This window comes from Anabrus simplex, chromosome 5, assembly GCF_040414725.1.
Source record: "Anabrus simplex isolate iqAnaSimp1 chromosome 5, ASM4041472v1, whole genome shotgun sequence".
In the NCBI taxonomy this organism is placed as follows: Eukaryota; Metazoa; Arthropoda; class Insecta; order Orthoptera; family Tettigoniidae; genus Anabrus; species Anabrus simplex.
Window position 1 is genome coordinate 156,860,009 of NC_090269.1, and position 1,079,503 is coordinate 157,939,511.

The 1,079,503-nt window shown below is 41.1% G+C and overlaps 1 protein-coding gene across 1 annotated transcript; it reads right to left on the reverse strand.

Moving 5' to 3' along the window:
• Nucleotides 1–127,201: 127,201 nt before the first annotated feature.
• On the reverse strand, nucleotides 127,202–954,047 carry Nmdar2 (NMDA receptor 2). Its single transcript, XM_067148050.2, has 17 exons — nucleotides 953,841–954,047; nucleotides 765,800–765,987; nucleotides 758,475–758,701; nucleotides 701,842–702,025; nucleotides 535,991–536,129; nucleotides 446,162–446,391; nucleotides 282,454–282,604; nucleotides 262,110–262,293; nucleotides 223,047–223,156; nucleotides 215,817–215,825; nucleotides 189,057–189,172; nucleotides 186,482–186,605; nucleotides 155,945–156,105; nucleotides 154,159–154,340; nucleotides 149,352–149,587; nucleotides 128,557–128,747; nucleotides 127,202–127,208 (listed from the first exon to the last, which is right to left on the reverse strand). The coding sequence occupies exons 1-17, from the start codon at nucleotides 954,045–954,047 to the stop codon at nucleotides 127,202–127,204; spliced, it is 2,646 nt and encodes an 881-aa protein (XP_067004151.1).
• Nucleotides 954,048–1,079,503: the final 125,456 nt, after the last annotated feature.

Consider the following 1,079,503-nt stretch of genomic DNA (forward strand, 5'->3'; position numbering starts at 1 on the left):
TCCTCACTTACGATGTTTACAACAGTGGCCTGGTCGGTTTTGGGGGTAGCTGCCCCAATCAACAATTGATTTTCTTGGACATTTTTGATTGATGATCAATTAAATTACTCGCCTCCTTAGCATGCCCTTCCTTTAATTTTAGGGACAATAGATCGTTCACCCTGTTATAAAGGTGGAACAGTCTTGCCTGCACTCTCTTAAGTTGGTTAGCAGAAGGATCACTCACTTAAAAAAAACTTACTACAGAAGTTAGCTCGGTGGCGTTGTCCGTGATAGTGGAGAGAGCCTCATCAATATTCTTCTCTCCCAAAGTTGGGAGACTAATGGACAATTCAAGGGATTCCTTAAGCTTGGTGGTATCTGCCGCAACCGTGCCTCCAGATTGAACATTTCTAATAAGTAATTCATAAATTAATTCCTCCTTGCGCAAGTGGCCGGGGGGGGGGGGAGGACTTCGCGAGGGCCGGACATGATGACAGAAATTTATAATTTTAGAAAATTTCCAGTGACCGAGAGTTCGGTGTGGACACTATATTTAGCCGTCAAAAGGGGCTTAATAAGGACCTATTCAACCACGCTCTGCTACTACTTTGTATTGTATTAATGAACATAACAGGCTTTCCGCCCCGAGTACATGTTCACAATAATAATAAATAAATAAATACTAAATACTGCTACTGTACACCTTGGCCGTGCCATGAAGCCTGTCAGATACTCCGGAAACGTGACCTCAAAAGTTAGGTCACCACGGTAGTCATCCTCCGTCTCTTCATGCCACGTCCAGCTACTCCCCTGTCTACTTCTAAATTCACACTTAAAACATCAATAACTAATAAAATTAATAAACGTAGTCCAACCTAAGCCACCCCTCTCCACCATATACAAAATAAAATGAACAATAAAACAAAAAGACCTAACGCTACAGTTATAGACCAGACCTCCTCAGCCGGGTCTATATTTACATTCTACTGCTGGTGTTGCAACTTTCTGCTTGTTGTCACTCACACATACCCACTCATCATGCAACCTTCTTGCTTCAGCATTTTCATCACCTTTATTGTTCCCTGACCTACTCCAAAATAAGCTACAACAGCAACATTACACGATTGCATACCAAACCAGCCATCTTTCAGATTGCACTTCCTATAGTAGAAGGCTAAATACTAACAACAATATTCCGTCATTGCATTCCAATCCACCATACCACAACTTATACCAATCCGCGTTAACATTGCTTCATTTCATTTCATTTCGTCATACCACTCCATAATAAAATTACCTCTCCATCTCCAAAAATTTCGGCAATGAATAACAAATACCAATCACGCACATACCAACACCTCTCCACCATCACATTTCTTCGTCCTCTCCATACCAGACACCAATACAATAATACCACCTCCCAACTCCCACGAATTCAGCCGTAAATAAACCATCTCAATACCAAACCATACATCTGCCTTCCACTATCTTATATCACCACTTCTCCCACCACACATAACACCTCATAAAGTAATCATAACACATAATCATAAATACTAAGCCTTCAATACTTCCAACACCACATTTCAGCAATACAACACCAACTCCACATCATTCCAACGATATAACACCTCATAAATTAATCATAACACATAATCATAAATACTAAGCCTTCAATACTTCCAACACCACATTTCAGCAATACAACACCAACTCCACATCATATACCACCTCTACTTATATCACCACTTCTCCCACACCACATTCCAACGATATAACACCACCTAAATTAATCATAACACATAATCATAAATACCAAGCCCTCAATATTTTCCAACACCACATTTCAGCAATACAACACCAACTCCACCTCATATACCACCTCTACTTCTACAAATACACTCACCTTTTGCCATCCACCATCTTAATCATAAATACTGAGCCTTCAATACTTCCAACACCACATTTCAGCAATAGAACACCAACTCCACATCATATACCACCTCTACTTATATCACCACTTCTCCCACACCACATTCCAACGATATAACACCTCCTAAATTAATCATAACACATAGTCAAAAATACCAAGCCCTCAATATTTTCCAACACCACATTTCAGCAATACAACACCAACTCTACCTCATATACCACCTCTACTTCTTCTACCATTACACTCACCTTCTGCCATCCACCATCTTATACCACCACTTCTCCAACACCACATTTCGACCCTATAACATATCATAACTTATATACCATTTCTCCATCACAACATTTCAACCTCCACAAATAAATACCATTCTCGCTTCTCAACTCTACTTTCAGTAACCGAACCACCTACTACTGTTTTTTACTTCTAGTAGCTACCCCCCTCTCATGTCCACTTTGTACCCCATATTTCTTTAGCTCCCCTCATGTCCGTATAGTTTCTATTTCTCCCTCCGCTCAAACTCTGATTTTGCTCGAAAAACTCACGGGTTAACTCTGACCTTACTTTTTTACCCTGATCTTGCCTTACTACACCACTACACTCGGCTCTCTCAGCTTCTTGTTGCTCACTCTCCTTGCGCCCGTCCCCCATTTGTTCTTTGGCCTCTCCACTGCACTGAACGTCCACTGCTCTTTCCTTGCCGTTATTCCTACTTCCACTTAGCACTTCTCTCTGTCTCCCTTGACACCTTTCAGTAATACTTCCGATAATTACACTTCTACCCTCGTTATCTTTCACTTGCCTATTATCTTCCACTCGTTTGTCTTCCCCATTATTCACTACACTTCTCTTAGCCTCCTCATCTTGTTTCATCCTCCGTTCTAGATCCATCAGTCTATTCACCGACCATATTCTCCTCCAGTTGTTGCCTGTCACCACTAATTCCTGTCCTCTGATGACTGCATTCAACCCCTGCTGCCTGGCTCGTATCATGTGTTTTTTAACGATCCTTTCATTCCTCCACGCTTCCGTTCCCATGTCCCTTCTTATCCATATTTTTTCCCCTTGCACGTTACCTGCATTACGCACCACTATATCAGCCATCAATGTAGAAAATAATTGCACTTTGATAGGCCTATTACCTCTAAATCTTCCCACTCTTGTCACATCATCAATGTCCACTTCACTGAAATTTATTTTCATTTTACCCTGAATTATGTCCACTACTTTATAAATTATACTCGTCTTATCTTCCTTCTTCCCCTCTTGCACTCCATATATAAATAAGCATTTATTTCTGCGACTTCGGGTGTTAGCAACTACGTCGGCTTTCAATTTCGACATCTCCTCTTCCAATCTCCCTATCTCATCTCTTAATGCTGAAACTTCTGCACCATTTCTTCTCACCTGTGACGCTGTGTCTTCTACCTTTTCTTGAAACAACCCCTTCATTTTTTCAAACTCCCTCGTTTGTTCCTTGATCATGTTTTTGACTTGTTCAAAGGGACATGTCTCCGCGACCACCTCTTTTACGATTTTTCTGATTGTTTCCATGTCCTCCAAGCTCATATTTCCCCTGGAAGTCGGACCTGGGTTCAGTTCTACTCCCCCGATCCAAAGCAGTATCAAACTCACCGCTGCAGAAAGCATAAATTCTCCTATTTTGTCCAGTTCTATTTTACATCCTCTTGTCTTCAATTCTTCTTTCTTTTTTCTTCCCTCCCAACCACCTATGCTCGCCCTGTACTGCTCTACACCAATCATTGCCTATAAGCACCTCGCTGACTTCCAACACTCCGCACTTACACTACCTTCTCCCACTCAAGGGACGCTCCACTCCGTACGTCTGCACTCGCCGGTGGCTCTAGGTGAACTGGCTCGGCTACTACTTGTTACGGGGTTACCCGTGGAATGCAGAGGTGAAAGAAGGTACAGGGGTGAATGGGTCTAACTACAATGTCAAGAGAGAATTTAAAACTGAAATGGAAGGTTATATTTTTGAAAAGCAACAAGTTAACAAATTCTCACTTAGTGAGATAACAATGACAACAATAGAAAAATCCACGATTACAGTACTTTAACTCTCTTGGGCTACAAGTCCCTAGTTTTACAATTTTTGAGTTCCCAGCTCAAATTTACAAAGAGCACAAATTTTCACAAGGGCAGAAATCCCTCAATACATGGAGCACTTGCTCCCAACACACAATATCAAGCCTCCCAGAGGCACTTTTACAACACTAGAAAAGAGCTGACGTGCTCTCAGTTTTCCAAGCCTATTTTAGGCGATATCAGAAAATTACAATCACTCGCCATCAAGGCACAACTTGCAAATTCGAAACAGAGGTATCTAGTACCCAACCTATTGGGCCGTTACGGAAAAGAACAGGTTAAGTAAATGGCTCGAAACACAAATTGAATGGAGGCGAGAACTTGCACTCCTAAATATGCATTCTTAAAACCTAAGGGGCACTAGGCCGATGAAACCGGGGCTATTCCCAAACTATGGAGGTGACTCGTATAAGAAAGTAATTTGCCACATTACACAATGAAAAACAGCAATAAACGGTCACCTGAAACCAAGATAAAGGCGAGCTCGAGAGGGTACATCACACTCTATCCCTGATTTACAGTTAAATATTTATGAACTTTTTACATGAGCCGAAAGGAGATTTACATTTTCGAGAAGTTGGTTACATAGTTAAAGCTTCGAACCTTTCCCTCGTGTTAAACTGCGGAGCTAGCAAAGAAGTAAGATGTTATATGGCCATTACTTTGTTGAAGAACTGCTGCCTGATGAGACACACACACTAAGTGAGATGACGATCAAATGGCCAAGAGACGTGAAAATCCGCAGTTTATAAACCCTCGAGGAAAGTTTGGGTAAGTCCGGCTAGTGACAAGACCATTGTGATAGTCACAAGTAAATGGGGTCTGGGGGCGCATGCGGCCAGCAGGCCTGTAGCATCCCCTGGACAGTATTGGCGTGTGACAAAACCATTGTATTCTACCGAAAACCAACGATAGTGACAGGTTAGGTTGTAATCCACCGAAAACAAATTATAATGACCGGTTAGGTTGTGATCCACTGAAAACCACTGATTGTCGCAGGGTTAGGTTCGATAGGATTGGTACCTGACCGACTGTTGTCATTGAAACCACTGTCGTGACGACTGAATGCAATAAACATAAAATTGAATCAATTGGTCTTTCATCCAGTAGACGCGCCAGGAACTGGCGAATCAGAACCGTACACACAAAGTTTACAGGAATCACAAAACAGGATATTACTTCATAGTACTCGATGTTATTTAAAGAGAAGAAATAACCAGTCAACAATAGCTGCAGTAAACTTGGTTTTTCACTATTATTGTCCTGCTCCATGGCTAAATGGTTAGCATACTGGCCTTTGCTCACAGAATCCCGGTTTCGATTCCCGGCAGGGTCGGGAATTTTAACCACCCTTAGTTAATTTCTCTGGCACGGGGCTGGGTGTATGTGTCGTCTTTATCATCATTTCACTATTATTGTGTAAAATAGCAACTTACTAGTCTTGACAAGCACAGTGTCCCATCATACACATACACACAGACAGCATGTTCAACAGCGACTCATACACGATGACGGGTAGGATGTTCAACCTCATTAATCTATGTTCCGGACTATTTCGACTTAAAAATCGTATTTATCCTCTACTGACTGTGATTTTGCAATTTTTTCTGAATGCGGCTGATATGAAGGTGGATGAGCTACATGGTCTCCTTTTTATTGGAAGAATGTATCATGGAAATGAAACTCATAATTTGGGTTTCATGTACTTTATAGTTTCTCTAAGACATGTTGATATGTTGTGTACGGGTCGTTCCAAAGTAAGCTTCACCTGTATAAATTAATTCCAAGTATTGTGAATACTGCGTTATGATTTAAAAGACATGCATACGTAGTTTAACTGGCATAGAATGTTTACATGGTGCATTGCCGTCACAGTGCTCTCTCCCACACTCTCCCTCGCCCGCTTCTCCTTACATCGCGTCACAGCAGTTCAAAATAACTTCCACTCTCTGTAACTCGTAGATACATTCAGGACAGGATGTAATACACGAGGGTTTTACATACTTCAGTGTGCTCTTTCGGATGGTGTATACATTGATTTCAGTTTTCTTAACATTGATTGATCGTCCCTTGTTAGTACACCCAGACTGCGGTACCAGCATAAAATAGCTATGTTTAGAAAAAAAGGAGCATTTCCCCTTAATATTCAAATATAACTTCGTTATATCCGAAGCGACAGGGCAGTCAGTAATGTATTATTTCCCAGCAAAGTTATAAAGCACTTAATCTCATGGAATGGCTCTTGCAATGGTACAGCTAACTCCACAGTTTCTCCTCTTTTTTCTTCTTCCTCTTCTTCTTCCTCCTCTGATTCACTGCTTCCTTGATCAATGACTAGTTCCTCCACTTCAAGAACACCTCTCACCTCATTATTGTAGAACTCAACAATCTTCTCAGTGCGTTGCACTTCATTTCTACACATCTCTGTTGTCACCTGTAGGATATGTTGAAGTATCAAAACCTGATAAATATATGCTAAACTCCACCTGCCTATAACTAATAAATAACATTTCAACTTGGCCTACCTGATCAAGAGATTCTTTCCACACAACTTTAGCTCGTTCCAGTGTATGGTCAGGTCTTGAAGCTACTGTTTTGTTATAATACTGCTTTGTCACAGACCATACTAATTCGATGGCATTGAAAAATGAGTGGTGTGGAGGAAGTCGTAGTACAGTATGGCCTTCATTGTGCAGCATCTCGTCAACATTGTACCTGGTTTTAAAAAACAGAGAAATATTGTTATGTCCACATGAAAGTAAAGAACATTATCTAAATTTATGTTTAGATGCTTAGTACCTTAGAACAAATGAAATTGTTGCGAACACTGAACCTATATCAGGCACTTGGAAGGTGTTCAACAGTCAGGTATCATGCATTGATTCAGGTGGAAATTATCGAATCCAGAACAAACGTAATAAATAGGTCTACAATACAAGTAATTTACTGATACAAATATCCAGTAATATTATATGAAAATACACTGGAGAAGTTTTGAATGAAGTAGCTCTCTAAAGTTAATCGTTGACCTAAAGTGAATACCTGCAGGTCTTTTAAATAGCCAGGAGATCACTTAACAGTGGAGAGTCAAAACCAAGAACCCCATATAGAACACAGTGAGCTGTAAGTTTAATGCCACTTCCGATATAGTGCCAGTCAGTCTGCACTTAGGACAGTCGCCCGGGTGGCAGATGTAGTTTACCTAGTCTTTTCTCAATAATTGCAAAGAATTTTGAAATTTATTGAACATCTCCCTTGGTAAATTATTCCAATCCCTAACTCTCTTCTTAAGAACAAATATTTGCCCCAATTTTCATCCTTAACTTTATCATTTTACGGTGATCTTACCTACCATTGAAACACCACTAACAATATCATTCCACACCATCTCTCCACCGACAGCTCGGAACATACCACTTAATAAGGCAACTCGTCTCCTTTCTCCCAAGTCTTCCCAGCCCAAACTCAACAGCATTTTTGTAACGGTGCTCTGTTGTCAGAAATCACTCAGAACAAATCGTGCTTCTTTCTTTTGAACATTTCCAGTTCTATAATTAAGTAATCTAAGTGAGGGTCGTTTACACTGGAAGTATACCCAAGTTGAGGTCTTACCAGAGACGTATGTGCCCTCCCCTTGACATCCGTACCACAACCCGAAAATACACTAATAACTATGTAAAGAGAGGTTAGTTCAGAATAATAAAATCAAGTAAAATAAATTAAGACCATACCAGGTACAAAGTCATAGTAGTGGAGCATTGAGAGTTCTAACCATAGCGTCAGCATTTTCTCTGCTGCATCAACACCTGAGGTCACCGACTCCGGCGATTGACCCCGGTCACGTGACCGTGACGTCACGACCACGTGCTATTGTTTGTAAACAAAGCCACGTGCTTCGCCGCGTGCTTTTTTGACAGCTGTCATCTTGACGGACCTTAACCTGACTTTTATAGACAACAGAGCATTGCTAACCTCAGTGCTGCCATCTTGATGGGGCTAAACCTCACTGTTGCCACCTTATGCATGTGGTGGCGTGGAATTTTAAATTCACGTGCTTCTTGACGTCTGTTAAGATGATAGCTGCCACCTTTATCCACGTGGATTTTAAACATGTGAACGTGGGCTAACCTCAGTGTTGCTATCTTGACCTCACTGTTGCCACCTTATGCACGTCGTGGCGGCAATTTAAAAACCACATGCTTTTTTTGACATCTGTTAAGATGACAGTTGCCATCTTTAATTACGTGGGCATAGTTCTTAAGCAGGTTATTTATTTATATCGTGTCAGAAGCATACATAAGTTTAAAATTAAAGATAAGGAAAAACATAAAACATAATATAAATACTCCAATGGCGAAGAGCCACATTAAACTATGTGAGCCCAAAACCTTGCAACATCAAGTGCATTTGGCTTCGCTTTAACCAGGTCTTCTGTTGTGCAGCTGAATGGGCATGAACTGCATTGCAGCAAATGGGCTGTGGTCTGCTCTTCTCCACATACACACAAGGTACTGTCCACTTCGAAACCCCATTTCTTCTGGTTTACCCTGCACCGCGTAACACCAGAGCGCAGTCTGTTCAGTGCTCTCCAATTCACCCAATCTGTGACATGGCCAGGAGGGAGTTCCTCTTTTGGGGTCATCCATTGACTGATCCTCGTATGTTGACTCCTGACGCGCCATTCTTGAATTCTTGCTTGCTGCGCTGTTCCTGCAAGTGTTTCGGTTACTCTCAAGAAGCTTTTCCTAGACTTAAGCCGCTGGCGTGGTGGCTCATATCCGAACAAAGGGTGGGCTTCCGATGTCAACACCTTTCTCTTTTCTTTCTTGGCTGCCACTTCACGGCGAATATCGGGAGGAGCTATCCCTGCAAGGCAATACACTTTTTCCAAAGGTGTAGGTCTCAAACATCCAGTAATAATGCGGCAGGTTTCGTTGAGTGCTACATCAACTGCTTTGGTATGGCAAGATTTGTACCACACCGGGCATGCGTATTCAGCTGCGGAATAGCAGAGCGAAAGGGCAGATGTCCTCACTGTGTCTGGTTGTGCTCCCCCAAGATGTTCCAGTTAGCTTCCGCACAATATTGTTTCTAGCAGCCACTTTCTGCTTTCTGTTTTCTGTAGGTTAAGGCACGATCCAGAGTGACTCCGAGGTACTTCGGCGTAGGATTGTGTTGTAATGCTATGCCTTGCCAAGTGACCTTCAGAGTTCGGGAAGCTTCTCTGTTGTTTAGATGGAAAACACAGGTTTGCGTCTTAGTTGGGTTTGGTGTTAGTTGATTCTTCATGTAATAGCCAGCAAGAGTGTCTAGAGCTGTGGACAATGTTTGTTCAATCGCCTCGAAGTTATCCCCCTGAGATATGATGACACAATCATCAGCATAGATGAAACTATTCGTCCCGGCAGGAAGAGGCTGATCATTTGTGTAAATATTGAAAAGCATTGGTGCCAACACGCTTCCCTGAGGTAGTCCATTCTTCTGTATCCTCCACCTGCTTCTTTTTCCCTGGAACTCAACGAAGAAACTTCGATTTTGAAGTAGGTTTCTAATGGCACAAGTCAGATGGAAGTCCTTTGTCATGCTGTATACCTTTCTAAGGAGAATTCAGTGATTAACAGTATCATATGCTGCCGAGAGATCTACAAATGCAGCTCCTGTGATTTTCCGGCTTTCAAAGCCATCTTCTATGTGTTGACTTAATTTCAACACCTGCGATGTGCAGCTTTTCCCTCTCCTGAATCCAGCTTGCTGTGGAATCAGAAGTGGCTCGATTTTATCAATCAACCTATTGAGGATTATTCTCTCCAGAATCTTAAAAAGATGGGATAATAAGGAGATTGGCCTGTAGCTCCTAGGGTCATTTTTATCTTTGCCTGGTTTTAAAATGGATATGACCCTAGCCTTCCTCCATATTTTAGGTATCATGGAAGACTGAATGCAGTTATTCATGAGTTCCAGCAACCAGCACTTCGCAGTAGGACCAAAGTTCTTAATTTGTTCCATTCGAAGGTCATCGAGTCCTGCTGACTTCCCAATCTTACACTTACTGAGAGCTAATTCCAGTTCAGTTAGTGTGAAATGCTTAGATAACTCATTGCTCTCGTCTGGTTGTCTGACTATAGGATTCTTCCCTACTTTCATGGAAAGCTTTGGTTTTCCATTAAGCAAAAGTTGGTGTGCTATTTGATCTGCACTCACATTGACATGTGTGTTACCTTGCGTAGGATCATTGCTCAAGTGTTTTAAAAGTCTCCAAGCTTCTTGACTGCTCCTACCCATATCGACTTCAGACATCAACTTCATCCATGTCTCCTTCTTTGCCTGGGAGATAGAGGAAAGAACACTTTGTGCTGCTTGAATCGTTTCCTCACTAAATGGGTCTTCTTCGTGAAGCCTGTAGTAATCATGCAGCAGAGCAGTTGTTTCATGAGTTATACCTTGAAGGTAGCGTGTCCTGCAGCCTCTGGGAATTGATGCCCGTGAACAGAACTTCACGACATCAATGAATTTGTCATAATCTTGGTGTATAGGAGAGACAGTTTTTATCCTCTCATCCAACATACTGGAAAACCTTTTCCAGTCAGCCTTTCGAAAGTTATATCTCCGTCTGAACCGAACTTCGTGTGGTCTTATGGGTGAAGAGAGGTGACATATTAGTGGCCGGTGTTAAGTTCTTGGGATTGGTGTACCCATTTCTTTAGAACATTGCTGCACAAAGCAGTTGCTCACAAAGAGAAGATCTGGGTTATACCCTCGGTGCCATCTTCCACTGTTTAAGGAGGAGGGAAGCTTACTGTCATGAATAAGGGAAAGCTCCTGAGTTTCAGCCCATGCAATTACGATCTCTCCATTCTCATCTTCTTGAGCATATCCCCAGACGTGACTACGGCTGTTAAAGTCACCGATTACTATTGACTTTGTTTGATTACCAAAATTTGCAGGTGGTGAGAAAGAGAACTTTTCATTTGGAGGCTTGTACACAGATGTAATGGTCATGTTGCTTAACTCCACGGTGATTATTTCGATGTCGTTATCTTCAGTATGATGAGTACTGATGATCTGGATGTCTGGCTTTACAAATACAGCACTACCATATTTCGCAGGAGGCCTTTCTGCAACTAAAATCATTCCTAAAATCTTTGGACGTTTCTGATGTTCATCCCTATGCGTTTCCTGAATGCACAAGACGTCACATTTCTGATCTTGGCATAGTTTTGTCAAGAGTTCCTCTTTGGCAGCTGACAGGCCTTCAATATTTATGGATATTATTGTCATGGATGGCTCCGAAAAGAGTCGTTTCTTAAAATACATTTTAAGATTGATTAGTTCTGCTTCTGGTGTGAGAGAATCAGCCGTCTAGGAAGAGTCCTAGTCCGTTGCCCACGAGACACCCGGATGTATAACAATATCACATGCAAATACACCCTACTGGGAGGTTTCTCTCGTGTCCCCCCTTAAGCAGGTGAACAAGGCCTACGTTAGTGCTGCTACCTTGACGGAGCTAAACCTCATTGCTGCCACCTTATGCACGAAATAGCGCGGAATTTAAATTTATCCTCACGGGACTTACCCACGCCGCGGAATTTGAGGACATAGCTATAGGGCCTAACCACGGGTAAGCTGCCCTTCTCGACATACCTCTATCTTATAGCAAGCTGCCCTTCTCGACATACTCACCATCTTAAAGCAAACTGCCCTTCTCTACATACTTTGAATCTTATAGCAAGCTGCCCTTCTCAACACACTCAGACCTTAACCTTACTGCTGTTATCTTAACTACGTTTTCTACGGAATTTGAAAATGAACAGCCTCCTTCTCCTCCTAACGACATAGTTCCTTCCCGACTATCCGTATAGCAAAATGGTTCTTCCTTGCAAAAGGGCACCTCCTCCTTATCTGTTTAACAAAAGGGCAAAAGAGCTCCTTCTACTCCTTCTGCTGGCAAAAGGGCACTTCCTCCTAACAAAAGCACACTCCTTCTAGCGAAAGGGCATAAAGACTCTTCTTCGTGGCAAAAGGGCAACTCCTCCTTACAGTTACTGAGGTTAGCACAATTTCTCCTGCTACGGACATATGCCTTCCTGAATTAATCGAAAATTAGTGCAGATATACTTACGTTATGTAGCGTTGTTCTCGTCGCATATGTTTTTCGATTGGGGAGGGAACGGTAGGAGGAGGAGGCGGTAAGGAGAAGGTAATACTTTTTAAATTACAATCAGCATGAAAAAATTGTACCGGGCGGTACACCTCCACGCCGCTAATTCAAACATTGCGCCAGTTGAAACTCCTCTACTGGAGGAAGCCTGAACTTTAACAACCATGTTAATTCTAAAGTTTCTCAGAAGATGTCGCTATTGTAAATTTTGAAGAGTTTTGAACTGTGTCTTTTCGATTTATATTTGTTTTCTCTGTAGTGAGAAGTGTGAACATTCTCTTCCAGATGGCACTACTGAAGAACTACAATTGTGCACCCTGGTGCGAAGTGAAGGAACTGTTTTTGAGAAATTTTGTGTTCACAAGTTTGTTCTTTGTTAAATTTCTTTCAGTCATTTTTTGGGTTGGCAATATAACACTTCTCTCTCCGCTTGTTTTGAATGTAGCCAATCCCGAATTTCTTTAATTAATTTTTAACCAATAATGTGTGTCTTCTCCGATATGGATATGTTGCTTGACCCTAGCCAATAAAGTTGAGGGGGTGTGGGTTCTCATTCATGAAACATCTCGAATTTTCCGCGAGGATATATAAACTGCTGATTTTCTTGTCTCCTGGCCACTTCAGTAACATCTTTCCTAGTGTGATTATGTAGCAGGGGGCGGGAGGAGCCTCTTTCTTCGGGCGGCAGTTCATCCATCAAGTAATGGCCTTTTAATAACTTCTTTGCTTGCTAGCTCAGCAGTTTAACCCTCGGGGCAGGTTCGAAACTTTTATCATGTAACCTTCCTTTAAAATGTAAAAGACACTTGGTATAAAATTCCGTCTCTTTAACTACAAATCGGGATAGAGAGTGCCTAACCCTCTCGAGCTTCCTCTCATATTGTTTTTGAGGTGACTACGTTTTCACAACCGTTTTTCTTCGTTTCATAATGTAATAAAGTTTTCCTATCGTGTCACCTACGTAGTATGGGATTAGCCGTTGCATAAGCGGCCTAGAGCCAAATAGGTTTTAAAAAAAAGGTATATTAGGAGTGCAAGTTACGCCTCCACTCAAGTTGGTATTTTGGGGGCCATGTAATTATCCTGTTTCTTTACTTAATAGGCCTCAGCAGGTAGGGTGCTTTTACCCCTGTTCTGGAAGGCAGCTTGAAAGTCGAGTTTGGTGTGGCCTTTGCGTTGGCTTGAACATTGAGAGCGGGCTGCTCTTTCTTAAATTTGGTTTGTGTGTGCCTCGAGCAGGCTTAACTGGTAATTGGGAGCTAGTGCCCCTTGGCATGATTGGGGTTTTCTGCCCCTTTGTTGAACTTTCTTCATAAGTAAAGTCGAGCTCATTGCTCAGGGATTGTGAATCTGGGGCTCGAAGCCCAAAATACATTAATAGACTGTAATTGTACATTCTTAACTTGTTGATATACAACTGTGTTCCTGTTATACTTGTTATTTCTTGATCTCGAAAAGAAAATATAACCTTTGTTAAATTTTAAATTAATTTTAATTTCGTAAGTTGAGACCTATTCATCCCAGCACCTTCTTTCACCTCTAACTACCACGGATAACTCCGTAACAAAAATATTGTAGGATAAGCAAATTCGACAAGACAAAACAGGTTCAATCAGATTACAGAATGCAATCAGCAAAAATGTAGAATTTACATGCTAATGCTGCATGTCTTCATCCGAAAAGACAAAACATGTTTACTATTAAACAGAAACACTTTTAACGCTACTGTGCTGTATGACTCGATTCGAGAAGACAAATTGAATCCTGTTACAACTAGCACACACTAGAATTGATTGTAGAACAAGCTAATGCTGTATGTCTTTATCCGACAAGGCAAAATATGTTTACTGTTAAACAGAAAAACTTTTAACGCTACTGTGCTGTATGTCTCTGTTCGATAAGACAAGTTACAATTAGCACTAGAATTGATTGCAGAACAGCTAAAAACATGTTAGCTATTAGTGTTTGGAACAGAAAAACTTAACTAAGGTTAAGTTATAAGTAGGTTCCCACCTTCCAATACTTATCAATTTCTATATAGTAGTTTTAATACTTACATAATATAAACAAGCTTAATCTCTAGGACATGTATCGTTCCGATTATGCAACATCTTCAGTTAAAAGGATTTGACAAAATGGCAAGACAATTAAAACACATTGATAGTTATGTTGGTACAATAGCTAAAAGATATGACAAAACGGCACGAAAATTAAAACACATATGGTAGTGACGATGATAAAATAAAATGTTCATTCATGTTGGTTAAAAATTTCAACGAGTCAGTGTCCAAGTGACGAAGTAAAATCGGCGATAAGGTTCTTCTTTATTTTGGAGACCTGTACATATGTTAATCTTTAAGATAAAATTAGAGATAAACAAAAATTTCTTAACGTATAGTTATTGGGGGAACTCTTGATAAAACAGCCGTAGTTGAAGTTGAGTTGCGGTTGGACTATTAAAATGAGTCTGAAACGAGAAAAGAATGAGTAAAAAGGAGGATATTCTAAGGAGAAAACCTTGCAATAATGTATGTTGGCGAGAATAAAGGATAATGGAGTTGATTACCTTATAGCCGATCGTCTCGTATTTGACGTCCTCCCTTATGTCGTGTCGTTAACTGACATAGTCCTGTGTACGTATGTGAGGCACTTGCGATGGGCGGGGAATATCGGAAGGAGAGGTAGGTGAAGTGAGAAAAGCGGGTGAAATGTTGTGTACGGTGGAGCTAACTGAGCAGTGGCGCTGTGATAGGCTAGGTGAAACGGAAGGAAAAGTAGGGGGAATATTGTGTAGGGTGGAACTAATCGGAAGGAGGTGTGTTGGTTGTTTTCTGGGATCTTTTTGATGGTTTTTCTAGATGAGTCTAATTTGGTAGCCTCTTCTAATAATATATTGATATTTTCCGTGATTTCGTTAATATTCTGGCTGGGATTTCGTTTCTGATCAATCTCAGTATAGATATTTTCAAGAATATTCATTAAATTGCCTTTGTTTAAGGTTCGTAGAATGGTCAAGTCCCTTTCTATCGATGTAAAACTGTGTTTTTATTCGGTCATATGAAGAATCATGGCCGAGTACTTCCTATGTTTTTCAGCATTAATATGTTCTTGATATCTTACTAAGAAATTACGGCCTGTTTGTCCGATATAAGAATTTGCACGATTTGAGCATTTAAGCCTATATATATCTCCGAATTAAAATATTTGTTATTACTTGCAATGCTTTGATGATTGAAAATTAAACGTTGATTGTTGTTATTGGTGCGAAAAACATTTTTAAAATTGAGTTTTTTTAAAAAATCAGGTAAATATTCCCATTATTATAAGTAAAAGTGGCGAAGTTTTTATTTTTATCTTCTTTTACCAGCTGCTTTTGAGGTTTATTCTTTATTTTATTCATTAATCTATCTATGTAGTGTTTTTTTGCATCCATTGCTTATCGCTATTTTGTAAATGAGATTAATTTCTTTTTGGAGATCGTTTTTGGACAAGGAAATGTTAAAGGCTCCATTTAACATGCTTAAAAAGGAACTCCTTTTATGTGCCTCGGGATGGTGCGAATATTTTCGTATGGTATTTATAGTTTGAGTCGATTTTCTAAAGATTTTAAAGGACAACTTTTCTTCTTTCCTTTCGACTGTTAAATCAAGGAGATTTAGTTTTTTATTGTTCTCGGTTTCTAACGTAAATTTTATAAAAGTGTCTAAACTCTTGATTTGGTCTAATAAATTAGTGCTACTATTGGTTTGTTCATCTATAATTGCAAATATGTCATCGACAAACCTTAGCCAGATAATGATACTTTTTTATCATTAAAAATTTTATGTTTTTCTAAGTGATCCATGTATATTTCAGAAAGGACACCTGACGCTGGGGATCCCATAGGGAGACCACTTTGTTGATGTACTGTGTTATTGAAGGAAAAGTAATTATTGTTAAGTGTAAATTCTAGGAGTAACATAAATTCTTCTATTTCATGGTTACTAAGTTTCCTGTGTGTCCTTAAGTTGTTCTTAATAATAGACTTTCTTTCGTGGGGATCGTAGAATACATATTAGTAACGTCGAATGAGTTCAAGGTGAAAGATGCTTTTAATTTAGTGTTCTTATTAATTTTACAAAATTCTATTGAATTACTGAATTTGGTTCTGCTTTGAAAAGTATAGTACTTTTTTAGAAAGCTATTGATAAATTTAGAGGTTTTGTAGGTTTGGCTGTTTTTGAAGTTAATGATTGGTCTTATGGGTATGTCAGGTTTGTGTATCTTAGGCAAAGCTCTTGATGTTGGTAGTCTTGGATTCATATTAATTAGGCTTGATATTTCATTCTCATTAAGGATGAACTTAATGTTTTTTAGTATTTGTTTTAGTTTTCTTTGGACAGAGTTAGTTGGGTCTTTTTTAATTTTTGTGAAAGTATTATCTGAGAAAAAATGCTTCGGTTTTTTCCATGTATTCTTTTTTATGCATAATAACTGACACATTACCTTTATCCACCTTTGTGATTATAAAGTCATTATCTTCTATATGATTTAAGCCTTGGATGTCTGTAGAACTTAAATGGGGTGTGTTGACTGTCTGATCTTTAAATAATTCTTGAAGATTCTTTTTGACTTCGAATTTAGTTTCAAGTTGTTGATCTAGATAGATAAACAAATCAATTGTAGCACTAATTTTTAGACCAAATTAACAGTTTAGAACATTTTGTAAAATTTACGTTATAACCGAGAATAATACAAAACTAAATTTCCTTGATTTAACAGTAGAAAGGAAAGAAGAAAAGTTGTCCTTTAAAATCTTTAGAAAACCGACTCAAACTATAAACACCATACGAAAAGATTCGCGCCATCCCGAGGCACATAAAAGGAGTTCCTTTTTAAGCACGTTAAATAGAGCCTTTAACATTCCCTTGTCAAAAAAAAGATCTCCAAAAGAAATTAATCTCATTTACAAAATGGCGATAAGCAATGGATGCACAAAACACTACATAGATTAATGAATAAAATAAAGAATAAACCTCAAAAGCAGCTGGTAAAAGAACATAAAAATAAAAACTTCGCCACTTTTACTTATAATAATGGGAATATTTACCTGATTTTTTAAAAAAACTCAATTTTAAAAATGTTTTTCGCACCAATAACAACAATCAACGTTTAATTTTCAATCATCAAAGCATTGTAAGTAATAAAAAATATTTAAATTCGGGTATATATAGGCTTAAATGCTCAAATCATGCAAATTCTTATATCGAGCAAACAGGCCGTAATTTCTTAGTAAGATAATAAGAACATATTAATGCTGAAAAACATAGGAAGTACTCGGCCATGAGTCTTCATATGACCGAATATAAACACAGTTTTACATCGATAGAAAGGGACTTGACCATTCTACGAACCTTAAACAAAGGCAATTTAATGAATATTCTTGAAAATATCTATATTGAGATTGATCAGAAACGAAATCCCAGCCAGAATATTAACGAAATCACGGAAAATATCAATATATTATTACAAGAGGCTACCAAATTAGGCTCATCTAGATAAACCAACAAAAAGGATCCCAAAAAACAACCAACACACCTCCTTCCGATTAGTTCCACCCTACACAATATCCCCCCTACTTTTCCTTCCGTTTCCCCTAGCCTATCACAGCGCCACTCCTCAGTTAGCTCCACCCTACACAACATTTTACCCGATTTCCTCACTTCACCTACCTCTCCTTCCGATACACCCCACTCACCGCAAATACCTCACATACGTACACAGGACTATGTCAGTTAACGACACGACATAAGGGAGGACGTCAAATACGACACGATCGACTATAAGGTAATCAACTCCATTATCCTTTATTCTCGCCAATATACATTATTGCAAGGTTTTCTCCTTAGAATATCCTCCTTTTTACTCATTCTTTTCTCGTTTCAGACTCATTTTAATAGTCCAACCGCAACTCAACTTCAACTACGGCTGTTTTATCAAGAGTTCCCCCGCTAACTATACGTTAAGAAATTCTTGTTTATCTCTAATTTTATCTTCAAGATTAACATATGTACAGGTCTCCAACATAAAGAAGAACCTTATCGCCAATTTTACTTCGTCACTTGGACACTGACTCGTTGAAATTTTTAACCAACATGAATGAACATTTTATTTTATCATCGTAACTCTCAATGTGTTTTAATTTTCGTGCCATTTTGTCAAATCTTTTAGCTGAAGATGTTCCATAGTCGGAACGAAACATCTCCTAGTGATTAAGCTGGTTTTATATTATGTAATTAATAAAACTATGATATGGAAATTGATAAGTATTGGAAGGTGGGAATCTACTTATAACTTAACCTAAGTTGTGTTGAGCCAATACGGGATAAAATATGAGATTTATAAGCTGTAACAAGAAATTATAACGCAAAACATTATGAGATTAATCTCTCTGTTGATTTGAACGCACTTCTATGCAATCAGCTTGCGCACATAGAATTGCAAATATTGCATATCTCTATCCGACGTACTTCTTCGTAATCACTCCAGAAAAAATGAATACTACTTAGCAGGGAATAAGGAGTTGGATTTTGCGGGATTTGAACACATGCAACATCTGTATAGTGATTTAGCTGCAAAATAAAAAATCATACTACTGTACAGATAAAATGATTTTACTACTTTGTCCTACATCATATTGTGTTAAGGAGAAAATTGTGGATTCAACCCTGTTCTAACACAATAAAAAAGGAATCATGGGATTCAAATTTTGTTTACAAGGGAGAGGAATAGAAGTGTACTTCTTCTTTAATCAATAATTACTACTATCATGCTGATAAAATATGCTGTGAGAGGGATCGGAAATGTATATCGTTAACTTACCTTGATTTTTAGGGACGGCTTCTCACGTGACACTCTTTTTTAGTCGACAGGTGTTTTGAATGGATGTAACCTCGAAGGATTTACTTCTACGAACCGAACCCTCAGCCTCATAAACTAGGACTGAATGCTGACACAACAGCTGTTCTATGTTTAGAACACTGAATGTCTGGTTGAAACATTTTGTGAGTATAAATTTAAACAGTTGAGTGATTGTATTACATGCTGTAATGTTTACATGACTAGAATCGAACAAGAGGTAGCCACATGCCCTAACTACGAAGCCAATACGCTCGGTGTTGCAGTAGGAACGCTACTTTACAAAATATGCCCAGCTGGCAGATGTAGTTTACCTAGTTTTTTCAATAATTGCGAAGAATTTTGAAATTTATTGAACATTTTCCTTGGTAAATTGTTCCAATCCCTAACTCCCTTCTTAAAAACCAATATTTACCCCAATTTTCATCCTTAACGAAATGTGATGATAGGTTACAACCACCAAGTTAACGTTTTTTCTTGCGGTGCAGGCAGTGTGCGCCGCGGCGATAGTTAAGAGCCTCTCGAAGGGCCACTGTTCTCATGAAGAAGCTTTGCCTGGATTTGCAAAGATAGGTGACAGCTACTGAATTACATTTTTCCTTGCCGAGCCTTTTCCCGTGTATTCATTTTGCGCGTGTTGGTGACAGAAGCAGCGAGTTAGGAATTGTGGTAATGACGTAATGTCGGCCAATGGGTGTGCTCGTAAATGGCCGGCTAATGGTCTATGGCGGGAAGGGTAGGTCCGTGGAATTGATAATGGACACACTCTTCTGTAAGGATTTAAGGTATGATTCATATATATTCCTTCGCGAAGTAGTGTGTTATAAGCTGGAGTGAGTACACTAGGATTGTACTGTCCATTGTCTTTCGGGGAACGTTGTGGATCAAACGCTTGTGTGGTGTAGAGGTCAAGTCTTGAATGGTGATGACTGTGGGTTATTGTACCTCATATTAAGTAACATTGTCGAGGCGACTTCAGGAATGTGACCTCTACGATGTTTCTTCGGTTTAGCTTGTGATGTGATTTAGTGAAATAAATTATTTTTGGTGTCAATATGTCGTGTTTGACATGTCGCCAACTTGTAAATTTTCTTGTTTCCGACTTCGCCTTCTGCCATTCATGGTATTTTGAATTTGTTGGTTGAGATGTTCCACCTTTCCGTCCGGTTTATTTTCTTGATTTTATTTCTTGTGTGACCTCTAAATGGAGTTGTTATTATTATGCACTTCAATATTCTAGTAGAAAATTTTGTCCACTAAAAGGGGTACCCATTCTTCTTTGAGAGCTTTCAAATTGGTATAGACGTATGACCATCGATTTAAAGTTTTTAAATGAACTGCAGTTCGTGTGCAAATATTTTTAAAATATATAAAACGATTTGTGATTTAAAGTTGTTACAGTGAAGGAACTGATTTCTTCTAATTCTTTATTTAATTTATTTAAATTTCGTTGTTTTTCTAATTGAATGAATTATTTACGGGTGTTGCTCTCTTTGTTAAGTGTTCCTATTTATTAAATTTTTATGTGGTTAAAACTATTTAGTGTTTTATGACATTTCACATGAATACCTCTATCCTATTGAGGCGCTTTTAACCTTTGGTTCTGCCCAGATTCCATTGCTTGCCAGTCCTGTGTCTTGTGTTTTGATCGAGGCCTACCTTAAGTAGTTGGCGTTATTTCGCGCTGGTATAGCCATCTTGTCTCTCTTGTGGTAGTACTGACAATCGAAACCGAGTGTTTGCGGTGTTGTTTTGGTGTCCTAGTGTACGTCACAAGAGCATTGGAGGCCTAGATAGTATTTTATTTTGACGGCCTTCATGGCCCTTGTCTTTCTTTGGCCGGCATCTTCACTTTTCGAATTGTCGGACCCCTTCCATTTTTCTCTCTTATTAGCGTTATATAGAGGATGGTTGCCTAGTTGTCAAAAAATAATCAGCAGCACTGCCTTCTGGGAACTAAAACATTGTTTTTATTTGAATCTGGAGGCAGTCTCCACTTGGTATCAACTCTCGTTAAGACCGCTGCATTCTAAGTGCTGCTTTTTATTACAAACATCGCATTCGGTAGCTTTTTCGTTGCGCTGATTAGTATCTTGTTCCTTTGCTATCCTTGCTGCTGTTTGAATTATACAGACGAATGGTGTCTTACTAAGCCCAGTCGCTGCCAACACTCCAGTAGCACACAGACGACATAGCCTTAGGTGTCCAGATTAGAGGATTGGGCTAAAGAGAACGACGGTACAGATGTTACTTGGTAAAGATAGATCTACATATATAATAAAAGAGTTTTGTCTGTACATTGCTCAGAATTTAAAAAGGATGGTATTTCTGTATCAGTCGTGTCCGCAGTAACAAGGAAATGCATGTTTTCATTTTCCGCAATGTCTGTCTGTCTGTCTGTCTGTCTGTCTGTCTGTCTGTCTGTCTGTCTGTCTGTCTGTCTGTCTGTCTGTCTGTCTGTCTGTCTGTCTGTCTGTCTGTACACGCATCACGAGAAAACGGCTGAAGAGAATTGAATGAAAATCGGTATGCATAGTCGGGGCATAAGCCGCTACAATCTGGGCCATAACTAATTTTATTTTCGCTGAGTGAAATGGTAGTTTAGGGGAAGGCCTAAAATTTAATTCTCAAATATTTATGTTATTATTGGTCGTACCTTAATGAAAATCGGTATGCAAAGTCGGGGAATAAGTTGGTATAATCTAGGCTATAAATAATTGTATTCACGCTGAATAAAATGGTAGCTTATGGGAAGGCCTAAATTTAATTCTCAAATATTTATATTAGTGGTCATATCTCAAAGAAAATCGGTAGGCGAAGTCAGGGTAAAAGTCGCTACAATATAGGACATAAATAATTTTATTCATACTGAGAAAAATGGTAGTTTAGGCGAAGGTCTAAAATTTCATTCCCCAATATTCATATTACTGGCCTTATCTTAATAAAAATCGGTAACCAAAGTCGGGGAATAAATCGCTATAATCTAGGCCATAAATACTTTTATTCACGCTGAGATTCATTGTAGTTTAGGGGAAGGCCTACAATTTAATTCTCAAATATTTATTTATTAGTGGTTGTATCGATAAATTTAACATAACTACAGTTATATAGTTTTAAATTTCCGATCATTTATGTCTTGTACATTTTACCGTACCGGCTATGATCACAGAGATATTCATGAATGTGGAGAGCGCCGAGTCACGAGAAAATGGGTAAATAGAATTTAATGAAAATCGGTATGTGAAGTCGGAGAATAAGGAACTACAGTCTATGCTATAAATAATTTTATAAGACGACCTGATATCACAGAGTCGAAAGAAAACTAAATGTGAAGACCTACAATATAGGAAGCTCATAAAATTGATCAACAGTAGCATTACATTGACCATTGTTTGTGATGATGTGCTTTGTGTCTTCTGTTGCCACTCATTTACGATAGACAGGATTACTGCTGCTTACCGAGTATATTTTTATTTGCCTTACGTCGCACCGACACAGATAGGTCTTATGGCGACGATGGAATGGGATAGGGCGAGGAGTGTGAAGTAAGTGGCCCTGGCCTTAATTTAGGTACAGCGCCAGCATTTGCTGGTGTGAAAATGGGAAACCACGGAATACCATCATCAGGGCTGCCGACAGTGGGGTTCGAATCCATTATCTCCCAGATGTAAGCTCACAGCTGCGGGCCTCTAACCACATGGCCAACTCGCCCGGTTGTACCGAGTGTAACAGCCTGCCTGGATATTGGTGGGAAGTAGCTGGAGAGTTTCTTCTTTAGCATGCCATTCCACTGGTTCATAAATTTTCTGCTACTACTGGTACGTAACACACTGGATCATTCATAATAGAATTCGAGCTATTCAACCCCTACTCTGAGGCACTGATTGGAATGAGCAGAGTGCATATTTAACGGAATAACGTCAGAGAAGTTTTCGCCACTGTCTGCGGCTTGATCATTCCCAGCTCTGGAACTTTGGACTGTTAGATCGGCACCGTAGTACTATTCGTTAAGGTGAGAAAATTGCGTTTTTTTTATTTGATCGAGTATTTTATATGATATTGCTTTTAATCGCTACTTTCCTACTGCCGTTTGTGCAATGACCTATGTTGACTTCACAGTCTAACTCAAACTACCGAAGGAAGCGGATGTGCTGAGTGGAGTGTGCAGAATAATGGTGTGGAGCAGTACCGAGTAGCGATAGGAAGGTAGCTACGGAGAATGAAATGGAAAAAAACTGAGAAGAGAATGCATAAGAGTGACTTATGGAAGATAGGACAGATGGTGCTGGCGGCTGTGGTGGTTACGACGCTGTTAGTTATTGGGGGCGTGGAACTTAATCCCGGCCCGAATGCCTACAGCAATATGAGTTGGGACGACATAGTGGTTATCAAAGGAATAGTCAGAGAAGGGGTGAAGGATATCTGTACATCAGAACAACTAAAGCAGATGTTCCAGAATCAGTCAAGTAAATTCGAAGAGCTTGAGAGATGGATGAAGGACAAAACTGAAGAGGTAGCTGCACAGACGGGAAATAATGAAGAAGAAATCAGGAAACTGAAGGAAAAAGTCAAAAACCTGGAAGAAGAAGTAATGAAATTGAAGAAACTAGAGGCGAATATTGGACAGGAACGCGTAAAGAAATGTATTTTTATATACGGAGTGAAGGAAGAGGTAAAAGAAGCTAAAGTTGAACTCATATCAAGGTGGTCGATGTAATTCAGGCTAAGATTATCAACTTCAGCGAAGCAGATATCGACGATGTGGAAAGGGTTGGAAAAGTGAGAGGTAACAGGCCTATCAGAGTGAAGTTGATATCAACTATCATGGCCGAAATTATCGTAAGAAATGCGAACAATCTTCAAGGCGAGAAATTATGGGTAAGAAGAGGCATGGGAACTGAAGGCAGCAAGTGTTTAAATACTCTAAGAGCCCATTTATTTAGAGCAAGAAGTCAAGGGCTCAAAGCACATATCAGGGGACAGCAGTTGATAGTTTCAAACGGAAAGTGGATAAGGCGATGGACGGTGGAAAAGCTGCAGATGATTGACGAAAACCTAAAACGAGAAGAAAACAGGCCAGCAGACAGGAAGACAGAAGAGGAAACAGCGTGGGACAGCGAAGCAAGTAAGGAACGCACGTCAGGGGTCAGTGTACCGAGCATTCCAGTAAGCAGTGCAGAAGCCGAAATGGGGAGTCAATAAAGAACAAGAAGCACGCGAGGAATCAAAAGGTCGAGATGCCCTGAATAGAGGGATAAGTTTAAGCCTAAAAGATTTATGGGGTAAGAAATGTAGACTTGCGGAAGAGAAAGATGACAGGCTGCGCTCCAAAGGGCAAAAGAAAGATGGAATGGGAATAGAAGAGAAAAGGGCCATAATAACAAGAAGCAAAAATAAGGGAGATAACCGGGAGGGACGGGAGGGGAAGTCATAGCTAGATTGGAAGATAGAGTTTATAAATATTGAAGGGCTACTAAATAAATTCGGTTCTGAGGCAGTTATTAAAACAATAGAAAGCTTTGACATTGTGACGCTACTAGAGACCTGGCTTGAATTTGGGAAAGAGATAAAATGGAAAGGGTATGAAGTAAGGTATAAATCTAGGATAAAAAAGGGCGGAAAAGGGAGAGTTCCGGGAGGAGTAGCACTATTGATAAAGGAAGAGATTAGTGAGCTAGTAGAAGTGATTGACAACCAGATGGAAGAAGTAATTTTTGCCAGGTTTAGCAGGGGGAGGGAAAAAGGGAGGGAAAGGAAGATATGTTTGGCCTTTGCTTAATGCCACCCACAGAACTCTGCCTACGCGAACGAAAATGTCTATGAAGAATTAGTTGTAGAAGTGAGTACCATAAGAGGGAAATTTGATGAAGATGGATTGTTAATCGGGAATTGGAATGCCAGAATAGGAGTATTGTGCCCTGTTTATATTAAAGAAGACGAGATGACGATGGGAGTAAGAAGGCGAAGTGCAGATAAAGAAAGGAATGGATATGGATTAAAACTGTTGGAGCTATGTGCTACAGGCCAATTTTATATTTTAAATGGATGGTAGGAAGGAGATTAGGGGTGGGGGATAGGCTAACTTTCGTTACGGAACAGGTGGGAGTGTGATTGGTTTAATATTGTGTACAGAGGACATGCTAGAGCATATCAAAAAGATGCAGGTTGGAGACTGGGCTCAGTCCCATCATGCACCAGTATGGGTAATGTTAGAGAGAAGCGAGGGGAAAACAGGGGGGAGGAGGTAAAGGGATGTATGGGGAAGGGCACTAATTACATTAAGTACAGGTGGACGGAAAAGACAACACAGGAGTTAAATGCCCTTTTAGAGAAGGAGCTGGATATAATTTGGTGTGGATGGGAAGAGGCCTTGAGAGGAGGTAAGACTGATAAAGCACTTGAGTTATACGAATACCCAATTAAAAGGGTGGCAAAGGCTAATAGAGTACCTAGCAGGTCGAAAAAGAGTGAAGAGTGCTGGTACAACAACGAATGTAAAGAAAAAAAGATAATCAGTTATGGTGGCGCTAAAATAGTTTAGGAAGAAGGGAGGATGCCAAGAAAGAATAGCGTTCTGTAACCTCAGAAAAGAATACAAATTAAAAATCGCAGAGAGACAGAGAATATGGATGAAAGAACAAACAGAGCTAATAAACATGGAGTGTAAAATGAAACAAGTGGATCGAGTATGGGACAGAATTAATAAAATTAACAAGGGAGGGAAAAGGGTTGGCAAACCGAATATATCGGATGACCAATGGTTTGATTATTTTCTGGAGCTGTTAGGAGGTGAAGACAAATGGAAGAAGGTAGAAATGGAAATGACAGGAGGGAAAAATCTAGAGATTCACATTCAGGAACTGGATAAAGAGATCTCGAGGGATGAAGTGATGAGGGTACTGAGCAATCATAAGAATAAATCAGTGGGAGGATGTAATGGTATAAGTAATGTTTTTTTGGAAGGAAACAGGTAAACACGATCAGATAGTAGAAGGTATAGTTAAACTTTTCAACAGGATTTTCGAAGGAGGGAACTACCCAGAAGAATGGGAAGTTGGTGTTGTATGTCCTATTTACAAAAAGAAAGGCCACAGAAATCTACCAAATAATTATAGAGGAATAACACTTCTTGACACGCTGAGTAAGGTTTACACAGGGGTACTGGCGAATAGGCTAAGTGATTGGGCTGAGAGACAGTCGATATTGTCAATCTATCAAGGGGGATTCAGGAGACGACGCAGAACAACAGATTGCATAATGACCGTCATGATGATCATATAAAAATATCTGAATAGGAAAGGGGGTAAAGTGTACCTAGCTGCAATAGACTTTGAGAAAGAATTTGATACGGTAAGTAGAAGAGCTTTATTAAAAAAATCTAGAAAAATGATCAAAGCGATTGAAGCTATATATAGGAAGGTATATTGTAGTGTTAGATTGGACGATAATCGGCTGAGCAGACAAATATAATGTAAGGTAGGTCTGAAACAGGGCTGTAAGTTCTCGCCCATATTATTTCTCCTGTTTATTAACGACATCCTCCAGGGCCACGGTAGAGATAGCTGGGCGGTACCAGCGGTAAATGGGTTAGAGGTACCAGGCTTAATATTTACTGATGATGATGTGATCCTACTAGCCCTGACAGGGGGAGGTTTACAGAAAAGCCTAAACAGGGTTGAGGAGTTTGCGAGGAAATGGTCCCTGAGAATCAATGGAAGTAAGTCGAAGGTGATGGTAGTAAGTAAAACTAAGAGAAGGAAGAATGAAAGGATATGGGAGTGAAGATTGAAGAGGTAAGTAAACTAGAATATCTGGGGGTAATTATAAACAGGAGACGAGACTGGAATGACCAAGTGAGGACAGCAAAATGGAAGGGGACTGCAGCACTTTCGGTGGTCAACATCCTAGAATCAAAATTCCCTGGCATAAATTACAGCCTGCAGAGACTGGTTTATAAAACGCTGGTGCTAGGTAGAGTACTGTACGGGGCGGAACTATGGGGTTTAGAGGACAAAAACGACATGTTGAAACAGATTATATCAAGATTCAGCAAAATAATAATGCAATTACCACAATGCACCTTCCCGAGACTCAGCCCGTGGTAAACCCAGTAAAAGTTCTGGTAAGGGTGAAGTTATTTCCATGGTATCATTTGAAGACCCCAGAGAATGCCTCAGAATTGCGGCAGAGACTACCGCATTTGTGCTATTTCTTAAAATTGAAGTGAACAGTGAACCCATCACTGCTCTATTATACTCAGGGAGTGTGATTTCTAATATTTCGGAAGAATGGTACTCTAAATTAAAAACTGTTTGTAAGTTTCCGGACTATAGTCCCTCTTCTGTCAAATGTGTTTCGGCTAACTCATCTCCATTAGCAATTTTAGGTTTCACTTTTGCTAAAATTCATATTTCGAAGTTTACCTGGAAAGTGAAGTTATTTGTTGCTAAACACTTGCCTTGCCCTGTAATATTGGGGGCTGATTTCATATCTTCTACCGGTCTTGTGTTCGAAATTCAGAGCAAGTCGTGCACCTTCAAATTTGCTAATAATTGTAAGATTCTCCTTTTGAGGTGTAATTCTGTGTCATGTTCATCCGTTTCGCCTACCCAGGGTGAAATGTTGTTAGATCTTGGACATCTACGTGAGGAGCAGGCTGAAATTATTCGTAAGTTGTGTCAGTCCTTTCCTGATGTATTTTCGGATACTCTTGGCGTTACTGACCTTGTCAAATATAAGATTGAGTTAAAAGATTCGATTCCAGTTAGGCTTTCGCCTTATAGGCTATCTCCACCTAAAATGTGGGCTCTTAAGGAAATCATCGACCAGATGTTAAAGGGTGGTATCATTCGACCTTCTAGGTCGGCGTATTTATCGCCCATTTTTCTTGTGCCGAAGCCGCAAAATGGCTTCAGGCCTGTGATTGACTACAGGGCTTTGAACCGTAAGGTGGTGTTACAATCGGTGCCGCTTCCTGATCTTCACTCTTGTCTTTTATGGTTTCAAAAATCCAAATTCTTTACCATCCTTTATCTTAATCAGACATATAACCAGATCCCTCTAGCTGAAGAATCGAAACATCTAACAGCTTTTGCCACGGATTAGAACTTGTATGAGTACAACCACGTGCCTTTCGGGCTCCCCACGGGGGCAGCTGTTCTTACTAGACTGCTAGATAGGGTCTTCTCGGACGTCAAATTTGAATATATGTATCACTACCTCGATGATGTATTTTCTGAAACCTGAGAAGGTAGCTTTCGGTAAACCTTCCATGTCGTTCTTAGGGCATATTGTGTCGCCCGATGGTGTTTCCATTGATCAGTCTAGAAAAGAGACAATCCGTGATTTCAAGCCTACTAAGGACTTCAGAGGCATTGCCAGGTTTATAGGCATGGTGAATTTCTTCAGGAAATTTATTCCTAACTTCGCTAACAGAGCGGCGCCCTGGAACTTACTTCGTAGGAAAGGCGTCAAATTGGAAGGGGGGCCGTCTCAGCAAGCCGCTTTTGAGGATCTGAAACTAGCTTTTTGTAACGCCCCTGTATTAGCCATGCTAGATTTCTCTAAGAAATTCATCGTTCAAACTGACGCCTCGTCATCGGCGGTTGCACCTGTCCTTCTTCAGGAAACGGAACTCGGAAGGCGATGCATCGCCTATGCTTCTACGACCTTGAATCTATGAACTTGAGGGTTTGGCAGTTTTGTTTGCTCTTGAGCAGTTCCGCCTTTATTCCGGAACGTGTCAAATTTTTACTTAGAAACGGATAACCAAGCCTTAAGTTGGGTGTTAGATAGGCCTCGTCGTACTGGACGTAACACCCGCTGGGCCATCAAGATATCTGCTTTCCAATTTGATGTGAGACACATTAGAGGATCTGAAAGTGTAGTCGCTGATGGATTAAGCTCTATGTTTTCACATAAATTGGAGACCACTAAAGTGGAAGATGGTTCTCTTCCCACGCCCATACCTGCGGGGATTATTGCCATCCTGACGGATACCCGTATGTTATTTCAGGATATTGAGAAGTATCAACGTGAAGATCCTGTTCTGGCTCCTATAATGGAAACCCTTTCTTCTGGGAAGCATGTCGTCCCGTATGTATTGAAGAACGGGGTTTTGTGTTGCCCTTCGAGGCATGATCAAAAGATGAAAGTAGTGGTGCCAGCTGTGCTTGTGCCTATGATCTTCAAATACTACCATGAGACCTCATTAGTGGGCATTTAGGTATCTTCAAACTCGGGAAAAGATCAAAGAGATGTCCATTTGGAATGGTATGGTCGGTGAAATTAGAGAAATGGTGTAAGCTTGTAAATCTTGCTTGCTTAGTAAGCCCACGTTTTCCACTAAATTAGGGATCTTGTCATCGCATCAAGCGGCTCGCCCCATGGAACGTCTATATATAGACTACCTTGGATCTTTCCCACAATCCAAGGGGAACGCAAATAAATTTATTGTGGTATGTGTAGACGGTTTCACGAGATTTTCTTGGTTATTTCCGATTTAGCTGGCTACCGCTCAGTCTACTATTTCTTGTTTAAATACTATATTTGCTTCTTTTGGCCCCTGTCAATCCATAGTTCCTGATAATGCTGAGGCATTCACATCTAACGTATTCTGCAAGTTCTGTTTTGACCTGTCTGTCTCACACGTAACCACTTCAGCTTATTACTCTTAACCGTCTCTGGCTGAGCGGGTCAATCGTAACCTCCGATCTGCTTTAATTGCGTTTCATCATGAAGATCATTCCAGGTGGGATAATTCCCTACATTGATTAGCTTTTGCTCTAAATTCGGCGGTTAATGAGCCACACAAGTTCACGCCAGCATCTCTCATGTTTAAGTTTGTCCCTAACACGCTGCTCTCTAATCATTAATCACCGACACCTTAGCAGAGACAATAGATCCCGATAATATTAGAGATCTATGGAAGAAGGCTAAAAGCAACCTAACAGTTTCCCATGTAAAAGTTAGAGAAAGATACGATCGTGGACGGAGGCCCACCAATTTATAAGTCGGAGATCAGGTCATGGTTAAAAATTTTGTTCCTGCGGGCAAGCTTGCCCCCAGATTCAATGGGCTGTGTATCATTTTAGAGTTTCTAATACTGGTTACATTATTGGTCAGTAACCCAGCCACGGAGAGCATATTTAGGTTTCACCTCTCTCAGGTGAAACCAGTGTAAATTCATTGTTGTTTTACATTTGCCACTAAATTTTGGCAGGAGTCGAAGGGTATTTTTCTTTTAAGAAGGGGTTTAGATCTTAAAATTAATTTAATGTTAATAGGGCAGCCTTCTATATGTAAATTCTGTATGTAAATTTGTGTATAATCTGAAGTGTACAATCTTCCCCTCTGATTGGTCCTGTTGTCCATTCCCTGGTGGCCATTACCTAGCTCCCGTCTCCTTCATCCCTGCACTGCTCACACATACCCACCATCAATGCCGCCCATCCCTCTGCCTCCTACAAATAAAGGTTGTACTATCTCACCCTAGCAAAACAATCTCTGTCGCCAAAATATTATTGTTTCAGTACCCTCTCAGCAGTCGTTGGCCGTGTTTCAACATCTGGCGAGCGATACCGGAGTGGGGATTGTGCTCACTCCACTCTAGGGATGCTTCCTTCTGAACGGCGTGCAGGAGCTCCATCTTTCCGGCAAGGGCTGAAGTGCGGTAACTGTACCACCAACCCATCTGGGTACTGCATATCTACATCTGATCTGCGGCGACCATCAACATGACAACCCCTCTCATAGTAGCGGGAGAGGTGTATCTGAGGGTAATTCGGGGTCCGGGGGAGCACACCTACGTATCGGCGGCGGCGGCCGGTCTTGCCGTCAAACTCAATCGGCATATCATAAACTTCTACGATGACCAAAAGACTTCAAATCTTGTTTTCATAATTACTTTTCTAAAAAAAGACTTTCATCAAGATATCTTTCATCATCTATAAAACTTCATCGTGAAAATTTTCTTACTTCAAACTTCTTCTGTGTCACCCCAAGGAAGGACTTTTGGGTGGAGGGGGGTAGGTCTGTATCGCGAGGTACACCTCAAGCCCGCACATTTAAAAGAAGCGCCTCAAGGAACTCTGTCTATCAAACTAAACTTGAAACCACTAATGCATGAAATTTGGGACATTGACCAGAAGAGGTCACCACTGAGTAATCGAGTAATGTGTTATTTTGTAGTTGCCTAAACTGACTGGATTTATTTGTTTTGCTTTACATCAAACAGTTGGAACTTTTCTCCATAGATGCCCTTACAAGAAACTGGGGTAATGCAGTCTGCTGCAAGGTAGAAGAATTATTGATTCAAAGAAGTTTTATGTTTATAACTTCCATTTATTTCAATATTTCAAGGTTTGCAACAATTCCTTCGCATTCTGCCAGCTTTTGAATCCGGACAATCAGAAATTTTCTGTAATTATTTTTCAGTCAATAACAGGCTCCCTGTACCTTTTGGATTATCCAATAAAAATGAGAGGGTGTGTCCGGATTCAGACCAGAGCCTTCTCGAACCATCCCCTGTGGTATATGAGCTGCGGCTTTTCAAGCTACCTTGCCTTATTGATCGCCGAATTACTGAGTGTGTGTGTTGGGGCAGGAGGAGGGGCACCTCATTCTTCGGCAGGCAGAGCAGCAGTCCAGTTAATGACCACCAGTTTTCTATCTCTGTAGATATCTCCGCCAACATATCCGAGCGGAAGTTTCCAAACACTATATATTCGTTTGTTTTCTAAAATAAAAACATCTTCCTTTTCATGTAAAATTTCATAAAGTCTTAAACTGTAAATCGGAAATAGAGAGTGCGTTGCCCTCTTGAGTACACCTTCATTTATGTTTAGGCGGCTACGTTTTTTTAACCGTTTTTCTCATGAAATTACCAAGTAACTTGCTCTTCTAGTCACCTCAGTAGTGTGGGATTAGCCTCTGCATCATCGGGCCACAAGCCCAAGTAGGGTTTTAAAACCGAGTTTTCAAGGAGCGTTAGTGTACGCCTCCATCCATTTTGAGTCTGGGCCAGTAAATTAACCTGTTCTGTAGTATCGGTACTAGATACCCCTGTGTACAAAATTGTAAGTTGTAGGTTGGACCTAGAGAGGCCAGAAATTGTAAGATTTTTTTATGAAATGTTGCCTTGAGTAAGCTGTAAGAAATTGGGAGCACAGCCTCCTAGGTTGAGTTTGGAGAGCATGTAAACTCTTTTCTGAGAGTGTTAATGTTATTGTAACATTGAGGGGTGCCTCTGGAAGGCTGTAAAATTTGTGTAGGTTGGAGCATGGTGCTTTGTCTTGGGAGATTTCTCTCCTTGTCTATGTAAACGCCACATTGGAGTTATTGTAAATTTGGAAATTAGGGGCTTGAAGCCCAAATTTGTTAAATTCCCTTTTCTTGGGTTTTCTATCTTTATAACAAAATTGTTATTGTACCTGATATACTGTGTTAAGTTTGTTTTTCTGAAAAGAAATATAACCTTCACTTCAAAGTTTTAAAAGAATCTTTGATATTCAAGCCCACACCTTCTTTCACCTCTCTCTGAACCACGGAAACTCCGTAACATGTTCCGTCACCGAATATGGAAAACTAAGACATTTTGCTCACCGTATTACAAGTGCATTTGTGAGCCCTGTTACAATAAGTACCGTATGGCAAATATCATCCCCTGAAAGAACTATATTTCTTGTGAATTATAGTAGGGAAAATTAAATTGTCTCAGCGCTTTTAAATTGGCCATTGGCTGCAATAAATCTATTATTATTAAAATCAACTTTCGGGACTTAGTTTTATTTTCAGTTGTTCAGATGCCCGACGTGCTGCACGCGAGTCAGTAGGACGACCATCTGGAGATATGCTGCAAGGTGTGGAAAAGCAGGATGATTGATTGTAGGCCACATCTTAGCGTCGACCCACGAGTGAGATGTGGGAAGTTCATTGTTCGATGTGCTTCTGCATTATCATAGTTATAAAGTAGTTCCATTTGAAATAGTTTAATTTTGTGTGTGCGTGATCCATTTAGTGCTAATTATATATTAGTATTAAGTGCTCGTTTGTAGAAATTGTGAGTAGTGATATTTATTTGAATTTTATTATTTATTTATTGTCTTGTTTTATATGGCGGGACTCAGACTATGAAGCCTGCTATTCTGTCCGACTATACATACACCTACAGGAAGAGTTAAATATACACTAAATTATCTACAGTTTAATATCTTAAGGGATCAATTAAATGTTTTAATTAACCTAATAATTCAGCTATGATCTATCAAATAATTCAGTTGGTGTTCAGTAGATAACGTTTTCTAGGTTAAGTAAGCTAGCTAGGTATACTTTGTTTCGCATTTAGGTTTAGGAAATTATTTAGACATTTTAAATTCTTTTTGAACCTTTAAATATCTGTAGGTGCGTTAGTATAATACTTACAAAGGCAGCTTTTACATTCGAGTAGACAATAGACGCGGTATTTCGTATAGATATCCGTTCAAACTATAAATGATTCGACTAAATTTTTTAGATAAATTATTGTAGTCAACCTCATATTTTTCAGCACTTAAAGGTACTTTAACTCTCCGTCCCGCGTAGTAAGGAAAATAATAGCAATCCACCAGCTGTAAAAATAACATAACTGCATTTCAGTTAAGAACTGTAGTGTAGACACGGTGTATTATATACTATATTGCCAGATATATTCGTGTGTGTATTTGTGTACGGTAGCCCTCTCGCACCTTCAGCATTTAACCAAGTGGCAGTTTGCATTTCTATTAGAGCATAGTAGGATAAAATAGTAGGCCTACTAATAATAATCTGTCTACACATTTAGCTTCGTTGTTAATCCTTGAGTAGTTCTTGCGAATTTCAAGTTATAATTGCAATTTCCATTTATGTTTGTGCTTAAACCTGTTGTAATTGGGATACGTCTGAACGTAGTTTAAAATTAGTGTAGAGTATTGTAATATCCTATTAGAAATTAGTGGGCTTATTCTATTACTGTGAAATATTTGTGTAGTATAGTAGAAGTAACTGTAGTAACTCTCTTAGTAGAATTCTCTTGTAATTAGTGTAGACTTAACTGCAGTTTAAAATGGTGTAATTATTATGTATTCCTTTCGTTTTTCAGTAATTAACAGCAGTTTTCATCCTGTTAGGCTGTTGTAGGGTTTAGTGCAACTAAATAGTATTGTAATGTAGTAGTAGCCTATATTAATTACATTACTGTCGTGAGATATTTGTGTACATTTTTTTGCTAGTTGCTTTACGTTGCACCGACACAGATAGGTCTTATGGCGACGATGGGGCAGGGAAGGGCTAGGAGTGGGAAGGAAGCGGCCGTGGCCTTAATTAATGTATAGCCCCAGCATTTGCCTGGTGTGAAAATGGGAAACCACGGAAAACCATTTTCAGGGCTGCCGACAGTGGGGTTCGAACCTACTATCTCCCGAATACTGGATACTGGCCGCACTTAAGCGACTGCAGCTTTCGAGCTCGGTTATTTGTGTACTAACCTAGAAAATATTTCTTTCCGCTCACTTTTATTTATCACAGAACAAGTTATTTTAATCTTCATTTTCATTATTCCATAAAGAATGGCTAAGGAGTGCAAGTGTAGGAACTGTGGGTGTGGCCATGCATTAAGGAGTATGTGGGAGAGGAGCTGAAGAGTTTGAGGGAGATAATTAGGATTCTCTCAGAGGAGAGGAAGGAAAGTAGGCCTCCCTCAAACAATGTGTAGGATGCAGTAGGTGTAACAGAGGGAATTGTAGAAGACAGATGGTATAATGTTTTAAGGGGAATGAGATTGCAGGATTAGAATGCAGGACAGATGTCTGTCAGAAATCAGCACGAGTCACTGCCAGTAGATCAACAGAGGGAAGGTGAGGAACAGGGAACTGTTACTGAGAAATATAGAAGTAGGAGGAAAGTAATAGTTAGAAAGGGGAAATGTAGAACAGAGGATAGGAAAAGGCAGGTGGAACAGGATCATGCGAGGGAGAAAAGGGAGGAGGAAGTAGCTTCTGCAGCAGTGAGGAAGGATAGGTCTGACCAGGACTGGAGGAGATCAAATGAAGTGGGTAGGGTTGAGGCTCTGGTCATGGGTGATTCCATTGTTAGACATGTGGGGAAAGTGTGTGGAGGAAAGGGAAACAAGGTAGAGGGTTATCCACGAATTAGGTTAAGGCAGATGTTGAAGAAAGTGGAAGAGAAGGAGGAGGGAAAGGAGAAGGTGGTAGTGTTTCATCTGGTACTGACAACATAAGGCAAGCAGTTATAAGTTCCAACATAGTTGGGGATGTGTGGGATCTGATAAATGCAGCACGGATGTTTAAGGAAGCGGAGATCGTTATCAGTGGAATACTGTGTAGGAGGGATACCGACTGGAAGGTGATTGGGGATTTAAGTGAGATTATGGAGTGGGTATGTGGGAAAATGGGAGTGAGATTTCTAGGTCGTAATGGATGGTTAGGAGATAGGGATCTGCGCTCAGATGGCCTTCACTTAAACCTCAGTGGTACATATGTTAGGAAATTTGTTTGGAAGGGTAATAGGGAGGTATATTCAGGGAAACGGAGTGGTCTAGGGAGCGGTGAAAAGGGTACAGGTATCTGGAATCAAGTAGGGATGACATAAAAATGTTAGTGCTCAACTGTAGAAGTATTGTAAAGAAGGGAATAGAATTAGGTAATTTAATAGATATATACTTACCAGATATTGTTATAGGGATTGAATCATAGCTGAGAAATGATATAATGGGTAGCAGAAATATTCTCATGGAACTGGAATGTGAGACAGGTTAGGAATGGTAGGAGGGGGAGTGTTCATTCTGGTGAAAGAAGAATTTGTAAGCTACAAAACAGTTAAAGATGACAAACTTGAAATTCTAGGTGTAAGGCTCATCTCAAAAGTTAATACGCAACTTGATGCTTTTGGAGTGTACAGAACGGGAAAGGGTAGCACTGACTCTGAAACAGGATTATTTGATAAAATAATCAGCTATGTGGGAAACGATATGGAAAGAAACGTGATTGTAGCGAGTGATCTCAATTTGCCAAATGTCAATTGAGAAGGTAATGCGAACGAAAGGAAGCATGACCAACAAATGGCAAATACGTTTATATGGGAAGGGCAGATGATTCGGAATGTGGTGGAACCAACTAGAGGGAAGAATATTCTTGATGTGGTGCTAGTTAGACCAGGTCAGCTCCATAGAGAAACTGAAGTAATAGATGGTATTAGTGATGCGGAGCTGCTTTTGTCATAGTTAAAAATAATTGTGATATGAAGGAACGTATTAAAATTAGGACAGTTAGGCAGTACCATACGGCTGATAAAACACGCATGAGGGTGTTTTCAAAAAGGAACTATGATCGGTTGAAAACTGTAAATAAAAGTGTAAACAGACTCTGGGATGGGTTTAAAGCAGTTGTTCAGGAATGTGAAAACAGGTTTGTACCTATAAAAGTGGTAAGGAATGGTAAAGATCCACTATATTATAACAGAGAAGTAAAGAGACTGAGAAATAGTTGCAGGTTGGAAAGAAATAGAGTCAGAAATGGCTGTGAAAGTAAGGAGAAATTGAAGGAACTTACTAGGAAATTGAATCTAGCAAAGAAGTCACCTATGGATAACATAATGGCAAGCATAATTGGTGGTCATACAAATTTTAGTGAAAAGTGGAAGGATATGTATAGGTACATTGAGGCAGAAACAGGTTCCATGAAGGCCATTCCAGGAATCATTAATGAACAAGGGGAGTGTGTATGCGAGGATCTACAAAAGGCAGAAATGAGCAGTATGTAAAGTTTGTTGGTTACAAGGATAATGTCCAGATAGAGGAGGTGACTAATATTTCAGAAGTATTAAAGTTTACCTATGATAACAATGATATTTACAGTAAGAAACAAAAGTTGAAAATTAGGAGAGCAGCTGGAATTGATAAGGTTTTGGGGGATATAATAAAGACAATGGGTTGGGATATAGTACCATATCTGAAGTATTTATTTGATATTTGTTTGCATGGAGGAGGTATACCAAATGAATGGAGAGTTGCTATAGTAGCCTTTGTTTATAAAGAAAAGGGTGATATACATAAAGCTGAAAATTACACGCCAGTCAATTTGCCATGCATTGCATGTAAACTTTGGGAAGGCATTCTTTCAGATTATATTAGACATGTTTGTCAAATCAATAACTGGTTCGATGGAAGAGAGTTCAGGTTTATGAAAGGTTATTCCACTGAAGCTGTATTTGTAGGATTCCAGAAAAATATAGCAGACATCCTGGACTCAGGAGATCAAATGGACTGTATCGCAATTGACCTATCTAAGGCATTAGATAGGGTAGATTGTGGGAGACTAGTGTCAAAAATGAGTGCAATTGGAGTAGACAAAAGAGTGACTGAATGGGTGGCTATCTTTCTAGAAAATACAACTCATGGAATTAGAGTAAGCGAATCTTTATCTACCCGGTAACAATATTAAGAGTGGAATTCCTCAAGGCAAATGATATGAGTAAAGAAATGGAATCAGAGATAAGGCTTTTGCAGATGATGTTATTCTGTACAGAGTAATAAATAAGTTAAAAAATTGTGAGCAACTGCAAAATGACCTCGATAATGTTGCGAGAAGGACAGAAGGCAATATTAAAGACAATAGGTTGGGATATAGTACCATATCTGAATTACTTATTTGATTATTGTTTTCATGAAGAAGCTATACCAAATGAAGAGAGATTTGCTATAGTAGCCCCCGTTTATAAAGGAAAGGGTGATAGACATAAAGCTGAAAATAGGGACTGCCACCTGGGCGACTGCAGATCTGTAGTGATTGAGTCTACCGAAGTGTTACTCCACAGGTGTTCCTATATTTTACCGCATTGTGAAGATTTTTGGTAATGGTATCTGGTGGGATGATCTGCAGCAAGGTCTGACACCGGCTAGCCTGTTCGAGTCTCGTGGGTCGAAAAACATTACTCCATCAGAATGTTGGCCGGCAACCACTAGACTGCATGCTCAAAGTCTTGATTCATTTGCAAACCTCTCTGCAGTGTTCGTATGTAGTGATGTGAATTCATCCGCCTTGAACAGACCCCGTGGTGCTATTCGGCACCGGGTTTCACCCTGTCCCTTGCTACCATGATATGTCACGGAAGTAATCCAATTACTTGTAACTATTACTTTTCAGTAATTTTTACTTGAAATCGTTAATTTTCACAAAATGTAATTTTTAAAGTCAAAGAATAATACTAGATTATAAATTCAACCTGTTCAATACATAAGAGAATTTTTATTTAAATTTAAATAGATCTGAACATATTAGATACAAGGATATGTTTCGCCCTCATTGAGAATGAAAAATCAGAATCCTGATTGTTCTTCGTAGTTTTAAACGAAGGTCTAAAAGTATATAAGAAGATACTGTTGTAGGTACAAATGTCTAAAAAAAACACTAGCAAGTGGAAGTAGTTATAAGTACTCTTATGACAATGTCTTATAATCATATAGATTTTTACGAATGTCCTGATTTTAAATGTGGTAACAAGTAGTGAGTTAAAAATTCCAAATAAATACATAAATTACTGCGTAGAAATAAAATCTGGTTAATATGGTGCCTTATTCTGGTGATTGCGTAAGGAGCTTAATATTTAGGATAAAAGTCACTCTTAATAGTGGTTAAATTAAAATACAAAGTTATATGTCTGTTAAAGTTGTTAAATTTAAATAAAATCCCTTATGCACTGAATAGGTGGAATTTACAATCTAGTGTTATTCTTCGACTTGAAGTACATTTCATCACGGACCATAACATGAGATTTATAACAAGTAATGCAATTTTTACTCTTAATTTAATCCTTGAAATAAATTTTTAATCGTTACAACATATCGCGTCGAGAATTTACCAAGGCGTCGTGCGTACTATCTAGTTGAGTACGGAATCGGAATAAACAAGAACGTGACATGTAAATCGTTCGTCTTACTCCATGTCTCTCTACTAAAAAATAAATGGGCTAATATCTTGCAGTGATTTTCTAATGACTCGTGTTCCATTCTACTGGTTAGTAACTAGTATTGGTAATTTAGCCCATCGCTGAGGGCAACGTCAGGAAGGCCATCCAGTCGTAAAACTTGACATGAAGGTACCCGATCCCGTAGAGTGAATCAGTCGTGGAAATACTTTAAATCACATGTATTTTTTCAGGCAACAGTGGAAGAGGTTCATTCCATGACAAGACCTGCCATAAGGCGGAATACCTAGATGATGATGATGATGATGATGATGGTGTAAGTACTAGTCTCATGTGCGTTGATAAAGTCAGTAACGTAAATTTCATCTGCCTAACAGAGTTGAATGGCTGTAAACAACCTTAAGTTAAATAGGCATAAAATAAGCAATAATAATAAGTCTAATGATTCCCCTCTTAAAATATTGTCCCCTTCAAATTTGGCCTACAATAAACATTTGTTGTGTATTCAAGTAAGAGACTATTAATTCATTAGCACGGGTGATATATTTCCAGCCCTGGGTTACAGAGAAGTGTTCGCATGTATGGAACCGCTTTTCACCAGCCGAGAGCGAAGTATTGATTTTCTGATCGACCAGCCAGCTGTGTCACATGACCCAGTGGAAACTTTCAAGGCCAGCGCAAGGTGAATTGCGCGTGCCAGAATCTTCGAGTGAGAGTACTATCGAGAATTGTAATGACCTATCAGGTGTAAGACAACGGCCAATTACGAGTCGATATGGAGACACCCCCACCTTGAGAAATGCTTAAATACTCAAGTTTTCAGAAGAAATGCTCTCTTAATTATTCGCTCTCCTACTTATCTGCTCTTAATTATTTGCCTCGACTTACTTGCTCTTACTTGCATTCTACAGGAATTTTTCGACGCAGGCACTCTGTCATTGGACTCTGCAATGTTTCTACTCGACGGCATTGCAAATTAATTACTCTCTTATAGTACAATAATCAACGAGTATGGCAGAATTTTGCAGGCTATGTTACGTGTTTTTTATCTCTAAAACTCGACGTATTTGTGTGTGGAATATCTCCTAAAAATTTGTGTCAGTTTCAGCCTTCACTGTACTAGAAGAAAGAAGAGGACCGCCACGTGGTTATTGGAGTTCGTCAAGATGTTTCAACGATCTGAAGGGGGACACGAGAGAAACCTCCCAGTAGGGTGTATTTGCATGTGATATTGTTATACATCCGGGTGTCTCTTGGGCAACGGACTAGGACTCTTCCTAGACGGCTGATTCTCTCACACCAGAAGCAGAACTAATCAATCTTAAAATGTATTTTAAGAAACGGCTCTTTTCGGAGCCATCCATGACAATAATATTCATAAATATTGAAGGCCTGTCAGCTGCCAAAGAGGAACTCTTGAAAAAACTATGCCAAGATCAGAAATGTGACGTCTTGTGCATTCAGGAAATGCATAGGGATGAACATCAGAAACGTCCAAAGATTTTAGGAATGATTTTAGTTGCAGAAAGGCCTCCTGCGAAATATGGTAGTGCTGTATTTGTAAAGCCAGACATCCAGATCATCAGTACTCATCATACTGAAGATAACGACATCGAAATAATTACCGTGGAGCTAAGCAACATGACCATTACATCTGTGTACAAGCCTCCAAATGAAAAGTTCTCTTTCTCACCACCTGCAAATTTTGGTAATCAAACAAAGTCAATAGTAATCGGTGACTTTAACAGCTGTAGTCACGTCTGGGGATATGCTCAAGAAGATGAGAATGGAGAGATCGTAATTGCATGGGCTGAAACTCAGGAGCTTTCGATTATTCACGACAGTAAGCTTCCCTCCTCCTTCAACAGTGGAAGATGGCACCGAGGGTATAACCCAGATCTTCTCTTTGTGAGCAACTGCTTTTTGCAGCAATGTTCTAAAGAAATGGGTTCACCAATCTAAAGAACACAACACCGGCCACTAATGTCACCTCTCTTCAACCATAAGACCACACGAAGTTCGGTTCAGACGGAGATATAACTTTCGAAAGGCTGACTGGAAAAGGTTTTCCAGTATATTGGATGAGAGGATAAAAACTGTCTCTCCTATACCCCAAGATTATGACAAATTCATTGATATCGTGTTCTGTTCACGGGCATCAATTCCCAGAGGCTGCAGGACACGCTACCTTCAAGGTATAACTCGTGAAACAACTGCTCTGCTGCATGATTACTACAGGCTTCACTAAGAAGACCCATTTAGTGAGCAAACGATTCAAGCAGCACAAAGTGTTCTTTCCTCTATCTCCCAGGCAAAGAAGGAGACATGGATGAAGTTGATGTCTGAAGTCGATATGGGTAGGAGCAGTCAAGAAGCTTGGAGACTTTTAAAACGTTTGAGCAATGATCCTACGCAAGGTAACACACATGCCAATGTGAGTGCAGATCAAATAGCACACCAACTTTTGCTTAATGAAAAATCAAAGCTTTCCATGAAAGTAGGGAAGAATCCTATATTCAGACAACCGGACGAGAGCAATGAGTTATCTAAGCATTTCACACTAACTGAACTGGAATTAGCTCTCAGTAAGTGTAAGATTGAGAAGTCAGCAGGACTCGATGACCTTCGAATGGAACAAATTAAGAACTTTGGTCCTACTGCGAAGTGCTGGTTGTTAGAACTCATGAATCATTGCGTTCAGTCTTCCATGATACCTAAAATATGGAGGAAGGCTAGGGTCATAGCCATTCTAAAACCAGACAAAGATAAAAATGACCCTAGGAGCTACAGGCCAATCTCCTTATTATGCCATCCTTTTAAGATTCTGGAGAGACTAATGCTCAATAGGTTGACTGATAAAATCGAGCCACTTCTGATTCCACAGCAAGCTGGATTCAGGAGAGGGAAAAGCTGCACATTGCAGGTGTTGAAATTAAGTCAACACATAGAAGATGGCTTTGAAAGCCGGAAAATTACAGGAGCTGCATTCATAGATCTCTCGGCAGCATATGATACTGTCAATCACCGAATTCTCCTTGGAAACGTATACAGCATGACAAAGGACTTACATCTGACTTGTGCCATTAGAAACCTACTTCAAAATCGAAATTTCTTCGTTGAGTTCCAAGGAAAAAGAAGCAGGTGGAGGATACAGAAGAACGGACTACCTCAGGGAAGCGTGTTGGCGCCAATGCTTTTCAATATTTACGCAAATGATCAGCCTCTTCCTGCCGGGACGAATAGTTTCATCTATGCTGATGATTGTGTCATCACATCTCAGGGGGATAACTTCGAGGCGATTGAACAAACATTGTCCACAGCTCTAGACACTCTTGCTGGCTATTACATGAAGAATCAACTAACACCAAACCCAACTAAGACGCAAACCTGTGTTTTCCATCTAAACAACAGAGAAGCTTCCCGAACTCTGAAGGTCACTTGGCAAGGCATAGCATTACAACACAATCCTACCCCGAAGTACCTCGGAGTCACTCTGGATCGTGCCTTAACCTACAGAAAACATTGTTTGAACATCAAGCAGAAAGTGGCTGCTAGAAATAATATTGTGCGGAAGCTAACTGGAACATCTTGGGGGAGCACAACCAGACACAGTGAGGACATCTGCCCTTTCGCTCTGCTATTCCGCAGCTGAATACGCATGCCCGGTGTGGTACAAATCTTGCCATACCAAAGCAGTTGATGTAGCACTCAACGAAACCTGCCGCATTATTACTGGATGTTTGAGACCTACACCTTTGGAAAAAGTGTATTGCCTTGCAGGGATAGCTCCTCCCGATATTCGCCGTGAAGTGGCAGCCAAGAAAGAAAAGAGAAAGGTGTTGACATCGGAAGCCCACCCTTTGTTCGGATATGAGCCACCACGCCAGCGGTTTAAGTCTAGGAAAAGCTTCTTGAGAGTAACCGAAACACTTGCAGGAACAGCGCAGCAAGCAAGAATTCAAGAATGGCGCGTCAGGAGTCAACATACGAGGATCAGTCAATGGATGACCCCAAAAGAGGAACTCCCTCCTGGCCATGTCACAGATTGGGTGAATTGGAGAGCACTGAACAGACTGCGCTCTGGTGTTACGCGGTGCAGGGTAAACCAGAAGAAATGGGGTTTCGAAGTGGACAGTACCTTGTGTGTATGTGGAGAAGAGCAGACCACAGCCCATTTGCTGCAATGCAGTTCATGCCCATTCAGCTGCACAACAGAAGACCTGGTTAAAGCGAAGCCAAATGCACTTGATGTTGCAAGGTTTTGGGCTCACATAGTTTAATGTAGCTCTTCAGCATTGTAGTATTTATATTATGTTTTATGTTTTTCTTTAACTTTAATTTTAAACTTATGTATGCTTCTGACACGATATAAATAATTAAATAAACGATCTGAAGAAGAAACCTGCATTGGACTTCGCTGCTGCGATGGTGTACTAAAATGTAGGTGACATCTAACATGGGGAGATAAAGACGGAAGCAGATAACCAACAACATGTGATCCAGTAATTCCAGACCATCGGCAGAGATCCAGTTTCTTCATACATTTAAGTACGTTTTTCTAATGTTTTATCTGTTCATCTTTGTATAGTGGTAGTATTTCTTCTATATTTGCAGAAGTAGTTAATATTTTCGTCCTTCTTTCACTTGGGAAATTGTAGTGTTGTCACGTTGTGTGTGAGTGATTATTGGATTCTATTAGAGTAGCTAGGATGTGCGCGTGTCTTCTGTGATTACTCTAAATGTCCCATTTATTAGTCCAGTGTTACTTAAAAATCATTGTCCTCATCGATAAATAATAATTTAATTCTGAAAATACTTTCAATGTGGAAACCATGTGGGACAGATTTACGGGATGTTTGTTACGCCGAATTTCAATGTAAATTTTCTTCTTTTTGGATTTCACGTGTGTTAGTGTCACCTGGCTTATTGTCGAACTCTGGTCTAGCACATCTAATAATAATAATAATAATAATTGTACCGGGCGGTACACCTCTACACCGTTTATTTAAAAGTTGCGCCGGTTGAAACTCCTCTTCTGGAGGAAGGTTGAACTTTATCTACTCTATTAATTCTCTACCTTCTCAGAAGATGTCACCACGTGGAAAATTTTGAGTTTTTGAACTGTGTCACTTTTGATGTGTTTTTGTTTCGCTTGAAGTAAGAAGTGTGAACATTCTCTTCTAGAGGACACTACTGAAGATCAACAATAGTGCACCCTAGTGCGGAGTCAAAGAACTATTTTGTTGGAGAAATTTTTATTTCAAAAGTTTGTGTTTTGTTAAATTTCTTTCTGTTATTGTTTAAGTTGGCTGTATACCCCTCTTTTTCCCCTTGTTTTAGATTTATCCAATCCCGAAATTCTTTTAGTAATTTCTGACCAATCTAGTATATCTTCCCCCAACTTGTATCTGTTGCGGGGTCCTATCCAATAAAAACATTGTGGGCGGGTGTTTTCGTTCCCCTAACGCCTAGAAACTTCCGCGAGAGTATATAAACTGCTGATTTTAGGGTCTCGGGGCCACTTCTGTTCCATCTTTCAGTGAATTAAGTACATAGCAGGAGGCGGGAAGCGCCTCTTTCCTCGGCGGCGGTCAACAATAAGGTAATGGCCGATTAATAAATTCTTTCTTTTCTTGCTCAGCAGTTTAACTTTCGGGGCGGGTTCTAAGCGTTCAACCATGTAACCTTTTCCTAAAATGTAAAAACAACTGGTATCTATTCTATTTTAAAACGACATATCGGGATAGAGAGTGCTTAACCCTCTCGAGCTCCCACTCACATTGTCTTGAGGTGAACTTATTCTCTCAACCAAATCTTCCGTAATGTAATGTAAATTGCTATTAAGTCACCTCTGTAGTATGGGATTAGCCCTTGTAATAACGGCCTAGTGCCAAAGTAGGTTTTAAAATCAAAGTGTATTAGGAGTGCAAGTTCGCCTCCTCTCAAATTGTTTTAGAGGTCATTCAATTAACCTGCTTTTCATTTAATAGACCTCAGTAGATTGGGTATTTTACCCCTGTGTATATGTCCTTGGAGGACAGCTTAAAGGTAGAATTCTGAGTGGCCTGTGATAGGCTTGTATTTTAAGGGGAAGTAACCCTTTCTTGAAAGTTGTGGTTTCTGCCTCAAGGAGGCTTTTTCGATGCAATTGGAAACTGGTGTTTCTGGCATGATTGGGGGTTTTCGGCCCCTTTGTTGAATGGTTTATATTGTAAAGTTGGGCTCATTGCTCAAGACTTATGTATCTGATTCTTGAAGCCCCGAAGGGGGTAACCGTGTAAGTTGTATATTTCAAATCGTGTTTCTGCTACTAAGTACCTGTTCTATTTGTTGTTACTTAATTTTGAAAAGAAAATATAACCTGGTTAAATTTTACTTAGTTTCTCTTCCGTAGCTTGAGACCCGTTCACGCCCGCACCTTCTTTCTCCTCTACCTACCACTAAAACACGGTAACAATAATAATAATAATAATAATAATAATAATAATAATAATTCCAGCTCGGGTTAAATGAATGAATAAGGTTCATGACTTTAAACATTGCTTGATCTTGTTGTAAGATGTTAATGTGTGCTCAATTAGGATGAATATGAGCCTGGAATATGGCAGAATCCCGGCGGATCGTTAATTGTATTTATTGAATTTATTTGAAGGGTACGTGTGTGGTGAATCGTAATTTCTTCAAATCTGGAGCACGTGTTGATTGATAAATGTAGATTTAAGTAATAACAATGTCGTGACTCATGAACCATGAATGCGAATGGTAATGTTTGACCTGTACTATGTGCGTGTCTGTAGACGACAATTCTTCCAGATATCAACCGCTGATGTCATTATGACCAACGTTGTGGAATTTTCGTCATCTTTGACTAAGTAATCACTCAGATTTCATCACATTTCTTAGAGTCGTAAATGGATTTTTAACTGATACCGCATTCGTGATATTTCATGTGCCTAGGGTTAAAAATCAAAATATAAAATTCAAAGTCTTGAATTCGTTGTAAATAATGTAAATAATTCTCGTGTGTCTTTGTGTGAATGTTGTGTGTGTGTTGTAGCAATTTCAGTGACTTGTGATATTTTCTTGAAATGTGGTTTTGACCTGGCCACGTATTCATCATGTTGGGCCCAGGTTATCAACACCGTTGTTGGAATTGATTTGATTTATTGGAAGTTAAACCTTTAGTAAACTTTATTTTAAAATTAAGATAAGGTCAAAGTATCCGACACCAATGAATAAGGAGGGATTATTTCATGCGTCTGGAGAAAGTTCACTGTTATTTTATAGCTTGTAATGTTAATTTTTCTCAAGGCGTCAGATGCTAAAGGTTAACTTCACGTGTTGTTCAGTCAAATATTGAAGGGAGTTTCGTGGAAATTATTATTGTGCGAGTACAATTTGATGGAAGTAAGTCTGATAGAGACATCTTTAACTAATGTTTCTTCCGAATTAAATTTTAAGACTAGTTCAATGATCTCATGTTTGATTAATGAGGCGATGTACTGTAATATTATCCACGAGTAGAACAACGTGATTAAATATTTAGTTTTCTTAGAACATTTTCTAAAATCCTGACGCCATAATTTATTTCAGTTATTTAAAGAATTTAAAATTTCATTTTGAAGGATTGGATGTAGCTATGAATGGATCTGATAATTTAAATGCTTAAGATCATTTATGAGTCAGATAGCTCATTGAGATTTTTTCAACTTGTAAATAATTACGGTATTATCAGGAGGAGGTTTTCCCAATATATTTTTTTTTGTTTCGTTGAGCCAAAAGTAGGCTAATATAAATTTGTATGCTCACAGCGAAATTCAACTTCAAAAGGTCGGAGAAATTAAATGCTGTATCTAAGGGAACTGGCTGAGAAGATTTTTAATTTTAAATTACCAACAAGATGTTAATTTGTTAAAAACCTGTTGTTTAAATCTTTTTGTATTATTGTCGCTAGTCCTTGTCTCTTTCCCTGGCTTCAAAAATAAGCGAAGCCAGTCAGCGAACGGTTCACCCTTGGGACTCTTGCTCTCCAGCTGAGCATGTCAGGAATAACGGAGGCAATATTTAAGCTTAAGTCCAATAATATTCAGATGTGTGACAGATAGAGCTACAACCAGTTTGTAAGTTGTTTCCTCTAAAGCCTAATTTTCATTTTTATTGTTCTATCTGATTTTAGGAGTGTCTGTAAGGATAATCTCCAATGTTTAATTTTTCAGTTGCAGCGAGGCAATGTGTTCTGATAGGAAGTGAAGTTTTTGCAGTTTTTATTATGGCATTATCAGATCATGTATAAGTCCTATGTTCCCTGTGGTTGGTTATTGAATTTGGACTTCTCATAAAGTACTCTAACAGCAAGGGACATTATAGTAAGCGTCTCTGTTAAATGAGATTCTATCAATCGAAGAAATTACTGAGTGATATTGAACTGTGACCATCATCTGGAATGTCTTAGTTGAGGCAAGCCAATCTTTCTATTTTCATTACAGTACCTGCTCCGTATGATGCTGCTTATATATAGGAAATTTTAGAATGTTTCATGTCAAGTAAGCTAGGTGTATGTATTTTATGTAAGGGATCTTTAGACTGACTTTTATATTTAAGTAGGAAATACTTGTCGTACTTAGAGGATCGGAAAACAATATTGCATACGTAATGATCTGTGCAATACACTTTTCAGGTGTCATGGATGAGATTCCATCTTGTCCAGTTTCCTATTCCAACTCAGATATTATTTATTTTGTTTCGCTACAGGTATCGTGGGTCAGATTTCAAGTTATCTCTTTTTCTGTGGGAAGTTATGACTTTATTCTATTTGCCGTAGTGAGGGTTATGTTGTAAATTCTGCTCGTGAACCTAGGTTTGAAGATAATAAGCACAATGGAGCTTGCCATAATACTGGAAATAGTTGAAAGTGTTATTTTCAGATCAGCGTGTGTTATTGTACCTACATTCAGTTGCTGATGTGTTTTTTTTCCACTTGGTGTATTGATATTTTATATTTGTGTGTTGTTGCTTTCATACCATCATCAGTGTGTTATGAATCCACATAAATTCAGGTAAAACGGTGCAAAATGATTGGTGTGTTACTGTAGTGAACTGCACAGTATTTTCGATAGACAAATAAGTGATGAACGGTATGCACTAGACATGCGTCTTGGTAGATGTGCTCAGGTACCAACTGATGAGCCCAGCCTAGCACACGGGGGAAAAACGCTGGCAACCAGGAATGAGTTAGCTGGAAAATTTATAATATTTATATTGGTATTATGGTAAGACAAATAAGTAGCAAGATAGTTTATTACAACCCTCCCGAAGGTATCACCACCTTGACGAAGGCAAAATATATTTTGCCGGGTGTTTATTGGAGGCTTGCGTGGTCAAATGATCCTTAGAGCTATGCCGGCGGGAGCATCTGCTCCTGGTAGGGCCACCCAAGCCGGACAGGTCTAAGGTGATGATCCAGACTAAGAGTGATACCCTGGTCCTCCAGGTTGGGGGTTGAGCGTAGGGTTAACTCCCCTACCTCGTAAAAAAACCAACTGTTACGGATACCTTAAGAATGAATAATGCAGAACTGGAAAACTTGGTGACGAACCGGCGAGAAAAACGGCTAAAGAGAAGGAAAAATGATATTATATTAGCAACGTGGAATGTTAAGACATTGAAGAGACCTGGCAAGTTAAAAGTATTAAGGAATGAAATGGATAAGTATGGAGTGAAAATAGCAGCTCTACAGGAACTAAGATGGAAAGGGCAAGGGATGATGATGTCTGGACAACATATTTTGATGTACAGTGGAGAAAAAGCAGGCAGTAATGGCACAGGATTCCTCATACATAAGTCAGTAAAGCAAAGCGTGATCAACTTTACTCCAATCGATGATAGGATGTGCTCTGTGAGAATTAGGGCAAAATTCTTCAACGTAACTGTGTTTTGTGTGTACGCCCCTACTGAGGAGGCAGAAGATGAGAAGAAAGATGCATTTTATACCAAATTGGAGGAAGAAATTAATAAAGTTCAAAGGCATGATGTGAAAATTATCCTTGGAGATTTAAATGCAAAAATTGGAAGAGAAGAAGTGTACAAACACTTAGTAGGGAAAGAAAGCCTGCATGAAGTAAGTAATGATAACGGATTGAGATTGATTGATTTTGTGAGTGGAAAGCAGATGATAATTAAAAGTACTTGGCATCCTAGGAAAAACATTCACAAGGAGACCTGGATTTCACCAGATGGTGTGACAAGAAATGAAATAGACCATGTTATCATAGACAGGCGACATGCATCAGATATTATGGATGTTAGAAGCTGCAGAGGTGCTGATGCAGATACAGACCACTATCTTGTTAGAGTCAAGTACAGACAAAAAATAGATTTGGCAAGAACGGAAAAAGTAACAAGAAAGGCAAAGCACAATATTGAAGGACTAAAAAATGAGGAATTGCAAGAGAAATACAAAAAGAAAATAGCTGAATCCTTGGCAATAAAAAGGGAATTATGGGAGAAAGGAGAAGTGGAAGATAAATGGGAGATACTGAAAACAACTATCAGTGAAGTTGCAGATAGTACCCTGGGAAAGAAGAAATTGGTAAAGAGAGCAGAATGGTTTGATGAGGAATGTTCAACATTAATCCAAGAGAGGAATGATGCTAGAAACAGAATGCTTCAAAGGAGAACAAGACAAACAGTAGAAGAGTATAGAGAGAAACGAAGAAGAGCAGATAAGATATGTAGATATAAGAAAAGAGCTTTTGAAAGAAAGAGAATCGAAGAACTGGATGAAATGAAGGATAGAAACGAGGTACGAAAGTTCTATGAAAGAACAAAAGACATTAAGAGAGGGTTTCAACCAAGAGCTGTTTTCTTCAAGGATAAAGATGGAAACCTTCTGGGTGATAAAAGCAAAGTGCTTGGAAGATGGCAGGAGTATTTTTACGAGTTACTCAATGGAAATAATGAAGATGATAGAGAGGAGGAAAATATAAATGTTGATGGGGAAGAAAGAGAATTGGAAGAGGAATCAGTAAAAGAGCCAGACTTAGAAGAGGTCAAAGCTGCAATTAATGCATTAAAGAATAATAGAGCCCCAGGTGAAGATGGAATGGAGTCAGAGCTGTTGAGATATGGGGGAGAGGGAATAGAAATGGCTGTTTATGAATTGATTAAGGAGGTTTGGACAAAGGAGGAAATACCCAAGGATTGGACATTGGGTATAATTTACCCATTACATAAAAAGGGAGATAAGGCAGTATGTGGAAATTATCGAGGGATCACCTTGCTGGATGGAACGTACAAGGTTTTTGGTAAGGTACTAGCCTTAAGATTGGAATTATGGATGGAAAGAATATTAGGGGATTACCAAGCAGGTTTTAGAAAACATCGCTCTACTCTGGATCAGATATTTATATTACGACAAGTGCTAGAGAAATTTTATGAATATGACAAACAGCTACATCAGCTGTATGTTGATTTTAAACAGGCATATGACAGTCTAGATAGGGGTAAAATTTACAAGATTATGAAAGAATTTGGAATCCCAAGGAAATTGATTAGATTAACAGAAATGACTTTGAAAACAACGGTATGCAAGGTGAGAGTGGAGCAAGATCTGTCAGAGGAGTTTTTAGTGGAGAGAGGACTAAGACAGGGAGATGTACTTTCCACACTTCTTTTTAACCTAGCATTGGAAAAAGTAATCCGTGAATTGCCCATCAACCCAGGGGGAACCATTTTGAACAGATTAGTACAAGTGATAGCATATGCTGATGATGTAGCAATAATTGCAAGAAATGAAAGAGCTCTTGAAGAGAGCTACTCAGTATTAGAAGGGAAAGCACGGGACCTAGGACTAGAAGTGAATATAAACAAAACAAAATATATGAAGATGGGAGATACAGAGGGAGTAAGAGGAAGGACCCCAGTAAGATTAAATGGGAAGGAATATCAAAGAGTCACATCTTTCAAATATCTAGGCTCTATAATAACAGAGGACAATAAAACCTCCGTGGAAATACAGGAGAGGATAACAAGTGGAAACCGATGCTTTTACGCCTTGCAAAATATGTTTAAATCCAGGAATGTCAGCAGGAATACAAAAATTAAAATATACACAACAGTACTAAGACCAATAGTTATGTATGGCTCAGAATGCTGGGTGATGACCTCCAGAGAAGAACAGTGGCTGTTACGGTGGGAAAGGAAGATATTGAGAAAGATATTCGGTGCAGTAAGAGAGCAGGATGGGTGGAGAATGAGGACAAATGTAGAGCTGCAAGGACTGTTTGGCCAGCCAGATATTGTTGCTAAAATTAAGCAGGGAAGAATTAGGTGGGCCGGTCATGTTCAGAGAATGGCAGAAACCTGCACCGTAAAAAAGGTGTTTATAGGGAAACTTGATGGAAGGAGGAGGAGAGGAAGACCCAGGAAAAGGTGGATTGATGATGTTGAGGATGACCTTAGAAAGTTAGGAGTTAAACGTTGGAGAAGAAAAGCTGAGGACCGAGATGAATGGAGGCAGGTGATAAAGGAGGCCAAGGACCTACAAGGACTGTAGCGCCGACCAGTAAGTAAGTAAGTTTATTACAACAACTTGTTAAGAAACTTTCTGGCAAGTGTTGAAAATATTTTGCTATTTTAAAGTTTGCTATGGCATAGATACATAATAGAAATACAGTGAATTAGGTAAGTTGTAACGGTTATAAATCTCAATGAAATAAATCCGTAATTCATGTACTTTCTAAATCTTAATCTATACAGGAGAGTGGAGTGGAAGACAACAGGTTGCAAGCAAACCATAATAACGCTACTATAAAAATATAGTATATCAATATGTGTTTGTTTCCTCGTCACTGGATATTTGAATCTCTTTATTTTCTTCGACCATTGAATTTTAATCATAATACATTTATTTAAAATTGAAAATCACGCTAGTTTTCTTGTGAACTATAATGTTCTTCCTTATGCTCTCAACAAGATACTAGAGTAAGCAGTCAAGAGCTAGTAAGTTAGCAGCATGGCAAGACTAGCTGCGGCTCTTCAGCTTACCCCCTGTGGTTGGCGGTGGTAGAATAACACCCACGGTATTCCCTGCCTGTCGTAAGAGGTGACTAATAGGGGCCCCAGGGCCTCTGAATTTTTTGAGTGTGGGCTGGCGACCATGGGACCCTTCGCTGAGTCCTGACATTGCTTCCACTTGTGCCAGGATCCTTACTTTTGTCTATCCTATACTACCTCCCTTGGTCAGCTCTTGTTCTTTTCTGACCATGACGCTGTTAGGTTTGCGAGGGCTAGGAAGACTTTCATTTTCTCGCTCTTCGCGGCCCTTGTCTTTCTTTGTCCAATACCTTCATTTTTCAAAATGTTGGATCCCTTCCATTTTTCTCTCTGATTAGTATTATATAAAGGATGGTTGCCTAGTTGTACTTCCTCTTAAAACAATAATCACCACCACAACCTCTTCAGCTACCTTGGTCTTCTAGGCCTCATGCTGCAGCTGAACTATTCATGTGAAATCACCGCATCGCTCACGCTTCATATTACTCGCGAACATCGGCCATGTGATTTACGTAGACAATTTCGGTCAACAGTTACATAGGTTCTGAAAGCCTTGTACTTGCTGACAAATTAGAACATGTACAGTTCTTTCCTGATCAGCATCATTGAATCCACCAACGTGTTTTGTCTTCCAAGAAGCTATTCAGAATCACCAATTTAGGACAGAAATACGGCTATGACGCTACCATCTTTGAAGAAAGTTGAACTGGCAACCGCCATGTCTTAAATGTATCTCAGAAGGTGGAGCGCTGTGTAAGCGAGTGCAGAATATTTTCACACAGATCTTATTCATTAGGTATAACAGCTGGATATTATTTGAATCGATGATGAAAATATCGGATACGTGTAAGTTTTCTTTCCCTACAGCATCGCAATATATTGTAAGTTAAAATAGAAGAATTTGTTTCTTCCTGAAACAACATATTGTTGAAAGTGAAATGAAAATCCACAGCCTGTTTCCAGTCATTTGACCGGGTCAGGAATGGAATGAATGAAGCCCCAGTTTAGCGGTGAGGATAGGAATTGTGCCGGCTGCCGAAGCCTGTCGCACACTTCTGGGGCAATGATTTTTGAATGACGGATGAAATGATATTGCAGAGTGTTACTGGAATGAAATATGACAGCGTAAAACCGGTTTATCCAGAGAAAAACCTGTCCACCCTCTGCTTTGTCCAGCACAAATCTCACACGGAGTGACCAGGATATGAGCCAGAGAACCCAGCGGTGAGAGGCCGGTGCGCTTCCACCTGAGCCACGGAGGCTCTATTGTTGAAAATAATTTAATGAATAATTGTTTTATCACAGTAGTCTACGTGGCTCAGGCGGCAGGGGCAGGCCTCTCACCGCTGGGTTCCATGGTTCAAATCCCGGTCACTCCATGTGAGATTTGTGCTGGACAAAGCAGAGGCGGGACAGGTTTCTCTCTAGGTACTCCGGTTTTCCCCTGTCATATTTCATTCCAGCAACACTCTGCAATATCATTTCATTTCATCTGTCATTCATAAATCATTGCCCCAGAGGAGTGCGACAGGCTTCAGCAGCCGGCACAGTTCCTATCCTCGCCGCTAGATGCGGGTTTCATTCATTCCATTCCTGACCCGGTCGGATGACTGGAAACAGGCTGTGGATTTTCATTTCACTTTCAAATAATATCCATACGTCTCCAATTCATCAACATGCAGAAGAGTGCAAGTCTAGTGTAGAAGATAATGGATTAGGGTGCGTATCTGAACAGCTAAGAATATTAAACTCCCTTTAATGAATTATCATGCATTTCAAATGTAGAAACATTTTTATAACAGTCACTGGAAATAAAATGTACAATAAACAAGTTTAATTTTATGTTGATATATTAATAGTCACAGTTCTAAATTCGAAACAGCTCTCTCATTCACATGAACCGATACGCATTTCCTTAGTCTAATTCATTGTCCCATGAAAAGTATAAATTTTGTGTTTGGTTTCTCCTTTCAGTTCATGCGTCATATATCTATATCTGTGGTGCAGTCTAATACTGAGAAGTTTTGCTGTGCTGGCATAGTGGGCTTTTTCACTGAACTGGGTAGCAGCTAATAAATGATCGTCAACTGTCGAGAGAACATTAGTCTTTAAGGTTTATGTTTGATCTTCCCGACGGTGACAATTTTGCTGAACTCTTTTTTAACCACGTGAAAATTTTACATCATGGGTTGGATAAAGAGACTAAATTTTATATCTTTCTACATGCAGTAACTCCTTTCTTCCCTTCTGAATACTGAGCAAACAACCGTCAGACATTTGTGGCACTAAATTTCTTTCCCACCTCACGGATGACATTTTCTTCTATGTACTCAAGAACATTTTCAGAGTACTTGATTGATTCATAATTTGTAGCACAGCAATCATGATAATTAGAAGGAACCGTAGTAAATAGATAAGAGAAGCATCACTTCCTGTCGATAGTTGAATCTTCCTGTATGCTGATCTGAATTTCTCTGCATTAGGATTATTTCTGCCCCCCCCCCCCTCCTGTTACCGTGTGGATGAGAAGAGCAATTTTAAATTGTCGGTAGTGCCTTGGGCAGCAAACGTCTCCTGTCATTAACTACATACTCGACAAGGGTTGGGCATACACATAGTGCTCTTCAATGTTCTGAAGAGAGTGTACTTTACTACTTGGGATACCACTTGTCTCTCTTCATGTTGTTCACCCACTGCTTAGTCAGAACGTGCGACGAGAATTTGTGCTATATTATTAAGATGATCCTATAACTGAAAATATGTTAACTTGGCTGAAATACGATACACAGATTAACATATTCACGCTTCAATAAATAAAGCCAAAATACAAATAAGTTCTATTAACGCTGAACTTGACACACGTGAGAGATTATTCAAAGAGCTCCAGACAGCTGCTGTCGTTATCTGGTACATGAATATCATGGCGGCCGTAGTGTTACTTTCCTCCGCCCGGAGTGCTAATCTAGCCGTTATAGCCTCCAATTCCAAACTCATTGCTCTCACGGTCCAGGGCCAGCCATAATTTTTGAATACGTAGTAGGCGTATCAGTAATTGAAAATCTCAACACTGTTAAGCAAAGATTGCGCTGCTGTCAATCTTGTCATAATTTATAACTTTTTGCCTGGTGGCCATGATCATTAAGTCGTTGAAGTCTAAGTGGTCTGGCACCGTGGTTAGCTGGTTCGAGTCCCATTGGTCAAAAAATTTTCACCTTCAGAATGTTGGCTGGCAGGGTAGGGAAGGTTGTGGTATACAATTTATAATCTCTAGATTGCGTGGCAAGAGCCTTGATTCAAATCCAAACTTTTCTAGTGTTCATATGGGGTGAGGGCTTATGATGTTGTTGTTGATGGTGATTCGTCCGTCGGATGGCGCCGTTAAGCCTTGAGCAGACCCCTTGGTGCTGTTCGACAGGAGTAGGCTATATGCTGGCACCAGATTTCACCCTCTCCGTTCCTACTATAATATATCACGTCATTGATGAGGAAGAGTCATGAAGTCAGGAAGAGCATCCGGTCATAAAAACCCCGCCACGACTCACCTCATAGCCGACCCCGTAGTAGAGAAACAGGAGAAGGGTTGGACAAAGGGTGAAATACCAAAGATCTTATGCACAGATAAAGTATTCTTACTTAAATAACGAAGAATAGGAACACTGTAAATTATAGATTGCGACGTTGTTGTCACTGCTAAAATGGAACATTGTTCAGAGGAGGCAGATTTAATTAGAAATTTTGACACTGTGAAACATAGATTGCGCTGCTCTCACTTCTCCTACAATTGGTACAGGACTAGCCATAATTTGTTAAATAAGTCCCGTAATTGGTCCACCAGTACATCATTTAATGGAGCGGAATTCCCTGTTGCTTGGTTATTAGGCCGTGATTAATGTAACACGTCAATAAACTTTGTAGTCATGTTTCAAGCTATTAAATCATTAATCATTACCAACTAGCGATTTGTTTATTGACATAGCAACGAATCAATTAAAAAGCGCGCCCAGTCAGTTGGTAGGAACAATGTACGAGTCTAGCAACAAATGAACATCAAACAAGAGTTTGAAAAAGATTTACCGAATTTCTCAACGAATCGTCTGCACACTAGTGAGTAGACCGTGTAACTCCATTGCTGCCTAATTCAGTCACATGTTCCAAAATAGTAAATACAAACGGGAAGCTCTAGTATTACTAGTATGTGCCTACAGAACTTCAAAATACCTATTAGTTACTGGTGTAATAGACTGTGTAATATTGTTTACTAGTAAGATACTACCAGTGAGAGTGTATCGTAAATATTCTAGGTTAGAAATGGATTGTCTCACACATTACAGGGAGACGACATTGCAGTATATGCAGACCATCCCAAATCAAACTTCTGGATGGTCAATCAAACAGGATTATCAAAATCTGAATGAACAAATGCCCTGAAAATGACCTGCAACATTCCAGTAGTTCCAGGCTGTAGTGAGGACGTGTGCCTACGCCACCGCAAAGCGAGAACATTAACGTTATTCTCAAATCAAGAGTCCACCGTTTTCAATACTAGGATGTAAAACATAACATTTTACACGGACCAGCAGGGAAACTCATCGATAAATATTTCAGAAAATCTTCAAGCTTTACCGGCCAAATCATCCATCCATACTGCAATAAAAGAATATAGGGAGGAGTTTTCCTTGCTAAGCTAATGACAACAAATTAATTACCTTATAAGGAGAGATTTTAACTAATATACTTTTAAATGTTAAATGAAGAAGCCCCCAGCGAGGGACCAAACACCTTATTTTGTTATAGAATTTTCAAAAGTGTATTTAAATATATATTACAATATTGAAGATCTATTTGATTTGATGCGGGAACCAGGTTGGCAAGTCCACTTGTTTTATTTATCGTACTGGGAGTGTCCGAGGACATGGTGCACGTCTTACTTCTTGACATAGGCGACCTGCGTGTCTGGATGTGGGATGATGATTATGGGGTAAGGAGAGACTGAAACCGGGTGTCGGTTCTTAGCCTACTCCTGTAGAATAATACCAAGTGGTCTGCTCAAAGTTTAACGACCCCTACCCTGCCCGCCAATATTCTGATGGTGAAATATTTTCGACCGACGGTACTGGCTGTGTAAGAAGAGCGATCCGCTGTCATCCATCATCACTGCTATTACACATTTTGCAGATTCTGATTTGTGCTATCCACAACGTTATTGTGGGTTATTTTGTTCGTCCTTGTGGTCACTCACAATTTGTGAACCGATGAATATATATAACTTGCAAGTATTTGTGTGTAGTGATTCTGATCTAGATAGTTCAGGCATCTGGAGTTATCCGACATCTCCCTTGTTAAATTAATCCCGATGCTTTCATAGTTTGCAGGTTATTAAATGCAAGAAGAAACGGCCGAGAGGGTACGTCACCTCGTAATCTGATTGCCCAAGGTCCGTGTGTTTGTTTGAGTGATCATTGTATTTCTTTGTTATTTTGACTGTGAGTTGTTTCGCCCCAGTGCAGCAGTCTCCTGTGTAGGACAATGAGTCTCTGGGTCACAGGCCCGCTAAACATTTAGCCATCGAGCCGGACTATGAACAGTTATGTGGACAATCCAACGTGTGGCACACATAATTACTGAGCACGCTGATGCGGCGTAAGCAAACAACATTTCGATAGGCATGGCTACAGTTCCAATGTGGTAATTTTGAGAAGCTTATCCGCTTCTCTAGTGTGGAATAAACGTTCATGAAACAACTTCTGAAGTAGTAAACTACTTGTTCGCTGGAACAATGCAGGGCCCGGACCTATAAAATGTCCTCAACATTCGCAAATAATGTCCGAAAACTAAGAAAAATGAGCTAAAACACAACTGTTTATTGTTAAAAGGTAAATGATATATATATATGTATATTTCTAGGTCTGTACACTAGTGCACCTTTGATTCGACAACTTCCTATTTCTAAGATCTGTAAGACCAGGGGAACATCTCTCTCGTTGTATTCTCTGGGTTCTCGTATAGCTGTGGGACGTGCACTCACCAATATATTTGAAATGTGGTGCTACGTGTGTCTTGGACCAGGTGCTGAAGATTTTAAAACACATTTCTTCTCGTGTCAGTGAAAGAATACTGCATGGCGGGATGACCTGGAGAGCATGGAGGGGAAGGATGGCACAAGTTTTTTTTTTTAATGCTATTTATTCGGGACGTTGACCTAAGAATATCTTTTGCCCTTACTTTTCACCATATGTTGTGAACCTGCGTGTAACTGGAAATGGCGGAAGTGTAAAGTGTTGAATGTGAGGAAAGGAAAATTAAGGATACAAAAACACCCATTCCCCAGGCCAGCGATATTAATCATTTACAATTAAAAAACCCCTGACCAGGCCGAGAATCGTACCCGGGGCCACCGGGTGACAGGCTGACAGGCTGACGCGTTGCCCCCTACACCGCGGGGCTGGACATGGCGCAAGGTCCGGGACCTGGAGTCACGACGCTCGGTAATGAGAAAACTTCTCTTGGAATCTGGGTTATCCTTAGAAAAAATGAGAGATGATCTTGAGGTCGTAATTGTTTTGACATTCTGTTCAGAGAAATGATCTGAAAAGGAAAATAATTTTCCTCTAAAGATAATCGTGATGCAGAGTTCCGAATATGAATATAGTACGTAGGTAAAGAAACTGGTTGTATGACATACAATTAAAAAATCACCAATAAGAAAATAAAATTAAAAATCACTATTAAGAAAAACAAACAATTAATTGATAACACAATGACACAGAAAACGAAGAATGATGTAAAAATAAAATATTTACAAAATTTACATAATACCTAGTCGACGTGAACAGGGCTGTACTGATCGTAGGACATGTCCAACTTACCTTCACACTTACCTGCCTAGTCAGTTAAAAAGATTTATATTACAGCTGTGTTACTGATGTTTACTTCCTATTTCTAATCTACATATTGTTCTTCTTCTTGTGTTGGTTAAATAATAATTGCAGTTTAATTTTTAAAGATTAAAAACAAGACTAACTATTAAGTTAGCTTCTGCTATAGAACAAGTTCCTCCTTTAAAATCATTTATTAAATGAACTTACATGTATATTGCATCAAACTCTCAGTTAGGTTTTATATATTACTTTAGTTTCAATAAAATACATTTTATTGTATTCTACAGTTTAATTCAATCTTTTTTTAGTGTCTTATATACTTTTAAAGACATCAAATTAAGGTATCATTACACATTGGTATATCTACAATACTAGTTATATGTGTATTTACAAACGTTTTAGTGTTCCCTCATGGATAACTTTCACTTTACAATTCTCCCGTAAGTCAGAATGCATCGTCCGGATATCAGATTGTTCTTGTTTTGTCGTGTTTATGTTTATTTCCTGTGTCCTTTGTTATTAAACAGTGTTTTTTCTGTGTTAGGAACATTTATTTCACAAAACAAATTTTAATATTTATCTACATTACGTAAAAGTAACGTTAGTTCATCTGACACTTACACCGTAAATAACTCAGAATTTATGAGAAAATTAGGAAACAAATTTTATGAACGTTATAAAGAATAAGAACACATGTATGCGGCCTCGAAAATATGTTCCTTATCTCTTCTGGTAGTGCCCACAATACATAAACTATATTTATATACAATATTGGTATGTTTCAATATCGCCTTCCATTAGTGACCATATTTTAGTGCAATGTATATATTTAAATATTCAACGAGCAAAGATACAAGTTGTTTTCTAATTATAATAAATATATCAATATGTTAACAACAAGAAATGTATAGATAACGCTATTTTGCGCACGTATGACGTCATTGTTTTATTCAGACAAATGTCATCCAGCAACAAAACATGACATCACTGTTGAGACATTTTGTGTTCTGACAGAAACGTCATCCAGCAACAAAACACTGCATTTTGTATCTGACAGAAATGTCATCCAGCAACAAAGAGTGACATCACTGTTAAGACATTTTGTGTTCTGACAGAAACGTCATCCAGCAACAAAACACTGCATTTTGTATCTGACAGAAATGTCATCCAGCAACAAAGAGTGACATCACTGTTAAGACATTTTGTGTTCTGACAGAAACGTCATCCAGCAACAAAACATTACATTTTGTATCTGACAGAAATATCATCCAGCAACAAAGAGTGACATCACTGTTGAGACATTTTGTATCTGACAGAAACATAATCCAGCAACAAAACATGACATCACTGTGGAGACATTGTGTTCTGAGAGAAACATCATCCAGCAACAAAACATGCCATCGCTGTTAAGACATTTTGTGTTCTGTCATCCAAGAACAAAACATTACTGTTGAGTCATTCTGCAACTAGACATTCTGTAACGTGTCAGTCAAAAACAAAATGTGACATCAGTGTTGTAACGTTTTGTAACTTGTCATTCAATAACAAAACGTTTAAAGACTTATTTTGAGGTGGAAACTTCACCAGCAAAAAATGTATACTGCCTCGAAAATATGTTCTTAACCTTCTGCATGCTCTTTTTTCTCAAGAAAAATGAAACATAGGGTTTATTCTAAAAAATGAACACCGATATATATGAGGACAAAATGATGTGATAACACATTTGATTCTGTGAAACTTGTGATTAATAGTAAATATTAATTGTATGGACTCAGCTACCCTATGCAAGCATTTTAATTTGATGCTATCTAGAATTTCGACGTTCCGTTTTAGTCTAGGCCTCTAGATACTCTCTTGAGCTTCTTTGCCTGAGTTTTAATGAATTTTGTCAGGTGAACACTAAACATGTTTTACGTTCCAACATCGTACAACATGGAGTGTCATATCAACCCTTCTCCTCTGATCCACAGTGGGAGGTACTTCAGATCTTCGAATCCATCCAGTTATAAGAACTAATGTACTCTTGCGCAAAACTTAATCCTCACTTTTGTCGGACTACATTACTTTACATTAAAAATAGTAGTAAGAGCATTCCCAAGGTTTGCTCTAGGGCAGGGCCTCTCAGGGTGCATGCACTGTGCACGATGCAAAAGACGACTGCGCTTGGTTGACCAGAGTGCAGCCCCCCACTCCTCGATTTGGAGCAATAGCGCTGTCTCTCTTTCCTCACGCATGTCTCGCTCGCTCTCCCTGTCTCCCTCTTCCTCACTTGCTCCGTAGCGTTCGAAATCCGAGCCGATTTGAGACGAGTTGAGCCGAGCTTAGCCGCGTAGCCCAGAGACGAAGCGTTGGTCCAAGTCGAGCCGAGCGGGAGCGATGCACAGTGCACGGAGCTCTTGCGCCTCCATTTGCACGCGTGAGATTTTGGGCGTTTGAGAGGCCCTGCTCTAGGGGATCTCAATTGTAAGTGGCTGAAATACTTATGCCAGACTAACTTCTTTTCATTCTTTGATTAACTTTTGAATTCCTCGAACCACCACGGTTACAGCTTTGCGAGCCCCAAACCTTCATAATGTTTTCCTTTCTTTGAAGGGTTGAACTTCTTTCCTGACCACACTTCCTCTAAGAACAAGCTGCCTCCTCCTGCAACTGCCCTTTTCGTTGATCAGGTCGCCCTTTTACTGATGAGTACACCTGGGCCCATTTTGCTCTTTATAAGAAGGCGTGGAGTCAAAGCTTCCAATATTATAACAAAAAGAAGATCCTGTGGAATGAGACATCAACCATGCCCCATGCTTAAAAGTTTTGAACAAAGTTCAACAAATAAAAACCAAATATTAAATAAAAAGGCAGAGATTATAAGACATTACCTTTGTCATTTATAGCAGTAGAATTCGGCCAGGTATTATTTATTATATGATTACTCCGAAATGCTATCTATTTATATAGAGTAATTTTCCATGCACACTGATATGAAATTATTAATCTCAAAATTTTGAACCTAAATATATGTTCTGCGTTCAATATATAAAATATCTCTAGCAAAATAAAGACTAGTTTATTCTTTTGAAATTACTGCATGGTGTTTATCGTATAAAAATATCTTCCTTATAAAATTTTACATTGTGGTTTTTAATAAACTTATAATTAAATTAATGATTTTCCTTTAGTAATGTCGTAGAGCCTCAACATATATATCAGTGTTCATGAGACAACAACAATTAAAACATCAACGGTATCAACAATAACAGACACTCGATCGATTGATACAATGCCAGCATTTTAGGTATTCTCACTTCTGCTTCTTCTCTGTGGTTGTAGTTTATATCTCGTTAGCACCATTTTGATTTCTTGAGCACTTTAAGAATTCCCACAATTTTGTATATCACTCATCGGTTATGTCTTCTCTTTACATCGCCTTCACTTTTACACTTTGGTAGTTTCTCTCTATTTCTCATTACGAATGTTCAAGGAATAAAACTATACATTTGCTCGAGGTTCATCAGGATGGATATTACATGTTGAAAGATAATTTCAGGTATTTGGCAGGTTCAGATTTATGTCTACGTGTTGAAAGGAAAGAATTAATAGGGTGGTCGACCCAGTTAATGTTATCTTCAGAATTTTGTATTGTATATAAAGCAACGTTTTTACCAGTACCTCGATACATTTTGCAACCTAAGTTCACTTGTTTCATGTTGAAAACATGTGACTTTACCTTTATCAGTTTCACTTCACAATTTACCCTTTAAACATATATTTTATCCGTTCTAATAGCATTGCGACACGTCAGACTCGCGTTTCACACTTGTTTCGAAGTTACGGAAACTGTTTCACTTATAGTGTATCTATCTTTCAGTGCTATGTTTCAGATCGAAGAAGATGCGAGCGAACGGGAACTTGGCTTGGAAATGATTTACCAACCTTTTCAGCTTTCACAACTTCACAATTAAATCCATCCACAAACCATTCATATATATGGTCACTTTATGCATGGAGGGAGCTTCTACTTGCAACATTATGATGTACTTTGTGAAAATTGGGAGTGTGTTCTTTAGAAATAGCAAGTAAAGTTTAGTGGCATCATTTTCATCGCTCTTTTCAGTAGCAATGTCTTTAAACTGTTGAAAATTATAATTGTCTCCACTGCATATGTTTGTAGATGTCACGTATATCACGTAACTGGTCCCGCGGTGTAGGGGTAGTGGAGTTCTCGGGTCCAATTTCCGGCCATATCAAGGATTTTTACCTCCATCTGAGGGCTGGTTGGAGTTCCACTCAGCCTACGTGAGGAGCTATCTAATGGTGGGATAGCGACCCTGATCTAGAAAGCAAAGAATAACGGCCAAAAGGATTCGTCGTGCTGACCACACGACACCACGTAATCTGCAGGCCTTCGGGCTGAGCAGCGGTCGCTTGGTTGGCCATAGCCTTTGGGGGCTCTTGCGGCATGGGATTTGGTTTGGTTTTTATGTTTGTTACTTATTGCCCCCTCTCTGAGATGTGTTTGTAGATGTCTTTTACTGTTCCCTCTCTGACATGTGTTTGTGGATGTAACTTACTGTTCCCTCTCTGACATGTGTTTGCAGACATATGTTTGCAGATGCCGCTTTCTGTTCCCTCTCTGACGTGTATTTGTAGATACCACTTACTGTTCCCTCTCTGACATGTTTCTTTTTTTTGTAGATGTCACTTCCTGTTCCCTATCTGACATGTGTTTGTAGATGTCACTTACTATTCTCTCTCTGACATGTGCTCGTACATGTCACTTACAGTTCCCTCTCTGAGACGTGTTTGTAGACGTCACATATTGTTCCCTCTCTGACATGTGTTTGTAGATATCACTTACTGTTCCGTTTCTGACATGTGTTTGTAGATGTCACTTATTGTTCATCCTCTGACATAAATATTTGTAGATGCCACTGTTCTTTCTCTGACATGTGTTTGCAGATGTCGCTTACTGTTCCCTCTCTGACATGTGTTTGTAGATGTTACTTACTGTTCCCTCTCTAAGATGTGTTTGTAGAGTCACTTTTGTTTCCTTTCTGCCATGTGTTTGTACATGCCACTTACTATTCCCTCTCTGACATGTGTTTGTAGATGTCACTTACTGTTCATCCTCTGACACGTGTTTGTAGATGTCACTTACTGTTCCTTCTCTGACATGTGTTTGCGAGTTGGCCGTGCGTGTAGAGGCGCGCGGCTGTGAGCTTGCATCCGGGAGATAGTAGGTTTGAATCCCACTATCGGCAGCCCTGAAGATGGTTTTCCGTGGTTTCCCATTTTCACACCAGGCAAATGCTGGGGCTGTACCTTAATTAAGGCCACGGCCGCTTCCTTCCAACTCCTAGGCCTTTCCTATCCCATCGTCGCCATAAGACCTATCTGTGTCGGTGCGACGTAAAGCCCCTAGCAAAAAAAAAGTTTGCAGATGTCACTGTTCCCGCTCTGAAATGTGTTTGTAGATGTCATTTAGTGTTCCCTCTCTGACATATGTTTGTAGATGTCACCACATACAATACGCGACACTCAACGAGATATCGAGGGACAGCTATTAGAGCTCTCTCTAGCGGATGGACCTGAGAACTACTGATTCTGTCATAAGAGCACGTGTATTTGTGTGTGAAATTTTTGGTGTTATTTATGCGTTTTTAGTGAGTTGATGTAATTAAATAGTAGCGTGTGTCATTCCTTGATATCTCCTCTCAACGTGAGGGGAAGGGTATGTGCTGTGTTTGGCTGCAGTAACTATGAAGTAGAGAATAATGCCTGGTCTTTCTTTCGTTTACCTCGTGACAAGAAAATGTAAGTAATATTGTGTTTGCATATATATTCTTCCAGTGACAAAGAGATTTTTACAGTACTTCATAATCTTCTGACCTGGTCAACCCATATTTTAACGGGCTTAACCCTATAATGCCCGGCGTGACTAATTTGTCACACGACTTTCAGATGCTATCAGAAGCTATAATACATCTCTTTTATTCTTAATGCCCAGTGTAGCACATTTGTCACACAGTCGTGAACACACTCTGGTGGATATTTTCTTCAACTGTGGTCCAGGAAGAATAAAAGAGATGTATTATAGCTTCTGATAGCATCTGAAAGTCGTGTGACAAATTTGTCACGCCGAGCAGTATAGGGTTAAAATATAATACGCATATTTTATTGTACAGAGAAGCAGTTATCCTTCAATACCGATGTGTTGTAGGTGTGATCTGTGGGTTTTGAAATGTCACAGAAGTGATTTGGATAAGGTGTGCAAGAAAGAAGGGACGTTACGCTTATATAAGAATTAAGAGGAAAATTGTCCTGCTTTTAAAAGTTAATTCATTGCATCATGTGTGTAAGGAATGCGCCGATATTTTTATTGACAAGTGTCTTAATGTGGTGATAAAATGTTTTTTAAATGAGAAAAAAGACAAATCTAACTATAAAAGTTCAGACAGGAATGCTCAAGCAAAAAAAAAAAAAAAGTAATGCATAAATGAAAGATCAAGCCATTTCACATCTTGTTTATATGGCTAATTTCAGTCTTTAAATAATAACATTTTAAATAATTCTTCATTTATTTATCCAGAATTGCTTTAGCAACTTCGAAGTTAATATCTCAATAACACTTTCTTTCTAGACGTAATTTATTTATCCAGTTTCGTATATGCATTTCCATTGATATTTGAATTTAGCGCGACTTTTCAGGTCAATTCACTAGGAGCGCCACCATCGAATTGTCTCCCCTTTTTAACAAGTGTCGTAAGTGTCGCATATTCTCTCTAGTGTATTTGATGTCACTTACTGTTCTCTCTCTGACATGTGTTTGTAGTTGTCACTGACTGTTCCTTCTCTGACATGTGTATGTAGATGTCACATGTTTTGGTATATGTCATGTATAATATGTCACCTACTGCTCCCTTTTTGACATGTGTTTGTAAATGTCATGTCACCGCCGGTCTCTATAACTTCCTTTCGTATGTAAGAAGGGAGGAAGCATACTCTTATGATATTTTCTTTAGGCACGTTGTCACCTAATGACATACCGTGCTCATGAATGCACCTCACCGTCCTATTCTTGAATATCACGAGGAAGCGCCAATGAACAGTCAGCACGAAAGGAACAGAGTGAGACAAGCAGAGTAGTGTACATGTCAAAATGCTAGAATGGAACATGGTTCACATTGAAGGATCTAGTAGAAATAATGTGCGTCAGAGCTGAGTTTTGGTATTTGATATTCAGGACGCTCACCCGCGAGTGATTTAACTGTCCTGCTTTATTGTTGAGACTAGTTGGGAGAAAGAATGGGGTGAAGTGAAGGTATGTGTGACCATACTTCACAGATTCCATGTACAGACTTTGGTAGTTCATGAGAGATGTGATGCAAACGACTGTTAGGGGGCCTTGTTGAATATTTAAACTTACATTATTTGAATTTCATTTAAATAGCTCCCTGAATTATTATTTCAGAGACAGCATAGACAGCGAGCATATTCTCCAAATGAAATATCCATCTTGAAATACAACGAACAAAGTGAGTGTAACAGTTCGTCTATTGACGTCTTTTCTTCGTTGATGACAGATAGATCGTGATATTATTGTACAGTGTAAAAAATTGACAATCCTACCATCACAGAACAGTTTCGATCTCCGCTATTTCAATTTCTGTTCTGCAGGGCCTGAAACAAGAGAGAAAATACTTCTGTCAATCAACAGTATCAGTAAAACACCAACTAACCGCCTTTCCTTGTTACGAGAGTAGGCGCGCCACATTTTCTCCCCGAAATGTAGTCAGAAGCTCTTTTATTGCTTCCACACAAACGCTTACAAATGATTTACACATAATGAAAGCAAGTTATGAACAATATGATTGGTTTTTGCATTTGTAATATCTAATGGGTACACAAACTCTTAAAAAATATTTGCAAAACAACGCTAGTAATGACACAATTAGAATCTGCGTCTTTGAACAACCTCTGCTTGTACACAACCCATCAGAATCAATATAAGAACTATTGCAGGAAATAACCATACCACATTCACACTGAACGCCCATTGAGATGAAGACTTGGTGCGACTGTGGTCATCTGGTGGACGACACTAAGCCACCAACTATAACAACACGTTATGAAAACGATGCAGGGGTGTAGCCAAGCGATGGTTGCTCGAATTGCAAAACCAACAAATCTGTTGAATCTATTTCCTAGGACGCCTCGAGATTGTAAACTGAACACAATGTGTACTGCAATCTGAATTCATTTGTGTTAGTGTCATTATAATGACCAGTCTTGCATGCGCACACCGCACATCTGCATTTGTAACTCCCCATCCCCCCATGGGCCAATCTTGGCTACACTACTGACATGATGACGCTGTTGCACGCCTGCCGGAATGTGAATTTTTCATTCAAAATACTTCTGGTAGCATGCACAAAACTACCTGTGCAGCGCAGAACTGACTTCCTTGCAAAGGAGTTGTATGTGTACTACCGGCTCAGGAAACATGTAAGAGGTATTGGCAAAATAAAGGGCAGGCCAAGGGAGGAGCCTGGCACAAGTAAGTTACGATGCGAAATGTATTCTACCCACAGGAGGTTATGGCACGCTGCAACGGGGAAAAATGATAGAGTCAACAAAAATGTCGCGGCTTAGGCCTCACGAAAGCCAAATTGGAAGCCTGCTTACAGCACTTCAACAGTCAAAGGTGTCCACCTCCATTCTATCCGAGATGTGGAGCGTGAGAAACCAGCCGTGACCCAGACAACAACCACTGGACAGGTTTGGCGAGCATTTCACACCTGCTACTCTCACAAATTAAGGGAAAAATGCATTGCAGTATATGCAGACTATCTCAAAGTGACCTTCTGGGTGAGAAATCGCACAGGATGATCAAACTCTGAATGGACAAACGCCCTGAAAATGATCTCCAACGTTTCGGCGGTTCAAGAAATTTCCAACAGATGCGCAGACCGCGGTGAGGTCGAAACTATAGGACATGTGCCTGAATTCCGCCATAATGGAGAAACGCCACCACAAAGTGAGAACAGCTTTGGCCTCTACAGTGTGGAAATCGCGTTGACAAGTCCGTGAAGAAGTTGTACTGGATTTGTAAGAAGAGCAGACATCGTCGTGACACATTATCAGTCACATCGACCAAACTGAGTTAGATGTTAAACAGGCCAGTAGACAGGTGGTCTCTAGTAGGCTTGTTGGAGTTTGTTTATTCATCACCCTGCGTTACAAGACTTAGTCGATATCCTAGATCACCATGACGCAGATTCTGACTTGTGCTGTTCATAATATTGTTGTGAGTAGTTGTGGTCGCCTACAGCTGATGTTACCTAAAGCAACAGAGTTCATGGAAAGTTATCAAACCCCAGTAGCACGGTGTGGTGCTCCTGGCCAAAGAAAGGGCGTTATCCTCAGAGAGGGAATGAACACTCAATTTGCCAATGCAGTATTTTTTCAAATAGTTGGCTATTTCCCTTCCTCTTCAAATGACATCCGGTTAAAACAGTACTTACGAGTGTACTTCCTGGAAGGTAGAAGTTAGTTACCTGAAAAGTTGTCCCCCTCCTTGGAAATGGCCGGAGAATTCTGTTGAACTGACGTGATTCCTCGTCATATCCCGCGTTTTGAGTACGTCTGAAGAGTCCACAAACCTTTAAGAACATCAGGATAAATTACACATTTGAAGTACAGTACACATCCAGGATACCGTACAAAAATTGACTGACGGAATACAAGGAAGAGCAGGCCTCTACAAGTAAAACTCTATGGATGGGGGCTAATTTTAAATGTAAGTATGCATCTTTGTGATCCTTCTTACCTTGCATAGATTAAACATTACACACTAAACACCAACTACGACTACAGTGGGAGACCAGGCAGAGTGCGTCTGATAGGAACAAAGAGATTATTTTACATTTACTCTTAATGCCGGTGCAGGTGCCTTGTTTCCCTTGGTGGGAACTACATCTCGTTGCTACAGTGACATTCACCCTTATGATGCAAAATATTCGTCTTGTTATTTACAGGCCACGATGGCTGTACGTGAATCACGATGTTTTCGTTCTTGCCAATATCGAGAAACCGGGTCTCATTTCTCTTTTTTCCAGCACATGCTGCATTTTAAAACTCTGCTTTAAAAGTAGACAGTACAGTTTTTAATGATTTAGTAACAAGAGGTGCGAGCACTCCTTTATCCTACAAAAAGTGTGAAATTTTGCAGAATAAGGGTGAACGAGATGCCAAACAGCTGCGACGTTTACTTCTAACACCAGCATCTGCTACATTCATTCAGTACGGTAGGTAACAACAACTAACATCTAGTTCCCTAGTCACCAATGTAACAAACTATTATATATTACAAACTATTAGAGAGATACATATATCGAACCACCATTCACATATGGAACGTTCAGACTTTGTATTTGGAGAAGAGTTTACCTAACTGTTAATATTATGTACGAACAGAAAGCTGAGCAAAGCCAGGCCAAGCGGAAACAAGGTGAAGGAACGCAACCTTTCCCAGCCAATTAATACTTGAGGCTTCTTCAGTACCGAACACTTAGATATGAACACTGAACATTATAATGAAAAGCCGTGAATCAAATTAAATTTTCAATGAGAATCTATTCTAAATTACAAGTTGTTAAGTTAGATTAAAATTGAAATTTAATTTAAAATCGAAAGTAGGGAAATGAAGGACTATAAGAACTATAAGACACGCCATACCCTTTAACTCAATATATACTGTATTTAGTATGGGACCGTGTGCAGCACACTTGTCAACCATTACTGAGCAAGTAAATCACAGTACAAGAAAAACAGTCTGTAATAGCTCGTGACATTCTAAGTGCCCATATTGTCACCGCAGAATGCTTCTCTGCAAGTGTTCAATGTCTTTCGCAAATGTGTATTCATCCAATTATTCAGAGATTTGACACCAAATATAAAGTAGTGATATTAACGCATTTGGTTCTTTGTCTTCTCTACTATCCATCTCATTATACGGATCTAAAAAATCCAGTGCCTAAACCATTTATCAGATTATTATGAAGAAGTACAGGCAGATGTGCATTACCCGTAAGATCTCCTTACGATTAATTATCGGTCCTTCACAGGAACACCACTGATATTCCCTTACTTTTTACTTCGGAATGAAATCACAGTGTTATTTTAAAACACTCATTTTAAGAGTTTAAATACATTTTGTCATGCCCAAGTTTCCCATAAGAAAGGTACAATTATTTTGAATGGTATATAGCTAAGATCCTGTTGGCCCTTACCCTAAACTTAGAGAAAAAATTAATGAAAATACCCGTGACCTTCGAAGATACCAGGTGTAAGAACCAAGTAGGAATAATCTTCAAAATGTACATATTTATATATATATTTAGTAGATTTTTTGACAGTGGTACGGAATTTCTCAATATTTTTCAAAAGTAACATGCGTACATCTGTTGAATCTAATATGTTCATTTGTGTGAGTGAACGCAACAGTCACTTACTGTATACTGAAATAAATCTTGTTCATAAACAGAACCTTGGATTCTACATTAATATAAATTTCTGATTTAAATATTACTGTACCGCGAGGGTACACCCGCCCCGTTCATTTAAATCAAGCGCCTTGTGAAATGACATCTTACACTTAAAACCTGAAACAACTAGAGCAAGAAGTTTGGACTTTGATCAACAGATGTCCCTACTACAGTGATAAAGTAAACTTGTTATTTTAAGGTTTCCTAAACTGAGTTGATTTCCCTTTGTTTTTTGGTGTATCGCAGTTGTCAACACCTCGATCTCTTTCCGCCTGCTTCAAAATTAACCAATAAGAAATTTTGTATGTGTATTTTTCCATCAATCAGCGTTTTCTTCTACATATTTAATTGGCCAATAAAAATTAAGGGTGTGACGGGCCTTAGTCCAGATCTCTCTCGAACCTTCCTCTCGGGTATAAAAGCTGGCAATTTTTCGAGTTACCTTGTCTTCTTGATCGTCCTGTTTAGTGAGTGTGTGCTAAGAGTGGAGGTGGTGGCGTCTCGCCCTTCATCGAGCAGTCCAGCGCAGTAAGGTAATGGCAGCCATTTAATAACTAGGTGATAGCTTCTGAAAGCTAGTTCGAGGGGAAGGTTTCTATCTCCAGTAATTTAACCTTAAATTTCCTACCTTCTAAAATGTAACTTTCTACAGCTACTTTCAAACAAACTTAAAAGCACTTAGCTGAAATTCGAGAGTAGAGAGTTTGGCACCCTCTCGAGCCCCCCATCAACTTGAATTTGAGGTGATTATGTGTTTAACCGTTTTCTGATTGTAGCATTATAACGTAAATCTTCTCTATCTAGTCACCTCAGTAGCATAGGATTAGCCTTTGTAACGTCGGGCAGTGCGCCCAACTAGGTTTTTAAACTTCTGGGTGTCAGTTTCAAGGAGTGCAAGTGTCTGCCTCCGCATCATTTTAATTTTTGGGCCAGTAACTTTAACCTGTATTTTTTTCTTCCCAGTAGGATGAGTGTTCGATACCCCTGTAAAACTTTGTCATTTCTGTTAAGTGGTTAAACTGTTAAGAATATAAGACAGTGAATTATTTTGAATTGTAAAATGTAGGCTGTGCCTCGAGAGGCATGGAAAGTGTAAATTTCAGTAAGCAAAGATGCTCTGGTTGTTGAAGGTTGCCTCGATAAGTCAGTAATTATATTTGGTTCGGAACTCAGTATTCTAAACAATTAATAGAGCATAGATCCTCTTTCTATTCTAGTAGATGAACTCTGTAAAGGAAAGTGGGAGACTTGTCTCCTTGACTCTTGGGTGTACGGAGCAATGATGCTCAAGTAACATTTGTAAAATCGGGAGCTTCAAGCTCAGATAATTAATTGACCAATTTAGTTGATTTTCTGATTTCCCCTGCTTTGTATGTAAACTAGTATACCTGAAACCTCGTTCCGTCGCTTGGCGACTTGCCTTGTTAACATTTTGCATTTAAAAGATGAAAAGAGGAGAAAAGAAATATAACTTTAATTTTAAAGCTTTTAATTAATCTTTTGATTGTAGTAGATATAACCAATCTGCCCGCACCTTCTTTCACCTCTGTGATCCACAAAAGCACGGTAACAATTATAATTAACGATGAGTGTGCTACACTGAAATTACCAAATACCAATAATATATTGCATACTACCAATAACAGCTTCCTTAAAAATATTTATTGTATTTAAAATTCAAGTTATTAAAATACAATTTCCAGAAAATACAACGTCGTGTCTTATGGAAGAAAACTTCAACCAGCTCTTTACTAGGTGGCAATGTCCCGAGAATGGATGTGATATTCCCAAGCATCAGAGCTATGCTGATGTGCTGAATAAGAAAGGCAGTTGATCACATAGGGCCGGAAATCCGAACAATATTTTGACCAACCTCTTTGATAAAATTCAGACCATAATTACCCCAGGTAACACTTGATTCAATGGGTACTGGCGTGAAAAAGAATTTGCAAAAAAGAATAGCTATTTTCTTCTTTTGGCATTTTCCATATTCGTGGCCACACCTCCAGGACTTATTGACGAAAGGGGTCGAATGTATCAGCTCAGGTAAAATCCCACTGGAGAGACTTTTCCCAAGGCACAAGTGTCATTCCCCCTGGCCTTTACTGTTTGAACGTCTTTGATTAAACCAGATGAAGTAATTCAATATAACTATCAATAAAAGGCTGAATCACTTAAAATTTACACCCCTACCATTGCTAAGATGCAAGGTGCTGTTGATGTGAAGAGCAATCAAAGCCCATACAGAAACTTAAATAATTATTAGAATGTGGGTTTATTTTCGAAAGTTACATTTTTTGAATGGAACAGTGCATACTGACAATGAAAGAATAATTACGGCTTATAAATTTAGTTCTTGTTCCATATTGACAATGTAGGTGTTTCCTGGCTGAGGCGGTAAAGGCGTCCTAGGTTCACCCGGAAGGCCATGGGTTCAATTCCCTGTCAGGAAGTCTTAACATTTAAGAAACGAGACTTCCACTTACGGAGGTGCACTCAGCCTGCACCAAAAATGTGCACCTGATTAATTCCTGGGGGCAAAGCGCCGGGCGTAGAGCTAATCACTCTACTCCATCAAGTGCTGAGGTTACAAATAGTGGAAGCTTTTCCCTTCAACCCGTCCAGGGGCCTTCTTGGCCTGTATGGAGATGACTTTGACTTTCGATTGACAATGTAACATATAAACAGTCAATTCCAATAAAATAATTTAGTAAAAGGTCTACCAAATCAATACGTGTAGGCTAATAAATACCAGAACATGTTTTAGTCTATATTTGCCATTTTCAGTTCTGACACAAGATTAAGCTAAACAGTTATTAAAAGTAAATTGTCAATGCGAAGATGGAAGTTAAAAACAGAGAAACTGCATATAACTGACGATAAAATTGTCCAACTGATGACCATTGTGTTGCTGATTTTGAGGAGAATTTTCTTGTCATAATGAGTGACCTACTCCAATGGGATGCTGGTTTGCAGTTGTATGCCAGTGACAATGGAGCAGGAAGTGTTTGATTGTATGGACCCATGAGCTAGAATAACATAGAGAGGCGGAAGCGCTGCCTGGGTGAAGGTAATAGAACGAACGTCCGCCATGTTTCTTCTGGTCACACAAGCAAGGTTGCGTGGCTCTTGAATGACGAAAAGTGTAGAAAATAAGCATTTTTAGAATCACTGGGGCAGAATTAAAGACCGTTAGCCGAAAGTTTAAATTATTAAAAATCGTAGACTGCGAATATCGCCACTTCATGTTGCGGCACGAGGCCAACATCACGATCAACTGATTGTAGGGTAGTTCGAAATCGTCACACGGTGACAAACGAATAGGCCTCGAAATCGGAACAAGAGCGTCACTCTGCTTGGCTGTTGTAGTTAAGCGTAAATTACAATGAAAAGCGTGGACATAAGTATTTATGACAGAAATCCTTACAATTGTAGGGACCTACAATAGGTTACACCCTCATTCTGATCATACTTTTAAAAGTATTGCATCCCCATGGGTACCGTCTTTCTTTCTTAATCTCTTTACCCCCCAGGGTTAGTTTGTTTTACACGGACTCAACGAGGGATCCCACCTCTACCGCCTCAAGGGCAGTGTCCTGGAGCGTGAGACTTTGGGTCGGGAGATACAACTTGAAAGGACCAGTACCTCTTCCAGGCGGCCTAACCTGCTATGCTGAACAAAGCCCTTGTGGAGGGATGGGAAGATTGGAAGGGATAGACAACGAAGAGTGAAAGAAGCGGCCGTGGCCTTAAGTTACGTAGCATCCCGGCATTTGCCTGGAGGAGAAGTGGGAAATCACGGAAAACCACTTCGAGAATGGCTGATGCGGGAGGCGAACCCACTTCTACTCAGTTGACCTCCCAAGGATGAGTGAACCCCGTTACTGCCCTCGTACAACTTTTCAAATTTCGTGGCAGAGCCGGGAATCGAACCAGGGCCTCCGGTGATGGGTTTGACGTTGTTGTTTGTAGGAAGCTCTTCTTCGATTTCAATCTTGATAGGTGGGCTAGATAACCCTTCTATCACGCTGTGTGACAGTTGCCATTGCATTTGCTCGCATCGACTATTTATGGACAATGTCTACTTGGGAATATGAAAATGGTATTGGCCACACCGCATTCATCATTGCTGTACTAAGTTTGTCGACGACATTGACTCTGTGTGGTTGCCATAACATCGTAAAGATAAAAGACAGTGATAACCTCCATCTTCATGTGTATTTGCCTTGCGACACTTTGAATTTAAAAAAAAATGTCCAACTGATGACCATTGTGTTGCTGATTTTGAGGAGAATTTTCTTGTCATAATGAGTGACCCACTCCAATGGGACGCTGGTTTGCAGTTGTATGCCAGTGACAATGGAGCTGGAAGTGTTTGATTGTATGGACCAACGAGCTAGAATAACATAGAGAAGCGGAAGCGCTGCCTGGGTGAAGCTAATAGAATGAACGTCCGCCATGTTTCCTCTGGTCACGCAAGCAAGTTTGCGTGGCTCTTGAATGACGAAAAGTGTAGAAAATACGCATTTTTAGAATCACTGCGGCAGAAGTAAAGACCGTTAGCCGAAAGTTTAAATTATTAGAAATCGTAGACAACGAATGTCGCCACTTCATGTTGCGGCACGATCAGCTGATTTTAGGGTAGTTCGAAATCGTCACACGGTGACAAACGAATTAGTCTCGACGATGTTTGTGAACTGTCATGCTTCGCCATCACTAACTGAATTATCGCAATACCATGGTGTTTTCCTTAGGAGGGTGAGACTATGGCGGTATAATTTAAAGGGCACTGGTATAACTACTGCTATCTATATTTGTCAGTACGTGTGGAATTTGTAATGTATCATTTAACAATGCCCCATGAACTGCTAGACTGCAATTGGCTGCAATTTGTTAATTGTGGTACATCTAATAATTTGATTGGACGATGTGGAGTAATTTCTGCAGCTTTTATTCCTCGACTCCGCGGGGTATGAGTCAATTGTCAACGTGCGTTGATTTGTGCTCCTAACTCTGTTGGCACCTTACAGTCTCCTAGATGGCTGTGTTTGGAGAGACAATCCTTCTAGCCATTAAGGCTACGGGAATTGATAACCGTCCACCCTAGTTATGGGACGGAAGCAGCTGTGGAGCCATTATTTATCTGAACTAACCTTGCTAAGTCATCTGCATGTTTTAGTTTATTAATTTACTTTTGAAGTGGCTGGTTAGTGTTGTGTAATATTAATTCTTTCTGCAACTGACAGTGTGTGGTAAGAGTATCTTATTATATGTGCCGAAAAGGATTATTTATGGACCTCTTCGTCGGTAAGTTTTGAAAACATATTTTGTGTGAAAGATACCTCGACTACCGTGAACAGTAGAAGTTTCCACGAATTTAAACTAGTCTGACTGAAATATATTTGTTACACAATGCAAAGGCGATGTATGGATAATTCCTAGGGTATTGTGTGAAAATGCCTCAAGTTTAGTATTCATCGGCTGAAATAATTTTCGAACCAGTTTAAAAGTGCCCCCCTCTAAATTTAAAGGTGATATCCGGTATGTACCTGACGGCCTTAAAACCGAAACAACAACTATGGAATCCGTAATTAAGTGGTCTTTCGGTATTATATTTCAAAATTATTTTAGGCTCTGCTAAGGCCTAGTAGCGTGTTATTAGCGTCGTTAGTATTTAAATTTGTCGTTCTCAGATGTGTTCTATTTAATATAATTTTCCTGGGTTAATATTATTATTAATTATTATTATTATTATTATTATTATTATTATTATTATTATTATTATTATTATTATTATTATTATTATTATTATTATTATTATTATTATTAGGTTTTCTTGGAACTCATTTACTTTCTATAAGTAGTATAATACAGGGATTCTGCGGCCATCACCGCCACCGGGCTCCCAGGGGCCTCCTCCACCACCACCACCCGGGAGGCCTTCCCAGGGGCCCGCTCCACCTCCTCCTCCCGGGAGGCCTTCCAAGGGGCCCGCTGCACCGCCACCACCCGGGAGGCTTTTCCAGGGGCCTGCTCCTCCTCCCGCGGGAAACTTGAATTGGTCAACAAAGCCACGTGCTTTTTTTACGGCTATCATCGACAACAACGCATCGCTAACATCACTACTGCCAACTTCACAGGCCTAAACCTTAGTGGTACCAACTTAACCTCACTAGCGCGAGATTTGAATCGGTAAACAAATCCACGTGCTTTTTGACAGCCACGTGCTTTTTGACAGACAACAACGTATCGCAAACCTCAGTGCTGCTTATCTTGACGGGCCTAAACCTTAGTGCTGCCAACTTAACCTTACTAGCGCGAGATTTGAATCGGTAAACAAATCCACGTGCTTTTTTGATAGCTGTCATCCGCCATCTTTAATCAAGAGAGCACCGTGCTGCCCTCTTGCAGGTAATTTCGTCAGCTGTCATCCGCCATCTTTAATCTACAGAGCACCGGGATGCCCTCTTTATGACCAGTAGCGGGCAATTTGCAAAGTTCCGTTAGCTGTCATCAACCATCTTTAATCAAGAGAGCACAGCGCTGCACTCTTTAGCTACCTACCTTTGAAATGTGGTGGTGGCAAATTCCACGCGCTCTTGTTTGGAAACAAACCCACGTGCTTTTTTGGCAGCTGTCATCCGCCATCTTTAATCAAGAGAGCACCGTGCTGCACGCTTCAGCTACTTAACTTTGAAATGTGGTGGCGGCAATTTGAAAAATTCCACGTGCTCTTGTTTGGAAACAAATCCACGTGCTCTTTTGGCAGCTGTCATCCGCCATCTTTAGTCAAGAGAGCACAGTGCTGCAATCTTTAGTTGAAATGTGGTGGTGGAAAATTCCACATTCTCTTGTTTGGACACAAACTCACGTGCCTTTTGTCATCCACCACCTTTATTCAAGAGAGCGCCGTATTGCACCCTTTAGTTGAAATGTGGCGGCGGCAAATTCGAAGTGGTTTACAAACTCACGTGCTTTTTGACAGCTAGCATCCGCCATCGTTAATCAAGAGAGGACCGATCTGCCCACTTTAGCTACATACCTTTAATATGTGGTGGCGGCAAATTCGAAGTGCTTTACAAACTCACGTGCTTTTTTGACAGCTGTCATCCGCCATCTTAGGCCAAGGGAGCACAATGCTGCAATCTTTAGTTGAAATATGGTGGTGGCAAATTCCACATTCTCTTGTTTGGAAACAAACTCACGTACTTTTTGTCATCCGCCAACTTTATTCAAGAGAGCGCTCTGCTGCACTCTTTAGTTGAAATGTGGTGGCGGCAAATTCGAAGTGCTTTACAAACTCACGTGCTCTTTCGACAGCTGCCATCCGCCATCTTTAAACAAGAGAGCACAGTGCTGCACTCTTTATCCTAGTAGTAGACAATTTCTACGTCACAGCTGTCATCCGCCATCTTGCATCGCAAACCTTAGTGCTGCCCTCTTTAGCTACTTACCTTTGGGGCGGACTATTTGGGAAATTCTATTTGACAAGCTGTTATCCGCCATCTTGCATCGCAAACCTCAGTGATGCACTCTTTAGTTGAAATGTGGTGGCTGACAATTTGACAGCAGCCATCTTTAATCAATAGAGCATCGTGCTGCACTCTTTAGCTGAAATGTGGTGGCAGGCAATTCCACGTGACAGCTGTCATCCGCCATCTTGCATCGCTAACCTTAGTGATGCCCTCTTTACGACACTGCTGATAATTTAAAATCCACGTGACCTTTTTCAACAGCTGTCATCCTCCTTCTTGCATCGCAAACCTTAGTGCTACCCTCTTTAGTTTAAATGTTGTGGCGGATAATTTGAAAAATTCTATTTGACAAGCTGCCATCTGTAATCAACACAGCTACCGCTATCTTACATCGCTTACATCGGTGCTGCACTCTTTAGTTGAAATGTGGTGGCGGACAATTCTCTTCGACAGCAGCCATCTTTATTCAACAGAGTACTGTGCTGCTATCTTTAGGGCTACTACATCGCTAATTAGCACTTAGAGCCTACTACACAGGATGGCGGTGGCTGTTATAGCCTCTTCCTCTGTTAAGGCATAGCTTTATCGAACATGTTTAGACATGCATCGGGAAAGCTACAGTAAGCACGTGCTGCAGTGATGACGTCATTGTGCATGTTTAGACCTGATCGTTTTCTTATGATTAAGTAGGTGAAAGGAATGCAATAAGTATGCATCATAAAAGCAAGAGTGTGCATGTGCTGCAGCGATGACGTTATTGTAGATGTACATGTTTAAACCTGTTCGTTGACTAAAAGCTTTAGTCTTCGAGAAACAGTGATAGAGAGTGGAGCGCAAATATGACGAAAACATTAATAGTTGATGTGCAAGTCTTTAAAGTAAACGGCAACAATAACGTGTTTAAAGAGGTGGCTGTGTGTTGTATGCAGTATGTTATGGGCACCAAAACTTGTTAGTTTAGTATTTAGCCCACCGTTCCCTTACTGTTTGCAAACAGATGAAGATAAAAAGCAGACTCAATGGATCGAAAACAATTTAGGTTTGAAGTGGGAAGAAAAAGTAATACCTTATGGTTTTCTACCTTTAATGATGAATGCACATTTGTCAAAAGCAGATCTTGTTCTTTTAAAGGGTTGTGAAAAGTAAGAATGGTGGCGTGATTATGTACCATCATCGTGTGAAAATATCGACATGCATGAATTGGGGTGTCCATCATTTAAAACTCTTCCGAAAGAGCATAGTAGAGAAACAAGTAAACAGTCTTTACAACATGTGTGCATGCTCTTTGCTTGGTTGTGTTGAAGTGCATGCCGGGAAGTGAACAACATATGTAAACTGCAGTGTTAACGTTAGTGTGTTAGTGTTAGTGTTAACGAAACATTTGTAGAGTAAAGACATCATGTCATTTCTAACATATACTAAGTGTAACGCAGTTGAAAAAGCGATCGTAAACATTTATGCATGCAAAAAGAAACTAAACACATTTACTGAAGAAGAGTTAAATGCATTAACAAAGGCATTTTTGGTTAATGTAGCTGCGAATGCTGTAAAGAAGATTTGGGATAAGGTGCCTCGTGAGTGGACTCAATATCCTGTTTTGTCAGAGCTTCAAACGTGTAGTTTACATCATGAACACGTGAGTTTATGTAGAAGACCTTATGTGAGACACTGCCGTACATGTCAACTAATTAAACTGTATCACGGACCTTAAATTAACGAGTTGTCTTCGCTTATAAACACTTATCATGGTTGCGGAGAGAGTAAACAAGGAAAATGTGAAGAAACGTGCTGCGAAAAAGATGCGAAGGCATGTTGGGCGTGGACTCATCAATAAAGTGATTGATCTTCTTTTCTTCGAGCTTCATCTCCCCTGCGGCCCTAGAACACGTTCGCCTGACACGTAGTTACATGCTGCCTGCACAGAGTATGTCGTGTAGCTGTTAAAATCTGCTTCGTAAAGTTATGCTGTGTGTGTTATTACCTAGTGCTTCATCTGCTCAGAAGAACATGGCAGCACTTGTCGTTGTTGGTGCAATAAAACGAAAAATGAGTGACAAGGACCGTAAAATAAACAAAGGATAAAATATATGTATATTCTAAAATAAATATGAATTGTCAAAACATATTACAGGTGGTGATTAATCCTACAGCATGTCCTAGTGACTTAGAAGAAAGGAGAGGTAGAGGATTAAAAGAAAACACACATAAGATTAAAAGTACATCCTCTTTATTAATCCATGAATTAAAGCTGTTATTAAAACCAAGCCATTTATCATACAGTTTATTCCCACGACGTCGAATAACACGTTCAACTAAATAGTGATCAGGATATTTTTTTCTGCAGTTCTTCGATCTAGAATCCTCTTTCAATAGGCTGTCCTCTGAGATCGCGAAGTAAATACGTAATTGGATTAGTTCTGATTTGAAAAATTTCAGTGCTCCAGTTAGGTGTGTATTCTTTTGCAAAGATAGACTTGTATTTGCTGATGCGAACAAAATCACCTTCTTTAAAGCAATAGCGACGTGGATCAGCTGTTTTATTTACAAGATGAATAGCATCTATACGAGGTGTATTCCTTGTAACAAGACGTGGCTTTGTTCCGATAGTGCGATGAGGTGTATCGTTGTAAGTAGATAAAAGTCTAGGTAGCACATCAATCCAACGATATGAATCTTGTGCTGTAAATTCTCGCCACATCATTGTTTTGAGTATACGATTAAAGCGTTCTACAACACTTGCCTTGAGATTGGTGAACGTAGAGTAGTGTTGAATGCCAAGAAACTTGAGGTAAGAAGAAAAATCCTTGTTGTAAAACTCTTTACCTTGATCAGTTTGAAGAAGCCTTGGGCAGCGATTCGATTCTTCAACAATATGTTTAAATGCTTCTTTAACTTCAGCTGCTGTTTTAGAACGCACGGGTTGTGCAAAAGCAAACTTCGAGTACACATCGATAACAGTAAGTACAGTAGATACTTATACCCCTTATTACTAGAGGCATATGAAATCATTTCTACTAAGTCTGCTTGCCAGAGATCATATTTTCCTCGTGTAGAAACGCGTCTGCGACAGTAGGTGCGACGTGCTGGTTTATGTAACTCATGTGCAATGTTTACCTTTACAGGTGAGATATTCTACGAGTTCTACGAGTCCTTTCGTAGGTTTATAGGTAACACCTTTTACAATGAGTTTGTTGTTATTAATCTTAACATTTGAATTTCCTATCCATAAACAGTCATCCTCGTAGCGAATACCGTAGGTAGTGTCAGTTTGTCCTCTAAAAAGTTTTTCTCTATAAGGTGCAAAGAGGGATCCATAGGTATTTGGAATAAAAGTTCTAAACTGATTGCGATACTTTGGTGTTATCATAACCTCAGACAAAGGTGGTAGATTTTGCGTCGATGTAGTAGGTGTTTCAGCAATAACATCTTTAGTTAAAAACTCAACATGCTCAGATGGTGATGTATCATTAAGTTCTTCTTCTTCCTTATCTTCCTCTTCCTCTTCTTGATCTTCATTCTGCTTCTTCTCTTCCTTATCTTGTTCATGCTTTTCTTCTTCTTCATACTTCTCTTTATGATATGATAGATCGTTATCATTTACATTAGCGTGTGCTTCGACATCGTACGCTATGGAACAAAACTGTAAATGTGCGTGCTGTTTGTATGCTCATACGCAACATCTTATTTATCTTACACGAGTGAGTTAGGCTATTAATAAGATCTTCTATAAACATATAACGTCGATGCCGAAACATCTTATTCAATACTTACCGCCAGGATTTTTATCTACGTACGCTGCCTCTTACGTACATAATTTTTGGGACATCCTTCCTCTACACAGTAAGATGTCGATCGAAGTAGCGTTATGCAGAACTTGTCAACGACATTACAAGCATCGAGGAGAAAATGGTGATGATGATGATTGGGATGGACCAAATCCGAGGATTGAATACTTTACACAGTGTATAAATGAACTTTCTCTAGTACCTCATGATGATGATGATGATGATTCAGAAAAGGAATAACAACAAGGAAAGAAGTGTATGATCTTCTCTGTAAAGCATAACATACTTAGTATAATATATTTCGAAATGTTTTTGTTTAATTTGAATGTTGCAGGAGGCATACTGAAAAACGTTGTTAAGAAGCATACCAACCTTGTCAGCAGCAAAACGAACACTGTTGTAGTACATTGTAAATAATATTTGATCGCATTCAAAATGATGTACTTATTGCATTCCTTTCACCTACCCACTTTTAAGAAAACGATCATGTCTAAACATGCACAATGACGTCATCATTGCAGCACACGCTTACTGTAGCTTTCCCGATGCATGTTTAAACTTTTTCGATAAAGCTTTTCCTTAACAGAGGAAGAGGCTATAATAGCCACCGCCATCCTGTGTAGTAGGCTCTAAGTGCTAATTAGCGATGTAGTAGCCGTAAAGATAGCAGCACGGTACTCTGTTGAATAAAGATGGCTGCTGTCGAATAGAATTGTCCGCCACCACATTTCAGCTAAAGAGTGCAGCACCGAGGTAAGCGATGTAAGATAGCGGTAGCTGTGTTGATTACAGATGGCAGCTTGTCAAATAGAATTTTTCAAATTATTCGCCACTACATTTCAACTAAAGAGGGTAGCACTGAGGTTTGCGATGCAAGAAGGAGGATGACAGCTGTTGAAAAAGTCACGTGGATTTTAAATTACTAGCAGTGTCGTAAAGAGGGCATCACTAAGGTTAGCGATGCAAGATGGCGGATGATAGCTTTCACGTGGAATTGCCCGCCACCACATTTCTGCTAAAGAGTGCAGCACGATGCTCTATTGATTAAAGATGGCTGCTGTCAAATTGTCCGCCAACACATTTCAACTAAAGAGTGCAACACTGAGGTTTGCGATGCAAGATGGCGGATGACACTTGTCAAATAGAATTTTCCAAATAGTCCGCCTCAAAGGTAAGTAGCTAAAGAGGGCAGCACTAAGGTTTGCGATGCAAGATGGCGGATGACAGCTGTGACGTAGAAATTGTCTACTACTACGATAAAGAGTGCAGCACGGTGCTCTCTCGATTAAAGATGGCTGCTTTTCAAATTGTCCGCCACCACATTTCAACTAAAGAGTGGAGCACGGTGCTCTCTTGATTAAAGATGGCTGCTGTAGAATTTTTTCAAATTGTGCGCCTCAAAGGTAAGTAGCTAAAGAGTGCAGCACTGTGCTCTCTTGTTTAAAGATGGAGGATGGCAGCTGTCGAAAAAGCACGTGAGTTTGTAAAGCACTTCGAATTTTCCGCCACTGCATCTCAACTAAAGAGTGCAGCACCATGCTCTCTTGATTAAAGACGGCGGATGACAGCTGTCAAGAAAGCACGTGAGTTTGTAAAGCACTTCGAATTTGCCGCCACCACATGTTAAAAGTATGTAGCTAATGAAGGCAGGACGGTCCTCTCTTGATTAAAGATGGCGGATGGTAGCTGTCAAAAAAGCACATGAGTTTGTAAAGCACTTCTAATTTTCCGCCAACACATTTCAACTAAAGAGTGCAGCACGGCGCTCTCTTGAATAAAAATGGTGGATGACAAAAAGCACGTGAGTTTGTTTCCAAACAAGAGAATGTGGAATTTGCCACCACCACATTTCAACTAAAGATTGCAGCACTGTGCTCTCTTGACCAAAGATGGCGGATGACAGCTGCCAAAAGAGCAGGTGGATTTGTTTCCAAACAAGAGCACGTTAAATTTTTCAAATTGCCGCCACCACATTTCATAGGTAAGTAGCTGAAGCGTGCAGCACGGTGCTCTCTTGTTTAAAGATGGCGGATGACAGCTGCCAAAAAATCGCGTGGGTTTGTTTCCAAACAAGAGCGCGTGGAATTTGCCACCACCACATTCCAAAGGTAAGTAGCTAAAGAGTGCAGCACTGTGCTCTCTTGATTAAAGATGGTTGATGACAGCTAACGGAACTTTGCAAATTGCCCGCTACTACGTGCCATAAAGAGGGCATCCCGGTGCTCTGTAGATTAAAGATGGCGGATGACAGCTGACGAAATTACCTGCAAGAAGGCAGCACGGTGCTCTCTTGATTAAAGATGGCGGATGACAGCTATCAAAAAAGCACGTGGATTTGTTTACCGATTCAAATCTCGCGCTAGTAAGGTCGAGTTGGCCGCACTAAGGTTTAGGCCCGTCAAGATGGCAGCCCTGATGTTTGCGATACGTTGTTGTCTGTCAAAAAGCACGTGGATTTGTTTATCGATTCAAATCTTGCGCTACTTAGGTTAAGTTGGTATCACTAAGGTTTAGGCCCGTCAAGTTGTCAGTACTGAGGTTAGCGATGCGTTGTTGTCGATGATAGCTGTCAAAAAGCACGTGGCTTTGTTGACCAATTCAAATTTCCCGCGGAAGGCGGAGCAGGCCCCTGGAAAAGCCTCCCGTGTGGTGGCGGTGGAGCGGGCCCCTGGGAATGCCTTCCGGGAGGAGGAGGTGGAGCGGGCCCCTGGGAAGGCCTCCCGGGTGGTGGTGTTGGAGGAGGCCCCTGGGAGCCCTGTGGCGGTGGTGGCCGCTGAATCCCTGTATTATACTACTTCTCTATAATATTGATGGTGCTATTATCCTTTTGGAGTCTTAACTTGCTTTAACGTTGCGGATTTATTCTAAGTCCGGTAACCTTAATTCTTGCTATTGTTGTTATTGTTCCATCTTACAACGGTTATGTCATTGTTATGTCAAGATAGTGGGCATTGATTAGATATGAGAGTTTGATAAGTATTACATCACCGTTAAGAGATGATTGTCTTTCGAGTAGCGTTGTGGAGCAGAAGCTTGTGTGAAGTAGTGGTCAAGCAAGACCTGATTGATGACGACTGTGGTTATTGTACCTCATATTAAATAGCATTGGCGATGTGAGTTAAGGAACGTGTGGGCCACGGCATTTCTACCGTTTAATGTGTGATGTGATTTCGTGAGTATAGGGCCATCTTGACGGGTCTAAATCTCAGTGCTGCCAACTTACCTAACTAGCGCGAGATTTGAATGTGTATACTTGGGTGGGCAATAAAGATATGTTCTGTTCTATTCTATTCTATTCTATTCTATTCTATTCTATTCTATTCTATTCTATTCTATTCTATTCTATTCTATTCTATTCTATTCTATTGTTTTACGGTCGGTTGCCCTTCCTGACGTCAAAGAACTGGGATTAAGTACATGTTTTACAACTAGATGCCCTTTATAACACGAGAATCGGGGTTTTAGAGCTGGATGCTCTTCTTGGATTTTAAAACGCAGTATCTAGCGTCCTGCACCATCAGCCGTTGTTTTACGGCTGGTTACCCTTCCTGACGTCAAAGGACCGGGATCAAGAATCTGTTTTACACCCAAATACCCTTTTTAATACGACAATCGGGGTTTTGCAGCTAGATGCTCTTCTTGGATTTTAAATCGCAATACCTAGTGTCTCACATCACGAACCATTGTTCTACGGCTGGTTGCCCTTCTTGACGCAAAACTAGGATTTTAAATAGAAGTATTTAGCCTCTTAAATGATACACTGTTTTTACGGCAGGTTGCCCTTCCTGACGTCAAAGGACCGGGATCAAGAATTTGTTTAACAACCAGATGCCCTTTTTAACACGAGAATCGGGGTTTTACAGCTAGATGCTCTTTTTAACGCAAGAACTAAGATTTTAAATGGAAGTATCTAGTGTCTCACATCACGAACTATTGTTTTACAGCTAGATGCTCTTTTTGACGCGAGGACTGGGGTCAAGAATCTGCTTTACAGACGGATGCTCTTTTTGATGCGAGAAATAAGATTATTAATTGCAGTGTCTTGTGTCTCACATCACGAACCAATGTTTAACGGCTAGATACCCTCCTTGACGCAATATTTTAAGTCGCAAAAATCTGTTTTACAGCTAGATGCTTTTCTTGATGCATAAACTATGATTTACGCCGCAGTATCTAGCCTCTTACATCATACACCATAGTTTTATGGCCGGTTGCCCTTCGTAACTTAAATGACTAGGATTTTAAATCGCAGTATACGCGATATGAAGTAAGACAAATCTGTTGTAGCAGGTTTTATAACTAGATGCCCCGGTGCCGGCACATAGCCTACTCCTGTCGAAAGAGCCTGCACAAGGCTTATCGCCTCCATCCGAGAAATGAATCACCATCAACATATTGTACCCGCAATCATTCTCGCTACTTCGGGAGGTAGCGGGTTCGAGCCCCTACTGTCGGTAGCCCTGAAGATAGCAAATGCTAGGCGGGGTAGCTAGCCCTTTCCTGCGTGATCGTCACAACGTGTATAAGCACCTAGCCGGATGCCCTTCTTGACGGCATAAGTTGCCAGGATTTGATTCGCGGTATCAATCATTGTATCTGACTTGCGTCATGCGTATTTTGTGCTGAGATAAAATGCTACTTCCGTTCGCTAGCTATAGGAGAAACTCACAGTACTGCGTCTATTTCGTCTTAAAACTTGGAGGAGATAACATGCGTACATATAATTTATGATTTTTCATCCCTCTATTTTTTTAAACATGCAAGTATGTAGTATCTCGCAACATTCTCGTCCGTGTGTGTGTTTCGAAAAAAGAAGTAACGCGTATCAGTGTTCTAGTCGTGTTGCAATTACTAAGCGAGTGACCGAGTGAGTTTGCTACGCAGTGTGCTTTCTTGATTTTAGCATGACATATATCAGTGTATTTGCAATTACCGAGCGTCTTAACAGTGCGGTGAGCGAGTTAGCTACGCAGTATGGTTTTTGATTTTCGCACTAGGCAAATCTTTTAAGTTATATCGTTTACTGAGCGAGTTAGCAACGCGATATGTGCACTGTGTGTTTTTTATTTTTGTACTAGGCAAGGCAAATCATTTGATGTTATATCGTTTACTGAGCGAGTTAGCTACGCGATATGTGCATAGTGTGCTTTTGATTTTCGCATTAGGCAAATCATTGAAGTGTTGTTATATTGTTCACTAAGCGAGTTAGCTACGCAGTATGGTTTTTGATTTTCGCACAAGACAAGGCAAATCATTTGAAGTGTTGCTATATCGTTTACTGAGCGAGTTAGCTACGCAATATGGTTTTTCGATTTTCGCACTAACCAAGTCATTGAAGTGTGGCTATATCGTTTACTGAGCAAGTTAGCTACGTGATATGTGCACTGTGTGTTTTTGATTTTCGTACTAGGCAAGGCAAATCATTTAAGGTGTTGCTATATCGTTTACTGAGCGAATTGGCTACGCAGTATGTGCAGAGTGTGTTTTTGATTTTCGCATTAGGCAAATCATTTGAGGTGTTGCTATATCGTTTACTGAGCGAATTATCTACAAAGTATGCTTTTTTATTTTCCTACATGCCAAATCATTTTGAAGTGTTGCTATATCGTTTACTGAGCGAGTTAGCTAGGCCATATGAGCATAGTGTGTTTCTTATCTCGTACTAGGCAAATAATTGAAGTGTTGCTACATCGTTTACTAAGCGAGTTAGCTACACAGTATGTTTTTTTTTAATTTTCGCACTAGGTAAAATCACTGAAGTTATATATCGTTTACTGAGCGAGTTAGCTACGTGATATGCATTAGATCGCGTCGTATGTTCGATAAAGCTATGCCTTGACAGAACAGGAAGAGGAAAAGGAGGTTATAACAATCGCTATCTTACGCAAGCTCTTCAGAACTGCAGTCTTATTATTTTTCTCTTAGAACAAAGGTATACCCCAGACATGTTGTAAACAAATCAATCGATGTTCTGATCATATGTTGTATCGAGTACAGTGTTCGATTCTATTCTTGTATGCTTCAATCTGATCTTCTTAGAACAAAGGTATCCCCTGACATGTTCTAAACACATGTTGTACTGTGTTTGGTTCTAGTTAGTGATCTAAACACATCAATCAATGTTCTAGTCACATGTTGAAGTTAACAAAATCGATTTTAGTCTTGTTATGTTTCTTTTGTATTCCGCAAGTCTAAACATGCACAATAACGTTATCGCTGCACACTCTTGCCTTCGCGATGCGTGTTCGATAATGCTATGCCTTGACAGAGGAGGAGGTAGGGGAGGAGGAGGAGGTGGTAGAGGAGGTAGCCATAACAGCCACAACAGCCACCGCCATTTTGTGTAGTAACCTCTAAGTAGTAATTAGAGTCAGGAGGGGCATCTTGTTGTATGGTCTCATTCAGGATGGTAGATGAGATGTTAGGTTCGCAAATGCATTAAAGTTGATGATAGCTAACGGAATTTCAAATTATCCGTCACCACAATTCAAAGGATGCTCTGTTGATTAAAGATGGCATCCGGATAGAATTTCAAATTGCCGCCACCACATGTTAAATTATGTAGCTAAAGGTAGCAGCACGATGCTCTGTTGATTAAAGATGGCGGATGATAGCTAACGGAAGTTTTTCAAATTATCCGCCACCACATGTTAAATGTATGTAGCTAAAGATAGCAGCACGATGCTCTGTTGATTAAATATGGCGGATGACAGCGGACGGAATTACCCGCAAGAAAGCAGCACTGTGCTCTCTGATTAAAGATGGTGGATGAAAACTGTCAAAAAAATGTCGATTTTAAATTTACCACCACCACAACGATAATGTTTAGTACCGTAAGGAAAACAGCACTGAGGTAAGCGATGCAAGATAACGGATAACAGCTGACGGAATTTTTCATATTATCCACCACCACATGTTAAATGTATGTACCTAAAGTGTGCAGCACGATGTTTTAGTTGATTAAAGATGACAGCTTGTCAAATATAATTTTTCAAATATTCCGCCACCACATTTCAAAGGTATGTAGCTAAAGAGGGCAGCACTATGGTTAGCGATGCAAGATGGTAGATGACAGTTGTTACGTAGAAACAGCCCACTACTACGATAAGATAGCACCACGGTGCTCAGTAGATTAAAAATGGTAGCTTGTCAAATATAAGTTTTTAAATGCCCGCCCCAAAGGTAAATAGCTAAAGAGGGCAGCACGATGCTCTGTTGATTAAAGATGACGGATAACAGCTGTCAAAAAAGCATGTGGATTTGTTTCCAAACAAGAGCACTTGGAATTTTCCGTCACCACATTTCAAAGGTAAGTAGCTAAAGAGTGCAGCACGGTGCGGATGACAGCTGTCAAAACAAAACACGTGGATTTGTTTTCAAACAAGAGCACGTGGAATTTTCCGCCACCACATTTCAAAGGTAAGTAGCTAAAGTGTGCAGCACGATGCTTTGTTGATTAAAGATGACAGCTTGTCAAATAGAATTTTTCAAATTGTCCGCCACCACATTTCAAAGGTATGTAGCTAAAGAGGACGGCACGGTGCTCTCTTGATTAAAGATGGCTGCTGTCAAATATAATTTTTTAAATTGCCCTCCTCAAAGGTAAGTAGCTAAAGAGTGCAACACTGAGGTTTGCGATGAAAGATGGTGGATGACAGCTGACGGATTTTTTTTTTAAATTACCAGCAGTGTCGTAAAGAGTGCAGCTCGGTGCTCTCTTGATTAAGGATGGCGGATAACAGCTGTCAAAAACACGTGGCTTTGTTTACCTTTTCAAATCTCGCGCTAGTGAGGTTACGTTGGTACCACTAAAGTTTAGGCCCGTCAAATTAGCAGCAGTGAGGTTAGCGATGCGTTGTTGTCGATGACAGCTGTCAAAGAGCACGTGGCTGTTAAAAAAGCACGTGGCTTTGTTTTCCTATTCAAATCTCGCGCTAGTAAGTTTTAGATGGCAGCACTGAGATTTATCCCCGTCAAGATGGCAGCAGTGAGGTTAGCGATGCGTTGTTGTCTATGACAGCTGTCAAAAAGCACGTGGCTTTGTTTACCAATTCAAATCTCGCGCTAGTTAGGTAAGTTGGCAGCACTGAGGTTTAGGCCCGTCAAGATGGCAGCAGTGAGGTTAGCGATGCGTTGTTGTCGACGGGCGGAGGAGCGGGCCCCTGGGAAGGCCCCGTGCTGAGGCGGAGGAGGAGACCCTTGGGAGCCTGCGGAGGCGGAGGCCGCCCAACCCCCCAGTTTACCTACTGCTAATGATAATATATTGTTTTTATACGCCTCTTTCTTCAGCGCTACCCCCGATTTGTAAACTTTGGGGCTTAAATGCAAAATATTAAATATCTCAAAAATGGTGCGTCCTAGAGCAAAACGGAGAAAATTTTTCCGTTAAGCACCCAGGAGCGCTATGTCTGGAACATCACAACATAAGAAAAAGTGGTCTAATGATGAGATCAATGGTTCGGTTCCTATTTAGACCGTTTGATATTTCGTCTACTTTAGCCTGTTATGTTGTGTCTTAGGCCAATTTTTTATAACTTGATCTGTTCTTGCTATGGCATAGGTCATATCGTGCTAAGCACAACGGTTCGATTAGGGCTTAAATTCAAAATGTTAAACATCTCGAAAACGGTGCGTCGCAGAGCAAGGGAGAATAAGGGGCGAAGCAAATTCTTGCAAATTTCAAACATGCAATTTTCATTTCTGTTTGTGCTTAGTAGTGACATGATGTCCCCGTTAAAATTCGCGATATTGTGCATATTTTCAACAAGTGGAAATTAAAAGTGTTATTGTCTGCTTGGAACTGCAATGTATCTTTGGGGAAGTAGTGGCGAGCTTCAGAGGGGTGATACATGGCCCGGACCGTGCCAAGGTCGAGGCAAATCACGTGACTACCGCCGCACGCGCGCAACTCACATTCTGAATCTGGAATAGTCTTAGCCAATTAAATGTGACCCATCAGCCAATTATCGTTCTCGTTGAAGATCACACCTCCCAGGCCGATAATATAAAAAGGCCTTGTTACGAGTAAATTGCTCTCTCTGAATATCCTTCGCTGTATTGCTCTCTCTCTCTGAATATTCTTCGCTGTGCTGCTATTCTGAACTCTAGACTTGGATGTGCGACGCTACGTTATCCGACCACGTGGAGAAATGATTTCCAGTTCAGTAGACGCCCGTTCTGCCAGAATTTAGCGAGATAATTACCGAATTCCTATGGAGTAAAACACGCATTAAGAACTAAGTTAAGTGTGACTGTGTAGACGAGTTATTAACATTCGACGTGTTACAGCTTGTGACCGGAATTCTACAGAAGTCGTCTTAGAAGCTGAACACCTCAAGATGGACAATTCCGCAACCATCTATAACACAACTTCATCGAGGGACACCTGCTACAAAGTCTCCATGGAGCTGAAAAATGTGAGGCGTATCTGGTAATTGGAAGGAGACTGACCGGAGGAAAATGCTGGAATAATTGACTGTCAACGGGGACCGAACTCCATCTTAATCTTCAGTACCTTTTAATTTAATTTATCTGTCTCACCTTTTGTACAACTGGAGGTCTTTCTTCTTTAAGTTGTAGATCTATTAGTTTGTTGTAGTTAGAAACATTTCATTTTTCCTCTTCTTAAGGTGTCGTGGTAGACTAGGTACGTGTGAATGAAATTTTGAATCTGTTGGAGTAGACATGTAGGTTGTCTTGGAATGATTTCCCATGCTTAGGAGCTTAATATTTAAAAATCACTGACCACGAGATAAGTCTACTTTCCTTGTAATGTTGAAAGTTATTGGACTGAAATTTACGTGTACATTTTGAGTGAATAGGGTCGAACCTAGTGTCTTTCAAGATCACTTGCTGTATTTATGATGAAGTCATCTAATTTTATGATATTCCACGAGGATCAGTGAAGATTGAATATGCTCTGTTCATGAAGGGTCTGGAATATGACCAATCCTGAGGGATATTTGTTGTATAATTGAGCGATTGATGATTTAATGATGATATTTGACTTATTCTTGTGCATTGGGAGCGCAAGACAGATTATAATTATTGGAGTACGTGTTGCAAGTGTATTTCACAGGTAGGGAATAAAAATAATACGATTAAGGCTCACGCTCGCGATAGTTTCAAGCGATGGTAGTGCTTATGGATTTTACTACAATCTTCCATTATAATTTCAAGAGTTAGATAAACTCACATCGATATGTGAAATGTGTTTCTACCAAGTGCTACCCATGACTTCGATCACTAGTCACCATTAATGAAGAATAATTTCAGTACACAGATTATTTCTGCTAGATATTACGTGACCTGACCACTCGTAAAAATCATGAATAAACTTGCCAAAACAGGATTCGATGTAAATAACGTACATAAAATACGTGTTTCCTAGTGTGAATGTGTGTGTATATGTAAATACGTATATTTCTCTTGTATCATGTTGGTCCAATTTAATTTGATCTGGTCGTGCACTTGCTGCGACGCAGATTACATTCATCGTTGTGTGCTGCCTTAAGAAGTAATTTTCATGCCCTTAAGGAAAAATTTGATCAACGTAAGTCAAGGAAGACTAGAAAAGGATGAATTTTTTCATTAGCGAGATTTAAAAGGAAAGATCATCTCGTTATCTTACGAAGGCACTCGATTTGTAAATAAAATGCATTTAACTAGCTCACACGTGGATAACATAAATTTCTGACACATTTATAGTTGAACTTTGAAAGATTTTAAGATTAATTTGAATGGAAATGCAATACAAAGATCAGAAGTAGAAGTTCATTAGCGGCATAATTACTTTGAGTTATGGTGAAAATAAGTCATAATAATTAATTGGAAAATAATTATTCTGGAATGCTAATGACGATCGTTAGGTAAATGATGCAATGGAAAATTAATGAGAACATGATCGTGTGACAGTGAAGCATAGGTTAATTAAATGATGAGAGATTAATAATAACAATTAACTTATCAATACAGAACAGCAGATGTCTTTGTTTTGGCTGTAGAGATTGCCGGCATCACTATAGTAAATATTTATAAACCTCCACAAGTCAGCTGGCCAAATCCTCCTGTAAGGTCCTTCAGTCACCCAGTAGTGTATGTCGGTGATTACAACAGCCACAGTTATGTATGGGGATATCTGAATGAAGACGACAGTGGGGCAGTTCTACATGAATGGATGGATCTGTACAATCTTCAGCTTGTGTACAATGCTAAAGATCCAGGAACTTTCCGATCTGGTAGGTGTTTAAAGGATTATTCCCCTGATCTGTGCATCGTATCTAAATCTGGAAATAACGATATGACACAACGAAAAGTCATCAAGTCTTTCCCACACAGCCAACATAGGCCAGTCATTATTTATTATGGTTACGAAATTCCACTAGCAACCTCCATCCCACAACCTCGATGGAATTTTCAACTTGCGAACTGGGAACTGTTTCAGAAAGGTTTTGATAACACCGTTCAGTGGATTCCTCCAATTCCATCCAATTATGAACGATTTGTGCGTGCTATTACAGTTAATGCCAAAAACTATATTCCACGTGGGTTTCGGAAGGAAAACATCCCCGGATGGTTTCAAGAATGCAATGATTTGTATGTTAAATATCAAGAATCTCACGATGACACAACAGCTGATAACCTTTTGAGAGCTCTCAATAAGAACAGAAGAGAAAAATGGCATAAAACAGTGGCAGAACTTAACTTTACACATTCTAGTCGCAAAGCCTGGAACCTTATAAGAAAACTTGGTACAGATCCAAGGCTGTCAAGCACAGTCCCACGTGTGAATGCCAATGTTGTTGCATCCAAACTAATGAAGAATTCGAAAGCTAAAATTGACAAGGCACATACACGAATCGTGAGAAATGAATTGTACATAAAGAGATCCAATCTAACACCACATCCTGACTACTCAGGTGACTTCAGCATTGAGGAACTTGATATAGCCTTGAATATGCTGAAGGTAAATAAAGCTGTTGGCTTTGATGGCGTATATCCAGAGTTTCTTAAAGCCATATGACCTAAAACAAAATTGTGGCTCATTGAATTCTTCAATGAAATTCTACGAACTGGAAGATTACCAAAGCTTTTCAAGCAGGCTAAGATAATTGCCATCCTGAAACCAGGCAAAGACGGAATGGATGCTTCTCACTACCGGCCAGTATCGCTATAAGCTACTAGAAAGGCTTATTCTAAATCGCATTCAAGAGGCCATTGATCAGACCATCCCTGTTGAACAAGGTGGCTTTAGGAAACATCGGAGCTGCTGCGACCAGGTTTTAACATTGACAACTCTAGTTGAAGCTGGATTTCAACGAGGTCTCCGATCAGCTGCAGTTTTTGTGGACCTTACAGCAGCTTATGACACTGTGTGGAGGGATGGCTTGATGTCGAAGTTTATTAAAATCATCCCATGTCAAGAGCTGGCGTTTCTAGTGAACAACATGCTCTCTGACAGACGCTTTAAGGTGTTTCTGAACGGACAGTCTAGCAGATGGAGGACTCTAAACAATGGCCTACTTTAGGGATCAGTTCTGGCCCCCATTCTGTTCAACTTGTATATTCATGATATGCCAGACACTGACTCATTGAAAATCCAGTATGCAGATGACCTAGCGTAAGTCTTCCAGAGTAAAGGTCTTATGCACTGTGAGAATGTACTGACAAGTGATCTGACGAAATTGAATGACTACTTCCATAAATGGAGACTTCAACCTAACCCAAATAAAACTGAGGTTACTGCATTCCATCTAAATAATAAAGAAGCCCATAGGAAGCTACATGTGACTTTCGACGGAACCGAAGTACCGCATAACTACAATCCCAAATATCTAGGAATCACTCTGGATCGGTTCTTGACATTCAAACAACAGTGCATCACGTTATCGAAAAAACTTGGCTCCAGAGTGAATCTACTCCGCAAGATTGCCGGAAGTAGCTGGGGTGCGGACGCCAATACCCTATGCACTGCTGCACTCGCTCTTGTGTATTCTGCTGGTGAATACTGTGCTCCTGTATGGCAAAACAGCATTCACACAACAAAGATTGATGTCCAGCTTAATGAAGCCATGAGAGTGATCACTGGTACTGTCAGATCTACTCCCATTCAGTGGTTACCTGTCTTAGCTAATATTGCCCCGCCAGATCTAAGGAGGAAAGCAGCTAGGGTAAACTTGCTCAAGAAGATCTCTTCTCATAAGAACTCTCCCGTGTACGATGCCCTACAACACCCACCAACAACTCGTCTGAAATCACGCAAACCACCCTGGACTGATTTTAAAAGTATCAGCTCTTTCGACATGACCTCTGAGTGGCGACAGAGTTGGCATGAACATCCACCCAACAACGCTCAATTGGTTCAAGATCCAACAAAGAAGGTTGAAGGATTCCAACTGCCGCGTCAAACCTGGTCGAAGCTGAACCGAATTAGGACGGGTCAAGGGAGGTGTGGCTACATGTTGAAAAAATGGGGTTTCCGTTCGTCTGCTGACTGCGACTGTGGAGCGGAGGAGCAAACAATGGAACACATCGTTAAGGAGTGCCCACTTCGAGCATTTAATGGTGATCTGAGGCTTCGACATAAAGTGACTCCGAGTGCTCTGGACTGGTTGTCAAATTTGGACATTTCCATTTGATATTTTTTTGTGTACTTGTAAAGCCATACGATATATATATATATATAATAATAACAATAATCAGAATAATAATTAATTAATTTTGAGAATTTTGAAATCAATTTTCATTTTCTACTGAAGTTCATGTTGGTGTCATTGACTAATATTAAATACTGTAAATGATAAATTTAGTTGAGTTCATCTTAAAACCACGTGTTGAGACTACTCTGAATTGGTAAAGCTTTAAACACATTTATTGTAAAACCCTCGTTAGCAAGACAGTTGTTTAATTATTTTATGAACCTCTATGTTAATTTTTTTAAATTCTTTCAATCAAATATTTTGATTTGGAAAGCCAAGAGGCCTAATTCTTCTTTGATTTTCATTACAGCACAGTAAGGCTGGAGATTAAGAACACGTGTCACTCAAAACCGAGGAAGAAATAAAATATTAAGGAAGTTCAATGTAAAAAAGAATATCATCAAGAATATTTTCATTTATTATTTGCTTATGTGAATAAATGTCAGAGCGTTGTTTTAACATTTCTTTCTATCCTGCTTGGTCATCAACCCTTAACTTCCCTTAAATGCCTCTAGAAAGTGATAGCCAACGATCGAACGGTCCACCTCGGGATCTCTCGCTCGCTGGCTGGGCTTAGCTCTGGAATAAAGGGGGCATTTAAGATGGCTTAACCCTAACGTGGGGCTCGAGATTGGCTTTTCCAGGCTCGAAAATGATCTTGTACTGTCCAGTGTTTATGACATTGACAAGATCAGATGACCAATTAAATTAGGCTGACTCTGATACATTTATTCGCCCAAATTCTTGTGGCTAACATAAGCACATGTTAAATGTAACTTATATGAATCTGGTTTACGAAAAAAGTTCTTGCTGGTAATTAGAAACCCGAATTTGCTGCGATGATAATTAACGAAAGTTAGATTAATAATTGGGACCCATATTGGTAAAAATTCGGAACTTTCATAATATCGACAAATCGTTGCCTCCGTGAATTAGATGAGTTCGATCCCTAACATTCCAGCATCCCGATCAGAATCCTTTCAGTACCAGAATAGCCATTTAATGAATAATTGTAACTTAGGAGGACTTAAGGCAGATGTTGTTGGGTATGGAGTAGAGGATCAATGCCAACTTGAATACTAGTCAAACTAACTTAGAACAAAAACTTAGTGAAACTCAGTTACACTTAGAGAAAACTTAGAGAGAAAACTTAATGATCTTAGTGAAAATCAGGCACACTTAGAGAAAAACTTAAAGAGAAAACTTAGTGACACTCAGGTACACTTAGAGAAAGGACTCTCTGAACTCAACAATAGCCAGGTGAACTTAGAGAAAGGACTCAGTGATCTCAGTGACGCGCAAATAAATCTCGAAAAATCTCTCGGGGAAGCCATTGAAGAAAAATTGACGGACATTAAAAATCAAACTGAAGAAGGTTTAGGGAAGATATGTTCTGACATTAAACTTTTTAACGGCAAGCTAGCCTCAATGCAGAGCGAGCTCGTGATAGTTAAAAATGATTTCGCTACCATGAAGAAGGAAGTGAACGAAAATATTGCCAAATCTATGGCGGGCATGTCCAATGAATTCAGTGAACGATTGGCGAACGTTCAGCAGGACATCTTAACCGGAATTGACAAATATAAGGGCGAAGTCGAACAATCATTCCTGAATATTGAGGGAAAGGTTGACACGAACGCAGAGGACCTTAAAGTTACTAAAACGGCTTGGGCAAAGAAATTCCTTGGATTGAACGAAAAGTTACAACAAGTCAAAAAGGGCATTCCCGACAAAATCGAGATATCCCAAGTTGATAATTCAGAGCGGATGGATTATATCCACGAGTCACTTGAGGATAGTTGGGGTGAAATAAAAACAATTAAAACCACCTTGATGAATGCTATACACAAAGTCACTGCCGAGTCTAAAACTGAAACTGAAGGGATACGAAAGGAGTACACGGATGAAATCAAGGAGCTTGTGCATGAAATGCACCTCCTAAAGGTCCAGAATGAGAACACTAGCAAGGTCACTAACTCATTGCTAGAAAAGCAGGCGTTACTGGAGCAACGTGTAACCGGCACGGGTCAGACGTAAACTCCACTGGCAACTGTAGGAACATGCGCTGTGAATACGATTGACATTTCTTCAGAGCCGACAGTAAATACGTCTCAAGTAAATACAACCGGCCAGACGCAGATAGTCAATATAATTCGTCTCCACGAAGACCAGCCCAAGAAATTTAATAACATCAGAGGAAAAGGGACTCCGAAAGGCTTCATTCGGGAACTGCAAGATTACTTTCGCGATGCGAAAATTCCACCAGAAAGGCAGTTAAGGGGCACCGAAAAATTCCTGGAAGATTCAGTACATACCTTGTTCGTTGCGTTTCGATTTTCGTTTGACGATTTCGAAAGTTTCAAGAAAGCATTCCTGGAGAAGTACTGGAATAGCGACGTCCAATACAACCTCAGGACGGAGCTATATGCCAGGAAATATGCATCTTCCACGCCCAGGAGATACGCAGACTTTCTTTCCAGTCAATTACGGAAATTACGAGAGCTAGACTCACCCCCATCAGAACCTGAGTTGGTCAAATTGATCATACGTCAATTACCACCAGATGTGCAGAGGATCATGATAGCCTCGAATACACAAACTGCAATCCAGGCTGAGGCGTTATTAAGGCAATTAGATATGACGTCCAAGGAACCAGTTCATCAGGGACGAAACCCGGAACCTCAGGTCCATCAGGTGACAACAAATAAGGAGGAGGAATCGAAACCAGTCAACCAAGGGAGGACGTGGAAACGTAACCCTGGAGGGCAAGATTCACCTCGTGATCGATCGCCTGTACGCAGAAATAGACCCACCAGAAACTGGGAATATTCCAGACGTGACGAGAGAAAGCGACCATACTCGGACTACCGAAGGAGCTGGAAACGAAACCAGGACTTCCGCCAATCAACAGGAAGGAGAGACTGGCGAGAAGAAGAAAAAGAAAAATACCTAAAGGACCTGCAGAACACGACACAGGAAAGCGAACAATGGCGAAGAGCAATCCAAACCCTGGATACCAACCCTAATATCGTGGGGGCGGAAAGCCTTCAATATCAAGAGGCCAAGGCTCGGGGAAGCCAACAGAGTAACTCGAGTCAGGAGCACAGCCAAGGTGCTGTTAAAAAAACTCCATCTCCAGTGAAAAAAGATAGCCTGAATCCTGAAAGCATGGTCAGTAAACATCAAGAATGGATTGTGGTACAGGTCGACTCATGGACTACCAAGCCCGAAGATTTATTGGACGAAGTTGGTCAGCGTAACAGTGAAATACCATCAACTTTACCTATTATTTCAGCACGGATCTGTAATGTTCATGTCAAATGTCTTATAGATACTGGGTCGACGATTAGCGTCATTTCTACGGCATTTTTGAGAGATCTCAGGGACAAAAATGATATACCTGTCATACCGGTATCTCATGTGAAAATTAAGGGCTTAATACCGGACAAGTCTGTCATGTGTAAACAACAGACATTGTTGGATGTCGAGATTGGACGGACAATATTTCCTCAAGTATCCCTAGCCATGTCCAACATTAAATTTAACATTATTCTAGGTGCAGACTTCATAATGTCTTACCAAGCTATGATTGACATGCAGTCAAACTCCATTCAATGCAGGAAGGCGGATTTTTCTGAGACTGCTATGTTAAATCCTTCAAATGTAAACGATCCATATGCTTATTGTGGGGAGATAAACGCCTTATCTCCGAGGGAAACCGAAGGGTTCAAGGGAGAAAATTTCACCGGCCTCTCCGATTACCATGAAAATGAAGCACTGATGGAATTTGGAAGGTTGCTTCGTGAACAGTGCCATTAGAACACTCCATGATAATTGGAAGTACGTCTACCCATTTCCAATGAGCATTCCCACAAAATATTCTACAGAACTTCTGAGGAACTTTTAATGGCCATGGATAAAGTATTAGAAGAAGGCGATAACGACGTACACCCCTTCGATCTTATCAGAGTCAAGGCAAGCCATGGGTACGGAAGAGGAACAGATCCAGCTTCGGAATTTACTGCTGAAATATAAGAACTTGTTCGATTCCAAATCAGGTCTTATTCCTTACTTTCAGTACTCACTTCTTGTGACAGACTGGCTACCCTTCAAGAAGAAGCTATATCCGATACCGGAAAAATTTCACTCCAGATTCGGCAAGATTAATGAAGAGATGGAGAGGGATGGAATCGTCATGAAAGCTAGCAGTCCATTTATTAACCCTTTAGTAGTAGTTTCTAAGTCAGACGGATCACTGCGCGTATGTTTGGATGCTCGTTCTGTAAATGAAAAGCTAATCCCGGAGAATGATCAGCCTCCGACGATTAAAGACATTATTAGAAAATTTAAGGGTATGAGATACTTCTCTTCTGTTGACTTAACGTCATCCTACTTCCATATCCTGCTCGAAGAAAAATCCAGGTTATTGACAGGGTTCATATACGACCAACAAACCTATGTTTTCTGCAGGTTTCCATTCGGTGTCCGTAACGCTGGCGCCGCACTTATCCGAGCACTCGACAGATGCCTAACTGACGAGGTAAAAGCCTTTACAACGAGATATTAGACGACCTACTCCCAGCGACTGAGACCTTAGATGAACACTTGGTTAAATTGGAGAAACTCCTCAAGAATTTATCCGACGCTGGCTTCCATGTGAACCAGAAGAAATCCCACTTTTGCAAGTCCGAGATCCTATTCCTAGGACATGTCATAGACGGCGATGGCGTGAAACCCAACCCAGTCAAGATCGAAGCCATTAACAATTTTCCTAAGCCAGTGAGAGTGAAACAAGTCAGACAATTCTTGGGAATGGCCCAGTTCTTTTCGAACCACTGTCCAAACTACACTCAGACAGTAGCTCCGTTGCAGGATCTCTTAAAAAAGGGCAACAGATGGAAGTGGAGCACCGAATGTGACAAGGCCTTCGCTAAAACGAAAGAAATGCTTATAAACAATGTTAAGTTGGGATACCCTGATTTTACTAGGCCCTTCATTCTACAAACAGATGCCTCAAACATTGGGATAGGAGCCGTTCTTTTCCAAGAAGATATGGAGAACCCTGAAAATAGGACGTATTTGGCTTTCGTCAGCAGGAAGATTAGGAAGCACGAAAAACATTACTCCGCAACTGAACTAGAAATGTTATCCATAGTCTACGCTCTTAAATATTGGCAGAAATTAATATATGGATTTCCCATTGTTGTTAGAACTGAGCATCGTGCATTAACCTTCATGTAAAAAACAACTATGGCTTCCGAACAAGTCTTCAGATGGACACTCTTTGTACAACAATGTAATCTTTAGTTAGAACATTGCTCTGGGAGAAACAACTTGTTGGCCGACTGCTTAAGTCGATATCCTAACTCTGAAGTCACAGAGATACATCAGATAGCATTAATACAGGAAGAACACGAGTTCCGACCCAAACTTGGTTACCATCGACAGGCACAGAAACGGGACCTTAAGTTACGGCCTATCATTGACTGTATTGAAGACGAGCTTACTCCAGACGAGCCAGGAGTTAGGAAAATAAGGAGGCAAGCTAAAAATTTCCGCTATGTCAACGGAATCCTGCATAAGTTTATTGACCCCGCCAAGACGAAATTACGAGCCGTTATTCCACCGAAGCTACGGGAACTTCTTACTTGGCAAGTCCATAGGATTACTGGTCATGATGGAGTGGATAAGACTTGCCACGATATTGGAATCATTCACATGGGAAGGATTGAGAACTTTTGTGAATGTCAACAGGACGTGTGACTCTTGTCAGAGAGTCAAACCAAGTTCTCATTTGTTACAGCAAAGTCCCATTCCTATTTTGCCATCTGCTAGGAAAGAACTCCTAGGAAAGAACCTGTTCGGTCAAATTCCAACTTCTAAGAGAGGAAATCGTCATGTTGTTGTGACCATCGATGTATTCTCCAAGTACGTAACGTTGTATCCAATCCAGCAGGCCACTACTAAAGCCGTTCTATGGAGAATCACCCGGAATATAATTCCTGACATGGGAAAGCCTCAGGCCATACTAACAGATCACGGACCACAATTCACCTCGGGCGAATTCAAGCAAGCCATGACCCAACTGGGCATCAAACATGTCCTAAATTCCGTGAGACATCCGTCCAGTAATCCAGCGGAACGTGTAATGCAAGAGCTGGCCAAGTTCTGTAGAATATTTTGTGGGAATGCTCATTGGAAATGGGTAGACGTACTTCCAATTATCATGGAGTGTTCTAATGGCACTGTTCACGAAGCAACCTTCCAAATTCCATCAGTGCTTCATTTTCATAACTACCCTGTGAGATCTTGGGACCACATCATTCAATGTCCTGGTACCGTGAGACCTACTCCCCAGGAAAACATTGAAAAGGCAACGGAATCATTGAAACGCCACGCTGAGAGGCGTAACCGAAGGGTTCAAGGGAGAAAATTTCACCGGCCTCTCCGATTAAATGAATATGTATTATTAAGGAGACCTGCTGTGTCCGAGCCTACGAGCAAATTTTTATGCGAAATTTGCACCATTGTTTGTGGACCCTACAAGATTATTAAAGTATTTGGCAATAATTCTTATAAAATACGGAGTCTGGACAAATCTTACGAAGCTGTCCACAACGCCGCTAATTTAAGACTATACCGGACACCTACACCATTAACTGACACCGTGTAACCATCTACTAAAAGGGAAAATTAGTTATTGAAGATGGAGATAAAACTAGTGGAACACCCTGTATGGAGAGATTAGGCTACTGGATGCAAGGAGCGGAACGAAGAACTCCGAGTGTCGAGGAGGACGGACAGCTGTCGCGAAATCAACTACGTTACTACCATGTGATTTATCAGCCAATTTTCCGGAACAATAGAAATGGACACTGTTATGTTATAATTTCATCTGCTAACGAAATTATACTCCAACCAAGGGAGAGATGTCCCCGTTAAAATTGGCGATATTGTGCATATTTTCAACAAGTGGAAATTAAAAGTTTTATTGTCTGCTTGGAACTGCAATGTGTCATTGGGGAAGTAGTGGCGAGCTAAGAACGAGTTTCTTTCGTCATTCAGAGGGGTGATACATGGCCCGGACCGTGCCAAGGTCGAGGCAAATCACGTGACTACCGCCGCACGCGCCCAACTCACATTCTGAATCTGGAATAGTCTGAACCAATTAAATGAGACCCATCAGTCAATTATGGTTCTCGTTGAAGATCACACCTCCCAGGCCGATAATATAAAAAGGCCTTGTTACGACTAAATTGCTCTCTCTGAATATCATTCGCTGTATTGCTCTCTCTCTGAATATCCTTCGCTGTATTGCTCTCTCTCTCTCTGAATATTCTTCGCTGTGCTGCTATTCTGAACTCTAGACTTGGATGTGCGACGGTACGTTATCCGACCACGTGGAGAAATGATTTCCCGTTCTGCCAGAATTTAGCGAGATAATTACCGAATTCCTATGGAGTAAAACACGCATTAAGAACTAAGTTAAGTGTGACTGTGTAGACGAGTTATTAACATTCGACGTGTGCTTGTGCAAATACTTGTCCTCTCAGTTACAGCTTGTGACCGGAATTCTACAGAAGTCGTCTTAGAAGCTGAACACCTCAAGATGTACAATTCCACAACCATCTATAGCACAACTTCATCGAGGGACACCTGCTACAAAGTCTCCATGGAGCTGTAAAATGTGAGGCGTATCTGGTAATTGGAAGGAGACTGACCGGAGGAAAATGCTGGAATAATTGACTGTCGACGGGGACCGAACTCCATCTAAAACTTGAGTACCTTTTAATTTAATTTATCTGTCTCACCTTTTGTACAACTAGAGGTCTTTCTTCTTTAAGTCGTAGATCTATTAGTTTGTTGTAGTTAGAAACATTTCATTTTTCCACTTCTTAAGGTGTCGTGGTAGACAAGGTACGTGTGAATGAAATTTTGAATCTGTTAGAGTAGACATGTAGGTTGTCTTTGAATGATTTCCCATGCTTAGGAGCTTAATATTTAAAAATCACTGACCACACGATAAATCTACTTCCCTTGTAATGTTGAAAGTTATTGGACTGAAATTTTCGTGTACATTTTGAGTGAATAGGGTCGAACCTAGTGTCTTTCAAGATCACTTGCTGTATTTATGATGAAGTCATCTAATTTTATGATATTCCACGAGGATCAGTGAAGATTGAATGTGCTCTGTTCATGAAGGGTCTGGAATATGACCAATCCTGAGGGATATTTGTTGTATAATTGAGCGATTGATGATTTAATGATGATATTTGACTTATTCTTGTGTATTGGGAGCGCAAGACAGATTATAATTATTGGAGTACGTGTTGCAAGTGTATTTCACAGGTAGGGAATAAAAATAATACGATTAAGGCTCACGCTCGCGATAGTTTCAAGCGATGGTAGTGCTTATGGATTTTACTACAATCTTCCATTATAATTTCAAGAGTTAGATAAACTCACATCGATATGTGAAATGTGTTTCTACCAAGTGCTACCCATGACTTCGATCACTAGTCACCATTAATGAAGAATAATTTCAGTACACAGATTATTTCTGCTAGATATTACGTGACCTGACCACTCGTAAAAATCATGAATAAACTTGCCAAAACAGGATTCGATGTAAATAACGTACATAAAATACGTGTTTCCTAGTGTGAATGTGTGTGTATATGTAAATACGTATATTTCTCTTGTATCATGTTGGTCCAATTTAATTTGATCTGGTCGTGCACTTGCTGCGACGCAGATTACATTCATCGTTGTGTGCTGCCTTAAGAAGTAATTTTCATGCCCTTAAGGAAAAATTTGATCAACTTAAGTCGAGGAAGACTAGAAAAGGATTAATTTTTTTCATTAGCGAGATTTAAAAGGAAAGATCATCTCGTTATCTTACGAAGGCACTCGATTTGTAAATAAGATGTATTTAACTAGCTCACACGTGGATAACATAAATTTCTGACACATTCATAGTTGAACTTTGAAAGATTTTAAGATTAATTTGAATGGAAATGCAATACAAAGATCAGAAGTAGAAAATCATTAGCGGCATAATTACTTTGAGTTATGGTGAAAATAAGTCATAATAATTAATTGGAAAATAATTATTCTGGAATGCTAATGACGATCGTTAGGTAAATGATGCAGTGGAAAATTAATGAGAACATGATCGTGTGACAGTGAAGCATAGGTTAATTAAATGATGAGAGATTAATAATAATAATAATCATAATAATAAATAATTAATTTTGAGAATTTTGTAATCAATTTTCATTTTCTACTGTAGTTCATGTTGGTGTCATTGACTAATATTAAATACTGTAAATGATAAATTTAGTTGAGTTCATCTTAAAACCACGTGTTGAGACTACTCTGAATTGGTAAAGCTTTAAACACATTTATTGTAAAACCCTCGTTAGCAAGACAGTTGTTTAATTATTTTATGAACCTCTATGTTAATTTTTTTAAATTCTTTCAATCAAATATTTTGATTTGGAAAGCCAAGAGGCCTAATTCTTCTTTGATTTTCATTACAGCACAGTAAGGCTGGAGATTAAGAACACGTGTCACTCAAAACCGAGGAAGAAATAAAATATTAAGGAAGTTCAATGTAAAAAAGAATATCATCAAGAATATTTTCATTTATTATTTGCTTATGTGAATAAATGTCAGCGTGTTGTTTTAACATTTCTTTTTATCCTGCTTGGTCATCAACCCTTAACTTCCCTTAAATGCCTCTAGAAAGTGATAGCCAACGATCGAACGGTCCACCTCGGGATCTCTCGCTCGCTGCCTGGGCTTAGCTCGGGAATAATGGGGGCAATACGGTACCGGTATTATAATTCTGGTACGTCTGAATGTAGTTTAAACTTATTGTAGTGTTCTGTACAATAGTATACGAGTAATATCTTATTATAATTTAGCGTGCTTATTTTATTATTGTAAAATATTTGTGTAGTACCGGTATATTAGAGGTATCTGTAGAAACTCTCTTACTGAAATTCTGTTGTTGTAATTAGGATAGGCTTAATAAGCAGGTTAGATTTGTATAATTCTTCTGTATTATTTTTCGGTATTTAGTAATTAAGGGGAGTTGTAGGATAAAAAGAGTGTTCGACTAAGTAGTAATGTAATGACTGCAATAATGTATGTACAGATATACCTAATACAGGTAATAATGTTTTAAAATTCACGAAATATGACAAGCAGATGTGGATGCCTTTCGTGATTTACGCAAACTTTGAAGCCATCCTCAAGCCATGCAGCACATGCTCGCCTAATCCTGACAACTCTTTCACTAATACTACACATAGGCATGTCCCGTATAGGTTCGCGTAGTACATCAAGTGTAGTTATGATAGAACGCTTAACAAGTTAGAGCTGTATCGAGGACCTGATGCTGCTAAAGTATTTTTAGAAAGACTTGAAAGTGATGCAGTACGTCTTGGCAGTATTCTAAATACTAATGCTCCTATGAAACCGCTCACCGAAATTCAGTTATATGAACACGAACTTGCTACAAAATGTAGTATTTGTGATGGTGATTTTTCCGAAAATGACCCTAAAGTTATCGATCATGATCATTTAACTGGCTTGTACAGATGTCCTGCTCATAATAGCTGTAATCTTGAGTACAGAGTTCCAAAATTTATGCCTGTAATTTTTCATAACTTATCTGGTTACGACTCACATCTTATCGTTTCACAATTTTCAGATGAAAAAGTAGACATAATACCTCAGAACAAAGAGCGGTACATTGCAATTACAAATTGTGTAAAAGTAGATGAGGAGCATTCTATAAAACTGAGATTCCTTGATTCGTTTCGCTTTATAGCGAGTAGCCTCGATAAACTTTCTAGTAATTTGAAGTCAGAATAATTTACGGAATTTCGACGCGTTTTCCTTAAGAAGCGCAGTTTAATTTTCTTCCGCGTAAGGGTGTCTTTTGTTATGAATATCTTGTCTGCTTAGAACGCCTCGAAGAACGTGCTTTACCATCCAAACAATCATTTTGCAGCTCGCTGAATTCAGCGGATATTAGTGATGATGACTATGCACAAGCGCAACGTATCTGGGAGCAGTTCCACATTCAAACGCTAGGTGAATATTCTGGCTTATATTTAAAGAAGGATGTACTTTTGTTAGCTGATGTTTTCGAAAATTTTCTCTGTGTTTACAAAAATCCAACAGCCTTGATCCATGTCAGTATTTTACAGCACCTGGGTTAAGTTGGTATGCCATGTTAAAATACACGCAGGTGAATTTGGAACTGCTAACCGATATTGATATGGTGCACTTTATAAAATCGTCTATTCGAGGTGGTCTAAGTCAGTGCAGTGGGCGGTATTCTTATGCAAATAATAAGTACATGCCGAGTTTTGACTTTAGTCAGCAATCTCAGTATATTGTTTATCTCGATGCTAATAATCAGTATGGGTGGGCGATGAGTCATCATCTACTGGTAAGTGGTTTCCGCTGGCTAACGCAGTGTGAAATTAATAATTTACAACAGCACGCCCTAGACGATGAAGCCAATAAAGGTTGTTGCCTCGAAGTTGACTTACAGTATCCTAAAAAGTTACACACTTCTCATAATGACTTACCGTTCTGCCCTGAAAATATGAAGTCCCCGTACATCACATCAACGACAAAAATGCGAATTGCTAATTTGTGTGATAAATCTAAGTATGTCATTCATTATCGAAATTTAAAACAGTGTTTGGAGCATGGTTTGAAGTTATTCAAAATTCATCGCGTACTAGAATTTAATCAGTCACCGTGGCTAAACCCATATATCGATCTCAACAATAATTTAAGAACAAATGCGGTTAACGAGTTTGAGAAAGATTTTTACAAGCTCATGAATAACAGTGTGTTTGGTAAGACTATGGAAAATGTCGACAAACGCGTTGATGTAAAATTGATTACAAACTGGGAAAATATTAAGAAAAGGTATGGTGCTAACTATTTAATAAGTAAACCAAATTTTCACAGCTGTACTATCATACATGAAAATTTAGTGATTACACAGATGAATCGCGTTAAGGTTATGTACGACATACCTACGTCGGCTTTGCAGTACTTGAATTAGCTAAAACTCTCATGTATTAATTCCATTACGATTACATGATGAAGAACTACGCTCATAATGCGCAATTGCTCTACACAGATACCGATTCGTTTATTTATCAAATCAAAACTGATGACTGTTACAATGATATAAAGCCAGAGTTGGGTAGGTTTGATACTAATAACTACCATGAAAATAATCAATGTCATCTACCGCTAGTGAACAAAAAGGTTCTAGGTAAAATGAAAGATGAATGTGCTGGAAATATTATCGATTCATTTGTAGGTACTAAATCCAAGTCATATTGCATAAAACTCTCAAAAGAACTACAAATAAATAGGTTGAAGGGAAGTAAAAAGAATGTAGTTCAGAATCAGCTAAGTTTAGAAAATTATAAAAATTGTATTAAATGTAATCCACCTATTTTACATAAGCAAATGTCTGTCATTAGAAGCAAGAAGCATCATTTGTTCACTCATTTAATTAGTAAGGTAGCCCTTAATAATGATGATTGCAAACGGTTTGTCATTCCAAATTCTACCAACACTCTAGCCTGGGGGCATAGTAGTATTGATAGGTACTACTTCACATAAAGCCGGTGTGTGTGTGTATGTATAAACATTATGCTAGAGGTGTATACTTTGTAATATATACGTTAAGCTGTCTTACATCACAATTCACTATACATATTGTATAAAGATAGTAGAGTGTAGTACAGCAAATGATTCGAGTTTAAATTTGTAAGATAAAGCATGTATATACGAGAATTGCGTCGAGAATAAGAGAAGTACGCAAACATTACCACGGTAAAGAATTCGAGATAAAACTTGTACATTCAAGAGATAAATAAATAATGTAGAATTGGCATATTCTTTTATTTTAGATTAGGTATTACCTTCTCCTCTTCCTCCCGCTCCTTATTTGCAAGATAGAGTTTTATTCAATACTACATCACTCAAGGAAGAAGAGTAAATATATCAAGAAAGAAGGTGTTGAGCAGATTCGTAAGAATGTTATCGTCTAGCTTAGTAAGTATGTTGAGAAGAGAATTTTTTCTAAACAGTGTTTGATTCTAGTCTTGCAATGCTGTGTACAACAACATCGAACTATAGTATGTATATGTTTTTGAACGGTAGTATGTGTTTAAATCTAGACTTGCACACTCTTGCTTTTGCGATGCATGTTCGATAGAGATGTACCTTGACAGAGGAGGAAGAAAAAGAGCACCTTAGTACGTATGTTGAGAAGGATTTTTTTCTTTCTTGCAATGCAGTGTTCTACAACATCGAACTATGAACAGCAGTATGTGTTCAAGTCTAAACATGCATCACTGCAGGTACGCGATATGTGCGCTGTCTTATACATAAGATCGCGTTATATGTTCGACAAAGCTATGACTTGACAGAGCAGGAAAAGGAGGTTATAACAATCACTACCTTACGCAAGCTGTTTAGAACTGAAGTCTTATTTTTTCTCTTAGAGCAAAGGTATTCCCCAGACATGTTCTAAACACATCAATCGATGTTCTGATCATATGTTGTATCGAGTACAGTGTTCGATTATATTCTTGATCACTTCTTTTGTAATATAATCTTCATGTATTCCTGTGACATGTCCTTTTAAATTATCTGCTACTACGATAAAGAGCGCAACACGGTGCTCTCTTGATTAAATATGGCTGCTAAGCACATTGCCTACCACCACATGTCAAAGAATAAAGTTTAGTGTTATAAAAATTCCAGCATGATGCTCTCTTGATTAAAGATGGCAGCTCGTCAAATTGTCCACCACCACATTTCAACTAAAGAGGGCAGCACGGTGCTCTGTTGATTAAAGATGGCGGATGACAGCTGACGAAATTGCCTGCAAGAGGGCAGCACGGTGCTCTGTTGATTAAAGATGGTTTATGACAGCTGTCAGAAAAGCACGTGGCTTTGTTTACCGATTCAAATCTCGCGCTAGTGAGGTTAAGTTGGCATCACTAATGTTTAGGCCCGTCAAGATGGTAGCACTGAGGTTTGCGATACGTTGTTGTCTGTCAAAAAGCACGTGGCTGTCAGAAAACACGTGGATTTGTTTACCAAATCAAATCTCGCGATAGTGAGGATAAGTTGGTAGCACTGAGGTTTAGGCCCGTCAAGATGGCAGCAGTGAGGGTAGCGATGCGTTGTTGTCTATGGCAGCTGTCAAAAAGCACGTGGCTTTGTTTACCAATTCAAATTTCCCGCGGGAGAAGGAGCGGGCCCGTGGGAAGGCCCCTGGGAGCCGGAGGAGGAGGAGGCGCCCGAACCATCCAATTATACTACTGTTTCTGAACAGATATTTCATTTTACATGTTTATGCGAATGTAAAGCAATGCATTTCTTATGTCGGTACACGAACAGTTTAATTTCGCTTCTGCATGAGGTACAAGCTAGTGCCTTGGGTAACATCGTCCTGAAGGATCGCATAAGTACCCCGGCTTATTCAAGACATTTCATGTATGCTTTCTGCACAGAGTTCATTATATACTCTAGTTTTATAGCAATGCTTGAATCAGTAGCGTATTCAGACTTTTATCGAAGTGTGTGTAAATTACCTGAATATTGATATTAAGCTCATATTGCATTTAAATGAATATCATCCCTGACATCTGATCGTGCGTAGCTTGGGTGCGCCGTATTTACACCTTTAAGAAAGAACAATACTTCATTTACGGTTTCCTGGCAGTGTTCAAGACAATATAATGTGTATTGAAGGCGTGTTAATGTTATCTTGTAAATCTATCATCGTTTAATAGTGCTTTAGGCACAAAAATTGCACCACTTTTGTGTCATAACTGGCAGCCATTTTGTTTTAACTGAAAATTGATTCATAGATAACAGTCCGATTAAAGGCACTTGATGCAATCTTTACATAAAGTGTCAGCCATATTAATCGATTTGTTGAGACTGCCATGGACCATGAAGAAGACAGGCACATTGTATGTTCTTCACGGCGTTGCCTAGGACACAGAGGTTACATAATTTATCCCCGAAAAGTGGAAACGGGTTGGCGACAGGAAGAGCATTCGGCTTTAAAAGCAAATGGACAAAACCGTACAAATAGGACAAGTTCTGCAAGATTAGACTCGGAAACTGCTAGGGCGTGCCCCAGAAGCGACGCGCAAGGATTCCGCCTGCCCCTTGTGAGAAATGAGCGAAGGTCACCGGATCATGGGCGGGCCTGGCTAAAGAACCAAGTTCAAGTGAGAATTGGAGCCCTGAATGTTGGATCTATGACGGGGAAGGGTAGAGAGTTTGTGGATCTAATGATGAGGAGAAGGATTGGAATTCTGTGTATTCAAGAAACTAGATGGAAGGGTAATAAAGCAAGAGTGCTTGGCTGTGGTTTTAAGTTGCTGTGCAGTGGAGCAAGCAGTGCAGGATTTATCCTTTCAAATGACTTTTCAACCTGCCTGGTCAGTGTAAACAGAAGAAATGATAGAATAATGAGTGTGAAGCTGTGCCTTGGGGAAGAGTTCACAATTATAACTGCTTGTGCTCCACAAGTTGGTTGTGAAGAGGAAGAAAAGATGATTTTTGGAGGGACCTGGAAGAAGAACTTTCCAGCATACGAGCAAATGAAAAAGTATTCTTGGGTGGAGATCTGAATAGTCATGTGGGAACCAGTACGGAAGGAGAAGCATTGAGAAGAGTGCATGGAGATTGGGGATTTGATACAAGAAATGAAGAGGGTGAGAGAGTGATAGATTTTGCCTTGGCTTCAGATCTGGTGAATTGCAGCACCGTATTCCAGAAAAGCGAGCGGCATCTATGGACATAAAATGTGGAGGACTGGAAAGCCGAATTGATTTCCTCATGTGTAGAAGAATGTATCTGAAGGAAGTAAATAACTGCAAAGTCATACTAGGGGAAGACGTGGCTCCACAACACAGAGTGCTATTGCTTGACTATGAGTGCCCAGGGATGAAGAAAAGAACAGTAAGGAAAATGACTCCAAGAATCAAATGGTGGAGGTTAAATGATCCAATTTTGGGAAATGAATTCAAGGAAAAGGTGATCCAAGAAACACGGTTAGTGAAAGGTGTTCAGAAATGGTGGACAGTAAACGCCGAATTATCAGGAAGGTTGGTATGGAAGTGCTGAGTACGACATCTGGGAAAGGTGCTCCACTTGATAAAGAAACATGGTGGTGGAACGATGAGGTCCAGAATGCTATCAAGATGAAGAAACAAGCCAAGAAAGCCTGGGAAGAATCTGGAAAGGCCAAAGATAGAGAACGCTACAGACAAACAAATAAAACTGCGAAAAGAGCTGTTGGTAGAGGAAAGGCAATGGCATGGAATGAAGACTAAGAAAGTTTAGAGACCAAAGAGGGCGAGGCAAAGCTCTTCAGAATTGATAAGGAAAGGGACAGAGCAGCAAAAGATCTTACATCAAGCAAGTGAAGAATTAACAAGGAATGGTAATTCAGGATGAGAACCTAATTAAGAAGAGATGGGAAGAGTATTTTAAAAAGTTGCTTATTGAGAAGAATGAACGGCTTGTGTTTGAAGATGGTATTCCAAATTATAATGTAACAACTGACATATGCAGGATAAAAGTTGTAACTGCTATGAAGATAATGAAATGTGGGAAAGCAACGGGCCCCGATGAAATTCCTGTAGAGGCTTGGAAATGCCTGGGAGAAGAGGGAATAGATATGTTGCTAAACCTATTCCAAGAAATATTCCAAGAGGAAATAATGCCCAATGAATGGCGGAAGAGTACCATAATTCCCATTTTTAAAGAAAAGGGGGACATTCAGGATTGTGCAAATTAAAGAGGAATAAAACTCATGTCGCACACTATGAGGATCTGGGAAAAAGTCATTGAAAGTAGGCTTAGGCAGGAGACAATAGTAGGTGAAGAACAGTTTGGATTTATGCCAGAGAAAGGAACCACAGATACCGTTTTCTCTCTAAGACACCCTATGGAAAGACACAGAGAAAAGAAGAAAGAATTACATATGGTGGTCATTGATCTAGAAAAGGCTTATGATCGTGTGCCCCGCCAAGAAGTATGGAGATGCATGAGATCCAAGAGTACCAGGATACGTACCATGGGCCAAAGACGCAAGTTGGAAGCAGTGTATGGCTAACAGAAACCATACCAGTTGATGTTGGTCTCTACAAAGGATCTGCACTGAGTCCTTATATCCTTGATATGATAATGGATGTTCTCTCTGAAAGCCTTAGAGAACCAGCTCCTTGGTGGATGCTATTTGCAGATGACATCGCACTATGCAGCACTAATAGAGAACAACTTGAACTTAAACTAGAACGCTGGAGAAAAGCACTGGAGGTTTGGGGTCTTAAAATCAGTCTGAATAAAACAGAATACTTGTGTCTCGGTGGAAAGGAAAATTATAGTGTGAAAAAGGATGGAAATGAACTCCACGCATGTAATAGTTTCAAGTAACTTGGATCAACTGTATCTGATAACGGCAATCTAGATGTGGAAATTACACACCGAATTGAGGCTGCCTGGTTAAATTGGAAAAGGCTGTGTGGTGTCCTCTGTGACAGGAGACTAAATGTCCAAGTTTAGTGAAGGGGAGAGCCTAAGAAAGCGTGGTGAGACCTGCCATGATATACGGAGCAGAAACTTGGTCAATAGTACAATCACAAAATAAACGGCTGGATGTAGCCGAAATGAAAATGCTGCGATGGATGTGTGGTCTTACTAGGAAAGACCACATCAAGAACAGCTTCATACGAGGCAGTGTTAAAGTAACTCAAGCATCACAGAAAGTTCAAGAAAGGCGGTTGCTCTGGTATGGTTACATTAAGCGTAGGGATGAGAACTATGTAGCAAGAAGATTGCTTGGCTTGGAGGTGAAGGGCAGGAGGGAGAGAGGCAGACCTAGAAGAAGATGGATGGATTGCGTGCGGGAAGACTTCGCAGAAAAACAGTTAACTTAAAACATCATTTGGGACCGAGGGAAAAAACGTCGACTCCGCGTGAGTGGGAAAAGACGAAGAAGAATTGCATTTAACTCCCTAACTTAAAAAATCCATATCTCTGCAACCATAAACGATAGATAATCGGTCTTTTCGCTAAAAATAACTTAAGCCCTGTCAAACAACTAGTGATAGGGGTGGTTAGGAGCTTTATTTCGGCCACTCCCCAGAAATAACACAAAATCAGGTGTTTTACCTCAGAAATAGGTGTGAACCATTAAAATTATGTTGATGATTTTAAGCCCATTTTGTATTTCAACCCCTAATTTCAAAATTCTATATCTCTGCAACTATAAACGATAGAGATTCAGTCTCTTCGCCAAAAATGACTTGTACTTAAGCCCTAACGAACGAGTAGTACTAGGTGTAGTTAGGAATGCATTTTGGTCTATAGCCAGAAAAATCCCAGAATGAGTTGTTTTCCCATCAGAAATGGATCTGGGACATTGTTTTGATGATTTTAAGCCTATTTTCTATTTCAACCTCTTAAACTTTGAAATTCCATATCTCTGCAGCCGTAAACGATAGAGCTTCAGTCTCTTCGCTAAAGATAACTTATTATTAAGCCCTAAGGAACAAGTAGTGCTAGGGTTGGTTACGGGGTGTATTTCGACCTGTAGCAAGAAATAACACAAATCAGGTGTTTTCACTTCAAAAATGAGTCTGTTGATTTTGAGTTGAGTGGTATTTTCTCATTCGAAATGTCCACTGCTATTATGATGGTTATTTAATGTGATCAGTACATTTCTCATAAAAGTATCCCGTTACCAATATCGCTCTAAAATGATTCATGCTTAGTTCGTAAACATTACAGCGTTACGGCTTTATTTCAGTCTACCCACGTGTTTGACAGCGTCGCTGGTGAGTATACATGTGTTAATTGTTCTCCAAAGAAAGAAACAAGACTTTTCAAAATGCAACTTCGTTTTCATAATATAAATCTTAACTATACTCTGTGGTGCCCTTTACGACGGGAGAGTTGACCCCTGAGACATACTTATATTCCGAGCTTGTAAACCTCGTCGGTATGTTAATGATGGGAGTTTATGTACAGCAGTATAGTTAACTTAGTGCAGCTTGTCTTCAATATGCATTTTGTTTGATATATTGGCTTTAACTAGTTGATGCTGGAGCCCTCAATGAGGGTTATTTCTAGTGTCCCGGTTGCCCTACGCTGATGTGTTAATATCAATATCTCATCTTTTCAGTAGGTGGACGAAGAAAGGAGAAGAAGAAGAAAATGAAGAACACTACAGAAGAGCTGAAGTAGTATACTTGTGAGAAGTGTAGCAAAATCTTCTTCCGGAACTACGACAAGAAATGGCATGTGATGTCATGTGGTGTGGCATACAAGTGTAGAACCTATTGCCTGTTGCACTAGGTGTTCTAGCTCCAGCTTGCGCCGGGTAGTTCCATAAGCGGCTATGTATAGCGGCCATCTTGCGCATTAGACCCTGGCCCAGCTTCACCCCTTTTCTCCCTTGCTCTACGACGCACCGTTTTCGAGATATGTAACTTTCTGCATTTAAGTCTCAATCGAACCGTTGTGTTTAGCACGTTATGACCTATGCCATAGCAAGAACAGATCAAGTTATAAAAAATTGTTCCAAGACACAACATAACAGGCTAAAGTAGACGAAATATCAAACGGTATAAGTAGGAACCGAACCATTGATCTCATCATTAGACCACTTTTTCTTATGCTGTGATGTTCCAAACATAGCGCTCCTGAGTACCAGACGGAAACATTTTGTCCGTTTTGCTCTAGGACGCACCGTTTTTGAGATATTTCACATTTTATATTTAAGCCCCAAATTTTACAAATCGGGGGTAGCGCTGAAGAAACAGGCGTATAAAAACAATATATTATCATTAGCTCCTGGTCCATCTCCTTAGCCTCATATAACCAATGTATAGCAACCATCTTGCCTCGTGGGGAGGCCCGAGCACTAGGAAGTTGTACGCGGCCACCATCTTACTCAATCCTTAAGCCCTATGTCTCCCCTAGCCCAGCCTATGTATAGCCGCCATCTTGCGCGGGAGCCCCTGGGCTAGCTTTCTCTCTAAGGGCCTGTGTATAGCAGGCAACCTGCGCAATCGCCCCTAGGCCGTCTCCCTAAGTAATAAATTTCCCCTGAGCCAGCTTTCTGCCCCAGGGTCTCTGAACTTTGGAGCCTAGGTTGGCGATCACGGGGCCCTTGCTCCTCACTTTCATCTACCCCATCCGATCTCACTTGGTCAGCTCTTGTTCTTTTCAGACCCCGACGGTATTACGTTTGGAGGCCTTGGGAGTCTTTCATTTTCATGCTCTTCGTCGCCCTTGTCTTCCTTTGGCCGACACCTTCATTTTTCTAAGTGTTGGACACCTTTCTTCTCTCTGATTAGTGTTATATAGAGCATGGCTGCCTAGTTGTACTTTCTCTTAAAACAATAACCACCACCACAGCCAGCTTTCTCCATCTTGCGGGCCGAGCGCTTGGCGCCTTGGCAGGAAACCAACAGCCAACGCCCTAGCAACAGCCCTCACCCTGTCTTCGGTATGGTGAGAACACCGAACCACGCACCCAGCTTCAGCATTCCTTGCTGCGCTGCTCTCCCATTGGCCAAAAGCAGTCATGTGACCCGCTACTGGGCCTCTCATTGGCTCGGGAGAGCGGATGACCTTGAAATTGATCTCAAATCACCCTAGCCCTATTACTTTGGTGAAATTAATTATTTTTGGTGTGAATATATCATATTTGGGTATGTTGCCGACTTGTGCATTTTTCTAGTTCCCTTCTTCGCCTTCTACCGCTCGTGGTATTTTGAAGTAGTTGATTGGGATGTGTGTTCTTCCCTTCTGGTTTAAATTCTTAATTTTTTTCCTTGTGTGAACTTTAAATGGTGTTTTTTTAATGCTCTTCAATATTGTAGTAGAAAAATTATGTCTGCTAAAATAGGTTTACTGGGAGCTCTCAACGCAATATAGTCATATGACCATTGATCTAAAGGTTTTCTTAAAAAAATAACTGCAGTTCGTGAGTAAAATATATACATATAATATTTTTTGTTATTACACGATTTGTGATATAATATGGTTCCAGTGAATGAATTAATTTCTTCCTGTTCTTATATAATTTTATTTAGTTAAATTTTGTTGTTTCTTTTAACATTTTATGGATTATTTATTGGTGTTATTCTCTTTTAAAAGATATTCTTATTTATTCAATGCTGATGTGGTTAAAACTATTTTAGTATTGTGGGTGTTTCACATAAATTGCTTTATCATATTCCCCTGGATCCACCCTCTGTTGAAGTTCCTTTTTGACCTTTTGTTCTGCCCAGTTTTCATCGCTTCCCAGTCCTCTGTCTGTGTTTTCATCGAGGCCTACCCTAAGTAGTTGGCGTGATTTGGCGCTGGGATGGCCTCTTTTCTCTTTGGTGGTTCGGCTGTGGTGTTGCGCCTTCAGTTGTTTGATTGTCCTTTTCTTTGGTTGTTGGTACCCCACACCTTTCTTGCCGTTCCAAAAACTACTTCATTCCTTAATTTGTCGTGCCAGTTGATTTTCCCCATTTTTCACCATACCACATTTCAAAAGCTGTAAATCTTCTTTCTTTTCAATGTCAAAGGCACCGACCCGTTAAGAACAACACTCTATATAAACCTCTTCTCTAATCTCTTCTTAAGGTCCGTAATCAGTGGCCCACTTATTAGTAACCTTTGCTTCCTTGGCCATTGCGATCCTGTCTTCACCTCATCCATTCGTGATTGTGCTCCCCTAATATTTGAATGCAGATACTTGTTCTATTTCTTCACCTGAGAGAACTATCCTTGCTATTACATCCTTCTTCTTACTCATGATCATTGCCTTAGTCTTCTGTTAATTTTCATACCAAAGTTTTGATATGATCTGCTCAATTTTTCCAGCGTGATATTCATCATATTCGGTGCAATCAAGAAGTTAGTAAAATAACCACCTAATCGATACTTTATTATTGCCTCAAGCAAAATTGGATATAAATTAGCACTTACAGGACATGTTTCGACAACTTAGTGGTCCTCTTCAACTGTATAAAGAAAGAATTGAGAAGAAAAAACATTAGGACGATAAGCACAAAACTCTACTTCCCTTCTCTCCAGAGCTTTGCAATAACTGTCAGACTGTGTCACATCGTTACTTCACCAGGTCGCACTCAAAGACAAACCCTCTAGACAGCGCAGAATAAACATCTTTTCCAAACAAGAACGAGAAGCAAGATGTCCTGTCCTGATGACCTCCATTTTTTTTAACAAAGGAGTCTCCAAAGAACTTTTATTATTTGTGCTTATTGTCCTAATGTTTCTTCTTCTCAATTCTTTCTTTGTACAGCTGAAGAGGACCACTAAGTGATCGAAACATGTCCTGTAAGTGCTCGTTTATATTCAATTTTGCCTGAGGCAATAGTAAAGTATCGATTAGGTGGTAGTTTACTAACTTCTTGATTATATTCATCGATACGGTCATGAAATGGACAACTTGTAATATTTGATGCATTCAATTTTCTTTCCTCCCACGTTAATACCTTGCATACTTTGATGGCAACTTAGAATTATTTCCTCAAGGTATATATTAAAGAATGTTGTGAAAGACAACAGCCTCGTCTAACACCTTTACTAATTTTGATTTCTTCCGTCAAATCTGTCCTACTCTTACTAATATGTTTAATTTATGTCAGTCTTCTTTCCCATCTACTCCTCTTTTCTTTAATATGTCCATTAATTTATCCCATTGTACCCTGTCAAATATTTTTCAAGACCAATAAAAAGCGTAAACACCAATCTACCTTTTTCAATATACCTTTCTCGAATGGTTCTTAATAACCCTATAGCATCCCTTGTCCTTTTTCCTTTCCTAAATCTATACTGCTTTTCCACAGTGAATTCATCTAATTTATTGTATAGTCTCCGATTTAGAACTCTAAGCAGTGCATTTGCTGTACGGGAAATGAGTCCTGTGATCTTGAAATTTAACTGAATTACTCTTCCTTGCTATAGGGGCTATAGTTGTAGTGAGAAAGTCCTAAGGCCACTGTTCTGCCTCGTATATTCTGACACCTCATATACAGGGTTATTCACCTAAGATGTTACACGGAAATAACTTCTAAACCATTAAAGATATCGGCATTTTGTTTTCATATTCGTAAATGGTACACAGGGTCTTGTAAAATAACGTGCAACTTATTCTCATGGGGTGATTAATAACCGAGATATTGATACTAACTCCATATTCTTAAATGGAATGGCAGGAATTCATACAGATGGCCTAAAAGTTTAACTGCGTACATGTTCAAATAAGGTATCTAAGTATTTTCAAAATCGGGCAGTTACTTTTTGAGATACCAATAAGAACGCATTTGGGCTTTTGCGTGCCACATCAGACCCGCGTACGGTCGACCAAGGGAGTATTGGCACGCAAAGCTGTTTCTTGGCATTGATTCCAGCCACAGAACGGATACCAGGCATGTACTATAACCCCTTCTTGACCATTGGGACTTACAAGTTCCGCCCTTATAAAAGTGCATTCACATTTTATTCGCAGAGTTTGGATGGCACTTCACTATTGGGACTTGCTAGTCCCACTTCTGCGCAGGAAGCAATATATTTGTAGTGTTATTACTGGTCAACAGATGGCAGGTAAACGGTTATATCTTAGCTGTGTTATCTAGGCAACCGTAGAGAAAAGTGTTATCAGTTTTCAAATTATTTACAGCCTTGTGTGACAGTATAAATAAACTTATGAGATTATATTTATGAAGTATGCATATTTTGGAATATATTTCTATTACTGCACAAGGATTCTAGTATGTAATATCGTAAATATTCACACACTTCTAAAAGGGACTTGCAAGTCCCGATGGGCAGCTAGTGACGCTCGTGTCGTGAGTGTTTTGTTCGATGCCTTAGTGTTGTTGGAGGGCGGTAAGAATTATACACGTTGTGTTAGTTAGAATTCGAGTGAAATGTTGAAAATGTTTAGGCCTAAGACAAAAGGACTAAGTGAAGATGAACTTATTTCTGTCTTATGTGAAGATATTCCAGTGGATGAAGGAAACTTAACCGATTTGGAAGACAGTGACAAAGAAGAAAGAGCTGATAATTTTACCAGTGTATTTGATGCAGAATTGGAAGCTGCTGACTATTTATTTATTTTCCCATCAATGGCCTAACAGTAATACAAATACATGTAATACAAATGCAAATAAATAAAAATATACAATGATATTTGAATGGTATTTTGCTCAAATATAATTTTCATTACTTTTATGGGGTTATGTTAATCACTGACAATGTTACAGAACATATACTAGGATTGATTGATTGATTGATTGATTGATTGATTGATTGATTGATTGATTGATTGATTGATTGATTGATTGATTGATTGATTGATTGATTGATTGATTGATTGATTGATTGATTGATTGATTGATTGATTGATTGATTGATTGATTGATTGATTGATTGATTGATTGATTGATCGATCTCCCCTATTAATGTCAACAGACAAATACACAGTGATGTCTGAATAGTTCTATTCCTGAGTAGGACTACTCTTCATTTGTAGTGTTAGGCCTAATAATTATAAGATAGCAACTAGAACGATTTGGAGGCTGTTATAAATAGCATATTTGTTTCATTTCTTAGGTGTTAATCCTGAAAATGGTGATGACTATGATGAACTGTGCAATGTTTTTGAAGCAAATGCTGAAGATGGTCCATCAATTGAAAGTAAGACTGCAAGAAAGTAAGCCCAACAGAGGATGGAGAAGAAAGCCCCCTTCGACGGTAATATCTGTATATGAACATCTGTTGTACAAAGAACAAGAAATGATTGCACTAAAATAGAGGTAAAGTGCCCCATTGTAGTAAAAGACTACAATGCAGATATGGGAGGTGGTGACAAAGGCTGTAAGGCTAGGAAATAGGGGGTGTCATTGGCCTGCATTTTCACTGAATAGAGGAAGATGTGAAGTGTACAGCCTACAGAAAGTTGAGTCTAGGCCTTACTCAATTTGTAAGATTTGTAAAGTTCATTTGTGCTGCAATGACAGGTAAAACTGCGTGTCCTCTACTGTGTTGATAGAAAGTCAAGAAAGTGGTGGCAAAGGTGGTTTTGGGGAATCTTTGACATAATTCTTATCAATGCCTTCATCATACATAAGCAGATGTACCCAAAGATAACAGTCCCGCAATTCAGAAGAGCTGTTGCCCAAGGACTGGTGACAAAAAAGAATGTAGGAAGGAAGAGATCCAGCCAATGACCCATGCCAACTGAAGCACCCCAACCTAAAAGAGGGAAAAGTGCCTATTCAGTGTCCAATGATGTAAGGCTAGGAAATAGGGGGTGTCATTGGCCTGCATTTTCACTGAATAGAGGAAGATGTGAAGTGTACAGCCTACAGAAAGTTGAGTCTAGGCCTTACTCAATTTGTAAGGTTTGTAAAGTTCATTTGTGCTGCAATGACAGGTAAAACTGCTTTTCCCTGTACCATGAAGCAGAGGGACAGTGCATACTTGTATTTTTCAGTTGTAAATGTGTCCTGTACTTTGATGTCATAAGTTAGAATGCACAAATTTTTACAGGGAGCCTATTTCAAATTTTGTATTTTCAGTTGTAAATATTAGTTAAATAGTTACTTTATACTTATTTAATAATTCACCACATATCATGTGCTTCATATTTAAATAATAATTGTAAATAATTAATGTATTTCTTGTCTCAACATATACATCTATGTTGTGGTCAATACTGGGTTTTGTGACTGTTTACTGCCCAACGGGACTTCTGAGTCCCATTCTTTTTTGTTATCATGTATTTATCCTTTTTGTAAAATGCTATGTAGTATGTTTCATTTAGAGTGTATTAACCTTAAATTTAACAATATTCAACAAAAAATATTATATATATATAGTGGTCAAGAAAGGGTATCGTACACATAATGAGACGTACCGTAACATACCCTGGGTGTGTAACGTTATTGTATGACTGGCGAACTCACAACGGGGAAAGGAAATTATTCAGACATTATTCACTTTCTTTTCTAGAAGGAGCTCTTCCGGTGGCCTGTATTATGTTTATTTCTTAATTCATACAGTAGTATGTACTGTACACTCAATCCAATGACAATTATAGCTCTCGTTATGCTTCTTTGAAGTCGAAGTAATTATTCTATTCCTTTTAAAAACATCACACCTCCCTGTCCTGTCATGAGTTCGCCTGTCATTCACACTTTACAAAACCATCACAAGTGCACCATATGCTTACATTCCTGGTATCCATTCTGTGGCTGGAATCACACCCAAGAACCTACTTGCGCGTCAACATGTCCTTGCCTGATTTCACGTTGCCTGATGTGGCATGCAAAACAGCGCATTCTGTTCTTATCGATATCTCAAAACCTAACTGTCCGATTTTGAAAATATTTACTTATTTGAACTTGTGCATAGTTGAACATTTAGACCAGCCGTATGAATATGTTCCATTCTATTTAAAAATATGGAGTTACTATCAATATCTCGGTTATTAATCATCCCAAGAGAATACGTAGCACATTATTTTACAAGCTCCTGGGTACCATTTACGAGTATGAAAATAGAATGCCGATATATTTAATGGTTTAGAAGTTATTTCTAGTAACATCTTAGGTGAATAACCCTGTATATTGATACCCTTATTTCCTAAAAATTTTAAAATTTCCACTGGCAATGTTCTACTTCTCCTTCAAGTATACGTTAGCCACATCCATCGCCCCTTCCACTGTTTCACTTCTTGCATATTTTTCTACAATTGTTTTCTTAAACACCATTTTCCGTATTTTGCAAAACCGTCTATTACGAAAAGTACTTTTCAAAATTAATACATATTCCAACAATTATTAAAATTTGTGCATGGGCTAAAATTATGAGCCCTCAATTACACGTAAGTTCTGTGATAACAGAAGATCTATAGCAGAAATATTCTGGGTGGAAGTTTTATGTAATTCACGCAGCATACTACATGCTTACAATCTGGAACGAGAAACTAAAGTACAAAAAATTCTTCAATTTTAGTTTCGATTTACCAACTAATTAGATTAGATACGCTTCTCATTACAAATTAAATTTCAATGTTTTATTAGAATATACTGCATTTATGTCTAAGATTGTTATTTTATTTATGGCGATGGATCTCTGGAAGACTAGTTCTTCAGAGTCCCCAGGTTCGACTGTAAAAGCCTGAAGAGCTTCAATCTGAAATCTACCTCGATAGACAAGCATCAGAGAAAGACAAATCTCAAAGAAAAACTCTGTATTTTTGTGTTTCAACTGATGAGTTTAACAATGGTCAGAATCGGCATTGCGATGTGTTGACGGGAACGTCTGAAGTGGCAGTCTGTCTGACGTAAGGTCATTCTAGCACTGGTGTGGTCCAGAGACTTCGCATTAGACACTGGTATGATGGGCTAACATAAAGCAGAGCTGCAATTGTGGGTCTATTGTTCAACTGAATAGCAGGCAGACCTGAGAGCACCACAGGACTTGGACGTACAGAAGATTATTGCTGTTTCTTTAGCCTATGAGATGCAGTTCCATGTCGGAAAAGGTCCATCCGACTGGATTCTAAGAGCGGCAGAAGAGAGAAAGGAATCGATACGAAGATTTTTAGGCCTATCAAAGACAAAGGCAGAGGAGAGGACACAGTGTGGGATCAAAACATCTTGAGAAGCAGATGGATCATGTGGCTAATAAAGAGAAAATCTCGACCCTGTGGTAACTTGGGCAGAGTGATGCGAGTTACAAGAAGCTAGGACATGCCGACACCCATGCAGTGCACTTACTCGGCAGACGGCGCTCTCCGTGTCAAGCAGGTAGCCCAACAGGATGGGTTGCTCTTCTTCTTCCTGCGCGTCACAGGCGACGCCACATGCACATCATAGCTTATGAGTCGTTCAATTCGGCATGAGGCTCCACCGGGTTCCTCGGGGGCCTTCTTACCTAGCCTACCAAACGAATTACATCTTTCACTTCCATGTTTCATTTCCGTTGACAACGGGAGACGATGGATGACATTTTTGTTAACACTGTAACACTCCATACACTTTTTCCTCACACCACGCAGCTACATTTTTAAAATGGAGAGAATGTGATGGCATCAGAACCTTCATCAGCTGAATGTTTCTTTACATTTTAATTAGAATATTTTAAAAATTAATGTTCATTTTTATCATAAAAATCTCACTTCATGAGACTCCAGTTACCAACATAACAGACATATCAAGGAAAATCAACATTACGTAATGCAAGAAATGGGTGTTCGAGGAAAATGTACTTATTGTATTAAAACTGTAAAACTTTCTCAAACAAGAAGGAAGAGAATGAGATGTATTCAAACTTACCTCCCCACAAACTATCACATTGCTTTACCAAGATAAGTAAACAGAGCGGCCCCCTTATATCTGCTACATGCCAGCAAAAAACTCTTCTCAATGATTAATAGAGAACAGCGGGCGTCGCTCTTGCAAGAGCTCGAATTTTAGATTACAGTTTTTTGAATATGTTCTTTCTTGTAAGTGTATTTTAAGTGATACTTTTTTCGAAAATGTTATGCCATCATCTCCTCTTAATAGGCTGTGGCTAGGATGAAGTAGGATAGGAAATCCTTATGCCTATAAGAAATGAAACATGGTAGGAAATAACATTTCATCGTTAGCTTAGCATCCACCAAGAAATGACTGACATTCATTTGATGTATTTAATAGTGCTCTCCGTAATTGTTTGGTAGAATAGATAACCGATACTGGAACTCAGGGAGCCTGCTAGAACTACTATATACATCGCTACGATCATGTGCAAATGAATATTTACAAATAATCAACAATACACTTATATTTCCGCTATTTGTGTCGCGTGTTCATTACCCATTATTAACACTAGTGTTCAATCAATGGAAATGAATTATGTAAATCTACGCCTACTGTCCTTCATTTGACTCTGTTACTCACTATGAGTATGTTATAGAGAAGAAATTTGGGGAAGTTATATATTCTCGAATGCACGTACAAGTCAGCTATGTAATCACCCAATATTTGCAAAGAGACAAATTGGCGAGAAGAAGATTATTCTCGAATATTTTCCATATATGTCAAGCGAGATATGAACCCTCTTATACGGGTGTTATGTCTCTTATTTCTTATCAGATATCAGCAACATCCTCCAGTTCGCTGTATAATTCATGAGGAGAGCAGTGTTCGCCCAGTGTGTTTACCTCGCAGTGCTGTGAAGAGAAGCAGGCAAGTCATAGTGTCCCTGTACCATGCGGTGCCCCGTGATCTATTTACGTCTTCTACTTGTAGCTTCAATTAAGGTGACAGCAACATTATTACTTCTACAGCTTGCACACACCGAGCTCAAGGTGTACCCGTCAGTCACTTGAACATGAGAAATACACACTTCCACTGATTATGATGAACAAACATTGTGACGTACCAACTGATGGAGAACTTAGAGACAGGAATGGTGCATGCAATTTGATAAAGCTTATTGTAGATGCAGGGGAAAGTGAAGGTTTCATTGCTTCTAAATTACAGTTAGGGTGTGAAAAAACAACAACACTCTTTTTCTCTGTTGTGTCCCGGTTGTTTACATTCTAGTGTGCTACAACGAATGCCACTATACTTGTTTTGCTACCCGACTTGGTGTGTGCAAAGCCCTTTTAACCTCATAGTTATAACATTATAACAGCAGTGTTTGAACTTTCACTACGGAGTGTTCTGACTAACGGTACTGGTTAGTAAGTTATCGTCCCATAGCAAGGGAGCAGGCTCAGAACAGAACAAGTCTTCCCGCAACTACACACTAGGGCCGTAGACTGATCACTAGCTCCGAAACTTTGATCTTGAGCACCATACACCCGCGTTCAACCCTTAGATGTTCTTAAACCATTTAAAAGCAAAATAAAAATATTAACACACATCATTTTTACATAAACTTGCATGAAACATGTTTTCTTTTTAATTATATTGTTACTTTTAATGCTTCAGAGACCGGGAGAAGCACCGTTTCCGAAGATGGAGTCCTACAAATCTAAGCGATTTTCCTTGTGTCTTATTGAAGCACATAGCTAAAATCAAACAATCGGGGGACTACAGATGTCTAAATTGAAACGATATATCCGAAGGGATGATTTAAATCTGAGGAATGAATACCACTTCACCCGCGGCATGTACAGTGATCAGTTTCTTTGCTGAGTGTCGTGTTCCGGTGCGGAAAGAAGGGGATTCATGTTTCTGAAAAGGATAATTGGTGCCAAAATAGGATCCAAGATGTTCGGGGGTTTTCCAGGTGACTGCAAGTTGTTCAAACGGTCCATCGTGCAGATGACAGCCTCATGTGTATTACATGTCTTGTCTATGTACTTGTAACTGCAATTGCTTTCAACACTTTTACGAGCCTCTGATACAAACAAAGAACTCAGAGCAGACAACAACACCCACAGACCCACGTCAGGTACGATGGCTTACAGCCTGATGATAGGCCAAGCCTTACGATTGTGCAACAATCCCGGAGAAGACAACATACTCGAATAGGAACAAACGATGTACTAAATTTGACTGGGAAATATGAAGAGTTAGTGGATATCATAGAAAGAAGGAAAATATCAATCCCAGGGCTGAGTGAAACTAAATGGAAAGGTAAAGGGAAGAAAGAATTGAGGAAAAACGATACCCTCTACTGGAATGGTAACAACAGAGAGATGAGAAATGGAGTAGGATTGATATTATCTAAAGAGTTAGATGGTTTTACAGAGATCCAGTACCTCAAGATTATAATGGCAGCAGTCCACCTTGGGAAAGAGAAGCTGACACTGTTGCAAGTGCATGCCTCTCAGACGGGTTGCAGTCAAGATGAAAAGAACAAGTTTCTCGAGGACCTAGAAGAGACCGTCAGTGAAGAGAGGGCAATCATCATCGGAGATTTCAACGCACAGCTCGAGATTGACAGGAATGGCTATGAGAAGGCGGTGGGATTACATGGCTATGGGAGAAGGAATTCAGAAGGGGAACATCTAGACTTCTGCACAAGAAACTGTTTGGTAGTAAAAATCATTTGGTTCAACATAAGAGTCGGTCACAAGATTACCCGTTACAGCTGGGATATAAAGAGCAAGACAGTCATTCACTATGTCGTTACAGATACAAATAAATAAGTAGACTTGTGACTGATGTCAAGGTGATTTCCAGTGAGAACCTCAGTAGCGACCACCGGTTGCTAGCAGCAGATCTGAAAGACATTAATATACCAAAGATTAACGACTGCGAACTACAGCAGACTGGAAAAAGGACCGACTATCAGGACCGTGTAAGAGGACAACTGCCTGCCTACAGAAGAGGTGAGGCAGAGTGGACAAGATTTAAAAACACCTTGATAAAAGAAGCAATAGAGTTTCGCGGGAAGACAAGTGCGAGAGTAAGGGAAAAGGATGCACCCTGGTCGAATGAAAGAGCAAGATCCTCAATAAAGGAAAGGAACATAGCACAAAAGAACAAGACGGAGAGAAATCCAAGCCAGAACAAGTAAGGGGCGAGGGGAAAATCAGAGACCTCGAGCAAGTTTACCGGGACAAGAAATTGAGAATTAAAAGTGTAGTAGAAGAGGAGAAGGTATAGTGCTGGGAGAAATTTACTCAAAACCTGAAGGAAGACAGCAGAGGAAATATGAAACTCCTGTTCAGAGCGATCAAAAACAAAAGGAATTCAGTTGAAACCATTAAAGCAATTGAGGATCCTAATGGAAACCTGTCCAGGAAAGAAGACATCAGAGAGGTTCTGAGGAATCATTTTGATCACCTATTGAACAGGACGGAAGCAGATCAGAGAATAAAAGAACCAGCTGTTGAAACGAGCACAGAGGAACCTCCCATTACATGGGCAGAAACAGAAGCAGCCCTTAAGAAGATGCTACAAGGGAAATCCTCAGGAATCGATGAAATCAGCACGGACATGATTAAAGAAGCAGTAGTCCAGGGTTTACAGTGGCTACAGAGAGTGCTCAATGCAGTTTCGAAAGATGGGAAGATACGTACTGATTGGAGCAAGGTTGTCATTATTCCCCTGTTTAAGAAAGGTAATGGCTGAAAAAAAATCCACCTACCGGGATATAACACTCCTTTCTCAAGGGCTTAAGATTCTTGAGAAAATCTTAGAGAGAAAATTGTGAGTCATCTTAGAGCCACAGTTTGACGAAGAACAGTATAGCTTCAGGCCTAACAGGTCCACAACAGACCTAATCTTCAGTGTCCGTATGTTAATGGGCATCGCATAGCCGCTCATTACATTTTATCTTGTTGCCCTTTTCAAAATGTTATGTCATTATTTTGTCATTTTCAGCAAAATTGTTGCATTAAATTCTTGTTTATTAACTTGGAATAAATGAATATACTCGGAATAAAACTCTAGAGGGTGACAATACTTGCAGCAGGAATTGCTACAAATTCACATTTAAGCCAGGCTGTTGAGGTGCTTGTTAGTTCCGCTTTTTACAGTCAAGTTTGATTTACTCCAAGTTTTAGAATGTCCGTTAAGGAAATATTTGGCGACATCCACAGATGGTCAGATACTTTCCCGAGGAACATGCCGAGTAAAGGGCATCAATATGTGATGTCCCTGAATTTTGCTTGCATTGTAAATAAGAGCGGGGTTTATGTATGGTATTCATTATGAGGTACAAATAATGTGGATAATGCGCATATTTACTCTTTCGTACTACTTATTAGGTGATCAAAATCCGGGCCCCAGCTCAGTTCTTATATTTTCGTATTTCGCTTCTTTTTAAGCTTAATTCTTGCATGAAAAATGTGCGACTAGTGCCTACTAAATCGACTTTGCAGAGAAACGTACGTTAATATCAGTATTATCACCATAGCAAGCGAGGGGAGGGGGGTAAGCACGGCCCACCTCGAGGCTTCACTGTCGTGCACTGCTGTTACAGTGTTTAGTGATTTGCAACAAAAACTTCACATAATAATCTCTTCACACTCACCTACGACTGGGCTTGATGCCGTGACTCTCCAGCTCCTTCTGAAGCTGGCGGATCTTCATTCGAGCGAGATCCAGCTCGTGCTTCACCTTCCAGAGGTGCGTGTCGCAGATGGGATCCGTACATCTGTGATGGCGGAGAATGTCCTGAGCCTCGAACACAGCGCCGCGGAAAGTCAGCGACTTGCCCATGCTCTGGAAATGATCAACTGCTCTTTTGATTCTCCCATAATATATTGATAATAATAATAATAATGATATTATTCCTGAAAATTTACCAAGCAATTCCATAAGACACAGGGAATTAATAACGTAATATAAAGCAAGGTTCGAATTTCTATCACTGTACCTTGAATTGTTCCATATAGATTAATTAATTTCTCATAATATATATGAAAAATGAACCAACTATTGTCAATGTCAGTCATGCTATATCGATTAATGTAGCACCATTCCAGAACCTTATTTCCCCATGAATGAATATAGTTATAATTTTTGAAGACGGATCATTAACAATACAGGAGCAATTTTTTCTTCCTTTACCAGCTTCAATTTGGCAAACAGAAGAACTTTCGGTCTGAACATTTAAAAATTATTTTCAACCAAACTGACGAAGAAATTGTGAAAGTAATAACTGAACTCCTAGATGGGGTACAGAACAGAGCCTGAAAATGTAGACGAGAGAAAATAGCATGCACGTTCATTAGAGCATATCTAACACCTACTTTAATCTGCCGTCCAGATGCTCTTTCTTCTCCTCAATGTCGCAGAGTTTCACACTTTCTGCGACTATCACACCTTTAAAGCAGCTGCGACGGAGACTGTACTGCATTGCACAATCTTTATTCAAAAGGAAACGTTTTTGGGAGGTACACCTCAACTCCGCTCATTCAAAATGAGCGCCTTATTGAACTCCTCTATCGACCAAACGTCGAAACTGATACTACATGAATGTGGAAATTTAATCAGAAGATATCACTAATGAAATATTAAGTAATTGTGATATTATGATGTTTCCTAAACTGATTGAATTTCTCCTTGTTTTCTTTGGAGTAAGGCCTACATCAAGAAGTTTGGACATTTTCCCACAGATGACACTACCAAAAACTCTGCTCATGCAATCTGGTGCAAGGTGAAAGAACGTATAACTTAAAGAAACTTCGTATTTCTAGGTTTTCATAACTGAATCTATGTTCATTTATTTTTTGGTTTGCAACACTTCTTTTTCTTTCCCCCAGATTTGAATCCAGCCAATCAAGAATTTTTATAATTAATTTTCAATCAATCCCGCATTTCTTGTTCAGTTTGCCTTAACCAATAAATATTGAGAGGGCGTGTCTGGATTAGTCCTGAATTCTCTCGAACCATCCCTGAGGGTATATAAGTTGTGGCTTTTTGAGTTTCCTTGTCAATTGATTATCGTCCTTCTAAGTGTGAGTGTTAAGGCAGGAGGCGGGGCGCTTCTTTTTTCGGCCGGCAGAACATCTACCAGGTAATGGCCACGTAAATTCTATCTTTCTTGCTGTCTCCGCAAATTTATCTGAGGGGAAGATCCGAATCTTAACTACGTAACATACTTTTCTAAAATGTAAATTTTCTTTCGGCTAATGTAAAACTTAACAGAATCTTAGTGTAAACCGGGGATAGAGAGTGAGTTACCCTCTCGAGCTCCCCTTCATCTTGGTATGAGGTGACTACATTTTTGCAACCTTTCGTTCCTGTAATATGTTAAAGTTATTTCCATACGAGTCACCTCAGTAGTTTACGATTAGCCCCAGTTTCATTGGCCGAGAGCTAAGTAGGGTTTTAATATTTTTTTCATTATCTGGGAGCGCAGTGTACGCCTCCATTCAGTTTGTGTTTGCGCCGTTTATTTAACCTGTTTTTTTCGCTAAGGCCCTGTACGTTGGGTACTAGATACACCAGTATAAAATTATTTCTATTTGTAATTCGTGCCTTGTGAGTCCAGAGAGTTTAACATTTTGATCGAATATTGGCTTGAGTGGGCTGTAAGAAACTGAGAGCCTGTTAGCCCTTTTTCAAAGTTTTGTAATAGTAAACAGTGCCTCTGGAAGGCTAGATATTGTATTTAGGCAGCAAGTGCTCTTGAATTAGGGGATTTCTGCCCTTCACTAAATTGTTCATCATTTTGAATTGAAATTTGTAAAGTTGAGCTCGTAGCTCAGGAATTGTAAAACTAGGCGCTTGAAGCCCAAAATTGTTAAGGTTCTGAATCTTGGATTTTCCAAATCTCTTTTCAAGATTGGCATTGTACCTGTTTTTTCATTGTCACTCCACAATTGTGGAAATTTGTTAAATTTGTTTTTAATATCGAAAGAAATATAACCTTTGTTAAAATTTTAATTCAATTCTTGGTATTATAGTTAGACCCATTCAAACCCGCATCTTCTTTCACCATCTCTGCGTTCCACAGATACCCCGAAACACGTGGTAGCAGAGCGTGGTTGAATGGGTCAAAATTAAGCCCCTTTTCGCGGCTAAACATAGGACCCGCGCCGAACTCTAAGATTTTGTTCGGTCGCTGGGAAATCTTCGAAATTTGAAAGTTTGCTTTCATCATGTCTGGCCCTCGCGAAGTCCTCCATCCCGAGTACTTGCGCAAGGAGGAATTTATCTATGAGTTGCTCATTAGAAATGTTCATTCTGGAGGCACGGTTGCGGCAGATACCACCAAACTTAAAGATTCATTAGAATTACCAATTTGTATCCCAATTTTTGGGGAGAAGGGAATTGATGGAAATAACTGACAATACCACTGAACTAGCGTCTATAGTGAGTTTTTGAAGTGAGCGATCCATCTCCTAACCAACTTGAAAGAATACAGGCTAGATTGTTCCATTTTTATCATAGGGCTAGGGACCTATTTTCTCTAAAGTTTAATTGACCATCTATCAGTAATGTCAAATAGAGTCACTCAATTGTTGACTGGAGCAGTTGCTCCCAAAACCGACCAAACTCTGTGATAAACATTGTAGGTGAGGAGGATTCTTCCAAAAGGGTAAAAAGTATAAAATTTGTGGCAATTCAAAAAACAGCAGCCCCATTGGAAACTGAGTCTGGTCATCCGAAATAAATTCCACACTTCTTTCTGAACAATGTTTTGTTTGAAGCCTCTAAACCCTCTAGGCCGTCACCAATTATGCCACCCTGTTTCAGTAGTTTGCCCTATCCATTAGCTATGCTGCTTAGGGGAATTTCTAAATTTTCAGTAAACTCCACTAATGACGTCATATCATTCGTCAGATTCCTTGCTGAATTTCAAGATCACGCTCTAGTGTTTTCTCTTTCTCATTCCCAAATTCTTCAAATCATGTATCCATATTTTGCAGGCGTCTTATCTGACAAGATAGTCAAAGCTATAGCTGATAGATCATCCATAGAAGATTTCCACGCCCACCTTTTATCAAATTTCAATCCGGCTAGGGCAATGTCCTCTTTAATACAGAAGTTCTATTTAGGGTACAACGTCTGGACGAAAATCTTGAGAACTTCATCCAAGATATCAAATTTTCGCCCTGCATTTTTATGAAAATCAAATAGTGCAAACTATTGTTGAAGGTATCTCTCCACCTTATAGATCTTACTTATGTTTTGAGTCTCGTCCCCAAACGTTTGCCGAGTTAGAGGATATGGCGGTGTGAGCAGAAGGAGTAAGATATGCCGACACCTTAATAGTTGCAAGAGAGCCCCCTCTATCTTCTAGTAGTTTTCGGCCTCCACCTCGCCGAACTCTCACCACCCGCAAATGCTATGCTTGTAGGTCTACCGAACATCTGCGTAACAAGTGCCCAGTGATAAAATCGAGTGGGACAAAGATTGGAGCAGGGTCATCAAAAGGATGTTTCAAATGCGGCTCGTTTACTCACATAGCCAAGAATTGCCCTAATGTAAATAGCACCCCCTCCTGTTCAACGTCTGGTGCAACCTCCGCGAACCCCAGTAATAGAAAGTGACTACTGTCATCGGCTGAGTCGGCATGTTCATCTTCCCGAGGCTCAGCCCCTTCTAAACACAGCGAAAGCTCTGGTAAGGATAAACGTTCTTCTAATCTATCGTTGGAAGGCCCGAAAGAATGCCTCAGAATTGCATCGGAGTCCCCTGCACTTGTACCAGTTCTTAAAATTGAATTGAATAGTGAGCCTATCACTGCTCTATCAGACTCAGGGAGTGTTTGTTCTATTATTTCGGCTGAATGGTATTCTAAATTAAAGGGTATTTTTTAAGTTTCCCGACTATTGTTCATCTTCTGTCCAATGCGTTTCGGCTAACTCTTCTCCATTACAAATTTTGGGATGCATCCTTGCTAAAATTCGTACTTCTAATTTCACCTGTAAAGTAAAATTATTAGTGGCTAAACACTTGCCTTGCCCTGTAATATTGGGGGCTGATTTAATGTCTTCTACTGGTCTGGTGCTCGACATTCAAAGCAAGTCGTCCACCTTCAAATTTGCTGATAATGGTAAAATTCCTTTGCTAAAATGTAACTCTGTGTCATGTTCATCTATTTCGCCTACCCAGGATCAGATGTTGTTAGACCTTAGACATCTACCTGAGGAGCAGGCTGAAAGTATTCATAAATTGTGTCAGTCGTTTCCAGATGTATTTTCTGATACTCTTGGTGTTAATGACCTTATCGATTACAAGATTGAGGTTACGGAATCGATCCCAGTTAGGTTTCCACCTTATAGGCTGTCTCCACCTAAAATGAAGGCTCTGCAAGAGATCATTGATCAGATGTTAAAAGATGGTATTATTCGACCCTCTAAGTCGGCGTATTCATCGCCCATTTTTCTGGTGCCGAAACCCCAAGGTGGCTTCAGGCCTGTGATTGATTATAGGGCTTTAAATTGTTACAATATGTGCCCCTTCCTGATCTTCATTCTCGTTTTTCATGCTCTCGGAAAGCCAAGTTCTTTACCTCCCTAGACCTTAACCAGGCGTACAACCGGATCCCTCTAGTTGAAGAATCTAAACATCTAACTGCTTTTGCTACGTATTGCAACTTGTATGAGTACAACCCCGTGCTTACTGGCTCCCCACGGGGGTAGCTGTTCTCACTAGAATGCTAGATAGGGTCTTCTCTGACATCAAATTTGAATATTTTTATCACTATCTTGATGACGTCCTTGTATTTTTGAGACCTTCGAAGAACACCTAGATCATCTAAAGGAAGTACTCAGTCCACTTCGTAAGGCCGCGTTGACTGTCAATTTATCTAAGGTAACTTTCGCTAAGCCTTCTATGTCGTTCCTAGGGCATATTGTGTCGCCCGATGGTGTTTCTATTGATCATTTCAGAACACAGGCCATCCGTGATTTCAAACCCCCTAAGGGCGTCAAAGGTATTGCCAGGTTCATCGGCATGGTGAATTTCTTCAGGAAATTTATTCCTAACTTCGCTAACAGAGCGGCGCCCTTGAACTTACTCCGTAGGAAAGGCATAAAATTCGAACGTGGTCCGTCTCAACAAGACGCTTTTTAAGATCTGAAATTTGCTCTTTGCAACCGCCCCCCTGTTCTTGCAATGCCAGACTTTTCGAAGAAATTCATTCTTCAAACCGACGCCTCTTCATTGGCGGTGGCTGCTGTCCTTCTTCAGGAAACAGAACTCGGAAGGTGACCCATCGCCTATGCTTCTAGGACATTATCGGCTCAAGAGGCCAAATATTCCATCTATGAACTTGAGGGTTTGGCAGTTTTATTTGCACTAGAGAAGTTCCGACTCTATTTGGAGCTTGTCAAGTTCGACCTAGAAACAGATAGCCAAGCCTTAAGTTGGGTATTAGCTAGGCGGCGTCGTATTGGTCGTATAGCCCGTTGGGCTATCAGGATTCTTGCCTTCCAGGTTAATGTGATGCATATCAGAGGATCTGAAAATGTTGTTGCGGATTGACTAAGCCGCATGTTTTCTCATGACTTGGAGACAACTGAACAGGAAGATAGTTCTTCTCTTCCAACGTCCATACTTTCGGGCATTAATGCCATTCTAACTGATGCCCCCATGCTGTTTCGGGATATTGAAAAATACCAACGTGAAGATCCTGTGCTGGCTCCTATTATGGAAACCCTTTTTCTGGGGAACATGTCGTCCCTTATGTAGTGAGAAACGGGGTATTGTGTTGCCTGTCGAGGCATGATCAAAAAATGAAAGTTGTAGTTCCAGCTGTTCTTGTGCCTATGATCTTCAAATGCTATCATGGGACCCAATTAGAGGGGCATTAAGGCATCTTGAAAACTCGGGAAATGATCCGAGTGATGTTCATTTGGAAAGGTATGTATGGCGAAATCCGTGAATTGGTAAAAGCTTGTAAATCTTGCTTGCTTTGTAAGCCAACCTTGTGCACAAAGCTAGGTCTATTATCGTCTCATCAAGCGTCGTGCCCCATGGAGCGCCTCTCTATTGACTACGTCGGACCCTCCCCCCAATCAGATGGTTTCACTAGATTTTCCTGGTTATTTCCGACTAAGCTGGCAAACGCCCAGTCCAAAATTTATTGTTTAAATACCATATTTGCTTTCTTGGCCCCTGTCAATATATAGTTTCCGATAATGCTAAGGCATTCACATCCAACTTATTCCGTAAATTCTGCTGGCTGAGCGGGTCAATCATAAAACTAGATCTGCTCTAATTGCATTTCATCTTGAAGGTCATTCCAGGTGGGATACTTCCCTGCATTGGCTGGCTTTCTCTCTAAATTTGGCGGTTCATCAGTCCCATAAGTCTATTCCAGCTTCTCTGATGTTAAAATTTGTTCCTAACACGCCGCTCTCTAACCTTTGGTCACTTAATGATATATTACCAGAGACAATAGATCCCGATAATATTAGAGATCTATGGAAGAAGGCTAAAGCCAATCTTAAAATTTCCCATGAAAAGGTTAGGGAAAGATATGATCGAGGACGGAGGCCCACCAATTTAAAAGTTGGAGATCAAGTCATGGTTAGGAATTTTCTTCCTGCGGGCAAGCTTGCCCCCAGATTTCAAGGGCCGTGCGTTATTTTAGACTTTTCGACACCAGTTACATTATTCGTAAGCAATCAAGCCACAGAGAGGATCTTTAGAGTTCACATCTTACCTGTGTAATTTCATCGGCGTTTATGTAGCCGTTAACATCTACCCCAATTGTTTTATTACATTTTGTATATGACCTGTTATGTACGATCTTCTCCTCTGTTTTCCTGCTGTAAATTCCATCGTGGCCATTACCACGCCCCCGTCCCTTGCATCTCCGCACTTTCAACACACACTCACCTTTCACGCCGCCCGCCCTTCTGCCTCACCCATAAAGATGGTACTCTCCAATTTCAAGCAAAAAGCACTTCTCTGTCGCCAAGATCTTACTGTTTCATTGCCCTCTCAGCCGTCAGCCGCCGTACTGGAACATCCAGCGAGAGACACCGGAGGGGGGACTGGGCCCACTCCACTCTAGTGAGACCTCCTTCCGTACGGCGCGCCGGAGTCCATCTTCCAGGCAAAGGCTGGAGTGCGGTAACCCTACCGCCAACACATCTGGGGACTGCACATATACATCTAAACTGCGGTAATCATCACCACAACTACCCCTCTCATAGTAGCAGGAGTGGTATATCTGAGGGTACTGGGGGGGGGGGGAGTCCGGGCGAAATCACCTGTGTATCGGCAGCGGCGGCAGATCTTGCCGTCAAAACTATCAGCATGTATTTAACTTTCTACGACCACAAGGACACTTTAAATCTGGATTTACGAATTTTTCTACAAATCCACTTCCGAAAAAAGACTAATAAATATTTTATCAACTGGAAAAGTTTTCTCAAAATTCTTCTGTGTCACCCCAAGGAAGGACATTTGGGGGAGGGGGTGAGGTTTGTACCGGGAGGTACACCTCAACTCCGCTCATTCAAAATATGCGCCTTAATGAACTCCTCTATCGACCAAAATTCGAAACTGATACTACATGAATTTGGAACTTTAATCAGAAGATGTCACAACAGAAATATTAAGTAATTGTATTATTGTGAAGTTTCCTAAACTGATTGAATTTCTCCTTGTTTTCTTTGGAGTACATCAAGAATTTTGGACATTCTTTCACAGATGACACTACCAAAAACTCTGATCATTCACTCTGGTGCAAGGTGAAAGAACTTATGACTTAAAGAAGTTTCGTATTTGTAGGTTTTCATAACTGAATCTATGTTCATTTACTTTGGGTTGGGAACACTTCTTTTTCTTTCCGTCAGTTTTGAATCTAACCAATCAAGAATTTTTCTAATTAATTTTCAACCAATCCAGTATTCCTTGTTCACTTTGTGAACCAATAATTATTGAGAGGGCGTGTCTTGATTAGTCCTGAATTCTCTCAAACCTTCCCTGAGGGTTCATAACTTGCGGGTTTTCGAGTTTCCTTGTCAATTGATCATCGTCCTTCTGTGTGTGTGTTAAGGCAGGAGGCGGGGCGCCTCTTTCTTCGGCCGGCAGAACATCTACCATGTAATGGCCGCGCAAATTCTATCCTTCTTGCTGGCTCCGCAAATTTATCTGTAGGGAAGATCCGAATCTTAACTATGTAAATGACAAGGAAACTCGAAAAGCCGCAAGTTATGAACCCTCAGGGAAGGTTTGAGAGAATTCAGGACTAATCAAGACACGCCCTCTCAATAATTATTGGTTCACTTTGGGTTGGGAACACTTCTTTTTCTTTCCGTCAGTTTTGAATCTAACCAATCAAGAATTTTTGTAATTAATTTTCAACCAATCCAGTATTCCTTGTTCACTTTGTGAACCAATAATTATTGAGAGGGCGTGTCTTGATTAGTCCTGAATTCTCTCAAACCTTCCCTGAGGGTTCATAACTTGCGGCTTTTCGAGTTTCCTTGTCAATTGATCATCGTCCTTCTGTGTGTGTGTTACGGCAGGAGGCGGGGCGCCTCTTTCTTCGGCCGGCAGAACATCTACCATGTAATGGCCGCGCAAATTCTATCCTTCTTGCTGGCTCCGCAAATTTATCTGTGGGGAAGATCCGAATCTTAACTATGTAACATACTTTTCTAAAATGTAAATTTTCTTTCGGCTAATGTAAAACTTCACAGAATCTTTAACTGTAAATCAGGGATAGAGAGTGAGTTACCCTCTCGAGTTCCCCTTCATCTTGGTTTGAGGTGACTACGTTTTTGAAACCTTTCGTTCCTGTAAAATGTTAAAGTTATTTCCATACGAGCCACCTCAGTAGTTTGGGATTAGCCCCAGTTTCATCGTGTGAGAGCCCTGTAGGGTTTTAATATATTTTCATTAACTGGAAGCGCAGTGTATACCTCTATTCAGTTTATGTTCGGGCCGTTTATTTAACCTGTTCTTTTCGCAAAGACTCTGTACGTTGGGTACTAGATACCCCTGTATAAAACTATTTATATTTGTAATATTCGTGCCTTGTGAGGCCAGAGAATGTAACATTTTGATGTAATATTGCCTTGAGCGGGCTGTAAGAAACTGAGAGCCTGTTAGCTCTTTTCCAAAGTTTTGTAATAGTAAAGAGTGCCTCTGGAAGGCTAGATACATATTTAGGCAGCAAGTGCTCTTGAATTAGGGGATTTCTGCCCTTGACTAAATTGTTCCTCATTTTGAATTGAAATTTTGTAAAGTTGAGGTCGTAGCTCAGACATTGTAAAACTAGGGGCTTGAAGCCCAAAATTATTAAGGTATTGAATCTTGTATTTTCCAAATCTCTTTTCAAGATTGGCATTGTACCTGTTTTTTTTTTTCATTGTGATTACACCTAGTGGAAATTTATTAAATTTGTTTTTTTCATATTGTAAGAAATATAACCTTTGTTAAAATTTTAATTCAATTCTTGGTATTGTAGTTAGACCCATTCAAACCCACACCTTCTTTGACCATCTCTGAATTCAACATATACCCCGGAACAGATAGTTTCTCCAGAGTTCGGAATGCAGGCACTCATCCTCACTATGTGGTATTTTGCCTCCAGCAATGCTTCAGTTGTAGAAGCCCTAGGAATCGTTTCCTCGAGGATATTTCCTATGTTAACTGTCGACAAAGTATAATATAGATTGCATTTTTTATGTTTCCAACTTAAGGAATATTCTCAGTATCGCTTTTCTCTAATAATTGCTTAATTTCGTAATTGCAGCATTGCATTCTGAACTCCAAGTTGAACACCCTTGTTTTTTCAAGTCTGGACCATACTTCGCACACCTGTTCCGAGTCTCCATACATTCCTCAGTACTGTACCTTCTCACTGAATTTCACCATCTGAAAGTACAGTACTGTAGCGTACTGAAATTTCTGCTGCAAACATTTCCATGACAACAGAACTACCCTCACATTTCTGTCCACATTCTCCACTTTTCTTGCGAGTCTCTTGCTACAATTAGTTCAACAGAAGTGATGACATATATTGGACATAGTCTATAACTATACCTATATGATAAACAGAAGTGTGACCATGTTTGTACCAAACTGAAATGTCAGTTATCTCCTCCACTACTCTCCCCGGTTTGGTAAGTTGGCTGAGGGACTTGGAATGAACTCTCTTTAGTGAAGTATTGTAACAGTTAGAGTTTGGCACTCACTAGTTTGTCTTCTGTTTCTAAGGGAGCAAATTAAGTCAAGCTATCATCGCCCAGCTCATCCTTATAAATAAGAGCGATTTTGGACCTTATCTTGACCAGTGCGACGGCCGGTGAGGTTCTCCTCACATAAGCCTACAGGCGAGTGGGGGCAACATTTTAAGGTAGACGTGTGGCGACCAGTGTTCCTTACTTAAGGTTGAGCCGCGGTTTTAATTGTGCTCTAAATGATATGGTAATGCTGGTGACCCCGACGTGGTCAGTGAGAATTATGAGATTGTGATTGTGAATTCATCAGTTCCAGCTTGTGCACCACATCACGTCTCAAGCTAATGAGAACAATAATGCCGGTGTAAGTAATAAAGGAAGATAGGAAAGAAGGTGAGTGTGAAAATACCTCCATTTTGGTTAGAACGTCCAGATGCTTAGTTCCACCAAGCTGAGGCGCAGTTCAATCTTAGTCAGATTAAAAGAGAATGCACGGTGTATGATTATTTAGTTTCTCAGCTTGAATGTAAATATGTGGCTGTCATTTTTGATACATTGCAATCGGATGATGAAAACGAGTACAGTACACACCGCGAAACAAGACTTTTGGGATTACATCGCGGAAGTGACGATAGCACCTTAAAGATTGCTTGCAAGGCTTGAATTGGGTGATAAGCTCTTACGAAAAATGCAGCCATTGGCTTTAACAGTTCTTTCAACCAAAGTACTTCGAACATCATGAGTTCATAAATTACCTGAGTCAATAAGAAATATTTTAGTTTCAGAAGAAAGCCTCGGTAAATTAGCCATCGTGGCAGATAAAATCACGAACGTGTCAATCACCACGATGTTTATGGTGTTAGGAAATCTGAAGCTACTAATGATACGCCCAAAAACAGCTCGGAATCACTACTTAAAAATGTAGTTGCCAAAGTACAATCTTTTGAACTATAACTGGCGTTCGTTTCCCAAAGATCTCGTACTTGAAACCGTGTTATGTTGTCAGTACTTTGTCAAACAACGTAAATTTTTTTGACATTTTAAATAAATATCCTAATATCACCAGCATTACTATTAATTCTAGACCACAACCACTGACTCCAGTTTTTAAATCAGCGACTTTGTTTCTCTAAAAGGAAGACTGTTACAACAAGTCGTTTCCATGGCAAGAGAGCAAATAAAATATCATCTCTCCGTGTCAGCATGGAACCGCTACACATTACTTAAGTTAGTTTGCTCTGGCTATGATAAACCACTTTATTTACGAACAAGTAGTATCAGAAAATTTATGAACCTGAGGACTGGCGTGCTAAAGAAGAGAGAGATCCAACTCTCCAGCTACCTCCCGCCAATAGTCAGGCAGGCTGTTATACTCGGTACGCACCAGTAATCCCATTATCAGTGATGATAGGCAGCAGAAGACACAAAGCACAATGGTCAATATAATGTTATTGTTGATCAGTTTTAGGAGCTTTCTGTGCTGTAAGCCTTCATATTTAGTTTTCTTCTAACTCTGTGATACTAGGGTATCTAATGTAAAGTGAATCCTTTCTTTCAGGACTCCCTATTCTCTACCAGTCGTTCCTTTAGAGTATTTTCTCATTTTTATAAACATCTTCACAATTTCCCTTGTCCATTGCTTCCACTTACTTGTGCCAGGTTACTCACTTCCATCTATCATATCCGATCTCCCTTGGTCAACTCTTGTCCTTTTCTGACCGCGACAGTACTACGTGTGGAGACCTAGGGAGTCCTTCATTTTCATGCCCTTCGTGGCCCTTTCCTTCCTTAGGTCGATACCATCGTTCTTCGAAGTGTCGGACATCTTCCATTTTCGCTCTCTGATTAGTGTTATATAGAGGATTCTCTAAAACTATTGTTATGTAGAACTTTTCAATAGGCCAATAAAATAGACAATCAAAAATTAAATTTTAGGCACCTTCCTCTAACCTACCATTTCAACCATGCTGAATAAAATTATTTATAGCCTAGACTGTAGTTCCTTATTCCCCGACTTTACATACCGATTTTCATTAAATTCTGTTACCCATTTTCTCATAGCTCGGCACTGATATGGACTTAGCAAAAAAATTCAAATTTAATGAATCTCTCTTATCATAGCCGGTACGATAAAAATGTATAAAACATAAATGACCGGAAATTTAATACTACAGTATATAACTTTAGTTATGTAGTATTTATCGATAGGACTACTAATGACATAAGTATTTGAGAACTACATTTTTGGCCTTCCCTTAAACTACCATTTCACTCAGCATGACCAAAATTATTAATAGCCTACACTGTAGAGACTTATTCCGCAACTTTACATACCAATTCTCATTAAATTCTCTCGAGCCGTTTTATCGTGATGCGTGTACATACATACAGACAGAGGGACAGAAATTACGGAAAATTAAAAAGTGTACTTCTTTATTACTGTGGACACAACCGATGCAGAAACACCATTTCCTTCCAATTCTGAGCAATGTGCAGACAAAACTCTTATTATGTATATATATATAAGTAATTCTACTATTTCTTAAAAGATGTCACTACGGTAAATGGTGTAATTTTGAAGTGTTCTGAACTGTGTCTATTTCGATTTGTGTTTGTTTATTCCGTATCAAGAAGTGTGGACATTCTCTTCTAGATTTTGGTAATAACATCCGAAATCTTGTAATTTCTTTGTACCTGATTTTTGCTTGTTGCTGACTTGTTATTTGTTGAGTTTTGAAAGTCTATATGAAAATTGTTAAACCTTGTAGTCTGTTGAAAATATAACCTTTGTCAAAGTTTTAAATTAACTTTAATTCTGTAGTTGAGACCTATTCCAGCCAGCACCTTCTTTCACCTCTGCAAATCCACAAAACATCGTAACAAGTGGTAGCAGAGCGTAGTTGAATGGATCTCAATTTAGCCCCTTTTGACGGCTAAACATTGCTTTTCATTCGAACTCTAACCATATTCTCAGTCGCTGGGATTTTTTTTATTTTTCAAAATTTTTCTGCCATCATGTCCGGCTCTCGCGAGGTCCTCCATCCTTTCTATTTGCGTAAGGAGGAATTACTTTATGAACTATCTATTAGAAACGTTCAATCTGGCGGCACGGTTGCGTTGGATGCCAATAAACTTAAAGATTCCCTTGATTTGCCTATTACCACCCCAACGTTGGGAGAGAAAGAAATTGACGACGCTCTCTCCGCGATCAATGACAATACTACTGAGCTATCATCTGTAGTTAGTTTTTATGAAGAAGGGAATCCATCCCCTGATCAACTTAAACGTGTGCAAGCTCGACTATTTCATTTTAAAATAGGCTTAATGATCTATTGTCTCTCAAGTTGAGTGACATTCAGGGAAAGGAGGCTAGTGCCCTCATTGAAAACAATTCTAAATTGTCCAGTACTGTCGGTCAATTGCTATCGGGGGTAACGACTCACAAAACTGACCTGCCCATGGCGGTAAACACTGTCAGCGAGGAAACTTCTTCCAGAGGGGAAGAAAATAGAACAGCTGGGGTTACTCAAAAGACCCCTGCCCATCTAGAAACCGGCCCTGATCGTCGGCCCTCAATTCCGCCCTTCTTTTTGAATAATGCTCCCTCCGAGCCTCCGTCAACCCCTAGGCAGGTACTTACTATGTCACCTGGGTTCAGTAGTTTGCCTCATCCGTTAGCCATGTTACTTAGGGGTATTTCTAAGTTTTCGGTCAACTCTACCAGTGATGTAATTTCTTTTTTGAGATTTTTGGTCGAATTCCAGGATCATGCTCTAGTGTTTTCCCTCTCTGCTTCGCAAATTCTTCAAATTATATATCCACATGCCATAGGGGTCCTCTCGGACAAGATTGTTAGGGCAATAGCAGAAGAGTCATCGATTGAACTTTCATGCACACCTCCTCGCAAATTTCATTCCTGCTCGTGCGAGGTCATCTCTGATTCAGAAATACTATTATCGAGTACAGAGACTGGATGAAAATCTTGCGGATTTCATACAAGACATCAAATTCTATACCAGGGTGTTTGCTCTTCATTTTCCAGAAGATCAAATTGTTCATGCTATTGTGGAAGGAATATCACCATCCTATAGGTCATATCTGTGTTTTGCGGCGCGCCCACAAACCTTTTCCGAGCTAGAAGCATTGGCTGTGTCAGCCAAAGGGGACACTACGTGTCGCGAGGGAGCCCCCTCCGTCATCAAGTAACCTTCGGCCTACACTCGCCGAACCATCACTGCCCGTAAATGTTACGCTTGTGGGTCGCCTGACCATCTTCGGAACAAGTGTCCATCAATTAAATCTAGTGGGACAAGGAATGGAGCAGGGTCATCCCAAGGCTGTTTTATTGCCAAGAACTGCCCTAATGCTAACAGCACCTCCTCCTGCTCAACTTCGGGTGCAACTTCCACCAACAAGCATAAGTGACTAGTGGCTCCGGCTGAGTCGGCAGATTCATCTTTCCTAGGCTCAGCCCAGGTTAAATCCGGCGAAAGATCGGGGAAATGTCAGTCTTCTAATTTATCATTTGAAGGCCCTAAGGAATGTCTAAGGATTGCGGCGGATTCCCCCGCACCTGTACCTTTCCTTAAAATCGAGGTTAATAATGAGCCTGTAACTGTTCTGGCAGTGTTTCTTCTATTATTTCGGCTGAATGGTATTCGAAATTTTAAACTGTTTGTAAACTTCCTGACTATTGCTCGTCTTCGGTTCAATATGTTTCAGCTAATTCTTCTCCATTAGAAATTTTAGGCTCCTTAAATGCCGAAATTCGTATTTCTAAATTTACTTGGAAAGTTAAATTGTTTGTGGCAAAGCACTTGTCTTGCCCCATTATATTGGGAGCCGACTTCATGTCCCATACTGGTCTAGTGCTCGATCTTCAGAGCAAGTCGTGCACTTTCAAATTTTCTTCTAATTGTAAAACCCCTTTACTTAAGTGTAGTTCTGTGTCATGCTCATCTGTTTCGCCTACCCAGGATGAGATGCTGTTAGATCATAGACATCTACCTGAGGAACAGGCTGATAGTATTCGTAAGTTGTGTCAGTCATTTCCAGAGGTGGTTTCTGATAATCTTGGTGTTACTGACCTTATTGAATACAAGATAGAGGTTACGGATGCGATTCCAGTCCGATTTCCGCCTTATAGGCTGTCTCCTCCTAAAATGAAAGCTTTGAAGGAAATCATAGATCAGATGCTGAAGGATGGTATTATTCGGCCCTCCAAGTCGGCGTATTCTTCGCCTATTTTTCTAGTCCCGAAACCCCAAGGTGGCTTCAGGCCTGTGATTGATTATATGGCTCTCAATCGGAAGGTGGTGTTACAATCTGTGCCCCTTCCTGACCTTCATTCTTGATTTTCCTGGTTTCGTAAAGCTAAGTTCTTCACCATCTTGGACCTCAACCAGGCTTATAACCAGATACCATCAGCAGAAGAATCCAAGCACCTGACAGCATTTACCACGGATTGGAATTTGTATGAATACAACCGCGTGCCTTTCGGGCTCCCCACGGGAGCAGCTGTGCTTACGAGACTGCTAGACAAGGTATTCTCCGACATAAAATTTGAGTACTTGTACCACTATCTCGATGATGTCGTCGTATTTTCGGAGACCTTCGAAGAACATTTAGATCATCTGAAAGAAGTTCTCAATCGCCTTCGTAAGGCTGGGTTAAGGGTGAAGTTGTCCAAAGTCGCCTTCGATAAACCTTCCATGTCATTCCTAGGGCATATTGTATCGCCCGATGGTGTCGCAGTGGATCATTCCAGAACAACCTCAAACCTCCCAAGGACATCAAAGATATTGCCAGGTTCATTGGTATGGTGAATTTCTTCAGGAAATTTATTCCAAATTTCGCCAATAGAGCGGCGCCCTTGAACTTACTTCGTAGGAAAGGCGTCAATTTTGAGTGGGGACCTTCTCAACAAGCCGCTTTTGAAGATCTCAAACTAGCTCTGTGTAATGCCCCTGTTCTTGCAATGCCGGATTTCTCGAAGAAATTCATCGTCCAAACCGATGCGTCGTCGTCGGCAGTGGCTGCGGTCCTTCTTCAAGAGACCGAACTAGGGAGGCGACCCATCGCCTATGCATCTAGGACTCTTTCGGCTCAAGAAGCCAAGTATTCCATCTGTGAACGTGAGGGTTTGGCTGTCTTGTTTGCGCTAGAAAATTTCCGCCTTTATCTGGAACATGTCAAGTTCGACTTGGAGACTGATAACCAAACCTTAACTTGGGTCTTAGGTAGGCCGCGTCGTACTGGTCGAATAGCCCGGTGGACCATTCGAATTTCTGCCTTCCAATTTGATGTTAGGCATATAAGAGGTACTGAAAATGTTGTGGCAGATGGACTAAGCCGTATGTTTTCGAATGATGTAGAGCCCCTTGAACAGGTTCATGGTTCTTCACCTCCCGAGTCCATACTACCTGAGGTTAATGCCATTCTGACTGATGCTCCCATGTTATTTAGGGATATTGAAAAATATCAACGTGAAGATCCAGTGCTGGCTCCCATTATGGAAACCCTTTCTTCTGTTGAACATGTTGTCCCTTATGTATTGAGGAATGGTGTTCTATATTCGATGATGAAGGTAGTGGTTACAGCTGTTCTTGTGCCCATGATCTTTAAGTACTATCATGAGACTCCATTGGGGGGGCATTTAGGCATCTTCAAAACTCGTGAAAAGATCCTTGAAAGGTCCATCTGGAAAGGTATGGACGGTGAAATTCGTGAACTAGTGAAGGCTTGTAAATCTTGGTTGCTTAGTAAACCCACCATGTCCACCAAGATAGGCCTATTGTCTTCTCATCAAGCATCGCGCCCAATGGAAAATCTGTATATCGACTACGTCGGACCCTTTCCCCAGTCAAAGGGGAATGCCAATAAATTCATCCTTGTGTGTGTAGATGGCTTCACTCGATTTTCTTGGTTATTTCCTACTAAGCTGGCTACCGCTCAGTCCACTATTTCTTGTTTAAATTCCAATTTTGCTTCTTTTGGTCCGTGTCAATATATTGTGTCCGACAATGCTAAAGCATTCACTTCCAATCTTTTCCGTAAATTCTGTTTTGATCTAGCCATCTCGCACGTAACAACCTCTGCATACTATCCTCAACCATCTCTGGCTGAACGGGTCAATTGTAACCTGAGGTCGGCTCTTATTGCCTATCATCATGAAGATCATTCTAGGTGGGACACGTCCCTGCATTGGTTAGCTTTTGTTTTGAATTCGGTGGTTCATGAATCCCATAAATTTACTCCAGCTTCTTTGATGTTCAAGTTTGTTCCAAACACGCCGCTCTCTAACCTTTGGTCTCTGAGTGATATTCTACCTGAGACAATAGATCCTGATAACATTAAATATCTTTAGAAGAAGGCTAAGGCCAATCTTAAAGTGTCTCATGAAAAAGTTAGGGAAAGATATGATCGTGGACGGAGACCCACCCATTTGAAGGTAGGCGACCAGGTTATGGTCAAGAATTTTGTTCCTGCAGGCAAGCTTGCCCCCAGATTTCATGGGCCGTGTATTATTCTCGATTTCCTCACACCCGTTACCTTATTACTGAGCAATCCAGCCACCGAGAGGATATTTAGTTTTCACCTGTCGCAGGTGAAACCTGTGTAATTTCTGTGCTAACTTGCTCCGTATAATTTTGAAAGACATCTGAAGGTTATATTTTTTGTTTCATTTTGAGGCCTTCTGCCCTTTGAATCATGTTCTTTGTATTTAAATATTCATTGTACAACCTCCCCTGTCAGTTAAACTGCTGTCCTGTCCACCTAGGCCATTACCAAGCTCCCGTCTCCTGCTAAACCACACCAGTGGCTAATTAAAATGAAATAAAAACTTCCACGCCGCTGGCCCCTCAGCCTCACTACATGACCGTACCCTAAATACAATGGTCCAACAAAATTCTGCCGCCGAGATCTTAATGTTTCAGTGCCCCCGCAGCCGTGCGGCGCCGTACCGCCACTGTGGTGGAGTACGGGCCCGCTCTACTCCAGTGAGGTCAACCAGTGTACGGCGAGTCGGAGCCTTCCTTCCGGCCAAGGCTGATGTGCGGCGCACCACCTGCTAACTGCCTGCGGACTGTAAACAATCGTCGCGTGTGCGGCGTGCTTCACCACCACTACCCCTCTCATAGTAGCGGGAGAGGTGTATCTCAGGGTACTTGAGGGTTCCGAGCGGCCTCCTCTGGACACAAGCAGCGGCGGCTGGTCTGGCCGTCAAAGTAATCGGCAACTAACGTACTTATGCAGCTACGTGGACATGCCATATCCACAATTACTACGTTCTTGGATTCAACATCAACATCTGGTGGACTTAGAAAAAAAAATCTCTCTTTTCTTCTTCCAAGAATTAAAGTTTTCCTTTGGAATTCAACTACTACTAACATAGAGACCTTTCATCAAAAGCTACTACTAAGAAATTCCAAAACTGGATTTTATTTAATCCCACTTATATCAAATAACTTCTGAGACCTTCGACTACTGCAAAATTAGATTTCTCTCTTCTAAATTCTGCAACTCATCAGCAAAACTTGGACCTTTTTGTAACAAAATTTTTGTGTTCTTCGGTGTCCCCCCTTGGAAGGACTTTCGGGGGGGGGGAGGGCTGTACCGGGCGGTACACCTCCATGCCGCTCATTCAAATATTGCGCCAATTTAAACTCCTCTACAGGAGAAGTTTGGAAACTTGAAAACTGAACTAATTCTACTATTTCTTAAAAGATGTCACTACGGTAAATGGTGTAATTTTGAAATGTTCTGAACTGTGTCTATTTCGATTTGTGTTCGTTTATTCCGTATCAAGAAGTCTTCTAGATGTCTCTACAGAGATAAAACTAGGATTACGCACTCTGTTGCAAAGTAATGAACCTTCTTGAAGAAGTTTTGTGTTCATAAGTTTTTGACCTTACTAAATTTTGTTCTGTGGTTTGTGGGTTTTGAATTTAGCCAATCCCGAATTTCTCTAATTAATTTTTGACCAATAACGTACGTCTTCTCCGATATGGATATGTTGCTTTAAGCTATCCAATAAAATTGAGGGGGGTGTGTGTACTCATTCTTGAAAGGTCTCGAATGTTCCACGAGGGTATTTAAACTGCTGACTTTCTTGTCTCGGGGCCACTTCATCGACATCTTGCTTAGTGTATGATTATGTAGCAGGGGGCGGGAAGCGCCTCTTTCTTCGGGCAGCAGTTCATCCACAAGGTAATGGCCGTTTAATAACTTTATTTCTTGCTAGCTCAGCAGTTTAACCCTCGGGGCAGGTTCGATACTTTTCTCATGTAACCTATCTTTAAAATGTAATAGACATTTGGTAAAAATTCCGCCTCTTTAACTATAAATTGGGATAGAGAGTGCCTAACCCTCTCGAGCTCCCACTCATATTTTTTGAGGTGACTACGTTTTCTTAACCGTTTTCCTTCTCTTCTTAATGTAATAAAGTTTTCTTATCGTGTCACCTCCTTAGTATGGGATTAGCCCTTGCGTAAGCGGCCTAGTGCCAAGTAGGTTTCAAAAGTGTATTAGGAGTGCAAGCTTCGCCTCCATTCTATTTTGTGTTATGGGCCAGTAACTTAGCCTGGTGTTTTATTTTCCTCGTGTAAAGGCCCTGTAGGTTGGGTATCAAATACCCCTGTTTCTTGGTGTGCCTTAAGGGCAGATAGAAATGAATTTTGTTGTAGCCTTTGATAGGCTTGTCAAATTGAGAGCGGGTCTGCTCTTTTTCTTAACACGGTAATTAGGAGCAAGTGCTCCTTGTAGGGGTTTTATGCCCTTCAGCAATGGTAGTTGTGAGCTGAGAGCTCAGGAATTATACTTGGGTCTTGAAGCCCAGATTTTGGTAATAACCCCCGAAATCTTGTAATTTTTTTTGTACCTGATTTTGGCTTGTTGCTGACTTGTTATTTGTTGAGTTTTGAAAGTCTATATGAAAATTGTTAAACCTTGTTGTTTGTTGAAAATATAACCAGTGTCAAAGTTTTAAATTAACTTTAATTCTGTAGTTGAGACCTATTCCAGCCAGCACCTTCTTTCACCTCTGCAAATCCACAAAACATCGTAACACTTATTATTATTATTATTATTATTATTATTATTATTATTATTATTATTATTATTATTATTATTATTATTATTATTATTATTATTATTATTATTATCAGGCAGTCCAAATTTTGTGTCTTTTATAGAATACAGAATTGAGTTTTCACAGCAGCATACTCACCAGACTAATGAGGGCGCAGCATCCTCCGCGGTCAGTCTTCGCCAAGTGCTTGCGTACGTATTTGAAGTAGAGGTGCTCCAGGAAGAGCAGGAGAGCAGCCAGCAGGATCCCTGACATGAGCAGGAGGAAGGCGGACAAGAACTGCTCCAGGGCGAGGGGATCACTCGATTTGTGTTCCTGTTTGCCTGGCTTGCATGTCCCAGTCATCCAGTATCGCCGTAAACGCTCCAAGTCACCTGCAGTGAGAAGAGCAGAAATGTGTCTCCAGTGACTCGGTATGTCTCTGTTTTAGGCATAAGTATAGTATCCGCTCCACACACCAACCACCACTATGCGGAACGGTGACTGGCCTTCATTTCTCCACCTCTCGAACCGTTAGTTGCCCTACTATTTGTTAGTTATGTTTCTGTGCAGAGGGTGTCAGAAAGACTGCAGTCCTTCGCTGCATGTCAAGTATTCCATCACGCTGCGCAAGGTCTTTCTGGTTCCGCATCGAACTGGGACAAACTCAACAACCTTTGTTCAGACCTTCACATGAACATCTCGCTACCTAAAGAATTACTTGGGCATAGATTTTAAAGATGCCGTTGAATGTAAAATATGATTCTTATTTGTTGTTGAAGCCGGAATTTTATATTAATCGACACTTTGGTGTTTTAGGCAGCAATGTCGTGTTTCAAAGTTTTAACGACCCAGATTCATCTATCTTTCACATGTTTTGTAAGATTTGTCACTGTATTCGTTTATCCTCACGTCAAGATTATAAAGAATTTTAATGCCTCAGCCTAACGCATCATGTTGTTGTTGTTTGAGTCATCAGTCCATAGACTGGTTTGATGCACCCTTCAATGCCACCCTATCCTGTGCTAACCTTTCCATTTCTACATAACTATTGCGTCGTACATCTGCTCTGATCTGCTTGTCATATTCATACCTTGGTCTACCCACACCGTTCTTACCACCTACACTTCCTTCAAAAACCAACTGAACAATTCCTGGGTGTCTTATGATGTGTCCTATCATTCTATCCCTTGTTATCGTCAAATTTATCCAAATCGATCTCCCCTCGCCAATTCGATTCAGTATCTCCTTAATTCGTGATTCGATCTATCCATCTTACCTTCAGTACTCTTCTGTAACACCACATATCAAAACTTCTATTCTCTTTCTTTCTGAGCTAGCTATCGTCCGTGTTTCACATCCATACAATGCCACGCTCCACACGAAAGTCTTCAAAAACATATTTATAATTCCTATACTAATGTTTGAAGTGAGCAAATTTCTTTTCTTAAGACAGCTCTTCTTTGCTTGTGCTTATTATTTTACTCGAGTCAGAGGCATACAATATTTATTTTTGGTTTCTTTATATTACAATTTAGTAACAGTAAAACAGAAAGAATTTTTACAAGTATATGCCAAAATGGTATTAAATAGAATTTGCTCAGAAGCGAGCAACTGCGACTGCATTTCCTTGTGCTTTGTGCAAATCCTCCTCACTGCAAGAATCAGGGCAACATGAGCACTGATATAGATGCATGGTAGTGTGCACCACTCCGCATTCACATAGTGGTGACACGTCCAAATATTCCCATTTCACTAAGTTGTCCCTAGACTTTCCAACACCTATTCTTAACCTGTTCAGAAGCTTGCTTGTGCTAGTCTGCATTTTATGTCCTCCTTACTTCTGCCATCGTTAGTTATTTTACTACCCAAGTAACAATATTCATCTACTCCCTTTAAGACTTAATTTCCTAATTTAATATTTCCTGCATCACCTGACTTCGTTCGACGCACTCCATTACTTTTGTTTTGGACTTATTTATTTTCATCTTGTACTCCTTACCCAAGACATCGTTCATACCATTGGGCAGCTTCTCGAGATCTTCTGCAGTCTCAGATAAAATAACAATATCATCGGCAAATCTCAAGGTTTTGATTACCTCTCCTTGAATTGTGATCCCCTTTCCAAATTTTCTTTGATTTCCTTTACTGCCTGTTCTATGTAAACATTGAAAAGGAGGGGGACAAATTGCAGCCTTGCCTCACTCCTTTCTGGATTGCTTCTCAATCACCTTCAGAATCTTAAATAGCTTGGTCCAATCAACATTATAGAATGCCTTTTCTAGATCTACGAATGCCATATACATGAGCTTGTCCTTCTTGATTCGATCCTCTAAGATCGGACCTAAAGTCAGAAATGCTTCACGTGCTCCTGCATTTCTTCTGAAGCCAAACTGATCTTCTCCTAACTCAGCTTCAATTTGTTTTTCCATTCTTCTGTAAATAATACGTGTTAAAATTTTGCAGGCATGAGATACTAAACTAATGGTGCGGTAATTTTCACACCTGTCAGCACCGACTTTCTTGGGAATAGGTATAACAACATTCTGCCGAAAATCGGATGGGACTTCTTCTGTCTCATACATCTTACACGCTTAATGGAATAACCTTGCCATGCTGGTTTCTCCTAAGGAAGTCGGTAATTAAGAGGGAATGTAATCAATTCCAGGTGCCTTGTTCCTATTTAGGTGGCTCACAGCTCTCTCAAACTCTGACCTCAAAATTGGGTCTCCCATTTCACCAGAATCAACAGCCTCTTCTTGTTCCAGAACCAAATTATGTACATCTTTACCTTGATGCAACTGTTGGATATGTTCCTGCCATTTTTCTGCTTTGTATTTTTTCCCTAGAAGTGGCTTTCCATCTGAGCTCTTAATATTCATACACCTAGATTTCCTTTCTCAAAGGTTTTTTTCATTGTCCGGCATTCAGAATCTACTCTTCCTAGGACCATGCAACCTTCGACATCCTTACACTTCTCCTTCAGCCACTGGATTCTTTAATCTCCTGTATTCTTTTCTGCCCTCTTCATTTCTAGCATTCTTGTATTTTCGTCGTTCGTCGATCAGGTCTAGTATCTCCTGAGTTATCCACTGATCCTTAGTTGATCTTTCCTTCCTTCCTAACATTTCTTCAGCAACCCTGCTGACTTCATTTTTAATGACTATCCACTCTTCCTATAGTGTGTTTCCTTCAGCCTTTTCATTTAGTCCTTGTGCAATATGTTCCTTGAAACAATCCCACACACTCTTTTCTTTCAACTTGTCTAGATCCCATATGTTTGCATTCCTTCCTTTCTTCAATTTCTTCACCTTCAGGTGGCATTTCTTGACCAACAAGTCCATGTCTGCTCCTGGGAAAGTTTTGTAATCCAACACCTGGTTTCTGAATCTGTGCCTAATCATAATGAACTCTATTTGATACCTTACAGTGTCTCCAGGTCTCGTCCACGCATAAAGCCGTCTTTTGTGGTGTCGGAACCAAGTATTGGCAAGGAATAAATTATGATCAGTGCTGAATTCAACCAGCCGACTTCCTCTTTCGTTTGTCCCAATCCGAACTCTCCTACTGTATTTCATTCTCCTCCTTGGCCTACCACAGCATTCCAGTCTCCCATAACAATTAAATTCTCGTCACCTTTTACATATTGTATTAAATCTTCTATCTCTTCATATATTCTTTCGATTTCCTCATCATCCGCTGAGCTAGTGGGCATATAGACCTGCACTATTGTGGTGGTCATTGGTTTGGCGACAATAATTCTTTCACTATGCTGGTCGTAGTAGCTTACCCGCTGCCCTAATTTCTTATTCATTATTAAACCAACACCTGCATTTCCCCTGTTTGATTTTGTGTTGATAATTCGGTAGTCGCCTGATCAAAAATCCTGTTCTTCCTGCCAACGTACTTCACTTATACATACTACATCTAACTTCAGTCTATCCATCTCCCTTTTCAGATTCTCTAATCTACCACAACGATTCAAACTTCTAACACATTCCACGCTCCGACTCGCAGAATGTCAGTATCCATCTTCCTGATGATCGCCCCCTCTCGTATAGTCCCCACCAGCAAATCCCATTGAGGGACTAGTTTACCTCCGGAATGTTTTACCAAGCCATCATCAATACATCATTCATATAGAGAGAGCTGCATGTCCTCGGGAGTTAGTTACGGCTGTAGTTTCCCGTTGCTTTCAGCCGTGTAGCAGTATCAACACAGCTAAGCCATGTTGAGTATTATTACAAGGCCATATCAGTCAATCATTCAGACTGCCGCCCTTGCAATTCCGAAAGGCTGCTACCCCCTTTCGATGAACCATTTCTTAGTCTGGTCTCTCAACAGATACCCATCCGATATGGTTGCACCTGCAGCTCGGCTATCTGCTTCAATGGGACACGCAAGCCTCCCACCGCGGCAAGGTCACATGGTTCACATTATACTGATATGATATACAGCTCCATGTGAACTTTCACTACAAACAAGTTGTTTTAACTGTTATTTTTTTGCCTTTTTACTTTTCGTTATATGTCTGTGCATTGATTTCGTGTTTTTTATCTTGCACTCTTTGAACTATCGGCTAATGATGACCCAGATTCATCTATCTTTCACATGTTTGGAAAGATTTATCTTTGTATTCGTTTATCCTCACATCAAGATTTTAAAGATGTTTAATGTCCCAGCCTTACGCATCATATGGAATATGGAATCGAAACCGGTACCATTTGTAAACGATATGTGACGTAACTCGCGTAAATATTCTTGTATTGAATAGGTGGAACCAGAATTTATATACGAAATTTCTTGCATAAAACTCTAGCAGCTGTATACTGTTCAGGATACTACGTCCTACTGCCCATCAAAACTCTTGAATTTAACACTGCACAGCCTTCTGTATAGCTTTATGATATTTCAAAGAAATAAATTATCTGTAATTTATGTTGAAGAGGATTAAGATATCGAGTACCGTTCTCCCTGAAGTCGAGCAGCCGCTTGTTGAACATCTGCACGTATTTTGAGTTTCTACTGAAGGCGATACCGTAACCAGTCATTGCATACCAGGAGCCGACCGTGAGCAACCGACAGTCTTCGTCCTGAGCAACCAGGTAGTCCAGTACCGTGCCGTCGTAGATGAAGGCGTCCAGCTCTCTGAAAGGACAAACAGCACCTATTAAGTTCGTTTTCTTAGCACACTGTCTTCTTCATCAAACTCCGACACTGAGTCATGGTATTTGAATGTGTCATATCTGAAAGAAACAAATAACACATTAAAGTTCCTTTATTAACGTACCGTGCATAGGATACAAATTATATTTCACAAAAATGTTCGTTAAAAGTAGGTTTGTGCCTAGTAGGAGCACAACTGGCACTCGGAGTGAAGAGGAAAACAGCTTATTTAAGAACGATAGGTACCACCTAATTGATTTTAAGGCGTGGTCAGGTCGAAGAGGACTCTCATGGCTGAATTAAATACTTATAAACTTTCCGTTCATTTGTGAGGGTCCAGTGCATTTTACATGGCGCTGTGAAATGGATAATGAAGAATAGCACCATCGAGCTTTAGATATTCTGCGGGTTTCATAGGCAGATCACATTTCTAACACACGAAAGGTCTACAAATCGTCTTCATAGATCTTGAAAACGTGTCACGTGATATTCTCAGCTGAGGGTCCGCCATCAGTATATGAAATAAAATGAAGATATCTACCAAACAATCCAGACAACTGTGAAAAGCTCGTGTGAAACTTCAGAACAGTTTGAAGATAAAGTGGGCCTTCATTAGGCGTCACAAACTACAGTACTTCAGAAGCTGGCAGGTTGTATTGCAGGACTAAAATTGGGTATCTCCAGTGTAATTTATCTATGAGTGATTTTATGGTCAGGAGGGTTTCAAAATTGGGAATGAAGATGTAGCATAAATCACCACCTTCAAATATCTTCGATCAGTGATGCAAGATAATGCAGACATCGACAGAGTCTTTTACCTATTGGATCGACAAAGGTTGGGCAGCTACCGGAGTTCTGTGACAGGAAGGTCGTTATTCATTTGAAGGGCAAAATCTACAGGATGATTGGCCGTCCAACCATTCTATAGGTTAGGAATGTGGGGCTACAAGAAAGAAAGATGTGGCTGAGTTGAAGATGCTCCAACGGGCCTGTGGAGTAACCATTCTCCAATCTCTAAGAACCTGAGATGGTTCGGTCACCTTCACACGGAGTGGAGAATAAAAGATGGAAGTTACCACCCACCCACTCAAAGAACAGCTTACCGTATACGGAGTTTCAATAAAGTAGTTTTCATGTGATGTTCACTCCCTCTAGTGGTGAGGGCTTGTGTCATCTTTTCCTTGGTCAACTCTTGTTATTATCCGATCCCGAGGCCTAGAGAGTCCCTTGTCTTTCTTTGGCAGATACATTCATCTTTGAAGTGTTGGAATCCTTCCTCTTAAAACAGTAATCACCACCACCATTATTTTCTGATGGAGCTCAAATCTGTTATCAGACCTCCTCTATGTTACTGAGGATAGGCGGTCTTTAATTCGTTGCTCACGAAATGCACTCGGTAGATGAACAGAAGATAGCAAATACAATATAATCAAGTTTTGCTCAGTTAGTAGATACATTACTGGGGCGGGGTGGGGCGAAGCCTCTAAACATCGCACAGTAAACAGTTGAATTGAGGAATATTTGCACAGGGGTTCGATTCTGTACTGAGTTACTATTAGGCTAGGGTCAAGAAATTGTCAACTTACCCGTTCAAGACAGACTCAACGCCCTCCGCCACCGTGGAACGGTTGTACGTTTTCATGTAGGCGTGCATCTCCTTGAAGTATTTCTTGAGGGTGGAGTCCGAGTGGCTCCAGGGAATTGTTCCGAACTTGAACATGGGCTTGTGGCTGAATGGCTTCGCGAGCTGCAACAATTACAGTATGACCATGTGAGTACTTCATAAAAAGAAACAATAACGTCTCTTGCGAAAATAACCAATTGAAATGCAGATAATCTGACTCATACTGTAAATAAAAATAGTCTTTTTTCTTCTCTAAAATTGTCATATTTACATCTGACTCCACCAAGCTCTCGATGACTGGCTTCAATAAATCAAGAAAAACTAAAATAAACCATTACTCACTGATGTGAAGTGAAAAGGAGTTCGAAACCATCTTTTTTAAAGATAAAATACTGGAAATTGCTTTCCTCGAAAACGCTTTTAGTGTTTCGGTAGAATGGAAATTTAATATGTCAATTGACAGATAAATGAGGAAGCTATCTGCATATACTGTACAAAACTGAAAAGTAGTTATCATGAAATGGCGCTTCACTGCGCTGTGCTCAGAGGTGAAGCAGCGAAAACAAGTCTACGAAATCCTGCAGCCGGTACACTAGTGAATTAGTTGGGGAGGAAGTAGCCGAGCTTCTGTCCCGTGTGATAAACATCTTCAGGGCTGGAATTCAAACCCACCATCTACTGAATTCCAGGAGTTGGCAGAGCTTTTAAATAGAAGAAAAGATGACTGTGTACCAGTCAACTTATTCTTCCCCTCCGGAAGAGAATATTGCACGCATTTGTATGGAAAGTTGCATTGTACGCCTTAGAAATGTTGGCACTAAGTAAAAAAGGCGTATGATGATCGAGATATAAGATGTCAAACACCAGAGTTCTTGATACTCTGATCAACAGTACTACTTGAGCAACCAGTCAGTGTGGATGTGTGGTAAGGCGAGTGCAGTATAACATGATTGGTACTGAGCAATATCGTGCGGTGATCGGCGGCTGGTAGAGCAGGCAGAAGAAAACGAAGGGACATACGGCGAACAAGGGAGAGCTGGGGAAGATTGGCGAGGCTATCTTGGCAGCGACGGTGATAACTATGCTATTAATTATAGGGGGCGTGGAGATGAATCCAGGCCCTGACATGAGCCGGGAGGACTGGGATAGAATCAGAGAGCTGATAGGAAATGCAGTAAAAACATATACTGGAGATGCACTGGTAAAGGAATTGAGAAAGGAACAAGCCAATGGTTTTGAAGATATGAAGATATGGTTCAAGGAACAGTGAGGAGTTACGGAGAAAAAGGAGAGAGGCGAATGAGAGAGAAACGGGAGTGCTAAAAGAGCAGGTAAAAATCTGGAGAAGGAAGTGGCGTCTCTGAAGAACGAGCTCGGCCTTGTCAACCAAGAAAGGACGAAGAAATGTATATATTGCACACATAAGCGAATTTGCGTAAGTAATGTATGAATTAAAAGTTGAATAATTCGCATTGGAATACAGCAGTAGGCTGTGAAAGCTGGCAGTCACAAAGCAACATTCTGGCGCCGGTCAGACTGCAAGGAGATCCGCAGAACTTTTCTTAAGGCACGAACAGCAGATAGCTGGCCTAAGTGGTACATCCAATAAAGTTTATGGTGCCGACAAGAAGTGGGAACTTTCTACTCGGTTCTCACGGGAAAATCACGCGTTGGAACTTGACCTACTTAGAAGTGCAAGAGAGAAAACAATTATACCCGTCAACCCTTGGCAGAAAATGGAAGCATCCATGCTGCGGAGAGCGCGAACGTCTCAGCCAATCACGAAATTGCACATTTAAAAGTTTTGTCATAGCGGTAATCTACAGCCAGTATTTCGCGATTTGGAGCCCGGAGTAGTTGTGGAAAACGGTGTCCTGACTTCCTAACAATATTTGAAAATTTATCGGTGCAAATGTGTGATTAATTAGTGGTTAATTAAGAAAATTTTAACTTTACATGGAAGGGTGGTATCGCCCAGGAAGCGAACTATCATGGCGGGAAGAGACCATCTTCAGGAAGAAAAAAACGCCGGTGACGCGCGCCGTCGTATGGATTACCATGTGATCGTTTCCCACGGCGCAATATAACAAGTAAGTCAGACCGAAATTAGGAAGATTTTGTACATATTTTTTAAAGCTTTAACCTACGGACGTATGATAAAGCGGTCCTAAGTGCAAGATTACTACGCCACATCCCTTCCACAGGACTATTTTCGAAGTGGGGGGAGAAATGTTTACAAAAACGACGAGCAGTTTGATGAATCTTCAGTCAGCTTTCAAATTCAGTCTTGTGCGGAGCAGTTAGTGTCTAATTCAGTCTTGTAAGGAGTTCTTGTACGAAGTCTAGTACGGAGTTAGTTCAATCAGTTGTGTGAATTCTGAGTCTGGTAGGAACGCGATCAGAGACATTTGTTGGCATCCGAGTGAGCCATGTATTCACTTGTGAGAGTAATATTTCAGGAGAAGTGAACACTTTAACAGACTTTTATTTACCTTGAATCCATGCAGAGATAATCAGGCAATAGCTACAATTTTTCAACACTTGCCTTAAATGAACTTACACAACCAATCGAGAGGGACAATGGATCACGTCGTAACATGTTACTGCATAAAAATTTTCCTAATCCACATGTAGTTTGGATATTTGTTGAAAGGTTATTTTATTTTTTATTTTGGAGGACGATTAGTATAAAAACTTCTCCACACATCATTGGAAACAGTACTTTTAGCTCGTTTTCATCACTTTCAATGAACTGTTATGGCAAGCGAGATGTTACGGTAGAAAAATTAGTTAAAGCAGTTACAGGGAGGAGAATGACTTTGTTTCACTAATGGAAGACCGCGGTGTTAAGACCTTGAGTACACTGTTATGTTCCGAAGAGGTGAACAACCGGTAAGCCTTAAACAAACAAACTGAGAGGGGTGTGTGAGTCACAGCAGGAAACTCTAGGCAGGTAGCGGAGAGAAGACTTTCGACTTCACGTCAGGTATTTAATGCAGTGTTATTGTATAATCTTCATTGAAGTGCTAGAAGTGCGAGTGTTTATGTAAATGTGAACGTGTGTAACGCCTTTATAAAAATGTATCAAGCATGTGCGTGTGATATTTCGGATTACCACATCAGCTTCAAGATGGAATTCTCATTCATCATGACCGAGCCCGGAGGGTGATCCAACCTGCCTCGAGCACTAAGGTAATGAGCAACAAAATGTATAAATAAATATGTAGGACTATGAACCAATCGATGATCAAATGTAGCTTAGACTGTTAGATAGGACTGTAAATAATTCACATAATAATAATAATAATATAATAATAATAATAATAATAATAATAATAATAATAATAAGTGTGAGCTAGTGTTATTTGCGTACTTTCTTTAAGTAAATGTGTTTTGCATATTATTTCTGGATCAGTTGTAGTAAGTCCTTTTGACAGGTTAGAATTCTGTTTTGCGAGATTTAAATAAGAGTAGTGCAGTTTGGTAATAGTAATAATAATAATAATCATGTTTTTAACGGTGGTTATGAGCGATATTTTGTTGACGTTGATCTTGTAGATGCCGCCCTGTTGATTTTTAAATCTTTACTTTTGCTACTGGCGCATTCAGTTTGTTTCATGTTATGTAATCTTTATTCAGATGACCGTTTCCGGTAGCTCTTATACCGTGTATTTTTGCGACGATTTGGTGGACACGCGAATATTTATTTCTGTGTGTAATTGCGGTTACACGTTTCAATAGCCGTGTTTTTGAGAGGCAATCTCGTCATTTTAGTAAAACAGTTAGTGACAGGAAGCCATTGATAAGTCAGCTCTGATATGTAATATGTGAAGCAGAGGATGATCAAAAGATCGAGCAATGTGAATAGTAATATCCCTGATGATCTGCGTTGATAATGGAAAGGTGATAATGGACCATGTCATGAACAGTGTCGTAAGAAATAGAGATGTCAACGACAGTTATTTCACCCGCCGGATACGAGCGAGGCCGCATTATGAGTTACTACGTCGAGAATAATGATGAATAAATAGAATTGAGAGATGAATAATTTAACCGAGTGTGTTAAATATATGACGACATGGGAAATGGTTGTAGGCAGAAGCCTGTATTGTTTCAAATAGTTTCCAGGGAAAGTAGACGCTCGGCAAATATGCGAGTTAGTGCACGAGGTAATATGTGAGCAGAGCGACGAATCAATGTGTATTTTGACAGTCATGTAGAATCATGGATGACATGTAATACCAGTAATTATTGTCCATAAAGGCTGAATAGTGTCATAGCCAGACATTTTTCGTCTGAGGTTAGAAGATTGGCATCAAATTCACAATATTTTGTTACTTGTAGCTGGGTAAATTTTCTTTAGACTCCGATATTTGCGCATTTTTTTTACTCTCAGCAGGCAGCGATGTTGGGATCTAAATTTGTTTATTATTATTCTTTCTTTGTGTATATTTTATCACCGTATTATTTTAGGATCTGATCATCCGTGAATTATTTGTATTTGATTGATGTAAATAAGTAGGTGTAGTTAGGTTAGTTTTGATTTCAGTATTTTTTTGTTGGAGCAGTGTTTCTCCATTAACAGGTTCATTTATGTAAATTAGTTCATGGTCAAAACCATAGTAGTGGTATGCTCATACCAGACATTCAGTAATTACCAAGCCACTACATTTCAATTAGGAAAATGAAGCGATCCTTAATAAACCAGTTGTATCATAAGTGCCACAAATGAATGAGGTAAATGAGATGGGATCTGCCTCCATCTAGTGGTAGTACCACAAATATGATTTCGTAATGAAAATGCAGTCAGCGGCAAATTAAGTAAAATTAATAATGTAAAGGGATCGCTTTCATTTGAGATGTAAACATGAGGCACTTGGCCTAATTATTTTAATATTTTAAGAGGTCCAGGCTATCAAAGTCATGCAAGTGAGGTTTAAATAATTAAATGAGTGATTGTAACACTCAGGTTCATGTTTCAATAATTTCTTGTTTCAACCACGAGTAGTTTAAAATGTGGCAATGGTTATGTGGTAGATGAAGTACAATGTTCATGGTTGTTTTGTTTTCTTTTCCTCTTATTTGTTATACATGGTTAGTGCAGTCCATGATTATTTTAGAGTTGGGTGTTTCCCAACTGAGTCACATGTGTTAAATATTTGATAAACACCTCTGAGTCAGTGTTGATTTGATGACTTAACCAATTAATTATTCAGCTAAGCAAGTTTATTTTGATAGACATTTTTCAATGTATTACAATTCAGTATTTCAAATGAGGTGGTATTTCTGACCAGAGTTTTGAATTTATTCACGTCATCGTCATGGAGACAGTGTTTCGACGTAATCCGGAATAATTTAAATTTGATCGACCTTTAGTCAATTTTAGGCAGATAATTGAGTTATTGTAATGTAGATCTTTTTTAATTTTTTTAAAATTTCAATTTCATTTCACTTTGTTTTATTTTTCACCAGTTTATTTTCAATTTTTGGCACTTCTGCACTTTGTTCAATAAATCAGATTATTTATTTAAATTTTAATTCAGTCTTTGGGTACCGTCATTTATAGTTTAGTTTACCCCATCTTTTAATTTCCTCATTCCCCCATCGACGTGTGGCCCATCAACCCGTGGGATATTTTTGGACGCACCACGACTGATGAAGAAGAGTCTACATGCAGCGGTGAGTATTTTAAAATGTCATTATTTACAGGAGCAGCTGGCGCACATATGAAGAAAGAAGATCACCGCATTTGGTGCCTTTGCAAGGGCACAATATATATATGGATAACAAGAAGAGCGGAATGTCGATAAAGTGAAGCTTATATATAAAGTGGTGCACCTCGTCCAAAATAAGCTGAAAGTTAACTTCAGTGAAGTATACATGGACGATGTCGAAAGAGTAGGAAAAGTGAAAGGTAGGAGACTAGTGAAAGTGAAGCTGATTTCAAGCATAATGGTGGATATAGCGATAAAAAACGCAAGGAATTTACAAGGTGAAAGGTTCTGGATAAACAAATGAGGCGTCTAGTATCAAAACCGGCCAAGTCACTCAAGGCATATTTTTCAATATGGACGAAAAACCTGTAGAGACAAAGCAATGATGGTCAGAAAATATTTTTTTTCACAGTTATATCCTTAATGGTTTAATATTTAAGTTCCGTTGTTTTGAGAAATCTAACTCATAATTAACCCATCTTTTTTGTTAATTTAAATTTTGACTTGGCCGTTTTTGTTGCAATTTTGTACAATTTCACAAGGTATGAAAGTAAATTTTTCAGTTCACCACTTGGAACAATATCCACGTTACAGCACACAATAATGACAAAATACGAGCACACCGGAAATAGGATTGCTTTGGCGCCAATAACGGTAAGAAGCCCGCGAATACGTAAATCAGTCTTGCATACGAACAAAAAACAAAATGTTATGACTTCAAAGAATATACATTACGAGGAACGATTTTGCCTACTGATATTATCACATTGTTGCTTAATGTAACAACACAAGGTTCCACACAATAATGCTGCATCATAAAGATTGTCGCTCGTTCCTTGACTTGGCCGGTTTTGAATTCACTGGCTGCATGACTTGGCCGATTCTGTTGCACGACCGAGAATTCAGTGCTCTATAACATGAAGACATGGACGATTTTAAAGCATATTCTTGTTTCACCTGATAGTGCTATACTTCTACTTCAAATTTATAACCTTAACTCATTTTCGTAAATTTTGTGACTTGGCCGGTTTTGATACTAGACGCCTCAAATACTTGGGAAGAGAAGGAGTTGAGAATAGGAAAATCTTACGAAAGCATTTAGGCCGAGCTCGACATCAAGGCCTTAAAGCATTTATTAAGGACCAAAGCCTGGTGGTAACGAACGGTATCTGGTGGCGTGTTTGGTCCGTAACAAAACTAAAAGGTATGGTGGAAGAGCTGAAACGGGAAGAGGAACGATCGAAGCGGCGAAAAGACCGACAGGAGTACGCCCAAGTGGAGGGAGGAAACGCGATAACGATGGCTGAAGCGCCGAGACAAGAAAACAGTGCAGTGCAAGATAGTGTGAGTGGAAGATCAAATGTGCAGGCTCAGGAAGTGTTATCGGATAGTGTTCCGAAAGGAAAAGAGGATTAATCGATTGCCGACCTGGGGGATGACAAGAAAGAGAGTGACCTTATGACCAAGGGAGAAGCAGGAGCATGAAGGACTTGTGGGGGAAAATGAATAAAGGTTTAGAAAATAAAGAGGGGAAGGATGACAATAAAGTGTAAAAGAATGACGGAAGGGAGGTAGAAGCTGAGAGCGAGAGGGTAAAGAGGAGTACGAATAAAGATGGTGGTTTGGAGGGTAGGTAAAAATCCGTAACTAGGCTGGAAGAGAGGCTTTGTTAATATTGAATATGCATTGAGTTAAATAGGCAATATAAAAGTGAAAATTTTAATAGAAAGCTTTGATATCTTAGCGCTTTTGGAAACATGGTTAGAAATAGGCAACGAGATAACTTGGGGAGGATATACGGTGAGGCACAAGTCAAGGAAGAGATTAAGCAAAATGGGCCGCACGTCCGGAGGAATAGCCGTGCTAGTTAAAGAAGAGTTGAACGAATGTATAGAGTATATTGAGAGTGGCATTGAATGTGTGATATATGGATAAGATTTAACATGGGGAGAGAGGCAGGAAGAGAGAAGCATGTATGCTTGGCTTTTACCTACTGTCACCCCAAGGACTCTCCATATGCAAATGAGAAGTTCTTCAAAGAATTATTATTAGAAATTAGTATCATTAAAGGTAGGTATGGGGAGGACGGAATATTGTTATTGGGAGACTGAAATGCCAGAATAGGCGAGCGAAGCCCGAGGTATAGTAAGGAAGAAGAGTTGATAGTAGGATTAGGAAGAAGTAGGAACGATAAGGTAATTATTAACCACGATAGAAAACTTTTAGAACTGTTTGAATTCGGGAATTTCTGCATTTTGAGCGGCTATCGGGAGGGGGACAGAGAAGGAAGAGTTATTGATTTAGTAATGAGTTCAGAGGACTTGCTAGATAACATCAAAAGCATACTGGTTGAGGACTGGGTCGAATCGCACCATGCTCTGGTATGGGTAAGTTTGGTGAGGAGAGAGGAAAGCAAATAGGAGGAGAGGAAAAGTACGATAGAGGGTGATAGTGGTTGTATTAATATATATGGACAGAGAATTCAAAAGGAGAGTTAGATGCATTTATGGATAAGGAGATACAATTAATTAGAAGTGGCTGGGAAAGGGCGCTGATGGAAAATAACATACACAGAGAGTGACACGAGCAGTCGAGCACAGCAGAAGGAAAAAACAGAAGGGGATGGCTGGTATGATAGGGAATGTGAAGTTTGTAGAAGAGCAGCGCTAGGAGCATTAAACGAGTACAGAACAAAAGGAAGGAACAAAGATCGTGAAGCAGTTTGTAGGCTGAGGAAATAGTATCAAAGGAAAATTGCGGAGTGGTTGAAGGACCGATCAGAGCTAATAAAAAAGAAATGCAGTAATAATCAGACTGAAAAAATATGGGAGAGACTAAATATGATCAATAAAGGAGGGAAGGGTCAGAAGAAAATGAATGTTGACTATGTAAAATGGGTGACATATTTCAGCGAGCTATTAGGAGGAAGGGACGATTGGGAGTATAAGGAAAGAAATCAGGCCATGTGGTCTAACATTGAAGTAAGTATCCACGAACTAGATAGGGATATCGCGATCGAAGACGTACAGGGGGTGATTGGGAAACTGAAGATAAAATCAGCGGTGAGGAAATAAGTAAATACGGCCAGATGGTAGAAGGAATTGTAAAGCTATTCAACAGGATTTCTAAGGTACCGAAGGTACCGAAGGAATGGGAATATGGGATAATATGCTCAATATATAAAAAGAAGGGAGTAGAAATTTACCTAATAACTACCAAGGTTAGATTCAATGAGCAAAGTTTACACAGGAGTCTTAGCTAATAGACTAAGGGATTTGGCTGAAAATAACGGCATAATCTCTAAATATCAGGGAGGATTCAGGAGGGGGAGGCAAACAATAGATAATATCAAGATTATGAAAATGCTAGCGAAGAAATACACAGAGGCAGCATATTTCTGGCAGCAGTAAATTTTGATAAAGCATTCGACACGGTGAGCAGAAAGGTGTTAGTAGAAAAATTAGGGAGGCTGGGAGTCTCTAGGAAAATGATACGTGCTTTAGAGGCGCTGTATCAAAGAACATATAGTAGTGTCAAACTAGAGAACAATGTAATAAGAAAACTGATAGAATGCAAGCAGGGCTTTAAACAAGGGTGTAAATTATCGCCCATATTATTTATAAATGATATATTGGATGAGCATGGAGAGGCTAGGTGGGCTGTACCGGTGGTGTGTAATATGGAGATCCCAGGCCTGATTTTCGCTGATGATATTCTGTTAATGACGCTGACTAGGGGAGGATTGAAGAAAAGTTTAGATAAATTAGTAGATTGTGCAAATAAGTGGTCGCTGAAAATTAACTATAATAAATCAAAGGTGATGATTGTAAGTAAGAGAAGGAGGGTAAAGAATTAAGGGAATGGTGGATACAAGGGGCAAGATTAGACGAAGTGGATAGATTAGAATATCTAGGAATGATACTGAATAGAAAAGAAGATAGGGACGACCACATAAAGAGATTCAAGCTGAGAGGCGTAGCTGCCCTAGCAGCAATAAAAAAATTCTAGTCGCGGAATACCCAGGAGCAAGCTATAAAATACTTAGGCTATTACTAAAATCTCTGGTCCTAAGCAGAGCTTTGTATGGGGTTGAATTGTGGGGATTAGAAAAGAAAAGGGGCAGTGTGAATCAAATAATATATAAATTCAGTAAGGCTGTTGTGAGACTACCGCAATATACAGCTAATATGGGGGCTCTAATCTTATGTGGAGAGTTTATCGAGTTGGACTGTGTTAAAAGGGTATTAAATTATTGGACTAGACTACGACGAGGTAGCGGCGGCATTCTGCTGCAGAAAAAAAAAATATATATATATGAACGGGAAGGAACTGGCTAGCAAAAATCAAAAGTTACGTTGAGGAATTGGGTATGGGATATATTTGGCGAGAGGGATGGAAGGGGAACAATAGCAGAATACAGCGGGCCATGACAATGAGAATTAAGGACATACAGATCCAGAATTTTTTTGAAGAATGTAGAGAAAGGCCTTCGCTCAGCCCATTCTATAAGGTATATCAGATTTGGGGATGAAAGATTAAAGGGCGGGTTACTATGGTGGCTGATGGGGTTGCGTAGAAATAAAGGATGGATCAGGAACAAAAAGAGCTCTCAGTGTATACTATGTAAGGCTGAGCATGTTGACTTACATTTACTTTGTGATTGTATTGGAACAGAGAAACTAAGGGCAAAATTCGTAAATGTTAAGCAACAAAAAATGTGTATGGATAGCAAATCAGTGGATGAATGACAGTAGCCGGAACAAGTCTCTATGCGCAGTGAAAAAACAATGTCTCAGAGAAATACGAGGTAGTATATGATGTAATGATATGGAATGTAAATAGGGAAGTAGCCAGCATAAATAGATCGGTAAGAGATTGTCACTCAGCACTTTAGGTGTTAGGATAACGTCAGCGTGTAGTAATAATTCCATTAGACATGCTGGCGGGGTAGGAGGTAGAAGTATGTTTTACACTTTGCACCATCTTTCTCTTTTATTATCTTTTGTCTTAACTTTACGCTAATTATTTTTATCCTATCCTGCAATTTTAAATTTGCCTAATTGTCATGGTTATCTCATATGCCGTTTGCTGCATTGTCATGACCATTGGACTCCGAGAAGGAGTTGTTCAAGGCCCATATAGATATAGAATTATATTTGATTTCATTTTAATTTTAACTTGATTTGAATGAGAATATTTATTTGGGCGGAATCCTGTTATGTTCAGCAATAAACACTAAATACTCTGATCAAACGGAACTAAAGCGTCCGCCCTCGCATGTTGGGGTTAATTCAGTTTAAGGGACTGTGGCAGAAGGCAATATCAACGAGGGAGAGCATTCAGGCTCAGAATTAAGAAGGAAGCGAACCGGGAATGTTTTGTGGCAACTGATCAGTCTTGGAACTGCGAACTAAGACGGAGAAAATTTAGAGTGAATCTATATATAATCTTCTTCTTCTTGTCGTTTGGGCCTACTGAGGACCACGGGGCTCGTTTCGACTCCTTGTATGGAAATTCTGTTATTTCTTCGCCCGGAAAGCTTTCATCTTCTGACTGTGTGCTTGTTTCCTTTTCTCGGTCCACTTCGGTCGGGTGGTGCCTGTATTCTGTCTCCTGGTGAGAGACTCTGGAAAGACACCTTGAAAAGTCAACTGCCGGTGTCGTAGCAGGCGGAGAGGTCATACTCCGACGTGGCGCGTCGCAAGTGGCAGATACGGGGGTCACACCGGCTTGCCGGCGGCTTGAGCGAAATAAAATAGCTCTCGCGGACCAAACACTCAATCCTCAGGGCTAAGAACCTTGAGTATACATACATACATACATTTATTGAACATAACAGGCGACTTCGCCCCTATACATGTTCACATGCAAAGTAAAATAAATAATAAAGAATGATAATAATAATAATAATACTGAGGATAATAATAATAAGAATAATATCTAGCAGTCATTAGCTGTAGCAGTCCCTCACTCAATGTTCAAACATATTCATCCAGTGTCCTTATTGTGTTCTGTACTTGCGTCACATTATTGTTCCTGACCTCAAACAACAACACTCAGCATTTCAGCACTTGCATTCCAGCTAACTTTAAAACAAACAGACCATGCAATCCTGTATCATTTCCCAACTCCGCATAACTAAGTACTCTATCCCTATATTCCCAAATCCATTAGAATTTTAACTATTCCACCCCCCTATTCCCCTGCCTACCCTCTAACTCACTCTCCTTCATTTTACTCTCGCATGCCTTTTTTATCGCACATAAATACCTGTTCAATTCACCCCCTTTCTCCCATTGTGTAATAATCCATCTCGGGATTGCGTTCTCATCCCCTCTCCCCAATATTTCCCGATGCTCGGCACTCAATAAACCATGTCTTAACCCCCTCGTTACCTCACAGTCTCTTAGCAAGTGAAAATCATCATTCCCATCTCCGCAAAGTACACATCTTGTCTTATCCCTCCCCTGTAACCACCCTGTATTCCTTTGCTGACCTAAAAGCCACCACATCATCCCATACCGTTTTGACCTATCGACGTATCTAATATTCAACCCTGCTATCTCCTCTATTTTCGTTAAAACCGTCAGCGAATTTCTTAGTCTGCTTTCCCCCAATAATTTCTGCCTATGGATATCTCTAATTCTCCTTTCCAGTATATTCATCCCTCTCACTTCTGTCTTCGACCAAACCTCCCCCCACAGGTGTCCTAATCCTATCCTCCCCAAATATCCCTTTATTTTTTCTAACCATCCACCCTTATACATGCTCTTAAATTGCTGTGCATATGCTGCCTGTAATACTCTCCCACATTCCTGTCTTTTTAAATTCATCCAGTATCTAACTATTCTTTTCACACCCTCTGATTCCAAATCCTCCCCACACATTAATTCCGCCCCTACATTTGCTGTACACCTCGGTAAGCCCATTACTAACATAGCAAAACTACTAACAATCCTTCTTAGTTCCTCTCTTTTCTCATGCAGCCCCCAAACTTCTGAGCCGTATAATACCCTCCCAACGATTACCGACCTGAACACAAGTCTCAGTGTTTTATAACTGATCCCCGGGTACTTGACTAGCAAATTTCTGACTGAGGCTAAGGCTGCCAATCCTCTATATTTCACCCTTTTGATCTGGTCACTCCAAGTTCCTTTATCATTAAAAATAACTCCTAGATATTCCAACTTCCTTACCTGTTCCAATCTTTCTCCCTGAATTACCCAATTACCTTCTATCTTTCTTCTTTTGTCCACCTGGACTACTTATATTTTAGACTTATTTCCATTAATTCTCAATCCCCATTTCCTCGCAAATAGCGTCACTGACTTTAAGGCCCTATTCATCGCCCCTGAAGTTAGCGTCATCAATAACACATCATCCGCAAATATCAGTCCTGGTACTTCTAAACCATTAATTACTGGCACAGCCCAATTTTCTGTCCCAAACCCCTCTAAAATATCGTTGATAAATAAAATAAACAGTACTGGCGATAACTTGCATCCTTGTTTTAAACCCACCTTGGACTCTAATGGTCCACTCAGTCTCCCTTCTCCCAATTTTACACAAAACCTGACAACCCTATATATTCCTTCCACTGCCCTCAACATCTTCTCCGAAATCCCTAGCCTGCCTAATTTCTCTAATAGGGCCTCTCTATTCACCTTGTCAAAAGCTTTCTCAAAATCTATTGCTGCTACATAAACCGTACTTCTAGCCATATTCTTATACTTTTCTAAAATAGTCTTTACTATTATTATATTATCCACTGTTCTTTTCTTTTTCCTAAATCCCCCTTGGTAATCTGTCAAAATTTCATTTTCTTCCGCCCACCCGCTTATTCTGTTCGCTAATACCCCAGTATATATTTTACTCAAAGAATCCAACAGAGATATACCTCTATAACTGTTCACATTGTTCCTACTACCCTTCCCCTTGTATATAGGGCATATAATTCCTGTTTCCCATTCCTTAGGGTAATTACCTCCCTCAAATATCCTATTGAATAGTTTAACCATGCCCTCTATCATTATCTCATTTTTACTTATTTCCTTCCAAAACTTGTTATTTATACCATTACACCCCCCGGCCGACTTCGCTCTGGCTCTGCTTATCACTCTCAGGATTTCCTCTCTTGTGATTTCTTTATCCAGGTCATAAATTGCCACTCTCCTATTCCTCCAAATTACTTCTTCTCCCGAACCTCTAAATCTATCATCCCCTTTTTTCCTAGTAATTCATCAAAGTGCCTGACCCATTGCACTTCCTCAATACTCGTTCTCTCTATATTCCTTCCACCCTTAATAATTTTATTAACCTTATCCCAAACTCTCTCAAAATTATTTGTCTTGTAGTCATTATTTATGGATTCCATTTGTTCCTCTAACCACGTCTTTTTTGTCTCAGAGATTTTCTTTTTATACTCCTTCCTCAATCTACAGAAAAACTCCCTTTCTTGGCTCCCACCTTTCCTTCTATATTCTCCTAACGCGTCCATCACCTTCCTCCGCATTCCTTCACACTCCCTATTAAACCATTCTTCTCCCTCTTTCTTATTTCCCTTTCTAGCTTTCGCCTTCTGCGCTATCATCTTTATTGGATGTAGCAACAATTCCAAGGCTTTATCAGTATTATTCTCTTCTAACGCCCCTTCCCACCCAAATTTCAGAAGATGTAACTCCTCTTTTACTACCCTATTCCAATCCCGGCCCACCTTCTCTGTCCATTTATACTTATTATAACCACTCCCTCGTTTATCATTTGTCTCATCTTCCTTCATTGTACACTTCTCTTCCTCCCTTTTCAGCATAACCCTCACCGGGAAATGGTGTGATTCAATCCAGTCTCCTATTTCCATTCTTACAACTTCCTCAATCATCCCTTCCGAACTTAAAACCATGTCTATCACACTACCACCCTTCTCAGTAACATATGTCAATTTCCCCATCCTGTCCCCCTCTATCCACCCATTCAGAATATACAAATTTCCCACAGCACACATCTCTAGGAGCTTCTCTCCATAACTATTTGTAATTTTGTCCTCACTCCTTCTACTTTCCAACAAACACATTCCATCCTCCCTACTATAAACTGGGCTCTGTTCCCCTATTCTCGCGTTCCAATCCCCAAATAACAACATATCCTCCTCACCTGGATACATTCCCCTTATCCTATCAATATCCACCAATAACTCTTCAAAAAAATATTTATTTGCATATGCTGAATTACTAGGGTGGCAGTAAACAAAAGCTAGATTTATTTTCTTCCTCCTTCCCTCACTCCCTCCCAAATTCAATCTCAGCCATATGGTTTCCATCATATCGGTCCCTATATCCTCTACTCTTTCACTAATTTCTTCCCTAATTAGAACTATCATCCCTCCTGGTGCTCGTCCCTTATTCCTCTCTCTTCTTCTATATTTATATTTTATCTCAAACCCCTTCCATGAAATCTCCCCCCCCTGTTTCCAACCACGTCTCCAAGAGTGCCACAACATCAAAACTTTCAATTACTTCCCGAACTTTCTTGTTTCCTAATTTGTTCCTTAGTCCCTCAATATTCACACATCCTATTTTCCAATACAGTTATAACTTTCCCTCCCTCCCTTCTAGGTCTCCCCCTCTATTCTTACTTCTAGTAGTTATCGACCTCTCGTCCTCTGTATCCTCCATCCCTTTACGAACTTTTCCCCATATGTCTTTTAAGCTCTTACTTCTGACTTTACTCAAAAAATTTTTACCTTCCTGTCGATCTGTCTCCTCTTGACCTTTCTTGTTCACTACACCACTGCACCCTGCTCTCACCGCTTCTTGCTGCTCACCCCCACTCACCCCCTCACTATTTTGGACTTCTGAATCCATCTTCCCTTGTCCATTCTTGCTCACTGCACCCTCTACTCTCCCAGTTTCTTGCTGCTCACTCTCACCGTCCACTTCACTATCTTGATCTTCTGTCTCCCGGCTGCACTGCCCATTCTCTTCTGAGATGCTCTCCTCTCCTGCCACGTCCCTCCTCCTCTTCTTTTCTTCTTTCTTCTTCCCATCTTGCCTTGTCCTCTCACCACCCTCGACCCTCTCGTTTTCGTCCATTTCCTTTAGCTTCGTCACTGAATGTACTCTAACCCATCGCCCGTTTGTCACCTCCAACCTCAGACTTCTTATTCGGGCCTTTAGCCCCTGGTTCCTCGCTCTCCATAGGTGCCTATTCAAGATCTTCATATTTTCACTTCCTTCTCTTCCCATGTCTCCTTTCACCCCTATTTTCAGTCCTTGTAAATTCTTACTGTTACCTAACACAATTTCTGCCATTAAGGTTGAGCACAATTTAACCCTAATTGGCCTCCGACCTTTGGTTTTACCAACTCTCTCTACATCATCTATGTCTATCTCACTAAAGCTTATCTTCATTGTATCACGTATAACTTCCACCACTTTAGATATCAGCTCAATCTTGCTCTCTCTCGCCCCTTCCTCAACTCCATATATAAATATGGCTTTTTTCAATCTCTCCTGCCTGTACCCCTCCACTTCTTTCTTCATCTTCATCACCTCCTCTTTCAGGTGTTTCACTTCCCCTCTCAATACCTCGATTTCTTTCTCATTATTGTCCACTCTCCTGCTCGATTCCTCTGTCTTCGTTTCCAGCCATTTCTTCATGTTCCCTATCTCCTTTCTCTGCTCCTCCATCATGTCCTTTATTTCCTGCACCTAATCCCATTGACACTTTTCCTGCATAACTTCACTTACAACCACCCTGAGTGCGGCCAAATCCTCCGTACTAAATTTTCCACTGGTATTTGGGCCTGGGTTTACTTCCACCCCCCCCCAATAACCAGTAGCACCGCTATCACTGTCACTACCAGCACCGCTTCACTCATTTTTAATCCGTCCGTACTTATCACCAATCCACTCCTGGTCTCCTTCTTCTGCCTTGCCTGCCATTTCCCAATAGCGGCCCGGTACTGTTCAATGCCGACCATGTTTACAGCACGCACTTCACTACGCAACCTCTCTCCTCGACCGCTCGAGCTAGACTGACCTTGAGTATACAAACTGTCACTCGCTAGGGTGGCCTCATCTACATACTCGTTGGACTCAACATGAAAGGAAATATTGATATATATAATCTATATATATATATATATAAATGAATGTTTGTATGTCCCGAATGGACTAAAAGCTACTGGACCGATTACGCTGAAAATTTCACAATTTGTTATAATTACTCGTGGGATGGTTTAGAAAGTGCTTTGAATGAAATCCGATGGGTAGTTTTTAATGAAGAGCAGTTGTATATAATTAACTGAATTGCAAAGCCGCACTAAGATTGGATCGGCTTGATGGATAGATTGTCGCTAACCGACAGCAACTACGCTATATCATGATAGTCCGGTAATAAATGCTGTATATAGAAGGAAGGGAACAAGTGGCCACGTTTTATAACGTACCTTTCTTATTAAGAGGTTCATGACCATGCCCGTTATTCAGAAATAACAATTCAACATGCCGTGATCAAGATGTATTTTTGTCATACAACCAACTTTGATAGGTCTGCTCAGTTTGGAGAATGTAGCTGTGTAATAGATGTAGAATATCAACAGTGCAATGACACGAGTTATCACCCACTCTTAACGAAGAGCAACTGGAGATTCCCAACGAGCAAAGAAAAGTATATACTGTGCTTTAAAGGAATTAGGGATATAGGTGAGCATGAAATCTCGGGTCGATACGGGTCGGTATGGAGCAATGAGTGAGCTGCACTCACAAAGAGAAAGTTATAGTTAAACGAGGAAAAAACAAACAAACAACATCCAAGACAAAAGACAATATTTGGAAAGTAACCTTATATCACAAATCCCTCGTGATGCCAAATACTTGTCGTAATTGTGCTGGCAAATTTAGGCAAGCACTCATCTATATATATAAAATAACTTGTCCTGACTGACTGATTCATCATCGCCGAGCCAAAACCGCTGGACATAAAGAAATGAAATTTTGGGCATAAATTCATATTACAATGTAGGTGCTCGCTAAGAGAGGATTTTTGGATATTCCATCGCTAAGGGGGTGAAAAGGGGGGTAACATTTTAAAATGAGTGTACCTATATCTCAAAACGTTGAAAGTTTACACATGTTAAAATTGGTATTTAGAATCTTCTTTATAAATAAGGAAACACGTATTTTTTTGTTTTCAGAAAATCCCAATAGGAGGGGTGAAAAAGGGTGAAAAACGGGTTGAATGCCCTTAATCAGGATACCGGTACTTATACCTCAGAAACTGATGATATTACAGACCTGAAAATTGATACTTTTGATCTCTTTTAAAAATAAAGGAACACGTACTTTTTGTTTTTGGAAAATCCAGTTAATGGGAGGGTGAAAAGGGGGGTGAAGTTTTAAAATGAGAGCATTTATATCTCAAAACTTTTAAAGTTTACAGATGTAAAAATTAGAATTTAGAATCTATATCAAAAATAAAGAAACACGTATTTCTATGTTTTCGGTAAATCCCAATATGAGGGGTGAAAAGGGGTGAAAAAGCGGTTGAAAACCTTCAATGAGGATACTTAAATCTCAGAAACTGAAGATATTACAGACCTGAAAATTGGTGTTCGTGATCTCCTTTAAAAATGAAGAAACAAGTATTCTTTTTGTTTTTGAAAAATCCAATTAATGGGGGGGGGGTGAAAAGGGGATGAATTTTTAAAATGAGTGTATCTATATCTCAAAATTTTTAAAGTTTATAGATGTAAAAATTGATATTTAGAATCTCCTTTAAAAATAAAGAAACACTAATTTTTTTGTTTTCGGAAAATCCCAATAGGAAGGGTTTAAAAGGGTGAAAAAGGGGTTGAATGCATTTAATGAGGGTACTTATATTTCAGAACCTGAAGATATTACAGACTTGAAAATTGGTGTTTTGGTTCTCCTTTAAAAATAAAGAAACACGTATTTTTTTGTCTTTGGAATACCAATTAATGTGGGGGGGGGGTTGAAAAGGGTATGATTTTTTAAAATGAGTGTATCTATATCTCAAAACTGTTAAAATGTATAGATGTAAAAATTGGTATTAGAATCTCCTTTAAAAATAAAGAAACTTTTTTGTTTTGTTTTCGGTGGAAAAGAGTGAAAAAGGGGTTGAATGCCTTTAATGAGGCTACTTATATTTCAGAACCTGAAGGTATTACAGATATGAAAATTGGTATTTGGGATCTACTTTAAAAATTAAGAAACAGGTATTTTTCCGTTTTTGGAAAATCCAAATTATGGGGGGTGAAAAGGGGGGTAATATTTTAAAATGAGTGTATCTATATCTCAAAACTTTCAAAGTTTATACATGTAAAAATTGGTATTTAGAATCTCCTTTTATAATAAAGGAGCACGTATTTATTTGTCTTCTGTAAATCCCAATACGAGGGGTGTAAAAGGGTGAATAATGGGTTGAATGTCTTTAATGAGTATCCATGTATCTCAGAAACTGAAGATATTACAGAACTGAACATTTGTATATGGGATCTCCTTTAAAAATAAAGAAACACGTATGTTTTTGCTTTTGGAAAATCCAATTAATGGCGGTTAAACATGAGTGACAAATTGGGGTGAATTTTTTGAAAGCCTGTATCTACAGAATATCTTAGAAAAGTAAAATGTTACAGACGTAAAAAGTGGGTATTTGGAATCTCCTGTAAATGTAAAGAAACATAGGTGATTTGGTTTTGGAAACTCCACTTAAGGGAAACTAAAAGGGGGCGAATTTTTAAAATGAGAATTTCTACAGTATATCTCAAAAAGCTTAACATGTTACAGAAGAGAAAATGGTATTTTTTATCTGTATTAAAACAGAAAAGTGTATTTTTAGTTTTCGGAAATACCACTTGGGAGAGGGGGGGGATTGCCTGAAAATGGTGTTGAATTCTTTTAATTAGGCTACTGATATCTCAAAAATGAAGATGTTGCAGACGTGAAATTTGATATTTGGAATCTGCTTTAAAAGTAAAGAAACACGTATTCTCGGAAAATCCAATTAAGGTGGGAAGCGGAGGTTAAAGAATTGAAAAATTAATTGACTTAATTGTATGAGAATATATTCATCTAATAACAACTAAAGTTGTTATAAACGTGAAAATTGGTATTTGGATCTCCTTTAAAAACAAAGAAAAACGCGTTTTGTGGGGGAAATCATCTTGGGGGGCGGGAGTGAAAAGAGTTGAATTCCTTTCATGAGGACACACAAATCAAAAACTGAAGTAGTTACAGTCGTGATAATTGGTACTTAGAAGATCCTTTACTATTAAAGAAAGAAGTATTTTTTGCCGGAAAATTCACAGGGAGGGGGAGAAGAGTGAAAGGATGTAAAAAATGAATTATTTTTATGCGGATACTTATATCTCAAAACTGAAGGTAATAGACGTGAACATTGGTGTGTGGAATCTTCTTTAAACATAAGGAAACACGCCTTCTTTTTTGGGGGGTGGGGGTGTGGAGTGTAAAAGGGGGTGAGACCAATTGATTTTACTGTTCATAATGTACTTATAAGGAGCCTCCGTTGCTCAGGCGGCAGCACGGCGGCCTCTCACAGCTGGGTTCCGTGGTTCAAATCCCGGTCACTCCGGATACTGCAGTTTTCCCTGTCATCATTCATTCCAGCAACACTGTCCAATATTTCATTTCATTTGTCATTCATCTATCATTGCCCCAGATGAGTGCTTCGGCAGCCGACACAATTCCTATTGTCGTCGCTAGGTGGGGGTATATTCATTCCATTCCTGACCCTGTCGAATGACTGGAAACAGGCTGTAGATTTTCGATGTACTTATTCTGATCATAAACCGATCATTTTTAATCTTTCCTGGGTTCGTTTTCAACAGCCATCTTTTCCTTAGGAGAATATTCTTAGATTACAGTAGATTCTCCTGGCATGTAAATAAAAATTTAAACACATTTGATATAAATGATAGGAATGAGATTGACCGTCAAATTGTTCACCTCTATAATAAGGTAAATAATGCACGGAAGTATGTCATTCGTATCGCCAAAAACCCGCACACTTGCCTACGCGCGACAATGGTGCTGGTCACATTGTCAACAATGACAATGGCAGCAGATGTAATTTACCCACAAGTAGCGGTCTTGCATCTTGCTGTGGGGTCCAGAACATATAATAATAATAATAATAATAATAATAATAATAATAATAATAATAATAATAATAATAATAATAATAATAATAATAATAATAATAATAATAATAATAATAATAATGTTCTGTACCGTCGTCAAATGTGCGGACCGCGCTGGAAACGGGTCCTGGACGGGTAATGACTAAGAATGCAGTCCGGCCGCGGGTTCAGTACCGCAAAGGCACCCAAGACGACACCACGCCGGATCTCCTGAAGGATTTGATCCATATTAAAATGCTTATAGGAAAAGATGGCAAAGATTTAGGGACCCAACTGACCGGGTGGAACACCTGGACCTAGCCCGGGAAGAACGAAATCGATTGCTGGAAAGACAGATTGAAAAATGGGAGGAAACTTGCCGTAATCTATTAGAAAACGAGTCAGATCGCGAAATTTGGTGGATTCTCGCAGAAAACGAGTCAGATCTCGAATTTCGGCGGATTATATACCTAAAACAATAAGCATTTAGTTATAAATTTCAATATAATATCGTAGCGAAGCACGAGTATCTTGCTAGTCAACAATAAAAATAAAACTAAGAGATTTGAAACAGAATGACTTCTCTCAGATTGTGCCTTTCCCTTCGTAGTTGGCTAGTTACACTTCCGTACTGATAAACCAAAATTGTGCTACAGCATAATCGTCACAGTAAAAATTTACCTTGCCATTGTATTTCAACTGAACAACAGAACAAGCTTTGTATTCAACTGTGGCTTCACTTCCTCTTCTACCATAATTCAGTTATTAAATTCTTCACTTTATTAACATTCATAGTCACTTGAATGTCCTTTATTGATTTAAATACCTTTTAACCATGTATTTTAGTACTTCATGGGCATCGTATGAAAATTAGGTCAAATATGCTTAAATTACAGATATCACACTCATCCAAGTGATTCATTAATTTTAAATGTTAATTAAGCAGTCCAAAATAAGCTTGCATTGAGTTACAGGTACTGTTACCGAGGTTCACCCATACTAATAAAAAAATTGTGAATCTAAACTTCCCACTCATGATAAGGGTTGAAATATGTTTTGGTAATTGCTTGAACTCGAAAATATGAATTTGATCAACACCTCCTTTTGAATTCAAAATACTCATACAAAAAAAAACCCATCCCTGTCAACATGTAAACAAATGTTATGCTGGAATTGTGGAGGTTTATTAACGACATGGTTTCACCTAAGGGAAAACAATACGTAGGAAAAACTCACAATAGATTTTCTGCCTCCGTCATGTGGTCACGACAGTCTCCACGATTGCCGTCCATTTTAAAAGTCATTTACGGCATGTGTGTTACTCTTCAGCTCCTCTTCAAGATTTAAGCTTCCATCTTGGGATTGAAGATGGTTGCTGGTTGGTTGGTTAGTTGTCATCGAACTTCTATACATACCGAATTCGGGTGAAAAGGGATGTGGACTAGAGCTGGGAGTGGAGCGAGTAATACAGATAAGTAATCCGGTTGTAGCGGTAGAGCGCACCATCAATCCCGTCCGCAAGTACTCGCGGAAGACGAGAGCACAGATTAGCGCACGACACATGTTTAACAAGGGGAGACCACGACGTTCGATCACGGATTATCGTGAAACTTTGTACACTTTTAGTAGTTCATTGGGACAAGGTAATTTGCAAATAGTAATACTGAGGCATTTCTGAGAAAATCGCAAGATAATTTTGGCGTCGAATATGTACCGGTGCGTTGCCATCGCGAGCACGAGATGGCGACGGTCAAGTGGTTATCGTTGAAGCTCCGTAATATCTGGATCACTGGTTCGAGTTCTGCTCATCGCATTTTTGTTTTTCAACACTGGTCATATTCTTTCATATATATTGCAGGTCGGGGCATCCAGGTGCTAAGCAGTTCCGGGTACCTTACCTGATTTCACTGTCAGGTATTAGGGATTTCGTAAATCACGACAGGCATACATTTTCAGGAAAACTTTATGCATTTGCTCTTGATTGAAGAGCGAAACATGTCCCTATAGTTTTAATTCTTTTTAAAAATTCTTTTTATGTATTGAAAAGGTGGAACAAATAAACTTGCATATTTATTTGACTTTATTGTACACTTCAATACGGACCAAAATATGAGAATCATAACATGTAAGGTTGAACTTGTTTTAATGTCCTGGTTGAGGTGTTATATTAAACCTTTGGGACTCAATGTCCAGTATTTATGTACTTCTTTCACAGCCTGAGGCTGTCTTGAGATTTAAACTATATTGTTCTATATTAATTGTACGTGTTAACACGCTAAGGGAAATCCACTAAGAGATATGCATTTATAATAAATGTGGTCATTTTCTGAAAGCAATGTTATCTTGAAACAGGCCCGGGGCCGTACGCTTTTCCTTCTTTCCTTCTTCTGTGGGAATGTTTGTAATCCTACGCAGGGTAACAATATCAATCAACATCTCCAAAAGGAATTCTGTAAAAATACACTTCAAAGGACTTGTTACTCGCCGAGCCTAACAACAGCAGACCAATGACCTTGTTACTTACCGGACCTAACCAGAACAGACCTATGTACTTGTTACTCGCCGGACCTAACCAGAGCAGACCAATGACCTTGTTACTTGCCGGACCTAACCACAACCGACCAATGATCTTGTTACTCGCCGGACCTAACCAGAACAGAACTATATTCTTGTTACTCACCGGGCCTAACCAGAGCAGACCAATGGTTGTTACTCGCCGGACCTGACCAGAGCAGACCAATGGTATTGTTACTCGTCGGACCAAAGCAGAACATATCAATGGACTTGTTACGCGCCGGACCTAACCACAGCAGACCAATGCTCTTGTTACTCGCCGGACCTAACCACGGCAGACCAATGGTCTTGTTACTCGCCGGACCTAACCAGAACATACCATTCCTCTTGTTACGTGCCGGACCTAACCAGAACAGATGAATGGTCTTGTTACTCGCCCAGCCTAACCGCGGCAGACCAATGCTCTTGTTACTCGCCGGGCCTAACCAGAACAGATCAAATGCTCTTGTTACTCGCCGGACCTAACCAGAATACACCAATGTTCCTGTCACTCGGCCAGCCTAACCACAGCAGACCAATGGCATTTACTCTCCGGGACTAACCACAGCGAACCAGTGCTCTTGTTACTCGCCGGACATAACCAGAACAGACCAATAGTCCTGTCACTCGCCCAGCCTAACCACAGCAGACTAATGACCTCGTTGTTCACCGGACCTAACCAGAGCGGACCAACGGTCTTGTTACTCGCCGAAGCAAACCAGAGCAGACAACGGACTTATTACTCGGCGGAACTAACGAGAGCGAACCAATGGTCCTGTTACTTGCCGGAACTAACCCCACCAGACCAACTGCCTTGTTACTCGCCGGACATAACCACAGCAGACCAATGGTCTTGTTACTCGCTACACATAACCAGACGAGACCAATTACCTTGTTACTCGCCCGACGTAACGAGAACAGGCTAATGGTCTCGTTAATCGCCGAACGTAACACAGCAGACAAACGGCCTTGTTACTCACCCAGCGTAACCACACCAGACCAACGGCCTTGTTACCCGCCGAACCTAACCACAAGAGTCCAATAGTGTCGTTATTCTCTGGATCTAACCACAGCAGACCATTGGTCTTCTTACCAGGCGGACCTAACATCACCGGAAAAACGATAGTGTTACTCGCAGGATTTAACTAGAGCAGACCAATGGTCTTGTTACTCGCCGGACCTACCAGAGGAGACCAATGGTCTTGTTACTCGCCGGACCTACCAGAGGAGACCACTGTTCCTTTTACTTGCCGGACCTAACCAGAGCAGACCAGTCGCCTTGTTACTCGCCGCACCTAACCAGAACAGGCCAATGGTGTTCTTACTTGCCGGACCTAACCAGAGCATACCAATGGCCTTGTTATTCGCCGGACCTACCAGGGGAGACCAATGTTCTTACTAGCCGGACCTAATCGGAGCAGACCAATGGCCTTGTTAGTCGGCGGACCTACCAGAGGAGACCAGTCCTTGGTATTCGCCGGAATTAACCAGAGGAGACCAGTGGCCTTGTTACTCGCAGGACCTAACCAGAACAGGCTAATGGCCTTTTTACTCGCCGAACCAAACCACAGCCGCCCAGTGGTCTTGTTTCGCCGAACATAATCAGAACCGACCAATGGTCATTTTACTCGACGTATCTAACCAGAGCAGAATAATGGTCTTGTTTCTCGCCGGATCTAACAAGAGCAGAATAATTGTCTTGTTACTCGCCGGACCTAACTAGAGCAGACTAATGGTCTTGTTACTCGTCAGACGAAGCAAAGCAGACCACTGGTCTAGTTACTCACCAGACTTAACCAAAGCAAACGGATGGTCTAGTTATTCGCCGGGTTTAATCAGAGGAGACCAATGGTCTTGTTACTCGTCGGACCTAAGCAGAGCAGACCAATATTCTTGTTATTCGTCGGATCTAATCAGAGCAGACCAATCATCTTGTAACCCGCCAGACTCATCCAGAGAATAGCAATGGTCTTGTTACTTGCCAGAACTAACCAAAGCAGACAAAAGATCTTGTTACTCGCCGGGTCTAACAAAAGCAGACCAATGGTCTTGTTACTCACCGGATGTAACGAGAGCAGGCCAAACATCGCGTTTTTCGCCGGACCTAACCGGAGCAGACCAATAGTCTAGTTACTCGCCGGACCTAACCAGAGCAGACCAATGGCCTTGTTACTCGCCGGCTCTAACCAGAGCAGAATAATTGCCTTGTTACTCGCCGGACCTAACCAGAGCAGACCAAAGGTCTAGTTTCTTGCCGAACCAAATCAGAGCAGACCAGTTTTCTTGTTATTCACCGGGCTTAACCAGAGCAGACAAGTGGTCTTGTTACTCACCGAATCAATCCAGAGCAGAAAAGTGTTCTTGTTACTCGTGGGACCTAACCAGAGCTGGCCTATGTTCTAGTTACTCGTCGAACCAAGCCAGAGCAGACAAATGTTCTTGATACTCGCCTGACTTAAGACCTAACCGGAGCACACCAATGGCCTTTTTACTCACTCGCCGAGCCAAACCAGAGTAGCCCAGTGGTCATGTTACTCGCCGGGTCTAACCAGAGCAGAATAATAGCCGTGTTACTCGCCAGACCTAACCCGAGCAAGGAATGGACTTTGTTATACGCCGTGTCTAACCAGAATAGTCGTATTGTCTTGTTACTCGCTGGGTTGAACCAGTGCAGATCAATGGTCGTGTTACTCGCCGGACCCAGTCACAGCAGACCAATGGTCTAGTTAATTGCCGAACCAAACCACAGCAGACCAATGGCCTTGTTATTCGCCGGACTTAAACGGAGCAAACTAATGGTCTTGATACTTGCCGGGTCTAACCAGAGCAGATCAATAGTCTCGTTACTCGCCGGATCTAACCAGGGCAGGCCAATGGCCTTGTTACTCGCCGAACCAAACCAGAGCAGACTAATGGCCTTGTTACTTGCCGAACATACCCAGAATAGACCAATGGTCTTGTTACTCGCCAGATTCAACCAGAGCAGATCAATGGTTTGTTACTCGCCGGACCTAAGCAGAGCATACTAATTGTCTTGTTACTCGCCGGGCCTAACCAGAGCAAACCAATGGTCTCGTTACTGCCGGATCTAACAGGAGCAGACGAATGGTCTTTTTGCTCGCCGAACATAACCAGAACAGACAAGTAGTCTTGTTTAATCGCGAGACTTAAACAGAGCAGACCAATGGTCTTGTTATACGCCGGTCCTAAACAGATCAGACAATTGGTCTTGTTACTCGCCGGAACTAACCAGAGGAGCCCTATGGCGTTTTAATTCCCCGAACCTAACCAGAACAGGCCAATGGTATTGTTATTCGCCGGACCTAACGAGAGCAGACTAATGGTCTTGAAACTCACCGGGTCTAACCGGAGCAAACCAATGGTCTCGTTACTCGCCGGATCTAACCAGATCAGACCAATGGTCTTGTTACTTGTCGGAACTAACCAGAGGAGACCAATGGTCATGTTACTCGCTAAGCCTAACAACAGCGAACCAATGGTCTTGTTACTCTCCGGCCCTAACCTCACCGGGCAAATGATCTTGTTACTCGCCGAGCCTAGGACTGACCAATGGTCTTTTTACTCGCCGGACCTAACCACAGCAGACCAATGGTCTTGTTACTTGCCGAGCCTAACCAGAGCAGACCGATGGTCTTGTTACTAGCCGATACCTACCAGAGCAGACCAATGGTCCTTTTATTCGCCGAGCCTAACTTCAGCAGACCACTGGTCTTGTTACTCGTTGAGCCTAACCAGAGCAGACCAGTGGTCTTGTTACTCTCCGGGCCTAATCCGAACCAATGGTCTTGTTATTCGCCGAACATATCCAGAACAGTCCAATGATCTATTTACTCTCCGAGCCTAGCCAGATGAGGCCAGTCGTCCTGTTACTCGCTGGACCTGACCAGAAGAGACCAATAATCTTGTTTCACGCCGAATCTAACCAGAGCAGGCCAATGGTCTTGTTTCTCGCCGAATCTAATGGAGCAGGTAAATGGTCTTATAGCTTGCTGGACCTAACCACAGCAAGCCAGTGGTCTTGTTACTGCCGGACCTAACCACAGCAGATCACTTCTTGTCAAACAGAATCACGGCCCAATCAGCATGGGAAGGAAAAAATGTAATTCAGTGTTCTTTAAAATTCGAGTTTTGTCCACCCTTGAACAAAGAATGTGCTCCGGCTGTTTCGCCAATATTCGCCATTGTCGTCGCCCTCCTTCAACTATACCCTGCGTTTTGCGAACCGGTAAGAAAAATTTACCGATGGTTGTTTGCCACTTTATTTCCAACATTTTACCTGTTTCTGGAGGTAGAGGGTTCGTTCCTCGCGCCAAACAAGCGTGCATACATTTTGCACTGGACGGATGAGGGAACACTTCGTTGGCCTGCCTTCTTTCTACTAGTTCTTTTCCCGTTCAAGCGCATCGGTGTTGACGGAGATGGTGCGTTACAAAAGAGAGCAATTCTGCCAGAGTTGCTTCTCAGAATCAAATATTACTTTGATGTTTGGTGTACTTTTCTCTGTAATAAAACGCTCTAGGTCGTCTCCTTACTTGGAATGTATGCAATTACTAACAGTCTTTCATATTCACTAGAGTCTTAGCTATTCTTTGATGGGTGGCAACACTACACTCTTTAACACTACTAATCACTGTATCGCAAACATGTTACTGGAAATTGGTTGTCATGTTTCTAAATAATGACATCCAGCTCTACGCAGTCTTCGCGATATTTAAAACGTTCCAAATATGAATGGTTTCGTTCATGTTTGGTGCATCCTTATGGGAATACATGTAGTAAATCCTTATTTGCTGGGGTTACAGGTCCACCTCCTCCAAGATTACAAGTGAGCTTATGGGCAAATCAAGCACTACACAATGAAATGCCTTGGCGAGCTTGTTTAGAATCATGAGATTGTCCCTGTACGCAATTTTGCGAGCAGAGAGCCTTCCTTCGCGAGAAAAATTCAAATGCCTTATTCTCGCCATATTACTTGTGTTAGAACAAGGATAATAACGATATAACCTCACTGGAGTTAACGCATTGCAAGTAATACTTTATTTCCCTGTTCAACCAAAGACAGCGGTAATTAATAACGGTGAACATTTTGTCGCTGTATTGGATTGTCGTTATATCCGATTTTGCGAAACCGGAAGAAACCTCACAAACAACACAATCAGTATGAACCAGCAATCAGTTTGTTCAAAGCTTGTTTTCTCGGATGATATCCGTACTACGGCTTACTCGTTTAGTATATATGTTCTATCTCAGATACTACGTGAACGCATATCTTTAATTTCATTCTTATAATGTGTAATAGTATCACTCCAGAGGCTTCTGTGACTAACTTTTTCGTATTCAGACAGCGACGCCTAAACTAACTTAAGCGTATATGTATCTCGAAACCTTTTCCAAGCTCCAGTAGAGTATGGTAATAGCCTTTCCGAAATTCAACCGGACGAGAGAAAATATGAACTAATCTGCGAGATTAGAGATGTATTACATCGTTATTTAATTGCAGTACCTAGCATCAGAATTAAACGATCGTTAATTTTAGTCTTAATTTATAAGCAAATACAACTGCTGGGTGCCACGTTTATTACGAGAGTGTTTTCTCCTCTTTCATTTGGAATTTAGTTTTCAAAAAACAAATCGACTCCGACATCGCTCTCGTATGTCGATGAGAGAGCTTCGCTAGTGCGCATAGCGCAAAAACGACACCCTAGATGATCGATTGCATTAAATATACCCGCTGGAGTGTATACATATCGATAATGAAAAATACACAGTGTAATACAGATATATCCCAAGGACAGGAACAATGTCGTTACAACGGAATTTCGCTATAACGGCCTTCAATAATTCCTGGAAGAACAGTGAAAGGGTAAGCGACCAATACCACCTCAGTTCACATTCAATCGACAAGCACATGCAGAATACGGCTAGGTGAGGTACATTAAGAATATAACCTAGTGGAATTAGGCGGGCTGATTTGAGCGCGTTTTATATCACCTGATTCGTAAATGCTCACACCAACGTGGGATATGGGAGCGAACCCATCAGCTCCTGCGATCCCTATTGGTACAATACGATATCCTTGTGACTGCTCTACTAGCGCTAATATGACGCTGATTCCAATACTTACGAGCGGACGTTGTAGTCAGCAACAAACCAGAGCAGACCGATGGTCTTGTTACTCGCCGATACCTCCCTACTACTGTTCTACAAGGAATTCCCTCCAAATTGAAAATTAACCATGTGGGGCGATTAGCTGTCCGAAAATAGTAAATATTACATTTTTTTAAATTACAGTGAAAATTAATGTAATGTATAATTTCATGTTATCCGTATGCAGGCAACCCTAGTATTAGGGCAGCTGTCTTTATCCTAACCAGTAACAAACAATAGTGGGACTCCATGAACCTCGTGGATCTCGGTGATTAACAGCAGTAGGTACCGTAGAGAAGCAGAGGACTGGGATCAAGGTACCGAGAAATGGCTAAGGCACAAGCACCACGGTCCTCAGGCGGCCCAATCGAAATCAGAAGAATAAATGTTATTAAACATGTTCTTACGTGTGGGGGCGGTAGAATAAAGCAACGGCATGTACTGCCTGTTTATAGAGGTGACTAAAAGAAAACCAGGGCTGTCATCTTGGCAGCCATGGGGCAACCACCTCGTGCCAGGCTCCTCACTTTCATCTTTCCTAGTCGAACTCCCTCGGTCAGCTCTTGTTCACGAAGGCCCTAGCCCTACGGAGTCTTTCAGTTTCACGCCCTTTGTGGCCCTTGTTTTTCTTTGGCCGATTCCTTCATGTTTGGAAGCGTCGGACCTCTCCTGTATTCCGTCTGGGTAGTGTTAATAGAGAATGGTTGTCACCCATTTGTACTTCCATCTAATACAGTAATCACCACCACCTGACCTCGTGGGAAATGAGGTCGTCAGGATCGAATCCCTGCAACTTAGCCACTGAACTAAATTTTGTCCCTTGGTAGTAATAACAAGATACATTATGTTGAAGTGTGTGAGGAGACCATGCAGTGACAGGAGGACGGGACACTAGGGCTAGAGTTACCCTGTGGTCGTCGATACCAGAGAACTCGTGGAACTCCTCCCTGGTGATCATAAAGGCGGCGAGGTTGGCAGTGTAGATGGCAAGGAAGACGACAGCGAACATAGCCCACACGTTGGTCATGAACCTGGAAACACGAAACGTTTCCTCATTACACGTTACTAAATACAAATCACGAACAGTGAATAGTTAAATAATATATACACTGTAGAATTACATGATAAGTGAAATTTCTCCAGCTGAGGTTAACAAATGCACGAACATACAGCACTATCAAGAAATTGCCCATCTCATTAAAAAGTGCCACCCATACTAGTACTACTCTTACTAGTCCCACTCCCAGCAAGTCGTCACCTCCACATTCTACGTTCATTCAGAAATTCAGTTTTAAACCCGACTTTTGAGCACGCTCATTGTCGTGGACACTTAAGCAATTCCTCTAACCAAGAACACTTACACTAAACTGATTTCAGTTTTCAATACTATATCTTTCTTGTCAGCAATTACGTTAAGTAACAATACTGGAAAATATGTGACACTGCAAATTATATCCGTTTGGTTTACATCTCAAAATTACTGCTACACACATGGTAACACTTGTGAAATGACTGGACTGTTCTAATGTTCTAATCCGCGATGCAAACTCCACCAAGCGGGTTGCTTACCACGAGGTGCAGTTCCTCTCGTAATTAACAGCGTCTCGGACACTTTGACACTACCCACTAAAAGTACTGAAATTACACTTCACATTTCGACTTTAAATTATGATACTGAAGGGCGTGAAAGGTCCTACAGTTTCCTGCTTCTGTGTTTGATGGTACCTAGTCAGCAGTGTGATAGAAATACCACAGGCAGGCGATATCGTGGGTGTCTTTCTACCAGCTCCTCCAACGGGGGTAAGAAAGAATTTCTCCCACATCTATATACATGAAGTTGTAGGGGGTCCGCTGTCTGTAATTTTGTTTGTTTTGTCAATTTTTCAGTTATATAGCCACTTTAGGCCAACTCAATACCGTATCAGTGGTTTTATTTTTCGTGTATGTTTGTCTGTTTGTTCCACCATCACGTCGAAACAGTTAAATTGATTTCGACCAAACTTCACATTTAGAGTATGCTCATCACGGGGAAGGTTTTGATATGCATATGATTTAAGAAGATTAAGAGAGGTTATAGGAAAAGCAAAACTGTTTTCTTACATGTTCTGTGATACTATTGATTCTCTGTAAAGTGCGTGGACCGTACCTGAAACGTCCCTTCATTATAAACAACATTTTTATGTTCATACTTTCGTTTACTCTTCAAATGACGAAGAAAGTTAATACTATTTTCTGCGGGCCTCGTGTTCTGCATTTAGTGACCGACAATGGACCTACAGGTTACCATGGCAACGTCTCTGACTTCTTGCCATTTTCGTCATAATTCATGTAAACTCATGGTTGTTCGTTGGGTTGAAAGAAAGACAGACGTCCATCGGCCATTCTGCGGGATATTGGCCGAATATAGTTGGAGGTTACAATATTCCTGTTGATATTTGAACGGTACTGCGGAATGTAGCCCATTATTTCACACCGCAAGATGTTTTCTGGCATTTACTATAATGTTTACTGTATTTCTATTCTACTTTTGTTTTCCGCTTTAATTTCTTGCCTCTGCCTTGCCTCTTTAGGCTTAAGTAATAACACCGTAAGTCATCTTCTTATTTGTTTACCTAAGAATCTCTCCACCTAAATGTCTCCTCTGTTACCGCCTTCCTTTATCCGTAACTTATAACTACACTTTTTAATGAGGGCGATTTTATTTCCAAATACATCCACTTGATATTTACATGTTTGTCCCATCCGGCTACCCTCAGTTATAATCCCATTTTATGTTAATTTAAACTTTCTTAACATTATTACTTTCTTCCTTAATTACTCCAAATGTATGCGAGTGCTAATCCCGAAATCTTAGAGGAAAAATTCCAAGTTGTTCAAATCGACGTTATTTTAATGACGGTGCGGACCTTCGCTTTCGAAATAATTGGTAGCTAAACGATCTCGTACCGAGCTCGATAGCTGCAGTCGCTTAAGTGCGGCCAGTATCTAGTATTCGGAAGATAGTAAGTTCGAACCCCACTGTCGGCAGCCCTGAAGATGGTTTTCCGTGGTTTCCCATTTTCACACCAGGCAAATGCTGGGGCTGTACCTTAATTAAGGCCACGGCCTCTTCCTTCCCACTCCCAGCCCTTCCCTGTCCCATCGTCGCCATAAGACCTATCTGTGTCGGAGCGACGTAAAGCAACTAGCAAAAAAAAAAAAAAAAAAAAAAAAACGATCTCGTACTGGGAGGGTCATATTGCCAGCCTTTCTGGTGAGCACTTGTGAAATCCTAAGTAAGGTAGTGTGTTTCTTTGACAGTAGTGAAGATAGCAATAATTGCTAAAATATGAGATGAAGTTGGTATGGTCATGTCAACATAGACTTCGACCGTTGCCCTAGTTCATAGTGCCTGTCTATTGAACAGTAACTGCTTAGTTCCAACTCATTTATGGACTTAGTCATAGATTCATTAAATTAACTCACGTCTGAAGAAAACTGACCTGGCGGTGAATCCCCGAGGAGAATCGACGTGTACGGCGGCTTGGAAGAGCACGGCCCACACCAACCAGTAGGTGCGGAACAGCGAGAACCTGTGGTTTGGGGACGGCGAGGTTTGCTGGAACACGCACTGAAATATGGTCACTACATATAGAGTACACTAGACATAAAGGGTACGAAATGAGTTTCAGAGGATTAGAAGGGTTAATATGACGTGACCTACTGAGCTTTCAAGAGACATTCGAGGAGTAAGTGATGCTTGTCAGATTTAGGCTACATCTCGACCAAATGAAGTGAGTGGAAGGGTACATTCCTGTAGAAACATTAACAACTGAGGAGGACCATGTTAGAGTAAAACGCACCGACTGCGCAGAGGTGCGGTGAAGCCAGTTTGGCTACTCACAACAGCACGAATGTGTGAACATTCTTTCATACAGTTATATCTCGAATACCAAAGTAGCGAACTCGATAGCTGCAGTCGCTTAAGTGCGGCCAGTATCCAGTATTCGGGAGATAGCAGGTTCGAACCCCACTGTCGGCAGCCCTGAAAATGGTTTTCCGTGGTTTCCCATTTTCACACCAGGCAAATGCTGGGGCTGTACCTTAATTAAGGCCACGACCGCTTCCTTCCCACTCCTAGCCCTTTTCTGTCCCATCGTCGCCATAAGACGAATGTGTCGGTGCGACGTAAAGCAACTAGCAAAAAAAAAAAAAAAAAAACCAAAGCGATGACCTATATTTTTCGTGTGCTTAGAAGTTTCCTGAAAGTCGAAATTAATTTTTAGCATCAAACCCCGAGAAAGTGTTGGGAGAAATTTTTGAGATATTACTGAAGGTAAATGGATGCTGAGAAGCTGATATGTCCACGATCACTGGAAAAATCAAAAACTCCATAAAATCACTGACCTGGCCGAGTTGGGTGGGAGTACTGAAGCAAAACACCAGTAAGTACGCAAGCCGTGAAGAAATTAATGAATATGCAATTACGAAACTAATGTACTAAATAGTTTTATCTCTACCGTACTCAAATTGAGAAGAAAGGCTAACAATAAACACAGAATGAAAATAACAGCAAATATTAAAACAAAATTAAAATATAACAAATTAAATTAATAAAAATAAAATTACCTGAGCATTAATTAAAAGCAGAGATACCGCCAAGATCATCTCCGTCACCGTCGTCTTCACTTCCACTTTCTTCGTCACTTTCTTGGAGAAAGGGCGCCATTGCATCATCCCTAGTGTGCCGTTCCCGCGTCCAGGTTGAGTCGCATGAGATCCAGGCTAGCTAGTATATAATTCCATTTCTCGCTATTTAAAGTTTATGGGCTATGGGTTCCACATTAGAGAAAAGATCACCGATTTATGCTAGTGGAAATGCCTAACTTACGCAGTGGATGTCTCCTACTCGTATTCTTAGTTAGTTTCCACCTCTGGCTTACGCGATTACCAAGGGGTTAGCACTTACAACTAAACATCTATTCTAGAAGTCATTAAAAGAATGGCTAAATTTTACCATGTATCATTTATTATAAATCAAGAAAGGTTAGAAGCAAAAAAAAAGGTCGTCAAAAATTCTTCTTTGAAATGGTAAGTAATAAGCATTGTTATATATCTTGAAATTCATCTTGAAATGTTAAGTTGAAAGCATTAAATTGAAATAAGATCTCAAATTGGGATTATTAAAAATGAAAACATTACATTAAAAGACATTAATTAAAAATACTAGATTGAAAATATCTGATTGAAAAGAAATAAATTAAGTCAAAAAAGACATTAGATGCATCTAAATAAATGAATGAAAATTACTTTGAATCACAATATATACACTGTCGTAGATTGAAAGTATTTAAATGTTGGACGCAGCTTCCCTACTTGGTAATGAGTAAAACTGAAAATTGGAATCACATCTTTCATTCTGTAAATTCTTGTAAAATTATTCCGAAAATCCTACTTGCTTTCATCTAATATTCGTTAATTCCTTGCAATAAGGTAACTTTGCTTGACTCAAACTATTTGTGTCCAAATACACAACCAGACTGACATGAGAAAATATCTTCAGAAATATTTAAAACAGTTAATATGTATCACACTTTTCAAACATGTTCTCAGATTTCTTGGCATTTCTTCTTGCAGAGACAAAGACAACCCCCTTTAAGTCAATATATTCTTTAAAATATTATGATCAAACATCGTATCCAGAAATTATACAAATTGTTCTCTTATTTGAGCATTCTATGTCATAACATTGTACTATCAAGTGTATCTGACCATCACTCAATCAAATCACACCGTAATTGGTTGTGAGAAGACTTTACTTACTACCAACAACTCTCAGTTGTGAAGCTAAGTCACCAGTGATATCGGATAATGCATTGGAATAAACCTCAAAGCTTCCCTAATATGTGAGAAAATTCTTACGATCAGAAGAAGTACATGGATGTAGAATCATTTGGTGATCTACAATTAAAATATCAACATACGGATGGCATTGAGAACGTATCCTACTCTATCTATGGCTTATTCAAGGATAAACGGTCGATTGAAGACAAACTATATTCATTCACCATCTCAAAAATACGTAACTTGGAATACTATCTTCATTAAAATAAACTATGGTCTTACTCACGAAGAACAATAATCATCACCAACATTAATCATCATAACCTGATATCATTATTCACATTTAAAACCATCACTTCACATTTCATATCAATATAGCACTTCCCTTCACAGTAACTGCATTAACTCATTTCAACTCGAAGTATATCTTAACAGTCATCATTGACCGTGTACCTGACTACTCTGTCACAGTCTCAATCTTTTAATAATTCCGTAAAATGTTACCATATCCTTCTATTTAGTAAACATATCCTACATACAATCTCATTTCCACTATTATTTGATGTCATAAGTTCTCACATAAGCCTAGTATTTATCGCAACGTCGTATGACGTTCACCAAGAGACAAAAATTTAACCTCCTTTCATATTACATTGACAGCATTAAGAACGGATGCCTTATTATCACTGGTTGACTATATCCTATACATGGATTTGACATTTAGGTCCGATGAATACCTATCAACCTTTAACCTAACTATGGTACTCGTCTTCTCGTATATAATCATTTCACTGACATTAATTACAATAGCACTTTAAAAAATAGATACATTTTCACTTACAGCATTGACTTAAATAAACTTATCTTTGCTCTGATTCCCCCGCTGGCATCTCATGTCCGGGTGGATGGACATGTGGGCACATATCCCGGTTTTTCCCTCAACTGTTTGGGAACATCTGGGAGTGTCTCGGCTGGTTATCGGTCCTTATGGGCTGGAAACATCATCCCGTGCCGCCATCATCTAGGTAGCCTCGCCTTCATTTTCTTAGTGCATGCTGCTGGTCTCTCGAGCAATCGGAACAAAACAAGACGTCAGTATGGTTAATGTCGTCATCTTATGGATATGCTTTTCTACAATCTGAATATGATAAAGGAATATTGTTCTTAGAAAACTGATCTTGGAAGTATTCTAAAATTTGGAATATGTAAAAATGAATATTCCAATTGAATTATGGAAATATGTGTATATATATTCTTCTTCTCTCTCTCTTTGTCGATATTACAGCTTTTTAGCCTCTCAGAATTGATGTTATCGGCTAATACGTCGTCTTGGGTGTATATCGTGACGTAGCAATACGGAAGTCTTTATATTTTAAAGTACGATTTAATTTCGCGGCGTGAAATATTCTTGTGCACTAATACTTCGTAAAACAGTTGTGAACTAAGGTTTCACTCTATTTTATGGCTATTATTCTGGTGCAATGATGTTTTTCTTCCTCTTAAGTATGACCGTGACGTTCTCCTTTTATGCGAATCGAAATTTAAGTTTTTTAAATAATAACTCTTAACAATCTTCATACGTCTTTCTTTACCACTGCCTTCTATGCTCCTTTCTCGCCGAGCGCTTGACGAAAACATTACTTCTTCGACGTTCTTATGACTTAAACTCCATTTTTGTTCCAATTGGATCTTGTTGAGAACAGTGAAATGGCACACTAGGGATCTCTCGCGCATAATTTCTCTCTTGTAATTCCTCCGCGTGCCGTACACATTTTTCCTATGCCTCAGTTGATATGCTTGCAATAGCCTCATGTGTCAGTCTGTCAACGTCGCCGATTTTAAAAGTTCTGCTTTTGTCGGCAGCATGCAATTTCATTTGGGCCCAAATTAGCTCAATAGGGATGTAGGCAGAGAAAGTTCGCGCCAGATAGCGCTCGTGTACTACTGGGTAAGCGCAAGGCGATCGTCTTATGTTTCTCCCAGTCAGCTGCGAGTAATATATAGAATGTGACCGACTTTTCTGAGCTAGAGCCGATTGTATCTTCTCTAGTTTTACTACAAGACTATATTAATGAATTGTATAGGTATATCCCCTGGTATATTATGGACGATTTTCAGCGTTTAAGCCTTGAACAGCTGCAAAATGAGCTACGGACCAGAAACGCTAAAACTAGCGGGAGGAAGGAAGAATTAGTACCGGTACAGCGGTAATTAGATAGGAGTCAGCATGCCTTTTCCTTAAGATAACAATTGCTTGAGTATTGTACATTGATAAATATATAAATATACCTCCACAAGACTTAAATCATAAATAGATATTTAAACATCCATTTGCTCCCCTTGTCTATACTTCGATTCGTGTATTTTTTAAGGTTGATGGCTTACATGAAACTGCAGATACAGCCTCTGTACACCACCAAAGGCATGTAAATATTCTTGAGTTTCCCAGTGCCGGTTCCTTTGAATATTTGACCATCAGCCTTAAGGTGAAGATCACTATCACAAATTTGCATCTGATGGATTATTTCGCATTTAGAAAATCGGAAATAGATGGAACACCTGTTTCCAACTACAAATCATTGTGTTATGTTGGATATAGACTTTTCAGTGGAATGTTTGTTTTGTTTATAAAAGGTTGAAATTCTAAAATGCAGTGCTGTGATATCCGAGTACACAAAACCTAAGACCTATGATGTGAAGTTTAATTTAGGATTACCTCGTGATATTATAGGAGGGGAATGTGAACGTTTTGCTGGAGCAGGCCCCAAGGCATGTTGTAAGCATATTGCTGCTGTAAGCTACGCATTACAGCACTTGTGCAAGACTAGCATTATTCAGTGTTCAGAAACATGCAGCCAAAATGTATAAAGTTTTCAGCATCCCCCTACCAAACGGTTGAGGCCAGTTAGCCCTATGAAAGTGGAATGTTTGCCCTTGGAACAAGTGCCGGGCTGAGTGGCTCAGACGGTAAAGGCGCTGGCCTTCTAACCCCAACTTGGCAGGTTCGATCCTGGCTCAGTCCGGTGGTATTTGAAGGTGCTCAAATATGACAGCCTCGTGTCGGTAGATTTACTGGCACGTAAAAGAACTCCTGCGGGACTAAATTCCGGCACCTCGACGTCTCCAAAGACCGTAAAAGTAGTTAGTGGGACGTAAAGCAAATAACATTATTATTATTATTACTTGGAACAAGTTTTGTTATGTATAATCTCAATTGCACCCGTTATAACTCTAGTCGAGGGGCATTTCTGTCTAAAAGCAAGGGGGCTGTTTTCAAGGATATGCTCTCTATCAGTCCAAATATTCAACTCTTTAAATTGGCAGTACACGAAATTAATCCAAACATTAAATTTCTCCCAACAGTAGTTTTATCGATTCCGAATTTAAGGCCTAGTTCTTAGTCAGATTTGTTGTCCTTAAGCTTCATAACAGTCAAGAAGAAACACAGTCTGGGTTCAGGAGGGATTATCTGTAAATTATATCTGTTTTCTCCCAGAACAGCAAACACCAAATTACGATGTTGGACGTCTACAAACCCTGTATAAAGCAATATGGCATCACGATTACGCATTGCTTGCTCAACAACCAAATTACCTGTAGAATATTTTGAGTGCTGGTGTCTTTGAAAATGGGAATCACAAATGTAACATTCACTTCGTCGGGTATATTCACAATTTCTTCCCGTACTTCAAGGGAGGTTATTTCTGCATATTCCGATATTGTAGGCTTATCGTGGTCATCAGGCAAATTTTTGGTGCATGGCCTCTTCACTGTTTTCGTTGTGTTCGTGGTCGACGGAAAAAGCGATGGAACAGCACCCGGTTTTAATCTTGCTCTCTCACCTTTAAATTCAAACGCATAAATTCGGTGGTTGTTATCAAAATGCCTAATCAGTTTATCGGTAGAAAATAGGAATTATTCCCGTTCGCAAATCGGACTTGCCCAACAAAATTTTCGTGAAGTCACCGGGTTAAAAATAATGGGAACACCCTTTAATACTTTCGGTCAGATTCTTCTCACCGAAATTTTTCCTTCTAATAGCATGTAACCATTTCTTCCTCATTTCTTTATTTTGTGGATACTGGTGAAACGAAAATGGGCTTCCCTGATATTTTCAAAGAGGAACACTGCAACAGCTCGACATAGTCACGAAAATAACAATTTAAGCAACTTAAATTCGTGGATATTTAGCGGCATGAGTACACAGGAGACAAATGGAGAGCGCATTGCGCTTACCCAGTAAAACAGCAGTGCGCTCTATCGGTGCTAGTTCTATACATCCCTATTGGATTATAATGGCAGTGGTGGGGAGGCGAACTACTTGATGGCCATGTTGTTCGGCAGTGCTTTTTATTTAGTATGGCACTGTCTTCGATTTAAATAATTTTTCCACAGCGAGAATTCTTCTCTTGTCTGGGAAGAAGTGTCAGGAATGTTGGGCCTCGAAAGCCAAGGCTTTCCGTGTATTGGTGCATGGAGCTCGATCGAGCTGGAAAGAATGAATATTGGCATTGTCCATTACCATTGTGGAATTGGGTTGCATGTTAGGCAATCATTTTTCAACAAACTGTCTCTTGAAAAGTAGTAAGTAGGGGAGCTATGACAGTTCACGGGAAATTGTTTCCTACGCCACTGCCACCTCTAGTACTGTAGCTAGGCGGGTTCTGACCCGAAGTCATTGACCTCTAATATAGTAGTATGGCTATGCCGATCCGCGAAATTGCATGAGAGAGAGATCCTAACCACACAGACGCCATCTTAGAGGGGGCCTAACCTCAGCTATAGGGACAGTTGCCCTTCTCGGCCTGGATTTTGCATGAGAGAGCAAGCCTAACCACACATTCGCCATTTCGAAGGGTCTTAACCTCAGTTTTACGGTCAGATTCGTTTCCTGACGTGGGCAGTTTTCATCATGGAGGGGCGTAACCTCAGTTTTACGGTCAGATGCCCTTCCAAACATGGACAGTCGCCATCTTGAAGGGGCCTAACCTAAGTTTTACGGCCAGATGCCGTTCCTGACGTGGACAGTTGCCAACTTGGAGGGGCGTAATCTCAGTTTTACAGGCAGATGCCCTTCCCGACGGCGTCAGTTGCTATCTGGGAGGAGCCTAACCTCCCTCCTCCTCCTTAGATGGCTGCCTTTCACTACAACAATTGCGCAAGATGGCGTTTATACATAGGCTCTTAAGGAGAAAGCTAGTCTAGGGGCTACTGCGCAAGATGGTGGCTATATATGTGCTCTTATGGAGAAAACTAGTCCAGATGCTACTGCGCAAGATGGCGGCTATACGTAGGCTCTTACGGAGAAAGCTGGCTCAAGGCAGACGTAGGATTTAAGGAGATGGCCAAGGGGAGATAGCGCAAGACGGCGGCTATACACAGGTTCTTATGGAGGAAGCTAGACCAGAGGCTATTACGCAAGATGGCGGCTATACATAGGCTCTTATGAAGAAAGGTGGTTCAGTGGAGACAGGGGATTTGAGGAGCCGGCCAAGGGGCGATTGCGTAAGATGGTGGCAATAAACGAGCTCTTATGGAGAATGCTAGTCCAGAGGCAACTGCGCAAGATGGCGGCTATACGTAGGTTCTTACGGAGAAAGCTGGCTCAAGGGAGACATAGGACTTAAGGAGCCTGCCTAGGGGCGATTGCGCAAGATGGCGACTATAGGTAGGCTCTTATGGAGAAATCTAGTCCAGAGGCTACTGCGCAAGATGGCGGGTATACGTAGGCTCTTACGGAGAAAGCTGGCTCAAGGGAGACATAGGACTTAAGGAGCCTGCCTACGGGCGATTGCGCAAGATGGCGGCTATACACGTGCTCTTATGGAGAAAGCTAGTCCAGAGGCTACTGCGCAAGATGGAGGGTATACGTAGACTCTTACGGAGAAAGCTGGCTCCGGGGAGACATGGGACTTAAGCAGCTTGCCTAGGGGAGATTGCGCAAGATGGCGGCTATACATGTGCTCTTATTGAGGAAGGTAATTCAGAAGCTACTGCGCAAGATGGCGGCTATACGTAGGTTCTTACGGAGAAATCTGGCTCAGGGAAGACATAGGACTTAAGGAGCCTGCCTAGGAGGGATTGCGCAAGTTGGCGGCTATACACGTGCTCTTATGGAGAAAGGTAGCCTAGAGGCTACTGCACAAGATGGCGGCTAAACATAGGCTCTTATGGAGGAAGCTAATCCAGAGGCTACTGCGCAATATGGCGGCTATAAACAGGCTCTTATGAAGAAAGCTGGCTCACTGGAGACATAAGATTAAAGGAGCTGACCAAGGGGCGATTGCGCAAGATGGCGGCTATACACAGGCTCTTGTGGAGGAAGCTGGCGTGGTTAGGACCTCTCATCTTGACAGCTGATAAAACACGTAGATTTTAAATTCCGCGCCCCTACGTGCTTAAGGTGGCAACAATGAGTTTAGGCCCTGTCAGGATTGCAGCATTGAGGTTAGTCACGTTTACTTGTTTAAATTCCGCACTCACTTGGTTAGTACCTAACAGCTGTCAGAAGCACGTGGAGTTTAATTCCGCGGCCCCTACGTTCTTAAGGTGGCAAGAATGAGGTTAGGCCCTGTCTGGATAGCAGCAGTGAGGTTAGTTACATTTACTTGTTTAAATTCCGCACTCACTTGGTTAGTGCCTGACAGCTGTCAAAAGCACGTAGAGTTTAATTCCGCGGCCCCTACGTTCTTAAGGTGGCAAGAATGAGGTTAGGCCCTGTCTGGATAGCAGCAGTGAGGTTAGCCACGTTCATTTGTTTAAATTCCGCGCCCTCGTAGTTACAATGTGACAGCATTCAAAAAGCACTTGGATTTTAAATCTCACGCTCCACGTAGTTACGTAAGTGCACGTGGTTAGGACATGCCAAGATAGCAGCTATCACCTTAATAGCTGTTTAAATTCCGCGCCCATGTAGTTATAATTGGAACAGTGAGGTTAGAGTCCGTGAAGATGTGCTTTTAACAGCTGACAAGATGACAGTGCCTAACGTGTCGGACCCTAACGTCACTTTCTTGGACAAGAGAATGTCGCTTACCTCACTGCTGGCATCTCAACAGGGCCAAACCTCACTGCAGCCATCTTAACGACGGAGAGGGTGCGGAATTTAGCTGGCCTCAGACCCAGATAAAGAGAGGAGAGGCACCCTAAATACTACAAAGAGTAAGCCCTTTTTCCCCTTTAGCCCTTTAGCCCTTTAGCCCATTTGACCTCCCTTTATCCCTTTAACCCATTAGCTCTTTAGCCCATTAGCCCTTTAGCCCATTAGACCTTTATCTCTAGGAAGAGGGTGCGGTGACGAGGAGGAGGAGGAAGAGTCCTTTCGTCGTTTTGGCCTTTTTATCAGACGTGACCCCTGGGTTCCATTCCGTATCATGTGTGTAGCACGAATATTTTTGGTTCAGCATTTTACAATCCTACATTCATCACTTCTAACAGCTTACAAAGGTTATAACAACATTCTATGTTTATCTACATCTCATCATTCTGATTATGCTTTGTCTGCCTCAGTTCGCAAAGGTTAGGTAAAAAAACTATTGAGTCATACGTTGCTAGTTGTGAGACCCTAAGGCAGCTCTCTAGTTATGTTTATAGAGGATGGTTGCCTAGTTGTACTTCCTCTTAAAACAATAATCACCACCACCACCTCTAGTTATGTCTATTCGAATAGAGTGTAACTTGCATAGCAGCCCTTGCCTCAGATCTCGAATGTTCGGTAGATAAATCTAATAGGTCATAAGTTACAAGTTGTAAGCCCATGCGGCAGCTCTGTAGAGATAGACTTATAAGAACAACGTATCGCCATTAGCTCCTGGTCCATCTCCTTAAAGTTAGTCTCATATTACCAATGTATAGCATCCATCTTGCCTCAGGGGCCTTAGCAATAGGAAGTTGTACGCACCCGCCATCTTGAGCAATCGCCCCTTGGCCGGCTCCTTAAATCCCATGTCCCCCCTGAGCCAGCTTTCTCCAAAAGAGCCTATGTATAGCCGCCATCTTGCGCATTAACCACTGGGGCTAGCATTCTCCATAAGAGCCCTTGTCTAGCCGCCATCTTACCCAAGCACCGTTAGTTCGTCTGTTTAAGTCCTACGTCTTCCCTAGACCAGCTTTCTCCATGAGAGCCTATAAATAGCCGCCATCTTGTTCATTAGCCACTGGGGCTACCTTTCTCCATAAGAGCCCGAGTATAGCCGCCATCTTGCCCAAGCGCCCTTAGGCCATCTCCTTAAGTCCTACGTTTCCCCTAGACCAGCTTTCTCCATAAGAGCCTATGTATAGCCACCATCTTGCGCATGAGCCATTGGGGCTAGCTTTCTCCATAAGAGCCCGTGTGTAGCCGCAATCTTGCCCAAGCGCCCTTAGGTCGTCTCCTTAAGTCCTATGTCTTTCCTAGACCATCTTTCTCCAAAAGAGCCCGTGTTTAACCGCCATCTTGTGCAATTATCGTCGGGAAGGGCAGCCTGCTGAGGAGGAGAAGGGATGTTAGTCCCCTCCAAGATAGCGACTGACGACGTCGGGAAGGGCATCATGCCGTAAAACTAGGGTTACGCTCCTCCAAGATGGCAACTGTCCACGTCGGGAAGGGCATCTGAGCGTAAAACTGAGGTTAGGCGACTGTGAGGTTAGGTTTGCTCTCTTAATAAATTCCACGTCGTGAAGGGCAACTGGCCGTAAAAATGAAGTTGGCCCCCTCCAAGATGGCGTCTGTGAGGTTGGGATCGCTCCCTTAAGCAAATTCGCGAATCTACATAGTCATTTTACTACACTCGGGGTCAATGAACTCTGGTCAGAATCCGCCTAGCTACACTATTAGAGGTGGCAGTAGCGTAGATAAAAATTGTGCGTGAACTGTCATAGTTCCCCCTCTTGAATAGTTGATATCGTTACGGTAGTCTGAATGTGTTGTGTTGGATTTCGAGCGGAATACTAATTTGCACTGTGGGATGAATCCAGTAGCATGGCGCACAATGAGGCCTCTCCCATTACCAACGGGTACCCTCAATCCTCCGGGACCATCACTCATTTTCCAACAGGCACGTTTGGTGTGATTCTGATTCATCTACGTCTCGTCTAGATATAATATTAAAGACGTCTCGGTTTCTTTTAGTTTATGAATTGTTCTCAAGAAGGTTATACTAGCTGCAACAATGTCAACCCTTTCCATCAGGAATCTCCTCCCGTCATTGCATTTCTGAAAGAAGACCCCCCCCCTTTTTTATTTTTAGAATCCGCAGTATAGAATCTTTACTGCCTTTAAATCCCACTGCTGCCTTCATTTTCCGCGCGTTCCAATGCCGTAGGATATTGGCCTTTTTTATACATATCAGATATTGTTTTACGCAGAAACATTTTTATTGACATCATCGAGATCCGTCACTGGCTTCTTCCTCTTAGAGTTCTTCCCTCGCGAGCTGAACGCTTGCTATCCTCTGTACTGTTCGCAGGCCGTGGCAACATCGCGTTCCTACCTTCCCCGCCTCTGCTGCATGCTTACACTCCAAATACACTGACTGACAGAGCAAATGCAACACCAAGAAGGAGTGGTTCGAAAGGGATGAAAGTTGGGGAAAAAACAGAGACGGCACGGACGAATAATTGATGTTTATTTCAAACCGATATGCAGGTTACACAATGCGCACGGCATCGACTCAGTGGGATGTAGGACCACCGCGAGCGGCGATGCACGCAGAAACACGTCGAGGTACAGAATCAATAAGAGTGCGGATGGTGTCCTGAGGGATGTTTCTCCATTCTCTGTCAACCATTTGCCACAGTTGGTCGTCCGTACGAGGCTGGGGCAGAGTTTGCAAACGGCGTCCAATGAGATCCCACACGTGTTCGATTGGTGAGAGATCCGGAGAGTACGCTGGCCACGGAAGCATCTGTACACCTCGTAGAGCCTGTTGGGAGATGCGAGCAGTGTGTGGGCGGGCATTATCCTGCTGAAACAGAGCATTGGGGAGCCCCTGAAGGTACGGGAGTGCCACCGGCCGCAGCACATGCTGCACGTAGCGGTGGGCATTTAACGTGCCTTGAATACGCACTAGAGGTGACGTGGAATCATACGCAATAGCGCCCCAAACCATGATGCCGCGTTGTCTAGCGGTAGGGCGCTCCACAGTTACTGCCGGATTTGACCTTTCTCCACGCCGACGCCACACTCGTCTGCGGTGACTATCACTGACAGAACAGAAGCGTGACTCATCGGAGAACACGACGTTCCGCCATTCCCTCATCCAAGTCGCTCTAGCCCGGCACCATGCCAGGCGTGCACGTCTATGCTGTGGAGTGAATGGTAGTCTTCTGAGCGGACGCCGGGAGTGCAGGCCTCCTTCAACCAATCGACGGGAAATTGTTCTGGTCGATATTGGAACAGCCAGGGTGTCTTGCACATGCTGAAGAATGGCGGTTGACGTGGCGTGCGGGGCTGCCACCGCTTGGCGGCGGATGCGCCGATCCTCGCGTGCTGACGTCACTCGGGCTGCGCTTGGACCCCTCGCACGTGCCACATGTCCCTGCGCCAACCATCTTCGCCATAGGCGCTGCACCGTGGACACATCCCTATGGGTATCGGCTGCGATTTGACGAAGCGACCAACCTGCCCTTCTCAGCCCGATCACCATACCCCTCGTAAAGTCGTCTGTCTGCTGGAAATGCCTCCGTTGACGGCGGCCTGGCATTCTTAGCTATACACGTGTCCTGTGGCACACGACAACACGTTCTACAATGACTGTCGGCTGAGAAATCACGGTACGAAGTGGGCCATTCGCCAACGCCGTGTCCCATTTATCGTTCGCTACGTGCGCAGCACATCGGCGCATTTCACATCATGAGCATACCTCAGTGACGTCAGTCTACCCTGCAATTGGCATAAAGTTCTGACCACTCCTTCTTGGTGTTGCATTTGCTCTGTCAGTCAGTGTACTATTTTCATCGCCAGTCGAAGCAATACTTGTCTCTTTGCTCTTCCTAGATCCATCTTACACACGCAAATAATCCCTAAATTCCTAGATTATGATATTTACTAATAAAACTAGAAACATTAGCTCGTGAGCCGCACAAACAGGCACATCTTACTGAAATGGCTCAGCGGAAAACACGTCATACTACAAAGTGCGCGAATGTTACTGCGCAACCATCTTCCCGGCTGCGTTCTACTCTAACAACTACAAACCATAGTTAACAGGACATTACTGTCCCATGTTAAATGAAACTGCATAAGTTGTAAGGAATCTCTTAGGATCTCTACCAACATTTATTCCAATTTCTAAAAACGTAATGTGTAATATATAACTATGAATTTTCTTGAAGAAGTCCTGACAATGGGATGCCAGTAGAGTGGACGACAAGAAGAACAAGTTGGATTGTATAATCTGTCGAACCATATAATCTGAAGGAGAGTGTGAGCAGGCAAAAGAAGTAGACTTTGAACCGACAACAGCATATTGCCCTGTCTTTGGCAGCCGAGGGACATTTCTGCAAGCTATTTTCGATTTCTAAACCAAGAAGTGGTCGTTCTCGCACTGAAAAATTTTAGTACAAATTCCGTGTAGTTGATAATTAATAGGTAGACGTTTACCATATGAACTACGTTGTATTCATTGTGCTATGGCAATGTGCAGTGGCAGAAAAAATGAAATAATAATATTATTATTGTTGTTTATTTTCCTCAGATTGTACATGTACAACCCAGGAGGGTAGATGGAGAAAGTGCCTCCATTCCCGCGTAAACTCTACTGAATATTTACATATGTATAAAGAATATTAAATTTACACTCCAAATACTGCACTCTTGGAATAATAATGATCTTAATTTATGTTACACAAGGCCCCTGTTGACATGCCCGGCCACATTCACCTGTACTTGAACAAATATTTATGTATGTGACCCGTTACGCGTAAAGGGACCGCAAAGTCTGTGGCGTTTCACTTGTTGCGCTACCTATGGGTTTTATTAACAAACTAAGTTACACAACAGTTCGCCAATGGATGTCTTGAAAACTTCGTAAGAAAATTATATAAAACTGCAATTGCAATAATTCTAAAAATTACAGTTTTGTCAATCACAGCGCACAATAATTAATATATTCTGAATTGTTACACCCAGAAATATGGACTCTTTGCTAAGTGCTCAGTATTTTATGGCAATTTTAGAACTAAAAAATCTCGAAAAAGTAATTCCGACTTGTGTGCAATTGGTCACAAATACATTTTCTTTATTGCGCGGAGGAAGTGAGGAGGGTTCCATAGCCGGGCAGTACGAGGGGGAAACCGGCACTCAGGTACTTGTTTGAAATCTTGAGCCCAACATGGATTTCAATTGCAGACACTATTCTAAGAATACAAGTTTCCTGACAACTGAATTACCATCAACAATGACTGCCCTAAAGGTTTAATTAAACTCATTTGTAAACGGGAACATGTCGTCGGCGTAGCAAGTACGACTTTTTGCTATTACTACGGACGTCTTTGAGGTTGAGGAGGTAGCTGCATGGGGTAGTTTTAGAAATATTTTGCCGTTTGTAAGAAAACAAGGCATATGTGTTAGACTGACTCTGAAGTTCAATAGACGATGGGGAAAATTCACTATTGAGCAGAAAAATAAAAGTACGAGTGTTTATAGGAAGGTTGGAACTTAAAAAGTGGCAACTATTTATTTACAACAGATACAAAAGAGTTTGACGTTAGCAACCTTTACTGTCCTTCAACGTGGTCACCAGCGTTGTGTATAACCCGTTGCCAGCGATGTGGAAGTCGTAGTATAACTTTAGCAGAGCCTGTTCTGTTGATGGTGCGAATGGAGCGATCTACTGCCTGTCGAATCTCTGCACCAGTTCTGAAGCGAATGCTCACGAATCGTCTGGTTTCGATCACTGTCCACTCTCACTCGTAGGACTACCTGCCAGATGTATGTCCGCCACAGTTTGCCGACCATCGTTGAGGCTTTTACCCAACGTGCCACTGTTCTGTAAGGCAATGCAGATTCCCCGCAAGCCTCCTGAAGACGTTGATGACACTGTGGTGCTGTACGACCTCTGGCACATTCAATCTTGATCCAACTCCGTTGTTCCTGTTTCAAAAAACATAGGGAGAACGTTACGTTAGACCGCTAGCTCACATGTGATTGTGTTTCTCTCGCTTATGGCGCACGCAGGTGATGTGGGAAGGGCGAGTCCATTTGCTCTGAGGTAAGGTAGGTATGTAACCAACGTATGCTGTCAGCGACAATGTTAGATTCTGTTGCATAGCGTCTCCACAGCAGCGTTGCCACTATTTAAATTCCAACCCTCGCATTAGCCGCATATGTCCATCAGAACAACATTCGTTGTGTTCATTTTCCCACATTGAGTTCGGCACGGTAAGATTCATTTTCCTTTACACACCAGAACAGCAAAAGACAAGGAAAATTGTTCTGGACTACATATTGCTGACGAGACCTAGTGTTATGGTGTGTGCGACAGCAGATCTGACTCAGGCTCATCCTTGGCTTTGAGAACATGAAAGTGACCGAGGTATGAATGATGCTAGTAAAGCCATTCCTTATACACCCAGTCTCTGTTATTTATGGTGTGAAAATGTTGCATATAGGGTCGGCTGGTGCATGCATTTCTGAAGGCTTGGCAGAGTGGATGTAATATCAACTTCTGTCTCAGTAAGGAACGGAACGGGTAACTACCTCACTCCTCATTTCCCTAGTACGATGAAAGAAAAACTCAGGGCACATAATTATCGTCAAAATACGATGAGGAGATTGATGAATAATAGTGGGACTCCAGCTCCGGCGGCATCTTCTCCCTCTCGCGGCTGGAGAACCGATCCTGTGAGGATAGCTTGGCTAAGTTAATCTAAGCTAACCTCACATACTGGCTAAGTTAATCTAAGCTAACCTCACATACTGGCTAAGTTAATCTAAGCTAACCTCACACCTTGGTTAAGTAAAGTTGAGGTAACCTGACATGTTAGCGAAAGTGCGAGTTTAAGGCCACGCAAAAGTGCAACATCCTCCAAGGTGTGAGGCTAAGCCCCTGCTCCCAGCAAAGGTGTGAGTTTAAGTCCCACCTAAAGTGCAACCCCATCCAAGAACCCTTCTCCTAGCCGAGATGTGAGGGTAAGGCCTCGCCAAAATGCACCCCCTCCAAGATGTGACGCTAAGCCTCTGTTCCCAGGGAAGGTGTGAATTTGAAGTCCCGCTGAAGTGTGACGCCCAGCCCCTGTTCCTAGAGAAGGTGTGAGGTTAACGCCCCGCTAAAGTGCAACCCCTCCAAGATGTGAGGCTAAGCCTCCACTCCTAGCGAAGGTGTGAGTTTAAGGCCACGCCTAACTGCAACCCCATCCATAGTGAGAGGCTATGCCCCTGCTCTTAGCGAAGGTGTGAGTTTAAGTTCCTGACAAACTGCAACACACTCAAAGTTGTGAGGGTAATCCCATGCTCTAAGCGAAGGTGTGAGGTTAAGGCCCCGCCAACGTGCAACACCCTCCAAGATGAGGGACAAAGGGCCTGCTCCTGTTAAAGATGTGAGGTTAGGGCCCCTCCAGAGTGCAACCCCATTCATAATGCGAGGCTAAGCCGTTGCTCTTAACGAAGATGTGAGTTTAAGCCCCATTCAGGGAGTGAGTCTAAGCCCGTGCTCCTAGCGAAGGTGTGAGTTTAAAGCCCCGTAGTGTGAGGGTAAGCCCCTGCTCCCAGCAAAGGTGTCAGGTTAGGCCCCTCCAAAGTGCAACCACCTCCAATGTGTGAGGCTAAGCCCCTGCTCCTAGCGAAAGTGTGAGTTTCAGGCCCCGCCAAAATGCAACACCCTCCAAGGTGTGAGGCTAAACCCGTGGTCTAAGCGAAGGTGTAAGGTTAAGGCACCTCCAATCTACAACCCCCTCTAATGTGTGAGGCTAAGCCCCTGCTCCTAGCGAAAGTGTGATGTTACGGCCCCGCCAAAGCGAAACACCCTTCAAGGTGTGAGGCAAAGACTGTGCTTTAAGCGAAGGTGTGTGATTAAGGCCCCGCCAAAGTGCAAACCTCTCCATGGTATCAAGCTAAGCCTAAGGAATTTGTGTCCTTAAGGCCTCACTAAAGTGAACTCAATCGAAGGTGTGAGGCTAAGCAGGTGCTCCTAGAGGAGGTGTGAGTTTAATACCCCGCCGGGGTGCAACACATTCCAAGTTGTGAGGCTAAGCCGCTGCTCCTAACGCAGGTGTCACTTTAATGCTTCACCAAAGTGCAACCCCATCCAAGGTGTGATGATATGCCCCTGCTCCTAGCGAAGGTGTGATGTTACAGCCCCGCCAAATTAAAACACCTCTCAAGGCGTGAGGCAAAGACTGTGCTCTAAGGGAAGGTGTGATGTTACGGCCCCACCAAGTGGAACATCTTTCAAGGTGTGAGGCAAAGACTGTGCTCTAAGCGAACGTGTGGGGCTAAGGCACCGTCAAAGTGAAACTCCCTCCAGGTGTGAGGCCCAGTCCCTAATACGAGCGAAGGTGTGTGGCTAAGGCACCGCCAACGTCCCACACCCTCCAATGTGCGAAGCTTAGCCCCTGCTCTTTGCGAAGGTGTGAGTTTAATGCCCCGCCAAATAGCAAACCCCCCATCGAGCGAAGCTAAGTCCCTGCTCATTATGAAGGTGTGAGGTTAACGCCCGCCAAATTGAAAACCCTCCATAGTGCGAAGATGTTGGGTGAAAACCCCGCCTAATTTTGCAACACTCCAAAGGTGTGATGTTAAGGCCCCCCAACGTGCAGGCATTTCCAAGGTGTGAGACTAGCTCTGCTCTTAGCGAAGGTGTGAGATGTAGGCCCCGCCAAAGTTTCAATACCCCAAGGTGTGATGTTATGGCCCCGCCAAAGAGCAACGTTTCCGAGGGGTGCGGTTAAGGCACAGCTCTTAGCGAAGGTGTGAGTTTAAGGCCCCGCCAAAGTTGCAACCCCGTTTAAGGTGTGAGGTTAAGGCCCTACCATGGAGCAACACCTTCCATGGTATGAGGGTAACCCCATGCTCCTAGCGAAGGTGTGAGGTTAAAGCCCCGCCAAATTGCAACACCCTCCAAGTTGTGAGGCTAAGGACCTGGTCCTAGCGAAGGAGTGAGTTTAAGGCCCCGTCAAAGTGCAAGCGCTGGAATGTGTGGGGCTAAGGCCCTACTCCTAGCGAAGGTGTTAGGTTAAGGCCCTGGCAAACTGCAACGCCCTCAAAAGTGTGATTCTAAATCCCTGCTCCTTGCGAAGGTGTGAGGTTAAGGCCCTGCCAAGGTACAACCTCCTCCATAGTGCGAAGCAAAGACCCTGTTCTCAGCGAAGGTGTGAGGCTAAGCCACTGCTCCTAGCTAAGGAGTGAGATTAAGGCGCCGCCAGGGTGCAACACCCTCCAAAGGTGTGAGGCTAAGCCGCTGCTCCTAACGCAGGTGTGACTTCAATGCTTCGCCAAAGTGCAACCCTCCAAGTTGCGAGGATAAGCCCCTGCTTCTTGCGAAGGTGTGAGGTTAAGGCCCCTCCATAGTGCGATGTTATTCCCCTGCTCTTAGTAAGGTATTAGGCTAAGGAGCTGCCTATGTGCAACCCCCTCGAAAGTGTGGAGCTGTGGCCCTGCTCCTAGCGAAGGTGTGACGTTAAGGCCCAGCCAATGTGCAACGCCCTCCAAGATGTGAGGCTAAGCCGCTGCTCCTAGCGATGGTGTAGTATTAACACCCCGTCAAGGTGCAAACCCTTCCCAGGAGTGAGTCTAAGCCCCTGCTCCTAGCGATGGTGTAGTATTAACGCCCCTTCAATATGCAACAAATGCCATGGTGTGGGGCTGAGTCCCTGCTCGTAGTTAAGGTGTGAGGTAAAGGCCGCTCCAAAGTGCAACCCCTTCCAAGGTGTGGAGCTGAGCCCCTGCTCCTTGCAAAGGTGTGAGGTTAAGGCCTAGCCAATGTGCAACGCCCTCCAAGGTGTGAGGCTAAGCCCCTGCTCCTAGCGATGGTGTATTATGAACGCCCCGTTAAGGTGCAAACCCTTTCCAGGAGTGAGTCTAAGCCCCTGCTCCTTGCGATGATGTGCTGTTAAGGCCCCGCCGATACGCAACAACTTCCATGGAGTGAGGATGAGCCCCTGCTCGTAGTTAAGGTGTGAGGTGAAGGCCGCTCCAAAGTGCAACCCCTTCCAAGGTGTGGGAGTGAGCCCCTGCTCTCTTGCTAAGGTGTGAGTTTAAGGCACCTGCAACCACCTCCTATGTGTGAGGATAGGCCGCTGCTCCTAGCAAATGTGTGACATTAAGGCTTCGCCAAAGTGCAACCCCCTCCAAGGTGTGAGGATAAGCCCCTGCTGCTCGCGATGGTGTGAGGTTAAGGCCCGCCAAATTGCAACCCCTCCAAGGTGTGAGGCTGACCCCCTTCTCCTAGCGAAGGTGTGAGGTTAAAACCCTGCCAAAGTGCAATTCCCTCCTATTTGTGAGGCTTAGGTCCCGCCCTCGAGCAACCATCTCCACGGTGTGAGGCTAAATCCTGCTCCTAGCAAAGGTGTGAGGCTAAGGCCCCGCCAACGAGAAACCGTCTCCATGGTGTGAAGCTAAGCACTTGCTCCTAGCGAGAGTGTAAGGTTAATTTCCCAGGCAATGTGCAACCCTTCCAGATGTGTGGCTAAGGCCTTGCTCCTAGCGAAGGTGTAAGGTTAATTACCCCGTCAATGTGCAACACCCTACATGGTATGAGGCTAAGCCTCCGCTCCTAGCGAATGTGTGAGGTTAAGTCCCCACCAAAATGCAACCCCCTCCATAGTGCGAGGATAAGACCCTGTTCTTAGCGAAGATATGAGGTCAAGTCCCAGCCAAAGTTCAATCCCCTCCAAGGTGTGAACCTAAATCACTGCTCCTAGCGCAGGTGTGAGCTTAAGGCCCCGCCAAAGGACATTCCCCTCCAAGCTGTGAGGCTAAGGCCCTGCTCCTAGCGAATGTGTAAGGTTAATTTCCCCGGCAATGTGCAACTCCTCCAAATGTGAGGCTTAGCGAAGGTGTGAAGTGAAGTCTCCGCCAAGGTGCAACCCCCTCCAAATTTGGAGGCTAAACCCCTACTCTTAGCGAAGGTGTGAGGCCAAGCCCCTACTCCTAGCCAAGGTGTGAGGTTAAGACCCTCCAAAGTGCATCATCCTTAATAGTGCGAGGATAAGATCCTGTTCTTAGCGAAGATATGATGTCAAGTCCCAGACAAGGGTCAACCCCCTCCATGGTGTGGGTCTAAATCACTGCTCCTAGCAAAGGTGTGAGTTTAAGGCCCCGCCAAAATACAATCCTCTCCAAGTTACGAGGCTAAGGCCCTGTTCCTAGCAAATGTGTAAGGTTCATTTCCCCGACAATGTGCAACTCTCCAAATGTGAGGCTAAGCCCCTACACCTAGTCAAGGTGTGAGGTTAAGGCCCCTCTAAAGTGCAACCCCCTCCAAGGTGGAGTCTAAGCCACTGCTCCTAGCCAAGGGGAGAGGTTAAGGCACCGCAAAGGTGCAACACCCTCCATGGTGTGAGGCTATGCCCCTGCTCCTAGCCAAGTTGTGGGTTTCAGGCCCCGCCCAAGTGCAACACCATCCAATGTGTGAGGATAAGACCCTATTACGAACGAAAGTGTGAGGCTAAAGCCCCGCCAAAATGCAAACCTCGTAAAGTGTGACGTTGATCCCCTTCTCCTAGCGAAGGTGTGTGGTTAAGGCCCCGCCGATGTGCGACCCCCTACATAGTACGACGTTCAGCCCCTCCTCCTATCGAAGGCGTGAGGTTAATACCCCGCAAAGTTCAACCCCCTCCGTAGTGCGTGGCTAAGCCCCTTCTCTTCTCTTTTCTTTTTCTCTATTTGTTTTACGTCGCACCGAAACAGATAAGTCTTATGGCGACGATGGGAGAGGAAAGGCCTAGGAATTGAACGGAAGCGACCGTGGCCTTAATTAAGGTACAGCCCCAGCATTTGCCTGGTGTGAAAATGGGAAACCACGGCAAACCATCTTCAGGGCTGCCGACAGTGGGGTTCGAACCCACTATCTCCCGAATACTGGATACTGGCCACACTTAAGCGACTGCAGCTATCGAGCTCGGTAAGCCCCTTCTCTTAGCGAAAGTGTGAGATTAAAGCCCCGCCAAATTGCAACCCTCTAAAAGGTGTGAGGCTAATGCCCTGCTCGCAACGAAGGTGTGAGGTTAAGGCCCGGCCAAAGTGCAACCCCCTCCGTGGTGCGAGGTTAAGGCCCTACTCTTAGCTAAAGTGTGAGGTTAGGACCCCGCCAAAGTGCAATCCCTACAAAGTGTGAGGTTAAGGCCCTGGCAGGATGTGAAGTTAGGCCCCTGTTCTTAGCTAGCGTGATGTTACGCTGCTGATCTTACCTAGAGCGTGGGGTTAATCTCCTACTCTTAGTCGAGGTGTGAGGTTAACTTGCCCCAACTTAGGCAAGGTGTGACCTATTCTTAGATTAATTTAAGCTTAACTTAGCCAAAGTGTGAGGTTATCTTAGATTAACTTAACCTAGGTGCGAGGTTAGCTTAGATTAACTTAGCCAAGGTGTAAGATTGACCTCCTCCTAGCGAAGGTGTGAGGTTAATGCCCCGCCAATGTGCAACCCCTTCCTTTGCGCGACTCTAAGCCCTGCTCTTAGCGAAGTTTTGAGTTCAAGGCTCCGTCGAAGTGCACCCCCCCCCCCTACCCCCAAGTTGTGAGGCTAAGACTGTTCTCTAAGCGAAGGTGTGTGGTTAAGGCCGCGTCAAAGTGCAACTTCTCCAAGGTGTGAAGCTAAGCTCATGCTCTTAGCAAAGGAGTGAGCTTAAGGTATCGCCAAAGTGCAAACCGCTCCAAGGTACGAAGTTTAGCACTTGCTGTGAGGTTAAGGCCCCGACAAATTTGCAACCCCCTTAAAAGTGAGAGGTTAAGTCCCCGCCAAAGTGCAACCTCTCCATAGTGCTAGGTTAAGCCCCTGATCATAGAGAAGGTGTGAGGTTAAGTCCCCGGCAAAGTGCAAATCCTCCGAAGTATGAAGTTAAGGCACTGCTTCCGGCGAAGGTATGAGGTTGAGGCCCCACCAAAGTGCAACCACCTCCATAGTGCGATGCTCACACCCTGCTTTTAGCGAAGGGGTGAGGTTAAGACACCGCCAATGTTGCAACACGCCCCTGAAAAAGTGAAACTGCATGCATAGTGCGAGGCTAAGCCCCTGCTTTTAGCGAAAGGTGTGAGGTTTAAGGCCCCGCCAAAGTGCAAAAACCTCCAAGGTGTGAGGTTAAGGCCCCGCCAAAGTGAAACTCCGTCCAGGATATGCGTTTAAACCCGTGTTACTAGCAAAGGTCTGAGGTTAAGGCACCGTCAAAGTGTAACCCCCTCCAAGGTAGAGGTTAGGCCCTGCCAAACTGCAACCCCCTCCAAGGTCCGAAGCTAAGCAACTGCTCTTAGCGAAACTGTGAGGTTCAGGCCCCACCAAAGTGCAACCTCCTCCATAGTGAGATTCTAAGCACCTGCTCTCATTTCATTGTATAATATTGTGCAAATATTAAAATATGACCATTTTTGTCATCTATCTACTGCTTAACTCATTTTAAGTAGGTGCAGTATTCGTGTCTCTATGAGAATTAGTTCACGTGTTCATGATTATCCATTTGATGTATATTCGTATTAATTATTGATAAAAGTTTTAAATTTGATTTGGAGAATAACATTGAAACAAAACATAAAACGCCGTTAAATCAAATGTTTATGCGATTGGAAGCCTGTAAACGACTGAAAACGTAACTGGTTGACAAAGTCAACCGCGCGCCCGGTAGTGTGACAGAACTTGGCGCGCCCGGTCTAGGGTTAAATGAAGGAAACTCCCCTCCACTTCCTGGAGAATGAGACAGGTAAAAATCACTTGCTGGCACTTTCACACACATTCACACATTCTTAAGAGCGCTACAAAATTAACAACAATTATAATTACTAGAAACATAGTTGTTATCATTTATCCCACTAAAACTTTATAGATTTCAAATCCGCATTCGTGGTAATAATCTTCATAGTGCCGTCTGGAAGCAGAATCACGGTACGACCATCTAGTGTTCACACATTTCTCATGCCGAATCTGTCCCGTGCAGAATTTAAAGTTGTCTTACGTGTTCTTGTCAGCGATTCAGTGATCAGGATCTTCGTGCCTTTGAGCTTGCGCTCAGCACCCCACACACGTTCACGTACCCAGTAGCGAGCGAACTTACCCACTGTCAGTACCTCTACTGCTGTCCTCTGAGTCTTTCCAATTTGGTGGATTCTATCGATCCCTTCCATCGGCACTTCCAAGGAGAATACGTCCTTCACTTTTCTATAAATGTGTTCTTTTGGCTCCTCGGCGATACTATGTACCAGCAAGCAGTTTCTTCTGCTGTACTGCTCTGCCTCATCCAGTAGCTCGTCTTGTTCCTCCAGTTTACGTTCAAGACTGATTAGTTCATCTCTAAGCAACTTAAGTTCACTGGTTATCGCGGAACTAAATTCCATGAATTTCTGCCTCAAGGAAGCTAGGGAGTTACCAGCAGGGCTGGTTGTGCTGGAGCCTTAGGAGCCATCAACGAGTTCTAGGCGTGCCTCGAACCTGTTCATAGCCGCTTCATATGTATCCAGTTTTTCGTGAACACCCTTGACTGAAAGCATCTTTCAACGTACACTAGTTACTAGTTACTACTTAACACCGCTTTTCACACAACTTACGGACTATATAATTATGCTGTTATAAATACAGTTAGCGCGGGATAAACACGGAGCACACTCACAGCGTCACCTCAAAGTCCACCATAAATAGATGTAGAAATGCTCAAAGATAAACTTTTGGGGTTTGGTTCGGACGCAGCTGCACTGTTTACTGGCCAAAATACAGGTTTTGCTGCTAGAATCAGGAGGAATATATCTCCGCACTTGATCAGCATGCATTGTGTGGCTCATAGAATGGACCTTGTTTCAGAACAAGTTTTTAGAGTTGTGAATGTTGTTCATAATTTTGAATGCGTTCTAGAAGAACTTTATAAACTTTTCAGTAGACCTTCTACAGCTGCTGAACTGAGACATATTGCGGCAGTCACAGGTGTTCCAGGGTTCTTGAAAGTCAAAAACTCTTCGAAATTCGTTGGATTTCAAGTGAGAAGGACTGTTTATTGGCAGACTTCCCTTGCATCATGAAATACTTAATCCGTGAATCTGAAAACCGTAAAGTGTTGAGTAAAGCTCGCTGTAAATTTGCAGGGCTGCACATAAAGTTGTCGCAGAGAAAAAATATTCTATTGTTGGGTTTTCTGTTAGATGTATCGTGTGTACTGTCCCTCCTAAGTACAACAATGTAAAAGGAATTGGTTTCTAATCGTGAAATCGGAAACAAGCTTAATTCTACAAGAAATACGCGTGAGAGACGATAATTATTAGACTCTTTACAAGGAAACGTATTTAACATATTGCCAATGCGATTCTGAGGAGGATGAAAAGAGAGAGTTTGACAGAGTAAGAAGACAAATAATTCAGGGTTTAGTAGATGAAGTAGAAAGATTTCCTTCAAGTGAAGTACTGAAGTGCTTTGCAGTGTTTGAAAAAGAAAGTGATTTGTATGGCAATTCTGATGTATATAAAGTAGCTGAGTTGTTTGGTTTGGATGGTGATACTGTGGTATTGCAATGGAGGGAGTGTAAGATAGGCTCTAAAACCCTAAATGATTTGGTTCATTTGAAAGGATTAATACAAAAAATTCGTTCAGTGCCTATGTCAACCGGCGCCTGTAATAAATAATGTTATTTGTTTTACGTCCCACTAACTACTCTTTTACGGTTTTCGGAAACGCCGAGGTGCCGGAATTTAGTCCCGCAGGAGTTCTTTTACGTGCCAGTAAATCTACCGACACGAGGCTGACGTATTTGAGCACCTTCAAATACCAACGGACTGAGCCAGGATCGAACCTGCCAAGTTGGGGTCAGAAGGCCAGCGCCTTAACCGTCTGAGCCACTCAGCCCAGCACTGGCGCTTGTGAACGCTGATAAATGGGTCACTTCTGCGCATCACTTGGCAGACCAACGCTACTCATTGAAGGACAGCAGCGAGGAGAAATACAACCTCAGACTTTTTCTTTGAGGCGAGTTTCGTTTTATTATCTTTCTTATCCTGAAATAATTTCCTTTACTTTAAAACAGATCTGCATTTTCATTTTAAAGATTTTAAATTACTTAAGTTTCTTCAAGATATCTTCGTGACGCAGTTGGTAGAACGTCGGGCTCCCACCGTTGCTCCGGTGGTTGAAACACTGATCACTTGATGCGAGATTAGTGCTGGACAAAGCGGAGCAGGAACAACTTCAATCAGGTTTCTCCTGTCATCTCTCATCCCGGCAACACTTCCCATAATCTCTTCTCTTTTCGTTCATTAATCATTGACCAGAGGAGTTCAATAGGCCTCACCAGCTGGCACATTTTATTTCCTCAGCGTCAGTTACGCGCTTCATTAATTCACTTTTATACTTTTTCACTTATGATTTTCCAAATTAATGCACTGGTAGTTAGCAGGATTTATTTCAGAAAAAGTCTTCTGGGAGCATATTTCGTACCTTGAGGATGTGGTACAAAGACAGGACAAAAATGATGGATTATGCAGTGTTTAGTACATTTTGTGTTTTTAAATGATATCTTTTATTTAGTTGATTATGTTAAATTTGGTTACAGTTCTACTCTCTTTGTCGCTATCGGATTCCATGGTCACAATGTGTGTGCAACGATCCAGATAAACTATTGCTCAACATTGCAACTCATAAGGTCTACCACCAGCCGTGCTCAAGGGAAAGAGGGGAGATATATATATTTCACATTGACTTTTTCCATCGAATACTCGTAGGGATTCAGTGATATTGCACCTGGTTCGAAGTGCCTACGTGTTACTAGTATTTTTACTGAACTGTGTAATGAGTAATGACTAACGGAAAAAATGTAATTGCCCACAATGAACAACTTTATAATAATTATCATACTTATTATAACAACAGAATTCAAGTAAAATATATTTAAAATGTGCATTTTCCTGTGAGAAGGGGTAATTTACTTACAGGAAATTAAATACCCCCTCCCCCACCGGACTGCCTGCATGAAATAATAAACACTAGTCGTTAAGTTCTATGATCCTTATCCCCCTCACAGTTTTTTTTCTGATTTCGAACCCTGTATTCAGTACTATGAATAAACTCACTTCAGGGTCAGATAATGGATTCTTTAACAGTGAACGCAGCTTTTTAACTCTTCCTAGTATTTCTGTCTCCGCCTGTCTCCTTCTAGAAAGGCGAATGAAGTACTGCACCCATCATATGAGCCTGACTGGGGAATTTAATAAATTTTTATTTGATATTGGATAGAAGTATTCATGTATGCTATTAAAATCATAAAATTATGGGATACTCAGGAGGCCAGTGTATATGAACAAGGAATCAGCAGAAGCCCACGCTTCCTTTCTTTTCTGGAAGAAAATGCTATCTCTGTAACGTAAACAACCAATACCGTACCCGATCTGTTGCGTGAGATCTGGAACTACCCAGTAGAAGCGGAAAATTCCATCGGAATAGTGAGACAGAAAACTACGAATCTTACTACCAGAATCCCCTTGATTTGGAATGGACTCGTCCATACAAATGATTGGCGAATATAAGTGGTCCAATCAGGTTGCACCATTCAAATAATTTTAAAATCAGCGGGACAGAATATTTAATTCATCTGCAATCAAGGCTAATAATTAATATGGATTTTATGACAGCAAGATATTAATATTGACCAAGTAATTTTTGGACGAAGTCAATGTATCAATGGTCATGGAACATAATAACTGCGCACTAAACTTTCGGGTAGCAACACAGGTGTGCGGTCCCCGCCAACATGAAGTCGGTTCGACAGTGCGTAAGAAGAACTAATCCAACTAACGCTACCAGTATTATACGAAAAGTTACGAACAATTCTGAGATCACGCTGTACGAATATAATGACATGCATTTTGTGGAATTAAGTGAGTACTGCATTTCATCTCTGAAGCATTTTATTAGGAAACGCACTCCGACGGGAGTTTTTGGGTGTCAAAAAGCATATATTCTTCCGCCGAGAAGTGACTCTACCTCCACACCGCCCCGATTCTCAACATTCAGTCATCTTCAGAAGGGTTGTGACGATTAGACGTGTGTCGGGCAGCGCTCCGTATTTGCGAATAATCACAAAAAAACAAAGTGTGTTTGTCCGTGTATTCATACGAAGTTAAGTTTCTGATACACCAAGTGCCTATGAAAGTGATTTTTAAGAATACCAGGGAACTTAATAATGATAAACATAATCTCTGAGTCAATTTTACATATTACCGACACGAGATTTTGAGTTACGTAGTTACTGAAACACAGTTGTAATACGGGCTTACTATGCTCACTAGTGCCGGGAATCAGACATTCTAGTATACGAGGAGACCACTCCAGGCTTGCGAACACTTTCCTTATTCTATTGTACTAAATCAGCTGGCTAACAGATATTTGTGGAAACCTACACTTTCCCGACTAGCTCTCTTTCAAGGCCGAGCGCAACCCTAATATTTAACTGTTCTTTTGTCAAGATCGAGGGGAAGGCTGGCTATACGAAGTATTTGACTGCGTGTGAATGTAACAAAAGGGACGTCCAAGACGACAAGCGGTAGTAATAATCTTTCGCGATTGAGCACGAGATAGGATGTGTACATTTTAAATGATTAGTGTTCTAATATTTTATATCATCGATACAGTGATAATATTGTGTGAAAGTGTATCTGTGTTAGTTATAAGTAGTTATTAAGCAATATGGATACGTCAAGAAAAATGAAGAAACTAAATCGTTGTATCCTCTAACGGGTGACGATGGGTTGCTGCATGTGAGTATTGTTCTCATATTACTATGTAAAATCTAAAACATCTCCTTAATGTAATGTAATGTAATAATGTAATATCATGTATTATAGATAGGTGCGCGAGGGCACAGTCAAATTATGTAGGGTATATTTTGTCATATTAATGTGTTTAGATTATTATTATTATTATTATTATTATTATTATTATTAAAATGCTGCTATTTTAGGTTATTCGTAACGATTTTTGCGAGTGTATGAAGCACTATTTTAGCCTACTGTGGTGTCGTAAGCATGTCTATTTTGAGATATTTATAGGATCCTCGCTGGATAATTTTTATTATTATTAATTAATTAATTCATAATATTATTTTTGTGTGTCGACCAGTATATCGAATTATGATTGTGGTAACGTAACTAAAGGCTATAATCCGAATTTATGAGAATCACTGTCATAATTTCGGTAAAGATGATGGTGATCGTTACTTACTTTTTTATTTTTAGTGAAGTCTTAGTGTGTGATTGGGTGATTAATATTATTATAAAAAACTTATATTTTCTAGCAAGAATTATTTGTCATAGAAATTAAATGCGATGTTGAGTGACGATAGCACTCAGAGATTTGGTAAGGTCCGTATGTAACAGTACAGTATGATACGCAATGTTATTCGCAAAAACCTCGAAGGTGTGAGGTTAAGGCCCCGCCAAAGTGAAACTAAGTCCATATCAACGCCGAGCCACGAGAAAATGGGTTAACAGAATTTAATGAAAACCGCTATATAGAGTCGGGGATAAGAAACTCAAGTATAGGCTGTAAATAATTTTATTTTCCCCGAGATGAAATGGTAGTTTAGGGGAAGGCTCCTAAAATTTAATTTTAAATACCGGTACCTATGTTGTTGGTGTTGTCATCGAAAAGTACTACATTACAAAAGTTATGGACAATACAATTTCCGATCATTTATGTTTCATTCAGTTTTACTGTACCGACTATGATTAGAGTGGTATTTCAGAAAGCCTGCAATATCCAAAGCGCTTAACAATGATCAACAATTACTTTACATTGACCATTGTCTGTTGTGATTTTCTTCGTTTCTTATGGTGCTGCTCAACTCCGATAGATGGGATTACTACTGCGTACCGAGTATAACAGCCTGACTGAACACTGGCGGGAAATAGCTGGGGAGTTGGGAAACTTTCTTCTTTAGCATGCCATTCCTCTGGTTCATACATTTTCTGATACTGCAGGTACGTAACACACTGGCTCATCATAGCATTCACCAGTATCCAGTAATCGGGAGATAGTGGGTTCGAGCCCCACTGTCGGCAGCTCTGAAAATGGTTTTCCGTGGTTTCCCATTTTCACACCAGGCAAATGCCGGGACTGTTCTTAATTAAGGCCACGGCCGCTTCCTTCCACTTCCTAGGCCTTTCCTAACCCATCGTTGCCATAAGGCATATCTGTGTCGGTGCGACGTAAAGCAAATAGCAAAAAAAAAATATATATATATATATAGCATCATAGCATTCGAGCTATTCAATCCCTATTCTGAGGCACTGATTGGAATGAGTAATGTGCATATTTAATGGAATAATGACAGAGAAGTGTCCATGGCAGTCTGCGACCTGGTTATTCCAGCTCTGGAACTTTGGACTGTTAGATCGGCACCGTAGTACTGTTCGTTGAAAGTGAGGAAGTGTGCGGTGTTTCATTTGATCGAGTATTTTATATGATAACATTGCTTTCAATCGCTACATTCCTACTGACGTTTTTGTAATGACCTATGTTGAATTCAGTTAGGAAAACCACCAAGTCAGTCTTTCTGAGAATCCCGTAGCGAAGCACGGGTACATCAGCTAGTAAATAATAAACGTAAGTTTGCGCTTTAGATATCATGTTCACGATTCGAACTCTCACTAATCAGGCTAGCGACTCCGAAAACTGGGGATTGAACATTTATATCGGTCGTTTTGGACATTTTTCAACCCTTCTATACCCGCACGCCGATGTACTTTAATGGTATCCAGACTGTCAGAATTAATCTCAGCGATCCAGGAAACCATGGACTCGACACTAATACCGTATATGTCGTTTCGGATTATTTGTGCATGTCACCTTAGGGATGCTCGGGGTGTTTTACCCCCAGATAGTGTACCAAGTTTGGTTGAGAGCTATGCTGCAACACACACACACACACATCCATAATGTCGGTCATTTTGGACGCCTTTTCAAACTCCATTCCAATGGGGACTGAACATGGACTTAAACGGCATCCAGAATGCCACTATAGATGTCAACAACCGAGAAAGCTGTGAATTCGATACTAATACTGTTCATTTCTATTATTTTTACAGGTCACTCTCTCCTGAAACCCACCCCTATAGGATTCGTCTTCCTTTCTTTGTCATATATTAAGTCATATGTGTACCAGGTTTGCGTGAGAGATATAGTGGAACATTCACTATATTTATTATCTCGTCAATCCAGCCCATTCTATTTGGGGCTGAACATTGGCTTAAACGGCACCCAGAGTGACCTACTCATGTCAGCAACACAGAAAACTATGGATTCTACATTCATATTGGACGTCTTGTATTATTTTTATATTTCACCCCTCCCCGGGTGCACTAGGAGTCTCTTACCCACACAGTATTGTTTCCAGATAGTAAGTGACATGTGAACCTAGTTTGCTTGAGAGCATACACAATAATCTCGTTAATTTTGGACATTGTCTCACAGTCCAATTCCGACTGGGGCTGAACTTCGATATAAACGGCATCCAGAGTAACACAATTCATCTCAGCGACCCGAAAAGCTATGTATTCGACACCAATGTTGGTCGTTTCCGAATTTTTTTTGTATTTCACCCCCTCCTCTTGGGGTGCTAGGGGTGCCTAACCATCAAAATATTTTCTCAGATAGTATCCCATATAGTACCAATTTTAGTTGAGAGCAATGCTGGAACATACACACTTACATCGATAATTTTGCACAAAAAGCAAAGCAAAATCATCTCCGTACAGGCCTTGAAGACCCCTGAAGGGGTGGAAGGTGAAGGCTTCCACCATCCGTAACCTCAGCACTGTGTGGGGTAGACGCCCGGCCGCCATTGTCCCCAGGAATTAACCTGGTACTCATTTTTGGTGTAGGATGAGCGAAGCTCAGGGCCATGTGCACCTCCGGAAATAGAAATATCGTTCCTTAAATGTTACGACTTCCTGACGGAGAATCGAACCCACGTCCTACCTGGCAAGGCAAGGCAGCGATAATTTCGGGCATTATAGACATTTTAATTTTCACCCCTTCCCACCACCCCCTCATATCATTGGAGGTGATCTTGGACTTAAACGACATCCGGAGTGTCACTATTCATCACAGCGACCCTGAAAAATATGGATTTTATATTAATATTGGAGGTTTTGCATTATTTTTATATTTCATCCGCTTTCCACTTTCGCCCCGAGAGGTGCTCGGATTCTCTTAACCCCACAGCATTTTTTTCAAATATTACTTCATATGTGTACCATCTTTGAGGGCTGTGCTGGAGCATAAACACATACACCCGTAATCTCGGTAATTGTACAGTACATCCATTATCTCGATCGTTTCAGAAATTTTCTTTTTCATCATCTCCCACCCATATGCCAAATGGGGCTGAACTTGGACGACATCCTGAATGCCACTAATCATCTCAGCGATCCCGAAAACTCTCACCCCCATCGCTAAGAGTGCTAGGGGTGTCTTACCCCCACCCATGCAGTTTCTCCCCTTATAATAAGTCGTAAGTGTAAAAGTTTGGTTGAGATCCTTTTTAGTGGTTTAGGAGGAGATGTAATACACACATACATGCATACATCTATATATAAAATAAGAGTTTTTTATGTACATTGCTCAGAATTTAAAAAGGATGGTATTTCTGTATCAGTCGTGTCCACAGTAAGAAGGAAATGCACTTTTTAATTTTCCGTAATGTCTGTCTGTCTGTCCGTCTGTCTGTCTCTCTATCTGTACACGCATCACGAGAAAACGACTGAAGGGAATTTAATGAAAATCGGTATTCAAAGTCGGGGAATAAGTCGCTATAATCGAAGTCATAAATAATTGTATTCGTGCTGCATGAAATGGTAGTTTAGGGGAAGGCCTAAAATGTAATTCTCAAATACTATGATCACAGAGATATTCATTAATTTGGATTTTTGTTACTAAGTCCATACCAGCGCCGAATTACGAGAACATGGGTAAGCGAAATTTAATGAAAATCGGTATGTAAAGTCAGAGAATACGGAACTACACTCTACGATATAAATCATTTTATAAGAGTCGAAAGAAAACCAAATGTGATGGCCTGCAATATAGAAAGCTCATAAAATTGATCAACAATAACATTACATTGACCATTGTTTGTTGTGATATGCTTTGTGTCTTCTTTTGCCACTCCCGATAGTTCGGATTACTGCTGCGTACCGAGTATTTTTTTAAACTCACTTTACGTCGCACCGACGCAGATAGGTCTTACGATAACGATGGGATAGGAAAGGGCTAGGAGTGTTAAGGAAGCGGCTTTGGCCTTAAATAAAGTACAGCCTGGTGTGGAAATGGGAAACAAAGGAATACCATCTTCAGGGCTGCCGACAGTGGAGTTCGAATCCACTATCTCCTGGATGTGACTCACGGCTACGTGTCCCTAACCACAGGGCTAACTCGCCCGGTCGTGCCGAGTGTAACAGCCTGCTTGAATATCGGCGGGAAGTAGCTCGGGAGTTAGATAACTTTCTTCTTTAGCATGCCATTCCTCTGGTACATAAATTTTCTGATACTACTGGTACGTAACACACTGGTTCATAATAGCATTCGAGCTATTAAATCCCAAATCTGAGGCACTGATTGGAATGAGCAGTTTACATATTTCCCGGAACAATAGCACAGGAGTGTTCACGGCAGTCTGCGACCTGGTCATTCCAGCTCTGGTTCCGTGGACTGTTAGATCGGCACCGTAGTACTGTTAGTTAAAAGTGAGAAAATGTGCTTTTTTCCATGTGATCGAGTATTTTATATGATAATGAAAATAATGAAAATAACGAAAATAATGAAAAACTAATATACAAATAAAAAAACATAAGCAATGCATAAACAGGACACAGTCACACGAAACAATCAGCAGGTACCTGACAGCAGCTGGAAGTCAATTCCAAAGTCGTGACCGGCCACAATGAAGGATCTGTTATACATTGAAGAGTGGTTAATGGGAACACGGAGGGAAGTGTCAGGTCTTGCGTTACAATTATGTAATGAGGATAATAAATGGAATTTCGAAGAAATGTCGGGCTTGTAGCTGTGTAGCTAGGGGCTATGTGAGCATTATAACTCAAGTTAAAAACAAGACCAGAGTTCAAAGATCGTTGAAGTTTTGTTGTTTGTTCACGGCTCGCACCAACGAGGACAATGTCACAATAGTCAAGTATTGGTAGTATCAACATTTTAAGGAAGTTTATCCTTAAGTCTTGTGGTAAAATATCCTTACGTTGTTTCACAGGGTGTAGCGTCGTCTACATTTTTCTACATGGATTTGTTACGTGTGCACATCAGTCAAGAGGATCACATGTATAATTTGTTGGGTCTAACTAATTCAATTAATAGAAGGGGTAATTAACATTACATTCCTAGCTCCCAAGAATGGCGCATTCATAAATGTGGGTTTCATTTCGATGGCCAAAAAAGGGGCAAGGAAGACAGCATCACTCACATCACTCCTGAATGTTAAATATTGCGATAAATACGGTTGTTACCTGAGTGTTAGCCTGAAGTCGATACCTAGGAGCTTACCTTCATATCGAAGCCAGAGGGACTGAGCCACTCGAACAGGAAGATGGTGAAGGTGGCAGCCTGGATCGCTACCACTCCAACCAGCATCCAAGAGGCCGTATCGAACGGTTCTGTTGAGAGATACCAGTACTTCAGTAACCAATTATTATGATAGAAACTCTTAACTGGACAAACTAGACCAGAGGCACACTGGAGGCGCTTAGCGCTGGGTAACTAACTCCAGCAAAAAATGGAGAGCCTCCAGCTACCTGCAAAGTATCCTAGTGAAAGGACGCATCAGCGAAATAGCGTTGCTTTATGCAGATAGTTCTATGTCCACGTAATGAGGCTTTCTGCTCAACATTCCTAGGTTAAAGTTATTGATAAGAAGAGCTCAACGAAACGAGGCAAACTGCAATACACAGAGACAACTCCTTTGCCCTTCCTGAGTCAACAGCAAAGTTACAATGTAAATTCATCATTTTGATATTTAAAACCACAAATAATCATAATCATATTGTTAACAAGTAAATAGTTTAGCATATATTGAAAATGGTAATCTTTGTCAGTGGGAGAATTAATTAGAATACACAATATAAAAGTTATTTAGAATTTTGCTTTTAATGAACAAAACGACAATGTTGTAATTTCTACGTAACCACTATATCTGCTCTAATCTGTTTGTCATATTCATACCCCTAACGTTCTTACCGCTTACACTTCCCTCAAAAACCAACTGTACAAGTCCTGGGTGTCTTATGATGTGCCCTACCGTTGTGCTAAATTTCGCCAAATTGTCCTTCTCTCTCCAGTTCCATTAAGTATCTATCTATCTATCTATCTATCTATCTATCTATCTATCTATCTATCTATCTATCTATCTATCTATCTATCTATCTTTCTCACCACATTTCAATAGATTATATTGTTTTCTCTCTGAACTAGTTGTTGTCCTATGTTACAATGTCATGCTCCAGACGTACTGTAAGTCTTCAAAACATCTTTCAGATTGCATTGGCAATGTTCGAAGTGAGCAAATTTCTTAACAAAGGTTTTCCTTGGTTGTACCAGGCTGTATTGGATGTCCTTCTTACTTGATCCAGGGGCTGCCTGGCCGAGGCGATTAAGACATGCACGGTTCGCCCTGAAGGACGTGGGTTCGAATCTCCGTCAGGAAGTCGTAAAATTTAAGAAACGAGATTTCCACTTCCGGAGGTGCATATGGCACTGAGGTTCACTCAGCCTACACCAAAAATGAGTACCAGGTTAATTCCTAGGGGCAAAGGCAGCCGGGCGTAGAGCTAACTACTCTACTCCATCACGTGCCGAGGTTTAAAATGGTGGAAGCCTTTACCTTCCACTCCTCCAAGGGCCTTCATGGCCTGTATGGAGGTGACTTTGCTTTGCTTACTTGCTCCATCCTAGTTACTCTCCTACCCAAGTATCTGCAGAATGCTGTGACTGGAAGGTGATCGACTTTTTTAATGACTTACTTTACTTTAGACAGAAGCCTGAACTATAAAGCTTTCTCGTGAAATTGCAGCAAGGAACAACAGCTCAGTGATACCTCCTCTGCTGACTGCCTACGTATAACTGGCATTAGTCTTGTCTGCTCGACTGCCGAGTACTGTGCAATTGTTTTAAGTCACATCCCTCCTCCACACCTAATGCGGAAACAAGCTCGTCTGAGGGAGGCTAAGGAAATCTTCGCATCGCCTTCTTTACCACTGCCATCCGCCACAGCAACGACTGCGATCAAGAAGACCAGCAAGAGTCATCGCAGAAAACTTCTTGCGGATAGATTTGATTTAAATTGTAGTTGGAAGAAGGAAGGAAGGAGTGGTTTCTTTGGTGTCGTCTCAACAGACTAACTGCTGTTACTACTTGTACTTTCTGTACAAATGGGGTTGGATAAGCTCACCAATGTGCGGATGAAGTTTAGAAGAACATCTTGTCCATCGCCGCCCTCTACATTCATACTCTGGGTTTCCTGATGACTTGTTCAGTCTCTGTCCAAATGTAATTACGTGGATGAAACCTCGGACTTTAAAGTGTAATTGTGTCAATTGAATGGATGAAAACCATAGCGGTACAAGTGACATTTTTTTAGAAAATGAGTTAAGTGCAGGATGTAAGTCCGGGAGGATGTATCTTTTCACCAGCAAAGAGATACAAGTGATAACGGTAATATTCTGCGCTCTAGTGATGGATGGTATAACTACAAATAGCATGCTTTATATGAGTGTTAAGATGTTTAAATGCCTTTTTCTCTAAATGAACAAAATGCTACTTATGCCGTTATGGTTTTCATCCATTCAATTGTGTATAGTTCGTAATCACCATATGAGTAAATAAATAAGACTTTGGAGTGGGTAGCCATAAGTAGGACGAGTGATTCGCGCAAATGGGAAGTGGTGAAACAGTACAGGAAGACATACAAATATTAGTGTTACTGTAAGTATTGTAAATAAAAGAATTAAATAGTTTAATATGCAGCGTGATTCAGTAGCGCCTTCCAGTATCGTTTGCTGCAGGGGTGCTATTCCCCTGCAGGTGTACTGTATGGTACTAATGTTCAGTGAGCACATCTTGCACATGATTCTGAACCCTAGCGAAATGTTATATAATCATTTCGCAAAACATGGCGCCTTGAAATCATGTAGCAACGTCCTTTTACCATGAAACTATGTTAATGCGTCATGTCCCGTCAGGGGAGTCAATGCATACAACAAGGTAACAGTGCAGTAATTAATGCCTTAAATACCGAACCGAATGGCGTATGTACGCTGTTCGCGCCGTACTACCAGTACGTTTCCATCAGTGTAGTGTAGTGGATGTGGTTAGGCGTTCGCCTAGCAATCGACGGAATGTGCCTGTGGTAGTTCGAATCCTTCATCGTTTAAATATGTGTGCATCGGTATGATATTTGAATACGTAAACACAGGACCCCGTTTGCTACATTCAAACAGTAGAATGCCGCTGTTATTCATCTTGAGCCCTACGCGTACTTTGCTGGTTAGGGCGTGAATGTACTGTAATCTCTGCTGTCATTCGGCATTTTTCCACAGAGGAATTCGTTGATATGCTCCTCATTTATAGGGAAGCAAGACAAAACGCGTGGGAGGCACTACGCCTGTACCAGGAACCGTGTCCCGACAGGCGACAGCCGGCTGCTACGACATTCCGCTGTGTTGAAAGGCGCCTAAGCACAACAGGCGTGACTTCCAAACAGTCACCAGCCCGCGATAGGCCCGTTACATCGGGTGAAAGAGAAGAGGCCGTTCTGGAGGCAACATCAGTATAAGGGCGATTGCATGACACCAGCCAGCCATCCGTCTGGCGAATACTGCATGAACATCAATTTCACCCATACCGACCTTGAGCTACACCAAGAGCTCCATGGATGGGATTTCGAAGCTCGAATGGAGTTCTGTCATTGACTATTAGGCAGGCTTGTCAACGGTGCAGCACTCACTGGGTGCGAAAGGCGGCCCATCAAGTACGATGGAGAGTGAATGTTTGGTGTGGAATGTTCGGAGATCGCCTGATAGCACCTTATTTCTTTGAGGGCCATTGGACGGACCGAAGCTACCTGCACTTTCTGCGTCAGGAATTCCCATTGCTGCTAAAGGATGTGCCCTTGCACTATCATTTGACGTTGTGGTTGCAACAGGATGGAGATCCACCACATTCGACTTTGCCCGTTCGTAACCATCTGGATTTTTCTTGGCCTGCCAGATCACCGGATTTAACGCCGTTATACTTCTTCTTGTGCGGACATTTGACGAATGTCGTTTACACTCAACCGCCGGGAAACCCCGACCAGCTCCGGCAGCTCATCACGGACGCCTGCCGAGCAATTATACCTAGAATGCTTCAGTGCGCAAAACGATTTATTGGACACCGGGCCCGAATGTGCATAAACCAAAACGGTCATCACATCGAGCATTTGCTGCGATAAAACAGTGTTAGGGCAGCTGTGTTCCTATCATGTCCGGCCTGCTAACTGATCGGCCCTCCTTAAGGCCACAGAGATATGCATTCACACACAATTTGCATGGAAGTGGGCATTGAACTTACATTGCGTGCGGTACGTAATTAAACAAATACAGTATTTCAAAAATTTGTAATCGCCACGGACTCGAACCTCCCACCTGACATGCAAGCCCACTCCGCCACACCTTTACCAACTACACTACGGTTCCGTACGGCGCACTGGGCAGCTCACAGCAAGTATTAGGTTTACTACGGTCACAATATCAATTTAGTGTTTCGCCGGTGTGTCAGGTTCATATGATCTAGAAGGCACACGCATGCCTTCCAGGGTTTAATACGAGTATAACATTACGGCGTCCTATCATGGTGAGGCGGTAAACAACAAGATATCCGGTTGTGTTGTATGAGCATACCGGCAGGGCAGAGGTTTTCAGGACGGAATGAGTATTGTGGGTTGCATAGAACTACATTAGAAAGGGCGGCTGAATCACGCTATGTATTGTGACTGTATGCTTCTGTCCGAATGGCTAAATATAGACCAGGGCCATCCAAACAGCGCTCCCCGAGCGCTAGCGCTCTGGCCGCGCTCCAAGCCAGTGCTCCGAGCGCTTTGAGGGAAGGTAGTTTCGGTAGTGGTGGGAGGAGCTTGGCTAGCTGAGCGAGCGGTCTGCCCGCCGGGCCGAAGAGAGCAGCCGATTTTTTAGTGTGCCACTGAGATTTTATGTTTAAAAAAACACAATTTGTAACGGCATTACAGTGCCAACCACAGGGATTATTACGGTGATTTGACAGACGCCAGTCGCTAATCGAAGTTGGAAGAATTGAAAGAAAATTTCAAGCAGCACTGTTCTGTAGATATTAGTCTTAATTTTTAAATGCTTGTTTACAAACGGGAATAAATAAATGATTGAATTATCTGAAGAACACTAAAGTTGTGACTTGCCGTATTTTTGTCTGACAGGAGATTGAGGAGAGTGAGGTTGGTGGACCCACTTTACGAACAAGCTACAAATGTTCGTCGCAAATTGCCAAAGCTGGGAAACCCTTCGCGGAAGGGAATGTAATCAAGGAGTGCCTAATGGACGCGGCGGCATGTATTTGTCCTATGGAGCTAGTTGAGAAATTTCACAAAATCTCTCTTTCTCCTCACACTGTACCTCGCAGAATAGACAATATGGCCGTTGATATGGAACAACAATTAATGGAGAATGCAGCAAATTTTGTATCCTTTTCCATCGCCCTCGATGAATCAACCTACATTGCGGACACAGCTTAGATCGTTATTTTCATTTGAGGGTTGATGACGATATTCGGCTCACCGAGGATTTCCTAGACTTGGTAGCTCTCAAAGACACCACTACCGGTTTCGATATTTTCAAAGCAGTGGAGTGTGTTTTTGAGTCAATGGGATTAAAATGGGAGCGGTTCACGAGTGTAACGACGGATGGAGCTCCTGCATTACGTAGTCTACGCACGGGGTTCCTCAGCTATGTAAAATTAAAAATGACTGAGAGCGGTACTACCCTAATGGCGGCGATCCAGTGCTTGATACACCGGGAGGCAATCTGTGCAAAAGTCGCCAAACTTAAAGACGTAATCGGAACAGTTGTGCGAGTGGTAAATTTTATTCGATCCCATGGACTCACGCACCGTCAATTCAAAGAGTACCGGGCGAGTTGGCCGTGCACTTAGGGGCGCACAGCTGTGAGCTGGCATTCGGGAGATAGTGGGTTCGAAGCCCACTGTTGGCAGCCCTGAAGATGGTTTTCCGTGGTTTCCCATTTTCACACCGGGCAAATGCTGGGGCTGAACCTTAATTAGTACCTTAAAGGCCACGGCCACTTCCTTCCCATTCCTGGGCCTTTCTTGTCCCATCGTCGCCATAAGACCTACCTGTGTCGGTTTTACGTGAAGCAAATAGCAACCAAAAAAAGTCAAAGAGTTCTTGGATGACATCGAAGTGGAGTATCCGGATATCCCGTACCATGCAGAAGTAAGATGGCTGAGCAAGGCGAAGGTGCTTCATCGAGTTTGCGGAATGCAACAGATACCTTTTATGACATGAAACGGCGGCCCGAAATTATTTTGCGTAATCCTAAGTGGGTGGCGGACTGGCCCTTTTTAAGTGACATTACTGTTCATCTGAATACCTTGAACACTTCGCTTACCGAGCTCGATAGCTGCAGTCGCTTAAGTGCGACCAGTATCCAGTATTCGGGAGATAGTAGGTTCGAACCCCTCTGTCGGTAGCCCTGAAGATTGTTTTCCGTGGTTTCCCATTTTCACACAAATGTTGGGGCTGTACCTTAATTAAGGCCACGGCCGCTTCCTTCCCAGTCCTAGCCCTTTCCTGCCCCATCGTTGCCATAAAGACATATCTGTGTCGGTGCGACGTAAAGCCAATAGCAAAAAAAAAAAAAAAAAAATCGCTTCAGGGCGAAAAGCACAATATCTGCTATTTGGTGGAAGAAATTCAAGAGTTCAAATGAAAATTGATTTTGTGAGAAAACCAGTTGCGTGCAAGGAACACAGGACATTTTCCATTGGTTGAAGCAGTGAAATAAGGTGTCGACATTGATGAGTACTTGCAGGCAATTCGCCAATTACAAGAAGAGTTTGAAAAGAGATTTTCAGAATTATCAGAACCCCAAGCGGTGTTAGATGCAATTGTTCGAACAATTTCTCTTAGTGCAGACAGTGCTCCACAGCTATTTCAATTAGAGTAGCTTGAACTGCAGTGCAATGTTCGTCTTAAAGACCGCTTTCTAATGTCACGAAGTTTGGAAGAATTTTATAGTGGCTTTCCGCAAGAAGAATACCCCCTTTTATATAAACATGCATGTAAAGTTCTATCAATGTTCGGCTCAACGTACATTTGTGAGCGTTTATTTTCGGTTATTAAGCTTACCAAAAGTAAACACCGTGCAACGATGAGCGATAGAAACTCGCGTAATTGTTTAAGAATATTGGTATAATATTGGTAAAATTTTGTTGAATTTTCCTCTCAGGTATGTTCAAATTTCAGTTTTGAATTAATCGCATTACTGTATTCTTTACTTAACACTTGATTTCGTTTCCTGCATATTCCATACATCGGAGTACCTTTCGATTTGTTTATGCGGTATATTTGTTATGGCAAAACAGCCCTATCAATATGATGTCAACAAACCCACAAAAGCCGTCGGACGCACGACTGTACGTACGTATCTAGTCAGCGCGGTCCGAACATCGTCTGTCTCAGGTCTCCTCGCTGCCACACTGTAGTGGTGGTAGGGGAAGGAGCGCTAGTCTGACAGCCCAGTGCTCCCCGAGCGCGGGCGCGCTCTCGGAGCGCAATAGCTGGATGGCCCTGATATAGACTGATATGACGAAGAACACCTGATCTCTCTTTGTCGGCATTGCACGTGTCGCGGCTAAATGTTTTCAGTCGAGTGGGGACGAACGAGCTCGATACAGAAAAAAGGAGGAGAGAATAAATAAATGAATTATGCGCCCTCACAGCGGTCACAGTGATCTACGTGAGCACGATCTACTGTAATTACAACATATTTGAAAACATGAAGAAAGGTCATACCAGTGATAACGGTGTTATACTTAAATTACAATATTAAGAATTTAATTTATATTTAAATCTTTAACTGTGTACGTGTGGCTTTAGTGCTAATAATTAATCTAAGGAGCTAACAAGAATTCAGTATCTGAATTGACTTGCACTTCCGACGACTGGTGGGGAAATTGCTCAACTTAAATGAGGCAATAGACATGTTCACTCTTATTCTGCTTTTTCTCATTAAGAAAGTCGCTTCATACCTTCTTGGAACTTCAATACGAGACGTCATTCTACTTCTGACTGTCTCAGGGGAAAGTAAGATGTGTAGTCAGGTGTTTGCCAGGAACTTAAAAATTGTGCCTGCTACAACAACTTAAACCAAATTTACTTAACCAACAGACGTCGAATGTGGTTGAATTATTAGTAATTAAAAGACTGTGCGTAGGATTATTAGTATTTATTCCGTGCAAGTTCAGCGAACTACTCTGGGAGTACGGGCGTGAAGAGGACCTCAACAGCCAGCAATACAAGAGGATGGATTTTGTGGTCGTGTTACACCTGCCCTTCACCATGAATTACTAAATCAGCAGACCATCGCCAACGGAGGTGAAATTCAAGGACATCTACCCTAAACTGATCAATTAAGGTCGCCCCATAACTCAACCTGAAGCCAACAGTTTAAGTCGACTACGTCTTATACTAAATATCATTTCTATGTAGTAGTTCATTTCCTTTTTCTTATGGTGTGGTCTCGTAGCCTATCATTTACTCAAGTTCTTATCTTTCTCCTTTTAATTTCTCCCTAAATGAATGAGTTGAAATATGGATCTTTATTCAACTATGTGAGTCACATAAAATTACAGATATTCCTGACCACGTGTTACATGCTGTTGACAGTATTGGATAATTGAAAGTTTATCCCCGTGTTATCGTGATCATCCTTCTATATTTAATGAATATTACGATATTTGTGAGTTGATATATGTCATATGGATCTAGTATGGTCATATTTTCTATTGTTTTTTTAGTCTTTCGGTAATATTTGGAGCTTACACTCATGCCTCGTGGTGATAGTATAAGATCATTGTTTAATTTGGAGTACATGAGTAAGAGTATAGGATTACAAAGGGTATATTTATTCCTCGAGACTGATTTGATAAATTTAAGGCTTGTGTAGATTGGGTCGTAAATACACATTATTTTTGTATCAACTAATTCAGTTTTCAACATTCATAAACAACTTTTATTCACAATCAAAACATGTTAACACCAGACCACAGAATACACAAAACCCAACTTTAACATCTACAAGTATCTCGACATACTCCCATCTAATTTACCATTTTCTCAAAACTGGAAATTATCAAAACATTGAGGATAACTGAACAAGGGATGCCAAGTGGATTCTTCCTCCCCTGCCTCATGAAATCAAAGATTTAGTCTTTTAGGAGGAACCACATTTTTTATTTTTTCTAGGGGCTTTACGTCGCACCGACACAGATAGGTCTTATGGCGACGATGGGATAGGAAAGACCTAGGAGTTGAAAGGAAGCGGCCGTGGCCTTAATTAAGGTACAGCCCCAGCATTTGCCTGGTGTGAAAATGGGAAACCACGGAAAACCATCTTCAGGGCTGCCGATAGTGGGATTCGAACCTACTATCACCCGGATGCAAACTCACAGCCGCGCGCCTCTACGCGCACGGCCAACTCGCCCGGTGAAACCACATTTCTTCCTGCTCTTGTTCTCAATTCTTGAGGGGATTTAGACACATCCTCTTCTTGAGCTGGGCTTTTGTTTGGCAACTCTTGATGCTAGAGTGGACCTCCAAGGGGTACACTCTCTGTAGAGGACGCACAACAGTACCACTGCTAGTCTTTAGTTGAACCACCCGGACTCTTCCATCTCGCCCTGGAATGAGATGCTCAATTTTTGCCAAAGCCAATCCATCCTCTTTCGATTGTCCGATCCTATTATTACCACCTCACCAACTATAGGCTTCCGAGTTTCACGTCGTTTTGTCCAAGTTAACTGTCCCAGGTACTTTGAACGGAAACGTCTTCTTAGCTCTTCTCTCAGTCTTTGCAGATACCGAATTTTCTGAGTGATGCTTGCAGACTCAATGCAGTCCAAGTCAGGCACTCCTGTCTCTCGTTCTTGTAATAGCATTGATTGAGTTAATGGAATAGGATCTTTAATAATCTTCAGCAGTACATGTCAATGGTCTTGCATTGATCACTGCTTCACAGTCAATAAGTACAGTCTGAAGTTCATCCCAAGACAATGCGGCCTTCCCCAGCGTCTTCCGTAAAATTTGCTTCACCAGGCTCACTAATTGTTCCCAGAAGCCTCCCCACCACGAAGCCGTAGGCGGATTGAACCTGCAAATTAAACGTTCCCCGGTGCTGTATGTTACAATTTGATCCCAATATAACTTTTCCATAGCATTGCTTGTTCCTCGAAAATTTGTGCCATTATCACAGAGGATCACTTTAGGTCGATCACGCCGTGCGATGAAACGCCTCAGTGCTCTTATGAATGCCTTGGTTGACAGAGACGGAACTAGTTCCAGATGGACAGCCCGTGAATAGGGCAACACGAAGATACAAAGGTCCTGCAAAATCTAACCCGATTACTTCGAATACGGCTGCATCCTTAACTCGAAGACCAGGCAAAGGGGGGGACTGAGTGTCAAAGGTTTTTGTTTGAGAACATCGACAAATAACACGTTTGTTGACGATTCCCCTCGCAAACTGGCGTCCTTTAATGATCCAGAATCTCTAGCGTAACAAACCTAGGAGAGTTGCTGGACCGGGATGATAAATTTTACGATGCACTACTTCCGCGTACCTTTCGACCACCGGATGTTCGGGAGGCAACAAGGCTGGTAGTCTGAAGGGGCCCTTGTCCACACGTTCGACTATCCGTGTCTGAAATCTGATTATGCCCTTTTGATCTTGATATACTTGAAAATTCTTAAGTCTCTGATCGTCTGGGAATTCGAAGGACTCTGCCTGAATGAGCAGAATAATTTTATCTTCAGCTGCAGCTACCTCGCTTGTCGATAATGGACCTCTTCTTTTAATCACAGTGCGGCGACAGTTGTTGAGAAATCTGAAGATCCATCCCACTATCCGCACAATATTTTCATATTTGCTGAACTGGTGATACAGCCACGTAGTATTATGAGTGACTGCAATAAGATTATTCGTTTGCCACTCCATACCTTATGTGAGATTCAGGCCAGTTTTCTTCTTCTTCAGCAAGCCACTTAGACCCTTTCCACCATTCGGATTCGAGCAATTGCGCCACGGTGATCCTCTTGAGGGTAGGTCTGCGGGGTTCAAATCGCTTGGTATGTGTCTCCAGCTTCGTACATCAGTGAGTTCCCTTATCTCCTTCACTCGATTCCTAACAAACACAGTCTTGTCGTCATTGCCAAGAATCCAGGCTAGCTCAGTGCTTGAATCGATCCAACAATGAACAGGGAGTTTTTTCCAATCTAGGCTTTCTGGAACTGACTTCAGTAGACGAGCTCCAATGAGAGTTCCTAATAATGCCACTTGAGGAATGGTCAGACGCTTAAGCGGTGTTACTCTTGCTTTGGCTACCGCTAACCGAATATGTACCTCTCCCTGGTAACCGCTCCTGATGAAGACAACAGCTGTATAGACATTCTGACTTCCATCACAGAATACATACAGTGAGATATCCTCCTCGCTGCCGAGGTGGATCATCATTCCGATTTCTCTTAAGTGAAGCAAGTCCTTCAACCACCTCTCAAACTGTCGTCGAGTATCTTTGTCAATAAAGTCGACCCATCCTAAATTTCAGGTCCATAACACTTGAATTAACATTTTAACCTTATCATTATCGGAACGGTTAGTTCAATCGGATCAAAAATGCGGTGAACTATTGAAAGAACAGTCCTTTTTGTCTGATTTTCCATTTCCCACGCTTTCTCCCACCAATCCATATTGATCTTCAAAGTGTCATCTCGATGATTTCACCTAATGCCAAGCAGTGCAGACTCGTGGGGAGAGTTGTCTCCGGTCCACTCCCACCCTCGAAGGTCGAACCTGGCCCTCGGCATGAAGGTCTTCGAAAGGTAAACGAATTCCTCTACTTCTTCTGCTCGGTCGAGGCTTGTCACTAGATTGTCAACATAAAAATTATTCTTCAATGATGCCGGGATTTTTGCCTCCTTTGGATCAGTTGATTCCATACATTTTTCTACGTGATACTGTGCCGTTTTCATATGTGACATATGCTACAGCGCGAACAAAACCAACTAGCACGAGGTCCGGAAACATGGCGCCGGAGCAGTTTAGGCGAGGACTGGTTTATGAATGTCGAATACGCAATGAAGTGATTGTGAAGAAAGGACTTTACTTTCATCTCTAAGCGGAGAAAACGTATATATATATATATGTGTGTGTGTGTGTAAATATTGTTAGAATTAAATCAAATGTAAAATGTAAAATGTATGAAAACAAGACGAAACCAAAGATTGAACACATAGGGTAATGTTACGGAGTACAAAATATCGATATTTGTTAATAAGAACGGTAGCGACATCTAGGTGTCAGTAGATGTAAGTAAACACCTAAGATATATTTCCACATCTAGTATCTAATTTTGTTATTCTATGACTTGTGTAAAACGTTAAAAAGTATTCTTGTTCATTGTTATTGTCAATGTGATGGTAGTATGGAAATGATACGTCAAAATTAGAAATTGTATGCAAAAGGAAGTTATTAGGGGATATGCATATGCAGTTAAGCGAATGCAAATAACCTAAAATAACGGTGATATGCTTATGATTGTATAAAGGCCAAGCCATTATAGAAGGAGCAGCACGATATATAATAGAGATTGTCCATATCGTAAATAACTTCATATAATCAGAGGTGTATGCGTAATTGATTTACTAGTGGCTCTGTGTGTTGTCAATGAACTAATATTAACCCTTTTCAGGTGTAATCTGCATGAGTCTAAAATGATGTTGTCAGAAATGCATTCAAGAAGTACTAACTCACAGGAGGATATGGAGTGCTAAATCATGTACGAGCAGGTCCAGCTGAGATGATGGAGTGGTTACCGGAATGGATAACCTAGGCTAGTGATTCCTATAACCCTGGCCATTCAAGTCAGTAACTGCTTTCCATTATAATGATGTTTTTTATTGCGAGCACTTTATTTGATGCAACATACATCTGTATTTTATTTTAGTTACTAGTTTCTTTAATGTAGGTAGTAATGTATATGTAGTACATCTCCTGAAGTAGTTCGCCAAAACGTAATAGTAATTACACATCGAGCGGCGTGACATTATGTTATTTGGTATATATGAATTCACATATGCGTTTGGCGACTCGGCATTCGAAATGCTACGATACCATGCGAGTGAATGAATGGTTATGTTAGTGGATGACTTCGACATCGCTTATATTATGTTGTAGTGCCGTAATTACTGGAAGACACGAGCCAACGTATACATATGTAACATACATTAATATAGAATCAGCATATTTATCGCGAAGCTAACCTTGATAATGCAGGTAAGTGATACAAATGTAGTAATGTTGTGAGTAATGACACTAGTGTGAATCAATGTGAGATAATAATAATAATGATAATGATGATGGTGTGAGTGTCAAATATATTAAGTACCTGCGATGATGGTGGTCATTGTGTTGATGAATAATTCAAGTGTATTAAGTGCTTGTGATGGTAATAGTTATTTTGATGATGAATAATAAGACATGGGGATGATATCGTGATATGCCACTGATGTGTGGGTTAGCTTACATAAAAATTTAGTGGTTGAAATAATGAAGAGTGCTGTGCTGTGTGGATTATTTAATAAGATGGGAGGTGACAATGAAGATTTATCTTGATGTCGCTACATAGAACGTATTATTCAATTGCGTTATGCCAGTGTGAAGTTAGATAAAGCAAGAGGAGATGTAACAGTCGTATATAAGCTAATGCTGAAATTGTAATGCCTAAGTATAAGATGATGTTAAGGTTATAATACTCTTACATGATTGAATGCTGGGATCGTAATGTTGATATGTAAGTGTAGGCTAAGATGGTAAGGCAGATAATTATTAATTGCGATGAGATGTCGGCCACAATTGTCCTATCGATTTTCGTTACGTTTCGGATGTCATATTCAAAATTTATGTCAATCATTAGGGTTTTTAGTCGGTATGACGGCGACGTGTTTGAGGCGTGCATAAGGCTTACCACGCGTACAGCTTCGAGGATATATGACATGATATTAATAAGTTATATGTTTACTTCATGGACATGGTAGTTTAGTAGATGTAGTAGAGATGTCATATGTGGTTTTATTAACATTTGAGTGTATATATTCTTGTCCTTATGTATATTATCTTTGATTATTTATTTTATGCAGTAGCATTAAAGTAACATGGTCCTCGAAGGTATGCGCGAGGATTGACGTGTAATTATTGACGCGTTAAGGCGAACCTCATCAGGACGTATGAGTTAGTTAATGTGGTGATGACTATTTATTTCAATTAGGTTAGGCATCACATATAAAAAGACATTATTATCAGCTGAATTTGACATGAACGAGATTCTCCTATTGAAAATCAAACATCAAATCAAAACTGAAGGAATAAGAGTACTTAAAACATGTGGAATAAAAGAAAGAGTACGGTCATAATGGTAATTTTCCAGGTTTAGGCACGTTAATGAATAAATATAGATTTAGGTTCGGAATTTCAAATAGCTTTTATAAAATGAGAAGTGATCAATTTGAAATCACTGCATTATATTTAATCGGGTATAAATTAATTAAATTACGACAGCCGTTTTATGTCATTACCAATTTGTTTTTCAGTAATATTTAAAATCTGGGTTATACTTTGGTTCATTTAAATTAATAAATATAATCCGATCCAGAATATCTCCATATTTTCATTATAAAATAGATATACATGGCCTTACTTATGAAATTAATTCAAATTTGAAGATCATATTTGATATAATCAATTTTAATTCAAGACAAGGTCTCGATTGTTACAAGCATGTCATAAATTATGAAAATAGGTGATGCAAACATAACAGCGATTGGCTTAAAAACCTTAATATATAAATTTGATAATAAGCCGCCCGATAGGATTCCGAATCCAATTTTCCACCATTGATGCGATTTTTATTCGCCGGAACATATTAGCTAGCTGAGGCACATACAAAGTCCTGTGACCCTGTGAAATAGCCCCACAACAATAAAAGAACCCGTCAAGACCCTGGGTGTAGAGTGCTCCCAATGCTAATCTACGGGGTAATGCCACGCGAAAGGGGCGGAGGGCGCAGTACCCAATAACTGCTCCAAGAAGAAACGGACTACTGGTAACACCGAATACCACTCCGGCATGACGAAGGACTCGTAGGTCTTTCTCATTATCTTCATACCACAAGAACTTCAAGTAGTCTCTCCCCTCTGGGTGTATTCTTATCTGCAAAAAGGCCTTTTTATATCAGCTGTGATACCTATCCTCCGTTGTCGAAACCTCAAGAGCAATTCTCGTATGATTTCAACGAGGTTTGGTCCTTCTTTAAGGCAGTCGTTCAGTGACGGGAAACCTCTCTCTTTCGCCGACGCATCGAACACGAGACGCACTTTCGTAGTTGCACTAGTTTCCTTCAATACCGGGCGGTAAGTAAGGTAGTGTCCTGTAGATAGATCCATTGCACCTTCGACAATGCCTTCTTTCACCCAGTCTTGTAAGATGGTATCATATTCTTCTTAGAATCCATGCTTTGCCTTTAATTTTCGGGTCATTCGAGGTAATCTGCCTTCTGCAGTCTTTCTATTGGTTGGAAGGTCTGGAGCATCTCTCCTCAATGGAAGACATACCTCATACCTGCAATCTACAAAATTAACCGTATTTTTGAAATATCTGAGTGCTGACATCCTCTTCTCCTTTGTTGCATTCTCTACTGGTTCGGTGATCCCAATGGTCTCCATTTTCCATAGATCAGATACAGATAGTTGAGTAATACTTAGTGCAGTGACTGTATTCGAAATACTTGCATGCTTGCATGCTTCTTCCCCGTTACCGTCCATCCTAAACGGGTTTCAGTGGCTACCAGTCCAGAAGGTAGAGTCTTCATTTTGCCCGTCCACAACTTTCCCGCGATGTCAGAACCTATAAAGATGTCAATCGGAGCCCTAGAATCTCTGTACATGGGAATGTGTTCTCTCAGTAACTCTTCCCTCACTTTCTCCCTGAATTCTACTGATGGAACCGCAGCTGTAATTGTTCTCTGGTCTAACGCTATGAAGTTGCATGCAAAGTTATTACATAAGCTGAGTATGTGCACTTTATAGCATCTGTGCTTGACTACCCCTGTTGGCTTACCACCAAAAAGAGAGTGGATAATGTTTTCTTCCCCAATTGGAAAAAAGTTCATTTCTTCGGCCAAAGTACTAGAAATGTACGAACGTTGGGATACACTGTCTATCAGTACCTGGCCTTCATGATTTTGTCACCATTCTTTACATAAACTAGCGGAGTCTGTAGATAGACCTCCGTCTGGGGGCTAATTGTCAAATTGTTATCAACAGATGAAGTATTGAACAAGGAAACCTATTCCGGTTTGTTCTCGGGATACCTACCCTCAATACATTATTTCTCTTCCACTTGGTACTTCTCAACAGAGGGGCATAATAATGGCACATGCCATCCACGACAAACAACATACAGTGCTCGATATTGCTGCGCAGAATGGCACAAGAATGGTACAAGAAAAACAGCGCTTAACTTTAAACAGAACCCCTTTCCTATCTTCAAGTGATATTTTTTGTGCACGGAGGTATTATGTTGAATAATGATTCACCCCTTTACAAAATACACACTTCTGAGAGCCAGATTCAATTGCGAGAGTAGCAAGATCGATTGCAGAGGCAAAAAGAACTTTGTCCTTATGTGATTTCCCCGAATTCTTAGCCTGGCTGTAGGAAAGGGACTGATTATTTGCCATTGCGACTCTCCCCTCCCCTTCTACTTCTCTTTTCAAAAACAACATTAAGTTATCCATTTGCTCCTGCAGTGTCCTATTGGGTTCATTGGAACGTTGCCACACCTTCACTATGTCTGTAGGCAGACACGATTCTATTAGCGGAAACAATAATGCGGCATAATTATCCGAGAAGACATTTAATGCCTCTAGTGCCCGTAACTGAGTTTCTATCATGTCATACAAAATACTGATCTTGACTGTCTTCTTTTCCAAAACCTAACTTAGTAGCTCCCGAACATAATACTCGATATGGAGGTCATTACGCCCAAATCTGTCCTTAAGTGCTTGAGTGGCCCTTCCGTAATTTTCACCTGAGGGAGGAAAACTCATAACAACTGCGCGTGCTCGTGAATTTTCTTTCGTAGCTTGAATCAAATACTGAAACTTTTCCTCCCTACTTAACGACTGACTCTCGTCAATTTGTGAGAACTGTGACCAGAATGATATCCGACCGGCTATTTCCCCGTCGTACTTATTTAATTCCAATTTCGGTAGACGAAGAGATATTTCGTTTCCCGGACGATCACCAACACAACTAGATGAAGAATGGGCAGCACTGTTCATTGTGATCAAATCAGAGGCCTTACCTTTAATGCTGTGGTAACGTAAGGTAAATTCCTCTGCTTTCTCCATTTCTGCCATCAGCACTTCTTCAATCTCCCCTTCCTTTGTTTCAGCGCAGATGTTTTCACAAATCTGACTGTCCAGTTCCGATAACTCGTTTCTTCTCTCTTCGAGCACTAGTAAACGCGCACTTATTAATTGTAACTCTGCATCCCTCTGCGTCACTAGTTCGTCTATACCATTGCAAGCTTTCGTGAACAATGTGCGTATAACAGCTCTTTTCTTAGTTACTTGTGTAGACGCCATGATTACGATGTACGAATACACAGACACAGTTATCAAATTATAATTCAACAAAGTCTACGTTATGTCCTGTCACGGTCGCCATATGTAGATTAGGTCGTAAATACACATTACTTTTGTATCAACTAATTCACTTTTCAACATTCATAAACAACTTTTAATCACAATCATAACATGCTAACACCAGACCAAAGAATACACAAAACCCAATGAGTAAAGGAACAAACATTGCCAACTTTAATATCTACAAATATCTCTTGTATAATATTTTGCGACTTTTCTGACCACATGTTTTGTGTGATATACGATTATGGATAATAATGGTCGGAGCTGTAAGTTTCTTAAATGGTACTATTGAGTTAATGGAGATTTAATGAATGTGATGATAGTCGTCGGATAGTGAATTCCGACATATTTTTCGCTGTGGTATTTTATTATTTGACATTTGAAGGTCGATGGAGGTGAATAATAGTGTCTTCCGCGATACGAGGTTGTAGTATTATTAATACAGTCTTCTAATAATAATAATAATAATTGTACCGGGCGGTACACCTCCACGCCGCTAATTCAAACTTTGCGCCAGTTGAAACTCCTCTACTGGAGGAAGCCTGAACTTTAACTACAGTGTTAATCCTCAAGTTTCTCAGAATATGTCCCTACTTGTAAATTTTGAAGTTTTTTGAACTGTGTCATTTTCGATGTATTTTTGTTTTGCCTGTAGTAAGAAGTGTGGACATTCTCTTCTAGATGGCACTACTGCCGGACTACAATTATGCACCCTAGTGCGAAGCGAAAGAACTGTGTTTTTGGAGAAATTTTGGGTTCATAAGTTTGTTCTTTGTTAAATTTCTTTCCGTCATTATTTAAGTTGGCAATATGAACCCTTTCTTTCCGTCAGTTTTGAATTTGACCAATAAGGAATTTCTGTAATTAATTTTCCCCCAATAAGGTGTTTCTTCTTCGCCTGGTGTAGTAGTTTTTGCCATTATCCAATAAAATGCTTGTGGGCGGGTGTTATCATTCCTGAAACGCCTCGAACTTTGTTGATTTTCGGGTCTCCGCGCCACTTCAGTAATATTTATCATTGTGTAAAGTATGTAGCAGGGGGCGGGAAGCGCCTCTTTCTTCGGGCAGCAGTTCAGCCACCAGGTAATGGCCTTTTAATATCTTCTTTTCTTGCTAGCTCAGCAGTTTAACTCTCGGGGCAGGTCCGAAGCCTTTAACCATGTAACTTTCCTCTAAAATGTAAAGACACTTGGTATCAATTCTATCTTTTTAAACTACAAATTGGGATAGAGAGTGCTTAACCCTCTCGAGCTCCCACTCATATTGCTTTGAGGTGAACTTATTTTCACAACCGTTTCTTCCCTTCTAATGTAATGTAAACCGTTTTCTTATATAAGTCACCTCTTTAGTATGGGATTAGCCCTTGCATTAGTGGCCTAGTGCCAAGTAGGTTTTAGTAAAGTATACTAGGAGTGCAGTTTCGCCTCCTCTCAAGTTGGTATTTTGGAGGCCACGTAATTGTCCTGTTTCTTCACTGAATAGGCCTCAGTAGGTTGGGTATTTTTACCCCTGTGTTATTTGTGTTTGGAGGTCAACTTGAAAGTGGAGTTTGGTGTGGCCTTTGATAGGCTTGAACTTAAGAGCGAGTCGCTCTTTCTTAAAATTTGTTTCTGCGTGTCTTGAGGAGGCTTTACTGTGTAATTGGGAGCAAGAGCTCCTGGGCATGATTGGGGTCTTCTGCCCCTTTGTTGAATCTTGTATATAGTAAAGTTGGGCTCATTGCTCAAGAATTATGTGTCTGGCTCTCGGAGCCCAAATCCTGTAATCACTGTAATTGTACATTTTCGAATTGTTACTAGGCTACTAAGTACCTGTTATATTTGTTCTTTCTTGATCTTAAAAAGAAAATATAACCTTGTTAAATTAACTTTAATTTCGTATTTTGAGACCTGTTCACCCCAGCACCTTCTTTCACCTCTGCACATACACAATACTCCGTAACAAGTGGTAGCAGAGCGTGGTTGAATGGGTCTCAATTTAGCCCCTTTTGACGGCTAAAGATTGCTTTGCTTTCGAACTCTAACAATTTTCTCAGTTGCTGGAATTGTTTGATTTTTCCTTTCTCAAATTGTTCTGTCATCATGTCCGGCTCTCGCGAGGTTCTTCATCCTTTCTATTTGCGTGAAGAGGAATTAATCTATGAACTATCTCTTAGAAACGTTCGATCTGGAGGCACGGTTGCAGTCGACTCCAATAAAATAAAAGATTCCCTTGATTTGCCTATTACAATCCCGACTTTGGGAGAGAAAGAGATTGAGGACGCTCTCTCCACGATCAATGATAATACTACTGAGCTGGCATCTGTAATTACCTATTTTGAAGAAAATGACCCTTCTCCTAATCAAATTAAACGTGTGCAAGCAAGGTTATTTCATTTTTCTAATAGAGTTAACGATCTATTATCTCTGAAGTTGAATGACATTCAAAGGAAGGAAGCTAGTGTTATTCTTGAAAATCTTTCCGAATTGTCTAGTAAGGTGACCCAATTGTTAACTGGGGAAGTTCCTCCCAAAACTGATCAACCCCTCTACGGCGAATGTAGGTAGCGAGGAAGAGTATCCTAAGGGAGAAGTCCACAGGAAAACTGTTGGAGCTCAACAAATCTCTGCCCCATTAGACAACGAATCTGAGCGTCGTACCTCGTTGAACAATGCACGTTCTGAATTAGCTTCTTCACCACTTGAACCTCTACCTACTATGTCACCAGGATTCAGTAGTTTGCCGCATCCATTAGCAATGTTGCTTAGAGGTATCTCTAAGTTTTCGGTTAACTCTACCAGTGACGTAATTGCATTTTTTACGGTTTTTAGTTGAGTTTCAGGATCATGCCCTTGTCTTTTCTCTTTCTCCGTGTCAAATTTTGCAGATAATTTATCCCTATGCAATTGGTGTTCTCTCGGACAAAATTGTTAGAGCAATAGCTGAACAGTCATCTATTGAAGATTTTCATGCACACCTTCTTGCAAATATCATTCCTGCTCGTGCGAAGTCATCTCTGATTCAGAAGTACTATTATCGAGTACAGACTGGATGAAAATCTTGCTGATTTCATACAAGACATTAAATTCTATACCAGGGTGTTTGCTCTTCATTTTCCTGAAGATCAAATTGTTCAGGCTATTGTAGAAGGCATTTCTCCACCTTACCGATCATACTTGTGTTTTGCGTCGCGTCCGCAAACTTTCGCTGAGCTAGAAGCTATGGCTGTATCGGCCGAAGGAGTTAGATATGCCGATTCCTTGCGTGTCGCGAAAGAACCCCCTCCTTCTTTTAGTAATTCTCGGCCTCCACCTCGCCGACCAGTCACACCCCGTAAATGTTATGCTTGCGGGTCGCCTGACCATCTTCGCAATAAATGCCCATTGATCAAATCAAGTAGGACAAATAGTGGAGCAGGTTCATCACAAGGCTGTTTTAAATGCGGCGCGTTCTCCCATATTGCCAAGAACTGCCCTAATACCAACAGCACCCCCTGTTGCTCAACTTCGGGTGCAACTTCCAACAACAATCAGAAGTGACTAGTGGCTTCGGCTGAGTCAACTAATCCATTTTTCCGAAGCTCAGCCCCTGGTAAACAGGTCGAAAATCCAGGGAAAACTCAGTCTTCAAATTTATCTCTCGAATGCCGCAGAGAATGTCTTAGGATTGCGGCGGATCCCCCCGCACCTGTGCCCTTCCTCAAAATTGAATTAAATAATGAGCCCGTAACAGCTCTATTAGTCTCTGGCAGTGTTTGTTCTATCGTTTCGGCTGAATGGTATTCGAAATTGAAATCTGTTTGTAGACTTCCGGACTATTGCTCATCTTCTGTTCAATATGTTTCGGCTAATTCTTCTCCATTAGAAGTTTTAGGCTCCTTATATGTCAAAATTCGTATTTTAAAATTTACTTGGAAAGTTAAATTGTTTGTGGCCAAGCACTTGTCATGCCACATTATATTGGGAGCTGACTTCATTTCTCACACCGGTCTAGTGCTCGACCTTCAGAGTAAGTCGTGCACATTCAAATTTGCCTCTAATTGTAAAATCCCTTTGTTAAAGTGTAGCTCTGTATCATGTACATCTATTTCGCCTCCCCAGGATGAGATGTTGTTAGATCTTAGACATCTACCTGAGGAGCAGGCTGATAGTATTCGTAAGTTGTGTCAGTCGTTTCCAGAGGTGTTCTCTGATACTCTTGGTGTTACTGACCTGATCGAATACAAAATTGAGGTCACGGATTCGATTCCTGTCCGTTTTCCACCTTATAGGCTATCTCCACCTAAAATGAAGGCTCTGAAAGAAATCATTGATCAAATGTTAAAGGATGGTATTATTCGGCCCTCTACGTCGGCGTATTCTTCACCTATGTTTCTAGTCCCGAAACGCCAAGGTGGCTTCAGGCCTGTCATTGATTATAGGGCTCTCAATCGGAAGGTGGTGTTACAATCTGTGCCCCTTCCTGACCTTCATTCTTGCTTTTCATGGTTTCGCAAAGCTAAGTTCTTCACCATCTTGGATTTGAATCAGGCCTATAATCAAATTCCCCAAGCTGAAGAGTCTAAACATCTTACAGCGTTTGCCACGGATTGAAATCTGTATGAATACAACCGCGTGCCTTTCGGGCTCCCCGCCGGAGCAGCTGTGCTTAAGAGGCTACTAGATAGGGTCTTCTCCGACATCAAATTTGAGTACTTGTACCACTATCTTGATGATGTCGTCGTATTTTCGGAGACCTTTGAAGAACATCTAGATCATGTTCTCAATCGCCTTCGTAAGGCTGGGATAACTGTGAAGTTGTCCAAGGTTGCCTTCGCTAAGCCCTCCATGTCATTCCTAGGGCATATTGTGTCGCCTGATGGTGTTGCAGTCGATCATTCTAGAACACAGGCCATCCGTGATTTTAAACCTCCCAAGGACATCAAAGGTATTGCCAGGTTCATTGGTATGGTGAATTTCTTTAGGAAGTTTATCCCTAACTTCGCTAATAGAGCGGCGCCCTTGATCCTTCTTCGTAGGAAGGCATAAAATTCGAGTGGGGACCTTCGCAACAAGCCGCTTTTGAAGACCTGAAATTAGCTCTCTGTAATGCCCCTGTCCTTGCTCTGCCAGATTTCTCGAAGAAATTCATCGTCCAAACCGACGCGTCGTCGTCGGCGGTAGCTGAAGTCCTTCTTCAAGAAACTGAACTAGGGAGGCGACCCATCGCCTATGCATCTAGGATTCTATCGGCTCAAGAAGCCAAGTATTCCATCTATGAGCTTGAAGGTTTGGCAGTCTTATTTGGCTTAGAAAATTTCCGTCTCTATCTGGAACATGTCAAATTCGACCTGGACACCGATAATCAAGCCTTAAGCTGGGTCTTAGGTAGGCCGCGTCGTACTGGTCGTATAGCCCGTTGGGCCATCCGGATTTCTGCCTTCCAATTTGACGTTAGGCATATCAGAGGTACTGAAAATGTTGTCGCAGACGGACTCAGCCGTATGTTTTCCAACGACGTCGAGACCCATGAACCGGTCGATAGTTCATCAGCTCCCGTGTCCATACTATCTGAGGTTAATGCCATCTTAACAGATGCTCCCATGCTCTTTAGGGACCTTTAGAAATATCAACGTGAAGATTCAACGCTGGCTCCGATCATGGAAACTCTTTCTTCTGGGGATCATGTTGTCCCTTATGTACTGAGGAATGGTGTTTTATGTTTCCCTTCGAGGCATGATAAAATGACGAAAGTTGTCGTTCCAGCTGTTCTTGTACCTATGATCTTCAAGTACTATCACGAGACCGCATTAGGGGGGCATCTAGGTATCTTTAAAGCTCGTGAAAAGATTCGTGAAAGGTTCATCTGGAAAGGTATGGACTGTGAAATCCGTGAACTAGTAAAGGCTTGTAAATCTTGTTTGCTTAGTAAACCAACCATGTCCACAAAGGTAGGCCATTTGTCTTCTCATCAAGCGTCGCGCCCAATGGAACGCCTTTATATTGATTATGTAGGACCCTTTCCCCAGTCGAAGGGAAATGCCAACAAATTCATCTTTGTATGTGTAGATGGTTTTACAAGATTTTCCTGGTTATTTCCGACTAAGCTGGCTTCCGCTCAGTCCACCATTACTTGTTTAAATTCAATCTTTGCTTCTTTTGTTCCGTGTTAATATATTGTGTCTGACAATGCCAAGGCTTTCACATCTAATCTATTTCGTAAATTCTGTTTTGATCTGTCCATATCTCATGTAACTACTTCTGCTTATTATCCCCAACCATCTCTTGCCGAAAGAGTCAATCGTAATCTCAGGTCGGCCCTTATTGCCTATCATCACGACGATCATTCTAGGTGGGATACGTCCTTGCACTGGTTAGCTTTTGCTTTGAATTCGGCGGTTCATGAATCCCATAAATTTACTCCAGCTTCTTTGATGTTCAAGTTTGTTCCCAACTCGCCCCTCTCTAACCTCTGGTCTCTGAGTGATATTCTACCTGAGACAATAGATCCAGATAACATTAAAGATCTTTGGAAGAAGGCGAAAGCCAATCTTAAAGTGTCTCATGAAAAAGTTAGGGAAAGATATGATCGTGGACGGAGACCCACCAATTTGAAGGTAGGTGACCAGGTGATGGTCAAAAATTTTGTTCCCGCGGGCAAGCTTGCCCCCAGATTTCATGGGCCGTGTATTGTTCTCGATTTCCTTACACCCGTTACCTTATTGTTAAGTAATCCAGCCACCGAGAGGATATTTAGGGTTCAACTGTCACAGGTGAAACCGGTGTAATTTCTGTGCTAACTTGTTTCATATAATTTTGAAAGAAATATGAAGGTTAATTTTTTTTTAGGGGTTTCACTTTTAAGGCCTTCTGCCCTTGAAATCTGTTTCCTTGTATGTAAGCTTTTTTGTAAAACCTTCCCCGAACCGTTAAACTGCCATCCTGTCTTTGCCATGGCCATTACCATGCTCCCGTCTCCTGCTAACATAAAACTGTGGCTTATGTGATTGAAATAAATATCTCCATGCCGCTGGCCCCTCACCTCGCCACAAAGACTGTACCCCAAATTAATTATGGTCCAACAAAATTCTGCCGCCGAGCTTTAATGTTTCAGTGCTCCCGCAGCAGCGCGGCGCCGTACCGCCACTGAGGTGGGGTATGGGCCCGCCCCTCACCGGTGAGGCCAACCAGGGTACGGCGAGCCGGAGTCCTCCTCCCGGCCAAGGCTGATGTGCGGCGCACAACCTGCAACTTGCCCGCGACCTGTATGTTCGCCGCGGGCGCGGCGTGTTTCAACTCCACTACTCCTCTCATAGTGCGGGCGAGCGGTATCTCAGGGTACTTGAGGGGTCCGAGCGGCCTCCTCTGAACTCAAGCAGCGGCGGCTGGTCTGACCGTCAAAGTCATCGGCAACTGATGTACTTAATCAGCTACATGGACATTTCACATCAACAATTACTACATTTTTTGGATTTTACTGCAATATTTGGTGGACTTAGAAAATTTTTCTTCCCCTTCAAGAATTAAAAGTTTCCTTCTGAATTCAACCTCTACAAGCATAAAGACTTTACATCTAAAGTAACTACAAAGTATTTTGAAACTGGATCCAATCATTTAAGAAAATTTGGTTGTAAAGACTTCTGCAATTAACTTCTATATCAACATCATAACTTGGACCTTATTTTGAAACAAAAGTTTATGTTCTTCTGTGTTACCCCTTGGAGGGACTTTTGGGGGGGGGGGGAGGTCTGTACCGGGCGGTACACCTCCACGCCGCTAATTCAAACTTTGCGCCAGTTGAAACTCCTCTACTGGAGGAAGCCTGAACTTTAACTACAGTGTTAATTCTCAAGTTTCTCAGAAGATGTCCCTACTTGTATATTTTGAAGTTTTTTGAACTGTGTCATTTTTGATGTATTTTTGTTTTGCCTGTAGTAAGAAGTGTGGACATTCTCTTCTAGATGGCACTACTGCCGGACTATAATTATGCACCCTAGTGCGAAGCGAAAGAACTGTGTTTTTGGAGAAATTTTGGGTTCATAAGTTTCTTCTTTGTTAAATTTCTTTCCGTCATTATTTAAGTTGGCAATATGAACCCTTTCTTTCCGCCAGTTTTGAATTTGACCAATAAGGAATTTCTGTAATTAATTTTCCACCAATAAGGTGTTTCTTCTTCGCCTGGTGTAGTAGTTTTTGCCATTATCCAATAAAATGCTTGTGGGCGGGTGTTATCATTCCTGAAACGCCTCGAACTTTGTTGATTTTCGGGTCTCCGCGCCACTTCTGTAATATTTATCATTGTGTAAAGTATGTAGCAGGGGGCGGGAAGCGCCTCTTTCTTCGGGCAGCAGTTCAACCACCAGGTAATGCCCTATTAATATCTTCTTTTCTTGCTAGCTCAGCAGTTTAACTCTCGGGGCAGGTCCGAAGCCTTTGACCATGTAACTTTCCTCTAAAATGTAAAGACACTTGGTATCAATTCTATCTTTTTAAACTACAAATTGGGATAGAGAGTGCTTAACCCTCTCGAGCTCCCACTCATATTGCTTTGAGGTGAACTTATTTTCACAACCGTTTCTTCCCTCCTAATGAACTGTAAATCGTTTTCTTATATTATGGAATTAGCCCTTGCATTAGTGTCCTAGTGCCAAGTAGGTTTTAGTAAAGTATACAAGAAGTGCAGTTTCGCCTCCTCTCAAGTTGGTATTTTGGAGGCCACGTAATTGTCCTGTTTCTTCACTGAATAGGCCTCAGTAGGTTGGGTATTTTTACCCCTGTGTTATTTGTGTTTGGAGGTCAACTTGAAAGTGGAGTTTGGTGTGGCCTTTGATAGGCTTGAACTTAAGAGCGGGTTGCTCTTTCTTAAAATTTGTTTCTGCGTGCCTCGAGGAGGCTTTACTGTGTAATTGCGAGCAAGAGCTCCTGGGCATGATTGGGGTCTTCTGCCCCTTTGTTGAATCTTGTATATCGTAAGGTTGGGCTTATAGTTCAAGAATTGTGTGTCTGGCTCTCGGAGCCCAAATCCTGTAACACTGTAATTGTACATTTTCGATTTGGTGTTTAGCTACTGAGTACCTGTTATATTTGTTATTTCTTGCTCTTGAAAAGAAAATATAACCTTGTTAAATTAACTTTAATTTCGTATTTTGAGACCTGTTCACCCCAGCACCTCCTTTCACCTCTGCACATCCACAATACTCCGTAACAACAACAACAATAATAATAATAATAATAATAATAATAATAATAATAAAACATCTTACCAAAGCAGTCAATACGTACGTCGTACCACTGCTCACATACTCCTTTGGTATAATAAAATGGACCCAAACAGAACTTCAGCAATAAACGAAAATAGTAGTTTCACTCACCCGGTACCATTTGCACCATCCGAAATTTGCAACCGAACGTCTTACACTCCCGAGATCAGAAGGTGGTAGAGGCTTCTTATCCATTGTCAATTTACACAGCAATCTGATATCAAGTCTAAAAGAATATTTCCACTCGAGAGCTGATACATCGTGTCTTCATCAAGCTGTTTGCAGAGCTGATATAAACTATACACCTCTCAATCTGTCGTCGCCAGAAATGCCTGTTTCTACCCCACCTACAAAAGAGATGAATATGGCCATGTGGAAGCAAAAACCTCTTCACGGGAAATACCCCCATGAACTGGATCAGCCTCATATCGATAAACCTGCGTCGCACGCTTGGCTGACCTACTCCGGTCTTTTCCCAGAAACAGAAGGATTTGTTCTGGCCATCCAAGATCAAGTAATTGCTACACGGAACTACCGTAGATTTGTCATGAATGATCCAACAGTTGTCTCAGACAGCTGCCGCCGCTGTTCCAGAACTACAGAGAGCATACAGCACGTCATCTGTGGCTGCCCACACTTGGCCAACACCGATTATAAGCACCGACATGATCAGGTAGCAAAAATCATTCACCTGAAACTTTCTGTAAAATGTAGATTTCTTCAGTCATCAACTGCATATTGGAAATATACACCTCCACCCATTCTCGAAAACTCTTCATACAAACTACTATGGGACCGAGAAGTCATAACATAACAATTCCGTTAGAATAATTAGGGCCAATAATTTGCTCGCACCATCCCATTTGTTCGGAATATTTTTATGTTACGTCAAGAGTCTTCATAAACTTATATTAACGTAGCGACCATTATCATAATCAGAGATAGTCAGGATGGGAAGACACTTATTTTCTGTGAATAAATGGTGTGTATATTTCATATGATATCGATATTTAATTATTATTTCCGATCCTACTGTTATTATCCTGCCACTTATGTTTACTCAGCCATTAACGCCAAGTCCTCACTGAGCACTCCTGGGGTATCTTTTGCTCTCTGACTTCTTTAAACGGGCGCAATATATACCAGATATTGCAACAAGAGTTGAATCTTGGCTGAGAAGTTACATTATTGTACAGACAGAGTAGCAATGGTATGAGGAGAATTCGTAAGCTATGGCTAAGTTAACGATGAGGAACATGAAATTCTAGGTGTGTGTGCTGGTGATGATTATTCTTTTAAGACGAAGTAGAGCCATTCAATGTGTAAGGCTCACATCTAAAGATAATAGGCAACTCCATGTTCTCGAGGTTAACAGATCTGGAAAGAGCGCTAACGCTGATGAGGAATCATTTGACAAGATAATCAGCTATTTGGGGCACGATGCGGAAAAGAATATGATTGTAGAGGTGATCTTAATTTACCAAATGTCAGGACAAATGGTAAGAAAGTTAATCTGTCTGGACAGCGGAATCAAAAAGTGAAGAACGTTGTACTGGTACTGTATTCTGTGCAGAGAAACTTATGTAATAGGTGTTGTCAGTAACCACGAAGCTGATCAAATTAATACAGTATAATGAAAGGCCCTAAATGTACCGTATGGCATGATGGAGTTTAAATGCAATGGTAAATAAATATGTAAAGGAACTATGGGATGGATTTAAAGGAGTTCTTGAGGAATATGAGAACAGGTATGTACCTTTGAAGGTTGTACGGGATTTTAAAGACTCTTTCTTTATAACAGAGCAGTAAAGAGCCTAAGTTTGTAACTCTTGCCCACAGATGTGTGACAAAATTTTGACGTGGCGGGTCACCTTAATTTTAATACAAATAAGGAATATCTCATTGTTTCTTCATAAATAATATCCCATGGCCGCCAGCCTTCAAGATTATGGCTGTAAAACGATAGTTGATAATTAATAATGATTATAATAATACTTAATGAGACTCTAAAAACTCCCAAGGGTGGGGTGACGGAACACTAACCATTAAGTACACTAACTTGGAAGTTAAGAATCATTAATAAGAATTTCCGAAAATGAAAGTTAAAACAACTATTTATTATGATGGAAAGCGTGACGTAACTGCGTATTAACGAAATCTGAACTCACGGAAGCAAAATAAAAATTGAATGAAATGAAATCTAAGAACATAAATTGTTACGCGTAGACTTGCAGTAATTTATGCAATTAGCTCACAATTTGTAGACTCTACTATCTGGATACGATCTATGTAGCAGCTGATGTTTGATGGACCTCTCATGCAGGCGTCGTCACATCTTGCTGTGGGTTCCAGTCCTACTTCTGCTTCGTGCATAGTACACTAGCACTACTACGACTTTGCTGACTTTAACACTTCCTACGGTACTCCTTACATAACGTCGTAATGAGTCCTAATTTTAATAGCAAAACCACCATGGGTTATGCTCGTGGAGAGAATACACTTGTATTCTTCCGTATTGGAGAGGTGTAGCGTAACTAAATACATAACAAAATCTCTCCTGCACTATACCAGTCTCCCGTTGACTTTAACTCGCGTCATTGAGATAAACATGTCTCACTGAGAGTAGATTTTGAGTAGTACACTACTCAGATGCGAAGTGAACTAAGTTAAGATCTTCTCCGATGTCAAAACGTACAGACCTCCTCCGATGTAAGATTAGAATCGTCCTTATAAGTCGTTGTAAGTAAGAGTGTCCTCTCCAGCTCTTGTCGTCGATGTAAATAGGCTGCAAAGTCTCCCTCCATCAACCATATCACATGCTCTACTAAGATCTGATGTAATATCCATTCTCCTACGTATTGATGTGAATCCATCATGTTGCTTCATTACGTCCATTCACATAGGTTGAACTTTCCCGCGGAATCAAAGAGTCAAGTAGCGAATTTCGAAAAGTAGGCGTTACCAAGGCTTTAACTGTCTCTTCAGAGTGTGGAGAGGGTAAGGTCTCTCGGAAGCTTGATGACGTACATTTCCTGGTAATGGGCTGAAATTAGCCTGCTGACTCCGGTCACCTGACTTCGGCTATTGGAAAATTTACGGCAAGCTATTAATACGAATGATGTTGAAATACTTTACACAATGATGATGTGAAATGGATAATTAAAACCCTATATGTATATACATAATAATTTAAAAATGACCTACCAGTGATTAAATATATACATATTTTCAATTAATTACACAGTTCAATAATTTAGTACCTGCTGTGATGTTCCAAACATCACAAGGTAGTGTAGGTTGGGAAGGAGTAGAGTTACAAATCGTTATGGATACGGAGAATTTGAAATAAGTTTCTAAGAAATTGAATCTGGCTAAGGTTAGCTAAGATTAACAATGATGGCAAGAATCGTTGGCAGTCATACATATTTCAGTAATATATGGTGGGATATGCATAGGTACTTTAAGGCAGCTATAGGTTGCAGGAAGGATATTCTAGAACACATTAATAAACAAGGGGAACGTGAATGGGAGGATTTACAGAAGGAAGAAGTATTCAGTCAGCAGTATGTAAAGATCGTTGGTTACAAGGATAATGTCCAGGTAGAGGAGGTGACTAATACAAAGAAAGTATTGAAGTTTACGTACATCAATAAAGACATTTATAATAGGGTACAAGAGTTGAAAACTAGAAAAGCAGTTGGAATTGATAAGATTTCTGGGGATATACTAAAGAGGATGAAATGGGATACAGTATCATATCTGAAGTCCTTATTTGCTTACGATTTGCATGAAGGAGCTATACAAAATGAATGCACAGTTGTCCGCGTATATAAAGGAAAGGGTGATAAACATAAAGTCAATAATTACAGGCCATTCAATTTGACACATGTTGAATATTAGCTTTGGGAAAGCATTATTTTTTATTATAGTACATGTTTGCAAAATTAAAAGCTGGTTCTAAAGAAGGCAGTTTGGATTCGGAAAAGTTATTCCGCTGAAGCTTAACTTGTAGGAATCCAGCAAGGTATAGCAGATATTTTAGATTAAGGACTGTATCGCAATTGAACTATTTTCGGGGTAGATCTATAGAGACTACGGAAATATGGACTAGACAAAAGATTGAGTGATTGTATGCCTATATTTCTAGAAAATAGAACTCAGAGAATTAGACTAGGTAAAGTTTTAAGAAGGAAATCACTCAAAGCAGTATTATTGAACCTTCATGGTATTTTTTAAGAATCAACGTGGTGGTACTGACCCAAACTCACAATCCCTTCTTCTCTTTCAAAAGTACTGATTTTACTACTGCCTCTTATCAAGAAATTGTCACTTCCAACTAATTCTGTTATCTAAAGTTGTAAAATCTCGGCACGCCTTACACCACCTAGCATTTTGTTTTTCAATTAAGCCACCCGCTTCAGTTTCCTGAGTTAATGTCCAACAAACTGGTCCATTATGGTCAAAATTATTTCCCACTTTAACTGCAGTAAATTTATCGGTATTAGTGATGTTTTCTTCATATTTACTTGATTCACAGGCTTAGGTGCACTGTGTATCGGTACTGTGAACTCTCTTGCATCGACAGCACTTCAAATTATTTAAAAGCAACGAAAGCAGTTAAATGTAAACATAGATTATCCCTAGACGTTAGTATTAACGGCACTTAGTGCAATACGGTTCGCTTGCTGCTCTGTTGTATTCCAGTAGCCAAAAGGATAAGGACGAGAAAGACGAACATTATATTTAACTTGGAACTGACGGCACGAAGAACAAGAATGGTAATTTTAGAGCTGCGGTTTACAGAAACTTGTGCTCGTGAACATTACGTCTATTGAAAACAAAAAGCTCGATTTTAATCCACAAGAATATTCCGGAATATTCAGGAATATCCCGCTTGCTTTTTCCGAGGAAAAGGTTCTGGGACTTTCTGCCACCACAAAAATGCAATGTATAGAGGTTGCAAATTTAATGTATATACATTTTGACAGCAGATATCTATTTAATATATTACAAGGCTGGACCGATATTCTGTAAACAGATATACTGAATTTAGGTAACTATAAGTATAGAATTCCGGTCTAGAAAGCCAAGAATAACGGCCGAGAGGATTCGTCGTGCTGACCACACGACACCTCGTAATCGGCAGGCCTTCACTTTATAGGCCAAATCCCTTCAGGTGCTGTACTGCCATGGTTTTTTTATATGACTGTATAGAATTAGGCATTTATTTCATGTCAAGTAAATTAATATGAAATTCAACTCGCACGCGGGTGTTTCCTCTGATGCATGTCGTGCGTGTGTAGTAATCTACAGTAGTAGCCGTGAGGCGCGCCAATGGTAGAAGCGCGGGCAGGTTATGGGACAGGCAACAATGAACAAGTGAAGCCAAGCTTATCGTGTGATGTTCTGTAAACAGATGTGGGTCTCATGACGTTGTGCTAACGTTGCTGCAACGAAATGGAGCAAACATATTCGCTTGAACAGCAGAAGGTAATTTTAAAGTGATGTTGGAAAACCGAGAATGTTGTTGAAGTTTAACGGCAATGAAGACGGATGTACAGAATAAAACCGCCAATGTGAGTGACAAGTGCACGCATTTGAGACTCATCGTACCTATGCTATGTTTACAAGGGTAGATCTGGAAGACCTAGCGCAGCAAAAAGCCCCGCGTCCTCAGCTATGTTTTTGGAACGCTTTGGGCACTCACCGCAGAAATCTACAAAGCAATGCGCGCGTGAGCCTGGGATTAGCAGAACCAGTGTAAGCCGTATTATTACAACAGCAAAGTTGAAAGTTTTCATCCAAAGTAGTGTGAGTGGTTTCAGAACACAGTTCAAGGGGATGAGGCCTTCGTATGGAAAGTTGTTTGGTCCTATGAGGCACAATTGTTAACCGACATAACTGGTGTGCGAACAATCCATATGTTTTCGTGTTTTGAAGGAACGGTAACTAGCCAAGTGTACCTGAACATATATTCACATCCGTCTTGCGCGCCATTCGTAGACTCTATGGTATGAGGAATTTTACTTCCAACAGCACCACAAAATTATCACCATGCGTAGCTTGGAAACTATGGATAACTCTCAAAGTTGTCGCATACCTTAGAAAACCAGCTTGTAGCGTTATTTACAAAATACGCTACTTGTGCCATATACTTGGACTATCAACTGTCAACGCGACACATTAAATTTTGTGAACTATCCGCGCAAATAACATTTTGTGGATTAAGCTTTTTTCTGTTGGACTCTGCTTTATTGATAATGTGCCCATATCATCATTCATAATATTGCCATTATCTATTTGGAACTGGAATTCAACACTATGTGATTAGTGGATGGTAATACTACTCATTGGATGTACGGCTACTGGGACACGACAGCGCGTAACGTTTCTACAAGTTATATCTAGTGGGGTCGATCGTATTGTGGATTGAAACTTGTACTCTTGCGCTATCTATGTACGAGCTGTGTTACCAGGTGCGCCTTGACGGAGTCCACCAGGGAGTGCTGCGATGTTGGACAGTGTCGCCCCTTGTGGCCTTGTGGCCTTGATCACTCTCTCTTGACTGGTTGACTTCAACGAGTGTGGACGGTTGACTGCTCAATAATGGCGTGCTTACCGGTACATAAAACTATGATTTTACCTTCGGATATTGGCTAATCCCCAGCAGGGGATTGTACTTACTTTAATATTCTTCTTTTATATTAGTATAGTTGTGTGGTGTAGCATGTAAGTTTATTACATAATTACTAGTGAGTGTATTAATGTTGGTTCGAAATACGTCGGTTACTCAGTCATATGAACTCTTTATTAGTACGCTGTTCTAATTTATTTGTGTTAATGTTGTGTTCTTGGGGGTGTATTATTTATATTATAGGTTGTGTTTTTAACTATCATTTGAATTTTATCTAAGTTTGGTGTTATTGCGTTCTAGTTTCAAGTGAACGTCATGTGTTGCTGTGGAGGTCATTATTGTCTGCGTAACTTTTGAAATCCGCCCTTGCTTTTTTTCCCTGGTATTCTTTGTTTACCTGCGTATATGTGTAAGTTTTCTGTGTTATTTCCTGGATGCGATTGCTGTTACTATTTTTAAATTTTGTATGTATCGCTGATGTTGCGGTATTAGTGCTTGCCCCGGTTTTTGGTTTTGTGATTCTCTATTTGGTTTTCGGGCATCCTTTCGTGTTTTCCGGCCTTCTTGTCCGTGTTTCCAACTAATGCTATGCTGCACTAGTTTTACATTTTAAAAAATTATAATTTTATTTATTATTATTATCAATCTTATAAATTTTTAATTTCTCATGGGTAATTATTTCTTGGATTGGGTTGCTTTTCCTTGTTTTATTTTTATTGCGGTTGTTTAAGGTGATACTTACTTAATTAGAGCTGTGTAATCCCGCGTAGTATTAACATTATATTTCAACAATTACTGTAACGTCTGCTGGTTTAAGTCAAGGGTTTTGGGCAGCCCTAGCGCGAGATGTTTGGGCTCTGGCGTTATCTCATTTCCCATTGTTGTTTTATCTTTGGTGCTTGGCCGCTATGTAACTTTTGATTATTGCGTCTGCTTTCGGCGGAGATAACTGCATCTTGTTCGTACTCCGTGTGGATGACAATGCATTGTTTTTTCTTCTCATGTCATACCTTGTTATTCGATCTCGGTGTTGTGAAGTTAACTGCCCTTTCTATTTTAGTATGTTTTGGGCGTCTTATTTATCGCCCTAGCCTTCTAATGCTTCTGCGATATATATATATATATAGTTTCAAGTGAACGTCATGTGTTGCTGTGGAGGTCATTATTGTCTGCGTAACTTTTGAAATCCGCCCTTGCTTTTTTTCCCTGGTATTCTTTGTTTACCGGCGTATATGTGTAAGTTTTCTGTGTTATTTCCTGGATGCGATTGCGATCACTGTACCGGAGTTGGACCAGCAGGCAGTCGGTGAGTCGATTGTCCTTGACTCGGATATATATATATATATATATATATATATATATATATATATATATTAAATTTAGGCTATTCTCGTTATTATGTGGATCTTGTGGGGTGACATTAGGCTGAGATTTGTGTTCCCTTGAGTTTTAACGTGATGTGTCGGGTGTCTTTATTTATATGGGCATTGTGGGGACTTAACCTCCGTTGGGTGCTGTCAGAGGCCCTTGATTTGCCATACAACCCATTTTTCTGGTGTTAATATTAAGTTTTATTTCATATAAATATTTTTATAATGTGTGCACTGGTGCACCAGTGTAGCTTGGGGGAAATGTAATGAATTTATTTACAGATTATTTATTTAATGTGAATTTATTATTCTACTATCACCTTATTATTATTTTCAGAATTTTTCTTTCTTTTCATAATTTAGTGTAATGTAAATTATTATTTATGAATTATATTTTTATTTTAAATTTTTGAAAATATTGTGTTATTTCTTTGTTGTGTCTGCTACGCAATTTCCTGAGTCACCACCTCTATTCTTTTAATGGGTGGGCTTCAGCACCCTTCCTTCCTTCCTTCATCTCGTCCGTATCCTTGAGGTGTTTTTTTCTGATTTATCATGATTTATTTGCTCTTTTGAAATTTATCTTGTACGTGCACGTCCCTATGACCCTTGTCATTTACTTCTATTATTAATGGCGTTGCAGTTGGTAGCAGAGCGTCGTTTCTTGGGTGAAGCTACACTGAATAGCTACTTGCGAAAATTGCGACGCAGACACGCAGAATGACACCAAAAATAAGTTAATATTTAACTATTTATTTGTAAGCTGAGGTGCACCCTGCTGATTCTTTTGATTTATTGTTCCAAGTACCCTCCTATGATGGCTTTACGCACCATAAGTGACCCGCGGTCCCTGCGTAGTGCTGAGTTAGCCTACGAGTTGCAGATACGAGGCCTTGAAAGTGGGGGAACCAATGCTGACAAGACAGAGAGGCTCATCGAAGGTGCCCACCTTCCCATCACTGTACCGGAGTTGGACCAGCAGGCAGTCGGTGAGTCGATTGTCCTTGACTCGGATAATGTTGATGAGTTATTTGAATTATGTTCGTCGTTTGCTGATTTTACACCATCTAAGGCTCAATTAAAAAGACTCAAAGTAAGAGTGGAACATTACTTGAATCGAATTAAGGATCTGCTTTTCTTAAATATTTCCTGATAATCGTCAAGTTGTGTCCGAATTGTTGACTAAAGCCATTTCCTTGTCTTGTGATGTTCACGCACTTGAAGTATTTATTGATGTCCAAAAGCTTACCCTTGTTGATGTTGATGACCAGGCTAGTAACGTCGAACATCTTACTGCATCCAACCCTAGTCCGACTGGTACCTTGTCTCCTCGAAATGAAAATCAATGTCGTGGATGATCACCTAGTACCTCGTTCAGTGTACCACCCCCGATCTTAGAATTATTTAAGGGTTTGGCCGATATTTCTGTTGATTCCATTGAAGAGACTCTTCGATTCTTAAGGTTCTGGGTCGAATTGCTGGAAACAGCGTATATTTTTGAGTTATCTTCTTTGAATATCTTCAGGGTCTACTTCCCTCATTGCCAGGGAATGTTAAAAGACGAATTACGGGATGCCATCTCTGAAAATGTGACCGTTGAAAAATTTCATGATAATATTTTAAACAAATATATCCCTTGGACTTCCCAGCAGTCCCTGATCCAGATTTGTTGTTTTAGGAGGCAATGCTTGAACGAAAAGTTATCTAACTATATTAAAGACATCAAGTATTATTTGCAAGGTCCTGAGACAAGCCATCCCAGAAACGAACTTAGTGATCCACTTGGTCAGGGGCATTTTGCCACAGTATCGGTCTTACATGTGTTTTACTGCGAGACCTGTAACTCTTAAGGATCTGGAGTCTGCTTGTGTCGAAGCGGAGAGTGTTCGATATGAGGACTGGTATCGTGTGGCGAACGTTCCTCCTCCGTTACCTTCTCCACCCAGTGTTTCTCAAATGTCTACCCCAGTTAGCAAACCGATAAAGAAATGTTACGCGTGTGGTGCCAGGGATCATCTTCGGGACAAGTGTCCGAGACTGAAGCAGCCCACTACACCTAAGAATTATTCTAACCCCAACTTTGCCTGTTTCGTTTGTGGGTCCAAGGAACATAGTAAGCGTTCTTGCCCGAATAATCCCAATAAAACAACTATCTGACTAACCGCCCCTAAGGATTCTGTGAATTTTTCTCCTGACTCAACTACATCTATGAAATTGGGTACCCAGCCTAATGATGTTCTGTGTCATATTGATTGCCAGCATATCTCTGCCCATGTATGTGCTAACTTACCTTTTATTCCATCTGAGATCAACGGCTAGCCCGTATCCGCTCTCGTGGATTCTGGGAGCGTGTATTCATTGGTCAACATGTCTTTGTATGAAAAGTATAAATCCCCTTGTAACCTTCCTGAGCTGCAACCGGTAACTATAAATTGTGTCACTGGTAACAGTTCTACTGCATGTGTTATTGGGTCTATTCTTATCAAAATTAGAATTGTAAACTTCACGTGGAAGTAGTTAAGGAATTATGTTTTGATCTTATTTTAGGAGCTGATTTCTTGGCCCATGTTAGTTTGGTGATTGACCTTCAGGAAAGAAAATTATTTTTCAAGTTTTCTCCTGATTCTAAAGTTCCATTAATTGGCAGGCATATTATTCCATCTAGTTTAGTTTCTTCTTCTAATGTTGAAACCGTCCAAATTAACTTGGAGCATTTACATAATGACCAAGCTATACAAATTCGTGATTTGTGTGCAAAATATCCAGATGTTTTCACCGAGAAGCTTGGGTTGACTAACGTCCTCAAGTACAAAATTGATGTGTCCGATGACATCCCTGTCAGATCCCCTCCTTATCGTTTGGATCCTCCCCGTATGAAAATTTTGAAGGACATTATCCAGGGTATGTTGAAGCTACTACATTTCTGAAAGAAATCGAAACGGCATGTGTTACAATCGCTGAGGAGACTTTAGCAAACGTTGCTCGATCAGACGTTAAACGTACTCAGAGATGCATCGACGCCGTAACTGTTGCAACTGGAAAACTGGACAACTCGAAGATATGTTAACACAGATTTTTCTTTGCTTGAACCGTGTATACATTGTATTGGCGGCCTCTCTACATATAAAAGATATGAGTAAAGAACTAGAATCAGAGATAACGCCTTTTGTGGATTATGTTATTCTGAACGGAGTGTGAGCGACTGCGACAATGTTGTGAGATGCACAAAGAGGAAAAATCCACTCACTTTCAATTACTGCGTTGATAGGGATCACTGTAAGAACCTAGGTCTTCAATGGGGTAATCACATGGTTAAGGTTTTTTCTTAGGTGTTTCAGTAAGGATGTGAAAGAGAAGGTATGTAAGACGAGAAGAGTACGGTTCCAGTGTATAGGAGGATTAATTAATACTACAACAATAAGAGATCCAAAACTCTTGGTTTATTTCTGATTAAAGAGTAGTGTTACAAATGTTTTCCAAACTGTGACCTGGGAAGCCTTGGACGAAAGCAGACGAGCTGCTCGAATAGCTGTTAGTTGAGGTTTGAAAAGTAGCTAATATAACAATATGAAGATTCAAGAGAACATACAGGAAGAGGTTTCGGGAGATGTTCGATAAATCCTTTAGTAATTGTTTGTATCACCTGAATTTGTTCGACTGCACGCCATTACATTCATCTTGTACTCCATCCACTAGACTGTGTCTAGACAATCTGTATCAATCTTCTGCAGACTCACAATCAGATGAAATAACTGGATCATCGGAAAATATCAGAGTTTCGATCTCCTCCTTAGATTGCGATTACCTTTAAAAATTCTTCTTTGATTTCCTTTACTGTCTGTTCTTCATGAACAGCGAAAAGGAGAACTGATGAACTGCAGCTTATCCGGACTTCTATCTTCATTGCACCTCTTTTCTGTAGGCCTTGAATCTTATCACTGCAGACTGATCTTTGAACAGACTTCTTCCTCGGTATATGGTCTCATTGTTCTTCAGAATAATAAATAGCTCCGGAATGACGCAATGTGTTTCACGATGAGAAATAGATTTGTGTAGTTCCCACTGACTGTAATATAGTATCCCATTCTAAACAGAAACTGACCCTTGCCATTCTATACAAAAATAATATTTTCCTTATAGTGGTGCAAGGTTTCGCAACCAATATCAACTGACAATCTTTGATCTTCTTTCATAGTATGAGGTTGTGTTGACACCATAAGTATGGCAACGAACTGATATTCAGCATCCATCGTCAAGCCCATATTTTCCAGAAGACCAAAGCTTGTCAAATTCTTCTTTGTTAGTGAATATGAAGTGTAACTCACCTAAGAAAGCTGTTGGAGATATGATCCCCGTCCTCTTGGCAACCAGGATGGCGATGCCAGTCTCCATGAACGGCACTGTGAAGTCCACCACCGCTTCTCGTTCCGAGTTGATCATCAGTGACGTCATCACCATGTCCGTCTTTCTGTTCACCAGGTCAGCTATCAAACCATTCCACTTCCCGCTCTGCAAAACAAATGAAACACAGCCATTCCAAGCTCCCAGTTTGACAACAATTGGAGAATTTCACTTAATTAAAATCTACTTGAAGTGTCAGAAATGAAATAGAAAGTTGTATTATTGTATGCAGTCGTTATGGATCGACGTGCCACGGGTTACCTCAGTACATCTACATGACCAACAATACGGTTTGCTGATTCACAGCGGCAGTATAGCCCATGTCCAACAATGTCGAAGGCAGTCGAGGAAACCTCTCTGTTCTTTCCCTTATCGTTACCTCGATTCTGAGGATCGTGATCTTCATCCTTTGAGGTCCTGGGACAGGCGAGCTGCACCCTCATGTACTCTTAACAATGCTCCACCATCGACTGTGAACTTGTCCAGAATCTCTCTTTCCGGGAACATTTACAAGAATGATTAGGCCATTCAAACGACCAAACAGTTGTAAAAGTCTTTAATGATAACCTCATTCTGAGTTTGAGCTGGTTTATAATGAAATCATTAGGGTGAAATGCTCTTCGCCGGCACCACATTTCAAATTAATCGATTTCCTTGAGTTCTGTAGCACGAAGAGTCGCGTGTTGACTCCATAGAGAAGAATTGATAATACCAGACTGGATACTACTCTCATTTACAGTGGTAACGAGGTAGAGCGATCCTTCCAATATGTTACATTACATTTTTGGCCATAGTCCTTCTTCCCTCAGTAAATAAGGTGTAGGTAGCATTTCTGAAACGTTCTCCAAGTCCTTGAAGATTTCTGAATATGTGAGAATCATAATAATAATAATAATAATTATTATTATTATTATTATTAATATTATTATTATTAAAGCGTCTTTATTGTGGCGAAGTTAGGGCTCCCGGCCCTTTCTTACACTTAACCACTTCATGTATATACAATGTAATTTTTACATAAAATTTAAACATATGAAATTTTTACAACCTAAAGTATAACTAAAGCAACTAAAGTATCACTAACTAAACTAAGGTGAGTAAAGTATAACTAAATTATATACAGGAACACATAGCAATAAACAACCATATTTATTCTCATTCATGCATCCCATTCACACTCAAGACTGGAAGTGCTTAAAATATGACGCTGGCAAAGGATTTTAAATTTTGTCTTAGATTTAGCTTCTCTGATGTCATTGGGGAGTTCATTCCACCAGCTCGTGGCGGTGATCGTGAACGATCTGTTGTAGGTTGCGGTTCGATGCACAGGAATTTCTAGCGTACAGCCTGACCGGGTATTGAACAGGTGTAGGGAACTAAGGTAGCGAAATCTGGTGGATAGGTAAGGAGGAGTGTTTTCAGAAAGCACTTGATACACCAAAGTAGTTGCATGGAGTCTACGTCTGCCATTCAGTCGTAACCAAGATAATTGTGTATAGAATGGGGATACATGGGCGTATGGTTGTATGTGGAATGCATACCTGATGCATGCATTTTGGGCACGTTGCAGTCTCATGCTTTGCTCGTTATTGATATCAATAAAAACTGTATCACAGTATTCGAGAATTGGAAACAAGAGTGATTGAATGAGCTTTATTTTCAAGGACCAAGGAAATATATTTTTAAACCGCTTCAGAGGATGCAGGCTTTGCTATACCTTTTGGCACACTTTCGTCACATGTTGCGACCAGTTCAATGTTTCGCTTATAGCCACACCAAGATTCATAACTGTTTCGCAAAATGGAATAATGGTATTGTTTAGTGCTACAGGAGGAATTTCGTATTGTTTTAAGATGTGTAAGTTTTTCGAAGTACCAATGATTATTGCTTGCGTTTTAAGAGGATAAATTTTGAGATTGTTACTCAAAGCAAAATTACTTATGAGACTTAAATCAGCATTAACTTTTTCTACAGCACTCTGAATTTTATCAGTTCTTGAGTGGTAGTAGATCTGCAGATCATCAGCATAAAGATGATACTTTCAATGTGTAATCGATTTGGCAACATCATGTAAGTAAATTGCAAACAGCAGTGGTCCAAGTACAGACCCTTGGGGGACACCGAGGGGTTTGTTAAGCCAATCAGATCTGCTATTATTTACTTTGACACACTGACGGCGATTTTTGAGGTACGAACTGAAAAAGTTTATTGCCGTCTTGCTGAAATTTAATGAATCCAATTTTGAAAGTAGCAGTTGAGGAACAACAGTATCAAAATCACTAGAAAAATCAAGTAGAACCAGTACAGTCACTTGTCGAGTGTCCATTGCCTATCGGATATCATCAGTTACTTTCAGTAGGGCAGTCGTTGTGCTGTGTCCTTTCTTGAAACCAGATTGGTAAGGGTCAAGCAATGAGAAGTTAGTCAAGTAAGTGAGGACTTGTTCGTGTACCAAGCGTTCTAGTACTTTGGAAAGGGGTGGGAGAATGGATATAGGGCGATAATCTGATGGTAAACTAGGAGAATTCTTCTTAGGAGTAGGAATGACGATACCGTGCTTCCACACAGTTGGGAATACTCCCTGTACGAGGCAATGATTAAATATATGCGTCAGAATAGGTAATATGGCACCAATAATATTTTTTATGAAAGATAATGGTATGTCGTCATTACTCGGAGCATCTGACTTGAGGGAGTAAATTACACGCTTCACATCGTTCGCACCAACTTTTTTGAAAGTGAATTTTACTTGATTTACTCGGGAATGACCATTTATGGCGTTAATATCATCATCAGTTAGGTCATCAACTGGTCGGTGATGATGATTATTATTACTATTATTATTAGTATAGTTAGCATCATAGTCATTATTGTCAGTAATATCATTATTCGTGTATTTTGCTTTCGTAAAATGAGAATTTAGATCATCAAGTGGTATACTGGGTGTCTGCATGGCCAGGCTGCGACTTATACCCATCTGATGCAAGTGTTTCCATACTAGTGCTGAATTTCGTCTGTTTGTTATCTCTTGAATATATTTATACTTGCTGTTACGAATTAATTTCTTAACTTGATTTCGAAGAATACGGTAATTTTCGAAATCACTAGTGCTTTCAGTTCGCCTAAATCGCCTATACCAAGCATCACGATTTGCCATGACCGACTTAATTTTATTTGTTAGCCAAGGAGGCGAAGGGTGAGAAACTCGAATTTGCTTCTTCGGAGCGTGTTTGTCATACAGTCCTAATATTAAAGAGTTCAGTCTGTCAACCTTATCATCAATGTCATTAGTCAGTAGAATGTCATTCCACGGCAACTGATATGCTTCATTTCGTATTATCTCAGTATTAAAATGCTTGAAGTCCCTTCGCATTATGTACCTGGTTTTGTACTTTGGTGCCTTGAGAGAGTAACATAAGTATATGAGATCGTGGGTCGAAATACCTGGTACAGCAAGCTGTCCAAGTTTTACCACTTTCTGCGGATTGTTTGTTATAATAAGGTCAATCAGTGTGTGAGACGTGTGGTTTATTCTGTGAACATGGTTAGTCGCTTCTAGTGTTAGTATATTGTAATCCATGCCATGGAATAAGTTTTGTAAGTATGTTGATTCGTTACTTGTAACTAGGAGATTAGTACTGAAGTCACCAAGAATGATTATGTTTTCGTACAGCGGAGTTAACTGCGATAATGCCACTTCTAGGTCAGATATATGTCGTATGTCCGGCGCCTTGTATACCACTCCGATCAGTAGTTTTTGATTATTAACCAAGAGTTCAAAAAACATAAATTCAGGTCGAAATGGAGTCTTAGGATCTGAGGTCATAATTATTTTACTTTTTAAGTCGCTACGGCAATATATAGCGCAACCGCCCCCTACACGATTTAAACGATCTAGGCGATGTAACGTCATGTTATTCAGCTTTACGAGATCAGATTTGAGTGACTGCTGTAACCATGTCTCTGTTACACAAATACAATGCAAATTACTGTTACTAAACAGAGCCTGTATTTCGTTGAAGTGACAAAGAAGCGATTGTGCATTGATATGACAACACTGAAAATATTGTTGGTGGGGAGCTAACCTTTCCTTAAGAATGTCACCTGCCACGGCTGGTGAAGGGGAAGGTAAGGGTGAAGGCGGACGACAATGAAGAGGGATAGGGTCAATGACATCACGGACATGCTGTTCGGTATAAGTAATTGACTCATTTACGTTAGCCATTGTCAACAGAAAAATTCAAACTACTCACCCTAGTTGTTTCATAAGCACCTCCAGAAATATTTACACAATCACTCTCGCACACACAACCACATTCAAATACACAAACATTATACGCTATTATATCACTCATTGTTTTTCCTAGTCAATCTCGTCGCTCACATAAGGCTTATTAATTGTGCCATGCTGCTAACAAACATTTTCTGTCCATTGTCTTTCAAAACAACAATGCGGCCGTCCTGTGTCCACACCCGTCGGAGTCCGAAGTGATCACGTGCCCTGTTCAGAAATAGTTTTTCTGATACCTGTCAGGGATTCAGTCAGTAGAAGGCCAGTTCCTTTTAACAGCCGCTTGGCCCTCCAAACTCTGTCCCGGTCATGATAACGTACGAATTTTATAATTATAGGGCGCTTGCCCGAAGCAACAACCTGAGCTGTGGTTCGTTTTAGCACCCCTAAACGATGGCAACGATCTATATCAGACATAGTTATATCTACATTTAACTTGCCCTTCATCGTGTTGATAACTTTATCGTAAACGTTCTCTGCCGCCTCCTCTGGAATACCATGCAGCACTAAGCAGTTCCGCCGGCTGTACTGTTCAGCTTCATCAAGCAGTTCGGCCTGTTGTTCGAGGCGCTGTTCAATAAATTCCAGTTTTTTTTTGTTATGTCTTTCAGCTCACTAGACACCTTTCCTTGGAACTGAGAGAACTCAGCCTTTAGCCGCTGCAGCTCATCCGCGCGGCAGGTGCAGCTTGTGACGTGTTCCAAGCGGCCTTGGAAGTCCTTCATAACATCTTCAATAGACGCTACACGACGAATAGCTTCTTTAGCGGACATACTGAAAGATGCTTCAGGTCAATGACAGTTTAGTTACACTGAGAAAGTCACAAATGGCACTTGTTGGCTGTTAATCTTGCTAATTAGCGAGATTTACTGGAGAGGCGTTTCACACAACAGCAGCAGTTGGCGCCATAATGATGTACAACATGACCTAGTAGGGTACAGTTTGAGCCATGCTCTGTGTTATCTCCAGTTATTTCATCGATACATGAGGATTCGTGATTCTTTAGATGTTTAATTGATTTCTGAATTTCGCTCCGGGTTCAAATGATGTATTGGAGTTGGCTCATCTAGAGAGGTGGCCTCAAACTCGTGGGACACATATTCATCATTTATCTTAATCACAAAAGGAAGACTAACTGAAAACAACACATTTTATGCTTTTATGATTTAAAAATACCCGCATACTTTTAAGTGACTAACAATGTAACAGTTTAGCTAATACGATGTTCGTACAAAACTCACTATGTTAAAAGTGGACTTAGCCGGTGATTTGAATGTTTCAGTGATATATTTAAATACAGTCTTGATAAAAAGAAAAACCTGTGCCATGGCTAATTGCGTGCGAGTTCATCGTGGCTACAAAAATTGACGAAGAAAGTGAGTTACAGAGTGAATCGACGTGATAATACAGGTTTAATCAAGTAGACTAAGTTTCAGAGATATATTAAAGTCTCTACTTACTACTAGAATAGAGAATATTCAGAGAAAATTGATATTTCAGTGTCGAAATATTCTTGTTTGTTGTAAGAAGCCATCTTGTCATAGATTTTAAACACAGTAAGGTCGCACTCACGGGTGGCCCAAATTGGCTGCGCAGTAGATGTTAGTTTTCTCTCATCCTGCGCGTGACGTCATCAAAGGAGCACCGTGACTGTGTAGCATACAACCGCACGTGTATCTTATTTCGTTGTTTATCGCTGTCTGCCTTATAAAGAAAGGATTTCCAAGTAATATCTATACTTAGTTTCTTTCCGTATATTGCTATTGGTTTATATAGTGGCCTACTGTATTTTCGTGCAGTTATTTTCTTTTCGTCAGTTGCGTGAAGAGTGTAATAGTAGCTGGAATGACATTTCTGTGTTCATAGTGTAATTGTAGTGTATATATTTGCGTGTGAAATGTGTGTTCATAGTATCATTGCAGTGTATATATTTGCGTGTGAAATAGTAGTGTACGGTATATTTTTGCGTGTCAGTTTGCGAAATCTTGAGTGTGTATAAAATTTCTTAAATTTGTTAGGCTAAAGCACATGATATCTGTTCGAAATGCCTGGATGTGCAGTGACTGGCTGTCTGTCATACAGCAGAAAGAAGAGCAGAATTACTGCATTTACCTCCCAGGAAGATTTTGAAAAAAGATGCAGTACCTACAGAGAACCTTCCCGGTAGCATTTACAGTAGTAGCCCAGTAAGTGCACAATTATTCCTGAGAAATTCGTCAGTTCCACAGTCTTCGGAGCAAAAAATGGAGAACAGATCGGAGAGGCAGTTAGCCAGAGAAACTAAGAAGAGAGCTATAGAGACTCTTGAGAATGTATCTCCGAAGAAAAGAAAAAGCTAATGAGAAATGAGAAATCATTTCATAGGTGACGGGCTGACTCTTCCAGGAAACATCCTTGTTACAAAACAAACCATTGAAAAGTTGCTCGCGTTAGACCACGGTGAGATGAAGATCTGTCCGAAACTCTCATTGCAACACATAAATGTAGAAGGAAGGGAGCGCCAGCGAGTGTACTTCGCCATCCAGCTTTTTTCTAATCATACGGCGCAAGCTATTCGCTTCCTTATACCTGGTGAGGAACATATTGCTTCCTTCTTCCAGCTTCTAAATGACTCATTTGATGTCCTCAATGCAAGAACACCTAATGATAAGAAAAAGCTCGCAACTGGGTACGGTAATGATCATCAGGTCCAAGAAGGAATTCTAAAGCAGCTGTACACATGCTGTGAACGAATGAGAGTTGGTAAATCGAGTCAATTGCTCCCATTTCAGAAAGGTTTTATGACGACCATCCGCTCATTATTTGGCCTTTTTAGTGACCTCCAATATCTCAACATAAAGTACATTTTGACTGCTCGATTAAACCAAGACTGTCTGGAAAATTTATTTTCTCAGATAAGAGGACTCGGACATTTCTATGAACATCCGCTACCAACCGAGGTGAAATTTAGATTGAGACTGTTACTTCTGGGCGCGAACTCAGAAAATATTCCGTTATCCAATAAAGCTGCAGTGATTTCAGAAACTGATAATGTGATACTGACATCTAAACTTGTAGATTTACTGCCGAATATGTCTGAAGCATTACGCATGATTGAAGGTGAGACAGAAATTCGGGACATTGCGATAGAAAATCGTGCCGTTAATGATTCACCGCTATCTACAGCGACACCTGATTGTTCAGCAGAGGGATTTCGGTACCGCGCCGGCTACATCGCCTACCGTGGAAGAAAATATGATAGGTCAATGGGAAATCCCACTGGGGAAATGCTTTCCATATCTTCTGGTACAGCCCCTGTGGGATGGATAGAAGTGTTATCTTGGGGAGGTCTACTCGTTCCATCGGAAGAATGGCTAAACCAAGTAAAGGAATTTGAGCTAATTTTCACGGACACTCACGGACGTGCTGAACTGTCACGCATACCTAATATTATACGCAAAGTGTGTCAAATAATTAGCAGTAAATTCCCCGCTGTACCACCAGAAATAGTAAAAATGTATGTAAGGACGAGAACATTTATACGCATACGACAAATGAACATTCGGGCAAGGACTGAAAAATCCATAGCAGCTCATCGGCGAAAGGCACGACAGTGGATTTTATCTTCAAAAGCAACCACTTCATGACATCTGATCTCACAGGTAGGACTGTGTTCTAATTAAGTGTTTTTCCTGTTCTTTCTTATTCTTTAATTTTAAAAAGTAGGAATATCTATGCAAGGTTTCGAATATGAACTTACTTCTGTTGCTGGTATAATATTGTGTTAAGCATTAAACTCGATACCTGCGGAAGTGAGTCATATATCTTGTGTTAACATGCGGTAGTTCCATTACGGAAGTTCTGCTGTCAACATTTAATATTACAAACATTTCGTATCTCTAAATATTTATTTTGACAGATTTGAGAGCACGTAGCCTTCCTCAAACTAAATAGAGGAACTTGGATTTGTTAATAAATTTCGAGCGTTGGTCAGTGTGCCGTCACGTTACATTTACGTCTTATTCGTAACAGAAATAATGAAACTTACTATGCTGTACTTTCTTTCAATCTTATAACAGCAGTAAACTTTATGTCTGGTCTGCATTTAGTTCTGATAAACTGTAATGTTTGCTGGTATTACGAGATTCCTACTGAACTGCGCGCTATGGGCTTGGCTGCTTTGCTCCTTCTGTGACGTCATTTCGTTAACCAATAGCAGCTCGTCTCGCGTTGGGCCCAACCTTTAGTAGTGTTTAAGAACCTTGGGTCGCACTCTAGTTCTGTGATCTAAGCGCTAACGTGTAGCGGAGAATAAAGAAAAATCAATCCGCCATATTGAGTCCAAAAGATGACGGAGAAGTCTAAGGAGCGTCTCGAGAAGGCCCTGACACAACTTGTGAATATAGCGGAAGGAGGCAGTTACCTGAAAAAAGGAAGCCAAGGAAACTCTGCACAGAATCGTAAGTAACATCCGAAACTTATTTGCAGAACTACAATCAGCCTTAGAGGCAAGTGAAAAGGCAGCAAAGAATACTCGAAATGAGGTTGGAACAGGTATAAGTACAGATATAGAAGTAGACGACAGCTACTCAATAGGACAACCAGCCACATCTAGCGACACGAAGCAAGAAACAGCATGTCGGAACAAGACGCTAGCAACTCCTGTTGGACAATGGAACATTCACAGCAGTCAGGAGGCGACACCAAGTAGCCATTCCACCGACTACTCTGGCAGGAACATAACACAGCCGATACCTAGCGGCCTCCGGGCCAACTCTTTCAGCATAGACAGTAAGAAGTTACGACACGATACTCAACAACCCGCGATAACAAGTGAGTTGGAAATAGTTGAAAATAAACTGGAAGAAGAAATTTCCCAAAAACTAACACAAAAAATGGAAGCCATGATAGAACATCTCACCAACATCTAAGAAATTTAATAGATGAGAAAATCAGAACCCAAATTACACACTTAGCTGGGTCCGTGACCACAGCAAAAACAACTGAGAATATACCAAGCGAAACTAAATCGAAAGAAATAACGCGAAAATCTCCCAACCCGCTAACTACACAAAGAACCTTAATTAACGACAAGAGAGACGAAGAGATCTCAGTAAACAACGACAAAAAGGAAGTAGACTTTGACGAATCAATCGGCGACGAAAACAACCAAACATGGACCGCAAGAAGGAAGCGCCGAGGGAATCAACAGAAGATGACCCCAATAGTAGTGGGCACGCAGCAACAACCCCAACAAGAAACGGAAGCAATAGACGGCCCACTTCAGGCAGCCGTACGCAAAGCGTGGCTCTATATAGGACGCCTCCAATATAACTCCACTCCGGAGAAACTTATCCGACACCTCCGGAAACTAAAGGTGACGGAAATAATAGAATGTGAGGAAATAAAATCCAAAGGAACTCTAAAAGCCTACAAAGTAGGCATGCCATTAAACGAGCTTCACAAAATCACAGTTCCAGAAGAATGGCCTGAAGGGGCTATAATTAGGAGGTACAGGTTTTTTCGTCCCCAAAGCAGAAGTGCAGAACTCGAATCTTAACCTACTACTATGGAACGTTGAAGGACTTAAAAGCGCCTTAGAATTAACTGAAGGCGAGCTCCTAAGTAGCCATGACATACTCATCCTGACAGAGACTTTCGCGACGGACAATATAGAAATCCCCGGTTTCTACTCAAAATATATTCCTGTAAAAAAAAAGGACCATGGGGAAGACCTACAAAAGGAATATCCTGCTTCTACAAACCAACTATAGGAAGAACATCTTGCGTCTGTGAACAAGAAGACGCCATAATAATGGAGTCCGAGAGAGTGACTTTCGTAGGCCTATACATCGAACCACTGACCCCGATTGAAGACATCATAGCAATCCTGATGACTGCTCTAGGAAAGACGCCCACGGGAAAAAGTATTATTATAGCGGGCGAGCTAAACTGTAGGCTACATAAGTATGATTGCAGAAGTAGGAAACTATTACAGATGATGGCTGAAGAGGGATTTACACTGGTTAGTAAGAGAGAAGACAACACTAACTTCGCACATAATGGTAGCAGTATCATAGACATAATCCTGTACAAAGGCAACGATCTAGAAGTAACGGACCATAAGGTGTTATATTCCGACGCGGTGACACCAATAAAGAAACATTGTCCAGTGACAACTACTTTCAAATTGAAAGAGTCTACAGGCACACGACAGGAAACAAACCATACGAAAAGAACCTCCAGAAAGATAGACGTGAATAAAATACGCGAAAATGGAGACAAGCTTACCATCTTTGAAAACAAGATTCAGGAAAAGGACCTAGATGCTGCTGCAACAGCGCTAGCCGCAACCTCCACAATAAACGAGAGAAAGGCAAAGGAATGGTTCGATCAACAATGCTATACAGAGAGAAAGAGAGTCATATCAGCCCTTCACGTGGCCAAACGCACTCAAAATCAGGACGACCTAATCACATATAGCAGACTCAGAAAAGAATATAAAAACCTTCTAAAGAAGAAACGAGACGATTTCACAGAACTCGAGGCTAGAAGAATGGTGGAAGGAGCAAACGAAAACCCCTACATTGCTCTAAAGCCACGACAGTCACAGACAATGGGAAAATAGAGATGCCAATCTGGGAGGCTCACTTCACGAACATCCTAAACCAACAAAGGGTCAACGAAGCTCATGAAATAACAAGACAATACGATGACATCAGAAGATTTACAACAGAGGAAATTAGAAACACTATATCAACATTGAAAAACAAGAAGGCAGCAGGCCCGGATGGGATATTTAACGAGCACATCAAAGCAGCCTCGGAAGTTTTAATCCCAGCAATCACAAACATGATGAACTTATGACTGTATAAAGGACAAATCCCGGTGAGCTGGAAAACCTCGAAAATTAGAATGATATACAAGGGAAAATGAGAGCCACTTGACCCAAACTCGTACCGTGGAATCGCGCTAGAAAACAACTTTCTCAAAATTCTGACGAATCTTGTGAAGATAAGACTAACAGAGGAAATCGACAACAAGATCCCAGAGGAACAATTTGGATTCAGGAAAAGTCGAAGCACCCTACATGCAGTCAAAAACCTCATAGGCGACATCGAGGAGGATATAAGATTCCCAAAAGAAAAATTCCACGCAGTATCAGTCGATTTGTACAAAAGCGTTCGACAATCTCAACAGGACCTTAACATGCGCCAAACTAGAACAGATGGTGGAACAAAACAAGGAACTAAGCGTCTTGATACACAACATCCTGAGTAGAAACACCATCATAATTTCAGACAACGTAACAACCTCGCAAGAAATTATACAGGCAAACGGAGTGTTACAAGGAGACCCCCTTAGTCCCCTTCTGTTCAACGTAGCCATACATGACGTGGTCCAAGCAATAAGAACTTCCGCTCCGTCCCTCAAGATTTATATATACGCAGACGACATGGTGATGGGTTCTCACGATACTAACGAACTCCAGAAAGGAATAAATGCTCTAGGAACATGGGCTGAATACAACGGACTGCAAATAAACGCAGAAAAGACAGTACACATGGTCTTCAGGAAAGGAGGACGCCTATCCGCAAGGGACAAAATTTACCTCAAACATGAACCTCTACAAACTACGAACAGCTTCAAATATCTGGGCGTAACGGTCCAGACAACAGCACACTCATTCAGAATTCACACAACCCAACGAGCAGCTGCCGCAACCAAAGCCATCTACGACATCATGCCATTAAGCAAACTTTCCCTGGATACCTCTACAAACTACGAACAGCTTCAAATATCTGGGCGTAACGGTCCAGACAACAGCACACTCATTCAGAATTCCCTCTTTGAAGCCAAAATCGTTCCTATTCTAACATACGGAATAGAGATAACGTGGGAAATGTTAACCTATAAAGACCTAATACGAATGGAAAAAGTGAAAGCCAGATGCTTGAAAGCAGCCCTCGGAATTTCAAAGTACACCAAGTCAAGACTAGCGTACGAACTCGCGAGAGAAACATTTCTAATAGAGGAACTGAGATGGAAATTCAATCTGCCCTGTACAGACAACTGGAAGAAACTGCGGTTAAAGAGGGAGAAGGAAGAGAAGGAGATATGGCCAGAGTTCTACTCTTCAGTGGCCATGATGAACAGAGCATGGACCGGCACAAACCAGGAGCTGAGACATTTTGTAAATTCCATGGCAGTCCATGGCTACCATCACAAAATCTGTAGGTCGAAGACATACCACGACCCGGACTCGATGTGCATATGTGAACTCTGTGATAAACATTGTGATCGATATCACGTACTGTCGTGTAAAAATCGTGTGAAATCAATCATAGACCTCTGTATTGATTAATTATCCTAATACTGCACAACTTGTGCGCAATAAAGTTTATATATGATAATGTACCTGAAGAACATTACCTAAAATTGAAAGCCTGGATGCAACAACAACGTTGCTTAGTTAATACCAATTTTTCAGGGGCCAATAGGCTATTTAAAAATTTAGAATGAGAAAGTAAAATTCTGTTTCTTGCCAATGTGACATAGATAAATGCTTTCTGATTTGTTGCTAACTTTTAAGATTTTCGTACTCATACCGTATTATTTTGGGACTACGTAGTTCTCGCGTTCAGCAAGCAGGGACTTTGACTTAATGGTAGATATTGGTGCTATTAGTATGGTGTAAAAATTAGCCTTCCCAAGACAGAAGTGATGTCAGTAGGTAAGAAATCTAAGAGATTTGAATGTCGCATTGGGGTGCAAAACAGGAGCAGGCAGATAATTGCAAGTATTTACGATGTGTGTTCTCCCAGGATGGCAATATAGTAAGCGAGATTGAATCAAGGTGCAGTAAAGGTAATGCGGTGAGCTCGCAGTTGCGATCAACAGTATTCTGTAAGAAGGAAGTCAACTCCCGGACCAAACTATCTTTACATCGGTCTGTTTTCAGAACAACTTTGACGTACAGGAAGGAAATCCGGGTGGATTCAGGATATATTATTTATAAGTTAGAAGTAACAGACATGAAAGTAGTGAGAATGATTGCTGGCACAAAGAGGTGGGAACAATGGCAGGGGTACTCGGAATGAGGAAATAACGGCTAAGTTAGGAATGAACTCGATTGATGAAGCTGTGCGCATACACCGTTTTCGGTGGTGGGGTTATGTGAGGTGAATGGAGGATGATATATTACCTAGGAGAATAATGGATTCTGTTATGGAAGGTAAGAAAAGTAGATGGGACCAAGAAGACGATGGTTTACCGGTTTAAAGTGAAGGGGTCTATTGCAGAAACGGCATTTAGACTATGTTTACTGTTAAAAAATGTCTAAGTATGGCATTGCGAAGACGTTATTTATCATGCTTAAACACTGCCGAGAACAGTGTTTAACCTGAAATTTTACAAGTGAATAACTATCAGATGTTATGATCCTTGACAGAGACAATTCCGGAAAGAAATATTAGTCTGATGGCCTCTTGCGTGTCGTCCGCTGCAGGAGTACAGTTTAAAATAAGATTTCGCTTTTGAAGCCTGACACAGGAGACTGTCAACTTGACCAAAATTCTTGGTAACCGATATATTTGGCTTAAAGGTCACACCGACTAGGCCTACATCCATATCCGATCGTCAGAGGGCTATCACATACATTCACTGCCAGGTAAGCACATACAATAGAGACACTGGAAAGTTTTCTGTTAGGATAAACGTCGCGCCAACTACGGGATAAGAAAATGCAAGGACGAGCCGTGGCCCTAAGGACAGCCCCAGTATTTGCCTTGTGTAGAAATCGGGAAACTACGGAAAACAACCTTGAGGCGTGGCGATGGTGCGTTTCGAACCTACGATCTCCATTGTGGTCCGTAAACCCATTCGGTTACACCGTAATATAATTTCATCTTCCCTATTTAGATTACACTCACCGTAATAACACTAGAGTTGGTGGCGTGTCGTTTTAGCTATTCTTATTTGTGGGCAAGTCGTGCTCATGCTTATCCATATTTGAGCAATGTGTAGGAATACGACAGCTCACTAACGTTTAGGGCGCGTAGCGACGAATTTCATTGGTTGCGACAAGCAAAGAGTTGCATGGAAGATACTACTATTTCCATTTTGGAACCAACATTGAAACTTTAAACAACGTCTAGGTAATCAATGGCTGAATATTGTTTAAGCAATAGATAATCGTGAATAACTTAGACGTTGTCTTCGTATCTGCAATCGGTTCAAGACTGATGGATGACACAGAACTAGTTATGGTGGAGGTTAGTAAATCGGCAGAACTACCAGACTGAACACTGAAAAGCGTAACAGGCTATAATGAAGCTGTTTGTATTATGTTCTGCAGTGGTACAATAAAAATGGACGTCTGCAAAAATATAATTGTAATTGATATTTAAATAGGCGTGTCACATACAGTGAATATGGAAATACTTCATCATAGGGTAGAGAAAAATAAAAACGCACGAGGGTTCATGTTCACTCGGAGATGAGGCAGTATGAGGTACCTAACATTGGCAAATCGCAGAGCTTCTGGTCGCTGTTGGAAAGTTGTTTCTCTTCTACACAAAGTCCTGATGCATTCTGTGGTACCGATATGTCGAAATGTTCGAATTTTCGGTTTCAGTGCCAATGTGGTAGATTTTGCGACGAAAGTATGATGACATAGCAGGGGGTGATTCTGGTGCCCGTACGATAAGCCGTTCCGTTATGTTCAGTAACTGGCTTCTGGCTGATTTATTCCATGAACGTACTGAATAAATAGGAATAAAACTTGTTCCCACCTTCACAAATGTTCAGTTTCGAGGTCGTCAGCTTGTAAAAGCGTCTCCTGAGAAATCAAGTTCTATGAAATATCGCGTACTGCATGAAACCACAGCGGACCGTGCTCTTTTCCCATACCATCAACAAACGCACTTTTGTACTTTAGTAAACGGTCCTTCTCTCCCGGGTTCCTTTCTCTGCAATTCCGAAACTACATGGTTGACAATTGTGATCGGCCTCTGGAGAGCAGATGCATATCCATTATACTCGGAACTGTAAACAATGGACCCGCCTGTTACTAGAACGAACAGAGAAAGAGTCGAAGCACGCTCGTATTTGAACCGTGAGGAGTGTTCGGAATTGAACTCTTGCACGATTAGACAGCGCTCAAATAATAATTCAAGGCAGAATAACGCTGTAATTGGCACAATCTGAATTCCATTTCCTACCGTGCGCAAAGGGGTGAAAGAGCTGCGAGGGGAGAAAAGAGAGAGAGAATGAGGGCGTGGGTAAAATAAAACTGTGGAACCCAGATCCCATATGCCAATGAAATGAAATGGCGTATGGCTTTTAGTGCCGGGAGTGTCCGAGGACATGTTCGGCTCGCCAGGTGCAGGTCTTTTGATTTGACACCCGTAGGTGACCTGCGCGTCGTGATGAGGATGAAATGATGATGAATACGGCACATACACCCAGCCCCCGTGTCAGTGAAATTAACCAATTATGGTTAAAATTCCCGACCCTGCCGGGAATCGAACCCGGGACCCCTGTGGCCAAAGGCCAGCACGCTAACCATTTAGCCATGGAGCCGGACATATGCCAATAATAGGCTTTCGAGATTTATTTACGTGTTTGAGTAAGAGATCACAGGCCCCACCGGGTGACTTAATGATGCATTTTCCAGACAAAATGGGTTTGCCATTCGAAGAGGGGGCGTTATCAGATTTGTTAGGCCTACTCTACCTCGAAATCTGACTTGCTGGCTGAATGGTCAGCGTACTGGCCTACAGTTCAGATGGTCCCGGGTTCGATTCCCGGCCGGGTCGGGGATTTTAACCTTCATTGGTTAATTCCAGTGGCTCGGGGGCTGGGTGTTTGTGCTGTCCCCAACATCCCTGCAACTCACACACCGCATAGAACACTATCCTCCACCACAATAACACGCAGCTACCTACACACGGCAGATGCCGCCCAACCTCATCGGAGGGTCTGCCTTACGAGGGCTGCACCAGGCTAGAAATAACCACACGAAATTATTATTATTACCTCGAAGATTTTGTGTAATCATTGAAGGATATCCTAGATATTTTAATTTTTGAATACTGTCTTGAACAGTCATTGTGCGAAGTTTAGGACGATTTTCGAAAATGTATCGTTTCGAACATAACTTAAAGTATTTTTGTTTTGTCCAAGAGCCATTGTTGACAGAATCATCAGCAAAACCAAGCGCGCTGACATCTAAACTACTGTGGTCTACAGACAGATTATATAAAACAGGTGATAATGGAGCTCACTTCTTGTAATTGTTCTGCCATCTGATTGAAGATGATCCATCCGAACACTGCGGTTTAATTTACTTATATCTAGAAACACAAATGTAACATTTTCGTTTGTTTTTCAATTTTTATGCGGCTTTTAAAGTAGCGGAATATATAGGGGCACGTTGCCGTCATGGTGGGCCATTGGTCTTCAGTTCTTGCACAGAGTATTCCTTGAGTTTTTCTGGCATCCATGCAATTTTTTATATTACTGTAGCGATGTTAGCAGCACTTTGTAAACTATGTTTTGTCACCGCTTTCATCATTGGTACTATCTCAATTTATTTTGGTCCTTGTTCAATTTTTTATTCAGTTTCGTAATTCTAGTCGAGTTCCCTCTTCTCATCATCGATGGGCATTCCTTCATATTTGTTTAATTTTCAGTTTAAATACTCGGAGTATCTTAAGACTGCCTTCCGTCTCCGATTACAGTAGAGAAACTCAGACAAATAATTCTGGCATTTTCCTCCCGACATTTCCTAATTATTTTGAAGCTTCTGTGGATTCTTTTAGGCATTAAAGATTTCAAAGAGACCTAGACAGGGTTTTTGGTTAGTTTCATCAAGACGAAAAGTCCTCTCAGTTTTTGTGCTGAAATACCTCACGGGGAACACTATAAGAACCTAGGTGTTAATTATCTTCATTGGTGAAATAACATCAACGAGTTTGTAAAGAAAGATTACAGATCTCCTTACATGGTTATTGTGTTCAAAGGACGAAATGGGGCAAATATTCGTTTATAGGAGGAGTTAGACATTGAAATAATTTAGCAAGGGACATGTTCGATATTTAGAAGTTGCAGAAACGATATAATGGATAGAGTTTGGTTCCAGTGGTTTGGAGCCTCGCCAGGATTACTTGATTCTAGAACTGAAAAAAGTTTCAAAGGAAGCCTCACTATTTGTTCTGGGTCATTTCCTATAAACAATTATTCCCACGAAAATGTTGCAATCTTTGGTCTGGGAAGTATTAGGGGGTAACGAGAGGAGCTTTCGAGTAAATGTCGAGCTGTCTGTGGAGAGATTGTGTGCAATGATGTACTTATATGAGTTTACAAATAGGAAATATGTTAAATCACTGCCTAAAAAAATTGAAAACCCAGCAGGGGAGAAAACTTCAATTGTTGAGAGGGAATGTGATGTTACTTCAGTGATTAAAAAAAATAAGTCAAATTTAAAAAGTACTTTGCAGTATGAGTATGATGTTGCACACCCTTGCAGGGGCGCCTCTCCTGAGGCAAGCGGGCCCACAACTGTTGTATCCTGGATACTGCATTGGGACAGAGTTGACGTCCGCGTTGGCCCAGACATCTTCTATCGGGGACAGATCTGGGGATCCTGATGGCCGCGGGAGTTCCTCAACATCGGGCAGACCGTTCATAGAGACACGTGCAGTGTGTGGACGAGCATTGAACACATGAGGAAACAGGATGTCCGTGACATACCGTTCTGCCCTCTGAGTCCCTTCAATAACTACCAGCCGTGACATGACATGGCTCCCCATACCATGACGCCAGGAGTAACATTGGAAGAACGGGACCTTTCCCCTGGTCACCGCCATACTCGCAGACGACGGTTATCCCAGATAGTTGAGGACAGCGATTTATCAGTGAACACATTGCGACTCCATTCATCAGCCGCCCATGTTTCTTGCTCACGGCACCACTCCAAACGCATTCGTTTGTGATGTGGCGTTAACGGTAGCCTACGTATGGGACGGTAATTCCCCAGTCCGGCTGCAGCTAGTCTCCCACCAATGGTGCGGGATGACACATTTTGCGGGATAACTCGTTCTCGGATAGCAGGCGCAGGTGGTGGTCAAACGTCGTCGACCGGGACCTTGACGAGTATATTTGCCTTCACGTCCCCATGCAGTCGACTGTCGCATCCAAACGTCCCACAAATCTGGATATTTCACCATTCTACCAGCCGGCCAAATGGAGACCCACAATGAGGCTGATAACGCTGTCTCACACGAGTACAAGGCATCTCTGTATCCTTCATAGTGATCACTCAACATATGACGGGCCTGGTATAACACTAAACACGAACAACGCCACTTACTCGCCGGTGGTGCTTAAGTGTGACATCGAGCCTTTCCTTCTGGGTGCTTCAATTATTTGTCAGGCAGTGTATAAGAGTAAAGTTGGAATTGAAAAGGATGAAATGAGGCAAATATTCGTTTACAGGAAGAGGAGTTAGAGATTACCACGGGAAATGTTCGATACATTTCCCAATTGACAGTGTTCAATAGTGATTACTTTGATAGTCGTTTTATTAATAGAAAATACAATGGGATGGATGAAGTGGACCTGACAGCATCAGAGCGACATTGATCTTGAAAGTTAGTAATTTTCCCAACATTCTTCTTACATTCTGAAATGTGAACTTTTCACTACGGTTTATGATATTGCGACTCTTACTTCAGTATAGTTAACATATCAGTGTTGCTAGGACTGCATTTGGTTAACATTAGAAAGACCGTGCGGTCATTTTGGCCAGAAACAATGTTTCCTTGCCACATAAATCTCCTGGATTTTATTTCAAGTCGGCTATATTTGAACGGTCATAAAGTGAAATTTTTGTCGTAATCTAATTAGCGGCGTACTTCAGTTATTCAGTTATTCGAGTAAGGTTTTGAAATTAATTTTTTTCCTGTGTTCTAAAGAAAATTGGCATACATGTTGTTCTTCCCTGATCCTACCACGACACGCTGCAGTGGTTTCCGACCTGCCTTACAGTTACCAAATATTCACCAATTTGAATTAATATAACCTTTAGTCAACCACAAGTTTTTATGATCAAACTTTTATCATATATAGGAAGAGTTTTCGTCTCAAAGGAACGAAGTATGTCTTAAAACTCCGCCACTTGCAAAACATGACAACACGATTTTTATAACAACAGTGCATTGTATTCGGATGTTTCATGCCACATTACATCAAAGACATGACTGGAACCACTGACATTCATGACACTTGAAAGCAAAAGAAACGCTTATTCTCTCTGAATAGACAGGATCTGGAGAACTTGCTGTCTGATGGAACACGCACAAGCTCGAAATACATCAAAACAAATGTAGGTTATGAAATCAGATGAGTGTTGAGCAAGGGAGGGCAGTAGAGGTACCGGACTCGTAAGGAATGTCAGACTCGCGTACGGTTCATTTGGACAGATGGAGCGATCATAGGTGTATATTATCTCATCTGTTATATTAATGGAACATCAGTGAATACTTGCTAACTACAAGGCACAGGCATTGTGCAGGTCGGAAACCACTTCAGCGTGTCGTCATAGGAGGTGCAGCAGGGCCTGTCATTTATCGTCTAAAGTCTGGAGGTGGATGATGTGAGTGAGACCAGAAGAACCTTCTATAGCAGGCTCAGGTGAAATTGCACAGGAAGTTCCTGCTGCTAGGCCAGATAAAACAGGAATGATTTTAAAAACCCTTAGAGAAAATCAGGATGTAGTCTGTTTTATATGTTACCGCTGGTATAATAAGATATTATACAACAATTTATTATAATTTTAATCTGAGAAAACTGGAGGAAAACACCGGCACGTTCCTTCTAGCGTTAACACTCCGTGACTTCGAAACGTATTTTGTAAGTCGGCTGATACAAAAATTAAAATCACACTTAAGTTCTTGACAAGGAATCTGAAGGACATGAATTATCTCTATAATTACCTCGAGAGTTCCCCAGCGACCATCTTCGACCCGCACGAGCTCGTACGTGAAGCCCAGCTCCTCAGCAAACTTCTCCAGAAGGTCGATACAGAACCCAGAACAGCACTGGTAGAAGCTGCCGTTCTTGTGAGCCATTGGGATGTTCTCGAGGCTGAAACAAACAATCACTTCCTCGTCTACAAACCTTTGATTGTGTCTGACGTGCACGTTTGGGTCTGCTCAAGGGTTAATGTCCCCATTCGACGGACTTAGGTCAGTCAACAATCTTCATTTGCCCCCATTCCTTATGAACACTGTGGAGAGGTTTCGCAATTACACCCAGGCTTTTGGAATGCAATCTAGTGATTAGAAATTGTATACCACTACCTCCTCAATATTGTGATCGCCGACCCAGCCAACCACGTGTCAGGCCATAAAGAGTTTATGCCCTAACTTGAGAGAATAACTTGCACGAAGTGACCAACTGAGTCGCAGATTCTACTTCAGTACACAATAACATTTTTTCACCCCCCTAAAATTGAGTTTTATAGTAAGAAATAGTCGGAAGTATGAGGATACTGGACATCACAATATTTCAGAGATTACAACAGAGCTCCATGTACACAAAGCAACATACACACAACAAAGCACATGTCAACATTATTTATAATTAAATATTAATTTAAAAGAAGTAAATTCATAAAAGTACGAAACACAATATTTTACGCAATCGTTAACATCTCACTTGAGACGAAGATCGCTTTCCTGTTTACTCAGTGGATTATTGAGGGAACTGCGCTCCCAATAGGAGTGGGACTTCCTATTCCAGTCGCGGAACAATCTGATCCAAAAAAGCAAGAAAGGAACAGGCAGGTCTTCTGATTAAATTTCCCGAAAACACGGCCGTCGTACGATTAATTACCCCCCTATCCCTGCCATAAACCCAATAGATGTTAGCCGTCACACGATTTCAGGGCCTAATTACTGAACGATAGAAGAACAACAAGTAACAATTACTTGTAACAAATACCATTTCTAGAAAATTTTACTTGTAATAGTTACTTTTTACTGAACTCATCATTCACAATCATAAAAAGGAACCCCTAAACCATAGTCGTTGGAAACAGCGCATCGGTTTCTGTATCGTTACTTGACCAACGCCCTGTGTCTTCCTCCACCCGGCGAGAGCTCTGAGGCTGGATAGCAGTTTCTTTGGGTTGTAAATGGATTTAGATTTACCAGATCCTAGGGGAGAAGTTCGGAAAGATTCTAGAAAAAGTAATTATTGAATTAATAATTGTGTTCAGGACAAATTTAGAAAAATTTCATAGGACCACGGGAAGATTTCAGAACAGAAGACGCTACGAGAATGTGTTATCAGTGGTGATTTTTTTTTTGCTATTTGTTTTACGTCGCACCGACACAGGTAGGTCTTATGGCGACGATGGGATAGGATAGGTCTAGGAATGGGAAGGAAGCGGCCGTGGCCTTAATTAACGTACAGCCCCAGCATTTGCCTGGTGTGAAAATGGGAAACCACGGAAAACCATCTTCAGGGCTGCCGACAGTGGGGTTCGAACCCACTATCTCCCGATTACTGGATACTGGCCGCACTTAAGCGACTGCAGCTATCGAGCTCGGTGGTGGTGAATTCAACCCACGCTTCAGCATTTTAGATATGTAACAGGTAAATTAAAATTATGGGACCAGGAGATTCATGACGCCTAAAATTTTGTGAATATTATGAATGCCAATTTTAAATAAGACCCATAGGATAACAGCGTTGGATAATGTGGTGTGAAAATTACATAATTTTCTCTCGCCAGAACGCACTCAAATACTAGGATAGAAGAGTGGGTGTCAGGCATTCTACAATCGGTGGCTCGTGAGTAAAGACTGTGTTTCGACTCGGTCCATGATCTATGTGCGCACCGTGTTGAATACCTCAAGATTTGATATGGTAAGAACTTGTGGGGTGTGAAATAAAATAAATACTCAATTGGTAATTGTACCGGCGGTACACATTCTCCGGCTAGTTAAACTGAGAAGGCCATCAATATAATCTAACTTGAACTGGTGTATTACTAGATACATTGATTTTCTACAGTTAGATGTTTCTTCCATCGGTCTGAGTGCCCTCTTGCGGGATAATTAGTTCGTTAGGGAAATTTATTATTACTATTGGCTAACTATAGTTTCGAATATAGCTTTCCTTGTGTATCAAAGTTGTCAAAACTTCTGCTGGTTTCTTCTTCACAGAAATCAACCTATCATAAATTTATAAATATTTTCTCTAACCGATCAAAATTGGGGCTGCATGTACAAGAATCCAGTCTATCAGTAAAACTTCTCCTCAAAAATACTACAAAACCTGCGCGCTTTAGGGCCGTATCGTTTTCATCTTGCTCCAGTTATTCCAGTGCGGCGTGTACTAAGCGCTCAGGGCTGTGGACGTTCGTTCAGAAGGCCCAGCAATGCAAGGTAATGGCAGAATTTTCATAAACATGTGACAGTTCCTGCAGATAGCTTGAGGGGAAGGTTTCAATCTCTTTTATTTCATTTAAATTTCTAAATCTGGTGGTTAAAATGTAGAATAATTTTCGGCAGTCTGACGACTCTGCTCTACTTTCTACCGGAAAATATGTAATGTAAGGTGTCGTATCCCGGCCAACAGGTGAGACGCCGAGCGGTGAGTTGAATCACCTGATGGCTAACAACAGTACTAAAAACGAAAGGGATATAACATGGTAATTTATAGGCATTAGGTAAGTTGGTTTTTAAGAGTTGAAATTCATAGGATTTCCTATATATATGCGATATTGACAGATGATGTACAAAGAATATACACGTACAATTGAAGTCGGTAACTTAGTGTGACGTACTGGAACTAGCCTTCCTCACAACGGCTACTCCAAGTAAATGCAAGTGGCCTCTAAAGCATTAGAGTACCACTGAAATGCTAAAGCGATGTAAAAACAGAGTATCGTTGAGTCTCACAGAGATTCCTTAAGCTTTAAGTTGCCAACTACGATAAAACCCAGAAGAACTAGGGCTTAAGTCGAGAATATAAGTATGAATGATGAATACCAAGTGTTAGTACCACCGTTCAATTTAATCTACTAAGAAATATTCTAAGTGGCGAGACCGCTTGGAGAATCGATCGCGATTCCCTAACGTGAGCGGAAGGCAAGGCTTCCAAGGCGAAGACTAATGCAATAAGACCCTTGTTCCTTCAATTACATACGTATTTAGAGGGTTTAGCGAGTGATATGAGGGTCTCCCGTACTCTTAGATAAAGCCTTACTGGCTTACCATTGGTCCTACCACCTCCCTCATGTATCACAAAATTCCACGCTATGCACGTGGCAATATTTATTAACATGAACTTGACTTCTCGCCCTTAACCCTATGCTCATAAAATAACTCCCCCATTTCTAATACTTGTCATCATAAACATGACTCTGCGTCCCGTTTCACTTAGTTGGGTTGCCCATTAATTTTAAGTATGGGATCCTTCAAACTACCCCCTTTTCTTGTCATCTCCAGACGACAGGACGTGACTATTTAGATTTGTCCGTATCGACTTCCTCGTAAGACCTCTTGACCACACACAACTCTGTTTTAACTACACTCTTTATCACCCCAACATATGGTTGCTCAGACAGCACAGCCAATGGATTGAGTTATCAAAGTAATCACAATATATTACCTATGCACTGCTACTTGAAGAAGGTTCGTGTCCCTGGACATGGCACCTACCCCCTTACGCAAGAAACTAATTGCCACACATACAACTGGTTTCCACCTGAGTACACGTACATACAGGGTTAATTACCGCATGTGCCTTACATGGCACATTACATTTTGACAATATTTCACTACATTTCATAGTTACACTTCAACTTATTAAATGTTCACATTAATACAATTCTCTTTACCCTTCATACAATTAAATATTCATTTGTTTCATGAATACATTTCACATTACAATTACCATATTCTTTCACAGTAAATTATATTGCATTAATACATTTCAATTCATATATTCCACAGTAAATATAGTACTTAATATAAGTCAGTTCACATTTAACATTTAATACATATCAATTTATATATTTCACAGTACATATAGCACTTTATTTTTCATTTCATAGTTCTTAATATAACTCATTTACATTTCACATTTTTCATTTCACATTTTACAGTGATTAATACATATCAATTTATATATGTCACAGTACATATAACACTTCATTTTTCATTTCACATTTCACAGTAATTAATACATATAAATTATATACTACACAGTACATATAGCATTATCTTCCAGCCTTCTCTGGTAGGTTTTTACTTCCGTAACAAACTCTTGGAATGGTCGGCTTCGAGACTGCAATTGCAACTCGGTTCCTCTGACTATACTTCTTGAGTAAGCCTTAAAAACTTGTGCAGTCACTGCTGACACATTACCCGTACCAAACTCATTATAATGTACGCTTGGATCGTGCCTCTCTCGACACGTCCGAACTGCGCCTCCTTAGGCCAGTCTCACAAATTTTTGTGCAGTTATTACTGACACATTACCCTACCAAACTCATAGGAATGGACGCTTAGGTCTTGCCTCCCTCGACAAGCCCGAACTGTACCTATTAGGCCAGTCTCATGAAATTTTACCTTAACATAAGGTTGCCTGTTCGACTCTGCCCCTTGGCAAGTCCTTTTGCTTACTTTAACAATTTTAAAGTTACATTTGTTACATGACAGCCTTAACGCTGTCTTACTAGTGATTCATTACTTATACAGTGGTCATTGAAACTTTTACTTTACTTGTGTGGTTACGCTCCCTCTTTATTGCCTTCTTGTTTCTCTGATGAGAGACCTTTCATTTAGCTCTATACTGGAAGTAGTAAGATCTGTCATAATTCTACCCCTGCGCTCATTTACGCGCTTTCCTCTTACATACCCCTGTCTATCAAAGTGCACTGTGACGTCCTCGCCTGAACAATATGAGTTAGGACCATTAATTATGGTTTGGCGCATACATACCTTTCCGCAACACTCATCTCCTAGCTCTGACAGTTTATGAGCAAGTCTAAATCTTTTGCAACATCTTTTGCAACAACAGCAGGAACATAAAAATAACAAAATAACAGCAATTGTTCCTCCGCCTATATAAGACAGATAATTCAACTTATTCAATTTATGATTTTGCTTTAATTCATCCTCCTGTTCAAGTATTAATTTTTCAACTTTCTCTACCTTATGACTTGCTAATTTTAATTCCTCTGCATGGTGAAGCACACTTACCGACGGCATCTTTCCTTCATCCTGCAATTGACTCAATTTAGTGTTAATTCCTAAATGATTGCAACAGTCATACTGTAACAATAGATCAGGTACAAACCCTTGATCTTTGGTACTATTTGTTTTAATTACATTTGAAGATTGAATTTTTGATTTTGGCCCAAAGGCCGTACATCTATTAAACATTGTTATTATTCCAGTACCTGTTAACTTAGCATGACTTGTGTGCAACTCCTGACATACTACTGTTATTTTTACCTCCTGTGGAGCGATATAAATCCATTTATTTTCTCTTAAGGGAAACCACATTACTTCTTGTACCCTAATTGCATATTTTTGACAATCTTGTGGCATTAACTGTGCCCCTGTCAACAATTTTACTACACATTCCTCATGTGAGTGAGCTAATTTGATAGCATACTCTTGTTTGCAAACCTTAAGTTTATCATTCAACCATTTACAATTATTAATTTGATTTTCAATTTACATTACATAATTTTGCCTGTTCTGATCCAAAAGTATAAATCCCTTTTCACTATTAATAAAAACAAAGTTTTATATTTCACCATTCACTCTTGTTGGAAATGGTATAACCATAATAAGATCGTATTTGACCTTATCTACCAATGGCACCTTTACAATGTAACCAAGTATCTCATAGTAATGAACACTTCAATCTCTGCTATTCTACTTATTAAATAGCCATAAGCCAGTCTCAACTCAACAGGTAATGTAATTCCTGGTAGGAAATTATTCTGTGCCTTTGAAAACGACCTTATTGTATCACTAGGACTTATAATCTGAGGTTGTAAGACTCCCTTTTGAGCCAACATTATTCCATTTAACAAGATCTCATAATGATCTTTTAATTGTGCTAAGAATCCTTGCGTGTCAATTAAATGCCTATTGACTGCGATTTCAATCTTCGTTCTCCTAAATGCGTTTTCTATTTACTCAGTCTCATCCTTCACATATCGCCGTATTGTTGCTATATTATCGCTTAATTCCTTTTTGTTCTTAGCGACGTCATACAATGAGCTGTTCATTGATTGTAACGTAATTTTTACTACAATCATCTGTTCTTTCGCGACTTTTAACATCGATAAATTCTCCGATTCAAGATCCTTTATGTGACTTTGATAATAGGCTGCATCTCGCAAATCTAAGGTTCCAAATAAAATTTTAGCAATACTTCCTACAAAATTAAGAACTCCTCGCTTCATTCTATTTTGATCTGAATTTTCTTTCTCCTCAATCTTAGTTGTTTGTCTTCTTAATTCCCGCAAATTTTGAGTTTTATTTAATTGCATAATTAAAAGTTTTACCTCATTCTCACACGTATATGTTAAATTTACTTCCAGTTCTGAACACAATCTCATGGTTTTCTGAATGTATTTCTTACCAATATTATACGCGTCATTTAACGCTTCTAAATTGACATACGTTACTACCTTCCATTCATTGTTATAGAGTGGTCGAAATAAACGCCTGGGGTTGACTCATATGGTTGGAGCTGGAAATCAACTGCCTTTCTTCCTTTCGTAAATATCGCCATCACTGCCATCGCCGCTGCTATCAGCGCATTGACCTGCAAGTAAGAGATTTGTGTTACCTTGCATTGCCTAAAATTTATTACTGGTTGTTCACAATGTATTTGCATACAATTTTCCTTCTCATTTAAATATAAAACTTTAATCTATTACTGTGTACTGTAACGAGCTTACCTCGCTTATTTGTATTCAAAACGCAGTTCACTCCTGAAACTTCCTGTACTGTGTACGGGGCAATAAAGTTTGGACTCAGCTTTTTGCTACGACCTCGCCTTACTGAATCATTTCTTAAAAGAACTTGGTCTCCTGCCTTAAACGGTACTTCGTTTACTCTTGTATCATACTGGACTTTATTTTTCAACTTGATTTCTATTATAGTTTTGTGCGCTACCTCGTGGCTTTCTTTAAGCCTTCGAGCTAATTCCTCCACATAGCTTTTGTGTTCATTATAATTCTTCTCGTTTGGTTTTCTTTGCAATGTCCCTGGTATATTCGCCTTTCTTCCAAATACTAATTCAAATGGTGTGAAATTAGTTGACGTACTTTTCGTTGTATTGTAAACAAAAGTTGCCATTGAAATGAACTTGTCCCAATCGTCTTGGGTTCCACATACATAGTGTCTCAAAAATTCTGCTAATAGTGCATGAGACCTCTCTAAACTTCCGTTTGACTTTGCCCTAAATGCGGCAGTATGAATCTTCTTAATATTTAATAATCTACATAATTTCTTCATTACTTCGCTCAAAAAGTTGTTACTTTGGTGAGTTAATATTACACTTGGTATTCCAAATGTTCGTACTGCATTGTCCATCAATGCCCTTGCAATTGTCTCTGCTTCTTGATTTTTCATTGGCACTGCTACTAAGTACTTCGATAACTGATCTTGACACGTTAAAATATTTTTTCCGTCGAGTGTAAGTGGAAGTGGTCCAACCACATCTAACGCGATTTTCTCAAACACAGTCTGCGGTGTGTCTGTGATTACCATAGGCGCCTTCGTACATGGCTTCGTAAACTTTTTAGTTTGACATGAATGACATGATCGAATGTATTGTACATCTTTCTTCATTCCTCGCCACTCAATATAATCCTTAAACCTAGCATACGTGCGTGTAATGCCTTGATGTCCTCCAACTAAAGATGCATGAAATTCTTTCATAATCTCTTACTTTTCATCCTCTGTTAATTTATCTGTGAATTTCTCATCTGTGTCCACTTCTGAAACTTCTTCTTGTTCAACCTCATCTAATTTGTCTATTCTGCTCAGTGCGTCTGCATTTGTTTTTAAATTTCCTTGTTTATAAACAACATCGAAATCGTATTCTGCTAACTTCAATCTAAATTTGAGCAATCTTGAGGTTGGATATTGCACATTAAATACCCATTTAAGTGGTTTATGATCCGTCACTACAGTGAACTTTCGCCCTAAGACATACGGTCTAAAATACTTTACTGCAAATACAATGCCTAACATTTCCTTTTCTGTTGTTGAATAACTTCTTTCTGCCTTATTCAATACTCTAGATATGTATGCTACTAGCAAATCGCTTCCTACCTTCCCTTGCGACAATACTGCGCCTAACGCTTCATTGCTTGCATAGGTTGTTACGATAAACGGCTTCTCGAAATCTGGATATTGTAAAATAGGATACGTTATTAACTTATTCTTTAAAGTGTGAAATGTTTCCTCCTGTTTAGTTTCCCATTTATAGTCTACTTCTTTCTTTAAAAGTTCATACAGTGGTTTAGTAATTTTGTTATAATCTGGTATAAAACGTCTGTAATATCCCGATAATCCCCAAAATCCCTTAAGTTGTTTCGTTGTCGTGAGTTGAGGAAAATCTCTCTTAACTTCTCAAAAACGTCGATCATATATTATTATTATTATTTTACTGAATCTCCAAAATAATTACATAATTTAATTTAGTAAACATTTAATTCAATTTACTTCCGCTAATACATTTGTCATTAATCTCATGAACGTCACTGACATACGTTTATATTCAAAATTCCGATCTAACGCTGAAAATACGGTTTCTTAATGTAATCTAATTAGTATAAACACTTAGTTCCATTTACTCCGCTAATTAATCTCATGAACGTCATTTGCGTACGCTTATATTAATTGCCGATCTAATACCGAAAATGTGATCTTTCAATATATTTTCCTCTGCTTCAACTTGATAATAGCTACTGGCTAAATCAATTGTCGACAAATAATTCGCTTTCTCTGTTGAGTTACTTAACTCCGTAGTACCTGGTATAGGGTACATGCTACCGATCGTAATCTCGTTTAATTTTCTATCTAAATAAAATATATCATTACATTCTGAACATATTTCAAATGTCCTTTCTCTATCACGTTTTAGCATATGATCTGCCCTAATTCGATTACTCTTCGAATTCTCGATTGTGTACATTTCTGTGCGTCACTTTTTTCTACGTTCATTACGTGCGCATTTTCATCTTTCCCTATGCCATACATAGTTTCCGTTCTAGAATGTATTGTTATTACTTTAGCTTCTCTAATTTCTATTTGATGTCTATCACCATTTACTTCTATGAATTCCTCCGTGAAATTAATTACAGATTCTTTCAATACATCTCTACCTTGTCACAACTGAAATTCATTACCTACTACACGCAATTTGCATTGAAATGTTCCCAAATTTACCTTCGCTGTTCCACACGTGAATAGTGTTCCTTTGCTAACTCCTAGCAATTTTAATCTATCACTTGTATCTATCTTTATTTCCTTCGGTTCGCATTTTTTCTTTATTACACTTATTCCTGAGCCTGTATCGATTACAAATCGAAAAGGTCCGTGTACATCATTTATAGATAGTAAAACTGTACCGTAATTGTTATTACACTTATTGTGTACTTGGCCTATGTGAACACTTTTAGGACCTATAACCGGCCTTGCGTCATGATCCTGTTCTAGTTTTCCGCCTGCTTGTTCTCGTAACCTTTACCCTTGTAATTAGTGAATTTTTGCGGTTTGCTACTTTTACAATTTTTCTCTACATGTCCTCTTCTCTTACAACGTTTACAAACTATTACTCTGCACTCTCGTGAATAGTGACTTTCGTTATTAAAATTGTAACACGTTATTGCCTTAACTTCTTTTGGTCACATTTTGAGAAAACATGAGGATGTCGAATGTCCTTTTTTATTTCAATTACTACAATATTTATCTCTCCTAACTGATTCGCCGTGCTTTACTTTACTTGAGAGTACGGCCGACCCTTCTTGGGCCGCTACCTCAACTGTTAAACAGAAATCATCCGTAATGTACCTATTACGGACAATCGTTTGAATGCTTTTATCAATTAATCCTTGTAAAAAACATGATATCCCTAACTCTCCTATTAAATTCGCTCTATGTACTTTTGCCTCCGATTCGACTCTTGCCGTGGCAACTTCCTTAATTTCGCTTACCATTGCATCCATTCTCGAACCCCTAATTATTACAGGTTCATCTTTATTTTGCTGTGCTTTAAACATTTTACATGCGTAATGATCAATAGTTCTACGCTCTCCATTATTTTCAAACAAAGCTGCCTTCGCTTGGCCAGCTCGTAACATCCTGTCTTACTAATACATTGCTACTAGCTTCGCCCGTTATTCTGGTAAGAACATATTTAAAAAACAGCGGATGTTCATCTGGTTGAACAAATTCTATTGCTGAATCTACATTTGCACAGAACTCTTTCAACCTATTCCGATTTTCCAGTCAAAAGGATATCCGATTAACTTGAACGCGTGATTGATATTAATATAATTGTTATCTGAATTACCACTGGCACTTCCCGCTTCAGAATTAGACATACTGATTTCGAGTTTGGCTTACCTTACAATATTTGGTCTTCTACTGCTTGTTGATAGTGAGCTGACGACGTGCAGGTACGCCGGGTCGATTGTGTCTTCCTTCCTTGGACTCCTATGAATCCTCCTGCTGCTCCGTGGGCCAGCCTTTGCGCCTTCTTGGTTCTACTCTCTGTCTGCTTACTGACTTTTCCTTCCTCCTGCCGACCGCCCCTCATTCTACTAGGATAGAAAGCCGCTGGACTTCTTCTTTCTCCTTCGGAACCCCCTCAGTCTACTAGGATAGACAGCCTCTAGACTTCTTCTTCCTTCCGACCGTCCCTCAGTCTACTAGGATAGACAGCCGCTTAGGAAACCACCAACGACTGGTCAAGAGCTAAAACGACCCTGGATGGACGTCGAACTCAGGACCAATCCCACAAAACTGACACCGGTTTCTCTTTTACTGTCGTATCCCGGACAACAGGTGAGACGCTGAGCGGTGAGTGGAATCACATGATGGCTAACAACAGTACTTAAAACGAAAGGGATATAACATGGTAATTTATAGCCATTAGGTAAGTTGGTTTTTAAGAGTTGAAACTCATAGGATTTCCTATATATGTGCGTATATTGACAGATGATGTACAAAGAATATACACGTACAATTGAAGTCGGTCACTTAGTGTAACGTACTGGAACTAGCTTTCCTCAGAACGGCTACTCCATGTAAATGCAAGTGGACTCTAAAGCATTAGAGTACCACTGAAATGCTAAAGCGATGTAAAAACAGAGTATCGTTGAGTCTCACAGAGATTCCTTAAGCTTTAAGTTGCCAACTACGATAAAACCCAGAAGAACTAGGGCTTAAGTCGAGGATAAAAGTATGAATGATGAATACCAAGTGTTAGTACCACCGTTCAATTTGATCTACTAAGAAATATTCTAAGTAGCGAGACCGCTTGGAGAATCGATCGCGATTCCCTAACGTGAGCGGAAGGCAAGGCTTCCAAGGCGAAGACTAATGCAATAAGACCCTTGTTCCTTCAATTACATACATATTTAGAGGGTTTAGCGAGTGATATGAGGGTCTCCCCTCCTCTTAGATAAAGCCTTACTGGCTTACCATTGATGCTACCACCTCCCCCATGTATCACAAAATTCCACGCTATGCACGTGACAATATTTATTAACATGAACTTGGCTTCTCGCCCTTAACCCTATGCTCATGAAATAACTCCCCCCAGTTTGTTTTGTTAGCCGTTCATCAAGAAGTTTGGACATTCTTCCACAGATGACACTACTAAGAACTATGATCATGCATCCTGGTGCGAGGTGTAATAAGTTAAAGAAAGTTTGTGTTCATAAGTTTTTCTTTACTGATCGATGTTCATTTGTTTTTGGGTTGGCAATATTTCCTTTTCCTGTCCGCCAGTTTTGAATCTAGCCTTACGTTTTAGTTAGAAACGGACAATCAGGTCGTAAGCTATGTATTAGCTAAGCCCTGTATCGAGCGTATCGCCTGATGGGCGATTAAGATTTCAGTTTTTAGTTTGACGTACGACACATTGGGGGATCTGAGAACGTGGTCGCAGATGGGTTAAGCCAATTCTTTTTCCATAATTCTAATTCTGTTGACTCGGAGGAAAGCCCTCCCGAATCTCCTTCCGCACATTCTGGTATAAGTACGATTCTGACCGATGCCACTATGCTATATCATGACATAGCTGAATACCAACCTGAAGATCCAGTGCTAACTCCCATCATGGAGTTTCTTCTGGGAAACATGTCATCCCTTATGTTTTGAGGCATTTATACAAGTGGAGGCACATGCTTCCCCTATTGCACCGTCACTGCGTTGTGCTACGTAAGAGGGTTGCTTGGTGTCCCAACGGCGAACTAATCCCAGCGTCTTCAACTGATGAGCCCACTGGGGCGAAACGCTGGCGATTTCACTATTGAAAAGGCCTAAACGCTTAATGGATTAAATGTTTTTAACATTTGCAATCGTTGAAATAAATTATGGTTTCCTTCTAGGAACCTTATTCTCTACATAGGCCCCTGGCAGGCATTTATACAAGTGGACGCACATGCTTGCTCTAGCGCACCGTCACTGCATTGTCCTACATAAGAGGCTTGCAGTGGTGTCTCAACGGCACACTAGCGCCAGCGTCTTGGAAAGATGTAGCATTCCAACCAATCAGCCCACTGCTACACTGGGGCGAAACTTTAGCAATTTCACGATTGAAAAATCCTAAATACTTGAACAATTAAATGTTTGTGTACCGGGAGGTTCACCCCAACGCCGCACATTCAAATTTAGCGCCTAAATGAACTCCTCTATTGGAAAAACAGTGAAACTGAAACTACACCAACTTAGAACTTTACTCAGAAGATGTCACCACAGAAATAGGAAGTAATTTTGTTATTGTGCAGTTGCCTAAACTGAGTGAATTTATTCTTGTTTTGTTAGCCGTTCATCAAGAAGTTTGGACATTCTTCCACAGATGACACTACTAAAAACTATGATCATGCACCTTGGTGCGAGCTGTAAGAAGTTATAAGTTAAAGAAGTTTTGTATTCATAAGTTTTTCTTTACTGATCGATGTTCATTTGTTTTTGGGTTGGAAATATTTCCTTTTCCTTTCCGCCATTTTTGAATCTAGTCAATCCCTTATTTCTGTAATTAATTTTCCACCTATTACAGGATTCTTGTTCGATTCTGAGTGTAACTTTTGAAATCAACCAATAAATTGAGAGGGTTTGGCTGGTTTAATCTTGAATGATCTCGAACCTTCCCTGAGGGTTTATAAACTGCGGCTTTTCACTTTTCTTGGCCAATTGATCGACATCTATCTGAGTGTGTGCATTAAGCAGGAGGCGGGAGGTCTTTTCGTCGGCAGCTAGAACTGCTACAAGGTATGGCCACATCATTTCATCTTTCTTGTTGTAGCTACCTCCGCGAAGGTCCGAATCTTTAACCATGTAACCTACGTTCATAAAATATAAATTTCTTCCGGCTAATGTAAACATTTCATAAATTCTTTAACTGTAAATCGTGGATAGAGAGTGATGTACCCTCTCGAGCTCCACTTCATCTTGGTTTGAGGTGACTACGTTTTGTAACTGTTTTTCCTTCTATAATATGTTAAAGTAATTTTTATACGAGTCACCTCAGTAGTTTGGGAATAGCCCCTGTTTCATCGGCCTAATGCCCTTTAGGTTTTAAGTGTTCATATCTAGGAGTGTAGTATACGCCTCCATTCATTTTGTGTTCGGGCCATTAATTTAACCTGTTGTTCTTACCTCACGAAGGCCCAGTAGGTTGGGTACTTAATACCCCGGTAATAATAAGTCCCATTTGTAAATGGTGGTTTGAAAGACCAGAGATTGATGTACTGCTATCTTGAATATACTTGAGAAAGTGAGAGCCTGTTAGCTCTTTTTCAAAATGTTGTAACGAATGCCTCGGGAAGGCTAGATGTTGTAATTTTGGGAGCAAGCGTTCTTTGAATTAGGGGATTTCTGCCCTTAAATAAATAATTCTTCTTCCATTTGTAAACTTGTAAAACTCGGGGCTTGAAGCTAAGAATGTTATGGTTCTGAATCTTGGAATTTTCCCAAACTCATTTAATGATTGCTATTTGTACCTGTAACATTATGATGAAAAACTGTTAAGTTTGAAATTCTGAAAATATAACCTTCACTTTAAGTTTTAAATTAAGTTTGATTTTGTAGTTAGACCCATTCCAGCCCGTTAATTCGTTAATCATTGAAGTAACTGATCAAAGATCTTTGATTAAAACAAAAATAAGTAATTTACAATTATGTATCGAAAAGGAGAAATTAAATATGAAATAATTCCTAGAATTCTGTGTCTGTAAATTAAAATCACATCCGTTGTTCAATTTCCTTGTGGCTTAATGAGATTACAATCCCTACAATCGTTAATGTTGTAAAATTTACAGACCTATCTTGAATCAAATATCCTAAGTTTTATGTATTCGTGCCTTCACGTCTCCATAATGTCGTTAATTAATATAATATCGACAACATCAATAACATTAACAATATTAATAATATTGAGGATATCAATAAGTTCAATAATATGGAGGATTTTGAATCACATCAGTTTTCTTATATGTGGACACGTCAAGGAAAAATATAAATGATATGTCATTTACTACATATTGTACCCATACTGGGTAATTTAGGGCAACTATTACATAATTCGGTTTCACAAACAGATGCATAAATGGAATTGGAATCCAGAAGTCACTTACCAGGCTTGAAGTCTCGTCCTCCCTACTTTCATTGCGTCACCGGCTGAACTCATAAAGCATACGGGCAATGGAATGTTCGAAAAATAAAATAGGCACGACATAAAACATGACGAAAGTAGGATTCTCTATAGTGTGAGAGGAATACACTAATATTATTAAATGAGAAGAATCTTCGTTGAAATATTATTTGCTAAACATTTTATTCTACTGATAAAATCACACGAAATGGTGCCATACTACAACATATAAACAAAGAAACAATCAAGACTAATGCAAAAATTATATATATAGTATGCCTTAACGTCCTTTTAGTTTATTCACAGTTGTAGTTGGTCCTTGGCATACATTAAATCATTTGATTAATACACACTGATACGTGGATTTATTTATCTATAACAGTGATACTAAATGGCATCCATTCTCTTGATTAATTAATCATCAATAGTCATCATTAATCATGTCTTTAGTTAATTATCATTAGTCATCATTAATCATGTCTTTAATTAATTATCATCAGTCAACATTAATCATGTCTTTAATTAATTATAATCAGTCATGTATTTAATTATCATGGTTGTGGAAAGTATCACAAGTACACCTACTTTACCCACGAGATTGCATCGCCGCATATCCAACACATGGTCTAATTGACCATGAGAATTATATATTACGCTGAACACATACGTGTATCCGGGGTTTACCTAACAAATTATATTCAAAGAAAAATCAACTAACGCTGGTATCGAACCCATCACTATAAAACACTTTGGGATAATAAAACTCGTAAACACATTACATAGAAAAAACATCAACCATATAGCACACAATACATCTTGATGATATGGCTTAATCAAGCCATAGTATCAGGTTAAATTCTTCGTTCCAACATGAGTCGAACACAGGTACTCCAGCTTCCGAGGTAACACATTTAAAACTCCTATCACGAGCTCATTTAATGCCTAAACATTGGAAGAGGTTTATCCTTCGCAAAATCAGAAAATTATCCGCGTTACTCATAACGTATCATTAGAATGGAATTGAGACTGCTCTGGCGAATGAAAGAGATCTCTCAGTGAAACTCTTGGCTCGTTGGAACAACACAATCTTCCTCAGACCCTACAAGTCCTCACGTCGTAAATCTGTCAATTATGACAATGGCTGTGTGTCCAGCTCTGTGGCTACAAAAACACACTGAACTCGTCATTTCTTTCTTTCTTTCTTTCTTTCTTTCTTTCTTTTATATATCATCTCGGCTTGTTCTCAAGTACGCATTCATTTGAGAGCCATTACTTCTTCTTATTATTCATTATTTGGCTATATATTCAGCCTAATTCAATATATCACAACAGCCATAATTATTATGATATTTTATCATTCCAACATCTCAAACATGTCACAAGCTACACCTTCCCATATCATACCACAGCATCTCAAATCCGTTCTATTAATTTGCAGAGAAGTCTCCATTCTTACAGGTTATTTAATTCTTCTCGCCTATCTATATAATTCACATAATACCTCGGCTTGGGACATCTTCAATAATCATCTATTATCATACGGGATTTATAAATACCTGAATCACCTTGAAGCAAACATACAGTTTATATTCAAACTACTATGAAAATCTTTACCAGATAGTAACATTACGAAGAAGTTATAAATTTAGCTAAATCGCTATTCTTCTCAAAATATGTGCTTCATATACACTAAGAATTATGGGATCTAATTCATGCAGATAAGCCTGCTAAATATCAATGATTATTCTTAAATCACTTGAAAACCCTAATTAAAATAATAAATAATCATTTCCCAGTCACACGCGTATAGTGTTCCCTACAGTTAATATGATTAATTATAACATTCTAATATTTACAAAATAGAAATTGCTACTGGCATGCAAATCTCGTGGTTTAATGTATTCAAATTATATGTACTTATCAAATGCTGGGCATGGTTTGCCGTCATCTCGAGGTACACCTTAAATTTTTACTCCGTCATGATGAGTGTTCTTCTCTCTGATAGTCATGGGTTCCTCTTCATCCTACCACGATCGATGTCTCGAAGTGTGGTCTTCTTAGTTGAGTCTCTGGACGTTCCCTGTAGAAATGACTGCAGGCACTTAGGCCCGATTCTCGTAGGCTCCAGATCTCGGGGTTCGACGACCACTCACGAATTTACAGGCAAAAATGGAAAATCAGTTAGTAAACACTGTTTATGTACTTTCAAAGGAATATACTAGTGAAAAGATCCACTAATAACTTTAAATAGATTAATGCAAATAGTGGAAATTTTGTAGAAATCACTGTTCATTTCCTCATTAATCACACAGTCTATCACCACGTGTGTCCATGGAGTATGCAAACGCTAATTTTATCAGAAATAGTTCTTTAATTTTACTGAACGTCACTCACTCTTAAAATGCTTTAAATCGGTCACTGTTAATTACTGAACGTAATTAGATGTCTCACTACCTCTAAACAACCTGACGCGTTTGCCCTTTCACTGATGATTGCATCATGAGCCGCAACTGACTGTCGTTAATATGTAAAATATAAAATGTTGTGATAAGACTTCTATTCATCAATACTGTACATTATCTTGTACCACACGGCTTATTTCGCGATATTTTACATCGCACTGATGTGTTTTTCTTCCTTGACACAACGCTTCATACACTGATATCCAAGTTCACTCCTATCGTGTGAGTACTGCGCCTATACAAATGACAATGAGATCCTGTATCTAGGTCCCGGTTCTACTTATAGCATCCGGACAAAATGGTCAGGGGGAGGTAAATCATGCTCCTCCTCAAAATGAAGGTCCGGTAATTGGAATCTTTCAACGACGTGAAAACAATCAATTTATAGCTCGTGACTCCTTCTTTCTTCTGATCTCATATAAACCTGAAACGATCAGTGTATCATTCACAATCTCAAAAGCATCCTTTTAGAAATTCACGCGTCATGGTTCATGATGCAAGACCTCCCACTTTTTCCACACGTTGTCAGATTTCAGCAGTCATCTTTAATCTGCATACTACTGTATGACAGGCTTCATTACCGATCCACTATTCCAGTTTTGCATTTATATGATCAACAATTGGCATTAAATACATCGGTTCGAATGAGACCTGACTCATAAATTTCCAAAAATTATTTCAGGTGGTGTTCTTCTCCTTCCTCCTTTTAGTAAATTACGGTGAAGTGGCACTAATGAATGCGGTGTTGAATTAATAAAGGACATTCATTTCTCAGGAGTAACACACCTTAATTCATCCCAGTCTCCAGCAACCTATATTTCTACGCGTAGCGTCATTTCTTCTCCTCATTTGCACGTAAAGAGAGCGCAATTTCAAGGTCCAGCGGTAATGCGCTATCCTTTTCTCGTTACAGCGCAGAAAACTGCTCCCTTCGGGCTGGGGTATCGCAAATCACACCCCCGTTCGGCATGTAGACTGCTAATTACTACATTATATGTCACAGAATGTTGCGGAAAACGGCATAATATGCACTCTTCAAAATTGTCATCATTACCAATATCTCATGTGGTTATCATCCTTCTCATAAATTTTAGGAATTAAGTTAACTGCATACATGTATCGCATGGAACATATCAACATGTCAATACAACACCTCACTTATCGTTATTTATGAAAATAAATGTGGTATGTCATTTAGGAAAACTCTAATAATCAATATCTTTAGCAGTTATGTGTGGGTAACCACACCAGTGGCATAATTGCGATTAATAAGTATGATATATTTCTATTTATCAAAGGAACATGACTGTGGTTGAAATTTGGGTTAATGTTGGTTAACATTCTACTCAACTTTCTTATATAGATTCATCTCGATGACTTACTCTATTTGTGCCTACCTCCTATATGCGAGCTATACAAATCATATTCATTGTTGGATACGGAATACCTCGGTATTATTACTTAACATGGAATTAAATATATATATATCATTATCCTCAAATTGCGTCAATCCTCTAAATATAACCATTGAAATAAATCACTTTCTTCTACATCGCCGAAATAATAACTATCACCATAATTATTCTTCTTCTTATTCACTAATTCTTCATATATATCATCTGTTTCATATCTCCTCATCATATCTCTTCTTTCATCTCAACTACCTTCCTGTACATGTTGACTTGACGCAGATAATTCCATAATCATCATCTATTTGCTTGAATACTCCATTTCTTAATTCACTTCTGTTTCATTTCCTATTACTCATATATCTTCGCATAATCCAGCTATAACCCAGCCTACACATGGCACTGTATCACCTCCACTTATAATATACCAACCATAACTTATTCTTTACATTAACCACAATGTCGACGTAACTCTTATAATTCACATATACTAACCTCATCTCTATGTTAGCCAACATTACGAACGCATTGACAGGTTACATATATATCACATTCACATCCTTGCCAAATAATTCCTATTTCGTTTAGATGACTACCTCTCATCTCTTTACACTGTCACATGTATATGATATCATAAAAATCTACTCTTTATGAGCTAATTAAGAATGTCACTGCTTCACTATTTATTTATTACACAAGGTAAATAGCATTTTATTTCAAAAGATTTTTATTTTATTACTACATCGACGTATATGGCTTATCTTTTTCCCCTCTGCTCCAATGACGTTGGAATTAGATGTACTGGGACATCTGCGATTTAGGTCTGGCTGCTACATTCCATTAGTCTCCGTCATCTCAGGTAAGCCTTCCTTGGACATCGACCATGGTCTTCTTAGCTCATTTTGACGGGCATCCCTTGAGCAAATGTAACAAAAAATGCATACAGACATAGTTTCGTCATCTTTGGGTCTTCACTGCCTTCTGACTTTAATATAGGTGTTAAGTAAAGCGTTTCTCTAAGTTTCAATTCTGATTTTCTCTTCTAGATTACCAATAAGTTTGTCTAAAATTCAATTCTATATTTTGATTTCTATATTATATGTTGATACTAATTGCCGTGACTTTAATATTCCTTGGTGGCGAGCTTTAAATTTTATGTGCTGCTGCTGTTCGGGATACGTGACGTAATCCTTTACGTAATGTTTTTCTCAATGTGCCTCTCTAATTTCTTGGCGTTTATTTATGCGTTTCACCGCAATATTCTGTAATATCGGACTTTTTCTCCCAAATATTATGATAAATCCTTTCAAATTTCGGTTAGCTGCTCGTAATATATACTTATTATTTTCACGGTCAATACGTCGCTTCTTCTTGCTTGCAGTATTTTTTGAGTAGTAGCAAGAGCGACTCCAATCCTCAGACCGTAATATATAAAAAACATGGCGGCCAAAGTAGCCGGATTGCTAGTATTGACTAAGACGAAAATATCACGTACATATTATAAAAACGGCGGTAATTTAACACGTTAAACGTAACATCATACGGAAAATCACTTTTTTCACGCACGAAAACGCTTCGCCAGCAAGTACGCACCACATATAATCAACTAGAACAGCATATACACTGACTGACAGAGCAAATGCAACTCCAAGAAGGAGTGGTCAGAACTTTATGCCAATTGCAGGGTAGACTGACGTCACTGAGGTATGCTCATGATGTGAAATGCGCCGCTGTGCTGCGCACGTAGCGAACGATAAATGGGACACGGCGTTGGCGAATGGCCCACTTCGTACCGTGATTTCTCAACCGACAGTCATTGTAGAACGTGTTGTCGTGTGCCACAGGACACGTGTATAGCTAAGAATGCCAGGCCGCCGTCAACGGAGCCATTACCAGCAGACAGACGACTTTACGAGGGGTATGGTGATCGGGCTGAGAAGGGCAGGTTGGTCGCTTCGTCAAATTGCAGCCGATACCCATAGGGATGTGTCCACGGTGCAGCGCCTATGGCGAAGATGGTTGGCGCAGGGACATGTGGCACGTGCGAGGGGTCCAGGCGCAGCCCGAGTGACGTCAGCACGCGAGGATCGGCGCATCCGCCGCCAAGCGGTGACAGCCCCGCACGCCACGTCAACCGCCATTCTTCAGCATGTGCAAGACACCCTGGCTGTTCCAATATCGACCAGAACAATTTCCCGTCGATTGGTTGAAGGAGGCCTGCACTCCCGGCGTCCGCTCAGAAGACTACCATTGACTCCACAGCATAGACGTGCATGCCTGGCATGGTGCGGGCTAGAGCGACTTGGATGAGGGAATGGCGGAACGTCGTGTTCTCCGATGAGTCACGCTTCTGTTCTGTCAGTGATAGTCACCGCAGACGAGTGTGGCGTCGGCGTGGAGAAAGGTCAAATCCGGCAGTAACTGTGGAGCGCCCTACCGCTAGACAACGCGGCATCATGGTTTGGGGCGCTATTGCGTATGATTCCACGTCACCTCTAGTGCGTATTCAAGGCACGTTAAATGTCCACCGCTACGTGCAGCATGTGCTGCGGCCGGTGGCACTCCCGTACCTTCAGGGGCTGCCCAATGCTCTGTTTCAGCAGGATAATGCCCACCCACACACTGCTCGCATCTCCCAACAGGCTCTACGAGGTGTACAGATGCTTCCGTGGCCAGCGTACTCTCCGGATCTCTCACCAATCGAACACGTGTGGGATCTCATTGGACGCCGTTTGCAAACTCTGCCCCAGCCCCGTACGGACGACCAACTGTGGCAAATGGTTGACAGAGAATGGAGAACCATCCCTCAGGACACCATCCGCACTCTTATTGACTCTGTACCTCGACGTGTTTCTGCGTGCATCGCCGCTCGCGGTGGTCCTACATCCTACTGAGTCGATGCCGTGCGCATTGTGTAACCTGCATATCGATTTGAAATAAACATCAATTATTCGTCCGTGCCGTCTCTGTTTTTTCCCCAACTTTCATCCCTTTCGAACTACTCCTTCTTGGTGTTGCATTAGCTCTGTCAGTCAGTGTATTTTACTAGAAAAGAGAAAACAAGCGTATGATTTATACATTTTGCACCAGTTGGTACATATATACGCCGCACATTTGAATTTTCCGCCTTAAAAGTACTCCTCTACAGCTGAAACTCTGAGCTTTAAAAGTGAATTAATTCAACCGTTTATCAGAAGATGTCACTATGTTAATTTCGAATGGTTTTTGTTTTCTGATTATCAAGAAGTGTGGACATTCTCTCGCAGATGTCTCTACCAAAAAACTATGATCATGCACCCTGGTGCGAAGTGATGGAACTTTTCTTGAAGAAATTTTGTATTCATAAGTTGTTGTCTTTACTAAATTTCGTTCTTTCCTTGGTGGGTTGGCAATATTAATCCTTTCTTTCCACCTGTTTTGAATTTAACCAATCAGTAATTTCTGTAATTAATTTCCTTCCAATCACAGGTTTCTTCTTCATTTTTGACTTGTAACTTTCAGCCGACCAATAAACGCGTGTGGGTGTGTCTTAATTATTCATGAAATATCTCGAATCTTCCACGAGGGTATAAAAACTGCTGATTTTCTGGTCTCTGGGCCACTCGTACAACATCTAGCTTAGTGTGTGGAAGAATAGCAGGAGGCGGGAAGCGCCTCTTTCTTCAGTCAACAGCCCTTCGAAAAGGTAATGGCCGTTTAACATCTTTATTTTCTTGCTAGCCCAGCAGTTTAATCCTGGGGGAAGGTTCGAAACCTTTTAAAAGTATCCTACCTGTTTTAGAAATGTAACTTAGTGCCGGCTTATATAAACATTTTCTTATTACTTTAACTGTAAATCGGGGATAGAGAGTGCCTTACCCTCTCGAGCTCCCCTTCAATTTGGATTTGAGGTGACTACGTTTTCCTAACCGATTTTCTTCTCTTCATTAATGTGTTAATTATTTTTCTTATACGAGTCACCTCCCTAGTGTGGGAATAACCGCTGTGTAATCGGCCTAGTGCCCCTTAGGTTTTATCAAGTTGCATGTAGGAGTGCAAGCAACGCATATTGGTATTTTGGGCCATTTCATTAACCTATTATTTTTCTTTTAAGGCCAGGTAGGCTGGGTACGAGATACCCCTGTTGATATTTATAAGTTGTGCCTTGATGGCAGATTGAAAGAGGGTCAGCTCTTTCTGGTATTTTGTAAGGTGCCTCTGGGAGGCTTGACATTACTAGTTGGGAGCAAGTGCTCCATGGAATGAGGGGTTTTCTGCTCTTTGGTAATTTGTGGTTGTGAGCTGAGAGCTCAGAAATTGTTAAAATTTGGGGCTCGTAGCAGAATTTATAAAGACCCCTTAACTTGTGCTTTCGTTTGTAAAGTTACATTGTACCTGACTTTTCTTTGTTATTTCACTAAGTGAAAATTGTTAAATCGTGTTGTCTATTGAAAATATAACCCTTATTTAAATTTTAATTAATCTTTCGGCCTTGTAGTTAGACCCATTCCAGCCCGCACCTTCTTTCACCACTGCCTTCCACGGATAACTCCGTAACACATTTCAATTAGGCAAATAACGGTTTCTCTTAAAATTCGCTTCGCTGGGAAGTAAAATATACATGATAAAACTGTTAAAATGATATTTAGCCTGTCATTTCAAATTTTTCAATATAAATTAAGGTGCGAAATCCCCCAGTTTATTCGCTCTCATGAGAAGTATGAAACGTAATTTGTAGCCTTAGTTTTGAACTGGTGAACAATTTCTTATATTCAGCACCCAAATGAAAGGGGAGTACACCCAAAATAATAATGTTATTGCCTTTACGTACAAAGAACTACATTTTTACGGTTCTCGGAGACGTCGAAGTGCCGGAATTTAGTCCTTCAATAATTCCTTTAGAGCCAGTAAGTCTACCGACACGAGGCTGACATACTTGAGCACCTTCAAATACCACCGGACTGAGCCAGGATCGAACCTGCTAACTTGGGGTCAGAAGGCCAGCGCCTTAAGCGTCTGAGTCATTCAGCCCACTACACCCGAAATGGTAGTTAGCCCAATGAATGGCCCAGGTAATATTAACATAATGTTGACATATGGCACAGCAGCACTTCACACAATGATAGTACCTTACTGTGCACCAGCCTGATGGACGTGAATGTGGAGTGAAGATCAACTTGAGCTATGCAGACAACACCCTTACTGTGCACCAGGCTGATGGATGCGAATGTGGAGTGAAGATTAACTTAAGGTGTGCAGACAATACCTTTACTGTGCACCAGGCTGGTGGACGCGAATGTGGAATGAAGATCAACTTGAGGTGTGTAGACAATACCTTTGCTGTGCACCAGGCAGATTGACGGGAATGTGGAGTGAAGGTCAACTTGAGATATGCAGACAATACCTCTTCTGAGCACCTGACAGATTGACGGGAATGTGGAGAGGAGGTCAACTTGAGGTGTGCAGACAATACCTTTATTGTGCACCAGGCTGATGGACGCGAATGTGGAGAACCGATCAACGTGAGGTATGCAGACAATACCCTTAATGAGGGCCAGAAAGATTGACGCGAATGTGGAGTGAAGAACAACTTGAGGTATGCAGACAATACCCTTACTGAGCACCAACCAGATTGACGGGAATGTGGAGTGAAGATCAACTTGAGGTATGCAGACAATACCTCTTCTTAGCACCAGACAGATTGACGGGAATGGAGAGGAGGTCAACTTGAGGTATGCAGACAGTACCCTTTCTGAGCACCAGACAGATTGACGGGAATGTGGAGTGAAGATCAACTTGAGGTATGCAGACAATACGTCTTCTGAGCACCAGACAGATTGACGGGAATGTGGAGAGGAGGTCAACTTGAGGTGTGCAGACAATACACTTTCTGAGCACCAGACAGATTGACGGAAATGTAGTGAGGAGGTCAACATGAGGTATGCAGACAATACCTCTTCTGATCACCAGACAGATTGACGGGAATGTGGAGAGGAGGTCAACTTGAGATATGCAGACAATACCCTTTCTGAGCAGCAGGCTGATGGAGGGAATGTGGAGAGGAGATTAACTTGAGGTTTGCAGACAATACCTCTACTGAGCACCAGGCAGTTGGACGAAAATATGGAGAGGAGATTAACTTCAGGTATGCAGACAATTCCCCTATTGTGCACCAGACAGATGGACTTAAATACGGAATGGAGATCAACTTGAGGTATGCAGACAACACCCTTTCTGTGCACCAGGCTGATGGACGGGAATGTGCAGTGGAGGTCAACTTGAGGTATGCAGCAATACCCTTACTGTGCACCAGGCTGATGGGCGAGAATGTGGAGAGGAGATTAACTTGAGGTATGCAGACAATACCCATACTGTGCACCAGGCTGATGGACGGGAATGTGTACAGGAGATTAACTTGAGGTATGCAGACAGTACCCATATTGTGCACCAGGCTGATGGACGGGAATGTGCAGTGGAGGTCAACTTGAGGTATGCAGCAATACCCTTACTGTACACCAGGCTGATGGACGGGAATGTGTACAGGAGATGAACATGCCAGCGCATGAGGTAACCTCATAGCAACGGGGGCTGTGTGTACGGCCGAGTTCTAACAGGCTGATGGAGGGAATGTGGAGTGAAGATCAACTTAAGGTATGCAAACAATACCCTTTCTGAGCACCAGAGAGATTGACGGGAATGTGGAATGAATATCAACTTGAAGTATGCAGACAATACCTCGTCTGAGCACCAGACAGATTGACGGGAATGTGGAGAGGAGGTCAACTTGAGGTATGCAGACAATACCTTTTCTGAGCACCAGACAGATTGACGGGAATGTGGAGAAGAAGTCAACTTGAGGTATGCAGCAATACCCTTACTGTGCACCAGGCTGATGGGCGAGAATGTGGAGAGGAGATTAACTTGAGGTATGCAGACAATACCCATACTGTGCACCAGGCTGATGGACGGCAATGTGTACAGGAGATTAACTTGAGGTATGCAGACAATACCCATATTGTGCACCAGGCTGATGGACGGGAATGTGCATAGGCCTATTTGACGTACTGTGACCAGGACTGGATGACCATGGAGTGAAAGGAACAGCTGCAGCAATGTGGATTGATCAGTCTAGTTCTCTTCACCTAGAGACGCATCTAGCACATGATGGACACAGCCTCTGACGGGTGCATGGATAAGGGAGAGAGGATTAATTATTTTTCGCGCTCTTTTATTACACATTGTCTCTGATCGGTTGAACTCTGATTCACAGTGTGTTAACACGACACTTTATTTTGTTGAAATATTTCTCCATCTTATCCAGCGGTGTGTTTCCCTACTCACCAACACAAGTAATCTGGTACTATCACAATACGGACTAATGTATAGGTTAATCCATTTTTAGAGATGCCATGAAGTTCGTACAAGCTTCATTATCCAGTACCAGAGGACTATGGTAGCTTAGTGGACTGACCACAGATTCAAATAACATTAACAGTTTCATGTTTTGTTACTACATGAACGCAGATTTCATAGCAACACACAAACAACAAGGCAAATATTTAATTCAAAATAAGTATATTGATCATAGTGTGAAGTAAAATATATCCGTGGCTGCTTTGAACACTAATATTGCAAACAGAGACTTCGGCAACCTCTGTCCTTTTCGTTGATTATGTGCGTTCTTTCACTTCTAAAATGTCTTTAATAAATGCAGTTTATACGAGGGACAATGAGCTGCGGAAGGCTGGACACACCTGTTGCCGGAGTTGATCTGGATTTAAATGCAATTTCTCGTATAAACTACTGAATTTCCCACCGTCTTGTTTATTGGTAATAATGCGATGATCACTCCACGGTTTGCATGCACAAGGTCGATCACATTTTCAAACGGAAAGTGCTATTGATATAGTGTAACACAGACTTTAATAATTATTAGAATGTGTATTTATTTTAGAAACTTACCTTGTTCGACTGGAATAATGCCTATTAACATCGACAAAACAAAAGTAGAATAAATCACAATGTCAATGGTGGGTTGATTTTTGAGCTATGGTAGCTATAATTATATATATATACCGGCAGTCATGAGCTCCATGTGTCAGAACTAACTTAAGAAAGAAGTAATCAAACAAATTCTCTGGATTAAAGAGAGAAAATATAATTGGCCTTCAAAGGTTTGCTCAAACTCAATCAATCAATCAATCAATCAATCAATCAATCAATCAATCAATCAATCAATCAATCAATCAATCAATCAATCAATCAATCAATCAATCAATCAATCAATCAATCAATCAATCAATCAATCAATCAATCAATCAATCAATCAATCAATCAATCAATCAATCGATCGATCGATCGATCGATCAACCAATCAATCAATCAATCAATAAATCAATCAACCAATCAATCAACCAATCAATCAATCAATCAATCAATCCTGATCTGCATTTAGGGCAGTCGCCCAGGTGGCAGTTTCCCTATCTGTATTTTTCCTTGCCTTTTCTTAAATGATTTCAATGACATTGGAAATTTATTGAACATCTCCCTTGGTAAGTTATTCCAATCCCTAACTCCCCTCCCCATAAATGAATATTTGCCCCAATGTTCTTCTTGTATTCCAACTTCATATTGTGATCTTTCGTACTTTTAAAGACGCCACTCAAACTTATTCGTCTATTAATGTCAATCCACGCCATTTCTCCGCTGACAGCTCGGAACATACCACTCAGTCGAGCAGTTCGTCTCCTTTCTCCCACTTCTTCCCATCCCAAACTTTGCAACATTTTTGTAACGCTACTCTTTTGTCGGAAATCACCCAGAACAAATCGAGCTGCTTTTCTTTGGATTTTTTTCAGTTTTTGAATCAAGTAATTCTGGTGAGGGTCCCATACACTGGAACCATACTCTACTCTGACGATCATCAGCTTCAATACAAACTTCCGGTCGGCCATGAAAAGATTGATGTGCAAGTTCTTGCATTCCATTAGAAATTTCAGTGCAAGCAGCAGCAATGCATCATTTCATACCTGATGTAAGCGGTATGTCCTCGAAAACTGGATCTTTTAGCTTAACCCATAAAAACCTAGAGGAGTAAAATCTGGTGAACGGCCGGCAAGGGTACAGGTTCCTTTGTTTAATCCAACGATTTGGAAACAATCGGTGAGGATAAGTTGTAGTACGTCGTGCACTCTGTGGAAGTTGGTCTTTTAGTAGGCTGAGATAATTCAGATAATGTGTTGCTCTTCCGTGGATAAATGACCTGTGAGCTGATGATTCGATCTAAACTCCACGGACGCTGAAGTTCCAGGTGACGAATCTAGTGTTGCTATATCACTAAAAGTGTGGTATACACGATTCTTTTGATGGTGGGAGACTAGCGTGCCTCGGGCCACTTCCTGAAGCTACTTGTTTGTTTATGTAACATTTCCGGTTGTCGAGATGAGTGACGTCGTTCCGCGTACACAACAACATTCTCCACACACCATCAACGTGTCGTCCTACTTCTTGAACTACCGCACGAAAGTGTATTGTAAAGAAACGAACACAACTGAACTGTCGGTATTTGAAAACTAAAATAGCTCGTAAATTGTTGACATTCTAGTTGACTCTAGTGTTAATATCAACAGGCATTGTACCATTTAATAAATGCAACTTTATAATTAATACACAATTATTAAATTTGTGTACGAGCTCACAAAGGCACATTTCATATGTGGTGCTTCACACAGTACATGTCGACACACATGTCACCCTCTTATCACTCGTCGCCGCTGATGTCTTGGCGCCTATCGCAGAGGAGGTTCAGTGAAGACTGGACTCCCATTTCCTGTTCAGTCTCCACTCAACGTCCTCGACGGCAAGGCCTACGATACTCTTGAAGATCTCTTCTTTCTTCCCAGTTGTTCTCCACTTCTGAATATGCGTTCCATTACTTACCTGATTTACTAAAAAATAAAATTTAAAAAAACATGGATTATGGGTGGAGTGTTTAACAGAGTAAATTTTAGTGAATAGAAGAAAGCATAATAGGTGCACAAACAGACGTGTATCTTAGGTCGCTATAGTAGAACCTCAGTTTGAAACAAAATACCGTTCAAACGAAGCGACCGAAAATATTATGGGTTAATTTTTTTTAAAAAAAGCGGACGAGAAACTGAATGCGGTGACCGCATCCTTCCTTTGTCCATTGCCTCCCGAGCCTACCGCTGCCGCATGCCATCAGCAGCTGTATAGCCCACTGCTTGGCTTACGTACGAGAGAATGAATACACTCGGTATGGGACAGGATCACAGAACCTACCGCTATCGAATGTCACCAGCAGCTGTATAGCCCACTGCGGCCGAGGTCACTTGCTTACGTAGGAGAGAATGAACACACTTGGCATGGGGCAGGATCACAGAGCCTACCGCTGTCGAATGTCACCAGCAGCTGTAGGGTAAAGGTAGGCAATACCGTGATAAATTTAAATAAATCATCATTTATTCTGGAAAGAAAGTCAACAATAATGCGAAATTAACAAAAAGATTCCGTGAATGTATACACGTATATAACCATAATGAAAACAGTACAAGAATAACATCAATGGCAAAAAAAGAAAAAGAAAAAATACAATCACTTACACCTGTAGACCAATACCGTGATATGTGTGGTAATACCGTGATATGGTGTCGGTAATACCGTGATAGATTTAAACTTCATATATACGTAAATACAAGCAAAAGAAAACATTTTATAACATTAATATATGGAAAATAGACAGTACGAAAAATAGTTTAATAACATGCAGGACCTATTTATAGATGTTTAATTGTCATCATCGAACGTCACAACATTGTCACATTTTCTGCACATGAATTGCGGAGATTCACCCACTTCAACACAATTTTCGTGAAACCAGTCTGAACAAAACCTACATCGAATCCATTCTGCCTTTCCTTTTCCCTCATTAAAGGGGGACACTTTCGTAGATATTTCTGTCAACTGAAATGCTAATCGCTTTATGGTGGTGAAATTCTATCCGAAACCTAACTCCTCCGTTTCTTTGACATGTTTGACCAGCTTTATTTCAACGTCTTTCGATAGAACAAAAGGCTTTCCGAGTTTTGGTACCTCATGAGGTTCTTCGTCATTATGACGACTTACGTGGTCTTTTAGGGTGCTCCGTGGTACGCCAAACTCTTTAGAAGCCTTATATAATGTCCATTCCTCACTAACAACATTTCTAACAGCACTTAAAAGCTGATTACAAGTATAGCTGCCACGCCGCAATATTTGAACTTTCACTCTCCCAGGCCCACAAACTCGAGATCTGTAAGAAAGAAGGCCGAATTCGTAATCCTCCCTAGCTCCCTCCATTGCTCGTAACTAACATCAAAGCACACGGGAAAATCGAGCCTTCTGTCTACTATATATAATGCGATTTTCGTTTGCCTACCATGTACACAGAATATACAACACAATTTACACTAACTTCAACATATTTAAGATAGTACTTACCTAGTTTCCTTCACCAATTCACAGTTTGACTTCCTGTGTCGTTGTGTCTGTGGCTTCTTGGTCGGCGAAATTACGCTCACTGCAGGATCACAGAACAAGGAAACTATTCTCCTTGAAAAGAACCCTCTGCTCCGCTAAGTATTACCGTGATAGAAGTTCAAATAAAGTATCACGATAATACCACATAACACGATAATACATAATTTTACAATATAGCCCACTGCGGCCGAGGTCGCTTGCTTACGTAGGAGAGATTGAACACACTAGGCATGGGGCAGGATCCCAGAGCCTACCGCTGTCGGATGCCATCAGCAGCTGTATAGCCCACTGCGGCCGAAGTCGCTTGCTTACGTACGAGAGGGCGAAACACTCGGCATGGGGCAGGAGCACAGAGCCTACCGCTGTCGGATGCCATCAGCAGCTCCGTAGCCCACTGCTTGGCTTACGTACGAGGAAGCAAACACATTCGCTATGGGGCAGGAGCACAGAGCCTACCGCTGTCGGATGGCATCAGCAGCTCCATAGCCCACTGCTTGGCTTACGTACGAAAGCACAAACACACTCGGTATGGGGCAGGAGCACAGAGCCTACAACTGTCGGATGCCATCAGCAGCTCCATAGCCCACTGCTTGGCTTACGTACGAGAACATGAACACACTCGGTATGGGGCAGGATCACAGAGCCTACCGATCTCGAATATCACCAGAAGCTGTATAGCCCACTGCGGCCGAGACGCTTGTTACGTACGAGAGAATGAATACACTCGGCATGGGGCAAACACACTCGCTATGGGTCAGGAGCACAGAGCCTACCGTTGTCGGACGCCATAAGCAGCTCCATAGACCACTGCCTGGCTTAATTACGAGAGAATGAACACACTCGGTATGTGGCAGGATCAAGGAGTCTACCAGTGTCGGATACCATCAGCAGCTCCGTAGCCCACTGCTTAGCTTCCCTAGGAGAGAGCAAACACACTCGGCATGGGGCAGGAGCACAGAGCCTAACGTTGTCGGATGCCATCAGCAGCTGTATAGCCCACTGCGGCCGAAGTCGCTTGCTTACGTAGGAGAGGGCGAAACACTCGGCATGGGGCAGGAGCAAAGAGCCTACAGCTGTCGGATGCCATCAGAAGCTCCGTAGCCCACTGCTTGGCTTACGTAAGAGGAAGCAAACACATTCGCTATGGGGCAGGAGTACAGAGCCTACCGCTGTCGGATGCCATCAGCAGCTCCATAGCCCACTGCTTGGCTTACGTACAAAAGCTCAAACACACTCGATATGGGGCAGGAGCACAGAGCCTACCGCTGTCGGATGCCATCAGCAGCTCCGTAGCCCACTGCTTGGCTTACGTACAAAAGCTCAAACACACTCGATTTGGGGCAGGAGCACAGAGCCTACCGCTGCCGGTGCCATCAGCAGCTCTATAGCCCACTGCTTGGCTTACGTACGAGAGAGCAAACACACTCGCTATGGGGCAGAGGCAAAGAGCCTACCGCTGTCGGATGCCAAGAGCAGCTCTATAGCCCACTGCTTGGCTTAAGTAGGAGAGAGCAAACACACTCGCTATGGGGCAGAGGGACAGAGCCTACCGCTGTCGGATGCAATCAGCAGCTCCATAGCCCACTGCTTGGCTTACGTACGAAAGCTTAAACACACTCGGTATGGGGCAGGAGCACAGAGCCTACAACTGTCGAATGCCATCAGCAGCTCCATAGCCCACTGCTTGGCTTACGTACGAGAAGATGAACACACTCGGTATGGGGCAGGATCACAGAGCCTACCGATCTCGAATGTCACCAGAAGCTGTATAGCCCACTGCGGCCGAGACGCTTTGTTACGTTCGAGAGAATGAATACACTCGGCATGGGGCAAACACATTCGGTATGTGGCAGGATCACAGAGCCTACCGCAGTCGGATGCCATCAGCAGCTCCATAGCCCACTGCTTGGCTTACGTACGAGAGAATGAACACACTCTCTATGTGGCAGGATCAAGGAGCCTACCGTTGTCGGATGCCATCAACATCTCCGTAGCCAACTGCTTAGCTTTCCTACGAGAGAGCAAACACACTCGGAATGGGGCAGGAGCACACAGCCTACCGCTGTCGGATGCAATCAGCAGCTCCGTAGCCCACTGCTTGGCTTACGTATGAGAGAGAGCAAACACACCCGGTGTGGGGCAGGATCACAGAGCCTACCGCTGTCGGATGCCACCATCACCTGTATAGCCCACTGCGGCCGAGGTCGCTTGCTTACATACGAGAGGCCGAACACACTCGGCATAGGCACGAGCACAGAGCTTATCGCTGTCGGATGCCATCAGCAGCTCCTTAGCCCACTGTTTGGCTTACGTACGGGAGAACAAACACACCCGTTGTGGGGCAGGAGCACAGAGCCTGCTGCTGTCGGGTGCCATCAGCAGCTCCGTAGCCCACTGCTTGGCTTACGTACGAGATAATGAACACACACGCTATGTGGCAGGTTCACAAAGCCTACCGCTGTCGGATGCCATCAGCAGCTGTATAGCCCACTGCGGCCGAGGTCGCTTGCTTTCGTACGAGAGGGCGGACACATTCGGCTTGGGGCTGGATCACAGAGCCTACGGCTGCCGGATGCCATCAGCAGTGTCATAGTCCACTGCTTGGCTTACGTACGAGAGAGCAAATACACTCGCTATGGGGCAGGAGTACAGAGCCTACTGCTGTCGGATGCCATCCGCAGCTCCATAGCCCACTGCTTGGCTTACGTACGAGCGAGCAAGCACACTCGCTCTGGGGCAAAGGCACTGAGCCTACCCATGTCGTATGCCATCTGCAGCTCCATAGCACACTGCTTGGCTTACGTACGAGAGGACGAAACACTCGGCATGGGGCAGGAGCACGAGCCTACCGCTGTCGGATGCCATCAGCAGCTCCATAGCCCACTGCTTGGCTTACGTACGATGAAGCAAGCACATTCGCTATGGGGCAGGAGCACAGAGCCTTCTGCTGTGGGATGCCATCAGCAGCTCCGTAGCCCACTGCTTGGCTTACGTACGAGAGAATGAACACACACGCTATGTGGCAGGATCACGGAGCCTACCGCTGTCGGATGCCATCAGCAGCTGTATAGCCCACTGCGGCCGAGGTCGCTTGCTTACGGACGAGATGGCAGACACACTCGGCATGGGGCATTATCACAGAGCCTACCGCTGGCGGATGCTATCAGCAGTTCCATGGCCAACTGCGTGGCTTACGTACGAGAGGACGAAACACTCTACATGGGGCAGGAGCACAGAGCCTACCGCTGTCCGCTGTCGGATGCCATCAGCAGCTCCGTAGCCCACTGCTTGGCTTACGTACGAAAGCTCAAACACACTCGGTATGGCGCAGGAGCACAGAGCCTACAACTGTCGGATGCCATCAGCAGCTGTATAGCCCCCTCCTTGGCTTACGTACGAGAACATGAACACACTCGGTATGGGGCAGAATCACAGAGCCTACTGCTGTTCAATGTCAGCAGCAGCTGTATAGACCACTGCGGCCCTGACGCTTGTTACGTACAAGAGAATGAACACACTCGGCATGGGGCAGGATCACAGAAGCTACCGCTGTCGGATGCCATCAGCAGATGTATAGCCCACTGCGGCCGAGGTCCCTTCCTTACGTACGAGAGAGTGAACACACTCTGTATGGGGCAGGAGCACAGGGCCTGCCGCTGTATGTATCCATCAGCTGCTCCGTAGCCCACTGCTTGGCTTACGTACGAGAGAATGAACACACTCTCTATGTGGCAGGATCACAGGGCCTACCGCTGTCGGATGCCATCGTCAGCTGTTTAGCCCACTGCGGCTGAGGTCGCTTGCTTACGTACAGGAGGGCGAACATGGGGCAGGAGCACAGAGCCTACCGCTGTCGTATGCCATCTGCAGCTCCGTAGCCCACTGCTTGGCTTACGTACGAGATAGCAAACACACTCGGTATGTGGCAGGATCACAGACCCTACCGCTGTCGGATGCCATCTTCAGCTGTATAGCCCACTGCGGCCGAGGTCGCTTGCTTACGTACGAGAGAGCAAACACACTATGTATGGGGTAGGAGCACAGAGTACAATGTAATAGTAAACCTCACAGACAAGCCACTCAGTGAACCTACTACCTCGGTCTTGAGAAAAGGACTCAACTACGCAGTAGCTCCGAATAGTATACCGGTAGAAGAAATAATTAGCAAAGTAGAAATTGCAATCCGGCACCTTCCTACCGAATCTGCAGGGGGGATCAGACAGGATATATCATGTCTACTGAGATCCGCAAAGCCGCCGCCTTCCAATTTAACTAAAGAAGAAATTCATGCCCTAAAAACACTACGTCAAGATACGGAAACAATTATCCTACCCGCAGATAAAGGCAACGCTACGGTGATAATGACACGCACAGACTACACTCGGAAAATAGAACAATTACTCACCGATTCTACATACAGGAAAATTAAGAACCCTACCAACCGCATTAAGAACAAACTCCACACAGTAGTAAAAAATTCTAGTATCCCAGCCGAAATACAGAAGAAACTGATATCCTCGGACCCGATACCTCCAAAACTGTATGGCCTGCCTAAAATCCACAAAGAAGGCATACCTCTGCGACCTATCGTGAGCGCTATAGGCTCTCCCACACACGATATCGCCCGTCACCTAGCTGGACTACTTCAGCCACATACAGGTAATACTGAAACCTACGTGAAGGACTCCCGACATTTCATCCAGCTCCTTAAGGACCAATCAATTGAAAGTACGGACCTATTAGTAAGCTTTGACGTCACGTCACTTTTCACCAAAGTGCCGCTAACAGAAGTATTTCTGCTATTAGACCAGAAACTTCCAGATGACCTGTCAACACTAGCTAAAGACTGCCTCAGCGCCACTTATTTCTATTTCAACGGGGAGTTCTACGAACAGACAGAAGGGGCCGCGTTGGGGTCGCCACGCTCTCCAATAATAGCAAACATGTATATGGAACACTTCGAACAGAAAGCCTTAGCTACATCCGCCCTGAAACCGCCCATCTCAACTCCATACACGTAAATATTCAGTTCACCATGGAAATAGAAGTAGACGGAAAACTACCGTTCCTGGATGTGCTAGTAATACGTAACCCCAATGGGACGCTGAGTCGCGCAGTATATAGAAAACCCACTCACACAGACAGGTACCTACACGCCTCGCCTCATCATCACCCATCACAAAAGCAGGCTGTCCTAACATCACTAGTGAACAGGGCCATAGCGATATCTGACGCAGAGCACCTCGAGGAAGAAAAAGAACACCTCACGGAAACCCTTAGGAAAAATGGCTACTCGCTCAATAACATCCGACGAGTCCTTAAAAAATCAGAAGAGAACAAAGAAAAGGCCGCCGCAGGAGAAAACAACGGGAAAGAAGAACTGACCCGCCAGAAAACAGCGATACTGCCATACATTAAAAACACTACAGACAGGATCGGCAAGATACTGGACAAATACAACATAAAAACTATCTATAAACCTCACCGTAAACTAGCCCGTTATCTACCACCAGTAAAGACACAATAGAATTACAGGCCCCTGGAGTGTATCACATTGAATGTAGCTGCGGAGCTTGTTATGTATGTGAGACAAAACGTCTGATCTCCACCCGCCTAAAAGAACATATCCGTCACACCAAGAACCAAAACACAGATATTTCAGCAGTAGCCAAGCATTCCTACGAAACTAGGCACGGAATATCATTTGACAAGACCAAGATCCTAGCAGCTATCCCTTGGAATCTGGAAAGGAAAATCCGCGAGGCTATCGAAATCAAGAAACATCCGAACAACATAAATTTAGAAGAAGGATACAAAATCAGTAATTCCTGGATGCCTATCATTCATAGTTTAAGACATACAGACCACAACATAAACACACGGGCCGCAACCCCATTACATAACAGCGCGGGCAAGCCCCCACTACCTGGCTGTGACAAATACTTTCGAGAAGTCTCGAGAGACAGCCAGGGCTTACGTCAGCCAGAAAGGCTAGGATATAAAAGGCCAAGATCAAGGCCACTCTAGTAGTGTAATTTCTGCCTGGGAGACTGTTTACCTCGGATCGAGTAGGGGTATTTCAGTCGCCTTGACAAAGAATACTGCAATGTATTCGAAACGTCGGCAAACTGTACGTGATATGCGTACAAGTACTACACGGTTCAACCCGGAAATTAAATTAAATAATCATCATCATCTGTTTACCTCCAGGTTCGGTTTTTCCCTCGGACTTAGCGAGGGATCCCACCTCTACCGCCTCAAGGCAGTGTCCTGGAGCTTCAGACTCTTGGTCGCGGGATACAACTGGGGAGTATGACCAGTACCTCGACCAAGCGGCCTCACCTGCTATGCTGAACAGGGGCCTTGTGGAGGGATGGGAAGATTGGAAGGGATAGACAAGGAAGAGGGAAGGAAGCGGCCGTGGCCTTAAGTGAGGTACCATCCCGGCATTTTCCTGGAGGAGAAGTGGGAAACCACGGAAAACCAGTTCCAGGATGGCTGAGGTGGGAATTGAACCCACCTCTACTCAGTTGACCTCCCGAGGCTGAGTGGACCCCGTTCCAGCCCTGATTATATAAGATATGTTTGCGAAATTAATAACTGGTTTGATAGAAGGCAGTTTGGGTTTAGGAAAGGTTACTCCACTGAAGTCCAACTTGTAGGATTCCAGCAAGATATAGCAGATATCCTGGATTCAGGAGGTCAATTGGACTGTATGGCAATTGACCTGTCTAAGGCATTTTGTAGGGTAGATCATGGAAGACTACTGGCAAGAATGAGTGCAATTCGACTTGACAAAAGCGTGACTGAATGGGTGGTTCTGTTTCTAGAAAATAGAACTCAGAGAATTAGAGTAGGCGAAGCTTTATCTCTCCCTGTAGTCATTAAGAGAGGAATTCCTCAAGGCAGTATTATTGGACCTTTAGGTTTTCTTATATATATATATCAATGATATGTGTAAAGAAGTGGAATCAGAGACAAGGCTTTACCCAGATGATGCTATTCTGAACAGAGTAATAAATAAGTTACAAGATAGGTATTAATATAAGGAAATATCTTCATTGGGGTGATCACATAAATATGATTGTAAATAAAGGGTACAGATCTCTGCGCATGGTTATGAGGGTATTTTGGGGTTGTAGTAAGGATGTAAAGAAGATAGCATATTTGCCTCTGCTGAGACCCCAACTAGAGTATGGTTCCAGTGTATGGGACCCTCACCAGGATTGCTTGATTCAGGAACTGGAAAAAAAAACAAAAACAAAGAAAAGCAGCTCGATTTGTTCTGGGCGATTTCCGACAAAAGGGTAGCGTTACAAAAATTTTGCAAAATTTGGGCTGGGAAGACGGGGATGTCTTCATCACTACCATAGGTGGACTGCAACTTCACAGACTAGCAGATCGCCTATAGGCGTCAGATCTTTCTCATTACTCCACACTTTGAGGATTTACATGTTCAGAAAGATGTCTCATCATTAGTTGTGGATGCACATTTCACGAATAAGTGCTTTCCTCAGACTTGCTTTTAACCGCGTTTTCAGTACATCAGAACCTGAACCTTTTGTACGCAACTTTTTCATCAGTTTATATACACAGTATTTTATACGAATGAAAGAGTCAGAATATTTACTAGCAAATCTCCGAACGTGTCTTATATTCCTATCTTTACATTCCATCAAATAAATTCGCTGTCCTACTGAATAGTTAATTTTCCAACCGATCGCATACACGTTGGGGTACAATTCTAACTGCTGGGATATTTTGTACGGTCGGCGCGCAGATATTTCCCGATAAAATGAGAGTCTGTGTCTTCGTGGGAGGTGGACAACATGTTGATAATAATTGATATGAAATATGAAAAAGGAACAAATGTGGCTGTAGTGCGCAGCTGCTTTACGAGCTCATGTTGTGTTGTCTAGACAGTGACCAGGACCACGCCCATCCAGCCTCCGACCACCGATCGATACAACCCAGAGTCGCTGTTCACTTCCCCTGAAGATGCAAGCCCGCACGGTAATTTATTTTTCGGGACGGATGCACGCTGCATTCCATACTGTACATTCTAACTTGTAGAAGTAGGTCAAGGCTCCAGATTAACCTCGTCCAGCCCGCTGTGCCACCTGACGTGTACATTTCACTCCACCACCAATACGCCTGTCACTTCTTTAGGTAATCTTTTCCTAAATGATTTAAATCAAGTTGGAAATACATTTATCAAACATTTCCGTTGTTAAATTATTGCACCTCCCCATAAACGTGCATTTACTCCAATTTGCCCTCTTGAATTCTAACTTTATCTTTATATTAGGATCCTTCCTATTTTTAAATACGTTATTCAGGCTTATTCGTCTACTAACGTCGTTCCGGTGACAGCTCGTACCTTTCAGCTTAGTCGAACTATTCCTCTCCTTCGCAGCACAAAGTTTACAGAATTGTTGTAAGGCTGCTGTTTTGTCGGAAATCATCCAGAACAAATCGTGCTGCTTTCCTTTGGATCTTTCCCAGTTCTTGAATCAAGTAATCCTAGTGGCGGTCCCATTCACCGGAACCACACTCTAATTGCCCTCTTACGAGACCCTTAAAATCCCCACTACAACCACTAAAAATACTCTCATACCATACGAGGAAATCTCTAACCGGTGGCGGCTCCTGGCAATCCACATACTCGCGAATTCACAACTGAATCAGTTCGCATGCAAGGAATTTCTCTTGAAGTGAAGAACACTCAAGAAAATACAGGTTTCCGGTCATATAAATTTGCGTGCACTCAATTTCCACCTGTCACGAGCAGGTTGTTTCCTGGTAGAATGGCAATATTACGGTCTTGCGAGCAGTCCGTTGTGTTTTTGGAACCAAAACAGCTGGCAGGAGCCTGTCCGTCATTCACATCGATATTGAGAAATCGGGAAGGTTTCAACAGCTAAAATTAGTACCAGTTATAGATTGTTATGTCTATTTTACATAAAAAATACGAAGAACCTCTCATGACGACGACTTTTGTACTTTTTGAAGAAAAATGCGTTTCTTTCAGCGAAGTTCTTGTCTCGTTTGCCATGACGCAGGTACACAGCTACAAGATCGTCATGAGGTCGAACTACGTACACCTTGACTTCTGTTACCTTCCACAAATATTGTATTTGGAGGAAACGAGAACGTTCCCCAGACTAGAACTCGTATCAGATATGGGTTACAGGTACAATGCAGCATACTTGAACTGCTTAGTGAAAAATACTACCTTCCATTGAAATGAATCATTCCTTTCCATTCTGGGGTAACAAAACACATTAATTTCATGAACAAATACAGTGAGTCTGGTGGTCGTCGTCAAATATTATGCTCTGGCACTTGTTCGAGTTTTCTAAGTCGAAGATTTTCTTACCATCAGAATATTGGCCGGCAGGGTAGTATATAATTTTTAATATGACGCGTATGGCGCCGTTGATGGTGATTGGTCCGTCGGATAGGGACAGTTCGGTGCTATTAAAACAGAAGTAGTCGGCAAGGGTTTCACTCTCTCCCTTCGCACTATCATATATCACTAACTACACTGATAACTCAGACGCCAGGAAAGGCATCCTGTCGTAAAAACTCGCTACGAAGATTCATCTCACTTCATACCCGACCCCATGTGGGTTGAACATACAGGTTTGAGGAATGACATCTTAACAAATGCTGATCTTCGATGCTTCGTTGTATGTGTTCCTATGGTAGAGACATGATTCTTCTGAGGTAGAATTTCGTATAATTAGTTCTTTATCGATAAAATGTCCCTCATTCAACGAGGTGACGTCATTTTGTTGCAGATAAGAACATTAAAGTCATCTATTGGCATAATATTGAACTAAGTTTTAGTCTCTGGTTTGGAACTTTGGACTTACAGTAATTCAACCGGTTATACGTCCGCAGAAATACGCCACCAGAAATCCGCTGGGAGAATATGACATCCATGAAAGCATGAGGTCTCACCTGAAAGGAATTTTCAGTCATCAAAGGTTGCGTGACTTTCGTGTGTTAAATGAACAAATTTCAAGTGCGCCGGCCATCGAACGTACTAATTCTGCACGAGGGAGACAAAAAGAGTAAAAATTGGTGAAAGTGGCAAATAAGAAATGCCCAGTAACAACTAAAGCTAAAACAATACGTTTGGAGGAAGATTAAGTGAGTCAAGTTAAGTACAGGAAAGAGAGAGTAGTGGCTCTAAATTCGCAGAGCGAACATAAGAACGTAGAGAAGACGCGAAGTAAAAAAGACAGGCTGGGAAGAGGCAACCATGGCTCCCCATCACGCTCTTTCTGCAACAGATTAGCTACTTATAGTAACAAATCACCTATCGCTAGAAAGGTGATCTTGCTTGTTATAGGTTCCCACCGTTCCTCGCAGTAATTCCTCTCTTTTAAAGAACCGGTGCTATCCAGTCAAGTTTTTTTAATATTCTACTTTCTGGCTCAAAATGAATATATAACTTCAATGAAGGCCTTATAAACTCGGAAACGGAGAACTACGCCAAATGGGATTTTAAAAACACTGGATTTCCATAAATTATATTTATTTAGCGTATGGCTTATACAGACATAATCAGCAATATACATATATACATATTTACAGCTGAGAAACAAAGCAACTTGTGCTTCACAATTGAATGTCTAATTCTTCGATCCAGCGTGCAGCATCCGGAGTTAGCAGTAGGAAGTCATCCTCATCACCGTGATAGGCTCGAATCCTACATTCTCTGACGATATGACGAACAGTCTGGTGTGGAGCTCCGCAGTCACAGTCTGGATTAGGTAGCTTTTTCCACTTATGGAGAGCGGCTCTGCACCGACCATGTCCTGTTCTGATTCTATTCAGGGCAGTCCATGTCTTGCGTGGTAGGTGGGATCCACTTGGAAGTCTGGGACCTGAGAAGAAGGTATGAAGGCGCACATCCGTTGCTGCTTCCCATCTACTTTTCCACTCATCAAGAGATTTAAAATCCTTAGCATCCATGTTAGAGGCATCACGCAGAGTTGGATGGCGTGATTTTAGTCTGTTAAGATTCAGCAGTGGCACGGGTAGACTAGAATTTCTTGAGATCTTGTGAAATTCCTTCATAAGGGCATTAGATCGACGTAGATCAGGTGGCATTATACCAGTTAGCAGTGGAAGCCAATGAACTGGAGTAGATGTGATTGCGCCAGATATGATGCGCATTGTGGTATTAAGCTGGGTGTCAACAAGCCTTGTATGATGACTGTTCATCCAAACAGGTGCACAATACTCGGCACTTGAATACACCAAACCCAGGGCTGAAGATCGCAAAGTGGTTGCTGAAGATCCCCAGGTAGTTCCACACAGTTTATGAAGGATGTTATTTCGAGACTTCAACTTTTGTGCTAAGTTCAGGAGGTGTTGTTTGAAGGATAGTGTGCGGTCCAAGATGACACCAAGGTATTTTGGGTTCCAGTTATGACGAAGAATTCTCCCTCTGAAACTAACATTCAGTTTCACGTTCGCCAAACGATTATTTAAATGAAAGCAAGACACTTCTGTTTTACTCGCACTGGGTTGGAGTCTCCAGATTTTGAAGTAATCTTCCAGTAAAGACAGGTGTTTGGTCAGAATCTCTTCAGTCGTCTCCATTACCTGATCTTGTACAGCTAGAACCAAGTCGTCGGCATAGCAGAATTTTCTTCCATAAATAATCTAGGACATACACTTCGTTCCTCTTTTCATCCAAATAAGAGTACAACATAGCAACCTTTTGCCCAAGAAACAAACTGTTAACATCATCAACCGATAGGTTCTGAATCGCTTCAAGGATGACCACATAACTCAATAGTGTGAGATGATGTATGGCACAATGAATAAGCCATCAGGACAGACTTTAAAGTAGGGATGTATCTCCCCACTCCAGTGCCAAAACACTTGTACGTACAAGAGTACTCCAGCTACAAGTGCACACAATATGGTCTATAAGGAAATACCTGTTTTCAAGTGCTATATAAAACCAGGATATATTAATAGTCCATTTAGAATTTCCAGTGACTCTCAAGATAGTAGTTTCGACTATCGAAGACAGGCATATTTTAATGCGACCACCGCAAGTCACTCGCGCTCGTCTCCTTCGTATCCAGTAATGGCTAAGGTTGTCAGGTAAAAGGACCATAGGATCGACTTTATTCATCGCCACGGGGAGTGTCGATGGTTGATGGAAGAGTAAGTCTGCTTTTCTGGTTATGTGGACCTTGGCCTGCCAAACAACCGCTGCTCAACCCTAAGGCCTGTCGTGTGGTCAAAATCATCCTGGCTTTCTACACGGGTATACATGTTGTAAACCCATTTTAGTAATGATTCCCAACCCCCCCCCACCCCCCTACAAGGTACACTGAAAGTTTATGAGATTGGGTAAATAACATGCGGCCGTGTTCTTAAGGAATACTTGGTCGGTTTGTAGAGGTTAGAATTAATTCCTGCGATATTCACTTTCTGTACTTAACTTGATTTTGGTATCTATTATGTTTTTCTTTCTCTCGCCTTGTCTAATCACGGTTTGTTCGTATGCCATTGGTCCATTTTTCCTGAGTTCGTCTCTTGACGCCATATTCTACTTTCCTTCAGTTTGGTCTACCTTTATTCTATGTGTATTTCTGATTTCTTTCATGGCTTGCTACCACATATCATGAACCTTCTGAGATATATGAAAGACATGAATCGTATTATTATTATTATTATTATTATTATTATTATTATTATTAAGAACGACCTGGACGATTATGTAGCGTAATTAACAAAATACGCTACTTGTGCCATATACTTGGACTATCAACTGTCTACGCGACACTCATTAAGTTTTGTGAACTATCCGCGCAAATAACATTTTGTGGATTAAGCATTTTACTGTTGGACTCTGCTTTATTGATAATGTGCCCATATCATCATTCATAATATTGCCATTATCTATTTGGAACTGGAATTCAATACTATGTGATTAGTGGATGGTAATACTACTCATTGGATGTACGGCTATTGGGACATGACAGCGCGTAACGTTTCTGCAAGTTATATCTAGTGGGGTCGATCGTATTGTGGATTGAAACTTGTACTCTTGCGCTATCTATGTACGAGCTGTGTTACTAGGTGCGCTTTGACGGAGTCCACCAGGGCGTGCTGCGATGTTGGACAGTGTCGCCCCTTGTGGCCTTGATCGGAGTGTCTCTCTTGATTGGTTGACTTCAACGAGTGTGGAAGGTTGACTGCTCAATAATGGCGTGATTACCGGCACATAAAACTATGATTTTACCTTCGGATATTGGCTAATCCCCAGCAGGGGTTTGTGCTTACTTTAATATGCTTCTTTTATATTAGTATAGTTGTGTGGTGTAGCATGTAAGTTTATTACATAACTAGCTTATGTACCAGTGCTTCGCTACGGGATTCTCAGAAAGACTGACTTTGTTGTTTTTCTAACTGAATTTAACATAGGTCATTACAAAAACGTCAGTAGGAATGTAGCGATTGAAAGCAATGTTATCATATAAAATACTCGATCAAATGAAAAACCGCACACTTTCTCACTTTCAACGAACAGTACTACGGTGCCTATCTAAGAGTCCGAAGTTCCAGAGCTGGAATAACCAGGTCACAGACTGCCGTGAACACTCCTCTGTCATTATTCCGTTAAATATGCACACTACTCAATCCAATCGGTGACTCAGAGTAGGGATTGTATAGCTCGAATACTATGATGAACCAGTGTGTTACGTACCAGATATATGAGAAAATGTATGAACCAGAGGAATGGCATGCTAAAGAAGAAAGTTATCTTACACCCCAGCTACTTCCCACCAATATACAGGCAGGCTGTTACAGTCGGTACGACTAGGCGAGTTGGCCGTTTGGTTAGGAGCGCGCAGCTGTGAGCTTGCATCCGGGAGATAGTGGATTCGAACCCCACTGCCGGCACCCCTGAAGATGGTATTCTGGAGATAGTGGGTTCGAGCCCCACTGTCGGCAGCCCTGACGATGGTTTTCCGTGGTTTACCATTTTCACAACAGGCAAATGCCGGGACTGTACCTTAATTAAAGCCACGGCTGCTTCCTTCCCCTTCCTAGACCTTTCCTTTCCCATCGTCGCCATAAGACATATCTGTGTCGGTGCGACGTTAAGCAAAAAAAAAAGAAAGAAGATGGTATTCCGTGGTTCCCCATTTTCACACAATTCACACCAGAATGTACTTTAAAGCCAAGGCCGTTTCCTTCACACCACTATTCCTTTCCTATCCCATCGTCGCCATAAGATCTACCTGTGTCGGTGCGACGTGAAGCAAATTACAAAAAAATCGGTACACTTCAATAATCCTATCTATCGGGGATGAGAGGAAACAGAAGACAAAAAACACATCACAACAAACAATGGTCAATGTAATGTTACTGTTGATAAATTTTATGAGCTTTCTATATTGCAGGCCTTCACATTAGTTTTCTTTCGACTCTGTGATATTAGGATGTCTTACAAAATTATTTATATCGTAGACTGTAGTTCCTTATTCTCAGACTTTACATACCGATTTTCACTAAATTCTGTTTACCCATTTTTCTCGTGACTCGGCGCTGATATGGACTTAGTAATTAAAATCGAAATTCATGAATATCTCCGACTATATGCGGTACGGTAACAATATATAAACATAAGTGATCGTAAATTTAATAACTTCTTACATAACTACTATTAACTTACGACATAACTAAAGTTATGTTAGTTATATAGTATTTATTGATACGACCACTAATAACATAAATAACTTATTTGAGAATTAGATTTCAGACCTTCCCCCAAATTACCATTTCAATCAGCGTGAATAAAATAATTTGTAGCCTAGACTGCAGTGATTCATCATCCGACATTACATACCGATTTTCATTAAATTCTCTTCAGCCGTTTTATCGTGAAGGGTGTACATACATACATACATACATACATACATACATACATACATACATACATACATACATACATACATACATACATACATAAATACAGACAGACAGACAGACAGACAGACAGACAGACAGACAGACAGACAGACAGACAGACAGACAGACAGACAGAAATTAAGGAAAAGTAAAAAATGCATTTCGTTGTTACTGCGGACATGACCGATACAGAAATACCATTTTATTCAAATTCTGAGTAATGTACAGACAAAACTCTTATTATATATATATATATATATATATATATATATATATATATATATATAGATTTATCGATACGACCACTAATAACATAAATAACTTATTTGAGAATTACATTTCAGGCCTTCCCCAAAACTACCATTTCACTCAGCGTGAATAAAATAATTTATAGCCGAACTTGTAGTGGTTCATCACCCGACATTACATACCGATTTTCGTTAAATTATCTTCAGCCGTTTTCTATTGATGCGTGTACAATCATACAGACAGGCAGACAGACAGACAGACAGACAGAAATTACGGAAAAGTAAACAATGCATTTCCTTGTTACTGTCGGCATGACGGATACAGAAATACAATTCATTTCAAATTCTGAGCAATGTACAGACAAAACACTTATTTTATATATAGATTACATTTCAGGCCTTCCCCTAAACTACCATTTCACTCAGTGTGAATAGCATTATTGATAGCCTAGATTATAGCGACCTATTCCCCGACTTTGCATACCAATTTTCGTGAAGATATGACCACTAATAAAATAAATATTTGACAATTAAATTTTAGGCCTTCCCCTAAACTACCATTTCACTCCGCGTGATTAAAATAATTTATAGCCTAGATTGTATCGGTTCATCACCCGACTTTACATTCCGATTTTCATTAAATTCTCTTCAGCCGTTTTCTCGTGATGCGTGTACATACATACAGACAGACAGACAGACAGAAATTACGGAAAAGTAAAAAAAAGCATTTTCTTGTTACTGTGGACATGGCCGATACAGAAATACCATTCTTTTCAAATTCTGAGCAATGTACAGACAAAACTCTTATTGTATATAAATAGATTACTAGTGAGTGTATTAGTGTTGGTTCGAAACACGTCGGTTACTCAGTCATATGACCTCTTTATAAGTACGCTGTTCTAATTTATTTGTGTTAATGTTGTGTTCTTGGGGTGTGTTATTTATATTATAGGTTGTGTTTTTCACTATGATCTGAATTTTATCTAAGTTTGGTGTTACTGCGTTCTAGTTTCAAGTGAACGTCATGTGTTGCTGTGAAGGTCATTATTGTCTGCGTAACTTTTGAAATCCGCCCTTGCCTTTGTGTAACATTGTTTTCCCTGGTATTCTTTGTTTACCTGCGTATATGTGTAAGTTTTCTGTGTTATTTCCTGGATGTGGGTGCGGTTGCTATTTTTTAAAATTTTGTATGTATCGCTGATGTTGCGGTATTCGTGTTTGCCCCGGTGTTTGGTGTTGTGATCTTCTGCTTGGTTTTCGGGCATCCTTTCGTGTTTTTCGGCCTTTTGGTCCGTGTTTCGAACTAATGATATGCTGCATTAGTTTTCATTTTTTTAAATTATGATTTTATTTATTATTATTATTATTATTATTATTATTATTAACCTTATAGATTTTTAATTTCTCATGGGTAATTATTTCTTGGATTGGGTTGCTATTCCTTGTTTTATTTCTGTTGCGGGTGTTTAAGGTGACACTTACTTAATTATATCTGTGTAATCCCGCGTAGTATTAACATTGTATTTCAACAATTACTGTAACGTCTGCTGGTTTAAGTCAAGGGTTTTGGGCAGCCCTAGCGCGAGATGTTTGGGCTCTGGCGTTATCTCTTTTCCCATTGTTGTTTCATCTTTGGTGCTTGGCCGTTATTAAACTTATGATTACTGCGTGTGGTATCGGCCAAGATAACAGCTTCTTGTTCGTGCTCCGTGTGGATGACAATGCATTGTTTTTCTTTTTATGTCATACCTTGTTTTTCGATCTCGGTGTTGTGAAGTTAACTGGGCCTTTCTATTTTAATATGTTTTGGGCTTCTGCGATTTATATATATATTTTTATTTAGGCTATTCTCCTTATTATGTGGATCTTGTGGGGTGACATTAGGCTGAGATTTGTGTTCCCTTGTGTTTTAAAGTGATGTGTCGGGTATCCTTATGTATGTGTGTATTGTGGGGACTTAACCTCCGTTGAGTGCTATCAGAGGCCCTTGATTTGCCATTACAACCCATTTTTCTGGTGATAATATTAAATTTTATTTCATGTAAATATTTTTATAATGTGTAACGTAAGGAACTGGTGCACCAGTGTAGCTTGGGGGAAATGTAATGAATTTATTTACTTCAGAATTTACCTTATTTACATGCAGATTATTTGTTTAATGTGAATTTATTATCCTTCTATCACCTTATTATTATTTTCAGATCTTTTCTTTCTTTTCATAATTTAGTGTAATGTAAGTTATTACTTATTAATTATATTTTTATTTTAAATTTTTGAAAATATTGCTGTTATTTCCTTGTTGTGTCTGCTACGCAATTTCCTGGGTCCCCACCTCTACTCCTTTAATGGGTGGGCTTCAGCACCCTTCCTTGCTTCCTCTCGTCCGTATCCTTGAAGTGTTTTTCTGATTATCATGATTTATTTGCTCTTTTGAAATTTATCTTGTACGTGCACGTCCCTATGACCCTTGTCATTTACTTCTATTGTTAGGGGCGTTGCAATTACGACAGACAGTAAAGCAGAAGTAAGATGAAGCACAAGATGCATTTAGCACGACATCCGTCCTGAAGTAATGCGAGAGTGGTTTCCGGGGCGAAGATAAACGTCGTGGGAAAAGGGAGTGTGGTTTTTAGTGGGTAAGAATCTCCACGCACTTGTTGAGTGCCGACCCTCACAAGCGTCTTATGAAAGATTTTCCACACTCCCTATCAAAAAAATAATAATAATAACAATAATAATAATTAAGTAACATGGAAGTTTAAGTGTATATTTAAAATATAAAAAGTTTCTTATCCTTTGCTGATTGTTGCTTCAGTTTTATTGTTTTACTTACTACCCCTCTATTTTAGGGTTTTTTATTTTTTATTTATTGTTAATGAGAGTGTCTTGGTTAAAGATGTGAGTTTGATTGATTGCTGTTATGTAACTGATTACATATTTCTGGATTTAAGGACGAATTAACGTGGAATTAACCTTGAATTGTGTTTGAGTTAATGCCAAATGCGTTGAACTTTGGTATTTAGTCTGTTAATTATTTTAAATTGAAGGTTTAGGTTTATATTATAGTTTAATTTTCATGCACTGCCTAACTTAATAAATCAATCACCAGTGATTTAGTTCAATATTGTATGTAATATCTAATTGTTTCTTAATTATTTTTTTTTTGCTAGGGGCTTTACGTCGCACCGACACAGATAGGTCTTATGGCGACGATGGGATAGGAAAGGTCTAGGAGTTGGAAGGAAGCAGCCGTGGCCTTAATTAAGGTACAGTCCCAGCATTTGCCTGGTGTGAAAATGGGAAACCACGGAAAACCATTTTCAGGGCTGCCGATAGTGGGATTCGAACCTACTATCTCCCGGATGCAAGCTCACAGCCGCGCGCCTCAACGCGCACGGCCAACTCGCCCGGTGTTTCTTAATTATTCGGGTCACCTAGCCATTTTTGTATTCAGAAGGAAAAGGTTTAAATAATTACTCCATCACTGGATTTCAGTTTTAATAAGCTATCCCAATCTCATGAATGGTTTTATTTATTTGATAGTGTTTTTCAACCAACGTAACTCTTTTAATCAACGTGATAATAGTGTATTCACTCCCCTTTTTTAATATTAATGAGCACTAGTTGTTTCTTGTGGATCGACGAGACGAAGGTATGTTCCCTTTCACTTTAAGTGCCTTTTATTGCATTCTATGCAGTACCGTAAATCTTTGCGAGCGTGAAGGTGATCGTCTTTAACACGAAAAAGCCTAACAGAGGGCCTTTGAGTGTGTTCAGTGGGAGAAAATATAGTAATTTTCTCTGAAAATTGGTGTTTGTGCACATATAGTTTGGCTGACACAAAATTTGTAAGAATGTAACTCAGATATGGTTAATATAATTGGCAATCTATCAAAATAATCGATTTTCTTCAGGTCTCTAGCGCGAAGAGTCCAGGTCAATTGAAAATACCAGACTGGATACTACTCTCTTTTTTAGTGGTAACGAGATACAGCAATCCTTCCATAAACGGGACTTAGTCCTCATTATATTTTTGCCATAGCTTTTCTTCTCTTAATATCACGAGCACAATTATCTGAAGTGGAAATGATGAGACATTCTTTAATTCCTTGAAGATGTCTGTGCTGTCTAATTTCTAGGCCCTGTGAATAATAATTATTGTTAATTTGTAACCCCATTTGAGCTCTGACATTTTCTTCTCTTCAGTAGCAGTGTGTGCAGTATCGTATGGATATTTTATTAGCATTCCTCAAGTGCAGTTCTCATGACGTACTCGCCGTAGATATTGAGAGCACATGCGACACCTTTCTGAATTTCAAAATTACCAGACAGATTGGCAATTATATTAACCATAGCTGAGTTGAATTCTTATAAATTCCGTATCAGCCAAACCAGATGTGCAGTAACACCGATTTCCAGCGAAAATTACCATATTTTCTCCCACTTAACACACTCAAAGGTCTACCGTTAGGCTTCTTCGTGTTAAAGACATGGTATCACATTCACGTTCTCAGAAATTTACGGACAGAAAGTAATGCAGATATTGATGATACTAACAATCCATCAACTGGTCGCCGAAATCATAAACTACTACGGGAACAAAGCTTCCACACTCTTTAAAAGCGAAAGGTATTGAAATTTATACCGATCACCCTAAAGCAGCAACAGTCTGGATAAGTAACCGGAAATGACTATCAGACTCTGAATGGGCAAGTATTTCTATTTCAAATTTCTTAAGATCATCTGCATTCAGGACCTTTCTCTGGTATCGCACACAATGTGATTTCTTGAATCGTAGTCACTGTCAGAACAGAAGATACTCGGCCCAATATGAAGTCCATTTGATTCTTGTAATGGTCACCAAACGAATATGATGTTGGAAAAGAGTATTCGTTACATGAGTTACATACAAAACTTGACATTACTTTCACGAATACCGTATTTGCCGATGGTTAATACTGCAATGAAATCGCCAGGAACTACTGTTATTTCCTGCTTGGTACGTTGTTCACCGAAGAGTATGCTTTCATCATTATGATACGTTAGTGCGCTATGCGGTTAGTTGAGCGCAGCTGTGAGGCAGTGGGTTCGAAGCCCACTCTCGCAGCCCTCAAGATTGTTTTCCGTTGTTTCCGATTTTTATACCAGACAAATTCTGGGACTGTACCTTTATGAAGATCAAGGACGCTCCTTTCCAACTCCTAACACTTTCCTATCCCATCTCACCATAAGAGTGTGTCAGTGCGACGTGAAGACACTTGTAAAATAATAAGATATTGGTGCATAAATCTGAGTTCTCGGCATGGTGTGGTGTTGAATGTTGATAATGTAATAACCTCGTCCCCGAAGAAGGGTCTACGGCACAAGACCGGTGTATACGAGCATCTCCCACTAGATGGCAGTTGGATCATTTCAAACAGGAAGTGCGTAGGTTTCAAAGTTGGTTTCCCTGGAATGAGGGAATGAACCCAGGAGAGGTGAGAAACTTTAATAACACGAGGAAAAGGCGCAGTAGATATATAAGTAAAGTGAAAAGAAATCATAGTTAAGAATATATTACTAGAAAAGTGTTCACAAAGCAGCAAAACAGTCACGTGGTGTATGGCAGCGAAATATGCGAGAAGTTAACGTACGATTCTGATAGGTACCTCAGTCTTCTTGACATATTTTAAAACTAGATGTAGAAGTTCTCAAGGTCATGTCTTCACTACAGGAACAGATACCCATTTTAAAGTAACGGAAGGCTCCGTGCGATATAATTTGCTGAAGAAGACACATGTGCCATTGCCATTCACAGCTGTATCATGCTGCAATCACTATAAAAGCGGAAAAAATCTCATCTTTTGAAAATGTGTGAATACCTGCCTGCAGAATACATAATTTTATTATTTATTTATTTATTTATTCCTGACTTACATTTGTGGCGAAGTTAGGGCTCACGGCCCTCTCTTACATTTAACCACTATAAACAGAATTTAAAAATGTAAACATAAAAGTAAGACATAGAAATTCTAAAAAGAAATAATACTACAAACGGATAATTCTAAGACTACCGGTAAGTTAGGCCTACATATCAGTACAGCAATTAATGTGATAATTACTAATAATAATAATAATCATAATATTAATAATAATAATAATAATAGTAAATGAAGAAAACCCATTCACACAACATACACACAATGACTCACACAACTCAATTTTATGTTACCAGGAAAAACTTTCTGCAGGCAGATTTGAATTTATGAGAGGAAGTAAGGTGCCGAATGTCCATTGGGAGTGTATTCCAGAGTCTCGATGCGGTAACTAAAAAGGATTGATTGTAGGAATTGGTTCGACTTAGTGGAATTTCAAGTAAGGAACCAGAACGGGTACTAATTTCATGGAATGAGGAAAGGAAACGAAAATTAGAAGAGAGGTAAGTAGGAGTGTTCGTCGAGAGCACTTGGTAAACAAGTGTCATTAGGTGATAATTCCTTCGTTCATTTATGCGTAGCCATTCCAATGTTTTGAAATATGGTGTAACATGAGTGTCATGTCGCAGTTGGAAGGCGTATCGTATGCATGAGTTTTGTGCTCGCTGAAGTCTCAAAGCTTGTTCAGCATTTAGATTGACTAGTACTGTATCACAGTAGTCTAAAATTGGGAATAGTAGTGCTTGGATTAATTTTAATTTAAGTTTTTGAGGAAAAGAATTCTTGTGGCGTTTCAGGGGATATAGAGCTGCATGAACCTTTCTACATACATTTGTTACGTGTTCATTCCAGGTCAGATTCTCATTGATGGAGATTCCAAGATTAGTTACATTTTTAAGGTACGGTACAGCAATGTCATTGATTATGATTGGAGGAGGATTGATATTGCTTATTACATGTAATAATTTAGAGTTTCCTATGATAATACTTTGTGTTTTACGAGGATTTAGGAGTAAGTGGTTGTTTTTAGCATAGGCGGTAAGCCTTTTAATATCCGAATTAATGTGCTGAACTGTTTCATGTAAATTGTTTGTAGTGGTGTGTTTGTATATCTGCATATCATCAGCATATAAGTGGTAGTTGCAATACTGAAGTGTGGAAGATATGTCATTAATATGCAAGACGAACAGTAAGGGCCCTAGAACAGACCCTTGAGGGACACCGGATGATTTTACAGCCCATTGGGATCTTTGATTGTTTACCACTACGCACTGGCGACGATTTGTAAGGTACGACTTAAAAAAATTAAGGGCTATCGGGCCGATATGCAGAGAGCGTAGCTTGGATAATAGTATGTCTATATTTACCGTGTCGAACGCACTACTAAAGTCAAGGAGTGTCAGTATCGTCACCTGCCGTTTGTCCATTGCTAGTCTTATGTCATCTGTTACCCGAAGAAGTGCAGTCGTAGTACTGTGTCCCTTTCTGAAGCCAGATTGCAATGGGTCAAAAAGAGAATGCCTGGTTAAGAATTCTACTAGCTGCTCGTGTACAACTCGTTCAAGAACTTTCGAGAGAGGGGGAAGAATCGAAATAGGCCGGTAATCAGATGGCGCATTTGCTGTGGTACCGGTATGCTTTAATATTGGGGTTACTAGAGCATCCTTCCATGGAGTTGGAAACGTCCCGGTGGTGAGACAATGGTTTACAATGTGGGTAATAATTGGTAGGACCGCGCCAATAATGTTTTTTATAAAGCCTATTGGGATGTTATCTGCTCCTTTAGCTTGTGACTTAACTGAATTTAAAATACGCTTTACATCATTTACACTGACAGAGTGAAAAGAGAAATTATTTTCGTTTTCTGTAAGGTCACTGATTATTTTATTTAGATTGATATGATTTTGAGGTTGAGATTCCTTTATTGGGTTAGTTACGAAGTGAGAGTTAAGTGTATCGAGAGATATAGTTGGTATATGTGGCTCTTTGCATTTTCCAACACCCATAGCTCGAAGTTCATTCCAGGTTTCACGTGCATTTAAATTCCGTGTTACATTTTTAATGTGATTAAATTTGCTATTGCGAATTAATTGCTTTGTTCTGTTACGTAAAAGACGATATTGTTCGAAATCTAATTCATTATTTGTTTCCTTGTATCGGCGGAACATTGCGTCACGGCGAGCCATTGTTGCTTTTATATCGTTTGTTAACCAAGGTGCAGGCGAGCGAGTGACTCTAGCTTGCCTAACTGGAGCATGTTTGTCATATAGTCCTATGAGTAGAGAGTTAAATCTTCTCACTTTCATGTCTGTGTCCTGCACCTGCTTTATATCTTCCCAAGGTAAACTGTACGCATCATTTTGGAGTTGTTGTAGATCGATATTTTTCAGATCCCTATAACTAATGTATTTAGCTCTGTATTTTGGTACACGTAGAGAGTAGCACAGGTAAATTAAGTCATGAGTTGATATGCCAGGTACAGGAAATTGACCGTACTTCAGAACTTTATGCGGGTTATTTGTAACTAGGAGGTCAATTCCAGTATGGCTTGTGTATTTAAGTGTATGAACATGATTCGTTGCATCAAGCGGTAAGATCGTCATGTCGACGGAGGTAAGTAGGTTGCTGATTCGTTCTGATTTGCCAGTCGGGGCTAAGATATTTGAGTTAAAGTCACTAAGAAGTAGTATATGTTCGTAGGTTGGTACTAGTTTGAGAAGGTCAGATTCAAGGTCAGAGATATTAGTAACATTCGGTGGTTTATAGACAACTCCTACCAATACTTTTTGACGGTTAATTATGGTCTCAGCAAACATATATTCTGTATGTGGAGTGATGCCAGATGATGATCTGATAATTATTCTACATTTAATATCATCTCTACAATAAACTGCTATTAGAATATGTTTAGCCGTTGAAAGTGCTGCAGTTCATTTTTCCATAATTTGTGATTTAAATATGTCCACGTCCGATTTTTGATGCTTTGTTTGTCTTCATACAGAAATACAACACTTCCTCAACTATCTTCTTCACTTTAATTTTGGTTGACGTCTAAAATGTTGACGTGTATTTCACCCAAAAGTGTTGGGAACTGAGTTACGTTGATTGTCATATGTAGAAGAACGGATCCATAAATATTTGTTTAAGGAGTGAGTTGGCTGTGCGGTTTGGGTCGAGTAGCTTTCAGCTTGCGAACCATGTGACCTTGCCGCGGTGGGGAGGCTTGCGTGTCCCAATGATGCAGATAGCCGAGCCGCAGGTTCAACCATATCGGATGGGTATCTGTTGAGAGACCAGACTAACGAATGGTTCATCGAAAGGGGGGTAGCAGCCTTTCGGTAGTTGCAAGGGCGGCAGTCTAGATGATTGACTGAAACGGCCTTGTAATAATACTCAACATGGCTTAGCTGTGTTGATACTGCTACACGGCTGAAAGCAACGGGAAACTACAGCCGTAACTACCTCCCGAGGACATGCAGCTCCCTCTGCATGAATGATGTACTGATGATGGCTTCCTCCCGGGTAAAATATTCCGGAGGTAAACTAGTCCCCCATTCGGATCTCCGGGTGGGGACTACACGAGAGGGGGCGATCATCAGGAAGATGGATACTGACGTTCTGCGAGTCGGAGTGTGGAATGTTAGAAGTTTGAATCGTTGTGGTAGGTTGGAGAATCTGAAAAGGGAGATGGATAGGCTAAAGTTAGATGTAGTTGGTATAAGTGAAGTACATTGGCAGGAAGAACAGGATTTTTGGTCAGGCGACTACCGAATTATCAACACGAAATCAAACAGGGGAAATGCAGGAGTTGGTTTAATAATGAATAAGAAAATAGGGCAGCGGATAAGCTACTACGACCAGCATAGTGAAAGAATTATTGTCATCAAGATAGACACCAAACCAATGCCAACCACAATAGTGCAGGTCTATATGCCTACTAGTTCAGCGGATGATGAAGAAATTGAAAGAATATATGAGGAGATAGAAGATTTAATACAATATGTAAAAGGTGACGAGAATCTAATTGTGATGGGTGACTGGAATGCAGTGGTAGGCCAAGGAAGAGAAGGTAGTACAGTAGGAGAATTTGGATTGGGACAAGGAACGAAAGAGGAAGTCGGCTGGTTGAATTCTGCACTGATCATAATTTAGTCCTTGCCAATACTTGGTTCAAACACCACAAATGACGGCTGTATACGTGGACGAGACCTGGAGACACTGGAAGGTATCAAATAGACTTCATTATGATTAGGCAGAGATTCAGAAACCAGGTGTCGGATTGCAAAACTTTCCCAGGAGCAGACGTGGACTCTGACCACAACTTGTTGGTCATGAAATGCCATCTGAAGTTGAAGAAATTGAAGAAAGGAAAGAATGCAAAAAGATGGGATCTAGACAAGTTGAAAGAAAAGAGTGTGAGGGATTGTTTCAAGGAACATGTTGCACAAGGACTAAATGAAAAGGCTGAAGGAAACACAATAGAGGAAGAGTGGAGAGTCATGAAAAATGAAGTCAGTAGGGCTGCTGAAGAAATGTTAGGAAGGAAGAAAAGATCAACTAAGAATCAGTGGTTAACTCAGGAGATACTAGACCTGATTGATGAACGACGAAAATACAAGAATGCTAGAAATGAAGAGGGCAGAAAAGAATACAGGCTATTAAAGAATCAAGTGGATAGAAAGTGCAAGGTAGCTAAGGAAGAATGGCTGAAGGAGAAGTGCAAGGATGTCGAAGGATGTATGGTCCTGGGAAAGGTAGATGCTGCATACAGGAAAATCAAGGAAACCTTTGGAGAAAGGAAATCTAGGTGCATGAATATTAAGAGCTCAGATGGAAAGCCACTTCTAGGAAAAGAAGACAAAGCAGAAAGATGGCAGGAGCATATCCAACAGTTGTATCAAGGTAAAAGATATTCTGGAACATGAAGAGGCTGTTGATGCTGATGAAATGGGAGACCCAATTTTGAGGTCAGATTTTGACAGAGCTGTGAGTGACTTAAATAGGAACAAGGCACCTGGAATTGATGACATTCCCTCTGAATTACTGACTGCCTTAGGAGAAACCAGCATGGTAAGGTTATTTCATTTAGTGTGCAGGATGTATGAGACAGGAGAAGTCCCATCCGATTTTCGGCAGAATGTTGTTATACCTGTTCCCAAGAAAGCCGGTGCTGACAGTTGTGAAAACTACCACACCATTAGTTTAGTATCTCATGCCTGCAAAATTTTAACACGTATTATTTACAGAAGAATGGAAAAACAAGTTGAAGCTGAGTTGGGAGAAGATCAATTTGGCTTCAGAAGAAATGTAGGAACACGTGAAGCAATCCTGACTTTACGTCTGATCTTAGAGGATCGAATCAAGAAGGACAAGCCCACGTACATGACATTCGTAGATCTAGAAAAGGCATTCGATAATGTTGATTGGAACAAGCTATTTATGATTCTGAAGATGACAGGGATCAGATACCGAGAACGAAGAATTATCTACAACCTGTATAAAAATCATTCTGCAGTGATAAGAATCGAGGGCTTTGAAAAAGAAGCAGCAATCCAGAAAGGAGTGAGGCAAGGCTGCAGTTTGTCCCCTCTCCTTTTCAATGTTTACATAGAACAGGCAGTAAAGGAAATCAAAGAGAAATTTGGAAAGGGAATCACAGTCCAAGGAGAGGAAATCAAAACCTTGAGATTTGCCGATGATATTGTTATTTTATCTGAGACTGCAGAAGATCTCGAGAAGTTGCTGAATGGTATGGATGAAGTCTTGGGTAAGGAGTACAAGATGAAAATAAATACGTCCAAAACAAAAGTAATGGAGTGCAGTCGAACGAAGGCAGGTGATGTCGGAAATATTAGATTAGGAAACGAAGTCTTAAAGGAAGTAGATGAATATTGTTACTTGTGTAGTAAAATAACTAACGATGGCAGAAGTATGGAGGACATAAAATGCAGACTAGCACAAGCAAGGAAGAGCTTTCTTAAGAAAAGGAATTTGCTCACTTCAAACATTGATATCGGAATTAGAAAGATGTTTTTGAAGACTTTCGTGTGGAGTGTGGCATTGTATGGAAGTGAAACATGGACGATAACTAGCTCAGAAAGAAAGAGAATATGAACTTTTGAAATGTGGTGTTACAGAAGAATGCTGAAGGTGAGATGGATAGATCGAATCACGAATGAAGAGAAACTGAATCGAATTGGTGAGAGGAGATCGATTTGGCTAAATTTGACGAGAAGAAGAGATAGAAAGATAGGACACATCCTAAGACACCCAGGACTTGTTCAGTTGGTTTTTGAAGGAAGTGTAGGTGGTAAGAACGGTAGGGGTAGACCAAGGTATGAATATGACAAACAGATTAGAGCAGATGTAGGATGCAATAGTTACGTAGAAATGAAAAGGTTAGCACAGGATAGGGTGGCGTGGAGAGCTGCATCAAACCAGTCTATTGACTGATGACTCAAACAACAACAGCTTACAGCTTGTATGTGGGAGATAATGGCTTCCAACCCCACTGTCGGCAGCCCTGAAGATGGTTTCCCGTGATTTTCCATTTTCACACCACGCAAATTCTCGGGTTGTACCTTAATTAAGGCCACGGTCGCTTCCGTCCCGTGCTAGCCTATTCCTACCACCTCGACATCATAAGACCTATCTGTGTCGTTGCGACGTAAAGCAAATTGTAAGAAAATTCTTTCTCACTAAGCCCTCCTTATGATATATACAAGGAGTCATTGAATCAGAAATGCTAATTTTTCCCCGAACAACAACAAATTAAGTTACGAATCAATCTACGCAAATATTATGGCATTACTTCAGGAAAGTAACAATAATTGTAGGCAAGTAAACTCTGAGCCCTGATGTAGATGTAACAACCTAGCGAAATATATTCATTTTCTTTGGTGAGTACTTTCAAGTTATTTTATCCAAATATAACACAGTTAAGCACACAACATCACAAAGAGTGTGTTTTGCACTAAAAGCAATTTACAACCAACTGCCGTACTTTCCTTAGACAGTGGGGAAATATTAAGCATTTCCTTGACATTGTAAGTGATTCAGGACATAAAAATACGTTCAGGAAAAATGTATGATTCATCGAACCAATGGTTCCATAGAAAAGGAGAAACATTAATTTATGGGGGAATGTATAAAACAAATGGACAGTAGATGTGCTGAAGTGTTCAAAGCTACATGAAATGTTAAGTTTTCATCTGAAATTTAACAGGGAGGTGCATTAGATTATTCAGAATAAAATTACAACATGAAAAACATAAACATATTTTCCTCTCATTTTTGCTGTTATGTCCATTCTCTAATTCTTTCCCTAGTTTACCTTCAAACCTGGAACATTACATCGGAGCACTTGAAAAGAAACACGTTTTTTTCAAATATCACATGAAATCACTTTAATACGTGATTAAGCCTATATATTTTAAATTTAGAACAACACTGCAATGACTGGTAATTGTGAGAAACCAGTAATATGTGTTCTTTGTGTTGTTTACTTCCTTGAACTTGGTTATGTACTCTTTGGAAATGGAGAACTCTGGGTGTGTGTAAAAAGAAAATGGTGTGATTGTATGAGGTTTGCAGATGTCTGGAGAATTAAATCTCGTGTGAAAGTATGTTCTGTGTTTAGAACTGTGTTTACATGTATAGATGACGTTCTGTAGTTTTTTAATGTTGGTGCAAGGATCTGTGACACGGGTAGTGCGCGAGTGTCTAACCCAACATTTAATTTGGTGACCCCGACGTGATAAGTGTAACTGTACGTGCCACAATGGAGAATTTGTGTAAGAAACGGAAACCTGTGAGGATATCATTCACGAAAACCTCCCGACTTTTACTAGATGAGCTAAATAAAGACGCGATAAATGACGAAGATGTTAGGTTAATGTCCGTAAAATTGGAACGGTTATTTCAAGAACTTTCGATGTTAGATGAGCAAATACTGGACTTGGTTTTGCAAGAAGAAGGCAGTGATAAGAAATATGAAGATGATTATGCTAATATTGAAGAATATAGGGATAAAATGGACGCTGTGAGATTCAAAATAGAAGCACACACTCAGAGGTTAGGTGTAACCCAGGAAAATGATAGGTTTGAGATGGCATGTTCTGTTGAGTCACATAAAAAGAAGATGAAATTACCAAAAATAGAGTTGGTTAAATTTAGCGGTGACGTAAAGGACTGGCTTTCCTTTTGGAGTCAGTTTCGCAGAATTCATCAAGATGAAGACATAGCAGCAGAAGACAAATTCCAGTACCTGATCCAGGCGACAGTTCCAGGAACAAGAGCACGAGAGATCATCGACAGCTATCCACCGACCGCAGAAAACTATCAGAAGGCAGTGGACGGACTGACTGGAAGATTTGGTAAGAAGGAGTTGCTGACAGAGTTCTACATCAGAGAGCTCCTAGGTTTAGTCATAAAAAATGTCACCAGTGTGAAAGGTAAGGAACATATTTTACAACTGTACGATAAACTTGAGTGTTACTTAAGAGCGCTGGAATCCATTGAAGTGACTTTTGACAAGCATGCGGCAATTTTGTTTCCACTTGTTGAATCAAGCATTCCAGAGGAGCTTTTGAGAATCTGGATGAGGAGTAGTTCAAGTGTGACTCAGGCAAGTGATTGCAGTGAAAAATTGAAGATGTTGCTAGAATTTCTAAAGGCTGAGGTGGAAGGAGAGGAGAGGATAATGTTAGCTAAAACTGGGTTTAAATTGACTCATAGATCAGGTAAAACCTCCAATGAAAGAAAAGATTCAGAGGATGAAAGTGTACCTACTGCATATAATCTGTTGACTAGTGAAAAACAGAATACACGATCAAATATTTGTGTATTTTGTGAGAAATTTCATGAGAGTAAGGAGTGTTTTAAAGCCCAAAGGATGTCTCTTAGGGAAAAGACAGACATGTTAAAATCTAAACGGGCTTGTTTCGCATGTTTAAAACCCGGACACAGGTCTGTAAGGTGTAAAACCTCACTAAAATGTTTGATCTGTGGGAAAAAACATTATCCGCTAATGTGTTCTGATCTGCCTAGAAATAACGAGAAACCAATATTGTCAGAAGAAAATAGGAGGGAAAACACGAGTGTCGTTGGTGCAAACCACTGTTGTTCTCCAAACGTCCTGTTGCAGACTCTAATGGTAGTTATCACAGCTAAGGCTGGTCGACGTGTGGTAAGGGCGATAATAGATACTGGATCCCAGCGTTCCTATATTCTAAAGAAGACTGCTCTGGAAATAGCTTGTTCTTGTGTTGGATCTGAGAATCTCATACAAGTTCTGTTTGGGGGAATCTCGTCGCAAAGACAAGTACACAAGAGATATCGAGTATCACTTCATAGCATGACAGGAAATTATTCATGTGAGATTGAAGCCTTAGATCAAGTTTCCATATGTGGTTCAATTCCTCGCATTAATCAAAGTGCTTGCCTGCAAGAATTAAAAGAGAAGGGCATTGTAGTCTCTGACACTGGAGCTGGTCATCCTACTATTGAAATTTTAATTGGAGCTGATTATGCAGGAAGCTTATTCACGGGAAATATGGTAGGACTACAGTGAGGCTTAGTGGCACAAGAAACTCGTCTTGGCTGGGTGATAATGGGATCAACACAAATTACAGGGCATGGTAACATGGCTAACCTGGTAACATCCTTACTAACACATAGTGAAGATCTGGCAAGACTCTGGAGGTTAGATGTGCTCGGGATTACAGATCCAGCAGACAGGAAAAACAGAGAGGAGGTGGAGTTAGCAGTTCTGAATCATTTCAAGAGAACAGTCGCTGTTAACAAAGATGGTAGATATGAAGTCTGCCTACCCTGGTGTGAAAGAAGAGAGGATCTTGAGAATAACAGAATGGTGGCAGAGAAAAGACTTGCATCGATGACTTCAAAACTTGTCTCCGAGAACAGATCCGAAGAATATCATTCAGTACTACAAGACTGGCTAAAAGAAAATATAATTGAAGAAGTTGATGATGACATTGGAAACAAGCAGGGATACTTTATGCCTCATCGTGGAGTTTTCAAGAGTGATTCAACTACGACGTGCCGACCCGTGTTTGATGCTTCCAGTGAACAAGGAGGAAAGCTGTCCCTAAATGACTGTTTGGAGAAAGGCCCCAACTTGCTGGAACTTCTACCATCCATCCTGCTGCGATTTCGAGAAAGAGAAATAGGAGTAGTGTCAGATATAAAGAAGGCATTTCTGCAAATCTCTGTGAACGAAGTGGACCGTAATTATCTGAAATTCCTTTGGTGGGATGATTGTTAAGAGAATTTTGATTTCTATCCTGTTATGTGTTTGTAGTGGTTGGTATCATGACAGCCCTCCCTTAAGTTTTGTTTCAAAACAGATGACTGTCGCAAGTGCGTGTGTTTTTCATGTTCCAGTGGAAGTGCTTTTGTCAATAATGGTGTTAGGAATTATTTCTGTACAATAAATTATTTTCCTTATAGATTAAGCTCCAAATTTATTATTACGGAACATTTTCTGGCGACCGTGACAGGACATAGTTAAGATGGAGGAGCTTAAACAGTATAATAAGGAAAGATCACAAATACGTAGACTGTTTACGAGAGCACATGGCGAGTTTCAAACAAAAATATCTGAAGCAATCGTAGATGCGGAAGAAATGTTGACATACTTCCGTATTTTAGAAGATAAGGCAATGCGGATGTTATCTTTGGATGAAAAGATTCAAGCACTTAGGAGTGTCTAAGAAACGACAGAAGAAGACGACGCCAAGGAATTCGACACGGCAGAAACGTACCGCGAGAAGTGGCTACAAGCTAAGGTTAGGTTCGAGAGTAATTTTCAAGTGAATTTATCTGTTGGCGGAGGTGAAGCCTTAGCGAGTGAGATCGAGACGACGAAGAAAAGGAATTTCAGTTTACCCAAGCTACAGCTTAAACAGTTCGACGGAGATATAAAAAACTGGATTGGTTTTTGGGGACAGTTTAAGAAAATAAACGACGATAGTGATATCGACCCAGAAGATAAATTTCAGTATCTTCTACAGGCTACTGTTCCAGGTTCCGTGGCGAGGGAGCTAGTTGAGAGTTTCCCTCCGTCCGGAGCGAACTATCAAAAAGCAATAGATCACCTGAAATCCAGGTATGCCAGGGAAGAATTACTTATAGAAGTATATGTCCGAGAACTTCTAAATCTTGTTCTGCTTCAAGCTACCGAAGGTAGTACCCTTAGTATTGGAAGCCTCTATGATACATTAGAAACACAACTGAGAGCTTTGGAATCTTTAGGAGTCACTAGTGATAAGTATGCAGCAATGCTGTATCCTTTGGTGGAGTCTGCATTACCAGAAGAGGTTATGAAGGCATGGGAAAGAGTTCGTGTATCTCATATATCAGAAAATGATCACGATCATCACCTAAACAAGTTGTTACTGTTTATAAAACAAGAAGTGGAGAGCGAAGAACGTTTGTCACTTGCTCGCTCTAGTTTTATTGTGAAGAGGGATGACGTGTTATGCAAGCCAGGTAAACAAGAGAGACTTCCCACTGCTGCTGCTTTGTACTCAGATGAGGGTCAGAAAACTGAAACAGGTTGTATCTGGTGTGACAAGAGTTCCCATAGATCTGCTGATTGTTTTAAAGTGAGGAATCTTCTGAATGGAGAGAAGAAGGATATTTTGAAGAAAAGGGGTGCTTGCTTTCGTTGTTTAAGGAAGGGGCATAACTCGAGCAAATGTAAAGCATTTGTGAAGTGTATGATTTGCTTAAAAAGGGATCATTGTGCTATCTTATGCCCTGATTTAGTTACTAAGAAAGAGGAGAGGGTGGTGGGAAAGGCTTATTGGAATGGTGAAAGAGCTACTTCGTCGTAATTTGGGCAAGGCTTCGGTTACTTGCGAAGAGTTAAGCACGATACTGTGTGACTGTGAAGCTATTATAAATTCACGGCCATTGACATATGTATCCGATGAGTTACACGATCTGAAACCATTGAAACCAGCTGATTTTCTTCATGAGATACCTAGCACTGATGTGCCAGATTTGGATGCCATCGACAGAAAAGGAATAGAATTAAGATGGCGTTATCTACAGAAACTGCGGGACGATCTTCGGCAGAGGTTCCGCAAAGAATACCTGGCTCTTCTTATTCAACAGGGAGGTAGGACATCTAACAAAGTGAACGTTGGAGACGTTGTGCTGATCGGAGCTGATGACATCAAACGAGCTGATTGGCCACTGGGTGTCGTCCAGGAGGTGTACCCTGGTAAGGATGGCGTTGTCAGGGTTGTCAAACTGAGAACGGCTGTGGGCGAGAGGGTGCGGCCAGTTCAAAGGCTTTATCCTTTAGAAGTCGCCTCATCAGATGAATCTGCAGTAGTGCAGAGCAATCGGCCAGATTCTATCCTGGAGATACATCCAGAGAAGGCTTTGCACGGATCATCGGATGCAGTGGCAAATCCACAAGTGAAGCCTACAAGAAGTGGTAGAATAGTGAAAACACCAAAACGTTTGGACTTATAAATACTCCAGAAGAGACAAGCATTGTATGAAAATCAGTGTCAAATGAAAGATTGTAATGTTTTATTGTAGAATGCTGCTGTCTATTTTCATTGTGTTGCAATTTTATCTGTGGATTAGTGTAAACAAAATTGCAAGGTGGGGAGGATGTTAAGAGAATTTTGATTTCTATCCTGTTATGTGTTTGTAGTGGTTGGTATCATGACAGCCCTCCCTTAAGTTTTGTTTCAAAACAGATGACTGTCGCAAGTGCGTGTGTTTTTCATGTTCCAGTGGAAGTGCTTTTGTCAATAATGGTGTTAGGAATTATTTCTGTACAATAAATTATTTTCCTTATAGATTAAGCTCCAAATTTATTATTACGGAACAATGATTATGCGACTAGGAAGATTAAGATTTTTCGCCACTGTCGTATGGTATTTGGTGTAAATTGCAGCCCGTTCATTCTAGGAGCTGTTATAGAGCATCATCTTGATAATTGCCCTGCTGGGTACCGTGAAACTGCAGAAAAACTCAAGCATTCATTTTATGTGGACAACTGTGTTGCTTCAGTCAGTTCGGAAGAAGAATTAAACTGTTTCATACAGGAGGCTTCTCTTTTGATGGCCACGGCAAAGTTTGAGTTAAGAGGTTGGGCGAGTACTGCACTAAATGAAAGCGATGCGATTCAAGAAACCATACCGGTACTCGGATTGCTATGGAACAGAACAACTGATAGCCTGTTTTGTGTAGGGAAAATACAAAATATAGAGCCACCTGTAACAAGAAGAAAGATTTTGTCTGTCTGTCAGGCAGTATTTGATCCTGTAGGGTATACATGTCCTGTCACTGTTGTACCGAAAAAACTATTGCAGGAAAGTTGGAAAGAGAAGACAAGCTGGGATGCTGAAGTCTCGGAAGATCTGCAAAGAAACTTCGAGAGGTGGTTAGAAGAATTGCATTGTTTAGCTGATGTTGAAATTCCTAGACGATTTACTTCAAGCAGCGATCGAACATCATACACTTTACATGTCTTCTGTGATGCTAGTGCTTCAGCCTATGCTGCTGTTGTATTTTTAAGAAGTAAAAGTAACTGTGGGATGACAGTGCAGTTGTTACTAGCGAAGTCACGAGTTGCACCGGTGAAGAAAGTAACTATGCCTAGACTAGAATTGTTATCTTGCTGCATTGGTGTCCGACTGCTAGTCACTGTCAAGAACAGTTTAGGTCTCATGGAGACTCCTCAATATTGTTGGACTGATTCGACTATTGTATTGAGTTGGATTAGGAGGGATGGAAGATGGGGAACCTTCGTAGAGAACAGAATAAAGGAGATACTAAACTTCACACAAAGGGGATGAGTGGAACCACGTTCCTGGGAAACAAAATCCTGCTGACTTCCCGTCGCGAGGATGTTCGGCTAAAGAACTCTTAGAATCTGCCTGGTGGGAGGGACCAGCATGGCTAAGGCTACCTGAGGAGGAATGGCCTAGTAATATGGCTGGGGACATAGAGTCCTCTTGTCAGAAAGAGGAGAGAGGGGTAGAGATGACAGTTGGTAGTATTGCCTCATGGTTTCTGGAGTACTTTTCAAAGTATACCAAGATAGTGAGGATGGTGGCATGGATATTCAGATTTGTGAAGAATAGTGCAAAACAAAGAAATGAAAGGTATAAAGGGAAGTTAACAGTGCAAGAGATAGAAAGGGCTGAAAAGAAGCTTATACAACTGGTACAAGAGGAAACGTTCACCAAAGAAAGGGTTTCTAGTTTGAAATCTCTATGTGTCTTCAAGGATGCAGAAGGAATCCTGCGGGTGAAGACGAAAATTGTGGAAAGGAAGGACGATGATAACTTCAAATGTCCCATTGTCTTGCCAAACAAGCATAAACTAGTTCAGCTTTTGATTCAGGAGGAACATGAAAGACTGCTTCATAGTGGAACTCATAAACTACTAGCTCACTTGCGCCGGAGATACTGGATACTGAAAGGTCGAAGAACTGTTAGAAATGTGATTGCATCGTGCAAGAAATGCAGACGACATGAAGCCAAAGGTATGGTTCCAGAAGTGCAGTGCACTCTTCCAGAAGATAGAGTGAAGGACGCATCGGTGTTTGAAGTTGTGGGAACAGACCTTGCAGGTCCACTAATCCTCAAGGGAGGACAGAAGTCGTGGATTGTGCCGTGTATAGGGCAGTTCATCTAGAACTCATAACCACTCTGTCAACAAATGGATTTATTATGAGTCTTCGTAGGTTCATTGCGCGAAGAGGAAGGCCAAAGATAATTTACAGCGACAATGGAAGCAACTTTGTTGGGAGTAATAACCTGCTCAGATCCATTGACTGGAGCAAGACAGAAGAAGATGCCTCGTTGCTACGAATCCAGTGGAAGTTCAACCCTCCAACCGCTGCCTGGTGGGGAGGTTGGTGGGAACGGATCATCCAAACAATCAAAAGAGCCCTTCGTCGTGTGCTGGGAAGAGCGTCTTTAAACTACGAAGAACTACTGAGTATAATATGTGACTGCGAGTCTCTGATTAACTCTCGACCTCTCACTTACATGTCAGAAAATCCTGAAGATTTGAGTCCAATCACGCCTAGCATGTTTCTACAAGACCTGCCTAATGTGAGTACTCCTGATTTGGACTTGATAGATGAGAAGTGTTTAACAAAAAGGATGAGATATATCCAGCAACTACGTCAGGACTTGAGGAAGCGATTCAGGGATGAATATCTGGGTCAGCTTGTACACTGTCATCAGAAGTCAAGTGGTGAAACTACAAAAATCAAGGAAGGGGACATTGTGCTCGTTGATTGCGACCAGAAAAGACGGATCGAGTGGCCTATTGCCAAGGTGCTTGAGGTATATCCTGGAAGAGATGGTGTGGTACGAGTGGTACGGTTGAAGACTTCTTCTGGTGAACTTACCCGCCCTTTACAGAGACTCTACTTGTTGGAGGGATCCTCACCTTCAGATGTTAGTCCTGTCATTGATGTTGATGACAGAGACCGACAACCTTCAATGTCTCCACTGAGGGAGACGAGAAGCGGAAGGAGAGTAAAGTTCCCTGAGAAACTGAACCTTTGAGCATAGTTGATTGTTGCTTCGTGCAACAATCAAGGGGGGAGGATGTGAGAAACCAGTAATATGTGTTCTTTGTGTTGTTTACTTTCTTGAACTTCTTTATGGAGTCTTTGGAAATGGAGAACTCTGGGTGTGTGTAAAAAGAAAATGGTGTGATTGTTTGAGGTTTGCAGATGTCTGGAGAATTAAATCTCGTGTGAAAGTATGTTCTGTGTTTAGAACTGTGTTTACATGTATAGATGACGTTCTGTAGTTTTTTAATGTTGGTGCAAGGATCTGTGACACGGGTAGTGCGCGAGTGTCTAACCCAACAGTAATGAAATAAAATCACAACGTTCCTACCTTTTGGTATTTGGTACTACTTCTTTGAGAATCACTCCAGCATGTTTTTTTGCGTTCACTGACACTGACTGGGTATACCACGCAATAGAGGCGGGTTCCTCTGCGTGTTGATGGCATTTCCTCGTCGTACCCAAGATCTCGTTAATTCTTCTGCCGATTTGATAACTATCATCTTAATCTTCTTCAACAACGTTTATTCCCGTCGTCATCTAGAGCATCCACGAAATCATCAAGGCTATTAGGCTCAGACCTAAATGGTGCTGCTAAAATAATTTTCTAAGAAATCGATTTGAAACAAAGTACAGAAGCATGAAAAGTGTGCCTACAATGAAATTAAGGTTCATTAACCGTGCTCCGGGGAACTGTATGCAGTGCACGAGACATGGAGGCTTTAGGGACTGCCCCGGTGTATTATAAAAACGAACTGCATCTGTGACTGCGAGAAAAGAATATTCATAGTTACCTCTGTTATGATACCGATTGGAATCAGTGTGAATTTTACTTTGATTGATTTCATAAAAACTATGTTTAGGCAACTGTTATCCTCCGTTCATGTGCAAAACAATGTGAAAATGCAGTGTAGTTTGATCCATTTATTATGATCTATATATCCGGGATCCGAACCGACGACGGGCGACTTGCACGCTATGTAGTAGCTTAGGTCTTAACATGTGCTAGGCCACCACAGCTCAGCTGGATAAGGCAGCGTAAGGTTGTGGTTTCGCCGGTTGTCCATTTCTGTTCTGTTCGATGAGTACTGAACACGAGTCTGATGGCCACAGTGTCAGTATCGACCGAGGAGCTCCGTGTTGGCTCAAGGCAGGTGGAGCGATAACTCATTCAGAAGATACACAAATTGTTCTGTTCTTTAAAGTGTATGCAGAGCGCTTAGATAATGGAGAACTTCACCCAAGTTAAAATCGAGCTAAAAGCTACACGATTTAAGAATTATGTTCTGAAGAACACGGAAGTTCTCGCATATCCCTTGCAGGTCCTTTCGATACTTGCAATACCAAGACACCTCACCTAATAAACTAAATTAAATTTAAACAAAAATCAACAAAGAACCACATACCGATATAACAAATCCATTTTGAAAATCATGGGGTAAAACTCCGCAAATTATATTAAAAATGCGAAATGGACGCTAATGCAGCAAAAGGGAATGCAATTTTCCTGAGTTATAGAAGACTTGAAATTTACTGTGTGTGTAATTTTATGAGTCCACTCTCTCACACAAAGTGAATGCCAACATCAAAAATATTCTCGTAGGACCAACTTCAGAAGTTTGGGACAACCGTCGCTTTAACACTTACCTGGTAATAGAACTATAGTGATAGATAACTAATTACAACCCTTACAAAGGAACCTATCTTAAACTTATACTACGTAGAACTACTGTACTACAGCTAAACACTTTTATATTGTGCCACCCGCAGGTAAACCCACAAACCCACGGAAGGTGAGCATTAACCTTACAGACCCAATGAAAACCACAAAGTATGAAGTTGATAGAGTGCTGGCTCTAGAAGGGAGTTAAAGCTAGCACGAGTGAGGTACCAAAGAAAGAAAGGGAAGAACACCAACAACACATCACAACAACAACAACAACAACAGAATGAGAGAAAAACAATACACTTACCTTGGGAAACGCGTGCAAGAGGCAAATTAAGAAAAAAACAGTGACAGTGCTGAATCGATTTAAACAAATGAAAATCAACACCCTTAATGTAACACAAGATACTTTAATTCTTAAACCAAAAGTTGATAAGAATAACTCAAAACGTAATAATAATAATAATAATAATAATAATAATAATAATAATAATAATAATAATAATAATTTAGTTGCCCTCGGACAAATAAAGGAAAGTACTCACTAAGATTCAAAACTTAATTAAAACTCAGACATCTGACCGGTCATCTAGCTTGAAATGCTTTCAATAAAAACCTCACTACTATCTAGAAATAATTACAAGACAGTTCATCCGGTAAAAGTAATTCTCCATCGAGTTCCTTTAAACTTTGTGTGACTTAGAACTCATTTTCCGCCAAGGGGTCAACGCAAGGACGCCAAATTAATTAGCAGACAAGAAAACAGAAACGCCACAAAATAACAAACACAGATGATTAATAGGCGGCGAAAAGAAATATATTAGAACACATAATGATCAGAACAAACAGAAACCCAATTAAAAATTCACCGTCTTGAAGGCAAAATTCAAAACACCCAGAGCAAAGCAATCACAATCTTAACAACAATCCCATAAACAACACGTTGCTAGGGAAACCACAAACAACACACGTGTCTAAAAACAAAAATAGAAACGGAGCCGGCACAAAATTAAATGGGCAATAAATTAAACGGAAAAGAATTACAGAGGAACCAAAATTTAAAACACGACGTGAAATTAAAAAAATAGGTAAGAGGCGAGATTAGGAGAAAACCTTGCGTAAACCTCCTTGGTTCACAAGTTAATCTTTATATTCAGTTTACATTAAGCTGGACAATAATAACAATTAAAATTTAAAATTAAAATTTTGAAGAATCGTCGACACAGTGCATTTTCCACAATTCAAGATGAAGTTTAGTTAATCGAACCCTCGTAAGATAGTAGATGAACAGTCATTTGTACCAACACAGGTATTATTATTATTATTATTATTATTATTATTATTATTATTATTATTATTATTATTATTATTATTATTATTATTATTATTATTATTATTATTATTATAGTTGAGATTTGACTCACGTGTAACAAATAATCCTTTTTTTTCCTTCTTCTAAAAACACATTCTTGAAGTTTAATACATTGGTGGAGTTAATTTCCAACAGATCTAAAAGGATTTGGCACACAGTTTCCTAGGCTTACAGGCGAAGCAACACAGCCCACAAGGACGCTACCTTCCACACGATGAAAATAGAAGAGAATGCAGGTAATTCACTAGTAGGGAGGAAAAAAACAAAAGGAGGACAACATCACAGTCTTAATGTGCGATAATGCCCGTAGAAGGTGAGGTTCACGGAGCCAAGCCATCGCGCTGCGTCCGTCCGTCCTCCGTCAATGGCTTCACCAAGCAAGCTAGGGAGCGCACAAGCCGCGCCTGAGACAATGGAAGTGAACAGCCACCAAACATTCAAGTGCTAGTTGCTAGGGCGCAGCAACGTCCAGACACGGCACCTCAATGTTTCGAGATAGACCATTTTAAATGGAATAAAGACAGAGGTCACTGGCAAGAAGTCGAGAGATACAGATGTCAAGGTTTACACATTAGTCCAAAGGCTTTAGGTAGGAGAATTGGCGAACATTACTACCGCCATAACATGAACATTTAGAAGACATAAGGGGACAGACTTGGAGCGCGGTGTTGAAGATAACACTGAAGTTGTAAAAATAGAGAATCACGAAACAAAACAGAATGTTATATGAGGTAAATGTAACTCTTATACTGTGAGTTTCCAACTGAGTTGAGAAAGGTCCAGGAGATGGATAAAGTAGAGGATTTAAAAGAGGAGGAGGAAGTAGGAAAGTGATTGTCTTGCTATTTGTGTCTTTCCATCAGATATTTCGTGCATGCACTCATGTCCCTCTAACATCTTGCGGCAGTTTGTTCCATTAACGAATTGCAGCAACTCTGAAGGAACTGGCATATATTGAGGACTTGTGATTACGTATATGCAGGTCCCGTAGTGTAGGTAGCCTGCCTTCCTCTTACCCGGAGGCCCCGGGTTCGATTCTCGGCCAGGCCAGGGATTTTTACCTGGATCTGAGGGCTGGTTCGAGGTCCACTCAGCCTGCGTGATTAGAATTCAGGAGCTATCTGACGGTGAGATAGCGGCCCCGGTCTAGAAAGCCAAGATTAACGGCCGAGAGGATTCACCGTGCTGACCACACGACACCTCGTAATCTGCAGGCCTACGGGCTAAGCAGCGGTTGTTTGGTAGGCCAAGGCCCTTCAAGGCTGTAGTGCTGTAGTTAGTTGTGATTACGTATGGTATGGTTTGTGGTGTAGAGAGACAATATAGAAGGAGAATTGAGATTGCGGCAAGGTTAGGCAGTGATTACGTCTGTCTTGTAGACGGAGGCAGCCGAGTTTGTTGTACGACGATGCGGATGAAGCTGACACATGCATTTTGTGAGCACCGTAACTTTTGTAGTGTCCACTGAATACCCCAATAAATAACATTTGGAATAACTAGCGTTTCAGTTACTTTTAGTTTAAAGGGAAATTCCTGAGGGTGTGCAGTGACTGCGCGGACCAGGATAGCTCTTCATTTACAGTGATTGTTTACAGTTTAACTGTAAGGTATCCGTATCATTGCGAGATCTGCTTCTATAAGTGCTGAGAGACAGGTGGTGGTGATTATTGTTTTAATTGGCAGGCATCCCCTATATGATACTAATAAGACAGGAAAATGAAAGGGATCTGACACTTCAAAAATGCAAGTATCAGCCAAAGGAAGACAAGGGCCAGGAAAGGCGTGAAAATGAAAGATTCCCTAGGCCTCGCAATCTAAATACCGTCGGGGTAGAAAAAGAACAAGAGTTGACCAAGGCAGGTCGGATAGAATACCTAGATGAAAGTGAGGAGTTCGGCACAAGTACGTCGAAAAAATGCCAGAACTCAGATCAGGACTCCGCTCCTTTTAGTAGCTTGTTACGACAGTCAAGAGAAACCGTGGGTATTATTCTACGGCCCCCATCCACAGGGGGAGTTGAGAGGCACTGCCAAGTCGCTTAGTCAATCGAGATCTGAATTTAATTTGTCCGTTGTTTCTCAAATGTCTACAGTGGATGTACAGTAGCACGTCGTCTGCGTATACGGAATGTCTGCAATTGGTATCCAATAAAAACAAGAAGAGGCGCTAATGTAGAACCTCGAGGAACTCTTGTTTCCACGGTCCGCCACCTTTGTTGATAACACATGTAAAAACGAGTCCATTCAGTTCAATGTAGTATTTGTTGAAAGGGTAAAGTTTTGACAGAAACAAATCATGGTGATCAGTGCTTTAACCCTCAAACTGGTAGCTGACCATAGATCGGCAGGTGTAAGCCTACCTCAACCACCGCTGACGATAGATCGTCAGGTCTACTTTACCGGTAAAGAAGAAGTTGTGAATATTTCCATTAGATGGCAACATTAATCAACCATGCGTTCTCCTTGGAACGTGGAACGTTTCGGTGTTAAATGCATCCACTTATGTGTGATATCTTTGTAACAAATGAAGGTCGCCGTTCGTATAGCTATGAAAAACGTGTCGATTTTGTTGTAACTTGCCTTCATTGTTTACTGCACACACGATGGCTACATTTTTGGATTTAAATGATGAAGATATCCTAATAGAATCACATGCATCTGCACATTCAAGGATAAGTGTTGTGCCACCTGTGGTAGGTTATTAACACCCACCTGTTAGAGCTCTATCAACTACTGTAATTTTTTATTGAATAATTTCTAAAGTATTAACACTATTTACGTAAAATTTGCATACCTGTCATCGGAATTAATTTATCTACAAAAATGTATATTTTAAAATGGTTCAAAAAATTATTAGTCATTTTTAATTGATGTGTAAATAAAAACATATATTTGATTTTTTGAGGGGTCATTTAAGGAGCGAAATTTTTTTAAATATATTACATTGAGTGTAAATAAAAGACACTTCTCGAATAGTCCAGTTCACGCTGAATGTTTCGATGTATTGTATATGCATATTCTGTGACTAATACATCTGTCAGAGTGACATAAATCAGGTACTGAAAATCTGGTTTGAGGGTTAAGAGGAATACATCCTCTATTAACACTAATCAGAGGGAAAAATGGAAAGGATCCGACACTTCGAAAAATGGCCAGAGAGAGACAAAGGCCACAAGGGCACGTCATACTGTCGGAATAGGAAAAGAACAAAATTTGATGAAGGGAGGAGGTCGATAGGATAAATGAAAGTGAGGATCCTTGCCCAAAGAAGCGGAGGCAATCTCACGACTCAGCCAAGGGCTTCGTAGTCGCCAACTACGCTCCCAAATGAATAGCCACTGCGACCTCTTACGACACGCAGGGGATCCCGTGGATGTGTATTCTACCGCCCCCACTCAAGTCGAGTGTTGTCTGTCTGACGTCATCAGTCAGTGCAAGTAATACTGAGGAAATGAGTCTCTTCGCAAATCATTACTCAGCGCTGTTTTACCTTTATGTGTTTTTATTGGCACAGGAATTCTACTAGCCATTACAATTCGACATCTTCCAAAAAATTTGTAGTATATGAAGGAAATGGACTTTCATCCCACTTTTTCACCAAGGAGGAGGAGTAAAGTCAAGAGCTATGAGTGTTGGCAGTAGTAACTACTGTTTTAGAACACGTATCCTGTCTTCACACCGTTCATGACGATAATGGAAGAGATTTGACACCATGAAAAGAAAGACACGAAGGGAGTGAAAATCTGCAGGATTCGCAAACCGAATAACGTCGGGGAAGAAAAAGGAGAAGAGTTGACCAAGAGAGGTCATGTACGGTAGATGAAAGTGAGCAACTGTAAACAATGCCAGGTTCAGCTGAGGGACCCATGGTCCCCAAGGCACGCAGCTCGTCCTCCTTTTAGTGGCCTCTTGAAGGTAGCCTTACCGCCTCTTTCTGTCATGTCCTTCAGTTCTCTCCTATGTCAGTCTGTCCACAACTCTCTTCCTCTTTCGAGGCCTTCCTGTTGGTTACTGTGTAAATATCTTCTATTCCCATTTGCATCAAGTGTCCACATCATTTCAGTTTGCTTGACGAACAGACGGATGGCAACAGCTGAAATCCGGGCAGAGGTTACAGGCAGTGACACAACGAACCGTAGGCAACAGATTACTGGAAGCTGGGTTGCTATCCCAGTTGCCACACGTTGTTAGCGCAGACACCAAACAGCAGACAACGGAGACTTGGATGATGTAGAACGAGAGTCAACTGGGACATTGAGTGGCATTCTGAGGTGCTCAGCGATGAGCCTCACGGTCAGATTGACGTGAACATGCCTGTAGACCATCCGGTGAAAGGTGACAGCAACCAGTGATTATCGAGAGGCATACCTCTCCATCTCCTGGAATCATGGTGTGGGGAGCAATTGGATATGACAAGAGGACGGATTTGGTACTTGTTGATGGGAGACTAAGTGCTCCCCAGTATGCGGCATACCCTTCATGATGAGGGCGCCAAATGGCATATTCCATCAGGATAATGCAAGAACCCACACTGCAGTTCACACCAGAAACACCTTGAGGAATGTACGTTTCGCCAGGTAAGCGTGTGACAATTCCATTTTAGATGATTGGTTTTCTATTAAATTTACAAGAATATGTGTGCGGCGCAATAAACTGCTCAATTGCAAGAAGACACCAGAGGTATCACTCTTTAGGGTTTTCGAAAGATCCTGTACAAAAAAGATTTACATTTTCGGATAATAGAACAATATTGTGAAGATTCAGGGGATAAGTACGAGTAGGTATTTCGTTTCTCCACGATGCAGGAACTCAAGTAACGTTTAAACGCAATCGCAACCACGTAGCGGTGTTTTAATTGTCGTTGTATAGAAAATTGCCTCTGTGGTGTAATGGCCACGGCCGCGTCCTTCCATCTCCCTTATCTATCCCTTCAAATCTTCCCATCCCCCACAAGGCCCCTGTTCAGCATAGCAGGTGTCGCCGCCTTCGTGAGGTACTGGTCCTCCTGCCCAGTTTTATCCACCGACCCAAAGTCTCACGCTCCAGGACACTACCCTTGTGGCAGTAGAGGTGGAAACCCCATCTCCGTCCGAGGGAGAAACCAACCCTCGAGAGTACACGGATTGAGAAAGAAAAAGAAAGAAAGAAAGAAAGAAAGAAAGAAAGAAAGAAAGAAAGAAAAGAAAATTACTTGTAGATAGTAGGGCTGATTTATTGACGAAAAGTATAAACTAACGTAAAGTTATGTTGGAATCATTTTGAAGAGAGCCAGTTTATGTCAACACGGAGGAAGAAATTTAGTGTGGAATGCAGTACAACCTGTGCAAATTTCTTCACAACGATAGTTATTGATAAGAGAAGATCAACCCATGTCAAAGGACACAGATAGGTCTTTTGGCAACGGTGGGATAGGAAAAGACTTGGAGTGGAAAGGACGCGACCGTGGCCATGATTAAGGTACAGCCTGGTGTGGCAATGGGAAACCACGGCTGCCGACAGTGGGGTTCGAACCCACTATGTCCGGAATGTGAGCTGATAGGTACGAGATCTTAACCGCGCGGCTACTTGCTCGGTTCTCAGAGGAGCAGGAATTACCTTGTAGGAAGTCGAGGAGGCAGGGGCTGTTGTTAGGAATTTCCTGTATGCTTAAGGAGAATGCTCACGAGCTTGGATGATACTGTTAATTCCCTAATCTAATCTACTTGATTTTCTACATTAATGCTGTGAAGGTAGTAAGCCATTAGATTACATGTGAAATGTTGTAATGAAATGTATTCATTCATTTAGGTTGTTGAGATCATTGGATATTATTTGATTTTTTTAGCAGTGGTGTGACCAGTTGCCAGAATTGTTTCCGACAGTTATAGCAGGACGAACAGAAATGTATATTGTGACGACTTGTGCTAGTCGATGTGTTCCTTCACTACGCGGCGTTGGTTAGATAGATAGGGATTGACTGTCTCTGAACATGTGTTTCTAAATGGGAGTTTATGTGATTTAATTCGGAATTTATACTTTAAATACATTATTTCAAACCGTGTACCGGTATTAATTACTGTGGTGCTTCAGGACTGTGCATTGTGTTTACTGACTGATGTCTGTGTTTATGTGCTATGTATGTTTGATGCAAATTAAGATATAGCATCTCATGTTTTGAAAGAAATCTGTGAACAATACGTAATAGGTATTTTACGGTTAATAATGACGTAAGGATATTACTTCAGAAATTGTTTCTTCAGGAACGAAAACAATATCTCAAACGTTTGTGTTTATTGTCTCTAAGTGTTCTTTCAGTAATTCGTCACGAAAATGGCAGCGTATGTATCAGTTGTAACCTTAAAAAGAGATGTCAACTGTTTAGTGCACATGCTGCGAAATTTATCGCAGTAAAAATATTGAACATCTGCAGGCTTGCCACATTATTCTTATAAATACGTATGTTATACACATGTAATTCTTACATAACTACTTATATGTTAGCATATTCTAACATATATATTATGTTAACATGCTCAGTTTAATCATGAATATTATTCATAACTTCTGTGGAGAAGCTTAATTCTCCATTTTAAGATGATTTCCGCTGATTATCAGCACTAATCTTGTGTTATCACCAGCACTAGGGCATACAGAACTAACACTAGAAGAGTCCAGAATGGAATCATCATGAGTGGAAGGAACATCTCATTTAGTAGATTGACGTTGTGATGTTTCAGGGTAAATATAATGGAAGATTTGGAAAAATGTATGGGATTACTTTGGGAATCAGTTTGCGACCCTGCGCCACTTTTTCACCACTAATAATGAAAGTGTCACAGTTTAGGATAAGTTCAGCGGTAAAATGCAAATCACTGATACGACTTTTATCAGCAAATCCTGTCGTGGAGTAGCCTTCGGCCACTTTCAGAACAGAATGGAATAATTTGGGGTGAAAAACAATTTTCATTCAGCTGTTCATCGGAACCCGACTTGTAACTCGAGACATAGCAACCTTGTTGGCATATTCTCATGTCGTAGTAAATTGAACCAAATGCCGAAGTATACGTCCTACTTCTAAAGCAGTTCATATTTTTCACTTGTTAGTTCACGAAAAATTAACACCACTTATTTTGCGCGTATAAACCTACCGATTAGACCAAAAACTGTTTACACACTTCCACTTTAAGCCGACAAAAAGCGCGCCTATTTGGCTTTTGTATCGACAGCAGCGCTGCAGGTGGTGGAGAACATGCACACCGAGTCTGTTAACATGTGATTCAGAGGGAGTCGTCACACTATTCATTTCTATTCGTCATGGTTATAGCTTTCTGGCCGCTGCGAGCGTGGGTATCATTCCACCTGTCAACAGGTTGCTCTTATTTTAAAAGGTTTTGAGAAGTGACGGTTCTATTCACTTCCAAGCATGCTATTCTGGAATATTACATCGCCATGGACGTAAGTTTTAAAATTTAACAATGTAAGAAGCCTCATTACCTCGGTATCGGTAAGTCCAAACTTATATATCATATTTACCGTATCAGCGAGATTGATGTGCATTGCTTCGTCAAGCCTACCGTCGTCGAAATTCAAAATGTCGGATCGGCATAATAATAATATTAGTAATAATAAGGTTTTCTTGGACCAAAGATACCATTCGCCTTTCACCTTCGATCATATTAAGTGTATGAGTGAACTTTTGTGGCTGAAAATCATTAATCCCGCAAGAAATAACTATGCCCAAGCTGTTGTGTCATTTTCGGGCAATATGTTAATTTAAAATGTAAGGACACATTTCTTCCTCACAAGACCATGTGTTTTAAAACGACCTTTTCTTTTAACAGGAACTGTGACAAGTTAAATCACTCTATCTGCTGTTAATAATTTAATATTCTTCCCGGTGGAAAAGAAAGAAACCAAATGGAGGGTATTTACTAGTCTGGTTGTATAGTTACCCTACTAAGGACGTCTGAAAATTTAATATTTATGTAACTGCTGCTGATTTTAAACCCAAGTGAATACTGAAGCGCGTTTTGGATCGAATCGAGTTTAATTTCATTTTCCTTTTAAATTAATTCTCATTATAATTATTATTATTTTATTTGAAATTCCCTTTCTTGAATTTTGAGTTATAAATTCTGTTCTGAAGCTACACTCTATTTGATTACATTGTTGGAGGTATGCTTCCATCTTTTGTTTTGTTGATAACAGTTTTGAATAGTTCGCATTATCGCGGCGTATCAGTGTCGTAACTATGCTTGAGTCGTGTGGACGTTCTTTGTTGTGCGGCGTACTTGTGCCCTTGGTGTGATGAACTGTCACGGGATGAATGTTAATTACTTCCGTATTATTGTGTTACCTTATTATTGATATCCTTTATTGTTTTTCTCTTGATGTGGGCTCCTTTTAAATTTTGCCTTCCTAATGTTACTTCTGGACATTGTCGGTCTGTTAGGCGACGCGGTTAGATGTTTTAATTTGAAACGCTTCCGTGTTCACTGAGGAAACTCCACATGTAATAATTATTTTATTAATGCCTGTCGGCTTTTAATTTTCAATAACAAGGTGGTAAACTGTTTGGGTAATTTGTAAGGACGCGCGCGGACCTAGGTGCACCTAAAATATTTATAACTTGTAGTAATAATAATAATTATTATTATTATTTCCTCACTTAAACAGAGATGGTTTCGAGCTCGAGACGGGCAAATTGTAAAGAGAAAGGGATAAATTGTAAAGCCCCTCTAAGTTAACTTGAATTTAATTCCATCCAAAGAATATTGCTGAACTCTTAATATTGGTTGAAGTAGTTGGTATTCATGCTTGGTTACCACGCTTGGTAATAATATGAAAATGAGGCTTATCATTAGTTTTTCCCTTCTTTTAAAAACTTAATTGTTTTCTGTTTAATTTATTTTAAATTGCACCACCCATCTGACTTATTTTCCTTTTTACATTATATTAAAGTTTGGTCTTAAGTGTGACGGAGAGTGTTATTATAGTGAGTTGTTCCGCCCTTACTACTTCCACCCTCTATTATGGTCTAATTTTGCAAGAACTAAATTCGCCCTTTCAGGCACTTGTCTGTTTATTCATTCTGCTTATTGAAGGCCTTATTTTGTGCCTAATCTGTTTTGATGTTCTTTGGACTTAAAATGTTCACGACATAAAAGGAAGCTGAAAATCTAAAATTTGGACTAAGAGTGGCCACCGTCGACATGATCGGTTCAAAACTTTTAAATAGCACAGTACCCGGTGAAAGAACTCTCTCTACGTATTGCGCAGTCGGATTCCTTTTTTTTTCATCCTTGTTATTTTTCATCTTCCTCCTTTCCCTCCCGTCTCTCCTCTGCTTGCATTATTAGAGTTTTGTAAAACACCCTGGAGGTGTTAGTTTTTTAAAAATCGTGGCCAATAATTATGGTTGTCATGCTAAAATGTTGCTTTATGAAAAGTTTATCCTTGTTAACTTAAAAAGGAATGTTATGAGTCTACGGTATGTGTAAATCGTTCTAAAGTTTGTGAGAAGATTTTGGGTAGCATTTTCTTCCTTTGTTTGAATTGTTCGAATTCTGTGGTCTTTAATGGAAGTGGGAAAACGCATTACTGGACTTCATCTATGTTATCACTTGGACGTTTTTCAAATCCCATGATAATCTGTGTATGCAATTACAAATTTAATTGTCTAATATATTTCATTATCCGAATTGTCGAATGATGGTCCTTTTCTCATTTCTGGTACCTACCACGTAAACCTCCTATCCCCCCACCCCCAGTGTTGCTTCCTATCACTCTGCTCGTTACTGTTTGTTTTACGCAGAATCTTGGCCTCATCAACCTCGTTAGGAGAATTGGTGACATATTCTTGCCTATGCTTTGGAATCATCTTGTTTTTCAAACAGCGCCGATGCAAATATACTATGCCAAAATAACTTATGTTGCAAAATTGCGTAACAAGGCATATCAGGAGAGATAATATTTTTGACACATAGAAATATAGCTATGATATGGATTTTGTTAGGTTATGGAGGTCCGGACAGGTGAGATTTCAGGATTTGTACAGATCGATGTGTGGTGGTGGTAACTTTTCTTTCGATGCTGTTCATAGGCAGGTCGAACTTCTTCCATATTAGGCTCATACTCATTCTTCACGTTAGCACGGAATCCCAGGAGAAGAAAGAAACAACTTACTTGCTGGAGACAAATTCAAGATAAATAAAATAAAAATTGCCTGGCCTTTGGCCTTTCGGCGAATATTTCACCCGGGGACGTGTTCCATTGTCCTTCCTTCCATCTGGATTTACTGAATTAGATTAGACGTGATCAGTAGTAGCAAGGATTGGACTTTTTCGAACAGCGATAACAGATTAACAACTGAAAACTGAGTGATTGTCGTGAAGAATTCAAGTTGATGAACGACTAGAGATAATCCTATCTCAGTAAACTCAATAAACCAGCGCAAACGGCGTACAAAACTACTACCAGGCATTCACTGGCCAACATTATGAGTTCCATAACACGTAGAATAGGTCGACAAATCCAAATTACGGATGATAATTTACGCAGATGCAGATTCCAATTATACTGGATACTCAAATACACACCATTATGGCAAGATACGCCGTAGGCTATATCTTGTGTTGTGTGCTGCCAAATTGTTGGACAGGTGGGGGTGTGCTGCCATATTGTTGGACAGCGTGCGGCTGTATTTTTGGACAGGGTGCTGCCATATTTTTGGACAGCGTGCGGCTGTGCTGCCATATTTTTGGACATGGTAAGGCTGTGCTGCCATATTGTAGGACAGCGTGCGTCTGTATTTTTTGGACAGGGTGCTGCCATATTTTTGGACAGGGTGCGGCTGTATTTTTGGACAGGGTGCTGCCATATTGTTGGACAGGGTGCGGCCGTGCTACCATATTTTTTGGACAGGGTGCGGCTGTGCTGCCATATTGTTGGACATGGTGCGGCTATGCTGCCATATTGTTGGACAGGGTGTGACATTTTTACTTTCGATTTATCGGAACTTGGTTCATAGCTCACCTCCTTTGGTCCAAGGGCTCCCGTTTTCTATTCTTGGCCGGGTTGAGGTAAATTCATCTGGCTCGGCGACTCAGTATTTGCGCCGTCTTCGACATGAAAATTCTTCTCAGGTAGCACCCCATTCCGATTAAGACACAGGTGGCCTATAGGGCGTCTACTCCCAATACCTACATCGGACCTCTCCAGCGAACCCCTGCATGCCGTAAGAGGCTACTAGTACAATATGTACTCGCTCTAGCACTTTCCAAGCCATCCCGTTTCTCTACGGGCTCGGGTATGAGGTGAGTAAATCTGTCGTGGCAGGCTTTTATGAGCGGCTGTCCTTCCTGACGTCATCCTCATTAGATGAGTCATTGAGATGTAATGAATGACCCCTGTCGAATATGGCAGGCTTAACGTCCGCTTCCGACGGGCCATCAACAGCGCCATATGAGCACTGCTGAGAGGTTTTGAACTGAACTCAATTTTTCTACACGCAACCTAGTGATTAGTAATTGTACACCACCAGCTCCCCTACCCTGCCTGCCAGTATTCTGATGGTGATGAACGAGACTCGAACTGGATAAGCACAATGACAGATCGCATGGCCACCAGCTGGTGTCATCAGTAACCATGACAAGCAGTGTTCTATACGTTGCTATAAGAACTCAAGCTTCGTGAGAACGAGTACCATTTGCTACCTGTTGTACGTCTCACCGACACAGATCAGTCTTATGGCAACGATGGGATGGGATGCGCGGTATAAGATGGGAAACCACGAGAAACCATTTTCAGGGCTGTCGACAGTGGGGTTTGAACCCACTATCTCCCGGATGCAAGCTCATAGCTCACGGTATAGTCGAGAGTTGCGTGATATACTTCCACTACCACTACACTTCTACTTCTAAACAAGTTCTTATTCCTGCCGGGCTGAGTGGTTCAGACGGTTGAGGCACTGGCCTTCTGACCCCAACTTGGCAGGTTCGATCCTGGCTCAGTCCGGGGGTATTTGAAGATAATCAAAAACGATAGCCTCGTGTCGGTAGATTTACCGGAACGTAAAAGAACTCCCGCGGGACAAAATTCTGGCACCTCGGCGTCTCCGAAAACCGAAATAGAAGTTAGTGGGACGTAAAGCCAATAATATTATTATTATTTAGTTCTTATTCCGTCCCTGAAGGGGTTGGTGCATAACGCCATCTTTCACGCCAGCTGAGGGGTTGGCGGCCGGGACCGATACTGTCCGGGAAGAAGAATCAGTGGGGAACCAGCCCCTCTCCGTCTCCCGAATGTAAAGGCGGTTGGCCACTTTAAAACCCAACATCATCTGCGCTACACGGGACTGTGCAAGACTCTCGTCTTTCCCTGCAGCGGAGAACTCCGTGTTGTGGTAGTAAATAAAGAATACTGCTACTTTTAATCTGGCTACTCGGATGTACTTTTATTCCTTAATAAAACAGGACGAACACAAAGACTTAGTTGTTACCCATTTCTTCAAGGAGGCGCACTGCCTCCTCAACTATCTCATGGTCGGTGGTGTCCCGAGGAGGGAGTTTGGCGGTGAGCATTAGGTACTGCTTAGCCAGGTGGGTCTTGTTCAGCTTCAGGTACGTCTTTCCCAGCATCAGCAGGTTGTTACCGAATGAGTGTGGGCAGAACTTCTGAGCCTTCAAGTAATAGCCGAGGGCTTCTTCGTAGGTGGACAGTGGCCTTGACGTCAGTATTATGTCCTTGTTGTAGTGATGTCGGAACAAGGGCACATTCGTTGTGCTGTAACACAGGTTCCCTGTCGACATAGTAACAGGACTTCAGTCATTCATGAAACGTTTGGCATGGAAACTAAATTATTCTGTAAACATCTGTAAAGTCAAACCAGGTACCATGTTACTCTCTGGTCAGGTGTTCTGCCCATCTGGCCTTGCTCTCGATAACTTGATCCACGTTGGCCTTTTAGGGCATCGAACCTACTGGCCTCCCAATAACTTCACACAGAGCAATTATGACAATGAGCTAGTTTTTTATCTTTCACTGATATAATTTAAACAATAAAACCATGCCCTAATCTACTTCAGAGACTATTCTGACTGAGAGTCTAATTTGGACTGAGCACATTGAAATGGTTCTGTAATGTTCGACTCAAAGTACTCCCTGGTACTATTGTGACAACATCTTGTCTGAAATAACTTACAACAGTAATAAGAAACCCGACGGGAGCCTGAATATCTGCGCAAGATATACCTGCGGTCGTTCACGCCCGCACAGAACATGGTACTTTAGGTTTCTACAGAATAATTTTGTCTGCATCGGTTTTATTAAAATATTGAATAATCATCATTTGTTTCCCTGTGCATAAAGGTACTGACGATTACTTACTAGTTCTCTTCTTTTTCCATGCAAAGCAGCGTTTCATTAACTTTAGATTAAAATGATGAACTTTCGCCTCTGTCTGAGGTCCCAGTGTCATGCGGATCATTGTTCAATTGTTGCGTATTGTACTTCCTCTTAAAACAATAATCACCACCACCACCACCACCACCACCACCACCACCACCACCACCACCACCACCTCAGAGAGGCAGGTATTCGGCACGTCCTCCCCGCCTTCCACTCATAAACGGTCAAGTGCACGGGTAGATTTATACTTTAATTAAGACTACGATTGCTTCCGTCCTAATCCTAGTCCATTATCACCATAAGACCTATTTGTGTCGCTGTCACGATCAGCTTTATTTGTCTCGACGAAATCAGACAACACAAAATTAATAGGCCTATGTGATGGTAAATAAAGAACATACTGAACGTTTGACTACTTCTCAAACAACAAGCGGAGGAAAGAGTCCTCTTCACCATTGTTCAATAAAATGTTGTAGAGTCCCGATTAACTGAGGTTCCGTGTTATCCGAACACGAAAAAAAAAAAAAAAACTAAACAGATCTTTGACTTCTTTCACAAAAAAGAAAAAAGATAAGACTAATGCCAATTGGTTTAAGGAAGTTGAGAAGGATCTGAGAGATCTTAAGATTACCAAACTCATGTTAAAGAATAGTACAGCTAAAACTGTGACCAAAGACAAAACTAAGAGGTTCCAAGTTAAGAACAACACCAGAAAACCGATTCGGATATCAGAAGAGGGAAGGAGGAGGAGATCAGTTAGAATTAAGAACTATTGGGAGAAGAAAAGAGCACAAGCATTGATCTGACGTACCCCAAAGATGGGTGATTCAAAATGAATAAATAAATAAATAAATAAATAAATAAATAAATAAATAAATAAATAAATAAATAAATAAATAAATAAATAAATAAATACATAACTAAGTAATTAACGACCGAGTTTCCATTTCTGGCAATTGAACACTTTCCCGGAAGAAGGGTCTAAGGCAGATTTTATCACACGTTGAGTTAACAATGGAAAAATACCACTAGATGGTAGGTGGGCAGGTGGAAGAGCCCTAGAAGAAGGGTCTGTTGTGTAAACACAAGATCAAGGCCAGTATGAGCCCAGGAGAGGAAATACGAGGAAAAGGCAAATAAATCTTGAACAGCAGAAAGTGAGTCGTATCGACTATCAGATTGACCTGGACCTAAATTACTCTACTTATTTATTAATCACTTTAAGTTTCCTCTCTAGTCTTTAGAGTTTTAAAAATATTAAATACTTAGCTCGGATGTCGAAGGCTTCCTTCTCTCTCTTGATTCTCGCTGGTGGGCTACCCTGGATTCTTCACTGCTGTGCTCAGGGCTCGAAGACGGAACTCTCTCCGGCCAGCGCGTTTATGGGCAACGATATCACTCTCGGGTGAACTCTCCCACTTACTCCCCAGATAAAGTCTAGAGCACTGTACTCGGATACTTGTTACGCCTGTGGACTGAGTTAAGGCCTGTTTTCACATGTAGGACTGTGCTTCGGCTGTGCTTCGACCGTGCTACGGCGGTGTCGCCTACTCTGTCTTTTCACATGTAGGACTGTGCTGCGACTGTGTTGTGGTCATGTGGTCCTTGTTCATTGCATCTGTGCTCACAGGTTGGAGACATGGATCCGAACGAAGAAGACGTACCGTAGTTATTGCCTGCGCAGCGTACATTGTTTTACAACAAAAGAAGAAGAAAAATAAGAATTATAAAGGCATTCATGTTGTTGAACTAAAATTATCACTTGTTCGTCCATGTTTAAGGAAGACAACTGCGCCACACCTACTACTGCAAACTATCACACAATGTATCTCAACCAACGAGCACAGTACTCAGACAGCGCATTGCGCACTCTATGTTATTCTGTGCTCGTTGGTCACTGGATCACGTACGACCGAGTGCTTCCGATTACCACCGAAATAAGACGGAAGTCCGGCTTGGCGACACTAGGGCGACCGTTTCTAATTTTCACATGTGGTACTGTGGTGAGGCCAGGCGACGACTGTGTGGGCCGTAATCGCTCTGCTTGGCGATCCATGACAGCACGGTACCAACACGGTAGAGACACAGTCCTACATGTGAAAATACTCAACTGCTGTTCAATGTAAATGGAATGGTTTATACTGTTTGGCGATTGCGGAAGACACAGCACGGTCGAAGCACAGTCGCAGCACAGTCTTACATGTGAAAACAGGCCTTTAGTGCTCAACCGTGCCGGTCCACCGGCCGGCGTCACCAATATCAACTCTCTGAAACTGACCGATGAAGAATCTCCCGGCGGCTTTTATTATTTTTCCCAATGTTCCTTTATTACCAAACAGTGACATAATTCACACACTGGTGAGTTCTCATTGGTTCAGACTTCTCGGTACACATGTACTTAGCTTTGAACTTCTAATATCTCCTGGATTTACTTTATTGCTCACTGATGTTATCCTAGAAAACACTTAGTTTATTCCTGATTGAGGCCCCAAAATCCGATGAACAACAAAACTCCTTATCAGTTTTATCAGTAAACATACACATAACCCGTATCTTTCATTCTGAATATATTCAAATGAATTTATGTACCTCTTATCATTATTTTCACAATCAGTGTAATCAATGCATCACTGTACTGGACTCTTGGGCTGATCTAAGTAAGCTTTTCCTGAAAGCATTTGAAGACCTGGGATCTTTACCCTGGAGGTTTCAGATCGAATCCCATTCAATCCGTTCACTCCTGTCTTATGTCGAAGGGCGCGTTGTGGTTTCTGGAATCGCGACAAGTGAAGCGAAATCGTGGAGAAGTGGTGGTGGTGGTTATTGTTTTAAGAAGAGAAGTATATATTACCAGGAAAGTGCCCACAAAGCAGCAGAACAGATACACTTAATTTATTCCTGGTTGAGGCCCCAAAATAGCAGCGAGGTTAAGTTTTGGGTACGATTCTGTTAGATACCTCAATTTTCTTGACATATTCTATATATAGATGTAGACATTCTCATACTAATTTTAAGTTACGGAAGCCATATTGTCTCAAAATTGACTGAAGAAGACAGATGTACCTTTGCTGTATCACACAGCAATCACTATAAAGGCCGAGAACTCTCATCTTTTGAAAATATGTGTGTATTTGGCTGCAGAATACAGATATTTTAATGTTACTTCGTGTCTACCTAGAAATGTGTTCAGCCAGTGATCTTGCTGAAAGTGCTCTTGACACTTTTTCCATGATTCGAGATTTAAAGTACGTGAACTTCTTATGTTGGATGCCTTATTTAGATTTATATTAGTGTAAAGTCTGTGACCGCATTTCATGAGAGTCAGAGTTGCTGGCATTCCGTTTTGCTCACAGACTCACTACTTCCGGGGGTTTCACGTGCAACGCAACGATTCCAATGTTTCATGGCTCTAGTCACTATCAAATTGCTGTTTCTCACTACTGCAATCACTACGTCAGCTGTCGATCAAATGATCATTAGCCTTCACATCAACGCGATTTGTTCATTTTATTTTAATAGATTTTGATATATTGAATTTTAACGACCGCATTGTAACCAAAACCGACTTTCAACCTATTAGGTCGTGTTACGTACATCTAGTACGTGTTGAAAAGATGTTAAGTACAGAACAGAAATGGCCAACCAGACACCAGTGGGATCCGACGCGAAATCGGGAGGTCTGTTCCGTCCGGGTTCCGAGGTAGCCTTGGGTCGCATTAACTCGGATAACCGAGACTCTACGGTAATTTAATTCTTAAAAATGGTGCAAATGAAAATAAAAATCTATTAAGACGTTGTCAACTTGTCCGTCATGTCCACTAAAATACACGGAAGATGTTTCACACTAGCGACTGTACCTCGTAGAGCCTGCCATGTTATTAGCTCTAGAAATGACGGTATTGTCTTTCTACATCAGTTTAGTTTTATTGTGTTTAGCAGATCAAGATATAGTGTAAATAATACTTCATTCACCACTGATGAATGTCGACTCCTCATTATCCGAGCAGAATTAAACGAGGTTCCGTGATACAACAACTAAATAAAAATTACATATATGAATAAATAAATAATGAAATAAATAAATAAATACATAATCTGTGCATATGTAAAAGAAATGCAGTTCAGTTCTCTACAAGTGATAGACTCTATCACTCCAGAGAACAGCTAGAAACTCAGGAAGAATGTCCCCGCACTTCCTATACTGGGACACCAGGCAAGGGCTCACTTCCCTGACTCCTGGGGTACAACAAAACACTGTTGGCTACTCGGAAAGGCTTATAGCATATCTGGGCTGCACGCACGTATGAACAGAATATTACATTCATTTTGTGTGAACTGCGATCAGTAAAACAGGGTTTCCTTCCTTATGAACGACTGTCAGTAGATCCGAATGTCCTTCCCTGCGAAAAACTGTCAGTAGAATTGAAAGACCTTCACTGCGAACTACTGTCAGTAGAACTGAGTGTTCTTCCTCGTGAACTACTGTCAGTAGAAAAGAGTGTCCTTCCTTGTGAACTACTGTCAGTCGAACTGGGTGTCCTTCCTTGGGAATTACTGTCAGTAGAACTGAGTATCCTTCCTTGTGAACCACTGTCAGTAGCAATGAGTGTCCTTCCCCATGAACTACTGTCAGTAGAACTGAGTGTCCGTCCCTGCAACTACTGTCAGTAGAACTGAGTGTCCTTTCTTGTGAACTACTGTCAGTAGAACTGAGTGTCCTTCCCTGCAACTACTGTCAGTAGCAATGAGTGTCCTTCCCCATGAACTACTGTCAGTAGAACTGAGTGTCCTTCCATGTGAACTACTGTCAGTAGGACTGGGTGTCCTTCCTTGTGAACTACTGTCAGTAGAACCGAGTCTCCTTCCTTGTGAACTACTGCCAGCAGTACTGAGTGTCCTTCCCCATGAACTACTGTCAGTAGAACCGAGTGTCGTTTGTGAACTACTGTCATTAGAACTGAGTGTCCTTCCTTGTGAACTACTGTCAGTAGGACTGAGTGGCCTTCCTTGCGAACTATTGTCAGTAGAACTGAGTGTCCTTCCTTGTGAACTAATGTCAGTTGAACTGAGTGCCCTTCCTTGTGACCTACTGTCAGAAGGACTGAGTGTCCTTCCTTGTGTACTACTGTCAGAAGAACTGAGTGTCCATCCTTGTGAACTACTGTCAGTGGACCTGAGTGTCCCATCTTATGAAATACTGTCAGTAGGACTGAGTGCCCTTCCTTGTGAATTACTGTCTTTAGAAATGAGTGCCCTTCCTTGTGAACTACTGTCAGTAGGACTGAGTGGCCTTCCTTGCGAACTATTGTCAGTAGAACTGAGTGTCCATCCTTGTGAACTACTGTCAGTGGACCTGAGTGCCCTTCCTTGTGAACTATTGTCAGTAGAACTGAGTGCCTTCCACGTAAACTACTGTCAGTAGAACTCAGCGTCCTTCCCCGTGAACTACTGTCAGTAGTAGTAAGTGCCTTTCCTCGTGAACTACTGTCAGTAGAACCGAGTGTCCTTCCCCGTGAACAGCTGTCACTAAAACTGAGATAACTTCCAGTTAACTACTGTCAGTAGAATTCAGTGACCTTCCCCGCGAACTGCTGTTAGTACGACTAAGTGTCCTTCTCTGCGATCTACTGTCAGTAAGATTGAGTGTCCTTCCTTGTGAACTACTATCAATACAACTGAGTGTCCTTCCCCTTGAACTACTGTCAGTACAACTGAGTGTCCTTCCCCTTGAACTACTGTCAGTAGAACTGAGTGTCCTTCCCTGCAAACTACTGTCAGTAGAACTGGGTGTCCGTCCATGTGAACTACTGTCGGTAGAACTGAGTGTCCTTCCTTGTGAACTAATGTCAGTTGAACTGAGTGCCCTTCCTTGTGAACTACTTTCAGAAGGACTGAGTGTAGTTCCTGGTGTACTACTGTCAGAAGAACTGATGTCCATCCTTGTGAACTACTGTCAGTGGGACTGAGTGTCCTATCTTGTGAACTACTGTCAGTAGGACTGAGTGTCCTTCCTTGTGAATTACTGTCAGTAGAAATGACTGTCCTTCCCTTGATTTACTGTCAGTAGAACTGAGTGCCCCCTCTTTTGAACTACTGTCAGTAGAACTGAGTGTCCTCCCCTGCAACTACTGTCAGTAGAACTGAGTGTCCTTCCTTGTGAACTACTGTCAGTAGAACTGAGTGTCCTTCCCTGCAAATACTGTCACTAGAAGTGAGTGCCCTTCTTTGTGAACTACTGTCAGTAGAACTGAGTGCCCTTCCCTGTGAACTACTGTCAGTAAACTGAGCGTCCTACCTTGTGAACTACTGTTAGTAGAACTGAGTGTCCTTCCTTGTGAACTACTGTTAGTAGGACTGAGTGCCCTTCCTTGTGAACTACTGTCAGTAGAACTGAGTGTCCTTCCTTGTGAACTACTGTTAGTAGGACTGAGTGTCCTTCCTTGTGAACTACTGTCAGTAGAACTGAGTGTCCTTCCTTGTGAACTACTGTCAGCAGAACTGAGTGTCCTTCCCTGCAACTACTGTCACTAGAAGTGAGTGCCCTTCTTTGTGAACTACTGTCAGTTGAACTGAGTGCCCTTCCCTGTGAACTACTGTCAGTAAACTGAGCGTCCTACCTTGTGAACTACTGTTAGTAGAACTGAGTGTCCTTCCTTGTGAACTACTGTTAGTAGGACTGAGTGCCCTTCCTTGTGAACTACTCTCAGTAGAACTGAGTGTCCTTCCTAGTGAACTTCTGTCAGTACAACGGAGTGTCCATCCTCGTAAACTACTGTCAGTGGAACAGTGTGCCCTTCCATGGGAACTGCTGTCAGTAGAACTGAGTGTACCACCTTGTGAACTACTGTGAATAGAACTGAGTGTCCCACCTTGTGAACTACTGTCAATAGAACTGAGTGTCCTTCCTTGTGAACTATTGTCAGTAGAGCTAAGTGTTCTTCCCTGCAACTACTGTCAGTAGAAGTGAGTGCCCTTCTCTGCAACTACTGTCAGTAGGACTGAGTGTCCTTCCTTGTGAACTACTGTCAGTAGAACTGAATGTCCTTCTCTGCAACTACTGTCAGTAGGACTGAGTGCCCTTCCTTGCGAACTACTGTCAGTAGGACTGAGTGTCCTTCTCTTCAACTACTGTCAGTAGGACTGAGTGTCCTTCCTTGTGAACTACTGTCAGTAGAACTGAGTGTCCTTCTCTGCAACTACTGTCAGTAGAAGTGAGTGCCCTTCTCTGCAACTACTGTCAGTAGAACTGAGTGTCCTTCGTTGTGAACTACTGTCATTAGAAATGAGTGCCCTTTCTTGTGAACAACTGTCAGTAGGACTGATTGCCCTTCCTTTCGAACTACTGTCAGTAGGACTGAGTGCCCTTCCTTGTGAACTACTGTCAGTAGGACTGAGTGTCCTTCTCTGCAACTACTGTCTGTAGGACTGATTGTCCTTCCTTGTGAACTACTGTCAGTAGAACTGAGTGTCCTTCTCTGCAACTACTGTCAGTAGGACTGAGTGCCCTTCCTTGTGAACTATTGTCAGTAGGACTGGGTGTCCTTCTCTGCAACTACTGTCAGTAGGACTGAGTGTCCTTCCTTGTGAACTACTGTCAGTAGAACTGAGTGTCCTTCTCTGCAACTACTGTCAGTAGGACTGAGTGCCCTTCCTTGTGAACTACTGTCAGTAGGACTGAGTGTCCTTCTCTGCAACTACTGTCAGTACAACTGAGTGTCCTTCCTTGTGAATTACTGTCAGCAATCTGAGTGTCCTTCCCTGGGTACCTTCAGTAGAATTGACTGACCTCCCTGCGAACTACTGTCAGTATAACTGACTGCCCTTTCTTTGAACTACTGTCAGTAGAACTGAGTGTCCTTCCCCGTGAACTACTGTCAGTAGGACTGAGTGTCCTTGCTTTTGAACAAAGGTCAGTAGAAATGAGTGTCCTTCCTTGTGGAACTACCGTCGGTAGAACTGGGTATCCTTCCTTGTGAACAACTGTCAGTTGAACTGAGTGTCTTTCCTTGTGAACAACTGTCAGTAGAAATGAGTGCCCTTCCTTGTGAACTACTGTCAGTAGGACTGAGTGCCCTTCCATGTGACTACTGTCAGAATTGAGTGTACTTCCCAGTAAAACTACTGTCAGCAGAACTGAGTGTCCTTCCCTGGGTACAGTCAGTAGAATTGGCTGACTTCCCTGCGAACTACTCTCAGTATAACTGACTGTCTTTTCTTTGAACTACTGGTAGTAGAACTAAGTGTCCTTCCCCGTGAACTAAAGTCAATGGACCTGAGTGTCCTTCCTTGTGAATTACTGTCAGTAGAGTTGAATGCTCTTCGCTGCGAACTATTGTCAGTATAACTGCGTGTCTTTCCCCGTGAACTACTGTCAGTAGAAGTAAGTGTCCTTCCCTGAGAACCATTGTCATTGTTACTGAGTGTCCTTCCTTGAGATCTATTGCCAGTAGGACTTGAGTTTCCTTTCTCGTGAACTACTTTCTGTAGAATTGAGTGCACTTTCCAGTGAACTATTGTCATTTGAACTGAGTGTCCTTCCCTGAGAACTATTGTCAGTAAGACTGAGTGTCTTTCCCTGAGAGCTATTGTCAGTAGGACCGAGTTTCCTTTCTTGTGAACTACTGTCAGTAGAAATGAGTGTACTTCCCCGTGATCCACTGTCGTTTGAACTGAGTGACCTTCCCTGCGAACTACGGTCAGTAGAATTGAGTGTCCTTTCTTTTGAACTACTGATAGTAGAACTGAGTGGATTTTCTTTTGAACTACAGGCAGTAGAACTGAGTACGCTTCTACGTGAACTACTGTCATTAGAACTGAGTGTCCTTCCCTGAGAACTATTGTCAGTAAGACTGATTGTCCTTCCCTGAGAGCAATTGTCAATAGGACTGAGTTTCCTTTCTTGTGAACTACTGTCAGTAGAATTGACTGTACTTCCCTGCGAACTACTGGCATTAGAACTGAGTGTCCTTCCCTGAGAGTTACTGTCAGTAGGACTGAGTTTCCTTTCTTGTGAACTACTTTCAGTAGCATTGAGTGTACTTCCCCGTGAACTACTGCCATTAGAACTGAGTGTCCTTCCCTGAGAACTATTGTCAGTAGGACTGAGTATCCTTTATTGTAAACTACTGTCAGTAGAAATGAGTGTCCTTCTCGGCAGAATACTGTCAGTAGAATTGAGTGTCCATCCCTGAGCTATATTCAGTAGAACTGAGTGTACTTCCCCGTGAACTACTATCATTAGAACAGAGTGTACTATCCTGAGAAGTACTGTCAGTAGAATTCAGTGTACTTTCCTGGGAACTACTCTTTGCAACAGTGGAATATACAAGAACAAGTATAACGCGTACCTAAGCTATGGAGGATTGTGGAGTAGGAGAATGTGAGGTTCCTTCTCTGTGATCTGCTGTCAGTAGAACTGAGTGTTCTTCCCTGCCAACTACTGCCAGGTGAACTGAGTGTCCTTCCCCGTGAAATACTATCAGTAGAAATGAGTGTCCTTCTGTGCGGACTCCTGTCAGTATAACTGAGTGCCCTTCCCTGCGAATTTCTGTTAGTTGAATTGAGTGTCCTTTCTTGTGAACTACTGTCAGTAGAACTGGGTGTCATTCCCTGCGAACTATTGTCAGTTGAACTGAGTGTCCTTCTCTGCGCACTACTGTCAGTAGAACTGAGTTTCCTTCCCTGTGAGCTACTGTCAGTAGAACTGAGTGTCTTTCCCTGAGAACAACTGTCAGTAGAACTGAGGGTCCTTTCCTTTGAACTACTGTCAATAGAACAGAGTGACCTTAATGCTAACTACTGTCAGTATAACTGAGTGTTTTATTTTTAAATACAGTCGGTAGAACTGTGTGTCCTTCCCCGTGAACTACTGTCCTTCCTTGTGTACTACTGACAGTAGAACGGAATGTCCTTCATTTCGAACTACTGTCAGTAGAATTCAGTGTCCTTCCCTGCGAACTACTGTCAGTAGGACTGAGTGTCCTTCCCTGTGTGCCACTGTCTCTGGAACTGAGTGTCCTTCCCTGTGAGCTACTGTCAGTAGAACTGAGTTTCCTTCCCTGCGAACTACTGTCAGTTGAACTGAGTGTCCTTTCCTGTGAGCTACTGTCAGTTGAACTGAGTGTCCTTCCCTGCGAAGTACTGTCAGTTGAACTGAAAGTCCTTCCCTGTGAGCTACTGTCTGCAGAAATGAGTGTCCTTCCCTGTGAGCTACTGTCAGTAGAACTGAGTGTCCTTCCCTTTGAGCTACTGTCAGTTGAACTGAGTGTCCTTCCCTGCGAACTACTGTCAGTTGAACTGAGTGTCCTTCCCTGTTTGCTACTGTCAGTTGAACTGAGTGTCCTTCCCTGCGCACTACTGTCAGTTGAACTGAGTGTCCTTGCCTGTGAGCTACTGTCAGTGGAACTGAGTTTCCTTCCCTGCGCGCTACTGTCAGTTGAACTGAGTGCCCTTCCTTGTGAGCTACTGTCTGTAGAACTGAGTGTCCTTCCTTGTGAACTACTGTCAGTAGGACTGATTATCCTTCACTGCGAACCACTGTCAGTATGACTGAGTGTCCTTCTCCGTGAACTACTGTCAGTAGAACTGAGTGTCCTTCCCCGTGAACTACTGTCGGTAGAACTGAGTGTCGTTCCGTGTTAACTTCTGGCTGTAACAGTGGAATTTACAAGTATCACTCGTACAAAAGCTATGCAAGATAGTGAAGTCAGAGGGAATGAATATCCTTCTTTGTGATCTGCTATCAGTAGAACTGACTCTACTCTCTTGTGAACTACTGTCTGTAACAGCGGAATGTACAAGAACATGTATCACTCGTACCTATGTTTTGCAGGATGGTGAAGTCAGAGGGACTGAGTGTCCTCCCTTGTGATCTGCTCTCAGTAGAACTGACCCGACTCTCTTGTGAACTACTGTCTGTAACAGTGGAATGTACAAGAATAAGTATCAGTCGTACCTAAGCTATGCAGAATAGTGAAGTCCGAGGGACTGAGTTCCGCTGCTCGGATCATGTGTTTCTTGACTTCCCCAAGTCTTTGACGACGAGACCCAATGCCTTCCTGACTGGCCTTGGCATCGAGGATCACAGCATACCACTTGTGCACTGAGGCGTTGTGCTCATCCAGTAGGAGGGCGCGCTCTACCAGACTGTAGGCGTAGTCTAACATGATCTGCCGCTGTACGCGATCCTTGGTGTCCTGCGAGATGTAGTAGGCCGCACAACCGAGCCGCCACAGGATCTCCGCATCGTTCTCGCCCTTCAACACAACAACAATTCATTTACATATGGCTCAAGTAAGAAAGAGAAACATCAAAATCGCTGCCCCCGTCAAAAGGATTTTTAATGATGTTTTAACATTCTTACTTCCCAACAATAAATCGGCTGAGGGCGCTTGAAGTCACGCTACAGTAAGATCTCGACTGAACTTGCTTATCCCACGCTATATTTTAATCACGGTAAGTGGAAAATCAGTCCAGGGAACCAGACAACGAGGACGAATACCAACGCGATGGATTGACATGGTGAACGGCCCCCTACAGTGTTCTCTCAGAGTAACCACATTGAAAGCGTTAGATAGGGAAGAATGGCGGAGTATGTTTCATCGGTAGAGGGCTGAATATTATGATAGTCACGACGCCTCAGTCATGAGGCAAAACGAAGAAGAAGAAGAAGTGGAAAAGAACCTATTGGGTGACAGAAGATTGGGGGGAAGGAGTACGCTACAAGTGAGCACAATTTTGGAAGACTCTGGATCTAATTACACGCGATCGATTACGTTCAATTTATCGTTCACAGAGTACGCTTTTGTTGTTTGTGACATCACAGCACCTACAGTGTCTGAGACAACACGTGGGTTTATGTTGAGGGGGATCTTAACTTTCCCCTCTGTACATATAAGCCTAGCGTCCCGTTATTTATGTGAAGAGATAGTCACGCAGTTTCTAAAAACCCACCCCTTGAAGTTATGTTTAGCGCGGAGTCGGTAGTAGTTATAATTACTACAGTGAACCCTCTGACTTTTGACACCCCTACGGCCTGGACACCCGTTTCGATTGGATATATACTGAACGCACCGTTTCCCGTGAACTCCGGATATTGTATAGCCATAACAATTTATTTTGTTTTGTAATGAGCACAATGCAGCGTGTCGAAGAGCATGTTAAGACGATTCCTGGCGATATTTTGGACGAAAGTTAAGAGAAATAAATCTGGTAAGCGTACGTCAATTAAACTATGGATTTAAATCTATCGATGTCGCACAAAATGTTTGCCTCAGTGAAGGTGTAGAGGACGGTCCACGACGCAATTCGCTGGAAAATGTGCCTGTGCTTTTTCTCTGTGGTATGTTAATGTTTTGGGACTCCATGATGGAGTGTTGAAAAACCGATTTCTGAAGAAGAAAAAGAAGCTGTGGTCAGTACTAGTAGGTCTGAATGTTATATGTTTGTGTATAACATACCAGAAATTTGGATTATGTCGAAGAATAGAATCAGAATGGGCACGTTTAAAACCGACTGTAGTGCTTTTTTTACGGCTTTAGTAGGCCTAGTTCAGAGTTTTTGCTTTCCTGCAGTATTAGCGCACTTACGAAATTCTGTACCGTGACATTGGACATATTTTTAACGAACTTTGAAATAGCGTATGGCTTTTACTGCCCGGAGTGTCCGAGGACAAGTTCGGTTCGCCAGGTGCCGGTCTTTTATTATCTGACCCCCATAGGCGACCTGCGCGTCGTGATGAGAATGAAATCATGATAAAGACGACAAATACACCCAGCCTCAGTGTCAGCGGAATTAGCCAATTACGGTTAAAATTCCCGACCCTGCCGGGAATTGAACCCAGGACCCCTGTGAACAAAGGCCAGCACCCTAACCATTTAGCCATAGAGCCGGACTTTAACGGGTTGCCATTTTGATCCACCCGTCAGAGAGGACACATATGGCCTAACCATCTTTTATTGCCAGATGCCCTTCTCGACGTCATCATTGAGGGGCCTAACTACACAGGGCGCAGTTTTATGGACAGATGCCCCTCCCAACGCCTTCTCGTCGCCATTTTGAAGGGCCTAAGTACACAACGCCCAGTATTATGGACAGATGCCCTTCCCGTCGCTATTTTTGGAGGAGCATAACTACACAGTCGCCATCTAGGGCTCAGTTTTACAGTCAGATGCCCTTCTCTCCTCCCAGACGACATTTTGGAAGGGCGTAACTACACTGTCGCGAAGTTTTACAGATAGATGACCTTCTCGTCATCATTTTTGGAGGTGCCTACCTTCAAAGTCGCCATTGATTTTCCTTTTCGGAGGCACACTGTGCACAGCGGTGAGTCGCACCACGTTCGAGCGGACTTCTCCTGAAGTCAAGGACGCCAGTCTCTCCTGAGAGTGTTTTCCACACACAGCGACCTCAGTCTTCACCAGTGAGGTCCAGGGGATCATAATACACATTTACAGTTAATGTAAAAGTCTGTTTGAAGTATGCAGTGCACTGGGAGTGGCTTGTAGGAGATTGCACGTTCCTGTCCACATTGTGGCACCGCATTTCTTCAAAGCTGTTCCTGGATCTCCCCACTCCTGTTCAGGGACTTCCACACCAGGCAGCTGCTGGCATCCAGACAGTACAACGCAGCAAGTCAGCCGTTCATGGTAAGTTCAATCATTTGTTGAAAAATATACCACCAAAGTAGAAAAGATACAAGTCAGCTGCTCTGCACCGACACAGTTAGGTTTCATGACGACAAGGAGATAAGAAAGGCCTAGCGACCGTGGCCTTGAAGGTACAGCAGCAGTATTTGCAAGGTAAGAAGATGGAAAACCATGGAAAACGACGTTCTGGACTACCGACACTACCTCCGAATTCAGGCTCACAACTACATCCACGCGCTTATGCAGGGTGTTGGGTGATTAGCTGCTGAAGTTAGCCAACCGGGCGAATTCAAATGGGCCTTGGGAGGGGATGTTGCTAAACCTCTTCTGACCGGCTTGAGATCACTACGTGCAGGTTCAGCAAAACCTCAATGCCATCTGACGCGAGATATCGAATTACATTGTTTATCAGTATGACCGACCCTCTAAAACTCATATCGAGTTTGTAACTCAGCGGTTAGAAGGCCGAGCTACGGTAAAGCTCATAGCGTGTTCGGTAGTTTCTTTTCTCTTGATATAAATGTTAGGCTTATAAAGCTGTTCAGAAATGACGATACCCAAGTAAAAATATGCATACATTTTCTACGTACAGAAACAAAACGTGTACTTCATTTCAGTTTCCATCTGCTTAGTTTTGTTGTCTTAGTTCATTTAGAAACCTTTTTATTCATTCCTTTTTGTAATCACCTTCATCCATTTGCTTTGAGCACATCAGCATATTCCCGTTTACTAAATGTAATCAGATGCAGTGCAGAGGGGAAGCGAGACCTGTTGCCATGAATACAGTTTAAACATCATATTTGGAAGAATGAAAATGTTTTTTGCCTTTGCTGGTTACTAAAAACAACATGGCTGCAAATTTCTTGCACAAATTACGTTGTTTCCAATAATGTATTTCGCTTTACGTCCCACTAACTACCTTTACGGTTTTCGGAGACGCCGAAGTGCCGGAATTTAGTCCCGCAGGAGATCTTTTACATGCCAGTAAATCTACCGATACGAGACTGACGTATTTGAGCACCTTCAAATACCACCGAACTGAGCCAGGATCGAACCTGCCAAATTACGGTGAGCCTCTACCATCTGAACCACTCAGCCCGGCGTATTGCTTCTAGCTTTCTCAGGACCGCAGCTTCAGTTTAAACCAACCCACTCAGCACAACTGCAATAATGGAACACAAGATAACCGAAGCACACGAAGTGAAATACATTCTATAAAGGAATATTTTTGTTGAAATCGGAAATCGCTACTTACATTAGGTTTAAAGGACTTTTCACCCGCTGCCATTGACATCCCCGAACACAATTCTCCAGCTAATACCCGTGCTCGTAATCACGTCGGCAACGTCAAAGCACTGACCGCTTGGAGCGCTAGTTGAAGCTGATCGCAGACTGATGGCGGTAATTATTGTTTAAAGTGAAACCGCAACTGGACAACCATCATGTTTAACACTGCTCAGAAGGAGAACGCAAGAATGATTGCACCGGGAAAGGTAGGGAAGGGCCTAGAAAATCTCCCTGTCTTGAAGACGGTAATTAATGTCGTCTCTAATATTATGTTTAACTTGTAGAAAGAACTGAAAGCATTTACGGTGAATCAGTGTTCTACTGTAGAATTATGCTGCATTCTTAGTAAATACCTTTTCACATCTACTAATGTCCTGCTATATGCCTGATGTTTGCCTATAGGTTCTATTCGCGGCCTGGTCCGAGATGTCAACCTTTAATATTTTTTTAAAAAATTTCATGTGTGAGATCTTTTAATTATAATTGTAAAGTATGATGACCGTAAGGCTGATGATATACAATGTTCTGAAAGGAAATCCCAAATAGAAAAGAGACCCAAATACCGAATTGGAATTATGAACATTCTGTCATTAACTGGAAAGTTAGAAGAACTCCTAGACATGATGGATAGAAGAAAAATATCAATATTGGGATTAAGAGAGACCAAATGGAAAGGGATTGGAAGTAAGACACTTCGTGGAGGTTATAAATTATACTGGAGTGGACAGAAGAAGGTAGCGAAAAATGGTGTTGGATTCTTAATTAACGAAAGGACTGATGCTACAGCTGAAGTTATCTGCAAAAGTGATAGAATCATTAAAATGTTCATGAAACTGGAGAACACTAAGTACACCATCATACAAGTGTATGCACCACAGACAGGCTGCAGTGAGGAAGACAAAGAGAAATTTCGGCAAGGCCTGGAAGATACAGTTAATGAGGAAAATGTTATTATTATTGGAGATCTAAATGCGCAAGTTGGGGTAGACAGACGTGGGTACGAGAACATCATTGGTCCACATGGATTTGGACAAAGGAACCCAGAAGGAGAACAACTATTAGATCTGTGCAGAAGAAATGATCTTATAATCAAAAATACATTCTTCAAAAAAAGAGACAGTCACAGAATAACAAGGTACAGTTGGGATGGCCAGTATAGAACATTGATTGACTACGTAATCACAAATAAAGATGGTGGCAGGTACATCACAGATGTAAAGGTCATCCCTAGTGAAAGCATGGACAGTGACCACAGATTGTTGGTAGTAGACTTCAAACATAAGGCAAATGAAACGCAGAAACTTATTACGAAAAAACCAAGGGTTAAAACTTGGAGGTTGCAAGAAGTCCAAATAAAGGAAGAATACAAACTAAGGATTCAACAGAGTTTGCCGAAGTGTGAAATAACCAGCGTTAATGAAGAATGGAAGGCCTTCAAAGACACATTTGTGGGAGAAGCCAAAAACCTATGTGGAGTTACAAGTTCTATCAAAAGAAAAAAGGAGACACCATGGTGGAATGATAGAGTAAAAACAGCGGTGAAAGAAAGAAACCAAATAAAGAAGGCATTGGACAAGGAAAAACAAAAACAGGGACAAGAACGAAATGAACAAGAAATACAAAGACTTCAAGGAGTATACAGGAACAAGAAACTTGCTGTAAAGAATATTGTAAGGGAAGAAAAAGAGAAGAAATGGAATGAGTTTGCAGACAAACTGGAAGAGGACAGTAGAGGAAATATGAAATTGCTATACAGAGTAGTGAAAAACCAGCAAAGGGATCAAGAGATCATAAAAGCAATAGAACGTGATGATGGAACTCTGGCACAAGAAGAGGGAGAAATTAAACAAGAACTCAAGATCTATTTCGAAAGAGGCTGAATGGAGATACAGAAAACATAACAACGGATAGAGGAGAGCCAAGTCGAGGAACCACAACTGAACCACCAATTACATGGCTTGAGGTTGAAAATGCGCTCAAGAGCATGAAGAAAGGAAAGGCAGTGGGCATAGATGAACTAAGTGCAGATATGCTGAAAGCAGCGGGAGTTCCAGGAATCCAATGGCTCTATAGACTGCTCAACAAGATATGGGAGGAAAATACTATTCCTGAGGACTGGAAGATTGGCATCATTGTACCTCTGTTTAAGAAAGGAAGCCGACGAAAATGTACTAATTACCGTGGTATCACACTACTATCTCATGTCCTGAAAATATTGGAAAAAATAATAGAGACCAGAATCAGAGGTATTGTTGAACCAATTTTGGAAGAAGAGCAGTATGGTTTCAGACCAGGAAGGTCAACTATAGACCTTATATTTGCAATTAGGATGCTAATGGAAAAATACTGGGAGATGAACAAGCCTTTATTTCTAATATTTTTGGACATTGAGAAAGCATACGATAGTGTACCAAGGGAAATAATTTGGAAATGCATGAAAGAACTTCAAGTGCGAGACAGCCTCATAGAAAAAGTGAAAATGTTGTATAGTGGGAACAGAAGCTGTATTCAAGTAGGATGTGGTTTGTCGGACTGGTTTGAAACAAAGAGAGGAGTGCAGCAGGGCAGCTCATTGCCACCACTTCTATTTATTATTGTAATGGATGTAGTAATGAAATCTATTAAAAGGAAAGAACATGGAGATATCAAAGCCTTCACATTTGCAGATGATGTTGCGATCTGGAGTGACTCAGAAGAGGAATTGGGAGAGAGAATACAAAGCTGGAATGAGGAGTTTAAGAAATATGGTTTAAACATCAGCAAGACCAAGACGGTGGTGATGAAAGTGTATGGGGAAGGAGCAGAACCAATAGTCATGTTAAATGAAGCTCAACTGGACAGCGTTCCAGTTTTCAAATACTTGGGTAGCGTTATATCAAATGACAACCTAGAAAAACATGAGGTGAACAATCGAATCAATAAGGCAACACAATTTTACCACCAGGTAAGACACCTGCTGTGGAATGAGCAAATGCCCATGAAAACAAAAATGACATTGTGCAAGTCCTATTATATACCAATTCTTACATACAGTCTCGAAACCACAACACTGACCAATAGAGATAATTCCAAACTTCAGGCAGCTGAAATGAAGTTCCTACGCACTATGATCCAGAAAACCAGGAAAGACAAGATTAGGAATGAGAAAATTAGAGAAGAAGTAGGAATAGATGATTCTCTCCTCAATAAGATTCAGATATCAAGACTGAAGTGGTTTGGTCACATGAAGAGGATGCCAGTAAACAGAACTGCAAGGAAGGAATTTGACAGAAAGGTAGAAGGAAGACGACCCGTGGGAAGGCCACGAAGGAAATGGATCGATTTAGTTAAGAGCGATGTACTGCTGAGAGGTCATGATTGGGACAAGTTGGTGGAGGAAGAATGGTACAAGGACAGGATGAGATGGAGGAGGCTCATATACCACACCCGGGAAACTGGAGATGGTTTAGGATGATGATGATGATATAGGTATGATCCCATGCTATAGATCTCTACCAGCTGATTACCTGTGCTTCTACATTGTATAGGGGAGAGTACTACAGTACCGACCACATTAACTTATTCTCCTGGCCGAGGCGGTAAAGGCATGTTCGGTTCGCCTTGAAGAACGCGGATTCGAATCCACGTCAGGAAGTCGTAAAATTTAAGAAACGAGATTTCTACCGCCGCAGGTGCATATGGCCCTGCGGTTCACTGAGCCTACACCAAAAATGAGTACCAGGTTAATTCCTGGGGGCAAAGGCGGCAGGGCGTAGAGATAACCACTCTACCCCATCACGTTCCTTTACCTTCCACTCCTCCAAGGGCCTTTATGGCCTGTACGGAGAAAATGCTGTACGGTATGAGTTCATCATACAATAATCTTGTGCTTAATTAGATGATTTTGTAATGTCAGGGTGTGATTTCCATAAAATCTTACCAAAAGTTTCTAATATTTAAATATACAACAAATCCTATTTTCCAAGGACTACAAAAATCTTCTTCCAGTACCGGCCAGTTACTGTTTACCAAGATATATACACTATATGTCGAATACATTACTACCACATCAAACAAATACAGAATGAACTCGACAACACATAATTATTGGAACTGACATCCACTAACTTCAAGTTTTGTTTAATTTTTGCAATAATTGCAAATAAAATACAAAATGTTCCCTTAGTCTACACATCCAACATGCGCCCAGTGTTGGCATTTGGTATACTCTACCCATTCTTCATCCAATGACTCACAACAAAATAATAATGCGTAACGTCTTTCCTTCCATTTCCTTAGAATTTACATAATAATCATTGTACCGGGCGGTACACCTCCATGCCGCTAATTTAAAATTTGCGCCAATTGAAACTCCTCTGCTGGAGGAAGTCTGAACTTTATCTACGGAATTAATTTTCAAGTTTCTCTGAAGATGTCACTACTGGGAAATGCTGTAGTTTCTGAACTGGGTCGTTTTCGACGCATTTTTGTTTCCCTATTGTAAGAAGTGGGAACTTTCTCTTCTAGAGGACACTACTGAAGATCAACAATAGTGCACCCTAGTGCGAAGTGAAAGAACTGTTTTTTCTTTGGAGAAAATTTTTATTTCAAAAGTTTGTTTCTTGTTAAATTTCTTTCTGTTATTGTTTAAGTTGGCTGTATACCCCTTTCTTTCCCCTTGTTTTGTATTTAGCCAATCCCGAATTTTTAAAATTAATTTCTAACCAATCAGGTGTATCTTCTCCAAAGGGGATATGTTGCTGTACCCTAGCCAATAAAGTGATTGTGGGCGGGTGTTTTCTTACCTGAAACGCCTCGAACTTTCCGCGAGAGTATATAAACTGCTGATTATAGGGTCTCTGCGCCACTTCAGTACCATCTTTCAGTGTGTAAAGTACAAAGCAGGGGGCGGGAAGCGCCTCTTTCTTCGGGGAGCAGTTCTACACCAAGGTAATGGCCTTTTAATAACTTCTTTTCTGGCTAGCTCAGCAGTTTAACTCTCGGGGCGGGTCCGAAGCGTTTCTACCATGTAACCTTGTCCTAAATGTAACTACTCTTAGCATCTATTATCTTTTAAAGCTACATATTATGATAGAGAGTGCTTAACCCTCTCGAGCTCCCACTCATTTTGTTTTGAGGTGAACTTATTTCTCACAACCGATTCTTCCTTAATGTAAAGTAAATTGTTCTTTTCTAAAGTCACCTCAGTAGTATGGGATTAGCCCTTGCATTAGTGGCCTAGAGCCAGATTAGGTTTTAAAACAAATGCATTAGGAGTGCAGATCGCCTCCTCTCAAATTGTTATTTTAGAGGTCATGTAATTAACCTTCTTCTCATTTAATAGACCTCAGTAGGTTGGGTATTTTACCCCTGTGTATATGTCCTTAGAGGACAGCTTGAAGGTGGAATTAGGTGTGGCCTTTGACAGGCCTAAAATTTGAGAGCAAGTTGCTCTTTCTTGAAAATTTTGTTTTCTGCGCGCCTCAAGGAGGCCTTACTGTGTAATTTGGAGCAAGTGCTCCTAGGCATGAATGGGGTTTTCTGCCCCTCTGTTGAAACTTGTGTTTGGGGTAAAACTGGGCTAATGGCTCAAGAATTATGAGGTTGGGGCTCGAAGCCCAAATCCTGTAAATATTGTAATTGTACTTTTATTGCCTTGCTACTCTGTACCTGTCTTTCGTGTTATTTCTGAATTTTGGAAAGAGAACATAACCTTAATAAATTTTACATTAACTTTAATTTCGTAGTTTGAGACCCGTTCACACCCGCACCATCTTTCACCTCTACCTACCACCAAAATACGGTAACAAGTGGTAGCAGAGCGTGGTTGAATGGGTCTCAATTTAGCCCCTTTTGACGGCTAAATATTGTTTTGTTCCGAACTCTAACAATTTTCTCAGTTGCTGGAATTTTCTGATTTTTTCCAAATTGTTCTGTCATCATGCCCGGCCCTCGCGATGTTCTCCATCTTAACTATTTGCGCAAGGAGGAGTTAATCTATGAATTAACTATTAGAAATGTGCAATCTGGAGGCACGGTTGCGGTAGACACAAACAAGCTTAGAGAGTCCCTTGATTTGCCCATTTCCATCCCCACTTTGGGAGAGAAAGAAATTGACGACTCTCTTTCCACGATCACCGAGAATACTACTGGGCTAGCATCGGTAGTTAGTTCTTTTGATGAAAATGATCTTTCTCCTAATCAAATTAAGCGTGTGCAAGCCAGGCTATTTCATTTTTCAAATAGAGTTAACGATCTGTTGTCTCTGAAGTTGAATGACGTTCAGAGGAAGGAAGCTAGTATGTTGCTTGAAAATATTTCTGAATTATCGAGTAAGGTTACCCAATTGTTAACTGGGGAAGTTCCTCCCAAAATCGATCAACCCACCACGATGAATGCAGGTAGCGAGGAAGAGCCTCCTAAGGGAGAAGTCAATAGGATAACCGTTGCTGCTCAAACTATCTCTGCCCCATTGGACAACGATTCTGAACGCCGTAACTCATTGAATAATGTACGTTCTGAATTAACTTCTTTGCCACTTAAACCTTTACCGACTATGTCACCTGGGTTCAGCAGTTTGCCTCATCCATTGGAAATGTTGCTCAGAAGTATCTCGAAGTTTTCTGTCAACACCACCGGTGAAGTTATTTCCTTCTTAAGGTTTTTAGTTGAATTTCAGGATCATGCCCTGGTTTTTTCTCTTTCTCCATGTCAAATTTTGCAAATCATCTATCCTTATGCAATTGGTATTCTCTTTGACAAAATAGTAAGAGCCATAGCTGAACAGTCATCTATTGAAGATTTTCATGCACACTTGCTTGCAAATTGTATTCCTGCCCGCGCGAGGTCATCTCTGATTCAGAAGTACTATTATCGAGTACAGAGATTGGATGAAAATCTGGCTGATTTCATACAAGACATTAAGTTTTATACTAGGGTGTTTGCTGTTCATTTTCCTGAAGATCAGATTGTACAGGCTATTGTAGAAGGAATTTCACCATCCTATAGGTCATATTTGTGTTTCGCGGCGTGCCCGCAAACCTTCTCTGAACTTGAAGCATTGGCCGTCTCAGCGGAAGGAGTTAGATACGCCGATTCCTTGCGTGTCGCGAAAGAACCCCCGCCTTCTTTTAGTAATACTCGGCCTCCACCTCGCCGATCAGTCACACCCCGTAAATGTTACGCTTGCGGGTCGCCTGACCATCTTCGGAACAAGTGTCCATTGATCAAATCTAGTAGGGCAAATAATGGAGCTGGCTCATCACAAGGCTGTTTTAAATGTGGGGCTTTCTCACATATCGCCAAAAATTGCCCAAATTCAAGTAGCACCCCCTCCTGCTCAACTTCTGGTGCAAATTCCACCAATGCCAATAATAAAAAATGACTAGTGTTTTCGGCTGAGTCGACTAATCCATCTTTCCGAGGCTCAGCCCCTGGTAAACAGATCGAAAATTCAGGGAACGTTCAATCTGAAAATCCATCTTTTGAATGCCCCAAAGAGTGTCTTAGGATCGCGGCGGATTCCCCCGCACCTGTTCCTTTTCTTAAGATTGAGTTAAATAACGAGCCTATAACAGCTCTATTAGATTCAGGCAGTGTTTGTTCAATTATTTCGGACCAATGGTATTCAAAATTGAAATCTGTTTGTAAACTACCTGACTATGGCTCATCTCCTGTTCAATATGTTTCGGCTAATTCATCTCCATTAGAAATTCTAGGTTCTTTACAGGTCAAAATTCGTATTTTTAAATTTACATGGAAAATCAAATTGTATGTGGCCAAGCACTTGTCTTGCCCCATTATATTGGGAGCTGACTTCATTTCCCACACTGGTCTTGTGCTCGATCTTCAGGGTAATTCGTGCACATTCAAATTTGCTTCCAATTGTAAAATCCCCTTGTTAAAATGTAATTCTGCATCATGTTCATCTATTTCGCCTACCCAGGATGAGATGTTGTTAGACCTTAGACATCTACCTGAGGAGCAGGCTGATAGTATTCGTAAGTTGTGTCAGTCGTTTCCAGAGGTGTTCTCTGATACTCTTGGTGTTACTGACCTTATTGAATACAAAATTGAGGTCACGGATTCGATTCCTGTCCGTTTTCCACCTTATAGGCTCTCTCAACCAAAAATGAAGGCTCTGAAAGAAATCATCGATCAGATGTTGAAGGGTGGTATTATTAGGCCCTCGAAGTCCGCGTATTCTTCGCCTATTTTTCTAGTCCCGAAACCCAAAGGTGGCTTCAGGCCTGTCATTGATTATAGGGCTCTCAATCGGAAGGTGGTGTTACAATCTGTGCCCCTTCCTGACCTTCATTCTTGTTTTTCATGGTTTCGTAAGGCCAAGTTCTTTACTATCTTGGACCTGAATCAGGCCTACAATCAAATTCCCCTTGCGGAAGTGTCTAAACATCTTACAGCGTTTGCCACGGACTGGAATTTATACGAATACAACCGCGTGCCTTTCGGGCTCCCCACGGGAGCAGCTGTACTCACTAGGCTGCTAGATAGGGCCTTCTCCGACATCAAATTTGAGTACTTGTATCACTACTTGGATGACGTCGTCGTATTTTCGGAGACCTTTGAAGAACATCTAGATCATCTGCGAGAAGTTCTCAATCGCCTTCGTAAGGCGGGGTTAACTGTCAAGTTGTCCAAGGTTGCCTTTGCTAAGCCCTCTATGTCATTCCTAGGGCATATTGTGTCACCTGATGGTGTTGTCGTCGATCATTCTAGAACACAGGCCATCCGTGATTTTAAACCTCCCAAGGACATTAAAGGTATCGCCAGGTTCATTGGTATGGTGAATTTCTTCAGGAAGTTTATTCCTAAGTTCGCTAATAGAACGGCGCCCTTAAACCTTCTTCGTAGGAAAGGCATCAAATTCGAGTGGGGACCTTCTCAACAAGCCGCTATTGAAGATCGTAAATTAGCTCTCTGTAATGCTCCTGTCCTTGCTATGCCTGATTTCTCAAAGAAATTCATCGTCCAAACCGACGCGTCGTCGTCAGCAGTAGCTGCAGTCCTTCTTCAAGAGACTGAACTAGGGAGGCGCCCCATCGCCTATGCATCTAGGACCTTGTCGGCTCAAGAATCCAAGTATTCCATCTATGAGCTCGAAGGTTTGGCAGTCTTATTTGCCTTAGAAAAGTTCCGTCTCTATCTGGAACATGTCAAATTCGACCTGGAGACAGATAATCAAGCCTTAAGCTGGGTCTTAGGTAGGCCGCGTCGTACTGGTCGTATAGCCCGTTGGGCCATCCGTATTTCTGCCGTCCAATTTGATGTTAGGCATATCCGAGGTACCGAAAATGTTGTCGCTGAAGGACTCAGCCGTATGTTTTCCAACGACGTCGAGACCCATGAACCGGTCGACAGTTCATCACCTCCCGAGTCCATACTACCTGATGTTAATGCCATCTTAACAGATGCTCCCATGCTCTTTAGGGATATCGAGAAATACCAACGTGAAGATCCGACGCTGGCTCCGATAATGGAAACCCTTTCTTCTGGGGAACATGTTGTCCCTTATGTTCTGAGGAATGGTGTTTTATGTTGTCCATCGAGGCATGATAAGATGATGAAAGTTGTCGTTCCAGCTGTTCTTGTACCTATGATCTTCAAGTATTATCATGAGACCCCATTAGTAGGGCATCTAGGCATCTTTAAAACTCGTGAGAAGATTCGTGAAAGGTTCATCTGGAAGGGTATGGACGGTGAAATCCGTGAACTAGTAAAAGCTTGTAAATCTTGTTTGCTTAGTAAACCCACCATGTCCACCAAGGTAGGCCTTTTGTCTTCCCATCAAGCGTCGCGCCCCATGGAACGCCTGTATATTGATTATGTAGGACCCTTCCCCCAGTCTAAGGGAAATGCTAACAAGTTCATTTTTGTATGCGTAGATGGTTTTACATGATTTTCCTGGTTATTTCCGACTAAGCTGGCTACCGCTCAGTCCACCATTACTTGCCTAAATTCTATTTTTGCGTCTTTTGGTCCGTGCCAATATATTGTGTCTGATAATGCTAAGGCGTTCACATCAAATCTTTTTCGTAAATTCTGTTTTGACTTGTCCATCTCTCATGTAACTACTTCTGCTTATTATCCTCAACCATCTCTGGCTGAACGGGTTAACCGTAATCTCAGGTCCGCGCTTATTGCCTATCATCATGAAGATCATTCCAGGTGGGACACGTCCCTGCATTGATTAGCTTTTGCTTTGAATTCGGCGGTTCATGAATCACATAAATTTACTCCAGCCTCTTTGATGTTCAAGTTTGTTCCCAACACGCCGCTCTCTAACCTCTGGTCTCTGAGTGACATTCTACCTGAGACAATAGATTCGGATAATATCAAAGTTCTTTGGAAGAAAGCTAAAGCCAATCTTAAGGTGTCTCATGAAAAGGTTAGGGAAAGATATGATCGTGAACGGAGACCCACCAATTTGAAGGTAGGTGACCAGGTGATGGTTAAGAACTTTGTTCCCGCGGGCAATCTTGCCCCCAGATTTCATGGGCCGTGTATCATTCTCGATTTCCTTACGTCGGTTACGTTGTTATTAAGTAATCCAGCCACTGAGAGGATATTTAGGGTTCACCTCTCACAGGTGAAACCGGTGTAATTTCTGTGTTAACTTGCTTCATATTATTTTGAAAGAAATCGGAAGGTTATATTTTTTTTCTCTTTCTCTGAGAGGTTTCTCTTTTAGGCCTTCTGCCCTTGCAATCTGTTTCCCTTATGCGTAATTATTTTTGTAAACCTCCCCCGATCTGTTGAACTGCCATCCTGTCCTTGCCACGGCCATTACCACGCTCCCGTCCCCTGCTCCACTATACACAGTGGCTTGCTTATATGAAATGCCATGGATATCTGCACGCCGCTGGCCCCTCAACCTCTCCACAAAGCCTGTGCCCTCAAAAAAGATGATGGTCCAACAAAATTCTGCCGCCTAGCTTTAATGTTTCAGTGCCCCCGCAGCCGCGCGGCGCCGTACCGCTACTGGAATAGAGGAAGGGCCCCCTCTCCTCCAGCGAGGTCGACCAGTGTACGGCGAGCCGGAGCCCTCCTCCCGGCCAAGGCTGATGTGCGGCGCACGACCTGCTACTTGCCCGCAGCCTGTATATGTTCACCGCGGGCGCGGCGTGCTTCAACACCACTGCTCCCCTCATAGTGCGGGCGAGCGGTATCTCAGGGTACTTGAGGGGTCCGAGCGGCCACCTTTGGACGCGAACTGCAACGGCCGATCTGGCCATCCAACTTAATCAACATCGAAATATTTAATCAACTACTTGGACATTTACTATCAGCAATTACTACACTTGGGAATTCAACAGCAATATTTGTTGGACTTTGAAAATTTTTCTTCACTTTCAAGTATTAAAAGTTTTCTTCTGAATTCAATTCCTACATAAAGACATTACTTCAACAGTTACTACAAGTATTTTGAAAATGGATCAGATCAAATTTCAACAATTTTGATAAATGCTTCTGCAATTAATCTCCATATCAACATCATAACTTGGACCTGGTTTTCAAACAAAAGGTTATGTTCTTCTGTGTTACCCCTTGGAGGAACTTTTTGGGGGGAGGTCTGTACCGGGCGGTACACCTCCACGCCGCTAATTTAAAATTTGCGCCAATTGAAACTCCTCTGCTGGAGGAAGTCTGAACTTTATCTACGGAATTAATTTTCAAGTTTCTCTGAAGATGTCACTACTGGGAAATGTTGTAGTTTCTGAACTGGGTCGTTTTCGACGCATTTTTGTTTCCCTATTGTAAGAAGTGGGAACTTTTTCTTCTAGAGGACACTACTGAAGATCAACAATAGTGCACCCTAGTGCGAAGTGAAAGAACTGGTTTTTTTTTGAGAAAATTTTTATTTCTAAAGTTTGTTTCTTGTTAAATTTCTTTCTGTTATTGTTTAAGTTGGCTGTATACCCCTTTCTTTCCCCTTGTTTTGTATTTAGCCAATCCCGAATTTTTAAAATTAATTTCTAACCAATCAGGTGTATCTTCTCCAAAGGGGATATGTTGCTGTACCCTAGCCAATAAAGTGATTGTGGGCGGGTGTTTTCTTACCTGAAACGCCTCGAACTTTCCGCGAGAGTATATAAACTGCTGATTTTAGGGTCTCTGCGCCACTTCAGTACCATCTTTCAGTGTGTAAAGTACATAGCAGGGGGCGGGAAGCGCCTCTTTCTTCGGGGAGCAGTTCTACACCAAGGTAATGGCCTTTTAATAACTTCTTTTCTGGCTAGCTCAGCAGTTTAACTCTCGGGGCGGGTCCGAAGCGTTTCTACCATGTAACCTTGTCCTAAATGTAACTACTCTTAGCATCTATTATCTTTTAAAGCTACATATTATGATAGAGAGTGCTTAACCCTCTCGAGCTCCCACTCATTTTGTTTTGAGGTGAACTTATTTCTCACAACCGATTCTTCCTTAATGTAAAGTAAATTGTTCTTTTCTAAAGTCACCTCAGTAGTATGGGATTAGCCCTTGCATTAGTGGCCTAGAGCCAGATTAGGTTTTAAAACAAATGCATTAGGAGTGCAGATCGCCTCCTCTCAAATTGTTATTTTAGAGGTCATGTAATTAACCTTCTTCTCATTTAATAGACCTCAGTAGGTTGGGTATTTTACCCCTGTGTATATGTCCTTAGAGGACAGCTTGAAGGTGGAATTAGGTGTGGCCTTTGACAGGCCTAAAATTTGAGAGCAAGTTGCTCTTTCTTGAAAATTTTGTTTTCTGCGCGCCTCAAGGAGGCCTTACTGTGTAATTTGGAGCAAGTGCTCCTAGGCATGAATGGGGTTTTCTGCCCCTCTGTTGAAACTTGTGTTTGGGGTAAAACTGGGCTAATGGCTCAAGAATTATGAGGTTGGGGCTCGAAGCCCAAATCCTGTAAATATTGTAATTGTACTTTTATTGCCTTGCTACTCTGTACCTGTCTTTCGTGTTATTTCTGAATTTCGGAAAGAGAATATAACCTTGTTAAATTTTACATTAACTTTAATTTCGTAGTTTGAGACCCGTTCACACCCGCACCTTCTTTCACCTCTACCTACCACCAAAATACGGTAACAATCATAATAAAACTGCTTTCCGGCAATTTTATTTTCCTTGATGAACTCGTGAGGTACTTTTGAATACTCGGCCAAAGCGAATGCTAATTGTAAACATTTTTTCCTGCTCAGGGACATGAAGATTATCTAGATCCTTCATATAAGAAACCAACTGATTTTACATATCGTAATCAAAGGATTCTTTAATTCTTCCCATCTGAGGAGTTAGATGCACAGCCACACCCACTCTAAGTGCTCTCGGACGATCTCCTAACGTACTTCTTGGCGTACAAAATGGCTCAAACAGCCTGCCTTGCAGTCATCTTGTTAGAAATATTTTAGTTTAGTGCTATATTCATCTCGTCCTCGGTCTACTTTCATTTTAGTTTACTCCCTTTTCTCGGTCATTTCACTCTGGAAAGTGATAAGAAGTGAATATACTTAAGTCCAATTGGCCGTTACTGGAATATGGTTGACCCGTCCTGTACGACACTCACGTGAAGGAGCTTCCCCAACTGGATATTGTTTAATAGACGATGTCCTAAAATTCTTGCCAGTTATAGAATCCTCAAAGAATGTACATGATACATAAATAAAAACAAAATCAACAGCTTATCTGGAAATGGAGTACCTGGGGCTTGAATATAACTTTTCGCGCGCGATCAAAAGCCGGCCAACGTACAATACTCACATCTCACACAAGACGTAACGCTAAACGAAACCCCCAAAGTATGACACGCGGGAATGTAGCATCCTTCATATTCCACCTGTAAGCTACTGCCATATGCAACCTAAAACGAGAACCAGCAATGGCCGGTACTGTAGGACTCTCCCTTACAGAATTCTCGTGTACACATTGTGAGTAATATTGCATTAAATTTAATAGCTCTTAACGTTACCCCAGAGACGCGACGGGGAATCACCATACGTCTTTTCTCATGTGAAGACTGTTGCCTACTATTAGTCACAATCAAGTTAGGGAGTTTTCATTATGATGGCAGGTCAACTTGCCTAATGCCAGTCAGAATCGGTTGGGCATTTTTCATTGTAATGGCAAACGCTCACCCTCCACCTGCCTTTTTACATCCTCAGAAAGACTGTCTTTGTGGTTTTCCCAACTGAAGTCAACAAAGATCATTACAATGGCTTCAGTAGGAAGGTCGCTATTTGACCAATGAAAAATTGCATGTTTTCTCACTTTTAACGAACAGTTCTACATTGCCGATCTAACAGTCCAAAATTCCAGAGATTGAATTACTAGGCCGCAGACAGCCGTAAGCACTCCTCTCCCCTTATTTCGTTAAGTGTGCACACTGCTCACTACAATCAGTGCTTCAACATAGGGATCGAATAGCTGGAATACTACGATGAAACAGCGTGTTACGTACCATTCGTTATCACCAAATTTACGAACCATAGGAATGTCATGCTAAAAAAGAGAGTTATCTAACTCCCCGGCTACATGCCGGCAATATTCAAGCAAGAGGTTATACTCGGTACGCAGCCATTCATCTATTGAAGAAGAGAGGCAGCAGAACACACAAAGCACATCACAGCAAACAATGGTCAATTTTATGTTATTATTGGCCAATTTTGTGAGCTTTCGATATTGTAGGCCTTCACATTTAGTTCTGTTCCGACTCTGTTTTATTAGGGTATCAAATGTAAAGTAAGTCCTTTTCTCTTTCGAAGTGTCGGACCCCTTCCATTTTTCCACTGTGATTAGTGTGTGCATAGTTGTATTTGCTATTAAAACAATAATCACCACCACCACCAGTCTTATCATAGTCGGTACGATAAAACAGAGTACGACATAAATGATCGGAATTTGTATCCTCTATGACTTATGTTATGTAGTACTTTTCGATAGGACCAATAGCGTAGGTAATTACAAATTTAAATTTTAGGCGCCTCCCCCTATTATTCAACCAGGATGTATAACATTATTTATAGCGCAGACTGTAGTTCCTTATTTCCCGACTTTACATACTGATTTTCAGTCAATTCTGTTTACACATTTTTCATGGCTGGGTGTTGATATGGCCTTAGCAACAAAAATCCAAATTCATGAAAATATATGTTATCATAGCCAGTACGTTCAAAATTATCGAAAATTGAATTGTGTATAACTTCAGTTATGTCGTATTTATCGATAGGAACATTGGTAACATAAATATTTGAGAATTGAATTTTATGCCTACTTCTTAAACTACCATTTCACTCAGCGTGAATAAAATTATTTGTGGCCTACATTGCAGCGACTTATTTCCCGACTTTACATACCGATTTTCATTAAATTCCTTCCAGCCCTTTTCTCGTGATGCGTGTACATACGTACAGACAGACAGACAGACAGACAGACAGACAGACAGACAGACAGACAGACAGACAGACAGACAGACAGACAGACAGACAGACAGACAGACAGACAGACAGACAGACAGACATAAAATACGGAAAATTGAAAAGTGCATTTCCTGGTTTCTGTGGATATGACCGATACAGAAATACCATTCTTTTTTTTTTAATTCTGAGCAATGTAAAGACAAAACAGATTAGGCTACGGCATTGTTGTATCTGCTACTAGGAACACACCTTGAACTTTGTCTGCGGGCTCCAGGTAACGCGTGTTCCATTTTGTTGATACTAGCGACCCGATCTGACTTCTCTAACGATCAATCAATGTACTATAATTTCGTAGCTTCACTATTTTATATATCGCAGAATACAGCAGCTAAAAATTCGTGACCGTGCAAGCTGCATACTCTATCATAACACAAAGCGAAGTGTAAGATTTGAGGCGGGAAATGAACTGTGGAACATCAAGAAAAGAGGACTATTTACAGTAAATTATAGTCAGTCGAGGTTTATGGTGGGAGCTCGACGTGCGATAACAAGGTCTTAGAAATAAGAGTGCAGTTAAGTCAATCATAATATTTGGGTACGATTTGCTGTAGCTGTATAGTCCTGCGTTGGAAAGCAGTTTTGTAAAATAAATGTCATATTTCGTATGTTTCCACAATAGTTATATTTCTCTAAGTCAGATTTGTGTTGAATGCCAATTGTGTCACAACTGTTGCTGAACAATGGGAAGTGCAGTTGAGTCGTGACGATTATAATAACAAGAGTGAGGACTCCTTGAGTTGAAGCACGCCCCGCTAGGCAGCGCTAGAGTGGGCAAGTACCAGTCAGTTGGTCTTAGGAATTATGCCAGAGGAAACGTATTACTCCATAACTGATAATTAACTGACAAATCTGGGGATTATATCCATAAATTGTTGAAGACAACAGGCAGCTACTGAATGATCAACTGAATTTTTTCTATGGAATAGATACAATCAAGAAATATTTCACCCTTCATCGATTTTGAGTTCATTTTTCCGTTAATTACTTTCTCGGCCTGGAAAAGAATACCACATACACTTTTCAAAGGACGTGTTAAGAACACTGCATTGTTGCCTGAACCATGGTCTCTTATTTCGGTGAGAACCGAAAATTTACTTTGATTATTGCCACGTAGAGAATGGGCACAGGGCGAGCATTTAATAAATTTAGAAGAGTGATTAACAACGTATCCGGCCAATTTCTCAATCAAAGAGTTTCGAACTTCGCTATCAAATTCAGGTGCAGAGCTTTCCCAGTCTTCGATATTTACTGCATCTTAAACCACAATTTTATGCTCAATGGAAGTTTCCACTGATTGCTTCACTGTCTTGTTATCCATTTCCACATTCCGGGCTAACATACACATCTGATTAACATACACGGTCAATTCGCAATTTCCTCCAACATTTAAAGCCTGCTTTATAGGGACCTAGACACATTGAAGTAGATGCAGATGACGGATATCTATTGCCTGAACTGAAGGAACCTACTCTACCACAGCCCAACTTACAGTTAGGCACAAAGCAGTACGGCATGCTGAATTATTACACAACAGATAATGAACTGAGTTTAGGAATTTCAAGCAAAGAAAATTCAACTTATTCTCTGAAATATTTCGCACAGTCCGGCTTGCCGGAACTGCAGCAGCACGTGTTGGATATAATAGTTTGCAGTCTTTGCAATGGCGGGATCATAAACTACCTGCTGAGTCCTCACACTTGGCAAGCTTAAAGGCGCTCGAAACGACAAGGTGAAAGATGGACTTTCACCTATCACAACTCACGTCTTAGTTATAGCTGGCATGTTAAACTGTGCCGACGCCTATGGCAGGGCCAACGCGATTTCCCTTCTTTATATGTATCTTACATATATCTCCCATCCTCACCCGGATTTGAACCCAGAATGTTCATCAGGCCAGTCAAAGTGTCAATCTGCTGCTGAAATATATCTAAAAATGAAATCAATCCTCCGGAAATTAAATCCTTCGAGGGACGGGAATTATGAGATATGTCTTACGATATTTGAGCTGATAAAATCACTGCTGAGCCACCTTAAAATAATGGCAGCAATATTTAATGCTGTCATGACATTTTCCGCAGCGCCTAGCACAGAACGAGAGGCTTTCATTGTAGTTGAGTAACTGCAGCCGGATCACTTGGCAACACAGCGCTCCCGCTCCACGTGCTGCGAGCTGTCAGAACACGCACGTTATTGTAAGATCCTCTTTATGAGCGTGTAGCTTAGAAAATATAAACCAATGTCGCCCAGGTGGTAGATCCCCTTCAATAATTTCAAATTTCTCTCGATAAATTATTCCAGTCTCTTATTGCTCTTCCCAATTTGTCCATTTAAATTCCAGCTTTATTTTCATATTATGATAATTACTACCTTTGAAAGTTTTAATCAAGCTTATTCGTCTACTAACGTCATTCCAACCGAGCTCGATAGCTGCAGTCGCTTAAGTGCGGCCAGTATCCAGTATTCGGGAGATAGTAGGTTCGAACCCCACTGTCGGCAGCCCTGAAGATGGTTTTCCGTGGTTTACCATTTTCACACCAGGCAAATGCTGGGGCTGTACCTTAAGGCCACGGCCGCTTCCTTCCAACTCCTAGCCCTTCCCTGTCCCATCGTCGCCATAAGACCTACCTGTGTCGGTGCGACGTAAAGCAACTAGCAAAGAAAACGTCATTCCATGCCATTGGCAGCCCAGAATATACAGCTTAATCCAGCAGCTCCTCTCCCAGTTCCCAAGTTTGCAACAATTTCATGAGACAAGTCTTTTGACAGAAATCAACCGGAACAAATGAGGAGCATATATCCAAAACGTCCTTTCTCCACATTTTGAGGAAATTGACTTATGGGTACATTTATAATGTTCATCTCTTTCTCCGTGGAATGGTGATGAGCTTTTGAGGCAGAATGTCCTCTTTATAAGCACAAACTCTGTTAAATATGAGCTGTGTTTCCAAAGATTCTCTTCTCCACAGCAATACGGCTGACTGGAGTGCATCACAATTATATTTACAAAATGTCTCTTCTTCTCTATATTGTACAACAAGGACTGCCATTATTGTTTCAAGGCTGTATCTTATCCTCCAATACAACTAGATAAAGGCAATGAAAAACGAGCATTTCATACAGTTTCTTTGCAAATACGGTGAGAAACTGACATTGTTGCATGACTATGAGATGAAGGAAAACAATTTAACTACAGGTTATATTCAAGTCCTTGGTTTTATGTGCGTTTTCTGCTAAGTGATAGTGCTTATACGTACATTGTTTGGTATATTTAATAAGATTGGACATACTTTTTGTCAGGTGTTACATTCGTTTCCACGCAAAATAATGGCAGATAAACAGTCAAATGAAGATAGTGTTAAATACGGTGTAGTAGTTCTTGCTCCCTTGAGAAAACGGAGAAAACGTACTAGAAATGAGGAGGAGTGGAGGAAAAATGTTAAGAAACGAAAACTCTATCCTCAGAAGAGACTACCACAGATGCCGAAGTGTACGCATGTCAGCAGTGGTTTGAAATGTAAAGAGTTATCTATGCACGATGTTCGCAAATTTTGTCAGCATTCAATGCTGAGAGGGGAAAAAATTTTCAAGACAATTTTGTTCTGAAATATCTCCTAGTGAGTCTCCACGAAGATGCAGAGTCGCAGGTGAAAGGAAACAAACTAATGAAAGTTGGAATCGCTATTTTGTTCGCAGCACTAGGGACAGCTAATACAGATATGCAAGAAGGCTTTCTGTAATATCCTACATAAAAATGAGAAGAGAGTACAACGAATTCGCAAGAGACATTTTCAGTCTAGATTACTCCCCAATGAAAAAAGAGGTGGTTACCATGTTTCTCACCGCTATCAATCGAGAAGGGTTGTTGTGAAAGAATTCATTGACAGCCTTGCTGAGGTTGCATTTTGGTGATGAATGTGAGTCAAATCAGGACCTCAAGTTCTATAAAGACATTGTTAATAGAAACACTAATAATGCTACTCCGTCTGAAGCCGAAGATGAAGGGGTGTTGATGGAAGACGTGGATGTTGTTTAACCACTTTCAAAAAGATGTAAAGTTTATAAATAACTTGGGACTTAACATTTCATAAATGGTATTTACTTAAGTGTTAGATGCCTTAGATTACTATGAAATTATTGAACTTATTTACATTTTAATTATGCTGGTTAATGGTACAGATCACTTTTAATCTAGTACCGTAATCAAATTTCTGCATGTTTAATAAGAAATGATTTCAAATATATTTCCAAAACGTCTCTTATCCTTTCTATATTTCCAAAATGTCCCTTCTCCAACTCATTTGTATTAATATCTAATTAACGGTATGGTATCAAATGCATACTTTGATTGTGGGGAATTATGGAATGTATAGCAATTAACTAGAAGAATGTTTGAGAGTGTCAAACTCAAAATTACATTTTCTATTTGATTTTTCTCAGTACTGTAAACTAGAAACTGCTGGAGAAAGGATGTTTTGGAAATATGCTCCTCAAATTTTGCTAATTTTCCTTGAATGAATGTAAATCAGAGCTATAAGGGATAAGAATTATAGCTAAGAACCGAATTTAGTTGAGGGGAATTCATCTTAGAGAATTAGAACCAAACGGCGCTAATCTTTCATTTTCTATGTATTAAGTATGCAACCAGAACTGAACGAATAAGAATGGAAGCCTCGAACTCAGTCAACATCAGAATGCACGCCGTTAGGGCTCGAGCAAGAAGCCACGGCCGGTGGAAACAACATGCTAGTAATAACAGAAACTTAACGGTACTTACCTCAAACTTCAAGAGGAAGTAGTAGGCGTCGTGATAGCCCCCACTGCTAAGCAGAATGTCCACATTCTTCAGGATAGTCTGGAACTCGAGACGTAGATCTTCCTCTTCTTGTTCTGCTGTGAGCAGAGGCGTACTTGACAGAATGACTGACAGTACAGGTCCAAGAGTGTACGAGTGCTTAGCACTGAACGTGCTTATGGCGGGAGTTTTCACCGTGTGAAGTGGTATGTTGTAAAGACGAGCTTTGTGGTAAATTGTTTGATATAGTCGTTTGAAGAAGAAGCTACATCTACTGAATTCAACCATATTCTAAATTGATACACAAGAACTAGGTTTAATTTTGGCATAACTACATGTTTAAGTGTTGCATGGCTACGGCCCGTAACAATGTGTCCATATTGATGAACAATAGGGTAATATTTTAACCGACATAATCAAGAAGTAGAAACGACACAGGTCTTTACGATGAATTCCTTTTGGAGCGGAGATGTCCAAGGACCACCGACCCATTTACTTTTATAACCTAATGAACAATGTCAGAATAAATACACAAGTGAATGTAAAGGAAACAATATGGTGGGTCTCGACCTGCCCAGAACTATCGAGGCGCACTGTGCTGCTATCGCCCTATCGAGAGGTGCATACTGTCCACACGGTCATTTAGCCACACGTAACCAACTGTGCTGCTATCGCCCCATCGAGAGGTGCACGGTCACTTAGCCGCACCTAACAATGTACATCTAAGTAAACAATGCACCGCGCGATCATGTCGTCCGTACGCGAGAAATAAACAAACGACGGTCATTCCGCGCAATGCGCAAGGTGAATTTTGCCTCAAACGTTGCTGTAAGGACACTAAACTGACATTATCTTCTCCCGTAATTCGAGAATCAATTCAGGAGGAAAACAGACGGAAATTGAGCAGGCTTTCTCCAAAGTGTCCTTGCAGAAGGGAAACTGATTTACTCGCGGTGTGTCGTTTGTGCACGATAAAAATCGTACAAATATCTCACGAATGGGGTGATAATGAGGTGTCCGAGGACAACACCTCTCTTGTGCTGACGGACCTTGGCAAGATCACTCCTCGTGAAGTCCAATTCCGTGCACAGTGTATTAACGCAGTTACATAGTTTTGTGATAATTAAAGATAATGGTGATACAAAAATTAAAAACAATAGTAGTTGAAGTTGATTAAAGCACACACGTTGCTGGCACTGATGGCAGAAAGTCAAGGTGCACGTATAAGGGGAGTGGCTCCCCATGCAGCATTCAGCCTTGCGGCCAAGAAATGCCGATTAAACTCAATGATGTAATTAATGAGCCAGTAAAAGTTGTAAAATTTGTCAAAGCCAATGCAACAAACTCCAGACTGTTCAAAGTAGTGAACGATTTGACTCTTTTGTACGACTCATTCGAAAAAGAGAGAGCTGGTCGTTCATATACAAGTCGACTCTTTTATGAACGAACTGTCTGCATCATTACCAAGATCCACCTCGTTTCGACTCTCGTTCATTCTAGCCAACAGCACGATTCAGGTAATCACGTGACATACTGCACATGTCCAGGGCTCCAGTGCATAATGATTTATTTTAATTCTCAAATGCGATTGCTGAATGGATTATTTTAGATGAGACCTTCGGAAATAACCCCGGCATCGAAGTCCCATCATCCCTACTTGAGTAGGATGCATGGCTAAACTCGGTAGCATACGGGTCAATGGTCTGTCAGTATAAATGGGCACTAAACTAATTCTCTATAAAGCAGGGGTATTTCATTATGAGAGGAATACAACTTCACTACTAAATGAGAAGAATGGTGTTCCATACTTTAAAACACAAGCTTTTATAAACTGAGATAACACATGTTAAATTCTATGCGAAAGATATGCCATGAAATTTAAACACAGACTGACTTGTGATGAGCATTCTCTACCTGATCTGCATTTTTCACTTCATAACTTTATGATGTTGAAAGGGCGCCCCCCTTCGGACTAATTACCTCTCGCAGACACTCAATCACTGTGACAAATTAAACAACTACAATTAATAACGATGTCGTGAACGGTTACAATACGGGTGTCGATCTTCCCGCTCTCAGTGCAGTGGCTACCTAACGAAGCAATGAAATGAAGTCAACATGTTCACTTCCTGTATGCTCTTATAATGTATGAAGCAGTGGAAATAAAGGACTCCAGGTTGAGATTAACTTTCCAAAACTAAACGCCAACAGCAGTCCCTGTCCAGACTACCAAATATATCAAAGCATAGTTTTATTTTGTCGGAAAAATTAAGAAATAGTCTGATAACTCTTTACCTATTTCTTAAAAACAGTAACAGATTGCCAAAATCACTCGATTTTACGGTTCAGTGGATAAAATGATATACTGTAGTTTTAAATCGAGATTGACGAAAATATACAATAATCCTACGTAGTTCTGGCTTTAAAATGTGAATATTTGTGTTGATAGTATTTTGCATTTCGTCAAAGATCGCATATAATTAATCACGTTTCCTACGCTGCATTCCTTAACGAAGCAATCTGTTGTTCCAACGCGAAGAATCACTCTCCAGCTCAGCAACGAAACAGGATATTCTGAATGAAATATAAACAATGTTAACGGGAGTGGAATTCCTAGAGTAGAGTGTCACTAGCGAGTGTCGCTAGCGAACTGCCATCTGTTGTGGGAAGCTTAAACTATCTCACGCTATCGTTCCTTCAGATGTGACCGATAGCTTGGAAACCGGAGGTGATGCCTTCCCACTCCCAGCTCATCACGAACGACTCTCAGTTAGGAGCGGGAGCGATTGAACTAGTTTAAAGCACTTCGCCAGGAGATGATGGTGTTCACTCCACATTTCATTTTTCGTTTTTGCCCACCGAGGTAAAGTGGAGAAGTCCTCACGCGATTACACGAACTCAGACATGAACCATAAGGTTTTTGTTTAAAAACGCCGTTAAGAAAGTTTCACGGCAGTCACTGGCTTCAGCAACTGGCTTATCTATATACCGATATATAAAATAAGAGTTTTGTCTGCACATTGCTCAGAATTTGAAAAGAATGGTATTTCTGTATCGGTCATGTCCACAGTAACAAGGAAATGCATTTTCTACTTTTCCGTAAAGTCAGTCAGTCTGTCTGTCTGTCTGTCTGTCTGTCTGTCTGTCTGTCTGTCTGTCTGTCTGTCTGTCTGTCTGTCTGTCTGTCTGTCTGTCTGTCTGTCTGTCTGTATACGCATCACGAGAAAACACCTGAAGAGAATTTAATGAAAATCGTAATGTAAAGTCGGGTGATGAACCATTACAATGTAGGCTATAAATTATTTTATTCACGCTGAGTGAAATAGTAGTTTAGGGGAAGGCCTGAAATTTAATTCACAAATATTTATATTAGTGGTCGTGTCTTAGTGAAAATCGGTATGCAAATTCAGGATAATAAGTCGATATAATCTAGGCCATAAAAAATTGTATTCACGCTGAGCGAAATGGCAGTTTAGGGGAATGCCTAAAATTTAATTTTCAAATATTTATTTTATTAGTTGTCGTATGTTAATGGAAATCGGTAGACAAAGACGGGAAATACGTCGCTACAGTATAAGCTATACATAACTGTATTCACGCTGAGAAAAATAGTAGTTTAGGGGAAGGCCTAAAATTTAATTCTCAAATATTTGTTATATTAGTGGTCGTATCTTCACGAAAATTGGTATGCAAAGTCGGGCAATAAGTCGCTATAATCTAGGTCATAAATAATTTTATTCACACAGAGTGAAATGGAAGTTTAGGGGAAGACCTGAAATGTAATTCTCAAATAAGTTATTTATGTTATTAGTGGTAGTATCGATAAATACTACATAACTTTAGATATGTTATTTATTTATTTATTTATTTATTTATTCATTAATTCATTTATTTATTTATTTATTTATTTATTTATTTATTTATTTATTTATTTATTTATTTATTTATTGACTTTAGCAGTGTCGAAGTTAGGGCTCGTGGCCCTCTCTTACACGTAACCACATAATTAATCTACAGATAATACATATATAACAGAAATGTACTATTCTATCATAAAATCAAAGATAAGCTAAAAATTACAGATTTGGACAACATATAATGAAGAAAGAAAGCGGACTTCAGCAAATAAAATAGAATAAAATTTGGAGCGTATAGATAATGAGAAAGAGACAAATTCATAATGAAAAAGTAAGATACAAACTGGAAAAATTAAGCAATGCATAAAGAGAACACAATACGTAATAAAGTAAATGGAAATATAAGTGATTTATGTACATGAGCAAGAAGCTAAATATTATGTACATTACACTATAATAATAACAATAATAATAATAATAATAATAATAATAATAATAATAATAATAATAATAATAATAATCACAATCACACAACCTATCATACGTCATCATACACACGAAACAATCACACGAAACAATAAGCAGTATTCAAGCAATCTCTACATGCAGTCTTAAATTTCGATAGTGAGTTTCAGTTCCTGACAGTAGCTGAGAGTGAATTCCATTGCCGTGACCCAGCCACAACGGAGGATCTGTTATATATTGAAGAGCGGTTGATGGGAATAGCGAGGAAAGTGCCAGATCTAGTGTTACAATTATGGAATGAGGATAATAAATGGAATTTTGAAGATATGTATTTGGGTAGATTTTCTTTCCGAGTTCGATATATCAACGTAAGTACGTGGAATTTCCGTCACCTCTCGGGTTTTAGCCAGGAAAGAAATGTGTAGCTAGGGGTTATGTGAGCATCGTAACTCAAGTTAAAAACTAATCTAAGACCAGAGTTCAATGCTCGTTGAAGTTTCATAGTTTGTTCGCGGGTTGCATCAATGAGGACAATGTCGCAGTAGTCAAGTATTGGTAGTATCGGAGTTTGGAGTAGTTTTATCTTTACGTCTTGTGGCAAAATGTCCTTATGTGGTTTCGGAGGGTGTAGCGTCGCGTACATCTTTCTACATGTATTTCTTACGTATGCAGACCAGTCAAGAGTTTCAGTCAGGGTCATACCTAGGTTCTTCACTTCCTTACTAAACGGGATTACGGTGGCATTTAATATCACCAGAGGAATAGCATTATTTTTATACATGATGTTTAATAATTTCTGAGAACCGATAATAATTGTTTGAGTTTTGGGGGGTTGAAGAGGAGAGAGTTTTCACTGGCGTACACACTGAGTTGTTGAAGATCGGAGTTAATATCTCTTATTGCATTCGATATATCATTTATATTAACGTGGGAGTAAATTTGGAGGTCGTCGGCAAAGAGGTGATATATATTATACTTTATTTTAGAGGAGATATCATTTATATAGAGGACAAACAAAAGTGGACCAAGAACAGAACCTTGGGGGTTCTGCCTTCCGGAGTCGCCACTGAGAAGCAGTATATTGTACTGTAACACGTTGCATACGATCTGTAAGATATGCGGTGAAAACTTTTAAAGCAACATTACCGAAAAACGATTCGAGCTTTATCAGCAATGTCTGGATGTTTATCGCGTCAAAAGCACTGCTGAAGTCAAGGAATGTGAGTATTATCACTTGTCTTTCGTCCATTGCTTGTCTGATGTCCTCTCTCACTTTGAGTAAGGCAGTGGCTGTGCTATGACCCTTCTAGAAGCCAGCTTGCAGGGGGTCCAGAAGAGAGTGAGTCTGAAAGTATTGCAATATTTGCGCATGTACCAACCGTTTTAACGCTTTGGAGAGAGCAGCGAGAATCGAAATGTGACGGTAATCGGAGAGTAGTTTCAAACCTGGGTTTTTAGGAAGTGGAATCACATTAGCGTACTTCCAAATTGTCCGTAATGTGCCGTTTTTGAGTCAGTTATTTAAAATATGGGTGAGAATGGGTAGAATAGCGCCAATAATATTATGTATGAAAGTAATAGGAATTTCATTGACACCGCTTGCTTTGGATTTAATAGAATACAAGACATTCTTAACTTCATTAGTGCTGACGATACGAATGGCAAAGCAGGGGCGATTTTGTGTGACAGTGTGGTCTGTTAAGCGGATTAGACTGAGCTCTCTCTTCCGTGAAATACTCATTCAAATCGTCGAGTGAAATGTCAGGTACCTGAAGCTGTTCATGGTTTTTTCCTAAGCCCATGAGATGCCTCCAGGCACTAGCCGTATTTAGGTTACTTACTGATTCGCGAACATATTTAAATTTAAGATTACGGATGATTTGTTTAGTTTTATTCCTAATTATTCTACTGTATACTGTTCATAGTCATTTGGGTCCTGAATACGTTTGTAATGTCGGTAAAGAGCATCACGTTGAGACATCAAGAAGTAAGTATAAATATCCACCTAATCGATACTTTATTAATGCCTCAGGCAAAATTGAATAAAATTAAAACTTACAGGACATGTTTCGACCACTTAGTGGTCCTCTTCAGCTGTATAAATAAAGAACTGAAAAGAAAAACATTGACAATAAGCACAAATAAACGTTCTTTGGAGACTCCCTTGATAAAAAATGGAGGTCATCAGAATAGGTCATCTTGCCTCTCGTTCTTGTTTGGAAAAGATGTTTATTCTGCGTTCTCTAGAGGGTCTGTCTTTGAGAGCGACCTGGTGAAGTAACGATGTGATACAGTTTGACAATTCATGGAAAGCTCTGGAGAGAAGGGAAGTAGAGTTTTATCGCCATCTAAAATAACATGTGAGGGAGGAGGGAGATTGGGCTGTGCTTCTGCGATGTCGTGTTTGATTATATCTCTTGTTCGTCTAGTCTGTTTCATGTCTACCCATTCTAAGTATTTGCTAATATTCTCATATAAGATGTTTTTATGCTCGTTGTTTTCGTTGAGATTCTCTTCACCGTTTTCCAATTTATCAAGAACGATGTGGATGTTTTCCAGGTTGTTCATAAGATTACCTTTATTAATCATACAGATAATTTGAAGGTCCTGTTTTATATTGGTGAATTTGTGGTTGGACTCTTTCATATGGGAATATTAGCAAATACTTAGAATGGGTAGACATGAAACAGACTAGACGAACAAGAGATATAATCAAACACGACATCGCAGAAGCACAGCCCAATCTCCCTCCTCCCTCACATGTTATTTTAGATGGCGATAAAACTCTACTTCCCTTCTCTCCAGAGCTTTCCATGAATTGTCAAACTGTATCACATCGTTACTTCACCAGGTCGCGCTCAAAGACAGACCCTCTAGAGAGCGCAGAATAAACATCTTTTCCAAACAAGAACGAGAGGCAAGATGACCTATTCTGATGACCTCCATTTTTTATCAAGGGAGTCTCCAAAGAACGTTTATTTGTGCTTATTGTCAATGTTTTTCTTTTCAGTTCTTTATTTATACAGCTGAAGAGGACCACTAAGTGGTCGAAACATGTCCTGTAAGTTTTAATTTTATTCAATTTTGCCTGAGGCATTAATAAAGTATCGATTAGGTGGATATTTATACTTACTTCTTGATTAAACATCGATACGGTCATGAAATGGACAACTTGTACCTACGTTGAGACATCATATTTTTAACTCCAGGGGTTAGCCATGGATTAGGTTTGCGGGATATTTTGATTTGTCTTTTCGGTGCATGTTTGCCGTATAGATTGTGTATTAACGAATTAATGTGTTTATTTTTTCATCAATGTCTGTCACATTTTAAATGCTATTCCATGGAAGATTGTAGGCATCGTGTCTTAATTCATAGATGCCGATATCTTTCATATTCCTGCACGTTATATACCTAGGTTTATATTTTGGAACGCGAAGTGAGTACGCAAGAAATATAAGATAGTGGGTGGACACGGCCGGTACTGAAATTTGTCCGTGGGCTACCACTTTCTGAGGGTTGTTTGTTACTTTGTCGTAAGTTATTAGTAGTTATGTAAGAAGTTATTAAATTTCCCGTCACTTATGTCTTATACATTGTTACCGCACCTCATATATACACAAAGATATGCATGAATTCGGATTTTGGTTACTAAGTCCATATCAGCGCCGAGTCACGAGAAAATGGGTAAACAGAATTTAGTGAAAATCAGTATGTATAGTCTGAGAATAAGGAACAACAGTCTACGATATAAATAATGTTGTAAGACGCCCCGATATCACCGAGTCGAAAGAAAACTAATGCGAAGGCCTGCAATATATAAAGCTCATAATCTTTATCAACAATAACATTACATTGACCATTGTTTGTTGTGATGGGCTTTTTGTCTTCTGTTTCCACTCATCTCCGATAGATAGGATTACTGCAGCGTACCGAGTTTTTTTCTAATTTGGTTTACGTCGCACCGACACAGGTAAGTCTTATGGCGACGATGGAATAGGAAAGGAATATGAGTGTGAAGGAAGCGGCCTAGGCTTTAATTAAGGTACAGCCTGGTGTGACTAGTGTGAAAATGGGAAGCCAAGGAATACCATCTTCAGGGATGCCGGCAGTGGGGTTCGAATCCACTATCTCCCAGATGCAAGCTCACAGCTGCGCGCCCCTAACCATGCGGACAACTTGCCTGGTCGTACCGAGTGTAACAGCCTGCCTGTATATTGGCGGGAAGTAGCAGGGGAGTTAGAAAACTTTCTTCTTTAGCATGCCATTCCTCTGGTTCATACATTTTCTGATATTACTAGTACGTAACACACTGGTTCATCATAGCATTCGAGCTATTCAATCCCTACTCTGAGGCACTGATTTGGATGAGTAGTGTGCATATTTAACGGAATAATGGCAGTCTGCGACCTGGTTATTCCAGGTCTGGAAATTTGGACTGTTAGATCGGCGCCGTAGTACTGTTCGTTGAAAGTGAGAAAGTGTGCGGTTTTTCATTTGATCGAGTATTTTATATGATAACATTGCTTTCAATCGCTACATTCCTACTGACATTTTTGTAATGACCTATGTTGAATTCAGTTAGGAAAACCACCAAGTCAGTCTTTCTAAGAATCTCGTAGCGAAGCACGGGTACATCAGCTAGTTGAGAGATAAATCTGTACCCGAGAGCTAGTCCATTTTTAGCCGAAAATGAGAAAACTGTGTAAAGAAGATTCCTATAGCCTCTTCCACTAGAACTAAATTAAGTCGAAAAGTTCATTTGATAAGGAAATAGGCAAGTTTAAAATGAAGTACTTGGAGCTAAGTAAACGTAAGTCACGTTATTACAAAATGGTTTTAAATATTTTGGGGATCTCTAAGCGTAAGTGCAAATGCGTTGTTTTAGCTCCAAGCAAACAATTCCTCGTTGCGGAACGCTCTTGACAACGGCATTGTTCGTGATTATTTTAAAGGGTGAGGCTGTGAAGTGCGCTGAAGGAACTAGTTTAGCAGCTGTATTTGAAAGGACGAAGCAACAACCAGCAGGAAATTCACCGTGCTCTGCTTCTTCTCTGATAGAACTTAAGGTAAATATTTAAAGTTTAGTGTTTTACTAATCTAGAGACCAGTAATTTTTACTTCGGAAGACTTCAGAATTGTCAGCTCATTGATGGACAGCCATGCCTCCCTTCAGTGGTATGCTTGGGTTCCTACTTTACAAAACAAATTTCAAGGAAGAATTTTAGTCTGTTAATATTCGGGAGTCGTTAAATATTCAACTGAGACAAAGCATAAAATAGTCAGCTAGTTGAAATATAAATATTTAATGACATTTCTGCAGTGGATTGCAGAGAAATATTATCTCTACTACACAAATCTACGTCATGAAAATGAAGTTGAAGATAATGTTTGAGAAGTTCTGTCCACCACAATGAAAATGGAAATCCACAGCCTGTTTCCAAGTCGTTAGGATTCTCACAGAAGACAGGAAGGAAGATAGGACTCCCTCAAACAATGTACAGGTTACAGTAGGTGTACAAGAGGGAGGGGAAGGAAAGGTAGGAGTTGTAGAAGACAGGTGGTGTAATGTTCTAAGGGGAAGGAGATTGCAGGCCAAGGGCTCTATTCAGGATCAGAATTCAGGACAGGTGTCTATGCGAAATCGGTACGAGTCACTCCAGGTAGAACAACAGAGGGAAGATGAGGGACAGGGAACTGTTGCTGAGATGCGTGGAAGTAGGAGGAAGGGAAAAGGTAGAAAAGGGAAATGTAGAGTAGAGGATAGGAAAAGACAGGTGGAACAGGGTCATGGGAAGGAGAAAAGGGAGGAGGAAGTAGTTTCTGCAGCTATCAGGAAAGATAGGGCTGACCAGGAGGGGAGGGGATCAAATGAGGTGGGTAGGGTTGAGGCTCTGGTCATGGGGGATTCCATCGTTAGACACGTTGGGAAAGTGTGTGGAGGAAAGGGAACCAGGGTAGAATGTTATCCAGGAATTAGGTTGAGGCAGATGTTGAGGAAAGTAGAAGAGAGGGAGGAGGGGAAGGAGAAGGTGGTAGTGTTTCACGTTGGTACCAACAACGTAAGGCAAGCTGATATAAGTACCAACATAGTTGGAGATGTGTGGGATCTGGTAAATGCAGCACGGGTGAAGTTTAAGAAAGCGGAGATTGTTATTAGTGGAATACTGTGTACGAGGGATACTGATTGGAGGGTGATTGGGGATTTAAATGAGACTATGGAGTGGGTATGTGGGAAACTGGGAGTGAAATTTCTAGATCCTAATGGGTGGGTAGGAGATAGGGATCTGCGCTCGGATGGCCTTCATTTAAACCGCAGTGGTACGTATAAGTTAGGAAATTTATTTGGAAGGGTAATAGGGAGGTACATTCAGGGAAACGGGATGGCCTAGGGAGCGGTGATAAGGGAACAGAAAACTGGAAATCAAGTAGGGATGACATAAAATTGTTAGTGTTGAACTGTAGAAGTATTGTAAAGAAAGGAATAGAATTAAGTAATTTAATAGATATATATTTACCAGCCATTGTAATAGGAGTTGAATCATGGCTGAGAAATGATATAATGGATGCAGAAATTTTCTCACGGCACTGGAGTGTGTATCGTAGAGATAGGATAGGAAAGGTGGGAGGGGGAGTTTTCATTCTGGTGAAAGAAGAATTTGTAAGCTACGAAAAAGTTAAAGATGAGGCAATGAAATTCTAGGTGTAAGGCTCATTTCTAAAGATAATAGGCAACTTGATATATTTGGAGTGTACAGATCGGGAAAGGGTAGCACTGATGCGGATTCGGAATTATTTGATAGGATAGTCAGCTATGTGGGAAACGACATGGAAAGAAATGTGATTGTAGCGGGAGATCTGAATTTGCCAAATGTCAATTGGGAAGGAAATGCGAACGACAGGAAGCATGACCAACAAATGGCAAATAAGTTAATATGGGAAGGACAGCTGATTCAGAAAGTGATGGAACCAACCAGAGGGAAAAATATTTTGGATGTGGTGCTGATAAAACCAGATGAGCTCTATAGGGAAACTGAACTAATAGATGGTATTAGTGATCATGAAGCTGTTTTTGTGGTAGTTAAAAATAAATGTGATAGAAAGGAAGGTCTTAAAAGTAGGACTGTTAGGCAGTACCATATGGCTGATAAAGCAGGTATGAGGCAGTTTCTAAAAAGTAACTATGATCGGTGGAAAACGGTAAATAAAAATGTAAACAGACTCTGGGATGGGTTTAAAGAAATTGTTGAGGAATGCGAAAACAGGTTTGTACCTTTAAGGGTGGTAAGGAATGGTAAAGACCCACCTTATTATAACAGAGAAATAAAGAGACTAAGAAGGAGGTGCAGACTGGAAAGAAATAGAGTTAGAAATGGCTGTGGAAGTAAGGAGAAATTGAAGGAACTTACTAGAAAATTGAATCTAGCAAAGAAGGAAGCTAAGGATAACATGATGGCAAGCATTATTGGCAGTCATACAAATTTTAGTGAAAAATGGAAGGGTATGTATAGGTATTTTAAGGCAGAAACAGGTTCCAAGAAGGACATTCCAGGAATAATTAATGAACAAGGGGAGTGTGTACGTGAGGATCTTCAAAAGGCAGAAGTATTCAGTCAGCAGTATGTAAAGATTGTTGGTTACAAGGATAATGTCGAGATAGAGGAAGAGACTAAGGCCAAAGAAGTAATAAAATTTACATATGATAACAATGACATTTACAATAAGATACAAAAGTTGAAAACTAGAAAAGCGGCTGGAATTGATCAGATTTCTGGGGATATACTAAAGACAATGGGTTGGGATATAGTACCATATCTGAAGTACTTATTTGATTATTGTTTGGCCGAAGGAGCTATACCAGATGAATGGAGAGTTGCTATAGTAGCCCCTGTGTATAAAGGAAAGGGTGATAGACATAAAGTTGAAAATTACAGGCCAGTAAGTTTGACATGCATTGTATGTAAGATTTGGGAAGGCATTCTTTCTGATTATATTAGACATGTTTGTGAAATTAATAACTGGTTCGATAGAAGGCAATTCGGTTTTAGGAAAGGTTATTCCACTGAAGCTCAACTTGTAGGATTCCAGCAAGATATAGCAGATATCTTGGATTCTGGAGGTCAAATGGACTGAATCGCGATTGACATGTCTAAAGCATTTGATAGGGTGGATCATGGGAGACTACTGGCAAAAATGAGTGCAATTGGACTAGACAAATGAGTGACTGAATGGGTTGCTATATTTCTAGAAAATAGATCTCAGAGAGTCAGAGTAGGTGAAGCTTTGTCTGACCCTGTAATAGTTGAGAGGGGAGTTCCTCAGGGCAGTGTTATCGGACCTTTATATTTTCTTATATATATAAATGATATGAGTAAAGGAGTGGAATCGGAGGTAAGGCTTTTTGCGGATGATGTTATTCTCTATAGAATGATAAATAAGTTACAAGATTGTGAGCAACTGCAACGTGACCTCAAAAATATTGTGGGATGGACAGCAGGCAATGGTATGTTGATAAACGGGGCTAAAAGTCAGGTTGTGAGTTTCACAAATAGGAAAAGTCCTCTCAGTTTTAATTACTGCGTTGATGGGGTGAAAGTTCCTTTTGGTGATCATTGAAAGTATCTAGGTGTTAATATAAGGAAAGATCTTCACTGGGGTAATCACATAAATGGGATTGTAAATAAAGGGTACCGATCTCTGCACATGGTTATGAGGGTGTTTAGGGGTTGTAGTAAGGATGTAAAGGAGAGTGCATATAAGTCTCTGGTAAGACCCCAACTAGAGTATGGTTCCAGTGTATGGGACCCTCACCAGGATTACCTGATTCAAGAACTGGAAAAAATCCAAAGAAAAGCAGCTCGATTTGTTCTGGGTGATTTCCGACAAAAGAGTAGCGTTACTAAAATGTTGCAATGTTTGGGTTGGGAAGAATTGAGAGAAAGAAGAAGAGCTGCTCGACTAAGTGGTATGTTCCGAGCTGTCAGCGGAGAGATGGCGTGGATTGACATTAGTAGACGAATAGGTTTGAATGGCGTCTATAAAAGTAGGAAAGATCACAATATGAAGATAAAGTTGGAATTCAAGAGGACAAACTGGGGCAAATATTCATTTATAGGAAGGGGAGTTAGGGATTGGAATAACTTACCAAGGGAGATGTTCAATAAATTTCCAATTTCTTTGAAATCATTTCGGAAAAGGCTAGGAAAGCAACAGATAGGGAATCTGCCACCTGGGCGACTGCCCTAAATGCATATCAGTATTGATTGATTGGTTGAATGAAGATATAATCACTGGGGTGACTGGTAGTGTGATGTGTTTTTTGAATATGAAGAGGAGAGTGTTAGGACATATACCCAGTTCCAAAGCCAGAAGAATTAATCAGAAGCGATTAAAATCACCGACCCGGCCGAGAATCGAACCCGGGACCCTCTGAACGGAAGGGCATTCAGCCATTGAGTCGGATTCACATTACTGGATGTGGTTTTATATTTATTCAGTGTTTCCATAATCAAGACTCCGGTACACATACCGGTAAACGTTAGATTGTAGAAATTGTGCTGAAAACTTGGATTTATTCTTTAACAGTGTATCTCTACCTACTTGATATTGCATTATGTATCGATACATTAACTCTCATCCGGAGTTATCGATCGTATAATGAGATATGTGATATCGACTGAGTTCGATAGCACTAGTCTTTGAAATGTACAGGCTTGGGAACTTCTTCGTGTGATTGTGATCAGTTTCACTTCCTATTCACTTAACTTCGTCGCTTTGTGTGCTGCGGTTGCGTCTGTTGTTCATTTCTTTCCTATGAACGTTATCAAAGATTCCCTCAGTTCTTCTCTTCCACTCAACTGTCTGAGGCTGAATCCTCCTAGCCCTTTGTTCCTGATCCCAAGATAGCGGGTTCAAACCAGGCAGAGGTACTGTAGTCTGATTTTTGAAGGACGGAAAAAAGTCCATTCCACACTCCATATCGTACGATGTCGGCAGGTGACACAGTTCGTGTCCGCGTCGCCACAGACAGTGTCGGCTTACTCTGCCATCTAGTGGGCGGAACGTCGAGCAGACATGGCCATAGGATTATTATTATTATTATTATTATTATTATTATTATTATTATTATTATTATTATTATTATTCCATCACTGCCATGAGGTCTGTCTCTGACGGTGAGACGTAAAGCCAATAATAAAAGAATATATATGTATTATATGTGAGGGCAATGCTTACTGATATTGAGGAACCGACATATCTATACATTGATATATTTCTGCCCGAGGTATTTTTCAATGTCTGATTAAAGTTTTGAATGAACTGGGCATCTCTCAAGAATTTATGCTATTTGCTTTACGTCGCACCGACACAGATAGGTCTTATGGTGACGATGGGACAGGAAAGGCCAAGGAATGGGAAAGAAGCGGCAGTCGCGTTAATTAGGGCTCAGCCCCAGCATTTGCCTGGTGTGAAAATGGGAAACTACGGAATACCATCTTCAGGACTGCCGACAGTGGAGTTCGAACCCACTATCTCCCGGATGCGAGCTCACAGCTGCGCGCTCCTAACCGCACGGCCAACTCCGCTCGGTAAGAATTTATGAAAGAGAACCTTGTCGCAGTAGCACGCTGTCATGTAAGCGATATAGGAAGGCGTAATCACTTTCGTCTTGTTGTGGCACTACACAAACCATAGACTTGGCCTCTCCCTTGGAGATGTAGTTACGAACGACCTTTATACATTATATCACCACTCACCAAAAGTTCCAGAGAACTGAGGAACATTTCTGACGATCTGTACCAGCAATGTACCACACTGGAATAATTCTAAATACTCGTTGGGTAGCTTCGAGTTACAGAAATGTTTCTTCAGTTTGGAAAAAAAATATTATTGGAACTATGGAATACTCGTGGTACATTTTGAAAGAGCGAAACGATAAGAGTTTTTTAATTTTTAATTTCGTGTGGCTATTTCTAGTCGAGTGCAGCCCTTGTAAGGCAGACCCTCCGACGAGGGTGTGCGGCATCTGCCATGTGTAGGTAACTGCGTGTTATTGTTGTGGAGGATAGTGTTGTGTGTGGTGTGTGAGTTGCAGGGATGTTGGGGACAGCACAAACACCCAGCCCCCAAGCCAATGGAATTAAGCAATGAAGGTAGAAATCCCCGAACCGGACAGGAATCGAACCCGGGACCCTCTGAACCGAAGGCCAGTACGCTGACCATTCAGCCAACGAGTCGGACAGGATAAGATTGAAGGAAAATAATTAAGAATGTTGATTTTATTCTTGATGTTGGTCTTACGTGCGATGCTCTTCAAGAATTGTCAGAACACAGCGTTGAACAACAACCACGCTTATAAAGTGATATCCAGACAGATTCTTCTGTGTCTTTAACAGAGGGTCGTGAATCTCGAAGTGCAGCTGCTGAGAATGGGGTTACTCTGGAGAAGACAGAAAATGTCGATCTGCCAATGCAAAAATCTCTCCCCGTCCTCAATTGTTCTATGACAGTTTAACACTGCGCCTGTTAACGAAAGAAGACACAGAAATACCAGAATGGACAAAAGTACCGCATCATGTATTGCGCCCTGGTGGGGGTGTGATAAGCGTCATGCATTTGTAATTATGATGAATTATTGAGGAATATATATTTCATTTTCAGAATAAATAGTATCTTACTGTACATACAGTAAGAACAGGCCAGGCCGAGATGGCAGGTTTCACCATACCACAGACTGTTGTCTCCATTGAGATTAACAAACACAATGAGTGACAGAATTAGGTTTCCCAGAAATTGTGACAACGAGGAAAGAGAGAGGATAACTTGTTGCCAAAGTTTTTATAGCCCCGGGCAGTCTTGGTAGTAGCAACAGCGCAGAGAGCCGAGTGCAAATTTCTGAGAAATGACGTAGGGGTATCTCCATGTAACTAGCGGGAGTTGAACGCGGGGTTGGCACTGGAAGAAAAAAATATGAGCCTTCCCGGTCACGTGGTTAAGGTGGACCAATGGAAAAATTCACTTGACCAAAGCAAGGCGACAACTTCGTATTGTAAGAAGCACTAGCGAGGCTAACTCCGTGGATTAAACTGATAGAAAGAAGTGAAGTATCGATTCAGAATAAAGTGGAATTTAGGAGCCTTAATATACCATAAAACTTATATAAAGTTAATAATTGCGGGAGATTGCATGGTGTAATTCTGAGAATTCACGGACGCTATTCGTTGATTGGCTGAAGGCAAAGGAAGCCACAAAAGAGCGCGAAACCCCGAGCCGCGATACGGCAGCTAATTTCGCGAATATATCCATTACCAGCGAACGATAACAGTTGAGAATTGGTATAGAGCATTTGAGAACATAATTACATCATTGGATCATATATTAAAGCCACGGGCCAAACCGCAAAGTGTCGTATGAAGATATCGGGACTGCGCGTTCGAAGATGAACTCCGTTGAACTCGGAAGAGAGGGGATACAAGTATAAATATGATGTCGTCGACAAGGACTGACAAGTACTTCTGACAAAGTGTTCGGGCGGTCACCACGCCAGTGGTGCGTAACTACTTTTGACAAAGCGTTCGAGCCGTGATTACGCCAGAGGTGCGAGTGTGTACTTACTCGTGGAGTAGAGTTCGAAGTATTATATTGTTACATAGTACAGTGATTCATGACGTGATGTAGCTCATATTACAGTCTTGAGCAGTCTGCTAGTATGAAGTGTTTCAAATAGACAGGACTCAGTAAAGCATAACTTACGGAGTGTGAGATTCTACCAACAGATTAGGAAGTGCGTTACATGAGAACGGTCACGAGTGTTTATGTCACCTAGTAAACAGTCGATTCTAAACTGATACCTGGTCAGCTACACGAACGTGAGACGGGAAATTCAAGTGCGCGCACGGGCCGTTGTAAAGGGAAACTCGAGGTATCCCATGTTCCTAGTGTCCGGGAAAGGAACGAAGAATGTATATCTACATTAAGTGGGCTAGATACAAGGCCGAGAGTGTAAAATTTGTGAATAGAATTTAGGGTGGAAATTATTCCAAAGTGCAACAGTTAATTTATTTGTTTTTATTCAAAATGTGTAAAGTTGAAAAGGGTCAAGGATTAATTCTTCAAGCTGGCATGAATACCAGTGGAATGCATTTCTAAAAACCGGAGGGGCTATGGCTTCTCGTCCGGTTTTAGCAGACTACAATGGCAGAGTTGAGTAACCTTTTAACATATTTGTAGATTGCTATCGTTAGGGGGAGGAAATCATATTAATTTATCATGGTAACTTGATTGTGAAACGAGCCCTTTTCGGCTCGTATAAATTCAAAGATAGATAGACAAAGGGACAAATTAATATGTAGATTAGATCGAGCACTCATCATAGTTTTGATTATTAAATAGAGTATAGTAGGGTTGAGTTGTTCATTCAAGTGCTTGAGTTGTTTGATATGATATGAAGCACGTTTCACATAAAGATAATGTTAATATTCATTTAGAAGTGCTTCCAAAGTGTTTTTCCGTTATCGGAACTTTTATAGATATTAAGGCATGTTGTTAAGATAATCCAGAGGTAGGATTGCCAAGTGATTTAAATTGTTGTGGGACGGAATGAAGTCCATTGATTCGTTTGTAAATATCGCGAAGTTCGCCAGTGGACAAAATAATAATAATCTGTACAAGTGTCGAAGTAGTACATTAAAATTTGGTAATGTGTAAAGGCGTGTTTACTAATAATCTTTGAGAATAAAGGCACGGGCCTAGTTGGATAGAATGATTGCAAATTAAAGTAATTTAAATGTGGAGATCACATGTGCCGTGAATAATTATAATTCGTGCAGTGAATCCGGTTTTAACACTAATTGTTGATTTAACGTTTTTGGACTCCATAATAATCATAAATAATTTTGGTAGAAACGAGATAGGCACTTTTATAATATGGTCACGCTATGTTTGATATCCAGACGGATTTGAGCCAAAAGTTGAGATTTGGAGTTTGTGGGACAGAAATCCGGCCTGAAATGAAAGTGAATTGTACTGATGTTGATGAAGAAATAGATGGATCTTAAGGCCCACATAGAGGTTGTATTTATATACCGGTGTATTGAGTGGCAGAATAGAGTCCACACACCGAGGGTTAATTAGTAAAAATGTTTTGAAGAGTTCCAATGGATAAATGGACTTCAAAATGGAAAAGGAAGGAATAATTTAACACTTGCAGAGACTGGAGGTATTTGCCCAACTGCGAGGTGTTATGGGATTTGAGAATTGTCTTAGGAGCATATGGTCTCCATGAATTGACGACAGTACGAAAATAAGGTTGCGGGTTCGAACACTATTATGTCCCGACCGATGTGAATTCGGATCTTGGTGATTTCTGTTTGGGAGAGAACGTATGTGACTAAATTATAAAGATGGGGAATAAAAATAAAGATTCTCGAAATAATAATAATAATATTCCAAGTAAATCATATCTGGATTGATTAGTGCCAAAATAAATCGGAATTGTAAAAGGGGTTATGCGTTAAACATATTAAGAGTGGACTACCGTGAAACAGGCGATATTAAATTTTTTAAAATTAATAATAATAATTGTTACGGAGTTTTCCGTGGTAGGTAGAGGTGAAAGAAGGTGCGGGTGTGAATAGGTCTCCAGCTACGAAAGCAAAATTAATTTAAAATTTAACAAGGTTATATTTTCTTTTCAAAAACAAAGAAATAACAAGCATGGCAGGTACAAAGTAGCAAATCAAAAAGGGGAGTTACAATATTTACAGGAATTGGGCTTCGCGCCCTGATTTTACACTGCTTGGGCAATCAGCTCAGTTTTACCCCAAACACGAGTTTTAACAGAGGGGCAGAAAACCCCATTCATACCTAGGAGCCCTTGCTCCAAATTACACAGAAAAGCCTCCACGAGGCATACAACACTCAATTTTCAAAAGAGCCACTCGCTCTCAAAATTTAAGCCTCTCCCAGGCCACACCAAACTCCACCTTCAAGTTGTCCTCACTGGACATAGACACAGGGGTAAAATACCCAACCTACTGAGGTCTATTAAATAAAAATGGGCAATTACATGACCTCTAAAACAACAATTTGAGAGGAGGCGATCTTGCACTCCTAATACACTTGTTTTTAAAACCCTAATCTGGCTCTAGGCCACTAATGCAAGGGCTAATCCCATACTACCGAGGTGACTTTAGAAAAGAGCAATTTGTTTTACATTAACGAAGAATAGGTTGAGAAAATAAGTTCACCTCAAGACAATGTGAGTGGGAGCTCGAGAGGGTTAGCACTCTCTATCCCAATATGCAGCTTAAAAGAGAATAGAAGAAAAGATCGTTACATTTTAGGAAAAGGTTACATGGAGGAACGCTTCGCACCCGCCCCGAGAGTTAAACTGCTGAGCTAGCAAAGAAAGAATTTATTAATCGGCCATTACCTTATTGCTGACCGCTGCCGAGGAAAGAGGCGCTTCCCGCCTCCTGCTATGTACTTTATACACTGAAAGATGGAACAGAAGTGGCCCGGAGACCCTAAAATCAGCAGTTTAAATACTCTCGCAGAAGGTTCTAGGCGTTAGGGGAATGAAAACACCCTCCCGCGATGATTTTATTGGTAGATAAATAAACCCCCTACACAATACTAAGAAGAAACACATAATTGGTGGAAAATTAATTCAAGAAATTCGGGATAGGCTAGATTTAAAACAAGTGGAAAGAAGGGGTTAATATTGCCAACTTAACCAAAGACTGAAAAAAATTTAGCAAAGAACAAACATTTGAAATAAAAATTTCTCCAACAAAATAGTTCTTTGACTCCGCACTAGGTTGCACTATTGTTGATCTACAGTAGTGTCCTCTAGAAGAGAAAGTTCACACTTCTTACTTCAAGTGAAACAAAACCACATCAAAAATGACACAGTTCAAAAACTCAAAATTTTCCACGTGGTGACATCTTCTGAGAAAGTAGAGAATTAATAGCGTAGATAAAGTTCAGACTTCCTCCAGCAGAGGAGTTTCAACTGGCGCAAATTTTAAATTAGCGGAGTGCAGGTGTACCGCCCGGTACAGACCTCCCCCCCCAAAAGTTCCCCCCGGGGTGACACATGAAATTGTTTGAAAACAAGGTCCAAGTTTTGATGTAGATATGGAGATTAATTGCCAAAAAAATTTATAAGATTTTCTTAATTTGGTTTGATTTAGTTTCAAAATTTTCTTGTTGCAGATGAAGAATAGTTTTAAGTTTGTAGAAGTAGAATTCTGAGGATAAACTTTTAATACTTAAAAGTGATGAAAAATTTTGCAATGTCCACCAAATATTGCTGTTGAATTCCCGAGTGTAGTCATTGTTTATCGTAACTCTCCATGTAGTTGAGGTTGATGAAGTTGGATGGCCAGACCGGCCGTTGCAGCTTGCGTCCAAAGGAGGCCGCTCGGACCCCTCAGGTACCCTGAGATACCGCTCGCCCGCACTATGAGGGGAGCAGAGGTGTTGAAACACGCCGCGCCCGCGGTGAAGGAATACAGGCTGCGGGCTAGTAGCAGGTCGTGCGCCGCACATCAGCCTTGGCCGGGAGGAGAGCTCCGGCTCGCCGTGCACATGTCGTCCTCGCTGGGGCCGAGGGGGCCCTTCCTCAAACCCAGTTGCGGCGCGGCGCCGCGCGGCTGCGGGGGCACTGAAACATTAAAGCTAGGCGGCAGAATTGTGTTGGACCATCATGTTTCTTTTGAGGGCACAGGCATGTAGAGAGATTGAGGGGCCAGCGGCGTGCAGATATCCATGGCATTTCATCTAAGCCAGCCACTGTGTGTAGTGGAGCAGGAGACGGGAGCGTGGTAATGGCCGTGGCAAGGACAGGATGGCAGTTTAACAAATCGGGGGAGGTTTCACAAAATGCTTACATATAAAATAAAATAGAAGGAGCAGAATGCCTTAAGAGTGGAACTCAAAAAAAATATATATATATAACCTTCATATTCCTATCAAATTATATGAAGCAAGTTGACACAAAATTTACACCGGTTTCACCTGGGACAGGTGAACCCTAAATATCCTCTCGGTGGCTGGATTGCTTACTAACAATGTGACCGGCGTAAGAAAATCGAGAATGATGCATGGCCCATGAAATCTGGGGGCAAGCTTGCCCGCGGCAACAAAATTCTTGACCATCACCTGGTCACCTACCTTCAAAGTGGTGGGTCTCCGTCCACGATCATACTTTTCCCTAACCTTTTCATGAGATACCTTAAGATTGGCTTTAGCCTTCTTCCAAAGATCTTTAATATTATCCGGATCTATTGTCTCGGGTAGAATGTCACTCAGAGACCAAAGGTTAGAGAGCGGCGTGTTGGGAACAAACTTGAACATCAAGGAAGCTGGAGTGAACTTATGAGATTCATGAACCGCCGAATTCAAAGCAAAAGCTAACCAATGCAGGGACGTGTCCCACCTGGAATGATCTTCATGATGATAGGCAATAAGTGCGGACCTGAGATTACGATTAACCCGTTCAGCCAGAGATGGTTGAGGGTAATAAGCAGAAGGAGTTACATGAGAGATGGATAAGTCATAACAGAATTTACGAAATAAGTTAGATGTAAAAGCCTTAGCATTATAAGATACAATATATTGGCACGGACCAAAAGAAGCAAAAATAGAATTTAAGCAAGTAATGGTAGACTGAGCGGTAGCCAGCTTAGTCGGAAATAACCAAGAAAATCTGGTAAAACCATCTACACACACAAGGATGAACTTGTTGGCATTACTCTTTGACTGGGGGAATGGTCCTACATAATCAATATACAGGCGTTCCATGGGGCGCGACGCTTGCTGAGAAGACAAGAGGCCTACCTTGGTGGACATGGTCGGTTTACTAAGCAAACAGGATTTACAAGCCTTTACTAGTTCACGGATTTCACCGTCCATACCTTTCCAGATGAACATTTCACGAATCTTTTCACGAGTTTTAAAGATACCAAGATGCCCTCCTAATGGGGTCTCATGATAATACTTGAAGATCATAGGTACAAGAACCGCTGGAACAACAACTTTCATCATCTTATCATGCGTCGAAGGACAACATAGAACACCATTCCTCAGAACATAAGGGACAACATGTTCCCCAGAAGAAAGGGTTTCCATTATCGGAGCCAGCGTCGGATCTTCACGTTGGTATTTCTCGATATCCCTAAAGAGCATGGGAGTATCTGTTAGGATGGCATTAACCTTAGATAGCATGGACTCGGAAGGTGATGAACTGTCGACCGGTTCGTGGGTCTCGACGTCGTTAGAAAACATACGGCTGAGTCCATCAGCAACAACATTTTCGGTACCTCTGATATGTCTAACATCAAACTGGAAGGCAGAAATACGGATGGCCCAGCGGGCTATACGACCAGTACGACGCGGCCTACCTAAGACCCAGCTTAAGGCTTGATTATCTGTCTCCAGGTCGAATTTGACATGTTCCAGATAGAGACGGAACTTCTCTAAGGCGAATAAGACTGCCAAACCTTCGAGCTCATATATGGAATACTTGGCTTCTTGAGCCGACAAGGTCCTAGATGCATAGGCGATGGGTCGCCTCCCTAGTTCAGTCTCTTGAAGAAGGACTGCAGCTACCGCTGACGACGATGCGTCGGTTTGGACAATGAATTTCTTCGAGAAATCAGGCATAGCAAGTACAGGGGCATTACAAAGAGCTAATTTAAGGTCTTCAAAAGCGGCTTGTTGAGAAGGTCCCCACTCGAATTTGATGCCTTTCCTACGAAGAAGGTTTAAGGGCGCCGCTCTATTAGCGAAGTTAGGAATAAACTTCCTGAAGAAATTCACCATACCAATGAACCTGGCGATACCTTTAATGTCCTTGGGAGGTTTAAAATCACGGATGGCCTGTGTTCTAGAATGATCGACTGCTACACCATCCGGTGACACAATATGCCCTAGGAAAGACATAGAGGGCTTAGCAAAGGCAACCTTGGACAACTTAACAGTTAACCCAGCCTTACGAAGGCGATCGAGAACTTCTCGCAGATGATCTAGATGTTCTTCAAAAGTCTCTGAAAATACGACGACATCGTCCAAGTAGTGATATAAGTACTCGAATTTGATGTCGGAGAAGACCCTATCTAGTAGCCTAGTGAGTACAGCTGCTCCCGTGGGGAGCCCGAAAGGCACGCGGTTGAATTCGTATAAATTCCAGTCCGTGGCAAACGCTGTAAGATGTTTAGACTCTTCGGCAAGGGGAATTTGATTATAGGCCTGATTCAAGTCCAAGATAGTAAAGAACTTGGCCTTACGAAACCATGAAAAACAAGAATGAAGGTCGGGAAGGGGCACAGATTGTAACACCACCTTCCGATTGAGAGCCCTGTAATCAATGACAGGCCTGAATTCTCCTTGGGGTTTCGGGACTAAAAAAATAGGCGAAGAATACGCTGACTTACAGGGCCTAATAATACCGTCCTTCAACATCTGATCGATGATTTCTTTTAGAGCCTTCATTTTAGGTGGAGATAGCCTATAAGGTGGAAAACGGACAGGAATCGAATCCGTGACCTCAATTTTGTATTCAATAAGGTCAGTAACACCAAGAGTATCAGAGAACACCTCGGGAAACGACTGACACAATTTGCGAATACTATCAGCCTGCTCCTCAGGTAGATGTCTAAGGTCTAACAACATCTCATCCTGGGTAGGCGAAATAGAAGAACATGATGCAGAATTACACTTTAATAGAGGGATATTACAATTAGAGGCAAATTTGAAAGTGCAAGACCTACTCTGAAGATCGAGCACAAGACCAGTGTGAGAAATAAAGTCCGCTCCCAATATAATGAGGCAAGACAAATGCTTGGCCACAAACAATTTAACTTTCCATGTGAATTGAAAAATACGAATTTTGACATATAAGGAACCGAGAATTTCTAATGGAGAGGAATTAGCCGAAACATATTGGATCGCCGACAAACAATAGTTAGGAAGCTTACAAACAGATTTCAATTTTGAATACCAATCAGCCGAAATAATAGAACAAACACTACCTGAATCTAAGAGAGCTGTTATAGGCTCGTTATTTAACTCAATTTTGAGAAAGGGGACCGGTGCGGGGGAATCCGCCGCAATCCTAAGACACTCTTTGGGACCTTCAAACGATGAATTTGAAAATTGCTCGTTCCCTGAATTTACAACCTGTTTACCCGGGGCTGAGTCTCGGGAAGATGGATTAGTCGACTCAGCCGAAGCCACTAGTCACTTTTTATTATTGGCATAGGTGGAATTTGCACCAGAAGTTGAGCAGGAGGGGGTGCTATTCGAATTGGGACAATTCTTGGCGATATGTGAGAAAGCCCCACATTTAAAACAGCCTTGTGATGACCCGGCTCCATTCCTTGTCCCACTTGACTTGATCAGTGGACACTTGTTGCGCAGATGGTCAGGCGACCCGCAAGCATAACATTTACGGGGATTGACTGGTCGGCGAGGTGGAGGCCGAGTATTACTAAAGGAAGGCGGGGGTTCTTTCGCGACACGCAAAGAATCGGCGTATCTAACTCCTTCCGCTGAGACGGCCAATGCTTCAAGTTCAGAGAAAGTTTGCGGGCACGCCGCGAAACACAAATATGACCTGTAGGGTGGTGAAATCCCTACCACAATAGCTTGTACAATCTGATCCTCAGGGAAATGAAGAGCAAACACCCTAGTATAAAACTTAATGTCCTGTATGAAATCAGCCAAGTTTTCATCCAAGCGTTGTACACGGTAATAGTACTTCTGAATAAGGGAGGACCTGGCCCTAGCCGGGATGAAGTTAGCTAGCAAATGGGCATGGAAATCCTCAATAGATGATTGCTCGGCAATGGCTCTTACGATTTTATCTGAGAGAATACCAATAGCATACGGATAGATAATTTGCAAAATTTGACATGGAGAAAGAGAAAACACAAGGGCATGATCCTGAAATTCAACTAGAAATCTTAAAAAAGAAATTACATCACTGGTGGTATTAACGGAAAACTTAGAGATACCTCTGAGCAACATTGCCAATGGATGAGGCAAGCTGCTAAACCCGGGTGACATAGTAGGTAAAGGTTTCAATGGCAAGGAAGTTAATTCAGAACGGATGTTACTCAATGATGCACGACGTTCAGATTCGTTGTCCAATGGGGCAGGGATAGTTTGAGCAGCAACGGTTATCCTATTAACTTCTCCCTTGGGAGGCGCTTCCTCACTACCTGCATTCACTGTGGTGGGTAGATCGCTTTTGGGAGGAACCTCCCCTGTTAACAATTGAGTGACCTTGCTAGATAATTCAGACATATTTTCAAGCAGCGTACTAGCTTCCTTCTTCTGAACGTCATTCAACTTTAGAGACAACAGATCGTTAACCCTATTCGAAAAATGATATAGCCTAGCTTGCACACGCTTAATTTGATTAGGAGAAGGACAGTTTAAAACTAAGTTCATTGCGGATGTCAACGCGGATAAAATAGATGAACTGAGGAAGGAAGTTGAACTGTTAAAAACGCACGAGGACAGGTCCGGTACTCGAGACTTTAACCTAGAGTATAGGGAGTTCGAGACCCCAGAGAACAGAGGGATGAATAGGATGAAGGAGGAAAACTTGGCAGCTGATACGACAGGTTCGAAACTCCACATGGGAGACGGATCATCGTCGGCTTCTGCGAACCATGCGACGTCTCCTATAGTTCATTTTATTAGGATGTCAGATGACAAAACTCCCAAGTTCGATTCTCGAGGGCAAATCACGCCAAAATGGTTCATCAGGGAGATCACAAATTACATCCAAGAGCACAGGATACCTGCCGAAAAACAACTGCGGACAGTGGAAAAAATTTTGGACGGAGCGCCAGCGATTTGGTTCAGGGCGTTTCTTTACACCTTCGATGACTTCATGGGGTTCCGCCAAGCCTTTTTACAGAAGTATTGGAGTATGGAGTCGCAGCAGAATCTCAGGTTAGAGTTATACTCGAGACGATACTCTACTTCTACGCCAACAAAGTACTCCGAGTACTTCACCGCACAATTTCATAAAATGCGCGAGTTGGACAATCCGGTCTGTGAGACCGAGCTCATAAGTGCTATTGCGAAGCAGTTGCCGTTCGAAATTCAGCGGATGCTTATTGCTTCTAATGTATGCACTGCAGTACAGGCGGAAAGTCTGTTAAAGCAACTTGACCAGACGACCCATCACGGAAATGGTAGGCACCAAAGATCGTCAGAGCCGCAAGTTAATAATATTGAAATGGGGACAAGCCCGAAAACAGAGTCCACTAGAGACCAGAGCACGAACACCAGTCTTGAATTAACAACTTCTGAGGGGAGAACGTATGAACAAAATTGGCAACCTAGACTATGGAACAACCGAGGGACATTTCAGGAGAAAGGAAGACCGCAGTACCGGGGAAACGTCCAGAGAGATAGGGGATACCGAGGATTTGAGGGAAGGAGGAATGACAGTCGACCTTACCCGTACCCAGGACGTGACCAAGCCCAGTACAGAGTTCGTGAGAATGCATATAATGAATCAGAAAATCGACAGCAGAAGAGTAGGAGAGATACTGATGAAATCAACAGGAAATGGAAAAATGCCATAAGGAATCAAGGCGGAAAGGAAGACAGGCCATGTAGTGTGTGGGATCGTGATAAAGAGAAACCCTACACAGAGGCGTCCATACAGAACATGGAGGAACTGGAGCAGGAATCAAAGCGGTATCTTGAAGATTATTGGAGTAAAGAGGCTAATGGCGTTCGCAAAGGGGATAGGAACGCGTTCTGCACGGACGGATCACCGATGCTTCAAAATGAAGGTGGTTGCTCGCTGAATCCAAATGAAGGAGATGAAGAAGAAGATGCCGTAGGAGAAGAAGAAGCCATGGAAGTAGATGTCCAAATGATCCGGCCTACACCAATAGCCAGACCATGTTCAGAATGTGGAAACCCAGACAGCGACGTCCTGGAGTTCATAGCAATGATTCGTCAGATAGAACAAGAGAACGAGGCACTTCGAAAGGAGAATCATCAACGACGGAACGAGATTGTTGAAGCCAAGGAACTGCTTGTGTTTAGAAGGATGTCAGAAAACAATTGATAACGCTATAGTGATTCCAAAGTTATTAAAAATTCCATGCATGCACAAAATTTTTAATTGTAGCGTGGGAAATAATGCGCCCTGGTGGGGGTGTGATAAGCGTCATGCATTTGTAATTATGATGAGTTATTGAGGAATATATATTTCATTTTCAGAATAAATAGTATCTTACTGTACATACAGTAAGAACAGGCCAGGCCGAGATGGCAGGTTACACCATACCACAGACTGTTGTCTCCATTGAAATTAACAAACACAATGAGTGACAGAATTAGGTTTCCCAGAAATTGTGACAACGAGGAAAGAGGGAGGATAACTTGTTGCCAAAGTTTTCATAGCCCCGGGCAGTCTTGGTAGTAGCAACAGCGCAGAGAGCCGAGTGCAAATTTCTGAGAAATGACGTAGGGGTATCTCCATGTAACTAGCGGGAGTTGAACGCGGGGTTGGTACTGAAAGAAAAAAAAATATGAGCCTTCCCGGTTAAGGTGGACCAATGGAAAAATTCACTTGACCAAAGCAAGGCGACAACTTCGTATTGTAAGAAGCACTAGCGAGGCTAACTCCGTGGATTAAACTGATAGAAAGAAGTGAAGTATCGATTCAGAATAAAGTGGAATTAAGAGCCTTAATATACCATAAAACTTATATAAAGTTAATAATTGCGGGAGATTGCATGGTGTAATTCTGAGAATACATGGACGCTATTCGTTGATTGGCTGAAGGCAAAGGAAGCCACAAAAGAGCGCGAAACCCCGAGCCGGGATACGGCAGCTAAATTCGCGAATATATCCATTACCAGCGAACGATAATAGTTGAGAATTGGTATAGAGCATTTGAGAACATAATTACATCATTGGATCATATATTAAAGCCACGGGCCAAACCGCAAAGTGTCGTATGAAGATATCGGGACTGCGCGTTCGAAGATGAACTCCGTTGAACTCGGAAGAGAGGGGATACAAGTATAAATATGATGTCGTCCACAAGGACTGACAAGTACTTCTGACAAAGTGTTCGGGCGGTCACCACGCCAGTGGTGCGTAACTACTTTTGACAAAGCGTTCGAGCCGTGATTACGCCAGAGGTGCGAGTGTGTACTTACTCGTGGAGTAGAGTTCGAAGTATTATATTGTTACATAGTACAGTGATTCATGACGTGATGTAGCTCATATTACAGTCTTGAGCAGTCTACTAGTATGAAGTGTTTCAAATAGACAGGACTCAGTAAAGCATAACTTACGGAGTGTGAGATTCTACCAACAGATTAGGAAGTGCGTTACATGAGAACGGTCACGAGTGTTTATGTCACCTAGTAAACAGTCGATTCTAAACTGATACCTGGTCAGCTACACGAACGTGAGACGGGAAATTCAAGTGCGCGCACGGGCCGTTGTAAAGGGAAACCCGAGGTATCCCATGTTCCTAGTGTCCGGGAAAGGAACGAAGAATGTATATCTACATTAAGTGGGCTAGATACAAGGCCGAGAGTGTAAAATTTGTGAATAGAATTTAGGGTGGAAATTATTCCAAAGTGCAACAGTTAATTTATTTGTTTTTATTCAAAATGTGTAAAGTTGAAAAGGATCAAGGATTAATTCTTCAAGCTGGCATGAATACCAGTGGAATGCATTGCTAAAAACCGGAGGGGCTATGGCTTCTCGTCCGGTTTTAGCAGACTACAATGGCAGAGTTGAGTAACCTTTTAACATATTTGTAGATTGCTATCGTTAGGGGGAGGAAATCATATTAATTTATCATGGTAACTTGATTGTGAAACGAGCCCTTTTCGGCTCGTATAAATTCAAAGATAGATAGACAAAGGGACAAATTAATATGTAGATTAGATCGAGCACTCATCATAATTTTGATTATTAAATAGAGTATAGTAGGGTTGAGTTGTTGATTCAAGTGCTTGAGTTGTTTGATATGATATGGAGCACGTTTCACGTAAAGATAATGTTAATATTCATTTAGAAGTGCTTCCAAAGTGTTTTTCCGTTATCGGAACTTTTATAGATATTAAGGCATGTTGTTAAGATAATCCAGAGGTAGGATTGCCAAGTGATTTAAATTGTTGTGGGACGGAATGAAGTCCATTGATTCGTTTGTAAATATCGCGAAGTTCGCCAGTGGACAAAATAATAATAATCTGTACAAGTGTCGAAGTAGTACATTAAAATTTGGTAATGTGTAAAGGCGTGTTTAATAATAATCTGTGAGAATAAAGGCACGGGCCTAGTTGGATAGAATGATTGCAAATTAAAGTAATTTAAATGTGGAGATCACATGTGCCGTGAATAATTATAATTCGTGCAGTGAATCCGGTTTTAACACTAATTGTTGATTTAACGTTTTTGGACTCCATAATAATCATAAATAATTTTGGTAGAAACGAGATAGGCACTTTTATAATATGGTCACGCTATGTTTGATATCCAGACGGATTTGAGCCAAAAGTTGAGATTTGGAGTTTGTGGGACAGAAATCCGGCCCGAAATGAAAGTGAATTGTACTGATGTTGATGAAGAAATAGATGGATCTTAAGGCCCACATAGAGGTTGTATTTATATACCGGTGTATTGAGTGGCAGAATAGAGTCCACACACCGAGGGTTAATTAGTAAAAATGTTTTGAAGAGTTCCAATGGATAAATGGACTTCAAAATGGAAAAGGAAGGAATAATTTAACACTTGCAGAGATTGGAGGTATTTGCCCAACTGCGAGGTGTTATGGGATTTGAGAATTGTCTTAGGAGCATATGGTCTCCATGAATTGACGACAGTACGAAAATAAGGTTGCGGGTTCGAACACTATTATGTCCCGACCGATGTGAATTCGGATCTTGGTGATTTCTGTTTGGGAGAGAACGTATGTGACTAAATTATAAAGATGGGGCATAAAATTAAAGATTCTCGAAATAATAATAATAATATTCCAAGTAAATCATATCTGGATTGATTAGTGCCAAAATAAATCGGAATTGTAAAAGGGGTTATGCGTTAAACATATTAAGAGTGGACTACCGTGAAACAGACGAAATTAAATTTTTAAAAATTAATAATAATAATAAATAAATAAATAAATAAAAACTACTTTTTTTAAAGAAGAATTTACTTTTTTTCATATTTTGGACATAATAATGATGTTGGGAGTTGAAATGAAAAATTTGAGATTTTTAACTAATAATAATAATAATAATAATGAGAATATTTGAAGAAGGAGAAGAAGAATAATCAAAGAAGCTACTTTTATTTATTTCAGATGAAAATAAAAATCGCGAAAAGTTGAAATATTATTCCGAGGATAATTACGGGTGACGATAATCATGATCTCCACAGATAATAATAATAATAATAATAATAATAATAATAATAATAATAATAATAATAATAATAATAATAATATTTAATAAAATATTTTTTATTTTATTTATTTTTCTTATTATTTCGGATGCTGATGATGGATGATACTAGGGAATTCAGCTGGCGAATTAACGTAATAATGTCAATTGGTTGTAAATAATAAGTTAAGTTAATATGTGTAAAATGAAGGCAAATCCCTACATCTGGACCATTAGGTTAGAGTCCCTTTGTCGTATTCCTTCAACTAACGATTAGCATATCTTGGTTAGGAACCCGGGGAGAGTTTGTAGTTTCCCGGGTTTGTCTCATCTCAATCAAAGTGGAGGCGATAACATGGTCCATGTGATCGCGCCTACTTAGCCAACAGGTAATTGGTCCATGATCAAATAGGGTCATGGTGTTAACGAAGGTAAATCTGATACCTTCAGATATCAACGGTTCCACCACCCAAATGGAAGGGTGGTCAAAAGTGATAAATATTATGTAATCATTTTTCAGGAATAATTTGCCAAATTACCGGCAAATCAAGGGTCAGCAGATTTTGATTGTGTGTAAAAATTCATTTGTTTACTTAAATAAAATGCTCCTTTAGCATTTGCAAGGAAACAGTTCCAGGTTCTTGTTCTTATAGAATAGTAAACCCTTGGTGACCGTTTAAATATCCGTCCCCATTCCTAGGACGGAGCCTTCATAATTTCTCTTTGATCTGAATATATATATATAATTTGTGTGTTTTATGATGAGCCTTAAAGATAAACATTAGAGTGTCCCGTTCAACCCTGTAGTACTGATTGGATGGCGCCCTTACATTTAGTTTGAGATCTTATATCTCAAAATATTTTTTTATTGTTTATGAGTTGCGATAGATTCGGACCGTAACACTCCCTGAGATAAATGCTGGTTGGGACTCAGGCTTTGAGCGGGTACAGTATATTGGCCAGATAATGTTCAGAAGAACGTCACTTTGGTGAAGTTGAAACACAGATTTTATGTAGGTTCTACGTTCTAAGAGGTTATCGTACTACTAACGTTTATAAACACCATTTCTACCTGTGAATGTGAACGTGGTTTCTCGCAAATTAACTCAATATTAGCAGCAACAAGGTCGTCTCTCCAATGAGTTCATTGATGTATATCAAGCGGGTACCTACGAGAATTTCGACCGCTAACAAATACGACTTGGGCCCGACACAAACGTTCACCAGCATAAAGGGTCCAATGTCGATATTGCTGTCATCTCGTCATTTTTACTAACATTTCAGTTAACTGCGTTGAAATCTGAAAGTTAATGTAATTATGTTAAGTTTTGTTTTTTCTATGTATGTGTTTCAAAATTAACTGCGACTCCAGTCCTCCATGTTTGGGATAGGTCAAGGGAGCACCGCTTAACACTGTCACTTCGGAATAACTCAGAGCCATATAAACTGTCATTTTATTTTTATGGCAATAAAATAACAACTGACAGTTTTAAGTGCATTTTATGAATGTGTTCAGAGATCCAAATATATCAACAACAATGATGTACATTGTCACAGTGCAGCAAAACTGCCTTACGAGTGACGTTTATCCTCTCTCCTTACGTTACTGGAGGGATATACGGTTACAGAACTGCTCAATAAGAGTTTCAAACAAAACTGAGTCCAAGTTCAAAAACTGATTTGAAGAAACGTGTGTTGGAAATAATGAAGCTGAAGTTTTTGAAACACAGTTGGCTGAACGCAGAGGCAGGGATCATGGTGATTCTCTAAAGCTGAAGACGAAGCCCGTTTAATTAAGAGATTTTCAAGACCACCAAGCTATGCGTTCATGAAAAGAAAGACATATTTTAAATTTTAACAGATTCTTCTTTAAACTAGGATTTTTAAAAATTGGAAATTTCAGTTAGAAATATGGATCTCTAAGCAAAAATTGCACGTCATATTTTAGTAACATTTAATCATACTGAACTAGTAGAGAGTATTCTTACATTAAAAGCGAATACCAGAAGACGCTCAATGGAAGCTCTGATTTACGAGTGAACATATTTAGATTTGAACCGGATTTCAAAATGTTAAGTGCGTCAAAGGAGGCTCAAGGATTTCACTAGTGATACTAAGCTCTGGACATTTCAAAAATCTCATTTTCTTCGCACAAGACGTGCCATTATTTTATTTATATTTAATAACACAACATGCGGCACCGTGAAATACAACCTATTACAATAGTTTAGTTTCCAATATAATCGATTTAAATAAAATTCAAAATAAGAATTCATAGGTAAATATTTTATTTCTATTTTCCCAAACTCTAAAAATATACTCAGGCGCATAACTCGTGAGATTGGTTCAAAGATCTGATCTGTGAGTCTTGTTTTGTTTGTGCAATGTAAATAGTAGGCTCCTACAACAAAAGTAAGTTTTATCGCAGAGCCCTGAACTAATCCCGCGAGCTCTGTATTATTTTAAAAGCCACAATTTTTAAGCGTATTTCGACATTGTTAAGAATGGTACCAGGCAAGAGACGATATATAGGGTATCCCATTAAAATATATACGCATTTGACACTTCATAATAATCACACTTTTTGTCTTTTTAGTTGCGGCTGCTTAAAATTATGGCTGGAGCGACTAAACTTTGAGGAAATAAAGTTAATTTTACCGTGCTACTGGAAGACTCAGAACATACATGAAGTGTAGAATGGAGCTTCAACGCGATGCACCAACGAGACTCACAATTACGCGTTTGCGGGATAAGTTTGAGGAAGAAAGAACTGTTAGGGATATCCATGAGAACCATTTCGGAAGACCACGATCATCCACCAGCCCCTCGAGAGAAAATTCAGACATCTAATAGCTGTTAGGCAAGGGGCTCGTGAGACAGGAGTTCCAAAATCGAGCGTCCTTCACACTTCGAAGCGTGCCCAATGGAGAAGTGTTATTCCTACTTTAGTCCACGCTCTTAATGAAGATGATAATGACAGGAGAATTAAATTTTGTGAGTGGTACCAAGCGAAATCTACAGAGGACAATCAGTTCCCATACAAGATTGTTTGGAGTGATGAGGCTACGTTCAAGTTAAATGGTTCCATTAATCCTCACAGCTAATAACCCTCATGTGACAGTGAAACACCATGTGAACTAACCTGGAGTTACAGTGTGGTGCTGTCTGTCAGCATTTGGTTTAATTGGACCTTTTTTAATAATACAGTTAATGGTGCAAATTACCTCAACTTGCTACAAGAATACGCTATGCCACGCATCCAAGGGATGTTTAGGGATGAAGAGTGGTGCTTCCAGCTGGATGGAACACCTCCCCACTACCATCGGGATGTAAGGCCACCTGCCAAACAGATGGGTAGGACGAAGAAGAAGTATTGAGTGCCCTCCACGCTCAGTGGGCTTGACCCCCATAGATTTCTTCTGTGGGGGCATGTTAAACACAATGTTTACACCCCAAAACCAGCTACAATCAATGACTTGAGTGCAGCCATTAAAATAGAATGTGCCGGAATACCATTTGAAGTACGGTAATAAGGAACGTTTTGGACTCAATCAGTCAGCGTTATCAGCTGTGGTTGGACCGCAATGGCCTACAATTTGAACACTTTCGATAATTGGCTGGTTTCTACATTTGATCACATTAATAATAATAATAATAATAATAATAATAATAATAATAATAATAATAATAATAATCGTATGGCCTCAGCTACCGTGTCCAGACATTTCAATTTGACGCCATCTGGCTGTCTGCTCGTCAATTTCGACGTTCCGTTTTACTCTAGGCCCCCACTAGATGGCAGACCGAGTAAACCGAAACTCTCTTGGGCGTCTATGGCTGAGATTTTTAATGAATTTTGTCGGGTAAACACCAAATGTGTCACCAGAGATGTTTTACATGCCGACATCGTACGACATGGAGTGTCGACTGAAATTTTTTCCGCCCTTCAAAAATCCGACTACCTCTGCCGGGTTTGAACCCGCTATCTTGGGATCCGGAGGCCGACACTCTACCGCTGATCCACAGAGGCAGCTTTGATCACATTATTTTGGTTTTTGAAACTTTTCTGTATTGTAATAATTGTTAGTGTTATTAGTCATTTGAAGAGTGTATACATTTTATTGGGACAGCCTTGATAATGCGGCTTTAATAACTTTTGTGCGGTACTTCGTTACTTTTTAAAATAGAGGACAATAACCAAATGTACATGCCTTTGTTATGTAGGCTACCGAAATTCCATCTTATTACAAATTAGATGGAGTTTAGGCGTATGTGGGGATGTGGTGAAAGTGGAGGATACTGTTTGGGGTATTACTTTAGTAAAATTGGTAGAGAGGAGTACAGGATACGAAAAAGTTTAGGAACTGCTGCTTTAAAGAGTGGTATTACAGGAGTAATGCAATGTTTTCACTGACAAGGAGAAGAAAGAGCTATATTTTCCAGACGAAAGTGGTCTGCAGCAACACTTCCAATATACTAGAGCAGGTTCATTCACCTGTATACAGTGCCATTGGCAGAAAGTCTGAGTGGAAAGGAGGGCAGTACTCGCATCTACAAACTTAAAGTTGAATTGTTACTGTACCGGGCGGTACACCTCCGCTCCGCTAATTCAAACATTGCGCCAGTTGAAACTCCTCTGCTGGAGGAAGCCTGAACTTTAACTACAGTGTTAATTCCCTAGTTTCTCAGATGTCCCTACTTGTAAATTTTGAAGTGTTCTGAACTGTGTCGTTTTCGATGTATTTTTGTTTTGCCTGTAGTAAGAAGTGTGAACATTCTCTTCTAGATGGCACTACTGAAGGACTACAATTATGCACCCTAGTGAGAAGTGAAAGAACTGTGTTTTTGGAGAAATTTAGTATTTATAAGTTTGTTCCTTATTAAATTTCTTTCAGCTCGCGTTTAAGTTGGCAACGTTAACCCTTTCTTTCCGCCAGTTTTGAATTCGACCAATGAGTAATTTTTGTAATTAATTTTCCACCAATCCTGGTTTTCTTCTTCACTTCTGACATGTAATCTTTTGGTCGTCCAGTAAAAGGCTTGTGGGCGGGTGTTCTCATTCCTGAAAGGTCTCGAATGTTCCGCGAGGGTATATAAACTGCTGATTTTCGGGTCTCTGCGCCACTTCAGTAACATCTATCAGTGTGTAAATTATGTAGTAGGGGGCGGGAAGCGCCTCTTTCTTCGGGCAGCAGTTCAACAATAAGGTAATGGCCTTTTCATAACTTCTTTCTTGCTAGCTGAGCAGTTTAACCCTCGGGGCGGGTTCGAAACTTTTATCATGTAACTTTCCTTTAAAATGTAAAAGACTCTTGATTTAAATTCTGCCTCTGTAACTACATATTGGGATAGAGAGTGCTTAGCCCTCTCGAGCTCCCACTCATATTGCTTTGAGGTGAACTTATTTTCACAACCGTTTCTTCCCTTCTAATGTAATGTAAATCGTTTTCTCATATAAGCCACCTCTTTAGGATGGGATTAGCCCTTGCATTAACGGCCTAGGGCCAAGTAGGTTTTAAACAAAATGTTTTAGGAGTGCAGTTTCGCCTCCTCTCAAGTTGGTATTTTTGGAGGCCATGTAATTGTCCTGGTTCTTCACTGAATAGGCCTCAGTATGTTGTGTATTTTTACCTCTGTGTTATTGTAATTGGAGGACAGCTTAAAGGTGGAGTTCGGTGTGGCCTTTGATAGGCTTGAATTTTGTGAGCGGGTTTGCTCCTTCTTAAAAGTTGATTTTGTGTGCCTCGAGGAGGCTTTATTAGGTAATTGGGAGCAAGTGCTCCTGGGCATGATTGGGGTTTTTTGGCCCTTTGTCGAATCTTGCTCAAGAATTGTGTGTCTGGCTCTCGGAGCCCAAATCCTGTAACACTGTAATTGAACATTCTCGATTTGTTGTTAGGCTACTGAGTACCTGTTATATTTGTTATTTCTTGATCTTGAAAAGAAAAATATAACATTGTTAAATTTTAAAATTAACTTTAATTTCGTAGATTGAGTCCTATTCATCCCAGCACCTTCTTTCACCTCTAACTACCACGGATAACTCCGTTACAAGTGGTAGCAGAGCGTGGTTAAATGGGTCTCAATTTAGCCCCTTTGACGGCTAAACATTGCCTTGTTTTCGAACTCTAACAATTTTCTCATTTGCTGGAATTTTTTGATTTTTCCGTTTGTTTTCAAAATTGCTTTGTCATCATGCCCGGCCCTCAGGATGTTCTCCATCTCAACTATTTGCGCAAGGAGGAGTTAATCTATGAATTAACAATTGGAAATGTGCAATCTCGAGGCACAGTTGCGGTATACACCAATAAGCTTAGAGAGTCCCTTGATTTGCTCATTTCCATCCCCACTTTGGGAGAGAAAGAAATTGACGACTCTCTCTCCACGATCACGGATAATACTACTGAGCTGGCATCTGTAATTACCTTTTTTGAAGAAAATGATCCTTCTCCCAATCAAATTAAACGTGTGCAAGCCAGGTTATTTCATTTTTCTAATAGAGTTAATGACTGTTGTCTCTGAAGTTGAATGACGTTCAGAGGAAGGAAGCTAGTGTGGTTCTTGAAAATCTTTCTGAATTGTCCATTAAGATTACCCAATTGTTAACCGGGGAGGTTCCTCCCAAAACCGACCAACCCACTACGGTGAACGTAGGTAGCGAGGAAGTGCCTCCTAAGGGAGAAGTCAATAGGAAAACCGTTGGAGCTCAACAAATCTCTGCCCCATTGGACAACGAGTCTGAACGCCGTACCTCGTTGAATAATGTACGTTCTGAATTAGCTTCTTTGCCACTTAAACCTTTACCTACTATGTCACCCGGGTTCAGCAGCTTGCCTCATCCATTAGCAATGTTGCTCAGAGGTATTTCTAAGTTTTCTGTTAACACTACCGGTGAAGTAATTTCATTCTTAAGGTTTTTAGTTGAGTTTCAGCACCATGCTCTTGTTTTTTCTCTTTCTCCATGTCAAATTTTGCAGATAATTTATCCTTATGCAATTGGTGTTCTCTCAGACAAAATTGTTAGGGCAATAGCGGAACAGTCATCTATTGAAGATTTTCATGCACACCTTCTTGCAAATTTCATTCCTGCTCGTGCAATTCCTCACTTATTCAGAAGTACTATTATCGTGTACAGCGGTTGGATGAAAACTTGGCAGATTTCATCCAAGATATTAAGTTCTATACTAGGGTGTTTGCTCTTCACTTCCCTGAAGATCAGATTGTACGGGCTATTGTGGAAGGTATTTCACCATCTTATAGGTCATATTTGTGTTTCGCGGCGTGCCCGCAAACCTACTCTGAACTTGAAGCATTGGCCGTCTCAGCGGAAGGAGTTAGATACGCCGATACCTTGCGTGTCGGGAAAGAACCCCCTCCTTCTTTTAGTAATCCCCATCCTCCACCTCGCCGACCAGTCACACCCCGTAAATGTTATGCTTGCGGGTCGCCTGACCATCTTCGCAATAAATGTCCATTGGTCAAATCTAGTAGGGCAAATAATGGAGCTGGTTCATCACAAGGCTGTTTTAAATGCGGGGCTTTCTCACATATCGCAAAGAATTGCCCAAATTCGAATAGCACCCCCTCCTGCTCAACTTCTGGTGCAACTTCCACCAACGCCAATAATAATAAGTGACTTGTGGCTTCAGCTGAGTCGAATAATGCATCTTCCCGAGGTTCAGCCCCTTGTAAACATGTTTAAAGATCGGGGAAATGTCAGTCTTCTAATCTATCATTTGAAGGCCCTAAGGAATATCTTACGATTGCGGCGGATTCCCCCGCACCCGTACCTTTTCTCAAAATTGAGTTAAATAATGAGCCTATAACAGCTCTATTAGATTCAGGCTGTATTTTTTTCTATTATTTCGGCTGAATGGTATTCGAAATTGAAATCTGTTTGTAAGCTTCCGGACTATTGTTCGTCTTCGGTTCAATATGTTTTGGCTAATTCATCTCCATTAGAAATTTTAGGCTCTTTAAAGGTCACAATTACTATTTCTAAATTTACTTGGAAAGTTAAATTGTTTGTGGCTAAGCATTTGCCTTGCCCCATTATATTGGGAGCCGACTTCATGTCCTATACTGGTCTTGTGCTCGATCTTCAGAGTAGGTCGTGCACTTTCAAATTTGCTTCTAATTGTAAAATCCCCTTATTGAAATGTAATTCTGCACCATGTTCATCTATTTCGCCTACCCAGGATGAGATGTTGTTAGATCTTAGACATCTTCCTGAGGAGCAGGCTGACAGTATTCGTAAGTTGTGTCAGTCGTTTCCAGAGGTGTTCTCTGTTACTCTTGTTGTTACTGACCTGATCGAATACAAAATTGAGGTTACGGATTCGATTCCTGTCCGTTTTCCACCTTATAGGCTATCTCCACCCAAAATGAAGGCATTGAAGGAAATCATCGATCAAATGTTAAAGGATGGTATTATTAGGCCATCTAAGTCGGCGTATTCTTCGCCTGTTTTTTCTAGTCCCGAAACGCCAAGGCGGCTTCAGGCCTGTCATTGATTATAGGGCTCTCAATCGGAAGGTGGTGTTACAATCTGTGCCCCTTCCTGACCTTCATTCTTGTTTTCATGGTTTCGTAAAGCTAAATTCTTTACCATCTTGGACCTGAATCAGGCCTATAATCAAATTCCACCAGCTGAAGAGTCTAAACAGCTTACAGCGTTTGCCACGGATTGGAATTTGTATGAATACAAACCGCGTGCCTTTCGGGCTCCCCACGGGAGCAGCTGTACTCACTAGACTGCTAGATAGTGTCTTCTCCGACATCAAATTCGAGTACTTGTACCACTATCTTGATGCTGTCGTCGTATTTTCGGAGACTTTTGAAGAACATCTAGATCATCGAAAGAAAGTTCTCAATCGCCTTCGTAAGGCTGGGTTAACTGTGAAATTGTCCATGGTCGCCTTCGCTAAACCCTCTATGTCATTTCTAGGGCATATTGTCTCGCCCGATGGTGTCGCAGTCGATCACTCTAGAACACAGGCCATCCGTGATTTCAAGCCTCCCAAGGACATTAAAGGTATTGCCAGGTTCATTGGTATGGTGTATTTCTTCAGGAAATTTATTCCAAATTTCGCTAATAGAGCGGCGCCCTTGAACTTACTCCGTAGGAAAGGCGTCAAATTCGAGTGGGGGCCTTCGCAACAAGCCGCTATTGAAGACCTGAAATTAGCTCTCTGTAATGCCCCTGTCCTTGCTATGCCAGATTTCTCGAAGAAATTCATCGTCCAAACCGACGCGTCGTCGTCGGCGGTAGCTGCAGTCCTTCTTCAAGAGACTGAACTAGGGAGGCGACCCAACGCCTATGCATCTAGGACTCTATCGGCTCAAGAATTCAAGTATTCCATCTATGAGCTCGAAGGTTTGGCAGTCTTATTTGCCTTAGAAAAGTTCAGTCTCTATCTGGAACATGTCAAATTCGACCTGGAGACTGATAATCAAGCCTTAAGCTGGGTCTTAGGTAGGCCGCGTCGTACTGGTCGTATAGCCCGTTGGGCCATCCGAATTTCTGCCTTCCAATTTGAAGTCAGGCATATCAGAGGTACTGATAAATGTCGCAGACGGACTCAGCCGTATGTTTTCCAATGACGTCGCGACCCATGAATCGGTCGATAGTTATCACCTCCCGAGTCCATGCTATCTGAGGTTAATGCCATCTTAACAGATGCTCCCATGCTCTTTAGGGATATTGAGAAATATCAACGTGAAGATCCAACGCTGGCTCTGATCATGGAAACCCTTTCTTCTGGGGAACATGTTGTCCCTTATGTACTGAGGAATGGTGTTTTATGTTGCCTTTCGAGGCATGATCAGATGATGAAATTTGTAGTTCCAGCCGTACTTGTGCCAATGATCCTCAAGTACTATCAAAAGACCCCATTAGGGGGGCATTTAGTCATCTTCAAAACCCGGGAAAAGATCCGTGAAATGTTTATCTGGAAGGGTATGGGCGGTGAAATCCGTGAACTAGTAAAGGCTTGTTTGCTTAGTAAACCAACCATGTCTACCAAGGTAGGCCTTTTGTCTTCTCGTCAAGCGTCGCGCCCCATGGAACGTCTCTACATCGATTACGTAGGACCCTTCCCCCAGTCAAACGGGAATGCCAACAAGTTCATTCTTTTATGTGTAGATGGTTTTACAAGATTTTCTTGGTTATTCCCGACTAAGCTGGCTACCGCTCAGTCCACCATTACTTGTTAAAATTCTATCTTTGCTTCTTTTGGTCCGTGCCAATATATTGTGTCTGACAATGCTAAGGCTTTCACATCTAATCTATTTCGTAAATTCTGTTTTGACCTGTCCATCTCGCATGTGACAACTTCTGCTTATTATCCTCAACCATCTCTGACTGAACGGGTTAATCGTAATCTGAGGTCCGCGTTGATTGCCTATCATCATGAAGATCATTCTAGGACACGTCCCTGCAATGGTTAGCTTTTGCTTTGAATTCGGCGGTTCATGAATCTCATAAGTTTACTCCAGCTTCTTTTGTTCATGTTTGTTCCCAACACGCCGCTCTCTAACCTCTGGTCCCTGAGTGACATTCTACCCGAGACAATATATCCAGATAATATTAAAGATCTTTTGAAGAGGGCTAAAGCCAATCTTAAAGTGTCTCATAAAAAAGTTAGGGAAAGATATGATCGTGGACGGAGACCCACCAATTTGAAGGTAGGCGACCAGGTGGTGGTCAAAAATTTTGTTCCCGCGGGCAAGCTAGCCCCCAGATTTCATGGGCCGTGTATTATTCTCGATTTCCTTACACCCGTTACCTTATTGCTAAGCAATCCAGCCACCGAGAGGATATTTAGGGTTCACCTGTCGCAGGCGAAACCTGTGTAACTTCCGCGCTAACGTAGCTGCATTTATAATTGTTTTAACATTTTGAAGGTATTCGGAAGGTTATATTTTTTGGGGGGGGGGTATCGTGAGGCCTTCTGCCCTTGGAATCAAGTTCTTTGTAGTTAAGCATTTATTGTAAACTTTCCCGACCTGTTAAACTGCCATCCTGTCCTTACCATGGCCATTACCACGCTTCCGTCTCCTGCTCAACCACACACAGTGGCTATATAATGAAATAAATTTCTCCACGCCACTGGCCCCTCATCCTCACCACAAGCTTGTGCCCTAAAAGAATTATGGTCCAACAAATTCTGCCGCCGAGATCTTAATGTTTCAGTGCCCCCGCAGCAGCGCGGCGCCGTACCGCCACTGAGGTGGGGTATGGGCCCGCCCCCCTTCAGTGAGGCCAACCGGTGTACGGCGAGCCGGAGCCCTCCTCCCGGCCAAGGCTGATGTGCGGCGCACAACCTGCAACTTGCCCGCGACCTGTTTGTTCGCCGCGGGCGCGGCGTGCTTCAACTCCACGGCTCCTCTCATAGTGCGGGCGAGCAGTATCTCAGGGTACTCGAGGGGTCCGAGCGGCCTCCTCTGGATACAAGCAGCGGCGGCTGGTCTGGCCGTCAAGCTTAATCAACCTTGAATGTACTCAATCAGCCACATGGACATTTAATATCAACAATTACTACATTTTTGTATTCAACTGAAATATTTGGTGGACTTAGAAAATTTTTCTGCACTTTCAAGTATTATGTTCTTTCTTCTGAATTCAACTTCTACAAGCATAAAGACATTACATCAAAAGTAACTACAAAGAATTTTGAAACTGGATCCAATCATTTAAGAAAATTTGGTTGTAAATACTTCTGCAATTAACTTCTATATCAACATCATAACTTGGACCTTATTTTAAAACAAAAGTTTATGTTCTTCTGTGTTACCCCTTGGTGGGACTTTCGGGGGGGCGGGAGGTCTGTACCGGGCGGTATACCTCCACTCCGCTAATTCAAACATTGCGCCAGTTGAAACTCCTCTACTGGAGGAAGCCTGAACTTTAACTACAGTGTTAATTCCCTAGTTTCTCAGAAGATATCCCTACTTGTAAATTTTGAAGTGTTCTGTACTGTGTCGTTTTAGATGTATTTTTGTTTTGCCTGTAGTAAGAAGTGTGAACATTCTCTTCTAGATGGCACTACTGAAGGACTACAATTATGCACCCTAGTGAGAAGTGAAAGAACTGTGTTTTTGGAGAAATTTAGTATTTATAAGTTTGTTCCTTATTAAATTTATTTCAGCTCGTGTTTAAGTTGGCAACGTTAACCCTTTCTTTCCGCCAGTTTTGAATTCGACCAATGAGAAATTTCTGTTATTAATTTTCCACCAATACTGGTTTTCTTCTTCACTTCTGACATGTAATCTTTTGGTCGTCCAATAAAAGGCTTGTGGTCGGGTGTTCTCTTCCTGAAAGGTCTCGAATGTTCCGCGAGGGTATATAAACTGCTGATTGTCGGGTCTCTGCGTCACTTCAGTAACATCTATCAGTGTGTAAATTATGTGGCAGAGGGCGGGAAGTGCCTCTTTCTTCGGGCAGCAGTTCAACCATAAGGTAATGGCCTTTTCATAACTTCTTTCTTGCTAGCTGAGCAGTTTAACCCTCGGGGCGGGTTCGAAACTTTTATCATGTAACTTTCCTTTAAAATGTAAAAGACTCTTGATTTAAATTCTGCCTCTGTAACTACATATTGGGATAGAGAGTGCTTAACCCTCTCGAGCTCCCACTCATATTGCTTTGAGGTGAACTTATTTTCACAACCGTTTCTTCCCTTCTAATGTAATGTAAATAGTTTTCTCATATAAGTCACCTCTTTAGGATGGGATTAGCCCTTGCATTAACGGCCTAGGGCCAAGTAGGTTTTAAACAAAATGTTTTAGGAGTGCAGTTTCGCCTCCTCTCAAGTTGGTATTTTTGGAGGCCATGTAATTGTCCTGGTTCTTCACTGAATAGGCCTCAGTATGTTGTGTATTTTTACCCCTGTGTTGTTGTAATTGGAGGACAGCTTAAAGGTGGAGTTCGGTGTGGCCTTTGATAGGCTTGAATTTTGAGAGCGGGTTTGCTCCTTCTTAAAAGTTGATTTTGTGTGCCTCGAGGAGGCTTTATTAGGTAATTGGGAGCAAGTGCTCCTGGGCATGATTGGGGTTTTCTGCCCCTTTGTCGAATCTTGCTCAAGAATTGTGTGTCTGGCTCTCGGAGCCCAAATCCTGTAACACTGTAATTGAACATTCTCGATTTGTTGTTAGGCTACTGAGTACCTGTTATATTTGTTATTTCTTGATCTTGAAAAAAAATATAACCTTGTTAAATTTTAAAATTAACTTTAATTTCGTAGATTGAGTCCTATTCATCCCAGCACCGTCTTTCACCTCTAACTACCACGGATTACTCCGTAACAGTTACCATAGTGATTAAGGGGATCCCTTCGTCGATGAATGACTTCAATTCCGTGCTCAACTTGTGTGACACGCACAGAAAAGTCTCCTATCCGCTCTACACAGCTGTTAGCAATGCCTCAGGCGAGCGTGTTAAGAACCATCTACGACAGGCATGTCAACGTTACCAGCTGACTGACAGCTAGAGCAAGTTGGGAAGGGTCGTTCATAACTACGACACATATTCTTTCATATAAGGACATACATAATTGAATGTGTTCAACACGACGAAACACTATTTATTAAGAATATATATAATTACTTTAAAATTTGTCATGAAGTATGAAGTTTGTTAAGAACGAAGCAATACTTTCCAGTGTCGGCTAAGATAACACACCTGTAAAAACCCATATTATTAAACAAGGAAACATACTATTAAAAGAACATCATCAGATTCCATCAAGTTATATTTTCAAATACTTATGTTTATTTCCGTCCAAACATCTACGAAGGTGATATCTGGAAGTTATCTTTATAGGTAAGGTAAGGGTTATTCTGCCCGAAAGCAGGTCCGAACCTCCGCAGACGTGTTCCTGAGCCGGAGTTTACGTACTGTAGATCTTTATACAGTCCTGCCTTATTTCAACCCAGCGTACACTGCGCGGCGTTCGAAGAACCGTTGCTCCTCAATTGGCTCGAATCCAAACGGCTGCCCTGAGATTGTGTGTCTTGTTTTGTATCTGCAATGTTTGGATTCGAGCCAGTCAAGGAGCAACGGTTTTTGAAACGGCTCCCAGTGTATCGGTTAGCACGGAGATGGTGTGGACATGTCCGACAGCAATGTCTACCGGGTTTGCTCCGCCAGGCAGAAGATGTGCAACAAAAGCTACTTTCAGAGCCGTCTGCAAGGATGGCATCTGCTGCTGAAAATGGAAAACTTCTTCAAAAGTAAAGTATGTCTGTCCCCTGACGAACATAAAGGAACGATCATTTCTCGTTTCGTTGCGCTCCACAGTGTTCATAAGTCTGACAAGTGAGCTACTTACTCGCTGATATCCGCCTCCTTGGCCACGCGACAGATGACTCCCCTGTTCATGCTGCACTTGCCGGTGATGGGGTCTGGAGGAGCCAGATTGATGTACGGTGGTTCTTCCAGGAAGGTTATCCTCAGATGGAACTTCTCAGGAACTCCCTGAGGCGGCGTGTGGCTGTTTCCAGGCCACACGATATCTTTGATGTCGAGACCCTCCTTTTCCCAGGACTTCCACACTCCAATCTGGAATAACAAAATCAGTTCCCGTAGAATTATGTTACAAAACCATATTTTGAGAGAGACAAAAAAAACACTTAGTTGTATTAGTCATTTGGACATGGCACGCAAAGGAAACGTCTATACAAATATCTGTGACTTCAATAATATAATTAACGTCCTTCTAACAACGACTCCTACTTTGCTGTAACTGGTGGCGCGTGGATAAAACATCTGGGGAAAGTAACATTGATTCAATGTCATGTTTGTCAGACTACTGTTATTTAAGTCTTCCTGTGTTTACTTTTCACTAAACACGTATTACTAAATAAAAGTTTCATTAAGTACGTAAACTTATGCTTCATACGCTTATTCATACTATAATAATCGTAGTTATCAAAATATTCCGGTTCGATGCTGTCAATTACATATCAAAACATCAAAATCGCGAAAATTAAAATTCCCTTAAAACCCATTAAATACGGCAAATTTTAACCGTGCCCTCTGACACAGTGCCTGATATAACTCGTGTCTGTCTCTCCAGCGACACCTGGGCTTGCTCCTCAAAGCCTCTCACCTTGCGTATCCTCCTTACTTCCCACAGCCTCGTGCCCTCAGTCTTCGTTGGTTACGGAGAGCAACCGAGTTTTGATGTCAAAATTATCGCTACCTGCGCGAATATACAGAGATAATTAATGGAATAAGCCCTTGATAAATAATTTCAATTGTTGAGGTTCACTGAACCATTGAACGTACAGAAGGTCCCGCGCCTGCCTATTGCTATTTTAATGTTAAACATTACCAGGAATATTAAAGTATGAAAACAAATCACTCAGTTTCGTTTTCAGTCCTATTAGTACACATTTCCGCTCACATCAATAAAACTAAATTTCGGGACCATGTTTTACAAAATACTGACTTTGTTTCATCATCACTGCTTTTTGTACCAGCTCTTCTTTCTATCTGCTCTTGAGCAAATTTGCACATTGGAGAAGAAATCGCAACCAACAACGTAACAGAAAAGAGTTGCTCTCGTGGTGGAACTGAGGTGCCGAACTGAATGCAGGCGAGAATTCACAAACTCTTGAACAATAACAGTAAATGCGGGCGCAGCCATCAGCACAACGGACGTGTGAGAAGTAACCATGTTCTAACGGTCCAATTGTATCGGGAGTGATATTCCCCTCCAACATTTAAATGGGATATTTCACCCTTGACTAGCGATTGCTTGTCAATTATAAATTTAATTGTACCGTACTCTATAATTTGTCATTTAAACAGTGTATTTTTGACTGTAATGTTGCGAATGACTAGCGCTCCTGGTCTTCAATTGTTCTGCATGGAGTTCCATAGCGACCGTAATCCAAAACTTGACTTCTGTTCCAGCGCTTGATGAGAACAGGCGTGATGTTGTGGTTCTTCCTGGCATTTGAAACCACCGTAAGGTGATAGTGAAAATAAGGCGTTTTTATACTGACATCTGTTTTTTGGTAGTGAAAAGTAGTGTTTAAATTTGAACGTGTGTCTAAGTTTGAAATGAAACTTCATGTGTGACTTCGAGTGCCTGCAGTGTTGGAAATATTTGAGTAAAATTATATGAGTGAGTACTTAGGAATTGTTCATCACCAGTTTGGTAAGTAATCGTCTGGCCCAGCAGACATTATCTACGTAAACTAAGGTACATGTTTCTGCAGGGAGGTAAACGATATGTCTACTGCCGCCGATGTTTTCACACAGACGTCTTGTGAACCGTATCTTCAACTTCACAAAATTATGTTCGCAAATGATTTTCGTGTGAACTTCCTTGAAAGTGTTATTTAAATTCGTCAAAATTAATAGTAAGAAAAACAGTGTTCCGTCGGAAGCTCATACAACCTAGCTGAGGTTCATGTACTGGTTCCACAAACATTCTTAAGGTTGTCTGACTCCCAAAACTTGTAAGTCGTAAAAATAATCGTATTGGACTCCAAGAATTATAAATATGGAACTGTTTTCAGCCTACAGCATAAGTGTCTTAGCTGCTAAGAACGCTCTCACACACTTATTTAATGTAAATATTAAATTTTAGGTAGATTTATCATTTTTCTCCCTTCTAAAGGACACCGAAGTTGCTAATTTTCTTAATATTATTTCGCCGTTTTCATTTTCATCTTGGCCTTGTATGCATTGTTACATAACTCTTGAGACCGTTAGATTGAATTATCTTGATCATGTCTTCATCTATGATATTACGTCGCATCCTTCATTTCCGATAGCAACAATGTTTGGTGTGGTCATGTTATTGTTATGTAAATACGTTCATTTTACAAACCTTTAGCTTACCATTCCATCGTCGGTCGTCTGCATCAGCTGCCTCGATAAGGCAATATCGTACCCTTGGATTTTGGGGTCATTGCTTGTTCTTTTCTGTCACTTCATCGACCAAACGATAGGATTCATATGAGAGCGTAACTAATTTATACGAGGAGCAAAAGTGTGCTTACTGAAATATGTATTCAGTTTAATTCACGATAATTCATTAATTAGGTTGCCAAGAAAAGTCACTTCAAATTTCACAACATTTAAACGCAGTGACAAAGCATAACGTGATTGGTAAAGTTTTATTGGAATATGTATTATTGTCTTTCAAAGAATGAAAACACAATAAAAATTTCGTGGACAGTAACAACCAGAAAACGAGAATAAAACCTGACAATCGGGCACCATTGATCCAAAAGGTAACTGGGAGTTAATCCACACGATCTGTGGATAATCTGACCTTCAAGAAGTAGAATTCCATATTTATATTTAATTAAGGTTATCCAACAGTCTACCATCCTATCGAATATTGGAACATCCCCCGAATGGATCCTTAATAGAACAAAATTGACAATCAGTTGCTTTGGATAGGTTGCGAAATATTACTAAAAAGCATGGTGTTCATAACAAGTTAACAGCAATTGTCAATCAAAAATTGAAATTCCACCATATATTGTCATCTCGTGACACCCTTAAGTTAAAGAGGAATCCCGATGCTGAAACATGCATCACCCCAAACAGATGTACAAAAGGAACCAACAACGCTTGATCCAAGGGGATCTTACGTTACGTCTTCCTGAAGGAAAGTAAATGTGAAATGCAGGAAATCATTAATTCATAATGCATTTAAAAGAAATGCCAAAAACTGAAGATAAAGAAAAGTGATAAATCTTTTAAAAATGTTCTTACTAAACCAACTTTCAGGTTATAAAACAGTTATGCTGTTAAGTTTGTTAAATTAAAAGTGCGCAATAAAGCACACGAAAGAAAATATTTCCAAATTTCTGTAACTACGACTACCATTATAATTCTGTCTGGATTTTTCCAGTTCTTGAATCAGATAATCCTGGTGATGGTCCCATACACTGGAACCATACTCTAGTTGGGGTCTTACCAGAAACTCATATGCCCTCTCCTTTACATCTTTACTACAACCCCTAAACACCCTCATAACCATATACAGAGATCTGTACCCTTTATTTACAGTCCCATTTATGTGAATACCCCAATGAAGATCTTTCCTTATATTAACCCCATCAACGCAGTAATTAAAACTGAGAGGAATTTTCCTATTTGTGAAACTCACAACCTGACTTTTAACCTCGTCTATCAACATACCATTGTCTGCTGTCCATCTCACAACATCATCGAGGTCACGTTATAGTTGCTCACAATCTTGTAACTTATTTATTACTCTAAACAGAATAACATCATCTACAAAAAACCTTACCTCTGATTCCACTTCTTTACTCATATAAGCAAACATAAAGGTCCAATAATACTGCCCTGAGGAATTCCCCTCTTAATTATTTCAGGGTCAGATAAAGATTCGCCTACTCTAATTCTCTGAGATCTATTTTCTAGAAATATAGCAACCCATTCAGTCACTCTTTTGTCTAGTCCAATTGCACTCATTTTTGTCAGTAGTCTCCCATGATCCACCCTGCTATATCTTGCTGGAATCCTAAAAAAAATTTCCATTACAAATTTTTAAAAAATCTATAAAATATAATTTTTACATCATCTTAAAACCGATTCAAAATATATTCGTTAAACTGTTTTTCTTTTCAATTATCTCTAAAGGTTTTATCTCTAAACATTCATTCCATAATTTAATGCTTCCTTGAAAGTTAACAACATTAACATTATGCTTAATATCTAATAAATCTGCTATCTTTGCGATAAAAGACTTATAGGGTAAAGCATTTTTCTATAAGTATCATTAAAAATTTCAAAGACTTCTTCAATTTTAATTCTATCATAATGATTATCTATTAACTCTAACAAGTATTTATGAAAACGTCTCTGTCTATAGTTAAAATTGTTATGAGGATTTACCTTTGGCGGATAACAATTATAACAACAATTATCTAATACACTGAATCTGTAACAGACCTGACAATATTCGAAATCGTTAACCATTTATTAAGAATGAGCTTCTACTTATCCTGAAATTATTTACATCCTTCCCATATGTCTCAAAATGTTTTCACGAAATTGTCTTCCCCATTCAATTTTATGTATAAAACCATTCCATATTTTAACATTCCTTTTAGTTTCCTTAATTTCAATATTATTCGTTATTTTTAAATAATCAAATATCTTTTCAATCACAAACTTATAAGGTACTGATTTTCCTTTACAATCATGAATAAACGTTGAAATTAAATTTTCAATTCTACCTTTATCATTAACATCGTCTTTTAAATTTAACCGATTTATTCTGTATGGAATTGTACTATGCTTACTATTCTTTATATCCGGATCACAGATATAACATCGCTTATTTAATTTGGTATTTTTTCCACTGATATTACATAATTCTAGAACTTCCGGATGTTCTTCTTGATCTTCTTGTTCTGTGGTGGTTCTCTCATTTGTTCTTCTGTTGCGTTAACAAGATCAGATTTTTCATATTATAGTAAATTTTTACTTTATACTGACTTCCTAAACGTCTTAATTGTCCTATCTTCTTATCACCTAATTTTTCTTCTGTTTGATTAGATTTTTGTAATATCATATTAATTAATTCATTCTCTCTCAATTTAGAATAACCTTTGTATTTTTTTCTTTACAGATTTCGTGTAATTCTAAGACTATCTTTTTCTTTAGTTCAGCTTCCATCTATATATGTTGAAAAGGCATGATGAATCGGAAAGTAATAAGGTCAGCACGGTTTATATTAAAATGACACTATTTATTACATACGCAAATCACAAGATGGATGCAGTGAAAAACAATAGACATGGAGATTACAATCCTGACGTATCAGAATGGACAAAGAAAACGTAGTGCGTAGGTGGCGCTACTTGATGGTGGCTCAGCCAGTCATATGAATATGTAAAATATTCTCAACACCCCCTCTCGAAGGCTGAACCAACTTCAACGTTTCAGTCTTCTGACACCCAGACACTCTAAACACTTCCAGAGCTTATCCTTCGGTAGTTAATACATCTGCAGGCATCTTCTCAGTTGACAAGTATTCGAGATGAATGTCCCCAGATGAAAGAACCTCTCGTACAAAGTGATGTCGCACATCAACATGCTTAGTCCGAGAGTGAAAAACAGGATTTCCAGCAAGCTTCTGAGCTCCGATGTTGTCACTAAATAGCTGTACAGTCGACACGCTGTTAATGCCTATCTTCCTTGCTAGTCGTAGTAAGTGCACTGCCTCTTTTGAAGCCTCACTCAAGGCCATATATTCAGCCTCCGTTGAGGACAATGCCACTGTCCGTTGTTTCCTCGATTCCCAAGATATGACTCCACCATACATTGTAAAGGCAAAGCCAGTGTATGATCTGCGATCGTTGATGCATGCAGCTCAATCAGCATCTACATAGCCAGTTAAATTACTGGTATCGCTTCCAAAGGTGATTCCTACATCAGAAGAACCCTTCAGGTACCTCAGTACCCTCTTTGCTGCTTGCCAGTGATCTTTGCCAAAACAATCATTGAATTGGCACTCACTGCATGAGATATGTCTGGACGCGTTGCGGTTGATAGATACATAAGAACACCTATGAGCTCTCTGTACGGGGGCCTCACGCTATCATCCTTGGACCAAGTATTTGATCTTGACAGTGAGTGTCTTAAGCCAATTCAATGATTCTTTTAGCAAAGATCACTGGCAAGCAGCAAAGATGGTACTGAGGTAACTGAAGGGTTCTTCTGACGTGGGAATCACCACTGGAAGCGATACCAGTAATTTAACTGACTATGTAGAAGCTGACTGGGCCGCATGCATCAACGATCGCAGATCACACACTGGATTTGCCTTTACAATGTATGGTGGAGTCCTCTCTTGGGAATCCAGGAAACAACGGACAGTGGCATTATCCTCAACGGAGGCTGAATATATGGATTTGAGTGAGGCTTCAAAAGAGGCAAGGGAGATAGGCATTAACAGCGTGTCGACTGTACAGCTATATAGCGACAAAATCGGAGCTCAAAAGCTTGCTGGAAATCCTGTTTTTTACTCTCGGACTAAGCACATTGATGTGTGACATCACTTTGTACGAGAGGTTCTTTCATCTGGGGACATTCATCTCGAATGCTTGTCAAATGAGAAGATGCCTGCACATGTACACTGCCTGACAGAGCAAATGCAACACCAAGAAGGAGTGGTGAGAACTTTATGCCAATTGCAGGGTAGACTGACGTCACTGAGGTATGCTCATGATGTGAAATACGCCGCTGTGCTGCGCACGTAGCGAACGACAAATGGGACACGGCGTTGGCGAATGGCCCACTTCGGACCGTGATTTCTCAGCCGACAGTCATTGTAGAACGTGTTGTCGTGTGCCACAGGACACGTGTATAGCTAAGAATGCCAGGCCGCCGTCAACGGAGGCATTTCCACCAGACAGACGACTTTACGAGGGGTATGGTGATCGGGCTGAGAAGGGCAGGTTGGTCGCTTCGTCAAATCGCAGCCGATACCCATAGGGATGTGTCCACGGTGCAGCGCCTGTGGCGAAGATGGTTGGCGCAGGGACATGTGGCACGTGCGAGGGGTCCAGGCACAGCCCGAGTGACGTCAGCACGCGAGGATCGGCGCATCCGCCGCCAAGCGGTGGCAGCCCCGCACGCCACGTCAACCGCCATTCTTCAGCATGTGCAAGACACCCTGGCTGTTCCAATATCGACCAGAACAATTTCCCGTCGATTGGTTGAAGGAGGCCTGCACTCCCGGCGTCCGCTCAGAAGACTACCATTGACTCCACAGCATAGACGTGCACGCCTGGCATGGTACCGGGCTAGAGCGACTTGGATGAGGGAATGGCGGAACGTCGTGTTCTCCGATTAGTCACGCTTCTATTCTGTCAGTGATAGTCACCGCAGACGAGTGTGGCGTCGGCGTGGAGAAAGGTCAAATCCGGCAGTAACTGTGGAGCGCCCTACCGCTAGACAACGCGGCATCATGGTTTGGGGCGCTATTGCGTATGATTCCACGTCACCTCTAGTGCGTATTCAAGGCACGTTAAATGCCCACCGCTACGTGCAGCATGTGCTGCGGCCGGTGGCACTCCCGTACCTTCAGGGGCTGCCCAATGCTCTGTTTCAGCAGGATAATGCACGCCCACACACTGCTCGCATCTCCCAACAGGCTCTACGAGGTGTACAGATGCTTCCGTGGCCAGCGTACTCTCCGGATCTCTCACCAATCGAACACGTGTGGGATCTCATTGGACGCCGTTTGCAAACTCTGCCCCAGCCTCGTACGGACGACCAACTGTGGCAAATGGTTGACAGAGAATGGAGAACCATCTCTCAGGACACCATCCGCACTCTTATTGACTCTGTACCTCGACGTGTTCCTGCGTGCATCGCCGCTCGCGGTGGTCCTACATCCTACTGAGTCGATGCCGTGCGCATTGCGTAACCTGCATATCGGTTTGAAATAAACATCAATTATTCGTCCGTGCCGTCTCTGTTTTCTCCCCAACTTTCATCCCTTTCGAACCACTCCTTCTTGGTGTTGCATTTGCTCTGTCAGTCAGTGTATTAACCAAGGGACTATCGATGGATAAGCACTGGAAGTGTTTAGAATGTTTAGAACGTTGAAGTTGGTTCAGCCTTCGAGAGGGGGTGTTGAGAATATTTATACATATTCATATGACTGGCTGAGCCACCATCAAGTAGCGCCACCTACGCACTGCGTTTTGTGTCTCCAGCAGTTATGTTTACATTGATGAAAGGATCGACCTGCTCTGGCTCTATCCTGGGATGATCTTCATCAAAGTGCTCTACATTTGGGCGCTGACTTGGAAAAATATCAAGATCGTATTTTTGCTCTTTTCTGTCTCCTTTCAAAAACTTGACATCACGTGAGATTTCCACTTTTCGTTCCTGTGGTATCCAAATTCTGAAACCTTTAGACTACTCCGCATATCCGAGGAATATGCCCCTTTTTCCCCGAGGGTCAAATTTTCCTATGTTCGGCGATCGATTTAGGCAGTAGGTTTCACATCCAAATTTTTCGAATTTACGAACATTTGGAACCTTTCCAGTTCAGGATTCGTAAGGAGTTCGTCCACCCAGTTTACTTGTAGGACATCTGTTCCTAATCTAATTCGCTGTTGAAACAGCCTCTGCCCAGAAGGAAGGAGGAAGTCCGGACTGCATTAATAAACATATGGCCATCTCCACGAGTGTACGGTTCTTCCTTTCCGCTACTCCATTTTGTTCCGGGTTACGTGGAATCGTCAGGCGTCGTAGGATCCCGCAGCTTTTCAACAATGCGCCGAATTGGGAATTCACGTATTCCGTACCATTATCAGACTGCAAAAATCTTTCAAGCCGTCGTCTCCAAACGAAGGTAGACGATCCACACGGCCAGCTCCGATCTTGACGTTGCAGCCATGCCATGTGGATTTATTGGAATATCTCTCAGGATCTTTAATTCAGTGATTTCCCGTTGCCTTCTGCATCCTAATGCCGTTGACCAAACTGGTTCCTCCGTCTTTGGGAACAATTCCTTGTCCCCAGGACAATAGAGTGCCCTTAACCATACCCGCTCATCCACTCTCAAAGAGACTGTTGGCACTTGGTATAGGGGATCTCCTTATACCGGGAGATAATGGGACCCTTCATTCGTTAGCCGCCTGCATATAAAATATTATTTTTATATGCAGTCGTTGCCCCTCTCTACCGCATTTTTCTGTGTTTCCAGACGTTTTTTGAATTCCTAAAACTTATTAACGACTTCATTATTTCTGACGAAGAAACTTCACTTCGCACCATCCAGTCGCATCATCGACGAATGTGACGAAGTAACGCGCGTTTCCGTTCGAGGAAACCCTCATTGGGCCGCAATCTATCGGAATGAATCAATTCCCCTGGTTCCATTCTCCTATCGGACTTTTTCGGTAAAGGGGTACGTGTCATCTTTCCTTGGAGACAGATCTCACATTCAAAATCCTCTTCAGTGTCGATGACTTCGATTCTCTCTATCCTTTTGTTCTTCACTGCCTGACGTAGATCCGTTATGTTTAGATGTCCCAGTCGAATGTGCCAGTCCATAAGAGACCCTTTGCGCGTATCTTCAGCTCGGGCAATTTTTCCCTGTTCCTCGGTGTACGACCCATTAACGTAATAAAGTCCGTCTCTTCTATGTGCAATGAATAAGGTACTATCGTTCGCATCTGTAACTCGAGCGGATGTTTTGTCGAACACTACGCGGTAATCCCTGTCTACGATCTTCCCAACTGAGAGTAGATTAGTACGCAGATCAGGTACGTAAAATGTATCGAATAGGTTGAAACTTTTATCACAACCATCAACGGTTATTGCCATCGTCACGACACCTTTTGCACTTATTTTCGTTGTAGAACTGTTCGCTAATTTTAAATCGTCAGAAACATTGGATTCAACTTGTGAAAAATAGTCCAGATTTTTACACATGTGCGATGTACAGCCGCTGTCGGGGCACCACACTGTATCTGCGTCGCGGTCCGTCACGAACTTGCACGAGTTAAGTTCTGATGTAATATACAGTGAGGTACATCCTTCGGCCTTGTGAGCATTGTCATGATCATTTTTACTCGATTTGCACTCCTTCGCCTTATGACCTATCTTTTTACAACGATAGCAACGAAGAGATTTGGATCCTCCTTTTTCGCCTTTTTCGACTTTGCTTGTGGGCTTTCTATAATTCTTGTTCTTGTATTTTCGTTCAACAGTCATACAGTTTAGCATCATGTTGTTTTGATCACTGCTCCTTGCGTCACTTTCTTCGACAATTTTTATGCGTAATACCTCGGGCTTTGGAAGTTCGTCGCGAGATTCTATCGCGCACCGAATGTATTCGAAACTGGCTGGCAAGCTACACAGAAGTACTATGGATAACAAATCATCGTTGATTGCCACGTCCATATCATTGAGCTTGTCCACGGCGTCGAAAAATCTCCGCAAATGATCGCGTACATCCCCATCTTCACTCATTCTTTGAAGCACGATCTGCTTAAATAATGTTGCTTTCCGCGCTGGCCCCCTCGATTGGTAAATCGACTCTAGCTTTAGCCACAGTTCGCGCGAAGTGACACAATCTTTTACCTGTTTCAATTCCGAGGGTTGAATCGCCAAGATGATATATGACATTGCTTCACTGTCACGTTCTTCCCATTCTGTAATAGCGGCTGCGTTCTCGCTGACCGTTTCAGGTTTAACCTTTATCCCAGCTACGTACGCCCACGTACGGTTTTTTACTAACACAGCCTTCATGTGAATTTTCCACGTGTCAAAATTGTCCTTTGACAACGTCTCGATGCACGCCATACTTCACATCTTCACACACTATTTCTTCGCAGAAGAAACTTGGCTAAATGTTTAACTCAACCCGCCAACCGTGCAGGACACGATATTTTCACGCGTCTATTTTTCAGTGTATTTTATCACTACACATTTAATCACTTTCCACCGCGCATTCTGGGCCCATAAACTTTTGAAAAGGCACGAGAATCGGAAAGTAATAAGGTCAGCACGGTTTATGTTAAAATGACACTATTTATTACATACGTAAATCACAAGATGGATGCAGTGAAAAACAGTAGACATGGAGATTACAATCCTGACGTGTCAGAATGGACAAATAAAACGTAGTGCGTAGGTGGCGCTACTTGATGGTGGCTCAGTTAGAGCCATATGAATATGTATAAATATTCTCAACAATATATAAACATTTTATCAACATAAATCGTAAAAGATGGAAATAAAAATACTGATAAAAATTGCATGATTTAAAAATGTTCGTTCGTAATAAATGGTAGGGTTGATTGCAAAATTAGTTAGAGCTATACCAGTAATTTATACGATGACCCACAGCTTCGAGAGGTTGTTAGAAATGAAATAAAAAGGCGCAACCACAAGTATACTTCTGGTAAAAATAAAATGTCAGAAGATTTTATGAGAGAATTTCAAGATATACTTGATTGGTGTCACATTTCAGAATATCAGAAATTATCAGATAATTTTATGCGTGAGTTCAAAGACAAGATTAGTTGGGATTATATTTCTACATATCAAAACATATCCGAAGATTTTATGCGTGAATTTAATAATAAACTTAATTGGCGTGATATTACAGAATATCAAACATTATCAGAAGATTTTATAACAAAATTTGAAGATAAAGTTAATTGGGATTGTATATCTATAGCGTATAAATTATCAGGAAATTTCATTCGTGAAAATAAAGATAAAGTTAATTGGAAGTCGATTTTGGCAAGTCAGACATTATCCAACGAGTTTATACAAGAGATAAAATCTCCTTATAACATGTTATCGTTAGATGCCACTTCAGAACTAGGTATATGTTTAATCGAGCAGTCATATGTTTGTAAAACAAAATGTGATCATGTTTTTCATAAAGAGTGCGTTGACGAATGGTTAAAAGCCCACGATTCTTGCCCAATGTGTCGACGTACTATAAAACTGATATTCGATGATATATTAACTAATAACAATAGTTATTACTACACAGATGAAGAAATAATGAATACAATTAATGCGGCGCTAATTGAGAGAGAAAGAGGGCATTAATCTTATTGAAAACATTTATCCTCATCATAATTGTTTATATAAAAGTGTATAAAATACGGTTTCATCAATTGTATCATATTTTACATTTGAAGTTTCTGATAACTTATATCTTATATTACAATTGTGTAATTCTTTTAAAATATATGAAAATGTTGGTCACACATAATATAGAAAAATTATAATACAACATTATCTTTATTTACCCAACTGTTGTGCGTATTATCAAATCCTAAACATTTAACATAAACTTTATTATCTTTCTTTTTTAAAACTCTTTCAACGTGATATATATCTGGAAATTTTCTTTTCTGCAATTCTTGTTCATAAAAATCACCTTTTATTTATATCCTTTAACTTATATGTAATTGGTTCAGAATATATAATTTATTTTATTTCAAATAATTCTCTTGACCAATTTGCCGTATATCCCTTTTCGAAAATACCTTCTAATTTACTGATTCTTACTTTATCACCAGCTTTAAATTTAGCCATTTTAGTACTCATTTCTGAGGAGAAAACTGTCTTCAACAATATATTTTTATTAACATCTTATGTTTCGTATTATTATAATTATTGACTAATTTTGGCAAATTATCAATCCACGTATAGCTGTCTTGAATATCAAACTGTTCCCACATTTTCTCTTTTAATGCTCTATTGAATCGTTCTACAAGAAAAAATTTTTAATCCCGTAAAAGCAGAATAATGATTGAAATCAAATGTAGTCATCAGTTTCGAAAATCTTTATTGTAAAATAATTTACCATTATCTGTTTAAATATTCTTTGGTTTTCTACCCTTAATTTTTTTCAAATGCTCCTGCAACATTTTGGCCTGTTTTATCTTTAATTGGTATACCCCAATAATATTTTGAAAACACGTCAATAATTATTTAAAATATTTATGACCTTTATTAATCTTAGATACATCTTTTAATTTTCCAGAATCCATTTCAACTAAATCAACCTGCCATATGTCGCCAATTTCATATGTTGTAATCTGTCTTCTTGGCAAATTTCTCCTCCATTTCTTCTCCATTTCGTTTATAATTTCTTCCCGAATTGCTTTGTACCAAATTTTTTAAAAAAGTACACTTTTTTACTTCCACATTCGCCCATTTTTAGGCTCAAGTCTATGGGGATTGTACCGGGAGGTACACCTCTAGACGCACATTTAAATATTGCGCCTAAAAGAACTCCTCTACAGGAGAAACAGAGAACTTGAAACTAGACCTACTTCAACCATTACTCAGAAGATGTCACTACAGTAACTGGACGTAATTTCATTGTTGTGAAGTTTCATGTACTGTATGAATTTCTACGTGTTTTGTTTACCAGTCATCAAGAAATTTGGACCTTTTTCAACAGATGTCACTGCTAATAAACTATGACCATGCAGCCTGGTGCGAAGTAAAAGAAACTTTTTTTGAAGAAGTTTTGTACTCATAAGTTCTTTTTACTAAATTATGTTCATTCATTTTTCGGTTGGCAATATTGATCTTTTTTCCGCCAGTTTTGAATTTAGCCAATCATGAATTTCTCTGTAATTAATTTTCAGCCTATCACAGGCTTCTTCCTCGATTCTGAGTGTCACTTCTGATATAAACCAATAAAGTGAGAGGGTGTGGCTGGTTTATTCACTAAAGGTCTCGAACGTTCCCCGAGGGTTTATAAATTGCGGATTTTCACGTCTCTTTGCCATTTGATCAACATCTAACTAAGTGTGTGTGTGTGTGTGTGTGTGTATGTGTGTGAAGCAGGAGGCGGGAGGCGCCTCTTTCATCAGGCAGCAGTTCTTCAGCAAGGTAATGGCCTATTAACATCTTTATTTCTTGCTAGCTCTGCGGTTTAGCCCAAGGGGGCGGTCCGAAACTTTAACTATGTAATGTACCTTTCTGAAAATGTAATTTCTGCCAGCTTATGTAAAAACATAATATCTTTAACTGTAAATCGGGGATAGAGATGCACCTTCTTGAGCTACCCTTCATATTGGTTTGAGGAGACTACGTTTTGTAACTGATTTTCTTCCTTTCCTTAATGTCTTAAATTTCCTTGATATACGTGTCACCACCATAGTTTGGGGATAGCCCCTCTTTCATCGGCCTAGTGCCCCTTCAGTTTCTAGAGTGCATTTTTAGAAGTGCAAGTACTCGCCTCCATTCAATTTGAGTTTCGGGTCATTTACTTAACCTGTTTCCTTCCACAACGGCCCAATAGGTTGGGTACAAGATATCCCGGTTTCAAAATTGTAAGTTGTGCCTTGATGGCAAGTGATTGTAATTTTCTGATATCGCCTTGCATTGGCTTTGAAAAACTGAGAGTACGTCTGCTCTTTTCTAGTGTTGTAAAAGTGCGTCTGGAAGGCTTGATATTATGTGTTGGGAGCAAGCGCTCCAGGTATTTAGGGGATTTCTGCCCTTTTGTAAATTTATGCCCTTCTGTAAAGTTTGAGCTGGAAGCTCAAAAATAGTAAAAAATAGGGGCTTGTGCCCCAGGGGTGTTAAAGTTTGAAATCTTGGATTGCTATGTCATGGTTATCTCACTAAGTGAAAAGTTGTTAAAGTTTTGTTTGTTGATTTTTGAAATCCTAAAGAAATATAACCTTTGTTAAAGTTTTAAATCAATTCTTGAAATTGTAGTTAGACCCATTCACCCCGGCACCTTCTTTCACCTCTGCTGGTCCACGGTTATTCCCGTAACAAGTGGTAGCAGAGCGTGGTTGAATGGGTCTCAATTAAGCCCCTTTTGGCGGCTAAAAATTGGATTTGATTTGTACTTTAACTATTTTCTCAGTCGCTGGAATTTTTCTTTTCCTATTTTCTAAATTTGTAATCTTCTGTCATCATGTCCGGCCCTAGCGAAGTCCTCCATCCCGGCTACTTGCGCAAGGAGGAATTGATTTATGAATTATCTATTATAAATGTTCAATCTGAAGGCACGGTTGCGGCAGATACCACCAAGCTTAAAGTCATTAGGGTTGCATATTACTATCCCAGCTTAGGGAGAGAAAGAAATTGATGAGCTCTCTCTACTATCACTGGCAACACTACTGAGTTAGCATCTGTAGTTAGCTTTTTTGAAGTAAGTGATCCATTTCCAAACCAACTTAAAAGAGTGCAGGCTAGATTGTTCCATTTTTAACAATAGAGTTAGCGATCTATTGTCTTTTAACTTAAAAGAAGTGCATGATAAGTAGGCGAGTAATTTAGTTGATCATCTATCAAAAATGCCCAGTAAAGTTAGTGAATTGTTAACTGGGACAGCTACTCCCAAAACCGACCAAGCCGCTGGTGTAAACATAGGTAACGGGGAAGATTCTTCCAAGGGTGACGAAGGTAGAAAATCCGTGGCAATTTAACAAATTTCTGCCCCATTAGGAAATGAACCTGCGCGTCGTGCATCCATTCCCCCTTTATTTTTAAATAATGCAGTGTCTGAGGCTTCTTCACCCGCTAGGCCGTTACTTGGTATGTCACCTGGCTTTAGTAGTTTGCCTCATCCTTTATCTATGGTGATTCGGAGAATTTCTAAATTTTCGATCAATTCTACTAATGATGTCATTTCATTTTAAAGATCTTTAGTTGAGTTTCAAGATCACGCTCTAGTGTTTTCTCTTTCCCCTTCTCAAATTCTTCAGATTATTTACCCTTTCTTCATTTGTGTCCTCTCGGATAAGATAGTCAGAGCAATAGCTGAACAAACACCTACAGAAGATTTCCACGCCCATCTGCTAGCTAATTTAATTCCGGCTCGAGCTGTCATCATTAATTCAAAGGTACTATTACAGAGTACAGCGACTGGATGAAAATCTTGCCGACTTCATCCAGGACATTAAGTTCTACACTAGGGTATTTGCTCTTCCTTTTCCCCGAAGATCAAATCGTGCAGGACACTGTGGAAGGCATTTGCCCACCCTACAGGCCATACTTGTGTTTTGCGTCGCGCCCTCAAACTTTTGCTGAGTTAGAGGCTGTGTCTGTCTCAGCAGAAGGAGTTAGGTATGCCGACACCTTACGAGTCGCTACGAATAATTTTCGGCCGCAATCTCGTCGAACTTTCACCACCCGCAAATGTTAATCTTGATCATCTCCGTAACAAGTGCCCAGTAATAAAATCCAGTGGGATAAAGAATGGAGCAGGTTCATCAGAAGGATGTTTCAAGTGTGGCTCATTGGTTACGGCGGGAGTTTACTTGTTGATTCGGTTTAATAGAGCGTTTGTTGATACTAATCACCTCGCCAAGAACTGCACTAATGCCAATAGCACCCCCTCCTGTTCAACTTCTGTTGCAACATCCACCAACTCGAATGATCGAGAGTGATTAGTGGCATCGGCTGAGTCCGCCAATTCACCTTCACATGGCTCAGCACCGGTTAAAACCACCGAAAGCTCGGAACAGGGTAGCAGTTCTTTTAACCCAGCATTTGAATGCCCCAAAGAATGTCTTAGTATTGCGGCGGAGACCACCGCATTTGTACCTTTTCTCAAAATTGAGTTAGATTCTAGAAGTGTTTGTTCTATTATTTCGGTGGACTGGTATTCTAAATTAAAGTCTGTTTGTTAATTTTCTGATTATTGTTCGTCATCGGTTCAAGGCGTGTTGGCCAATTCTTCTCCATTAGAAATCTTAGGGTTTATCTTCGCCAAAATTCGTATTTATAAATTCACCTGGAAAGTTAAGTTGTTTGTGGCTAAGCGCCTGTCTAGCCCCATAATATTAGGAACAGACTTCATGTCTTCTATTGGTCTAGTGATCGGCATTCAGAGCAAGTCGTGCACTTTTAAATTTGCTAGTAACTATAAAATTCCTTTGCTTAAGTGTAATTCGGCATCATGTTCATCTGTTTCCAATACCCAGTATGAGATGTTATTAGACCTTAGACATCTACCTGAGGAGCAGGCTGATAGTATTCGTAAGTTATGTCAGTCGTTTCCTGATGTCTTTTCTGATACTCTTCGTGTTACTGACCTTATTGAATACAAGATTGAGGTTAGGGATTCGATTCCCGTTAGGTTTCCGCCTTATAGGCTTTCTCCACCTAAAATGAAGCCCTCAAAGAGATCATCCATCAAATGCTAAAGGATGGTATCATTCGACCCTCTAAGTCGGCATATTCCTCGCCTACTTTCCTGTTTCCGAAACCCCAAGGAGGCTTCAGGCCTGTGATTGTCTATAGGGCTTTAAATCGGAAGGTGGCGTTACAATCTGTGCCTCTTCCCGACCTTCACTCTTGCTTTTCATGGTTTCGGAAAGCTAAGTTCTTCACCATCTTAGACCTTAATCAGGCGAATAATCAGATCCCTCTAGCCGAAGAATCAAAACATCTAACAGCGTTTGCCACAGATTGGAACTTGTATGAGTACAAACGCGTGCCTTTCGTGCTCCCTACGGGGGCAGCCGTGCTCACGAGACTGCTAGATAGGGTCTTCTCCGACATCAAATTCGAATAATTAAACCATTATCTTGATGATGTCGTATTTTCGGATACCTTTGAAGAACATGTAGATCATCTAAAAGAGGTCCTTAATCGCCTTCGTAAGGCAGGGTTGTGAAGTTATCTAAGGTAGCCTTTGGTAAGCCATCCATGTTTTTTCTAGGGCATATTGTGTCGCCCGATGGTGCTTCCATTGATCATTCTAAAACACAGGCCATTCGTGATTTCAAACCTCCTAAGGACATCAAAGTTATTGCCAGATTCATAGGCATGGTGAATTTCTTCAGAAAATTTATTCCTAAGTTCGCTAACAGAGCGGCGCCCTTGAACTTACTTCGTAGGAAAGGCGTCAATTTTGAGTGGGGGCCATCTCAACAAGCCGTTTTCGAGGACATGAAATTAGTTCTTTGTAATGCCCTTGTCCTTGCTATGCCTGATTTATCGAAGAAATTCATCGTTCAAATCGACGCCTCGCCGTCGGCGGTGGCTGCTGTGCTTCTTCAATAAACTGAACTCGGAAGGCGACCCATCGCCTAAACTTCTAGGACAATATCGGCTCAAGAAGCCAAGTATTCCATCTAAAACTTGAGGGTTTGGCAGTCTTATTTGCACTAGAGAAGTTCCGCCTCTATCTGGAACATGTCAAGTTCGACTTGGAAACAGATAACCAAGCCTTAAGTTGGGTCCAAGCTAGGCCGCGTCGTACGGATCGCGTATCCCATTGGGCCATCAGGATTTCTGCCTTCCAGTTTGAGATTAGGCATATAAGAGGATCTGAAAATGTTGTGGCGGACGGACTAAGCTGTATGTTTGCTAATGATGTGGAGATCTCCGAATTGGAAGATAGTTTTTCTCTTCCCGAGCCCATACCTCCTGGTGTAAATGCCATTCTAACTGATGCCCCCATGTTGTTTAGAGATACTGAAAAATATCAACGTGAAGATTCTGTGCTGGCCCCTATAATGGAAACCCTTTCTTCTGGGGAACATTTTGTCCCTTATGTGTTGAGGAATGGCGTTTTATGTTGCCCGTCGAGGCATGATCAAAAGATGAAAGTTGTGTTTCCAGCTGTTCTTTTACCTATGATCTTCAAGTACTGCCATGAGACCCCATTGGGAGGGCATTTAGGCATCTTCAAAACTCGAGAAAAGATCAGGGAGATGTTTATTTTGAAAGGTAAGGACGGTGAAGTTCGTGAATTAGTAAAAGCTTGTAAATCTTGTTGGCCTAGTAAGGCCACCTTGTCCACTATCTTCTCATCAAGCGTCGCGCCCCATGGAACGCCTCTATATCGTCTACGTAGGACCCTTCCCTCAATCTAATTGGAATGCCAACAAATCCATTCTCGCGTGTGTAGATGGTTTCACAAGATTTTCCTGGTTATTTCCGACTAAGCTAGCAACCGCTCAGTCCACTATTTCTTGTTTAAATCCCATCTTTGCTTCTTTGGGTCCGTGTCAATATGTGGTTTCTGATAAAGCTAAAGCCTTTACCTCCAATCTCTTCCGTAAGTTCTGTTTTGATCTCTCCATCTCGCATGTAACTACCTTCTCTGGCTGAGCGGGTCAATCGTAATCTGAGATCGGCACTAATGGCGTTCCATCATGATCATTCCAGATGGGATACGTCCCTGCATTGGTTGGCCTTCGCTTTGAATTCGGCAGTTCACGAGTCTCATAAGTTTACTCCTACTTCTCTGATGTTTAAATTTGTGCCTAACACGCCGCACTTTAATCTTTGGTCACTGAATGAAATTCTGCCAGAGACAATAGATCCCGATAATATTAGAGATCTATGGAAGAAGGCTAAAGCCAATCTTAAGTTTTCTCTTGAAAAGGTTAGGGGAAGATATGATCGTGGACGGAGGCCCACCAATTTAAAAGTAGGAGATCAAGTTATGGTAAAAACAACTTTGTTCCCGCGGGCAAGCTTGCCCACAGATTTCATGGGCCGTGCATCATATTCGATTTTTTGACACCGGTTACCTTATTAGTAAGCAATCCAGCCACAGAGAGGATCCTTAGAGTCTACATCTCGCAAATAAAACCTGTGTAACGTCATTGTTAACTTAGTCATCAACATTTTATATTATATATTATTATATTTCTTGGGTGGCCTTCTGCCCCAAATTATTTGATATTGTTTTATATATTGTATGTACGATCTTCCCCTCTGGTTTTCCTGCTATCTGTTCTTGAGTGGCCATTACCAAGCCCCCGTACCCTGAAAATCTACACTGTTGGCAAAAGCCTTCCACGCCGCAAGCACCTCAGCAACTCCAATAAAGATCGTACCCTCTATTCTCAAGTCACCAACAACACTTTTCTGTAGCCAATATCTTACTGTTTCTGTGTCCCCGCAGTCGTTCGTCGCCGTACCACCACTGACGTGGGTTACGGGTCCACTCCACTCCCGTGAAGTATACCTGTGTACGGCGCGCCGGAGTCCATCTCCCGGCAAAGGCTGATGTGCGGCGCCCCTACCACCAACTCATCTGGGGACTGTACATACACTTCTGATCTGCGGCGTCCTTCACCACGGCCACTCATAATAGCGGGAGAGGTGTATCTGAGGGTATTTGAGCGGTCAACTGGACATCGGCAGCGGCGGCATGACTTGCCGTCAAAAATATTCTCATATACTTTACCTTCTATGACTACAAAGACACTCTAAACCAAAAGTTTAACAAGTTTCTACACAACAAAAAACTTCGATTTTTTCTTCAAAATGAAATAATAATGTTTTCAATCACCCCTTGGCAGGACATTTGGGGGCGGGTGGGATGTCTTTACCACGAGGTACTCCTCTAAGACGCACATTAAATCTTGCGCTTAAAAGAACTCCTCTACAGGAAAAACAGTGAACTTGGAACTAGACCTACTTCAACCATTACTCAAACGATGTCACTACAGTAATTGGACGTAATTTTATTATTGTAAAGTTTCATGTACAGTATGAAATTCTACGTGTTTGTTTGCCAGTCATCAAGAAGTTTGGACCTTTTTCAACAGATGTCACTGCTGATAAACTATGATCATGCACCCTGGTGCGAAGTAGAAGAATCTTTTTTGAAGGAGTTTTGTATTCATGAGTTATTTTTTTTACTAAATTATGTTCACTCATTTTTGGGTTGGCAATATTGACCTTTTCTTTCAACCAGTTTTGAATTTAGCCATCCATGAATTTCTGTAATTAATTGTCAGCCTATCACAGGCTTCTTCCACGATTCTGAGTGTCACTTTTGATGTAAACCAATAATGTGAGAGGGTGTGGTTGGTTTATTCATGAAAGGTCACGAACCTTCCCCGAAGTTTCATAAACTGCGGATTTTGACGTCTCTTTGCCATTTGATTAACATCTATCTAAGTGTGTGTGTGTGAAGCAGGAGGCGGGAGGCGCCTCTTTCATCAGGCAGCAGTTCTTCAGCAAGGTAATGGGCTATTAACATCTTTATTTCTTGCTAGCTCTGCGGTTTAACACAAGGGGTAGGTTTGAAACTTTAACTATGTAACCTACCTTTCTGAAAATGTAATTTTTGCCGGCTTATGTAAAAACTTCATAATATCTTTAACTGCAAATCGTGAATAGAGAGTGATGCACCCTCTCGAGCTCCCCTTCATATTGGTTTGAGGTGACTACGTTTTGTAACTGATTTTCTTCCTTTCCGTAATGTCTTAAATTTCTTTCTTATACGCGTCACCTCCATAGTTTGGGAATATCCCCTGTTTCATCGCCCGAGTGTCCCTTAGGTTTCTAGAATGTATTTTTAGGAGTGCAAGTACTCGCCTCCATTCAATTTGTGTTTCGGGTCTTTTACTTAACCTTCCGCAACGGCCCAATAGGTTGGGTACTAGATACCCCTGTTTCAAAATTGTATGTTGTGCCTTGATGGCAAGTGATTGTAATTTTCTGATATCGCCTTGCATAGGCTTTGAGAAACTGAGAGTACGTCTGCTCTTTTCTAGTGTTGTAAAAGTGCGTCTGGAAGGCTTGATATTATGTGTTGGGAGCAAGCGCTCCAGGTATTTAGGGGATTTCTGCCCTTTTGTAAATTTATGCCCTTCTGTAAAGTTTGAGCTGGAAGCTCAAAAATAGTAAAAGCTAGGGGCTTGTAGCCCAAGGGTGTTAAGTTTGAAATCTTGGATTGCTATGTCATGGTTACCTCACTAAGTGAAAAGTTGTTAAAGTTTTGTTTTTGGTTTTTGAAATCCTAAAGAAATATGACCTGTGTTAAAGTTTTAAATCAATTCTTGAAATTGTAGTTAGACCCATTCTCTCCGGCACATTCTTTCACCTCTGCTGGTCCACGGTTAACCTCGTAACAGGGATGAACTGCTTTAGTATATTTTTTGCACTTCAAATACCAAATATTATCATTCATTTATCAAATAAAAGAATATAAGATAATTTTTAACTAAGCCTTCTCAGGATCAATTTTTGTATCGGATCATAAATTGTTATTTCTCCAAACATAATTATTGTCACTTTAGTAGGTGAGGTCTTAAGGCAATCACCAATTTTGAAAATTAGTTTATGTAAAGGACCAACTTCTAATGGTTTACTAAAATCTACATGCGTAACAGTGTCTTTTAATGTATCTTTTATAAGATATACAGAACATAATTCTGGAATATTATCTCCTGAATATATCATAGAAAATGAAACAAATACTTTTCTTATAGATACTTCATACAAAAATGTGTGCACCGTTTCAGTATCTTCCTTTGTTGTAAAGGTCTTATTTATTTCAATTTTATCAAACGCTTTCCTTTCTATATTATTTGTTCTTTGTGTTAGATTATGTATATCATTTGTTATGGGGGCAATATCCGATTTTATTGTATAACCCCGTAATATAATTTCAGTCTCTTCTTTTGTATTGTACCGGGCGGTACACCTCCACGCCGCTAATTCAAACTTTGCGCCAGTTGAAACTCCCCTACTGGAGGAAGTCTGAACTTTATCTACTGTGTTAATTTTCAAGTTTCTCAGAAGATGTCACTACTTGGAAATTTTGAAGTTTCTGAACTGGGTCGTTTTCGACGTAGTTTTGTTTTGCCTGTAGTAAGAAGTGTGAACGTTCTCTTCTAGAGGACACTACTGAAGAACTACAATTGTGCACCCTGGTGCGAAGTGAAAGAACTATGTTTTTGGAGAAAATTTGAATTCATAAGTTTGTTCTTTGTTAAATTCCTTGCAGTCATGTTTTAAGTTGGCAATATTAACACTTTCTTTCCCCTTGTTTTGAATTTAGCCAATCCCGAATTTCTCGAATTAATTTTCCACCAATAATGTGTTTCTTCTTCTGCTTGTGTAGGGGTTTTCTTGGTTAACCAATAAAATTCTTGTGGGAGGGTGTTCTCATTCCTGAAACGCCTCGAACTTTCCGCGAGAGTATATAAACTGCTGATTTTAGGGTCTCTGCGCCACTTCAGTAACATCTTTCAGTGTGTAAAGTACGTTGCAGGGGGCGGGAAGCGCCTCTTTCTTCGGACAGCAGTTCATCCACAAGGTAATGGCCTTTTAATAACTTCTTTTATTGCTAGCTCAGCAGTTTAACTCTCGGGGCAGGTCCGAAGCCTTTTCCATGTAACTTTCCTTTAAAAATGTAAAGACACTCGGTATCAATTCTTTCTGTTTTAACTACATATTGGGATAGAGAGTGCTTTACCCTCTCGAGCTCCCACTCATATTGAATTGAGGTGAACTTATTTTCTCAACCGGTTCTTCCTTAACGTAATGTAAATTGTTTCCTTCTAAAAGTCACCTCTTTAGTATGGGATTAGCCCTTGCATTAACGGCCTAGTGCCAAGTTGGTTTTAAACAAATGTATTAGGAGTGCAGATCACCTCCTCTCAAATTAGTATTTTAGAGGCCATGTAATTAACCTTTTCTCACTTAATAGGCCTCAGTAGGTTGGGTATTTGTACCCTTGTGTCTATGTCCTTGGAGGACAGCTTGAAGGTGGAATTTGGTGTGGCCTTTGATAGGCTAGAACTTTGAGAGCTGGTTGCTCTTTCCAAAATAAAAATTGTGTTTTCTGCGCGCCTCGAGGATGCTTTACTGTGTAATTGGGAGCAAGTGCTCCTGGGCATGATTGGGGTCTTCTGCCCCTTTGTTGAATTCTGTATATCGTAAAGTTGGGCTAATTGCTCAAGAATTGTGTGTCTGGCTCTCGGAGCCCAAATCTTGTAACTCTGTAATTGTACATTCTCGAATAGTGGCTTTGCTACTCTGTACCTGCCATTCTTGTTATTTCTTGATTTTGCAAAGAAAATATAACCTTGTTAAATTTTAAATTAACTTTAATTTCGTAGCCTGAGATCTGTTCACCCCCGCACCTTCTTTCACCACTGCTGTTCCACAGATACCTCATCTTTAGGAATATCTTCTGAACTGGTGACTTTTTCTAATGCTACATTCAACGATTTCAAATTAATTGCATCATTATCCTTTACATCATCACCAATATTTCTTAATACCTTATTCCTAAATCCTAAATATTCATCAGTACACCATATTTTAGTTTTGAATTCTTCATCAAACATTTCTTTAGATATTAAATTTTAATTTTATTATCAATATCCTTCTTTTTATAGATATTATCATCAATATTATTTTTTATTGTTTTAGTTTCTTTATCAAAATCTTCTTTAGATGTTACATTTTTTATTTTTTTATCAAGATCCTTCTTTTTATAGACATTATCATCAGTAGATTTAATTAATTTTGATACCTTTTTGGATTCATCAAAACATTTTTCTTCAGATAGCAAATGTTTAATTTTATCATCTTTATCTGCTTGTTTATAAACATTATAACTTAATTGTCCCAAGTTGACTGCATCACTACCTTCAACACCATCACCAACATTTCTTAATATCTTTTTCTTGAATCCAAAATAGTTATCAGTATACCATATTTTAGTTTTTAATTCTTCATCAGAACTTTCTTTAGATATCATATCCTAAATTTTATTATCTATATCTGTCCTTTTTACAACCATTATCATCAATATTATTTATTAATTTTGATATATTTTTGGATTCTTTCTCAAAATTTTCTTTAGATAACAAAGGCTTAATTTTATCATCTATATCTGTCTTTTTATAGACACTGTCAAATTCTTCTTTTGTTATATCATCATCGTTTTTAAATATATTTCCGAATATATCCATTTATTTCATTTCGAATGTCATTAAACTTATAACTAACGGAAAACAACTTTAAAACAAAAATACATAAATGGCCACATACATATTGATCAAAATTTTGAATTCATTGTGTATTATAAAACAAATTATTTGAGCCTAGTTAATTAACAAATTGTTTAGGTACATTACCTCCAAATGAATCAAAACATTTTTCATTATTTATTTTAGAATAACAAGTCCATTGAGTAAAAACATGATCAGAAGTATCTAAATTAACAATTCCTGATTAAAATCTTTTTGGTTCAATTGGTAATTCATCAATCATAAAGACATTTCTAAAATATTTTATTTTTAATTCTTTAACTAATTTTTCTAAATCAAAATTACTCAGCGGTTTATTATAATTTTTAATTATTTTTCAATTTCTTTCAGTTTTTCTTCTAACTCCACTACCTTTCTTTCCCATTTTCAAATTATGTATTTTATGTTCACTAGTTCAGCATAATTTTTTGTTTATTATGAACAGATGTTGCGATTCCTGCTGCTCCACCAGCTAATGCTCCAAGAGCACCTACTGCGGCAATTAAAATAGGTAAAAATCCTCCTTAGTGTATTGTTAATCCAGAAACTTCTTTCTTTTTTAGATAATCATATATTTGTTTCACAATTGGAATAGCCAATGTTAATAGCAAACTTCCTCCTTTTCTGATTTTTGTTGCTTTCTCTTTCTTTTGTGCATCTGTCAAATATTCGTTCAGAGGTGTTAGTTTACATATCTTCGTTTGAGAATTTTATTTTAACAGTTTTATGTTTTGCAGCCCCTTTTGGAGAAATATTATAATCAATACTTAATCCTTTTATTTATATAAAGAAAAAATAAATATAAATTAATTTAAAGACGCCATCCAATTTCATCAAGATCTAAACCCATTCCTAATTTTCTTTTTCCAAACATAATGCCGGTAACTGCTGTTGCTGTTAATTTTTCTTTAAAATGTGCGTCTTTACTAAACATTCTCTCTTTTTCAGCCTGTTGTAATTTTTATCAGCTTCATGCCTATGTTGTTGATCATTATAATCTCTGTAAGCAATATCATGTTGTTTACAAGCTTCGTCTAATGGCTTTATTCATTTATATCCTCTAGCTAATCTTTCATCAAGTTTTATAAATGGACCACAACAATTACATCCTGGCATATGCATCTCAGGCACTGGTAAATTATTTAAAGCCAAGTTAACTAATCCAATCCCATATTTTTCTGATTTCCAGAATGTATGTGCAAGGTTATTTAAAAATCTAATTAGATATGATATCCCTTTAGGATCGTTAAGAAACCAAATCATTAAACTTACTCATAAGCACCTCTGTTATTCCAACTTTTTCGTTGTAATGGTTGTTATTTCCAGCATTTTCTTCAACGTGAATAACCATTAATCTGTCTATTAAATCTCTAACATAATTCATCCAAACATATTCAATCGGAGCTTTGAATACATTTTCATAAAACCTAATCCTGATTTTTGCGGAAGTGGTTAGAGATGCAGATCTTTGTTGTCTACTTGCTTTCTCTGAGTGCTATATATCACTTATCAACGTATTGTACCTTTTACCCACACTACGTTTCGGTTCTGGTTTATTGGGGTCATTATTTTGATATATCGGGTTTGTTATTTTTAAAATATCCTTATAATTGTTGAAATCTTCATCACTATAATCATCAGCGTTTGGTAAATCATTTTAGGTTGAAAATCGCATTAAACTTCTTACCATTAATTATAATATCATAATTCTGAAAATTTACTTTTGAGTCGCCTATAAAATGGTTATGAAAATTCTCATCATATCTTATCCCAAACTTATGATCATTAAGTCCAGACAAATATTTTGATATCATAGGCCCCAAGTACGTTGTAGAATAATCTGTTATTACCTTTATATTGATATCTTCATATATATTTCTGCACTTTAACTTTTCAGTTTGTATTAAAATTTCTGGCTTTTCTTGCTGATTTTAGAGCTTCTTTATGCTCATCATTAACATCATATTCATCTATTGAACCCTATTGGTCATTATTATTGAGGCATGATTTTAGCCTGTGGTATCAAGTAGATTCAAGACCACCCTGAAACATCTTGGAGATCCTTGTATTCTAAGTTATTGCCTGGGAGCGGTTGAGTGGTGCAGAGCTCGTGGGAAAGAAACGGCTAAACGATTAAAGAAATCTCTGGAACCTCATAAGACAAATTTACGACCCCAAGCCAAGCGCTTTAATTTAGACGCGGGACGCGAAACCCTTGACAAAGGTAGCGTGTCAACAAAGATTTGGAGCGAAAGGGAAATTAATTTATATCTTGAAGCACAGAAGAAATGCATTCAATCTGAGAAGAATATTGCAACCTCCGTAAAATGAGTAAAATTTTGATATGCGTTATTAGCATAAGTATAAGTGCATATGCCAGATTGTTACTTAGCGCGCTTCCTGCCGCTGGAGGGAAGATCTCGCGGGGAAATCTTAGCTTGGGTACGCGTGACGGGTTATAAATATGGAGGAGTAGTGCACTCGAGACCTGACTCTCTGACTGTCTCGCGACTGCGACGGAGTGAGACTACGCCAGGAGAACATCGTGTATCGGGCCTGAGCAGCGAGCTGTTAACATCCAGTACTATCTACTTGGGAATAGAAGTAAGTGTATAATCTGCATAATCAAGTTGAATTTTTCTGACTACATGTGTTTGTTTGCCGGTCATGGAATTGTACTGCCAATATCTCCACGATCTCGCTTGTAGTTTCGTATAACTTTGAGGGCCAAGTATTAGAAACGAGGTTCGTACTCTGGTTATAGCTCAGATGATTTCTAGCCGCTTGGAATAACACTTCTATTGTAGAAAGAATGAATTTAGGCACTATTTGTGAATGTGTGTATGTTGGGTGGACTTGACGTCGCTGAGAAAGGAGCTTTAAAACGTGTGGAATGGGACGTAATTGGAGACTGACATTTAAGCAGAACTCTTGGTAACTTATGTCTCTTTTACAGTTTCCCTTCACGTATACCACGTGAAACATCACCGAGAACGGGAGAGAAGGACAGCCGGCTACAGAAACGGAACAGCTGTCAAGACAATCGAGCATCGACGCGGGGACTCCAGAAGCAGTGCTCAACGCAAGACTGGTAGAGCCACTGGACCACCTTCACGGGAGCTGTTAGAAGATCCTTCACCAGCCAACATGGACCCAGTGATCTACATCCCTTCGCAGTGGGCAGTGTCATCTGTCAGCATGGGCTAAGTTCAATGGTTCCATAGAGAGCCGCCTCACAATGTCATCGGTACTCCCAGGTCAGGCAATTCCATTTTTTTTTTAGTAGCATGGGCTAGATTGAAATTAAAATTCAAGGTGGTGTCAGCCACGATAGTCTTGTAAATAATGGTTGATATAGGATAGGGATGCACAGACCTCGAACTCTGGACGGTAGAATTTGTTATATATTTTATGTTTTCCCCTTGTATTATGTTTTGTTTCTGTTAGTGACATCTTTATTCATTGGTCACGTTAGCTAGGTCTTTTTTGTAGACACGGGAATTTCGGGAGCTGTGGACTTCTTTTTATTTCCTTGGTTTTTGTATATAAGTTTTTCAAACTGAAGACTGATCCCTTGACTTGCACAGGTTAGCATGGCTGGAAGTGTTAATCATGAGAGATAGCTAAGCGCACGCATGGAAGTTATATGAATGAGTTCTGTTGATATGAGGAAATGGCCTATGGAGGCGGATGTGAAATATGAATAATTTTGGTAGAGCCAGGGAACTGAACCCAGGTGTCATGAGGAAATAGCCTATGGAGGCAGATGTGAAATATGAATAAGTTTGGTAGTGACAGGGATTGAACCCAGGTGTCATGATGAAAAAGGCCATGGAGGCAAAGGAGGTGAAAGTAATATGTATGTCTGAGCCCTATGAAGGCAGTGATAGATGATTTCAGCACTAAATGATTAAATGCGGGTTAATATAAGGTGGTAAGAATTCCCTAGGGTTGAACAGCTGTGCATAATATAAGATGCGGGTGGAACACTCAGCCATGTGAGTTGTGTGAAGCAGGACAGTCGAGTGTGACGTCAGAGACGAGGTGTTTTGTCTCTGTTTGTGTGTTTATATTTCAAGTGCTAGGGGAAGTCGCCCTGGGTTTGTGACCTTGAGTAGAGCGGCTGGTTTGGACCGCAGTTCGTTTGTTTGACTTACATTTTTTTCCTGTCTGCATGATCTTGCTGCTTGTTTATTTCGCCATGTATTGAGGGAGCGGGGAAATCTATTGTTGTTATTGATATGTGTGGATACCTTTATTGGGTTGGACGGTGAGCATTCATCCTGTCCAGGTCTTAGACTGTATAACTTTGTTTACGGATGGGTACAAGTTCGAGGTCGTGCGAAGCAACGTTTACGCATGGGAGATTGCTTTTGATTGTTTTCCATTTGCACAGATAGGGATCTTATCTTCCTGTTTAGTCTTATTCTGTTGTTCAACCCTTGTTTCAGTCTGGCAGACCGATGGTGTTGGGAGATGGAGGCCCTCGACATGATCCATTTTGAACATATCAGATATTCGATTACTTTGTGTACATTAAGCTGATACTTACCTGATTAGTCACATATCCTATTGTTTTATCGTACTTTTGCCCTTTGTTCCCTTTGTATCCCTGAGATGTGTGCGACTGTGCGGCCGAGCGGGGATATGTGTTCAGGTAAGACTATGTGCACAAGCCCACGTTTGTGGGAGTTCTTTCACTACTGTACTCTGGGTTCGAGACCGGCATTCGCCTGGCCGGAACCATAGGGTCCTGTAGGGCACACTATAAAATGTGAGTCGTCAGAATCTGATGGGAATTCATATTTATATTCATTTTATAAGGAATTAATTGCTTCTCAACCTCTCCATTTTCTTCTATAGCTTTAATAAAATTTTATCGTATAGTATCTAACTTATCTCCTAAAACACCGACAGCATCAATAACAGGTTGATCTCCTTTTTTATATTTCTCATTGTCACGGAGATACCCGTGGAGCAGAAGGGGTGAAAGAAGGTGCCGGGATGAATGGGTCTAATTACTATGTCAAGAAGTAAATTTAAAACCTAAACTGAAGGTTATATTTTCGAAAAAACAACAAGTTAACAAAATTGTCATAACACCGAAATGTCAGGGACACTGACGAATTCTAGACAAGACAAGAAATCCAAAATTTAATGACTGTTAAAAAACTGGGCTTCAAGACCCTCGCTTTACAGTTCTTGAGCTCCTAGCTAGAATTTACAAAAGCACAAATTTACTCAAGGGCAGAAAACCCTCAATACATGGAGCACTTGCTCCCAATTTACAACTTCAAGCCTCCCACAGGCATTTTTACAACACTTGAAAAGGACTGACGTGCTCTCAGTTTCCCAAGCCTATTCAAGGCAATATCAGAAAATTACCATCACTCGCCACCAAATCACAACTTACAAAATTTGAAACAGGGGTATCTAGTACCCAACCTATTGGGCCGTTTAGGAAAAGAACAGGCTATGTAAATGGCCCGAAGCACAAACTGAATGGAGGAATGTACCTCCACTCCTAGGTATGCATTCCTAAAACCTAAAGGAACCTAGGCCGATGAAACAGGGGCTATTCCCAAACTATGGATGTGCCTCGTATAAGAATAACTTCACAGTACGGAAAGGAAGAAAACCAGTTACAAAGCGTAGTCACCTCAAACCAATATGAAGAGGAGCTCGAGCGGGTACATCACTCTCTATCCCCGATCTACAGTTAAAGTTTTATGAAGTAATTACATAAGCCGGCAGACGTTACATCTGTAGGAAAACTAGGCTACATAGTTAATGATTCAGACCTTTCCCTCAGGTTAAACGGCGGAGCTAGCAAGAAATAAAGATGTTATATGGCATTACCTTGTCGGCGTACCGCTGCTTGATGAAAGAGGTATTTCCCGCCTCCTGCTTGAGACACACACTAGGTTAGATGACGATCAATTGGCCAAGAGACGTGAAAATCCGCAGTTTATAAACCTTTGGGGAAAGTTCGAGACCTTCCACGAATAAACCAGCCACAACCTCTCAATTTATTGGTGGATTTAAAAGTTACACTCAAAATCGAAGGAGAATGCAGTGATAGGTTGAAAATTAATTACAGAAATTTGGGATTGGCTAGATTCAAAACTGGTGGAAAGAAAAAACTAATATTGCCAACCCAAAAATAAATGAGCATCAATTAGTTAAAAACTTATGAATACAAAATTTCTTTAAATCAAAATATCTTTCACTTCGCACCAGGGTGAATGATCATAGTTTTTGAGCAGTGACATCTATAGAAGAATGTCCAAATTTCTTGATGATGGGCAAAAAAGCAAGTAGACATTCACACAGTACAGGAAACTTCACAATAACAAAATAATATCAGATTTCTGTGGTGACATCTTCTGAGTAAAGTTCTAACTTGTTGTTATTGGCTTCACATTTGCTTGATAGAGGAGTACTTTTAGGCGCTCATTTTGAACGCGCGGCGTAGAGGTGTACCTCACGGTACAGACCTCCCTCCCCCAAATGTCTTTCCTAGGGCTGACTCAGGAGAATTTTGAAAAAATTTACATTTCACTTTGAAGAAAATGTTCTAAGATTTTTTGTTGAGGGGTAGAAACTTGTTAAACTCCAGCTTTAGAGTTTCTTTGTTGCAATGGAATGTGAAATACAAGTTGTAATTTTGACGGCAAGAACTGCCGCCACTGGTATTATCCAGTTGAGGTCGCCCGGACCACTCAAGTACCCTCAGATACACCCCTCCCGCTACTATGAAAGGGGTAGTCGTGGTGAAGGACGCCGCAGATTAGAAGTATATCTCCAGTCCCCAGATGAATTGGCGGTAGGGGCGCCCCACTTCAGCCTTTGGCAGGAGGACTCCGGCGCGCCGTACACAAGTATTCTTCACGGGAGTGAAGTGGGCCCGTACGTCACCTCTGTGGTAGTACGGCGGCGAACAACAGCGGAGGGACTGAAACAGTAAGATCTTGGCGACAGAAAAGTGTTGTTGGTGACTTGAGAATAGAGGGTACGATCTTTATTGGTGATGATGAGGGCCGGACGGCGTGGAAGGCTTGTTATGCCAATGATGTGGATATGCAGGAGACGGGGGCTTGGTAATGGCCACAAGGGAATGGACAGCAGGAAAACCAGAGGGGAAGATCGTACATACAGTTTATATAGATAACAAAATACAATAATTTGGGGCAGAAGGCCTCCCAAAAAATATAACCTTCAAACTGCAGCTAAACGTTGATGGCTAAGTTAACAATGACGTTACACGGGTTTAACCTGAGACAGGTGAACTCTAATGATCCTCTCTGTGGCTTCATTGCTCACTAATAAGATAACCGGTGTCAAAAAATCCATTATGAGGCATGGCCCATGAAATCTGGGGCAAGCTTGACCGCGGGAACAAAGTTTCTATCCATGAATTGATATCCTACTTTTAAATTGGTGGGCCTCCGTCCACGATCATATCTCTCCCTAACCTTTTCATGAGAAACCTTAAGATTGGCCTTAGCCCTCCTCCATAGATCTCTAATATTATCGGGATCTATTGCCTCAGGTAGAATATAATTAAGTGACCAAAAGTTAGAGTGCGGCGTGTCAGGCACAAATTTCAACATCAAAGAAGCTGTGGTGAACTTATGGGACTCATGAACTGCCGAATTCCAAGCAAAGGCCGACCAATGCAGGGACGTATCCCATCTGGAATGATCTCTATGATAAAATGCAATAAGCGCTGATCTAAGATTACGTTTGACCCGCTCAGCCAGAGATGGTTGAGGTTAATACGCCGATGTAGTTACGTGTGATATAGACAGGTCAAAACAGAATTTACGTAAGAGGTTGGATGTAAATGCCTTAGCATTATCAGGAACTATGTATTGGCACGGACCAAAAGAAGCAAAGATGGTATTAAAACAAGCAATAGTGGACTGAGCGGTTGCCAGCTTAGTCGGAAATAACCAGGAAAATCTTGTGAAACCATCTACACACACGAGAATGAATTTGTTGGCATTCCCCTTTGATTGGGGAAGGGTCCTACGTAGTCGATATAGAGGCGTTCCATGGTGCGCGACGCTTGATGAGAAAATAGCAGACCTAGCTTGGTGGACAAGGTGGGCTTACAAAGCCAACAAAATTTACAAGCTTTTACTAATTCACGAATTTCACCTTCGTTACCTTTCCAATTAAACATCTCTCGGATCTTTTCTCGATTTTTGAAGATGCCTAAATGCCCCCTAATGGGGTCTCATGGTAGTACTTGAATATCATAGGTACAAGAACAGCTGGGACCAGAACTTTCATCTTTTGATCATGCCTCGACGGGCAACATAAAACCCCGTTCCTCGACGCATAAGGGACGACATGTTCCCCAGAAGAAAGGGTTCCCATAATAGGGGCCAGCACAGGATCTTCACGTTGATATTTTTCAATATCCCTAAACAAAATGGGGGTATCAGCTAGAATGGCATTTATACCAGAAGGTATGGGCGCGGGAAGAGTAGAACTATCTTCCAGTTCGGAGGTCTCTACATCATTAACAAACATGCGGTTTAGTCCATCCGCCACAACATTTTCAGATCCTCTTATATGCCTAACGTCAAATTGGAAGGCAGAAATCCTGATGGCCCATCGGGCTATACGACCAGTACGACGCGGCCTAGCTAAGACCCTACTTAAGGCTTAGTTATCTGTTTCCAGGTCAAACTTGACGTGCTCCAGATAGAGTCCGAACATCTCTAATGCAAATAAGACTGCCAAATCCTCAAGTTCATAGAGGGAATACTTGGCTTCCTGAGCCGATAGTGTCCTAGATGCATAGGCGATGGGTCGCCTTCCGAGTTCAGTACCTTGAAGAACCACAGCAGCCACCGCTGACGACAAGACGTCGGTTTGACGATGAATTTCTTCGAGAAATCAGGCATAGCTAGTACAGAAGCGTTGCAAAGAGCTAATTGTAGATCTTCGAAAGCGGCTTGTTGAGACGGCCCCCACTCAAATTTGACGCCTTTCCTCCGAACTAAGTTCAAGGGCTCCGCTCTGTTAGCGAACTTAGGAATAAATTTTCTGAAGAAATTCACCATGCCGATGAACCTGGCAATTCCTTTGATGTCCTTGGGAGGTTTGAAACACGGATGGCCTATGTTCTAGGATGATCAATGGGCACACCATCGGGCGACAAAATATGTCCAACGAATGACATGGAAGGCTTAGCGAAAGCTACCTTAGATTACTTCACAATTAACCATGCCTTACGAAGGCGATTAAGGGCCTCTTTTAGATGATTAAGGTGTTCTTCAAGGGTCTCCGAAAATACGACGACATCATCAAGATTATGGTACACGTATTCGAATTTGATGTCGTAAAACACCCTATCAAGGAGTCTCCTGAGCACGGCTGCTCCAGTGGGGAGCCAGAATGGCACGCGGTTGTACTCATACAAGTTCCAATCCGTGGCAAAAGCTGTTAGATGTTTTGATTCTTCTGCTAGAGCGATCTGATTGTACGACTGATTAAGGTCTAAGATGGTGAAGAACATAACTTTCCGAAACCATGAAAAACAAGAGTGAAGGTCGGGAAGAGGCACAGGTTGTAACACCACCTTCCGATTAAATGCCCTATAGTCAATAACAGGCCTGAAGCCACCTTGGGGTTTCGGTACCAGGAAAGTAGGCGAGGAATATGCCGACTTAGAGGGTCGAATGATACCATCCTTTAGCATTTGATCGATGATCTCCTTGAGGACCTTCATTTTAGGTGGAAATAGCCTATAAGGCGGAAATCTAGCCTCCTTAGAATGGTCATCTTTTAGTTTAAGAGACAACAGGTCCCTTACTCTATTGTAAAAATGGCACAACCTAGCCTGTACTCTTTTAAGTTGGTTAGCAGAAGGATCACTCACTTCAAAAAACTAACTACGGATACTAGCTCAGTGGTGTTGTCAGTGATAGTGGAGAGAACCTCATCAATTTCCTTCTCTCTTTCAGTTTGGTTGTATCTGCCGCGACCGTTCCTCCAGATTGAACATTTCTAATAGATAATTCGCAAATCAATTCCTCCTTGCGCAAGTAGCCAGAATGGAGGACATGATGACAGAAGTTTACAAATTTAGAAAATAGGGAAAAAATCCAGCGACTGAGAAAATTGTTAGAGTATGAATCGAATCCTATGTTTAGCCGTCAAAAGGGGCTTAATTGAGACCCATTCAACCACGCTCTGCTACCACTTGTCACGGGGATGCCCGTAGAGCAGAAGAGGTGGAAGGAGGTGCCGGGAGGAATGGGTCTAACTACTTTGTCAAGAAGTAAACGTACATTGAAGATTTTATGTTCGAAAAACAACAAGTTAACAAAGTGTTCATAACAACGAAATGTCAGGTACACTGACAACTTCTAGACAGGACAAGAAATCCAAAATTTAGTGGCTGATTAAAAAACTTGGCTTCAAGCCCCTCGCGTTACAGTTCTTGAGCTCCTAGCTCGAATTTTCAAAAACACAAATTTACTCAAGGGCAGAAATCCCTCAATACATGGAACACTTGCTCCCAATTTACAACATCAAGCCTCCCACAGGCATTTTCACAACACTTGAAAAGAGCTGACCTGCTCTTAGTTTTCCAAGCCTATTCAAGGCAATATCAGAAAATTATCATCACTCGCCAACAAGGCACAACTTACAAAATTTGAAACAGGGGTATTTAGTACCCAACCTATTGGGCCGTTGCGGAAAAGACAACATCCACCAGCCGCCACTGATTTTGACATCAGTTTTTCCGTCTAGTACCAGAGGATCTACAATAATGAATGAGAGGTCCCTAGTCCACAGCGCGGTGGAAGTGCTGACTGCCGCATGCTATCCACGTTCTGCTGCACACTTCGTCTCAACTGTTTTATGGGAGTTACTGATCAATTCAGACTGAATTGTAAATTTAGCACCATTTTTGACTGGCCTCGTCACGAACTTACGGTGTCCAATGGTAGCTACAGGGTGATAGAAAAGTTCTCCAAACGATAGCTAAATCACGCTTTAATAAGTTATTATTATTATTATTATTATTATTATTATTATTATTATTATTCCGGGAGGTAAACATCAACTCCGCACATTCAAAAGATGAGCCTTAAAGAACTCTATATATCTAACCAAACGTGAAACTGCTACTACATGAAGTTGGAACTTTAATCAGAAGATGCAACTACTGAAGTATTAAGTAATTGTGTTATTGTGAAGTTGCCTAAACTGACTGGATTGTGTTTGTTTACTTCCAAAAGTTTATACTTTCCTCCTTAGATGTCATTTCAAAAACTCTGGTCATGCATTCTGGTGCAAGGTGGAAGAACTCATAATTTAAAGAAGTTTTTTGTTTTTAGGTTTTCCTAACTGAATCAATTTTCATTCATTTTCGGGTTGGCAACATTTCTCTTTCTTTCCGTCAGGTTTAAGTCTGACCAATTGTAATTTCCTGCAATTAATTTTCAATTTATTACAAGGCTTCTTGTCGTTTTTTGAATTGTCCGATAAAAATTGAGAGGGTGTGTCCGGATTAGTCCAGAATCCTCTTAAATCTTCCCTTCGGGTATATAAGGTGAGGCTTTTCTGTCTATCTTGTTTCACTGATCGTCGTCTTTCTGAGTGTGTTTGTTAAGGCAGGAGGCCGGGCGCCTCGTTCTTCGGCAGGCAGAACAACAGCCAGGTAAGGGCCACATAAATTCTATCTTTCTTGCTGTCTGCGCAAATTTATCCGATGGGAAGGTCCGAATTTCTAACTATGTAACCAACCTTTTCTAAAATGTAAAATTCGGCTAATATAAACATATCATAAAATTTTAACAGTGATTCGGGGATAGAGAGTGCGTTACCCTCTCGAGTTCCCCTTCAACTTGGTTCGAGGTGACTACGATGTTGTAACTGTTTTTCTTCTTTTCTGTAATGCCTTAAAGTAACTTTCATTCGAGCCATCTCAGTAGATTGCGATTAGCCCCTGTATCACTGGGTCGAGAGCCCCGTTAGGGTTTTATACTTCATTTAGGATTGCAAGTATACGCCTCCATTCATTTTGTGTTCGTACCATTAAGTTAACCTGTTACTCGTTTTCCACGAAGGCCCAGTAGTTTGGGTACTAGATACCCCTGTACACTAACTTCTGTCAACTGAAAATTGCGCCCAGAGAGGCCATATAATTTTGTGAAATGTTGCCTTGAGTAGGCTGTAAAAAATTGAGTGCATGTAAGCTCTATTCTAAGTTTTATGTTACTGAGAGGGGTGTCTCTGGAAGGCTAAATATGGTAACTTTTGGAGCAAGTGCTCTTGAATTTGGGAGATTTTATCTTTGTCTAAGCAATACCTCTTTTGAAATTGTAAATTTGTAAACCAGGGGCTTGAAGCCCAAAAAATTGTTAAAGTTCTGAATCCTGGATCTTCCAATGCTTGAACTGTCATTGTACCTGCAACCTCATTATTTCACCGAGTGCAAAATATGTTAAGTTTGTGATTTAGAGAGAAATATAACCTTTGTTAAAGTTTTAATTCAATTTTTGATATCGTAGTTAGACCTACTCAAGCCCATACCTCCTTTCACTTCTTTCTGCTCCAAAGATATCTCTGGAAAATTGATTATTACGGTATTATTATTATTGTTACGGAGTTATCCGTGGTAGTTAGAGGTGAAAGAAGGTGCTGGGATGAATAGGTCTCAACTTACGAAATTAAAGTTAATTTAAAATTAACAAAGGTTATATTTTCTTTTCGAGATCAAGAAATAACAAGTACAACAGGAACTCAGTTATATATATCAACAAGTTAAGAATGTACAAAATTACAGTTTATTAATGGCTTTTGGGCTTCGAGCCCCAGAATCACAATCCCTGAGCAATGAGCCCAACTTTACTTATACACAAGGTTCAACAAAGGGGCAGAAAACCCCAATCCAATTACCCAGTAAAGCCTGCTCGAGGCACACAGAAACCAAATTTAAGAAAGAGCAACCCGCTCTCAAAGTTCAAGCCAATTCAAAGGCCACTCCAAACTCCACGTTCAAGCTGCCCTACGGGCACACAAGAACAGAGGTAATGATACCCAACCTACTGAGGCCTATTCAATAATGAAACAGGACAATTACATGGCCCCAAAGTACCAACTTGAGTGGAGGAGTACTTGCACTCCTAATACACCATTTAAAAAAACTATTTGGCTCTAGGCTGCTTATGCAAGGGCTAATCCCATACTACGGAGGTGACACGACAGGAAAACCTTATTACATTATGAAACAAAGAAAAACGGTTGAGAAAACGTTGTCACCTCAAAAACAATATGAGAGGGAGCTCGAGAGAGTTAGGCACTCTCTATCCCGATTTCTAGTCAAATAGACAGAATTTTATACCAAGTGTCTTTTACATTTTAAAGGAAAGTTACATGATAAAAGTTTCGAACCTGCCCCGAGGGTTAAACTGCTGAGCTAGCAAGCAAAGAAGTTATTAAAAGGCCATTACCTGATGGATGAAGTGCTGCCCGAACAAAGAGGCGCTTCCCGCCCCCTGCTACATAATCACACTAGGAAAGATGTTACTGAAGTGGCCAGGAGAAAAGAAAATCAGCAGTTTATATATCCTCGCGGAAAATTCGAGACGTTTCATGAATGAGAACCCACACCCCCCTCAAATTTATTGGCTAGGGTCAAGCAACATATCCATATCGGAGAAGACACACATTATTGGTTAACAATTAACTAAAGAAATTCGGGATTGGCTAAATTCAAAACAAGCGGAAAGCGAAGGGTTATACTGCCAACCCAAAAAATGACTGAAAGTAATTTAACAAAGAACAAACTTATGAACACAAAATTTCTCAAAAAACAGTTCCTTCACCTCGCACCAGGTTGCACAATTGTAGTTCTTCAGTAGTGCCATCTAGAAGAGAATGTTCACACTTCTCACTACAGAGAAAACAAATATATATCGGAAAAGACACAGTTCAGAACTCTTCAAAATTTACAATAGCGACATCTCCTGAGAAACTTCAGAGTTAACATGGTTGTTAAAGTTCAGGCTTCCTCAAGTAGAGGAGTTCTAACTGGCGCAATGTTTGAATTAGCGGCGTGGAGGTGTACCGCCCGGTAAAATTATTATTATTGTTACGGAGTCCATGTAGCTGATTAAGTATATTACTTGATGACGAGACCAGCCGCAGCAGCTTGTGTCCAGAGGAGGCCGCTCGGACCCCTCAAGTACCCTGAGATACCGCTCTCCCGCACTATGAGAGGGGTAGTGGTGCTGAAGCACGCAGCACACGCGGCGAAAGTTTACAGACCGCGGACAAGTTGCAGGAGGTGCGCCGCACATCAGCCTTGGCCGGGAGGAGGGCTCCGGCTCGCCGTACACTGGCTGACCTCACTGAAGTAGATCGGGCCCGTGCTCTACTCCAGTAGCGGCACGGCACCGCGCGGCTGCGGGGGCACTGAAGCATTAAGATCTCGGCGGCAGAATTTTTTGGAACATAATGATTTTCGAGTACAATACTTGTGGTGGAGCAGAGGTGCCAGCGGCGTGGAAATATTTATTTCATTTTTATTAGATACTGTGTGTTTGAGCAGGAGACGGGAGCGTGGTAATGGCCATGGCAAGGACAGGATAGCAGTTTAACTGGTCGGGGGAGGTTGTACAATGAACATTAGGAAACAAAGAACATAATTCCAAGGGCAGAAGGCCTCAAAATGAAACCAAAAATATAACCTTCAGATTTCTTTCATAATGTAACAAAAAATAAATACGAGCTAAGTTAGTGCGGAAAATACACAGGTTTCACCTGGGACAGGAACACGAAATATATGGAATTTGTATGAATACAACCGCGTACCTTTCGGGCTCCCCACGGCAGCAGCTGTGCTTACGAGACTGCTAGATAGGGTCTTCTCCGACATCAAGTTTGAGTACTTGTACCACTATCTTGATGATGTCGTCGTATTTTCGGTGACCTTCGAAGAACATCTAGATCATCTGAGAGAAGTTCTCAATCGCCTTTGTAAGGCTCGGTTAACTGTGAAGTTATCCAATGTAGCCTTCGCTAAGCCTTCCATGTCATTTCTAGGGCATATTGTATCGCCCGATGGTGTTGCTGTAGATCATTCTAGAAAGACCATCCGTGATTTCAAACCTTCTAAGTACATCAAAAGTATTGCTAGGTTCATTGGCATGGTGAATTTCTTCAGGAAATTTATTCCTATCTTCGCTAACAGAGCGGCGCCCTTGAACCATCTTCGTAGGAAAGGCGTCAAATTTGAGTGGGGACCTTCTTAACAAGCCGCTTTTGAAGATCTTAAATTAGCTCCCTGTAATGCCCCTGTTCTTGCTATGCCTGATTTCTCGAAGAAATTCATCGTCCAAACCGACGCGTCGTCGTCCGCAGTAGCGGCAGTCCTTCTTCAAGAGACTGAACTAGGGAGGCGTCCCATCGCATGTGCCTCTAGGACTCTATCGGCTCAAAAAGCCAAGTATTCCATCTATGAGCTCGAAGGTTTGGCAGTCTTATTTGCTTTAGAAAAGTTCCGTCTCTATCTGGAACATGTCAAATTCGAATTGGAGACAGATAACCAAGCCTTAAGCTGGGTCTTAGCTAGGCCGCGTCGTACGGGTCGTATAGCCCGCTGGGCCATTAGAATTTCTGCCTTCCAGTCTGACGTGAGGCATATTAGAGGTACTGAAAATGTTGTGGCAGGCGGACTAAGCCGTATGTTTCCCAAGGATGTAGAGACCCATGAACTGGATGATAGTTCTTCACCTCCCGAGTCCATGCTACCTGAGGTTAATGCCATTCTAACCGATGCTCCCATGTTGTTTAGGGATCTTGAGAAATATCAACGCGAAGATCCGACGCTGGCCCCTATCTTCTGGGGAACATGTTGTCCCTTATGTGTTGAGGAATGGTGTTTTATGTTCCCCGTCGAGGCAAGATCAAAAGATGAAAGTTGTAGTTCCAGCTGTTCTTGTACCTATGATCTTCAAATACTACTATGAGATCCCAGTGGGGGGGCTTTTAGGCATCTTCAAAACCCGTGATAAGATCCGTGAAATGTTCATCTGGAAGGGTAGGACGGTGAAATTCGTGAACTAGTTAAAGCTTGTAAATCTTGTTGACTTAGTAAACCCACCGTGTCCACTAAGCAAGGGCTTTTGTCTTCTCATCAAGCGTCGCGCCCAATGGAACGCCTGTATATTGACTACGTTGGACCCTTCCCCCAGTCAAAGGGGAATGCCAATAAATTCATCCTTGTGTGTGTAGATGGTTTTACTAGATTTTCGCGGTTATTTCCGACTAAGCTGGCTACCGCTCAGTCCTCCATTTCTTCTTTGAATTCCATTTTTGCTTCTTTTGGTCCTTGTCAATATATTGTGTCCGACAATGCTAAAGTTTTCACTTCCAATCTTTTCCGTAAATTCTGTTTTGATCTAGCCATCTCGCATGTTACAACTTCTGCTTACTATCCTCAACCATCTCTGGCTGAACGGGTCAATCGTAATTTGAGGTCGGCGCTGATTGCATATCATCATGAAGTTCATTCTAGGTGGGACACGTCCCTGCATTGGTTAGCTTTTGCTTTGAATTCGGCGGTTCATGAATCCCATAAGTTTACTCCAGCTTCCTTGATGTTCAAGTTTGTTCCCAACACGCCGCTCTCTAACCTTTGGTCTCTTAGTGATATTCTACCTGAGACAATAGATCCGGATAACATTAAAGATCTTTGCAAGAAGGCTAAAGCCAATCTTAAAGTGTCTCATGAGAAAGTTAGGGAAAGATATGATCGTGGACGGAGACCCACAAATTGAAGGTAGGTGACCAGGTTACGGTCAAGAATTTCGTTCCCGCGGGCAAGCGTGCCCCCAGATTTCATGGGCCGTGTATTATTCTCGATTTCCTCACACCCGTTACGTTATTACTAAGCAATCCAGCCACCGAGAGGATATTTAGGGTTCACCTGTCGCAGGTGAAACCTGTGTAATTTCAGTGCTAACTTGCTCCGTATAATTTTGAAAGAAATCTGAAGGTTATATTTTTGGTTTCATTGTGAGGCCTTCGGCCCTTGGAATTATGTTCTTTGTTTTTAAATGTTCATTGTACAACCTCCCCCGTCAGTTAAACTGCTGTTCTGTCCACCTAGGCCATTACCAAGCTCCCGTCTCCTGCTAAACCACACCAGTGGCTAATTAAAATGAAATAAAATCTTCCACGCCGCTGGCCCCTCAGCCTTACCACAAGGACTGTACCCTAAAACATTTCGGTCCAACAAAAATTCTGCCGCCGAAATCTTAATGTTTCAGTGCCCCCGCAGCCGTGCGGCGCAGTACCGCCACTGTGGTGGAGTACGGGCCCGCTCTACTCCAGTGATGTCAACCAGTGTACGGCGAGCCGGAGCCCTCCTCCCGGCCAAGGCTGATGTGCGGCGCACCACCTGCAAACTGCCCGCGGTCTGTAAACATCGCCGCGTGTGCGGCGTGCTTCACCACCACTACCCCTCTCATAGTAGCGGGAGAGGTCTATCTCAGGGTACTTGAGGGGTCCGAGCGGCCTCCTCTGGACACTAGCAGCGGCGACTGCTCTGGCCGTCAAACTTAATCAACAACTAATGTACTTATTCAGCTACACGGACATTTCATATCAACAATTACTACGTTTGTGGATTAAAACATCAACATCTGGTGGACATAGAAAAAAAAAATTCTCTTCTTCCAAGAATTAAAGTTTTCCTTTGGAATTCAACTACTACAACCATAGAGACCTTTTCATCAAATCTACTACAAAAGTTTAAAAACTGGATTTTATTTAATCCCACTCATATCAAACTGACTTCTGTTTTTCTCTTCTAAATTCTTCAAATCCTCAACAAAAACTTGGACTTCTTTTACAATTTTTTTGTTTTCTCCTTTCTTTGTTAATTTTCTTTCAGTCATTGTTTGGGTTGGCAGTATAACCCTTCTCTTTCCGCCAGTTTTGCATTTGACCAATGGGTAATTTCTGTAATTAATTTTCCTCCAATCATAGCTTTCTTCCTCAGGTTTCCATGTGTAATTCCTTATCTACCAATAAAGTTGAAGGGGTGTGTCTTTTTCATTCTTGAAAGGTCTCGAATTTTCCACGAGGGTATAAAAACTGCTGATTTTTTGGTCTTGGGGTCACTTCAGTAACATCTTTCACAGCGTGTGAACATATATAGCAGGTGGCGGGAAGCGCCTCTTTCTCCAAGCAGCTGTTCATCTACAAGGTAATGGCCTGCTAACATCTTTATGTCTTGCTAGCTCAGCAGTTTTAACCCGCGGGGGAAGGTTCGAATCCTTTTTAATGTAAACCTTACTGCATTCATGTAAATTAGCCGCAAGTTGGGATAGAGAGTGCTTAACCCTCTCGAACTCCCCTTCATTTTGAATTTGAGGTGACTATGTTTTCGTAACCATTTTTCTCTTCCTTCTTAAAGTCTTAAACTTATTTGCCAACTAGTCACCTCCCTAGTATGGGATTAGCCCCTGTATAACTGGCCGAGTGCCACCTAGGTTTTAAGAAGTTTCATGTAGGAGTGCAAGCTACGCCTCCAGTCAATTTGTTTTTGGACCATTTAATTAACCCAGTGTTTGTTTTCTTCATGTGAAGGCCCTGTAGGTTGGGTACAAGATACCCCTGTTTCACGGTATGTGTGCCTTAAGGGCAGTTAGGAATAAAGGTTGTTTTAGCCAGGCTGGTAAAATTGAGAGCGGGTCTGCTCTTTTCATCTTAACATTGTAATTAGGAGCAAGTGCTCCTTGTACTTAGGGGTTTTCTGCCCTGTTACTATTTTGGTGGTGAGCTGAGAGCTCATAAATTAATCTTGGGGCTCTGTAAATTCTTAAATTGTTAACCTGCTACTTGGTACCTGTTACATCTTTGTTATTTGTTGTCAGTTGTTGATTTTGAAAAGAAAATATAACCTTTCTTAATGTTTTAAATTATTTTTAATTTCGTAAGTTGAGACCTATTCCCGCCCGCACCTTCTTTCACCTCTAACTACCATGGATAACTCCGTAACAATTATTATTATTATGATTATTATTATTATTATTATTATTATGATTATTATTGTTACCGAGTTTTTGTGGTAGTTAAGCATGAAAGAAGGTGCTGGGTGGTGAATAGGTCTCAAGCTACTAAAGAGAAATTAAATTTTAAAATTTAACAAGGTTATATTTTCTTTTCAAAATTAGGTAACAACAAATAGAACAGGTACTTAGTAGCCGAAATACAACTTGAAATGTACAATTACAGGGATTAAAGAATTTGGGCTTCGAGCCCTGAAAACACAATTCTTGAGCAACTAACTCAACTTTACGATATACCAATTTCAACAAAAGGGGCAGAAGACCCCACTCAAACCCTGGAGCCCTTGCTCCAAATTACACAGCAAAGCCTCCTCGAGGCATACAACTCTCAATTTTAGAAAAGAGCCACTCGCTCTTAAAGTTAAGCCTCTCCCAGGCCACACCAAACTCAACTTTCAAGTTGTCCTCAAAGGACATATACACAGGGGTAAAATACCCAACCTACTGAGGTCTATTAGGTGAGAAAAGATTAATACATGACCTCTAAAATACAACTTGAGAGGAGGCGAACTTGCACTCCTAATACACTTTGCTTAAGACCTACTTGGCACTAGGCCGTTAATACAAGGGCTAATCCCATACTACAGAGGTGACTTAAAGGCAATTTACATTACATTACGGGAGAATTGGTTGAGAAAAATAAGTTCACCTCAAGACGATGTGAGTGGGAACTCGAGAGGGTTAGCACTCTCTATCCCATAATGTAGCTTTACAAGAGAATAGAAGAAAAGAGTAGTTACATTTTAGGAAAAGGTTACATGATGGAAAACGCTTCGAACCCGCCGCGAGAGTTAAACTGCCGACCTAGCAAGAAAAGAAGATATTAATAGGCCATTACCTGGTAGTAGATCGCTGCCGAGGAAAGAGGCGCTTCCCGCCTCCTGCTATGTACTTAATACACTGAAAGATGGAACAGAAGTGGCCCGGAGACCCTAAAATCAGCAGTTTAAATCCTCTCGCGGAAGATTCTAGGCGTTAGGGGAAATAAAACACCCTCCCTCAAAGTTTTTATTGGCTAGGGAAACGAAACCCCTACATAGAGGAAGAAGAAACACATTATTGGTGGAAAATTAATTAAAGAAATTCGGGATTGGCTAGATCCAAAATAAGGGGAAAAAGAGGGGTATACAGCCAACTTAAACCATGACAGAAAGAAATTTAACAAAGAACAAACTCTTGAAATAAAAATTTCTCCAACAAAATAGTTCTTTAACTCCGCACTAGGTCGCACTATTGTTGATCTTCAGTAGTGTCCTCTAGAAGAGAAAGTTCACACTTCTTACTTCAAGCGAAACAAAAACACATCAAAAGTGACACAGTTCAAAAACTCAAAATTTTCCACGTGGTGACATCTTCTGAGAAAGTAGAGAATTAATAGAATAGATAAAGTTCAACCTTCCTCCAGAAGAGGAGTTTCAACTGGCGCAACTTTTAAATAAAGAGAGTAGAGGTGTACCGCCCGGTACAGACCTCCCCCCCCAAAAGTTCCTCCAAGGGGTAACACAGAAGAACATAAGCTTTGTTTCCAAAATAAGGTCCAAGTTTTGATGTTGATATTAAGATTAATTGCGGAAGCATTTATAAGATTTTAGTAATTTGGTTGGTTGCAATTTCAAAATTTTGTTGTTGCCGGTGCAGTAAAGTTTTTCTGTTGTAGTAGTTGAATTTCTGAAGATAAACCTTTAATGCTTAAAAGTGAAGAAAAGTTTTGCAATGTTCACCAAATATTGTTGTTAAATTCCCAAATGTAATTATTGCTTATGGTGACTGTCCATATAGTAGATGTAGATTGAGTCGAATGGCCGGACCGGCCGTTGCAGCTTGCGTCCAACGGAGGCCGCTCGGACCCCTCAAGTACCCTGAGATACCGCTCGCCCGCACTATGAGGGGAGCAGAGGTGTTGAAGTACGCCGCGCCCGCGGTGAACAGATACAGGCTGCGGGCATGTAGTAGGTCGTGCGCCGCACATCAGCCTTGGCCGGGAGGAGAGCTCCGGCTCGCCGTGCACATGTCGTCCTCGCTGGAGAGGAGGGGGCCCATCCCCCTCCCCAGTCGCTGCACGGCGCTGCGCGGCTGCGGGGGCGCTGAAACATTAAAGCTAGACGGCAGAATTGTGTTGGACAATCATTTTCTTTGAGGGCACAGGCTTGTAGAGAGAGTGAGGGGCCAGCGGCGTGCAGATATTCATGGTATTCATTAAGCCACTGTGTAGAGTGGAGCAGGAGACGGGAGCGTGGTAATGGCCGTGGCAAAGACAGGATGGCAGTTTAATGGGTCGGGGCAGGTTTCACAAACATGCTTACATAAGAAACAAAATCCTATAGAAGGGGCAGAATGCCTTAAAAGTGAAACTCAAAAAAAAAATATAACCTTCATATCCTTTCAAAATAATATGAAGCAAGTTAACACAGAAATTACACCGGTTTCACCTGGGACAGGTGAACTCTAAATATCCTCTCGGTGGCTGGATTACTTAGCAATAAGGTAACCGGCGTAAGAAAATCGAGAATGATACAAGGCCCATGAAATCTGGGGGCAAGCTTGCCCACGGGAACAAAATTTTTGACCATAACCTGGTCACCTACCTTCAAGGAGGTGGGTCTCCGTCCACGATCATACCTTTCCCTAACCTTTTCATGAGACACTTTAAGATTGGCTTTAGCCTTCTTCCAAAGATCTTTAATGTTGTCCGGATCTATTGTCTCGGGCAGAATGTCATTCAGAGACCAGAGGTTAGAGAGCGGCGTGTTGGGAACGAACTTAAACATCAAAGAAGCTGGAGTAAATTTGTGAGATTCATGAACCGCCGAATTCAAAGCAAAAGCTAACCAATGCAGGGACGTGTCCCACCTAGAATGATCTTCATGATGATAGGCAATAAGTGCGGACCTGAGATTACGGTTAACCCGTTCAGCCAGAGATGGTTGAGGGTAATAAGCAGATGTAGTTACATGAGAGATGGACAAGTCAAAACAGAATTTACGAAACAGATTAGATGTAAAAGCCTTAGCATTATCAGATACAATATATTGGCACGGACCAAAAGAAGCAAAAATAGAATTTAGGCAAGTAATGGTGGACTGAGCGGTAGCCAGCTTAGTCGGAAATAACCAGGAAAATCTTGTAAAACCATCTACACACACAAAGATGAACTTGTTAGCATTGCCCTTTGACTGGGGGAAGGGTCCCACATAATCAATATACAGGCGTTCCATGGGGCGCGACGCTTGATGAGAAGACAAAAGGCCTACTTTAGTGGACATGGTGGGTTTACTGATCAAACAAGATTTACAAGCTTTTACAAGTTCACGGATTTCACCGTCCATACCTTTCCAGATGAACATTTCACGAATCTTTTCACGAGTTTTAAAGATACCCAGGTGCCCTCCTAATGGGGTCTCATGATAATACTTGAAGATCATAGGTACAAGAACCGCTGGAACAACAACTTTCATCAACTTATCATGCCTCGAAGGGCAACATAGAACACCATTCCTCAGAACATAAGGGACAGCATGTTCCCCAGAAGAAAGGGTTTCCATTATCGGAGCCAGCGTCGGATCTTCACGTTGGTATTTCTCGATATCCCTAAAGAGCATGGGAGCATCTGTTAAGATGGCATTAACACCAGATAGTATGGACTCGGAAGGTGATGAACTGTCGACCGGTTCGTGGGTCTCTACGTCGTTATGAAACATACGGCTGAGTCCATCGGCAACAACATTTTCGGTACCTCTGATATGTCGTACATCAAATTGGAAGGCAGAAATACGGATGGCCCAACGGGCTATACGACCTGTACGACGCGGCCTACCTAAGACCCAGCTTAAGGCTTGATTATCTGTCTCCAGATCGAATTTGACGTGTTCCAGATAGAGACGGAACTTTTCTAAGGCGAATAAGACTGCCAAACCTTCAAGCTCATATATGGAGTACTTTGCTTCTTGAGCTGACAATGTTCTAGACGCATAGGCGATGGGTCGCCTCCCTAGTTCAGTCTCTTGAAGAAGAACTGCAGCCACTGCTGACGACGATGCGTCGGTTTGGACGATGAATTTCTTCGAGAAATCAGGCATAGCAAGTACAGGGGCATTACAGAGAGCTAATTTCAGATCTTCAAAAGCGGCTTGTTGAGAAGGTCCCCACTCGAATTTGATGCCTTTCCTACGAAGAAGGTTTAAGGGCGCCGCTCTATTAGCAAAATTAGGAATGAACTTCCTGAAGAAATTCACCATGCCAATGAACCTGGCGATACCTTTAATGTCCTTGGGAGGTTTAAAATCACGGATGGCCTGTGTTCTAGAATGATCGACTGCTACACCATCAGGTGACACAATATGCCCTAGGAATGACATTGAGGGCTTAGCAAAGGCAACCTTGGACAACTTAACAGTTAACCCAGCCTTACGAAGGCGATCGAGAACTTCTCGCAGATGATCTAGATGTTCTTCAAAGGTCTCGGAAAATACGACGACATCATCCAAGTAGTGATATAAGTACTCAAATTTGATGTCGGAAAAGACCCTATCTAGTAGCCTAGTGAGCACAGCTGCCCCCGTGGGGAGCCCGAAAGGCACGCGGTTGTATTCGTATAAGTTCCAGTCCGTGGCAAACGCTGTAAGATGTTTAGACTCTTCGGCAAGGGGAATTTGATTATAGGCCTGATTCAAGTCCAAGATGGTGAAGAACTTGGCCTTACGAAACCATGAAAAGCAAGAATGAAGGTCGGGAAGGGGCACAGATTGCAACACCACCTTCCGATTGAGAGCCCTGTAATCAATGACAGGCCTGAAGCCTCCTTGGGGTTTCGGGACTAGAAAAATAGGCGAAGAATACGCTGACTTAGAGGGCCTAATAATACCATCCTTCAACATCTGATCGATGATTTCTTTCAGAGCCTTCATTTTAGGTGGAGATAGCCTATACGGTGGAAAACGGACAGGAATCGAGTCCGTGACCTCAATTTTGTATTCAATAAGGTCAGTAACACCAAGAGTATCAGAGAACACCTCGGGAAACGACTGACACAGTTTGCGAATACTATCAGCCTGCTCCTCAGGTAGATGTCTAAGGTCTAACAACATCTCATCCTGGGTAGGCGAAATAGATGAACATGATACAGAATTACACTTTAATAGTGGGATTTTATAACTAGAAGCAAATTTGAATGTGCACGACCTAGACCGGAGATCGAGCACAAGACCAGTGTGAGAAATAAAGTCAGCTCCCAATATAATGGGGCAAGACAATTGCTTGGCCACAAACAATTTAACTTTCCATGTAAACTTAAAAACACGAATTTTGACCAGTAAGGAACCTAGAATTTCTAATGGAGATGAATTAGCCGAAACATATTGAACAGGAGAAGAGACATAGTCAGGGAGTTTACAAACAGATTTCAATTTAGAATACCAATCAGCCGAAATAATGGAGCAAACACTGCCTGAATCTAAGAGAGCTGTTATAGGCTCGTTATTTAACTCAATCTTAAGAAAAGGAACAGGTGCGGGGGTATCCGCCGCAATCCTAAGACACTCTCTGGGGCATTCAAAAAAAGAATTTGAAGATTGCTCATTCCCTGAATTCTCGACCCTTTTGCCCGGGGCTGAGCCTTGGAAAGCAGAATTAGTCGACTCAGCCGAAGCCGCTAGTCACTTTTTATTATTGGAATAGCTGGAATTTGCACCAGAAGTTGAGCAGGAGGGGGTGCTATTTGAGTTTGGGCAATTCTTGGCGATATGTGAGAAAGCCCCACATTTAAAGCAGCCTTGTGATGAGCCAGCTCCATTCCTAGTCCCACTTGGCTTGATCAGTGGACACTTGTTGCGCAGATGGTCAGGCGACCCGCAAGCATAACATTTACGGAGATTGACTGATCGGCGAGGTGGAGGCCGAGTGTTACTAAAGGAAGGCGGGGGTTCTTTCGCTACACGCAAAGAATCGGCGTATCTAACTCCTTCCGCTGAGACGGCCAACGCTTCAAGTTCAGAGAAAGTTTGCGGGCATGCCGCAAAACACAAGTATGATCTATAAGATGGTGATATGCCTTCCACAATAGCTTGTACAATTTGATCCTCAGGGAAGTGAAGAGCAAACACCCTAGTGTAGAATTTGATATCTTGTATGAAATCAGCCAAGTTTTCATCCAAGCGCTGTACACGGTAATAGTACTTCTGAATCAGGGAGGACCTGGCCCTAGCCGGGATGAAGTTAGCTAGCAAATGGGCATGGAAATCCTCAATAGATGATTGCTCGGCAATGGCTCTTACGATTTTATCAGAAAGAATACCAATAGCATACGGATAGATAATTTGCAAAATTTGACATGGCGAAAGAGAAAAAACCAGAGCATGATCCTGAAATTCCACTAGAAATCTTAAAAATGAAATTACATCACTGGTGGTATTAACGGAAAACTTGGATATACCTCTGAGCAACATTGCCAACGGATGAGGCAAGCTGCTGAACCCGGGCGACATAGTAGGCAAAGGTTTCAAGGGTAAGGAAGTCAACTCCGAACGGATGTTACTCAACGATGCACGGTGTTCAGATTCGTTGTTCGATGGGGCAGAGATAGTTTGAGCAGCAACGGTTATCCTATTGACTTCTCCCTGAGGAGGAGGCTCTTCATCGCTACCTACGTTCACTGTGGCGGGTTGATCAGTTTTGGGAGGAGCTTCGCCGGTTAGCAATTGAGTGACCTTATTAGACAATTCAGAAATAGTTTCAAGGAGCGTATTAGCTTGCTTCCTCTGAACGTCATTCACCTTTAGAGACAATAGATCATTAACTCTATTTGCAAAGTGATACAGCCTGCCTTGCACACGCTTAATTTGATTAGGAGATGGATCGTTTTCATCAAAAAAGCTGACTACCGATGCTAGCCCAGTAATATTCTCGACAATCGTGGAAAGAGAGTCATCAATTTCTTTCTCTCCCAAATTGGGGATGGAAATGGGCAAATCAAGGGACTCTCTAAGCTTGTTAGTATCTATTGCAACCGTGCCTCCAGATTGAACATTTCTGATAGTTAACTCATATATCAACTCCTCTTTGCGCAAGTAGTTAAGGAGGAGAACATCGCGAGGGCCGGGCATGATGACAGAACAATTTTGAAAAACTCAAAAAATTCCAGCAACTGAGAAAATTGTTAGAGTTCGAATCAAAGCAATGTTTAGCCGTCAAAAGGGGCTAAATTGAGACCCATTCAACCACGCTCTGCTACCACTTGTTACCGAGTTTTTGTGGTAGTTAAGCATGAAAGAAGGTGCTGGGTGGTGAATAGGTCTCAAGCTACTAAAGAGAAATTAAATTTTAAAATTTAACAAGGTTATATTTTCTTTTCAAAATTAGGTAACAACAAATAGAACAGGTACTTAGTAGCCGAAATACAACTTGAAATGTACAATTACAGGGATTAAAGAATTTGGGCTTCGAGCCCTGAAAACACAATTCTTGAGCAACTAACTCAACTTTACGATATACCAATTTCAACAAAAGGGGCAGAAGACCCCACTCAAACCCTGGAGCCCTTGCTCCAAATTACACAGCAAAGCCTCCTCGAGGCATACAACTCTCAATTTTAGAAAAGAGCCACTCGCTCTTAAAGTTAAGCCTCTCCCAGGCCACACCAAACTCAACTTTCAAGTTGTCCTCAAAGGACATATACACAGGGGTAAAATACCCAACCTACTGAGGTCTATTAGGTGAGAAAAGATTAATACATGACCTCTAAAATACAACTTGAGAGGAGGCGAACTTGCACTCCTAATACACTTTGCTTAAGACCTACTTGGCACTAGGCCGTTAATACAAGGGCTAATCCCATACTACAGAGGTGACTTAAAGGCAATTTACATTACATTACGGGAGAATTGGTTGAGAAAAATAAGTTCACCTCAAGACGATGTGAGTGGGAACTCGAGAGGGTTAGCACTCTCTATCCCATAATGTAGCTTTACAAGAGAATAGAAGAAAAGAGTAGTTACATTTTAGGAAAAGGTTACATGATGGAAAACGCTTCGAACCCGCCGCGAGAGTTAAACTGCCGACCTAGCAAGAAAAGAAGATATTAATAGGCCATTACCTGGTAGTAGATCGCTGCCGAGGAAAGAGGCGCTTCCCGCCTCCTGCTATGTACTTAATACACTGAAAGATGGAACAGAAGTGGCCCGGAGACCCTAAAATCAGCAGTTTAAATCCTCTCGCGGAAGATTCTAGGCGTTAGGGGAAATAAAACACCCTCCCTCAAAGTTTTTATTGGCTAGGGAAACGAAACCCCTACATAGAGGAAGAAGAAACACATTATTGGTGGAAAATTAATTAAAGAAATTCGGGATTGGCTAGATCCAAAATAAGGGGAAAAAGAGGGGTATACAGCCAACTTAAACCATGACAGAAAGAAATTTAACAAAGAACAAACTCTTGAAATAAAAATTTCTCCAACAAAATAGTTCTTTAACTCCGCACTAGGTCGCACTATTGTTGATCTTCAGTAGTGTCCTCTAGAAGAGAAAGTTCACACTTCTTACTTCAAGCGAAACAAAAACACATCAAAAGTGACACAGTTCAAAAACTCAAAATTTTCCACGTGGTGACATCTTCGGAGAAAGTAGAGAATTAATAGAATAGATAAAATTCAACCTTCCTCCAGAAGAGGAGTTTCAACTGGCGCAACTTTTAAATAAAGAGAGTAGAGGTGTACCGCCCGGTACAATTATTATTATTATTTCGTTTTCTTGCGTGTGGTGATCATTGATAATTGAGTATTGAGTTCAACAGAAGCTACCTCTGAGGTGTAATGGTTATTGTGATTAGCTGCAACTCCCGGAGGCCCGTGTTCAATTCCCGGCTCTGCCACGAAATTTGAAAAGTGGTACGAGGCTGGAATGGGGTCCACTCAGGCTCGGGTGGTCAACTGAATAGAGGGTGGGGGTCGATTCCCACCTCAGCTATCCTGGAAGTGGTTTCTTACTTCTCCTCCAGGAAAATGCTGGGATGGTACCTAACTTAAGGCCATGGCCGCTTCCTCCCCTCTTCCTTGCCTATCCCTTCAGACGTTCCCAATCCCCCACATGCTCCTGTTCAGCATAGCAGGTGAGACCGCCTGGGCGAGATACTTGTCCTCCTCCCCAGTTGTATCCACCCGACACTCCAGGACAGCGCCCCTTGAGGTGGTAGAGGTGAGATCCCTCACTGAGTCCGAGGGAAGAAACGAACCCTGGACGGTAAACGGATTAAGAAGGAAAGAAAGGAAGAAAGAGAAGTATGGAGGAAACAATTACCTTTTTCGCTAGTGGCTTTACGTCGCACCGACACAGATAGGTCTTATAGCATCTCCGAAAAAATCAAACACTAAACGTCTTTACGGCACGTTGAAGAAAACTGAGAGAAGTGAGGGATACCTCCCTAAGTGGCAGATCGAGAACAAATTGAGGGATATCCAAGCTGGTCAGGGTCATACCGTCCAGCCAACCGTCGTGTTCAATATTGTCATTGGTTTCAGGAAACATGACGCCGGGAAAAGCTTCGTTTCACTTCCACGGGCACGTGAACGCGTTGGTCCTCATGCGCTGCCCAGACATCGGTGCACGGTGTGCAGAGTCAATTTAGAGGGAGAGGAAATGACATTTCCAGGCCACTGTGGCCAGCGCGATGTCTCTCTTACACAACCCATGCTCAACATTGTGGTGAACAAGGCTACGGCACGTGTTCACGAACATGACTTGCGACATGAAGTCACGGGAAAGAGCAGTTTGTTCTCTTGATTCGTTTATTTTATCGAGTATGGAGAAAATCGTTGAAATGAAATGAAATGGCGTATGGCTTTTAGTGCCGGGAAATCCCAGGACGGGTTCGGCTCGCCAGGTGCAAGTCTTTTAATTTGACTCCCGTAGGCGACCTGCGCGTCGTGATGGGAATGAAATGATTATGAAGGCAACACATACACCCAGCCATCGTGCCAGGGAAATTAACCAATTAAGGTTAAAATTTCCGACCCTGCCGGGAATCGAACCCGAGACCCCTGTGACCAAAGCTCAGCACGCTAACCATTTAGCCATGGAGCTGGACAGAAATTCGTTGAAGCGACGTCAAGCGATGTAAACTGTCTCTATGAATAGTATATTCGTACACTATTATTTACACGTTTGTCCGCGTTACGCAGCTAACTTCAACAACTGACACATTGTTCCCTTCATGGGACTTCATCATCCCATATCAGAGTGAAGAGCAATCTGGGTCTGGAGATTATCTATGTTGAGAGGACTGGAGGGCATTACTTCGCAAGAAATCGTCTTCAACGAGAACGTCGCACTGGATGAAAACTATTTCGGTTAGTGCGCTCAAATGCCGCCCTGTAAGATTGTCCACTAAACCGCTCTTCATCCTCCCTTGAAGAGTCCTCATCACCTGTGAGCTAGCACTCGGGAGATGGAGACTTCATATCTCACTGTTTTGTGTGGTTTCTAATTTTCACACCAGGGAAATGCTGGTGCTCGGCCACAGCCGCTACCTTCCCAGTCCTACCCGTTTCCAGTGCAGGCCACTGGAGAATGAAACCAAACTTCTGTAACTCATGATTGTGCCCGTTATTTTTTGTAACAGTTAAAAATCGTTTTCGGGCATCACTACCATGATGAATGATGGTACACGAGACAAAGGAGCTTCATATCTTAAGAACGCGCCAAATCAGGGCGTGGTTGATTAAGCAAGGCACGCAAACACAGACACGCTATCTGTACTGAATATATCTTACGGTGCCTGGCTTTCATTCGATGTGCAATGTCGCCAAAATCATGGTGCCTTTCAAGTAATTAGGATGTAACGGATACTGCACGGTAATTTCTGTGACGGGACGCTTGCCATGACGTTATAAAAACTAATTCCAAGCAATACCCTGTTCCTTCAACGTTTAACGGTAACATTTAGATATCAACTAGCTGATGTACCCGTGCTTCGCTACGGAATTCTAAATTTTATACAGAATTCTAGGTTAGGTAGTGTAAACGTTGTGAGCAAGATTAAGTTGCAAAGCTCTTAAAGTTGCCCTAGAAGCACAACGGGCAAGTCACCAACGTCTTTTCTCATATGAAGACTGGATTAGGGAATTTTCATTGTAATGGTAGGCCAGCTTGCCTACCGTCAGTCACAATCAGGTCTCAACTAATGAAATTAAAGTTAATTTAAAATTTAACAAAGGTTATATTTTCTTTCCAAGGTCAAGAAATAACAAGTATAACAGGAACTCAGTTGTATATCAACAAGTTAAGAAAGTACAATTACAGTTTATTAATGGATTTTGGGCTTCGAGCCCCAGATTCACAATCCCTGAGCAATGAGCTCAACTTTACTTATACACAGGGCTTGACAAACGGCAGAAAACCACAATCATGCCCAGGAGCACTTCCTCCCAATTACCCAGTAAAGCCTGCTCGAGGCACACAGAAATCAAATTTAAGAGAGAGCAACCGCTCTCAAAGTTCAAGCCAATTCAAAGGCCACACCAAACTCCACATTCAAGCTGCCCTCCAGGCACACAATAACAGGGGTAAAAATACCCAAACTACTGAGGTCTATTCCATAAAGAAACAGGACAATTGCATGGCCCCAAAATACCAACTTGAGTGGAGGCGTAACTAGCACTCCAAATACACCTTTTTAAAACCTATTTGGCTCTTAGGCCGCTTATGCAAGGGCTAATCCCATACTACGGAGGTGACACGAAATAAAACTTTATTACATTACGAAGAGATGGGAAACTGTTATAAAAATGTAGTCACCTCAAAACAATATGAGTGGGAGCTCGGGAGGGTAAGTCACTCTCTATCCCAATTTGTAGTTAAAGAGACAGAACTTTATACCAAGTGTCTTTTACATTTTAAATGAAGGTTACATGATAAAAGTTTCGAACCTACCCCGAGGGTTAAACTGCTGAGCTAGCAAACAAAGAAGTTATTAAAAGGCCATTACCTGATGGATGAACTGCCGCCTGAAGAAAGGGGCGCTTCCCGCCCCCTGCTATATAATCACACTAGGAAAGATGTTACTGAAGTGGCCCCGAGACCAGATAACAGCAGTTTATATATCCTCGTGGAAGATTCGAGACGTTTCATGAATGATTACAACCCTCCCACAAAATTTTATTGGTTACCGAACACAGTTACAGAGCAGGTTGGGGAAGAAAGCCCCGATTGGTCGAAAATGAATTTATGAAATTCGGGATTGGCTAAATTCAAAACAAGCGGAAAGAGAAGGGTTATACTGCCAAATCAAAAACTGACTGAAAGAAATTTAACAAAGAACAAACTTATGAACACAAAATTTCTCAAAAAACAGTTCCTTCATTTCACACTAGGGTGCACAATTGTAGTTCTTAAGTGGTGCCATCTAGAAGAGAATGTTCACACTTCTTGCTACAGAGAAAACAAAAACGAATCGAAACTGACATAGTTCAGAACACTTCAAAATTTACAGTAGGGACACCTTCTGAGAAATCTTTAGAATTAACATGGTTGTTAAAGTTCAGGCTTACTCCAGAAGAGGAGTTTCAACTGGCGCGATGTTTGAATTAGCGGCGCGGAGGTGTACCGCCCGGTACAATAATGGCAGACACTCACTCTCCGCCTGCCTTTATAGATTCTCAGAAAGACTCTCTATAGTGGTTTTCCCAAATGAAATGAACATGAGTCATTACAATGACGTCAGTAGCCCGGCATTACTCGCTAGGTCTCTACGAGCGCCGTTACTCGCTAGTGAGCGCAGCGCTCACCTTCATTTTAAAAGGCCAAAATGTGCCCATATAAAGATGGAGGTATTTTTAATACATCAAATTGAGTCCAACCTCACTTCTCAAAACCATAACACCTCTGTCTAATAATAATAATAATAATAATAATAATAATAATAATAATAAGGATCGAACCTGCCAAGTTGGGGTCGGAGCGCCAGTTCCTGAACCGTCTGAGCACAGCGCTAGGAACACGAATACTTAAATTTGAACAAACAGTTATTTATTTAGAAACCCTAATAATTAAATTAAACAAATTTGACGTAGGAGGATTATGCTAGTACAAAATAAATTATTCAAACATATAAACCAACATAACAGGAAACAAATATTTTACACAGTTAGTCATCATTTCACATTTTACATTCGAACTACACTCACTCATCACTTTCGTTGATCTCAGCACCATTTTTGGAACAATGTTTGCACATTATTACAGTATATTCTTTGCAAATGGCCGCAGCACACTGCACACATCGAGCGGTCGTTTTTCTGTTCTTCTTGCGTGGACAATACATGCACTTTTGACGTTCCACCCCATGAGGACCCTGCTGTTGTTGCTGTTCCACTTCAGGCAAACCAGCTTCTCTTCTTATCTGCATTTTCAAAATTGTATCCAGATTTACAACTGATGATCGTGTAACCAAGTGTGATTTTACCAGCTCTCTGCTCAAACATTTCAGATACTCGCGCCGTGACTGGGTATGATCTGTGTTGCTGCGATAAATGATTTGGCTATTTATAGCAGCAATATTCAACAGTGAAAAGAAAATAGTGAGGGGCCACCTACAACTTACTTGAGCTACTGAATATAGACTCTTCATTTCATCGACAACATCAACTGTGCCTTTAGTAATGTTGTAAAAAGTTATCACCTCCGATTTCTCCATATCTTCAGTATCTGGATCAATTTTGTCATTATCGTGCATTGTAGAAAGCATGAGAATATTTTTGTTTCTTTTTGAAACATACGACACTAAGGGAAACTTTTCTCCATACCCAAACATGCTGCTATAAACTGGTCTCCGTCTGACATCAAGAAAGGAAGGGGGAGTCTCACGTTTATTCTTCCTGAGTGTGCCGACAATCGTCGTACTGTGATTTTCCAAAAGATCGATGGCTAAGGGCACAGAGGTAAACCAATTGTCTGTTGTGATATTACGCCCTGTGCTGGCAATTGGCTTAATTAGTAGTTACACCACTCTCCTTGCGCTATTATCCATTTTATATGGGCCATCAGGTTGCTGTCCTGCATAAATTTCCAGTTTCAGGGTATAGAATACCCTGGAATCCACCAAAGCAAACATCTTAATTCCATATTTATTAGGTTTTCTGGGCATAAATTGCTGGAAGCTACATCGCCCTCGAAAGCCCTCCAACATTTCATCTACAGTGCAATATTCACCAGCTTGGTACACATCTGAACAGCGGAAGACAAAATCATCGAACAACTTCCGGATGGGAGCAAGTTTGTCAGTTCTTTTTCTTTCTTCTCTATCATAGATACTGTCGAATCGCAGAGCACGAAGCAGTGTGCAAAACCGGTTCTTGGACATCACAGTGCGAAAGAATAATGGAGCAGTTGAATCATTTACCCAGAGATCGTTCAGGTTGACATGTGACGATTTCAACACGCCAGCCATATACAGTAAGCCTATCAAAGCCCTAATTTCGTCAATATTTGTATCCGGAACATCCCTAGTCTAGCATAATTTACCCTCATTTTAGCTAAATATGCATTCGTATATGTAACAATATTCTGCAGAGTTTCCGTAGGAAAAGACAATTGCCACGATTCAATAGGTGTTTTGACACATTGGGCTTTCCTTTTCACTCCAGGTAAATGTGACACCAAATTATGTCTCCATGTTCGAATATTTGTGGGGCACCCCCCATTTGGTAATTCCACCCCGTCCCAGAACGAATGGAATGTGGCCTTCAACCAACGAAACTGCCCCATCTTCCTCAGAACATGCAGACACTTCTGTTTCAGAGTTATGATCACTTTCGTAAACATCATCTGTTTCATTACCATCGCTTTCATTGTTCAAGTCCATTTCCTTCTCCCTTTCATTCAACCACGAAAGTATCTGATCAGTGGACGCCATTATAGCTTGTATAAATTCACCAACAACAGTTACAGTATAAATATTTCACACTAACACAAGCATAAGACAAAACTCGACTTACTACAATGCGAAAAATTTTAGTAACACTGTTACTCGCTACTGAGCGCTCCGCTCACCAGACATGCACTGTCGCATCTAATTATGGACTGAGGGTCTTTGTTTACATATATAACTGAAATAACTGGCACCTTCACTTCCTAACAAACTGTTTGAATGGTATAGGGAGTTTCAAAAGAATAGGTCGTGTATCATTCCAACAACAAGCAATATACTACGGAGGTGAGCGCCGCGCTCACCTAGCGAGTAACCGCGGGGTAGGAATGGCGCGATTAAAAGCAATGCCTTCATATGAAATACTCGATCAAATGAAAAACCACACATATTCTCACTTTTAACGAACAGTACTATGCTGCCGAAGTAACAGTCCAAAGCTGCAGAGCTGGAATGACCAAGACGCAGATATCCGTGAACAATCTTCGTCCATTTTAGGGCGGGGGGAGGGGAGGGGTATTTCAAATAGTGGGTAGTTCCAGGGCAAAAACTATGACCGTTTACTTATCTGTTTCCTGGGAGTACCCGATGAGTCGGAAAATCTCAATTCACTACACTGGCGAGGGAAAGAACTGTCTTACGTGGAGGCAATTTTTCCTCCAAGCCAGAGAAGAAACCACATCTTCGCTGCTGATTTGGAATAAAATTAATGTAGATTTAATGAAAGTGAAGAGGAAGAAGCTTTTCATAAGAAACGGCTCTTTTCAGGGTTGAATTTTGAGTTATTTAGTGAATTGTGGTACTATGATTTGGAATAGGGCTAAATTTTAATTCCAGACCAGTTCATCCTCCTTCTACTAACTGAGCCTCTGACTTAAGTGCATACACTGCTCATTCAAAACAGTGCGTCAGAGTAGGTATCGAATAGCTGGCACACTATGATGAACCAGTATGTTACATACAAGCAGTACCAGAAAATGTATGAACCAGAGGATTGGCATGCTAAAGAAGAAAGTTATCTAACTCCTCAGCTATTTCCCCCCAATATTCAGTTAGGCTGTTATACTCGGCACGCAGCAGTAATCCCATCTATCGGAGTTGAATGTCAGCATAAGTGACAAAGAACATTACAACAAACAACGGTCAGTGTAATGTTATTGTTGATCTATGTTACGTGCTTTCGATATTGTAGTCCTTCACATTATTGTCTTCCGGTTCTGAAATACCACTCTTATCCTAGTCGGTACGGTAAAACTGAATAAAACATAAATGATCGGAAATTATATTTTCTATAACATTTGTTATGTAGTACTTTTCCATAGGACCAAGAACATACTGTAGGTACTTAAAAATTAAATTTTAGGTGCCTTCCCCTAAACTACCATTTCACCCAGGGTGAATAATATTGTTTATAGCTTAAACTATAGTTTCTTATTCCCCGACTTTATATACCGATTGTCATTAAATTCTGTTTACCATTTTGTCGGGGCTCGGCATTAATATGGACTTTGCAACAAAAATCCAAATTCATGAATATCTGTGTTACCGTACCATGGCCGGTACGGTAAAATGCATAAGACGTAAATGATCAGAAATTTAGTTCTATATAACTTTAGTTAGGCTATGTAGTATTTATCGATATTACCACTAATAATAAAAATATTTGAGAATTGAATTTTAGGCCTTCCCCTAAACTACCATTTTACTCAGCGTGAATAAAATAATTTATGGCCTAGATTGTAGCGGCTTACCCCCCGACTCTACATACCGATTTTTATTAATTTCGCTTCAGCCGTTTTCTCGTGATGCGTGTATATACATACATACATACATACATACAGACAGACAGACAGACAGACAGACAGACAGACAGACAGACAGACAGACAGACAGACAGACAGACAGACAGACAGACAGACAGACAGAAATTACGGAAAAGTAAAAACTGCATGTTCTTGTTACTGTGGACATGATCGATACAGAAATACCATTCTTTTCAAATTCTGAGCAATGTACAGACAAAACTGTTATTTTATATGTATAGATGGTATACTGTGCATTGCCCTGTGGCGCTCGATATCCTAGCCAGGGGGACTAAAATGGCGCTAACACAAACTGTATGGTTTAACAGAGCTGCGACTTTGTCCGCAATATTCTTGTCAGCCAGACGATGTGACATGTGTTCAATGGAACGTGCTAAAAAAACCTCACCAACTCTACCTTGGAAGGGCCTAAAATCATCTTCACGGGCAGATGCCCTTCCCAATGGCAACAGTCACCTCCTTAGAGGGGTCTAACATCACTTTAAACGGTAGTTACCCTTCCCGAGGCCATCTTGCGTAGTGGGCAATGGGAATTCTCGCGACGCCATCTTCAGTAGTAGGCCAGACCTCATGGAGGGGCTTAACCTCACTTTTACGGCTAGATGCCCTCCCGACGCCATCTTGTGTAGTAGGGCAATGGCGATTCTCGCGCCGCATCTTAAGTAGTAGGGCAACGGGGGATTCACATAACAGAGGACACCTAACCTCATGGATGGGCATAACTACACTGGGCACAGTTTTACTGTCAGATGCCCTTCCCGCCGCCATTTTATGGGCATAACTATACAAGGCATAGTTTTATGGTCAGATAATCTTCCCGTCGTCATTTTGATCCACACCCCAAAGGCGGCACATAAGGCCTAACCTAAAGTTATGGCCAGGTGCCCTTCCCGACGTCATCTTGGAGGGGCCTAACAACACAGGGCCTAGTTTTATGGACATATGCATCTTCAGACGCCATCTTGGAGGGGCCTAACTACATAGGGCCAAGTTTAACGGTCAGATGCCCTTCCCGTCACTATTTTGGACGGGCCAAACTACACCATCACCATCTTCGCTCATTTTTACGGACAGGTGCCATTCTCGTCGCCACTGTGAAGGGCCTATCTACACAGCGCTAAGTTTTATGGACAGATGCCCATCCCGTCGCTATTTTGGAGGGGCCTAACTACAGAATCGCCATATTTGGGCCAGTTTTGCTGTCAGATACCTCTCCAGTTGCTATTTTAACGTTGGGCTCCGTTTTACGGTCAGATGCCCTTCTCTCCTCACAGACGATATTATGGAAGGGCGTAACTACACTGTCGCCATCCTAGCACAGTTTTACGGGTAGATGACCTTCCCATCACCATTTTTGGAGGGTTCTAACTACAAAGTTGCCATTTTCTGCCAGTTCTGAGGTCGGATGCCCCACCCGTTCTTATTATGATATTGGGCTCAGATTTACGGTCAGATGCCCTTTTCTCCTCACAGACGACATTTTGGAAGGGCGTAACTACACTGTCGCCACCTTGGGCACAGTTTTACGGATATATGCTTTTTCCGTCGCCATTTTTGGAGGGACATAACTACTCAGTCGCCATCTTTGGCCCCATTTCACGGTCAGATGCCCCTCCCATTGCTTTTTGGAAGGCTCTAACTACACGGACGCGATCTGCGATCTATGATTTTAAAAGAGGTCAGCTTAAGGCTTTATGTCTCCATCCAACGGACTACTTAGTTGTGCACCTGTGTTATCGAGTGGTCTGCTTATGGCTTTACGTCACCATCCGACAGACAAGAAACGTGACGTAACAGTCATATCCTTGCTTACGAAAGGAAGCCTAACCACCCACAGACGCCATTTCGATGGAGCTTATCCTTACAGTCACAATTTTGGTGGAGTCTGGCCCAGTTTTACTCTGCCTAAGGCTTTACGTCCCCATCCGATGGAAAAATAACGTGACGTTACAGCATGAATGATTTTAAACGAGCTCATAGCTCATAGCTTTATGTTTCCATCCAACTGTGGCGAACTAGTCTAAACATGCAAAACTCTGACAACATGATCGTATGCTCAAGGCTTTACACCGCCATCCGACAGACTGTCTCCGACGGGGCTGAGCACCTGCCATACTAACAGTTTTACGGACAGATGCCCTTCCACTATACTATTTTTGGAAGAAGACTAACTACACCGTCGCTAAGGCTTTATGTCGCCATCCGACGCGTGACCTTCCCTTCTGAACAACATAAAAATATTTGTTAACCAATCCTGTTACAGATGACTGGAAGAAATGCACTGTGCTGTGCCCTTCTACCGAGAGCAAAATGTTTTGTGTTTAGAGCATATATAGTCTCTTGTAATCTTACAGTAAAGGTTTGAATAGTCAGCATACATTCCCCATCATGCTCTCAACAGAAATATATACCTTGATTATAATTATATGATAGAAGAAGGGCGCAGTATATTGTTGATAAAAAAACGAGAGAAATTGACACCCAGACAGATGGTTACTGGATTTGGATACCAATATCTCTGTTGAATTTCAGATTAAAAGAGGATAATCTCTAACACATGCATCAGAAAAATATCTGTATTATAGATTCGAACTCTGATCTCTCTGATTTAGTCACGGCAACAGAATAAAAGAATCAAGTATTCAAACCCTGTTCTCACTGTTCAGAGTTAGAATTTAAAAAGTTCAAATACATGCAACACATTGAATTGAACCCTGATATCTTTGATTAATAGTAGAATAAAAATACCTTACTCCTTATTTCGTATGCTGATTACACATGATTCATGACACACAGTTTCCGTTAAAAAATACATAATAGAATCGAACACTGGAACTCTCTGATGTGTAGTAGATAACGTCGAGAAATTGTGGAATGTGGAAGATATCAACAGACTACACATATTAAAAAACGCAGTACAGCACATCTTTCTGTGTTATACGCAGACACAGACGTTTATAATTTTAAAACACTCTGTAACTTAAAAAATCGGACACAAGTTATGATATACGGAATTGAACGCCGAATCGAAAAAAATATTTTTAGATGCCAAGCAAAAAGCTGTAAGCTGCTGTTCGCACACGTATATATTTCAAACACCGTGCACAGTAGAGAAATCTTAGATATTGTATTCACACCCATACACTTCACTCACATTTTTTAAACTTATATAATCTTTATACTTACATTTGAAAAAAAAGGAAATTAACGATGTGTTAAGGTGGATTTGCACACACAGTGCAGGAAGTGCTCTATAAAGTGAACGAGTCTCGCTGCGTTTGCCTGCACGCTGCTACCTCGACCGGATGTTCTGACTCAGCATATGCAAACAAATACATCATTTCGCTGTTTCTACCTTACGTTGAGTACCGATTCCAAACAGTACAGAGAATTAGAATAAAATAAAATATCAGATATATTTTAAAATGTTGCAGTTTCCCTACCTTGAACTCAGTTTTACCCTTGTTATTCTGACTTGCAAACGTTTTACTTTGAACATCTGATTATTGTTATCTGATTGTTATGATTATCGTTGATTTACCAAGAGGTTTCAGTCCCCAGCATTTGCTTGATGCAGTCCTAGCATTTTCTTGGTAACATCGCTGTTTATTTACATTCGCAGCATTTGCTTGGGATAGTAGATGGGTAGCCAGTCTCTCTCATTAGATCCACTAAACTCTCGTAACATTGTAACTCTTGCTGTTTAATGTTAATGATATCCTACTAATTACATTCGACAGGCTGAGCGGCTTAGACGGTTAAAGCGCTGTTCTTCTGACCTTAAGTTAACAGATTCTATCCTAGCTTATTCTAATGGTATTTGGTGGTGCACAAGTATAACAGCCTTGTGACGGATGATTTACTAACACGTTAAAGAAATAATGCGGGACAAATTTTCGACACCACGACGTTATCCGGCTATAACTTAGCAGATTCGATCCTGGCTCATTCTAATGGTGCTGAAATACAACAGCTTTGTAACGGTAACTTTACTAACATGGCAGATTCGATCCTGGATCATTCTAAAGGTGCTTAAATACAGCAGCCTTGTAACGGTAAATTTATTAACACGTTAAAGAACTCTTGCGCGACAAAATTCCGTTACCTCGACGTTATCTGCCTACAACTAAACAGATTCGATCCTGGCTTATTTTAAAGGTGTTTAAATACAACAGCTTTTTAACGGTAATTTCACTAATACCTTAAAGAACTCTTGCGCGACAAAATGTCGTCACCTCGACGTTACCTGTCTACAACTTGGCAGATTCGATCCTGGCTTATTATAAAGGTGCTTAAATACAACAGCTTTGTAACGGTAATTTTACTAACACGTTAAAGAACTCTTGCGCGACAAAATTCAATTACCTCGATGTTATCTGCCTATAGCTTGGCAGATTCGATCCTGGTTTGTTCTAAAGGTGCTTAAATACAACAGCTTTGCAACGGTAAATTTTACTATCACGTTTAAGAAATCTTGCACGACAAAATTCCGTTACCTCGACGTTATCTGCCTACAACTTGGCAGATTCGATCCTGGCTTATTCTAAAGGTGCTTAAATACAACATATTTGTAGTGGTAAATTTACTAACATGTTGAAGAATTCCTGCGGAACAAAGTTCCGTTACCTCGAAGTTAACTGTTTACAACTTGATAGGAATCGAACCTACCTATACTCAGTTAACCTCCTAAGGATGAACGAACCCCGTTCCTGTCCTCGTACTACATTTCGTAGCAGAGCCGGGAATCGAACCAGGGCCTCCAGGGGTAGCAGGTAACCACTACAGAGGCGGAGAAGGTACATATTCTTTAGCTGTTCTCCCTGTTAGTAGCCTCTTACGACATGCAGACCTTTGTCTTAAGTTAGATACTATCCCCAGCATTTGCCTAGAGGAGAAGACTACTCAGAAAAATTCCTAATCAGACCATGGATTCGAACTTCCGGCTACGAACAATCCCTTTGATCCAGGTTTAAAAAGTTCTAGCCTGGCCGGAAATCGAGCGCCGAGTCCTCTAGGTAATGATCTCAGCCCCACCAGACTATATGGCCGGTGCATCATTTAAAAAAAATCTGATTGATTTTATTATTCACTTCTACTGTATGTTAGAGAATGTTACATGGTGAACAAAGCTACGGGACTGTGAACGCTGTCACCGCAGAAAACTGAATCCCTTTTACCTGTTGTAGACCGCAGAGAAACACGCGCGCAAGCATGGTGGCTACGCGCATTTACCTGATAAGACAATGCACACACACAAGACCATCTCAATGCAGAGATTACATTCATTGTTTTAAAACATGAGTAAATCCTCCTTTTATTTCTTACATGTAAGTATCACGTGTAGGAGTGAGTAATTCAGTTTTCCTTGTTATGCGCCTCTATAGCTCAGACGGCAGCGCGCCGGCATACTACCGCTGAATACCGAGGATTAAAAATCCCACACACTCTATCTTAGACATTAGTTTTAACGGCTAGATACCCATCTCGGCGTTATCTTTTATGCGAGGAATAAGGAGACAGCCTAGGGAGTAATGCGCAAGATAGTCTTCCTAGTGCTAGGAACCACGAGGCAAGATAACGGCTATAAGGTTTTATGCGTACGCTTTTAGACTTCTAGTTCGCTACACGGGCTTCAGGCTGCAGGCTGACTACGCGTTAACATGGAGGTAGAGTTGAACTTGGAACAAGATAGTGGCTATCAGGATTCATACGTTCACTTTTAGATTCGCGTTAACGTCTTAAGACTTGAAGTTGAACTTGGGAAATGATAGTGGCTGTATGGTTTCATACGTATGCAGCAGGTTAGGGGCTTCATTTTTCGCATCCCCGACCCGGTTATTGTCAGGAAAACAGGGTGTATGTTTTTCACTTTTTAAACCGTCAGCGTACAATCTCTTGTGTTTTAATCAGAAAAACTAACCTTGAGTAGTCAGATAACGTCGTGTTAACGGAATTTTGTCCCGCAGGATTTCTTTAACGTGTTAGTAAATCTTCCGTCACAAGGCTGGTATATTCGTGCACCACCAAATACCATTAGAATACTAAGATGAAGCACTACCGGACAGTCATCCGCCCTGAAGCCTTATATGCTTCAGGATGTTTAACACTCAACAGGAAGGGACTTATGGAAAAACTTGAAATCCGGGAAAGAAAGATAACGAGGAAGATACTGGGGCCAGTCAAGGAAGGTGACAGTTATAGAAGACGGCCTAACCAAGAGCTCTGCAAGTACTGTGAAAGAATAACGAATGTAGCAAGGAAGAGACGCCTAGCATTCTATGGGCACATCTATAGGATGCATCCGACCAGGTTGACCAACCGGATTCTCGGCTACTGGCAAAATAGGAAGACCAAGTCACCATGGTTGATGGAAGTGGATAAAGATTTACAGGAACTAGGAATAATAGAAGGAAACTTAAAGGATCGGACAACACTCAGGAAGATACTTAAACACAAGGAGTTCCAGGACAGACTACCAACGAAGAAGACTCGTGCCTTTGGACAAAGGAGAGGAAGGAGCAACACAGCCTGAGGATTGCCAACTACTAGGCAAACACCAAAGTCCATTCCAAAATATATTAGTTGAATGTCGTGGTACGAAACAAGAAGAAGAAGATGAGAAAGACCAGCGCTTTAACCGTCTAAGCCGCTCAGCCTGTCGAATGTAATTAGTGGGATATCAGACCAGTTAATTAACATTACACCGCAAGAGTTACAGTGTTAGGGGCTTTTAGTGGACCTAGTTAGAGAGACTGGCTACCCATCTACTATCCCAGGCAAATGCTGCGACTGTAAATAAACAGCGATGATACCACGGAAATGTTGTAGAAGGTGCATAAATTATTACCCTACTCCCTTTGCAGACGCTCAACGCTGTTACCAAGCAAATGCTAGGACTGCATCAAGCAAATTCTAGGGACTGAAACTTCTTGGTAAATCAACGGTTATCCTAACAAGCAAGATTCAGATTTTCCCCCATTGCCCTACTACTCAAGATGACTTCGCGAGAATCGCCATTGCCCTACTACTCACGATGGCCTCGGGAAAGGCATCTACCCGTTGATGTGAGGTTAGACCCCTCCAAGATGCCGACTGTGTCCGTCGCGAAGGGCATCTGCCCGTAAAAGTGAGGTTAGGCCCCTCCAAGGTAGAGCCTATGAGGTTTGGCTCGCTCTCTTATGCAAAATCCGCTTCGGAATGGGCAACTGGCCGCAAATGTGAGGTTAGATCCCTCCAAGATGGCGACTGTGTGGTTAGGCTTGCTCTCTTAGGCAAAATTCACGTCGGGAAGGTCAATCAGCCGTAAAAGTGAGGCTAAGCCCCTCCATGATGGCGTCTGTGAGAGTAGGCTCGTTTTCTTATGTAAAATCTGAGAATCAGCATTGCACTACCACTATCCTAGGGGTCAGTGACCTCGGGGTCAGAACCCGCATAGGTATACTACTAGGGGTCATTGACCTCGGGTACTGACTCAGCAGAAAAAATGCTAACGATGTGTTTTAGATCTCCCTAGCTCATACTACTAGACAGATCAGTGCTGGTGATGGCCAAATGTAAAATACTGTAATACAGTCCCGATAAGTCTCAAGTTTACTTTTCAAAATCAAAACTTAATCCCTGAAAACGACTTAGTATTTAATTCTTATTACAGCATTTCCCAAGTTTTGAAGTAAACTGTGTTGCTGATTTTGCAAGCGTATACACATGCGAAACAGTATTTATTCAAGTATTTTGCAGGTCAAGCAGGGCTACCAATTAATTAAACAGATACATCTCTTCAAAATACGCCAAACCGTAGCCTTCAGAGATATGTGTAAATCATTGCACAAAACGTGTCTTGAAATAGAAGTGCAACAATATATTAAATAAATTGTTAAAAATGTTAAAATCTAAGCATAGGAGAAGGTTTTAAGATTCCATGTAACTTGCTCACAAATCTTGTATTCAACGTCAGTAACTTAAATACCATGTTTCACACATTTCTACGGAAAAATGCTTTGTGGTGTGTAATGTCAAAAGTCCAGACATCAGACTTTTATAATTTTACGTATGCCTGTGTAAGTAGAACAAAATTTAATGTACGAGATAGTCCCGATGGATCTCTTAAGGGGAGTCGTAATGCTGTATCTCGCCAAATAGCTGAATAAATGAAGCTTTTCCTCAGTAGCCATTGAATGTAGAAAGATGATTTCAACTCATGTCTTGTCCGACTCGTTGGCTGAATGGTCAGCATACTGGCCTGCGGTTCAGAGGGTCCCGGATTCAATTTCCGGCCGGGTTGGGGATTTTAACCTTCATTGGTTAATTCCAGTGGCTCGGGGGCTGGGTGTTTGTGCTGTTCCCAACATCCCTGCAACTCGCACCCCATACATAACACTACCCTTCACCACAGTAACATGCAGTTACCCACACATGGCAGATGCCGCCCACCCTCATCGGAGGGTCTGCCTTACAAGGGTTGCACTCGGCTAGAAATAGTCACACGAAAATTGTTATTAACTCATGTCTTTAGTATGCTCTGATCTAGAGCAGTTTTAAAATATGTGCCACCAAGTATTCCCGAAGTTGAACTTTTTTTTGCAGATATCTATATAACTTATATAAAATAAGAGTTTTGTCTGTACATTGCTCAGAATTTGAGAAGAATGGTATTTCTGTATCGGTCATGTCCACAGTGACAAGGAAATTCATTTTTTACTTTTCCGTAATGTCTGTCTGTCTGTCTGTCTGTCTGTCTGTCTGTCTGTCTGTCTGTCTGTCTGTCTGTCTGTCTGTCTGTCTGTCTGTCTGTCTGTCTGTCTGTCTGTCTGTCTGTCTGTCTGTCTGTACATGCATCATGAGAAAACGGCTGAAGAGAATTTAATGAAAATCGGAATGTAAAGTCGGGTGATGAACCACTACAAACCAGGCTGTAAATTATTTTATTCACGCTGAGTGAAATGGTAGTTTAGGGGAAGGCATGAAATTTAATTCTCAAATATTTATGTTATTAGTGGTCGTGTCTTAATGAAAATCGATATGCAAAGTCGGGGTAATAATTCGATATAATCTAGGCCATAAAAAATTGTATTCACGCTGAGTGAAGTGGCAGTTTAGGGGAATGCCTAAATATTTCATTTTCAAATATTTATACTATTAGTGGTCGTATCTTAATTGAAATCGGTAGACAAAGATGGGAAATAAGTCGCTACAATATAAGCTATACATAATTGTGTTCACGCTGAGAAAAATGGTAGTTTAGGGGAAGGCCTAAATTTAATTCTCAAATATTTATTATATTAGTGGTCGTATCTTCACGAAAATTGGTATGCAAAGTCGGGGAATAAGTCGCTATAATCTAAGCCTTCAATAATTTTATTCACACTGAGTGAAATGGTAGTTTAGGGGAAGGCCTGAAATGTGTAATCTATATTATATAAAATAAGAGTTTTGTCTGTACATTGCTCAGAAATTTAAAAGAATGGTATTCCTCTATTGGTCATGTCCACAGTAACAAGGAAATGCATGCTTTACTTTTCCGTAATTTCTGTCTGTCTGTATGTATGTATGTAAACGCATCACGAGGGTAGTATAATTGGATGGTTCGGCCGCCGCCTCCTCCTCCGGGCTCCCAGGGGCCCCTCCGCCTCCCGCGGGAAATTTGAATTTTGGCGGGAGATTTGAATTTGTAAACAAAGCCACGTGCTTCTTGAAAGCTGCCATCGACAACAACACATCGCTAACTTCACTGCTGCCATCTTGACGGGCCCAAACCTCAGTAGTGCCAACTTAACCTAACTAGCGCGAAGTAAACAAAGCCACGTGTTTTTTGACAGCCACGTGCTTTTTGACAGACAACAACACATCGCTAACCTCACTGCTGCCATCTTGACGGGCCTAAACCTCAGTGGTACCAACTTAACCTCACAAGCGCGAGATAAACAAAGCCACGTGCTTTTTTGACAGCTGTCATCCGCCATCTTTAAACTACAGAGCACCGTGCTGCCCTCTCTATCGCAGTAGCTGTAAATTCGTCAACTGTCATCGGCAGTGCTGCCATCTTGGCGGGCCTAAACCTTAGTGCTACCAACTTAACCTCACTAGCGTGGGATAAACAAATCCATGTGCAGCTGCCATCCGCCATATTTAATCTATAGAGCACAGTGCTGCCCTCTTTAGCTACTTACCTTTGAAATGTGGTACGTCACAGCTGTCATCCGCCATCTTGCATCGCAAACCTCAGTGCTGCACTCTTTAGCTAGATACCTTTGAAATATAGTGGCGGCAATTTGAAAAATTCGTTATGCCCTTGTTTGGAAACAAACCTATGCGCTTTTTTGACAGCTATCACCCGCCATCTTTAATCCAGAGAGCACCGTGCTGCCCTCTTTAGCTACTTACCTTTGAAATGTGGTGGTGGTAAATTCTACACGCTCTTGTTTGGAAACAAACCCATGTGCTTTTCTGACAGCTGTCAACCGCCATCTTTAATCCAGAGAGTACCGTGCTGCCCTCTTTGTGCCGGTGGCAAATTCCACGCGCTCTTGTTTGGAAACAAACTCACGTGCTTTTTGACAGCTGTCATCCGCCATCTTGCATCACAAATCTCAGTGCTGTACTCTTTAGCTAGATACCTTTGAAATGTGGTGGCGGCAAATTCCACGTGCACTTGTTTGGAAACAAATCTACGTGCTTTTTTCGACAGCTGTCATCCGCCATCTTTAATCAATCGAGCACTGTGCTGCTATCATGCGGGTAATTTCGTCAGCTGTCATCCGCCATCTTTAATCCACAGAGCACCGTGCTGCTCTCTGTAGTAGCGGGCAATTTGAAAAGTTCTGTTAGCTGTCATCCGCCATCTTTACCTTTGAAGTGTGGTGGCGGCAAATTGAAAAATTCCACGTGCTCTTGTTTAGTAAACAAACTCACGCGCTTTTTGTCAGCTGTCATCCGCCATTTTACATCGCAAACCTCAGTGCTACACTCTTTAGTTGAAATATGGTGGCAGATAATCTAAAAAGAAAAATTCTACAGCAGCCATCTCTCGACGCTAATTGCACAAGATGGTGGCTATACATGATTCCTTAAAGGTGCTTATGCAAGATGATCGCTATACATAGGTTCTTATGAGACGCCCTTGGGATGCTTGCGCAAGTTGGCGGATATACAAGGCTCCTTATGAGACACCCTAGGGATGCTTGCGCAAGATGGTGGTTGCTCTTATGAGGCGGCTTAAGGGTCCTTGCACAAGATGGCAAGAGACGCCCCTAAGGATGCTTGCGTAAGATGGCGGACGCAAGATGGTGGCTATACACGACTCCTTATGAGACGCTTTAAGGGTGATTGCGCAAGATGCCTACCGCTCGTAGCTTAGAGGCTAACGTGTCGTGCTAGAACGATTCATCAAATTTAGGGCTTAAATGCAAAATGTTAAATATCTCGAAAACGGTGCACCGTAGAGCAAAAGGGACAAAATTGTTCTGCCTAATACGTAGGTTCGCAGTATGAGGAACAAGAAGAACATAGTCTAATGATGGTACCAACGGTTCGATTCCTACTTAAGCCCTTTGGCATTGGCAGCTATCTAATTCTACAAGATGGTGGCTGCTCTTATGAGGCACAAGATGGCTTGAGACGTCCTAGGGATGCTTACGCAAGATGGCGGACACAAAATGGTGACTATACATAGCTCCTTATGAGACAGCCTAGGGGGTGCTCGCACAAGATGGCGGCTAGTCTTATGAAGAAAGCTAGCTTAGAGGCTACTGCGCAAGATAACGGTTGCTGTTATGCATGCGGTGGAGAGCAAATTGAAATTCTATGTGCTTAATCAACAGAGCAACCTGCTACCATCCTTAGCTGGAATGTGGTGGCGGATAATTTGAAAAATTCTTTTGACAGGTGTCATCTTTAAACAATGACGACTATACATAGGCTGTTAAGACCTTATCATTCTCCTCCTCCTCCTCCTCCTCCTCCTCCTCCTCCTCCTCCTCCTCCTCCGCCTCTTATATCAAGGCATAGCTTTATATCGAACAAGTTTAAACCTGCATCGCGAAGGCAAGCGTGTGCAGCGATAACATTATTGCACATGTTTAGACTTGCGAAACATAAGAAGAGTAGAATCAAACGCTGTACTCGATACAACATGTGATCAGAACATTGATTGATGTGTTCAGAACACAAAATAAGTGATCAAGACTAGAATCGAACACTGTACTCGATACAACATGTCAGGGGATACCCTTGATCTAAGAAGATCAGATTGAAACATAACAAGACTTGAATCGAACACTGTACTCGATGTCGTTAACTTCAACATGTGATTAAAACATTGTTTGGTGTGTTCAGAACAATACATAAGTAGAATCGAACGCTGTACTTAATACTACATGTTAGGGGATACCTTTGTTCTAAGAAGATCAGATTGAAACATAACAAGACTAGAATCGAACACTGCACTCAATGTCGTTAACCTTAACATGTGATCAGAACATTAATTGATGTGTTCAGATCACTAAACAAGTAGAACCGAACACTGTACTCGATACAACATGTCAGGGGATACCTTTGTTCCAAGAAAATTAGATTGAAACATAACAAGACTAGAATCGAACACTGCACTCGATGTCGTTAACCGTAACATGTGATCAGAACATTGATTGATGTGTTCAGATCACTAAACAAGTAGAACCGAACACTGTACTCGATACAACATGTTAGGGGATACCTTTCACTTTGTTCTAAGAAAATTAGAGTGAAACATAACAAGACTAGAATCGAACACTGCACTCGATGTCGTTAACCTTAACATGTGATCAGAACATTGATTGATGTGTTCAGATCACTAAACAAGTAGAACCGAACACTGTACAACATGTCAGGGGATACCTTTGTTCTAAGAAAATTAGATTGAAACATAACAAGACTAGAACCGAAGACTGTACTCGATACAACATGATAGGGGATACCTTTCACTTTGTTCTAAGAAAATTAGATTGAAACATAACAAGACTAGAATCGAACACTGCACTCGATGTCGTTAACCTTAACATGTGATCAGAACATTGATTGATGTGTTCAGATCACTAAACAAGTAGAAGCGAACACTGTGCTCGATACAGCATGTCAGGGGATACCTTTGTTCTAAGAAAATTAGATTGAAACATAACAAGACTAGAATCGAACACTACACTCGATGTCGTTAACCTTAACATGTGATCCGGTACAACATGTTAGGGGATACCTTTGTTCTAAGAAAATTAGATTGAAACATAACAAGACTAGAATCGAACACTACACTCGATGTCGTTAACCTTAACATGTGATCCGGTACAACATGTTAGGGGATACCTTTGTTCTGAGAACATTAGATTGAAACATAGCACGACTAGAATCGAACACTGTAAGAACATTGTTTGATGTGTTCAGAGCAAAAGTACAACTTCAATGATTTACCTAGTGTAAAAATCAAAAACACACACTGTGCACATATCGCATAGCTATCTCGCCTATCACTTGCCTAGTACGAAAATCAAAAACACACTGTGCACATATCGCATAGCTAACTCGCCAACACTTCAAATGATTTGCTTAGTGCGAAAATTAAAAAATCTATACCGCGTAGCTAACTCGTTCACCGCACTGCTAAGACGCTTAGTAATTGCAAATACACTGATATATGTCATACGAAAATCAAGAAAGCACACTGCGTAGCCAACTCGCTCGGTCACTCGCTTAGTAATTGCAACACGACTAGAACACTGATACACGTTCCTCTTTTTTTTCGAAACACACACACGGATAAGAATGTTGCGACATACTTACATGTTTTTTAAAAAAATATGGGGATGAAAGATTATAAATTATATGTACACATGTTGTCTCCTCCAAGTTGTAAGACGAAATAGATGCAGTACTGCGAGTTTGCGCTATACCTGGCGAACGGAAGTAGCATGATATCTCAGCAAAAATATAATACGCGTGAGCTTGCATACACGCAAGTCAGACATAATGATGGATACCGCGATTCAAATCCTGGCAACTTATGCCGTCAGGAAGGGCATCCGCCTAGATCATGTAATTACACGTTATGACGATCGCGCAGGTCCCTCGCCTAGCATTTGCTATTTTTACGGCTTCCGACAGTAGGAGCTCGAACCTGCTATCTCCCGAAGTAACGAGAATGATTGCGTGTACAAGAGTGTTGAGGGTGATTCATTTGTCGGATAGAGGTGATAAGCCTTGTGCAGGCTTCTTCGGTAGGAGTAGGCTATGTGCCGGTACCGGGACATCTATTTATAAAACCCGCTACGACAGATTTGTCGCGTATACTGCGATTTAAAATCGTAGTCCTTTAACGTCAGGAAGGGTAACCGGTCGTAAAACTATGGTGTATGATGTAAGAGGCGGGGTGTGCAAAAAGCCAGCATTAAGTAAGGGCTGTTGATGGGGACGTTAAACCTTGTGCAGACTCCTTCGAAAATGATTGTGAGTACAAGACGTTGATGGTGATTCATCTGTCGGATGGAGGCAATAAGCTGTGTGCAGGCTACTTCAGTAGGAGTGGGCTATGTGCCGGCGCCGGGTTTTACCCTCTTCCTACGGTAGTATATTACATTCTTAGGCAGTTTCGAGGGTGTGCAAAAAGCCAGCATTAAGTAAGGGCCGTTGATGTGGGGCGTTAAACCTTGTGCAGACTCCTTCAACAGGGGTAGCCTACATGCCGGCACCGTGCAGGCTCTTTCGATAGGGGTAGGCTATGTGCTGGTACTGCGTTTTAACCTGTCCGTACAATCATAATATTTTATGTTAGGAACTTACACCAGCTAAATGCTACACGGTTAAGAAAACGTTCCGCGAGTTACAAGTAGCTTATCAGCACGCAGTGTCCTCGTTCAAGGTTAGTACAGCCGGAAGATGAGTGTACAATTTCAGTCAACACATGCATTCTACACTTCGCTCTGACTGACTGCGCCGATACAGCTTCGAAGACTGTGGAACAACAAATGTAACCCATAGCCTACAGATTGGTTTAGTGTGCTTGCCTCTCACCCGGCAGTCTCGGGTTCGATTCTCTTGGGATTAAAAATATGTTTTACAGCCGAGTGCCCCCCTCCTGACGCAAGAGTTTATTTCACAAGAATCTGTTTTACGTCTGGTTGCCCTTCCTCACACAAAACTAGCAGTATCTAGCCTCTTACATCACACACTATTGTTTTCGACCGGTTGCCCTTCCTCACGTCAAAGAACTGGGATTAAGAATCTGTTTTACAACTAGTTGATCTTTCTAACACGAGAATCGGGGTTTTACAGCTAGATGCTCTTCTTAGTGCAGGAACTAAGATTTTAAATCGCTGTATCATGAACTATTGTTTTACGGCCGGATGCCCTTCCTGAAGCAAAACTAAGATTTTAAATCGCAAGAATTTGTTTTAAGACTAGTTACCCTTCGTGATGCAAGAAGTAGGATTTTAAATCACAAGAATTAATTTTACAGCCGGGTGTTATTTTTGATGAGAGAAACAAGATTTTAAATTGTGTCCCACACCACAAACTATTGTTTAATAGATACATGCGCTTCTTGATTCATAAACTATTAGTATCTAGCCTCTTACATCATACACTATTGTTTTACGGTCGGTTGCCCTTCCTGACGTCAAAGAACTGGGATTAAGAATCTGTTTTTCAACTAGATGCTCTTTTAACACGAGAATCGTGGTTTTACAGCTAGATGCACTTCTTAGATTTTAAATCGCAGTATCTAGTGTTACACTTCACAAGAATCTGTTTTCCGACTGGTCGCCCTTCCTGACACAAAACTAACAGTATCTAGGCTCCTACATCATACACTATTGTTTTCGACCGGTTGCCCTTCCTGACGCCAAAGAACTGGGAATAAGTATCTGTTTTACAACTAGTTGCCCTTTCTAACACGAGAATCGGGTTTTTACAGCTAGATGCTCTTCTTGGTGCAGGAACTAAGATTTTAAATCTCTGTACCACGAACTATTGTTTTACGGCCGGATGCCCTTCCTAACACAAAACTAAGATTTTAAATCGCAAGAATTTGTTTAAGACTAGTTACCCTTCGTGATGCAAGAAATAAGATTTTACATTACAGTATCTAGCCTCTTACATCATACACCATAGTTTTACGGCTATTTACCCTCCTTGACGCGAGGACTAAGATTTTAACTCGCGATAATCTGTTTTACTGCTAGATACCCTTCCTAACGCGAGAACTAAGATTTTAAATCACAAGAATTAATTTTACAGCCGGGTGTTATTTTTGATGAGAGAAACAAGATTTTAAATAGTGTCCCACACCACAAACTATTGTTTAGTAGCTACATGCCCTTCTTGACGCATAAACTATTAGTATCTAGCCTCTTACATCATACACTATTGTTTTACGGTCGGTTGCCCTTCCTGGCGTCAAAGAACTGGGATTAAGAATCTGTTTTTCAACTAGATGCTTTTTAACACGAGAATCGGGGTTTTACAGCTAGATGCACTTCTTAGATTTTAAATCGCAGTATCTAGTGTTACACTTCACAAGAATCTGTTTTCCGACTGGTTGCCCTTCCTGACGCAAAACTAGCAGTATCTAGGCTCTTACATCATACACTATTGTTTTCGACCGGTTGCCCTTCCTGACGTCAAAGAACTGGGAATAAGAATCTGTTTTACAACTAGTTGCCCTTTCTAACACGAGAATCGGGTTTTTACAGCTAGATGCTCTTCTTGGTGCAGGAACTAATATTTTAAATCGCTGTATCACGAACTATTGTTTTACGGCCGGATGCCCTTACTAACACAAAACTAAGATTTTAAATCGCAAGAATTTGTTTTAAGACTAGTTACCCTTCGTGATGCAAGAGATAAGATTTTAAATTACAGTATCTAGCCTCTTACATCATACACCATGGTTTTACGGCTATTTACCCTCCTTGACGCGAGGACTAAGATTTTAACTCGCGATAATCTGTTTTACTGCTAGATACCCTTCCTAACGCGAGAACTAAGATTTTAAATCACAAGAATTAATTTTACAGCCGGGTGTTATTTTTGATTAGAGAAACAAGATTTTAAATAGTGTCCCACACCACAAACTATTGTTTAATAGCTACATGCCCTTCTTGACGCATAAACTATTAGTATCTAGCCTCTTACATCATACACTATTGTTTTACGGTCGGTTGCCTTTCCTGACGTCAAAGAACGAACTCCTACTGTCGGAAGCCGTAAAAAATAGCAAATGCCAGGCGAGGGACCTGCGCGATCGTCATAACGTGTAATTACGAGAGAAACCTCCCAGTAGGGTGTATTTGCATGTGATATTGTTATACAACCGGGTGTCTCCTGGGCAACGGACTAGGACTCTCCCTAGACGGCTAATTCTCTCACACCAGAAGCAGAACTAATCAATCTTAAAATGTATTTTAAGAAACGGCTCTTTTCAGAGCCATCCATGACAATAATATCCATAAATATTGAAGGCCTGTCAGCTGCCAAAGAGGAACTCTTGAAAAAACTATGCAAAGATCAGAAATGTGACGTCTTGTGCATTCAGGAAACGCATAGGGATGAACATCAGAAACGTCCAAAGATTTCAGGAATGATTTTAGTTGCAGAAAGGCCTCATGCGAAATATGGTAGTGCTGTATTTGTAAAGCCAGACATCCAGATCAACAGTACACATCATACTGAAGATAACGACATCGAAATAATCACCGTGGAGTTAAGCAACATGACCATTACATCTGTGTACAAGCCTCCAAATGAAAAGTTCTCTTTCTTACCACCTGCAAATTTTGGTAATCAAACAAAGTCAATAGTAATCGGTGACTTTAACGGCCGTAGTCACGTCTGGGGATATGCTCAAGAAGATGAGAATGGAGAGATCGTCATTGCATGGGCTGAAACTCAGGAGCTTTCCCTTATTCATGACAGTAAGCTTCCCTCCTCCTTCAACAGTGGAAGATGGCACCGAGGGTATAACCCAGATCTTCTCTTTGTGAGCAACTGCTTTGAGCAGCAATGTTCTAAAGAAATGGGTTCACCAATCCCAAGAACACCACACCGGCCACTAATATGTCACCTCTCTTCACCCATAAGACCACACGAAGTTCGGTTCAGACGGAGATATAACTTTCGAAAGGCTGACTGGAAAAGGTTTTCCAGTATGTTGGATGAGAGGATAAAAACTGTCTCTCCTATACCCCGAGATTATGACAAATTCATTGATATCGTGAAGTTCTGTTCACGGGCATCAATTCCCAGAGGCTGCAGGACACGCTACCTTCAAGGTATAACTCGTGAAACAACTGCTCTGCTGCATGATTACTACAGGCTTCACGAAGAAGACCCATTTAGTGAGCAAACGATTCAAGCAGCACAAAGTGTTCTTTCCTCTATCTCCCAGGCAAAGAAGGAGACATGGATGAAGTTGATGTCTGAAGTCGATATGGTAGGAGCAGTCAAGAAGCTTGGAGACTTTTAAAACACTTGAGCAATGATCCTACGCAAGGTAACACACATGTCAATGTGAGTGCAGATCAAATAGCACACCAACTTTTGCTTAATGGAAAACCAAAGCTTTCCATGAAAGTAGGGAAGAATCCTATAGTCAGACAACCAGACGAGAGCAATGAGTTATCTAAGCATTTCACACTAACTGAACTGGAATTAGCTCTCAGTAAGTGTAAGATTGGGAAGTCAGCAGGACTTGATGACCTTCGAGTGGAACAAATTAAGAACTTTGGTCCTACTGCGAAGTGCTGGTTGCTAGAACTCATGAATAACTGCATTCAGTCTTCCATGATACCTAAAATATGGAGGAAGGCCAGGGTCATAGCCATTTTAAAACCAGGTAAAGATAAAAATGACCCTAGGAGCTACAGACCAATCTCCTTATTATGCCATCTTTTTAAGATTCTGGAGAGACTAATCCTCAATAGGTTGACTGATAAAATCGAGCCACTTCTGATTCCACAGCAAGCTGGATTCAGGAGAGGGAAAAGCTGCACATCACAGGTGTTGAAATTAAGTCAACACCTAGAAGATGGCTTTGAAAGCCGGAAAATCACAGGAACTGCATTTATAGATCTCTCGGCAGCATATGATACTGTTAATCACCGAATTCTCCTTGGAAAGGTATACAGCATGACAAAGGACTTCCATCTGACTTGTGCCATTAGAAACCTACTTCAAAATCGAAGTTTCTTCGTTGAGTTCCAGGGAAAAAGAAGCAGGTGGAGGATACAGAAGAACGGACTACCTCAGGGAAGCGTGTTGGCACCAATGCTTTTCAATATTTACACAAATGATCAGCCTCTTCCTGCCGGGACGAATAGTTTCATCTATGCTGATGATTGTGTCATCACATCTCAGGGGGATAACTTCGAGGCGATTGAACAAACATTGTCCACAGCTCTAGACACTCTTGCTGGCTATTACATGAAGAATCAACTAACACCAAACCCAACTAAGTCGCAAACCTGTGTTTTCCATCTAAACAACAGAGAAGCTTCCCGAACTCTGAAGGTCACTTGGCAAGGCATAGCATTACAACACAATCCTACCCCGAAGTACCTCGGAGTCACTCTGGATCGTGCCTTAACCTACAGAAAACATTGTTTGAACATCAAACAGAAAGTGGCTGCTAGAAACAATATTGTGCGGAAGCTAACTGGAACATCTTGGGGAGCACAACCAGACACAGTGAGGACATCTGCCCTTTCGCTCTGCTATTCCGCAGCTGAATACGCATGCCCGGTGTGGTACAAATCTTTCCATACCAAAGCAGTTGATGTAGCACTCAACGAAACCTGCCGCATTATTACTGGATGTTTGAGACCTACACCTTTGGAAAAAGTGTATTGCCTTGCAGGGATAGCACCTCCCGATATTCGCCGTGAAGTGGCAGCCAAGAAAGAAAAGAGAAAGGTGTTGACATCGGAAGCCCACCCTTTGTTTGGATATGAGCCACCACGCCAGCGGCTTAAATCTAGGAAAAGCTTCTTGAGAGTAACCGAAACTCTTGCAGGAAGAGCGCAGCAAGCAAGAATTCAAGAATGGCGCGTCAGGAGTCAACATACGAGGATCAGTCAATGGATGATACCAAAAGAGGAACTCCCTCCTGGCCGTGTCACAGATTGGGTGAATTGGAGAGCACTGAACAGACTGCGCTCTGGTGTTACGCGGTGCAGGGTAAACCAGAAGAAATGGGGTTTCGAAGTGGACAGTATCTTGTGTGTATGTGGAGAAGAGCAGACCACAGACCATTTGCTGCAATGCAGTTCATGCCCATTCAGCTGCACAACAGAAGACCTGGTAAAAGCGAAGCCAAATGCACTTGATGTTGCAAGGTTTTGGGCTCACATAGTTTAATGTGGCTCTTCGCCATTGGAGTATTTATATTATGTCTTGATTTTTCCTTATCTTTAATTTTAAACTTATGTATGCTTCTGACACGATATAAATAAATAAATTACATGATCTAGCCGGATGCCCTTCCTGACGGCATAAGTTGCCAGGATTTGAATCGCGGTATCCATCATTGTCTCTGACTTGCGTGTATGCAAGCTCACGCGTATTTTCTTTTGCTGAGATACTTCCGTTCGCCAGGTATAGCGGAAACTCGCAGTACTGCGTCTATTTCGTCTTACAACTTGGAGGAGACAACATGTGTACATATAATTTATGATCTTTCATCCCCCTATTTTTTTTAAAACATGTAAGTATGTCGCAACATTCTTATCCGTGTGTGTGTGTTTCGAGAAAAAAAGAGTAACGTGTATCAGTGTTCTAGTCGTGTTGCAATTACTAAGCGAGTGACCGAGCGAGTTGGCTACGCAGTGTGCTTTCTTGATTTTCGTATGACATATATCAGTGTATTTGCAATTACTAAGCGTCTTAGCAGTGCGGTGAACGAGTTAGCTACGCGGTATAGATTTTTTAATTTTCGCACTAAGCAAATCATTTGAAATGTTGGCGAGTTAGCTATGCGATATGTGCACAGTGTATTTTTGATTTTCGTACTAGGCAAGTGATAGGCGAGATAGCTATGCGATATGTGCACAGTGTGTGTTTTTGATTTTTACACTAGGTAAATCATTGAAGTTGTACTTTTGCTCTGAACACATCAAACAATGTTCTTACAGTGTTCGATTCTAGTCTTGCTATGTTTCAATCTAATGTTCTCAGAACAAAGGTATCCCCTAACATGTTGTACCGGATCACATGTTAAGGTTAACGACATCGAGTGTAGTGTTCGATTCTAGTCTTGTTATGTTTCAATCTAATTTTCTTAGAACAAAGGTATCCCCTGACATGTTGTATCGAGTACAGTGTTGGTTCTACTTGTTTAGTGATCTGAACACATCAATCAATGTTCTGATCACATGTTAAGGTTAACGACATCGAGTGCAGTGTTCGATTCTAGTCTTGTTATGTTTCAATCTAATTTTCTTAGAAGAAAGGTATTCCCTAACATGTTGTATCGAGTACAGTGTTCGGTTCTAGTCTTGTTATGTTTCACTCTAATTTTCTTAGAACAAAGGTATCCCCTGACCTGTTGAACAGTGTTCGGTTCTACTTGTTTAGTGATCTGAACCATCAATCAATGTTCTGATCACATGTTAAGGTTAACGACATCGAGTGCAGTGTTCGATTCTAGTCTTGTTATGCTTCAATCTAATTTTCTTAGAACAAAGTGAAAGGTATTCCCTAACATGTTGTATCGAGTACTGTGTTCGGTTCTACTTGTTTAGTGATCTGAACACATCAATCAATGTTCTGATCACATGTTAAGGTTAACGACATCGAGTGCAGTGTTCGAGTCTAGTCTTGTTATGTTTCAATCTAATTTTCTTAGAACAAAGGTATCCTCTGACATGTTGTATCGAGTACAGTGTTCGGTTCTACTTGTTTAGTGATCTGAACACATCAATCAATGTTCTGATCACATGTTAAGGTTAACGACATCGAGTGCAGTGTTCGATTCTAGTCTTGTTATGTTTCAATCTAATTTTCTTAGAACAAAGGTATCCCCTAACATGTTGTATTAAGTACAGCGTTCGATTCTACTTGTGTAGTGTTCTGAACACACCAAACAATGTTTTAATCACATGTTGAAGTTAACGACATCGAGTACAGTGTTCGATTCAAGTCTTGTTATGTTTCAATCTGAGCTTCTTAGGACAAGGGTATCCCCTGACATGTTGTATCGAGTACAGTGTTCGATTCTAGTCTTGATCACTTATTTTGTGTTCTGAACACATCAATCGATGTTCTGATCACATGTTGTATCGAGTACAGCGTTTGATTCTACTCTTCTTATGTTTCGCAAGTCTAAACATGTACATCATGTTATCGCTGCACACGCTTGCCTTCGCGATGCAGGTTTAAACTTGTTCGATATAAAGCTATGCCTTGACATAAGAGGCGGAGGAGGAGGAGGAGGAGGAGCAGGATGATAAAGTCTTAACAGCCTATGTATAGTCGTCATTGTTTAAAGATGACACCTGTCAAAAGAATTTTTCAAATTATCCACCACCACATTTCAGCTAAAGAGGGTAGCAGGGTGCTCGGTTGATTAAGCACATAGAATTTCAATTTGCTCTCCACCGCATGCATAACAGCAACCGTTATCTTGCGCAGTAGCCTCTAAGCTAGCTTTCTTCATAAGACTAGCCGCCATCTTGTGCGAGCACCCCCTAGGCTGTCTCATAAGGAGCTGTGTATAGCCACCATCTTGCGTCCGCCATCTTGCGCAAGCAACCTTAGGGGTCGCCTCTAGCCATCTTGTGCAAGGATCCTTAAGCCGTCTCATACGAGCAACCACCATCTTGCGCAAGCATCCCTAGGGTGTCTCATAAGGAGCCTTGTATATCCGCCAACTTGCGCAAGCATCCCAAGGGCGTCTCATAAGAACCTATGTATAGCGATCATCTTGCATAAGCACCTGTAAGGAGTCATGTATAGCCACCATCTTGTGCAATTAGCGTCGAGGGATGGCTGCTGTAGAATTTTTCTTTTTAAATTATCCGCCACCATTTTTCAACTAAAGAGTGTAGCACTGAGGTTTGCGATGTAAAATGGCGGATGACAGCTGACAAAAAGCGCGTGAGTTTGTTTACTATACAAGAGCACGTGGAATTTTTCAATTTGCCGCCACCACATTTCAAAGGTAAAGATGGCGGATGACAGCTAACAGAACTTTTCAAATTGCCCGCTACTACAGAGAGCAGCACGGTGCTCTGTGGATTAAAGATGGCGGATGACAGCTGACGAAATTACCCGCATGATAGCAGCACAGTGCTCGATTGATTAAAGATGGCGGATGACAGCTGTCAAAAAAGCACGTGGCCTTGTTTCCAAACAAGAGCACGTGGAATTTGCCGCCACCACATTTCAAAGGTATCTAGGTAAAGAGTACAGCACTGAGGTTTGTGATGCAAGATGGCGGATGACAGCTGTCAAAAAGCACGTGAGTTTGTTTCCAAACAAGAGCGCGTGGAATTTGCCACCGGCACAAAGTGGGCAGCACGGTGCTCTCTGGATTAAAGATGGGGGTTGACAGCTGTCAGAAAAGCACATGGGTTTGTTTCCAAACAAGAGCGTGCAGAATTTACCACCACCACATTTCAAAGGTAAGTAGCTAAGGAAGGCAGCACGGTGCTCTCTGGATAAAAGATGGCGGATGATAGCTGTCAAAAAAAAAGCGCATAGGTTTGTTTCCAAACAAGAGCATAAAGAATTTTTCAAATTGCCGCCACTACATTTCAAAGGTATCTAGCTAAAGAGTGCAGCACTGAGGTTTGCGATGCAAGATGGCGGATGACAGCTGTGACGTACCACATTTTAAAGGTAAGTAGCTAAAGAGGGCAGCACGGTGCTCTCTGGATTAAAGATGACGGATGACAGCTGTCATAAAAGCACGTGGCTTTGTTTCCAAACAAGAGCATAAAGAATTTCTCAAATTGCCGCCACTACATTTCAAAGGTATCTAGCTAAAGAGTGCAGCACTGAGGTTTGCGATACAAGATGGCGGATGACAGCTGTGACGTACCACATTTCAAAGGTAAGTAGCTAAAGAGGGCAGCACTGTGCTCTATAGATTAAAGATGGCGGATGGCAGCTGCACATGGATTTGTTTATCTCACGCCAGTGAGGTTAAGTAGCACTAAGGTTTAGGCCCGCCAAGATGGCAGCACTGCCGATGACAGGTGACGAATTTGCAGCTACTGCGATAAAGAGGGCAGCACGGTGCTCTGTAGTTTAAAGATGGCGGATGACAGCTGTCAAAAAAGCACGTGGCTGTCAAAAAAGCACGTGGCTTTGTTTATCTCGCGCTTGTGAGGTTAAGTTGGAACCACTGAGGTTTAGGCGCGTCCAGATGGCAGCAGTGAGGTTAGCGATGTGTTGTTGTCTGTCAAAAAGCACGTAGCTGTCAAAAAACACGTGGCTTTGTTTACCTCGCGCTAGTTAGGTTACGTTGGCACTACTGAGGTTTAGGCCCGTCAAGATGGCAGCAGTGAGGTTAGCGGTGCGTTGTTGTCGATGACAGCTGTCAAAAAGCACCTGGCTTTGTTTACAAATTCAAATCTCCCGCCAAAATTCAAATTTCCCGCGGGAGGCGGAGGGGCCCCTGGGAGCCCGGAGGAGGAGGCGGCGGCCGAACCATGCAGTTATACTACTCATGAGAAAACGGCTGAAGAGAATTTAATGAAAATCGGTATGTAAAGTCGGGTGATGAACCACTACAATCTAAGCTAGAAATTATTTTATTCACGCTGCGTGAAATGGTAGTTTAGGGGAAGGCCAGAAATGTAATTCTCAAATAAGTTATTTATGTTATTAGTGGTCGTATCGATAAATACTACATAACTGACATAACTAATTAAATCGTAAGTTAGTAGTAGTTATATAAGAAGTTATTAAATTTACGATCACTTATGTCTTATACATTGTTACCGTACCGCATATAACCACAGAGATATTCATGAATTTGCATTTTTGTTACTAATTCCATATCAGCGCTGAGTCACGAGAAAATGGGTAAACAGAATTTAGTGAAAATAGGTATGTAAAGTCTGAGAATAAGTAACTACAGTCTGTGATATAAATAATTTTGTAAGACGCCCTAATATCACAGAGTCGAAAGAAAACTAATGTGAAGGCCTGCAATATAGAAAGCTCATAAATTTTATGAACAATAACATTACATTGACCATTGTTTGTTGTGATGTGCTTTTTGTCTTCTGTTTCCACTCATCCCCGATAGATTGGATTACCGCAGCGTACCGAGGTTTTTGTAATTTGCTTTACGTCGCACCGACACAGGTCTTATGTTGACGGTGGGATAGGAAAGGAATATTGGTGTGAAGGAAGCGGCCTAGGCTGGTGTGACTGGTGTGAAAATTGGAAACCACGGAAAACCACCTTCAGGGATGCCGGCAGTGGGGTTCGAATCCACTATCCCCCGGATGCAAGCTCACAGCTGGGCGCCACTAACCACACGGTCAACTCGCCTGGTCGTCCCGATTGTAAGAGCCTGCCTGTATACTGGCAGGAAGTAGCTGGAGAGTTAGATAACTTTCTTCTTTAGCATGCCATTCCTCTGGTTCATACACTTTCTGATATTACTGGTACGTAACACACTGGTTCATCATAGCATTCGAGCTATTCAATCCCTACTCTGAGGCACTGATTGGAATGAGTAGTGTGCATATTTCACGGAATAATGACAGAGGAGTGTTCACGGCAGTCTGCAACCTGGTTATTCCAGCTCTGGAACTTTGGAATGTTGGATCGGCACCGTAGTACTGTTCGTTGAGAGTGAGAAAGTGTGCGGTTTTTCATTTGATCGAGTAATTTATCTTACAACATTGCTTTCAATCGATACATTCCTACTGACGTTTTTGTAATGACCTATGTTGAATTCAGTTAGGTAGGGTAAGGGTTATTCTGCCCGAAGGCAGGCCCGAACCTCCGCAGAGGTGTTCTTGAGCCGGAGTTTACGTGCGATAGGGTGGCCAGTTCCTTTCCGCTCCTCCATTCCCTTACCGCCCCCCCCCCCCCACCAACAGCGCGTGGCAACCCATCGAACTCCTGTCCATGCCCAATGTTGCGAAACTTCGGAGATCTCACGAGATCCGGTGTTTCAACACGGCTACGGCCGTTGGCAGTTCAGTTAGGAAAACCACCAAATCAGTCTTTCTGAGAATCCCGTAGCGAAGCACGGGTACATCAGCTAGTTTTCTTATAAAAATAACTATTCAAGGGATGTCAACCAAAGTAGATCTATACTACCACAATAGTATCTGAAACATTTGATTAACATTTCATGGAAATGCACCCGGTAGTTTCTGAGGAAAGAAAGCATTTGTTTCAGAAAAAGTGATTCTGAGTAAATTGTATTAAAAAGTAAATGTTTCGGTAAAGCTCATCTACTGGAGAATAGAAGCTTTAAAATTCTCCGCCAAAACAACACTGCATCTTATGTTTGCATCTCAGTCAGGGTGTCTAATAAAACAGCTATTTCTCTTCAAAACATGTCAAACCGCAGCCTTCTAGAGTCTATATCATTGCACAAAACATGTCTTGAAATAGTGAATATTCGAATATTTGAATGAAACAGAATGATTCGCACGTTCATAAAATGTCAAAAAGTGCAAATGTCAAAATTTGTTGATTTGTACTTTTCGACTTCCTTTCAGTTAAATCAGGCCTCGCATTTAGCCATCACAAGCACAGATATCTGCCAGGGACATTATTTCTTAATATGTGTAGGTGTATTTTCTTTCTTACTTTCTTTCCTAATCCGTTTACTTTCCAGGGTTGGATTTTCCCTCGGACTCAGTGAGGGATCCTCTACCACATCAAGGGCTGTGTCCTGGAGCGTGAGACTTTGGGTCGGGGGATAAACTGGAGAGAAGAACCAGTAGCTCGCCCGGGTGGCCTCGCCTGAACAGGGACCTAATGGGGGGGATGGGAAGGTTGGAAGGGATAGATAAGAAAGAGGGAAGGAAGCGGCCGTGTCCTTAAGTTGGGTATAATCCCGGTATTAGCGTGGAGAAGTGGAAAAACAACGGAAAAACTTTTTGAGGACGGCTGAGGTGAGAATCGAACCCCCTTGTAGTCAGCGGACCTTCCGAGCCGGAGTGGACCCTTTTCGAGCCTTCGTACCACTTTTCAAATTTTGTGATAGATCCGGGAATCGCACACGGGCCTTCGGGAGTGGTAGCTAATCACAATGTGTAGATGTATGAAAGGTTAAGGGCAGGTTCTACCATTTACCGGTAAAGTAGCGAGTAACTTGCCCTCCGCGTAAAAGGATATTTCCGTCGGACCACAGTGCTATCGGCAGCCGGGCAAGTTTTGACAGCTGAGCATTAATTAGCTGTACAGCTTCAGTTAAAGTACAGTGATAGCAGCCTCTAGCTTTTGCAGCGTCACGAAGAAATTCTACAAGGATACGAAATCAAAACCTATTTGGAAATCACCTTATATGGGCTTCAGTTTTCCAATTTTAATTTTTCCGACACCAGCTACAAGTAATTATACGTGTATGGACCACTACAAGCGTCCTAATAGTGCAATGGCTAAGGCGCTTGGGTCGTGTTATGGGGTACGTTGGTTCGAGTCCTCATTATACTGAATATTTCCATACGTTCTTTTGTTGGTATATTTAACTGAAAATGTGTGCTGCTTATAGAAAGTGATGTGATCTTTCGCCCAGATGGCAGATTCGCTCTAGTCTTCTCGTAAATGATTTCTGTCGAGCATTTCTCTTCATGAATTATTCCATTCCATAATTCTTCTTCCCATAAATGGATATTTACTACAATATCCATCTTGGGTTACAAATTTATCTTCATGAAGTTAAATGTTGGAATGAAATAAATCACTTATCTTCATTTATCTTCATGAAGTTAAACGTTGAAATGAATTAAATGATCACTAAATGGAAGAACGTGGAAGTAAACGAGGTCACATCGCTACGTGGAGGTATTTAATTCACAGAAGCCTGCAGATAAAATTATCAAAGGCAGTAAGTCCATATAGAAGCACGTGGCAGAGCGCGAAAATACATTCTAATTTAAATTAAAAAGACAAAGAGAACCTGCGCCTTGACTACTCTACTATGATGCTTTGTGAAACGCTGCCTTGCACGAGAGCTTTAAGAAAATTTAAACGATAAAATCTCTAGATTTTAAGCCCAATTTGGTATTGATTTTGAACCTCATAAATTAACCTCACGAAAGCTTGGCATAACTTTACAGACTCGCCTTCTTAGGATTGTTGGTGATATTCAGCAGGTGCAATCACAATGGAAATGAGCTTCATATATGTAACGATAGATAGCACCTCAGTCGAAAGCGAGAAGACGCTGAAAATCAGTGTAGCCAACCCGATTCATAGGTGTGTAGTTCCGGGTAGCGCTTAGCATGCAAGCCAAAGTGCCCCGGGTAGCTATCATCCAGTTGAGCAGCAGATGGTTGAAGGGGTCCTTGCGGCCCAGGAAAATATTAAAGGCTATTTGGCAGATGACTACAAACAACTTTTCTGCACAATATTGGTTGAGTTGCTGGTTATTGATGTTTGTAGCTCTGGTAGTATTTAACTTAGGTCTTTACTTGACATACATGTCACCATTTTACAGCATGAAAACGTTCGCTTCATGTACAACTCACGCATGCATATTGCCTCCGTGGTTCAGGCAGCAGTGCGCCGGCTTCTCACCGCTGCGCTGCCTGGTCATTCCATGTGGGATGTGTGGTGGACAAAGCGGAGGCGTGACAGGTTTTTCTCCGGGTACTGCGGATTTCCCTATCATTAATCATTGCTCCAGAGAATTGTGACTGCTTCGGCAACCGGCATAATTCGTCTCCTCACCGCCAGATGGAGGATGCATTCATTCCATTCCTCACGTGGTTGATTGACTGGAACGGCGGTTGGTATAAGCCGAGAGGCAAATAAAGCTATTACCTACCTCACAAACATCGCATTCTACTTCAAGCTCGGAGAGAGTTGCTGTACACCTTGTATATGAAGTGAAACTCGTATTACTCACCTCTTCCCAGACGAGAGTCTTGCTCACACCAGGCCTCAGGTTCATGATCTTCAGCTCCGCAGCCTTGAGGACTCCATCTGCGGTGAACTCCACGTTGGGCTTTCCTTGCTCTCCCTCGACACTGACATTCCTCAGGTACCTGCAAACACGACAAGGCAAGCTGGGTCACTGTAGGGAAATCTTGGTCTCGCAAGTGGAGAACCGCTACTTCCCTCTTACTACAGACAGTGAAAATAACAACAACAATAATAATAATAATAATAATAATAATAATAATAATAATGAATTTTCTTCTCTACCTGAGCGTATCTTCGAAGGGTTAGACATAAGAGAAAGTCTATATATTTATATATAAAATAAAAATTTTGTCTGTGCATTGCTCAGAATTTAAAAAGAATGGTATTTCTGTATCGATCGTTTCCTAAGGAAATACACTTTTTAACTTTCCGTCCTCTCTGTACACACGCGCACCACGAGAAAATGGCTGACCGGGCGAGTTGGCCGTGCGTTTAGGGGCGTGCAGCTGTGATCTTGCATCCGTGAGACGGTGGGTTCGAACCCCACTGTCCGCAGCCCTGAAAATGGTTATCCGTGGTTTCCCATTTTCATACCAGTAAAATGCTGGGGCTGTACCTTAGTTCATTACCACTCCTAGGCCTTTCCTATTCCATCGTAGCTTAGTGAAATGGTAGTTTAGGGGAAGTCCTAAAATGTAATTCTCAAATATTTATGTTATTAGCGGTCCTATTGATAGATACTACATAACTTAAGTTGTATAGAATTACATTTACGATCATTTAGGTCTTAAATATTTTTAACATAATGGCTATGATAACAGAGATATTCAGCCATTTATGTTTTCGTTGCTAAGTCCACATCAACGCGAGGCCACGAGAAAATGGGTGGTCGGAATTTAATGAATATCAGTATGTAAAGTTGGGGAATAAGAAACTAGAGTCTAATCTATGAATAATATTATTGACCGCGGATGAAATGTTAGTTTAGGGGAAGGCGCCTAAAATTTAATTTTTAAATACCTATGTTTTTGGTCCTATCGAAAAGTACTATACAACGAAAATTATAGAAAATATTATTTCCAATCATTTATGTATTATTCAGTTTTACCGTACCGACTACGATACCTGTGGTATCACAGAGTCGGAAGGAAACTAAATGTTAAGGCCTGCAATATCGAAAGCTCAAAATATTATATTGACCATTGTTCATTGTGATATTCTTTCTCTCTTACGGTGCCACCCATCTCCGATAGATGGGATTACTGCTGCGTACCGAGTAAAACAGCCTGACTGAATATTGGCGGGAAGTAGCTGGGGAGTTAGATAACTCTCTTCTTTAGCATGTTATTCCTCTGGTTCATATATTTTCTGATACTACTAGTACGTAACAGACTGGTTCATCATAGTATTCCAGCTATTCGATCGCTACTCTGAGGCGCTGACAGCCGTGAACACTCCTCTGTAAGTGTGCACACTGCTCATTCCAACTCTGGAACGTTGGACTGTTACATCAGCACCGTAGTGCTGTTCGTTAAAAGCGAGAAAATGTTTTGTTTTCTGATCGATTACTGCGTACGATAACATTGCTTTTCATCGCGACATTCCTACTGACGTCATTGTAATGACCTACCAAGTGTATGCATAAGTCTTTTCCTGTTTCACTAAGAGATGGCGGCAGCGAACAGTGCGCAGCGTATAAATTGACACATACGTCAGTTTGTTCGTCTGACATTTACCTACCAACACAGAGTCCACCAATCACTAGTGACTGTGTTGTATCTTTCCGTGATCATGTCGACGTTTGTGCCTGAAGAAAGAATATTTTCATCATGCGTCGCTTTTCTCATTTAATCAAAAGAAAAAAGGCTGTGGAAAGTCATCGTTTGCTGGCAGATACAAATGGTGAACAAGCTCCATCGAGACAAAGTGAGATATCGTTTCGACAGTTAAAGGTGGTAATTTCAATGTCAAAGCCAGTGCACGCTCTGATAGACCACAAAAGTGAGAAGACACGCAGCTGCAGGTTAAATCACACATTGATCGAAAGACGACCGAAGTGGGCCAGAAGACATGGTAAAGTGATTTTGTCTCACACAGTAAAACCAGTGAAAGTTATCTTGAAATCCGCACCCGCCGTATTACCCCGACCTAGCGCCATCTGATTATCACCTCTTCGCATCAATGGGGCACGCGCTCGCAGAGCAGCACTTCGGCAATTTCGTGGAAGTTGGAAAACAGCTCGACGAACGGTTTACCCCAAAGGATAAGCAGTTTTTCTGGCAATGGTATTCACAATTTACCGGAAAGATGGGCGAAGTTTGTAGAAGCCGATGGCGAATATTTTGAATAAACAAAAAATGAATTTCCTTTGAAAATTATATGTATTCTTTACCACAAAAACTGGCAAAAACGTATGCATACACTTGCTATGTTGATTTCAGTTGGGAAATCCACTAAAGCAGTCTTTCTGGGGATGTAAAAACGCAGGTGGAGAGAGAGTGATAGTGAATAATAGTGAATAATAGTAAACATAGGAGCCTGCCATTACAATGAAAATTCCATAAACCAGACTTCACACGGGAAAAGACGTATAGTGACTTCCCGTCGCGTTACTGGGGTAACGTTAAGAGGTACCGGTATGCATTTTAATGCAATCTTACTCAGAGTGTGTACACTACATAACCTAGAATTCTGAACAAATTTTAAAATTCCATAGCGAAGCACGGTTACATCAGCTCGTTATCAGAATAAGTGTGACAGCAACAATCCTCTGATGGGGACTTAAACAGAGATGTTTCCCAAACGGTTTTCAATGCCTTACATTTGATACTTTACCGGTTGTTAGATGACAGGCTGTGTTTATTCTGTGAACCTGGTGTGAGAAACCAGTAATATGTGTTCTTTGTGTTGTTTACTTCCTTGAACTTGGTTACGTACTCATTGTAAATGGAGAAATTTGGGAGTGAGTAAAGAGGAAAATGGTGTGATTGTTTCTGGTTTATAAATGTCTGGAGAATTAAACTTTGTGTGAAAGTATATTCTGTGTTGTGAACTGTGTTCACATGTGCAGATGAAGTCCTGTAGTTATTACTGTTGGTGCAAGGATCTGTGACACGGGTAGTGTGCGAGTGTCTAACCCAACATTTAATTTGGTGACCCCAACGTATAACTGTACGTGCCACAATGTAGAATTTGTGTAGGAAACGTAAACCTGTGAGGATATCATTCACGAAAACCTCCCGACGTTTACTAGATGAGCTAAATAAATGACGAAGATGTTAGGTTAATGTCCGTGAAATTGGAACGGTTATTTCAAAAACTTTCGATGTTAGATGAGGAAATACTGGACTTGGTTTTGCAGGAAGAAGGGAGTGATAAGAAATATGAAGGTGAGTATACCAATATTGAAGAACATAGGGATAAAATGGACACTGCGAGATTCAAAATAGAATCACACACTCAGAGGTTAGGCGTAACCGAATAAAATGGTAGGTTTGAGTTGGCATGTTCTGTTGATTCACATAAAAAGAAGATTAAATTACGGAAAATAGAGTAGGTTAAATTTAGCGGTGACATAAAAGACTGGCTTTCCTTTTGGAGTCAATTTCGCAGAATTCATGAAGATGAAGACATGGCAGCAGAAGACAAATTCCAGTACATGATCCAGGCGACAGTTCCAGGAACAAGAGCACGAGAAAACATCGACAGCTATCCACCGACTGCAGAAAACTATCAGAAGGCAGTGGACGGACTGACTGAAAGATTTGGTAAGAAGGAGTTGCTGGCAGAGTTCTATATCAGAGAGCTCCTAGGTTTGGTCATAAAAATGCCACCAGAGTGAAAGGTAAGGAAAATACTTTACAACTGTACGATAAACTTGAGTGTTACGTAAGAGCGCTGGAATCCATTGAAGTGAATTTTGATAAGCATGCGGCAATTTTGTTTCCACTTGTTGAATCAAGCATTCCAGAGAAGCTTTTGAGAATCTGGATGAGGAGTAGTTCAAGTGTGACTCAGGCAAGTGATTACAGTGAAAAATTGAAGATGTTGCTAGAATTTCGAAAGGCTGAGTTGGAAGGAGAGGAGAGGATAATGTTAGCTAAAACTGGGTTTAAATTGACTCATAGATCAGGTAAAATCTCCAGTGAAAGAAGAGAAACAGAGGATGGAAGTGTACCTACTGCATGTAATCTGTTGACTGGTAAAAAACAGAATACATGATCAAATGTTTGAGTATTTTGTGAGAAGTTTCATGAGAGTAAGGAGTGTTTTAAAGCCCAAAGGATGTCTCTTAGGGAAAAGACAGACATGTTAAAATCTAAACGGGCTTGTTTCACATGTTTAAAACCCGGACACAGGTCTGTAAGGTGTAAACCCTCACTAAAATGTTTGATCTGTGGGAAAAAAGATTTTCCGCTAATGTGTTCTGATCTGCCTAGAAATAACGAGAAACCAATATTGTCAGAAGAAAATAGGAGGGAAAACACGAGTGTCGTTGGTGCAAACCACTGTTGTTCTCCAAACGTCCTGTTGCAGACTCTAATGGTAGTTATCACAGCTAAGGCTGGTCGACGTTTGGTAAGGGCGATAATAGATACTGGATCCCAGCGTTCCTATATTCTAAAGAAGACTGCTCTGGAAATAGCTTGTTCTTGTGTTGGATCTGAGAATCTCATACAAGTTCTGTTTGGGGGGATCTCGTCACAAAGACAAGTGCACAAGAGATATCGAGTACCACTTCAGAGTATAACAGGAAATTATTCATGTGAGACTGAAGCCTTAGATCAAGTTTCTATATGTGGTTCAATTCCTCGCATTAATCAAAGGGCTTGCCTGCAAGAATTAAAAGAGAAAGGCATTGTAGTCTCTGACACTGGAGCTGGTCATCCTACTATTGAAATTTTAATTGGAGCTGATTATGCAGGAAGCTTATTCACGGGAAGTATGGTAGGACTACAGTGTGGCTTAGTGGCACAAGAAACTCGTCTTGGCAGGGTGATAATGGGATCAACACGAAATACAGGGCATGGTAACACGGCTAACCTGAGGATACGAAAAATGGGATAATGGCAGCGCTGCTTGTCGCAGTGGTGGTGGCAGTGTTCCTAATGATAGGGGAGTTGAGATGAATCCAGGACCAGGCCCAGGCCCTGTGGGCGCACTTGGATGGGAAAAAATTGAGGTAATAAAGGAGCTGGTGAATGAGGCTTGTCAGGCGGAGCAAGTAAGGGAGCTGATAACGAACTAGGCTGAGGATATTAAGCAGTGCATCAAGGAGGACATGAAAGAACTAAAAGGGAAAGTGGAAAGCAATAATGAAGAGGTAGAAATACTGCGGAAGAAGATAAAAAATCTGGAAGAGGAGCTGGTAAAGGTGAAGATGGAAAGAGCTAATGGTGATCAGGACAGAAGAAGGAAAAACATTTTTATTTATGGAATACAAGAAGGTGCTAGAGAAAATAAAGTGGACCTAGTGTCTAAGGTGGTGGATATGGAGCAAAATAAAATGAAGATCAATTTTAGCAAGGTGGACATTGATGATGTATACAGAGTAGGGAGAGGAAGGGCAATAGGCCCATTAAAGTGTCGCTATTATCCACCCTGATGGCAGATATTGTGTTAAGGAATGCAGAAAATTAAAAAGGGGAGGCATTGTGGTTGAAGAAGGATATTGGTAACGAAGCAAGTAAAGAACTGAGAATTTTAAGGAAATATTTATGGGCAGCTAGAAAGCAAGGCCTGAGAGCACATATTAGAGGCCAGCAGTTGGTGTGTGGGCAGTGAACAAGCTTCAAGAAATGGATTACAAACATCAGTAGGTTGGCGAACAATCGGCGGGTGAAGGTGAAAGGATTGTCGAAGCAAGTGCAGAGTGTGTTGATGTAGTAGTGAATAACCGTGACGAAGTGACCGAAGTCCAGTGTCCTGAGGAGGAAGGGGCAACGGGAAGAACACCGAGGGAAGAGCGGTTGGTGCTGACACACGCATGTGGAGCAGTGGAAGGAGAAGAAAGAAGGCGCCGAGAAGGACCGGGTAAGGGAAGAAGCCTAAGTTTAAAAGACTTGTGGTGTAAGAAAAATAAAGGGCAGGGCGATAAGGCTAGTAAAGAGAGTGCCAAAATGATTAGAAAGGAGGAAGGGGGATCGGATAGAGAAGAAGCGAGGGTAACGAGAAGTAGAGCGACCAACACATCGAAAGGAAATAAATATAAGGGAGGAAGGGAAGAGGATGGAGAGGGGAATAAATAGCTGTGTTGGAAAATAGGATTTGTAAATATTGGAGGGGTTCTAAGTAAATTCAGTAACCATGGGGGGGGGGTTAAATGTGTTGGAGAGTTTTGATATTGTGGCCCATTTGGAGACCTGGTTAGAAGAAGGAAAGAGACTGGCGTGGAAGGGGTTTGTGGTAATGAACATCACGAAGAGAAAACTGGGGAGGAGGGGAAGAAATCCTTGCGGAATATCATTGCTAATAAAGGAAGAAATGTGCGATATGATTGATGTATTAGAAAACCAGATGGAAGAAGTTATTTGGGTCAGGTTTAAGCTCGGTGGGGAAGAGCCTGAAGAGGTATGCATGGCTTTTTATATAACCACCCTAGTGGCTCAGTATATGCAAATGATTGTTTCTTCGAGGAGCTGATAGAGTAAATTAGAGGGATCAGTGAGAAATATGCAGAAGCGAGGATGATATTTATGGGTGACTGGAATGTCAAAATAGCGAGCTTAAGTGCAATATACAATAAAGAGGGGGGAAACAAGGAGGGAAGAAAGAAGGAGTAAAGATGTAGGAATAAATGGCAATGGGCAGAAACTGTTGGAATTATGCTCGGCAGGTAATCTATACATTCTAAATGGATGGTGGACTGGGATAGCGAAGGGAAGTTGACGTACATTACGAAGCAAGGAGGGAGAGTTATCGACTTGGTAATCAGCTAGGGTGATATGTTGGTGAGAATAAATAATAATGAGGTTGTTGACTGGGTTGAATCTTATCATGGCCCGATATTTATAAAGTTAGGTGAATGGAGCACAGGAATAAGTTGGGGAAAGGAACGAGGGATGGAGAAAAGGTATGAGACTTATTAAATATAAATGGACAAAGGAGACTGAAGTGAGACCTGATAACTATTTACAAAATGAGTTCCGAACTATTAAGGTAGGGTGTGAAGTAGCATTGAGATGTAATAATGTGGACAGGGGTGTAGAGCTAGTAGAATACCCCATTAAGAGGGTAACAGAGGTCGCAAGATACAAAGGGAAAAGGGTAGAAGAGGCGGAGGGTTGGTACAATAGTGAGTGCAAGGAATTAAGGAGAGTAGTTATGAGGGCTCTGAAATACTTTAGAAAGCATGGAGGGAGATAGAGAGGGAAAGGTTTTTGTAGACTGAGGAGGGAATACAATTAAAAGATATTAGAAAGGAAAAGTTATGGAAGAAGGAACAAGCTGTGGCGATCAGTTGGGAGTGCAGAAACAAGGAAGGAGAAAAGGTACGGGAGAGACTCAATAAAATTAATAGGGGAGAGAAGAGTTACAGTAAACCTAAAATTGACTATGAAACATGGGTGGAATATTTTCGAAAACTAATAGGAGGGAAGGATAGGTGGAAGTGTGAGAGAGAGATGGAGATGATTGGGAGGCAGATAACAGCAAGGAAGTTATGAGCTGGATAAAGAAATATCAGGAGAAGAGGTAGTGTAAGTGTTAGGCAAAGCAAAAAATAGGACAGCAGGGTGTGGGAACCGAATAACAAATGGTTTTTGAAAGAAGCGACAAAAATAGTATGATGAGGGAGAGTACAGTGAAGTTATTTAATAAGGTGTTCGAAGGTACCAACTTCCCGAAGGAGTGGCAAAAAGATATTATATGCACTATTTAGGAAAGGAAAGGAGTAAGGAGCAACCCTAGTAACTACAGACGCATAACTTTATTACACGCATCGAGTAAGGTGTACACGGGCATATTAGCGAATAGGTTGAAAAAATGGGCGGAAGGGTTTTCTATGTTATCGATCTATCAGAGTGGGTTCAGAAAATAGTTGATAAGTATATGAAGAAGGAAGGAAGGAAGGAAGGAAGGAAGGAAGGAAGGAAGGAAGGAAGGAAGGAAGGTATATATAGCAGCGGTCGATTTCGAAAAGGCTTCCGACACAGTGAGTAGGAAGGCTCTGATTGAGAGATCGCGGAGGGTGGAAATTTCCAAAAAGGTGAGACGTGCGATTAAGGCTATATATGAGGAAGTGTATTGTAGCATTAGAATAGAGGAAGGGGTTGTAAGTGGTTTAATCGAATGAAATATAGGTTAAAAACAGGGTTGCAAATTATCTCCAATTCTTTTTTGTTTTTTATCAATGACATATTAGAATGGCAGGGAAAGGAGTGGGCGTGTCCTGTATTAGGAAAGCCAGAAATCCCAGGTTGAAACTATATAGTTTCTCCTGTCGTAGTTACTGTAGTTGTAATAGAAGTAGCAGAAAGAGATACGTCGGTATTCAGCAGAGAATCAAAGCCTCCCCACACTGTTGGTTAGCAGAGTGGGGGGAGGAAGTGGGTGTGTCGGAGTGGTGTCCTAGGCCTGTAGTCAGCTGCCTGACTCTGCTGCTGTTTCATGCCGTTTTTGACGTCTGGTTTTGTTTAATAATGTTGACTATTATTTATGTCCTATTAGTGTTTTTTATTTTCGCAGTTCGGTCTTGTCTTGATTTGTATTTGTTTTTGTGTTTGGATTTTGTTTTCTCTTTTCTGTTTTCTCCGTAAAGATTAATTGGGTTGAAAACTCTAAAATCTGGAGAAAATATTTTTTTCTATCTATCTATCTATCTATCTATCTATGGACTTGAAAGTATTTCATAAGAAATTGTGCATAAGAATTTGTAATGGACGAAAATGACTGGACCATATTCTTGAATCCGTCGTCAGGAAGTGCGATCGGCCATAAAACTATGGCAAATCCACGTAACGTACTACTCCAATACATTGAGAAAATATCTAGGAAGAAGAGTTCACGATGGAGTCCCACTCCCATTTGACAGGCGAGGGACTCCTTGGAAACAACTTGGTGAACGAAATGGAATTCGATGGGGAGCTATAAATATTAATGGGGTTTATGGAAGAAAGAAGGTAGAACTGGCTGAGTCAGCAAAGAAGATGCATCTGGATGTGCTAGGAGTAAGTGATATTCGGGTAAGGGGAGATAACGATGAAGAGATAGGAGGTTATAAAGTGTACTTGACGGGTGTTGGAAAGGGAAGGGCAGAGTCTGGGGTAGGGCTCTTTATCAGGAGTACCATTGCACGCAACATAATTTCTGTTAGGCATGTAAATGAGCGAATGATGTGGGTAGATTTGTCAGTTGGAGGAGTTAGGACAACAATTGTGTCCATGTATTCACCATGTGAGGGTGCAGATGAGGATGAAGTTGAAACGTTTTATGAAGCATTGAGTGACATCGTGGTCAGGGTCAACAGCAAGGATAGAATAGTGCTAATGGGCGATTTCAATGCCAAAGTTGGAAACAGAACTGAAGGATACGAAAGGGTGATTTGTAAATGTGGGGAAGATATGGAAGTTAATGGGAATGAGAAGCGTTTGCTGGACTTCTGTGCTAGTATGGGTTTAGCAGTTACGAATACATTCTTCAAGCATAAGGCTATTCACCGCTACACATGGGAGGCTAGAGGTACCAGATCCATAATAGACTATATCTTAACAGACTTTGAATTCAGGACATCTGCTAGGAATGTACGAGTTTTTCGGGGATTTTTCGATGATACAGACCACTATCTGATCTGTAGTGAACTAAGTATCTCTAGGCCTAGGGTAGAGAAAGTGAAATCTGTCTGCAAACGAATAAGGGTAGAAAATCTCCAGGACGAGGAAATTAGACAGAAGTACATGGATATGAATAGTGAGAAGTTTCGAATACTAGACAGTAAGCAGGTTCAGGATATAGAAAGTGAATGGGTGGCATACAGGGATGCTGTAGTAGGAACAGCAAGGGAATGCCTAGGAACAACTGTGTGTAAAGATGGGAAAAGGCGAACGTCTTGGTGGAATGATGAAGTGAGAGCAGTCTGTAAACGTAAAAAGAAGGCTTATCAGAAATGGCTCCAAACAACGGCCGAGGCAGACAGGGATTTGTACGTAGATGAAAGAAACAGAGCGAAACAAATAGTTGTTGAATCCAAAAAGAAGTCGTGAGAAAATGTTGGTAATAACTTGGAAAGGCTAGGTCAAGCAGCAGGGAAACCTTTCTGGACAGTAATAAAGAATCTTAGGAAGGGAGGGATAAAAGAAATGAACAGTATTTTGTGTAATTGAGGTGAACTCATAATAGATCCCAGGGAATCACTGGAGAGGTGGAGGGAATATTTTGAACATCTTCTCAATGTAAAAGGAAATCATCCTGGTGGTGATGCAAACAGCCAAGCTCATGGGGAGGAGGAAAATGATGTTGGTGATATTATGCTTGAGGAAGTGGAAAGGATGGTAAATAAATTTCATTGTCATAAGGCAGCAGGAATAGATGATATTAGACCTGAAATGGTGAAGTATAGTGGGAAGGCAGGGATGAAATGGCTTCATAGAGTAGTAAAATTAGCGTGGAATGTTGGTAAGGTACCTTCAGATTGTACAAAAGCAGTAATTGCACCTATCTATAAGCAAGGGAACAGGAAGGATTGCAACAACTATCGAGGTATCCCATTGATTAGTATACCAGGCAAAGTATTCACTGGCATCTTGGAAGGGAGGGTGCGATCAGTCGTTGAGAGGAAGTTGGATGAAAACCAGTGTGGTTTCAGACCACAGGGAGCCTGTCAGGATCAGATTTTCAGTATGCGCCAGGAAATTGAATACTACGAGAGAAATAGGCAACTGTGTTTATGTTTCGTAGAGTTAGAGAAAGCATATGGCAGGGTACCGAGGGAAAAGATTTTCGCCATACTGGGGGACTATGGAATTAAAGGTAGGTTATTAAAATCAGTCAAAGATATTTATGTTGACAATTGGGCTTCAGTGAGAGTTGATGGTAGAATGAGTTCTTGGTTCAGGGTACTTACAGGGGTTAGACAAGGCTGTAATCTCTCACCTTTGCTGTTCGTAGTTTACATGGATCATCTGCTGAAAGGTATAAAATGGCAGGGAGGGATTCAGTTAGGTGGAAATGTAGTAAGCAGTTTGACCTATGCTGACGATTTGGTCTTAATGGTAGACTGTGCCGAAAGCCTGCAGTCTAATATCTTGGAACTTGAAAATAGGTGCAATGAGTATGGTATGAAAATTAGCCTTTCGAAGACTGAATTGACGTCGGTAGGTAAGAAATTCAACAGAATTGAATGTCAGATTGGTGATACAAAGCTAGAACAGGTCGATAATTTCAAGTATTTAGGTTGTGTGTTCTCCCAGGATGTTAATATAGTAAGTGAGATTGAATCAAGATGTAATAAAGCTAATGCAGTGAGCTCGCAGTTGCGATCAGTAGTATTCTGTAAGAAGGAAGTCAGCTCCCAGACGAAACTACCTTTACATCGGTCCGTTTTCAGACCAACTTTGCTCTACGGGAGCGAAAGCTGGGAGGACTCAGGATATCTTATTCATAAGTTAGAAGTAACAGACATGAAAGTAGCAAGAATGATTGCTGGTACAAACAGGTGGGAACAGTGGCAGGAGGGTACTCGGAATGAGGATATAAAGGCTAATTTAGGAATGAACTCGATGGATAAAGCTGTACGCATAAACCGGCTTTGGTAGTGGGATCATGTGAGGCAAATGGAGGAGGATAGGTTACCTAGGAGAATAATGGACTCCGCTATGGAGGGTAATAGAAGTAGAGGGAGACCAAGACGACGATGCTTAGACTCGGTTTCTAACGATTTAAAGATAAGAGGTATAGAACTAAATGAGGCCACAACACTAGTTGCAAATCGAGGATTGTGGCGACGTTTAGTAAATTCGCAGAGGCTTGCAGAGTGAACGCTGAAAGGCATAATGATAATGTATGTATGCATGTATGGTATTTCAAATTTATTATCTTTTCCATATTCGCTTTATCAAATTCATTTAACATTGTTCTCATATCGCTATTAAAATCGTCAGTTCTTATATCATACATAAATGAGTCGGTTTCCATATAACAAAAATCAATATTTTTTCCAAATTTTGGTTTCATAGTGTTATAGTGAAAATCATACCTTTTTATTTTTGAAATACCTAAAATACTCATCCAGTATAAATTGGTTTGTGAAATTTTATTTTTATTTCTTTTTATTTTCAGAAAATATAGTTGTGTGATTATAATTTGGTTATTATGTTGATATTTTGTCTATTTCTAATGTTGTCCATTGTTTTACCGAAGAAGGAACTATTCATTAATTTATAGAAATCTTTCTCGAAATCGTTATTTGCCTTCGTTGTCATTTCTGTATTCAAGTCTATATATTTTGTAACCAATTTGATTGTTTAAAAGTTAAAACTCTATGAATTTTTGTTAACTTTAATGCGAGATTTAGATACTGTTTTAAATTTCTGTAATGTAAAACATATTTTTCTTTATTATTTAAAGTTGTTAATAGTTTGTTTCCTCCTTCTGGTTCTAAAGATAAATATTTATGTAAATCATGTAATTTTATTTGGGTGTTCTAAATAAATTGCCTGGTATTTCACATAGTTTTTAGTATTAAAATAAGTCGATTTTATCTATTCAAAACCGCCATAGGGTAAATCCATATATATATAAAATGGATGTATGTGTGTATGTAAATGAAACGACTGGAGCAATTTCAACCAAACTTGGTACACTTATGACTTACTATCTGGAGACGAGCACTGTGGCGGTAAGCCATCCGTAGCTCCCGTAGGGGGCAATGTAAAAAAATAATCGAAAAATGTGTCGAATCCACGGTTTTCGGGGTCTCTGAGATGAATAATGACACTCCCGAAAATTGTGTCGAATGCATAGTTTTCGGGGTCGCCGAGGTGAATTGTACACTCCGTATTTTTAGTATCAGGAGACAAGCCACGTGGGGGTAAGACAGCCCAGGAACTCTTAGGGCGTAGGGGGGGACAAGGGGTGAGGTATTAAAATCATCGAAAGTAGTGTCGAATCTATACTTTTCGGGTTCGCCGAAATGAATAGTGACACTCCGGAATTTTTAATATCCAAGTTCAACCCCCTTTGTGGTGGGGGCCAATAGGAGTGAGACTCCGGATATTTTATAAGTCCAAGTTCATCCCCATTTGTGGTGAGGGGCGAGGGGGATTGAGATATAAAAATAATCGAAAATAATGTCGAATGCATAGTTTCCGGGGTCGCTGAGATGAATAGTGACACTCCGGATTTTTAGTATCAGGAGACAAACCACGGTGGGGGTAATACACCCCAGGAACGCTTAGGGGTAGGGGGGATCGATGGGGCTGAGATATAGAAATCATCGAAAGTAGTGTTGAATCTATACTTTTCGTGGTCGCTGAGATGAATAGTGACACTCCGGAATTTTTAAAAGTCCAAGTCCAGCCCCCTTGGTGGTGGGGTAAGGCGATGGGAGAGTGATATATAAAAATAATCGAAAATAGTGTCGAATCCATAGTTGTCAGGGTCGCTGAGATGAATAGTGAGCTTCCGGATATTTTACTGCTCTGGGGTGGGGGGCGAGGGGGAAGTGATATATAAAATTAATCGACACTTGTGTCGAATACATAGTTTTCAGGGTCCGCGAGGTGATTTGTACACTTCGGATTTTTAGTATCAGGAGACAAACCACGTGGGGGTAGGACACGCCAAGAATGCTTAGGGTGTGGTGCGACGAGGGAGGTGAGTTAAAAATATCATCGAAAGTAGTGTCGAATCCATACTTTTGGGGCTCACTGAAATGAACAGCAACACTCCAGAATTTATTAATGCCCAAGTTCAGCCCTCTTCGTGATGCGGGGGGGGGGGGGAGCGATGGAGGAGTGATATATGAAATTAATCGAAAATAGTGTCGAATACATAGCTTTCGGGGTCGCCGAGGTGAATAGCGACACTCCGGATTTTTTTAAAGTTCAGCCCCCTTCGTGGTGAGGATCAATGGGAGAGTTATATATAAAAATAATATAAAATATTGTTGAATCCATAGTTGTCTGAGTCGCTGAGATGAATAGTGAGACTCAGGATGTTTTAAAACTAATATATACTATACATATCAATTAAGGCATAAAAATGAAAAGAGACGTAAGTTAATTAGACCATTCTAGGCATCTTAGAATCTTAAAACTTGGTACCAGACAAGCTGATGACTTCAGGATTCCTACAAAAATCTAAAATTCTCAAAATTCACTGAGGTGGACACGCCGAGAGTTTCAAATCTGCATAAGAACACAGTCGGAGATATTTATCCAAAACGATAAAAATTAAAAGTTTCCTGAAAGTCCTAATTTTTAACCCCCTCCCCCATATCAAGATGGCAGCACAATCTCCCAGACGAGTTAGACAACAGAAATTTGCCAAAATTATAGCTTTTTGCCTGTAACAGACATAACATTTGCGAGATGTTAAAAAATTTTACTTTTTACTCCCCAAAAATATCGAAATATGAATGCAATTTTAATGACGGTGCAGACCTTCCTTTGGAGGTGGCTAAATGGTAAGTCTTATCACAAAACGGATGGCACAATCACCATTCAATTTGGAGTGATCCACAACTTTGGTCCTATGACTTTTTGTCGTATCTCTATCCTTATACCTTAAGTTTGGCTCTATTTCTGGATTTGCGTAAATTTTGCACTTTGTACACGTATAATATTGATGGTTTGATTCACTTATAGGGAAGATGGGATCATCAAATTCTACACGAATATTGGCCCACCCAGTAGCCATATGTGAGCCAAATTCTATGTTTGAACCTGTCGCATAAGTATCTGAAAAGTAATTCACTGATCATGCATATACTTCCGTATGTCGATCTACATTTATTAATTTAAGTCGATTTGTAGCGATCTAGAAGGGGTGTGTCTGACATTGTAATTAAAACTTTACAAATCAATAGTGACTGTCAGCAGGAGGACGTTTGCTGATGTAATCAGTACTCCGCACACCGACTTTAACTGGCAGTAGGAATAGGGTCCTCCTCCAACGCCTGTGTACCATTGTAATGAATAATTCCCTTGTCGATTTTGACTAGCAGAAGGCAAGGAAGCGTGCATTTTCTTCAAAACTCTTTTACCTGATTCTCTTTATCATTAGGTATAGGTGCCCCCTTGCAAGGATGCCCCCGATTATAAAAAAATTACCCATCAAAATATGACTGATGTTGCGCATAGTAAATTTCGGTGGACAAGTGGACCTGTCGTTATCATCACAACTCCACAACTCGCACGTTACATTGGAAACAACGTCTGCGGACCTCCCTATGCTTTTTCTCGGATAACGCCAAGAGACATGCAATTTAAAAATTCTTATTCTCTTCATGTACAGTAATTTACTTCGATATCCGTATACAATGTAGAATACCGTGGCGAAGCACGGCTACATTTGCTACTATTGTGATATAGCCGAACCATATAAATTGCTAGCAGCTAAATAGGCTAAATAATTTGATTCTTCTTTAGGATCATAATTTTCTAAATATTTATTATTAGCTTTTGCATATCGGTTTATACTTTGCAATATGTGTGCGTTGGGTATTCAGCCCGAAGGCTGGTTTGATCCTCCGCAGTTCCGCCAGCAGCTGTCATAGATAGCCTAGGCGTCACTGAAGAGGCATACTAGGGAAATGAGGAGTGAGACAGTTTCCCGTTGTTTCCTCACTGAGCCAGAAGTTGCTATTACACATCAGTCTGCCAAGCCCACTGAAATGCCTGAACCAACTGACTCTATGAGTGATATTTTCACACCATTCATAACAGAGATTGGCTGCATAAGGAATGGTATTACTAGCATCGCTCATACCTCGGTCACCGTCATATTGTCAAAGCCAAGGATGAGACTAAGACAGGTCAATGAAAGTAACGAACTTATTCTAGCCCATACCAGAAGACATTGGACTGTAAACACTACATCTCGCCAGCAAAGTCACCGCCTCTAATTCCTTTTTCTCTGTAATATGAACACGTGAAGGCAAGCAGCTGCTCTTGGTACAGATAATGTTGCTACCTGCTGCAAAATGACAACCTCACCGCAGTCTTGTCTTCTGTCTGTTTACGCGAAAACATCAAACTAGAACTTGGTTCAGTCATATGCGACGTTATTATTAATATTATTTAATCAGTTTACTGGTATCCCAATTCTACAGCCTCAAGGTCAGTGACCCGGAGCGTAAGGTATTTATTGGCATACAAGTGGGAAGGCAGACCAGTCCCTCGCCCAGGAGGCCTCACCAGCTATGCTGAACAGCAGCCTTGTGGTGGATGGGAAGACTGGAAGGGACGGGCAAGGAAGCGGCCGTGGCATTTACTTCGAAGTTGGCTGAGGCGCGAATAGAACCACCTCTACTCAGCTGAGTGGACTCCGTTCCGGTCCTCGTACCACTTTTCAGATTTGATGACAGAGCAGGGAATCGAACCGTGGCCGCCGGAGAGTGGCGGCTAATTACCTTAACCAGTACACCATTATGAATGACATACTCTTTGTCGAGGAAGAACCAATCAGCATCCACCACAGAAACACACACGATGAAACATTCAAGATCAACATTTGTTAAGATGTCATTCCTCAAGCTTGTTTGTGAAACCCATACGTGGAACGAGTTTTTACGACCGGATATCCTTTCTGACGTCTATGTCATCAGTGGAGTTCATGAAATTAAATGAATGACGTTATACAGTCTATGTTAGTGGTAAGGGAGAGGGTGAAGCTCCATACCAGCAGATATCCCAGTCCTGTCTAGTAATATCAAAGGGTCTGTTCAAGGCTTTACGTCGCTATCCAACGGACGAGTCGCCATCAACAGCGACATATGCACTCACGTCATATAAGCACTGCGATAAGGTTTGGAATGGAATCCAAGCTTTTGGCACGCAAACTAGTTATTAGAAATTGTATACCACCACCTCTCTTTCCTTGCCGACCAATATTCTAAAAGTAAGAAAGAGAGTTGCGACTAACGGGACTCGAACCGTATAACTACGATGCACGATCATTTAACGATCATGGCCACCGTACAAACCGCTCCAAGTGATGTGGATTGCATGGAGAGATGGTCATTACTGCATTGTTCTTTTAACCCATATCTGGTACGATTTTAAGCCTCTCGAACCTTCCCAGAAGTCACGATGTAAGCCGATAGATATAGCTAGGTGATTATGGCACATTACTTCGCTGATAGAAACGTATTTTTCTTTAGAAAGGAACAAAAGTCGTGGTCGTGAGAGGTTCATTGTATTTTTCTTGTAAAGAAGACATCTGGTACCAATTTTAGCTGTTGAAACCTTCGCCTTTCCTCAATATCGCTGTGAATGACAGACATAATAAGGATTTTATATAGGTAGATGGGCGATTCACCTCCCAAAAACCTACAGTTGCCACTAGGTACTCCACTATCTGCTGGTTGAATGCAACGCACACATTCTCCGAAGGCACAAACAGAAGGCTCAGTTGTCCGGCTCCAGGTCCGTGGCTGGCCTTTGGTCCCAGAGATCCCGAGTTCGATTATCGGTCCAGTTGGGAATAAGACCTGCACCAGGCCTCTCTGAAATGTGCTGCTGCAATGTGGCTATATAGTGAGCGCAATATCCACACGTCTTCTTTCGGCACAATCACCAATCACCAAAGAACTGAGAAATGTTTGTGAACTGTATCAACTTCAAGGAATTCCAAATACTCACTGGGTAGCTTCAAGTTACACGACCTTTTCTGCAGTTTGGAAGAAAACTACTCCCGGCACATTTTGAAAGAGCAAAAGAGAGTGGGACAAGAATTATGTATGACGGTCTTTTGAGAAGTATGATGTCGATTTTCGGATGTGGTTAGAATTCATTGTTGAACTACAAGCAAGCGATGAAGTACTATCGAGGCAGATTATTCTGTATGAAGACAGGAAATTTAATAGCGAATAGCGAATCTTACTGTCGTGAAGCTCGAAGTTCAGCTTCGTCGAGCTTCTTCTTCTTCTACCGCCCTCCCCACATCTGTGGGGTCTCACGTAGCACATGTGGATTTGGCCCAGTTTTACGATCGGATGTCCTTCTGACGTTATATATAGGGATGTAATAATTACTAATAGATACAAAAGGGGGCTACTACCACAGGGGAAAATGTGCAAGATTGCGGCCGCACTCAACTATCTAGTGCTAAGGCTCCCGAAGCAAGATGGAAATTGTACACTGGTTATATGACTAACTTAAAGAAGGACCTGGGCCACGGGTTATTGATGATATGCCTAACCGCAAGGGTTCACAACTTGTAACTTATGACCTACTAGTCTTATCAGGTAATCATCATTGATATTGAAAATTATGATCGATGAACCTCATCCCATGTTTTTCAGTTCCCACTACTGTAGAGGAATGAAAAAATGGAGAACGTTTTGAATCCCGGTGGAATTTCCCTAATTTTGAAGGTGCTGTGGATGGGAAACACATTCGAATCGTATGTCCAAGGAAATCAGGAGCCCAGTATTACAACTATAAACATGTATATTTATGTGCTGTATTTCCTCCTGCGATGGAAAAGCAAATCGTATTTAAATGGTACAGTGGTAGACTCAGAAGAACTCACGAACTGAGGGAACTGAGGACCGTAATTCTTCCACGCTTGCTCAAGTGCTGCATAGCCACGAAAGTTTAAATTGCGGTTACTTTACAATGCTTTGTTTCTTATTTACCACAAAGCAGGATCAGTTCCATACGTGTCAATAACATATTTCCTTTTGGAACATTTATAATATCATTCTTTTCCTGTCTGTCCGAAAAAGTACATCCTGCGTTAGGTCATCAAATTATATTTGCTCAAGAAGACCGAACACCAGACGAAAGCGCTACGTGACAACAAGTCGTCGTGCTAACCCGCTGTGACTCACTAACTGCAAGTATTTCCCTTCGGAGTGATCGACGAGATATCTTACAGTCAACAGGATAGTAGTGCATCAGCCACTAACTGGCGTTCTTGCTTCCATGATTCGACTTTCACGTGAGCTAGAACGCTAGTGTGTGGGAAGTTATTAGGAAACCTGTTTTCGGTTATGAACACAAAGTTTTAATCTCTAAGTAATGTAAACAATACTGTCGGCTATTAAAAATCTCTAGAGTTCAAATCTATAAGCTCTAAAACTAAAATAAGAAATTGAGTGTTTCTGACTTTAGCATCATTTAACGCTTCAGTGTCCTTTAGCGCTCATTAACACTTTAGCCATTTTATATTTTAGATCTTGCTCATAATCTCCTGCTCAGTTTCATTTGCTCATTATCTACTGCTCATTAGCCATTTATCATTAGCCAATAGTGCCCTTTATCATTTTAGTGCGTCCTTCCCCTCCAGCCTCCTCCTCGTCTTCCTCAGCCGTGTACACCTCCTCGTCCTTCTCGTCCTCCTCGTTCTCATCGTCCTCCGCCTCCTCGCCGTCGTCCTCCTGCTCTGCCTTCCGTCCTCCACCTCCTCTTACATGCACTTCGGTCGTTTACAGCCCTTTAGCCTTTCAGTGCCCTCTAGCCTTTACCTCTTTTGCTCTTAAGCCCTCAGGTATCCTTTAGCCTTTTAGCAGCGTTTAGTCTTTAGTACCCTTTATTTCTTTAGTTTTTTACTCTAAAAGTAATTTAAAGTGTCACCCAAGACCTTTTAAAGTTCGAGGTAATTTTTTTACTGGAAACTTCGAAAATAAACAGGTAGGGGAAGTTGTTGTAGATCACCTGTTAGAAGACACTTTTTAATCAATTTTAACCTAAAATCAGCCTTCTACAACTAACGGTTTAGGATATATTGTAATTTTAAGTTAAGGGCTGCTTTCACTCCAACCCAGTTCTTACTCGAATCGACCTTGAATATATCATACGAACGTTGTAGGTTATTTTAGCTATAACTTTGAACAGTTCTGCCATAATAAATACATGGGACACATTTAAGCGAAACATGAAAATGAATATCCTGGATCGTAAACATACCACTTGAATCTGTTAAATTAATTCCTAAACTTCTAACTCGTGCAGAAAAGAAAATTAATTTCACCTTTTGAGTTATGGATTTTCAAATTTTGACTTTTTATTTTCTCATAATTTTCAGATAAGTATTAGCTGGTAGAGTTTCATGTCGTTGTAAGAGCACGAAAATTGTCCGTTTTGCTCTAAGACTTTAATTTCAACGTTTTACCTTTTTGATTTTCAACTTTCAACTTTTTCTTTTGCCCTAATCTCAAGCTGGGAAGTATTTGGTAGAGTATCATGTACTTGTGGGGGCACAAAAATTGTCCATTTTGCTTTAGGACCCAATGTTTACTAAGTAGGGAGTGTTGCTGGTAACAGTCTGGTAGAGAAGGAGGATGTAGCAGCCGAACTGTTACCATTTGTCCTATAAAAGCAATGTGTACGAACCATCTTGCCTCAGGGGCCCTAGCTCAGCTCCCCAGATTTTGCTCCATAAGGCCATCTTACAAAGCAGCAGTTGCGTCATGTCTTGAAATTTGTGCTGATAAAACTAATAGGTCATAAGTTTCTAGTTGTGAACCCCTGAAATAGTATTCTAGTTAGGTCTATACGAATCGGGTCCAGCAGCCATCTTGCATAGCTGCCCTTGCCTCTGAGCTATGATAATTAATGCACATCATTTAACACTTTCAGATTATTGCACAGAACAGATCGTCCAGGCGGACGTTTCATATCGATGCCCACAGTCAAGTTTCGGAGAAGGGGCAGAAAATCAGCGAGAATCGTGAAAGAAGACTCTTTATGGCCAAATCTACTGAAGCACTTCCTGCAAAACTGGATGAGACGGACGCTTTCGGACAATACATTAGCGCTAAACTGGCAAAGGTGACTATTCTGGAACAAGGAACATTTCCTGAGGCCTTGCGAACCAAGGTACTGAATAAGGCAGTAATGAATCGATTAACTGATATCTTTACGATATCATAGACGAAATGCCCTCTTTATACCATTCACCCTGTGTAGATTATTCTCACAGCCATTTGCATCACATGCAGTCACCTCCCCATTAACTTTTCCTGGACTCCCCTACCTGCTCAAGCTCTAGCGCTGAATCCGGTAAGTTTCAAGAGTATTACTGATGTCACTGGACTATTTTATGCCTAATGTTCAAATAAATAAGTACAAAAAGATGTATTTCATTTCACTTACCTTTCGTAATACTTCACAAATAAATCTGCGTGTTTCCTAAAGGTTGTGGAGAAAACCAATCGTAGCTAACTAACGTAGAATTGCAATAAGTCTTTCTTCAGGGGGTATACTCTTCCTCATCTTAGTGTTTCGCTTTTGTAGGGACGGCATAAGTAACGACAGTAATTCGTCAAATGTGTCAGCGTCCGTTCGCTGGTAACCACAAAAACTCACTGGCCATGCCTACGCAAGCAATCACTGTTTTCCTGTGATTCATAACGAATTGTGTACTATAGACTCAAAAAGTTACGACACAGGAATAAATTAGAAGACTGGAATCCTGGAGTAAAACGGATGAAGCAGCGGGATAGACCGCAAGGAGAGGGTACAATTCGACCACTAACTGACGTTCATTCCCGCGAGATCATATTGCAAGGCGAAATACCACGGCGAAAATATTTAAGTAAGTGGGCTACAAAGGGATTATATTCCTCTTGGTTAACGAGAGGACAGTAGATGAAGAACGTGCAGGAGGAAAGTTAGAAGGATACCTTGCATGTCTGTGGACGATGACAGGTTTATTATCCTTTTGACTTCTTCAGAGGAAAGAGCGTAAGGGGAAAGAATGGCATGAAAGAGCGCTAGTGTGTAGTATTCTAATGAAAGGGAAATATACGGAAAAGATTTCCGAGACATGTAACTGGAGGAAATAAGACATATGAAAAATACTTACCTGTAACATAAAGCAAAATGAATGCTTGGATAACTTTTACATTCGTATTATAGGTCTAGGGAGGGGACGGAAGGGCTAATGCGTATACATAGTTACCTCAGTAGCTCAGGACCTATTTGTCCTATCGGAATAAATCTGTGTGAACTGGCTCGGGTGTATAGCGTTTACGTTTATCTAGTATTTAGTGTGTCTGTGCTGTTCATCCGGGCTTAAGACCGCCTCTACAGATATCGGGGAAACTGACAACCTAAGGGGTGGATATTAAGAAAGAGCTTGTAACAATGTTGGTACTCGATGTACTATAAGCTACAGAGGGAGGACTAATGTGAGGGTGAGCATAAGTGTAGCAGCTGGGAATGTAGGAAGGCGTTTAGGGTGCTGTACCGTCGAGAAATAGCTTCCAGGTGAGGTCTTCACTTTCAAATGCAGTTACTCAATAATACCCGCACGACGTAATTCTTGTTCTATAATAGCGTACGACCGCTGAAGTGACCCTTGTGCAGCTCATTCGAGTTGTCGTCCATGAGCAATCTGCACGTCTCTGAGAGTGGGGTTCACTTAGGATGAAATCCAGTTTTGAAAATTGTAGAAGAAGCTTGAGGAAGAAGCGATGATAGGGACCCCGCATGCAAACAGCTGTGTACAGCATACAAACAGCATCAGGCTGTCTTATCTTCCTCCACCTCCACATCAACCTGCAGACCCTGCGGGTGGGGAACGCACATGTAGAATACACCCGCGGTATCCCCTGCCTGTCGTAAGAGGCGACTAAAGGGGAGACCTAGGCTCGGACATGGATTGCGGTTTGGTGTAGTGTGTTGGACCTCCTGTGGATGGGAGAGGCTGAATACATCTACAGGTAATACCTGCCTGTCGTAGAAGGCGACTAAAGTGGTCATGTGGCCATGGTCCTCTCTTTACTTTTTATTGTTTTTCCGAGGGTCAGTTGTAGACCATTTCAAAAATTTTCATGTGCGTGCTGCTCGGAGATGGACCTCCTACGTGTGCGACTTCGCTCAAAAGCCCGTGTCAGTAACCACCCGGGAAGCGGCGGGTGGGAGTGTCATGTACCCGGGTAGTAGTAACCGCCTGACAACACATCTCCCCGCACAGCCGAATGCCGAAAGGACATATTCTTATTAATAATTTTTATTTATTTTCACCTATATTTAGTGCTCTGTACACGCTATGGAGTACATGCTAATGCAGGTGACTGGAGGAAGGGAGTCCTAGTGCTCATTGCCTCAGTCTTCCGTATTAGGCATCGTCCAACATCGGATCCCGGGCAGTACCGGCTATGACCAGGTGGGTATTGCCTTGCCTGCTTGGTTCGGGGAGGATGATTTCGGGCATGGCGTCGAAACAACTTCCGCCTTGCCTGCTCGGGTAGTTCGTTACCCAAGTCTTTAACTTTCGATTCTCTAAGGGGGGCAACCCCTTGGGAACAAGCGCAGCGTATTAGTCTGAGTTCCAGCTCTCCTAGGTTCGTGGTTGCTACCAGAACCGATGGGCACGATTTCAAGCTGGTCAAATCGATTCTCTTCAGTCGACCCATCGAAGGTGTATACGATGAACTTGAGGATCTGAAGAAGACTGAAGACGAGCACTGCGCTCCAGGCAGATTGGTAGCTTAAGTGGAAGAGCACAAAACATTGAATCTGGTTCGTGGAGTTATTTTCTACCGTGATCTCGTTCTCAACACTGACGATGAATTGATGGAAGACATGAAACAACGTGGCGTGACACACGTCCGGTGTATCACATGCAAAGTCAACGGTGAAGACGTTGCCGCGTGTGCGTTCATAGTCTCCTTCAAATTGTCAGTGATTCCAGAGAAAGTCAAGGTAACAACCCGTTGTTATGATGTGAGACCGTACATCCCGCCTCCCATGCGATGCTATCAATGCCAGAGATTCGGACACATGTTATCTCATTGCTCGAATCAGTCTGTGTGTGGTACATGTGGAAGAGTAGATCACGGCACAGGGGGGTGCACAACTCCGTACAAGTGCACTAACTGCTCTGGTCTTTATTCTCCTCGAGATCGGAATGGTCCGACCTATCTGAGAGAGAAGAAGATCCAGGAGATGAAGAAGCTGGATGGTCTTTCCTACCAGGAAGCGCGCCGTGAGTTTAATTCTCTGAATGCACCGGCCAAGACAGTAGAATTCAGCTCGATAGCACAGTCTCTGCAAGGTTCCTCATTTTCAACTGGAATACATCTCCAGAAGATCGCTGCGCCCAAGGCGACAGTTGCTCCTGTGAGCAACGCCGCAAAGAGGACGAGCTCGAAGGACCGGCCTTTGACCACCAATAAGCCCGCGCCGGGTAAGAAACCTACGCCGGTACAACAGGGGAAGAAGACAACGTCTCCTTCCCTCACGAGGTCGGTGAAAGCCGCGCCTAAGCCGGCGGAGGCGGCATCGTCGAATAGGGCTGGGAAATCAGCCCGTCTAAACAAGAATCGATGGCGGGGAAGAAGAGCGCCATTACCAGACGTTCCTCAACATCTCCTACAAATGAGGCATCACGACCTCCACTCGGAGGGTCCGATTCTGCGCCAGCGGGTTTTCCCCCCTGGAAAACCGGCGTGCTCAACTGGTAGGAAGGACTACGTCGAAGAAATTAAAGGCATGCATCACTTCGTCACCAGACGTCACCACATGGAGCATTTGTATCCATCTTCGGATGGGGATGTGAGTGTAAGTTAGGTAGCATTACGCTGCTTCTAACCTAAATCTCAGAAGTCCACACCCACACTATGGCACTGTTACAGTGGAATTGTGACGGTTATGACAGGCATCTTGCTGAGCTACGTCACCTCATTAGTGAGTACGCAGCGAGTATAGTCTGTATTCAGGAGACAAACTTCAAACCAGGTCATCATGATGTCTTAAGAAATTTCAGACTATACTCGACAGAACGATATTATGCCCATCGGGCGTCTGGGGGCGTGGGTATTTTTGTCCGTTCTGATACTTACAGCGAAGAGGTTCCTCTAAGGACCCCAATGGATGAAATTGAGGTGCGGGTACCGCTGCCTGTCATACAACAGTGTGTAACGTTTATTTTCCACCAGGCCAGCCTCTTTACACAAATGATGTCACTGATCTTATAGATAAGCTTCCACCTTCCGTTCTCTTATTGGGCGTTTTTACCGCCCATCACCTCATATGGGGTTCAGAGACGCCTTGCCCACGGGCCGGAGAGCTGGAACGATTACTAACAGAGCTGGATTTATGTATTTTGAGCACAGGGGAACCAACTCACTTCAGTGTATGTTACGGCACATATTCTCGCATAGACATGAGTCTATGCAGCCGAATGCTAGTTCCACTGTTTCGGTGGAATACACACGATGATCTCTGTGACAATGACCATTTTCCCATCATCCTTACTTTGTTGAAGCAAAAATCCGTCTAGGCTCCCCCTCGATGGATTGTTAAACATGCTAACTGGCCAAAGTACACATCACTAGCTGTCTTGAACGACGATATCAGGCGGACCGTTGGCGAGGAAATACCTTACAGCACACAAGTTATTCTTGCTGCTGCTGAGGAGTCCATTACGTCCTTCTCGGGGACTCCTCGGCGAAAACTCGTTCCTTGGTGGAACGAAGAAATAGCAGCAGCTATCAAAGAATGCCGTCGTGACCATAAAGTTACCGTAGACAGCCTACTTTGGCCAACTTCGTAACATTTAAGAAACTCCGCGCTAACGAGCGAGTTCTTCTTCGCCAAAGTAAGAAAGCTTCGTGGGAGAGATGTGTGCCGTCTATTACGTCACATACTACATCATCCCAAGTGTGAACTAAACTTCTACGTATTTCGGGTATCCAAGGATCGTCTTCTGTACCGGGAATTTCCATTGCATGCAGTGTCGTCACTGAACTCCTCTCGATTGCTAACCGTCTGGCTAGTCATTTCGCAGATGTATCTGGCTCGGGGAATTACCATCGTGATATCCTCGCTCTGAAGCGGGAGGCAGAACATCATCAACTTAGTTTTGCCACTCAAGCTTGAGAGGACTAAGGCGTGCCCTTTTTGGAGTGGGAACTCCGCAGCGCCTTAGCGCTTTGCAAGGACACGTCTCCTGGACCAGACAATATCCATAACCAGATGTTGAAACACCTTAGTGAGGATGTCTACTATATCTCCGTCGTGTGTTCAACCGAATCTGGATAGAGGGTTAGTTTCCATCTCAATGGCGAGAGGACATAGTTATTCCTGTCCTGAAGCCTGACAAAGATCCTAAGTATGCAGGAAGTTACAAACCGATTTGTCTTACAAACTGCCTGTGTAAGCTATTTGAGAGGATGGTAAATGGCCGACTTGTGTGCTGTCTGGAGAAACGAAGTATCTTGTACGAGTACCAATGTGGTCTTCGAGTCGCTCGCTCGACCACTGACCACTTGGCACGCCTGGAGAATTCTATCCAGGTTCATTTTTCCGCAAACTGCATTTGGTAGCTATTTTCTTTGACTTAGAAAAGGCCTATGACACCACATGGCGATATGGTAGCCTATCAGTTCTGCATCAATGGAGATTCCGAGGTCGCATGCCGGAGTTTATTGCAAATTTTTTGTCCCTCCGTATATTCCGTGTCCTAGTAGGGAGGACATATTCGCAATACTACGTTCAGGAAAATAGCGTTCCACAGGGATCGGCCCTTAGTGTCACTCTGTTTGCGATAGCCATAAACAGTGTTGTTGCTACTGCTGGTTTAGCAGTAATACGTCGCTATATGTGGACGATTTTGATCTGCAATATAGCTCGCGTAGTATGGCAGTCGCAGAGCGACAATTACATCAAGCTATTAGCACAGTGAACAGTGGGCCCTAGAAAATGGCTTTCGGTTTTCCACCGCAAAGTCCTCCGTTGTCCACTTTTGTCGGCTCCGTACTATTCACCCACAACCTGAGCTATACTTAGGAAATGTCGTTCTTCCCGTTGTTGACACTTACCGATTTCTTGGGCTCCTTTTCGATGGCAAATTATTGTGGGAGCTACACGTGCGGCAATTGAAAGTTCATTGCACTAAGAAGCAGAATATCATCAAGTTTCTTAGCAGCACTAATTGGGGTGCTCCTACGATTCTATAGGGCACATATTTTATCCAGGTTAGACTACGGCAGCGCAGCATATGGCTCAAAAAGACCAAGCGTGCTTGTGAAGCTGAACAACAGACACCACAGCGGGGTTAGGTTGGCAACGGAAGCTTTCCGTACAAGCCCCATAGCTAGCCTGCTTGCTGAGTCTGGTGCGCTGCCTTTACACCTGAGGCACTAGCAAATTCTTCTTTCGTATGCTGCTAATTTGAGACAGATGCCACTTCACCCAAGCTATCCTTCCGTATTCAACAATGGCAACCGTTTGCAGTACGCTGCTCGTCCTCGAGCAACGCGGCTGGTTGGAATACGCTTGGATAGCAGTCATATATTGTTTCACGTACCTTCGGTTCCTTGCCATGTCAGACAACCAAGTGGGGTACCTCCGTGGGTAGTACGACGTCCTGAAATAATCCTGGATCTGCACACTGGCCCGAAGGAAAACACGGACTCTTCGATTTATCGGAGGCTCTTTCTGTCCGTTATTGGCCGGTATCCAGGCTGAGTCGTCGTTTACACGGATGGTTCAAGGACAGAAACGTAGGTGGGCTGTGCGTTCGTTGTCGACACTGATATGTTTCTTTTTGCTCTCCCGGAAACATGTAGTGTGTACACAACAGAGCTCTATGCTATATATGAAGCTCTGCGGTACGCACTGTCCGATGAGCACCGACATTTTCTTGTGGGTACTGACTCCTTGAGTTCGCTACAGTCTATTGATACCTGTTACCATCGGCACCCTCTGCTGCAGCGGTTCCAGCCGGGTATTCGGATGCCGGCACCAGAAAAGGTTTCTGTGGCTCCGAAGCCACATGGGTGTAGAGGGAAACGAGTTAGTAGACCAGGCTGCCAAGGAGGCAGTTACACTGCCCCCGTTGTCGTGAAAGGTTTCAGCAAGTGATATTCGCTCTCAGCTGAGACATCTGGTTATGTCTCAATAGGAGATGGAGTGGCAGGCCACTCCTCTTCCAAATAAGCTTAGAGTGATAAAAGGTACAACGAAGGTATGGAGGAGTTCCCTTCGGGCTCCTCGGAGGAAAGCAGTGGTATTATGTCGTCTTCGGATCGGCCATGGTATCCTGACGCACTCCCATTTATTGAAAGGAGAACCCCGCTCCGGTGTGTACATGCGGCGACCATCTTACCGTGGTACACATCCTTACGGAGTGCGTTTACCTGGTCGATCTGCGCCGTAGTCTTAACCTCCCGAGTACAATCTCCCTCACCCTGTGCGACGGCGAGCAGTCCACAGACCTCGTGATCCGTTTCATGAGAGATAGTGGTCTATTTTCTCGTGTGTAATATTGTTCTTGTCTTAGTATATTTTTTGTCGACTGCGCTTTTATCCCATTTACTCAATTTTAGTTCATATTGCATATTTTAATGTGTTATTTTAGCTCATCCCATGAATTATATATATATCTGACTGTCCAGGCAATGCCTTATTCCATCATCACCTCAATATTCTATCCTTTTATAGAAATAAGGCATTGCGAAATAGATACACTGATTGTTTTAATCTCATAACAATTTCTTTCATCAACTTTTCTTTTAAACTCTAGTCAGTTGATGCATTTTAATCTTTTAAATTTTAATTTTTTGTTTATAATCTCATGTCGTCCATCTCGTAGATTTAGGGGCCGATGAACCTCGATGGAAGGCCCCTTTAAACAACAAACATAATCATCCCATGAACCTATATCTCGAATTAATACAGCTCTAGAGTAATAACATAGCCTACAGTCCTTCTTGCTTCGGGAGCCTTAGTACTAAGTGTACCGGGCGGTACACCTCCATGCCGCTTATTTAAAATTTGCGCCAGTTGAAACTCCTCTGCTGGAGGAAGTCTGAACTTTATCTACGGTATTAATTTTCTACTTTCTCAGAAGATGTCACTACCTGGAAATTTTGGAGTTTTTGAACTGTGTCATTTTCGACGTATTTTTGTTTTGCTTGTAGTAAGAAGTGTGAACTTTCTCTTCTAGAGGACACTACTGAAGAACTACAATGGTGCACCCTAGTGTGAAGTGAAAGAACTATGCTTTTGGAGAAATTTTGAATTCATAAGTTTGTTCTTTGTTAAATTTCTTTCAGTCATTGTTTCAGTTGGCAATATTAACCCTTTCTTTCCCCTTCTTTTGAATTTAGCCAATCCCGAATTTCTTGAATTAATTTTCCACCAATTATGTGTGTCTTCTTCATATTGTATAGGGGTTTTCTTGGTTAGCCAATAAAGTTTTTGTGGGAGGGTGTTCTCATTCCCCAAACGCCTCGAACTTTCCGCGAGAGTATATAAACTGCTGATTTTGGGTCTCCGGGCCACTTCTGTTCCATCTTTTCGTGTGTAAAGTACATAGCAGGGGGCGGGAAGCGCCTCTTTCTTCGGCGGTAGTCAACAACAAGGTAATGGCCGATTAATAACTTCTTTCTTTGCTAGCTCAGCAGTTTAACTCTCGGGGTGGGTCCGAAGTTTTTCCATAATGTAACCTTCCTTAAAATGTATCTATTCTATCTTTAAACTGCATATCGGGATAGAGAGTGCTTAACCCTCTCGAGCTCCCAATCATTTTGTTTTGAGGTGAACTTATTTGTCTCAACCTATTCTTCGTTAACGTAAAGCAAATTGTTCTTTTCTTAAGTCACCTCTTTAGTATGGGATTAGCCCTTGTATTAACGGCCTAGTGCCAAGTAGGTTTTAAACAAAGTGTATTAGGAGTGCAGATCGCCTCCTCCCAAATTGTTATTTTAGAGGTCATGTAATTACCCTTTTTCATTTAATAGACCTCAGTAGGTTGGGTATGTTACCCCTGTGTCTATGTCCTGAGAGGACAACTTGAAGGTGGAGTTTGGTGTGGCCTTTGAGGGGCTTAAAGTTTGAGAGCGTGTGGCTCTTTCTTGAAAATTAAGTGTTGTATGCCTCGAGGAGGCTTTTCTGTGTAATTTGGAGCAAGTGCTCTTGAACATGAATGGGGTTTTCTGCCCCTCTGGTAAAACTTATTTTGGAGTAAAGTTGGGCTAATTGCCCTAGAAGTGTGAATTCGTGGCTCGAAGCCCAAATACTGTAAATACTGTAATTGCACCTTTTGTTGCCTTGCTACTCTGTACCTGCCGTACTTGTTATTTCTTAATTGTGAAAAGAAAATATAACCTTGTTAAATTTTAAATTAATTTTACTTTCGTAGCTTGAGACCTGTTCACCACCCCGACCCTTCTTTCACCTCTACCTACCACGGAAATCTCCGTAACACTAAGTACTTGCGCGCGGGGGTCATCTTTCATAGTAAACCCTGGGGTAGAAGCCCCTTCTGTTTCCATAAGTTACAAGTTGTGAGACCCTGAAGTAGCTCTCTAGTTAGATCTATACGAATAGAGTATAGAAGCCATCTTGCCTAGCTCACTCAGTTCCCGAAAGTTCGGCTGATGAGACAAATAAGTTACAACTTGTGAGCCCGCGAGGTTAGGGCCATAAGAACAATGTACAGTATGGCCATTATCCCGTGGGCCAGCTCCTTAAAGTTAGTCTCATATAACCAATGAATAGTGTCCGTCATCTTGCATTAGCCCCTGGAGTAGAAGCCTCTCTTTGTGTCTAGTCTACTATGATGCGTGTTTATGTAGTTGAGTGTAGCGTAGTGTGCTGACTGAACATGAAAAGTAAAGTGTTTAGAAAAACACAAATCCAGTGTCCGAGCCAGGAGGATTTATCAGATACAATTAAAATCGGGAATCGAACCCGGCACCCTCTGAACTGAAGGCTTCAACGCTGATTATTTAGCCAATGATTCGGACAGAAAAAAATTCCGGCCGCCAGTTCTCATGATCCAGAAATGTTCTCTGACGGCATGTAAAGTCGTCAGTTAATAAAAGAAGGGACAGAAATACAAATAATGTTCTGAGGAATATTACATTTTTGTTGAAGCTGAAGTACAAGTTCGAAGGGGTTCTCGTGAATTCCTTGAATGTGGACGTGTGTGGTCCACACCAACGCGGGCTGACAAATGGGTCCTCCTCCCACTCATGTCAAATCCAGGTACCTGTGACCGACACTTCTACATCAAGATTATCATGGCTCCTCCTCCCCCTCATGTCAGCTCCTGGTACCTGTGACGGACACTTCTACATCAAGATGATCATGTGTCCTCCTCCTCCTCGCGTGAGCTCTTGGTACATGCGACCGACACTTCTACATCAAGATTATCATGGGTCCCCCTCCCCATCATGTCAACTCCTGCGACCGACACTTCTACATCAAGATGATCATGTGCCCTCCTCCCCCTCATGTCAACTCCAGGTACCTTTGACCGACACTTCTACATCAAGATGATCATGGGTCCTTCTCCCCCTCGCGTGAGCTCTTGGTACATGCGACCGACACTTCTACATCAAGATTATCATGGGTCCCCCTCCCCATCATGTCAACTCCTGTGACCGACACTTCTACATCAAGATGATCATGTGTCCTTCTCCCCCTCGTGTGAGCTCCTGGTATCTGCGACCGACACTTCTACATCAAGATGATCATGGGTCCTCCTCCTCATCATGTCAACTCTTGCGACCGACACTTCTACATCAAGATGATCATGTGCCCTCCACCCCCTCATGTCAACTCCAAGTACCTGTGACCGACACTTCTACATCAAGATGATCATGGGTCCTCCTCCCCATCATGTCAACTCTTGCGACCGACACTTCTACATCAAGATGATCATGTGCCCTCCTCTCCCTCATCTCAACTCCTGCAACCGACACTTCTACATCAAGATGATCATTGGTCCTCCTACCCCTCATGTCAGCTCCTGGTACCTGTGACCGACACTTCTACATCAAGATGATCATGGGTCCTCCTACCCCTCATGTCAGCTCCTGGTACCTGCGACCGACACTTCTACATCAAGATGATCATGGGTCCTCCTACCCCTCATGTCAACTTCAGGTACCTGTGACCGACACTTCTACATCAAGATGATCATGGGTCCTCCTCCCCCTCATGTCAACTTCAGGTACCTGTGACCGACACTTCTACATCAAGATGATCATGGGTCCTCCTCCCCCTCATGTCAACTTCAGGTACCTGTGACCGACACTTCTACATCAAGATGATCATGTGTCTTTCTCCCCCTCGTGTGAGCTCTTGGTACCTGCGACCGACACTTCTACATCAAGATTATCATGGGTCCTCCTCCCCATAATGTCAACTCTTGCGACCAACACTGCTACATCAAGATGATCATGTGCCTTCCTCCCCCTCATGTCAACTCCTGCAACCGACAATTCTACATCCAAATGACCATGGGTCCTCCTCCCGCTCATGTTAGCTCCTGGTACATGAGACCGACAATTCTATATCAAGATGATTGTGCGTTCCTCTCCCCCACATGTCAGCTCCTGGTATATGCGATCGACACTTCTACATCAAGATGATCATGAGTCCTCCTCCCCCTCATGTCATCTCCTGGTACCTGCGACCGACACTTCTACATCAAGATTATCATAGGCCCAACTCCTCCTCATATCAGCTCCTGCAACCGACACTTATACATCAAGATGATCATGGGTCCTCCTCCCCCAATGTCAACTCCTGCGACCGACACTTCTATATCAAGATGATCATGGGTCCTCCTCCCCCCCATGTCAACTCCTGCGACCGACATTTCTATATCAAGATGATCATGGGTCCTCCTCCCCCTCATGTCAGCTCCCGGTACCTGCGACCGACACTTCTACATCAAGATGATCATGGGTCCTCCTCCCGCTCATATCAGCTCCTGATACATGCGACCGACACTTCTATATCAAAATGATCATGGGTCCTCCTCCCCCTCATGTCAGCTCCTGGTACCTGCGACCGACACTTCTACATCAAGATAATCATGGGTCCTCCTCCCGCTCATATCAGCTCCTGATACATGCGACCGACACTTCTATATCAAAATGATCATGGGTCCTCCTCCCCCTCATGTCAACTTCAGGTACCTGTGACCGACACTTCTACATCAAGATGATCATGTGTCTTTCTCCCCCTCGTGTGAGCTCTTGGTACCTGCGACCGACACTTCTACATCAAGATTATCATGGGTCCTCCTCCCCATAATGTCAACTCTTGCGACCAACACTGCTACATCAAGATGATCATGTGCCTTCCTCCCCCTCATGTCAACTCCTGCAACCGACAATTCTACATCAAAATGACCATGGGTCCTCCTCCCGCTCATGTTAGCTCCTGGTACATGCGACCGACAATTCTATATCAAGATGATTGTGCGTCCCTCTCCCCCTCATGTCAGCTCCTGGTATATGCGATCGACACTTCTACATCAAGATGATCATGAGTCCTCCTCCCCCTCATGTCATCTCCTGGTACCTGCGACCGACACTTCTACATCAAGATTATCATAGGCCCAACTCCTCCTCATATCAGCTCCTGCAACCGACACTTATACATCAAGATGATCATGGGTCGTCCTCCCCCCCATGTCAACTCCTGCGACCGACACTTCTATATCAAGATGATCATGGGTCCTCCTCCCCCCCATGTCAACTCCTGCGACCGACATTTCTATATCAAGATGATCATGGGTCCTCCTCCCCCTCATGTCAGCTCCTGGTACCTGTGACCGACACTTCTACATCAAGATGATCATGAGTCCTTCTCCCCCTCATGTCAGCTCCTGGTATATGCGATCGACACTTCTACATCAAGATGATCATGGGTCCTCCTCCCCCTCATGTCAGCTCCTGGTAGCTTTGACCGACACTTCTACATCAAGATGATCATGGGTCCTCCTCCCCCTCATGTCAACTCCAAGTACCTGTGACCGACACTTCTACATCAAGATGCTCATGGGTCCTCCTCCCCTCATGTCAACTCCTGCGACCGACACTTCTATATCAAGATGATCATGGGTCCTCCTCCCGCTCATATCAGCTCCTGATACATGCGACCGACACTTCTACATCAAGATGATCATGGGTCCTCCTCCCGCTCATATCAGCTCCTGATACATGCGACCGACACTTCTATATCAAAATGATCATGGGTCCTCCTCCCCCTCATGTCAGCTCCTGGTACCTGCGACCGACACTTCTACATCAAGATGATCATGGGTCCTCCTCCCCCTCATGTCAACACCTGCGACCGACACATCCACATCAAGATGATCATGCGTCCTCCTCCCCCTCATGTCAACTACACATCCACATCAAGATGATCATGCGTCCTCCTCCCCCTCATGTCAGCTCCTGCGACCGACACTTCTACTTCAAAATAATCATGGGTCCTCCTCCCCCTCATGTCAGCTCCTGGTACCTGCGACCGTCACTTCTACATCAAGGTGATCATGGGTCCCCTAAAAATGGTACTGTAATTTAAAAAGAACTAATATAATTTCATGTATTTTAATTTTACTGAATGTTAATATCGAAGTTTGAAGGCTAATATGAAGATTAAGTTTAGTTTTGTCCTAGGGAAAGTGTTTTGTGATTTAACTACTTTACTGCAAGCAGCTGTTAAAATATGACACCATAGAAACATGTTTGAGATGGGTGGAGTGAGTTCCAGTACATAACAACACACTGATTGTAATAAAGTTGGCGGCTGATTCTCCTTCTCTTTAGCCAATGTTTTAGGCCATATCACATTGAGAGACTTCGGTCTTCAGTGATTTAGGCAGACGTCCTGAATATTATCTTGTTCACAAGTTCTATAGCCGAACGTAATGGAAACAGGCGCTAATCGCACCGGTTTTCATTATAAAACCACGAGTGTATTTGTAAATCCGTGTTCCAATTTCAGGTGTTATATATGAAGTTGTATCAATGAAGATAGCAATTCAATTAGTTCGCTCTTTTGAGCAGTCAGCGGGCTTTGTTCGAGCTGATTGGGTCTGGCGTAAGGAGGATTCTCCACGCACAGCACTCCAAAAGGACCGCGTGTCACCCTTCTTTGTTCCCTCCTCCGTCCTTTTCAGTATTCACTCCTCAGACCAGCTCCTCGCAACCCTCCCTCATTTAAAAAAAAATGTCTCTTCGCAGTTTCCTCTTCCCTTATTTTCTTCCGAAATCTTTATTGACCTCTTGAATCTAGCGTACTACTGACTTTTCTTCCCAACGTACTTGAATATCAGCCATTCTCTACACATGTGTGAATAGTAGCAATTTTCCTTTTCCTCATTGTTTCTGTTACATTTTCTGTATTCTGATATTTCCTTACCCTCTTCAGACCTGGGGTACACATATGTACACCTTCTGTATATTTTATGAATAAAATAAATATTTATTTTTACCACCTTTTCAGTGTTTATATAGAACAGGCAGTAAAGGAAATCAAAGCGGAATATGGAAAGGGAATCATAATCCAAGGAGAGGAAATCAAAACCTTAGATTTGCCTATGATATTGTTATTTTATCCGAGACTGCAGAAGATCTTGAGAAGCTGCTGAATGGTATGGACGAAGTCTTGGGTAAGGAGTAGAAGATGAAAATAAATAAGTCTGAAACAAAAGTAATGGAGTGCAGTCGAACGAAGGCAGGTGATCCAGGAAATATTAGATTAGGAAATGAAGTCTTAAAGGAAGTAGTTGAATATTGTTACTTGGGTAGTAAAATAACTAACGATGGCAGAAGTAAGGAGGACATAAAATGCAGACTAACACAAGCAAGGAAGAGCTTTCTTAAGAAAAGAAATTTTCTCACTTCAAATATTGATATAGGCATTAGAAAGATATTTTTGAAGACTTCCGTGTGGAGCGTGGCATTGTACGGAAGTGAAACATGGATGATAGCTAGCTCAGAAAGAACGAGAATAGAAGCTTTTGAAATGTGGTGTTACAGAAGAATGCTGAAGGTGAGATGGATAGATCGAATCACAAATGAAGAGATACTGAGTCGAATTGGTGAGAGGAGATCGATTTGGCTAAATTTGACAAGAGGAAGAGATAGAATGATAGGACATATCTTAAGACACCCAGGACTTGTGCAGTTGGTTTTTGAAGGAAGTGAAGGTGGTAAGAACAGTAGGCGTAGACCAAGGTATGAATATGACAAGCAGATTAACCCCTATGCACCCGTAAGCGGACAGGTACGCACTCGAGCGGCTGGGCCAGGACTGCACAAGCGGACTGGTATGCCGGGATGCAAGGTCGCATATTGGAGACATTTGTGACATCCGTTTGCTTTTTCCGGAAACATTTCTAATTGAAATCTGTTCTTGGTGTCTCAAAATGTCACCAGAGTGCTCTGGTATGCTTCTTTGGCAAAGAGAATTGATTAAAATATCGATCGGGAAATCTATATTCTGTTGTTGACAGAAGGCTGAGAAGGAAGTTGCTTGCTCGAGCGAAATGCTCAGTAATAGCAAAATTCAAAGCATATTTGATGTTTTAGGCTCTGATTTCAGCAGTGATAGTGAGGAAGAAGTTATTAGTGATCCTGTGCCTGAATGAACACGAAATATATCACCAGAGATCTTTCGTGTAGTAATATCGTACGACATGGCATGCAGAATGAACTTTCTCCCGCTCCTCAAGATCCGATTGCGACTGCCGGGTTTGAACCTACGATCCTGGTACCTGGATGTGAACACTTTACCACTAATCCTCAGACTGAATCTTAATAATAATAATAATAATAATAATAATAATAATAATAATAATAATAATAATAATAATAATAATAATAATAATAATAATAATAATAATAATAATAATAATAATAATAATAATAATTGTACCGGGCGGTACACCTCCACGCCGCTAGTTTAAAAATGTGCGCCACTTGAAACTCCTCTGCTGGAGGAAGTCTGAACTTTATCTACGGTATTAATTTTCTACTTTATCAGAAGATGTCACTACCTGGAAATTTTGGAGTTTTTGAACTGTGTCATTTTCGACGTATTTTTGTTTTGCTTGTAGTAAGAAGTGTGAACTTTCTCTTCTAGAGGACACTACTGAAAAACTACAATGGTGCACCCTAGTACGACGTGAAAGAACTATTTTTTTGGAGAAATTTTTATTTCAAAAGTTTGTTTCTTGTTAAATTTCTTTCTGTTACTGTTTAAGTTGGCTGCATACCCCTCTCTTTCCCCTTGTTTTGTATTTAGCCAATCCCGAATTTCTTTTATTAATTTCTGACCAATCGGATGTATCTTCCCCCAACTTGAATATGTTGCTGTATCCTACCCAATAAAGAGTTTGTGGGAGGGTGTTCTCATTCCCCTAACGCCTCGAACGTTCCGCGAGAGTATATAAACTGCTGATTTTAGGGTCTCCGGGCCACTTCTGTTCCATCTTTTCGTGTGTAAAGTACATAGCAGGGGGCGGGAAGCGCATCTTTCTTCGGCGGCAGTCAACAACCAGGTAATGGCCGATTAATTACTTCTTTTCATGCTTGCTCAGCAGTTTAACTCTCGGGGCGGGTCCGAAGTTTTTCCATTATGTAACCTTCCTTAAACGTAAAGGAACTTGTATCTATTCTATCTTTTAAACTACATATTGGGATAGAGAGTGCTTAACCCTCTCGAGCTCCCACTCATATTTTTTTGAGGTGAACTTGTTTTGTCAACCTATTCTTCCTTAACATTATGTAAATTTGTCAATTTCTAAAGTCACCTCTTTAGTATGGGATTAGCCCTTGCATCAGTGGCCTAGAGCCAAATTAGGTTTTGAAACAAATACATTAGGAGTGCAAATCGCCTCCTCTCAAATTGTTGATTTAGAGGTCATGTAATTAACCTTCTTGTCATTTAACAGACCTCAGTAGGTTGGGTATTTTACCCCTGTGTATATGTCCTGAGAGGACAGCTTGAAAGTAGAATTAGGTGTGGCCTTTGACAGGCCTGAATTTTGAGAGCAAGTTGCTCTTTTCCCGAAAATTTTGTTTTCTGTGTATTTTGGAGCAAGTGCTCCTAGGTATGAATGGGGTTCTCCCCTCTCTGTTGACACTTGTGTTTGGGGTAAAACTGAGCTGATTGCTCAAGGATTGTGATCGCGGGGCTCGAAGCCCAAATCCTGTAAATACTGTAATTGTACTTTTGTTGCCTTGCTACTCTGTACCTGCCATATTTGTTATTTCTTGATTCTGAAAAGAAAATATAACCTTGTTAAATTTTAAATTCACTTTAACTTCGTAGCCTGAGACCTATTCACCACCCCGCACCTTCTTTCACCTCTAACTACCACGGAAAACTCCGTAACAAGTGGTAGCAGAGCGTGGTTGAATGGGTCTCATTTTAGCCCCTTTTTGACGGCTAAACATTGCTTTGATTACAACTTTAACTATTTTCTCAGTTGCTGGAATTTTTTTGATTTTTTCTTTTACAAAATTGTTCTGTCATCATGCCCGGCCCTCGCGATGTTCGCCATCTTAACTATTTGCGCAAGGAGGAGTTGATCTATGAGTTAACTATCAGAAATGTGCAATCTCGAGGCACGGTTGCGATAGACTCCAACAAGCTTAGAGAGTCCCTTGACTTGCCCATTTCCATCCCCGCTTTGGGAGAGAAAGAAATTGACGACTCTCTTTCCACGATCGTCGAGAATATTACTGGGCTAGCATCTGTAGTTAGTTTTTTTGATGAAAATGATCCTTCTCCTAATCAAATCAAACGTGTGCAAGCCAGGCTGTTTCATTTTTCAAATAGAGTTAACGATCTGTTGTCTCTAAAGTTGAATGACGTTCAGAGGAAGAAGCTAGTACGCTGCTTGAAAATATTTCTGAATTATCTAGCGAGGTCATCTCTGATTCAGAAGTACTATTATCGTGTACAGCGCTTGGATGAAAACTTGGCTGATTTCATACAGGACATTAAGTTTTATACTAGGGTGTTTGCTCTTCACTTCCCTGAGGATCAGATTGTACAAGCCATTGTGGAAGGTATCTCACCATCCTATAGGTCATATTTGTGTTTCGCGGCGTGCCCGCAAACTTTCTCTGAACTTGAAGCATTGGCCGTCTCAGCGGAAGGAGTTAGATACGCCGATTCTTTGCGTGTCGCGAAAGAACCCCCTCCTTCTTTTAGTAAGCCTCGGCCTCCACCTCGCCGACCAGTCAATCCCCGTAAATGTTATGCTTGCGGGTCGCCTGACCATCTTCGCAATAAGTGTCCACTGATCAAGTCGAGTGGGACAAGGAATGGGGCTGGTTCATCACAAGGCTGTTTTAAATGTGGGGCTTTCTCACATATCGCCAAAAATTGCCCAAATTCAAATAGCACCCCCTCCTGCTCAACTTCTGGTGCAACTTCCAACAAGAATCAAAAGTGACTAGTGGCTTCGGCTGAGTCAACTAATCCATCTTCCCGAGACTCAGCCCCGGGTAAACAGGTTTTAAATTCAGGGAACGATCAGTCTACAAATTCGTCTTTTGAATGCCCTAAAGAGTGTCGTAGGATTGCGGCGGGTTCCCCCGCGCCTGTTCCTTTTCTTAAGATTGAGTGAAATAATGAACCTGTCACAGCTCTCTTAGATTCAGGCAGTGTTTGTTCGATTATTTCGGCTGAATGGTATTCTAAATTGAAATCTGTTTGTAAACTACCTGACTATGTCTCATCTCCTGTTCAATATGTTTCGGCTAATTCATCTCCATTAGAAATTCTAGGTTATTTACATGTCAAAATTCGTATTTTTAAATTTACATGGAATATTAAATTGTTTGTGGCCAAGCACTAGTCTTGCCCCATTATATTGGGAGCTGACTTCATTTCCTACAGTGGTCTTGTGCTCGATCTCCAGAGCAGGTCGTGCACATTCAAATTTGCGTCCAATTGTAAAATTCCCTTGTTAAAGTGTAATTCTGTATCATGTTCATCTATTTCGCCTACCCAGGATGAGATGTTGTTAGACCTTAGACATCTACCTGAGGAGCAGGCTGATAGTATTCGTAAGTTGTGTCAGTCGTTTCCAGAGGTGTTCTCTGATACTCTTGGTGTTACTGACCTTATTGAATACAAAATTGAGGTCACGGATTCGATTCCTGTCCGTTTTCCACCTTATAGGCTATATCCACCTAAAATGAAGGCTCTGAAAGAAATCATCGATCAGATGTTGAAGGATGGTATTATTAGGCCCCCTAAGTCGGCGTATTCGTCGCCTATTTTTCTAGTCCCGAAACCCCAGGGGGGCTTCAGGCCTGTCATTGATTATAGGGCTCTCAATCGGAAGGTGGTGTTGCAATCCGTGCCCCTTCCTGACCTTCATTCTTGTTTTTCATGGTTTCGTAAGGCCAAGTTCTTTACTATCTTGGACTTGAATCAGGCCTATAATCAAATTCCCCTTGCCGAAGAGTCTAAACATCTTACAGCGTTTGCCACGGACTGGAACTTATACGAATACAATCGCGTGCCTTTCGGGCTCCCCACGGGAGCAGCTGTACTCACTAGGCTACTAGATAGGGTCTTCTCCGACATCAAATTTGAGTACTTATATCACTACTTGGATGATGTCGTCGTATTTTCAAAGACTTTTGAAGAACATCTAGATCATCTGCGAGAAGTTCTCGATCGCCTTCGTAAGGCTGGGTTAACTGTCAAGTTGTCCAAGGTTGCCTTTGCTAAGCCCTGTATGTCATTCCTAGGGCATATTGTGTCACCTGATGGTGTAGCAGTCGATCATTCTAGAACACAGGCCATCCGTGATTTTAAACCTCCCAAGGACATTAAAGGTATCGCCAGGTTCATTGGTATGGTGAATTTCTTCAGGAAGTTTATTCCTAACTTCGCTAATAGAGCGGCGCCCTTAAACCTTCTTCGTAGGAAAGGCATCAAATTCGAGTGGGGACCTTCTCAACAAGCCGCTTTTGAAGATCTTAAATTAGCTCTCTGTAATGCCCCTGTACTTGCTATGCCTGATTTCTCAAAGAAATTCATTGTCCAAACCGACGCGTTGTCGTCATCAGTAGCTGCAGTCCTTCTTCAAGAGACTGAACTAGGGAGGCGACCCATCGCCTATGCATCTAGGACCTTGTCGGCTCAAGAATCCAAGTATTCTATCTATGAGCTCGAAGGTTTGGCAGTCTCATTTGCCTTAGAAAAGTTCCGTCTCTATCTTGAACATGTCAAATTCGACCTGGAGACAGATAATCAAGCCTTAAGCTGGGTCTTAGGTAGGCCGCGTCGTACTGGCCGTATAGCCCGTTGGGCCATCCGTATTTCTGCCTTCCAATTCGATGTCAGGCATATCAGAGGTACCGAAAATGTTGTTGCTGATGGACTCAGCCGTATGTTTTCCAACGACGTAGAGACCCATGAACCGGTCGACAGTTCATCACCTTCCGAGTCCATACTATCTGATGTTAATGCCATCTTAACAGATGCTCCCATGCTCTTTAGGTATATCGAGAAATACCAACGTGAAGATCCGACGCTGGCTCTGATAATGGAAACCCTTTCTTCTGGGGAACATGTTGTCCCTTATGTTCTGAGGAATGGTGATTTATGTTGCCCATCGAGGCATGATAAGATGATGAAGGTTGTCGTTCCAGCTGTTCTTATGCCTATGATCTTCAAATACTATCATGAGACCCCATTAGGGGGGCATCTTGGAATCTTTAAAACTCGTGAAAAGATTCGTGAAAGGTTCATCTGGAAAGGTATGGACGGTGAAATCCGTGAACTAGTAAAATCTTGTAAATCTTGTTTGCTTATTAAACCAACCATGTCCACCAAGGTAGGCCTTTTGTCTTCGCATCAAGCGTCGCGCCCCATGGAACGCCTGTATATTGATTATGTAGGACCCTTCCCCCAGTCAAAGGGAAATGCCAACAAGTTCATCTTTGTATGCGTAGATGGTTTTACAAGATTTTCCTGGTTATTTCCGACTAAGCTGGCTACCGCTCAGTCCACCATTACTTGCCTAAATTCTATTTTTGCTTCTTTTGGTCCGTGCCAATATATTGTGTCTGATAATGCTAAGACGTTCACATCAAATCTTTTTCGTAAATTCTGTTTTGACTTGTCCATCTCTCATGTAACTACTTCTGTTTATTACCCTCAACCATCTCTGGCTGAACGGGTTAACCGTAATCTCAGGTCCGCGCTTATTGCCTATCATCATGAAGATCATTCCAGGTGGGACACGTCCTTGCATTTGTTAGCTTTTGCTTTGAATTCGGCGGTTCATGAATCACATAAATTTACTCCAGCCTCTTTGATGTTCAAGTTTGTTCCCAACACGCCGCTCTCTAACCTCTGGTCTCTGAGTGACATTCTACCCGAGACAATAGATCCGGACAACATTAAAGATCTTTGGAAGAAGGCTAAAGCCAATCTTAAAGTGTCTCATGAAAAGGTTAGGGAAAGGTATGATCGTGGACGGAGACCCACCCCTTTGAAGGTAGGTGACCAAGTAATGGTCAAGAATTTTGTTCCCGCGGGCAAGCTTGCCCCCAGATTCCATGGGCCGTGCGTCATTCTCGATTTCCTTACGCCGGTTACGTTGTTATTAAGCAATCCAGCCACCGAGAGGATATTTAGGGTTCACTTGTCGCAGGTGAAACCTGTATAAATTCTGTGCTAACTTGCCTCATATTATCTTGAAAGGAATATGAAGGTTATATTTTTTTTTTTGAGTTTCACTTTTAAGGCTTTCTGCCCCTTCTATAGTATTTTGTTTTATATGTAAGCATTTTTGTGAAACCTGCCCCGAACCGTTAAACTGCCATCCTGTCCTTGTCACGGCCATTACCACGCTCCCGTCTCCTGCTCCACTCTATACAGTGGCTTAATTAATGCCATGGATATTTGCACGCCGCTGGCCCCTCAACCTCTCCACAAGCCTGTGCCCTAGAAAAAAAAGATGATGGTCCAACAAATTCTGCCGCCTAGTTTTAATGTTTCAGTGCCCCCGCAGCCGCGCGGCGCCGTGCTGCGACTGGGTTAGAGGAAGGGCCCCCTCGGCCCCAGCGAGGACGACATGTGCACGGCGAGCCGGAGCCCTCCTCCCGGCCAAGGCTGATGTGCGGCGCACGACCTGCTACTTGCCCGCAGCCTGTATATGTTCACCGCGGGCGCGGCGTGCTTCAACACCACTGCTCCCCTCATAGTGCGGGCGAGCGGTATCTCAGGGTACTTGTGGGGTCCGAGCGGCTGCCTTTGGACGCAAGCTGCAACGGCCGATCTGGCCATCAAACTTAATCAACATCAACTATATGGACATTCCAGATCAACTTTACTACGTTTTCTTGGGTATTCTACTGCAATATTTGGTGGACTTAGAAAATTTTCCTCAACTTTAAAAACTAAAGTTTTCCTTCTGAATTCAACTTCTACAAACATAAAGACTTTACTTCGCCTGTCACAACAAAAATTTTGAAACTGAATCAAACCACATTAAGAAAATCCTATAAATACTTCTGCAATTAATCTCCATATCAACATCAAAACTTGAAACTTGTTTCCAAACAAATTGCCAGTGTCACCACTGGAGGAACTTTTGGGGGGGGGGGAGGTCTGTACCGGGCGATACACCTCCACGCCGCTAGTTTAAAAATGTGCGCCACTTGAAACTCCTCTGCTGGAGGAAGTCTGAACTTTATCTACGGTATTAATTTTCTACTTTATCAGAAGATGTCACTACCTGGAAATTTTGGAGTTTTTGAACTGTGTCATTTTCGACGTATTTTTGTTTTGCTTGTAGTAAGAATTGTGAACTTTCTCTTCTAGAGGACACTACTGAAAAACTACAATGGTGCACCCTAGTACGACGTGAAAGAACTATTTTTTTGGAGAAATTTTTATTTCAAAAGTTTGTTTCTTGTTAAATTTCTTTCTGTTATTGTTTAAGTTGGCTGCATACCCCTCTCTTTCCCCTTGTTTTGTATTTAGCCAATCCCGAATTTCTTTTATTAATTTCTGACCAATCGGATGTATCTTCCCCCAACTTGAATATGTTGCTGTATCCTACCCAATAAAGAGTTTGTGGGAGGGTGTTCTCATTCCCCTAACGCCTCGAACTTTCCGCGAGAGTATATAAACTGCTGATTTTAGGGTCTCCGGGCCACTTCTGTTCCATCTTTTCGTGTGTAAAGTACATAGCAGGGGGCGGGAAGCGCCTCTTTCTTCGGCGGCAATCAACAACCAGGTAATGGCCGATTAATTACTTCTTTTCATGCTTGCTCAGCAGTTTAACTCTCGGGGCGGGTCCGAAGTTTTTCCATTATGTAACCTTCCTTAAACGTAAAGGAACTTGTATCTATTCTATCTTTTAAACTACATATTGGGATAGAGAGTGCTTAACCCTCTCGAGCTCCCACTCATATTTTTTTGAGGTGAACTTGTTTTGTCAACCTATTCTTCCTTAACATTATGTAAATTTGTCAATTTCTAAAGTCACCTCTTTAGTATGGGATTAGCCCTTGCATCAGTGGCCTAGAGCCAAATTAGGTTTTGAAACAAATACATTAGGAGTGCAAATCGCCTCCTCTCAAATTGTTGATTTAGAGGTCATGTAATTAACCTTCTTGTCATTTAACAGACCTCAGTAGGTTGGGTATTTTACCCCTGTGTATATGTCCTGAGAGGACAGCTTGAAAGTAGAATTAGGTGTGGCCTTTGACAGGCCTGAATTTTGAGAGCAAGTTGCTCTTTTCCCGAAAATTTTGTTTTCTGTGTATTTTGGAGCAAGTGCTCCTAGGTATGAATGGGGTTCTCCCCTCTCTGTTGACACTTGTGTTTGGGGTAAAACTGAGCTGATTGCTCAAGGATTGTGATCGCGGGGCTCGAAGCCCAAATCCTGTAAATACTGTAATTGTACTTTTGTTGCCTTGCTACTCTGTACCTGCCATATTTGTTATTTCTTGATTTTGAAAAGAAAATATAACCTTGTTAAATTTTAAATTCACTTCAATTTCGTAGCCTGAGACCTATTCACCACCCCGCACCTTCTTTCACCTCTAACTACCACGGAAAACTCCGTAACAATAATAATAATAATAATAATAATAATAATAATAATAATAATAATACATCGAGTGAGTCATACGGCTGGAAGTTCGTATTCGGGAGATAGGTTGAATCTCATCATTCGCTTACTCGAGATTTGTTTCCCATTAGTTCCTTATTTCCAAATCAGGCAAATGTTAGGCTCGTGTCGTATTGGTTTCCTATTATTTCCTTATTTCAAAATCAGGCAAATGTTAGGCTCGTGTCGTATAATTAAGGCCATAACACACACTAAAGGACTTCCGAGGTGAGGTAAGTTAATGAAAAATTTAGGATTTCAAAGGGATTTTTTATGTGTTATGTTTCTGTATTGTTCTGTTTTCTGTGTCATGAGCAATAGTGTGGAATTTCTCAATAATATAAAACACGTCCCGTGATAACATGCACAGCTGATCACCCACTATACTGTTTTAACCGAAAGCTTGCAACACCCAGGTTGCATACTAAAAAGTTGGCGGATTCCCAGCAATGTCAGAACAAAGGGCGGGTGGGTGCATATGGGTTAGAGCAGATGTAGGATGCAGTAGTTACGTAGAAATGAAAAGGTTAGCACAGGGTAGGGTGGCATGGAGGGCTGCATCAAACCAGTCTATGGACTGATGACTCAAACACAACAACACAACCACCAAATATGACTTATTGAGGTCATTTTTAAGTCAAAAAAGCAAAGAAATAATTTTTATCTCAACGTCCTTTATCTCGGGTCTTCTTAATGCTCCCTTGTTTCCATTTGACGCAAAATTTTCCTTATGATTCTTCTTTCTAATACTGAGGTTTATTTCCACTATAGTTCAAAACTAGACATTCACTTGCGTAAAGTAGATTTATTTTAAGATTATTTCTTATTGTCTTCTACAGCAGACTTTTCTTGAATTATTTCTCCCGGGGATTTTAATTTTCTTCCTTTCTCTATTCGAACATGTGTCGTCAAAACTTTTGTAACAATCCTTTTTCACAGAGATTCTTAAACGTGTTTTGTTGGCAGCGTTTGCCCAACTAAGGAGCGTGATAGAACTTATTTAGCAGATGGATTTGCTTTCTTCTCTTCCCGCAATCTCTTCATCGTCTCGCTTTGTTTTTTCTTCCGATCGTTCGTCCTTGCAGTGGTTTTTCAGCAAAATGATTTTTGTTCACAAACGTTCTTAAGAACATCCTGCACAATATAATTTCACCTGCTATGTTCATTTCTTGAAGGTCTTTTTCAATTTCCATAACCCAATTATTTTTGACTTTTAGTGAGGAAGCACAATTAACCATATATTTAGTAAGTCTTTCATTTTCCATTCTTTCCACATGGTCATAAAATGCTATTATTATTCTTTCGTTTCGGCCAGCTACGGACCTAAATAAATTTATGATCTTCAAGTTTTTTCTTTTCCTTCTTTAAATGATCAAACGGTAGTTCATGCAATGGGTTATCTTCTGTATTTCTCTCATTTTTCCTTGATTCATAATCACCTTTTTGTGCAAGATAAATTTCTAAACATTCCAAAACATTCATGAATTTTCCGTTCTTGGCCGAATGTATTAACTCCTTGTCATTAGAAATGAAGAAAAAATAGAAGAAAAACTTGAAGATCTTAAATTTATTTAGGTATTCTCATTCAATTCAACAAAATTTTATGTAATGATCAATTTTTTAATATATTCTTTATCTATACTAATATTATAGAGGAAAATTTGTATATTTGATTTTTAACGGATAGATCAAAAACTACTGAACAGATTTTAAAAATTACTTCACTTACAGAAATCTACACTGCCAGTGATTAACAAGGGCTGTATTTTATTTTTAAAACAATTCGAGGTGGGAGCACGGCGGGAAGATATAAAAATAATAGGGTAATAGAGGCAAAATATCGAATTTGTCGTACAAGGACGAGACAAAGCTCAGTTTAATTCCCTTGACGCAAAGAACAAAACTCGGTAAGCCGTACGGCTCCGAAAACCATGTTTTAAGTTTCTAAAACCAACCGTTATGGAGATATTGGCACCACAGTACCCCTGCTCTAGGAATCGGGTAGAGTCATGAACTGCCGTAACTATGGCAACGTCAGCTCCAGGATTCTATAGCAGCGAAATTATCTACAGTATATTACAAAAACGTAACATGTTACAGACATGAAAACTGGTGTTTGGAATCCCCTTTGAAAATGAGAGAACACAAATGTTCGTTTCCAAAAATCCTCTTAAGGGAGGGGATGTGAAGTGAGGGAGGAGTTCAATTATTTATATGAGGACACATATATCTCTGAAAATGAAGATCTTACAGACGTGAAAATTGGTACTTGGAATCTCCTTTAGAAATGAACACACTTTTTATGGCAAATCCACTTAAGGGGGTGTAAGGAATAAAAAGCGGGTGATTATTTTAAAATGAGTATCTTCTTCTTCTACCGCTTTACCCAGACCTGTGAGGTTGCAAGTGCAGACTGTGTCGCACATGTGGATTTCACCCTGTTTTACGGCTGGATGCCCTTCCTGACGTCAACTGCATGTGTAGGGATGTAATTACTATTGCGTGTTCCCGTTGTAGTTGGTAATGTGGTGTGTTGATTGAATATGAAGAGGAGAATTTGGGACAAATACAAACAACCCGTCCCCGAGCCAGATGAATTAATCACACGCGATTAAAAACCCCGACCTAGCCCGGAATCGAAGCTGGAACCCTGTGAACCGAAGACCTCCACGCTGACCACTCAGCCAAGGAGTGGGGCAGTTTTTATAATGAGTGTATCTAGATTATATCTCATAACCGTAACATGTTACAGACGTGAAAATTGGTATTTGTAGTCTCCTTTTAAAATAAAGAAACACATACGTTTTCTTTTCGGAAAATCAACTTAAGCTGGAGATCGAAAATAAGTGAGGAAGGATTTGATTTCATTTATGAGGATACTTATACCGCAAAAACTAACATGTTACAAACATGAAAACTGGTATTTGGAGTCTCCTTTAAAAATAAAAGAACACATGTTTTTGTTTTCAGAAAAGCCACTTAAGGGTTGAGGGGAGGGGTGAAAAGAGGTGAGGAAAGTGTTGAATTATTTATATAAGGATACATATTTCTCAGAAACTGAAGATGTTACGGACGTCAAAAGTGGTACTTGGAATCTCTTTTAAAAACAAACACACGATTTTTGGAAACTCAACTTAAGGGGGTGAAATAATAAAAAATGAGGGTGAATTTTTATAATGAGTATCTTTTTCTACTACCGCTTTTCTCACACCTGTAGGGTCGCATGTGTACGGATGTAATTAATATTGCGTATTCCTGTTGTGGTTGGTAATGTGGTGTGATAAGTGAATATGAAGAGGAGAGCGTTGACACAAAAACAACCTGTCCCCCAGCCGTGTGAATTAATCACACGGAGTCGAACCCGGAACTCTGTGAACCGAAGGCCTCAAAGCTGACCACTCAGCCAAGGAGTGGGGCAGGTTTAAAATGAGTATATCTACAGTATATCTCATAAACTTAACATGTTACAGACGTGAAAATTGGCGTTTGTAATCCCATTAAAAAAAAACAGGTACATTTTGTGTTCGGAAAATACTCTTAAGCTGGAGATCGAAAGGAAAGAGTTGAATTCTCTTTATGAGGATACTTATATCTCAAAAATTAAGATGTTACAGACGTGAAAATCGAAATTTGGAATCTCCCTCAGAAATAAAGAAACTCTTCTTTTATTGACTTTAACGAGGACTGTTTCTTACATGTAGAGTTCCATGTCACATGTTCCAGATTTAGCTCTGTCAGTAGCCTTGTCATCTTAGCCCCATAAGGCAATGCCATAAACGTGGTTTACAAAGAGGTTGTGGGGTAAATGAAATGCAATTTTTCGGTGACTTTTCGTACCTTAGGGATTTTCAGATAATAACTTAGTGCAGTACTAAGGAAGAATTAATTTCCATAATTTTATCAAATCCTCGCGAGCGAAGTCGTGGGTAACACCTAGTTCATTAATATGGTGAATTAGGACACAATACTTCTTTGAATTGTAAGAAGAAACGAAAGATAGTGTATTATTGTTTTATTCCTTGAACTGATATCACTGATGAAGGGAATGGATGATTTTCCCAAACATATAAGTAGTATAATTGGACAGTTCGGCGGCCTCCGCCTCCATCGGGCTCCCAGGGGCCTCCTCCTCCGCCCCCGCCGCACGGGAGGCCTTCCCAGGGGCCCGCTCCTCCGCAGACAGGGGCCTCTTCCAGTGCTGCCAACTTAACTTTACTAGCGCGAAATTTGAATTGGTAAACAAAGCCACGTGCTTTTTTGACAGCTATCATCGACAACAATGCATCGTTAACCTCACTGCTACCATCTTGACGGGCCCAAACCTCAGGGCTGCCAACTTAACCACACTAGCGCGAGATTTGAAACGGTAAAAAAAGCCACGTGCTTTTTTGACAGCCACGTGCGTTTGGCAGACAACAACGTATCGCTAACCTCAGTGCTGCCATCTTGACGGGCCTAAACCTCAGTGGTGCCAACTTAACCTCACTAGCGCGAGATTTGAATCAGTAAACAAAGCCGCATGCTTTTTGACAGCTGTCATCCGCCATCTTTAATCAACAGAGCACCGTGCTGCCCTCTTTAGCTACATACCTTTGAAATGTGGTGGCGGATAATTTGAAAAATGCTTTTGACAGCAGCCATCTTTAATCGACAGAGCGCAGTGCTGCACTCTTTAGTTGAATTGTGGTGGCGGCAAATTCCACGTATCAGCAGCCATCTTTAATCAAGAGGGCACAGTGCTGGACTCTTGAGCTAGATACCTTTGAAATGTGGTGGCGGCAAATTCGAAGTGCTCTTGTTTGGAAACAAAGCCACTTGCTTTTTTGACAGCTACCATCCACCATCTTTAAACAAGAGAGCACCGTGCTGCATTCTTTAGCAAGAAACCTTTAAAATGTGGTAGTGGCAAATTCGAAGTGCTTTAAAAACTCACGTGCTTTTTTGACAACTACTATCCGCCATCTTTAAACAAGAGAGCACAATGCTGCACTCTGTAGTTGAAATGTGGTGGCGGCAAATTCGAAGTGCTTCACAAACTCACGTGCTTTTTGACAGCTCTCATCCGCCTTCTTTAATGAAGAGAGCACCGTGCAATCTTTAGTTGAAATGTGGTGGCGGCAATTTAAAATTGTATCCAGCAGCCATCTTTAATCAACAGAGCACCGTGCTGCTATCTTTATCGTAGTAGCGGGAAAACAGCAGCCATCTTTAATCTACAGAACACCGTGCTGCTATCTTTATCGTAGTAGCGGGAAAACAGCAGCCATCTTTAATCTACAGAGCACCGTGCTGCCCTCTTTAGCTACTTACCTTTGAGGCGGCAATTTTAAAATATTATATTTGACATGCTGCCATCTTTAATCAATAGAGCACCGTGCTGTTATCTTTATCGTAGTAATGGGTAGTTTCTACGTAACAGCTGTTATCCGCCATCTTGCATCGCTAACCTTAGTGCTGACCTCTTTAGCTACTTACCTTTGAGGCGGACTATTTGAAAAATTCTATTTGACAAGCTGTTATCCGCCATCTTGCATCGCAAACCTCAGTGCTGCACTCTTTAGCTACTTACCTTTGAAATGCGGTGGCGGACAATTTAAAAAATTATATTTGACAGCAGCCATCTTTAATCAATAGAGCATCGTGCTTACATCTTTAGCTACATACTACATACCTTCGAAATGTGGTAGTGGGCAGTTCCACGTGACAGCTGTCATCCGCCATCTTGCATCGCTAACCTTAGTGCTGCCCTCTTTACGACACTGCTGGTAATTTAAAATCCACGTGATTTTTAACAGCCCTCTTTAATTGAAATGTAGTATTTGAATTTTAATTTGAATTACTAGAATTTACTTTGGAAAATAACTATTTCGCTTTTGACAAGAAAATTTACAGTCTAAAGACTTAACAATGGTTCGCCGGCAACAGGTACTTTAGCAAACATATCCATGGATTACATGGAATATAACAAAATAGTGGTTAAAATAGATGGCTTGATTACATGGTTAAGATACATCGATGATATATTTGTTATTATCGATGAACAAATGGTTAAACCTGATGGTTTATTAGAGTATTTAAATACTTTGGATAAACAAGTGTATTTTACGATGGAATCTGAAAATGATATAACTTTAAATTATTTAGATTTAACAGTTACTAGAAATTCTGGTCATTTTGATTGTCAAATATTCAGAAAAGCTACTCAAACAGATTCTATTATCATAAACGATTCCAATCATCCATGTCAACGTAAAAGGGCAACATTTTACAGTTTAATTAATAAAGCTATGAACATACATATATCTAGGAAGAATTCTAATAGATATATAAAATCCACCAAATTCCTTGTAGCAACGTATACCCCAGAAAATGTATTAATAGAATGATAAATAAAATTAAAAATGAACCATAAACAACTTTAATTAAAGAGCGAAAGAAGAAAAATAGATTTGCAGTTCTAACTTTTCGAAATAAGCACTCTTATCAACTGGCTAAAGTTTTCAGGAAAAGGGACATCAATGTCGCATACAAAACTGATAATAATACTGATAAGGTAATATTCAATCCAGATAAAATAGAGTCTAAATGTATATTTAATAAGTCAGGAATTTACAAATTGACATGCCAAACGTGTAAACAACGATACATAGGACAGTCTGGAAGAAGTTTCGCTATAAGGTACAAAGAACACATTAATCCAGTCAAACATAAAAATGTATTCGGCAATTTGGTTGAAACGAATCATAAATTGTGAAATTTCTAATATCATGGAGTTAATACATTCGGCCAAGAAGGGAAAATTCATGAAAATTTTGGAAAGTGTAGAAATTTATCTTGCACATAAAATGATTTTGATGAGAGAAGTACCCATTTTATAAACCGGCGTTTGATCATTTAAGGAAGAAGAAAATGAAAAAAGATATTAAATTTATTTAGGTATTCTCATCCAATTCAACAAAATTTTATGTAATTATAATTGTCATAATAATTCATTAGTTTCTTTATTCATTGATATGGTGAATTAGGACACAATACTTCTTTAAATTGTAAGAATTGAAGAATATTGCTTTATTCCTTGAACTGACATCACCGACGAAGGGAATGGATGATTTTCCCGAAACATGTATGGTAAAATAAATAGTTTTCTGTCATTATAAGGTGTATTGACAAGATGGACTCAAGTGAAACTATATTAAATGTCTCTTTAATAGATGCAGACAAGTCAGTACAGGATCAAACATAATACCTATTATGGTTAAGTTTAACAACTCTGTTATATATATATATATTATTTCTCCCCTAGGTCGTATTAAACAGGGTCAGTTGAATGGTTGCTCTCGTCCTGTTATCCAAACCCAATTCCTTGAGGATCTGGATTAAGGTACCTCGATCAATTGGGTCATAAGCCTTCGAGGAGTCAATGAACAAATTCCTTACTTTTCAGTTTCATGTAAGGAATAATATTTTTTGGTACATGATTTGTTCAAAATATGAACGCCCTTTCCTAAATCCTCCTTGGCGTTCTCCCAATTGCATATGCAGTTGTGCCTATGCCCTTGTTTGATGTGCTTTTGAAGGAATCTTGTACGTTATTGAGAGGAGTGATATGCCTCTGCTTTGTCACGTTTCATGTGAAGTGGCTGAATCAGAGCCGATGTCCAGTCACTTGGCAGTTTCTCAGTTTCGAACATATCATGGATGATACGTTCAGTAATGAAGTGAAGAACCTAGGTATGATTCTGACTGAAACTCTTGACTGCTGTACACACGTAACAAATGCATGTAGATGTAGACGTCGCTGTACCCTCTGATACGACATAAGGATATTTTGCCATAAGACGTAAACTTTCCCCAAACGTTGATACTCCCAGAGCTTCACTATTGCGACATTGTCCTCGTTGATGCGACCCGTGAACACACTGCGAAACTTCAACGAGCATTGAACTCAGGTCTTCGAATTGCTTTTAACTTTTGTTATGATGCTCACATAACCCCAAGATACACAGGCGACGGAAGTTTCATATACTACGTTGACATATCGACCTTTGAATAAAAATCTAGCCAAATTAATTTCTTCGAAATTCCATTTATTATCCTTATGACTCAATTGATTGAGGTGCCTTAATCCAGAAGCTCAAGGAATTGGGCTCGGATAACAAGACGGGAGCAATCATTCAACTGACTCTGTTAAACACGAACTCCAAAGTGAAATTTAGGGGAGAAATAATTTCAGACAGATTTCAAATTAAGAGAGGAGTGAGACAAGTGGGTGGACTCTCTCTATGTTCTTCAACTGTGTTCTGGAGAAATTTATTGGTGAATGGCGCAAGACATCTGAGCAGTGAAGGTGTTGAGAATGGGGTGAGACTAGGCTGTAAGAGCAAGAATCTAACAATTCATCCCTAGCCTTCGTGGATGACCTGGCGATTTTTCTGATTCTCTTAACACAGCCAAAAAGCAAATAAACCAACTTCATGTGCAAGCTGCTACGGGGCCTTCAGATTTTATATGAGAAAACACACCGCATAACAAACAGCAAGGCAGCTCCCAGAATTCTACAGGTCAATCAGGGCAAGATACAACGGGAAGAGAAATTCAGAGAACTAGGTGACTGGATAGAATCTATTATTTCTCAGACAGAGGCATTTAGATCAAGAATCAAAAAGTTGGAAAGGGCCTACCACCTCACTAAAGATATCTATAACAAATGGTCGTTATCTTTGACATCCAAGCTTAGTCATTACTGTACAATGCATCAGAATCCATCTCAGTGAATAAGAAAGGTCTGGCAGAACAACTAGATCAAAGAAAGAAAGACTCTCAGGATGATCTTGGGCCCAGGAAAGGAAAATGGAGAATATATGGGAAGGCACAATCGTGAACTATATCTACATATGGAGAAAATAACAGACACTATGAGGAAAAGAAGCATTTCTTTCTGTGTTCACATAACATGAATTAGACTGTCCAATCGAATCTTTATCTACTTTCTGAATAAGAAACTAAAGAGGTCTGGTTCATAGAGGCGGAAAGAGATTTACAAGAATCTTACGTGATGAATCTTGGAACGTGACCCTTTGAAGAAGAAATTTGAAGCTTTACAGAGTTTTCGAACAAAACTTCAGATGGAGACAGGCAAGACGCGGACTGAAGAACGGAAGGATGCGGCAGTACTGGGCGAGTATTAAAGCTCAAGTCAGAAACAGCGTGGTGCGTAGCTGGCCGAAACGAAATAATAATAGTAAAAATAGTAATAAAATATAACGGTCATTAACAAAGAATGGAAAATGAAGGACTTACTAAAATATAGTTAATTAAGCCTCCTTTTTTCGGTACAGGAATAATTCCAGCACATGTGCAAATTATAGCTTTACTCTTAGGAGAGATTCTCGCTCTTGCTGCCCGTAGAGCTTTGGTGATAGCTACTCGTGGACTGTATTCTCCTCGAATAGCTTTTCGCACTGCTTTTTTAACTGCTTTCCATCCAACAATCTTCATTTAGTTCTTCTTCATAACGATCGGATACCGTTGTTTTACCATTCCGCTCTCGTTAACAGCGACTTCCGAACTGATAGTTACCTCTTGTCTCATTCACTATATCAGTGGCGTGTACTGATTCCCATCTACACCAGTGCTGCTGGTGTAAAGAACTTTGTATTAACATTTTCTAATTATACCTTAGAACGCTTTTTATAATGTTTAGAAAATTGCGAACTTCTAAGCAAAGCCAAGTACAGCAGTCTCGACAAACTACTCGCACTACCGCAGTTCAGTTTCTCTACCGAGCTGGTTTTCTTTGCCGGCATAAAAGAGAGCTACCCCAGCGCAATATAAGGTCGCTTGGGTGACGCATGCACTTAAAGCTTCCCTGTTCTGGGAGAGGGGAGTACTGTGACCACTCCCCGAGAGGCCAGCTAGCTTAGGTAAGTTAGTGTTAGTTTTAACACTTGCCACTCGAAGTCTTCAGCGCCACACACTAGAGACTGCAAGAAAAATATCAAAATCTAAACAGTACAGCCACTTGCACATCTTTTTGCTAATAAAAATAGAGCCAGTATATGAAATCAATTGTAATACAGAAGAACATAATTTAGTCTTGGGTTTCGGGATGTATACAGTTTTTCGAGCGATTCATTGATAGCATGTGTAGAGTATGTGTTTCGATAGTCGCAGAAAAATATTTAGCTTGCCCAGCATGAACGCAGAGTTTGTATTTGGTTGTTTGTGATGGTGACACATAGTGAATTTTTGCAGTGTTGCTCTTGGATTACAGGTGAAGGTTTCGCGAGTTCTGTGGCATTCTTATACGTCGTGACAAATATTTTCCCTCGTTTATCATTGATGCACATACATCAGTATGCGAGTGAAACTATAAAAGTTCAGCGACGGTAAAATACCAGTTCAATTTTGCTGATTAGTTTAGTTTATGGTTTTTAAGTAAAAAAACAACTAGTTAATCCCAGTGTATTTTTGTGACAACCATGATTGTGCTATCTGCCACGAAGCGTCACCGGATGAAACTGAGTAGTATAAGTGGACATTTCTGCCGCCTCCACCTCCACCGGCCCTCCGCAGAGGCCTCCTCCACCACCTCCTCCACACGCTCTCGGGAGAGGCCTCCTCCTCAGGCTGGCTAAGAGCGCGACCCTAACCTCACATCCGCCATCTTGGAGGGGCTTAACCTAACTTTTTATACGTAAGGCAGCTAGCCTAACCTCATGGAAGGGCTTAACCTCAGTTATACCGTCGGATGCCCTTCGTGATGCTTAAGAGCGCGACCCTAAGCTCACATTCGCTACCTTGGAGGGGTTTAACCTAAATTTTTATGCGTAAGAGAGCTAGCCTAACCTCGGTTTTACGGTATTGGGATGCTTGCGCAAGATGGGGCTACAATATGGCGTCTATACATGGCTCCTTATGAGACGCCTTAAGAGTGCTTGCACAAGATGGCTGCTGCTCTTATGAGCCGCCCCAAGGATGCTCGCGCAAGATGGCGGAAGCAAGGTGGCGGCTATACACGGCTCCATATGAGACGCCTTAAGGGTGCTAGCGCAAGATGGCTGCTGCTCTTATCAAGAAAGCTAGCTTAGAGGCAACGTGCCGTGCTGGTTCGATTCATTAAATTTGAGGCTTAAATGCAAAATGTTAAATATCTCGAAAACGGTGCATCGTAGAGTAAAACGGAGACAATTTTTCTCCCTATTACCCAGGTTCGGAGTATCAGAAACATGATAGCATAAGAAAAAGGTAGTCTAATGATGAGATCAACGGTTCGGTTCCTACTCATGCTCTATGGCATTGACAGCTATCTAATTCTGCGCGATGGCGGTTAGACATAGCTTCTTATGAGACTGCTTAAGGGTGCTTCCACAAGGTGGCTGCTGCTTTTATGAGACTACCTAGGGATGCTTGCGCAAGATGGCGGCTATACATAGCTTCTTATGAGACTGCTTAAGAGTGCTTGCACAAGATGACTGCTGCTCTTATGAGACTCCCTAGGGATACTTGCGCTAGATGACAGCAACAAGACGGCGGCTATACACAGCTACTTATGAGACGGCCTAGGGGTGCTCACACAAGATGGCGGTTATACACAGGCTATTATTAGGAAAGCTAGCTTAGAGGCTACTGCGCAAGATGGTGGCTGCTGTTATGCATGCGGTGGAGGGCAATTTGAAATTCCACGTGCTCTTCAAAGCTACGTTCTTTTCGACAGCGGCCATCTTTAATCAACAGAGCATCGTGCTGCCATCTTTAGCTACTACCTTTGAAATGTGGTGACGGCAATGTCCACGTGGCAGCTGTCATCCACCATCTTCAACAGAGCACCGTGCTGTCATCTTTAGCTACCACCTTTGAAATGTGGTGGCGGCAATTCGAAAAATTCTACATGGTTCTGATACCTGTCAGCCGCCATCTTTAAACAACAACACATCGTGCAGCTATCTTTACGGTACTAAACCTCATCAGGGTGGAGGGTAATTTAAAAAATTCCACGTGCTTTTTAAAGTCCCCATCTTTAATCAATTGAGCACCGCGCTGCTATCTTTACAGCACTAAACCTCATACCTCTGAAATGTGGTGGTGGGTAATTTAAAAAATTCCGTTAGCTATTATCTTTAAACAGAAAAACTTTAGTGCATTCGTGAAACTAACTTCTCATCAACCATCTTGAATGAGGCTATCTTTAGTTTACGATCAGACGCCCTTCCCGACGCTAATTATCACTTAGGGGTTACTACACAAGATGGTGGCAGCTGTAACGACCTTCTCCTCTGTTAAGTACAAGTTTAATCATGCTTCACAAAGGCTAGAGTGAGCACGTGCTGCAGTTATGACGTTGTTGTGCATGTTTAGACTTGATCGTTTTCTCAAGAGTAAGGAGGCAACGGAATGCAATAAGTATGCATCATGAAAGCAGGAGTGTGCATGTGCTGCGGCGATGACGTCATGAAAGTTGTGCATGTTTAGGTTCGCAGATTACAAAAGATATGAATGAAACATAACAAAACTAGAATCGAACACTATACTCGATATCGTTAACTTGAACATGAGTTTAGAACATTGTTTGATGTGTTCAGATCACTAAATAAGTAATAAAAATACTAGAATCGAACACTGTACTCGACACAACATGTGTTGAGAACATGTTAGGGATACCTTTGTTCTAAGAAGATCAGATTATCGCACATTATTTGTAGGGCTAAAGGGCTAATAGGTTAATAGGCTAAAGGGATAATGGGCAAAAGGGCTAATGGGCTAAAGGGCTAATGAGCTAAAGGACTAATGGGCTAGTGTGCCTCTCCTCCCTTTATCCGGGCTCGAGACCGGCTCTACATAACAATGCGGAGTTAACACCCTAAGGAAGGGAGAATGTTGGAAAATAATCTATACGAATATAGCTATTCGATCGATTATACACAAGGATGACATAAGTGAGGGTAAGCGCTGGGATTGTAGGAAGGTATTTAAGCTGTTGTACAGTCGAGTAGAGTTATCGCGTGGTCTGCTTATGGCTTTAGGTCTCTATTCGACAGACAAGAAACGTGACGTCACAGTCAAATCCTTGCTTACGAAAACAAGCATAATCACGCACAGATAACATTTTGAAGAGGCCTGTCTTTTCAGACACTATGTTGGTGGGGTCTGGCCCAGTTTTACTCTGCTTATGGCTCTACGTCTCCATCCGACGGAAAAATAACGAGACGTTACAGCGTGAGTGATTTTCAAAGAGGTCAGTTCATGGCTTTATGTCTCCATCCGACAGTGACGAATAAGTCTAAACATGCATTACTACGACGACGTTCATTTAAAGCTCTTTACAAGGAGAAAAGTGGAGAAACAATTGAACAGTCTTTACGACATGTGTGCTGCTTTTTCATTGGTTGTGTTGCAGTGCATGCCGGGAGGTGAAGACATATGTAAATTGCAGTGTCGAAATTATGTCAGTGTGAAGAAAACATTTGGAGAGTAAAGATATCATGCCATTACTGTCTGATACTAAGTGTAACGCAGTTGAAAAGGCAATCGTAAAGATTTATGCAATCAGAAAGAGACGAGTTGAATGCATTACCAAAGGCATTTCTGGTTAATGTAGCTGCGATTGCTGTAAAGAAGATCTGGGATAATGTGCCTCGTGAGTGGACTCAAGATCCTGCCTTGTCAGAGCTACAAACGTGTAGTTTACATCATGAACAAGTACGTTTAGCTAGGAGACTTTCAGTGAGAGTGTGTTGTATTTGTCTACTCATTAAACAATATCACGGACCAAAACTAAACGAGTTTTCTTCGCTTATAAGCACTTACTATGGCTGCGAAAAGAGTAAGGAAGTTGTCGAAGAAAAAAGGTGATGAAACGTCCTGGGAGAAAGGTGAGGAAACATGCTGTGCATGGACACATCAATAAGGTGATTGATCTTCTTACCTTTGAGCTTTACCTTCCCAATTACCAGTACTATGGCCCTGGAACATGACTTAATGTTCGCTTGGCACGTGGTGATCCTGGTATTAATAAGTTAGATGCTAACTACGAAGAGCGTGACATTGCTTGTCGTCAAAACAATTCAGAACTAAGACGTCTAGATGATCAAAAACTGCTCTGTAAATCTACGCAGCGTGTGTCGTCACGTAATGCTTCAGTTGCTGAGAAGATAGCAGCACTTGTCCTTAAGGGTGCAATGGAAGGAAAACTGGCAGTGGCATTAAACAGCGAAGACAGAAAAATAATGTATGAAAGAAAAGACAAAACAGATTTACTTGATGAAGTAAAATGTATATATTCTAAAATAAATATGCAGGTGTTGTTTAATTTTTTAATATTAATCCTGCAATACAGCATGTCCTAAATTATCTAGTAGTAATAATGTTTACCTGCAAGTTTAATCTTGTCTTATGACGTAGAGGAAAGGAGAGGTGGAGGCTTGCGAATTAAAACACAAGATTTAAAGTAAATCCTCTTTATTAATCCATTAATTGACTCTGCTATCAAAACCAAGCCGTTTGCCTTACATTTTATTTCCAGAACGTCGAATAACAGGAGTAGTATAATTGGGCAGTTCAGCCGCCACCGCTACCGCGGGCTCCCAGAGGACACCTCCACCGCCACCGCAGCCAGAGGCCTCCCAGAGGCCACCTCCACCGCCACCACAGCCAGAGGCCTCCCAGATGCCTCCTCCACTACCACCGCAGCCAGAGGCCTCCCAGAGGTCTCCTCCACCACCCGCGGGAAATTTGAATTTGTAAACAAAGCCACGTGCTTTTTGACAGCTATCATCGACAACAACACATCGCTAACCTCAGTACTGCCATCTTGACGGGCCTAAACCTCAGTAGTGCCAACTTAACCTAACTAGCGCGAGGTAAACAAAGCCACGTGTTATTTGACAGCCACGTGCTTTTTGACAGACAACAACTCATCGCTACCCTCAGTACTGCCATCTTGACGGGCCTAAACCTCAGTAGTACCAACTTAACCTAACTAGCGTGAGATAAACAAAGCCACGTGCTTTTTTGACAGCTGTCATCCGCCATCTTTAAACCACAGATCACTGTGCTGCCCTCTTTATCGCAGTAGCTGCAAATTCGTCACCTGTCATCCGCAGTGCTGCCATCTTGGCGGGCCTAAACCTTAGTGCTACCAACTTAACCTCACTAGCGTGAGATAAACAAATCCACGTGCAGCTGTCATCCGCCATCTTTAATCTATAGAGCACTGTGCTGCCCTCTTTAGCTAGTTACCTTTGAAATGAGGTGGCGGATAATTTGAATAATGCTTTTTGACAGCAGCCATCTTTGAGCACCGTGCTGCCCTGCCTTTGAAATGTGGTGGCAGGCAATTCCACGTGACAGCAGCCATCTTTAATCCAGAGAGCACCGTGCTGCCCTCTATGTGGTGGCGGCAATTTTAAAAATTCTACATGCTCTTGTTTGGAAACAAACTCACGCGCTTTTTTGACAACCGTCATCCGCCATCTTTAATCAACAGAGCACAGTGCTGCCCTCTTTAGCTAGATACCTTTGAAATGTGGTGGCAGCAAATTCCACGTGCTCTTGTTTGGAAACAAAGCCACGTGCTTTTTTGACAGCTGTCATCCGCCATCTTTAATCCACAGAACACCGTGCTGCCCTCTTTATGGCTACTACCTTAAGCATGTAGTAGCGGGCAATTTGAAAAGTTCTGTTAGCTATCATCCGCCATCTTTAATCAAGAGAGCACCGTGCTGCCATCTTTAGCTAGATACCTTTGAAATGTGGTGGCGGCAATTTGAAAAATTCTACATTCTCTTGTTTGGAAACAAGCCTATGCGCTGTCATCCACCATCTTTAAACCACAGAACACCGTGCTGCCCTCTTCCGTCAGCTGTCATCCGCCATCTTTAAACTACAGAGCACCGTGCCGCACTCTTGCGTCAGCTGTCATCCGCCATCATTAAACTACAGAGCACCGTACCGCACTCTTGCGGGCAATTCCGTCAGCTGTCATCCGCCATCTTTAATCAAGAGAGCGCAGTGCCGCACTCTATGTGGTGGTGACAAATTCTACATTCGCCATCTTTAATCTACAGAACGCCGCGCTGCACTCTGTGGTGGCGGACAATTTGAAAAGCTGCCAAGAGAGCATCGTGCTGGTATCTTTATTCTTTGACATGTGGTGGCGGATAATTTGAAAAATGCTTTTTGACAGTAGCCATCTTCAATCAACAGAGCACCGTGCTGTGCACTCTTTGTAGTAGCGGTAGACAATTTAAAAGAACATGTCAAGGAATACCTTTGTTCTAAGAAGATATTACAAGAGAAGTGATTAAGAATATAATCGAACACGGTACTCGATACAACATATGATTAGAACATCGGTTGATGTGTTTACAACATATCTGGTGTATACCTTTGTTCTAAGAGAAAAAGTAAGACTAAAATTTTGAACAGCTTGCGTAAGATAGCAACTTTTATAACATCCTTTACTTTGCTAAGGCATAGCTTTATCGAACATACAACGCAATCTTGCACATATCGCGTACCTGCATGTTTATACTTGAACACATACCGCTGTTCATAGTTCGATGTTGTTGAACACTGCATTGCAAGACTAGAATCAAACACTTTTGAGGAAAAAAATTCTGTTCTCGACATACTTACCGAACTAGACGATACTATACTTACGAATCTGCTCAACGCCTTCTTTCTTGCTTTTCTTCTATGAATAACAAACAAAAACTCTATCTTGCAAATAAGGAGCGGGAGGAAAGTAATACCTAATCTAAAATAAAAGAATATGCTAATTCTACATTATTTATTTACATCTTGTATGTACAAGTTTTATCTCGAATCGTTTTACCGTAGTGATGTTTGCGTACTTCTCCCATTCTCGACGCATTTCTTGTATGTACAATTTTAAACTTGCCGTACTACGCTCTCAGCGTACCTCTCCCTACAATATGTACAGTGAATTGTGATGTAAGACAGCGTAACGTAAGTACACACCTCTAGCATAATGTTTACACATATCTGCTTTATGTAAAGTAGTACCGATCAATACTACTATGCCCCCAGGCTAGAGTGTTGGTAGAATTTGGAATGACGAACCGTTTGCAGTCATCACTATTAAGGGCTACCTTACTAATTAAATGAGTGTACAACTGGTGCTTCCTGCTTCTAATGACAAATATTTGTTTATGCAAAACAGGTGGATTACTTTTAATGCAATTGTTATAGTTTTCAAAACTTAGCTGATTCTGAACGACATTCTTTTTAACCCCCTTCAATCTCTTTATTTGTAATTCATTTAAGAGTTTTATGCAATATGACTTGGATTTAGTACCTACAAATGAATCGATAATATTCCCAGCATATTCATCTTTCATTTTACCTAGAACCTTTTTGTTCACTAGCGGTAGATGATATTGATTATTTGCAGGATAGTTACTTGTATCAAACCTACCCAAGTCTGGCTTTATATCATTGTAATAGTCATCAGTTTTGATTTGATAAATAAACGAATCGGTATCTGTGTAGAGCAATTGCGCATTATGCGCGTACTTCTTCATCATATAATCGTAATGGAATTCATACATGAGTGTTTTAGCCAATTCAAGTACTGCAAAGCCGACGTAGGTAGGTTTGTCATACTTAACCTTAACACGATTCATCTGTATAATAACTAAATTCTCATGTATGATGGTGCAGCTGTGGAAATTTGGTTTACTTATTAAATAGTTACCACCATACCTTTTTTTAATATTTTCCCAGTTTGTAATCAATTTTACATCAACGCGTTTGTCAACATTTTCCATAGTCTTACCAAACACACTGTTATTCATGAGCTTGTAGAAATCTTTTTCAAACTCGTTAACCGGATTCGTTCTTAAATTATTGTTCAGATCGATATATGGCTTTAGCCACGGTGACTGATTAAATTCTAGTACGCGATGAATTTTGGATAACTTCAAACCATGCTGCAAACACTGTTTTAAATTTCGGTAATGAATGATATACTTAGATTTATCACACAAATTAGCAATTAGCATTTTCGTCGTTGATGCGATGTACGGGGGCTTCATATTTTCAGGGCAGAACGGTAGGTCATTATGAGAAGTGTGTAACTCTTTAGGATACTGTACTGTACTTTATCAGCTTCATCGCCTAGGGCGTCCAGCTGTCAAGCATCAATTTCGCACTGCGTTAGCCAGCGGAAACCACTCACCGGTAGATGCTGACTCATCGCCCACCCATACTGATTATTAGCATCGAGATAAACGAGATTCCTGACTAGAATCGAAACTCGGCATGTACTTATTATTTGCCTTGGAATACCGCCCGCTGCACTGACTTAGACCGCCTCGAATAGATGATTTTATAAAGTGCACCATATCAATATCAGTTAGCAGTTCCAAATTCACCTGCGTGTATTTTAACATCGCATCCCAACTTAACCCAGGCTCAGTAAAATACTGACATGGGTCAAGGCTGTAGGTTTTCTTACAAACACAGCGAAAATTTTCAAAAACATCAGCTAACAAAAGTACATCCGTCTTTAAATATAAATCAGAGTATTCACCTAGCGTTTGAATGTGGAACTGCTCCCAGATATGTTGTGCATGTAAATAGTCATCATCACTAATATCCGCTGAATTCAGCGAGCTGTAAAAGGATTGTTTCGATGGTAAGGCACTTTCTTCGAGGCGTTCTAAGCAGTCAAGATATTCATAACAAAAAACACCCTTACGCCGAAGTAAATTAAACTGCGCTTCTTCAGGAAAAACGCGTCGAATTTCCGTAAATTGTTCTGGCTGTAAATGACTAGAAAGTTTATCGAGGCTACTCGCCATAAAGCGAAAGGAGTCAAGGAATCTCAGTTTTATAGAATGCTCCACATCTACTTTTACAGACTTTGCAAACGCAATGTACCGCTCTTTACTCTGAGGGATTATATCTACTTTTTCATCTGAAGCTCCAAATTGTGAAATGATGAAATGAGAGTCGTAACCAGATAATTACAGGGATAAATTTAGAACGCTATACTTAAGATTACAGCTATAATGAGCGGCACATCTGTAGAAACCAGTTAAATGATCATGATCAAAAACTTTAGGGTCATTTTCGGAAAATTCCCCATCACAAATGCTACACTTTGTAGCACGTTCATGATCATTTAACTGAATTTCGGTGAGTGGCTTCATAGGAATATTACTATTTAGAATACGACCAAGACGAACTGCATCACTTTCAAGTCTTTCTAAAAATACTTTAGCAGCATCATGTCCTCGATACAGCTCTAACTTGTTAAGCGTACTATTATAACTACACTTGATGTAATACGGGAAGCTATACGGGACATGCATGTGCGTAGTATTAGTGAAAGAGTTGTCAGGATTAGGGTGAGCATGTGTTGCATGGCGTGAGGATGGCTTCAAAGTCTGCATAAATCACGAACGGTACCCACATCTGCTTGTGAAAATTTGTAAATTTTGAAACATTATTGCCCGTAGTAGGTATCTCTGTACGTACATGATTGCAGTCATTCTTGGAATGCTTCGTTAACTGATCTTCAGTTCTAAAATACTGCAAGCATGCATCACATAGCCACTTTTTACCATCATGTTTTGACAACTGACTACCAACAAGTCTACTCAGATTTTTAATCCAGCAAAAGTGGCTATATTCACTGTTTTCTATATAGAGTAAGTTAACATGAGTACTCTTCTTATGACATGTATAATACAGAGGACCTACTACAGACTTTTTCTCTACACCATACACATTAATGCTAATGTTATTTAGTTCCTCAAAGCGCTTAATATCCTTTATCTGCACAGGAAATTCTATACTATCAAAATTTAGCTGCGTTGAATAGTGTGGATACGATGATGTTCTATTCGCTACATTCGATTTAGCAGGATTGTTTAAGCCGACATCACCGCCCATGCAAAACATGCTTCGTCATTGTTTTGGATGTTTACAACAGCTTCTTTTCGCTGAATCCATGTCGGCAGCTCGATGTACGATGAACCTCGCATGGGATTGTACTTATTGATGTTAACTTCTAGATACATTATTTCAACTAAAGCCCACCCTGATTCCTTTTCCTGAAATTCCTCGCTCTTAGTTGATATAATGTTAGAAACATCCCTAAGTACATCACCAAAACTAGTCGACTCACTTATGACAAAATTCTTCGTATTAAATGATTTAATGTCCGTTATTTCCGATTCATCCGTGCTTTTAATGTACAAGGCGAAAAGTTCAAAATTAACTTTAAATAAATTATGATTGGACACAGATTTAGCAAGAAGCTGTTGTACATCCGGTTGAACACAATTTAAAAAGTTTGAAGTGCTCTGAAACTTTTGACTGGTGCGAATTCTGTAACTAGCAATCCTACTTTTAAATGCTGTATTAATTTCCTCGATGTTTGCGTTACTACCACTTCTACACGCATTATTTTTATGCGCATTACTCCGTAAGTGTCCCTGAAAATGTGAAGATGGTACATCAGTGTTACAGTGCTCGCAGTGAATAGTTTGAAGTTCATTTTTCCTAGGTTTTTTACTACTAGTACTTTCTACAGCTACATCAGCAGCAGCACGCTTTTTCCCTACTACCGGAGGGCAAGTAGATATTTGATGTACCTCTGCTAAGTGAGCGTGATATTGCTCTACATTAGCGAAGTACAGCCCGCAAACATCACATAAAGCGGTTGTTATGCTAGAGTGTTTTGATTTAACATGACGCGTAAGGTTATCTACCCTCGTAAACGTCGCCTCACACTGCTCGCAGGAGAACGTATCAGACGCCTCACGATGTTTCGATTTTACATGACGCGTAAGGGCATCTCGTCTTGTTAAAGTTACATCGCACTGCGAGCAGGGAAACATCTGAAAAGAGAACAACCAATAGAGATTAGGCGAAAGTTACGATGTTCGGAAGAAACCAAGTTTCAGCCTGTTGAGGTCGGACATGACTGTAAGTTTGAATTTGTAAGATTAAACTCGTCTATAGCATGAGGATTGAAGAGAACGACTATTTATCAATAGACTAAAGTTACGATGTTTTAGAAGAAACCAAGTTTCAGACTGTTGAGGTCAGACATAGCTATGTGTGTGTGTTTGAAATTATAAAATTAACCAGGTCTATAACATGAGGATTGAAGAGAACGACTATTTATCAATAGACTAAAGTTACGATGTTTTAGAAGAAACCAAGTTTCAGCCTGTTGAGGTCAGACATAGCTATGTGTGTATGAAATTATAAAATTAACCTCGTCTATAGCATGAGGATTGTAGAGAACGACTATTTATCAATAGTCTAAAGTTACGATGTTTTAGAAGAAACCAAGTTTCAGCCTGTTGAGGTCAGACATAGCTATGTGTGTGTGTGTTTGAAATTATAAAATTAACCTCGTCTATAGCATGAGGATTGAAGAGAACGACTATTTATCAATAGACTAAAGTTACGATGTTTTAGAAGAAACCAAGTTTCAGCCTGTTGAGGTCAGACATAGCTATGTGTGTGTTTGAAATTATAAAATTAACCTCGTCTATAGCATGAAGATTGAAGAGAACAACTATTTATGATTAGCTTAAAGTTACGATGTTTTAGAAGAAACCAAGTTTCAGCCTGTTGAGGTCAGACATAGCTATGTGTGTGTGTTTGAAATTATAAAATAAACCTCGTCTATAGCATGAGGATAGAAGAGAACAACTATTTATGATTAGCTTAAAGTTAAGATGTTCGGAAGAAACCAAGTTTCAGCCTGTTGAGGTTAGACATATCTATGTGTGTTTGAAATTATAAAATGAACCTCGTCTATAGCATGAGGATTGAAGAGAACGACTATTTATCAATAGACTAAAGTTACGATATTTTAGAAGAAACCAAGTTTCAGCCTGTTGAGGTCAGTCATAGCTATGTGTGTGTTTGAAATTATAAAATTAACCTCGTCTATAGCATGAGGATTGAAGAGAACAACTAATTATGATTAGCTTAAAGTTACGATGATTTAGAAGAAACCAAGTTTCAGCCTGTTGAGGTCAGACATAGCTATGTGTGTGTGTTTGAAATTATAAAATTAACCTCGTCTATAGCATGAGGATTGAAGAGAACAAATATTTATGATTAGCTTAAAGTTAAGATGTTCGGAAGAAACCAAGTTTCAGCCTGTTGAGGTCAGACATAGCTATGTGTGTTTGAAATTATAAAATTAACCTCGTCTACAGCATGAGGATTGAAGAGAACAACTATTTATGATTAGCTTAAAGTTATGATGTTCGGAAGAAACCAAGTTTCAGCCTGTTGAGGTCGGAGATTGCTGTGAGTTTGAAATTATAAAATTAACCTCTTCTATGACATGCAGATTAAAGAAAATAACTATTTGTCAATAGACTAAAGTTACGATGTTTTAGAAGAATCCAAGTTTCAGCCTGTTGAGGTCAGACATAGCTATGTGTGTTTGAAATTATAAAATTAACCTCGTCTATAGCATGAGGATTGAAGAGAACAACTATTTATGATTAGCTTAAAGTTAAGATGTTCGGAAGAAACCACGTTTCAGCCTGTTGAGGTCAGACATAGCTATGTGTGTTTGAAATTATAAAATTAACCTCGTCTACAGCATGAGGATTGAAGAGAACAACGATTTATGATTAGCTTAAAGTTATGATGTTCGGAAGAAACCAAGTTTCAACGTATAGAGGTCAGACATGCCTTAAAATCTTCGCGCTGCAAACTGTTACTCGGATGAATAAAATGCGTGCGTTCAAGCCTGAAACTCGAATGATAATATTCTGGTCGTACCTAAAAAGAAAAGAACAAACATATATGAATGTAGTGTAGGGTACATCAGCTAGCCTAGCTATCTTTACAACTCAAAGTTCGAAAACATACCTTAAAAATGCACGTGCTGCAGACTGTTACTCGGATGAATAAAATGCGTACTTTCAAGCCTGTAACTCGAATGATAATATTCTAGTTATACCTAAAAAGAAAAGAACAAACATATATGAATGTAGTGTAGGGTACATCAGCTAACCTAGCTATCTTTACAACTCAAAGTTCGAAAACATACCTTAAAAATGCACGCGCTGCAGACTGTTACTCGGATGAATAAAATGCGTACTTTCAAGCCTGTAACTCGAATGATAATATTCTAGTTGTACCTAAAAAGAAAAGAACAAACATATATGAATGTAGTGTAGGGTACATCAGCTAACCTAGCTATCTTTACAACTCAAAGTTCGAAAACATACCTTAAAAATGCACGTGCTGCAGACTGTTACTCGGATGAATAAAATGCGTACTTTCAAGCCTGTAACTCGAATGATAATATTCTAGTTGTACCTAAAAAGAAAAGAACAAACATATATGAATGTAGATGTCTATTACCTAGCGTAGAAGTTGCTTTGCAAACAGTAACTAACAGTTCTAGCTTACCTCAAGATAAAGGCTGAAGAATAATATTCACAGCAGACAGTACTTAGACGGGAGATGTGTACGTAATAATTGCATACAGAGAACTGTGAGCGCTTCACGCAGACTGCAGCGAGTAAATATGCTCCTTGTTGCCAAGCGGATATAAAGAATTGCAGACGTTTGCGGTACAGTCGGAACGAAATGTTTATGCAACAAGAGCTCTCCTGAGGGTCTTACGCTGAGTTCCGCAAGCTGATGTATTTAAGCCGGGATCGAACCTGCTGTTGATGCCGAGGTGTCAGAATTTAAGAGTTCTGCAGCGGATCGAGCCTTAGAAAGTTAGCGCGCGATCCTCGACCTCTGGACTTAAACGGGAGGGTACTAAGCTACATCCGCGGTATTCCTTACCTGTAGGCACTTAAAGGTATTGAGCTAAAACTACATTTAGCTAGATCATGTAATTACACGTCATGACGATCGCGAAGGCCCCTCACCTAGCATTTGCTATTTTTACGGCTTCCGACAGTAGGAGTTCGAACCCGCTATCTCCCGAAGTAGCGAGAATGATTGCGGGTACAAGAGTGTTGAGGGTGATTCATTTGTCGGATGGAGGTGATAAGCCTTGTGCAGGCTTCTTCGGTAGGAGTAGGCTATGTGCCGGTACCGGGATATCTAGTTATAAAACCTGCTACAACAAATTTATCACGTATACTGCGATTTAAAATCCTAGTCCTTTAACGTCAGGAAGGGTAACCGGTCGTAAAACTATGGTGTATGATCTATGAGGCTAGATACTGCTTTTTAAAATCTAAGAAGAGCATCTAGCTGTAAAACCCCGATTCTCGTGTTAGAAAGAGCAACTAGTTGTAAAACAGATTCTTAATCCCAGTTCTTTGACGTCAGGAAGGGCAACCGACCGTAAAACAATAGTGTATGTTGTAAGAGGCTTGATACTGCTATTTTGTGTCAGGAAGGGCAACCAGTCGTAAAACAGATTCTTGTGATTTAAAATCTCGCGTCAGGAAGGGCAACCGGTCGAAAACAACAGTGTATGATGTAAGAGGCTAGATACTGCTTTTTAAAATCCTAGAAGGGCATACAGTTGCAAAACAGATTCTTGTGATTTAAAACCTCGCGTCAGGAAGGGCAACCGGTCGTAAAACTATGGTGTATGATCTATGAGGCGGGGTGTGCAAAAAGCCAGCATTAAGTAAGGGCTGTTGATGGGGGGCGTTAAACCTTGAGCAGGCTTCCCCGAAACTGATTGTGAGTACAAGATGTTGAGGGTGATTCATCTGTCGGATGGAGGCGTTAAGCTGTGTGCAGGCTTCTTCAGTAGGAGTAGGCTATGTGCCGGCACCGAGTTTTACTCTCTCCCTACTGTAGTATATTACATTCTTAGGTAGTTTCGAGGGCGTGCAAAGAAGCCAGCGTTAATTAAGGGCTGTTGATGGGGGCGTTAAACCTTGTACAGGCTCCTTCAACAGGAGTAGTCTATATGCCGGCACCGTGCAGGCTCTTTCGATAGGGGTAGTCTATGTTCTGGCACTGTGTTTTAACCTCTCCGTACAATCATAATATTTTATGTTAGGAACTTACACGAGCTAAATGCTACACAGCTAAGAAACCGTTCCGTGAGTTACAAGTGGCTTATCAGCACGCAGTGTCCTCGTTCAAGCTTAGTGCAGCCGGAAGCCGAGTGTACAATTTCAGCCAACACATGCATTCTTCGCTCTGAATGACTGCGCCGATACAACTTCAAAGATAGTGTTCTATGCGGTAGAACAAAAAATGTAACCCATAGCATGCTACTAAAGCTTAACACTGTAAATGTTTGGAGCTCCTGTTTTACAGCTAGATGTAGTTCCTAACGTAACAGGGCCGGTATTAAAAATATGTTTTACAGCTGAGTACCCTATTCCTAACATTAGATTTTAAATCGCATGAATTTGTTTTACGGCCGGTTGCCCTTCCTGACGCGAGATTTTAAATCACAAGAATCTGTTTTACAGCAGGATGCCCTTCTAGGATTTTAAATAGCAGTATCTAGCCTCTTACATCATACACTATTGTTTTACGGTCGGTTGCCCTTCCTGACGTGAGATTTTAAATCACAAGAATCTGTTTTACAACTGGATGCCCTTCTAGGATTTTAAATAGCAGTATCTAGCCTCTTACATCATACGCTGTTGTTTTCGACCGGTTGCCCTTCCTGACGTCAAAGAACTGGGATTAAGAATCTGTTTTACAACTAGTTGCCCTTTCTAACACGAGAATCGGGGTTTTACAGCTAGATGCTCTTCTTAGATTTTAAAAAGCAGTATCTAGCCTCTTACATCATACACTATTGTTTCACGGTATGGCCGGTTGCCCTTCCTGACGCTGAAAGACCAGGATTTAGCCAGTTACCCTTCCTGATGTAACATGACCAGGATTTATTTTTAGACTGCACTTGGCTAGAAATAGCCACACGAAATTATTATATAAAAAGAGAATTGCCGGCTCCTACGGTTTGGTTTAGTATGCTTGCCTCTCACCCGGCAGTCTCGGGTTCGATTCTCTTAGAACGAAGGTGCACTCCAAACACATCAATGTTCTGATCATATGTTGTATCGATTATATTCTTAATCACTTCTTTTGTAATATAATCTTCAGGTATTCGATAAAGCTATGCCTTAACAGAGCAGGGAAAAGGAGGTTATAACAATCGCTATCTTACGCAAGCCGTTCAGAACTGTAGTCTTGTTTTCTTTTAGAACAAAGGTATTCCTTGACATGTTCTTTTTAAATTGCCCGCTACTACGATCAAGAGCGCAGATGGCGGATGCGGAATTTACCGCCACCACATGTCGAAGAATAAAGATGCTAACACGATGCTCTCTTGGCAGCTTTTCAAATTGTCTGCCACCACATTTCAACTAAAGAGTGCGGCACTGCGCTCTCTTGATTAAAGATGGCGGATGACAGCTGACGAAATTGCACCGCATGAGGGCAGCAAGGTGCTCTGTTCATTAAAAGATGGCAGATGACAGCTTAACGAAATTGCCCCGCATGAGGGCAGCACGGTGCTCTGTTCATTAAAGATGGTGGATGACAGCTAACGAAATTGCCCCGCATGAGGGCAGCACGGTGCTCTGTTCATTAAAGATGGCGGATGACAGCTAACGAAATTGCCCGCATGATAGCAGCATAGTGCTCTGTTGGTTAAAAATGGCCGGTGACAGCTGTCAAAAGAGCATGTGGCTTTGTTTCCAAACAAGAACACGTGGAATTTGCCTCTACAACAAAGAGGGCAGCACTGTACTCTGTTGCTTAAAGATGGCGGATGATGGCTGTCAAAAAAAAGCGCGTGGGTTTGTTTCCAAACAAGAGCATGTAGAATTTGCCGCCACCACATAGAGGGAAGCACGGTGCTCAAAGATGGCTGCTGTCAAAAAGCATTTTTCAAATTATCCGCCACCACATTTCAAAGGTATCTAGCTAAAGATGGCAGCACGGTGCTCTCTTGATTAAAGATGGCGGATGATAGCTAACAGAACTTTTCAAATTGCCCGCTACTACATGCTTAAGGTAGTAGCCATAAAGAGGGCAGCACGGTGTTCTGTGGATTAAAGATGGCGGATGACAGCTGATGAAATTGCCCGCATGATAGCAGCACGGTGCTCTGTTGATTAAAGATGGCGAATGACAGCTGTCAAAAAAGCACGTGGCTTTGTTTCCAAACAAGAGCACGTGGAATTTGCTGCCACCACATTTCAAAGGTATCTAGCTAAAGAGGGCAGCACTGTGCTCTGTTGATTAAAGATGGCGGATGACGGTTGTCAAAAAAGCGCGTGAGTTTGTTTCCAAACAAGAGCATGTAGAATTTTTAAAATTGCCGCCACCACATAGAGGGCAGCACGGTGCTCTCTGGATTAAAGATGGCTGCTGTCACGTGGAATTGCCTGCCACCACACTTCAAAGGTATCTATCTAAAGAGCGCAGCACGGTGCTCAAAGATGGCTGCTGTCAAAAAGCATTTTTCAAATTATCCACCACCACATTTCAGAGGTAACTAGCTACAGAGGGCAGCACAGTGCTCTATAGATTAAAGATGGCGGATGACAGCTGCACGTGGATTTGTTTATCTCACGCTAGTGAGGTTAAGTTGGTAGCACTAAGGTTTAGGCCCGCCAAGATGGCAGCACTGCGGATGACAGGTGACGAATTTGCAGCTACTGCGATAAAGAGGGCAGCACAGTGCCCTGTGATTTAAAGATGGCGGATGACAGCTGTCAAAAAAGCACGTGCTTTGTTTATCTCACGCTAGTTAGGTTAAGTTGGTACTACTGAGGTTTAGGCCCGTCAAGATGGCAGTACTGAGGTTAACGATGCGTTGTTGTCTGTCAAAAAGCACGTGGCTGTCAAAAAACACGTGGCTTTGTTTACCTCGCGCTAGTTAGGTTAAGTTGGCACTACTGAGGTTTAGGCCCGTCAAGATGGCAGTACTGAGGTTAGCGATGCGTTGTTGTCGATGATAGCTGTCAAAAAGCACGTGGCTTTGTTTACAAATTCAAATTTCCCGCGGGTGGTGGAGGAGACCTCTGGGAGGCCTCTGGCTGCGGTAGTGGTGGAGGAGGCATCTGGGAGGCCTCTGGCTGTGGTGGCGGTGGAGGTGGCCTCTGGGAGGCCTCTGGCTGCGGTGGCGGTGGAAATGGCCTCTGGGAGCCCGCGGTGGCGGTGACGGCCGAACTGTCCAATTATACTACTAACAGGTTCGATTAAATAGTGATCAGAATATTTTGTTTTCTGCAGTTCTTCGATGTAGAATCCTTCTTCAATAGGCCGTCCTCTGAGATCATGAAGTAAATATGTAACTGGATTAGTAAGCTTAACACTCCTGATTTGAAAAATTTCAGTAGTCCAGTTAGGGGTGTATACTTTTGCAAAGGTAGACTTGTGTTTTCTGATGACAACGAAATTACCTTCTTTAAAGCGATGGCGGCGCGGGTCAGCCGTTTTGATTACAAGATGAATACCACCTAGGCGTGGTGTATTCGTTGTAACAAGACGTGGCTTTGTCCCGATAGTGCGGTGTGGTGTATCGTTGTAGGAAGACACGAGTCTAGGCAGCAGATCAATCCAACGATATGAACCTTGTGCTGTAAATTCTGGCCACATCATTGTTTTGAGTGTACGTTATACAACACTTGCCTTGAGATTGCTGAATGTAGAGTAGTGATGAATACCAAGTAAGTTGAGGTAAGGAGAAACATCCTTGTTGTAAAACTCTTTACATTCATCGGTTCGAAGAAGCCTTGGGCAGCGTTTCGATTCTTCAACAATATGCGTCTTTGACATGAGCTGCTGTCTTAGAGCGCACAGTTTGTGCAAAAGCAAACTTAGAGTACAAATCGATGACAGGAAGTTGATACATATACCCCTTATTGCTAGAGGCATATGTAACCGTTTCTACTAAGGCTGCTTGCCAGAGATCATCATTTCCGCGTGTAATAATTCATCTGCGACAGTAAGTGCGAACTGCTGGTATATGTAAAACGTGTGCGATGCTTATCTTTACAGGTGAGGTCTTATCTTGACGAGCCATTACTGAATAACCTGCAAGTCGTAATTCTCTCCCTATTTCTAAAATTTATCATTCGTAACCTGTGTGACCAGCCATCTTGCGATGCTCTTAGAAGTTGTAATCGTTCAACAAGTAATTTAGGTTCATTCCAGTATCTTACGTCTACATACGGCAACAAAGGGTTGTAGATAACATTAAGCCCACGTGCAGTTGTTTGATGTGACGGTAAGAGCTTAGAAATTAACTCACGATACTAGTGACTCTTATTTGCATTTACAGCTTCTGTCCTCTTGTAATTACGTCGTGTTGCGTCAGTAGCAAAAAGCATTCCTTACTATTTTTTAAGATTGTATCCTTGTCAGGTATTCGTGAGAAAAATAATAATGTTATTATGCTTTACGTATCACTAACTACTTTTACGGATTTCGGAGACGCCGCGTTGCCAGAATTTAGTCCCGCTGGAGTTCCTTTACGTGCCTGTATATCTACCGACATGAGACTGACGTATTTGAGCACCTTCAAATACCACCGGACCGAGCCAGGATCGAACCTGCCAAGTTGGGGACAGAAGGCCATCGTCTCTACCGTCTGAGCCACACAGCCCGGCATTCGTGAAAAAAGTTCTAAGTGTCCGTTAGTAGGTTTATATGTAACACCTTTTACGATAAGTCTGTTGCCATTATTCTTTACATTTGTATTACCTATCCAGAAACAGTCGTCTTCATAGCGAATTCCGTAGCTTGTGTCAGTTTGCCCTGTAAAGAGTTTTTCTATATAAGGATCAAGGAGAGATCCATAAGAATTTCGAATAAAAGTCCTAAACTGATTACGATACTCTAGCGTGATCATAACCTCTAGCAAAGGAGGTAGATTTTGTGTTGATGCAGGAGGTGTTTCAGCCATAATATCTGTAGTTAAAAACTTAACACGCTTAGATGCTGAAGTATCGTTGAATTCTTCCTCATTCTCTTCTTCATCCCTATTCTGCTTCTCTTCCTCATCCTGCTTCTCTTCTTCTTTATGCTTTTCTTGTTTAAGCTCTTTAAATTTCCGTCGAATATTGAATCGAGCACGGACTAAATGTTTTGTAAACTCGTTTTTGGATGTTAACATGGTGGTAGTTTTCGATCAAGTGGTGACTGTAACTCTCTGTTATTGCATAAAGAATGATAAAAATCCATGCGATATCGTCCATACTGAACATCAGTTTCTTTATCAATAACTAAAGAGCCGTAACGATGTGATGATCAACATGTAGCACACATAAGTTTAAAGTCATTCAATGTCATATCAGTGTTAACATGATCATCATGCACATGCCGCACGTTGCGGCGCTCATCTTGCTGAAAAAGCACAATCATATTTGCGTTGTCACGTATCAACTGCTTAGGTACACGAGAATAGATTTGACATAAATAGATGGAATCTACATATTTATGTCGCTCCATACTAAAGCATGCACGAGTAAGGTTTTGCTGTTCTGTTGCGACATCATCAAAGATCATTAGAGAATTGTGAAGCACATCATCCGCTGATGATACATGCTCATGTGAATTAAATTCAAAATGTTTCATTCCATGTTTAAGCAGATCGTTGATTACAATTTGTATATTAGTATATATCGGGTTTGATAGAGTGAATTTGCGAAAACGTAAATATTCTAGAACCGTATGCCATTTGAGGAAGTAATGTATGTGAGTAAAATATTTGTCTTCCCACATCGCGATGGGCCAGGTACAATATATCGAATAATGAAAGGAAACAACGTTCCATGACGTATTCTTTCAGTTGTACTAGAACTAGGTAAGAGATGGGTGACAATGTCACTAACATGTAGTGTGTCTTGATGCATTATGATCATCATGGTAACTGAATAATAAAGTAGGCAATAGTAATAAATATATACATCAAACGAAACAACAGGTAACCGACAGTTCATAATTTGCTCTTGACGAATAAAGTCGTGTACAGAAACAACGATATCCAAACGATATGAAGAAGAAAACTAAAACTGTTGGGTGGAAAGATGTTGTAAAGGCGGAACGAAAAGCTATTCGTGGGGAATACAATACACGTGTAGCTATTACTTAGGCACTACGCGCAGCAAGAGCGAGAATTTCTCCAAAGTGCAGAGCAATGTTTTATAAACATGCACTAATTATCCCTGTACCAAAACGAGGAGGATTTCTTCCTGTGCTTTTTGCCGGACTAGCAGCTTTAGGATCTTTGCTGGGTGGTGCTAGTGCTGTAGCAAGGATTGTAAAGGCAGTAGAAGAACCGAAACAACAGTTGAAAAGGAGTGAACGTCATAACAAGACTATGGAGGCAATTGCATTACGAGGCAAAGGTGTACACATGAAGGAGAACAGGGAGGAGGAAGTATCTTCTGCAGCTATCAGGAAAGACAGGGCTGGCCAGGAGGGGAGGGGATCAAATGAGGTGGGTAGGGTTGAGGCTCTGGTCATGGGGGATTCCATCGTTAGGCACGTGGAGAAAGTGTGTTGAGGAAAGGGAACCAGGGTAGAATGTTATCCAGGAATTAGGTTGAGGCAGATGTTGAGGAAAGTAGAAGAGATAGAGGAGGGGAAGGAGAAGGTGGTAGTGTTTCACGTTGGTACCAACAACGTAAGGCAAGCTGATATAAGTACCAACATTGTTGGAGATCTGTGGGATCTGGTAAATGCAGCTCGGGTGAAGTTTAAGAAAGCGGAGATTGTTATTAGTGGAATACTGTGTAGGAGGTATACTGACTGGAGGGTGATTGGGGATAGATGAGCTCTATAGGGAAACTGAAGTAACATATGGTATTAGTGATCATGAAGCTGCTTTTGTGGTAGTTAAAAATAAATGCGATAGAAAGGAAGGTCTTAAAAGTAGGACTATTAAGCAGTACCATATGGCTGATAAAGCAGGCATGAGGCAGTAACTATGATCGGTGGAAAACGGTAAATAAAAATGTATACAGACTCTGGGATGGGTTTAAAGAAATTGTTGAGGAATGCGAAAGCAGGTTTGTACCTTTAAGGGGGGTAAGGAATGGTAAAGACCCACCTTATTATAATATAGAAATAAAGAGTCTAAGAAGGAGGTGCAGGAAGTAAGGAGAAATTGAAAGAACTTACTAGAAAATTGAATCTAGCAAAGAAGGCAGCTAAGGATAACATGATGGCAAGCATAATTGGCAGTCATACAAATTTTAGTGAAAAATGGAAGGGTATGTATAGGTATTATACGGCAGAAACATGTCGAACAAGGACATTCCAGGAATAATTAATGAACAGGGGGGGGGGGGTGTATGTGAGGATCTTCAAAAGGCAGAAGTATTCAGTCAGCAGTATGTTAAGATTGTTGGTTACAAGGATAATGTCGAGATAGAGGAGGAGACAAAGGCCAAAGAATTAATAAAATTTACATATGATAACAATGACATTTACAGTAAGATACAAAAGTTGAAAACTAGAATAGCGACTGAAATTGATCAGATTTCTGGGGATATACTAAAGACAATGGGTTGGGATATAATACCATATCTGAAGTACTTATTTGATTATTGTCTGGTCGGAGGAGCTATACCAGATGAATGGAGAGTTGCTATTGGAGCCCCTGTGTATAAAGGAAAGGGTGATAGATATAAAGCTGAAAATTACAGGCCAGTAAGTTTGACATGCATTGTATGTAAGCTTTGGGAAAGCATTCTTTCTGATTATATTAGACATGTTTGTGAAATTAATAACTGGTTCGATAGAAGGCAGTTCGTTTTTAGGAAAGGTTATTCCACTGAAGCTCAACTTGTAGGATTCCAGCAAGATATAGCAGATATCTTGGATTCTGGAGGTCAAATGGACTGTATCGCGATTGACCTGTCTAAAGCATTTGATAGGGTGGATCATGGGAGAGTACTGACAAATGTGAGTGCAATTGGACTAGACAAAAGTGTGACCGAATGGGTTGCTATATTTCTAGAAAATAGATGGACAGCGGGCAATGGTATGTTGATAAACGGGGCTAAAAGTCAGGTTGTGAGTTTCACAAATAGGAAAAGTCCTCTCAGTTTTGATTACTGCGTTGATGGGGGTGAAAGTTCCTTTTGGGGATCATTGTAAGTATCTAGGTGTTAATATAAGGAAAGATCTTCATTGGGGTAATCACATAAATGGGATTGTAAATAAAGGGAACAGATCTCTGCACATGGTTATGAGGGTGTTTAGGGGTTGTAGTAAGGATGTAAAGGAGAGGGCATATAAGTCTCTGGTAAGACCCCAACTAGAGTATGGTTCCAGTGTATGGGACCCGCACTAGGAATACTTGATTCGAGAACTGGAAAAATCCAAAGAAAAGCAGCTCGATTTGTTCTGGGTGATTTCCGACAAAAGGGCAGCGTTACAAAAATGTAGCATTATTTGGGTTGGGAAGAATTGAAAGAAAGAAGAAGAGCTGCTCGACTAAGTGGTATGTTCCGAGCTGTCAGCGGAGAGATGGCGTGGAATGACATTAGTAGACGAATAAGTTTGAGTGGCGTTCATAAAAGTAGGAAAGATCACAATATGAAGATAAAGTTGGAATTTAAGAGGACAAACTGGGGCAAATATTCATTTATAGGAAGGGGAGTTAGGGATTGGAATAACTTACCAAGGGAGACGTTCAATAAATTTCCACTTTCTTTGAAATCATTTAGGAAAAGCTAGGAAAGCAACAGATAGGGAATCTGCCACCTGGGCGACTGCCCTAAATGCAGATCAGTATTCATTCATTCATTCATTCAAGCTAGTGCCATACAAAATTGGCTTTGCATTTACATATCTCCAAAAACGTCTACTGAATGCACTGTCACCACGAGCTCTAACCCACGAAGAAAGTTTTACATTTGCTAAACAATTTGGAATTCATTGTTTTCGAGGTGTGTATATGTACGATCAACTACCAGCGTGCCCACGTGAACGTGAGAGTGCTGTAATTAACTTAGACAACATTTGCGGACCTGGAACTCACTACGTTGCTTACGTAAAACGTAATTCTAAAGTATGGTATTTCGATAGGTATGGAGATTTACCACCTAAATTAGAGCTCATGCGTTATTTCGGAAGCAATGAAGTCATGGTTTACGATAAAAACCGTTTGCAGAAATTCAATACACGCACGTGCGGACGATTACATTTTATGTTCTTTTATCAAACCCAGACAGTAGACAAAGAGCATTAGTATGCACGTGGTGACTAACGGTGAAGGAACATTCGCTGTAGGAGAAACAACCGTCTACTTCAATCCTCCGTTCGAACTCGGTTATCAGCCACATAGTCTTGGACTTGTGTCGTTAGAAAGTTACAATAAAATCTGTAATGTGCGTGAAGTGTAAACACGTTATATTACGATGGGTATGTGCTAACGCTATCATCACGCAGTTGCCGAACGTACGTTACGAGTCTGAGCAACCTACAACACCATTCGATGATTATCATACGAACATTACTTGTAATATTTCTACAGAATTGAATAGTAATCAACAAATTTTGCACGTCCTGCACGACATTATTATTACAGAGGAACGTGGGTATACTATTCGTGAGAAACTGTCAGTAGTTCTGTATCATCCTGTGTCCGTAAAAACATTAGTAACATCTCTCTTAGGCTTGTAAATAAACATAATCAGCTTATTAATTTAGATCGGGACACCTACGTAGCTTACAAACTTCATCATAAACCAGTATGAAAAACATCTATAAAGCACGCTGTACTTTCCGAAGGCATACTACATGTTTCCGAGGACTTAACGAGTTAACAGAAATCCATAAGCAGATACTCCAAAATTTAGGCTATACGCTACTAAAACAAAATGGAAGAAATGCTAGACATTATGAACGCAGTAGAAACTCATGAAGGTATAGTACTAAGGTAGCTTCATTATTATCAACCTTTTACTTTTTGATTTATAACAATGATGTAATTCGCTTTATTATTAATTAGAAAAATCTACACAACATACCACACGAAAGCTACCTCTATACTGAAGGACGACTAGATAAGTCAGGTGGAAGTGAACCAAGCACATCTGAACTAAACAACCATGGTCAAGCTTTTCCATTTTCTGAAGCGCGATATGAAGTAAATAATGTGGAAATAGATTGATCGAAGAATGTTACAAGTGCAATGAAAATCTACCCTTCTTTTTGTGATGAATAAAGTAATATTTTACGGATGGCAGGATGGTGTCCAAAAGCTACTAACAACTGGATGATTAATGAGGACGGAACTTTCACAGGTATGTTATCATTGAAACATAGTTTTGGCTTCGTAGAACACTTTACACGTATTATAAGAAGCGCGAAACACGAGCTTATTCTGATTCGTGATTGAAGTGATTACAATTCTCTTACAGCAACAGAAACACCAGTAGACTCGAAAATTACACTTCATCGCATATTGTGGAGGATTCCACATGTAATATTATCTGATCGAGAAAACATTGATTGCTCCAGATTGTAGAAAATGATACGCCATTACCTATGCGTTTTCGAAGTTGGGATCTGCATGAATATCCTGAGTTACCACCTACAAACTGTACCGGGCGGTGCACCTCCACGCCGCTAATTCAAATATTGCGCCAGTTGAAACTCCTCTATTGGAGGAAGCCTGAACTTTAACAACCACATTAATTCTAAGATTTCTCAGATGTCCCTACTGTAAATTTTGAAGTGTTCTGAACTATGCCAGTTTCGATTCGTTTTTGTTTTCTCTGTAGCAAGAAGTGTGAACATTCTCTTCTAGATGGCACCACTTAAGAACTACAATTGTGCACCCTAGTGCGAAGTGAAGGAACCTTATTTTTGAAGAAATTTTGTAGTCATAAGTTTGCTCTTTGATAAATTTCTTTCTGTCATTGTTTGGGTTGGCAATGTTAATCCGTTCGTTCCGCCAGTTTTGAAATTAGCCAATCCAGAATTTCTCAAATTCATTTTCGACCAATCTGGGCTTTCTTCCCCAACCTGCTCTGTAACTGTGTTCGGTAACCAATAAAATTTTGTGGGCGGGTTGTAATTATTCATAAAAAGTCTCGAATATTCCACGAGGATATATAAACTGCTGATTTTCTGGTCTCGGGGCCACTTCAGTAACATCTTTCCTAGTGTGATTATACAGCAGGGGGCGGGAAGCGCCCCTTTCTTCAGGCGGCAGTTCATCCATCAGGTGTCCGACTCGTTGGCTGAATGGTCAGCATACTGGCCTTCGGTTAAGAGGGTCCCGGGTTCGATTCCCGGCCGGGTCGGGGATTTTAACCTTCATTGGTTAATTCCAATGGCCCGGGGACTGGGTGCTTGTGCTGTCCCCAACATCCCTACAACTCACACACACCACACATAACACTATCCTCCACCACAATAACACGCAGTTACCTATACATGGCAGATGCCGCCCACCCTCATCGGAGGGTCTGCCTTACAAGGGCTGCACTCGGCTAGAAATAGCCACACGAAATTAAATTAATCAATCAGGTAATGGCCTTTTAATAACTTCTTTGTTTGCTAGCTCAGCAGTTTAACCCTCGGCGCAGGTTCGAAACTTTTATCATGTAACCTTCCTTTAAAATGTAAAAGACACTTGGTATAAAGTTCTGTCTCTTTAACTACAAATTGGGATAGAGAGTGCCTTACCTTCTCGAATTCCCACTCATATTGTTTTGAGGTGACTACATTTTTATAACAGTTTCCCATCTCTTCGTAATGTAATAAAGTTTTATTTCGTGTCACCTCCGTAGTATGGGATTAGCCCTTGCATAAGCGGCCTAGGGCCAAATTAGGTTTTAATAAAGTGTATTAGGAGTGCTGAGTACGCCTCCATTCAAGTTCGTATTTTGGGGCCATGTCATTGTCCTGTTTCTTTACTGAATAGGCCTCAGTAGGTTGGGTATTTTTACCCCTGTTGTTATGTGTCCGGAGGACAGCTTGAAGGTGGAGTTTGGTGTGGCCGTTGATGGGCTTGAACTTTGAGAGCGGGTTGCTCTTTCTTAAATTTGGGTTCTGTGTGCCTCGAGGAGGCTTTACTGGGTAATTGGGAGCTAGTGCTCCTTGGTATGATTGGGGTTTTCTGCCCCCTTGTTGAACCTTATACATAAGTAAAGTTGGGCTAATTGCTCAAGAATTGTGAATCTGGGGCTCGAAGCCCAAAATCCATTAATAAACTGTAATTGTACTTTCTTAACTTGTTGATATACAACTGAGTTCCTGCTATACTTGTTATTTCTTGACCTTGAAAAGAAAATATAACCTTTGTAAAATTTTAAATTAACTTTAATTTCGTAAGTTGTGACCTGTTCATCCCAGCACCTTCTTTCACCTCTAACTACCACGGATAACTCCGTAACACAAACAATCATAGCTGGGCTGTTACAACGTCACGTTTTACTGAGAAGCCTTTGTATATTATTTTTGGATTTCAAACCCATCGTAAATTCAACCATGAAGTAGATAGCTCACAGTTTGATCACTGTAAATTACAGAATTACGTACCCATACGAAAACATGGACATTAACTTTGAGAAAAATAATTTGGGTTGCTCTGTGACATGATTTGTAAATTCCAATCATCGTATTAGCCGAATGAGGATCATCCGCTATTTTCACCTGAAGAATTTGAAAATAAACCATCGATTGTAATTATAGACTGCTCTTATCATGAAGAATCTATAAAAGAATCCCCTGTCGATATTCGTTTAGAATTTGAAACATCAGAAAACACTCCTGCTAACACAACAGCCTATCGTTTTATTATTCATGTGAGTGATGTTACTCACCATCCGCTAACGAATATTGTTACAAGACTATAAATAAGGATAGCCCTTTATCATGAACATTAGTCTGTGCTTCTACATCGTACACTATGGAACAGAAAAAAGAGGCTACACTGTTACGGACAATCGTCTTCATAACAAACAAAGCTGTGAATGTGCTTGCTGTTCGCATGCTAATACTCAACATCACATTTATCTCATAGAAGTAAGTGAGGCTATTAAGATGTTCTATAAACATAGAACCTTTTATCAGATGCCAAAATAGATGCCAAAATATCTGATTCAATGTTTACCACCAGGATTTTCATCTACGTACCCTGGTCCTTTCGTAGACGCCTTTTAGGACATCCTTCCTCTCCACAGTAAGATGTCAATCGTTGTAGCTCTATGCAGACCCTGTCAACATCATTACAAACATCGAAGTAAAAATGGTTCGGATGATTGGGATGGACCTAATCCGAAGACTGAAAACTGCACACAGTGTACGTATGAACATGTTCCCTTCATTAAGTACCTGTTAATAATCCAGGAAGGAATAAAACACACGAATAAGAACAAGGTAAGGTCTGCTTTAACTTCTTTGTAAAGCATAACGTACATAGTATAATATATTTTGAAAAATAATTTCATAAATAATAAATGTTTGGTTTAATTTGAATGTTGCAAGGGGCATTCCAATTTTGGAAGCATGCTACCTTTTCGCAGTAAGCTGTTAAATAGTACAGCAACCTTGTCTGCAGCATAACCAAGACTGTTGTGTAACCGGTAGTAGTTTCTTTATTTTTGAAAGAATTAAACAATAAATATTTCATCAAATTCAAAATGTTCTACTTATTACATTCCCTTCGCCTCCTTACACCTATCGAAAATATTCACACTCATATCCTCTATAAAATCTTGAGTATATTAGAGAGAATGACCTTGATAACGAACAAGTCCAAACATGCATAACCATGTCGATGTCATCGCTGCATGATAAAGCAGAATAATCTTAGTATGGCACCTGCTCAGTCCTGTCAGAGACAGTCTGTCTCGGATAGAAGCGTAAAGCCTTGAACATAAGATCACGTCGTCATAGTTATGCATGTTTAGACTTGTTTCGTCACTGTCGATAGAGACATAAAGCCATGAGCTGACCTCTTTTAAAATCACTCACGCTGTAACGTCTCGTTATTTTTCCGTCGGTTGGACACGTAAAGCCATAAGCAGAGTCAAACTGGGCCAGACCCCACCAACACAGTATCTGAAAGGATAGGCCTATTCAAAATTGTGTCTGTGTGTGGTTATGCTGGCTCTCGTACGCAAGGATATGACTATGACGTCACGTTTATTGTCTGTCGGATTGAGGCGTAAAGCCATAAGCAGACCACACGATAACACAGGTGCACCGCCTCTGGCGGGGGATCAACATGGCGACGGGAAGGTCATCTTACCGTAAAAGTGTGCCATGCGTAGTTAGGCCTCTCCAAAATGGCGTCCAAGGTGACGTTGGGAAGGGCATCTGGCCAGAAAACTAGCTTAGGCCACATGTGCCCTCTCTGGTGTGAGGATCAAAATGACGACGGGAAGGTCATCTGACCGTAAAACAGTTGCCTGTATAGTTAGGCCCTCCAAAATGACATTGTGGAAGGCATCTCACCGTAAAACTTGGTCGTGTGTAGTTAGGCCCCTCCATGTGATTAGGTGTGCTCTCTTACATGAAATCCCATTGACTTACTACTCAAGATGGCGTCGGGAAGGGCATTAGGTCCCTCCATGAGGTTAGGCTTGCTCTCTTTCGTGAATCTACATTGCCCAAATAGTTAAGATGGCATAGCGAGAATCCGCATTGCCCTACTACTCAAAATGGCGTCGGGAAGGTCATCGAGCCGTAAAAGTGAGGTTAATCCCCTCCATGAGTTTAGACTTGCTCTCTTATACGAATCTACATTGCCCTACTACTCAAAATGGCATCGCGAGAATACCCATTGTCCGGCATCTCAAGATGGCGTCGGGAAGGGCATCTAGCCGTTAAAGTGATATTAGGTCCCTCCATGACGTTAGGCTTGCTCTCTTACCCAAATCCACATTGCCCTACTACTCAACATGGCGTCAGGAAGGGCATCTAGCCGTTAAAGTGAGATTGGACCCATCCAAGATGGCGACTTTTGACGTCGGGAATGGCATCTAACCATTAAAGTGAGGTTAGGCCCCTCCAGGATGGCGTTTGTTAGGTTAGGTTCCCTATGCTATGAAAAATCCGGGTATCGGCATAGCGCTACTACTAGGGGTCATTGACCTCGGGGTCAAAACCCGCATCGGCACACTACTGTGGGTCAATTACCTCGGGTGCTGACTCAGTGCAAAAATTCTGACGCCATGTTTTAGAACATACATTGCTCTACTACTGTATGGCATCGTGATTAATTTTATCGAATGCTTTTGCAAAATCTGTAAATACTACGTTCATTTGTCCACCCGTGTCAAGTTCTGTGGACACTCACTGAGTGAAGTTAACCATGTTTGTGACTGTGGAACGTTGTGAAATGTAACCATGTGGTTTGTCTGATGTAAGTAGTCTTAAATAAGTTGTTAGTCGATTACATAACATAAATTCGAAAACTTTTGCTATCGCGAATAACATAGAAATAGACCTGTAGGTGTTTATTAATGTTTAATCCCCTGTTTTAAGTATGGGGCACACTCGTGATAACTTCCAGACGGATGGAATTATGGTTGTTTTAATAAACAAATTAAAAGAATAGAAGTGGATGCTTACGAACTTATGAACAACATTTATCACATACGGTAGAACCTGGTCTGGTCCTGCAGATGCTTTAGGTTTCAGCTTTTTAAGCGTTACTTCTGCCTCTTCTAAAGCGAAGATTTTAATATGCAACGTATCGTTAGTGAAAGATGGAGCGTTAGGTATGCGATATTGTGCCTTATGCGGGGAATATACTGATTGGAAGTCGTCCGCAAAGCCTTCTACCGTTCTTTCTCCTATTTTTAACGTATGCCCAAAATGATCTAGCGTCATTATTGATAACTTGTTCCACTGTCTCAATGTATATTTTGTGTGCGAACTTAATTTCAGATTTAATTTGAGTTCTCAGCATTTTATATTGACCAACATAATGTTCCGTAATGCGATTTCGCTTTCTGTAACCTTGTTTTTATTTCAGTTTTCGAATTATGCTATCTGTAAACCAAATAGGGTATGTTTTGCCGTGATCTGTTTTTCTCGTGGGAACCGATTCGTTTATCGCTGAATAAAGGTTGCCTTAAAACAGTCTACTGCGGCGTCAACTCCAATGCATTTATAGAGCGAGTTCCGATTCGTGTATCTAAGCCTCATGAACAGTCGTTCGTAGTTCTCTTTTTTAAAATTATATGAAGTCCGGGGAGTGGTGTTAGGTTTAGCCCGATGTATTGTAATTCGTAGTTCTATTCTAGGGCTGGGTGGTGTACATTCTCTGGCAGTAGCGGGTCTGTGCTCTTTGTGCATTCAATATCAGAAATATTTTGATTACTCATTATCTAAAGTTTTTCCGTTACAGTTTGGAACTGAATTACATAAGAACAGATTGTGAAGATTAATAAAATTGCTTAATTGCTGACTTTGAGTATTCGTGTTTAAATCACTGTTTATGTTAGTAAATGACGGTATGTTGAAATCGCCGACAATGACGACATTACTGTCGTGTAGCTCGTAATGAGATTCTAGCCACCCAAATATTTCACTGTAGACAGCCGTTTAGAGGAAGGTGGTGCATACACATTGCCGATACTCAGTAAGAACTGACCTGCTCGGCCTTGAGCACAGTTAATCCTCTCCTGACAGCAGTGAGCACACCCCCGCCCCTCCTGGTGCTACGTAATTTTCGAGGCTAGTTTTGTACCGGTAACTTTCCTTTGCTACTTGTTTAACGTCAATCTAATCATCGAAGGTTTGGAAGGTAGCGGCCGACGCGTTAATTAAGTTACAACCCGAGCATGTGCCGGGTGTGAAAAAGGGAAACCACTGAAAACCATATTCAGGGCCGCCGACGATGGCATTCGAACCCAGTGTCTCCCGAATACAAGCTCACAGCTACTGGACCCTAACTGCACGGTCAACGCGCTCGTTTTTTTTATAATGATTGGTGAGTCTACTCCACCGGGGAGAAAAGTAATCACTGATAAGTTTAACGTACGCTATTCTTACAGGGACCGTGCGAATGGCGAGTGATGCGCTCTTGCGACTACCTCAGAGAACATTTGATGGGGGTAAGCTGCAGGCCAGCTCTCGATTTAGTTTATGTCGGTGTTAACTGACAGAAAGGAGAGTCGAACGAGTAAAAGCAAACAAAATTTTCACTCATCTCCCAGCAAGGAATTGACATTAACATTTATTGAAGAGGACTTCTCCTTGAAATTAAAATGAACCAGCCTCGTTGTGTTCACCCTGTTTTATTATGAGGTATAAGGTGGGTTTTACAGCATGGTAAGCCTCTCAACATTGGCCAACCCCTGAAAGCGTTTGGAACCGAATACAATGTACCTTTGTTGCTGTTAGTTCCCTGCATTGAAAACTTTGAAGTACGTCAGTGAGCAAAATAAAAAGCTAATAGTGCATACACGTGCCCCTCAATGTTACGACCATTCTTCGATTAAGAATACACTTTTACAAATTCCGAATTAATGGCAGATAGTACTGAAAATAAAACCTTCCCAGTAAGGGAATGACAGTAGATAAGAATTGCTCATCCCTTGAAATATTCACAGTGATACTTCCTTCAGGAGAATATACAAACAGTTCACATAAGTTGATGTGGATATCTGCACTTGGGTGTAGTAGACCTGCTTGACCTTGTTCTGTCACATACAAATACGTCACATTGCTCCTTTTTTTAAAAAATAATAATAGGCTTTCCTTTACACGAAAACGGACACTTAATTTCCAAGAGAGAAAAGCCATTGGGATGAAATACTCTCCCGTCTGGACTCAAACACGGCCATGGATGCTCTACTTTGATGCACACTCCCACCTGTTTTACAAAACAGTCATTGAGTTCGCAGTACTCAGCCGCCGCTAGTTGTTCAGTGTTCCTACCGTACCTCATCACAGGTGTGTTAAAGGGTGTGGATATTAGAAATGACCTTCCAAGCTGATCATAATCAGCACTTCTCAGTGTCTTAATCTGATGAGATTGCTGGCGGGCAGATAAGCGTAATTTTCTTTGTTTGAACCATGCAGCACAGCGATATTGAAACCTTGTGTCAAATTCAATTTTGTACATCTGTTCTGTTGTAACTGTAACGTTTGCGATATAAAATATTTGCGCATCTTGAGGCAAGAAATCGAGATAATTTACGGGCTTGATTGATAATCTAACAGCTGATATTTTCGTAACAAAATAGCACCTATGGACTGCATGAGTATTCTGATTTTGAACTTCGTTCAGGCAGTTGATCAAATCCTCAATTTCGCTACGTTCTACAGAATGGAACTTGCCACCACGTAATTTTCACTCTCACATTCGGATTTAAACATGTCAATGAAGGCACACTCAATATGTTGTTTTACTCGTTGGTACAAACAAATTTTATTGAAAGTGGTTGATTCTGTTTGTTCAGCAACGTGGACGTATGGTTTCAACAGTTCTGCTATCTTCTCTCCTTTCGAATATAGATCCTTACGAGCAAACTTCGGATTTTTCCATTATCGTACTATGGTTGTTTTGAAGGAGTCCCGCTCGGAGTTAATAAAGGAACACAAGGCAGCAATGTGCTTACAGCGTTTCGACTGACCTGCTTTGCATCCACAATCACCGTCAACAACGTTCCTGTTACTGTCAATCTGAAAATAAATAAAAATACTTATAATGAGGAATTATTTATCGCATCACCTTTTGGAATTAAATATTTTTGTTATAATCCTTGAACCATCTCATCATCATTCACAGCTTATCCCGCCTGCGCAGGGGAAGTACACTCTAGAAGAAGTTGTCGCCATGGAGTACCCTTTCTCACTCATTATTCATAAAGTGAAAATCTGCCGGGATTTGAACCACAGTCGCCGGAACTTGAGGCAAGCCGCTCACTACCTCCTTTATATTAGCAGAATAACTGAGAAAAATTGGCTTGCTTTCCCTATGTTAGCTTAGCTACTAGCCTCTGACTTTGGTGACCGTGGTTTGAACCCCAATGTCACTGAAATGTGATTTTCAGTTGAAAGAATTGTGTTTCAAGAAAGGCATCCGACTTTGAATTCATGATTAGAACTCTTACAGGACTAAGTGTATGCAATGGCTCCACGCAATGATTCAATAATCTATATAAATAAAATTGTTCGTGTCTGTTTGTTTGTCTGTCTGTTTGTTCCACCATCACGTCGAAACGGCTGGATAGATCTCAATCAAACTTCATATTTAGAGTATACTCATCACGGGGAAGGTTTCGATATGCATATCATGTTAAAATCTTTGAATACACGGGGGGTATATAGGAAAACCAGAATGGTTCTTCCACCATCACGTCGAAACGGCTCGATAGATCTCAACCAAACTTCATATTTAGAGTATACGCCTCCCGGGGAAGGTTTCGATATGCATATTATTTTAAAATCTTTGAATACACGGGGGTTTATAGGAAAACCAGAATGGTTTTTCCACCATCACGTCGAAACGGCTGGATAGATCTAAACCAAACTTCATATTTAGAGTATACTCCTCCCGGGGAAGGTTTCGATATGCATATCATTTAAAAATCTTTGAATACACGGGGGGTTTATAGGAAAACCAGAATGGTTTTTCCACCATCACGTCGAAACGGCTCGATAGATCTCAACTAAACTTCATATTTAGAGTATACTCCTCCCGGGGAAGATTTCGATATGCATATCATTTTAAAATCTTTGAATACACGGGGGGTTTATAGGAAAACCAGAATGGTTTTTCCACCATCACGTCGAAACGGCTCGATAGATCTCAACTAAACTTCATATTTAGAGTATACTCCTCCCGGGGAAGGTTTCGATATGCATATCATTTTAAAATCTTTGAATATACGGGGGGTTTATAGGAAAACCAGAATGGTTTTTCCACCATCACGTCGAAACGGCTCGATAGATCTCAACCAAACTTCATATTTAGAGTATATTCCTCCCGGGGAAGGTTTCGATATGCATATCATTTTAAAATCTTTGAATACACGGGGGGTTTATAGGAAAACCAGAATGGTTTTTCCACCATCACGTCGAAACGGCTGGATATATCTCAACCAAATTTCATATTTAGAGTATACTCATCCCGGGGAAGGTTCCGATATGCATATCATTTTAAAATCTTTGAATAGACGGGGTGTTTATAGGAAAACCAGAATGGTTTTTTCACCATCACGTCGAAACGGCTCGATAGATCTCAACTAAACTTCATATTTAGAGTATACTCCTCCCGGGGAAGGTTTCGATATGCATATCATTTTAAAATCTTTGAATAGACGGGGGTTTATAGGAAAACCAGAATGGTTTTTCCACCATCACGTCGAAACGGCTGGATAGATCTAAACCAAACTTCATATTTAGAGTATATTCCTCCCGAGGAAGGTTTCGATATGCATATCATTTTAAAATCTTTGAATACACGGGGGGTTTATAGGAAAACCAGAATGGTTTTTCCACCATCACGTCGAAATGGCTGGATATATCTCAACCAAATTTCATATTTAGAGTATACTCATCCCGGGGAAGGTTTCGATATGCATATCATTTTAAAATCTTTGAATAGACGGGGGTTTATAAGAAAACCAGAATGGTTTTTCCACCATCACGTCGAAACGGCTGGATAGATCTCAACCAAACTTCATATTTAGAGTATATTCCTCCCGAGGAAGGTTTCGATATGCATATCATTTTAAAATCTTTGAATACACGGGGGGTTTATAGGAAAACTGGAATGGTTTTTCCACCATCACGTCGAAATGGCTGGATATATCTCAACCAAATTTCATATTTAGAGTATACTCATCCCGGGGAAGGTTTCGATATGCATATCATTTTAAAATCTTTGAATAGACGGGGGTTTATAAGAAAACCAGAATGATTTTTCCACCATCACGTCGAAACGGCTGGATAGATCTCAACCAAACTTCATATTTAGAGTATATTCCTCCCGGGGAAGGTTTCGATATGCATATCATTTTAAAATCTTTGAATAGACGGGGGGTTTATAGGAAAACCAGAATGGTTTTCCTCCATTTTCTCTTATACTATTGATTTTCTGTAAACTTCGTTTACCGTACGTGAAACGTCTCTTCATTATAAACAACTTTCGTTATGTTCATAATTTACCTTACTCTTTACATGACGGAGAAATTTACAATTTTCTGCTGGTACCATGCTCTGCATTGAGTGACCGACAGACCGACAACGAACCTACAGGTTACCATGGCAACGTCTCTGACTGCATGCCAGCAGGGAAGTAACGTATTGCCATTTTCCTCATCATGCTTTTAAATTCGTGGTTGTTCCTTGGGTAGAAGGCAAGAGAGGCGTCAATCGGCCTATCTGCGGGATATTGGCGGAATATCGTTGGATGTTATAACCGCCTTCGAATAGATTAAGTAATAACACCATTAGTCATCTTCTTATTATTTGTTTACCTAGGAATCACTGGACCTAAATTTCTTCTCTGTTACCGCTTTATTATATCCATAACTCACACTAGCATAATTTATTGAGGGGCATTTGATTTTCCAATACATTAACTTGGCATTTAGATATTTGTCATTATCCGGCTGTCCTCAGTTATAATCCATTTTTTATTACTTTCAACTTTCTTAACTGTATTATTTTCTTCCTTAATTACGCCGTATGTACGCGAGTGCTACAGACTACTGGATGTATTTCCACCAATACTCATATTTAGAATACACCTGTCCTTGATAGGTTTTAGGGCAAATATTGTTTCTAAATCCCTGAACTGACTGGGGGTTTATACGAAACCGAAACAGTGATTTTGCACTTCCACAAAATATACACAACCAACGTTAATTTAAATCTACCTGCCTTGGTAGAAATTAATTTCTAAACCTTGTTTATCATGTGCATCATTTCGATACGAGGATTAATAAGGGAGATATCATTAACGGACCGTTTTTTTGTACAAGTCCCATCGGACTTAACTCACGAGCGGGTGCGTGTAAAGCGTATTCCTTACAACTTGAAAACTACTGAAGACATTCGAACCAAAATTCATATTTAGCATCCACCTGTCCAAAGGTAAGTTTTAAACGTAAATAACATTTCATGTTCCGGAATGGACTGGCGGTTTATAGGGAACCGAAATGGTGATTTTACTCTTCCACAATATATACAGAACAAGATCAACCTGACTGGAAATCGACCAAACGTGATGGAATTCCACCTCTAAACCTTTTTTTCATGTGCATTTTTTCGTCAGGAGGATTAATAAGGGAGATGGTCAGTTTTGCAGGTTAAGTCCAGCGGACATAACCAAAAAGGTGTTTTACATGGAGCAGATTCCTTATCTATATAAATCAAATCGTAACGACTGTGTGCCTCTACACTGACTATTTTGGCGAAATTTTCGTACAGCTTTCCGTTTAAGGGGTAATAATGACCATCTGCATAATTTTTGGTTTAGTTTCCTGAAAGTCCTAATTTTTACCCGCCTCGCCCAAAATCCAGATTGAGGCATAATCTGCCAAAAATTATACGTTTTAGCCTGTAACGAACGGAAAACATCCAAGATCATTAAATTTTTCACTTTTTATCCCCGAAGAATATCGAAATATGCAGGCAATTTTAATGATGGTGCAGACCTTCGGAAATTCCTATCACATAACAGATTGCACAATCTCCGTTCAATTTGGAATGATCTACAACCTTGGTCTTATGACTTTTTGCCGTATCTGTATCAATTTTACGTTTGATTTTTCTCTATTAATGGATGTTAAGTCAATTTGGAATTTTCACATGCATAATTCATACCTTCGATTACTTATATGAAATACAGAATCATCAAACTCTTCACGAAAATTGGCCCACCCAGTAGCCATATATGAGCCAAATGCTATGTATGCAGCTGTCACATAATTATCCGAAAAGTAATGTAATGTGAGATAATCTTACAAGAACGTTACCCTGTTCCACGTTTCTAACTCAATCTGACCCAAGAATAGATGACATATCATAGGACCAGCCATTTAGGCCACTAAATCCGGCGTGTCTTATGGTATAATCCTTTGTCGATATGACGTACGTTTAGTAGCAGTTAATCTGTAAATGAAGGTCTTCACTATTGTAAACACGCATATACTTTCGTATGTCGATCTATATATATTCACTGATGTCGATTTGTAGCGATCGAGAAAGGGTGGGTCTGCTATTGTAATCAGTACTCCCCACACCGACTTTGACTGGCAGTATGAAACGGTTCCTTCTCCAACTCCTGTGTAACTGTCATTAGTAAGGAAGGTCTACAATTGTAATGAATAGTTCACTTCTCGATTTGATTTGCAGAAGGCAAGTGAGCATGCAGTTTTGTTTAAAACTCCCCTACCCGATTGTGTTTGGCAGTAGTTAAGGGTGCCCGCCATTATAAAGAAATGTCCTCATCTAAAATGTGACTGGCATTAGGCATAGTGGCCTGCTATTTTGATGGAAACTCACCAACTTGGTGTGACTGGCAGTAAGCTGGCTGGAAGTAGGAAAATGGGCCTGACATTATAATGATAACTGCACAACTCAGTTTCGAGTGATAGTAGGGTAATTGCCTGCCATTATAATGAAAACTGTAATCTGTCTGGAAGTAGGAAAGGGGGCTGCCATTTTAACGAAAACTCCCCAAATCGATTCTGTCCGCATAGTAGGCTGTACTGTAAACTTCCCAACTCGATTGTGAATGGCAGTAGGCAAGTGAGCCTGCCGTTATATCACAAATCCATAACAAACACTTTACATTGGAAACAACGTACGGGGACCTCCCCATGCTCTTTCTCGGATAACGCTAAGAGACATGCAATTTTAAAACAATCTTATTTACTGCATGCACACTATTTACTTCGATATTCGAATACAATGTAGAATACCGTAGCGAAGCACGGGTACATTCGCTAGTTTATAACTAAAGTAATTGTGAATAAATAATTAATTAACAATTGCCAGAAGTAGGAATAAAATGTAGTGAAAACCTTAATTGTCGCCTCTGTGGTGTAATGGTTAGCGTGATTAGCTGCCACCCCGGAGGTCCGGGTTCGATTCCCGGCTCTGCCACGAAATTTGAAAAGTGGTACGAGGGCTGGAACGGGGTCCACTCAGCCTCGGGAGGTCAACTGAGTAGAGGTGGGTTCGATTCCCACCTCAGCCATCCTGGAAGTGGCTTTTCGTGGTTTCCTACTTCTCCTCCAGGCAAATGCCGGGATGGTACCTCACTTAAGGCCACGGCCGCTTCCTTCCCTCTTCCTTGCCTATCCCATCCAAACTCCCCATCCCTCTACAAGGCCCCTGTTCAGCATAGCAGGTGAGGCCGCCTGGGCGAGGTACTGGTCATTCTCCTCAGTTTCATCCCCCGACCCAAAGTCTGAAGCTTCAGGACACTGCCCTTGAGGCGGTAGAGTTGGGATCCCTCGCTGTGTCCGAGGGAAAAGCCAACCCTGGAGGGTAAACAGATGATGATGATGATGATGATGAAAACCTTAATTTCAACGTTGTATGTTGGCTGATTAATACTCGTTTTTTCTTAGACACTTGCCGTATACTTCTTGCCCTAACCTTTCCTTCGCGTCAAAGACATGGTTGCCGCTATTTAAATCTTCACCTTTCTTTAGCGTGGATTCCCGGAAATAATCTGACAAGGGGACATTCCCTACTCGTCACCATCGATTTCGCTCAAATTTATAGAACAAGCAGGGTTTGGCTAGAAATGAAAGTACCCAAAGTGGGAACTCCGGATGGCCAAGCTCAGAGAAAAAAAAAAAAAAAATGTTGACGCGGCTCTCGCACCGTATAAGCCACTTACGTTAGTGCGCACGCCGAGCAGTTGTTGGCGTAGCGTTAAGAGCTTGGACAAGTAATTCGATGGTCGTGGGTTCGACTCGCCGTGTGGAGAATACTTTTCTCATTTTTTATATTATTCATTTATTTTAATTTATTTTACTTATGCAAAAGGCATATAGGTCCGCCTCTGTGGTGTAGTGGTTAGAATGATTAGCTGCCACCCCCGGAGGTCCGGGTTCGATTCCCGGCTCTGCCACGAAATTTGAAAAGTGGTACGAGGGCTGGAACGGGGTCCACTCAGCCTCGGGAGGTCAACTGAGTAGAGGTGGGTTCGATTCCCACCTCAGCCATTCTGGAAGTGGTTTTCCGTGGTTTCCCCACTTCTCCTCCAGGCGAATGCCGGGATGGTACCTAACGTAAGGCCACGGCCACTTCCTTCCCTCTTCCTTGCCTATCCCTTCCAATCTTCCCATCCCTCCACAAGGCCCCTGTTCAGCATAGCAGGTGAGGCCGCCTGGGCGAGGTGCTGGTCATACTCCCCAGTTGTATCCCCCGACCAAGAGTCTGAAGCTCCAGGACACTGCCCTTGAGGCGGTACAGGTGGGATCCCTCGCTAAGTCCGAGGGAAAAACCGAACCTGGAGGGTAAACAGAGGATGATGATGATGATGATATAGGACGTCATTTTTTTAATGAGCACACAATTGTAGAAAATTTGGAGTTGCAAACTTTCCCGACGTGTTCAAACAGAAATTCTTCTTTTTTTCTCCTTTATTAGCTATCTCCCCTCCTTGGGGAATGTGCCATAAACGTGAATATTCGTTTCGCTGTAAGATTCGTTCTCACCTGACAAGTGAAGGTTGCTCCTGGCGGCTGTACACAAACGATAGGTTCTTGTCGCAGGTGGACAATGACAATGAAATCCCAATTTTTTTTACCTTTTCTATGCCTTTTGCGTATAAATAAATAAAATAAATTATTCACCTCTTTGCGTAATTGGAAAATGAATAATATATAAAATTTGACGGAAAAAAATAGACTCCACACGGGGAGTCGAACCCTCGACCATCGAATTACCAGTCCGAGCTCTTACCGCTACGCCAACAACTGCTCGACGTGCGAACTACCGATGTGAGAGCCGGGTCAACATTTTTATTTTTATTTATTTTTATTTTTATTTTCTATGCGCTTGGCCATCTGGAGTTCCCACTTTGGGTACTTTCATTTCTATAAATTTGAGCGAAATCGGTGGTGACGAGTTGGGAATGCCTCCTTGTGAGTGTTGCACTGTCTGAAATCCTACATAAATTATAGCGGTCGCTTCTACTGTCGAAGCCAGTATTGTCTGTCTCTTTACCTTACAAAGTTTACTGCGCTGGTTGCAATGAACTGCACTGATAAAGGTCTCGTGAGTGTCCCATCAAATGACTGCGGCTGTTTCCGTTAGGGGTGCTAGCTACTAAAAATCTCGTGCCCGCACGGTCCCTATATCTGACGTGGTTTCAAGCATCTAATGAACACCATCTCAAACTTACTCCCGGTCCCTTGGCGTTCTTCTGAAGACAGGATTTACTGAATTACGATGCGGTCGACCTAGAATTAGCGCGGACAGAAAACCGACATCACTGTACGTCCTCACGAGGTCGGAGCAAAGCAGAAACAGCCTCGGAACGAGTGAGATCATCACGTCCAAGCTTCACTTCAGTGGCTGTTTTGTAGAATATTTTATTTTATGACATGGTGTACTTTAAATTAAATATTTAATTATAAATAACTTCCCCAGGGTTCGGTATGGTGCACCTATCTCGAGAGATAGGTGTTAGTGTTGTGCCGATGCCGGTGTCTCTTCGAGACTCCTCTGTCGGCCTTTAATGTTATGTTGCAGTTGTGTGAAAGCTCGTATGTTTGATTTATTTGTTGTGTGTTATTTTCAGTAAATGGTGTTGTTAATGTATGTGTTTTGTTGAATGTATGTGTGAGTGTACTTGTTGTGGTCACCCATCCACTGGGTGGCCATTCCCGATGTTGCTTAACTATTTGTGTAAGTAGTATGTATGTGTGTTGGTACCTAGGAGAATTTACATTCAGTAACCATGGCTAGCACAGCTGTTTTTGTGGACGGTGTGGCTCACCCTGTTGGAGCAGGGTTTGCCTAGCATATGTTACGTTTGGAAGTCTGTAACGCTTCACCGTGTCAAAGGTTCGCAACTTGCTCTTTTACTTTAAAAGTGCAAGTGTCTGCGGATGTTAAATAATAATTTTACAGCATCTGTAGGTGTTAATTTTGAGAAATTCAGCATTGTTAGTTAGTTAGCAGCATTTATGTAGTGCTCCCGCCTCGGTTTCCGTGAGTTCCAGTGCTTTAAGGAAGTGAGGAGTGAGGTCTTTGCTTGTTACTGGGCGGGGGCGGTATTCAGGGCGGGATTTAATTTAATTGAGGATCAGTTGCTTGGCAGGCATGGGAAGGAGAGGCTGATCCGAAGTTGATATTAGCTTGGTAAGAAGACTGATCAGGGCGTGGGAAACTTGGCAGGGCTGAGTCGGATGGGCGTTGGTAGAAGGTCCTGGGTTCGAGTGATGCAGTGTGTTATGGCTGGATGGTGTGTGTGGTGTGTGGTGGTGAGCGTGTAAGTGCCTGGCGCGTCTGTAATGGTCTCGAATTGCCCCCTTCAAGAACGGGCAGCCAGGAAATGAGGCGGCGTGACTGCCCTGGCAGTTCGCACACCTCGGCTGGCTGCGTGGTACAGTGCACTCAGTGTGACGGTGGGGACCGCCACACCGGTTACACCGTTGAGCCTCTGAGCACGAGGCTGCAGAGTGGTTCAGACGAAGGCAATTGAAACACTGTGTGATGAGTGTTGTGTGGGAGGGTGTGCGGGTTCGAGTCTCTGTGGGGGAGGTGTTGGTTGTTGGTGATTTCTTTGACTTAGGGGCAGGTTTTTTACGCCTGCTCCTAGTCTGAGTGTATCTGGAGTGTGTTTCCGTACTCGGTTGTGAGACTAAAGGGGTCTCAGTCCCGGGTTCGGATGCTGGTGGGGGAGAGAGGGGTGAGTCCGTGATGGTTGGTAGGTCGTCTGTCTGTACTGTCTGGTGTGCGTGGTTTGAGTGAGTTTGTGTGAGTTTGGTGAATGTTAGTGGTGTAGGGTTGGTTTGAGGTTCTGCGTGTGTTACGTCCAGCTCAGGTTGGGTAGCTGCTTCGGCGTCTGGCGCATACCCAGTACACACTCTGTAACGGATGACCTGAGTTTTAAGATGTTCGAGTATGGCGCTGTAGCTGCCTTCAATATCCATTGGAAATAGAATGATGCATCCGTTAGAGAGCTCCTGTAAGAGCTGGACATGTTGTATAACTGGCTGGATGGCTGTGTATATGCGTTCTCGGTGGTAGGGCCGGACGGTGGAGAGGTTGACTTCATAAGGTATGGGAAAGATGAAGGGATCATACCAGGTGTTTCGGTTATTGGCACGGATATCTAGACGTTGATCGAAATTGGGGGTGGTTGGGGGTTTCCTGGACATGGTTTGAGATGGGAACGTCAGTGTCTTGGCTACTCAATCCACCAAGGTGGTCCTGACGACTGGTATGGGCTGGGGAGACTGGGGTGTTTATGATAAAAACACTGGAACGGTCAAACTCAGTAAGAGGACCGGCGCGCTGTTGGGTGCTCTCTCAGTGGGTATGGTCGGAGCAGGTTTAGTTTTACCGTATCTCAACGTGACAAGCTTCGAACCAGGGACCACACTGAGGGCTCTGTCAAATTGCTTGGCTCTGACAAATTGCTTGGACCTGCCTTAAACTTGGCTGGCAGGTGGTTGCGGTTTCTGCCTATTGTTGTGTTAATATATAAATAACTTGGCACGTCGTCAGGCAAATCACCCACGTCCTGTTTTATTGTGACTATGTGTGTTGAACAAATCCTATGCGAACAGTCCACTCAGCTACCATAGTTCTGATCCTGGATTATGTTACGCTGCGATATTTATCTCTTGTACACCAGTCAGTGTTGTGACGATGGAAAATCTCTTGAGCTGGGAATACATAGACACTTTCTTTCTGTATGTGAGTGTGGAACTACGGTGCTGCAATCGGGTGGAAGAACAATTCAACAATTCCTTGATTCAAGATCTCTCTGACTGTGAGGCGGAGTTCAAGATTCCTAATAAACGAGCGTGGAAAGTAATTACAATACGGACAGGGTCATTTTCCGTACTGTTATGAGTGCGGGACGAGTTTCTCTGTTGTACAATCAGCCGCATACAACGACCAGCCTCCCTCAAAAAAGTCAAAAAAGTTAGTGGCACCTGAAGTGTTTGCACGGAACGCAACAGACCGTGACGGCTTCCTCTCAATAGCTCTACTTGCTTAGGTGAAAGATTCCAACTAAACGTACAAAGTGAATTTGCTCCACGTAATATGATATTTATCCAATTTTGCGTCAATTTCCTGCCGGTATCGACTTTACCGCAGCTGCAATTGAATCGCTCTGTGACTGCTGTCATCGTCAGGATCTCCATCTCTCACAATGACTCGCTGTTGGTGCCCTTATTACCAGTACCATCAGATATTTAAAAGTACAAACAAAATTATATTACTTGCTCCACTCTTCTTTCTATTTCGGATTACCTTCGTGCCGTCTGTCATCGTTTGCGTGCGTTTTGTATCCTTCTCCCCTGTGGTGTGTCTCCTGCCTGTCAAAAAAGGCGACTAAGAGGGACTCCAGGAGCTCTTTATTTTGGCTTCCCATTCTTGTTCGCGTTCCTTCATTTTCCGAAGTGACGAACCGTTAATGAGTGTTGACCTTTGTTCTTACTCTCACGACCCTTCCACTACCGCCTTCTCTAAAGTGCTCACAATTATTCCTTCAGTGATATGAGGGAAAAGCACGTTGAAATCTCCAACTCTTGAAGACAAAAATATTGATTCTTCTTGCGGCCCAAGACACGCCAGCACCACATTTCAAAGGTGTATACACAATGTAGCAATAATCTATGGCCAAACTAAAAGGATAAATTCCTCGCAAATAGAAATGTGGGCCGCTTATAGGCCTATAGCTTTACATGTTATCACATAAGCCATGCACGCCACGGAAATGTTCAAAATACCCAGATAATAATTAATCCTAAAAGTTAAATATTTGCATACTGAGGTATAACATTGATGCCTGTTCTCTAGACACACGTACATTATTTACATTTATGTTTCGCCCATTCACGGAACACCGCACGGACTGATTGCAGTTCAATGTTCTGTAGGACAGAGTCCTCTGCATATTGTGTGATGTGCTCGGTCATACATCCAAGAATATCGAGCACAAATACTTGCTACAGAAGGGGACTGAACACTGAACCTTGAACCAATCCTGATGTCACTTTGATAGGTTGTGATCGCCTCCACCCCCACCCCCGTGAAACAATCGACGAACTTGAAAATCGAGCTACTTTTTATCGCCGGTCGCAACGTGTACGTAAACAATCTTCTTTGTGATGCAAGGAGGGACCACACTTTAGACAAGGAAGTGATGTTTTATTGTTGTTATGTGAGTGCAGGATAGCGTCCAACACTGTAGTGTTTAATATTACTGAATATCATACTGATACGAGAAACGTGTATTATTGTACTAATGTCTTTTATCATAACCATGACGATTATGAGAACAAGATTGAGGACTCCTCGAGTTCAAGCGCACCCCGCCAGGCAGCTCCACAGTACCGATCAACTGCTGCTAGAGGAAGCGTATTACTCACTAACTAATAAGTATATACACTGTCTTAAAACAATCAGAGATTGCAATTAAAATACCACGGGAGGAAAATATGAAAAATATGAAAAAAGAGCTACGGCCTTCACCACATGTGCACAGGTTACAGATGAGTAACTCCTAGCATATTAAAGGAAACACTTATGAACTATTTAAACTCAATTTATCGGTTTCTGGACTTTCCGATGCTGCGTGAATATTTGGCGGATGTTCGAGATTGTAAATTTCGCCGGATTTCCTACCTTCTGAAGAAACATCGGCGCTTCAGGTAATGATAAACAAGTCTGGAGATTTTATCCATAACGTGTTGAAGATCACAGCCAACTCCTGAAGGATCAACCAATATTTTTTATATGGAATCGATACAATCAAAAATATTTCGCCCCATATCGATTTTGAGTTCAGTTTACCATTAATTACTTTTTCGGCCTGGAAAAGAACGTCACATACACTTTTCGATGGACGTGTTAAAAACACTCCATTGTTGCTCCAACCATAGTCTTTTATATGAGAACCGAAAATTTGCGTTCATTATTCTCACGTAGAGAATGGGCGCAGGGTGAACATTTAATGAATTTAGAAGAGTTTCGAACTGCGTTATCAGGTTCAGGCACAGAGCTTCCCCAGTCTTCGATGACTTCATAAGGAATATAAGACTGGATCTAGCTCGAATTAAATTTCTATTAGCATTTATAAGGCGCATTTTGAGCGATAATATTGTCTTTTCGGCATCAGAAAGAACTCTAGAATGGCCCAAATTTTTATCAACATTAAACTGACCTTTTAATTCTCCATTCGCTGTTGCACTCATTATTCTTTCTTCTGTTCCTGATTGTGTCTAGCTTCTTTTCCCTGTTGGGAGTTCCACGCGACTTAATCTCACTTGAAAAATATTTCGTAAAATTAGGAGAAATGTGAGACAGTGCTCCTGGACGTAATTTACATCTCACACGAGAGATATCCACTTTCCCACCATTCAGTATAAAATATATTATTTTACTATCATGTCATCAGAGAAATGAACTTGACAAATTTTGCTGTTATCCGTTAACCCAGTATCCCTCCGTGGAATCGCTCTGGCCCATTTTTCAAATTGATTTCTATCCTTCCGTGGTGAAAAAAGTCGCATATCATCAACTACTCTACTCTACTCTGCTAAACTATTAAATTAATCAAGCCATGCAAGATTCAGGCTTGAAGTACACAACACACAATGAACTCAGTTTAAGAACTGAGAGCAAAAAAAAAAAAAAATATTCACTGGGACTCTAAGACCTGTTCGAGAAGTCATCCATGATTTTCGTTTGAGGTGACGCACTTTCGTTAACATGAAACTTATCCCGTACGTCCTGTTATCACTCCTCATAAGTGAAGCCATCCAACGCTCCACTCTTATGAGAACTATAACTGCAGGAGTAACAATAAATTGACAATATATACAAAATTATGCACTAATAACATAACGTTTGAGCTACCTAAATCTTTGAAATAATAACAATAAAATAACTTATTTTTATTATTTCAATCAAATATCATCAATACGGACGAAAAATTATATTTATAACATGTCAGGGCTAAAACCAGAACTGTGAAGCTTGTTTAGAAGTGTATGATGATCAGTCCTATCGAATTCTTTTGCCATATCCGTGTATAAGATATCCACTTGTCCTACTTGATCTAAAATGAATGACACGTAATTTGTCAAGTTTACTAAATTTGAACTTGTTGATCTCCCTTGCATAAAGCCATGTTGTTGCTCTGTGATGACTACCTCACTCCTCATTTCCCTAGTACGCCTCTTCAGTGGCGCCTAGGCTATTTCTTTGGCTTGGTTCTAAAGAGCCAATGTCATTTTTTATCGAAATTGAGATATTAACTGATACAAACGCGTTTAATCCTGGCTTGCAACATGCTAAAAGGGCGAATGTGTCTGTTAAGTACTAAACGAACATTTAACGTTTAATTAAATAAGCCCTTGCCAGTAATCTTAGATTACCACTAAAGATTAGAGACCTGGCAATTTTTAAAGAATACGATCGAAAAAATTAGCGTTTAATAAGGTGCCTTCCACAAAGAAAGTATAAAGTTATTTAAAGTTAGTTGTTGAAAAAAATAATTGGGAAACTATAAGCAAAACTTCAAATGCTCATAGCTCAGAATCAGGTTTTTTGACATTGGCCCTTTTAGAACCAAGCCACAGATTTATGACAGCTGTTGGCAGAGCTGCAGAGGAGCAAACCAGACTTCGGGCTGAATACCCAACACATACATAAAAATCATTATGTGTATTGTACCTGATCGCTTTTAGGTTTCAAATAACTATTATTTTAAGAGATGAAGAGCTCCCCTTCCGTCTTCCCAACTGTTACTTGTTATTCTTTAAGAAAGTTTAAAATCTGAAAAATAAATGGGAAATAAATGAAATTCAAATTCAAATTTAAACGAAGAATGTACCTGCCGTCTCTGCGGAATGACCTGTTCTAGGTACCACCTGATGCACTGTACTGAACAAACACAACGCATCAGCACACTTGCCAAGGACTGGTAAAAAACGAAGTGATGTACCAAAAGAAAATAATGAGAAATTGTAACCTTTAACACATATGTATACATTGTGTTTAATTTCAATAAATAATAATTATTAACAAATCTTTGCAACAAAAGTATTTCCTGATTTGTGGGAGATAGCAAGAGTGTGTTCAATTCACAAAGATGGTAATACTGAAAACATACATAATTTTAGACCAATATCAATAATATCAGTCTTATGCAAAGTGTTTGAGGATATGCTTTACTGCAATATCTATCGACATGTTGAGAAAGTCATCACAGAGCAACAACATGTCTTTATGCAAGGGAGATCAACAAGTTCAAATTTAGTAAACTTGACAAATTACGTGTCATTCATTTGAGATCAAGTAGGACAAGTGGATGTCATATATACAGATATGGCAAAATAATTCGATAGGATTGATCATCATAAACTTCAAAACAAGCTTCACAGTTTTGGTTTTAGCCCTGACCAGGTCGAATTCTTTAACTCCTACTTCAAAAATACATTTCAATTTCTTGGTTTTAGGAGAGTAGCTTCATCCATGTACATAGTAACTTCAGGAATAAACCGAGGTTCAAAATTAGGTCCACTGCTGTCCATTCTGTTTGTTAATGATGTTGGTTCTGTATTGAAGAATTCTGAATTTCAGTTATATGCCGATGACATGAAAATTTACAGGCAGATTACTTCAAGGAGGATAACGAAAAATTACAACAAGACCTCATAGCACTAGTTTAATGGGGAAAGCACTATTCCACAATTCATTCCTTAAGAAATGTGAATCAATGATCTTTACTAGAAAAACAACAGTATCAGCGTAAAACGACTTGAAGAAAAGAAGGACTTAGGAGTAATATTTCATAGTAAATTTCAGTTCAATATACGCAAAGAAAACGCCGTGAATAAGGCCTATAGGAACCTAGGATTTTTAATGCGAAACACAAACAGATTCAAAAATACAATTCACTAGTTAGAACAGTAATAGAATATGCATCTATAATCTGGAATCCATAATGTATTATAGTCCCATTAAAGCAATGAGCGTGTTGTGACAGCTCCCAGCATGGTAGTAAGTGGTGGCAGTTGCTAAAGCAACCAGTACACGCCTCACGTTTAAGCCAATCCCAGCTCGACAAGCGCTCTCCCTTTTCCTAACCCCTCTGTCTTGAAGCTCCGAGGGGCGATCGGTCCGAGTTCCAATATAGTATACCGTAGCACAAGTGGCTGAGCTATATCACAGTGTCTGCTTTGAGTGATATGACTATGTGTATAGTGCGTTTTTTTTAAACCAGCTAAACATTTGTAGTAAGGCCACGGCCGCTTCCTTCCAACTCCTAGGCCTTTCCTATCCCATCGTCGCCATAAGACCTATCTGTGTCGGTGCGACGTAAAGCCCCTAGCAAAAAAAAAAAAAAAAACATTTGTAGTACTATTGTGTTCGCGTAAATAAGTGTATCGTTACCAAGGCTGGCATTTTAGTGTAGTGTAAATTTTAGTATTGTGTAGTATTGTGTCACACCTTGTCATTTGCTTAACTATAAAATGATGCGACCAGTTCAGAGCGCCGCTAAACGACAACGAGGGTGACCAAGAATGCATTCCCTCGAAGAAAGGCAAGCGTTATGGCGAGGCGTGGCTTGGTCAAGCTCGTGATATGCTGTGTGCCTTACGAGAATATTTTGAGGCTGAAAGTGAAAATGGAGACCCAATGATAAACGTTAACAAAGTTGTAGAAAGAACAGCAGCAGCGTTAAAGATATCTTAAGCTAAAGTAATAAGAATAGGGAAATAAAAATATAAAAAGAAAAGGAACCCTGCAAACAAAGTGAAGGGGAAAGAGACAGAGTGAATGTATCTGGACCATCACATGACGGTGTTTCCAGCACCCTTCGAAATTTTGAGAATATTTATTTTTTTTGTTTCGTAAAATAATAATTAAACATGTTTCTCCTTCTTCTGTGCTTCCTTCCCAAAGGTGGACAAACCATGTGAGACTTTAGAAATTAATTACGACCAGTGGTTAGATTATATAAGGCTCTTTCCTTCGGATTTCAATAAAAAGAGGTCCCATGACCAGGTCCAATGATCGAAAATTTAAAGGCACTCGAAACGACGCGGTGAAAGATGAACTTTTAAAACTCTAATTTCAATTATAGCTGGCATTTAAAATTGTGCCGACGCCTATGGTAGGGTCCGACGAATTTCTCCTCTTTATATATACAAAAATCTCATAGATATTTTTTCCATCCTCACCAGGATTTGAACCTAGTATGTTGAGGGCAGGCCAGTCAAAATGCTATTCTGCTACTGAAATCAACCTAAAAATGAAATAAATCTTCCGGGGATAGACTGTTAAAGGCCTAAGACGAAGGGGAATGAGGAGTGTGTCTTACGATATTTGAGCTGATAAAATTACTGCTGGGCTACCTTGGTATAATAGCAACAATTTAAAGTTATTCTAACGCCCTCTTGATGGATATTTTCCGCAGCGCCTAGCACAATGCGAGAGGCTTTTCAGCCGGATCATGTGGCAACGCAGCGCTCCCACTCCTTTGGTCGCGCCACGTGCTGCGAGCTGTCAGAACACGCACGTTGTTTAAATAGGACTATACACGTATAAAAGAAATAGAAAATGTTCAAGGTAAATTTCTAAGATATCAATATTTCTGTATCTCTAAAACTAGTGCAAAATATGCGGCATATAGTGACTTAATAACAAATTATGGGATGGATAAGTTGCACTCTAGGAGAACATTAACGAATGTGAAATATCTACATAGAATTCCCTAAGGTAAAGCAGATAACGGAGACTTACTGCACCAAATATACCTGTATGCACCGTTTGGAAGTAATATAATTAAACTTTCTTTATTACAATGTCAAACACAAATCACAATATGAATTCACCATTAAACAGAATATGTCAGTAAATTCATAAAATGTCAAATGTGGACACGAGGAGAGTGTCTTGTTAAGGTCAGTCGCAGGGGAACTCACACGGAGAGAAGGTATACCTGTGTACCATGAATAATATAGTCCTTAGATTAATTTCATATATATTTAGGAGAAATTAAAATAATAAGTTGAAACACACACAACTGTCCATATAGTTCATAAGTATAGTATTAGGTTTCATATTTTGATTTTTATTGTGAATTATTTAAAAAATTGGATATAAGAAACGGAAATGTTCTGTAAGTGGGCAGAAATACCTGTTGAACAATAAATCAAATAAATAAACAAATAAATTAGTAAAATTATTACTTCCGAGTCCAAAGCCTAGATGAAAATTTAGCTGATTTTATTCAGGATTTACACTAGAGTTTCTGCCTTGCAGTATTCTGCAAACTATCACTGAAGGTATTTCCCCATCTAATAGATCATATTTGTGTTTTGCTTCCCGTCCTCAAATGTTTAGGGAACTTGAGGCCATGTCCGTGTCTGCGGAAGGAGTAAAATAAGCCGATAATCTGCGAGTCCCCCGGGACCCACCTCCTTCTTCTAATATTTTTCGTCCAACCCCTCCCCAATCTTTCACTTCCCGCAAATATTATGCGTGTGGGTCTGCGGACCATGTCCTCTATTGAAAACAAGTGCATCTAAGAATGGACCTTCGTCTTCTTCAGGCTGTTTCAAATGTGGATAACTTACACACCTGGCTAAGAATTGTAAATGACAAAATAGTACTCCTATTTCTACGTCTGGTAATATCAGCAACTCAGGTTGACTACAGTGCCCGGCTATCCTCTCACCTGCCCATGTCTTTAGGTTCAGCCCAGTTGAAATCTCATGGTATTATTTCACGTACTGAGGAAGGAAGACCGTCTAAGACCTTCTTTGAAGGTTTTGAAGAATGCTTGAAAATTACCTCTGATACTCGAGGATTTGCTCCTTTCCTCAAAATTAAAGTAAACAATGAACCTGTCACTGCCCTCTTAGATTCAGATTATTTTTGAAGCATGAAATTCCAGTTCTGTTGTAGATTTCCTGAATACGTTTTTCTCCTGATTCGGTTAACATTTGTCCGTTAGAAATGTTAGGATTTATCCATGAGGACTGGATGTGAGGGGAGGTTGAGGGGAGTATGATGGAAGGGAAGAGGTGTAAGGTAAGGCATTGCTCACGCGCCTTCGTGAAAAGAATTTATTGATTAACTCCTCGAAAAGTATATTGATTTCCTCCGATATCTCATTAAGATTATAAATCGGGTTGCATATTTGATCAATATTTATAAAAATGTTTTCTAAAATATTAAATAGATTCCCTTTCCTACAATCAATCAATCAATCAATCAATCAATCAATCAATCAATCAATCAATCAATCAATCAATCAATCAATCAATCAATCAATCAATCAATCAATCAATCAATCAATCAATCAATCAATCAATCAATCAATCAATCAATCAATCAATCAATCAATCACAGTTGGTCTGCATTTAGGTCTGTCATCGTGATGGCAAATTCCCCAAGTTCTTACCTAGTCCGTTCTTAAATTATTTCAAAGAAGTCGCACATTTTTCAAACATATGCCTTGAAAAATTATTCCACTCCCTAATTCCTCTGCCTGTAAACGACGGAATTCCAACTTTACCTTCTTACTCTACTACTGTCACATCTCCTCTAGCAGCTCGGCTCCTTACTCTCAAGTCTTTCCTGTCCAAGGTTTGCAACATGTCGGAAATCACCAAGAACAAATAATGTTACTTCCCTTTGGATCTTTCCAGTTCTCGTATCAGTGAGTCCGGGGGAGATACTCTAAATGCAGCCTCTATTTAATGTCCCTACCATAACCCTGAATACCCTAGTAACGATATCAAGAGATCTATTAATTAGAATGCCGTTTATATAATTACTTCAATATTATATTAACACCTTGGTCCTGTCATCCCATCCACTTCTTCTTCTTATTCTTTTCTAGCCTATTTCAATCCACTGCTGGATATAGGCCTCTTCCATGTGCTTCCATCGTCTTCGGTCTTGAGCCACTTGGAACCAGCGTGTTCCAGCCAACACCTTTATGTCGTCGAGCCATCTCTTCAGGGGTCTTCCAATGCCTCTCTTGTGTCCCCATGGTCTCCAGTGAACAATCCTAGAGGTCCACCTGTTGTAGTCTTGTCGAGCTACGTGTCCTACCCATTGCCATTTTAGTCTTGCTACTATCTCTAGGATGTCTGTTACATTAGTTCTCCTGATGTCCTCTGAACGGATCTTATCCACACAGTAGTTAAAACTCAGAGGACTTCTTCTCTTTCTGAAACTTACAAACTTACAACTTTCATCACACCATTGCCTGCTGTCCATCACTATTCGTACCATACGATATCGACCTTGAGACAGAGTCTCCGTTTACGTGGTATATTAAGTACGTAAAGTATGCTGAAAGTCAATTTAATCCTGCGTGTAAACTTACTAAGTGTTTTTTCACTTAATTCGTTCTCGTTCATCCGAAACTCCTCCCTAACTCCATATCGCGTTCCATTGCTACTTGTGAGTTAGCTGTCTCTCTACACAATCAGATTGTTAATTCGATTCCCTAACCACTTACCATCGTCATCAACTTGCAGCAGCCTGGCCACCTGCTACGAGGGAGACTCAACCTCCCGTAAGCTGCCTCCTATATGTGCTGAAACTTTTAACTACTTGCTGGAAGATGCAGACGATCTACAGTAGCTGGCTGCGATATTTTTATCATTTACCGCTACAACAGATGTTTAATACGCGAGAATTGTTACGAGAACGAATCGTACCCACGGAGTTTCATTGTATATTTGGTTCTAAGTGGAGGAAAATAGTTGCTTTCACGCAAATGAAGAGTAAAATTAGCGGTAAATTGATAAATACCATTATTACTAGAGAAATATAGATACGGCGACTGTAGCATAGAGCATCGAAGAGGAAGTGCGACATCTTCACGAGTTGCCGTGGACCGCAGTCATGACTGAGCGCGAGGATAACAGAGGCGTGATCGGGACTGCTACTTCAATATCTACTAAGAAACTCAAGCATACAACTTACGCTTGAAAATGATTTCATCTGCTGGACACTTTGGAATATTTCCTGGATGATTTCGCTGTCTTCGAAGTAACCAGCTCCCTTCTTATCTCCTTCGTGCGGAAGAAGAAAATACATTTCAAGTAGTGAAATACGAGTTTTGGTAGCTGTACCGGGAGGTACACCTCTACGCCTCACATTAAAATCTTGCGCCTAAAAGAACTCCTCTTCTGGAGAAATCTTAAACCGTTACTCACAAGATGTCAATATAGAAATCTAATGAAATTTTGTTATTTTGAAGCTTCATGTACTGTATGAAATTCTACGAGTTTTGTTTACCATTTATCAAGAAGTTGGGACGTTCCTCAACAGAGGTCACTGCTAAAAACTATGATCATGCACCCTGGTACGAAGTGGAAAAACTTTGATTTGAAGAAGTTTTGAATTCCGAAGTTCTTTTTTTTTTTACTAAATTATGTTCATTCATTTTTGAGTTGGCAATATTGATTTTTTTGTTCCGCCTGTTTTGAATTTAACCAATCATGAATTTCTGTAATTAATTTTCCACCTATCACAGGCTTCTTCCTCGATTCTGACTGTCACATTTGATGTTAACCAATAAAGTGAGAGGGTGTGGCTGGTTTATTCATGAAAGGTCTCGAACTTTCCCCGAGGGTTTATAAACTGCGGATTTTCACGTCTCTTGGCCAATTGATCGTCATCTAAGTGTGTGTGTCAAACAGGAGGCGGGAGGCGCCTCTTTCATCAGGCAGCTGTTCTTCAGCAAGATAATGGCCAATTAACATCTTTATTTCTTGCTAGGTCTGCAGTTTAACCCGAGGGAGAGGTACGAAACTTTAACCATGTAACCTACTTTTCTGTACAGGTAACTTCTTACGGCTTATGTAATAACTTCATAAACCTTTAACTGTGAATCGGGGATAGAAAGTGATGTACCCTCTCGAGCTCCTCTTCCATTCCTCCATTTTTCGTCCAGTTCTGCTCGATCAGCATTGATAAGGGAAGTTGCAGTGACTCCGTCCAAATGCTGAAGAACCGATTCTCACAAATATATGTCAAATGTACTAACCAACAACTCACAAATACTTTTAAAATTAATCTTGCCTTTTATATAAGTAGGGGAGCAGTGGGCGTTCTGAATCACTGGCGTCAGCATTTTTTCTGCTGAGTCATCACCCGAGGTCATTGACCCCGGCCACGTGACTATGACGTCATACCACGTTCTCTTGTTTGTAAACAAAGACAAGTGCTTTTTTGACAGCTGTCAAGCTGACAGCTGCCGTTTTTAAACAACAACACATCGCTAACCTCAGTGCTGCTATCTTTACGGCACTAAACCTTACGGGCGGGAAATTTGAATTCTACGTGCTTTTATTGACAGCTGTCAGGCTAAAAGCTGTCATCTTTAAACAACAACGCATCGTTAACCTCAGTGCTGCTATCTTGATCGGATTAAACTTCATGGGTGTGACCTTATGCACGTAGTGGCGGGCAATTTGAAAATTTCCGTCAGCTGTTATCCGCCATCTTGCGTCTCTAACATAAATACTGCCCTCTTTACGACACTAAACCTTACAGGCGGGAAAACACCACGTGCTTTTTAAGAGCTGTCATCTGCCATCTAACATCACAGCTGGCATCTTAACAGAGCAAAATCCTCACGGTTGCCACCTTAGGCTAACCTAAGTAAATAGTAAATAGTATAGGGGGGTTTAAAGAGGGAGTCCTCTTTCCCCTACCTCCCATTACCAAAAATAAGGGATGGGTGAGTAAGAGATATGCTCTCTCTAGAGATCTACTGCCGTAGCAATGGCTCCTCTACAAAAGTATTGCCCTGGGAAGGCTAGGGCACATCCACCTCTTACGAGGCAAGCGAGGGATACATCGACTTACACTTGTATTGAAATGAAATGTGGTATGGCTTTTAGTTCCGGGATATCCCAGGATGGGTTCGGCTCGCCAGGTGCAGGTCTTTCTATTTGACACCCGTAGGCGACCTGCGTGTCGTGATGAGGATGAAATGATGGTGAAGACAGCACACACACCCAGTCCCCGTGCCAATGGAATTAACCAATTAAGGTTAAAATCCCTGACCCGGCCGGGAATCGAACCCAGGGCCCTCTGAACCGAAGGCCAGTACGCTGACCGTTCAACCAACAAGTCGGACTACACTTGTACTTATACCTAGAAAATGCTTAGATCATCATGTGCGCGCGCACCTCCTGCTATTTTCATCGATCTGCGCACACATGCGATTGCCCCACGCTCTGGCGGAAGAATTTTAGTACGATAGTCGATGCAAGCATTGTCGATAGGTGCGCGCGCACACATGCGATTTCTGCACGCTCTGACGGAAGAATTTTAGTACGATAGTCGATGCAAGCATTATCGATAGGTGTGCGTACACGCTCTAGCGGTAGAAAATAAAATCTTACGTTTACATGATTCATCATCGCTTGTAGCTATCTCGACAGTTTCTAACCTTATTGCTACAACACGTGTTTAGTTTACTAAAGAAGAGAATGAAACATAACAACACAAGAATCGAACACTGTACTGGATGTCGAACATGTGTACAGAATACTGACTGATGTGTTTAAAACATAAAAATACCAGAATAGAACACGCTACTCGGTGTCGTTACTTTCAACTTGTTAAGGAAAACCTTTGTGCAAAAAATATCGCTTACTGCAATGCTAACAAGACTAGAAATCTGAACAGCTTGCGCAAGATAGAGGCTGTTGTAACCTTCAGTTCTTCCTCCGCCGCCGCCACATCTTCCCGCTCTGTTAAGACATATCTCTATCGAACATACAACGCGATTTTAAGCATAACGCAGTGCACATACTGCGTAGCTATCTCGCTTAGTAAACGAAACAGCAAAAGTACATCTTCAATGATTTGCCTTCTTTTGTGCGAAAATAAAAAACATACCCCGTAGCCAACTCGCTTACCGCACAGCTAAAACGCTCAGTGATTGCAAATACACGGGTTATCGGCTAGAATACTGATACACGTCATGCGAAAATCAAAAACCATACTGCGTACCTAACTCGCTCGTTCACACATACCGCACAGATAATACGCTTAGTAATTGCAACAAGGGTTATCGAGCAGAACACTGATACACGTCACTCTTTTTTCGAAACACTCGGACAAGAATGTGGCGAGATAGCACTTACACGCACAGATATATGAATTTCCTAAGATACATAAGATACATAAGAAAGTAGAGGAAAAAAGATTAAATTTAAAATTTTTTTTGCATGTAGTCTGCTTGAAGTTTTAAAGGCAAATGAGAACAGTACTGCTACTGTGTGTGCGGAAGTGACATGTTATCTCAGCAAAAACGCACAGTAAACGGAAGTGACACGGCAAAAATATACATTACCTTGATCGCCTACACATGATGGATACTGCGATTTAATATCCCTGTCCTAGCGTCAGGAAAGGCATCCGGCCGTAAAACAGATTCTTGCTGAGCAGGAAAGGTAGAAAGGAAGCAGCCCCCTAGCATTTGCCTGGTGTAAAATTAGCAGAGCTGACGACCGTGTAGTTTCAACTCCGCTACTTTATAACGCTGTTGATCGTGATAGGCGTACACTGCTTGCAAATCCCGGTCTTGGCTTCAGGAAGGGCATCCGGCTGTAAAACAGATTCTTGAGATTTAAAATCCCAGTTTTGGCGTCAGGAAGGGCAACCGACCGTAAAACAGATTCTTGCTATTTAAAATCCCCGGTCCTTATACTTTTGGCGTTAAGGAGGACATTCGATCGTAATTGCAATTTAAAATCCGGTCCTTGTGTCAAGAAGCGCATCCGGCTGTAAAACATTTACAGTGTAGTTCGAACCCCGGCATTTAGGCTACGTGCCAGCACTGGGTTTCGAATAAGGAGTAGGGTATGTTCCAACACCGGGTTAATGATGTGTAAGTCCCCCTTGGCAAGAAATGTTATAGGTGTGTGTGTTTTACAGAAACGTTGTATTAGAGTGAGCTTCAAGCTGCTGCAAGAGTCGGCCTAGCTCGGGCGCAGGAATGCGATGAATTAGCAACTGTCTTCCGGCACAATGTCCAACCGCTCGCTCGCCAACTGTACCATAAGTTAATTACACACACAGCTCTGAAGACTTGAAAGTGTTGTTTTCTTTTGTCGCGCCGGGCTGAGTAGCTCAGAGGCGCTGGCCTTTTAACATAACAGGTTCGATCGCAGCACAGTCTGAAGGTGCACAAGTACGTCCACCTCGTTTTTACTGGCAGAACTTCTAAATTCCGGCACCTCGGCGTCTCGTGTTGTTCTCACCCTAGCTCAAAGGTCGCTAACAGGCAGAGGATACTGTAGATGTGGGCTTAGCTCAGTGCCCGAGGATCGCTTCTACATAAAACTCAGCTCAGCACCCCTGTCTACCTACAGCCAAGGGATACCGTAGATGATGACTCCCTCTCTTTTTGCTTAGCTCAGCGCCCCGCTAAGCTCAGGCAGGGGATACCGTAGATGTGGGCTTAGCTCAGTGCCCCGTGAATCGCTTCTACATAAAACTCAGCCCAGTGCCCCGTCTATCTACAGGCAAGGGATACCGTAGATGATGACTCCCTCTCTTTTTGATCAGCTCAGTGCCCCGTCTACGTCCCCTAAGTACAGGTAGGGGATACCGTAGATGTGAGCTTAGCTCAGTGCCCGAGGATCGCTTCTACATAAAACTCAGCTCAACGCCCCTGTCTACCTACAGGCAAGGGATACCGTAGATGATGATTTCCTCTCTTTTTGCTCAGCTCAGAGCCCCACTAAACTCCGGCAGGGGATACCGTAGATGTGGGCTTAGCTCAGTGCCCCGTGGATCGCTTCTACATAAAACTCAGCTCAGCGTCCAGTCAACCTACAGGCAAGGGATACCGTAGATTGTGACTCCCTCTCTGTTTGCTCAGCTCTGTGCCCAATCTACGTCCCCTAAGTACAGGCAGGGGATACTGTAGATGTGGGCTTAGCTCAGTGCCCGAGGATCATTTCTACATAAAACTCAGCTCAGCGCCCCGTCTACCTACAGGCAGGGGATACCGTAGATGTTGGCTTATTCTCTTTTTACTCAGCTTAGTGTCCCGTCTACGCTTCCTAAGTTCAGAGGTCGAGGATCGCGCGCTGGCCTTCTAACCCCAGGTTCGATCCGCTAGTATAATACGTCAGCGTGCAGAACTCCTAAATTAGTCGTCTCTGAAAACAGCAGGTTCAATCCTGGCTCAGTTTGGTGGTTCTAAAATACGTTAGCTTCGTGTTGGTGGCAGTACTCATAAATTCAGCACCTCGGCGTCTTCGAAAACAGCTGGTTCGATCCTGGCTTAGTCCGATAGTGCTTAAATACGCCAGCCTCGTTTACTAGCAGAACTCCTAAATTCCGGCACCTTGGCGTCTCGGAAAACAGCAAGTTCGATCCTGGGTTAGTCTAAAGGTACTCGGTAAATTTACAGAGAACTCTGGTGCATAAACGTTTTGTTACAACTGTAGTGCAGACGTTACAACTGTAGTGCACACGTCTGCAGATTGCATAGCCCGCCTAGTAACAAGTCGCATTTTTACTGGGTGTAGTCTGTGCGAAGCGCACGCAGTTCTCTGTGTGTGTTAAGTGTGTGTGCATATACAATTCCTCTACTTTATCGCCTATCGTCTAGTGTAAAACAAAAGGTAAGATTAACTCTTTGATTATTATTATTTACGATTTATTTTTTCTTTGTTTTTACAAAATCACCGTCTGCTGTGTACATTATTCCAGTAACCATTCTTCAGTTTGCACCCTTCAACTTAAAGTCAGCCTAAACTGTTGGTTAGTGTTTGCATTTTTGTTCGAAAGCAACTGCTACGCTTGGCAATAAAGATCTGTGTAAAGATAGCTAGGCTAGCTGTTAACAAACCAACATACCCTTTCATATCCCATCACCACAATGTGCGACGCAAGTGCTTCTACGCTAGCCAATAAAATCTTCGTGTTGATTGTTTTCAAAGATAGCTAGGCTGCCTGTTAACGAACCGACTTGCCCTTTCATATCCCATCATCACTATGTATGAGGCAAGTGCTCTGAGTGTGAACATAACAATGTGCTAACGCTACTTCCAGACAGTTAGACGATATTTATAACAGATTAGCTGTTAACAAACTAACTTGCCCTTTTATATCCCATCATCGCAATGTGCGGTGTTCGTTAGCCGTTTACACCTCGCGATGTACTTACCTCTAGAAATGCTCTATGTAAACATTATGCATACGATCGAACAAAATATATGTTTATTGCTTCCTCAAACGTGTATAAGATAGCGATTCCCTTACTAGCGTTCTATAGCGGTTACAGCATCAAGTAAAACTCGTACATACAAGAGTTGCATTATAAATTGTATGATAAATCTTGTACATACAAGAATTACATCGAAAAAGGAGAAGTACGCAAATATTACCACGGTAAAATGATTCAAGATCAAACTTGTACATACAAGATGTAAATACATAATGTAGAATTAGCATATTCTTTTATTTTAGATTAGGTATTTATTACCTTCTCCTCCTCCCGCTCCTTATTTGCAAGATAGAGGTATGTTCAATACTGTATCACTTGAGGAAGAAGAATAAGTATGTCAAGAAAGAAGGTGTTCAGCAGATTCGTAAGTATGTTATCGTCTTAGAAGAGCAGCTTATTAAGTATTTTGAGAAGAGAAATTTTTTCTGAACAGTGTTTAATTCTAGTCTTGCATTGCAGTGTTCTACATCATCGAACTCTAGTATGTGTTTCTAGTTGTAATATGTTTCGAACAGCACTATGTGTTCAAGTCTAAACATACACAATGACGTTATCGCTGCACTCTCTTGCTTTTGCAATGCATGTTCGATAGAGATGTACCTTGAGAGAGGAGAAGGAAGAAGAGCAGCTTAGTAAGTATGTTGAGAAGGATTTTTTTTAAAAACAGTAGTCCATTCTAGACTTGCAATGCAGTGTTCTACAACATCAAACTATAGTATACGATTCTAGTTGTAATATGTTTAAACAGCAGTATGTGTTCAAGTCTAAACATGCATTGGTGCAGTTACGCGATATGTATAAAGGTATCCTCAGACATGTTGTATGGTGTATCGTGTTCTATTCTAGTCTTACTTATATGTTTAGTGTTTTGAACACATCAATTAATGTTCTGAATACAAGTTGAAGTTAACGATATGGAGTACAGTGTTCAGTTCTAGTCTTGTTATGTTTTTATGTCATCTTCTTAGAACAAAGGTATCCCTTGACATGTTTTAAACACATGTTGTATCGAGAACAGTGTTCTATTCAGGTGTTGATCACTCATTTAATGTTCTTAACACAAAAATCAATGTTCTAATCACATGTTAAAGTTATGAACGTCTAGGGTAGTGTTCGATTCTAGTCTTGTTATGTTTTAATCTAATCTTCATAGAACAAAGGTATCCCCTGACATGTTCTAAACACATGTTGTATAGTGTTCGATTCTAGTTAGTGTTCTGAACACATCAAACAATGTTCTAAACACATGTTGAAGTTAACGACATCGAGTACAGTGTTCAAGTCTAGTCTTGTTATGTTCTAATCTGATCTTAAAACAAAGGTATCTCCTGACATGTTGTAAACACATGTTGTATCGTGTGCAGTGTTCTATTCCGGTCTTGATTTCTTATTTAGTGACCTGAACACATCCAACACTATCCTAATCACATGTTGAAGTTAACATCATTGAGTTGAGTGTTCGATTCTAGTTTTGTTATGTTACAATCTGATCTTCTTAAAACAAAGGTATCCCCTGACATGTTCTTAACATATGTTGTATCGTGTTCGATTCTAGTCTTGACCGCTTATTTGGTGTTCTCAACACATCAATAAATGTTCTAATTACATGTTTAAGTTAGCATCATCTAGTAAAGTGTTCGATTTTAGTCTTGTTATGTTTCTTTTGTAATCCGCAAGTCTAAACATGCACAACGATGTTATCGCTGCATACTCTTGCCTTGGCGATGCATGTTCGATAAAGTTATGCCATGACAGAGGATGAGGAGAAGGTAGAGGAGGAGGAGGAGGAGGTGAAAGTGGTGGAGGTAGCCATAACAGCCCCCGCCATCATGTGATAAATAGCGTCGAAAAGGCCATCTTGTCGTAAACTAAGGATAGTCTCCTTCAAGATGGTACATGAGAGGTTAGGTTCGCGAATGCGCTAATGTTTAATGATGTTAGCTAACGGAATATTTCAAAATATCCGCCACCACATTTCAAAGGTATGTAGCTAAAGATAGCAGCACGATCCTTTGTTGATTAAAGATGGTCGCAGCTGCACCTGGAATTGTCCACTACTACGATAAATACAGCAGCACGGTGCTCTGTTGATTAAAGATGGCAGCTTGTCAAGAAAGCACATAGAATTTCAAATTTCCGCTACCACATTTCAAAGGTATGTGATAGCAGCACGGAGCTCTCTTAATTAAAGATGGCGGATGACAGCTGTCATGGAATTTAAATTTAAATTTAAATTACCCACCACCACACGTCAAAAGTAGTAGCTAAAGAGGGCAGCACTAAGGTTTGCGATGCAAGATGGCGGATGACTGCTGCCAAAAAAGCACGTGGACTTTTAATTACCAGCAGTGCCGTAAAGAAGGCAGCACTAAGGTTAGAGAAGTATGGTTTAGTGACGTAAAGAGGGCAGCACTAAGGTTAGCGAAGCAAGATGGCGGATGACAGCTGTCAAAAGAGCAAGTGGCTTTGTTTAACAATTCAAATCTCGCGCTAGTAAGAATTACTACCGTAAAGAGGGCAGCACTGAGGTTTGCGATACAAGATGGCGGATGATAGCTGTCAGAAAAGCACGTAGCTTTGTTTACCAATTCTAAGCTCGCGCTAGTGAGAATTAGTGCCGTAAAGAGGGCAGCACTGAGGTTAGCGATGCGTTGTTTACGACGTCAGCTGTCAAAAAGCTCGTGGCTGTTAAAAAAGCACGTTGCTTTGTTTACCAATTCAAATCTCACGCTAGTGAGGTTTAGTTGGCAGTACTGAGGTTTAGGCCCGTCAAGATGGCAGCAGTGAGGTTAGCGATGCGTTGTTGTCGATGACAGCTGTCAAAAAGCACGTGGCTGTCAAAAAAGCACGTGGCTGTCAAAAAAGCACGTGGCTATGTTTATCAATTCAAATCTCGTGCTAGTGATGTTTATTTGGCATCACTGAGGTTTAGGCCAGTTAAGATGGCAGCAGTGAGGTTAGCGAGGCGTTGTTGTCCATGACAGCTCTCAAAAAGCACGTGGCTGTTAAAAAAGCAGGTGGTTTTATTTGCTAATTCAAATCTCGCGCTAGTGAGGTTTAGTTGGCAGCACTGAGGTGTAGGCCCGTCAAGATGGCAGCAGTGAGGTTAGCGATGCGTTGTTGTCGATAACAGCTGTCAGAACGCACGTGGCTGTCGAAAAAGCACGTGGCTTTGTTTACAAACAAGAGCACGTGGCGATGACGTCATGGTCACGTGGTCATGACGTCACGGGGTCAATGACCTTGGCCGGGGTCAATGACCTCTGGTCATCATGCAGACGAGGTGGTTCAGAACGCCCACTGCTCCACTTATATACTTTATTCTCAGGGACAATCTACATTTGTGGAAAGTCACAATATCAAAATAAATATAAAATGGAGGACTAGACCACGAACAACAAACATTCAAATATCTATATAAATACAGTCGTAACAACCGTGAGTCTCTATATTCACTGTTTTGACGAAATTATCATTCAGTTATCCGTTTCAGGTGCAATAATGATCATCTACATATTATTTAGCGTTGGAGTCTCTTGCCTCAGTACTTATAACTTGAATACTAATGGATATATTTTCACCAAATTTCATACTTAGAATCCACCTGTCCTTGGGTATGTTAAGGGTCAATGAATCCCTGAATTGACTGGGTATTTATACGAAACAAAAACTGTGATTTTGCACTCCTACAAAATATACTCAGCCAGATTTAATGGAAATCTTCTTATTCAGTATGGTACGTATTTATCGTGTAGCCAAGAGATCAGGAAATATTGTTTGGCAGCCAATTGTGCTGCTTTCTTAACACCATCCGGGGGAAACCTGTAGGGCACTTTGAGTTAAAACCTACGGACGTGAAACACATCAGGTTCAACATCCCCGATTCCTGGAGGGAAGAATGGGTGCAAAATGCTCCAGCTACTTGCCTAGAAATGCCATGCATCGACAAGACAGTTCCAGGGCTTGATCAACCTCGCAAGATATGGTCAATGCTCAATCGACTCAGGACGGGACAGGGAAGATGCGGGGATTAACTTTTTAAATGGCGAAAGCTGTCCTAACCGCTATGCGACTGTGGTGCACCGCGACAAACTATTAAACACATCAGGGAGGAATGCAGCATCAGAGCATATGGAGGGCCATATGAAGACTTCTGGATGGCAACCTCAAAATGTATTGAGAACATACAAAATATAGATGTTTGTTTGTAGTTTGGTTCATTGATATTGTTGTTCATTTGTAATAATGTATTTGTATGCCATACGCTAAAAAATAATGGAAATCTACCTGTTTTTATGGAAATGAATTTCTAAAACTTTTTTCTGACTTGAATCATATTGATACGAGGATTAATAAAGGACATATCATTAAGAGGCCGTTTTTCCCCCTAAGTTCTAGCAGTAATATTTTAGCTTTTTAGTCGGTTTGTCTTGTTCGTCCGTTTGTTGAGTTCTTATAACTGGGGAACTACTCTACATATATTTCTACCAAATGTTTATATCTGTCCTTCGACAGGTATTGTGCCATTCGTCTCTTCCAGAAATAAAACTTAATTGAGATGCAATGAACGCGATTACTGACAACGAAATTAAACATAATGAATAACGTTATAGAATGTCATGGAAGTTCAGAGTAACGCAGTGTTAAATAGGATCGAAATGGTAGCGATGAAGATAAAATAACAATTCGAATTGTTAAAAAACTAACAATGTACGAAAATTGAAAGACAAGCTTAGGAAGCAGACGTATTACGATTGAGAAGCGAACTGAATCTTTTAAAATATCAAGAAAGGAAATAATTTAAAAGAAGTTATTGACGTCGACAAAATAACATGACAACTCAAAACATATAAGAATCTTACTATATATAAAAATGTACGTATGTATGTATGTATGTATGTATGTATGTATGTATGTATGTATGTATGTATGTATGTATGTATGTATGTATTGTACCAGGAAGGCCTAGGTCCTGGTCCATGTTAATTGAAAGAAATGTTATTTCCAGCATTAAAGATCCGACCGACGTACGAACATCCATGTAAAGAATGTTCCAGTATGTGCCAGACCCTACGAGTGCGCTAGGCGGAGTCAAGTGACGTCACCTGTCGCTTGAAGCTCACCTCCCCTAGAGATATTTCTCGAAAGAAATCTTCTTTTAACAGCTTTTTAACGCCTTAACCAATTTCAACAGGACAAACGCTGAATTATAGCAAACATCATAAAAGTTAATCCCTGTAAATTTCAAATTAATTCATCAAACGGTTGTTGAGTTATAATAATTTCAAGTCTCAACGAAATTACGTAATCACGGTCACATGGCCGAGAGAGCCGTCACCCCTCCCTGCGCTGGTATCTATATATGTCAAGGCCAGACATCCCGCAAACTAGTACAAGGACAAGCAAACAGCTGTGTGAGTGAGATAGCGAAGAGACCGGCCCGCGTACAGTATGTTCGCGCAGTCACGGTAGAAGTACTTTCCGTCGTATCTCCGGAACGCGAAATTCTATCACCGATAGAATTATTAAAAGACGTCGCACTGCAGTTAGTATACCGCGTCGCGATTACAATATAATCCTAAAGACATTTAAGACTGTAACGCGAGTGAACTTATTGGAGTACAAATATTAACTATTTCATTACGTGTGGACTTAGGTAACTTCAAGTAACATTGAACTTCTACTGAGCCTAATACTTAGAATTACCAGAACTCATATTCACGTCACATCAACATAAGACTCACAGTAGTAATTTGAGTGAAAAAGTGAGAACTTTTCTGTGTTGATATAACATTATAGTAACAGGATTAGCAGAAAATAATCCCTAGCAACTTCAGACTGTGTTCAAAGACTGTGCTTATCGACTTACTTTCTATTTTTTTATGTGAACTGTGTGATTATGAACGTTTCAATAACGACTGTAAATAGCATTTCGTACAGAAAGGACTGTGATTCTTCATACGCCATAAATAGTGTTCAACAGTGTCAGTGATAAACTACTCACACTAATAGTTCACAGACAAATAACCGCATATTTAAATAACAATATGCTTCTCGACAAATACCAGTCTGGTTTTAGAAGCAATCATAGCACAACTACTGCACTGCTTAAAGTTACAAATGACATAGGAGTAGCTATGGATAAGGGAGAAATTACTGTTTTAACTCTTCTAGACCTTAGTAAGGCCTTTGACTGCGTTGACACGGACATACTAATAGCAAAATTACGTGCTCTTAATTTCTCACAAAGCACACTATCCTGGATGTATTCCTATCTCTCTGATCGCCGGCAGTGTGTATCTACAGGTGAAAATTTCTCTTCATGGCAATCTGTAGAGACTGGAATACAACAGGGGTCAGTGCTAGCACCACTCCTATTTTCGATCTTCATTTCAGGACTAACACAAGTAATTAAACATTGTCAATATCATGTGTACGCAGACGACATACAGATATATACACATGCACACCCTCGTGACTTACCGACTGCAATAAATAATATGAACGACGACCTAGGAAGAATATGTAGGTGGACCGATGACCATGCACTAAAGATCTATGCCCAAAAATCACAGTGTATTCTTTTAGCTACCCAAAAAACCCACGCACGACTTACAGACATCCATACCCACTCAGTAACATTAAGAGGCACTCAGTTACAATTCAAAGACACAGTTAAAAACTTAGGGATGATAATGGATAAAAACCTTAGTTGGAACGATCATGTAACAGGTATATGTCAGCGAGTGTTTTATTCCTTATATTCCCTTAAAAAACTCAGAGATTTACTCCCCCAAAATGTAAGAAAACTGCTTATCCAAAGTATGGTAATGCCAATATTCGACTACTGTGACGTAGTATACAGTAACCTGAATGCCTCACTTTCCATCAAGCTCCAAAAGGCACATAACGCATGCGTTCGATTTATTTCAGATATACCAAGGTTTAGCCATATTTCTCCCGCATTTGCTAGGCTTTCATGGCTACGCTTAAGAGAGCGACGAAATTTACACACTCTTTCCCTGTTACATCGTATACTGAACCTTAACACACCTGAATACCTTGCCACACAATTCCATTACCTAGCATCACCTTCTAGTATTCCTACCAGATCATCATCCACCGCAGTACTAAGCATTCCCATTCACCGCTCAACTGGCTACAGTAGATCATTTATAGTCGCCGCCAGCCGAATTTGGAATTCCCTACCTGCTGAAATTAGGAGCGTGTCAAACCACCTCCGCTTTAAGAAACTCTGTCAAACCTGGTTAATAAATAATAATGATTTCTTATAACATAGTAGGATTAGATCATAGTTAAGTTTTAGATTAATTAAAACATTTAATTGCTACCTTAAGATATTAAACTGTAGATAATTTAGTGTATATTTAACTCTTCATGTAGGTGTATGTATGGTCGGACAGAATAGCAGGCTGCATAGCCTGAGTCCCGCCATATAAAACAAGACAATAAATAAATAAATAAATAAATAAATAAGTAAATTTTCGTGTGCGAAAATCACCCGAACAAGCTACAACTCAACGTGATCCAGTTCCAGCTGTCATCACCTCATAGGGAACGTCAACATCGCCAATCCTGATTCTACATGGAACATTCCAGACGTCCATCTTTCGACATTTGGTAGCAACAGTTCTTGTCATAAGTGAGTAACAAACTGACTAAACTTTTTCATTTATTTCGAACAGTGAAACTTCAGTGTCGCGTGTGAACAATTTTCATAATTTCTCAAAAGTGATAAATTTAATTTCAGTTTCATTTCTCGTAGAAAGACTGTAGGCTTTCAAGTGTGCTATATATCGAGATTGACGAACTGAGAACTGAAAACTTTGATAATTTCTCATATCCATTTACAATTATAAAAGTGTGCTTAGGTTTAAAAAGACTTTAGGTGGAAATTCCCACATATGAAAGACTTTGAAACCAATGATATTTATGCCATTTTTTTTAAGGAGATTATTTTCGACATTTAATTTCTATGCAAAATTTGAGTCAATAATCATACCGCAGGGTGAAAAATTAATAAATTGTTTTAAGAAAAAAATTATTTACCATCTATTATTCGCTCTGCGAGACTATCCTTCTCTGTATCGGCTCCAAAACCCAGTTCCACTCCCTGAGGTCCTACTCATGCCCTTTGCCCACAACTTTTCCTGGTACAGTATGTACACCGACTGACAGAGCAAATGCAACACCAAGAAGGAGTGGTCAGAACTTTATGCCAATTGCAGGGTAGACTGACGTCACTGAGGTATGCTCATGATGTGAAATGCGCCGCTGTGCTGCGCACGTAGCGAACGATAAATGGGACACGGCGTTGGCGAATGGCCCACTTCGTACCGTGATTTCTCAGCCGACAGTCATTGTAGAACGTGTTGTCGTGTGCCACAGGATACGTGTATAGCTAAGAATGCCAGGCCGCCGTCAACGGAGGCATTTCCAGCAGACAGACGACTTTACGAGGGGTATGGTGATCGGGCTGAAAAGGGCAGGTTGGTCGCTTCGTCAAATCGCAGCCGATACCCATAGGGATGTGTCCACGGTGCAGCGCCTGTGGCGAAGATGGTTGGCGCAGGGACATGTGGCACGTGCTAGGGGTCCAGGCGCAGCCCGAGTGACGTCAGCACGCGAGGATCGGTGCATCCGCCGCCAGGCGGTGGCAGCCCCGCACGCCACGTCAACCGCCATTCTTCAGCATGTGCAAGACACCCTGGCTGTTCCAATATCGACCAGAACAATTTCCCGTCGATTGGTTGAAGGAGGCCTGCACTCCCGGCGTCCGCTCAGAAGACTACCATTGACTCCACAGCATAGACGTGCACGCCTGGCATGGTGCCGGGCTAAAGCGACTTGGATGAGGGAATGGCGGAACGTCCTGTTCTCCGATGAGTCACGCTTCTGTTCTGTCAGTGATAGTCACCGCAGACGAGTGTGGCGTCGGCGTGGAGAAAGGTCAAATCCGGCAGTAACTGTGGAGCGCCCTACCGCTAGACAACGCGGCATCATGGTTTGGGGCGCTATTGCGTATGATTCCACGTCACCTCTAGTGCGTATTCAAGGCACGTTAAATGCCCACCGCTACGTGCAGCATGTGCTGCGGCCGGTGGCACTCCCGTACCTTCAGGGGCTGCCCAATGCTCTGTTTCAGCAGGATAATGCCCGCCCACACACTGCTCGCATCTCCCAACAGGCTCTACGAGGTGTACAGATGCTTCCGTGGCCAGCGTACTCTCCGGATCTCTCACCAATCGAACACGTGTGGGATCTCATTGGACGCCGTTTGCAAACTCTGCCCCAGCCTCGTACGGACGACCAACTGTGGCAAATGGTTGACAGAGAATGGAGAAATATCCCTCAGGACACCATCCGCACTCTTATTGACTCTGTACCTCGACGTGTTTCTGCGTGCATCGCCGCTCGCGGTGGTCCTACATCCTACTGAGTCGATGCCGTGCGCATTGTGTAACCTGCATATCGGTTTGAAATAAACATCAATTATTCGTCCGTGCCGTCTCTGTTTTTTCCCCAACTTTCATCCCTTTCGAACCACTCCTTCTTGGTGTTGCATTTGCTCTGTCAGTCAGTGTATGTATGTAAATGACACATCTCCTCCTAAACCACTGGAGCAATTTCAATCAAATTTTGAACACTTATTATTTGCTATCCGGAGACGAGCACTGTGGGGGTAAGCCACCTCTAGCCCCCTTAGGAGGGGGGGTTAGGGTGTTCAGGTAAAAACATAATCGAAAACAGCGTCGAATCCATAGTTTTTGGGGTCGCTGAGGTGAATAGTGGCACTCCCGATTTTTTAAAAGTCAAATTTCTGCTCCCATTTGGGTGGGGGGCGAGGGGGGACTGCTGATGGATGTATGTGTGTAAGTGACACATCTCCTCCTAAACCACTGGAGCAATTTCAATCAAATTTTGAACACATATTATTTGCTACCTGAAGACGAGCACTGTGGGGGTAGGCCACCACTAGCCCCCTTAGGGGTGGGGGTTAGGGGGGTCAGGTAAAAAAATCGAAAATAGTGTCGAATCCATAGTTTTGGGGGTCACTGAGGTGAATTCTGACACTCCCGATTTTTTAAAAGTCAAATATCTGCTCCCGTGGGGGGCGAGGGGGACTGATATATAAAATTAAACGAAAATAGTGTCGAATACATAGTTCTCGGGGTCGTCCAGGTGATTTGTATACTCCGCATTTTTAGTATCAGGAGACAAACCCCGTGGGGGTAAGACAGCCCAGGAAACTTTAGGGGCGGTGGGCAAGGAGGCCAGATATACAAATTAACGAAAGTGTCGAATCCATACTTTTCGGGGTCGCTGAGATGAATAGTGACACTCCGGGTTTTTTAAAGTCCAAGTGCAGCCCCATTTCCGGGGTGAGGGGGGAGTGATATATAAAAATAAACGAAAATGTATGTATGTATGTATGTATGTATGTATGTATGTATGTATGTAAATGACACATCTCCTCCTAAACCACTGGAGCAATTTCAATCAAATTTTGGACACTTATTATTTGCTTTCCGGAGACGAGCACTGTGGGGGTAAGCCACCTCTAGTCCCCTTGGGAGTGGGGGTTTGGGGGTCATGTAAAAGAATAATCGAAAATAGTGTCGAATCCGTAGTTTTTGGGGTCGCTGAGGTAAATAGTGACACTCCCGATTTTTTAAAAGTCAAATTTCTGCTTCCATTTGGATGGGGGAGGAGGGAATGATGACGGATGTATGTGTGTAAATGACACATCTTCTAAACCATTGGAGCAATTTCAATCAAATTTTGAAAGCCACCTCTAGCCCTCCTAGGGGTGGGGGTTAGGGGGTCAGGTAAAAAGAAATCGAAAATAGTGTCGAATCCATAGTTTTTGGGGTCGCTGAGGTGAATAGTGACACTCCCGATTTTTAAAACTCAAATTTCTGCTCCCTTTTGGGTGGGGGGTGAGGGGGACTGATATATAAAATTAAACGGAAATAGTGTCGAATACATAGTTTTCGGGGTCGTCGAGGTGAATTGTACACTCCAGATTTTTAGTATCAGGAGACAAACCACGTGGGGGTAGGACACCCCAGGAGGGGGGGGGCGAGGGGTGAGACATATGTATCATCGAAAGTAGTGTCGAATCAATACTTTTCGGACTCGCTGGAATGAATAGCAACACTTCGGAATTTTTAATGTCCAATTTCAGCCCCCATCGTAGTGGGGGGATGGGAGAATGATATATAAAATTAATCGAAAATAGTGTCGAATCCATAGTTGTCGGGGTCGCTGAGGTGAATAGTGAAACTCCGGTTATTTTGTAAGTCAATGTTCATCCCCCTTTGGGATCGGGGGAGAGGGGGGAGTGATATATAAAATTAATCGAATATAGTGTCGAATACATAGTTTTCGAATTCGCCGAGGTGAATTGTACACTTCGAAATTTTAGTATCAGGAGACAAACCGCGCGGGGGTAGGACACCCCAAGAACCCTCAGGAGCGTTGGGGGGGCGAGGGGGCTGAGATATAAAAATCATCAAAAGTAGTGTCGAATCCATACTTTTCTGGGTCGCTGAGATGAATAATGGTATTCGGGAATTTTTTAAAGTTTAGCCCCCTTCGTGGTGGGTGGCAATTGGAGAGTGATAGATAAAAATAAACGAAAATAATGTTGAATCCACAGTTGTCGGGGTCGCTGAGATGAATAGTAACACTCCCGATTTTTCAAAACTCAAGGTTTTACCTCCTTTAGGGGGGAGGGGGAGTGAGATAATAAACGAATATACTGCCTAATCCCTAGTTTTCCGGGTCGCTGAGATGATTAGTAACATTCCTGATTTTTTAAGTCCAGCTTCAGCCCCCTTTGGCATAGAGGGTGAGAGAGGGTGAAAAAAAATTGTCAAAAATGCCCCCCTTTGGCATAGAGGGTGAGAAAGGGTGAAAAAAAAATAATTGTCAAGAATGCCCAACGTAATAGACGTGTGTATGTTCCAGTATGACTTTCAAGTATGACTTACTACCTGGAAAGCATACTGTGGGAGTAAGACGCCCCTAGAACCACTTCGGAAGCGGGTGAAATATATAATCTATATTAATAAATAGAAGTCAGTTTGGCGCGATCTATATATATTGTACTATACGTATAAAAATTAAGGCATAAAAATGAAAACAGACGTGAATTAATGAGACCCTTCTAGGCATCCTAGAAACTTAAAACTTAGTACCAGACAACCTGATGACTTCAGGATCCCTAGAAAAATCTATAATTCTCAAAATTCTCTGAGAGGGACACGTTGGGAGTTTCAAATCTGCATAAGAACACAGTCGGTGGTATTTATCCTGAACGATAACCTATAGGTTTCATGGGCTTAAAAGTTTCCTAAATGTCCTAATTTTTAACACCCTTCCCCATATCAAAAATGGTAGTACAATCTCCCAGACGAGTTAGAAAATAGAAATTTTGCAAAATTATAGCTTTTTGCCTGTAACCGATGGAAAATTAACGAGATGTAAAAAAAAATTACCCCCCAAAATATCGAAATATGGAGGCAATTTGATTGACGGTGCAGACCTTCCTTTCGAGGTATTTGGTGGCTAAACGGTAAGTCGTATCACAAAACGGATGGCAAAATCTAGTTCAATTTGGAGTGATCTACAACTTTGGTCCTATGACTTTTTGTCGTATCTCTATACCTTATGTTAAATTTGGCTATATTTCTGGATTTACCTAAATTTTGCACTTTGTACACATATAATTGATGGTTTGATTCACTTATAGGAAAGATGGGATCATCAAATTCTACACGAATATTGGCCCACCCAGCCAAATTCTATGGTTGAAGCTGTCGCATACGTAACTCTGAAAAGTAATTCACTGTAATACACAAATTTCACCCTATTCAACGTTTCTAAAATAATCTTGCCTTTAAATGGATGAGATACGAGGAAATGTCATAGGGCCAGCCATTTAGATAGCTAAATGAGGCCAGAGTCGTCTTTTTTTATACAATCCGTTTTTCAACATGAATGCACCGTTTAGCAGCAGTTATTCTGTAAATGAAGGTGAACATGCATATACTTCCGTATGTCGATCTACATTCATTAATTTAAGTCTATTTGTAGTGATCTAGAAACGGGCGTGTCTTACATTGTAATTAATACTTTACAAATCAATAGTGACTCTCTGTTTCACAAAATACTCTGTTACGACCACTGAATCGGAAACTGTTCTGTTCTCTGTTGCTACTTCGCTAATGGCTATAAGTATTGGTCGCTCTGCGTGCCCAACGAGATCGTCAGTGCCCTCTGGCAGAACACCAATGAAACAGATGCACAAGCACGGCGCCGAGAGCGATTTAAAAGGCTCACAATTCTTAAACCACGAATTTTAAATACTCGAAGTTAATACGATTTAATTGACGCCTGAGCGTAGTAAAGAACAAAAAGGAAACAATTCACTGGCAATTATATACACTTAATCGTTACCTTTGTGCTAGTATTAACGAATTCTGTATTGAAATGCAATAACAGAGAGAAATAATATTGTGTTACCTGATCATGTGGGAAATCGCCATATAGTTCAAAATTTGCTGAAATTGCAAAATCATGATATTCACTTCCCACGAATTCTGTATGCAACACGCGCAGGTGTACGCTTTTGTAATTTTGAGTTATACAGAGTGAAAATCAGTATATGGCTGACTTGTGAGTGCAGTGTAAATTTTAAGTGTGTTTTATTTTGCTTCATTAACTTATTTGTGAACGCATTTTGTTTAGCACTAATAAATTATAGTATTTGAAAATTAATGTGAGGGCCAAGAGGAATAAGACCCAGCCCATTACGGTCATTTTTTACAGAGGTAAGGGACAGTGACCATGTGGCACAACAATGTGATATCTGTAGCCAGAAGCTGTCGTATAAATCATCAATAACAAACTTAAAAACACATCTAAGGAGAAAATACCCTACAGTGATAATATCGAAATCAGGTGAAAATGTTTACAGTGAAATAGTCAATGTGGATAATTCTCAAGTTTCTGCTCCCATTTCAAGAAAAGGTACTGCTTCAGGGCCTCCTTCCCACTTACCTGACAATTCGGAAAATCAAAGCAATCCTCAGCAACTTTCTGTGTCTTCTTTCCTATCTCATAATCAAGATCTTCACATTCCTTCAACTTCAAGTGTCAACTCTTCTTCAGGGCTTAATACTACAGCAACAAACACCAGCAGTTCATCCCACCAGTCACATATATCAAGTTTTTGTCAAAGAAAATCAGTCATTCTGTTCAGAAAAGGCTCAATCACCACTTAATGAAGATGTTTGTGCTGGATTTTCAACCTTTCTCTATAGTGGAAGGCCGTGGTTTTAGGGAATTTGTGAAGGCATTCAATTCTTCATATGAACTCCCCAACAGGAAACTCCTATCTTCTAGTTACCTACCAGCAGCGTATGAACAATGTTTCAATGTTGTCTCACAACAGCTGTTATCTACTGAAAGTGTCTGCCTTACTACAGATTGTTGGACTTCTAAAAATAATGATTCTTACATAGCTGTCACTGCCCACTACTTGGATGAAAACTTCAAGTTTATTACAACATTACTGGACTGTACACAAGTAGATGGGCTACATACTAGCAGTAATATGGCTACACATGTAAGAAACATAACAGATACATTTAATTTATCTGAGAAAGTTCAATTGGTTGTCACAGATAATGCAAGTAACATAAAAAATGCTGTGAAGAATGACCTAGGGTGGAAGCATTTTGGTTGTTATGCACATACCCCGATCCTGGTTGTTCAGGAAGCTTTAGATAAAGTACAACCACTACAAGAAAAGGTCAAATCTATGGTTGCCTTCTTCAAAAGGAATGCAACTGCAACAAGAAAGCTATTGGACTACCAGAAAGCTCTCAGTGATGTTATCCCTAAAAAAATAATTCAGAGTGTTACCAACTAGGTGGAACTCCACATTTTATATGCTGAGTCGCTTTGTAGAGCTCAAAGATGCAATAAAGGTAACAACAGCATTGACCAGCAACACCTTACCTGTACTCTCTGAAGAAGAATGGGAAATCTGTAAAGATCTCTGCACAGTGCTGAAACTATTTGAAGAAATCACAAAGCAGCTTAGTGGAGAAAAGTATATCACAGCCACTGACACGTGTTTTATCATCAGTTTGCAAGTCTATGCTGAGACAAAAAATCTGTGCCCCCGTGAAGTCGGTACTGGAAATTTTAAACCAGGAAATTGCCACAAGATACCATAATATTGAGAATTCTGGAACTCTAGCTCTGTGTACATTCTTGGATCCCAGATACAGGAAGCCTGGATTTGTAGATACAACTGCTGCAGAAGCAGCAAAGAAACATGCACTAGAACTGGCTACAAAAGTATTCAGACAAGAAAAACAGCCAGAAACACAGCCATCTGCACCACAAGAAGCAACTTCCAACTGTGACTCGTCAGTCTGGGAGGAGTTTGACAGAATGATTGTCAAACACTCAACCACAAGGTAAGGAAAAAGTTCAATAAACTAATACGATGGTTATTAATTTACATTTCATGAAAATTATTTTAAATATTTTAATTCCAGGAACAGGTACATCTGGGGCTATAGTAGAAGTACAACGGTTCCTGCAGGAGGCATCCTATCCCAGGACTGCGGATCCTTTGTTGTGGTGGCAAAAACACAGTCATAATTATCCACTGCTGTCCAAAGTTGTGGGAGAGAGATTTGGCATGGTTGCATCATCAGTTCCTTGCGAACGTATATTCTCGAAGGCTGGAGCGTTTCTCAATGAGAAACACACTTGACTAAGTCCACAACACGTGCGGCAGTTATTGTTCCTCAATGCCAATTATAGCCAGTGGACTGCATCATAGCTTCTGGGTATCATGTTACAGTATTAAAGGCAGTGCAACTGGAGTATGTAAGATACTGAATACAGTGCAATTACTAAGCCTGTGATTTTAATTTGTAGGTATATAAAATATTACATGTAATGTTGCTGTAAGTGTAACTTTGTTCTTAACTTCATGTACATTCTTGGCATGCTTGTGTATATTTGTAAATATCTCGTCAGATTATCAACTTACAATTTAAGTTACTTATGTTCCACTCTGGTGAGACTATGTCAATATTGTTTTTATGTTAATTCAGTTTATTGTGTCTACCTGTTGAATCTATGTTGATCATTTAACAAGGATAGCTTCTATCCATACAATGAATCATATTAAGTCAAGTACTTCAGTGTTCTGGTAATTAGTTTTATATTATTTAATCTTAATTTGAACATAAAATATTAGATGTAATGCTGCTTAATCTTTAAAAAACACTCATGTACGCCTAACCTATATTCTCAGCATGCTCATATATATTTACAGTCATCTCTGCAGATTATACAAGCAGAATTTAAGTTGGTTTAAATCTGTTACTTATCTCCCCTTCTATTGAGGCAATGTTAACATCATAGTTTCTTCTTTAATTCAGTCTATTGTGTGTCTGTCGTTTAGTCTTTGTACATCGTTAAGGTAGGATATCTTCTATTCATACACTGCATGTGCCCCAATTTTCTGATAATTAGTTTTCTATTTTGAATGTTTACATTAATTTTGTCGGCATACTTAATCCACCAATGTATCTAAATTTCGTCCTGTTATTAGTACTGGTACCTCTTAATTCACTGAGCTCAATTTGTAAAGGCACACCCCAAAATTATGTGTATAGTTCTTCTGTACGAGTCTATTGACTTATTAATGGATATAATAAATGTTAACAGCACTGGGAAAGGTTATTCTTTATAAACTGTAAAAACACAACCATGCTAATAACAAGTCATTGGACCCAACCACAGGCACAGTCCCAATTACACAGGTTCCCCTGACAATATTGTAACGACCGAAAATTTTCTAATAGCTGTTTGGAAAGGTATTTGTTTATGAGCAGTATTAGCATGTCTTAAACTGGTATCAAGGAGAAAAAGCCAAATTATAATGTAAAAATCAACAGCATAATCTAACCTAAATGTTTACTTAATTGTGTAAAAGCATTAACGAGAGCATTTAAACAAGATATTAAAAAGTAATAATATTTAATTATTAGTTGTAGCTCTTGAAGCATCACTTCACTGGCAAAGACAGTTTAGTTTAATTTATTTTTATGTTCATTCCTGTACAGAAGTTTTTAAGTCGCTATTAGAATAGCAGTGTGCAACAACACTGTAGTAATTGTGCCATAACACTATTTGGAAGAAGCAAAACTGCTATTCGAAACAGTTATTTTAAACTGTTTCGAGCTTGAAACAGGAACAGTTGAAACTGTTTCACACAAATAGCAGTTTAGCCCGCCTCTAGTTCACAGTATGTATTTTGCAACGAGCTAGAAAGAGGACTATAGAGTGGCTATTGGACCGCCATATTTGAATCTACTTGAAAGCCACGTCCACCATATTGTAAGCGATGAAATCGAGTGGGCGTGTGATGAAGCAAGTACAGAAGCTGCGGGAATAAATACAGTTTCACAGTTTTCTTTATTAGAGAAGCACTCAAAGATGCATAATGCCTGTTTAAAAGGACATTAAAAATACAAGGTACAGACTACATACTTACATTTTTTTTTTTGCTATTGGCTTTACGACGCATCGACACAGATAAGTCTTATGGCGACGATGGGGCAGGAAAGGGCTACGAATAGGAAGGAATCGGCCGTGGCCGTAATTAAGGTACAGCCGCAGCATTTGCCTGGTGTGAAAATGGGAAACCACAGGAAACCATCTTCAGGGCTGCCGATAGTGGAGTTCTAACCCACTATCACCCGAATACTGGATACTGGCCGCACTTGAGCGACTGCAGCTATCGAGCTCCGTCTTACATATTGTATAAAGAAAGAAAATTAGTGCATTTCCAGTACGGTAGCCCTAATTACAAAACATATCACAATAGTACATTGCCATTAAACAAATTTAGACCTACATACAGGGAATGAAAATATAGAACAGAAAACCTTGAACAAAGTAATATAACAACATCGAGAAATAATTCATATAACTTTAATGAATATGAAAACCTACAACCTGTTTTCCAGTCACTGACCGGGTCAGGAATGTAATGAATGAACCAGATGTAGGCTGTTAGTGCGATGGGGTCGCCACTCCCAAAGTGATTTACTAATGACTGATGGATGCTATGAAATGAGAATGGAGAGTGTTGCTGGAATGAAAGATGACAGGGAAAACCGGAGTACCCGGAGAAAAACCTGTCCCGCCTCCGCTTTGTCCAGCACAAATCTCACATGGTGTGACCGGGATTTGAACCACGGTATCCAGCGGTGAGAGGCCGACGCGCTGCCGTCTGAGCCACGGAGGTTGCTATAACTTTAATAATAATAATAATTAATTAATTATTTGGGTATGGACCCTGTTGGATCACGCATTACATTTATGATTCGCCTTTCTAACAGACCATATTGCTTTCATTCTTTCGCTGTGTGCCTGTTTTCTTTCTTCTGACCACTTAGTCCCCGATCTTTTAGGGACTTCATTCTCTGGCTTTACTACCCATCTATGTATCTTGTGACGGTAAATGTTTCTGTCCACTATTTCTGATGGTTCTATCTGGGCCTTTTCCAGATCATTTTTGACATCTTGTATCCATGGTACGTTCTTCAGTTTTTCGGTGTATGTCAAAATCTTGTGGGTTAGCCTTGAAGACGATAGTCTGTGAACGTGTCCATAGAATTTCAGTCTTCGTTTCCTGACGTCTGCGGCAAGGTTAGACAGTCTTTCCGTAGCTTTGCGTGATTTGAGCCTATACCCTTCTTCCTTTTTATCTGGACCCAGAATTTTCCTCAAGATCTTCCTTTCCTCCTTCAAGATGTTTTCCAGATCACCTTTATTATTAAGAACCAAGATTTCACTTGCATACAGCACTTCAGGTTTAATCATCGTATTATAATGTTTGATTTTTGTATGTATGGACATGCACTTCTTGTTGTAGATGTCACGGGTTCTCCAATATGCTCTTTTGAGTTTTTGTAACCGAACTTTCTGTGCTTCCTTTTCCAACCCTGTTGGTTCTAGGATCTCACCGAGATATTTAAAGTATGGAACTCGTTTGATGTGTCCATATTTTGTTTGTAATTCCTGAATGTCGAATTTAGTGCAAATAAACTTGGTCTTTTCGAATGAGATTTTAAGTCCAGTTTTCTCAGCGCATTCCTTGAGGATTTCAATCTGTTTGATCGCTGAAATTTCACTGTCTGTTAGTATCGCTAGGTCGTCTGCGAAAGCTAAACAACTGACCTTAATGTCATCGTTCTTTCGGCCAAGTTGAATGGGTTTCCAGTGCTTCTGAACTTTTAATTCCTTCTCCCATTCCCGAATGACTTTGTCTAGAACAAGATTGAAAAGCAGTGGTGACAGTCCGTCACCCTGTCGCACGCCGGTCTTAATGGCAAAGGGCTCCGATACTTCACCCATGAATTTAACTTTTGACTTTGTGTCCGTGAGTGTTTCCTTGACGAGTCTTAATGTCTTTGGGTCAAGCCCTTGTTCTTCTAAGATGTTAAAGAGAGACTGTCGATCGACCGAATCGTACGCTTTCTTGAAGTCGACGAAACTACAAATAATCGGGGAGTTTCGGGTTGCTCTATATTTCAATATCGTCTTCAAGTTAAAAATTTGTTCAACACAGGACCGCCCAGGTCGGAAACCGGCTTGATATTCTCCAATTTTGTGTTCAAGCTGTTCTTGTACTCTTTGAAGAAGACACGCGGAGAGAATCTTGTAGGTGACTTGAACGAGAGAAATCCCTCTGTAGTTATTTACATCGGTCTTGTCACCTTTCTTGTGTACCGGATGGATAAGTGCACATTTCCATTCTTCAGGTAGCTTTTCTTTTTCCCAGATGTCCATGATTATTAGTGTGAGCTCCTCAAGCGTATTTGGGCCTATGTTCTTTAATAGTTCTGCAACTATGCCATCTTCTCCAGGCGCCCTGTTATTTTTGAGTCTGAAGACGTGTCTCTGGATTTCTTCTTTGGTAGGTGGTGGAGATTCAGGGTTTACGTGTACAGGAGTTTCTTTGGGCCATCGTAATGTTGGCTCCTGGCAATTCAGTAATTCAGAGAAATATCGAGCCAACTCCTTACAATTATCCTGGTTAGACAGCGCGAGTTTTCCGTCTTGTTTTCGGAAGCATAAATTCTGTGGGGTGTATCCACGGATTCTTCCTGCGAAAGTCCTGTAGAAGTCTCGCATATTGTGATCTTGGAAATCTTTTTCAATAGATTCCAGTTGGTCCTTCATGTATCTCCTCTTCGTTTGCCTGATTACTTTTGACGTTTCCTTCCTTGTCTGAAGATAGTGTTGTTGAGCCTCGAGTGACTTCTTACAGTTATATTTCTGAAAGGCTCTCTTCCGCTTTTCCAGTGCTTCTTCACATGCAGAGTCCCACCAAGGGTGTTTCGTATTCTTCTTCATTGGAATCGTCTCTTTAGCTCCTGTAATGATCTTGTCATGGAACTGTTGCCAGGTGTCCGCCTTTTCCTTTTCCCATTCTTCTTTTATGTTAGTTTCCTTTATCTTTTTCGTGTCGAACTTCTGAAGATGACATTTCTTATAGTGGATTCTTTTCGGGGTAAATTTCACTTTGATACGCACTAAATAATGGTCAGAATCAATATTCGCTCCTCTTCGAACTTGAACATCATGAATTTCTTTCTGTAAAGGATGTGTGATGGCTACATGGTCAATCTGATATTCTCCAAGAGATTGTAAAGGTGATCTCCAGGTCTTCTGTTTTCGAGGATGCTTCCTCAGAGAGGTGGACATTACCTTCAAGTTGTTCTGTTGACAGAGCTCAATAAGTCTCATGCCATTCTTGTTGGTGAATTTATGAGCTGGATATTTGCCTACGGTCTTTTGGTATTCTTTTTCCCTACCAATCTGTGCATTGAAATCACCTAGCAATATCTTTGTATCTTCTCTGGGGACTGCTGCCAAGATGTTTTCGAGATTAGACCAGAATTGTTCTACTTTCTGCAAGTTCTTCTTATTTTCGATGTTCGTGGGGGCATGTACATTAATTATTATGTATCTTTTGTTCGCACATTGTACGCGCATAGTCATTACTCTATTACTTATGGGAGTGACTTCTTTGATCGAATCAACAATGCTTTTGTGGACTACAAAAGCCATGCCCAAAAGAGGGGTGGCACCTCTTCCTATTCGTTTGTCTGTTTTACTTTTGAAAATACGATAATTACCATAGTCTAGTGTGTTTTCATCCGTAAGGCGTGTTTCCTGAAGAGCTAGTATCTGTATCCTTTGTCGATCTAGTTCTGATGTTAAGGTGTGTAGTTTGCCTGGTTGTAGTAACGCGTTAATGTTGAAGGTCCCGATGTATGTGGGTTTCTTTGATGGTAGTTTGCCAGAGAACTCCGACTTTCTCTGTGATCGTGGTAGTCCAGGTCCCCCAGAATCCGAAGACCTGGTTGCCGTCCATTGACGGGTGGATTGGTTACCACCTGGGGTAATTCTATAATTACTCTCACGAATCATAATTGCTTGTAATCAAGGATTAATCCAGTGTTTCCACTGAGAGTTTAGGACCAGGGATTGCTAGTTCCTGGAACGTAATTTGTACAGCCGTACCTACTAGGTAAACAGACGCTGACCACTTTGCCGCTCGATCCAAGTCAGACGCGAAGTGGATTTCATTTTTGGTTCTTCCGCCCTCTCTGCCATTGAGACATAAGTCCTCTTCTGCCATCGAAGCCGTTGACCACAGTTCTATTCAGCTCAGTTGATCCGCGAGTGCTTATTCGACTAGGTCTTATTCACACCTGTCCTGTATATCTACAGGAAACTTCCCCTATTAGCCATTGGGACGCGCCGTGTCGGGGTTGAGAGCCCCATCCCAGTGTTTCACGCAGGGTTATGCTTAGCTCGTACTTAGTTCGGAACTAAACCCCCACGTGAACTGACCAGGTAATAATGTAGTATGCTATCCAGTACAGAAGTGTCGCATTGCCGGTCATAAAGATGGCTGACAATAGTGGCCGGCTGTGTGACCTAGGTAACGCCGAGGATATAAAGAATAGTGCATATCTTATTCGAGGTTTCTATGGAAATAATGACAAAGGAAACAAAAAGGGGGCAGTTAGGTCAAAAGTGCTATTCAGATATATGGAGTGCCCTCTAGATAGTGTTATCTATGGAATATTTGCCGCAATTACCAAGATGGCGGACATTTATGGCACAAAATTCATGTTAAATATTACCCCAAAAACACTATTATACAAGAACAAAATCACAAGATAACACTTACACACTTTTAGCACCAAAAGTTAAACCACTATTATTCCTCGGAAGCCACAAACAAAGTACAGTTCTTCTGTATAAGCCGATACAAGACGCAGCACCATTATACATGACCTTACCCACTGGGCACGGATAATAATAATAATAATAATAATAATAATAATAATAATAATAATAATAATAATAATAATAAATCCTGGTTTTTTGCCAGTTACCTGGATTTGGCATTTGTATGGATTTAGCCTAATTCTACGACCGGATACCCTGCCGGACGACGACGCCAACCCTAGGTGGAGTGATGTATTTACTATTACTTGTTTCTGTGGTGGTTTGTAGTATGTTCTGTTGTGTGTAGATGAAGAAGGTTTTCCAGTCGCCGATCCAGAGGAATTAACTGTCAACTACCCGGTAAAAATCCTCAACTCGGTCGAATCCGGGACCCTCTGAACCAAAGGCCAGCACGCTGATCATTCAGCCAAGGAGCCGGACACAAAGCAACTTGGCAGGTTCGAGCCTAGCTCAATACGATGGTATCTGACGGTGCTCAAATCCCTCAGCCTCGTGTCAGTAGATTTACTGGCACGCAAAAGAACTCCTGCGGGACTACATTCAGGCAACTCGGCTTATCAGAAAAAGTAGTTAGTAGGACGTAAAACTAATAATAATTTACGAAAAATAAGTATTTGTTCACATTACTTCTTTTTCAAAATGCTAGGGAAATGTGCTCTGTAGGATACAATGTAATAATAAATAGTGTTATTAGTTTTTCGTCCTACGAACTACTTAGTACGGTTTTCGGAGACGCTGAAGTGGCGGACATATGTCCCGCCGGAGTTCTCTTACGTGCTAGTAAATCCACTGATAGAAGGGTGACGTATCTGAGCACCTTCAAATACCAAATATGCCAACTTAGCTCAGAAATCCAGCGCTCTACCGTCTGAGTCACTCAACCAGGCAGGATACAGTTTATCATGTCTGGCTGTCTGGTCAGTTCCTACACGAAAATAAAAGTAGGCCTACCCTACACGTGCTGGATTGTGCTACATAGGCAACGTAATTCTGCTAATCGCCCATAACTGTGTACTTTAGTAAAAAAAAAAATCTTATTTGAAATATGATTACATTCGTCGTGTTTTTCCTACAATTTATGCATTAGCTTGCCACACACTTAGAGAGCATACTTTATTCGATCTAATCTATTAAAAGTAACGCATCGTAAGCGGAAGAAAGGCGCTTAAACTATGGAGTCGCTATTTCGTCTTGGCACCACCCAGAGCGCTGTAGCAGCCATGTTAGCCACTCTATAGTCCTCTTTCTAGCTCGTTGGTATTTTGTCTTACACTTTCAACAATTTCGTGTGTGATATCTGTGTTCACTGAAGTTCTTTGCTTTCGTTTCATTGCTTCACCGTTGCCTACGAGATATACAAGGCCGGGAAGTGGACCGATAGAAATGCGGGTCGCAAGTACTTTTACGAACGTCCGCTGGAGGTCTCGGCATCTTGCTATGCTGCTCGCGCGAAATACATTCAATTAATAGTACATGTTGGTTTCTAAAGACGTAAAAATCTACAAATAATGAAGTTAGGGCTACCTAAATGTGTTTTCGAGTGATTGGATGTAAAGTAAAGCACATTTAAGTGGTATTTGGAATTATTTTAGGCTAAGTCAAGTGCGATAATTAATAAAAGTAATACATTAAAAATGACTTACTACGATCACTGCTTGTATCACTCACATTTTTAAGATTTTCCAACTTAAAGGCTTTGTCCTGAAGTTCTTTTCCAAGTCATGAGCATCTGTAATTGTATGAGCTTCATTGTCGAGTATTGGTTTTAAAAGTTTTGTAATGAGAGTTGCAGTCAGTACTCTCTGATCACACTCGTCACATTTGAATGCCTTAATGAACTTCGGAACAACAAAAAACGTGAAGTTTTTAAACTAAATTCGTATTTCGAGATAACGTAATGAGTGACGCGTAAAATTCAACATATTTTGCAGGAAGTAAACAAATGCTCCACGATCTTTCATCCCAATGAGGCACATCAGTAGTGGCCGAGGATATCTGTCGCAACCATGATTGACAGATGGAATTTTCTTCCGCAACTCGAACGAGATAACCACATATCATGGCCAAGGAAGACAACTCCAGAGTGACAGGTTTTTCTGAAAAGGTATGGTGTCATTCTTAATATCAATAGCATCCAATATAATATAAAACTACCGGGCGAGTTGGCCGTGCGGTTAGGAGCGTGCAGCTGTGAGCTTGCATCCGGGAGATAGTGGGTTCGAATCCTACTGTCGGCAGCTCTGAAGATGGTTTTCCGTGCTTTTCCATTTCCACACCAGGCAAATACTGGGGCTGTACCTTAATTAAGGCCACGGTGGATTCCTTCCCACTCCTAGCCCTTTCCTATCCCATTGCCGCCATAAGACTTATGTGTGTCGGTGCGACGTAAAACCAATAGCAAAAAAAAATCTTCCAGATATTTTAGGCCTATTAAAAATAATACATCTGAAAGAAAATAGAATAATCGCAAATTGATTAGTTAGCTTACCTTCGCGCGTCTCATCAAGTAGGCCTATTTCTAGAACTGTTGCTGATAAGGGATAACGTTTCCTCCACACATGTCAAATTCATGGCTTCGTAATGGAGGTTTTCTTTAATGTGGTGGTGGTGGTGGTGGTGATTATTGTTTTAAGGGGAAGTACAACTAGGCAACCGTCCTCTATATAACACTAATCCGAGGGAAAAAATGAACAGTCCGACACTTCAAAAAATGAAGATCCAAAGGAAGGCAGGGACCACGTGAAAATTAAAGAATCCATAGGCCTGGGGAACCTAATACCGTGAGGGTCAGAAAAAACAAGAGTTGACCAAGAGGAGTCAGATAGGGTAGATGAAAGTGAGGAGCCTAGCACTAGTAAGTGGAAGCAATGCTAGGACTCAGCCAAAGGTCCCGTGGTCGCTAACTCACGCTCCAAAGTTCAGAGCCCCTTGGGCCATTTTAGTCACCCCTTACGATAGGCTGGGGATACCGTGGGTGTTATTCTACCGCCCCCACCCACAGGAGGATCTTTAATGAGGGTGTTATTCTAGTTTTTTTCGATTCGAAAAGCCAACATAGGCCTAATTCGTGTCTTTTGATGCGGTAGTCCGAGGCAGTGAAGTGATCTAATGAATCTCTAACCCATAATCTGAAGCCTCAATATTTAAAATGTAAATTACAGACTCTGAATGACGTCCCAGGCGACCAAAGCGAACCTAATTTCCAACCCTCCGACCGGATGTAGCAATTATCCACTTTTAATTTAAAACTGGATCGGCTGGAAATGATTGAAAACTCCAATTGTTCTCGTTTTTTTTTTTTTTTTTTTGGACGAATTGGATTTACAGTACGATATACCATATTTTATAGAGTATATGAAATTTACGTCCGCCTCTGTGGTGTAGTGGTTAGCGTGATTAGCTGCCATCCCCGGAGGCCCGGGTTCGATTCCCGGCTCTGTCACGAAATTTGAAAAGTGGTATGAGGGCTGGAACGGGGTCCACTCAGCCTCGGGAGGTCAACTGAGTAGAGGTGGGTTCGATTCCCACCTCAGCCATCCTGGAAGTGGTTTTCCGTGGTTTCCCACTTCTCCTCCAGGCGAATGCCGGGATGGTACCTTACATAAGGCCACGGCCTCTTCCTTCCCTCTTCCTTGTCTATCCCTTCCAATCTTCCCATCCCTCCACAAGGCCCCTGTTCAGCATAGCAGGTGAGGCCGCCTGGGCGAGGTACTGGTCATTCTCCCCACTTGTATCCCCGACCAAGAGTCTGAAGCTCCAGGACACTGCCCTTGAGGCGGTAGAGGTGGGATCCCTCGCTGTGTCCGAGGGAAAAGCCGACCCTGGAGGGTAAACAGATGATGATGATGATGATATGAAATTTACTTACTGTTCATTTGAAGAATAACAGTAAGTGAAATCTGTAAGCAAATGTATTCAAAACACTTTTCTCCATACGTTAATACACTACAGCACATGAAAACTATAGCACGATGTCGAGACATCTGGCGGCGGTACTACGAACCTGGTTGGAGACGGTTTTTATGCTCAGAAATAGCGCACACTTCCCGGCCTTGTATATCTCGTAGGCAACGGCTTCACTTGTCAATGACATCATTTCATGAATTGTATCGCGATATGTAATTTTTAATAGGCGACAAAATGGTATGGCCAATGTACACAAGAAAAATTCAATGGACTAGTGATTTATTGGTCCAGGGATCGAGCTACTTTCGTTCAAACAGAAAAAAAATATTTATTGGTCCAGGAATGATGCTATTTTTCTGTTGACCTCCATTTTGCTGTTTGAACTGGCCACTCTAGTCATATGGACAAAGATAATGAGAATCTACAGACATAGCACTCCCATTCCACGGTGCTAGCCCTGGACCTGAAGAAAGTAACAAAAGACGGCACCAGCAGCGGAGTACGACATAAACCAGTCCTGTCTACAAGCCTTGTTTTCATATTTCTCAAATAACGGCGGTATTCCTTAATTTGCCGCAGATTTTTCACTTGATATGTGTAAAAGCAATTATTATGTTCCATTTGTGACAAATTTTATAGTGATATTTGGGTGATACCAATGCGCATCGTACCCTTTCTGTAGAGTGTAAGCTTACTTAAAATTAAAACGTTGAATTATCGAGTATTCTAGCGATCCAATGATACGTCGTATGGAGACGTCCATCAACTCAGCTAACAGATAAAATATTACTTGGCGTATCGGTGTGTCTTTGATCCCACGGAAAAATAATATATTTACGATTTCTAAGAGGCTGGTCGGGATTTCTTTATTTCCTGGACGCGGGAATATTAGGGTCAATATTATTTCTAAATTCCGGATCAGTTTTGGGGGTTTATAGGAAGTCGAAATAGTGAATTTATCCTTCCACAAAACATATATGACCAACCTTAACGGAAAACTACTAGCCTCAATGGAAATCGATTTCTAAAAATATTTTCCACATGAGCTCCTTTACGATAGGAGGTTGTTATCATTAGTGGACTGTCTTACATGCTGTCATGTCATTTCAAGTCGGTGTAAATGTTTAATTAAAGAGCCATTTTGCTCTTTTTGATAGAACAGATAATAAGCCACAGTGTCACTCCCGATTTTAGATGAACAACAATATATAACCGAGGACCAGGAACTGTATAGTTCAATAAACTCTGTGCTCTAACCCATTCTGTCTCCACTTTGTTCAGCTTTAACGTACTTCACGTTGCTGCTCCGTGTTTTCGTGGAAGAATATCAGTTTTACTTGTCGTATTGAATGTTTGAATACGTGCATATAACTTCACATGAATTCATGAAGGGATCGTGAAATCGATTAGCAATTCCCTTGCGAATAACGGGTAGATATGCTAGTTTAGTAACAATTATCGCCAGAAGATGAGTGATGCCCTGTAAATATGTAGCCTATTATTTGATCGAAAACGACTGATCTGTTAAATCTTTGATTTACACATCATTGCTACCATAAGCGGTTGGCCCTATGATCAAGAACAAATAGTAATGGATTTTGAAGCCCAGAAGATAAACACTGCACTACCCTGACTCAGTTAAAAACCAAGTTCGTGGAGCAAGGTAGCAGCAAGTAGAATGAGCACTGAACAATCTGATGCATGACCTCACGCTGGGAGTGAGTGAGAAGATGTAACACATCGAGCGTAGTGTCACAAACATCACTAATAGGTAGTCAAGTTCTTTCCCGGCGAGCTGAGTAGCTCACACGGTTACGACGATGGCTTCCTGAGCTTAGGTTGGCAGGTTCGGTCCGAGTTCAGTCCGGTGGCATTTCAAGGTGCTGAAATATATCAGTCCCATTTCAGTATATTTACATGAGTCTCCAAAAGCCATAAAAGTAAAAATCAAAAGCATTATTATTATTATTAGGCCTATTATTATTATTATTATTATTATTATTATTATTATTATTATTATTATTATTATTATTATTATTATTATTATTATTGTACCGGGCGGTACACCTCTACACCGTTTATTTAAAAGTTGCGCCAGTTGAAACTCCTCTTCTGGAGGAAGGTTGAACTTTATCTACTCTATTAATTCTCTACTTTCTCAGAAGATGTCACCACGTGGAAAATTTTGAGTTTTTGAACTGTGTCACTTTTGATGTGTTTTTGTTTCGCTTGAAGTAAGAAGTGTGAACTTTCTCTTCTAGAGGACACTACTGAAGATCAACAATAGTGCACCCTAGTGCGGAGTCAAAGAACTATTTTGTTGGAGAAATTTTTATTTCAAAAGTTTGTGTTTTGTTAAAGTTCTTTCTGTTATGGTTTAAGTTGGCTGTATACCCCTCTTTTTCCCCTTGTTTTAGATTTATCCAATCCCGAATTTCTTTTAGTAATTTCTGACCAATCTGGTGTATCTTCCCCCAACTTGTATCTGTTGCGGGGTCCTATCCAATAAAAACATTGTGGGCGGGTGTTTTCTTTCCCCTAACGCCTAGAAACTTCCGCGAGAGTATTTAAACTGCTGATTTTTGGGTCTCTGGGCCACTTCTGTTCCATCTGTCAGTGTGTTAAGTACATAGCAGGAGGCGGGAAGCGCCTCTTTCCTCGGCGGCGGTCAACAATAAGGTAATGGCCGATTAATAAATTCTTTCTTTTCTTGCTCAGCAGTTTAACTTTCGGGGCGGGTTCTAAGCGTTTAACCATGTAACCTTTTCCTAAAATGTAAAAACAACTGGTATCTATTCTATTTTAAAACGACATATCGGGATAGAGAGTGCTTAACCCTCTCGAGCTCCCACTCACATTGTCTTGAGGTGAACTTATTCTCTCAACCAAATCTTCCGTAATGTAATGTAAATTGCTATTAAGTCACCTCTGTAGTATGGGATTAGCCCTTGTAATAACGGCCTAGTGCCAAAGTAGGTTTTAAAATCAAAGTGTATTAGGAGTGCAAGTTCGCCTCCTCTCAAATTGTTTTAGAGGTCATTCAATTAACCTGCTTTTCATTTATAGACCTCAGTAGATTGGGTATTTTACCCCTGTATATATGTCCTTGGAGGACAGCTTAAAGGTAGAATTCTGAGTGGCCTGTGATAGGCTTGTATCTTAAGGGGAAGTAACCCTTTCTTGAAAGTTGTGGTTTCTGCCTCAAGGAGACTTTTTCGATGCAATTGGAAACTGGTGTTTCTGGCATGATTGGGGGTTTTCGGCCCCTTTGTTGAATGGTTTATATTGTAAAGTTGGGCTCATTGCTCAAGACTTATGTATCTGATTCTGGAAGCCCCGAAGGGGGTAACCGTGTAAGTTGTATATTTCAAATCGTGTTTCTGCTACTAAGTACCTGTTCTATTTGTTGCTACTTAATTTTGAAAAGAAAATATAACCTGGTTAAATTTTACTTAGTTTCTCTTCCGTAGCTTGAGACCCGTTCACGCCCGCACCTTCTTTCTCCTCTACCTACCACTAAAACACGGTAACAAGTGGTAGCAGAGCGTGGTTGAATGGGTCTCAATTTAGCCCCTTTTGACGGCTAAACATTGTTTGTTCCGAACTCTAACTATTTTCCCAGTTGCTGGAATTTTTTGAGTTTTTCAAAATTGTTCTGTCACCATGCCCGGCCCTCGCGATGTTCTCCTTCTTAACTATTTGCGCAAGGAGGAGTTGATCTATGAATTAACTATCAGAAATGTGCAATCTGGAGGCACGGTTGCAATAGACACTAACAAGCTTAGAGAGTCCCTTGATTTGCCCATTTCCATCCCCAATTTGGGAGAGAAAGAAATTGACGACTCTCTTTCCACGATCACGGAGAATATTACTGGGCTAGCTTCTGTAGTTAGTTTTTTTGATGAAAATGATCCGTCTCCTAATCAAATTAAGCGTGTGCAAGGCAGGCTATATCATTTTTCGAATAGGGTTAACGATCTGTTGTCTCTAAAACTGAATGACGTTCAGAGGAAGGAAGCTGGTACGCTCCTGGAAAATATTTCTGAATTATCTAGTAAGGTCACTCAATTGTTAACTGGGGAAGTTCCTCCCAAATCTGATCAACCCACCATAGTGAATGCAGGTAGTGAGGAAGCGCCTCCCAAGGGAGAAGTTAATAGGATAACCGTTGCTGCTCAAACTATCCCTGCCCCATTGGACAACGAATCTGAACGTCGTGCATCATTGAGTAACATCCGTTCTGAATTGACTTCCTTGCCATTGAAACCTTTACCTACTATGTCACCCGGATTCAGTAGCTTGCCTCATCCATTGGCAATGTTGCTCAGAGGTATATCCAAGTTTTCTGTTAATACCACCAGTGACGTAATTTCATTTTTAAGATTTCTAGTGGAATTTCAGGATCATGCCCTTGTTTTTTCTCTGTCTCCATGTCAAATCTTGCAAATTATCTATCCGTATGCTATTGGTATTCTCTCCGACAAAATAGTAAGAGCCATAGCTGAACAGTCATCCATCGAAGATTTTCATGCACATCTACTTGCTAATTTTATTCCTGCCCGCGCAAGGTCATCTCTGATTCAGAAATACTATTATCGAGTACAGAGGTTGGATGAAAACTTGGCTGATTTCATACAAGACATTAAGTTTTATACCAGGGTGTTTGCTCTTCACTTCCCTGAGGACCAAATTGTACAAGCTATTGTGGAAGGCATTTCACCATCTTATAGGTCATACTTGTGTTTTGCGGCGTGCCCGCAAACTTTTTCTGAACTTGAAGCGTTGGCCGTCTCAGCGGAAGGAGTTAGATACGCCGATTCCTTGCGTGTAGCGAAAGAACCCCCGCCTTCCTTTAGTAACACTCGGCCTCCACCTCGCCGACCAGTCACACCCCGTAAATGTTATGCTTGCGGGTCGCCTGACCATCTTCGCAATAAATGTCCATTGGTCAAAAGTAGTAGGGCAAATAATGGAGCTGGTTCAGCACAAGGCTGTTTTAAATGTGGGGCCTTCTCACATATCGCCAAGAATTGTCCGAACTCAAATAGCACCCCCTCCTGCTCAACTTCTGGTGCAAATTCCATCTATGCCAATAATAAAAAGTGACTAGTGGCTTCGGTTGAGTCGACTAATCCATCTTCCCGAGACTCAGCCCCTAGTAAACAGATTGTAAATGCAGAGAACGATCAGCCTTCAAATTCATCTTTTGAATGCCCTAAAGAATGTCTTAGGATTGCGGTGGATACCCCCGCACCTGTTCCTTTTCTTAAGATTGAGTTAAATAACGAGCCTATAACAGCTCTCTTAGATTCAGGTAGTGTTTGTTCGATTATTGCGGCCGAATGGTATTCTAAATTGAAATCGGTTTGTAAACTTCCTGACTATGTCTCTTCTCCTGTTCAATACGTTTCGGCTAATTCATCTCCATTAGAAATTCTAGGTTCCTTACTGGTCAAAATTCGTGTGTTTAAGTTTACATGGAAAGTTAAATTGTTTGTGGCCAAGCAATTGTCTTGCCCCATTATATTGGGAGCTGACTTTATTTCTCACACTGGTCTTGTGCTCGATCTCAAGTCTAGGTCGTGCACATTCAAATTTGCTTCTAGTTGTAAAATCCCACTATTAAAGTGTAATTCTGTGTCATGTTCTTCTATTTCGCCTACCCAGGATGAGATGTTGTTAGACCTTAGACATCTACCTGAGGAGGAGGCTGATAGTATTCGCAAACTGTGTCAGTCGTTTCCCGAGGTGTTCTCTGATACTCTTGGTGTTACTGACCTTATAGAATACAAAATTGAGGTTATGGATTCGATTCCTGTCCGTTTTCCACCGTATAGGCTATCTCCACCTAAAATGAAGGCTCTGAAGGAAATCATCGATCAGATGTTGAAGGACGGTATTATTAGGCCCTCTAAGTCAGCGTATTCTTCGCCTATTTTTCTAGTACCGAAACCCCAAGGAGGCTTCAGGCCTCTCATTGATTACAGGGCTCTCAATCGGAAGGTGGTGTTACAATCTGTGCCCCTTCCCGACCTTCATTCTTGTTTTTCATGGTTTCGTAAGGCCAAGTTCTTCACCATCTTGGACCTAAATCAGGCCTATAATCAAATTCCCCTTGCCGAAGAGTCTAAACACCTTACAGCGTTTGCCACGGACTGGAATTTATATGAATACAACCGCGTGCCTTTCGGGCTCCCCACGGGAGCAGCTGTGCTCACTAGGCTGCTAGATAGGGTCTTCTCCGACATCAAATTCGAGTACTTATATCACTACTTAGATGATGTCGTAGTATTTTCAGAGACTTTTGAAGAACATCTAGATCATCTGCGAGAAGTTCTTGATCGCCTTCGTAAGGCTGGGTTAACTGTTAAGTTGTCCAAGGTTGCCTTTGCTAAGCCCTCTATGTCATTCCTAGGGCATATTGTGTCACCCGATGGTGTAGCAGTCGATCATTCTAGAACACAGGCCATCCGTGATTTTAAACCTCCCAAGGACATTAAAGGTATCGCCAGGTTTATTGGTATGGTGAATTTCTTCAGAAAGTTCATTCCTAACTTTCCTAATAGAGCGGCGCCCTTAAACCTTCTTCGTAGGAAAGGCATCAAATTCGAGTGGGGACCTTCTCAACAAGCCGCTTTTGAAGATCTGAAATTAGCTCTCTGTAATGCCCCTGTCCTTGCTATGCCTGATTTCTCGAAGAAATTCATTGTCCAAACCGACGCATCGTCGTCAGCAGTAGCGGCAGTCCTTCTTCAAGAGACTGAACTAGGGAGGCGACCCATCGCCTATGCGTCTAGGACATTGTCGGCTCAAGAAGCCAAGTATTCCATCTATGAGCTCGAAGGTTTGGCAGTCTTATTTGCCTTAGAAAAGTTCCGTCTCTATCTGGAACACGTTAAATTCGACCTGGAGACAGATAATCAAGCCTTAAGCTGGGTCTTAGGTAGGCCGCGTCGTACTGGTCGTATAGCCCGCTGGGCTATTCGTATTTCCGCCTTCCAGTTTGATGTTAGACATATCAGAGGTACCGAAAATGTTGTTGCTGATGGACTCAGCCGTATGTTTCATAACGACGTCGAGACCCACGAACCGGTCGACAGTTCATCACCTTCCGAGTCCATGCTATCTGAGGTTAATGCCATCCTAACTGATGCTCCCATGCTTTTTAGGGATATCGAGAAATACCAACGTGAAGATCCGACGCTGGCTCCGATAATGGAAACCCTTTCTTCTGGGGAACATGTTGTCCCTTATGTTCTGAGGAATGGTGTTTTATGTTGCCCTTCGAGGCATGATAAGATGATGAAAGTTGTTGTTCCAGCAGTTCTTGTACCTATGATCTTCAAATACTATCATGAGACCCCATTGGGGGGGCATCTTGGAATCTTTAAAACTCGTGAAAAGATTCGTGACATGTTCATCTGGAAAGGTATGGACGGTGAAATTCGGGAACTTGTAAAAGCTTGTAAATCTTGTTTGATCAGTAAACCCACCATGTCCACCAAAGTAGGCCTTTTGTCTTCGCATCAAGCGTCGCGCCCCATGGAACGTCTGTATATCGATTATGTAGGACCCTTCCCCCAGTCAAAGGGTAATGCTAACAAATTCATCTTTGTATGTGTAGATGGTTTTACCAGATTTTCTTGGTTATTTCCGAGTAAGCTGGCTACCGCTCAGTCCACCATTACCTGTCTAAATTCTATTTTTGCTTCTTTTGGTCCGTGCCAATATATTGTATCTGATAATGCTAAGGCGTTCACATCAAATCTTTTTCGTAAATTCTGTTTTGACTTGTCCATCTCTCATGTAACCACTTCTGCTTATTACCCTCAACCATCTCTGGCTGAACGGGTTAAACGTAATCTCAGGTCCGCACTTATTGCCTATCATCATGAAGATCATTCTAGGTGGGACACGTCCCTGCATTGGTTAGCTTTTGCTTTGAATTCGGCGGTTCATGAATCACACAAGTTTACTCCAGCTTCTTTGATGTTTAAGTTTGTTCCCAACACGCCGCTCTCTAACCTCTGGTCTCTGAGTGACATTCTGCCCGAGACAATAGATCCGGATAATATTAAAGATCTTTGGAAGAAGGCTAAAGCCAATCTTAAGGTATCTCATGAAAAGGTTAGGGAAAGGTATGATCGTGGACGGAGACCCACCCCTTTAAAGGTAGGTGACCAAGTAATGGTCAAAAATTTTGTTCCCGCGGGCAAGCTTGCCCCCAGATTTCTGGGGCCTTGTATCATTCTCGATTTTCTTACGCCGGTTACCTTATTGTTAAGTAATCCAGCCACCGAGAGGATATTTAGGGTTCACCTGTCACAGGTGAAACCGGTGTAAATTTAGTTTCAACTTGCTTCATATAATTTGAAAAGGATATGAAGGTTATATTTTTTTTGAGTTTCATTTTTAAGGCATTCTGCACTACCTATAATATTTTGTTTCAGATGTAAGCATTTTTGTAAAACCTGTCCCGACCCGTTAAACTGCCATTCTGTCCTTTCCACGGCCATTACCACGCTCCCGTCTCCTGCTCCACTACACTCAGTGGCTGGCTTAGATGAAATGCCATGGATATCTGCACGCCGCTGGCCCCTCAATCTCTTTACATGCCTGTGCCCTTAAAAGAAACATGATGGTCCAACACAATTCTGCCGCCTAGCTTAATGTTTCAGTGCCCCCGCAGCCGCGCAGCGCCGTGCAGTAACTGGGGAGGGGGATGGGCCCCCTCCTCTCCAGCGAGGCCGACATGTGCACGGCGAGCCGGAGCTCTCCTCCCGGCCAAGGCGGATGTGCGGCGCACGACCTGCTACTGGCCCGCAGCCTGTATATGTTCACCGCGGGCGCGGCGTGTTTCAACACCTCTGCTCCCCTCATAGTGCGGGCGAGCGGTATCTCAGGGTACTTAAGTGGTCCGAGCGGCCTCCTTTGGACGCAAGCTGCAACGGCCGGTCCGGCCATCCAACTTCATCAACATCAACTACATGGACAGTTACTATAAGAGATAACTACACTTGGGAATTCAACAGCAATATTTGGTGGACATTGCAAATTTTTCCTTCACTTTTAAGTATTAAAAGCTTATCTTCAGAAATTCAACTTCTATAAACATAAAGACTTTACTTCTCCTGCAACAACAAAATTTTGGAACCGAATTAAGAAATTTCTCAAATACTTCTGCAAGTTATCTTAATCTCAACATCAAAACTTGGAACTTATTTTCAAACAAAAGTTTATGTTCTTCTGTGTTACCCCTTGGAGGAACTTTTGGGGGGGGGAGGTCTGTACCGGGCGGTACACCTCTACACCGTTTATTTAAAAGTTGCGCCAGTTGAAACTCCTCTTCTGGAGGAAGGTTGAACTTTATCTACTCTATTAATTCTCTACTTTCTCAGAAGATGTCACCACGTGGAAAATTTTGAGTTTTTGAACTGTGTCACTTTTGATGTGTTTTTGTTTCGCTTGAAGTAAGAAGTGTGAACTTTCTCTTCTAGAGGACACTACTGAAGATCAACAATAGTGCACCCTAGTGCGGAGTCAAAGAACTATTTTGTTGGAGAAATTTTTATTTCAAAAGTTTGTGTTTTGTTAAAGTTCTTTCTGTTATGGTTTAAGTTGGCTGTATACCCCTCTTTTTCCCCTTGTTTTAGATTTATCCAATCCCGAATTTCTTTTAGTAATTTCTGACCAATCTGGTGTATCTTCCCCCAACTTGTATCTGTTGCGGGGTCCTATCCAATAAAAACATTGTGGGCGGGTGTTTTCTTTCCCCTAACGCCTAGAAACTTCCGCGAGAGTATTTAAACTGCTGATTTTTGGGTCTCTGGGCCACTTCTGTTCCATCTGTCAGTGTGTTAAGTACATAGCAGGAGGCGGGAAGCGCCTCTTTCCTCGGCGGCGGTCAACAATAAGGTAATGGCCGATTAATAAATTCTTTCTTTTCTTGCTCAGCAGTTTAACTTTCGGGGCGGGTTCTAAGCGTTTAACCATGTAACCTTTTCCTAAAATGTAAAAACAACTGGTATCTATTCTATTTTAAAACGACATATCGGGATAGAGAGTGCTTAACCCTCTCGAGCTCCCACTCACATTGTCTTGAGGTGAACTTATTCTCTCAACCAAATCTTCCGTAATGTAATGTAAATTGCTATTAAGTCACCTCTGTAGTATGGGATTAGCCCTTGTAATAACGGCCTAGTGCCAAAGTAGGTTTTAAAATCAAAGTGTATTAGGAGTGCAAGTTCGCCTCCTCTCAAATTGTTTTAGAGGTCATTCAATTAACCTGCTTTTCATTTATAGACCTCAGTAGATTGGGTATTTTACCCCTGTATATATGTCCTTGGAGGACAGCTTAAAGGTAGAATTCTGAGTGGCCTGTGATAGGCTTGTATCTTAAGGGGAAGTAACCCTTTCTTGAAAGTTGTGGTTTCTGCCTCAAGGAGACTTTTTCGATGCAATTGGAAACTGGTGTTTCTGGCATGATTGGGGGTTTTCGGCCCCTTTGTTGAATGGTTTATATTGTAAAGTTGGGCTCATTGCTCAAGACTTATGTATCTGATTCTGGAAGCCCCGAAGGGGGTAACCGTGTAAGTTGTATATTTCAAATCGTGTTTCTGCTACTAAGTACCTGTTCTATTTGTTGCTACTTAATTTTGAAAAGAAAATATAACCTGGTTAAATTTTACTTAGTTTCTCTTCCGTAGCTTGAGACCCGTTCACGCCCGCACCTTCTTTCTCCTCTACCTACCACTAAAACACGGTAACAATTATTATTATTATTATTATTATTGTCGTCGTTGTCGTAATCTGCTTACCCTCCAGGATCGGTTTTTCCCTCGGAATCAGCGGGAGATCCCACCTCTACCGCCTCAAGGGCAGTGTCCTGGAGCTTCAGACTCTGGGTCGCGGGATACAACTGGGGAGGATGACCAGTACCTCTCCCAGGTGGCCTCACCTACTATGCTGAACAGGGGCCTTATGGGGGATGGGAAGATTGGAAGGGATAGACAAGGAAGTGGGATGGAAGTTGCCGTGGCCTTAAGTTAGGTACCTGGAGGAGAAGTGAGAAACCATGGAAAACCACTTCGAGGATGGCTGAGGTGGAAATCGAACCCACCTCTACTCATCTGACCTCCCGAGGCTGAGTGGACCCCGTTCTAGCCCTCGTACCACTTTCCAAATTTTGTGGCAGAGGTGGGAATCGAACCCGGACCTCCGGCGGTGGCAGCCAATCACACTAACCAGTACACCACACATTCGCACATTATTATTATTATTATTATTATTATTATTATTATTATTATTATTATTATTATTATTATTATTATTATTTAATTTACATTTTCCTAATGAGCCCATTAGGACTACGCAAAGTACTTAGAGACAGGCATTTGCCTTTCTTTGTGCCCACACTTCCTTCATTCCTTTGCTGTGTGCTTCTTTTCTCTCTTGAGACCATGTTGTTCCGGTCTTCTTCTTTGGTTTTTCCTCTTGGTCAACTTGCCACTTATGAATTTTGGTTCTGAAGATAACCCGGCTTTGGATGTCTTCAGGTGTAATTCCTGCCAGTTTGAAATCTGTTTTAATTTCGCCAATCTATTTTATTGTGTCCGTTTTGGCTTTACTTCGGTTTTCATAAAATTCAACTATTTGCTTGGTAAGTCTATCTGGGTTCATCCTTTTTATATGTCCAAAGAATCTTAATCTGCGTTTTCTGATGTCGCTGTGAATGTTAGAAAATTGTTTGATTTCCTGTTTCCCTCTAAGGCGGTACTGTTCATCTACGAGTTTTGGGCCTAAAATTTTTCTAATGATCTTGCGTTCCTTATTATTATTATTATTATTATTATTATTATTATTATTATTATTATTATTATTATTATTATTATTATTATTTACATCGTTATTCCCTACTTAGGAGCTCGATTGAACCAGCTTAGCTGAAGTTTTGGCCTTCTTCTCCTTCCAAGATCTCTTCATCCTCTCGCTGAGTTTCTCCCTTCCTTCTTCTGTCCAAGTAATAGTGGTTCTGGTGTTGGGTTGGTCTTCAAACTGGTGATTGTCCGTTTTGGTTCTGAATTTACATCTGTCCTGTATAATGTCTCCTGCGATGTTGATTTCCTGGTGACCTGTTTCAATTTCAATCTAGCTGTTCTTCGTTTGAAAGCGCCAGGTTGAGAATTCTTTGTCTGTTACTGTTACTGATAAAGTGTCCATAAAATTTCGGTCGTCATTTCCGAAAAGTGTGAGATATTTTTTCACAATGACAATATATTCCCTGGGAGGAATTTTTCCTCCATATTCCCTCTATACACACTGGGCCAAAAATTGTTCTTAACATTTTTCCTTTCCGGTTTCTGTATGTCTTTGATTAGAGACCCGCCACCAATGATTAAGGTCTCTGAAGCATATAACGCTTAAGGTTTTATTATTATATTATTATTATATTATTATTATTATTATTATTATTATTATTATTATTATTATTATTATTATTATTATTATTATTATTATTATTATTATTCGGACTTTCCCCACAGACGTCTCTGCCAAGAAAAAAAAGAAAAATGTATCTTATGCCCTCTAGTGTGAAGAGGAACTATTAAAATCCTAAAGTCATTCTTTATTTTAAGGTTTCCTACACTGAGTTGATTGTTCTTTGTTTCTTTGGTGTGTTAAAGTTGTCAATACTTCGATCTCCTTCCACCAACTTCAAAATTGACCAATAGGAAATTTTGTATATGTATTTTCCATCAATAATATTCATCTTCTACCTATTTAATTATCCAATAAAATTTGGAGGCGTGTCGGGCCTTAGCCCAGAGCTCTCTACAACCTTCCTCTCGGGTATAAAAGCTGGAACATCTTTCGACCAGGTTGTCTTAGTGATCGTCCAATCTACTGGGTGTGTGTTAATAGTGGAGGCGGGGGTGTCTCGCCCATCATCGAGTTTCCAGCTGATTAAGGTAATGGCAGCCACTTTATAACTATATGATAGCCTCTGAAAGCTAGCTCGAGGGGCAGATTTCCAATATTTAATAATGTAACCTTAATTTTCCTCTCTTCAATAATGTAAATTTCATTTTCTAATGCAAATTTCAAACCTAGCCTAAGAAACTCAGCCGTAAATCGAAAATAGAGAGTATTACACCCTGTCGAGTGCCCTATCAACTGACACACTTAACTTATAACGATTTTCTGTCTGTAGCATTGAAACTTAAATTTCTTCCATCTAGTTACCTTAGTAGTACAGGCTTAGCCTCTGTAACTTCGGGCCTGAAGTCCAATTACGGTTTTAATCTTTTAGTGCAAATTTCAAGGAATGTAAGTATCCGCCTCCGCATAATTTTGATTTTGGGGCCAGTAACTTTAACTTGTTGTTTTTGTTTCCCACAAAGGCCCGGTAGAATGGATATTCGATGTCCCTGTGAAATTCAGTTTCATTCGTTTATGTTAAGAGAATAGACTGTTGAGTGTCTAAGACAGTGAATGTTGTTGGAATCGTAAAATGTAGGTTCTGCCTTTGATAGGCCTGGACATTTTGTTGAAAATATAAATTTTATAGAGCGAAGACGCTCTGGGTGTTAAGGTAAACATCGAAGGATGCCTTTGGAAGGCTGTAATGGATAATTGTGTGGTGCAAAAGATGCTCTTTTAACATTGTAAAAGAAATTGGAAGGTTCGTCTCCTTGACTGTTCTTTGAAAGGAGACGCAGCGCTCATGGAAAATGTATGAGTAGGTAGCGTCAAGCTCAAGGTCGTTAATCAATTGTTTAATTAATTATTCGATTTTATAAAGTAGTTATCCAATCTTATGATCTTTGTACCTGAATTTTGTAGATTTATTTTTTTAAACAAGGGGCATTAAAAAGAAATATAATCATAATTTTAAAGTTTAAAAGCAATCTTCTGGTTGTCCTTTCATGACCCATTCATGCCCGCACCTTTTTAACCTCTGTGATCTTCAAAAACACACGAACAATTATTATTATCGTTATTATTATTATTCATGAATAATTTCACAACTGTGCGTACAATTCATAGTCAGATCCTGCAATCTAACGAGGAAACATTGGATGAAATCACCAGTTGAGTGTTCAGGTAAAGCATTTAACCTGTAGGTTCACGAAAACAAATAATCAGATAACAGTGTGATTTGATGAGTAAGGCCCGAGAACACGTCTTGTTACATTTAGCAGAACACTAAAGGAAACACAGGACACTAAGGTCGTACTACACGGCCAAAGAAATGGAAGACAACAAACAAAATCAACCCACTCGAGCTCTCCCAGGGCCGGTGACCCAGAGGGTGGTTAGAAGTAAAAGTCACCAAGAAGCGGAAGATGGAGGGAAAGTTAACTATCTGAGGTACGGAGATGATGGTACTGAAGGTCTTGAACGTCTGGTACACAGAATCTGTGGGGATAAACTTGGTCTCAAAATTAACCCCGACAAGAAGAAAGTGATGGCTATTACTAGAACACGAAACACCCATATTTTTATGAACATGTATGGGGAACAAATTGAAGAAGAGCCGAAATTTAAGTACCTTGGCATCTGGATTACTGAGGACTTAGACCCGGATTTAGAGATCTAAGTACAAATAAAAATGGCTCATAGTAGCTTTCAGAAAATGAGAAACCGAGTGTGTGAAAGAAGACTCAGCTTGGAGGCACATCACAACTTATTCAGATGTTCTGTATATTCAGTGCTTCTGTAACATGGAATCTGAAATATGGGTGTTCCGAAGGATGTGGGCTGACCACGTCTGAGACGCATAAGGAGGGGACGATCGCACCTTGGGCAGTTCTGGTACGATTCTGTGTACCAATACCAGTACAAATTAAATTGGTCATTAGGGTTGATGAGGGTTTGGACAGGACCAGACTGATGACATCGTCAACCTTCAGTAATGGGGAAGGCACTACGAGAAGACTAGATCCTCGGTTGTGGATTCGCATTCATAAGAGGTTGGCCGGATCATCACAAGTAACTAGGTGAGACGTTGCCGCAGAACTTCATCTTATGGTTAGGTTATGTACATGATATTCGGATTTTAGAAACAACCGTTTGTGATGGTGAAGTCTTCGATCATTATACCATTTCAGCGAGCGTATACGAACACAGTGACACTGTAGTTGTTATTTATTTCAGATGCGAGATGTCGTGTTTACAGTGCACTATGTCTTCTCGTATGGGCTATATCAAATTTGTTACTTTCATTGACCTGCCTCAGTCTTATCCTTGGCTTTGACGATATGAATGTTACTGAGGTATGAGTGATGCTAGTAATACAATTCCTTATGCAGCCGGTCCCTGCTATGAATGGTGTGAAAATATCGCTCATAGGGTCGGTTGGTGTATGCCAGGGTCAGCCAACTGCGTGTAAGTATGATGTCAGATAACACGTCACACACTCTGCTCGGGCAGCGAAACAAAGTACTTAGTGCTGTAACTGAGAAGTGAAGGCTAGAGGGGCGAGCGGAATCATGTCATTCCTATGGGGAGCCCAAGGGCTGCAGGCAGTACAATGCGGTTATGTGTAGTACGTATTTCTTTCTGTTGTATGTCCGGCGCTCCCGTCTCGCTCCACCAGCCAGCTGCACGCGCGCCTGTGTATCATTCTGCTAGCTTCGACGCGCAGCCCTCAGTGCGCGTGCCTGACCATCGAGTGTACTATAAATAGGAGCTCCCTGCCTGCTTACTTGCCCACTTGCCCCGGTGTCCAGCTCCAGAATACACCCTACGTCGAGCACGGAGGCTACTCCTCTTGAAAATGTGCTTCGACCAGGTGGACTGAATTTCTGGCAGTACGAGGTCTCACCTCTGGTCACCGCTCCCTTACCTGTTTCCGCTGCCTATGTTCCGTAATTCTTTTACAAGCCATTTTCATTCCCTAAGTTATGCAAGCTCCCTTAGTTTCGCTAGGTGGAATTTCTTCAATCAATTGAACTTGCTTTTTAGGAATTCAGGCACTTCAACAAACAAGGACTCTCAAAGACATTTATGTTAGTGTGCCAGATAGTTCTCGACTATCAACGTGTCAATTCACAAAGACTATCTTTTCAAGATAGAAGTGTATATAAAGACTGTAAACCTGTACATATTGTATAAAGACAGACTTTTCTCAAGATTCAATATTCCTTTTTGCTTCAAAATAAATTTCTGTTATTTGTGTAAATATCATAAAGTGAAGCAAATAAAAGTTGTGTTTGTAAAAGTCAACCTTGGTTACAACACTTTCCGCATAATTTATTGTAACGAAACTTTGTTATGAAGTAGCATAAAAGGTATAAAGCAACTTTATTTATACATATACAAACTAAACTTGCTTTTTCCGGTGAATCTTCGGAACTTATATTGAACACAAAATTGCTGTGTTTTACAATATCACCCACTGTAAAAATAGTGCTAATAGTAACACACAGCACAGTTTTACAACAAAAATAGTACAGAGAGTAATCTGTAAACTCAAAACATATGTTTTACCTCAGTTGCCACTCGTGGATTTCCTTGATTTTTGTAGTCTTGTTTCGTTGACTAGTTTTGGAATATTTGGAGTTAATGTTTGAGGAAACACTAAGTTTAACAGCACACTTCAAATCGTTACCCGACAACTGGCTTCTCTGTTTTGGTTTTGTTGATTTAAAATAGAAAAGATTCGTTCACAGGCATACGTGGAACCGAAAATACTCAACATTCTCGCTGTAAACCTATGCAATCGGGTAAACCTTTTTTTAAATATTATGAGCCGAACTACTCCAGAATTGCGCCCTCCCATAGAAGGTGCACCATCTGTTGCTATTGAAACTAGTTTGTTCCATGGCAAAGAAGCATGTTCAACAACACTTACAATGCAGTTGAAAATGTGGATGTCTTTCGTGGTATTCTTCAGAGACACTAAATCCAGTATTTCCTCCTAAATTGTAAAGTTTTTGTCAACCCCTCGTATGAAAACGGCTATCTGGGCCGTGTCAGAAATATCTGTGCCTTCGTCAATTGCTAAGGAGTATACCCGGAAGCTTTTTGTCAGTTCTAATAATTGCAGGTGGACATCATCGGATTGGTCTTGAATTTTTGTCGACACTGTGTGCGCGGACAAGCTGGTAGCTTCGAACTCTTGAATGATATTTAGACAAAACTCCTCACCTGCTAGAATTAAACATTCCTTTACGAATTCACCACCAATGAACGGTTTAAGTTTCTATGCAATTAAATATAAAAAAATTCCTGTCCTCATCCCGAGGTGGTGCAGCTCTTTTCAGGCTCACCCCCATTGGAGGTGAGCTGCATGTACCATTTCAACCACATACCAGCCCTCCTGCCATTCTTAAATTTCTGGCAATACCGGGAATCGAACCCGAGCCCCCGAGGACGGCAGCTAATAACATTAACCGTTACGCTACGGAAGCGAACTGCAATTAAATATGAAATTTTATCACTCAGTCGAACTGCTGACTCACTGATCGAATGCTTGACATGGTTATTTAATTTACCTTTTAGTTCTGTAATTACACGTACCCTTTCCTCGCCTTGATCTATCTATCTTAATCTGTTTACCCTCTAGGGTTGGCGTGTCCCTCGGACTCGGTGAGGGATCCTACCTCTACCGCATCAAGGGCAGTGTCCTGGACTTTCAGACTTTGGGTCGGGGATACAACTGGGGAGAATGACCAGTACCTCGCCCAGGCGGCCTCACCTGCTATGCTGAACAGGGGCCTTGTGGAGGGATGGGAAGATTGGAAGGGATAGACAAGGAAGAGGGAAGGAAGCAGCCGTGGCCTTAAGTTAGGTACCATCCCGGCATTTGCCTGGAGGAGAAGTGGGAAACCACGGAAAACCACTTCCAGGATAGCGGAGGTGGGATCGAACCCAGCTCTACTCAGTTGACCTCCCGAGGCTGAGTGGACCCCGTTCCAGCCCTCGTACCACTTTTCAAATTTCGAGGCAGAGCCGGGAATCGAACCCGGACCTCCGGGGATGGTAGCTAATCACACTAACCACTACACCACAGAGGTGGACCCTCGCCTTGATACTGATCATAATCTGCAGCGTGATACAAACTGTAGTGGCGTTGTAAATTATATATTTTTACATACGGTAGCTCTTTTCTACAATCTAAACTTTTAGCTGTCGCAATCCTATTATTTTCAGCAAATAAATATAAATCTTCCCATAAAGATAAAAAGATCGGAGGCGTAGATAGCTTCTCGCACCGTGATGTGCCCGGTTCGTCCATACTTATGTACTCTATTGTACCACTAACACCATACGGCTGAGGATATTGATAGGTATATCAAAATCATGAAAAACTTTTATTCGGAATTTGATCCTAGATTTAACAATTTGGAGTATCTGGAAACTTATATTCAACTTTTAACCACGCCATTTTCAGTTGTTGCAGATAACGTTGATCTAGACCTACAATTAGAGTTATTATATCTACAGTGTGATAGAGAACTAAGAGATCAATTTGTAAACAAGAAGGATTTGTTCTGCTTTTTTTGAAAAGTGTCTATAAAAGCCGTAGCCACCAGCATGTATGGCACTTCACGTATTTACTACAAAGCGAGGCCGTCTCTTCGTGTCACTCTACGTCAGCGGCTCCCCACCTTCTGCGCTCTTACGTCACATGGGCTCTCCGACGTCACACGGTCTCTCTTACATCACACGCCAGCCATTTGGCCGACCCTGGTGTATGCATTTCAATGGGCTTGGCATGTAATAACAGCTCCTGGCTCGGTGAGGAAAGGAACGGGAGACAATCTCCTCATTTCCCTAGTACGCCTCTTCAGTGACGCCTAAGCTATTTATGACAGCTTTTGGCGGAGCTGCAGAAGATCGAACCACCCTTCGGACTGAACACCCAACTTACATTTATTTCAGAGTTTAGAACGGAGGATGTTTATAAGAAATAATAAAAATTTAGTAATGATTGTGTTGACAAGATAAATCGAATGATGACTACCCCGTCTCTAATTACGTCAACGATTTTTGAAATAATCATGTGGTAACAAAATATCGGTTGTTAAATATTACAACTCAAAAGTCGGTTGAATCCTCAATTTTATAATTACACTGTAAACATTGCTCGTGACATTGGGAATCTTATTAAGCCATGTGCCTTATATCCACATCTTGTTTAAACTTATTTCAGCCAACTGGGCAAATCTCAGATTATTACATTACTTGTTGTTGTTGCTTATTGTTTAAACGGCCCTAACATCTAAGGTTATCGGCCCGAAGTACTACATTACTGTTACATTTATTAAGTTCGGAAATATCCCTTTGTAACAGAATGTTGTACTATAGGGAGACGAGGTGAATTTTGATGACCTCAGACCAATCACCTTGTTCCACTTAACTCTGTGTGGAGTTCTAATAGTGTTCTTTACATTGTAGTTAACAATGGTGTTAGACTTGAAGAAACCCGTCAATGAAGGCCTCTTTTTAAGTGTGGAATGCCTTGAACGTGAAGGTGATTACAAAAAAGTATGTGTGTGCCAACCGAGACCTGGGATAAGTATACATTATCATTACAGACCGTCATGCCGTTCAGCATTCAGTCTGCATGCCTCTGTGAACTTACTATATATCTCCACAATCCTCTATTTGCAACTAGTGCTGTGGTCTCATTAGTTCCATACCTCTTATCTTTAAATCGTTAGAAACTGAGTCTAACAATCGTCGTCTTGGTCTCCCTCTTCTTTTCTTACCCTCCGTAACAAAGTCCATTATTCTCCTCCCTAACCTATCCTCCTCCATTCGCCTCGCATGACCCCACTACCGAAGCCGGTTTATGCGTACAGCTTCATCCATTGAGTTCATTACTAACGTAGCCTTTATCTCCTCATTCCGAGTACACAGCTGCTATTGTTCCCACCTGTTTGTACGAACAATCATTCTCGCTACCTACATGTCTGTTACTTCTAACACATGAATAAGAAATCCTGAGTCCACCCAGCTTTCACTCCCGTAAAGCAAAGGTGTTCTTGAAACAGACCGATGTAAAGATAGTTTCGTCTGGGAGCTGAATTCCTCTTTACAACTGTTGATCGCAACTGCGAGCTCACTGCATTGACTTTTCATTTTATTTTATTTGATTCAAAAATAAAAATCTTAGAAAGTAAATTACGTCTCAGTCTGGTGAATATAAGTGGTGTCTGAGAACCCCTGAGCGCTTTCAGCCCCCAGCCGATGAACTCCTTCGTACCGATGTTAAAGGTTTTCATCAGTTCTATCGTCTTCTTGGGGACTGTCCCTCTCGCACCGATCATGAGACACCTTGACTCAGTCTCACTTACTAATATTACCACCCTGGGAGAACACAATACCTAAATACTTAAAATTATCTACCTGTTCCAGCTGTGAGTAGTGGAGCAGTGGGGATTCTAAATCACTGGCGTCAGCGTATTTTCTTGCTAAGTCAGCACACGAGGTCTAGTAGAGTACCTATGCGGGTTCTGACCCGAGGTCATTGACACATAGTATAGTACATGTGCAATGTCGATTGGCGGTATTGCATAAGAGAGCAAGCCTAACTTTACAGTCGTCATCTTGAGGGGCCTAACTACACTTTAACGGCTAATTGCTCATCCCGACGTATAAGAGAGCATGTGTAACATCACAGCCGCTATCTTGGAGGGCATAACCTTACTTTTACGGCTAGATGCCCTTCCCTACGTGGGCAGCCGCTATGACAGTCGTCACCTTTCTCTATAAGATTCTATGTATAGATGCCATATTGTACAATTGCCCATGGCCGAAATCTTTCTCCTTAAGAGCCTATGAATAGCCACCATCTTGCCCGATCGCCCATGGCCGTCATCTTTCTCTATAAGAGTCTATGCATAGTGGCCATCTTGTACAATTGCCCATAGCTAGCATATTTCTCCATTAGATGCCGTGTATAAACGACATCTCGTGCAATCGCCCATGGCCGTCATCTTTCTCTATAAGAGCCTGTGTATAGCCGCCATCTTGTGCAATCACCCATGGCTGGCATCTTTCTCCATAAGAGCCTATGTATAGCCGTCATCTTGTGCAATCGCCCATGGCAGCCATCTTTCTCTATAAGAGAATAATTAATAGCCGCCATCTTCTGCAATCACTCATGGCCGTCCTCTTTCTCTATAAGAGCCCGTATATAGACGCCATCTTATGCAATCGCCCATGGCCGTCCTCTTTCAGCATAAGAGTCCGCGTATAGCCACCATCTTGTGCAATCGACCATAGCCGTCATCTTTCTCTATAAGGGCCTGTGTATAGCCGCCATCTTGTGCAATCGCCCATGGTCGGCATCTTTCTCCATAAGAGCTTATGTATAGCCGTCATCTTGTGCAACCGCCTATGGCCGCCATCTTTCTCTATAAGAGAATATGTATAGCCGCCAACACAGCAATAAATGTTGACGCCAGTGATTTAGAACCCCACTGATCCACTACTGCTCTGTATCACCAATCTGACATTCAATTCTGTTGGACTTCCTCCATACCCTACTCATTGCACCTATTTTCAAGGTCCAAGATATTAGACTGCAGGCTTTCGGCACAATCTGCCAATAAGACCAAGTCGTCAGCATAGGCAACACTGCTTACTACATTACCACCTAACTGAATACCTTCCTGCCACTTCATAGCTTTCAGCAGATTTTCCATGTAAACTATAAACGGCAAAGGAGAAAGATTACATCCTTGTCTAATTATACTGAACCAAGAACTCATTTTACCATCAATTCTCACTAAAGCCCAATTGTCAACATAGATGCCTTTGATTGATTTTAATAATCTATCCTTAGTCCCATTGTGCCCCAGTATGGAGAACATCTTTTTCCTCTGTGCCCTGTTATATGCTTTCTCTAGATACAAGAAGCATAAACACTCCTGTCTATTCCTGTCGTAATATTTCTCTATTACCTGGCACATACTGAAAATCTGATCCTGACAGCCCTTCTGTGGTCTGAAACCACACAGGTTTTCATCCAACTTCCGATTAACCGCTGATCGCACCCTTCCTTCCAAGATGCCACTGAATAATTGGTATACTAATCAATGAGATAACTCGACAGTTGTTGCAATCCTTCCTGTTCCGTTACCGATAGATAGGTGCAATTGCTCCTTGTGTGCAATCTGAAAGTACCTTACCAACACTCCACGCCGATCTTACTACTCTATGAAACCATTTATTCCCTGCCATCCCAATATACTTCACCATTTCAGGTCCAATTTCATCTATTCCTACTGCTTTATGACAATGGAGTTTATTTACCATCCTTTCCACTTCTTCAAGCGTAATTTCACCAACATCGTATTCCTCCTCCCCATGAGCTTGGTTGTTCAAGACACCACCAGGAAGAATTCTTTACATTGAGATGATTTTCAAAATATTCCCTCCAACTGTACAGTCATTCCCTGGGATCTACTGTATTACGAGTTCCCCTGAATTACCATAAATACTGTTCACTTCGTTTTACCCCTCCCTTCCTAAGATTCTTTATTACCCGAATATCACACTTAGCACATCCAGATGCATCCTCTTTGCAGACTCAGCCAGTTCTAATTTCTTTATACCACAAGCCCCATTAATACTGATAGCTCCCCATTGAATTCCATTCCATTTGCCAAGTTGTTTCGCCTGACAAATGGGAGTGGGACTCCATTACTCCCAGCGGTCAGAGGTTTGCTTAAAATTTCTAGTGTATCTTGTTTCCATTTAATTGTTTTTATAACCTTGTGAACATTTTAGAGGATGCCTTGATTCCTGATAGTGATAGGGATGTAGCGAGATGTAGGAAAAGAACATTCGCTTTGGAATGATATTCACGTTATTAGTTTCAACATATGGTACAGTATTAGCCAGATATGGGTTGCTACAATTTCTTACACATATTTAGGAGTCTGTCGGTCAATACAAAGAACTATCATCATGACTCTACCTCGTCGTGTGTATCTTTGGCATAATACGATCCTAAGAATATTCTTAAAGCTTACTCTATATTAGGCCACAGTTATCAAAAGAAGGAAAAATGCTCTAACTTTGAGCATTTAACATAGCATTATTGTAGCAATAGAGATTTTACAAAATTCGGGTAATATTACAATTATCTAACTAGGAGACGTGGTCACATTATGTTACCGTAGCATTTCTGCCCTAATAATTTTGTAACTGCTCAATTAGGACTGCATTGACGATCTACAACCATCGTGTACATTTCTACGTCATTAGGAACCAGTTGTACTTTGGATAAATGCATCTGATCTTAGTTAGGTTAGTGTTGTGTTATTCATCAGAGAGACACAGTCTTATCAATATGTTTGACCAGACAACTCTCCAAATTCTCGAACTTGCTCCTTCTGTTACACGGGTTGTTATACAGTCCAAGGTCCAGATAAGCTTATCTTGCATCTAAATCAGTCGACACTTTGAAACACATGTACAGTGACAGATTTCACTATATCCATTACCATCTATCTAAATGAAATCGCTTTTCGAGGAACGCGAGTAGGTTCGCCATTTATAATTAGGAATACTTCTCCCCCAGTCTCAGACATATTCTCAAAATGGCGATTTGCCATCGATTTCAGAATAGTCACGATGTATATATCTGATTCCCCTTAATGTTTTCTTTCTTATAACACTAAAAATAATTGCCCTAGTTCGACTTAAACCTGGTATGCAACAAACACATTCTCACATTACCGGTACTGTGTGTGTAACACAGAGTAGCACGCTTGTATTCTACAAAGAAATAACTGTTATCATCAACTGCGTACGGAAACAAGGAACCCACGTTTCGAAAATTCTCGGCTTCTTGGACAATCCAGAGCAGGGCAATCCAGAGCAGCATTTGAGTCTGGTGAGGTTCATTGTTCTTAGCTGAGAAAATAACCTTTGTCGTGGCCTCGAAGCGAGTCTGCTCGTACACGGCAAGAAGTTACAGAAGAACCACAACAAATAATGATTATTGTATGATACGAAAGTTTACAACTTAAAAATCTTGGGAGTGTCATCGGCCCTAATGATGTCCAAAGGCGCTAAAATATACACATATTGTGGAATGAGTTGTTCAAAGAAGGCTTGCGACTGCTTTTTTCTGATACAAAACTAATATCTAACACACAATAATAAGTAAGTCTATTTCCAATCAGAATGTGTAAATGGAAACTCACCGGAAGAACCTGTCACCAGTCTTCCACCGAGTGTCGCCCGCACCTTCACAGGAGAGTTGAGTGTTGAGGGACAAGTTCGAATTACGGGGGTCGTTCACAAAGTCCTCCACACCATACGCGTACACCTTGATGGCCGTAGTGATCTCATTGACAAGTGACGGACTGCTGGTGTCGAAGTGAACCCCTGTACAAACAAAAATATTGACAGGATTAGTGACTGTTGCGCGCTCATTAACTTTTCTTCACATCTAACTCTACAAAAACTACAGTTCTATATCTTCAATGCTTCCCATCCTGTACACCAAAGGTTCATGTATTCAAGCTGTTCACTTCATGTAAATCCCGTTCAAAGTCAATAAAGCACGAGCCAAGAGGCCTATAGCTCTTCCCTGGCGCAATCACCAACTGCATCAAATTTCTCCTGTATCCAGCTAGCATCAGAGAGAGGTGGCCCACTCCACCACTTCAGGGAGGGGACAGACAGTCTATTGTTGGATTACAGGCAAGATGTACTGTAAATACGCCAGTATTCTTCTTTTTTAAACGCAGACTTTAATGACCTCGAAATGCTATTGTGATATTAGGTTGTGTTACAACCAAATACTGTACACTGACTGTTATATGAATGGCGACATGACACTTGACGCGACGACACCAGAATAGTGGAAACTTGCCCAGCGGTTTCCGAGTCCATGCATTGTTTAGACGTTTTCAGATTTATATACTTGAATGACTAGAAAAATATAACGAGAAATGGTATAGGAGAGCAGTGGTTATTCCAGTGCAATGGGAGCTGAATCATCATTTTCTCACGAGGTCATTGACCCTGGCCAAGTTCATTGACCCCATGACATCATGAGAGTGACGTCACATTGTTTACAAACAAGGCCATGTGTTTGGCCACATGCGTTTGAATAGCTGTCAAGATGACAGCTGTCAGCTTGACTGATCCTAACTTCACTCTTTCGGACAAGAAAACATCGCTAACCTCACCGCTGCCAACTTCACAGCGCCTAACTTCACTGCTGCCACCTTAACCACGTAGGGGCGCGGAATTTAAAATCCACGTGCTTTTGACAGCTGCCATCTTTACAGGTCCTAAGCACGTGCACTTTTTGAACAACTGAACGTTGCTAACCTCACTGCTACTATCTTAACCGGGCTTAACCTAACTGCTGTCGTCTTAACCACGTGGGGGCGCGGAAAATCCAAGTGCTCTTAAAAGCTGTTAAGATGACAGCTGCTACCTTGAGGGTTTCTAACCACTTGGGCGCGGAATTTTGAACAAGTAAACGTCACTAACCTCACTGCTACCTCCTTAACTGGGCCTATCCTCACTGCTGCCATTTTAAATACGTGGAATTTAAACTGCCGTCAAGATGACAGACTTGGATTTTGAACAAGTGAACGTCGCTAACCGCACTGCTGCCATCTTAATAGGGCCTAAACTCACTGCTGCCAACTTTACGACGTGGAGGGCATGGAATTTAAACAGCTGTCAAGACGCCAGCTGTTTTTATATACTTGAATGACTAGAAAAATATAACGAGCTTGTTTGGCGCGGATTTTGAACAAGTGTACTTGGATAACCTCACTGCTGCCATCTTCACAAGGCCTAACCTTACTGCTGGCATATTAACCACGTGGGCCACGGAATTTAAACTGCTGAGAAGACGAAAGCTTATAACCAGATAGGCCCTAAATACGTTCACTAGTTTGGCGCGGATTTGAGCAACCGTAACCTCACTGCTGTTATCTTGACGCGACATAGCCACGTGCAGGCGCGGAATTTTTGGAAAAGGGAATGATCTGTTATTTTGACAGGACGTAACCACGTGCAGAAGCGGAACAACTATAGGGGCCTAACCTCGCGGAACCTACTCTTACGGCAAGATGCCCTTTTCGACAGTGCGTTAGAGGATCTGGTTTTCAGGCTAGCTGCCCTTCTCGACATAACCCTTCCCTGACACCATCTCTTACTTGCCGGGTTATAGTGAGGGGCCTAACTACAGAAGAATATAATTTTAAGGCTAGCTGCCCTTCTCGACATCCCTCCCTTCCCCACGACACCTAGCTGCCCTTCTCGACATCCCTCCCTTCCCCACGACACCATCATAGAGAATTAATTTTTAAGGCTAGCCTTCGCTGTTACTATATTGGAGGGGTCCTAACCTTAGTAGACCCCTGCACGGCTGCCCTTCTCAACATCTCCCTTCCCCTACTCTACATTGACGTTACGGAAGTTAACTCAATCCCTCCTAGTCCTCCTTATTCAGTTACAGAGGTCAGTACAATCCTTAATCTTCCTCGCAGTTACGGAGGTCATCTCAATCGCCTCTTTCTCCTCACATTTTTACGGACAGATACCCTTCCCCTTGGGAGATACAAAACTGCACCGTCGCTAAGGCCTTTCATCTCCATTCGACGCGTCACCACCCTCCTGAACAAGATACAAGATTTTGTTAATCGGAGGATTTACGCTAAGTCTTTATGTCTCAATCCGACGCGTAACCTCCCTTCCTAAAGAAAATAAAACATGTTGTTAATCAGAGGAAGCCCAAAAACTACACAGTCGCTAAGGTTTTACAACTCCATCCGACACGTTCCCTCCTGAACAAGATAAAGCATATATTTACAGAGGACCGGATATGATGTGCCCTCTACTAAGAGCAACAAGTTTTTTGTTTAGAACATAGCCTGTTGTTATCTTACATTAAAGATTGAACAGAGAAAACTTACCTTCATTATACAAGGAGGGCGCACGGAATCTTAAAACAAGAGAAATCGATATGCAGGCAAATGATGATGATGATTACATGGAATAAAACTACCTCTCCTTATTTCGCAAATATAACATCAACCTTATGACGTAAACACTAGAGTCACCCTAAAGAGAATAAGAAATCATGGATTGGAACCCTGTTCAGCATTAGAAAAAAATTCTTATACATGGACTTCGAACCCTAAAAATATCATGCATTCAAACCCATCTTATTAATCAGTATTAACATGTTCGATTCCCAGCCAGAACAGGGATTGTGATGTAAAAATATTCGTTAGAAAATGGTAAGTATCATTACACAATTAGGCTATTGTATTTCAGGGAATATTTTAAGATGTTCCTAAATTCTAAACGAATATCGACAGATGATTCAGTCGCAGCATTTGCTTTGTATTTACTATAGGCAGAAGATGCTATTTTTTATTTATTGTCTTGCGTTAGAAAATGGTAGGTATTATCAAGATGGACAGCGCCGCCCACGCCATTCACCATAAGTATATACTATACTATATACAATGCTATTCGATAGAAGTATCTCAGGTAATCAAAATGTAATTGCTAAATAAGTTGCGTGTGTTTGCGCGTAGTGATGGAAGTATGTTTGTAAGGGCTACCTCACAGCATTTGCTTGTCTGTATTTTTGCGTACGTTCGGTTTTACAATAGAGAGTGTTGTGTGTGCGTATAACATTAAAAGATGAAGTGCGTTTGCTATCATGTATAGACTGCTGTTATCCTACACATCAGTGAGTTTCGATTCCATGTACGTAATGTTTCTTTACGGTAACTGCATGACTTTTCAGGGTTCGAAATCATGTATTAGAGATTTTTTATTCCAGTTCTGAACGAATTTCGAATCCGTGATTTTTTTTCTGTTCACGGTGAGTATAGTGCTTGCGTCAAGGTCAGTTTTTCTGTTCAAAACACGATGGGGAATGTATGTTTACTATACCAACCTTTACTGTAAGATAACTGTACCGGTTGACACACCTATACGCCGCACATTTGAATTTTCCGCCTTAAGGTACTCCTCTACAGCTGAACCTCTGAACTTTAAAACTGAATTAATTCAACTGTTTATCTGAAGATGTCACTGTGTTAATCTCGGATTGTTTTTGTTTACTAATTATCAAGAAGTGTGGACATTCTCTCACAGATGTCTCTACCAAAAACTATGATCATGCACCCTGGTGCGAAGTGAAGGAACTTTTCTTGAAGATATTTTGTATTCATATGTTGTTGTCTTTACTAAATTTCGTTCTTTCGTTGGTGGGTTGGCAATATTAATCCTTTCTTTCCGCCTGTTTTGAACTTAGCCAATCCCGAACTTGTTTAATTAATTTTGGACCAATGGTGTCCTTCTTCTCCAATTTTAATGTGTAAATTTTGGGCAACCAATAAACGCCTGTGGGTGTGTCTTAATTATTCATGAAAGGCCTCGAATCTTCCATGAGGGTTTAAAAACTGCTGATTTTCATGACTCGTGGCCACTTCAACAACATCTAGCTATCTAGTGTATGGAAGTATAGCAGGGGGCGCGTTGCGCCTCTTCCTTCGAGCAGCAGCTCTTCAGCAAAGGTAATGGCCTTTTAACATCTTTATTTCTTTCTTGGTCAGCAGTTTAAACCACGGGGAAGGTTCGAAACCTTTTCAAAGTATCCTACCTGTTTAAAAATGTAACTTAGTGCCGGCTTATGTAAACATTTTCTTATTACTTTAACTGTAATTAGGGTATAGAGAGTGCTTTACCCTCTCGAGCTCCCCTTCAATTTGGATTTGAGGTGACTACGTTTTCATAATGTGTTAAATTATTTTTCTTATACGAGTCACCTCCATAGTGCGGGAATAGCCCCTTGTAATCGGCCTAGTGCCCCTTAAGTTTTAACAAGCTTTGATGTAGGAGTGCAAGAACTCGCCTCCATTCTGATTTGTATTTTGGGCCATTAACTTAACCCGTTTTACTTTTCCTTCCTGCGAAGGCCCAGTAGATTGGGTACGAGGTACCCCTGTTCCATTATAAGTTGTGCCTTGATGGCAGTTAAGTGTAATAATCTGTTATTGCCTTTAATAGGCTTTTACGATTGAGAGCGGGTCAGCTCTTTCTGGTATTTTGAAAAGTGCCTCAGTGAGGCTTGAGATGTGTAGGTGGGAGCAAGTGCTCCATGTAATTAGGGGTTTTCTGCGCTTTGGTAAATTGTGGTTGTGAGCTGAGAGCTCAAGGATTGTCAAATTGGGGCTCGAAGCCCAGTTTTTGTAAGGACCCCTTGACTTGTGTTTTCGCTTGTAAAATTGTACCTGAATATTCATTGTTATTTCACCTACTGAAAATTGTTAAACCTTGTTGTCTATTGAAAATATAACCTTTATTTAAATTTTAATTAATCTTTCGGCCTTGTAGTTAGACCCATTCCAGCCCGCACCTTCTTTCACCTCTGCTGATCCACCAAAACACGGTAACAATAACAACAGACTATGTTGTAAACACAAAAATTTTTTGTTCTTAGTAGAGGGCGCATAATCTCCGGTCCTCTGTAACAACATGTTTTATCTGGTTCAGGAGGGAGGTGACGCGTCGGATGGAGATGAAAAGCCTTAACGACGGTGTAGTTAATCTTCTTCCATGGAAAAGAGCATCTGTCCATAACACTGAAAGGAGGAGGAGAAGGGTTATTGAGCCGACCTCCGTAACTGCGAGGAGGATTACGGATTGTGCTGACCTCTGTAACTGTAAAAGGAGGAAGGAAGAGGGATTGAGCTAACCTCCGTAACGTCAATATAGTGCCGGGGAAAGGAGATGTTGAGAAAGGCAGCCATGCAAGGTGCCTACGAAGGGTAGGCCCCCTCCGAGAGAGTAACAGGGAAGTCTAGCCTTAAAACATTAATTCTCTAAGGTTAGAGGGGCAGCTAGCCTGAAAACTAGGACCTTTAACGTAGTGTCTGGAAGGGCATCTTGCCGTAAAACTAGGTTCTACGTAGTAAGGCCCCGCTACCCGTTCCGCACTTGCATGTGGTTAAGTCCTGTTAAAGTAAGAAATCGTTCCCTTTTTCAAAAATTCTGCGCCTGCAAGTGGCTAAATCTCGTCAAGATAACACCAGTGAGGCTAGGGTTGCTCAAATTCGCGCCAAACAAATGCACGTCGTTATGACCTATCAAGATAGCTGCTGTCATCTTGTCAGCTGTTTAAAATCCGTGACCCACGTGGTTAAGATTGCAGCAGTGAGGTTAGACCCTGTCAAGGCAGCCGTGAGGTTATCCACGTTCACTTGCTCAAAATCCGCGCCAAACAAGATAGCAGATAGCGGATAGCAGTTGTTTATATTGCGTGCCGTCTACGTCATTAAGATGGCAGCAGTGAGGTTAACGACGTTGGCTTGTTCAAAATGCACGACAAACAAGTGCACGTGATTCTGTTAAGATAGCAGCTGTCATCTTGACACCTGTTTAAATTCCGCGCCCTCCACGTAGTTAAGATGCCCTGTTAAGATCGTAGCAGTGAGGTTAGCGGCTTTTACTTATTCAAAATTCCGCGCCCACGTGGTTAGAAACCCCCAAGATTGCAGCTGTCATCTTAACAGCTGTTAAAAGCACGTAGATGTTAAATTCCGCGCCCCACGTGGTTAAGATGTCAGCAGTGAGGTTAGGCCCTGTTAAGATAGTAGCAGTGAGGTTAGCGACGTTCACTTGTTCAACAATTGCACGTGGTTAGGACCTGTCAAGATGGAAGTTGTCAAAAGCACGTGGATTTTAAATTCCTAGCCCCTACGTGGTTAAGGTGACAGCAGTGAGGTTAGGGTCCATCAAGATTACATCCGTCATCTTGACAGCTGTCAAAACGCACGCGGCCTAGCACGTGGCCAAGCACGCGGCCTTGTTTGAAAACAATGTGACGTCACTCTCATGATGTCATGGTGTCAATGACCTTGGCTGTGGTCACTGACCTCGTGGAAAAATGCTGAATCGGCTCCCAATGTCCTCGAATCACCACTGCTCTGCTACTAAATGGTGTGTTCCGAAAACATGAGAAGGAATAAATTTATTTCGGGAAACCAACACGGGGTTCGTAATTTGGGCATGAAAAATTAGTATAATACAGAATTTGAGCAGGTATTGTAAAAACATGGGAATTCGTTGACAGATTGCATACAACGCTTCAGTATCAGGAGAAAACCCTTCACACAACGATGACGTTCATCCTTTCGCTATCGATGATATCAAGAAACTTCTAATGAGCAGGCTACAGAAACATCCATTGATCCTGTTGCGTGTGAAGCATTTCGAGTAATTTGAACGGTACTGCATAGATTAATCGAAACTTTTACTTTTTCAATCTTCCTTGATGGAAGACTATGAAATTCATAGTTCTGTTAAGTTTCAAAAGACGTCTAAGACACAGTTAGAAACATGGCATCATTCTGTTTAGAGTCTAAGTGAATTTGAAGGGTTGATTCTTCCTAGAACTCATTCACTTTAGAAAGTACATTCCCTTGATCTTCGAACGCGGACGGTTTCTTGGCGTTCCTAAACTTTTTCCATTTCATAACTTCTACCAACAACCTATCGAATAAATGAAATTCACAAAAAAAAAAAAAACTTTAAAAATAATTACAAGTCGAAACAGCACTTAAGAGCAACACAAAAGAAAGTACTCAGGCTTGGATGGTTTCACCTCAGATGTGATGAAGGCACCTGAAATAACAGACTTATATTGAGCCGTATTAAATCACGGTCCAATTAAATTGGTTTAACACTGTGCAAGCTTTTGAATTTAGCGCTGAGGAACGCACTTGGGAACGCTGGGTGACCGTGTGTATATCCGTGTCGAACCCGTAGCAAGCAGGGCGCGGCGCTGATACCGCAGAAGAACCCAGGCAGGATGCCGTATGTTTACTGTTGTAAGCCCCGTCGATATCTTGGGTACGCGAGGAGAAGGGAGAGTCGGTAAACAGCATGCGAGAGTTTTGAAAGTTGATAACTACCGGGAAACACGAAATATCCAGGTCTGGAATCATTTGAATTCGATCCCGGATAAAAGTCACCGATCAAAAAATAGGACAATTCCTTTTGATTTTTTCGAAGTAGATTAAGCCATAAAAATGATATAACTGTGCCTCTTTAATTAATTTCAACTTGTTTGAAATATCCGTTGAGAGGTAGCTGTCCAAGCACAAAGCGAGCCAATTGTATCTCAGAGATGTACTGTATTGTTGGACGCGTCCCTCTACTCAGTCTATAAAAGGAGGAACCGTTAGTGCAAATGCCTCTAGTATAACTCCACCGGGGAATTGTTACCGCTAGACATGGAGCGCGGCTGTTGTGTATATATTACATCAGCTCGCCACGGTATGCCTGCCGCGGACGGGAGAGGGGAAGAGGGGGAACGCATGTACAGTCGTACAATGAGAATAGTACCGCTAACCTGCTTGAAGTTACATTGTACTAGACGATGAAGGTCCTGCACACAAAAGATAGATACCAGGTTCTTCATCAGCCATGTCGGTCTCACTATTCTCACTATTGTCTGTACCAGGTTCACTTGCAGTATCAGTATCCATATCACTTCGTTCAGTGTTGTCACGACACTCATTTTCAATTGTATTTTCATCATCACTATCGTCACTGTTTATGATGATATTTTCTATGCCTTCTTCCATTAACCCATCCCTGTACCAATAACTTTCCTCAATTGTTCGTACTTTTTCGCAAGCTTTTGCCCAGTCCTGTTGAGTGATTTCTCGTAAAGAAGTGTTGGTCAGTTCCTTTAGAGACATTATTAGCAGCGATTTTTTGTTTTAACAAATTCCAAATAAGTTCAATCGGATTAAGGTCACAATGGTATGGAGGGATCATTAAGACAGGAAACCCCTTTTGTTCTAACATTGTATCCACTCTTTATGCCGGTTTTGGCTTATTACGTGTTATAAGTGTTACCGTGGTTTGGTGGATCATCAGAGGTGGAAGAAGGTGCTGGGATGAATAGGTCTCAATATATTTAAAATTTAACAAGGTTATATTTTCTTTTCAAGATCAAGAAATAACAAATATAACAGGTACTCAGTAGCCTAGCAACAAATCAAGAATGTACAATTACGGTTGTTACAGGATTTGGGCTCCGAGACCCAGACACACAATTCTTGAGCAATTAGACCAACTTTACCCAAATACAAGGTTTGACAAAGGGGCAGAAAACCCCAATCATGCCCAGGAGCACTTGCTCCCTATTACTCAGTAAAGCCTGCTCGAGGCACACAGAAACCAAATTTAAGAAAGAGCAACCCGCTCTCAAAGTTCAAGCCTATCAAAGGCCACACCAAACTCCACCTTCAAGCTGTCCTCCAAGCACATGAAAACAGGGGTAAAAATACCCAACCTACTGAGGCCTATTCAATAAAGAAACAGAACAATTACATGGCCCTCAAAATACCAACTTGAGAGGAGGCGTAACTGCACTCCTAATACACTTCTTTAAAACCTATTTGGCACTAGGCCGCTTATGCAAGGGCTAATCCCATACTACGGAGGTGACACGATTGAAAAATGTTATGACATTACGAGTCGAAGGGAAACTGTTATAAAAACGTAGTCACCTCAAAACAAAATGAATGGGAGCTCGAGAGGGTTAGACACTCTCTATCCCAATTTGTAGTTAAAGAAACAGAATTTATACCAAGTGTCTTTTACATTTTAAATATAGGTTACATGAGGAAAGTTTCGAACCCGCCCTGAGGGTTAAACTGCTGAGCTAGCAAGAAAATAAGTTATAAAACGGCCATCACCTGATGGTTGAACTACTGCCCGAAGAAAGAGGCGCTTCCCGCCCCCTGCTACATAATTACACAATGAGAGATGTTACTGAAGTGGCGCGGAGACCCAAAAATCAGCAGTTTATATACCCTCGTGGAACATTCGAGACTTTTCATGAATGATAACACCCGCCCACAAGCTTTTTATTGGACGGCCAAAAGATTACATGTCAAAACTGGAGAAGAAAACCAGGATTGGTGGAAAATTAATTACAGAAATTTGCGATTGGCCAATTTCAAAACTGGCGGAAAGAAAGGATTAACATTGCCAACTTAAACAATGGCTGAAAGAAATTTAATAAAGAACAAACTTATAAATACTAAATTTCTTAAAAAAAGGTTCCTTCACTTCGCACTAGGGTGCACAATTGTAGTTCTTAAGAGGTGCCATCTAGAAGAGAATGCTCACACTTCTTACTACAGAGCAAACAAATACACATCGAAACTGACATAGTTCAGAACACTTCAAAATTTACAGTAGAGACATCTTCTGAGAACTCAGAGAATTAAAGTGGAAGTTAAAGTTCCGACTTCCTCCAGTAGAGGAGTTTCAACTGGCGCAATGTTTGAATTAGCGGAGCGAAGGTGTACCGCCCGGTACAATAAGTTTCAAAAGTTCATCTCGTCTCCAAGTGGGATCACAATATGTGTTATGCTGATAAGCCAGTCTACCATTTCAGCCTTACGAGATGCATTAGTGGGGGCTTTATTGACTTGCACAGTATGATAGGGCGCGTTATCGATAACAACTGTGCTCTCGTGTGGAATATTTGGAATAAGTTTATCTTCTACCCATTTCTGATAATTGCAGCTATCTTGTGATTTGGATTTTGAGTCATAAATTAAATCTGCTCCCTCTATGTAACCCATTTTCACTCCCGCATGGACAACAATAGCTCTTTGACCTGGACTGTGATTCGTCATAACCCCTGCGACGTCTTCATGTTGCCAACACTTTTTTACACTGTAGTGTGTGTGAACCCACGTTTCATCCGTGTACACTACTGGTTTATTTGGACCCTTCGCGTTATTTCTTATAGCTCGTAAGTAGTCTGCACGTCTAGCAACAATGTCTGACCTTTCTGCGAGGAGAGTTCGTTTATTTTCACACTTCCGGAAATAAAACCCCATTTCTTTTACAATTTTCCGGAAAGTTTCCTTTCCTCCCTTAAACTGTAGTTCATGTTTTGCAAATAGAAGCAGTTTCCGCAGTGTTGGAATTTCTTTCTTTTGTTCATAATACTCTAGGAATTTTTTGCGAAAACGACATTTATCAAAGTCACCTATAGAAATTACTTTTCTTTCAGACCGTTTTTTTTTCGTGGTGTTGTGACCTTTCCGCAGGTTTGCTCCGCCTTTTCAGTGTCTTTCAAAATATTTCTTACGGTTTTTTCGGACTTACCAAGCACATGTGCCGCCCTTAAAATTGCTTTTTGAAGAGGTATAATTACTTTTTTCTCTTTTTTCTCTGGCTTACAAAACTGCACGACATTGTGTATCATTTTCTCCGCGGAATGAGTCCATTTCCCCCCTTTTTCTGTTTCGGCGTTTCCATTATTATTATTATTATTATTATTATTATTATTATTAGTAGTAGTAGTAGTAGTAGTAGTAGTAGTAGTAGTAGTAGTAGTACTATGTACTATATGTTAAAATACATCTACTCCACTGCTCAACGAACAATATAGTCTATTAACTGTTTTCACTTACATACACTGTTTCACTAATTTACAACGCACAATGCACGACCCAGCACGAATCATTCACTCACACGACATGCGATGAGATTTCGCTGGCGACAACTGCACTTCTATCGCAGGCGTGTGGCTGGGCGGAGCACATTAGTTCCGATTTTCGCCACCGGCAACAATTCGCTGGCTGGGTTATACTTCATTGCCCGTAGTAGCTAAGTGAGATCCGTGGTCAACAAGGTGATAGAGGAGACTTGTTAACAATTTGTTTAAGCTCACCCGAGCAATATTTACTCTATTAATAAATGTTGTACCACGAGTTCGTGTTGTGCAATCATTCCGCGTGCAGCTAATGGCGGCTAACCGCTGAGAACGACTTGATCGGAACCGGGAAGTATTACTTAATTTGGTAGCTATCGTTTGACCGAACTAATGTCTCGATGGCGGATATCGTCAATTGTATCCTTACCAGGGTAGCGACAGTGAAGGAAATTGAGATTGACAATCATTACCACGTTACAGGGACGTGACCGAAGGCACCACATCATGGGACCAGCAGACTCCTAGATCCGCCGACAGCATTGCTGTCATAAAATAAATTACACCAATGGAGCGGTTCCGAGAGTACAGCTAACGGCAGAGATGGAGGTGAAGATAAGTTGAACTGTTTATAAACATGAAATATAGTGATCAGATTCATATGTGGCCCTGCCGTTAAATGTAAGTAGTAACTGTAATGTAAGCTAGAGTGGTATGGGTTTGTTTCCAATTATCTTGTAAATGTAGGTTTGGGCCTGGATGCTTGCTATATCCCAGTGTTATTGCAGTGTTATTATCAGTTGTGATACCAGGGTGTAGAGCCGTGTTTTATTTGTGTTGAGATATTTTCACTCGTGTCATGTAAACACTAAGGTATAAGCGATGTCTTATTCATCAATGCAGATTGGAGGGAACTGAAGCCTCCTGTGAATCGAACGGGAACTTAGAGATGAGTAGAACTAATCTATAGACAAGCATGATATAGTGATGTTGCGTATTTTTCAACTGATGACGTGTGCGGAGGGCTATCACCGGCGATATTGAATAAGAGGCTATGATGGGCCATGACTATTGTTTGCAGGCCTACAATAATAATAATAATAATAATAATAATAATAATAATAATAATAATAATAATAATAATAATAATAATAATAATAATAATAATAATAATAATAATAATATTAATAATAATTGTACCGGGCGGTACACCTCCACGCCGCTAATTTAAAATGTGCGCCAGTTGAAACTCCTCTGCTGGAGGAAGTCTGAACTTTATCTACGGTATTAATTTTCTACTTTCTCAGAAGATGTCACTACCTGGAAATTTTGGAGTTTTTGAACTGTGTCATTTTCGACGTATTTTTGTTTTGCTTGTAGTAAGAAGTGTGAACTTTCTCTTCTAGAGGACACTACTGAAGATCAACAATAGTGCACCCTAGTGCGGAGTGAAAGAACTGTTTTTTTGGAGAAATTTTGAATTCATAAGTTTGTTCTTTGTTAAATTTCTTTCAGTCATTGTTTAAGTTGGCTGTATACCCCTCTCTTTCCCCTTGTTTTGTATTTAGCCAATCCCGAATTTCTTTTATTAATTTCTGACCAATCTGATGTATCTTCCCCCAACTTGAATATGTTGCTGTATCCTACCCAATAAGGTGATTGTGGGCGGGTGTTTTCTTCCCTAAAACGCCTCGAACTTTCCGCGAGAGTATATAAACTGCTGATTTTTGGGTCTCTGCGCCACTTCTGTTCCATCTTTCAGTGTGTAAAGTACATAGCAGGGGGCGGGAAGCGCCTCTTTCGTCGGCAGCGGTCAACAACAAGGTAATGGCCGATTAATAACTTATTTCTTTGCTAGCTCAGCAGTTTAACTCTCGGGGCGGGTCCGAAGTTTTTCCATTATGTAACCTTCCTTAAAATGTAAAGAAACTTGTATCTATTCTATCTTTTAAACTACATATTGGGATAGAGAGTGCTTAACCCTCTCGAGCTCCCACTCATATTGTTTTGAGGTGAACTTATTTTTTTTCTCTACCTATTCTTCTTTAACGTAATGTAAATTGTTTCCTTCTTAAGTCACCTCTGTAGTATGGGATTAACCCTTGTATTAGTGGCCTAGAGCCAGATTAGGTTTTAAAAACAAATGCATTAGGAGTGCAGATCGCCTCCTCTCTAATTGTTATTTTAGAGGTCATGTAATTAACCTTCTTCTCATTTTATAGACCTCAGTAGGTTGGGTATTTTACCCCTGTGTATATGTCCTTGGAGGACAGCTTGAAGGTGGAATTAGGTGTGGCCTTTGACAGGCCTGAATTTTGAGAGCAAGTTGCTATTTTCCCGAAAATTTTGTTTTCTGCGCGCCTCAAGGAGGCCTTTCTGTGTATTTTGGAGCAAGTGCTCCTGGGCATGAATGGGGTTTTCTGCCTCTCTGTTGAAACTTGTGTTTTGGGGTAAAACTAGGCTAATTGCTCAAGAAGTGTGAGGATGGGGCTCGAAGCCCAAATCCTGTAAATATTGTAATTGTATTTTTATTGCCTTGCTACTCTGTACCTGCCATGATTGTTATTTCGTTATTTGGAAAAGAAAATATAACCTTGTTAATTTTACATGCACTATAATTTCGTAGCTTTAGACCCGTTCACACCCGCACCTTCTTTCACGCATAACTACCGCAAAAACACGGTAAAAAGTGGTAACAGAGCGTGGTTGAATGGGTCTCATTTTAGCCCCTTTTGACGGCTAAACATTGTTTTGTTCCGAACTCTAACCATTTTCTCAGTTGCTGGAATTTTTTGAGTTTTTCAAAATTGTTCTGTCATCATGCCCGGCCCTCGCGATTTTCTCCATCTTAACTATTTGCGCAAAGAGGAGTTGATCTATGAGTTAACTATCAGAAATGTGCAATCTGGAGGCACGGTTGCGATAGACACCAACAAGCTTAGAGAGTCCCTTGATTTGCCAATTTCCATCCCCAATTTGGGAGAGAAAGAAATTGACGACTCTCTTTCCACGATCACCGAGAATACTACTGGGCTAGCATCGGTAGTTAGTTTTTTTGACGAAAATGATCCTTCTCCTAATCAAATTAAGCGTGTGCAAGCCAGGCTATATCAATTTTCAAATAGAGTTAACGATCTGTTGTCTCTGAAGTTGAATGACGTTCAGAGGAAGGAAGCTAGTACGTTGCTTGAAAGTATTTCTGAATTATCTAGCAGGGTCACTCAATTGTTAACTGGGGAAGTTCCTCCCAAAACTGATCAACCCACCACGATGAATGTAGGTAGCGAGGAAGAGCCTCCTAAGGGAGAAACCAATAGGATAACCGTTGCCGCTCAAACTATCTCTGCCCCATTGGACAACGAGCCTGAACGCCGTGCATCGTTGAGTAATATACGTTCTGAATTAACTTCCTTGCCATTGAAACCTTTACCTACTATGTCACCCGGGTTTAGCAGCTTGCCTCATCCATTGGCAATGTTGCTCAGAGGTATCTCTAAGTTTTCCGTTAATACCACCAGTGACGTAATTTCATTTTTAAGATTTTTAGTTGAATTTCAGGATCATGCCCTTGTTTTTTCTCTTTCCCATGTCAGATTTTGCAAATCATCTATCCCTATGCAATTGGGATTCTCTCCGACAAAATAGTACGAGCCATTGCCGAGCAATCATCTATTGAGGATTTCCACGCCCACTTGCTAGCTAACTTCATCCCGGCTAGGGCCAGGTCCTCCCTTATTCAGAAGTACTATTATCGTGTACAGCGTTTGGATGAAAACTTAGCAGACTTCATCCAAGATATTAAATTCTATACTAGGGTGTTTTCCCTTCATTTTCCTGAAGATCAAATTGTACAGGCTATTGTAGAAGGAATTTCACCACCCTATAGGTCATGTTTGTGTTTCGCGGCGTGCCCGCAAACCTTCTCTGAACTTGAAGCATTGGCCGTCTCAGCGGAAGGAGTTAGATACGCCGACTCTTTACGTGTCGCGAAAGAACCCCCACCTTCCTTTAGTAATACTCGGCCTCCACCTCGCCGACCAGTCACACCCCGTAAATGTTATGCTTGCGGGTCGCCCGACCATCTGCGCAATAAGTGTCCACTGATCAAGTCGAGTGGGACAAGGAATGGGGCTGGTTCATCACAAGGCTGTTTTAATTGTGGCCCTTTCTCACATATCGCCATAAATTGCCCAAATTCAAATAGCACCCCCTCCTGCTCAAATTCTGGTGCAAACTCCACCTATGCCAATAATAATAAAAAATGACTAGTGGCTTCGGCTGAGTCGACTAATCCCTCTTCCCGAGGCTCAGCCACTGGTAAACAGGTCGAAAATTCAGGAAATGTTCTATCTTCAAATTCATCGTTCGAATGCCCCAAAGAATGTCTTAGGATTGCGGCGGATACCCCCGCACCTGTTCCTTTTCTTAAGATTGAGTTAAATAATGAGCCTATAACCGCTCTATTACATTCAGGCAGTGTTTGTTCAATTATTTCGGACCAATGGTATTCAAAATTGAAATCTGTTTGTAAACTACCTGACTATGTCTCATCTACTGTTCAATATGTTTCGGCTAATTCATCTCCATTGGAAATCCTAGGTTCTGTAAATGTCAAAATTCGTATTTTTAAATTTACATGGAAAATCAAATTGTTTGTGGCTAAGCACTTGTCTTGCCCCATTATATTGGGAGCTGACTTCATTTCTCACACTGGTCTTGTGCTCGATCTTCAGAGTAAGTCGTGCACATTCAAATTTGCGTCCAATTGTAAAATTCCCTTGTTAAAGTGTAATTCTGTATCACGTTCATCTATTTAGCCTACCCAGGATGAGATGTTGTTAGACCTTAGACATCTACCTGAGGAGCAGGCTGATAGTATTCGTAAATTATGTCAGTCATTTCCAGAAGTGTTCTCTGATACTCTTGGTGTTACTGACCTTATTGAATACAAAATTGAGGTCACGGATTCAATTCCTGTCCGTTTTCCACCTTATAGGCTATCTCCACCTAAAATGAAGGCTCTGAAAGAAATCATCGATCAGATGTTGAAGGATGGTATTATTAGGCCCTCTAAGTCGGCGTATTCTTCGCCTATTTTTCTAGTCCCGAAACCCCAAGGGGGCTTCAGGCCTGTCATTGATTATAGGGCTCTCAATCGGAAGGTGGTGTTGCAATCCGTGCCCCTTCCTGACCTTCATTCTTGTTTTTCATGGTTTCGTAAGGCCAAGTTCTTTACTATCTTGGACTTGAATCAGGCCTATAATCAAATTCCCCTTGCCGAAGGGTCTAAACATCTTACAGCGTTTGCCACGGACTGGAACTTATACGAATACAACCGCGTGCCTTTCGGGCTCCCCACAGGAGCAGCTGTACTCACTAGGCGATAAAGCAAGTTGAAATTCTCCAAGAATGTACCAAAAAGGTCGGACTTCATATCTTCTTCTAGAAAACGGAATTTAGACATCCATAATACCAATACAAAATACTGACAAATCAACAAAGTCCCTCACTTCAAATACCTGAGCGAAAGTCTCCAACCAACCGGACAAGAAAAACTAGCCCAAAACAACCGTGTCCAAAAGCTCTGAAGAGCATATGGGAGAACAAGAGAAATCTATAACGAAAATGTATGCCTCTCCACGTTAAGATTAAATATCACAATACTGTAATCAAATCTGAGGCTTTATATGCAGTGGAAGCTGTAACGCTTCATAAAAAGGGCGAGCTCGAAAATATCCTAAAAGAAGGGCGAAAAATCACGGGAAAATTTTTGGAACCAAGACGCACGGAAGAAGGGTACCACCTCCGATCCCGGAAATCCACAGAAAAATTATCTAAAATTGTGGCAGACCTCAGGAAACAAAGGCTAAATTTTATGGATATGTTAAGAGGCTTCCAGAAACCAGACTAACCCACCAAGTTCTTGAAAGAGTTGATAAACTGAAGAACTTCCATTGGAACGAACAAACAAAAGCGGACATAAAAAACGCAAAAAATTGAACCTGAAGAAATTTTGAATCGAAATATATATAGAAAGAAAATTTGCAAGTGGGAAGTTACTCCAGAGAATGAAGTACCAAAATAAACAGTACAGGTACCAAGTGGACGGAAGATAGGAAGAGGATCTTTAGTGAACAGATGAAAGCATCCTGGATCCTCCGCAAACGAAATCATAAATAAAGCTTCGTGTGTTCCGAAAGGGTCCATTCCCGCATAATAATAATAATAATAATAATAATAATAATAATAATAATAATAATAATAATAATTGTACCGGGCGGTACACCTCCACGCCGCTAATTCAAAAGGTGCGCCAGTTGAAACTCCTCTGCTGGAGGAAGTCTGAACTTTATTGACGGTATTAATTTTCTACTTTCTCAGAAGATGTCACTACCTGTAAATTTTGGAGTTTTAGAACTGTGTCATTTTTGATGTGTTTTTGTTTTGCTTGAAGTAAGAAGTGTGAACTTTCTCTTCTAGAGGGCACTACTGAAGAACTACAATAGTGCTCCCTAGTGCGAAGAAAAAGAACTGTTCTTTGGAGAAAATTTAATTTCAAAAGTTTGTTCCTTGCTAAATTTCTTTCAGTCATTGGTTAAGTTGGCAATATTAACCCTTTCTTTCCCCTTGTTTTAAATCTAGCCTATCCCGAATTTCTTAACTTAATTTTCCACCAATAATGTGTTTCTACTTCATCTTGTGTAGGGGTTTCTCTTTATTCTCCAATAAAGTGATTGTGGGCGGGTGTTCTCATTCCCCTAACGCCTAGAACCTTCCGCGAGAGTATATAAACTGCTGATTTTAGGGTCTCTGGGCCACTTCTGTTCCATCTTTCAGTGTGTAAAGTACATAGCAGGGGGCGGGTAGCGCCTCTTTCTCCGGCGACAGTCAACAACCAGGTAATGGCCGATTAATTACTTCTTTTCTTGCTTGCTCAGCAGTTTAACTCTCGGGGCGGGTCCGAAGTTTTTCCATTATGTAACCTTCCTTAAAAATGTAAAGAAACTGGTATCTATTCTATCTTTAAACTACGTATTGGGATAGAGAGTGCTTAAACCTCTCGAGCTCCCACTCATATTATTTTGAGGTGAACTTATTTTCTCAACCTATTCTTCCTTAACATTATGTAAATTTGTTTCTTTTCTAAAGTCACCTCCGTAGTATGGGATTAGCCCTTGCATCAGTGGCCTAGAGCCAAATTAGGTTTTAAAAACAAGTGTATTAGGAGTGCAGATCGCCTCCTCTCAAATTGTTATTTTGGAGGTCATGTAATTACCCCTTTTCATTCAATAGACCTCAGTAGGTTGGGGATTTTACCCCTGTGTCTATGTACAGTGAGGACAACTTGAAGGTGGAGTTTGGTGTGGCCTTTGAGAGGCTTAGAGAGCGAGTGGCTCTTTTTGAAAATTGAGTGTTGTATGCCTCGTGGAGGCTTTTCAGTGTAATTTGGAGCAAGGGCTCCTAGGCATGAATGGGGTTTTCTGCCCCTCTGTTGAAACTTGTGTTTGGGGCAAAACTGAGCTGATTGCCCAAGCATTGTGAAGTCAGGGCGCGAAGCCCAAATCCTGTAAATATTGTAACTACCCTTTTGACTTGCTACTTTGTACCTTGTACCTTGTTATTTCCTTATTTTGAAAAGAAAATATAACCTTGTTAAATTTTACATTAACTTTGATTCCGTAGTTTGAGACCCGTTCACGCCCGCACCTTCTTTCACCTCTACCTACCGCTAAAACACGGTAACAAGTGGTAGCAGAGCGTGGTTGAATGGGTCTCAATTTAGCCCCTTTTGACGGCTAAACATTGTTTTGTTCCGAACTCTAACAATTTTCTCAGTTGCTGGAATTTTTTTTATTTTTTCAAAATTGTTCTGTCATCATGCCCGGCCCTCGCGATGTTCTCCATCTTAACTATTTGCGCAAAGAGGAGTTAATCTATGAATTAACTATTAGAAATGTACAATCTGGAGGCACGGTTGCAGTAGACACAAACAAGCTTAGAGAATCCCTAGATTTGCCCATTTCCATCCCCAATTTGGGAGAGAAAGAAATTGACGACTCTCTTTCCACGATCACGGAGAATATTACTGGGCTAGCTTCTGTAGTTAGTTTTTTTGATGAAAATGATCCGTCTCCTAATCAAATTAAGCGTGTGTAAGCTAGGCTGTTTCATTTTTCAAATAGAGTTAACGATCTGTTGTCTCTAAAGTTGAATGACGTTCAGAAGAAGGAAGCTAGTACGATGCTTGAAAATATGTCTGAATTATCTAGCAAGGTCACTCAATTGTTAACTGGGGAAGTTCCTCCCAAAACTGATCAACCCGCCACGATGAATGCTGGGAGCGAGGAAGAGCCTCCTAAGGGAGAAGTCAATAGGATAACCGTTGCTGCTCAAACTATCTCTGCCCCATTAGACAACGAGTCTGAACGTCGTAACTCATTGACTAATGTACGTTCTGAATTAACTTCTTTGCCACTTAAACCTTTACCGACTATGTCACCCGAGTTTAGCAGCTTGCCTCATCCATTGGCAATGTTGCTCAGAGGTATCTCTAAGTTTTCCGTTAATACTACCAGTGAAGTAATTTCATTTTTAAGATTTCTAGTTGAATTTCAGGATCATGCCCTTGTGTTTTCTCTTTCTCCATGTCAAATTTTGCAAATTATCTATCCTTATGCAATTGGTATTCTCTCTGACAAAATAGTAAGAGCCATAGCTGAACAGTCATCTATTGAAGATTTTCATGCACACTTGCTTGCAAATTTTATTCCTGCTCGCGCGAGGTCATCTCTGATTCAGAAGTACTATTATCGTGTACAGCGCTTGGATGAAAACTTGGCTGATTTCATACAGGATATTAAGTTTTATACTAGGGTGTTTGCCCTTCATTTTCCTGAAGATCAGATTGTACAGGCTATTGTAGAGGGAATTTCACCTCCCTATAGGTCATATTTGTGTTTCGCGGCGTGCCCGCAAACATTCTCTGAACTTGAAGCATTGGCCGTCTCAGCGGAAGGAGTGAGATACGCCGATTCCTTGCGTGTCGCGAAAGAACCCCCACCTTCTTTTAGTAATACTCGGCCTCCACCTCGCCGACCAGTCACACCCCGTAAATGCTATGCTTGCGGATCGCCCGACCACCTTCGGAACACGTGCCCATTGCTCAAATCTAGTGTGACAAGGAATGGAGCTGGTTCATCACAAGGCTGTTTAAAATGTGGGCCTTTCTCACATATTGCCAAGAATTGTCCCAATTCGAATAGCAACCCCTCCTGCTCAACTTCTGGTGCAACTTCCAACAACAATATAAAGTGACTAGTGTCTTCGGGTGAGTCGATTAATCCATCTTCCCGAGACTCAGCCCCGGGTAAACAGATCGAAAAATCAGGGAAATTTCAATCTTCAAATCCATCCCTTGAATGCCCCAAGGAGTGTCTTAGGATTGCGGCAGATACCCCCAAACCGGTTCCTTTTCTTAAGATTGAGTTAAATAATGAACCTGTAACAGCTCTCCTTAGATTCAGGCAGTGTTTGTTCGATTATTTCGGCTGAATGGTATTCTAAATTGAAATCTGTTTGTAAACTACCTGACTATGTCTCATCTCCTGTTCAATATGTTTCGGCTAATTCACCTCCATTAGAAATTCTAGGTTCCGTACAGGTCAAAATTCGTATTTTTAAATTTACATGGAAAACCAAACTGTTTGTGGCTAAGCACTTGTCTTGCCCCATCATACTGGGAGCGGACTTCATTTCTCACACTGGTCTTGTGCTCGATCTTCAGAGTAAGTCGTGCACATTCAAATTTGCGTCCAAATGTAAAATTCCCTTGTTAAAGTGTAATTCTGTGTCATGTTCATCTATTTCGCCTACCCAGGATGAGATGTTGTTAGACCTTAGACATCTACCTGAGGAGCAGGCTGATAGTATTCGTAAATTATGTCAGTCATTTCCAGAGGTGTTCTCTGATACTCTTGGTGTTACTGACCTTATTGAATACAAAATTGAGGTCACGGATTCGATTCCTGTCCGTTTTCCACCTTATAGGCTATCTCCACCTAAAATGAAGGATCTGAAAGAAATTATCGATCAGATGTTGAAGGATGGTATTATTAGGCCATCTAAGTCGGCGTATTCGTCGCCTATTTTTCTAGTCCCGAAACCCCAAGGAGGCTTCAGGCCTGTCATTGATTATAGGGCTCTCAATCGGAAGGTGGTGTTACAATCTGTGCCCCTTCCCGACCTTCATTCTTGTTTTTCATGGTTCCGTAAGGCCAAGTTCTTTACCATCTTGGACTTGAATCAGGCCTATAATCAAATTCCCCTCGCCGAAGAGTCTAAACACCTTACAGCGTTTGCCACGGACTGGAACTTATACGAATACAACCGCGTGCCTTTCGGGCTCCCCACGGGAGCAGCTGTACTCACTAGGCTACTAGATAGGGTCTTCTCCGACATCAAATTTGAGTACTTATATCACTACTTGGATGATGTCGTCGTATTTTCAGAGACTTTTGAAGAACATCTAGATCATCTGCGAGAAGTCCTCGATCGCCTTCGTAAGGCTGGGTTAACTGTCAAGTTGTCCAAGGTTGCCTTTGCTAAGCCCTCTATGTCATTCCTAGGGCATATTGTGTCACCTGATGGTGTAGCAGTCGATCATTCTAGAACACAGGCCATCCGTGATTTTAAACCTCCCAAGGACATTAAAGGTATCGCCAGGTTCATTGGTATGGTGAATTTCTTCAGGAAGTTTATTCCTAATTTCGCTAATAGAGCGGCGCACTTGAACCTTCTTCGTAGGAAAGGCATCAAATTCGAGTGGGGACCTTCTCAACAAGCCGTTTTTGAAGATCTTAAATTAGCTCTATGTAATGCCCCTGTACTTGCTATGCCAGATTTCTCGAAGAAATTCATCGTCCAAACCGACGCGTCGTCGTCAGCAGTAGCTGCAGTCCTTCTTCAAGAGACTGAACTAGGGAGGCGACCCATCGCCTATGCATCTAGGACTCTATCGGCTCAAGGAGCCAAGTATTCTATCTATGAGCTCGAAGGGTTGGCAGTCTTATTTGCCTTAGAGAAGTTCCGTCTCTATCTGGAACATGTCAAATTCGACCTGGAGAGAGATAATCAAGCCTTAAGCTGGGTCTTAGGTAGGCCACGTCGTACTGGTCGTCTAGCCCGTTGGGCCATCCGTATTTCTGCCTTCCAATTCGATGTCAGGCATATCAGAGGTACCGAAAATGTTGTTGCTGATGGACTCAGCCGTATGTTTTCCAATGACGTCGAGACCCATGAACCGGTCGACAGTTCATCACCTCCCGAGTCCATACTATCTGATGTTAATGCCATCTTAACTGATGCTCCCATGCTCTTTAGGGATATCGAGAAATACCAACGTGAAGATCCGACGCTGGCTCCGATAATGGAAACCCTTTCTTCTGGGGAACATGTCGTCCCTTATGTTCTGAGGAATGGTGTTCTATGTTGCCCCTCGAGGCATGATAAGATGATGAATGTTGTCGTTCCAGCTGTTCTTGTACCTATGATCTTCAAGTATTATCATGAGACCCCATTAGGAGGGCATCTGGGAATCTTTAAAACTCGTGAGAAGATTCGTGAAATGTTCATCTGGAAAGGTATGGACGGTGAAATCCGTGAACTAGTGATGGCTTGCAAACCCTGTTTGCTCAGAAAACCAACCATGTCCACCAAGGTAGGCCTTTTGTCTTCTCATCAAGCGTCGCGCCCAATGGAACGCCTGTATATTGATTATGTAGGACCCTTCCCCCAGTCTAAGGGAAATGCTAACAAGTTTATCTTTGTATGCGTAGACGGCTTTACTAGATTTTCCTGGTTATTTCCGACTAAGCTGGCTACCGCTCAGTCTACCATTACTTGCTTAAATTCTATTTTTGCCTCTTTTGGTCCGTGCCAATATATTGTGTCTGATAATGCTAAGGCGTTCACATCTAATCTTTTTCGTAAATTCTGTTTCGACTTGTCCATCTCTCATGTAACTACTTCTGCTTATTACCCACAACCATCTCTGGCTGAACGGGTTAACCGTAATCTCAGGTCCGCGCTTATTGCCTATCATCATGAAGATCATTCCAGGTGGGATACGTCCCTGCATTGGTTAGCTTTTGCTTTGAATTCGGCGGTTCATGAATCACATAAATTTACTCCAGCCTCTTTGATGGTCAAGTTTGTTCCCAACACGCCGCTCTCTAACCTCTGGTCTCTGAGTGACATTCTACCCGAGACAATAGATCCGGACATCATTAAAGATCTTTGTAAGAAGGCTAAAGCCAATCTTAAAGTGTCTCATGAAAAGGTTAGGGAAAGGTATGATCGTGGACGGAGACCCACCCCTTTGAAGGTAGGTGACCAAGTTATGGTCAAAAACTTTGTTCCCGCGGGCAAGCTTGCCCCCAGATTTCATGGGCGTTGTATCATTCTCGATTTTCTTACGCCAGTTACGTTGTTATTAAGTAATCCAGCCACCGAGAGGATATTTACGGTTCACCTGTCACAGGTGAAACCAGTGTAAATTTTGTGTTAACTTGCTTCATATAATTTGAAAGGAATATGAAGGTTATATTTTTTTTTTTTTTTGAGTTTTCACTTTTAAGCCATTCTGCCCCTTCTATAATGTTTTGTTTCATATGTAAGTTTTTGTAAACCTTCCCCGCGTGGTTAAACTGCCATTCTGTCCTTACCACGGCCATTACCACGCTCCCGTCTCCTGCTATACACACTGTGGCTTGCTTATATTAAATGCCATGGATATCTGCACGCCGCTGGCCCCTCAACCTCTCCACAAAGTCTGTGCCCTCAAAAAGATGATGGTCCAACAATATTCTGCCGCCTAGCTTTAATGTTTCAGTGCCCCCGCAGCCGCGCGGCGCCGTGCCGCGACTGGGCTTGAGGATGGGCCCCCTCGACCCCAGCGAGGACGACATGTGCACGGCGAGCCGGAGCTCTCCTCCCGGCCAAGGCTGATGTGCGGCGCACGACCTGCTACTTGCCCGCAGCCTGTATATCTTCACCGCGGGCGCGGCGTGTTTCAACACCACTGCTCCCCTCATGGTGCGGGCGAGCGGTATCTCAGGGTACTTGAGGGGTCCGAGCGGCCTCCTCTGGACGCAAGCTGCAACGGCCGGTCTGGCCATCCAACTTAACCAACATCAATTACATGGACAGTTACTATACGAGATGACTACACTTGGGAATTCAACAACAAAATCTGGTGGACTTAGAAAATTTTTCCTCGATTTTAAAAATAAAGTTTTCCTCCTCAATTCAACTTCTACAAACATAAAAACTTTACTTCTCCAGTTAAAACAAAAATTTTGAAACTGAATCAAACCACATTAAGAAAATCTTATAAATTTTTCGGCAATTAATCTCCATATCTACATCAAAACTTGGACCTAGTTTTCAAACAAATTTCATGTGTCACCCCTGGAGGAACATTTGGGGGGGGGGAGGTCTGTACCGGGCGGTACACCTCCACGCAGCTAATTCAAAAGGTGCGCCAGTTGAAACTCCTCTGCTGGAGGAAGTCTGAACTTTATTGACGGTATTAATTTTCTACTTTCTCAGAAGATGTCACTACCTGTAAATTTTGGAGTTTTAGAACTGTGTCATTTTTGATGTGTTTTTGTTTTGCTTGAAGTAAGAAGTGTGAACTTTCTCTTCTAGAGGACACTACTGAAGAACTACAATAGTGCACCCTAGTGCGAAGAAAAAGAACTGTTCTTTGGAGAAAATTTAATTTCAAAAGTTTGTTCCTTGCTAAATTTCTTTCAGTCATTGGTTAGGTTGGCAATATTAACCCTTTCTTTCCCCTTGTTTTAAATCTAGCCTATCCCGAATTTCTTAACTTAATTTTCCACCAATAATGTGTTTCTACTTCATCTTGTGTAGGGGTTTCTCTTTATTCTCCAATAAAGTGATTGTGGGCGGGTGTTCTCATTCCCCTAACGCCTAGAACCTTCCGCGAGAGTATATAAACTGCTGATTTTAGGGTCTCTGGGCCACTTCTGTTCCATCTTTCAGTGTGTAAAGTACATAGCAGGGGGCGGGTAGCGCCTCTTTCTCCGGCGACAGTCAACAACCAGGTAATGGCCGATTAATTACTTCTTTTCTTGCTTGCTCAGCAGTTTAACTCTCGGGGCGGGTCCGAAGTTTTTCCATTATGTAACCTTCCTTAAAAATGTAAAGAAACTGGTATCTATTCTATCTTTAAACTACGTATTGGGATAGAGAGTGCTTAACCCTCTCGAGCTCCCACTCATATTATTTTGAGGTGAACTTATTTTCTCAACCTATTCTTCCTTAACATTATGTAAATTTGTTTCTTTTCTAAAGTCACCTCCGTAGTATGGGATTAGCCCTTGCATCAGTGGCCTAGAGCCAAATTAGGTTTTAAAAACAAGTGTATTAGGAGTGCAGATCGCCTCCTCTCAAATTGTTATTTTGGAGGTCATGTATTTACCCCTTTTCATTCAATAGACCTCAGTAGGTTGGGGATTTTACCCCTGTGTCTATGTCCAGTGAGGACAATTTGAAGGTGGAGTTTGGTGTGGCCTTTGAGAGGCTTAAAGTTGAGAGCGAGTGGCTCTTTTTGAAAATTGAGTGTTGTATGCCTCGTGGAGGCTTTTCAGTGTAATTTGGAGCAAGGGCTCCTAGGCATGAATGGGGTTTTCTGCCCCTCTGTTGAAACTTGTGTTTGGGGCAAAACTGAGCTGATTGCCCAAGCATTGTGAAGTCAGGGCGCGAAGCCCAAATCCTGTAAATATTGTAACTACCCTTTTGACTTGCTACTTTGTACCTTGTACCTTGTTATTTCCTTATTTTGAAAAGAAAATATAACCTTGTTAAATGTTACATTAACTTTGATTCCGTAGTTTGAGACCCGTTCACGCCCGCACCTTCTTTCACCTCTACCTACCGCTAAAACACGGTAACAACAACAATAATAATAATAATAATAATAATAATAATAATAATAATAATAAATAATTTATTCAATTAGTTTTCAAGTCCATGTTACATCCAATGATTCTACGCATTTATATACACACTTTTTGCACACCATTTACGGCACCAGGGCCACCTCCATCTGGTCCATCATTCTTTGTAAGTCCTCCGTCCACAACTCGTTATCCAAGTTGCCTCGTCTGAAGTCGATTAGCACACTCTCACACGTTCTTTTTAGTACAATGGTCTGTATTTAGGCCCGTAGCTGTTTGCTCACTTCCAATTTGTCCATGTGCTTCTTGAGCAAGTTGGTAACTAGCTCGTCCCACGTTATTACCACAGGGACCATCGTCACCTTGGCTCCATTGTACATAAGTGAGAGTTCGTTGGCTAGCATCTCGTACTTTCTTCCTTTAGTGGTTTCAGTCTGTTTTAGGATAATTTTGTTTGTGATTCCAACTTCAATTAACAGGATTTAATTCTTTAAAAGGTCATGTATCATCAGATCCTGTTAGTTGTGTTCAATGCGAAGCGCAGTTTGTATGATGACGTCTGACTTTATTCTAATCCGCTGATTGGATATGACATTTTCCACTTTATAGTTCTTTATTTTCTTAGAATTATTCAGCCCATGCTTTTTTGTGAACATGAAATGCAAGCATCTGACAACGTCATTGTGGCGTTTCTTGTAATCCAAATTAAGCATTCGTCCACATTGTGTTGCCAGATGGTCTAGTGTCTTATTGCCCTGGTTGCAGTGTGGGCACCTCTGGAATATACTCCCATGACTAAAGAAGATGTTTCTGTCTTGTATCTTACAGAACATTCCTTCTTCTTGTGGAGATATATTCCCCCTCATTAGCCATAACGATGACTGTTTTACGTCTACAAATTTCTCCTGTTGTTCACGGAACAATGTGGAATGCATTGACTTAGCCATGATTCGATCCATTCGCATATCATTTTGCTTCTGCTTAACTATTTTAACCGTTACATCGTTTCCGTCCTCAATTAGGTACTTCCGTTTCAGATGTTCTTCAATCAGTCCCAGATGGGTTGCATTTCTTCTTTCACTTTCTGCGATAAACTTCGTTCTTGTGTTTGTTGACAAATATTTACATAGTTCAAGTAAAATCAAGTCGGAATTTTTAGAAACATTTTGTAATCCTCCTCCTAACTCATGTCTTTTCAGGTACAGTCGTTCCATATTACCTGCTGTTCTGACGATATTATGCTAAGATTCCTCTCACCTTCAGATCAATGTTGTTAAATTCTTCGTGCTCGTACGGAATCAGGCCAATATAATAGTTAATAGTTGACAACGCATACTCATTTATTGCTCCTGTTACCGTGTTTTGGTGGTAGGTAGAGGTGAAAGAAGGTGCGGGCGTGAACGGGTCTCAAACTACGGAATCAAAGTTAATGTAAAATTTAACAAGGTTATATTTTCTTTTCAAAATAAATAAGTAACAAGCATGGCAGGTACAGAATAGCAATTCAAATAAGGTGGTTACAATATTTACAGAATTTGGGCTTCGCGCCCCGAATTCACAATGCTTGGGCAATCAGCTCAGTTTTACCCCAAACACAAGTTTTAACAGAGGGGGAGAAAACCCCATTCATACCTAGGAGCCCTTGCTCCAAATTACACAGAAAAACCTCCATGAGGCATACAACCCAGAATTTTCAAAAGAGCCACTCGCTCTCAAAATTTAAGCCTCTCCCAGGCCACACCAAACTCCACCTTCAAGTTGTCCTCAACGGACATAAACACAGGGGTAAAATACCCAATCTACTGAAGTCTGTTAAAAGAAAAGCAGGTTAATTAAATGACCTCTAAAATAACAATTTGAGAGGAGGCGAACTTGCACCCCTAATACACTTTGATTAAGACCTACTTGGCACTAGGCCGTTAATACAAGGGCTAATCCCATGCTAAAGAGGTGACTTAAGAAAAGAACAATTTGTTTTACATTAACGAAGAATAGGTTGAGAAAATAAGTTCACCTCAAGACAATGTGAGTGGGAGCTCGAGAGGGTTAGCACTCTCTATCCCAATATGTCGTTTTACAAGAGAATAGATGAAAAGAGAAGTTACATTTTAGGAAAAGGTTACATGGTTGAACGCTTAGAACCCGCCCCGAAAGTTAAACTGCTGAGCTAGCAAAGAAAGAAGTTATTAATCGGCCATTACCTTGTGTTGAACGGCTGGAGAAGAAAGAGGCGCTTCCCGCCCCCTGCTATGTACTTAACACACTGAAAGATGGAACAGAAGTGGCCTAGAGACCCAAAAATCAGCAGTTTAAATACTCTCGCGGAAGTTTCTAGGCGTTAGGGGAAAGAAAACACCCTCCCACAAACTCTTTATTGGATAGGACCCCGCAACAGATTCAAGTTGGGGGAAGATACATCTGATTGGATAGAAATTAATTGAAGAAATTCGGGATTGGATACATTCATAACAAGGGGAAGAAAGGGGTAAATATTGCCAACTTAAACAATGATAGAAAAAAATTTAACAAAGAACAAACTCTTGAAATTAAATTTTCTCCAAAAAAAATAGTTCTTTGACTCCGCACTAGGTTGCACTATTGTAGCTCTTCATTAGTGTCCTCTAGAAGAGAAAGTTCACACTTCTTACTTCAAGCGAAACAAAAACACATCAAAAATGACACAGTTCAAAAACTCAAAATTTTCCACGTGGTGACATCTTCTGAGACGGTAGAAAATTAATACTGTCAATAAAGTTCAGACTTCCTCCAGCAGAGGAATTTCAACAGGCGCACATTTTAAATTAGCGGAGTGGAGGTGTACCGCCCGGTACAGACCTCCCCCCCCAAAAGTTCCTCCAGGGATGACACATGAAATCAGTTTGAAACAAGGTCCAAGTTATGCTGTGGGTATGAAGTTTGATTGCCAAAACATTTATAAGATTTTCTTAATTTGGGGTTGATTTGGTTTCAAAATTTGTTGTTGCAGATGAAGTAAAGTCTTTATATTTGTAGAAGTTGAATTTCTGAAGATAACTTTTTATACTTTAAAGTGAAGGGAAAAAAAATGTCAAAGTCCACCAAATATTGCAGTTGAATTCCCAAGTGTAGTCATTACTTATAGTATCTGTTCATGTAGTAGATGGAGATGAAGTGGGATGGCCAGACCGGCCGTTGCTGCTTGCGTCCAAAGGAGGTCGCTCGGACCCCTCAAGTACCCTGAGATACCGCTCGCCCGCACTATGAGGGAGCAGAGGAGTTGAAGCACGCCGCGCCCGCGGTGAACATATACAGGCTGCGGGCAAGTAGCAGGTCGTGCGCCGCACATCAGCCTTGGCCGGGAGGAGAGCTCCGGCTCGCCGTGCACACGTCGTCCTCGCTGGGGCCGAGGGGGCCCGTCCTCAGCTCCAGTAGCTGCACGGCGCCGCGCGGCTGCGGGGGCACTGAAACATTAAAGCTTGGCGGCAGAATTGTGTTGGACCATCATCTTTTTTGAGGGTACAGGCTTGTGGAGAGGTTGAGGGGCCAGCGGCGTGCAAATATCCATGGCATAAGTTATGCCACTGTGTGTATTGAAGCAGGAGACGGGAGCGTGGTAATGGCCGCGGTAAGGACAGGATGGCAGTTTAACAATCGGGGAGGTTTACAAGAAATGCTTGCATATAAAATAAAATAGAAGGAGCAGAATGCCTTAAGAGTGGAACTCAAAAAAAAAATATAACCTTCATATTCCTTTCAAATTATATGAAGCAAGTTGACACAAAATTTACACTGGTTTCACCTGTGACAGGTGAACCCTAAATATCCTCTCGGTGGCTGGATTGCTTAATAACAACGTAACCGGGGTGAGGAAATCGAGAATTATACAAGGCCCATGAAATCTGGGGGCAAGCTTGCCCGCGGGAACAAAATTTTTGACCATAACCTGGTCACCTACCTTCAAAGGGGTGGGTCTCCGTCCACGATCATACCTTTCCCTAACCTTTTCATGAGACACTTTAAGATTGGCTTTAGCCTTCTTCCAAAGATCTTTAATGTTATCCGGATCTATTGTCTCGGGTAGAATGTCATTCAGAGACCAGAGGTTAGAGAGCGGCGAGTTGGGAACAAACTTGAACATCAAAGAAGCTGGAGTAAACTTGTGAGATTCATGAACCGCCGAATTCAAAGCAAAAGCTATCCAATGCAGGGACGTGTCCCACCTGGAATGATCTTCATGATGATAGGCAATAAGTGCTGACCTGAGATTACGGTTAACCCGTTCAGCCAGAGATGGTTGAGGGTAATAAGCAGAAGTAGTTACATGAGAGATTGATAAGTCAAAACAGAATTTACGAAATAAATTAGATGTAAAAGCCTTAGCATTATCAGATACAATATATTGACACGGACCAAAAGAAGCAAAAATAGAATTTAAGCAGGTAATGGTAGACTGAGCGGTAGCCAGCTTAGTCGGAAATAACCAAGAAAATCTGGTAAAACCATCTACGCACACAAAGATGAACTTGTTAGCATTACCCTTTGACTGGGGGAAGGGTCCTACATAATCGATATACAGACGTTCCATGGGGCGCGACGCTTGATGCGAAGACAAAAGGCCTACCTTGGTGGACATGGTGGGTTTACTGAGCAAACAAGATTTACAAGCTTTTACAAGTTCACGGATTTCACCGTCCATACCTTTCCAGATGAACATTTCACGAATCTTCTCACGAGTTTTAAAGATACCCAGATGCCCTCCTAATGGGGTCTCATGATAATACTTGAAGATCATAGGTACAAGAACAGCTGGAACGACAACTTTCATCATCCTATCATGCCTCGATGGGCAACATAGAACACCATTCCTCAGAACATAAGGGACAACATGTTCCCCAGAAGAAAGGGTTTCCATTATCGGAGCCAGCGTCGGATCTTCACGTTGGTATTTCTCAATATCCCTAAAAAGCATGGGAGCATCTGTTAAGATGGCATTAACACCAGATAGTATGGACTCGGGAGGTGATGAACTGTCGACCGGTTCGTGGGTCTCGACGTCGTTATGAAACATACGGCTGAGTCCATCAGCAACAACATTTTCGGTACCTCTGATATGTCTAACATCAAACTGGAAGGCGGAAATACGAATAGCCCAGGGGGCTATACGACCAGTACGACGCGGCCTACCTAAGACCCAGCTTAATGCTTGATTATCTGTCTCCAGGTCAAATTTGACGTGTTCCAGATAGAGACGGAACTTTTCTACGGCGAATAAGACTGCCAAACCTTCGAGCTCATAGATGGAATACTTGGCTTCTTGAGCCGACAAGGTCCTAGACGCATAGGCGATAGGTCGCCTCCCTAGTTCAGTCTCTTGAAGAAGGACTGCAGCTACTGCTGACGACGACGCGTCGGTTTGGACGATGAATTTCTTCGAGAAATCAGGCATAGCAAGTACAGGGGCATTACAAAGTGCTAATTTAAGGTCTTCAAAAGCGGCTTGTTGAGAAGGTCCCCACTCGAATTTGATGCCTTTCCTACGAAGAAGGTTTAAGGGCGCCGCTCTATTAGCAAAGTTAGGAATGAACTTCCTGAAGAAATTCACCATACCAATGAACCTGGCGATACCTTTAATGTCCTTGGGAGGTTTAAAATCACGGATGGCCTGTGTTCTAGAATGATCGACTGCTACACCATCGGGTGACACAATATGCCCTAGGAATGACATAGAGGGCTTAGCAAAGGCAACCTTGGACAACTTAACAGTTAACCCAGCCTTACGAAGGCGATCGAGAACTTCTCGCAAATGATCTAGATGTTCTTCAAAAGTCTCTGAAAATACGACGACATCATCTAAATAGTGATATAAGTACTCGAATTTGATGTCGGAGAAGACCCTATCTAGTAGCCTAGTGAGCACAGCTGCCCCCGTGGGGAGCCCGAAAGGCACGCGGTTGTATTCGTATAAATTCCAGTCCGTGGCAAACGCTGTAAGGTGTTTAGACTCTTCGGCAAGGGGAATTTGATTATAGGCCTGATTCAAGTCCAAGATAGTGAAGAACTTGGCCTTACGAAACCATGAAAAACAAGAATGAAGGTCAGGAAGGGGCACAGATTGCAACACCACCTTCCGATTGAGAGCCCTGTAATCAATGACAGGCCTGAAGCCTCCTTGGGGTTTCGGGACTAGAAAAATAGGCGATGAATACGCCGACTTAGAGGGCCTAATAATACCATCCTTCAACATCTGATCGATAATTTCTTTCAGAGCCTTCATTTTAGGTGGAGATAGTCTATAAGGTGGAAAACGGACAGGAATCGAATCCGTGACCTCAATTTTGTATTCAATAAGGTCAGTAACACCAAGAGTATCAGAGAACACCTCTGGAAATGACTGACATAATTTACGAATACTATCAGCCTGCTCCTCAGGTAGATGTCTAAGGTCTAACAACATCTCATCCTGGGTAGGCGAAATAGATGAACATGACACAGAATTACACTTTAATAGTGGTATTTTACAACTAGAAGCAAATTTGAATGTGCACGACCTAGACTGGAGATCGAGCACAAGACCAGTGTGAGAAATAAAGTCAGCTCCCAATATAATGGGGCAAGACAATTGCTTGGCCACAAACAATTTAATTTTCCATGTAAACTTAAAAATACGAATCTTGACCAGTAAGGAACCTAGAATTTCTAATGGAGATGAATTAGCCGAAACGTATTGAATAGAAGATGAGACGTAGTCAGGTAGTTTACAAACCGATTTCAATTTAGAATACCATTCAGCCGAAATAATCGAACAAACACTGCCTGAATCTAAGAGAGCTGTTATAGGCTCGTTATTTAACTCAATCTTAAGAAAAGGAACAGGTGCGGGGGTATCCGCCGCGATCCTAAGGCACTCTTTGGGGCATTCAAAAGATGTATTCGAAGACTTATCGTTCCCTGAATTCTCGACCTTTTTGCCAGGGGCTGAGCCTTGGGAAGCAGAATTAGTTGACTCAGCCGCAGCCACTAGTCACTTTTGATTGTTGTTGGAAGTTACACCAGAAGTTGAGCAGGAGGGGGTGCTATTCGAATTGGGACAATTCTTTGCGATATGTGAGAAAGCCCCACATTTAAAACAGCCTTGTGATGAACCAGCTCCATTATTTGCCCTACTAGTTTTGATCAGAGGACACTTATTGCGCAGATGGTCAGGCGACCCGCAAGCATAACATTTACGGGGGGTGACTGATCGGCGAGGTGGAGGCCGAGTATTACTAATGGAAGGCGGGGGTTCTTTCGCGACACGCAAAGAATCGGCGTATCTAACTCCTTCCGCTGAGACGGCCAATGCTTCAAGTTCCGAGAAAGTTTGCGGGCACGCCGCGAAACACAAATATGACCTATAGGGAGGTGAAATTCCCTCTACAATAGCCTGTACAATCTGATCTTCAGGAAAATGAAGGGCAAACACCCTATTATAAAACTTAATGTCCTGTATGAAATCAGCCAAGTTTTCATCCAAGCGCTGTACACAATAATAGTACTTCTGAATAAGGGAGGACCTGGCCCTAGCAGGGATGAAGTTAGCTAGCAAATGGGCATGGAAATCCTCAATAGATGATTGCTCGGCAATGGCTCTTACGATTTTATCAGAGAGAATACCAATAGCATACGGATAGATAATTTGCAAGATTTGACATGGAGAAAGAGAAAAAACAAGGGCATGATCCTGAAATTCCACTAGAAATCTTAAAAATGAAATTACGTCACTGGTGGTATTAACGGAAAACTTAGATATACCTCTGAGCAACATTGCCAATGGATGAGGCAAGCTGCTGAACCCGGGTGACATAGTAGGTAAAGGTTTCAATGGCAAGGAAGTTAATTCAGAACGTATATTACTCAACGATGCACGGCGTTCAGGCTCGTTGTCCAATGGGGCAGAGATAGTTTGAGCGGCAACGGTTATCCTATTGGTTTCTCCCTTAGGAGGCTCTTCCTCGCTACCTACATTCATCGTGGTGGGTTGATCAGTTTTGGGAGGAACTTCCCCAGTTAACAATTGAGTGACCTTGCTAGATAATTCAGAAATACTTTCAAGCAACGTACTAGCTTCCTTCCTCTGAACGTCATTCAACTTCAGAGACAACAGATCGTTAACTCTATTTGAAAATTGATATAGCCTGGCTTGCACACGCTTAATTTGATTAGGAGAAGGATCATTTTCATCAAAAAAACTAACTACAGAAGCTAGCCCAGTAATATTCTCCGTGATCGTGGAAAGAGAGTCGTCAATTTCTTTCTCCCCAAATTGGGGATGGAAATGGGCAAATCAAGGGACTCTCTAAGTTTGTTAGTGTCTATTGCAACCGTGCCTCCAGATTGCACATTTCTGATAGTTAATTCATAGATCAACTCCTCCTTGCGCAAATAGTTAAGAAGGAGAACATCGCGAGGGCCGGGCATGATGACAGACCAATTTTGAAAAACTCAAAAAATTCCAGCAACTGGGAAAATAGTTAGAGTTCGGAACAAACAATATTTAGCCGTCAAAAGGGGCTAAATTGAGACCCATTCAACCACGTTCTGCTACCACTTGTTACCGTGTTTTGGTGGTAGGTAGAGGTGAAAGAAGGTGCGGGCGTGAACGGGTCTCAAACTACGGAATCAAAGTTAATGTAAAATTTAACAAGGTTATATTTTCTTTTCAAAATAAATAAGTAACAAGCATGGCAGGTACAGAATAGCAATTCAAATAAGGTGGTTACAATATTTACAGAATTTGGGCTTCGCGCCCCGAATTCACAATGCTTGGGCAATCAGCTCAGTTTTACCCCAAACACAAGTTTTAACAGAGGGGGAGAAAACCCCATTCATACCTAGGAGCCCTTGCTCCAAATTACACAGAAAAACCTCCATGAGGCATACAACCCAGAATTTTCAAAAGAGCCACTCGCTCTCAAAATTTAAGCCTCTCCCAGGCCACACCAAACTCCACCTTCAAGTTGTCCTCAAGGACATAAACACAGGGGTAAAATACCCAATCTACTGAGGTCTGTTAAAAGAAAAGCAGGTTAATTAAATGACCTCTAAAATAACAATTTGAGAGGAGGCGAACTTGCACCCCTAATACACTTTGATTAAGACCTACTTGGCACTAGGCCGTTAATACAAGGGCTAATCCCATGCTAAAGAGGTGACTTAAGAAAAGAACAATTTGTTTTACATTAACGAAGAATAGGTTGAGAAAATAAGTTCACCTCAAGACAATGTGAGTGGGAGCTCGAGAGGGTTAGCACTCTCTATCCCAATATGTCGTTTTACAAGAGAATAGATGAAAAGAGAAGTTACATTTTAGGAAAAGGTTACATGGTTGAACGCTTAGAACCCGCCCCGAAAGTTAAACTGCTGAGCTAGCAAAGAAAGAAGTTATTAATCGGCCATTACCTTGTGTTGAACGGCTGGAGAAGAAAGAGGCGCTTCCCGCCCCCTGCTATGTACTTAACACACTGAAAGATGGAACAGAAGTGGCCTAGAGACCCAAAAATCAGCAGTTTAAATACTCTCGCGGAAGTTTCTAGGCGTTAGGGGAAAGAAAACACCCTCCCACAAACTCTTTATTGGATAGGACCCCGCAACAGATTCAAGTTGGGGGAAGATACATCTGATTGGATAGAAATTAATTGAAGAAATTCGGGATTGGATACATTCATAACAAGGGGAAGAAAGGGGTAAATATTGCCAACTTAAACAATGATAGAAAAAAATTTAACAAAGAACAAACTCTTGAAATTAAATTTTCTCCAAAAAAAATAGTTCTTTGACTCCGCACTAGGTTGCACTATTGTAGCTCTTCAGTAGTGTCCTCTAGAAGAGAAAGTTCACACTTCTTACTTCAAGCGAAACAAAAACACATCAAAAATGACACAGTTCAAAAACTCAAAATTTTCCACGTGGTGACATCTTCTGAGACGGTAGAAAATTAATACTGTCAATAAAGTTCAGACTTCCTCCAGCAGAGGAATTTCAACAGGCGCACATTTTAAATTAGCGGAGTGGAGGTGTACCGCCCGGTACAGCTCCAAACAGGTTTCTCGCGTTCAACATTGTTTGGCATATATTTGTTACCCGTGATTCGATCTTGTTGGCTATGATAACTTTATTCTCGGGTTTAATTACATTCCTCGAGTCTTCTAATATTCGTAGGTATTTGTATCCTTCCACGTCATTTATCTTCTCTATAAAGATATGGTTCGAATTGATATTGTTCGCTGAATTTTGCTGATTGATTGTAAAACCCATGTTGTTAAGACATTGATTCGTCCACTGGCTCAGCTCGTTCAATGTCTGCGCATCTTTGGCGAACAACTTGATGTCATCGATGAAAATGAGGTGGTTGCACTCAATTCTTCCATGTTCATCTGCTTGGATCTTCTCGCAGTTCTTATTTAAGATTCTGCTCAACGATTCCATAGCAATTACGAACAACTTGGGTGATAGAGCATCTCCTTGTAATATTCCTCTATTTATTTTCACGTCACCGACCACTTCATTTCCACATATTAATGTTGTTCTCTGTTTGTCAAGTGTTCTATTGACAAATTTAATGATGTTTTCTGGCATATGTATCTTCCGTAGGCATTCAATTAGATATGCATGTGACAACGAATCATATGCTTTCTGAATGTCCACCCAAGCAGTACACAATTTATTATTGTACTTTTCGTTTATGGTTTTGCTTATAAGTGCTTGTTCCTTAGCGCCTTGACATCGGTTGCGTGTTCCCATTTGATTACTTGAGATAATATTGTTCACGTCACAGAAATCATAGACTATTACCGCGAACACTTTGCTCATTAATTTGAAGAAATGCGAAAGGCAAGTAATTGGCCTCAGGAGCTGCGGTATGTTTGCATTCGGGACTTTTGGAATTAAATATGAGTAGTATAATAAGCGGGTTCGGCGGCCGCCTCCGCCTCAGGGCTCCCAGGGGCCCCTCCGCCTCCGCCACACGGGAGGCCCTCCCAGAGGATTCCTCCGCCTCCCGCGGGAAATTTGAATTTGTAAACAAAGCCACGTGCTTTTTGACAGCTGTCATCGACAACAACGCATCGCTAACCTCACTGCTGCCATCTTGACGGGCCTAAACCTCAGTGGTACCAACTTAACCTAACTAGCGCGAGATTTGAATAGGTAAACAAAGACACGTGCTTTTTGACAGCCACGTGCTTTTTGACAGACAACAACACATCGCTAACCTCAGTACTGCCATCTTGACGGGCCTAAACCTCAGTAGTACCAACTTAACCTAACTAGCGCGAGATTTGAATCGGTAAACAAAGAAACGTGCTTTTCTGACAACCATGTGCTTCTTGACAGCTATCATCGACAACAACGCATCGCTAACTTCAGCGTTACGATCTTGACGGACCTAAACCTTAGTGGTACCAACTTAACCTAACTAGCGCGAGATTTGAATCGGTAAACAAATCCACGTGCTTTATGACAGCTGACATCCGCCTTCTTTAATCCATAGAGCACAGTGCTATCCTCTTTAGCTACTTACCTTTAAAATGTGGTGGCGGATAATTTGAAAAATGCTTTTTGATAGCAGCCATCTTTAATCGACAGAGCACCGTGCTGCACTCTGGTGACAGACAATTCCACGTGACAGCAGCCATCTTTAATCAAGAGAGCACAGAGCTGCACTCTATGTGGTGGCGGCAATTTGAAAAATTTCACATGCTCTTGTTTGGAAACAAAGCCACGTGCTTTTTTGACAACTACCATCCGCCATCTTTAATCAAGAGAGCAACGTGCTGCACTCTCTACTTGAAATGTGGTGGCGGCAAATTCTACATTCTCTTGTTAGGAAACAAACTTATGCGCTTTTTTTGACAGCTATCATCCGCCATCTTTAATCCAGAGAGCACCGTGCTGCAGCTACCATCCGCCATCTTTAATCCAGAGAGCACCGTGCTGCACTCTCTAGTTGAAATGTGGTGGCGGCAAATTCTACATTCTCTTGTTTGGAAACAAACCTATGCGCTTTTTTGACAGCTATCATCCGCCATCATTAATCCAGAGAGAACAGTGCTGCACTCTTTAGTTGAAATGTGGTGGCGGCAAATGCTACGCGCTCTTGTTTGGAAACAAACCGATGTGCTTTTCTGACAGCTGTCATCCGCCATCTTTAATCCAGAGAGAACAGTGCTGCACTCTTTAGTTGAAATGTGGTGACGGCAAATTCCACGTGCTCTTCAGCTGTCATCTACCATCATTAATCAAGAGAGCACCGTGCTGCCCTCTTTGTGGTGGCGGATAATTGGAAAAATTCTTTTTTGGCAAGCAGCCATCTTTAATCCAGAGAGAACAGTGCTGCCCTCTTTAGCTACTTACCTTTGAGGCGGTTAATTTGAAAAATTCTATTTGACAAGCTGCCATCTTTAAAGAAAAGAGCATTGTGCTGCTATCTTGCGGGTAATTTTTACGTCACAGCTGTCATCCACCATCTTGCATTGCTAATCTTAGTGCTGCCCTCTTTAGCTACTTACCTTTGAAAAAATCTATTTGACAAGCTGTCATCCGCCATCTTGCGTTGCAAACCTCAGTGCTGCACTCTTTAGTTGAAATGTGGTGGCGGCAAATTCCACGTGCTCTTGTTTGGAAACAAATTCTACGTGCTCTTCAGCTGTCATCTACCATCTATAATCAAGAGAGCACCGTGCTGCCCTCTTTGTGGTGGTGGATAATTTGAAGAAATCTTTTTGACAAGCAGCCATCTTTAATCCAGGGAGAACAGTGCTGCCATATTTAGCTACTGCCATCTTACATCGCTTACCTCGGTGCTGCACTCTTTAGTTGAAATGTGGTGGCGGTAAACTCGAACAAGTTTAATCATACATCGGGGGGGAGCTAGAGTAAGCACGTGCTGCAGTGATGACGTCATCATGCATGTTTAAACTTGTCCGTTTTCTTAAGAGTAAGTCGGAGTAAAGGAATGTGGTGGCGTTAAATTCGAACAAGTTTAAACATGCTTCGGGAAAGCTAGAGTAAGCACGTGCTGCAGTGATGACGTTATTGTGCATGTTTAAACCCGTTCGTTGACTAAAAGCTTTAGTCTTCGAGAAACAGTGATAGAGTGTGGAGTGCAAACATGACGAAAACATTAACAGTTGATGTGCAAGGCTTTAAAGTAAACGGAAACAAATTTGTGTTTAAAGAGGTGGCTGTGTTAGATTGCAGTGTGTTGTGGGCACCAAAACTTGTTAGTTTAGTATTTAGTCCACCGTTCCGTTACTGTTTGCAAACAGATGAAGATAAAAAGCAGACTCAGTGGATTGAAAACAATTTAGGTTTGAATTGGGAAGAAAAAAGAATACCTTATCGTTTTCTACCTTTAATGGTGAATGCACATTTGTCAAGAGCAGGTCTTGTTCTTTTAAAGGGTTGTGAAAAGAAAGAATGGTTGCGTGATTTTCTACCATCATCGTGTGAAATTACCGACATGCATGAATTGGGGTGCCCATCATTTAAAACTCTTCCGAAAGAGCATAGTAGAGAAACAAGTAAACAGTCTTTACAACATGTATGCATGCTCTTTGATTGGTCGTGTCGTAGTGTATGTCGGGAAGTGAACAACATAATGTAAACTGCATTGTCGAAATAACCTTAGTGTAAAAGAAACATTTGTAGAGTAAAGACATCTTGTCATTTCTAACAGATACTAAGTGTAACGCAGTTGAAAAGGCGATCGTAAAGTTTTATGCATGCAAAAGAAACTAAACACTTTTACTGAAGAAGAGTTAAATGCATTACCAAAGGCATTTTTGGTTAATGTAGCTGCGAATGCTGTAAAGAAGATTTGGGATAAGGTGCCTCGTGAGTGGACTCAAGATCCTGTTTTGTCAGAGCTTCAAACGTGTAGTTTACATCATGAACACGTGTGTTTAGGTAGAAGACATTCTGTGAGACAGTGCCGTACATGTCAACTAATTAAACTGTATCACGGACCTAAAACTAACGAGTTGTCTTCGCTTATAAACATTTATCATGGCTGTGGAGAGAGTAAACAAGGAAAAGGTGAAGAAAGGTGCTGGGAAAAAGATGAGGAAGCATGTTGGGCGTGGACTCATCAATAGAGTGATTGATCTTCTTTTCTTCGTGCTTCATCTCCCCTGCGGCCCTAGAACACGTTCGCCTGACACGTAGTTACTTGCTGCCTGCATAGAGTATGTCGTGTAGCTGTTAAAATTTGCTTCGTACAGTTATACTGTGTGTGTGTTTCTGTTATTACCTAGTGCTTTACCTGCTCAGAAGAATATAGCAGCACTTGTCGTTGTTGGTGTAATAAAACGAAAACTGAGTGACAAAGACCGTAAAATAAACAAAGGATAAAAATGTATATATATATATATATATATATATATATATATATATATTCTAAAATAAATATGAATTGTGAAAACATATTACAGGTGTTGTTTAATTCTACAGCATGTTCTAGTGACTTAGAAGACAGGAGAGGTAGAGCATTAAAAGAAAACACATTTAAAGTACATCCTCTTTATTAATCCATGAATTAAAGCTGTTATTAAAACCAAGCCATTTAACATACAGTGTATTGCCACGACGTCGAATAACACGTTCAACTAATCAGGATATTTTGTTTTCTGCAGTTCTGCAGTTCTTCGATGTAGAATCCTCCTTCAATAGGCTGTCATCTGAGATCGCGAAGTAAATACGTAACTGGATTAGTAAGCTTAACACTTCTGATTTGAAAAATTTCAGTGCTCCAGTTAGGTGTGTATCCTCTTGCAAATATAGACTTGTGTTTGCTGATGCGAACAAAATCACCTTCTTTATAGCGATGGCGACGTGGATCAGCTGTTTTAATTACAAGATGAATAGCATTTATATGAGGTGTATTATTTGTAACAAGACGTGGCTTTGTTCCGATGGTGCGATGAGGTGTATCGTTGTAGGTAGATAAAAGTCTAGGTGGCAGATCAATCCAACGATATGAACCTTGCGCTGTAAATTCCCGCCACATCATTGTTTTGAGTGTATGATTAAAGCGTTCTACAACACTTGCCTTGAGATTGCTGAACGTAGAGTAGTGTCGCATGTCAAGTAACTTGAGGTAAGAAGAAAAATCCTTGTTGTAAAACTCTTTACCTTGATCAGTTTGAAGAAGCCTTGGGCAGCGTTTCGATTCTTCAACAATATGTTAAAATGCTTCTTTAACTTGAGCTGCTGTTTTAGAACGCACGGGTTGTGCAAAAGCAAACTTCGAGTACACATCGATAACAGTAAGTAGATACTTATACCCCTTATTACTAGAGGCATATGGAATCATTTCTACTAAGTTTGCTTGCCAGAGATCATCTTTTCCTCGTGTAATAACGCGTCTGCGACAGTAGGTGCGACGTGCTGGTTTATGTAACTCACGTGCGATGTTTACCTTTACAGGTGAGATCTTCTCTTAACGAGCCATTACAAAATAATACTGGCATAACGTAGTTCTCTTTCTATTTCTAGAATTTCTGATCCGTGACCAGTGTGACCAGCCTCTTGCGATGCTCTTAAAAGTTGTAATCGTTCAACGAGTAAGTTTGGGTCATTCCAGTATCTCACGATACTTGTAACTCTTATTCGCATTTACAGCTTCTGTTCTCTTGTAATTACGTCGTGTTGCGTCAGTAGCAAAAAATATTGCTTTATATTTTTTAAGATCATCTTGTAAAATTATATCGTTGTCAGGTATTCGTGAGAAAAGAAGTTCTAAGAGTCCTTTCGTAGGTTTATAGGTAGCACCTTTTACAATGAGTTTGTTGTTATTAATCTTAACATTTGAATTTCCTATCCGGAAACAGTCATCTTCGTAGCGAATACCGTAGGTAGTGTGAGTTTGTCCTGTAAAACTTTTTTCTATATAAGGTGCAAAGAGAGATCCATAGGTATCTTGAATAAAAGTTCTAAACTGATTGCGATACTCTGGTGTAATCATAACCTCAGACAAAGACGGTAGATTTTGCGTCGGTGTAGTAGGTGTTTTAGCAATAACATCTGTAGTTAAAAACTCAACACGTTTAGATGGTGATGTATCATTAAGTTCTTCTTCTTCTTCTTCCTTATCTTCCTCTTCTTGATCTACATCCTGCTTCTTCTGTTCCTTATCTTGTTCATGCTTTTCTTCTTCTTCTTCTTCTTCATGCTTCTCTTTATGATGTGATGTTTGCATAGAAGCCAAACGTGAAGTAGACTGCGGTAATGAAGTAGAATTAAAAATTTCTTTGAGTGGTGTACTTAGTTGTGTTTTTAAAAATAAATCCGTGTCTGCTTGAATACGTTTAAGCTCTTTAAATTTCCGTCGAATATTGTTTCGAGCTTGGATGATATGTTTTGTGATCTCCTTGCTAGATGTTAACATGATGATGGTTTTTAATCAAGTAGTTACTGTAATTCTGTGTTAATGCATATAAAATGATCGAAACCCATGCGATATCGTCCATGCTGTACATCACTTTCTTTATCAATAACTAAAAAGCTGTAACGGTTTAATGACCAACATTTAGCACACATACGTTTAAAGTCATCGAATGTCATATCAGTGTTAACATGATCGTTATACACATGTCGCATGTCGCGCTCATCTTGCCCAAAAACACAATAACTTTTGCGTTGCCGCGTAATACCTGCTTAGGCACACGAGAATAGGTTTGGCACCAATAGATGCAATCAACATATTTATGCCGACCCATACTAAAGAATGCACGAATAACGTTTTGCTGTTCTGTTGCGACATCATCAAAGATCATAAGAGAATTAGGAAGCACATCGTCTGGTGATGGTACTTGCTCATGCGAATTAAATTAAAAATATCTTATTCCATCTTCAACTAGATCGTGCATTACAGTTTGTAGAATAGTATATAGCGGCTGATAGAGTGACTTCGCGAAAACGTAAATATTCTCGAAGCGTACACCATTTACAGAAGTAATAAGTGTGAGTAAAAGATTTGTTTTCCCGCATCCCGACGGACCTGATATAATACATCGAACAGTAAAAGGAAACAACGTTCCATGACGTTTTCTTGTAGTTGTACTAGAACTAGGTAAGAGATGTGGTACAATGCCGGTGACAGGTAGTGTGTCTTGCTGCTTTATAATCTTCATGATAACTGAATCATAAAGTACGTAATAGTAATATATATATTAAACGAAACAAGAGGCAACGGTTAGTTTATGTTTTGCTCTTGACTAGTAAAGTCGTGTACAGCATGGTGAAAGAACGATATTCAAACGACATGAAGAAGAAGAAGGAAGTAAAAACTGTTGGATGGAAAGATGTTATAAAGGCGGCGCAAAAAGCTATTCGAGGGGAATACAATCCTCGTGTAGCTATTACTAAAGCGTTACGCGCAGAAATAGCGAGAATTTCTCCAAAGTGCAGAGCAATATTTAGTAAACGTGCACGAATTATTCCTGTACCAAAACGAGGAGGATTTCTTCCTGCGCTGTTTGCCGGCTTAGCAGCTTTAGGGTCATTGCTAGGTGGTGCTAGTGCTGTAGCGAGAACTGTCAAAGCTGTAGAAGAAGCGAAACAACAGTTGAAAGAGAGTGAACGTCATAACAAGACGATGGAGGCAATTGCGTTACGAGGCAAAGGTGTGAACATGAAGCTAGCGCCATACAAGAAAGGGCTTGGTATCTACGTTTCTCCAAAAAACGTCTACTGAATGCACTGCCACATCGAGCTCTAACACATGATGAAGTTTTTACGTTTGCTAAACAACTAGGAATTCATTATTTTCGAGGAGTGTAAATGCGCGATCAACTACCAGCGCGCCCACGTGAATGTGAAAGTGCCGTAATTAACTTAGACGACAGTCGTGGACCTGGAACTCATTACGTTGCTTATGTAAAACGTAAATCTAAAGTATGGTATTTTGATAGCTATGGAGACTTACCTCCTCCTTTTGAGCTCATACGTTATTTCGGAAGCAGTGCAGACATTGTTTACAATAAAAACCGTGTGAATAACTTTAATACACGCATGTGCGGACGATTATATCTTATGTTCTTATATCAAACCCAGACAGTAGAGAAAGTGCATTAGTGTCGTCGTGATGACGAACAGTGAAAGAACGTTTGCTGTACGTGGAGAAGGACCTGAAACAACCGTCTATTTTAATCCAATCGAACTTGGTTTTCAGCCACATAGTCTTGGACTAGTATCGTTTGAAAGCTTCAATAAAATCTATAATGTGCGTGATGGTGTAAACAAGTTCTATTACGATGAGTATGTGCTAACACTACCTTCAGGTAGTTATACAGTAGACGATATTCACGACTATATTGAAAGTACGTTAATTGATCAGTTTGGGGAAGATAGTTTTAGTAATCATAATTACAAGTTCTCAATCACTATAAGTAACATTACACATAAATGTGTTATTGAATCATCATTTAAGATTGACTTCAAATCACAACCTGATTCGATTGGACCACTGCTTGGATTTTCATCGAGGGAGCTCCTACCGAACGTACGTTACGAGTCTGATCAACCTATAAAACTCTTCGATGATTATAATGTGAACATTACTTGTAATATTATTACAGACTTGAATAGTAATCTACAAACTTCGCACGTCCTGCACGACTTTATTGTTACAGAGGAACCTGGATATATTATTTGTGAGAAACCAGCAGTAGTTCTTTATCATCCTGTGTCTGTAAAACACATTAGCAACATTACTCTTAGACTTGTAAATAAACATAATCAGGTTATTCATTTAGATCAGCACGCGAACGTAGCTTACAAACTACATCTTAAACCAGTATGAAAACCATCTATAAAACACGGTGTACATTCCGAAGACATACTACATGTGTGCAGAGATTCATCGAGTTAACAGATACCCATCAGCAGATACTCCAAGATTTAGGATATACATTACTACAACAGAATGGAAGAAATGCTAGACATTACGAATACAGTAGAAAGTCGTGAAGGTGTAGTACGAAGTGGGCTTCATTCCTATCAACCTTTTACGTTTGGATTAAATAACAATGATGAAATTCATTTTATTATTAATCAGCAAAATGTATACACGTTACCACATGAAAGCTACCTCTATATTGAAGGACGACTAGAAAAGTCGGATGGAAGTGGACCAAGCACTTCACAACTAAACAACCATGCTCTAGCTTTTCTCTTTTCTGAAGCGCGATATGAAGTAAATAATGTTGAAATAGATCGAACGAAGAATGTTGGTATTACAAGTGCAATGAAACTCTACCCTTCTTTCTGTGATGAAGAAAGTAATCTTTTGCGGATGGCTGGATGGTGTCCAAAAGCTACTAACAACTGGATGATTAATGAGGATGGAACTTTTATGGGTATGTTATCACTGAAACATATTTTTGGATTCGCAGAAGACTTTACACGTATTATAATCAACGCAAAAGAAGAGCTTATTCTAATCCGTGATCGAAGTGATTACAATTCTCTTAAAGCAGTAGAAACACCAGTAGAATCGAAAATAACACTGCATCGTATACTGTGGCGGATTCCACATGTAACCTTATCTGATCGTAAAAAACTTCGATTGCTCAAGATTGTAGAAAATGATACACCATTACCCATACGTTTTAGAAGTTGGGAGCTGCATGAATATCCTTTGTTACTACCTACAAACAAGCATAGCTGGGCTGTTAAAACATCACGTTTTACTGAGAAGCCCTTGTACATTATTTTTGGATTTCAAACTAATCGTGAATTCAATCACGAAAAAGATAGCTCACTGTTTGATCACTGTAAATTAAGACACGTTAGACTATATCTCAATGGAATTACGTATCCCTACGAAAACTTAGACATTAACTTTGAGAAAAATAAGTTTGGGATGCTCTTTGACATGTTTTGTAAATTTCAATTATCGTATTATCAGAAAGAAGATCGTCCGCTATTTACACCTCAAGAATTTAAAAATAAGGCACCGATTGTAGTTATAGACTGCTCTTATCATGAAGAATCTATAAAAGAATCTCCAGTTGATATTCGTTTAGAATTTGAAACATCCGATATCCTTCCTGCTAACACAGCAGCCTATTGTCTTATTATTCATATGAGTGATGTTACTTACCATCCGCTAACGAATATTGTTACGAGACTATAAATAAGAATAGATCTTTATCATTTTCATTAGTGTGTGCTTCGACATCGTACGCTATGGAACAAAACTGTAAATGTGCCCGCTGTTTGCATGCTCATACGCAACATCTTATTTATCTTACACGAGTGAGTGAGGCTATTAAGATGTTCTATAAACATAGATCGTCGATGCCGGAACATCTTATTCAATACTTACCACCAGGATTTTTATCTACGTACGCTGCTTCTTACGTACATAATTTTTGGGACATCCTTCCTCTACACAGTAAGATGTCGATCGAAGTACCTTTATGCAGAACTTGTGAACGACATTACGAACATCGAGGTGAAAATGGTGATGATGATTGGGATGGACCAAATCCGACGATTGAACACTGTACACAGTGTATGAATGAACTTTCTCTAGTACCTCATGATGATGATGATGATTCCGAAAAGGAATAACAACAAGGTAAGAAGTATATGATCTTCTCTGTAAAGCATAACATACTTAGTATAATATATTTCTAAATGTTTTGTTTAATCTGAATGTTGCAGGAGGCATTTCAGAAGCATACGTTGTTAAGAAGCACACCAACCTTGTTAGCAGCAAAAACGAACACTGTTGTAGTACATTAGTAAATAAATATTTGATCGCATTCAAAAATGTTGTACTTATTGCATTGCTTTACACCGACTTACTCTTAAGAAAAACGATCAGGTCTAAACATGCACAATGTCGTCATCACTGCAGCACGTGCTTACTCTAGCTTTCTCGATGCATGTTTAAACTTGCTCGAATTTACCGCCACCACATTCCTTTACACCGACTTACTCTTAAGAAAACGGACAAGTCTAAACATGCATGATGACGTCATCACTGCAGCACGTGCTTACTCTAGCTCCCCCGATGTATGATTAAACTTGTTCGAATTTACCGCCACCACATTTCAACTAAAGAGTGCAGCACCGAGGTAAGCGATGTAAGATGGCAGTAGCTAAAGATGGCAGCACTGTTCTCTCTGGATTAAAGAAGGCTGCTGGTCAAAAAAGAATTTTTCAAATTATCCGCCACCACAAAGCACTAAGGTTAGCATCTTGATTAAAGATGGTAGATGACAGCTGAAGAGCACGTAGAATTTGTTTTCAAACAAGAGCACGTGGAATTTGCCGCCACCACATTTCAACTAAAGAGTGCAGCACTGTTCTCTCTGGATTAAAGATGGCGGATGACAGCTGTCAGAAAAGCACATGGGTTTGTTTCCAAACAAGAGCGCGTAGAAATTGCCGCCACCATATTTCAACTAAAGAGTGCAGCACTGTTCTCTCTGGATTAATGATGGCGGATGATAGCTGTCAAAAAAGCGCATAGGTTTGTTTCCAAACAAGAGAATGTAGAATTTGCCGCCCCCACATTTCAACTAGAGAGTGCAGCACATTGCTCTCTTGATTAAAGATGGCGGATGGTAGCTGTCGAAAAAGCACGTGGCTTTGTTTCCAAACAAGAGCATGTGAAATTTTTCAAATTGCCGCCACCACATAGAGTGCAGCCCTGTGCTCTCTTGATTAAAGATGGCGGCTGTCACGTGGAATTGTCTGTCACCAGAGTGCAGCACGGTGCTCTGTCGATTAAAGATGGCTGCTATCAAAAAGCATTTTTCAAATTATCCGCCCCCACATTTCAAAGGTAAGTAGCTAAAGAGGGCAGCACTGTGCTCTATGGATTAAAGATGGCGGATGTCAGCTGTTTACCGATTCAAATCTCGCGCTAGTTAGGTTAAGTTGGTACCACTAAGGTTTAGGTCCGTCAAGATGGTAACGCTGAAGTTAGCGATGCGTTGTTTTCGATGACAGCTGTCAAAAAGCACGTGGGTTTGTTTACAAATTGAAATTTCCCGCGGGAGGCGGAGGAGGCCTCTGGGAAGGCCCCTCGGGAGGCGGAGGAGGCCTCTGGGAGGGCCTCCCGTGAGGCGGAGGCGGAGGGGCCCCTGGGAGCCCTGAGGCGGAGGTGGCCGCCGAACCCGCTTATTATACTACTAATATGTTATCCCAGCATAAAGTTCTTCATCGATTAGGTCTGGGTTTTGGATTATTTCGTAGATTAGTTGTTCTAACCTCTCATGTAATGCATACATCCTCTTAATAAAGTAATTATACACAAAATCAGGTCCTGTTGCTTTCCAGTTCGCTAGGTACTTTATACACCTGGATATGACCTCTCTTATCTTTTCTCTATCCATGTCTACATCCACTTCCGCTGGACTTAGTTCTTGGATCAGTTGCTCATAATCGTGTCTTTCATCATATTTCCAAATTGTAGTCCAAAAGCGTTTGGTTTCTTCAAGATTAATATCTTCACTTACTGTAAATATATCGCCTTCAAGGTCACGATAGAAGGTCTTCCTATTAAAGTCAAACTTTCGGTTTGTGTTCCTAGATGCTATACGATTTTCAGCTATCACTATCTTCTTCTTGTAAATAGCTATTTTTTCAAGAATAGTATCACGCATCTTCTGAATATTACTACTCTTGTTTGAAGGAATTTGATTTTCTTTACACATTCTAATCAACTCTTTACTTGCTCTTTCATTTGGGCGGTGGGGATCAATTATTTCCAATTTTCTATTCAATTTGTTGATCTTGGCTTCGATAGAGCTTTTCCAGCCAGATACCTTCTTTTCTTTAGCTGTCATCATCTCATATATCTGTTGACATGCATACAACACATCATTCATTTCGGCGATCGTGGTTATTTGCTGTTCTACTCGTTCCGATTTTATGATTACATTCATCATTTCGAGTATTTCTTGATTTATTTCCTGATTTATTTTCTTAGTTCTTGTTTTTGCTTCTTTCTTCTTACAATATTCATCAATATTTGTCAATAACGTTCGTTTCACTTTGAGGAACAAGTCTGTGTTCTTCACCATAGATGGCATTTCTATTGCATTATTTTCTTTGAGGTTATCCGTTTCACATGCATTAATATTCTGACTCTTATGTCTGAATCGATTGTATAAATTCCTGACATCAATTTGACGAGCTCCTTGGTCAAAGCGTTGTTGAAACTCTCTGGTTATTTTCGGCCACCATCCACGGGGCATCCTGCTAAACCGTGCATCAATCATCTGCTGCTATCTTTCGATCCATTTTACTTTGTCGCATTCTTTAATATCATTGACTAATGTTGCAAACACAAGCTCCTTGTTTTGTGCTTCTGCCGCCTCGACCATGTTTGGGTCATCTTCTCCCTCTCCCTCGCCTTGTTGTACAGCTGTAGACAGGGTTATTAGTTCGGTATCTCGCGGGACATCGCTTGATTCTTTCAGTTTATTCGATGATTCGATGCTCGGAGTAACCATTTGATTTTGATCACGCGTGTTTTTGTTAGTAGATGTTTCCATTTATCACCAGAACATTACGCGAACGACCCAAATTAGCGCTAGGTGTATAACTGCGCTCTAGTAGTGTTTCCTCACAACTCAAGTGATAGTTCCACAAACTTATTGCTCCAATAAGCCTTTAGCGGTGATCTTGTGAACTACTTATTACGTTTCGATGTTGTCTAAGATTCGATCCTAACTTTTATTCGTTTAGGTTAAGTACCTTCATGCAACCATAGTTCGTGATTCTTAACGACACTAAATACTTCACATAGACTCACCTTTCTCTGTTGATCAGCATTTGCTTCGTACACTCTTTACAACTAATACAGTCTGTATTGTGCAATATTGCCTTTATAAGTACCAATACACTATCACTTGCAGACGATACGCCCTTTCACACAGCCGCCATCATTGAATAATAATAATAATAATAATAATAATAATAATAATAATAATAATAATAATAATAATAATAATCTTTATTATCGGATAACATATATCATTCAGAAATATTCAGGTCAAAATTTCTAACCTTTAGACTGGATAGAGGGTCGTAATAAGGAGGAATTTTCATTTGTGTTAGGTCAGAGCTAACCAGTACGTTAAAACGTGTTCTCGATGATTGCAAAATAATTAGCGTGGATGTAAATAATGCACCCAATAAACAAAGTATAATCATTATCGGAGCTTATCGCCCTCCAAAATCAGGTGTAAACACGATCACTCGTCTTTCAGAATCGACATGTGCAAATATAAGCTACGGGAAAAGAACTATAATTGGAGGGGATCTAAACCTACCGTCATTAAACTGGGCTGGGTCAACTACGGGGAGCCTATCACAGGAAGCAGTTAACTTATTAGTGTGGATGAATGTATTTTCCCAAGAAGTTACAAAGAACACACGAAAACGAGCTCTTTTAGATGTTTTTCTAGTCAGACCGGATGACATATTTATATCTTGTAACGTGATTCAGGGGATTCGTGACCACAGTGCGGTGATACTTGATCTCTCTTGGGAAATTTGTAATACGAAGCATGTGGGAGTTTCTAAGACTATTTGGTGCTATGTGAGGGGGGACTCCGTAGGTTTTCAAAACTGTTTGAGGTTGTGCTATACTAATTGGTTAAAGGAGGGCTAGAGGATGGACGACATTCGGGAGAACTTCAAAATAATTTTAAATACTGGGCTGAATAAATTCGTTCCCAAAAGGATAATTAGGGAAAATTCAGATCTGCTGTACTACACCGTGACTATTAGGAAGCTTAAACGTAAGACTAGGATAGCGTTCAACAGAAGAAATAACAACAATGCGTGCATAGCGGAGTATAGAAGTTTGGTGAAGCTTTTGCTAGCAGAAAAGGAAGTGACTAAAAAAAAAAAACAATATCCTAAATGAACATCGAAATACCTGGAAGTCATTTTAAAAACATATACGAAAATTGAAGGGAGAGAACAAGTCCGTTCCTTCTGTTTGTATAGGAGGGAATGTAATGGCGACAAGAGATATAGATAAAACGGAAGCATTAAATAAGCACTACGAAAAGGTTTTTAATCCGGCGGCGCAGTTATTCAGGGACAATTTCAGGAAAACTAATAATGATTTCCAAATTAAAGCTTTATTATTGCGTAAAGTCTTTATAAACTTAGAAGAAGTAAATCTTGGGGGTGAAGTGATCCTAACATATTTAATAAGAATTTTTAATATATCACTGAACAATACGAAAGTTCCAGAAGATTGGATATCGTCCATTGCATTTCCTATCCACAAAGGGGGTGACAAGAGCGACTTGAATAACCACAGACCGCTAAGTTTGACGTCAATCGTATGCAAACAAATGCAGCAATTAATAGTAGATTATTTGAAGTTAAAATGGGACTCTTCTGAAATGATATTTAAGGGGCAGCATGGTTTTAGGGAAGGTTTCTCCTGCGAAAGTCAGCTCTGTTCCGTATGTAAAGATATATCGGATAAGCTCGAAAGTGGGTCAAGGATTGACGCAATAGTAATTGATTTTGCTAAAGTATTCGATCTTGTGATCTCAAGTGAGAGAGGGAAACGTTCACCTCTCTGGTTGCTATACAAGTGTTCACGTCCGTTCCTCGTAATTGTAACTTTTAAGATCTCAAGTGAGAGAGAGGAACGTTCACCTCTCTAGTTGCTACAGAAGTGTTCACGTCCGTTCCTCGTAATTGTAACTGTAAAGATCTCAAGTGAGAGAGAGGAACGTACATTTCTCTAGTTGCTACGAAAGTGTGCACGTCGGTTACTCGTAATTGCAAGCGTTAAGATCTCAAGTGAGAGGAAAGAAAGTTCACCTCTCTAGTTGCTACAGAAGTGTTCGCGTTTGCTCCTAGTAATTGTAACTCTTATGATCTCAAGTGAGAGGGAGGAACGTTCACCACTCTAGTTACCACAGGAGTGTTCACGTCCTCTCCTCGTAATTGTGACTTTTAAGATCTCAAGTGGGAGAGAGGAACGTTCACCTCTCTAGTTGCTACAGAAGTGTTCACGTCTTCTCCTCGTAATTGCAAATGTTAAGATCTCAAGTGAGAGGGAAGAAAGTTCACCTCTCTACATGCTACAGAAGTGTTCACGTCCGTTCCTCGTAATTGTAACTTTTAAGATCTCGAGTGAGTGAGAGGAATGTTCACCTCTCTAGTTGCTACAGAACTGTTCAAGTTTGCTCCTCGTAATTGTAACTGTTAAGATCTCAAGTGAGAGAGAGGAACGTTCACCTCTCTAGTTGCTACAGAAGTGTTCACGTTTGCTCCTCGTAGGTGTAACTGTTAAGATCTCAAGTGAGAGAGAGAGGAACGTTCACCTCTCTAGTTGCTACAGAAGAGTTTACTTCCACTCCTCGTAATTGTAACTGTTAAGATCTCAAGTGAGAGGGAGGAACGTTCACCTCTCTAGTTGCTATAGAAGAGTTTACTTCCGCTCCTCGTATTGTAACTGTTAAGATCTCAAGTGAGAGGGAGGAAAGTTCACCTCCCTGGTTGGTACGAAGTGTTCACGTCCGCTATTCATAATTGCAACTGTTAAGATCTCAAGTGGGAGAGAGGAACGTACATTTCTCTAGTTGCTATGAAAGTGTGCACGTCGGTTACTCGTAATTGTAACTGTTAACATCTCAAGGAAGAACATAAGCACTCTATCAACTTGGTGAGGAGAAGAAGGCTGTAACGGAAGAGGCAGGCGTCAAGTGAAACGTAAATGTGAGGAAGTTATCGCAGTTCGTGTGATAACTGTACAGAAGAGAGTGATTGAAGAAACGTGTGTTAGCAGAACTTTATGCAGGAAAGTTAAATAATAATATCAAGATGTGGACACAGGTGCAACATCATCATTTCCCACTCCACGCAAATTCAGGATGAGTTGTACGAAGAATGTGTTGCGAGGAGATTCGTTTTTAGGTTCAACTTCACGGAGAAGGTGGGACCGACATTACGTAAAATACACGGGTAAATGTGTGAAGTTATGGCGTTTAGCCGTGGTTTGTCAACCTTAGGGAAGATACTGAAGAGGCCAGCTGGCCTCACGTTGATCCCAGTAGCACAGCCGTAGCTATCCCGCCATGATATTCCATCCCCTCATTTCGAAGCTCGTGGGTTCGCGCAGGTTTTTGTAATCGCATTTTGGGTATTACGATTAGGCTACATCATTTTTGTTAATGTTCACAGTCGGAAGCAATATAAATTAAAGATTCCTGATGGGAACTTAATTTACGATCCATGGTAGCCTAGGAGGTGGTGGGACATATCTTTCCTAGTACATCGGTACTGAATTGTGCGTCTCACGGGGCATCTTGAGTATGGCCGCGGTCAGCGATTACCGAGTGGGCTTTCGCCTACAAGTGGCCACGGCTGGTCAGTAGTGTGAAAGTTCTACACTCAGACCGACCAACCGAGCAGAGGAGCCCCTGTATTCGGGAGACGGAGAGGGGCTGGTCCCCATCGTCGGCTGTCCTGGGAATGGTTTTCCATTCTCCAGCACTAAGACGAATGCCGGAACAGTTCATAGTATTTGCCAACCACCTCACTTCTTTCACACATGTCGATCACCACAACAAAAGTCTCCTAGCCTGAGAGACGGTGACTGCGTCTAAGAGGACCCTTCTCCCTTCAGGGGAGGAATGAAAACAATTCTGTAGTAGTGGTAGTAGTCGTACACGGGAGAGTAGTGGGGTCTAACTCCACTGTAACATAAATTAGACTCACCCTTTATAGCCTGTTAGTGCTGGCACGTAATTTATTTAATGGAACGAATTCTATAAATACAGTAGCATGTTAGAGGATGGCATTAAGTAAGTACCGAACGAAAGATCTTCATTGGGGTAATCACATAAATATGATTGTAAATAAGGGCGTATGGTTATATGGGTATTTAGGGATTCTAGTAAGATTGTAAAGAAGAGAGCATATTAGATTCTGGTAAGATCCAAACTAGAGTACCGTCAGCCGGGGTGACTACGGTCCCAGGGGTGACTATGGTCAAAACTGAGGAAAAATGTTATTGTGGCTTATTCATATATTATATATTTTTAAAATCTCAATTTTCAAATTTCCCTCCAATCTAGGCACATTTTTCTTTCCAGAAAGGGAAAACTTGTGGTTCTAACCTGAAATGCGTTTTTCTGACTATCATTTGTTTCAGCACTTGTTTTTTGACAGAAACAACAGTTTGCTAAACTGTTCATTGTTGCTCCTAGGTAATCACTTCTAAATGTCATCTGAAAGTGTTGTTTACCTTTGTTTATTCCTTGTGAAGGTATGTATGTAATTTTATCTTTATAAGAAATTATTTTGTACCTTAAAAGTGCAAATTTATAAACAATAGTACAATTGTCTTGTTGTTTGGGGTTACTATGGTCATGAGTATCAACTCATTGCAATTGTCTTATGGGTTACGTTAGATTACTCTTGTTAAATATTATATACAATTAATGTATTTATATTTTATTATTCACTTGTTTGTTTCATACTTCATGCTTGTGTCCTTTTTATTTCAGTGTTAGCGGCAAAATGGTAGGTCCATCCTAGAAACTGACAATAATTCTTCAGTTGCTAGTGACATTGCTGTGTCTGTTTTAAGTTTCTTGAAAGAAGTGCGCTATTCAAAGTAAAGAAATGGCCTCACAAGAAAGAAGAGATGGTTTGTCGAGCCAGGAAAAAATGTCTCTTCGGAGGATATTGAACTTTGTCCACCTCTTCAAGATCAGTTTCAAGCAAGAACAAGTGGTGAAACATCAGTTCTACCAATCTTCAGAAAGAAGCAGAAAAGGCGTACAAGAGAAGATTCATAAGACTCTGAAAGTGATGTTGAAATTCATTTAAATGGAAGTGATGAAGAAACTTGGAAAGTGATGAAAGTAGGACTGATGGCAGAAGAAGAAGATAATGATGAATGCTGTAGGAAACCAACAGCAGGAGACTATGTTCTGGTTGAGTTTAGTACCAAAAAAACAAAAAAACTGTATTACATAGGTAAAGTGATAGATGATGATGGTACTTGTCAAGAAGATGAAGTGAAAGTTATATTTCGTAGAAGATGTCATGAATATTTTGGGTGGCCAAAGGAAGCAGACATTTATGTTATCAATGTGAATGAAATTTTTAAAATACTACAACCTCCAGTTGAGCAAAGATGGGGGTAAGCTAACCTTCTATATAAAGTTTACTGGCTACAACTTGAAATGAGATTATTATAAATGAAAAGAACAAATTAACCACATTTTGCAAATTTTTCTTTAATGTTTGACACAACTGTAATTTTTTTAGCTTTAGAATATAGTTAAATATAATATTTCTTACATCAATATGCTTGGAAAATCACGTTCTGTTTGACCATAGTCACCCCCTACTAATTCCTGCATATTTAGTAACAATTCTGGAGTGATTTTAATATATGACCATAGTGTCCCCACCTCATGGGGTTACTATGCTCACTATATTTTCAGATGTGAGACAGTTACTGGATGTTCGAAAAATTTATTTTAGTAAGTAGATGATACCCAACACTCTATACTAAATCATATTTCATTTATACATGGATATCTCATAAAATGTGCAAGATATTCACAAAAAACTTAAAAAAGTGACTATAGTAACCCCAGTTGACGGTATGGTTCTAGTGTATGGGACCCAGACCAAGATTACTTGAATCATGAACTCGAAAAAATCCAAAGAAAAGCAGCTCGATTTGTTCTGGGTGATTTCCGACAAAAGAGTAGCGTTACAAGAATGTTGCCAAATTTGGGCTGGGAACACTTAGGAGAAAGGAGACGAGCTGTTCAACTAATTGGTATGTTCCGAGCTGTCAGTGGAGGGATGGCGTGCAATAATATCAGTAGACGAATAAGTCTGAGTGGTGTCCTTAAAAGTGGGAAACATCACAATATGAAGATAAAGCTGGAATTTAGGAGGTTTAAATGGGGCAAATGTTCTTTTTTTTTTTTTAAGAAGGGGAGTTGAGGATTGGAATAACTTATCAAGAGAGATGTTGAACAAATTTCTAATTTTTTGCAATCAGTTAAGGAAAGACTACGAAAACAACATATAGGGAATCTGCCACCCGGGCGACTGCCCGAAATGCAGATCAGTATTGATTGATTGATTGATTGATTGATTGATTGATTGATTGATTGATTGATTGATTGATTGATTGATTGATTGATTGATTGAAGTTCATTGTTCTCTAAACACAATGAGCAAAATCTACATTTCTTTCGCTAAAAGTGATCTTGAAATTCTGCTGACACTTCTGGCGGATTATTATCGCCCTCTACTGTAATTACGGAGGAACGATTGGAAAACAGGTAACACTTACCTAACATACCGACGGGGAACTGATAGGGAGTCTTGAGGTTCTCGATCACACTCTGCGTCACCACCCAGACGTAGTTTTCCCCAGTTATCTTGTAATCCTTGGCGGCCGTTAGAATGTGGATAGCTTCTTCTCTTGTCGAATAGAGCAGCATGACCCGAGACTCGGAATTCACCAGTTCCATCAGATCGTGTGGCTTCGTCACCAAGATGGCGTTCAGAATGGTGAACCTGACAAACAAATGAAACTTGCTTAGGAACGTTCAAACATTTTCAGGAGAAAAGATGAGTTCGTGACCTGGATGTTCTCTTTAAGAAGAATTATCTGGAAACTCATGAATTGCTCCAATAATTATAATAAAATCAAGGCCACATTTATTCTATTAATCATTCGGCAGTGACAAGAGAGCAATCTTACATTCTGTAACTGTCAAATACGCCGATATATCTCGTAAAGGTGGATGTCATGGGGCATCACTATCAGATATCCAAGGCTTCTCCCTCTATTCTTTAATACCTGATGTTACCCTACTGCCATTTTTACAATGGAAATACGAGCGTGAGATTACTCAATAATATCCACTTTTGATAAATTTATTATTTGTTAGTACAACACATTGGCATGTATGTTCCAAAGTTTCATGAAGAAATCCTCAGTCCCGTAAAATTTTGAGCGTATCAGTCTTTTTACGCCCGTCTTTGAGTAATTAGCTTCCTGTCCGAAATTTTGGATATTTCCCGACACGGCGAGTACGTTTTTGAAATCAGTGACGTCTATTTGAAAATGTTTCAAATTTCATTCGAAAGAATGAATTTTTAATTTTCATACCGATTACAGACCCGAAAGAAAACTAATTAATTTTTTTAATATTACTCCCTGTTTTTATGTATTCTATTTATCTAAATGGAGTATATTTAATTCATTTTTTAAAATCTATATCCAAAATTCGAGGGAAAATTGGCCCTCACAAATACTACTGTTAGGTCTTAACCATTGTAAAAATGGCAGTAGGGTAACATCAGGGATTAAAGATTACAAGGAGAAGCCTTGGATATCTGATAGTGAAGCCCAATGACAGTGCTCTACATAGGGGGCGAGGTTTTATACAGGGACGAGAACGCATGTTTCTTTTTTCTTTTTTTTTTTAATACAGTCAAACCCATCACAGCTCACTAAAAGTTACTATAATGTGGTGTTGTGCGTGCGGTTGCACGAATCGGAAATCCAGAAATATTCCTGGGATAACATTTTACAGCTAAGTATGGCTTACAATATATAACAGGCCTAGAGTAGATTATATTGCTCCCGTTGTTATTGTGCTAGTATTTCGGAGTTCCATAAGCACCATCCACATTTCATAAGACATTTTAGGATAGACTTACTTAAATCCTCTGAAATATGCATCCGGATGTGGGTGATGACAGTAAGATAACACGGTATCACCCGTTTGTCGTAAACGGCAACGAAAAGGGGCTCAATGGGTTCCTAACTTGAGAGTGTGGATTGGCGACCAAGGGGTACTGAGCGTATTCCTGCATTGCTTCCACTTTCACCTATCCTACCCAACTACCCTTGGTCAACCCTTGATGTTTTCCGATCCCGACGGTATAACCTCTCGTCCTTCGTCCCCTAGTCTTCCGCCGGAAAATACTTTCATTTTTCGGAGTGTTGGACCCCTTCCATTTTTTGCCCCTGATTAGTGATAATAGAGGATGGTTTACTGATGGTTGCACTTCGTATTAAAACAACAGTCATCATCACCACTCTGAAGTATGTAGTACCGTAAACAATGATGCTAAGCCCACTTTGGTGGTATATTGTACTTTCCCCGCAAGCATTCAGATTGCGGAATGTTACAACTTCTCTTTACCGATATCTGATGAAATTTACATCTCGTATTTTCAATATACTCAGTTTATTGTACCCATAGTCAACTAGCGAGAGAATGGATTTCAGCCTGCGAGTTATGAGAAACGCCTCTGAGTAGTAAATTATTAATAGGTCTGTTGGCCAGAGCATTGTATTACAGTGTTATTTTGAAAATGATTAGGTACACAATTGAGCGATTCGAAATTTCCTTACTCCCGAATCCTTTCGTTTTTCGGAGTGTTGGATGTCTTCTACTTTTTACTCTGATTAGCGATAATAGAGGATGGTTTACTTATGGTTGTACTTCCTATTAAAACAATAAGTTACAAGTTGTGAGACCCTGAGGTAGTTCTCCAATGTTAGGCCTATAAGAACAATGTACCGCCATTACCCCTCACCCAGATGCTTAAATTTCGTCTCATAACCAATGTATAACAGCCATCTTGCCTCGGGAGCCCTAGTACTAAGTATTTGCGCGCACTGCACGCTGCAAGCCCAGAATCACAAGGAAATAAGATTCTAATTAAGCCTAGGAGCCGACTTCAGCGAATGTGATTTATCGAATGTCTACAGCCACTCCTTGGAACATGACATCGTGGTCAGATGTTAAGGCATGATCAGCAACAGCTGATTTATCAGATTGGTTGGGTCTGATACATTCCATAATCGTGCTTTGTTAAATTATTTACATGTTATGAATGTCAATTGGAGTGAAAAGAAGACACTGCACAAATTACTAGCGCTTGTTAGACCGGAGTTCCTCTTAAGTGCCATGGGGTAGCATTGAACGTCACTCTCGCCATTTGGACCTTTGAAGACGCGAGGTGTGTATCGCTTCTGCCTCGAGACGTACTTTAGTACGAAAATGCCCTAATTGAGAATATGTACTGTGATAGTCTTGAGCACATAATAACATTAATTAGTGTTCCATTCGCCAAGAAGTTCATTTTTTAATCCTACTGAGAATGCAAAGTACACGATGTTGATCCATAGTAGACCGCTGGACAGATACACGTGATTGGGTAATTAACTCTAAAATAGGAGATATCAAAACGAAATAGCGAGAATAGTAAAGTATTTTACAATTCCTAAATCACGATATAATTTTGACGCAACTGGGTTAAACGTGTGTCGGTAACGACCTACCAAAATTGTCTGCATCAATTACAGAAGCCGTCAGGACGACCTAACAAGCAGATGGCATGAAACCATAGACACCAGCAAGAGAATGCACTGCCAGAGTTCAGTAGTGTGATGGCACACTACACCACTATGACAGCCTAGACGAGTGAGCTCAAACACGCAAAGAAAGTAGGTCCCATTCAAATGCCTGATTTCGAACATAGTAGATTAATTCAAGCCCTCGAGGGCAAGTTTATTCGTTCATGATGTATATTTTGGGTTTGTGCCGTCAAATGAACTATATGAACGCTCAACGCGCTTCAAAAGGAACCGTGCCTTTCTTTATCAAGAGAAATTGAAAAATAAAAACATGACGCATCAAAGGAATTTCAAAAGGTGCCCTAAAATGTAATAGGGAAGCCTTTTAGCCCCATGCTTAAGACAACAGCAACGCATCATTTGCTGATGGTTCTGATGATAGATTCACTGAAGTTGTACTCTGTATTGTGGTGGAAATTATCTGGATGTTTACGTATTTTAAGTTCCTTGCTTTTTCCTCTTAGCACCCTTTGATGCGTCATGTTTTCTCTTTTGCCTGTTTCTCCTGATGGAGAAAGTCACGGTTCCTTTGGAAACACGTTGAGAGAGTTTATATAGTACATTACACGGCACAAACCCAAAATATACATCATGAATAGTTTCACAGGCCGTGGAAGTCCAAATGATAATATGTTTAATTGTGTTTACGTAAATACGTTCAGAATATTAGTCAGAGTTTTGCTTTGAATGATGTTTACAGTAACTTGGAAATTAGGATAATCATTTATTTAGGCTTGATTCAGGAGTTATGCAGGTTTATTGGTTCGTACTGGAGCAAACAGTTCAACTGCATACCATCAGCAACTTTTTTGCTGAGTCGGCACCCGACGTCTAGTAGAGTAACTATACCGGTTGTGCATCAAAGACGTTGACCCCAGTATAGTAGGTGTACAATGCCGATTTTGCGGATTTGCATAAGAGAGCAAGCCTAACCTCACAGTCGCCATCCTGAGGGGCCCAACCTTACTTTAACGGCTAGGTGTCTTTCCCGACTTTTAAGAGAGCAAGCCAAACCTCACATCCGCTATCCTGGAGGGGCGCGAACTTAGTTTTACGGCCAGATGCCCTTCCCGGCGTGAATTGCACAATATGGCGGCTATACAATGCTCTTATGAGACTAACTCCTGGAACCTGGGTGAGGGGTTACCGTGCAAGACCGCGGCTATACATAGACCCTTATGAGACGGCCTAGGGGCGTTTGCGAGAGATGGCGGCTGTATTCAGGCCCGTATGATACGGCCTAGGGGTGCTTCCCAAGATGGCGGCTATCCATAGGCTCTTATAAGACTGCCTTAAGGGCGCTTGGGCAAGATGGTGGCCATAGAAAGGCTCTTATGAGACTGCCAAGGGGCGGTTGCACAAGATGGCGGCTATACACGGGCTCTTATGAGACGACCTAGCGGTACTTGTGGAAGATGGCGGTTATATATAGGCTCTTATGAGACGGCTTAGGAGCGCTTGCTCAAGGACAACTGCCATCTTTCAACTACGTGGACGTGGAATTTTAAACATTTGAACGTGGCTAACTTTAGTGCTGCTATCTTGACGGTGCTATACCTTTCTGTTGCCACCTTATGCACATGGTGGTGGTGCAATTTAAATACCACGTGCTTTTTTGACATCTGTCAAGATAACAGCCACCATCTTTAACTACGTGGGCATTAATTTTAAACAACAAAACATGACTTACCTCAGTGCTGCTATCTTGACGGGGCAAAACCTCACTACATTATGCACGTGGTGGCGCGGATTTTCAATTTATGTTGACGGGACTTAGCTACGCCGCGGAATTTGAGGACATAGCTAGGGGCCTAACTATAGGCAAGCTCCTCTTCTCGATACACTACTATGTTAGAGACGATAGTTTTAAAGCAAGCTGCCCTTCTCGACATACTACTATTTTATAGCAAGCTGCCCTTTTCATCACTCTCAGACCCTAGCCTTACTGCTGTTATCTTAACTACGTTGTCGATGGAATTTGAAAATGTTACAGCTTCCTCCTCATCCTTCTCCTCGTCCTCTCCTAACGGCATAGGTACTTCCCGACAATCCGTATAGCAAAAGGGCTCCTCCTTGCAAAATGGCACCTCCTCCGATTCTGTATGGAAAAAGGACAGAAGTGCTCCTCTTCTCCTGGCAAAAGGACACTTCCTCCTGGTAAAGGGCACCTCCTCCTAGCAAAAGGGGAGAAGGGCTCCTTTTCCTGGCAAAAGGGCAACTCATCTTCCTTATAGTTAGTGAGGTTAGCTCAATTCCTCATCCTACGGACAGATCCCTTCCTGAATCGATCAAAATTAGTGCATATATACTTACGTTATATAGCGTTGTTCTCGCCGCATAAGTTTTTCAATTGAGGAGGGAGCGGTAGGACGACGATGCGGTAAGGAGAAGGTAATACTGTTTTCTATTATAACCAGCACGCAAAAATATTGTAGGATAAGCAAATGCTGTGTCCGACAAGACACGACAGGTTCAATATAGTTACAGAATGCAATTGCAAAAATACAGAATTGACATGCTGTATGTCTTTACGCGACAAGACAAAACATGTTGACTATTAAACAGAAAAAACTTTTATCGTTACTGTGCTGTATGTCTCTATTCGACAAGATAAAACAGGTTCAATCCTGTTACAATTAGCACACACTAGAATTGATTGTAGAATAAGCTGATGCTGTATGTCTTTATCCGACAAGACAAAACATGTTGACTATAACAGAAAAACTTTCAACGCTACTGTGCTGTATGCCTCTATTCGACAAGACAAGTTAAAATTAGCACACACTAGAATTGATTGTAGAACAAGACAAACATGTTGGCTATTAATGTTCAGAACAGAGAGACTCATAACGCAAAATATTATCAGATTAATCTCTCTGTTAATACAAACGCACTTCTCTGCAATCAACGCGCACACATAGAATTGCAAGTGTTGTATATCTCTATCCGACTTACTTCTTCTTAATCACTGCCGATAAAATGATTTTAGTTACTATTTTGCAGGGGATACCTTTGTTCTAAGCCGATGGATTTTGCAGGATTCGAACATATGCAAGAGAGAAAAAATTCTGTTTATTTACCATAACATAATAAAAATTCATACTACTGTGCAGATTAAATGATTTTACTACTTAGCAGAAGATTCCTTTGTCCTACATTACATTGTGTTAAGAAGAAAAATTATGGATTCAAACCTATTCTGACACAATAAAAAATCATAGGAGAGTAATAGAAGTGTACTTCCTCTTAAATCAAAAATCACTACTATTATGCAGATAAAATGAGCTGTAAGATTGATCGGAAATAAATATTGTTAACTTTATTTTCGGCACGGCTATTTACGCGACACTCTTTTTAAATCGGCAGGCGTTTTGAATTGATGTAACCTCGAAGGATTTACTTCTACGGATCGAACCCTCACACTTATAAACTATTACATAGTAGGACTGAATGCTGACACTTACAACAGGCGTGAAATGTAACAGCATCCTACTCCTCCTTCTCCTCCCTCTGCTCCACGATATTACGCGCAGTTTTGCAGACAGATAGACAGTTGTTATTTGCCCGTTGCAGTGTAAAACTATACATCATATCTACCTGTAAAACATCTATTATCTTTATGTGTGATCTTTGTAGTGTGAGTTTTAAAGACTTGAGAATGTTCAACGACATAAAGCCGTAAAGCATAACTTCGGAATATATGCGTGCAAACAATGTACTGCTATACTCAACGGACGTGATAATCTTACTCGACATGTAAATTCTAAACATATTTGTTTAAGTAATTTACGAATAGAATGCATAAAAACATTGACTAAATGTAGAAAGCGTGATATAAAGAAGCGTGATCGAAACGATATGCCATCGTCACAGCTTACTACAAGTTCTGTTAGTAACTTCACACCACCAGATAAAGAGGAGATGCATAAGGAAGAAAAAAAGAAAACGTTTCTTTTCCATCGGACCTTTTTAATTCCACTTTATTTTCTAAGCCGACATGTTCTGTAGCTGTGCAAACATCTCAGGAAGGGAAACAAGATGGATTAGTAGAAGAAAAAGAAGAAGATTTAACCGCTTCTTTTCAATCAAACCGTCTTCAAGTATTAGCTAAACTTTGTTACCCTATGCAGATGTATGATACTGTAAAAACGTTAACTTACTCATAGCCATGAACGTTAGAAAAACCCTAAGTCTTTCATAATTACTAGCTGAGCTAAAAACATCTGCCCAGTACTTACTTAAAGCGATCCTGCAGCTCGGTGATCCTCTCTCGTACTGCCTGGATGAAGTCGTCGTGCCCAGCTATCTGGCTAGTCACCACCGAGAACTGGTGCCATTTGTACCTCTCAAGGATGCTCAGCATAGCGGCGGTTTGGTGCTCCAACGACGGTGCCAGCTGCAGCTGCAGGCTTGACTGGGACGCTCTCTGTAACAGTGGAGAGAGTCGTTTAGCTGTGTTTATGATGTGAAGCTAACAAAATATGGTTTATAACAGGTCTCACGATGTCTACTTTAGAACTGCTTGCGTTCGTTTTGGACAGTTTGACTTTTACAGCGTGGATATGTTTACCTGTAAAAATAGCAGCTAGTGTTCGTTGCGTTTTCTGTGCTGTCCGTTTCTATGACAACCATTTCTATCTATCACACTTGCTAGTGATGTGAGGTTAAAACCTGGTCAAGAGTTTCTCTCGCCGAGCAAGTGGTTGCGAGCTAGGACTGTACTTTAATTAAGGCCACTCCTGGCCCGTTCCTCTGCCTTCGTCACTATAATATCTAACTGCGGCGGTGTGACATAAGGCCAACTGTAAAAATTTCTGTCTTTCATGTGTGATATGTTCGCCCTCAGCCACTCCCACTACGAGGAGTGGTACGTGTTCAGTTGCCATGTACGTCTCACATCACCATCCATTGCTGAGTGAGACATTATTAAAGAACTTTAACTCCTTTCGTAAGTGATTTGAAATTCGTGTCACATTATGAATTGAAACAGTGTGCTTCGCTGCACAGCGTGTTGGCGTTCCTCGTTAATAAAGACTTAGCCAGTTGGTGGCGCTCCACGGGGCTGCCAGTCACGACTCCGACAATGAGACAAATAGTTGAACTGGACAAGTGAATTATGACCTTTGTAGTCGGGGTCAAGATGGTTTCTGAATCGGAAGCAAATTCGTTTGTGTGTCGGAAAATGATTTCTGGAAGAGACGATTTTGATCCTCGATAGGAACCCTTGTGGGTTTCGTCTTTTCAAGATGTTTTCCTTAAGACTGCACAAGCCGTTTTTTATTTACTATGGATATTTCTCTTTTTTGGGCAAATCATTTTCACGTGGTAACCTGAACCTCAAGATATCTATGTAATCCTTTAGTATGATGTAAATCAAAATCATGTGTGGAACTGGTTACGATGGCCGTGCGAACGACGGACGATCTACACCTGTAATTCAAATTATTCTGTTTGGAATCCTTAAAATGTGTTAAAATGATAACTCCGATTCCGTAAACACAACGTCTGGTAAAGTTAAAAAGCTATATCATGGTTCTAATTCGAGGTTAAAGTTTATTCAAGGTGTTATGTGAACATCGCATGATGAGTGTAGACCGAAAAATTTACAACTGCATTTCGTGGCATTCTTCTCTAATGAAAACGAAACCTCAAAATTATTAGTGGCCGTAAGGCTAGAATTTTCTACGCTTATTGCCTTGCCTATTATTATGGCTGGTTGCCCGATTACGAGTTTGTTTGATGATGATTAGTTTTTTCCTGCCCTCCTAGTTGTTGAAAAATAGATGACTGTCTTTGAATGTTAATGATGGATAGAATGGTGCTGGATGACTATGTTATTTATTCTGCTAGCCAGTCTGTTTGTAGTGGATCCTACTTATTGATTTATTTGGGCTAGTCAGTTTATTGCCTGTTAATTGTTCATGTTCTAGAAGCAAAATTCATTTATATTTGACTATATTCCTTGCCTAGTTAACCAAGGCCGGTTCTAATTCTGACGTTCCGGATACACCACACACACCAAGCATAGCAATAATAATAAATATACAATATAGTTAAGGTTTTTTTTTAATTACATCAACCTCGAATTTTTATCTTGATCTAAGAAATATTTCAACTTCTGATTTTAATTGTTTCACAATATTAATTTTCATTGACATGATATTTCTTCATTTTCTTAGTAGAATTTTAATTTCATCTGTAGGTATGAATGTGTTGATTAAAATCTTTTAACTTTAATGGTGTGGCTCATTTCACATGACATGGTAAGGATGGTTAAAGCTTTAGGTGAGTACTTGTTCCCGGCCTTTTGATGAATCTACTCTTGGAGTGGGCTTCTCCCTTCCACGTTAAATATTGTCATCGGTAAGTATTTTGTTCTGAGGCACTGAGGATAACTAATGTACTCAAATGTCTGTACATTAATGTGTGAATAAATGCCTGTTTCATTCTATCAGTATTTAATCTTTTTGAAGGTGGTCGCCCAGTTGTACTTCACCATTGGCCCCATTTTATATTTTTCTTCGCTAGAAATACTCAATTGGACCTCTGCACTCCTTTCGTATTCGTGCATTTTCTCAGATACAAAGAAAAACATAGAATTATGGATATGAATTCGTGATCTCGTTTTCTACGCCAAAAACATATGCACGACTCTACGCTTTCCCGTGTAGAGAGGATACTTATGTTATTTTTCACTTTACATTCAGGTGGGACAAGTTTTAGTAAACTGTCCCTCGTAAACAAGGGGAAGTGAACTATTTCGTCGATAGAACATAAATTGCATCGAACGATATTGGTGATTTGTGGCATTGAAAGCGAGAGCTTGCCTCCGATATTTAGTATGTATTACGACATGAAATAGATGTAAACACTCTGTTCAAAACCCGCGGTGGGACACTGGGCAATGTTCAGGATACTCGGATATTCAGGATATATTCACAATACGTAACATTTATTTCAAAGAACTTTAATATCTTACTTTATAAACAACTAGATGATGTACCCGTGCTTCGCTACGGAATTCTACATTGTATACAGAATTCTAGGTTAGGTGGTGTACACCTTGTGAGCAAGATTGTATTAAATTGCATAGCTCTTAACGTTAGCCTAGAAATGCAATGAGGAAGTCACCAAACGTCTTTTCTCATATGAAGACTGTGTTGGGGAATTTTCATTGTAATGATAGGCCCGCTTGCCTACCATCAGTCACCATCAGGTTGGGGAATTTCGTTGTAATGGCAGACACTCACTCTCCACCAGTCATTTTACATCCTCAGAAAGACTGTCTTAATGGTTTTCCCAACTGAAATGATCATAGGTCATTGCAATGACGTCAGTAGGAACGGCGCGATTAAAAGCAATGCTTTCATATGAAATACTCCATCAAATGAAAGACAACACAATTTCTCACTTTTAACCAACAGTACTATGCTGGAATTCCAGAGCTGGAATGACCAAGCCGCAGATAGCTCTGATCTGTGAACACTCTCCGTCTTTTTTCGACGGTGTGTGTGTGTGGGGGGGGGGGGGGGGCGGGGGTGGAATGGGAGGCTTATAGTGGAGAGTCCCAGGGCAAAAACTATGCCCTTTTACTAATCTGTTTCCTAGGAGTACCCGATGAGTCGGAAAATCTCAATTCACTATAATGGCAACGGAAAAATCTATCTTACTTGGAGGCAATTTTTTCCTCCAAGCCAGAGGAAAAGCCCCCTCTTCACTGCTAATTTGGAATTAAATGAATGTAGAATTTAATAAACGTGAAGAGGAAGAAGCTTTTCGTAAGAAGCGGCTCTTTTCAGTGTTGACATTTTAGTTATTTATTGAATTGTGTTGCTATAATTTGAAATAGGCTTAAATTGTAATTCTAGACCAGGTCATACTACTACTACTACTACTACTACTAAGTGAGCCTCTGCCGTACGTGTGCATACAGCTCATTCAAAACAGCGCGTCAGAGTAGGGATCGAATAGCTGGAATACTATGATGAACCGCCCGACTCGTTGGCTGAATGGTCAGCGAACTGGCTTTCGGTTCAGAGGGTCCCGCGTTCGATTCCCGGCAGGGTCGGGAATTTTAACCATCATTCGTTAATTTCGCTGGCACGGGGGCTGGGTGTATGTGCTGTCTTCATCATCATTTCATCCTCATCACGACGCGCAGGTCGCCTACGGGAGTCTAATCAAAAGATCTTCACCTGGCGAGCCGAACATGTCCTCGGACACTCCCGGCACTAAAAGCCATACGCCATTTCATTTTATGATGAACCAGTGTGTTACGTACCTGCAGTATCAGAAAATGTATGAACCAGAGGAATGGCATCCTAAAGAAGAAAGTTTTCCAACTCCCCAGCGATTACCCGCCAATGTTCAGTCGGGCTGTTATACTCGGTACGCAGTAGTAATCCCATCTATCGGAGTTGAGCGGCACCATAAGAAACGAAGAACATCACAATAAACAATGGTCAGTGTAAAGTTATTGTTAATCAGTAACAAACAATGGTCAATGTAAAGTTATGGTTGATCAGTGTTATGCGCTTTCGATATTGTAGGCCTTCTGAAATACCACTCTTATCATAGTCGGTACAGTAAAACCGAATGAAACATAAATGATCGGAAATTTTATTGTCTATAACCTTTGTTATGTAGTACTTTTCGATAGCACCAATAATATAGGTACCGGTATTTAAAAAGTAAATTTTAGGCGCCTTCCCCTAAACTACCATTTTATCTCGGGCGAATAAAATTATTCACAGCCTAGACTGTAGTTTCTTATTCCCCGACTCTATATAGCGGTTTTTATTAAATTCTGTTAACCCACTTTCTCGCGGCTCGGCGTTGATATGGACTTAACAACAAAAATACAAATTCATTAATATCTGTGTTATCAGAGCCGGTATGATATAAATGTATAAGACATAATTGATTGGAAATTTAATTCTATATAACTTTAGTTATATAGTATTTATCGACACGACCACTAATGATATAAATATTCGATAATTAAATTTAAGGCCTTCCCCTAAACTACCATTTCACTCAGCGCGAATATAATAAGTTATGGCATAGATTGTAGCGGCTCATCTCCCGACTTTTCATACCGATTTTCATTAAATTCTCTTCAGCCGTTTTCTCGTGATGCGTGTACAGACAGACAGACAGACAGACAGACAGACAGACAGACAGACAGACAGACAGACAGACAGACAGACAGACAGACAGACAGACAGACAGACAGACAGACAGACAGAAATTACGGAAAAGTAAAAAGTACATTTTCTTGTTACTATGGGCATGACCGATACAGAAATACCATTCTTTTCAAATTCTGAGCAATGTACAGACAAAACTCTTATTTTATATATATAGATATATAGATTTATTACTTTGCATTTCTGATACAAAACTTACACCTATTATTGTACAGTGAAACAATCCGGCATCGACAACAACATATTAGGAGACCCAGTGGACTGGCCCAGACCTCGATGAAGGCCAGGACAGAGGCTCATGGAGTTAGGTCGTCACGATACCCTGACGGACGAGTAAAATAAGGCACAGACTTAGTTGGTGGTACCGGGCGAGTTGGCCGTGCGGTTAGGTGCGCGCAGCTGCGAGCTTGCATTCGGGAGATGGTGGGTTCGAATCCCAGCTCTGAAGATGGTTTACCGTGGTCTCCCATTTTCACACAAGGGCTGTGCCTAAATTAAGCCAGCGGACGCTTCCTTCCCGTTCCTATGCCATCTTCGCCATAAGACCTACCTCGTAAAGCAAATTATTAAAAAAAAATGTTAGTACGAGGGTGAGTCCATAAATAAGTCGCAAACATGTGTGTGGCTTATACCATTTTAAATTACGCGCCCAAGTTTTGCCAGCAGATGGCAGCATATATATCCTTGTCGTACGACATCTCGCAGACACTCAATCAGTCAGAGGCTGTTAGTGCACGATGGCACATGTGTTGCATGACTGTACACGAGAAGAACAGCGTGCAGTTGTGCGTTTTCTGTGGGCCTAATTACTGTCCACGGAAGAAGTGCATGCAAAATGCATCCCGTCTATGGTGAAAACTTTTTCTCACGGAGAGCTGTGTTCAATTGGATTCAGAATTTTAACCATGGAAGGAAAAGCATCAGAGGTGGGGAGCGCTTGGAACATCCACCGTACAGTCCAGACTTAGCCCCCAGTGATTTTCATCTGTTAGGGCCCCTAAAATTTCATTTGGATGGCCGTCATTTTGATATAGATGATGCCGTAATCTATGAGGTTACACGTTGGCTGCGACAGCAACCAGAGGACTTCTTTGCTACTGGCTTTCAAGGACTTGTAAGTGACTGAATGTACAGGATGAATATGTGGAAAATTGAAATAAATGCCAGAAAGTTGCTTTGATTATTGTTGCCTCAATTCAGTTTTGCGACTTATTTATTGACTCACCCTCGTAATTTGCACATTGAGTACAATTCCAATGTGAGTGGAAACCGGGGTTGAATTAGAAAATGGCGAATCTGATTAAAAATTTCATGCAGAATTCAATAATATGGTCAGAATGAGGAAATAATAACTACAAACATGATGAAAATCCAAATTAAAAGTGCAGAACGTAAATGTTGAGTGATGCAAGTACGCGATCTCATTGGTCTGACGTCATGGTCCAGGTTGACTGTACTAGCAGACATGGTGTGCTTTGAGAAACAGGACACAGTTCACGGGTTTCTCCTTTATGTTAGTGTCTGGTAAAGTCAAGTTCAATTTCTATACAGTGTGCAATAATCTGAGTGGTATTTTCAGGAATCTTGATGGGCACTAATACAACGCATACCACGCCCAAGCTAATTATTTATCAATGAGCCAAGAAAGAAAGGGATTTTTGGCGAGCCGGAGAAATGCCGGTGATATGTCGGAAAAGTGTACAGTTCGTTGCTGAGAAGATCATTTTAATGTCGGGCTGAGTGACTTAGATGGAATTTTAACCGCTGGCTCAGTCCGGTGGTATTTTAAAGTGCTCAAATACGCCAGCCTCGTGCAGGTAGGTTTACTGGCACGAAAATGAACTCCAGCAGGACTAACTACCGGCATCTCGGCATCTCAAAAAACCGTCAAAATAGTTAGTGGAACGATTATTATAATTTTCATGTAAATAGAATTTGTTTGAACTTTTATTCGCTTTTCCATGCTTGCAATTCTAACAGTAAAACTTTAATTTGGAATATGAAAGAAATAAACAGTGGATAATTTCTGGGTGATCCATTTAAAATTAATATACCAATGGACCACGTGAGAGATATTTTTATTTACTTATTACTATTTACTTATTAATTACTTAAGTTATTTATGTATTTATTTATTTATTTATTTATTTATTTATTTATTTATTTATTTATTTATTTATTTATTTATTTATTTATTTATTTATTTATTTATTTATTTATTTATTGAAGAGCTTACATTTGTAAACAAATTTAGGGCACAATTAAATACTTTATAATACAGCAAAGAGTAAACATCTACATCATGGAAAGCACAACGGGAATTTAGAAAGAAAAACAAATGTATATTTCTACAAAACCAATAGTAGATATATAATGCCGATACGGGCGCACTTTTGAAATCCTTATGCTTTTATGTGGTAAAACGCAATAGTCATAGAATATCGTAATGTATTTGCTTCTATATTTTCCCCCTATGTTGACGCAATACGCATGTCTTTTAATTATTTTTCCATTTCAAGAATTGGTTAGAGTAGTGGTGTGACGCCGGTTCTGATCCACTTTGGGGTGGGGGGTGGAGTGGGGGGTGGGCGGGGGGCGTGGTCTGTGCTCTGATTGGTTGGGGGGTGGGGGTGGGGGCGTGGCCTCTGCTCTGATTGGTGGGTGGGTGGGGGGCGGGGCTTTGCTCTGATTGGTGGGTGGGGGCGGGGCTTTGCTCTGATTGGTGGAGGTGGGGGAGGGTGGGTGTGTTGGTCTGTCTCTGTGGGGGAGGTGAGCGTGCGTGCGCGCGCGCGCGTGCAGGGTGGTGGGGGCGGGGTGTGGCCTCCACCTCCTTGGCGGAGGGGGGTTACGTTTCCCCCCCCTTTGTGCAGCTGTGTGTGTGTGTGTGGCAGGTGCGCGCTCCCCTCCCGCTGAGTCAGCCTCGTTCCCCTCCCCTCGCTCCCCCAGCTGAGTCAGCCTCGTTTCCCCCGCTTCCTTTGTTCTTTTGTGTGTGTGTGTGGCAGGTGCGCTCTCCCACTGAGTTGGTTTGCACGTGCGCTCTCCCGCTGAGCCAGCATCCTTTATCTTCTATTTTTAAACATGCATGCACGTGCACCCTCCCGCTGAGTTGGCTTGCACGTGCGCTCTCCTGCTGCGATGAGTTTAGTATATATATAGCCAGCATTCGTTTGTGGAAACGTATTCGCTGGTTCTGCGACCTTGCTTGTGTACATCAGTGATCTATTACATATATCCTTGATTGCTGCTCGCGCTGTTCGGGATTGACCAGAGATTTGATTCACACCTAATCTTTTGGTAAGTTTTTTTCTCTCTGTTTCTTTGTAACGCAATGTAATAAGTTATAACTTGATTGAATAGAGAGGATAATATTAGGATTTCTTTTTTTGGTTTCAGAGTGTGATTTAACTGTTTGCCATCAAGTTATGGACTTGTTGAAGAAACTTTCTACTTTATCTAAATCAAGAGGAAGCGAGTATAGACCGCTAGATCAATTAGCGGTCAATGAAGTTTACAATGTGCTCTCGTACCGAGCTGTTAAAACTCGGTACGGGAGGCGAATTGTTGCAGATATTTTAGAAAAATCTGGTGACGAAGAGGTGGCAACATCAGTATTTTTACCAGCTCAGTACCAAGAACTAACCGACAACGACGTGGAGGAATTAAATCAAAGAGGATTGAAGCTCATATATAAAGGCAAAATAAATTCACGTAACGAGGTAGATTTTGTTAAATAGAAAGTTTAAAGTGTTTGCTTTAACATTGTTCATGCATGTATAGGGGGAAGGGTAGTCTGCTGAGGAGGAGAAGGCGCTAGAATCTTCCCTACCTATGTTTTATCTACCATAGTTTTTAGCTGTGTTTATATGTGTGCCTAAGCTGTTTTTTGTTTATATGTGTGCCTAAAATATGAAATATAAGCATATAAGTGTAAGACAGAGAGAAGGAATCGAACAGTTAGTTATAGTTTCTTCATGTCTTGAGGGTTGTAAGGCAGAAGAAGTAGAAGAAGACTGTTGGTTAAACAATATTACACCCTTAACGTTTACTGTATACACATCAGATTCTTCGAAAGAATACTATCAAGAGCACAGGAAAAATGTTGATGAGTGTGTGTTACGTGTGATATTACAGACTCCAGGGTTGGATAAAAATGCTCATTTTTTAATAATTTCTGGTTATAACTACAAAACTCTAAGGTTTGAATCGAATGTGATAGTGTTTACTGATATGTACAGTAAGATATATCAACAGCATTTGTTATGCAGTCTTCAAGATGAGTGTGATTCCGAACTAATTCACTGTTCTTGTGACGTTATACATTCCCCGTATTCGTGGATTCAAAAACAGTTATTGAACTACAATACGGATGTACATACTGTGTACAGCAACTGTCATTACTGTCTATTTAAAGTAAAGAAATTATGTCAAATGTATTAATGTTTATTGATATGTACAGTAAGGTATATCATTAGCATTTGTTATGAAGTCTTGAGAACAAGTGTGATTTGAAACTAATTCCTTGTTCTAGTAGCATTATACATTCCTTTCGCAATGGTGGATTCATGCGGATGTACATAACTGTTATTGTTGTTTTTTATTAAAACATAGAGAAATTAGGTAAACAATGATGGAACCAAAACGTTTGAGGTTATCAGAAGAACTTTCCTTTTCTTTGGATAATGTAACAAACAATCATAAATTTGAAGAATTTTTAAGTGACACATACACCTCCGTAGAGAGTATGTTAGAACAATGTGGTTTGGACAGAGGGTTGAATGTGTCTGTAGACGTTATTCCATCAACTCATCTTTCAATCTATGAACCCACGTTAATTGAAAATACAAATGAATTGAATACATATTGGGTAAATCTAGTTGACAGTCTAAAGAATTGTATACAAAACAATTGTTTAAGCAAAGTAACTGTAAGAGTAGAAAAATGTTGTATGGCTTGGACATTACTAGAAACTAGTTACAGGACGCGTATGTTTACTGGGTCAATTAGAAATAGTTGTGAGTTGAAGGATCCTAAATTGTTTTTGGAAAGGTGTTACATATGGTTTAAAAAGTATGTGCAAAAAGCGTTAGAAAGCAGTGCGCTTAAAGTAAACACATCATTGATATCTGAACACATATTGCCTAGTTCGGATCAGACAACTAAACTTCACACCAACACCAAAAATCATATTATTACTATTGCAACAGATTTACGAGAGTGGTATGAAGAAAATGTTGTGCAAGAGACCTTAACCAAATTGAGTCGCTATCCAGAGAGAGATTCTGGGTGGGCTCTTAAGTCGCTGTTGGAACTGCGAATAAACATAAATTCATATGTAGGATTTCATGCGGGTCACCATTTGAAATTACCTAAAGCCATACGGGATAAGAAAGCTGTTGTTAATGTACAATGCAACGATGACGACTGTTTTGCATGGTCAATTGTAGCTGCTCTTAATCCAGCAAGAACGCATACCGAGCGTCGATCATCATATCCAGACTATAGAAGTGTTTTAAACTTAGAAGGAATTTCATTTCCTATGGAAATACAAAAGTTGTCTAAATTTGAAAACCAAAACGATATATCAGTAAATGTGTATGGAGTAATGTATGAAAATGGAAAGTGGATGTATGCAGGGCAAGATAGCAATCAACCGTTTACAATTGTACCTATTTACATTACAAAGAAATTAGAGGGTTCTGCAAGGAAGCATGTAAACCTATTGCTGCTCCAAACGGAACAAGATAACGTTGTATACCATTTTTCGTGGATCAAATCTCTATCTCGGTTAGTGTCTTCAACAGTTAACAAACATAATCATAAGATCTATGTGTGTGAACGCTGTTTATCATACTTTGGTACACAACTCAGACTAGATAACCACATTGTTACGTGTAGTCAATTTAATCCTGTAAAGTTAGAAATGCCGAAAGAGAATGAAAAAATAATCAAGTTCATTCATTATAAACATAAAGAAATAGTTCCTTTTACTATTTATGCTGACATCGAATGCGTTTTGAACCCGATTGACACGGCTATGCCAAACAATGAAACTTCCTATACAGCTCCCTTGAATTATCACAGAGCGCACAGTATCGCTTACTATTTGCATTGTTCTTACAATGAAACATACAGTAGATTTAATTTATATCGCGGAGACGATTGTTGCGAATGGTTTGTTAGAGAATTATCTAGTATTGTTCAAGATATAGCACATTATTATGCTCAAGTAGTTCCGAAAGAGGAACTTAATAGAGATCAGGAAGAAGAATATTTAGGAGCAATTACTTGTCATATTTGCGAAAAAGAGTTTGTCGCAACAGATGTTAAAGTTAAAGATCATGACCACTTAACTGGAAAATTTCGTGGTGCTAGTCACCAGTGTTGTAATCTACAGTACACCTTACCGAATTACATACCAGTCTTTTTTCATAATTTGAGTGGATACGATAGTCATTTTATTATCAAACAATTGTGTGAGAAGATTGTAGAGGTAGAGGAGAATGATGATAATGCGAGTGAGGTATTTAATCCAGGAAGGGTGACATTAATACCTACTAATACAGAACGCTATAAGTCGTTTACTAAAGTTGTTCCTGTTGTTGATAGTAAAGCTTTCAGGTCGTTGCAATTACGATTTCTTGATTCATTCAACTTCTTAGGCAGTTCATTAGAGAAATGTGCTTTGTACATGAACAATGATGCTAAACATATCACGCGGAAATATTTTCCAGATGCTGTTCATTTCGAATTGATGTGTCAAAAAGGTGTTTTTCCTTACGAATATGTAAAGGAAATAAGCGTATTAGATGAAAGAAGTTTACCACCAAAAGATATGTTTGGTAGTTTGCTTACTGGTAGTTCTATTTCTGAGATAGAATATGAACGAGCACAACGTGTATGGAAAACTTTTAATTGTGTTACTTTGGGTGACTATTCAGATTTGTATTTGAAAACTGATGTGCTACTTTTAGCAGATATTTTTGAAAATTTTAGAAAGGTGTGCAGAGAGACTTATGGGTTGGATCCTGCTCATTATTTTACTGCTCCTGGTTTAGCTTGGAGTTCGCTTCTAAAGACAACAAAAGTTCACATAGAACTCATCACCGATGTGGATATGATGCAATTTGTAGAAAGAGGTATTCGAGGAGGAGTAGTATATTGTGCTCATAGGTATGTTGAAGCTAACAATAAATACATGAGCGATTACAACCCAGAAATACTCGACTCTTACTTACTGTACTTGGATGTAAATAACCTATATGGGTGGGCTATGATGCAGTATCTCCCAGTAGGCAATTTTTCTTGGGTAGAAAATGTAGATGAATTTGATGTGCTAAATGTAGATGATGAATCTGAAATAGGTTATATTTTAGAAGTGGATTTATCATATCCTAAAGAAATACATGATTGGCATAACGATTTTCCACTTTGTCCTGAAATGAGGAAATCTCCTGCACAAAAGGCTCTTCCTAAACTTATGACAACACTACATAATAAACATCGGTATGTGTTGCATTATCGAAACTTGAAACAATGTTTAAAGTATGGTTTGCAATGTTTAAAAATTTACAGAATACTACAATTTAATCAAGCTCCTTGGATGAAACCTTACATTGAATTGAATACAGAAAAACGTAAGCAAAGCACAAACGATCTTGATAAAAACTTTTTCAAGTTAATGAATAATTCCGTTTTTGGTCGCACACTAATGAATGTGAGAAAGTTTAGGGATGTTAAATTGACGACACGTTGGGATGGACCTTTTGGTGCTGGGCGTTTAATAGCGCAACCTACCTTTAAGAAACGAGTCATTTTTGATGAATCGTGTGCAGCTATTGAAATGGAAAGGGTGATAGTCAAGAGCGATAAACCAATGTTTGTAGGAATGGCGATATTAGACTTATCTAAAACAAAGGTAGTTGATTTTCATTATGCGTACATGAAGCAAAAGTATCCAAAGGAGGGGGACCTTACATTAGTGTATACTGATACAGATAGCCTTATTTATCATATAAAAACTAAGGATGTTTACGCAGATATAAAGGAAGATATTGCTGAATGGTTTGATACAGGAGACTATTCAGAGGATAATCCTTACAGAATTCCTAGAATGAATAGACGTGAAATAGGCTACATGAAGGATGAATTGTCAGGTGTGTTGTTTTGTAAATTTATTGGACTTAGAGCAAAAATGTATGCTATAAAAACAGAAAAGAAAACTGTAACAAAAGCCAAAGGTGTAAAATCTACAGCGAATTTGACAATAGATGATTATGAGGAGTGTTTCAGAGAAAATAAGCATATGATGAAAAATCAGTATTCTATACAATCAAATCTTCATCATGTGTTTACTGTGTGTCAAAACAAAGTAGTTTTAACACCAGATGATGATAAACGATACATCCAATCAGATGGTATTTCAACTTTAGCGTGGGGTCATTACCGCATTGATGGTGATAGTAAAGAAGTATAAGAAGTATGATGTTTCATGTACTAATTAAAATGTATGTACAGGAACTAATAAATTATTTGTGTACCTATTTGATTGTTATTAAAGTATAAATGAAGTGATTATATATGTAATTAAATGTAAAAGAGCTAGTTTGTAAAAATAAAAAATAATAAATTTATATATATTGCTTGTTTTTATTTTAACAATAAGGAAGGTGGTGAAATAAATAATACACAAAAGAGGTTATATGATATTTATTTAATCAAGACACATATACAAAAAATGTGTATATATAAACATAATTACACCATCTTTTTTATTATTTATTCCTTTGGACAGCAAGAACTATTATAATACATCTCCTTCACCTTTTTTTGTTTACACATACGACAGTCCTTCTTCATACTGGGAGTACCATCTATTTGAGTAGTAGCGTTTGGATCGTTGTTGAAGTAATGTTCATAACAATATTCATATTCAGGATGTTTTTCCTTGAATTCATCTGGCAGTATGTTCCAAAGAAAAGGAAGTTGATGATCAGCAAGCGAAATCAGAATCTCATCGGGCATATAACACCAGTCCAGAGTGTTGAATGATTTAAGTCCACTATGACGATATTTGTTTATAGAAGCACTCACCATACGCATAACATTACTCTCTTTAGAGAGCCAATCATGCATGTGTTTATTATGCCATAACGCACATTTCTGTTTTTCTTCTTGATGTAGTTCACACGGAAAGTATTTATCATCACTGGTTTCTTCTGCTGTCAAGGCTGCTTTCGAACATCCGTACATTGACAAATCAGCAACAGGTTTAGAAAAAACAGTTTTAAACTCTTCACCCAATCCGTTCACCACAACGAAACATTTGTTTTGTAAGTCTTTTAAAAATTTTTTTAACTTATCTTGTTTGTCGAATTTAATTAAAGCTGCACAACTAAAGTCAGCATCCTTGGTGTATTCACAGAAAGCACATTCAACTCGCCCATTTTCCAAAGGTTTCAGATCGATGAGAACTAGTGGAGACTGTTCCATGATGAAAGAGAAGTACACGCACATGGAGTGAAGGTTTCCTCTTAGCCCACATCTCTTTTATAGTAACTCCATCAATAAACACTTTATAGATGGCGACACGAGCGCGGTGAAGGAAGCGTTGATTTATGACGACACCACCCTATTCTTCAGTCATACCTATTTTTAAGTTCTAGTATAGTATGTTCCATAATAACAGAGAAGTATGCAAGCATGGCGAGTGTTTCTTCTCAAGTCTACATCTGTTTTATGGTAACTTCTCCGCTAAGTGGTTTATAAGCCACAATTCGGTCATGAAGAAGAAGTGCGTAAAGAGATGTATTCGCAGGAATGTCGGTGTCGGTTTCAAATTCTACACGAATGTCGACTGGAGATGAGCGAATAGAGTCATTTTGGTGAGAACAATCGATAATAATCAAAGGTGCCAATGTTTTAAACTCTAGTCTACCAAGCATAGGTCCAACGATTTCATTTTCCTCTAATGAGTAATAAACAGCTTGAAATTTTGTATACATATCATACAGTTCGGAAAAGTCTCCAGCACTTATTTTAACACGTATGTCTTCATTTGGATAATATTCCTCATTGAGAAAGACTTTTAGTTTAGAAATATTACAATGATCAAACACACAAGCATTAGTGCTTTTTTTCTTTCTGTCAGTTTGAAATCCGAAGATAATAAAACGTGGTTTTTCTAGTTGTGAAGATGCTTTTATTGTCCAATTCATTCGTTTGGTTGCAGGCAGAGAAGGAAGTTCATACAATTCCCACGATCGAAATGCGATTTGCAAGTTCTCATTTCTTTCTACAATGTTAAGCATGCGTGCTTGTTCTTGGTGGGAGAGAGAGAGTGAAGGCACCTTCCAATAAATATCCTCAATAATTATATTAGAGTTATCATTATCTTCTGTAGATTTGAGGGTGCAATTATCGTTGCTACTTCTAATTAATACTAGTTCGTGGGAGCAACCTGTGATACACTTTTGATAATCTTCAGCAAAACCTAAAATATTAGAAAGAGGCATAACGATGTGAAAGTAACCTGTTGTAGGGTCAGCTAGGGCATAACCTGGACTGACAGGGAACCAACCGGTATTTTGGAGATTGGTTGTAGATTTCGTTGATGCAAAAGTCTTCATAGTACTTGCTATTCCCAAATTCCTTGTTCGATCGATTTCTGTACCATTAAGTTCATATCGACATTCGCTGAAGAGAAAAGCACCGAAATTGCTATCTAGGGTAGCAGAAGTGGATATAGCTCCTGCTCCGTTTGTAACTTTACCTATAACGTGAAGAGAACTTTTTGAAGGCAACAGATGGTATTCCTGCTTGCGTGCTGGGATTCGTATTTCATCATTGTATCCGAATGTTGTACCTGCGTAAGGGCGATAGGTTCGCTCCTTAACAGCAGTAATAGAACGATTGAAAACAGGTTTTTCTTCTATGTTTAGCGTACGAAACATGGTGGAGGTGTTGTTTACCATACAAAAGTTTAGCTCACTATGAGCAAAACACGGAGTGTGTTTTACCTTTATAAGGACTGATAGCACTAAAACTTAAAGCTTTCGTTTGTAACTGTTGTACATATTGGGTGTACGTGTGTCCGTTTGTAATAACTTTATGATCCCGCCTGTAACTGAACTTATAACGTGAGGATTACAAGAGATAGTATCCTTGCTCGCGTAATAGGGGATTCGTATTTCATCATTGTATCCTGCAGTACCCGAAGTAGAATGATTGAAAAACGGTTTTTCTTCTTTTGGCGCTTGAGACATGATGAATATGTTGTTTACTCTATAAAGGCTTAGCTGACTGTAGGTGAGAACGAGGTGTGTCTGTTTAGTTTTATATCTTTATAAGGGTAAAGAACTTTGTATCCTAAAGATTCCAGATATCGTTTGTTGCTTAATGTCAATGGTTTTAGATAGATGTGGTTCGAAGCTTTACGTTCTCCACTACCACTTCTATCGCTTGTATTTCTGTAGACGATTCCCATGTGTTCATTCGATAGGTCGTATGTGAAGCGTAACCGAAAGGTTTTCGTCAAGTAAATCAACCTTATTTTCAGTTTGATCTTTGAGAGTCACAGTGATGTTGTTTACACTTTGTAAGGCAATAGGATAATAAATGATAGGTAAGGGTTGCTCAACTATTTTATACCCTGGAGCAACGTTAGGATAAAAATCGTAAATGGAATGTGTACGTTTTCCGTTTAAAAATGCACCGCTTGCAATATTGCACTCTACACGGATAACGTTAATGTTCGAAATGCAGATAGGGGAAGGTGAGATATTAGTTGTGTTTGGTTTCAAAATAGTTCGCCCGAAACCAAGAATAGGTGCCAAAGAATCGTCAACGGTGAAATCGATTGTATACTTGCTGTAAAGTTTTGATTTTAACGTATGTTTGTCAAAGGTTAAAGTAAAATTACTGTTGGGTCTGTTTGTACCATTCTTTTCGTATTCATGTGTTTGATCAGGAGTATCTCCTATTCGTGCAAACTTTCTATTTAAAACATCTATAAGATCCTGAATTTCATACATTCCTGGTGGTATCTTTATATCATGATTGATATCTTTATGTTTACCTACATACCTAATTCTCAGAAGATTATTATTTTTAGTTATGTTAGGAATCGTGTATGAGGTATACAAACTCTTCATGCCTACTTCGTACGAATAGTCATCTAAAACAAGCGCTGGAGATAGTTCCATGCTCAATTCCGACCCATTTCCAGTCAACGTGTACACCGACTCCTTTCTACTCTTCATGATGAATGATGTGTTGTCAACACTTATCAGCAGTATTTATAGTTAGTAGAAACTGTAGACATAAATGTCCACAAATAACGCTATCAAAAGATTGGTATCGTTCGTAGTTATATAGAATACGGTTACAACCACGCAAATAGCGTGATACTTCACAAGGTGGTCTCAAATCACCAAAACTGTCAAAATAGTGTGCATGCTTCCCTCTTTTATATATTGCTACCCAGTGTGAACCTGAAAGGGAAGAGGGTTCTAGATTTACAATACAACTCTCGTTTTTGTGTGCGTACTTAGGCAACGTGTCTCTCATGTAAACACCACGAAAATAAGGAATTCCTAACTGTAAGGCATACTGATGTAATTCAATGTTAGAGAGCGGTTTGTATGGTAGTTTCAGAGGTATAGACCCAATCCTTTTTTGTAAGGAGCTAAATAGAGACCTTTTCCGCCCCGTAAAGCTACTGCTTCCATGACATGGTTGTGACGTTGCATCTCGGACAGTTGCTCTCTTGCTTTTTTGGCTTTGTTTATAGCGTTCACTACACCTGCCGCTCCTCCCGCTAGGCTTCCTAAGGCTGATAGGCCTGCGAATAGTGGAATAAGTGGAATAATCCCCCCCAACTTTTTTGTGGTAATGGGATAACTCTTCTTCTTTTTCCTACACTGTTGTTGTTCTTGTTGTTGTTTCCTACAGCTTTGCGTGCAGCTCTGAGTGCTGCGGAAGCTGCCTGCTTGATGCCGACACCTGGTCCTAGACGTGCGAGCGCAGAGCGAGCTTTCTGAATAGCTAACAATAAATGGTTTTTTCTTTTTTGTCTTCTTTGTTTTCCAGCTCCTAGCTTTGCCTTGCCTTTCATAATTCCAGCCACGGCTAACGCCGCAAGCCTTTCTCGTACGCTTGCGTCCCGTGACTTGACTCGAGCCCAAGCCTTAGAAGCTAATACTCGATCGGCTTCACGTCGATGATTTGCATCAGTTTCTTGGTACGCAATATCGTGCTCTTTGCACGCTTTATCTAGAGGATTGATGCCTGGATCACCACGTTTCAACCGTTTTTCGAGTCGGGTGCCTGGTCCACAATACTGGTAACCTGGAATGTGTGCTTCAAATGGGAGGTGGTCAATACCTTTGTTTATAATTTTATTCAATAACCCACGTCCACAACAAGTCTTCTTCTTCTTCTTCTTATTTTTCTTCGTCTTCTTTGTTGTACTAGTAACGTTGTTGTTACTCGTTCGAGTGACAAACATCGTGTGAAAGCTTTCACCTCAAGGTAAGCATATATATATAAGCATGCAGGTGATGCATATCATTCAGTCCGCTATGGTTAAAACGGTAAAACAAACCATCTCTCTACCTGTTCGTGTAATAGAAGACGGTGATGGAGGAGGAGAACAAAATGCTGTGCGACGCCACAGTGTTCTCCTTCCAAACTCTTTGCGTTGTATCATATGTGGTCCATCGAATTGTGGAAAAACTAATCTTATGATTAATCTGTTGGAACACCCAAATGGTTTGCGTTTCGCCAACGTCTACGTCTATTCGAAATCGTTACAGCAAAGTAAATATGCTCGCTTAGAAAAGGTGCTGGCTTCCATTCCAAGTATCTCCTATTACAGCTATTCTGAAAACGAAGATGTTATACGTCCTGAAGAAACAAAACCTCACTCTGTGATTATTTTCGATGATGTAGCGTGCGATAAACAAAGTATTATGAAAACATATTTTAGTATGGCTAGACATTTTGGTGTTGATGTGTTTTATCTATGTCAAACTTACACCTGTCTACCCAAACATTTACTTCGAGATAACGCAAATTTTATTATATTATTTAGACAAGATGTTGGAAACCTAAAGCATGTGTACGATGATCATGTTAATACGGATATGAGCTTCGATGAGTTTAAGGAACTCTGCGCTCAGTGTTGGAATGAAAATCGATATAGTTTCCTTGTTATCGATAAAGATAGTGAATTACATAACGGACGGTATCGTAATGGATTCGATAAGTATTTCGATACACGGAAGGTATAAATACTGCGAATATAATATGGATCATGTTCATTTGATCTACTGAGTAGTGAGTGTAAACATCATGGAGGTATGTGGAAATGTTAAGGTTGCTGTATCTTACCCAGTACTGGAAGATGATATACCAACTAAGGCTTATGTGGATGGTATTTTGTTTGAAGCTGTAGCCAATAACTTATACCGCACTGAAGATGGAGATTATTCATTAAATAATAAGCGACTACGTTGTGTAGCCGACCCTATACTTGAAAATGATGCATGTAATAAAAAATTTGTTGTAGATTCTCTTAACGAATTCAAGAAAACAATTGTTAACAATTCTGGAGTGGGAAGTTTGGAATTAGGATCCACTACAGTTACCGGAATAGTAAATCAAAACACAGCTCCTAATGCAGTGACCTTGGAACATCTTCATAATTATACACATTCTAAAGAGTATTTAGACGAATCAGTTGTAAAAGAACTTAATGAATTGAAACGTAAGGTTGACACTTACGCTGATATTTTTGATATTCAAACAGAGAGTGATATAGATGTTAAGAAAAGAAGACTAACCGGTTTAGAAGATCCAAGAAAACCTCTTGATGCGGTAAATAAACAATATTTGGAACTGTATGCATCTAGTCAGGAAGATGTTAATGCTGTTGTAGAAAGCATAAACCAAGCTGTAAACGAACTCAAATCAAACTTAAATAAGCAAAATGACATTATAGAAGTAAACACTGATAACCTCAATATACACAATAAACGCATATCTAAAGCTTCTAATCCAATTGATTCTCAAGATGTTGTTACGTTGCATCATCTTGAGAATTATGCATATAACAAACAATACACAGACTGTGTGATAGCCAACCATCAAAATGATATTAATGAACTTAAACAGAACGTTGCTCACTTTGATATAAAAGAAGAAACCATTAACATAAAAGGTAAACGTCTATCTGATGTTTCAGACCCTGAAAATGATCAAGATGCTATTACTCTACACCACTTAAAAAATTATGCATACAACAAACAGCATACCGATAGCATAGAGGCTAACTATAAGCAAGACATCACTGATCTCACTCATATAACTGATGTAGTAACCAATGATATCAATAAACTTAACAATAACGTTACCAATCATGTTGCTCACTTTGATATAAAAGAAGATACTATCAATATAAAAGGCAAACGTCTATCCGGGGTTTCAAACCCCAAAGAAGCTCAAGATGTGGTGACTTTGCAGCATCTAGAAAGTTATGCATGCAGCAAACAACATACTGATAACATAGAGATTGTCTATAAGCAAGATATTGCTGACCTTAAAACCCGTATATCAGATGTGGTGGTCAAAGATATCAATGAACTCAAAAATAACGTTTGCAATCATGTTGCTCAGTTTGATATAAACGAAGAAACCATTAACATAAAAGACAAACGACTATCTGGGGTTTCAAACCCTAAAGAAGCTCAAGATGTTGTCACTTTGCAGCACCTAGAAGATTATGTGTACAACAAACAGCACACCGATAATATAGAGACTAATTATAAGCAAGACATCGCTAATCTTCAAACTCACATAACTGATGTAGTAGTCAATAATCTTGATGAACTTAAAAATAACGTTACCAATCACGTTGAGCACTTTGATATAAACGAAGATACTATCAACATAAAAGGCAAACGTTTATCTGATGTTTCAAACCCCAAAGAAGCTCAAGATGTCGTCACTTTACAGCATCTAGAAAATTATGCATGCGGCAAACAAGATATTGATAAAATAAAGGTCTACCATAAGCAAGACATAGCTAATCTTAAAAATTTCATAACTGATGTAGTAATCTATGATATCAACGAACTTAAAAATAACGTTAGCAATCACTTTGCTCATTTTCATATTAACGAAGAGACTATTGATATAAATGACAAACGACTATCTGGTGTTTCAAACCCCAAAGAAGCTCAAGATGTTGTCACTCTGCACCACCTGGAAGATTATGCGTACAACAAACAGCACACCGATAACATAGAGGTTACCTATAAGCAAGACATCGCTACACTCAAAGCTAGCATGACTAAAACGCTTAATTTGTTAAACGAAAAGAACATAGAATGGATCCAAAAATCCATCGTTGAAACAAAAGATAATATATTAAGCATTGTAAATGAACGCGTTCTATCTATAGTACAGGCTTTAAAAAATAAGCTGCTTGTTCATTTCCTTCTACAAATAACAAGCATACCATCAATGTACGATAGTCCCTTTTATCGTCTCAATAATGGGCATCTTACATACACGTTACCACACTCGGGAACACTTGAAGTATTGTCTATTGTTCCTGCAGCTAACAAGATTCAGTGTAAACATAATGAAAATGTTATAACAATCGGAGAAGGAACTATAATTACTGTTCACGCAAAAGACAAACTGCAATTTAAATTGGTTGGAGACGATGGTAAGCATTCAACGACTACTTTACCTTTACATATTGTGTTTGACTACACAACAAACCTGGATTTCTCTATGATAGAATAAAAAGCGTTGAAAAACGTATTACAATACCATTATGGGTTTGTCTGCTCATAGATACAGAACAAAAGCTAAAGATCTACAGAACTTCTTTGAAAAAACATGAATTGTTCAACGAATACTTGTCCGAAAAACACTCGTTTGAAAAACAGGAGCCCTTCCAAGAACTCCCGTTTGAAAAACAGCACCCGTTCGACAAACACCCGTTTGAAAAACAGCACCCGTTCGACGAACACCCGTTCGAAAAACAGCACCCGTTCAGCGAACACCCGTTTGAAAAGCAGCATCCGTTCGAGAAACCAAGTACAATCTGACATAAAGAAAGACATATATGACAATCAATATCTTGCGCAAGCTATTAAAAATGTAAAATATAAATATGATGCGCTTAAATCAGGAGAGCTTTTACAAGAAAATCAACTTGAAAAAACATTTAGTCCTATATCCAAACCCTTAAAATCTCTACTGGCTACCGTCTCAGAAAAATCTAATTCATTCAACTCTCCTACAGCACCTCCTATCAAACAAGAAGAAACAGAAGAAACAGAAGAAGCAGAAGAAACAAAAGAAAACGAAGAAAGAACTCTTCTAGAGCAACCCAATGCAGAAGTTCCATTCATTTTTAAAGCACAGAAGCCAATAATAGGGAATATTGCTTCTTCTTACTTGGATTTATTTACACAACCACACAGTGTACGCAAAGTATTAGATCGAGTTTATGGGGTACGAAAAGAAGAAGCTAGATGGTTTCTTGGTGATTCAGAAATACGTTTCCACGGTAACGACATAGTCATAAATAACAAAAGCTATAAAGGCACGCGAGGTCTTTATGAATTAATTTTTAAATCCTTCCCCAATAATAGTATATACACAAAGAGAGATCTTTCAAATTATGTAAAAATATTAGAATCTACAAACGCGCACAGAGTTCAGCATCGATCGGATAAACAGTTAATGTCTAATCGAGGGTATAAATATACAAACATTATTAAACCACTCTTCTCTACAGAAAGTTCGCCATGTAGAAAAAGAAAGCGAACAGGCATGGGTTTGAAGTGGAAATATAATCATCAACAACCTATTGTTGACTATGTACACTGGGATGATCCTAATGAGCTTGTACAACGTCTACAGCTGTTAATGGCTTCTAAATCTGCAGGTCATACTGCACACGAAAACGAAATTTTATCTATTATTGAAGAACTTCGAGAAGCTCGAATTATTGCATAAATAACCAGTCTTCGTTTTACACCACATCAGAATGAGTGTTGACATCAGAGCTAATATTGCTAGAGAGTTACACCGCCCCGCTCGCAGATGTTACATGCGGCGGAGGGTTATTACTAAAGGATTAGATGATCTACACCAAATGGATTTAGTAGAAATGATACCCTATTCTCGAGAAAATAATGGTTTTAAGTATATGCTAACCATTATAGATGTTTATTCTAAATATGCTTGGGCACAACCTTTAAAAAGTAAGAGTGGAAAAGAAGTTGCTGCAGTGCTGCGTAAGATATACAATAAGAGCAAACGATTTCCTAAACATATTCAAACAGACAGAGGAAAAGAGTTCTACAATGCTGAGTTCAAACGATGGACCACATCACACAACATTAATCATTACTCAACGTACAGCAATATGAAAGCTTGTGTTGTAGAACGTTTCAACCGAACACTTCGTGAACGTATGTGGAGAATGTTTACTAAAGAAGGAACTCATTCATGGATACATAGGTTACAAAAGCTTATCCATGATTATAATCACACCTATCACCGTACTATTAAAATGAAACCTTGTGATGTAAAAGACAATCGACTGCTTGCAACAGTGTATAACACAATTAAAACAGTAGATACTAGAAAGAGAAAATTTCAAGTAGGTGATATTGTTCGCATCAGCAAGCAAAAACATCAATTTGAAAAAGGGTATACACCTAACTGGACTACTGAGCTCTTCACTATTTATAAGGTGCAACCTACTAACCCTGTGACATACCTCTTAAAAGACTGTCAACAACATCTAATAGCTGGTGCCTTCTACACAGAAGAATTGCAAAAGACTAAACATCCAGACATCTACCTAGTAGAACGCATACTTCGAAGGAAAGGAAATAAAGTGCTTGTAAAATGGTTAGGGTATGATGATTCTCATAATTCTTGGATTAAAGAAACTAATGTATTGTAAGGAATAGATTGTAATAAAAAAAAATAATATGTTGTGCTTTTTTTTGTTTCCCTTTTTCCTTCCTTCTGCTCTTAGTAATAATGAAAGGATACATATAAAGGTTTAAGAAATAAAAAAAGATATAAAAATAATTATATATTTAAAAAACTAGTGCACAAAATACAATACAAAATACAATACAAAACAAAACAATACAATACAATATTTAAAAAATATTTATGCATTTACAATTTTTACAATTATAAAATTCTCCGTTGTTACTTCTTTCCAAATTGGGTGCTTCGCAACACCCTTGCTCCTCAAGCCCCCTTTGAGCAACTGAATCAAAACTGAAAATTTTTTTCATCTCTTTGATGAATGTCTTTTCATCATTATCATCATCACTATCTTCTTCATCATATAGGTCTTCTTCTTCTTCTTCTTCCTCTTCCTCCTCCTTAAAGAGGAAAAGATTTTTTTTCTGTCGTTCCTCTTCTTCCTCTTCTTTTCTTATTAGTACCACCACTTCCTCAATCCATTTTACAATGGAACTATTGTGCAGCTCCTCCTCCTCCTCCTCCTCCTCCTGCTGTAAACTGCAGTCCATCTCCTCCTCTTCCTTTTCCTGATGCTGCTGCTGCTGCTGCTGCTGCTGCTGCTGAAGTTGAACTCTACTACGAAGTGGTGGTGTGGTCTGCAACTCCTGCTGTCGCAGGCTGTCGTTACAGCTCAAGTCCAACAGCATCTCCGCCTCCTGGTAATGTTGCTGCCGCTGCTGAAGGCAACCACAGCTCAAGCCCAGTAGTGTTTGGACTTGAGGAAAGCACTGCATCTGTGGTGGTGTAGGCAGCATCTCCTTCTTGTCCTCCCACTGCTGTTGTTGATACTGCTGCTGCTGAGGTTGAACTCTACTACGAATTGGTGGTGTGGTCTGCAACTCCTGCTGTCGCGGGCTACCGTTACAGCTCAAGTCCAACGACATCTCCTCCTCCTGGTAATGTTGCTGTCGCTGCTGAAGGCTACCACAGCTCAAGTCCACTAGTGTTTGGACTTGAGGAAAGCTCTGCATCGGTGGTGTAGGCAACATCTCCTTCTTCTCCTCCTGCTGGTGATGCTGTTGCTGCTGCTGCTGCTGCTGAAGGCTAAACCTCAAGTCCATAGGTTTATAGCATCGCGGCAACGTCTGCTTCACTCGTACCATTTTTCTGTTGAAAAGTATTCCCTTCAATAACTGAGACGAATCTCTGATACAGTCTACAAAACCCTCCAGCATATATACTCAATCTCTTACCCCTACTCTTAGGCACTACACGCTTGTTTACTAGCAGGGGAGCGCACGTGATGAAACTGTAGGTGGTTAGGCTAGGGAGGGAGAGCGCTCCCCCTGAGAGCGTACGTGCAAGCCAACAACGCTCCTAATTTTATAACACCCACTTTTTTCTTAAGCACTCCTGCTGCACCCGCATGCATTTAAAAATAAGAGATAACGATGTTGACTCAGCAGGACAGCACACGTGCACACATTTTCTTTAAAAATAACAAAGAGAAAAATGCTGACTCGGCAAGAGGGTGCACCTGCGAAGGGAACAATGCTGACTCAGCGGGAGAGCGCACCTGCATGCATGTTTAAAAAATAAGAGATAAGGGAAGCTGACTTAGCGGGAGAGCGCACCTGCCACACACACAAAAGAACAGAGGAAGGGGGGAAACGAGCCTGACACAGCGGGGGAGCGAGGGGGGAACGATGCTGGCTCAGCGGGAGGGGAGCACATCTGCGCGTCATGCTGACTCAGCGGGAAGAGAGCGCACCTGCCACACACAGCTGCACAAAGGGAAACGCGGTTAAGGCTGACTCAGCTGGGGGAGCGAGGGGAGGGGAACGAGGCTGACTCAGCGGGAGGGGAGCGCGCACCTGCCACACACACACACACAGCTGCACAAAGGGGGGGAAACGTAACCCCCCTCCGCCAAGGAGGTGGAGGCCACACCCCGCCCCCACCACCCTGCACGCGCGCGCGCGCACGCACGCTCACCTCCCCCACAGAGACAGACCAACACACCCACCCTCCCCCACCTCCACCAATCAGAGCAAAGCCCCGCCCCCACCCACCAATCAGAGCAAAGCCCCGCCCCCCACCCACCCACCAATCAGAGCAGAGGCCACGCCCCCACCCCCACCCCCCAACCAATCAGAGCACAGACCACGCCCCCCGCCCACCCCCCACTCCACCCCCCACCCCAAAGTGGATCAGAACCGGCGTCACACCACTACTGGTTAGCCTGTATTTTTATGTACTGGAAAACCAAGAATTTTATAAACACCCTGTCCCCTGTATATTTCTGTACTGAAAAACCGGCATTTTTAAAGTATCATTTTTCCTAAGAAAAACAGGGTTTATTTTACTTCAATGTATTTTAAAACTGTGGCAGACCCCATGAAGACGAGAGAGAGGGCTTTCTTGGGTGTTTTTTACCAAAATTATTTTTCAAACCTGGGAAAAACAGTGGTTTTTAAACCCAAATATTTTGCAAAAGTGCGCGCAGTCCCGAAAGTGTATGAATTATTTTCCCAGTAGAGGAAAAAAACCTTGAAAAAATATGTATTTAATAAATGGCAAGCTTGCACAGTATGGTAACTGCTGAGCTGAGAAAAATAGCCAAACTGCGGCTAATTAAAAGGTTATACAAAAGTGAGTCGGGCCAAATTAATAAGTCTCATCTATTCTAGTTTTCCTTTTCATTTCGTTAACAAAATATGTGGTGAACCGGAAGAAGAAGTTTAATTTTGTGAGACTTGTACGATTTGGAGTAAACTTGGCTGCCGTTGCTATTTTTGTTTCCCAGCTGCGGATCATCCACACATCTACTCTGCATACAGAAAAATTAGTTTAAAAAATGTATGTCGCAAAACGGAATATTTAACAATTATTTAATTCAGGGCGGCATGCCACAATTTTGTAGACAATAGGGCGGTCACGTCTTCGCTTCAAGATACTACATATTCGTAACGTCACGAAACAATGATGACCGGGCAAGTTGGCCTTGCTGTTAGAGGCGCGCAGCTGTGAGCTTGCATCCGGGAGATAGTGGGTTCAACCCCACTGTCGGCAGCCCTGAAGATGGTTTTCCGTGGTTTCCCATTTTCAAATCCAGAAAATGCTGGGGCTGTACATTAATTAAGGCCACGGCCGCTTCCGTCCCACTCCTAGGCCTTTCCCCTCTCATGGTCACCATAAGACCTATCTGTGTCGCTGTGACGTAAAACAAATTGTAAAAAAATGATATATCCGACTTACAGTAAGCCTGAGCAGGAAAGGTCGTGGTGGGAGCTCACCCGAAAAATGCCCTCGACTATAAACGTTCGATATCAAGCGGCAGTGCATAGGTGAGTGCTATAAGATAGTAGGATTGATGACTGAGGTCCTCAAGAGGTTTTTGCATTTGTTTACTACTACCTACTTGGGTAGCATCTAGCTGCTACTACTCTATGGCATGAGAAGAGTGATCTCCTGATTTTCTTTTCCCTCTGTAGATCATTTTCAAGAAATAACTTCGAATAACGGTCAGGGAGAATAATTATGTGTTTATTCTCCAAAGTCACTAATAGTTTTGAACCGTAAACTGTTTGAAGAATTTCCTTCTGAACTACACATTTCTTTATTCCATTAGATTTCTCTCTCCTTTTCCAGAGACTTTGAAGGCATAAATATTATATCTCAGACCAAAAAATTCCTTAATGATTTGCCCACTACATTCATTTTTCATTTTTCCAAAAACATTTTTATTTGCGCCAGGCATTTATTAAATGTTACTTTCAGGATAGTCGCTTGTATCGTAATGATTGATCATAGTTTTGTATCTTTGTAAACATCTTCAGATTTTATGTTGTAAACGAGACTGTCCGTGTCCCCATAGCATATTTCAATATTGTCGCCGTATTTTGGTTTCATGACATGGTCATGGAAGTCGTACATAAGTGTTTCTGAAATATCCAAAATGCTAATTCCTACATAAATCGGCTTATCGAAATTAATTTTCATCTTGTTCATATAGATGGCGACCAGCTCTTTATTGAATATGGTTCTCTTTTTGAAATTTAGTTTTGTCACCAACTTTTCAAATTTTTCTCCATTGGTGACTAGTTTTATGTCAACTCTGTTCCGAATAGCTTCCATTGTCTTTCCAAAAACACTGGTGTTCATTAACTTGTAAAAATCCATTTCAAAATCGTTAGTTGCCTTCATTCTCATCTATGTATTCTAAACAATTTATTTCTTTAGCCAGTCCGACTGCTCGAATTTTATTGCTGGATGAATCTTTTTCAATTTCATACCAAGAGCGAGATACTGTTTCCGTAATGGAGTACACATTTTTCCTTGTTATGCAATGTTGCAAGTAATTTTGACTCTTCAGTACCTGGTACAACTTTATTTTCTGTAGCTAGTGGCAAATCTTTGTGCAGGTCGTGTAGTCTTTTGGATATTACAGGTCCACTTCAACAATGAGTCCGAATTTGGAATCGTCGGGTAAGCTGGGTATGTATTTTTCATCAATAATTCTTATATCTACCCACTCAAATTTTCCACTAGGCTATAACTGCGACATGCCCCATCTGTAGAGATTGTTAGAATCCAAATAAGTCAAATAATAGGATTCTTTATCGGGATTGTAGTCTTTTAGATATTTTTTTGTTTGCCTTTATATATCTTTTACAATACTGGGGTATTGCACCTCGAATTCCCTTCTCGACCATGAGAATCACGTTGTAGTCATGCAGTAGGTCCAATTTTATTTTGGTCATTTTTAACATGGCATCCGAGGCTAACCCTGGTGCAGTAAAGTACCATGCAGGGACTAATTCGTACGCTTTCACACAGGTTTCTCTTAAATTCTCAAATGCTTCAGCTAGGAGCAAAACACCAGTTTTAAGATACAAGTCATGATATTCGCTTAGGTTTTGGGTATCGAATTTTTCCCAGACAAGTTTTGCATGTTCATAATCTTCATCGCTTATATCTTCTTCAATTAATCGACTGTAGAATTATTTTTTGGGTGGTAGCGGAGTTCTTCAAATTTACTCTAATTATCCACGTAATCGTGTGGGTAAACGCTCTTCCGAGCTACCAAATCTACTTGGTCTACGGGAAAGTTTTAATATTGACCATTTGACTTTCCGATAAATTCTACGCTAATTTATCCAAGCTTGATGCCATAAATTTGAATGTATAAATAAATGTCATTTTTAAGTTATTTTTTCCAAAGGTGATGTATTTCTCTTCACTGTTCGCTATGAGATCAATTCTCTTGTCACCGTAACCGAGTTGCTTGACGAATATGTGAGCATAGTATTCAGCTAAATTATGGAACTAAATGGGTAAAAATGTAGGTTTACGAAGGTTTGTACAAAGGAGCTATATATTGACCGGTAAAGTGATCGTGTTGGAGGACTTTTTTTTTCTTATCGGAATACAGAGATTTACATAAGGTGCACTTTTTAAATTTCGCATACAAGGATTGTTCTTGCGGTGTTAGAGTCTTCATTGGCTCTGTTTACATCGACAGAAAACCAATTTCTTAAACTTCCTTTTTAATTAATTCTACAAACTTTTTATGGGGATTTGGACCTCGATAAACAACGGTTACCTTGTAATCGCCATAGCTAGAATCGATATAGTAACAAAAGCCGGAAGCCTCATGTTTTTGGTACTTCATTGTGTAAGATATGCTCTTTAATTTTAGTTCAATGTTGTTGAGTTGTTCATCTGTTAGCTGATACTATTCTCGAAGTACTTCTTTGAATAAACCCGAAATATGTCTTGTTCCGTTAGTACTCCATACTTTTTCATTAATTCATATTTGTTTATAAATTTTGTGTCCGGTTTACGGCATAGTATTTTCTTCAACAAGGTTTCAAACTATTAATAGATGGTAAATGGAACTTTAATGGTGCGCTGGTAATTTTTATATTTTATTTGTTCACCTTTCTTTGGAATTTCAACTCTGACTGTCTCATTAGCCGTGCAGTCATTTTCATAGGCACTCAGTCTTTCTTGAGAACTGAAATGCTGAAAGCACATGCCACATATAAACATCTTGTGCAATGTTTTGTTGAAATTGATGGTGAAGCCATTTTCATCAGCCCAGAAATATAAAGCGTTTAATGTTTCTTGTAGTTCATACTTGTTTGATGAGCCCAGAATCATATCATCTGCATACATATAAGGATACTGTGTTTGTTGTCTCTAAAATCTTTGTAATATCTGCAGTTGCGATATTGAATAATAAAGGACTCATTGGGTCTTCTTGTGAAACCCCTTTTGTTTGGTTAATCTCTCGTGATTTAGTTACTCCATCCCTTATTTCCAAATTGTTGGAAGTCAAAATGTTATTAACAGCTGATGTGATTTAATTACCCCCTTTTGTCATGGCATCCAGTTTTTTTCTAAAAGTTTCATTCTGTTAATTGGACAGAATGCTTTGGCGTAGTCAAAGAAAACGGTGTGAAATATTTCTTTCGGATGTTTTAAAACTTGATCATTGTCATTTAGAAGATGGCCTATGGCTTGTAGTGTTGATCCCCCTTCTCTGAAACCAAAGTCTACGTCAGGAATTAGACGTTAGACGTTCTATTACCTTCGTGAGTCTCTCAGTGAGTGATTTTGAGCAGATTTTAAAAATATTGTTTTCCCAAGCTATTCCGCGATACGAATTTGGAACCTTAGCGTTACCTTTTCCCTTGTAGAGTAACTTTATTATAGATTTTCTCCATTCTTCTGGAATCTCACTTGTGGTTAAACATTTGTTGAATAGTTCTGTCCAAATTTCGATTAGTACATCTGCCGAATCTGTTAGCACCTCATTATAAATCATATCTGGACCTTCAGCTTTATTATCTTTAGTCTTCTTTATTGCTGATTCTATTTCGTTTGCTGTGAATAAGGAGATCTTTTCTATCTCGAATGATTGTCTTGTATCGGTTGTAGTACCTGTTTGTTAGGAATTCAAGATCCGTGTGAAATGATCAAAAAAGGAATTTGGAAAGGGAATCACAATTCAAGTAAAGGAAATCCAAACCCCGAGATTTGCCGATGATATTGTTATTTGTTATGAGACTGCTGAAGATCTGCAGAAATTCCCGAATGGTATGGACGGAGTCGTGGGTGCGGAGTACAAGATGAAAATAAGTCCAAAAGAAAAGTAATGGAATGCGGTTGAACGAAGTCAGGTGATGCAGGTAATATTAAATTAGGAAATGAAGTCTTAAAGGAAGTAGATGAATACTGTTACTTGGGTAGTAAAATAACTAAAGATTGCAAAAGCAATGAGGACATAAAATACAGATTACCACAAGCACGAAAGGCCTGACTTAGGAATTTTGTTTTCATACTTCGAACATTGATACAGGAATTAGAAATATGTTTTCGAAGACTTCCGTCTGGAGCGTGGCATGGCATGGAAGTTAAACATGGACGATAACTAGATCAAAAAGAAAGATAATAGAAACTTTTGAAATGTGGTGTTACAGAATAATGGTGAAGGTAAGATGGGTAGACTGAAAATCGTGAATGAAGGGTTATTGAATCAAATTGTTGAGTGGAGAACGATTTCGTGAAATTTGGCGAGAAGAAGAGCAGATCCTAAGACACCCAGGACTTGTTCTATTTGTTCTTGAGGGAAATGTAGGCAGTAAGAGGAGCAGGGGTAAACCTAGGTACGGATATGCTGGTGATTATAGTAGAGGTAGGATGTAGACTAATAGTTATGTAGAAATGTAAAAGTTTGCAAAGGATAGGGTGGCAGCTGCGTCGAATTATTTTCTGAACTAATGGCCTTGAGAACAACAATAACAACATTATTATTATTATTATTATTATTATTATTTCTTGTGAACCGGCCAAACTTAGGACCACGCCAATACCACTTCACTTTCTTCTTATCATCCCTTTTCTTCCTCTTTCTTCACAGTGCCTTCATTCTTTCAGAATGTTGCGCTCTTCTCTCTTCAGTCCATCTTCCCACTCTGGGCTCTTTATTTTTCTTCCACAAGAATTTTTATGTTGGAAAGTCTTTTCCCGATTTGGTCTCTATCACGACATTCTTCATCTGCAATTCCTAACGTTCTTCCTTCAACTGTTTGGCATATACCCCCCCCCCCCTGGCTCTTCAAGTAGTATATTTTATTAAAAATTTGTTTATTTAACCTTGCTGAATCCATTCTCACCCTGTGTGTATAGAATCGCAGCCGTCTTTTCCTTAATGTTGTTTCCAGGTCTTCTATTCTTTCGCGTATCTCCTTATCTGATCGCACTCTGTAGTTTCCCTCTACCACCCTTGGACCGTAAATCCTCATTAATATTCTCCTTTCAATCTTTAGTACTTTTTCCATGTTCGTCAGTGTTGCTGTTAACATCCCATACAGAATCACGGGTTGTACCACAGCATCATGATGTCTTAGCTTGGCATTAATGGAAAGATTATTTTTGTTGTAAATGGCTTTGGTTGCAGTGTTTAGCCTTTCCAGCTTAAGTTGCCTATTTTCCATGGCCTCTTTGTCCATACCGTTGCTACTGATAATATCTCCCAGGTATTTAAACTGCTTTGCGACCTTCACCTCGCCATATTTCGTCTTCATTGTTCTCTTCATATAATTCCTGTTCGTGCTCATCCTCTCTGTTTTTGTGAAGCAGATTTTTAAACCTGTTTCTTCGGCTATCTCCTGTAGTTCATTTATCTGTGTTATCGCTTCCTGTTCTCAGCGAAGAGTGCCAAATCATCAGCAAAGGCCAAACACTTGGGTGTGACATGTTTATTTTTACTACCTATTAGAGCACCTGAGTGTTTTCATAACCTTATCTAGAACCACGTTGGACAGTGTTGGTGATAAGCTGTCACCCTGTCTCAGACCTGTTTTTATCTTAAAGGATTTGCTGATCCCTCCTCAAAATTTCACTTTGGATATGGTGTTTGTTAGTGTTAAGTTGAGTGTTTTTTGATCGATGTCATTTTCTCTTAAAATGTCCGTCAATGTGTCTCTATATGTTAAATCGTACGCTTTTTGAAAGTCAACGAAAGATATGAGGATGATCCTTGGTCGCGCATTCTAATGTTTCATTATAATTTTTAGACTCAAGATTTGACCCTGGAAAGAGCGCCATCTCCTGAAGCCATCCCGATACTCTCCCAACTTGTGGTCAATTTGCGGTGTCAATCTGTTCAATAGGAGTTTAATTTTTTTTTATACGTGACAGATAAAATTTATATTCCTCGGTAGTTATTGACATCTGTTTTCGGTCCCTTTTTATGTTGCGGGTGTATTAATGCCACTAGCCAGTCTTCTGGTATTTTTTCATCTCTCCAAATATTCCGGAATAGTTCTGTCGCTTAGGTAATAATTGGCTATCTACCACAGTTCTGCTATTACTCCATCTTCACCAGATGCTTTGTTGTTCTTTAGGGAGTTTATTACTTCCTGTACCTCTTCCTCGTCTGGCGGTTCGGAATCTGGGTTGTGGATTGTGTCCTTCCCAATCTCCAATTTTTCCCTTGGCGATTCACAGTTAAGGAGGTCTTCAAAGTTCTTTGCAAGGATCTCACAGATATCCTTATTGTTCAGGTCAAGAGTTCCATCTGTTTTCTTGAAATGCAGGCTCGGTGCTACATAGCCATTGATTCTATTTTTAAAGGCCCTATGGAATAATCTGGTATTGTTTTTCTTGAAGTTCTCATCCTTTTCTGTGAATTCTGCCCTCAGCTGTTCTCTTCCGACTCTTCTCAGTGTTTGGTTTGTTTGCTTGCTTATTTCTCGTGGTTTTCCAAATTTCTCACAGTCTTATTCTCGTTCCATGATTTCCACGCCTCAAATCTTTCTTTGATTGCATTTTCGCATTCTGCATTCCACCATGCATGCTTGCTCCGACGTTTCGTTGATGCTAATTGAACTGCTGGCTCCTGCAGATTTTTTGATACTTCATTCCAATTTCTTGGCACCTGTAGCTTTTTCCTGCATTCTTCCCTCTTTTCTTGGATGAGTAATTCAGGTCAATTTTTGGCACTCTGTTGCTACAGGTATGCGTTTTTCGTCCGGGTATGAAAGTAACTGGAGCAATGAAGAAGACAAGAATGGTCCTAAAGCGCCCAGCTTTTATAGTATACTTAGGGGAAGATTCCAGAACTCTTTACTGATAGGCTGGATTTCAGTACACACCCCCGATCTTAATATTAGCAAGCGAACATATTTACCAAATTCTGATAGGTTCATTACTATTGAAAAAGGAACCAGCAGAAGTGTTGACATTTTGATACATGAACGAAGCAATCGTCAAAACCCAAGGTTAACCAACAGTGAAAAAACAAACTCCTTAATGAATCAATTCGAGTTCGACCACATAGGGGGAGCGATTAAACCGATGCTACATATATCTAACGGTTGAAACCGAAACTTCGGGTAATCCGTCAGTTCAAGTTAGATTCCATATATGGTCTTATAGAAGGCGCGCAGTTTGACTGGCTGGAGAAGGTGAATCCCCCGATACGAAACCCCACCTACTAAGGCTTCACACGGGTATGAACAGTATTTGTATCTTGAATACTGCGATGCATATATTTTGAGAAAAAACATATATAAGCCGGAATATACACTGACTGACAGAGCAAATGCAACACCAAGAAAGAGTGGTCAGAACTTTATGCCAATTGAAGGGTAGACTGACGTCACTGAGGTATGCTCATAATGTGAAATGCGCCGCTGTGCTGCGCACGTAGCGAACGATAAATGGGGCACGGCGTTGGCGAATGGCCCACTTCGTATCGTGATTTCTCAGCCGACAGTCATTGTAGAACGTGTTGTCGTGTGCCACAGGACACGTGTATAGCTAAGAATGCCAGGCCGCCGTCAACGGAGGCGTTTCCAGCAGACAGACGACTTTACGAGGGGTATGGTGATCGGGCTGAGAAGGGCAGGTTGGTCGCTTCGTCAAATCGCAGCCGATACCCATAGGGATGTGTCCACGGTGCAGCGCCTGTGGCGAAGATGGTTGGCGCAGGGACATGTGGCACGTGCGAGGGGTCCAGGCGCAGCTCGAGTGACGTCAGCACGCGAGGATCGGCGCATCCGCCGCCAAGCGGTGGCAGCCCCGCACGCCACGTCAACCGCCATTCTTCAGCATGTGCAAGACACCCTGGCTGTTCCAATATCGACCAGAACAATTTCCCGTCGATTGGTTGAAGGAGGCCTGCACTCCCGGCGTCCGCTCAGAAGACTACCATTGACTCCACAGCATAGACGTGCACGCCTGGCATGGTGCCGGGCTAGAGCGACTTGGATGAGGGAATGGCATAACGTCGTGTTCTCCGATGAGTCACGCTTCTGTTCTGTCAGTGATAGTCACCGCAGACGAGTGTGGCGTCGGCGTGGAGAAAGGTCAAATCCGGCAGTAACTGTGGAGCGCCCTACCGCTAGACAACGCGGCATCATGGTTTGGGGCGCTATTGCGTATGATTCCACGTCACCTCTAGTGCGTATTCAAGGCACGTTAAATGCCAACCGCTACGTGCAGCATGTACTGCGGCCGGTGGCACTCCCGTACCTTCAGGGGCTGCCCAATGCTCTGTTTCAGCAGGATAATGCCCGCCCACACACTGCTCGCATCTCCCAACAGGCTCTACGAGGTGTACAGATGCTTCCGTGGCCAGCTTACTCTCCGGATCTCTCACCAATCGAACACGTGTGGGATCTCATTGGACGCCGTTTGCAAACTCTGCCCCAGCCTCGTACGGACGACCAACTGTGGCAAATGGTTGACAGAGAATGGAGAACCATCCCTCAGGACACCATCCGCACTCTTATTGACTCTGTACCTCGACGTGTTTCTGCGTGCATCGCCGCTCGCGGTGGTCCTACATCCTACTGAGTCGATGCCGTGCGCCTTGTGCAACCTGCATATCGGTTTGAAATAAACATCAAATATTCGTCCGTGCCGTCTCTGTTTTTTCCCCAACTTTCATCCCTTTCTAACCACTCCTTCTTGGTGTTGCATTTGCTCTGTCAGTGTATCTTGATAGAGAGTATATTGTTGTTTGTTTGTGTGTTTGTTTGTTTGTTTGTTTGTTTTTGTTTGTTGAAGTAAAGTAGTCTTTAGCGTTTCCGAAGTAGTCCCACTCAGGGCTATAGTGCCCAGGTTTGACGCCAAGAGCGTCCGCCGATGCCGATATCAGGATGGGGTCGTCCGGGCCCCATATGTACCCTGAGATAACAACTTTCCGATATATTGAGGGATGCAGCCAAGATGAAGGCAGCCCAGGGCCAAGTAGCACGGTTAGTCCAAGGATACAGTGGGAGGGTGAGTCCAGTCTACCAGCATTTCCAATGATGAGAGTCCAAGGGAAGCAGTTTGTATGGAGTCATGTTGGCATGACGTGGCCTTGCATGAACGTTAGGCCCTGTAACATTCAATTTCGGGGCAACAGTAACTATTTTTCAGACGGTGCTACAAATGGTGTTGGTAAGGTTGGCAACTTGGGAGGGAGTTTCTGACTCGAGTTTGGAGGCAGGGGCTGTAATGGCAGAATGTATTGAATTTACAGAAGGGAAGGATTTAACAAGATCATTTTAATAACGAAACAAAGTTAACTTAGGATATAATTAAATATTTAAAGAAATTCTAGTTTACATACCTAACTTATGATAACCAAAAGGAGCAGAAACCCATCTTCAAGTTACTTCAATAATACTTAAAAGAATTAATATCCGTTGGAAAGGAATATAATTAATGCAGCAACTTAATCACTTGGTGGTATCTTGACTTGAGACAGGTGAACACAAAAAATCCTTTCGGTCTCCGGATTACTCACCAAAAGGGTGAGAGGAGTGAGAAAATCTAGGATGACACAAGGTCCGTGAGATCTGGGAGCAAGCTTGCCCGCGGGAACAAAATTTTTAACCATGAACTGATCTTCTACTTTTAAATTGGTGGATTCTCGTTCACGGTCATACCTTAGATGCCAAGTTTCCAGATAAGGAAGGAGAAACCAAAGTTCATCACAAGAATTTCAAAAATGGAAACAGAAAATCGGAAAGGTACAGAAATTCCGGAACTGCCTGTGATCTAACTCACAATAGAATTCAAGGGAATTCTTTTAAGGGATAATTGCACATACTACCCAGAAGCTACACCCGGAGAATTTGAGAACCTCATAATGATAAACACTACCATATCCACAACATGCCACATGCCAGTATTAAACAGGACAAATCCTACGGAGTGAACAATCCACGCGCAGAACTCCACCGACAAATACAAAAGAACAAAAGAAACCTCCTATCGATAGACATGTCCTACTAGGGATAATCACTCTGAGATGACCTCATCACACCCATGTGAAAAGCACAAAGCAAAAAACTCTAATTACATAAGGAAAGGGCTTACGCCACAACCTCACAATGTACACCAACAATATCAAAAGAAGATGTATCAATTCTCAAAAAAAAAAAAAAAAAAAAAGAGCAACATACTCCCAATATATCCTCCTATCCTCTCACGTCATAAATACCCCAAGCACGAAAGAGAAAATCTTTATCCAAAAAAGAAAGGAGCATAGAACTCCCATACAAAATCCCATTTCACACCAAATGTAACCCTACAAATAAATACAAGGGACATCGTGGGTGAACCAAGCAAGAAAGCCAGATAGCGGGCCAAAATATTAGGGTATAAATTCGATTAATAAGCCGGCATCGTAGAATAGGTACAGGGGCTGCAATGAGAAGGGGATAGACCAAGAAGAAACCAATTTCCACTCTAAAAAGAAAGCATCTTTTACGGATAGCTAGAGCATTAGCGACATACATGCCATACACGGCAAGAAATGAACATAGAAGTGGTCAACTGAAAAAAAGAAGAAATCACTGACAAATCGTGCAAGGAAATAAACACATATTGCAATGGTGGATAAAAAACTAGAAACGAAAAGCAATTGAGCTTAGCAAAGTGTCGATGAGCAGGTGGTCTAAAGCCGCACCATCAGTGCAAGAAACGTGTGAATTAACCACACTGGCGTACCGAACGATATGCAAAAGGAAATAACTACACCTTAAATTGACGACCGATTAGGAAAGCGAGAATTAGCACATGTTTTAATAAAATATAAGACCCGAACGATCAGATCAAGGTCACGCAACGAATATAATAATCACCCTGAAAGAACAACCATTGGGGCAACATCATTATTCCCACACAACAGTTGGTTCACCTTCCTTGACAGCTCTGAAATATGTAGCCACAACGAGTTAATCATACTAGAATGTACTTCGCTAAGTCTGAGAGACAACAGATCACCCATTGTATTATAAAAATGAAAGAGTCGAGCCTGAACACGTTTAAGCTGGTTACAGTAGGGCTCAGCTCCTTCAAAAACTCACAACAGATGCAAAATCACCAATATTGGTGGTGATCGTGGATAAGTCCTCATCAACTTCCTTCTCACCGTATATAGGAATGACAAGTGGAGTAAGGCAAGGTTGTATATTATCACCTCAACTCTGCAACATCTATGCAGAGTGTGTCATCAAAAGAGCTCTCAATGACTGGCATGGTGGAATTTCGATTGATGGCAGAAAAATTAATAACCTGCGCTTTGCAGATGACACTTCCCTCATCGCTGGTAGTGAAGAGGAACTTCATGACTTGCTTACAAGGGTGAAGAACACTAGTCTTCAGTATGGTCTAGAGATACACATCAAAAAGACCAAACTAATGGTAGTTGATCGGCAAGGTGAAATCCAACTTACGGGATACCTAAAGGACTTGGATATAGTTAAGGAATTTGTATACTTGGGGTCTGTCATCAATGACACGGGAAGATGTGATAAAGAGGTAAAAAGACGTATTGTCTTAGGTCGTGCTGCAATGGTCTGGCAGAAGCGGGCAATATCAAAAGCCACGAATATGCGCTTGGTAGAATCACTAGTGTTCTCCGTCTTTTTGTACGGCTGTGAGACCTGGACCGTGAATGCGAAAGACAAAAAGCGCATTGATGCCTTTGAGATGTGGTGTTGGCGGAGAATGCTACGTGTATCCTGGAGAGAAAAAAGAACTAATGTTTCCATTCTGGACGAACTCTGCATCAAGAAACGCCTGTCTTCCCGTGTGAGTGAACGTTACCTCCAGTTCCTCGGTCACATTTTAAGACGAGATGGAGAGAACTTGGAAAATGTAATTTTACAAGGCAAAATTGAAGGCAGTAGACCACGAGGAAGAACAGCAAGCAGTTGGATAGATCAGGCGAAGAAGATCACTGGGCTACCACTTCAGGTCATATTAACGAAATGTGAAAACCGCTCTGGATGGAGACATCTTGTCAAGGTTGCAACAAGGAAATGATGGAGTTATGAGGTCACGACGCTCAGTAATGAGCACAACGACTAATGATGATGAAAGAATCTTTGAGTGTAGACGTATCTGTCGCAACCGTGTCAACAGACTGAACCTGTCAAATAGCTAATTCATAAAATAATGATTTCCTTCTTGGGCAAACACCAAGGAACAAGAACCTAACTAGGACCAGACATAATAAGGGAAATGTTAATGAAATATTAAAAAATCAGAAAACCGAAACATTTCTAGTGTTCGATTCCAGATTTTATAGAATGCCGTCAAAAAGTGCTTTGTCCAGGCCCATTCAACCACGCTTTGCTACCACTTGCCCCGGTGTTTCCGTGGTTTACGAAGGAATAAGAAGCGCCTGGGGTGTACGGATGGACAAGGAATTAACTAGAGCATAATTAACACAATGAAATTTGAAATGTTATTGCTCTTCGCAGGTGCAAGATTTACACGAACACGATTTTCTCCTATCCTTCAAACAACAGGGGAGTCTGCGCTCCAACATTATCATCGTCCAGCCTTGCAGAGGCATCATTTTCTAATTGCGCACTTCCAACCTATCGGTTGCTCTTAATTAAATAATTTACACAAGATGGCCCCGAGGTGGGCTTATCTATTGCTAAACATTTTATAACTTTCAGTCCCTCAAGGGACTTCACACCACACTCAATTATACACACCGCAATACATTTCCGGGGGCATTTTCTCTCATACTAAATGACCTTTATCACAAAAGAAAAGGTGCTTGAAAAGGCCATAAATATGCGAGGAGGCGAAACAGCTGCACTTCTTCTAGAAATACCTGAATCCCTAAGTGGACTTATGGCCCAATGATACAGAAGCTAAGCATGTTCTACACCGGGGTGACTAAATCAGAATCATTACATACCAAAAGAGTGTTAAAAATTTTAGAGGTTTAGAAACTTTAGTCACCCCATTCCAAGATGAATGGGAACCGGCAGAGGGTAATCATTCTTAGTACCCTTGCATCACATTTTTCCCAGTAGGGAATATAACAGAGTCCTCACACTGCCCGAAAATTCTACATTGAAACTATCAGATTTAGAAATGTACATGAAATAAAAGAGGATGAAACCTTCCCCTCAAGCTAGCTGCAGGAGTTTTCACATGTTTATAGAAATTCTTCCATTACCTTGCTGTGCAGGGTCTTCCGAACCCCGCCCGCAGCCCCTGCCTCCGTTAGGACACGCTGCACTCAATGAACTGGAGCAATGAAGCAATACGGCCCCAAGTCGCCAAGCTCTTATAGTATTTTTGAGGGGAAGATCCCAGAACTGATAGGCTGGATTCCAATACACACCCACGATTTTAATTGTCTAGCGAAAACATTTACAAAATTCTGATAGGTTGATTACTATTGAAGAAGGAACCAGCAGAAGTGTTGAAAACTTTGATACATGAACGAAACAATTGAATGGATGAAAACCATAACGGTATAAGTAGCATTTTGGTCATTCAGAGAAAAACACTCATATAAAGCATGCTATTTGCAGTTATACCACCCATTACTAGAGCGCAGAATATTACTGCTATCACTTGTATCTCTCTGTTGGTGAATGGATACATCCTCCCGGAATTACATCCTGCACTTTACACATTTAAAAAAGTCACTTATACCGTTATGGTTATCATCCACTCAATTTTCGAAACCTAAGGTTGACCAAGTGTGAAAGTACAATTTCTTAATAATTTGAGTTCTGCCCTTTAGGGGGAGCAATTGTTGAAAGCAAAAAATCCTGCAATCCATAAGTTCAAATCAGAAGGCGCGCAAATAACTGGCGGAAAATGTGAAGCACCGGTACAATTATTATTATCATTCTCAGTTCTAGCAAGACTACCACTTCTCTCCAAATAAGACAGTTTTGCTGGGCAATAGTATCCACAAATGATAGAGTTTATCACTGTACCTTTTCATAAACTGGTTCGCTTATTTGGCGAATAATAATCTGCATACCGCCTCTTGCACGATGTATAGGCATTTCATTGTTCATTTCCTATTTCTTTATATTTTTGTAACATAAATTTCTCTCGTGATGCTACTCTGTTACAGTTCTGCAAATAAATGTGTCAGTGAAATATGGTGGAACATGATAAACCAAGATAGGCGCAATGACTACCTGAAACTACGGGGAGAGGATGTAATTCAATACAAACCTATCGCCGGTTGGTTCAGAGCTTTAAATACTTTCTATTTATATGCCATATTGTGCTTGGTAACATGTCGTGAATACTAGAAGAAAAGCCTCTCTGCTGGGGAGCAGTATTGTAATTATTTCGAGGGTGCGCCATAAATAATATCTTAGATAGAAAGTGGAATTCGCAACTAGAATAATACATGTGAAAGTGTGCTTGTATGATTGTGAGGCAGCTGTATTAAATTTCAGTTAAGAGTACCTACTTACAGTCACGCTCTTGTGTTGCAAGGAAGTAAGGGCGCATTTCAACTCGTACACAAGGTTACGTGACAAAGAAGACCCTGCGCGGGCGATCTTGAACATCACTCATGGTATTGCCTGAAAGTTTCTTCCTTTCAAAAATTGATCCTATTAAATGTACTTTAAAATTCCATACCCTAAAAACAAAATAGAAACCACATTTCCCTTTGCGAAAATCAAATAATCATAAATATGTCTCCCGGTCATGACCATCCATCAACTGCTGCTAATTTCCGATGACCACCGGCCAAAAGACAAGGCCTGTACGGTTGCTAGGTATAAAGGTCCCGCAACAAGAGCTTGCCGAAACTCAAACGTGCGCAGAGACCAATATCTGTTGGCGAAGTTTAAGCTCGTTGCGGGGCTCCTGTGTGTCGCCCGAATGCTGATTACCGGGCTCATTGTTACTCGACCGCTCACTGAGAGGCACAGTGTACAGCTCTTTATCAAGCGTGTATTGAAAAGAAGCAAGAAGCGTGTGCTTGTATTATTAATATTTTATTTATATTTCGTAGCTGAAAGTGAATTTGTTGTAGTATAATATTCAGTGTACGTAGCGATGCCCCCGTTTCGTTCTAAATTAGGGAGTGCTGAAACTTTACACAGTCAAACTAGAGAAGTTATTTGTAATTTGTATAAATTCATGAAAAACGAAAACCACCCCACTGGAAACTTATGTGCTATTCAAAAGAAAGTGGCCAAAGCAACGGGTGTGTCGGAAAGGTCCGTGCGGAATGTAATACGAGCCTATCGCCGGCTGGTTCAGAGCTTTAAATACTTTCTATTTATATGCCATATTGTGCTTGGTAACATGTCGTGAATACTGGAAGAAAAGCCTCTCTGCTGGGGAGCAGTATTGTAATTCTTTCGAGGGTGCGCCATCTCAGATAGAAAGTGGAATTCCCAACTAGAATAATCGAATGGGGTGAAGTGGATTCATTTTCAACGCCTGGAAAGAGAAGACCGAAGTCTGTCAAGAATCTGAATTAGACGATTTTGAGAAATGCGCGGTCAGGCGCACGATTCACAATTTTCACAATACCGAAGGCGAGAGACCAAAGATCCGTAAGAAACTGGTTGAGTACATACAGTTTAAAGTTCGTCTATCGTGTAAGGTCTCTCAACGAATTGTACGCTACTTTGGACATATAATGCGCCGAGATGGTAGTTTACAAAAGCTGATTGTTGAGGGCAAAGTCCAGGGAACCAGACAACGAGGACGAATACCAACGCGATTGATTGACATGGTGAACGGCCCCCTACAGTGTTCTCTCAGAGTAACCACATTGAAAGCTTTAGATAGGGAAGAATGGCGGAGTATGGTTCATCGGCTAGAGAGCTGAATATTATGATAGTCACGACGCCTCAGTCATGAGGCAAAACGAAGAAGAAGAAGAAGAAGAAGAAGAAGAAGAACACTAAGCAAGATAGTTTGAGGTCTAGGTTTTCGATGGAGGAAGACAGAAGACATGCGTGGAATACTTATGGAGAAGCCTGACATATGGCTCTTACGTGTGCAGTACATACAAAGCATAAAGCGGTACCGACAAGAGGGTAGGCCTATTGTTTACACTGATGAGACATATTTGCATAGTTCGCACACCAAGTCAAGTGCTTGGAGCGACAGTGCTCTTCATAGACTGAAGTCACCTATCTCGAAAGGGCAACGATTAATAGTGGTATATGCCGGTTCAGATGCAGATTTCGTTCCAAAAGCTTTGTTGGTTTTCAAATCCAACCAAACAACAGGGGATTATCACGATGAGATGAACTATAGAAACTACGAGAAATATCTGACAGAGAAATTAATTCCTAATTTGCCACCCAACTCTGTAGTCGTGATTGATAATGCCTCGTACCGTGATGTCCAATGTGAGCGTGCACCCATATCATCATCCAGAAAAAGAGTTATGCAGGATTGGTTGACTGATAAGGGTATTCCGTTTTCTACAGAGATGATAAAACCACAACTGTACGCTTTGATTAAATCCCATAAATCACGCTATCAGTTATATAAAATCGACAGACTACTTGCTACATATGGGCATACGATTTTGCGTCTACCGCCATACCATCCAGACTTGAACCCAATGGAAATGATTTGGGCTCAAGTTAAAGATTATGTAGCACAAAGGAATGTTACTTTCAGACTCGATAATGCAAGAACATTGCTGATGGAAGGAATTGCGTCAATTGGGGCAGAAGAATGGTCGAGTCGATGACTGAAGGACAATAGAGCATCGCTAACCTCACTGTTGCCATCCTTACGGCGCTAAACCACAAGGCTGCCACCTTGTGCATGTTGTAGCGCGAAATTTAAAATCCGACAACAGAATATCGCTAACCTCACTGCTGCCTTCTTGAAACGTTCAGTGTTCCAAACACTAGAAACTATCGAGCAGATACTGATTTCTGTTAGAAAAACGCAACTCATTGCACCTCGGGGATTTTATTAAGTAATTCTGATAAGACGTGAGCCCTAGGTTCCTTTACTTGTTCTGAACATAAAACCATTTACCAATAAAGATTAATTTGCTACACTTATCAAAGCAGAAGCGTTCTTGCTGATAGCGATCGATGAGGGTGTTAAAAATGTGCCTACTTCAGCTAACTCCTTCTAGGATGAGGGCGTGGTAAGGTAGTAGAGGATAAGGAGGAGGAAGAGTCCTTTCATCCTTTTCGCCCTTCTGATAAGACGTAATCCCTGGGTTCCATTCTCTATCACGATTATTTTTTCGGTTTAGCATTTTGCATAATAGTCCTCTCCTACACAAGCTACATGCTTGTAACCCATGCTAACAGATTGAAACAATAATATGTTTCCGAAACGATATTTTATGTTACATGTTTATGCGATAACTTGTTCAACTGCTAGGGACTTAAATGTAAGCGGTGTATTTCTTATAGCACTAAGTGTTTTGTTTAATTTTACTTTCCGCATGAGCTGCATGCTGTAACCCACGCCAACAGATTGAAACAATAGGTTTTTGAGCTGATATTTCACGTTACATGTTTATGCGATAACTTGTTCGACTGCTTTTCGCACAAGACAAATGACAGAAGGCAAATCATTTGAAGTTGTACTTTTGCTCTATCGTTTACCGAGCGAGTTGGTTACGCAGTATTGCACTGCATTATGCATAAGATCGCGTTGTATGTTCGATTTTATTGTTCTGAACACATCAATCAATGTTCTGATCACATATTGAAGTTAACGACATCGAGTACAGTGTTCGATTCTAATCTTGTTATGTTTCAATCACTTCTTTTGTAATCTGATCTTCAGGTATCCCCTAACATGCTCGAAACGCATGTTGTATCGAGTACAGTGTTCTATTCTAGTCTTGATCACTTATTTAGTGTTCTGAACACATCAAGCAATGTTCTAAACACATGTTGTATCGAGTACAGCGTTTGATTCTAGTCTTGTTATGTTTCTTTTATCATCTGCAAGTCTAAACATGCATAATGATGTTATCGCTGCACACTCTTGCCTTCGCGATGCAGGTTTAAACTTATTCGATAGAGCAATGCCTTGACATAAGAAGAGGCCTTAACAGCTTATGTATAACCGCAATTTAAAGATGACCGCTGGTAGCTGTTAAAAAAGCACGAAGATTTTTTAATTACTTACCACCACATTTCAAAAGTATGAGATTTAATGCTGTAAAGATAGCAGCACGATGCTCTGTTGATTAAAGATGAGAGTTGTCACAAATTGCCTGCTAGCACATTTCAAAGGTAAGTAGCTAAAGATAGTAGCACGGTGCTCTGTTGATTAAAGATGACCGCTGTCAGAAAAGCACGTGAAATTTTTCAAATTACCTGCTACCACGTACGTAAGGTAGTAGTTAAAGATGGCAGCACGGTGCTCTGTTAATTATGGATAGCAGCTTGTCAAAAAAGCACATAGAATTTTTCAAATTTCCCTCCACCGCATGCATAACAGCAGCCACCATCCTGTGCGAGCACCCCTAAGCTATCTCATAAGGAGCTATGTATAGTCACCATTTTGTGTCCGCCATCTTGCGTAATCATCCGAAGGGCGTCTCAGGCCATCTTGTGCAAGCACCCTTAAGCTGTCTCATAAGAAGCTATGTATAGCCGCCATCTTGTAGAATTAAATAGCCGTCAATGTCAAAGGGCCTAAGTAGGAATCGAACCGTTGATCTCATCATTAGACTATGTTTTTCTTATGCTATCATATTCCTTATACTGCGAACCTACGTATTAGGCTGAAAAATTTTGTCCATTTTGCTCTACGATACACCATTTTCGAAATATTTAACATTTTGCATTTAAGCCTCTAATTAATAAATCGAACCAGCACGGCACGTTATACTCTCTACCATAGCTAGACCTGATCATGTTACAAAAACTTGCTTCAATACAAGCTAAAACAGAGCAAATGCCAAAGGGCCTAAGTAGGAATCGAACCGTTGATCTCATCATTAGACTATGTTTTTCTTATGCTATCATGTTCCTCATACTGCGAACCTAGGTAATGGGCGGAAAAATTTTGTCCGTTTTGCTCTACGATACACCGTTTTTGAGATATTTAACATTTTGCATTCAAGGTCCATACTTAATGAATCGAACCGGCACGGCACGTTATACTCTCTACTATAGCTAGACCTGATCATGTTACGAATACTTGCTTCAATACAAGCTAAAACAGAGTAAATGCCAAAGGGCCTAAGTAGGAACCGAACCGTTGATATCATCATTAGACTATGTTTTTCTTATGCTATCATGTTCCTCATACTGCGAACCTGCGTGTTGGGAAGAAAAATTTTGTCCGTTTTGCTCTACGACGCACCGTTTTCGAGATATTTAACATTTTGCATTTAAGCCCCAAATTTAATGAATCGAACTAGCACGGCACGTTAGCCTCTAAGCTAGCTTTCTTCATAAGAGCAGTAGCCATCTTGTGCAAGCACCCTTAAGCCGTCTCATAAGAACAGCCGCCATCTTCAGCAAGCATCCCTAGGACGTCTCATAAGGAGCCATGTATAGCCGCCATCTTGCGCAAGCATCCCAAGGGCGTTTCATAAAATCATATGTATAGCAGCCATCTTGCGAAAGCACCCTTAAGGAGTCATGTATAGCAGCCATCTTGTGCAATTAGCGTTGAGAGATGGGTGCTGTAGAATATTTTAAATTGTCCGCCACCATATTTCAAAGGTAGTAGCTAAAGAGTGCAGCACTGAGGTTTGCGATGCAAGATGGCGGATGATCGCTGACGGAATTGACCGCAAGATAGCAGCACGGTGCTCTGTAGTGCAGCCATCAGATGAGTCTGATTGGCGAATAAAATTAATTATATAAAAGAACGGATAATAATTTCCATATGCGCTATGATAATTATATTATTGGGACATTCAAGAGGCTGAGTGCGTGAGAACAAAGCTTCAGTAGAAGCCCACGCTTCTTTTGTTTTCTAGAACAAATCGTTTTCTCGGGAACACCTGGTGTTGCATCAGCTTTGTAACTACGCATCAATTGTGGAAAAGTACCGTGAAAGAGTGAGACAGAAAATGAAGAGTGGAACTGCCAGATTTCCCTTGGTTTGAAATGGACCCGTCCATACAACTGAACATCGTATAGGTATGCCCCAATCAGGTCACAGCATTTGATTATTTTTAAATGTAGCGGGACGAAATTGTACGTAACTTATCTGCAATCCAGGCCAATAATTAACGCAGATTTTGTCACAGCAAGATGTCATCATTTATGGAAGAAATTTTGAAACAAGCTAATAGCTTATTGGAAATAAACAGGAATAACTACGTATTCAATTGCTGGGTAGCAACACGACTGTGAAGTCCCTGCCATCATGGAGTGTGCTAGGCAGTGCATAACGAGACGTAATCCAGCCAACGCCATCGATCTTACAAGAAAAATTACGAACAATTTTATGAGCACGCTACTTTAACATGTTGGCAAGCAGTTATTGAAATTTTGTGTGGAAGTCACTTCATTTGTTAAGCAAATTTATTGGGGATTTTTAGGTGTCAAAGTTTGTATCATTCCGCCAAGTAGTGCGCCAACTTCCCTGAAGCTGCAGTTCCCAACCCTCAGTCATCATCGAGAGTGTCGTTGTGTTAAGACGTGTTTAATAAGTTTAATAAGTTTAATAAGTATTTAACTAACAAAGAGCCTTCACCAGTATATTCAGGCAATGCTAAGTTTTATAAACGCTAGTTGCCTATAAAAGTGTTTTATAAGAATATCGTGGAACTAAACAACAGTTTAAGGTACTTTATGTCCGATTTACGTATTACTGAAGTAAGACTTGGCATTACGCAATAGTTGAGTCCTTTGTACGCGACTTTAGTATGCTAGCCCGTACGAGAAGTTCAACGTTATAGCAGTCAAGGTGACTACAGTAGACTTGGGAACATTTTGTTTGCTACTGGCAGTAGTCATTCAGCTGTTAGAACGATTCTCCAAGGGGGAATATACTTTCTCTTTCTACCAGTATTTAGGCCAAGGACGGAAGCGAAACCCCACACATAGCCGTTCTTTGTGAAGAAGCAGGGGGGGGGGGGGGGGTTGAGACTACAAAGTACTTTCACTGCGCGTGAGATAAACGTGAAAGAATGTACAGGACGGTGAATCACATTTCCAATCTTATGCATTTGAGCACTGTATAGGCTGTATATATATCAGAAGTGTTTCGTGTTATAATAATTTTTGTATCAGTGTTATTATAGAAAAAGGAAACCGTGTGCAAATGTGTAAGTGACAGTGAGAATTAGTACATAAGCGAACCTGGATACTGCAAGAAAGAAAATGAAGATAAATTATTCTGTAATGAATCTGTAAACAACTATGGCCGCTTCTTCTGGCGGTGACGTGAGGTTGCTGATAATGTGAGTACTATCCTCATGTTACTTATAGAATCTAAAAACGTTCCTTTAATATAATCTAGATGTAAGAATGCGCGAGTAGTTAGTGTAAGAGTCCCGGGAACGCAGCCAAATATTTAGGGTATTTTATCACAATGATGTGTTTCGATGGTATTATTATTATTATTATTATTATTATTATTATTATTATTATTATTATTATTATTATTATTATTATTAGTATTATTGTTTTAACGTGTGTATGAAGCACAATTTTAATCTCTTACCTTGTCACAATCACATTTATTTCTGGATATTTAAGGGATCGTTGTTTGTGAATTTATTATTATTATTATTGTACCGGGCGGTACACCTCCACGCCGCTAATTTAAAATGTGCGCCAGTTGAAACTCCTCTGCTGGAGAAAGTCTGAACTTTATCTACGGTATTAATTTTCTACTTTCTCAGAAGATGTCACTACCTGAAAATTTTGGAGTTTTTGAACTGTGCCACTTTTGATGTATTTTTGTTTTACCGGTAGTAAGAAGTGTGAACTTTCTCTTCTAGAGGACACTACTGAAGATCAACAAGAGTGCACCCTAGTGCGGAGTGAAAGAACTGTCTTTTTTTGGAGAAAATTTAATTTGAAATGTTTGTTCTTTGCTAAATTTCTTTCAGTCATTATTTAAGTTGGCAATATTAACCCTTTCTTTCCCCTTGTTTTGTATCTAGCCAATCCCGAATTTCTTTAATTAATTTTCTACCAATGATGTGTTTCTTCTTCATCTTGTGTAGGGGTTTTCGTTATCCACCAATAAAATGATTGTGGGCGGGTGTTTTCCTTCCTGAAACGCCTCGAACATTCCGCGAGAGTATATAAACTGCTGATTTTTGGGTCTCTGCGCCACTTCAGTACTATCTTTCAGTGTGTAAAGTACATAGCAGGGGGCGGGTAGCGCCTCTTTCTTCGGGCAGCAGTTCAACAACAGGTAATGGCCGTATAATAACTTCTTTTCTTGCTAGCTCAGCAGTTTAACTCTCGGGGCGGGTCCGAAGCGTTTCCACCATGTAACTTCCCTAAAATGTAAAGACACCTTGTATTTATTCTATCTTTTAAACTACATATTGGGATAGAGAGTGCTTAACCCTCTCGAGCTCCCACTCATATTGTTCTGAGGTGAACTTATTTTTCTCAACCGATTCTTCCGTAACAGTAATGTAAATTGTTTCTTTCTTAAGTCACCTCTTTAGTATGGGATTAGCCCTCGCATTAGCGGCCTAGTGCCAGATTAGGTTTTTAAACAAGTGTATTGGGAGTGCAGATCGCCTCCTCTCAAGTGGTTATTTTAGAGGTCATGTAATTAACCTTTTTCTTACTTAATAGGCCTCAGTAGGTTGGGTATTTTACCCCTGTATCTATGTCCTTAGAGGACAACTTGAAGGTGGAGTTTGGTGTGGCCTTTAATAGGCTTAATGTTGAGAGCGAGTGGCTCTTTCTCGAAAATTGAGTGTTGTATGCCTCCAGGAGGCCTTACTGTGTAATTTGGAGCAAGTGCTCCTAGGCATGAATGGGGTTTTCTGCCCCTCTGTTGAAACTTGCGTTTGGGGTAAAACTGGGCTAATTGCCCAAGAATTGTGAGGTTGGGGCTCGAAGCCCAAATCCTGTAAATATTGTAATTGTATTTTTTATTGCTGTTACCGTGTTTTTGTGGTAGTTATGCATGAAAGAAGGTGCTGGGTGGTGAATAGGTCTCAAGCTACTAAAGTGAAATTAATTTTAAAATTTAACAAGGTTATATTTTCTTTTCAAAATTAGGTAACAACAAATAGAACAGGTACTTAGTAGCCGAAACACGATTGACAAATACATTTACATAGGTACCCCATTTGGGGCTTCAAAAGTCAGAAACATAATTCTTGAGCAATGAGCCCAACCTTACAATGAACACCATACAACAAAGGGGCCGAAAACCCCCAAACATGCCAGAAACATTTGCTTCCAATTACACCCAAAAAAGCCTCCTTGAGGCAGAAACACAATTTTCAAGAAAGGGCAACTTCCCCCTAAAATACAAGCCTATCATAGGCCACTCCGAACTCCACCCTTAAGCTGTCCTCCAAGGACATATACACAGGGGTAAAATACCCAACCTACTGAGGTCTGTTAAATGACAAGAAGGTTAATGCATGACCTCTAACATACAATTTGAGAGGAGGCGAACTTGCACTCCCAATACACTTTGCTTAAGACCTACTTGGCCCTAGGCCGTTAATACAAGGGCTAATCCCATACTAAAGAGGTGACTTAAGAAGAGAACAATTTGTTTTACGTTAACGAAGAATAGGTTGAGAAAACTAAGTTCACCTCACAACAATATGAGTGGGAGCTCGAGAGGGTTAGCACTCTCTATCCCAGTATGAAGCTTTAAAAGAGAATATATGAAAAGAGTAGTTACATTTTAGGAAAAGGTTACATGGTTTGAACGCTTACAACCCGCCCCGAAAGTTAAACTGCTGAGCTAGCAAAGAAAGAAGTTATAAATCGGCCATTACCTTGTTGTTGACCGCTGCCGAAGAAAGAGGCGCTTCCCGCCCCCTGCTATGTACTTTACACACAGAAAGATGGATCAGAAGTGGCGCAGAGACCCAAAAATCAGCAGTTTATATCCTCTCGCGGAAGGTTCTAGGCGTTAGGGGAATGAAAACACCCGCCCACAATAATTTTATTGGCTAGGGTACAGAAACATATCCAAGTTGGGGGAAAATACATCGGATTGGTCGGAAATTACTAAAAGAAATTCGGGATTGGATAAACCTAAAACAAGGGGAAAAAGAGGGGTATACAGCCAACTTAAACAATAACAGAAGGAAATTTAACAAGAAACAAACATTTGAAATAAAAATTTCTCCAACAAAATAGTTCTTTGACTCCGCACTAGGGTGCACTATTGTTGATCTTCAGTAGTGTCCTCTAGGAGAGAAAGTTTACACTTCTTACTTCAAGCGAAACAAAAACACATCAAAAATGACACAGTTCAAAAATTCAAAATTTTCCACGTGGTGACATCTTCTGAGAAGGTAAAGAATTAACAGCGTAGATAAAGTTCAGACTTCCTCCAGCAGAGGAGTTACACCTGGCGCAATTTTTAAATTAGCGGCGTGGAGGTGTACCGCCCGGTACAATTGCCTTGCTACTCTGTACCTGTCTTTCGTGTTATTTCTGAATTTTGGAAAGAGAATATAACCTTGTTAAATTTTACAGTAACTTTAATTTCGTAGTTTGAGACCCGTTCACACCCGCACCTTCTTTCACCTCTTACTACCGCAAAAACACGGTAGCAAGTGGTAGCAGAGCGTGGTTGAATGGGTCTCAATTTAGCCCCTTTTGACGGCTAAACATTGCTTTGATTTAAACTCTAACAATATTCTCAGTTGCTGGAATTTTCTGATTTTTTCAAAATTGTTCTGTCATCATGCCCGGCCCTCACGATGTTCTTAACTATTTGCGCAAGGAGGAGTTGATCTATGAGTTAACTATCAGAAATGTGCAATCTGGAGGCACGGTTGCGATAGACACCAACAAGCTTACAGAGTCCCTTGATTTGCCCATTTCCATCCCCAATTTGGGAGAGAAAGAAATTGACGACTCTCTTTCCACGATCACCGAGAATACTACTGGGCTAGCATCGGTAGTTAGTTTTTTTGACGAAAATGATCCTTCTCCTAATCAAATTAAGCGTGTGCAAGCCAGGCTATATCATTTTTCAAATAGAGTTAACGATCTGTTGTCTCTGAAGTTGAATGACGTTCAGAGGGAGGAAGCTAGTACGTTGCTTGAAAGTATTTCTGAATTATCTAGCAACGTCACTCAATTGTTGACTGGGGAAGTTCCTCCCAAAATTGATCAACCCACCACGATGAATGTAGGTAGCGAGGAAGAGCCTCCTAAGGGAGAAGCCAATAGGATAACCGTTGCCGCTCAAACTATCTCTGCCCCATTGGACAACGAGTCTGAACGCCGTGCAGCGTTGAATAATATACGTTCTGAATTAACTTCCTTGCCATTGAAACCTTTACCTACTATGTCACCCGGGTTTAGCAGCTTGCCTCATCCATTGGCAATGTTGCTCAGAGGTATCTCTAAGTTTTCCGTTAATACCACCAGTGACGTAATCTCATTTCTATGATTTTTAGTTGAATTTCAGGATCATGCCCTTTTTTTATTCTCTTTCCCCATGTAAGATTTTGCAAATCATCTATCCCTATGCAATAGGTATTCTCTCAGACAAAATAGTTAGAGCCATTGCCGAGCAATCATCGACTGAAGACTTCCACGCCCACTTGCTAGCTAACTTCATCCCGGCCAGGGCAAGGTCCTCCCTTATTCAGAAGTACTATTATCGGGTACAGCGCTTGGATGAAAACCTGGCAGATTTCATCCAAGATAATAAGTTCTATACTAGGGTGTTTGCTCTTCACTTCCCTGAGGATCAGATTGTACAAGCTATTGTGGAAGGAATTTCACCATCCTATAGGTCATATTTGTGTTTCGCGGCGTGCCCGCAAACCTTCTCTGAACTTGAAGCATTGGCCGTCTCAGCGGAAGGAGTTAGATACGCCGACTCTTTGCGTGTCGCGAAAGAACCCCCTCCCTCTTTTAGTAATCTTCGGCCTCCACCTCGCCGACCAGTCACACCCCGTAAATGTTATGCTTGCGGGTCGCCCGACCATCTGCGCAATAAGTGTCCACTGATCAAGTCGAGTGGGACAAGGAATGGGGCTGGTTCATCACAAGGCTGTTTTAAATGTGGGGCTTTCTCACATATCGCCAAAAATTGCCCAAATTCAAATAGCACCCCCTCCTGCTCAACTTCTGGTGCAAACTCCACCAATGCCAATAATAAAAAATGACTAGTGGCTTCGGCTGAGTCGACTAATCCCTCTTCCCGAGGCTCAGCCCCTGGTAAACAGGTCGAAAATTCAGGGAATGTTCTATCTTCAAATTCATCTTTCGAATGCCCCAAAGAATGTCTTAGGATTGCGGCGGATACCCCCGCACCTGTTCCTTTTCTTAAGATTGAGTTAAATAACGAGCCAATAACAGCTCTATTAGATTCAGGCAGTGTTTGTTTAATTATTTCAGACCAATAGTATTCAAAATTGAAATCTGTTTGTAAACTACCTGACTATGTCTCATCTCCTGTTCAATATGTTTCGGCTAATTCATCTCCATTGGAAATCCTAGGTTCTGTAAATGTTGAAATTCGTATTTTTAAATTTACATGGAAAATCAAATTGTTTGTGGCCAAGCACTTGTCTTGCCCCATTATATTGGGACCTGACTTCATTTCTTACACTGGTCTTGTGCTCGATCTCCAGAGTAGGTCGTGCACATTCAAATTTGCGTCGAATTGTAAAATTCCCTTGTTAAAGTGTAATTCTGTATCATGTTCATCTATTTCGCCTACCCAGGATGAGATGTTGTTAGACCTTAGACATCTACCTGAGGAGCAGGCTGATAGTATTCGTAAATTATGTCAGTCATTTCCAGAGGTGTTCTCTGATACTCTTGGTGTTACTGACCTTATTGAATACAAAATTGAGGTCACGGATGCGATTCCTGTCCGTTTTCCACCATATAGGCTATCTCCACCTAAAATGAAGGCATTGAAAGAAATCATTGATCAAATGTTGAAGGATGGTATTATTAGGCCCTCTAAGTCGGCGTATTCTTCGCCTATTTTTCTAGTCCCGAAACCCCAAGGGGGCTTCAGGCCTGTCATTGATTATAGGGCTCTCAATCGGAAGGTGGTGTTGCAATCTGTGCCCCTTCCTGACCTTCATTCTTGTTTTTCATGGTTTCGTAAGGCCAAGTTCTTTACTATCTTGGACTTGAATCAGGCCTATAATCAAATTCCCCTTGCCGAACAGTCTAAACATCTTACAGCGTTTGCCACGGACTGGAATTTATACGAATACAACCGCGTGCCTTTCGGGCTCCCCACGGGAGCAGCTGTACTCACTAGGCTGCTGGATAGGGTCTTCTCCGACATCAAATTTGAGTACTTGTATCACTACTTGGATGATGTCGTCGTATTTTCGGAGACCTTTGAAGAACATCTAGATCATCTGCGAGAAGTTCTCAATCGCCTTCGTAAGGCTGGGTTAACTGTCAGATTGTCCAAGGTGGCCTTTGCTAAGCCCTCTATGTCATTCCTAGGGCATATTGTGTCACCTGATGGTGTTGCAGTCGATCATTCTAGAACACAGGCCATCCGTGATTTTAAACCTCCCAAGGGCATCAAAGGTATCGCCAGGTTCATTGGTATGATGAATTTCTTCAGGAAGTTTATTCCTAACTTCGCTAATAGAGCGGCGCCCTTAAACCTTCTTCGTAGGAAAGGCATCAAATTCGAGTGGGGACCTTCTCAACAAGCCGCTTTTGAAGATCTTAAATTAGCTCTCTGTAATGCCCCTGTACTTGCTATGCCTGATTTCTCGAAGAAATTCATTGTCCAAACCGACGCGTCGTCGTCAGCAGTAGCTGCAGTCCTTCTTCAAGAGACTGAACTAGGGAGGCGACCCATCGCCTATGCATCTAGGACTCTATCGGCTCAAGAAGCCAAGTATTCTATTTATGAGCTCGAAGGGTTGGCAGTCTTATTTGCCTTAGAGAAGTTCCGTCTCTATCTGGAACATGTCAAATTCGACCTGGAGACAGATAATCAAGCCTTAAGCTGGGTCTTAGGTAGGCCGCGTCGTACTGGCCGTATAGCCCGTTGGGCCATCCGTATTTCTGCCTTCCAATTCGATGTCCGGCATATCAGAGGTACAGAAAATGTTGTTGCTGATGGACTCAGCCGTATGTTTTCTAACGACGTCGAGACCCATGAACCGGTCGGCATTTCATCACTTTCCGAGTCCATACTATCTGATGTTAATGCCATCTTAACTGATGCTCCCATGCTCTTTAGGGATATCGAGAAATACCAACGTGAAGATCCGACGCTGGCTCCGATAATGGAAACCCTTTCTTCTGGGGAACATGTTGTCCCTTATGTTCTGAGGAATGGTGTTCTACGTTGCCCTTCGAGGCATGATAAGGTGATGAAGGTTGTCGTTCCAGCTGTTCTTGTGCCTATGATCTTCAAATACTATCACAAGACCCCATTAGGGGGGCATCTTGGAATCTTTAAAACTCGTGAAAAGATTCGTGAAAGGTTCATCTGGAAGGGTATGGACGGTGAAATCCGTGAACTAGTAAAAGCTTGTAAATCTTGTTTGATCAGTAAACCAACCATGTCCACCAAGGTAGGCCTTCTGTCTTCGCATCAAGCGTCGCGCCCCATGGAACGCCTGTATATTGATTATGTAGGACCCTTCCACCAGTCAAAGGGAAATGCCAACAAGTTCATCTTTGTATGCGTAGATGGTTTCACAAGATTTTCCTGGTTATTTCCGACTAAGCTGGCTACCGCTCAGTCCACCATTACTTGCTTAAATTCTATTTTTGCCTCTTTTGGTCCGTGCCAATATATTGTGTCTGATAATGCTAAGGCGTTCACATCAAATCTTTTTCGTAAATTCTGTTTTGACTTGTCCATCTCTCATGTAACTACTTCTGCTTATTACCCTCAACCATCTCTGGCTGAACGGGTTAACCGTAATCTCAGGTCCGCGCTTATTGCCTATCATCATGAAGATCATTCCAGGAGGGACACGTCCCTGCATTGGTTAGCTTTTGCTTTGAATTCGGCGGTTCATGAATCACATAAATTTACTCCAGCCTCTTTGATGTTCAAGTTTGTTCCCAACACGCCGCTCTCTAACCTCTGGTCCCTGTGTGACATTCTACCTGAGACAATAGATCCGGACAACATTAAAGATCTTTGGAAGAAGGCTAAAGCCAATCTTAAAGTGTCTCATGAAATGGTTAGGGAAAGGTATGATCGTGGACGGAGACCCACCCCTTTGAAGGTAGGTGATCAAGTAATGGTCAAGAATTTTGTTCCCGCGGGCAAGCTTGCCCCCAGATTCCATGGCCCTTGTGTCATACTCGATTTCCTTACGCCGGTTACGTTGTTATTAAGCAATCCAGCCACCGAGAGGATATTTAGGGTTCACTTGTCGCAGGTGAAACCTCTATAATTTCTGTGCTAACTTGCCTCATATTATCTTGAAAGGAATATGAAGGTTATATTTTTTTTTTGAGTTTCACTTTTAAGGCTTTCTGCCCCTTCTATAGTATTTTGTTTTATATGTAAGCATTTTGTGAAACCTGCCCCGAACCGTTAAACTGCCATCCTGTCCTTGCCACGGCCATTACCACGCTCCCGTCTCCTGCTCCACTCTACACAGTGGCTTAATTAATGCCGTGGATATCTGCACGCCGCTGGCCCCTCAACCTCTCCACAAGCCTGTGCCCTCAAAAAAGATGATGGTCCAACAATTTCTGCCGCCTAGTTTTAATGTTTCAGTGCCCCCGCAGCCGCGCGGCGCCGTGCCGCAACTGGGATAGAGGAAGGGCCCCCTCGACCCCAGCGAGGACGACATGTGCACGGCGAGCCGGAGCTCTCCTCCCGGCCACGGCTGATGTGCGGCGCACGACCTGCTACTTGCCCGCAGCCTGTATATGTTCACCGCGGGCGCGGCGTGCTTCAACACCACTGCTCCCCTCATAGTGCGGGCGAGCGGTATCTCAGGGTACTTGTGGGGTCCGAGCGGCCGCCTTTGGACGCAAGCTGCAACGGCCGGTCTGGCCATCCAACTTAATCAACATCAACTACATGGACAGTTACTATCAGCAATTACTACACGTGGGAATTCAATAGCAATATTTGGTGGACCTTGCAAAAGTTTTCTTCACTTTCAAGTATTAAAAGTTTATCTTCTGAATTCAACTTCTACAAACATAAAGACTTTACTTCACCATTCACAGCAAAATTTTGAAACTGAATCAAACCACATTAAGAAAATCTTATAAATACTTCTGCAATTAATCTCCATATCAACATCAAAACTTGGACCTTGTTTCCAAACAAATTGCATGTGTCACCCCTGGAGGAACTTTTGGGGGGGGGGGAGGTCTGTACCGGGCGGTACACCTCCACGCCGCTAATTTAAAATGTGCGCCAGTTGAAACTCCTCTGCTGGAGGAAGTCTGAACTTTATCTACGGTATTAATTTTCTACTTTCTCAGAAGATGTCACTACCTGGAAATTTTGGAGTATTTGAACTGTGCCACTTTTGATGTATTTTTGTTTTACCGGTAGTAAGAAGTGTGAACTTTCTCTTCTAGAGGACACTACTGAAGATCAACAAGAGTGCACCCTAGTGCGGAGTGAAAGAACTGTTTTTTTGGAGAAAATTTAATTTCAAAAGTTTGTTCTTTGCTAAATTTCTTTCAGTCATTATTTAAGTTGGCAATATTAACCCTTTCTTTCCCCTTGTTTTGTATCTAGCCCATCCCGAATTTCTTTATTTAATTTTCCACCAATGATGTGTTTCTTCTTCATCTTGTGTAGGGGTTTTCGTTATCCACCAATAAAATGATTGTGGGCGGGTGTTTTCCTTCCTGAAACGCCTCGAACTTTCCGCGAGAGTATATAAACTGCTGATTTTTGGGTCTCTGCGCCACTTCAGTACTATCTTTCAGTGTGTAAAGTACAATGCAGGGGGCGGGTAGCGCCTCTTTCTTCGGGCAGCAGTTCAACAACAGGTAATGGCCGTATAATAACTTCTTTTCTTGCTAGCTCAGCAGTTTAACTCTCGGGGCGGGTCCGAAGCGTTTCCACCATGTAACTTCCCTAAAATGTAAAGACACCTTGTATTTATTCTCTTTTAAACTACATATTGGGATAGAGAGTGCTTAACCCTCTCGAGCTCCCACTCATATTGTTCTGAGGTGAACTTATTTTTCTCAACCGATTCTTCCGTAACAGTAATGTAAATTGTTTCTTTCTTAAGTCACCTCTTTAGTATGGGATTAGCCCTTGCATTAGCGGCCTAGTGCCAGATTAGGTTTTTAAACAAGTGTATTGGGTGTGCAGATCGCCTCCTCTCAAGTGGTTATTTTAGAGGTCATGTAATTAACCTTTTTCTTACTTAATAGGCCTCAGTAGGTTGAGTATTTTACCCCTGTATCTATGTCCTTAGAGGACAACTTGAAGGTGGAGTTTGGTGTGGCCTTTAATAGGCTTAATGTTGAGAGCGAGTGGCTCTTTCTCGAAAATTGAGTGTTGTATGCCTCGAGGAGGCCTTACTGTGTAATTTGGAGCAAGTGCTCCTAGGCATAATGGGGTTTTCTGCCCCTCTGTTGAAACTTGCGTTTGGGGTAAAACGGGGCTAATTGCCCAAGAATTGTGAGGTTAGGGCTCGAAGCCCAAATCCTGTAAATATTGTAATTGTATTTTTTATTGCCTTGCTACTCTGTACCCGTCTTTCGTGTTATTTCTGAATTTTGGAAAGAGAATATAACCTTGTTAAATTTTTCAGTAACTTTAATTTCGTAGTTTGAGACCCGTTCACACCCGCACCTTCTTTCACCTCTAACTACCGCAAAAACACTTTAACAATTATTATTATTATTATTATTATTATTATTATTATTATTATTATTATTATTATTATTATTATTATTATTATTATTGTACCGGGCGGTACACCTCTACACCGTTATTTAAAAGTTGCGCCAGTTGAAACTCCTCTTCTGGAGGAAGGTTGAACTTTATCTATTCTATTAATTCTCTACTTTCTCAGAAGATGTCACCACGTGGAAAATTTTGAGTTTTTGAACTGTGTCACTTTTGATGTGTTTTTGTTTCGCTTGTATTAAGAAGTGTGAACTTTCTCTTCTAGAGGACACTACTGTAGATCAACAATAGTGCAACCTAGTGCGGAGTCAAAGAACTATTTTGTTGGAGAAAATTTAATTTCAGGAGTTTGTTCTTTGTTAAATTTCTTTCTGTCATTGTTTAAGTTGGCAATATTTACCCCTTTCTTCCCCTTGCTTTGAATGTATCCAATCACGAATTTCTTCAATGAATTTCTGACCAATCAGGGGTATCTTCCCCCATCTTGTATCTGTTGCGGGGTCCTACCCAATAAAATCTTTGTGGGAGGGTGTTTTCTTTCCCCTAACGCCTAGAATTTTCTGCGAGAGTATTTAAACTGCTGATTTTAGGGTCTCCGGGCCACTTCTGTTCCATCTTTCAGTGTATTAAGTACATAGCAGGAGGCGGGAAGCGCCTCTTTCCTCGGCAGCGATCTACTACCAGATAATGGCCTATTAATATCTTCTTTTCTTGCTAGGTCGGCAGTTTAACTCTCGCGGCGGGTTCGAAGCGTTTTCCATCATGTAACCTTTTCCTAAAATGTAACTACTCTTTTCTTCTATTCTCTTGTAAAGCTACATTATGGGATAGAGAGCGCTAACCCTCTCGAGTTCCCACTCACATCGTCTTGAGGTGAACTTATTTTTCTCAACCAATTCTCCCGTTATGTAATGTAAATTGCCTTTAAGTCACCTCTGTAGTATGGGATTAGCCCTTGTATTAACGGCCTAGTGCCAAGTAGGTCTTAAGCAAAGTGTATTAGGAGTGCAAGTTCGCCTCCTCTCAAGTTGTATTTTAGAGGTCATGTATTAATCTTTTCTCACCTAATAGACCTCAGTAGGTTGGGTATTTTACCCCTGTGTATATGTCCTTTGAGGACAACTTGAAAGTTGAGTTTGGTGTGGCCTGGGAGAGGCTTAACTTTAAGAGCGAGTGGCTCTTTTCTAAAAATGAGAGTTGTATGCCTCGAGGAGGCTTTGCTGTGTAATTTGGAGCAAGGGCTCCAGGGTTTGAGTGGGGTCTTCTGCCCCTTTTGTTGAAATTGGTATATCGTAAAGTTGAGCTAGTTGCCCAAGAATTGTGTTTTCAGGGCTCGAAGCCCAAATTCTTTAATCCCTGTAATTGTACATTTCAAGTTGTATTTCGGCTACTAAGTACCTGTTCTATTTGTTGTTACCTAATTTTGAAAAGAAAATATAACCTTGTTAAATTTTAAAATTTAATTTCTCTTTAGTAGCTTGAGACCTATTCACCACCCAGCACCTTCTTTCATGCTTAACTACCACAAACACTCGGTAACAAGTGGTAGCAGAGCGTGGTTGAATGGGTCTCAATTTAGCCCCTTTTGACGGCTAAACATTGCTTTAATTCGAACTCTAACAATTGTCTCAGTTGCTGGAATTTTTTGAGTTTTTCAAAATTGTTCTGTCATCATGCCCGGCCCTCGCGATGTTCTCCTCCTTAACTACTTGCGCAAAGAGGAGTTGATATATGAGTTAACTATCAGAAACGTTCAATCTGGAGGCACGGTTGCAATAGACACTAACAAGCTTAGAGAGTCCCTTGATTTGCCCATTTCCATCCCCAATTTGGGAGAGAAAGAAATTGATGACTCTCTTTCCACGATCGTCGAGAATATTACTGGGCTAGCATCTGTAGTCAGCTTTTTTGATGAAAACGATCCATCTCCTAATCAAATTAAGCGTGTGCAAGGCAGGCTGTATCACTTTGCAAATAGAGTTAATGATCTGTTGTCTCTAAAGGTGAATGACGTTCAGAGGAAGCAAGCTAATACGCTCCTTGAAACTATTTCTGAATTGTCTAATAAGGTCACTCAATTGCTAACCGGCGAAGCTCCTCCCAAAACTGATCAACCCGCCACGGTGAATGTAGGTAACGAGGAAGAGCCTCCTCAGGGAGAAGTCAATAGGATAACCGTTGCTGCTCAAACTATCTCTGCCCCATCGAACAACGAATCTGAACGCCGTGCGTCATTGAGTAACATCCGCTCTGAATTAACTTCTTTGCCATTGAAACCTTTAACGACTATGTCACCTGGGTTCAGCAGCTTGCCTCATCCATTGGCAATGTTGCTTAGAGGTATCTCTAAGTTTTCCGTCAACACCACCAGTGACGTAATTTCCTTTTTAAGATTTCTAGTGGAATTTCAGGATCATGCCCTTGTGTTTTCTCTTTCCCCATGTCAAATTTTGCAAATTATCTATCCTTATGCTATTGGTGTTCTATCTGACAAAATAGTTAGAGCCATCGCTGAGCAATCTTCTATTGAGGATTTCCATGCCCATTTGCTAGCCAACTTCATCCCGGCTAGGGCCAGGTCCTCCCTTATTCAGAAATACTATTATCGGGTACAGCGCTTGGATGAAAACCTGGCAGACTTCATCCAAGATATTAAGTTTTATACTAGGGTGTTTGCTCTTCACTTCCCTGAGGATCAAATTGTACAAGCTATTGTGGAAGGTATTTCACCATCCTATAGGTCATATTTGTGTTTCGCGGCGTGCCCGCAAACGTTCTCGGAACTTGAAGCATTGGCAGTCTCAGCGGAAGGAGTTAGATATGCCGATTCTTTGCGTGTCGCGAAAGAACCCCCGCCTTCCTTTAGTAACACTCGGCCTCCACCTCGCCGACCAGTCAATCCCCGTAAATGTTATGCTTGCGGGTCGCCTGACCATCTGCGGAATAAGTGTCCTCTGATCAAGTCAAGTGGGACAAGGAATGGAGCAGGGTCATCACAAGGCTGTTTTAAGTGTGGGGCCTTCTCACATATCGCCAAGAATTGCCCAAACTCAAATAGCACCCCCTCCTGCTCAACTTCTGGTGCAAATTCCAGCTATGCCAATAATAAAAGGTGACTAGTGGCGTCGGCTGAGCCGACTAATCCATCTTCCCGAGACTTAGCCCCTAGTAAACAGGTTGTAAATGCAGAGAACGACCAGCCTTCAAATTCATCTTTTGAATGCCCTAAAGAGTGTCTTAGGATTGCGGCGGATACCCCCGCACCTGTTCCTTTTCTTAAGATTGAGTTAAATAACGAGCCTATAACAGCTCTCTTAGATTCAGGCAGTGTTTGTTCCATTATTTCGGCTGATTGGTATTCTAAATTGAAATCTGTTTGTAAACTCCCTGACTATGACTCATCTCCTGTTAAATATGTTTCGGCTAATTCATCTCCATTAGAAATTCTAGGTTCCTTACATGTCAAAATTCGGGTTTTAAAATTTACATGGAAGATCAAATTGTTTGTGGCCAAGCGTTTGTCTTGCCCCATCATATTGGGAGCGGACTTCATTTCTCACACTGGTCTTGTGCTCGATCTCCAGAGTAGGTCGTGCACATTCAAATTTGCCTCTAATTGTAAAATCCCTCTATTAAAGTGTAATTCTGCATCATGTTCATCTATTTCGCCTACCCAGGATGAGATGTTGTTAGACCTTAGACATCTACCTGAGGAGCAGGCTGATAGTATTCGCAAATTGTGTCAGTCGTTTCCCGAGGTGTTCTCTGATACTCTTGGTGTTACTGATCTTATTGAATACAAAATTGAGGTCACGGATTCAATTCCTGTCCGTTTTCCACCGTATAGGCTATCTCCACCTAAAATGAAGGCTCTGAAAGAAATCATCGATCAGATGTTGAAGGATGGTATTATTAGGCCCTCTAAGTCAGCGTATTCTTCGCCTATTTTTCTAGTCCCGAAACCCCAAGGAGGCTTCAGGCCTGTCATTGATTACAGGGCTCTCAATCGGAAGGTGGTGTTGCAAGCTGTGCCCCTTCCCGACCTTCATTCTTGCTTTTCATGGTTTCGTAAGGCCAAGTTCTTCACCATCTTGGACTTGAATCAGGCCTATAATCAAATTCCCCTTGCCGAACAGTCTAAACATCTTACAGCGTTTGCCACGGACTGGAATTTATATGAATACAACCGCGTGCCTTTCGGGCTCCCCACGGGGGCAGCTGTGCTCACTAGGCTACTAGATAGGGTCTTTTCCGACATCAAATTTGAGTACTTATATCACTACTTGGATGATGTCGTCGTATTTTCAGAGACTTTTGAAGAGCATCTAGATCATCTGCGAGAAGTTCTCGATCGCCTTCGTAAGGCGGGGTTAACTGTTAAGTTGTCCAAGGTTGCCTTCGCTAAGCCCTCTATGTCTTTCCTTGGGCATATTGTGTCACCTGATGGTGTAGCTGTCGATCATTCTAGAACACAGGCCATCCGTGATTTTAAACCTCCCAAGGACATTAAAGGTATCGCCAGGTTCATTGGCATGGTGAATTTCTTCAGGAAGTTCATTAGTAATTTTGCTAATAGAGCGGCGCCCTTAAACCTTCTTCGTAGGAAAGGCATCAAATTCGAGTTGGGACCTTCTCAACAAGCCGCTTTTGAAGATCTGAAATTAGCTCTCTGTAATGCCCCTGTACTTGCTATGCCTGATTTCTCGAAGAAATTCATCGTCCAAACCGACGCATCGTCGTCAGCAGTAGCCGCAGTTCTTCTTCAAGAGACTGAACTAGGGAGGCGACCCATCGCCTATGCGTCTAGGACATTGTCAGCTCAAGAAGCAAAGTACTCCATATATGAGCTTGAAGGTTTGGCAGTCTTATTCGCCTTAGAAAAGTTCCGTCTCTATCTGGAACACGTCAAATTCGATCTGGAGACAGATAATCAAGCCTTAAGCTGGGTCTTAGGTAGGCCGCGTCGTACAGGTCGTATAGCCCGTTGGGCCATCCGTATTTCTGCCTTCCAATTCGATGTACGGCATATCAGAGGTACTGAAAATGTTGTTGCCGATGGACTCAGCCGTATGTTTCATAACGACGTAGAGACCCACGAACCGGTCGACAGTTCATCACCGTCCAAGTCCATACTATCTGGTGTTAATGCCATCTTAACCGATGCTCCCATGCTTTTTAGGGATATTGAGAAATACCAACGTGAAGATCCGACGCTGGCTCCGATAATGGAAACCCTTTCTTCTGGGGAACATGCTGTCCCTTATGTTCTGAGGAATGGTGTTCTATGTTGCCCTTCGAGGCATGATAAGTTGATGAAAGTTGTTGTTCCAGCGGTTCTTGTACCTATGATCTTCAAATACTATCATGAGACCCCATTGGGGGGGCATCTTGGAATCTTTAAAACTCGTGAAAAGATTCGTGAAATGTTCATATGGAAAGGTATGGACGGTGAAATTCGGGAACTTGTAAAAGCTTGTAAATCTTGTTTGATCAGTAAACCCACCATGTCCACTAAAGTAGGCCTTTTGTCTTCTCATCAAGCGTCGCGCCCCATGGAACGCCTGTATATCGATTATGTGGGACCCTTCCCCCAGTCAAAGGGTAATGCCAACAAGTTCATCTTTGTGTGTGTAGATGGTTTTACAAGATTTTCCTGGTTATTTCCGACTAAGCTGGCTACCGCTCAGTCCACCATTACTTGCCTAAATTCTATTTTTGCTTCTTTTGGTCCGTGCCAATACATTGTATCTGATAATGCTAAAGCTTTTACATCAAATCTGTTTCGTAAATTCTGTTTTGACTTGTGCATCTCTCATGTAACTACATCTGCTTATTACCCTCAACCATCTCTGGCTGAACGGGTTAACCGTAATCTCAGGTCCGCACTTATTGCCTATCATCATGAAGATCATTCTAGGTGGGACACGTCCCTGCATTGGTTAGCTTTTGCTTTGAATTCGGCGGTTCATGAATCTCACAAATTTACTCCAGCTTCTTTGATGTTTAAGTTCGTTCCCAACACGCCGCTCTCTAACCTCTGGTCTCTGAATGACATTCTGCCCGAGACAATAGATCCGGACAACATTAAAGATCTTTGGAAGAAGGCTAAAGCTAATCTTAAAGTATCTCATGAAAAGGTTAGGGAAAGGTATGATCGTGGACGGGGACCCACCACCTTGAAGGTAGGTGACCAGGTTATGGTCAAAAATTTTGTTCCCGCGGGCAAGCTTGCCCCCAGATTTCATGGGCCTTGTATCATTCTCGATTTTCTTACGCCGGTTACCTTATTGCTAAGTAATCCAGCCACCGAGAGGATATTTAGGGTTCACCTGTCCCAGGTGAAACCGGTGTAATTTCTGTGTTAACTTGCTTCATATTATTTTGAAAGGATATGAAGGTTATATTTTTTCTGAGTTTCACTTTTAAGGCATTCTGCCCCTTCTATAGGATTTTGTTTCTTATGTAAGCATGTTTGTGAAACCTGCCCCGACCCATTAAACTGCCATCCTGTCTTTGCCACGGCCATTACCACGCTCCCGTCTCCTGCTCCACCTTACACTGTGGCTTCATAATAGTAAATGCCATGGATATCTACACGCCGCTGGCCCCTCAACCTCTCCACAAGCCTGTACCCTCAAAGGAAATGATTGTCCAACACAATTCTGCCGCCTAGCTTTAATGTTTCAGCGCCCCCGCAGCCGCGCAGCGCCGTGCAGCGACTGGGGAGGGGGATGGGCCCCCTCCTCTCCAGCGAGGACGACATGTGCACGGCGAGCCGGAACTCTCCTCCCGGCCAAGGCTGATGTGCGGCGCACGACCTGCTACATGCCCGCAGCCTGTATCTGTTCACCGCGGGCGCGGCGTACTTCAACACCTCTGCTCCCCTCATAGTGCGGGCGAGCGGTATCTCAGGGTACTTGAGGGGTCCGAGCGGCCTCCGTTGGACGCAAGCTGCAACGGCCGGTCCGGCCATTCAACTCAATCTACATCAACTACATGGACAGTCACCATAAGCAATAACTACAATTGGGAATTCAACTACAATATTTGGTGGACATTGCAAAATTTTTCTTCACCTTTAAGTATTAAAAGTTTATCTTCAGAAATTCAAATTCTACAAACATAAAGACTTTCATTCTCCTGCAACAACAACATTTTGAAACTGAATTAAGAAATCTTGTAAATGCTTCTGCTATCTATCTTCGTATCAACATCATTACTTGGACTTTGTTTCAAACTGATTTCATGTGTCACCCCTGGAGGAACTTTTGGGGGGGGAGGTCTGTACCGGGCGGTACACCTCTACACCGTTATTTAAAAGTTGCGCCAGTTGAAACTCCTCTTCTGGAGGAAGGTTGAACTTTATCTATTCTATTAATTCTCTACTTTCTCAGAAGATGTCACCACGTGGAAAATTTTGAGTTTTTGAACTGTGTCACTTTTGATGTGTTTTTGTTTCGCTTGTATTAAGAAGTGTGAACTTTCTCTTCTAGAGGACACTACTGTAGATCAACAATAGTGCAACCTAGTGCGGAGTCAAAGAACTATTTTGTTGGAGAAAATTTAATTTCAGGAGTTTGTTCTTTGTTAAATTTCTTTCTGTCATTGTTTAAGTTGGCAATATTTACCCCTTTCTTCCCCTTGCTTTGAATGTATCCAATCACGAATTTCTTCAATGAATTTCTGACCAATCAGGGGTATCTTCCCCCATCTTGTATCTGTTGCGGGGTCCTACCCAATAAAATCTTTGTGGGAGGGTGTTTTCTTTCCCCTAACGCCTAGAATTTTCTGCGAGAGTATTTAAACTGCTGATTTTAGGGTCTCCGGGCCACTTCTGTTCCATCTTTCAGTGTATTAAGTACATAGCAGGAGGCGGGAAGCGCCTCTTTCCTCGGCAGCGATCTACTACCAGGTAATGGCCTATTAATATCTTCTTTTCTTGCTAGGTCGGCAGTTTAACTCTCGCGGCGGGTTCGAAGCGTTTTCCATCATGTAACCTTTTCCTAAAATGTAACTACTCTTTTCTTCTATTCTCTTGTAAAGCTACATTATGGGATAGAGAGCGCTAACCCTCTCGAGTTCCCACTCACATCGTCTTGAGGTGAACTTATTTTTCTCAACCAATTCTCCCGTTATGTAATGTAAATTGCCTTTAAGTCACCTCTGTAGTATGGGATTAGCCCTTGTATTAACGGCCTAGTGCCAAGTAGGTCTTAAGCAAAGTGTATTAGGAGTGCAAGTTCGCCTCCTCTCAAGTTGTATTTTAGAGGTCATGTATTAATCTTTTCTCACCTAATAGACCTCAGTAGGTTGGGTATTTTACCCCTGTGTATATGTCCTTTGAGGACAACTTGAAAGTTGAGTTTGGTGTGGCCTGGGAGAGGCTTAACTTTAAGAGCGAGTGGCTCTTTTCTAAAAATGAGAGTTGTATGCCTCGAGGAGGCTTTGCTGTGTAATTTGGAGCAAGGGCTCCAGGGTTTGAGTGGGGTCTTCTGCCCCTTTTGTTGAAATTGGTATATCGTAAAGTTGAGCTAGTTGCCCAAGAATTGTGTTTTCAGGGCTCGAAGCCCAAATTCTTTAATCCCTGTAATTGTACATTTCAAGTTGTATTTCGGCTACTAAGTACCTGTTCTATTTGTTGTTACCTAATTTTGAAAAGAAAATATAACCTTGTTAAATTTTAAAATTTAATTTCTCTTTAGTAGCTTGAGACCTATTCACCACCCAGCACCTTCTTTCATGCTTAACTACCACAAACACTCGGTAACAATTATTATTATTATTATTATTGTACCGGGTGGTACACCTCCACGCCGCTAATTCAAACATTGCGCCAGTTGAAACTCATCTAGTGGAGAAAGCCTGAACTTAAACAACCACATTAATTCTAGGGTTTCCCAGAAGATGTCTTTACTGTAAATTTGAAGTGTTCTGAACTATGTCGATTTCGATTCATTTTTGTTTTCTCTGTAGTAAGAAGTGTGAACATTCTGTTCTAGATGGCACTACTTAAGAACTACAATTGTGCACCCTGGTGCGAAGTGAAGGAACCTTTTTTGAAAAATTTTTGTAGTCATAAGTTTGTTCTTTGGTAAATTTCTTTCAGTTATTTTTTGGGTTGGCAGTATAACCCTTCTCTTTCCGCTTGTTTTGAATTTAGCCAATCCCGAATTTCTCTAATTAATTTTTGACCAATAACGTATGTCTTCTCCGATATGGAGATGTTGCTTTATACTACCCAATAAAATTGAGGGGGGTGTGGGGTCTCATTCTTGAAAGGTCTCGAATGTTCCACGAGGGTATTTAAACTGCTGATTTTCTGGTCTCCGGGCCACATCAGTAACATCTATCCTATTGTGATTATGTAGCAGGGGGCGGGAAGCGCTTCTTTCTTCGGGCAGCAGTTCATCCATCAGGTAATGGCTTTTCAATAACTTCTTTGCTCGCTAGCTCAGCAGTTTAAGCCTCAGGGCATGTTCGAAACTTTTATCATGTAACTTTCCTTTAAAATGTAAAAGACACTTGGTATGAATTCCGTCTCTTTAACTACAAATTGGGATAGAAAGTGCCTAACCCTCTCGAGCTCTCACTCATATTGTTTTGAGGTGACTACGTTTTTATAACAGTTTCCCTTCTCTTCGTAATGCAATAAAGTTTTTCTATCGTGTCACCTCCGTAGTATGGGATTAGCCCTTGCATATGCAGCCTAGTGCCAAGTAGGTTTTAAAAAGGTGTATTGAACCCGAGTGACTTAGGCCCAAAGTCAATCATGATTTGATTGATAAAATAATATATGGTACATTTATTGAAATACAGAAGTGTAGTTGAAAACATTTCATATATGTAATGTCGAAATAGGAGCGAAGGAAGGACGGCAGACTGGAGCCTGACGGATTAGCTCGACACACCAACATTTAGCTACTTCACAGCAGGGGATCTCATTAATTGGCGAACAAGGAAATACAAGTCTACAAATAAGTCTTGGTCAGAAATAGAAAGGGGGTAGGTGATACAAAGGAAGCTCGCTACGTGAGTAATGCACTGGGATATTTTTGGCAGGACGGAGATTCCCGTGCCGTCATGGAAAACTACAGCGGTTGGCAGTACATTCGCTAGCCTAGGTTCGGGCAGGTGGAGATTTAAATCACGTGACCGCTTGCCGGCCAATCGTAAAAATTTGATGTAAGACTCAGGGATACCATCTTAAGGAATGATGGATGAGATATTCTCGTAACTTCAGAATTAATCAGTAATAAATTATTATGAGTACACGGATCGATGTAATGAATTTATTAGCTGTCACGCATGGAAAAATAATCAATAATTATTGGCAAATTAAATAAATTGAAGGCTGGATTTCTTGGAAACCAGACAGCTTGAATCTCATTGGCTGGACAAAGACCACGTTGTAAGGGACGCTTCCGAAGGCGCGAAATGTGAGGAGCTAAATCCACCCGTATCTCCTAAATCTGTGATCACCAGGAGTTCATATTTAATCCAGCAAAAATGCTAGCGGAGTGGATTAATTTGATGTAAATTTTAACGTCCAATTCGGAGTGCAAGTACCGATATTAAAAATCCACCCCCTCCCTAAGGGGTATGACGTCAATGAATCCGCGAGGGAAAGCTTCATCCATATATACGAGTACAAGGTATCCTCGCCACCACACTTGAACTGAATCTCTGGAGCTGAACTGTCGGTCGCAGCCAACTTCGAATTTTACGGGCATACAGTAACTCAACATTTAATGGCGCGAGCATCCGCCAGTGTTTGTAAAATGTAATCGCGCTCAAGCAACATGAACTGGAAATAGTTAACGTAGGACAGTGTTTGTCAGTTATAAATATCAGTGAAGTAAATTAATTGCACTGTAAGAGAGTAAAATAAATTGTACCACAATAAGTACGTGAATAACCTACTGTGTGACGAACAGTACGTTAAGGGAATAGTAGCCTGTACTTTGCAATATTGAACCGCTATCATGAACACTTCAAGAGTGCCGTATGAAACGGGCGTATCGCGTCGGACGACATAAATCGCGACGGGCGTAAAATTTGACACCTCGTCGTACGTGTCCAGGTCCATTGTGCGGTAATTGGACGAAGATTAAAATAGTGTAAATATTAAATTTTTGGGTCTAGGATATTAATTTGTTGTATAAAATTTAAAGTATTTCAGTGTTAACGTTGTCAATGGTGACGTTTTGTGTGATAATTAAGGTATTAGTGTAAAATGGTAATGTGCCAGGAAATCTTTTGTGGAACTACGCCATCAAGAATGGAGGAGTAAAATGCAGAGAGGGGCCGAAAGGAGCCTCTCATCTGCAAAGCTGTAATGGAATACCGATAACTAAGATGAGTACTAAACTGTAAATAATATTTGGGAAATGTTATCGTGATGGGAAAAATGGGAATAATTTGATTAGACTTGGTTACCTTCTGTAACGAGATGAGTCGCTTAACGACCCCATCCTAAATTTGTAGCACGGACAGTAGTAAATAATAACAATGTAAATAATCGGGTCTTTTATGTATTCAGTTTGTTGGAGAAGTAAATTTGTATATATTGTGTAGTACGTTAAGTCATGCATGCATTCATATTTCTTTGTAGTCAATAATTTTCTTTCATTTGATTTTGGTTATGATAGTTAAATAAGACCCGATATGTGCTTTTCTGTTTGTCATTTTAACGAGCTATGTAATGACACTGAAGGAAAATCCAGCTTCGCCATACCAGTTGTGTTTTGTTGTGATTAGTATGTTCATATTTTCAAAGTGAATTTGTTAAATTTGTGAGAAGCGATTATAATAATAATATTCCAAGTAAATCGTATCTGGAGTTGATTAGTGCCAGAATGAATCGAAATTGTAAAAGGGGCTATGCGTTAAACATATTAAGAGTGGACTACCGTATAACAGGCGAAAATTAATATTTTTTAAAATTAATAATAATGATAAATAAAAATAAAACTACTTTTTTTGAAGAATTTTTTTTTCAAAATTTTAATTTGGAAATAATAATCATTCATGAGATATTGGAATTTTTAGTGATCAGTGCGTAATAATAAAATTTAAGTGATCAGGTGTTGAGTTTGTCGGAAATCATTTAATGACGGGATGTCGTTTTTAATTCGGAATTAAAGTGTGTGGTAATTTAATTTGATAAATTAATAATATTGAAATTTAAGATCGGTGCTAATAATCCGTACATGTTAATGAACGTGTGGTTTAAATTACGGTCCAATATATTTTTACGTCTAAATGTCGTGTCTTAAAGTTGCAATTCATTAGCCGGAACACGTAGGACTAATATTACGAAACCATGATTGTCAAATTTTGGTAAATATAATTTCAAGATGTTACGATTATTTGTGGAGAATGAACTAAGGCGTAGATCAAAATGAGATAGAAAATGTTAAAGAATCTGCAGTCAGATACTAAAAGGTCGTACGATGTCAGAAGTAAATAAATAAGTCAGGTGATAATTCTGTGAGAAATAAATGAATCAAGGAATATTGAGATAGAAAGGAAAATAAATTCCGTACGAGAGACACTTAGGATATAGAAATGAATGTAAAATGTACGGGCAGTGTCACAGAGAAATACTGAGTTACGTAGCGGTTAGAATTCGAACCCGTGACAGTATGTACGAAATAAATAGACTGCACAGCTATTCGTCGAGATACTACGGATTTAAGGATAATGAGAGTTCAGAGTCCACATAAATGATCGTATATTGTAATCATTGTAATGACGAGCGATGACAATCATGATGTCGTGATAATAATAATAATAAATATTGCAGATAAAGGATTGGACCGCTTTAATTAATTGAGCGTTGATAAAGATGTTAAACGGGAATCTAAATGATAATATGCAACCGATAATAATAATAATAATAATAATAATAATAATAATAATAATAATAATAATAATAATAATGTAAGGACGATGTTAAATCATCGCGGTCAGCTTAATAATATTTGTCATAATAATAACAGTAATGATGACGTTGGTTGATCAGTGAAATAATTATAATTGCGACCGATATCTTAATATATTTTGGCGGAAGTGACCGGTTCGATAATAATAATAACCTCTTGAGTGACGTGAATAATAATAATAAAATCTGGAGTCACCTATTTAATAATAATAACCACAAGAGGGATATAATATAATAACATTAATAACCATTTGTGTTTGCATCCCGCATAATAATGACGATATTAATCAAACGTGACAGTGCCAGGAACCGTTGAGTATAATAATAATAATAATAATAATAATAATAATAATAATAATAATAATAATAAAAATAATAATAATAATAATAATAATAATAATAATAATAATAATTTCTAGGATGATAATTTTGTTAATTAATTAATTGGTGACAACATCCCTCGATTCGTATGTTTGAATAATAAGAATGATAAATAATTAGTCATTTGTGACCTCGTTATCGTACGGTTTCCGCACGGTATTTCCCATCGCTTCTCGTTATCTCATCTGTGGCAGTAGTCTACTGAGGCTACTTTGTAACATTTCAGATCATGTGTAAATAAAATATAAATGCTAATTCAGTGGTATGGCATCAGCTGGACATCGTAAGATAGGAACTGTTCGTGTAATCCATTTTTCGTAATTCACGAGAAACATTACCCAGTCCGAGTACCGGTCTCGGAAAAATGTATATAGCCGGAGTACATCATTTTAGTTAAATCGAGAAGCCGACCGTAACATGGGTTATGCTCGGGCTCCCGATAGAAGGAAGCTATATCCTTGAACAACGGTTCGATTCAAATGGAATCGATCCGTAAATTATACCTCAAAATGTCATTTTATTTCAGAAGCAACCCAGCACGATATTGATACCACTTGCGGTATAGCAAGTGATTTGTTTATGTAACATGTGTGGAAAATTTAAATATCGTTGCCAAATGTATCAAAGTTTCGTACGTCGGGTGGCGTAATAAACTGCTTTTTCTGGCAATTATTTCAAAGGAAACCATTCTCATAATCTTTTTATTGTAGTTAGTTGATGCCTTTTTTAAAGTTAACAGTCACTTCCTAGTCCTATCATGGAGTCCTTAAATTCAAGTTTACAATCGAGCCTTCCCCATTTTTAATTTTAAATTGCTCCGTTCATTCCCGTGTTCATTTTTGCCGCTATATTTATATTTCATGACTTAAATAATGAACCGACACCCCTGAGACAAATGCTAGTCTGGGACTCGGGAGGTGGACGGGTGCAGTATTAGGAGTGCAAGTTACGCCTCCACTCATGTTGGTATTTTGGGGCCATGTAATTATCCTGTTTCTTTACTGAATAGGCCTCAGTAGATTAGGTATTTTTACCCCTGTTCTTGTGTGCCTGGAGGGCAGCTTGAAGGTTGAGTTTGGTGTGGCCTTTGAATTGGCTTGAACTTTGAGAGCGGGTTGCTCTTTCTTAAATTTGGTTTCTGTGTGCCTCGAGCAGGCTTAACTGGGTAATTGGGAGCTAATGCTCTTTGGCATTGTTGGAGTTTTCTGCCCCTTTGTTGAACGTTGTTCGTATGTAAAGTTGGGCTCATTGCTCAAGGATTGCGTGTCTGGGGGCTCGAAGCCCAAATCCATGAACTAATAGCAATTGTACATTCTTAATTTGTTGATATGCTACTGAGTACCTATCATACTTGTTATTTCTTGATCTTGAAAAGAAAATATAACCTTTGTTAAATTTTAAATTAACTTTAATTTCGTAAGTTGAGACCTATTCATCCCAGCACCTTCTTTCACCTCTGCTGTTCCACAGATACCTCGGAACAAGTGGTAGCAGAGCGTGGTTGAATGGGTCTCAATTTAGCCCCTTTTGACGGCTAAACATTGCTTTGCTTTCGAACTCTACTAATTTTCTCAGTCGCTGGATTTTTTTTTTATTTTTTCTAAAAATTTTCTGTCATCATGCCCGGCCTTCGCGAGGTTCTCCATCATTTCTATTTGCGTAAAGAAGAATTAATTTATGAACTATCTCTCCGAAACGTTCAATCTGGAGGCACGGTTGCGTTGGATGCTAATAAAATTAAAGATTCCCTTGAGTTGCCTACTACCACCCCAACGTTGGGAGAGAAAGAAATTGACGATGCTTTCTCCACGATCAATGACAATACTACTGAGCTAGCATCTGTAGTTAGTTTTTTTTTGAAGAAGGGAACCCATCCCCTAACCAACTTAAACGTGTGCAAGCTCGAATATTTCATTTTTATAATAGGCTTAACGGTCTATTGTCTCTCAAGTTGAGTGACATTCAGGGAAAAGAGGCTAGTGCCTCATTGAAAATATTTCTTAATTGTCCAGTACTGTTGGTCAATTGTTATCGGGGGTAATGCCTCCCAAAACTGACCAGCCCCTGGTGGTAAACACTGTTAGCGAGGAAACTTCTTCCAAAGGGGAAGAAAATGGAACATCAACAGTTACTCAAAAAACCACTCCCCCACTCCTCCATTCCACCCTTTGTGTTAAATAGGGCACCTTCGGAATCGGCTTCTCCGCCACTTAGGACCCTTTCTACTATGTCACCTGGTTTCAGCAGTTTACCCCATCCATTAGCTACGTTACTTAGAGGTATTTCCAAGTTTTCTGTTAACACCACAACCGATGTCATTGCTTTCTTAAGGTTTTTTGTTGAATTCCAAGATCATGCCCTTGTTTTTTCTCTGTCTCCGTGTGACATCCTTCAGATAATTTACCCTTATTCCATTGGTGTTCTCTCCGACAAGATAGTTAGGGCAATCGCTGAACAGTCATCCATAGAAGACTTCCATGCCCATCTGTTGGCAAATTTTATCCCTGCTCGAGCTAGGTCATCGCTCATTCAAAAGAACTACTACCGAGTACAACGGTTGGATGAAAATTTGGCAGACTTCATCCAAGATATCAAGTTTTACACTAGGGTGTTTGCCCTACCTTTTCCTGAAGATCAAATTGTTCAGGCTATTGTAGAAGATATTTCACCACCTTACAGATCATACTTGTGTTTTGTTCGCGTCCGCAAACTTTCACTGAGTTAGAGGCTATGGCTGTCTCAGCCGAAGGAGTCAGATACGCCGATACCTTGCGTGTCGCGAAAGAACCCCCTCCATCCTCTAGTAGTTTTCGGCCTCCGCCTCGCCGACCCATCACACCCCGTAAATATTACGCTTGCGGGTCGCCTGACCATCTTCGCAATAAATGTCCATTGATCAAATCTAGTAGGACAAATAATGGAGCAAGATCATCCCAAGGTTGTTTTAAATGTGGCACGTTTTCACATATCGCCAAGAACTGCCCTAATGCTAACAGCACTCCCTCCTACTCAACTTCTGGTGCAACTTCCACCAAGGCCAATAATAATAAGTGACTAGTGGCTTCGGCTGAGTCGGCGAACCCTTCTTCTCGAGGCTCAGTCCCAAGTAATCATGTCGAAATTTCATGGAAAACTCAGTCTTCAATTTATCTTTTGAAGGTCCCAAAGAATACCTTAGGATTGCGGCGGATACCCCCGCACCTGTTCCTATCTCAAAATTGAATTAAATAATGAACCTGTAACAGCTTTATTAGATTCAGACAGTGTGTGTTCTATTATTTCGGCTGAATGGTACTCCAAATTGAAAACTGTATGTAAACTTCCTGACTATTGCTCATCTTCAGTTCAATACGTTTCGGCTAATTCTTCTCCATTAGAAATTTTAGGTTTTTTATATGCCAAAATTCGGATTTCTAAATTTACTTGGAAAGTTAAATTGTTTGTTGCAAAGCACTTGTCTTGCCCCATTATATTGGGAGCCGACTTCATGTCCCATAATGGTCTAGTGCTCGATCTTCAAAGTAAGTCGTGCACATTCAAATTTGCTTCTAATTGTAAAATCCCCTTATTGATATGTAATTCTGTGTCATGTTCATCTATTTCGCCTACCCAGGATGAGATGTTGTTAGATCTTAGACATCTTCCTGAAAAGCAGGCTGATAGTATTCGTAAGTTGTGTCAGTCGTTTCCAGAGGTGTTCTCGGATACTCTTGGTGTTACTGACCTTATACAAGATTGAGGTTACGGATTCGATTCCTGTCCGTTTTCCACCTTATAGGCTATCTCTACTTAAAATGAAGGCGCTGAAAGAAATCATTGATCCGATGCTGAAGGACGGTATTATTCGGCCCTCTAAGTCGGCGTATTCTTCGCCTATTTTTCTAGTCCCGAAACCCCAAGGTGGCTTCAGGCCTGTGATTGATTATATGGCTCTCAATCGGAAGGTGGTGTTACAATCTGTGCCCCTTCCAGGCCTTCACTCTTGTTTTTCATGGTTTCGGAAGGCTACGTTCTTAACCATATTGGATCTGAATCAGGCCTATAATCATATTCCTCTGGCTGAAGAATCTAAACATCTTACAGCGTTTTCCACGGATTGGAATTTGTATGAATACAACCGCGTACCTTTCGTGCTCCCCACGGGAGCAGCTGTACTTACGAGACTGCTAGATAGGGTCTTCTCCGACATCAAATTTGAGTACTTGTACCACTATCTTGATGATGTCGTCGTATTTTCGGAGACTTTCGAAGAACATCTAGATCATCTGCAAGAATTTCTCGATCGCCCTCGTAAGGCTGGGTTAACTGTGACGTTGTCCAAGGTCGCCTTCGCTAAGCCTTCCATGTCATACCTAGGGCATATTGTGTCGCCCGATGGTGTTGCAGTCGATCACTCTAGAACACAGGCCATCCGTGATTTCAAGCCTCCTAAGGACATCAAAGGTATTGCCAGGTTCATTGGTATGGTGAATTTCTTCAGGAAATTTATTCCAAATTTCGCCAATAGAGCGGCGCCCTTGAACTTACTACGTAGGAAGGGCGTCAAATTTGAGTGGCGACCTTCTCAACAAGCCGCTTTTGAAGATCATAAATTAGCTCTGTGTAATGCCCCTGTTCTGGCTATGCCCGATTTCTCCAAGAAATTCATCGTCCAAACCGACGCGTCGTCGTCGGCGGTAGCTGCAGTCCTTCTTCAAGAGACTGAACTAGGGAGCTCGAAGGTTTGGCAGTCTTATATGCTTTAGAAAAGTTCCGTCTCTATCTGGAACACGTCAAGTTCGACTTGGAAACTGATAACCAAGCCTTAAGCTGGGTCTTAGGTAGGCCGCGTCGTACTGGTCGCATAGCCCGATGGGCCATCCGAATTTCTGCCTTCCAATTTGATGTTAGGCATATCAGAGGTACTGAAAATGTTGTGGCAGACGAACTAAGCCGTATGTTTTCGAATGATGTAGAGACCCATGAACTGGTCGATAGTTCGTCACCTCCCGAGTCCATACTACCTGAGGTTTATGCCATTCTGATATTGAAAAATATCAACGTGAAGATCCAGTGCTGGCTCCAATTATAGAAACCCTCTCTTCTGGGGAACATGTGGTCCCTTATGTATTGAGGAATGGTGTTTTATGTTGCCCGTCGAAACATGATCAAAAAATGAAAGTTGTAGTTCCAGCTGTTCTTGTACCAATGATCTTCAAGTACTATCATGAGATCCCATTAGGGGGGCATTTAGGCATCTTCAAAACCCGAGAAAAGATTCGTGAGATGTTCATCTGGAAGGGTATGGACGGAGAAATCCGTGAATTGGTAAAATCTTGTAAGTCATGTTGGCTTAGTAAACCTACCATGTCAACTAAGCAAGGGCTTTTGTCTTCTCATCAAGCGTCGCGCCCCATGGAACGTCTCTACATCGATTACATAGGACCCTTCCCCCAGTCAAAGTGGAATGACAATAAGTTAATCCTTGTATGTGTAGTTGGTTTTACAAGATTTTCTTGGTTATTTCCAATTACGCTGGCTACCGCCCAGTCCACCATTACTTGTTTAAATTCCATTTTTGCTTCTTTCGGTCCGTGTCAATATATTGTGTCTGATAATGCTAAAGCTTTCACATCCAATCTCTTTCGTAAATTCTGTTTTGATCTGTCCATATCGCATGTAACAACTTCTGCAACCATCTCTAGCAGAACGGGTCAAACGTAATTTGAGATCGGCCCTTATTGTCTATCATCACGACGATCATTCTAGGTGGGACACATCCCTGCATTGGTTAGCTTTTGCTTTGAATTCGGCGGTTCATGAATCTCATAAATTTACTCCAGCTTCTTTGATGTTCAAGTTTGTTCCAAACACGCCGCTCTCTAACCTTTGGTCTCTGAGTGACATTCTACCTGAGGCAATAGATCCTGATAATATTAAAGATCTTTGGAAGAAGGCTAAAGCCAATCTTAAAGTGTCTCATGAAAAGGTTAGGGAAAGATACGATCGTGGACGGAGACCCACACATTTGAAGGTAGACGACCAGGTTATGGTCAAGAATTTTGTTCCCGCGGGCAAGCTTGCCCCCAGATTTCATGGGCCATGTATTATTCTGGATTTCCTTACACCCGTTACATTATTATTAAGCAATCCAGCCACCGAGAGTATATTTAGTGCTCACCTGTCGCAGGTGAAACCTGTGTAACTCCGCGCTAACTTAGCTGGTATTTATTTTTTTTGTTATATTTTGAAGTAATTCGGAAGGTTATATTTTTTTGTTTTCATTTTTAGGCCTTCTGCCCCTTGAATTAGATCTCTTGTATCAAATATTCTTTGTACAACCTCCCCGACCAGTTAAACTCCTATCCTGTCCTCACCATGGCCATTACCATGCTCCCGTCTCCTACTCAAGCACACCAATGGCTAATTGAAATGAAATAAAACCTCCACGCCGCTGGCCCCTCTGCCTCACCACAAAGACTGTACCCTAAAATGATTATGGTCCAACAAAATTCTGCCGTCGAGATCTTAATGTTTCAGTGCCTCGCAGCCGTGCGGTGCCGTACCGCTCCTGTAGTAGAGAACGGGCCCGATCTACTCCAGTGAGGACAACCAGTGTACGGCGAGCCGGAGCCCGCCTCCCGAAAAGGCTGATGTACGGCTCTCTTCCGGCAACTGCCCGCGGACTGTAAACAATCGTCGCGGGTGCGGCGTACTTCACCACCACTACCCCTCTCATAGTGCGGGAGAGCGATATCTCAGGGTACTTGAGGGGTCCGAGCAGCCTCCTCTGGACACAAGCTGCTGCGGCTGGTCTCGCCATCAAGTAATAGGCAACTAGTGTACTTAATCAGCTACATGGACATTTCATATTTACAATTACTACCTTTTTGGATTCAACTGCAACATCTGGTGAACTTAGAAATTTTTTTCCTTTCAAGAATTAAAAGTTTGTCTTTCTGAATTCAACTACTACAAGTACAAAGACATTACATCAAAAGCTACTACAAAGAATTTTGAAACTGGATCCAACCAATTTAAGAAAACTTGTTTGTAAATCCTTCTGCAATTAATTTCTATATCAACATGATAACATGGACCTTGTTTTAAAACAAAATTTGGTGTTCTTCTGTATCATCCCTTTGGAAGAACTTTTGGGAGGTGAGGTCTGTACCGGGCGGTACACCTCCACGCCGCTAATTCAAACATTGCGCCAGTTGAAACTCCTCTAGTGGAGAAAGCCTGAACTTTAACAACCACATTAATTCTAGGGTTTCCCAGAAGATGTCTTTACTGTAAATTTTGAAGTGTTCTGAACTATGTCGATTACGATTCATTTTTGTTTTGCCTGTAGTAAGAAGTGTGGACATTCTCTTCTAGATGGCACTACTGAAGGACTACAATTAGGCACCCTAGTGCGAAGTGAAAGAACTGTGTTTTTGGAGAAATTTTGGGTTCATAAGTTTATTCTTTGTTAAATTTCTTGCAGTCATTGTTTAAGTTGGCTATATTAACCCTTTCTTTCCGCCAGTTTTCAATTTGACCAATAAGGAATTTCTGTAATTAATTTTCCACCAATAAGGTGTTTCTTCTTCATCTAGTGTGGTATTTTTTCCATTATCCAATAAAATGCTTGTGAGCGGGTGTTATCATTCACGAAACGCCTCGAACTTTCCACGAGGGTATATAAACTGCTGATTTTCGGGTCTCCGGGCCACTTCAGTAACATCTGTCATTGTGAAAATTATGTAGCAGGGGGCGGGAAGCGCCTCTTTCTTCGGGCAGCAGTTCAACCTCCAGGTAATGGCCTTTTAATAAATTCTTTTCTTGCTAGCTCAGCAGTTTAACTCTCGGGGCAGGTCCGAAGCCTTTTACCATGTACCTTTCCTCTAAAATGTAAAGACACTTGGTATCAATTCTATCTTTTTAAACTACAAATTGGGATAGAGAGTGCTTAACCCTCTCGAGCTCCCACTCATATTGCTTTGAGGTGAACTTATTTTCACATCCGTTTCTTCCCTTCTAATGTAATGTAAATCGTTTTCTTATATAAGTCACCTCTTTAGTATGGGATTAGCCCTTGCATTAGCGGCCTAGTGCCAAGTAGGTTTTAGTAAAGTATATTAGGAGTGCAGTTTCGCCTCCTCTCAAGTTGGTATTTTGGAGGCCACGTAATGGTTCTGTTTCTTCACTGAATAGGCCTCAGTAGGTTGGGTATTTTTACCCCTGTGTTATTTGTGTTTGGAGGTCAACTTGAAAGTAGAGTTTAGTGTGGCCTTTGATGGGCTTGAACTTAAGAGCGGGTCGCTCTTTCTTAAAATTTGTTTCTGCGTGCCTCGAGGAGGCTTTACTGTGTAATTGGGAGCAATAGCTCCTGGGCATGATTGGGGTCTTCTGCCCCTTTGTTGAATCTTGTATATCGTAAGGTTGGGCTTATAGCTCAAGAATTGTGTGTCTGGCTCTCGGAGCCCAAACCCTGTAACACTGTAAATGTACACTCTCGAATTGTTGCTAGGCTACTGAGTACCTGTTATAATTGTTATTTATTGATCTTGAAAAGAAAATAAAACCTTGTTAAATTAACTTTAATTTCGTATTTTGAGACCTGTTCACCCCAGCACCTTCTTTCACCTCTGCACATCCACAATACTCCGTAACAGGTGGTAGCAGAGCGTGGTTGAATGGATCTCAAATTAGCCCCTTTTGACGGCTAAACATTACCTTGCTCTTGAACTCTAACAATTTTCTCTGTCGCTGGACTTTTCCTTTTCATTTTTCAAAATTGTTAAATTTTGTCATCATGCCCGGCCCTCGCGATGTCCTCCATCTCAACTATTTGCGCCAGGAGGACTTGATCTATGAATTAACTATTAGAAACGTGCAATCTGGAGGCACGGTTGCGGTAGACACCAATAAGCTTAGAGAGTCCCTTGATTTGCCGATTTCCATCCCAACCTTGGGAGAGAAAGAAATTGACGACTCTCTCTCCACGATCACTGACAATACTACTGAGCTGGCATCTGTAATTACCTTTTTTGAAGAAAATAACCCGTCGCCTAATCAAATTAAACGTGTGCAAGCTAGGCTATTTCATTTTTTTTAATAGAGTTAACGATCTCTTGTCTCTGAAGTTGAATGACGTTCAGAGGAAGGAAGCTAGTGTGGTTCTCGAAAGTCTTTCGGAATTGTCCAGTAAGGTTACCCAATTGTTAACTGGGGAAGTTCCTCCCAAAACCGACCAACCTGCTATGATAAACGTAGTTCAAGAGTAAGAGTCTTCCAAAGGAGAAGGAAATAGGGAAGCTGTTGGAGCGCAACCAATCTCTGCTCCATTAGATTACGAACCCGAGCGTCATACCCCGTTGAATAACGCACGTTCTGAATTAGCTTCCTCGCCACTTAAACCTCTACCTACTATGTCACCAGGGTTCAGTAGTTTGCCTCATCCATTAGCCATGCTGCTTAGAGATATTTCGAAGATTTCTGTTAACAATACCAGTGAAGTTATTTCATTCTTAAGGATTTTAGTTGAATTTCAGGATCACGCCCTTGTCTTTTCTCTTTCTCCGTGTCAAATTTTGCAAATCATTTATCTCTATGCAATTGGTGTTCTCTCAGACAAGATTGTTAGTGCAATAGCGGAACAGTCATCTATTGAAGATGTTCATGCACACCTTCTTGCAAATTTCAATCCTGCTCGTGCGAGGTCATCCCTGATTCAGAAGTACTATTATCGTGTACAGCGGTTGGATGAAAACTTGGCAGATTTCATCCAAGATATTAAGTTCTATACTAGGGTATTTGCTCCTCGTTTTCCAGAAGACCAAATAGTTCATGCTATTGTGGAAGGTATTTCACCATCCTATCGGTCTTATTTGTGTTTCGCAGCGTGCCCGCAAACCTTCGGTGAACTTGAAGCATTGGCTGTATCGGCCGAAGGAGTTAGATACGCCGATACCTTGCGTATCGCGAAAGAACCCCCTCCTTCTTTTAGTAATCCTCGGCCTCCACCTCGCCGACCAGTCACACCCCGTAAATGTTATGCTTGCGGGTCGCCTGACCATCTTCGCAATAAATGCCCATTGATCAAATCGAGTAGGACAAATAGTGGAGCAGGTTCGTCACAAGGCTGTTTTAAATGCGGCGCGTTCTCCCATATTGCCAAGAACTGACCTAATACCAACAGCACCCCCTCTTGCTCAACTTCGGGTGCAACTTCCAACAACAATCAAAAGTGACTAGTGGCTTCGGCTGAGTCGACTAATCCATTTTCCCGAGGCTCAGCCCCTGGTAAACAGGTCGAAAATTCAGGGAAAATTCAGTTTTCAAATTTATCTTTTGAATGCCCCAAAGAATGTCTCAGGATTGCGGCGGATACCCCCGCACCTGTTCCCTTCCTCAAAATTGAATTAAATAATGAGCCTGTAACAGCTCTATTTGACTCTGGCAGTGTTTGTTCTATCATTTCGGCTGAATGGTATTCGAAATTGAAATCCATTTTTGTAAACTTCCTGACTATTGCTCATCTTCTGTTCAATATGTTTAGGCTAATTATTCTCCATTAGAAATTTTAGGTTCCTTATATGGTAAAATTCGCATTTTAAGATTTACTTGGAAAGTTAAATTGTTTGTGGCCAAGCACTTGTCTTACCCCATCATATTGGGAGCTGACTTCATTTCTCACACTGGTCTTGTGCTCGATCTTCAGAGTAGGTCGTGCACTTTCAAATTTGCGTCTAATTGAAAAATCCCCTTATTGAAATGTAATTCTGCATCATGTTCATCTATTTCGCCTACCCAGGATGAGCAGGCTGATAGTATTCGTAAGCTGTGTCAGTCGTTTCCAGAGGTGTTCTCTGATACTCTTGGTGTTACTGACGTGATCGAATACAAAATTGAGGTCACGGATTCGATTCCTGTCCGTTTTCCACCTTATAGGTTATCTCCACCTAAAATGAAGGCTCTGAAAGAAATCATTGATCAAATGTTAAAGGATGGTATTATTTGGCCCTCTAAGTCGGCGTATTCTTCACCTATTTTTCTAGTCCCGAAACCTCAAGGTGGCTTCAGGCCTGTCATTAATTACAGGGCTCTCAATCGGAAGGTGGTGTTACAATCTGTGCCCATTCCTGACCTTCATTCTTGTTTTTCAAGGTTTTTGTAAAGCTAAGTTCTTCAACATCTTGGATTTGAATCAGGCCTATAACCAAATTCCCCTGGCTGAAGAGTCTAAACATCTTACAGCGTTTGCCACGGATTGGAATCTGTATGAATACAACCGCGTGCCTTTCGGGCTCCCCACCGGAGCAGCTGCGCTTACGAGGCTACTAGATAGGTTCTTCTCCGACATCAAATTTGAGTACTTGTACCAATACCTTGATGATGTCGTCGTATTTTCGGAGACTTTCGAAGAACATCCAGATCATCTGCGAGAAGTTCTCAATCGCCTTCGTAAGGCTGGGTTAACTATGAAGTTGTCCAAGGTTGCCTTCGCTAAGCCCTCCATGTCATTCCTAGGGCATATTGTGTCGCCTGATGGTGTTGCAGTCGATCATTCTAGAACACAGGCCATCTGTGATTTTAAACCTCCCAAGGACATCAAAGGTATCGCCAGGTTCATTGGTATGGTGAATTTCTTCAGGAAGTTTATTCCTAACTTCGCTAATAGAGCGGCGCCCTTGAACCTTCTTCGTAGGAAAGGCATAAAATTCGAGTGGGGACCTTCGCAACAAGCCGCTTTTGAAGACCTGAAATTTGCTGTCTGTAATGCCCCTGTCCTTGCTATGCCAGATTTCTCGAAGAAGCTCATCGTCCAAACCGACGCGTCGTCGTCGGCGGTAGCTGCAGTCCTTCTTCAAGAGACTGAACTAGGGAGGCGACCCATCGCCTATGCATCTAGGACTCTATCGGCTCAAGAAGCCAAGTATTCCATCTATGAGCTTGAAGGTTTGGCAGTCTTATTTGCCTTAGAAAAGTTCCGTCTCTATCTGGAGCATGTCAAATTCGACCTGGAGACCGATAATCAAGCCTTAAGCTGGGTCTTAGGTAGACCGCGTCGTGCTGGTCGTATAGCCCGGTGGGCCATCCGAATTTCTGCCTTCCAATTTGACGTTAGGCATATCAGAAGTACTGAAAATTTTGTCGCAGAAGGACTCAGCCGTATGTTTTCCAACGACGGCGAGACCCATGAACCGGTCGATAGTTCATCACCTCCCGAGTCCATACTATCTGAGGTTAATGACATCTTAACAGATGCTCCCATGCTCTTTAGGGACCTTGAGAAATATTAACGTGAAGATCCAACGCTGGCTCCGATAATGGAAACCCATTCTTCTGGGGAACATGTTGTCCCTTATGTACTGAGGAATGGTGTTTTATGTTGCCATTCGAGGCATGATAAGATGATGAAAGTTGTCGTCCCAGCTGTTCTTGTACCTATGATCTTCAAGTACTATCATGAGACCCCACTGGGGTGTCATTTAGGCATCTTTAAAACCCGTGAAAAGATTCGTGAAATGTTTATTTGGAAAGGTATGGACGGTGAAATTCGTGAACTAGTAAAGGCTTGTAAATCCTGCTTGCTTAGTAAACCCACCATGTCTACCAAGGTAGGCCTTTTGTGTTCTCATCGAGCGTCGCGCCCAATGGAACGCCTGTATATTGATTATGAATGACCCTTCCCCCAGTCAAAGGGAAATGCCAAAAAATTCATATTTGTTTGTGTAGATGGTTTTACAAGATTTTCATGGTTACTTCCGACTAAGCTTTCTACCGCTCAGTCTTACTTGTTTAAATTCAATCTTTGCTTCTTTTGGTCCGTGTCAATATATTGTGTCTGACAATGCCAAGGCTTTCACATCTAATCTATTTCGTAAATTCTGTTTTGATTTATCCATATCTCATGTGACTACTTCTGCTTATTATCCCCAACCATCTTGCCGAAGGAGTCAATCGTAATCTCAGGTCGGCCCTTATTGCCTATCATCACGACGGTCATTCTAGGTGGGTAACGTCCTTGCATTGGTTAGCTTTTGCCTTGAATTCGGCGGTTCATGAATCCCAGAAATTTACTCCAGCTTCTTTGATGTTCAAGTTTGTTCCCAACTCGCCCCTCTCTAACCTCTGGTCTCTGAGTGATATTCTACCTGAGACAATAGATCCAGATAACATTAAAGATCTTTGGAAGAAGGCTAAAGCCAATCTGAAAGTGTCTCATGAAAAGGTTAGGGAAAGATATGATCGTGGACGGAGACCCACCCATTTGAAGGTAGGTGATCAGGTGATGGTCAAGAATTTTGTTCCCGCGGGCAAGCTTGCCCCCAGATTTCATGGGCCGTGTATTATTCTCGACTTCCTTACACCTGTTACCTTATTGCTAAGCAATCCAGCCACCGAGAGGATATTTAGGGTTCACCTGTCACAGGTGAAACCGGTGTAATTTCTGTGCTAACTTGCTTCATATAATTTTGAAAGAAATATGAAGGTTAAAATATTTTTTGAGGGGTTTCACTTTTAAGGCATTCTGCCTTTAGAATCTGTTTCCTTGTATGTAAGCATTTTTGTAAAACCTTCCCCGAACCGTTATACTGCCATCCTGTCCTGCCATGGTCATTACCATGCTCCCGTCTCCTGCTAACATAAAACTGTTGCTTATTGGATTGAAATAAATATCTCCACGCCGTTGGCCCCTAAACCTCGCCACAAAGACTGTACCCTAAAATAATTATGGTCCAACAAAATTCTGCCGCCGAGCTTTAATGTTTCAGTGCCCCCGCAGCAGCGCGGCGCCGTACCGCCACTGAGGTGGGGTATGGGCCCGCCCCTCTCTAGTGAGGCCAACCAGGGTACGGCGAGCCGGAGTCCTCCTCCCGGCCAAGGCTAATGTGCGGCGCACAACCTGCAACTGGCCCGCGACCTGTATGTTCGCCGCGGGCGCGGCGTGCTTCAACTCCACTACTCCTCTCATTGTGCGGGCGAGCGGTATGTCAGGGTACTTGAGGGGTCCGAGCGGCCTCATCTGGACTCAAGCAGCGGCGGCTGGTCTGGCCGTCAAACTTAATCAACATTGAATGTACTTAATCAGCTACATGGACATTCAATATCAACAATTACTACATTTTTGAATTCAACTGCAATATTTGGTGGACTTAGAAAATTTTTCTTCACTTTCCAGAATTAAAAGGTTTTCCTTCTGAATTTAACTTCTACAAGCATAAAGACATTACATCAAAAGGAACTACAAAGAATTTTGAAACTGGATCCAATCATTTAAGAAAATTTTGTTGTAAATACTTCTGCAATTAACTTCTATATCAACATCATAACATGGACCTTATTTTAAAACAAAAGTTTATGTTCTTCTGTGATACCCCTTGGAGAGACTTTTGGGGGGGAGGTCTGTACCGGGCGGTACACCTCCGCTGCGCTAATTCAAACATTGCGCCAGTTGAAACTCCTCTACTGGAGGAAGCCTGAACTTTAACTACAGTATTAATTCTCAAGTTTTTCAGAAGATGTCCCTACTTGCATTCTGAACTGTGTCATTTTCGATGTATTTTTGTCTTGCCTGTAGTAAGAAGTGTGGACATTCTCTTCTAGATGGCACTACTGAAGGACTACAATTAGGCACCCTAGTGCGAAGTGAAAGAACCGTGTTTTTGGAGAAATTTTGGGTTCATAAGTTTATTCTTTGTTAAATTTCTTGCAGTCATTGTTTAAGTTGGCAATATTGACTCTTTCTTTCCGCCAGTTTTGAATTTGACCAATAAGGAATTTCTGTAATTAATTTTCCACCAATAAGGTGTTTCTTCTTCATCTAGTGTAGTAGTTTTTGCCATTATCCAATAAAATGCTTGTGAGCGGGTGTTATCATTCACGAATCGCCTCGAACTTTCCACGAGGGTATATAAACTGCTGATTTTCGTGTCTCCGGGCCACTTCAGTAACATCTGTCATTGTGTAAATTATGTAGCAGGGGGCGGGAAGCGCCTCTTTCTTCGGGCAGCAGTTCAACCTCCAGGTAATGGCCTTTTAATAAATTCTTTTCTTGCTAGCTCAGCAGTTTAACTCTCGGGGCAGGTCCGAAGCCTTTTACCATGTAACTTTCCTCTAAAATGTAAAGACACTTGGTATCTATTCTATCTTTTTAAACTACAAATTGGGATAGAGTGTGCTTAACCCTCTCGAGCTCCCACTCATATTGCTTTGAGGTGAACTTATTTTCACATCCGTTTCTTCCCTTCTAATGTAATGTAAATCGTTTTCTTATATAAGTCACCTCTTTAGTATGGGATTAGCCCTTGCATTAGCGGCCTAGTGCCAAGTAGGTTTTAGTAAAGTATATTAGGAGTGCAGTTTCGCCTCCTCTCAAGTTGGTATTTTGGAGGCCACGTAATCGTCCTGTTTCTTCACTGAATAGGCCTCAGTAGGTTGGGTATTTTTACCCCTGTGTTATTTGTGTTTAGAGGTCAACTTGAAAGTGGAGTTTAGTGTGGCCTTTGATAGGCTTGAACTTAAGAGCGAGTCGCTCTTTCTTAAAATTTGTTTCTGCGTGCCTCGAGGAGGCTTTACTGTGTAATTGGGAGCAATAGCTCCTGGGCATGATTGGGGTCTTCTGCCCCTTTGTTGAATCTTGTATATCGTAAGGTTGGGCTTATAGCTCAAGAATTGTGTGTCTGGCTCTCGGAGCCCAAACCCTGTAACACTGTAAGTGTACACTCTCGAATTGTTGCTAGGCTACTGAGTACCTGTTATAATTGTTATTTATTGATCTTGAAAAGAAAAGAAAACCTTGTTAAATTAACTTTAATTTCGTATTTTGAGACCTGTTCACCCCAGCACCTTCTTTCACTTCTGCACATCCACAATACTCCGTAACAATTATTATTATTATTATTATTATTATAATTATTATTATTATTATTATTATTATTATTATTATTTTATTATTTTAATATGTTACCAGTATATTTTACAGTTTGATTTGAAGGCCTAGTTAACCATGACATCAATTGTTTAAGATGGTCAGTTGTGTATTAAATGAATTAATTATTTTTGATAATTGAGTTAATTAAATATTAATATTTATGTTTTATCACAACTTCAAAAGAATTGTTGGTAGTCAATTTTATTGAATTTAGTGGAACATTATTAGCATTTCTGAGTAGTGGTTTATGGATAGCCGTTACAATTTCAGTAATTATTATTATTATTATTATTATTATTATTATTATTATTATTATTATTATGATTATTATTATGATTATTATTATTATTATTATTATTATTATTATTATTATTATTATTATTACTATTATTATTTTATTTGACTTTCATTAAGGCTTTCTAATAATAACATACAAACTTGAGACAGTGTGGAGGCATATTATCAATCCTTCAAGGCAATTAAGTATACATTTTATTAATATAATTATTTTATTAAGTAATCATTATTGTAATACATTTGTTTATTTATATATTTTATAAAATATTTTGTTGTAGTCTTCATTGAATATTATAGATGACTACGGGTGTTTCAACGGTTGATTTGAGTTAGCCACTGGAATTTTCATTCAGATAAAATTTATTATTATTATTATTATTATTATTATTATTATTATTATTATTATTATTATTATTATTATTATTATCATTATTGTGGTCCACGAATTATTTTATATGAACATTATTACCCTGTGGATATGTACAAGTACATTGGTATTTATGACTTTCATGAGCTAATCTGGTAATCCATGCAAAATTTTATAATAAATAAATTAATTAATTAATTATTTTGAAATTAATTAGTGAAGTGGTCAGGTATTATTATTTTGATAAATATAAATTTTGGAACAATGTAATAATGTAATGACATGGTAGTAATTTAAAATTTACTTCACATTAATGGATATTTAGGCAGTTTATCTTAATTTTCCTTGATTTTGGTCAATAAATTTTCTTTTTATACACAAAATAAAAAATCGGTCTGTGTCATGATTTATATAGTGTGTAGACTATCCTTAAGATGGTATCCCTATGCATCCTTATTTGACGACGAGGACTGATCGCGCCTGGGCTGGAGACCTCACATCTTCGGTGAGTATATTCTTTTGTAGGGGCAGCCGTGGCAACGTTGGATATCAGGTAAACACCGAAGAAGCTCTGCAAGGGTGCAGTAGATTAAAAATGGCTGCTGTCAAAAAGCATTTTTCAAATTATCCGCCACCACATTTCAAAGGTATGTACCTAAAGAGTGCAGCACGGTGCTCTCTTGATTAAAGATGGTTTATGACAGGTGTCAAAAAAGCACGTGAGTTTGTTTCCAAACAACTGAATGTGGAATTTTTCAAATTGTCGCCACCACATTTCAAAGGTATGTAGCTAAAGAGTGCAGCACGGTGCTCTCTTGATTAAAGATGCTGAATGACAGCTGTCAAAAAAGCACGTGGATTTGTTTCCAAACAAGAGAATGTGGAATTTTCCACCACCACATTTCAAAGGTATGTAGCTAAAGAGTGCACCACGGTGCTCTGTTGATTAAAGATGGCGGATGGTAGCTGTCAAAAAGCACGTGGGTTTGTTTCCAAACAAGAGCACGTGGAATTTGCCACCACCACATTTCAACTAAAGAGTGCAGCACTGTGCTCTCTTGATTAAAGATGGCTGATGACAGCTAACGGAATTTTTCAAATTGCCCGCTACTGCGTGCCATAAAGAGGGCAGCGCGGTGCTCTGTAGGTTAAAGATGGCGGATGACAGCTGACGAAATTGCCTGCAAGAGGACAGCACGGTGCTCTATTAATTTAAGATGGCGGATGACAGCTGTCAAAAAAGCACGTGGCCTTGTGTACCGATGTAAATCTCGCGCTAGTAAAGTTAAGTTGGCAGAACTAAGGTTTAGGCCCGTTACGATAGCTGCACTGACGTTAGCGATGCGTTGTTTTCTGTCAAAAAAGCACGTGGCCTTGTTTACCAATTCAAATCTCGCCCTAGTTAGGTTAAGTTGGTAGCATTGAGGTTTAGGCCCGTCAAGATTTCAACAGTGAGGTTAGCGATGCGTTGTTGTCGATGTTAAATGTCAAAAAAAGCACGTGACTTTGTTTACCAATTCAAATTTCGCGCTAGTAAGGTTAACTTGGCAGCAATGGAAGAGGCCCCTGGCTGCGGAGGAGCGGGCCCCTGGGAAGGCCTCCCTGGCGGCGGCGGAGGAGGAGGCCCCTGGGAGCCCGGTGGAGGCGGAGGCCGCAGAAATCCCTGACTTATACGACTTAGGTGACAGATACATTGAAGGAGGAAGGTGCATTTATACTGTTTCCATTGACTTTGCGAAAGCCTTTGACAGAGTACAGTGGGATAAATTAATGGACATTCTAAGGAAGAATGGAGTTGACTGGAGGGAAAGAAGACTATTAAGAGTGTGTGTTTACAACAGGAAATACCTGTGCAGATTGGGAATTACCAGGACCATCCGGAAAGTAGTACTCGTTAGCGCCGCATGGAGCGCTGACGACTCGGTTAGCTGCTGGGCAAGGTCAGACCGCGTCAGTGGCTTGTCTGCCTGCTCTGAGCGAGGTTGCGTGACGCTAGCATTGCCTGTGTTGTGTCTGTGATCGTTTAAAATGTTTACACAAATTGAGTACCCCGCCAGTTGTGAAGCGAGTGCCGTGATTAAATTTCACAATGCACGAAACGTTCGACCTTGTGATATTCATCGCCAATTAAAGGAGGTGTATGGAGACAATGTGAGGGATGGGTCATCTGTTCAGCGCTGGTGTCGCAACTTCAACCTGGGGAGGGGGAATAAACACGGCGAGGAGCGTTCAGGGAGACCATTTGTCATTACAGACCAACTGCTGAGCGCAGTAGAAGAATGCGTGAGGAACGATCGGCGCGTCACAATTGATGAACTCTGTGAACATTTTCCTAATGTGTCTCGAACAATTGTTAATGAAATTGTCAAAGACCATCTGCATTATTCAAAAATCTGTGCAAGGTGGGTCCCCGCATGCTTATCGAGGAACGGAAAACCAAGCGTATGGCTGCAGCACTGACGTTTCTGGTATGTTATTCCGATGAAGGAGACTCTTTCCTGACTCGCATCATCACTGGGGACGAAACATGGGTTTGTTATGCATCACCTGAGAGTAAACAACAGTCATGCTCATTCACCAACCAAACCAAAAAAATTCAAGACAGCTCTGTCCACCAGGAAACTCATAGCAACCGTTTTCTGCGATCGCCGAGGTGTACTGCTCATTGATTTTATGGCCCGTGGAGAGACAATTAATGCTAATGCTTATTGTGAAACATTAAAGAAATTACAGCAGGCAGTACAAAATGCGACGGCGAGGTCTATTGTCTGCAGGCGTCATTCTCCTTCATGATAATGCCAGGCCTCATACAGCTGCGATAACACAACAACTTTTGCAGCAATTCAAGTCGGAAACCTTCGACCATCCCCCGTATAGCCCGGACTTAGCCTCTTCGGATTTTCATCTCTTTACAAAGCTTAAAGTCTTTCTGGCGGGAAAAGGATTTGACAGCGATGAAGAACTTAAACGAGCCTTGACTAGTATCTCAGTACACTGGCGGCGAAGGACTATGACGCTGGAATACAAGAACTCGTCCCACGTTATGACAAACGCCTAAATTTGTTTGGAGATTATGTGGAGAAGTAGTGTAAAGTATGCTCTTTTCAATAAAAATGTGTATATTTGTTAATATTTACTCCTGTGTCTTTACTGCGTAAACGGGTACCACTTTCCGTATGGTCTTCGTAAATGACAGAGGAAAGCGCAATTGAAAGGCGAGTAAGGCAAAAGGCACTATTCCGCAATACTGTTTAACATGTATGGGGAGAAGGAAGTGGAGTGCGGGTTGGTGGTAAGATAGAATGTATTCGATTTGCTGATGATATGGTGTTATTGGCAGAAAGTTAAATAGCTAAGCTTGGAATGATAGACGATTTAAATAAGACCTGTGTGGAATTCGGAATGAGAATCAATAAGGAAAAGACAAAATGTATTGCGATAAGAGCAAGAAAAATAAGGAGAACTGTAAAGTTAAGACAGGAAGGTATTGAGCAAGTAAGTGGCAAGAATAATAACAGAATATATGAGAAGCAAACGGCAGGTAAAAACTCGTATCGGATTTGCCAAGAGGCTTCCTTATGTGTGCATGAACAAGAAAGTGAGATAGTGCTTTATACGGAGCTGAGACATGGACTCTGTGGAAAGAAGACTGCAGGATTGCTACGTTAAGAACTACAGGTGACAGATACATTGAAGGAGGAAGATACATTTATACTCTTTCCATTGACTTTGCGAAAGGTGCGGATTTGGAGGAGGTTGGAGGGTAGAGAAAGTGAGAAATGAGGAGGTGCACAAAAGAGTACGGGAAAGAAGAGAAATATTAAAGGAAGAGAAAAGACAACTGGCTTCGACACTGGATGAGAAGCGGTTGTTTACTATTGGATGCTATGGAAGGAACGGTAAATGAAGGAAGAAGAGGACGCAGAAGAAACCGGATGGTTTATAGTATAAAGATAGATGCTAACTATGAGAAAAGGAAGAGGGTACAACACTGATGATGATGTTCTTTAACGTGCCCGAAGGTAACGACTGAGAATTTTTATTTTTAGAACACCCTTTAAAGGTCCCCGATCTGAGGCAGACTGAGCCGTTCATGTCCGCATTCACGAGCAGTTGTATTGCCTCCTCCTTTTTGCGGCTATAGTTTATATTGCACTGAAATGTTTGAGGAAACAGTGGTGTGCACTCAGATTATATTGGAACGAATATAAAGAAAGAATTGTCGTCCAATAGGAGCTGACATACTGTCTGTTCAGAGAAACCTGTTTGTCCACTTGAAATGCTTCACTCGGTAACTAAAACACTGCTTTTAAGCGTAACTAAATTATTCTTCAACACAATAATGTGAACTGACATCGTAATAGGGTTGCTGCGAGCTGCACTCTCGCTGAGCGGTCAGACCTAGCACGCGCCATGTGAGGGATGAGAGTGGTGGTGGTGGTGGTGGTGGTGATTGTTGTTTCAAGAGAAAGTACAACTGGGCGACCGTCCTCTTTTAACATTTATCAGAGAGAGTGGTCTGACACTTCGAAAATGAAGGCATCGGCCAAAGACCCACAAGGGCCATGAAATGCGTGAACATGGAAGGCTCCCTAGCCCTGGAGGACTCTAATACCGTCGATTTGACAAAGGGAGGCCGGAAATTGAGGAGCCAGCTACAGGACTCAACTACAGGCCCCGTGATCGCCAAAACACGATCCCAGCCCCCGAGGCCCCTCAACAATGATCTGCATTTAGGGAGGCAGATTCCCTATCACTTGTTTACCCATCATTTTCTTAAATATTTTCTAAGAACTTGGAAAGTTATCGAACATTTACGTCGATGATTTATTCCAGTTCCCTACTCCTCGTCCTATACTTGGCTCAATCTGTCCTCTTGAAATCCAAATTAACTTCGTATTATGACCTTTCCTGCTGTTAAAAGCTCCAAGTTTATTCTTCTACTTATATCATTCCACGCCAACTCACCACTGGCAGCTCGAAAATAACCGAAAATCTCGTCTCCTTACTCCCAAGTCCTCCCAGGACGAAGTTTGCAGTATTTTAATAACACTACTTCTTTGTAGGAAATCACCCAGAACAAATCGTACTGCTTTCCTTTGAATTTTTTCCAGTTCCCGTATCAAATAATCCTGATCAGGGTCCTGTACATTGGAGCCATACTGTAACCGCGGCCTTACCAGAGACTTATACGCCCTCTCCTTTACATCTTTACTACAGCGCCTAAATACTCGCACAATCATGTGAAGAGATCTGTAACCTTTCTTAACTACTTCATAAAATGAATGTAATTCCTTATATTGTTCCCTATGAGAAGAAGAGGACTTTCCCTCTTGGTAAAACTTACAACTTGACTTCTCATCGCGTTTACATTCATACCATTGTCTGCTGTCCATCTCACTAAGTTGTTCGAGTCCCCCTGCAGACACTCACAATTTTGTGACTCATTTGTTACTCAATAGAGAATAACATCATCCTTATCTTATCTTTGATTCCAGATCTTTACTCATATCATTTATATATGTAAGAAAACATAAAGGTCTAATAATACTGTCCTGCAGGACTAACCTCTTAATCTTTACAGGATCAGATAACGCTTTACCTTCTCTATTCTTAGTTCTGTTTTCTAGAAATGTAGCCACCCATTCAACCACACTTTTGTCTAGTCCGATTGCCCTCATTTTTTCAGTAATCTCTTGTGATTTACCCTATCAAAAGCTTTGGATAGGTCAAAAGCGATACAGACCCTTTGACCTCCTGAATGTAAAATATCTGCTATATATTGCTGGAATTCTACAAGTTGAGCTTCACTGGAATAAACTTTCCTAAACCCGAACTGCCTTCTACCAAATCAGTTAGTAACGTCTCTAATATAAATAGGAATGATGCTTTCCTAGACCTTACGAACTATACATGTCAAGCTGACTGGCCTATAATTATCCGCTTAGTGTTTTCACCCTTTCACTGGGGTACTAACCCACTCTCTACTCATTTGGTATAGCTCCTTCAGGCACACAGTAATCAAATATGTATTTTTAAGATATGGAGCTATATCCCACACCCATGAATATATCTCCAGACATCTTATCAACGCCAGCAGGTTTTCTAGCTTCCAATTTTTGTACCTTTTTTGTAAATATCTTTATTATCATAGATGAAACTCAGTATTTCGCCATTATAAGTCGCCTCTTCTATCAGTACTTTATATCCAACTACCTCTACCGACTGCTGACTGAAGATCCTTTTGAAGATCCTTGCATACACACCCCCCTTCGTTCATTAATGATCCCAAGAATGTCGTTCCTGGAACCTGTTTCTGCCTTAAAGTATCCATACGTGTCCTTACATTGCTCCCTAAAATTCATGTGGCTCCCAACTATGTTTGCTATCTTGTTATCCTTAGCTGATTTTTTCGCTCATTTTAATATCCTAGTGACCTCCTTCTGTCTGTCCTTACTCCCGCAACCATTCTTAACTCTATTTCTCTCTAATCTGCACTTCCTTTATAATCTCTTTATTTACCTGTTATAATATTGCAACAGTAAATTTCCTGACACTGACGGGAAAGACAGAAGAACTGATTGACTTCATGATAGAAAATGATATAGCCATACTTGGACTGTGCGAGACCAAGAAGAGGGGTTCGGGGGGATTTCCTCTGAGAGAAGGATACAGGCTGTTATTACAGCAGAGGACCTGAAGCAAAAAATGGAGTGGCCATAGTAGTATAATTGGATGGTTCTGGCGCCTCCGCCGCATCCTCCGCCGCCCGCCTCCTCCTCCGCCGACGCCGCCGCCGCCGCCCGCGGGAAATTTGAATTTTGGCGGGAAATTTGAATTTTGGCGGGAGATTTGAATTTGTAAACAAAGCCACGTGCTTTTTGACAGCTGTCATCGACAACAACGCAACGCTAACCTCAGTACTGCCATCTTGACGGGCCTAAACCTCACTAGTGCCAACTTAACCTCACTAGCATGAGGTAAACAAAGCCACGTGTTTTTTGACAGCCACGTGTTTTTTGACAGACAACAACGCATCGCTAACCTCAGTACTACCATCTTGACGGGCCTAAACCTCAGTAGTGCCAACTTAACCTCACTAGCGCGAGGTAAACAAAGCCACGTGTTTTTTGACAGCCACGTGCTTTTTGACATATTTGTAAACAAAGCCACGTGCTTTTTGACAGACAACAACGCATCGCAAACCTCAGTACTACCATCTTGACGGGCCTAAACCTTAGTGGTACCAACTTAACCTCACTAGCGCGAGGTAAACAAAGCCACGTGCTTTTTGACAGCCACGTGCTTTTGAGAGATTTGTAAACAAAGCCACGTGCTTTTTGACAGCTGTCATCGACAACAACGCATCGCTAACCTCAGTACTGCCATCTTGACGGGCCTAAACCTTAGTGGTACCAACTTAACCTAACTAGCATGAGGTAAACAAAGCCACGTGCTTTTTGACAGCCACGTGCTTTTTTGACAGCTGTCATCCGCCATCTTTAAACCACAGTGCACTGTGCTGCCCTCTTTCGTCACCTGTCATCGGCAGTGCTGCCATCTTGACGGGTCTAAACCTTAGTGCTACCAACTTAACCTCACTAGCTCGAGATAAACAAATCCACGTGCTTTTTGACAGCCACGTGCTTTTTTGATAGCTGTCATCCGCCATCTTTAATCTATAGAGCACAGTGCTGCCCTCTTTAGCTACTTACCTTTGAAATGTGGTGGCGGATAATTTGAAAAATGCTTTTCGACAAGCAGCCATCTTTAATCCAGAGAGAACAGTGCTGCCCTCTATGTGGTGGCGGCAAATTCCACGTGCTCTTGTTTGAAAACAAACTCACATGCTTTTTTGACAGCTGTCATCTGCCATATTTAATCTATAGAGCACAGTGCTGCCCTCTTTAGTTTGAAATGTGGTGGCGGTAAATTCCACGTGCTCTTGTTTGGAAACAAAGCCATGTGCTTTTTTTTGACAGCTGTCATCCGCCATCTTTAATCAACAGAGCACCGTGCTGCTATCATGCGGGCAATTTCATCACCTGTCATCCGCCATCTTTAATCCACAGAACACCGTGCTACCCTCTTTACGGCTACTACCTTAAGCATGTAGTAGCGGGCAATTTGAAAAGTTCTGTTAGCTGTCAGCCGCCATCTTTAATCAAGAGTGCACCGTGCTGCCATCTTTAGTTGAAATGTGATGGCGGCAAATTCCGCGTGCTCTTGTTTAGTAAACAAACTCACGTGCTTTTTTGACAGCTACCATCCGCCATCTTTAATCAATAGAGCATAGTGCTGCCCTCTTTAGTTTGAAATGTGGTGGCGGCAAATTCCACGTGCTCTTGCTTGGTAAACATAGCCACGTGCAGCTGTCATCCGCCATCTTTAATCCAGAGAGCACCGTGCTGCCCTCTTTATCGTAGTAGATGTAAATTCGTCACCTGTCATCCGCAGTGCTGTCATCTTTAGCTAGATACCTTTGAAATGTGGTGGTGGGTAATTTAAAAAGAAAAATTCTACAGCAGCCATCTCTCGGTGCTAATTGCATAAGATGGCGGCTATACATAACTCCTTAAGTGTGATTACGCAAGATGGCTGCTATACACAGGTTCTTATGAGACGCCCTTGGGATGCTTGCGCAAGATGGCAGTTATACATGGCTCCTTATGAGATGCCCTAGGGATGCTTGCGCAAGATGGTGGTTGCTCTTATGAGGCGGCTTAAGGGTCCTTGTACAAGATGGCTTGAGACGCCCTAAGGATGCTTGCGCAAGATGGCGGACACAAGACGGCGGCTATACACAACTCCTTATGAGGCGCTTTAAGGGTGCTTGCGCAAGATGGTTGCTACTCTTAGCTTAGAAGCTAACGTGTCGTGCTAGTTCGATTCATTAAATTTAGGGCTTAAATGCAAAATGTTAAATATATCGAAAACGGTGCACCGTAGAGCAAAACGGACAAAATTTTTCTGCCTAATACCCAGGTTCGCAGTATGAGGAACAAGTAAAACATAGTCTAATGATGGGATCAACGGTTCGGTTCCTACTTAGGCCCTTTGGCATTTGCTCTGTTTTAGCTTGTATTGAAGCGAGTCTTCGTAACATGATCAGGTCTAGCTATGGTAGAGAGTATAACGTACCGTGCTGGTTCGATTCATTAAATTTGGAGGCTTAAATGCAAAATGTTAAATATCTCGAAAACGGACAAAATTTTTCCGCCTAATACGTAGGTTCGTAGTATCAGGAACAAGAAAAAACATAGTCTAATGATGAGATCAACGGTTCGATTCCTACTTAAGCCCTTTGGCATTGGCAGCTATCTATTTCTACAAGATGGTGGCTGCTCTTATGAGACACAAGATGGCTTGAGACGTCCTAGGGATGCTTACGCAAGATAGCGGACACAAAATGGTGACTATACATAGCTCCTTATGAGACGGCCTAGGGGTGCTCGCACAAGATGGCGGCTACTCTGATGAAGAAAGCTAGCTTAGAGGCTACTGCGCAAGATAACAGCTGCTGTTATGCATGCGGTGGAGGGCAATTTGAAATTCTATGTGCTTAATCAACAGAGCACCCTGCTGCCCTCTTTAGCTGAAATGTGGTGGTGGATAATTTGAAAAATTCTTTTGACAGCTATCATCTTTAAAAACAATGGCGACTATACATAGGCTGTTAAGGCCTTATCATTCTCCTCCTCCTCCTCCTCCTCCTCCTCCTCCTCCCCCTCCTCCTCCTCCTCCTTCTCTACCTCCTCCTCCGCCTCTTATGTCAAGGCATAGCTTTATATCGAACAAGTTTAAACCTGCATCGCGAAGGCAAGCGTGTGCAGCGATAACATTATTGTACATGTTTAGACTTTCGAAACATAAGAAGAGTATAATCAAACGCTGTACTCGATACGACATGTGATCAGAACATTGATTGATGTGTTCAGAACACAAAATAAGTGATCATGACTAGAATCGAACACTGTACTCGATACAACATGTGATCAGAACATTGATCGATGTGTTCAGAACACAAAATAAGTGATCAAGACTAGAATCGAACACTGTACTCAATACAACATGTGTTTAGAACATGTTAGGGGGTACCCTTGTTCTAAGAAGATCAGAATGAAACATAACAAGACTAGAATCGAACACTTTAATCGATGTTGTTAACCACAACAAATGATCAGAACATTGTTTGATGTGTTCAGAGCAAAAGTACAATTTTGATGATTTGCTTAGTGTAAAATCAAAAACTATGGAAACACACTGTGCACATATCGCGTAGCTAACTCGCTCAGTAAGCAATATTGCAAAACTACAACTTCAATGATTTGCATAGTGTAAAAATCAAAAACACACTGTACCCATACTGCGCAGCTAACTCGCTCGGTAAACGATATAGCCAAAGTATAACTTCAAATTATTTACCTTCCATCATTCGTCTTGTGTGTGAAAATCAGTCGAACAAGTTATCGCATAAACATGGCTGAAAAAAATCGTGATAGGGTATGGAACCCAGGGGTTACATCTTATCAGAAGGGGGCAAAAAGGATGAAAGGACTCTTCCTCCTCCTTACCGCACATTCCTTGTAGGGCTAATTGGCTGAAGAGCTAATGGGCAAAAGGGCTAATGGGCTAAAGGGCTAATGGGCTAATGGGCAAAAGGGCTAATGGGCTAATGGGCTAAAGGGCTAAAGGAGCAACAACCTCATCGATCGCTATCAGCAAGAACGCTTGTACTTTGTTAAGCGTAGAAAATTAATCTTTATTTGTAAATGGTTCCATGTTCATAACAAGGAATGGAACCTAGGGGTTACGTCTTACGTAATAAAATCCCCGAGGTGCGACGAGTTTCGTTTTTTTAACTAGTGTTTGGAACACTGAACTTTTCAAGATGGCAAGAGTGAGGTTAGCAATGTTCTGTTGTTGGATTATAAATTCCGCGCTACAACATGCATAAGGTGGCAGCCTTGAGGTTTACTACCGTAAAGATGACAAGAGTGAGGTTAACAATGTTCTGTTGTTGGATTTTAAATTCCGCGCTCTAACATGCGTAAGGTGGCAGCCTTGAGGTTTACCGCCGTAAAGATGGCAGCAGTGAGGTTAGCGACGCTCTATTGTCCTTCAAAGTGAGGTTAGGGTTCGTCAAGAAGACAGCTGTCAAAAAAGCACGTGGCTATGTTTACCAAACAAGAGCACGTGGTCGTGACGTCACGGTCACGTAGTATGTTGCCAAAGCATGCAAAGTTCAATGTCTACACCTACATAGTAAACATTCTGCTATGTTCACAAGATTTTTTACACATAACTATTCTTTATGATTTAAGTTCATGCACATAGGCTTTGCTAAGATAGCAGCACAAACACATGCGAACTTTGTACATTCTAATAGAATAAGTTTAGTACTGTGTGCATCATGGATACATGATGTGTGCACGCATTTAAACTTGACTATACGTAATGCTGCTGCTTTGTTTACAAGATTTTTATACATTGCTATTCTTTATGCTTTAAGTTCGTGCTCACACAAGCGATACTCGTACGCTCTGACAGGAGAAGTTTAGTACGATAGTCGATACATACATTATCGATAGGTGATGTGTACACGCTTTAGAACATAACTCTTCTTTGTGCTTTAAGTTCGTGCACATGGATTAGGGATACACAAAAGCGAATGCTACATGCTCTAGCGGAAGAAGTCTAGTACGATAGTCGTTTCATGCAAAATCATTAAGTAATGTGTACACGCTTTGAAACAAGGCTATTCTTTGTACTCTAAGTTCATGCGTACATGTTATGCTAAGATAGCAGCACAACCTAGCGGAAGAAGTTTTGTACGAGAGTCGATACATGCAAAGTCGATAGGTAATGTGTACACGCTTTGAAACATGGCTATTCTTTGTACCTTAAAGTCATGCGTATAGGTTATGCTAAGATAGCAGCACAATCTAGCGGAAGAAGTTTAGTACGATATTCGATACATACATTATCGATAGGTAATGTGTACACGCTTTGAAAACAAGGCTATTCTTTGTACTTTAAGTTCATGCGTCTTAGTTATGCTTGCGATAGTCGATGCATGTAAAATCGATAGGTTATGCTAAGATAGCAGAACACTTACACGATTTTAGCACAATCTAGTGGAAGAAGTTTAGTACGAGAGTCGATGCTTGCAAAATCATTAGGTAATGTGTACACGCTTTGAAACAAGGCTATTCTTTGTACTTTAAGTTCATGCGTCTTAGTTATGCTAAGATAGCAGCACAATCTACCTGAAGAAGTTTTGCACGAGAGTCGATACATGCAAAATCGATAGTTGATGTGTACACGCTTTGAAACATGACTATTAATTGTACTTTAAGTTCATGGGTATAGGTTATGCTAAGATAGCAGCACAATCTAGCGGAAGAAATTTAGTACGAGATTCGATGAATGCAAAATCAATAAGTAATGTGTACACGCTTTGAAACATGGCTATTCTTCATACTTTAATTTCATGTGTATAAGTTATGCTAAGATAGCAGCACAACCTAGCGGAAGAAGTTTAGTACGATATTTGTTGCATGCAAAGTCGATAGGTAATGTGTACACGCTTTGAAACATGGCTATTCTTTGTACCATAAGGTCATGCGTAAAGGTTACGCTAAGATAGCAGCACAATCTAGCGGAAGAAGTTTAGTATGAGAGTCGATGCTTCCAAAATCGATAGGTAATGTGTACACGTTTTGAGACATAGCTATTCTTTGTTCTTTAAGTTCATGCGTCTTAGTTATGCTGAGATAGCAGCACAATCTACCTGCAGAAGTTTAGTACGAGAGTCGATACATGCAAATTCGATAGTTGATGTGTACACGCTTTGAAACATGACTATTCATTGTACTTTAAGTTCATGGGTATAGGTTATGCTAAGATAGCAGCACAATCTAGCGGAAGAAATTTAGTACGATATTTGATGCATGCAAAATCAATAAGTAATGTGTACACGCTTTGAAACATGGCTATTCTTTGTACTTTAAGTTCATGTGTATAAGTTATGCTAAGATAGCAGCACAACCTAGCGGAAGAAGTTTAGTACGATATTTGTTGCATGCAAAGTCGATAGGTAATGTGTACACGCTTTGAAACATGGCTATTCTTTGTACTTTAAGGTTATGCTAAGATAGCAGCACAATCTAGCGGAAGAAGTTTAGTACGAGAGTCGATGTGTGCAAAATCGATAGGTGATGTGTACACGCTTTGAAACATGGCTGTTCATTGTACTTTAAAGTCATGCTAAGATAGCAGCACGATCTAGCGGATGAAGTTTAGTTCGACGGTCGATGCATGTAAAATCGATAGGTCATGTGTACACGCTTTGAAACATAGCAATTCATACTGCTGCTCTGTTCCCAAGACTTTTAAGCATAGCTAACCCTAATACTGCTCTTAACGACGTCGAGCTAAGGATTGATTACGTGACCGTGACGTCACGACCACGTGCTCTTGTTTGGTAAACATAGCCACGTGCTTTTTTGACAGCTGTCTTCTTGACGAACCCTAACCTCACTTTGAAGGACAATAGAGCGTCGCTAACCTCACTGCTGCCATCTTTACGGCGGTAAACCTCAAGGCTGCCACCTTACGCATGTTAGAGCGCGGAATTTAAAATCCAACAACAGAACATTGTTAACCTCACTCTTGTCATCTTTACGGTAGTAAACCTCAAGGCTGCCACCTTATGCATGTTGTAGCGCGGAATTTATAATCCAACAACAGAACATTGCTAACCTCACTCTTGCCATCTTGAAAAGTTCAGTGTTCCAAACACTAGTTAAAAAAACGAAACTCGTCGCACCTCGGGGATTTTATTACGTAAGACGTAACCCCTAGGTTCCATTCCTTGTTATGAACATGAAACCATTTACAAATAAAGATTAATTTTCTACGCTTAACAAAGTACAAGCGTTCTTGCTGATAGCGATCGATGAGGTTGTTGCTCCTTTAGCCCTTTAGCCCATTAGCCCATTAGCCCTTTTGCCCATTAGCCCATTAGCCCTTTAGAACATTAGCCCTTTTGCCCATTAGCTCTTCAGCCAATTAGCCCTACAAGGAATGTGCGGTAAGGAGGAGGAAGAGTCCTTTCATCCTTTTTGCCCCCTTCTGATAAGATGTAACCCCTGGGTTCCATACCCTATCACGATTTATTTTTCAGCCATGTTTATGCGATAACTTGTTCGACTGATTTTCACACACAAGACGAATGATGGAAGGTAAATAATTTGAAGTTATACTTTGGCTATATCGTTTCCCGAGCGAGTTAGCTGCGCAGTATGGGTACAGTGTGTTTTTGATTTTTACACTATGCAAATCATTGAAGTTGTAGTTTTGCAATATTGCTTACTGAGCGAGTTAGCTACGCGATATGTGCACAGTGTGTTTCCATAGTTTTTGATTTTACACTAAGCAAATCATCAAAATTGTACTTTTGCTCTGAACACATCAAACAATGTTCCGATCATTTGTTGTGGTTAACAACATCGATTACAGTGTTCGATTCTAGTCTTGTTATGTTTCATTCTGATCTTCTTAGAACAAGGGTACCCCCTAACATGTTCTAAACACATGTTGTATTGAGTACAGTGTTCGATTCTAGTCTTGATCACTTATTTTGTGTTCTGAACACATCGATCAATGTTCTGATCACATGTTGTATCGAGTACAGTGTTCGATTCTAGTCATGATCACTTATTTTGTGTTCTGAACACATCAATCAATGTTCTGATCACATGTCGTATCGAGTACAGCGTTTGATTATACTCTTCTTATGTTTCGAAAGTCTAAACATGTACAATAATGTTATCGCTGCACACGCTTGCCTTCGCGATGCAGGTTTAAACTTGTTCGATATAAAGCTATGCCTTGACATAAGAGGCGGAGGAGGAGGTAGAGAAGGAGGAGGAGGAGGAGGGGGAGGAGGAGGAGGAGGAGGAGGAGGAGGAGGAGAATGATAAGGCCTTAACAGCCTATGTATAGTCGCCATTGTTTTTAAAGATGATAGCTGTCAAAAGAATTTTTAAATTATCCACCACCACATTTCAGCTAAAGAGGGCAGCAGGGTGCTCTGTTGATTAAGCACATAGAATTTCAAATTGCCCTCCACCGCATGCATAACAGCAGCTGTTATCTTGCGCAGTAGCCTCTAAGCTAGCTTTCTTCATCAGAGTAGCCGCCATCTTGTGCGAGCATCCCTAGGCCGTCTCATAAGGAGCTATGTATAGTCACCATTTTGTGTCCGCTATCTTGCGTAAGCATCCCTAGGACGTCTCAAGCCATCTTGTGTCTCATAAGAGCAGCCACCATCTTGTAGAAATAGATAGCTGCCAATGCCAAAGGGCTTAAGTAGGAATCGAACCGTTGATCTCATCATTAGACTATGTTTTTTCTTGTTCCTGATACTACGAACCTACGTATTAGGCGGAAAAATTTTGTCCGTTTTCGAGATATTTAACATTTTGCATTTAAGCCTCCAAATTTAATGAATCGAACCAGCACGGTACGTTATACTCTCTACCATAGCTAGACCTGATCATGTTACGAAGACTCGCTTCAATACAAGCTAAAACAGAGCAAATGCCAAAGGGCCTAAGTAGGAACCGAACCGTTGATCCCATCATTAGACTATGTTTTACTTGTTCCTCATACTGCGAACCTGGGTATTAGGCAGAAAAATTTTGTCCGTTTTGCTCTACGGTGCACCGTTTTCGATATATTTAACATTTTGCATTTAAGCCCTAAATTTAATGAATCGAACTAGCACGACACGTTAGCCTCTAAGCTAAGAGTAGCAACCATCTTGCGCAAGCACCCTTAAAGCGTCTCATAAGGAGTTGTGTATAGCCGCCGTCTTGTGTCCGCCATCTTGCGCAAGCATCCTTAGGGAGTCTCAAGCCATCTTGTACAAGGACCCTTAAGCCGCCTCATAAGAGCAACCGCCATCTTGCGCAAGCATCCCTAGGGCATCTCATAAGGAGCCATGTATAACTGCCATCTTGCGCAAGCATCCCAAGGGCGTCTCATAAGAACCTGTGTATAGCAGCCATCTTGCGTAATCACACTTAAGGAGTTATGTATAGCCGCCATCTTATGCAATTAGCACCGAGAGATGGCTGCTGTAGAATTTTTCTTTTTAAATTACCCACCACCACATTTCAAAGGTATCTAGCTAAAGATGACAGCACTGCGGATGACAGGTGACGAATTTACATCTACTACGATAAAGAGGGCAGCACGGTGCTCTCTGGATTAAAGATGGCGGATGACAGCTGCACGTGGCTATGTTTACCAAGCAAGAGCACGTGGAATTTGCCGCCACCACATTTCAAACTAAAGAGGGCAGCACTATGCTCTATTGATTAAAGATGGCGGATGGTAGCTGTCAAAAAAGCACGTGAGTTTGTTTACTAAACAAGAGCACGCGGAATTTGCCGCCATCACATTTCAACTAAAGATGGCAGCACGGTGCACTCTTGATTAAAGATGGCGGCTGACAGCTAACAGAACTTTTCAAATTGCCCGCTACTACATGCTTAAGGTAGTAGCCGTAAAGAGGGTAGCACGGTGTTCTGTGGATTAAAGATGGCGGATGACAGGTGATGAAATTGCCCGCATGATAGCAGCACGGTGCTCTGTTGATTAAAGATGGCGGATGACAGCTGTCAAAAAAAAGCACATGGCTTTGTTTCCAAACAAGAGCACGTGGAATTTACCGCCACCACATTTCAAACTAAAGAGGGCAGCACTGTGCTCTATAGATTAAATATGGCAGATGACAGCTGTCAAAAAAGCATGTGAGTTTGTTTTCAAACAAGAGCACGTGGAATGTGCCGCCACCACATAGAGGGCAGCACTGTTCTCTCTGGATTAAAGATGGCTGCTTGTCGAAAAGCATTTTTCAAATTATCCGCCACCACATTTCAAAGGTAAGTAGCTAAAGAGGGCAGCACTGTGCTCTATAGATTAAAGATGGCGGATGACAGCTATCAAAAAAGCACGTGGCTGTCAAAAAGCACGTGGATTTGTTTATCTCGAGCTAGTGAGGTTAAGTTGGTAGCACTAAGGTTTAGACCCGTCAAGATGGCAGCACTGCCGATGACAGGTGACGAAAGAGGGCAGCACAGTGCACTGTGGTTTAAAGATGGCGGATGACAGCTGTCAAAAAAGCACGTGGCTGTCAAAAAGCACGTGGCTTTGTTTACCTCATGCTAGTTAGGTTAAGTTGGTACCACTAAGGTTTAGGCCCGTCAAGATGGCAGTACTGAGGTTAGCGATGCGTTGTTGTCGATGACAGCTGTCAAAAAGCACGTGGCTTTGTTTACAAATCTCTCAAAAGCACGTGGCTGTCAAAAAGCACGTGGCTTTGTTTACCTCGCGCTAGTGAGGTTAAGTTGGTACCACTAAGGTTTAGGCCCGTCAAGATGGTAGTACTGAGGTTTGCGATGCGTTGTTGTCTGTCAAAAAGCACGTGGCTTTGTTTACAAATATGTCAAAAAGCACGTGGCTGTCAAAAAACACGTGGCTTTGTTTACCTCGCGCTAGTGAGGTTAAGTTGGCACTACTGAGGTTTAGGCCCGTCAAGATGGTAGTACTGAGGTTAGCGATGCGTTGTTGTCTGTCAAAAAACACGTGGCTGTCAAAAAACACGTGGCTTTGTTTACCTCATGCTAGTGAGGTTAAGTTGGCACTAGTGAGGTTTAGGCCCGTCAAGATGGCAGTACTGAGGTTAGCGTTGCGTTGTTGTCGATGACAGCTGTCAAAAAGCACGTGGCTTTGTTTACAAATTCAAATCTCCCGCCAAAATTCAAATTTCCCGCCAAAATTCAAATTTCCCGCGGGCGGCGGCGGCGGCGTCGGCGGAGGAGGAGGCGGGCGGCGGAGGATGCGGCGGAGGCGCCAGAACCATCCAATTATACTACTGGCCATCATACTTAGAAAACAAGTCCAAGAATATGTGGAATATAAAATGCGTCAGCGATAGGATGATGGTAATGAGACTCCAGTTTGAAAATGGCGTGAAGGATATATTCCAGTTGTATGACCCACAAACGGGTTGCATAGATGAACATCTAGAGGACTTCTTAGAGGAAGTGGAGATACAGGTATAAGATAAGAAAGTGCTATTGATGGGAGATCTAAATGCACAAGCTGGAATGGAAGACAAGGAAAGGAAGATGTTGTAGGGCCTTTTCGATGTGGAAATGTAAATCCAGAAGGCGAGTTGTTGGTGGATTTTTGCATGAGGAACCAAATGATTGTTGGAAACATCTGCTTTAAGAAGAAGAACAGTCAGAAGATTACAAGGTATGGATAGGGAGACAGACGAACAAAGACGATGCTTGATAATATAATCATAGAGAAAGAACACCGGAAGAACCTTTTTGATGTTACAGTCATGACTGAAGAACCCTCTGCTGGAGATCATAGAGTTGTGATAGGAAAATTGAAAGTAGGAAAGATTAAAAAACCCCATTAAGAAGAGAGAAAATAATTAAAGCATTGAAGTTGAAGGAAAACAGCATAAAAGAAGAATTTCAAAGCGAAATAATACCCTTGGTACCCAGGATGGAGGTGGGGAATGTTGAAGATGAATGGAAAAGATTTAAGGAAGCACTGGTTGGATGTGCAGAAAAGGTATGTGGTAGAACACCAGGAAATATGAAAGACAAAGAGGTACACTGGTGGAATGATAGGGTAAATATTGAAGTGAAGAAAAATAAAATGGCATGGAAAGCATGGAAAACATCTAAGACTGAAGAAAGTAGAATACCCTACACTTTGCTGACGACTGCAAGATATTTAGGGAGATCAGGAATCCAGCAGATGCAGATCTGCTACAGTCCTCACTTAATGCCCTCTCGAACTGGTGCCGTACTTGGAAACTTATCCCCAATCCACAAAAATGCAGCCACATGACCATAACACTGCGTAAATCTCCTCTACCGACATCATATTACCTACTCGACAAGCCCATCACCGTAGTTACGCAACAGCGTGACCTAGGTGTAATTTTCGATACAAAATTACAATTTAAGACCCATATAGAAACATATACAACCAAGGCTATGAAATTACTAGGCATTCTCGATCGCTTCACAGGAATTTCTGACCCCATTGCTCTTCGTCACTTCTTCCTCACGATCATTCAACCTCTCTTAAACTACTGCTCTCCTATTTGGACAACAGCCTCCACCTCCAATACTAAGCAGTTAGACAGAACAGTGTCCTTCTTTGCTGCTATTGTAATGAATAGAAACCCCAAGCTCAGAAATTCGTCTACGCAACAGGTATTAATGGCAATTAATATGTCACCGCTGCACATCAGGCGATAGGTAGCTGACCTGAGTTTCCTCCACGGGATCTTAAATGGACATTAACGCTCGGAACATCTTGTCTCACTCTTCTCTCTCCGTGTTTCTTCCCGCTCCACCAGAACCGAAGACCTTCTCCACATTCCCCACACTCAGCACTCAATACTTCAACGATCTTTCCTAATCCGCCTCCCAACACTCTTTAACAATATTAATAGGATACAAGAGCTTGATATAGCATCAAATAAAAGTGTATTCGAGAGGTGTGTAAATAGTATCTTAAAGATAAGTTGATGTGAAGGGATTATACCGCCATCTTGACCCACGACGACTTGGCTATGAACATGGACATTCTGATGGTTTTCGATTTGGACAGTTATTAGTAGGATGTGTACCTGATCTTGTTATATTTTGTTATGTTTGTTATATTTTATTATGAAAGTTTACGTTTGTTAAATAGTCTGTTGACAGTGCAAGTGAAATTTGCTCAGTGTAGCTGTATCTTGTGCTTCGTGAATAAATAAATAAATAAATAAATAAATAAATAAATAAATAAATAAATAAATAAATAAATAAGAATATATGTGGAGGCAAAGAATTTGGCCAAGCAAGTAGTGGAGGAAGAAAAGAAGAAAAGCTGGGCCTTATTCACACAGAAATTGAGAGATAATATGTAGGGCAGCAAGAAATTGCTGTATGGTATCTGAAGAAACAAAAAGAGAGATCATGTAAAGACCAGATTTGTGAAGGATGAAGGCGATATAATAGTAACAAAGCCAGAAGAAGTAAGAAATAGATGGAGAGGGTACTTTCAGAAGTTTCTGAAATAAGAACTGATGACATTCATTCAATGGACGACCGGGATGAAGACGTGAATAAAGATATTACAATTAATGAAATTAAAATGGCAATAAGAAAGGTGAAGAATGGAAAAACTGCTAGAATGGATGAAATTTCAGTAGAGATGATAAAGGTAGCTGGAGCTGTAGGCCTGCAATGGACATATTGGGTTCTCAGGAAAGTCTGGGAGAATAAGGTAGTCCCTGAGAATTGGCAAAAAGGAATATTCATCCGAGTTTTCAAGAAAGGTGATATTCCAGTAATCAGGACCCTTCATTATACCATCGATGCGCACTAATGGACCTTATCGGAGAAGCAACCCTACACCGCGACGTTCACACCTCCAAGTTTTACGGTAGGAACCTGGTAGGGCAGCATACTTAGTAAGCCTTAGTTGTTTTCGAGTCATGAGCCTCATTTTGGGCGGATATGGAGCAGGGCTCTGCACTCGAGACACTGAAAGGAGCTGTTCCCCACCCTTGTCTGTCCTGACAATGTTTTCCCAATCTCCAGTACTAAAGCGATTGCCACCAACCCCCTCACCTTCACTATGCATCTCCTTTGCCAATACCGATGGGCGTCACATCCTAACAGGCCTTGTCCTGGATTTTATTCCTAACTTCCTTATCCAACCTCTCTTTGTCAACTCTTGTTTTCTTCCGACCACAACAATTTGTGAGTCTTTCGTATTCATGCCCCACCTTCCTTCTTCGAAGCATTTTACTAGGTTCCGTTTCAGTGTTCCATCAAGATGCAAGTGAGATGATTCCACCACCAACAGATCAAAACTTCCAGGTTCTTTCAGTGCTTTAAAAAAATAAAAATAGGCTATAAAATTATAGAATAGGAAAGCATTATAAAATTGATACAATTTTTACCATTAACGTATGTATTGGCAAGGCAAAAGCACCATTTGGCCTTTACATAAAGTTGCAGACAACGGGAAATGTTATTATTCTTCTTAACTCGTTACGGCCCCTAGAGCACCACGGGTACCATCATCATAGTTTGAGTATTCTTCTTCTTCATCTTCCTCTCTCTCCTTTTACGTTGTTCCGCTGATAAAATCATTATCCTCTTCTCTTGTCTCCTCCACTGTTGTTTCTCTTTCCTGTTCGTGTACTTTCTCAGTCACAGAGTTCTGAATTTCTCCAGTTCTCTGTCCCTTCATCCTTCCTCCCCATCTCAGTCCATAACTCATTCCCGTCCTACTCTCTCTATGTCAACCCTGAATACATGTCCTGCAAATCTTGCTCTCTTCAGTCTTATTTCTTCTGCGATCGTGCTCAGTTCGTCCTTTCATCTCCTCTCCTTGGTTCCAGAACATTTCTTAGGATGTTTCTCTCTTCCTTCTCCAGTTATTCTAGTGTCATCGTCTCCTCCACGCTCCTCCCAGTGCCTCAACTTCACGTCTAGGCGTGTTTTCATCTTACAATCTTTGTAAGAAGTCCACGAGTAGTCGTCCTTCAAGTTCCGATCACGAAGCCAGTAATGTTCCTAGACGCAAGCTTGTACGTGAGCTGCCAATAAAGTAGCGGCAACGTCGCAGGAGATGGGGCATGCGCAAATAGCGTATGGGAGCGGTCAGGTGCCACTGTTGTCGATGTGTCGTATATGTTTGAAAAGCATCCTGTTGGGAGTATTGTTGCTCTGTGGGGTTCACGTTACCGCTCGAAAGCATGTTTTCAAAAGGTGATCAGCATTCATGGATTGAAATCGAGGTTTCCCATCGCAAAAATGCATCGTAATGTAATCAAGGATTAGGTAAAGCCTGCGGCGAGAAAGCATCACCGTACAGGAGGGTTGCGCGATGGTCAACATCAGTTACATATAGTTTCCATAGACCATCCATGGACTGACCTGGAATTATACTCAGACATCAAACTGTGTGACAAACTGACGAATGGTCCCTTTCTGGGGTTGAACAAAATAACAAACAATATTTTGGCATTTTTAGCCTATTCAGTCCCGAACCTGTTTTTGCATTCAATATTTTTTTCTTTGCGTTTAGGCCATCTGTGGACCACGGTGCTTGTGTTCTAGCTGTGTTTTTGTCGCCGTCTGCCCCTTTTAGCGTACTGGATTGTGTTCTTAGTGGCCTCTTGAGCCTTCCTGTTGGCCCAGTATTCCTTCATTTTATTGCTGAATTCTTTCCTGCGCTCCTCTGACCAATTCCCGACTCCTTTGTGGCTAGCTGATGTAAGGGATGTTATGAAAGGTTTAGTTTTGACCATTAAACGGTATGCATTTCTGTCAGTAATGGCGGTTTGATTAATATTAAGCTCTGCAAGATATTTGTCCACTTGTTCGGTCCAAGGGAATCCAGTAGCTTTACCTTTGTTAGCAACCTTGAAGATCTTATGGGATAATCTATTAGGATCCATTCTGTATAGGTGTCCATAGAAAGTCAGACGTTTTCTCCTGATGGCATCTATGAGGTTTTCTTGATGCTGGTAGAGCTCACTGTTGGGTTTGTACCATCGCCTTCCATCTGGTAGGATCCTTGGCCCTATTATTCTTCTCAGGAATTTCCGTTCTTGCACTTCCAGGGCTCTCAGTGGGGTCTTTTTAGTTAGGGATAGGCATTCTGCTGCATAGAGGACTGATGGTCTGACTACTGCATTATAGTGTCTCAGTTTTACATTCTTTGATAAATGCTTTGAGGCATATAGTTTTCTGCAGGCATGGTAGGCCTTGTCTAATTTGATTCTCCTTTGTTCAAGAGCCATCGTTTCACTTAGGTCCTCCGATATCCACTCTCCGAGGTACTTCACATTTTTAGCTCTCTTGATGTGTTTTGTATCAATGACTCCCATTGTTGTAGGGGCATCTTTGATGTTGGTCATAAACTCGGTCTTTCCAATGTTGATCATGAGGCCCGCTTTAGCTGCTATATAGTGCAGTGTTTGAAGCTGCATAGTGGCCTCATGCATGTCGTTTGCTAATGAAGTAAGGTCATCAGCAAAGGCCAGGCATGGAATCCTCAGGTTGTCTGATTTAAACCCCATCCTTAATCCGGTGTTCTCAGGTAATGACCTGGTCCATTCTCTTATGATCTTTTCCAGGACACAGCTAAATAATATACATGAGATACCATCTCCTTGCCTCACCCTGTTTTGATTGTGAAGCTCTCTGATAATTGACCTCTAAACTTAACTTTGGAAGTGGTGTTGTGCAGGGTGGCTTGCACCAACCTATTAATTTTTTTCGTTTAGTCCCAGTTCTCTTAAGGTGTTGAAGAGTGTGATCCTATTCACGGAGTCGTATGCCTTCTGGAAGTCGACAAAGATAGCTCCCCACTGTCGGCATCTTTTCTTGCTATATTGAAGGATGGTCTTCAGATTTTGTATCTGTTCAGCACAAGACCTTGCAGTTCTGAACCCTGCTTGATATTCTCCTAATTCTTTATCCAGTTGTCTTGTTCCAGAATCTTGGAAAAAACTTTATATGATACTGAAAGGAGTGATATTCCTCTATAGTTGCTGGGATCTGTTTTGCTTCCCTTCTTGTGGATTGGATGGATAACAGCTGATGTCCAATCATCTGGGAGCCATTCCTTAGCCCATATGTCCAGGATTACTTTGTGTATGTGCCTGAATGTTTGCTCACTAGCTTGTTTCAACATTTCTGCCACTATTCCATCTTCTCCAGGAGCTTTGTTGTTCTTGAGAAGTTGCTAAAATGTTAACCAAATAAAATTATCTCTTGCTAGTTTCTTAATGACTTGTAACGTATATGCTACATCAGGACTCAAGAGTTGATTTTTCGACCATTATTTACCTTTTCCTTTCATTGTTTTGTATTACTGCAAGTGAAAATATGGCATGTAGGGCATATGCTACATACGGACGGAGGAGGATAGTTGTTCACAATGTAGAGATGTAAAGAAAGTCAAAAATATATGAAAAATGATAATTTTATAAGATATAATTTACTATGCTACACCGTGAAAGACAACGCCCACTTTAATAACTTATGAACTATAACAGATAGATTTCTGAACTCACTCCTTGTCTGTCCTGTAGAGTGGTTATTGAACATCGTCGTAATATTATAATCATTGCGATTTTGTAACGACCTATTGAAGAGTTTAGAAGAGGGAGTATACGGAAATAAACTTACTTTATGGGAAAGCAAAGATGGCCTAGTTCCAAATGACATCGCCATGTAGTGTGGCTGGATCTGAAATAGACATTCAATCTCCCTCCAGTTCATCAAATCAAAAACCTTTGCGTTGTCAGCCTCTGTTTAATGACTCGTGGGAGCACGAAAATTCAAATATAAGCGGTAAACGTAAACTTCAATCTGGCAACGTCGTTGTTGACGTCTTTCACTAGCTGTTGGTTCATGTGCCGGTGGTGCACTTGGCTCTTTGTCACTGTTGGATAAACGTAAAGGCCTGGCATGTTTCTGCGGTGATCTGCTTGTGAAAGGGGAAATTCTTTTTTTTCTTCAAAATCCACTGACTGTGGTTACGATATGAATGTAAGGTTCGTATATGTCATGATATGTATAGGTAAAGAAAATGCTGCCGGGATGTCTGTGTGTGCCGTTATCAACTTAAGGAAACCCCACGCAAAATTCCACAAAATTCTCGAAAATGTCTGACAAATTATGAAATGTGTAGCAGAGAGTAGCACGAGACAGGCTGAAGAATGTAATGATGGGGACAAAAATATAGCTATTGCAGTAGATGAAACATGGCACAAGATGGGACACATTGTGTTCCGGTAGCTACATCTGTAGACAGTGGAAAGGTACTGGATGTGGAAACTCTTCCTGAATATTGCCATGTGTTAAGAACATGGACGTGAAAAGTGCGCAATAAACTTTTGCGGAGCAGTGGTGGAATGGAACCTGAAGGTGCAGTGCGAGTATGTGGAAGATCCCTTCAGACAAGAGGAGTAGTATACAAACAATATTCAGGAAATGGGTACAGAGTAAGTCACACGTAGATGAAGTTTTAATCAAAAGGCTGGAGTTCATAGGCCATGTGCAGAAACACATCGGTGCTCGGCTTCATAGATTGAAAGAAGACCTTTTGCGAAAAAGTTATCTGATGGGAAAAGTATTGGTGGTCCAAATAGCAGATGGTGTGATTGACCGTCTGCAGAATTACTGTGGCCAAGCCATTAGGAGTAGTGTATCAAAACCGCAAGAAATTAAAGCAGCAGTGCTGGCTACTTACTGTCATGTCACATCGACAGATGAGAATCATATGCATGTCTATGATTCATGGTGCAAATACAACAGGAAAGACGAGAATTATAAGCATCATGGGTTACCTCGTGCTGTAGCTGAAGCTATAAAGCTATTATGTAGGCAGTTGGCTCACCGAGATCTTTTAAAAGAGTTCCTGAATGGAAAAACAGAGAATGCTAACGAAGCATTCAATCATGTTCTGTGCTCCAGTTAGGACAATGTGATGCTGTTATATAATTCAACGATGGGAATATTGGTAGGGCTAAGGTGCTCCCAGGATATAACACACTGAACATCCTAAAGGAGGTGGATGACATCCAACCTCATAAATACTATACGCTAGGTCGGTTCCGGACCATGGCTTCAGCATTTATTCTGCTGAATCATCACCCGAGGTCATTGACCCCGGACGAGGTAAATGACACCTTGACGTCATAACTACGTGACCGTGACGTCATATTGCTTGTTAACAAAGATATGTGCTTTTTGACAGTTGTCAAGAAGACAGGGCCTAACCTGCTTGTTGCTATCCTAAGCACGCAGGGGCGCGGAATTTAAAATCCACGTGCTTTTGACAGCTGTCAAGATGACAGATTCTAACCGCGTGGGTGAGGTATTTCAACAAGTGAACGTGGCTAACCTCACCACTGCCATCCTAACAGGGCCTAACCTCATTGTTGCCACCTTAAGCACGTAGGGGAGCGGAATTTGAAATCCATGTGCTTTTGATAGCTGCCATCTTGACAGGTCGTTTGAGCAGGTGGGACGCGGATTTTAAACATGTGAATGTGGCTAACCTCAGTGCTACCACCTTAACAGGGAATAACATCACTGCTGGCACCTTAACGACGTAGGGGGCGCAGCATTCAAAATGCACGTGCTTTTTGGACAGCTGCCATCTTGATAGGCCCTAACCACGTGGGTGCGGAATTTTGAACAAGTCAACGCGTCGCTATCCTCACTGCTGCCATCGTAACGACGTAGGGCGCGGAATGCCACGGAATTTCGAAAAAGTTATCGATCGCTATAACCTTACTGGTATTATCTTGACTTAACTGTGTTCAGACGCGGAATTTTTTAAAAAGGGAACGACCCTAACGGAACATAGCTAGGGGGGCCTAACCTCATAGGATTAAGGCTAGCTTACCTTCTCGACATGACACCATCTTGGAGGTGTCTATCATTACTAGGCCATAGTTTTAAGGCAAGATGCCCTTCTCGACACTTAGAGTAGGGGCCCTAAGGACTGTAGTTTAAGGCAAGATGCCTTTCTCGAAATGCCCCTTCCCGACACCATTATCGCTTCTCTTCTGACGGGAGTTAGCCACGTTCCTCCTCCTTACATTTCTGTATCTAACAGCGTGACGGTACGGAGGACAGCACAATCCCTCCTCCTCCTCCTCCTCACAGTTACGGAGGTCAGCTCAATCCCCTCCTCCTCTTTACAGTTCTGTATCCGACAGCATGACGTCATGGAGGACTGCAAAATCCCTTCTTCTCATCCTCTTCCGCAGCGATGACGTCAACGTCGTTCAACGAGTAAATTAATGTCTTTACAGTATCTTACATCTGCATAGGATAACAGAGTTTTGCTGTCAACATTGTGAATACGTGTAGACAGTTGATGCGTAGTAAACGGAACTTGTTTTGATACGGTATGTGCTTCTGAAATGTTATCAGTATATAAAAACTTAACACAGTTTGATTGAAAATAACCGGTCAAATCTTCTCCTTTCTCTTCTACTAACACATCTTGCTTCTCTTCTTCAGATGTTTGCACAGCAACAGAACGTGTAGTCGGCTTGGACAATAAAGTAGAATAAAAAGCTCTGATGGAAAAGAAACGTTGAGTTCTTCTTTTTCTTCCTTAAGCATCTCCTTTTTATCCTGTGGTGTGAGGTTTGTAACAAAACTTGTGGTAAGCTGAGACGATGTTATATCGTTTCGATCACGCTTCTTTATATCGCGCTTTCGACATTTAGTCACTGTTTCTATGCTTTCTACTCGTAGATTACTTAAACAAAAGTGTTTAGAATTTATATATCTCGTGAGATTATCACGCATGTTATTCTATTGGTGAGAAGATGGTTGTGTTTGATAGTGATAGAAATAGCTGTGAGCGAGGCACTCCGTTCTGGTGTGACGCATCCTGAGCCTGACTGAGCGATTGTGGGTGCTGCAGCCACTGCTGTGGCCACTGTTCTGTGCCTGATGTTGCTGTGTCAGTTTGCCTGCTAGTTTCTGTACCTGGTATTTATAACGATGGCGGGCGCCCCGCGAAGATGCGCTTCTACTTCTTCCTCGGAGGTTATCTTCGTTAATTGAGTAGTCTTGTTACCAACATGGCCAACTCCAATTTTTTTTTAAAAAATCGGGGTTTATGCCGATTCATACAGTAAAGAATATGGGGAATCTCATTACGAGATTAGTTAGTATCAAAATCGGCCATAACAGTGTTAATTTAGAATTATAAAATCAACCTAAGTTACATAAACGTCCAACTCCTTAAGGCACTGGTAACAAAATCGACCAATTCCATGTCGACCAATCATAAGTTTCAATTTAATCACGTGACTGGCACAGATGTTTGTGGGAACTGGAAGTAAACAGTGGTTGTTGATATTGTGTGATATGAACGATTGCTGTACTAGAAATGTTTAGCTGTTTTTAATAGTTTTATTGTACCGTAAAAGGAATTAGGTAATTATACATCAAAAGGCTACTTTGTGATATGGAGAAAAATATCACTGGCCATTCTTACATGCCGAGCGATAGAGTTTTTGGAACAATTGTAAGAGATTTAAAGAAAGTGGGTACAATTGTTCAACTAGAAGACTACCACGATGTTTTTAATAAACTTGGAATGGTAAAGCTCCTGAAAACCCACTGGAATAATCTTGATTGGAAAGCTGAAGCTAAAACGTGTGTGAAAGATTCTGGAGCACTTCACTTTAAAATTTCACAAATTAAAAGACTTGTGCTTACAAGGAAGTCAAACTCGATTACTGTTAGTGGGGAACTCAACTATAATTTTGACATTGTGCAGTCTTTGTCAGTTACGAAGAAAGATAAACGGTAAAGGTAAAAGGTAAACGACCGAAAGATATAAATCCTACAGAACTAGTTCCTGGCATCAGAGTAAAGCCATTAAAGATACAAGATGTGAGAAATTTGCTTCAGAAACACTATGGAGAGGAGTGGAACGAACATGAGAAACTGAAATGGTTTCAAAAGATTATTGACGAAAATGACACCAAGCCAGAGGTACCTGCAGAGGCTGATTGTTGTGAATGTCTCATTCAGAATACTGAGGGTGATTTTGAAGTTGTTGAAGTGATTGTGCAGTTTCAAAAAACTGAAAACTATCATAAAATGTGTGAAAGATCAACTTTCTTATCTTTGTCTTCATTAAAATTGACAATTTTACATATTACATGCTTGTTAAATGCATCTGTCATAAATTTTAGAATTACTGACCATTTTACTATGTTAAATCAGTGCATTAGGCGTGGAGTTCAGTTACAAAGGTGGCCAGCTCCATTGTTTACTTACAAACTTGGCCAACTCCATATTTCAACGGTGATTTTCTACTTAATTATGGAATATCGTATAAAAATATTTATGTAAATATGTTTCTGATATTGCTGAGAATCTGCATTAAAAAAATTAACTCAAAAGGTAAGTAGGAAATGTATTAAACAGTTTTTTACTTCTCCTGAAAAATTTTAAGAAATGGAGGTGGCCATGTTTGTAACTGGACTACTCAATTCTAAAATCAACATTCTACCTGAATTTGATTCTCGTTAAATCTGACAGAATACCTGCAAGTGTACCTGCTCAATTTCCGCCATGGTACTCCGCTGTTATGAGAAAAATGGTTCACAGAAAAAGGCCAAAACTGCGGAAATCAGGTTCTTGCTTCTCTCCCTACCTCTGGAGCAACTGATCAACCTGCTTTTTGTCCCAACCCGGTCGAAGCATGAAAAGAGCCCGACGTTCAGCTCTCCGCAAGTAGAGCCTGCCACGTCTATTGTTGATGGTCGTCCCACCAACGGAGGGGAGAATGACGTCATGAAAAACGTTCTCATCAGTAGAGTCTCCATTAGTGGTAGCTGGTAAGTCGGAGTATCAGCGCCACTACCACTATTTGACAACAGAGTCATGTGTTACCCTCCCAAATGATGAGATCTCATTACGGTATCTTCGCCTGTCAAGGGTTTGTACTGAGGCATACAGGGGCCGTGAAGGTCCCATACAACGATACCGCTGTCAGAGGTGGGTTCACCCAGCTAATTGCTGTGCCATGCCTCTGAGATTCGTCAAGTGTAGAGATAACCATTCGGCTGTTACTGCCCCCTTACTCCAGAAGCACTAGACAAATGTGTTAATTGCGGGGGTGAATATCCTTCTGTTCCGCTCCATTATGGATCAGAAGATGTTTAATGAGAATCTCGAACCCGAGAGAAAGAGGAATCTGCCTCTCCCAGGAGACCCTGCCCCCTCCTCTGATCTGAACCCCGCTCCAGTTGACAAGACGTCTCCCATATTTCAGTTTTGGGGCATGGGGACATTTCGTCCCTTTCCAGGCAGATTAATATTTTCAGCCTTTTCCCTTTCTTAAAGGAGACCACTACTAAGTTATGTGCATGTCAGGAAACAATAGACAGGGTCGGCGTTTAAATAAATGCTGCTATATAGTACTTTACTGAACCGTTATCTCGGTTCTTTGCCTGACAGAGGACTTACGACCTGTGTAAGGTGTCACTGGTCGAAAATACGAACCTAAATCGTTTATTTTAGACCATAATATCAGTATCTTGTTGCTACTACTACTAGGAGAGATATGGATTAAGCCTAATATAATACATTTTTTAAATTACGATTTATCGTAACAATACACGGAGGGCGGAGGTTGGGCCATGAAGTCTTCTCTCGGTATCGAGATTAGACATAATAATTATCATTAACGACTTATTCTCGCCTATTTACCTCCAACGTATCCGCTACATACAACGGAAGGAGAAGTCTTATTAAATAACCCATCACGCGTCGCTTCTATCATAGCTGGAGACTTAAATTCCTATGATTTCAGTGTCTATGCCCCAACGAAATATACTACCTATCCCGTATGGAGCCAATTCGATGACAATGATATAACGGTTACAAAATTATATAACAGGACTATTGACTTTGCAGTCCATAATGCACTTGATTCAGACCAAAAACCTGTCGTTTCCAATCTTACTTGGGTTAGGTTGCATGAGCTACATTTTCCAGCACGCAACTTAAATTTTGATTACCACAAATTTTCCTGGAGTAAAAATAATAATGTAATACCTTTTGTTATTCACAACAAAATGATAATGACTTGGCTATTGGTTATCTTATTACGAGGGCTCTTAGTAAAATAGTGGCAACATTGATAATGAACTGACGCGTACAATTGAATGACATTCCTTCAACGAAGTCATCCGCAAAGTCTATTACCTTCTGCCAAATATCGACAAACCGTTGACAAGGCGTTCTCTATTGACGACAGCAACGGAGTGCCCTACTAAACAGAGTACAGATGCCGCGTCAGGAAATCCTTGGCATCGGAGGGGTTCGTTCAACTTCGGAAACAGGTCGAAGCCTCGAGGTCACTCGAGTCACTGATGACGGTTTGTCCATCAGGCACAGCACGCATAAGAAGAACACCCTCGTAGTTGTATGCCACAATCAGCATAAGCTTCACTCTGTCGAAATTTCTGTGGACGTGGCGAACATGAGTGACGCCATTCATTCAGGCTCGTAGGCTCGCGCCCACTGTCATCATTGGCCACAATACGCTGAGGAAATGCGTCTCCTTCGTTACGTTCGATGGCAGCCAGTGCATACCGGTGCCATTTCTCTACGTCGATGAGTTAGTGTGGAACCCTACGGCACGCAATTTCCTTCCTGTTAAGACACCTCGTCAGAATGTGCCACACTGAGACCAACCTCTACAGGCAATTCCCCGACATTGATGGTCTCCGGAAACGAGACCACTTACGACGTCAGTCTCATTTTGAGGACCTGTGCGATGCAAATTCCGACCCGCACGAAACGCCTTGAGTCATCGTGCAACCGTCATATACGGTAATCCATTCTCACCACATGCTTCACCTAATCCTCGATAACATTCTGATGCATTTTCGCCACAGCTAACCTTGATTTTAAACCACGAACTCCGATCGCCTTTTGATAACATGCTTTAGAGCGGTCAAATCGACAGCTGAACGCCACACAGCAACAACACTCCCAAACGGATGCCCTTCAAAGGCATATTACACATCTGCAACAGCGCCACCTGACCGCTCCCCTGCCCAATCTCATGCAAATGTCTGGATTACATATTTACAGCCAGTGCCGGATTAAGGTGTTTGGGGACCCTGGGCTATTTAAAAATGTGGGGCCCCTTCTTCGTAACATCACGTAAGGCTAGCATACTGAAGTTGTTATAGAACTACTTCCACTTAAATTGATGAATATAGACATGTTGAAATAGACTACAATTTTTCTCTATTTTTCATGTTAATATTTCATAATGCCAAAACATATTTTACATTTGTCTCATCATCACTATCAAATCGACATACAAAACAGAACTTAAGTTTTTTGGCACCACTAGGATATTTCCTATCCATTTTACAAGAACATTACAGTTGTAACTTACGAATGGTTCAATATTCAGACTTGAACTGGAAGTTCTCTTCCTGATGCATGCGCATTCCACCGTGCTTCCCCTGTCCCCTCCCGCTCACTTCCTAGACCTCTTGCCACCTTCCCCCTCTGCACGTACTCGCAAGCTGACAGATTTAAATTTTCGGCAACAGTAACCTTTACAATAATTACAGTGCGTAAGTAGCGAGGATTCATGTCTCCGGACGGTAACTGATTCTAGCAGTGATGAAATATTAACGCCGACAGCTGATAAGGAGGAAGGAAGAGTGCGTGTTCGATATTTTGCGAGCGTAAATATTCATGTACATGCACGGAGGTGGAGCAGCAGGCCTTTTTATACAATTTTACGTTCGGCCAAGGACCGGGGCCCCTTGGCACTCGGGGCCCGGGGCTGCAGCCCCTTTAGCCGCCCCCCCCCCTTTCCGTTAATCCGGCCCTGTTTACAGCCCTGTAATAAGATTTCCAAAGTTCGTAGATAATATATGCTATAAGTTCCGCGCTTTTTTTTTGTTACTGGCGTATTATTGTGGTATTATTGTCAACAATGACAAAGAAAACATCCCACTCGATCGAGATGTTACGTCACGGCAACTCGTTCAGATTAAAATACTGTAATAATCTAAATAGGCGGTCTCTCCTGGAAATGGGCACAAGGCGAGGCCTAGCACTCTGCCTGGACGGAGCCTCTTCACCTTGGCTCCCGCTTCTTCGGAAGGGTGGTTGTTCCCCGTCGCTCCTGCCAGCCGCTAGCCCCAGCCAAGACTCCCGACAAGATGGCCGTCAAGTACGGAGCTCTTCAGCTCTCACGGCCACCCCAGCCGCGCCAGCAGTCCTCGCTAGCCTGCCAAGTCCCACGACAAGTCACCGACCCAGCGTCCAATCAAGATCTCTCTCAACAAGAAACCGCTGCGAGGTCTCACCAAGGCTCACAGTCCGGCCTGCCAAGATATCCAGTCCCCACCAGCAAAGAGCAATTTGTCCTGGTGCCCTGGTGTCCTGTGTTCGTGACTTGTCTGTGGCGTTAACCACTCTAAAAATTACCCCTGTTGCGACTCAGGCACCAGGTAGCCCCCCTGATTGGTCCGCCAAGTGCGTTTGACCCCTGTGTCCAGCGCTCCCCTCCCCTCCTCTCCCTGGTCACGGGATCACAGCCCGATATCCCACCTCGACCCCATGTATTCCCCGAGGCTGTGTGTCCCTACCGGGTGGTGATACTGTCTCGTCCCTCACCAAGTTTTTTCTAAATAAACGGTAGACCCGCCCGCTAGGGTCCTATCTTCCAAGGGGGCATGGCTAGAGGACTTATCCGGTGCCCGTGGCTCTCCAAGTCGAGGTTAGTAGGCTATAAGTTCCGCGCCTTTTTTTGTTACTGGCGTATTATTGTGGTATTATTGTCAACAATGACAAAGAAAACATCCCACTCGATCGAGATGTTACGTCACGGAAACTCGTTCAGATTAAAATACTGTAATAATCTAAATAGGCGGTCTCTCCTGGAAATGGGCACAAGGCGAGGCAGCCCCCCTTTCCTACTTCCAGACAGATTACAGTTTTTATTATAATGGCAGGCAATTACCCTACTATCACTCGAAATTGAGTTGTGCAGTTATCATTATAATGCCAGGCCCATTTTCCTACTGCCAGGGGAGTAACCCCTGATACTCCCCTTGTGCCCATGTTCCTGTGGGGCGGTGTGTTCCCCCGTCTGCTGACGGTCAGGTCTAGCAATAGCCGATCGATATGCGTGTGGGGTGCATCCCTACCCCGTCGGGGGTGAGACCTGGGGGACCTATCTCGGTGCCTGCGGCCTTCCTGAGAAGTATTCAGCTCCCGTAGCTTCCTCAGCTGTAAGAGGGCCGCTGCGGCGCATTCTTCCCTCTCGGCTGTGGTTGTACTGGTCCTGGTCCCCTCTTCAAAGGGACTTACCTCTCCCCCTCCCTCCATGACAGGGCCCCTCAGTGGATCGAGTAGCTGAGACTATTCCCAATCGAGTTTCACCTCCCCACTCTCCTTCCTATCCACCCCACCCCCCTTCTTCTTCGGCCTAAATTTCCGCTTTTCAACCCTCACTGATTTCAAGCAACATTGGGCGTGGTCACCAACTAACTACGTGACCACCTTGCCACGGCTTCTGCCATTACGAATTAACCTGACTACACCCTCATCGGGTAATCATGAAACCTGCGTTCCACTATCACTAGTGTTCACAGGCGTCTTCTTTTCTCACCCTTCGGGGTGCAGGTCATACTCTGACCAGCTAAGATTCCATCCACGGTACCACATACCACATACTCCCAATCCGCTCTGCTCCACCCCCAATATGCCGAAAGTAGCATTCAAGGCCGCAAGGGCCGAAGGGCTTTAATGCTCAAATGGACTTGGGCCCCACCCAAATTTGTCCGCTGAGACGCGTGGTCTACCTTTCAGTCAAGGTAGAGGTAGTTCGAGTAAGAATCGCTGTGCACGCAGAAGCTAGGAGCTAATAATACATTATTGTAACACATCTGTGGTGTATAAGAAACCGTGTGCGTTTATTTTATACTAGCGAATGTACCCGTGCTTCACTACGGTATTCTACATTGTATTCGAATATCGAAGTAAATAGTGTACCTGCAGAAAATAAGACTGTTTTAAAATGGCGTGTCTCTTAGCGTTATCCGAGAGAGAGCATGAGGAGGTCCCCGTACGTTGTTTCCAATGTAAAGTGTTTGTTATGGATTTGTGATATAACGGCAGGCTCACTTGCCTACTGCCATTCACAATCGAGTTGGGAAGTTTACATTATAATTGCAGGCCCTATTGCCTACTACGCGGACATAATCGATTTGGGGAGTTTTCGTTAAAATGGCAGCCCCCCTTTCCTACTTCCAGACAGATTACAGTTTTTATTATAATGGCAGGCAATTACCCTACTATCACTCGAAATTGAGTTGTGCAGTTATCATTATAATGCCAGGCCCATTTTCCTACTGCCAGCCAGCTTACTGCCAGTCACACCAAGTTGGTGAGTGTCCATCAAAATAGCAGGCCACTATGCCTAATGCCAGTCACATTTTAGATGAGGACATTTCTTTATAATGGCGGGCACCCTTGCCTACTGTCAAACACAATCGGGTAGGGGAGTTTTAAACAAAACTGCATGCTCACTTGCCTTCTGCAAGTCAAATCGAGAAGGGAACTATTCATTACAATTGTAGGCCTTCCTTACTAATGTCAGTTACACAGGAGTTGTAGAAGGAGCCCTTTCCTACTGCCAGTCAAAGTCGGTGTGGGGAGTACTGATTACAATAGCAGACCCACCCTTTCTCGATCGCTAAAAATCGACATCAGTGAATATGTATATAGATCGACATACGAAAGTATATGCGTGTTTACAATATTGAAGACCTTCATTTACAGATTAACTGCTACTAAACGTACGTCATATCGACAAAGGATTATACCATAAGACACGCCGGATTTAGTGGCCTAAATGGCTGGTCCTATGATATGTCACCTATTCATAGGTCAGATTGAGTTAGAAACGTGGAACAGGGTAAAGGTTTTGTAAGATTATCTCACATTACATTACTTTCCGGATAATTATGTGACAGCTACATACATAGCATTTGGCTCACATATGGCTACTGGGTGGGCCAATTTTCGTGAAGAGTTCGATGATTCTGTATTTCATATAAGTAGGCTAATTGAAAGTATGAATTATGCATGTGAAAATTCCAAATTGACTTGACATCGATTAATAGAGAAAAATCAAACGTAAAAGGGATACAGATACGGCAAAAAGTCATAAGACCAAGGTTGTAGATCATTCCAAATTGAGCGGAGATTGTGAAATCCGTTATATGATAGGAATTGCCGAAGGTCTGCACAATCATTAAAATTGCCTGCATATTTCGATATTCTTCGCGGATAAAAAGTGAAAAATTTAATGATCTAGGATGTTTTCCGTTCGTTACAGGCTAAAACGTATAATTTTGTCAAATTTCAATTATCTTCCTTTTCTTCTGGCAGATTATGCCGCAATCTGGATTTTGGGCGAGGCGGGTAAAAATTAGGACTTTCAGGAAACTAAACCAAAAATTATGCAGATGGTCATTATTACCCCTTAAACGGAAAGCTGTACGAAAATTTCGCCAAAATAGTCAGTGTAAAGGCACACAGTCGTTACGATTTAATATATATAGATAAGGAATCTGCTCCATGTAAAACACTTTTTTGGCTATGTCCGCTGGACTTAACCTGCAAAAGTGACCATTCATGATATCTCCCTTATTAATCTTCGTGACGAAAAAATGCACATGAAAAAAAAGTTTTAGAGGTGGAATTCCATCACGTTTGGTCGATTTCCAGTCAGGTTGGTCTTGTTCTGTATATATTGTGGAAGAGTAAAATCACCATTTCGGTTCCCTATAAACCGCCAGTCGATTCCGGAACATGAAATGTTATTTACGTTTAAAACCTACCTTTGGACAGGTGGATGCTAAATATAAATTTTGGTTCGAATGTCTTCAGTAGTTTTCAAGTTGTAAGGAATACGCTTTACACGCATCCGCTCGTGAGTTAAGTCCGATGGGACTTGTACAGAAAAACGGTTCGTTAATGATATCTCCCTTATTAATCCTCGTATCGAAATGATGCACATGAGAAAAAAGGTTTAGAAATTAACTTCTACCAAGGTAGGTAGATTTCCTTTAAGTTTGGTTGTGTATATTTTGTGGAAGTGCAAAATCACTGTTTCGGCTTCGTATAGACCCGCAGTCAGTTCAGGGATTTAGAAACAATATTTTCCCAAAAACCTATCAAGGACAGGTGTATTCTAAATATGAGTCTTGGTGGAAATACATCCAGTAGTTTGCAGCACTCGCGTACATACGGCGTAATTAAGGAAGAAAATAATACAGTTAAGAAAGTTGAAAGTAATAGAAAATGGATTATAACTGAGGACAGCCGGATGACGACAAATATGTAAATGCGAAGTGAATGTATTGGAAAATCAAATGCCCCTCAATAAATTATGCTAGTGTGAGTTATGGATATAATAAAGCGGTAACAGAGGAGAAATTTAGGTCCAGTGATTCTTAGATAAACAAATAATAAGAAGATGACTAATGGTGTTATTACTTAATCTATTCGAGGGCGGTTATAACATCCAACGATATTCCGGCAATATCCCGCAGATAGGCCTATTGACGCCTCTCTTGCCTTCTACCCAAGGAACGACCACGAATTTAAAAGCATGATGAGGAAAATGGCAATACGTTACTTCCCTGCTGTCCTGCAGTCAGAGACGTTGCCATGGTAACCTGTAGGTTCGTTGTCGGTCTATCGGTCACTCAATGAAGAGCATAATACCAGCGGAAAATTGTAAATTTCTCCGTCATGTGAAGAGTAAGTTAAATTATGAACATAACGAAAGTTGTTTATAATGAAGAGACGTTTCACGTACTGTAAACTAAGTTTACAGAAGATCAATAGTATAAGAGAAAATGGAGGAAAACCATTCTGGTTTTCCTATAAACCCCCCGTCTATTCAAAGATTTTAAAATAATATGCATATCGAAACCTTCCCCGGGATGAGTATACTCTAAATATGAAGTTTGGTTGAGATCTATCCAGTTGTTTCGAAGTGATAGTGGAAAAACCATTCAGGTTTTCCTATAAACCCCCCGTGTATTCAAAGATTTTAAAACGATATGCATATCGAAACCTTCCTCGGGATGAGTATACTCTAAATATGAAGTTTGGTTGAGATCTCTCCAGCCATTTCGACGTGATTGTGGAACAGACAAACAGACAGACAAACAGACAAACAGACAAACAAACAGACACGAAACGTAAAAACCACCGATTCGGTCTTGAGTTGACCTAAAACGGATAAATGTGTGAAAAATTGGCGAAACAAAAGAAATTACAGACAGCGGATCCCCTACAATTTTATTTATATAGATGATCAAACGTAAAAAGCAGTTATAGTGTACATGTTTCAGTGCGGTTTGTTGTGGCACTGCAGGCTGCACATCTCATGGCAGGCACGCGAAGGAACAAAACATACACTGTCATATATTCCCTAAAGCCACTGACCTAAATAAATGGTGGCAGTAAGAAGTAATCAAGACCTTGTTGAAAGCTATCTTTCTCAGCTTCGAGGGTTCGGAAGATTTTATGACCATCCTCTTTCGATGCCTGTGACGCAAAGGGTGAAATCATTGCTTCTCAGTCTCAATGCTTCCGAGGCGATAAGAAATGTCAACTGTTATCCGGAAGATTATGAAACATTCGTCCAAAAGTGTTGTATGCTACTGATGAAGTCGATCAAAACTCGGATGTCATGTGCCAGCCTAAGGCCAGCATTGAGACTACAATATCCTATTCTTTACCGGAGGATGAGCAAGGGTTTGTTAATGCCCTTGAAGAGCTAGTGGAACAGCTCGAGGACAGTCGCGAAACCAAGGGTCGTGATGAGCTGCTTGAAGACTTCACTCGCTATGTAGCTTTTAGGGTAAAGAAGAAGAACCTCGATTTATTTATTTATTTATTTATTTATTTATTTATTTATTTATTTATTTATTTATTTATTTATTTATTTATTTATTTATTTATTTCTTCTTATCTTCTTATCTTAATCTGTTTACCCTCCAGGGTTGGCTTTTCCCTCGGACTCAGCGAGGGATCCCACCTCTACCGCCTCAAGGGCAGTGTCCTGGAGCTTCAGACTTTGGGTCGGGGGATACAACTGGGGAGAATGACCAGTACCTCGCCCAGGCGGCCTCACCTACTATGCTGAACAGGTGCCTTGTAGAGGGATGGGAAGATTGGATGGGACAGGCAAGGAAGAGGGAAGGAAGCGACCGTGGCCTTAAGTGAGGTACCATCCCGGCATTTGCCTGGAGGAGAAGTGGGAAACCACGGAAAAACACTTCCAGGATGGCTGAGGTTGGAATCGAGGCTGAGTGGACCCCGTTCCAGCCCTCGTACCACTTTTCAAATTTCGTGGCAGAGCCGGGAATCGAACCCGGACCTCCGGGGATGGCAGCTAATCAAGCTAACCACTACACCAGAGAGGCGACCTATTTATTTATTTATTTATTTTTATATATTTTTTATTTATTCTGACTTACATTTGTGGCGATGTTAGGGCTCACGGCCCTCTCTTACACTTAACCACTATAAACAATAAAATTTAAAAATGTAAACATAAAAGTAAGACATAGGAAGTGATATAGATAGATATAGAAAGTGATTACGGAGAGAAAACAGATCAACCTACAAGGGGTGGAAATTAAATTTCAAAAACGTCTAGAGACAGTTTGATGCAGCCTACAGAGAGCTGGTGCACCACGGTAGTGCAGATGGAAAAGGAGTTCAAATTTTACCACAAGAAAGAACTGAAAGAGGGTTCTAACATCATCACAAACCTTACGGATATCCTGAAGGAGAAATTCTCCGAAATTTATGAGTTCGCAAGTTGCTTCGTGAGAAGCCGTTCTTTTATTCGAATGAACGCTTTAAACAAAAGTAAGACATTCAAGAGACCGGTTTTCAGTTAATACAATACCGATAAAGAAAGAAGAAAAGCAAAGAGATTCCACTGATGCTATACATAAGCGTGCTTGATAATACGTTTAAAAATATCAGCATTATTCTTTGTGAATGACACATCTGTTAATTTTTTATGAAGGGCAGTTTATTATGTTGTATATGAAACCAGTGCTAAGAATGTTAATATACAGGCTCATTAATTTATATAGCCTATCTAATATTAACGTGTAATTTTTCAGTTCTTGGCACTTGGAGAACATTTACTGTACTGTTTGTGTTGTGGACAGTTATAGTTTCCTAATATTTGCGGTTTGTGTTGTTGATAGTGTATATAATTTCCTAAAATTGTTTGTACCAACGGACATACTTCTTGCAGTCACCAAGCTTTAATGTTTGAGTCTATATCAGTTAGAGCCCCATTGTTATTGTTATCATAGGTGTTGAGAACATGAACATATGGAATGGCCATTCCACTGCGATCACAGTCTTAGCATTGTTACAACCTTTTAAACAGATCGAAATACTTCACAAGCGCTGCGTGATTCACACTGTATTTAATCTCCTACTATTACTCTAACGCATTAGTGAAGTGGAATAACTTTTCTGAGGTGATGTTGAAGTATCAATGAAGTTCTCTTATCTCTAACTTGTGGTTAAAACAGAATAACTCAGCTGCGGATTACCTCATACAGAAGACAAGGCACTGAGGGTTCACGATGACGTCACCGGCGGCCAAGCGTAGAGGGTGGACCTGCGCGTGATACCTACCTCTTACTCTACCTACCTTGGGTTTCAGTGTAACCGTTACACCCGCGAAGACACCACGCCGGATCTCCTTTAAGATTTGATCCACATTGGACAACCATTCTCTCGTAACACTAATTAGATATTTCTTAAAAATGAAGCCATTCTTTTCGGTAGAAGTTAAATAAGGTTCACTCAGTGTAAGGAAGTATAAACCGTGCAAATCTTACGTGGAATTCCTTTTGGAGGAGAGATGCGTTCATTACGACGTCCAGGGACCCACAAGCCCGTTTACTTTATAAAGAGAAGTGCACAATGGAGTAGCTTTGCTATTGGCTGACATGAAATGACATCATTGCCATCAATAATGAGGATTGTATTCCGTTACCAAATCGCGCAAGCACAAGTAAGTAGGAGAAGTCGCGCAGCTTGTAGGCACGGCAGGAACAGTGCGAGCTGCAGTTAATTAGTTCTCACCGCGGAGGGAACAGGTGTTGATTGTCAGAGCTGGAAACTTGCGCAGCAACCATCTAGTCAGACGACCATAGTAGAACCTGCAAATGAAACAATGTAGTGACGTATACTTTCGGCATGGCCAGGAAGAGGTATTGAGTACAGGCGTTTTTCTACTGTGCACACGGCAAGGAAAAATGCCATTATCATTTTCCGCACCTAACAATGTACACCAATCTTCTTCTTGTCCCTCGTTCCGTGTGCATAGCGCGGTCAATAAATAAACGACAGCCACCACGGCGCCTAGATGTTTGCGATGCGAGTGGTGACCCTCGGCACTAAGGTCTTACCTTCCTGTGTCACCTCAGTTAAAATAACAGACAGATTTGTTACGATCGAGGCCATCTGTCCAAGCTCGGATACTGAACCAGAGCTGTACTTAAGACAAGTTCTCTAATCTATCCAAGTGTCATTAATAGACACCATATACATAAGTGAGTCCCAGAGAAGAGTGACACAAGTCCATACTTCGGAAAATTCCGATTATTTTTCTTTCAGTTGGTTTAGGTCTTTCTTGGGGTGAGAATAAGTAAAGGCTAGTAAAAAATGTAATAAGAAATTATGAGGTAACCAATTTTGTTATCGTTTTGAGTGGAGAAAGAATTTATAACTAAATTTATACAAGCAATCGTCGGTAATGAGGTATGTCACTTTTCCCTGGAACCTACGATTGACATATTGATAACCATTGACAAGTTTGGTTTGATAGAAGCTGTGAATGTTCTTGTTCATTACAGGTTTGTTCTATTTCGTGTTTCGACAAGTTACACTCATTAGAAATGAACATGGAGGAGGTAAAATCCTTTCTCTGCCACGTGGAGTAAACGTAGAACGACGGAGTTAGTTTGTTCTCCCTCCACTCACTCGAGAGATGAATTGAAAGATATCTATAGCATCACGATCTACGTCCAATGAAATGATCGCTGATTTAGCGCACAATTTTGTGGCCATAAATACGTATTCTACAGTCCTTGGTGACGTTACCAAGTGCCAGTTTTCTCCCACTAGATAGTAGCACCTTCAAACACCACCGGACTGAGCCAATTTGATCGCATCTCTTTTAGGCTAGTCTCTGTACTCTTTGCAGTTTTTTCCCATTGACATAGTTCTGTTTTAATTGTCAAAATTCTCGCTTATGACCATCATATTTGTTTTCTATTGTACTGACGCTTATTATTCCCTCCAATCTTTGTGTACTATCAGGGAGCAGCACCGTGTCATCATTATTAATAATTACCCCCATTTATAGAAATGACACCCTATACGCCTTCCAGAGTCTCTCTGAGATTATTGAATAATAATGTAGAACTCCATTACGAATATGAAATTCTTTAGATATTTTCTTCTCTATTCCTTCTTCAGCTGTTACATGCCAGTTCAAGTTAGCTATAATTCTTACACATTTCTCATCTATGCTAAACACTGTTTTCGGATGTGCTTGCACTTAACAAAAGGGTTTATTATTTTCTTTAATGAAGTGGCCCAGTAATTTATGTATCATTGCTGGTGTATCTCCAGTGAGAACGAGGAATGTCCCGCATTTCAGTTGAAAGTCAAAAATATTGCTAACATTAACTCCGGTTTCCATTCCGTCACCGGCTGCCAGGTCACTCATAATACAAGCCTCTCGTTCGATATTCCGGCCCCACGTAGACGCGTCGTGACGACCGCAACCCCCTGGCATAGGGCGCCGTTATTCAGCGTATTTTTCTGATGTCAACAACACACTATTCAGAAATGGCGCTTTTATGTTGAGGGCGCCAGGATCACTCTACAGATCAGGAAATCCCGATCTGCTTGAGTACAATTCACACGAATACTGTCAGGATCACTCTACAGATCAGGAAATCCGGTTCTGCTTCAGTATAATTCACACACGATCACTAATTGTCAGCATCATTCTACAGATCAGGAAATCCGGATTTGCTTGAGTACAGTTCACACACGATCAGTATTTGTCGGTCTGCTTTACTTTTTCAGGCTACACTGCTTTACAAATGTATCGGTACCAAATTCATATGTTCTTAAAACCATTCCACTCTTTGAAACTGGTTGAAATAAAATATTAACTATTACTTCGCAAACTAGGACAATGGTATGGTACACTGTGACTCTCGAGTAATTGTATGAAATACAGTGAATTTTTACCCTTTTGGACTGTTGCACAATATGGGCATAAGGCAGCCGCCATGTTTTAGCAGTCAGCTGACCTGCTTGTATTCTTATAAGGTTTCAGCAATCCGAACCACATGCTGTAGATAACCCTGTCTACAAGATATTTGAACAGCACTATCCTTGCCAAGTCAAATATAGGCGATATATCAAATTTGTCGTACAAGGAAGAAACGTGAAGAACAAAACTCGGTAAGTCCATATGTGACGCCGAAAACCATGTTTGAAGGTCCTAAAACAAATTGTTTCTGAGAAATTGGCACCACGCTACCTTCACTGTAGAAATTGGACGAATAGCAATAAAATCTTAAACTCGGGAATATATCCAACATATTAGCTCATAAGGAGAAAACTTTTGAGACATAAATGTCTGGAACTGGCCTTTTCTACGTTTTTCGCGTGCCGGCTTTTGATGAAACAGATATTTTAGGGGATATTTGGACATTAGTGAAAAATACCTATAACAATCTTGAAAATTTCCATTTCTTCTTCGCGCGGTAATATCGCAAGAAACTTAAAATATTGGAAATTATATTCTACAAAACTTTTGTTATGTACAGGTCTTGTATACGGCTAATATTAACATTTACTTCCTTGGCCTCCTATAACTCATTTTTCTACCGCTGGAGAAAATCCTACTAGTTCCTGGAAACAAGCAATTGTCTAATTTCATTTCAAAAGCATTTTCTCATGTTCTTGTCCATCCATAAGCAGAACTGGGACCTCAGAAATACATTTCAAATTAAAAATAGCTAACAATACCCCGTGTTTAAAAGGAAAATAGTTCCCGTTCTGTTAAAGTTAAAATTGGAAGGCTAGACTTCACTGAAACTGCATAAAGAGAATTCTTACCCATTGCGAAATAGTTACTTTTAAATTAGGAGACGGTGGTTTGGCAAAAAGCACTTGTCTCAGTGTACTGAGAGCCAATGAAATGCGTAGAAACTCCTCAGTAGGCGAACTCGCGCTTATAAGGAGGTGGAAACTTGATTCGATCGAAGTGTGGAAATGAAATCAACATCTGCAATAAACACAACACATGGCCCTCACAACATCATCCCAGTACAGTGAGAGACTTACCACAGGGCTGCCATTTAACGATCATAAACTAAATAAGTATTTATAATTTAAAAAAATGCTATTCGTTCAGGGAGTCGACCTATGGAGACCTTCGGCCCCAATAATAATAATAATAATAATAATAATAATAATAATAATAATAATAATAATAATAATAATAATAATAATAATAATAATAATAATAATAATAATAATAATAATAATAATTATAATAATGAAAATCCACAGCCTGTTTCCAGTCCTTTGACCTGGTGAGGAATGAACTGAATGAAGCCCCCATATAGCGACTGCTGAAACCTGTCGCACTCCTCTGGGGCAACGATTAATGACTGACAGATGAAAGGAAATCATAATGTAGAGTGTTCCTGGAATGGAAGATGACAGCGAAAGCCGGAGTACCCGGAGAAAAACCAGTCCCATATCCGCTTTGTCCAGCACAAATCTCACATAGAGTAATCGGGATTTGAACCACGGAACCCAGCGGTGAGGGGCCGGCGCGCTTCCCCTGAGCCACAGAGGCTCCAATAATAATAATAATAATAATAATAATAATAATAATAATAATAATAATAATAATAATAATAATAATAATAATAATAATAATAATAATAATAATAATAATAATTGTACCGGGCGGTACACCTCCACGCCGCTTATTTAAAATTTGCGCCAATTGAAACTCCTCTGCTGGAGGAAGTCTGAACTTTATCTACGGTATTAATTTTCAAGTTTCTCAGAAGATGTCACTACTTGGAAATTTTGGAGTTTTTGAACTGGGTCATTTTTGATGTATTTTTGTTTTACCTGTAGTAAGAAGTGTGAACTTTCTCTTTTAGAGGACACTACTGAAAAACTACAATGGTGCACCCTAGTGCGAAGTGAAAGAACTGTTTTTTGGAGAAATTTTTATTTCAAAAGTTTGTTTCTTGTTAAATCTCTTTCTGTTATTGTTTAAGTTGGCTGTATACCCCTTTCTTTCCCCTTGTTTTGAATTTAGCCAATCCTGAATTTCTCGAATTAATTTTCCACCAATAATATGTTTCTTCTTCGTATTGTGTAGGGGTTTTCTTGGTTAACCAATAAAATCCTTGTGGGAGGGTGTTCTCATTCCAAAAACGCCTCGAACTTTCCGCGAGAGTATATAAACTGCTGATTTTCGGGTCTCTGTGCCACTTCAGTACCATCTTTCAGTGTGTAAAGTGCATAGCAGGGGGCGGGAAGCGCCTCTTTCTTCGGGCAGCAGTTCAACAACCAGGTAATGGCCATTTAATAACTTCTTTTCTTGCTAGCTCAGCAGTTTAACTCTCGGGGCGGGTCCGAAGCGTTTCCACCATGTAACTTTCCCTACAAAGTAAAGACACTTTGTATTTATTCTATTTTTTAAGCTACATATTGGGATAGAGAGTGCTTAACCCTCTCGAGCTCCCACTCATATTGTTTTGAGGTGAACTTATTTCTCACAACCGATTCTTCCTTAATGTAATGTAAATTGTTCTTTTCTAAAGTCACCTCTGTAGTATGGGATTAGCCCTTGCATTAGTGGCCTAGAGCCAGATTAGGTTTTAAAACAAAATGTATTAGGAGTGCAGATCGCCTCCTCTCAAATTGTTATTTTAGAGGTCATGTAATTAACCTTTTTCTCACTTAATAGGCCTCAGTAGGTTGGGTATTTTACCCCTGTGTCTATGTCCTTAGAGGACAACTTGAAGGTGGAGTTTGGGGTGGCCTTTTGATAGGCTTAAAATTTTGAGAGCGGATCGCTCTTTTGGAATTTGTTTCTGCGTGCCTCTAGGAGGTCTTACTGTGTAATTTGGAGCAAGTGCTCCTGGGCGTGATTGGGGTTTTCTGCCCCTTTGTTAAACCTTATGTACATGTAAGCTTGGGCTAACTGCTCAAGAATTGTGAGTCCGGGGCTCGAAGCCCAAAGCCTGTAAATACTGTTGTTGCTCTTTGTTGCCTTGCTACTCTGTACCTTCCATGCTTGTTATTTCTTGATTTTGAAAAGAGAATATAACCTTGTTAAATTTTACATTAACTTTAATTTCGTAGGTTGAGACCCGTTCACCCCCGCACCTTCTTTCACCTCTACCTACCACAAAAATACGGTAACAAGTGGTAGCAGAGCGTGGTTGAATGGGTCTCAATTTAGCCCCTTTTGACGGCTAAATAGTGCTTTGATCCGAACTCTAACAATTTTCTCAGTTGCTGGAATTTTTGATTTGTCCTGTTTCAAAATTGTTCTCTCATCATGCCCGGCCCTCGGGATGTTCTCCATCTTAACTATTTGCGCAAGGAGGAGTTGATCTATGAGTTAACTATCAGAAATGTGCAATCTGGAGGTACGGTTGCAGTAGACACAAACAAGCTTAGAGAGTCCCTTGATTTGCCCATTTCCATCCCCACTTTGGGAGAGAAAGAAATTGATGACTCTCTTTCCACGATCATCGAGAATATTACTGGGCTAGCATCTGTAGTTAGTTTTTTTGACTAAAATGATCCTTCTCCTAATCAAATTAAGCGTGTGCAAGCCAGGCTATTTCATTTTTCAAATAGAGTTAACGATCTGTTGTCTCTGAAGTTGAATGACGTTCAGAGGAAGGAAGCTAGTACGGTGCTTGAAAATATTTCTGAATTATCTAATAAGGTCACTCAATTGTTAACTGGGGAAGTTCCTTCCAAAACTGATCTACCCCCTACGGTGAATGTAGGTAGCGAGGAAGAGCCTCCTAAGGGAGAAGTCAATAGGAAAACCGTTGCAGATCAAACTATCTCTGCCCCATTGGACCACTAGTCTGAACGCCGTACGTCGTTGAATAATGTACGTTCTGAACTAACTTCTTTGCCACTGAAACCCTTACCTACTATGTCACCTGGGTTCAGCAGCTTGCCTCATCCATTAGCAATGTTGCTCAGAGGTATCTCCAAGTTTTTTGTTAATACCACCAGTGAAGTTATTTCATTCTTAAGGTTTTTAGTTGAATTTCAGGATCATGCCATTGTTTTTTCTCATTCCCCATGTCAGATTTTGCAAATCATCTATCCCTATGCAATAGGTATTCTCTCAGACAAAATTGTAAGAGCCATTGCCGAACAGTCATCTATTGAAGATTTTCACGCACATCTGCTTGCAAATTTTATTCCTGCTCGCGCGAGGTCATCTCTGATTCAGAGGTACTATTATCGAGTACAGAGATTGGATGAAAATCTGGCTGATTTCATACAAGACATTAAGTTCTATACTAGGGTGTTTGCTCTTCACTTCCCTGAGGATCAGATTGTACAGGCTATTGTGGAAGGCATTTCACCATCTTATAGGTCATATTTGTGTTTCGCGGCGTGCCCGCAAACCTTCTCTGAACTTGAAGCATTGGCCGTCTCAGCGGAAGGATTTAGATACGCCGATTCCTTGCGTGTCGCGAAAGAACCCCCTCCTTCTTTTAGTAATACTCGGCCTCCACCTCGCCGACCAGTAACACCCCGTAAATGTTATGCTTGCGGGTCACCTGACCATCTTCGCAATAAATGTCCATTGGTCAAAACTAGTAGGGCAAATAATGGAGCTGGTTCATCACAAGGCTGTTTTAAATGTGGGGCTTTCTCACATATCGCCATGTGAGAAAGCCCCACATTTAAAACAGCCTTGTGATGAACCAGCTCCATTATTTGCCCTACTAGTTTTGACCAATGGACATTTATTGCGAAGATGGTCAGGTGACCCGCAAGCATAACATTTACGGGGTGTGACTGGTCGGCGAGGTGGACTTCACCAGCAGCGCCATCCAGACACGCCGGAGAAGAAGAAGAAGAAGAAGACGACGAACGCCAGTTCCGAAGACTACTACTTCGAACCCCGCACCAGTCACTCACCAGCCCCACCCCTCCATCCCCCGCCCCTCCCTCGTCGTGCAGTGTTACAACTGCCTCCAGCTGCACCATACAGCTGGTACCTGCACCAACTCCACCAGGTTCAACCGGTGCGGCGGCCCCCACCGCCACACTGACTGTCAGGTACCTCGCTTACAGCCGAGGTGCGCTAACTGTGAAGGGAAGCATGCGGCGTCGTTCCCGGGGTGCCCGTACATCAAGAGCGCCATCAAGAAGCACTATAAGGACTCCAGGCACCTGCAACTACCAAGATCTCCACCACCACTTCTCAATCACTCCCACTTCCCGCCGCGTCACTCACCAGCTATCCCAACCAACCAGGACACCTCCCAATTAACCCAGTTACTTCTTACTCTTCTTTCCTCTCATCTGTCACCTCATCTTCCCCTCCAAGTCCCCCTCATGCCCTCCCGGCAGCTATTAATCCCGTAACCAGCTCACCCTGTTCATCGCCTTGCTACCTTCAACTTGCCTTCTCGTAAACCATATTATTCAACATCTCTCCAACCCTGCCAAATAGCACTAGTATTTGAATACTAATAGCTCAGCGAAGGGAGGTTTCAGCTCTGACATGGCGGACTTGTTCCGTCATCGACAGATTGTTTTTCCTCCACTAGTGTACGTCGTGCTGGTGCTGATGTGAATTTTTCACAAATCATTGAAACAGACGAGTAGAGTGGCCTAGTGTTCGCCACGGGACTCTCGTGTACTAGATCACAAAAAAAAAAAAAAAAAGGGCTTTCTCACATATCGCCAAGAATTGCCCAAATTCAAATAGCACCCCCTCCTGCTCAACTTCTGGTGCAAATTCCACCAAAACCAATAATAAAAAGTGACTAGTGGCTTCGGCTGAGTCGACTAATCCATCTTTCCGAGGCTCAGCCCCTGGTAAACAGATCGAAAATTCAGGGAACTTTCAATCTGCAAATCCATCTTTGAATGCCCCAAAGAGTGTCATAGGATTGCGGCTGATAAACCCGCACCGGTCCCCTTTCTTAAAATTGAGTTAAATAAGGAACCAATAACTGCTCTATTAGATTCAGGCAGTGTTTGTACTATTATTTCGGCTGAATGGTATTCAAAATTGAAATCTGTTTGTAAGCTTCCTAACTATTGTTTGTCTGCGATCCAATATGTTTCGGCTAATTCATCTCCATTAGAAATTCTAGGTTCTTTACATGTCAAAAATCGTATTTTTAAATTTACATAGAAAATCAAATTGTTTGTGGCTAAGCACTTGTCTTGCCCCATTATATTGGGAGCGGACTTCATTTCTCACACTGGTCTTGTGCTCGATCTTTAGAGTAAGTCGTGCACATTCAAATTTGCTTCCAATTGTAAAATCCCCTTGTTAAAATGTAATTCTGCATCATGTTCATCTATTTCGCCTACCCAGGATGAAATGTTGTTAGACCTTAGACATCTACCTGAGGAGCAGGCTGATAGTATTCGTAAGTTGTGTCAGTCGTTTCCAGAGGTGTTCTCTGATACTCTTGGTGTTACTGACCTTATTGAATACAAAATTGAGGTCACGGATTCGAATCCTGTCCGTTTTCCACCTTATAGGCTATCTCCACCAAAAATGAAGGCTCTGAAAGAAATTATCGATCAGATGTTGAAGGATGGTATTATTAGGCCCTCTAAGTCGGCGTATTCTTCGCCTATTTTTCTAGTCCCGAAACCCCAAGGGGGCTTCAGGCCTGTCATTGATTATAGGGCTCTCAATCGGAAGGTGGTGTTACAATCTGTGCCCCTTCCTGACCTTCATTCTTGTTTTTCATGGTTTCGTAAGGCCAAGTTCTTTACTATTTTGGACTTTAATCAGGCCTATAATCAAATTCCCCTTGCCGAAAGGTCTAAACATCTTACAGCGTTTGCCACGGATTGGAATTTGTATGAATACAACCGCGTGCCTTTCGGGCTCCCCACGGGAGCACCTGTACTCACTAGGCTGCTAGATAGGGTCTTCTCCGACATCAAATTTGAGTACTTGTATCACTACTTGGATGATGTCGTCGTATTTTCGGAGACCTTTGAAGAACATCTTGATCATCTGCGAGAAGTTCTCAATCGCCTTCGTAAGGCTGGGTTAACTGTCAAGTTGTCCAAGGTTGCCTTTGCTAAGCCCTCTCTGTCATTCCTAGGGCATATTGTGTCACCTGATGGTGTTGCCGTCGATCATTCTAGAACACAGGCCATCCGTGATTTTTAAAATACCAAGGACATCAAAGGTATTGCCAGGTTCATTGGTATGGTGAATTTCTTCAGGAAGTTTATTCCTAACTTCGCTAATAGAGCGGCGCCCTTGAACCTTCTTCGTAGGAAAGGCATCAAATTCGAGTGGGGACCTTCTCAACAAGCCGCTTTTGAAGATCTTAAATTAGCTCTCTGTAACGCCCCTGTCCTTGCTATGCCTGATTTCTCAAAGAATTTCATCGTCCAAACCGACGCGTCGTCGTCGGCGGTAGCTGCAGTCCTTCTTCAAGAGACTGAACTAGGGAGGCGACCCATCGCCTATGCATCTAGGACTCTATCGGCTCAAGAAGCAAAGTATTCCATTTATGAGCTCGAAGGTTTGGCAGTCTTATTTGCCTTAGAAAAATTCCGTCTCTATCTGGAACATGTCAAATTCGACCTGGAGACAGATAATCAAGCCTTAAGCTGGGTCTTAGGTAGGCCGCGTCGTACTGGTCGTATAGCCCGTTGGGCCATCCGTATTTCTGCCTTCCAATTCGATATCAGGCATATCAGAGGTACCGAAAATGTTGTTGCTGATGGACTCAGCCGTATGTTTTCCAACGACGTTGAGACCTATGAACCGGTCGACAGTTCATCACCTCCCGAGTCCATACTATCCGATGTTAATGCCATCTTAACAGATGCTCCCATGCTCTTTAGGGATATCGAGAAATACCAACGTGAAGATCCGACGCTGGCTCCGATAATGGAAACCCTTTCTTCTGGGGAACAATCTTTTAAGCTACATATTGGGATAGAGAGTGCTTAACCCTCTCGAGCTCCCACTCATATTGTTTTGAGGTAACTTATTTCTCGCAACCGATTCTTCCTTAATGTAATGTAAATTGTTCTTTTCTAAAGTCACCTCTGTAGTATGGGATTAGCCCTTGCATTAGTGGCCTAGAGCCAGATTAGGTTTTAAAACAAAATGTATTAGGAGTGCAGATCGCCTCCTCTCAAATTGTTATATTAGAGGTCATGTAATTAACCTTTTTCTCACTTAATAGGCCTCAGTAGGTTGGGTATTTTACCCCTGTGTCTATGTCCTTAGAGGACAACTTGAACGTGGAGTTTGGTGTGGCCTTTTGATAGGCTTAAAATTTTGAGAGCGGATCGCTCTTTTGGAATTTGTTTCTGCGTGCCTCTAGGAGGTCTTACTGTGTAATTTGGAGCAAGTGCTCCTGGGCGTGATTGGGGTTTTCTGCCCCTTTGTTTAACCTTATGTACATGTAAGCTTGGGCTAACTGCTCAAGAATTGTGAGTCCGGGGCTCGAAGCCCAAAGCCTGTAAATACTGTTGTTGCTCTTTGTTGCCTTGCTACTCTGTACCTTCCATGCTTGTTATTTCTTGATTTTGAAAAGAGAATATAACCTTGTTAAATTTTACATTAACTTTAATTTCGTAGGTTGAGACCCGTTCACCCCCGCACCTTCTTTCACCTCTACCTACCACAAAAATACGGTAACAATAATAATAATAATAATAATAATAATAATAATAATAATAATAATAATAATAATTGTTACGGAGTTTCGTGGATTTGCAGAGGTGAAGGAAGGTGCGGGGTTGAACAGGTCTCAAAATACGAAATTAAAGTTAAGATAAAATTTAGCAAGGTTATATTTTCTTTCCAAGATTAAGAAATAACAAGAATGACAGGTACAGAGTAGCGAAGCAACCAATCGAGAATGTACAATTACAGAGTTAGAGGATTTGGGCTCAGAGAGCCAGACACATAATTCTTGAGCAATAAGCCCAACCTTACGCCATACAAGATTCAACAAAGGGGCAGAAGACCCCAATCATGCCCAGGAGCTCTTGCTCCCAATTTCACAGTAAAGCCTCCTCGAGGCACGCATAAACAAATTTTTAGAAAGAGCGACCCGCTCTTAAGTTCAAGCCTATCAAAGGCCACACCAAATTCCACCTTCAAGCTGTCCCCCAAGGACACATACACAAGGGGTAAAAATACCCAACCTACTGAGGCCTCTTCAGAGAAGAAACAGAAATATTACATGGCCTCTAAAATACCAACTTGAGCGGAGGCGTTCTTGCACTCCTAATATACTTTATTTAAAATCTACTTGGCACTAGGCCCCAAATGCAAGGGCTAATCCCATACTAAAGAGGTGACTTATAGAAGGAGACAATTTACATTACGTTAAGGAAGAAACGGTTGAGAAAATAAGTTCACCTCAATGCAATATGAGTGGGAGCTCGAGAGGGTTAAGCACTCTCTATCCCAATATGTAGTTTAACAAGATAGAATTGATACCAAGTGTCTTTACATTTTAGGGAAAAGTTACATGGTAAAACGCTTCGGACCTGCCCCGAGAGTTAAACTGCTGAGCTAGCAAGAAAAGAAGTTATTAAACGGCCATTACTTGGTGGTTGTTCTGCTGCCCGACGAAAGAGGCGCTTCCCGCCCACTGCTACGTACTTTACACACTGAAAGATGTTACTGAAGTGGCGTGGAGACCCGAAAATCAGCAGTTTATATACTCTCGCGGAAAGTTCGAGGCGTTTCAGGAATGAGAACACCCGCCCACAACCATTTATTGGTTAATAACGAAAACCCCTACACTAGATGAAGAAGAAACATATTATTGGTGGAAAATTAATTACAGAATTCCTGATTGGACAAATTCAAAACAACGGAAAAGAAAGGGTTAATATTGCCAACTTAAATAAGGACTGAAAGAAATTTAACAAAGAACAAACTTTTGAAATAAAAATTTCTCCAAAAAACAGTTCTTTCATTTCGCACTAGGGTGCACCATTGTAGTTCTTCAGTAGTGTCCTCTAGAAGAGAATGTTCACACTTCTTACTACAGGCAAAACAAAAATACATCGAAAATGACACTGTTCAGACCACTTCAAAATTTACAAGTAGTGACATCTTCTGAAAAACTTGAGAATTAGCACTGTAGTTAAAGTTCAGGCTTCCTCCAGTAGGAGAGTTTCAACTGGCGCAAATTTTAAATTAGCGGCGCGGAGGTGTACCGCCCGGTACAGACCGCCCCCCCCCAAAGTCCCTCCAAGGGGTAACACATCAAACTTGTTTGAAAACAAAGTTCATGTTATGATGTTGATTGTACCGGGTGGTACACCTCCACGTCGCTAATTCAAACTTTGCGCCAGTTGAAACTCCCCTACTGGAGGAAGTCTGAACTTTATCTAATGTGTTAATTTTCAAGTTTCTCAGAAGATGTCACTACTTGGAAATTTTGAAGTTTCTGAACTGGGTCGTTTTCGATGTATTTTTGTTTTGCCTGTAGTAAGAAGTGTGAACAGTCTCTTCTAGAGGACACTACTGAAGAACTACAATGGTGCACCCTAGTGCGAAGTGAAAGAACTGTTTTTTGGAGAAATTTTTTTTTCAAAAGTTTGTTCCTTGTTAAATTTCTTTCTGTTATTGTTTAAGTTGGCTGTATAACCCTTTCTTTCCCCTTGTTTTGAATTTAGCCAATCCCGAATTTCTTTAATTAATTTATGACCAATCAGGTGTATCTTCCTCAACGGGGATATGTTGCTTAACCCTAGCCAATAAAATTCTTGTGGGAGGGTGTTCTCATTCCTGAAACGCCTCGAACTTTCCGCGAGAGTATATAAACTGCTGTTTTTCGGGTCTCCGGGCCAATTCAGTAACATCTTTCAGTGTGTAAAGTACGTAGCAGGGGGCGGGAAGCGCCTCTTTCTTCGGGCAGCAGTTCATCCATAAGGTAATGGCCGTTTACTAACTTATTTTCTTGCTAGCTCAGCAGTTTAACTCTCGGGGCAGGTCCGAAGTCTTTTTCATGTAACTTTCTTTTTAAAATGTAAAGGCACTTGGTGTCAATTCTTTCTGTTTTAACTACATATTGGGATAGAGAGTGCTTAACACTCTCGAGTTCCCACTCATATTGCATTGAGGTGAACTTATTTTTCACAACCTTTTCTTCCTTAACGTAACGTAAATTGTTTCCTTTTAAAAGTCACCTCTTTAGTATGGGATTAGCCCTTGCAGTAACGGCCTAGTGCCAAGCAGGTTTTATATAAAATGTGTTAGGAGTGCAAGAACGCCTCCTCTCAAGTTGGTATTTTAGAGGCCATGTAATTAACCGTTTCTTTACTTAATAGGCCTCAGTAGGTTGGGTATTTTTACCCCTGTGTTTATGTCCTTAGAGGACAACTTGAAGGTGGAGTTTGGTGTGGCCTGTTATAGGCTTGAACGTTGAGAGCGGTTTGCTCTTTTTGAAATTTGGTTCTGCGTGCCTCGAGGAGGCTTTACTGTGTAATTGGGAGCAAGTGCTCCTGGGCATGAATGGGGTTTTCTGCCCCTCTGTTGAAACTTGTTTTGGGGTAAAACTGGGCTAATTGCTCAAGAATTGTGAGTTCGGGGCTCAAAGCCCAAATCCTGTAAATACTGTAATTGTACTTTTGTTGCCTTGCTACTCTGTACCTGCCATGCTTGTTATTTCTTGATTTTGAAAAGAAAATATAAACTTGTTAAATTTTGACTTAACTTTAATTTCGTATTTTGAGGCCCGTTCACCCCCGCATCTTCTTTCACCTCTGCTGTTCCACAGATACCTCGGAACAAGTGGTAGCAGAGCTTGGTTGAATGGGTCTCAATTTAGCCCCTTTTAACGGCTAAACATTGCGTTGATCCGAACTCTAACAATGTTCTCAGTTGCTGGAAATTTTTGATTTTTCAAAATTGTTCTGTCATCATGCCCGGCCCTTGCGATGTTCTCCATCTTAACTATTTGCGCAAGGAGGAGTTGATCTATGAATGAACTATTAGAAATGTGCAATCTGGAGGCACGGTTGCGGTAGATACGAATAAGCTTAGAGAGTCCCTTGATTTGCCCATTTCCATCCCCACTTTGGGAGAGAAAGAAATTGACGACTCTCTTTCCACGATCACTGACAATACTACTGAGCTAGCATCTGTAGTTAGCTTTTTTGAAGAAAATGATCCTTCTCCTAATCAAATTAAGCGTGTGCAAGGCAGGTTATTTCATTTTTCTAACAGAGTTAACGATCTGTTGTCTCTGAAGTTGAATGACGTTCAGAGGAAGGAAGCTAGTATGGTTCTTGAAAATCTTTCTGAATTGTCCAGTAAAGTTACCCAATTGTTAAGTGGGGAAGTTCCTCCCAAAACTGATCAACCCGCCACGGTGAATGTAGGTAGCGAGGAAGAGCCACCTAAGGGAGAAGTCAATAGGAAAACCGTTGGAGCTCAAACAACCTCTGCCCCATTGGACAACGAATCTGAACGCCGTACCTCGTTGAATAATGTACGTTCTGAATTAACATCTTTGCCACTTAAACCTTTACCTACTATGTCACCTGGGTTCAGCAGCTTGCCTCATCCATTAGCAATGTTGCTCAGAGGTATCTCTAAGTTTTCTGTTAACACTACCAGTGAAGTTATTTCATTCTTAAGGTTTTTAGTTGAATTTCAGGATCATCCCTTGTTTTTTCTCTTTATCCATGTCAGATTTTGCAAATCATCTATCCCTATGCAATTGGTATTCTCTCAGACAAAATAGTAAGAGGCATTGCCGAGCAATCATCTATTGAAGACTTCCACGCCCACTTGCTAGCTAACTTCATCCCGGCTAGGGCAAGGTCCTCCCTTATTCAGAAGTACTATTATCTTGTACAGCGCTTGGATGAAAACTTGGCAGATTTCATCCAAGATATTAAGTTCTATACTAGGGTGTTTGCTCCTCACTTCCCTGAGGATCAGATTGTACAAGCTATTGTGGAAGGTAATTCACCATCTTATAGGTCATACTTGTGTTTCACGGCGTGCCCGCAAACCTTCTCTGAACTTGAAGCATTGGCCGTCTCAGCGGAAGGAGTTAGATACGCCGATTCCTTGCGTGTCGCGAAAGAACTCCCTCCTTCTTTTAGTAATCCTCGGCCTCCACCTCGCCGCCCAGTCACACCTCGTAAATGTTATGCTTGCGGGTCGCCTGACCATCTTCGGAACAAGTGCCCATTGGTCAAATCTAGTAGGGCAAATAATGGAGCTGGTTCATCACAAGGCTGTTTTAAATGTGGGGCTTTCTCACATATCGCCAAGAATTGCCCAAATTCAAATAGCATCCCCTCCTGCTCAACTTCTGGTGCTACTTCCACCAATGTCACTAAAAATAAGTGACTAGCGGCTTCGGCTGAGTCGACTAATTCTGCTTCCCAAGGCTCAGCCCCTGGTAAACAGGTCGAAAATTCAGGGAAAACTCAATCTTCACAATTATCTTTTGAATGCCCCAAAGAATGTCTTAGGATTGTGGCGGATACCCCCGCACCTGTTCCTTTTCTTAAGATTGAGTTAAATAGTGAGCCTATAACAGCTCTATTAGATTCCGCCTGTGTTTGTTCTAATAGTTCGGCTGAATGGTATTCAAAATTGAAACCTGTTTGTAAGCTTCCTGACTATTGTTCGTCTTCGGTCCAATATGTTTCGGCTAATTCATCTCCATTACAAATTCTAGGTTCTTTAAATGTCAAAATTCGTATTTTTAAATTTACATGGAAAGTTAAATTGTTTGTGGCCAAGCACTTGTCTTGCCCCATAATATTGGGAGCTGAGTTCATTTCTCACACTGGTCTTGTGCTCGATCTTCAGAGTAAGTCGTGCACATTCAAATTTGCTTCCAATAGTAGAATCCCCTTGTTAAAGTGTAATTCTGTATCATGTTCCTCTATTTAGCCTACCCAGGATGAGATGTTGTTAGACCTTAGACATCTACCTGAGGAGCAGGCTGATAGTATTCGTAAGTTGTGTCAGTCGTTTCCAGAGGTGTTCTCTGATACTCTTGGTGTTACTGACCTTATTGAATACAAAATTGAGGTCACGGATTCGATTCCGGTCCGTTTTCCACCATATAGGCTGGCTCCACCTAAAATGAAGGCTCTGAAAGAAATTATTGATCAAATGCTGAAGGATGGTATTATTAGGCCCTCTAAGTCGGCGTATTCTTCACCTATTTTTCTAGTCCCGAAAGCCCAAGGTGGCTGCAGGCCTGTCATTGATTAGAGGGCTCTCAATCGGAAGGTGGTGTTACAATCTGTGCCCCTTCCTGATCTTCATTCTTGTTTTTCATGGTTCCGTAAGGCCAAGTTTTTACCATCTTGGATTTGAATCAGGCCTACAATCAAATACCCCTAGCCGAAGAGTCTAAACACCTTACAGCGTTTGCCACGGATTGCAATTTGTATGAATACAACGCGTGCCTTTGATGCTCCCCACGGGAGCAGCTGTACTCACTAGACTGCTAGATAGGGTTTTCTCCGACATCAAATTCGAGTACTTGTATCATTAACTTGATGATGTCGTCGTATTTTCGGAGACTTTTGAAGAACATCCAGATCATCTGCGAGAAGTTCTCAATCGCCTTCGTAAGGCTGGGTTAACTGTTAAGTTGTCCAAGGTTGCCTTCGCTAAGCCCTCCATGTCATTCCTAGGGCATATTGTGTCACCTGATGGTGTTGCAGTCGATCATTCTAGAACACAGGCCATCCGTGATTTTAAACCTCCCAAGGGCATCAAAGGTATCGCCAGGTTCATTGGTATGATGAATTTCTTCAGGAAGTTTATTCCTAACTTCGCTAATAGAGCGGCGCCCTTAAACCTTCTTCGTAGGAAAGGCATCAAATTCGAGTGGGGACCTCCTCAACAAGCAGCTTTTGAAGATCTTAAATTAGCTCTCTGTAATGCCCCTGTCCTTGCTATGCCCGATTTCTCGAAGAAATTCATCGTCCAAACTAACGCGTCGTCTTCGGCGGTAGCTGCAGTCCTTCTTCAAGAGACTGAACTAGGGAGGCGACCCATCGCCTATGCATCTAGGACTCTGTCGGCTCAAGAAGCCAAGTATTCCATCTATGAGCTCGAAGGTTTGGCAGTCTTATTTGCCTTAGAAAAGTTCCGTCTCTATCTGGAACATGTCAAATTCGACCTGGAGACAGATAATCAAGCCTTAAGCTGGGTCTTATGTAGGCCGCGTCGTACTGGTTGTATAGCCCGTTGGGCCATCCGAATTTCTGCCTTCCAATTCGATGTCAGGCATATCAGAGGTACCGAAAATGTTGTCGCAGACGGACTCAGCCGTATGTTTTCCAACGACGTCGAGACCCATGAACCGGTCGATAGTTCATCACCACCCGAGTCCATACTATCTGATGTTAATGCCATTTTAACAGATGCTCCCATGCTCTTTAGGGATATCGAGAAATACCAACATGAAGATCCGACGCTGGCTCCGATAATGGAAACCCTTTCTTCTGGGGAACATGTTGTCCCTTACGTACTGAGGAATGGTGTGTTATGTTGCCCTTCGAGGCATGATAAGATGATGAAAGTTGTCGTTCCGGCTGTTCTTGTATCTATGATCTTTAAGTACTATCATGAGACCCCATTAGGGGGGCACCTAGGCATCTTTAAAACTCGTGAGAAGATTCGTGAAATGTTTATTTGGAAAGGTATGGACGGTGAAATTCGTGAACTAGTAAAGGCTTGTAAATCCTGCTTGCTTAGTAAACCCACAATGTTCACCAAGGTAGGCCTTCTGTCTTCGCATCAAGCGTCGCGCCCTATGGAACGCCTCTATATTGATTATGTAGGACCCTTCCCCCAGTCGAAGGGAAATGCCAACAAGTTCATCTTTGTATGTGTAGATGGATTTACAAGATTTTCCTGGTTATTTCCGACTAAGCTGGCTACCGCTCAGTCCACCATTACTTGTCTAAATTCTATCTTTGCTTCTTTTGGTCCGTGTCAATATATTGTGTCCGACAATGCTAAGGCTTTCACATCTAATTTATTTCGTAAATTCTGCTTTGACCTGTCCATCTCTCATGTGACAACTTCTGCTTATTACCCTCAACCATCTCTGGCTGAACGGGTTAATTGTAATCTCAGGTCCGCGCTTATTGCCTATCATCATGAAGATCATTCTAGGTGGGACACGTCCCTCCATTGGTTAGCCTTTGCTTTGAACTCGGCGGTTCATGAATCTCATAAGTTTACGCCAGCTTCGCTGATGTTCAAGTTTGTTCCCAACACACCGCTCTCTAACCTCTGGTCTCTGAATGACATTCTACCTGAGACAATAGACCCAGATAACATTAAAGATCTGTGGAAGAAGGCTAAAGCCAATATTAAAGTGTCTCATGAAAAGGTTAGGGAAAGATATGATCGTGGACGGAGACCCACCAATTTGAAGGTAGGCGACCAGGTGATGGTCAAGAACTTTGTTCCCGCGGGTAGCTTGCCCCCAGATTTCATGGGCCGTGTATCATTCTCGATTTCCTTACTCCCGTTACCTTATTGTTAATCAATCCAGCCACCGAGAGGATATTTAGGGTTCACCTGTCACAGGTGAAACCGGTGTAATTTCTGTGTTAACTTGCTTCATATAATTTTGAAAGAAATATGAAGGTTATATTTTTTTTTTGAGAGGTTTCACTTTTAAGGCCTTCTGCCCTTGGAATCTGTTTCCTTTGTGTGTAATTATTTATTGTAAACCTCCCCCGATCAGTTAAATTGCCATCCTGTCCTTACCATGGCCATTACCACGCTCCCGTCTCCTGCTAACATAACACACAGTGGCTTTCAAGTTAAATAAATTTCTCCACGCCGCTGACCCCTCAACCTCGCCACAATGTATGTGCCCTCAAAAAAATCATTCTGGTCAAACAAAATTCTGCCGCCGAGCTTTAATGTTTCAGTGCCCCCGCAGCAGCGCGGCGCCGTACCGCTCCTGAGGCAAGGTACGGGCCCGCCCTTCTCCAGTGAAGCCAACCTGTGTACGGCGAGCCGGAGTCCTCCTCCCGGCCAAGGCTGATGTGCGGCGCACAACCTGTAACTCTCCCGCGACCTGCATGTTCGTCGCGGGCGCGGCGTGTTTCAACTCCACTACTCCTCTCATAGTGCGGGCGAGCGGTATCTCAGGGTACTTGAGGGGTCCGAGCGGCCTCCTCTGAACTCAAGCAGCGGCGGCTGGTCTGGCCGTCAAACTTATCAACGTTTAAAGTACATATCCAGCTATATGGACATTCCAGTTCAACAATTACTACCTTTTTTTTTTTTGGATTTTACTGCAATATCTGGTGGACTTTTCCTCAACTTTAAAAACTAAAAGTTTCCTTCTGAATTCAACTTCTACAAACATAAGACATTACTTCAAAAGTTACTACAAGAATTTTGAAACTGGATCCAATCATTTTAAGAAAATTTGTTGGTAAATACTTCTGCAATTAACTTCCATATCAACATCATGGCTTGGACCTTATGTTGAAATAAAAGTTTATGTTCTTCTGTGTTACCCCTTGGAGGGACTTTTGGGGGGGGGTCTGTACCGGGTGGTACACCTCCACGTCGCTAATTCAAACATTGCGCCAGTTGAAACTCCTCTACTGGAGAAAGCCTGAACTTTAACAACCACATTAATTCTAAGGTTTCTCAGAAGATGTCTCTACTGTAAATTTTGAAGTGTTCTGAACTATGTCTGTTTCGATTTGTATTTGTTTGCTCTGTAGTAAGAAGCGTGAACATTCCCTTCTAGATGGCACTACTTAAGAACTACAATTGTGCACCCTAGTGCTAAGTGAAGGAACTTTTTTTTTGAAGAAATTTGGTATTCATAAGTTTGTTCCTTGTTAAATTTCTTTCAGTCATTGTTTGGGTTGGCAGTATAACCCTTCTCTTTCCGCCAGTTTTGAATTCGACCAATAAGTAATTTCTGTAATTAATTTTCCACCAATCCTAGATGTCTTCTTCGGTTTTGACTTGTAATCTTTAGCCGACCAATAAAAATTTATGGGCGGGTTGTTATCATTCATGAAAGGTCTCGAATGTTCCACTAGGGTATATAAACTGCTGATTTTTGGTCTCGGAGCCACTTCAGTAACATCTCTCCTAGTGTGATTATGTAGCAGGGGGCGGGAAGCGCCTCTTTCTTCGGGCAGTATAAAGTAATGGCCATTTAATAACTTCATTTCTCGCTAGCTCAGCAGTTTAACCCTCGGGGCAGGTTCGAAAACTTTTCTCATGCAACCTATCTTTAATATGTAAAAGACATTTGGTAAAACTTCGTCTCTTTAACTATAAATCGGATAGAGAGTGTAAACCTCTCGAGCTCCCACTCCTATTGTTTTGAGGTGACTTTGTTTTCACAACCGTTTCGTCCTTTCTTAATGTAATAAAATCTTCTTATACAAGTCACCTCTTTAGTATGGGATTAGCCCTTGTGTATGCGGCCTACCTGCCAAGTAGGTGTTAAAAATGTATTAGGAGTGCAAGTTACGCCTCCATTCAACTCAGAATTTTTGGCCATGTAATTGACCTGTTTCTTTACTTAATAGGCCTCAGTAGATTGGGTATCATTACCCCTGTTCTTGTGTGCCTGGAGGGCAGATTGAAGGTGGAGTTTGGTGCGGCCTTTGAATAGGCTTGAACTTTGAGAGCGGGTTTGCTCTTTCTTAAAAGTGGATTTTCTGTGTGCTCGAGGAGGCTTTATTGGGTAATTCGGAGCAAGTGCTCCTTGGCATGATTGGGGTTTTCTGCCCCTTTGTTGAACCTTGTATATGGGTAATGTTTGGCTCATTGCTCAAGGATTGTGAGTCTGGGGCTCGAGGCCCAAATCCAATAACAAACTGTAATTGTACTTTCTTAATTTGTTGATCTGCTACTTGGTACCTGTTATATTCTGTTATTTATTTATCTTAAAAAGAAAATATAACCTTTGTTAAAGTTTTGAATTAACTTTAATTTCCTAAGTTGAGACCTATTCTACCCAGCTCCTTCTTTCACCTCTGCTGTTCAACAGATACCTCGGAACAATAATAATAATAATAATAATAATAATAATAATAATAATAATAATAATAATAATAATAATAATAATAATAATAATAATAATAATAATAATAATAATATCTGCAGCAACTTGTACGGCTTTGAAGGTACCACTTACTGTTCCCCATCGCATTGAAAATGATCGCTTTTCTTCCGCTCTTTGCTGAACGTATTTCAGAAGCAGATCAAGTCTTGCAGCCTAAATGATTGTATTCTTGTTGACAATTTGTAAAGTTCTTGGACTGTTTTAGTACGATCACGCGGTCTGGGGTTCACACTAGGAGCGGTCGCACACGTGCATGATCTGTTGTGAGGATTTCTCCTCAGTGTTGGTGGATAAGAGCTAAGAATTCTACGCTGAATACGAAACAAGCCCGTCTTATCGTGTTTCCTTTGACGTGCTCAAACTTCATATCAGTGTTTGTAAGTCTTTGCAATGCAAGCGAAGTCTTTTCTTTGTGATGAACGGGAATATGTGGGAGTTTGTATTTATACAGAGAAGCGGCGTTTATCTGTCAAGTGGTTTGCAGCTACTCGCACCGCCTTATTCATCACCCACCTCCCTTTACGAATATCATTCTAAACCGTGATGTTTGCTCATAACATGATCATTGAGTGGCAAATGCTGTGTACCACCCACTTACTTACGTACCTCAATCGGTTGCTTTCGAGAAATCTGATGGACGGAAGTGGAGCTTCAGGTACAAGCTAGTTTCTACTCGTTGTCCTAAGAAGTTGGTTTAGATAAACATACAAAACAATGTTTTATCAAATGTTAATTGATATTGAGAAATGAATTTTCTTTTAGATATCAATTTATGTAATTGCTTTAATGAAGGGTTATTCTCAGCATCGCTTTCTGCAACCTTCTTAATTGAAGAGTTTTTTAGCAACAAGCTACAATTTGTTCTACACTGTGTTGAAAATACAACATTATTTGCATGTCCGCCTCCGTAGCGTAACGGTTAGTGTTATTAGCTGCCGTCCTCGGGGTCCGGGTTGGATTCCCGGTACTGTCGGAAATTTAAGAATGGCAGGAGGGCTGGTATGTGGTTGAAATGGTACATGCAGCTCACCTCCAGTGGGGATGTGCCTGGGAATGACGACACGAGTCTCGTTTTTATTTGCGTTAGTTTATGGAATATTTTGAGTAAACAATGGAAAACTATATTTCACAATTAACTACACAAAAGCCGAGGTGTACATCCCTGGGTGGTGGTCCCAGTAGATTTTCACAAAGCTTATGACTCTGCGGACAGAAACACCCTTTTATCCATACTATGGGAACTTGGTCTGGATGGAAGACCCTACGATTAGTTCACGCTACTTTGAGGAACACGAAGTCCAAGGTCAGGTTCAGAGGTGAACAATCCGGAAGCTTTCCGATCAGAACAGGAGTTAGATAGGGTGATGGTCTCTCCTGCATTCTCTTCAGCTGTGTCCTGGAAAAGATCATTAGGGAATGGAGAACGATGTTTCCACCGGGAGCTGGACTGAAGCTTGGGTACAAGAGAGACAACCGCATTGTCCCATGCCTAGCCTTTGCCGATTACCTCATTCTACTGGCAAACAATATAGAAGAGGCTACCTAAAACTTACACAGTCTTTACAGTGTAGCGGTAAAGACTGGTCTGAAGATCAGTATCCAGAAGACTAAATGTTTGACCAATATCAAGGAGGCCCCTTCTACAATTCCTCTCACAGACGCTACAATACGAAAAGTACCTGCAGTTAAATACTTGGGAGAATGGATCTCTGCGAATCAGAGCGAGAACCTAGCCATAGATTCCAGATGTACCAAGTTTGAAAGGGCTAATCACTCCTGTCGTAGTATCTAGTCATCTAAGTGCTCTTCTCCAAGGACCTCAAACTCAGGCACTACAAATCGGTTGTCTGTATGCTTCTGTATGGCTTGTAATAATCAGGAAGGGCCCACTCAGAAAGCTGGAGTTAATAGAGAGAAAGATGCTGAGGAGGATATTAGAACCAATCAGAGGGAAGGAGGCATTTACAGAATCCACCATAATGATGAACTGTATGAACACCAGGAGGACATCGTCACGTCTATAAGGAAAAGGCGCCTGACATTTTATGAACACTTGGCCCGTCTGGATTCCGAAAGACTCACGAACAGGATATTCACAGTAACAGGAAGAGGCAAGGCTTCTAAGAACAAATGGATCACGTCAGTTAAGTCAGATATGGAACGACTAGATATCCCACTGGGACAAACTCATGACCGACTACTGTTCCGTCAAGCCATCCGACACGGAGTTCTCCCGACGTCCCCTACAAGTAAGAAGACTACAGGAACTAAGTGGACAGAGAGAGAAAGCTGGCTCATGAAGGGGAAAGCAACAAGTTTACAGAATCCCCGTGGTCTTCAATAGGCCTAAACGACAAAACACATAATACTAGTATTTAAGAAAATGTTAAAATATTATAAGATACTTTAAACACAGTTTGATAAAAATTGGAAACTTGAAACTTGCTCACAGAAAACAATGGCATTGGCATCACTTTGGTATGTACGACTTACATGTCCAGTTTTTTAATGTATTATTTATTATTCGAGAATTAAAAAGTGAATATGGCATTAGTCTTTAATTTTACCCTGGATTATTTATGGAACGAAGGAGAATTTAACATCATACGCTGGGCTTTGAGGAAAGGATGTACCGGGTGGTCCCTTGGGATCCAGTTTTATGCATCCCTTCATATTTACGACAATTCTGAAAAATATCGGTCCCCCTCCCTAAACTCTGGTAATTTAATGTGACAGCAGGAATCGTGAACGCCATTATTGTCATTATGGGTACCTCGAATGAACCTGTAAAACGAGTACAGATACGCAGAATACGCACTTTAAAACAGGAGGTGGACGCACAAACTGGGAGAACGGTACTGTATAGACTGGAAGGTGGGTGTCGTAGGTCAAGTGTCGCAGTAGCGGGCGCGGAGATATGTGATAGTGGACAGTACGCCAGGTAGGAGGTTCGAATCCCACATAAGATATTTTATAACAGCCAGTTGCCTAGGATGTGGTAAGGTTGAATACTTGATAGCTTCCAAGAACTGATTGGTATATTCGACCCTGTAAAAGACCGTATATATCGTTGCATTATGTATGGTGCTGGATTGGACGAGGATAAGAAGATGATGGACTGTGGCCCGTTAGCTATGCCGTACATGTTCCAAGTTTCGTAGAGCACAGGTAGGGCAAAATATGCCCCATTGGAACGGTAACAACATGTGATGGCAAGTTAGCATGTAGCTGCGCGAACTCCCCTCCTTCGAAGCAATTCACAACACATGTGTTCCTGCGACGAGTATGTGGGTATGTTACTTATCTACGGGGAAGCTAAACAGAATGCATACCAGGCACAACGCCTGTACCAATATCGCTCTCCGAATAGACGACAACCAACGGGAATGGCATTTTGGAGTGTGGAAAGACGCCTGCGGAATACTTCATCCTTGGGAAGGACACGGCCTGTTCGAGATCATCCTGTGACGTCTGCTGACAATGAAGAGGTCGTGTTTGACGCTACCCGGCGTAACTCTCATACTAGCACACGGGTCATTGCACAGGAGACGAACATCAGCCGAGCGTCTGTTATGCGGATATTCCATACCCACCGGGTTCACCCGTACCATCTGCACTTACACCAGGAGCTCCAGGGTCATGATTTCGATGCCCGGGTGGCGTTCTGTCAAAGGATCCTACAGCACGTGGACACTGATCCTACTTTTCTAGCGATTCTCTTATTTACGGACGAAGCACGATTCCACAACAATGGAACCGTTAATCGCCATAATATGCATTTAATTGAGTGTGGATAATCCCCATTGGGTGTGACAGACAGCTTTTTAGGTGCAGTGGGGCGTGAATATATGGTGTGGAATCATGGGTGGTCACCTCATCGGTATCCATTTCCTTGAGGGCCATCTGACCAGCCAACTCTATCTGCGGTTTCTCCAAAACGGAACATGTGCCACTCCTTGGCCGCTGCAGGATGTGGTTTCAACATGACGGAACCATCTCCATGCGACTTATCCTGATAAATGGGAAGGAAGCTCCCCTGGCCCGCCAGATCGCCAGATCTTACGCTCCTGGATTCTTTCTGTGGGGCCATTTAAAACACAGGAACAGCTCATCACTGAGGCACGCCAGAGATGTTGCAACGGGCCAGATGGTCCTTACGACATCGCGCGCAACTCTGGATCGACCACGTAGGTCGTTAGTTCGAGCAGGTGCTGCGTTAAACGACGTGGATAACTGAAATCCTGTCACATGTTTCCTAGACGTTATCAGCCCAGCTCCATACCAACGGCTCTCTTTAGGGCCAAATAAACAAATCAGTCTGTGAAAAATATCGGTATTAAGTATATAACCTTGCCACATTCCATGAAACTGGCTTAAAAGGTACTTGCAAGTGAGTTGAACCTTCTAACCCTCGAGCACTGTCAACTCTCACACGTACTGCCGCGCGCTAGCCATGTGAGCTGCTGGGTCACTTCCCAGCCTATACTGGCCACATCCTCTTCTCACCCAGCATCAGGCCCAATGCAACGATATATACACGGTCTTTTACAGGGTCAAATTAGCAGATCAGTTCTTGGTAGCTATCAAGTATGCAACCTTACCACATCCCAGGCAATTGGCTGTTAAAGAGTCTTACGTGGTATTCGAACCTCATAGCTCGAGCACTGTCCACTATCACATCTCCGCGCCCGCTTGCCATGTGAGCTACTACGACTCTTTACCTCCGGCGCCCACTTCGCAGCCTATACAGTATCGTGCTGTAGGTCTGTGCGTCCACCTCCTGCGTATCTGTACTCGTTTTGCGAGTTCATTCGAGGTACCCATAATGAATTAATAGTGGCGCTCACGATTCGTGCTGTCTTCTAGCCCGTAAACACACATCTTGTTTTATTACCACAGTTTACAGAGAGGTATCCGATGTCTTTCAGGATTGTAGTAAATATGAAGGGATGCATAAAACTGGATCGCAAAGGATCCACCCGGTATCTTCAAAACCAGGTAGACATAAATCAAACGTATGGCTAATAAATCCATCATTGAACTGTGATGTGCTGACACCATGAGAACAGCATATACAAATTCAAAATAGCTTGTAGAGGCGAATGAGAACTTTGCCGTACGAAGAACTTGTCTGCTACGAGATTCCACAGAATGGCCCCGTCTTTTGTCCTATTTTCATAAAATAGGAATTGTTCTACTCCGTAAAATAAATTTTGCGAAACGAACCCATTAGCGAAGAGGACATGACGATGACAAATTAGGCCGAACACACGCCAGGCTAATGTGAAGGCGAAGATACAGGGGTTTGAACTCAATCATTGGGAGCAAATACACATCTTAGTTCAGAATTTCGTTCATAGATGTTCATTCTGATGCTTCCACGGATTTTATAAAATAATTTTACCGTGAACAACACAACTTGTTTTCGTCATATCTTTTATAAAGTTATTTGCACAGCAAATTTTACGAAACATGTTACAGTGGGCAATGGGCACTAGGAACAAATTCAATGCTAAAACCACCTGCATTCGGGGGTAAGGACGTTCAATTTGCTGCTATGTCTGTACAAAGTCCAACTGTGTGTGCCTTCGTAAAGATCCATGATTCGGTCTTTTTTTTTTTACAAAAATGAGCTACAACGACCGATTCAATTGGATTTAGCCAAAATCCGGAACGCTATCCCAGGTGACAAAAGTTCTCATCCAGATTATGGTTTCAATTCACGCAGTAGCCAATCGAAAAAATCAGTTATGGAAATTATTAGGAATTTCTGATGGCATAAAAATCCTGGTGCCGCCTCTGTGGTGTAGTGGTTAGCGTGATTAGCTGCCACTCCCGGAGGACCCGGGTTCGATTCCCGGCTCTGCCACGAAATTTGAAAAGTGGTACGAGGGCTGGAACGGGGTCCACTCAGCCTCGGGAGGTCAGCTGAGTAGAGGTGGGTTCGATTCCCATCTCAGCCATCCTGGAAGTGGTTTTCCGTGGTTTCCCACTTCTCCTCAAGGCGAATGCCGGGATGGTACCTAACTTAAGGCCACGGCCGCTTCCTTCCCTCTTTCTTGCCTATCCCTTCCAATCTTCCCATCCCTCCACAAGGCCCCTGTTCAGCATAGCAGGTGAGGCCGCCTGGGCGAGGTACTGGTCATACTCCCCAGTTGTATCCCCCGACCAAGAGTGTAAAGCTCCAGGACACTGCCCTTGAGGCGGTAGAGGTGGGATCCCTCGCGAAGTCCGAGGGAAAAACCGAACCTGGAGGGTAAACAGATGATGATGATGATGATAAAAATCCTGAAGTGGTCTATGCCTAACACAGATGGGAATCATTTACAAACGTACTGCATATATCAAAATGTGTGAGGATAAATTGCACGTACATTACAGTTTAACAATGTGATACACCTTCCGAATTTACTGTTATGCAGATTGCTCTAAACACGCCGGTTCGAGTCCCTTTTCACCTGCAGAATGTTGGTGGGAGGTTCGGAGAGGTGGTCGTATACAATTTCTAACCGCTAGATTACGTACCAAACGCCTGGACATTGCTTGAGGGTAAATGACGCTCTTGATAGTGACCTGAAGTCTTGGTGCATTTCGACAGGAGTAGGCTATGTGCCAGCACCGAGATTCCACCTCTCCCCCTCCTACTGCAATATAACACGTCATTGATTTAATCTCAATAACTCTTTTCAGGAGGTTGACGTCAACAAGGACAGCCGGCCGTTAAAGTTGCTATGAAGATTCATTTCACATCATAGCCGACCGCTGTGAATGTTTCCTTGGTCTTTTCACACACATTTCTATGTTGGTGCCAGTATTGAGTCACCTCACCGCTGAATGCTAAGTATTTTGGTGAATAAAAACAAGGACACGTAGGTATGAAATTCTAAATCAAACACTTCATGTTCTTGTTCCGGGTTGCGGGAGCCACCCTGTAGCACATGGTGGAAATGGTCCTAGAACGTGTAAAAGTACAATATTTTTGGGAAATTGTTGGAGTTACGAAGAAACAAGGTAGACCAAACTAAGAAGGCGCCAAACTCTCAGATGTAGGGGGAATGTACTAATCGACTTGTTTGTAGACCGCTCATTCTCTTAGTAGTGTGTGATGGACTTCGGTTGAGAGGGCCCCAGATTCTATTCTCAGCCGGGTCGGGGACTGTCCTCAAGTCACACTGCACTACCACCCTTACAGGCTAGAAATAGCCTCAAAAAAACACGCAACAGTGAATACACAGATGTTTGGTGCCAGGAAGGGAAGTCAGCCGTAAAACTGGACTGAATCCTTACAAAGTGCCCACCCTAGGTAACTGGGAAAATATTAGGAAGAAGAACAACAACAGTTTGGTCGGAGTCCTGCCGGGCCGACAACAGTTGGTTGCTAGATATTGTGGACTGAACGCATTCTATTGCGAATCGCGGTATCTCAAGAGACCCTTTGGCAATCCGGGGACGTAACAGTCATCGGATTCGGTCGGTTACGTATCACAGAGCAGATGATCTTACGTGGCAATGACGAATGTGAAATTGAGAATCCCTTTGACATTTACAATATATTTCAAGTGACAAATCTCTTCCGGATCTGCCGCAGCCTATTGACCCGTTGATGAAGGTTCGAGATCCAGTTCATGGCGATTCATTTCACCAATTTGTCTGTTTTTCTCGAACTCACTGTTGGAAAATCAATCAGGATCAAGTTCACTCGATAACGGACCGTCACCTAAGACACTAACACGGAGACATAGTGATAAGGCCTGAATTCTCACGCCAAATCTCCAAAGAAGGGTGGGTAAATGCCCACCCGATCGGCACGGCAGTCGTGAGCCGCTCGTTTATGGTTTGTTGGTAGTACACAGTGGTGGGGGGAGGGAACTAACGTGTTCATTTTATAGTGTTTCTAATATAAAATGTATCAACTCGTATCTCTTTTCATAATTGGCATTTGTCCAATTTCGTTTTGTCCACCGGTAATCATGTATTTCACGTATTAGTTCTCCGTAGATGGCACCTGCATCACTCCAGAGCTCGTACATTTGTTGTCTGAGGGGAGCGAGGTGGTTTGTGGACTGCAGACGGTTGTGCGGGTGGATCGGAATTTGCTCAGAACCCACGTACGCGATTCCAACAATATAATAATTTAGTTCTTGTAAATACATCTTATTATTATTTATTACTGAATTAATTGTTGAGAGGTGTATATTATCCTGGCCACCTCTGTCTTTATGTGGTCGCTTTAAGGACGAACTGCTTCTCCTCTGTTACTTGTGTACTCACTGACTTCGGTATCATGGCAAACTTAGTCCATGAAGATCACAGATGTCGCGTTTGTCGTCTTGTGACTTTACGACGTTTGTTGCCGAAGTTGTCTATCTAGTTTTCTCCATGGCTCTTCTTCTAAGCTTCTTTATTTTGGTGAAGGATTTTTTTTGTGTGTTAATGTGTTCCCTTAGTAGCGCCTTGTTTATCCCATAACCCGCGCGCCATGCCTGCGCGCGCCTTCTTTTCCCTTCATCTTTGGTTCGACCACATTTTATCTTTCGTCTCCTTTTTGAGTTCATCGGAAACCATTGTGGAGTGACATCTCATTGACCGGCCGTGTATCACGACTCGTCCTGTTGACACGGAGATCTTTATTGTATTTTGTTCCCAGGTAATTTTTTTAAATTTTATTTTGTAATGAAATGAATTGGCGTGTGGGTTTTAGTGCCGGGAGTGTCGAAGGACATGTTCGGCTCGCCAGGTGCAGGTCTTTTGATTTGACCATAGGTAACCTGTAAAACATGATGACGATGAATTGATGATGAAGACGACACAAATACAAGCCCCCGTGCCAGTGAAATTAACCAATCATTGTTAAATTTTTCGACCCTGCCAGAAATCGAACCCGGGACCCCTGTGGCCGAAGACCAGCACGCTGTTCATTTAGCCATGGAGCCGGACTATTTTCTAATTAATCGTATTTTAGGTGTGGTTGAACCTGTTGTCTGATTCACGTTATGAGGAGGCGCGGTGCATTGAGGTCATGTATTGCTTCCCTCTGAGCTCTTTTCCTCTTTCTTATTTTATCCCTTCCTGATTTTCGTGTGGCCATCTACTATTTTGATTTAATTATTATTTAATAAACTCTTTTGTTTACTTATCGGCGTTATTATTGCAGGAGTAGGAGGGGTAGACTCTTAAATTTTATCCTCTTGATTTAATAGGTTCGAGTTCAGATCATGACTTCGTCTCTAGTCATTTTCGACCCGGTCCACGTGAATATCATAGGTAAATATTTATGGATCGCCCCGTTACCTCTGGTTGATTTGAGCTTCCACTGTTTTTTTCTTTTTTTTTTTTGCTTTCATTTTCCATTATTTTTCTGCCTGTGTATGTGTTGTGCTTTCCGGGTATTTATTCTTCGGCGCTCATCGTGCTCAGCCTGCCGTGAGCATGCGAGATCTAACACAACAACATATCATATTCGTCTTAGGAATCTACAGGTTCGCATTGTGTGAGTCCAGAGTTAATAACATGTATTGTACAAGGCCAAACACACTAAATGTTGGTACTAATGCTGGGGTGTGCAAATTAAATGTATACACATTTTGACAGGAAATATCTATTTAATATATTACAAATCTAGACCGAAAAACAACAGTAATATGTAGTTCGATGTTCTGTAAACAGATATATTGTATTTTTAGGTAGGTATAAGTATAGACTGGAGCATTTACTTCATGTCATGTAAATTAGTGCGCTGTGTGGCGTGCAACGTGCATTGCTATTGCATTCAGACAGAAGACTGTATTGTGTAGTTAATCTACAGTAGTAGCCGTAAGGCGTGGATAGGTTATGTGACAGGCAACTATGAACAAGATTATCGTGTTCTGTAAACAGATGTGGGTCTCATGAAGTTATGCTAGCGTTTCTACAATGAAATGGAGTCAAGATTATCGTTTGAACAGCAGAAAGTAATTTTAAAGTGATACTGGAAAACCGAGAATGTTGTTGAAGTTCAACGGCAATGAAGACGGGTGTACAGAAAAGAACCGCTAATGTGAGTGATAATTGCACACATTTGAGACTCATCGTACCTATGCGATATTCACAAGGGCAGATCTGGGAGACCTAACGCAGCAACAAGACCCGCGTCCTCGGCTATGTTTCTGGAACGCTTTGGGCACTCACCGCAGAAATCTACAAAGCAATGCGCGCGTGAGCCTGGGATTAGCAGATTTGAATGTTTTCATGCCAAGACTTTTGCATGCATTAGGTGAAGGTGGCCTTTATCGGAGAATGCAGTAGTGTGAGTGGTTTCGGAACATGCTTCAAGAGGATGAGGCCTTCATAGGGAAAGTTGTTTGGTCCTATAAAATAAGCGGAACTGTTAACCGGCATAACTGGTGTGCAAACAATCTACATGTTTTGGTGGGAAAGGCTGTTAATTTACCTAGAATTAATGTTCGGTGTGGATTGTCATCCAGGGGTCTAATTGGACAATTCTTTTTTGTAGGAACGGTAACTAGCTAAGTGTACCTGAAGATATAATCACATCCGTCTTGCGCGCCATTCACAGACGCTATGGAAATGAGGAATTTTACTCCCAACAGCACCACAACATTATCACCGAGATGTCCGTGCCTACCTTGACGACAGCCTTCCAGCGCACTGGATAGAACGAAGAGGCCCGATTGAGTTTCCACCGCGTTCTCCTGACCTAACTCCATTGGAACTCTTATGGTTGTAGTATACCGCAGAAAACCAGTTACACTAGCGGCATGTGCTGCTATGGCTGAGGAGACTTTAGCAAACGTTGCTCGAATAATAGAGGTGTATCGATGCTGATGGTGGGTAACTGTTGTAACTGGAAAATTGGAAATGTCGAATATGATTAGTTTCTGTTTGTAATGTCAACACAGTTTTCTTCTGCGTGTCACGTTCATACCTTTGGCTACCCCTACCGTTCTTACCGCATACACTTCTCTCATAAACTAACTAAACAATTTCTGTGTGTCTTAAGATTTGTTCTGTCATTTTATCTCTTCTTCCCGTCAGATTTAACCAAATCGTTCTTCTCTCACCAGTTCGAATCTGTATTTGTTCGTTCGTGGTTAGATCCATCCATGTCACCTTTAGCGTTCTTCTGTAACACCACATCTCAAACGCTTCTCTTCTCTTCCTTTATAAGCTAGCTTTTGTCCATGTTTCACTTCCTTACAGTGCAATTCTCCAGACGAAAGTCTTCAAAAACATCTTTATAATTCGTGTATCAATGGATTAATTTTTTTTTTTTTTTTGCTATTGGCTTTACGTCGCACTGACACGGATAGGTCTTATGGTGACGATGGGGCAGGAAAGGGCTAGGAGTAGGAAGGAAGCGGCCATGGCCTTAATTAAGGTACAGCCTGGTGTGAAAATGGGAATCCATGGAAAACAATCTTCAGGGCTGCCGACAGTGGGGTTCGAACCCACTATCTCCCGAATACTGGATACTGGCCGCACTTAGCGATTGCAGCTATCGTGCTCGGTGTGTAAGATAGCTGCAGTCGCTTAAGAGTATCATTGTTGGAAGTGAGCAAATTTGTTACTTATTCTAATACTCAAGTAACAATATTCCTGTTGGATTCAATTTCCTTTGTCGCAAGACTTCGTTCGACTGCACTCCATTCATTTTGTTTTAGATTTACGTACACTATTTCCTGCTATTTCGGGCTTTCAGAGCAACACTTCGGTGATGTATGGTGATAAGTATGGAAATATAATTCCAGTAACCAGATTGCGTACACTCACGCACGTGTCTACTCGAACACCAGACCTGTATCCTAGAACTGAATGCCAATACTACAGCGGAGGTAGAGTGGTGCCAATATCTCGAAAACGAGGGTCTTAAAACGTGGCCTTGTTCTTGTACGACACCTCAAAGGCTTGTTCAAATATTATGTAAACAGGGTCCTAAAAGTGATTGGCAGTCTCTCCCTACAGTAAAATGGAACGTCGGAGAGGCCTAACGGTAGCTGGGGCCATACGATACTACTTGTTAATTACTTCTGATGAGAACTTCTGCAGATTTATTTGTTGTGATACTTTACGAGGTATTTACACTTATTGTGTGTCCGATTTCACGGAACGCCCTATGCTTATAATGTTAAATCATGCTTCACAAAGGTACATTTTTCTAAAAACCTATTACAGCTATCAATTTGAAAATTGCACAACATGTACCTACATATCTTGGCTTGGTACTGAAATAACTAGTTTTGAGTCATATGAAATACTTTCTGATTTTTGAATTATTATTTGGAAGTTGCAAATTTTTTGCAATTTTTTGCCACTTTTACTCTAATAAAATACTTAATATCTCATCTTCAACAATAATAATTCTTTCAGCATGTGTACAACAACATTAGAAAGGAACTCAGAAAGTTTGAATCCTCTGTATTTCACACAACCTGAGAAAATGTTCCTTATGTATTAAAAAACAATTACTTTCAGGAAACGGACTTTATAGTCACAACTTTAGTGCATGCCTGCTCCATAGCGTGTATTTTCTGTATCCTCTTCCATTTTCATCTTCTAGCCTTCTCCTACTGGCTCTTATGACTTTTTTGGCCTTCTGGTGCAAGTTTTTAACAGCAATTTCAGCATGTCTCAGTCTTTCCAAGTCGAGTTGCTGCATGGCGTCACGAGTATGAGAGCCAATGCCCAGCCCCAGTCTCTGCAACACTTCACATTTTGTGATATTTCCCTGGTTAAATATTGCTACATCATCATATACACCAAAATGAAGTATCCTTATTGACACAAACACAGCTTCTTGCAAACGGCTCCATATTTACACATTCATTTAATATATATTTTGTGTGACCATGGAAGCATTTTTTCAAAAGGTTAATGTCTGACAGATCCCTGAAAATAGATTGTATTTCCTCCATAATAGCATATGGCAGGCTGTGAGGATGACTGTAAGTTTCTACTGTCTCTATTCCTCTGTTAAACTTCCATCAGCTGTCTTCTCCCCGTGGACACAGTCCATGCTGGAGCTTGTCATCAGTCGATAACATATCAGAGAACATTACTAGTAGAACGACTGGTTATTAAACGTTCAGCAACAAAGTTCTCTCCAACTCTGGCCTTCTTCGTCGAATGAACACGCTTTTTGAACACTCTAGTATTAAACGATGCATACTGGATCATCAAAATTCAGTAAGAACAGGAAGTAAACAGAAACACATGTCATGTAATCACATCAACCTTAAACAAAGCAAACAAATGACAGTTAACAACCAAATCGATGACAATGCTGCCAGCAGTGCAATTCCACAGCATGATATTTCCCTCATCTACTGAAATCTACCACTCTATTGGCATATATATCAAAAATACTGCTTCCATCAGCAGGAGGTTTATCAAAATTTATTCACCATTGGAAAGAGAAATGGTCACAGATACAAAATTGAAAATAATAAAATAAAAAGTTATTTTTCATATTTTTTCGTTCCGTGTCCCCTTAGCATTTTTATATTATTTTGTTTCGCGTAAAAATATGTGCTTGTGACAGCCAAGATTGTCTGGGAACTACGTGATCCTTTCATACAGGTAATAAAAGTCAGTGTTAACTGAGTGTATTCACTCGTCATACTGTAGATATGATGCGGACGCTCACCAATAATCCTAGCGACCCCAGAAACTATGGATTCGAAATTGTTTTCGATTGTTTCTATACGTCAACCCTTTTCCACTCCGACTCTTACCGTTAGGGGTCATATGGTTGTATTACACATATAGTAGTTATTTGCAGAGCCGGCCACGTGGTGTAGGGGTAGCGTGCCTACCTCTTACCCGGAAGCCCCAGGTTCGATTCTCACCCAGATCAGGAATTTTCACCTTGATTTGAGGGCTGGTTCGAGGTTCAGTCAGCTTACTTGATTAGAATTCAGGAGCTATCTGACGGTGAGATAGCGTCCCGGTCTAGAAAGCCAAGAATAGCGGCCGAGATGATTCGTCGTGTTGACCCCACGACACCTCGTAATCTGCAGGCCTTCGGGCTGAGCAGCGGTCGCTTGGTAGGCCAAGGCTCTTCAATGGCTGTAGTGCCATGGGGTTTGTTTTTTGTTTATATGCAGGTAGTAATTCATACGTACAAAGTTGAGTTGTGCTGGAACATACATCCATAATCACGGTCATTTTGGACATTATCATTTTTCAGGATTTTGGGTCTGAATTACGATTCAAACGACATCGAGCGTGTCACTATCCTTAAGAATGTCACCATCCAATTCAGCGACCCCCAAACTATGGTTTCGACAACATTTTCTATCATTTTTTACCTCACCTCCTCCCAATCGCAACCCCCGTGGTGCTAGGGGTGATTTATCCCCACACTTTGTCTCCAGATACTAAGTAATATGTATACCAAATTTCGTTAAATTTACTCCACTGGTTTATGAGAAGATGTGGAATATACCAGACACACACACACACGCACACACAGGCGTACACATAAACTAACGTTAGTAAATTCAAATTGCCAACCGTGTGAAGTCTTTCCAGCAAGGTGAGAATCTAACATCAGGTATTCTTTAATACACATATTTTCACATAGTTAATCTCTATATACAAAAGAACATGTCCTGACTGACTGACTGACTGACTGACTGACTGACTGACTGACTGACTGACTGACTGACTGACTGACTGACTGACTGACTGACTGACTGACTGACTGACTGACTGACTGACTGACTGACTGACTGACTGACTGATTCATCATCGCCGAGCCAAAACTACAGGACATAAAGAAATAAAATTTTGAGGACACACTTATATAACGATGTAGGTGCCCGTTAAGGGAGGATTTTTGGATATTCCGTCGCTAAGGGGGTGAAATGTAGGGTGAATATTTATAATGAGCATCTATATCTCAAAACTTGAAAAGTTTACAGATGTTAAAATTGGTATTTATAATCTCCTTTAAAAATAAAGAAATACGTATTTTTTGATTTCGAAAAATCCCACAAGAAGGGATGAAAAAGTGTGAAAAAAGGGTTGAATGCCTTTAATAAGGATACATATATCTCAGAAACTAAAGATATTACAGACCTGAAAATTGGTATCTGGAATCTCCTTTAAAAATAAATAAACACGTATATTTTGTTTTCGAAAAGTCCCACTTGGAGGGATGAAAAAGGGTGAAAAAAGGGTCGAATGCCTTTAATATGGATACACATATCTCAGAAACTGAAGATATTACAGACCTGAAAATTGGTATTTGGACCTCCTTTAAAAACAAAGAAAAATGCATTCTCGGGGAAAATTATCTTGAGGGGCGGGGGTGAAAAGGAGTTGAATTCCTTTTATGAAAACACATATCTCCAAAACTGAAGATGTTACAGTAGTGATAATTTGTATTTAGAATTTACTATTACTATTAAAGACACAAGAATTTTTTTTTCGGAAAATTCACTTAATGGGGGGAGTGTGAAAGGAAGTGAAGAAAGTGAATTATTTTTATGGGGATACTTATATCTCAAAAATGAAGGTAAGAGACGTGAACATTGGTATTTGGAATTTCCTTTAAACATAACGAAACACGCTCTCATTTTTTTTGGGGGGGGGGAGAGGGGATTCAACTTAACGACGGTGGGTGAAAAAGGAGTTGAGACCAATTGATTTTACTGTTCATAATGTACTTGATTCTGATCATAAATCGATCATTTTTAATCTTTCCTGGGTTCGTTTCCAAGAGCCATCTTTTCCTTTGGAGAACTTAATGTTCGATTACAGTAAATTCTCCTGGCATATAATTAACAATTTAAACACGTTTTAAATAAACGACAGGAGTTGTTCAACTCTATGGTAAGGCCATACCGTACGTCTTTCTTACCGGTACAACACTTTATTACTACAACATAAAAAACAAAAGGGGAATCTACAAGCGTAAAACTCCACTTAGTTAATAGTCTGTCCGGTATTGCTTGTACATTCAAACCTCAACATCCTCCCCACCCTGGTCGATTTCGAGAGGAATCACCAGTTGCACCGGTCGGCTGATTCTTGAACCATCTGGCAGACGCAGGATGGCTGTCCTCACTCGGCCGTCTCTCCCCTGAAGGACTTCGTCGACTCGGGCTCTTTTCCACATACGGCTAGGCAGGACGTCTTCTCTTAAGAGGGTAACGTCTCCTACTCGAAGTCTCGGATGTTTGCCGGTTGGAGACTTGACCTCGTGGTAGTTCCGCAGCTGAAGGAGGTATTCCTTTTTCCACCTTCGCCAAAAGTCTTCAACCATTTTCATCTTCGTGCGAAATTCCCTTGTAAGGTCTTTCTTATTTACTGGCTCAGGTCCAACTGGAATTGTCGAGAGTTTCTCGCCGTTGAGGAAATGTGAGGGTGTTAACACTTCAGAGTTACTTTCGTCTTGAACAATGGGACGTGAATTCAGGTTGGCTTCAATGCTGATTAGAACTGTGCGGAGACCCTCTTCATCGACCTGTGAACGACCTAGAACCTTTCTAAGGCAGCGCTTAGTGGAGCCAATCATTCTCTCCCACCATCCTCCCCACCAAGCCGCCCGTGGAGGCATAAACTTCCACGTCACATTATGATGTGCCATATATTCATGAGTCTTAGAACTGCTGAGAGTCGGAGTTCTCTGTTCGCTGCTTGGAATGTTTGAGCATTGTCGGTGTATATAGTGTGTGGGACACCTCGTCGTCCTACGAAGCGTTGGAAAGCCATTAAGAATCTGTCGGTATTTAAGTCCGTTGAGAGTTCCAGGTGTATAACTCTCACGGTTGCACACGTGAACAGAACGATGTAAACCTTCTTGGTCGTGTTATCTGATTTGACATAGAGTGAGGCTGCGAAGTCGTCCGTAAAGGTACAACCATCCAGGAGTGCTGCTGCAGTGGGATATTTCTCCTGATGCAATGTAACCAGTTCTCGTAGAGTAGCGGACAGAAGGAATGGGCTGCAGGTAAGTCCAAATGGTAATCGATTGAAGCGATACGTTATGATGTCTCTAGTGATCTGGTACGTGCCGTCAGTGGTAGTTTGGACACGGTACCACAGAAATCTTGTGAGATCTCTGTCGTTTTCATCTAGGGATAGCTGTAGAAAGGCTTGACTTCCATCGCAGACAATGGCACTTGGACGCATTCGAAAACGGAGCAACGTCGCTAGAATTTCAGGCAGCAGATTTGGTCCCATCTCTAGGGCATCATTTAATGCTGGTTGGCCTCGTTCATGAGAAGAGGCATCGAACACGATCCTCCATTTTATGCCCTCTCTCTTTTGCTTCTTCACAGCGTGATGTGGTAGGTAGAAGACATTTCCGGGAGTCTCATACGTCGGAGCTATTTCCACTTGTCCCTTCTCTATGTAGTCCAACATATGCGTGCGGTACATAGTTTGCAAGTCCGCATCTTGATCCATTCGTTTCTCAAGGCTCTGAAATCTTTTCTCAGCTGTTGACCGGTTATCAGACAAGACGATGTCCTTTTTTCTTGGAAGTGATACAACTCTTCTTCCGTCTATGATCCGGTGTGTCTCATGAAATTTGTGAAGGATAGCGGCATCCGTATCGTTCAGTGTCCTGTTTTGTGTATCGCGAATGCCAATTGTTTCCAGATCCCAGAATCTTCGCATGGTTTCTGCAGATATTTCACTATTAGTGACTGAGACGTGGTGCGTCGTAACCTGATTTACTGAGGCTCCAGAGCGGTTTCCCGTTAGTACCCAGCCGAAGATTGTAGGTAGCAGTACGAGGGAAGGCGTGACTGACATCGGTTTTTCCAGTTTTACAATTTTCCAATAATGGTCCGCGCCGATTAGTATTTCAATAGGTGGTTCTTCGTTGTCAATTTGTGGGTCTGCGAGTGTCAGATTCGGGAAATCCTGGGGGACACTTGGGTGAGAGGAATAGGTATTCTGACTTTCGAAGGCCGTGAGTGTAACGATTGTCTTCGTTGAAAATCCAATCTTGTCAAACTGGATAAGTCGGCTTGGCTTGGTAATGCTCAATGTCGCTTCGAAGGTTGTCACTGCAAGTTCTCGACTACCAGTCACGCGTAGTTGAAGAGCATCCACCAAAGACTTGGCTATAAAGCTGGACTGGCCTCCGGCGTCTAACAGACATCTTGTTAGTTTAGATATTCCCGTCGGTCCTGTGATCCAAACACGAGCAGTTTGAAGAAAGGAAAAATGTGATGTGTTAACTTCTATTTTACTGACAGAATTGGGTTGAGAGTTCGCGTTACAGATTGATACGTGATGAAGTTGCTTACATTTTGCGCATGAAACATTCCCTTTCTTGTAGCACAGGCGGACGCTATGGCCCCTATTTAGGCAAAAGAAACATCTTTTGGAAAGTTTTAGCTTGTCTATTCTGTCCTGAAGGTTAGCGATTTCTTTACATCCTTGCGCCCAGTGGTCTCTACTTTCACAAAAGGCACAAAAGGGGGTTACTGTCGTCTTTCTTTTCGTCTTAGATTTTTTGCTCCCGTAGTAACTTGAAGAGTAGTCGCTGTTGGTGTGTAGGGTGATGGAGGTGGCGTGCTAAATTCTCCTCGTATCTTCTGAGATTTTAGTGCTGCTTCTACCTCTTCATTTAGGAATTCCTTAATGTCATCAAATGATCTTCTGGGATATTTTCGCGTTTGGCGTGGATCAACCAACGTCTACAGATCTCAGCTGGAAATGCTCTTAGGATTTTTGGCGCCAGCACGCGACCATACCGGTTTACATCTTCCCCTAGGGCCTTGAGGGCTTGAACTCTTCGGTAGCATTCCACGTATGGCATATTTAGTTCTTCAGGGGTCTCCGAGAAAACAGGCTTTAAATTCTCCAGGAAGTCCAGGTGGACCTGGATTATTCTGTTCTTGTCTCCGTATTGTCAGTATTGTCTTCGTTTGTTCGTAGGTATCTGCGCGATCTGCAATGCCATCTACGAGTCGCTTTGGCTCCCCTTCGAGATACCCTCGCAGGAACACGTGCTTGTTTATGTCGGATATTGATGGGTTCTTGTCGACCGAGGACTGGAACTGCTCCCAGAACGCAGACCAAGACTCTATGTCACCGGAGAATGGCTCGAGCCTGATCGTTGGTAGTTTTACTCCTTGAATATTCGTGGGATGAACGTCCGAACAGGGTGTAGAAGACACGCTAGTTTGTTCTTTCTTATTTCCGAGAAGGCTATTAGCCTTCTGAATAGCGCGCTTTGACGTATCTATATATTCTTCACAAGTGCATGCGTCTGCTTCATAATCTTCATTTTGTAACAGGTCATGTATAGAGTCATCTAAGGCTATTAACTGTTGTAATGTACACTGACTGACAGAGCAAATACAACACCAAGGAGGAGTGGTTCGAAAGGGATGAAAGTTGGGGAAAAACAGAGTCGGCACGGAAGAATAATTGATGTTTATTTCAAACCGATATGCAGGTTACACAATGCGTACGGCATCGACTCAGTAGGATGTAGGACCACCGCGAGCGGCGATGCACGCAGAAACACGTCGAGGTACAGAGTCAAGAAGAGTGCGGATGGTGTCCTGAGGGATGGTTCTCCATTCTCTGTCAACCATTTGCCACAGTTGGTCGTCCGTACGAGGCTGGGGCAGAGTTTGCAAACGGCGTCCAATGAGATCCCACACGTGTTCGATTGGTGAGAGATCCGGAGAGTACGCTGGCCACGGAAGCATCTGTACACCTCGTAGAGCCTGTTGAGAGATGCGAGCAGTGTGTGGGCGGGCATTATCCTGCTGAAACAGAGCATTGGGCAGCCCCTGAAGGTACGGGAGTGCCACCGGCCGCAGCACATGCTGCACGTAGCGGTGGGCATTTAACGTGCCTTGAATACGCACTAGAGGTGACGTGGAATCATACGCAATAGCGCCCCAAACCATGATGCCGCGTTGTCTAGCGGTAGGGCGCTCCACAGTTACTGCCGGATTTGACCTTTCTCCACGCCGACGCCACACTCGTCTGCGGTGAGTATCACTGACAGAACAGAAGCGTGACTCATCGGGGAACACGACGTTCCGCCATTCCCTCATCCAAGTCGCTCTAGCCCGGCACCATGCCAGGCGTGCACGTCTATGCTGTGGAGTCAATGGTAGTCTTCTGAGCGGACGCCGGGAGTGCAGGCCTCCTTCAACCAATCGACAGGAAATTGTTCTGGTCGATATTGGAACAGCCAGGGTGTCTTGCACATGCTGAAGAATGGCGGTTGACGTGGCGTGCGGAGCTGCCACCGCTTGGCGGCGGATGCGCCGATCCTCGCGTGCTGACGTCACTCGGGCTGCGCCTGGACCCCTCGCACGTGCCACATGTCCCTGCGCCAACCATCTTCGCCACAGGCGCTGCACCGTGGACACATCCCTATGGGTATCGGCTGCGATTTGACGAAGCGACCAACCTGCCCTTCTCAGCCCGATCACCATACCCCTCGTAAAGTCGTCTGTCTGCTGGAAATGCCTCCGTTGACGGCGGCCTGGCATTCTTAGCTATACACGTGTCCTGTGGCACACGACAACACGTTCTACAATGACTGTCGGCTGAGAAATCACGGTACGAAGTGGGCCATTCGCCAACGCCGTGTCCCATTTATCGTTTGCTACGTGCGCAGCACAGCGGCGCATTGCACATCATGAGCATACCTCAGTGACGTCAGTCTACCATGCAATTGGCATAAAGTTCTGACCACTCCTTCTTGGTGTTGCATTTGCTCTGTCAGTCAGTGTATCTTGAAGACGATCATGGATGTGTTGAATCTCACTGAGGTCTGTAGAGTCATTACAGCCTTTTAAAAATGTGATGAAGCGTGTAGCATTATTACGCTGAGTTGTTCTCTTCCGTTTAAGCTTCTTAAGCTGCTGTTCATTGTCAGTCATTGTGAATGGATAAGTCCCGGTCAAGTAGAAGTGAGGTAATTTATTGCTCTTCCAAGTAGGTATGCAACTGAGGGGTGGTATGGGTCAGTGATGTAGTATGTCGAAGTCGTAAATATAGCGCAGTAGGCAGTGTTCTGACTCGAGTAGATGCTGACAGATGGCAGCACTAGTCACGTACATAATCATGGAGACACCTAGAAGGCGACAGATGGCGTTTCTATAGCTATTCAAAATGGCTACTCGTGCACAATGAGAAAATCATGCGTATATGCTCACAGTAATTTCGACTCAATCCATGCAGTAGTTGCGAATTCCTTTGCTAGCATGCTCTGTTAAGCAAACGATTCGTAATATATTTCACAGAATGAATAAATATTGTACTTATCAAGCGTGTATCAGGTATTACTGGCTGACGTCTCGTGTTGTGAAGTCCCGAGTCTTATTTAATGTAATCTGCACTTCACATCGCTTTCCACTTCGTATTCTCGTCTAAGAATGTTCAAAGAACGTCGTCTCGTGATGTAGTGATATGTAATTTGAACCGTGAGCGAGTTTTCGGCACCAATATGTTGCGTTGTAACGTGCAAATGATAACTACCGTACGTCTTTCTTACCGGTACAACACTTTATTACTACAACATAAAAAAACAAAAGGGGAATCTACAAGCGTAAAACTCCACTTAGTTACTAGTCTGTCCGGTAGTTATCATTTGCACGTTACAACGCAACACCAGTAATGTACGGAGGTATATCATTCGTATCGCCAGAAATCCCGCGCACTTGCCTACGCGCTGCAATGTTGATCACATTGTCGCAATGACAATGGCAGCAGATGTAATTTACCGCCTAGTAGCGGTCTTGCATCTTTCTGCGGGGCCTAATAATAATAATAATAATAATAATAATAATAATAATAATAATAATAATAATAATAATAATAATAATAATAATAATTTTACCGGGAGGTACACCTCAACTCTGCACATTCAAAAGAAGCAACGTAATGGTGCATTGTGCAATATTGTTGGCGATTCTGCCAAGTCGTCGCCACTTCATGGCTACGGCATCGTATTTATTTAGATATGCGCTCAGAGAGTCGGCCGCTCCGGGCTATTTCACCACTGTCTGTAATATCTGTCGCGTAGGTGGGAGTATGTCATTGTTATTTCTGGAGATTACGTAGCTGTGTCAACCAACGTCTATATAAGGTGGATACACATTGTAGCGTCAGTCATTACTTAAACGGAAGCAGTACAGTGAAGAAGTCTACTAGATCAAGAGGCCTTAGTTGGTCAGTCAACGAGTGTGAACGAGGGATGGTGAAGACTCAATGAGCCATTAATTATTGGTCATTGAGAGAGTGAGACCAAAAGGTTGGTCCGTCACTTAGTGGAAGACACGGACGCAAGGGCTTACCATGGAGTCAGAGAGGGCAACCCTGGACCTGCCAAGAGGTAATACCATATTGACTTACAAAGAAGTCAGATGATATGGAGAGGAAGCAGTCACAAGGATGTATCACCAAGTTAGGCGTGACACATCTACAGTAAACACCAGATCAAAGGAATACGTCGTAATTACACTCAAAGTGTTGAAGGTACAGTCAAGTGAATCAGTGAGGGAAATATTTCGTATAAATTGTTAAATGTCCGGTCAAGAAGAATTCAAATTCATGCCTAGTTTCTTTCAGTTGCAATGTCATAATTTCACATTCTTATCTGTTTTATCGCAACAAGACTCGCTATTTTTTGATATATTATTTAAAGAATATATATTGTTCTATCAAACGAATTCATAGTTTCATTTCATTGACAGTAAAATATATTAACCTCAAAATTAATGGGGAAACCGAACGCCAATCTCCTTTTCCCAGAACTTATATGGTATGTTGTCAAAAGTAAGCTTATTACCCCACACCCTAGAGATAGTCAAGAGTCTCATTCTATTATTGCTGCACTGAATGGCAGTTGGCGCCCTTCAAATAACGTATGTGTAATTTAGCAGGTAACAAGTAAGTGTGAGTACAAGGTCCGACGATTGTGCATTTTAATTAATGAATATTAATTTTCATAATTTTCAAGTTAAATGCAGTTTTAATATGTTTGTAAAATTAGTCAGCAAGTTAGGAAAGTCTCACTCTATCTATCCAACAAAATGTGAAACCGCTATTGCAAGAAGTGGGGACTTTAATGAGAAGAAGTGTTGAGTGTGTTGTTGTGAAGTTGCCTAAACTGACTGGATTTATTTGCTTTGTGTTTGTTTACTTCAAGAAGTTTGGACATTTTCCCACAGAGGTCACTATCAAAAACTATGGTCATGCACTCTGGTGCAAGGGAACAGAAGTTTGTATTGAAAGAAATTTTGTGTTCATGGGTTTTCTCTAGTAAATCAACTTTCATTTGTTTTTCTTATATATTTCAAAGTTTGCAACACTTATTTCTCATTCCGCCACTTTTGAATCTGGTCAATGGGAATTTTCTGTAATTATTTTTCACCCTATCATAGGCTTCTTTTTGGTTCTTTGGGTGTAACTTTGGGTTCTGCCAATAAAATTGAAAGGGTGTGTCCGGATTAGTCCAGAATCCCCTCGAATCTTCCTTTCGTGTATATAAACTGCGGTTGCTCTGGCTACCTTGTCATTTGATCGCATTTTCTAAGAGTGTGTGTTAAGACGGGAGGCAGGGCGCCTCATTCTTCGCCAGGCAGTTCATCAGCCCAGATAATGGCCATCTGTTTTATCTCTCTGTAGCCACCTCCGCCGACTTACACGAGAGGAAGTTTCGAATTTCTAACTATGTAACCAACCTTTCCTAAAATGTAAATTTTTGTTCAGATTATCTAAAACTTCATAATGTCTTTAACTGTAAATCGGGGATAGAGAGTGCCTTACCCTCTCGAGTTCCCCTTCAACTTGGTTTTGAGGTGACTACTATTTAGTACCGTTTTTCTTCTCTGTAATGTATTAAATTAACTTTCAATCGAGTCACCTCAGTAGCTTGGGATTAGCCTCTGTATCATTGTGCCGAGAGCCCTGTTAGGGTTTTAATACTTCATTATCTAGGAGCGCAAGTGTACGCCTCCATTCAGTTTCTGTTCGGGCCATTTACTTAACCTGTTCTTTTTCCACGAAGGCCCAGTAGGTTGGGTAATTGATACCACTGTGTAAAACAAATTTTGTAAATTGTGCCTTGAGAGGTCAAGAGATCATAAAGTTATGTGTAATGTTGCCCTAAGCGGGTGTTTAAAATTGGATGAATGTTAGAGAGCAAGTTAGCTCTTTTTTAGTTTACTGTAATATTGAGGAGTGCTTCTGGAAGGCTGTAAATTTGTTGGAGCAAAGTGCTCTTGAATTAGAGGATTTCTGCCCTTGCCTAAACAATACCACCGTGAAATTGTAAACTAAGGGCTTGAAGCCCAGAATTGTTAAGTTCTGGCCATCCATTCATATCTTACATCGCAGCCTACACGGTTGCTAGGTAACACTGTTTGGCCATCCATCAATACCTTACATCGCACATTGCACGGTTGCTAGGTAACACTGTGTGGCCATCCATACTTGCCTTACATCACAGCCTGCACGGTTGCTAGGTAACACTGTCTGGCCGTTCATCAATACCTTACAGCGCAGATTGCACGATTGCTAGAGTAACGGCCATTCACCTACTTACGGCCGCCGTTCTCTCGTATTCCGCTTGTCTTGCTCTACTCGCCGCTACCGACTCTCATGCAATCGGCCTTGTGCATTCGCTGCTGCCTCGCTTATCGCCCGACCTGCTGGACATCACGCTGCATACTGAACTATCACTGGGTTACGTCACTTGCTACGTCACTATCTGCTGTTTCTCAAAGCCATGTGCGCTTCCTTCACGAACTTTCTGTTGCCCTAAAAATTCGTCCCAGGATCCCTCGGTCTTCAGCCCTGCACTGATACCGAGTGAGGTTGGAGGGTCGTCCAACGGGTTCCCAGTATTCCACTGGGAAACTCAATTTTAATTTCTACTAGATTGGGTGAGCAACAGAGTGTCTTATTAATTATTATTATTTGTCTAGGGGATTTTGGCAATCAGGGCCTAATTTTACCTTCGTCTCCAGGGTCAGTTTCGGTTTATATGAGTGTTTTTAACAAAATAATGGCATCAAGATAATTAATAGACTCAATGATTGAATATGAGGCCTGGACTTAGCAACCGTACTATGAACTGGCTTTGTACTCCGCACACCCTGTTGCCCTCCTTTTCCTTCTCCCCATTTTAAAACTGTGTACGTTCATCTGGTTCCGCTGAGGCTTGGAAGTTTGTTATATCTTTTTAAATTGCCTCAACTAATATAAACTGTTTAAATGGTCTAAGGGTTTCTTGTATATACATTATTTCTATTCAAAATATTGTTCTTATATTTTATCATGCTGTGCAATGTTGAGTTTCATTCGGGTTATCTTTCAAGTAGTAAGACTATATAGTCTTGGTTAACTTTACTATTATTCTTATTATTCTCTCCACTGACCTCTCATTGATCCCAGGCAGTTTCTTATTGGATAGCCTGCCAATGTATCCCTATATAATTATTACGTCATATGGATTACTGCCTGCTACGAATTGGTGCATATTGACACATGTTTGGTTCCATATACCCCCACAATCATAACAAAATGGTAGCAGAGTAATTTTTCCTATTTATTTAGTGTTGAGATTTATTATTCTTACTCTATCGCTTTTCGATTGCTTTCCCATTTTTAGTAACTTTCTTTTCCCTACGTCCAGTCACGTAATTCTTTTGTTTTCAACATGTCAAAATTTTCTGACAATTTTCCGTTATAATATTGTGATGACTGTACCGGGCGGTACACCTCCACGCCACTAATTCAAAGATTGCGCCAGTTGAAACTCCTCTACTGGAGAAAGCCTGAACTTTAAAAACCACATTAATTCTAAGGTTTCTCAGAAGATGTCTTTACTGTAAATTTTGAAGTGTTCTGAACTATGTCGGTTTCGATTTGTTTTTGTTTTCTGTGTAGTAAGAAGAGTGAACATTCTCTTCTAGATGGCACTACTTAAGAACTACAATTGTGCACCCTAGTGCGAAGTGAAGGAACTTTTTTGAAGAAATTTGGTATTCATAAGTTTGTTCTTTGTTAAATTTCTTTCAGTCATTGTTTGGGTTGGCAGTATAATCCTTTCTTTCCGCCAGTTTTGAAATTAACCAATCCCGAATTTCTTAAATTAATCTTCGACCAATCGGGGCTTTCTTCCCCAACCTGCTCTGTAACTGTGTTCTGTAACCAATAAACTGCTGTGGGCGTGTCCTATCATTCATGAAAGGTACCGAAGTTTCCGCGAGGGTATATAAACTGCTGATTTTCTTGTCTCGGTGCCAATTCAGTAACATCTCTCCTAGTGTGATTATGTAGCAGGGGGCGGGAAGCGTCTCTTTCTTCGGGCAGCAGGTCATCCACAAGGTAATGACAGTTTAATAACTTTATTTCTGCTAGCTCAGGAGTTTAACCCTCGGGGCAGGTTCGAAACTTTTCTCATGTAACCTATCCTTAAAATATAATAGACATTTAATAACATTTTGGCTTTTGATCTATAAATTGGGTTAGAGAGTGCCTAAACCTCTCGAGCTTCCACTCATATTGTTCTGAGGTGACTACGTTTTCATTTCCATATTTTTCCTCCCTTCGTAATGTAAATTAGTTTTCTTATCGTGTCACCTCCGTAGTATGGGATTAGCCCTTGCATAAGCGGCCTAGAGCCAAATAGGTTTTAAAAATGTATTAGGAGTGCAAGTTACGCCTCCATTCAACTCAGAATTTTGGGCCATGAAATTGACCTGTTTCTTTACTGAATAGGCCTCAGTAGATCGGGTATTATTACCCCTGTTCTTGTGTGTCTGGAGGGCAGATTGAAGGTGGAGTTTGGTGTGGCCTTTGTATAGGCTTGATCTTTGAGAGCGGGTTTGTTCTTTATTAAAAGTGGATGTTCTGTGTGCCTCGATGAGGCTTTACTGGGTAATTGGGAGCAAGTGCTCCTTGGCATGATTGGGGTTTTCTGCCCCTTTGTTGAACCTTGTATATAGGTAAAGTTGGGCTTATAGCTCAAGGATTGTCAGTCTGGGGCTCGAAGCCCAAATCCAGTGACAAACTGTAATTGTACTTTCTTAATTTGTTGATCTGCTACTTGGTACCTGTTATATTCAGTTATTTATTTACCTTGAAAAGAAAATATAACCTTTGTTAAAGTTTTAAATTAACTTTAATTTCGTAAGTTGAAACCTATTCCACCCAGCACCTTCTTTCAGCTCTGCTGTTCCACAGATAACTCGGAACAAGTGGTAGCAGAGCGTGGTTGAATGGGTCTCAATTTAGCCCCTTTTGACGGCTAAACATTGCTTAGCTTTCGAACTCTAACAATTTTCTCTGTCGCTGGACTTTTCTTTCTCATTTTTCAACACTGTTAATTTTTTGTCATCATGTCCGGCTCTCGCGAATTCCTCCACCCCGGCTACTTGCGCATGGAAGAATTAATCTATGAATTAACCATTAGAAATGTTCAATCTGGAGGCACTGTTGCGATAGACACTAATAAGCTAAAAGATGCCCTTGATTTGCCTATTAACATCCCGACTTTGGGAGAAAAAGAGATTGACGACGCTCTCTCCACGATCAATGACAATACTACTGAGCTAGCATCTGTAGTTAGTTTTTTTGAAGTAAGTGATCCATCTCCTAATCAACTCAAAAGAGTACAGGCCAGGTTTACCACTTTTATAATAGGGTGTGTGATCTATTGTCTCTGAAGTTAAATGACGTTCAGGGTAAAGAAGCTAGCGTCCTTGCCGAAAACTTGTCTAAAAGGTCTAGTAAAGTTAGCCATTTGTTATCTGGATCTGCTATTCCTAAAGTTGACCAGCCTATGGTAGTAAATATTGTAAGTGGGGAGGATTCCTCTAAAGAGGAAAGAAGTAGTACTGCGGCGGCAACCCAACGAACATCTGCCCCATTAGAAACGGAGTCCGGTCGTCCCACGTCCATTCCACCCTTTGTGTTAAATAGTGCGCCCCCTAAAACAGCTTCTACACCCTATAGGCCGTTACCTACTATGTCACCCGGGTTCAGTAGTTTGCCGCATCCACTAGCAATGTTGCTCAGGGGTATTTCTAAGTTTTCCGTTAACTCCACAAGCGACGTTATTTCATTCCTAAGATTTTTAGTTGAGTTCCAAGATCATGCCCTTGTTTTTTCTCTTTCTCCGTGTCAAATCCTTCAGATTATTTACCCGTATTTTATTGGTGTTCTATCGGGCAAAATAGTTAGGGCAATTGCCGAACAGTCATCCATAGAAGACTTCCACGCCCATCTGTTAGCTAATTTTATTCCAGCTCGAGCTAGGTCATCTCTAATTCAGAAGTATTATTAGAGTGCAGCGACTTGCTGAAAACCTGGCAGACTTCATACAAGACATCAAATTCTATACCAGGGTATTTGCCCTTCATTTTCCCGAAGATCAAATTGTTCAGGCCATAGTTGAAGGTATTTCTCCATCATACCGATCATACTTGTGTTTCGCATCGCGTCCGCAAACTTTTGCCGAATTAGAGGCTATGGCTGTCTCAGACGAAGGAGTTAGATACGCCGAAACCTTGCGTGTCGCGAGAGAACCCCCTCCATCCTCTAGTAGTTTTCGGCCTCCACCTTGCCGACCCGTCACATCCCGTAAATATTATGCTTGCTGGTCGCCTGACCATCTTCGCAATACATGTCCATTGATTAAGTCTATTGGGACAAGGAATGGAGCGCGGTCATCTCAAGGTTGTTTTAAATGCGGCGCGTTTTCCCATATAGCCAAGAATTGCCCAAATTCGAATAGCGCCCCCTCCTGCTCAACTTCTGGTGCAATTCCACCAATGCCAATAATAACAAGTGACTAGTGGCTTCGGCTGGGTCGACCTTCCGAGGCTCAGCCCCAAGTAAAACTGCCGAATTCCCAAGGAAAACTCAGTTTCGAATTCATCCTTTGAAGGCCCTAAAGAATGTCTTAGGATTGCGGCGGATACCCCGCACCTGTTCCTTTTCTCAAAATTGAAGTGAATAATGAACCTGTAACAGCCTTACTAGATTCGGGCAGTGTGTGTTCTATTATTTCGGCTGAATTGTACTCCAAATTGGAAACTGTCTGTAAACTTCCTGACTATTGCTCATCTTCAGTTGTATATGTTTCGGCTAATTCTTCTCCATTAGAAATTTTAGGTTTTTTATATGCCATAATTCGGATTTCTAAATTTACATGGAAAGTTAAACCGTTTGTGGCTAAGCACTTGTCTTGCCCCATTATATTGGGAGCGGATTTCATATCTTTTACTGGTCTAGTGCTCGACATCCAGAGCAGGTCGTGCACATTCAAATTTGCTTCTAATTGTAAAATCCCTTTGTTAAAGTGTAGTTCTGTATCATGTTCATCTATTTCGCCTACCCAGGATGAGATGTTGTTGGACCTTAGACATCTACCTGAGGAGCAGGCTGACAGTATTCGTAAGTTGTGTCAGTCGTTTCCAGAGGTGTTCTCTGATACTCTTGGTATTACTTACCTTATTGAATACAAGATTGAGGTTACTGATTCGATTCCGGTCCGTTTTCCACCTTATAGACTGTCTCCTCCTAAAATGAAAGCCTTGAAGGAAATCATCGATCAGATGCTCAAGGAAGGTATAATTCGGCCCTCTAAGTCGGGGTATTCTTCGCCTATTTTTCTAGTCCCGAAACCCCAAAGTGGCTTCAGGCCTGTGATTGATTATAGGGCTCTCAATCGGAAGGTGGTGTTACAATCTGTGCCCCTTCCAGACCTTCACTCTTGTTTTTCATGGTTTCGTAAGGCTAAGTTTTTTACCATCTTAGATCTTAACCAGGCTTATAATCAGATACCGTTAGCAGAGGAATCTAAATACCTGACGGCTTTCGCCACTGATTGGAATTTGTATGAAAACAACCGCGTGAATTTCGGGCTCCCCACGGGAGCAGCTGTGCTTACGAGACTGCTAGATACGGTCTTCTCCGACATCAAGTTTGAGTACTTGTATCATTATCTCGATGATGTCGTCGTATTTTCGGAGACCTTCGAAGAACACCTAGATCATCTGAGTGAAGTTCTCAATCGCCTTCGTAAGGCTGGGTTAACTGTGAAGTTGTCCATGGTCGCCTTCTCTAAGCCTTCCATGTCATTCCTAGGGCATATTGTCTCGCCCGATGGTGTCGCAGTGGATCATTCCAGAACACAGGCCATCCGTGATTTTAAACCTCCCAAGGACATCAAAGGTATTGCTAGGTTCATGGGCATGGTAAATTTCTTCAGGAAATTTATTCCTAACTTCGCTAACAGAACGGCGCCCTTGAATCTTCTTCGTAGGAGAGGCGTCAAATTTGAGTGGGGTCCTTCTCAACAAGCCGCTTTTGAAGATCTTAAATTAGCTCCTGTTATGCCCCTGTTCTCGCTATGCCCAATTTCTCTAAGTAATTCATCGTCCAAACCGACGCGTCGTTTTCGGCAGTGGCTGCGGTCCTTCTTCAGGAGACCGAACTAGGGAGGTGACCCATCGCCTATGCATCTAGGACTCTATCGGCTCAAGAAGCCAAATATTCCATCTATGAGCTCGAAGCTTTGGCAGTCTTATTTGCTTTAGAAAAGTTCCGGCTCTATCTGGAACATGTTACATTCGACTTGGAGACCGATAACCAAGTCTTAAGTTGGGTCTTAGCAAGGCCACGTCGTACTGGTCGTATAGCTCAGTGGGCCATCCGAATTTCTGTCTTCCAATTTGACGTTAGGCATATCAGAGGTACTGAAAATGCTGTGGCAGACGGACTAAGCCGTATGTTTTCCAATGATGTAGAGACTCACGAACTGGTCGATAGTTCTTCACCTCCCGAGTCCATACGACCCGAGGTTAATGCCATTTTAATTGATGCTCCCATGTTGTTTGGGGATCTTGAGAAATATCAACGTGAAGATCCAACGCTGGCCTCTATCATGGAAACCCTTTCTTCTGGGAAACAGGTTGTCCCTTATGTTCTGAGGAATGGTGTTTTATGTTGCCCGTGGAGGCATGATCAGAAGATGAAAGTGGTAGTTCCAGCGGTTCTTGTACCAATGATCTTCAAGTACTACCATGAGACCCAATTGGGGGGGGCATTTAGGCATCTTCAAAACTCGAGGAAAGGTTCGTGAAATGTTCATCTGGATGGGTATGGACGGAGAAATCCGTGAATTGGTAAAATCTTGTAAATTTTGTTGGCTTAGTAAACCCACCATGTCCACTAAGCAAGGGCTTTTGTCTTCTCATCAAGCGTCGCGCCCCATGGAACGACTCTATACCGACTACGTCGGACCCTTTCACCAGTCAAAGGGGAATGCCAATATGATTAACCTTGTGTGCGTAGATGCCTTCACCCGATTTTCATGGTTATTTACGACTAAGCTGGCTACCGCCCAGTCCACCATCTCCGGTTTAAATTCGATCTTTGCTTCTTTTGGTCCTTGTCAATATATCGTATCCGACAACGCTAAAGTTTTCACTTCAAATCTTTTCCGTAAATTTTGTTTTGATCTATCTATTTCTCATGTAACAACATCTGCTTACTATCCTCAACCATCTCTGGCTGAACGGGTCAATCGTAACCTGAGGTCGGCTCTTATTGCCTATCATCATGAAGATCATTCTAGGTGGGACACATCCCTGCATTGGTTAGCTTTTGCTTTGAATTCGGCGGTTCATGAATCCCAAAAATTTACTCCAGCTTCTTTGATGTTCAAGTTTGTTCCAAACACGCCGCTCTCTAACCTTTGGTCTTTGAGTGACATTCTACCTGAGACAATAGATCCTGATAACATTAAAGATCTTTGGAAGAAGGCTAAGGCCAATCTTAAAGTGTCTCATGAAAAGGTTAGGGAAAGATATGATCGTGGACAGAGACCCATCCATTTGAAGGTAGGCGACCAGGTTATGGTCAAGAATTTTGTTCCCGCGGGCAAGCTTGCCCCCAGATTTCATGGGCCGTGTATTATTCTCGATTTCCTTACACCCGTTACCTTATTACTAAGCAATCCAGCCACCGAGAGGATATTTAGGGTTCACATGTCGCAGGCGAAACCTGTGTAATTACAGTGCTAACTTGCTCCGTATGATTCTGAAAGAAATCTGAAGGTTATATTTTTGGTTTCATTTTGAGGCCTTCTGCCCTTTGAATCATGTTCTTTGTATTTAAATATTCATTGTACAACCTACCCCGACCAGTTAAACTGCTATCCTGTCCTCGCCATGGCCATTACCATGCTCCCGTCTCCTGCTCAAACACACCAGTGGCTAATAAAAATGAAATAAAAACCTCCTCGCCGCCGGCCCCTCAGCCTCACCACAAAGACTGTACCCTACAATCGTTATGGTCCAACAAAATTCTGCCGCCGAGATCTTTATATTTCAGTGCCCCCGCAGCCGTGCGGCGCCGTGCCGCTACTGTAGTGGAGCACGGGCCCGATCTACTCCAGTGAGGTCAACCAGTGTACTGCGAGCCGGAGCCCTGCTCCCAGCCAAGGCTGATGTGCGGCGCACCCCCTGCAAACTGCCCGCGGTCTGTAAACAATCGTCGCGTGTGCGGCGTGCTTCACCACCACTACCCCTCTCATTGTGCGGGAGAGCGGTATCTCAGGGTACTTCAGGGGTCCGAGCGGCCTCCTCTGAACACAAGCCGCTCCGGCTGGTCTAGCCGTCAAGTAATAGGCAACTAATGTACTTATCCAGCTACATGGACATTCCATATCCAGAATTACTACATTTTTGGATTCAACTGCAACATCTGGTGGACTTAGAATTTATTTGCCCCTTTCAAGAATTAAAAGTTTTTCTTTCTGAAATTCAACTACTACAAGCATAAGGACATTTCATCAAAAGCTACTACAAAGAATTTTGAAACTGGATCAAACCAATTTAAGAAAACTTAGGATACGGAAAAATGTATGTCCTTTTTGTGAATCCTTCCTCAATTAATTTCTATATTAACAGAAAAACTTGGACCTTGTTTTAAAACAAAATTTGGTGTTCTGCTGTGTCACCCCTTGGAAGGACTTTTGGGGGGAGGCCTGTATCGGGCGGTACACCTCCACGCCGCTAATTCAAACATTGCGCCAGTTGAGACTCCTCTACTGGAGAAAGCCTGAACTTTAACAACCACATTAATTCTAAGGTTTCTCAGAAGATGTCTTTATTGTAAATTTTGAAGTGTTCTGAACTATGTCGGTTTCGATTTGTTTTTGTTTCTGTGTAGTAAGAAGAGTGAACATTCTCTTCTAGATGGCACTACTTAAGAACTACAATTGTGCACCCTAGTGCGAAGTGAAGGAACTTTTTTGAAGAAATTTGGTATTCATAAGTTTGTTCTTTGTTAAATTTCTTTCAGTCATTGTTTGGGTTGGCAGTATAATCCTTTCTTTCCGCCAGTTTTGAAATTAACCAATCCCGAATTTCTTAAATTAATCTTCGACCAATCGGGGCTTTCTTCCCCAACCTGCTCTGTAACTGTGTTCTGTAACCAATAAACTGCTGTGGGCGTGTCCTATCATTCATGAAAGGTACCGAAGTTTCCGCGAGGGTATATAAACTGCTGATTTTCTTGTCTCGGTGCCAATTCAGTAACATCTCTCCTAGTGTGATTATGTAGCAGGGGGCGGGAAGCGTCTCTTTCTTCGGGCAGCAGGTCATCCACAAGGTAATGGCAGTTTAATAACTTTATTTCTTGCTAGCTTAGCAGTTTAAACCTCGGGGCAGGTTCGAAACTTTTCTCATGTAACCTATCCTTAAAATATAATAGACATTTAATAACATTTTGGCTTTTGATCTATAAATTGGGATAGAGAGTGCCTAACCCTCTCGAGCTCCCACTCATATTGTTCTGAGGTGACTACATTTTCATTTCCATATTTTTCCCCCCTTCGTAATGTAAATTAGTTTTCTTATCGTGTCACCTCCGTAGTATGGGATTAGCCCTTGCATAAGCGGCCTAGTGCCAAATGGGTTTTAAAAATGTATTAGGAGTGCAAGTTACGCCTCCATTCAACTCAGAATTTTGGGCCATGAAATTGACCTGTTTCTTTACTGAATAGGCCTCAGTAGATCGGGTATTATTACCCCTGTTCTTGTGTGCCTGGAGGGCAGATTGAAGGTTTAGTTTGGTGTGGCCTTTGTATAGGCTTGATCTTTGAGAGCGGGTTTGCTCTTTCTTAAAAGTGGATTTTCTGTGTGCCCCGAGGAGGCTTTACTGGGTAATTGGGAGCAAGTGCTCCTTGGCATGATTGGGGTTTTCTGCCCCTTTGTTGAACCTTGTATATAGGTAAAGTTGGGCTTATAGCTCAAGGATTGTCAGTCTGGGGCTCGAAGCCCAAATCCAGTAACAACCTGTAATTGTACCTCCTTAATTTGTTGATCTGCTACTTGGTACCTGTTATATTCTGTTATTTATTTATCTTGAAAAGTAAATATAACCTTTGTTAAAGTTTTAAATTAACTTTAATTTCGTAAGTTGAGACCTATTCCACCCAGCACCTTCTTTCACCTCTGCTGTTCTTCAGATACCTCGGAACAATGACTATTCCTTTTCACCCCCGACCTTTTGTCTCTACCTAACCCACCTTTTGCGGACTTAATTTCTTTTGATGGCACTTCATCCTTAGACCCTCCACTCGGCACTTTTTCGTCTACTCATTCTAACACTTCAAATATACTTGACCAAGACTTGAAACCAAAATCTCCGACCACCACTCATCATCTACACCCTTAGGTTTCTCGGCCACTTACCTCATCACCTATTTCCCTATCAAATAAACTTACTAACTCACTAACACAAGTGCCTACCATAACGGATACAGATCCTCGAAATTCAACTCTTTGTTTATTTTTCGTTCCTAAATTCTTAAAGGCTCAATTAATCCCATTTTCTCAGCTCATTAGCTTATTAACCTCGAAAACTACTGGTTATTTAACTAACTTATGGCTTGAAAATATGGCATATTTCCAGGACTGGGCTCAATTTCGAACTTGGCTTCATAACTACTTCTTACCTTATGAAGTACGCCACAAATTAAGTTTGGAATTTGTTCGCCGTCACCAATGCACTAACGAACCTATACACGACTATTTCGATACCATTTTAACCTTTAGTGATGAACTTAACATAGCTAATGACCGATCAGAATTGATATCTTTGTTACATTTTACGCTGTGCCTTCTTTTCGACAGCTTCTTAATGTTTATTCACCTCCTACCTCTTTGCTACAATTGTATACTGCAGCAAAAGCTCATACGCCTTACTCATATGCCAATATTTCCTACTACACCACCCGTATTACCTCTCTCAACTACCTCTCCCCCTACGACGATATCACTACCTACGCCTAGTCCTCCTGCAGTTAGAAAACCTTCTGTTAGGCTATTTGTTAGCGCTGTAAAGGTACGGGGAATACAGCTATAATCTGTGCTCCCATTCCAGGAAACGCCTATAATCCCCGTCCGTGGGCAGTGGACGAGCCCAAGGGACAAATCTGCCTAAACGAGTGCATTCTTTTTGCAATAATCACTCTTCTACAAGACTGCCTCCTCGAAATTCTACTAGCCCTCGTACTTCAACGAGAGTAGAATATGGTTCACATAGTTTTTGCCCATTACCCAGGATTTCTCATATCGTGGTATTGCTTTATAACATTCCTACTCTTGCACTTTTAGATTCTGGTTCGACAACTTCTTTAATTAGTCTAGAACTTCTCCAATCTCTTCAGAATATCTTTTATCATTTTCGACTTTCTCCGTCTTCACTTCTTTGTACTTCTGAATCAAATAATGTACTTCAGACCTTTGCCAAGTTACGTTTAACCTAAAAATTCGACACTATTCCCGGCACTACTCTTTTAATGTTGAAGAAAATTGGTATTTGGAATCTCCTTTAAAAATAAATAAACACGTATTTTATCGCTTTCCGAAAATCCAATTAATGGGGTTAAACATGAGTGACAAATGGGCTTAATCTTCTTAGATGTAAGTATCCTCATACAATTAATACAATTAATTTTTCAATTCTTTCATCCTCCCCACCCTTCATTGGATTTTCCGAAATCAAAGAAATACGTGTTTGTTCACTTTTAAAGCGGATTCCAAATATCAATTATCACGTTTGCAAAGGCAGCGAGAGGATCTGGTCAGCATCACCAGAGCCAGGAAAGCAACTTGATCAGGCGATGTTCTAAGAGACATCTCATATTAGAGTAGCAAGAGGAGTTGGTCAGCATCACCAGAGCCAGAATAAAACTTAATTAGGCGATGTTCTGAGATACACCTCACATTAAGGCAGCGGGAGGTGCCGGTCAACATCACCAGAGCCAAGAAGACAACTTGATTAGGCGATGTTCTAAGATAGATCTCATATTAAAGCAGCGGGAGGAGCTGGTCAGCATCACCAGAGCCAGGAAAACAACTTAATTAGGCGGTGTTCTAAGAGTCACCTCATATTAAGGCAGCGAGAGGAGCTGGTCAGCATCACCAGAGCCAGGAAAACAACACAGCTGGCTCTTATGGCGACGATGAAAAGCCGGTTGTTATATTTCTTCTACACTCAATTGTTTAGAAATGAGTGGACGAAGATCGGTATACATACATTTATGTACATATGGATTTTCGACGAGGTACGCTCTGCTTGAAGGAAACGATAGATTTATTCTAAATAAAAATGCACAGTTTATTATACGAAACGCACAACTCCAGACAAGAAGGACGAACTGGTCTGAAGTATCAAGGGCAATCACTGTTCGAAGTAACTGGTACAATTGAGATGTAGTTGGCCTTCAAACGAGACCGTAAGGAAGAAAGTGGCACTTACCCGTTCAAGGCCGGAATTGTCGGCATTCCACGCTATCACGGGGATTCCAAGGTAACCTGCAAGCTGCAGGAAGTACTGCGCAGAAGCGGTGCTGCGGCCATACTTCTCGTAATTCATGAGATAGAGAATCGCTGACACGTTCACGGAGAGGAACTCGGTGCATATGGAGTTCAGGATCGCTGAAAGAAAGAGAACACTCAAAGTCATTATCCAGTCTATGGTAAGGTAAGTGTCAAATAATGGTACATTTCTTAACCCTCAGTTCGAATGTTCGAAATTATATTGATGGAAGCTAACTGGAGAAAGCTGAGAGTGCCAAATATACTGGTTAGCACAACGTTATGGCACCTTCAAGGAAATGTGTATCTGTGAGAAAATCGTACAAACTGTACGTTACTTCATAAGATCCAGCAGAGAAACTGAGTGGAAGGTAGCTCAGTTGTACTTCCTCTTAAAACAATGATCACAATCATAATTATGTAGGGTTAATAGTCGACGGTTGCTCAGATATACTTAATCTTAAAACAATAATCACCACCACCAATAGGTAGAGTTATTAGGGGATGGTTGCACAGATGTACTTCCTCTTAAAACAATAATAAAAATCACCATTAGGTAGTGTTAAGGAAGGGTGGTTGCTCAGATTAACTTCCTCTCTAAATAGTAATCACCGCCATCAATAGCTAGAGATAATAGGGGATGACTGCTAAGATGTACTTCCTGTTAAACAATAATATCAACCACCATTAGGTAGTGTTAATAGGGGATGGTTGCACAGATGTAATTCATCTTAAAACATTAATCAAAATCATCATTAGGTAGTGTTAATAGGCGACGGTTGCACAGATGTACTTCCTCTTAAAACATTAATCACCACCACCATTCGGTAGTATTAAGAGGTGATGGTTGCTCAGTTTTACTTCCTCTTAAAGCAATTATCACCACCACCATTAGGTAGTGGAGGATGGTTGCACCCTTTCACTTCCTCTTAAAACAATAATCATCACCACCGTTAGGTAGTGAGAGGAGGGGGTGGCTGCTGATGTTCCTCTGTGGTGAGTATTGCGTGTCGTGTTTGGGTGGTGGAAGTGGCTCATGGTCGGCATGTTCTTTCGAGAGACTAATTTTCGGTGCAGCAGAGATGGATTCGCTTTTAAGCCATCCTCCTTGCTTGGTGTGCCATGACGTAACTCTACTCGCGCCATGCACTCCGTTGCATTTTATGCATAGCCTTTGTTTTGATTTTACTTTGCATTAACCATTCGTTTTGTCTTTAAACGATGGAGTATATACGGGGCAATGTGTGTGAAAATCTTCCCTGTGTTGGTATGCAAAAAGTAAATCGATCGCGTCTAATGAAGGTATTTCCATTCATTCTAGTAGTGATCACAACAAGGCTAATGTTGTAGGAAACAATCGCTCCAATGAGCTTATCTGTAACACAAATATGGACATAGATAATCAGACTTCCTTTCCTATGACGAGCGGGCCACCTCTATTTAACCCTGCTTTAGATCTTATTCGTAAGTTGAATTTTCGTTTCTCGGGAGCAGAAAAAGGGTTCTCGGCTATTGAATTCTTGGAAAGGGTCGAAAATAACGCAGCATGATTTGTTTTCTCCGTAATTTCCGGTATGTTATAGCGATGTGTCAGCAAATGGTTTCGATTTAAAAGGTATAAAATTCTATACTGGTCTGACTTCGCGAAAGAGCTCAAAACAAGTTTTGGCCTATCAGATATGATTTCTTTCCTTTAGAAGGAGATTCTTCGAAGAACAGCGGGTTCTGAGGAACCTATTGTTGAGTATGCCAGTGGTATACTTACGTTATTCAAACGCCTAGTTGTCAGTGTCCACGTAGCCGAGATTTCTTTTACCTTTTATCGTAACCTGGCTCCAAAGTATAAACTCTTCATAAAAATGTTTGAGGTGAATTGTTTTGACGAGACGATATAGTCGATTTAGGCCGTAATTTTAATCTGCTCTGCAACTAAATCATGTATATACCTCCCCCTCGGCCCGCTGTTTGCTCTTTCCCGCATACCGTTTGTCATACACCGATCGCTCTGTTGACCATTTCGAGCTTCCTCACCCCTCTGATCACGTGGCTGGTGCTCTTCAAAATCAAAACGTGTCTCGTCGCAAGACGGCAAATTCAGTCAAGTGTTGGAAGTGTGGGAAGGAGGGACACATCTTCAAGCATTGTAACTCGAAACCCTCCGTAAAATGCTGTCAATGCATTCTAGCCGGTGTGTTTCGAATATCTGTCGGCGATGTAATGCAAACCGGGGAAACTGACTCCGCACCAACGTAATGGCCCTCGTTGGTGCCAAGCAATTCTTCTAATCGCAAATATTGTGGACTCCCTTCTACGTCGCCCTGGCCCTAAGTTCTTTCTGGTTCACGTTCAATTTATCCTTACTTGACACTGGATCTTCCGGCTCCTTCATAAATCTGTCCGTAGTAGAGGATCTTCGAGATTGCGAATGTTTCACAACCTACATATCAGCTGATGATCATCGCATGTGCTCTATAAAACATGTCAGAATTCACTTCAAAATAAATAATTTCTCTTGGGATTAGAAATTTAACGTTGTTCCCGAGCTGACTGTGCCTCTCATCCTTGGTTCCTATTTCATTTTAGCCACCGGGTTATCTATCGATTTCATCAGCCGTTCATTTGCCTTTCGTTTTAGATCAAACGTAAGTTTCCCTTTCGAAATCCATTCTAATGGCAAATTGTTATGTCTGGTATCAAAATACAGTCCTCTTATCGACCTGTTTGACCTATCTAACAATCAAATCTTAAATATTTCACTGAGGTCTAACTGCCAAACTAGGGTGTGCGAAAGAGTTCTCTTATTGCAGTGAATTGAAAGACCGTGCTACTGTTAGACACACTCTATTTAATTGTTATCCCCCAAGCTCGCTGCCATGAGGAAGTGTATTAATGAACTATTAGAAAAAGAGGTCATTAGCCCATCAAAGTCTTCCTTTAGTAGTCCCGCTTTGATGATCCCAAAAAGGATGGCTAACCTCATCTTGTGATCGATTACCGGTCTTTAAACCGCCACGTTCTATTTGACAGTGTTCCTCTTCCAACCATCGAATCTGCTCTACAGACTTTCGGAAAAGCACAGTTTTACTCCGTTTTCGATTTCAAATCTGCGTAATTCCAGTTGCCGCGAATTTGCGGCTTTTGCCGCTCCTTTCGGCTTATATCAATTTAATAAGGCACCCATGAGCATTTCGGTAGGTGGTCAAGCGCTGAGCCGCATATCAACTCTGTTTTCGGCGACTTAAAAAGCTCCTGCCTATTCACATATTTGGATGACGTAGTAATCCTTTTCCAACACATTCGAGGAACATGTCGCTCCTCTTCGTGAGTTTTCACTAGGTTAAAGAGCCATGGATTCACCATAAATCCTGGGAAGGTATCCTTATGCTCTAGGCGGATTAAATTTTGGGGCATATCGCCTGCGGCTCCGGTATCTCTGTTAATCCTGGGAGGGTTAAATGCATCCGTGAATTTCCCAGGCCCAAAAATCTCCGAGGTGTCCGTAGATGTCTTGTCAGGGTAGGATTGTACAGTAGGTTCATCCCTGACATTTCCGAAATCTCGGCCCGTTTGAAACTTCGCCGCTGGTCTGTCTATAACTGTGCGGGTTAATCTCGAAAGGAAACCCACCGAATGTGGTTTTCACCGTTGTGCAGATCACAGGATTTAAGTGTATGAAACATTACAGAACAAAAGCCAACCACAATTGGTAAACCTAGAGGAAAAGGAATTGTAAATCCTCTATTACAAATCCAAATACCATCTTAAAGAGTTGGTCGGAGCACACGACACCTCGTTACGAAACACCGCAGTTAAGATAAGTTCCAATAGGTACCACATATTGTCATTTCTGTGTTTATGCTTTCGTAACATCTCAGTCACTTGTCTGGAGGTTTTTCGTTTTCTAAAGAACAAATTAACTTTCTGAAAGAGACGCCATAGAAGATACTGTTCGTAAGAAGCTCCAAGATTTCTAAACACAAGTTACAGCAGAATCAGTAACCCCGCCACATTAAAGAAATGCTCATGAGCTGTAACTGCAGAGTGTTGTGAATGATGGCGATGGTTACGTGACTCGTTCATTACTTCTGAGAGCTGATATCGAGCAGTGGCTGCACGGTCGGCTTGCATTCGGGAGATAGTGGGTTTGAACCCCATTATCGTTAGCTCTGGTTTCCCACATTCACACCACGCAAATGTACCAAATTTAAGGCTATGGTCACCATCGTCGCCATAAGACTTATTGTGTCGAAAAGAAGATTATAATATTTCTAGTTACTTGAGTAACAGCCTCGCATCGTCACAAGTTAGATGCTTACACAGAATTTCGGTAATTCGTCACTTTAGCGGTTCTTGCGTACTATATTATAGTGAATCTACTTACTTACTTTAAATGAAATTGTTCTAATCATAAATAATTTTAATTTGTCACGACGGAAATTGTCCATGTTTTATCCATCCATTTTGTTGTTATTCATGTCTATTTGAAAGAGGTAAGAGATGTGTAACATGGGGTTATGTTGTAATAAAGCATAAAAATGAAGCTTATTTGAAGCAAAGAACTGTGCACTAAGCTATCAGAGTGGTAATGAAGAAAATACGAAATGTATGATATACTGTGACATGCGCGATATTTGTCTGTTGTAAGAACATCAGTCAGTTTTGTATTGGCGGAAGGTTACTTGAGCTGGGAATACAGAGCCGTAATTTTGTGTGTAGACGGGCACGGAACAATTCAACAAGGTCATGATCTTACAATCGGTGTTTACGTTACTGTGACCAATCACAGTGCGGAAAGTAATTACAGTACAGTAAAGTGTAATTTTTCGTGCTCTTTTGGGTGCTAAAGAGCTAATGGGCTAAAGAGCTGAAGGGCTAATGGGCTAAAGGGCTAATGGGATAAATGGCTAATGGGCTAAAGGGCAAAAGGGCTCCTCCACTATATTACTACTCCCTGCTCCTTCCGGAATGAGTTAGCTGAAGTAGGTACATTTTTAACGCACTCATCGATCACTATCAGCGAGAACGTTTCTACTTTTTTAAGTGTAGAAAATTAATCTTTATTGGTAAATGGTTTTATGTTCAGAACAACGAAAGGAACCTAGGGATCACGTCTTATCAGAAATACATAATAAAATTCCCGAGGTGCGATGAGTTGCGTTTTTCTAAGAGAAATCAGTATCTGCTTGAATGTTTTAAGTGTTTGGAACACTGAACTTTTCAAGAAGGCAGCAATGAGGCGAGCGATGTTCTGTTGTTGGATTTTAACGTCCGCGCTACGACATGCATAAGGTGGCACCCTTGAGGTTTAGCGCCTTAAAGATGACAGCAGTGAGGTTAGCGATGTTCTGTTGTTGGATTTTAAATTCCGTGCTACGACATGCATGAGGTGTGGGAGCCTTGTGGTTTAGCGCCCTAAAGATGGCAACAGTGAGGTTAGCGATGCTCTATTGTCCTTCAAAGTGAGGTTAGGGCCCGTCAAGAAGACAGCTGTCAAAAAAGCACGTGCTTTGTTTACCAAAAAGGACACGTGGTCCTGACATCACGGTTACGCGATATGCTACGTCAGCATTCGAAGTTCAATGTCTACACCTACGTAGTTAACACTCTGCTATGTTCGCAAGATGTTTTACACATAACTATTCTTTATGCTTTATGTTCATGCACATATTTTTTGTTAAGATAGCAGCAGATACAGGCGATAGTCACACGCTCTAGTAGAAGATGCATGCATCATTGATAGGTGAAGTGTACATGCTTTTTAACCTTGCTATTCTTACCGCTGCCATGTTCAGAAGGTTTTTAAACGTCACTATTCTTACTGCTGCTATGTTTACAAGATTTTTAAACATAACTATTCTTTGTGCTTTAAGTTCGTGCACATAGGCTATGCTAAGATAGCAGCACAAACACATGCGAACGTTGTACACTCTAGCAAGGGACGTTCAGCATTATAGTCGATGCATTTATTATCAATAGGTAATGCGTACACGCCTTTAGACATGGCTATTTTTACTGCTGCTGCTATGTTCACAAGATTTCTTATACATTGCTATTCTTTGTGCTTTAAGTTCATGCATATAAGATTTGCTAAGATACCAGCACACACTAGCTGGAAAAATAGTCGATGCATGCAAAATAGATAGGTGATGTGTACACGCTTTGGAACATACCTCTTCTTTGTGCTTTAAGTTTATGCACATAGGTTAGTAGCACACAATTGCGATTGTTGTACACTCTGGTGGTAAAAAATAATCGATGCATGCAAAATCAATAGGTGATGTGTACACGCTGTTAAACATCGTTATTCTTTGTGCTCTATGTTCGTGCGTATAGGTTATGCTAGGATAGCGGTACAATCTAGCGGAAGAAGTTTAGTACGATATTCGATGCATGCAAAATCGATAGGTGATTTGTACACGCTTTGAAACATGGCCATTCTTTATACTTGAAGTTCATGCACATAGGTCATGCTCAGATAGCGGCACAATCTAGCAGAAGAAGTTTAGTACGAGAGTCGATGCATGCAAAATCGATAGGTGATGTGTACACGCTTTGAAACATGGCTATTCTTTGTACTTTAAGTTCATGCACTAAGGTTATGCTAAGATAGCGGCCCAATCTAGCAGAAGAAGTTTAGTACGACAGTTGATGCACGCAAAATCGATAGGTGATGGGTACACGCTTTGAAACATGGCTATTCTTTGTACTTTAAATTCCTGCACATAGGTTATGCTCAGATAGCGGCACAATCTAGCAGAAGAAGTTTAGTACGAGAGTCGATGCATGCAAAATCGATAGGTGATGTGTACACGCTTTGAAACGTGGCTATTCTTTGTACTGTAAGTTCATGCGTATAGTTATGCTAAGATAGCAGCACAATCTAGCGGAAGGAGTTTAGTACGAGAGTCGATGATGCAAAATCGATAGGTGATGGGTTCACGCTTTGAAATATGACTATTTTTTACTTTAAGTTCATGTGTATTAGTTATGCTAAGATAGCAGCACAATCTAGCGGCAGAAGTTTAGTACGATATTTGATGCACGCAAAATCGATAGGCGATGTGAACACGCATTGAAACACGGCTATTCTTTGTACTGTAAGTTCATGCGTATAGGTTATGCTAAGATAGCAGCACAATCTAGCGAAAGAAGTTTAGTACGAGAGCTGATGCACGTAAAATCGACAGGTGATGAGTACACGCTTTTAAACATGGCTACTCTTACTGCTGCTCTGCTCCCAAGATTTTTAAACATAGCCAATACTAATGCTGCTTTTAACGACGTAGAGCTAAGAATTGATTACGTCAATGTGACGTCACGACCACGTGCTCTTGTTGGTAAACAGAGCACGTGCTTTTCTGACAGTTGTCTTCTTGACGGACCCTAACCTCACTTTGAAGGCCAATAGAGCATCGCTAACCTCACTGTTGCCATCTTTACGGCGCTAAACCACAAGGCTCCCGCACCCTATGCATGTTGTAGCGCGGAATTTAAAATCCAACAACAGAACAATGCTAACCTCACTGCTGTCATCTTTAAGGCGCAAAACCTCAAGGTTGCCACCTTATGCATGTCGTAGCGCGGAATTTAAAATCCAACAACAGAACATCGCTAACCTCACTACTGCTTTCGTGAAAAGTTCAGTGTTCCAAACACTCAAAACAATCAAGCAGATACTGATTTCTGTTAGAAAAACGCAACTCATCCAACCTCGGGGATTTTATTAGGTAATTCAGGTAAGACGTGACCCCTAGGTTCCATTCCTTGTTCTGAACATAAAACAATTTACCAATAAAGGTTAATTTTCTACACTACACAAAGTAGAAGCGTTCTTGCAGATAGCGATCGATGAAGGCACTAAAAATGTACCTACTTCAGCTAAGTCCTTCCGGAAGGAGGAGGGCGTAGTAAGGTAGTGGAGGAGCCCTTTTGCCCTTTAGCCTATTAGCCCTTTCGCCCTTTAGCCATAGGAGGAGCAGGAGGTGGAGGAAATGTCCTTTTGTTCTGAACACATCAATCAATGTTCTAATCACATGTTGAAGTTAACTACATCGAGTACAGTGTTCGATTCTATTCTTAATCACTTCTTTCGTAATCTGATCTTCTTAGAACAAGAGTATCCCGTAAAATGCTCTAAACACAGGTTGTATCGAGTACAGTGTTCTATTCTAGTCTTGATCACTTATTTAGTGTTCTGAAAACATCAAGCAATGTTCTAAGCACATGTCGTATCGTACCGCATCATCTACATGCTTGTAACCTATGCCAACAGATGGCTGATATTTCGTGTTACATGTTTATGCGATAAAGTCTTGGACTGCTAGGGACTTAAATGTAACCAATGTATTTCTTATAGCACAAATCGTTCTGTTTAATTTTTACTCTCCGTGTTTGCGATAATAGAATAGGTTTTGAATCTATGTTTTTTCTATTGTAACTAAATCAGATTATCGTTTACCGAGCGAGTTGGCTACGCAGTATGTGTAGAGTGTTTTTTTTATTTTTACACTAGGCAAATCATTGAAGTTGTACTTTTGCTCTGAACACATCAAACAATGTTCTGATTACATGTTAAAGTTAACAGCAACGATTCTAGTCTTGTTATGTTTCAATCTCTTTTTCTTTGAACAAAGGTATCCCCTGACATGTTCTAAACGCATGTTTTATCGAGTACAGTGTTCGATTCTAGTCTTAATCACTTATGTTGTGTTCTGAACACGTCAATCAATATTCTGGTCACGTGTTGAGGTTAACGACATCGATTCTAGTCTTGTTATGTTTCGCAAGTCTAAACACGCACGATGATGTTATCGCTGCACACTCATGCCTTCGCGATGCGTGTTCGATAAAGGTGTGCCTTGACATAGCAGGCGAAGGGGAAGGAGGAGGTGGAGGAGGAGGAGGAGAATGATGAGGCCTATGTATAGCCGCCATTGTTTAAAAATGACAGCCGTTAAAAGAATTGTTCAAATTGTCGCCACCACATTTCAAAGGTATGAGGTTTAGTGATGTAAAGATACCTGAATGATTCTCTGTTGATTAAATTTGAGAGCTGTAAAAATAGCACGTGGAATTTTACAAACGAGAGCACGTAGAATTTAAAATTGCCCTCGACCGTATGCATAACATCAGCCGCCATCTTTCGCATTAGCCTCTGAGCTAGCATTCTTCATCAGAGTAGCCGCCATCTTGTGTAAGCACTCCTAGACCGTATCATAAGGAGCTGTGTATAGTCACCGTCTTGTCGCTGCTACCTTGCGCAAGCACCTCTAGGGCTCATAAGTCATCTCATAAGGAGCTATGTATAGCCGCCATCTTGTAGAATTAGATACCTGCCAACGCCAAAGAGCCTAAGTTGGAATCGAACCGTTGATCTCATCATTAGGCTACATTTTCTTATGCTATCATATTCCTGATACTGCGAACCTACGTATTAGGCAGAAAAATTTTGTCCGTTTTGCTCTACGATGCACCGTTTTCGAGATATTTAACATTTTGCATTTAAGCCCAAATTTACTTAATCGAACCAGCATAACACGTTATACTCTCTACCGTAGCTAGACCTGATCATGTTACAAAAACTTGCTTCAATACAAGCTAAAACACAGCAAATGCCAAAGGGCCTAAGTAGGAACCGAACCGTTGATCTCATCATTTAACTATGTTTTTCTTATGCTATCATGTTCCTCATACTGCGAACATAGGTATTAATCGGGAAAAATTTTTCCGTTTTGCTCTACGACGCACCGTTTCCGAGATATTTATCATTTTGCATTTAAGCCCCAAATTTAATGAATCGAACTAGCACGGCATGTTAGCCTCTAAGCTAGCTTTCTTGATAAGAGCAGCAGCTATCTTGCGCAAGTACCCTTAAGGCGTCTCATAAGGAGTCGTGTCTACCCGCCATCTTGTGTCCGCCATCTTGCGCAAGCATCCTTAGGGCGTCCGAACTCATCTTGTGCAAGGACCCTTAAGCCATCTCATGAGAGCAGTCGCAATTTTGAGCAGGCATCCCTAGGGGGTCTCATAAGGAGTCATATATAGCCGCCATCTTGCGCAAGCATCCCTAGGGAGTCCCATAAGGACCTATGTATAGCAGCCATCTTGCGTAAGCACCTTTAAGGAGTCATGTATAGCCACCATCTTTTGCAATTAGCGTCGAGAGATGGCTGCTGTAGAATTATTTTTTTTAATTATCCGCCACCATATTTCAAAGGTATGTAGCTAAAGAGTGCAGCACTGAAGATTGTGATGCAAGATGGCGGGTGACAAAAAGCACGTGAGTTTGTTTCCAAACAAGAGCACGTGGAATTTGCCTCCACTGCATTTCAACTAATGATGGCAGCATGGTGCTCTCTTGATTAAAGATGGCGGATGACGGCTAACGGAACTTTTCAAATTGTCCGCTACTACATGCTTAAGGTAGCACCCATAAAGAGGGCAGCACGGTGTTCTGTTGATTAAAGAGGGCGGATGACAGCTGACGAAATTGCCCGCAAGATAGCAGCACGGTGTTCTGTTGATTAAAGATGGCGGATGACAGCTGACGAAATTGCTTGTAAGATAGCAGCACGGTGCTCTGTTGTTTGAAGATGGCGATAACAGCTGTCAAAAAAGCACGTGGGTTTGTTTCCAAACAAGAGAATGTGGAATTTGCCATCACCACATTTCAAAGATATGTAGCTAAAGAGTGCAGTACTGAGGTTTGTGATGCAAGATGGCGGATGCCAGCTGTCCAAAAAACGCAGGTGAGTTTGTATCCAAACAGGAGCACGTAGAATTTTTCAAATTGCCGCCACCACTTTTCAAAGGTATGTAGCTAAAGGGGGCAGCACGGTGCTTTCTTGATTAAAGTTGGTTGCTGTCACGTGGAATTGCTTGCCACCACATTTCAAAGGTATGTAGCTAAAGAGTGCCCCACGGTGCTCTGTCGATTAAAGATGGTTGCTGTCAAAAAGCATTTTTCTAATTATCCGCCCCCACATTTCAAAGATATGTAGCTAAAGAGGGCAGCACGGTGCTCTCTTGATTAAAGATGGCGGATGACAGCTGTCAAAAAAAGCACGTGGCCTTGTTTACTGATTCAAATCTCGCGCTGATAAGGTTTAGTTGGCAGCACCAAGTTTAGGACCGTTAAGATGGCAGCACTGACGTTAGCGATGCGTTGTTGTCTATCAAAAAGCACGTGGCTGTCAAAAAAGCACGTGGGTTTGTTTACCGGTTCAAATCTCGCGCTAGTTATGTTAAGTTGGCAGCACTGAGGTTTAGGCCCGTCAAGATGGCAGCAGAGAGGTTAGCGGTGCGTTGTTGTCTGTCAAAGAGCACGTGGCTGTCAAAAAAAGCATTTGGCTTTGTTTACCAATTAAAATTTCGCGCTAGTAAGGTTAAGTTTGTAGCACTGGAAGAGGCCCCTGGAAAGGCCTCCCGGGCGGCGGCGGAGGAGGAGGCCCCTGGCAACCGGTGGAGGCGGAGGCCGCACAACTGTCCAATTATACTACTAACACCTTCTATTTTTACCCTCGCTGCCCTGGCCTGAATTGAGGTACAGCCCCTGCATTTTTCTGGCGTGAAAACGATACAACTCGGAAAACCATTTTCAGTGTCGTCGACAGTGGGGTTCAAACCCACTATCTCCCGAATGCAAGCTCACAGCATGCCTTAACCCAACGGCCCTGTTGTACTTCCTCTTAAAACAATAATTACCTTTCGCACCGCATTAGGGTTTTAACGTCAGTAGGGGGCGTGTTGAAAAGTAAACTTATCTCCCGAAATGTTTCAACAAGCTAACTGAGGACAACTACTCCAATTCTTTTCACATTACTCATCCAGGTGCAAGCAGCGCAACATGTACAATAATGTTTTCTGGGTGTCTTGAATGTATTACTGGAGGATGTGTTGGTCTTCCTTACTTATTTTATTCGTTCCATCTTCTTCCAGGTATAAATCTGTGTCTAGTCTAAATATGTACATACAATAGTCCTTTAGTATAAATTCACGACTTTCTAATGCTAAACCCTTCCTGGCAATTAGATAAATGTAAAACAAATTCAATTAACGCCTTAAAGTGCGAGTTCTGTTCAGCATTGATATTCCTGAGCTTAGGTTGTTACCCAAAAGTAGGTCCAACATAGGAGAGGAACATCTATCTACATTGTTACCGTATTTCTGTGGAGCAAATAGGTGAAAGGAGGTGCGGGCATGAATGGACGCGCAGAGAAAAGTCATAAGATTAATTTAAAACCTTAAATTGGAGCTATATTTCTTCCTTATATCTTTTGACTCTTTCAAATTTTGAACTTTACACTCTGCTAACCAGGTAACAAATCAGGTTCAAAAATTTAGCTCGTAAGTTTGAGGAACAATTTAGAGAGATCAAGAGTAACGACATGATCTTGAAGCTCCCTACCTGAGCACCACCTAAAGTCAAGGCGACGGACCTCCCAGAACTCACATCAGTGGAAGAGCCAGGCCTCTCATAGGCACAACCTACATTTAACAAAATTAAACACTATTCACTCTCTTTACTGCTCAGCAGTCTGATTTACCTTAAAGTGAAATGAATAAGGGGTAACTAGTATCCATTATGCCTGGCCTTATTTAACCTCAATATGTTGGGAGGCGAACGATTGCACTCCTTGAAATTTGCATTAAACACTTAAACCCTATTTGGGCTTATGGCCCGACGTTACAGAGGCTAAGACTTTACTACGGAGGTGACTAGATGGAGAAAAATATTTAAGTTGCAGAAATGACTAGATAGATTTTAAAGGTTACACAATCTTAGTCACGTCAATATGAAGAAGTTGAGAGGGAATAAAAGAGGGTAACTCAGTCTCTACTTCCTGATTTCGGTTATGTTCTTTCGCCTTGCTTAAAATTTACATTTAAATTTTGCAATTTACACTTGAGGAAATACTAAAATTTTTAAATCTTTCCCTCTAGCTAGCTTTGAAAAACTATCACATGTTAAGCAGAATTCGTCATTACTTTGGGCTGGTGCACCTCCCGAAGGTGGACGAGGCAGCCTCCGCCTCCGATACGGACACACTCTAGAGGAGAAGAAGGTTCCAGATTTCTCGGGGTCGAAACACTGACACATCCATAATTTTCATTGGATAATCAAATAAATATCAAAATCGTATCATTGGTGAATAAATAAATGTTCAAAACTTCTTATTGGTAGAAAAATGACATTGGCGGGAAGAGATAGAAGTGTTGATAAGATTTGAACATTAGAAATAGTCAATAAACAATTCAGTTTAGGAAAATTTCACACACAAAATTATTTTAAAAGTTAATAGGGCGCAACATGCATTAATAGTAGCGTCATCTGTCGAGAAAAGTTAACTATTTTCGAAATGAGTTTCAGATTTCCTGATCAAGATGGTCTTCTACAAGGCGCTAGTTTTAGTGTGTACCTCCGGTACATACATAAAATAAATTCTATCTGTGTATTGCTCAGAATTAAGACAAGAAAGGTGTTCCTGCATCAGTTATGTCCACAGTAAAATGCATCTTTTAATTATCCGTCATCTATGCCTGTACACGCATAATGAGAAAAATGCTCAACAGAATGTAATGAAAATCGATATGTAAAGTTGGCACTACACTCTAGTCTAAATAATTCTATTCACCTTGACTGAAATGGTAGTTTAGGGAAAGGCCTAATTATTGCCTGGTGTGAAAATGGGACACCACGGAAAACCATCTTCAGCGTTGCCGACAGCGGGGTTCGAACCCACTATCTGATGAAACCCGTATGCGACTGCAGCTACCGAGCTCGGTAAATTTAATTCTAAAAGTATCTGTTATATTAGTGGCCTTAAATATCACGTAACAAAATTTATAGATGTCACGTCTCCGAATGTTTATGTCTTATACGATTCTACCGTACCGGCTATGATAACAGATTATTTAGACTTTTCTTGATTAATCGATGTCAACGCAGATAATCGCAAATAAGGTAATATTGTCCAATATAGTTAATTGCCAATGGTAGTGGTTTTGTTGTAATTGTCTTAATGTGAAATCTGTGTGGTCAACTGCCCATATCAGTTAGGAATGTTGTAAAGATGATTATCAAAATGTAAAAATAATAAAAAAAATCGTGAAGCAACATAGTTGAATGAAGAGGAAGGACTCCTAATATCACGGAGTCGGAAGAAAACTAAATATCGACAGTCCATCAAATTTATCAAAAATAACCTTACGTTGTAATGCTTCGACTTTTCAGTTTAACTATTACAGCATAAAGGCAAAAACGGTTGTGTAGATTTAAATGTGGCGATTTATAAGTAGGTTCAGTATGATCTTAGCAATAAGTGTATGCATGTTGAGTGTTCAGTCCGGACATCAACAGCTTGTCTATCTGCCGTCATAGGTGGCCCACGCATCACTGAAGAGGCGTACTAGGGAAAGGAGGAGTGAGTTGCTTCAATCGCTGAGCTAGTTGCTAATTGCTATTACATATCAGTCCGCCAAACCCACCGAAATGCTCGCACCAGTCGACCTTATGAGCAACATTTTCACACCATTCATGTTGCCAAAGCCAAGGATGGGCAATAAAAGTAACAAATTTGCTCCAGGCCATACTAGAAGACTGTGAATAAACTCTAGTTCTCGCCAACAAACGCATTAGCAAAACGTCGTTCTAAAAAGGACAGCTTAGGAAGGGGCTTAAAATATAAAACTTGGTAGATTTTACACGAAATAGCGCAAAGGAAATATTAGTGGTCGCGTGAAAATTTAACTAAATCTATAGATCGTTTAAGCAGCATTGAAAGCATAGTTACCACCACCATTATTTAAAAAATGCTATTTATTAGGTGTGTCGACCTAGAGGATCTTTTGCCCCTTACCACCACCATACGTGGATCTGTAAACATTCTGACGTCTCACTGATTCGGACCTCCATAATTTAAGAACCGTATTACCGCTTTATTTCTGTAAGTTAACATTTCTCTGCTGTGGTAATCCGTAATTGCGGGAACACTTCGATTCTTTCAGAACATGTCAAAAGTAAGTTTGTTCGTTACAAAAATCCACAGATCAGTACCGAGGATTAGTAGAGCTATACGGGTCCTAAACCACCTCGTCAGCATTTTATCTGCTGAGTCAGCTCCCGAGGTCATTGACCCCGGCCAAGGTCATTGACCCCATGACGTCTGACAACGTGGCCTTGTTCGTAAAAAAAAGCCACGTGCTTTAGACAGCTGTCGAGATGACAGCTAGCACCTTCACAGACCCTAACCTCACTTTTTTGGACAAAAGAACGTCGCTGACCACACTGCTGCCGTCTTGACAAACCCTAACCCCACTGCTGCAATCTTAACTACGTGGGAGCGGAATTTAAACAGCTGTCAAGATGACAGCTGCCATCTTGACCACGTGCGCGCGGAATTTTGAACAAGTGTACGTCGCAAACCTCACTGCTGCCATCATGACAGGGCCTAACCTCACTGCTGCTGTATCAACCACGTAGGGGCGCGGAATTTTAAATCCACGTGCTTTCGACAACAGTCAAGATGACTGCTGCCATCTTGACGGGTCCTAACCACGTGGGCGTGGAATTTTGGGCAAGTGAATGTCGCTAACGTCACTGCTAACATCTTGACAGGGCTTAACCTCGTTGTTGCCATCCTAACCACTTGGGGGCGAGGAGTTTAAAATCCACGTGCTGTTGACGACTGTCAAGATGAAGGTTGCCATTTTGACGGGTCCTAACCAAGTGCACTTGTTGAACAAGTGAACGTGGCCAACCTCACTGCTGATATCTTGAGAGGTCCTAACCTCACCGCTGCCATCATTACCACGTTGGGTGCCGAATTTAAACAGCTGAACAGCTGCCATCTGGACAGGTCCTAATCACGTACACTTGTTTGGCGCTGATTTTGAACAAGTGAACCTGGCTAGCCTCACTGTGTCATCTTTACAGGTCCTAACCTCCCTGTTGCCATCATAACCACGTGGAGCGCGGAATTTAAACAGCTGACAAGATGACAGCAGCCACCTTGACAATTCCTAACCTCGTGAGGACGTATTTTGAACAAGTGAACGTGGCTAGCCTCAATGCTGCCATCTTGACAGGTCCTAACCTTACTGCTGCCATCTTAACCAGGTAGGGCAGCTGCCATTTTGACAGGTCCGAACAACGTGCACTTGTTTATAGCGCGGAATTTTGAACGTAGCTAACCTCACTGTTGCTATCATAGTTACGGATGTCAGTTCATTCCTTCCTCCTCATCCTCAAGCTTTTACTATAGGTGTAAAGAATGCAATAAATATAACAATCTAAATTTAATAAAAAAATTACATAATTAAACAAACTATTACTATTTTTATCTTATTTCTACATGTGATGTCAAGGTCTCCAAAAGTACGTGCAATGAGTTCGTTGTTGTAACTGATGAACGTCTTCACTTTAAAGAGCTATTACACAATAATACCCCTATGCCGTAATTCCTCTTCTATTTCTTGAATAGGTCACTGTGTATTCAGGATCTTGATATGCTCTTAGCAGTTGTAATCGTTCAACGAGTAAGTTAAGGTCTTTACAGTATCTTACACCATGCTTCTCTTCTTGAGATGTTTGCACAGCTACCGAACATGTAGTCGACTAAGAAAATACAGTAGAATCAAAAAGCTTTAATGGAAAACAAACTTGGAGTTCTTCTTCTTATTCATTATGCATCTCCTCTTTATCTGGTAGTATGAGGTTAGTAAGAGAACTTGTAGTAAGCTAAAACGATGTTGTATCGTTTGGATCACGATTTTTTATATTGTGCTTTCGACATTTATTCAGAGTTTCTATGCGTTCTACTAGTAGATTACTTAAACAAATATGTTTAGAATTTACATGTACTGTGAGAGTTTCTGTCTGTTGAATATAGCAGTGCATTGTTTGCATGCATATATTCCAAAATTATAGTTTACAGCTTTACGTCGTTGAAGATGTCAAGTCTTGAAAAACTCACACTACAAAGACCACGCATAAACATAATAGATGTTTTACTATTAACGTGCTCACTTAGGTAGATATGACGTAATATATTACACTGCAACCGGCAATAACATCTGTCTATAAGTAGAAGTGATTATTATGTGAATATAAGTAATAACACATGTCCTTTTCTTAAAGAACTACGTATTCTATAAGGGGAAAAGTAAACAGTGTTGTGATCTTCGATTTAGAGGGTCGCCGGTCGCTATCTTGAGTCCACTCCTCCTCTTTATCATCCGGCCCAGTTATACGGATGGATGCCCTCCTATTCCTCAATGTCCCCTTCCCGACACTATCTTGGAGGGGGCCAGAGGATCCTAGTTTTAAGGCTACCTGCCATTCTCGTCATCCCCCTTCCCCGACACCATCTTAGAGGTGGCATAAGGACAATAGGTTAGGCCTAGCTGCACTTCTCGACATCCCCCTTCCCCGACACCATATTGGAGCGGGCCTAACCTTCAGAGGATTATAGTTTTAAGGCTAGCTGCCCTTCTCGACATACCCTTTCGCCGACACCGTCTTCCTCCTCCTCCTCGTGACGTTATGTGAGTCAGCACAATCCCTCCTCCTCACAGTTACGGAGGTCAGCCTAATCCCTCTTTCTCCTCCTCCTCCCGTCACAGTTACGGAGGTTGGTTCAGTCCCTCCTCCTATTCATATTTACGGGGATCAGCTCAATCACTCCTCCTCCTTCGCAGCGATTAGATCGTTATGATTATGCATGCTTACTCATGCTCGTTATCTAGGTTACTCTCGAGTAAACTGAAGCCTTTACGATAGGTTTAAAGAGATAAAGGGAATGAAACAAGTAGAACATTTTTAATTTAATAAAATATTTATTTACAAAATTAAACAAACTACTACTGGTTTTTTATCCTATTTCTACATGTGATGTCACAGTCTACAACGGTAGGCGCAACGAGTTCGTTGTTGTAACTGATGTGCGTCTTCACTCTAAAGAGCTTTAAAGAGAAGATTATCTTGCGCATTATACCTTGGGCCGTCTCCTTAAGTCCTATACTGTATCTCTCCTAAATCGGATTTCTTATAAGAGCCTATGTATAGCCGCTATCTAACTTTAGGGGCACGCTGAATGGCTCGAGTGTTATATAGAAGATGGTTGCCTAGTTGTACTTCCTCTTAGAACAATAATCACTACCACCAAATACAAGCTCACAACTGGGCACCCCTACAACACAGCTACTCTCTCTCAGTATTATTATACCTGCCGCTGTGGATTATTAGTATTTTGTGAGCCTCCTGATCCCAAGATAGCGGGTTAAAACAAACTCGGCGGAGGCAGTCGGATTTTTGAAGGACGGAAAACATGAAAAAGATATCTCGTAACACATCTCATGTTTACCAGACACATTTATTTAAACTCAGCCATAGACACCCAAGAGAGATTCGGTTTACTCAGCTATCTAGTAGCCCTGGAGTAAAACAGAATATTGAAATCGACAAACAGGTAGCCAGATGGTGTCAAATTAACTGTTATTATTTTATTTCTTTGGACATCCTCAACTAGGTAGGTCTTATAATGACGATGGGGCAGGAAAGGCCTAAGAGTGGGAAGGAAGTGGCCGTGTCCTCAATTAAGGTACAACCCCAGCATTTGCCTAGTGTAAAACTATCTTCAGCGGCTGAAGACTGTGGGATTCCAACACAGTATCTCCCGGAACGCTGACTAAGTATTACCGACGAACAAAACACCATCAACAGCGTTATATGGCCTCAATCCATATGTGCTCTGCAGAGAAGATTGGAATTTTATTAACGCTTTTTTGGGCATACAATCTAGTAATAAGAAATTGTATACTACCACCTACGTTACCCTGCTAGGCTGTGTGGCTCAGACGCTCGCATGATATCGAAAAATTTCTAGGCCTAGCCGGGAATCAAACCCAGATGTGTGGGGAATCGAACCTACCTCAGGCTGTAAACTGGTGGGAGTAGCCTTAAGTTAGGTACTATCCTGGCATTTCCCCCGAGCCCTCTAGGAAATAATCACAACCCCTACACTACACGGTCGGTGCTACATTTTAAAATTATTATTGTGCTTTTACGGCCGCATTGGACCACTGTAGTCAATTTCTGTCCGGTCTTCTATGCTGTTTTATGTGTGTTTTCTTTTCTGTTCTTCTAGTATTTCTTCATTCTATCTGATCTTCGTTGTCGTTCTTCTTCTGAAAATACCCGTTTAGTTGTTTCTCTTTTATCACATTTTGATAGGAATCTAATTTTACTATTCTTCATTTTTTTTACTTTGATTTATTCTTTACATCCTCTAGTGTTATGTCTAATTATTTCATGTCTTATTTTATTTTTCTTATCCAGACAGGTTGTTGTTTTTGTTTCCAAAGCTTTTCCAAAATTCTGCATATTTATCTGATTAATTTTATAATTCCCCGTCATATACTGTATATATTGAACCATTCAGTTCATGTTCAAATAGTCTGGATTTTAATAATAATAATAATAATAATAATAATAATAATAATAATAATAATAATAATAATAATAATAATAATAATAATAATAATAATAATAATGTTATTTGCTTTACGTCCCACTAACTACTTTTTAAGGTCTTCGGAGACAGTCTGGATTTTAGCCTTAGATATAGGAATTGTATGAGACCACCATGAAAGTCATTTTATAGCAGTTTATTATATAAAAGAGTACAGATGGAGCATTTCTCGTGGGAACATAGCAGCAGTATCATTATGAAAATTCCAGAGACTCATAAAATGAATTTATTACCCGAGCGAAACTTCTTTATTAATAGTGTTGGACGCGCACCACTTCATGAATCTCGCGGGCTGATTGTGGTTTGGAGGGAAGATGAAATTAATTTAATATCTCCGGCCACATAAGAGATGCACTGGATTTGATTAGAGAATTGCAACCTGCATAATTTCCGGTAAATTTTGATATGCGACACGGCTATACTTATAAGTTCATACGTTAAGTGAGATACTTGTCACTCTTTGTGCGGGAGAAGCTTCCAGTCGCGGGCGCGGGTTATATAGACCTCCCACACACAAACTTGGTAACGCCATCACCAGCCTGATTATAAATACACGACCTGCCGAGCGCGTCAGATTCATTCGTTAACTGTACGGCTGCTAAAACGAGGTCGTCACGCTGCGAATCGTCATACAGAAGAGCGTCTTTATCTTCGAGCTGCATACACCTAGCACGATTGAATCTGGGGAAAATTAAGTAATCAACATGGATGTGCTGCTAATAATCAGACTGTTTGACTAGTAGCTTCATTTTAATTGAGGTTCACATTGTAACAAGCGAAATACACGTTTAAGTGTAGGCTCAGGTTATCTATTGTGTCAGAAAGTTCGGTCAGTGTGGAAGTCTAACATGAAACTGTTATCATGTCTTGTAAAGAGAACATTTATGTATCAAGTCTATACTCTGAAAGTGACTTGGTCAAACGACCGCATGAGGTATGGTGGTAGTGGAAACAGGCATCGAATACGGACTGTGTGTAGTAGACATTTCTTTTCAGTTTTCCCTACATCAACCCAGTACGAGATACTGCCCATTTATATTGAGGAAGCGGTAACGGGAGCTGAAGAAGACAAGGAGTCCTCACGGCATCGGGAGTCGATCCAGGAACATCAGGCGCACCTGCTCATCACGGCACCGAAGGGGACATCCTCCTACCACCTGAGAAGCTGCAGGAAATGTTCTCGCCAGCCAGAATGTCTCCATTCATCAGCCCGTATATGCCACCAGCGTCGAAGCCTGTCATGATGCAGTAACTCCATATGTCCAATGAGGGGCCGTTCCGATATGTTCAGTGATCATTTCAGGTCAGAGCTTTCCAATTTATAAGAAGCATGCAATGTTAAACTCCACAGGATAGGAACAAGGTTGGCCGTCAGCCAACGTGTAAATTACGTTAGGGTAGATCGTTGTGTACAGTATACCTATGCCCAGGACTCGAACTCAGTTCATTTATTGTAGGTTGCATGTCGTTTATTCCTTGTTTGTGTTATAAAGTTTCCATTCGGTATTATTATGATTGAGTACTTGTTGTCTCCACTTCGCATGTCGGACCATCATGGTTATGACTGCGGTGTCAGGCAGACAGATATGGTTGATAGAGCAGCGTCAGGTACATATCTTTGAGATCTTATGTAATTTATTGGAGATCGTGACTTATCCCTTAAACTTACTCAGGTTAACGAGTCAGGGAGTGCGTGTCATCATGTTTGAGATATATGAGCATTATGTAATGAGCTGACTGTGAAAATTGATGTAGAGAAAGCCGTAGTGCAGATTAATAATGTGTTATATGAGTTTGATATGCCTGGTATCTATCTAGGTATTCTGCCTTATGGCAGGTCTTGTCATGGGATGAACCTCTTCCACTGTTGCCTGTCCTGCGCTAAGCTTTTCATGTCCGAATATTTATTTCCTTGGATATTGTCCAACATTTGATATTTTTTCCTTCCTCTTCCTCGTTTGCCTTTCACCATTCCTTCTATTCCTGGTAATGGCCAAGTAAAGATAGCGCAGTGGATTGCGCCCTTGTACAGTTATGGATAAGCCCAGTGGAGGCAGCAGCGAGATTACGTTGTATTGATAATGAAATAGATACGATTGCATGTAGTCCATGCATGATTATGAGAGCACTATGTGGGCCAGTTTCCGAGAGGGACAGTGAAAGTAAAATTCACCCTGCAGTCGGTTTCCCAGTCGTCAGCTGGAAGCTATCTATAAAAATAAAGTATGGCCGGCTCCTGTCACGTGCCGAGAGGGAGTGAGAGAAGGAAGGTGTGTGACGTCACGACACAGGAATGCGGCAGTAAAAGCAGACTGCTGTCTGTCAAGTGTTTTAGGGAGACAACGACCTTATTGTTACGGTACTAGTAGAGATTGCATTTCCATTTGTATTTGTCATTTTATACGACTAGCCCCTTTATGTGTTGGTCAGAGGACGACGGATTTGAGTTCCTGTTATTTTTATGTGTATGTTAGGTGCCCTGCTCTTAGCTGGCCCAGGGATCGATGCTCTGTCAGAGCACTGTATAATGTATGTTTATATTAGTCAGGTGGAGGGTTTTGAGTACTGTGGTATAGTATAGAGAGGAGTAGGAGGATGCTGTTAGACTAGTATTTGTATAGTTATCCGTTTAATACTCCATTACTTACCCTATTGGTACATGCTTGTTACAGTAATGAAGTTTCGTGAAGGTATTTTCTCGACCGCTATGTTGAACTGGTTATCGATGGTTCCATATATTATTAATCCCATGTATATTTGCACAGCTCTTATATTTGTATTTCATCATTATTGATTTTACTGTAATAAATCCCTTATTGTAAAACTTTGAATGCAGCAAAATGTTCAGTTAATTTTAGTAGGATCTACTCTTACCTTGCACTTTTTGGTATCCTATTTATTTATCTAATTAGGCCCTTGTTTTTACCCTGATCCCCCGAAACGTGTTCTCCTGAGCTGCTGAGAGTGGATACGCATCGTAAGGTAAGCTATGTGCTAAGAACACCCACTTTGGTGGACGTATTGGTCACTATAATGCACTTGGTTCGATCTCGGCGTTTGCCTGATGGGAACCAAGGCATTATAGGGCACAATATGTTAGAGACACAGCAAACAGGCAGCGGACAGACCTTAAATGCTGTATCCACAGGAAATTGAGGCAGCGAGTGAGAGAGTGGGCTATGCCGAGATTTTGTCAAAATTGAGTAATTGGTACCCTTGTGTAGGGCTTACATTCGTCTTTCAGTGTGCAAAATATCAAAGACTTCCGCAGGCTCCTTCCTTCCTTTTTTAAAGAACATATTTTCTGTGAATTACTCATCTCACGTTAATGCTGCGAGTGAATGAGCTATGCCAAGCAGCTGGAAACATTCAATGTGTGCGCTGTCAATCGGCTATGCGAGCTGGCCAATCGCTGCGCTTATCCTCAACACATGTTATTTGTGTACAAAATTGCGGACGGTGAAGTATAAGTTATAGTGAGTAGCTGTGAAAAACCTAAAAACGAGTTAGAAATTATAAGTGCAAAAGTGCAAAAGTGTGTAGAAACTTCGGATTAGAGTACACGTTAATGTGCCGGAAGGAGGCGAATCTGAACGCGAAGGATCATCATAATGTACGAGCTCGATAGTATCACCTCATGTGGATCTCGGAGGTAAGCACGGTGATTAGAAGCATAAGTTAAGTGATGAAGATGAGAAATCAGTAATGTACCATATTAAGAAAAAATCCCTTGTGTGTAAGTCACTAAGTAAGAAGGTTCAAAAAAAAATCATTCGAGTTGTGAAATCAGTTGCAGAGATGTACGATATACAAAGAAGAAAGAGATGATACTGGCATGAAGTACATACAGGAATATATTTAATACGAAATTTAATATCGACTTCAAAATGCCTCACGCAGATACATGCAAAGTGTGTTACGAATGGCAAGCTAAAGACGAACATATCATAAAACTTGGGATACGGCTACATCAAGTAAGGGCAACTGCAGCGTACAATCTTCTCCATCATTTCGATCGGAATACCTCGAAGGAAACTGTGACTACTGCTTGATGAAATGAAATGGCGTATGGCTTTTAGTGCCGGGAGTGTCTGAGGAAATGTTCGGCTCACCAGGTGCAGGTCTTTTGATTTGACTCCCGTGGGCGATCTGCGCGTCGTGATGAAGATGAAATGATTAAAACGACACATACACCCAGCCCTCATGCCAGCGAATTTAACCAATGATGGTTAAAATTCCCTGCCCCACAGAGAATCTAACCCGGGACCATGTGGCCAAAGGCCAGTACGCTGACCATTTAGACATGGAGCCGGACTACTTCTTGATAACGTGTGATCTTTAGAAAGCTTTACTAACCCCAAAGATACCAACAGGAGTGGTATTTTATCTAAGGCAACTCTTGGGTGTACAATTTCTGTATTCGTATATGCAACCAGAAAATTGCCTTCATGTGTACGTGGGCTGAAAATGTTGCCTCGCGAGGTGGTTCAGAGATTGCATCACGTCTATTTAAAGTGTTAAATGAACCGGAAAATACTTTGGGAAAACGTAAATCAAGATCCTTTTCTGACTCCTGTTCTGCGCAGAATAAATATAACATCCTACATATCGTGATGACAGGAAAATTTGGCTGCATAGAACATTATTCGGTGTCATCGAAAATATGATTAGGAAAACGGACTATGTATTCACACCAGAAGATTGGTTTCGTCTCGTGAAACGATCAAGTAGGAAGAATCCTTTTCATGGATAGAAATGAAAAGTGAAGACTTCAAAATCTTCCACAGTGCCACATCGTGCTTCGTTAGAAACAAGGGAAGTAGGTCAGGTGTTAAAATGCCACTAAGGAAGGTTGCCATTGTCAGGATAGACTCTAGGTATAATTTATGCAATAATAGCAATTGGTATTCTAGGATTTTTTTGTATGAGAATCATAAATTTAAGAGTCCTTGTTTTTAATCTTCTTAATATTTTAATTTTTATACAAGTCAATATAAAATCTACTATTAAATACTGAATTAAACTCATTTCTTGGAGAACCCCAACCGACTAATATTGAATTACAAATTTGTTATTCTTGAAGTTTATATTTTAATTCTCCCGGTATATTACAGTAAAAAGCCAGCTAATCTGAACTTTGTCCGTGGGAGGAAGTGTAAGTAGTATATACAATATATCGGGAGGTCTCACAGAGAAAAAACACAACCACCACTGGAAGCACTGAACAGAATATTAATTCCTTCAGAACTGGAAAGCCTATATCCTGTAGGAAGAATAATTATTAAAGCCAAATACAAGGACTTGATGTATTTTCTGCCGTACATACCGCAGAATCACCATACTATATACCATGCACTCCAGCTGGATGGGCACAGCTGAAAATGTGGAGGAAGACTCGGGTATCTGAAGGTATTGAAATGTTGTGTTTACTCTGGAATAAGTTCAATTTTTTAATCAACTGAAGTTCCAAATATTTATTAAAAAGGAAAATGAAATGAAATAGCGTATGGCTTTTAGTGCCGGAATGTGTCCGAAGACTTCGGCTCGCCAGGTGCAGGTCTTTTGATTTGACACCGGTAGGCGCCCTGAGTGTCATGATGAGGATGAAGACGACATATACACCCAGTGCCCGTGCCAGGGGAATTAACGAATTATGGTTAAAATTCCCGACCCTTCCGGGAATCGAACCTGGGACCCCTGTGACCAAAGGCCAGCACGCTAACCATTTAGCCATGGAGCCGACTGTTATAAAGGACTAAATTTTTTATAGCAACCAGGTAATGAATGCAATTCTTGGGTAGGTACTGTTAGCGAACCTAAAGGTAGTATAGGGAGTTTGGTTGTTTGCAGGTGGAAAGGGCCTGAGGAGCCGATTAAATGATGCAATTACACCCTGTCAATAATTTTCCGAAAGAATTTGAAATGTATGCTTTGAAATGGTAAACAATAAATTATATGTTAATACGAATGTTTTTCCCATTATTAGAGCAAACACAAAACTCTAAATATCTCAGTTCCACCCAACTCTGGCATAGCCCACTCTCTCACTCACTGTCTCAATTTGAAACCCCGTTTCCTGTTGCGAACAGCAGAGAGACGCGCGTGCAAGCTGGGGAGGGCCACATACATCCACTTAATAAGAAAACGCACACACAACACTATCTCAATACAGAGATTACATTTATTATTTCAAATCATAAATAAATCCTATAAGGTAAGTACAAAAAGTACACGAAGTGAATGTACAGAATTAAAGCACGTACAAAACAGCTGTGTAAATGTGTGTAATTTTCCCGTTCATATCTACACTACGTTAGAATATGGTGTTACGTAGTCCAATACGTGTGCTATGCAATGTGAGCAATATCTGTGATTATTCATACCATAAATTGGATCTAATCCACCTCCTTAACACAATACAATGTAGAATTCTTTTGCACACGACTGTGGTTGACGCAACACAGAAGAGGCATACAGAGAACAATCAGTAAGTTAGTTTCCCGTTGGTTTCTTCAAAGGGAATTTAAGGTTCTGTGATTGAGATATTTTATTCAAGCTCAGTGGCGATATAATGTGTAGTTGAAAGAGATAGGTCTCTTATCATTTACAGACAAACCTCCCCAGCATTTGCGTAATAATATCGCTAATCGTTTTACAGAGGAGATGGATCAATATTGTTGGGGTGATGTGTCATACAGTCCTAGCATTTGCTTGGTATTTACAATGGGATACTTCGTGAGGCGTGGTTCGTTTCCTAGCCAGGTTACCGAAAGTTGATCCTGGCTCAGTCCGGTGGTATTTAAAGATGATCAAATAGAAGAGCCTAGTGTCAGCAGATTTATTACCACAGGATTAAATTACGGCACCGCGGCATCCACCGAAATCCGTAAAAGTAGTTAGTGGCATGAAAATCCAATGACATTATTATTATTATTGATACGGAGCAATATTGCCGGAAGCACAACTAGACAGCCATCTTCATTCATCATTGATAATAGTAGTGATTATTGTTTTAAGGGGAAGATGACCCCCCGCTACCTCTACTAGATGACGGTGCAGCTCTCGCACCATTCCATTTGCGGCCGGCCACTTGGGGCTGGAACCGCTTTCGTACTGTTCCCCACCTCTCTCATTCCTCATTCCATATATACCTCCATCCTTCTTTGGGGTAGGCCCGTCCCACCCCACCCTGTTACGAGCATGCCTTCCTCTCCTTTATCCACTTCCTTTACATAAATAGTGAGAAAGCAGCACATGCCCTCATATACATCACTGAGTGCCTTCAAAATATTTATTTCTCCGCACGTCAGTTCCCCTACATACTAACAATAGCAGTACTTTTAGTTAGTGCTAATCTCTTTTCATTTCCTTCCGCTACATGCTTCTTAAAATACAAAAAACTTAGCTATTCTTTCTTTATTTACAATTTAGCTATTGTATGAAATTCCTCCTCTCTTTCTAATTTTAATTTATATTCATCACCAAAATATTTAGTACCGGGCGAGTTGGCCGTGCGCGTAGAGGCGCGCGGCTGTAAGCTTGCATCCGGGAGATAGTAGGTTCGAATCCCACTATCGGCAGCCCTGAAGATGGTTTTCCGTGGTTTCCCATTTTCACACCAGGCATATGCTGAGGCTGTACCTTAATTAAGGCCACGGCCGCTTCCTTCCAACTCCTAGGCCTTTCCTATCCTATCGTCGCCATAAAACCTATCTGTGTCGGTGCGACGTAAAGCCCCTAACAAAAAAAATATTTAGTTCTCAGTGCATTTGTCCCCTTACATGTTCTGAATGAATGAGCCTCTTCCATTATTTCTCCATAGAATAACTCAGTCCCTTGTTTTTATATAACCCCATTAGCCACCACACCACGCCTCTTAGTTCTCTATTTGGGATTCATTCTTTTCTTATTGCCATGCTTCGAATAATTCCACAAAAGTCTGCTAGTGTTCTTTTGGTTTCACATTCTGCCCTAATCATCTGTTTCTCGATGTCCCTCACTCTAATCGTTAATTTTTTAATGAATCTCTTCTCATTACTGTTCAACTCTTTGTCCCAATATTGTCCCATTCCTATTCTATCTAGCATACTTTTCACTTTCGATAGCCAATAATCATCATCTAAGTGCTTCATCTGGTGTTTGTATGCTACGTTCAATATTTCCCTCCCCTCTCCCCTTCTTAATCTTAACCAATATTTTACTACTTTCCTGCTTATATCTGCTTGGATGCTGATATTTTCACATATACTTCTAGCTCCACTATTTGCTGTGCATTCTGATAGACCCATTATTATTTTACAGAATTTATTACCTATTACACCTAGTTCTTTTTTATCTACTTCGATACCCCATACGTCTACAGCATATAGTGATCTTGATGCCACAAGAGCATTACAAACATTTTTGTGCAGCTTGTATTCCATATTTGACATCTTCCTTTCTAAAGACCTTATACTTGATAGGGCGGCCAATCCTTTCAATTTGGCATGTTTTATCTGTTCCTTCCACATCCCATTCGATGTTATTATGATTCCTAGATATTCTAATTTATTTACAATTTCTAATTCAACACCTTCTAACCAGCAGTACCTTTCGTTTCTCTTTAATGTGTTTCCTCTTTTACAAACCATTACTTTAGTTTTCTTGACATTTATTTTCAAATTCCATGTACTACAGTATTCGGCCGTTTTCGTAAGACTATTTCGCATGCCGACTGTCGTTAGTGAGAGCAGCAGGATGTCGTCTGCGAAGACTGGGACAGGAATTTCTTTGTTGTTTAAACAAGGGCTTGTCCTATCCTCTTTCCCCTGACATTCCATTACATCATTAATAAAAAGCAAAACCAGAATTGATGATAGTTTACAACCCCGCTTAAGTCCAATATTCGAGTGTATCCTGCCTATCATTAGATCTTCCTTAACTTTAATCGAGCATATCACTTCTGCGTATAATTCTTGTAATCATTTTACTTGACACCCCTATTCCAGCCAGCTTCGCAACGACCGTCCGACTGCTAACCGAATCAAAAATTTTTGTAGTTCTATTGCTGCAATATATAATCTACCAACTCTCCTCCGTGTGTATTTTTCTATTAATGTTTTAATTATAAATATATTGTCTGTAGTTCTCATTCTTTTCCTGAATCCTGATTGGTACACTGAGAGTATAGAGTAATCTTCTGCCCATTTCATAATTCCTTAGCTAAAATACCGGTATAAATCTCACTGAGTGTATCCAACAAGGTGATACCCCTATAGATATTCGTGCCCGATCTTTCCCCCTTTCATTTATATATCGGGCAAATTACTCCTTCCTGCCAAGATCTGGGAATTTTTCTGCCATCAAAGATTTTGTTAAATATTTTAGTTATTATTTCTAGCGTCTGGCTGTTATTTCCTATCTCTTTCCAAAATTCATTCGTAATTCCATTAGCAGCACCTGATTTTTCGCCCTTCCCTTTTTTCAATGTATCTAGTACTCATCTGTGGTTATTATATCGTCTAGTACGGGCAGAATGAACTCCACATGTCTCAGTATACCAGTCTCATTTTTCTTCCATTCCCATGTGTCTTCACCCCCTAACAACCCCTTAAAATACGTTAACCACTCCTCATTGGGTATGCTTACTTGATTACAGCTTTTATAATCTTTTTATATTGTGCTAATTCTTTTCCATACTTTCTTAGTTTCATTTTCTTTACAGTACTCATGTAATAATTTTGTCTCTCTGCCTTGCCAGTTCCTTTTTTTAAATCTTTGTATTCCTTCCACTTTTTACAGAAATCTGCTCGTAAATCCTGAGATCCCTCATTTCTGTAGATTTTCAATGCCTTGATCAATTGATTTTTCTTTTCTTTACACTCCTCTGTATACCATACTGTACCGGGAACAGCGGTGCGGAAATAAGTCCCCGCAATTAAAATTTAAAACTTCGCGCTACACGCCGGCTCAGTAGCAGAAGCAGGGACAGAGAGCAAACTGTGCGTGTGACGTAGAGCGGGTTTACGACACAGCCTGCCTCCCCGTGACACAGAGAGTGCCTACGTCAGTATAGAATGTTCCAAACGATTTTTCGGCCAATATCCTTCCTCACAGTAATAGCTGGATAAAATCAATCACATCATCATGTAGCCCCATATTTTACCTCTATTTCTACAAAGTTTGGTAAAAGTCCAGCAAGAAACTACGAAGTTGTTGAGCGAAATGTAAAGACATACTTTGGCTTGGATCGTGTATAAATTGAGAGCTGCTTCCCTCAGCAGAAGAGTGTGTGTCACAGTGTGTGTGTGGAGTTCGTGCGAGCAGCGGGCGAGAACACGGATCCTCTACGCCACAGTCGATCGGCTCGTGGGGACCGCAACGCTACGCGAGTGATAGTCTCATTTCGCCGAGTTAAAGACTGTACTGAGTTCGGACTTAAAATAATTTCAACGTTATGCGAGTGATAATCTCATTTCGCCGAGTTCAGGACTTAAACTCCACATTCGAACTTACAAATATTTCCGCGAGTTGCAAGTGATAGTCTTATTTTGCCGAGTCTCCGACTTAAACTTTATAACTCTGTGTGTGGACTTGAAAATGTTCCGTGATTCAACGAGCGATAGAATCCAGCCTCATTGAAGACATTTAAACTTTAATGGAGATTTATTCAGACAGATGTTTCATACATACATTTCTTACGAGTGTTTATAACCCATGATTGATGAAACAATCCGAACAGTGATAAATCGTAAACAATATTCTCCTTGCCAACTAATTGAAATATTACAAAAATTTTGTGTCAGATTTAGAACTTTTAAGACTATGATAAGTGATTAATTAATGAATTAATTTAACTCTATGACTGTGTCATCGGACTTATAGAGATCGTGGAATTTTCCAATATCTCGTGCTTTCAGAGTAGACATTGGAGTGTGATTAGTTTCAATACGTGTACTACGCATTTAATTGAACTGTGAGTAAATGATAGACTGCGAACGCTTATTTGAACTGTGCATTCGCTATAGACAATGAGCTGTGTGTTAATGACTGACTATGGATATATATTTAGGCCGTGCATTCATGGTAGGCATTGAACTGTGTTTAGAGATGGAACACGTAATTGAACTTTGCATTCATGGTAGACATTAGACTGTGTTTTAAGGTGTACATTTACCATGAAATTAAACTGTTTATTCATGACTAAGCAATGAACTGTGCATTTAAACTATGGGTTTTCAATAGACTATGTTTTTGTGTGTGATGAAACCACGGACAGTGGAAGAGTGAAATCCATTTCATCTAATTTCAAATTAATGAACCAAATCGGTTTACAAGTGACACATTTTTTTCAAGTGGCTGAGTTAAAATGCACGAGACCCTAAACAAATATTTCGTGTGTGATAATTTCAAACTCTTTCAAGTATCACATTTTCTTCGATCAATTTTATGGACATTTGATTACGTTACACTACGAGTGACTCTTTCGTTCAACATTCAAATCTGTTATCCAAGAAATTCTTTCCGTGTCCTAGGTGCTGATGTGTACGGTCATAAGTCATTCTCCGTGCAACCAAATCTCAATGTTCACATTACTACGTTATTCCGATCTTCTGGACGTCGTATGGATATTCCAGAACTTCTAGAATTTCCATCCTGGGAGAAATCGTGGTTCCAAGGTATCGAGAGGAGACTGTTGGAAGTACGAGGAGAGCAGCCGGAGTTCGAGTACATCACCAGCCTAGATAAGGAAAGGATCATTTCCTGCATATTTGCTGTATCTTACCAATTTTCTCTGTTCGTAGTTGAAATATTGTTTACCTTCATCTCTCAGTAATCGAATAGCAACTGGGAAATGATGAGACGCTGTCCAATTGTTTACGTGAATGTTTCTTAATATATGTTAAAGCCTCCCTAGATGCCAACACCAAGTTTCTAACACTCCCTTCTGACTCGACTATGTATGTTAGGTTACCTGATTCGTCCCCCGACCAGCCCCCATTCAAGATGTACAATTCCTCTATCGCACACATTTCCAGTAATTTCCCTCCATTTTTGTTACACTCTTTGCCTTTGCTTGTTCTTCTTTCTATTAATATTTCGTCAGTTCCTTTATCGTATAATGGATTGCTTGAGCCAACCCTTGCGTTGAAATCACCCATTATAATTATTCCCGCTTCTTCATTTCCTAATTTAATGTGGTTTACAACATCAATAAGCTCATCGAAGAAGTTTTTCTTCTCAAACGGGGACCCCGATGGGTGGTTGTAACCAAAACCAATGAAAATCTCTCTCCCACTCTGGTTTCCTTTCTTTAATTTTACCGAAATCATTTACTCGCACCCCGATTCCCATAGCTCTACTTGCTTGCAAATTTCGTCTTTTACGATCACTGATATCCCCCTCGGATAACGCCCTTTCAGACTTCTTTTATGTTTCGTTCTACTCAAGACCTTAAAACCTGGAATTGCACAATTTTGCTAGGCGACAACCAAGTCTCAACTATCCCAATAACCTCACTATCCCTCATTAGATCTATAAATTCATCATTTCCCAGTTTGGTTAATATACCCTCGATATTTATTAATCCCACGACCCAGTCTAGTTATTTGTTCGTGGGTATTTCTGATGTCGCCAAGGCCTTACTTCTCGTCATTCGTCTTTTTTCTAACTGTATAAAGGATCCACTTGGGGAGCTAACTATTTCCTCTTCTAATCCCCTAGCTTCCTCAGACCTTGTCAACCTTTTTTTTTTTTTTTTTTGCCCAAATGTCTTTCAGATTTAACGTTGGCTTACGTTTCCTTTCTCCTTTTCTCCCTATGATCTCTTGCCTCGTAGGACCCAACTATTCTTCTTGAGTTAATCTCCTGAGTTGGTGATGCCGCGTTTCTATCGCCGCGTCATCCAGTTCTCTGTCCCTGCTTTGTTGGTTGCCACACACACACACACACACACACACACACACACACACACACACACATACACACACACATACACACACATACACACACACACACACACACACACGCACACACTTGCTGACTCGGATATATTGCTGCCACTCACTGGACCGCTGGCCTTCCGCATAGCTGACGCATCAGGACAATGTTCCAGCTCGCGGAGCTTACTAACAGTCCATATCCTGCTCTAAGAATCACCGCTGTTATAAGTCTGCTTCCACGGATAAATGCTTTTAGGCCCAAGTGCCGCGCCTTCCCTTGATGAAAACGTAATGTTCGCATATTTTCCATTTCTTCTTGGTCCAATTCTTTCTTAATCCATATTTTTATGCCCCTCAACTTTTTCGTGTTTTCCAAAATTTTTCGAGCCTTCAAACTAGATACCATACATACTCTCACTGGTCTTTTTCCCATATTCGTTCCTAATCTTAAAGCACTATCGATACCATTATCGTTGCACTCGACCTTCAAACTCTCCCTGATTAGGGAAAGTATTCTGTCTAACATATCGTTAAAATTCTCTCTTTCTGTTTCTGCCAGCCCGTAGTCTATTATGTTTCTCTTCCTATCTTCCTTCTCTCGTGTCTTTTCCTTTTCTTCGAGGTTCCTTAACCTTTCTTCTAGCTCCAGTACTTTCGTCCTCATTCCATCTATTTCGATTTCATTCTGCAGTACGCTCTCCTTGATATCCTTGAGTTCTGATTGTATAAATGTCTTCAAACCCTTGAATTCAGTTTTTTCTTCCCTTAAGATTCCCTTGGTCTGCTCCGCATGGCATTCTTGCATGGCCTCCTTGAACTTCTCAATATCTTCCCATGACATCCCAGGGCCAGGATTTAGCTATACTCCACCGATCAATAGTAGCAGCATCACCACCACCAATGAAAATGCTAATTGTGTAATGTTGAAACTCTTTTTCACAATTTGAGAAGATTTTACCTTCCATCTGACCTGCCATCTGCCTATAGTACACCTGTATTGCCCAATTGAAACTCCCATATTAGCACTTTTCACACGTCCAGCACTATGTCCGTTCACCTCGCGAGCTGATTGCAACTCCATTTGGTTCAGGATAACTTAGTGCATGAAAGTCACAAAAAATACACCACATTATCCGGACATGTTCTGTGGTACACCACCATTACTACCAAGAAGGAATGTGAGCGAGCAATACGGCGTTGTTGAATAGGGTTGATTGGGTGTTCGATAATATCTTTATTACAACAACTTCTATGTATCTATGACAGTCTCGTATGTTATTTGTTCACAAAGGCAGTAATTTATATTCTGAATGTTACACGAATGCCTTCGAAGTATTTGTCGCAATCAAATGTTGATTAAATATTTGTTTACACCCTCAGCGTTTGTATGGAGAGTGCCTTCATTTTCGAGTGAAATAACCATTAATTCAAGAACAACTAAATGACGAGTTTCTTGAGTTTCGTTACTTTGACGACTGAGCACTCGCTCTGAAGCTCATCATTTATTTTGCACAAAGAAATGTTCCTACAATTGATAAAGGAAGGCATTATTTTCCAATACAGGCATTATAATTTCTAATACTAGGGTCATATTACTAACACATCTGGAAATATTTCCGTTCCCGAGCAGCGAGTTTGATTTCTGCTGTCACCAACAGCGCACGCACACACCAGGTGCATTCAATATGTGAACCAATTATCTGACATGAATATTCAAGCATAATATGTGATACCACAGATCTGCCGGCTAATCAGTGCGTGGGAAATAAATTCGTGTGATAACGAGTTTATCAAACGAATTATTTCTTTTTACAAATGTTGTTGGATATAAATTAGTATTAGGATCCCTATAGCGCTTCCTTCCTTGCTAATGAAATACAAATATGTAACAGAAATAAATAATATTGCAAGAGACACTTCAGTAGGCAGAGAACATCATTCCTAATAGGAAATCAGTACTAAATTCATAATCCAAGTATAAATTTCCTTATATCTCAAAGTTCCCATGGAGATTCAATGATAAACTCCTAACGCCATCTGTATTTAGAACAACAGTCAAAATCAAACAGCAGACTCCTCACTTTCATATTGACATAATTACGTCTTATGGCTAGGGTTTTCTGAAAATTTGTGTTACAGAAGTTAGCGTGACGGAAATGTAACTCTAGCAAGCGTGCAGACTGCGATGTAAGGTATGGATTGCTGGCCAGATAATGATACCTGGAGAACTTGCAGGCTGTGATGTAAGTTATGGATGAAGGGCCAAACATTGTTACCTAACAAATGTTCAGGCTGTGGTGTAATGTATGGATGGATGGCCAAAAATGTAACCCTAGCAACCGTGCAGGCTGCGATGTAAGTTATGGATGGATAGCCAGTCAATGTTACCTAGCAACCGCGCTGCTGTGATGTAAGGTTTGGATTGATGGCCAGACAATGTTACCTAACAAATGTTCAGGCTGTGATGTAATGTATGGATGGATGGCCAAACAATGTAACCCTAGCAACCGTGCAGGCTGTGATGTAAGTTATGGATGGATAGCCAGACAATGTCACCTAGCAACTGTGCAGGCTGTGATGTAAGTTATGGATGGCCAAACAATGTTACCTAACAAATGTTCAGGCTGTGATGTAATGTATGGATGGATGGCCAAACAATGTAACCCTAGCAACCGTGCAGGCTGTGATGTAAGTTATGGATGGATAGCCAGACAATGTCACCTAGCAACTGTGCAGGCTGTGATGTAAGTGATGGGTAGATGGCCACACAGTGTCACCTAGCAACCGTGCAGACTGTGATGTAAGTTATGGGTAGATGACCTGAAAATATTACCTAGAAACCGCACAGGCTGCGATGAAAATTATGGATGGAAGGCTAGACAATATTTACCTAGCAACCGTACAAGCTGTGATGTAACTTATGGGCGGATGGCCAGACAGTGCTATCTAGGAAACCAGCAGGCTGTGATGTAAGTTATGGATGGATGGCCGGACAATATTGCCTAGCATCCGCGCAGGCTGCGATGTAAGGTATGGATGGGTGGCCACACAATGTTACCTAGCAACAGTGCACGATGCGATGTGATTTATGGACGGATGGCCAGGCAATATTACCTATCAACCGTGCAGGCTGTAATGTAAGGAGTGGATGTATGGCCACACAGTGTTACCTAATAACCGTCCAGGCTGTGATGTAATATACGGATGGCCACACAATATTACCTAGCAACCGCGCAGGCTCTGATATAATGTATGAGTGGATGGCCACACAATGTTACCTAGCAAACGTGCCGGCTGCGATGTAAGGTACGGATGGATGGCCACACAGTGTTGCCTAGAAATCGTGCTGGTTGCGATGTAAGGTATGGATGGAAGGCCACACAATGTTGCTTAGTAACCGTGCTGGCTGCGATGTAAGGTATGGATGGATTGCCGGACAATGTTACCTAGGAACCGCGCAGGCTGTGTCGTAAAGTACAGTATCAATGGATGGCCTCGACTGTGAGACCGTGATTTTGCAAAGAGGAGAGTGCTTTCTTATGTTCTACCCACACTCCCGGCGGGTGGGGGACGCGGTATACCCTGTCTGTCGTAATAGGCGACTAAAAGGGGTGACCTAGGCTCGGACATGGCTTGCGGTTTGGTACAATGTGTTCGACCTCCTGTGGATGAGAGGGGCTGAATACATTCACTGGTAATCCCTGCCTGTCGTAGAGGTCGACTAAAAGGGACATGTGGCCATGGTCCCCTCTTTACTTTTTATTGTGTTTTGAGGGTTAATTGTAGACCTACTCCAAAACTTTTATCAGCGTGCTGCTCGGAGATGGACCTCCTACGTGTGCGACTACGCTCGAAAGCCCGTGTCAGTAACCACCGAGGAAGCGTCGGGTGGGAGTGTCATGTACCCTAGCAGTATTATCCGCCTGAGAGCACAGGTCCCTGCACAGCCGAATGCCAGAAGGACGTATTCTTATTAATTATTTTTATTTATTTTTACCTATATTTAGTGCTCTGTACACGCTATGGCGTACATGCTATTGCGGGTGACTGGAGGAAGGGAGTCCTCGTCCTCATTGCCTCAGTCCTTCCGTATTAGGCATCGTCCAACATCGGACCCCGGGCAATACCGGCTGTGACCAGGTAGGTATTGCATTGGCTGCTTGGTTCACCTACAGAGACCCCTGATCGGAGTGGGTGGTACTCGGGGAGAATGATTACGGACATGGCGTCGAAACAACGTCCACCTGCCTCCTCGGGTAGTTCACTGCCCGAGTCTTTAAATTTGCAGCGTATTAGTCTGGGTTTCAGCTTTCCTAGATTCCTGGTTTCTACCAGAACCGATGGGTACGATTTCAAGCTGGTCAAATCGATACTCTTTAGTCGACACATTGAATAAGTATACGGTGAACTTAAGGACTTTAAGAAAATGCGCAATGGTGGTTTGCTTGTAAAAACGAGCACTGCGCTCCAGGCAGATCGGTTGCTTAAGTGCGACCACTTTGGCGAAATCCCCGTCAAAGTGGAAGAGCACAAAACTTTCAATCTGGTTCGTGGAGTTATTTTCCGCCGTGATCTCGTTCTGAACACTGACGATGAATTGATGGAAGACATGAAGCACTGTGGCGTGACTCACGTCCGGCGTATCACACGCAAAGTCAAAGGTGAAGACGTTGCCACGGGTGCGTTCATAGTCTCCTTCAAATTGTCAGTGTTTCCAGAGAAAGTCAAGGTAACAACTTACCGTTGCGATGTGAGGCCGTACACCCCGCCTTCTACACAATGGTATCAATGCCAGATAGTCGGACACATGGCATCTTGTTGTTCCAATCAGTCTGTGTGTGGTACATGTGGAAGAGTAGCTCACTCCGTACAAGTTCACTAACTGGTTTGGTCTTCATTCTCTTCGACATCAGAGCTGTCCGACCTATCTGAGTGAAAAGAAGATCCAGGAGACCCTGGATGGCCTTTTCTACCAGGAAGCGCGCCGTAAGTTTAATTCTCTGAATTCCCCGGCCAAGACATTAGACGTCAGCATGATAGCACAGTCTCTCCCAGGTTCGTCATTTTCCCTTGAAACAACTTCCATTGTGATCGCTGCCCCCGAGGCGGCAGTTGCTCCTGTGAGCAACGCCGCAAAGAGAACGAGCTTGAAAGCGGGTCCACCCCGGCCTTCGACCACCAAAAAGCCTGTGCCGGGTAAGAAACCTAAAGCGGCACAGCATAAGACTAAAGACAACGTCTCCTTCCCTCACAAGGTCGGCAAAAGCCGCGCCTAAGCTGGCGGTGACGAGGTGATGCTCATGGAGCATTTAACTCCATCTTCGGATGGGGATGTGAGTGTAAGTTAGGTAGCATTACGCTGCTTCTAACTTAAACCTCAGAAGTCCACACCCACACTATGGCACTGTTACAGTGGAATTTCAACGGTTATTATAGGCATCATGCTGAGCTGCGCCAGCTCATTAGCGAGTATTCGGCGAGTATAGTCTGTATTCAGGAAACAAATTTCCGACCAGGTCATCATACGGTCTTAAGACATTTTCGACTATACTCGACATAACGACGTTATGCTCACCGGGCTTTCGGTGGCGTTGGCATTTTTCTCCGTTCTGATACCTACAGCAAAGGAATTCCACTAAAATCTCCGCTGGAGGTTGTAGCAGTTCGCGTTCCGCTGGCTGTCATAGCAACAGTGTGTAATGTTTATTTTCCACCAGGCCACTCTCTTAGCGAAAATTATGTCACTGATTTTATAGGTCAATTTTCCCTCCCTTCCTATTACTGGGTGATTTTAACGCCCATATCCCCATATGGGACTCTGAGATTCCTTGCCCCCGGGGAAGAAAGCTGGAAACATTAGTAACAGATCTGGATGTATGTATTTTGAACACAGGGGAACCAACTCACTTTAATGTACGTTACGGCACATATTCTCGCACAGACGTAAGTCTATGCAGCCGAACGTTGGTTCCGCTGTTTCGGCGGAATGCACACGATGATCTCTGTGGCAGTGGCCATTTTCCCATCATCCTTACCTTGTTGAAACAAAAATCCTCCTCGATGAATTCTTAAACATGCTGATTGGCCTAAGTACACTTCACTTGCTATTTTTAACGACGATATAAGGCTGACTGTCGGCTAGGAAATAACTTACATCACCCAAGTGCTGCTGAGGAGTCCTAACCCTCCTTTTTAGGGACTCCTCGCCGGAAACTCGTTCCTTGGTGGAACGCCGAAATTGTAGCAGCTATCAAAGAACGGCGTCGTGCCCATAAACGTTATAGTCGGCAGCCTACTGTGGTCAATTTTGTAACATTCAAAACACTCCGCGCTATGGCGCGAGTTATTATTCGCCAATGTAAGAAGGCTTCGTGGGAAAAATATGTGGCGTCTATGACGTCACATACCCATCATCTCAAGTGTGGACTAAACTTCGACGTATTTCGGGTAGCCAAGGATCATCTTCTGTACCGGGAATTTCCATTGCAGGCAGTGTCGTCACTGAACCACTCTCGATTGCTAACCATCTAGCTAGTCATTTCGCGGATGTTTCTAGGTCCTGGAATTACCATCGTGATTTCCTCGCTCTCAAGCGGAAGACAGGATGTCATCACCTTAGTTTTGCCACTCAAGCTACAGAGGAGTACAACGTGCCCTTTACGGGGTGGGAACACCGGAGCGCCTTAGCGCTTTGCAAGGACATGTCTCCTGGACCAGACAATATCCATAACCAGATGTTGAAGCACCTTAGTGAGGATATCGCGAAATAAGCCGTGTGGTACGAGACAAAGTACAGTGGTGATTAATCTGGATAGAGAGTGATTTTCCGTCTCAGTGGCGAGAGGGCATAATCATTCCTGTCCTAAAGCCTGATAAAGATCCTAAGTTTGCAGGAAGTTACAGACCGACTTGTCTTACAATCTCCCCGTGTAAGCTGTTTGAGAGGATGGTAAATCGCTGACTTGTATGGTGTCTGGAGAAACAAGGACTCTTATCTGAGTACCAGTGTGGTTCTCGAGCAGCTCCATCGGCCACTGACAATTTCGTACGCCTGGAGAGCTCTATCCAGCATGCGTTTCTCCGCAAAGAGCGTTTGGTAGCTGTTTTCTTTGACTTAGAAAAGGCCTATGACACCACATGGCGATATCGTATCCTTTCAGCCCTGCATCAGTGGAGATTCCGAGACAACTTGACGGTATTTATTGCGAACGTTTTGTCCCTCCGTCTATTCCGTGTCCGAGTAGGGAGGACATATTCGCAATACTATGTTCAGGAAAATGGAGTACCACAGGGATTGGTTCTTAGTGTCACTCTGTTCGAGATTACCATAAACGGTATTGTTGCTGCTGCAGGTCCAGCATTAATACCGTCGCTATATGTGGACGATTTTGCTCTGCACTATGGCTCGCGTAATGTGGTAGTCGCAGAGCGACAATTACAGCAAGCTATTAGGAGAGTGGAGCAGTGGACCTTCGAACATGGCTTTCGGTTTTCCACCACAAAGATCCCTGTTGTCCACTTCTGTCGGCAAAGTACTCCTCATCCACATCCTGACCTTGATTCAGGAAATGTCGCTATTCCTGTAGTTGATACTTACCGATTTCTTGGGCTCCTTTTCGATAGTACATTATCGTGGGAGTCACGTGTGCAGCAGCTAAAAGTGCAATGCAACAAGAGGCTTAATCTCTTGAACTTCCTTAGCAGCACTAACTGGGGAGTTGACCGCATGGCGCTCCTACGCTTCTATAGGGTACATATTTTATCCAGGTTAGACTACGGCAGTGCAGCATATGGCTCAGCAAGACCAAGCGTTCCTGAGAGATTGAACTGTATCCATCACAGCGGGGTTAGGTTGGCGAAGGGAGCTTTTCGAACAAGCCCCATAGCTAGCCTGCTCGCTGAATCTGGTATGCCACCTTTACGGATGAGGCGCCAGCAGCTCCTTCTGTTGTATGCTGCAAATTTGCCACAAATGTCACTTCATCCAAGCTATTCTTGGGTGTTCAACAATGGCAACCGTTTGCTATACGCTGCTTGACCTCGAGCAACGCGGCCGGTTGGAATACGCTTGGATAGCAGTCACAGTTTGTTTCACGTTCCTTCGGTTCCTTGCCTTGTCAGACAACCAAGTGGGGTACCTCCGTGGGTAGTACGACGTCCTGAAATAATCCTGGATCTGCACACTGGCCCGAAGGAAAGCACGGATCCTTCGATTTATCGGAGGCTTTTTCTGTCCGTTTTTGGTCGGTATTCAGGTTTCAGTCATCGCTTACATAGATTGTTCAAGAACAGACACTAAAGTGGGCTGTGCGTTCGTTGTCGACACTGATAGGTTTCTTTTTGCTCTCCCGCAGACTTGTGGTGTGTACACACCATCTATGAAGCTCTGCGTTACGCGCTGTCCCATGAGCGCCGGCACTTTATTCTGTGTACTGACTTCTTGAGCTCGCTACAGTCTATTGATACCTGTTTCCCTCGGCACCCTCTGGTGCAGCGGGTCCAGGACCTGCTGGCCGGGTTTTCGGATGCCGGCACCATAATCACGTTTCTGTGGCTCCCGTTGCCAGTGATATTCGCTCTCAACTGAGACATCTGGTTATGTCCCAAATAAGCTGAGAGCGATAAAAGGTACAACGAAGGTATGGAGGACTTCCCTTCGGAATTCTCGGAGGGAAACAGTGGTATTATGTCGTCTTCGGATCGGCCACGGTATACTAACGCACTCGCATTTATTGAAATGAGAACCCCCTCCGGTGTGTACTTGCGGTGATCATCTTACCGTGGTACACATCCTTACGGAGTGCGCGGACCTGGTCGATATGCGCCGTAGTCTTAACCTCCCGAGTACAATCTCCCTGATCCTGCGAGATGACGAGCAGTCCTCAGACCTCGACATTAGTTTTGTGAAGGAGAGTGGTCTTTCTCATCGTGTGCAATGATGTCCTTTGTCCTAGTGTATTTATGTTAACTGCGCTTTTATCTCATTGACTTCATTTTAGTTCGTGTTGCTAATTTTAATGTGTTATTTTAACTTCTAAGTTGACTTATATATATATATATATATATATATATATATATATATATATATATATATATATATATATCTGTATTCCAGGCAATCCCTCATTCCTTTGTCACCTGTATTTTCAATTATTTCATTACCAGTTTTTAAACTCCAGTCAGTGGATACATTTTAAAATTTTAATTATCATGTCATGTGTCGTTCATCTCGTTTCATTAGGGGCCTTCGATGTTAGGCCCATTTAAACAACAAGCATCATCATCATCATGTTCTACCCGAATTTCTGGACAAATGATATATTTCCTCCCGTTAGTGTTAAGAGAGGGCGGTTTGTAAGTTGGGCTTCTTTTTAAAAGTGTATTCACCACCATTGCCAACTACCATCATTTCTGTTGAATCAAATAACACCAGATTCCGCAGATGGAATACAGAGGATGTCTATGATGACAAGAGGGAAGTTGTTCGACGAATTATATTGAATCGGAGAGGTATTGTTCCGTCGTAGAGACTATCTAGAGCCACATGACAACTTAACAGACGAAAATTTAAGTGTCAATATACTACCTTCGCAGTCATGACACTGTTGCTTCTGACGGGCTGAGTAGCTCAGGCGTTTGATGCATTGGCCTCCTGAACCCAACTTGGCGTGTTCGAAACTGGCTCATTCCGGTTTAATTTGAAGGTGCTCAAATACGTGAGCCTCATGTCGGTAGGTTTACTGGCACGTAAAAGAAGTCCTATCGTACTAAATTCCAGCACTCGGCGTCTCCGTAAATCGTAAAAGTACTGTAGTTAGTGGGACCTAAAACAAATGACGTTATTATAAACTACTGATTATTCTTCATGCAAGACCACTTGTGCGTGGGAATTCCATGTTCCATCGTCTCACCCCGTGTGCAGAGTTTCTCTCAACCACAATAATATCTGACATTTGGAATTCTTCTTTTACAAAAAGTGCTTTTGTATGGTTAGGCTGTGCGCCTTCACCGTGTTTCACCCTCTCCCTATCATCGCCTTCACTCCTCTAGACCCGCAGGTCGCCCATGTGCGTCCGGAGGCCACACACCACAAAATATCACGCATTCTGTAGAAATAAATGGTAAATGTTGGGGAAAAACCGAGAGTGGGTGATCATCTACTTCGTGCAGCTGTCCTACAATTTACGTACTGTAACGGTTCAAATCCCGTTACAAGATGATATCTGTATTTTTATTATTGTATGATTTTATCTGTATATTATTATTATTATTATTATTATTATTATTATTATTATTATTATTATTATTATTATTATTATTATTATTATTATGTCAGTATTATTATTATGTTATCTGTGATATTGTACTATTATTGTAATTATCCGTTTTATTCAATTTTGCAATTGCCTGTTGCTTGCAAGATTGCACTTAGATGTATGCATATATACGTATGTGTAGTATAACACTCAATACCTGTACAGTGAGAATTGTTGTATATATCAGAGATTGAGTGTGACGTTGGGACATTGTGCAAGATTAGTGGCGATTCTGCCAAGTCGTCGCCACTTCATGGCTACGGCATCGTATTTATTTAGATATGCGCTCAGAGAGTCGGCCGCTCCGGGCTATTTCACCACTGTCTGTAATATCTGTCGCGTAGGTGGGAGTATGTCATTGTTATTTCTGGAGATTACGTAGCTGTGTCAACCAACGTCTATATAAGGTGGATACACATTGTAGCGTCAGTCATTACTTAAACGGAAGCAGTACAGTGAAGAAGTCTACTAGATCAAGAGGCCTTAGTTGGTCAGTCAACGAGTGTGAACGAGGGATGGTGAAGACTCAATGAGCCATTAATTATTGGTCATTGAGAGAGTGAGACCAAAAGGTTGGTCCGTCACTTAGTGGAAGACACGGACGCAAGGGCTTACCATGGAGTCAGAGAGGGCAACCCTGGACCTGCCAAGAGGTAATACCATATTGACTTACAAAGAAGTCAGATGATATGGAGAGGAAGCAGTCACAAGGATGTATCACCAAGTTAGGCGTGACACATCTACAGTAAACACCAGATCAAAGGAATACGTCGTAATTACACTCAAAGTGTTGAAGGTACAGTCAAGTGAATCAGTGAGGGAAATATTTCGTATAAATTGTTAAATGTCCGGTCAAGAAGAATTCAAATTCATGCCTAGTTTCTTTCAGTTGCAATGTCATAATTTCACATTCTTATCTGTTTTATCGCAACAAGACTCACTATTTTTTGATATATTATTTAAAGAATATATATTGTTCTATCAAACGAATTCATAGTTTCATTTCATTGACAGTAAAATATATTAACCTCAAAATTAATGGGGAAACCGAACGCCAATCTCCTTTTCCCAGAACTTATATGGTATGTTGTCAAAAGTAAGCTTATTACCCCACACCCTGTTAGTTTTTAGTAATAAATATCTCAATGTGGCGCCCAACGTGGGGCTCGAATAAATTCAGAATTTGTTCTGAATGACAGCATATCATAGCTTCATTTTGGGAAGAGTGTGCGCATTTAAGCCAACGGAAAGTATTACCGGTAAATGTCAGGAGTGTAACTTTGTGAGATATATTTGTATTTTGGGGATATGTCAAGGGATTTGAAGAGGGAAATTAATTTGAGATCGCGTACTATCACTAGTGAAACAAAAATGGACAAGGAAGACAATAACAAGTCATGTGACGACGAGGTCATTGCTTCCGCGGACATCCAAGGTGATATTCAGAGTAGGGAGCAGGTGAATACGATGGAAGCTTCTGTGATAATTCAGGAAAGTGCAGAAATTGAGAGGCATACTGAAACTCAAAAGGAAATCGCGGGGGGAATGAACCAAGATATTCTAAATTTGTTGATGGCCAAATTTACCGAGATCAGTAATGAAAGTCAGAAACGAATGGAGGAAAATAAAAAAGAGATGAAAGAAATTTTTAGTAGTATTGAAAATAGTCATAAACGAATGGAGGATACGATTGATATTTATTGTGAAGATAGGAGTAAACAGATGAAAGAATTAATTAGTAGTTATAACGAAAATTGTAATAAACATATTAACTCTGTGAGCAGTAAGATGGAAGAATTAATTGGCAGTAATAAAGAAAATTGTAATACGATCATTAGTAATATAGATACTAAGTTATTGGGGATAAATAATCAAACATCTAAATTAAAATCTAAGTTAGAAAATAAGCTAAATGAAGAGTGTGTTGAAATTGAAGGTGAAATGGAGTCGAGTCGGAGCGATGTTCATTCTCAAATTGAGCATGTCAAAGAAATATGTACAGAGAATGTCGTAGAATTAAGTGACAAAAGTTCTAGTAATCGGGAAGAAATTCATGACGTAGTCGAGAAAAGATTGGACAAGAGTTACAATGCAATTGGGGAAGATAAGAGGGAACAGATTAGTAGAAATGAGCAAATTGAAAGCAAACTTGTGGAAGTCAGTGAACTACGGAACGAACAGGAAACGCTATCACAGCAGGTGAGAGAGAGAGAGGAAGAATTGCAGGAAGACGTGAGAATAGTGGAAGAGAATTCTGAGAGAGCAGCGGAAGAAGAAGAAGAAGAAGAAGTTGTAAACTGCCAGGAAGTGATACGGCGGAAAGGTAGAGGTAAGACAGGTTTAGACGTGATAGTAGCGAGTGGTTTGTTCAGTAGGGATCGTGATTTAACCATGTTTTCTGGAAAACAGTTTAATCCTATAGAGTTTGTAAAAGTAGTTGAGAAAAGATTTGCAAGTAAGTCGAGGAATAATATTAATGAATGGGAATACATGGTGGAAATCTTGTCGAATGTTTTTGTCGGTGAAAGTAGAATATGGTTTCGAGTGTACTGGGATAATATGTCTAATTTGGGAGAATTTAGAGAAAATTTCATTGACAGGCTTTGGAAGGAATGTGTGGAAGGGCGCGCGCGTGAGAGAGAACGCATGATGTCTGGTAAAAGTAGTATAGTAGAGAGAAGGGGAAAAATGGTAGCCGTGTATCAGAGAAGTAGTAATCCTGGTGAGCAGAGGATTAAGAGTTATGTTGATGGTGATAGTGGTCAGAGGAGTAACGAGAGAGAATCGGAAGATGGGAGGCGTATGTATTTGAGTTGTGAGAGAGAAGATCAGGAGAGTAATCAGAGAAAATCGGAAGATGGGAGGCGTATGTATTTGAGTTATGAGAGAGAAGGTCAGAAGAGTAATCTGAGAGAATCGGAAGATGGGAGGCGTATGTATCTGAGTTATGAGAGAGAAGGTCAGGGGAGTAATCAGAGAGAATCGGAAGATGGGATGCGTACGGGTTTGAGTTATCAGAGAGACTATGATAGTCTCAATATGAATGTTATCAAGGTGTCGTTATCGAGCCAGAGTATCTCAGATTCACTGGGAATCGGGTAAATTAAGCGAACAGTCCGAAGGTAGAAGAGGAACTGGTATTTATTATAAGTAGTTATGTAGTGAAAGTAGATTTAAGTAGTGTTAAGTGAGATATGTAAGTAGTGAGGTAGTAACTCCGATGATAGAAATTGTGATGTGAAGAAGGTACTATCAGATCTTTTAACAGCCGTTGGGTAAGTCACTGTGAGTAAATAAAATGATAGCAGTACCAATGATAATTGAAGATAATTGTAAGTTTCAGCCATGTCTTGTTGTACCCGAGCTTGTGTATTCGGTTATTATGGGAGCTGACTTGGTTGCAAATCATGGAAGTAGAGTAGACTTTAATTTAGGTAGTGTGTGTTTGTTCTGGGACTAATCTAGCAAAGAAGTACGTGTTAATTATGATGGTCTGAGGTAAGTGTGTTGGGTAACGTGTGTTCTTTAAAGATATGTGAGAGGTAAGTGAAGTTGTTCCTAGTGAGAGGAAATGTGTTGAAGTGTGTCAGGTGTCTATAACGACCAGGATCTGAGGGATCGTCGGTATGAGGCAGTGACGTGAGGTAATTTAAGTGAATTACAGGAGGAGTAATGGTGTTCGATGTTAGGTAAGCATCGAGATGTATTTAGTGGTTAAGTGAGGAAGAACACGTACATGAACATAAATTTGTAGTAAATGACCATTGTTCGTTTGTGGGAGGTAAGTACCCCATTCAACTTAAAAATGCTAGTGAAGTCTAAGAACAAATAAACATTATGCTGGATTACGGAATAATTGAACCATCTTGTAGCCATGGTATTGAACCTTTAATTATTGTTGCCAAGAAGGATGTGATTTTTTGATATATGTAAGTTAATAAGGGCAAAATTGATTCAGTTTGAGTGACAGAGTGCTACTCAGAGTTCCATTTCATCATCTGCAGAGGCGGGAAATATGTTGAAGTTATTATTTTGTATCAGGGGTATTTCACTATTGTGAACCGTATCGGGAAGTGTGCATATTCCTTAAAAGATCAGGAAGGGGATATTGTCGGTATTTGTAGTATTATATATGTAAAGAAGTATTTCACGTGAGATTTGTTGAAATAAGAGTAAGATGATTAAATTTTGTGAGAAACTGGCAAAATAAAACTAACATCTGCGATATGCGTGTGAACCAAGTGTCGTATTGGTGTATTGGAAGAATAAGTGCTACATTGTCATGAACTGTGTGACAAAAAAATGGAGAACAGGACATTGGACAGTTATCTGCGATAACAATATGCGAGAACAGTTCTCATATAAGTGATATTTCACAAAAAGTTTTGATATGTTAAAAAAAAGAAGAATGTAGTGTAATCATTTAAAATTATTTGTGTGTGTTAAATTAAGGGCTATGCTCTTATGAATTGTAAGAGAATGGGACACTGAACAGTTATCTACGATGGCAATGTGCGAGAAAAATTCTCATATGTGATGTATTATAAAATGTATGGATGCTGAAAAAGAAAATTATTGTTGTATATTCATTTAAAGTGTTTATCTGTGTCAGTGGTATATATATAATTTTGTTCATAAATCAATCGATTCTTTGTTCTTCGATTTATTTATGAGGGAGGCGAATTGTAACGGTTCAAATCCCGTTACAAGATGATATCTGTATTTTTATTATCGTATGATTTTATCTGTATATTATTATTATTATTATTATTATTATTATTATTATTATTATTATTATTATTATTATTATTATTATTATTATTATTATTATTATGTCAGTATTATTATTATGTTATCTGTGATATTGTACTATTATTGTAATTATCCGTTTTATTCAATTTTGCAATTGCCTGTTGCTTGCAAGATTGCACTTAGATGTATGCATATATACGTATGTGTAGTATAACACTCAATACCTGTACAGTGAGAATTGTTGTATATATCAGAGATTGAGTGTGACGTTGGGACATTGTGCAAGATTAGTGGCGATTCTGCCAAGTCATCGCCGCGCCTTGGCTATGTCATCGTATTTATTTAGATATGCGCGCACGGAGTCGGCCGCCTGCGGGCTATTTCACCACTGTATGTAATATCTGTCGCATAGGTGGGAGTATGTCATTGTTATTTCTGGAGATTACGTAGTTGTGTCAACCAACGACTATATAAGGTGGATGCACATTGTAGCGTCAGTCATTACTTATACGGATGCAGTACAGTGAAGTAGTCTACTAGATCAAGAGGCCTTAGGTGGTCAGCCAACCAGTGTGAACGAGAGATGGTGAAGACTCAGTGAGCCATTATTGGTCATTGAGAGAGTGAGACCAAATGGTTGGTCCGTCACTTAGTGGAAGACGCGGACGCAAGGCTTACCAAGGAGTCAGAGAGGGCAACCCTGGACCTACCAAGAGGTCATACCATATTGACTTACAAAGAAGTCAGATGATATGGAGAAGAAGCAGTCTCAAGGATGTATCACCACGTTAGGCGTGACACATCTACAGTAAACACCAGAGCAATGGATTACGTCGTAATTACACTCAAAGTGTTAAAGGTACAGTCAAGTGAACAAGTGAGAGAAATATTTCGTATAAATTGTTAAATGTCCGGTCAAGAAGAATTGAAATTCATGCCTAGTTTCTTTCAGTTGCAATGCCATAATTTCACATTCTCATCTGTTTTATCGCAACAAGACTCACTATTTTTTTGATATATTATTTAAAGAATATATATTGTTCTATCAAACGAATTCATAGTTTCATTTCATTGACAGTAAAATATCTTAACCTCAAAATTAATGTGGAAACCGAACGCCAATCTCCTTTTCCCAGAACTTATATGGTATGTTGTCAAAAGTAAGCTTATTACCCCACACCCTGTTAGTTTTTAGTAATAAATATGTCAGTACTATTAAGAGACATTCCAGCATGTATATGAACCTGACACAGGTATAACTGTGACAACCAGTGTTAAAGTCAGTAACGACATCTATACGTTGCTATGAGAACGCAAGCTTCGATCTGAAGTCAGCAGCAACTCCTTCATGTGTGATACAACGAACCAGGCACTTCCACTAGGACGAGCAGTGCGTTCACCGTCGCCACGTAAATCACTTAACAACCCAACTAATGTATGTCGGTACATTAATGTGTAAATAGAGTTTTGTTTGATGCAATCTGTGTTGAACTTCTTGTTCGCGATACACTCTGTGCATTTCATCCATAAAATCATGGATATTTTCTCGGGCTTAGAATAAGATCATCTCTATGCTATGAAACTCTACGAGTACGAATGTAGATATACTGTATACAAGGTTGAAAGCAACATTACTGGCTAAAAGGGACCGCTTGATCCCCATCTCAGCACCAGCCTCAGATAATTATTAATATCGACTGGCGCGGTGTCACGATCTCATCAAAAACCACTTACCGAAGGTAGGGCGACACACCAAGCTCTTCAATTATTGAAAGCTCTCCCACATTTAAGTGGTTCCTTTTCATTAATTCAAGACTTGTGTGCCCTCCGAGGGGAGGGTCTCTCTCCCCTCAATGTAAACAGTCTGAAGGAACACACTTGTTTCAACAAGTATTGTCGGCAGCGTCAATCAACATGTACAGTACAAAGATACAGGGTTTAATCCTGCAAGCTGACATTTACAATTTCTTGAATGTGAATGACAGAATTTCCACCGAGAAAAGTAAATTTTCTGTTGTTCATTGAGTACTGTTCTTGCTCTTCTCTTGTCCTTACGATGTTTATGTAAAACATAGGATTGCACAATTTGCACTGTGTATATTTGTGTCCTTTTTAAATGTTTGTGTTACCGTATTTTTGTGGTAGGTAGAGGTGAAAGAAGGTGCGGGTGTGAACGGGTCTCAAACTACGAAATTAAAGTTAATGTAAAATTTAACAAGGTTATATTCTCTTTTCAAAATCAAGAAATAACAAGCATGGAAGGTACAGAGTAGCAAGGCAACAAAAGAGCAACAACAGTATTTACAGGCTTTGGGCTTCGAGCCCCGGACTCACAATTCTTGAGCAGTTAGCCCAAGCTTACATGTACATAAGGTTTAACAAAGGGGCAGAAAACCCCAATCACGCCCAGGAGCACTTGCTCCAAATTACACAGTAAGACCTCCTAGAGGCACGCAGAAACAAATTCCAAAAGAGCGATCCGCTCTCAAAATTTTAAGCCTATCAAAAGGCCACACCTAACTCCACCTTCAAGTTGTCCTCTAAGGACCTAGATACAGGGGTAAAATACCCAACCTACTGAGGCCTATTAAGTGAGAAAAAGGTTGATTACATGACCTCTAAAATAACAATTTGAGAGGAGGCGATCTGCACTCCTAATACCTTTTGTTTAAAACCTAATCTGGCTCTAGGCCGCAAATGCAAGGGTTAACCCCATACTACAGAGGTGACTTGAGAAAAAAAAAACAATTTACATTACATTAAGGAAGAATCGGTTGTGAGAAATAAGTTCACCTCAAAACAATATGAGTGGGAGCTCGAGAGGGTTAAGCACTCTCTATCCCAATATGTGACTTTAAAAGAGAATAGAGCTAAGAGTCGTTACATTTTAGGGAAACGTTACATGGTGGAAACGCTTCGGACCCGCCCCGAGAGTTAAACTGCTGAGCTAGCAAGAAAAGAAGTTATTAAATGGCCATTACCTGGTTGTTGAACTGCTGCCCGAAGAAAGAGGCGCTTCCCGCCCCCTGCTATGTACTTTACACACTGAAAGATGGTACTGAAGTGGCACCGAGACCCGAAAATCAGCACTTTAAATACTCTCGCGGAAAGTTCGAGGCGTTTTTGGAATGAGAACACCCTCCCACAAGGATTTTATTGGTTCACCCCGAAAACCCCTACACAATACGAAGAAGAAACATATTATTGGTGGAAAATTAATTCGAGAAATTCAGGATTGGCTAAATTCAAAACAAGGGGAAAGAAAGGGTTATACAGCCAACTTAAACAATAACAGAAAAAAATTTAACAAGAAGCAAACTTTTGAAATAAAAATTTCTCCAAAAAACTGTTCTTTCACCTTGCACTAGGGTGCACTATTGTAGTTCTTCAGTAGTGTCCTCTATAAGAGAAAGTTCACACTTCTTACTACAGGTAAAACAAAAATACATCAAAAATGACCCAGTTCAAAAACTCCAAAATTTCCAAGTGGTGACATCTTCTGAGAAACTTGAAAATTAATACATTAGATAAAGTTCAGACTTCCTCCGCCAGAGGAGTTTTAACTGGCGCAAATTTTAAATTAGCGGCGTGGAGGTGTACCGCCCGGTACAGTTTGTACATATATTTTTTATTTTAGATTAATGACTATTGTACATAATTCGACGTTATGCTGTTTCTGATCCTAAATCATGTGGGGTCGGTAATAATGTGAATTAAGCCCAGATTTATTGCTGGCTGCCCTTCATATTGAGGGATGTATTCAATTTAGCCCCATCTTCAGAGGCTGGTAGTATGTTATAATTATATGAAGACCATCACAAGCATTCAATTGCCGTAATATACGAATTAATTATATCCCGTTGAAATCGTTCGTCTGGCCAGCAATCGAACCCGGGCTGCACACAACCGAAGACGAGTACGTCTGCAATTCACCCAAGGAGACGGACATTTTAAATCACAAAATCAAAGAAAAACCGATGGTGTAATAGCCCCCAAGGGCCTTGGCCTACCAAGCGGTTACTGCTCACGATGAATTCTCTCCGCCGCTTACTATATAGGGGCAGTTCCTATAGCTCCTCAAATTGCAATCGCCTAGGCCGAGTGGGAGTGGAGTCAGCATTCACCTGGCCAGTAATCGAACGTGAGTTATAATCCTGTCCATAACAAACGTTGACGTAACCACGACATCCCTCGCCTGCTCACTCTGTGCCCCCGAGACGAAAACTCCAACGTGCTAGGACCCATCCCCTAGTTCGGGATTACTTATTCGATACATTTAATTATTGGTGTCTTACTATTCTTGAATCTAATAATATTTACATTCATTCTGTAAATTAGCATTCCTTTATTTCTTTTCTTTAAACTTTCTTTTTTTGATATTTGAAGTATATATTAGTTCCTTGTTTTCATTTCCTTTCGCCAAAATATTTGTAAACTACTAAAGATTTGCTGTTCTTCCCGTGTAATACGCTCTTTGTTTAATCATTTAACAATTGTGTAGAATACTTTTTCTCTTTCTATTATTTTATATACACTACCCAGTTCCCCTACATACTCTCAATAGATCCGTCTCTTCCAATGATTATCCATAAAATAAACAATGATTTTGTTTATCTTTCTCTCTCTCTCTCTCTCGGACCCTTGTTTATGTATCGCCCCATCAGCCACCTATTTGTCTGAAAGTTTTTTCCTTATTCACCAATTTTGGAAAATTTCACAGAATTCCGATGATATTCTCTTAGTCTGAGATAACCATCTTCAGTCTAATCGTCACTTTCTTCTTGAATTTCTTGTCCTAGTTCAGAATACCTTTACCGCAGTAGCTCCCAGCCATTCATCCTTCGTTAGCTCCTGTTAGTCTTCCCGTTGCTGCATTTGCTTGAATACTGATGAAGATGAAAGTTTAGAGACTAGCACAAGTACGTGGAGTCAATGTGAGACTCAGCTAGACACCCCGTGGTTATCTAATATGCGTGACAGGGCAAAGTGCCACGCAGGCGGATAAGGGGCCCAAAACTTGTGAGTGTGGGTTAGCAACCACGTATCCCCTAGCTGAGTTCTTGCAGTTTTTCTCCTTACTTGTATCAGGCTACTCATCCTATCCTACTGTTGTTCTTTTCCGACCCTGACTGTGTTTCATAAGGAGACCACGGAAACCCTCCGTGGCCCTTCCCTCTCCTCATTCTACCTCTGAGTAATCGCCCAGTTGCACGTCCTCTTTAAACAGTGATCACCACCAACCTCACGCACAAGTCTACGTGGACATTGGAAACCCGCCTGTCTCATGGAGCAATACGTTAACAGAAATCAATAGCCCATAGTTTGATTATCATAGTGAGAACGAGTAATTAAAATAACCATCAACTCTGATGTTGACATCAAATCAATAGGTCCGCAGTCTCCTATCGCTGTCCACTACACCGCTTGTCGTTACAACGCCGGTAAATACATAACATTTCATCGGGAGATAGCGGATCCTAACCCCACTGTCGGCAGTCCTCAAGATGGTTTTGCGTGTTTTCCCATTTCACACCAGGTAAATGCTGCGGTTGTACGTTAATTAAGGCCGCGGACGCTTCCTTTCCACTCCTATCCAATCGTCCCCGTAACACCCATCTGTGTCGGTGCGAGTTCTAAAAACGGAAATCAACAACACAACATAACACTCTTTAAAGGTGGCGTATGGGTTGTAGTAACGCACATGACATATGCTTATGATCTAAATACTGATACAGTGTAACCCTTATGCTTATATTTCCGTGTATTTCAATGAATAATGTGACCAGACTCAAAGTTAGAGTATGGAGTGAAAGAGCATCATATCACGGATCATAAAGTTTAACATGAGAAATAACAAATATAAAAGAGAGATTAATTTTACTGGAATTGAAGACTGGAATTACATTCCAAATCTTGTATAATCTAATTAACAAAATACAGTTTATAACGGCAAAGACTGTGTACTTAGTTGCACTGATTGGCTTCAATTTTATTTTCTTTTATGTTCAGAAATTCTAAAAATTCCCTACTTATTCTTGCATTTATAAATTAGTTTATGACTTTTACGAAGTCCTACCGACTCCTTTTTGAATAGCTTGTAGTCACAAGAATGAAGAGATGAAAACATTTTGGCGGGAGTACGTATGAAAATTGTTCCGTCTTCTGGAACAACTTCAGTTAGCTTTCTGTCCAGCGGATGGGAGTAAATCTCCTTCACTTTTGATGCACTGTAACCCGACCCATTTAGTTTACATTTGAGCTGTCTCCATTGACAAGACGTGGTCACCTCCCGACAAAGCTCATATTATTGTTTTGGTTTGAGGATGTTTTACATGGTCTCACAGCCAAGTGACGGAGCTGAGGCGCAGGTTACATTCTGGCCAGCTCTACGTCGTTCCACGAAGTACCACCACTTTCAACATAATATCTATGCAGTGTAGTTAATATATGCGTTGAAAATGCACGCGTTATCCCATCTCCTAACTTCTCCCTTCTACTGAGGAGACGAGTGCAGCTGTTCTTTAGAAGTGTTCTTGCTGTTAATTGCTGGGAAATGAGACTCGTAATGAAATGTGTCTCCACGCCTCTGCTGCTCATCGAGTTCTGGATACTGAGGGTGTGGCTATCCCGCGTGTTTCATTGTTGTGTTTAAAATACTAGCAGCGGGGAAATAATGAATGCAATAAGCACAGCAATAAAAACTATGTGTACTCTAGAGAACGAACAAGCTCCCGATAAAAAATATTTTTTGGACATGTAGGGAAAGGTAGCATACTTGCCCGTGGAAGGGTAAAGGCCTCCAACAAGATGGTAGCTATTTTTTCTCTGACGCGGTCTTTAGAATCGTATTACTATTTGTAAGACTGAAACCTTGTCTTTATTTTTCACATATTTGCTAGTTTTATTAATTCACCAAGTGGCGAGATGACGGATAGTGGATGCCCTTACCTTCCACCCCTTGGTGGGTGGAAATCACTTTAGGAAAACAAAACGTACTATTGTTCAAAATGTCAGGATAGAGCAAGTGTTCGAAATGTGCAACCACAATTCTCACACATTGTTCATAATCATAACGATCATAGAACATGTTGTTGCCTCAAGAACAGCGTATCTTCTCTCCTCTTTTAGAAACATTTCTGGGGTGTGTTTGTGTGTGTGTGTGTGGGTGGGGCGTGTGCTCCTGGAAGTGGGAAGGTACGGTAATGAACGGGACCCCACTGATCTCTCTCTGTAGCTCAGTGGTTTATCTTTACAATATGTTTGTAATATCAGTATTATTCTGTTTTCCTTTGACACATTGTGCTACTAAACTTTTAAAATGCCGTTCCAACTACACACGAACATACTGGATATACGTGCCCGTTACGAGGAGATCCAAAACCCTGTGTCTGTATGGAAGTTCCACTCTTGATCGCCCAGTTCTCTTTGTGCCCAAAAGTTAATGATTACTCGTGTACTTTCCGGATTAAGAGGAGAAGATTTTCATCCGCCTCTGCTGCACCTTACGAAGTTAACCACAACTACAAAGAGCACTATTCTCAAGAACACTTAACAAGATTTCTATCTCAACAAATCAACTACAAAATTGGTATTCGCTCTATCAAAACATTGCACGTGCAATAAACTATTTGAAGTTCTATTTCACATTTCAAAATCAAGCTGACAGTTTCCTTGTTCCTATGTCCTGAACTTTTCGTGTGATCCTCGAGTGCAGCAGAAACTTCGAACTGCCAGAGAACATACAGCTGAACTATATTGAGCCTTAGGTTGAGAAACACCGCCGCTCAGCTGACTGAATAGAGGCGCAATATTGCAAAAGTAAACCCTAGATGTTTAGGGTAAACTAATTCGGTTATCAGGAAGTGGCGTCCATAATATAGCGGGAATAATATACCTGATGGGCTCTAACCCTGATGTGTATGCAAATCTCATAACGTACCCGTTGAGCAGTATACTCGCCTAACTAAGCTTGCCTATTACTCGGGGCTCTACTAATAATTAATAACTATCATTTTGCTACCCGCTGACTCAACCAACAATGTATCACGCTGTTCATGTCCCATGATCTGTAGTAGTAATAAGCAGAATTAAAATGGAATTGAATTTCTTCCTCTGTATTTTGGTAACCTTTCGGACTTACTGCGAATTATTGATATCGAGTCGTAATATCATAGTGCAGTAAGATAAATGACATCAAGTGTCACACTATTGCGAGCTTAAATTTGTATAAATTCCTCGGAGTTGCAATCCTGGAGCAAGGTACAGATGGGAGAAATACGGAGTTTCCAAATTAACACCTGCTATTATTTCCTCTAATGATGGGGCAGACATTCCAATTGTTTCAATGTACGTCTGTGGTGAAGATACGATCAAGAGAAAATTCCTGTTGTATTGCTTTCAAAGTTACTTACGTGTGCTGAGAATTCAATTCTAAAGGTAATCTGGTCGCAATCATTTACATATGACTTAAATTACGTAAATATTATGAGATTTTTATGGAACTGTGGTTAATTTTCCAGAAAATTAAACGCGATATTGTACTGGATTATACACTGATCATCCAAAACATTATTACCACGTACCTAATAGCCGGCGATGCGTCTTGACATGGAAGCAATGAGCCATTGGTAGGTTGCAGGAGGGAGTTGGCATCATATCTGAACACACAAGTCACCTAATTACAGAAAGTTCCGGGGAGGGAGGCTATGAGCTGTGACGCCACGTTCCATCACATCCCAGATGTATTCGATCCGGTTAAGATCTGGCGAGTTCGTGGGCCTTCACTTCAATTGCAACTTGCCACTGTCTTCCTCGAACCACTCCATTGATGAAAAAAACCCATTGCCGTTGGGAAACATGATCGTCGTGAAGGGGTATTCGTGGTCTGCTACCAGTATACGATACTTCTCGGCCATCATGGTACCTTACACCAACTCCACCGGACACACTGGATGCCCACGCCGATGTTCCCCAGAGCATAATTGAGCCGCCGCCAGCTTGTCTCCGTCCCGCAGTACAAGTGTCAAGAGTTGTTCCCCTGGAAGACAACGGATTCACACCCTCCCATAGGCATGATGAAGAAGGTATCGGGATTCATGAGACCGTGAACGTCACGTGCTCATTTCAGTCGTAGTTGCCGTTGTCGTGGTACATTCATGCGTCGTCGGCGGGGGAGTGTTCGATGCACTGTGTGTTCAGACACACTTGTACTCTGCCCAGCATTAAAGTCTGATGTTACTTTCGCCCATCCTGTTTTACCAGTCTGCCCAGCCTACGACGTCCGACATTTGTAATGAGGGGTGGCCGCCCAAACCCTATACGTTTGGACGTGGTTTAACGTTGGTTTCGCCACTTGTTGATCCCCCGACAAGTCGTGCAGTTCCAGAAATATTCGTGCCGAGCCTCTCGGCCATCACAACCCGCCCTCGGCCAAACTCAGATAGAACGCGCGCCTTCTCCGGACAGCGCGCTCACTGATACTACGTGCACCGTCCGACTAGCAGTCATTCCTCGGCAGGTGAAGCTTTTATAGCCTGGACGGATTTATATCGATAGCAGGTAGGTGGTCATAATGATCTGGCTGATCAGTGTAGGTATTCCTTGCTATTTCAACTTCAAAGTTATTCGTTCATCCACTCATACCCTAAAGAGTTTTGGTGTCAAAAATGGAGTCAACACATACATATCACATATTATGACCAATTTTCTGTTATTAAATATTTGACGATATAACTAACTGTATGACCCGCCCGATTGCCTCATGAACAGTTGAGACTTGTAGATCTGTACAACGAGCAAACAAACAAACAAGCAAACAAACAAACAAACAAACAAACAAACTTACTTTAGTTATGAGAGATCTAACCGTAAAACCTCTGGGCCATAATGCGACCAAGGGCCTGGGGAGAAATTATTGTTGAGTACTTGCCGTCTTCGTAACTCTTTCCAGTAGCGAGAAATGAGACTTTCATGGGTGGGGGAAATAGCTTGCCTCATAACCGTATCTTCTTTAGCGATAAAAGGGGTGACCAATGAAAGAAGATGTAAGTATGTATCGGGGACCATCTTTCAGGAAGAGTTCCAGTTCAGTAATTAGATTCTTGTGGGAATACACACTTCTCTTCAAAAGACACTCCTTGCACTATAGACCTCTTTTGCGCATTGTCTTGCGAACGCAGTCCCATGCAATCACACAACCGACAGCCGCTAAAATGTCAGCATCCATTGATGCCATGATTTAAACTATGTGCAACACCACTGTACGTAGCTTAAGGATCTGAATTGCACGATACATGGGCTGCAGGTCAGTATGTAACCCCCAACAACGGTGTGACGCACTGCGGCCACTTTCGATATCCCTCTCTGTAGCAACATGTCATGACGTGCCCGTACATGTATCACGTGTGATCTGACATCACCAGACTGTGCAAGGCGACGTGAACTGGGCATATTCCTCGATCGACGGTGCCCGTGCATGTCGGAAATACGACCACGGTAGCGGCGCTTGGTGGTAACAGACAAGTCATATTCAAGACAGGAGCTACCAGACGCAGGTCAGTGCACTGTTCTTCAACGTCAGTTGGATGTAGGATCAGAAGACCTACCAGAATGCTATTGTTATATGAGCGCGTTACATTCCTAATTGAAATCTCGGGGACAGGCGACTGGTCGGATGAGTCACTGTTCCAGTTGTATCGAGATGTTTATAGGTCTCACAAAGTGATGCACCACAGTTGCCAGCAAGGCAACATGCAGGCTGGTGCTAGCTCCATAATGGGCTGTATCCACTGATCAACCAGAACTGCCTGCTGACCACTTCACATACCTCTACAAGGATGAGATAATCCAGTACCATGCCATCGGGCAGAACTTCTCCAGAACTGGTTCGAGGAGCCTTCTGAAGTGTTTAATTGACCGTTGTAGCCACCTCGTGGGCCTGATATTCACCATGTCGAGTGATGAGGTCCATTCACACCCAACATCTAGCACCTACAAATAGCAGGAAGCTATACTAACGTCATGGGTCAGAATCCTTCCACAGGCGTTTCTTGCATTTTGAATTGATCCTACCACAAGTTGCTCCAATTGGCCGAGCTAGCGAAGAGCCTCTCTTCTCTCCTCATGGAATCATGCAAGTAAATCGGCTCTCCTTTGAAGCAAATTTTGTAGGTGAACAGAAGCAGTGTGTGACGTGGAAAATTGCAGATCTGTGGAACTTGTGCCAGGGTTCAAGTTGAGACCAGTTTTAAATCTTTGTATATATCAGAATATCAAAATGGGATCGTCATCCTACTACAGCTAGCAGCGGTAGTGCCAGAAGTGGTGCCAACGAAATCGAACAGGCGGTGAGAAAGGCATTGGACGAGGCCGCGCTCTCCGAGCGCTTCGTGGGCAGTATTGTAAGTGCAGTGGCGAGGCAGGTGACAGAAATTGTGGTGAAAGAACTTGAGCATAGTCTCCAGTTCAATGCCGAATTGGTGAATGGACTAAACAGAATACTCGAGTGCCTCGAAGGAGAAATAAAACATCTAAAAGAACAAGTTGAGGCGAAGTGCGACTCCCTGGAACAGTATGATGGATTTCGAAGTGTTCGAAAGTGTTTGGCTATCGAGCATGTTGTAAAATTGTATTAAGGTAGATTATTATGCATGATTGTGTTCCGTTGGGCTTGTTGGGATGTTACTTATAACATTATCCAGCGAACTCTTAGTAGCACGCATGATTAACTTGAGCGCTAGACTTCAGTGAGCTCGACTGCCTGTACCGTAGTGCCATCTGGCAGCATGTACGAAACTACTTGACTCGTCTTTGTCAACCTGCCTGCGTAACGACAATATACCGACTGTCTGTTGTTATCCTGGGATCGTTGTACAAGAAGCATCTATCCTTATTGTTGCTGCTAAATTATTATTGAATTCCAAGTAGAAGGAGACAGGATGATCGTGTATTAACCTGGTTAATTAAATCGCCGTGTGGCGATAGGCCGAATATTTTATTGAAGCATTTCGTTACATTTATTATGAAAACTGTAAGTAACATATTCAGGTTTTCTTGGTACCTAAGCTGCAATGAAGTGATGTGTACTAACTAAAAATTGAACTTTTGCTGAGTTGTTTGGAATGTGTGCATCTAAATTATGTTGAGTGAAATGTATTTCCTTCGGAGAGAGAGATATTGTGTTAGGGAAAAAGATATTGTGATCTAGGTAATCTTCAGTTGTAAATTTATTACCAATATATTTTGGGGCTTTCGTGTAATAACTAGAGGAATTATTTCGGTTTGTTAACAATTTCAAAATTCTTTTTAAAGAAAATACGTATATTGTATGAGGTTGTACTGATCTCGTTAAATGTGATGAACGAAGGTGAATGTATGAATTAAAAATTGTTTCTTGTGACTAACTCAGACCTTTCGGGTAGGGGGAAGCCATGTTCCTTTTCTAGGGTCACATGACCTTGTTGCCATCTTGCCTTCCACTTCCATTTGGTGGGTGTGGCTCTGTTATGAGCTTGACATTTGACGTTCCGTAATTGTGATAATTCGACTGTTTCTTTGTTATGGAAGTGGGTTCTGTTCGTGTGACCGTATCTGTGTGTTCACCCGAACATTAATGCCATTGATGTTTTAAAAAATGTATATTTGTTCAGGAGACTCATTTGACTTGTTGGTCACCTTGATTTTCTTATTCTGGTTATGCCCCAGCTCAGCTGTTGACATGGACGGGTACGAAATGATCGCGAGGGTAAAGGTGGGGGGGGGGCTGCTTATGTTGCCACAGATCTCAACCTCAAGTAATTAGCCGTTGACTTCACTGTTTAGAGCAAAATGCTTGCTAGGAGTGGTTTGCAAGCCTCCGAAAGTAGGGTAATTGACCTAACTTGAGACTAAAATTCCAAACCTTCTTCCAGTTTATGAACAAGTTATTATAATTGGAGACTTCAACAAAATTTGTTGGACAGTACCGCAGCTTCAACTTGACAGTTTTGTAATATTTTCGAAGCATGTAACATGGACCAACCCACCACACTAATTGCAGTCCCAATCTTCTCGATCTAATAATAACAAACAATTCAGCGAAGGTTCTGAAAAATGGACAAACATCAGCCCCGGGACTATCTGGACATGACATAATCGACCTGTCCTACTTCACCGTGACGCATTACACCGGTTCTACAGACGTACACACTCTTCCAGAGCGCTTGAACAGTATCGGACACTTCGGAATAGAATTAAAGTAATAATTCGAAATAAGAAATGTTCTTTTTACAATCACCTGGCTGGAAATTTAAATGTGTCAAACACTTGGAAACAACTTGGTTCCATTGGAATTGGGAAAGCTTTGCCCCAGCCATGTAATCCAGACATCTCTCTGGAGAGATTGAATGCTCATTTTTCTGAAGTAAAAATTAAACTGGAAATACACACAATATCACAGACTATAACATCTCTTCTGAACCAGCCACCACCAAATAGGTCATTCTTTGAATTTCGCGAAGTCACAGAGATTGATGTGAAACGAGAGGTATTATCAATCACATCATCTGCTGTATTACCTGATGAAATACCCATACTCATAATACAACACATCACTGACATTATTCTTCCTGCCATTACTCATATATACAACACGTGCCTCACAAGTGGCCTCTTCCCAAAAATGTGGAAAAATGCTATTATAAATCCTGTTCCCAAAACGTCCTCACCTGTACTTATAACAGATTATCGACCTGTTTGTATAATTTCATCTCTCTCCAAGCCTCTTGAACGCATAATACACGTGCAATTAACCGACTATTTAAATAAATACAAACTACTTGACCCTTTAAAATCGGGTTTCAAAAAGGGACACAGTACGGCCACTGCCCTGCTGTAAGTTACAGACGACATGAGACGCGCTATGGACGAAAGGCAGGTGACGTTACTTACACTTCTTGATTTTAGCAGTGCTTTTGACACAGTAAATATAGACGTACTGGTTGCTAAATTGAAATCGCTTCACCTTGGACAGACAGCTCTAGAATTCTTTCTCTCACATCTTACGGAACGAAAACAACGCGTAATTATTCAGAATAGGTCATCCGAATGGGTAATGAAATTTTTAGGAGTACCACAAGGCTCTGTACTTGGACCACTTCTATTTGTTAACTATATTAACGATATATCGACACGGCTAAGACACTGCAAATACCACTTGTATGCTGACGATCTACAGATCTATTGTCATTCCAAAATTTCAGACAATAATCAAGCAATAGGTTATATTACCTGATGAAATACCCATACTCATAACACAACACATCATTGACATTATTCTTCCTGCCATTACTCATATATACAACACGTGCCTCACAAGTGGCCTCTTCCCAAAAATGTGGAAAAATGCTATTATAAATCCTGTTCCCAAAACTTCCTCACCTGTACTTATAACAGATTATCGACCTGTTTGTTTACTTTCATCTCTCCCCAAGCCTCTTGAACTCTGATGAACTCTGACTTAAATAATATCTGTGCATACGCTCATGAAAACTGTATTTTAATTAATGCATCAAAATCTAAAGCTATTATTGTTGGGCAGACGAAACAAATCAGTGCGGCAAAAAACAAAAACATTCCTCCACTAACTTTATCTGGTAAAATTATTCCGCACGAAAACTCGGTAATAAATCTTGGTGTAATTATAAACGAGAATCTTAACTGGGGAGAGCACATTACAAATATCTGTAGAAAAGTGTACGCGTCCCTTCACCCACTAAAATATCATCAAGATATGCTGCCACTAAACATGAGAATTAGGCTTATAAATACTCTTATCCTCCCTATATTTTCCTACTGTGACGTAGTACTAATTGATGCCACGAGAGAACAACTAAACCGATTACAACGTGCTATGAACTCGTGTATTAGATTTATCTTTTCCTTACGCTATGATGTTCATGTTACCCCTTATTATCGACAACTTTCCCTTCTAAAATTTGAACAATATAGAAACCTCCACGTGGCAGTATTAATCTTTCGAGTATTAAAAGAGAATATCCCATACTACTTATCTTCACAACTCAATTTCCTGTGCTCTTTCCACCAGCATAACACACGCTCTGGCAGTACACTTGCTATCCCTCTCAGCAGGTCAGCAGCATTTAGCCGTTCCTTTGTTGCAAATGGAGCTAGAATATGGAATTCTCTCCCCCACAACATTAGAGCCATGAAATCCTTAAATTCCTTCAAGTTGTCTTGCCGTGAGCATCTCCTCGATGTGTGCTGCCAAGCTGAATGAATCTGGTAGAGTGAATGTGTGTATGAATGTACGTTTACTGTGCCTATGGTTTTTAGTGTCAATCAACTTTTAATTTGCAACGCTAGTTTTAAGACATGACTAAGAATATTTATAGAGTTTATGTTATTTTGTTTCATATTTTGTTTCTTGTTTGTAATGGTAGTTTTAAGATTATGAATATTGCTCTCAGATGTACAATGTTAATGAAGTGTGGTTAAGTGTAAGAGAAGACCATGAGTTCTAACTTCGCCACTACAAATAAAGGCAAATATAATAATATAATAATAATTACAAAGCCCGAAACAAGGACAAAAATATTATCATTGAAGGACCTCAGGGGGATTGACGCAGATAAATCTTTCCGTGCCGTGGATGGAAATAAATCGCGCCAATAATATAGACGAAATGGTTTCAACATTTAATAACGCAACTCTACGACCGGCACGCCCCAGAGGTTCCAGAGCTCCTAAACCGTGGATAAATGACGAAATTCGCCACTTAATGACTAAACGAGACGCTGCTCATAGACGATACAAACACTACCCAACAGAAATACGACTTCTAAAATTCGAAGCGCTAGAGTACGTTACGCCCAAAACTTCATTAGACCTGACGTACGCCATGCGACGATGTGGAAATATATGAAATATTTTGGCATCAATAACAAGAAATCTAACGAAAACCTAAATGTTAACGCAGATGAATTAAACGACCATTTCATCTCACAAACGGGAATTAATCCGGCCGTGAAAGAGAAAACAATTAATATACATGATAATATGCCGATCATCTTATGCACATCGTCAAAAGCTTTAGAATTCATAGTTCACAAGCCGATCTTACTCAACACAATCTCCTCGATATCCACCAGTCCGGTTTTAGACAGATATACAGCACATGGAGTGCATTAATACATGTGACGGATGACATAAGGCAAGCTATGGACAACAAACAAGTGACAGTTATTAGAGTTTAGTAAAGCTTTCGACAATGTTGACAGAGACATACTTCTATCTAAAATAAATAATTTAAATTTCTCCGCGAGTGCACTCCAGTGGATCAGTTCCTATCTCACCGGTCGCCGGCAGTGTGTACTTAATAACAACAATGAATATTCATATTGGCGTACGGTTGACGTAGGAATACAACAGGGTTCTCTACTTGGCCCCCTATATTTCTTTTTTGTACATAAATGGCATAGCTTCCGGATTGTAAATAAAGGGTACAGATCTCTGCACATGTTTATGAGAGTGTTTATTGGTTGTAGTAAGGATGCAAAGGAGAGGGCATATAAGCCTATGGTAAGACCACAACTGGAGTATTGTTCCAGTGTAAGGGACACTCATCAGAATTACTTGTTTCAAGAACTGAAAAAATGCAAAGAAAAGCAGCTCGACTTGTTCTGGGTGATTCCCGACAAAAGAGTAGCGTTACAAAAATGTTGCAAAGTTTGGGCTGGGAAGAATTTGGGAGAAAGAAGACGAGCTGCTCGACTAAGTGGTATGTTCCGAGCTGTCAGCGGAGAGATGGCGTGGAATTGCGTCATTAAAAGTAGGAAAGATCACAATATGAAGATAAAGTTGGAATTCAAGCGGACAAATTGGGGCAAATATTAATTTATAGGAAGGGGAGTTAGGGCATGGAATAACTTACCAAGGGAGATGTTAAATAAATTTCCAATTTCTTTGAAATTATTTAAGGAAAGGCTAGGAAAACAACAGACAGGGAATCTGCCACCTGGGCGGCTACCTAAATGCAGATCAGTAATGATTGAATGATCATTAAAACACTGTAAATACCACTTATACGCAAATGACTTGGATATATATATACACAGAAAATCCGAAAACCTACACTCAGAAACTCTTCACCTGAATGAAGACTCACCACAGTTGTCCCGAAGTTGTACTCCCATAGAGTATAGCTAAAACGTAAGAATTCTTGGTATAATATTTGACAAACATCTGTTCTGGTCTATAGAAACTATACCTGAGTGTAGAAAAGTATACAGAACGCTATACTGTCTCAGTAAATTCAAATTCTCTTTTCCTTTTAAACTTAAGAAATTTCTTGTTGAAACACTCGCATTACCTCATTTTGATTATTGCAATATAGTTTACAACACTTAGGAGTAAACTGGGGAAGGAAATTACAGTGTGGTCAGAATGCTTGTGTAAGTTTTATCTGTGAACTTTATTACGCTGACCATGTCATACCGTCTTACACGCGGATGGGGTGGCTTCGCCTGCACGAAAGACGCACAATTCATACTCTTCACTTTTTGCACAACATTCTTAAAACTTCTCAACCAGCCTACCACCGTGATCGCATTAAACTCGTCTCCACAGACCGTAACAAACATACCCGATCCTGCAGCACCTTGGGTACACAGAACAGAAATTTACAAGAAATCATTCACCGTTACCACAGCCCGACAATGGAATCTCTTGCCAGCAGACGTCAGAAGCATGTCCAGCAGCTCAGCTTTTAAACATGCCTGTGTTGAAATACTAGGTAAACATATATGAGTCATCAAGTTATGACCTGGAAATATTTATTGACAAACATTTTTCTAAATCTCATTTCCTCGGAACTTTTCTACATTATGATTATTTTTCGATTCCTATCTTACCTAAAACCTTGTTAGTAGGGGAGCTGTGAGAGTTCTGAATCACTGGCGTCAGCAATTTTTTTTCTGAGTCAGCACCCGAGGTCATTGAGCCCGGTCACGTGACTATGATGTCATGCTCACGTGCTCATGTTTGTAAACAAAGCCACGTGCTTTTTTGACAGCTGTCATCCGCCATCTTGCATCGCTAACCTCAGTGCTGCATTCTTTACGGCACTAACCTTACGGGCGGGAAATTTGAATTCCACGTGCTTTTTTGACAGCTTACAGCTGCCATGTTTAAACAACAACGCATCACTAACCTCAGTGCTGCCATCTTGACGGGACTAAACCTCATGGGTGCCACCTTATGCACGTGGTAGCGGGCAATTTGAAAATTTTCGTCAGCTGTCACCCGCCATCTTGCATCGCTAACCTCAGTGCTGCCCTCTTTACGACACTAAAACTACGGGCGGGAAAATTCCACGTGCTTTTTGACAGCGGTCATCTGCCATCTAACATCAGTGCTGGCATCTTAACAGAGTAAAATCTTCATGGTTGCCACCTTAGGCTAACCTAATTATGCTTCTTTGACTTCGGGGGAGTATAGGGAGTCCTCTTTCTCCTCCTACCTTCCCTTACCAAAAATAAGGGATGGGTGAGTGATGATGTGCTCTCTCTAGAGATCCACTGCCGTAACAATGGCTTCTCTACAAAAAATATTGCCTTGGGAAGGCCATGGCACGGCCGCTTCTTACGAGGCAAGCGAGGAATACATCGACTTACACCTGTATTTTTACCTAGAGATTGCTTAGATCATCATGTGCGCGCGCACTTCCTGCTATCTACTGCTCATCGATCTGCGCACACATGCGATTGCTGCACACTCTAGCTGAAGAAGCTTAGCACGTTAGTCGATGCAAGCATTTATTGACAGGTGTGTGCGCGCGCGCGCACACATGCGACTGCCGCACGCTCTGGCGGTAGAATTTTAGTACCATAGTCGATGCAAACATTATCGATAGGTGCGCGCGCGCACATGCGATTGCTGCACGCTCTAGCGGAAGAATTTAGTACGATAGCCGATGCAAGCATTATCGATAGGTGTGCGTACACGCTCTAGCGGTAGAAAATAAAAACTTACGTTTACACGATATCGCTTGTAGCTATTTCGACAGATTCCAACCTTATTGCTACAACACGTGTTTAGTTTCCTGAGTGAAACATAACAAGACAAGAATCGAGCACTGTACTCGATGTCGAACATGTGTTTAAGACTAGAATGGAACACGATACACGGCGTCGTTACTTTGAACATGTTAAGGAAAAAAATATCGCTTACTGCAATGGTAACAAGACTAGAATTCTGAACAATATGCGCAAGATAACGGCTGTTGTAACCTCCTCTTCTTCCTCCGCTCTGTTAAGACATATCTCTATCGAACATAAAACTCGATCTAATGCATAAAGCAGTGCATATAATATTTCAATGATTTGCCTTGTCTTGTGCGAGAAAAACCATACCGCCTAGCCAACTCGTTCACCGCACAGCTAACACGCTCAATGATTGCAAATACACGGGTTATCGACTAGAACACTGAAACACGACATGCAAAAATCAAAAACCCATACTGCGTAGCCAACTCGCTCAGTAAACGATTCAGCAAAAGTACATCTTCAATGATTTGCCTTGTCTTGTGTGAAAATCAAAAAAGTCATACCGCGTAGCCAACTCGCTCACTGGACAGCTAACACGCTCAGTAATTGCAAATACACGGGTTATCGATCAGAACACTGATATACGCATACACGTCATGCAAAAATCAAAAACCATACTTCGAAGCCAACTCGCTCAGTAAACGATAAGCAAAAGTACATCTTCATTGAATTGCCTTGTCTTGTGTGAAAATCAAAAACTATAGAAAAAACCATACCGCGTAGCCAACTCGCTCACCGCACAGCTAACACGCTCATTGATTGCAAATACACGGGTTATCGACCAGAACACTGAAACGTCATGCGAAAAATAAAAAACCATACTGCGTAGCTAACTCGCTCAGTAAACATCTTTTAATGATTTGCTTTGTCTTGTGCATAAATCAAAAACCATACTGCGTAGCCAACTCGCTCGGTTATACTTACCGCAAAGCTAACACGCTCAGTGATTTCAAATGCACGAGTTATCGACCAGAACACTGATACACGTCATGCGAAAATAAAAAACCATACTGCGTAGCCAACTCTCTCACCGCACAGCTAACACGCTTAGTAATTGCAACACGGGTTATCGAGCAGAACACGCATACACATTACTCCTTTTATTCGACACACTCGGACAAGAATGTTGCGAGATAACACACACAGATATATGAATAATTACATGTAAAAAAGGGAGGAGGAGAAATAATAAATCATACATTTTGTGTATGCATGTTGACTCTTCCAAGTTGTAAGGCCAAATGGGAGCAGTACTGTGAGTTTCTGCTACCGCTCGCAAAACGTGAACGGAAGTGGCATTTATCTCAGCAAAAAATACACATGACCGTGTTCCTACACACACGCAAGTCAAGCATTTACAGAAATAAAATGATGGATACTGCGATTCAATATCCCAGTCCTAGCGTCAGGAAGGGCATCCGGCCGTAAAACAGATTCTTGCTGAGCAGGAAAGGTAAAAAAGGAAGCAACCCCCCAGCATTTGCCTGGTGTAGAATTAGCAGAGCTGACAACCGTGTAGTTTGAACCCCGCTACTTTATAACGCTGTTGATCGTGATAGGCGAACACTGCTCGCAAATCCCGGTCTGGAAGGGCATCCGGCTGTACAACAGATTCTTGCGATTTAAAATCCTAGTCTTGGCGTCAGGAAGGGCAACCGACCGTACAACAGATTCTTGTGATTTAAAATCCCCGGTCTATCCGGTCGTAAAACAGATTCTTGCGTTGTCGTCAACAAAGCTATCTTTGTTTCTTGCTAAAAAAAATAGCTCAACCACACATGATGGATACTGCGATTTAAAATCCCAGTCCCAGCGTCAGGAAGGGCAACCTACCATAAAACAGATTCTTGCGATTTAAAATCCTCCGGTCCATATACTTTTGGCGTTAAGAAGGGCATCCGACCGTAATTGCGATTTAAAATCCGATCCTTGTGTCAAGAAGGGCAACAGGCCGTAAAACAGATTGTTAAGAAGAAAGGGCAGCGGTCGTAGCCGCCTCCCTAGCATTTACAGTGTAGTTCGAACCCCAGTATTTAGGCTATGTGCCAGCACCGGGTTTCGAATAGGGAGTAGGCTATGTTCGGACACTGAGTTTGTAATGCGTAAGTTTTAGAAGAAGAAAAGGGCGAGGAGAGGGAAGGAAGCGGTCAGCCGCTTAGCATTAGCCTGGTGTAAAATTAGCAGGGCTGAGTACAGTGTAGTTCGAACCCCGCTATCTCCCGAATACTAGCCACACACAAATGTTGCTTGTTGTTTGAAGAGACCTAACATCGAAGGTTATCTCCCCGACACACATAAATGTAATGCATAACGCTGTTGATCGTGATTTATCTGTTGGATGGGGGCGTACAACGAGGTTAACCGGTTCGAGTTCCGTTGGTCGAAACATTAGAATGTTAGCTGGCAGTAAGTAGATTGCATGCCAAAAGCCTGCATTAAATTTCGAACTACTCAGCACTGCTTGAGAGCATATTACGCTGTCCGATGGTGACGTTAAGCCTTGAGCAGAACCCTTAGTGCTAGAGTAGGCTATGTGCCGGCTCCAGACCCCGACTCTTTAGGAAAACTGGACAATGGTTAGACAAAAAAAAATCGTTATAACATTACTTAAAGTTACTGAGCGATTGAAAAGAACAAGAGCTGATCAAGGTGCTCAGGGAAAAGCCAAAATTAACTGATGATGCTAGGCAGTCGTCACAACACAGTAAAAAAAGCACAGGGAAATTGTTTGTAGGCTATGTGCCGGCACCTAGTTTTATCTTCTCTGAGATGCATTTTCTATAGTTTTACACGAGCTAAATGCACAAAGCGAATTACTTATACAGCTAAGAAAATTCTATTCTACTGTTAATTAAGCTACTTAGCGGTACAAGTGTGTAAACTGTGCGCCTTACGTTTAATCATATGCAGTGTTCTCGCTGCTCGCTGACAACGAGACAGCCGCAAGAGTGTACAATTTCTGGCGACGTGTACATTCTTTACTGTGCGTTCGCTCTGACTAACTCTGTAACACACAGATACTTCCTCAAAGACAGTGTTCTAACTAGACAGCTTTACCTGCTGTGCTGAACAAGGGCGTTTTCACGCTAACGCTGTATATCTTCATCTATCCACCCGGATGCCCTTCCTGGCACGAAACCCCTACAACGTTATTACTATTGAACAGAAACGAACATAAGTTCTTAAGCGATAATTATTGTCTTTACGTCCTACTAACTATTTAAGCGGTTTTGAGAGATGCTGAGGTGTTCGAATTTTTTTCTACGGGAGTGCTATGTCCTAGAGCGTAAGACATTAGGTCGTGGGATACAACTAGGGTGAATGACTAGTGCCTTGCCTAGGCGGCTTTATGCTGAACAAGGACCTTAATTTCTACGAGAGTGCAATGTCCTAGAGCGTAAGATATTAGGTCGTGGGATACAAGTAGGGTGAACAACTAGTACCTTGCCTAGGTGGCTTTATGCTGAACAAAGACCTTGTCCAAACAGAAGTTTTTACATGCTAGTAAATCTGTCTAGAAGAGGCTAACATATTTAACAAAACCCCAAGTTCCCGAGCCAGAATTAAAACACGATGTTCCTAAGCGCTAATCATTAGCAATTACAATTACACTACAGCTACTTTGCGTAGTTAATTCGCATAGTATAGCTTCTTACTATTTATTTATTTCTTAATGTGCTTACCCTCTAGGGTAAGGTTTTTTTTTCGGACTTAGCAAGGGAACCAACTACAAGGGCAGTGTCGTAGAGCGTAAGACATTAGGTTGTAGGATACAACTAGGGCGAATGACCAGTACCTCGCCTAGGCGGCTTTATGCTGAACAAGGACCTTGTCCAAACAGAACACTGCAATTCATATCTTTGCAGTGAGATGGGGCTTTTTCTACCTGACTATTCGAGTTATTTTTACCGAATTCTAGATTGAGCTAGGATCGAACCCCTTCCCTGTCGTACAAAAAAAGAAGCACCTATAGTATTCTCTGCCGATTGTTTATTCGTGATGAACACTGCCGGTATTACTTGCCTAACATAGGAGGTAACTAAAAAGCACTATCTATAAACTCTGCACCTAGTACCTGTTGTAAAAGGCGCAGAGTACTACTTCTCTCAGCGGTTGCTTCGTAGATCCCGGGTTCGATTCTTAGTAAGTGTAATCATCGGTAAAACTCTACAATTCTTATCTTTGTAGATAGATAGGGCTTTCCTGCCCGACTATCCGAGTTATTTTTGCCGAATTCTAGACTGAGCTAGGATCGAACCCCTTCCATGTCGTACAAAAGTAGAAGCATCTATAGTAATCTCTGCCGGTTGTTTATTTCTGATAAACACTAGCGGTATTACTTGCCTAACAGAAGTGGTAACTAAAATGAACTATCTATAAACTCTGCACGTAGTATCCGGTGTAAAAGACGCAGAGTACCCCTTCCTTCATCGGTTGCTTGGTAGACCCCGGGTTCGATTCTTGGTAAGTGTAATCATCAGTAAAACACCACTGTTCTTATCTTTGCAGTTAGATAGGTCTTTTGTACTCGAGTAGTTGGGTTATTTTTACCGAATTCTAGACTGTGCTAGGGTCGAACCCCTTCCCTGTCATACAAAAAAGGAAGGATCTATAGTATTCTCTGCCGGTTGTTTATTCCTGAAAACCCTGCTGGTATTACTTGCCTAACATAAGAGGTAACTAAAATGCACTATCTATAAACTCAGCACCTACTACCTGTTGTAAAAGGCGCAGAGTACTCCTTCCCTCAGCGATTGCTTCGTAGACCCCGGGTTCGATTCTTTCTAAGGACGGAAATTTCTACTTACGACGTGCTTCGTGCAGGCTAAGCAGCGGTAGACAGTATCCCGGTAAGAACAAGGACTTTTTTTTACCCAAACGCTAGTTACCGTTCTAGAATATAATGCAGATTTACACTAGGTAAATGCTGTATGTCGTAATTATCACTAGAACACTTTAATTCTTATCTTTGCTGTTAGATAGGACTTTTGTACCCGGCTATGCGAGTTATTCTTGCCGAATTCTAGACTGAGCTAGGATCGAACGTGGTTACAAGTATCTGCTCGGAAAAAGGCTACCTAGCCCTAGTTAGAGGAAGAGAGAGAAGTGTAAGACTAGAGCAGATAATAACGGAAGAAGCATCTAAATCTAATAAATAAATAAAAAGTAGCTATGCTACTTCCTTATCAAATACCCCTCCCCTCCTCCTCCTCCTTATTAGACGCAGTTACAGATAAAAAAGCAGTTGTTATTTGTCGGTTGCAATATAAAACATCCATTATGTTTATGTGTGATCTTTGTAGTGTAAGTTGTTTAAGACTTGACAATCTTCAACGACATAAAGCTGTAAAGCATAACATTAGAATATATGCATGCAAACAATGTACTGCTATATTCAACAGAGGATAATCTCACACGACATGTAAATTCTAAACACATTTCTTTACCAGTAGAACGCTTAACAAACGATATAGCATCGTCTCAGCTTCTTGATACACTACGAGATAAGGAAGAGGAAGAAAAAGATGAACTGAACGTTTCAGAGCTTTTTCCGACAACATGTTCTGTAGGTGTGCAAACATCAGAAGATTCCTGTCAATCAAACTGTGAAGCACAACAAGTTCTTCTACATCATCTGTCTAGAAAAACTCTGTTACCCTATGCAGATGTAAGATACTGTAAAGATGTTAACTTACTCGTTGAACGATTACAACTCCTAAGAACTTATTATAATGTTGCATACACACAAGAGATTGAAGAAATAGAGGACGAATTACGTCGTAGGTGTATTATTGTGTAAAGACACACAACAAGGATTTTAATAAATATTTTTAAATGTTCTACTTATTGCATTTTCTTTACACCTATCGTAAAGGCTTGAGTTTACCTTGTTAACGAACATGCAACATTGTCGTTGTAGAAGAAGGATTGTGCTGCCTTCTGTAACGCTACGCTATAGGATACAGATCTGTAAGAGGAGGAGGGGATTAAGGCGACCTCGTAACTGTACGGAGGAGGGATTGTGCTGTTGTACGCTGTCGGATACAGAACTGTAAGGAGGGAGGACTGTGCTATCGTCTGTATCGTCTCCCTGCTAGGAGGAGGAACGCGGCTAAGTCTCGACAGAACAGGAGAGATTTAGCTGACCTTGAGGAGGATAGCCGATTGAGGATAGACCCCTCGCAGAACTGTAGGAGGAGGAGGAGGGACTGTGCTGTCTTATGTATCGTCTCGCTGTTGGGAGGAGGAATGCGGCTAAGTCTCGACAGAGGAAGAGGGATTGAGCTGATTATAAAGAGGGTAGCCCAGCAAGGATAGTCTTCTTAAAGATAGCGTTGTAGACGTCTCGCTGTCAGGAAGAGGAATGCGGCTAAGTCTCGACGGAGGAGGAGGGATTGAGCTGATTATGAGGAGGGTAGCCCAACAAGCATAGATTTCTTAAAGATAGCGTTGAGGAGGAGAGGATTGCACTGTTTTACGCTGTCGGATACAGACGTGTAGGAGGAAAGACTGTGCTGTGTTAGTAGTATAATAGGACAGTTCTACCGCCGCCTCCTCCTCCGGGCTCCCAGGGGCCCCTCCGCCTCCCGCGGGAAATTTGAATTTTGGAGGGAAATTTAAATTTTGGCGGGAAATTTGAATTTTGGCGCGAGATTTGAATTTGTAAACAAAGCCACGTGCTTTTTGACAGCTGACAACGACAACAACGCATCGCTAACCTCACTGCTGCCATCTTGACGGGCCTAAACCTCAGTGGTACCAACTTAACCTAACTAGCGCGAGATTTGAATTGGTAAACAAAGCCACGTGTTTTTTGACAGCCACGTGTTTCTTGACAGACAACAACGCATCGCTAACCTCACTGCTGCCATCTTGACGGGCCTAAACATCAGTGGTACCAACTTAACCTAACTAGCGCGAGATTTGATTTGGTAAACAAAGCCACGTGTTTTTGACAGCCACGTGTTTCTTGACAGACAACAACGCATCGCTAACCTCACTGCTGCCATCTTGACGGGCCTAAACATCAGTGGTACCAACTTAACCTAACTAGCGCGAGATTTGATTTGGTAAACAAAGCCACGTGTTTTTGACAGCCACGTGCTTTTTGACAGACAACAACGCATCGCCAACCTCAGTACTGCCATCTTGACGGGCCTAAACCTCAGTGGTACCAACTTAACCTAACTAGCGCGAGATTTGAATAGGTAAACAAATCCAAGTGCTTTTTGACTGCCACGTGCGTTTTGACAGACAACAACGTATCGCAAACCTCAGTGCAGCCATCTTGACGGACCTAAACCTTAGTGGTACCAACTTAACCTCACTAGGTCGAGATAAACAAATCCACGTGCTTTTTGACAGCTGTCATCCACCATCTTTAAACTACAGAGCACCGTGCTGCCCTCTTTATCGCAGTAGCTGTAAATTCGTCGCATGTCATCCGCAGTGCTGCCATCTTGGTGGGCCTAAACCTTAGTGCTACCAACTTAACATAACTAGCGCGAGATTTGTATCGGTAAACAAATCCACATGCTTTTTTGACAGCTGTCATCAGCCATCTTCAATCTATAGAGCACAGTGCTGCCCTCTTTAGCTACTTACCTTTGAAATGTGGTGGCGGATAATTTGAAAAATGCTTTTTGACAGCAGCCATCTTTGAGCACCGTGCTGCCCTCTTTAGCTAGATACCTTTGGAATGTGGTGGCAGAAAATTCCAAGTGACAGCAGCCATCTTTGAGCACAGTGCTGCCCTCTTTGTGCTGGCGGAAAATTCCACGTGCTCTTGTTTGGAAACAAACTCACGTGATTTTTTCTGACAGCTGTCATCCACCATGTTGCATCACAAACCTCAGTGCTGCACTCTTTAGCTAGATACCTTTGAAATGTGGTGGCGGTAATTTGAAAAATTCTACATTCTTTTGTTTGGAAACAAACCTATGCGCTGTTTTGACAGCTATCATCCGCCATCTTTAATCTAGAGAGCACCGTGCTGCCGTCTTTAGCTACTTACCTTTGAAATGTGGTGGCGGTAAATTCTACGCCCTCTTGTTTGGAAACAAACCCGTGTGCTTTTCTGACAGCTGTCAACCGCCATCTTTAATCCAGAGAGAACAGTGCTGCACTCTTTAGTTGAAATGTGGTGGCAGCAAATTCCACGTGCTCTTGTTTGGAAACAAACCAACGTGCTTTTTGACAGCTGTCATCCGCCATCTTTAATCAACAGAGCACCGTGCTGCACTCTTTAGTTGAAATGTGGTGACGGCAAATTCCACGTACTCTTGTTTGGAAACAAATTCTACGTGCTCTTCAGCTGTCATCCACCATCTTTAATCAAGAGAGCACCGTGCTGCCCTCTTCGTGGTGGCGGATAATTTGAAAAATTCTTTTTTGACAAGCAGCCATCTTTAATCCAGAAAGAACAGTGCTGCCCTCTTTAGCTACTTACCTTTGAGGCGGTTAATTTGAAAAATTCTATTTGACAATCTGCCATCTTTAATGAAAAGAGCATTGTGCTGCTATCTTGCGGGTAATTTTCTCGTCACAGCTGTCATCCACCATCTTGCATTGATAACCTTAGTGCTACCCTCTTTAGCTACTTACCTTTGAAAAAAATCTATTTGACAAGCTGTCATCCGCCATCTTGCATAGCAAACATCAGTGCTGCACTCTTTACTTGAAATGTGGTAGCGGATAATTTGAAAAAAATACTTTTTAACAAGCAGCCATCTTTGAGCACCGTGCTGCTATCTTTATCGTAGTAGCGAGCAATTTAATATCTAGATGCTTTTCTAACAGCTGTCATCCGCCATCTTGCATCGCAAACCTCAGTGCTGCACTCTTTAGTTGAAATGTGGAGGCGTATAATTTGAAAAATCATTATGACAAGCAGCCATCTGTAATCCAGAGAGAACAGTGCTGCCATCTTTAGCTACCGCCATCTTACATCGCTTACCTCGGTGCTGCACTCTTTAGTTGAAATGTGGTGGCGGTAAATTCGAACAAGTTTAATCATACATCGGGGGAGCTAGAGTAAGCACGTGCTGCAGTGACGACGTCATCATGCATGTTTAGACTTGTCCGTTTTCTTAAGAGTAAGTCGGTGTAAAGGAATGTGGTGGCAGTAAATTCGAACAAGTTTAAACATGCATCGGGAAAGCTAGAGTAAGCACGTGCTGCAGTGATGACGTCATTTTGCATGTTTAGACCTGATCGTTTTTCTTAAGAGTAAGTGGTGTGAAGCAATGCAATAAGTACAACATTTATGAATGCGATCAAATATTTATTTACAAATGTACTACAGCAGTTTTCGTTTTTGCTGCAGACAAGGTTGGTGTGCTTCTTAACAACGTATGCTTCTGAAATGCCTCCTGCAACATTCAATTTAAACAAAACATTTAGAAATATATTATACTAAGTATGTTATGGTTTACAGAGAAGATCATATACTTCTTACCTTGTTGTTATTCTTTTTCGGAATCATCATCATCATCACGAGGTACTAGAGAAAGTTCATTCATACACTGTGTACAGTGTTCAATCCTCGGATTTGGTCCATCCCAATCATCATCACCATTTTCCCCTCGATGCTTGTAATGTCGTTCACAAGTTCTGCATAAAGCTACTTCGATCGACATCTTACTGTGTAGAGGGAGGATGCCCCAAAAATTATGTACGTAAGTTTTGTTCCATAGCGTACGATGTCGAAGCATACACTAATGAAAATGATAAAGATCTATACTTATTTATAGTCTCGTAACAATATTCGTTAGCGGATGGTAAGTAACATCACTCATATGAATAATAAGACAATAGGCTGCTGTGTTAGCAGGAATGTTTTCAGATGTTTCAAATTCTAAACGAATATCAACTGGAGATTCCTTTAGAGATTCTTCATGATAAGAGCAGTCTATAACTACAATCGGTGTTTTATTTTTAAATTCTTGAGGTGTAAATAGCGGACGATCTTCTTTCTGAGAATACGATGATTGAGATTTGCAAAACATGTCATAGAGTATCCCAAACTTATTTTTCTCAAAGTTAATGTCTATGTTTTCGAAGGATACGTAATTCTGTTGTGATATAGTCTAACGTGTCTTAATTTACAGTAATCAAACAGTGAGCTATCTTTTTCGTGATTGAATTTACGATTAGTTTGAAATCCAAAAATAATGTACAAGGGCTTCTCAGTAAAACGTGATGTTTTAACAGCCCAGCTATGCTTGTTTGTAGGTGGTAACACAGGATGTTCATGCAGCTCCCAACTTCTAAAACGTATAGGTAATGGTGTATCATTTTTTACAATCTTGAGCAATCGAAGTTTTTCACGATCAGATAACGTTAGATGTGGAATCCGCCACAGTATACGATGCAGTGTTATTTTCGATTCTACTGGTGTTTCTACTGCTTTAAGAGAATTGTAATCACTTCGATCATGGATTAGAATAAGCTCTTGTTTTGCGTTGATTATAATACGTGTAAAGTCTTCTGCGAATCCAAAAATATGTTTCAGTGATAACATACCCGTAAAAGTTCCATCCTCATTAATCATCCAGTTGTTAGTAGCTTTTGGACACCATCCAGCCATCCGCAAAAGATTACTTTCTTCATCACAGAAAGAAGGGTAGAGTTTCATTGCACTTGTAATACCAACATTCTTCGTTCGATCTATTTCAACATTATTTACTTCATATCGCGCTTCACAAAAGAGAAATGCTAGAGCATGGTTGTTTAGTTGTGAAGTGCTTGGTCCACTTCCATCAGACTTTTCTAGCCGTCCTTCAATATAGAGGTAGCTTTCGTGTGGTAAGGTGTATACATCTTGCTGATTAATAATAAAATGAATTTCATCATTGTTATTTAATCCAAACGTAAAAGGTTGATTGGAATGAAGCTCACATCGTACTACACCTTCACGACTTTCTACTGTATTCGTAATGTCTAGCATTTCTTCCATTCTGTTGTAGTAGTGTATATCATAAATCTTGGAGTATCTGCTGATGGGTATCTGTTAACTCGATGAGTCTCTGCACACATGTAGTATGTCTTCGGAATGTACACCGTGTTTTATAGATGGTTTTCATACTGGTTTAAGATGTAGTTTGTAAGCTACGTACGCGTGCTCATCTAAATGAATAAGCTGATTATATTTATTTACAAGTCTAAGAGTAATGTTGCTAATGTGTTTTACAGACACAGGATGATAAAGAACTACTGCTGGTTTCTCACAAATAGTATATCCACGTTCCTCTGTAACAATAAAGTCGTGCAGGACGTGCGAAGGTTGTAGATTACTACTGAAGTCTGTAATAATATTACAAGTAATGTTCACATTATAATCATCGAAGAGTTTTATAGGTTGATCAGACTCGTAACGTACGTTCGGTAGGAGCTCCCTCGATGAAAATCCAAGCAGTGGTCCAATCGAATCAGGTTGTGATTTGAAGTCAATCTTACATGATGATTCAATAACACATTTATGTGTAATGTTGCTTATAGTGATTGAGAACTTGTAATTATGATTACTAAAACTATCTTCCCCAAACTGATCAATTAACGTACTTTCAATATAGTCGTGAATATCGTCTACTGTATAACTACCTGAGGGTAGTGTTAGCACATACTCATCGTAATAGAACTTGTTTACACCATCACGCACATTATAGATTTTATTGTAGCTTTCAAACGATACTAGTCCAAGACTATGCGGCTGATAGCTAAGTTCGATTGGTGGATTAAAATAGACGGTTGTTTCGGGTCCTTCTCCACGTACAGCAAACGTTCTTTCACTGTTCGTCATCACGACGACACTAATGCACTTTCTCTACTGTCTGGGTTTGATGTAAGAACATAAGACATAATCGTCCGCACATGCGTGTATTAAAGTTTTGCACACGGTTTTTATTGTAAACAATGTCTGCACTGCTTCCGAAATGACGTATGAGCTCAAAAGGAGGAGGTAAGTCTCCATAGCTATCAAAATACCATACTTTAGATTTACGTTTTACATAAGCAACGTAATGAGTTCCAGGTCCACGACTGCCGTCCAAATTAATTACGGCACTTTCACGTTCACGTGGGCGCGCTGGTAGTTGATCGCGCATATACACTCCTCGAAAATAATGAATTCCTAGTTGTTTAGCAAACGTAAAAACTTCATCATGCGTTAGAGCTCGATATAGCAGTGCATTCAGTAGACGTTTTTTGGAGAAATGTAGATACCAAGCCCTTTCTTGTATGGCGCTAGCTTCATGTTCACACCTTTGCCTCGTAACGCAATTGCCTCCATCGTCTTGTTATGACGATCACTCTCTTTCAACTGTTCTTTCGCTTCTTCTACAGCTTTGACAGTTCTCGCTACAGCACTAGCACCACCTAGCAATGACCCTAAAGCTGCTAAGCCAGCAATCAGCGCAGGAAGAAATCCTCCTCGTTTTGGTACAGGAATAATTCGTGCACGTTTACTAAATATTGCTCTGCACTTTGGAGAAATTCTCGCTCTTGCTGCGCGTAACGCCTTAGTAATAGCTACACGAGGAATGTATTCCCCTCGAATTCCTGTAACATCTTTCCATCGAACAGTTCTTACTTTCTTCTTCTTCTTCATGTCGTTTGGATATCGTTGTTTCACCATGCTGTACACGACTTTACTAGTCAAGAGCAAATCATAAACTAACCGTTGCCTCTTGTTTCCTTTAATATATATATATCACTATTACGTAGATTATGATTCAGTTATCATGAAGATTATAAAGCTGTTACCGACATTGTACCACATCTCTTACCTAGTTCTAGTACAACTACAAGAAAACGTCATGGAACGTTGTTTCCTTTTACTGTTCGATGTATTATATCAGGTCCGTCGGGATGCGGGAAAACAAATCTTTTACTCACACTTATTACTTCCGTAAATGGTGTACGCTTCGAGAATATTTTCGTTTTCGCAAAGTCACTCTATCAGCCGCTATATACTATTCTACAAACTGTAATGCACGATCTAGTTAAAGATGGAATAAGATACTTTAAATTTAATTCGCATGAGCAAGTACCATCACCAGACGATGTGCTTCCTAATTCTCTTATGATCTTTGATGATGTCGCAACAGAACAGCAAAACGTTATTCGTGCATTCTTTAGTATGGGTCAGCATAAATATGTTGATTGCATCTATTTGTGCCAAACCTATTCTCGTGTGCCTAAGCAGTTGATCCGCGACAAAGCAAATGTTATTGTGCTTTTTCGGCAAGATGAGCGCAATATGCGACATGTGTATAACGATCATGTTAACACTGATACGACATTCGATGACTTTAAACGTATGTGTGCTAAATGTAGGTCATTACACCGTTACAGCTTTTTAGTTATTGATAAAGAAAGTGATGTACAGCATGGACGATATCGCATGGGTTTCGATCATTTTATATGCATTAACACAGAATTACAGTAATTACTTGATTAAAAACCATCATCATGTTAACATCTAGCAAGGAGATCACAAAACATATCATCCAAGCTCGAAACAATATTCGACGGAAATTTAAAGAGCTTAAACGTATTCAAGCAGACACGGATTTATTTTTAAAAACACAACTAAGTACACCACTCAAAGAAATTTTTAATTCTACTTCATTACCGCAGTCTACTTCAAGTTTTGCTTCTATGCAAACATCATATCATAAAGAGAAGCATGAAGAAGAAAAGCATGAACAAGATAAGGAAGAGAAGAAACAGGATGTAGATCAAGAAGAGGAAGAGGAAGATAAGGAAGAAGAAGAATTTAATGTTACAACGCCATCTAAGCGTGTTGAGTTTTTAACTACAGATGTTATTGCTGAAACACCTACTACACCGACGCAAAATCTACCATCTTTGTCTGAGGTTATGATTACACCAGAGTATCGCAATCAGTTTAGAACTTTCATTCAAGATACCTATGGATCTCTCTTTGAACCTAATATAGAAAAACTTTTTACAGGACAAACTGATACTACCTACGGTATTCGCTACGAAGATGACTGTTTCTGGATAGGAAATTCAAATGTTAAGATTAATAACAACAAACTCATTGTAAAAGGTGCTACCTATAAACCTACGAAAGGACTCTTAGAACTCCTTTTCTCACGAATACCTGACAAGGATATAATTTTACAAGCTATCTTAAAAATATAAAGCAATACTTTTTGCTACTGACGCTACACGACGTAATTACAAGAGAACAGAAGCTGTAAATGCGAATAAGAGTTACAAGTATCGTGAGTTTATTTCTAAGCTGTTTTCGACTGCACGTAGTCTTGATGTTATCTACATGCCTTTGTTGCCGTATGTGGATGTAAGATACTGGAATGACCCAAACTTACTCGTTGAACGATTACAACTTTTAAGAGCATCGCAAGACGCTGGTCACACTGGTCACGGATCAGAAATTCTAGAAATAGAAAGAGAACTACATTATGCCGGTATTATTTTGTAATGGCTCGTCAAGAGAAGATCTCACCTGTAAAGGTAAACATCGCACATGAGTTACATAAACCAGCACGTCGCACCTACTGTCGCAGACGCGTTATTACACGAGGAAAAGATGATCTCTGGCAAGCAGACTTAGTAGAAATGATTCCATATGCCTCTAGTAATAAGGGGTATAAGTATCTACTTACTGTTATCGATGTGTACTCGAAGTTTGCTTTTGCACAAACCGTGCGTTCTAAAACAGCAGCTCAAGTTAAAGAAGCATTTAAACATATTGTTGAAGAATCGAAACGCTGCCCATTGCTTCTTCAAACTGATCAAGGTAAGGAGTTTTACAACAAGGATTTTTCTTCTTACCTCAAGTTACTTGGCATTCGACACTACTCTACGTTCAGCAATCTCAAGGCAAGTGTTGTAGAACGCTTTAATCGTACACTCAAAACAATGATGTGGCGAGAAATTCGCATCAGCAAACACAAGTCTATCTTTGCAAAAGGATACACACCTAACTGGAGCACTGAAATTTTTCAAATCAGAAGTGTTAAGCTTACTAATCCAGTTACGTATTTACTTCGCGATCTCAGAGGACAGCCTATTGAAGGAGGATTCTACATCGAAGAACTGCAGAAAACAAAATATCCTGATCACTATTTAGTTGAACGTGTTATTCGACGTCGTGGCAATAAACTGTATGTTAAATGGCTTGGTTTTAATAACAGCTTTAATTCATGGATTAATAAAGAGAATGTACTTTAAATCTTATGTGTGTTTTCTTTTAATCCTCTACCTCTCCTTTCTTCTAAGTCACCAGGACATGCTGTAGGATTAAACAACACCTGTAATATGTTTTGACAATTCATATTTATTTTAGACTATATATACATTTTTATCCTTTGTTTATTTTACAGTCTTTGTCACTCAGTTTTCGTTTTATTGCACCAACAACGACAAGTGCTGCTATCTTCTGAGCAGCTAAAGCACTAGGTAATAACACACACACACACAGCATAACTTTACGAAGCAGATTTAAACAGCTACACGACATACTCTATGCAGGCAGCATGTAACTACGTGTCAGGCGAACGTGTTCTAGGGCCGCAGGGGAGATGAAGCACGAAGAAAAGAAGATCAATCACTTTAATGATGAGTCCACGTCCAACAGCTTCCTCATGTTTTTCCCAAAACTTTTCTTCACCTTTTCTTTGTTTACTCTCTCCACAGCCATGATAAGTATTTATAAGCGAAGACAACTCGTTAGTTTTAGGTCCGTGATACAGTTTAATTTGTTGACATGTACGGCAGTGTCTCACAGAAGGTATTCTACCTAAACTCACGTGTTCATGATGTAAACTACACGTTTGAAGCACTGCCAAAACAGGATCTTGATTTCACTCACGAGGCACCTTCTCCCAAATCTTCTTTACAGCATTCGCAGCTACATTAACCAAAAATGCCTTTGGTAATGCATTTAACTCTTCTTCAGTAAAAGTGTTCCGTTTCTTTTTGCATGCATAAAACTTTACGATCACCTTTTCAACTGCGTTACACTTAGTATCTGTTAGAAATGACATGATGTCTTTACTCTACAAATGTTTCTTTTACACTAAGGTTATTTCGACACTGCAGTTTACATATGTTGTTCACTTCCCGACATGCACTGCGACACAACCAATCAAAGAGCATGCATACATGTTGTAAAGATTGTTTACTTGTTTCTCTACTATGCTCTTTCGGAAGAGTTTTAAATGATGGGCACCCCAATTCATGCATGTCGATAATTTCACACGATGATGGTAGAAAATCACGCAACCATTCTTTCTTTTCACAAACCTTTAAAAGAAAAGGATCTGCTCTTGACAAATATGCATTCATCATTAAAGGTAGAAAACGATAAGGTATTCCTTTTTCTTCCCACTTCAAACCTAAATTATTTTCAATCCACTGAGTCTGCTTTTTATCTTCATCTGTTTGCAAACAGTAAGGGAACGGTGGACTAAATACTAAACTAACAAGTTTTGGTGCCCACAACACACTGCAATCTAACACAGCCACCTCTTTAAACACAAATTTGTTTCCGCTTACTTTAAAGCCTTGCACATCAACTATTAATGTTTTCGTCATGTTTGCACTCCACTCTCTATCACTGTTTCTCGAAGACTAAAGCTTTTAGTCAACGAACGGGATTAAACATGCGTACCTACAATAACGTCATCGCTGCAGCACATGCAAACTCTTGTTTTTATGATGCATACTTACTGCATTCCTTTACACCGACTTACTCTTAAGAAAACGGACAAGTCTAAACATGCATGATGACGTCATCACTGCAGCACGTGCTTACTCTAGCTCCCCCGATGTATGATTAAACTTGTTGGAATTTACCGCCACCACATTTCAACTAAAGAGTGCAGCACCGAGGTATGCGATGTAAGATGGCGGTAGCTAAAGATGGCAGCACTGTTCTCTCTGGATTAAAGATGGCTGCTTGTCATAAAGATTTTTTCAAATTATCCGCCACCACATTTCAACTAAAGAGTGCAGCACTGAGGTTTGCGATGCAAGATGGCGGATGACAGCTGTTAGAAAAGCATCTAGATATTAAAATGCTCGCTACTACGATAAAGATAGCAGCACGGTGCTCAAAGATGGCTGCTTGTTAAAAAAAGATTTTTTTCAAATTATCCGCTACCACATTTCAACTAAAGAGTGCAGCACTGAGGTTTGCAATGCAAGATGGCGGATGACAGCTTGTCAAATAGATTTTTTTCAAAGGTAAATAGCTAAAGAGGGCAGCACTAAGGTTAGCAATGCAAGATGATGGATGACAGCTGTGACGTAAAAATTACCCGCAAGGTAGCAGAACAATGCTCTTTTCATTAAAGATGGCAGATTGTCAAATAGAATTTTTCAAATTAACCGCCTCAAAGGTAAGTAGCTAAAGAGGGCAGCACTGTTCTTTCTGGATTAAAGATGGCTGCTTGTCAAAAAAGAATTTTTCAAATTATCCGCCACCACAAAGAGGGCAGCACGGTGCTCTCTTGATTAAAGATGGTGGATGACAGCTGAAGAGCACGTAGAATTTGTTTCCAAACCAGAGTACGTGGAATTTGCCGCCACCACATTTCAACTGAAGAGTGCAGCACGGTGCTCTGTTGATTAAAGGGGGCGGATGACAGCTGTCAAAAAAGTGCGTTGATTTGTTTCCAAACAAGAGCACGTGGAATTTGCTGCCACCACATTTCAACTAAAGAGTGCAGCACTGTTCTCTCTGGATTAAAGATGGCGGTTGACAGCTGTCAGAAAAGCACATGGGTTTGTTTCCAAACAAGAGCGCGTAGAATTTACCGCCACCACATTTCAAAGGTAAGTAGCTAAAGAGGGCAGCACGGTGCTCTCTAGATTAAAGATGGCGGATGATAGCTGTCAAAAGAGCGCATAGGTTTGTTTCCAAACAAGAGAATGTAGAATTTTTCAAACTACTGCCACCACATTTCAAAGGTATCTAGCTAAAGAGTGCAGCACTGAGGTTTGTGATGCAACATGGCGGATGACAGGTGTCAGAAAAACACGTGAGTTTGTTTCCAAACAAGAGCGCGTGGAGTTTTGCGCCACCACAAAGAGGGCAGCACTGTGCTCAAAGATGGCTGCTGTCACGTGGAATTGTCTGCCACCACATTTCAAAGGTATCTAGCTAAAGAGGGCAGCACGGTGCTCAAAGATGGCTGCTGTCAAAAAGCATTTTTCAAATTATCCGCCACCACATTTCAAAGGTAAGTAGCTAAAGAGGGCAGCACTGTGCTCTATAGATTGAAGATGGCTGATGACAGCTGTCAAAAAAGCATGTGGATTTGTTTACCGATTCAAATCTCGCGCTAGTGAGGTTAAGTTGGTAGCACTAAGGTTTAGGCCCACCAAGATTGCAGCACTGCGGATGACAGGTGACGAATTTACAGCTACTGCGGTAAAGAGGGCAGCACATGCTCTGTAGTTTAAAGATGGTGGATGACAGCTGTCAAAAAGCACGTGGATTTGTTTATCTCGTGCTAGTGAGGTTAAGTTGGTACCACTAATGTTTAGGTCCGTCAAGATGGCTGCACTGAGGTTTGCGATACGTTGTTGTCTGTCAAAAAGTACTTGGCTGTCAAAAAGCACGTGGATTTGTTTACCTATTCAAATCTCGCGCTAGTTAGGTTAAGTTGGTACCACTGAGGTTTAGGCCCGTCAAGATGGCAGTACTGAGGTTAGCGATGCGTTGCTGTCTGTCAAAAAGCACGTGGCTGTCAAAAACACGTGGCTTTGTTTACCAAATCAAATCTCGCGCTAGTTAGGTTAAGTTGGTACCACTGAGGTTTAGGCCCGTCAAGATGGCAGCAGTGAGGATAGCGATGCGTTGTTGTCGATGACCGCTGTCAAAAAGCACGTGGCTTTGTTTACAAATTCAAATCTCGCGCCAAAATTCAAATTTCCCTCCAAAATTCAAATTTCCCGCGGGAGGCGGAGGGGCCCCTGGGAGCCTGGAGGAGGAGGCGGCGGCAGAACTCTCCTATTATACTACTTATGTTCTGTATCATCTCGCTAACGCTACAGTATTCGTAAGGTTTAGTGCAGTAAAGATAGCAGCACGATGCTCTGTTGATTAAAGATGACCGCTGATCGCTGTCAAAAAAAGCATCTTACTAAATTTCACGCCTATGAGGTTTAGTGTTTTAAAGAGGGTAGCACGATGTTTTGTTGATTAAATATAGCAGCTGCCAAACAATTACGTAGAATTTTATATTATCCGCTACTACGAGTGCCGCAAAGAGGGCAGCACGATGCTCTGTTGATTAAAGATGGCCGATGTCTACTTTCAGGTCTTAAAAAATGCGTCGTTGCACAAAAGCATGCAAGAGCAGCAGTCGCCTAAAGCTGTAGTTTTTCTGCAACCGTCAAGAAGGGCATCCGGTCGTTCTCTAAGATAATAGTATGTTGAGAAGGATACCTTGCTAGCAGTGTGCCGACAAGTAGCAGCTTGCTTGCTCGTCCTGTTAAATTACATACAAAATAGCAGTTGGCTATACAAGTCTAAACATGGACAATAACATCATCGCTGCAGCTAGTACTCACTCACGATGCTTGGGTGCTGATTCTACAAAAAAAGTGTTAACTCATTTCCGGGAGTGAGAACTCTACTGCTCCCCTCAGTGGATAGATAGCAAAAGGTGCACGCGCACATCTTAATCTAAGCGTTCTCACCAACACCACTTAGGAAGGGCAGTTCGATAAGTATGTTGAGAAGGGCAGCTTGCTTTATAACTATGATCTAAGAAGGACAGATTGCTTGCTTGCGGCGTGGCTAAGTCCCGCACTATAAAGTTTACTTCTGTCAAGATAGGGGTAAGCTATGTGCATGTAGTTAAAGGTAGCAGCTGACTGATGTAAAAAGGCATGTAGATTTTTTAAATCGCCGCTGCTACATGTATAAGGATAAGGCTTAGTGTTGTAAAGATATCAGTACGAAGCTCTGTTGTTAAAAGATAGCAGCTTGATATTGCCGCCACTACATGTCAAAGGTAGTGCCGTAAAGATGGCAGCACGGTGCTCTGTTGATTAAAGATGGCCGCAGGCACGTGAAATGTTTACATTGCCTGCTACTACGAGTGCCATAAAGATAGCAGCACTATGCATTGTTGATTAAAGATGGCCGCAAGCACGTGGAATTTTTAAATTATCTGCTACTACGAGGAAGGTTACTTCCATAAAGACAGCAGCTCGGTGCTTTGTTGATTAAAAATGGAAACATAGCAGGACGGTGCTCTGTTGGTTAAAGATCGCCGCAAGCACGTAGAATTTTTCATTGCCCGCTACTACGAGTAGTATAAGGATAGCAGCACCATGCTTTGTTGATTAAAGGTGGCCGCAAGCACGTGGAATTTTTTTTCAAATTGCCCGCCACCACTATGAGGTTTAGTACCGTAAAGAGGGCAGCACTGAGGTTAGCGATGCATGATGGCGGACGACAGCGGTCATAAAACATGTGGATTTTGAATTGCCCACCACCATTTGCCTATAAGGTTTAGCCTCGTAAAGAAGGCAGCACTGAGGTTAGCGATACAAGATGGTGGATGACAGCTGACGGAATTTATCAAATTATCCGCTACTACATTTCAAAGGTAGTAGCTAAAGAGTGCAGCACTGAGGTTTGCTATGCAAGATGGAGGATGACAGCTGTTAAAAATGCACGTGGATTTTAAATCACCTGCAGTACCGTAAAGATAGCAGCACTAAGGTAAGCGATGCAAGATGGCGGATAATAATTACCGCCCACCACATTACAAAGGTATGTAGTTAAAGATGGCAGCACGGTGTTCTGTTGATTAAAGATGGCAGCTTGTCAAATATAATTTTTCAAATTGTCCGCCACCACATGTCAAAGAATAAGGTTTAGTGCCATAAAGATGGCAGCACGATGTTCTCATGTTTAAAGATGCCACCTTGTCAGAAAGGCACGTGGGTTTGTTTCCAAACAAGAGCACGTGGAAATTGCTGTTAGAAAAGCACGTGGATTTTAAATTACTAGCAGTGCCATAAAGAGGGCAGCACTAAGGTTAGCGATGCAGATAGCCTATGACAGCTGTCAAAAAAGCATGTGACTTGGTTTACCAATTCAAATCTTGCGCTAGTAAGAATTAGTGCCGTAAAGAGGGCAGCACTAAGGTTAGCGATGCAAGATGGCGGATGACAGCTATCAAGAAAGCACGTGGCTTTGTTTACGAATTCAAATCTCGCGCTAGTGAGATTTAGTTGGCAGCACTAAGGTTTAGGCCCGTCAGGACGGCAGAACTGAGTTAGCAATGCGTTGTTGTCGATGTCAGCTGTCAAAAAGCACGTGGCGGTCAAAAAAAGCACGTGCTTTGTTTACCAATTCAAATCTCATGCTAGTGAGGTTTAGTTAGCAGCACTGAAGTTTAGGCCCGTCAAGATTGCAGCAGTGAGGTTAGCGATGCGTTGTTGTCGATGACAGCTGTCAAAAAGCACGTGGCTGTCAAAAAAGCACGTGGCTTTGTTTACAAAGAAGAGCACGTGGCTTTGTTTACAAACAATAGACGTGGTCATGACGTCACGGGGTCAATGACCTCGGCAGGGGTCAATGACCTCGGGTGCTGACTCAGCAAAAAAATGCTGACGCATGCTTGTTTACGTCGCACTTACACAGATAGGACTTACAGCGACGATAGGATAGGAAAATATTACGAGCGGAAAGGAAGCGACTATGGCCTTAATTATGCTACAGGCTTGTGTGAAAATGGGAAACCATGGAAAACAGTAGGGTGACTCAGCCACTCGCTCCATAAATTGCGCTGTGCCATTGTGCCCGATGTACTTATAATACGTCTTCATTTTGTAATAGTAAAATTTACTAATTGACACTTGGTTTGATTTGAAAACATTATTTGTTTCTATTTAAGACATAAATATGTATAAAGTTCCAGTAACATGAATGGGCAACGTGACCACTGTCAGTTTTCTGATGGTTTTCTCTTTCGGCTGTCGAGAATAGCTGATGATGTTCGCGAATAATGCCTATGAAAACGTTTAATTAGTACCGTAGTAATGTGTAAAGTGATATTAAGAACGGGAATGAATGAGGTATAAATGTGGGTAATATTCCAGTATTTCTTGGAAATCCGTCTCGTTTCTGCGTTGACGTTCAAAACCTCTTTCTTATGAGCACTTCATTGGTGTGATGAGTGTTTAAGTTCTTCAGTCTGACAAAGATTCTCGCTTTTATCGTTGCCTCAATTACATCAAGTGGATCTTCTGAATACATGATGACCCGAAATTTTAACTCACTCTCTCCATGAATCGAAGTGAATGGAGACACAGACAGTTTGGTTAATATAAGTCATTAAAGTGTTGAATTAACATCAAGTGTCCATTTCAGCTCATGATAATATAAAATTGATTTTCACTCAGGGCCCCAATAATAATGCTTTTAATTTTCAAATTTAAATCATATTTATTTATTCGCTTTTATTCGCAGTCACTGTTAGATACTGACGCGTTTTATTAATTTGATTTAGCTGTTGTTTGAAACCCAGAATTTCATCTCTGCTTTGTGTGTGTGTGTGTGTGAGTGTGTAATTGAATTTGTTCCTAGCGTACGGTGCTTTGTACATTTGAAAGCAGTCTCAAATAACTGCCTTACGATCTATCATCGCGCTGCTCGGGCGTTTTATCACCTGTAAATTATGTGTGAAGCGAAGTTTTGTAGATTGTGACTTTGGCTGATATTTTTGATAGCTTAAGAGTTATTTTTAAGAGTTTAATGTCAACTTTTAGTTATAGATTAGTTTGTTCCTCGTTAATTAAATTAATCTCGATGAGTTTGGACCTTCTCTTCACAATGCCTATGCAGCTTAACTGGTACTTAAACGGCATCCACAGTGTCACACAACATCTCAGCGACAGCGGAAAGTATGGATTCGATGATAAAATGGTCATTTTCGATTATTCTTGTATGTAATTCCCTCCCCTAGGATTGTTAGGGGTGTTTTACCCCCCCCCCCCAGTATAGTAATTCGTATTAGTACGAAGTTTGTCTGAGAGCTGTTCTGAAATATAATGTACACACAAACATCTACGATCTCGGTTACTTTCTCTTTCAAACCGTTACTTTACCTGCTTGAATGGTTTTTTGAATTTTCATAATTGTGACGTTGACTGATAGTTTATGAAATCTTTTGTACTTTCAGAAATATTGTATAAGTATACATTCAGTTTGAGATTATTTAGTTTAACTCTCAAGTATTTCCATATGGCAGTCCAGATTGTCTGGGAGGTAATTGATCTTTTCAAAAAATAATAAAGTTAATTTATAATGTAATACATTTACGCATCGCATTATATATGCTGTACATGATTCCAGCTGTCACCAATCAGCCAGAAAACTGTGTACTCAACACTAATCTCAGTCAATTTGTACATTTTCTTTCTCAATATGACCTTCAACTTAAAGAAATCCGGAGTGTCAGTATTCATCTAAACGACCTCTAAAACTATGAAATCGATAGTAATATTCGTCGTTTTCTATTATTTTTAATGGCATCCTCTCCGCTAGGGATGTTTAAACACACATATCTTTTTCCAGATCGTATAGTAATTCATGTGTTCACCAAATTTAGTTGACATCTGTAATCAATAATCTTGGCTATTTTGGACATTCGTTATCACCCCTTCTCAGCCTCTAGTCCGTCTAGGCCTGAACTAAAGTTATTACTTAAACGGCATCCAGATTGTCACGGTGTTAGGGGAGTCCTGTCCCCAGAATCATTTTTTCACGCGTTACTAAGGCATATGTGTGCTATGTGTGGTTGAGAGCTATCCTGGAACATATACATATTAACCAGTAAACTCGGTTATTTTTGACATTTTTAACAAGACATCTGGAGTATCATTATTCATCTCAGCGACCCCGAAAACTATGGATTCTTCTTTAATGTAGGTCGTTTTCTATTACTTTTACATTTCACACCCTTTCACCCCCGCACAGGAGTGAACACACATACGTCCATAATCTCGGCCATTTTAGACTTTTTGTACCCCTTCTAATCTCCTATCTTAATTGAGGCTGAACTTGTACTTAAATGACATGCGGAGTCACTGTTCATCTCAGTGAATCCAAAACCTATGGATGAGATAGTATTTTCAATTATTATTATATGTCACCCCCTCCCCAATTCCACACCCAGAGGTGGCTTAGCCCCAGAATGTTTTTTTTTTTTCAGACAGTCATATTTGTTGCAGAATCTCTCCTTATCCTAGCTTACATCAAACACCAGGCCTGAATTGTACTGTAGAATCTTTGAGCCGACGTTGTCATGGTTACGGCTATTCATTTCTTCATCCGATTCCTAGAGCGAGGTAGTGTGTTACCAATATCTCCATAACGGTTGGTTTCAGGCTCTTGAAACATGGTTTTCAAGGCATGCAGGGCCTTACCAAGTTTTATTCTTCACGTCATGAGGCTTAATATGAGCTTTGTCTCATCCTTGTACGTCAAATTCAATATTTTGCCTATATTAGCCTATGTTAATGTTCCATAGGGCCTAAACATGTGGAAAGGTGAGGACTGTTCAAATTTCTTGAAGATGGAGTTACTCGCAGGGCCCTAAAATTTAAGTATACAACATTCGGTTTAGATTGGAGGAACGGTATGGATTTGTATAAGGAAGAAACGGGTGGACGGACAGACAGACGGACAGACGGACGGGCAGACAGATGGACAGAGAAGTTAATGCTGCAAGGCCGTCCTCATCAACTAGCCAAAGTGGCTAGGAAACACCGCCGTTGAAGTGAAAACGTAGCTCACTTGAGGACTTTCTTGTTAAACTGAGAATGTACACGATATTTTGTCCCGAATGACAGCCTTTCATGGCTTTCCTCTTAGTGTCTTTGTAAGCTCAAAAGATTTGAGAGCGGTGTTATGATCAAAATGGTATTCAGAAGTTCGCAAGCATGTTCTCAATAACAGCTACAGATTTAGAAGGTGTATTCAAGCTGAATTAATTGCTTTAAAAATGAAGGCAGCGCTTTAGTTTGAGTTTTAATGAATGGACATCGACTTCTAACAAAAGACATGAACGTAAATATTCATTCGAGCGAAATAGTTAGGAGTTTAGGCCTTGTTAGTATTGATGCATCTTTGATGCACGTTGTGATGTTTTAAAAGAGCTCCTTTCTCAGTTCTATATTTCACTGGAGAGAGAAATCATGGCAATCGTAACCGACGGTCCAAATGCCATGCTCTAAGACGGAAAACTTGTCAGTGCAGAGCACCAAGTTTGTTTTGCTCATTTAGTATAACCTATACACCAGATGCTTCAGACAGTGAGTCCACTGAGCAGTCTCAGATGATGACGAAGATCTTGAATCCGGGTTAGCCCTTGAAGAAAGAGAAAGTTGCAAGATTTGACGAATGACCAGAACATAAAATAAGCAATAAAACTAGTTCGCCCAAAGTGGTTCTTATTTTTAAAAGAGCATCGTTGAAGAATGATACAGTTCTTCAACAATATATGAAGATAGAGCATGGAAAATAACTAAGTTTACTGGTTGATTGCAACACCAAATTGAACAGGCTCTACACTATGCTAGAGCGTTTTGCCAGAAGAAGCTCTTATAGATTAGACGAACCAATTGCAAGAGTCCCATTTCAAACTCATCAATGAAAACATTGAAATTTTGGCTCCAGTTAAATTAACTGTTGGAACACTCTGTCGTACTGATGCAAATTTATCCACAGCTGATGCTGCCCTTAACTATTTTAAGCAGTTAAACGATAATAGCTCCGATCTGGCTTTTAAATGCTGGACACATTTAAAAATGCCCACGAAAGGTCGTTGAAGAAATGAGTTACGTTCATGTCTTTTGTTAGAAGTCGATGTCCATTCATTAAAGCTCAAACTAAAGCGCTGCCTTCATTTTTAAAGCAATTAATTCAGCTTGAATACACCTTCTAAATCTGTAGCTGTTATTGAGAACATGCTTGCGAACTTCTGAATACCATTTTGATCATAGTGACCGTGAGACGTTGTCGTTCCTTGATGAAATACAGTGCGAGCGAAGTCCTGTTTCTTTAATTGAGAGATTATGGTAAAAAATGAGGAAGAACAAAATATTGAAGTCAAACCTAAAAGTACAGAAAAAGTGATCTGACGCTCAAGGAAAAGCTTCATTTGGAAATAGGTGTGCTGGAATGCGTGAGGGAGCTGACCCACAAATTGTTAAAATACGAATTAATCACATATTTGGATGTTACTGTTATGTATTTATTAAACTATTATTCACTTTTACAAAAGGAAGAAAGATTTTTGGAATATCTCGGAATAACAGTCTAGCAGTGCGAGAGAGAGCAAATATTACGTCAGCCAATAGCATACGGGCTTGCAGTTACATGTTTGAATGTTGACATCATGGCTGACGGTGACAGCTGGCTGCTTTGCCTTAAATCCCACACAATATCAGGGAACGTTAAATGCAACAAGAAATTCATGTTGAAGTACATCTGAACCTAACGAGTATTTGATGAGCATTCCACGGTTATAAATGTAAACTATTTTTGAGATTTGGCGATTTGGAGCTGATATTCTCCAGACAATTTATGGACATCAGAAGACGATTTTAATTTTTGCTATATTTCTGGACTAAAATTGTTTATGAACCAAAAAATGTGTCTGTTAATGTGCTAAATTTCATGCAATGAAAACAAACCCAAAACTCAAAATATCTTAGTTCCAGCTCCCTCTGGCATTCTATCACTCAACAAGGAAATGAACCTACTCGCAGCGGTATTTACTAACGATCCCTCCAACTTCAATATTATTTCTCAGATCATTTTTTTCGCAATTCAAGTTAGAATTTTCCTATTAGATTAGTTTTCTAGAGAAATGTGACTGATTAATATTATTTTAAAACTTTTTTTACGAAACTTACTACCTACTTACTATGTTGTTACAAGAAAGTCGTCTATTTAGTCGATGTTAAGAGAACTTTTTGCTAATTCTCAAAGTTCGTTTTTCACAGTTCGTTACATAAAGGTTTTTTGAACTTATGTAAGTTTAAAGATATCTCACCGATTCTTGAAAAACAATAACTTTAACATAGAAACCGAGTCTTCTTAGCCTGACTGTAAGTATGATTAGTTAAACTGATTATATTAGCTAGGTATGTTGTTGTTTGAGTCGTCAGTCCATAGACTAGTTTGATGCAACCTTCCATGCCACCCTATCCTGTGCTAACCTTTCCTTTTGTACGTAACTACTGCATCTTACATCTGCTCTAATGTGCCTGTCATATTCATACCTTCGTCTCCCCCTACCGTTCTTACCGCATATCCCTCAAGGATATCTGTGTCCTATCATTCTATCTTTTCTTCTGATCAAATTAGGCCAAATCGATTTCCTCTCACCAGTTTGATTCAGTATACCTTCATTCGTGATTCGATCTCCACGTCTCAGCTTCAGCATTCTTCTGTAACGCCATATTTCAACAGCTTCTATTATATTTCTTTCTGAGATAGTTATCGTATATGCTCCACTTTACACAATGCCACGTTCCAGACGAAAGTCATCAAAAACATCTTCTAATTCCTATATCAATGTTCGAAGTGAGCAAAATTATTTTCTTTAGAAAGGCCTTTCTTGCTTGCGTCAGTTACTTTAATACTGTACCGGGAACACCGCTACGACAGAAGTCCGAAGTATGTTTGTTGAACTTCGCGCGAGATGGAAGGTAGGCAGCCCGCCGAACGCACTGACGTACCCAGTGAGTGACGTGGCCGCCGTAAGCCAGCTATCCGCTACCATATATGGTAATGATCCAGCTCGTCCTCAAAAGTACATCTTTGAGCTAATTTATCGCTATTTTGACACTGCCATCTTGAAGGCCCTTACAATAGACATCATCTGTTCAGATTTCAAGAAAATCCACCGAGTATTATAGAAGTTATAAGGGTAGATAGTACCCGAGTTCTAGACACTTCCATGCGAACGTGTATAAAAGGAAGACCACCCGACCTACGAATTCAGTGTCTGTCACTCCGCCGTCTCTGTGACACGGGTGACAAGAGAAGTCTTGTGTGTGTGTCGAACTTCTAGTTGACAGTCTGCGAAATCCAAGTTCGGTATTTCTCTAAGTGTTGTATCAGGACTTTGCCATATTCTTGAAGTGCCTGAATGGGACTTTGTTTTCTGCGGACATCGTATTGGAACTTTGTCATATTGAAGCATTGGGACTTTGTTTTTTTTTCGTGTGTCGTGATTGGACTTTGATGTTTTCTTAAAGTGCCATATAAGAACTTTGTTTTTTTCTGAAGCGTCTCATTGGAACTTAGTTATTTTCGCCAAGTGTCGCGATAAGACTTTATTATTTTCTTAAGGTGACATACTGGAACATTGTCATCGGAACTTTATTTTCTTCGAGTGTCGTGTTGGGACTTTAACATTTCGGCACATTGGAACTTTGTTATTTCTACACACTGGAACTTTGTTTTTTTTTTGAAGTGCCACATAAGGACTTACTTATTCGACGACGATTGAATTTTCACGTGTGTTGTGTATCACATTGAACTTACGCGAACTTATATTTTTGAATCAATTTCTGGAACATTGAACTTAGGGGACATTAAACATTACGTTTAATTGTGAAATATGCAATGCTTTCCAAGTGCTGCACAGGGACTTATGTTTTGATTCTTAAAGACTGTGACAATTCGGAATACGCATATCGCATTTCCCGAAAGCCTAGAACTTTCCAGTATTTTGAGTGATCCATAATTTATGAAGTGAGACTTTTTCTTTCGAATATTATTTTCTTTAATAGCTATTCACTTCGCTTATTAATGCAACAGGACAGTTTCCGAGTGCTACTTATTCAGTTCATTGCCAATATGTTTTCAACCTTCAGAACTGTGCATTTAGGGCTGCAGTAACAGTAATCCTCTAGAACATCCTGACTTACAGTGAGCTTGCCTTATGAACTTGCATTTCTACCAGTACTTGTTCTTCGAGTGATTATTCTAGAACGTTTTTGCAGTAATCATAATTAAAAAGGTCATATCTGTTCAGACAGTGCCCTGAATGTGTGGAGTGCCGTACAGGAAATTCAGGTGTGAATTACGTCTCGAATCGAACCCAGGAACGCGTACCAATCTTCAAGACATTCCAGAACGTCGAGACACTTCCAGAACCTCCAGACGTTCCAGAATTCCTCATCCGAGCAGGTGTGGTCCCTGCCCAGTCGATGTCCAGCACCATCCCAGGACTTGGAGGTACCAACCAGCCACGACATTTCCACGCTGCTGTATGAAGGTGATATGAACTTGCTTTTGATGATCAATAAACTCAATTTATCAAAATAATCTCTCAATTTGATAACTATACCTCTCTCTGTACCAGCTCCAATGATAAAGCCACAACAGAGATTAAGCCTCATGCTCGTTCATTTAATATCAAGCGCCTTAAAGATATGAACACATTTTTACGGGTACAGAGAGGAGGTAGTATACGTGGAACCCACCTTTAGGGGCCAGATTTCATTGGAGCTTAACACGAAAGACTTACATACAGCTCAATCTATGGTGACTAAATTCAATCAGAATAGGAGTGTTTTAAATTTCAGTGGACACTAACTTAACTGAAATATAAGTGCATAATTTAAGTGATTTGGTAGAGGTGATTTGCAAAGACTTGGTTTAATTAATGTGTGTTGAAACATTGGCACTAGGACTTAAAACTTTGAACTTTTGACTGAATGCAAGTTTTGACAATCCTTAACAAATTTTTTTTTTTTGAAGTGTGTCAATCATTATTTCTGTACTTGGTACTAGCGTTATATATTTTAATTAAATGGAGGAGATTATGGCAGCGATTGAAGCCCTTAGGCTCAGTATGAAAGTAGCAAATGAAAACTTAGAACACCGACTTACTGAGTCCAGCTCTAATCTTGAACAGTCATTGAGAGAACAATTAAATGAGTCTAGTTCTAACCTCGAACGCAGACTTAATGAATCTAGTTCTAATCTCGAACAGTCTTTGAGAGAACCGAGAGAACAATTAAATGAGTCTAATTCTAATCTTGAACGTCAACTTAATGAATCTAGTTCTAACCTTGAACGTCAACTTAGGGAATCCGTAGTTCAAATTAATGCTGAAGTAGATAAGAAGTTTGTAGAAGCGAATGCCGCCCTAGAACAAAGACTTACTCAGGCTGGTGCTCGCATTGAACAAAGATTTAAAGAGTCCAACGCTAGGGTAGATGAAAAATTTTCCGAAATCAATGACCAATTGAAAAGTAACATGGAGGTCATGAAAGAAGGAATTAAAACCCAAGTTGTAGCTCTTCTTAAAGATGACTTCAAAGCCATTCTCCCCACTTCTCAGGCAATTGCTAAAGAGATGGAAGGCTTAAAAACTCAGTTACAGGAATCACATTCACAATTATCTTTAGCCCAGGTTAAAATAGCCTCTATTCAGGAGAACCTTAGAGATACGCTTAAAAATGACATTCAAAGAGTAAACAATGAAGTCAGTCTTATAAGGAGTAAACAGGGAGAGTTTGATAAAAAATGTACTTCTCAATTAGATACTACACACACTCAGGTTACGCGTATATGTCGAGACGTATCCGAATTAAAAAAGGATCTCCAAGATGAAGTTAAGGTAGTAGAAGATACTATTAAACAACAGGTGAAGGATGTTAAAGCAGAACTACAAGGACAGATAGAAACCCTTGGTAGTAAAGTCTCTAATTTAGAACTGAAGGATACTCCCTTACTTTCTTCTAGTCTATTAAAAACTAATGAAAACGCAAACATTACTACTATCATCCGAATGACCGATGAAAAACCTGCCAAATTCTCTGGGAAGGAGGAATACACCGCTAGGGAATTTTTACTCAACATTGAAGAATATTTTCAAGAAAATAAAATCAGTCCTGATCGACAGCTTCGTGTCGTTTCCAAGTTACTAGAGGGACGCGCTCTATCATGGTATTCCGCTTTTAAATATTGCTTTAACACTTATTCTGAATTCAAGGAAGCTCTATTGAAGCGTTTTTGGAATTCAGAGACGCAACATTTAATTAAATTGCAGTTGTATGCTAAGAAGTACAATACTTCTATAAACACATCCCGTTACTCAGATTATTTCATCGGGCAACTTAAGAAGATGCAATTTTTGGATCCACCATTGCCTGAGCAAGAGCTGATCCAGGCGATCACGTTGCAATTCCCAGCCCAAGTTCAGGAGATTTTGGTAGCTGCTAACATACAATCTTTAGAACAAATGGATGGGATACTTCGTAGATTGGACACAGCCCACGCTCAATGTTTACCGAGAGGGAGTAAGACTAAAGAAATGACTACCAGTCCTGTCGCCATTGTGACACAAGGACGTCCAGATCCGGAAGTACCAGAGGAACGGCCTATATCACGAAACACACCTACCCGATATCGAGGGTATAAAGGACGGCCGGACCGAGGGAAAGCGCCATACCAAAATAGATTAACATGGAAAAAGCCAACAGAGGCTCAACAAGTAGAGGATAGGGTTTCTTATCGAGATGAATTGAATAGACGATGGCGAGATACTCAAGAGTACTTGAAAGAACAGCGAAAGGGCGAGGATCAAGAAGGAGCCGCCTCGCTAGAGTATCAGCAAGCCGCTGGTAAGAAAAACGAAACGCCTGCCCCGAACCCTAACACAACGGGTGCAAAAAAAAAAAACTCCAATGTTTTCTTAAGAAGATTGCCTGAAAATGGAAGGAGGGAAGAGCCGCTCTGCGTAACTCAGGTACATTATTGGCACGTAGAGGACGCGGAACTACTCCATGAAAATATGACACCGTCTAGGCCAAGAATCCAACGTAGCTTGCCAGTAATCACCATTAGGGTTGGCAATATTAAAGTTATGTCATTGGTAGATTCAGGAGCTCAAGCCTCGCTTATTTCAGCCAGACTATTAGAAGCCATAAAGGAGAGACGTGATGTACATGTGATGCCTGTTTCCCAACTTAGGATCAAAGGGATTATTCCAGATAAGTGCATTAAATGTAAACTACAGACTTTTATGGAATTCGTTGTGGGACATGTTCAATTTGAGAATGTTTTTCTAGTAATCTCTCAGATGAAATTCAATGTTATCCTTGGATCGGATTTTCTCATCAAATATGGAGGAGTGATTGATTATACAGCAAACGTCATTACATTTTATAACGTTGACCCTGTAGAATTACAGCTGATCGAAGGAGACGACGGTCGGATACAAGGGATAAATACCCCGCAAGAAGAATTCGATGGTGGAAATAGCGATGCTGCACCAGTCGGAGATGAAGAGGGTGATCCCGAAGAAGAGGGACCCGTCGAAGATGTACCCCTAATAGATGAGATGTACGACGACGGTCCAGACTATGTCAGCTCCGTAATCAGTGTGATTGAAGACCCAGTGGCCAACAAAGACGTTGCGGATTCAGTCAAGGAAATCTTCGAAACTTATCCAGACGTGTTCAATGATAAACCCAGAGAGATCCGAGATTTTAAATATCATTTAGATGTCAAGGATACTTCCACTTATAAAAGACGTCCCTATTCCGTAGTATGGAGATACAGAGCATAAGAAAGAACACACATCATGTAACCGCCGAGGGAATATATAATGCTTCTAGCTTAAAAACATACTTCGAGAGAGAAGCCTAAAGAAAATCCTTGTCGAATTTTCTTTGCCCTAAGAGGGGGGGACATGTACCGGGAACACCGCTACGACAGAAGTCCGAAGTATGTTTGTTGAACTTCGCGCGAGATGGAAGGTAGGCAGCCCGCCGAACGCAGTGACGTACCCAGCGAGTGACGTGGCCACCGTAAGCCAGCTACCCGCTACCATATATGGTAATGATCCAGCTCGTCCTCAAAAGTACATCTTTGAGCTAATTTATCGCTATTTTGACACTGCCATCTTGAAGGCCCTTACAATAGACATCATCTGTTCAGATTTCAAGAAAATCCACCGAGTATTATAGAAGTTATAAGGGTAGATAGTACCCGAGTTCTAGACACTTCCATGCGAACGTGTATAAAAGGAAGACCACCCGACCTACAAATTCAGTGTCTGTCACTCCGCCGTCTCTGTGACACGGGTGACAAGAGAAGTCTTGTGTGTGTGTCGAACTTCTAGTTGACAGTCTGCGAAATCCAAGTTCGGTATTTCTCTAAGTGTTGTATCAGGACTTTGCCATATTCTTGAAGTGCCTGAATGGGACTTTGTTTTCTGCGGACATCGTATTGGAACTTTGTCATATTGAAGCATTGGGACTTTGTTTTTTTTTCGTGTGTCGTGATTGGACTTTGATGTTTTCTTAAAGTGCCATATAAAAACTTTGTTTTTTTCTGAAGCGTCTCATTGGAACTTAGTTATTTTCGCCAAGTGTCGCGATAAGACTTTATTATTTTCTTAAGGTGACATACTGGAACATTGTCATCGGAACTTTATTTTCTTCGAGTGTCGTGTTGGGACTTTAACATTTCGGCACATTGGAACTTTGTTATTTCTACACACTGGAACTTTGTTTTTTTTTGAAGTGCCACATAAGGACTTACTTATTCGACGACGATTGAATTTTCACGTGTGTTGTGTATCACATTGAACTTACGCGAACTTATATTTTTGAATCAATTTCTGGAACATTGAACTTAGGGGACATTAAACATTACGTTTAATTGTGAAATATGCAATGCTTTCCAAGTGCTGCACAGGGACTTATGTTTTGATTCTTAAAGACTGTGACAATTCGGAATACGCATATCGCATTTCCCGAAAGCCTAGAACTTTCCAGTATTTTGAGTGATCCATAATTTATGAAGTGAGACTTTTTCTTTCGAATATTATTTTCTTTAATAGCTATTCACTTCGCTTATTAATGCAACAGGACAGTTTCCGAGTGCTACTTATTCAGTTCATTGCCAATATGTTTTCAACCTTCAGAACTGTGCATTTAGGGCTGCAGTAACAGTAATCCTCTAGAACATCCTGACTTACAGTGAGCTTGCCTTATGAACTTGCATTTCTACCAGTACTTGTTCTTCGAGTGATTATTCTAGAACGTTTTTGCAGTAATCATAATTAAAAAGGTCATATCTGTTCAGACAGTGCCCTGAATGTGTGGAGTGCCGTACAGGAAATTCAGGTGTGAATTACGTCTCGAATCGAACCCAGGAACGCGTACCAATCTTCAAGACATTCCAGAACGTCGAGACACTTCCAGAACCTCCAGACGTTCCAGAATTCCTCATCCGAGCAGGTGTGGTCCCTGCCCAGTCGATGTCCAGCACCATCCCAGGACTTGGAGGTACCAACCAGCCACGACATTTCCACGCTGCTGTATGAAGGTGATATGAACTTGCTTTTGATGATCAATAAACTCAATTTATCAAAATAATCTCTCAATTTGATAACTATACCTCTCTCTGTACCAGCTCCAATGATAAAGCCACAACAGAGATTAAGCCTCATGCTCGTTCATTTAATATCAAGCGCCTTAAAGATATGAACACATTTTTACGGGTACAATACTCAAGTACAAATATGCATCTACTTCCTTTAAGACTTCGTTTCCTAATCTAATATTTGCTGCATCACCTGCCTTCGTTCGACTGCACTCCATTACTTCCGCTTTGGACTTGCGTACTTTCATCTTGTACTCCTTACCCAAGCCTCTGTCCTTGCCATGCAGCAATTTCTCCAGATCTTCTGCAGTCTCGGATAAAATAACATCATCATCAGCAAATCTCAGGATTTAATTTGCCTTCCTTGGAATGTGATCTTCAACACCGGAATAATCCCGGGATCCTGGAATTTATTAAATATAATCCCGAAATCCCTTGATTAGAAATAATTGATTGAATCCTTCGATGTGCTGTATTTGTGCATGCATACATGCTTCTCTGCATTCAGTCTGCAAACCTCAATTTGTAACTAGTTCTGTGCCCTTGCTTGGTTCTATACTCTTCCTCTATTTCTCATACCATCCATTTTCAAGTCCATTATTCTCCTAGATAAGTTCCTCCATTCGCCTCACATGCTCCCACCACCAAAGCCGGTTTACGCATACTTCGAACTTACTTCTAACGTATCAATAAGATAACGTAACGTACAGTTGGTCTGAAAATACACCGGTGTAAGATAGTTTTGTTCAGGAGCCGGATTCGTACCGAGCTTTGCTGCACCTTGATTCAATCTCATTACCATCCTCGGAAAAACACACCTCCTGGCTCTGTGTTCCCAACTTGACATGCAGATCTCCTAAATTTGTTACCTACTGATATTACTTTAGTCTTCAAAAGTGTAATTTCCATATCATAACCATTGCACCAATTTTCAAGTTCCCAGATATTAGGCTGCCATTATGATCGTGTCGTCGGCATGGGCCAAACTCTTAATACGTTTCCACCGAACTAAATATTCTCCTGCCTTTTAGTAGATGATCCTTGTAAAGAAAGAAAGCCTTGTCTAACGCCTGTAAGTACCTTGAACCAGTGACTCATTGGACCATCAAGTCTTATTGCAGCCCACTTGTCGACATAAATGGATTTGATTGCTTTTAATGATCTACCTTTAATCTTATAATCCGTCAGTATGGCGGTAATCTGTCTGAATGTCACAGTGTTGAAGAAGTGGTTGTTCGTATTTTAACATCTTACTAAAAATTTCGACGGGGTTAGAAGAGAATCGGGATTAGGAAAGTAGCTTGGATTTGGTGTGAAGGTACGAAATCAGAGAAAACTATCTTCAGGGTTACTGACGGTGGGATTCGAATCCGCCTTCAACCGAACACACACAGCTTCACTCCACATGGACACTTCTTTCTTAGGGTATATCAAAGGAAATGAATACAAACAATCAATTTCACAGAAAGAGAGAAGCATTTCAAATAATTATATTTTTTGCGTATTATACAGCGACTTTTTTCACGCACTGAACAATTCGTACATATTCCCATATACGGGTATTTTACTGCAAACCTTTTTATTTACGGTATTAAGAATATCTCCGTATCAGCAACTCCGTAAACTGGTAAAGTGGTAAGTAGAACGTAAAAACATTATTATATTTGGTCTCTTTCGCTCTACTTTAAACAACTCAACCCTGTAGTCCAATTTAAAAAAGCCTTCATTCAACTGAATCTGGGTTGGGTGTGTCTTTTCTATTTCAGATGATAATCAATTTCATACGTATTTCTTGACCTAACGGTATGTATCGTGACAAATAGACAGTTCATAATAGAAACTCCGTCAAACAGCTACCGTCCACCTTCACGAGTAAGTCAGCAATTGAACAGGAAACCACAACATTGAGGCAACATTTACAATGGCGGCATAATTAAAATTTCCGGCCTCTCACCCTCACCCTCACCTCTCACCCTGTTGACCCCTACCTAAGGTCCCGTTTCCGAGGCGACCATCTGCTCTACTAACCTTGCTTCTATCCTGTTGGCAATCTGATGTTGATCAAGTTGTTAGAAATCCAATAGATGATCGCTTGGGGAAGTGAATCATGTCTCAGTACGTGTCCAAGAAACGTCTATTCTTTATTGTATTTAATAAGCATGGATCATCCTTTACGTTTTTATCCAACCATTTTTATCGTAATTATTCTCCAAAACCACATTTCTGCAGCCTCAATTGTTTCTTCCTGTTTCCCTAATGTCTACGTTTCGTATTCATACAGCAGCACACTCCCAACAAAGGTCTGAGAAATTATTTTCTGGTCTCCAAACTGACATGGTTGTTTTCTAATTTCGGAAGGCTTGTTTCGCTACCACTACTCTTTCTTCGATTTCCGAAAGGGACCTTGTATCAGACGTAATTACACTACCGAAACGAGAGAATTCTATGGCTTGTTATATCAGTGTATTATTTAATGTTAAGCTTTTCCTTTTTGTCTACAATGTTGAGTTTTTATATTGTTTTTAGTTGATTTCTTTCCAAGAATTTTTTAAATGTTCGTATCATGTTGCTCCTAACCTTTTCAGAATTATCTTAGATAGCAATTTCATCTGCAAAGCGGACACTGTGCACCTGAATACCATTAACATTCACCCCTTTAGTATATCCTTTAATTTCTCTAATTGAATTTTTTACGAACATGTTCAAGAGGCATGGTGACACTGGGCAGCCTTGTCGTACTACTCTTCTAAGTTTTGCTTCTCTTGTAGTACCATTAATATTGACTTCCGTGGTTTGAGCTTTATATAGAATCAGAATAAGGCGCCTCTCTTTCCAGTCAAGTCCCATATTCCCCATTACTTGAAAAGGCAGTTTCGACTCAACCTTATCAATGGTAACATTTATGTCAATAAATGTTACATAACTTTTCCTGTTGACTTCTAACCTACTTTCCAAATGCTAATGCTCCTTTCTGTGTTCTAAAGCCATATTGATCTTTGTCCAATTGTTGTTGTATGTTTATTTTAATTCAGTGTTTAATTATGATAAGTAAAATCTCAATAATGCGAGAAAGGATCGCTGAAGTCCTATAATTCGAACAATCGCATTCATTTCCTTTTCTGGGAAGTGAATGTGTTCTACTTCTAATAAAATCATTTGGTAAGGTTCCTTATTCTTAGCATACTTAGCGTACAATAATCACTTCAAACAAACCGTGTTTCATGGTATCATCAGAGGTTTTCGAGAATTCTGCTGGAATGACATCCACATCAGTGGCTTTGTTCTGTTTTAGTCTAGAGAGTAGAACTCCGCTGTTGTGATGGGTCGACTTCTTGACCTGATTCCACATCCTCCAAATATCCTTCAATGTTGACAATATCTTCTCCATCTTCTTTCGATTTTCGATTCGAAAGAGCAGTTTTCCATCTTTACTTTTTACCGCATTGATTTTTCTTTAGCCCCAAGATCTAACTTTAAAGTTTTTCTTTTTGCTAGGGGCTTTACATCGCACCGACACAGATAGGTCTTATGGCGACGATGGGATAGGAAAGGAGTTGGAAGGAAGCGGCCGTGGCCTTAATTAAGGTACAGCCCCAGCATTTGCCTGGTGTGAAAATGGGAAAGCACGGAAAACCATCTTCAGGGCTGCCGATAGTGGGATTCGAACCTACTATCTCCCGGATGCAAGCTCACAGCCGCGCGCCTCTACGCGCACGGCCAACTCGCCCGGTTTACTTTAAAGTAAGCTTTATCAGAAATCCCCTTGTTCAAATCATTTTTCCATTTCTCCGCTTACTCCTTTGATCTAGTTATCCTTGGCTAGTCGGCATTTCATTATTATTATAAACTTTTTAATTCTTTGCCTTGTTGAACTTGCATTTTCCTTAATCTGGTCCTTTATTCAATGTGCTGTAGAATTTCTGAGGTCATCCATGGTTTTCTTGGTTGTAACTTTCCTCTACTAAGGACGTTTGTGGCAGCTATCTCCAAGCCACTTTTTATATCATCCCATTTTACCGTTCTCCACTTTGGTAGCTTCTGTGATGTTTGCAACACATTAACTTCTGGAAGGCACCACTTCTTCTGTCTGAGTGTTTGGAACTTGTGTTTGGAATTTCTTGAATCTGACATCACATTTAGCTGCAACAAGAGCGCGATCACTGTGTATTTCAGCAATGGGTAACTATAAATGGATTTCACTTTATTTCTGTACCTCTGTACCTCAAAATATTAGTTTGATATATCCAACTCGTACTAATCAAAAAATTCTAACAGCCTACTGCCTCCTGAATTTGTCTCCTCCAGACCAAATTTGCCACTCTATTGAACCTACAGAAGTATTAAAACCACTCATCAAAACAACAATGGCATTCTGTCCACAGTTTCAAATATTATTCGTGTTTTCCATACATCTCTTCTACATCGTCAGTCTTACTGGTAGTGGGGAAATAAGACAAAGTCTACTAGTATGGCTTTCACTTTCAGAGTGAGGATTCTGTCATTAATATGATAAGTGTTCTCAACAATGTGGACCCATTTACATCTCAGTGCGGTTGCCAGTCCACTACTTCCGGTTTTATTGGTGTCACTATGAGTTATTCTAAAGTCCTCAGTTAATTGATTCATCGCATTTACTTTTCTGAAAAAGTGTACGTGTTTTCAGGCTAAATAGTTTCTTTACTAAACACAAGCTGATTAAAAATATAAATCAGGAATGTTAACTCAAAAGGTGATACTTCTACTTTAGAACATTGTTCCTCCACGTGCGATGCCATGAGCAATCCAGACTTAGTAGTACCGTACCCGATGATGGGTATGTTCCACGTTCGATGCCATGAGCAATCCAGACTAAGATAGCAGTACCTTACCCGATCATGGGTATGTTCCACGTTCGATGCCATGAGCAATCCAGACTAAGATAGCAGTACCGTGCCCGATCATGGGTATGTTCCACATGCGATGCCATAGCAATCCAGACTAAGATAGCAGTACCGTACCCGATCATGGGTATGTTTCACGTTCGATGCCATGAGCAATCCAAACTTAGTAGTACCGTGCCCGATCATGGGTATGTTCCACGTTCGATGCCATGAGCAATCCAGACTTAGTAGTACCGTACCCGATCATGGGTATGTTCCACGTTCGATGCCATGAGCAATCCAGACTAAGATAGCAGTACCGTACCCGATCATGGGTATGTTCCACGTTCGATGCCATGGGCAATCCAGACTTAGTAGTACCGTACCCGATCATGGGTATGTTCCACGTTCGATGCCATGAGCAATCCAGACTTAGTAGTACCGTAAACGATCATGGGTATGTTCCACATGCGATGCCATGAGCAATCCAGACTGAGATAGTAGTACCGTACCCGATCATGGGTATGTTCCACGTGCGATGCCATGAGCAATCCAGATTAGGTTAGTAGTACCGAACCCGATCATCGGTATGTTCCGCATGCGATGCCATGAGCAATACAGACTAGGTTAGTAGTACCGAACCCGATCATGGGTATGTTCCACGTGCGATGCCATGAGCAATCCAGACTAAGATAGTAGTACCGTACCCGATCATGGGTATGTTCCGCATGCGATGCCATGGGCAATCCAGACTAAGATAGTAGTACCGTACCCGATCATGGGTATGTTCCACGTTCGATGCCATGAGCAATCCAGACTTAGTAGTACCGAACCCGATCATGGGTATGTTCCACATGCGATGCCATGAGCAATCCAGACTAAGATAGTAGTACCGTACCCGATCATGGGTATGTTCCACGTGCAATGCCATGAGCAATCCAGACTAAGATAGTAGTACCGTACCCGATCATGGGTATGTTCCACGTTCGATGCCATGAGCAATCCAGACTAAGATAGTTGTACCGAACCCGATCATGGGTATGTTCCACATGCGATGCCATGAGCAATCCAGACTAAGATAGTAGTACCGTACCCGATCATGGGTATGTTCCACGTTCGATGCCACGAGAAATCCAGACTAAGATAGTAGTACCTTACCCGATGATGGATATGTTCCACGTTCGATGCCATGAGCAATCCAGATTAAGATAGTAGTACCGTACCCGATCATGGGTATGTTCCACGTTCGATGCCATGAGCAATCCAGACTAAGATAGTAGTACCGAACCCGATCATGGGTATGTTCCACGTTCGATGCCATGAGCAATCCAGACTAGGTTAGTAGTACCGAACCCGATCATGGGTAAATTCCACGTTCGATGCCATGAGCAATCCAGACTAGGTTAGTAGTACCGAACCCGATCATGGGTAAGTTCCACATGCGATGCCATGAGCAATCCAGATTAGGTTAGTAGTACCGAACCCAATCATGAGTATGTTCCACGTGCGATGCCATGAGAAATCCAGACTTAGTAGTACCGTACCCGATCATGGGTATGTTCCACGTGCGATGCCATGAGCAATCCAGATTAGGTTAGTAGTACCGAACCCGATCATCGGTATGTTCCGCATGCGATGCCATGAGCAATACAGACTAGGTTAGTAGTACCGAACCCGATCATGGGTATGTTCCACGTGCGATGCCATGAGCAATCCAGACTAAGATAGTAGTACCGTACCCGATCATGGGTATGTTCCGCATGCGATGCCATGAGCAATCCAGACTAAGATAGTAGTACCGAACCCAACATGGGTATGTTCCACGTTCGATGCCATGAGCAATCCAGACTAAGATAGTTGTACCGAACCCGATCATGGGTATGTTCCACGTTCGATGCCATGAGCAATCCAGACTAGGTTAGTAGTACCGTACCCGATCATGGGTAAGTTCCACATGCGATGCCATGAGCAATCCAGACTAGGTTAGTAGTATCGAACCCGATCATGGGTATGTTCCACGTTCGATGCCATGAGCAATCCAGACTAGGTTAGTAGTACCGAACCCAATCATGGGTATGTTCCACGTTCGATGCCATGAGCAATCCAGACTAGGTTAGTAGTACCGAACCCAATCATGGGTATGTCCCACATGCGATGCCATGAGCAATCCAGATTAAGATAGTAGTACCGTACCCGATCATGGGTATGTTCCACATGCGATGCTATGAGCAATCCAGACTAAGATAGTAGTACCGTACCCGATCATGGGTATGTTCCACGTTCGATGCCATGTGCAATCCAGACTAAGATAGTAGTACCGTACCCGATCATGGGTATGTTCCACGTTCGATGCCATGAGCAATCCAGACTAAGATAGTAGTACCTTACCCGATGATGGGTATGTTCCACGTGCAATGCCATGAGCAATCCAGACTAAGATAGTAGTACCGTACCCGATCATAGGTATGTTCCACGTTCGATGCCATGAGCAATCCAGACTAAGATCCTTACCCGATGATGGGTATGTTCCTCATGCGATGCCGTGAGCAATCCAGACTAAGATATTAGTACCTTACCCGATCATGGGTATGTTCCACATGCGATGCCATGAGCAATCCAGGCTAGGTTAGTTCTACCGTACACGATCATGGCCTTTTAATATAACATTCCTTGCATTTTTACAGAAAATTCTTAGGATTGAAATAGCGTCTTGTTAACAGACAGTCCCCAGATATACTATCAGCTTATTAGTTCGCGTAGAATACTTCTAGTACACGTTAAGTACAGAACAAAAATTGCCACCCTGACACTTGTGGGAATCGAACCAACAAACTCCCAATTTACGACGGATGCTCTCGCAAATGAGCTGCGAAACCCCCTGTCTCTCTTGTTCTTCTGGAAGACATCTGAGCTACAGGCGGTCGTGAATACTTAATATTCAGCACCGTCCTACCTCTCCATTCGGACTTAAATTCTTCGCAGAAGCTTCAAGTCTTTTAGCTCTGCACACATCTCTAGCTCGTTACCTCGCCGACCATAAAAAAGTAAATAGGCTGAAACCGAGTTGGCAGTCGGTCTCCCCAACAATGTACACCTGCCTCATTCCTGACGTTGACTCGGCCCTCTCTGAGGATGACATCTTCATCGACCTTCGCACAACGGGCGTCCCAGTCTATGATGTCTTCAGGCTGGTGGACGCCACTACATCCTCACCATCATCGACGGTTCTACTCTATCTCCGCCGAGAGGACGACATGCTCCGACTCCAAGACACCGGTGCGACTATTCACAACCGATTCCACTCAGTGGTACCGCCTCCTCAGACCATTCTAGATCAACTTTCCGCCGACCCATCTCTTCCTCCCGTCTTCTCCACGTCTCAGCCCCGAACAACGCCCTCATTCTCTACTTACCCCACCACTACCACCACTACAACATCCGCCTACACCCCTTCCCCCGTTCCGATCACTACGGTCTCTACTTGTCATCCCTCTCTTATCATGTCCTCGTCACTTCCTCTTTCTTCGAACCCCACCCAACCTAGTCCCCAACAACTTCCCTAGTTGTGTCATCCGTGGGATAGAACCATCCATTTCAAGCCAGAACATCCTCCGAGAACTACACACCGCAGGCGTCCCCGCCCGTCGAGCATTTCGAATCCAGACAAGCACTGGCCCAACCTACATGGTACGACTTCATCTACCGACTACAGCTGACCTCCAGAACTTACTGAATTCGGAGTCTACATATACAGCCATCACTACAGAGTGGAACCTGTTCCACCTCCTCAACTCATTTGTCCAACCCATCCCCAATCTAGCTACTTCGTTCCACCCCTCCCGACATTAGATGTCCTTCGCCTTGTCATCACATCCCTCAGTAATCTCACATCTACCCTCCACCTTCTCATCATGCATCTTCCTATAGGCACTCTCTTCTAATCTTTACCTCTCGTATTTCCTGTACACCTCATACAATTTATTCACTTCGTCATTGCATCATGTTCTTCCCATCACACCACCTTTCTACCCACAGCTCTGGTCCGAGAGACGGCGTCACCGTTTGAGGGGCCCACCCTGCCCTTCGGGCGTGAATGAAACATTTTTTTTTACTATTCAGTCCGAAATTGCATTTGTAAATGATCGCACATTTGGTGGCTGGAAGTGCAGAATATATTGGTATAATTTTCTTAGTTACTTTTACACTCTGTGTAGCACGCAAGTCTTGGTGCAACCATGAACACTCACCACTGATCTGCATTTGGGGCAGTCAGCCAGGTGGCAGTTTCCCTCGTTTATTAATAATTTCAAAGAAGTTGGAAATAGATCGAACGTCTCCCTTAGTAATTATTCCAATCTCTAACTCCTCTTCCTATAAACGAGTATTTCACCAAGTATTTCCTCTAGAACTCGATACTTTATGTTAATATTACGATCTTTCCTAATGTTTAAAAAACATCTAGCTTATTCGTCTACTATTATCATTCCACGCCAACTCTCCATTGACAGCTCGGAACATACCGCTTAGTCGAGAAGCTCCTCTCTTTACTGGAAAGTCTTCCCAAGCAACATTTTATTCGGGAACCACCCAGAACAAGTCGCGCTGCTTTATTGTATTTCTTTCCCAGTTCTCGATTCAAGTAATCTTAGTAAATATCCCACACACTGGAACCGCATTCGAAATGACTTCTATACTCTCTCCTTTGCATCCTTACTACGACACCTAAATAACCTCATAACTTTATGAAGAGATTCTTGTTTACAACCACTTCGTTATTAATCCCGTGAAAATCTTCCCTAGAATTAACCTGAATATTATCCTTAAATGCATCAGTCCCCATGAGGAACATTCACTCCACCAATACGGTAATTAAAAGTGAATGTAACTTTCCTCTTGCCGAAGATTACAACCTCACTTTTCACCCCGTTTATCATCTCTCCGTCTCATAACATTGTAGACGTTTTTTGCAGTTGTTCACATTCCTCTAACGTATTTATTATCCACAACAGTATCACAGTATCCACAACAACCCTTATTCACTCATGCCATTTATAGGCATCGGAAAACACTAAGGAGAATTAACAAGAAACTTGAAAGCTATTTCCGTAATTATGATTAATATTAGCACTCCAAAACGCCGATGAATATGTTGTTTAATCTCATGCAGAAGAATCTTCTGTTTCCCTTTAATAATACTGTATAAATAGGATCCAGACAGTCACTATTTATAGGCATATACCAATGGCCAAGTCTCGTCGTCTGCATTATTTAGAGGGTACGTTTTCATCCTGCGCGAAAGCGGCCCTGCATCGATCCAGCTCGCGCCTGCCCTCTGGAGGAAAGCATCCTCCCACACATACACAAGAAGTGAGAGATGCAGCGAAAATACTGAACTCTCGCATAACACCTGGAAACATTCTGTATATCGACAATACTCAGCGTTACCGAGACATAAATGTATAGAAACTCGTTAATCCAGATTTACTACGGGGGAAAATTACCTAATGCAGCAATAGAAAGTTCATTAAAACTCCGTTTACAGCAACAAATCACATTTAGAATGGTACAATTTAAAGACACAGGCCTAAAAAATGTGCATTACTAACCTACGGCGTCTTCGAAAACTAAAAAAAAAACCAACCTGAACTGACTGCAAACTTTATTTCTAAAACGCTGTCGTACCCATCTTCGCTTGGTTTAACTGTCTGAATAACATAGCACATATCTTGTCAAATTGTATCGTACAGACGAGAACCGTAGCCAGGATGGGCCTATTGGAGGAGGGGTTTGTAGTTACAAAATTATGGTAGAACACGATGCGTATCTTCTACTCTTCTTCAGTGACTGCATGAGCCACCATTTTTTCGTCTACTGACTAAAGACTTGCTTACCTGTCCATAAAGCAAGGAAAATGATACAAATGAATTATGTTGATTATTCAGATTGCAGTATACTACAACATCTCACAATAAAATACAGTTTTACAGCGAATGGTATGTTCAGTTTAAAATCTAAAATCCAACTTTCGAGGCTTTTTAGAAAATAGGTTGAACAGACCGGTTAGTTCCACAATTTTGTCTCTGAATGTTTATTTAGCTTATTGTCAGATTATGCTTATTTCCTTTTTGTAAAATTTCCATTGGTGGGGGGGGGTCTAACCCCTACTAACTGGTCCTCGGCTAAGCCTCTGGTACGAACTTTAAAATGATATGTCACAGGGTCATATGGAAGTACAGTACAAAAGATCCAACTGGAAGAAGAAGAAGATCAAAACAAACTCAGGCGACACCATAGAATAAAACTCGTTTTCATAAATAGAGAAATCAACACTTTGGTTCTATTCACAATCATTATGCTGATAAGTGTATGTAAATGTGGAAGTACAGTCGAATAGGTAGTAAATGGTACTCCCTACTCTGTACGTAGATGACGAACATTAGTTGCCAGGGTTGACAGCTGTATAAATTCCGCGCCCACATAGTTAAGATGGCAGCAGTGAGGTTAGGACCTGTCAAGATGACAGCAGTGAGGTTAGCGACGTTCACTTGTTTAAAAATCCACTCCAAACAAGTGCACGTGGTCCTTAGGTTGATCTTCACAAAAGCAAATAGGGATTCTTTCACCAGTGAGATGGAACACAATATCCAATCGATACCACTTGTTCTTGAAAATTACACCCGTTTTACTGGACTGATTTGCACTATAGGAAATAAGCATATCCCCAGAGGATTTCGGGAAGAATTTATCCCAGGATGGAGTGCAAAGTGTAACGAACTATATGAAGAATATCAACTCAGCAATCAGACGGAGGTCGCTGATGAATTACTACACTGCTTAGACTCTGCCAGGAAGGAGAAATGGGATACTTTGACACCTAGTATGATTCTCCAAATTTCCAGCAGAAAGGCATGGTCCCTGGTTAGGAATCTGGGCAGTAGTACCCCATCTACTGCAACAAGAGCTCAAAAATTAAGCCCGAACAATTAGCAAGGAGAATTGTTGGCTTAGCAAAGGCATCAATAGAAACAAAGAAGAATGATACAAGACGAATCATAAATGAGACCATGACTAAACTATGTAGAGCAGGAATAAAAACTCTCGGTTTCCAGAAGACTTCACCGTCTTCGAGGTTTCTCATGCGCTGAAGGAAACAAGGACAGGAAAATCAGCAGTCTTGGATTGTATCTACCCTGAATTTCTGTAACACTGTAGCCTTAGAACTCTGGAATGGCTTGCCAAATCCTTTAGTGAGATTCCAAGGAAAGGAAGACTTCCACCTCTTCTTAAAGAGCTAAAATTGTTGTCGTACTAAAACCTGATAAAAGTCGCTGCAGCGCGGAATGTTGCTGATTTATTCCCCTACTCAGTATCTGCTATAAACTGTTAGGGAGATTGATTTATAACAGAATCTTAACTACTGTACTACAGCACATTCCAATCGAACAGACAGGTTTCAGACCTGAATAAAGCTGCTGCGATCAGGTTTTAGTACTAGACACTCATAATGAAGAGGTCTTTGAACAAAAACATAAAACCATTGCAGGGTTTGTAGACCTATCGTCAGCGTAAGATACAGCATGGCGGAATGGAATGATCCTGAAATTCCTGAAAAGCATTCCTTGCAATACATTAGCCTCACCTCACAACAACATGCTCAGCAACCGACTAATTGAAGTACAACTAAATAGTAACATATGCAGGTCCTATAGACTAAATGATGGATTACCACGGGCTCAGCCTTTGCCCTACTTCTTTTAAATCCCTACACTGCAGATCTTCCACCTACTGCTGCAGAAAGTTCATATATGCTGAAGACATAGCCCTGACAGTCCACTACACAGGCTTTGAGACTGCTGAAACAGTTCTCACTCAACATCTCCTAACTCTTGGCGATTGAAAGCCTTCACAAGCAAAACAGAGGTCAGTGCCTTTCATCTGGATCACAGGAGGGCCCACTACATTCCTCAAGCACAATTCAGAGGTCAACAGCTAAAGTATTGCCCTCAACCAAGATATCTGGGTGTTGTACTGGACCGCTCTTTGACATACAGAGAACATCTCTGCAGAACAGCAGCTAAAATCAGAACACGTAACAACATCCTTCAAAAACTCTGTGGTACAAGTTGGGGAGCAACTTCGGCTGTCCTTCGTACAACTGCTCTCGCCTCAGTATATTCGGTTGCTGAAAACTGTACTCCCGTATGGATCAACAGTGCACACGTAGGAAAAGTTGATGTCCAGTTAAAAGATACAGTGAGGCACTCTCAAATCCACATCACTCAAGTTGATACCAGTATTATCCATCATTCATCCTCCACACCTTCGAAGGCTAACACCAACTCTAACAAAGGAATGGTTAAAATGTACTACAAATGATTTCTTACCGATACACCAGGACTGCTATCCCCAGAAGCAAGGGAGATTAAAACCCCTTATGGCAACTAGGCAAGAGCTTGATTGAATCAAAGTACAACATGCACAAAACTTGGCAGGAAGAATGGACTACACCCTGATCACCGATTCCTGGAAGAAACCTCCGGTTTCGATCTCACAAGAAGGATATGGACAAGTGCGGACCTGTCATCGAAGATGTAACTTTTCCTAGCCCTCAGTGTGACTGTGGTGATGCAGTGCAGACAGTTCATCATACTGTGACGGAATGCCCATTTTGGTCCTTCAGCGAAGGATATGAAGACCTTCAGAATGAACGTGACAATGCAGTGAAGTGGATTTCTTCTTTGGACGTTAAAACGTGATGTTTAGTGGTCATGAGTGGATATTACTAGATATTTATTATTTGTATATATTTTTTCTTCATATCTGAAACCAACCATATCCTCTGCATGCCGTACGAAATAATAATAATTTCACAGTTAGTGACATGACAAGACAGATGATTACAATTACAGACCTGTACATGCACTGTGACTGTGGAACGTCAGTACGGCGTAGCGCCACCACGCGCTGAAATCTGAAATCAGAGCCGCTAGACGTCGTGGTATGGAATCAAAGTGCACCTAAATATGCTGCTGGGGATTACTCTGGCACGCGGTTTGTAGGCGCGTCCAACAGTGGCTGCTGGAGCACCTGAACGAACAAGTTGACGACCGACCATATCCCAGACAGGTGAGGCGAACTTGCAGGCCACGGAAGCGGTAGTACCCGTCGTTCTTCGAAGACTTGTACATTCCTCGCCACATACGGCCGGGCATTGTCCTGCTGGAATATGGTGTGTGGAACGGCCTGAAAGAGGGGCAATGCCTCGGGCTCTAAACCCTCCCTGACGTACCGGTTGTTGTTCAGGTTGTCCTCAAGACGTAGGAGGCGAGATCGCATGTTACAGGCAATGGCACCCCAAACCATCATACTTGGCGTTTGTCCGCTCAATAATACAGTCTGCCCGATTGGGTTCACTACGGCGGGGTCCAGCGCGCATGCGGCCAACACTGTAGGACAAGTTGAAGTGGGACTTGTCCAGTGTCGGTGTTTACATGCCCATTGCTGTCTGCGGTGTTTTTGATTGCTGCTCAATGGAAGCCGACGCAATGGCATGAGTCCAGCCCTCAGAAGACGGCGTCGAACCATCAATAGAGGCATGTCCACACCCGTCGATGTGCTCCGGCTGTCCTGTTCGTTATGGCCAAGGGGTCAAGGCGGCGTTCATCCTGCACTCTGGTGCCATTGTGTCGTCTAGTACACTGCCGGCGCTGTGAACGGCCCTCTTCTCTCCACTGGTTCCACATACGCCTCCCTGTTGAACCAGCGTGCCCTGTACGAGCTGCAATGTCGCGGAACGACAGACCCACCTCCCATAGCCCAAACATTGTGCTCCGGTTGAACGCACGTTGATATTCCACCCTGTGATGTCGGCGAGGCAAAGTGGCACTTGGGTACACGTTTTCCACTTCGTATAACGGCTCCGCATGGACTGAACATTGCGTAACACTAACCTGACTGGTCACACACAGAAGGACATTGCTGTGCCTACATGCACGCCACCTCTCTGCAGTTAAATCATTATTGCGGTTCCACAGTTCTACACGTTGTCTGATTTTAGCGTGTTTCAGACCATTGCTTCTGAATGTTTCACTTTCTATTTCACAGTGTAGTAAAGTGCCAAACTCCGATAAGGGAAGGAGTCATCTACCAGTAAATTCCTATTGTTCGAAGATATCAACCTCTTCCCATTACCGAGGTTGTTATAGATCAATTCATATGGTTATGAGGGCATTATTATGGTTTGTAGTAAGAATGTAAGGGGGCCGAAGGGGTAGTTTGTGGTCCTGCGGGTTCACTTCTTGCTGGTGCAAGTGTACTAATAAAGCACAGGAAATTCCATTTATTCCTACCAAGTCCGATACATGCATGCTCACGCCGTGGTCCCTGGGCAACGGGTACACTGCGTGTACAAGACTAAGTCATGTAAGGGCGAAAAAGCGAGTTCCCGACGCTTCAAAATGGGGACCCACCAGCAAAGGGAGACAATCCCGAAAGAAAACATTGGCCATCCCGGATTACTCGGGGTTGGCGTTGGGCTGACAACCCAATATGTAAAAAAAATCTCGTTACGAAATCTGAAGAAGAAATAGCCAGCCTGACCTCTTTACGACGACCTCGCAACCGTGTAAAGGACTTGAGAATTGGTTCGTGCAATGTTTTAAAGATAACTGGAATGAGGAATTGGAGGAGCTCTGAATTTAACAGGAAAGAATGGGGAAAACTTCTTCAGAAGGCCAAGGCCCACAAAGGGCTGTCGCGCCAATGATGATGATGATGATAATGAGTAAGAATGTAAAGGAGGGGACGTGTAAGACTCTGGTGATGATTCCAGGATACTACTTGATACCAGAAGTAAATTTATTTATTGAAATTAAACACAATGTGTACATATGTGTTAAAGGTTACAATTTGTCATTATTTTCTTTTGGTACATCACTTCGTTGTTTATTTTACCAGTCCTTGGCAAGTGTGCCGATGCGTTGTGTTTGTAAAGCAACAGTGTAGTGGAGTAAGGAGAGGAGCTGTGTAACTAAGCGGCATGTTCAGAATGGAATGGCGTTAGCACAAGAGTAAGTCGGAGTGGAGCTTTTAAAAGTTAGAATATGAAAATAAAGTTGTAATAAATTGAAGAGGAAAAGTTTCGGCGAATATTCATTTATACCAAGACGAATTTCAGAATGGATTAGTTATCACGGGAAATGTTTGATAACTGTTCAAATTCTTTGAAATCGTTTAAGAGAAGATTAGGTAAACAACTGGTAGGAGATAGTCCTAAATGTACATTATTGATTGATTGATTGATTGATTGATTGATTGGTTGATTGATTGATTGATTGATTGATTGATTGATTGATTGATTGATTGATTGATTGATTGATTGATTGATTGATTGATTGATTGATTGATTGATTGATTGATTGATTGATTTATTGATTGATTGATTGATTTTTAACGGTATTTTGACATTGCAATTGCAGTAGGTCATGACCACCTGGGCAGGGCTACACAGATCCTTCTCTCTTTAGACTTGTGTTGTGGAATGTACCTGTTTGCTGTATTCGCCCCTCTCTTCCTGTTACTAACGGGAGTCTGGATGACCCTGAACTCTGTTGGAGTAGCCATTTAGCAGTCTACGTCTAGATTTCGTGATATACACACGCGTCATGTAGTCTCCTTATATTAACGGGATTTATACCGGTTCCCTTCCCTTTTGGGAGGAAAGTTTGGTACGTGTTTTTTAATTCAACTTATTCTACCTTCTGATGGTATATTGAAAAAATGAAATGAAATGACGTATGGCTTTTAGTGCCGGGAGTGTCCGAGGACATGTTCGGCTCGCCAGCTGCAGGTCTTTCGATCTGACACACATAGGCGACCTGCACGTCATGATGGGGATGAAATGATGATGAAGACGACACATACACCCAGTCCCCGTGCCAGAGAAATTAACCAATGACGGTTAAGATTCCCGACCCTGCCGGGAATCGAACCCGGGACCCGTGTGACCAAAGGCCAACACGCCATGGAGCCGGACTTGGTATATTGACCTTCCGTGTTTGTTTGTTTGTTTGTTTGTTTGTTTGTTTGTTTGTTTGTTTGTTTGTTTGTTTAGTTCAGATTTTAGGTTCTCCACTTCTACCTTTCTCATGTATTATCGTCTTCCTCGTTAGTAGTAGGGAGCCAATATTTAATTAGTTCATTACTGACCTTTTTCTAAATTCTATTACTCTTCTGGTTTCGCTTTAATTTATTTGCTGTGGTCAGTAATCTTGGCCCTCTCCTTCTGTCATGAATGTTATCACCTTGTGCTTTTCCATTTGTAATTCTGTACCCGTTGGTATTTTTCCAACGTCTAGTTATTATTCCTGTATGTTTCTACCTAATATATCAGATATGTCTTATTCGAGAAGGATTATCCATTTAAGGTACGTTATCGGCCGTTTTCCTAAATTTTATTATTTTACCTTGTTATTTCTAATTACCGGTGACCGATAACCTTAAAATATGCCTCCCAGTTCTGAAGGCTAACGTTTATTTCAACCCTCCTGTAACTCTGTATCGTTCACTTTGGTGACCAAGTATTATTAATTTTATTATTATTATTATTATTATTATTATTATTATTATTATTATTATTATTATTATTATTATTATTCGTTTAGCCCTACAATGAAGCTTGTGGTTCTTAACTCTGGTGAGCTTTTTTCTTTCTCTTTGCCCAGTATTCCTTCATTTTAGCGCCATGGATGTCTTCTTTCTTGAGTCCATTTCACTCCTACTCCTGGACGCAGTGATTCAGCTTTATTATTATTAATTATTTTCGTTGAATTGTAAAATTTAGGGGTGGGAGATGGAGAAAGAACAAGCCGCACATACACGGTAGCGCCTCCATTCCCACATGTATGCGTACAATATTCACATATATGTAGACAATTTTAAATTAATATATTTACACTCCAAACACTGTACTTTTAGAAGAATAATAATTATCTTGGTTAAATTTTATACATATTACAGTAAGAAACCTCACTCATACCCCTGTACACACAGTCATCCACAACCACTCCCACGCGCGCACGCACACACATTCGTCCATATTCAACTGTACTTGTACCCTTCTTTCTTACAATTCTAATTTATACAAGTTATATACATCACAAATAGGTCTCAATTTACATATACATTTTCTTTACTGCGCGGAAGACGTGAGGAAGAGGAAGCAGCTTTACCTCAGATGGTACAAGTTTCCAGGTACGAGCAGACCTTACGTAATAGCCATTTAAATATGAGGTTGTTCTGATGAAGGGAGGGACAAGAGTAACGCCTCGGCCTCTCTTAACAGAACGGTAATTAAGCTGCAGGCGTTGGAAAGGGAAGAGGTGTGTGTTGTCTGTCTCAGTGATTTCTTAAAGAAGGCTACGTCTGTTTGTGTACATAGCGAGTTCACTGGTGACAATGACCTGGCTGTGTTCAAAGGGATGTGTTTCTTTTTAATTAAACGTTCCGCACGTCGCTGGACACACTCTAGCCTCCTCATATTTTCCGTTGGCGTTGGGTTCCAAGAAGGAAGACCATATAGTAGAATGGGCCGCACCAGAGAAATATGTGCCGTTCGTAAGGCTTTGCTTCTTCCTCCCGAGAGACATCTACGGACAAAACCTAGCGCTCTGTATGGCTTGCATCTCACTTCCTCCACGTGCTTAAACCATTTCAGATTGTCAGTAACGTGAATACCTAGCAGTTATATCGCGGTAGTTGGATTCCACATATAGTAATTGGTTCTGGAATGGTTGTCTAGCTCTTCTAAGTCTTATACAATTATACTTATAAATATTTATATTTTATTTACCTCACACCACAGATCTATACTATCCAGGTTCGACTGGAATTGTACAATATCATCATTGTTTTTCATAGATCTGTAAACGGCTGTGTAATCGGCAACTGCGCCATTGTCGAATTTACACAATCCGGTAAGTCGAGAGCATAAATCGTGTTCAGAAGGGGCCCTATCACACTGCCCTGAATTACTCCAGAAGTAGTTGTGGTTTGGCCTGATTTGGCTCCTCCATACGCAACATGCTGCTTTCGACGAACCAAAAATGACCTCAAGCATTCCAGGAATTTTCCCTGAATGCCATAGTTGTTAAGTTTTAACAGAAGTCTTCGATGTGACACTTGGTCAAAAGCCTTGCTCCAGTCCAGAGTCACACAGTCTAACTGTGAGATATCAGTTCGCTCCAAAGAGAACTGCCAGTCATCAATGACTTTTGTTAAAAGTGTTGTGCAGGATTTTCTGGGAATGAAGCCGTGCTGGTTTGAGTTCAACAGGTTACTCTCCCTGAGAAACATACATTTAACAACTAGACGTTCCATACATTTACAACCCCCTGATGTTATCGAAACTAGGCGGTAATCATCTAAGATTTCCTTGTCTCCACCTTTGAAAACCGGGATTACGTTGGCTTCTTTCCAATCCACAGGCCCGGTATTCATGGAATAGTTGAAGAGAGCGCAAAGAGAGGGCGCCAGGGCGGCTGCAGAATTCTTGCTGGCACTCGGTCCGGCCCGGTCGTGGCATGAGGTCTTGTTTTCAGAAGGCTCTCCTTGACTTCAGAAATATAGGTTGGTTAGAGGGAAGAGAGGGGTAGATGCTGTCCTTGAATAGAGCATGTTCTCTTCCTCAGTAGGGGCGGAAAATGTATTGTTAAATTTCCTGTTGAAGGTGTCTGCAATTTCTTGTGGTGTGGAGACTGCCGTACCGTTATGTTTAAATACAGATGGAGCTCTGTTGCAACCTTTAATTCTGAGAAAAACCCACAGTTCCTTGGAGTCGGTGATTAGACTGTGAATATTAGAATCGTAGATATCTCTGATAGATAGCAAGCCTGTATTTCTCCCACTCGCAGTCGGTTGGGTTTCTTTCCCATTTCTGTTACAGGCGGTTCCTTCTTCGAATCTCTCGCACTATCTCCTCGGTAACCCATGGGGATTTCCATCTGCTGGTTATATTTACTTCTGGTGTGGTTTCTTCTACGCATTGGTAGAGCATTTTCTTCCTGTCTTGCCATATCTTGTTTATGTTAGTACTGCTGGTGAAATCTGAGGTGAGGGAGGCGGTTGGATAGTAAAGTTAATAGATCGTTCCACTTCGTTCGGAAAAAATTATAAGCTGTTCTGGTATGGAGTTTGGGGATGGTTTTATATGGACCAGTGTTGAGAGAATTGCCTGATGGTCACAGAATCCAGGAATAATATTAAGGGAATGGACGGACTGTGGTATGTTACTTAGGAAAAGATCAAGGTTGAGCATGTTGTTCGCGTATTACGCGTGGCTTCGAATATTAATTAATGAAGGAATACATCATTGTAAGCGGAAAGGAATCTATTGGCGAGCGGGTAATTAGGAACATGTGCAGCATTTCTGGACTACGTAATTTCTAGGTTGAAATCACTGACAATATAAATGGCATCGTAATTTTCTTGCACATGTTGCACACGCTCGAGAGAGAGAGGATTAGTTCATCGTTAATTTCCTGGGACGACTTCCACCCACAGTGGTCAGAAGGTCTCTCCAGGTGATGAACTCGAGTTGGATGACATTCTGGCTTGGCTGCAATTAGAATTCCCCCTGCAAAGCTGTGGGATTGGTCCTTACGGAACAATATCAGCGAGTCTGGAAACACATCTGAGTCATTAAGTTTGCAGGACAAGCACATGTCATTGACACATACGATGGTCGGGTCAAGGCTCTCAAGCGATGCGCACATTGAAGGCAAAAAGTGATAGATTTTTTTTCCATATGCAGCATAAATTTAAAATTATTTACTAAGTCACTGGGTGTATCACTGGTAACTGTGAAGAATTAGTCTAATAACGGCGGCATTTCACACTGCCAGCATACCCATGTACCGAAACCGTTCTTCATTTTTCTGAGAGTTTTGCGCAGGTTCTAGGGCCATTTAGCGAAGAATTATTACAGTGCACAAATAACTGGTTCCTTCTACCGCTTTTCCAGCAAATTGTGCACTGTTGTGGACCCGGGTTCAGTTCAATGTCCCTACTTAGCTACAGGCAGTCTGACAACTCTGCTCCCGTCCCTTCGCCGTGGCCGATCTATGGCTGCCAACCCCAGACTTCCAGCACTCCACCAGGAAAAACAGTTTCACTCGCCAATAGTTTTCCAAATAGAATTAAGTTTCGAGCAGGGTTATCTGAAGCGATTGGAGTTTTGCACTGCACTCTTCACCACCAAGGTATAATAATACTGCTCATAACACATAGCGTCACATCTGAACACGCCGCCATCTTTTATTAGCATCCCGTAAGCACGTGTTGTCGTTAATTATATATTGAGAAAAATGAAACTCATATTCTTATAACGGTGATTTTTCATATGTTTTCATTGCATGATTATATTTTTTTCATCGTCTTGGTGACCTTTATTGAGGCTTGGTTTCAGTTTTTGGGATTTGAGTCTTGACACTGATTTCGGCTGAGACTGTAAACGGAGCTCATGCATTAATGAATTACTTTTCATTGATTTCGCCTTCGTCTTTGTGTGTTGGTCCTGTTATTTACTCCACCTTACTGTATTACTGCATCATTGAATGATTATGTCATTCATTTGTCTGGTTCCCCGGTGTTTCAATTAGAAATTTATTGGATTAAGGAATTATTCCTTGTAGACCTGATATTGGTCTTTGTGTGTTCGTGGTGATATTTACTCCACCTTACTACTTTACTGCCTCGTTGAATGTATATGTCATTGATATGTCTGATTCCCCGAAGTTTTAATTAGAAATGTATTGGATTAAAGAGTTATTACTTACCGAGTTGACCTTGGACTGAAAGTGTTGGTGGTGATTTTTACGCCAACTTACTATATTACTGCATCATTGAATGATTGAGTTGACTTTGGTCTTAAAGTGTTGGTGGTATATGTTGCCATTGGTGCTTTCACGCCCCCTACTTATACTATAAGTACGGGCCGTGAAAGCATCAATGGCAACATTAAAAACCTCTATGGGGAGGATACTTTTAAAAAGGCTTCAAAATTCAGCAAATTAAGGAGAAAGAATTCTATTCTTCTTTGTGCTTTCTACTGAGATGCATGGACCATAACATCACTCCCAACTGTGTGAAGCAGAAGCACACGTTAAATACACCGAAGGCTAGGAGAATATATCAACGCGCTAGGAAGGCTCTTGTGATCTAAAGAGTGCATCACAACTCGTAGGGAACTGGATTCAGTCTCCCGAGAGTTGTTTCGTTTTCCTCCTGCTGTTAAGCAACAGTGTCTCGCGGGAATTGTGGTTGACTTTCGATCGCATTACTGTTATACAGGCTGATCGAAAATTCAACCAGGTGTCATTCAGACAGAAATCAAAGTTCCTCAGTCTAGCTCAGAAACAGGCGGGCTCTCGCACGAACCCGGATGCTAGTAAAAGTATCGTGAATCTTTCCAAAAAATACTTGGAGGAGAACCAACGTCAGTTCTAGCTAGGGGTCTTAATTTCGCTGTCGCTTCCTCTAAAATTCCCACTGAGGAGTTAATTACTTCTGTTGAGGCAGCCAACCACAAACTACCTACGGATGAGGCTGAGGAGTTAAGACAGAAATGTGTGAGACTCATAAGGTCCGCTGTTGGACCCGCGCCAAATTTAACAAGAGGCGAAAGGAGAGCTCTGAAGGAACTTAGAGATGATTCTGAACTGACCATTCTTTCAGCTGATAAGGGGGGAAATGCGACAGTGGTAATGGACACTGACGGCTATATTGTCAGAGCCGGTTTACAGACTGAGCTCACGTGACCCCACCACTCGTGTGTCCAACGCCACCGTGAAGCTCTTAAGGTAATTTCAATTCCAAAAGAGGAGGCTAAACATCTGTCCCCGGGAGATGCAGTGCCACCTAGATTGCATAGACTGCCTAAGATCCATTAAAAAGATGTTCCCCTCAGACCTATTGTTAGTGCGATAGATTCTCCTATGTATGCTCTGGCTAAATAACTAAGCAAATTGCTTCAGCCACACACAGGACGTACTGAATCATACATCAGGGACTCTTGGTATTTCGTCAACAAGCTGTCAACCATAACCCTTCAACCTAATGCACTTTTGGTGACTTTCGATGTGGAGTCCTTGTTCACTAAAGTGCCGATTGACTCGGTCATGTCTCTCATTGAACACCTGTTCCCTAAGGACATTACTAAGCTATTTTACCACTGCATGACTTCCAGCTAGTTCTTGTGTTGTGGGAATTTTTACGAACAGACGGATGGAGTAGCTATGGGAAGTCCATTTTAGCCCGTAGTGGCTAATTTCTTTATGGAGCATTTTGAGGAGGAGGCTATTGCTTCGGCGCCCGCCAAACCTATGATATGTTAATGATGAGTTTGTGGTCTGGATATAAGGTCCTGAGAAACTTCATCTATTCCTAAACCACCTAAATCAGCTACATCCTTCAATCAAATTCACTATGGAGATGGAGTCGGACGGTTTGCATTCCTTTCTTGGATGTTCTAGTAAGAAAGAAACCGGACGGCTCCTTAGGACATACCGTCTGTCGTAAGCCTACGCACACAAGTCGCTATCTCCATGCAGGTTCTCACCACCACCCAGCACAAAAACAAGGCATTCTCACGACACTCACCAAGAGGGCGAGACGAATTTCTGAGCCATCTAATATCCAGGTGGAGATGGACACGCTCAAATTCGCGTTTAAGGGTAATGGTTACAGCGATTTGCATCCCAGAGAAACGACCAAGCAAAGCTCACAGAAGGAAGAAGTGAAGGGAACTGCGTACTTGCCTTACATTCACAACACCACAGATCGAATTGCCAAGGTCCTCCGAAAACACAATATAAAAACCGTGTTTCGCACCGCCACCAAAATTGCTCTCAGTCTGAGTAAAACCAACGACAAATAGTCCCACTTTTACATCCTGGGGTAATCGAAATTCCCTGCACTTGCGGTAACATATTCGGCGAAACATGCCGGACCATTGGTATACGTATCAAGGAACTTGAACGTAATATTCGTCTCTATCAACCAGACAAATCGGCAATAGCTGAGCACGCTCTATGGTCGGGTCATGTTGTCATGTTCCAAGATGCTCGAGCTCTTACCCACACTAGACACTACGGGTCCAGGATTATACGGGAAGCTGTGGAAATACGTAGAATTCCTAACAATTTCAACAGGGTTGCCAGTCATTAGAAATTTACGTAGATAGTTCCCTTCCCTGTCCCTTCACTATTGTTATTTCGTCTCGGTGTTTTCCAAATTCGTACGTTCCTCATCGCCAGATGTTTCATTCCAGGCTTGTGTCAATTTCATACACCTGTCAATGTCCTATGTTGCGTACACATGCTATGTGAACCTCGTAGACTGATTCTGACGGTTCGGTCAGCTTCCGGTTCGAACGCTAGCGCTGTGCCACGTCCTGGGAGCCATCTGGTGGCGAGTGAACGTACCATTTCCCATTCTATTTTAACGTCTAAATTTAAGGAGTCATTGTTTAAGAAGCCTTTCCCGTGGACAGTCGAGATTTCTTCTGATGACGCAGAGCACAATTCTGTGCGAAACGTAAAGGATTTCACCTTATTTTCTTGACACGGCATAAACCCAAAAGCCTATACAGTATCATGTTGGTGGTATATTTACTTCACCTTACTACATTACT

Excerpts from the sequence above, each read along its gene's own strand:
- Nmdar2 (XM_067148050.2), bottom strand. The coding sequence starts at position 954,047 with ATGACTTTGAGTGTTCTCTTTCTTTCAGCGATCCTGAACTCCATATGC. Across the intron at positions 536,130-701,841 it reads ACTGGTGACAGGTTCTTCCG|GTACCTGAGGAATGTCAGTG; the intron begins GTGAGTTTCCAT and ends TCGTGTTTGCAG. Across the intron at positions 262,294-282,453 it reads GTCGCTGGGGAACTCTCGAG|AGCGGGAAGTGGAATGGTTT; the intron begins GTAATTATAGAG and ends TTTGTTTTGCAG.